This window comes from Hirundo rustica, chromosome 4, assembly GCF_015227805.2.
Source record: "Hirundo rustica isolate bHirRus1 chromosome 4, bHirRus1.pri.v3, whole genome shotgun sequence".
Lineage (NCBI taxonomy): Eukaryota > Metazoa > Chordata > Aves > Passeriformes > Hirundinidae > Hirundo > Hirundo rustica.
Window position 1 is genome coordinate 73,653,172 of NC_053453.1, and position 822,965 is coordinate 74,476,136.

The 822,965-nt window shown below is 45.8% G+C and overlaps 20 protein-coding genes and 5 long non-coding RNA genes across 67 annotated transcripts; 10 read left to right on the forward strand and 15 right to left on the reverse strand.

The window, feature by feature from the left end:
* The first annotated feature begins 10,238 nt into the window (after nt 1–10,238).
* LOC120751625 (aldo-keto reductase family 1 member B10-like) lies at nt 10,239–18,549 on the forward strand. The gene is made up of 10 exons (XM_040061740.2): nt 10,239–10,416; nt 11,102–11,269; nt 12,261–12,377; nt 13,030–13,107; nt 13,563–13,685; nt 15,421–15,527; nt 15,641–15,722; nt 16,721–16,804; nt 17,613–17,695; nt 18,027–18,549. Exons 1-10 carry the CDS (start codon nt 10,348–10,350, stop codon nt 18,067–18,069), a joined length of 954 nt encoding a protein of 317 aa, XP_039917674.1. The 5' UTR covers nt 10,239–10,347; the 3' UTR covers nt 18,070–18,549.
* Nucleotides 18,550–19,776: 1,227 nt separating this feature from the next.
* On the reverse strand, nt 19,777–232,596 carry CALD1 (caldesmon 1). Of its 13 annotated transcripts, none has more exons than XM_040061883.2 (17): nt 232,233–232,566; nt 151,898–151,982; nt 121,761–121,851; nt 103,419–103,530; nt 48,233–48,379; nt 46,037–47,030; nt 45,337–45,411; nt 40,448–40,590; nt 35,351–35,606; nt 34,062–34,202; nt 27,716–27,759; nt 27,538–27,616; nt 25,803–25,934; nt 24,747–24,842; nt 22,297–22,377; nt 22,048–22,081; nt 19,777–20,930 (listed from the first exon to the last, which is right to left on the reverse strand). In XM_040061883.2, exons 4-17 carry the CDS (start codon nt 103,487–103,489, stop codon nt 20,902–20,904), a joined length of 2,322 nt encoding a protein of 773 aa, XP_039917817.1. In that variant the 5' UTR covers nt 103,490–103,530; nt 121,761–121,851; nt 151,898–151,982; nt 232,233–232,566; the 3' UTR covers nt 19,777–20,901. The 13 variants fall into 13 exon arrangements, with proteins under 13 accessions (XP_039917817.1, XP_039917812.1, XP_039917813.1 ...); XM_040061878.2 differs by having other exon boundaries at nt 19,777–20,933; XM_040061879.2 differs by lacking the exon at nt 232,233–232,566 and adding an exon at nt 188,656–188,948 and having other exon boundaries at nt 19,777–20,933.
* A 17,728-nt stretch (nt 232,597–250,324) lies between these two features.
* On the reverse strand, nt 250,325–258,091 carry LOC131378534 (uncharacterized). Its single transcript, XR_009207767.1, has 3 exons — nt 257,728–258,091; nt 255,943–256,159; nt 250,325–250,502 (listed from the first exon to the last, which is right to left on the reverse strand). It is a non-coding gene; the product is annotated as an uncharacterized LOC131378534 (long non-coding RNA).
* Nucleotides 258,092–258,248: 157 nt separating this feature from the next.
* Nucleotides 258,249–289,394, reverse strand: BPGM (bisphosphoglycerate mutase). 2 transcript variants are annotated; one of them, XM_040061126.2, is made up of 5 exons: nt 288,951–289,394; nt 276,046–276,097; nt 271,389–271,480; nt 268,394–269,049; nt 258,249–261,412 (listed from the first exon to the last, which is right to left on the reverse strand). In XM_040061126.2, the coding sequence occupies exons 4-5, from the start codon at nt 268,992–268,994 to the stop codon at nt 261,219–261,221; spliced, it is 795 nt and encodes a 264-aa protein (XP_039917060.1). In that variant the 5' UTR covers nt 268,995–269,049; nt 271,389–271,480; nt 276,046–276,097; nt 288,951–289,394; the 3' UTR covers nt 258,249–261,218. The 2 variants fall into 2 exon arrangements, with proteins under 2 accessions (XP_039917060.1, XP_039917059.1); XM_040061125.2 differs by lacking the exons at nt 276,046–276,097; nt 288,951–289,394 and adding an exon at nt 272,545–272,613.
* Nucleotides 282,108–287,900, forward strand: LOC120751395 (aldo-keto reductase family 1 member B10-like). The gene is made up of 10 exons (XM_040061124.2): nt 282,108–282,322; nt 282,687–282,854; nt 283,451–283,567; nt 284,317–284,394; nt 285,055–285,177; nt 285,639–285,745; nt 285,907–285,988; nt 286,424–286,507; nt 286,935–287,017; nt 287,466–287,900. Exons 1-10 carry the CDS (start codon nt 282,257–282,259, stop codon nt 287,506–287,508), a joined length of 951 nt encoding a protein of 316 aa, XP_039917058.1. The 5' UTR covers nt 282,108–282,256; the 3' UTR covers nt 287,509–287,900.
* A 214-nt stretch (nt 289,395–289,608) lies between the features above and the next one.
* On the forward strand, nt 289,609–304,799 carry LOC120752107 (uncharacterized). The gene is made up of 20 exons (XM_040062768.2): nt 289,609–289,709; nt 289,802–289,969; nt 290,281–290,397; nt 291,589–291,666; nt 291,894–292,016; nt 292,511–292,611; nt 292,779–292,860; nt 293,729–293,812; nt 294,207–294,289; nt 294,986–295,027; nt 297,432–297,702; nt 298,867–299,034; nt 299,333–299,449; nt 300,735–300,812; nt 301,386–301,508; nt 302,624–302,730; nt 302,855–302,936; nt 303,402–303,485; nt 304,233–304,315; nt 304,591–304,799. Exons 1-20 carry the CDS (start codon nt 289,635–289,637, stop codon nt 304,631–304,633), a joined length of 2,109 nt encoding a protein of 702 aa, XP_039918702.1. The 5' UTR covers nt 289,609–289,634; the 3' UTR covers nt 304,634–304,799.
* Nucleotides 304,800–309,305: 4,506 nt separating this feature from the next.
* LOC120751394 (aldo-keto reductase family 1 member B1-like) lies at nt 309,306–318,232 on the forward strand. Its single transcript, XM_040061123.2, has 10 exons — nt 309,306–309,444; nt 309,697–309,864; nt 310,323–310,439; nt 311,748–311,825; nt 312,220–312,342; nt 315,486–315,592; nt 315,740–315,821; nt 316,118–316,201; nt 316,781–316,863; nt 317,606–318,232. The coding sequence occupies exons 1-10, from the start codon at nt 309,379–309,381 to the stop codon at nt 317,646–317,648; spliced, it is 951 nt and encodes a 316-aa protein (XP_039917057.1). The 5' UTR covers nt 309,306–309,378; the 3' UTR covers nt 317,649–318,232.
* Nucleotides 318,233–324,005: 5,773 nt separating this feature from the next.
* LOC120752425 (aldo-keto reductase family 1 member B1-like) lies at nt 324,006–333,145 on the reverse strand. Of its 8 annotated transcripts, XM_040063438.2 has the most exons (11): nt 332,938–333,145; nt 331,559–331,639; nt 330,566–330,733; nt 329,807–329,923; nt 329,117–329,194; nt 327,650–327,772; nt 327,334–327,440; nt 326,452–326,533; nt 325,907–325,990; nt 325,420–325,502; nt 324,016–324,640 (listed from the first exon to the last, which is right to left on the reverse strand). In XM_040063438.2, exons 1-11 carry the CDS (start codon nt 333,001–333,003, stop codon nt 324,601–324,603), a joined length of 1,029 nt encoding a protein of 342 aa, XP_039919372.1. In that variant the 5' UTR covers nt 333,004–333,145; the 3' UTR covers nt 324,016–324,600. The 8 variants fall into 8 exon arrangements, with proteins under 8 accessions (XP_039919379.1, XP_039919372.1, XP_039919376.1 ...); XM_040063442.2 differs by lacking the exons at nt 331,559–331,639; nt 332,938–333,145 and adding an exon at nt 332,787–332,909 and having other exon boundaries at nt 324,019–324,640; XM_040063444.2 differs by lacking the exons at nt 331,559–331,639; nt 332,938–333,145 and adding an exon at nt 331,018–331,070 and having other exon boundaries at nt 324,020–324,640.
* Nucleotides 333,146–334,683: 1,538 nt separating this feature from the next.
* Nucleotides 334,684–346,367, reverse strand: USP18 (ubiquitin specific peptidase 18). Of its 3 annotated transcripts, XM_040063435.2 has the most exons (11): nt 346,228–346,367; nt 343,295–343,491; nt 342,546–342,642; nt 341,626–341,771; nt 340,076–340,155; nt 339,124–339,270; nt 338,604–338,699; nt 337,972–338,142; nt 337,133–337,264; nt 336,686–336,735; nt 334,684–336,332 (listed from the first exon to the last, which is right to left on the reverse strand). In XM_040063435.2, the coding sequence occupies exons 1-11, from the start codon at nt 346,311–346,313 to the stop codon at nt 336,254–336,256; spliced, it is 1,281 nt and encodes a 426-aa protein (XP_039919369.1). In that variant the 5' UTR covers nt 346,314–346,367; the 3' UTR covers nt 334,684–336,253. The 3 variants fall into 3 exon arrangements, with proteins under 3 accessions (XP_039919369.1, XP_039919370.1, XP_039919371.1); XM_040063436.2 differs by lacking the exon at nt 337,972–338,142; XM_040063437.2 differs by lacking the exons at nt 337,972–338,142; nt 338,604–338,699.
* A 4,721-nt stretch (nt 346,368–351,088) lies between these two features.
* Nucleotides 351,089–363,645, reverse strand: TUBA8 (tubulin alpha 8). Of its 3 annotated transcripts, XM_058420434.1 has the most exons (7): nt 363,515–363,645; nt 361,658–361,780; nt 360,152–360,306; nt 355,638–355,860; nt 354,853–355,001; nt 353,635–354,315; nt 351,955–352,280 (listed from the first exon to the last, which is right to left on the reverse strand). In XM_058420434.1, the coding sequence occupies exons 4-7, from the start codon at nt 355,663–355,665 to the stop codon at nt 351,993–351,995; spliced, it is 1,146 nt and encodes a 381-aa protein (XP_058276417.1). In that variant the 5' UTR covers nt 355,666–355,860; nt 360,152–360,306; nt 361,658–361,780; nt 363,515–363,645; the 3' UTR covers nt 351,955–351,992. The 3 variants fall into 3 exon arrangements, with proteins under 3 accessions (XP_039919368.1, XP_058276417.1, XP_039919367.1); XM_040063434.2 differs by lacking the exons at nt 360,152–360,306; nt 361,658–361,780; nt 363,515–363,645 and adding exons at nt 351,089–351,262; nt 358,940–359,032 and having other exon boundaries at nt 351,970–352,280; XM_040063433.2 differs by lacking the exons at nt 360,152–360,306; nt 361,658–361,780; nt 363,515–363,645 and adding an exon at nt 358,940–359,032.
* Nucleotides 363,646–364,173: 528 nt separating this feature from the next.
* PEX26 (peroxisomal biogenesis factor 26) lies at nt 364,174–366,983 on the reverse strand. Its single transcript, XM_040063446.2, has 5 exons — nt 366,802–366,983; nt 366,180–366,320; nt 365,504–365,823; nt 364,716–364,862; nt 364,174–364,312 (listed from the first exon to the last, which is right to left on the reverse strand). The coding sequence occupies exons 1-5, from the start codon at nt 366,969–366,971 to the stop codon at nt 364,209–364,211; spliced, it is 882 nt and encodes a 293-aa protein (XP_039919380.1). The 5' UTR covers nt 366,972–366,983; the 3' UTR covers nt 364,174–364,208.
* A 1,523-nt stretch (nt 366,984–368,506) lies between these two features.
* On the forward strand, nt 368,507–541,570 carry MICAL3 (microtubule associated monooxygenase, calponin and LIM domain containing 3). Of its 3 annotated transcripts, XM_040061039.2 has the most exons (43): nt 381,731–381,982; nt 435,446–435,821; nt 441,276–441,483; nt 442,811–442,927; nt 443,597–443,698; nt 444,260–444,415; nt 444,951–445,051; nt 445,624–445,881; nt 446,571–446,686; nt 447,954–448,080; nt 448,582–448,675; nt 449,773–449,920; nt 451,100–451,296; nt 452,886–452,998; nt 453,476–453,538; nt 454,235–454,408; nt 455,474–455,560; nt 460,948–461,043; nt 463,103–463,159; nt 465,023–465,127; nt 467,573–467,680; nt 470,248–470,355; nt 470,976–471,162; nt 474,485–474,573; nt 475,667–475,754; nt 494,472–494,667; nt 498,903–499,141; nt 500,255–500,344; nt 503,393–503,530; nt 505,567–505,629; nt 508,432–508,536; nt 509,125–509,265; nt 509,659–509,750; nt 510,623–512,498; nt 513,384–513,478; nt 517,173–517,223; nt 518,817–518,924; nt 519,626–519,719; nt 524,504–524,554; nt 533,119–533,184; nt 535,533–535,632; nt 536,567–536,640; nt 536,725–541,570. In XM_040061039.2, the coding sequence occupies exons 2-43, from the start codon at nt 435,558–435,560 to the stop codon at nt 536,907–536,909; spliced, it is 6,927 nt and encodes a 2,308-aa protein (XP_039916973.1). In that variant the 5' UTR covers nt 381,731–381,982; nt 435,446–435,557; the 3' UTR covers nt 536,910–541,570. The 3 variants fall into 3 exon arrangements, with proteins under 3 accessions (XP_039916975.1, XP_039916974.1, XP_039916973.1); XM_040061040.2 differs by lacking the exons at nt 381,731–381,982; nt 460,948–461,043; nt 463,103–463,159; ... (2 more) ...; nt 470,248–470,355; nt 524,504–524,554 and adding an exon at nt 368,508–368,703; XM_040061041.2 differs by lacking the exons at nt 381,731–381,982; nt 455,474–455,560; nt 460,948–461,043; ... (6 more) ...; nt 524,504–524,554; nt 533,119–533,184 and adding an exon at nt 368,507–368,703.
* A 3,357-nt stretch (nt 541,571–544,927) lies between these two features.
* Nucleotides 544,928–564,163, forward strand: BID (BH3 interacting domain death agonist). Of its 3 annotated transcripts, none has more exons than XM_040063493.1 (7): nt 544,928–545,019; nt 555,724–555,832; nt 557,151–557,218; nt 559,030–559,216; nt 560,468–560,610; nt 561,402–561,602; nt 563,327–564,163. In XM_040063493.1, exons 3-7 carry the CDS (start codon nt 557,210–557,212, stop codon nt 563,336–563,338), a joined length of 552 nt encoding a protein of 183 aa, XP_039919427.1. In that variant the 5' UTR covers nt 544,928–545,019; nt 555,724–555,832; nt 557,151–557,209; the 3' UTR covers nt 563,339–564,163. The 3 variants fall into 3 exon arrangements, with proteins under 3 accessions (XP_039919427.1, XP_039919430.1, XP_039919429.1); XM_040063496.1 differs by having other exon boundaries at nt 559,030–559,207; XM_040063495.2 differs by lacking the exon at nt 544,928–545,019 and adding an exon at nt 545,784–545,898.
* A 223-nt stretch (nt 564,164–564,386) lies between these two features.
* Nucleotides 564,387–602,178, reverse strand: BCL2L13 (BCL2 like 13). Of its 2 annotated transcripts, XM_040062008.2 has the most exons (7): nt 602,089–602,178; nt 596,831–596,987; nt 588,500–588,610; nt 587,392–587,548; nt 585,322–585,391; nt 580,801–580,944; nt 564,387–570,315 (listed from the first exon to the last, which is right to left on the reverse strand). In XM_040062008.2, exons 2-7 carry the CDS (start codon nt 596,952–596,954, stop codon nt 569,521–569,523), a joined length of 1,401 nt encoding a protein of 466 aa, XP_039917942.1. In that variant the 5' UTR covers nt 596,955–596,987; nt 602,089–602,178; the 3' UTR covers nt 564,387–569,520. The 2 variants fall into 2 exon arrangements, with proteins under 2 accessions (XP_039917942.1, XP_039917943.1); XM_040062009.2 differs by lacking the exons at nt 596,831–596,987; nt 602,089–602,178 and adding an exon at nt 592,478–592,604.
* Nucleotides 602,179–602,635: 457 nt separating this feature from the next.
* LOC120751725 (uncharacterized) lies at nt 602,636–610,548 on the reverse strand. 7 transcript variants are annotated; one of them, XR_005700520.1, is made up of 3 exons: nt 610,291–610,544; nt 605,287–609,288; nt 602,636–603,918 (listed from the first exon to the last, which is right to left on the reverse strand). XR_005700520.1 is itself a non-coding variant. In XM_040062010.2 (2 exons), exon 2 carries the CDS (start codon nt 603,818–603,820, stop codon nt 603,086–603,088), a length of 735 nt encoding a protein of 244 aa, XP_039917944.1. In that variant the 5' UTR covers nt 603,821–603,918; nt 610,291–610,542; the 3' UTR covers nt 602,636–603,085. The 7 variants fall into 7 exon arrangements, 1 of the variants encoding a protein (XP_039917944.1); XR_005700519.1 differs by having other exon boundaries at nt 604,207–609,288; XR_005700523.2 differs by having other exon boundaries at nt 608,488–609,288; nt 610,291–610,517.
* On the forward strand, nt 603,381–614,467 carry ATP6V1E1 (ATPase H+ transporting V1 subunit E1). Its single transcript, XM_040062011.2, has 9 exons — nt 603,381–603,514; nt 606,727–606,792; nt 607,660–607,769; nt 608,224–608,290; nt 610,037–610,126; nt 611,800–611,868; nt 612,256–612,350; nt 613,200–613,287; nt 613,849–614,467. The coding sequence occupies exons 1-9, from the start codon at nt 603,482–603,484 to the stop codon at nt 613,909–613,911; spliced, it is 681 nt and encodes a 226-aa protein (XP_039917945.1). The 5' UTR covers nt 603,381–603,481; the 3' UTR covers nt 613,912–614,467.
* An 875-nt stretch (nt 614,468–615,342) lies between these two features.
* On the reverse strand, nt 615,343–620,987 carry LOC120751938 (uncharacterized). The gene is made up of 3 exons (XR_005700556.2): nt 620,527–620,987; nt 618,128–618,268; nt 615,343–617,531 (listed from the first exon to the last, which is right to left on the reverse strand). It is a non-coding gene; the product is annotated as an uncharacterized LOC120751938 (long non-coding RNA).
* Nucleotides 620,988–624,761: 3,774 nt separating this feature from the next.
* LOC120751518 (chromatin remodeling regulator CECR2) lies at nt 624,762–725,446 on the reverse strand. The gene is made up of 19 exons (XM_040061474.2): nt 725,180–725,446; nt 676,081–676,175; nt 655,705–655,888; nt 654,871–655,010; nt 654,307–654,411; nt 653,645–653,694; nt 651,221–651,390; nt 650,393–650,470; nt 644,595–644,751; nt 640,789–640,918; nt 640,465–640,502; nt 640,284–640,375; nt 639,889–640,015; nt 638,094–638,527; nt 636,845–636,973; nt 635,980–636,766; nt 633,295–634,690; nt 632,338–632,443; nt 624,762–632,126 (listed from the first exon to the last, which is right to left on the reverse strand). Exons 1-19 carry the CDS (start codon nt 725,360–725,362, stop codon nt 632,121–632,123), a joined length of 4,407 nt encoding a protein of 1,468 aa, XP_039917408.2. The 5' UTR covers nt 725,363–725,446; the 3' UTR covers nt 624,762–632,120.
* Nucleotides 725,447–744,395: 18,949 nt separating this feature from the next.
* LOC120752126 (uncharacterized) lies at nt 744,396–745,784 on the reverse strand. Its single transcript, XR_005700601.2, has 3 exons — nt 745,645–745,784; nt 745,101–745,238; nt 744,396–744,747 (listed from the first exon to the last, which is right to left on the reverse strand). It is a non-coding gene; the product is annotated as an uncharacterized LOC120752126 (long non-coding RNA).
* Nucleotides 745,785–753,492: 7,708 nt separating this feature from the next.
* Nucleotides 753,493–776,699, forward strand: ADA2 (adenosine deaminase 2). 3 transcript variants are annotated; one of them, XM_040062255.1, is made up of 10 exons: nt 753,493–753,736; nt 754,561–754,969; nt 757,212–757,434; nt 766,955–767,165; nt 769,279–769,406; nt 770,389–770,479; nt 770,780–770,888; nt 771,804–771,961; nt 772,798–773,000; nt 773,646–776,699. In XM_040062255.1, the coding sequence occupies exons 2-10, from the start codon at nt 754,657–754,659 to the stop codon at nt 773,752–773,754; spliced, it is 1,545 nt and encodes a 514-aa protein (XP_039918189.1). In that variant the 5' UTR covers nt 753,493–753,736; nt 754,561–754,656; the 3' UTR covers nt 773,755–776,699. The 3 variants fall into 3 exon arrangements, with proteins under 3 accessions (XP_039918189.1, XP_039918190.1, XP_039918191.1); XM_040062256.2 differs by having other exon boundaries at nt 754,643–754,969; XM_040062257.2 differs by having other exon boundaries at nt 753,493–753,716; nt 754,643–754,969.
* Nucleotides 764,188–775,850, reverse strand: LOC120751832 (uncharacterized). Of its 4 annotated transcripts, none has more exons than XR_005700536.1 (6): nt 774,972–775,081; nt 774,584–774,655; nt 774,327–774,457; nt 773,023–773,359; nt 767,832–768,275; nt 764,188–765,513 (listed from the first exon to the last, which is right to left on the reverse strand). It is a non-coding gene; the product is annotated as an uncharacterized LOC120751832 (long non-coding RNA). The 4 variants fall into 4 exon arrangements; XR_005700538.2 differs by lacking the exon at nt 764,188–765,513 and adding an exon at nt 766,099–766,743; XR_005700537.2 differs by lacking the exons at nt 764,188–765,513; nt 767,832–768,275; nt 774,972–775,081 and adding an exon at nt 775,722–775,850 and having other exon boundaries at nt 772,990–773,359.
* Nucleotides 776,700–779,669: 2,970 nt separating the features above from the next.
* LOC131378538 (uncharacterized) lies at nt 779,670–781,494 on the reverse strand. The gene is made up of 3 exons (XR_009207777.1): nt 780,739–781,494; nt 780,544–780,596; nt 779,670–780,186 (listed from the first exon to the last, which is right to left on the reverse strand). It is a non-coding gene; the product is annotated as an uncharacterized LOC131378538 (long non-coding RNA).
* A 759-nt stretch (nt 781,495–782,253) lies between these two features.
* Nucleotides 782,254–789,763, forward strand: HDHD5 (haloacid dehalogenase like hydrolase domain containing 5). Of its 3 annotated transcripts, none has more exons than XM_058420297.1 (9): nt 782,254–782,340; nt 782,424–782,624; nt 782,774–782,886; nt 783,524–783,617; nt 784,056–784,089; nt 784,418–784,592; nt 784,902–785,090; nt 785,615–785,996; nt 788,855–789,763. In XM_058420297.1, exons 1-8 carry the CDS (start codon nt 782,260–782,262, stop codon nt 785,982–785,984), a joined length of 1,257 nt encoding a protein of 418 aa, XP_058276280.1. In that variant the 5' UTR covers nt 782,254–782,259; the 3' UTR covers nt 785,985–785,996; nt 788,855–789,763. The 3 variants fall into 3 exon arrangements, with proteins under 3 accessions (XP_058276280.1, XP_058276281.1, XP_039918703.1); XM_058420298.1 differs by having other exon boundaries at nt 788,997–789,763; XM_040062769.2 differs by having other exon boundaries at nt 785,615–789,763.
* A 5,579-nt stretch (nt 789,764–795,342) lies between these two features.
* Nucleotides 795,343–800,211, forward strand: TMEM121B (transmembrane protein 121B). The gene is made up of 2 exons (XM_040062770.1): nt 795,343–795,503; nt 795,843–800,211. The coding sequence occupies exons 1-2, from the start codon at nt 795,343–795,345 to the stop codon at nt 796,876–796,878; spliced, it is 1,197 nt and encodes a 398-aa protein (XP_039918704.1). The 3' UTR covers nt 796,879–800,211.
* A 609-nt stretch (nt 800,212–800,820) lies between these two features.
* On the reverse strand, nt 800,821–820,705 carry IL17RA (interleukin 17 receptor A). Its single transcript, XM_040062423.2, has 13 exons — nt 820,568–820,705; nt 814,312–814,336; nt 812,294–812,440; nt 811,376–811,500; nt 810,231–810,357; nt 808,915–808,962; nt 808,672–808,829; nt 807,446–807,523; nt 806,932–807,007; nt 806,833–806,847; nt 805,502–805,603; nt 804,394–804,435; nt 800,821–803,804 (listed from the first exon to the last, which is right to left on the reverse strand). Exons 1-13 carry the CDS (start codon nt 820,703–820,705, stop codon nt 802,303–802,305), a joined length of 2,583 nt encoding a protein of 860 aa, XP_039918357.1. The 3' UTR covers nt 800,821–802,302.
* Between the last annotated feature and the right edge of the window lie 2,260 nt (nt 820,706–822,965).

Below are 822,965 nucleotides of genomic sequence, written 5' to 3' on the forward strand. Positions count from 1 at the left end.
TTGCACATTCAACTTCTCCACTCAGGCCAGGCTGGCCTTAAAACTGTGTCCTGGATCTGCACCCAGCTGAGGTCTCAGCATCCCTCCACCTCACCGGCAGGTCCATGCCAGGATTCTGTGTGGCACCACTCCCTTGCCACCGGCCACCCACACCTGGGGCGCAAGGAGAAGAAACCCCTGCCTGCTCAGGGACGTGATTCCTCCACATCTGATGTCTGGAGAGGCTACCTGGGACAGAGTAGAGTTAAAAGAATGAAGGAGGTATTTATTGAAAGGCCTTCAAAGGACACACCTTGGGCAGTACAAGAGCCTGGCCAAGGCTCTACCCAAGATGGACGATGGGTCATGAATTTTCACACTTTTATAAATTATGGTCCATTTCCATATTGGGGTTAATTGTCCAATTACAGCTTCAGGTTATGGAGTCCCATCCTCCCAGATTGCTCCCCTCAATTCGCTGTTGTTTACAATATTTGGTCCTGAAGCTGCAATGGAGTCCTTGGTTCTCAGGCTGGCAAAGGATTGTTTTATCTAACTAAGCCATGAGGAGAACTTTCTAACACTTGATATGAAGTTCAGAGGCACACACTAATGCAGTACAGGATCTGGATGATACAAAAGCTAAAACTGAAGGCATCACATCCATGCAAATGGATGATGCAAATGAAAGGCACCCATTTATCCATGCAAATAAATCTAAAGGCTCTGTTTCATCATTCATCGGTGTGGCTTTGTCTGGGCTGTAACAGAGGCTCCCTCATGCACTCCCGTGTATTTCTGATTAATTAACAAGGAAGCCTGCAGAATAATTCCCTGCTCCCGAGGCCTCCATCACCCTGGATTGCAATAAGCTCCATCATCAGTGTTTCCTCTGCCCCATGCCCTGCCCTGCATGCCCCTGGGAGGAGATGAACATTTTTAGAGCTGGGAGCCCTCACCTTTCCCACCCTGCTGCACAAAGAGCAGGCAGCTACTCACACACCTCTCTAAATTATTAAAATATAAATATCACTGCTTTGTAACAGAGCTGCAGGTGGGTACATACCAGGCCCCAAGCCCTTAACCTTTCACTTGTGAAGAGTAGTACTTCTCTTCCCTACCAAATTAAATAATGATGCCGTGTTCCTCCTCGCAGGCCCAAGCCTTGCAATTCTTGGAATCAAAGAAGAAAACAAGATCATCATTATGATGTTAATACAGCTACTGCTATACTCTCCTAATAATATCTTCAAATCAAACAAGTTACTTAAAATGAATAATTTTCCTCTTAGAAAAAGCATGCTGAGGCTTAATCAGAGCTATTTTAAAAAATCTCCAAATACAAATTACACCATCTAAGCAATTGATTTCGAAACTCCTGACCAAAAGACTTGCACTGAGTAGGTATCAGAACCAAGATGAAATTTTCCTACTGTTTTTCAGCAGGACCAGGACAAGCCTCAAGGAAAGTTTTCTGCTCTCTCCAGTGTCACCATCATCTGCAGTCACAAAGAACAGGAGGGTCTGTGCTGGGCCTTGGAAGAAGCATCATTTTACCTCTTGACATCCTTGGCTGTTTTCTTTTTTTTTAATTTAAGTGCCCATTCATTCCTACACAAGGGCCAATCATTTAAATCCTACCAATCTGAAATGCTGCTGTACCTCCAACAATATCATAACCCAGCCCTTTCCCAGCTGGTATGAATTAAAAACAAAACACAAATGAACAAAAATAAACAAACTGGGGGGGCAGGGAATCCTTGTTATGAAACATGGAAAGTTAGACAAGTTAGACAAGGTTTACCACCACACACTAAAAACTTTCTCGCCCCTCCCTTGATGGATATTTTAAATTTGAGGGATTATTTTCATAATAATACTGCTCTAATTGAGTGGTAGTGAAGCATTTGTTTTGATTTGAGGAACAGAATTGCTTTCTTTGAAAGCAGATACGTTCAGATATCAAAGAATAAAACACTTCTGCAAATTAAATGGCAACAGTCCTAATTGCAGCAATAAATGTTTATGTCTCCGTTTTTGTTACAATGACATTTCTGTTGAGGATCTGGGTGCTGGTGAAGTGTTGCTACAAGTTACCAGAGAAGCAAAATACACCAGGGGAATTAAATAATTCTGCTTCTTCTGAGCAAAGTGGAGATTTTGCACCCTCTGCAGGTCCAGGAAGATATAAAGAACCTAGAAATATACCCATCCATTAATAAAACACATTTTATACTTTATTTCTCGGCGCTGCATTGCTGTGGCAGTGACTGTTTTCCCCCTTTATGACACTCCTGAGTGTTGTCCTTCCCAAACAAAGTTCCTTTTCCCCTTCTGTTTTGACTGTAGCTCAGAGCACTGCCCTGCCTGCTGGGTTCAGGGCACTTGCACTGACCAGGAGCCTTCTTTAGACAATGTTTTTGTCTTCCCTACTTGGAAATATTACAAGGAAGGGGTTTTAAATGACCAAAGCCTATGGTACACAGAGCCCCACCAAAACATGAGGGGCCAATTTTTAAAGTTAATATATATCAGTTTAATCATGCAATGAAAGTTCACTGCATCAAGATCATCTAATACGCTGTCACAGAATATCAATATAAATAGATACAAGAAATTTAATCAGTGGATTTTGAATATTATTTCCTCAAAAGAAAGTAATCCTCTAAAATATTAAAAGAGAAAAATCTTGACAGCGCCTGAGGGGAAAAAAAAAAAAAAAAAAAAAAGAAGGATAAATAACAGTGTATTTAAGATGAAAGTGAGGTTGATGGATTTGGTAAAGCCAGTTATATATTACTGTGCACCCTTATCTGATACAGCTGCTCTAGTACACGTCCCACTGCAGCAAATACAAACAAAGCCAGCAACTGATGATTAAAATTTGTGATGAAAAAACACATTGGACTGGTCTCAAGTATATTCCAGGGAAAAGACTCCACACCACTTTTCCTGATGACTCCAGCGTGTATTTGAAGCAGACAGCTGCTTTCAATCGCTTTTGAAACCTCCCCTGACGTCAATGAGAAAACAATGTCAGCAAAAGATCGACGATAAAATAAGATGAGCTCTAAGAGCAACCGTGCTTTCGGTTATTTATTTTTAAAGTACTTCGTTGCTTCCAGTGGGACTCGGATGAAAAACACATTCACATTTAAGAGGATGACTTCCCTATTTTTCCTGCCTCTCTCCTTTCTGGATCCCTCATTTCTCATGTCTAATTTCACACCCTGCACACAGAAGCCATTCCTAAATCTTCCCCTGGTTTCCCCACCAGTTACAATTCCACTTTCCTTCCAACTTACTAAAAATCAGCAATAAATTCTTTCTCCTAAAGTACTGTTATCAGGCTTTATAGATTATCAGCCTAAGGAAGAACTAGGAAAATTTAGAAAAGAATATGCACTAGGTTTAAACATTGCAATTTAATTTTCACAATCGAAAGACCCACGAGTACACTTCTTTCTTATTAAAAGTCCACAGCTGACATCCAGGTAACAACAACATTCTTTGGGGGTCACAGAAATGCATTAGGGAGATTGGAACATATCTCCAGCTAAAGAAATAGCTTTAAGATCAAGAACAAATTATGCCAAAATTAAAGGATGAATGGCAGTACGCCCTGCACACAATCTAGGGAAAGGTGGGGCCTGACACCTTCATTCTTTTATAACAGCAGGCAGTTTTTCAAGCTTTCTTATGCTTCTAACAGTGAAAAGAAGGGGAAAAAAAAAAAAAAAAAAAAAAAAAAAAAAAAAAAACAAAAAAAAAAAAACACACCAACATATTTTTTCTCTTTTTTACTTAAAACATGGTTAAGTTGGCTGTTTGTCCTAAAGGTACTTAAAGGTGCACTCTTTGTAAGAGGATTGTTAGCATAGTTCAGCTTTGTTAATAATTTGATTTTCTGAATAAAAGAAATAAAATTGTCACTATACCTGCCCAGAACTGGTTTCGGCACATGGCTGAACTGGTTTCAGCACATGGTTCTCTCCTCTTGCCAAAGAAGGTTGTAAAATTCCATTTGGAAACTGATTTACAGTTACAGAACTCCTCCCTTTCACCCATAAGCACCAACAGTACTGGAAACTCTGCTGTGAGATATGAGTCTGTAGACAAATGAGGGGAAAAAAAAAAAAGGATTTGGAGTGTAACGGTATAATAAAAACAAACTCTGTTTACATAAATGTGGTTACTTGCCGTTTCTACACGTGTGAGTCAGCCCAGGCAGCTGGGACAGCCACTAACTCAGAACTCAAACACAAAGGGAACATTAATTCCCACCGGGGGATGCCCGAAGCAGCACCTGGGCAGAGGCAGGAGACAGAAAGGCAGAGGCACGGTTAAAGCCTGTCCATGCTGGAGGATCACTGGCCTGCTGTTCACACTGGTTTGTCAAGAGTTATTCCCATCTGCAGGGAATCACCTGAGCACATGTACAATCACCCATCTGCTTTTAACTCACCCCTCCCAACATTAACATACCTCCTCCTTGACACAAGAGCACCGATTTTAATCAGGCCATTAAATAAATTAAATACAATTCTCTCGTAGCAGCAATGACGACAGTGAGCCATCACCCACCCCATTTCAGAATCAACTATTCCCGGTCACTAAATGCAAATATCTGCTCAGGTGGTTTGTTGGACGCCACCCTGGTAGATCTGTTTGTTTATATTCAGAAATGAGAGCCTCTAACAACACTTCAGAGTGCAAAGAGCTGGATTGCTGCCGGACCAGGACATCTCCTCATCCATCACAACTTTCCTACACCTATGAGCAGCCAGCCCCGCTTCCTTTGTATGGCTAATCTCGGGTGATCCAAGCTGCCAAGGCTCTTATCTGGATCCAAGGTGTTGCCTCAGCTCTTTTCAAACACCTGCACTGGAAGAGCTCGTCCAGAGGAGGGAAGAAAGAGGGGAAAGGCCCTAAAAGCAAGGAACGAGCAGCAATCGGAGTGCACAACTGGTGAGCTGGAGAAAACCCTTCCAGGATTTAACTCCAGGCTCTTCTGAAGAGTTAAATTATGTGCTAATGGATGTGGCAAATGAGCGTGTTAGGCTGCTTAAAGAATCAAAGGCATCAGTGAAAGCAGGTTTTAACATAAATTTGTAAAGATGTCACGGGTGGCAAGATTGACTCCATTATTTACTATGCAGGTGAAGAACACAAAGGGAAAATCAGATTAGAGTCAGCTCAGAATAATTTACATGGGATGCAAAAAAGTGCAAAGGGTAATGGTGCAAAGGGTAAGGGTGCAAAAGGGCTTAGCAGCACTTAATTATTGACTAATTTAATATTTATAAAGTGATTCAACGGGATTTATTACAATTACCAGAGTGACCTCATTACACATTCCAGATAGCACCACTGCTGCTGTGCTCGGGAGGGAATTTCAATCAACCCACATGCAGACACGGAGATATTTGTATCTACCTGTACAAAGGTACCTGTTAAAAATTCCCCTTGAGGGCAGCGAAGTGCTCACACTGCATGTCTCTGCATCTCTCAGTGGGGGGAGGAATGGAGTTATCAGCCCAGGCCCTGCCATCAGCTTTTGGCTCTCCAAGGATCACAGACTCGAGGGTTCACGAGCTCTGAGAGGAATCCCACTCACAGCAAGGTGCTGTCACAGCTCACTGTGGTCCAGGAGAGCTCAAAAGGCATCACTTAGGACCTCACAGGGACCCCTAAGGCTGTAGAGCAGCCCCAAAGAGAGGGGAGCAAATGTGCCACTGGAGGAACAGGACATAGCTTGGGATGCAGCGGACATAGCTCTGGTGATTCTCTCCAATGAATTTCTAACCTTGCCCTCTGATTTTTTGGTGAAAAGTTTCACTTTGGTGTTACCAAAATCGGTGTCCTGCAACCCACTCCAAAGGCAGCTGCTGCAGGGAAATTATTTCAGTAAGCACTGAAAATCCACAGCTTGCTGGTAAATTTGGGTACATCACGGTGTGGGGGAATCAATCGAAGCATTCCACAAATGTCCTTCTCACAAAGAAACATCCTCACTGCTGATGTACCACTTCCTACCGACATTACCAAATCCATGAACATGGTATCGTGCAAATAAGACTGACAGAAGCAGCTCCATATCTAAGAAAAGTAAAAGCAGACCTTCTGTGCTCTAAGTTACTGGGGCTTGCTTACTTTTGTTTTTAGAGACAGGCTGAGCGTATGCAAAAAATCAGAAACACGCTGAAGACTGTGACAGGGTATGGCATAAAAGGGAAAAAACTGGGATGTGCTGACCCTACAAGAAGCACCCTACAAGGAATCCTACAAGAAGCCCCCCTGCAAAATGGTCACATCCTGCACGGAGCCAGCTAGACTTTGCACGGCACAGCCACGTTTTCCCTGCCCACACCCACAGTTTGGAGGTGCACAGGGCATGACAGGGAGGTGACTCAGCCAAAGCACAGGGATTAAATTAAATTGATTAATTAATTAAGGGATTACATCCCCCATCCTGTTAGGAAAGCCTGAGAGAGCTGAGGATCCTTAGTCTGGAGAAGGGAAGGCTCAAGGGGGAGTCTTGTCAATGTGCATACACAATCCTTTCAAATTATTTTCAAATCCCTGAAGGGAAGGTGCAAAGAGGACAGAGCCAGGCTTGTTCCAGTGGTGCCCAGCCAATGGCACCAAGGGAGACAGAGGAAGGTCCCTCTAACCATTATAAGACACTTTTCCACTGCAGAGGTGACTGGGCATCGGCACAGTTTGCCCAGAGGTTTTGTGGTGCTTCACATCTGGACACAGCTCTCAGCACGCTGCTCTCGGTGGCCCTGCTTGAGCAGGGAAGAGGATCAAGATGAATTCTAGAGCTCCCTGTCCATCTCACCATTCTGTGCTATGTCTCAGTCTTCACCCATTTCATATCCGGAAAAGGTTCCCAGTATGCCTTTAGACTCACAGAAAAAAAAAAAAAACCAAAACAACCAAGTTTTACTAAAACATAAATAGCAATACCTACCTTCTTAACAGTTCAAAAAAAAAACAACATTTGTTGTTTCTCTATTGTTGCAATCAATTCATTGCAATGTAGACACTCATGACAGACTCCTGAGCATTAGTTCAGGAAAATAATGCACATTGTTTCCCCAAGGAACCCTAACAGCTGGGCTGGGACTCACGTTGGGGCTTTTCCACCTGAAAACTTTCATCTCTGAAGGTTGGACCTGATGGTCTTGGAGATCTTTTCCAGCCCTAGTGGTTCTATGCCTCTGTCCAGATGAAACACTCCCAATACCATTGGGCCATCCACGTAAGGGACTTGCATTTTTTGCATTTCAGCAAAATCTGATCAAGAAAGGAGCACCATTAATCTCTAGCAAAGTCCCTGCAGAGGAGGGACAACTCCTAATCAGACACAAGTAAACCTCCAGGCAGGCGATAGCGACCCATGGGCACGATTAACAAGGATATGGACAAGTCACCACCTGTGTCTGCAGGCTCTGATCCATGAAACAGCAGGGCAGGGTGCCCGAGGGAGACGCCAGGCTCTGCAGGGAGTGAAGTCACCATGACTCAGTCAAAAAGTTGAGCTGAATGGGACCCAGCCACCACCCACACTGCATGCAGCAAATAACAGCAGCTAAAAAGTAATTAAAGCCTTTTAAACCCTCATAAAGTCGGGTTTTATATGGGTTTGAATGAGTCGCCTTTCTCCACGCAGATAAAGAAATCAGAACAAAAAATGTTTGAGCAAAATATCCTGTACCCATAACAGAGTCCTTCCAGCAGCTCTCCTCTGCCAGCCCATGCTGTGGCTGAGTTGCCAAAACCTCTCCCGGCTCCTCCCTGGCCTGCAGAAAGTTCACTCCAAAATCATTAATGTCTTCAAATAAAGATTTACAGGGAGGGAAATTGTTGATGGCTCTGTTAAACAAATGGGTAAAAAAAATAAAGGCAATTATGTGGAGTTTGTACCTTCCAGACCAAGATTTGTTGCAATTAAAGGTAAGTTTAATAGCTCAAACTCAGCATTTCCGAGTCTATGCTCCACATAATTGTAGTCAGCTCCTACTGCTGTAGCACCCAAGTGCCTTAATACAAAATAAGTAATATGGATATGGCATAGGCTTGGTACAAAATCTTTTCAATGTAATTGGAGATCAGTGTAAGAAAAATTGTGTGTCCCTTAAAAACAACATACCATTACTAAATTTATAAAATCTCAACAGGCTTTTCTCTGGTTTTTTTCTTCTTTTTTTTTTGGGGGGTAGGTCTTTCTCTCTTTTCTGTCAACAAATTCATCACACTTCTCACAGTAGCTTTGTCTTTTTCCTTTTTTGGGGTGGGGTTGTTTGATCTATGTGTTTTCTCATATTTGTTATCAATAGAAGACAACTCCTCTCGCTGCTCTAGTTTGACCATACTGGAGTTACCAGCCACTTCGAAAAATTTGATTCCCTGCTTCTCTGTCTCCACCTCATATCCATTTGTTTTGTTTTGCCGTTCTGAAACGTGTGATGCCATCCAAGGCAACAGAAAGATGACAACAAAGCTTGGTTAAGCCAATGGCTTAGAAACCAGGCCAAGGAGAGCAGGAAGACATTTTGTTTATATTTAAACCCAGAACATGCATTTACCAGCTGAAAATACTGCCCCATAAAAGCAGTCTAACTAATGCAAATAAATTTTGACAAATCACATCAAACATCATGGTTAAGGGCTCAATAATTCATGCTTCTACTTTTTGATAGGCAAACATTAAAAGTCTAAGCATAAAATATTTAATTCTCACTTACACCGTACAAGTCACAGGACGACACCAGTGGAACTTCCACAGCAATTAAACTGGTGGTCAGGGATCAGCAATGAGCGAGAAGGAGTTTACAGGAACATAAGGAAAAGGAAAAAAGTAGACTCAAGCAGCAAAGCACCCCAACTGTGATAACTAAACACAAAAGTCTCCGTGACATGTGAGATGCCCGAGGTAGGGTGCTGAACTTACACCAGCTTCATGGCGTGAAGCCTCTTCTCTTCCAGGCAGCTGCCAGCTAAGCAGCCCAGCCCCTCCAGGCTCTGATTTCTGAGGCACTGCACAGTCTCCTGCCACCTTTAAATATCACTTTTTATCCCTATGTAAAAAGCAAGGGGGTTATTTGGGCTAAAGCACTCCGACAAGCTGTGATCAGCAATCCCTTGTGCAGCATCTGACACCCTACCAGCACTGGCTGAAACTTCAATTGGAGGCCAGGGGAGAGATCCCTTCACACAGACTGATGGTCCAGCAGGGAGCCCAGCCCTCTGTAAGGACAGAAATGAGCTAAAAGGTAAAGCCACGTCGCCTTTTAATGAATTTCCCTGTGAAAAACAGGTGAGCCTAATAGTTTTGAGGAAAATATATGAAAAATTCAGCCCATTTGCCACCACTAGAGAGTGAGAAAATCCTCCAGTGGACACCCACTGCTTCAGGAGGAATTCTCCTGGCAGCCAGCAGGCTCTCCCAGCTGCGGTACCGATGCCTTCAGTTTTAACTTTCGTCTTTTTCAGATTCCGTGCTGCCTAGGGGTGTAAGTTCTGAGCCTCATATTAACTGTTAGCTCTCTTCACATAGTAGACAAAATAAATTCTTTTCCTGCTGAGGACCAAGGACAGCTTTCAGCCCAAAAACACAAAAAAAGGGTGGCTGGAGGGAGGAACAAGAAGGATGGGACCTCACAACCTGGAGCTGGAACTGGACAATTCAACCCCAATGTGCAAATGGCCCAAAACTTATCAAAGTGTGAGACCTCATGACTGTTTGTCCACTTTGTGACCGTTTTGGGTTCACCCTGGGTGTAGCCCTGGCCAGGCTCTGTCCTGTCCAAGGTGGATCCTGGAGGACTTTCAATTAATCCCTACTTTATTCTCCAGCTCTGCCCAGTCTCTGTTCCAGCTCAGCCTTCCCAAGGCATCAGTACCACAGAATGACCAGGGCTGGAAAAGACCCCCCAAACTCGCTGAGTCCAGCCGGAGCCAGCACCGCCACCTCTGCCCCCAGCCCATGTCCCCAGGTGCCACCTTCCCGGGGATTCCAGGGGCGGCGATGCCACCGCCGCTCAGCAGAACGCGTGCGAAGCGCCAGGCCCGCTGCCGAGCCCTTCGCTCTCGCTCTGCTCATCCCCAGACAATGAACCGCATCCCCAAAAGAAAGAACCAGGAACATCACCGAGCCCTCCGCAGCCTCTCCGTGCGGGCGGGCGGGCGGGCATCCCCCGCGTGTGTCGCCTGTGACGGGCCCGGGGAGGGGCGAGGCGGGGCCGCGGCGGCTGCGCTCCTTATAGCGGCCTGGGGCAGGCCCGGGCCGGCTGCGAGCCACGGACGGACAGACGGACGGACAGACAGACTGACTGACACAGACAGACACACACCGGCAGCATGGCCATCCCCTGCGTGGAGCTCAGCAACAAGATGAAGATCCCCGCTCTGGGGCTGGGCACCTGGCAGGTACCGGCGCGGGAGGGAAGGGGTGTGTGTGTTGGGGGGGGGGGGGGAATCCGGCGGGAGATGCCGAGATGGGAAATAAAGTTTAAAAACGACAAAATAGAAAAGGAGCCGTCCCCGTTGAAAGCGGGATCCGGTGCCCTGCGTGAGGGTGGATGGCCGGAGCTTGTGTAACCGGGCCCGCTGCCAGGAGCGGGGGGGCCGCGGGGAGCCACAGGCCGGGGGGGGGAAAAGCAAATATATATATATAAATTAGGGGCTGGAGAAGCTGGAAGGAGGCAGGAAAAAAAAAAAATACATAGGGAAAGTGAAAGAAACGAACCAAAAAGAGCGAGCGGCAGCGGCTGGCAGCCCCGGGATGGAGCCGCGGTGTGAGGGGAAAAGGTCTGGGGAAGGCGAAGTGGAGAAACTCCTGTGGCGGCACAGGGAGCCGAGAGGGGAAATGCCGGTGGATATTGCGCTGCTGGCAGGGGCAGAGCTGAAAGCCTTGCACAAACCAACTCCTTTCAGCTCTGTGCCCGTGCCCTGCAGAAATAAATGGGTGCTGTTCCGCCTGGAAACTCCGTGGGTCTCAGCTCGACGCAGGGGATGAGGAAAGCGCAGGAGCGGCTGGAAAGAAGGGGCTGTGTGGAGCTGTCACAGCGCGGAGCCCCGGCAGAGCTCACGGCTGGCTTCTGTTCGCTTTCAGGCTCCCCCGGGAAAGGTGGAAGAGGTGGTGAAGTATGCTATCGATGCCGGCTACCGCCACTTCGACTGTGCCTATTTCTACCAGAATGAGAATGAGATAGGGAACGCGGTCCAGCAGAAGATCAAGGAGGGAGTTGTGAAACGGGAAGACCTCTTCATTGTCACTAAGGTACAAGGACGCAGGATCCTTGGGGCATTTAGCTTTTCTTGCAGAGAAACCCTTGTTGTACCTGTAAAGTAACATCATTCCCTTCTCTGACGTTCACCTCATGATTTTCTTGCTGTGTCCATCCCGTATTTGCAATTTGGACTTGGCTTTATTAGGAACTGCTGACAGCTTAGGAAAGATATCACAGCTATTACTGGTCGAATCATTCCCTCACATCGAGTAAGTCAATTATACTGGATGTTCAGTGGGACACACCCAAGAAAGATAAAAGGGAAAAAACTAGTAATAATAAAAAAAGACAGTTGTCTGGATTCATCAGTGCTAAGCAAGGCATTTGAAAACATGTGCAAATGGAAATCCTGAAAGGGAACAGAAAACAAAGTATTTTATATGTGTTTTCTTCTTTCCTTTATCTCATCCACCTGTCCCAGAAGTGCTCCTTACCAAAAAGAACCGTTCAACTAATAAATGTATCGCTTGGGGTTTCCCCCAGCAAAACCAGAAAACTTTGAGCATAACTAAGATTTTCCACGTTAAGCTTTGTTTTTGATAGAGAACATGGTTTCATTTAATAATACTTGTTCTTCCATTTAAACAACTTGAATCTCGATTTCAAAAATGAAGTAAAATTGACAACTGTTCTCAATGTGGACAGTTAAAAGGGACAGAAAGAAGGCATCTATGAGCTGCTCATCAGTCAAAACTCAGGCTGAAAAAAATAATTGTAACAGCTAACAGCTTCGCTGTGTCAGGTGCACTTGCCAGAGAGTTACATTTATATCTGAGAATGTATTCTCGTAAGTGGGAATCCTAACAGCCAGCTTTGTGGCATGGTTGTCCTGCCTTAGCAGTGAAATGTTGCATCTTCATCATTTACTGACCTAAGTGGGGAGGGAGTTTCCCTCCCAGAGCTCCAAGTGAGAAGCTTCTGTCCCCTGGTTTGCCCTGTGGGATTTGTGAAGTGACAGTCAGGCTTGGTCTCTTCCCACAGCTGTGGAACACGTTCCATGAGAAGTCCATGGTCAAGGTGGGATTCAAGAAGAGCCTTGCTGCACTCCAACTGGACTACCTGGACCTCTACCTGATGCACTTCCCAATGGGATTCAAGGTATTCCTGCTCTCCACACCCTTCCTCCTTACCTGTGCATTCTCTCATCCTTGCTGTGATCTTCCTAACACAGCTGGGATGTGGGGCTCATTCGGCTCTTCCCTGATCCTGGTGGTAGCAAGGATTTGGTCACTAAAGCCGTGGTGTGTTTTAGCACTGGGCTCTGCCTTTCCATGCCTTTTGGAATGAGATGTGGGTGTGAGCCCCCTGGGTCTCCTGGTAACCAGCACAGGATGGTGGTTACAGCATGGACATCCAGAGTTTTGGGGATGTTGGTTTGGCCTGAAGTGACCAGCTGTGAAAAATGAAGCACAGCACAGCAGGAATGTGTTTCTTTCCCCAGTCTGCATCTCTGTAGAATCATTAAGAAACGAGAATAAAGGGACTGGGGGGTGTCTGTTCCCTTCTCTCCAGATCTGCAGAAGTTACACAATTATCACTAATCCCCACAGCCTTTGCATGCAGGGACTGATTTTGCAAAATATGGCCCTCATCCAGAAGAGAATACTAATGCACATGCATCATTTTTAGTTATGCAGTTTGTTTAAACAGCCTGCTAACTTGCTGCCTGTAAATGCAGTCCAGAGTGCTTGTACACTGTAGGAAATTCAACAGCTAAAAAGTCTGTGTATTACCTGCCTTGAATTCACAGGCTGGTGAGGAGCTGCATCCTCTGGATGACAAGGGCCACAGTATTCCCAGTGACACAGATTTTTTGGACACATGGGAGGTAAGTCAATACCTGCTCTTCAGAGCAGCACTAAAGATGGAGCAGAGATCTGTGTGCAGAGTGAAATTGAGGGATATGTTTGGGCATGAGGGACAGCCACACAAAATTGTATTTCAACCAGACAGCTGCTTGTGTCTCCTGTTTTGGGGAGCAAGAAGGGGATGTTTGTAGTGAGGCTAAAGAGAAGGAAGCTATCAGCACTGGAGGCGCTGTTCCTAAAATATCTGGATACACACAATGGTAGAACCAGCCCTTTAGATTAATCTAGGTGTGGCTGTTAATTTACTGGGCGTTCATACAGTTAGGATTCTGTTTTCTTTTATTAACCCAGATACTTTTATGTAATCTAATCTGACGTGAGCTGTTTGCTCATTGGCCACAAGCTTGAGAGAAACAAAATAATGCAGTTTAACAGTAATACCACCAACTCATTCTTGTTTGTCCTTACTTGTTAGGCCATGGAAGAGCTGGTGGATGCTGGCCTGGTAAAAGCCATTGGAGTCTCCAACTTCAACCATGAGCAGATTGAAAGAATCTTGAACAAGCCAGGGCTGAAATACAAGCCTGTAATGAACCAGGTGAGAATTTTGTTTCCATTCCTCAGCTAACCTTGCAGTCTAGAATCAGTAGAGTGGATTAGGATTGGAGGGTACGTTAAGGATTATCTAGATTCAACCCCTTTCCATGAGGCTGGAGCCTTCCACTTAGAAGTATTCCTAAATATATTTAGAATGTGCATGTGTATATATATAATTAGAGTATACCTAAAGTCATATAATAGATAAATATACATGTCCCATATAAATAATATATAATTTATATAATACATATTTAGAGTAATCTTAAACATATTCAGCAAAATCCTCACTGAGTTTCTGCACCAGCATGGGGCTAGACAGGGATGCATTGGACTTCCTCATTTAGTTCAACATAAAATAAATAAACCACTCAACTTCATTACAGAAAGGAGGTTGGAGAGTCCAGTAATTACATAACAAATTCTCACCACATACCTCACAAATGTAATCACAGGACAGCAGCAGCTTCTGATTTTCTTCCACGTGCATCTTCTTTGCACTCAGCTGAGGGTGCTGAATGCCCACCTCATCCAGGTGGGGAATATCCTGGGAAATCCCCACACTGCCTGTGGGGTTTTTATCTTCTTTTCTTCTGTTAGAGCCAGGATTAAATGCTCGAGAGACACAGTTCATGTTCTGACTCAGCTGTTTATTAATTCTTATCTACATTACAGTCTCACAAGTTGTGAGTTCCAGCTAACAAAGTAGAAAAGTGGCTCTCTCTCTCTACAAGGTCTTTTAAGCACAAATTGTCCAATTATGAGGTGACACCTAGGTTATTTTGACTTTTAAACCAATAACCAACCACCCGTGGCCCACAATGTGGATTTTTCTACCCAACTACAAAATCCCACCCAGACCCATGAAGAACAAGGTGAAAAAGAAGGACTCAGCCTCTGCCCTAAATCCTCCATCTTGCTTTGTATGTATTACTGTATTCTAAACCCTTAAACTCTGAGTTTTCCACCCTGTGATATCACACACTTCTATTCAAACCCCACACCCATAATCCCAGTGCTGTCATTCAATTTTTGGAAGCCTTCTCCATGGCCTCAGGTCAGTGCAGTGTTTGCTTGGGGGTCAGAGCCTGGCAGCACAGAAAGCCTGGAATTCCCAGCTTCAAGGGTTCCAGCAGTGTAAGTTAACTACTGTTAACTACAAAAAACTACACGTTTTAACTACGTGTTTTTCCTGTCACCATGGCTGGCAGTAAAGCTCTGGTGTGCACAGGGCTTGTGGCAGCTCCTGTTCCTTTCAGGATATCTAACCCAAAACATCTGCTTGCAATATTAATTTTCTTCCTCAGGTTAGCTCAGATCATCTCCCCAAGCTCCTTCAGGAATCAGAGAGGCTCCTTGAGACAAGGAGAAGTTGGGTGCATGAGAGCAGAAAATAAACTTCAGGCATTCTGAGCTGCCCCTGTGACAGCTGCAGCCCAGCCCTGCTGTAGTCCAGGAAGGCTCATTTCTCAGATTCCACACAGATAACACTTTCACTCTTCTCATCGATTTTTTTGCTTTCTGTGGGTAATATGTAGCATGAGACATCTCTCTTCTCTTCTAGATGCTGCTATGACACTAATAACTTTTTTGTAGGATAGGTTTGAATCATGGTACTGGAAGTCAAGTCTTCACGTTTTCTGAGACCCAAGTGGATTTAAAATGTAATGCTCTGCAGCTCAGGGGAGTCTGCTTTTTTATCGACCTCCTTATCAACCATCTTTCTGTGCCTGCAGGTGGAATGCCATCCATACCTGACCCAGGAGAAGTTGGTCAAGTTCTGTAAATCCAAAGGGATTGCTGTGACTGCATACAGCCCCCTGGGCTCTCCTAACCGCCCATGGTAAGAGAGCTCTGCAGCCTTCCTGTACACAGAACAGCACAGCTGAACTATGACAATTACCATTATTATTAGAAAATTAACTGTTAACTAAATTATCTCTGTTTTTTGAACAGGGCAAAGCCAGGGGAACCCACACTTATGGACGATCCCAAGATTAAAGACATTGCAGCTAGACATCAGAAAACGCCTGCCCAGGTAAGCTGTCAGAGCAAACTATTCCTCCTCCTCAGATGTCTTACAGGCCAGTCCTGGCAGATGCTCCTTTCTCTAGAGATACATTATCATGGGGCTGGACTTGACTCTTCATTCGGCCCAAGTTTTTAATAGCATTCATAAACATTTTCAGCTATTCTGAAGGAGGTCTTGAGTGCCAAGTTTTGGGGTGGACTGATCAGCAATGGCATGTGCTTACCTCAGGTGTTTACCCCCCTGAATTTTTATTCCTTTCTCCAGCTAAGTTATTCTTCAGAAGAGAAATAATTTGTAATTTGGAGACATATTTGATTGCCTCCAATCTGCTCATGTTCACAAAAAATTATTGAAAGCTGTTTGATCATTTAAGATTATTTTTTCTCTGTGTTGGTTTGCTAGTCACACAAATCAGTTGTTGCCTGAGGTGTGCAGAAACTGCACTTCACCCAAAGCCACATGTAATCAAAGACAAACATATTTTAAGACAAGCAGAGCAGGATGAAAGCGCTGTGTGCAACAGTTCTCTTTTTTTTTTTGGGGGGGGGGAACTTTTAAATTCCGTAAATATGTTTTTTCCTTTTATGGACTTCCAAAAGCTGAACCTTTGTCGAGGTACTTACCTGTAAGCCCAAAGTGATCTGCAGTGTCATTATGCTCATTGAGTCTGAGCACTCATTTAATAGAAGCCAGAGCATCATAATTTTTCTCCCCTTGCCACTACCCTAAACAGAAACAAAACAAATCCTGCAAAAGCCACGATGTAGAAACAACATAGAAAAATCTAAAAAATTTTTAGAAAAATGTACAGTTTACCAGTCTGCTGAAAACACATGAGCAAATCCTGGCGTATCAAACTCCTGTGTGCAAACGGGTGGTCTTCCAAAGACTGAATATGGGTGTAGAAGAATAAATTGTAGATTAAAAAAAAAATAAAATCCACAAAACGTGTTTGGATAGATTTTTTTGGTACCTGGGTGTTCACGCTCCTTGTTGTTTCCTAGGTCCTGATCCGTTTTCTGGTCCAAAGAGACATCATTGTGATCCCCAAGTCTGACAAACCACACCGTGTTGAGGAAAACATGAAGGTGAAGTTCCCTTTGGAAATGCTGCTGCCTGGTTTTGTGCAGGATGGGCACCCACACCCCTCTGTGTTTCCAGGCAGCACCTGAGTCACAGGGATTTGAAGACTGAGGCTCAGCACTACCAGACCACCTGGGGAAAAGCATTTTTTTCCTGCTAGGAGAGAGATGGGATACCCCAGGGTTGTCTGAGCTCTGCTGCTGCAGAAAGGGAGCCCCAGGTTTGGCCTTGCCCTTGGGGAAAAGCTTAACAAGTCCTTAGGGTGCAAAGGAACAAGCTGTGAACAAACACCAGACCTGTTAGAGTTTGTCTCACTTGGCAGTGACGTTTAGCTGCATGTTTGCTCATAAGGTGTGGCATCTTATACAAGACCTGTGTTGCTTTCAGTCCATGGTGAGAGGGTTTGGAGTTATTCCTCCTATCAACCCCTGGCAAGAACTCTTAACTGTGAGGCAACTATTTGCAGCTGATACCCAGCAGCCCCCTCCTGTAGCAGAAAATCTCCCTCCAGTTCCAGTATTTGGGACACATCCTGAGCACCTGAAGTCTTCTCTGTGTGCCTTACAACACAAAGTGCACTGCTGTTGGCATTCAGCCACCCAGAAATGTGAGACCTTGCTGTGAAGAGCACCTCAGCAAGAAAAGGACTGTCTTGGTGACTTCAAGGCTTGTTACTTGCCTGAGAAATAAGAGGATTGCTTAACTGTGCTTAATGCATTCCTACCTCAAGTCCTAAGTGCATGAAGCACACTTAGTAGCTAACAACTCATGAACTTAACTAAAAAGAGCTTTTATTTTTTCTCTCCCTGCTAGGTGTTTGACTTTGAACTGTCTAAAAAGGAGATGGATGTCATCCTCAGCTTTAACAGGAACTGGAGGGCAGTTCCAGTGGTCCAGTACGTTCCTCATCATCCTTACTATCCATTCATCCTATTTCTGTCTGTATTTTCATACCCCTCTGTCTTGAAAACACACGTGACCAAAACCAGGGAGAGCTCATACTCTAAACTTCAGTGAGGCACGTCCTGGAACTTCAGGAGGGAGATTTCATTTGGAGTGTTCCCTCAAGAACACTGGTGTTCCAGGGGTTTTCTCACAAGCCTGTGCTCAGTTCATTGACAGCTGCAGAACTGGAGTGGACGGGCAGTGAGGGAGGGACTGCAACGGGGAAATGCTGCTCATGGCATTTTCTGCACTGCCTGAATAACAACGTCTTTCTCTTTGCAGAGCTATCAACCACAAGGACTACCCATTCAAAGCAGAGTATTAAAGGCAGGTGGCCCCTGCAAGACTTCCATTTCACTCCTTCCAGATTAGAAGTACTCTCCAGCTGGATCTTCATTTCTTCTGTGCTTTGTAATTGTTATGAGCAATTATATGAGCAAAAATAATTACTTTTTCCTCCTTTTTTAAGGAGGAAACCACTAACTGATGTAAGAATGCAACAAAAAGGGTGGGGTTTTCGTAAAGATGCTTAGCAGAAATCTGGTTTTGATTAGTAGCAAAAAGACAATGTCTTTTCATTTCCTTTTTATCTGGTTTTCCTTAATTAGAGACATGTGTAACAAAAAATAGCGACTTAGATGGAGTTTTTGTAAGTTACTTCCAGTGTGGCCAGTCACACTGGCTCATGAGTCACTGTCAAAGAATGCTCTAATTACAATGCTTTTTTGTATATTTGTGATTTTTATAGAGTCTATTTCTAGTGCTTTAAAAATTTTATATGAATAAAGTTTAATTAAGAACAAAAGTTGATCAGCGTAGTCCTTAAATTGTTTTATACAGTCTGGCATGTTTTTTCTGAACTCTGGGGTTTTACAGATTTTAATACAGATAGAAACAAGCTTCTATGATTTCTGTACAAGGAGAGGACATACAGATCACTTTGTGGCTTATTCTTCAAAAGAGGGTTATGCTCTAGCTGGGGCCTAAAGAACAAAGTTGTAACTGCTGCCTCACACAGCCCTTCCTCTGAATACCTCGAATCGGAACTCCTGTGTGATTAGTGGGAAAGCTGAAGACAGCATCATGGGCAGGGATAACTGACAGCAAAATCCAGCCAGCTGAACTCAAGGGCTGCCTCCAGCATCAGGCTGGGAGCCTCAAATATTAACTTGGATTTTTGCAACTCTGCTAGCAGCATCCAGAATATTCCACTCAGACACAGGCTGGCTTTATCTAAGGAAAGCACGGAAAAAACGTCTTCAAAATCACCAAAGCAAACCCTGAGAGAGCCTCACACAGTTAAATATTTTCAGACAGATTTTGCTAGGTCAAAGCCAAGCTGGTTTGTGGCATTCAGGGGGGATATCCTTAGGGGTTCTTCACCTCATCTCAGGGGGACTCAGCACAATTCCTATCCCACTTAACAACAACTGGCCCATCCCTACTCATTAGCAAACGGGGCTGCTGATGGAAATACTCCATTTATTGCAGATGCAGTTTCAGAACACATTGTTTGAACAAATTGTTTTTATTGCAGCTATCAGATGTATCTGAGAGATTCAGAGGAGTGTTAACAAAACCCCCAAACAAACAAACAAACAAACGAAAAAAAAAAAAAGAAGGAAAAGAAAAAAGAACCACGACAGCTCACAGACAACGTCAGGCACAGTTTCACCCCCTACAGAAAGCTTCGTGCATCTCGAGATGTAAACAAGATGTTCCAGCCAAGCAGGGGAGCCCGGCTTTGGGCTGAAATACAACACTGCACCTCGCTAGGAAGAAGCCAGATGCTCTAAGACGTGGGAGTGGTGATAACTGGGGGTTCTAAGGCACAGCAAAGCTGTTAACAACACGCTCGGGGGCTGCTCAGTTGATGCCGCCCATACACTGCAGGATGTAAATGCTAAACTGCATGGCATGTAAATTCAAACCAAGCTGACGTCTCGTGGCCACGTATTTACTATATACAAATGGAAACACCTGTAAATGAGATACTCAGGAGAGGGAGGTAAAAAGAAGCGTCATAAAGATAGAGGTTTAACTTCATTTTCGGTGCACGGCACGGATGGATGGCAAGGTTTAGTGTACAGTCATTTGAAACAAGCTCCAACTCTGTTTACATGGTTTTTTTTCTTTTTTAATTATGGTAGTTTTATATAAATTAAACTACAAGGTTTTATACAAGTGACCTATTTTTGACCCTCTATACCCTTACCTTTTCCTCTTTTAAAAACTATACTTTCTTTTTAATTACCCATTACTGGGCAACTGACATTTAAATTTTTTTTAATACTTATCTCACCATACCTCTAATGACAACTATGAAATTTTACTATAGAAAAGTGTGTGATTTTGTCTTTATTTTTTTTTAAAGCTGTGATATTGGCTAATTATGTATGTTTATTGCTAAATATAATACTCTAGCACATATTAAAGCCATTCTACCATTAGTAGTGCCTTTAGGCTAAACTTTGTAAAGCTATGTGTGTATATATATTCTAGATTGCATTCAATTACTAATCACTAACAACAAAAAGAAATATCAGTACCGCTGTCAGCTAACATAATCATCCAAATTTAGGTATTAACTTAAACTAGAATGGAGAAACTGATACTTAAAAAAAGTATAAAACAAAAAAAAAATTAAAACACGTTATTGATGCAGTATTTCTCATGACATGGGCAACTTACAGAAAATATTACATTGTCAACTAAAGATATTTCTTCCATGCCTTAGTCTAAAGTGCAGAAAGAAAAAGACTTCTGAATTACAAAAGTAACCATTGTTTTTAAAGGTTTACTGCACACCTTTCGCAAGCAACTTTACTTTACATGCGTTTTGGGTTGACATTCTCTAATGCCAGCTGAAATCACTGTTCAGATACATATTTATGACTGTCAGTAGGAGAGTCTATAATATATTTCACAGCACGGGTTTCTTTAGGAATAAAGGCTCTTGTGCAAAGGCAGTACTATTCTGATGAATGTCTAGACTGATTATTAAATACAGTGCTAATATACATGGTTTTAACTGGGATAATGCAAAAAGACATTTTGGTAAATAAACATAAATATAAAAAGAACAATTTAGCACTTTTTTCCTTTTTTTTTTTTTTTTTTTTCCCAAACTGATTGGTCCAGCGTCTTTAGTGGCCTTCTACGGTTCTTTCTCAAATTGTCTCAAACCTGCTGAGAAAGAGACAGATTAAATATGGCTTGAAACGACCCAAGCACATCTCTAGAACAGAAAAGGCACAGCTCTCTAGGTTAACAGGTAAGAAGGCAGGACACGAGCTGGGTGCTGCTCCGCTCATCTGCTGGGGTGGCTCTGAGGGGGACAAAAATCAGGATTTCAGCCTCTGAGGAGAGGCTCAGCAGTGGCTAAACCCCTCTGCTGGGACAGATCCTGCGCGTGGAGAACACTTTCCCACAGGAGCATAGCTGCACAAACACTGAGCCAGCTCAAAAATCCCTCTCCTGGCACTTCGGTTTAAAAAAAAGGACAAGAGGAGCAAAAACAATTCTGCTTTGCACGACTCTCAACCAAAAAGAAAAGTTCATGGGTGTACCATACCTCTGGCTCTACATAAAACCACTAAAAATGTGCGTGCACATGTGAAAGAGTAGAAAACCAAGAGCTTTTCTCTATTTGATCATTTCACTCTTTAGTGAAGAATTGAAGCAAAGCATCCTTAAATCTATTCAATTGGTCAGTGAGCTTCCATTCTTCCCCACTGGTTCTTAGCCACACAATTAGTTTAACTGGCTTTATCTGGAGTGATTTAGGTCAAAATAAAAATTAAAAGCTAAGAGGGCTATTTTGCTGATTTCTTTCTGTAAAACTAGGTTGTGTTTCACCAACCAGTGGTTTCAAAATGACAACAGCATAAGTGTTTTTGCCCTGAAAAGACACCAATGCACAGCTCCAGCAAAAGCAGTTTCTCAGCCGTTCACGTTTCAATGACACTGTAATGGAGTTTTTGAAAGGCAAAAAGGTGGTTTTGGCATCAAGGTGAACAGCTGCAGAATTTTAAAACACAGGTACACCTATGCAAAAATGTGGGAATGTTTCTATAGAGTAGCAGGCACTACAATATTTGCATTGTATTATTACATGTATATAATCAGATATTGTATGCATGATTTTATTCAATACACATAATATTGCATGTTAACATTATATGTATAATATGATATTATGCATAATATATTATATATATGTAATAATATGTATTAAACTCAAGAAAATATGTATTAAACTACAGAAAAATGTATGCAATGTATGCATTATGGCATTACTTACCATTAGTCTCTGATTTTTTCCCCGTAGCTGATACCTGTTTGAAAAAGCAAAAAGCCATTACTGAAATCCCATGTAGGAGAACATTGCTATTTATAACAGGGGGGGAAAAAAAAAAAATCAACCCTGTGCAAAAGACAGATATCTACACATAACACTGCTTTCTGAATATCACTGTACTTTCTTTTACTATAAAAAGGTGGGTTAGTAACAGAGTATTATTCTCTAAAAGCTGCCCAGAAGTGTTATTACCTTAGAAGAAGCAGCTGGCTTCTCCACTGACTGCTTCTCCCAGAGGTTACGTTTGCCAGAGACATCTCCTGGTCTTAAATCCTGTGTTTTGAATGTCAGAGAACAGAAACCAACATTAGTTCATGTTTATTTCCATTGTTAAAGAAAAGGTCAGAATGCAGCTTCCTCACAAGAGAAGGTGAGGAACATCCACCAGAGGTAAATGTTATATTGTCTATCAGTTGTAAAGAATTTCACAAAATAACTCCATACATATCCATGTTTTAAGACAGAAAAAGAATCCTGTTGCATCTATTTCATATGGCACAGACTGGTCTTAATTCAGTATAATAAACCTAGGGAGTGTAGTGAAGAGTTATTGCACCATCAGATTTAAAAAAAAAAAAAAAAATTCCAATCTTTTGCAGAAGAAAACCACATTTTTTTCCGGGGCAGTATTTCTGCTACAGGAGAATTCAAAAGTAGGTTGTCTTGGTTGTTTTAGATCAAAGTATTTCATTTTAAAAAAATGTGTAAAAAATAGAGTTGGACTTTTAATACAACAGAAAAGCAGACCCTACTCTACATCCGTAAATACAGATTTCAGCACTTATCACTGTAGTCCTTCACATCCATTTTAATTTCCACTGCATCCTTTGCAACCTTAGGATGTGCCAATCACTAGCCTGACAGAAAAATCCCAAAACAGATGAGACAAAGTCATTAAAGGCTAGTAGTACTCTCAGAAAATGAGTGTATTGTGGAGTCTTTAATCAAAACTCCATAAAAATGTCAATTATCTCTTCTTGGGGAAAAGGAGGGGTGCAAATGAAAATGACATCTGCTGCGCAGATGGATTGATATCTACCCCTGTGCGTGGCAAACAAGAGTCTCAGTTTTGGGCATAAGCACTCTCCTTTCCAGGAGTGTTCAAGTCCTGCGTGGCTTCCAGGATTCTGTACGTAGCGAGGTAGGTTTTCTGCACGTGGGAATTTCTACCTGCAAAACGCTCAGTGATGAATGGAAACGAGATGCCTACAAGGGGTATTTGCACCCAGCAGAGATCCTCAGGAGCTGGTCATGATTTGCAGCCACACAGGGTTGCTGATGAGTAAAACTTGAAGCCAATCCTGCACTTTAAAAAGGGAGCGCAGTAGCACCAGAGGAAGGAAGAAAGAACCAACTGTGACCTTATCACAAAGCCACCTGCAGTGGGCATCACCACAAAGCCATTTCCATAGTCCTGAAATCATCTGGGATCTGTGATTTCGGTCCACTGTAAAATTGAAATATTTGCTCTGCCTTGAATTCAAGAATCTTGATGGTCACAAAAACTCTGAACATTTCTTTGGCGGAATGTGATGGGGGTAAGAAGTTATTTGCTAAATGAGAAATTCTAGGCTTCCCTTTGATTAATCCTGACTAAACAAAAGTCAAAATCACACATTATAGATGTATATAAACCTTCATAGTCAATTATAAACAGGTTTACCTGACCAACTTAGCAAACAGACCCCCAAAGAAGAAGAATAGGAGGAGGGCGCGTTCCTTCAAGCAGAGACATTGAAAGAAGAAAGAACAATCTATTGAGAAAGAGGGAAATTAAGACATAGATAGAAACAGTTGGCTGAGGGAAAAACAAGAGATTAGTTTTACATTCTCTAAAAGATGCAACTTAAAAGAAAGAGAGAAAAAATCTGGAGGCTGATTCTGTAGGGGACAATGCTGCAAGTCTCAAACTCCTCTTTAGGACAAATAGGAGAGTGAATTGAGAAAGTATTTCAGGCTGCACTTTTTAGAAAGGGCAGGTGAACTGGCAGAAAAACACTGCACAAGAGTATGGGAGGAAGCCAGTTCTTTAACAAAATCCTGAAGTTGAATCATTAACATCACAAACAATTCTCCGATATGGAAATTTACATTCCAGTTCCTCATCCTTACCCCTCCCCACCCCACAGTCACCTCTTCCTGCCCATTCCCACCCTGCTGCTTCCCACATTCCCAAGTTTATTACCTCGACAGCATTTTCTGCTCTGATTCTTGCTGAATTAATGGGCAGCCTAAAGGGCCTTCATTAGGAGCTACATTTAGGCTCATAAAGAACGTAAATTATTTCAGCTGCGTTTTAAAACATACTTGGAAGATTTTTACAGGGCGAGGGCCAAACTCCAAGTGTGGGTAAACGTGCAGTCTGGGGTCTGTGGCTGGTAATTTGTAAATTAAGGGTAAGTCTTTCACAGGTGGTAAATTAAAGTCCTCCTCTACCAGAGAAGTGCTTCTCTGAGCTTTAAGGTGAGAGCTGCCCTGTTTCCTCTCCCTGTTTTCTGACTACCATGGAGCCAGCAGCCAGAGGGCTTCCAAGAGGACACAAAGCAGAGCCCCTGCAAAGGCCATCAGCTGGTGGAGGAAGCACTGCCTGCCCCAGGAGAGAACCCACCTGCTGCAGAGATGGCTGCCCCAAGTTTACTTACAGAAGGTTTTGGAGCAGGGGATTTGTTGCTCTCTGGGGTCTTGGTCAACCACTCGTTGATACGACTGGAGACACCAACCTTCAGTCCAGCAGTTTCCTGCAAAATGATAAAACCCCGTCAGAAAGCTTTCAGAATGGCTTTTGCTCTGTTTACCAGGGCTCAGGTTTAAAAGCAAAGCCAAACCTGAGTTTAACACAGGGATCCTCACTGAGCCTACAGCTTGCTCAGAGACATCCTGTGTGCTCTGAAGGCGTCCTCCCTAGGAATTACACAGTGCTGCTGCCCTCTAGTTTTCAAAAATTATCTACATGGACTGACAAAAAACATCTCCACTTTACTGCTACCCCAGTAATAAACGTCAGACATAAACATGTGTTTCTACCACAAGCCCAAACTCCCAGTCTTTAGCTTAAAAGAAGAGACATCCGTTAAAATCTACTTTTCTTCTCTTGTTAAATTTTTTCTTTTTCAGAAACAGTACACAGTAGAGAAAAACTATACTTTCTGGCCTAAAATTTAAAACATTAAATCTTTAAAAGGCTAGAAGAAATTACTAAAATGTAATTACTATCTGTAATAACCCGCTTCAATCGTCTTTCTGCCTATGATAAACGCTCAGCAACTCGCATCAATTTATAGAAAGAACATGTTGCCTTAAGGATTTACACAGAAAAGATAAAGGTCTCTCAAATACTTTCTAGAAAATATCATCAGTACCCTGCCTATTCAAATCTCTTCTGCTCCCCAAAAGAATTTTTCCCTGCTCAAAGAATCTCTTTGTACTCTGCTTGAACGACCCAGATGTATTTTTCTAAGCTATCTGATGTGGCTCTGGAATGTCTCATAACTGAGCTCAGTAGCTCACTAAATTCTTCCATTCTGCTCAATATTGCAGCCACACCATCTTGTGGATTTCTGAGGTCTTCAGGCTCCTTTGGGATTTTCTTCACCAGCGATGCCAACAGGAGCACACAAGGCCGACTCACAGGAGCACCAATGCCAGGCCAGGTCCAGAGCACCATTCTTTATAATAAATAGGTTAAATTAAGCACATACCTTATTTGGTGTTCCTGTCCCAGAAGGTGATGAAAACACGTTCCCTTTCTCCCACATGCTCTTGATGTTACGGACGCCCTCGGCTGGAACGTGAAGGTCAGAAGCTTTGGCTGGTCTCGAAGCCTTTGTGCCCTGGGGGAAAAAAATCGGGGCCACTGGTTATGTTTGGTTCCTCATCCTCACCCTTCCCCACCCCACAGCCACCTCTTCCCTGCCCATTCCCACGTTCCCAAGTTTATTACCTCGACAGCATTTTCTGCTCTGATTCTTGCTGAACTAATGGGCAGCCTAAAGGGCCTTCATTAGGAGCTCATAAAGAACTGAATCATTTCAGTTGTGTTTTAAAACACACTTGGAAGATTTTTACAGGGCGAGGGCCAAACTGCGAGTGTGTGTCAGTGTGCAGCCTGGGTTCTGTGGCTGGTAATTTCTAAATTAACAGTAAGCAAGCCTCTCACAGGTGGTAAATTAAAGTGTTTGGCATCAGGAGCTGGATTTGCAGGGTGAATGCAGCATCTCTGTGTGGTTCTAGCCCTGATCATGCAGAGATGAGGAGTGCCCAGCTCAAGAAGTGCCTCTGAGACTCTCTCCCCTTTTCCATTTGCAGCTGCACCCTTGATACAATCAGCTGTGAAAATGGCACTCACATATTTTTAGGTTTATTTCCTTTCCAAAACCCATGGCAAACCTTAGCTCTGCACACAACTGCTCCAAGGCTTTAAAATCTTGGGTATTACCTGGATCCTGGAAGCCTGGCTCTTTTAGGGACCAAGCTAGAGAAATCTTTTTGCAGAGGTTGTTCTGTCACTGAGCATCAGACTCTGCCCCATCTGCCCCAGACAACTGAACCTCCACATTCCAGGGGTAAATCTCAGCAGTAACAGTATGTTTGAAACAAGGTGTTCTTTCCAAGAATTGGGTGGGAGTTTTGGGGAGAAATGTGTCTTCTGCATGGTTACTAAAAACGCCAGGCCGTCCTCTTTTCTTCTTTTCAAAATTCTTGCACATTTTACACATAGTAGATTTTATGAGACTAAGAACCTGTAAGAGTGATGCTTTGCCTCTCTAATTGCAAAGTGAGATTTGGCAACTTGTGGACAAATCAGAAAGTCAGCAAAGGAAATATTTTGAGTCAGATGGCAGCTGATACAGTGGTATCAGTCTCCTAGTTCACCCTGGGCTATGGAGAGAAAAAACCCTCAGTTCTGGCTCTTAGGCACAGTTCTCAAAATCACCTGGGGTCAAATTCTGCATTTCAATGTGATTTTGACATCCCCTTTGTCCCTGCTTAACCAGTTCTCTGCAGGGTATGTCTTTGCCAAGGAATTCCACTGTGAGGTGGCAGCCAGCAGCACAGAGCCAAGCTCCTTGTTCTCCTAAATAAACTGCTGGGCCAGCTTTGCTCAGGATGACCATCAGCTCCGTGCTGACAGAGCTCTCATCAGCCAAGCAGAGGATGTGAATGTCACTCAAGATGCTGAGTGAACCCTCCAAAGCTACTGCAAGCTTACAAAACAGAGTAAATTGCAGCATGGAAGGGGAGACACAGATCTGAGGTTTTGTTTAGATCCATCTCTAGATGTTGGTTTCAGATGTGCCTCAAGCATTTTGCTCTTGAAGTCACATTAAAGGAGAGTTTGTGATCAAAAAAAAACCCCTGCAACTCTTGAACAGCCAAACAAAGGCTGATTAAAGGCCCCAAAGCCATTAAATCCATTTCCTGGAAGCAACTTACCTCAATTGCACTTGTGTATTGCTCGAGTCTACTGTCAATCTTTGAGACAACTGCTGTAGTCTGGGTGGGCTTCATACCACTGCAGGAAGTGGGGGGAAAAAAAGAAAAGCAAGAATTATCATTCTCTCCACTTGAACACTGCCCTTTGATCTGAACTTACTGGTTTTCTATGCTTTACCTCTTTTGAGCGGATTTGTTCAAAAATTCTGTTCGCTCCTCTATCTAGAAAAGAGAGGAACAAAAGCTTTAAGTTGAAAGTTAATAAAGAGCCAGCCTGTGCAAGGCCAGCCTGAAATGTCATTTTAAATGTCAAAAAAGTCAATCTGAAAGAGATACATTCCAACAGAAATTTCACAGACACACACAAAGGTTTTATAGATAGAAGGCTATGATGCTACGTTATTCATAAAAGTGGATATATTTTCTGCATGAATGTTTGCATCCTACACATTCCTTCAGTTCCTCATACGTAACAAGACAATAAATGAACAACACAGAAGAAAAGGGAAGGAGCCTCTCTCATTGAAGGGATTGATATGCACAAAAACCTGTGTTTTCCTCACATTTCCCACACAAGAGCAAGTATGTATCTCTTGAGACAGACAGCAAATTTAATAAAGTTTTTCTGAGCTGAGACATCAGACTAGGCCAGGTTTGGAGCTCAGCCACAAAGCCTCCCTTACACGTGTTTTTGGAGGACACTAACAATTTAAATTTGAGCTCCAAAAAACCCATCAGGGTAAAACCTGTTCATGTTCAGGCAGGGTCACTGCTGAATCAGCATCTACCAGCTGTTATTGTACAAACTGCTATCTGACATTTCATCATTGTTTTCTGCTCTGTTAAGTAGGAAAACATTGTGATGTTTCCAAGCAGGAAGACTCATGAAGGTCTTGTATGACTTCTGTCAAATCTCCCAGTATTTTGAGAACAAAGAACTCCATCCCTGAATAAAATTCTGAAATGTTTCACGTTGTGGGGTGGAGGGATGGGGAGTACGTGCGTCTATTTGTATTCTGGGTCAAGAAATGTTTTCATCAAACTTCCTCAAGTCTCATCCACAACTGCATTGTTCCACTTCTCATCCCAGGCTCTAGAGCGTCACTCCAAAGCAAAATGCATGCAAGCAGCTCCAGAGGGTTGAAACGATTAATAACCAGGCTGGCTGGGTTCCTGGGGATTCCCAGCCTCAGCAGAGGCTCTCCATTTTCAGTTTACTTTAACCCTGACTGCTCTGGCATTGAAAACAAGGCAGTGACAGCCATTCCTTTGAACTGCTCTCTTCAGTGCCTGCAGCATCCAAGGCTATCCCAGAATACCGAGTCCTACAGCGATCCCATCAAAGGGGATGCAAAGGTTTATTCCTCGAGCCCTTGCAAGCCAAAACTGAGGCAGCTCACTTGAGTGCACAATCTGCCAAAACCAGCCCTCTGGAGGGACCCCAGCTACCACCCACCCAGCTCGAAGGCACCTCTGAAGCTCGAAAACACACGTACAATTCACAGAGCCGCTGGCACTACCAGTTCTAGTCGGTGAAACACTGAGCTCAAAGCAGCCCTGAGCGCAAAGGTGGTGGGCTCTGCCAGGAAAAATCCCGGGTTCCAGTGGAGAGATGTCACAAGGTGGCAGCAGAAGACCGGCAGGAGCCCTGCACATCCTCAGGACACAGGTTGCAGCTCTGTCACCCAGAGGAGGCACAGCCGGCAATGCCACGAAACGAGCGAGTCAGTGGGTCAAAAGCGACCCAAGAGACCAAGGACGGTCACTCAAAACACGCCTGCTGTGGTGTAAAAGCTTCCCCCAACGCTGATTTCTGGGTCATAACCAGCAATGCGTCCAAAGGATGAGTTATTCCAGCAGGAGCCTCCAGTTTGTCCCCAGCTGCACCAGTGAAACTCTGGTGGGCAGCAAGGACAAACAACATGGACTGTCTCAAAGAACCAGGACTCAAGGCAGCTGCCTAATAATTCATTTACAGGATCTTCACACTCTTTCATGTGCTGCTGGCACTGGTGGAAGAGGAACATTACTCTTGTGGTTGTAGGAAAAAGACAGAAGTGGGGCCATTCTCTACCCACTGCTACCAGCAGCTCTCAGGGCACCAGCTGCGGGATCAGGAAAGGTCAGGGGGTGTTCAGAAGAGGAGAATGAAAAAGCAAAACCAGAGTTAGGGAGAAACCCTCAGAGCTGAGCAAGGCCCTCTGGCTGGGGAAGCAGGTGCCTTGCATGGAGGGATAAAATACCTTCTGCATGTTTATGTGAGGATTTATTCTAGAATATCCTCCCCAAAACATAGCAGAAGCAGACATCGAATACACCTGGAGCAAACAAAACCTGTACACACGTGTATTCGACATGTAAGTCAAGTACATTTAGACTGCACAGCAACATCTAAAGGTCATTTACCCACTGCACATCACACAAACTCCATGCAAAGAACTTAAAACGTTTGGCACATACAGTAAACAGTATGACAAAATAGATCTGTAAAAAGAAACAGGCAAAGCATGGCGGTTAACATAAAATGCAAGATGTCCTCTCAGTTCAGACCAGGAAATAAGAATAATCTTTCTTACTGCATTCATCTCAACAGGATCTTGTTAAATAGCTCGGACTATGTTTTGTCACCATGGAATACTTTCAGAACACACACGTACTCAAAAAAAGTCAACCTGCCAGCCTCTAATTAAATTATGACCAGAAAGAATGAGTTAACACACAGTATGAGACCACGACTTGGGAAACAAAAACCATTGGATATTCCCAGCAAAACTTGTTTCACAGAAAGATATTACATGATTCTTGGGAGCGTTAAACTGTGTACTGGATATTATGCAACAGAAACTTGTAAACGTAGAAATCTGTAGAAAACTCTGCTCAAGAAAAGGTGTCAAGGAGGAAGGGGGAATAAAAAAGACAGAAAACCCTGTGTTTTAATTTTGCCTCATATCCAACATGTGGAAGGACCTAGTGAAAATCCATTGGAGCAGCAGCCCCTGGGAAAGGCTTCTCCCCATCCTCCCTGAGTGGCTAACACAGTCTCTGGCTTCATTAAGCACAGTTATGCTTTTTCCTGCTGTCAGCAGCATCCGAGCAGAGAGTGCCAATTTAGCTCAGTTTACCCACCAGACTCGAGCGCTGCCATCAGCATCAAAGATGGGGAAAAACAAACGTCACACATCCTGTTCTTACCATTCTATCTTCCCCCTGCTGCAAGAACAGCTCTCATCTGGGAAGAACTGATTGTGTGGAGTCAAATTCTTTCCAGTCCCTGCCCCAGCTGTCAGGTATCGAGAGCAATAATGAGATAGGACAAGAGAGGTCTTTAAAGAAAAAAATGTCTCTGAAAAGTCCTATCTCCTGGCTTAGCTGTCAGCAGTGCCTTGCAGAGAGTGCTGGCTGCCACATCAGCCCCTGTTTGCCAGGACACATCTTCTCCAAGGACAGGGACATCCCAGCCTCCTGCCATTGCTCCCTCCCCTCAACACCTAACTGCTTGGGCATTTCTCTAGTGGTGGTGCTGATCCCCAAGAGACTTAGCACTGAAATATCCTGTTCTCCCCTGATTAACCCAGAGAACAGAATATTTAGTATTCCTTACCCAGTAGCCTTCCTTCGGAGGAATGAACTTGTCTAAAAAGCAAAATGATCAAAGATTTTTCAGGAAATTTCATTCTTTGAATGCACCATGTTTTGCACAGACTAAATTAGGGAAAGGACAAGCTAGAGGCAGATGGGAGAGCAGCAGAGGTTGTTCCAGGCTTTGTCCTTATTTTAAAAAAAATTACAAGATACAGGACAGAGGCTGAACAGAAGTTTGCTACCACTGCAGCCCACAGGGTGTCCACCCAGCCCTGAGAAATCCAAGCTGCTCCTGTCCCTGAACTAGCGATGAACTTGGCCTGTATTTACTTGGCATGTTTTCTTTCCACTGTCCCCTCAGAAAGAACCAACCCTGGTGCTGTTTGAGGGAAACACTTTATTTACCAGGTAAAACAACAGGAGTTGTCAACGCTGTGATTTTTTTAGAGGCCGGACTGGACAACCACAGCAGTTTTTTTCTAAATAAAGGCACGTGTGAGTATTTTGTCCACCTTTGTATAGGCGCATTTACATTTGGGCACCCGTGAGCTGGTCATACACGGAGAGGAGTTGCCCATCTTTGTCTCCCAGCTCTGAGTCTGTGTGCCATGCCAGTCCTTGCCCTGCCTGATGGACAGATGCAGCATCCACAGGATGGCAATATCCCACACCCCTGCTCAGTTAAGCTCCCTTCTTTCCTTCGTCCTTGTAGCTCCCTCGGCAATCACGCCCTACTTTCCTCATCCTAGCCACTCCTATGAACAACTTTTTCTTCCCAAAAGCTTATCACACAGGGAAGGAGTAAAAAAAAGGTGCTTTGCCAGATTGTGAGCCAGGAGAAGCCGGAGTGTGCACATACATTATTTTCGTACCGAGCCTCCCTTTTTTCAGTGTTAATTCCACCCACCCACCCACCACCGTGCGCTTGGGGCTCTCACATGACTCACGGCAGATCTGATGAGATGACACATCCACCAAGGGAGAAAACCTGTGCCAGATGCTTTACAAATCAAAAGATAACTCGGGCAGTGCAGAGCAGACAGTGAGAAAGCTGCCTACCAACCAGCTGGGACCAGCCTGAGAAGTCAGTCCAAATTAAAGGTAACAAAACAGACTGTCTTCTAGTAACTGGATTTTGACATCAAGTTTCACGTCAGGTTAATAAACTGAGATTACTCTCCCCTCAGCTCGTGAAAAGAGAATGCCAAGAAACGGTTTAGGGTGTGAACTTCTACAGCATTACATATCTACACTGGCCACCCACAGACACTGGAATCTGTAGAGTATCACCAGTTTCTCAGAGAGAGAGAGAGAAACAGAAAAGAGGAAAAAATGTGTAGAGTTGCATGTATCAGGTTTTGTAGCAGACTTCTACCTAACAAGACACAAAACCCAGCATTAAAAAAATAATAATTGTACCTTGGATGCCCAACAACATTTGAAAAAAATTAGCTTCCCTCTTAAAATACACTTAGAATAGCGTCGCATCAGACAAAAGATATCTGAAAGCTTTTAGCCTCCTGTCAAGTCCAGTGTTTTTTCACACTTTCCCCAAAATTAGGAACTATATCCTTTCTACTTTGTGTTCTCAAGTACAATTTCCTCTATTCTGAGCCTTCTGTGAATTAAAGCCCCAAATGTAAGTCATAAAAGGCATCTCAATAAACAGAAGAAATGGAAGCCGTCCCAGGAGGGCTGGGAAGAAGCTGTGCATTTACAGGGTCTGTTATAGACATCATCTTCAGCAACCAAAATGGCAAGACCAGGTTTAACTAATCGGAGCAAGTCCTGAAGCTTTGCAATCTTTGTTTACAACTGTGTGCATCCTGTCCCAGTATTTCAGGTTCAAATGTATCTTAAAGGCAAAAGGTGAGTCCATTCAAAAACGTTTGGACTCTGTATTTGCTAGAACTGGACCCAAAACAGACCTGAATCCCCAGATTGGATCCAAGTGTAACTCTCTGTGCGTGGAAAACTAATTTTGTCCAAATGCAGTTTTTCACTCAACAGTTACAGTTTTAATCTCATGGAGATCCAATTCATGGTTCAACGAGCTGTTACCTGGTTCTCTCCTAGTTCCCACTAAGTGGCCTTTTTGACAAGCATTTTGGATTCTTAAGTGACTAATGACACAAAATGAAAAAAGGAAAAGATCTATGAAAACATTAATAGGTCTGCAGTTTAAGCTCCAGCTGAGAAAGCAACTAGACTGAATTCCAAAACAACACTCCCAATAATTTCAGTGGGGCCAGGATTCCTCTTCCATGCTGAAAGACCATTTAATTGATTTATCACACTTCTAATACAATATAAGCCACCAAAGACCATTTAGAAATCCTGCAGCAACAGAAGGGTGAGGTTTGTATTTCTTGTTATGTAAGAAAATGAAATCCAGCCCAGTACTTCTAGATGTTATTTTTAGGGGGATTAGACATAAGCTAGAATTCCCATACAGGTCAGTTACAATTAATGATGATTAGGCTGAATATGATTAAGGACAAAGTAATCTGGCAAGCAAGAAAATAACTGGATCTGGAAGGAGTGAGAGAACATTTGTGACCTAATGGTCTTAAGAGATCTTATCCAACCTAAACGATTCTACTCCAGTTCACAAAGCATTCCTGTAATAAATTAAAAACAACACAGTAATACAGCTCTAGGTTTCAAAAATAATTTTCTCTTGAAGGTGAAGGTCATTTTTGGAGATTCTTCATCAAGAAGAGACAGCTGCCAGTCTAGTCTCTATTTTTAGGAAGGGACTCTGATTTTCAATCACCCCAAAGAACGAAGCCTTTCAACCAGTGTGTTCAGGCTAAGTCTACCAAAGAATTTTCCTGGGTCTGATTACCAGAATTTCAACATTGCTTTTGATGTTGAGCTGTTGGTTTGGACTATAAGCCCCATCACTCTATGTTCTGTATTAATGCTGGTGGGGAGGTTACCTTGAGAGATGAACCTTTAGGACTGAAACATTTAAATGGCTTCTTGTCTTCAGATACACCATCTTCTGGCATCTTCTGGCGTTTCTCAGCAGCTTCAGCCCTTCTTCTTTCAATTTCCTCCTTCATTCTCCTCTTTTCCTCCTTAAAAAATATATGAATGTTCTTTCAGAAACTACATCATCATCACAGGGCTGTCTGTGCAGCCCTGCAAACATTCACCAGATTTTTTAAGAACAGATTTTTATGCCAGCTGAAAAAGTTCAGTGATCTGCCTGAAATGTATAAAGGTGTTAATGCCAATCCATCAGTATTAAGGATGCCAGGAACACAATTAGTGTGTGCTGCTCTAGTGTCTCCTCACAGTGAAGTCAACAAATTTACTGTCATACATTTCTGCTTAAACAGAGCTCAGTTTCACTGTACTCTCACGTATCATACTGGTATTGTTCTTCTGTCCCTCTTCTCTGACACTTACTGTGCCAAGGTTAATATTTAACGTGGAAAAATCAACAGGTGGCCAAGAAACCCAAGATTAAATGCTCGCAGATCTCCCTCCAGGGATGAGTTTTGCTTCACGAGGTACAAGTCAAACCAGAAGCCCTCAAAGCAACACCAGTGTGAGCGCTGGTCAGCGTGGTCCGACCAGCAAGGTATTGTGCAATCCTGGCATCGACTGAGTTCTGCTGTAAAGAGCTTAGTGCATTAAAGGAATTGGCATTCAGCTGCCAGATACTATCAGTATTATTCATTTACCATTTGTTTCCCAAACAACTAGGATTCCTAAATGATGCACCAGAGACTTGGAAATCCTATTTGTAGAGTCCCTTGGCAGAGGAAGTACAAGAAAACAGATGTGTTGGATACTCAGTATTTAAATAGACAAGAATATCTCCCTAATGAGATCTAGCCCATTGTAACTATATATAACATTAGCATTCCAGCCCATCTGCAGCAGATAAATTTTGACATGCACTTTGTAATTCAATCTTTATAATGTCAAAAAAATTCTGTGGCTATAGCACTGCCCTAGGATTTTGAATCCCCAGGAAGATAAGAAATTTGCAGCTATCACAGATGAAATCCTGACTCGTGAAAACAGATATTGGAGCCCAGTCTTTCCTGAGGCTAGAATTAGAACATTTTTTCTTTCTCTGGATGCTGCATGCTTTGCCTCAGGTCCTCACTGGACAATGCTGCAAAGAGTTGTCAACTAATGCAAGGGGAGTGGAAGCAAAATAATAATAATAATGGAATAAACCCAAATCCAACGCCCCATACTTCACACTTACCTCCTCTCTGATTTTTCTCTCAGCCTCCTCCTGCTTCTTCTTCTGCTCCTCTTCCTCCAGGATTTTCCGGCGCTCCTCCCGCCTTTTCTTCAGCTCGTCCAGCTCTGCTGCCGCCTCCTGCTGCTTCTCCTTCAGCTTCTCCAGCTCCTCGCTCTCGTTCTCGCCCCGGCGGCGCCGCTGATCCTCCAGCCTCTTCAGAGCCTCGACCCCCGGCTTCGCCTCCTCCGCGTTCGCGGTCCCTTTCAAGCTGGAGCGGCTGGGAAGGCAACAAACGGAAAAATGGTGCCCAAGGGTTTTCTGTTCCTGCCTCGTGCCCAGCAGCAGCACGAGGGCCAGGCACTCCAAGGCGCTGCTGTGGGAATTGGGCTGGGAGGCCCTAAGAGGGAGTTAGGTGAAATCCTCAGTTTGAAGTTTTGGGAACCCCCCCCTGTTAAGTTACGGTGAGCAGCAATGTCTTATGGGAAGTTGTTATGTAAATTGCTTTGTCCATATAAGGTTATGTTCCAGCATGTTCCCCAGTTTCTGTCCCCCGATTGGTTTAATTTTGCTGTGTTAATTTGCATATTCCTAATCCCCACTTCCTACTGGTTCCTTCCCCTTGAGCTCCACCCCTACCTACCCTGTATCAGTAACTGTAACCTCCTGGCCAAGGGCCTGTTCTGGTGAACCCTATGCTGAGGTGGGTTTGCTGTCTGTTCTTGTCACAGAATTCACACAATCACTAGGTTGGAAGAGACCTTCAAGATCATCGAGTCCAACGCTGCCCCAACACCTCAACTAATCCATGGCACCCAGTGCCACATCCAAGTCTTTTTATAAACACATCCAGGGATGGTGATTCCATCACTTCCCTGTGCAGACCATTCCAGTACTTTATCACCCTTTCCATGAAAAACTATTTCTCAATATCCAACCTGTATTTCCCTTGACGCAGCTTGAGACTGTGTCCTCTCATTCTGCCAGTTGCTGCCTGGAGAAAGAGACTGACCCCCACCTGACTACAACCACCATTTTGCCACCTATTAAAGTTCTTTTTTTTTTCGGGTCACCGAATTGTGCCCGTCTCTCATTTATTTTGCCACCAAAGGGACTTTTGCCCCCAAAATCCCATGGTGACAGCCCAATCTACCTATCTGAGCATGGAGATTGTCACACGGTTGCCTTCCAAGACCTTTTGCTCCTTGCAAGCCATGGCTGGCCCAGAGCATCTCCATCAGGAGTTGCTGGGCTGGGATATTCCAAGGAGCACCTTTCCCACCTGTGCCGGTGAGGAAAGAGTCTCTCCCACATGCACCACTGTGCGCAAGAACTTGCGCCACCCCTATTATTTTATGTTCTGTGTCATAAAGGATGCCCTAATCCTTTGCTTTTAAAGGCAAATATTTTTTATAAACCCTCCAGAAAAAGACAGACATCTCTGGGGACAGAACCATTTACTTGACTCGTGGAAAACAGGAGGAAATAAGAGTGGAAGTCTTCCAGTTTCAACAGTGGGGGTTTTTTTTTAAAAAAAAAAAACAAACCTATAAAGATTTCTATCTCAGCTGTAACACCCATCACTCTAACTCCACTAGCATGTATGAACAGAAAGGTTCATCAGGTCTTCTGCCGACATTTTCTAGGGAAAATATGATTTTTTAGTAAGGAACTGGAAATTATTAACGGTAACTTTCCACAGGAGAAAAACAGGAGTTTTCCAGGCAGCTGTAATACGTGAGACAGAAAAAAAGCAAGCCAAAAAAAACCCCCAAACCTAAAGAATTTTCATAGGTGAAGTGCATGCTTCCAACAGAGTCAGATAGCATCACCTTGTTAAACAATTACATCAGTGTTTAGACAAATGTCTGCTCCTTAAGTGTGTTTAATGTTACTGCTGACAAGGAGATAGGTACCTAAGATTCCTAACTGTGCTACTGACAACAAGACAGAAGATGAATGCATTGATGGAATTTTAAAAAAAACTTTTTGTATTGTTGGCATAAAAAAAAAAAAAGATATAAATTACTTCATTAATGCAACCAGAGTGTTGCAGAGTATAATACCACCAGAACAGTGTAAATCGAAGATTCCAGCAGTAACTGTTGGAGATAGCAATATAAAAACCAGATTCCATATAAATTTGCATTCCAGTCACACCCAATCCTGCAAAGATGCTCTTCATTCAGACAGATGCCTCATGAAGATGGAATCAGCCATATAAAAAGAGGCTGTAGGACCAGAGCTAAATTATTTGTAGTTTTAAAATCATAATAAAATCTACTAACACAGAGTTCTCTGCCCCCACATGATCTTACCAATGGTTCTAGCACAGCGTGAATGATTTAGGAATTGTATCACTAAAAAATCATATGACAAGTTAATTTAAGTGGTCACAAATAAGGGCTTGCATCAGGTAATGATGGCAAATTACAGAAAGGAACTCCTGCTTTTTAAAATGGAAAACACACATAGAATTGACCAAGTATTGTGAGAATACACTGGAAATTTAATTTGAAATTTCATTTAGCCCTTTCAAAACAAAGTGAAGAGCAATACCTGAGGTGCGATTTTGAGTGGGTGTCCAGCCCGGAATACCTCTGGTTCAGTTTGCAGAAGTACTGAGAACCCTAAATATTCCACAAGCCTCTACAAGGCATTATATAATTTCCAAAGATCCAATGCACCTAATGCTGCACAGGACAAAAGAAATTCCTGGCTATCTTAAGCCTTTCCTGTTTCATTGCAGGGCTGAAGCCCCTCCAGCAGACAAACCCAGGAACCTCAGTATTTTTCTTTGCTTTGCCTCTCGGTCTCCGTGTTGCCAACTCACCAAGACCTGCAAAGCTTTGGGCCCAAAGAAGATGGCAGAGGTCACTTCAGATAGACAAAATTATCCCCCGGCAAGGCCTCCAGATTTTACGAGGGTGAAGAATGTTGCCAAGATTTTTCCTAGGAAAGAGCGACTCTGTTCCCTACCAGTGCAGAAGAAGGGTCAGCCCTCAGTACCCTCAGCCTCACTGAAATTAGCAGCTGCCCAGCTTTCAGCTGATCAAGCCAGTGGCAGAATCTAGTCTGCACATTCTTGCTTGCAGACCTTGGGTGGTTGTTTTGGCCTCCTTACAGAGAAGGATATTTAAAGGTTTGAACTCATTTTATTCTCATGCTGCTCGCAGGTCTTCCCCGACTGGTTCTGCATAATCCAAAATAGCAAACAATACACTGGCAGTAATTATCCTTATTTTCCTCCACATCCGACTCCTCTGTTTTCAACAGATTCTGGGAAATCTCTGTTCTCTGCTGTCGACACTGGGAAATTAGCATTGAGGTGCTGGGTGGAGGGAAGAGCTTTGTAAGCACCTCTTTGGTATTAAGAAATGAAGCTGGTTGCCAGCTTTCAGACAAGGAGGAAAAGGAAAGAAATGGCTCGTGGGAGCCAAAAATGTCAGAACAATGTGGAAAAAACATGTTACATCATATTTAAGACTTTTGCAGTCCTGTAGGAGAATAGGGAGGAAGGCAGGTGGGAGGGGAGATGGGAAGGGGAAGCCATAAAATGAGATTTTATTCTGTATTTCTCTTACTGACTGACGTAGACAAAAAGAGAGATAACATTTTTCTTTAGCCTCCACTACCCTATTTTGTTCTCACCACTGAAAGTTAGCCAAGTTACATTCTTTCTAAATAGTATCTGATGTGTGCATTAAAAAAAAAAAAAAAAAATAAAAAGGAACAAAGGACAGTTCCAGACAAAGCCCAACTCTGTGGGGGCAGTTCATTAAAAAATAGGCCAGGAGCCCTAATTTATACCCAACAACCCAACAAACACTGGAACCTCTGCTGATGCTGCCAACCCAAATCTTCTACTCAGCTGATAAAAGGTTGTTGAACAGGCTTCTTCACACTTTCATTAAACAGTAGAAGAAAAACAGAAATAGAAAAATAAAAAAAAAAAGGAGTGGAAACTCAAATCTTGTCACTAATGCCTGTCTCCCACAGGAAGTAAAGCAAATGAAAACACAACAAAAATATTTTTAGAAAATCATTCTCGTGTTATTGATGATGTGACCCAAGTTTTGAGCAAAGCCAATTTCCTGCTGTTCCATGTCCATTGCTGTCTGTCTTTTGGCCTTAGGTCAGGGTGTTTCCAGGGTCTTTTGAACTGCATTTTATTTTGAGAAAGTTTGTTTTTCCCGGAAGAAATCATGAGAGGAATGCTGAGTTACAATAGCAAATCCCATCTGCCATGCTCAGATTTCTTAAAAGTGCCTGGAGAGCTTAACCTTTCCTTTCCCTGTGTCAATGTAAAAGAGAAAGAAAGCTGCAGAAGCAGAAAAATTTAGATTTATAACCTACCCATTCCTAGTTTTCTGGTAAAAGGGAGAACATTTTTAATTTCTATTTTATGTACTCCATGCTTTTAGCAGGCAGGATCCTTTAAAATAAAATTTTCACTAGAAAATTGTTACCTTATTTGAATTTCCCAATATAACCACAAGCCAAATATTTCCTTAAAAAGAAAAAAAAATCAAACTGTGACACAGTTTATAAAAAGGAAGGGGGGAAGAAAAAAAAAAAAAAAAAAAAAGATTATTTTGGCTAGGAGAAGTTTTTACCTAACTGGAAAAACACTTTTCTTCAGAAGCCATTAATTTCAATATTTGCTTTGAAATCAAGAGAGAAGCTTTCTAGAATTACCAGCTGGATTGTGCTTTATTCTGATATTTAAATATAGGTGGGTAATTGGAAATAGGTTACTACAGCAAAAGTTGAGATCAGACTTAAAAAAATTAGAGAACACAAAATCTGGGGTTTTGTCATTATTGGCCTCTGCGTAGAAATTAGAAATAATTAAGGAAGCAAAGCACCAGCAAAGCAAAACCAAGCCTCATGTCTCTGCTGAGGGAGCAAGGCCATTTCCATCTGCCCCCTGGACTTTGTGTTGTTACTGCAGCAGAGCAGGGACAGCTTGGAAACCACGGAACGACAACACGAGGAACACCTGAGCCAGTGCTGACAGTGCCAGCCCAGCTCCTCCACTCAGCTGCCCCAAGCAGAGAGCCAGAGATGGCCCCTGACGTGCTGGAACTCAAGCAAGCCCAACTCTGACTTGGAACTTACCCAAAAGCATTCTCCGTCGGTTTCAGTTTGGAGGCGGGGGGTTCACGCTCCCCGTTCTGTGCCTTCTGCTCAGGAACGCCCTTCTTGCGATCCCAGACGCTTTTCATTTCCTCTTTGGGTGCTTTGCCTTTGTCATCTTTTACCTGCTCAGAAGACAGCACAAATCACAGAACAAAACACAAGAGACACAAAAAAAAAACCCAAAGTCAGAATGAGGCATTCTAAGTAACAGCTGAGAAGCACAAATTTCTTGGCAAGACTAGGAATTGTCTTCAAACTGTTTACATGCTATAGTGCAGAAGTGGTCTGGAAAGCTCTAAACTGCGTTCAACTATCACTTTGCTGTCCTGACCTGAATTCCAGGTCAAAGCATCTTGAAAATAACATTATCAGTCTTCTGTGAAAGTTTGCTGTAGCCATGGGACTGTGCTACCACACTGCTTCACTCTAACTGCAGCCCCACTCTTCCCTCCCATTGCAGCATCATTCACCTGTTGCTTCTTAAGATTGTGGGTTGCAAACTCTCTGGGACTTGCAAACACTTTGTTGGTTTTAGGTTTCAGGTTTAGGCCATTGGTGCAATAAAAATAACACACAACCTCCAACAAATGTCGAGCTTGTTTTGACAAAGTTCACGCTCTTTTCAGTGCCAAAGCAGAGGGATACTTCATTATTGCAAGAATAATGGCCAAAACACAAAGTATCTTTATATCAGAGCAAAAACTGGACAAAAGCACAGTCCTTCCTGGGGCTGGTTATGGCTAGCATCATCAGACATGAGTATTTAAACCTATGAAAAAGGAAATGCTCTGGAAAACGCAAGTAAAAACTCCCTTTACACTTAAAAAGTTTTGTCTTATGACTCCTGATAGTAATCAAGAATATTTTGTGCATAAATTTCATTTTCTGGTATTTCTTCACAGTTATGAGTTTGAAGTATTTATCAATACCACGGATGGCCTGACCCCAGCATGCTGAGTCATGGCTAGATGCTGGAAAAAGGAGAAAGCAAACTGATTTAAGTTATGTATCCTCAGGTAGAAATACTCTTCTCTGTTAGTTATGACTACCAGCCAAAACGAACTCTCAACAGAAAGTTTCAGTTTGAAAGTTTTCAAACTTTCAAACAGAATTCAAATGGAGACCTTTAGAAAATAAATACTTTGGAAGCCTGCTGCAGTCCCACTGGCTAACTAGAAAGATAAACAACTTCTGCAACTCAGCTGCTCCTAAAGGTGTCTTAAGATGCACCTTGAAATAAAAAAGTAGTTCACAGCTTCACACCCCAAGTCAAAAGACATTCCCGTTCTTCCTCATCAAAGAACAACTCCTGGAGAAGCTAAACCTCTGCCTACAAAGGATGAGTTCAGAGTCTTCACAGCCAAGATCCTCCTAAGGCACTGAATTAGGCTGGTGCAGAGTGGAGCTCCAGAGTCAGTGCCTCCTGATTTTACCTGAGGCCAGTTTGCCACTCAGAACCTGATTTTACCTGAGGCCAGTTTGCTACTCAGAACCTGATTTTACCTGAGGCCAGTTTGCTACACAGAACCTAATTTTACACCTGAGGCCAGTTTGCTGCTCAGAGCCTGATTTTACTTGAGGCCAGTTTGCTACACAGAACCTAATTTTACACCTGAGGCCAGTTTGCTACTTAGAGCCTGATTTTACTTGAGGCCAGTTTGCTACTTAGAGCCTGATTTTACCTGAGGCCAGTTTGCTGCTCAGAAGAACCAGATGCAATGGACACCACCACGGTAATACACACTACGAACAAGTACAGGATGCTTAAACCATTTGAGCAAATCTGCTGCCGGTGGGGGCTGTTGGACACAACCAACAGAGGCACCTGCTCTGCTCTGAGAGCAGGCAGCAGCAGTGCAGGCTTTTCCCACCCTCTCCTGCCAACAAGAGCTGGCAGCAGCTCCCAGATGGACAAGAGGGCAGTTCAGCATTCTTTGGCCGTGGTGCTGCCAGCGCTACAAACGAGGCCATTATTGCCTCAAGGAATGGTTTGCTGTTTTCTAGGAGCTGGGCTGAGACAAGAGGGCCCATTCATTTATCCTGATGGATGCCATCAGACAGCATCACCACCTTCTGGGCGTTCCCGAACCAGGCTGAGCTGGTGATGGTGTTCCCAGCAGGGATTTCTGCTGCCTGTTAGCCATCCCCCAGCCCTTCAGCCCCTACCAGGGTGATGCTGAAACCAGCTGTGCTGATTGGCGCAAGATTTCTTGTGCCAGCATGTCTGTCCTGGGATTTTGAGAGTGAAAGATTTCCTTTGCTGAGATTTTCATCAAGACCTTCCTAAGTCTTATTTAAAAAGCCAACACTTCCAGCTGCCTTATGTATTGAGGTCCACTGGGGAGGGTTGTATCTCTTATATCTTAATTGAAATCTCTGAGAAAACTCAAAACAATACAGTTTAAAAATTAATAGGTTAGGAAATAGCATTTCAGAAGGCAGTAGGATTTATGATAACATGTCTGCATTTGAAAAAGCCATTAACACAGCTTGGCCTCTTTATTCAAAAAGATGGCAAAACAAGATACCCCAAAAATATTTCCCATCTTTCGAGCCCCGTCTTTCTCCTACTAATTTTAATACCAAAGCAGAGATTGATTAGCAAAGAAGCAGAAACCTTTGTATGTCATTCCAAAGGCAAGAATAAGTTCTTTCCCTTGTCTCACTGCTTCCCTAAATTACAGACTAATTCAGCTTCTGATGAATTCAAACAGGACTCCACTTGGAGCAGAAAGGTGATATTACCTGAACTGAAATAGTTCACATGTTCTCACAAATCTTGATATCAAGCTAGAACATGACCAAAGGCGCAGTTAACAAATTTCCAGCTTTATGTATTTATATATATTTTTATCTCTTTCTATGCTGCCTCTTTTCTGTTAGATTTTTATGTTATAATTTGAGAGCTGAGATTTCTAAACCTTGAGTTTGAACACCTCCAGACCGAAGCAAATCAGTTGCTGAGGTTGGGGCCCGTCTGGCAGATTTGATTCCTTACTTGGGCTCAGTTATTTGGTGAGTTAAAAGCTGTGGGCATCTGGGTCTAGGGCTTCCCTGTAAAGTCAAATGCCATCCCCAAATACCATGAGAAAAGCAACTGCTGCAGCACGTCTAGCCAAACTGGAAGCAGGAAATACCAGGAGCCTCACATCATGAGAAAGCTCGTTCCTATGAACTTCTCAGGTCACTTTTAAGAACCAAAAACTGTGCAGAAGTTCAGAAGGACTTTTTTTTTTTTTTTCCCTTGCCAAATTAATCAAAACCTGAACTTTGAGGTCCAAAGCAAAAGCAAAACCTGCTTATGTGGACACGCTCTATTCCCTCAGGGTCTTGTTCATGAAACACTGGCATCCTCTTAGCTGCATGCACATTCAGAAAGAGACCTCACTGAACTTTTATGTCCTGGAAACAGGGGGAGAAGTGGAGATAGGAGCCTGATCTTGCCTGATCATCGATTTCTGTTCACAAGAAAGAAGCAACAACTGAGATTTTCAAGACATTTTGAATGTCTCAGGATGGGCATTCAGCATTGCACTAGAAGTGGGATTCTATTAAGTTGTCTGAGCTTCAGCATCCAAAGATGGAAACACTAAAATCACAAGTAACTTTTACAAGTCTTGCCAATTTCCTGGAATAATCTAGCCCAGTGGGTAGGTTTTTAAAAGCATGATGAGAGCTCCAGGGAGAGTTGGCCGAGCTCTCTATAAGAACAAGCAGGACAACTGTGTCTCAAGTTCCCCACAAATTAAAGTTCGTGGTCAGTCACAGACTCCTCTTTACATTTGCTTGTAATATTCCAACATGCAAAAGGAAATAGTGGAAACTGGTTCTGTCTTCTTAATATAATCCATCCCTAATTTTTTTTTTTTTTTTTTTTGTGCGCGTGTGTGTGTAGCTATTTCCTCACCGCTCCCTGAGGGTGAGCTAAGCATCTGCAGCATGTTCCAAACTCATCTGCTAACTAAGGACCCTGCAGTGGACCCTCTACAATCCTCAATGATCCCAATCCACCAGACAGGCAGCAATCTGTGCTGTGGCTCCTTTTAAACCACATAGACCTGGCTGAACCCAAAAGGGACCAAACTCCCAAGGCTCTGAGCAGTCTCCCCTAATCAGAGCCAGGGACTGTTTTGAGACCTGCTGCACTGAACCAAAACCTCTGCCCAGCCCTGAGCACGGCTCCCTGTGGCCAGCTGTACCCTGAAAGAGTGAACGGCCCCCAAATCTTATTTACTTACCATACAGTAAAACACCATGGCACCAGCTCCTGTGTTTACAGTGGAAATGCAATGCAGTAAATTTGGTGGATTTTCTCTTTAAAACAAAAGAAGAATCTTGGGTATGCACAGTTTTATATCACAGGGTATTGCAGCTGGCGGGGGAATTATTAGTTAAGGCAGTCAGGTGGCCAAGGGGCCTAGGTAATTATTATAATTATGATTATTATTATTAATTATGATGATGACGATGATGATTAGAGCAGGTTTTGTTCACAGGGAAAAAATTCACAGTAAAGTGAGAGGAAACCAGGGAAGGATGATTAGTTGATACTGTCCTGAATAATTTATCCCTAGAGGGAAAAACCATCCTTGTCTTGTTGACTGAACTGAGTTTCCTGAAATATTTGTTTTAAGACAAACAGGAATTGGTCCTAAAGCCCCAAAAGAACAAACTACCTCAGAATTTACTTAATTTAAAGCACTTAAGGAGCTTCATCCCTATTTATTTCAGCAGGATTACCGATGTTCTTGACATAGAGCACAAGCTTAAGCACTCTGCTGAAGAAGCAACTTTCACTTTTAGGTGCCTTATTTGTTTTCATATCTGCAGTTTCCCTATCACATCTAAATCAGCGGTGTATGAGTTACCTGATCTTTTATGGAGGTAGCTTGGAGCTTCTCTTCGGGCAGCTTTTCCTTTTTAGCTTCCACTTTTTCTTCCTCCTTTGTTTTTGGGTTTTCAACAATTTATTTTTTTAACACAAAAGAAAGCACCGCACCTGTCTGCGCTTTTCGCTTCTCCACGCTGTGCTCACGCACCAATCCAGTGTGCAGCCACAACTCCATCCTGTGCTGCTGTGCCCCCTTCCACCCTCTCCAAACCCTCCCAACTCCCCCCAGCTGGGCCTTTCTCCCTCCTGTGGCATCGTGCTCAGTACTGAGCTCTTTTCTCGTGATTGTGTTCAGCACACAGCATTCCTCACACGCTTTAACAGGTGCCCGTAATGGTTTCTGCCAAGACGTGTCTGCCTCCACCTCGTGTGTTACTGCGTTAGGCCGGTTCACAGCAGCTGAGGGGGAAAAAAAAGGCAGCAGAAGCACGTGCAGGGCTCTGAACATGCAAGGTTTTCTTTGAAAGATGGGGTGAGGTCAGGCCTGCTGTGCACTGAGTTATTGGTAAGCGGGAGGGGATTTATTTTTAAAAGGAGAGTGAGAGAGAGACAGCACAAGTGTTAGTAACTTCAGTGTGGGACTAGATCTGTGAGTAAGATTCCAATTCAATCTTTTCTTGCATTACATTTCACACAAACCACAGGTGTCTCGTTTTGGTGCAAAATGTTTACTGTACCTGTTTTTTTAAGAAAGCTGCTTGAGGTTTTTCATCTTCTACTTTCTTCTCTTTTACCTGTTTATCTTCTATTTTCTGTTCTTCCATCTTTTGTTTCTCCTTTAATTTCTCTGCTTCTAGTTTAGCCTTTTCCTCAGCTGCCCTCTTTTCCTCTTCTGCCTTTGCCCTCTCCTCGGCTGCCCTCTTTTCCTCCTCTGCTTTCTGTTTTTCCTCAGCTGCCCTCCTCTCCTCTTCTGCTTTAGCCCTCTCTCTTTCTTCAGCTGCCTTCCTCTCCTCTTCTGCTTTAGCCCTCTCTCTTTCCTCAGCTGCCCTCCTCTCCTCTTCTGCCTTTGCCCTCTCCTCGGCTGCCCTCTTTTCTTCCTCTGCTTTCTGTTTTTCCTCAGCTGCCCTCTTTTCTTCCTCTGCTTTTAACCTCTCCCTTTCTTCTGCTTCCTTCCTTTCTTCCTCAGCCTTTTCCTCATCCCTAAGCTTCTCTTTATCTACAGCATCTGTTGCACTTTGGGTCCCTTCTGGCACAGCATTTGTATCATTCTCTGCTTTGTGCTCCTCTGCGTTCACAGTTACTGCCTCCTCTTTATCTGTGGATTTTTCTGCTGTCACATCTACCTGATTTTCCTCTACGGGGAGCTCCTTAGGTTTCTCCTCCTGTACCTCCTCCTTGTCTTTTTCTTCTTTTTTTTCCTCTTCTTCCCCATCTTGCCTCCAGTTGTTCCTCTCGTACGATTTGGTGACTGTTTCTGTCTCCTCAGCCTCGTAGCGTCCTCGGCGTGTTTCACCCTTTTCCTCTTTCCCCGTGGTCTCATTCTCTTCCACATTGTTGACTTCTCTCCTGCTGGGCTGTGACAAGCTCCCATCTGTGATCGTGGGGTCAAATTCCTTCTGACGTTCCAGGGCTTCCTGCAGACGTTTCTGGCGTCTCTCCTCCCGTCTCGCCAGCCTCTCCAACAACGCCGCTTCATCGTCTGAAGAACGCTTGCTCCCCTCTCCTGCCACACTATGTAAAAAGGACAGGTTTGCATTAAAATTATAATTATTTCTAACAACATATGCACTTCACTGTTTCTAGGAAAAAAAACCTGCTGTAACATCACATCACAGTTGGAAAAGACAACAGGTTACACACTTCAAAGTTCAGCTGCTGTTTTGCTGTCTGTGTCCATTCTCCTTGCTTTAAATGAATTGCTTCTGGTGCTCAGCATCTTTTAGCACTTTCCATCACAACTCTGGTTTCTTCTATCAATTGTGTTATGGCCACTGGAAATCTGGGTGTATTATTTCCTATATTTCCACATTACTGGGCAGATTTGCCTGAGTGCTGGTGAACAGAAATGAATACTTGAGGTGATTCTCATGGATGGAGCCCATACCTGGTGCATTTCCTCACTGCAGGAAACTGCTGTGATATGCAATAAGTCAATGGATGTGTTTAGAATCATATTAAGAGCCATTCTCAGCTTTCTTAACAGATGAAAATGTTAAACTAAACAAATGATGGACGGACAGAAGGCCAGGTCTGGACAGACAGGAAGGCCACTCAGCTTGTGACAAGTGGGTGGTGATAAGAGTGATATAGTGTAATGGTTTAGGGGCTACAGGGGCACTGCTGGGTAGATGGTTGGACTTGATGACCTTAAAGGTCTCTTCCAACTTTGATGATTCTATGATTTCAAGTGTCACCTCCTCCCATAAGCTTTCCTGCTCTTTATACCTGTGTGACACTGATACCTGTGTGACACTGACAATGCCAGGTGAGTGCTGTGCTCTAGAGCTCACACCCTGCACCTTGCAGGCGTGTTGCAGCCACAGGCTGAGGACTGGGCGCCACTCAGTGTTTAGGCTCCAGGATGCCATGAGCCCCGTGAGCAGAACAAAAGATGTGGTATTTTGTGAGGCCAGATGCATCCATGCCTGGGAGAATCTGATCGCCTCCACGAGCTCCAGATGTATTACCCCACAGAGAGCCTTGAGGACACTGGATATGTTCCACGAGCATGGCCTCAGGCCCAGAATCAGCAGTGCTCCCACCATGCAGATACACCCAGGGTGATCCTCACAGAGTGAAGTCCTCCTTCAGTTTAAGGATGGCCAAACCCCGTACTTCAAATTCAAGCAACCAAAGCAAACCTCTTCCAGATACTATTCTAGTCTGACCAAAAATTACCATTGGCTTGTCAATGAACAACACCAGGCATTTACCTGTTTTGGGCATTAACCTCGGATTTCTCTGTTACTTCTCCTGAGAGATCTCCTTCTTCCTTTTGCCTCAGCCTCTCCTGCCGAGCCCGCCGGCGACGTTCTCTGGCGGCTTCTTCGTCGTCATCATCGTTCCTCTGGTAGGACAGCCTGCAACAGGGAAACAAAGGTGCTATAGCATACAGGACACTGAAAAAAGTCACAAAAAGCAGTTTTCTAGAGCACAGCAAGCACGGCCACAGTGGCTGCTCCCCGTGCTGTTGCGAAAATATGCTGTGAAACTGAGATGCTTGATTTCGAACCCTGGTTTTCTTTTGTTCCTCAGAAGTGAACTTAAGAAAACAGTCCCTGTGAAGGCAGCAGCCACACCACACGGTCAGCTGGCTCCTAGAAAACACCAAATCCATAAAAGGCCAGCTCTGTAGCAGAGCAAATATCCTCCTAGCCTGCACCACGACCCTGTTGGAGCACTCACAGCAGCATTTGACAAGATTGTTTCAGTTGTGTTTCACGGAACTGAAATTGGACTCAGCAAAGCAGCTTCTCATTAGTCTCCTCTAAATATCACACACTGAAAACGGTGACAGTATTCTGCATTTTGAAGACTAGAAAGCGGAGACACAAGTATGACAACAGCTCTCAGTGGTCAGTTCTGAGTGCCAAATATTTGACATCCACAAAATTTTTGTGAGCCCGGAGCCCTGCCAGGCCAAATCACACAAGATCGCTGCTGTGATGAAAGCCTACAGCTGAGAACCCATTGTGTTCATCTAACCCAACAGATGATTACATTTAGTTTCATCCTGCTTGAAAAGGAAAGCAAGACCTTAAAACCCTAATAATCCTGTGTCCCATTCAAATCTTTGCTGAGGTTATTAGTGTGTGAGATAAAGGGAGAGGCCTGCATTCCTCTTATCGTTTTGAGCAGGGAAAGGGAATTAGGCAGCTCACATGTGCCAGATCCAGTCAGGACGTTCATTTACTTTGCTTCTGGCAGCGGTTTGATACATCATGGCTAAGAAGTCTCCCTTCTTTACGTAGTCACACATTTAAGTTAGCAGCGCAGCCATAAACATAGAGGAAAAAAGAACAGAGTCCAGCAGTGACTAAAATCAAGTACAGATAATGTATGTATTGCAATATTTTAGCATTAAGAGCAACTAAACCATTTTGATTTAGCCATCAATCAGACTCTTTGGGGCCAAACCTCTCCCATCACCGTGTTCTGATACTACTTTACTCCTTTGCTGAAAGAGGGGTGAAATTATATGCTCAGAAGGGATTCAGTTACCCCAATTTTGCTCTAAGAATTTAAAGTGTAAAACACGGCTGAGCCACTTGCCAGACCTCGAACAGCATTTTTATCCTCAGCGCAACAAAGAATTTAATTTGCTACTTTCATGCTCTGCTCCAAGAGATTTTTCTTTAAAGAAGCAACTGTTCACAAAGAGAGTGCAAACCATGGCCATGAGGAATCACAGTGGGGGATGAGGAAGAAAGGAAGGAGCTGAACAAAAAGCACTGAAGGAGATGCAGGGAAGGTAAGGAAAAACAGTTCCTGCCATTTGCTAGCAACTTGAAGGGATATCAAGATTTCATTTAGGTCTAGAACAGAAAGGACATGATTAGAATAAAAAACTAATGGGGTCTTTTAATTTCCACAAGAAAGAGACTCTGGAATAAAACTGCATTAGCCAACTGACCACAGACACCCCCCTCGTTAGTAAGATGTTCCGGCCGCAAGAAGCCTATGATCTTTTCAACTCTGAAGTCCAGATGTAGGGGCACAGGAGAGGACACACTGCTCCCAGCCTGTGGCAGCTGGGCAGTGGCCGCAACTGAGTCAATACCAAGTGTCTCTAGCTAAGGATTTGTCTTTGCACTGAGACCACAGAAAGATGAAGTTTTTTCCACTCCCTGTACCCACACAGAACACCCCTACACAGCAAGAACAACTGCTTTTAAAAGCCTCTTTAAAATGCCTTTTTTTAAAACCAACAGTTGCTCAGAAATCTAAAAAAGGAAATAAAAAGAATACCCCAAGCAAAAATTTCCCACAAAATCTTATCTATTAAGCAGATATGTACTTCCTGTCCTTGGACACTTATCACATAGATCATCTGTTAAGAAAGCTGAAAATGCCTCTTAATATGATTCTAAACACATCCACTGCCTTATTACATATCACAGCATTTTCCTACACCAGGTATGGGCTAAAATTCATAAGAATCACCTGAAATACTCATTTCTGCTCACCAGCATTCATGCAATCTGCCCAGTAATCTGGAAACAGCCACAGGAACAAGTAGGTGCAGGTTTTTTAAGAGATGTGTTTCTTGTTTTCCTTACAATTCACTTAACACTGTGTGAAGAGTGACCCTCATTCTCCCACTGTTACAGATCTCTGTAGCAACCCATCACGAGCAAAATCAATTTGGGAGCTCTTCAGAGCTTATCCTCCAACTGCCTACGTCTTTTGACATCCTTCAGACTAAGAGCAAATAAATAATAAAAAGTGTCTCTCCGAGATTTCAACTCTGTTTATCAGACAGATGGAAATCTGATGATCCACGCTGGCCTGCGTTGTCTCTCCACCCTTGGAGAGCAGCCTTGTGAATTAAACTAAACTTATATCCATTTGTCACCTTCCACGTGGCTTTGCAGGCATGGATCTCTCCACAATCAGCTGCTCCAGCTGCCTCAGGCAATGAGACCACAGCACAGCATGATCTCAAAAGGCATGCCAAACCTGCTGATACAACTCCCTTGTGGAATATTCAGATCACAGAATATTCTGGGTTGGATCATCAAGTGCAGCTCTCAAGGGCTGAAACCCCAGGCCTGAAGAACTCAACAACAAATCTCATTAGTATCTGAGTAAGTCTAAAAATGTTGCCCTCAGATTGAAGTGAGGGGACTTTGAGTGAAAAATAAACCTGCTGGTTTGGGAATACCAGCTGGTTTGGGAATGTGGCCATCTGCTCCAGACCTTTTTCAGAGAGATGCAGCAGTCTGTATTTTACACCAAACGCTGAACTTACGTAAAGTTATAACCCAGCAAGAGACCTGATAATAGCTGGGATGATTATGGGGCTGAAACCATTGCAAACCAGCTTTAACTGGTTTCCACTTGAAACCACAAATCAGCCCAAGCATTATCTAAGGCACTTTGGGTTTGGAGTTCCTTGCCCAGTTCTACTACATTATTATTATTGTCTGAATTGTGACAGCACTGAAATTTCCTGATCAAGTTCATGGGCTCGCTACAGTAGGCAATTTATGAAGATGGGGCAAGATCTGGTCCCCATTCTAAAGAGTGTGTATTGTGATTAAAGAGAAACTTCATAATCTGCAGCACAATCTGCCCTCAATGCGTCATAAATAAACCTGATGAACCTAAATTCTTTTTTCATTTTTCACAAGAGTAGAAAAAAACCTGCCTAATTTGAGCTGGAAGACACTACTGCATTCTAGAGGAGGCAGGGAGAAAGAATTGCTGCGGATCTGGACTTGGACTCCATTTCAAGAGTGTCAGAAATACATGAAAAAATTCCACATAGAACAAAAGCCTTTAAGATTTTTAAGCAGGCAGCTCATATCTTTCCTCCTCTTCTTTCCTCCATGGTTCACTCAAATGCCAGCCTGGTGTTTATGCCCGCAGAAACACCTTGCCTTCTTAGCAGTGCCCTCACAACATGGACTCAATTAGACACAATTGCACCTTTTCAGCAAGCTCTTTCCCACACTACTTTGTTATCCTGGAGCTTTTACATGTATTACAGATTGATTTTGTCCGTGGTCCACCCCAAGAAATGAGATCATTCACCCTGTACCAAACTGCTGCACCTCCAGCACCTCCAGCCTGCAGCCTAACCTACTTCTAAGACCTCTGCCCCTCATTACGGAAGGCCACAGCAGCCGAATTGGGATCTGCTGATTTCTGCCTCCAAATTTATGTCAGATGGAGGATGTCAGTCAAATGTCCTCAATGACAAATTTCACTGCCAGACTCAGTCTATAAAAGTTGGATTTGTTGGCCTCGTGTGCTCTTAGAAAGCCATTCTGTTTGCCCAGGCTCTTCCTGAAAGGATGGGTGGGGTGAGGATGGGCTTTGTTGAAACACCCACTGGGGAGTGCTCTTTGTGTCACTGTTGATATTCAGTCCCATTTTATTTATGATTCCATATTTTTTTAATCTCTTCACTGTTTGCCTAATTAGTGTTATGATAGGCACACTTCAAAACCTGAATATAAACAACTAATCAATCTTCACCTCAAAAGAAAAAGAACCAAAAAAAAACCCCAACATAACAAGTGCACAAGCTTCCACAGGGGGCTCTGCCTCTTTCAAGCTTTGCGTGTCAATCTCAGCTGTATTTCATTTCATTCAAGTCATATCTAAAAATGTGCTGAATGGTGGGGGGCAGTTGTGCGGACAACTGTTTTTTCCAATCATTCCTCCATCATTCAGTGAGAGCTGCCAGCATTCTGCTCAGACCTGCTCAGGAAGATTCATTTTTATGAGGGAACAAGCAGAATTTCAGTCCCAAGTGCTCGTGCTTCAAAAAGACGTAGTGAGTGAAAACAGGGGATTATGCTGGAGACATGCAGACATGCCACCACAGTTCTCAGTCCAATGATGTGCATGAATGCTGTTATTAACACCCATATTTTTCACATATTTCTCAATTTGACATGCACCATTTTCTTTTCACATTGAATGTAGGAGAGACAAGTGGATAAAATTAACCAATGGCTGGAAATGAAACCCAGGCAAATTAAAACTGGAAATTAAGCACACATTTTGAACAGCGAGGATAATTACATACACAAGAAATAATGGAACATCCATCTCTTGCATCTCTAGATTAAGATGAATGCCTTTTTAGAAGTTATACTACAAAATAGTATCGATTTTTGGGGTTCATTGTAGATAGCTTGGTGAAATTCCACTAACACTTACGTATGGGAAGTTAGACTAGATTATATGGTGGCACCTGCTGTACTTCAACACTACAGCCTTCCATTTACAAACAGTACATTTCTCTCATTTTGCTCACAATTTATCTCTGTCTCACAAATATTTTTACTCTGTTTATCCATCCCTTCTTCACAGGTACACAGCCTGTACTTCTGAGCAGGCAAATTACCCAGACTTGCACACAGGCCAAAAACAGAGACTGGTGCACCTTTCAGCGTATTATGTTCTCATTCACTTCATTTTCATACTGTGTTTCTAATAACACTTTCTCCTTTTTCAGAGCTCCAAAGATTTCAAGGATTATTATTTTTTTTTTTCTGAAGGGTAATCACTCAGCAAATAATTTTTCAGAAGAACATTCTTTCTGTCAGACCTGGCATCCTTAATTTCCTACCATACCTTTAATTTCCTACCATACCATACCTACCATTTCTTCTACCTTAAACCTTGACTTAAAATACCTAAAGGATAAAACTTTTGACCATTTTAACTTTTTGTTTGTTTGTTTCAGCTGAGCAAAACCTTTAGATTATCTACTTTGGTTAAGGACTTGGCTGGGAGATTCTTATTTTGTTTACACGACAAAACAGTCAAGCATGGGAAAGAAAAGGTCTTCTGGGAGGTTTGGTTTGTGCACCTTTTTCCTTATTGTTCCTCTTTTTTTGATGTTTTTGACATTTAGGTTTTTTAACAGGTACGGGAAGAGTAGATACATTCATCCCTCTAACAGTGTGATCCTGAAATCTAAGGTGGAAGCCATCCACATCGAAGAATGAAGGATAAAACGTGAAATGCAAAGTAAAAACCGCAAGGAAAAAGGACTCCATAGCAACAACAAAAATCCTTGGTGACTACCAATTAATGCCAAAACCATCCAGAGATTTTATTTCTTTGCTGAGGATGGCACTGAAGCCTTTAGGAAAGATCCTGGCTTCCCAAATTACCGGTTTCTGTTGAAAACGCAAATTTCAGTTTTGCAGACATCCAAGATTTCCAATGCCCCGTCTCTTTTCTTTTTTCCTGCTCATAACAGCACGGTTCCTCTAGTTTTAGATTCAAGCCCTGAGCCTGGGCCTGGCAGCTAGACCCAGTCTGTACCATCGCAGCCTCGCTCTGCACAAAGGCGGAATGACTCATGCACGCTCCTATTTGCCTTTTTTCTTTTTTTTCTCCTTTCTTCATGGCTTAAAACTGATGATCTGTTTCATAATATGAAATGCAAGCAGATTCTCCAACCACAGCCACACAGCTCTGGTAAATCACCTCTGAGCACCTCAGCATAAATCGAACACAGGGATGCAAACATGAAGGGTAAAACCCTCCCGCTACCGAAACAATGTCAGATTTGCCTCCAATGTATATTATATTTAGATAAAAGTGCTCGCTGGAAATGTACCTCGGGGGGAAGCACGTAATTCTCTCAATATGTGAAGCCTAACGCTCTGCAGTTCTGCTGCATAATAACAGACATGGCATTGACCTGTCAGTGAGCAGAGCAGCGTATCGAATCTGTTCTCATTTCAAAGCTTCACGTGAAAAAAGAAAGAATAACCGAGCACAAAACAATAACTGGCCAAGTCCCTTCTCCCTGATAATTATTTTACCATTTTCCTTGAAGCTCGGTGGAGTTCACCCAGGTCTCTGCTTCCCTGGCAGACAGCAAACATGCCAAAGAAGCGTACTAAATAAGCCTGCTTTTCCAAACGTGAAAAAGTGGGAGCAAAATCCAATCAGTGCACATACCACTGTGGTTAATGTGGTATTTGTTGACTCTGGAGCAAATTGCTTGCTGCCACCACCTCCAGCTTCTAGTGCTTTATTGCATATAAAATCCAAAATAATTTATGCCACAGCCTTACCCAGTAAGTAATATTTCAGGCATATGATTTGAGAACAATGGGCATCTTGCCTAGCTGAGGCATAAGTCAGGCTTTATAGGATTTGCCCTAGAATGTACAATCCACAATTTCTACAAAGACAAATAAGAAGTTCTCTTTCTTGTGGTATTGGGCTGCTATATTTAATATAGCTTTCAAGGCACTTTTATACCTCAAATTGCTAGCTTACTGATTGCATCCAAAATTAAGATCTTACTCAATGTGCAGTTTAGCCCAGTAGCTGCTGCAGGCAGTATTTTTTGAAAAAAAAAAATCTAGTTTCAGCTTAAAATATATATATTTTTCGTGTTATTTTTTATTCCAAAGCAGTACGCTGCACCCTCAGAAATTAGCAAACAAGAGCAAATTGATGATTTCAGGAAAGCACAAACTGAATTATAATAAATCATGTATGTATTGCTGACCTGGAAACCCAGCCTTCAATTTCATCTGCTTATCTACTTTCACATCCTGGTCACCAGCTTTGACGGCTTCTTTAATGCAGCACTCTAGGAAACAGAGAGCCTCTTAACAAACCAACGCTTGCACTTAATTTCCTCCACAAAGATTAACAGGATTGCTGCATTTTAAGGGCAATGCATTTTAAAAGGAAGTGCAGGAACATGAGGATAAGGCCTCATACACACAAAGCTTCCTTAACTTCAACCTGCTCTTGCTCCACTGAATATCATGTAAGGACAAAGACTAAGAAAATTAACTCAGAGAATCACTTATTTGAGGAATGAAACATTAATACCCAAACCAGTCTCAGTCACACACCCTAATCCTACATCACCATGCCCAATCTACTCATAATCAACTTCCAGCATACATTTATTCATCCTCCACCCTGACAAAACAAGAAATTTGTGAAACTGGAGATGCAACAAAGGCTTTGGCTTTCAAAGATGACATTATTTCTGAGCAGAACGGCCTTTGGCACTCCTGCCTTTTCTTCTCTTGCCTGCCAGGCTTTGCAGGGTATAATAAAGAACCACAACCCAGGACTCTATAGCGGGCGAGTGATGAAGGGAAGAAAATTCACAGCATCACAGGGATTGATATCAGAGTCCACCAAGAGTGCTGGACCCACCCTGAAAGGAGTCTTTTTCATCTGTCACTGACATTCTGCCGTGCCTGGGGCGGATCAGTTTGTAGGCTTTGGATGGCTTCATATCCAAACCTGAGGTCTCTGATTTAGGACTCACCCTGAAATTCATCATGGATTGAACAGAGTGGGACAGAAAGGAGGAATGTGGAGGCAGGAATAGCTTCCAGACTAGGTCTGTAGGCCAGGAACAAGACTTCTCCCTGGACTGTGGGCAGGGAGCAGCAAAGGGGTGAGGAGCCTCCATCCCTGCAAAGCACAGGATAGGGAATGGAGGAACACTGACGGAGGAATACTGGGAGAAAAGGGGAATAGATCCTTCTGGGAATAGCCAGCACAGTGACAGCAGCAGGACCGGGCAAGTGGCTGACACCAACATCCAGCCAGGTTCCTGTCCAGGGCCTGGAGAACAAAAACCCTCCACGACAGAAGGAAAACTGTAACACAGCAGGTTGTGACTACCCAGATTACACATCACCCAGTAACCAGCCTAGACCAAAATGCTGGTCTGAAACACCTACAAAAAGTCAGAACCCGGGATTTTTATTGCTTGCTCCGTTGAAGGTATGGGCGTTAGCATTAGTCTGGTCTCTGTGGAGCATCTGAACTGCTCTGTCTTTCCCAGGGGATTACAGATTTTAACTAAATGACTGTTGCTCAGAGCCAGACAGGTCCCTGAGGATGTCTGCTGGAGCTTTCAGAAATACAGCAAACACTGGGCCGATGAACAAAGTACAAGGCATCGATTTGCACACAGGGAGTCTGGAAAAATAATTTTACCAGATAATTACTCAGATAATAATAGAATAATCTTTTTTTATCCCCTCTTCCCAGCACAAAATATGCACTAGGAGGACACAGCCTTAACATACCAGAGCAGATTAGGTATTGAAATAAATGCCACAAACAGGATAGCAGACGAAATGTAAGGCCAGAACATGCACCAAAACAGAGCAGACTGTGGAACCCTTAGGCTAACTGAAATAAACCACTTGAGGGGAAATATGGCATTACAAATACATCCAGTGCTACCACATGTGGTGAACGGAAAGAAAAATTTAATGAAAATCAGATGTCTCAACATTTTCTGGTACCGATCCCCCACGCACACAACTCACGGATGCTGTGCAGGTGTGGGTTTTGTTTCAAGGGAAATTTGTGGCTGTTTGCTTTCAGCATGGGCAGGCACCTCTCTCTTTCTGAGGTGTTTAAGAAGCCTACTGTCAACAGCCAAGGTGATTAGGAGACACTTTCAGTGAGACAGCGGAGGGATTATTAACGCAGATCCCGTCATTTGCTAACAGGATTAGGGGCAGATACATTCCATGCATCCCTGTGAAAGCCAATCCTGATGTGTCAGGATTCAGGTAAAGAACCCTTCCATGAAACAGGCCCGTACAGATCTGCAGGGTCACGTACAGCCCTTTGAACGGCACGCTAATGTTACAACAATTTGCAGACATCGTGTAACAGCACTGTGCAAATTAAACAGCTGGAAGTTTGAAATGCAGCCATTGTAACTACACCCACATAAACACAATAAAATATCCTGGCTTCATCCTTTCAATTAGTTTTCCCTTAGATGTGCTTGTTCTTCTCATATTGCTCCACTGTAATCCTTATTCCAGAGAAGTTACTCGTAAGAAATTACCAAATTCAGTATTGGAGGTACTGTCTGGAAAGCTGACCGAGCTCACGAGAGCTGATTAATCACACTGCAAATACAAATCTAAAAGCCACTGTTCTTTAAAAAGGGGGGAGGAACAACCGCTTTCACAGAACTCTAGCATCCAACAAAAACCTTTTCCATTTCAGAGACTCGCTAACAAATTATCCACAACTTACAAGCTGTTCACAGAAAGCATCCAGATAAAAAACCAGGAATCAGTAGAAAATAACAATTTGCTTGGCCTAAAAGTCCCCACAGCCTGGAGACTTCCAAAGGGACACAAACAGCTGTAAAGAGGCACCTAACACAGAGAAACTGCCCTGTGGAGATATAGGGCCAGGGTGGGGGGCTTTTCTGCAATATTCAGTGTGATTTCAAACCACAGCAGTAATCATGGCACCCTTGCTGTTGTTGTTGCTGATAACTTCAGTTTCATTCTGGAATAAGCAGTTCCACACAGGAAGCCAGACAGTGACAGCTGCTGCAAAATGCTTTACACAGGTGGGCATCAAGACTGGAAGGATGGCAAAGAGCTGCTGTGATAAGAAAGCAATGGAGCCAATGGAAACAGACTGCAAGGGCAGCCAAAAGAGGGTCTGATCCCAAAGGTGGGAGGAGACAAGCCCTGAGCAGTTTCCATCACCAAGGAGCAAAGCCATCTAACAGTTCCAACTGACATTTTTACAGAAAGGGTAATCAAAAAATTAATCATTAAACGTACACACCCACAGATGTTTAAGCCAAGGCTTCTGGTATAACCCATTACATTCCAGAAGTGAATGCAGACCAATGGCTATTCTCCCCTTGTTATTACACTAGTTCTTGGCACTTGTTAAATCCTTCCCATCAAAAGATCTCAACGTGTTTTACAAATGTTAAGCAACCCTTGCAACCCTTATGACTTCTCTGTGGTGGGTATTATGACTATTATAATGCCAGTTTATGGAATGGAAAAACAGATACACAGATGAATGTAGTGCTCTTAGCCTGAGCCACAGAGCAGATACGGCTCTCTTTTGGCTGCACCACTTCGCACCTGCTCCAAAAACTTGTTGGAGCTACAAGGAGCTCTTCCAGAAACTTCTAAAGGGAGTTGTTGTGAGTATGTGGACTCCTTCCTCCCAGTCCCATCTCCAACAGCTGCACTGTGCTGACTCCCATTGCTGCTCCTGAAGGCACGTGAAAGCCACTGACAGAATTATCCTGAGATGACTTTTTCTGGCATACCAAAGAAAGAGATATGCCCCCCTGGGCTCTCTCTCTGGTCAAGTGATGGCCCGTCTCTCCTCTGTATTTTGAATAATGTCTTCTGTTGCTAGGTATTTTCAAGTCAGTAGTCCACTTTTAAAAAAAAAAAAAAAAAAGCGTGCCCACTGGGAAAGGAAGGGCCAAAAGCAATTTTAGCCCACGGGATCTTGTGGCCACATCAGTGCAAAAGCACCTCAGACTTTTCACAAGGGTCAGAAAGGCTCAACACAGTCTGGAACCTTTTGAAGCACTGGGCTATGAACTGAGATACACTTAAATGCCTGAAAGTATGAGAAATGGGGTTCAGGGTCATCACCCTACCACTGGGAAAGAGCGAGTTCACTTGCTGCCACACCCTTCTGCTGCTCAAGCTTCAACAGGTACAGAAAGCTCAGTAGGGCTCGGTGAGGTAGGGCTCCCAAAAGCTGATGGAGTGAGAAAACCCCAGCTCTACAGCAGCGAGGTTTTAGTCCTAGAGAAACTGCAGGAATTCACACCGGACTGCTTCTGTGCATCACAGCTCTCACTGCTCCCTCCTGGCTCCCACAGTGTCCGTGGGACTGACCTGAATGTCAGCAACCATTCCAACACCAACTCTTGGTCTCGATTCGGAGTCAAAACTTCTCCTCTCCCACCTGGACTGCAAGACAGAGTGTTTTGGGGTGTCACTGAGACTTCCCAAACATTTGCACAGCAGATGGCTTTTGGAGGCATTTGCACAGCAGATGGATCCTTAGAAATAACACCAGAGAACAGACCTTGATCCACGCTCTGCTCATCCAAGTATCCTCTTCCCAGCAATCCATAGTAACCATTCACAGGCACACACCAAGTCCACTGCAAGGGAGATGCAATCCCATTTATCCCTAGTTCTCACTGAATTTAAGCCATGCAGCCTGAAAGGCACCGGGAGGGGCCAAAAACCAAGCACTGGATAGCAATTTTACATTTAATATACTTCTGTGAAACTACAACATTTGCAAAGCAATGATTTGGCAATGTAAAGTGACAAATACTTGGAACAACAAAGTATTAGGACAAGGTAAAGAGACTTTGAATTCCTGCTCACACAGAGTGTGGTCCAACCTGTTACCACATTTCCACCGAGAGTACTGAGTAAATAAGAATGTGGTAATTATCTATCTGAAGAAGATAACCTTCAGCAACTACAAGGGAACAAAAAGATCTAGGGATTGGCAGTACTCTAAACTGGAACAGTAAGTTAAGACTGCTCTTGGTTTCAAAGACTTCATTTGGCTCCTCTTCTGCTGCAGGTTCCTGTGTGAGATGCTTAAACTCCCTTGTGCTCCAGTTGCCATCTGATTAACACTCAGGGATGTTCAGTGACAAAAAAATCATGCATTTCAGGATCCAGAGGCCAACAGGCACCACCTACATCAAACACAGGTGTAACTCTGAACTCAAACACTTGCAATCCTCTGCCAAGGAGGTGCTCTTGGATGAAGTTAGGGGTGCTTCAGCCAGCTCATGATGAGCAAGAGACAGTCTGCCAGTGTTGGTGGATAGCTATAATCACACACAAACAGGTTTGCTGGATGTTTGACCAAAGTTTGCTCAAACTACCCAAAATTGTTCTGGGGCAATAAACACAGGGCTGGGTGGGAGACACTCTCTCCTACCTCAGCACTTCACAGGGTGTTTGGTGAGCTTGAAAGACAGGGAAGAATCCAGGAATTCAGGTAAGCAATTAACCCCACGGCTTCCCCAAAATGCAGCTCGCAGATATGCACAAGAAAGGAATATCTGCTCTCAGCTGAATGGGCTGCAAATCATCACTGATGCACATGCAGTCAGTGGGAAGATTTCACAGCCATATAGATAAGGACTGTGGGAACACCAAGACAGCTCTGCTACAGCATGAAGAGAGTTTTTTAAGTTTGGTAAGCTTTGGGTAAAAGCTACGTTTTCAGAGAGCAACAAAACTGCTTCGCTACAGCCTCTATAGCAAATTTAACAGAGGAACAAGGAGAAACTTAGTCCTCAAACTTCATCTTTCTAACCAAAGTAAAAATTTAGCTGGCTTTGGAAACAGATGTGGCCTCTGCTAATTAGGCTTTTGGGCTTTTTGCAATCCTGAGAAAGAAAACTGCTGACATGATGCGTCTGACCACTCCTGTTCCAGGAGGAGGGAGATGACTAAGGCCAAGATGCACAACACCATGTCACACACCCAGAGCACATGCCAGTGATTTTCCTCTTGCAGGACAAACAGAATCCTAAAAACCTCAGGCTCCTTTTCCTCAGAGGAAAGATGAGTGTTACACAAAATACACACCCTAATTTAAAAATGGGCTCCTTCTTTTATAGACATCAGTCTGCAAGAGAACGCAGTAAGGCGGGAACACACTTCATCTGGGCTTTGCAGAATAATCAAATAAAACACTATCAACAGATGACTGGAAGGGAAAGGGGAAAAAAAAAAAAAAAAAAAGGGTGGGGAAAGGAACAGCATGACAATGGAGAACGTCCCTGTAGCTCATAGGAGCTGGAAAGCCAGGAACAACCTGAAAATGACCAAAGAGACAGCAAGGGTTCCACCATGGCCACGTCAGTGTGTGATGATGGGGGCACACATCATGTGCAGATGCTGAAACCCACAGTGCATTGAACTTGTGAGGTTCATCCCATGATCCTCTTGCTGAGTCACACACTCCACTAAATCAGGCATGACTAAAAGAACTACAAACAACCAACCCCAAAACAAACCCCCAAACAACAAAAACCCATAGTAAGGAGCGAGCCAGGACAGCAACAGTTGTGATGCTAGAAGGTACTTCTGTAATTACATTGCAGCAGCTCCAGTGCTGAACGACTTGCAGATGGAATCTGGGCAAGCCAAAAAACCTCCTGTTCAGAAACATGTCATATATTTTTATGGTTAGAAAGGCCTGTGGGCGATTTGGCTTCGGCAAACCGAACAGAAGCCAGGATTTTACATCCTGTAGTGTGAAGTGCATTGGTCTCCAGGACACACCTCTAGGACAGGCCTCCACGTTTCTAGAAGAATCGTGGGAAGGAAAACAAATGCACATGGATGGCTTCTCTAAGGGTTGCTTTCTCAATTTTTTTAAATACATAGCACACCAGTTAGGAGATATTTCTGAATACTCTTCAGTCTGGAACCAGAATCACCTTTTATTTTTTTGTTGGATAGTACAGGAACGTTTGCCTCAAGGACCCGCAGCAGGACCAGATCCTGCCAAAGAGAAGTATAAAGCAGATTGGAAGTGATCTGAAAAAGATTCAGAGTGAAACTTCTTGCAGAGAGTTCATCCTCTGCAGCTGGCATGCCAGGTTCTGCTGGAGACAGTTGTGCTCAGGAGAAACTAAGTATTTCTCACTGTTGCTTAGTCAAGGTATATGGAAAAGTGGTGGATGGAAATTAAAGAAAAAGACAAAGTTAGCCAAGCCCCTGATCTTCAAGAGAAATGCTGACTGAGGGAGAATCTGAATACAAACAGGCATCTTGCAAAAAAAAAAAAAAAAAAAAAAAAAAAGACAACCCACAAAAAAACCACCACACAAAACACCACCAAAAAACCAAACCCTACCAATCCCCCAAAAAGGGGTTGTTTTTTAAGCTTTTGGGAGTTTTCCACACCTAAGGGTACATCTGTGCATTTTGCTTACTGCGAGCTGGTACATCCAACCCCTGCTACTAAAGCTGTTTATTTTCCTTTTCTGCTTTATTATCATCCATTTGCCTTTCACATCCTTCCCCTACAGTAAGCTAACCTCAATAATGACAGGATATGTACTCTAGAATTACTGTGGTGGGGAGCAGAGGAAAAAAACTGCTTCGTGAGCGATGCCAGCAAATGTACAGCATTTAGAAGAAAATGAGCAAGAGAGTAACAGAGAAAACTGGGTATTGGTGCCTAAATTAACCAATATTCCTCCTCTAATCAAAGAAACACACAGAGCACCAGGTGGAAAGGAGGCAGCCGCTCTACATCAGTTTCAGTCTCCTGATGCAGCAGAAAGTGAATTTAAGCAGAGCCAATGCTTGGCTTGGTATTCTTTTACCAATGGTTAAACAGAGACTGAGGAACAAAAAACCCCAAAATACCAGCTTCTGCCCTCATTTAAAACGTTGTTCACAATAACTCAGCTTAAAAGTCAAGGAACTGCACTGACTTCAGATGGGAAGCCTGTACTTAAGGCTGGGATGTGCTGCTCATCTCTGGAATTCAATATGCACATCCAAAGCAATTGTAAGGAAAAAAAAACACATGAGCAATCAACTAAACCTTGTAGCCAGTACTTTGCTTCAATAGTGGGTTTTGGAGAAGAGAGAAATTGTGCGGAAATACCTTGGATTACAGTGCAATTTCTCTGACAGCTTCACAAACTGCTTAAATGCTTTAGAGGCAAAAAAAAAAAAAAAAAAAATCACACAGAAAACTGTTTTGCAACGTACTCGCTGTCCCCCAAAAAGGTGAGTACAGTATTGCACCCGCAAAAACGCCTTGTTACCACATCCAGTATGAGTGCCAGAGCAAGACTTCACAGCAACAGCTGAGCACTTGTGGAAAGAGGGAAGGAAGAGGGGAGGGGAAGGCAAAAGGGGGCGTGGGGGACGCCCTCCCTGTCTGCTCTGCAAAGGATTTGAACTGCAGAAAAGAGGAACCGTGTCAGCAAATGCCAAACCGATGCGGTACCTGCCAAACCGCACCTTATCCTTCTCAATCAGCAAAAAAAAAAAACCCAAAAAAAAAAAATCATCCAGTGCCTGATTTCTCTTACCTCACCAATAAAGGGCTGGGTTGTTTTGGGTTTTTTTTTTCCCTTATTAGGACAGTCTCCACGCTGTAGAACTCCGGCTCTAATAAGTGCCTTTGACAATATGCGCTGCACATCAGCACAAAAAAAAAAAAAAAAAAAAAAAAAAAAAAAAAAAAAAAAAAAAAAAAAAAAAGAGAGAGAGAGAGAGAGGCAACTAATAAAAGTAAAGCACAGAAGGAGAATAAAAGAGCTGAGTCCTAAATTAAAAGGGATGGCATCGGCTTAGCTTGGGCTCCAAAATTTGATCATAGATTTTATGAAATGGAGAATTAAAACTGGAATGGATAAATGTATGAAGCCTAACATTATCCAGATATATAATTATAAACTTGGCTCTGTGACCACTTGTACGTGCAAGCTGCCTTACTGAACTCAAGGAGACTTTTTCACTACATTTAAAAGCTTACATATCCCAAAATATAAATCAAATAAATATAAATCATGAAAACAGTGCAAGAAAGGGTTTTTCAAATGTTTTAGGGGTTTTTTTTACAAAGTAAAACACGGATAAAGTGAGAAGTTACAGTAAATCGAGCCTCTGTGCTTCAATTATTTCAATGACTGATGGAAGTGTTTTCCTTGGTTGCATTTTTTAAGTATTTAAGGATTTAATTTACTGGACATAGTTGACTTCATCTGTTTTATATGCACATATATACACAGATATGAACAGGAAAGCAAAGAGGGCCTAAAGCAATCACCAGAGAATTTCCCTGAGTTTTTCCTGTTTTACTCTGAATTGGGAACAGGGTGGATGGGGAGTGCAGGTTTGGCAGGAAAGGGAAAAGCAGGGGAATGAAGAAGCAGGATGAAGCTCTACCACCCCCATCCACCACTGGCTGAACACCTATGCCAACAGTGTGGCTGTGGAGGAGCTATCTGGATTTAAGATCTGCACTAACAATGAATTTTCTAGTTTTGCTGAAGCAGAAGCAAAAACCCTTGTCAGAGTGAAGTGATATGGAAAATGCTCAGGGCTGGGGTTTTTTTGTTTGTTTGTTTTTTAATTCAGCCTGGAACAAGAAAGCAAATCCTTCATGTAAGTTTTTTTTCTTTTTACTTTTCTCTTCAAAGGTAGGTCAGTTAGAATCAAAAGATTAAAAAAAAAAAATCAGAATTTTTTATTTACAAAAACTGAAAAGGCGCAACTTGGAAAGCGTAAAAAAAAAAGAATCATTAAAAAAATTATTTCCTATTATTTTAATTCAGACAAAGCCAGTTTCAGAAACCTGACATGAATTCATAACCAGCTCTGCTCTCAACCATTCTGAAAGAGGTCTGGCCAAAACTCTCCCGTATTTTCTAGGTTTCACTAAATTTACCTTTCATCAGGAGCAGTTCTCACAGCTCATTTCAGGCAGTTGGATTCACAGCAAGTTCCTGGCTTGAACCAAGGCTTGCACAGGGTGGAGAACTTAGCTGAGATTTTTCATGAAACTCTCCCCAGTCACTTGCTCTCTGACAAAACTTTAGATGTTTGATGCTCAAAACTCCACTCCATCTTTGTGCTCCTGAGAGCCAATGCTTTTCTGACGCTGAAAACAACATCTTTCACTGAGGCAAGAAGGCTGCACTATCTCAGATGTTCCCCTACAGACCTGTCCTTTCCCTGCCACAGAAACTCACACTCAAAAACGCTTCAGTTCTTCATGCAGACTTGTCACTGTTGGGGAAGAGCCACTCTCAGAAATCGAGACTGGGATTCTGTGCTTCTAAAACAGACAAACAACCTCGCTACAACATCTTCGTGTGTCTTGCCTGCAGTCACATTATGTCCTTCTTGTATTGCCTCAGTAATCTAAAAAAGCTTAGAAATTAAGGATTCAGGCCTCTGCCCACTGGGGAACAGGAATGAAGAGCAAGGTCAGAAGAGAAGACCAGAAGAAGGAGAGAGCTTCAAGTGAAAATTAACAGCGTCAATTTTTGGAGCAGAATGAACCAGATGACACAGTGCCACAATACCACTGCTATCTGTGGAGGAGCCCTCTCAAACACCCCTCTCTTCTCCTAAAAAACTACCTGATATCAATCTTGAACATCCAGCTGAGAAACAGAAAGGATAACCTACAATACAAAGAAAATGCTGCAAAAAAAACCCCAAGCTTCCAACAACCAAACTCAAGTTCGTAGAGAAGTTATCATTTACTGGAAGAAAATATTCTACCTGTTGGCAAAGAGAACTTCAGCCTTCTCTAGGAACTTGCACAGTAAACACTTTAGTGTCCAGCACAGTGAGCCAAACCAATCCCTATACATTTATTAAACAGGCTTCATGTTTTCAGGCCAACCGGAATGATTTCTTGGCTCCGCTGAGAGCTTCTGCTTTTAATTTCTAGTGTATCAAATGCTAACAGGATTATACTCAGCTATTTAGCAATTACAAAATTTTCTACAAATACAAGTCCACTGAAAGCATAGAAAACGCCTTTAAACAACACAGATGAAATGAACCTAAAAAGGGGCCATTAGAGGACATTTGCAAGAAGTTAACAATCACGTAGTACCTCATTCAAAATAATGCAATAACAGCCTCCTCCTTTTCCCTGGAGAGTCTCCAGAGAGTTAACTTATAAGGGTTTTAATACTCCTTTTCTTTTCCACTGCAATCTCCTGAGAAGACATGAGCACTTGGAATGATTACGTTATGCCTCAGCCTGGGAAGGGCAGTATTTCATCATGTATTTTCTCTGAGCAATGCTTTGAAGAAGCCTCTGTGGGTAATGCTGAAGGTGTCTTCCCTCTTCTGGCCTGAGGTCACGGAGATGTTTTTTACAAGGGAATAAATCAGTTTCCAAGTTCTGGCCACACATTTGATTTCTCTTCGGAGCCCTTTCCAAAGAGGACTTTGCTTTTCTTCCCCAAGCGTGCTACTGTGAGTCTTGACAAAAGAAACCCACATCTGGTTTTCAAGGTGTGTCTGCTTTTGTTAGAAGCTGTTACAGGACCCAAGACTTTCAACATACAGGAAAACAGCAGCACAGTAGCTAATCATACTTCAGGAGAAAAGGAATGTTTTCACTAAGACATAATTCCACTGATTTCAGTCAACTCACTTCACACTCCAGCAAAGGCTTTGCTCCCAGCACTCCCCCAAGACATCAGATGTGCCAAGTATAAAGGCAGCACACTGCTGGATCCCTCTCCTGCCCAAAAGGGAGTGGAGGAGAGCATCTCCCAGCAAGGATATCCAATGGCCCCGAGTATTTCAAACAAAACAGCCAGGCCCTGACACCACCCTAAACCAGGTCCAGCACAGACTAGAAAGGATCTCAAGGTCACCTGAGAGGTCCAGCCTGCATTCAGGGCCAGCTCCCCACATCAGGTATCATCAATCAATGTTTTCCCCACATATAAAAATCCCTGAAGTGTCCAAATCTCACCCCCTTCCCCTTGCACTGAGCGCAGAGAAGTTGGTGCTCCCCCACGGCTGCTCCCTGTTCCCACACAGAGCTATGGGAGAGCTGGCTGCTGTGGCTTGTGGCTCTATTTCTCCATGGAACAGCACACAAAAAAATGTCATCTGACGTGCCCTCAGTTAAATCATTATTTATTGCCCAATTTCTGCAATCGCAATGAAGGATTTCAGATTCCTGGAAGGGACTTCTTGGAGGGGCTGAGTTTCGGAAATCCCTAAGCTCCCTCTCCCTCCAAGAGCACAGGATATCAAGTTGGAAACTCTAAAAAACACACATAGAAATCCCAGTTGCTCGTCAAAACCTCTCCCAAGCTTTAAACCAAACCCCTACATAAATCACAGCAATTCAGAAACACAGCAGCGTCCTGTTTTCGACCCATCAACTCATAAAGCAGACCAACAAATAATACAGGAGAGGAATAAAGCAGATTACATTACTGGCAATATTACACAGGCTCATTGATTGTCCTCTCTTGCTTTCCCTTCCACATTCAGGGATGAATGTGCCATGAGGACTTTACTCACTCGGTGAATTAAGCAATCTGAGCTATGTGAAAGCTTTCGCACAAACGAGGAAACTCCTGCAAACTTCCCACCAACAGAACTCCCATTGGCAGCCAGTTCTCCCAACACATCCTTCTGCCCCTGAACAATTTGAATTCTGCCAATTCAGGTAAGAGAAATGCACGAATACAAAGATTTTAGACAATAGAGCACAGTGTGGCAAAAACAGAAGCAGAAGAACCCAATCTATATCCACTGCTCGTTCCCCAGCTTGTTACACCGCTCTGCTCTCCTTGCCATTTCCACCATCCCAGCACCTCCTACACCACACCAAAAGGCTAAAATCCATACAGGGAGAATAAAGTGGCAACTCACTTGGAAAGGCTCGACAAGTTCTGCCTGCAGTACGATCTGCTGATCATGTCTGCAGCTATGAATCAGTGCAAACTGCTGGCAGCTCCAGGGAGAGAACGGACGGGATGATCAGGGCGTGGAATGAGATGATAAAAATGCCATTATCCTTTCAGGCATGCGAGATTCACCGGATGCTCTTTCCACCCCACAAGTTAACTGTTTGGTTGGTCCTGCAGCTCCTGGGATGATGTTCTGTATTTATTTGCCTGTTGTCAAGCTCATTATCTGTCTTGTATCCCCCTCCCCTCTGTGATCGTATGATTATTTTTTTTTTTTTTTTACTGTATTCTCTCTAATAGATCCTCCCAGGCATTGCTGGGCCCCCAGAGACAGAAATTCCTGCAGATTTCGCATCTGCTCAAGCTGCCTGACAAACTCCTGCCTCCCATCCAGCTTTCACAAGAAGGGATTCTGTTCAGGCAGCTCCTCTGAGCACCAAGCACCCTCAGCACTGCACAGAGGAGCCTCTGCAAGGATTTGCTCATAGGAAAGTCACACATTGCAGTCTGCCAAGAGATGAGAGGACCCAGATATAAAATAATGGTCCAGGGAACAGTCCTCCCTTCTGATAGTAAATCACTGCCTAAGCATTTTGCAGGCACTTGCATCCAGTCTAACTTGTGAAAGGTCGGGCTGGATCAGACAGCTCAAGACTGAGGGTGACTGCCAAACGTGAAAAAGTCCAAGGAGGTGGGGAGTTGCTGCAAGCTCAACTTCAGTCAAGGTATAAACCATCTTTTGTTTCACAACAGGATTAAAACCAGGGCTGGAGCTGAATCCAGCCTAACAGACCGTCCTCAGTGTTCTTCCATGTAATCCAGTGAAGGGAACAGGAAACAGAAATACAGTGATTTAAATGGAGGCACCATCAGTTAGCAATTTCATATGCTTGGCTCTCATACCCCTTCCCTTCAAAACCCAAAAATGTGAGTGAACTGAAACCACTCACCGTGCAGTCCTGCAGCTATTCCACCCCGGGGCTGTGAGCCTGTTAACCCTCATAAATTACAAGAGTGGGTGTGGATGGATTAATACCCCAAAGGGAAATCTCTACTGCCAGCTCTCCTGTCCTTGGAGAGGAACGTGTGGGTTCAGCAGGTGGCACTCTTACCTTGGAGTGACCACCGAGGCCATGGACAAAGCCATGGACAACGCTGCGTGGCCAGGGAAGCACCAACCCCGACTCTTTTTTCCTCAGAGCTTCCAAGAATCCAAAGGCTGCACTTTGCCCAGGGCACTGATATTAATTTATGCTCTGCTTAAGTCCCACTGGCAACAACTGGATCTTTTTTCCTCCCAAAAACTCTCTCTACAGTTCTGATGAGATAGATTTTTTGTGAAAAGGTAACAAGTGTGTGCTTTATAGATAGCTGAACGATTCCCTTGCAAGCACATACGAGGGCTTTTTTACACCCACACAGAAACAGGTCTGCAGTACCCCACAAAATTGCTTTTTCTTCAGGCACACCTTCTGCAGACCCTTTGTTCTAAAGTACACTAAACCTCCCATCTTTTGGTGTATAAAATATACTAGAATTCTGGTCTGGAGCAAGGAAAGGCCAACAGTGCTGATTGTCAAGGGAGGAAAATACAAATTCCACTTCCATTACTGCAGAGATCTGCAAATAAGATGAGGGTGCAGCAGGCAGGCCATTGCTGTATTGTTTTTTTTTTTACCCTGCCCTTAAAGGAAGGTGAACATGTCAGGCAGTGTGAATACACAGGATCCTTAAAAATGCTGGTGAGAAGGGAGGAATATTTACCCTTCCTGGAAAAGGCATTTCTACTGCTGAGGAAGTATGAAGCAGAATTCTTCCCTCTGGAAGAGCATTAGTTAAACAGAGATTTTATCGCTCTTCTTCCAAAATACACATTTTGATCAGATGTCAGATGCAAGAGTTGATGTTTATGAAATTCTAAACTGGGCTCCAAGGCAGCCCTACAGATTTCTGATACAGGTCTCTATTTACTACTGTGTTACAGAACCTTTTTATTCCAGTTGATTGTTCTACGCTCTGTTCAACCCATCCTGGAATAGATTAGGTTGTTGCACAGCTCACCAACAAAACAGGTTCCATTCAGGACAAAAATAAAAGCAAGTTGAGTAACCTCTAAAACACTACACTCTACATCTTCAAAGAATAGCTTCAGAATTTTAGACAATCTGCCTGTACTGCCATTCATGGCTCTATTTGTTGGCTGCAAGAAACAGGGGAAGCCCCCTCCACTTGTAGACTCCAGAACCATTTTAAAATATTCCTCAGAGAAATCACAGTTTTTCTTTCTCCACTTCTCCAAATATTGCTTTGAATTACAAAATTCTGGAAGAAAACTTCAGTCCAGGTGAAAGACAATGCTTCACAAGGTCAACCCATTTTTAACTTCTAGACTTTAGCAACCAATTGCATCTTCTTGCCCTGTGAGAACTACTGCTACTGACAAGAGATTTAATTTGCCCACAGATTCAGCAATGAACAGTGCTGGCCATGCAGGCCTATCCTCAAGGCATGTGCCACTTTTGCTTGAAAATGAGGAACTGAAGATAAGTAAGGTGGGCAAATCCCACCTGCAAGCAGTATCAGTGTCTGTCTGTGCTGTTAGGTGTGACAGGCATCCCTGTCAACAACTGCCCAACGTGCTTCACACGTTGGCATCCCACAAATTAATTTTTAATTTGACGGCACCAGTGTTGTTGTTATTGCTATTATCCTCTCTTCCATCCAGGAATTGCCACAACCATCATTTGTCACACTTGCAAGCATCAACCCTGGACACACAGATGTCAATCCACTGCATCAGGTGAGGAGCACACTGCTTTGTGGAGCTGGGATAACCCACAGGAGCAGCTTGGGGGCTGCCAAGAACTAACTCCCCTAAAGGATCTGAAACACATTGTGCAACCCCTTTGAAAAGAAGTGGGAGCAGGAGCCAAGGAAGTTATAGATCCCTGCACTTCGCAATCCCTTTAATATTTGGAAGCCAAATGTTTGTTGTTTACTTCAGCAACTTAACCAAGAGGGATTTGGTTAACCAGCTTTCAGTACACTGTGGCCCTGAGGTGAAGATCTTGCATATGGAGCAGGAAGAGGCAAATCACCTCCCAGGTAATCTCAGAAATTCACATGGGTATCTGAAGCACCAAAAATTACGGGGCAGGAGACAGGTCTCGACCTTCATTCCTTGTTGTCCTGCTGCTTCAGAGATCTAGGACACCAAAACCCCTAAGGAAGGCACTAGAAAGAGAAAAAAAAATAGAGCAAACAAATGCTGGCTACACTACAGCACTTGTGAGGTGTCATCCACACCTCACAAGGCAAATGAACTCAAGGCAAATGGCTCTAGGAGAGTGTAAGGTCATCTATTGCAGCAAGGAAAGGAACTACAGGGCCTTTCCTATTTTCTCAACATTAAAAGCAGTAAAATGAGGAGGAGGAAGGAGACATGAGAGCTTTCCAAAAGGAAATTATTACTGGGAGGTTCCAATGTCTACTCATACTAACAATAAGAATGTCCAGAGGTCGTCCAGAGAGCCACTTGATATTTTGTTTGTTATTTTTACTTTAACCATTCCTGCAGGCGAGGCAGAGTTTTCAGTGAGCTGATCAAAAAAGCCTTTTTGAATCTTTTTTTCATTTGAAATGACAGCGAATTTAGAACCTGACAAGAGGCATATGCACTGTCCAGGCCATGACTATCCATATGTAGCTTATTCCTTTCTGTACCTACTTGGCAACAGGGAATTTGCTGTGATGATCACTGTTCTTGTCCTGTTATTCAAATACCTTCATGTTTCTTTAGCTGCTTAGTCCATGTTGAGGCAATTTTAAAACAGGCAGCTCACAGAAATGTACCTGATTTGTTTCAGAGACAGTAAACAGCTCTCCCTGCACTGCCCCTCCTCTGTGGCACAAGTCTGAAATAAGCAGGCAGACTCGTAGAGAAGTTTGCAGCGCTACTGGCATTTTGCAAGAGAACTCTGTTTTTTATGAAGATCCATTCTAATGACATTAACATCTGCTCCCTATTTGAAGAATATTTTTAACTGTTCCCTCCCTGGGAAAACGAAAGATGCCACAGTCTCTTTCATGTTCTCACGGAGCAGACAAACCCTGTTGGGTTTTTTAAGGTCTGTTCTGAAATGCCCCGGTACAGTTCACTGCAGGGAACTCAGTGGATGCATCTCACAGGGAAAAAAGGCATCTGCATTCACCATTCTAGGAGATTTCATTCTGGGACACTGGCATGTGAGCAGAGAATTTATTTCACAGATGAACAGCACTTTGTGTATTAAATCACATGCTGCAGGTAAAGTCTGGCATCTCGTACAATAAGCTCCTGGAGTACATCTCTTGAGTACTTACAAAAACAAGGCTATGCACTTCACCACCAAATAATGCTGAGCTGTCTCTTACTATGTATTTTTTTTTTCCAAGTCTAGCTGTAAATATCTCAAGTAACAGAGACTCTGCAATTTCCCAGTCAGAAGTTTTCCAAGCTCTTTCAAGGTTCGGTACTAAGAATCCATCCTACAGCTATTATAACTAATCTTCCCTTCAATTTTTAAATCTATCCCATAGTTACAACTACCTGGGTGCCTATAAAGAGCAACAGTGTCAAAAAATTTTAACTCAGTGTGCTCAGTGAAACCTGTGAGCACCCAGCTCTGCACTTGGATTTATGTATTAAAATACACACTGTAATTGAAATACGCAGGTTTGGACATCTGCATGTGCAAATCATGGAGCCACACACAAGCAGAATTTGCATGTTCACAGTGACACATTATCAGGTAGCAAGTGCCTTATCAGATAGCCAGAGCTATTTGCATGGACAAGCTCTGCAGGACTGGGAACACAAGCCTTGTACATTAGAATGCAAGAGCCTGCAGTCTGAAATGATAAATGCTTCAGATAAGACCCACACAGAGTCCAGGCAGCATTCAATCCTATCTGGTGCCTGCTTTGCTGAGACAGGATGGACTTGGACAGTGCAGGCAGGAGCCTGCTACTCAACAGGGAAGACAATTTGATTTTCTCTGTCCTCAGTTTTTGAGGTAATAGTATCCCGCTTTTCACATGGAAAAGTTGCTGACTGCATGTACGGCTGCAACAGTAAACAAAAACTCCGAGACAAGTGTTAAAATCGTCTTCCAAGGTGAACTATCGCTGCAAATTGAAGCTTGATTAGAAAAACGTATCTGGTGATGTTTGCATTCTCTATCGGTCACTTATGGGGAAATGCACAACCCAGAAATAAAGCAGCACAAGATTTCCTGGGTGTGAGAGACCATTCCCACCAAAGCATTTTGGTTTATGCCTTCACTGCTTTCAAACAAACACAGAAATGCAAACAACAGTCTCCATATAACCACCAGCACCCAGATACTTTCTGCTCACTGGACAGCTGGAATGGGGGAAAGCGTAAGAGGGAAGCAATCACAAAGGCATCTTGATCCCTTCTCCCTGTGCCCTGCCACTGCCCCAGGTGAGGACAGACTCTGGTGCCCGCCTGCTCTGAGCAGGAGCCCATTTCTGTCAGCCAGATGGAAGAGTCACAGCTTCCCCACTCAACCCCACGCCCGCTCTTTTGTGCTTCGTGCATTTCAGGGACACATGGCAATTCTCACAGCCATAAAAAGCAATCATTTTGGCTTTCAAACTTTAAGATTTGCTGTCTCTCATTTGTGCCTGGGTTATAATGGCTATTAATAAATTTCAGCTTTATCCGTGTGAAGGATAACACTCAAAGCCCAGACTTGCAGGATTTCTGCTCACAGCCATGTAGGATAATACCTGCAGAGCCCACAAAACAGAAAGCTGCCAATAATGAAGATATAAGTTCTCTTTGCCCCAACTGTTTCTGGCAATAGGTAATTTCATCAACAGGTTTTACATGAGATTATTAATGTTATTTTTAAAATATTGGAGGCATGCTGCAAAGATCACTATTCACTTCAGGCTTGGCCACAAAAGCCAGAAGGAGCCACAATGCGGTAGGTGTGGCACAAACACAGATGATAGATGCATCTCCAGGCAAAACAGGCTCTGCCCTGATTTTACTGCTGAGAGGGCATGGGTGGAGGCCTCAGCCACAGCTCCTTCAGACAGATTACAGCAACAATCCTAAACAGCAGCAAACTCAGAGTGTGAAAGGTTGGGTCTGTTCGCTCCTGTGTGCCACCACGTGCCAGAGAGAGCATCCACTGCCTGGCTCCAGTCAGAAGCTGGGGTGAGAGTCCAGGCTTTGGGCTTGGTCCTTCCCTGCTGGGAGAGTTTTATGTAAATGTGTGCACAGGCACACAGCTCTGGGAGGAGAGGAGCATTTATTTCCTGCTGGGCCAATTAATGGAGATATTCCTGTACCAAAAGCTCCCATCTCATGATGCTCTGAATTTTACTGGTGAGCAACATCCAAGTCCCAGTCAGGGTCTCACTTCACAAACAACCCCATAAAGTCAGCAAAAGCCACCTGAATTCCACCAAAGGCAGCAAAACTCCAACAGCTTCTGCCACTTGAACAGCTCAGAGGCATTCAAAATGCAAACTTGACCAGAAACAGTCAGTTTGGACCTCTGTTATGCCTGAAATGAAATCTGGATCCTCAGACCAGGCCCCTGCTTCATGCAGGTTAATGTTCAGTTATGCCTCTGGCTGACTGGATCAGTCATTTTTAATATCTGGTACTGGCCCTTAGGTCTTTTAGAAGCAGCTTTATTTCACTAGCTGCACAGGGATTACCAGCTCACCGGATGCTCCCAGGAACTTTTGGAGAGCAAACAGTGTCAGTTTATTTAATAACTTTCAAAGTGAAACTAAAATCTTGTCCAAATCATGTCTCTTCTGATTTAATTAAAAGGCACCACACATACTGCACTGCTCTGTTAACCATTAACAAAGTTAATTCAAGACAGAAGATGAGACTTTTCTTTTCTTCAAAAGCCTCCAGCCAGTGGAAAACATAAAAAAAAAAAAATTCCTAAAAAAAGACCAGTACAGTGTGATTTTTGTTAGAATGGTCAACACTTCAATATGCTTTTCCCCTTTCTTCTGTATTTCTGATTCCCATAGGAATGCATGTTAAAAGAGAAGGGTTGGGTTCTTCTCTTCCTTGGCAAAACACCTTTCCCAAATTTTCTAAATATTGCCCGGTGTTTGCGTCAATGTGACAGTCATTGGGTTTGACAGGAATCAGATTGCTAAACGCACACAAAAACCCCTGGAAACTAGGGGCCAGTTATACATTCGATTTCATTCAAGCCCACTTTAGCAAACTGGCAGAGAGTGGATCTGAGCTGTCTCCGTCACCCCCTCACTTCCACGGCTCACAACAGAGACGTCTTCGGAACGTTAAATCTCTACGCTGACTTGGAGACTCACAACCCCTGCTGTCTGAAAAATCTCCTTAGCACCCCTATCCCAATCCAGTTTCAATTTCCAAGATGAGCTAGCAACTCATCTTTCCCTCCCTGTGCAGCAAGCCTTGCCAGCTTCTTCCAGGGAGGAGCCAAACAATATTAAGCAGTGTTAGAAGTGTCACACTTTGTGCACTGTTCAAGAAACAGGATGCACCTAACATCTATTTTTCCAACAGTTCTCCTTTCTTAAAGGAGACCAAAACAAAACCACACACACACACATAAAAAAGGGCTCACTTTCTTCTTGTCTGAAGGAAATCTAAACACAAAACCTTCCAGTCTCATCTGTACGATCTAATGGGATTTCCCTCTTGAAAGCAACAAAGGGCAGGGGCTGAGCGCTTCCACAAGGGCTAGTCATATCAGATCAGGACAGTGCTCCATCAGGGCTGGATTCCTGCCTCCAGCCACGGCTCACAGCTAACATTTGAGAGGAAAGCAGTGGGAAAAGGAAAAAATGCAAACCCCACTGCACCTGGCCCGTGGAGCGAAGCTCTCCCTGCACAGCAGAATTCCTCTCTGCCCCCTGCAGCCAGGCAGCTGGGGCTCTGCCACATGCAGAAGAAGAAAAAAGTGATTTATGGTGTGGTAACAGCCATAAAAGGGCGTCAAGAAATTACAATTAAATCGCCACAGCACAGGATGTAGTCTCCAGCTGCACCAGGGGAGGTTTAGGTTGGACATTGGGAGGAATTCTTTCACAGAAAGGGTGATGGGACATCAGCAGGGACTGCTCAGGGAGCTGGTGGAGTCACCATCCCTAGAGGAGTGCAAGAAGAGACTGGATGTGGCACTCAGTACCAGGGTCTAGTTCACTGTGGTGTGTGGTCACAGGCTGGACTCGATCTCAGAAGCTTTTCCAAATTAATTGATGCTGTGATAAAAGTTCAGTAGTTGCACCACAGCATGTGCATCAAGGGCATAACACTGTGAGGACCTAAATTACTCCAGTGTGATAAAAGACCCAACTATATTTTTTTCTCTGTTATTTCTCTGCATACCCAAGTGCTAATACTTCTTTCTGCACAGGAGAACCTGTTGTAATTTATAAAAACACCACATGAACTCTTTTAGGCACTCCTAGCTTTTCCTGGGAAATGTCTCCCTGGCCATCCCCTTACACCACCAGGACAGGTCTGAGCCAGCTCTCAAGCCCATGATTTCTTCCCATCTGCAGTGACAGATGGGAAAAGCAGGAAAAGCAACTGCGGGTGTTCACCTGAGTTTAAGGGAAACTGGAAAAAAACTGAATTATTTTCTTCTCACGATCTTTGAAACCCAGCAGCTCGAACATTCCCACAAGGATCAATTCTGTACAATTCTCCCAGCTCTCCCATGTCACTGCAAACACATCCCAGCCAGTGTTCTTAAGGATTCACTGTTCTGTTCAGGAATCCAAGGATTCCTTGAGGATTTGAGCTGCATATGAAAACAGAGCCTTGCCGAACTTGCACCAGCCTGCAGGGTTTCTGGTGTGCTGCAAGAAAGGGTCTGAACCTCAGCTGTTCTTTTTTCTCCTCAAAGAACGGGAAAATCCCCTTTAACAGCACTGAACATAAAAGAAATCCTTGTCAGCTCATGGCTGGGATGGGTTTGCATTCTCTGCAATCTGCCACTAACCAATATCCTCCTTTAAGCTCAGTTCCTCATAGAAACTGAAAAAAAAAAAAAAAAAAAAATTGGAAAAACTGACAATAAGTGGCTTAAGAGAAATGCAGCCTTCCCCAAAACAGCTGACAGATTCGTCTTCAAGAAGACTGAAATAAAATAGCTATCAAAAGAGTCAGTAACAGTCAAGTTTGCATAGAGAAATATGAACCACCAGCTACAGAGAAAAATCACTTCCTTTTTCAAATGGCAAACCTCCCCTTCAAGATCTGCCCAAAGCTGCAGCCTGAGTTTTAGAGCTGTGGATATACTTTCAAACCCTGATGATGTTTTGTGCTCAGAGATGGCTTCAGAGTGTCACATTTTAGGAATAAACCTCATGGGATGGGAAGGATTCCAGGAACTCCTCCTGCAGGGTCCCTTACAGGATTTAGAGGTTCAGGAGAGATTAAAGCATATGCAGAATTACAAACTTTCTCCTAAAATTAGCCATTATAGCAGGAATTCACACTTCCAGTCTAAACAACTTACAGTCAGAAAGTGAATTTTCCACCATTCCAAAGCACAGGCAACTGAAAACAAATGCCCTGTTCTTAGGGCATCATCTTTGCACCTAGAGAACATTTGACATTTCAAGGTTTCCATGGGAATATTTAGAAATATCCCACTAAAATGGCCACTAGACATTTTAGTTCACTAGAACTCTTCAAAGATATTAAAAATGTGTTTCAAATGGACATTTCAGAAAAGTCGGAAACAAAGAAATCAGAAGCATTTTCAAAAACTTGGCAGGATTTGAAGCACTTCTAATACTTGAGAGCAATTTTTTTTTTTTTCTTTCGGGAAAGGTTTGCAGCTTTTTCCTCAGAGTTCATTTATTTACACTGAATCTGCCGGGAAATTCTGAGTTTAAGACTAAGAAAGGACCTCAGAATACAAAGAAAGTGGAAAAAATCCCTTCAGCTCCAAATGCCAAGGTAGAGCCTAAAAGTGGGATTAGAAGCGTTAAACCATTTGTTTAATTCTAATTCATTTTGGCCTGGCAACAAGTAAGCTAACAACCATTGACGTGACCTTCTGTGATTTAACTTAGCTCTTTTTCAGTGTTGGAATTACACAGCTGGGAGGAACGCTCGTGGCTGTGTGGGCTCCACGGGCTTGGAGCAATTCCCAGTGGAGATGTCACCTCTTCAACAATGGGAAGGGACCAGCAGCTGGTCCTGCCTCCCTGAACACCACCGTGGACGAAGGATCCGGCATCACTTGATGCAATTTCAATTAACATTCACAACACTTAGGAACTCATACAGAAACTGAATTATTTTCTTCTCACGATCTTTGAAACCCAGCAGCTCCAACATCCTCACAAGGATCAGCATCCCTGTACAATTCTCCCAGCTCTCCCACATCACTGCAAACCCAGACCTGGCCCAGACCAGTTCTGAAACCAAAGATTAAGGAGTAGATATTCTGGGAGTGTAAGAAGCTGGACAGAAAAGAAACAAGTGTAGTGCCATCCTTCGCTGGTATTTTGTTCCTATCAGCATTATTTAAAATGCATTCTTCTTAAATATAGCCTTTTTTCAAACCTCAACTTCGTCCACACCCTTCCATTTGAATCCCAAACACATTTTTTAAAAGCGTGCTTCTAAAAACACAAAACCCACATTATATACCTCTCAAATAACCCAACCAAATTATGGGATGTTTTCTTTCTCCGTTCTTCCTTAGCAGGAAAAATAAGAATAATAATATTCACTAGAAAGAAGACTATTTTTATGTTTACATTTTTATAATTTAGAAAAGCAAAATTCGGACACTTTTATAACCATTATAACGTTTTATTTTTTTCCCTCTAAAATATTCCCTGAAAAAGATCTCTCATCTACGATAAGATGTGACAAGCAGAATTTCAGGGGATATGAAATTCTTTGGAGAAAAATCAAGAGAAATGGATTCGGCAGGGAAGATAAGGCCTGATCCTTAGCTGTAACTTGGTTACTCCTGATGCACATGACAAGGCTTAAGAGGTTAAACGTGGTTGTGAGAGGAGCACGGGCGCGTTCCTGTTTTGAGAAACTCTCCATTTAATTGAAACTGGAGATAAAGAAAATGATCCTTTGATGAACGATGAGCGGGGTCTGGCTCTAGGCATTTTCTTATCAAGATGGACATGTTGAGAACCCACCCACCAACATACCAGAAACCACAGTTGGCAAACGCTACGAGCAAAGGCATTTCCTGCCTGCTGACTTTCTAGCTGAGGGCCAGATGCCTCACGATCCTTCCTTAAAAGCACAGCTAGAGGAGTGGGAGCTCAGAGCCTTGCCCGGTCTTGCACAGTGTATGGAAAGGCCAGGCAGCAACCCAGCCGTGCACTCAACACCAAACAGCCCACAGCTTCTTCCCAGATTCCCAGCTCCCTGTCCTGGCGGCAGGCTGGGCCAAAGGATTGCTCTTCCCACCCCACCACCTCATACGTTACGGTTTACAGTTTAAACCGGCTAAATTAAGTAGTAATTAATGTGGTCCCCATCCACGTGCTGTGCCAAAATAACGCAAAGAAAGCAAGAGCAAACATTATTAAAAAGAGGTAAACAGCAGATGAAGCCTAAAGAGAGGGCTGTGGTTTGCTTCAACCTACAGCTTGGCTCCACCTACACCACTTCCAACAAGTTCCTTTCAGCTTTCTCTCCCATTATCCTCAGTATATAATAGAATAATTACTTATGTGAAACTCTCCAAAAGCACTTACCTCACTTAGAAGCGAAACGCCTTCAAAAGCAGGAGTCAGAACCTTGCAAAAAAGGTTTCCCGACCAAAAATTAACACAGAGATTCTCAAAGTTACAAAAAGTATTCAGTTCCTGCTCTCAAAAAAAAAAAAAAAAAAAAAAAAAAAAAAAAGCAACCAAAACAAGCACAGGCTGGTAATTTCAAGCCTTTAAATACTGAATAAAGAATAATTGTAGTGTGTAAGGCTAGAGATACAAGCAGCTCTTTATTATGCACACACAAGTCGTATGCTCACAATGACACTGATAAAATCCACGTTATTTTGTGTCAGTCCAGCACACGTCACTGGACATGATTGTCTACTAAAATCAAGCACAAAGCAAAGGAGAAAAAACCTCTTAGAGGGAGAATATGCCTTCAGCATGCCAAAACCAGATTGCCAGAGCATCCTTAATTCTGCAGGCTTGGCCCCATGTGTTACAGCCCTTTGCTACTTGATGAAGCCCAATCTATGCAGCATGATGGACTGGAAAAAATCAGCAATAAGGGAAAATCACAGCTGCAGGCATGGTTCCTCTATCCAGTGTCATTTAGGGCACTATTTTTACACTTACTCCAAAGCAATAGCTTTTGTCCTGCTGACTTTCAGATAGCTGGGGTCAGAAAATAATGTGCTTTAAACTGTGGCAAAAAGATCTGGAAACCAAATAGGGAACGCCTACCAAATTATTTAACAATACAATTAAACTTCAGGTAAGGAAACTAGGAACTTTGCATGAAAAGAAAACTGATTTGTTCCCACCTTTTGAATTTTTAAATGCATCTGAACACCAAGGTTTTGTCCACATATGTTTACAACCAAGCAGAGGATTCCAAGGGAACTGCCTGAAAAGTGGAGGTCAGTCATTACTCTAGTGTCTTCAGTTGTAGGAATTGTGCCTCTGAATCAGGATTAAAGGAGACAGGACCTAGGTCTAAACACCAAGCTTAATCTTTGCTACCTTATGCTGTGTCACTCCACTTGCTTTCTCACAAGATGCTTGGAGAGGTCACGTAAATTAAGAAAACATCCATTATTTAAAGTGATTTTAGACATTTCTTGATATTCTGCTTTCCCTTTCTTCCTTTGTGACCAGATGGCTCACAAACACAGGTGGAAAGAGAGACTGCTTGACTGAATCAACACGAATGACCAATTACACCCTTGCATGTGCTGTGATTCCTCCCCAAAAGACAGGCTGGATAACAGCATTTCCAACCCAACTCTCCACAAAACCACGATAATATCAGATGCCATGCCTTGTTTCTACATGTTTACTACTGCTGTGTCTGCTGAGAGCCCCCTTCAACAAAAACATAACCTAACAATCAGCAGATGAATAATACATTTCACAATTTCACACAGAGCATTCTGCCAGCCGAATCAATCTACGACACTGAAAGACTGGGACACGTTTTGACCCAGAGCTCATGTGCAGAGCTCCTGCCCACTCTGCAGACTCAGACTGAGGACTAAGAATGGGAGCCGGGATTCTCTGGCTCTTGGCATTTGTGGCAGGAAGAGCAACGGTGGCAGCAGCTGCGAAAGAAAGCAGAGGGATGGCCTCATCACCCACGAATGTGTGCATCAGCTCCACGGCTACCAGCAATGAGAGCAGCCCCAGGTAGATCAAGTCCTTCTGGTTTGGGTGATAGATGCTCCCACCTTCCCAACAGCTGGCCCGAAAACACACACAAAGAATTTTATTGATTCTGTGGCTTCCCTTTACTCCACCAGACGCAGTAGCTCCTCTCAGTTTGAAGAAGGTGTTACTGACGGTGAGGAGCACCAGTGAAGTCACTCCAACTTGGTCTATGTCCCACACCAATTATGCCAGATCACCTCACAGTTAGGAGGTGCTCCAACCCTTGTCTGTGGGTCTATTTTAGCCTCTTTACACCAGTTGTGCTCCTCTGCTTATCCAGATGCAGTCCACACGACCAGCACACGATTGCCACTTCAACATGATGTTCTCAGAAACAAACATCACTTGGTGGGTTTTTTTCCCCTGAAGAAGGATGACAAATGTCACCAAAGGAAGTATGGTGAGAAGTGAACCCAAACCTGGGATTAAATTGCCCTCTTCTATCTGCAGAGGAAAGAAAAGGATCCTTTCCTCTTCCTGCTCTGGCTCTTTCTTCCCTTCTAGCTCAAGTACTGGGCAGGCAGACAGAGCAGGTTATGATGGATAGGCAGATATTATTATTTTATTACTGCTTTTTGGCCACATTTGCCCTATACCAACCTTGGCTCCAGCCATATTATAGCTATGTTGAGAAGGAAAAAAAAAAAAAAAAAAAAAGGAAGCGAGAGTTAAACAAAGAGTCTTTAAGTACTAGCAAAACATTCAGATTCAAGCTCTCGTTCATGTCTTTTAAAGCCAATTATTTTAAAAAATGTTTATGCAGCAGAGGCATTTCTCCTACACATAAAAATTCTTGAAAAACAGGAAAAGGAAATTAATGCTTCCTTTGAAATTAACAACTACTGGCACAGTCCGGGGTCTCTTACTGTGATACTCCATGGTGCCCTTACCTTTGTCCATATTTACAAGAGCTTGTGTTTATTTTGAACTTAAGACCTGAGTATTTTTTACTGATGTCAAATGCTTTTTCAATATTATTTTCAAATTACCATCAAATTACATGAACACTATAAGCAAACCATTGTGCTTTCAGAATTAAACGTGGAATTTCAAAAAATTTGCCATGTCTCACCAAGGCCCTAGGATGGCACAGCCAGGCATCACTTCCACACAGACCAGTGAGCAAAATTTCTTCTTCTGGCAGTGTTTTTTCCTCTCTAGCAATTTCCATCCACTGCACAGCACACTGCTGATGCCTTAAGTTTTATCTTTCATGTTTTCCAGGCTCTGTGCTGCCCAGGGTGCAGCTCTGAGCTCACACTCAGGGTCACTCAGCTCTCTGCACACAGCAGCGACACAAAACAAATCCTGTTCCTGCTGCACACCAAGGACAACTTTCAGCCCAAAAGCACAAACAAGGGTGGCTGGAGGGAGGAACAAGAAGGATGGGAGCTCACAGCCTGGAGCTGGAACTGGACAATTCAACCCCAATGTGCAAATGGACCAAAACTGATCAAAGTGTGAGACCTCGTGACCCTTTGTCCATTTTGTGACCATTTTGGGTCCACCTTGGGTGTAGCCCTGGCCAGGCCCTGTCCTGCCCAAGGTGTACCCTAAAGGCCTTTCAATAAATCCCTACTTTATTCTCCAGCTCTGTCCAGTCTCTGTTCCAGCTCAGCCTTCCCATGGCATCACTGTCACCTGACTGCATTATTGGGAAGACTCCCGCACCTCAGGTGACCTCTAGCACACCTGTGCACCACCAGAAATCACATGCCCTCCATACTGAAATCACATGCCCTCCATACTTTCCTTGGTGGAATTAAACAGGGCCTGCTTTGATAAAAACACTTCAGTCTAATCCCATGCAGATTTCCTGCAGAAATGCAAGGGGGCACTTCTAAACCGTTCAGGCTGCAACTCAGCAAAGCTCTTCAAAACTTCCTTAAGTTCTGCTGACAGCAATCAGTGTATACAAGCCCAAGTGCTGCAGCCCACACAGATGGATTAGAAGCCACCACATAAATATTGAAGGCATCCTAACCCAGGGAAAAGGTGGCAATGATATTGTTATTTTGTGACACGCTGCAGTCCAAGGGGGCACACATCTACTACTGCTATTGAAGGGCTTATATTTTTACAGCAAAGGCTCCATCTGGATTAACAACAGCAATGAAAAGCTTTTAAAAGGAGTCCTCCTTACTCTTCCCCATCAAGGCTGGGCACAGAAGAACATCTGCAGCACAAATTCTTACCACAAAGGTGTTGTTGTATCAACCATTACCAGGCTGATTAACAGCTTTGGAAGACTTTAGCAAAAGGTTTGATCAAGCAGTGCCTATGTGTCTGCTGAAGTCACCTCTGGCAAGGAGCTGTGCCAGACAGCTCCTGACAAAGATGAAGCCAAACTCAATCTTCGTGCAGCTTCACTGATGACAGAGCCCCCAGACAATCACATCCTGTGTTTACTTCAAGGAGGGGAGCCCATGAGCACCAAGTGAGTGGACACATCTCTGTTTACAACAAAATATTCAGTACTGAGGGCTTAGTTGTGTTTTCATGTCAGAAGACACTTGAAGAGGGGATCCCTTTGGCAACGAGTTCCTCTTTCAGTGACATTAGCACCAAATTTCTTGTCCTGACTTTCTCTGAAAATTATCACACACGGCCTCGCGGTTTCCAAAGATCAAATATATCCCCAGGAATCCGGGATAGAGCAAAAGGGTATCAGAAATAGCCAAACACAAATGAAGAAAATGACACGAGTTTTACAGCTGGTCAGCTTCCCCCTGGGTCACCATTCCTCCACCTACAGTGAAACCACCGAAAGCACATGGAAGCCTTTCCTCTGGCATGGATGGCTCCTGTGAGGATGACTGTGAACAAGAGATGGAGGGTTGTGGTGCTGAGAAGACAGCAGGGAGGACACAGAGGCAACACAAGGAATAATGGCACAAAAGGACTCCAGGAAGACCCTGTGCACCTATAAACATGCTGATTTTTAATCATATGACACTTTGGAGTCAAAGCTACTTAGTGTGCCTACAACAGCAATATCCGAAAACTCTGTAGTTACAACATTTTTCTTTCCCAAAGGCTTTTTACTTCTACCTCACAGCTAAAAAATTCAGGATACTAAACAGCTCAATGCAATGGGCCTAAAAATGGCATCATCTTTCACGGATCAGGTCTCATGAATTATGTGTGCAGTAGCAAAATCTGCAAAAAAAAACCAAATTCCTGCCAGGACATTTTCATTTCCATAACCAGAGTCCTAATAAGTGAGGTAGATCCTTTTATTATTACTGTGACCTTGAATATTCTATAATTACAGTCTGGGAGAGATTTTATTGTTGGAAAAAGCTTCATGTAAAAAAAAAAAGTTAAGCTACTAATGGTCATGACAGAAGGGTGAAACTTGATCTAGTTGCATTCTAGACAACAGAGAAAGGAGAAAAACACTGAGAGTGAATAAAGCCACAGTTTCACCAGATAAGAAAGGCAAGGAAACAGTGAAAGAAATCATTTGATTGCATCCCATAAACTGGGAATGTAAGAAACTTGGAGGTCTGCAGCCAGGTTTCAGTGGACTCGTTACACCTGGCAGCCTTGGAAGCGAACTCAGCAAAGCCACCTCTGAGTCAAGGCTGTGGCAGACGCAGAGAACTTCCATTTGGAGCACACCCTGCCATCTGTGCCTTGGGAGTCAAGACATCACTGTGGCTGCAATCCATCACCTTTCTTCTTGCTGACCTCCCTGCTGGAGTAACATTCCTGCCAGTACTGACCTTGCAGTAAGGCACAACACCAATCCCGCTTCCATCTGGTTCTTGCTTTTTCTCCTGGGTTTTGCCTGCACAGGGCAGGAGTTATCCTAGGGCAGCTGAGCCTACTGCTTATTTCATATTGTACTTCCCAGGGTTCTTGATGATTTTCAGGAAGGACCTTCCAGGGCTGCAAAAAGCTGCCTGGGGCAGGTCAGCAGCTGCCTTTGGGCAGGAGGTCCAACCCTTTTGCTGGTCTGCTTGGCATTGGCCACAATTTCCCCAGCAAGGTGCACCTGAGCACTCAGCCTTCTCTCCACTCATCATTTCTCACTTTCTCTAACACTTACATAGCCTGGAAGGTCAAATTTTCTGTTTAATAGTCATGCTCAATAACCTCTGATCTTCAGGCAAGCAGCACTACAGATGAGAAATTGAGTCCTGATCTTTGTGATCATGACATTGCTCGCTCAGCAGGCCAAACAGAGGTGCAGTCTGCAGTGAAGGATTTTAATTTTCCTGTCCTCACAATTAATTTTCTTTAACCATTAGTGCAGCAAAAGAGCTGTGTGGCCACCAGCCCTTGCCTCCAGCGCAGCAGCATTTCAAAACTGCAGGGTATGTGTGCACATCTGCCTACATATTTATGTGGCAAACACAAAACAGCCAAATTAACACGAGCTGTCAAAAACACAAATACGGTTCCCACGAAGCCAACAGCACTGCTTTACAAACATGGGCAGGTAGGTTGCAGGACACAAACCCTCATCAACCGTGCAGAGAAAGAGAGGCTTGAAATATCTTTGACCTTCTTAAAAAACAACACCATCCCCTCATACAGGCTAAAAGATGCTCCAGGGCTGCTGGCAGTAGCAGGGAGCTTGGGTGAGGTTTTCAAGAGCACACAGATTGTTTTTTGTGCAGCCCTGTGAGATCAAAAGAGATTTCAAAGGCAAATCTCAAGAGGTATTGAAATACCTTTTAAAATCTATGTACAGGACAGACCTCACAGATTTTTTTGCTGTCAAGTAATCCTTCATACTGACAATCCAGGCTTGCTCTGTCTAGAAGGTACCTAATTCCCATTAATTATTAGGCTTTGCATGTGTCAGTCTCTTTTAAGACTAAAGAGAATCATGAAAAATAAAAAAAAAAAGATCTGACTAGATTGCATCGCAGGTAACCAGTGAACTTCTCCCTAAGACTGCACTTCAAATTGTGTCAAATTATACCTGCTTTCAATCTGGCCCACAGTCTGCACCTCACTTTCAATTTAACACATATTTGATGATTTTGTAGATTAAAATTATATATTGCCTTGTGTAAGAACAAGCTTTGCTACAGATCACATTTTTAAGTTGCGACTGTAGTTCAGCATAATGGCTTTATTTATTTTTATTTTTTTTCTGGTCCAGCATTATTGGTACAAGCAGCAGCTCTCACAAACTCGCCCAAAAAAAGCAGAATACTTCCTGTGGGAGTATAAAATAGATTGGCCACTGTTATTCTAACGAGCACACGAGTTCCATGCCGGAGAGAAATAAAGTGCTCATTCATTACCCAATTTACGGGGGACAGCCTGGTGAGATATCTCGTTTACGTTCTGATAGCCCCATGAAACGAACAGAATTCCCACACAGTAACAAAAGGCCTAAGTTAGCATTTTCCTTTAAAAAAAACAAATAATAAACTCAAGCCTGCCTCTGGAGCAGATTGGCTGTAACCTTGAACCTTAAAGGAAGTAAGAGGGAGAAAGAGCGAGCAAGGCACACATCATAAGAGGGGGTGGGGAAAAGCTAATGGCACTGGGAATGGAAAATGTGGGCATTAAAAGAATTTCCTACTCTAAACAATGTGCAAAGTTAAAAATATCTTCTCCTGAGATTATCCTCAGCATAAATACTCAGGACAGCTATTTATAGCTGTCTGGTAGCCTCCAACAAAGATTTTTATTCCAACAAAGGAGCTATATACAAATGCAGGACCTGTTTAAAGGACTATTAAAATGGAAAATAAACTACTCTTGCGTCAGCTAGCCATATCGGTACCTGTTTCCAACTCAGTCTAAACACGGCTTTCCTGAATGGTGACAAGGGAGCTTTAAATACTCAAGGGAGGGAAGGAAAAAACCCCCTTCGTACATTTATCACGGGCCAAATACCCAATTGTCATAAAGGCCGACACCCGAGCACTGCAAGTGCTGAGCTCAAATAAAGAGTGCGCAGATTTCTCAGCCCAACCTTGATTACCCAGGAGCAGTAAGAGTCTGGAGCAGGACTGCCTGGGACAATTCACCCCCACACCCTGGATATGATCCTGCACCACTGGGGAGCCTCCTGTGGCAGAGTTATCAACTCAACTCATGGGACATGCCTTCAAAATTTACTCTTCCTCTTTTAAATCTTTTAACCATCTCTGGTCTGATCACTCCCAGTACTTGCCATATATTCTTTTTGTTATGGTTGCCTTCAGCCTTGAACGAGGAAAAATAAAATTGCTTGTAAATACACTTTTAAAATCTACGGGAGGCTTCATTTAGGTAACTCGTGGTAGTGCATTGCAGCCAGTGCTGATGTGGTTTTTTTAGGACAAGGTACACCTGTGACCTAGGGATCCCTACACACATAAAGGGCACGTGTCCCATTAGATGGGTCCAACATGGTCACAAATGCCCCACCTCAACTCCCCCAAGGAACTGTGTCCTTCCTTTTTTGTCTCAGGCAAGCAGTAACGTCTTGGGAGTGTAGAAGTAGGAGAGAGGTTTTGCTTTGCTCCTTTCTAGGGCTTCGTATAAAAGCTGTCTCTCGGTGCAATCCCCATGTCTGGGTCACGTTTGCCAAGGGCTCCGCAGTCCCTCTGGTGAGCCGTGACCGCAGTTTGTGTTATCTGTAATTGCCTGACTGCACCTTCTGCCATTTCACTGTCAATCAGCTGTGCACACCCTGTGTTAATTAAGAAAGCAAGAATTCCAGAGCAGAGGTCTTTCCCTTCACTGCACACGTGTAAGCAACTCTGCAGTACAGCTCTGCTCATAAAGTTCGACTAAAGTATATTTCCAGCTCAGCTTTGGTTTGGTTTCAGTTTGGCTCCTTCAATTCAGGTTAATATTTGAATTTAAAAAAGACTTTTAAAAGTCGATATTTGGACTGAGTTGCTGTTCAGGAAAAGTCTAACAGCTTAAACAAGTTTCAAGTTCACATTTAGTTTAAGCTTTTGATGTTGGTTCCCAATTTGTGACTCCAAACAGTACTAAAAAACGCCGATTTGAAGTTAAATACACCTAGTAAAATGTGCTATGACTGCCTAAGTTAAAACACTGATCCGAAGAACATCAAAAGAGGAGTTACTAAGCACAATTTAGGGACACCAGGGTCACAGCTCAGGGAAGGCAAGGCCTCTACCCTTACTTCTTAATGGAGCAATTATCAGAGAGCATCCTCCATCTGGAGAAAACCGGAGCTGCTCATTGTCACCTTGCAGGAAATGTAGAATTTGTCCTCCTCCCCTTCCATTTCATACATGAAAAAGAGTTTGGGGTAAGCATTCCCCGTTTTCAGCTCTTTCCTAGCTCCCCACCAGCCATCCAAGGTTCTCATGAAAAACAAGCCTACAAGTATTTCATCCCATTTTTATAATGAAGCCCATCAGAATTTTGCTGACAGTAGGAGCAGCTCACAGGCACCTTGGAGTGCCCGAATGGTAAGACTCTCTTCACTTGCATGCAACTCTCAGTGGAAGCAGAGCAAAGCCTGTGCAGCAAAATAAGCTGTTTGGAGACATGGAATTTTAGTGGCTGTTTAATCTACAACACACAGCTCAGCAACGTAATGAGGAGCCTATAAACCACGCGAGTGCTCCAGACTGACATCCACATTTCACTCATACTGTATGGTTTTAGACACAGCAACAACCACGGCTGGAGAGTAGAGTACATTCTGTTCTACCAATGGCAACTCAACAGCATCATCTGCATCTGGCTCTCATTCTTTCTGGTATCCATATTATAGCTTTTGGAACGGGATAGCAACTATTACCCCACAACAACCCCCCCCTCCCCAATTTCGTGGTCAACAACTCACTACTCTCAGCATATTTAATTGATAAATAATGGGGAATGAGGCTAGGGAGGAGGAAGTCTAACAAATGGAATTGGGTTACATAAGCTTTTTTTTCCCACCCCTAAAAGTCTTAATTTATTATCTGTTCCCAACATTCACTAAATGCACAGGCTCAGCTGCCACATTCCCCTCCCTGCCTAAACAAGGTTGCAGGCAGTTCTGTGCCGTTTGAGGCTCAGGCTGCTCTTTGTTACAAGGCAAAGTTGCATTTTCCCCGGTTTGTGAGGGACCCAAAATGCGGCTTGCAAGCAAACTGCAGAGCAGGCTGTTCTGTAAGAAAGCTCCCAGCTGTTCCCTGCCTTGGAGAGGAGATGTGGTCCTGTGGCTGAGACATGGCTTCTACTCCCAGGTCTGCCACTAAGTGATTAAAGATGAAGCTTGAGGTAAAATGGGCTGTGACAGCCTAAACCCACAATGACAAAGGCACATTTACAAGAATCAGGGTTGTGGTTCTGGTTTAAGATAGAAAAAAGGAAGACAAAGCCAGGGAAAAAATATTATCTGATATGTCCATAGCTGCTGTCCCAGATGATGAATCCAGTCCAAAAATGGCAGTAGGGTACCTTCAGTCAAAGGGTCTAGTATTGCTCCTGCCCTGCTTCTGACTGTTTTCCCAAAAATGCAGCATCATGTTTGTTAGTTTTGGACAGAATAAGTCTCCAGATGTCTCCCACATCTTCCTCAGGAACATTAAAGTGACCCATCCACTGACCATTCAAGATTTGAACTCTGAAGCTCACCCAGGCATTTGAAAGACCCTTCAGTCTCCTCAAACAACATCTGTAGAGATGGAATCCCACAAAATCCAAGGAAAAGGGGTTACAAGGAGGTGTTACTCCTCTCCAGCTTCTGAAAAAGGTTTATTAAGAACACAGCTGCTCCGTAAAAGCCCTGCAGCCCATGCAGATCACCTCATGCAACACAGCCAGGAAGTCCAGCACTGTCAGGATATCCACCTTATCACCCTCCCTTGCCAGGTGAAGTCATCAGAAGACACACTGCACTATCTCCTTATCAACATCCAGGAGCCAACAGAGAGTGGCAGAGATAAGCAATGGCTCCACGTGCAATTTTCCCTGCAGTAAAACATACACACAGAGTTCTTATCAAATGTAACAGACGTGGGCCAACCTCCAAAGGCCTTAAAACTTATGGAGAATGATTCCTGAAGTCTATGACTAAGGCTGCTCTTCATGGCTACTCCTTCTAAAATGGCCTGTACCAAAGCACAGGTGCTAAAAACTGTGGGCCTGGATGATTTGCATGTTGTTCTCCAAATTCTGCAGCCTGGAGAAGATCTGATAAGCAAAGAGGCAAGCAAAAAGCATCAATGCATCCCCTCTGACAGATTTGTGGCTGAGTCCCTCCTCACTTCCCCCTTTGGAAAGCTACAGGAACAGCTGCTAAAAAGGATGATGCAGGGACATAAACATTTAGTAAATAATGGACAAAATGCCAGATGCTATGGTTAGAGAGATGAACAAAGCAGCTTTCATCATGAGAGGCATCACAGTGCTAAAAGAAGGAGTAAAAGCAGTAAAAAATGGCATTACCATTCCCAACAGAAGGAGTCACTTTCAGCTACCTTTCAAGCAGTCTGCTCTGGCCAGATTCCTTTATGTTAATACTTAACATCCTTACTTCATCTAATTAAGCATTTAAGCTTTAAGGAGTCTGAACTCTAACTAGCAAAGAGATTGTCCTATTAGTAAAGTCTCAGTTTTAAACCCATTCTGCCACTCTGTGCCTCAAAAGAACAACTTGAAGGCACTACAGAAGTAGGCCGTGAATACAGAAACCCTCTCCTTGTAAAAGGTGACACTTCACACGATAGCAGCTTACATTTACAGAAGCATCTTTCATCTCAAAAGTGTTTTAAAAACTGCAGAGACACACATCTCCAGCAGAATGCAATTACTGGTTCTGTAAAAGGGGGCAGCCTACAAAACCATGCACTCCAGCGGGACAAGGAAACATTTTTAGCTAAGAACACTCCATGTTGCCCATTAAAATGGCACATTCTTTACCTCAGAGGACTGAAGACCTCAACGTTTACCATATGCAAGCCAAATAAAGACAACATGCAGAATATTTTTATTAAAAACAATTGTCTGGGATACAAACGGCCGAATTTACAACGTGTTGGGTTGCTGCCGGATGTCAATAGAAAATGAACACATGCTGTAAATTCAGTGCTTGCTAATTAGGAAAATGTGTACGTTTCCCAAGTCTGCTTCTCTGTAGGTAGGACTAAAGGGCAACATGATGTCATTTCCCTTTGCGCAGGACTCCCTATTGACTTCCATAAAGAATTTGGCTGAAAAACTGATGACAGGGTACAGCCCAAGTCGAGGGAAGAACAACCAATAAATAAATGAAGATGGGCTGGTGACGGAAAAGTCATTCCTAGTCACCAAGACATCTTACCAGGATTTCTTCCAGCAGTATAACAAGGATGGAAGGGATGATCCCTGCTATCAGTTATACCAGCCCCTCAAATACAGAGTAATTATTAAACGTGCACAACCACCAGAAACAGGATTCAGACTGAAAACAGGGCAAGCCTTGAAACACAGAATGCAACTTAACATGGAATAGCTTTGAATGTATGACATGTCCCATTAAATGAGTTTAACTGGAGGCCAAACCTTTCCTCCTAGATCTACCCTGCTTTAAAACATAGTCATCGACATTCGCTTGAATTTCAGAATTCTTCTGTTATCTTTAAGCAAGGACAGGAGTTTAAAACCTTTCATCAACTAAACTGTGTGTTTTGTGGTCTTTGCTCCACTTCTGAGCACTTATGCCTTTATCTCCTCAAATCAAAATATTATATCCAGCAAAACCACGCGGCCAACAGACTGAGAAGTCACATTTCCCCCAAAGCCAGCACGACCGCAAGCATGCAAGACCTGTGATGATATCAAAGGCACTACATCAGGATCTCATTGTGAGTATGATGCAAGCACGATAGGTGAAATCAGGATGGAGCCAGCAAAGCAACAGGGAAACAGATGAAGAAAGTTAGACTTTCAAGACATGAGTCACCGAAACAACACCTTCAAGCACTTCTCTCTACTCAGACAGTGTCAGAGCTGGTGGCGCAGCTGAAGTCTTTCATTATCTTCATAGTTTATTAGATACTCTATTAGTCCATCTGATAATAATCAGTAAACGAAAAAATTAGATTACAAGTCCATTGAGCTTGCCTACACATTTCAGGTTTGCCTTGAAGATATATTTTCTTCATTCAATTTATGTATATCCTGCACTCATATTCAGGCCTGAAAAAACATGATGATATTTTCATTACTTAGCAGGAGGTTTTCTCATATTAATTTAATCACCAATATATTCTTTCTCGTTAGAATACTGAAATGACTCATCCCTTCCATCAAAAATTTGGGTGAGAAATGAGGCTACAGCCCTGAAGGAACTTACTCAATCCTCCAGTCTAAGATGATTACATGCTAATGAGAGAAAAGACACTCTAGCTTGGTACGAGAGAGAAGGGGAAAGGGGGGTGGAAGTAAACCTGTTCCTTAAACAAATTCATCTTGTGGCATTCCAGCACAGACAAACCCTCCAGCTATCATAACTCACTGGTTTGAAAAGGTCATTAGCACTCTAGCTCATTTTGCTGGGAGAAGGAAGAACCAAATTCACGGCCATGATACAAAAATTTGCCCTTGGTATTGCTGTGGGATGACCTGATCCCTGAAATCCTACAGAGGAGATTCTGAGGGACATTTTTTTGTGAAACATCAGCATTCACACATACATTTTCCACAGGACAGTCACATATGCATCCTGCAGCCCCAGTGAGTGCAGCAATAGCATCAATGCAATATACACAGAATGTCAGGCCCTGCTTTTCCCCCTTCTCTCCACACTCCTCTACCCAACTATTTCTTTCTTCTCCTCAGAACAGCCTGGATGTGTGGGACCAGACACATGAACTCAGAAAATGTGCTGCAGTGGGAAGCACTCTGTTATCCGTGTCTCTGACCTTCAGAGGAATACCCCATGGTGCAAGCTGGACCATAAAAGGAATCTATGTGTAGCCAGTGTTTAGAAAATCCATCTCCTTGTCTTTCCCAGCTCTGGCACTGCCTTATTAAGACACTGAAGTTGTAGCTGCTGGAGAATCTCGGGAATGATCCAAGCAGCAGTGCTCAGAACAAGCTCGCCATTTTGTGTAGGCTGAAAATGAACTTGAAAAAGCTGTGAGGACTGTTCAGCTTGGTGACCAAAGGCTAGTAAAAGAAACCTATTCCAAAGAAACTACAGTCATCCTGCTCCTGTGGAAATACACAAGACTTTTCGTTTCTAGCCAATTAAACATTTTCTATGTGGGGAAAAAGGGACAAAACAGACTGCAGGTTGAGCACTTCACCTTGAGGGATGGCATGATGTGACATGGCCAATACAACGGTATAATCATCTCATGAGGAGGCACAAGGATAAAAAAACCCTCCTGTACATGGATGTGGAAAGGGCTTTCCTCTGCAGTCTCTGCCGTGCTCTGGTCCTCTGAGGATATGATGGGCACTAAAAGTGGGAGAAATAGAGGCAGCCTCTTTGTGGTGGTTCACATCCCAGCTGTTAAGAATTTCTGTGAAAATCTGATGGCTAAGTTTTGATTAAGAGCTTTGGAATTCAGGTGAAGATCAAAAGCAAATCTGTGAGGTTTGCTGCTTGTTGGTTTTCCCCCCCTCCCAAAAGGTCCATGTCATTTAAAGCCATTTATACCACCTTATTTCTTTTCACTGCTAAAAAACACAGAGGGAAAAAGTTTTATTCCTTATATTAAGTAAGCATTCTGCTCCGGAGCCAACTTCAGCCCGATATCTTTCTCACCACTATAATTACAACACTGCCTTTCAGAAACTCCCAGGATTGATACACTGAGTATCTGATCTTGTCCCTATCACTAGAGGGCTGACAGTGTTATAAATGAAACCAGCTTGCTCCTGTTAACACTGTCTGCTCATTGGAATTCTGCTCAAAAACATGCTCCCAACCCCAAAAGATATATTTCTCCGAATTAAGCTGTTACACACAGGAACCTGCCTTGTGGTAGGAAGATGTGTGCCTTGTGAACACACAGCTGTGTATGCTCTCAGTGACTTTAGAAGTGCATCACAGCTACAGAGTCCTTGCTCGTGCACAGAAATAGCAGAAAATTACCTCAAACCTGGTTTGAAAGCGAGTGCATTAAATCTGTGCAAATGTGACTGGGCTTTCCCCCCCAAGCTGTTCCACAATAAGACCTGACTGGGAAGAGGCTCAGCTGACAAGCAGGAAATCGAGTCACTGTGATTTGGTTTCTTCCCACTCTGGGCATTTAATTGACTTTAAAATCTGCCATGGTATGTATGCATCAGGTTCAGATCGTGCAAAAAGGGCTCACTAAGAAGGGAGTACTTTCTCAATTCCATCAATCCATGCACCAAAGTGTTGTCTCAAGCTGGTGGAAGAGGGAAGTAGGAGTATGGAGAAGCAACTTAACCAAACCTTTGAAGAAGTCCTGCTTTTGGGTACCAATTTAGAGCACCTCTTCTGGTGTCAGCACAAGAACACAGTCCAGCTAGAGGATAACCTTTGTTAGAGCAGCCCTTGATGTTTGCTTAAATTGTGTCTGCATTGAAAATGGGTCACAACCTACCTTAAATGAAACTAAGGCATGTTTTCAGAAAAATGTCCGAGAAAAAAAAACCAAAAAACACAAAATCCCGAACCAAAAGACAGTCACAACTTGCTGTTGAGTTGCAGCCTTCCCTCGATTTTCTGTGTCAGCATGAAAAACTTGCTGGCCTTTTATTCAAGACTATCTAGCGAAGATTATTAATAAGCAAGTTTATTTGGACCAACCAACAAGTTTTGGCATAAAAAGGCGCAAAACAGCATCTATTTATATTTCTTTAATGTCAAGATGAAGCTAACCTTTAACTGTCACACACACTACCCACTGGTTTATACGTTCCAATAAACAAAAAGAAATGCATCCTGCTTACTTTTCCACTTCCCATCCCCAGGAAGATGAAGGGCTCAGCTGCAACACCAACACAACTGCTACTCCTTCTAATCCGTGCTTGTGTTGACCCGACCCTCTGGTCAGGCTCCAGGCCAGCATTCCTGGGACTGTGCTGTCTCCAGACTCCTTTCCTAAGGTGTAGCTGCCCACTGACCTTATTTCTGGCCAGGGATATTTCTCGAGCTGTGTGCTGGTGAATTAATTGCTGACAAATTCATTTGCCCAAGAAGCTGATGACTTCCTCCGCGCTACGAAAGGCCTTGATCACGCAAGGACAATCTGCTGGCAAGAGTGATTTTCCTTGTTTAGCACGAGCTAATAAGTACGTTACGATGAGAGAAATAAAGCCCCTTACAAACATTTATCTTCAGTAATTAAAAACTTGTTTAAAGGCCCAAAGCCAAAAATGCAGAAGCTAATTGACCAAATGAGATGCTTCTGCAAGTTGAAGTCAGTTTGGGGTTTCATTTGCAAATCACATTTTTCCTCTGTGGTTCTTTGAACTGAGCTGTGAAGGGACAGCTTTGCCCGGGCTGCCAGCAATCTGATCGTGTTTACATAACTCTGCCTATTCGTGTGTAAAACTTGTTAGTGTTTGACTTCATTTAATCTATTACCCCTGCAAACCAACTGGCCTCGGCTTTTTAAAGGGAAATCTCATCTTCTGATGATCTGGTTTAATTTCAGATATTAGATCATAAAAACGTTAATAAAATGCAAACTCACGCTGAGAAGCAGATGCTCCTAGAAACACTCTGGCTAAATTTATTCTCGTGTCATTCCTTAAAGAGTCTTAGGGCTGGGCAATAACTGCAATTTCTCTCATGTCTAATATCCTCTACCATTCTGAGCCCAGAATGCCCTGAAGAATAGTAACATAATTAAGCAGTAAGTTCAACAACATTCTTGTTCTCTTAGAAGAAGGAATTTAAATGTAATAACTAAGAGATACCATTCCAAGTCTGCAAATTTGCAGTTTCAAAGGCTGCTGTTAGCTCTTCTTCCATCCAGACCCTTGCAACACACATGCAGCCTACAGAACGTTACTGCAAGTTAATGTATCCAACATTTGCCTGAAGAATATTCTTTGAAACTTTCCCTTAGACACAGGGATATTCAACCATCAGCTTCTTTTGTATGGGAACAACACAGTATTCCCTCTGCTTTTCTTTAGACTAAATGAAGTTTGTCACTGAGCATCACTATTAAGTATAATGCCTTATTTAGCGAAAATACAGATTAATGAAGGATTATTTTTCAGCCAAGTCATTTGTAAGCATATGTTAATTTGCGAGCATAAGCAATTTGTGTGATGAGGTAAACATAATCCTATGGTGTGGGAATGCTTTTATACAATGAATTAAATTAACTCTGGCACAGAAAGTTTGAAGGTTCTGTGCCTTCACAACCTTAGGCCCACGTTCACTTAATGCAGCTTTTTTGCATTTCATGTGTCTGAAGTCCTTTGTATGAGAAAATTCTGGTGGCAGATATGACTTACACTGCTTGAAGGTGCAATGACAGCAAGAGTGCTGCAGTCTGCCCTGGCTTAACAGACTGCATACTGCCAATCTGCATCTCAGACACTAAATAGATTTAATTTTTCAACATAAACATGGGCAGGAAAACCACTGACACTTATCTGTACTATATCAGCTATACTTCTTCAAACTCACGATTTTCTTTGTGCGGTACCCATGTTTTGGTCTAATTCTGAAAACCATGGTAAAGTTTCATGTTATATTGCTCCTCACATGATGCTCTTTCAAGCAGGCATGCTTGCCAGAATTATCAATAGCAAGCACAAAATTCTGTGTCTCCCTGCCTGTATTTATTAGATATTTAAATAAGATCCAGCTCATGAGGGACGTCAGTCCAGTTAAAGCTAATAAATTTACAGCAGGACACAAAGGGCAGGTTTTCCATTGGCAGTAGATGGGTTACCTAATTACAGAATTGGAGGGGACTCTCTTCACCCAAAAATTTCCAAAATTCCTTGGTGCTTCCAAGAGATCAAAGGTGGGGCATTTTGCCAGCTGTCTGGGTGCTAGATTGGAGCTGTCCTCCTAAAATTTTGGCTGGCGTAGTACACAGATTATAGAGCGATATTAACACACTATATTCCATTATCTGGATTATCATATGAAATACTAAGGATTTGATTTTGTTGTCTGCTTATGAATTGCAGTGGGTTCAGCTCAGGGAAGTCTATACTCTGTAAGTCAAGCTCTTTGGAAGAACAAAGCTGCTTTTATGAAACATTTTTCCATAACGGCTTCAAAGAAAATGTAATCTGAAAAACACAAAAATTAGCTGCTAAATTCTACCAAGTTTTCCATACATGTGGTTATTTCCTCCAGGGCATTTGAAATGCTACGATAACAAAGATTTGTTTGGTATCCACTCTCAGTTGAGAGTGACTGCAGTAGAGAAGGTTTTAATGAGCCACTGGGTCGTGCTTTTCTGCCTGGGTTAAGAATGAACTCCAAAAAGTGCTCAACAGAGATTCAGGGTGAAGGGCCAAACCCACCTCAACAACCCAAATATGTCCTGTCAGTCCTGGAATTCCAGGCAGCTGTGAAGACAGGTTAACAGCTGGAGCACTCTGCTTCAATTTGTTCTCAACTCTCACGCATCTCTAATCTTATTTATTCAGTGCCTTAATATTTAACTCCTGGGCAGAAGATGTCATGTCTCAGCTCCAGCAAAAAGTGAGTATTTTACAGAAAGATGAACAGAAATCCCCAAAATATTTGCAACTTCAGGATATATGAAGTTCATGGAGAGATAAAACCACTGTAGGTTTTTTTCCTAGTAGCAAAAGAAGCTTGGAATAGACAGGAGCACACCCTCAGAGGCTTAACTTCTGGGGAAATACAGTTCTGAAATAAAACATGAACATTGGGAAATGACATGGAACACATATGCAGCCAGCTTCTCTTACGTTCTGACATGTACTCATTGAAAATCTGTATTAAGATCATATTCTCCTTTCCTCAACACAAACCCGAATTGAAGCATACTCTCTGAAAACTCTTAATAAAAACATAACCAGATGCCTGAGAACAAGAAGTGGGCAACTCCTAGAGTTTCTAGGAAAAGGAAACCAGAAAGGAACCATTTTTGTGTAATTCCTGAACTCTCAACTCTGTTTAACATTTCTCACTAATGTACAGCCCATACCAGGGATAACTCCACTGCAGGAATGAAAAACAGCTTCAGAAGTTATTTGTGGTCATTCAACGTTGATCTAACATGGACACACGCTTACCCTCACTGTCCTGGACACGAGAAGGACATGTTCTACTTTCTGTGGCTGGCAAAGGTGACACTTCCTTGCTCTCCAGAAGCATTAAGATGCTATGGAAACAAATGTGCCCAGTCTTAACCTCTCCAGAAGACAAGAAAGGTACTTCTCATAGTTCTGCACAGATGTACCCTGCTGGTTTGACCTTCTCAACTTGGTGAATCAGTCCTTTGTATGCTACCAGAGCTACAACATCCTCAACAGGAACACTAAAAAACACGTGAAATGTCTTTCCTGCTCTCTACACACCTTCAAAGATCTGACCTGAAATTCACTTTACTTCTTTTGCAGTTGTACCAAGTTTAAAATCCATTTACCAATGGATTAACCACATGTCTTGTTTTAGCAGAAGTTGCATTAAGCAATTTACCACCCCAGGAGACTTTTAGCCTCCTGCAGGCTGCTGCCATCCCTGCAGGAACCCTTTTTTTAGCAAATAAAGAAATCTTTAACTAGTGCCTCCAGAAATTAGTGCTGTCAGGAACCATACAGTTTTGTGAGAGTGTTTTTCTCTATGTCCTACTCACACACCCCTTTTTAAGGTGAATTTAGTACTAGCTAACTGATCTAGAAAACCCCTTCTCTTTGCCATATTTTCACAACAGGATGACCAACACCTCTCCTTCCCCATGATATGATCTGCAATCCCTTAGGGAAGGGCATGATGCAAAACTCTGGTTCAGATTCAAAGTTAAGCTTCAGCTAAATGGAGGCCAGCCTGACAATGACCCCAAGACCTCCCTGAGCTCTGCAGTAGTGGATGATGTGACAATGGAGCAAATTGGATCAGTTTCCTAGTCTAATCAAAAAACAAACAAACAAAAACAAAACCCACCACCAAATACAAACAAAACAACAAGCACAAAGCAGAAGTGAAAACTCACTGCCGGTACAGTGGCAAGTCAGCCACTTGTAAAATTGAGGTTTAACTGCTAAACAGATTAACCTGAGAAATATTCTTTAGAGTTCAAGGAACTTATTTTTGCTCTCAGTTATGCTGAAGTCAAGGAATTAGCTCCACTGTCATTCCAAGAAGTATTTCACCCCAGTTTTTCACTGCAGCTGCAGCAGACTGAAGGGGACCAGCAAGACACCTCAGAAAGCACCATCCCTCCAGACACACACAAACTCTACCCAGCTCCAGGCTAAATTCTTCCAGTGTCAGTTACGACATCAAAATTACAAAACCCGGTGGTTTTGTTCAAGAGAACATCTTTTACTGCCTAGGAAGAGGCACAAAGCAGCAGGTGGTATTTGTTTTTTTCCCTTGCTGAAAGAAGTCAGCCCCCTGTGCCCGAGTTCCACGTGGGATTTTTCCTGTCAGCTCCGTGCAGCTCGCTTCTGTGACATCCCTGACACTCCAGCACAGTGTGTACACCCTGTGGCTGGGAAGGGAAAGCCTTCATCCAGCTCCGTCAGGCCTGCCACTGCCTCATAAATCAGCTGGCTGGAATAACTCAGGTAGGGCTTAATCCAAAGGCCCCTGAAATCAGTGCAAAGCTCCCCACTGACTTCAGACAGCTCCAGACTGGTACCTGAGGTCTTGATAAAACCACTGTCCCAGGCACAGGAGTCCCTCTGTCCCCAGAGAGAAGAACACAGCCTCAGTTTTGCCACAGAGAAATTAAAGATGCAGCACATCCCCTCACCCCAACAGCTGAAGGTTTCCCTTTTTTCCTTTTTCCCTCATCTCCCACCTGACCAGTGCAAACCAGATACAGAATGCAGCCAGGCAGACACAAGTTAACACTGCCATACTTCATCCTGGGTTTCCCAGCCTGTGCCTGAGAAGTCTCCTTCCTCCCTGAGGTACCCGAGCTGGGTCCTGGCCAGGCTGAGCACATGCAATAAATCTGACAGCCTGGGAGAAAGCTGGACAAAGTCCCACGTGTCTGCTGTTGGAAACATGCCCCCTAGACAGGTCTGCACTGCTGCTCCAAACACATTGATAGGCCTCCAGAGATCCAGACAAATAGAAATAGTTTAAAAAAACCTGGCTGGACAAAATTTCTGGGTGGGCGCAGCAAGCCTGTGTGGGGAATCCAGAACATCTGGAATACCTAGAAATTACAAGAACTTAAAATGCAAAAAAACCTCAATTTTGTTTCTGAGTTGGTGTCAATTTTTATGTGAGTTGCCACAGCACGAGCTACTAGCCACAGCACATACCAGGGGTGAAATGCAACGTTGGTCTTCAAAAGACAAAATGAGTCCTCAGGATCAGTCCCAGGCATATGAACCTGGAATGCCAGGGCTACACAGCACAACAAGATATTATTTCCAACAGTTTCCTAATGGGAAAAATAACCCAAAACACAAAGCCTAACACCAGACTTCAATGACTGAACTTACACTAAGCATCTCCAAAGATTAAACAGCTGGACATCAGTGGCTCCAGCATCACAGACACTTGGGAATGACAGGCCATGCATCCTCACCACTCCTAACACAGCCTCTGGCTCCAATAAAGGCAAGATGACATTAAGCCACTCTCTCTCAGGCACATGGTGCAGGAGCCCATGCTGCTACATTTTCAGTCTCTCTTGGGCACAGGCATCCAGCTAGAAATTCAGGTTTCCAGTGTACTTTTATCCCATGAAACTCCAAAATGCTTCACTGCAACTTGCTGAGGGACCAGCACTTCTGATGGACATGGCTGCTCATGTTTCTGGGTTTCCTGTTATACTCAGAGAAGCCTAAACAGCATTTGGGAGACCTGGCAAGCATGTCACAGCCTACACCGACACCCATCTGTCCATCTCACTTGCAACCGGTGCTGCAAGTGCCACATCCCTCTGATGGGAGGGCTGGGGAAATGGCCTCTGCCCAGAACCCACGGAGGAACACTTCCAACCCCCATGCTGCCCTTTAGGACTGCACAACCCACTTCATGAAACACCTGAAAGTGTTCAGAGGCAAGTCTGGCAAGCAGATTTCTGCAGCTTATGGCGTGTGAACATGTTGTGGTCGTATTAGTAAAGACGAAGATGATCCCCAAATCCCTAAAAATCTGAAATTCGCCAAAACCAATGCAGCATCACAAATTCATTTGTTAATAACTGCCCCAGTGCCGCTGCCCTTCCCTCTGTGTGAGCACTGCAATAGGGGCAGATGCTCAGCTCAGCTCCTGCCCCACCTTGCCCTCGCTGGGGCAGGATTTGGGAGGTCCCAGTTCCTGGAGTCACATCCCACCTTGAGAATCAGGCTCTGTTATTGTTAAGGCAAACCAAAAATAAAAAGGCCAGACTAAATTATTTTTAAGATCCTGAGATTTTTAAAGCAGTCTTGTGACTTTTAAGGGGTCTGACTCATTGTATTTGAATGCCTGAAGCTGGCAGCCGCAACGGGAGTACAGCAAGACTTAGTGTACAGTAATTTACTGTTGAAAGCCTTCAAATGTGTGGGAAAGGGCATGGAGCGCATCTGCAGTGATCAGGGAGAAAAAGGGACCCGAGCCCTTCTCCTCTGGGCAGGCTGCCACCAAGCCACCCTCCTCCATGAAAGCGCCACACTGAACCCCAACAAAGCACCCCAGACACGGAAAAACCACCTCCCCTGAGCAGGATGGGATACAGGTGGTCTTCAACAAGAAGTCAAGTGGCACTTTTCTACAGAAACTCCAAAACTATAGCCCCTAACATCCTCCACAGACCACCCAACAAACCCTAAACCCTTTCCTTTAACAGTTTTGCTTAAAGAAGAAAGAAAAATGAAGTCCCTATTCAGAATTAAACACAAAAATGAGAACAAAATGTACTTAAACCTAGCTTTTTTTTTTATCAGTTCAGTGTTAATAAACTAAATCAATTTTTTTTATCACCAAAGACATTACAAAAATAAATGAACCTTTTCTCCCTGCTTACACCAATGTAAAGCATATTTCATTAAAGCAAACAGAACTGTACAGGTGCAAAATGGGTTTAGCTAACGAAATGTCATTCCCAGTATTTTCATAGTATTTCTTTCATAAATTGACATCATCATAGCCACATCAAATTCTGCTCTCATTTCACCAAAGTAAATCCATAACAACTGACAGCAAATGCTGCTCTTGCTGCCCACATAAAGTAGCTGTAAATGAATAAAAAGCAACAGGCAGAACAAACACAACAGCAACTGCACAGTAATGGCAGACAATTCACACATGGGCTATAACTGCATATACCAAGTGTATCCCAGCTTTCAGTGTATATCTTATAACCTTAGTATATGTAATATCTGATATATAAATATCTGGCAAACACAGTCACTTCTGCGCAGCACTCACACAGCAGCTGAGGATGAGCTTTCCTTTGCATGATTTCATATTCCATGTAAATGTAAACCCTTGCTGTCTACATTTACCCATGCAGCAGAATAACGAGAAGCCAGACATTTACAGCAGTCTAAGGCAATCAGACAATACACACCCCTCACCTCTTCCACAGCATCAGCTAAAGATATTTTCTGGCACATATCGATAGCACAGGGACTTCTTTGGAACTTAAGGCAGAAATTCTCGTAGCCACTGCTAATGAGAGGCAAGCCACCAGCACCATTTTCCAGATGTAGCAACTCACCTCTCTGCTTCCAGGCGCATTTCCTCACGCTTTTGCCTCCTGAGCTCTCTGCGGCGTTCAAAGTCATCCATGGTGGGTGTTTAAGCGTTCCAACCTCTGGACGGATCCAAATCTAAAAGGGAGATGACCACTTGGATAAGAGCGAAAACACAAGGAATGCATTTAACCAACTGAGCCCATTTCGTTTTGTTTCGCTGCCTTAACTTTGCTGTAACTATTTTCTTTTTCCATCAAAAAAACCCCCTCGACTTCCTCGGTATTGTTGAGATAAACAAGATTAATGAAATGTCTTGTAGGATAAACATAGCCCGTGCCCGAGTTTAGTTTCCTAGTTAAAATTAAATCAACATGCTTCAAGTAAGGACTGTATACATCTGCTAGCCGCAGACTGGCTATTTGTAACGTCACAGGTCTTTTCCGCTAACAAAAGCGACAATTCAGCAGGATTTTTAACTTTAAGCTTCCAGTTTTCCACCGCAAGCAATAAAAGCACTGCACAAGAGAGTTCTTATTTTCTCTAGTTGCACAGATAATTAAAAGTCCTGCAAAAGTTAGTCCCCGTCCGGCTGTTCCCACCCCCACCTTCAGAAACGGAAAAAAAAAAAAAGAAGGGAAGAGAAAATTAGACAAGAAAGAAAATGAAAAGAGAAAAGAGGGAGGGAAAAAGGAAAAGAGGAAAAAAAATCCAAGAAAAATAAGCCACTGCTCTTAAATACCATCCAGGGGAAGTCAAACCATGTACAAATCCCGCTCAAAGAATGAAAAGCAGCAGTATTTTTTTTTTTTTTGGTAGCTTAATCCGCGCGTTTTGCCCGTGCCCTACCTTCTTCTTTACGATTTAGTCCATGAAGTTATTTTCCCCTTTACAGTTCTTCACACACAAAGCCTTTCCAGCCCGGGTTTATATCCCATCAAGCCGACTATTACAGAATTCCCCTGCAGCCCCCAAACCAAAAATGACTACCAGAAAAGGGAAAGCTGTTCTCTTTTTGTCCCTGCTTTGTTTACAGAGCTGTCAGTGGTTAGTTAAACTCTGCCTGGAATCTGGCATTTAAGGCCTGCTCTAAGATTGCTTCCTGTGCAGGGCTGGAGGCCTCAGCTTCCTCTGCAATCCCGGCGCCGCACTCCGCGGATTTCCACCCCCAAAAACAAAAAACACTTTTCCCAGCCCGTCACTCCGCAGGGAAAGCCACCACGCTAAAACTTCCAAAGGTGACCCAGGAGCTGGAGGGAAACCAAGCCAAGGTGCACTTGGGCATTATTTGAAGCTCTGCGTTTGCAGATGGAGATCTGTATTCTTTATATTCCTGCTCACCAGGGCAAGGGCCAAGTGCCCTCCCCATAAAATCACTGGCACCAGCAAAGCCTTGCATGGCTTCAGGGAACTCCTGGCTTTTTCTGCCCCCTTTCTTGGATTAAAACACTGGGTGTTTCGAGGAGGTTATTTTAGTAGTTTACTTTCCCTGGGGATATTTTTCTACCTGATTTGTTCCCAGATTGGGGGATTTAAATTTTTGCTGTTGTTGATGTGATTTTCCTCGAATTTGTCTGGGGTTGCTTTGTGGAGATTTCAAAGAAAATGTTTATACCACTGAAATAATCTGAAGTAAATTTTGGGGGCTTTCCCACCAACGGTTTCAAAAGAGGGACCTGTGGAAGGATTTACCTACATTGCTAGAATCAGAATCACAGCAAAGTTATGTTTCCTGAAAATATCATCTCTCCCCCCCAAAAAACCCGCTCACTTCAAAAGCAATACCAATCCCTCCCTCCCTGTACTTCACAAAATGCCTTTGATCTTCAGCTGACTACGGTTTATTGCTAAAACTTGTTGAGTTTTTCATTGTCTTGCTAAAAAGTACTTTTTTTCATGCCACGTTTAATCCCTCCCAGAACAAAGCATGCACTTGCAAATCCCACTCCCCTTTATGTTTCATCCCATCAGAGACCTTGAAAATTTTGTCTGCTTTCTTTAAGCTTTCATGCAGGTAGAAAATCAGAAGGTGCACAGTAATTGAAAATACGTGACAAAATATTTTAATAGTGCTTGGTGGGAATATGGTTTTTGAAAGCAAACAATAAACTGGCTGAGTAGAAATACACACACAACCATATATAGACATATATATAAAATATATTATATATATATAATCCAGTGTGTATATATATACACACACACATATATATATGTTGAATTATACAACTGTATAATCTATTATGGAGAGCAAAATAATCTCCTGCTCTGGCTCAGATTTAAAACCATTTTAAATCTCACCTATTCCCATCACTGGTTTTAAAGACAGCTCAGCATGCAGGGGACCTTAAAAACAGATGAGCCAGTCTGGCAGCAAGCAAAATGCAAACTACTGCTCAGGTCTTCCAACAGAAATGTTTTTCAAGACCTCCCAGTCACCTTTCCAGTACACTGCATGAGCTCCCCAGACTGTGATGTTTAGGCTGAACTTCTGCATGAGCTTCAACCTGGCTGAGCCAAGAAACTTCAGACTAAAGCATATTCCCTGATATAGCACAGCCGTGTTTTGCACGGGGCTCCGTGCTGGCCATACCTGGTGGCTGCATCTCACAAACACATTCCATCTTGCTTCCCTCTTAGCACAATGACGAATTTCCCAATTTCCTCATCCACCTGAAGGGGATTTGGCCTAAGTTTCTCTGTAACAAGAGAAATCTCCCGCTGAATTTCTCAGGGTATCTAAAGACCCCTGCACGCTGTGCCCCACGTGTGTCCCCTGCCTTTCTGAGCCCAACAAGCTTCTCAATATGGTGAACAAAGTGAGGTGCCAGCACAGGCCCATCCTAAACTACGATGGAATCCCAGTTCTGTGGCTGATAGAAATCTCAGGATCCTTCCAAATCCAGCTACACAGAGGTTTCCACATGCTTGCAACTAAACATCTGAGCTGTCCTCACTGCAGGCTGAGGTGGTGACAGAAGACCTGAGTTAGCGCCCTCATTGCCCTCTTTATTTTTCTTAATGCTGCCACCAAACCCATCAAATTTCTCATTCAGTTTTGACTCAAACCAAGACTGTGTAGCTTTGGGACTTGTACCCCATCAATCCAAGAGTCCCATTTTCCCAGTTGTGTCCACTTCAGGTGGCTCAAAGCCCTGGTGTCAAAACCTGGACCTTCCAAATGTCAGCAAAGGACCGGTCAGTAAGAAGCATAAAGGATATTTTACATTAGTTGGCTAAATGCCATGACATCTACTGTATCCCTAAGACTACCATTGCCCTTTCTTTCCACCTCAGAAGTGAAAACATAACCTCCTCATTGCCCCTTCTGAAGCTAAAAGCAACTCAGCAAGCAACACTCATTGTCTAAATGTTACTTGTTTAATCTGGCACCCATGAAATGCAGGTATGACAAACATTCTACTGCAATATTTGGGAGAATTAGAGTTCCTTAATCTATCTTCAGTCAAAACAAATAAATGTGTTTTTTATTAAAATCTGTCAGAAAACATTTGGAAATTATTTTCATTGCTCCCCTATTAATTCTGCTTTAGAAGCATTCAGTGCCACACAGGTCTTTCAGAAACAGGCATGACTCCATTGAAATCAAAAGGTGAAGTTCAAAGGGCTGGTTTCTCCTTTGTCACACCTCATGCATGCTCCCTCTTTAGTCCAAGATGTTAGATACCACTGGAATCATGTATTACCAACAGTAAGGCTCCATAAATTCATTTTCAGCGGTCCTTTCACGCAAAACCACATCTGCAATTGTTTCTGTAAACTTGGCCAAGTATTCATGTTGACTGCAGAAAATAAACTCTTGTACATATACATATATACACACAAACCCTTATCAAGCAGCTTTATTCCTTCCCAAACAGAACAGCTCATCAGGGACTTGAGGCAAAATAAATATACTGGGTTACACGAACACAGTTTTATTCCAACGTAGCTGCTCCTTGTTTCATCTGACCATACTTCTTAGGACTTCCAGGGGAAATTAATCAACAGCAAAACCACCTTAGCACAAGAAAATCAAACTTTGGTGTTTTCTCAAGGTCGCAGTTTCAGTTCTTCGCACATTTCACTTCCAAATACATGTGTATTTCTAAACAACTGACTTTATGAGAAGAAGGCAGTGAATTACAAAGAATTTTAACAAGGATATCAAAGCCCTCATCTGTTAAAATCTCTGCTTTTGGTACGGAGTACGTTCTCCATCTCATCTTTCATGGGAGTGAAAAAAGCTCACGTACGTTGGTGGGGCATTTGCAAACCTGATGAATATATCAGTGAACATCTCTGCGGCATCCTGAGCAAAAAAACCGCAGTGATTAAATAGAACAGAGATTCCCAGCTGGTGCTTTGCAAACTACTGACGGCCCACAGGGCCAGGCCATGGTCCAGCCCCTCAACTGCAGTAGGTGCTGAACAGGTTTCACCCACCCTGCCTCCAGCACAGGTTCCCAAAGTGCACATTCCAAACGTTCCTGAAGGTGCCGAGTCCTGTGACAGCTCCTGCTGCAACAGAACCACCTGAAAATGTTGACAGGGAGATTTTTATAGGACTTTGCTGCTGCCAGAGTTCACTCCTTGGGTTGATGACATACTAGGGCTACCTAAAAACAGAGGCCAAACAAAATTAAGGGAATCTAAGGCAGTTCTATTTATTGAAGGGCCTTCAGGAACATTTAGGGCAGACAATGCCCAGCCAGGGGCTGCACCCAAAAATGGGCCACAGAGTCTCACACTTATAAAAGTTTGGTCATTTGCATATTGGGGTTTAATTGTCAAATTACAGCTTCAGGTAATGAAGTCATTTACCCCAAGTTTGCTCCCCCAACTCATTTTTGTTTTATATTTCTCAGGCTCTGAGGCAGTGAGGCATCTTTGATTCCCAGGCCTGGAGAGGAATTGTTGTGTCTGACCAAAATGGGAAAGGAGCAGCTCACACTGTGTATGGAGTTTAGAGTTATACACTAAAGGACTGCAGGATTACAAATGTATAAAAAACACAAAAGTTAAAATCCTAAGGCATCAGGGTCAGCACCTAAAAGATCCATGGCTGGTGCATTTCTTGTACCCATCATCTGATTCAGCAGCAGAGCTGTCAGCAGGCATTGGTGCTGCTGCAGCACCAGGAGCTCTCATCCCAGAGCCACTCAACTGCAGTGGAAAGTCCCCACTTATCTCACTCCCTTAGGCAGGCTGCCTGCCATTTCCACTCCTCCTACTTCCTTCCTCTCCTCTCCTCCACTGCACATTGACTTAAGGGCCTGGCAGAGCTTTCTCTTGACATTTGGATTTGCATACACTGGTCCCACCCCTGATCTCCGTGACATTTGTCTATCATTTCCCAGTAGCAGACATAGGAGGAAACAGGACATAGCTGGAAGCTGCTGGCACAGCCCCTGGTTCTCATGGTAGAAGGATCGACCCTTGACTCTCCCCCTTCAGTGTCCTCTGAAGCATTTCAAATATGTTGCCCCCAAAGATCAGAAGATGCTGAAATATCATTCGTATACAAACTAGAGTTGAAATCTTGGTCCTGTTAGAATCTTTGGCACGCTTCCCCAGAGACTTCAATTAGGACTGGATTCCACCCTCACAGGCCAGATTCATCTAGAACACACAATGAAAGTTCGATGGGCAAACCCTGCATGCCAGAAACCGGTGTAATCTCAGATTTTGCCAATATGGGCTGCTTCATCCTCTTGCACCTCTGTGCACACATATGCAAAGGCAGAATTGCTTTTGCAATCCTTACTTGTGGGAAATGAGTTATTTTCACATGTACCAATATCACTGAGGAAACACTTTGCCTTTGCTGTAGTTACAGAGTGCACTAAAAGCTTCATTGCCCTTTACCAGCGCTTAACCATAAGTGAAAATAACCCAGGTAATGACAACGAGGCCAAACACACACAAACAGAAGGGATTTCATAATCCACAAAACCATTTGTAAAAGCATGCTTACTCCCCAAATGAGCTCTGACTTGTGTTCAACTTTTTCCTGCAATCAAGCACTGGGAAGCACGCTCATGGGCAATCATTCACCAGTTACCCCTGCCTTTTATCTGCTTCCACCAGAAAAGACCTTCATCTTCATTTTGCTAATCTAACCACAGGAATGCCCACATCGTGCACTCCTTCCTCCCGCATGCTTTGTCACAAACAATCTGTGGCCGTGCCCCAGCTGTTGGCCAGCTTCACCTCCCACAATCTCCAAGAGCAGAAAAACAGCACCCAGGCCAACAACTCTTCCAGCCAGGAGCTCTTTGCTCTTAATAATAGGAAAGAACAACTAGCTCGGATGACCAAGACACATTAAAGAGGAGAATGCACTTCTTGCCCTGTTAAATGACAATGCCGATCTCCCCACTGATTTCTATAAGGAAAAAATAAAATAAAAAGGCTGGAAAAGAGTATCACAGGCAGCAGCAGCTGCACAACTGTGGAAAAGCATCACCAATACATTTTCTGAATATACTGGTTTCACAAATGTTTTAGCACTCTATTTACACACTTTCTCTGTATCTCTCAGGTCTTGAATTAAAAGGCTAAGGCGATGCCATTAAAAATAATGAAATGCTTGAGCAAATCTTAAGGTAAAGTTCCAACAGCAATATTCACTCAGCCAGACTTCAAACTCCGCATGTTTTCTGGAACGTGTTTTGAAATACAAAATCATGATACATTAAGCTACATAATCAGTCATAAAATAGTAATAGAAAATAATATGAAGATACAATGCAGCCAGCTTACTGTGGCTTCAGTTTTGTGTTTTCAACCCTTTTTTCTCCCTAAAGCTAAAACACGCAGCTCCAGGATCCAGCTCTGCCTAGTGCTGAACATCATAAACTCTACTGAGAGTTGGGGGAGTCTCTGTTCCTCGCTCTACTGAGCCAACACCAAGCAACAATACCAGGTGTTAGAGATCATCCCTGCATTTTTAAAGAAAAAAGAAATACAATCAAAAAACCCAACACACCTAAAGCTCTTTGGTTTGCTGATGTTACTAGTTTTGCCCTAAGAGACGCTGAGTATTTTGAATCCAAAGCAGTTCCTTGGAAGAAACGAATGATAAATTTTCAAGTGTTGCCACTTGCTTTTACACTTTAACTCATCTTCCCTCCCAATATCTTTACATTTACCCCAAAACAAGACATGCCACCATGATAGACACATTGCAGCTGAAAGGTCAGTTATTCAATTGTAGAACATCATGGAAATCTGTGGAATTCCACCTGGAATGGACCCAGCTGCAGAAATTTTCTGCTGGGCTTTTCCAGCTCACACTTCTGGTCACCTTTAAAAATGAAACCCAGATCGCTTCCTGCCAAGTAGGTCTCTCAATTTATCTCTAATGAGCAGAAATTCCACATCATTTGGGTTGAAAGCTGAAGCAGGAGATCAGTCCTGGCTTTAAAGAGGTGAAGAAGGACAGCAAAAGCACAAAGCCTTTCAAACAGGATATCACAAAATACATGTGTATCCCTCAAAGTCTACATCACACACCCCCACCACAGGCTGAGTTCAGCTGAAAGCAAGGAAACACACAACAATGTCACCAAAACAGAAGTCCCAACAGCAGTGAGGCTTTGGCCTGGCTCAGAGTCAAATAAACGAGACAGGTGAGACCTGGCAGCATCCTGTGTGCACAACACCACACATAAATGCTTTGTATCAATGTGACAAAAGAAAGTTACACTTGAGCACTGCATAAATTGTAAATCTTTTTTGGTTTTGATTGTTTCATTTATTTAGGAACAGTCCCTCAGATATCTGTGTGGTCCAGAGGGAAAGAAAGAAAAAAAATCAAAGAAATGGGGGGGGGGGGGGTGGGGGGGTGGAATCTGTCATAAATGTCACCTACCACCATTAACTAAAATGCTCATCCATAAGGATGCAAAACCCCCATGGACTCTCCTCCAGCCTCCCTTGTTGCCATGTAATTCCACCCAGCTCAGCCTGACACAGAGAATACATGACTGGTCACAATACAAGTTCTGGGCACCAGAGGAACACAAAGACCCTTTTTCACAGCCACAGGGTGCAGCTGGATGTGTACAGCAAGAATCAAAACAAAGTCCCAGGCGATAATGCTTGCAAACCCAGAGGATTCTTACATTCCATATCCTAGACTAAAAACAAAAACACTAAAAAAAACACCAAACCACCATACCAACCTGAAAATAGCTTGGACCCTTGAGGAGAACAAAGAAAATAAAAGCCGTATCTGAAAATCATAAATAAACAGCCAGATTTTTCAATGCTTACCTGAACCAAATAAAACCTTTACAGCTTGTAAATACTGACAAGTGTCACTTCACATCCTGTCAAAGGAGTCCCTAAACATAAAATACAGGTTGCTCCCTAGTTAAATCCTTTCTCCCTTACTTTTCCACTGCTGAAAGTAATTGAAAACAGAAGACATGCATCTTGGTGCAGCCTAACTTTTCAGGAACTGAAAGTGTAAATGTAATTATACACATCACAGTGCTCATCAAGTTTGCTCTCAGTCGCACTCATCTATCTTCACACAAAGCCAATTAAAATCCAAAGGCATCAGCACTTAGAGTCACATAAAATAAATGCAAAATATACCCTAGAGAACCTATTAGGTGATACCACTTGCAAGGCACCCCTAATAAAATCCACATAAAGATAACACCAGTTTTCCTAGCCAGGGAGCGCTGCAGAAGACACAAATTCATAATGTGCAAACTCACAACGTTACTTCAAAGAAAATGGTGTCACAAACAACATTATAAAAACACTGCCCAAAGCACAGTGTTGTATAGGGAATACAAGTGATTTCAAAGTCTGGAGGTTGTGCACACACAGGGAACACATCTGAGTTTTTACTATTTTTGCTACTGCTTGAAGTCCATATTACTTTGGTATTTATATTCAAAAGGAGACAGAAATATCTTTGGAGATGACTAAGCAGTTTCTTGATTCCTATTAAGTACCAAAAAAGCAGCCTTGCCAATTTATCCATATTTAAGTTTCTACAACTTAATATAAACTCACTTCCAAGAACTACATAGGTCTTCTTAAAGTATGTGCAGCAAGAAGTCAATGCTGTGCCAGCTGGCAGATTAAACAAGCCATTAAATAGGCTCCTACTGAATTTAAAGGATTGTTTTTCATCTTTTCCCTCTCTTCTCCTCCACATCCAGATGTATTATTTAGGGTATATTTTCCAGTACCGGGAGAAAAAGTAAAAGAAATGCCCTTGGCACATAATGAGTTTTTCCTCCAATGCGGTCTCCTGCTGCACTTGGAATTTATTCCATTACTGTACAGCTTGCAATGGTCCCAAAATACCTCTGACTGCATGAAAAGATAGGGAAAGTGTGTTTGAGGTAGGTGTGATTCTTCATTTGAGAGCAGGGCCAGCCTGGGGTGATGATTTCACTCAGACCATCCCTATCCCTGTGTGCCTTTCCACAGCTCCTTGGGCAGGAGATCAGCACTGCTCTCTGCACCATTACACCTGAGAAAGGCTGAGTCCACCAGGATTAAGGACAAAGCCACCAGCCTGTCCTTAGCTTGGCAGAGAAACCTAAAAAAACAGCTGTGGTAAAACCCTAGGCCTTCACAGAACAGAGGTCTTCAGCATTTCATCTTTCCTTCAGAAGTTCAATCCTAAAGTTACCTGAACTTCATGAACTAGCAGGATTCAGAGAGTCAATGAATCTAGAACAAATACAAATGTTTGAACCAGCCCTGGTGTCATCTACAAAGAAAACAAAAAGCTAAAGTGGCATTATTTCAGCAAAAAATGCCCATATTTAAGTTTTCCAGATAAACTTTTCCAGGACTGCTCATTTCTCCGCAGTCCCTGCAGGACTTGAGCGATAAGAATTAAAAACAACTGTGGTAAAACCCTAGGCCTTCATAGAACAGAGGTCTTCAGCATTTCATCTTTCCTTCAGAGGTTCAATCCTAAAGTTACCTGAACTTCATGATCTAGCAGAATTCAGACGGTCAATGAGTCTAGAACAAATAAAAATGTTTGAACCAGTCCTGGTGTCATCTACCAGGAAAACAAAAAGCTAAAGTGGCATTATTTCAGCGAAAAATACCCATATTAAAGTTTTCCAGATAAACTTTTCCAGGACTGCTCATTTCTCTGCAGTCCCTGTAGGACTTGAGTGATGAAAATTAAAAAAAACTTTGGTAAAACCCTTCACAGAACAGAGGTCTTCAGCATTTCATCTTTCCTTTAGAGGTTCAATCCTAAAGTTACCTGAACTTCATGATCTAGCAGAATTCAGACGGTCAATGAGTCTAGAACAAATAAAAATGTTTGAACCAGTCCTGGTGTCATCTACCAGGAAAACAAAAAGCTAAAGTGGCATTATTTCAGCGAAAAATACCCATATTAAAGTTTTCCAGCTAAAACATCCCAAAAGATCCAAGCTGTATCTGCTCCCTGTGGCCATTTCACGCTGACTGGAACCGAAGGAGCAGCAGAGGCTTCTGAAACTCCTGGAAAATAATTTCATAAAAAACCTAAGATTTTTAGGCCTCCCTCAGTATTTCAATTCTAGGGCAGTAAAAACGAGTTCAGTCCCATAAACTTGCTACTGAACAAGAAAACCACGAAGGCCATAAAACCAAGTACAGGCACACAGGCAGGAGCTGAGGTAGCCAGCACTGGAACTTGCCCATGGCTTGGAGCATCTCCTTCCCCAGGGGCAAGAAGCCCCTCCAGGCTGGTCCCACAAGCAGAGGAGTCCACTTTGCTTCCAGCCAGACCCCGAGAACATCTTGGCCCATGCAACGACTTCAGAATTTGGCTCAGGCAGGGTGTGATTGGCCAGAATCGTTCTGCGGGGTCACAAACATTCCCTGCTCCCTTCTTGAGGGGCAGTTCAGTTATTAATTGCCAAGGCTGAAGTGCAAAAACCCGTGTTCTGCGTGTATTCTTTGTTTCTAATCCCCAGTATCCGTAAGGGGACTCCCTCACTTGGCTAGCAGTCGGGATTCATTAGAGCTTTTATGATGATTCTTTCTGTTGTGCAGATAGATGATGAATCTCAGATGTTTAAATAGCATATAACAGTGCTCCGTTGACCTTGCTGAGTGCAGTTGGAGGGGAAAAAAGGTAATTTTCCTCAAAGAAATGTTAAAAATGTGTCTCCACTATAGCACAGATGCAGAGGATAAAGAAACTCCAGAGGGATTAAAATATTTTAGATTAATTTGGAAGAAGGCCACATTGTGTAAAGCCTGGTTAGTTCGGGCCTTTCCAATTCCACGCCGTATAAACAAACCCATTTAAACTGCATTTGTTAGAAGGAATGTTTTAGGAGGGGGAAAAAAAAAATCCCCCAAAGCAGTTGTAACTCAAATGACCTCCAGTTCTGTATTCTCTCCTTACTGCCTAAAGAACAAACATATGTATAATATATTCTAGCCAGAGTTTGTGCAGTTGCTGCATGATTCATACTGCTTGAAAATTAAATCATTTAAGTAAAGGGATTCTGGCTCCCTCCAGCAAGGTTTTAAAACTGAAGCAAGGTTGGTTTTGGAGCCGGCTTCCATACTTTGAACAAGGCCATTGCTTAGAGATTTCTGCTTTGGGCTGGGTGGAAGAAATTAAAACATGAAAGCAAATTGAAAGCAAGAGACGGAAAGAAAAAGGGGGGAAAGAAAAGAACCTGTAAGGTCAATACAACTCTATAAGAATGAACCTAATGTTCAGCATGTCACTGACTGGCAGAAGCAAGTTCTTAAATGTTCACTCACTTTCAAGGTCAAGTTTTGCCCATTTTACTCCTACAGAGTTGAGTTTTTGCATGTACAGTCTTCCAAAGGGAAAAACCAGAGTGTGGTTCTAAATAACTGTAACAAATAAAGATTTGCTGGCCCTCAGAAATCAACCAGGTTGAGACACAAATGAATGTGAAGGCAGCAGTGCCCCAGCCAGAGGAGAAACAAAATCAAACACACACACTTGAGTCATTCTGCATGATTAGCACCTGAAAAACAGCGAGAACTTAAAAAAAATGGGATTTTCCTGATCCTCAACCATAAATCCCAGAGTAACCCAACTTTAGGAATAACCTATCTTAAGTGTGGATAAAGAGGCTTCTCCAGAAGCCCCAGAGTCTCCTTGTGTTGTCGGAATGGTAGCCAAGTACCTGACTGTAACCCAGGCACTGCAGAAATTCCTTGTCCCAAAGGATGGGAGGCAGCTGCCACAGACTACAGAACATTGCCTGCCCCCTCACAAACACCCAAAAGAGCCAATATAATTTTACCACTGAATGCCAGCATCTTGGAGAAGAATGTGGCAACTTGACCAAAGTCCAGAACAATACAACTCAACAGTTTAGAACTCAAAATGAGGGGAAAAAAAGTTGTTTTCGTTAAAAGTAACGCATTTGCAGATAATAAAAAGATTAATTTAAATTCTGGGACTTGAGGGCTAGCATCCCTTCTCATATCTTACATCATGGCCATAAAACTCAACTGGGATGATGGCTTCTGCAGCTACCATACATTTGATAGCACATAATCTTCTCGTTAAAATGTTACCTGTTTAACTTTTCCATGTCATTTTTCCTCTTGGTTGTTTCTTCACGTTTTTGATTAACACATTTCTCTAGCATCTCTCACATATTTTCACTTTGCATGTGCAGCCAGCCCTGTGCTCCCATACTCAGCCTGCTTGCATGGATGGAAGGGGATACATTAAGCTCTCCTTGGAGATACTCCAGGTTTGCAAGGATATAACCAAAAGGAGAGAGCTGGCTAAGGGGACTTTTACATCAACAACACAAAAATCAATACAGACTGTGGAACTCCTTGTGGTTGGGTTTTGTTCTTCAAATGTCATGTATGGACCTTTGTTTGTTGACATACCACTCTGCACACTCATGAAAACAAGATGTTCCCTTGTCACTTAGACTATCATGGTAAGACACTTTAAATAAATACTTCACATAATTTCAGAAACAGATGTGAGACAGTAAAATTGGATGTTTGCAACAGAAATGGCCAAGTCCTATTTAGCATTGCTCGGAATTTTCTGTTTTATGCTTCATATTATCACCAGCAATGCATGAAAACTCAACAGCTATTACACCCTCAACTTTTCTTTTGAAATGTATTTATCTTTAAAATTTACTCCACAAAGTTTACAAGTAGAAGCGAATATTTTTCAACACACTTAACTCTGCCTTTTCACTCACATGCCTGCTATAATTCTACATCTGTGTATTTTTTACTTTCTGCATCTCCAGTCAGATGGGTTTGTTTGCTCCAGCATCTGTCAGAGTGCCTAAGAAAGTGTTAAAGACACTCAGCCTAAATTTTGTTTCTCTGGGCAGTTCCAGCCTCAGTGTTGCTCCTCATAGTATTCCCAGTTCAGTATTTGTGTACTAATAACATAACTCAATAGTGTCCCTCCCCTGACTGATTTAAATGGAGTATGTCTGGTACTTGCTGTAACAAATTTCAAAAACTTACAGGCTCTTCTTTGTCCAGTGGCAGAAGGAAGATTAATTTGGTTTCTTCATAAATCCCATTTTTTCAGTTTATTTACAACTCCGTTGCCTGAGTTAGCCAGGGTTAGTGTGGTGTTAGCGTCAGAGATACAAAGCAGGGACACAGAGGTACAGCAACATCTCAGTGCTCACTGTGACTTTTTTAGAGATTATACATAGAGTTTTTATGGAATAAAATGCCTTGAAAATTCAATAAGAGAAAAAAAAGAGAGAGAGAAAAAAACTAATAAAAATAACTAATTCAATTAAATTTTTACATTGAGATTAGTAGACTTTTCTCAGGTTTTGCCATTCAGGATTCTCTTTGTACTTGTAAGGAAAACAGCACTCAGATTATCCTCACTTTTAACACAGGGGAAAAACATGACAGATTTGTCTCTCGGTGATAAAACTAGCAAAAATAGTACGCTTACGATAACCCTGGCTTTGAAAAACATCAGTAAAAAGCCCCCCGAGCTCCACGAACAAGTTGCAGACTGCACATGTCACATAACTACGAACTACTTTTTTTTTTTTTTTTTTTGCCTGAGGCTCCCACATTTAACAAAGGGAAACACTGCTTTCAACAAAAGATGCTATTCTAGTTATGTGCCCTTTTACCCTGTCAGAGAAACAGCTGGTATCATAAAGTCACAGCTAATTTGTATCATGTCTGCACTAACAGTCAGATTTAGTTTGTATCAAACTTTCAAAGTTGGACTTAATACCAGTTGATGGATGACAGCTTTTCTTGCCTCCCCCCTTCTCAAAACATATTTAAACATTGCCTCCCGCATAGAAAAGCCCTCCCAATATTCAAAATACAAACAGAGTCATTAACACGTCCACAGAGCCAAAATAAATGTTAAATATAAATTGTTAAAACTAATAAATTTAAAAAAACCTAAAGAAGGGTGAGATCAGCAGTTCTGAAGTTCACTGACAAACAAATACTGCTTTAAGACAGACATGTGGGTACCAAGTGTAATGGAAAAGAATTTTCTCCTAAAAAGAAGAGTGGAAAAAAGACACTGCCCCAGGTAATCTCTTGAAGTTTGGAGTATCTGTTCTCCTGAAAAAATTCCAGTCTGCCTGCAGAGACTGCGAGGGTTTTTTCAAGGCCAGCACTCAACAATTTAGGGAAGACCAATTTCACTTATTTTTTTAGGGGACCTGTTTCTCATTTAAGCTATTAAATGTCATCTACTCTCATTTTAAGACCCCCGTAGCAGAATGCCTTAACTGTGCAGAGGGACTCCAGTGAAAGCGAGAGTCAGGCCAGAGACTTAACAGTTCCAAACCCACAGAGCTCACGTGAGAAAAAGTTAAAAAAAAAAAAAATAAAATAAAAAATCAGGCTCTCCCTGGAAAACAGGCATGGGGAACTTCCAGAGATTGGGAGTTCAAGCTCAGTTCACAGCAACATCCAACAATGCTGGTGTGCTTCTGAGGCTACCCCAGCACAACACCTGAGTACACAACGTGAGCTGGAGACAAGATACTCTTTTAAAATTTCAGCTGCTTCTCACTTCCACATTATATAGAAACGTTGGGACAAAGCTCTTGCACAGCATGAGCTGAAAGCATCGCCGAAGTGCAGGCAAGGAAAATCTGTGTAATGCTGCACAGCGTAATCATGATCGTGGTCCTGAGTAATTGGCCCCATTTATCAGAGATGGGTGTTTCTGTGAAGTTACACACACCAAGCAACAATAGCCCCGGGAAGTTCAAAGCAGCAGCGACAGAAATGCAGTTTTAAAGTGACAGGAGAGCTTATTGTGATGGAGCTGAGAAAGAGCAGGTGTCAACGAGGACTGAAGAGCAGCTCCCAGCCCATCTTTCCCTCAGCACACGCATCTCCTGGCTTAGGAGGGCAATATTGCACAGAGGAGAAGGACACAGCTTCTGCTGTGCTTGCCACGGCTCTCTGATGGACTCTGCTCAGCGAGCAGAGCCAAAGTGCAGCACGTTCCTGCCACCTCCTCTCCAGGGAGCTCCATCTGCCCCCTACCCACCGAGAACGTGCAAATAACCAACTCCACTCCCTTCACAGCAGGGATTTTGCCCTTACAAATGATCTTTCTGCTTGTTCAGAATTTTTTTTTTTTTTAACAAATGTTCTCAAACCTCTGTCTGACAAGGCATGGTTTATCAGAAGCAGATTTCTCTGCAGCTACTCAGGCTGTCCGTTTTACAATTCCTGGGTGCTGTAATTTCTGGAAAATAAAAAACGTTCTTCGTCCAGAACTTGGGGTGAGTCACAACAGGTTTACTTGTTCACCATCAAATGAAGAACAACTTTCTATCCCTGAATGATGCTCATATTCCTGAATGATGGCTTTGTTTACAGCCACTGCAAACAGTTCCAACACCTCTTCAGCCACCCAGTGCAACACAAAACACACCAAGGATCTCATCTCTCACAAAAGAGCTTTTCCCCAAAAGTGGCCCAGCTGTACAGAGAGGTCACTTGAGGTCTCAAGAAGTTACAGGGCGACTTGGGCAAGACTGAGTTCTGCCCCTCCTTTTCCAAGTAGCAGAGAGGCTAGATGAGAGGAGGAAGACCCTGTGTCCATCTAAATTTACCTCAGCACAGTAAAGCCATAGGAAATATCTTCAGAGACTCTACAGAAATGCTTTCAGGCTGGATTATTTAGGAGAAAAGCTGACCAAACCCATTCTTACACAACGTTTTCTAATGGCAAACATCTTTCAACAAAACAAGCATTTCCAAGGGAAAATAAAAACCAGCCATCCCTATATCCAGTGACTCTGAACCTTAACCTTTGTGGGTGGCACTTATTTTCGAAAGTAATTCACATAAGCATGTCAGATTGCCCTCCAAAGTCAGGTTTGACCGTATTCAAGAACTTACAGAAGACTTAACAGGACTGTCATGATAATTCTAAACTGTTACTGCCTTTTATATTCAGATAAAGACATGGGTCTCATTTCCAGTGCACAGATAATGCTGGATATTTTTTTTTTTCTTTTCCACAATGAGTGTATTGGTCCACAACATTTGTTTTCATAATTTTCTAGAGGCAACTAATGGCCCATTCAATGGTATTTTCATTCACATCCCCTAAACCCTGTTCAGCCAGCTTTGCCACGTGAAAGCAGAGATTAAGTGCGGAAAATACGATCAGGTTTTGCCTTTACTTCCTTGTGACAGAATTCTTTTGTCACCTTGACAAGCACTGAGCAAGCACCAGAGGGACTTCAGCATGAGAGAGGTGGCACTCAGCCTACACTTGGAGAAGATGGCTGAGTCCCTGGAGGATGGATTTGCAGATGAAATGGATGAACCAAAATAAGGAATCAGCCCCAGCTCAGCCTCAGTTTTGAGGGAGTGAAGTGCCTTCTTTCAACACTATAGCCTGTGTGCTCAGACCTGCCTACAAATACAACTCCAACTGCTGAGGTGTCAGAAACACTCTGGAGGGCAGCCACCGCTCTCCTCGACTATCTGATCCTTAGCAAAGAGAAAAAGGACTCACTTTTATGATCCCACTTGCTTTTGGACAGCATAGTCTTCTTTGCTGGGTTCACATTTTTAAGGAATTTAAATACCTCATAAACGCGCTGCTCGTGGAAGCATGTGGGAACTTAAAGCTAGACAATCTCATGGGAAGAAGTGTTGCATGGGAAATTGTAGAACACTTAGGCTGGTTCTGCACCAAAAACAAATCCTAACTTTGAAACATCAACATTCCCTACAACTGGAAATACCAGATTGCATCTGGCTTCAGTTTTAAACACTCCCCCCAACAAAGGCTCGAAAGCAACGCAGAGCTGCGAAACAACCACCAAGGCAGAGAGCAGCCTGCAGCGATTATCAGCCCATTCAGCACTTGCAGAAACCTCCTCAGAAGTGTAGGAAAAGTTAAATTTGCTTCCCCAAGGACGATGACAAAACCAGCTGAAATGGGCCCGGACCCAGCAATGCTGATGGGGAGTGACGGCAACGCAAGCGGCGTCCAGCCTGCTGCTGTGCATCTCTTCCTCCATCCACTCTGCTCCTCCCAAAAAAAGAGGGGCAGAGGTACAGGAGGCACCCAGAGAAAGTCTTCCCCAAGCAGCTCATCGTACCCTGAACTGACTGAAGATGATGGCAATATTTCTGACCCATCGTTCTGCTGTCACGGGCGCTGCGTGAACTTAGAGCCAGTGCACGGTTTGTCTCCAGTCTGGAATTTCCGTATATTGAGGGGCTGAAGTTTACACACATTATAAACACTTCCTTTAAATGGTTTGTGAGCCCTCACTTGTTCTGGCAGTGAAAGAACAATGTTTGTAAGAAAAAATGTCTAAGTGTTCCGTGTTGTAAGTAGTCGGTAAACAGTTACTTGGTCTCTCACATCATTCTCAGAGCCTGCTTGCTCTAAAAAAAGACACAACAGGACAGCAGCACACCAGCATATGATCGTAACACAAGGAAATATGATTTAAGACTCCCACTGCAAGAAAAGACTTGCTAAAATCCACTGGAGGAACAGAACTTTTAAAAGAATGGCCATGCACCGAAAAAAATGATTACTGTAAAGCACTATGATTTTGAGTTGAAGGAAAGACTCCACGTGAAACACTTCAAATCTACTCTCAGTTGTGAACAAAGGAATCACTGGTGTCAATGACACCAGAGGGACAGGAGCCAAGGGTCTGCTGCAGGGTTCCCCGCTGATTTTCAGAGGAATTTGGATCAGACTTCCAAAGAAATAAGAAAACAATGCCAAAAAAAAAAAAAAAACCAAAAAAAACCACACCACAACACCGCCACAACAACAACTCAAATAACCACCCCCCCAGCTTCTGAGTACCACAGGAAAGGGAGTCTGAGGTAACTTCTTTGATCATACTCACAGGAAGGCAATCACAGGAAATATTCTGAGCTTTTCAGTAACAAACCAGCTGCTTGATGAATCAAACTGACTCCAGAAAATCGAGGTGATCTCTGTACAAAAATAGAAAATAAAGACCTTTATTTAGCAAAGGCATCATTACTCTGCATTCTTCGTTTTTCTTGGGTAAATTCTTCTTTAATGACATTCCTAGAAAGATTTATTTTTTAAAGTATGGAATAAGATGTAAACGTTTTAAGACACTCGCTGTCAAAAGCTCTAGAAATCAGAATTTTGCAAAGGAGATTTTCATTTCCCAAGCTCTCTTAACCAAGTCAGTCACTAAAACATCTTTAAGAAGTGAAGCTAATACAGACTCTTGCTATTAGAACAAGATGAACCATACTGTCTGAGCAGCAGTGAATTTTCACAGCAGAGCCAGGTTTCCAGCACACCCCCCCTTAAGGATATAGGATATTCCCTGCAGTACGAAACATGCTCCAAAAAGTACTCTGCAAAAGCAGATAAACAGTAAGATGATGACCTGTAGATGATATGAAACTACTCAGTTTACTAAAATTTAAAAGTTAGTACTACAAACTGGGGAAAGAGAGTTCATAGTAATGAATTTCTACAGGCAAACTGAATTCATTGATCAGAAGTAAAGGTACCGGAGAAAAAATAAAAACACTTAGCTCTTTACACACACAGCAATCAACTCTAAACCAGCCAACAACACTCAAAGATTTCTTGAAATCTGAGGAAGAGTGCTCTGAGAACATTAGCTGCCTCACTAAAAGTGCTGCCAGGCATTGAGATGAGCTTCCCACCCTGAACAGTTTCTGGGTGACCTGCTAGAAACCCAGAATGGACACCAGGGAATGCAGTAATTCACATGCTTTAGTGAACTGGGGAATTTTTCCCCCAAGACAGGCCCTGCATTCAGCTGCCTCTTTGGTAGCATACAGATGCACCAGAGTGAAAATAAAAACTGCAAGCTTTCTTCAGACAGCCTCTCGTGGTCCATTGTTCTCTTTACAGTCCAGGACCTTCACGTTGAAAATCCTGCTGCCAACAGAGGAAATGGATTATTTAAAAATCAACCTGTTTTCAGTTATTTTAAGATTATAGCTCAGGGTTGGGTACTTGTTTTCATTTCTGGTTATTCACTGGAAACTCAGATTTCTGAGGGCTCAATAAAAATGACTGTTTTGTAATTTCAACAACAATTCTGTTACAGTCTGGTCTCTACATTTTAAGACACCTGTCACTGATTCACATTATTGTAAACACCGGGCTGGACAAAGCCAAGAATTTGATCTAATGTATTGGGAGTTTCAGTATTGGATTCAAGAGGTCTCAACCACCATTTGATGCTGAGCATTACTGTGCATACATCACATAAGAAAAAAAGATCTGTGTAAGATGACATCTCTGATTATCAGGATATGAAAAGAACCACCAAGAGCTTTAAATCGTCTTCCTCTCCCTTGTTACACTTGCTTACAGCAAGAGCAGACCAGGCTCCATCAGTTCAGAGCTTCAACTCATGAATAACAAGGCCCTTCCAGGTCACTGAATTAATTCCAACTTTTCCACTAAATTTGAAATCTTACTTTGCTCGTTTCTATTGTTTAGTGTGCTCCACTTGACTCTCAGCAGGAATAACTTCAAGATATTCAGATCATGCTGTCCTGGCTCCAAAAGCCTTTTTCTGCTTCAGACCATTTGCTCTCTTTCAATCTCTTCAAGATTTCTAAAATGGAGACAACCCCCAAGAATATTTTCATTTTCTTTCCCACAGTTGTGAAAACCTTTTCTGCTGTTCTCCTTGTATTTGGTCCTCTCTAAAGCAACACTTTTCTGAACCAAGTTGGACATAATTTGTGGTGTCAATAAAATGACCAAAATATTCTCTCACAGCACTTGCCTTCCAAAAGAGCTTCTATCTCACCCCAATTCCATTGTAATTCCATTGGCATCCCTTACTATGAAGGGTTACGAACAATTTAACAAACAGGTAATTTCCATACAACTTAAGCGTGAAGGAAGTTCAGGCCCAGGTCAAAAAAGCAGACTCCATAAATCCAAACCCTCCAATGCAGCAAACATCCCTCAGGTTTGGACACACTCTGGGCTGTAATCTTCAGTGGTAAAATTGGCACCATTTTTACTGATTCTTCAGCCCTTCGAACTCCCCTGACCATAAACTTCAGGATCGTGTTCTGCTGTCCTTCGTGCAATGGCATTAACAGCATCCCAGACCTTGGCACACACCCAGCACTGCACGTTCAACAGTGAATTTCCAGCTCACACGGACACTAGATTCCCAGATAACACAGGACTATAGCCATTAAATCCAATTTTAGTAACAGAAATGTTTTTATCCGAAGTTCTTAAAAATGCTTAATCAGAAGTAGTTTGTGCATTAAGGAATTCAGGAGCTGCAGCTCTCCTGATTACAGAAACTGGGGAAATGAAATCACATCCAAGGTCATTCAGCAGTTGACCTGTGACATTAAAATGTTGCTTAGGGAGGGTTATTGAAAATATATACATGCACACACAAAAAGAATCAAGGTTTCACTCTCCTCTGCCCTATTAATGGATTTGGTTCCTTCACACCTGGTAGCTTTGAATGGAAATAAAGTTATGGAGCCCAGTTATGAAACTCTGTGTAGCAGGTATTCCATTTTATCCAAGAGATCCCAGCAGTGATCAATATCAGATGTTCAGAGTACACCAGAGGGACAGGGAAAGAATATAATGATGCTTCCCACAAACACTCTACAGCAGCTTGTGACTTCCAGAATGCCTGAGTCAAAGGTGGAATCCATATATTTACTCATCTCCATGGCAGCTTTTTTCCATTAGGTTCAGCAGCTGCTAACACAGCAAAAAAATCCCATGACAGAGATCCTTGCTCACCTAACACACAGAGAAATCCTCGCTCACCCAAGGCACACAGAAATCCTCGCTCACCCAATGCACACAGAAATCCTCGCTCACCCAAGGCACACAGAAATCCTCGCTCACCCAATGCACGCTCAGCTGTGGTATGCACACACAGAGCATTCAGCACTGCATCCCGTACGATGGAGCAATCCCAAACCTGACAGCAAGGTGGTTAAAAAGCTGCCTTGGAAATAGCACTCCTGGGTTTCAGTCCCACTCACACGTGCAATCACTCCGGAAAATGAAATTACATCAGTGGGAGAGAGTGGGAACACAGAAGAGTTTGTGACAGTGCATTTGTGACAAAGGAGGTATCCCAGTCTACCTACTGCACTCTGAGGGAGCAACTCATTAGATGAAAGGAGTCATCCTCCAGTCTGTAAAAATAGCAAATATTTCACAGGATCACAGAACAGTTCAGGTTAGATGACACCTCTGGAGATCACTCAGTCCAATTCCCTGCTCCAAGCAGGCTGTCCCATCACCACATCCAGTTGGGGTTTGACTGCTTCCAAGGATGGACACACCACAGCCTCCCTTGGAAATCTGTTCCAGCACTGATCTCTCAGTAATAAAGTTCTTCCCTACATTTGAATGGATTTTTTTTTAATTTCAAATGATGTTCTTTTCCTTCTGTCCTTTCACTGGCACCTTAAAGACACTGGTTTGGTTGTTTTTATTGCCGTCTGTCACTTTGGAGTGGGGACAGAGTCACAGTGTGTGACAGCCATATAGCGGCTGTTAAGTTTGAATCTTATCCCAGCTACAGCTCAAAATCTTTATCCATAGATTTCAAAATTGGCTGTTGAGAATAACAATAGTAGTAACTGCAAATTATTTCTTTTCCCTCGAGTCATGAAAATGACAGCAGGAAACCACCTTTTTTAAAAAATACTCTAGGTAAAGTATTTCTTTGAATACCCACTTCTTCCAGAGCTACTTTTCTCCTTTTCATTTTTATGTTGTCACTGTTGTCATGTAGTTTCTTTACTCGGAAAGGTATTACAGAGGGAGCACTTAAAATTTTTCCTTGGGTGTGCTGTGTGCAAGGAGGACGACTTTCAATAAGGGATCTGGCAAATTAATGTTGCCTGCAGGAGAGGGGGCAAGAACTCATCCATCACTAGGATACCCAAAACAGGTGCCCAAGGAATTTGTCCTCCAGCATGACCTAGAGAAAGGGGAGGTGTGTTGACCCCTGTGAGCTGCTCACCCAGACACTTACACGCAGCTCATTAGTACAAAACAGCAGTTCAAAGTAAACAAAAACACCTCACGCTGCAACATAATCGAGTTAAATCTAAAAACTGTAGTCAAATCCCACAGGCTTCAGGCTAAACACACATTTACATGCTCTGCTGAACACAGCTTGCTGTACCTGAGCTCTGCATCCCAGACGGGCACAGCCACCTCCTAGGGGAAATGTTTTGTGAAGGAGAAAGATCTTCCCCTTCCCTTGCGCCACACTGCTAAGATTCTCTTAATGAGAAACTCAACCGACCTCCAAAGTTACAGAAAATGACAAATTCCCCCTCCACCATCATAAAATGCCAGTTATCCTTATGCTGACTTGAGCAGCAGGACACCCTAATCCCACCTAACGGGGTGGAAAGTCCCATTTTTGGAGGGAAGTCACTGCTCTTCCATTCACAATGATGCTGTCTCAACAAAAGTGACCATCCTCCAGATACAACGACTGCCCTACACAGAGGGTTTCATTCTGCACATCCTGGCACGGAGCAGGAAAGCAAGCAAGGTGCTTCCTGAGGTTAAACACAACCAAAAGGAGTAACACAACCAAAAGGGTACAGCCCCTCCTGAGCGAAAGCAGATTGGGAGATCTTTGCATGGTGATTCCTGAAAGTAGAGGCTGACTCTACTTTCAGTAGTAGAATGTAGAGTAGAATGAAGTATGTGTGCATCTGAGCAGATGTGGGCTGGAAGAGCATCCCTGCCCATGCAAATACAGCACTTGCTTCCTTCTCTGGCCAGAGCTGTGCTGCTAAGCAGAAACCATTTGCTAACCACACAGCAGCGGCGCTCGCATGAGCAGAAAACCAGACTGCTCGTCTCGTCCTGCTTTGATCAGCACTTACTGACCACAGGAACAAACAGAGGGCTGTGCTCAGCTGCTCCATGCAGGATCTGCTGTTCCCACACGGACAGGCCAAGCCCGTTCCAGAGGAGCCCCTTGTCCTCACATAAACCTCGCTGGCCAACGGAGGAGCGACACGCAGGGCAAGGAAAACTCAGCTGAGGGAGAGAATTCCCCTCTCAAACAGTGTGCTTGGAAGAGCAAACATCTTAAAACTGAAAATCCAAAGCTCGCAATACCCCTGTTTTCAATCTGGAAATTGAACATAAGCTCCCCTACATCACTGGCAGTGGATGCAGGCATGTCTGCTACAGAACGTGCTTCTGAGGGGAACTATTTACTGCTAATAAAAAACTCCCAAATTCCTCGCAAATCCACTGTCCCTTTCGGAAAAGGGTTCCAGAAAGCTTACAGCTCTAATCCAAATTGTTAATAACCCATAAAAAATACTGCATAATAGTTCAGAAAACAGTCTCTTCCAACAGACAGTAAATGGAAACTGCCTGCTTTAAAGCATATTTTGACAGCTGCTAGCATCATTCAACATTTCAAATAAAAGAATCAGCTCAAAAGAAACGACGCAAGAAAGCTAAAAAATTTGAAACAACAAAAAGGTCTCTTGTGAAAGCTCTGATTTTCTCCTCTTCAGCTATTGAATGGAAACACACTAGTGGGATGGGTGTTGGAAGAGAGGGGGCTGAAGGGAAAATTCTGTGAGCTGTATCCTTTTCAGGGAAGTTTAATTAATGGCATTTCTGAGAAGAATTTTGATTGACAGGATTAGTGCCAGCACTAAAAGTTACTATTTGTGGATCCTGGAGCTCACAGCTCCCATAAAATAAAACAGTTCAGAAAAGAGCTTTGTGCAAATGAAGGCATTCCCTCAGCAGGGAAGGTTCATGTGAACCTCTTCTGTGGCTTCCCTTCACATGGGTTTTTCTCTGGAGATAGGAGAGCAGAAAGTCCCTGAAGAACACCCTCTCCATGAGGCAAAAGGTTTGATCCCATTTTCTAGGTTCATCCTTGGGGAAGGTTTCTGAAAGGAGTCAAAAATTAAACCCTAAGAATGAGTGTTCCCAAATTTTGTGGAGGGAAACATTTGGTTCCACTTTCTTTTCTTTTGGATTTATTTCAGTTTTTAGTTCAGACTAACTTTTAGTTTCCAAATTCCTACTAAGACAATCTAGTGTTTTCCTAGGAACACTCAGCTCAAAAGATTTCAATTCTCTAATTGCCTATAAAGACTTGGGACAAATGATTAAGTTGACCACAAGCATTGTGTTTTATTTGATTATTGTCAAGCCTTTAAGTACTATCTCAAATAAACCATCTTTACAAGGGGTAATGTATTTTACATGCCAAAACAAGAACCTGGAAATGAGCCAGCGCTGCTCCATTGCAAAAACAAGGGAAGGACACAGCATTCCAGTTCCCACAGGAAGCACAGACCAGTTTGCTGAACCATCCTCCAGAAACTTGGAAATGGAAGAAAAGAAGAAAAAAATTGGTTCTTTTTGCTTTCTACATCCCTTCTCTATCACCTTCCTCACAGAATAACCTAGTTCAGAACCACTTATTCTATCCCAGGAGTTTTCATGCATCTTATTTGTATCACATCTTGATGGTTTTGCCCCATTTTTTCCTCTGCTCTTCTGTTTCCCCTCACTGCTCTCCAGCTTATTTGCCCGCCCCTGTTCACATTCTTGCTATACCAAACTTGAACCAATACCTTGGACCAGATTCTCTTCCTCATTGTTGTTGTTGTCCTGATATCTCCTGCCTCTGATCCTATCAGTTTTGGGGGTTGTTCTCATAAATCTCCAATCTTTCCCCCTTTTTTGCGCATTAAAAATGCTCAGATAAAGTAATTTCTTCAAATGATAAGCATTCATATGCATTAGGGCTTGCCTTTCTGCCTTTTCACTGAGGCAAGATGAATGGAGCTAAACTTCCACAGAGGAAAAGCACCAGAATGCTGCCACTTACTCACAAATAATGCAAAAAAACCATATATATATATATATATATATATATATATATATATATATATATATATAAAAAAGAACTTTCTTGAAGTGGCTTTATTAGGTATGGAAAGCTTGCAAATCAGGCATCACAAGGAGCACCCCAGTAGTCACATTATTGGTGATTAATACATATACCTTCTTCCATAGTCTGTTTCCTGTGACCCAACAAACCACTACTTTTACTCCAGCTGCTGCCTGGGAACAGCTGAGATTTGGTGCTTTCAGCTCTCCCCTGCTGCTGGCAGTGTTTAATAGAGATGACTGGCACAAAAACCTTCAGGGCTACAGCATTACCATCTCAACTTTAATTAGCTTAGAAATGCGTGCAGAAAGGAGCAGATACGCCTGAACACTCAAGACTAGATGTCTACACAAATATTGAACTTTCAGGAAAGCAGACTGATGGTTACAGATGGGCACCATCAGCTCCACTCCATGAGTGATCAGCTTTGTCACCAGGTGCTGAGAAATGGATCATCACCCCAACTCCTTCCTGTCCTGCCCCACAGATGGGGGAAATGAAGTTGCAGGAGAAGAAGGCATGGCAAGCACGTCTCTTTTCCAACTTTTCACTCAACGTGCAAACACAAAACCTGGCAGCTTGCAATCCGTCATCCAGAGGAAAAACCACCAAGGCTGCTTGTGAGCCTTCAGACACTACCTGTGCGCTCAGTGACACCCGAGCTTTGCCAAACCCGCTCCATTTATTTTAATGAACTACAACTCGTAAGTTCAAAACGCAGTTTTAAATCTCTCTTCGCTTGGCAGCCATATAAACAGCAAGGAATGTGCACATGGGGGAAAAAAAAACCCAAACTTATCCTGGTCACACCTATAACTTTTCCAAAAGGAAGGGCATGCTCAGGTACTGTAGATGAGAATCGAGAGGGCTGAGCCCCAGCTACTTGTTTAGACTGCTAGTCTTGCTTTCAGTGGTAGGAAATATTACATAAAACCCATGTAACACATACAAGCTAAGTGCAAATGATGAAAGAAATCAGCAAGGGAAAAGAGGCCAGAGAGCTGTTGTGATGGAAGAACAGCAGCTGGGAAAACTGAAGTCAACCCAGCTATGTTATTTTTTAATTAAAAATAAACATAGCCTTTGTTGCCAAGGGATTGGTTAGCATTCCATTTTAAAAGGGAAAAAAAAAAAAAAGGAATTTTGTTTTACTTCATTCTCATTCCCCTCCTTCCCCCATCAAAAAAAGTATTTATAGATTTTGCAAAAAAGAACATGGTCATAAAAATTTAGTTCAGTCTGCAGCACCACACAGAACCACCTATTTTTAAGGCATTCTCCTTCTCTCACACCACTGTCTCTTTGTGTCAGACTACCATTTTAATTCTCTCAATTATTTTGTCTTCTGCTGCTGAGGTCTGTGCTGGGCTGTACAAGCATGCATGACTAAAGTGCACGTGTGTGAAGGATAAAAACCCTGTTTGGACAGCCCTTTTAATGAAGGTTTCAGCAGAGCCATGTTAATCCTTCCAAGTCCAGCCTTGCTTCTCTTCGACACTAAAGCAGCTTTTGCTCACATCTGGTTAGGGGTTTGTCCCGATTTTTATGAAATTTGCTCATGTTCAAGACCAGTGAAGGTCTCACATTTTTTTCTCTGCGGTCCTCACTTCGCAAACAGGAGTGTGGAGTCACTTAGCAGAGACAAACCAAAGAATCCAAAGACTCACTTCAGGATTTTCACACATTCCAAGGACTCAGAGGTTAACTATTTTTAAAGTCTGACTACCCCATTAGCCTCTTTACCCACAGCTTTTCATTCATTCATCTTCCACATTTCTTTTGTGCTTTTATGATGCCTGACCTTGGAGAAGGTTTCTGCTACCGAGAGCTTCTCTACACAGCTTCCACATCACATTTCAAAACCTTATCAGGCATAATCAACCTCTGTTTTCTCATTCACCGTCTGCTTTGCTAGTTATACATTTTATTTGAGATGGTTTAGGCCATTACTCACATGAAATCCATATCCAGAGGCAGTCGCAATTGTTGTGATAAAATATGTCAAAGTTGATGGGGCAAACCTCCCCAAACCAGATCAATGAAATGGACATTTTCTGTAGAAATATCCATCTTCAGCTGAGCAAACACATCGGTTTTAGCTGAATCAAAGAAAGAGCTATCTAACAATTAAGCATTAAGTTAAGTGGTGAGAAAAGAGAATTAAGGTGAAGTAAAAATAATTGCATGTTCATCTGGCATCTCAGGTAAATAACATCATGTCATCAGCCCAAAGGGTGTTCAGGAGTGGGATTGTTTGCTACCTGCACCACCTGGAATCACTCCAGCTTACATTACAGGAAGAAGGGAAAATAATTACTTAATTATTCATTCAGTGCAGAGCAACTATAAAGAAAGTCATGACCAGTAATAGCACAGTGCAGGATGGCAAATCCACCCACATTTTCACAAGGAAAGACCCAACATTCACCCCCAGCTGCACAGAGCAGCATTTCAACCTCCATTCTCACCAGGAGATCTGAAAAAAATTAGACTGAAAGTGTGTCCCTTTCTGCTTTCCTCTAACACACTCCCTTCTATGCATCCTGATTAATTTTCAGAAAGACTTTGAATTCATGAAAATTTAAAGACAGAAATTTTCAGAAAGATTTTGAATTCATGAAAATTTAAAGACAGAAATACATCTTTTTTTTTCCCCAGCTCTGGTCAGTATCTGCTGACTCACATCCAGATTCCTCCACTATTAGAATCTTCCATTGACTCCAGAGAAAATTTGTGGTTGACCACAGAGCAAAAGCTTAGCTAACTAAATACCATAATGCATATTATTTGCCATGCAACAGTAACCACGGGAGAAAGAGGATACGGGGTTGCAAAACATTTTTCTTTATGCCTTGCATATTTTTTGGAATAGGAAAGATAACCACATTAGGCAAAGCAACATGTTTGTTTTGTCTCAAGGACATTGGCTCACAGATAAATGTTACTGCAACTAGGCAGAGTTCAAGTCATTGTTGCCCAAACTATAAAAGAAAAAAAAAATAATAATAAAAGAAAAAGACAAGGCCTTTGGAAATCAAATGTTATTCATCATCCCATCAAAATACAAATAACTCAACAGTTTAGTGACCAGCAGCACGCAACAGAATGAATTCTGGGTATCTAAGCATCAGATAAGCATGACGCTGAAACATTCTACGAACATTAACTCTGGTTTGTGGCAACACAAAATTGGATTAGAAAATAAGAGAAAGGCAGCGAGACAAATAACTTGGCACTGGCAGACCCTAAGCATGCTAAGCTTCAGCCTCCTTGGGTTTCACACCAATTTCCCTGTAAGAGTAGATTTTAGTTGAACTAAAGATGATTGGAGGGACAAGTTTTGTCTTTCAGGTGGTTGCTTGCTGCCAAAGTCTAACGAGAACACACAGAAATCAGAGAGGCTTCTCAGTGAAAATTTCTTTTCCAGGTAGGGTGACTACTGGACTGCCAAATTAGAAACTTCCTAATTCTTACTACTGAGCAGGATTCTATTATCCTTCTCTTTTTTTGCTTTCCTTCAAATTCTGAAACAGCTCAGTCTAAAAAACCAAAGTCGAGCAAGACCTTTGGGAGGTTCCTTCCATTGTCTGTAAAATGGAAGGGAGGGAGGGTACAATGACAAAGTCTGAGCCAGACAGGGGAACCAAAATAAACCTCAATATGAAATGGGAAGGCAGAATATCCTGTCCAGAGGGAAAGAGTTGTAATAAACTAAGAAATGCCATTGTTTTTTATTCATAAGAACAGTCACAGCAGCAAGAACAACGATGATTTTGCTGTTTTAAAATTCTGGGAGGCCTCTCTCACCACCCAACAGCACTATTTTGTCTTTTACATCTCAGAGCAAGCAGCTAGGCCACTGAAAATGCAAGCATGGGCCAAAATGGGCAAAACCATCAACATGTCCCATTTTCATCTGGCAAACAGAAAATGCAACGCTATTTACAGCCCTTTGATATTTCTTTGTTTCTCATGGGAAACTAGCTGATGTTGTCTATTGCCAGCTCTCATTGTTAGCAACACTCACAGAGAGTTTATTAATTTTATGTCTTGATGCCATTTGTCCAAAGCAACCTTTCTGTAAGGGTCACATTAGACTAATAAACAGCAAAAGTTTCATACAGGCATCAGGACTCATTCACCAAGTGGAATTCAAGAAGACTGACACCTAAAATTTATGCATTTCTTATTTAAAAACAGAACCCTCTTGTCAGGCCTCAGGATTTCCTTGATCTTTAAGTTGTAGAAATATACAAAACTAAACAATAGTCGCCCACTCCACTGATTTCTCCTATCCCATAATATACAAAAACACAGTTCAAAGAACATTTCTATTTGAATACGCTCCATCTTCCCTTCCCAGTCCTGCTGAAAATCTGTGAATGAAGCAGTTCGTATGTGAAATGCTGCCTGCATCCATCCAACTCCGTGGGGGCCAGGTTAACACTTCTCCCCGCTGAGAGCACCACTATTTTATCTGGAAAAATGGCATACAATTGACTGCTGTATCTGACGGAATTGATCTATTCCATCAGAATTGCCACATTGTGTCAGCTGACAGGAAGCCAGCACCAGTTTAGGTTCACTTCTTTTGGTGTAAGTCAGAGAGAGGATCTCTGGTTTCCACAGCCCCCAATGCTTTTAAATTTATTAGGCCACATCTCCTTCATGAATATTTAAAATAACATCGCCACCTGTAGCAGAGTGACGAAAGAGCTGACAGCTATTTAGGAGAAATAGCTGTAGAAACAAATCTGCACCGTGCTTCAGATAAAAACACACGACACAAGGATGGAAGAGGAATATTAAAGCAACGGTAAATAAGATGTTAAAAAGAAAGAGAAGCAGTGATGCATAGGCATCAAAAAAGATGAAACAGATGGGCAGAACGACTGGCACAAAGGGAATGAAGACAGGTTTAGCAACAGACTTGGATATGTCCATTACACCAGAGGCCCAAAGCAGCTCTTCCAGCACCTCCGGCTGTTGCAGCTGTATGGTGTCACTTCAGGGCGTTATGATGTTATTCTTTTATATTTACAATATATATTTAGTGTATGTAGCATCCTCAGCGGTGCTCGTCCCCTCTCCAGGCACCAAAAAGACAGATGATCTGCACTGCAGGATTTTGTGTCCAGTGAAGAGGTCAACACGGCAGCAGAGAAGGAATCTGTGTTCAACTAGCAGATAGGAGGAGTCCACAGAAAGCCTTAAGATAACAAACACTTCATGCAACAGGGCTCACTCTACCTGTGTGTCCAGAAACGGGAGATTAGAAATAGATAATCAAAGAAAGGGAGGGGGGAAAAAAGAGAAGAATGAGGGTTTGAGAATTTAAATGGCTGGTACTGCAGCTCTGAGTTTAATCTACAAAACAGCTTTCATCAAAACAATCAGATTGTTCTCCTCGGAGCCATTCATCATCTCAGATATTTTTCTAATTTTGACTTCTACCCACTAGAGACCAGAAACCTTCTAAAAAATTATCATCTAGAGATTCCTGCGCTGGAATTTGGGCTGGCCTGCCTAATTCCTGCAGGAAAAAATTGACTTTTTTCCCACAGACCTCACTGCTGCAGTGCAATGCCTGGAACGCCAGCTCTGCTCTGCAGAAATTGGGCAGGGCATTGGTGACAGCAGTGCCAGCCCCCTCAGGCACAGGGTGACTTCCAGTTAATGCTTGGCTACTTTGGATTTTCCATCCAGGGTGCCAGAACTGGACAGCAGTTTGAGTGATCCTTCCAGCAGCAAATCCCCAGTCCCAGCCACGGCTTTGCCCTCTGCATATTTGTGGGAAATGAGAAGAGCTGCATTCCAACATGAGGAAAGCACAGCTGAAACTCCACACAGAGAAGGCTTCAGGTAAAACTTTATTATCTCTTCACCTGGCCTGATCTCTGTGGTTTCTTGCAGTAGGCAAGCACAAATTTATTTCTCCTCACTTTTAGTCAGCATTCAAGCACACTGAAGTTTTTGTTTCTGTCTGTGGCATGCACAGGATTTCCACTGCAATAATGAGTGATTCAAAGTTTTCACTCTCACAACAAACCTGTGAAGGAAGGAGTCATTTCTGTTCTCATTTTACAAAAGGCTCATTATAAAAGAAGGAAAATAACTTGTACAGCCACAGATATGTTCTGTGAATGAAGACCTTACATGGGGGGCTCCCAGTGTGTCATACAGTGAAACAGCTTTTTTATTCTTACTGTTTTGTTTTCTTTCAGGAGAAAAGGGGAAAAAAAAAAAAAAAAAGCCACTTTCTCTGAAAGAAACAAATTATTAATTTCCTAGAAACACAAAACTGGTTTCTGTCAAATTCTTTGAGTGGTATGCTCTGAAAAGAGAGAGAGGGCAGTGACAAATGAGGCCGAAGATGATAAACTGCTGCCTTCTCCAGAAATAGCAATTCCATTGCTGTCAGCTTCCTTGCTTGAGCCAGAACCAAAGCACACATTTCACAGAGATTGAACACAACCATAAATGACATCTAAATAATTTAAAATAATGGAAGGAAGAGGAGGATGCAGAAAACAAGACGAAGCTTCAGACAAGCCCCAAGGATTGTCTTGTTCTAAGCCTACAAAACTGCAGCAATATCTTCAGTGTCTCTTTAGAAGTGCAACAGGATCGCCTGTGCTTGACCAAACATCTCTGAAGGTAACACAGGAAAATCTCCATGGAGTTCATGCAGACACAGGGATTCCTCAGCCCCCAAAGAACGCAGATCTTCGAGACTTGATCTGACAGAATTTCAGACAGGTATTCACGAAAAATCTGACTGTCTATAACAAGTTTCTGCTTATGTGACGGTGTTAAGAGTTCTGGAAATCAGGATGTAAAAAATGCATCTGTTCATTGCTTTCCTCACCTTTTCAAAGAGGAGGGTATTCTCTGGGGCATTCAGATGTGCTGTGTGGCAGGTACAGCTGCACACTGATGAAATCTCAAGTCTTTATGAACTATTTGCCCTTCTGCCATGAGGTGTCCATGGCCTAAGACTCACAAGAAGACCAACAAACCGCACACCAAGCCCTTCTATTCTTAGGACAAACCCTCATAAAACCTGTTCCATTCCCAGATTCCTCTGTGGATTGATTTTTCTCCATTTTTAAATACCTGCTGCCTCGATACAAGGACTGCCTGGTGGTACACAGCAGCGATAGGCTGTTTTGCTCTCCCTGGCACCCCGCACACCACCTCCTTGCTGACACATCCACAGCCAAGCAATGATGTAAATCATTGTACACCATCAATGTAAACCTCACTGCTAGAGCAGAAAAAGGGGGGGAAGAAAAGAAAAGAAATAAACAAAAAAAAAAACCAAACCAAAAACCTCACACGTACCATTTCGCCAGCTCAATCTTGCCTTTTACAACTGCAGCCTTTGGCTAACACACAAACAGCTTCTTCTAGGAAGAAAAAGCTGCACTACTTCAATAAGAAGTACAATTCTGAACAGATGCAGCTAAGCCCTGACAAATCCCTGGGCAGACGAAGTTATTTCAGTTTGAGGGCTTAGAGTGTGACTGGAAGTCCGAACACTTTGAAGACGACATAAATCAAAGTAGCCTCTCCTTCAGCACAGTGATTTCCTCTGCTTGGAGTCCCTTCCACTTTGAGAGAATGGATACAAGGTAGGCTCCCAAAGCAATACACACTGTTCACCAGGATTATACAAAGTACTCGTTTTAAGGAGAGAAAAATGAGCTTTTTTTCCCTCACGTCTGCTTGTACAGCTTAAAAACCTGTTGTAATGACATGATGCTGAGTGACTGCAGAACAATGACAGAAAATCAGCTTTTCTCCAACTTAAACGTAGAGGAAAAAGTCAGCACCATGGCATGAGGGAAATATGCCTGCAAATACTCTGGTCACAAACTTGTGCCAGTGGGGGTTTCAGTACAATTTTGAGAACAGGACTAACAGCCTACAGGATTCATGGCAGATTTCTGGTTCTGCTCTTTCTCCCCACTCCACACCAGGATCATTAGGACAATCAGATGATTAGCTCTGTTTCCTTTGGGATGTCTTTAGATGTCCCATATGAAGGTGGCCAGCTCAGTCACCAGAAGTCATTTTGAGAATGTGAGTGGTGAGATTCAGCTGAGGAACTGCTCAGTTTCAACAATACAAATGACCACAGCTGTGCAGCTGGTCTCTGGAGAACCAAAAATCCTGGCATCACTCTGTACCAGAGAGGAACTACAGGATTAAGCCTGTTCAGCTGGTCTGAAGGATGAGAACAACTTCTGGATCTTGTTCTTGCAACAGTCTTCCCCTGCTCTTTCCTCTACTATGAAATACCAAACACCATGCAGACAATGCAACATGAAGATTTTCACAATGCTTTGCACATCCCAAAGACTGATTCCCAGCCCTATATAGTTTTCCACAAGACATCAGCTGAACTTCACTTATATATTAGCATCCCCACTGGGATGATGCTCCATGTATTATCATATTCACTTCTAATAAGTCCAGAGAAAAATCCCTATTTAGGCGTGCAGATGGTTAAAGCAAATGGACTTTTAAATAAACATATATACACTAATATGTCTTGCAACAGATGTAGCACAAAAATAGTACTCAAACATACACGGCATGCTATCATCCATGGTCTAAATAAAGTACAGCAGGACACTTCCTCAGGTAGGAATTTTTCTGGAGAAATTAGGAAAATACACATTAATAAGGTTTTGCTCTAAAGAATAAGCTTCAATGGCACACTGATAAAAATGCATCTACTGGAACAATTATCTTTAAAAGTTCAGCATCTTACAAGGAACTGCTCTAATTGCTGCCTCAATCAGCATCATAGCTTATAACACAGCTTGCAATTAACATATGGTAAAGAGCATCTGCCAATTAGACTATCATGTGCACTGTACATCTGATTCCTGTTTTCACTGGAATGCAGCTATTAGTGCTGGAACTCATCCAGGGTCTCTGCTCTGGCCTCTAATGCTCTGTAGATGAGCAACCCTCAACTTTATGCAGCATTTAAGAGGAAGACAAGACTCCTGCACATATGAATTAGGTCATAGATATGAACCTTGAAAGGAGGTTCATTAGTCATTTTTAGAGCTCCACTCCTTTAAAGTAGAAGAAAATAAATCACAAAATGCATCCACTTCATCACTGCACAGTGTCATCACAGACAGCAAAGTTAAAACTGTATTAATCACACATATCCCACCATTTCTCCTTTTGTTTCCTGACCACCCCTTTCCCTTTTCTTCCTTTTTCTTTGTTAAACTTCACAGACGAGGAAAAAAAAAAAAACACCCACACACGCATTTTATTTTATTTAATTATTCAAGGTCTAATCTCTGCTGTTGTCAAGTGTCTTCTGTGGATGGCTAAGGATTCACACTCTCCAAGACCACCTACATTTGCTCAGCATCTGGAAGGACAGTTGTGCACAGAGCCCCCAGTTTTTGCTCCTGATGAAGCTGCAATTCTCAAACAGTGCTTAGCAAGTCATAGAGGTAAGAGATGTGAAGCCTTCTAAGCTCCTTGTACGTTTAAAAAAAAAGCACAAGACAGTGAGGGATTCTAAGTAACTGCACGATCAAAGCATGAAGAAAAAAGAGCTATCTTAAAACTTCCTTAAGTGATGCTTTATCTTTCTGAAACCAAAATCATTCAAAGGGGCATGCTCCAAATTTAAAATAAAATAAAATGTACCATGGAAGTACCATGCTTTTTACCTGCCTCAGTAACTCATTCTAGAGTGGCAAACCAATCTTTATCACAAAGATTCCACAGCTGGTGAGGCTGACAATTTTTTTGGGGGGGTTCCAGAGATAAAGCATGCTGGGGAGAAAGACACTGCCACAATAATCAGTCAAAGCCTATGAAAGAGAAAGCCGCGAGCTGGGACTCAAAATGAGATTTCTCTGCCTAACTCTGTCACGTGATTTTGGGGTGAGACTGGGGACAGGGGGTTACCTCGATGCTGCTTCTTCCCCTACTGCCCCTTTGATCCTCATCTGATCAGATTTTAAGTCTTTGAGGCCTTGGAATGCTTTTCAACATAAACAGCACTTAAGCTCCCCCCTAAGTGCGGTATAAAACTATTAATACAGAAAAATAGAAAGTGTTTTGGTTTCTTCTCCCTGGGATGGAAAGAAAACCGATAGAAAGTCAAAGGAAGCACGCAAAATTTTCCACGCTGATCTACTGACTGCGTGCTGCAGAGCCAAAGTCCACCAGGAGCAACACAGGCCTTGCTTCAGCCTGAGAGCCAGAGCTCAGCTGTCATTTCCATCTGTGAAAGGAGCAGAGCAGAGGTTTCTGTGCCCCATTCCATCATGTGCCCCTGCTGCTGTCAAATGCAGAAAGGGAAGAAAATGGAAACATGAACCAATGAAGTAATTTTCCTTCCCACATACAACCTCGGGCTGGGATGATGTCAGGTTTCACAAGCAAAACAAGCTGTAACGACAGCAACGTTTGAGAGGAGAAAATCCAAAGGAAACCTGTATTTATCAGAAAGTGATTCTGCTGATTCAACAGGCAGCATCCCTGCTGCAAAGTCTGAAACAAATCAAGACTGTGTGTGACACATGGATGTCACTCTGGCTTTCACAGGATGGAGAAAAAAATCCCCAAAGGCTGTACTCTCTTCTCCTGTGCCAAACAATTCCTGAAGGGATTGTAAGGCTGGTTACCTTTACTCCCAAGATATTCAACTTCCTGCTAAACCATAAAAAAAATCCTATTGGTCTAGTAACTGCTGTATTTTCTGAGAGCCCTCAATTATCTCTATTAAATTATGAACTATACACCAACAAATGTAAAGTAAAAACCCAGGTCCCTTTCATTCTCTTACTGGGTTGAAAATGAGAAGGGTGGACATGGTGGGAAGGGGCAGTCATGCTGGCATTGTGCCACTCGAGGTGCAGCTCCTTCCAGGGAATTTCTCTGCAGGATAGCTGCGGTTGGACTGCATCCTTTTCCAGCGGCAAAAAGGACAAGGCTTGGACTGAGAACACAACCCTCAGTCTTGACCTTTAGACACCGCTGAAAGTCACAGCATGATTTTTACAAGAGTAGTAGAAACACTTGGGAGAACTGAAGAGTGAGGGGAACTTGAATTTATCTCCTCTGTAGATTAAGGTGCATGCATACTCTACCTAGATCAGATCCTGCAAGCCAGGATTAATCTGGCTGTAACAAAACATAGATCTGATGCTCCTTCCTCCTCATAACCAAGCAGGCTTTAGCAAAAACAGAGATCAGAGAGAACACACATTTCACTCCCCTTGCTCCTGGCTTGCTGCTATTGCACATGCCCTGCTGCTCAGGACAGTAGCTTCCATTTGAGGTAGGATTTGAGAAGGATGAGGGAAAAATTGACCCTTTTATTCCCCCCCCTTCCATACGAGTTTTTAGAAAGACAGGTGAGGAAGGTACATGACACTTTAGCTGATGTATTAGTGACTCCTGTCATTTCAGGGTAACCTTAGGCTTGGAAAAAAATGCAGCAAGCTCGAATCACATTAAAGCCCTGATTTAGCAAAGTGCTCTGAAACAGATGCTTATAGTTAAGCATGTGCCTAAATGCTTTGCTGAATTAGGACCTATGTTGGTAAAAGGGGCAATTGATTAATGGTTTCTGACAACCACCAGAAACTAATGAGCCACAGACCTCTGCTTTTTCCTCCAAATGACTGTACTTAAACCCAAAGGAAATTTCATTATGGAAACAGAAAACACTTACAAATAAATCATATGTGTCTCCTTCAAAAATACTAATTTTTATCTGCAACCAGTGGTAAGCCCAAACTTCCTTTCATACAGTAATCAGAGACAGTGCCATTCGCCTTATGAAGCTGGTTAGTCCTTCAAACCCATAAGTTTCTCTCCAGAATTCCATGGTTTACAGAAAGCTCTGCGAACCCAGCCAAATCAGCCATGAAATACGCAGGATCCAAGAGACAAACCAAAAGGCTGCCTGAGACAAACTTCAGGGTGAATCATGCCAGCACTGTACAACCCACCTAAAGCTCAGAAGGAAAAAAAAAATGTGCTTCATGCTGCTTCCACACGTCATGGGATCAAATCCCAGGGAATTCACACATTTGGTAGCTCCCACATGAGAGGTGGAAAAGCTACAGAGCAGTGAGAGGATAACTCCAATCCCCAAAGATCCAACCCAGCTATTTTCCAAGTGTTCACCATCGTGGAGGATTTCGGACTGGTTTTAGCTTTTACTTTGTTGGTGTTTAGAGGCAGGAAAATCCTCTGGCACACGTAAAGCAGGGACAGGAGTATTTGAGGTCTGGTTGTTATCACTCATAAGGTATGCAAAAGTATTCTCCCTTTTTCCACTTTTACATGGGTATTTTAGTCATCTCAACCAGATTTCAAGAGCAAGTAAACGTTACATAATGAAAACATGAGAAAATACACAACTGATGCCACACAGGGCTTCAGTGGGTGCTTACAGAGGTTCCAGGACAGAGATGGAAGTGGCTCTCATGCAACAGCATAACTGTGAGCAGTTAATTCCCTTCATTCACACCCTCTTTTCTTGGAAGAGCACTAGTCCACCTGTAATTTTAAGGATAACCAACTATGAGCCCTCATGGACAATTTGACACTGAAACATGACCTACTGATGAGATGGAGACTTCAGCCACCACAGTTTTATTTAAATGTTTCTTGAACACCCATTTTGGCCTTTGTAACAGAGATTAACTCTTAAAGGCAGCTCTGAGGACAGAAGAGAGACATTCCTGAGCCTTGGGGAAATAACCAAACCCAGGGGAGTTTTTTTATTTATTTTTAACCAGAAAAAAAAGTTTCAGTTCCCTAGTTTGGATCAGATCTCTAGGGATCAGAGAGACTCTAACAATGCCCCAGAGGAAAGGGTGGGGAGGGAAAAGGAAAACACTTGATTTTATTTTCCACAAATCCACAAAAATAAGATATTACATTACTAAGTAAATGCTCAGTGTTTACACTTCTGTTTCACTGTGAAAAGGAAAACAAATATCTACCTTTGCACAAGTGACGTATCAATATGTTTATTGTAATTCAGATCCTGACTCAAAACATACCTGAAATTCTATTTCATGTTTCCACAGACTTCAATCACCATTTGTAAATACACAAACAGAATTTTATAAACAATAACTAGCAGCCAGCTAAGGTCTACAAATTCACCACAGTACCATGCACAAAATACTCCTGGGTTCAGACAGAAAACTTCCAGCAGCTTCAAAAGCAACGCAAGGCGGTGAGTTTAAAAACATCTGTCCTTATCCACACGGTGCATGGGAAAGTTGGAAACAGCAGGGATTTCCTTTTCCTAGCACTGTGAAAATCCACAGGGCAGCAGTTATCACCCTAAGAGGTAAGCTTGGATATCTCTGAGGGTGAGCACTGTGGTTGGGAAGTCACCAACACAAAGCTCATCCCTTCAGGGAGTCTCTTCTGGGAACCTTGGCCAGATTCAGCTCTGCCCACGCTGATCCCATGGATTTACACCACTGCTATCTGGCCACATCCATCACACCCACACCTGGGCAAATAATATTTTTAAAAATCCTGGTATTCTCCAGTGGATTAGAGCTTTTCCTCTGCTTCATTAGAGTAACAGATACCTTGTCAATCCTTACCATTACGCTTCATGACACTAACAAGTCCGATCTTATATTTCCAAAGCTGTTTTCTGTACTGCATAGCTCCACACTTTTTTGCTGCCCCTCGCAAAGCTGTCTTGAACTGAATTAACAGCTCAGCAGCATCAAAAGGCAGTGAAGAACCCTTCAACCCTTCCCTCTGAATCTGCTGCTCTGAATTCAGCACGCTCAAAGTGTGACAATGGGGTGCTGGGGATTGACAATCTCTTTGCTACACCAACACAGGTGTTCTCAGCTTATTCTTTAGGGAGTTTATAAGTTCCCTTCATTAACAACCATTTAGGAAGGCAGGCTGGAGGAGATCAGGATGATTCTCCCATTGCTGTGGGAAATTTACTTCAAAGACTGCAAAGTCTTTAAGTCCTGGTGCAGCAGGGAGGATTAGAGGAGCAAGCACCTTGCTTTACACTGTCCCTCTTACGTGGAAGGAGGTGGCTTCCATTTTAATAATGTGATACCTTCCACAGGACCCACGCTGCTTTCAACAACATATGTTTGCTCTTCTGTCACGGCATTACCTCTTCTTTCTCAAGACTTCTAAAAGCAGATATTAAAGACTAATATGAAGCACACCCATAGGTGTTGAAGAAACTTGGCTCCAGACACATCCTGCTCTCCCAAGGTGTTTGTTTCTTCTCTGATTGCTTTTCTAAGCACTTGCAAGAACCTCACTGAAGCATTTCATGCATTGCAGTTTCATTCCCCTCGTTGCACTAGGGCTTGCCTCCCTATTTCAGTGTGTTCTGGTTTTTTATCCTGTGAAGCCAGAGTGGGGCTGAATAAATCAGGCAGCCCAAGCCACTGATCAGAGAGATCACTGACAATATTCATGCACACAAATTTTGCTATTAATAGCTTTAAAAAAACCCCATGGAAGTTAAGAATTGCAAGTGACTGGGCAGGCAGAACATGCAAAATCAGGCCATTTTCAGCTTCGAGTATTCTCAACTTCTGAGTTAAATCTCTCAAAAAAAATACGCAAGTGGTTTGGTAATTGCTTTTTCAAATACTAGATAACCTTTTACTGAGGCAATATTTAATAGATTTAAAAAAAAAAAGTCAAAAAACCTATGATCTGGGGCTGGTGGCAGGTACAGATTGCTTCAGGAAATAGGGGAACAACTGGAAGGAAGCAATGAAAGTTTCCAGAGCTCTAGGAAACTGGTGGTGTCCATGGAGGGTTGGGAAGGGTCAGGCTTGCAAAGCTTAAAAACCAGTAATTCTCACACATATTTGAGAGAATGATAAACCCTTCACATCCCCTGAGGGCAGGAGAAGATGTAATGTGCTTAAAATGGAGCAACAGAGATGGATTTTGTCCCTTGACACCAGCAATTTCCCTACCAATTAAGACCCTTGGGAAAAGTGTATAAAGAGAAGGATAATTAAGCACTGTTACAGGTCAAGCGAGGCAAACTGCAAAGCTCTGCATGGGACACATCCAGGACGAAATACACCACTCAAAAATCACTTTAAATAGTAAACCCTGCTTTGGGCCCAGTGGAATGAACTGGATTAGATACCAACATCTTTTTCCAGTCTATCTCCTACATTATTTAATCTATTTTTTAATGCTACCTGCCAGTTTCAGCCTAAGTGCTGCTTGTGTTTGTCTTAAGCAAGAACCAAGGAAAATAAAAACCAAGGCATCTTGCTGAATATTCCTGGATCACAGAGCTCAACCCAGTCCTGGTGGTTACGGATTAAATCTGGGAAATCTGGTCCACACGCAGATAAGTAATTCAGTAATAAGAGAATTAGCTGTGGCAGGAAGGATTTCTGCTCAAAGCCATCCAAAGCAGAGGCTGTACTCCCCGTGAGTGCAGCATGGGTTGTCTTTGTGCCACGTTCCCCTGCCACAATCTCCCCTCTCACTGATGAGGAGATGCTGTCCTCTGCTCCTCTCTGTGCTCCAAAATGCCTTAGCCTAGTCAAATACAAGCTCTGTGCAGCCTTTTTTCTTTCGTATTCTTTATGAGGGGTCATCTGGGGGTGTTGCTTGGTCAGAAAGTTCTGTTTGAACATTTTATGTGCAAGTTGGACGGTGCAGAGAGGAGCCATTTAGATCCAAATCAGAGCCTCCTCTGTTCCTCTCCTAGCTCGAGCTGGATCAGACTTCAGATGAAATGGTGCCAACATTTCAAACTGCTCTCAGAAGGGTTCAGCTGGAATATCTTCTGGACAGTAGCCGTTCTTAGGAAATCCACCTGATGCCAAAATTCCATAGAAATGCTTCCTGCACTGAACTACAGCCCTACAGCAGAGCTTCTTTTGGTAATGGATCTAAAATGGAAACCAACAGAAACGTTTCCTTCTTCATTTCCCTTAAGTGGATTCAGTACTGAGGCTGCATTTCCACTTATTCTGTTTTAGTGTGATGTGGGCATGAAAAAATCATGCAAAACCCCTTCCCTCCTACACCAAGAGCTCATGCACCTTTGCACACCCTCCTTAAAATTTTTAAATATTTCATGAACCTTTCAGTCCTCATCCATGGCTCCAGGCTATAAAGAAGCCTTCACCTGGGCAAGAACTTCCACACAAGTGGTTTTGTGACCTTCCAAGCACCAAATTCCACAATGCAATTCAACTATCACCAAGAAAGTTTCTTTTTTTCGACTGCTTATCCTCAGCCACCTCGGAGTATTCACTTCCAAATATAAGCTTAGCTCATTAAAACTGTCAGTCCTGCTTGGCTTTGTAAAGCTCAGGGACCATCACTGCCAATTTCCCAGCTCACAGAAGTAGTCCTGGACCTGGTCAAGGAGACTGCACATGAGCAAGCCTGGATTTTAAATATCTTACAATACTCAGACACCTTTCACCAGGTATATGTCACTAATAAAGACCTGGTCCTCACAAATTAATATCAACTGGACATTTCTGCACTGAAAACTTCACCAGATTTGTATCTTAAAAATGATGGGTAGAGCTGGAATTCTTCCTCCAGCTGCATCTGCTTCATGCAGCAGATGCAAGGGGGTTTTTTAACCTGGTAAATCCATATGCTGGGCCAGCAAGGGGATTTACCAGCCTGGGTCCAGAAGAATCATTTGTGATGTGTCTTAATTTACACAAGTTCAGAGTAAATGTAAAAATAACATTTTATTCTCTCCATGCCCTGCTCCGAGCTCTGCTCCAATTTTATGATATTGCATTCATTTTGTGCTGATATAAACATGCCTAAATAAAAGACAGGCTTACTTCCTCTTCCAAGACTGTCAGCCAAATGCATTCTTGCTTGTGCTGGCCTCTCAAACTAAAAATTAACAGCTGGGTAAAACAACAAAGGAAACTTGGACATGTTAAAGCCATATTCTCAGTGAGGCTCCAGTGAACTTTGCAGAGGTTACACTCAATATAAAGTTCATCATTTTCATTTGATTTAGCTCCCCTCTTCTTTTAGCAAATAAATCATTATAGAGAAACAGGATTTTTATTGATGGCCCTCCTCAATTTCCACAAGCCTGGACAGAATAAGCTTACAGGTCATGTAATGTGGTTTTCTGCTGCCATTTGACCAAATATTTTACATTACCACCTCCTTCTATTTTCCAGATTGTGCACAAACTTGAAACCAACCCTCACAGCCCTACCAAGTGCAGCTACTGCAGTGTTATTATCCACCAACACAGACCCGGGGGTGAAGTAGTCAAAAGACCTGTACAAGGTCATGCACACCATCAGCAAAGGTCAGAGCTGATGTGATGCTCCCAGCCCTGCTGGCAGCACAGTGCTGCCTCCAGCTACAAACCACAGGCATGGATTCAGCCATTTTTGCAACTTTGAGAGAGGTTATCAACATTTGTAATTGAAAAGCTTAAATTTGACATGGTTGGGGGGGGGAGGTTTGGGGGTTTGTTTTGGGTTTTGGTGTGTTTGGGGGGTTTTTGGTTTGGATTTTTTGGGGGGTTTTGTTGTTTCTTGGGTTTGGGGGTTTTTTTTTTGTTTTTTTCTGGTTTTGTTTGTTTGTTTTTGTTGTTGTAGGCATCAAAAATGCATGATGTGGTGGCAGAAAGGGTCCATGCAACATGAAATGAGAGATGAGGCAGAAAGGTGATATAACCCTAGCACAGCTCTGTGATGATCACACCTGGAATACTTCATCCAGCTCTGGAAAACTCATTTCCTCAATGACAACAACAAAAACCCAAAGGACAATCACAGGAGAGCCACAAAAGTGCTAAGCAAGCAGAGAGGGACCGACTTAGAAAGATATTAAAAGAGCTGTGGATGCACCGAGTAAGTTTTAAATAGGGGATGTGACAACTGTCTGCAAGTGTTAGAACAACATTGGAAAGGACAGAGAATCATTTCAGTGAAACAAAAGTTTACAGATACAGGAAGCAGTAGTAAATTTAAAAATTATGAAAACATTTACTGATCAAAAAAGGTAATTTTAGTAGAAAGATCTACTGGAGTGTAGGGTAGACCTGATAATATGCTTAACCAACACTTCTGCCTTGCCAAATTCTCAGCCTCAAGAACACAAAAGTTGTCAGTTAAATACTAAAGACTTCCTATTTTGGAATTTCTCCTGTAGAACAGTGTATCCCTCGTTGGGGAAGTTTCAGTCACTCTCAGGTAGGTCAGGCCCATTGCTCTTGCATCATCCCCAGATATTTTGGCTCCATAAGCCAAACTCAAGCAAATCTTGAGCATAACCAATCTGGTGTTTTGCCTTCCCCAGCCCTGGATAAGGCAACAAAGGGAATGGGAATGCTCATGCCAGAGCCAGCCAGGCTCACTTCACTCTTTCACCTAAATAACAGCACCACACACGACTACTGGGATCTGATTTACAGGGTGATCAATACCTACGATGAAAAGCACAAGGCAACCACAAACTTCTTTGTAACACTGTCCTCTGTCTTGAGAAATGCTCTTTTTTTCCCTATTGTACTCCAATGACAAATTTTAAAGGGTTCCATTTGCCTTATTCCACCAAACCTGCTAGCTTTTAAGTAAAGCAGTGGCTGCCTACTCTATAAAATATGAGCACAAGCAATGAGTACATGGGCAGGCCTATTGCTGGCTGGCCAATTTCCACGTATCCTAATATGGTTAAGAAAATGTTTGACTGGAGCAGTGCAGAGTGCCAAATTTAACAACTCTGCAGAGAGCAGAGTGCCACAGAGAGCCCTCTGCTTAGGCTCACTGCAACTTCAGCCTGTTCACATGAACTAGACCATAATTGTCCCTGTGCACAGCCTTTTGCTCTCCCTGCCCGGCCAGGGAAGGCTCAGGCTCTCTGCCCTACAAGGCTTTCAGGGACAGCAGTTCATTGGAGTGTTTCCCTTCTTGGGCTAAATATATTGAGGAAACCCTGGGTATCCCGAGGATATGAAAGGACATGCACTGCATGAGGCACTCTGGGGTTGTGTAAACAGCAAGGTTTTCAAGGGCTCCAATACAAGAACACACTTCACTTTCTTTTTCTGCAGCTGATGTACATAAATGAGAGGTTTTACAACACCAAACCTATAGAAAGGGCAGAAATCTTCCTCGCTGCTTTGCTGCTACTGCCATCTGTGAAACTTGGCGGCTCACCTGCCTCTGAGCACACTGCAAAACAAAACCTTGCCTACTTCTGTTATGTATTTCCATTTCCGTCTTCCGAAGTTCACTGGGCAGCAAGCGGTTTAGGATTTGTGAAACGGCTAAGACAAAGGGTGACAAATACACGAACGACGTAGTTGAGGTCAGTTTTCAAATCACCCTTCAGCCTTGCCACTTATTCCCTTCTGTAATGCCACCAAAATCATTGCAAAGCCCGATAATAGAGATTCGTTGACAGAAGAAGGGGTTGTTGAGCTTTTATCAGCGAAACAAACTCACTTTAGGCATTTAAAGAACAATGCCACCTTGATTATGCAAAAGGGTTAGCTGGCCTATTCCCACATTGTTTCCTATGAGATCATATGCAGACTTGGAAACAGAAGGGACTGGTTTCAGGAAGTTTGGAAGCCTTTTATGGATTACATTAACAAGGCACAGGCCGTTCCCTAAAACTGATTGTACATCAAATTCCACTGCAGCCACATGCCCTTGCTTGGAATGCTTCAGCATATATGATAGCAGCAAGAGCCACCAAAAAAAGCAGCAATTCTGTCATTTAATCCCTGTGTCTTTTGTTTTGGGATGTTTTTTGGTGGATTTTGGTGTTTTTTATTTTTGATTACAGGGAATTAATTTTAATTTTTGGGGGTACAGCTGGCATACAACAGGTTACAGCGGGAAATCTCTTTGGTTCTCAAAAGTTTCAAGTATCCTACAGAGTCCAGCTACAACTTTTTAGAGAGTTAAATACCTGTCTTCCATCAGTAGAAATAAACGTTCAACTGCAAGATTGTGGAATGATCCCTAACAGCTATTAGAAGTCAGTTTTACTTTTTCTTCTCTCGTAAGTACTAGCAAAAAACAAAACAAAACAAAAAAACAAAAACAACCAAAAAAAACCACCCCAAAAACAACAAAAAAAACCAACCCACATCTACACCAAAGCACATCAGTGTCTGAGAAATACTTTTTTCTTGCTATTTAAGGTCTCAGCTACTACCAAACATTTATTATTTAGTATTTACGACCAAACATTTTCCAGACTGTTCAGTTACTGCACATTTAATCTTGATATGGAAAATCAGAAAGAAAATGAGAAACTGCATTCCTTCACCAAGAAATAATGCTGTATATTTTCTTATTTTATTATTAGAATCTTACAGCTAGGCATTCTTTTCCTGGGGATGCATAGGGATGATGCAGGTGCCTGACACACCCCAGTGGTCCAGCAGACTCAGGAGTCTGCAAAGAACCTTAAACACTTTGCTTCTGTTTGGAAGTGTCACAGCACTCGTGGGTCCTCCAGGCTCCTTAGCAAGGCTTTTGTCTCATTTGGGTTTCATGTCAGCCCTTTGGTGGTGCATAAATTGCACACTGAACTTCACAAGCCCTGCACTGTGAGAGACCGAATTTCACTGGGGGAGGCAAACCAACCTGTTAATGGAATCAGGTAACACTCGCCTATTTACCAGCGGTGATACCAGCAGATTTAGCTTTCCGTGGAAAGTAACATTTTCAAACAGCTTCTCTCTAAGAAAAGTCATAATCCTCCCTCCTATTTACAGATGGGGCAAGAGAGAGGAGTGGATAAATGAAATGCAGCTCCCTGTCCGAGCCCAGCACCTCTTGCACCCCAGGTAAGTTCTTTCCCTGTGGGGTTGCACTTTCTCCTGCCACGGCCGGAGAACCAAAACGTTTAGCATGGACATTCCCTCCAGCATTAAACTGCCACCTCTTACTGGAAATAAGACACATTTTGGCTCCTGTTGGCACTGGAGGAGTGGAAACCTCAAATTTATTACAACTATTTGCTATCTGTTTAATAATGGTGCTCTCTGTGCCAAAGAAGATGCAGCAATTAAAAGACAACCGCTGCCTTTGCTTAGTTTGGGGAATTAACTATCCCTGATCCAATCTCCCAGGAATCCATCCTTAGAGCCTTGCCCGTCACTATTTATAACTGAGTAAATATGAGAGGATTCACATCTTTTGCCCTGAGAAAACAAGACCTTTGGCCTTAACATTTTTTTGGAAAGCGTTTCAGAGAAGGCTGTTGCTCTGCAGCAATGTTTCCTTCCATTAAAATTCCCTCTTAAAATATATGGCCCAAAGGGGGAACACTAGACCTCAAATATACCACAAATATGGACAAGTCTGCCTGCAGGCATTTGGAGGCTGGGAATTTGCCCAAAACATTACCCTTCAAGAATTAACCAACTCTCTGTCAGCACTGTTAACAGCCTCAAAAAAAAAAAAAACAACAAAAAACCACCAAACAAAAAACTCCCAATTTACTTTTACATGCCTTTGTCAGGGCAGCTCACTAATTGAATATTACACTGTTTATCACTGCTTAAAGCTTAATTACTCCCGAGGACTGAAACTGAAGCCTTTATAGATCCACGTGCAAATAAATTTAAAAAAGCGTGTGGGAGCCAATACTGCCCAACAAATTCACTTTTCGGTTTCTCTCCTCCTGGCTTCAGCCCAGCTCACCCTGCCTCTTCTTCCCCCCATCTCCTGACAATCTGTGATAGCCAGGGACCAGAAGAGCAGGCAGGGTACAGCTGACCACACAAACTCTGACTTTGCTCTGCCTGGCCACTTGAACCTGCCGGTGAACACCAAAAATGAGGAAAAAGGGTCCTGAGGAAACAGAACTCAGAGACAGAAACTGTCTAACAGTGAATGCGGACACAAGAGCCACCAGCTCTACCACAAGAGTCATCAACTCTACCGCATGTGTGGCCATAACGTTTTGGGATGCTTACAAACCTCCCCCTCATAGGAAAATTTAAGATCAGATCATGCAAGACACAGCTCCTGATAGCTACAGTCACTCTCATCAAGGTTGGCTGCTTCACTTAAATTCTGAATCCTTTTTGTTTTCTTCAGTTTTCACTACTGAAGCTCTGCTGTGTGTTCCTATTTTGTATAAATGTTCCATCCTTTTGAATCAGTGAAATTTGCTACACATGACATCATAACTTCCACCTGTGCAGCCAGAATGATAGAGTTTCCTCACCCAGAGCAATTTGGGCTAAACAGCAATTATAAAACAAGTGCAGCCTGGAACATTTATTATTATTATTATCATTATTGCTTAGCAAGGCTTCCATCAAGTGCTGAAGCAACAATCTCCTGAAAGGCAAATTTCCTCCCACCTGGCAAGCAGAATTTTTTTTTTTAATGTCGCTATCAAACTAAAGCCAGAACACCTGGGGAATGGAGAGTCATTGACTTCACTGACATAGTCAGCAACATTATTATCTTAATGACACATAATGGTCTCCATATTCATAACTTTTTACCAGGAGAAAGCCTGGTGTGGCTGTGGAGCTGACCTCATTACCTCAGCCTGTACCCTGCGAGTGCAGAGATGACCACGTGCAGGGTTAATGACAAAGACACGAGAGTTGGACCTTCCCAAGGGAAAAGCACCTCCTTCCCATTCAGGTCATTTCCAGGAACCAGGAGATTAATGTGGAGCCACAACACAGAAAAATTTCTCAGTGTTTTAGGGAGCTAAATTGCCGTCCACATGCTTACTTATAATCCTTAGCATACAAAAGAATTTTTTTAAAAAAGGGAAAAATCAAGGTAGAAAATTCCCAAATACACAAGAGATTTCTGGCAGCCAGTTTCATCGAGGACTACCACAAAATGTCTTCCAAATCAGGCTGGTCTCTAACCCAAAACAACCTCTTTCCATGCCAGACTTTGAGTTTCAAAGGAAACTAAGCTAACACTGAAGGGCAGCTCATGATGGAAATGGTCTCAACTGAACAAAAAAGTATCTCCAGAAAAAAACAACAACCACAAAAAGGCATAAAACAGCATATATCTCACCAGATATGATGCCTCTGAGCCCAGAAGATGCTGCCTCTTCAGCTCCCAAGGGATTCTGTGAGTATCCCAATGGTTGTCACAGGCACTGGAAAGATAGAAACATTTACATGGGGGCTTGAAGAGGGCACCAAAGGCAGAAAAATTTTACAGTTAGGATGATCTAGAAAGCAAAACAGATCTTGATCATTGCTGCAGTTGCTAGATACAACTGGCTAAACTGATTTTCTTCTCCTCTTCTCTTTCCTCTGTGAGGAAGAAACTCCCAAGCAAGAAAAGGCAGACTACTCAATGCACCTGAAAAGAGTGGCTTCCACTTGGCAAGGAAAACTGCTCCATTCACCTGATCCTGCTGCCACGGGTGTAACCCAACCACAGTGTAATGCAATCCTGAGAACCATCCTGGGAAGCATCAGCCACAGAACCGAGAATTTTAATATCCAAACTGCACCAGTTAATATGGAGCCAAACATGATTATGCCCCCATTAATCACTTCAGGAAAAAAACTGAGGGAATTCCCTATTTCTTTTGGCTGCAGACCAGCACAGTTTCTTGATTACTGGCTTCCTCCAGTCAAAGATGCAAAAACTTCTGTCTGTTTGTGCATAGCTGCTGGGTTGCATTTACATGGGTTTCAGTGACAGGCTGTTTGTCTGTCTGTACACGTACTTTGACTGCAGCAGTGGTAGAGCAGCCACCTTCAGACAATAGTTGGGATAAATGATAACTTAGACAGCATGTGTCGAGGAGCAATTGCCTCTGAGCCATGCCTCAGGGGGAGAACTGGAGGGAATTCTTGAGAGAACAGACTCAGATCTCCAATGTGGAGTAACCTGGGAAAGCTACTCTGGTGATTCCCATCCACGTCCATGTACAGAGGCAATAAAAAATACAAAACTTTCAAATGTTCAGAAGACAAAAGGCTGGAATTACAAAGCGCAGAGAAATTTTCTTTATCTGTTAAGCCGGGTGAAGAAAGATACCAAAAAACAAGCTGGCTTCACAATCAGCTTTTAATTAGACAAATAAAAGTTTACCTTCCCACCTAATCAACACGATCAGCAGGTGGGTTTAAGAGTATTCATTACACTCCCTGTCTTGAGCAAGAGATTTGACTAAGCCCCGAAAAACGCATCACGCTTTTGCAAGTGACAGTGCAATTCCACACCATTCCCTCTAAACCCATAAGCAGCAGTGCCAGGAGCAGGATTTGCTTCTCTTAGGGAATTCTGAGGTGTTTGTTTCAATTCCATACTGCCTGCCAGAGAGGGTTTTTGCAGGTAGCGTGTGATGAGATGAAGAGGGAGTCAAAGTCTCCTCCACATGCGCAGCAGTGTGCTCTCCACCATGCCTGAACACAGCTGGCACCTCACTGTTTTACAAAAACAACACCTTGGCTGCCCCAAGAGCTGCCCAAACAGAGGATCACAGCTGTGACCAGCTAAGATGGCAGCTCCTCCAGGGAGCTCCATTCTGAACCTTCCCAAGGCTGCCCCACAGTAAATACTGAAGAATCCAGGTTTTTCCCCAGGTGTGCTGAATCCAGCAGACCTGGTGAAAGGAATTGCAGGTTCTGTTTGTGCAGTGCGTAAATCCAGGTCGCAGCACTATCTCAGCCTTAATAAAATTCCCATTAAAGTCAACTGCATTTGCACATTGTAATCTAGAGAAAATCCAGATCTACCCTTCCATCAATAGAATCCCAAACTACTCCAATCACTAATAAAATCCAATAAATAAATCCAATAAATGCCATTCAGGAGTCATGAACTGATCTAGGTCTTTCAGGTAGAAACTCTACTTAACTTACTGAAGCTGTGAGAAGAAAACACCCCATCACTTACATACAAAGAAGAAAATATAAATACAAAGGTACAATATAGTACAGTTAAACACCTTTAAGTTGTGTAACTTCCTGAGATGTTTTGCAGGCAAAGCTCTGGAGGTAGACTTCAGCCTTAATCAGAAGAACATCTTGTTTTCTTCCTAAGGCTTTCACTCAGCCTTGTTCCCTGTGATACCTTAACACCAACTTGTTCCTGAGTGCTCTCATTCACAGGGTACTTAAGTGTTCTCCTCACCAACCAAACAAGATTACTCACCTTCTTTAAGTTAGGCACACGTTTTTTGAGGCAGAGCCAAAACATACACACACACGTATTCCTGACCAAAGACGTGTTTTTCTTTCGTGGGCTGGTTTTACTCTGTACTCCTAAGCACAGTACTAAAAACAGCTTTTAAAAAAACCAATTCATTTTGCCAAGTATCTTCAGGAATTCCTTACTGGAGCAAAACTCACAAATACATTTCAGACCTTTTCCAACTCACGCCACTCTGTGATTCTATGATCTATCAAGTGAAATACCATGAATGAGCAAATGCTGACAACTAAATGTGATCTGAGCCAGAGGAATTTTTTAATCCACTTGCTGATACACTTCTATACTGTTTCATACCACACAGCCTGCAAAATATCAAAGTCAAGGGGCACCAATAACTAAAAAGCTTTCATAAAATTAATCCACTTGGTTCATACTCAAGAAATCTCTGGATGACATACAGACAATTATCTTGCACTTCGTTCTTAAAAGGAGCACTAAGTGCAACACAAATGAATTTACCTTATTATTTACCTCATCATTTCTTCAATCTCCTATAGATCATCTCATCACTCTATTTACATACTGATCAGCCAGTTACCAGCTAGGAGAAATTGAGGTTTGAGTACCAAACCCAAACAGTGTGGGAATATAAATTTTCTCTTCAAAGAGTCAGCACTGTCTTTCTTTCATAACTTTACAGTTACTTCTAAACCAAGCAGTAGGTAATTTAACACTTTATAAGCAAACTAGATCATGTTTTTCCATCATTCTTTTTCAATGCAAAATTCTGTTCTCTGTCATTTTCAGAAATGTTTCTGAGGGAATTCATGAGGAAATGATTCCTCATGGCTCTGTTCTGTGGGATTAAGTATGGAAACACTTGGATGGTAAAGCCTGCATTAGCAAGCAAAAACAATAGCACTGATGGCTACCTATTTCCAATCCACTGGAAAAAGCTTGATCCTATTTTCCATAACCTAAACAAAGAAAAAACTAAAAAGTCTTACTGCATTACAACATTCTGGAAACGGCAAAGCCTTTGGAGTTTTGTTTGACCAAAGTGCTGAGGACAACTCTCCCCACTATAGCACAAGCTTCTAAAAACCTACAGAAATCCAGCCTAGATTTCTGAACATCTCTGGAGCCCTGGCTCAGGGCTATTAGAGCAGGAGGCATGAAAAGCAGCCAAAACACTCATTGAAACCACACCAGGTAGGGCCCTGATTCAGAGGAAAGCATTAGATGCGCTCAATTTCCCTGCACCCCAGCAATTCTGGTCGCAGAAATTCCCAGGGCTTACTTGGCCTGGTTTTGTTCAGCCCCTAGGATCAAGAGACAGTACAGCCCAAATGGATCTGGGCTGCAGACATTTTAAAGGAGGAAAATGGCAAAAAAAATACGTAAATAAAATAAAAGTATCTTTTTCAGTGCAACCAGAAACATGATCTTCCACTCACAATCACCTGTAGAGACCACATGAAAACCAGCACCCACCACAGACAGCAGCACCTCTCGGGCGCCCTTACAGCAACCCACAGCCCAGAACCACGCATCTCCAAAAGCACATATGAAATGCTCTCTCAGGCCATCCTCAAGTCCAAATTCCCAGCTCTTCCAGCTGACCAGGCTGAGGACTGAAATTCGACAGATTGGAGTCACAAGTTGCAGCTCACGGACTTCTCATGTGCTCTTGAAAATCTCCCTTAAAGTATCATTTTTCATAAGCTTTATATATGCCTGGTTGGGGGGGACGTAGTTAAAATGAAAAATCACTAGTTCTGGGTGTTTTAGGAAGGTATTTTTATAGGTAAAATGAAAGTGTAACAGTAGCTAAGTCCCTGAGTTTCTCCTCTAACAGCACTTAAAAAAGACCTGGAGCATTTTTGTCTGTAACTTGAACTAGAGGAGCAATTGTTTTCTCACTACTGCTGAGAAAAAGCACAGTCAGGCACAAGCTTTGCTCCAAAGTGCAGCTTCAGTCCCTTTCGTGACTCAAACATGAAGCTGAATTTCTGACAATTGGCGTTAACAACAATTTGATGGCAACCTATTACCCAACAATGAAAAAAATAAGGCAGGTTATGTTGTTTCTTTGTCAGCATCCAAAAACACCGCATACAACGTGAATGCTGCACGTGCAGACAGAACCCCCTCTTAAAATCTTGGTTTAGACATTTTTGGTTAATGCTTTCACCACCCACCTGTCTGTGCGTCTGCCTCTAATCAATTCTGGAACCAATCAACATAAACACTGGAATTTTAGGAAAAAAAAAATGCCTTTTGAGGATCCTGTAATTCCTCCATATATTTACTCCAAGGAAGGTCATGTCCTGTTTTACCGATTTTTTTTCCCCCAACATTTTCTCTATGTTTTTCTTTATAGCAGACTGGAAGATAGAGATTCTGTACATTTTTGTGGGACAGCTATATTGGGCAGACAGCCATTTCCTCAGCCAATATCAGCACTGAATTTATAGGTCAGAGAAAACTCTGAAGAGGCAGGCGTTTGTGGGACAGAGGTTTTGATGAGGTTTTTGTTGTTGTTGTTGTTTGGTGTTTTTTTCCCCCTCTCTTAAAAATGCAAAACTCTTTCGCCAAGTTTACCACCAGGCTCACAAAGGAAAAGTAGAATTTAAAGCATCACCTGGGCACCCATCACTGTGATGAACATTCACTCATACTCCAGTTCCTAAGGTCATTAACTCCAACTTTGGTACACACTACCGAACCTACTGAGTGCTAACTTTTGTTAGCCTAAATTATAATATCACACCATTTCTACCTCACCACTCGTTCTCTTAACTTGGTTCTCTTCAGTTTCAATGTGTGTGGATGCAAGGAATAAAATACAAGCCAAAGAACATTTTGCCTGGACTGAGACTTTGCTATGAGGCTGAAATTGACCCTTTTTTCAAAAAACATATAGGCTTTTGAAACAAAGATTTTTCTGACAGGCATTGGGAGGACAATTAGAGCTCTACAAGTGGGAAATGTGCCAAGCATCAAATACTTAATTTTCACAAATGCAGTGTTGACAGCATGCACCCAGCAGAGCTTCGTGACAGGCTGAGTTGGAGGGGACTGAAGGTTGTGCGGCAATATGAAGGTACAAGACAATCACAGAGCTGTCAAAGCCACACATGCAGAGAGAAAACCCAAGAAAAGGCAGCAAACAACAAAAAAATGTGTGTCAAACATGGGAAAGAATAAAACAGAAACAAGAATAATTAACAAAACCCTAACCCTAAAACAAACCTTAACCATAAACCCTAAAACTGAAGAAAAGTTTCTTTTGAGATATTTTAGTTGAAATACGTTTGGGAAAACGTTGGAATGAGCCACTTGAATGAAACTCAGTACCAACAAAAAACACTGCTTCTTGTTCTGGTTGGAGTCTACTTTATTCCACAGATCTTGAGAAGTTTTTAAGATTCCACAGGCTTAGTATTACATCACTGATTGTTCATAATGAAATTCCAGGCAGTAGCAAAAAAAAAGATTTAATGGTAGTACTGCAAAAAATAACAGATATGGGACACTTTGAGCAGATTCACTGAGGGGAATGCTGAATATTAAAGCACCGTAATTGTCTGGCTCACCTGTGCACACTAAAATTTCAAGTGACAGAGCACACATTATGCTATTTCTTGAATCTCTCATAAATTAATCTAATGCTACCCTTCGCTAGATTTTTCAAAAGGTTTGTCATTTGCTACAGCTCTATACTGTCAGCTGCTGTAAAAAAGTATTTTCCTGTTTTTACACCCCATCCATCTCCTTGATGAATAATATTTTGATGGTTTTAGTAACATGTTTGATGTCAGTTGGATTGGGAGATTCGTGCCCTTGGCTGGCGTCACCTCCAGTTTGGTGCTGTCACAGGAATCATTTTTCTTTTTTGTGCCTCATTCTGTCAGAGTGACAAAAGGGAAAATGGTGCCAAACTCCTCTGTAAGGAACTTGGAGATCAACACAGTGAGAGCAATGCCTGACAGCTCGATCACAAAGCCATTTCACACCACAGAAGGGAGGTTATCTTGTAAAGATTTCTTTAAAAATAAATACTAAGAAAGCCACTTGACACCTTGCAGCTAACACAAGGTTGAAAGTAATTCAGAATCATCCTCTATTTTCTGCAGGTAGATAACCTGAGTCTGGGAGAGATGATCTGCTGGAGATGATCTGGAGAGATGATCTGTGCTATTATGTTCAATACCACATAAACAGGCAATCTTTGTATGGGAAATTTTATAAACTTCAAGGCATTCACTGTAACAACACTTGCCCCGAGACTAAAAGAGTTTGATACAGTATCTCAAACTGTTCTATCTCAACTTTCATAGTTGCCCAAGAAATAATTCTGATCAGAGCTGTTCAGTCTTGTGCCAGAAGCAGATAAAAAAAAGCAAAACATTGCAGAAAAACCGATTTTTAAAGTAGATTTTGGAACAATGTGTTTGAAGGGCCACCTCTGCTTTAAAAGGCAGGACAGGAGTGTGTTGTCAGATCTGGAACAAGTCATCAACAATCCCAGGGTGACATCTGAGGAACGGGATAAAACAAAAAACAACTCAACTGTTGAAAACCTCCTTTAAACACAAGGATGCTACTCATGGGTCACCCAGTGACCCATGTCCAAGCATCAGATCTGAGCTCACAGCATTTTCTCCCATCAGAGTCTTGACAACGCTGATGAGATTCACACCTAAGAAGGTGCTTCCACCCAGTGGAGCTGTTCCTCGCCTCTGGGAGACAGGGAAAGCACTCAGCCCAACTTGGATCCTGCAGCTCAGGCTCCCACAGAATTCAGTTCCCAAACTGTGTGAATTTCAGGTGAGCACAGCACTCAGATCACGGTTATTTGGTTTATTATGTACACATAAAAGAAAACACAAGCACAGAAACAAACCTCTGCTACAGAAACGCATGTGGATGTGCATGAGGACAGAAAGGAGAACACAGCAGACCCCATCTTTCTCCAAAGGACACACTTAATTTTGGTCAAAAAATTATGTAAGATAGAAGATATGAATCCCCTGCTAAGCCTACAATTAGTGCCTTGCTGTTTTGTGCAGCTGAACAAAACTGTATCTTTAGATGAATTTTTTTGGAACGCTTTTAATGATTTTTGGCTGCCCGTATTAAGCTGCTGCAACATTTGATTTCCAGAGTAATGACAGCCAGGTCTAAAATATCCTAATCAGACATCCAAGAATCAAGGCCTTTCAAAAATAACTTGGAACAAAAACCCCTGCCCTTTCTTTTGGCATCTTTCTCTTTGACAGAAAGTGTGTCCACTCGCCAAATTAAGGAGAAATATGAAAGAACAAACGGACCCTTGACCTCTAGCCAGACTATTGTTATGCATTCTATGACTATGTGACAGTGTAAAACACGAATTTAACAAGACTGGTTGGGAACTTTCTATTATGCACGCACACTCATTCTGGTGATTTTTATGAGGATTTTTTTGGTTAACTGGTCCGTTTTACTCTAGAAAACATGAAAACTCATCAGTTTCTGTGCAGACTTCTCCCCCCTGCCAACAGTGACAAGTCAAAATAAGCAGGTCTGAAATATTTCTCTATTAGAGTTATTTTATACTGATTGACACCCAGCATTCAACTGGAATGATTCCAAAGCATCAGGCACACCAGGATGTGGAATGAAAATGTTCTGCATTTATGCACTAAACATTCAGACAGGATTCACAGGCTACATGAAGTAGCCTAGGGCACTGGACTACTTCAGAGCTGGTGTATGGCGGCCACAGGTTATTGCTAAAAACAGTAAACAGCCAGAAAACCAGTGAATCTGCCAAATCTGAGGACTGCCACTGGATAGGAGAGAAGCCTCATCATCGGTTTCAGCAGGGCCAAAAACTCAGCATCCGTTACCTACATTTCACCCTTCTTAGAAATCACTAGAATGGCTTCATTTCTTGACCTTAAAGGAATCACACACACTTATTCCAGCCATATTTTTAAAGTCTTTTTATATGTATATAAAGAACCTGGTCTCCAATAAAACCTATTTTCAAATCTAAATTCTATATGGCGTTTCATAGGCAAACTGTTTCGTGATCTGATCCAAAACTCACTGAAGATTTTCCACCAGGCTCTTCATCGTGTGACTACTGCAAACAAGCGCTGCTAAATTACACCCTGACATCTTTGTTTCTGTAAAGCAGCCAGAACCAGCCATGTCATGGAATGAAGCTCAAGGACTTCCCTGCTCTGTGGAGCCTCAGACTCCAGCTTTATTAACCTGACTACAGCTCCTTGGAGGACTTCTTTCCATTGGAAGTTATGAAAATAAATGTAAAATATATGCTCGCACATCATAAAAGTGAGATTTCGTTTCATTTTGGACTACGAGATTAAAAAAAAAAAAAATCACACTGTGAAAAATAAAATGGAACTTACAAACCCCTAAACAATAAAGGGTTATACACTATGGAGCTGTTTCTGGTCAACTTCTCTCATAAACATGAAAAAGGCATCAAAAAGTCCAAAGTCAGCATGTCTGATATTTGTAAACGTCTCTGGACCCCTTCTGTATGCAGCAGATACGCTGGATATGTTAGGGTTGTCAGCTGACAGGAAAAGACCCCAAAATCTTGTCAGCTAACTAGCCCACTAGTCATGAATCAGGTTTCTAATTTGCCGTTTCATCTAATTTCTCACATTTCAAGTGTATATTAAGACCAAATCTTCGTGCTTACTGCGCTTCAGTCTCGGTAATCCCAAGTGGTATTTTCAATGAGCTTCACCACAAAGCTCACCTTTGAAAAGATCCCGGAGACCTTTCAGATGAAGTTTTTGAAGCTATTATTAATGACACTTCATCAACTTTAGAAGAGCTCCACATTTGAAAGCAAGATTATTCCTACTTACAAGCAACCTCTTCTTTCCAATCAGCAAACTCACCATGCACTTGAGAGGGTGGGATGAGCTCTAACTTCTGATTCCCAATTTTCTGAGCATATTTGCCAAGTGTCCCAACAAAACCCTTCATTTCACTGCACCAGACAACTTTCCCCACATGACCAATAGGACGTGTCAACATTAAACTGCCTCGCCTCAAAACCAGAGGAACTTCTATTCGTGCATAAATGCTAACAGTTCAAAGAGAAAGAAAGCACAATTTCCGTAGATAATGACACCTCAGTTTACTACACAGTGATGGTCTGCTCAACAGAAACTTGCATTCTCTACTTGCACACTGAGCTATCCTTTCAATTTTCCGTTCTCGAGGTACAACGACAGCTTTTCCTTTCTTCCCTGCTTTTAAGACAATACAGACTGACTGCTGACTTTCACACGGGTTCTCCACAACTAAGAACCTCCTGTAAATAAGGTCTGTCTTGAAAAATGAGTCCTTGCTTAACTGAATTCACTTTGTACAGCAAGAAACTCCCAACATGCAATAGAACATTTTCCAATTCCAGGGCCGTCAAAGGTTATGATTGTGGCTCCACCTCTGTGTTATGATGAACCCAAGACAATGGGATCTCCCCTTTGGCAGGAGGGACAGTGTTGGGACCCTGGAAGCTGAGAATTTCAGACTTTGTGTGCTGACAAGTACTGACCACCTAAGAAAACACTGCATTTGACCTGAGGCCATGGAGAAGGCTTCCAAAATTGAGTGACAGCATTGGGACTGTGGGTGTGTGGTTTGAATAGAAGTGTGTGATATGACAGGGTGGAAAACAGAGTTTAAGGGTTTAGAATATAGTAACATATATATATATATAAGGCAAGATGGAGGTTTTAGGGTATAGGCCAGTTCTTTTCTACCATCTTCTTCATGGGTCTGGGTTTTTTTTTTTTGTAATTGGGTAGAAAAATTTGCATTGTGGACCATGAGTGGTTGGTTATTGGGTTAAAAGTAAAAATAATTCAGGTGTCATTTCTTAATTGGACAGTTTGTGCTTAAAAGACCTTTGAGAGAGAGACAGAGTCATTTTTCACTTTGTTAGCTAGAACTCACAACTTGTGAGACTAATGTAAATAATTCATAAACAGCTGAGTCTGAACATGAACACCATCTCTCAAGCATTTAATCCCAGCTCTAACAGAATCAAAGAAGATTTAAAACCCCACAGGACAGGACTGCCCCACAGATGCATCCCTGCTGTCCCAATTCTACGTGCATGCAAAACTCAGCCTCACTGGGCGTGACAGCATCAACAGGAGTCATTCACAGCAAAGGGCACACTTGGCCAGACGGGATGAAGCCACTCTCTCACTCCCCTGACCCTGCAAGCCCTGGAAGATGAAATGTGTCACACAAGCAGGCCAGCAGAGTTAAAATCCACCTGTTTCCTGGTGCTGGTGTCAAAGAGCTCAAGAATGGGATTCCAGAGGACCTCTGTGCTTGGTGCTGGCCAGTTCTGCCCCTCCAGGGCCATCCCTTCTGCTAACTCTCCCCCCGATGTGCACAGGCACTCCCGGCAGGTAGCAAGACACCAGAATGCCAAGAAAAGGCAACCCAACTCTTGTGTTCAATCACACCCAGAACGCCACTATCCTCGTGGCCACCAGCCATGGACTTCAAAAACTTGAGTCCTAGTCATTTGTCAGAGGATACAGAGAAAAATTCGAAGGGAATGGTGGGTCTGCCAAACTGTAGGCAGTACTTTACTCATTAGATAAGCCTTTCTCTCAGATCTCTTTGTTATTGCATCTGGGGGAAAGGAAAAAAGAAAAAAAAAAAAAACCCCAACCACAAAAAAAACCCATTTAGTCTGCTTTCATAGTACTGTTCTGCTTCTGCTGCCTTGGCGATGTTAATGTCACACATAAATCTCTATGTTTTACTAATGGCATCGTATATCTTCCCAGGCACTTCTAATTCACCCCTTGCTGTGCTATCTATGTACTTTATCACACAGGGTTACTCTGTGTCAGGTATTAATATTAAGACACTGCGCCTTGTCTTTCGTAGGGAAGTACATGCTCTTATCTAAATTGCTGAGGCTAATAACTTGAAATATTGTCCCTACAAACATACTCAAATGGTGTACATTCAGATAATCAGAGGGGTTTTTTTTCCCTTCTCCCTTTCCCTCCCAGCAAGTGAACATAAATTAAGTCTCCACAGGAGTTAACCCAGGAATAAGCTGCATTCCCGATTTGGGGTCAGGGAAGGATGCTGTCTCCTGTCCCCAGGTAACTCCTGCCCCACATCACAGGTACCACACTCCCAAGGGTGCCACAGTCCTTTAATTCCTCAGCAAACCCCTGCCTGCAGAAACAAGAGCTGGGAAACTGAGCTGCTTTCCCCCTGGAAGTTTCCTCTTTGCAAGCAAACATTATTGTCCAGAGTCCCTATTGCTTAATCCCTCTGGTAGGCTCTGTGCCTTGGAACTTGGACACCTGACAGTTAAATTGTTTTCAACTGATAACTGGCCTCAGGATGCCCCCTCTGCTTATTATTTCTTTGATCCAGATAAGCATTTGGTTGTTTAATCAGTCACAAAGTTAAAGCAGAAAGAGAGAACACTGAAGAGCTTTACAACCCCACATACTTAATTTAGCCTAAAAGTAATTTCTGGGCTGAAAGGGAAAATTTAATTAACTCTACTCTATAAAAGTGCATAGTAAGATGTGTAGCAAGATCTTATACATTCCTCTGAAGTTTGTCATACATTCCTGAATACCTTTGACAGCCTAAGAAGTTATGTGTCTGCTTCTGATTAGATAATTGAAATAAATCTACACCAAATAAATTCAGATCTCTTAAAATAAACTGCAGAGGTACATGAACTTTGCAAAACGCATGTAGTACTTCAACCAAAAGGCATTTCTGAAAAAAATCAGCTATCATGAAGGAATTTATTTCTCTGGTTTTTTTATGCATGGGGTCTGTTGTTGGTGTCCAAACTTTAATCCAGACTTAATTCCAGTCAGTACCAACTGCTGTTATGTGAACTGCAAACCACTGCAGCAGAGGGAAATCGTGTCTTTTACACTCACTGCTTTCTCCATTTCACACTTAACAGTTAAATGCTCATTAAAATTACAGACAGCACCGTGACAATGTCAGTCACCTACTCCAAGTCCAGCAAATATTTGCCTGCTAATTTCAACTTGAGGCAACACTGTCAGAGCAGACTGAATGTACAGGGAAGAGCACTGCTTCATGTGGACAATTCCAATTCACTGCTTCCAAGCCAACAAGCCATCAACCAATCCATGCTGCAATGCTGTTTTGGCCAGACTACAAAGGCTGGAAAGATGTGTAGGTGTGTGTATATGTATATATGTATGTAATAATATATACCACAATGCAATATAATACACAGACCCAGACATATTACATAAAATGAAGGTGGCAATAAAATCACACGTATTGCCTGGAAACACGTGAAGAGAACAAGGAGAATTTGAGAGCACAGCTGGGTAATAACTGGTCAAAGCCATGCAGCTACCTGAGACTCAAGCAGAGCACACAGACATCAAAGCTCCCCCTGAAGCTGAGTGACCACACAAACCCCAGATCAGAGGGATCTTATCAGACTCACGGCCAATCATCGTGCAATGCCACACTGAAATCACAACAGGGATGACACACGGTGGATTCCAGATGAATCGCCTTGATAAAAATCCTCATGAACAGTTTACAGCAAGAAGAGCAAACAGACACAAGAGCATGCTGCAGTTGCAACTGTGTGACAGACCTTGCTAAAATGCTGAGATGGTACATCACACTTCACACAGCCAGGAACTTTTTTGGAAACACATTCTCCAGCTCACAGTGATGGAGAGACAATGTTCCCCTATCCTGGGACACAGATCCAAAAGCAGGCAAGAAGGGCGAGTTTAGGCAGTGGGATAGCACAGAACAAGGGTTGCAATCACTCAGCCATCTCTCTACATCGCTCAGGAGCAGGTCCAGTGCAAAGCACAACTGGTGATGACAAGATCAACACACTTGCAGAATATCCCAGGCCACCAGCCCTGCACGAAGGTACATGAAGTCACAGAAGTGATGAAGTGCCTGACATTTACAGGGAGACATCTAAAAAAGGTGATGAAAGACACAACAGAGAAGCCTCTGCAAGCACTCATTTGGAAATATAACTCTGAGTCACTAAAGAGCAAAGTGAAAATGTGTCCTGGAATCCCACTGAGAAGTCAAGACTCAAACCCATGGGCAGAGAAAATGGAAGCAAAAGTACTGAATACACAAAAAATATGACAAATTCTGCATTAAACTCAAGCTAACCAAAGTATTCAGGTGAAAGCTTACTTCTAAAGGCTGGAACTACAGACAGACCTGTCACAGAAGACAGCAAGTCGATGCTGCCTACAAACAGTTGACAAAAAAAAAAAAAAAACCAACCACCTTTTGTTACCGAAACACTGATGATGAGTAGGAAGACAGTGTGAAGGACCATCAAAAACTTCTGGAGAGCAGAAAATTAAATAAAAATATACATGCAACATCATATGAGTGTCTTGCAGTACTTTTTTTCCCATTAGGACTTTAAAGTGTCATTATTTGCTTTTGGTACATTGAAATACACAGGGCAGGATTTTCCAAACACTTTTTACCATCAGATATGTGAAAGGTCCATGAAAAACAGGAAAAAATTATTTTCCACCAGATGGAGCAGTGCCACAATTAACAAATTGCCACTACTAAAATATACTGAATAACATCATACCTAAATGGAAATACAACAGCCTTCAAAACCTGTGTTCATCAGTTTATCACCTCCAGCAGTGCCCAGAGCTGGTATTTCCGATTTCAGTTCCAATAAATCTATAAATAATTATCCTATAAGTCTTCTTTTCATCCCTTCCAACCCTCTTTTTCACAGAACTGTTTCAGACTGGTTCTTCAGAAACTCGCACCCATCTTCCTTGTTTCTGTCTGTCCTCTCTATCACTCCTGACAGCCCTGACTCCCTCTCATCTCAAACATACAGATGCAACGCAACCTTCATTTCTTTCCCTCAAATTTCCTCCCAATTTCAAGTCTCTTGCTAAATTCTACTGTCATTTCTCATAATGTTTTTCCCTTAGCCCTCCTAAGGAGTGTTAATGCAAACTTGAGAAAAACACCTACAAAAATGGTAATAAAAGGACCCTAAACCACAGAACTCACAAAATTTTCCAATTCTTGGTAATATCTGCTTTACTTTTCAACCTTCCCAGTTACTTGGGTTTATAATGCCACAGCAGAATTCGTCTTCTTTCCATCCACACCCATTTTCTGACCATATCACACATTAAAAAAAAATCAACAACAACAACAAAAAACTCATCTGCCCTGGTTTCTGCAGAAAAGTAAGCATGTGAACATTCTAAAAAGGAATGGGGCTTGGTTTTCTAAGTCAGGCCCACTTTGTCCTATAAAACTGTTGATAAGCTGTCACGAATTTGATCTACTGATAAATACCTGGTAGAAGGTGTATTTCTCTATTCCTAAAACTCTAAAAGCAAAACCAACACAGAAGGCACAGATAGCTCAAAGTAAATTCATGCCATTCTGCACAAGCTCTATAAGAAAGCCAGCATTAAATAACATTTTCTTGTTCTGTTACGTCACTGAGGTGCCTGCTGACACGTTTAGTGACTCGAGAGCACATTTAGTGAGTATATCAAGATTAGTTATCAAAACAGCTTGCTTTCATTTTGGAGATGCAGTACATCTCACTTATATCATTCCATTTTTCTCCACTGGATGTGAGTCATTAAAGTGAGGTTAAATCTACCATAAATTCCAGCCTGAGAGTCCCCCATGAAAGAACCCATCCAGAAAAGCCTCTAGAGCGTGTGCCCAATTTCTGGTTCCTCAATGGAACCTCAAAAGCCATTTTGCAATAGTCCAATAGCAGCCTTCATGTTTGGTCTGTAACAGCTCATTTTCCAAGCATTTTATTTTGTGTTTCTTGTCTTTCCAGACATCTCCAGATCACTTTTCTGTGAGAGCTCCAGACAGTCTCCATAGCACAGTTTATTAACCATTGTAACAAAGTCATTGCTGATGGGGTTTTAATTTAACAAGCTCAACACTCCTGCTGCAATACATTTGCACTTCAGGCGTGATCAGAAAGGTTCCAGCTTTGCCTAGCAGGACTTACGACCCTGTGCACACATACCCTCAAATCAGTTTTTAGCTGGAACTCGAGGGGACTTCTGAACTACAAGAAGGAAGTAAAAGAACCCCAACTGTGGGCTCTGTGACAAAAGGCAGATGTCACATTTTGTTACCACCAAGAGAAGAACCAACCAAACATTGTTCTTCCAGCAGTTCATCACCCTGAGCATAAAAATGTGTGTCTAATTTACTCGTCTGGTTTCAGATTCCAGCTATTCCACAGGATTTTCTCTGCTAGAATCACAGAGCCTGTTGGTAGCCAATATCTGTCCCTGAGGAGGCACCAAGATTTGATTTTTATTAGAGTCTTCTATATTGTTCATACACGGAAGATGCAGTCCGTCGTTCCGTTTCTCTTGTTCCTTAATATATGATTTTGGTTTTGGCTGCATTACAACAATTTATCTGAGCAGAGTCACTCCACTGAATGGTACAGATTGCACTCTACAGCTGCCTTACCTTCATCAGTGCTCACTATCCCCCCACACCCTCCTGATCCCACTATCCTCTGAGCTTTTTATCTGAATTCTTAGTAGCAGCTGTAGTATCAGCCAGTAGTAACTCTCCTTCACTTCTGCTCCTCACCTCATTTTTTTTCCCCTGAGTTTTCCAGCTCTGGAGCACTGTAATAACAACTGATCAAAGAGCCCAGCATGCCTGACACACATTTCCCAAAATCACATGGGAATTCCACAGGGACCTTCTGCTCAAGGATTACCAAACAGAACTACTGGCAGAAGTGCCAGGCCTCCCCTGCTGCCCCACTCCTCTCAGATCATCCCACAGGAGCTGGGATCCTTTTCATGTTGGAGAGGCGTGTTTATGGGAGTTACAGGTTACAGGAGTGCAGCCACAGTATACTCTGTTGACCTTGGAAATTATCCCACCATTGATTTCTATGTACAAAGCTTCCAGGCCCTGATTCTCCCACCGCCCCCCGCTTTGTAAAAACCTTTTTCAGCAGGGGGCGTGGGTAAGGAAATTGGTTTTTTTTCTCCCCTTGTTACAGTGTGTTAATTTTTCTTCTTTTTCTAATTAATTGTTTTGGAAATTCAAAAAGTAACGACTAGACAAACAGCAAAGCGTTTAGGTACGGGACAGAGCAGACCACAGAATTTCCACAACCACTGAGTTCAAGGAATCTCTAAAACACCATCCTCCACATTTAACTCGCAAAGAATGTGGATAAATGCAAATATTTGATAAGTACTTCTATTTCTCCCTAAGGTTTCAAACACAACAATGAAACTGGAAGCCTGGAGACCTTGGAGCATTCCCAGTACCAACTGGACACTCTTAACCTCTAAACTCCCCACTACATAAATGTGTCATATGTTTGCTGAGTAGATGCTTACGTGCACTTCCTGTTTCAGTGCTAACTTTTTAGTTACTGGAAAAAAACCCAGAAGGTCTCTAACCCCTTGGGAATCATTTTCCATTAAAGAGGCTTTAGATAGACTATTTTGTTTTTTCAGATTTGGAAAAGAAAACCCAAAGGAACGTGTATCTTGAGTATCTTTACTCATTTTACAATAACAGTCCAGGGCTGCACGGCTGGAAAAATTGGCAAATTTATTTTTACTAATCTACCTCATGACACCTGATGATGCTTTGCACCAATGGAACACCATTTCCTCAGACATGACCCTGACAGCTTTTCACTCCATCACACAAACAGCTACAGTCGTCACAAATGAGCAGCCCTACCAAGAGCCTGCATAAAAAAGGCCAGCCATTGCGTGAGCACAAAGCCTGCACACATCCCTTCCCACTTCCTAACAGGTGGGCTCTTTCAGGGCAGGAGAGGTCTGATAAAAACTCCTGTTTGGGCTATTTCTTCTAGAAAGCAAATTAATTTCATCTCAACACCGCTCATCCAGTACTTCTAACAAGCCAGCCTCCAATAAATGGTTTTTTTTCAAGGAACATAAGATGAACGATCATGCCAATACTGGGGTAGCTCACCATGACAGAAATCAGAGACATGAGACAACCAGGAACCAAGTACAAGCCTAAAGGCTTCTTTTTATTACTGCCCTAGGCTTGACAGAAATGGAGAATCATTGCAGAAAGAGCTGAAAACCTAAAAAGACATAGGAAGGACAGCAGGAAATCAGCAATCTAAACTAACTCAGCAGTTTTAAGGAATTATTCCAGATCACAGCGTTCAGAAAAATTCTTAGGTGACCGGATTTCAAAGGGAGGAGAAGCTGAAGGAAGAGAAATTAAGGCATGGGCTGGTGATTTAAGCATCCCCATCTGGACCAATATTCTGTCTTTACTTATTTGACTACAGCCAGAGTAAACTTTAAAGAGCTTTAAAGAGCTTTAAAGCATGCATCTGGATTTCTACCAGCGAAAGCTAAGAAAAGAAAAGTCTGCTTTTGCTGAAGTGTGATCTCTGAAAAGCCCTGATTTCACTTTCAAAATGGCACTTGACTTAAACTGGTGCATGCTCTTAGTGGTACCTTCAGGAATAACAGTATTAACTTCAGCTGGCTCATAGTGACACTGCCACATTTAAAAATCTGTACCAATCCCCTATCAATCATTCACTTTTGCTTTATGTTTTCTTTACCCTGACAGCCACCATCGTGCAACTGCTCAACACCCAGGGAGAAGAAACATCTGAAGGAATGAAAGCCTCAGATAGTATTTGAAGATTTTTAGCCAAGTGCAAAATTTGCCCAATAACGGCAGGTTCAGCGTTTAGAGGAGTTATTCCAAGTGACACTATGAAAACAAGAAACACTAAGTTGGTTCAAAAGTAAGCCAGACATGCCCTAAACAACCACAATCCTGTCTAAGTATCTGCATTATAATAAACTCTTCTCTCTGGGGAGCCTCTTGAGTTTATGTCACTGCTTCACAGCACTGCAGGTTTCACTCTTTCAGCAGAACATTGCAAACACAACAGGAACGTGAGAGGTTTCTGCTGCATGACAAACTGAGTGGACCCAGGGCTGATGAAAGATGGTGGATATGAAATCCTCTATTCAGAAAACGTTACAGCAGACACTGAGCAACACAGATTTCACTGTGCTTCCCTAAAGACACCACTTAGTGCTGAGCAATAATCTGCTAAAGATTAGAATGACTGTACCCAGGTGTAGTGGAAAAATATGTCTTCAGAACTGAACTGAAGAGCATTTCCTGAACACTGCTGGAATAGATTGCTTTGGGTGCCTTAAATCACTGGGAAGCTGTCAGACAGCAACAACTCTCAGTAATTTGACTTCAGCTGGACCTGACCTCACAATCCTGCATCACACTGTGCCTTTCAGGGCCCAGAGCTTCAAGTCATGTCTCATTCAGCAGGTATCTCTCTAAAAATGAGTCAGGTAAAGGTAAGGAACTTAACTCAAGATGGGTGTCTAATTAAATATCTCAGTTGCTTCTATTTACCCAAGTTTTGATCTGTTTCCAAGATCAAGAGGCATCAGAAAGCAAAAAAATTTCAATAGATTCTCTGAGTAGTGAGAACTCTTGGTTCAAATGTAGGACTTCTCCATGAAGAGAAAAAAAACAAAAAAGACACAGCTTCCACATTATTCAACATGCTACCCTTCCTTACTGCTACTCCTAGACCTTAAGGATTCGCTCCTGCTTTAGCTGAATGAAATAGAGCACAAGACAATTGCTTCTGTCCTTGTGAAATGGCTCCAGCAGAGTCCAGATTCACCCTCACTGTGCACAGATTGAAAGGAGAATGAAAATGTTGTCTGGTAGTGACCTGGTGACAGAGCAGGGCACACCATGTGTGTGTTAAATCCCTGATAAATCCCCCTGAGTCATTTCACCCTTAGCTTTCCATGCCTCCCAGCCCTGAGGTGATGAATGGATGAATGTGTAGTATTTAACCCAAATACATTTCCCATAGGAGTCACATCCCCTCTCACATAAGAGAAATAATTCCAGGGTGGTCAATCTCACTTGGTGTGCAAACAGCACCTGTAATTATCTGACAATACCTAAGTGGATCAAGAAACACTTCCAGGGACAGAGGAAACCCATCAGGCCAACACACACAGCCATGGTGGGGAAGGGTGGTCCTCTGAGGTTTTTAATTCCCAAAAGCTGCCCCCACACTGCATTTTGAGCTGCATCCCTTATCAGCTTCAAGCCACTGGTTCATTGACTCAAGGACAGAACATCTAAGGAGGAAAAATATAAACATTCCTCCAAATTATTTTTTTAAAATTAAATGAAGTATAACAGCCCAAAACATCTATTTTAATAGTAGCAACATAAAATACCTTCTCAAGATATTTCTATGAAGCAAAAACAGGTAAAAATCTACAAGTCTAAATATCATTCATTTAACTTTTTGACACACCACATAACCCTATTAGGCAGTGCATACTGTGCGCGACTGTGATCATCTTTATTTTTAAGACACTCAGCCTAAGCTTCCTATCGTAGCTCCTCCTTACTTTAAGAGTGCTTGGAGTCTTTTGGAAGTCAGGTTTCTGAGGGGACAGGCAAAAAGGGGAAGTCACCAACAACTGTGTCTTCTTACAGGATCTACATCACAGTAAAGATTCCCCAAACAAAGCTTTCAGGAGAACAGACTCTCAAAATTAAACTTTCTAACCTCCCTTCTTAAAAGCCTTGCCAGCGCTCATATAGGATGACTGAAGTAAATTTAAATCCTCTATAATTCTTTCACAGCTTTAACCCCAAACCATTCCAACTTCTGCTGGTTAAGCAGGCCAAAAGTACCACCCAAGTTCACTTCAAAGTTACTCCTCCCTGCCCTGGAGAGCAGCTGCTGCAGCCCACATCCATTCTGCACTGCCCGAATATCTTTCACACCTGGAAGGTGAATTTACCTTCCCAAAAAGAGATGAACAAACACCTGTGTCAGACCTCAACCTCTACATGGAGCCTCTCACTGGGGTAAAAGAGCAAGACTCCACTTTATTTTAGTTAGCCTGCAGGTGAGTTGAGATAAAGCCTTTACTGCCCCACAGCACCACGGTCCTATCTCCATAAACCCAAGGAGTTACCATCCTGCAATGGTGAGACTAGATCTACTCAGCTTCCTTCTACAGATATCAGAGACAGGCTTTCCCTTCCTGGCTGTCTGAATGTATTTTTTCACATTCTTTTCAGATGGGAGGACCCAAAGGGCAATAAAATACCTGTTCTGATGTCACATCATTTGTAATTTCCAGTCTCCCACCCAGAAATCCTCCTCTTTCCAATCACACACTGGCATAAAAGCAAGATGTGTGATGAGCAAACTTCAATGGAGCCACATCAGTGCAGCAGAGAAATCGTGGATCGATTTGATCCAGGTCATGGAGGCAAGACACTACCACACTTCCCCCTTTTACTTGTTTTAGTTTATTTTAAGTCAGTGATAACTATGAACTTTAATGCACAGACTCCAAGCTGCTGCCCCATCGATACAACTTCTACTAAAACCCCATGCTTTCATGCATCCAGAGAAATTAGGGTTTGTGTAAAATAAAAACCAAAACAGATGCAAATCAGTAAAGACCTACTGATGTCACATTGATTTACAGACCCCAGGAGCTCAGCTTAGAGAAGCTTTCTGCATTTGGTGTTCTCAGAGCACACTCAATTCTCTCCCTTCCCCTCCTCAGACTCCCATCAAATGCAGCCCTGTGACAGAAATGTTCTTTTCCCAACTTGGCTTCAAGTCATGGCTGCAGCTCTCAACAGCATATAGCCTGTCAAGATAAAATATGTCTGGGGACACACAATCTCTACTGAGCATTTTATTGACTTAACTCCACCATTTCTGAAAGGCAGCCAAAATTCTTTAAGGTTTTTAATGACTTTGTTTTCTAAATATTATCCATGGACAGATATAAGAACACAAAAATCCTCAGTTGTTTGTGTAATTTGACTTATGTGCCATGCCTTGCCCATCATGATATATTAATTTTCTTTTGCAAGCAAACAAAATTACAGCTATGAGTTGCTTGGGACATACACAATGCAGAGATATCCTGGGAACCATTCAGAGCAGGAATTTTGCCCACATAACGTCTTGCAGGTCATTCAGAAACTGCAATTTTGCTTCTTAAAAACAAGGGCAACTCAAAGCAAAACGAAAAACCCCACAAAGTTTAGGCCTTCACTGCAGCTTTTCTTTCCAGATGCTGCCCGAAGTCCAGGATAGTTAAGATCAAGATACAGATTTGTAACTGATGCCACAAAAACTCTCCCAGTGACATTTCACAAGACAAAAGTGATCCTTGGAAAAACCAGAATATGTGAGAACAAGAATGAGGCCACCTCTCAGGAGGATCGCACACGTAACTCTTGTCCTGTAATGTACCCTAGCTACTCAAGACAGCTGCTCCTAAACGTTAAGCCTCCCAGAAATCAATTCTAAAAGCCCCAATGCTCTAAACTGAGACTGTAATTTTAAACCTAATAATTTTCTCCAGTTGTTTGAATTAGTGGTCAAAAAAAAAAAAAAAAAAAAAAACCACAGTTGGTCCACATTACTTCAGTAGGCATTCTTTGTGAGGAGGAATTTAAAACTGCTGAAGTGGAAGAACTAGAAACCTGCAAGATCAAGGAGCAGGAACAGAACAGCTCAGTAGCTGATGATAGCTTTATCTACCACTAGCTCTTGGTAGGCATCACTTCAGTTAATAACATCACAATGTACTTATCACTTCCAGGGCACTAAACATTTAAACACCTTTGATCACTGTCAAATGAAGCCTTTCTCAATCTACACGTTGATTTATGCACAAGAAATGATGTTATTCTGAGGCTGATATCAACAGCTGAGGGTCCTAACAAAATCTGGTACTTCTGGCCATGGAGCAGTGACTGAGCTGTTTGAAGACAAAACAGCATTTAAAATGGTATTTCAGGTTCCATTTCACTAAAGGACCTCCAAACACTTCATAGACCCTAATCAAGCCTCAAGGCACGGCATTCCTGTGAACAATAGCTTGTTGAAATGTCCAAAAGGTCAGGGAACAATATAACATTACTGCAGATTAATAAGGTTCTGCCCACAATAGGAAGTGGCACCCAAGTCTGGAGAATAATGAAGAGACCCACACCAGTGCAAGCAGTGCTTTGTGCCAGTGCTCTGACCAGAGAGATCTGGTACAGCCTTCCACGGTCTCATTTTCACCACATCAATCACTGACCAACGCTCAAGAGCTGTGCTGCAGTCAGCCCTTCATCTCCGTGCTGCTGCAGAAATCTCAAATGCGTTTGCTAGATAAGTAACCAAGAAAAAAAAAGGGGCAAAAATTCCACTGAAGCAAAAGCAAAGCAGCACCAGTGACGGAGTGCAGAGTCCCATCCCCTGCCCTAGAACACTGCCACCTTGAAAGAGATCAGTCACAGCTTCAGATGCCTCTGGTGTTCCTGAAGATTTTATCAAGTGTTCAATTTTGAAGCTGCCCACTTAACTACAGCTTTACCAGAGATTTTGAAACCAAAAAAAAAAAGCTACTCTCACCACAATGTTTTCAACAGAAGAAAATGGTGGGAAGAAGTGTCAGAGGTCAGATCTGCAACTCTGTTTAATTCACTTTAATGTACACACAGAAGAATGCAAAGCAGTAATTTTTCTCCTCCATTGTGCCTGCAAAGCAGAGCCCAAGCCATCACCTCTGTCTTCTGACACCAGCCAGCTATAAGAAACAGGTACCTTAACGTGAAACCTGGCCAGCTGCAACACATTTGCTAAAGTAATTACATTTATTTTTACAGATTACACGGGTTTAGGTCTCAGTTACTGATGTACTAGAAAATCAGAACTTTCAGTTTTGCAGCTCAAGTTCAGCGCTGCTCTAATCAAAGACAGCACCAAGTGCCTAAAGCTGCTAACCATACACACATTCTCAGAAGTGAGACACTACAGCTAGCATGTACTACAGGATCTGTATTTCTTATCTGATGCCTCAAAGTAACTTATATCCTTTCTTCCCTGTCACATTACCAAGGCTAGGCTAATTAGACAGCAATTACCTGAAAATCTAAATCTTTGGTCTCTGCCAAATGAAGCCTTTCTCAATCTACATAAATGGATGCACAAGAAATTGTGTTATTCTGAGACTGATGTCAACAGCTGAGGGTCTTAACAAAATCTGGTACTTCTGGCCATGGAGCAGTGACTGAGCTGTTCTAAGGCAAAAAACAGCTTTCAAAATATTTCAGGTCTCATCCCCGTCAGCAAACATCTACAAGCTCAGAAACGTGAAGCCATGAATGGGTTCAGATGAGTAAAAGTCAAGGGTAGGCACAGGTTACTTTGGGCAGCCTGCATCAGCTGTTAGTAGGAGAAGAAATGCTAAAATAAAAATGCTAAAAAACAGGCAAAACTGACAAAAATCCCCACAGCAGCCAGAGCTGATCTTTGAGGAGAGTAACTCCCAATCCAAATGATGAGAATTAAAAGTTCCTAAAAGCCCTGTTTTGGGGGAATCCCCATTAATATTGTGCCATGGGACAGCCCAAAAGAGCAATGATTGCTTCCAAAAGCTGCTGGAAATCCCATGCCACAGAGTATAAACAGGAGAGCACCTACAGCTTCTGATGTGGAACATCCCAAAAGGTATTTCACTGTCTGTAAGGGTCATCTCTGAATGATGTGCTAGGTTTTCTCTGGAACCCTTTATTTAGTGCTCCAGCGAACACAGAAGCTTTTTGCAATCTTAAGGGAGAGGGGAAACAATCGGGGTTTTTGCACCACTTTGAGATATATCCCGTAGGATGACAAGCAGCTGGAAATCAACTTCCCCAGAGGTAGACCTGGACACAGATTGCTCAGGTTTCAATGCAGTAAGCAGCATAATGCTACAAGGTAATTGCCTGAAATCTACTTAAACAAATTGTCCACAAGCTTCCTACTGCTGGGCTCTTAAACCAGAAGTTGTCTGTGTTCAATAAAGTGAAGGGAAAGACACACAAATTAAAGCAATCAGGTAAAAGAGGACAAATCTGGGACTGCACTGTCACTCTGTTACACACAGAATGTGACATTCTGCCCTCTCAGTACGGCTGGCACACACCAAAGTTTTCAGCTGGCTGAAATTGGATGTGAATGCAGCTGGCTCCCTAAAAGAGATTTTAGGGAATGCTGAACTGAAAAGATGAAAATTGGGTGGTGAATTGACTTAATTCTTCAATATAATACAGCAGTTCAAGATCTAGCCAGTTAGATTTGCAGGATAGCAGCTTAGCTCTATTCAGTCGCCTTTGTTTCTATCCCTTGGGAAAAAAAAAAATAAAGATACAACTGTTTATGATATCACCTAAGGAGATCAACCAAGCTTGACAAAGCTTCTTACTTACAGTGGGAATTTGAACATAAAATCAGACATCTCAGTCAGAGGTTTTTTTGCACAATGCTTATTGTGGGTCATATTAAAATAGCATGCAATGGACTGGAACAAGATTCAGCTGGTGCTATCCATATAAACACTGTAAACCACTAATTGCATTTTTTTTTTTTTTTAAACGAAGGAAAAAAATGTATAAACGAATTCTTGCAGAATCAGTGATTTCAGCTGGGTGGAATTCTGCGAAAGCCCCTCATCAAGCAGCCAAGCTGGGTAGGCACACTGTCTTCATAAACCCTGAATAGGGGCATTATGTCCCTACAGAAAATGCAGGTGGGGAAGGAGGAATGGTCATCTTTCACACACACAGGAACACCAACACAAGCAAAGTATGTGTGTTTTCTACTACTGGTGTAAGTGTCAAAATGTAATTTATATCTAAGATATAAAGGCAATGTTCTATCTCATCAAAATTGGCCCTTCAGCTGAAGCCAATTGCACCTGTATACATGCAAAGTCACGTGCAGTACACAAAGATTTTCTTTCTGGTACTTCAGAGAGACAGTTTTGTGCTCCCTTTGTGCAGCAGGCAGCACCAAAGCTGTACAAGGATTAGCTGTTCCTGTGCACCCTGCTGTCTTTCTGCCACAGAGGTGTCCCAGCAGAAAACCCGAGTTGTTCATTTCTGACACGCTTGTTTCAACTCGTGCATCCCTTTGGGCATGGCAGAAATGGATGCAGCACCCTCTGTCTGATCTCCCCATCCCACACTGCATTCCAGCACTGAAGTCCAGGTCATGTCTCCTTTGGCAAAAGACAGAATTTGGTTTGTTCAGCCTGGAGAAGAGGAGGCCTGAGAGTGTCCCAACTCTCTGGCCAACTTGGTGACCCCCTCTGGGTTCCCTCCAACAGGCTGATGTCCCTTTTGTGCTAGGGACCCCAGAACTGGAGGCAGCACCCATGGGTGGGCTCTCCCCAGAGCTGAGTGCCAGAATTGCCTCCCTCCCCTGCTGCCCAGGCTGCTTTGGATGCAGCCCAGGACATCCCTGACTCTCTGGGCTGGAAGTTCACACTGCCAGGTCATATCCAGCCTCTCCTCCACCAGCACCTCCAAGCTACTGCAAAAAATTTATCCTGTCCTGGCCAGAACTAGGACACCTATGGATATTCCCTGGGATGACAGCATATTTTAGACCTGTGTGTCTGGCTGTAGCAGACAGAAGTCCCAACCTCTGCCCCTCTGACTTTCCACATGAGCTTATCCCTTCTGTCTCAGTAAAGGGACCTGCAATGTGCACAGTGCTGTTTAGCACATACAAGGAAGACTGAATTTGGTAAGCAGTGTTCAGCTAAAGACAATATTAAAATAGAAATATGTGGTGGTTTTCAAGATAGAATAACGCTGGAAGCAAGCAGAAGGAAAGGATTTCTGTGCTGTGTTCCAACATGAGCTCTCCCACTGGAGCTTCTCAGCAGCATTTAATTTCCTCAGGGAGAAGATCTAGAGAGAACTAAAAAAAAAATTTCATCTGAAATGCTTTCAACAATAGGGTCTCTCCTTCATGCCTACCACTGTGCACCTGGCAGGGCACTGCAGCTGGCAGAAATAATTTCTGCCCCACGGCAGAACGGCATCTACGTGAAACAAGTCAGTGATCTCAGACCAATTACGTAAGAACACATTTCTGCATCACCACTGGAAATAATCAGCAGCTGTGTGAGCCACAGGGACACAGCAGCTTCTGCTGTGCTTTTCCTGTGGATAATATAATCAGCTTTGGCTCAGAGAGTGAACACCTAGAAACCTGTAATAGGCTGAGAAGAGGCTTGTAACCTCACTTTAAATAAGCAGATAGGGGCATTTAAAACATTCCCTACACTTTATTGCCTTCCCCCCACTCAATTTTGGGCTACAGATCAAGCTTAATCACCACCATTCTGCTTTCCCTTCAAGTCCTCAAGGAAAGTAAAAATGAAAGTTAACACTACTGAATGCCACAGTCTTCAGACATTTTCCCTCCATCGTGGGAGTGCACAGCATCAGCTGCAAACCACACTGCAAGGAAACTCCACAGCCACACGCCTGTAAACATCACTGCTTCAAACACTGGGTAAAGCAAAAAGCATCTGAAAGCTGTGTCCACACTGGTGGGAAATCCTGCTAAAATCAAGGGAGCTGGGTTAAACACCTAAAATACAACACTTGAGCCAGGTTAAACACCTAAAACACAACATTTCAAAGCTCACAGTGAAGAGGCTGCAGGCTCTAATTCCAGATGTGCCTGTACCTCAGGTGCTGCTGCACAGGACAGGGCTACCAAAACATGAGGAGAGCAACAAACCGAGACAGCAAATCCCCCTCCTGTGTCCTTTATTCACTCTTGACCAGCATCTGCCACATCTTCACCTGCATTTTCTCACACCCAGAAAACCAAAGCTCATCCCACAGCTGCAGAGTGTTGCTGTGGCACCAAAATATCCTTCTTAACTAACACCTCTACAGGACCTGAGGAGGTTTTGAAGTTCTTTTGCCTTTTTGAGACCATAGCTACATTTTCAATACAGCACAGCCACCTTCCTCCAATTTTTCAAGACAGAGTTGAGCTGAAGGCTGAGCTTGAAAGAAGATGTAACACTACACAATTCTGAAGAGTTGTCAAGAAATATAAAGCTCTTGTTTCACTGCTTCCTTCTGTATTTTCAAGGAAGAGTAACTCTACGTGTGGTGATTTTGTCTGAACTGGCTTCACAATCGACACAGCTTCGTTTGATATGGTGGAAAATAAGGAGCCAAAAACATGAAGCTCCCTGAGAACAATCTAATTTTACTGTATTTTCCAGCCATCTAATCAAGGAAACCTGAGAAACCCAGTAAGAAAAATGCACTCTAGCACTCAAAGAAAATTAGATACTTCTTTGGTCCTTCCTGGCACATTTTCCCTGCAGTCAGTCCCTTTTGGATTTACACAGGTGCTACTCAAAGCAGAATTTGGCCTCATTCTCTCAGGTGGCCTGACACTTTTACTGCAGTGTGCAGATCTGCCCATATATTTTATACGTACGCAAAGCACATTTCCCAGACTAAAACCCTCTCCCAGAGAGCCTCCCTAGGTCTCTGTCTGATTTTGGCTTCATTTACTCCCTTCTCAAATGAAAAGCATTTCCATTGAAGCCAGTGAGGTAACACTTGTCTTAAACATGTGTGAGATCATGTCAGAGCCATGGTCCCATAATAAAACCAGCTGCTGGTAACTCTCCTACAAGTTTCCATTCATTAGGGTTTGGGGTTTTTTTTCTTTTTGCTTGAATTCACATGAGCAATGTCCATGGGCCAAGAAACACATTTTAGAATGATAGCTATTTCCCCTTGCTAAAATCTAGAAAGTGCAGCTAACTATCCCAATCCTCACTGAAACAAAAAGGCAGTTTATTGTATTCTGTTAATAAACAGAGGTGTTTATGGACAAAACATATGTGAATGTACTTTTGGGAATTATCCTACACTGCCTACAGGATAGGAGCAAGATGACCTATATATGGCTTTCCCAGATTTTTGGTTTTGTATGGGGAGATTGGTGATGGTAACGGGGTTTTTTTACACCTACAGCTTCTGGTATTTAGTTCTAAATTTGGAAACGCTGGTTGTACCTATTTAAGTTCAGCCTCAGAGATCTGAAAGCATGGAACCAGGAACAATGAAAGTAGTTCTGTGCCTGCTAATGCCAACAGCCTTTCCATCAGTGACTTTCCATTGCCTTAGAGGGTTCACAGGAGAGACAGAAATAACGTGCTCAGATTATAATGTTTTTTCCAGTTCATCACACCAGTCTCCAGGCTTTCAGAAGTGCATAACTGTATTTTGTCATATAAGTCAGATTCACAGCCTGTCACCACTTCCATCAGTTTGTTTATAACAAAACGTATTTCCTACATATACAGTAAATTCCTTTCATTTTTCACTAAGATGAACTGATCTTTAGCAGATACTCTGACACAGAAGGCAAACACACCATTACTCCCCCTCCACTTGTTAATATCAAAGTTTGCAATTCACTGACTCCAAGAAAGGAGCTCACATCTATTTACAGGTGATGGTGAGCAAAGGAGAAATAAAAAAGGAAAAACAAAACAAACTGCCTATTTTAGAAAAGCAATTGGGTCACTACAGCAGATGGCACAAGAATGACAAAGAAGTTTTTTGGTTTGACAAGTGAAGCAATAAACATCTTTACTGACCATGGGGACATGCAGAGCAGCAGAGTTAAACACCGTGAGCTCCTGCAAAGCTTCTCTACAAGCAGCCAGAACAAGACTGCACGAACACTGAGCTGGGTCACAAATCAGTTAGGGGAGGGGAAAAACCAAAGGAAAAATTACTCCAAAGCATACATTCTTTAACTTTCCTCTTTTAAAAGGTAGAAGATAAACAGTCTCCTGTCTCCCTTTGGAATCATGGAGACAGTAAAAACAGAAGAAATGAAAAGCATTTTTGACCACACAATAATACTTATTACATTCAGTGTGATTACTACTCAAGGACTTTTTCCAAAGGCTCCAGATGCCATTTAAAAAGCTGATACAATGCAGAGCTTCTCATGATCCAAATCCTGAATGAAAAAATATGAATGAGATTAGATAAGTAGTTATTTTGGTCTCCAAATTGGCTACCCCTAATCCTTCGAGGAGCTGGAGAACAGAATTATTCATGTGCTGCTATTGCATTACCCAACAGTCACAACTTGACTGTGCTTCTTTTGGCCACCTCAGAGCTCCTCAGCGGCCATGGCTTGGTGATAGTGGCCAAAATTAGTCCATCAAATGGCTTTGTGATAATGGCCAATCAAATTCTGAGGTACCTCCTCAGAAGTACAGCTGGCCAGAGATGAAAAGTATTTGCTGGTTTCAAACCCAGGCAGCCTGTCCTGCGGCTGACTCTAACACCCACATCAAACGTGGCCTTAAAACACCCGTGTGGTGTGGAATGAGGCGTAGTCTGGGAAATCAGACTGATCCATCAGCCCTCCTGGCCACAAACATGTGGGTTTCCAGCAAAATCCTATAGGAGATACCAGAGAAACTCGAAATTTACCAACGTGACACAAACAATGTATTTCTAAGGTACTCAATGCAAAACAAACAATGAAAACTCCAGAAGATCTCCACCACGTAGAGTATATCTTGCATTATCCCACTTAAACTATCTTTCTCCATGTGAAATAAAACTCAGCTACACCAACTACTTTATCCCCATCAATCTGATGGCACAGAGCACCGACCCCCAAACAAAATAAACCGAAAAGCAAGAATGTAAACACAACTGTGCTCCAGTGACTTCGCATCTCAGCGTTGTCCGTGCAGAGTTTCACTACCCAGAAACTGATGTGGTGGAAAGAAAACCCCTGAGAGCTGTGTGGAGCACTGGGGACCCCCTTCTGCAACTCCCATCCTCCCCCCAAAACTCATCCCTATTTATACACACACATATATTTGCTTCACTGCCATCACTGACCCTGGAACACCGGCATTTAATCACTGCTTTTCTTAAAGTTAGTGCCCTACTCCTGGTGAGAATGAGATTTTGTCCACTAATCCCAGATTTTATAGATGCACTGGAGACCAAGGAGCTACATTCATGTACACACTGGTAAAGGAAATGTTCTGCTCTTGTTTGGGTTATATAGGGGGGAGGAGAGGAAATAGGCTGGTGGGTCTGGTTTTAGAAGGAGGGTTAAGTGGCAAACAAAACTGACTGAAGTTTACAGGGATCTAAATAAAGGAACAAGAAAAGAACTGTTCACAGAGTTTCTAATAACACACAGCAGAGAAAACTGCAAGCAGACTACATACAAAAGTTCCTGCTTTTCCTTTTTATTGTCAATATGCTCCTTGATTGCATACTGTATCCAGTGAATAAGCCATTTACTATTGTGGTTGCAGTGAATGAAGCTCAGACCTTTCCCATACATGGCAGGGCCTTTTAATCACCAGGGAGCGAGGAGCAATGGAATTTTCCTGGCTTTCTGGGTTTGCAGTGCCCTCTCTTGTACAAAATATCATTTCCCAGTGAATGCTCATTACTGGGATTTTTGACCCAATTTCCTGCTGTCATTGTCCTTCAGGGGGTGTGTAGAAAACCAAACAAAAAGGGTCAGCTTCTTGATAGCACGCAGCTCCCAGGGAATTCTGAATTCCTCTAACTCAAAGAAATCAAACAGACTAGATCCATTGTGTATTTTCAAGAACCCTCAATATCATTTCCACCCCTAAACGTATCCCAGTACAGCTACTGAGATGGAGTTCAGATTCAAGCCAGCTAATGCCCAGGCTCTCCCTCATTTTCACCAAGGCAGCAGAAAAGAGATCAGTGGTGTTTTGAATTACTGGGACAGCAGTAGGGAAATGCTCCGCTGGCCTGCTTTTGTCAGTGCAATATACATCAGCCACAGAAATGCTTGGCTCCGGCTCATCTGGATTGCCTAAACCCTCTTGTTCATATTTACAGCAATTAAAATGCTGCACTTCGGTCTCCAGAATCCAAGTTCTGTTTGAAGTGGCAAAGCAACAGCTGTGGCTTATCAGACATCTGACTGAAGCTCCCCGTTTTCATAGCAGGGTGTGGCTCTGCACATGGGGATGACGCCGTTCCCAAAGCCAAACCAAGCAGCAGAACCTCTCTCCTCTCTGCAGCCCTCCAAAGTGACGCTGACTGGAGGCATCCTGCAGCACCAGCACGCTAAGCTTGTGCAGGTAAATGAGAGCTGACCGAAGACTTCAACCCGCTCCTGCTTCCACACGTTGTAGCCAAGCTCTTGGCGTTTCTTTTCCAAGTCTATGAGCTTTAACCAGGCCAGAGCAAAGCCAAATTCTCCCCAGCTCAATGACTGTTGGAATTGCTGAGAGAAAGGAGGTTATCACCAGGTCATTAGGAAGGTGCAGATAAAGTCCTCTGCCTCCTCCATCTGCAGCTGAGCCTGCCCAGACTGAGCAGAAATTGTCCTCAGCACAGCAGCTGACATTAGGAGGCAATGGTCTGGGGTGTCGCTCCAGCACTGATAGGTCCTCTGAAATTGAGAGGAATTATAAAAGGTCGTGCCTCTGTGCTTCTGGGATGAAAGATTTTACCAGGGTGAGCAGTTGTGGCTCAAGGGGAGAGGGAAAAAAAAAAAAAATCGAGTGAGGGCCATTGCACCATTAGAGAGCTCACTGTCAAAGAAAAGAATGAAGTGGGGAAAGGGTACTAACATGCCCTGTGGCAGTTAGAAAGACAAGAGAGAACATCAAAGCCTTGCAAATAAGAAACAAACAATGGCCTGATCACAGACTGCTCCATTTGGGCAGAGCTCCCTTTGAAGATGACTGGAATCCAAGGGGCACAAGCCTGCAGGACGGAACCCTGACTTCTGCAGGAGGATGAGGGTTTGTCCAGCCCTGCTCTTCTCCTCCCTGGGCAAAGGCAGGGACAGGGACACAAAACAAGCTGCCAACAAATCTCAGGCCCTGTGTTTACATTGCTGTCACAGGTTCAGGCTCCCTTGGCCAATTGATGAATCAAAAACACCAGCTGCTCCTCACCCCAAGTTATTTAACTTTTAGAAGGGACATGATGATTTCCGTGCCCCTCAGGCCTCCACGTGCTTGAGGGAAGATTGGGAAGGTCACACATGCATGTATGTGCAGTGACACTGTCTTCATGCACTTTATTAAATGTAAAAATTTATTTTATGAAAGGTATTTAGCAATGCCTTTCCTCTTCAGATTTGTTGGCCTGCAAAGTTACCCTTCTGAATAGATCCCAAACCAGAGCATTTACAGTAAAACCTTATCTCCACAAATCTATTTATATCCCCTCTGTGAGCTAAATTCCAAAGATTTTTTTTTGCCATTTAAGGACATACACCAGAAAATGTGCAAACGGGTGGGTTCCACTTTGCTTCACACCCCCTGCAGCAAATCTCAAGGGAAAACGCTCTTTATTTGTGCTCTGTACACACACAAGGGTGTGGAAACATGTCATGTTCCCATCGCCTGAAACCTTTCCCTGATATTTTCCCCATTGCAGCTTGGCCTGGCCCCCGGGGTCACAATTTCATCTGCTCTCATCAACGTGAGACTGAACAAGCAGGTAAGGTCCAGCAGCTTGCTGAGCAGTTTTGCTCCCAAGCTTATGACACTCTGGTGGATCTCTGAGCAAAAGCTGCCTTCTTCTGGCACACACATTGACAGCTTTACAGGAAGGCTGGTCCAGATGCAGCACAAACAATTCGGTTTTCAAGCACACAGGAAATGCCCTCTAGACACAACAGCACAGCACCACCACTGAGCCTGGTCCTCCTTCGCCTCCCTCCCTGAGCTTCAGTGGTTTTACACCAGTAACCTGGAAATAGAACGCATAACTGTGTGAAGGCACCAAGAAAAAAGTCTAAGATGATCTGGGAAATCAGTCAAAAATAAGGTTTTAGCTGGTGCCTAAACTTGGCATTTTGGTATTGCAAGTCCTTTATAAACACTAGAGAGCCCCAGCAGACCCACAGGCTAAATACAGAAAGGTACAGATTATCCTTCACTTGGAGAGAGAGAAACAGACACACGGCCACTGAGTGACTCACCAGGTATTTATGACCACAGGAAAAAATTCAAAGGAGAAATTACTCCAGTGGCTTAAGATAATGCTGCTTTTTTCCCTTTTCTTTCAGCTATTTGGTCCTGCCCTCGCTGCAAGCCAGCAGGACAGTCCCCACAAGGAATTCTTCTGGCTTAAACACTGCTGTAGACAAGATTTTCTGATCAGGAGGTTCCCCCTATGCTTCATGGACAGAGTCTTCCCCTCTTGAGGGACAGGCACACAGGGCAGGAAGAGGGAATCAGATATCAGCTTGTGGAAAGGAAAAATGCCTGGAAAGGAGCACTTCTTTAATGCAGGATGTAAACCACCCAGCTAACAGACCAGCTAAGTAGCAGTGTTACATTCCCTAACCTTTTTGGTTGATCAAATCTGGCTGAAGAAATGCAGGAGCAAGCTCCCCCAGGGGTGGGAGGGATCCCAAAGTACAGAGTGCTGAGCATCCTCCCCTGCTGGGCTGGTTGAATGTACAAAAACATCAGGAAAGAAAAAGAAAAAGAATGTTATATAGTTCAACTGTCCTGTGACCTCGGTGTTTCATCCACAGAGGTCAGATCTAAGGTGACCTTCAAATGCCTCTGAGTCAAATTTCAGCCTTAGCCAAACCCTTGACAAGCAGCAGCTACACCTTCCAAGCAAGAACAGCCCCCCAAGAGGAGGTGCCAACACAGACGGTGGGTGACTTCCATCCATTCTCACCCATTTAACCACTCAGCATCTCTGCACCAAGCCAGCCAAGCATCCCCTGCACATGCAGTGAGGCAGCAGCTCTCTCACTGCAAGCTGCCAGGGGCTAGGTACTAAGAGGAGACAGTTTTTAAAGAACGAAAGCACTCTCTGAAGACAGGCTCCCACTCTTTGCAGCCCCAAGCCTGAGTGCCTCAGGCTTTGTACACCTGGAGCCCAATCCTGCAAGCTCCCTGTAAATCTCCTCTCAAAGGCAACGAAACCCTCCCAGGACTGCACTTCCCCTTCTGCCCTGTTACCTTTTTTGGTGATTTCTCCCACACCCAGGAGAGCCCAGGCGAGCCCTGCAGATGGACAGTTATGATCTCTTGGCCCTCTCATTCTTAGGCATATATGGTTTCCTGTCCCTCTTTGTTCACACAAATGATCAAAGGTTCAAATGTTCCCAAGCTGCACCCTTGGCAGAGAGGGGTAAAGGACTCCAGTGATCTTTAATACAGAGTAAAACCTCAGGCAGCCCACAAGAATAGGTCTCATGTGAGCAACTACTGAGAAATCAGAGTATTTTCCAGTTTGTCCTGCAGGAAGGAAGTCCTGCAGGTTCTCACTTTCCTACAACACAAAGATCACCCCCACGGGCAGGGCTGCTCCAGCTGTGCAGAGGGAAGTGTGAAACAAGGAGGACTTCCAGTCAGGCTCTGGAGAGAGCCTCCCTGGCATCTTCGTAGGACAGAAGCTACCTCCTAGCAGGCAGCCATGAGAAAAACCTTTGTGGTCTCCCCACCTGGAATTGGCAGCACTGCACCCTAATCCAGGAGAGGACTGAACAGATGACCTACAAATGAGACCAATTTAAAAAACCCTTCCTATCTAAATGCACTTCAATTTCCCCTCTAATGCCAGCCAGAGGAACTCAGACCCTGCCCCACTTTCCTCTCAAATCACCTATCTTCCAGTGTCATTACTGCATTGTGAATATCAGGGTTGGACAAGAAAGCACAGGGGAACTGAGCCCTTTCTCAGGCTGCTCCACATCAGAAAAATGCTGTGAATGTATGAAGAAGCAGTTGTAGGAAATCCCTCACTCACTCTCCTAAAATGTGCTTACATCACTCACTGTCCAAGTGTATTCAGAGTCCACAGGGCTCCCCTCGCATCGGGCCCTGAATCCATTAATGAGGGGATTGATTTCACCAGGACTAATCCTGTCAATGAAGGCTGGGGAATGGATCCTCTTGTCATTGCAAGTGGCAACAAAGAGGAGTTTTCAGGAAAAACAGATTATTTCAATTGAGTCTCTTGTTGGCAGTCATCTCATCTGGCATTTCTTCCCTCCCATCATGATTTTATGCAGGTTTTATTAATACTGTCTGCCAAAGCAGCTTCCTCAAAAAAGGCAGACCTATCATTTCATCAAATACATTGAGAAAAGTTCTGCCCTGCTTTACCTTAGAGACAATCTAATAAAGCAAATGGACTAAAAGTTTTGTTCCATTTGTATATTATGTTTAAAAAGTGTCTGTTCCACTGATTTTGGTGTGTGTGGTTTTAGGGTCCTGTCTTGTTTAAATGACAGGAGAAGAAGATGAGGCTTGCTGCAGATGAGGGCTTACTGCTACATTGAATGAGACAGAAGGAGCGGAGGCAGTCTGAGGGCTCCCCAATGGCAAATCATACAAGCACAACCAGTCACAGCATGGTACTGAAAATAGACAAATTACAATAAATACATGGTTCTTACAAAAAAAATCCCACTCTGCCTCCTCGTTTTCTTTGCGCTGCTGCCAAGGAGGGAATGTGTTATTTTCCCAAATTATTCTCCTGTCTGCCTTTTAGACTTCTCATGCAAAATTGTCCAAAAACTCCATACTCTGAAAAGAAATTCTCCTCTGAAAGCAACCACTCCATTAAAAACAAAAAGTCACTTAAAAACAGTTATGTTTTCATTCTTGCAAACAACATTTGACATACATGAGACAGATCTCTTCTATCCCTGTAGGTCTGGCCAGAGATTTAGCAGCTCAGCATCTGCAGCTACCAAGCATTCATCTGCAGCTCGCATCCTCCCTCCCTTGGTTTTCCCAGCCCTTTCCCTGAGAAATTCCCTGCTATGCAGGATATCACGCTGGCAGCATCCAGCCTCGCACGACGCTTCCCAACAGCCCCAACACGTCAAAGGAGCTGGGAAGGGGAGCTGCCAGCCAGCTCTCCCCAGCAGCACCCTGACAAACACACACACACACACACTTCCAACAGCTCCATTCCCACCCAAACGCGTTTTTTTTTAAACCCCCCCCTTCCTTTTAACAGGAAAGGCAACTCCGCGAGAAACATTCTGTTGGAGGCTGGAAACAAAAACTGATGGCACCCATTGTCAACAACAGTTGTGTGAAAGGCTGCCATGAGGGACATCTGCTCCGCTCACCAGAGCTTCACCGTGTATCGGTTACAGCCCGGGACTGCCCTCAGAGCCCTCACGTCAAGCAAAACAATTGCTTGCTATCAGCGTAGACGCGCATATAAAGGCGTGTAAATTGGGAAATTGAAGGCAATTCGCCAGACCTTAAAAACTTACTCATTGTAATGCCTTAAAAAAATAATAAAGAAGAAAAAAATAAAAAAAAAAAAGGAGGGACGAAGGAAAAGATAAGGAAAGGGTAGATGGGTTATTTCCTCAGTAAAGAGCCCACTAAAGTGCACAGATCCTGCCCTGCAGCTCCACGGCGAGGATTGAGAGCAAACCGAGATCTCCCCCTCAGTTCGTCCAGCACGAACATCTGGAAAGGAGCGCGGAGGGGATGCACAGAGAGGAGAAGGAGAGCAAAAAAAAAACAAAACCCCTCTGGGACAGCTCGTTCGGTCCCGAGCGCTGCCCCATGTGCGGGGCACAGCACAGCCCGGCTGGCTCCCGAGCACACACACACACATCCCGCAATCCCCTTCCTTACCTCAGGCTGCGGAGCTCTCAGCGGGCAGGAAGGAAATGAATAAACTCGGGGCAGGAGCGCGGCGCACCAGCACCAGCAGCCCCTAGTCAATAAAAGCGCAGCTTTTCCTTGGCCCCTCCTCCCAAAAAGTCAAGGCTAAGCGAACACATATCCCTTATGTTTACAATTGGCAGGCGGCGGAATGCATTGTCCCCGGATTTATCCCGGCGGGCAGCCAATGGCGGCGAGCAGGCCAAGGTGGGCCAAGCCTGCCCCGCGGAGATGCCTGTCATTCCCCAGGCATGCTCAGGAAGCCGCTCATCAGGGGGAAAAAAAAAAAAAAATCGAGACCTAAAAAGCTCCGAAAATCCGTGCGAGCTGCCAAAACCGTCCTGCTACATGCCCTTTTTTGGTTATCCTTAGCAGGGCCTCCGAAAGTAAATCCTGTGTCAGGAGCGATCATAAGAAATGTTAATCTTGGGGAAGGGAGGCTGTCTCGTTGAGCGCAAGCGGGGCTTGAGGAAAGGAAATGCGCTGAACGGGAAGGGATGCAGTCAACATATTTGCTTTTTGCACCTTTTTTTCCTTAAATCAAATAAATAATTTCACCACAGCTAGACTTCACTGTATTTTTTTTTTTTTTTTTTTTTTTTTTTAACGAGGACCACATGTAAAAAGCAAAGAGAAACACTCGGCTGTGCTAGCTTGGTTCTGCAGAGAGAGACGCAGCAGTGGGGAAGGCACAAGAAAGATGAGTTGGCAGGCTTCACAGCCTGATTCCATCTCAAACAGCACGATAGAAGGTACAGATAGAACGGCCACGTTCTGAAAAATAACTTTTAGAGAGATTCAAAACTTTGACGATGGTCCTTGGCAAGCCGGACCTGGTTGGATGCACAGGTTGAGTTTACAGTTCTAACAGCTATTCATCTAGTCATTAAACCTGGTTCATTTATCATGAGAATAGCCCCACATCTCCTTAATACGACCAGTACTTGCATTGTCTTTAAATATTATCAATAAACTTAGATTAATTTCTATCTCTGTTTCGCTTTAGTGATGGCACGCTGCTGATGACTTAGCAAATTATGCAGGTATCTTAAAGAAAAAATGGAAAAACAGACAAAGGCTGATCATGGAAACATACAAAACACATAAAGTATGAAGATAAAGTTTAAAATTATTGCCTAGAAAACAGCACAGAGATCCCAAGGTGCACGTGTACCAGCCGGGAGGAAAGGCTGCAGAACAGCTGACTGCTCCAAGGGAACGAGATTCCAGACCAGGAGATGTTCTGCAGATTCATATTTGACAATAACATACACAAAACCAGTTAGGGGGAAACTATGTGTGAGATGACTTTGCAGCTGAATGGGCTAAACTGTTTTAATGCCTTTCTGGGTCCTTGTTTCTGGCCACTGGGCCCCACAGATTTAGTCACATGTGTAATGCAAGAAGGATCCAGTCCACAGACAGTAAACTAATCCTTATAGCAAAAAAAAATTATTCCAAGAGTGCCAAATCTATGCAGATCTACAGCAAGAAATCATAATTATTCCAGTGCCATTTTAAATTTCACTGCTTTATTGTATGAGGCAAAACATAGTGTTTTTCTTTTGAAGGCGCTTTTTTTTCCCCCCTTCATTTTAACAACCCTTTGGAAAATTCTTCTAATGCCAGACAGCTCCCATGATGTGGCTACAACAGTTTTAAATATTAGAAGTAATACCTACAGCAGATATGTAACTTTGTTTTGCGGGATTTACTGGACAAGAGAGAACAAAATCCTTTTTCTCAGTCATTCCATTAACTACAGAAATTATTAGCCTATGTATATCCACAAGCAAATAAAAAGAGGTAGGGACATTATTCAGGAAGGAATTACAAATCTCTACTGGATCTTAGCATCCCCTAGATTTTCGGGATGGAAAACATTGAAGAATCCAGGCTAAGGGGAAAAAAAAATAAAAAAGTAGGATGAAAGGGTATGGACTCTCAGAACAGAAAACCAGAGATTGGAAATGGCCTCAGGTTCTCACTCCAGCATGGACATCAACCCCTGCAATCTCAGTGTCCACTGCAGCAGGGAGAGAGAAGGGATGCGCTGCCTAAAGCAGAAAGCAGCTGGGGGTTCTTGGGGTCTTTTAGCTTTTATTTCTTACCATTACTCTGACCCTTGCCAAAGCATCACAAACTCTGTGTTCCAAGTCACCTTTCCATCAAAACTCCACCAAAAATTCAACAAAAAACAATTTTGCTTTGTGGAAGTTACATCAAGAAAGGTAAAGTTTGCATCCTTCTTGCTCAGTTGAAATTCCACTGAGAGGAACTTTTGATTTCCGTGACTCGAAGCTTTGGAGCCAATAAACTGTCACAGATCCCACAGTTTTCCCGGAGATACTTCTGGAAACCTGAGCTTTGAAGAATGCTGAGTTAAATTCAAGCGGGTGTCCCCCTTTGCATCCTATGACAGGAGCCACCTGTAAATGCCTGCTGTAAATATAGTTATAGCCTAAATCCACAGTTGGAACAATTTAGGGAACTCCCATGGTAATCCTTGCCAGTCCAGCCACACCCTCCCCTTTGCTCCATCAATGAGAAACCTTTTCTGTCACAGCCCAGACATAAAAATATTTCTGGGACTGGGATAACCCAAATCCTGGTTTATGGCTGCACATGTAAGATACAGGAAAAACAAATAGTATGTGCAGAAATTAAAGCCCTAAATCAAGTACAATTTTAATATCAATGCATTACCACAGTAAGGAAGCGCCCTGCACGTGCTCATTGCTAAGCTCTAAAGTTTGATAACACAGGGCAAGGGTGGGACTGCTTGTGATAAGAGTCAAAGCACTTACACATTTGGGGTTGTTAGTGCATTCCTGGAGCCCTCAGCCTGCAGTCTCTCCCCTCAGAAGAATCATTTCAGAAGTACCTGGAAATACCTGTCGAGACTGGGGTTCTCGCAGGTTTATTGATTTTTCCTGCAAAGTTTACAGTCTAAAGCTGAGGTAAACCTGTGCTCTGGAAATGCAGTGTAAACCACGCCCTGGTTGCTGTGCACAGAAACTCTGAACCGTTTGCAATTTTTGGCACCACAAAGCCCTTGGGGCTCAGCAGGCAGTGCTGGCCACCTGGGTTAATTGCTGGTCCATCCTCAGATGGATGGACCTTCTTCCCAAAGCAGCTGTGATCCCTGCCTGGAAAAAAACCTTCGGGCTATTTATGGAAGAGCAGTATTTTGATTTTCAGAATGAAGTCATTTCTACCATTGAGCTTCCCAAATTTGTCTTTATTTGACATGGTGCAGGTGATCACTGTCCCGCCACTGTCACTGCAATTCAGCTGCCACTCCAGACACACATCCTGAACCATCCCACACACACATCCTGAACCATCCCACACCTGCACATTCCCACAATACAGCAAGATGCATGTAGAGCATCAAATGCACCACAGGGAAGGCAGTTCTTCCCATCTGTACCAAACTGGTGCTTGCCTCTCACCCCCAAATTGTCATTTTTGTTGTCTTCACAGCTAACAGTAGGTCAAACTGTCCCAATGGTCACAGCAAAAAAACAGGAATCCTTAGAAAGGAGCTTCTCTCCTGCATCTAGCACAGTTGCTCTGTGTTTAGGCTGGGAGACCAAAGCTCTGCTCTGGAGAATCACAGCAGTGAGGGCTGCTCTGGGAGTACCCAGCCCCATTCCCAGCTCAGACTGGCCCAGAGAGGCAGGAACTGACCACAGCTGTCACCCCAGGCAGCAGAGCTCACACCTGACAGCTCTGGGTTCCCTTCACACCCTGCAGTGCAACATTTCACTGTGAAAACTCTGCCATCCTCTGTCTCTGAGCACAACAGGGATGGTAAGGAGTCTTTAACACTCCCAAGGACAAAATACATCCCTGGAGGGGTCACAGAGCTGGGGCAGAGCCTTGGTCCTACGCTGTGAACCCTCCAGGGAGCTAAGAGAGGGCTATGTCTTGAGAGGAGAGATAGCATTCCCTTCCCTGGCAACATTAAACAAACCTCTCTTGCTCCTCACTACATGTTGGAGTATTCAGCCCCTGGGAAAAAAAAAAAAAAAAAAAAAAAAAAAAAAAAAAAAAAAAAAAAAAAAAAAAAAAAAAAGGCCACAACTGCATCATCCTTCCCTTTCAGCCCTTCCAGAATGCAAGTGCTAAGTGGAACTCCACCACCAAAGGTGAGGGGGACTTTTTTGGGATGATGCAAGATATCTGGGCTACCGAGTTGTTGTAGGAGTGCCTTGTTGCCTGTGCCAGGGTAGGTGACACCTGTGTCACTTGCTTGGGTGGAAGGAAGGAGGACTCAACCTCCCCTGGCCCCCAGGGGACACGATTAGCTCAGGAACTGGGTTGGACGAGGAGCACACCCAGAGAAGAGGCAGCACCAGGAGCAGCTGGTTCACCAGCTCACACTTGGGCTGTCCAGCAGGAAATGTGCCATGCACCCCAGGCCAGCACGGAGAGCAGCCTTTGGGCTCTGCACATTCTCTCCAAGCCCCTCACGGCACAAAGAGAGCGCAGTGTGGCTTCTCCCTGCCCCAGCAGACGGTCTCTACGTGATGCCCTGGCTGTGCCATTCGCACAGCTCATCTGACATCAGCCTCGTCTCGGCCGGCCAGGCTCCAGCCCAGCTGCTGGGGCTCCCAGCTCTGACACCAAGGTGAGTGAGTGAGCTGAGATTTGTGAGCCAGCCACCCAGCTGGCAGCTCAGCCTGGGGGAACTGCTGCTGAGGGAGAAGCCCACACACCGTGAGCAGGTTGGCTCGTCCTCAGAATTCCCTCCTGGGCACAGACAAGCCGCTTCCACGTTAGGCAGAGGTAACTTTTGAGGAAAATTCCACGCACGCTGCCTCAGGCAGTATCTTTTGGCCCGGAACAGCGCAATGCATAGGACTTCAAAGCCACCAGCATGCTCAAAGAGGGTGTAAAAACTACCACAAAAGAGAGCAGGGAAATACGAGCATCTCTTCAAACACAGGGCTGTGTGCACTACAGCGTCAGTCAGCTAAAAATAAAAAAAAACCAAAAAAATCCTGGTGCTGCTTAGACACAGTAACAAGGACGAGAATGTTAGTACTTAGAAGGGTGCATTGCACTTCCTAACCCAAATTCCAGCCTCAGTCTGCCTAGGACTTGTTCATATCCCGGTGGAAGATCTACGGCCCTGAAGGAGCTGTTCCCACCATGGATTTTTAGCACATCCTCGCTTCCAAGCACCCCAAACCCTCCAGGAATGGCAAGAACTGTGCTGTGTTTCACTCTGTTTGTACCTGCAAAGCAATACAATTCCTGAGATGCTAACAAAAGCAACCAATAGAAAAACAATGAGTCCTGTCTAAGGAGCAGGAATCAAAAGACACGTCATGTATTAGTCCACGAAAACCAAGCAAGGAATGCAGGGCAAGAGATGCTACCAGCTTTCAGCTTTCCTAAAAGCATTGGGAAAGAAAGGCCCCCCAGGCTGCAGGGAAGAGATTTATTTAGCACCCTGAGAGTAGCATTTAGTCACATGTTTCCATGAGCAGCACTTCCTCACCTTGGATTAAAATAATTACAAATTTGGCATATAGTTAATACTTCTTTGCCATTCATTTTGGTGTGGTGTATTTACCCATTTCTGCTAGGTGAGGTGTTCTTTTTCTCTGAGTTTAAACAACTAAGTACGTGCAAAGCACATTTATACACGATAAAAAAAAAGTCATCCAAAAACCCACTGGAAAAAGATATTTTACCCACAACAAGAAAGAATTAATCATGCACACAGCGACTTTACCCGACCAAAAGCAAAACAAACAACGTAGTGGCCCAAATTCCAAAGAAAACAGAATACCTGCACTTTTCCACTGCAAAACTAAACCTAGCTATTAGTGCACAGTGCCCCCCAAAGAACAGAGACTTCACAGCACCTTCACTCACCAGCAGAAAAGTAAAACAAGAGCTCTTCTGCATTGCTTCCAAAAGTGGGAATTTTTCACCCTTTTTCTGCAGGTGAACACAGGGGTAAGAGAGCTCTGCTCTCAGAGATCCCTCTTTTAAAGAACACACCCACTTCTCACACAGACTACAAACCACGAACAGCAGATGTGTATCTTTTTCCAAACACCTCCATTTTCCGCTGCCAGCCACAAAAAAAATCACACGTAACGCAAGTAGCAGTGCTCAAAAATTTACACGCTGTCTTTATTGGCCTTACTTTGAGAAAAATCAGCGTGTCTGCCCCAAACAATTGCACAGTACACACTCCTCCTTATAAATTTGGCTTTGATTGGAGTATTGTTTTCCAGGCAGGAGAGATGGTGCCATCATCTGCTTTTGCAAGCAGCTCCCAAATTACACAGCTGCTGGTACAGGCGTTTTCCTTGGCCTTAATTCTCCTCTCACTTAGACCAGGCTGCAGCGAGTATGAGCCTAATCAAATCAACATTCTCTGACATCTCCCATTGTTACAGCGATGTGAGAACCAGGCCCCTTTGTGCTCTGATGCTGATGAACTGTTCAGCTTCAGCAGCTCGGCTCAGGCAGGGAGCAGAGGTTAGGGGTGAGGTCCTTAACTTGGACTCAAATTAAAAAAAAAAACCAAACAAAAAACCACAACTTCGATGGGCAAAGCCCATTTAAGTCCCACACGTGCCCATGTTTGCAAACAACACTTGTGATCTTCATTTGGGTCTCCTGTGCAGCTCTGCCTGCTGTAACAGAATTCAACACTTGGCAAGTGCTTCTCCCTGGCCACATCCCTGAGCATGGCAAGCCATGGAGGGAGAAAGGCTCCTCAAGGAACTGAAGGCTGTGCTTGCTCAACAAAACAGAGGAAGCTGCTGGCAGGAATATTGATTCTGCCAGTATTTGCTTCAAAAAGTGAATTTATTATTGTCCACATTTTACCACTGCCTAAGGGGAGCAGCATGAACACAGTCACCACTTTACAGCCAGCTCATGCCTTGTTTTATTGTCATATATTCTCTGTTGTCTATATTCTCTCACCAGCCTAGGTCACACAGTGTTGCATTTCCACACCCTACAGGTAAAACACAGAACAACGGGAAGCAAAGAGTACTGCTCCCTTTTTAAAGGCTGAAAACAAGGGCCTGAGGAGATCCGTGCAGATCCAGCTTAGATCCACAGTGTTCAGACATTCAGCTCATCCTGCATGTCAGTATGACACATCTCAGCAGAGACAGCACGAGGAAGAACAAGACAGTGAAGAGGGGGAGAGGTGTGTCTGCCCAGCTCAGAACAAACTGCAGCTTTGTGCCACTCTCTCAGTGTTGCCTTGTTGCCTTTTTTTTTTTTTTTTGCTAGAGTCAGGATTAAATGTTTGTGATGGTATTTTGTTTGGACTTGGATGTTTATTAATTCTTATCTATATTACAGTCTAATAAGCCATGAGTGCTACAGCACTTTTAGTTCAAGTAAAAAATGGACTCCTGTCTCTGTAGAAGGTCTTTTAAGAGTGCATTGTCTAATTAAGAAATGACACCTAAATTAGTTTTACTTTTAACCTAATAACCAACCACCCATGGCCCGCAATGCAGATTTTTCTATCCAATTCCAAAATCCCACCCAAACCCATGAGGAAGGTGAAAAAGAAGGACTGACCTACACCCTAAACACTCCATCTTGCTTCACATATATATAACTATATTCTAAAACCAGGACAGAAGCCTCCATGCTGTATATTTTTAAATTACATTTTATTGTGTGCTGCTGCTATCCCGAGACCATCTCAATTGTTCCTATTGATGAAGTACAATGACAGAATTTCTCAGGGGGCAGCTGGGGGAGTGAGCTGCAGACAGCTCTGCTGTTTCTCTGTGTAAACCACATCCCCAGCATGACACATGATGGGGTGACACCAGTACACAGAAAAGAGGAGTCACAGCTCATCTGTTTCTCACAGTTCCAGCCTCCAGGTTCCTCTGCACTTCTAAATTACTCTGCTTGCAAGAGATTTAATCCCTATGCTTTGCTGTGCAGCAGGCGTACCCATAGCTTATGGCAAATCTGAGGTTTATGTAACACAGAGCTCTTGCACTTTATATCAAGCTTGCTTTTGCCTGCCCCTTTGGCCAGACAGTGAAACTGAAAGTATTAGAATTAAGTTCTCTTAGCAGGAATCACACTTACTTGAAGAAATACTTTATGACCTTATCTGATCTTCTGAATGGCTCCAATCTCTATTTGTCCCTTCCTTTACCCCTGGAATTTACCTTTCTTTACCTTTATCTTAACCCCTGGAATTTAGTGTATCCTTCAGTGTATTGATATTTGCAGACAGAGTGCAAGTTCCCTATCTTTTTCCTGTTCTTTGAGACAGGTGAATGTCACAAAAAAAAAATCAAACTTTCTCTTGTCCCTCCAAGAATATTCCACAGCAACCGAGCACCAAGTGCCAGCTGTTTGAAGCACACTCACGTGAATTAACAACATAGAACGCTGGGGAAATAATTCCACCCCATTTGCATTTAGTCCTTTGAATTTATATCTGAAATGCTTTTAAAACTGATTTTAGAGACTTTGCTCCAATTCTGTTCCTAGAGGAATAGAAATGCAATGCCAGTGCTCCCAGGTGACTGTCTGGAATTCTTTTGCAAGTCAAGGGATGTCCTCAGATGCCACTCGCTCAGACAAGTCAGGAAAGGCTGCAGTGCTCCTGGATCATTCTCATTGGTAACAATGGATACAAAAAGTGCTTCCAGATACCTTGAATAATGCAAGGAATCACTGCTTATCTGCTTTAGCAATATCAGTGGGAACCCAGCAATGCAAGCAAAAGCAACACTTTTCTATAGAAAATGCAAGCAGGTTTTCTACAGGTGCTCATTGGCACTGTGTTCCTGACTTATGAGTTACCACCAAAAATAATGTGGTTATGTCTGTCTCTGACGTGGTCAGAGTATCCCTCACAAAACAGATAAGAGTCTCAGGACACAAAGCTCAGAAAAAGCAGCAGTCTTTGAAAGGTTGCATTTTTCCCCATTAAACACTGAAAAGACATCTTTGAGAACATTTGGTTGAGGATTCACTACATTTTTCTGTAAAGAAAATAGCTTATTCTACCATGAAACACTCCAGATTATCAAACACTACCCTTTCCTAAGGCAGCCCCACCACCACCACACTCATCTCACTTCCAGCACTCAGTCTTACAAGGCACCAGCAGCAACTCCCAGTGCTGCAAGTTTAGATCCTGACGACATAAACCAGTCACCAGTGGCTCACAGTTAGCATCTTTGTTATTTTCAGCCACAGAGGCAATGTTCATAAATAAAAAAATAATCAGTTGACTTCTTAAAAAAGCACAAACATGGAAAGAATTATGCCTGCCTGGACAAAAAAAAATCTTTTCACCACTGCTGAATGCTTCTGGGTAAAGGGAAGGGATGTCCTTGCCAGCATCTGCCACATATGATATTTTAACCATCAGGACAAACATACACATGCCTTGAGTCAGAGCTGCTTCTGAGTGTCAGAATGCCTGTTGAATTCCTAGCTAATAGCCATTGTTTGGCTTCATTAGAAGAAATATCACCAATTTGACTTTTGCTACAGTTTAGCACACTATGACACCACATAGCAAAGCAAATAAGAAAAAAAAAGTCATGTTTGATAGGTTTTCTAAGAAGCTTTTAAAGAGGCTTTAATTTCAATTGATAATGGGTCAGAAATACTTCTGCGTTTAGCTGCCAACTTCAAAACCTTAACTATTCCATTTTTTATTAAAAAAGAACCACTCAGCTTATTTAATATGGCTTCTGAGCAGCTCAATACAATCGAATGCTTCCTCAAAATCACTGAGATTTTTGATGCACAGATGCATGCAAATCAAATATCAGAGAAGCAGCTTGCTAAAGTCCCGACTGGCAGCGCTTCCCATTTCTGGTCAGATCCTGGATAAATCCCCCATCCTTCAGGGAGACCCCAGCCCCGTGTCTGACAGACCCTGAGCCGCCCCATGGAACCCCCGAGCTGCTGGGGGACGCTGCAATGTGCAGATCCACCTTTCAAACCATCGCCATCCCGCCTCCAGCGTGGGTCAGGAGCTCATAGAGCCTCACTGAAGGCATCTGCTGGCTCCCCTCAGCCCACAGGAGCAGGGATTGCTCCTCTCTGTGTGCTGCGCTCAGCAGAGGGATCCCACCTGGCATCCATCACGAGGAGCTGGTGGGAAAGCCAAGCCACACAGGGAAATCCCTCCTCCTCTCCATCCCCACCTGTGCCAGGGGCACACCGGATGCTAAATGGAATCTGCACAATGCCATTGATGCCTTATTAGGTGTTTATCTGTTGTTTGTTAAATATTTATCTATGGTTAGGTGTTTATTATTGTTAGATACTTATCTGTTACTAGTAGATATTTAGAATAGAGACTGGACAAGGAAAAGGCTTTATCAAGCCTCTAAAGGGGGGGAAATGATGCCCTAAGTTTTATCTTTGCTGTATTTCATGTTCTGTGCTGCCCAGGGTGCAGCTCTGAGCTCACATTCAGGGTCACTCAGGGACACAAAACAAATCCTTTTCCTACTGCACACCAAGGACAACTTTCAGCCCCAAAGCACAAACAAGGGTGGCTGGAGGGAGAAAACAAAAAGGATGAGGCTTCACAACCCAAAGCTGGAATTGGACAATTAAACCCCAATGTGCAAATGGATCAAAACTTATAAAAATGTAAGGCTTCATGACTGTTTGTCCATTTTGTGACCATTTTGGGTCCACCTTGGGTGCAGCCCTGGCCAGGCTCTGTCTTGCCCAAGGTGGATCCTAAAGCCCTTCCAATAAATATCTACTTTATTCTCCAACTCTGCCCAGTCTCTGTTCCAGCTCAGCCTTCCCAAAGCATCACTATGAAGAGGCAAAATTCTACTCAGGCTGTTCACTGGGGTGTCAGAGTCCCAAATGCCTGTCTCATGGGAAATTCCAACATTTCAGAACTCTCCTTGAGTTAATTATTTAATTGGAAGGGGGAAAAAATTCAGCTAAGTTTCATGTATTCCTCCTCTTGACAATGTCAAGTGAAATCCCTTCTAATTCTTCACTGAACTTTACAGACTATCAGAAATAGAAGTGAGTGTTCCAATAATGTGCAACAACTGCTCTCAGAACCCCTTCAATAACATTTAACAACAAAAAAAGTAATTCTTCTGAAATACAGTCCAGTGATATTCAGCACACCTATAAATAAAGAATCCAACAGAACAGATTTCAGCTCCTGAAATTATATCATTCATTGTTTTCTATCATGTTCTCTTGGCAGCCATTAAGGATGTGTGAGGAAGCACAGAGAAATATCCAGAAAAATATTCAGCTTTTTGACACAGTGACCAATTTCCCTGTTGCTTTTTCATCTTATCTTCCAGATTAGTTGTGACTGATTAGGAAATTCCTACAGTACAAGTTCTGTCTTAGGAACTTCAACTTCATATGCTCAAAGGGATTAGTAAAAGGCATTTTGATTCATTTTCTCCAAGGGGGAAGGTTATTTTCTATAAACGCTGTCCAAATTTAATCAGGAATAAAAATATATTGGTGGTTACATACTGCAAAAGTATGGGAAATTGGACCACTTATTGTTTCAGGCTCAGGCCACCCAAGATTTGAGAGGATTTGGCAGCTTTCAGAAAGTATCACATGAGAGACTGGTTTGACAAACAAAACAAAAACAACCCAGATGCCTGTGCTTCCCTCAGCTATGCCATCAGAGAGGCTTTGACTCACGCAGAGGCACTTCATTTTGAAAAGGTCAGATATTTTTTTAATTCTTTCACCAAAAATCATGCTTTCTTTTCACTTCCTGTAAGCAAACTTATGTCAATGTTATGGAAATCCTCAAAACCCACCCCCAAACACACCCAGCCTACAACATCTCTCTCCAGACCTTGCCTGTTTTTCTCTGAGATACAAAGGACTGAACAAACATAAAAAGTAAATAAATAGTCTACTCCATGAGTCCAAGTATTGGATAGTTCTCTCATCAAGCCATCTTACAGTTTTCCTGTATCCTTTGTTTTACTCTCCTGCTATGTAAAGATTTCTGTTAATATAGGGCTGCTCACTTTAACTATAAGTTACGTGCTCCCATGGATCACACCTGTTTAAAGCTGGGTATCTTTTCCAACCACACTCAGATCACAAGCTCAGACCTTCAGGGTTCCCACCAACAAGGACAACTCCCAATCTTTTTGAGCTTATCTGGCAATTAAGGATATTAAATTTGTATATAATAAAATCAGGAGTGCATGGGTAGAAAAAAGACATTTACAAAGCTTTAACTTTTACTAAGTCTGCAGGAGAAGTCTGCAGGACTGCTGCTATTAAATGTCCTCGTGTCCATCACACTGCTGCCATGATGTGAGCAGCACAGGAATTCTCCCAGACCCCAGGATTTGTGGAAAGGTGCACAGCACTGCAGATAACCCAGGCACTAAGACTTTAGAGAACAACAGCACTTGTCAAGATCTTCTGCCCCAGAGAATCTGCTGGCCTGCAGATTAACTCAACATTAGCAAAACTCCAGGGAAGAGGAGCAGGCTAAGCATGATCAGCCCTCAGAAGAGGAAAATGAACCCAGGCTCACCAAGCAGTATTTGCTTTTTTCTGCACTTGTGCATCCATCACGAGCTGTGCCCACGAGTGCAGCCTGCGTGAGCTTTGAGAGCGCCTTTGCAATAAATCCGTGTTTCTTGCCTTCACCATTCATCACACAGTCCCAACAGGACACAACAGCAGTCCAGACAACAAGAGCAGAGATCCAGAAACCTGAGAGCACAAAGAAGAGAGATGAGTCTGTCCAAAATGGGAGGAAGCTCCGTGTCAGATCCAGGGGTGCCCCAAAGGGAGCTGGAGACACACCCTGAGCCCCAGAAACTTGCTGGAAGGCTGCACGTGCCCCAAGGACACTGAACATCACCCAGAGAGGAGTAGTTTGAGGGTCAGAGGGCTACTGAAGCTCAGGGTGGCAGCTGGATGTGTAAGGCTGCAGGTCCATTACTGAGGACTGATTAGCTACGCTGGGTGGTGTTGGCAGCATCTCTGATGGAAATAAGAGTGATTTTGGCAGCATCTCTGATGGAAATAAGACAGTGATTACAGACACAGCCTTAAGGACCAAAAATCAGTCAAGTCAGGCAATTTCCAAACCCTTCCTTTTTTTTATAGCCAGGCTTTACTTGATAAAGTGTAGGGAAAAAACCACAGAACTTTATTCCTGCTTTCATCAGTACTCAGCCACTGCATCTCCTTTTCCACAGAGACCTCTGCAGCCCCCGCCAGGCTGAGGATACTTGTGTGCAGCACAGTCACCAGAGACGCAGAGAGCCCCGTGCCTCACATCACCACGCTCCGTGACGGGGTGTCAGGCACTCCAAACCTCGCACCTCACCAAAGACAGCCTGCCAGAAACCAAACCCACCCAGAGAGTATCTCCTAGAGAACCACAACAGATCCCACCAGCCAGCAGGCTTTGCTCAGCTGGGAGAAGGGATGACACTGGAGAGTGGGGCTCGTTCCCCCAGGAAGGCTTTTGTGCTGCCCAGACACACAAACAGTAAGCTCATCTTCCACACGGGGCAAAGGCACGATTGTGCAAAAAATTTGAGTGGGAATGAGCACATAAAGTGCAATTCTCAGATGAATTATCACTTCATTCATTGAAGCTTACATTTTTATTTCCATTTAACGCTGTTGGGTTCCCTCTGTTCTCCAGCAGAACTAAACCACTGACCCTGACCTGAAGCCCGCTCCAGTCCCTGCCCTAATGAGCCGGGAGAAATCTGGGAAGAAAAACTGGGACCTGAAGGAAGGCTTGGATCAGCCTCTCCCACATCCCTGTACCTTAGCAACCCTGCTTGTCTCCTCCAAACAGCACTTTGTGCCCAAATGGAAACATGCCAGAATTTTGGTGCAAAATTGGTTTGCTCTTCTGGATCCCAGCACATAACCAGGGTCAGAACTGTTACACATTTAGGCTGTCTAGTGTAACACAAGATTTCTCTTTTTTTTTAAAACAATGACTTTTCTTGCTCCACAGACACCTATACTGTGCATTAGACGCATGTTGTGAGCTGTTTATGCTGGTCACATCCTCTGTGTAAAACTTTTATGGCTTTGTTAGCTTTTTATTATGTATTTGGCTATTGCAGTGCACAAGTGGGGCTGGCCCACCTTGGGCAGCGTAAATCAAGTGGGACAGTAGTGAGTGGTGAAGGATTTTAAAACTCTGAGGGACTGAACTCTCCCTGTTGTTTTAAAGGCACATTCCCTCTTTCTGAATACATGGAATATTCCAAAGAAAATGGAAAGCTAGATTTTTATCTGCCCCAACCCCTGTGCATGAAGCCCTCTGAGAATATTTTCAGATATAACTCCCTCATTATAAAACACTCACACAAACATAACCACTGCTGAGAGCACTAACTCAAACTTTCTCTGTACAGCACCCTCCTTCTGTTAAATCCACAGCAAATCCAGGGCCTGAAGGTGATTTAGCTTAAATCTCACCTTGAGGAGCAGCTGTGATTTAGAGGGCTCTTCAGGTGGCCTTCAAATCAAGACAGCAACGCTGAAACCTCACTTAGCTCTTGTGAAAAAGTGCAAAGAGCAGCACCCTGAACACCTCCAGTTTTTGTTGTGTCCCATCCCACCATCCCCATCCTCGCTGTGCCTGCTCCTCCTCTGCCACCTCCAGACCTGCTTGTCTTCAGTGCAGGAGGAGTCCCCAGAGGGCATGGGAGGGAACTGGAGTCACACAGGACTAGGATTTCACACGAGCTGATCCCAGACAAGTGCAAGCCTTTCCTTGACTAAAGAACCACAGATTTGGGTGGGCAGCAGTTCCTGCACAGCCACACCATGTTCTCTTGAGCAGAGGCACAGGGGCTTTTTGTGCAGCTTGCACTGTGAATTAGCCAGCCAAAAAAAAAAACCATTTTCACCCCCAAACTCCTATTGATCAGATAGGAAACTGGGAAGACTTGTTCTTGAAACAGAATATCAGTGATCCACTGGTTTATTATGCTAATTTTAAATTGGTTCCCTTTTTAACTAGAAGTTGCACCAAAAAAAAAATAAAAATCAAGAAGCAAGCTGACAGCTAGGCTTGGAGACATCCTGCAGATTTTTTTACCCCTTCCTACATTCTCCTGTGCCCTGCAAATAAGGAAGGGTCACTGCCCACCTCACTAGGCTCAGAAGCAGCAAGAGAAAGCCAGACTTACCAAGTGCAGTGGTAGAAATCAACTGGGAAAGCTTGGATGTTAAACAAGATCAACTCCTCAACCCCTAAAACGTGAAAGATTTTGGCAAAATTGGGTCATTGTTTGCTTACTCCTCTCCTTCCCAGTTTGCAGGCACAGGGGATTTCGCACATCCATTTCCTACAAATCATCTTTTGCTTGCTGTAACCCTTCGTGTGTGTCTAAATCCTTTCATTCACTCTTGCTAACCCTGACTCTGCCAGATGTTTGGGAGTTTTTACATTATGGCAAGGAGGATTACTGCAAAAGGGGCAATCAAACCTTGGGGCTTTCCCCCCCTTCTTTCTCTCATCTCAAACCACTCATTGGGATCTTAATCTCTTTGGCTTCCATGTTGATTTCACAATTATGGGCAGTATTTCACCATGGAAATAATTGCTAAGAAGGCTTAAGTCTTTTGCCCCTGACAAAATAATGAGCCTTCTTTATTTCCTAATTAGGAGAGTAATGGGACCTTTATGAGTCTTCAAACTAGGTCTAAAAATTCCCAGAAGGAGCTGGGCTGGAAAAATGGCCACTGTGGCATTTCGTAGAGAAATTATGTCATCTTCTGTGGTGGAGAGGGGAAAGAAAGAAAAAGTGAGAAGGAGAGAAGCTGAGAGCCTGTTCAGATTCTCTGGCAAATTAAACAGCCCCTCCACTCTACCCCAGCGCCTCTTTTCCCTCTACATCTGCTCCTGCACCATCTTCTCCAGGGGTAGATTGTCCAGTGGTGAAGGGAACAGCTGAGGGAGGAGCAGGAAGGACCAGGGCATCATCCCTGAGCCCTGGACTGTTCAGTTTGTCAGGATTCACAGTCAAGGAGCTGAAGAGGTTGAAAGTGCAGGCTGCTAAGCCAGAAAAGTGGGCTACAGGATCTCTCTCACTCCTTGTCTTTCTGGAGGTAAAAAAAAAAAAAAGTGAGACCATCCTTTTGAGAGTAATTCCAGAGACTCAGAGCTGACATTTTACATATACTGGTTCAGAGGAAAAAAAAAAAGTTGTTTGTTTTTTTTTTTTAATGATTCCCACACCCTTAAATTTGAAAGATCCTACTTGAAAGCATGTGTACTCATAATTTTTTTTTAAAAGAAAAGCTCAAACTCTCAATCATAAGCTAGCTTGTAAATTCTACTTCAGGTCTGAAATTTAATGCAAAAATAACCGTGGTGGCAGATGCTGCTTACACAACTTCGGTGGAAAGGCAGAAGAAAAACGAGGCTGCCGTGGCTCTGCAGTTTCACATAGCAGGGGCAGCTTCTCCTCTAGCTCATCTTGCGTAACATTTTCCATTACAGGACACCCCCTCCGCAGTAGCTTATAACTTTGCTCAGTATTAAGTGTTTGAATACAAGTTTCCATGCTCTGCATTTGTGCCGTGTTACCTGATGACAGTTTTGGGGGTGTTGTTGGTTGATGGTTTGGGGTTTTTTTTCTGGGTGTTTAGAGAGGTTAAAGTAAAACATCGGACAACATTAAAAACGTTCTTCTCGCTGTTTCACAGAGAGCTCCCAGGCTTTGGAGCACAGAAGCTTCAAATTTGATAGAAGGACAGCCTCTGCATCAGCCCAGCCCTGCCTGCTGGCTTCCTGGAGGGATTTACCTTCCCCACACTGGAGTCCTGCAGTATTATCCACGAGCAACCACACAAGCTTCAGCAGCCATCCCACTTCCAGGGACTTCTCTGCCCTCCCTACCCCTCCCAAGAGAAAAAAAAATATCTGCTCCAAATGAAAATTAAGCAGCATGGAATAGAACACAGGAAAAACCCACAGGTTTTATTTCTTGGGCCATTAATCAGGGATCTTAAACTATGAGAGTCTGTCAAACCCACGGAGCTTGAAGCTGGAATAAGATCTGCAAACGACAGTGAAGTGGAACCTTTGGCTGCGTTTGCTTTTCTTGAGCAGCTTTCACAACTGTTTCAGCTGCAGATCTATGGATTGCATACTTCAACAAGTATTTACAGTGGCTGGGGAGAGATATGGGCAATCTGTGCCTCAAGCTTCCTAAATCAATGACAGCCCACGTGTCTCAGAAGCGTGTTAAACAGCTCATGGGCAAGGCTGGCTACTCACTGCTGAAAACCTGAGCTACTTCAGAGGTGTCAGTGTCACAAGTTGTGTTAAGACACGTGAGGGCAATTCAGTCCACCAAAGGCCCTGAAGGGCAGTTTTGGTCTTTCCTGGTTTTGATGGACTCAGATCAACCTTCCTGCCAGACTCAGCTCTCCTATAAAGCAGGAGTGGGAGGAAGATGCAGCAGGCATAACCATACTTGTTGTGTTCCAATACCTCCAAAATATATCTGTTTGAACAGGGGGAAAGGTTTCTGCAGCCTGCAGCAGACCTGCACACATCCTTTGGGCTCCATCAGCCAGACATCTACCTGAGGAAGCCAGGCCACAACCTCTCTGCCCAGCCACACCATCTCAAGACATCCCTCATTCTGAGGAACAATTTTAGGTCAGTTCAAGCTGAAAATTAGCCCAGATGCCCTGGGGAGGTTTGTAGTCCAGCTGGCACTTCTTCATACCAGCCCATTTAGAGGCTCCATTTGCCTCCCACACCACAAAAATGTCACTGCCTTCATCAAGAGCAAGCACTGGACATAAGTTGCGTGTCTAGCTGGGAAAATAGGAATAGAAATAGCCTGGCTTAGGGCTGATGCAGACACAAGTCTTTCCCTTTGGTTCTGCTGGCTGTTTAATGTTTAAACCATGCAACCCTAATTCTGTGTTACGCTGCTTTTCACAGTGTATCCTTGATTAGGAGAGTAAGCAACGAGCCTGTTCCTTGTTTGGCAGCAGCACAAAGTCACTTTGAACTAACACCGGGTTCTGTAATCTACCCTCAGGTACGAATTTAGCCACTGCATGGACACAAAGCACGTGCCAGACTGGGACAGATCTGGCTGCACAGCCCAGGTCTGCGCTGCTTAAAAAAAAGAAAACAAACACAAATGTGCCTTCTGTGCCTCCACACACACCTGTGCACCCCCCCGAGCTCAGCGTGTGTGTAAATCAGAGGGCAGCCTCCAGTCCATGTGGTCTGCACAAGAACTGTGCCTCCATTCATTCCTCCTCCCAAAGCCTGGAGGTCCTGTGCTGCACTGACATGCTAAACTAATTTTCTGGAATCTGCCTCTGCAGCCAGGCCTGCAAAGAGAGCCCGGGCTGCAGGCAGAGGATGCTGGTGCTGAGCTGATGAGACTGACTAAATATTAGGGGTTCTGCTCACAAATACTTAGTGCCCAAGCAGAAGAGCTAGCTAAATTAGAGGAGGTGGGTTTTTGGACGTAATGACTTGTGCAAGAGCAGCTCTGGACTTTTCTTCTACATTTCCCCTACCTATAAAACCAAGTGGTAAAAATGAAAAAAATAAACATAATTTTTAACACCTGGACTTATCTGTGGATATCCTGTTCCCCATCTCCTTTACTCTGGGCAGGTTCTTCACAGACTTCAGCACCAGTAAAAAAGTTACAGATCCATTTTGATCCTGAATCACAGTTCTCACCCCATGATACCAAACACAGAACAATTCTTGCTGATTTTGGGGTTTGTGAAGTTTAAATTACCTCTAACATTTTCAAGAGAAAAGGGAGAGGATGTCTGTTAGTCTGTCCTGGACACTGCTCCCTGAACACACGTTCCTTTGGGGCTCCTCTCCATGGAAATCCTGACCCTCACACAACCCCTGCACAGAGAACCAGCATCATTTCCAAACTGCAGAGGTAGTCAGTTATAGTTTTTTGTCACTTATTTATTTACAGGTAGTGATTAAAAGCACTAGAACAGGTAAAGCCCACAGCAGAGGACCATTAGGCACAAGAGGATCCAAAGTTTCTGCCAAAGGAAGAGACAAATCTTACTTGGGGTGCAATTTCCAAGCATGGAAATTTTTTACACCTCATTCAATTCAACCAGCTTGCCTGCATTCAAAATTCAGGCTGCAACCCCCTGAGCTTTTGAATTATTTGTATTTTGTTATCTGCAGATTGGTGATTAAAATATAAGACTACCACGTGCCTTTATTGTCTGTTTCTGGAATATATCAACAATGATAGATTTACCTTTAATTTCATAACACAACCCACACCAAAATAAAATGTGGCAAAATACTTCCCACATACAGCCTTGACTCTGCATCTATTCAGCTTTGGGGATTTGGGGAAAAAAATTGCTATCCCAGGCCCAACGTCCTGAACTCCCTAATTATTTGGAAGTGCTTTGAAAGGAAGGAGCAGCACTAAAATATTGGACTGAAGGTTCCCTTCCCAGGGTTCCATCACCTCGAGGTTCAAATTGAAAGGCAGAGGGAGGAGCCCAGGCTGAGGTTACCGGGTTTGAGTGCCCCATGGAAAGTGGCAGATCCCTTGTGCTGCTGGCACTTTCACATGCCATGCTTCTCCTGGATACAGGGTCTTTCCTAATTGCTCAATGTTAATTACATATTAATTGTTTTGCTTGAGTCAAAGTTCTTCCCTATGGCAAAAATAACCAATATGAAATATTTTTGTGATTTTTTTCCTCATGAACTTCAGGTAGGGCTTGCTCTGTAGGACTTGATGCATGCATAGCTTGTTCAGCAAAAATTGTTGTACATGTGGTTTTACTGGAACAAGGACAGTGATCCTGGAGAGTTCATATTCTGGTGTTGAATTTTAATTGCTTTTTGTTGTGTGGAAGCTGTCTTCAGCCAAGAACTCTGGAACTTTTGGTAAGCCTTAACCTAGGTACTCTATATTCCTATTTTTTCATCTCATCCATCCCCACATTTTCCTTTAGCACATACAAAAGGAAAAATTCCAAAATATTTCATAAATTCTTAGAGAATCTATTCGTCACAGACTCATTTAGGAGGAATTCATTCTGAAGGAACTGGAGAACATCAAAGCCCTTAAGCTTTTCAAAATCTTTAACTCATCTTTGGAAATACAAAACACATGTGCCAGGCAGTTTTGCCAAATGTTTACATTTCAGTGCATAGCTGAACTGCTGATCAGAAGTTCAGATGCTCTTTGTTCCTAATTTCCCACTGTAATTCCCACTGCAAGCTCTGCCCAAACCCAGTGACATCCTTTGGCCACGAGTGCCAGCAGCACATCCATGTCTCAGGGAAGAAAGAGACCCAACTCCAGCACATAAGATCAGTGATCCCTCTGACACCTTAAGTTTTATCTTTGCTGTATTTCAGGTTCTGTGCTGCCCAGGGGTGCAGCTCTGAGCTCACACTCAGGGTCACTCAGCTCTCTGCACACAGCAGCCACACAAAACAAATCCTGTTCCTGCTGCACACCAAGGACAACTTTCAGCCCAAAAGCACAAACAAGGGTGGCTGGAGGGAGGAACAAGAAGGATGGGACCTCACAGCCTGGAGCTGGAATGGGACAATTCAACCCCAATGTGCAAATGGACCAAAACTGATCAAAGTGTGAGACCTCGTGACCCTTTGTCCATTTTGTGACCATTTTGGGTCCACCTTGGGTGTAGCCCTGGTCAGGCCCTGTCCTGCCCAAGGTGGATCCTAAAGGCCTTTCAATCAATCCCTGCTTTATTCTCCAGCTCTGTCCAGTCTCTGTTCCAGCTCAGCCTTCCCAAGGCATCACCTCCCTGCATTTTCATCTCTATTATGTGCAAGGCTCCATGCAGAGCAGTGCAAACCTCATGTTCAATGAAAGGACCTTTCCTTTCCTGAGATAATGAAGGGCCTCACCTCGATGCCTCAACACTGGAGAAGGGGCTGAAATGTGAATCCTCATCCACCCTGTGGCCTTTTACTCTCTTCTGATGGCTACAGCTGCCACCAGATTTTCCTGCCCTGTGAAATCCCAGGCATGCCCCTTGTCCCACCTCTCCCCCAAGGAACTGTCCTAGATTTCAGCTCAAGACAGACACCTCCTGTTGATTATTTAATGCTACTTTGGGATAACGACTCCCTCTGGAAAGATCACTGACTGCAGAGGAGTGCTGGAGCTGCAAAGTCAATCTAGAAATTTATTTGGGCTCTAAAAGTTCAGCAAGAGGAACATCAGAGGAAGCAAGGGACCGTGTGCTACCGAGGGAAGTGAAACATCAAGTGACAAATTCACTTTTTGTTACAGTATTCTGGAGGATGACACTGAGGACTTGGAGAACAGGCACAAATTCCAGCGTTCCATGACAGTGACACAAAGTGGGGTTCAGCAGGCATAAAACAGGAGGGGAAGAGGCAACAGCAGCCTCTGGAAGAAAGATAAAACACAAAGGGTAAAATATTTATTAGGACTAACAAAGTTAGTGCCCTTATTGTGAATGATCACTTAGAGGGAAGAGAAATTGTTTTAAGTTAGTTTTGTCAGGAGAAGATTAGCTTAACTGGGACAGAGGAGGTCAAGTCAGCAAGTATGAGACAGACATTAAATCCTTCTCATGTCCAGACAACATGGAAATTGTCTGTAAAAATACATCAACAAATTATTCACATGTAAATCAGCAAAGCCACGGTGACTCCAGAGGAACTCCTTCCACTTATCCCAACAGCCCATCACAGCAGCAGGCTATGTTTTGGCTTTTTACTACTTCAGCAGCCATCCAAAGTTTTTAAAAAATTGTAGGCACCTTAAGAGTGCCTCAGTGCATTTGACCACAAAAATCAGTGAAAAACTTAGAAATAGTCTTTATAAAAAAGATCTTGCTCTTACAGTAAAAAGTAGATTTAATTTTTTCTCATTGATCTTGACAGAAGCTGACTAAAAACTCAAAATCTTTGTCTTCACCAAGCTTTGGAACAAACTCTGTGGGATCACAGCAGTGTTCATATCACTCCCTTGACACCCAAATGCACAGCAACACAGAATTCACTGGGTCAGAGATCTGATCACACTTTTGCTACTCTCCTGCTCAGCTAAAAGTCGAAGAGGAGAACCAAAACAACCCTTAAAGAAAATATTCCCAGCAGGAGTTTACTGGAAGGAAAAAAACATATTTGGATCTCATCTGGAAGGTGAAAGACAAAACCAGGATTCTCTAAGAAGGTAACAATGACCAAACAGCTTTCACATCAGGATAGCAGAGAAATGGCCTTTCAGAACTTGCTGAACTGAGAGAAGTGTTGAACTGGCAATAAAATGATTATTTTGAGATGTGGCTGAGCCTGTGGACTTCAGAGGAGTTCTATGAAGTAGCAGGATCCATCACTTACGCGAAGCTCACCGAGGTGTCAGGCTCTAAAGCAAACCTTCAGAACTCAAACAATTCCCTTAATGCAGTCATTAAGAGTCACCAGGCAAGAAAAGGGCACCAAGGAACTCTGCAAGGACTGAGAACTTGCTTTCCCTTAGGACTGGCATGTTTTCAGCGCATTCTGCCATGCTGTCTGTAATTAGCTCACCACAAAGCTTGGTTAGGTTTTTATGTTACATTTAGAAATAAGCAGAGCCACCAGCCACTGCTGAAGAAGGATGGTGGCAGGGAAACATTGGTTTTGAACTGTTAGCAAACAGAACTACCAAAAAAAGCAGATGACACTGTTAATGCTTGAACCCAGAGAAGTCACCGATAAGGAGAAAAAAAGTAAAAAAAAATACAGTCAAACACACAAACGTGGGAAGGTCAATATCTAGCAATAACAAAAATAATTGAAAAATATCTTATTTCACAATGAGGAATTTCCAGAGCAAGCACTCTTGAGAAGAAAGTTTTTCTAAAATTTCTCAAATGTAAAGATCCAACATCCATTTTGCAACTGAAGAGCCTCAGATCCTGAAGGAGCTCAAAGATCACTCCTGAAGTCTTGGATAGAACTGGAAACAAGCTGTCACTTCTGACTTGTGCAGCACAACAATGAGCTCATTCATCTTTTTTTTTTTTCTTTTTTAACACACTTATCAGTGCTCTATTCAGGAGAGGTTACAATAGCATTGGTAAGGCAAGAGACACCCATGCAATTAAGACTGAAAAAAAAAAATCTGTAGATCTATCCGTGCTACCATGACAGAACCAGCAGGGAAAAAAGAAAGGAAATTTCTACCCTCCTAACAAAAACACACTAGCCTAATGGACAGGATCACAAGCTGTCTAATAAATGGCTTAAATTATTTATTGGCATTGCAATAAAGCAAATCCACTTAGAGGCGTATGAGTAAAAAGGAAACCCACAGCTTTCCAGACGTATTTTCCAGACAGTATGTCAAGTTCCCATAATTTTGTTCTACACGCTTTTACAGCTCCTCCTCTACTTTCACATTCAAGCATGTATCCCTGGAATACTGTGGTGACTGGAAGTGCTAGTTTCACAATCTTTATTGGGAAGAAAAGGCAGAAAAAGCATTTAGGGGAACTCGAGATGTACATCGCTTATCAGTTCTGCTTGTCCCTGCAAAGAAGGAAAAACCAAAACCATAAAACTCCTTGAAATCAAGTAACCCAGCCTGTCCAAAGATGAGCACCAGGATTCAAATTGTGCTGAGAAACTTGTAGTTAGCATGCAATGTCATCTGACATCTTTTTATAGTTAAGTATAATTTTTTTTGTTACCATTTTGAAAGAAAAGCAAGCTTCGCTCCTTTGCGACCTCCTGATTTTTCATTTTTTTCCTCCCTAGACTTCATAAAAGTTCCCTGACATAGCACAGAATGCTGGAGACCTAAGTGAAAGAACACAAAGCTGAATTTCTGCACTTAATTGATTCTCCTTAAAAATAATGGCCACAGGGGTGGGAGGCCAGCAGGCTCGGGGGATTAGCAAGGGATATGAAATATTTCCACTCTAAGTCAATGGTTCAAAACCAGTCCAAGCCAGCACATGCTTGGAAAACCATTTGATGACCTATGTGAAACAAGCTGGTGGTCTCAGTAAAACTCCTGCTAGGCACATGCCTGCAGTGCAGTTGATTTTCTTGTTTGAGGCCTCTGAAAACGCTCCAACAGGAAACAATCACTGACGTGGGAAGCGTAAGGTACAGAAAGGGTTTTTTGGGGTGGCAAGGAACAAAACCAGCTGTTACAAATCTGAGCACTGGAGGAGCCTGAATTGAGGGGATTTTTGCAATCCTGTTGGACTGGGAGCACACAAACACACCTAAACTTATCTTGCATTGCACATTACCTCTCACTGTAGGGAGATCCAAGGTCTTTGACAGACACAGATGAATTGGATCAGTCACCACTTCAACAGATTCAACTCAGAGCAAAAGAAAGGAATTGGTTAGCAAGACAGCACCAAACAAGGAGGCCCAACAAGGACAGGGAGGAGGAAAATAATGCAGGAACAGTTCTTCAGGAGTTAGTGAATTGAAGTTGTCTCTTCATCAAGTCATTACACCACTATTCCAGATGAAAACATTATGAGCTAGTTGTTAAAACTCAACCCACAGACTTTCCCCTACAGCACCAAGCCTGATTTGGCCTGTCCCTCAACAAGACACTGCATTCTGCATTGGAAACCAGAGGAGCACCTACTGACCAAGAAACTGATGTCTCACATCCATGCAGTGTCAGCAGGTGAATTTCTGAGGACCTGAGAATTGTGACATTATCTCACAGGTGAGCAGATGAACACATGGAAACCTGCTGTAATCAGACGTCGCCATTTCACTCTTAACCCTGCTGTTTCCATACTGAAAGCAGTGTCAGGCAGTAGAGTTTGCTGTGTGTGCAGCAACCCAGAGGACAGAAATGAAGCCTATTCCCAGGCTGCCAAGAAAGTTTCTCAGACAACAGTAAGGAACTTTTGCTGCACTGAGTTTTGAGTTAAACAGACTCAAGACTTAGAGTCACCCACTCAGCTGCAATAACTGAACACCAGTGACATCTGGCCCTTAAGTCTGAGCTCTATAACCAACATTATGATTTTACAGGGAACTTTGTCATTCTAACATACTTTTCTTTTGCGCTTACAACACTGCTGCCTCAAGATCATGCTTACATTATCAATGAGCCTTTTTTTGCCCTATAAATAAACAAAACTCCTCATATCCTGTGGACAGAAACCCTGTTGCCTACAAAAGGGGTTTTCTCCCTCATACCAGGACAGGAAGCATGTGGAAGGGAATATAATCTTCCACTACATCTACAATCCCCGTTTTGGTATTTCAACACATCAAAATGCCGAAGCTTGGGATAAGTGGCAGGTGCTGTCATTTAAAATGAGTGTTTCCAACAGGGATAAGCAAAGTTTCTTCCTGGTGTGAGCCAAGAGTGTGCACATTACGCTGCTGAGGACCTCCCACCCCTTGCTCTTGGGATGGGACCACCTATCCCTGCAACTTTTTCACTTTCTTGATCATAGAAAGAACCTCCACAAGAGGCTCTGCAGGACCAACACAAGCTCTGTCCCTCAAGCCTCTGACCAAAAATAAAAAATTCCTTCTCTTCCCTCACATCAGTTCTCTTCCTGTCCTTTTTGCTCAGTGGAATTTCACTTTGAATAGCCCATGTCTAACAACTGTGGCTTTTGAAGAGGCACACACCTCCTCCTCCTCAGACTTCCTGCACCACCAGAAAGCTCCCCAGGATCATGTTGCTTCTCTTCCTCTGAATTTCCATTTGTTCTTCACTTAGAACGCGCTCTCTCTAGCCTCAAGCATCCTTTGCAAGTCTCAACATTTTCAAGACTGGCAAAAACCTTACAAAACATATCAGAAGACACGTGCAGTGAGTCCTGAGAGCCAAAGCTTTCAGCTCACCTTTGGTTTTCAGGGAAACCACACAGGGTGCGCTAATAACATAGATTAAAGCCTTGACAGCTACAGCTTTTTATTTTCCCCTAAATTATCTTTCTCTTCTTGTTTTGGATCATAATGCAAAGATAATTTTGGCCCAAAATAATAGCAGAGATAATATTGAAACTTATTTACATGTTTCTGAAACTTATTTACATGTTTCAGGTGTGCAAGTGTGCAAAGTTAAAACTTTACAGCGCCTTTTCCTCCAGTCAGGGAGGATGAAGTTTTGGGTTTAACGATGAAGCCATTGTTAAACTCAAAAGTAAGAGGAAATAAACTGATTTTAAGGATTCACAGTGGCAGCAGAAGTAGGATTAAGAATCAAGCTGCTTAATTTTCTTTTTAGGATAACAAAAAAAATTCCAGTCAAAAATTTACATAAACGCCAAGGATTTTGCCAGACATTTCTCCTCCCCATAAAAAAAGTATTGCTTTCTTTTGAGAACTGCTAATTTTTTGGACCAAACCAATCTCAAAACTAAAATAGACTTTTTGTTTCATCTAAAAAAACCCAACCTTTACCTTCAGAAATGCTAAGCCACAGCCTCTCAAGATTGCTAAGACCAATGCCTGCAAACAGCACTTTCTGGAGGCCAAGGCTCTCAGCTGACTTTGGCTTCTCCTGATGTTCTCCAAGGTGGCCCAGCTAACAAAAAAATCTGAATTATACCCTGGGGTCATGAGGGACTGCAGAGGCAGAGGGCAGCGGCCAAATTTTGAGAACTTCACTTGACACAATGTTTTTATTTCACTTAGAAAAATTACAGTTAAGTTTCTTTCGTTTCCCCCAAATTGAACTTCCAGTATGATTTTCTTTTTAAGAGTGAAATTCTTCTCATTGTCATCAGAATTTGGGGGATTGAGACAGAAGGAGGCCACTAAAGGGACTAATATTTTCCAAGCAGCTGTACTCACTGTGGCATCTGCCACAGAATAAGCAAATGTCTAGATAAACACCACCGCAAGTCAGAAAAACTATGCATAGTAGAACTTTTTAAATTTAATTTCACATTCAATACACAATGCATTTCAGGAAACATGACGAGCACACTCATTACTTTGTTTCTGTTAAGAAATCTGCTAAAAACTGCTGCAAAACACTCACATTCTTCAGAGGAAAACCCCATTATTTTAGTTAAATTATCAATTCAGGCCTGAGACTAATTTCACTGGTGTGCCCTCACTTGCAAAACTCTGAAGAGAAAAAAACATTTGTCCTTTTCCATTAAAGGCATGAATGCCCTAAGAGCAATGAAGTGATATTGCAGTGGCGAGCACCACAGAAATGGCCATAAATAAATTCAGCAAATCCATTTTTCTGGAACGTTTACAGCGGAGGAACAGATCACATGCTCCTAACCAGAGGGTACTGCAGGGATCTAATGCAGAATTCACTCCGCAGTTACTTCTGCAAGTTGCTTGCATGGTAAGAGGGATTTTCCTTGACTTAAACCTCCAGGATTTTTGGTGTTTGTCCAGGAACACCAGAAGTTTAGAGCACAATTCCAGTGGCACCGTGGGCTGTGAGGTCTGAGTGCTCAGCAGTCACAAAGGGCAAAGTTCTGCACTTTGGACCTGATGCTGCAAATCACAGCTGAAGAGAACTCTGAGAAAACACATTTTCAGGCCTTCTTTGCTCAAAAAAACCCAACCAACCAAATCCCAAACAAATGACACCACCCATCACAAAAAAAAATAAATATAACTCTGTAAATGCCCCTTGTTTCATTCTGACAAGCAGGTTTCTAGGAGCTGCTTTGGTCCCCAAATAGATAATTGTATTCCTCCAATACTATCACAGACCACTAGTAGCTTTTTTTTTCCACATTAAAAACTGAATTTTCATGTCCTCTCTCACAAAAAGCACTGCCTTCCTGCAGGACTGAAGCCCACTGCTAAATTTAAAGCTAAATTAACTGGCACCGTTTAAGTCACAGTAAAACTAAAACTAGAAAGTAAAGCTGAAACATAAACCATTAAAACTCTCAGCTTGAAGAGAGGGGATTTCCCATAATAGTACTCTACACAGAATAACTTCAACTCAAAAAAGAAACAAAAAAAACCCCAAAATATCAACCACAAAGGAATCCTGCATCATCTGATTCATTGCAGTTAATGCATAGAAAAAAGAAATTTTTTTTTGTATGACTTCCAGGATGCAATTTTTATATCCTGACAATTAATTGCCATTTGCATGACACTGTAAAGCCAAAAACATCACTACAAAAAAAGCCACATCACTCCTCATGCACAGTGGAAACAATTCCATACAAATTAAAATAACAAAGGAAAATGCAATTCACTAAGGAACCCTTTCTTCCCAATGAAAGGTGGGTGCATTGAGATTTAAAAACACTGCTTCATACTTCATTTTTCTGCACTTTTGATTACTTAAGGCTGTTATATCAATAAGATATCAATAATATATCATCATTCCAGCACCATCCTGAAAACCATGTCTTTCAAATACCCACTGCCTCAATTCCATTAAGGCTCTGAACATTTAAAATCTCCATTGTCAATATATTTGCAGCACTATGCTAATTAGCAGATAGACCACCATTACCTTATCTTTGCTATTCATACTTTAAATATTAAAACTGAAAGAATAAATTCTGTTACATTCTCATGGTATTTGTTTCACTTCTGCACTTCCTCTGGTTTGGACAATTCCAAAAGCTGAGTTTTGTTTTGTTTCCCAGGTCTGTTTCACTTTAGGGACGTATTAATTTTTGTCAGTGTTTCCAGTGAAAAGAATTCAAGAACTATTTCTACAGAATGGGCCACATTCCATTAAAGCCAGTAGAGAGAGACTCACACAGAACTTGGATGGGACCCATCAGATCCTTTCATATCCTGTTTTCCTTTTGTTTAACCTACAATTGTTCTGGAATCCAAATGTGTCAGTTAAAATGACAAATTAGCGTGAATATTAGAAATGGACTTCTCCCAAAACTTTGTATTTGAACACTCAAGTACCATGGGGGACATCAATTTTCAGCCCCAATTATGGAATTCGTTTCCCACCAACACTACAATCAACTGAATTAAATTCCCTAAGGTCAAACATCAGGCTTGGGTTCCATATTTAATTACAGCATATGCCATACAGAAGTACTGCTGCTTAATTTGGCATAGAACACGACTTACAGGCACATCATATCAGCAGGAAAATACTCTGCAGCTCCCACGCACCTTGGAGGCTTGAATTTAAATACAGAATAATAGAGGGTGGTGTTTTGAGAGAGCAGCTTCAGAGCCCTTGCAGAACCCTTGGGTCCAGGCTGTTGTGTGGGACAAAGATGACCCTTGTCACTTCTCATGCTGTTGATAATCATCACCAGCCTCCCTAATTAACAATTTGCAGAAACAGGGACCTTGCAAAACAGCTCTCAACCCCGTATTTTGGACAGATGAGCCAGAAGCTCCACGGCTTTGCATCTCTAGAAGAGAACATTTGATTGAGTACGCTGTCTAGATTTTCAGATAAAGAAATATCAGACACTTACAGGTGCCATTTGTACTCTTTGCCTTAAGGATTCCCCCCAGGCTTTTTTTTTTAGTAATTGTTTGGCATCATTAATATCAACCAAAGATTATAGTGAAATATGACTACTAGCTTTCAGAAGATCATTCTTATGATCTTTCACAAAACTACAACTACTTGGCCTTGGTTATACAACCATGTGTGGCTAACATCTGAAAATGTAGGATTTTTTTTTCTTTAGAGCTTATTCTACAATTTCTATTTTATTTCTACAATTAATAAAACTGTAGAAATGCTAAGCCTACCCCATTTACTGCCAAGTTATTCCTTTGGGGGGGAAAGAGACCAAAGAAGCATCCTGGCTTCTTTAGGCAGTCAGGGTGCTGAGTGACTCACAGTTGCTATTATGACCAGACGGTGTTCCACCTCCCCCTGAAGTGTTCATGCAGGCACTGCCCACACTGCACCAGTCTCCTTTGGACCATCATGACAACCCCGCCACGGAGAGACACCAACAGGTAAAAGGCACCCTTAAGGGACAGGAATTTCCATCCAAAAACCCCAACAGTTTCTCGTGTTCACAGCCAGACCGAGTCAGAGCTATCAGTGATTGGTACCTCTCTGCTTTGGGACTGCTGTTCTCCCACTGAGCAGCAATCCAATGAGCATCCAGGCAAAAAGGTTTCTGTGCTTGCTCTGGGTGACTCGGTGGCATGTGTGACAAAATGCCTGACAAGAGTGACAAGAGATCCACCCCTGGTGGGTCTGTTGATGGACACCCGTCCCTTCATGTCTGCTCCTGATGCTGGCAACCACATTCCCACCTCCCATGGACCCACCGTTCTGGAAGGAACCCCCACTGCACAGGTACAGACCTGTGGCTGGAGCCACTCAGGAGGAATGAGCACGGGGACATTACTTCTAAAGATAACAAAAAACATGCCACAAGGCCTCTAATAACACCACAGGGCCACCCTGGGAGGAGCCCCAGATCTGCAAAAAATTCCCATCAGCTCCGGTAGCCTCTTATGACTCTTATGACTCTTATGACTGAGCTGAGCACATTATTCAAAGCGCGTGTTACACTTGCTTATCGTTTCATGTCATGGATGTGTTTCCTGTGCTTTAGCTAATGAGGAGTTACAGAGTGTTCCAGGTCGGAAGGCACCCACAAGGATTATCAAGTTGAGCTCTCAAGTGAATGGCCCATGTGGGGAATCACACCCTTGACCTTGGGATTCATTATCACCACCATGCTGTAATCAGCTGAGCTAGGCTCAGAATAACATGCATAATTTTATGTATCGCATTTGTTTTGGTTCCACCAATAGACTTTGAAATCAGAGAATGGCAGGTCCAGTAAGTTTATTTGTTAAAACACCCACATCTCCTGGAACCTTACCCACCCAAACTGCTCAACCCCAGAACGCTCACCAGTTAACACAAAGCATTTTGTTTAGATAAAGAAGGCATTTAGCATCCTAAGGAGACACATGTGGTACCTGGCTTTTGTGCCACACACCTCACCAGCACTGCCCCAGCATTTGAAACAATCACTCTTCTCACTCAAAGGAGTTTGTATGCGCTGTGGTAAAAGGAAAAGTGCTTTTCCAGTATTGCCCAACAGATCATTGCCAGACTCTAGAAAACCTGTGTCCGAAGGGTGACATCCAAACCTCCAAGATATCAGGTGCCAGAACCATCTCTTCCCCTGCTGGCACACAAGAACGTCCCAGCTGCTGCTGTTGTGTAGGGACAATGTTCTCCTCAGCATGGGACTGTTAAGCCAGCTACAGGGAAAGGGTGGCTTTTGCAGCACAGTAAGTCACATTCGACGCAGCTTTTGCCATTTTAGTTTCTCAAGGGAAAAAAAAATATAAAAAAAAGATGAAGGCTGATGGCCAAGGAAGAGCTAGAGAGGCCTTGCAGGAGAGGTTATGAACAAGGAAGGGACCATTTTTTGTGGGTGCACACTTCAGCACTCTAGTTCATAAATAAGTGTCAATACCTTGCCCATCTTTTTTTTTTAAGCCATAAAAAGTTGCCTGAAATGGGCTGACAGAACTGCATAATGATATAAAGTTTTGTAAGCAGTAAATATCTGTAAGAATAAAGACCATTCTTGATGAAAACCATGCCAGCAGTTCATTTCCGCCTCTCACTTGATTAATCGAAAATACAATGCCACAGGAAAGCTGCTTGTACACAAATCTAATTATTGCAGACCACAAGGTAACGAGCTGGGTGGATGACATTTTCTGAGCACAGTCATTTACTCCACAAAGCCCTAAAGATTATCCTGCAAGGGACAACATGAAACTGAATTTTCATTCAACTTAATGGTTAAAACATTAAGTTTCTAAATAGCATAAATAAGAAAAAAATTCTGAAATATCTGTAACCTTTTGCTTAAAAAATAATCTGCATCTCAAAGCACAAGCACACTGGAAGCAGAATGAAAGGCTGGCACATCAATCATCTGCAAAAGGGAACTTTTCCCATGTGCCCAATGTGTTCTGCCTTGAACTTTATTATTGAACACTGAGAAGGTTTGGCACACCATTCAACAGCATTTGAAAAGTTCCAAGTTATCTCCCTGATAAAATGGTTGCATTTTCACAGCACCAATAAATTAAAAAATATATATCTCAGAGAACAGGCGTGGAGAGTATTCCTAATTTTATACAGTCATCTGGATATAAAGTCATGACACCAAGTAATTTTTTTACAAGTACTCTGAGAATAACCAGGAGGCTCTATTAACGTTAGCACACAGTCTCATTACAACTTTTAAAGCACTCAGCAGAATAAAATGATAGTCACCACCAGCTCTCCAGATCCACGGGATCCCGAGCAGCGAGTGTGGAAACTACTGCTGCCTGCACAAAGAAGAAAGCTAAGGGGATGGAATAAGGAAGGAAATGCCTTCTGCAGCTTGGAATCTGTTTATGGCTTGATGATACATCTCCGGCTCAGCAGACAGCATAACATGGCTGCTAACTGCAAAACAGCATTCAGTCAAAAAAATCCAGCCCTGAACTTTGAATAAGTTTCTCTACTAAATACAAACCCACAAAACCCCTTATAAATGCAAAGCAAAAAGGTGGTTTTTGCTGGATCCAAACTAAACTGCAGTTCATGGAAAACAAGGCTCAGGTTTGCTTGTGAACACAATCTGTGCTGTAAAAGGTTGGACTACAAGAAGACAAAGCCAGGGCTTTTCATTTAGGGGACAGCACAAGTTCAGAGCTAACTGGACCGGGGTTCCTATGCAAGTAGGGAATTTGGGAACTCCTGGGCCATCTAAGCATTCAGTTCTGATTAAAGGCAAGGCGTAACTTCAGGAAGCAGCTATATGGAAGTTTTGCAAACATCTGCAGAGTTCCTTAAAAAGTAAAACTACAGCGAAATTGTAAACAGGGAAGTTCAACCTTAGCTCTCCTCCCACATCTGCCACCATACCAAAGGAGAAGATTGCACAGATGGAAATCCTAATTGCACGGCTATCACTTCACCCATAAAACAATTTGAATTCTCTAGGTGGAAACCCTAATTGCATGGCTATCACTTCACCCATAAAACAATAATTTGAATTCTCTAGATGCATTAAAGAACGTACACTGCTGGCTGCTGAGCTCACTGCTGTTCAGGTCAAAAGGAAAAAAAAAAAATCAACTGGCTACACAGAGATGTCAGAGTAAATCCTGGTGAAATATGGCAGGCCTTCTGCACACTTTATGTCTTCCATCAGCTTCCTGCTTTCACTTGACAACACAGTGGAATTTTCGGGAAGCAGAGATCAGATATCTTAATCTAGCTGAGATTTCAAGCCTTTGCAGCAGGGACTGTCTAATGCAATACATAAGGAGATTGGCAGAAAAGCTCAAAGTACATCAGCATAAACCCCACTCCTCCAAGTAAAAGTTATGTCATCACCATCATGAAATAGAGATAAACGTCCCAAAATTAACTATTCCATCTCGAGCTGCCGTTGGATTTTCGGTCTTCCTGGAGTGTCCATCCAGGCTGTAAATTCCTCAAAGCAGGAAACATTTTATCTTCAGTGGTAAGAAGAGATCCCCAAGCACACGGTCTGTGCTATATAGTATACACACTGAGCACACACATCTCCACCATGTCCAGCTAGATATCCTATAGAATAGCAGCCCATTTTGAGCAGAATGCGGGTAAGTTTTATTATTTTCTAGGCATCTTCCAAGCAGTGTTTCCAGCAGGACTTCCAAGTAATTGGCTTGTTCCCAGAACTCCTGGGAAAGCCTTTCCTTCCTGCAGCATGCCAGAAAACACTTCTGTATGAGCGTGGATTCCCCACAAAAATAAGCAGACAGGAATGGAGTACAAGAGGGAAAAAAATCAAGGATAGAGTTCAGAAGAGTGCACAATATTTTTCTAAAGGCTCCACAGAAACCCTTTTGCAGAATTAGTACTTGAAGCGCAGATGAAGTGAGTGGAGGTTTGGATTATCTATTTGAGCAGCTGAAGGAGAGTCAGATGGGATTTGGGGAATTTTCAGTTTGTCATGGGCATGAGAATCCACCATGGACAAAGAGGAGTGCCAACAAGGACTGAAACTGCCTTGTATCATACCCTAACAGCTCATTGTATTGGTTCCCTTACCCCCACTCAAAGCAGGTCCCAGAGGAAGCTTTCTGGGGCTCTGCACACCTCAGACCAGGACAGCGAGCCGGGGAAGAGCTGTGCCAGTGAGAACAACGTGCTGCAGGTCTCTCCCATATCCCAGCAAGGTCAGGAAAGATTTTACCAGATCACATCACCACACCAGATGCCTCATTTCTGTCATTACTGACTTCTCAGGAAGCATATGAAGCCTCGAGAGAAACCTTGGACCTGCCTTCAGTTGGTTTGGGGGTGAACATAAGGCTTTTGAGGTGCACCAGGCTTATTACACTCACACAGCAGCTGTTTTGGACACAGCCAACAGCTCCCAGAGCCTCTGACTCAGTGCACAGGAGCTGAGCAGCCTGGTGCTGTGCCATGGAAGTGTCCACAGCTCCCAAACACAGAGCAGGCTGAGGGCAGCCCTGATCTGGCCAAATATAGAAAAGTCTCCCATTACACCGAGGCTTCTGAGGTGGCAGAGGATAGAGGAGGGGAAGAAAAAGCTTCTCTAGGAGAACTCCGACATGCAGTGCCTGTAACTGGAGCTCAGTGGCTTTTATCACTGAAAGTTACAGTTCTGGGGGGGGGCGGGTCAGAGCTTCCCTGCAAACGAAAGCATCCACATCTGGCTGCCTTTTGGAGTTTGCATCTGTTACTGCCCCAGAGCAAACTACGAGGCTGCAGATGAAAAGCTGCCTACCAGGTCATCAGCCACAACAGGACCAAACAAAACTTGTGGCTTGTGTTCCTCAGGTCTCCTGCACTTGGGGCACAGGCCCTTAATTTGCACTGATGGCAGCTGGATGCCCAGGCTGGTTTGTGTCCATCTCTTGTTTTGTGAGCTCCAAGGAGGCTTTATGCACTGAGTGCACCGTGGTGCACACACTGTTCACAGAACTGCATGGGAGGTTACGCAGCAGTGATCACCTCCAAGTTCCCTGGCTACTGCCTAACATCAAATCTCAGTTTGCTTCCTCATCTCTTATCATAAATCACTCTTGAAGCGGCTGCCAAACGAATGAAAGGGAATGTTAAAAGCCATACAGGAACGCTCAACCAAGGAAGCCAAACATATCTTCATTATAATTAGACCAAAGCAAGGACCCACCCAGAGCAGTCAGCAATCCCCCCAAGCAGGGCTGCTCTTCCCATGCAAAGCATTCTTCAGCCAAGGGTTTCTTTAGATAGGGCATCCCCAAATAATTTAACCCCTCCCAAAAAGAGTAAAGTTCCTAGGTTCTTGAACTGCTCTTACTTCACAACACTTGAAGGTATTTAAACAGCTCCTCATGCCCCTGGCACTAAATGCAGTCTTTCAGCCTTTCTTCCCCAAGTCAGCTTTTCTTGCTCTTGTATTTTCCAGAAAGAATCCTCTGGAATCAGCTCCTGTGCTGGCCTGGCATGAAAGTGCAGCTCTCCTTTTAAGCCTTGCCTTTGGCCTAAACACTCAGTTCTAATAATATTTGAATGGCATCATTTGATCAACACCAGTGCAGTGCTCACAGCCCACAAAGACTGCATCAGAACAGCTCCTCACAGCCCTCTAGCTCAGCTACCAAAAAAAAAAAAAAAAATTAAAATAAAAAAATCTCTCAAAAATGTAAAATAACAAATCTTCTGACAGTTAAATTACTTCCCAAGCTCAAAGCTGAGAACAGATGGCACTGAACATCTGACAGTGCTTTGGTAGCCCAGCTACAACTGCTTACAAACACTGGTTCGGGATCCTTCTCTCACCCACCCCTGCGTGCTGAAAACTCTCCCAGCTAAATCTCCTGAAGTTCTCATCAGCCCTTTTTCCTGCTGTTTCCTGGTCCCATTGAGGGTTTGTTTTCTTTCAGGACAGACATTCCCCTGCTGTGCTTTTCCTGCTTTCAGACTATTTTTAATATTTATTTAAAGTTGCTGTGGCAACAGGGAATAACAGATGGTAAGAGTTAAAACTATGCCACAGGAGACACTTATCATCATAGCTCTGCATAATGTGAGCTCTTGTTCTCTGAGTTTTTCCTCAAGCTGGACGCTCCCCTCGTTATTTTATGATGGCTACACTAACGAGCATATATGCCTAATGAATAGTATAAGCCTCTCAAATTTATCAGCACATGTTTGATGGGCTATGGTAATTGCATTAATGAGAAAGTGGCAATGTGGATTTCTTGCCATTTCTCACCATTACCAAAAGAGCCAGGCTTCTGATAGCAGATTTCTTGCTTTCCTCGATACACAAAGAAATCACATTCATTTCTGTAGTGCCAGGTTTAAAAATATATATTTAATAGCATTAAGGCAACTGAACTCCAGAATGGGTTAGATAAGATACACAGGAGCATTTTATGCACCTCTGGCCCTTCAGGGGGATCATGTGCATCTCCAGCAATCCACTCACTCTGGGAAGGTTCCAACAAAATATAAATACAGCTACCAATAACTTAGAAAAAGCTGTATGCACCTGTGAGACCTGAACCTGAAAGGTGGGGAGTCCTGAACTTGGGGTCCACACCTCAGGACAACTTCCAATATTGACTCCAGGAAGTATTTGCAAGTATTATTTCACCTTCCATTAAGCTTGGGCCAGCTGAACCAGTTTTACTTGTCACCCAAGGTCAGGATGCTTGGCTAGCAATGAACATAATATCTTATTACAATGGCAAGTACTCAGAAATAATCAGTTTGTAGAGACAAAACCCCCTTCCAAAAATGTGAAATGGTTCCTTGGAGCAAATCCTGAGAAAGACCATGAGTTCATCCATGCCAGCCTCCCTGGGAACCTGCAGCATCACATCCCAGCAAGCAGACACCGGAGGGGATCTGCAGGGCTCCAGTCCAGGCCTGGTGCTCTTTGATGACAAGTTAAGTACGAGTGAGCAGTGCCCTGGCAGCCAGGAGGGACACACCCATGCAAGGCTCCACAAAACCAAAGGACTTAACTCAGCTGCTTGCCCTTACGCTCAACATCTGCCAACGTTAATTCAGATACATTCTTGTCTGGACTACTGTGAGCAATTTTCTGATTTCCAAATCTCCAACAAAATTACAAGCGTCTGACAGTGGCAAAAGCACAGAGAAACAGTGGGCAGAAGTCATTGCCATCTTTTATTTTTTGTGCTAAGGTATCTATTGGGTCATGCCACAATCTGGGTATTTAGGCATAAAAGCAGCATGAGGTAATCCCTCCACTGAGTGATTTAATTGGGGGTTTAAAAAAAGCCTTTCATTCTGACTAAAATCAGAAACATGAGATACTGGACTGATTTTAAAACACAGTGATGTGAACCATACACCTTCTCCCTCTGTGATTTATATTTACATAAATGTTTCATTGATGCATCTTCCTTGTGCACACACTCATCACTGAGACTCTCAAACCACACAGAACAAGTGTTCCCACTTGCCAGACGTTTAAAAAATTAATTTTTAGGTAAGCTTCAGTCTCTCTTGCCATATTCCTATGAGACTGGAAAAGGCAATTATGGAGTTTACCAGCCCTGAAGAGACAAAGAAAAAAATGCCAGTTTTGGCATTCCATATAGCAATGAGCAACTTTAAGGATTTGGGTTTTCCTTTGGCCCGTTGCCATGCATTCCTGGAGAATCAAGAAGCCATTCCTTCCATATAAGGGGAGTGGAGGGAAACTCTTCCTAGGATCTGCTTTCCCTTGAAACCAGCCAGCTGAGCAGGAGGGAGATTTCTCACACCCTGTTTCCTCCAAGCCTGCAATGCTGCCAGGTCACCAGGAGAGCCAGCAAGAGGAAACCACACAAGTGTGGAGCCCTCTGCTAATCCACACCAGGAATCAGCAGCATGGAACAGCTAATTGCACTGCAAGTGCATCCTAATTAATCCTAATGATCCATCAGGAGCACAGTCAGCCTCTGACAGCAGAGAAATGCTAAACCCCGTGCTGTGTTTATCCCAAACCTGCAGAGACAAGCAGCACATCCTTTCAGCCTTCAGCTGCTGAGATTCAGCAGCTTGGGAGGAGATTGCACGGCTTCTTCTGCACCCCCAAAGCCAGAACATCTTAGTAACTGCTCTGCAAACACAATAAAAGTGTCCAGGGACACTGGTACTACTTGTGTCTCCTGAGTTATAAATAGAGCACACTGCACATGCTTTCACTGCTCAAGAAAGTCCTCCAAGGAAAGGCAGGCTGACTGAAAAATCACTCCTTTCTGATGGTTTCTCGCATCCAAAGGGCTCAGGAAACCCATGTTTTGGAAGTTGGTTGCTATTAAAGCAGAACAAGTTCTAACAAGTTGTGCTTCAAAGTGGATTTCCCCCAAATTCTTGCCAGATGCAACCGGAATCTGTTTGTGCCCGGCGCAGCTGGTAACGCATTTGTTCTCACTGATATCATGGAAAGGCAAAGGAGAAATTAAAACATGGCAAAGTCACACTGGCACCATACTTCATTCAGAGATGTCAGCACCCTGGTAGCTGAAAACACAGTTACTGTGTTGAGACATGTTTTAAAATAATTTAGGATGGAAGAGCTACAAAAAAATTGACGCTTCGGGAAAAGAAGCAATCAGCTATAAGTTAACCATGGATCGCATTTAGCTTCAAGTAGCTTCCTTGTTAGGGTATTTCAGCAAAGAAGAATGCTCTAATTGACTCATTTCCAGGGTTCAGAGGTCCTGCAGTTGTGTACATAATTAGTCTATCATTAGAAATTGCCTCTCCTCTGTCTGTACAGCCAAAGCAGTGGTTTAACTCAGTGTTATCACAAGCTGTCGAGCGCAGAGGATCCCACAGAGTCAGACCACGCTGCCTTTATGGTGTGAGAATCATATTTACTGCACAGCACCTCCCTAGTTTAAGAACATACCTGACACAGGTTGCATCCTGAACATGCATGCTCTTACCACCCTGCATCCAAGAGTGTGGCCAGAATTGCCACAGTTACTGAGAACCCAAAATGAGAAAATATTTTCCTTCATTTAGCACCACCTGCCCAAAAAGAAGCTGCTGAACTACTCCCCAGGTCATGCAAACCAGCTGCCAGTTTTTAAAATGGAAGAGGCAAGCAGTGTCCATGGCCACACTTGCAGCTATGACCAAAGGAAGGGAAGAACCTGGTGAATTAAAGGGGATTTTTTAATGCAAGCAGTTGGTTACACTTGGAATTAATCATCTGACATCTGTTAGGCCAACTCCATATAGCAGCAGGATGGTGGTGAAATGAAATCACTTACATTGAGATAGGGATTGAGAAAGCTGCTTTGCAAAAGCATCAAAAACCAGTAAAGTACACCATTTGGAAATTGGTGAAAACTGCAGATTTCACAATTTAAGTTTCCTGCCTTTAGAAGACCAAATACAACTACCAATTAATTTACTACATGTGTTTACTTCTGTTATCTTAAATGTGTAGTAGCTGGCTTGCATTTACCTTGTAATTTTTCTGGGAAAACACATTGGAATGGTGAGCAAAGAGTAAAGAATTAATCACTCCAGGCTCAGCAAGAGAGCAAAGAGGCTCTGCTGTGGAGTCTGCAGCCATCCCAAATGCTCACACAGCCCTAAAAGAAGCAGCAATAAACAAAGTACTGTCCAAGGATGGGAAAGGAAGATTGGCTTACATCAGTGACTGCTCACTCCTGAGGAGTTTTTCAACAGCTGCCAGCTACAATTTTCCCTTGATGCTTCTGATGCTGTCCACTCAGATGTTGACAGACTAGACAGACCCTTGAGGACAACCCTCACACTCCAGTGGAAACAGGACAAGTCATCACATGAGCAAAAGCTCTCCCGTTCCTGGGTTACAGCCCACATCCCTAAACTTCCCTTCCCAGGAGCAAAAATTCTGACAGCTCCTTCAGCACCCACTTCTTGAAAATTCACTTTCCCTTGCCCTGGGAACAAACATTTCAGCACCTTCCTCTCCTGATGAGGTCCCCAGGCACAGATTCCAGTGGAGGAGCATGGGCTGAGGGACTGCAGGTGACAATTCAGCTGCTGGGACAAACCAAACACATTTCAAGTCCATGCTGCATATGTGGCCTGCATTTGTCTTCCACACAAATGCTGGTTCTCTCTTGGAACTGTTTCCTTTTTAAAATACATGTGTATGTGTTGAAGGTGGCCAAAGATTGGAAGCTTTATCAAGTTTAACCAACAGGCTTGCAGGATGGTGGAGAAAGGGAGTGGTATTAGCTGAGCATCCTCCTCAGCGCATCAGAAAGGGAATTTAACAAAAATAACTTCCTCAAAAAGAAAGCTTACAAGCCAGCTTTGCATATTCTGAAGATGAACTCCCACCACAAAATTAACACTCAGATCTGCAAACCTTCATTGTGATGAAAAGTGAGACCTCTTGATCACAACCCCCCCTCCCAGCAGCCAGTAACTCTGGTGAGAGCCCCAGGGCTGAGGCAGAAAAAGCCTCAACCCCACTGGAGAACCCCCAAATCTGCAGGTCATGGTCCAGCCCTCCAACACCCCACAAAAATCTGGGTCACATCTTTACAACATGGTTATTTAAAACAGGTTATTCCCTCTGCCACCCAAGGATTTCAAGCCAGCTCACACAGATTATGTCTCCCTCCAGGCAAGAAGAACATTCATCTTACCTGAAGGATGCAATAAGAAGGAATGATCTCTTGTGCTGTAACTATTACACACGCCCTAGTCTCAAGATTAAAAGTTTTCTTATTCCCTGTCCACATGGACACCACGTGTGCGAGGAAATGCTTTAATTAAATTAATTGAACGACAATGCGAGCCATAATTTAAATAATAGAAAAATGAGGTATTGAGTTTCCAAGGATATTTTGTGATTGGAATGAGAGCAGCTGCCAAAAGACAAAAAAAAAAAAGCTTGAGGGCAAACAGAACCTATGGGTTTGGGCACCAGCAGGTAAGCAGAACACTGAATCTGAGATTGATTACATGGGTTTGTCTAGTTTGAAAAGAGAGAGACTGAAGAATTAGCAAAGCCCTCTGAAATAAAACTCACATGTAAAAAAAAAAAATACTGAACATACTCTACTGATAAACTGAAAACAGCAGTGTCCTCTTCCTGTGAGGACAGAGTCTCCTGTGGAGAAGGAGAAAGAGAAACTCTGCTTTGTTAGAGTGGTTTCGCAGGAGTTACAGTTGGTTCAGGTAGGATTACTGATTATCTGATTCGGTCCTGCCTGATTTTAGCTAACTCTTGGGTGAAGATCCAGTGTGTGCTTAGAAAAAGTCATCTTCTAAGATACAGACAGCTGAGAGAAGCCTTCACCAATTTCTGTGGTACTTCAAGAAAGTGCTCCCAGTGCAAATGAACCTTGCAGGTTGGGATTCCCACATTTGTATCTGCCATTAAAAAACCAAAACACCTTACTGCACCATCTGGGCAAGCATCCTGGCCATCTGAGGCTGCTAGGGTCTGTCTTCAAATGGAACCTGCATCTCCTGTCCTCACAGGGCACTGGTAATGCTTTCAGAATCGTGGAGGGCAGAAAGTAGCACGGCATAAACACTGCCTGGAGAAACCAGCAGGGAAACCCTTACCAGACCAACAGGCGTACACTGTGCTAAACAAAAATATTAAATATTCTTCACTGTCCAAAGCCACAGCCCAAAATTAAGACAAGAAGAGGCACAGGTATCAGACCTAACCCAGCTCTGCAGCAACTACTGCTTAACTCAGTAAGAACATAAATATGTATGGATGAAATAAAAAATTGTGAATGAAACTCTCAAACCCAATTCCCACAGGCTGCCCCAACACCAGCTATAAATATTTTAACAGGTCCATTGTTTTAGCTTAAAGACAGAAGGACTAATAACATCTTGCTTCAAGTTTTTCAATAATTGGCAATATTTTGAGAGCACCTGGAGACAAAAGCTCATGGGAGAATTACAGGCTTCATTGGAAATGATGGACTTACTATTGCAGAGGGGAAAAAAATGGATAACTCAATATTTTCCTAAGTCTCATTAACTTAAACCAAGTACAGAATTTGGGAGGAGTCTGACTCATGATACTGGAATGTTCAGTGCTGTCAATATTGAACGAGCTCACTGTCACACCCACCCTTTCTACATCCCAGCCTGGACAACAGGACTAAGCACAGATCTAGATTTGGATTCTGAACCCAGAAATCCATCAGTGATCAAATTTAATCACATCAACCCCGTAGTTATGAACCACCTCCAATGGACAATGAAAGCGCCTCTATAAGCAAGCAACCACTGCAAAACCCATTACAAAGAGCATAAAGGACCCAGTTGTTTTAATTTCAAATTAGCCAGGTTTGTTTCAATCCCAAACCACTGCCAAAATAAACCACAATGCCTACAGTTACATCATAGCACAAAAGGCAACCCAAGTATCCCTTTCCCGAGGCAATGATGGCATCTACTCAATTTCAGTTCACGTTATTAGCTGTGCAGCAACAGCAGAGGCAGAGCATTGGGGCATTAAATATTGAGTGTCCTTAACACAGCTCTGAAAATCCCCCACAGGCTCAGATGCCTGAAGCCCTACCTCACAACTCCAGAGCAGAATACGTGAAGGCACGTATTTCTTATCTAGGCACACAGATCTGCAAACCCTCATTTTAATCAAATGCCTTTCTTCTGAAACCTATTGCAGACCTCTTCCCCTCTGCTTCTCCAGCAGCGGGCTCCAATTGCTGCCAGACCTCTGCTTATGCAAATGGGAAGAAATTCCATCTCCCATTTAGACAATGCCACAAAAATGACCCTCTTAATTAGCTTCAGGTTCTTTTCCAGAAAGTTTACCAGGGGGTCAGAAGAGCAGTAAAGCCACAGGAGAAAGAGTGCAGGAGCAGCTTGGTCCCTGAACCAGCTCAGCCTCCCCACAAGGGTCTGTCCAGGGCCACAGAGATAAGATTGCACATCCAGGCAACCTGTGAAACAGCTCCTGCAAAAGCTCAGGAGATCTGAGGAGTGCAGGGCCACCGATGGAGAGGCAGGAGGCTGCTCCTGGACAGGCACACCTCAGCTACCACAAGTTCTTTGCACCGTCCTCAGCTCCAGCTGCCTTTCTGTGCAGGCAAGGTGACTGCTCCCTAAAAGCTCCTTTCTTTGCCACACTCAGTATTTTTTAAGCCATTTGCAGCTGCTCGTCTCACTGAGCTCTCAAGGCCCTCCTGATGCAAGTCTTCCTGAAACAACTTCACCCCAAACCTTTCCTTTTTTCTCCTTACACCCCTGCAACCGCAATTATGATGATTTCTGCAAGTTACCTGCACCCAGCCCAAGAGCAAGACTACAGCACAGGTTATCTGGTGCTGCTTGACCTTTCAGGTAGCTGAGAGCACACAAACAATTTAAAACCAGACATATTATTGCCTTTCACTCAGCCAGTGCAGGATGCACCATGGCAGGTGTACAGCTATCCTGTGTGGGAGAAGGAGATGAGGAAACATCTTCAAAACATAATCATTAAACCATAGGGGAAGGAGAAAAAAAAAAAAAAAAATACAAACAGGCTTTGCTGAGTCCATCATTACCAAGTTAATTTCAAGCTACACATTTTCCTTTTACCTTTGCCGAGCGCTTGAGGACAAAATCTCCCAAATTTCGAGGAGCTGAGGGCAACGCAGCGGAGGCAGGACACAGATCAGGCAGCTTCTGGGGATGCTGGCAGCAGCAACAGCTCCAGGCAGCAAAGCAAGCCCAGGGTCCAGCCAGGGATCCTCTCAAGAGCAGCTGGAAATGGACAATGCACCCTGGAGAACCCCATGGAGGAGACAGCCACCAAATCCACAGGAGGAAGAACAAAGGGCAAAACTGGCAACCAACACCCCACAGCAGTTCCTGACTGGGGCTGAGCTTAAATAAAACCCCTGTGCCCCTGGCAGTGGAGGCAGCACTCAGGTGAGTTAAATAAAGCCCCTGGCAGTGGAGGCAGCACTCAGGTGAGTTAAATAAAGCCCCTGGCAGTGGGGGCAGCACTCAGGTGAGTTAAATAAAGCCCCTGGCAGTGGAGGCAGCACTCAGGTGAGTTAAATAAAGCCCCTGGCAGTGGAGGCAGCACTCAGGTGAGTTAAATAAAGCCCCTGGCAGTGGAGGCAGCACTCAGGGGAAGCTGATCAGAGACATCACAGCCAATTAAGGCCCTGACCATGAGCAGCTGGTGTTGCCTTTTCTGGAATTTCATCAGCACAAGCAATATGGTGAAAAAAAAAAAAAAAAAAAAAAAAAAAAAGGTGAGCATTCGATAGAATACGATTCATTTGGAAGGAAATTCTCTTATTCCCAGCAGTGAGTTCATAGCTTTGGGGTTTTTCACTTCGAAGTAGAAAGAGGTGCTCAGCTCCCCATTTTAGCCATGGTTTTCTTTCTGAGAGCCTCGTAATAAGTGTGATAGCATGCTTTTATGGCACTGATGTACACATTCGTTGTCAAATAAAGCGTGTTTACTAAACAGATGAAATTGAGTCGTGCACAAATCCTGCCACAGCCAGTTTCTGCAGTGAGACATCAAAGATCCCAAAGTGAGGCTACAAAGACATTCCTGCATTTGGTGCAAATTCTAGAGGAAGGCTTTGGCGTGGATCACTCCTAAACTGAACCTCGAGGTACAGGACTGGATTCTGGGTTTCATGAGTGGTTGAAGCTCTCCAAAATGACTGTGACCCATTAATGTGGCTCTTCCACATCCAGAGCACCCAGCTCTGCACCTGAGGGTCAGACCCAGCCACGATTTCACCCCCAAGGTGTCGACAGGCGGCAGATGACCCAGCTTGGCATCACCCTGTGCTGCCCCACGAGCCAGGGCTGTCCTGCATGTGGAGAAAGAGCAGATGGCAGGGGGTGGCAGACATGGAAAAGAGACACTGTCCCCCCTGGGAGTTATTTCCAGCTTTTTAGGCCTCTATGTCCTGTTTCCAACAGCGGCTGCCCTCACCCTGTGGGAGTGGCTGTAGGCTGGCAAATATTTTGGACTGTGAGATGCCCAAAATCCATGGCCACTGCCTTGGCAGAGGCAGCAGCTGGACAGACAGATTGTTTAGCAGAGATCTTTGCTCTTGTTGGTGGATGTCAGCACTGAGAACAGCACCAAGCTTCTCTTCTCTTCCGCTCTGGGCAGAAAACTGGCTTTGGCAGCGAGTCCTCTCTTGGTGCCTTTTGCAAACACGCCCAGATGCAGCAGCACATCCGCTCACAAACACGGGGCAAACGTGGAGTTGTTTCATCAGCAACAGGGAATCCCTGCCACAGGGAAATGGTGCCACTTAGGGACAATTGTCACTGTCTTTTCCAGCACAGCCTGGCACAGGGAGTGCCACAGGAAGAAGACAGTACAGTGAGGGGCTGGGCTCTGAGTGTCTAAGGCAGAGAAAGTCATGACAGGGCCAATGAAAGTAGAAAATGAAAGATTTCCCAGCCAAGTCAGAGGGATTGTTGGATTTCAACCAGGCTCTCAGGCTTCAGTTTTAATTGTGCTTGGACTTGGTGCAAAGCACTTTTCCAAAAAACCAGCTCAGAGGGACAAAATGGACAGGCTCGGTTCCGTGAGGCTCGGGAGCTGGGAGCTGAAGTGCTGACTGTAATCCTGGGCAGCTCACAAATAAATAGTCCTTACGCAAGCTGGGAACTGCTCCACCGCTGCCAGCGCCGCTGCAGCTCCTGACCTTCCCCTGGATGTCAGATGGGAATGATTTTTAGTCTATCCGGTCTGGACTGAATTTGATCCCAAGCACCAGGGCAAGGAAAGAAAGAAAAAAGAAAAGAAAAAGAAAAAAAAAAAATATTCTCTAAAAGCTTTACATACTGGATGCTTAAAATTGAACACTCGCCCCTTAGAGCTACATTCCCAGCTCAGAGCTGGTAAGAAGCAACATGCTTTTTGCTTTAATCCTTTCCAAAGACACATTCCATAAATGGTTAGCATCCTTGCCAACCACTCAGTCTCTCAGTGAGCCCACATACCAGCTTTAAAGTAAGCTCTTCTAAAACCAATGCAACAGTCCTGTGGGTTGAGTTTATATTATTTCCAGATTCCTATAGCTGCAGGCTCCTTTTTAAAGTTGCAAATGATAAGTCATCTCTTTGTTGCCAGTATTCTTTTTCTTTTTTTTTTTTTTAACTTTGTTTAAACTGTTCACTGATGCACTTAGTGAAAAGCAGACTGTATTAGCTGTAATTTAGCTATAGCAACAGGAACACAGCCTGTATTTTGCAGCAGGAGCAGTGAAGAATCACTGTTTGGACAATTCAGTCTGTTAATTACTCCAGTGCAGATATCAGCCCTTAAAAACAAATTCAAGGGGGGAAAGAAAAGGCAACATAGTGCACTGACACAGCACCTTCCATCCCAAAAGACACCAGCTGCTCACTCTCAACAGCATAACCTATCTAAAGAAACCACCCTAAAAAATGTACAAGGGTTTAGGGGACTTCCTGACGTCATGCCAGTTAATCACAGGGGGAAAAAAACAGTCACAATACAATCACTCCTGCTTCTGGCCCCCTGGAATTGGGTAAATTCCTGATTTCTTGCTGCTGGATTCCTGTCTCCCTGTCCTGACCAGCACAGAAAGCAGGGAACCAGGCACCAAAAACTTTCACAACACTGCAGTCCTTGCTTTGCCTCTGTTTCCTGAGAGGCTGTAGAACATTGCGAAAATGACCCCACTCCCAAATTAAATTCTAGGAATATAATTGTATGCAGTTCTCCTCTTTTCGCCTTTTTACTCTTTTGCCCAGTTTTGTCTTCCATCAGCCGCGCCAGGGCTCACCAAAATTCAAGCTGGGGCTGAGAAATCATTTCATAAAGCTTCTCATCATTAGAGGAGTTCATTTTCTCCCCTGTCTTCCCTGGGCTTGAACACCAGGACTTTTTCTCTAGCTCCTCACAGGAATTCGGTACCAGAGGCAGAAACGAAGAGGAGCAGATGCAGAAAATTCCAGGGAATGATGCTGCCCTGTATCTTCAGACCTCATTCCATGGGGCCTCTTCTTCCACTCCTGCTCAAGCCAGAGCTGCTCCTGGGCAATCAGTGGGAGCTCTCTGTTTACTCAGAGCAGAATCTGCTTTTAGCTCCCAACTGCACACGGATGTGTGGAGATGTGCACTGGTGCCCAGGGAAGGGTCTGGAATTGTTTTTGAATTACACATCCTGCAAACTCATCGGCCTCCAACTTAACTTTGATAAACAACTGGGAATTGGTACTGGAAGCTCCAGTCAGGGCTGGATTGAGGCTGCCTGGCTTTTTTTTTTTGTAAGTGTACTACATTTATCAGTAGACTGCCTTTGACCCTTTTTATGGATCAGCTGGGAAAGCAAAGCTCCCATGCCTGCCTGTGAACTCACACTCTGGTTCTGCAAACATTTATATAAACAACTTAATCCCACATACTTGACTGGTCTCCTAATTGAATATTTGTGAGGCTTTGACTTCAGTGTAAACTGACTTCGTGGGAGGCCACGCAGCATTTTCTATACTTTAAAAGCAACACTGGCATTAAAATTTAAAAAAAAATAAATAAATAAAAATGCAGCCCAAAAAACCCCGTTTCTTCTGTGCCTTAATTCACCCTAAATTTACATTCTGTCCTTCAAAAGAGGAGAAGAGGGAGGATGAGTAATCAGAGTGAGGATGAAAAAGCAGAGCTGACTAACAAGCATGCCCAATTCCCCTTCACTTGCTCTGTTGAACTGTCATGATCACTTGGAGACCGCCCCCAGAAATTCAGATATGCTACATCTGCTTCTAAAATTCAGATCTCTAAGCAAGAAAATTCAGAGGGTTTGGGGTTTTTTTGAAGTCTGGTTCGGCTGCTTACCCTCCTCAGGAGCAAGCAGAAATCCAGTACACAGTTAATATTTCATATTACAAATAATATTATATAATATTATAATATGGCATGATATAATATTTCATATTACAGGTCCAGTGCAGAGTTAACATGAATATTTATTCACCTTGGGCACTTTAGGAGCTGCTTCAGGAGGTTCCATTGGCACATCACAAAGGCAGCCCTGGCACAGCAGGGAAGCTGCATGGTTGTTTTGCGGGCAGGATGGAGCGAAGCAGCCTGCAAGGCTGAGCTTCCTCCTGCCAGCACCCCAAGGTGAGGGCTGGAACGCCTTTAGGATCAGCCGTGGGCTGGAGCAAAGCTGTTTCCCCCTCATTCCCCTTCAATTTGGGGGACATGCCTTGCTTGCAGTTTGTGTAAATCCCGACCATGTGGTTGAAATGGCTGGGGTGTAGTCCCCAGGTGACAAGGACCCACATCCCGGGCTCTGTGTCTGGTTCAGGCCCTGGGATCCAGAGGCAGCTGTGGCTGGGAGCACAGGGACACAGGGACACAGGGACACAGGGACACAGGGAGAACAGGGACACAGGGACATAGGGACACAGGGACACAGAGAGCACAGGGACACAGGGACACAGGGACACAGGGAGCACAGGGACACAGGGACACAGAGAGCACAGGGACACAGGGACACAGGAACACAGGGACACAGGGACACAGGGACACAGGAACATAGGGACACAGGGACACAGGGACACAGGGACACAGGGACACAGGGACACAGGGACACAGAGAGCACAGGGACACAGGGACACAGGGACACAGGAACATAGGGACACAGGGACACAGGGACACAGGGACACAGGAACACAGGGACACAGGGACACAGGGACACAGGGACACAGGGACACAGAGAGCACAGGGACACAGGGAGACAGGGACACAGGGAGCACAGGGACACAGGGAGCACAGGGACACAGGGACACAGAGAGCACAGGGACACAGGGACACAGGAACATAGGGACACAGGGACACAGGGACACAGGAACATAGGGACACAGGGACACAGGGACACAGGGACACAGGGACACAGAGAGCACAGGGACACAGGGACACAGGGAGCACAGGGACACAGGGAGCACAGGGACACAGGGAGCACAAGGACACAGGGACACAGGGAGCACAGGGACACAGGAACATAGGGATACAGGGACACAGGGACACAGGGAGCACAGGGAGCACAGAGAGCGCAGGGACACAGGGAGCACAAGGACACAGGGAGTGCAGGGAGCACAGGGACACAGGGACACAGGGACACGGGGACACAGGGACACAGGGAGCACAGGGACACAGGGACACAGGGAGCACAGGGACACAGGGAGCGCAGGGACACAGGGACACAGGGAGCGCAAGGAGCACAAGGAGCGCAGGGAGCACAGGGAACACAGGGACACAGGGACACAGAGAGCACAGGGAGCACAGGGACACAGGGGCACAGGGACACAGGGAGCACAGGGACACAGGGACACAGGGAGCACAGAGAGCGCAGGGACACAGGGACACAGGGACACAGGAGCACAGGGAGCACAGCCACTCCTCAGCCCTGTCCGCACAACTGGATGGATCAGCTTCCCAGGGGAGCCTGTGGATCACTGAGAGGGGCAAGAGATGGTCCTGTGGCTGAGATGAAACAGGCTCAGGCCTTTGTCCAACCACAACTTACCGGGATGGTGCAGAAAACTCACCAGAGCTTTCTCTCTCCTGCAGTTGTCTCAGTGAAGGAGGTTTGGGATAAAACAGGGATGAGCTGGGGTTTGGTTTTCCTTCCCCTGCCTTTGTAGGCTGTGGTTTCCCCCATTAGCACCAGTTTCTCTGCTGGGTCAGGCACCCAGATAAGGTTTTTGCTGCAAGCAGCATCCAAGTGGTTTTGTTCAAGGCCCCAATTTGCTTTTGTGAGGATGTAAAACAAATCCGGATGGGAGGGATAACCAGGCCGCTTCGGGCCTGGGCCCAGCAGCTTTTGCCTCAAGTTCTGCTGGCAGCAGTGAATAAATTCAATGCCAGCCATCTCCTCCTGGTGCTAGAGAAGGAGAGGAAGCTTTCCCAGCTGATGGGATGCTGTCCCGCTGTTCAGCTGGCGAGAAGGGGAATTTTGGGACAGAAGGTGGGGACAGGGAGCGTTCCCTGGACTGCAGCCTTGGTACTGCTCTCTGTGAGGGCAGGAGCCAGGAGGACCCGTGGGTGCACACGCTGGGAGTGGAAGGACACTAATTTGTTGACAGTCAGCAAAGCTGATGCTTGAGGGATGTGTCATAACATTCCAAGGAGCAGAAGTACAGTGATGGAATGCGTTTTCACTGGAGATAGCCGCCTTTTTGGCTAAAGGATGCAGAGAGAAACAAAGGATGAGCCTTAATGAGAGAGGGGGGAGGTGAAACCCACGACTTTGAACCCCAGGGAGTAGGAGCAGGTAGTGAGACCCACCTGGACTCACTGCTCACCTGGTGGAGATCACCACATCTCCACACGTGTGGAGAAAAGATGGAGGCTCCTAACTGAACTGAACCAGGCCCCATTGCGGGCACCGACTCTCAGTGACATCCACGGGGCTTGGATAAGGCCCCCAAGGAGCTGCACTTATGCCTTCAACTCCAGAGGTGCCAGAGTGGATTTTGAAACAATAAATTCCCTCAGCAGCACTGCTGTCTTTAGCAGGTACTCAGAGAGAGCCTGTTCCTCTGCCAGCTCCATAAAACACGACTGGCACAGAGGGACTCGTGATTTTTTTTTTTGCTTAATCCATCCTGCACCACGTCAGACTGGGTCCTCCGTCCTTTCTTGTCAGCTCCTCCCCAGTGACACGACCCAAAATAAGAGTGGCAAGGCTGTCAGGCATTTTAAAGAGAGAGAACACAACAATAGCACCAGTTACTGCTGTCTGTTCAGCTGCATCTCTTAAATGTGTTCTAGATGGGGGGCTTGGATATTTAAGGACAGCAGGAAAAAAAAATTTCTTTGTTCAAGCATTGTTCTTCCCTGGTTGTGTTTTTTGTCCCACAGTGCCACAGGTTTTCAACACAATGGATGGAAATGTGAGCTGGGAGCTTTGAGATGGCAACACAACACATTCTGGGGACTGGGATTTGCTTTTGAGCTTGAGCTGCACCGGCATTAAAAGATCCATATCTCTTGACTGTGTCATTTACATGCAAAATGAGTGTGTTCATCCTTGTCCTGCAAGATCTCATTAGGAAACACATCTGACATCCTAATGAAGGACGATTTTCACTCAGTGCTCATGGAGGATAAGAAAGCTCGGGATCACCTTTCACCTGCTCACAAAGCCAGAGCTGAACAAGCATCAATGTGTCACTGACTGAGCGTGTCCTGGTGCAACGTTTTGGATTCCTGCTCCATCAGCTGGAATCCCGAGCAGTGTGCAGGGTGCAGAAGTCTTGCCACAGGGCACCAGCCCAGCTCAGGCCTGCTAGCATCCAGGAGGTCAGCTACCAGCATGCAGAACCAGCCTGCCCACACACAGCAAGCCAAAACACCCACGCTGGCATCCTCAGGGATGTGCAGAGGCCACTGTTCAGACCTGAGCACGCTGGGCTGTTATAGGTGCACAAATCGATCTGGAATTGTTCAGCAGCCAGATGTCTAGAACTGGCTGGGCCACTGAATTGCCAAGAAAAACAATCAGCTATTTGCAGAAAGTAACTGGGCTGGCAAGTCTACAACCTGCTGCAAAAGGAGTCCGAGTCCAAGCCATCCTTTCAATACAACTGCCGATCATCATTATTTCCTGGCTACAGAGGATGAAATTAATTGCTCATCATCGTTTTAATGAAGTTATGTAGCTGCAGTACACACGCTACAAGCCTGTGATAGCAGAAGTTGCTGTCAGAGAGCAGAAGGCATTTTGAAAGTAGAGTTTCATATAACTGCCCAAAAGAAAGCTGGGAGAAATCCAGGCTGTGTATTCCACTGAGTCTACGGGCTTGAAGTGACCAGTTACCACCCCTCCAACTGAAGTTAAAGAAACAAACACATAAACAAATGAAAAAGGAACCCCCATAGCAATTATCCAGGGATGCATTACACCAGGGCTGGCAAACTCTCCAGCTGCATCTGAGCAGCCCAAATTCCCTCCCAGCAGACCTGCGTTTCCTGCAGGGAGCTGCACTCGCTCACCCCGCTGGGTGGATTTCACTCAGGGGCTCACTCGTGCCTGGCTCTCTGCTCTGAGAGCTGATCATTACACTGCAAGCAGCATTAATCCCTTGGGGCAAAGCACATGTCAAGGTTTACAGCCCAAACACACACAAAAATCCACCCTGTTGTGCGAGGCTGGCCCGGCTCTGCAACTGGGGAAGGGCTGACACCACCCATGGAGCCTGGATCAGCTCCTTCTCCTCAGGGCTTGGTTCATCTTCCAAACACAGAACTCTTTCCCTGACTGAGACAACAGAAACCAAACCAGGAGTGTGCTGCTCCTCAAGGCCCTGTCCTCATTTCACTGCTCACAGCCTCTTACCCCACCAACCCCACCTCCCAGTCTCCTTTCTCATCCCCTCCTCTCTCAGACTGGTGTGATGCCCCTTTGGACAGGGAGTTTGTCCCACCTTTGAGTCTCTGAGTGCCCCTAAATTGAAGCCAAAATGGCATCCCTTTGTCCAAAGGGGAAGCAGTGCTCCTAAAAAACCCTTCGCATTAAAGCTGTCCCTCTCTTCCCTGAAGAGATTTTTGCCACGGCAGTGTTTGCTGGGCAGGGAACAAGTGATGTCCTCATGACAAGGACAAGCATCACAGCTGAAGAGGGAAGGAGGGAGCAGCACTCCTTGTCTAAGGGGAAGGAACAAGTGACAAAAGAAGCAGGCAGAGATTGAGGTGAGCCAGCCCTTTAGATACCTGTTTGCTTCTGCTAATGCTCCTTCCTGCTCTGTGCTCTTGCCAGAGCCCATTTTTCTATTCAGGCACGTACTAAAGCAGTGCTGCCTGGACCTGGACGCTCTCAGGCAATCCCTGCTGTCACAGCAGCCTCTTTCTTATAAAGAAAATCATTAAACTTTTTTTTTTTTTTTTTAATGTGATATTATTTGTTTTGCCCCCAAATCTGGCTTCAGGAACGGCTGATGAATGACTTTAACGTTTCAAACAATCAGTTTTGGTCGGAGATCAAGCAAGAACCCGGATGGTAAATGATTGGGAGCGTTATTGACGATGACAGGCAGATGGTTAGCAAGAAAGACTAATACCATCCTGGCCCCAGTGACCCATGAAGCAGCATTTTATGTGACCATCATCTCCATCAGGCAGAGGATCAGATATGCTCACCCTGTGAACAAAACACTTGGGAAAACAGCTGGAATATTTCGTGTCCTTTGATCTCCCTATTGCCTCCCAATATGTTTATTGCCACTTGAAATCAATCCCCTGATGACTTCTCAGGGAAAGAGGAGCCTTGTCCTACAGCCCACGTGTTGCACAGGCATTCTGAACATATCTGGTTATTAAATACCCTTGAGCACATTTCTGTGCTGGGAGGGAGTCCCGGGTGCTCCTGAAATTACGGCTGAGGTTGATGCCTTGGGGAGGCTGAGCTGGAACAGAGACTGGGCAGAGCTGGAGAATAAAGCAGGGATTGATTGAAAGGCCTTTAGGATCCACCTTGGGCAGGACAAGAGCCTGGTCAGGGCTACACCCAAAGTGGACCCAAAATGGGCACAAAATGGACAAAGGGTCACGAGGTCTCACACTTTGATCAGTTTTGGTCCATTTACACATCTTGGGGTTGAATTGTCCCATTCCAGCTCCAGGCTGTGAGGTCCCATCCTTCTTGTTCCTCCCTCCAGCCACCCTTGTTTGTGCTTTTGGGCTGAAAGTTGTCCTTGGTGTGCAGCAGGGAAAGGATTTGTTTTGTGTCGCTGCTGTGTGCAGAGAGCTGAGTGACCCTGAGTGTGAGCTCAGAGCTGCACCCTGGGCAGTGCAGAATCTGAAATACAGCAAAGATAAAACTTCAGGCATCAAGGTAACCACACTGCTGTCCATGTAAGACTTTCCATTGTCATTCCAGAGGAAAGCTGCCTCCTCACTTCCCCTCTGCAGAGAAGTACAAGTGGCACCCTGGCCCCTGTCCAGAGGTAAGGGAATGACCCCTAGGTGTGGGCTCAGAAGTGATTTGGGAGTTTGCACGAGGTAAGACCATGGTCCTACACTGGAACATGTCATTATTCCATGGGTAAAGCTTCTGTAGTCAGCAGCAGTGAAAAGGAAAAAAACAAAAAAATACCAGGAAGTTTTCATATAAAATGTTCAGGAAAAATGCTTTCAGGTTTTCTAACCTTTTGGAAATACTTGAACTGTTTGAAACCTCCCTCAGCTTATGCACTAGAGAAGGAAATAGTAAGAAAAGACAAGGATTTGGACCAGTTTGGGTCTATAACAGGATGTGGAATTTTTATAAGCCATTTTTCATCACGATATTTTTTCAAACTTCCCCCTCTCCTCACTCTCCACATTTTGCTGATGTTCCCTTTATAATTCTCTGACTCTGCTGCTTTGCTGCCTTTGGCAGAAGCATCTACCCAGCTCTGGCTTGTATTTTAGGGAAATACCTCTATTTTTCATGGGTTCACCTGCTGCTTTTTAGGATCTTGCACATCCTATAACCTGCAAGGCTCAAGTTATTCTGTTCTGCAAGGAATCAGAGGCAAAGGACACAGGACAGGGCAACGTGGCATGAGCCAGGGAGTGCTGTCATCAATCCAGAGACTCTGACAGGTTTCCACAAGAAAGGAGGAGGTGACATGAAATGATGGACAGAATATTAAACCAAAAGGAAGAAGCAGAGATCCTCCCCAAGCACTCCCTCACTGTTTCTCTGTAAACAAACAAACATGTTAATAAAGGAAGGGCAAAAAGCCAAAAGCCCTAAAAAGGGATAGGGACTGTGAAAGCCAAGACACACAAGGATCCTGATAGAAAGAGAAGTGCTGGAAGTTTAAAAAGACAGTGAAACATAAGATGTCAGGGAGAACTCCATCAAGATCAGAAAACATTTTTATTATACTTGGCATTAACAACTGGAGTCCTCTAACTGCGGCTAAGATGTAGAGGGAACATCCATAACACTCCATTGTATATTAATTTAACATCAGGGAAAATGTAACTCTCTGGGAACACGAGGCCTCCTTGCTGCCAGCTGCCTGCTGTGCCAGCCTGGCTCCTCACCCTCCTCGTTCTACTGGCCCAGAACGCTTCCAGAAGAGGGTCAGAGAGGTCTGGGGCTGAGTTTGCTGTGCCACGAGGCCCTGAGAAGGGAGAAGCCGACACGCTTCACGCCCTGCTGTCCATCCCTGGCCAGAGAAGGGATGGAGCCACGATTCCGTGACACTGATGGAGATTTTCAGGGTTAGAAATGGTCCCTCAGCACACCCCTCGAGTTTTCCACCCTGAGAGCCCTTGGGCTGCTCCACAGGCAGCGCTGTGAAGGGAGCAGTGGGAAAACGGCCAAAATGCTGTGCTGAGAGACATCTCAGCTCGTCACATATGGGGGGAAATCTCCCCACTGGAAGGCTTGGCGAGCACTGGAACAGCCTAACCAGGGAAGAGGTCCAATCCCCACGCCTGGAGGGATTTAGTGGGCGTGTAGATGTGGCACTCAGGGATGTGGTTTAGTGGTGGGTTGGTGGTGTTAGATTTACGGTCGGGTTGGATGATCTCAAGAGCCTTTTCCAACCTAAATGAATGGCTGCATGGGTTCTGTGGTAGCTCTGCCAAGCAGGAAGATCACAGCTTTGTGTGACTGACCCCCTGAAGCACAGAGTGTGACCAGGAAACTGGAGCACCTCTCCCTATAGGAACTTTCTTTCCTTTTTTCCCAGCTTCTCAAAAAGACGTCGAGAATGGGATTTCGAAGTCATGGGATTTCTGCGCACGTGGTATCAGTCACCAGCCCAGAACTTTGCCCATGCTGGGAACTGCTGAGGGAAACTCGCACCTGAACAAAGCAAGTGCAGCCATCACTGCTGCCCTTCCACCTGGAAAAGCAGATTTCTTGCTGGGGCAGTGGTTGGTGTGGGACATACCAAAAAGAAGAGAGGTTTGCTTATAATGTTTCACTTACAAGGAAAAGTTTTGAATATTTTCCATTTCAGGGCTCAGTAGGCAAATCCTGGATCAGGAAAATGACGAGTGACTGGTGTTCTCAACCCTCTTTTTTCCTCCCTCTTCCCCAGCTGAGGAATCCTACACAGAGGGCGAGCAGAGGTTCGACAAACACAGGGCCAAGCACATAACAGAGACTTTCAAGTGGTTGTTCTGAGGCAGTAATTTCATGGTTTGCTCAGTTCCAGGCTTTAGCCTCAGTGCCAAGAATCGATGCCACATAATAATGAAAAGCCTAAAGTAATTTTTAAATACAGAGAGAGAGAGAGAAATGCAGCACAAAATACAGCTAAAAATAAAAGAGCAAAAGTAAGCAAATAAGGAATGCTCAAAATGGGCACGGCAGTTTCCTCTGGATCAAAACTTAGTTACCACCCAGTCTAGTGAACCTGGAGTGGGTCTGGAAGGCATTAAAAATTTGGAATAAAAAACACAGAGTTGAAAAATTGTATTTGATTGCTAATTAAAATGAACTGCAAAAACAACAGCAGTGGGCTGCCAACATCCTTTGTACTTCTGTAGTGCATCCAGATACACCGTGTGGAATTGCACTGTGCAGTCTTTGAAAGGGGAATGTTTGAATGAAGATGCATAACCAAGTTTAGGACTTCAGAAAGAGTGCAGAGACACCAGCCCATCCATCCCCTGTATGTTCTGAAGCTTTAAAGCCAAGCCCCAGCTGGGATTTGAGACAGGGATGAAGACCTGAGTGGATCAGGCTCAGACCAGACCTGGTGCTCAGGCTGGATCCAGCTGGAATCCCCTGGGCCCACGAGCAAGGTGTGCAAGGGGAAGTCCTCAGGTGCCAACTCATATCCTATATAAGATATAACAACTTAATGTAATGCATCTTTGGGCCTTCCAACTACAGAGTGCATTGAACTCCATAAAGCGTCTTTGAACTTTCATGGAACCGTCTTTATATAGATTTTAACTTTTTTTTTTTTTAAACGTATGTCAAAAAAAAAGCCAAGTATTTGGGGGGTTTGGTTGGGGTTTTTTTTGTTTGTTTGTTTGGTTGGTTGGTTTTGTTTGGCTGGATGGTTTTTGTTTTTTGTTTTAAGCAAACTTATCTGAACTAAGCTGGACTAAATCTGCACTAAGTTCTGTCAGTTATCGATTTGCTCTAGACAGTCTGGGCTGTGATTCCATCAGGTCAGCCATGGTCAGGGAGAGCAGGACAGCCCTGCTGGGAGCCTCCCAGAGGAAACACAAGTGTTGGCAGATCCCATGGCAGTGATCCCCCAGACAACGTGGATCAGGAGTCCAAAGAGCTCCTTACAGCTAGGATTAAAGAGATTTAATCCACAAGAGATTAAAGACGGAACTCTGTCCATGAAAAGCTGCCCTCAGAAATTTTGTCAGCAGAGCCTTTGTCCCTGTCCCTACTCCCATTCCCCCATGGCAGGACTCCAGCTCAAGGGCAGTGAATGTCCTCCAACGTGAAACCTTCAAAGGACCAGAGATCTGAAAAAACTGATCAGATGACCGCTTCGTTTGTACCCAGGAAACTGTGGTGTGTTTGAAAAAGCTCAGCAGTCTCTTCTGCCTTTGATAAATGACATACATCAGCCACCCCAAAGGTCTGCTGGGTGGCTGCCACCCCACTGTAGCATCCTGCTTTCCTCTCCACGGGAACTCCAGAAATTCACTGTCCTTTTCTTGCAATCCATCTTCCTCCTTGCTTCTGTCAAGGAACCGCTTGAGCTTCTTTCATTCACCCACATTTTCCCAGGCACAGCTAAAAGCCTTTGCTTGTGCCCACGACAGGAAATGCCTGGTTATCTGTTAGGTAAACTGATCCATTAAATACAAAATCTTCCAGGATGGTTTTTGGTCTTTTAAAAGCAGTTCTCAGTCCAGTCCTGTCCTCCCATTTCCTTAATACAGGGTGTCTTTACCTTTGTCTAAATCCCAGAGCAATATTTCAAGACCCTACCAGGGGCAGCAGTGGTTCAGACCGGCACAGATCTTCCACAGGGCACCCACCAACCCCTCAACTTCATCAGAGGGCTCCAAGGTCAGATATTTTGGCTTCAAGGCTTCTCTTCGCTGTTTTTCACCGAAGTGCATCCATTCCTCTTCCAGGGTGTCAGAAAATCAGCAGCCAGTCACTTTGTTTTATGCCCTAGAGGAAAAATAATACTGGTTTGTCAGATTTCTACAATTTCTAATCAATCCAGAACTTTTTCCCTTCTGCATTCTTTCCCTCTGCCTTTCTGCATGTATTCCTCAGCTCAGGAAAGCAGATTCTGATTTCCCCTAAACCAGTTTTTGACTTTTGTTGCGTCTTTACCTGCAAATCTCATTCTGCTCATTGGGTCAGACGTGAATTTTTGATGACAACGTTGAAGATGACAGCCAGAAAACATGGAAATGGTGCCATGCAAAAAGAATTACACCGGGGCATTTAACAGCAGAGGGAACACTGCATCAGGCCCTCTGTAGATGGGTGCATGAGGTGCTCACAGTTAATCTGGCATTTAATCCAGGACCAAGAAGGCAGCCAAGGCCATGCCACAGCACTGAGACACTCTCTGTAAGCCCTGTGTAACTTTGACAGCACAAAATAATTCAAGCAACTTTTTATGTTTGGTTTTGGTGTTAATTTTTTGGGTTGGGGGTTTTTTTGGTTCTTTTTTGGTGGAAGAAGGGAACATTCTTTATTAAACCATTTTTTTAAACTAAAAACTGTCTTCACTTAAAAAGCCAAAAATCCCTTTCAACATGGCAGCCCCGCGTCTTCAGCTTGTACATTTGCAGAATATAGACATACTTTTTAATATATGATGTGTATATATCTATTGCATGAGCCTAACCAAACTCAGAAGTAATAGCAGGAGTTTTCAAATATAATTAGGAAACTTCTACCCAAAGGAAATAGCACTTGTTGTGCCCTCAAATGTACCCAAAAGTACAAGTGCCAGGAAGAAATGCCGTGGTCTCTTTTTTCACCTGTTCTGTTTTCCACTCACGGTTTGAACAAACGTCTTTTGGAAAGAGAAAGGGGAAAGGAAAGGGGGAATATGGCATGAAATACGTCTGGCAAGGCAGGGGAGGAGAAGGAATGGGCAAATCCTGACCTCTCTGAGCTCACCAGGCACCAGAGCATCTCTGCTGCACACCCTGTCCCTGCTCTTCCCTCTGCAGTGCCCAGCAGGACGTGGCTCCTCACACAGGCTTCAGAGACGGCTCCACTGCACCAAAGATCTGCGAGCTGGTGCCCTTGTGCTCCTCCTTTTACAAAAAAGGAATGTGCTTCGGCTGCTGAACAGGAACAGTAAAGATGGGTTGTAACAGATACGCTTAAACCAACTTTTTTTCATTTTATCTCTTCGCCCTCTCCTCCCCACTCGATTCGCATAACGAGCAAATCCACCCACGGAACATAAACATAAATGGATTTTCGTGGGAAAGTTCATTAAAAAACCCCTCAAGTCTTTTTTTTTTTTTTTTTTTTAATAAATAATTTAATAGATATGCCAATGAGCAGCTGTAAGCTAAAATCATCATCATTCTTACCCTTCTAACAAAATCAAACCTAGACTCTTCCTGGGTAATTCCCATCTTTGCATAGGTCAAATGCATAAATTAGGTTTACTTTTCCCCAGGCCTCCTCCACAGCCAAAACTAAGCCAGGATGAGCAATAAATTTCCTCACTAGATGGAGCAAGAGCATCTAGGCAGTAGAAGTTATGCCAAAGTACTGCGATGGGAGTCAGAACTGGGACAGCCCAGCTCCATTTACAAACCTTGGAAAACCACAGAGCTCCTGTCTTTTATTCCAGCACCCTCAGTGCTCTGCTTCAGTGGCTGAGCAAGGCTCAAAAATCAGGGGGAATTCCCTGCTATGGTAAAGATCTTCAAACTGAGAGGGGTTCTGGCCACCCATTTCTCCCCTGGTTCCCACCCTCAATTATTGCTGACAGACCTGGACAAACCCCACTCCCACTGGCTCTGTTTCTGCAGGAACAGTAATTCTCACTGGTGGTGTCTCTAGTCCAGCTCAGCCCCTTGGGCAGGGTTTGAGCTGCTGGTGTGCAGGGACACCTCAGCTACTGCAAAGCCACGGCAGGAAGGTTGATTTGATTTTTGTAGCCACTGTGGGTTCTCCCTTGCTGAAATGAGTGCGGTTTTCAGTCAGTGATAAAACTCCTCCTGGGGATTTAGCAGCACAGAGGGTTCCATCAGTTCAGGAAACCTGGAGGGCTGCAGGGTCTCTTGGGCTTGGTGCTACTGGTCGTACTGACTGGTGGGGTGATATTGTCTGGCAGCTCCAGTTAAATCCAGCACTGAGAGTTATTCCTGTTTTCCCACATCCTCACATCTGTGGCAAAGTGTCATAATTTAACCCCAGCTCCCTGCCAGCCCCTGCAGTTTCAAGGCAAATTGCATGCTCTCCACTTTCCTGAGACCTCACAGTGGCAAAACCAGTTTATTTCCTAACTGGAGATTCAGCAAGTCCTTTGTGATCTGGCATCTGATGCTCTATTCTGAGGAAAACTTCTGGTGTGGAAAATACCACCACCGTTCTCCAGGGCTGAAGCTTAACAAAAATATTAACAAAAGAAAATAGAATATAGACAAGCCTAAGGATATATATATATATATATATATATTTTTATTTTTTTTTTTTTAATGTTTGGCAACCTCGAGTATCAGCCCTGTTGCCAGCTTGTGCTGCCTGTGTCTGCCACCAGAGGAAATGACAGGATAAACAGAAACCAGACCTACAGGCACAGAAAGTTACCAAATCCTACAAAAACTGCCTCATGTCAACAACAAATCGTACAACAAGGATCATTTCTCCCCGGTGTTTGATAATCCAGGATCAGGAGTCTTTGGTGCAACATGAGGAGAAAAAGCCCCCTTTTCCCCCAGCTCATTCCACCCCGTAACCCAGCCCCATCCTGAACTTTCAGCTGCAGTTTTACACAGGGATTTGCAGTTTCTCAACACTTTACTGCGTTTTTGGTGTGAGAACAATCGTTTGGCAAATGTGCCCTACTCCTAAGGAAAAGGCAACTCGCAGCAAACATTCTTAGTGGGATGAAATCCCTCTGTAAGGTATTTATCTGCCTTCCAGGGAGCTGGAGCACAGTGATTTTCCCCCAGGAATGCTGTCTTGCAACAGGAAATGTCCTTTTTTTGCCCCCTTCCTTTCGGAGCGTGACGTATTTCACAAAATGCCTGGGTAAATAATATTGCATCCTGAGAAGGCGAAATTACGACAAATAAGAGGCAGAGCAAGATGCAAACAAAGGCATAAAAATGTTCTTAAAATGCCAAGTATTTGTGTAGCAGATTACAATAGCTTTTTTTTCCCCCCTCCATCTTTCTGTCCTCACAAAATGTTTTCCTGTTGGACAAAGAAGCACAGACTTAAAACTGTGTTCCCTCCTGTTTTCTTAGACTATTTTCTATTAAAAAGGAATTTTGAAAAACAAACCACTTCCCAAAATAATCTCCAGGGTTTTTTTTATAAACAGAATATTTGTACCCCAAAGTTGTGGTTTCTCATTTCATTGTTTTAAATCCATGGGAGGAAAAAAAAAAAAAAAAAAAAAGAGGGGGGAGTGGGTAGGGAAATAAAAATTTCTTCTGAAACACTCTAAGGATAAAAAATCCATAACCAGCTGTTCACAATAGTGGCATATGCTTGCTCCTGCCTTCTTTTATATAGAGATAAGCACACCTCTTGCTGCAGGATTAGCTGGGCGATTTCCAAGTCACACAGGAGGATTGCTCCTTTTGCACATCTCAAACTGCTGCGTGATCTCTTTTATCTCAATAAATATCTGTGCTCGCAACGAGACTGAGGTCTTTCACCCAGGTTTGCTTGGATTCTCACTGTCAAACTTTGTATTTCCTTTATGGTCCTGCATGGGGAAGAGGTACATAAATTCATTGTATTACGTATGGATTTTCAGGGAACACATTTTATCTCCACCTATGAATATTTAGCCTTATTTTATGTGGGAAATGGGGTTGTTAGTCATGCAGCTTGCCCATGTGCCTGACATATTTTGAAAAACCCCTAAAGTTCCTGCGTAAGTGGAGGATTCACAGGTTGCTCCTAATTACCCATGGTCTTTGAAAAAAGCAGCTCTCAAGCCCCTGCATAAATCACAGAATCACGCAATGGTTTAACTTGGAGTTTTAGGGAAGACAAAGCCTCTTGTCCCACCCAGAGCTCAGCCTACAGCAGCTGCACCCCGTGCCCCTCAGCAGAAGGGACCTCCCAAACCTTCCAGTCCCTGCCCCTGCCATGGTCAGGGGCACCTCCCTCTAGACCAGGGGGCTCAAAGCCCCATCCAGCCTGCCCAGGGCATCCACAGCTCCTCTGGACAACCTTTTCCAGGGCCTCACCACCCTCTCAGCAAAGAATTTCTTCCAAACATCCAATCTGAACCTGCTCTCTTTCGGCCTGAAGACATTCCCCCTTGTCCTGTCACCACATGCCCTTGGGGTCCCTCTCCATTTTTCTCTTAGGTTCCCATCAGATACAGCAAAGCTTCAATGAGGTAACCCTGGAGCCTTCTCTTCTGCAGTTCTGTCAGCCTTTCCCCACCGGAGAGGTGCTCCACCCCTCTGATCACCTTGGTGGCCTCCTCTGGGCTTGCTCCATGTCCTTCCTGTGCTGTCCCCCAAAAACAGAGACCATTGGGAACTGCTGCCAGGGAGACTGAAGCTTCACTAGTTGGTTATATCCACCAAACACAGACAGGCTCAGCTGTGCAAAGGAAGAAGTCCTGAAAGGATCACGGGGGTCAGGATTGAGCTCTTAATTATCAGAAGCATCCAATTAAACTGACTGCAAAGTAGCCACTGGATGCTGACATTAATACTGTAAAATATGTTTTACAGTGACAATGCCATCAATGGGAACCGTAATACACTAATTTCCTGAGGCTGTTTTATTTACTTCCAGCGGTCTGAGCTCGAGAAACACAACTGGGAGAGCATAACAAATGTCTATTTCTAGGTGGTTTGCCTAGATTTGTTACAAAGCTGAAATCTAGACACCGGTCAAATGGTTCTTTATGGATATTGGTCATAGGTCATCCTTTTTTACTTTAATTTCCTGTTGCATTTCAATTTAGAATTTGAAATTGTCTGTCCTAAGAATTTCCCCTGTGGTTGCTCCACTTCAATCAGAGAAATTCATGTGGGCATTTTCTGGGAGCTAAGTATGCAGGTCTGAACTTTTTCTCAACTGTTCGGATTGCAGCTTTCAACACCAGAATCGTGCAAAATATTTAACACTCCAATAACGAGAGAAAAGAGCCCAGCTCCCTCCACCTTGACCCATGTCCCCAGCAGGACCTGCTGGAGCCGGCAGAAAATGAAAACCAAAGGTCTGTAAAGCCTTTGACTTTCTAAGAAAAGATGTGGATGTGTTCCTCTCCTGAGTCACACTGCGCTGACCCTGATTTAATCCTCCTCGCTTGTGAAATCACAGCCCCAGGATGCCTTTGGACACTGGATTTGCCTGTGCTGCAGCTGAGGAGCAGACATCAGTCTGCAGACATCCTCTCAGCGTGGCGTGGGGCAGCACAGGACACTGCAAGGCATGCTGGAAAGCCACAGCCCTAAACAGGGTGGAAAAGAAGCTGAAGTCAGACACAAGAAGTTGGCTGGGTCATCTTCACGGACAGCAAAATCCAGCTTTGGGGCAAATGATTAAAAAGATATAAATGTAATCATCCATGGTTTTGTGTGCGTGCTACATGCATCACCTACCAAAATCACCTCTGCAGCTCAGGAAGCCATCTAAGCAGGCATGGTGATGCCTCAGTGCAGATGGAGGCTTTTATAAAACACCTCCTAAATCAGATCTAGTCACTGGAGAGAAGAAAGCAGTGGGAGGCCATTATTAATCTCACCCAAATGAGATGTCTAAAATAGGTCTGATGATTCACATCCTAAAAAGGACTGCTAGTGCTTCTTATCAATGAAAGGAGCCAAGGGAGAGCCTTGCTCCAGTGGGGATATTTATACTGCACACATGCCCAAGGAGGTGAGGTAAAGCCTGTCCCATCAGCTCCCTTGGTAAAGAAAACAGCGTTATCAGGAACACGCCTCAAAGTGCTTCATCAAAAAAGGCAGGAACTCTTCCTCCACTTCCAACTCTGCATCATGGTTGTTTAAATTGAACTTGAAAAACTTCCTGGCCATTTGCAACAGCATTACAAGGACTTGTGAGAACGATCTCCATGCCTTTGGCAGAGCTGGAAGTGGCCAAAATGTTTTTTGGACATTGATTTACTTGCATGAATGAACTCTTGCAGAGATACCTACAGCATGGTTCTACCAAGGCAATGTGAATTGCCACTGAAGACTCCTGAGCTCTAGTCCCTCTACAATTTTTACATAATAAATGCTTATTGCAGTACTTGTAGCATGAGTGAAGAGACAGGGAGAGTCCATTTCAAAAACAAATGAATCTTTTAAGCACATCGCAAAGATAAAACGCACAAAGCTGTTGCAAACAGAAGGCAAGGTAGAAATCTCAAGCTTTCCCAGAAACCTCATTTTATTACTCAGAGCTCCATTAGGTCGATGACCAGGCTAGAATTCAGGATTATTCATGCTTTGCAATGTCTAGCCCTCTTCCTGTCTGTCCATGGAGGCTGCTGTCGTTGAGAGCCCTCCCAGGAATCTCACAAGAAATACACTGACAAGATACCAAGGTTGCATTTCCAAGCCTGCTCTTTAGTTCTGCATCCAGGGGGGAAAAAAAAGAGCTGGTGGGGAGCCCGGCCCTCTCCCTCTGCAGACAGCAGGACCTCCACAATTTACTGCAAGGAAAACAAGGATCAGAGTCCCAGATTATAAGAACCAAGGTGAACACAGCAAAAGGAGAGTGCAAAGAGCTAAATCCAGTGTTGTTCTGTGGTCACCAGTGGACACCTTGAACACACTTGTCCAGAAATTGGACCTGCACGACGAAGGCACCTCCTCAACTCATCCTTTTTCCCCATGCTGCCTCAGAGCTGGAAAAGACCACACGTTCACACGCTCTGCAGGCACTCAGCTCTTCAAGTGACCTGCTTTTACAGAAACGCTGAGCTCAGTGGAAATTACTGTGCCTAACACTCAAAAACAGGGACATAGGAGGCAAAGCTATTAAGCACCTTCTGAACCAAGACCAAATAACCAGGTTTTGTGGAGCTTTTTTCCTCATCTCCGTGAAAACCTAAGTCACAGCCACATAAAACTGGAAAATAGATTGCCCAGTGTTTCGACAGCCCTTAGACGATCCTTTGGGGAGCGCAGGCATATCTAATATAGCACCCCTAATATTTCTGTAATCGATTTTTCCATTTGTTAACTCAACCAATTCCTCTAGAATTCCTGGCACGCCACCCTTGGACACCGAAGGAATTAACATCAAGCAGTGCCTGTTAAGCACGATGCTTTTTTGAGGGGTGTCATTAACAAAAGACCTGATCCACGAGGTGATGAACAACCACAGATCTCCCCAGCAGTGGTGGAGGCACACCCTGGTCTTTGGCCAGCCACAGCAGTAAAAAGTCATCTGTCATGTAGCACTGCTGAGCCCAGGCACAAGAGAAACTCGCTGCAAGAGCCCTCCCACTGCCTCCAGCAGATCCTGCTAAGTTCCACCACTGTCAGCTGTGAAAAACTGCTGGGCATCGTGGTGGGAGAACAGAGAGAACAGAACAAGCAGATAAAAATTATTAAGAGGAGAACAGGTCGCTCAGTGGGTTCTCTCACGTGGGTGGCTTTTTCCAGCTAAAATATAAAAATCCTCCTTTTCCCCTGTGCATCGTTGGAATGCAGACAGGACTGTAAAATACAAAATGTGATCCAGCTGGAAATCCATACCTCAGAGCACAGCAGTTCTCAGGCTTTTTTTCAGATGCAGCTCCCTCTCAAACCTATTCCACACTTGACCCTGTCTCCCCGCATCGAAGCACCTCTGAGAAGTGGCGTGAAGCTGGCAGGACACTCCATGGAGGAAGGATGTGTGGGAGCACCTGGATGGTGCTTTGTGGCTGGAAGAAGTTTAGGGTGGTGCCACGCCACCCTGAAAAAGCACAAACCTGAGAAGATGTGAGAAACACGGTAGCCAAAGGGAGCACCCAGAGCCAAGTGATAACTCTTACCCCTAAACAAAACACAGAGGTCCATGTGAGTTTTCAGCCAACTGGCATTTGTTTCCTTATTGTGCAGACAGCAGCTTTCCATGGAAAGCATTTTGCCAGTGTTCATTTCTTTTTTTTCTCTCATTGTTCTGAACAAAGATGTCAGTATTTCTGGTGGATTCTGACCAAATCTGATTCATGCTTTCCGAGCTAAGAAAACAGGACCAAAATCCAAGCTCCTGTGGAATTTGAGTCCTAAGGTATCACAAGGGAAGGGCAGAGAAGCTAAGTAAGGAACTAGAGGACAATGGGATATAAAATACTAGTGCTGGTTGAAAGGAGGTATTTCTGGCCATGGAAAACACTCCAGCCAGCCACACAGAAGGGAAAGCACAGAATATAAGATTTCCAGTATTGAAACAAAGTACTTTTCATTTCTGTAGGGTCTCCTAAAGCTTGCACCTGAGAAAACGAGGTCTGGGGATGTTTATTCTGTTTTGCTGTTGTCCAACAAAAACTAAGCATCAGTTCCCACAACATCTCATGAAACTGATATGTGTATGTTCATGTTAAAAATTAAAAAATTCCTTTAGAGATCTGGGTTGAAGTGTACACCAAGTGCAAAACCAAAGCTCATGAGCTTTGCATCACTAACGAGCACTTTTCACACTAATGTGTTAGGGAAGGTCACAGAACAAGAATGAGAATTTACTTTGCAGGAGTCTTTTTCTATCAGCTACACCTACAGACTCATTCTACTTGGATAACTCACGTCAGTCCACATATTTCAAGATAGGTGTAAGGGGGTCTGAACTTTCTCAAAGCTCAGTTTGGCAGCATACAAAATACTTAAAAATTTCCACAAACTCTGTCAGGGATATACAGAAGAATACAAGAGTGCTTGAAAAACATCAGTACAAGAATACCTGAAATCACATCCCTGAAATCCAAGGCACCTTCCAATCCATGTTGTTTTTAATTTGGCATTTGCTCATTGCTGAGCACCTTTTCTCAAGCAGCACTGACTGGTCTGGTGGAGCTGCTGATGTAGCTAAAGTAGGACCAACCTGCACAAGCGACCCTAGATGATGACTGCAATTGATTTATTCCACAGCAGAACTAGCACACCCTCACAGCACCAGTTAAACCACAGGGCAGCTCTGGCAGAGATAAAACGTGCTGCCTTCTCAGGAGAGGTTGATTATACCTTGCTGTCCCCACGTGCACACAGGAGTGTAAAACTGATCCCGTTTTCCTGAGCGTGCTTTACCACAATGCACTTGCTCCACCTGTTGTCCACTCGCTTTCCTACAAGTCCAGCTGGTGTTTGTGCAGTTGCTTTGCCTTTAGGGATGCTCAGGGAGATCTTGATGCCTGCTTTCTCACTCCTAGCACAGCCAGCATCGCTGCCTTCCATAGAGACCCTGCAAAAAAACAACCTGCAGTTCAGGAACAGCTGAAGAAGCAGAGATCTTCAAGGTCTAGCTCAGCTTTAAATCACAGTAGTTACTGAGAGCCTGACAAGTGTCAGTCAGGAAAGCAGGGTAAAGTAGTTAATTACTCAGCAAGGCATCCTCAGTTCAGGTTATGGGGTTAATAGCACATGCACATTCCTACTTTCACCAGGAACAAGGGGGAAAAAATGGCTTTTACTGAGGGAAACTTTGACTGAAAGAAACAAGCACTTCCACTAAACAGCTCTGGCAGCACCAGGGTGCTCTGTGTACATATCCAGTTGTGCCATTTGCTCCTCCTGGGTAGAAATGACCAACCTGGGAGAAGGCAGCAAAGCAGTGCCTGGCTTCTCTGAGGCCAACAGCAGCCCAAATGGAAGCATTTGCTGCCACTGGATTCACACTGCTCTCCTGGGAGAGAGAATTTCTTTTCCCAAATGAATATATGCTAATACTTCCATGCAAGTACCAGACAAGGTGAGGAAATACCCACGTGCTGTGCTGAGAGAGACCTGAGGAAGAGCACGGCTCTGTGAGTGAGGCAGTAACTACAAACACAGCATTTGTAGTGCCAGGGGTCTCATTAGGGCCACAAGTGCTTTCTGAAGCCTGATGAGAGTAATTGCAGCACCACAGCAACAAGCACAGAATAACCCAGCTGTAGTCTGGTGTCTGCTGCCCTCCCCTGCTCTGTCAGCGTAACGGGAAGAGCAAGAACAGGGAGCCTCTGACCCTGCTCCCCCTTTTTTCTGTACCATGGGGACACAACCTGGCTGCTAAATTCTGCTGGAAGAGCAGCCACCTTGGCTGTGCTAAGCTGAAGTTCCCTCTTATATTCACCCATCCCCAAGAAGCTCTGGCCACCATAACATAAAGAAAAGGCAGCAACACCTGGTGAGCACAGCTCTGAAGGGAGATTCCAAACCCTTCTACACCCTCTGTTTGAATTATCAGTCTCCACCACAGCTCTGAGCTTCCTGGACCAGCAGAGAAGACAGACAAGTGTCATTTACTGTGAACTTTGAGAATAAGCACTCTCCACAAACTAAAAAAAAAAAAAAAACTGAGGAAGAAAAGCAAAGTTGAAATTTTGAAAGTGTGACTAGGTAGAGAGTCAGTCTCTCCTCAGGCTGTGCAGAGCAGGTTCAAAGCAAACTCTTCAGCACCAAAGTACAGCAGACTAAAACCAAGCTGGACACTCTTTCCCCAACACAGGAAGCAGTGGGCACGGCTCTGGAACAATCTGAGCTGTTACTAAAGCAAAGTACAAAAAGCGACTGGGGGAAAAGGAGGGAATACACCTTAAAATACCAATACAATTTTGAATTGGTTGGCAGCAGTGCCACATCAACTGCAAAATGAGAAACATCAGTACACAAATGGCTCAGCCAGATCTGTTCCATCCCCCACTCAATCCCAAAGCAATCACAAGACCAAGTTTTAAAAAGCCTGTTTCTTTAGTATGCTCATTGTTTTTTTTAAGCCCCACAGCTGTCTTTCCCCACTTCTACCTCAATATCCAATTTTTTTAGGACTACCTCCCATCATGCCAGGCTTTCCATGTGAAGGTCAGCAGTAAGAACAGCCCTCAGCAGGTTTGCAGCTCCTTGTGCTGATCGTTGGGAGCTCCAGCTCTGCTTGGCATCAAAGTGCTTTGGAGAGTGAGGGGGTTGGCTTTGTCTCCAGAAGCCACAGCTTTAAACACACCACCAAAAAGTAATGCTTCTTACTAAAAGGAAAAGCAAGCATGGGAATCAGTAAGCATTTGTTTAGATGCACTGTTGTGGAACTAAAGTGCCTTGTTCCTAAGTGAATGCCCACATAGTTTTGAAGGGGTATGTATTCCCTCCAACACAGCTTCCTGACATGTAAACACGAGGAGGTGTTGGCTCCAGCACTATTTTAACCCAACTGACTGCATGGTGTGTGATAAACAACTGCTTTGAGGAGTTTTGGAACCCTGAAGGTCAATTTTATTTACTTATCAGCCCTGAAAAGGAAACAAAGGGGAGAGGAGTAGAAGGGGAAAAAAAAAAAAAAAAAAAAGACTGAAGCCAAATTAAAGTCTATTTCAGGTGAATTTATTGAGTTATAAAGAACCTGCCAGCTCCACCATATTTACAAAGGTTTTCAAGAGGATCTAGAGCTATTACTGCTACTGAACCACATGTTAAAAATGCATAAACAAACCAAAATCAACCACATCCATTATGTTAACTGTAAAAACACCATTTACCTTATAGGACTTTGAGGCACACTCAAACATAGGGAAAAATGCTTCCCAAGCACTGATCCCTAAAGCAAGATTCTCATTTCTCCCTCTGATGTAGCTATGCCTGAAAAATCAGGAATCCTTACATCACTGTTGATGGAACTCTGTTTCTGTTCCTCAATATACATTATTTATGAATCAGGATTTAAATTAAAAGGTTACTCAGAATTGCAAGGCGTTAAAATAATCTTCAAGAGCACAATGAAACCCCCAGTTGGTTCCGTTTGATACTTCTGTGAGGTGTCACTGCTGCCAGATGTGCACATAAAATCCTGTCATCACCTTGGAGCCACAATCCAGGCTAAGTCAAACTTCCCAGAGCACCGTCACTGTTCACATCTCAAGCAGCACTGCAGAAACAGCACCTCCTGAAAACATCACACTGGTGCTCAACATCTTCCTGTCCATGCATCACTAGGATGATCTCAGTCAATTTCATCCACTGAGCTGGAATTAACGCTCCCTAAATTCCCTCATCCACCTTTCCATTCCCCTCTCCACCCACAGAAGAGGTGATGGGTTCTCTGAGACAAGGGGAGGAGAGAGCCTGTCTCCCAGTTCAGCTGGGTGCCACATCCTGAAGTTCTGCATTGCAATTCCACAACGCCCAAGGGATATGGAGGTGGCCTGTGTGCTCACACACCTGGATGCACGCAGCTCCCACTGGCAACAGGTGGCTCTGCTAGTCTTGTTTACAAGTCTACAGCAACATTTACTCGATGTTAAGCTTCACACATTATTTAATGTTTGGGGAAGAATTTATTCACTCGAGTGCCAGTGACCCTTCTCAGGGTTTTCACAGGTGAACGTTGGCTGATCAGCAATCTAACTCTGGAACACTCACGTGTAAACCACCAACTAAGAGTCAGAGTTACTCTAAGCACAGAAAACTAAAACCTCAGAAACTAAGTCAGTATCAAATCAAACAGCAGAGAAGCTGCTAATATTTCAGAGGAAATAAAAACCAAAACAACAAAAAACACTGAAATATCTCTCTTGTACAAATAAAGAGGAAACCTACCAGCTTTATGTTTAAAAGAGAAACACGTAAATTTGTTCCTACTGCAAGGGCTACAAAAACAAAACCAAAGAGAAGCCCGAGCACCATTCATGCAGGAGAAACTACCTTCTAGCAAGAAGTCTTTTATGGAGTATGTGCTACTCTAATGTGAGCTGGCATCAGACCTGAAAAGTCTTGCTCCACATGTCAGCAAGACTGTCAGAGACACACCACACTGTCACACTGCTCTCCTCAGAAGGAAAAAACATCCTCTCACACTTACAATGCAAGCTACAGAGCTGCAAAGCAACAGCTCCCTCTAGGACTTGAAAACTTTATCATTGTATCAAGGAAATTCTCATCAACATTGGTATTTGTAGCTGGGCCAGGCTGAGAACACAATCAGCTCAAGCAGCACACACACAAGTGTCACCCACGTCGAGATCCGAGGCCAGAATCAGATGCTCAGCGTCTGAGATGGTGGGTCAGATATAAACTTTTTACCAGTTTCATATTTGCAGGTAAGATTGAGAGCAAGTCTTCAGAAGCGGAATTACCCCGGTGCTCGTGTACGTGAGGAGAACACCAGGCTGCCATACCTGCTACACTGCATCCAGCCACGGGGTGAAACTGGTCAAATGCAGTGCCAAGCAACAGCAGGAACCAAGCTGGGACTGTGAGGAGAGGTTTACAGGAGAACACCTTCAGGCACGGCAGAATATCCTTCCTTACCAGCAGCATGGCTGAAGGAGCCACAGCCAGCACCGCTCCTGGCACCCTTCATGCATCTCTTCCAGCCCTTCAGAGAACGTGATCCAGGTAATGCCACAGTGGTGTCACTGTGGGACACGTTTATCAAGATATTCACAACTCAGGAAAGCTTAGAGGGGTTTCTCCTACGTCACTTCCGCTGAGGTGAGCAGGAATTATTGATCGACTTGACTAAGGGGTGGTCAAGCCTCTAGTACAGGACACCAAGGTGTTTCAAAGGTGTTCAGGTCCCTCACTAGGAGCTACATGATATTTTAAACACTGAGCAGAAAACCTTTGTGCTTCTTTCGTGGACTAAAGTCTGACTTAAATCCTATTACTGCAAGCCAGGAAAATGCAGTGATGCTAGGCTTTGCAAAGATGGTGGAGGAAAAGGAAAAGGGATTCCTTTTGGAGACCTTAAAAATTGAATACTATGAAACTATGACAACTCTAGTAGTAAGAACATATCTACAAAATTCTCTGGACCATGAACTGGCCACAGAAGACTCAAAATAACAAAGGCAGAGAGTTGTCCAGCTGGAAGTGTTTTGAAAGACTGAAAGAAATCCACTGAGAAAAAATTGACACGGTTATTGTGACACAGAAGCATCGCAGTTGATAACAGAATTATCTGGTTCCATTTTATCAGTGACAGTTTTAAGTGCCTGTAACATCCTGGACTTCAATTAATCCAGTAAGCTGGTGCTTCTCTCCTTAACAGATTAGGACTGATTGCTGGTAGACACCAATAACACATCCCTTTATTTCCCCACTGGGCCATCCTCAGCGGTGGGCCTGGGGCAGACTGCGCTGCAAGTTCACTGAAAACCTCACACTGCGATCTGAATTCCAGTTTTTGAAAAGGCAGAGGGTTGAAACTACCAACCTGAGACTCAACAGTTGTCCCTTCCAATTGTTTAGTGCTCGAAATTGAGACATTCACACAGCACAACCTAGCAGTCATTCACACATCCTCACTCACTCCCACACTGAACACGGCTGTGTTAGACCGTGGGATTTGACTTCTCAGCAGCTTTTACTTTCCCTTGATCTTCCACTTTTTTGATGGCAGCTTGGATAGCTTCTTGATCACCCAGAAACTGGTGAGGGCCCAGAGGGTGCAAATTCTCATCAAGTTCAAGGAGTATGGGCACACCAGTGGGGAGGGTGACATTGATGATGTCCTCATCGGAGATGCCTGCCAAAGAAAAACAAAACACAGTTACACCTCCAGCTTCCTCATTTCTGAGGTTACCTACTCTTGAAACAATCATGGACACCTTCCAGCCTCCATCAGCATCACCAGCCACTCCAGGGTCAATCCCCAGCCAGGCCACAGCTTGGGAAGTGCCTTAGGAACAGCTGAAGGAGAGAATTCCCATCAAGGTGAAGACAATTTCTTCACTTTTTCAGCCTACATGTGTGAAATAAACAGGAAGAGATTGCCCTGGAGACTGCACCATTCCTTTAATACAGGAGTACAACAGGCTCCCCTCCATAATTTCCAAACTCACACATCATAAAAGATAATGAGAGTCTACATATACTACATGAAACAACCTCTGTACACAGCCAATACAGACTCTTTAAAAAGGCAGGATAACAAGATTAATTTTTCTCCTGAATTTCCTGGGCAACTCTTATCACACAAACTGTCATAAAAATCACTATTTAATTCTTCTTGTGGGAGAATCACTCTTTGCCCACATCTGATTTCTCACAAGCATGTTTATAGCAGGGTCCACAGTACCGCTCTCAGAATTATTACAGACAGGATATTCATTTCCACTTTCAAATGAGGGGAAGAAAAAGGAGGCAGAAAGTCAACCTGTACAGCTTGAAGCATTTTTCTTTCTTCCACTTAACTAAAGGAATGCGTACCTGGAAACAAAGTTTATTTTATGCAGGTGTGTAATTAAAATATTCTGGGCTCTCATCTCAATGAAATTGCTGGTTATTTTTACATCAAACACACATCTAAAGCCTCCAAGTGGATTTCAAAACCAAACATCCCAGTCAAGTTCCCACACAAGGTCTAAATAGTTGCATTAGAAGCAGTGACTGCAAAGACATTATCCCTCACAAACATCAGGCAAAAGAAACCTAGTGTCACTGGGAATGTCAAGATTCCCTTTTTCCTCCTCTTCTGAGAAGCACTGAGGTCCCAGCAGCAGCCTGCTATTGTGAGGCAGGGCAGCTTTGAGTAATTAATTTAGAAAATGCACACGAGCAAGCTTCTAAAGTGATGACACCACATGAACTAGACCAAGGTGCACCAAGCAAACATCCTCCAGCTGACAAAACAGATGGTCCTCAGAACACGGGGGTGTAAATTTACCAGAGATTTACACATTAAGCAGAAAAGCAGAGCCATCATATTAACAGGAAAACACACACGAGTCAAGCAACTCAGCAACAGCGGGGTGACAACAGGTCAGAAAAAACAAAACTGTTCATCAGGTGAGGATCATGTGCCCAGAGACTACACCAGCACCCAGCTCCTGCAGTGACCTATTCTTGCTTGGTGCTCAGTTTCAGAAGGACATGGAGCACCAGAAACAAGCTTTGCAAAAAACTTACACCTTGTTACACGCTGAGTCCATTGAAACAAGTCACTCTCAACTTAAGCCATTCTTGCATACAAGCGACAGATAATTCACCTGGTGTAGGCCACAGAATCAGACCTACAGGGAAAAGAACCTCAAAGAATACCTAAAATTTAAAAATGGCACAGAAATTAATGGGAAAAATACTTCATCCATCCATTCACCAGGCAAAAGCACCGCTCTCAAGGACTTTGTTTGCAAAAACAAGCAGCCAAGCTGCCTGAGCTGTTATTTCAAGGATTCTTAAGCATTTTAACAACACCCACATCACCGTGTATGTTCCCAGAGAATCCGTGCCTAGGAAGTGTTCTGAGCACCTCCTAAGTTCAGTCTCCCAGACTAAACCATTCACATACACACAAAGCAGATGAAGTCACGCAGGAGAGTTGAGGCAAACCACAGAACGTGGTCAGGAGACATGATATTTAAAAGTTTCCTCTGGAGATGGATTAAACAAAACTAGCTGTAGCTACACGGATTCAAAAATGCATTTTACTGCTTTGACAGAACACAAAGTGACCACAATGTCAACTAGTACTGATTTACAAAGCAAAACAGCTCAGTCTAGGATAAACACACAGCAGCACCCATAATGGATTTTCTCCTCAGGTCTTTTCCTCATACAGAAGTGCTGTCCCACAGCCAGAAGCACAAGCTGAAGTCAGATAAAAACCCTGAAGAAACAACAGCGTGCTGTTGCTGTGTACAGTATTTCTGTTCTTCGGGAAGCAAGAAGCTGAGCAGGCTGCTCACACAAGCTCTGTGGTTGCAGGGAGAGCTCAGCAGAACATTCCCCAGGCAGGAGGACAGCACAGGGATGGATCACACCTTGCAGCTGCCATGGCTGCAGCGGGAGCTGCTATCCAGTTACTCCATGTGCTGTAACTGTAACCAGCTGACCTTTTCCTGCCCTCCAGCCCAGCTGGCCTGTGTCACAACCCAGCCCATGGCACAGGGAAGGAGGGTGAAATCAGGGCCAGTTCTCAACTGCCGACTACAAGGTGCCACGGTAAATGAGACCACTGAAGAAGCAACGCTCTTCCCTCCAGTTTAACACCAAAGCTGGAGCACTGTGCTGCTGGAAGCAGTCTTTACCCAAGAAGGTTCAAAACCCAGGTCCTACCTACATAGAATCGTGACACCCCACAGACATTGCTGAAACACTCAGGATGATTTCCTCAGGAGCCCAGATAAAATGCTGACTAGGCAACTGCACTCCTCCAGAGGACATCTGCCACACTCTGTCCTGAGCACACAGGAACACTACAGTAATTTGGTACTGCACTTACTGTAAAAGAGACCTTTCAAAATCACATTCAAAATCCTTCCCCAGCTCACTTATCCTCCATTGAACCCAACTGGTTAACCAAACACACCAACTGGAAATATCTCCAGGCGAGCTTAAGAATTCACCTTCATGTGGTAGCCCATGGAGTGGTTTGAAATATTTGTACCTTGAAAAGTCCTACTGAGAAAAAAACCCATTGATTTTGAGAACCTACAGCACTTTCACAGGGCTGGTTCAGATTCCCCTTCCCTCTCACCTGTTCTTACCAAGTTCCTCCCTTCTATTCTTATGGGCAGAGGAATCCAAAACTCACAAGAGCTGTTGAGAATAAGTAACAGCCCTCCTCTCTGCATGTCAACTGCACTTGAGGCCAGATGATTCATCCAATAAAAGATCATACACCAGATCAAATGCATAAATCCAGCCACAAAAGCTTGTTTAATAATGGTGCATTGCAACTGAGTCCCAAATCAGGTCACAGCATCCTTCCTACATGCTTAATGAAAATACTAAAGCTTTAGCCTAGTAAGGTAAATGTTCATAGCCACTTTCTGCATTCCTGCAGGCTGACAGAAGAGCTACCTTCAACAGGGCAAAGGAGGGAAATGAGCACAGTGTTAGAATCTGGCTCTTGATCTTAACAGAATCTTATCTTACCACATAAATTTTAAGGAAAGAAAGATGAGCGAACTACAACCATGGTTGTAGCATATAATTTATATTTGTTTCACTCATGTCTGCCAAGATTATATGTCTGTGTTAGGTTTGCACAGCCAGGGTTTAGTAGGGCACCAGAAAGGAACTGGACACCAGGTGCCCACCAAGCTGCTCTATTGCTCCCATCCTCAGCACAATGGGTGGGGAGAAAAGACACAGAAATGACTTGTGGGTCAAGATAAAGGCAGTTTACTAAAGCACAAGTAGAGGCCAAACACAGAAGCAAAGAAAAACAAAGTTTTTACTCTCTACTTCCCATCAGCAGGCAATCCAGTCACTTCCCACTAATCAGGGCTTCAGTATGCAGAGCTATTGCTCCAATGACATTACAAATGCCCTTGCTCCCTTCTCTTAGCTTTCACTGCTGAGCAGACATCACATGGGGTAAGGAATATCTCTTTGGTCAGTTTGGGTCAGCTCTCCTGGCTATCCTCTCCAACCCCAGCCTGTTTGGGGACAACGTTGGAGAAACGTTCCTGACGCTGTGGGAGCGCTGCTTAGCAGTGGCCAAAACACAGGACAGGGTAATTTGCAATAAAACCCAACAAGTTCACAAGAAACAAGCAGCAGAAGCACTGAGAAAAGACTGGGGGTAATGACAGAGAGGCAAGACCATCTCATTTCAAGAGCACTGACTTGTTAGATCTCAAACTGTTTCCTTCAACTGCACTCACAAGTATTACACTAACATCTTCATACAGGGACACTGTCAAGATGGTTCCAATATGAAGTACTGGTTATTAGATAAAGAGAAAAATATCCTTCCCCAAAGAATTGAGAAAAAATAGATCCTGGGCATGCAGGATGGTCATTCAGCATGACAGATTCTACAGACATTTCATACACCTTAATGAGCTCCACCCTGTGCAATGAGAAAACAAGAACAAAATCCAAACCACAGTCAAGGCCTTCTGAGTATGATACTGCTGCTCCAATGACTGCATGCAAGTAGAAAGCAGAACTACATTTTTTTACCAGCTCTTTACCAATTACTCAGAACAAGGAAAACACAAATTCAGAGAATTGCAGACCTGTTTCCAGAAAATACCTTCTTGAAATAGTAACTTCAGGGGATACCCTGTAGTCTTTTAGAAAAAAAAAAATCCAAATTGTCACTGAAACAAATGGAATTGTTTCATCAGATCTAAATGAATGAAAACAATCATGTTTCCTGCCATTTAAAGTTTGATCTACATCTTAAAACTCTGTTCAAGTGCAGGACACACTAAGCTTATAAAAAAAGAAAAATCCACAAAAACACAGCCCATCGCACAGTGGGTGCTATAAATACAGTAGACTGGCAAAGTTTAAGCACTGTTGAATCAGGTCCAACTCTAGCAGGGTTCCAGAGCAACTCACAACCTTTCAGGAGAGAAAGGGACAGACAGTCAGCAATGCAGACAAGAAGCCTCTTAGATCCAGCTAGGTTTAGGTCAAGGGGAAAAACAAAAAAAAAAAAGCAAAACCAAAACGAAGGCAGATTGTAACACCAGGGATCTCAAAGCTCTGTCCATGCAACCCTTCAGGGCAGTTCTTCAGGAATCCAATCTCCAGTACACAAAGCGTAGGAGAGCCAGCAGGTACCTGCCAGCTGTTCCTGTGTGGGAGCTGAGGTAGCTCACAAATAGTCCTCGGCCAACAGAACCAGATCCTCTGCCAAGGACTGCTCACATTTCCCTACATAAACATATGCTGGGAGGGTGAAGGTATACAGCAAGACAAAAGATAGCTTTATCACACAGTCCTGAAGAGGTACAGAGTTAGCAACTGTCCCAAAGAAAAGTTCTGCAGCACTGCTCCTCTCTGGTCTCAGTGCAGCAGGAAATCCAGCCATGCCAACTCCAAACCCTTCCCAGGCCCTGATGCTGCCAGCCCCTGTTGCAGGCCTGCACAGGAGGTGGCCCAGGATCTCTGCTGGAACCTACATTCAGCTGTCACATTTCACCCCCAAAGGGCTTGGCCAGCATGGCTTCATGGAGCTGGTTCAGCTCTTGGGAGGCAGGGGAGTCACCATGGCTGCAGATCCCTCTTCCTCTTTCTCCTTTATCATTTCACAGTGTGGACAACCACTGTGACCACATCATGGAACTGACTGAACCAGCCCCACCTCCTTCCTCCAAGCAGGGATCTGCAGCCCAGGATTCACAGCCTCTCCAGTTCCAGAAGCCATTTGTACCTGCTCATTTCACAGGCTTCAGGCTCCTAACGTCCTGACTGTTCCAGCACAGCCAAATGCAAAAAGTGCTCAGCAGGCAGAGCCACAGAACAGAGGATTTTATAACTAAAAAAAATAAAACCAACTGACTGGACACAATCCAGTCCGTGCATATTTGTTACTACAACTGTACTAGGCTGCATTCACACATATATAATCACTAAATTCTGCTCTACCCACAAAGAAATGAACATAGTTCAACTTCCAGTTCAGGATGGCCTAAAAAACAGAAGATAAAAGAGGGAGGGAAGGAAGACTAACAACAAAAAGGATGGTTTTTATCATAAAGTCCCAAATGAGTCCTTTTCAAGAACAATTCTGGGATTTTCAGCCCAGGTAAGGCTTGCTGGAGCAGAACAAGAGGGCCACAAAAATTAACAGAGGGATGGAGCACATCTCCTGTGAGGTAACACTGAGTTGGGGCTGTTCAGCTTGAAGAGAAGGTTCCAGAGGACCTCTAAGATGGAAACATTTTTTAGCAGGGCCCAATAGGACAAGGGGTCATGGTTTTAAACTAAAAGAAGATAGTTTCAGACTAGATATAAGGAAGACAATTTCTATGATGAGGCTGGTAAAACACTGGTATGTGTTGCCCAAAGAGGCAGCAGATATCCCATTCCTGGAAATATTCAAGGTCAGCTTGAACAGGACTCGAAACAACCTGATCTAGTTGAAGATGTCCCTGCTCATTGCACAGGGACTGGACTAGATGGCCTTTAAAAGAGATCTCCCAACACAAACCCTTCTGTGGTAAATCAACAGCCTTATGCTAAGCTACCAACTTGGCTGTTTATTGGGATGAATTTTCTATATTGGGACATGGAGCAGTACTTGCACAAGCTTTAGCAAGGGCCTCCTCTTTGCAGAACTCCCTGTCACAAAATTTTTAGTACAAAATTATCAGGGTGACCCATCGGAGTAACAAGAACATCTTCCACAACCCAAGCCAAGCATTTTTATTCTGCTGTGTTACATCAATGCTTTTTTAATTAAGAGATGATTATCACAAACCTGACAAAGCAGCTGAAAAAAAAAACAACAAAAATAACGTGAGCCTGCAGAGTTTTTGTCTCTCTGAACCAACCACAAAGTTTGTTTGAATGCAGTAGTTTTAAATGAACAATGAGAAATAAAATGAAAGCATCTGGCCCTTGCCTTAACTACATTAACCTATCTAATTCTCTCCCCTTTCCACATCTCCCAGTTTGCTTCCTTGACCAAATTTCTGCCTCCTCCTTGGAGACCACGGACATTATTACTTTGCCAAGGTAAGTAACACGTGACAGAACAAGACATAAAGCTCCATGCCATTAAGTGAGGAGAAGAGGGGAAGGCTAAAACAAAGGCCCCTACCTTCCACGTGCTTCAGCAATGCCCTGCTGCTGTTGCCGTGAGCAGAGATAAGAATCATTTTGCCACTTTTCAGTTCCGGCACTATCTTTTCATTCCAGTAGGGAAGGAGTCTATCAAGCACATCTTTGAGACTTTCAGCCTTCGGGAGGTTCTCCTGAGAGACATCGCCGCATTTGTAGCGGCGGTCGTTGTAGATCTCCGCGTAGTAGGGGTGGGATTCAGAGATGGGAGGCGGGGTAACGTCGTAGCTCCTTCTCCAGATTTTCACCTGCTCCTCGCCGTGATTCAGAGCCATCTCTGCTCTGTTGAGCCCGATCAGCGCCCCGTAGTGACGCTCGTTCAGCCGCCAGGAGCTCTGAATGGGGACCCACTCCTGGCCCATCTCCTCCAGGATCAGCCAGGCGGTCTGGATGGAGCGGCTCAGCACCGAGGTGAAGACGAGGTCGAACTCGAAGCCCAGAGCTTTGAGGTGTCTGCCGCAGTTCTGAGCTTCCTTTATCCCATCGCTGCTCAGCTTCTGGTCCACCCAGCTGCAGAAGCGGTTCTCCTTGGTCCAGGCTCCTTCCCCGTGTCTCAGGAGAACGAGCCTGTACTTTGCCATTTTGGTTGGAGCTTAGCACAGATGGCGGCTGGTCTGGCATCTAATGACGATACATCTGGACAAAGGCACGAGACAGACACATCAAACATCCCACAGATAATGCATTACAAGGAGCAACATGGCAGTGAGAAGTAAACAACTATCAGAATCAAAACAGCCGAAGAAACAAGTGTCTGCTGACTGTGATTTTACAATTGAGAGTGGGAGGAATTCCAAGCCAAGAGACCTCATGTGGGAAGCAAAGCGCCATCCTTCACCCAGCTTGTTGCAACTAGCCCACTTAAACAATTGATTAGCAGATTTGTCCAAGCTGTTCCAGCCTACAGGTTTCCCTCAAGTGCTTCAACAGAGCCTCACTCAGCATCACGGGCTCCCAGAGCAGCAGATCTCCTCACTGGGGAACTCTGAGGTGCCACATGTAGCTCGAGCCCCCAGGGGCTGTCCAGGTCCTCACTGCCCCCAGGGAATGCAGGCACAGACTGCAGCTGTGGGCCTCAGCCAGAGGAACTGGAGACTGGGACAGAATTGCAGCTGGCAACACACAAAACCTTATCAGCTTTTCTCAAAGGAGATGTCAACATAGTCACACTCTGCATAATTTCCTCATATCCCCATCCTGTCCTGCTAATTATGCCAGTCTATGCTTGATTTTTTTTCCCCAGGCCACCTCCTCCATCATTCCTCCACGCTCAACTGTGACAGCACAGCTACTCTGGGGTGCAATGTACACCTAGAGTCCTCATTCCACCGAATCCACAAGTGACCTCACAGATCATCCCATCCTCTTCCTGTCTGTGAATTGCAATGCCAGATTCTTAGGGACCAGGATTAATGTTTTTACTTTTGGAGTGGGCACAAAAGGCCCATATTTGCTGTCCTCACTAAGTCAGACAGCTACACATCCATAAGGTCAAACGGCACCTTCCTGTTTTTTCTTGACCGAGCAACGTGACCCCTGGATTGTCTTCAGTGGCAGAAACATTTTCACCACGCACCCAAGGGTCTGCAGGGGTGGTCAAAGCCCTGAAAGGTTCAGCTAACACAGGACTGCAACCCTGAAAACCCCACCTGATCCCTCTGACCTGAGACACAGGCTAGAGGGCAATGGACAGAGCAGGGGAAAAAATGTAAAAATGCAACTCCCTGCACCAGGGGGACTGCTGTACCTCAGATGAATATCAAGGGATCTCAAACCATGGAGAGTGGGAGACTGAGCTCTGATTTCTGCACAGCAAACCCTGGGCTAGATTTCCATAAGAAACGCACTTAAGGGAGCTCCCATCACCTCAAATCAGTTGAAGCTGCTTCAATCACAGTCCAAGTGTCTCAAATTCAGGCTCACTGTGACCATGTATTAGGCCAGCAGGATGGGATAGGCCCATGCACTCTGGCTTTTGGGAAACACCCAGCACAATACCAGCATTCATGTTTCCAGACTTTCAAAAAAACAGCGTCTAGAAAAGTTGAATTCATTAAGAGACTCAGGAATCTGATCTTGCTTGTAACAGCAGCTTAGTTCTCCTCTAATCTCACGTTAAGACAGAGTCTCCACCACACAAGGGCACTACGCAAACCCCCACCAGTGCTAACTTCTGCCTAATGCCACAGCTCAGAACTAAAAAGCCTTTGAGGCCTGAGATTTTCATACAATCTCAGGAAGTATTGTTTGACACACAATACAAAATACAAAAAATTTGTACTCGATAAATACAAAAGAAAGTCCTATTTCATGCCAAGGCAGGCTGAGATTTGTATAAGGCAAGGAACACCTCAGACAAAATCTCTTGCACTTTTTCCACTCCAAATCATCTGCTGCACTTTAAGCAAAGAAATCAGCTATTGCTAGGAGTCATGCCACAACAGATCCAACATTAAACTGCACCCTGTAAGATCCTAGGTTTATAACAAAAACACATATTTGGTAGCATTTCCACCTAAAGCAACTGATCCTTACTCAGCACAGCACAGACACAATTTAAAAACTGCAGTGTGTTCACAGCATGAGCTGCTACACATAGAACAGCTCCACAGAAAGCTCTGTCTCTGCAGATACATTATTCAGATTGAATCTATTATCCACAGGAATAGATTACATAACCTACAAAACCAAATTAAGACCCAACAATAACGGTGATGCACCTCTTTGCCAAAGTTTAGTTGGCATTTTAGCCAAAAGCAATAAAAAATTAGTTAGTATAAGAGACACACAAAGACCAAATATCATCTGGGTGCCATAAACTCCAGTTCTCTTATATAAAACATTAGGCAGAAGCACAATTCTCAAACAAATTTAGAAAGAACTAGCAGCCACAGCATTGTTTAAATATCAGCCCACTTCTGGAAGAATTTAAACTAGAAAGCCTTAGAGCAACACATGGAAATAATCCTACTCACCTTTCCTATGGCAAAGGAACAACCTACACAAATCCCAGCACAGGCTCAAGAGCTGCTTTCTACAGAGCCACCACACACTCTTGGCTGGTTACCTGCAGGGAAAGAATAAACACTGAGCGCTCACAGAAAGGGCCCACGAGTGCAAATGGCCATGCCAGCCACCATCTGCTCTCAAGGCTGTTCAAGTATAGAGCACACACCCCTTGGATGGGCTGGGAAAGCTATCAAATGCCTTCTCCCAAAAAGAGGTGCCAACGCACAGCTCCTGCATTTCTAACAAGGGAAAGTTTCTGGTCTCCCACATGCCCCGGGATATCATTTGCTCCCTAAGATTTGTTTAGGCTGCAATTACCATAGCTCTAGTGTGCAGAAATCTCCCAAAAGCTCTGGGACACCTTAGAGGATATGGACAGCAGTCCTGGACCCAGCACAGAGGCACTGGAACAGGTTGCCCAGAGAAGCTGCAGGTGCCCCATCGCTAGAGGTGGTCAAGGCCAAGCTGGTCGGACTCTTGAACAAGATGGTCTAGTGAAAGGCGTCCCTACACATGGCACGGGAGCTGGAACTAGATGGCCTTTAAGGTCCCTTCTAACCCAAACCGTTCTGTGGTTCTGTCTGTAATAGACTAGAAACCCAGAGCCACATCTCAGCACAGGAGAGCAGCGCACGGTGCTCAGGATAACATCTTACACCGGCGGATCTCACGGCCAAGCACAGCTTTAAGGTCTAATAGCAGAGGCGGTCACTTCCAGGGCTCCTGCTGCAGCCGGGACCAACTCCCCTGCTCATCCCTTTTACAAGGCGTCCCTGTGGGGAGCACCTGCGTGTCCCAGCCCTCCCCGAGCACGGAGGCTCAGCCACAAGTAGGGCAGCACCTCCCGGACAGGCGCAAAGCCCCGCGGCTGTCAGGGCGGGCCGGCGACCCGCGCACAAACACCAACACCAACACGGGCTCGCAGCCACGGGCACGCACGCGGTGCCGCGCCGCCACCGCCCCCTCGGGAAGCCGCCGCTTGTCCGGGGACACCACCACCATCCCTCCCTGGAGCGCCGGAACAGCCCCGCCGACGGAGCCCCCCGAAGCCAGGGCCGCTCCACCTCCACCTCCTCCCCCAGGGCCGCCGGCCGTGCCCGACCCCGCGCTGCCGGGAATTACCGGGCTGAGGCCGCGCCGCCTCACGGGGAGCGCCGGAGCCGCCGCCGGGCCGGCCGAGGGGCGGGCCGCGCCTCTTATTGCCTCCGCGCCCGCCAGAGCGGCGCGCTCTGATTGGTCGATCAGCATGATGGGCAGCGCTCTCAACCAATGGGCGCGGCGCGGGGCGGTGACGCGGTGCCCGGGCGCGCCGAGCCCGGCGCTCCGGCGCTGCCGTGCCCAGCGGGGTCGGGGATGCTGCGGCCGCCCCGGCCCTCCTCCCTCCCTCCTTTCCTCCCTCACTTCCTCCCTCCTTCCCTCCCTCCCTCCCTCCGCCGGGAATCCCGGCCTCCCGGAGCGGGCCGATCTGCCAGGGATCGCGGCAGAGATGCTGCCTTTCCCCCCGCGGGTCCGGGCACGCAGGCGGCGCTTTGCGAAACGGGGTCGCGCCAAGGAGCGCAGAGCACGGCCGGAGGCATCCAAACCTCTGGCTTCTCCCGAAACCGCTTTAGGACCTTCTGGGGCTGGTGAAAAGCAAGGGTCCAAAATCTGATTACTCATAATAAAATCAGTAGCCAAAATAAATAAATAAATTAATAAATGAGTAAGTAAATAAATAAATAAAATAAAAATTAGACGTGAGCGTTCCTAAGGATCATGCTAGCTCCCTCATTCCCACAGGCTGTAATCCCAACCTGAAGGAATTAAAAACAAGTGGATGGAGCAGCTGTGGTTGGAAACAAGAGGGAAGCGGTGTGGGAAGATGGTGTCCTTTAGCGCTTTTATTGCCATAGGTCTGATTTTATTTTAAAAAAGAAGCAGAGCACATCTTTCATACCCCATCAGAGTCACATTTTCTTCTCTAAATGCTTACCCCTGAAGAGCCACAAGGTAAAGCTTAGAGGGCCACAAACTGGATGTGCACCAAATGTACTCCATCATCCTTTCTACAGGGGATAGAGTTTATCTTCCCTTTTTAATAAGAAAAGGAAAAAAAAAAAAGGTGCATGAAAATAAAAGATGGGGGATGCAGATTCTGACAGGAAAAAGTAATACGAGTAAATGTAAGAAAATCTGGGGCAGAGGTATTAAAATAATGTCTTTATTGTGCTGTGAGGAGAAATGGCATCTAATTTTACTTTTATAGGGATTAGATCCTAAGATGTCAGTGGGAAAGAAGGCTAATCCAGATGAAACACTGCTTTGCTAGGCTCACAGCACTGTGCATCTCAGTGCTCACAGCATCCTGCATCTCTCTGGTGCTTACTGCACCCTGTTCCTCATACATTTGGGAAGCTCTAGAAAGCATTCTGCATCTCAGGGAGAAGATGCCTTTCAATGCTTTTCCTGATAGAGCTATTCCTGACCTCACCACAGGACCACAATAAAATCTGCTGCTTCTGCAGAATATTTCTACTGGATGTGCACTGTACTTAACAGTCACACATAAAATCCTTTTTACCTCATCCACCAAATTTAATATGAACAACTACCTTTCATTTCTGTCAGCTTTGTCTAAACCAGAACTTAGAGAATAAACCCAGTCCAGCCTGTGTAATGAAAGCAATACTCAAGTTCACCGTGTAGAAGAGTTTGATTTGCCAGCCATCAGCTCAAATTTGTGATGAGAAATGCTCCCACATCCCCCTGGACTACCACACACCCGCAGTCACCACACCCTCAGGCAAACTGGTCTCTTGACTTTGTAAGGAAAAGAAGCAAAGCTCCTAGAGACAGAAGGAAAAATACCTTTTCTTGAATATCAGCACTAATTGCATTGGCTGTACATCAGTCATTAAGAATACAATTAACAGAAACATTCTATGCCAATACGCAGTCATGAGAGAGTAGGCAGTAACCCACACCACAATCCAGGACCTCTCTGTCCATTAAACACAGATTTTTTGTCTCCTTTAGTCTTTAGGCAAGACCATTTCATTAGCATGGCAAAAACAGCCCGGTGACTTTGATTCACATTTCAAACTGTGCAAGGACAGAGGAGTCAAAGCCACATCCCTGTGCGTGACTTCTTGCAGACAGCTACACTCATTTGGCAGCTATTATCTCTCAGACCAGCTGGGTTGTGTTTTTCAGGGTCTCTGCTCTGGAGCCCTTCCAGGCTGTTGCATTTAGCTGGAATGTTTGTGGCAGAATTAGTCCAGGAAACTCCTTTCCTCAATGTGTAAACTTCCGCCAGGGCACCAGTGCAACTGCACCACACTGAATAGAGGCCTGGAGCTGAGCAAGGCACAAGCAGAAGAAAACAGAAAACAAAACTGCAAAGAAGAAAGGCTGATTAATGATTGATTAAAACCATGGCAAACAGGAGCGTTCTTCACTGATTATGCCCTTGGTACTCTTTTACAGAATAGTTACTTTGTTCAAAGCCAGATCCAGTGTTTGCCACAGAGCCTTGCAGACGCACCCATTTCAATTTCCAGAAAACCCTCAGCTCTTTGTTTAGGACTATTTGATACATGATATGTCTCCTTTAATAATTTCATGCTCAAAGTTCTGTAATCAAGTCCTTGCACTCTTTAATAACCCTGGAACCCTCTCTCTAAAACTTCTCCTGTGTGTTTTCCTATTGGATGTATTTATGACTCCTTTTCTAGACCCTCCCTACTCCTTTCCAGCCCATTCTCTCTGCCACCCAGATGTGTGCCCAGGGAATGCTCCCTCACCCTTTTCTGGTCAGTCAGGCCATTTTCAACACATGACATGTTTTCCCCTACAAAAGGCCAGGACACTGTCTCTCCTCTGCTATCCATGCTGTTGTCTCACATTCCTCTGCAGCTATTACGATGGCCCATTTCCACCCGCGGACAAATTTGTACAGAGAAAGCTCTGGGAGTACAACACACCACGAAGAGAAAAACATCCTTACTGCCTCCTGAGGATTCAGGATTACGACTTTATAAAATCCCTCTGGCTAAATCCATCTCTTCATGCGTCTCTACACGCCAGCCCTCAGTCTGTAACACGAGGAAAATGTGTTTTTCCATCAGAGCTCAGGGAGGAGGAGCAGGCAAGGACGTGCCAGGCTCCCTTCTCTCTGTTGGAGCCTCTCAGCACGTCTTGCAGTACCCACACACGTGGTTCTCAGCTTTCCTTGGCTGCAGCACACCTGTGCGTGGGGAATTTTTCATCACACGTCTACCCCTATTTGTCAACATATCACACCACCACATCTTAAACCAAGCCTATTATTACCTCAGACTTGGGGGTGCACCTGACAGGGCAGCCAGGCACAGCTTGCACAGCAGCTAGTCACCCTATTACAATTTAAAATCTTAGCAAAGGCCCTTTTTCATTTTTTCTTTTACTAGTTTAGGCGCTGTTTGAGACCTGCTTAATACAGTGCTGCTTTATAAATAATACAGTGAAAACACACTGCTTTCGTGTGTTAACACAGTGGGGCTTTCATCCTGTTTGGGTATGGAGGCAACACACTGCTTCAGTAGATTCTCTTTATATCAAAACCTGAAGTATTAGTCCATGTGAAAAGAAAATAAAGTACTCTACCTTTTATTGTTCTTCTTTCTCTCTCTCTAACCGCATTACTTGGAGGGAAAATCTGTTAAAAAATAATAAGATAAGTGTATAAGCATTTAAACTAACCCTGCATTTGTCACCAGAATCAGAGCTTTAGTCTTTAAGTAAGTGCAAAAGTTTTTCTGAATCATTAATACCAAATAAATGACCAAGAAGGAGGAAGAAAATACATAAAAGCCCTCACTATACCCAAAACAGATGGAGGGAAGCTCCTCTGTGAGGCATTTGTATTCTAAACCTGAAGTGGGAACTGAATTTTTTATGTAATCCCAATGGATAGGTGCTGCTAATGTTATTCTGAAGTGAAAAAGGTGACTTCTGTCTGTTCTTCTGAAATATTAACTATATATATATGTATATATATATATGCATATCCCAAGCTGAGAACATATGCATGGGAAAAAAACCCTTTTATTCTCTATGCCCTTAAAACCATTACATTGTCATCTTCAAATAAACATCTCAGCACAGCAGGTGCCTGGAACATACAAAAAAGCGTGTGGAACACAACATTCTGAAGAAATTCTCATGGATACAGTTCTAGTCTTTAAAAATACCTCTAAAAAAAGTTTTACGAGGTGCCAATGGCTGGGAAAACAAAATTCTTTCTCACAATCAAAAGTTTTCCCATTTCTAGAGCCAGAGTCAAAATATGAAGATTTACAAGGTTCACTTTTAATTTTTGCAGGTTTGGAAGGGTTTACATTTCAGATTTTGGGTTGGAGCATTTAATTGGTTTTTAGTCACGATATTGTACAAATCCACTTATTGTAGCAGTATCAAAAGCAAAGAAAATCCTGTGATGAATCTGCTTTTTTCCCCCCGTGATAAACAAAGTGCTCCAGACACCAGACGTCAGTAAGGAACTGTCTGGGAAGAGATCATTTTAAAGGGCTTTGAAAAAAAGAAAGCAGCAGGGTGGTGTCTAGCCATGATAAGTTATTTTGAAAACAGACTGGATGGTGCTGATACTAGAGCATGATGACAGCACATAACAATCTGGGCAAATACAACCAAAAGGGAAAAAAGGGAACTTCAGCGTTGCTGCAGAGAATGGTGAGAACAACAAACACACAGCACTCATACTCAAGTTCGTGTGTATCAACGTCCTGCTACGAAAAAATGAATGGTTCACCTCAAAAAAAAAGCTGTTTGAAAGTCCTTTACTTCCACGTTACAATGAACCCTGGGTTAACTAAGACCTTGCTGATGCTTGTATTTATGATGTTTGTTTTCTCACAAATTTGATTTTCTTGTACAAACCACAAAGCCCTTCCTGGTGCTTCTTATGTTTCTGTCCGTGGCATGTGGCTCTCTTGCACCACACCAGTTTACAAAACAAAACTGGCTGAAGTTCAGCTTGGTTTTGAATGGAGCACAAAAATGAGCTTCCTATATAAAAAGTCTGTCCTGTGTGCCATGGTTAGATAATATCAAGAGAAGGACTGAGTCACACTGTTCTTCTACTTTACCGTAACTCCTCAGAATTCGCTGGGGCTGCTCCTGACAGTAAAAAACAACAAAATCAGGCCTCTCTTTACCAGGGTTGTTTCCCAGGAAACTTTAGGAGTTAGGTTGCTAAATAAATAGCTGTGTATCACAAGTTAATTCATGCTTCCTCCCCCTCCACCCCACCCCCCTCATTTCTTTAACAAAAAAGGAGCATGAGTGGAAAGACAGACAGGACTAATAAATCATGCATGATGGGGACTCAGAAAATCCAACTTCCCAGAGTTTTTCAATTCGAATTTTCATCTGTTTTACTTACATGGAAAACCATTCACTTGAATAATTTTGTGCCTGACTTCCACTCTTTTTCTGTTCAGAATTACTCTATTCCTCTATATTGTCACCAGATCCATGGAAGAGCCAGGAAAAAATATTTTGCCTGTAATTCAGCACCTCCTTTTTATCTTACAAAGAAAAAGACTTTTCTGCTCCAGCACTCTCCAACATTCAACATTTTGGATGGGTCAAGTACTTATTTAAATGTTCAGTATTGCTATCCTTGTTCTTCTCTGTACACGTCTCTAATGTATCAAACAAGGGACTGAGCCAAGATCAATACAAGGGATGTGTGAGGAAAAAAAGATGGGTACTAGGGCCCTCTCCTTCCTAAGAAGCAGTAGGTACATCTGGCAACAACCTGTCTTCTTTTTGGGGAAGGGTATAATGTCTCTAGAAAGACACCACAAAGGGAGGCACGTGCTGTTGGACCAAGGGCTCTTGCCCTTCTCCAGAAACTGTAGAGATGAAGAAGTCACTTTATCTGCTCTTATGGTTTCATGTACTTTGGGGAGGGAGCTGGGAGAACACACAGGCCAAACGAATTTTCCTGGCTTCTGCAGCAACCCACACGTGGCCACCACCTCTTCCCAGCCCCTGGGGTTCCCCACGTGTTCTGGTTGCAGGACAAGCAGAGTCCCCAGCCAAGACAATTGCTGGAAGCCTCGTGCTAGAACAGCGTTCAGCTCAGGGCCTCCTCCCTGCACATCCTGAATTCCTTCTGGAAATGACAGATGCTGAGAGTGCAGGAGCCCATCTGACCAACCCTGGAGCAGACCTGGAGCACGGAGCACAATCGCTGCCCAGCCATGGATTAGCGAAGGACAATGAGCTGAACTTCTGTGGGAATCACCGGAGCTTCCACATCCCCGCTAAACGTTCCTATTGCCCACGGGTCCTGCCATGTGACGGGAGAAACACCACATGAGGTTCTGCTCGCGTATTTACAAAACCTGAGTAACTCAGTCAGCTAAAACCATCTGGCTCCCCTGTTGTGTACGAGTTCAGGTTATAAAGCAATTTCTATTCAGCTCTTAACTGTACAGATTCCACAGTGGTATTTTTCATGCTGTTCCTAATCGAGGTGAACTCATTGTGCTTCATTTTGTTTTGTTTTTGAAACAGGAGGAAAATATTTCCAACTCTTTTCAAAACTTTTGAGTTTTTTAAAAGGGCAAACATATCTCTTCCTCCGCTCTTAGGACATTCAATGCTTCCCTTTCCTTGTCAAAACCAGACATGGCTTACTGCTGAAACTTGAAAGGAAGAGTGAAAATATTTTTCCATGAGAACGAGAGCCTCCACTTGGCAAGAAAAATAGTCAAGTGTTCTCTGAAGTGATGAGCTTTGGAAAACCTACAGCCTGCACATACGAGAAAGGAAAATCCCATTCCTGTGATAACCATGCCTACCAACAGAACTAGACAGGAATGTAGGTCTGGGATGGGTGAATTTTCCATTTATAGATGAGATGGGTTTGGATGCTGGCCATGGTGTTCTTCCTATTTAATTGAGGTTGCCTATCCCCTCATTACAAAGGCCATTCTCCCACAGAAACAACTGAGAAGGTTTGGTCTTTGCTGATGCTTTGGTACCTGCTCTTTTTACAGGGCTTGACCTAGAGAAAATCAAGCAAAGTATTTGCCAGTCCCACATTAATCCACCTCTCCAGCCTGTGATCAGAAGGTTTCTTTTTACAAGTCAAAGAAAAGACACAAAAGACACTGACATGTTTCTGCTTCCACAGCAACCAGTCCTGGCCTGTGCAAGGAAGTTGCAGTTTAATTAAACCAGTTCAAAAACTGATGCTGTTAAATTAATGTGAACTCTGTGGGAGGATGGATGTTATTTTGCTGGAGTCATTTCTAGTATTTTAACTGAAGTGGTAAGGAAGGGATTTAAGCTAAATCAATACACAACATACTTCAACTGATATGTGTCCAAAAAAGGCATTTGCATCAGCATAATGAAACAGTGCAAGATTTTCATGTAGACAAGACTCAGAGGAAAATGTAACTATATTATTCTTTGGGAATATCGTGAACATGCCTTGTTTTGCCCTTGTCTGCTGTCAACACCTCCTCCACTGCCTCCAGGGGTCTGCTCCCCACTGCCTGACAGTTTTATTAACTATCTCTTCCTGTCCTGTTTACCCTCAGGTACCCACTTGTTGGCAAGTTACACTTCTCTTTATCACCAAACCACCACCCCATTTGATGTAGTTCTCAAAAACTGTAGCTTCCTGCAGTTCTGCTAAGTTAAAAGGTTCCTCTCCGGGGTAGTTTCAACTCGATGCTCTCCAGATTCTCCCTTTTCTTCTGTTTGTAACAGTAATAATTACTCCAGCTTCAGAACACAGTTGGCTGGGTTTTTCTCAGAACCCAAATTACATTGTTTCAGGCTTCTTGTGTGCCTAGTGCTGTGGAAACATCAGACTGTGACTACTCCTGCTGGGAAGTCCATCTTGCTCCAGAGGGTGACGTACAGTGAGTGAGGAAATAGTATAAAAAAGGCCACTTTTAGCACCTACATCCTCAGCTTTGCACGATATCCCAGCACCTCTTGAGCTCACTGGTTTACACTACAGAGTGGGGAATGTCCTTGGGAAATAGGAAAAGGTCAATCTTTACTGTCCTTACTGTTCCTGCTTGGCCCCCCAGAGCATGGCCAGGCCAACACTGGGATGCAGATCCTGAAGAATTTTCCCTCCCCATTTTGCTCGAGCCGGCAGCACTGCTGCACTGTGAGCTGCAGGGGGAACACGGTGGGGATCTCTGGGGATGAGGCCCTGGAAAACAGCGCTGAAATCACAACCTCCAGCCATTCCGAGCACACCAGGGCCAGCACGCAGAATAGCTCAGACAGAGTTTGGTACCACGCTGCCCGAACAAAGAGCTGGCACTGTTGGCAGACATTTTAACAAATGGCTCCTTTCCACGCTCTTGGATCCATGGCAAACTTCCCGATGGAAGCAGGCTCTGGCCGCAAGCGTGCAGTTAGCAACCCAAGTCTGTACAGCACGCTCTGCTTCCTACCAGCTGCACATGGCCCACAGTCCCCACAGACAGTGCAGTCAAAAACAAGCTGGAGCTGTTGAGCACAGGGGAGTGCTCCCAGTTGTAGTAAATCCAACCATACTAAATTTTAGGTAGTCTTTCTGCTTCGCCTCGGACATAAATGTCCTTGTTAACAGGAGGGAGAAAACAAGACTTGATTTCCCCTCCACGTGCATAACAGTGCTTAAAAGTGCGAGTTTGGGAACGTCTTTGAGACACAGTGGTGAGTTGAAGTGGGAGACAGTCTTATACATTTCAGTGCAAAAGACAGCAGGGAAAGGGGAATTTTCTTTTGTGCCTTTAATTTAAGGATTGGACAATTCAGAAATTTGATATGTTAGTGATAACTAGCTAATTTCCTCTTTAAACACAGGTTTGTGTCTTTTGAGTCCCTACCAGAAAATTTTCAAGTCCATTTATTTACTACAAACATAAGCCACCTTTATTTTTTTTCTTTCTTATCCTTTTTTATGAAAAGAAGCAGAGGAAGAGAGATTTCCACTTTCTGATTATTACAAAATCTAAGGAATCCGATATTCAGTTCAATATGCTGGGTCAAGGCTGAAGAAATGCAAAAGCAGTGGCCACACACAAGTTTAACTCTGCCCCCGTGTGTACAAACATTAAAACACATCCATCCACCCTGGATCCCGCTCTGGTTTTGTTCTAAAGGGCAGTACTGTGGCAGTAATTATATATGGCATCCACAATGACCATCAAGCTACAGGAACCTTTTCTCTTCTACACTCACGTGTCTTTGCATTATGAAACTCCTTTATGACTGCACTGGCTGCTAAAAAAAAAAAAAAGCCATAGAGATATGCCTGCTGCCCACAATAATAAAACAAGAAGTGAAGCAAAGAAATAAAAAGGAAATGCAGTTCTGGAATTTTACCAGAGGGGTGATTCTGTTAAGACTGGGGAAAAACAGGGACTTAATTTGGCTTCTCATGTTTGGCACGCGTGCCTTATGTGAACACATGGACAGTCCCTGGGACACGGAGAGGGCAGTGCAGGAGCTGATCCCAGCAGAAACACCGGCCAGAACAGGACACACCTGCCCTCAACCCTTATCTTTAAATAAGGGAAAGGTCCACAGGGCGCACCACCGCCACGCCCCAGTAATCACCTCCTCCGTTTTGAATTGATTTCAGCTTTCACATTAACCTTTGTGAGCTGAGCGTACAGAGAAAAAAACCACAGCCCTGTTTGCCAGATATGGGAGGATCCAGAGCACCAGTGACGCCCCAGGATCGTCCCCTGCCCTGGCCAGTGACCACTGTTAAACCAGGCAGGCAAGAGGCAGCCGTGGTGAGGCAAGCAGGAGGGAGAGCAGGACCATGGCCGCCTACGTGCAGCTAAACACCACTGCCAAGATGCCCCTCGTGGGGCTGGGCACCTGGAAGGTAAGAGCTACAGAGAACAGCACCTGTACTGCAGGCACAAAACTTCACTGCCCCTGGTCCAGCTCCGGGGAGCTGGCCCAGTGCCTGGGGCTCTGCTCTGCCTGGCTTTTGGGCTGAGAGTGAGTTGGGGTGGAGCTACAGATAAACGGCTGGAGGTGGATTTCCAGCCCTGGAGTCCATGTTTATTACTGAAAAAAAAAAAAAAAAAAAAAAGTGTGTATGTAAAGGGGAAAAAACCCCACCAACCCGGATTTCGGGAGGATTGCTTTCCCTAACATGGTTTCACTGGTTTTATTTTGCTAGAATAAAGGTCTTTAACGAGCACTGATTTGAGATTCTTAATATTTATGGGGTTTTTTCCCAGTCTGCGCCTGGGCAAGTGGCAGGTGCGGTGATGGCTGCCATCGATGCTGGCTACCGCCACTTCGACTGTGCCTATGTGTACCAGAACGAGAACGAAGTTGGGGAAGGGATCCAGCAGAAAATCAAGGAAGGAGCTGTGAAACGAGAAGACCTCTTTGTTGTCAGCAAAGTAAGGATCCAATGATCTTGCAGCCTGGAGCACAGCTGGGGGGGATGCTTTGTGTATTTTCCTAGCAGGAAGGTAAGTAATGGAGACAAACTTTATGCTGTAGGATAAAGCAAATCATAACAGCATTCAGGTCACTCCTGACACAAGCTGACAGCTGCACCCCGTTCTGTAGGAAGGATACAGTGTGTCTGCACCCTGCTGCGGTGACCCAGCGGTCCTGGGGGATGGATTGGTTAGGGCAAAAGAAGGGAAGCAGGAAAAGGCAGGGTGGGTCAGGTAGCCTCAAGCAAGGTAGAAACACGAGATGCAGAGGTCAGACCACTCAGTGTAAAGGACAGATAGAGGCAGAAGCAGCTGGCTAATGACACCCTGCTGAGGCACAGCACAGGACAAGGGGGTAGCACAAATGATGGAACCAGAGACTGCCCCCAGCGTCACAGGCAGGGCACAGCCCAGAGCTTGCCACATCTGAAGAGCACTAGGATGGCCTCATGCCACATCACCTTCCAAAGGACAGGGAACATTCCTGTGCTGTGCAGCAGAGCACCCGAGAGCATTAACCAGGAGATCACAGTCTGCCCTGCTTTTGTCTCCAGCTGTGGTGCACCTTTCATGAGAAGCCTCTGGTGAAGAAAGCATGCCAGAAGACTCTTGCTGCCCTGAAGCTGGATTACCTGGATCTCTACCTCATGCACTGGCCTTTTGGCTACAAGGTACAGAAACAGCAGGTCTCATTCTTTCCCCTGCAGGTTGCAGAATCACACCGTGCAAGTAAACACTTCCATTTCCCATTTCTCTCTTTAATCACCAAATCCTTCATGCAGTACAGATTGAGCTGACTCTGCCTGCAGGAGCCTTAGTGCTGTTTCACAGATTTTTGATTTCAAAAAAAAAAAAAAAAGATACCTATCAAAATCTCTATTCTACCGTATTCTTTTGAGCTCAACTCCATTCCTAAATATTGTTTTAGTTAGCTTTAGGTGGACAAAGTGGTCAAGTGAAAGTGCATAATATTGCGGCATTTAGATTATTCCAATAATTCAAAATACTTTGGCCATACTGTCTAGTTACAGGTTGTTCTGATTCTTCTAATACAGCAATTTCAAGGACATCTGTCAGCAGATGCACTCCAGTATAAATGTCTGTGTTCACAGGGCCAAAGTTAATTCTCCATATACCTTTTTGAAAACAACTAAAGAAACTCTTACTTGAACAATATTTGAAGTGAACTCATGTAAGACTGCAGAATATTTTTCTCTAAGTTAATCACTCCCCTGCATGCACTTTGTGGATCGTCACTTCAGAGGGTCCAGCAGAAACACCTGTCTTTATTGGGACAGTAGATTTTTTATTTTTTTTTTAATGCAGTTTTAGCTTTAGCTCCTTCCATCCCCTTTGGGTGATTTTACACAGCTCGTGTCTCAGCAGAGATAATTTCAAGCCTTTTCTCTCTCTCTGACAGGCTGGAGAGGATTTTTTTCCCAAAGATGACCAAGGCATGGCCATACCCAGCAACACTGATCTTCTGCAGACATGGGAGGTAAGTTCAGGCAGGGCAGAAGAGGAAAGTCCTCTGTCCTCACCAGTCTCTTACATGCTTCCATTTCCTTCAGCAGTCACAGGACTGCTGTCTCACTCACACAGAATTAGTTGGAAGGAACATAAGGCAGTACAAAATAGCTTTTCATAATGGGCATGCTTAATCCCTCCCTGGTTATTCCTGTTCTCTGAGTGTCTTACTTGACTGGAGCTGCACAAGCACTTCCAGTGGAGCTGAACATCCAGACTGAAGTTAGAAAAAGTTCACTGCAGGACAATAACAGCTGTGCAATCATTTTCACCACAGTTCTTGTGCCTTCCTCGAGTTGCTCAAACAAATTTCACAGGAATAAAGGTATTTTAGGTTGAGATCTGGCCTACAATGTGTGGGACAGCCCCCCAGTGCTTGCACAACAGTGGGTTACTGACTATCATCATTCTTCTCCTCATGCAACTCAGTGTGAATTCCTACACACTCAGGGAATGAGAATTTGGGCTTGGGTGAGACAGCATTAATGTGCCAGGACTTGCTTTTCCCTCAGAGACCTTTGCAACCCTATAAACAGTTCTTTTGTGCTGCTCGTGGTGGGAAACAAGTCACATTTGGAAGAACATCATCATGAGCTGCCTTGCACACTGGATGATGGGTTTGCTGTTTTAGGCCATGGAAGAGCTGGTGGATGCTGGCCTGGTAAAAGCCATTGGAGTCTCCAACTTCAACCATGAGCAGATTGAAAGAATCTTGAACAAGCCAGGACTGAAATACAAACCTGCAAATAACCAGGTGAGCTGCAAAGTGATTTTGTGGGATTATAAATATCCGATTACAGCTGAATGAGGAAACAGGAAAAGAGTAAACAAAAAAAAACTTAAAATCCCTCTCTATGGATATTTCAGACTACAGCACTTGGATATTTCCTTTTTTTTTTTTTTTTTTTTTTTTTTTTTTTTTTTTTTTTTTTTGTATCAGCTTGCTCAACCACTGTTAAGAATGTTGGAGAATTTCCCTGAAAACAGTCTTTCTGGAATAATAAAGAACCCAGAGCTTTGTGAACCCCCCCAGCAAAAACTGTATAAGCACTTTTTATCAAAATAGGTGGTTTTAATACTGAGTATTATCATGCAGGCCACTGTCAAATTAGAGGGAAAAAAGCAGCCTTTAATTGGATTAGGAGATAATTTATGGAGCACAACAATATTGCAGCAGTTCTGCCACAGTCAGACTCTTTGTTTTTGTGCTGGCAGATTGAATCTCATCCATACCTCACCCAGGAGAAGCTGATCAAGTACTGCCAGTCCAAAGGGATTGCTGTGACTGCATACTGTCCCCTTGGCTCTCCTGACAGACCATGGTAAATCTGCTTTGCAATCTGCCAGGGAGCTGCTGGTGGTTATGACTGAAGCACTGAGACTACACATCCACCACTCCTTTCTGATTTAAATACACATCTCTGTTGCTGTGCTGAATCCTTCTGCGGAGGTTTCTTGCCACTGATTTGTTTTCTCTGTGTAGGGCTAAGCCTGAGGATCCTTCCCTTCTGGATGACCCCAAGATCAAAGAGATTGCAGCCAAGCACAACAAAACCCCAGCACAGGTGGGTACTCCTTCCCAACGTAGGAAAACAGAGCTCTGGAAAGGGTAGAACCTCTCTCCCTTCCCCATGAATGGTGGCACTCTTCTGATTTTTCCCTAACAACGCAGATTTTTTAAATTATATTACCTGCAGGACACACTATTAACTCTCTGGCCATCAAAAAGATCCTTGACCACTTTCAGATGACACTTCCCTTCTCAAGTCCTCTTGCAGAAATGAAAGCCTTGCATAGACTGCTAAAATCCCAGGTGCAAACAAAAGCAGAATGGAAAGGAGACCTTCCATGGGGGCTTCCACCACTTCCCTCTTTGCTCTCCAGGCAGTGCAACCTGCACTGCAGGGACAGGGATGATTTGAAATGCAGCTCTGCAGAAGCTAGCTTAGGGAAAACAGCTGTTGGAACAGGAGGAATGATTGAGCTGTCTGTCCTTGCAGGTTCTCCTTCGCTTCCAGGTCCAGAGGAACGTGATTGTGATTCCCAAATCTGTCACCCCACAGCGCATTGTGGAGAACTTCCAGGTGAGGGATCAGGAGGGAGCTGGCTGCTGCCCCTCAGGGCTGGCTTGGCTGTGATCCTTTGTCCCTCCTGCAGCAAGAGGGCTGGGCTTCTTCCTTTTCATGCTTAACTACATTTTACTGAGTGTTAACCCAGGCCTACTTTTTGAGAGTTTAATCAGCAATCCTTACGTGATATTAGTCCCTGTTTCGTGGCTTGTGGATGGATGAGCAGGCACAACTTGCTTGGAATCCCCACACAGGAACGTGTCAGAAACATCTTAATCTAGAATTAGCAATGTTCATAAAATAATCCCTTATGTCCATAAAACAAGTTGTTCTTCATAGTTCAGTGGTCCATATGTGAAAATGGATTCTCTGGTGTAGAGCTGCTCTTGTATTTTTCTTACCTTTGTTCAAAGAAGTGATTTCCACTTGTATCTCTGTTCAGGTGTTTGACTTTGAACTGACTAAAGAGGAGATGGCAACTATTCTGACCTTCAACAGAAACTGGAGGATCTGTGAAATGAAAGTGTAAGTGACGCTGCTTGTTTTCTTCTAAATCTTAAAATTCTGAATATTCTTTACAAGGGATTTTGTGTCACAGCTTCTAGGTAACATGAAATTCAATTTATTTAAAAATCACGCCAACTCAAATTCCAGCTGGCTTGTCTCAAAGAAATAACAATTTCAGGAGAGGGCTTAATATTTTCACTTTAAAAACAAAACAGAAAAAATTAAACCAAACTACATTCTAGTTTTCAGGAAAATCTCTATAATTTGAATTACAAAAAAATGGGTTTCTGGATGTCTAAGTCATCTCTGTCTGTATTTTAGAAAGGAGGACATGTATCCCTCCCTATTCTTGCTGTAACTCCGTGATGCAGGTCTTCCCTGGGTGGCTCCTCCATGCACACAGCGTATCTCTCCATCACACTTAGATCATGTGTGAAAATAACGTTCTCACTTTCATTTCTTTCAGGTCCAAAAATCTCAAGGAATACCCTTTCTATGCAGAGTACTGAAGGTGCCTGTAGCCTGGCCTTCACTAAAGCTCTGGTGTCTCATTTACTTCTGCTCTAACTTTTTATCAAGTCCTCATACTGCATCTGCCCTGGTGCTGCCAGTGAAGACACAGGATCTTCATGCCATGAAATTTGGTTTTTGTGGAAGAAGGAAAGGGTATTTTCTCAGCACAAAATTTTCCACAGCACCACCATTCAATGATTGCCTTCGGTCTCGCATCAGCAGAAACCAGATGTCGACAAACCACAAAAACACATCCTCACCACAGGTCCACGATTTCATCAGAGGCGTCTTATATTTAAAATAAAATTAACTTTAAAATGCAGAAACGTTTTCTGTAGGAAAAACCCAAAAGCCTCCCACGCAGAGATGCACAGAGGGGTGGGTTGCAGTCACCTGCACTGTGGGGACACAGATCCTGCCTGGGACACTCAGCATCTTCCACTGCCATCCCTCAGCACCCACCTTGTCCCCTCCTCACCAGCCACAGCCCCCAAGCCCTGGGTACAGCCCTGTTTTTAATTGACAAATGCAAGAATTATCAGTTTAATAAAGTCTTCAAAAAAAACTTGAAAAGACACAGAGAGATTGGTGGGACCTCAGAGGATGCTCCTGGCTTGATCTGAACTCAGTGCAACAAAGGGGCCAATGTCTTAAAATGAGATTAAATCTCTACTTCCATTTTATTCCTGCCTTAACAAGCACCTGGAAGTTGAACCAACGCACACCATTCAGCAACATAAACATTCTGTTCCAATTTTTACTCTTCCCTCAAAGGCTCTGTCACCATCTGACAACCCCAGCCCCACCTTCAGGACAGAAACAAGTGACACCTCCCGGGTATGGGCATGGTGTGGGCAGGGCACCACACCAAGGGGCACAAACACAGCAAAACACAAAACCTTCTGCCCAAAATCCTCTCTTAAAAGAGCGAGGTGTCTCCTCACGGCATGCCTTGGGAAAAGCAAGCACCAGCCTTCACAGGAGAACATGAGTTCACAGAGGAGAGAGGACAACTAGCATTTCTCAGCCCTGCTCTCTTTATGTGATTAAACTGCAATACCACATCCTGCAGAGGACAGCCGACAGCACTGACAGAAAACTGGAGGAAGATTAAAGGGAAAATTAATTGTCTCGTCTGCTTTCAGTTAATTGAAGCAGAAAAATCTTGGGCATCTGCTGCGGGAGAGGCATCCAGAGAAAAACACACCATTGTACAGATTTCAGATTTGTGTTTGTACCCCAATGAATTCCCCAAGTACAAGCAAACAGCAAAGCCTCCCAAGCAGCCCTAACAGGCTATTATGGAGCACTTGAAGGAGCCTGTTGATAAATTAATTTCTTTTTCACTGCACGCTTTCAACACCTTATCCGTACAGCATATTTTGCCTCTCCAAAATTGCAAAGCCAGTTTCTACTGTGAAATTAAAAGGCCACCTACCGTTTATTTGTACACTTGTATGTTTCCTTCTGAAATAGGGTCTGCACCTCCCTAAAGGCAGCGGGACAAGGTGATCACTGTGATATTCGCTGAAAACTCAAGTGTTCTTCAGTCGTTTTGAAAACACACTAAAACGCGCTTTCCCTCAGCATTGACAATGAAGCGATTTGTACTGATCACTTCCGAAATTGCTCGCAAATTCACCCCCTGCTTGTCCCATGTTTGCGTCCCTCTCAGGGAACCGAGAGGGTGTCAGAACACCCGGGGGCACAGCACAAGGGAGATATGGGCCAGGGCGCTGCAGGAGGTGATCCCTGCAGGAGCTCCAGCCGGACCGGGACACAACCGCGCTCGGGCCTTATCCTTCCATGAGGAACTTCGCCCTTCTCCCGGGGCAGCGCCCGGAGCGCGCCCGGCCCCCCTCACGCACGGACCGCCCGCCCTGCATCCCCCACGGCCGCCCACCGGCCGTCATCGGCTGCCGCCTCCGCTGCTGATTGGGCGGCGCGGCGGGCTCGCGCGGGGACGGGGGCGCCGATTGGTTGGCGCGGCGGGCTCGCGAGGGGACGGGGGCGCCGATTGGTTGGCGCGGCGGGCACGCGAGGGGACGGGGTCGCCGATTGGTTGGCGCGGAGGGCTCGCGCGGGGACAGGGGCGCCGATTGGCCGCGGGCGCAGGGCAGCCATGGCGGGCATGGCGGGGTACGTGCGGCTCGGCGCCGCTGCCAGCGCTCCCCTCATGGGGCTGGGCACATGGAAGGTGAGGCGGGCACCGCGCCGGCCGCGCTGCGAGACGGGGGAGCACCTGAGGATCCCTCAGCGACACCTGTCCTGCCCTTTTTTCCCCTTTAGTCCCCCCCAGGTAAGGTGGCAGCTGCGGTGATGGCTGCCATCGATGCCGGGTACCGCCACTTCGACTGTGCCTATGTGTACCAGAACGAGAACGAAGTTGGGGAGGGGATCCAGCAGAAAATCAAGGAAGGTGCTGTGAAGCGAGAGGATCTCTTCGTGGTCAGTAAGGTATGGATCAGATGGCCATGGGTTATGGACATTGTGGTTTTACCGGTGGTGTTTGTACAGCAGGAACATCTAACGTTTAACATAGTTAAATGCCGTAGCACTGGAAAAATCTGTAACGTAAATGAGTGAATTCCTGAGTTAATACTGTTTTCTTGTTTCCTGTGCTGCCACGCAGCCCAGACCTCACTGAGTGTGAAGATCATTAGGATAGCCACATTTTATTGCAAAGAACAGGGAACATTCCTGTGCTGTGCAGGAGAGCACCCGAGAGCTTTAACCAGGAATTCATGCTGTGCCCTTTTTGTCTCCAGCTGTGGTGCACCTTTCATGAGAAGCCTCTGGTGAAGGGAGCCTGCCAGAAGACTCTTGCAGACCTGAAGCTGGATTACCTGGATCTCTACCTTGTCCACTGGCCTTTTGGCTTCAAGGTACAGTAGCAGCAATGGCCATAACTTTGTTTCTTGTGGCTGGCTTACCAGCCCAACAATTGTCCTGGCTACAAAGACAATTACATGCCTGTTATCTGTGCCAGCTCTGCTCAGCTTGAGCCTGGCTGTGTGACTCAGGCTCTTGGTCTCTGCCCCAGAGGCAGTTGTTTGTGTACCCCTTTGATCCTGGGGATGATGGCCTGAAAACTAGAGAAACTAGAGGCAGCTCTCCCAGCTCCAAGCATAAGACAGGCTGCTTTCCCCTTCTTTTGCAAATCCAGTGTGTGTTCATCTCAAAATCACCCTTTGTGGGAAAGGAGGGTTGCTTTGTGCTGCTTCTCTGCAATTTTCCTTTGTGTGCTACAGAATCAGAGAGCAGAAGAAAGCATTTCTGTTTTCCATTTCTCTCTTTAATCACCAAGTCCTTAATGCAGTACAGATTGAGCTGACCTTGCCTGTTGGAGCCTTAGTGTTGTTCCACTGAGACACGAATTTAAAAGGTGAAACTTCTGTGAGAGAGTTTAGGCCCCCCAAGATCAGTGAAGGAGTTGATGTCTCAGTTTGAATATTTCTAGTCACAGCCTTTCCATCCTCCTGCAGTCTGATCCCTCCCCTTTCTACCTGTTGCCTTTGAGATGCTCATCCTTTTCTCCTGCTTTATTTTAACTTTGTATTAACAGAGCCATGAAAAACGAAACTGTCTCGTGGTGACAGCAGCAAACAGCTGCTAAACACAGTTCAGTCTTGGCATCTTGTAATTTGTACACAAAGGCTCTTCTGACTTTCCTAGAGCTGGCTTTACACTGAGTGTTGCCGTGGAAAAACTGTCAGTGCACACAACACCCCTTTTCAGTAGACCTGGTGTTGTGTAGACCAAAGTGTTGATGCTCCCCTGGAAAAAGAACAAAACAGCTCTTGCTAAGTGGGAGCTAAAGAGCAGCACCTGAAGGGAGCACATGTGAGACCGGAGGCTGGAACTCTAGCCAGTTTGTGTCAGGTAAGCCATCCCTTCCAGGGGTCCAGGAATGGCCACTGGCAACAATGCCTTAAATTCCTTCCACTTCTCGGGAAGGAATGACTGAATGCAGACAAGAATTAGCACTCTTGCACTAGAAGTTTAGGATATTGTGGCTGTGAGCACTCAAATGGACTTGTCAAGAGATTTTCAAGCGCTTTCTCTGTCACTGACAGGCAGGAGAGGACCTGTTCCCTGTAGATGACAAAGGCATGGCCATCCCCAGCAACACTGATATTCTGCAGACGTGGGAGGTGAGTCCATCCCGAGTGGAAGAGTCACATCTTCTGTCCTGTGGTGTTGGCTTCAGCAGCTGCAGAATGTTCATCCGCCTATGCAGAATTAATTGGAAAGAATTCACGGAAGCACACGGTAGCTTTTAAAAATGTGCTTCCCATGAAGAGAAACAGAGCATGTCAGGAGGAATGTGTTCAGTCATGTCTTACCCACTGCATGCTGACTGTGCTGCTCTTTCTGCCAGGCCATGGAAGAGCTGGTGGATGCTGGCCTGGTAAAATCCATTGGAATCTCCAACTTCAACCGTGAGCAGATTGAAAGAATCTTGAACAAGCCAGGACTGAAATACAAACCTGCAAATAACCAGGTGAGCTGCAAAGTGACTGCAGGGGAATTCTTTTCAAGGATTATAGAGTTCTGATTACAGTTGAATGAGGAGGTGGGAAAAAGGAGAACAAAGTAGACACAGCATGTACTTTAAATCCCTCTCTCTGGATATTTCTTCATACAAACAGAACCAGAATATTTCCTTTTTGTCTCACCTTGTTGAGCCACTGACTTAGGAGTATTTTTCTAGGAACAGTTTTCTCTGGAGGCAAGAAGAATCCAGATACGAGCAATCATTCTGACATAATGATTGGCTCTTATAAAGCCTCTCAGAAAAAAATCCACAAAGCACCTAAAGACTCAGTATAAAAGTTGGTGCCCTATAGAATTACAGTCTTGTATTGTCACATAGGCCACCTGCAGGGTCAGGTGAAGGCAACCTGTAATTAGGAAATTAGCATTCAGGAAGACCCCTGGAGCAAGGCGAAACTGCAGCAGTTTTACAGCTCTCAGTCTCTGCTTCTGTGTTGGCAGATTGAGTGTCACCCATACCTTTCCCAGGAGAAGCTGATTGACTACTGCCACTCCAAAGGGATCACTGTGACCGCCTACTGTCCCCTTGGACGTCCTGACGGGTAATTGCCAAGTGGGTTTACAGGATTTAAGTCTGAAGCATTCAGACTAATTAAATAATGGTGCAGGTGTATATATATATATTCTTTTTTTTAATTAGTGGGGTTAGATAGAATCTTTCTGAAGTGATTCCTTGTTGTTTCATCCTTTTCTTCCCCACTTTGTCTAGTTCTAAGCCAGAGGCACCTTCCCTTCTGGATGACCCCAAGATAAAGGAGATTGCAGCCAAGCACAACAAAACCCCAGCACAGGTGAGTAGGTGCCAGACAGTGGATACCTCTTCCTGTAACACAGCAGGTCAGGAAAATATGTCTGAAGAGAGGGAGCAGCCTCTGTGGTGTTACCTGTGAACAATGCTGCTTTTTTGTCTTGTTAACAAACAATGCAGGTTGTCCATTCTGTGACCTGCTACTAACTCTGGCCATCAGTCAGGAAAATATTCTTGTCTCATCTTCAGCTGGCACTTCTCAAGTCCTCTTGCAGAAATGAAAGCCTTGCATAGACTGCTAAAATCCCAGGTGCAAACAAAAAGAATTGGCCCAAAAGCAGAATGGAAAGGAGACCTTCCATGGGGGCTTCCACCACTTCCCTCTTTGCTCTCCAGGCAGTGCAACCTGCACTGCAGGGACAGGGATGATTTGAAATGCAGCTCTGCAGAAGTGGGTCTAGCTTAGGGAAAACGGCTGTGTGGCCGTAATACGCAATGCAATCACACGGAGACAAGAAATTTTTCGCAGGGCAGAGAGTTCCTCCGAGCGAGCTCAGGGCTGAGCCAAGCCCAGAGCCCCCAGCCTGTTTATTTCTTACTTTTTATACATTTGTGGGTCTGGCTGTGGATTGGTTTTTGGAGTTTTCACTTCTCAGCTCAATGGCCAGACCAGCTGTCAGTTACAATTGTTTTCAGGTTAGAAATCTGCAAACAAAGGACAGAGAATGAAAAACAAAGGATTTGTTTATGCTACATATGTGGGAAAAAGGTAGAAACTGCTCTTAATATGGTGCAGTAGCTAAAAGGTCTGACTTTATTTTATGAACAATCAAAAGGCTTTAAAAAACTCAGAAAAACTAGGGTGACAGCTGTTGGAACAGGAGGAATGATTGAGCTGTCTGTCCTTGCAGGTTCTCCTTCGCTTCCAGGTCCAGAGGAACGTGATTGTGATTCCCAAATCTGTCACCCCACAGCGCATTGTGGAGAACTTCCAGGTGAGGGATCAGGAGGGAGCTGGCGGCTGCCCCTCAGGGCTGGCTTGGCTGTGATCCTTTGTCCCTCCTGCAGCAAGAGGGCTGGGCTCTTTCTGTCTGTCTGGAAGCCAGGGCTGCAGTGAAATCCACTGTGAGGAATAGTCAGAGCTCTTGGAAACAGGATGCTGATAACCTTATCAGGCACTTTACATGGGGTCTCCTGTTCTTGTGTTTCTTCCCTCTGCCATTAGAGTCTGGAAAATCCAAAGATAATTCTTTTCCTTTCCATGTTTCATGAATCCATCACTTGTAACCAGCATCTCTTCTGATATGAACTTGTTCTTTCATCTTGTGAATCTTGCTTCTGATTCGATTTGTTCAAAGAATTTAAATCCAGCTGGTTTTCTCTTTTTAGGTGTTTGACTTTGAGCTGACTAAAGAGGAGATGGCAACCCTTCTTAGCTTAAACAGAAACTGGAGGATCTGTGAAATGGTCACGTAAGTGACAGTTTGTGTCCTTCAAACTCTTATATTTTCAATGGTCTTTATTCTGCTCTCACAGGAACTGCTTTAGGTGTTCAAATCAGGTATATTTTGAAATCTGAAATAATTTGGGGGATGAAGCATCTGTTGTTATATTTCCACTTGATTGACTGAAAGGCAAGTATAAGTCATGCTGTGTTTTCATTGTAAATCCATTCTCCAAGAAACTTTGGATGCCTGGAATTCCAAAATGAGGGTTCTAGTTGATAACCTTGGCTGTGTCCATATGGCAGAAATGAGCAAGAGGCGGTTTTAAACTTGGAGTAATTTTTTCTGTGGGGTGTTGCACATTGATGTCAGCTCTTACAGGTGGTTGTGGTGGGGAATGACCATCTGTTGTGCAGTACAAAGCACAGCTGCTTGCAGATATGCAACTTGGAAGCCAAGACAGGAAGGCTTGGCTGCAAGGCCACAGAAACTGCTGCTGTCTCTGTAAGCAGAGGATTTTAACTCTGTATCTAGAAAGTAATAATAGAAATACGCTGGAACTTGTTGGTCCTGTAGGCTGTTTCTATACTATCAAATCTCTTAAGTTCACTCTGCAGTTACTCAATTCAGAGTCTCCTTTGAAGGCTCCTCTGTACATCTACTGTTGCTGTATATAGCAATTATTTTAGCCTTGAGTAATCTTTCCTCTTTGATTTCCTCCAGGTGCAAAAATCACAAGGAGTACCCTTTCAATGCAGAATACTGAAGAATTTCTTTTTCCCTGCCCTCTCTCAGGCCTGCAGGGTCTAATGAACTTCTACCATTGCCTCAAATTATGCACTGTGTAGCTTACACACTGTATCCCACTTGTCAGCAAAGGCACAGGATATGTGTTCAGTGACTTTGGGCTTTTTTCTTTGGTGGAAGGAAATTGTACAGTGGTTCTGAAGAACAAAATGTGGGCTATGATAATTCTCATTCCGTGACTGTCTCTGCATGGCTGAAATAGCAAAGGAGAAAACAGAAGAGGGAACTAGGAGCTGATTTTATCTATCACTTTGCATCAGCACCACTTAAGGCTGCAGGGTTAAGGATATGTAAGTGCAGGAGAAAAATCCATCCTGAATAATCACATAATCACTGCCTGAAGGTAAAAGACAAAATTAACTTCTAGAGTACAGTCCAAAGCTTTCTGGGAAAGAAAAATAAATGGGAGAAATGTCCAGACCTACAGATGAGTACCAACTTATACTGGGCCTTATTTCAGGCACTTTACAGGCTGAAACTGGACAGAGATTGATGTTCAATTTCATTCTTGACCAAAATAAAAATATTTGGATTACTGCTGGTTTGGAAGTTCTATTCTAATGTTAATGTTAACAAACCAAGAAGTTACATTAACAATCTAGTTGGAAATAATAATCCCTATTCAATTTTAAAAGATGTCACAAGAGCATTCAGATCTTGTCTTGCTGAAAAGTTGGGCACGGGGCACCTGCAGCACATCTGCTGCATTCTGATCCATGGCATCCACGCCAGACCAAGCTGTGGGCTCTGACAAATTCATGTGAAGTTTGAGCTGTGCCTTGAGCAGGTGAGCAGTCAAGAGACTTCCTTGAGAGCAAGATGATTAAGAAAAAATGGCATTTGTGGAGGTTAACAGTGTTAGGGCCCAAAGCAGTGGGTGGATACACTCAGACAAGCTTGAGCTACTTGCATCGTACATCACTGGGTTGCAGGTGTGAGTGCATGGATGAAAGGTGCTGGACAGATGACAGAAAGGCTGAGAGACTGAATGTCACAGGAGCATCAAGAACTTGGCATGATTGGGAGTTAAAATAACTGGATATAACGAACCATGACTGACCAGTTGGTGCAGACAAGAACTGTGGGAGGAGTTTTGGTACATAGGATGTGAAAGTGCCAGGAGAACAATAACTGGAAGTGCTGGAAAACACTGTGGTGAAAGTGTGGACTGCTCTGGCTGCCAGGCTGTGCTGACATGGATCTAGCTTTACAAGTCCTCAGTAAAACAGACTATGGGGAAACGTCACCACACCCATGCAGATATCCAAAATGATGAGGACACGAGGTGTAAGCGCATGTGTTAGTGCTGAGCCACTGCCCAGAGCCTCACACAGGTCAGAGTTGAGTGCTGTATGTCCCCTGGGTGAGGCCGCACTGACTCACTGGAGGGCACACACACACTGTGAGTATTTCCAGGTATCATTCTCCTGTCACTTTATCATCCATAGCTCATACGTACCAAGATTCCTTCAGTGCATATGTCACATTCTCTCTTCCACTGGTGCACTTGGTGGATCCAGTTTAGCACTATCACACTGTCTGGTGTTCCCTTACCCCATGACAGATGCAAAAAGAACTTGGCCTTTGTATTGTGATTAAAAAGGAAGCGTTTGTTCTCAAATGAGGTGTGAACAAAACTTGTGCTTTTGTCTTGAGCGTGTCGGTTATGACAGGACAATGGACCTCGGATACCTCACAGCAAATGCAAACCTTCTGCCCAAGTCCTTTCTAAAAGACATGTCTCAGTCAAGAAATCACTGGGGAAAAACCCCCAAATTATGATGGCAGCAGGCCTCTCATGCAAACAGCTTGGCTTTAATACTGTACTCTAATATCACAGTCTTTCCACTGATTTCGCCATCCCTCAAACCAAACCCCAAGAGTCTGAGCATGCTCAGAGCAGATTTACAGAGAAGGAATCTGAGGGGAAAAAAAAAAAAAGTAAAAGGCAAACACTGTTACATAACTATTTTGTGATGCTGACTGAAACATCACATCCTGCTGAGGATGGCTGATGGTGTTGACAAAAGCAGGAGGATTACAGAGACAAACTATTGTCTGCCCTCAGGTAAACGGGGCAAAAAAAAAAAAAAAAAAAAAAAAAATAGTTACAAAGCAGCTGGGCATCTGCTGTGGGAAAGGCACACAGAGAAAAATGCACTATTGTATTGCCAACTGATGCTCGCACCTGAATAAATTCTCCAAGCACAAGCATGCGGCAGAGTTTCAACATAACACCTATTATTCTTCGGCAGCTTTCAAAAACCATTAAAAGAAGCCTCTCCCAAACACTAAAAATATCATTCTTCTTTCTAATTTACCCCTCCAAAGGAGGTCTCCGCTCCTCTCCTGTTATCACAAGCATCATCCCACCTTGGGAGGGAGCCCGGAGCCCACAGCGCAGCTCGGGGAGAAGCGGCGCTCCCCTGGCCAGCCCGCTGTCCCCGCTGTCCCCGGGGCTGTCCCGGGCGTGTCCCGGGCGTGTCCCGGGCCGGGGCGGGCACGGCTCTGCCGTCCTTAAAGGGCTCGGCGGGCGGTGCCAGCGGGCAGCACTCCCGCCTGGAGCCATGGCCACCTGCGTGCAGCTCTACACCGGGGCCAGGATGCCCTCCGTGGGGCTGGGCACATGGAAGGTAACGGGGACAGCGGTGGCTCGCTCTCGGAGGGGCTGGGTGCCGTCTCCTCAGAAGGGTGCTGGGGAGTGGGCAGGGAGCGGGGACAGCTCGGTTCGGTGACACGTCCCCCGCCATCCCCCCCGGGATGCCCTGTCCCTCCGGGGGTCTCCTCAGGCGGAGCCCCGGCGCTGCTTTTGAAGCCGCTTTCCCTGCCTTGCCCTCCGCCTCTGCCGTCCCCCTCCGGCCGTGGGGGACAGGTGACCCTCGGGTGTCCCCCGGCTGCGAGAGGCGGCGGCTCCGGCCCTCCCGTACCCGGCAGGGATGCGCGGATCCCGTCCATCCCCGGCTCTCCCTCCCGGGCCCCTGCCCCTGCCCCTTCCCGTGCCGCTGCGCTGGAGCACTTCCCTTGCTGCTTCCGTGCTGAGTAATTGTAATCCCGGGCGAGGTCCCCGGGAATCGGCTGGTAACTAGGTATGGCTTTAGAAGAGAACTCATGCGTTTCCAGCAAGTTCTGACAAAGAGGTTTGCACTGTTGTTAGGATGACTACACAACCACCCATCTGTACAATGCCTAGAAACAAACACTGCTGGATTTGTGTGAACAAGATGTGCCAAGTTTTCTTTGTGCACAGCTCTTTGCAGGGTATAGAAACACATAGAATTTCACACCTCCTCTGTCTCTGAAGGAAGCAGCTGACATAAAGTTCAAATTACAGATGGGATGTGCCCCAGGATGAGCCGAGTTAGAACAAATGTCACACTCCGAGGTGATGTGGGTGACCAAGGTGTAGATCACTGCCCTCTCCATAGAATGAAAATTCTCCCACCTGGGCAGTTTGGCTGTTTCTCTTCTTCGACACAGCACTGGGAAGCGAGGAGTGTTGAGCAAGAGGCACTGCAGAGCTCCCTGGCACCCTGGTTCCCCCTGGTCCTTCTCTGGCAGTGTTGGGGGCTCTGCTCTACCTGGCTGTAGGCTGAGCCTGCTTGGGACTATGGACAAATGCCTGGAGGCTGGCTTCAAACCCAGCAGCCTGCTTTTGTAAGATGAAGACAGCTTTAAAAAAAAAAAAAAACATGGAAAAACGCCACTTAAAACCCCATTGTATGTGTTTGTTTAGTTGCTAGATAACCAGGAAACAGCCTGTATGCTTGGATTTGGGATCTTAAACCTTCTTTTTCCAGTCTACAACTGGGCAAGTGGAAGCTGCGGTGATGGCTGCCATCGACGCCGGGTACCGCCACTTTGACTGTGCCTACGCGTACATGAATGAGAATGAGATTGGGGAAGGGATCCAGCAGAAAATCAAGGAAGGTGTCGTGAAAAGAGAAGACCTCTTTGTTGTCAGCAAGGTAAGGTGACCTAGGATCCAGGGGAAAGCTTTGTGGGAACATATGCATAGAGAGAAATTCAGAACAGTAAGGCTGTGTGCTACAGTGTGGGGTAATTAGGCGAACAGTTCAGGCCCATACTGATGGAAACTTCCTTTTGTCACTGTATTTTGTAGAGCATTATTTGTGTTCCACATCCTCCATTTTCATGGGACTGTTCAGAATACAGAAATGGTCCCAGAAAGCGTGCTAGCTTTTTTTCCTTCTTCAGGAAAGAGCTTTAACCCAGGTCACAGTCTGCCTTGTTTTTTTTCTCCAGCTGTGGTCCACTTTTCATGAGAAGCCGCTGGTGAAGGAAGCCTGCCAGAAGAGTCTTGCTGCCCTGAAACTGAATTACCTGGATCTGTACCTCATGCACTGGCCCATGGGGTTCAAGGTAGAGAAACAGCAGGGCCCTTGGTTTTGTCATTCCTGGGAGAGCTCCTCAGAAGTGCCAGGAGCACTGGCAGCAGCACTGCTGCTCCAGGAAGAGCCCGTGCCAGCTGTGCCAGCACTGCCTGGTGCTGCCCATCCCGCTCTGCTCCGCCCCTGATCTCTGCCCCGACTCCTGCACAGCGTCCTCTGCTCTCCTGATAACGGGGACACGGACCCAGCACTGAGTCAGGCCCCTCAACTGTGAGATTGACTCATGCTGCTTAACTTTGGGCTAAATCATCCTGTCCTGCTTTCAGGGAAGGAAGGCTGTACTTTGCTGCCTGACAGAAATTCTTTCCTCTGCATGTTACAGAATCACAGAACAAGAGAATGTTTCTGTCTTCCATTTCTTTCTTTAATCACTGAATCCTTAATGCAGTACAGATTGAGCTGACATTTGCTGTAGGAGCCTTAAAGTTGTTCCACAGACCGTGGATTTCAAAAGGTGAGACTTTCTGGCATCCATGTCAGAAGTACATGAAATACATCTCATCCTTCATGTATTTCAAAGGAGCTGATGTCTCAGTCTGTGTCTAGTCTTGGCTTTTTCCTTCTGCTGCAGACACGTTGAGACCTCCATCCCATCTGCTGCTTTTGAGCTTGTCAGCTGTTTGTCACACTTGCAGAGGTGTCATGGTTAGTTTTATGTGAAGAAAGAGCTGGAGTAGAAGTGTCATGGCATAATACTCGGACATCTGCATGCTGGATGTGGAGCAATGTGGAGATGTGGGGTTCTATTTCTGAGTTTGTACATCTGGGGTGTTCTGATTTGCCACCAGCCTTAACTGAGGCTCCCCTCACAGGACACCTGTGTGTGTACATAATACATTGCTCAGCAGACGTGGCTCAGCCTAAACCTAACTTAAATGTTTCTGGGACCTTAACAGGTCCTTCAGAAAAAAAACCAAAACAAAACAAAACAAAAAAACCAACCAAGCCTAGTTCTCTCTTAAAGGAATAACAGAGGAGTACAGGAAGCTTGTTTGTTCCACCAGTGGTGTGACTTGTTTATCTGTGTGTGTTTTAGTTTCACCACTTTGCTTGTCCAGGAGATAGACCTGACATTCCTAGTAGGAAGGATTCCAGATCATTCCTACCAGGAATGATTGCTGGCAAAATTGCCAGGAACAATGTAGACAAATATTAGTATTTTCTGTACTAGTAGCTAAAGCCATCATGGTTTTCAGTTGCCCTGGTATTAATTTGCAAATAAAAAGAGTGTTTAATTTTTTTTTTTCCACTGACAGGCAGGAGAGGAGCTGTTTCCCAAGGATGACAAAGGCATGGCCATACCCAGCAACACAGATTTTCTAGATACATGGGAGGTAAGTTCAGCCACGGTGGGAAATCATGTTTTCTGTTACTGGAAGCCTTTTCCATGTTTTCTTTGCCTTCAGCAGCCACAAAGTTCTTATGTATTTATTGCACCATATAAAATGGAGCTTTTCAGAACATACATGCTCAGTCAAGCTGATAATCTCTAGTGAAGCTGCAAGCCAGACTGCTTGACCATAACAGAAACAGAACTGTCCTCACCACTGTTCTTAAACTGCTCAAATACACTCTGCTGAAATAAATTAGGTTGTGATCATACCCACAGTCTGCACTACAGCCCTCTGGTGCTGGCCCAAAAACACATCATTGATTATCCTCATTTCCCAAGTGAAAATAACTGAGAGTGAATTTCTGCCATCTCAGGAAAGGAGCCCTTGGGTTTGGGTGAGATGGAAGACACGGCACAAATACACCAGCGAGCACTTTCCCCCAAGTGACAATCTTTGCACCTCCAAACAGTTGTCTTTCCTTGCCCATGAAGGGAAATGAAGCCACACAAGGAATAATTCCTTCAGGGCCTGTCTTGTTTACTGCTGCTGACTTTGTGCTCCTCTTTCTGCCAGGCCATGGAAGAGCTGGTGGATGCTGGCCTGGTAAAAGCCATTGGTGTCTCCAACTTCAACCATGAGCAGATTGAAAGAATCTTGAACAAGCCAGGACTGAAATACAAACCTGCAAATAACCAGGTGAGCTGCAGAGTGACTGCAGGTGACTGGTTTTGTGGGATTATAAAGATCCAATTAAAGTTGCACGAAGAGATGCAAAGAGGAAGAACAAAGCAGACACAGCACAATTACGCCCTGTGATTATTCCTGAGTACACATAAAGATGTTGTAGATCTGTGTCCTGACAGGGAATGAAGTTGTGGTATTACAAATTACAACAAGAACTTCTTAAATTACTCGTTCTGTTATTAGTAATGGCATCAATCTGTTATTAATAGCAGATAATTGTTCACACAACATGTGTTTTTTCTCATGCAGGAATCCACAATTCAGTCACCCAGTTGGAAAGGGAGGTCAGCTTTGACTTCTCTACAGAAACAGAGCATTTACTGACACACTAGTGGCTTCCTGATGTCTACCCTGATTTATGTAAAATAAAAAAAAAAAAAAAGTGGTTTTATACACACATTAAAAAAATCACCTAGTCTTTGCATACAGCAGCCACTGCCCCTTTGTATGCAGGAGCTGCAGAAGTTTATCCCTTCAAGGGGCCTTGGACAGATTCAGACATCTCTCACAGTTCTGAATTCAGTACTTCTTGCATATTCACTAAAAGTACTAAGCTCCCTCAGTCTCCAGAGCCTGCCAGTCCTTCCTCTGCATGTAGTTAGAAAAAAGAGTATGCTGAAAGGAAAAAAAAAAAAAAAAGAAGCATCTTTGTCCAAAACTATAGCGCATGAGAAAGGGGCACCAATTCATGAGAAAGGGAGATTTTGTGTCTAGAACAGACAGGGGAGAACAGAGCAGATGCAGCATGTCCTTCTAATCCCACTCCACACTGTTGCTGAATATATGAGGCATTGGGGACTTCAATATCTGCTAAGCTGCTGCTTAGAAATCTGAGAAGGACCTCAGAACATGCCAAGGAACCAGGGCCAAAGAACCCAGAGTTGAGCCTTATGAAATGCTCTTTCCCTAGAGCAAAGACCCAGAAGCAGAAGAAATCTCAGTGTAGAAAACTACAGCTGAATAATCCTTTGCAAAGACTGGCACACGAGGACAAATAGCAGCGAGGAGATATTCCCTGCAGTGAGTTACAGCTGTATTCTCTAATCTCTGTACTCTCCTGCTGGCAGATTGAATGCAATCCATACCTTACCCAGGAGAAGTTGGTAAACTACTGCCAGTCCAAAGGGATTGCTGTGACAGCCTACAGCCCCCTTGGCTCTCCTGACAGGCCATGGTAAGGTTGCTTTGCAATTTGGGAGGGAGTGGGCACGGATAACGCTTGGAGCACTGAGACAGTAGGTGTGCTATTAGCCATTGATCTCCAAACAGATTTCTGGTGTTCTCTCTCCTCTGTGTAGGGCTAAGCCAGAGGATCCTGCCCTTCTGGATGACCCCAAGATCAAGGAAATTGCAGCCAAGTACAACAAAACCACGGCCCAGGTACACAGATGCCAGGCTGTGGGTCACCCTTCCTGTAACAGGACAGCAGATGACAATGTAGAGGACAGGCTGGCTCGTGGTTCCCAGTCACTCTGGTGAGAAGCAGCAGTGCAGGGTCTGTTTTCTGTGTGGCCTGCAATGCACACTCTCAGGTGTGCTCTGTCATCATGAAACATTTTCTTGACCCGTCTCCAAATGCTGGAATGTTTCAGTCTTCATCTCAAGTCCTCTTGCAGAGAATGAAATCTTGATAGAAGTTTGGGTGAGCAGGAAGACTTGGCTGGCCCAAAACTGAGTGGGAAAGGAAGCCTTTCACGTGAGGCTCCACCACTTCCCTCTTTGCTCTCCAGGCAGGACAACCAGGGCTGCAGGGACAGGGATGATTGGAAACAGGCATAACAGCTGTTGGGACAGGCTCTGCTTCCTCCAGAGCAAGAGGAATGATAGAGCTGTCTGTCCTTGCAGGTTCTCCTTCGCTTCCAGGTCCAGAGAAACGTGATTGTGATTCCCAAATCTGTCACCCCACGGCGCATTGTGGAGAACTTCCAGGTGAGGGATCAGGAGGGAGCTGGGTGCTGCCCCTCAGGGCTGGCTTGGCTTCTCCCTGCACAGCAAGGGAAAAATCCTTTAGCATTCTTCCCAGCTCCTGCTCAGGCAAAAACAGGCTTTTGTCTGTTCACACACTCTGCTAAGGGCTAAACTCAAGGTTCCAGTTGGAGAGCAGCAATGAAGGGAGTCTTTTTTTAGTATGCTGATAATTCTAGCAGTCACTTTACATGGTGTCTGGTATTCTGCAGACTGGAGATGAATTGCCACATGGTTTTTCACTGGCACTTGAGTGCGGCAGCACACCACAAAAGGCTTATGTAGAGCAAGCAGTGTTAAGAAAACAGTTGTGGTGTTCACAAACCATGTTGCTCTATTGTTAATTCAGTGGTCTTTGACTGCAACTGGTCATTGGGATTCCAGAAAGCCTAGATAGATAAAGAGAAATATGGAAATCTTGTAGATGTGCCTTTGGAATAGGACAGAAAGATGCATCTCTCACAAGTGGCAGATGCAAGAGCCTGCCAAGTGTCCCGCAACAGCTGGCATAGATAATTGCAATTTTGGAATAATTTTTCTATTCCCTCTGCCAATGCATTCTTGGTGATACAGAGAGATGCCTTTCCCATGAAGCAGTCATGCCTTCTAACCAGCTACCCTCCCTTGCAGACATGTTCTTTAGTTTTGTGGATTTTGCTTACAGCCTCTGGTTTGTTCAAAGAGGTGATTGCCAGCTGTTTCTCTTTTTAGGTGTTTGACTTCAAACTGACTGAAGAGGAGATGACAACTATTTACAGCTTTAACAGAAACTGGAGAGTCTATACAATAAGCATGTAAGTGGTAGCATTCAGGATTTTTCTCCAAACCCATAAGTTATACACAATATACACAAAAGTTTTACATTCTAAATACTGCCTAGAATGCCAAGAGCCTGAACGATGAAGTAGTTGAGATGCTCCAAGGGCACAAAAAACACATACTGTAGAGGAAAACAAATCTGGAATGAACCCATCCTTCAATTACAGAGTTCAGATCCCACCTTAGTGGCTTCTTTAAGCAAAACTAGAAAGGAGAATTATGACTAAAACGAAGTCTTCTATTCCTGCAGGGGCAAAACTCACAAGGACTACCCATTCAATGCAGAATACTGAAGATGGTCATATCCTACCCTCCTTCAGAGCCCTCCTATCAATTTATCTGACTTTCTTACTGCATTTCTCCTCCTGCAGCCAGTGAAGCCACAGCATGTGTACTCAGTGATCATCTTTCATTTATTCTTTCTGAAAGATACAGTAAAATTGTTCCAAAAGAACGAAATGGGGGCTGTAATCATTTTCTGTCAAAATGTGGATTGAGCAATCCACATTTAGCGAGGGAGAGACTTTGAACTACACATTCATGTTCTTAATTTATCTTGCTTCAACACAACAGGCTGAGGAGGCTAGCTGGAAGTTATGGGAGAGAAAAAAAAAAAAAAAATCCAACAAAACCTCCATAAGCAGAAAACACACAGGTGCGTGCTCGGCAGTATTTTCAGGCAGGCTTTCTCCTGGGCGTGTGGATTTTCCCTGGGACAGGGCACGTTTCCCATTCCCCTGCGGGCAGCAGAGGGCAGCCATCCCTCAGCCACCTGCGCTGTCCCCTCCCTGCCGGCCCCAACCCACGGGGCCGAACTGTCCTGGCCGGACCTGGTGCCCCTCTAGCTCCATCCAGCTCTCCCTTTCAGCCCATCCAGCCATCCACCACTGCCCTTGGCCCCACGGCCCCAGGGGACATCGGGAGGTGTTTGCTTTTGGGGCTGTGTCACCTTTCCGCTCCCAACGCCCGGCCAGGTGACCAAACACAATCGCTGAAGTTGCACGCTGGGTTTCAAGGCAAAAGAGCAAAACCTTTGTTCAGGAGAATGAGCACCTTATGGAATTCTTTCCAAAATTTCCTCTTTCGATTCATGAAAATGTAATTCAAGAACGTTTGCTTTGCAGCAACCCGTAAAACCTCCTGTAATCCCCAGGCTGAGGCAGGACTTAGCTCTGCTGAGATCAAATATACATTTTTTACTGAACAATAAAGGTATAATGTTACTGTGATGCAAACGTTTTCTTTTTAGTGAGTACTTTCTCCAGCACAGATTAACCAGTGGCCATAGAGCCTTCAGGGGTTTCCTTGTTCAAGTATAACTCATCCGCCAGCTGCAGTCCCCTTGGAATTATGTCCTTTCAGCATGGATGTCCTTCAAAAAGTGCACCTGTGTCTCCAGAAGGATTCCAGTCACAGTACTGTGAGCTTAAGTTCTGGCATGGGACAGGCTGTTTATACCTGTTTCAGTGGCCTCCACACAGGTCACCACTGCCGTCCCCTGATGCCAGCTGCAATTTATGCTCTTAACATTCCACCCTGCACTTTATTAAAAGATATTTGAATTGTTTCACCCTTATTCAAACTGCATCTTTAACGTAATCACCATCTTATTGCACGTTCATTATAAACACCCCTTGCCCCTGCAGACCAGTGTAAACACCTCACCAGTGAGAACTTAAAGACACATATCCCAAACCCACCCCTCCTCCCACAGACAAAATTATCAGCCACAACACTGCAACAGCCAACATACTTTCCAACCGCTTCTAAAACGCCTTCCAAGCTGAACTCCCAGCACTGTCCTTGGCTGTGGCACTAATCTGCCCATCTTCTGGCATGCACCATCCAGTACAACGTGTGTAAGTTACTCCTCCATGTCCCAACAGCTTATCAAGTGATAGCAGTAGGAACTGTGCTCAGACCTTGGAGATTTCAGGCAACAGCATCAGTGCTCACCACTTTTTCAGGGTCCCTTCCCCCTCGCCTGTAAACACAACCCAGCAGCACAAGCAACTGTGGGAGAGTATCACCATCAGGATCGGGGGATCAGCAGGATCAGATGATTTTTCCTTCCTCCCTTGGGAAGGGCAGTGCCTGCTAGTAGCAGAGAGCCCAAACTTCCCAGAGCTCTGCTCTTACAAGGCAAAAACCCCTATCATTTGCTTCAGTTTCCCAGCACTGACACAGCCACTGCAGGGACGGCTCCTGCAAGTGTTCAACATTTCTGCAATTTCATTCTGAGCAAAGGATTGTCAGGAGAGCACTCACATTCTGGGGAGCAGCACTCCCACCTCCACAGGCCTACCTAACCTTGCAACTCAGGCCGCCTGAAGAGGCTTTGTTTTTACTTTGCCATCAGCTTTCAGAAAGCGTCTGTTTCTCCCTTACGAGTCATCTTCCTACCTAGCAGTGGTCTGCCCGGACACCTCCTCTCTCCAGGCAATGGCACACTGTGTGTAATTCCCCCTGGGCATGCACTGGCTGCTCCACTTCCACTGCTGGATGTTCCCAGGATCATTGCTCCTTCCAGAGTTCTCAATACTCCACTTCTAGGCTGTGACAGGTAACTGAGGAGAGAAAAAAGAACACAGAACAAATGAGTGCATGCCTTTCTCCCCCTTCCCCAGCCTCTGCTTAAGCCAAACACCAATCTGCTCCCTGCCCTCCTCTCCACCCCCGCTTTGTCACCAGAGATTACATCCAGGACATCCCAGTCCCTCCCTGGAACCAAGGGTGCCTCAGAGGCTGACAATGGGTGTCTGATGCTTCCTTTCACCACTCAGTCCTGTTTACTGTGTCCTGGAGCTCCTGGGTGGGCAGTCTGCTGTCCCCAGGGCTGCCACTGTCCCCAGGGCTGCCACGGTCCTGCCCAGCAGGGGTGGCCCAGCCCACAGGACCCCGCTTTGAAGTGAGGTGCTGCCCTCCTTCTCAGGGGCCAGGGGGACTGTGAGGGACACACAGGTGCTCCCATCTGCAGAACTCAGTCACCCCAGGTACAGCACCAGTTTCAGAGCTGGCCAGAATCCGTCCTGACCAGCCTGGGGCAGCTCATGGTTTCCCCCTGCCCAGGCTTCCCCTGCTGCATTAAACCTGCCCTTCCCACACAAAAATCACCACAGAGGAGTGGCTGGATCACTTCCCCATCCTTGGCCGTGCCCGGAGCTTGTTATTTCAGCAGGTGCGATTAAAGGACAAAAGCATGAGGACGAAAAGCATCATTAGCTCTGAGAATATGGGAGATCCACCAGATACGCTCCTGGGCTGCTTTGAGCTGGCCAAGGCCCTCAGATCTGCCTCCTGGCATCCAGAGGTTGAACTCAACCCCCCCTGAGCAAGATAAATCTCCCCTCCAAGCAAAACAGAAATTCCTGCTGTGCTTCCCAGCGATTCAAGCTCGAAACCTGCATGCCCTCACCTCCGAACCCTGGTTTAAGCTACACCTGTTTCCGCGGGTAGCTCTGAAGCTGCTGCTCTTCCCTTTAGCTGTAGAGATGATCACACCTTGCAACACTGTCACCTCCCTACTTTGCCTTCACCTTTTTTCTGCGGGCCACTGGGTCTCTCTGGTAAACAAAAGGACATACCCACTTCTGGTTTGGGCCCTGTTCTCAGATTCCAAACACCGCTGGCCACCCAAGTCATAACTCGTGGCGAAATTACCCTTCCTAAATGCAAAGTCAGCAAAACAAACTGAGAACTCATGATATTACACCTCCTGTTTCAGTGCACGTGGATCGAGGAAATTAAAAAAAAAAAAAAAAAAAAAAAAAAAAAAAAAAAAAAAAAAGAAAGAAAGCAAGACCCTCCTCCCCCTCACAGTTCCTCATTGTCAGCGCTCTCTGTCAGGACATGGCCATGTTACCAAGGACACAGGGCACAAGGTTTAGCAGGCTGGCCGTCACAGGGTGACATGTGCAGTACTTCTTCCTCTCCCAAGGCCTCCACCAGACCTTCGGGAGACGAAAACAGCGGAAAGCTGACTGGCCTTACAGCTCTGAGGGGAAAGGCTCCAACAGAGCTAACAGCAACAGCAAAATACAGAACTTCTGCCTGAAGCCTCCTGTGACGGGGACGGAGGCATCTCTCTGACTTGAAACCATGAGGGAAAATTCAACCCAAGCGGGAAGAGATAAGCACCAAGTTGTGTAAAGGTTTTATGATCCAAGTGAAAGCACATCGCATCCTGCCAAGGATGCCTGGAACACAAAACAGGAGGAACATTAAAGACGAAAAAAACGACTACCTTGCCGTCCCTTAGCTAAATGGAGCAAAAAATACGAAGCTGCAGTGAGCAGGGAGAGGCACCCAGAGCAAACACTCGCATGTGAAGGAACTCTCCACATGTGAATAAGCAGCAAAGCCTCCCAGGCAAGTCTGGGTTTTTCCACTGCGCTGTGACGTCTTCAGCAGAACAGCGAGTGCTTGTCTGCAAAAGCATCAAAGCCAGTTTCTGATGTGAGACTGCTGGCCACCACCGTGGTTGATTACAATCGTGCATTTTATTCCGCGACGTCCTCAGCACTACCCTGAAGACAGAGGGACAACATGATCGTTTTGCCGCTCATTAAAAATCCACTGTCCCTCTTCTGAGACTTTCAAAACATTTTCAAAAAGACCCTCTTCTAAAATTCAAACTAAAGCTGGGTGGGGTGTTTTTGTTTGTTTGTTTTTTTTCTAAAGTCACTCCATCCTGAACCACTCCCGCCCTGAGGCACAGAACAGCTCTCGGGGACACAGCTCTGTCTCACGTCCCCTCTGCACCCCGCCCCGGGGATGCGGCTCCCGGGGGATGAGGCTCCATGGATCGAGGCGCTGAGGGCAGGTCCGTGTGCGGCGAGCACAGCCCGTGGGCCAGGCCCACCTGGATCGGCCGCGGGCCCATCCCCAGCCCGGCTCCCCGATGGCGGCCTGCTCCGCGGCCCCGGCAGCGGCCCCGGGCTGGGCGCGGCCCCGGCAGCGCGGGGCGGGCCCGGCCGCGCTCGCTATTAAAGGAGCGGGGTTCGGCCGCAGCTGCGGTGGTGCTGCTGCTGCTGCGGTCATGGCGAACTACGTGCAGCTCAACACCGGGGCCAAGATGCCCATCCTGGGGCTGGGCACGTGGAAGGTACCGGTACCGGGACGCGCTCGCTGGGGCTGGCGGCGTGAGGGCGATGGGCACGGGGGGAAGGAGGAGCGCGGCCCGGGCCCTGCGGCGCTGCTGGCGCCGCCGACACCCGGCCGGGCCGCCGCCGGGATTTGGCTTTATTTTAGTTGGGGTTTGCTTTGCGTGTGGTGGCTTTCTTAGCTTTATCTTGGCATGAGAAAGGTCTTCAATGCTGTGTCGGTGAGAGCTTTTTTTGCCATCGCTTTTTTTCAGTCCCAGCCAGGGAAAGTGACAGCTGCGGTGACGGCTGCCATCGATGCCGGGTACCGCCACTTCGACTGTGCCTATGTGTACCAGAACGAGAACGAAGTTGGGGAAGGAATCCAGCAGAAAATCAAGGAAGGCGTTGTGAAACGAGAAGACCTCTTTATCGTCAGTAAGGTACGGGTCTGGTGATACAGGATACATCAGGGAATACTGTTTAATTTTAAAGTAACTTCCCAGTTTACTTACCTACTCTGTTGTGCAGCTTGGAACAACAGAACATCGCTTAAGCCGTTCCTGAGACTCTGCTTTACCTCATCCTGTACTGAGACTTATGCAGGGTTCATACCACAAATTTGGGTGATGCTTTCAACTTAAGTCTTAAAAAGTGAAACAAGACTACTTCTGCTGTCTACCAGGGCACCGTGCAGTCAGTCAAGTGTGCTGCCGCTGCACACATTGCCCAGTGTCACAGGCCAGTCCTGCTCACAGAACAAGCCCTACTTGAGGAGCTGTGGCATGTCCTGGTTTCACATCGCTTTCCCGAGGGGACAGGCACCCTGCTGAACAGTCTAGAAGAGTTCCAAGAGCTTTAACCCAAGAGGTCACAATGTGCCTTGGCTTTTTGTCTCCAGCTGTGGTGCACGTTTCATGAGAAGCCTCTGGTGAAGGGAGCCTGCCAGAAGACTCTTGCTGCCCTGAAGCTGGATTACCTGGATCTGTACCTCATCCACTGGCCTCTTGGTTTAAAGGTACAGTAACTGCATAGCCCTTGGCTTTGTCTGTGAGTGGCAGTTGTGAAGAGCTATGTGGCTTTATAGCCCAATAATTTCATCAGTTGCACAGATCATCCCATGTGTATTCTGTAACAGCACTGCTCTGGTGCAGTTCACAGCTTTACTGTGGCCTTGTGAGCCAGGCTGTTGATTTTTATCTTTGAGATCCCTGCTTGCATGGCATGTGCTGCCCTTTTGGTCATGGAAGAGGCAGACCTTGAACCCTAGGGATGGGTTTCCCTGCTGGAAGCGCAAGTTATATCTCTTTCCTTTTGATTATTGCTTGTGCTGCCTTCTACAAATCCAAAGTTATGCTCAGTGTGGCTCCTTCTTTGTGGGAAGAGGGCTGTACTTTGCTATCTGACAGAAGTTCTTTCCTCTGCATGTTACAGAGCCACAGAATAAGAGATTGCTTGTCTTTTGTTTGTCTTTAATCACTGAGTGCTTAAATACAATCCAGTTTGAACTGACCTTTGCTATAGGAGCTTTAGCATTCCACAGGCTCTAGAGTTAAACTTTTTAGTTCCTAACTCTTCTACTGACTGCATGCAAAGGAACTGATGTCTCAGTTTGAATATGTCCAAGCTTTAGGCTCTCAGTGAGAGCCCAGTCAGATTTTTCTCTCTACCTCTTGCTACCAAGATGAACTGTTCTTTGTAACATCTGTGTTTTTAAAATTAGTTTCACGTGGACAGAGCTATCAAAGTGAAAATATGTTGTGGTGTAAATAGTGAATGAGTAGAAAATAACTGGTTTTGAATGAAGCTGATACCTGGCAGGTGGTCCTAACAGGGACACAGGGTGTTCTGACCTTCCCTATGCCAGCAACTTAAACAGCGAGGCTCCCTGTGAAAAGACCTGTCAGGAAATCTGGTCCAGTATAAGGTGAACATATTCCAAGTCCTAAGTGGATCCTTATAATGCATTTCACTAAAACACTTGGTCATGAGCAGGTGTAAACTGGCTATAATTCCGCTTTCTGTCTTACAAGCGGGGACTTAAGTTTCACCACATAGATTTTGATGAGCCAGGGGACACGGTGTCTGTCAGAAATATCTGTCCTTACTGAGTTGACTGTGGGCAAAAAAACCACCATAATGCCATGTGAAAACGAAAGAAAAGACTGAAGTCTATAGATAGTGAGTATTAGTGTCTAATACATATGTAGGTAATTAGTATAATAATAAGGATTAGTTTGTGCTGTAATAAGAGTTTATAGGATCATGGCCTTCAGCTGGTGTTAACACAAGCTCCCAATAATGTGTGTTTCTCTCTCACTGACAGGCAGGAGAGGACCTGTTCCCAGTAGATGACAAAGGTGTTGCTATCCCCAGCAACACTGATATTCTGCAGACGTGGGAGGTGAGTTCTGCCACAGCAGGAGAAAGTTTAGACTGATAAAGGTAATGGGAGCAATCAGAGACTGCTGAGGGCAGAAGACAGTTACTTGGAAGTACTCACTGTTACAATGTCAAAGTGTGGTGTATCAATTCATCCTTTTCCACTTCTAACTTGCTGTGAGTTTCCATAATCTCAAAGAATGAGTCCTTTGAGGGCTTATATAAAGAATGAGTCTTTTGAGGCATGGCACAAAAACCCCAGTGCTCTGAAGTTTTTTTCCCTCAAACTTGAACTCTGAAAATCTAAACACTTATTTTAGGTTACCTACGAAGGAAACAAGGCATGTCAGGAAGCATGTGCTCTTCAGGCCCTGCCTTTGTGTATTAGCTGCTGACTTTGTGCTTCTTTCTGCCAGGCCATGGAAGAGCTGGTGGATGCTGGCCTGGTAAAAGCCATTGGAATCTCCAACTTCAACCATGAGCAGATTGAAAGAATCTTGAACAAGCCAGGACTGAAATACAAACCTGCAACTAATCAGGTGAGCTGCAAAGTGGCAGAGACAAATGTTTGGTGATGTTCTTTTTGTGTGGTTATTTGTTGTGGGGTTTTTTGGTTTTTTTTTTTTTTAAAGAAAATGATAAAGGTCTTACTTTGAAATAAGGTTATAGAAAGAGACTGGAGTAGACACTACATATTCTTCAGTCTCACTCTCCAGCTGCTTCTGGATGCCAAGGTGCTTGTTTTCTATGAACTCTGTGCTACTGCTTGGAAATCTGGCAATGAGCAGCTCCAGAATCCCTTCTTGTAGGAGGGGGAATTCAGATGAGCTCTAAAAACTTCCTTGCAGTAGAGTAAGACTTGGTGTATGCATATATAGAGAGTTAGCTGATCTTTTCATTATGCTTCTGTGGAGAAGCCAGTTCCTGTTGCTGATGATTCAGGGAATTGATCAGAAACATATTTTATGGACTCAAGACTTAATGGGGGTTAGGAGTAAGGAGGAAACGGAGTTGCAGGGTAGATGATAGAGTAGAAGTTGTATAGACAGCATTGAATGAAATATTAGGAGAATTCAAATGGCAGGAGACCTTGGGAGATTATCTGCTCAGATGAGCATCAACCCAGAGATCAAACCAGTTTGTCCAGGGCTTTTTCCATCTTGAAAACCTGTGAGGATGGAGACTGCACAGCCTCCCTAGGCAGTGTGCTCTGCTCCCTGACTCCCCCAAGTGCATGGCAGGGAGAGGGAGTTCTCCTACATCCAGTCTCAACCTCTCTTGTTTTCAGCTTGCATCTGTTGCCTTCCTCCGAGCACCACTAAAGAGCTTGGCTTGTCTTTGAATGACCTCCTAGGTACTGAAAAGCTGCTACTCTAGGAGGGCTGAATCCTTCCCTTCCCCAGGCACCACAAGCCCAGCTCCCTCAGCCTTTCCCAGTGCAGCATTTTCTCCAGGCCCTGCCCAGCCTGGGGTTTCTCTGCTGAACTGATGGCAGTCTGTCAGTGTTTCTGCTACTGAGTGGAGCTGGCAAGAGGAAAACTGGACACAGTACCATGAAGGTGGTCTGGCAAGGATGGGTAGAGGCGAATGATCACTTCTCACAATATTCTGGCTGTGTTCCTGCTGCCAGGGCTCACTGCTGGCTCATATCCAGCTCAGTCTGTTATACCCCCCCAGGTTTCTTTCTAGCATAGCTGCTTTACAGGTAGTCAGGTTCCAGCCTGTGCTATTGCCAGGGGCTTTTCCTTCCCAGGTGCATGGCTTTGTGTGCAGCCTTGTTGAATTCCTTCAGGTTTTGGTTTGCCTGTTGTTTCTGCCTGAGTGGGTCCCTCTGAAGTGGCTGTGCTGCCCTTGAGTGTGTTGGCTGGTTGTTCCCCAGTTTGACATCACCCTCAAGACTGACATGATTACAGACTGGCACAGGTTGCTGAAGAGGACAAGTCCCAGGATAGACCCCTGTGGGGTCTGTCTAGGCTTGGCCTTGACTCTTATGGCATTTGAAGGACTTTAGTCAATTATTGATTGATACTGGGTCACTTATCATGGTAACTTGAGCATTATCAGCCCCAAAGCGCTTTCAGAAAACTTAGTGTAAGTTTTATACCTTTCACACCTTTTTTGATCCCTGCCACATCCCATTGCCACTGTCACTGTGTGATACTTACCTTTATCTCTGGCATGGGGGTCACTGATCTTGGACCTCTCACTCTTGTAAATGCTCTCAAGCTCTAAGTGATTATTGACTAATCAAGTTTAGCAGAGAGCATTGTGTCTTTGGTCCCTTCATGAACAACTGCTTCTGAAGAAATGCTTGCTGTTACCTTACCAGTTGGGCTGACAGTGAGAGTGCTTCCTGAAAACACTTTCTCTGTGCAGATAGTTCACGTGTAATCCACTGTCTTTCTTGTCATTCCCATTCTTTATTTGAATGTGGCTGGGATGTGTGTTGGTTTCAGTTGTAGTGAGAAATTAATCTGGCAATGTAGTAATTACATAACAGTGATGTTAGTACTTAATTTAATTTTTCATCCTGAGTGCCAGTGGACAGGTGAGGATGACTGTGCCTTCCTTATGTTGTACAAATTTTACCTAACTGTTGAGAAAACTAGATGTTCTATTAGTCTTAAATATCTGTCTTTCTGCAACTGCTGAAGCAAAACAAATATGTATAATATGTCCTAAAAATGGAGCTCTCTGTTCTGTTTAATATTCCAGCATGTCTCAGAGGGGAAACAGGCACGCAGGCCTCTGGTAACAGCAGGCAGCTAGAACCATAAATAAAGTGCTGGAGCCTGTAAACTGATTCCATGTTTTGCACTGCCTTGCTCCACCTGCCAGCAGCACGAGTTTGCAGGGACTGCCCTCAGAGTGCAGCTGCAGGAGGCTCAAATGGCAGCGTACTCCAAAGGGTTCTTGCTGTTGCCTGCTGGAAGAAAAGTTGTGCTCCCTGGTGTGCAGCTATCCTGAAAGTCCTTCTGTGCAAAGTATCAAATATCCATGTTCATTCACTGCCTCCTGACACGTGAACAGTTCGTGTTCCATACTCCGTATCTGTGCATTTGCCTGCCAGAACACAGATCCACTCTGAGGGAGTCTGTATTCCGTTTTGCAGCTGTTCTTATGGAAGTTCATGCCAAGTGCATGCGTGTTTGTAAAGGGTCTGTAATGGGCAGTGGGCTGAAGGTCTAAAATCTGTAGCATTTTAAACATTTTCAGACTTAAGGTGTTTGGACACAAAGCAAATTATGACTAATGAAACAGTGCTGACCTTGAAGTTAATGTGGTAGCTGTAAAAAAACTATTATGGCATGTTTAATTAGGGGTGAAAAGAGAACTTTGTTCTTCCCTGGTCTGCAATCCTCTTGCTATGATTTTACAGCTCTCCTGGGTGTGCATTTTACTGTCCCATTGAAACAATTGTGTAGCTGGTCACCTGTGTGCTGGAGATGATTTGGATCAGCAAAGTTTTAAAGAATTTTGTCCAAGTCCTTGGATTCTTCACTGCAAGGAGAGCTATTATAAAGAGTAGAAAGGGGGTGGGGCATAGATAAAGTAAAGACTGTGTAATATTGCTTAGAGACTATTGAGTTAGCACAAAAATCAGACTTTGATTAAAAAATAATCCCTGGAACACGTTAAAGCAGTGAAGTCACTGTCAGTCTCTATACTTCTGTGTTGGCAGGTGGAGTGTCATCCATACCTTACCCAGGAGAAACTGATCAAGTACTGCCAGTCCAAAGGGATTGCTGTGACAGCCTACAGCCCCCTTGGCTCTCCTGACAGACCATGGTAAGGTTGTTTGGCCAGGGAGCTGGTGTGGATTATTCTGGAAGCACTGAGACTACATGTGCAGCATTAATTTTTCATCCAGATACAGATCTTCAGTGGGTTGGACCTATGGAGGTTTCTTGCCACTGATTTGTTTTCTCTGTGTAGGGCTAAGCCTGAGGATCCTTCCCTTCTGGATGACCCCAAGATCAAAGAGATTGCAGCCAAGCACAACAAAACCCCAGCACAGGTGGGTAGGTGCCAGAGTACCCCTTCCTGTAGCCCAGCAGGAAGGACAGCAGTGACAATGTAGGGAACAGGATGGTTCTTCATTCCCTGTCACCTGGGAAAGGAGAAAGGAAGCCTTGTGGGATTCCACCTCTCCTCTGCATGCACTTCAGGAAGTGCTGTTTAGAATTCAGGTATCATTTGAAGAGCAGCTCCAAAGAATGGGTTAATTCTGCTGAATTGTAACTGCTGAACAGGCTGTGCTTGCCATGGAGCAGGAGCCATCCCCTCTGTGATGCGGTGATGTGCCTCTTGCAGGTTCTCATTCGGTTCCACATCCAGAGGAACGTGATTGTGATTCCCAAATCCGTCACACCGCAGCGCATTGTGGAGAACTTCCAGGTGAGTCTTTAGGAGTGAGCGTGTCCAGGGATGGCTTGGCTTCTTCCTCCCTGCACAGCAAGCAGTGATCCTTTCCCACCCTTGCCAGTGCTCTGCTGACAAGAGGACTGAGCTTTTTCTCCGTGTGTTTACCCATCGTCTCCTGAGGGCTGGGTTTAAAATCACAGTGGGAGAGTGACCAAAGCTTTGGGAAATGCTATGTTCTGATAATTTGAGCAGTCACATTGTGATTCTTCCTGTTCTGTGTCAGGTGAATGAGTCATTTGACAGCTTATTTGGGGCCTGAGTGCAGTAGCACACCCCAAAAGACTTCTGTAGAGCAAGCACTTTTAAGGAAGTGGTGTCCACAAACCACATTGCTGCTCTTGATTCAGTGATCCTGGACTGGAGCTAATGGAGGCTCAGAAATCCAGAGGGTTGTCTTTGTCCTTTCCTGTCATCAAGCAGTCACTCCCAACAAGTCCCTACACTGTGGACGTGTTCTTTAATTCTGTGATTTTTTTTTTTTTTCTTAATTTCTTTTTTCTTACAAGCACCAGTTTGTTCAAAGAGGTGATTTCTGGATTTTTCTCCTGTTAGGTGTTTGACTTTGAATTGACTAAAGAGGAGATGGCAACTATTCTCAGCTTTAACAGAAACTGGAGAGCCTGTGAAATGATGGTGTAAGTGGCACTTCCTTTTCTTTAAGCTATTAAGTTATCACATGGTTCAGTAAATGGAGTTACAGATGATAGTCCTGACTGAAATTCAGGATACGCAAACTCAATTTTCAAAGGGTTCATCCTCAAAATAACTTTCCAGAGTAAGATTCTTTTAAATGTTCATTTAATGAACCAAAACACCATGAGCTTTGAGCAAACTTCATTTTCAGCTCAGTCACCAAGAAACTCTTTGGAGCTGGAATTGCAACAAGAGGCTTCTCATTCATCATTTTTTTGTCCATGTTGGAGGAATGAGCATGATGCAGACTTAGTCTTGATTAGCTTTGCTTGTCTTTGTCGTTCTTCCTCGTCACTCTTAAGTACATTGCAAAATCTGTGTGTTCTTCAGGAGTTGTTGAGAAGGTAGGTGAAAATTCAGAATATAACGTGAGGATTTGTGACATGGAAGATCCAGATATTAGATCTTTCTTTGAAGGCTGCAAGAAAGTTCTTCCTGTCAGTAAACAGCAAAACCTTGACTTAGTTGTCTACAAAGCAGCTCTAGGTGCCATCACCCAATCACCAGAAGGAACTCAAAATCTTTTTGTTTGGAAATTCAGCATGTCACCTAGGAAAAGGGAAACAAAAAGAGACTTTGTTTTTATACAGCTAGTCTCTTCCCTTGGTGGTTCTTTGAAGTGGTTACAGCTGCAGCCAATGTCTTTGGGACCTGAGATAATCTTTGCTTTTTGATTTCCTCCAGGTGCAAATCTCACAAGGGCTACCCTTTCAATGCAGAATACTGAAGATGGTTTCCTGCCTTTCTCCAGGCTTTCCCAGCTATGCTTCTGCTGTTGCCTATGAGTTGTCTGTGTAGCTTTTTCACTGCATCAGACATCCCTGCACGCCCCCACTTTTTCTTTTCCTCCTTTTTTCCCCACAAAGATGCAGTATATGTACTCCGTGAGTTTGTGCTGTTTTCTTTTTTGGAAGAAGGAAACTGTGAAATGACTCTGAAGAGCACGCTGTGTGGACTGGTAGATTTTCTTTGCCAAACAAGTCTGGAATTGGTGAGCAGAAAGCATTGAGCAAGTTTGAACAAGCAGTCAATTTATTTTGGAATACTGTGATTTGGAGCTGGTGACTATTTTTGTCTGGAAGGACCAGGATATTGGCAGATGTTGCATAATGAGATCTGCTTTTTTTCTGATTACTTTTGGGGTTGATTTTGTTTCTTTGTAACACTCCATACCTTTTTTTTCCCTATAATTGGAAATATAAGTTGATTTCTAAGTTATTTCTACATGGGTAGCTCTTTGAAAAGTGTATAGATCCTGGTTTCTTGGTGATATAAAAGCTGTTTTGCTTATAATAAAATCCAGTTTCATTACTGCGTGTAATGAGATGGTTATTTCAGCAGTGCTCTAGTGGTGGTAATGCTGGAGCAGCTGTATAATATCAGCTCTCTCTAGAGATTACACAAAAGCAAGGAAAATTCCCATCCCCCACAAAATCATCTGTTGATGTTGACTTCTTACGTATGCCCTGGGAGCTGCCTGCTGTTCTCACGGCTGAGCTTGTGGCCAGTGAGTCTGTTTGTGCCTCTCTTTAAACAGAACTGCTTTGGTTCTGACAACCAGTACAGTCATGTTTAATTCAGTTTTTATTTTACTGAGGTGGTAGTGTACTTTTGCTAGTAGAAAACTTATTCCACTCAAGACTTGAAGCCTGCACAGCATCCTGTGGGATTGCTTTAATCAGCAGTAGAAAACTTGCCCTCTCCAGCAAGGGAGCACATGATGCAGGAAGGAGTTCTGGGCTTTTACAAAGTACCATTGGCAAATCTAGTAAAAATGGCTTTCTAAGAGAGTCCTCATTGAGCTAGCAGATCAGGAAATGCTTAGTTCAGGGAGCACAGAAAACCAGGCTGATACTGAACCTCTGGTTTGTGAGGTGTTTGTCCCTTTCTTTTCACAATCCTTGCATGTAGTACTTTTACAGCTGTTGCCACCTGATTGCTGCTCGAGACTGTTCACAAATTGCATTTGGGCACTGATGTTGGGTGGCTTTCTTGCATATTCCTGTGAGAGATTTTTAGATGTCTGCGTAGATTTGGGATGTGAGTGGTCCCTCTGAGGAGGTTGTGTAGGCCTGGCAGAAAGAGTTCTCCCTGAACAGATGCAAGAAGGGAGACGCCAGGGCTGTTAATGCATGACCAATCTAAATGGTGAATGTAGGATTGTGACTCCATAACTGCACAGCAAACCTTAAAGTGAACTTGGCCAGGTCAAAATGTAACGTGAAGGCAAGTTGATAGCAAAGTATTGGTGAAATAGGTGGTCTGTTTCCTGGTTCTGATCAAAAGGAGTCTGACTAATTGAAAATTAAAAAAAGAATAATTGCATTCTCAATGTAATGGGTAGTATTTATTAGAAAGAAAAATTGTAAAAGTCTTTTTAAACATCTTTCCAGTAATGCTGAGACCAGAATTAGCATGCAATGCATTTTTGGTTGCAATAATTTATGATAGGCTGAACAGACAAGACTGAGTTAACTTGAAGTATGAAGAGGAGAGAATCAGTGTCTGACTTGCAGCAATGTGCTCCTCTAATGCTGATTCTTCTGATATAAATTGATTATAAATCACTTTAAATTCTGGGCTTAAAAGAAAGCTTCGGCTCTGTGAGGGTTTTTGGGAATCTTTAATGTGATAAACAAAAGCCCTAAGGCATCTAAAAAAGCCAGAGGAGCTGATGTTCTTTGCTTAGTCTGAGCCGTGACAGAAAACTGTTTGGGGCAATGTTGACTTGCTTGCAAATAACATTTTTGTGACAAGTGTGTTCTGGCAAGAAGTTACGTTGAGGCTCAGGGTTTCCAAAATAGTACATCAGGTTCTGTTAGCTTCCTCTGTTTTCATTTCACTGTAACTTTATGAAAGTTTGTGCCTGAAATTTTCCATTCTGGAGGTAGGAATTTTACTGGAGGCAGCTTGGAAGACAGAGTGCTCCAGAGCCGAAGGAAGAGCAGCAAGCCCTGGAGGTGGAGTGCCATTGTGACAGGCTCTCTCTGTGCTTCACTGCGTGACTTAGGGGGAAGGAATTTGGAAGGGGTCCTTCTGGGACACGGTGCAGCCGGCAGAGGGCTGGGATCTTGGTGAAGCGCCAGAGTGGGAACAGAGGGATGGCAGAAGTACCTGAGAGCAAGGGGTGATGATGCACAAGCTTGAGCAGAAAGCATGGGAAGGGAGTGACAGGAAACCCTTAACGGTTTTGGGTTGCTGCTCCAAGAGGAGATATAATTAAGGCTGAGCTGGAGGAAGAGGAGTCTTCCTTTAGGCTAGGTTGGTCCAGGAATTGTTACAGTAAAATACAGTCTGTTGTACCCCTATGCCTGTGCCATACTCTCTGCCTACAAGAGCTGAGATTTCCTTTCATCTCCTAAAAGGTGAAGTGCAAAGATCAAAGGGTTCCATATCCGGAGCTCAGCATTCCTGCTAACTGAGCTCTTCCTGCTGAAACTGTTCACAGCATTTGTTTTTGTATTGTGACTTGACAGATCTCTGGGTTTCTGATCAAAGGCATTTTTAAGGACAAATACATAGTCTTGTAGCTCTTCCAATGAAAAGTTGCTTGTGTTTTGTTTTGTGTTCTCAATCTGAGAACTTGTAGTTCAGCTCCACCTTGTCAGGCTCTTCCTAGACATTCTGGGGACTCTGCTGCAGCAGCTGAGCTGGGGTGATACTGTAGCACACCCTGGGAAGAGGATTTCCAGCCTGCAGGAAAGAATAAGTGCAGCTAGCAGAAAAAACCCCATGTCCTTGGGACTGGTAAAATCAGTACTTGCACAAAATTTGTTTCGCTTCCAGTTGCACTCCTTGCTCCAGATGATACCAAATTAGCAGGCCTTTGTTTCATGTTTAAAAGAAAATGGCTCTCACAGGACAGGTCTATTTATGTGGTAGCAAAGAATGATGGTGAACTGATTTATCAGGGTAGAGGTTCTGATACCAAACAGGTAGAGAATCAGCAATTATTTCATTAGAGAAGGCGAGATACTGTTTTTGCAAGGCCTTTTATTTGTGTAGTAGAGGAGAATACAAGAAGTATTTGGAATTGGCATCTTGCTGGTAGAAGGTAGGACAGCACAGACAGTCTGACAGGCACAGCATGTTTATTTCAGGTTGCAGTTGATGTTCCTCTGAGAGAAAACAGCTTTACTTCTGCTGTTGGAACACAAATACCCAGGCCTGCCTGGCTGGAATCACTTTCATATAGTGCTCTCTGACTTGGTGTTTGCTTCCCTCAGGGAAAAAGGAGACAGGACCTCTCCTCTTGCTGAGCTCATGAGACTGCACAAATGCTATGGAATGCACTTGTTTCAGAGTTGTGGAAACTGAGGCACAGGAAACTACAGTATTCAAAACTGGACAAGAAAATCCCGTGTCTGGATTTTAATCTGTATTCACTGTGTTGAAAATACTCCAGATTTCTAGTTGTTTTTTGTTTAACTAGAGCAGAGAACAATTAATTTGGGACAAATTATTTTCATTTCACTTTATACTCCCTTACTGTGTCATCTACGAACGGTCAGTAATTATTTGTCATCTCTGCCTTGTCCTTGGTTTCTTTAAAAGTACAGAGCCCTGTCTTATTCGGGCAGGACCTTGTTTATTTTAGCTGTGGGGCAGCCCTGAAAACTCTTGAACAGGCCACATTGCTTTTGCATTTTTAACTTGTTAAAGTGCATGGTACAGAACCACTAATGCAAACATCTGCAAAACTCCATATTTTTTTTCCAAATTCTTAAGAAAAAAAAGAAAGCTGGATGCAAAATCAGACTGAAACAGGCCTGATGATAATCTGGTAGTTGCTCATAAGAAGAGCTGAACTGAGTCAGACTAAGTATCTACATATGGCAGCATCTTGTCTCCAGCTGTGGCCAAAATAAGTTGCTGAAGATGAGTAAGTTGAGCATTGCAGTGGAGTGTTATTTAAATATCCTGACAGCAGTTTTTGTTCTTTTATGCTTAACAGCCATCAGTTAACTCTTTGTTGTTCAGTTACCTTCTGAATCTGTTATGTTCCAAGGGGAATGATGCTTCACACTGGCAGCTTGTGAAGAATTGCTTTCTCTTATTTGTCTGATTTGCTGATGGATTCATTCGATTCCACTGCTTTTTACAGTGGAGGAAATAACAACTGGTCTATTTCCAGTCACACTCAGCAAGCTGCTCCAGATTTGGTAAACATCTGGCACAGCTCATTGTACTGGTGTCAGGTCAAGGAAAGTCATAGTCTACTTAATTACTATCTGTATAAATTATTCCTAGGCCATTGATTATCCTAATCAATCTCCTATGAGTCTTTTTTTAAGATTCAGAGGAAGGCAAGGACCAGTACTACTTGTGCAGGATTGCATGCAAGAGGTTCATGAAATGGGTTTGTATCTGACTGTCTTTGCTTCTCATTCAGTTTGCTTTTGACCTCAAAATGAGAACTTGGAATTACAATAGACAGAAAACTTGAGCAGCAATGAAGTGCAGAGAGTTTTGGATGTTTACCTGTTGCTCATGACCTGTGTTATCCAGTTTTCCCTCCGTAACACGGACATAACATTTCACTTTTTTCACCCAGCCCCTTTGGAACTTTTCATGAGGCTTGACTCTACCAGAATGGATGAACTCCACAATAAAAGGCTGAAGTCATGGGACAACACGTTGTGATACAAAGACAAAATGCTGAGCTGAGGTGTTCTCATTTTCCTGGCCTCGCTGGCACAGATAATGTCGCTGCTGACTAGGAACAATGGATGTGTGGGTTTGGTGTAAGAGCCCTGCTGCACGGCTGGTAGGAACTGAAAAACAATTTGGGATGCTGTAAACCTCTCCATGCAGCTCCTGGCAGCAGGCTCAGGGCTGTGCTTGCTGTGAGGCAGCAACTCTCTTCTAGAAAGGCATGTTGTAAATCGGGCTGTGGCTCTGCTGCAAAACAGGGGGGCTTGATTTCCCAGTAACTGACACCACCCAAATTCTTCTCCTTTTACCTTCACCAAAGTCTCTGCAGCTGAAAAAGATCTATTGTCTCTGAAACAAATGCACAATCTCTGGCTTCTAACTTGTTTTGAATTTTTTACTATTATATGGCTACTGTGATCATCTAGTCTGACTTCCTGCCTACCACAGTCTATAAACATCCTGTAAATAGCTCCAAGTCTGATAGCTGTGATTAAATTGGAATGTAGTTAGAAAACTCCTACCAAGTAGAGAATATTTTGGGACAGGCTCCATGCTGCAGCCTTAGGTGGGTATTGCTGCTACTGCTGTAGATTGACAAGTGACCACAGGCTGAATTCCTTCCAGAGTTCACTTTCTAATTGCATCGAGGGTGATGTCCTGCACCTTGCCTTTTAAATGTAGCGTGTTCAGGAGGAGAAACAAAACCAGTGCCCATTACAGGCACCTTCCTGTCCATATTACTGCATTATATCTGTTCAGTGTCAGTCCCTGATAGATTTTTCAGACCTCTTTCTTTGGAAGAGTTGCTGTGAGAAATCCAATTTGATGGGAATTCTCTCTCTTGTTTCTAGAACACCTGTTACTCAAACATCTTGGAAAAGTCTGAAGTAGCTCAAAGTTATCTCATCATTTCTTTTATCAGCTGCATGGAGAATCAGGTGGAAAAGGATATGCATAAAGCGTGTATCCTAGTCCTGAATCTTAATTACACAATTGTCCTTCTCTCTATATGCAACGCTGAGCCACATTGTTCTTATCCTGGGCTGCAAGGGCTTAAAGCAAGTACAGGAGTTTTGAGTCAAGTGTTTAAGAGCTAGAATTGATTAACAGACACTTTATTACACCAGCAAGGGCTGCAGCATCACTGACTCTTTTTTTTTTAACCAGAGACACCCTTTGAGTCAGAACACAAGCAAACACTACCTAGGGGAGCAGTACAGGAGAGTGAAAATCTGCTGTTGGCTTCTGTGAAGCTGCCCAGCTTTTCTGCTTGCTAAATGTGACAGTTGCCAAACAAAATAATTCCTGTGTGTCTCCTTTTATCAGACTTTGGATTTTCTAGGAGAGATTCACAGTCTCAACTGCAGCCTTTCTACTGATAAAGGCAGTATTTATATACTCTTGCAGATACTCTAAACCAAACATACAAATCTCCTAGTAGTTTATTAGTTTTTTAGCAGTTCATAAATAGGAAACCTCATTAAGCAAAGAGCTCCTGAATCATAATTCAGCAGTGTCCTCTAAAAGCTTTCAGTCTGTTACACTGAAATTACTGAACTCAACATCTCAAGCCATCAGGACCTTCTGATGTTAAATGGATTATCTTGTACTGATAGTTAAGATACTGTATGTATTGACTGTTTGTCCAAAAGTATAACTAATCAGAGAATTTAAATTTTAAACTTTGTCAGGATTTATAGTTATGACAAAGACTGATTTTCCCTGATACCAATATATGCGTTTATTAAACTTCATTATCATTACTAAATTAAGAGAGAATATATATTTTGCTGCAGCTGAAAATGGTGTTACAAGAGCAGAGGAAAGATTGATACAACTGGTTGATAGGGAAGCAAATGTATCCATGTTCAAAGATGACTCTTCAGAATGCCTGTGATTCACCTTCTCCCATTTTTTAATACATATTCCCCTTCTATCATGAATTAATACACCAAGTATTGCAAATTGCTTGAAATAACAAATAATGTTTTGGATCTCTGGAGGATCTGAAGCTGATGCCTAGGTCAGTCTTCGAAAAAAGGATAGTCCTTGTGATTTTTGCATCTAGAAAAAGAGAGGACATGATTAAAACACTTAGATTGAAGAAAAAGCATTTTCCCCTGGTAAAAGAGCTAAGACTGAACTACATTAAAAACACATGTGTCTGTTCAGTGTGCCCAGAGCCGGGGAAGTGAATTTTCTGTAACCTTCACATGTATCAGTGACCTCCTTCTCAAAGGGGAATGTATCTTTTGCTCAGCTGAAATTGCCAAAATTCCCAGAGATATTGGGAACTCCCAAGGCTGCAGGATGCTGTTAGATAAGTGGGTAACCTGGGAAAAACTGAATAAAGTGCAGATCTTGGTGAGTCTGTAACCATTCTGTTATCTAGGCACTGCCTTAATAACGTTGGCAGGAGTACATAGGCACAGCTCTTCCCTTCAAAAAAAAAAACCTTACAAATCTCATTCTTAAAATGGAGTTTATTTACTCTGACTGTCCCTTATGTGAAGGAGCCAAAGCAAACGTAGGGGGCGGGGGGAAATGGCTGCTTATTTCTTTTGGAATTTCCAGCTGATTTTGATTTTCAGGCAGCAGCTTGGTATGCGTCCAGTACAGGATATCTTAGGAACATTTTGCCTGCAGAAATCCCAGCGTTCCCAACCTGTGCAGGACAGGCAACGCTCTAATAAACCCAGGTGTGAGATTCCAGCAGGTGTGACTGGGTGTTGGCTAAGGCTCCCTCTCTTTTTACTTTGCAGTGGGGCTATCAAGTAGTGTCTGCTAAGAGGATATCCAGTGCTAATCCGATTCTCATAAAGCCAGGAGGAGGAGGAACTCACTCGCTTAACGCGCAGATGCGATAGCGCTTCTTGAAGCCAAGGAGGGTCTGCATCTCCTCTTCAGTCAGTTCAAAGTCAAACACCTGCAGGAATGTCCCAAACAGCTGAGTTGCTTCAGTTTTTCAGTGAGACAAGGAAGTTTGTTTGCAGAAAGAGTACCAAAAGCAGGCTGAAGCATGAGGAGGTGTGCAGCAGGCACCCGTGCAGGGACAGCAGTGAGTAAATGTGGAAGGTTACAGTGCTGGTGGGGTCTGCAGGCATCACAGTTGTAGCACGAGCTGGGAGAGTTTGGCTCTCACCTGCTGTGTTTAATGAAGACAAGGCTCCCTGCTTTCAAAGTGGCTTTTTGCATTCATAAAGAAGTAATAACCTGTGTGGTATCTGACAAATATCTTGCTGGTTCTAAGTTTGGTTTGTACCATTGGCAGAGTGGGGTTTTTTTTCCCTGTGTAGTAACACCATTCATGACTCTAAGGTACCCTCTTACCTTAAAATTTTCTTCAATGCGCTGTGGAGTGACAGATTTGGGAATTACACTCACGTTCCTTTGAATCTGGAGGCGGATAAGCACCTGCAGGAAGACATTGGGAATTTACAGGTGAGAAGTGAAAACGGGTGAAAGCTGAAAACCAAAAGTGCCTGCATGGTTACACAGAGCTGCTCTACTGGTAATCAGAGAGGGTTCACAGAGGAGAAGCACCACCTAAAAACCCTTCCTAATTACTACATGAGCTCATTAAATCCTTATCCACCTCTGAAGCTGAGATGACAACAAAGGAGTGCATTGAGCAGGAGTTCAGGATTGATGTGTGGAAAGGCAGCAGTATGCCAGGTAAAGCCCAAAGCCACTGGTAATCTTCTGGCCATCACTACAACTAAGGTAGAGAGAATATTTTTCTGAAGCATCAAACTGCACATGAGACGCAGCTGGAACTCCATATTAATATTCCATAATACCTCTGTAAATAGTTACTTTAGCACAAGTGGGAGGAATACATGGCAGCAGGGAAAATAACTCTGAGCAGTATTAACCTGAGCTGGGGTTTTGTTGTGCTTGAGTGCAATTTCCTTAATTTGAGGATCATCAAGAAGGGAAATATGGTCAGGCTTGGACCTGTGAAAGTAAAAAAAAAAACCTGGCTTCAGTAGCTGAATGACCCATTGTCTTCTCCCTCAAGCCTTGTATCATAAGAACATTATTTACATGATTAGAAAGCATAATCTTGCTTTTTAACACTTTAGTTTAATATCTCATTACTTCAGTTCCTGCCTTCAATCTTTTCTTTTATAACAAATGAGCACACAAGAAGAAGCCTGTAGTTTCTAGTAAAAACAAGTCACTGTAACATATTTAGGTCCAGCCTGGGATCAGACTGGGAATTTCTTTGATCCAGATCCCAAGAATTTCATCTTGTCCTTTACAAGCACAGCTGCTCTGGCAAACACCCTCTCCCGGGTCAGAGAAAGCCATGAAGATAGGAGTAAAAGAAAATTTCTGCAACTTACACATTTAAAAACTGAATCCCTTTGTCTCAGCAGGACTGCAAAGTTGCTATTTTCATAAGCATCTGCTGCTTTGGTTTTTTGTTTGGTTTGTTGTGGGTGGGTTTTTTTTTTTATGTTGAGAAATTCTCCTACGTGTTTAATAAGCTCACCAAAGCTCAGTTAAGAATTCTCTTCTCTGCTTTCATCAACAAATTGATCGTTTTTCCTCAAAATATGAAACTGCAGTGACCTGAATATCACATACCTGACTAAGTGTGAGGTTCCTGTGGGTGTGATTTTTAATGAATTAGTAAATCTTTTTCTAATTACAGTAGTTTTACTCTGAGGTTCCATCTACATCCTAAGACATTGTTTACTGCATTGACTCCGGTCTACATCTAAGACAGAAATCTCACAAAACATCCTTACCCTGGCCAGTTGGGTGCTCCAAGGGGGCAATATGCAGTGACAGAGATCCCTTTGGATTGGCAAAACTTAATCAGCTCTTCCTGAGGAAGATAGGGGTGGCTCTCAATCTAAAAAGAAAAAAAATTGCTTTCGGCTCTCAGAAGCAGAAAGAACTTCAGTGTTTAGTATCGTGACCTACCAAGTGCCCCATCAGCTTTGAAAAGGTGCCTCTGTTTGCAGGTGCGGGGTTTTTAAGGGACTTTTAAGAGATGTCCCATCCTGTGCAACACCCCAGACAGGTGTGATGTCAGTACTGAGGAGCTGGAGGACAGCTCACCTGATTATTTGCAGGTTTGTGTCTTAAGCCCGGCTTGCTCAGGAGCCGATCGATCTGTTTGCGGTTGAAGTTGGAGACTCCAATTGCCTTCACCATCCCCACGTCCACGAGCTCTTCCATAGCCTAGAAACACCACAGAATCACACTTCCCATAAAGTTCTTTCATTTTTATGTGGAAAAAAAAAAATCTTCTTGGCTGGATTCCTTGTGTGCTGTGCTGGGAGAACAGCACATGAGCAGTGGGGCTCTGGTCAGACTCGGGATCTCACATCATGTGTCACCAGACAGATAAATAACAGCAATATTCACACAAACCCTAAACTAGTATTATTTCAGTAAAATACGACTCTTTGGAAACACTATCCCCAGGCAGACCCTCACACAGATGAAAGAGATTCTTTCAGGGTAATTCCTCAGCTAACCAAATAATCATCCCATAATAAAAAGCACCTTCTTTGGAACAGAGCAGCCCAACAAGGAGCTGGAACAGGATGGACGCCGGTGATCCACACTGATTCATTTCCCAAGAGAGCTGTACCGTTTAGCAGTTGGATTATAGGATAAGCAGCACTGCTTTCCCCCTCCATCACCTATTTTCTTTCACACTAATGAGCAATAAAACAGCCAGACAACCCTAATTAGATTGTGACACCCAGCAGAAGAGAAACAGGGGGAAATAATCTGCTATCAGCCTTTAGAGCAGGAGATCCCCTTGTTCCAAAGTAGAAATCATTTTCATTTGAAGTTGCTGTCACAGGCAGCAGCCTGAAATGTCCACTTTTTTCCTTCAGATGAACAGCAAAATGTGCCTTATCCTTCATCTTACAGAAGGCAAAAAGCATCAGTGAGTTCTTCTGACTCTGATGAGTTTCTTATCTGCTTTTGGCCTGGCTGTGCTGAGCACACGGTGGCAGTGGAAGGGAAAGGAAGCCCAAACTATCAGCCCAGCAGGAATTTGAACTCACGCCCAAGCCTGGTCTCCCACGCAGCCTGTGCTGCACACAGAGCTCAGCAAAGGACTTGGGCCAAGTCCCACTGCCTTCTAGAGACAGAAATTAGGGTGCTCTGGTATACTGGCACAGGCATGCTGGCTTTCCTGAGGTATGGATGGTTCAGGTGCAACAAGAGATGACCGTGGCTACAACTAAAGCAACCAAGAATTGCCCAGAGAGTGGGGTAGGGATGAGAGTGACAGCATTTATTAGCTCAAGCCACTGCAGGGTACACACACAGGCAAAGATTTCCTCTTGTCACGCCAACCCAGCCAGTTTAGTAAGCAGTAGATATAAAAATACCTGAATTTTGGCACAGTGACACAAAAAGGAGCCCAAGGACGCAGAGAAACCAGTGATCTCGAGTACTTGATGTTAGAAATTCTCTCGGAACAATTCCCACAGTGGAAAGCTTTGAGTTTTCAGGTTGTTATTTCAAGCTAGCAAGATATTTTTGGCCTGTAAATGAATGTACCTCCCACGTATCCAGAAAATCTGTGTCGCTGGGAATGATCATGCCGTTTCCATCTGCAGGAAATAGCTCCTCTCCTGCCTATCAGCACAAAAAGAAAAACAACATTAGGGTCAGCTGAATTATAAGTACTTAAAGAAATCACTTAGAAATTTGGGCAAGCGAGTGGAGCTGGAGACATTGAGCTGGAGATCCTGACTTCTGTTTGTGGTGGGGTGAGATGTGGCTGAAACGAGCAGCCCGTACCAACAGAGAAATCTTCAAGAAAATCTCTTGAGACTCTGTCCTGCAGGCAGAGGAAGGGCAGGCACTTCTGTGTGCCTCAGGTTGGGAGAAGGCCGGGGAGGTGACACCATGGGGGAACCAGGATTTATTTAGCCTGGAGGTAGAGGAGAAAAGTTAGAATGAAGTAGTTTGCATGTTTGATTCCTGGTGAGGAAATGGCAGCCAAACCCCACAGTCTGAGAGGAATGTGATCCATGACTTGAAATAAGGTGGTTTTTGTATTACAAGGCCTGGTTTAAGCAGCCATGACTTCACCTTTCCTCCTGGGCTCTCCCTGCAGGGGTTTATCGTTATGTCCTAACGAGATTTACCAACATTCCTCCTTGGAGAGGACTAAAGATGTGTGATCCCAAAGGCAGAAGGGGCAGAGCCCTGAGAGATGGATCCCAGGACTTAAAGCTGCAATACCTTGAATCCCATGGGACAGTGCATCAGGTAGAGATCCAAATAATCCAGCTGGAGGGCAGCAAGTGTTTTCTGGCACACCTCCTTCACCAGGGACCTCTCGTGGAAGGTGGACCACAGCTGTGGGGGAACACAAAGCCTGGGAGCTGCTCTCCTGCCCTCACAAGGGCAGGGAAACACACAGCACAGACAGAGGCAGCTCAGGACGTGGGCACATCTTCTCACCTCGAGGAAGCGCCACTTGAGGCACCTTAAATTTATTTGTGGTACCGTTAAGTAAGTAAAACGAGAACGGGGCGCTCTGAAATTCCATCGATCGTCGCAACAATTAAAACAAAGAAAATAAGCGAAGCTGGCGAATATCGACCCGCCAGCTTCCAGCAGATAGAAGTTACTTTATTTTTCCTACCATTGTTGTTGGGGGAAAAAACAAAACAAAGCATAACATACAGGAGCTGACAGGCTGAGGCCGGCGGCGCAGCGGGAGCGACCACGAAAACAATAACCCCGCTTCCTATCCCAGAGGCCACCGAGAGCACGGCCTCAGTTCCTGTCTCCATGGCTGACAATGGACATGGACTACAAAAAAAAACCCCTCTCAAACCGAGCCTTTTGTTCCTCAGGACTTGACCCGTTCCTTCACACCCCCTCATCCACAAATTGCTTTGCCCTGACAGAGAGGAGTTAATCCCCAGCTTCGTCCCGTGGCATTTTCCGTGTGGCCCCTAGGCCCCGTGTGAGAAACGTTATCCAAGGACGCACCTTGCTGACAATAAAGAGCTCCTCTCGCCTCACGGCGCCCTCCTGGATTTTTTGTCTCAGCGCATCGCCGATGTCGCTCTCGTTCTGGTACATGTAGGCACAGTCCAAGTGGCGGTACCCAACGTCGATGGCAAACTTCACCGCGTCCCGCGCTGCTCCCTGCAGGGACTGGAACCAGAGGAGAAGCCAGTGATTTTGCTAAACAGCAGATTAAGAAGTTCCCCTCTCTGAAAATCTGGCGTTTTGGAGCCCCCCCGAATAATGAGGTATTCCAGTCTGGATCTGGCTTTCGTTAGTTTTGTGAACTCAAACGGCAAAGGGAGTCAAGTGTTGAGGTGCCTGAGCTGATCCGCCCTATTTCTAAGGACTGGAAGTTCACCTTGGGACACGAGGCTACCTTGAAATAAGCTCTAATTTCCCGAGAAATTAAAAGAAACTTTAGTGTGAAATACTGGCGACACGAGGAAACCGATCACGTCTGGAATGCGCGCTGGCACTGCACAAAAACAATCCAGCTCTTGTTGAGGCAGGACAGGGAGGTGAGCAGACTCAAAACACTACAGACAGTGCCACCTCCTGGGTAAAATACACTCCTGGTACTCAACAGTAAAATAAACCACTCCAGATTCTTGGCTTGGAGACGCCAAGGAGCTGTTTGATGACTGAATCCAGAAAATGGCACTCCAAACAGAAACACAATTCAAAAGCATGACCACCTCCTACTTTTTTCTTTTTTTTTTTTTCTTAATTACATCACTTCAAGTTTTTCCAGTCAAAGGGTGTTTAATTGGTTCGCCTAAATTGATAACAACAAAAGCATAGAAAATGTAGCAATTTTTTTCCCCCACAAGGCTCCACACAACTAACGAGCCAGTTGAAAGTTTTACAAATTTTCTTTTTTGCAGTGTCTTTCCCCATCCTCTGCTCCATGTGAGCCTGCATGGGGAGGCAGGCTAACAGCGGCCAAATTCTGGAATTTTTGGAGCACCTCACCTCTGGGCGCTGCTGCAGCTTGGGAAAGCAGGAGCCCTTGGTCTCGCTTCGAGGGGAGGAGAGCAAAGGCAACAGCACACCCTGAGATTACATAAAACTGTCATGTGAGACGTTTTTTCAGAGAAAACAATGCATTGTTTTTGTTTTACAAGGTGCTCAGCTGTGAGCCAGAGCCGCCAGGTAAAGGGGAGGCCCCATTCCTGCGCTGAAATGCTGAGGCTGCCGTGGGAGCCTTGAAATCAAATAATTAAACTATTGAACTTTAATGAAACAACCACCATGGGCCTGAGCCGCGCTTCCATTACGTAACAGAAGGTGTTGTTTTGTGGTGGCAGGGATCGTGTGCCCGAAATTTTCCTTCTCCTTAGTCCTAAAGCTGTTTCTCTTAGCAACTTAACGAGTTCCTTCAGAGAGCTCCCCCATCACAGTGTCGAGCCCTGAGAGGCCCCTCCGAGGCACACTTCGGTTTTTAAAGCCCACTTGAACTACTTTAGGCTTCTTAGTGTCCTTTGTCATCAGAAAAATGAAGACTGAAAGGGTTAAACAAGCTCCTCTCTGTTTGTGCACATAGTTAGATGCTGATTAGCATCAACTGACCCAGAAATATGGCAAGACTTTAAGATATCTTTATGGTGACTGGAAAGGTGTTTCGTGGAGCTGGGAAGATTTGACATGTTTTGTTTCCAGTCTCAGATCCAGGGAAAAATCTGCTTTTTAATTTTTTTTTTATCTTTCTTCACAAAATCAGTTTAAAACTTTCAGTTCATTTCCAGACTCCTTTTACATTTATAATCCGGTATATTCTTAAACCTACTCTCTCTTGCCTAAGTCCAGTAGGTAACATTTGCAGGTAAAGAACCACCCAAACTCTATTCCTGCAAAGTGCTGGATTCATCTGCTGCCAATAAAAACGAGTTACCTTCAGTCTGTGAGGAATTAGTGTGAATTCCCATTTCCAAATCTACTTACTGCCCTTTAAATTCCTATATCTACACACATTCATCAAAGATGACACCTGCATGACGTGCTGGGATATTAACACACAGTGCCAAAAAAAAAAGGGAAAAAAAAAAAAAAAGCAAAGAAAACCGAGCAGGGCAGAACTTTTTACTTTTGTAATTTTTTTTTTTTTTTTCCCCCCCAAGCTCAGAAAAATCTTGTGCCTACTTGACTACCTCGGCTCGCTCCAAAGATTTCCCGAAGGCCGTGCAGAAACACCCGCATTTACCTGAGATACTTCAAAAGGAAACACGGCACGGGGGATTTGCTGCGTTCCCCTCCAATGAGGAGAGGAGATTGCTGACCAAAAAAAAGAAAATAATAATAATCTCGTGTGATTCTCAGCAACCTGCTGGTGTCACCTGCCTGAGCAGAGGTACCTGCCAGGTCCCCAGTCCCAGGATGGGCATCCTCGCACGGGCGGGCAGCTCCAGGTACGTGGCCATGTGCAGCCTCCTCCACAGCCAAGGACAGGCTCCGGAGCTCTTGCCAAACCTTTTAAACCAGCTCTGCCCCTCCCTCCTGCCTGCTGAGTGGCTGCAGATGAGGAGAATACGGGCAGAAGGGCTGCAATAAGAGGAGGCAGGGAGTTGGGTTTATCTCACCCTTTGAAGAAGTTAGAAACTGATTGCGGGCTCCTCGTGAATTTACTGGGTGAGAGCTCGTCTTGGCAGTTTTGCGTCGGCTGAGGTTGCAGGTGTTTGTGCACTTCATGGTCTCTGCTTTTCTGCATGAGAAGTGGTACTTGGGGAGTTGGCACGTGCCCCAGAACCATTTCCCACCTCACCTGTCCTGAGCATTATTTGCCATCAGGATGACGAATTCACCAGAGGATGCCGCAAAGCTTGGTTTGACCACCTCTTTGTCTCAGGGAGAAACATAAACCTGTCCACAGGAGGAATCATTGTTAAAAAAATTCCTCATATGGCTTCATCCCCGCAGCACCAGGCACTTATGGGTTTTATATTTTTTAATATTTCTTTTATTATTTTTTAATTGATGCATATTTGATCTCAGGGCTCCCCATAGCTTTTGCTCTCAGCCACTGTATGATGAGTGGTCACTCCAGGACCCTTTTAATTTTATTTCTGAGCTCAAAAAGATCAGGCCTGTTGGCCTGAATTCTGCAGTGAAAGCAGGGTTTAACCATCAGTTGTAGTGCCCAGGGCTGCTACGTGCAGATTTCATTCCCCTGGGTGGTTTTTCTCCTTATTTGTGAGAAAAAAGGATTATGTAGAAGAGAGATCTGTGATGACCGTGACTCTCTGAAGCATCGTTTCCCTGTCCTTCAGTGATTTGTTACATATTGACATTTTAGAAGTTATACCTTTGTGAGACATTTATTAGATGTATTTACTTTTTTTTCCTGGTTTTCTCTGCGTTTCTTTGAAGGTGAGGGATATCTGCATCTGAGGAAGAGTCTGGCAGAGGTGAAGCAGAGAATGTGTAATTTACTATAGCATGGCAATCCTAAACCAAACAAAAACCAGAAACGAGGAGTTACCAGGACCTAAAATAATCTCTCCACACACATCCTCTTGGTTTTATCTGGCTTTTCAAATCCCTTGCCATCGGTCAAACACAGGACAAATAATCCCAGCTCCTTTGTAGCAGGTTTTTTTTTTGGTAGAAGAGTGTTTCTGGCAGAAATGCCGGGAGCTGGTTTTTGTCAGCAGTCCCAGGGCGAGGTTCCCACCACTCTCTGTGTTATGCCTGGTCAGCAGCACAGCCCAGGCACTGGGGTGAAAGGAGGCTCCTGGGATGAAAATAACTCCTTGGACACTTTATCCAGCACGAAGCTGGGCTTTGCTGCGGGCACAGAGGCAGCCAAGGCCGCTTCTTGCAAAAGCAGCTCAGCTCGGGCAGTTTTTAAACCTGAGTTTTTGCACTGCCCTGCAGTTTGCTCACCCTCTCCTCTCTCCCAGGTGGAAGAAATTTAAGCTTTCGGGTGACAGCAAACCTGAAAACAAACTCAGTGTGCCTCCAGCACAAGGGTGAAGTGTCCAGGTTTAGAGGGGTTTTCCTTGGCTCTTGGAGATGAACGTCAGCAGCAGCTCTACCCTGAATACTTGACCTGCATTCACAGTGTTTGGGAAGAACAGATCGAGAACAAACCACAAGACTGATTTTCTAAGGAGTGTATTCCATAATATTTTATTCAAAAGAACACTGATTACCATTCATTGAAACTAAATGGGTTTTTTGGGTTTTTTTTCACTGACTGAAAAGATTCTTAAATACATTCCTGGAAGGTTATGATGCATTTAAGGCATTTTTCATAAGGATACATTTTTAAATTTCAAGTTATAGCTAATTAGAAATGTCAGTCTCCTATCCTATTTACTTCTCAGTTCCTGAAAGTGCAGCTTTTTTCAGCTCCTTCACAGAGGCAAAGTGTTGGAAAAGCAAACAGAAACTTGGTTTCCTTACTCACCCATTGCCAGATGCTTTAGAAAGAGTGCAGTGCATTCCTGAAGGTGAACAGGCTGAAAATTCCTCACCCTGATGACAAATAATACACTGGGATTTTTTTTTTTTTTTTAAACCACAGAATAAATAGTACAGATGCAGAGCTGAACAGAATAACCTTGCTAACACAGTAATTTCACAGCTATGCTCTAAGATTTCTCAGTTTACCTTCAGAAAACGGACATGATTTGTGAACTCCATCATCATTTCTGAAATGCAGTTAGGTTATACATCAATGGTAGTAGATCTACATTAGTTTTATATAATTTATATAATTTTAATATAATTTTGTAATCGCTCAGTCCCACAAAAACAGCACCTTTGTAAAGATACAGTCATAGGGTGTATTAGGCTGAAGGCACTTCCAGATCTCAAACTGCTGGGATTCTCAGTCCAAGAGGATCATCAAGAGTTAAAGCCACGAGTTCTTGAAAAGCCACAGCACCAAAAATCCCAAAAGTTCAAGCACATGAAGGCATCTCACCACGTACAGCCTGTGTTGTGCAAAATCTCTAACCAGCTTCAGAACCTCTGCTGCTCTGAGCATTTTCCTCTACAGGGAAGAAAATGCATCTAAAAGCCTGATGAGCCTGCTGAAATAATAATCACCTGCAGGAATTTATGCAAACTCATCTTGGAAACCAGAACTGCTCCCGATTTAAAACAATTCTTGACACACCTCAGCGCCTGCAGTGATTCATTTTCAGGGAGGTATCAAGGAGCCTGTGCCACTGATGTGTGTGTCTGAAGGGTTCTGATCCTTTCTCCAGGTGTTTCTGGGGTGATTTTTGGGGTCTCCTGCCCAGCACATAAGATGGTGATAGAAGGACAAAGCGAATCTCTGGATGGCCCCCCCAGCTCTCCAGTCATACCCCACACCCCCCTGGAACATCACACAGGCTTTTGGGTCAAACACTCCCCCTGGGCTGGAATCCAGGCATCAGCATTAAGGAAAATGGTCAGGCAGCAGAGACAAGGACTAACTTCACCATCTTTTAAAGAGGAAATGAACATGTAGAGTCACATAAATATAAAAAAACACACGATAGAAATGGTCGGTAGTTGCAACAGTTCCCAGATCTTTTCTCCAGCTGAGTGTCTGCTGCACTTCTGTCATAAATAAATGCGAAGACCGAGGTTTCTGAGTGCTGAATATCCTTCTTGTGAAACATCTGTATATGCCCACACTGCACAGAGGTGCTGAGCTCCATGGACCATGCACAGCTTTCAGAGACATTCTGATACTCCTGGACAAGGCTGCTGAGGGTGTTTTTTCATGTAAAACAAGAGATAGGCTGTTTCACTCCTGTGGAGGCAAAGAGAAAGCAAAGCACAAGGTATGTTTGAAGATCTAGGTTGCAAACAACATCCCAGGATTGCTCCTGCTCGGCTCTCTGAGCTTTAGGTCAACTAAGCTGGTCCTCCCCAGTGTTCCCAAGATTTCCTGGCAGTGCTACAGTTCACAGGAGACATTTCCCCCCTCCTGTAAGCTCATTTTCTTATGGTGCATGGAGAAATCCTGACTGACAAATCTCCTGCATCCCCACTCCCCATCCCCGGGCAACGTGCAGCCCAAACCAATTTGTCTTCCCTCTCTTTGCCACCCTCATTCCAAAGACCAGAGCAGCAGTAGGAGAAATCAGGGTTGCATTTCCATACCAGCAGAGGTTGGAATGTCCATAGGTGCATTTAATATCATCCCACGATACCTGCAGGAGAAAAACACATGAGAGGAGACCGGTAAAAACTCTTAATAGACAGAGGCATTCTGACACCATCCCAGCAGCTCTCAGAAGAGTGCTGCAAGTGGCACTTCCAGCAATTAAACACCTTCCAATAAATTGGTTAATTGCTTTTACTCTTGGAGGAAGAGCAGTTCTGGACGCATACATTAAACAGGTGTAGGGTTACATCCAGTAGGATGCCCAGCAAGTGGCCGCTTCTGCAAATCACAAAACACAACCTGAGGGCCTTGTTTGGTCCAGAAGTGAGAGTCAGAGTGGACAAAGCTCTGCAGCCTCAGTTTCCTTTCCTGGTTCTCTTTAGTCAGCAGCCAGTCTGGAGCATCCAGGGAGGCAGGAAGGAAAGGCAGCTTGCTCTGCTCACCTGGCAAACCTCGGAATCGTTGAAGCAATACCATTTACGCTCTGTGAGGCTGCGAATGTAGGCACAGTAATGGCCACAGCTGGTTGATCCTGAGTGAGCAACCACAGCAAAAAGCTCATACTGCCAGCTAGCCTGCGGAGAGACACAAAGAGCAAATTTCAGCGCAGCAGTTCTCACCTGCCTCGGGCTGCGGAGAGGCAGCAGCCAGGGCAGCAAGGACGTGCATTTTGTAAGGGAAGAAAGGTCAGATTGGCCTTGAGTATCCTGCCCTTTTTTGACTCTTAACCTCAGAGTTCTGCCTGCCAGCTCCCTGGAGAGGAGAGGATTGTACAAAAGGCAGCAGGACAGCAAAGGAGCAGCGCAGAGGTCCACCACAGCCAACGCTGCAGCGCTGACTTCTGCTGTTGCCACATTTGCCCTCGCTGTTTCCCAGAAAGAGAAACACAGCCACAGTGGGGCAGATCCATCTCAGCTACCTGGCAAAGCTGGTGTGGCCAACAATGCCAAACTCTGTGGCCAATAATGCCAACAAATGCTGCACGGGAAATCCCAGGAATGAAGTTCCCCTGTCTTGGACAGGTGAGATCTGCAAAGCCTGAAGGCAGGAAGCTCCAGTTATCCTTTGGTGATTTCATCTGAGCACAGAATGTTGAATAATGGCTGAAGCAGTTAAAACTATGGGATGTGAGACAGCACCACGCACAGGTCAAGTCTGAGACACAAATTTTTAAGACAGGCACTTTGAGCTGAGACAAGCGTTGGTGCGATCTCTTAAATTTTTATGAGAACGGAGCAGAGAGGAGAAGAAAATCTGCTCTTTTTGAACAGGAGCATCTGACCTTTTCACTGTCATCTGCTAGGCACTGATCTTCTGTCAGGACTTCCCTGAGATCCAGCTCTTGTGGGAAAGGCAGGGGGTGACTGAGCTTGTGCGTGCGGGAGGATCGTTCGAAGCAGAAGCGCTTCAGGTGCAAGGTCAGAGTCTGTGGCAGGTGGACGAGCTTCATGCTCTGTAAAGCAACAAAAACCACCATTGAAACCCGGGGAACAGCCCCTGGGGAGGCAGGGTGGAACAGCCACTGCCACACAGCGCGTGTAGAATGGAGAAGCACCGGTGCTCCGGCGGGTGTTTGCCAATTCCACGGGACAGCAGATGCCAAACCTTTGTAGCCTCTGCACACAAGGAATATCCACGTAACAGAGCTGTGAGAGCCCAGCTGCTCAGCTTTAGTGCCACCAGCACCCAGCCTTGGCCGTCTCAGGGGCTGCTTCACTTCTCACTCCACGTCCTTGTGACATGGGACCTCCTTCCTAACACGGGGAAAGGTTCCTGTGGTTTACACCTGGCTGTGCTGGCAAATCTGAGTCATTGCTCTCCTCTTAAACTGATATGGTTGAGTCCTTTCCCCACCCTCCCCAGTCCTCAAAGGAGTTCTGGGTGTGAGAGATGGGGAAATAATCCTCCAGTTACCTGCAGGAAAGTTGTTTTCCTCCCACACTGGTGACAGAAACACATGTTTTGTCCACTCAGCTCCTCTGGATGGAAGAAGTATTGCAGACAGTCCTCCTAAGAAGACAGAGACTTCTATGAACGGAATTCCTTCAAGCTGGATTTTTATTTCTGCATTGTTCCAGAGGGTTCAAGCAAACAGCAGAGTTACAGAAGGCGTGTTTTATTCAAAGGACAAAAGACTGAAAGGACCTAGCAGCCTGAAACAAAAGGTACCTCATTTCTCCAAGCTGCTGCTGTGATTGCAATAACTGGGGGGAAAAAAGAGAGTACACATATTCCACAAAGAATGTATTGATGGAGAAATGTCTTTTATACCGACTTCAAAGCCTTAGAGGTTTTCAAAGCAGCTCCTTTATGCTGAAATAGCATAAAGTGGTCAGAGAATCAATAAGGTCCAGTGGTCCACTGACATTTGAAAAACCCACTATGAACAGGGGGGAATCATCTCCTCAGGAAACAGTGCTGCTGCTAAACTTACCAGAGTCTTCAGCCTGTGAGAATTGGCATCCAGCACTGGGAGTGGAAGGGTTAACATGGTGCTGCTGTTCTTTATTTCAAAAGAGCATTTCTGACAGGCCAGATGCTCCTGGATGCAGATGGTGTACAAATCACTCAGCTCTTCAACCTGGAGGGGTGAAATAAAAAAGGCCAAAGCAAGGTTTATGAAGAAGACAGCTGAGCTGTTTCCCTGTGGGTGGGAAAGCCTGTGTGGTGACACATTTCCAGCAGGGTTATTGCTTTAAGGTTGGAACCAAGGTGTGACAATGACTTACGTGGACAGGGCACTTCCCACAATTTAAAGGAGAGCAACTCCTTCCCCTCATTCCCTAACAGACACAGCCTCTAAGATCAGAGAGTGAAATATCTGTTTTGATGTAGAATTGTTCTGTTTTTCTTGAAACTGCATCAGAAGCCTGTCTTCTGTATTAATAAAACTGTGACAGCCAGTCAGGGAAGAGTCACTTTTCTCTTCCCAGCCCCATGGGAGGAGCTGTTGTACACATCAGGTACTAATCGGTGACTAATTCTAATGAAATCCACGTGGCTGATGTCAAAGAATGGAAAAGCTGTGTCAAGATACACCAAGAAGTGCTTACTGAAATTTGGGGGAAAAAACAAATTAAATATAAATAAATAGAATGCTGCAAAAATATCAATCTTTTAGTTATTAATCAGCTCTCCCGTTAGAATGGAGACTGGCATGCCCTGAGAGCAGGATGAGCAAAACCTCACTGTGATTCAAAATGTGGAAGCTTATGAGACAAAGATTCTCTGTCCCATTTGAAAGATGCAATGAAAGAGAAGATGATTTTAAAAAAATTAACTTGGGACAATTGCCAGCGAATGGGATCCTTCAAGGAGCAGAGGAAACCACACACGAAAAGGGGGCAAAGGTTCATTTCAGTCACCTGAAATTCAGTCATCCTTACCAGCTCTGGTTTTTTCATCTGCTTCTTTAACAGGTTCCAGAGGGTGAGAAAGAGCTGAGCGGCGTCGTGCTGCACAAACACTGCACGAACAGAAAGCGCAGCCTCAGTCAGCTGTTTCCCACAAAAGGCAGAGGGAGGTTTGCTGTCCCCCCTCAGATGCAGTCTCCTGTCCCTTGCTCCTCCCTGCAGAGCTTTCACTGGCCACAAGCTGCAATTTCTGCCCCTGGCCCGAGCAGGCAGTGGGAAGGGACAGGAGGGTTTGCAGCAGCCACTGCAGGAGTCCTGTCCTTGGCACCACGTGCAGGGACAAGAGGGTGCTCAGCACCCACCAAAGGAGGGCTCAGGTGGCTCACTCAGCTGAGGGCTGCATCTCACAGCATCAGGGAATGGTTTGGGTCAGAAGGAGCCTTGAATACGGGCAAAGACGCCTTCCACTAGACCAGCAAACACCTTCTAATCTGGCCTTGAACATTTGCAGGGACATGCACAGCTTCTCTGGGCCTCCTGCATCAGTGCCTCACCACTCCCACAGGAAAAAAAAAATTCTCCCCAATATTTAATCCAAGCCAGCTCTCTGTTTCAAGCCACAACCCCTTGTCCTATCACTTCTATGTCACGTGTCCTACCATGCCCTTGTGAACAGTCCCCTTTGAATCCTCCTCAGAAACAACCCAGGGAAGATTCAGTTCTCTTTGTCACCTGTATTACTCCACAGCCCAGCTTCCCCCATCCCCTCCTGCGCCGTGCAGGCTAAAATTCTCCTGTGAGTGCTGAGATTAAAATGCCAGGAGGGCCTGTCCATATGTCTCACACAGCAGATAGAACAAATCCCTTGATCCCTGTCTCGCTTTAACTGGAGGGGAGATGGCTGGCTGCAAAGCCACTCAGAGTCAGGAGGAAAATGCTGCAAACAGGGATACTGAGTTTGTGTTCCTCTTTCAGAAAGGTCAGGGCACCTCCCCTATCCTGCTTGGGCTTTTATATGACCAAGGTGAGGGCATTTGGTCACAGCCCGTGTGTTTGTGCACACAGACAGACTCTCAGCATCCCATTGTCACTGGCCACTCATTAAAACCTCTCTCTTTTAGAACTTTGACCAGTTGGGAGATCTAGCCTGCAAATTCTTCTCTCTGCCCTTAGAGGAAGGAGCAGGAGGGGGATCTGTGCAAACTCACTCTCTTCTCCACACCATCCCTTCCTTCCAACAAGTAACAGCAGCAATTTCACTATCACCACGCCAGTACAGCAAGACAAATCCAACAATGAGCTGTCCCCTCTGCCCTGCACAGCTCAATCTTCCAGCAGTCTGAGCCTTCCCACCCTTTGGATATCAGCAAATACATCCAGCAGGGTTTGGCTGGGGTTTTTTTTTTTTTTTTGCTTTTTTCCCTCTCTTCACAATGAAGACACAGCACTGCACTCAGCTGGGAGGCAGCTGCAAGGAGCGCTGTGTCCCTGTGTGCCTAACTCCTGGCATTTCTCAGCTCCCGAAGGAGATGTGGGACTCTGTGCCGCTGTGAGCGCTGGGTGACGCAGACAGAGGTGCTCACGTTTCACTCTGTGCTCCGAAAGGCAGCGAGCCAGGTCTGTGGGACCCACGGCTTTGCACTTGCCACACTGCATCTTCTCCAACAGCAGGAGCATTTGGTACGGGACATCGCTCCTCCTCTGCGCGGGAGACGGCGGCACTGTGATCCTGACAGGGGAAGAAGCAGCACCAGTGATGTCAGAACTCTTAATTCTCCTGAAATTCACTGCAGCCCACAAGATTTTCTTTTTTCAAATAAGCACGCTAACCCTGCAGCCTACGTTATTTAGCCCATTTATGACACCTATCACTTCTGCATGTCTGTAACTTGTCTTCTCTCCCCTCTGCTCAGTAGTGAGCACATAAGAAAGGACTGAATAGGATTGTTCCACGCAGATGATTAAATCTGCAGTGAAGTGAGTAAATAAAAAACAAATCAAACCAGTTACGAGTGTGGTCAGGAGGGAGACAGAAGCCCCAAATCCTCCTCAAAACAGGCAGGGGCAACAATCAAGCAAAACAAAGTACTGCTGGCTATTCATGATCTGTAACACTCTTCTGTGTCAGAGGCCAGGGGTTAGGGTAAGTTTATGTCTACATGCTTCAAGTGACAAAATTAATAGTGGATGTGGCTACACGTCACACATCCTTTGTTCTAACGGCCTGGTGAGTAAACCTGGAGTAAAATTACATCCTGCTAGGGAAAAGAGAGATACAAGGCATAAAGACTCAGTTCAGGGCACGAACCGGAGATGATGAACAAGCCTGAGCACTGCAACCGCTACCTGTGCAGGGCCTGTGGGTGTATGACTGACACAGCAAGGCAGGGAGCTTGCTGAGGGACCAAAAGCACCCCCACAGCACCTCGGGGATCCAAGCCTTCCATCCCACACGGAGAAAGGAGCAGAGAGAGCAGTGCAGCAATGGAAATACCCCGGGTACCTTCGGAGAATCCTGGTGAAGCGAATGTTCATGAGGAACACCTGGAGCAGGGAGTTCAGACAGCAGCTCTGGCCAAGGTTGTACAGTCCAATAGCTTCTGCGGGGGAGAGAAAGGGGAAGTGAGGCCTGGGGGTAGGTACAAGGGGAAAAAAAGTGAAAACTATCTGAAAGTGGCAAACTCTTCTTGTGCACATTCAGGCACTCAGTGTAATAAGCCCAGCGTCTTGGTCAGACCTGAAAAAGTGTTCAATCTCTTCTTCTGTCGCTCAAGCAGAGAACATTTGGTTTTGTTTGGCAAGCGACAGAAAAAAAATCCGAGTAAACCTGGCTAACGATGCTCAGATTTCTCCCAGTTCCTCTATTTTCAGTCCTCAGAACTCACCTAAACATAAAATAGAACAGGAGGCAAAAACTGCCTGTGTGAGGAGAACAACCAAGGCGCCGCCCATGGTTCAGCAAATCCAACAATGCTCGCTGTGTTTGCAAAGAGCCAGAGCCAGAACTAGGAGGTTTTGGCTGCAGTGGCCAATTTGAGGACTTAGAAACTGAGAAAAAAGCTCTGAGATCTTCATGTGTTCCATTCTAAGAAAAACCTCGAAATGGTTACTTGGCAAGGCAAAATGAGAATCTGTATATTCCTCAGCAAAGAGGTCAGGAATAGGAGAAAATTGAGCCTGTGGACAGAGAACAGGACAGCAGGCACGAGAAATAGAAAATATGACCGTGAAGAATAGGCAAAACTTCATTACCATTTTTTAAGTCTGCCACACCAAAGACTGATGCCAGCTTCTGGTTTTTGGCCTTCATCTCTTCGGTTTCCTCTTTGTTATTTTGTACTTCAATTTCTGCCTCCATGGTCTCGTTTAGTGCCACTTCTGGTTTCTTGCTGTTTTCTTGACGTCCACTTCTTTGTCCCATCCACCAGTATTGCTCAAGGAGAGAAGGACTGCAGAGACATTTTCATTACGAAAAAGGTGAAATTAAAAAAAAAAAAAAAAAATATCATTTTATGGTTTAGGTTGGAAAGGAACCTCAAAGATCATCTACTTTCAACCCTCTGCCACAGCGTCGCCCATGAGATCAGGTTGCTCAGGGCCCCATCCAGCCCGGAATATCAATAAAATCAGTGAGATTACTGTGACAGCGTGTGGGATATTTGAATTAACACGGGGGGTGAGGTGTGCAGGCTATTGCCAAGGGAACAGAAACGGAGTCTGACGACAATTGCTCGTCCTGTCTTCCTCTTGTGGCTAAATAAATAAATGAGCCTTTGGTTCCAAGGAAACAGCTCCACCTAGCCAAGGAACTCCACAGATCCCTGTTCGGAAAGATTTGGTAAATAAGATGATTAAAACTGCCCAAAAGCAGATGCTGCAAAACTGCTCCGTTTAGAAGAATCAGTATTTTATCAAAAAAAAAAAAAAAAGAGTAGCCCAAGTATTGAAAAGGTCAAGTTTCACCTTCTCTTCTGACCAGACAAGCAAGATAAGTTTGGTTTCTCTGCTGGCTCCCTGCGCTGGTTTCAAGTGCCTGAGTCACAGCGCTGCTGTGGCACTTTGGACCGTAATTTTGAAAGACATTTGAGCACCAACATATCAGTTTCTTTTTCTGTTCCTTCAAGTGATCACAGGCAAAGTAACTGTTCATGCAAGAGAACAAGTAATGCCTCGATTTTTAAAGGAGCATTCAACAGGCCACTACTCTGACAGTCTCCCGTGACTCAGCCACTAAAGCAAAATAAAAATACACAAAATGATCCGATAAAAGCTCAAACGCAACTTCGCAAGGATGAAGCTTTCTAAAAGGCCGCTGCCAACGTGGAGAGAGAATCAGAAAATAGCAGATATTCCCTGGGAAGGGGAGGGGGTGTGGAGATCCAGGGAAAAAAAAAAAAAAAAAAGCTCAGAAGTTATTATCCTACAAATATTAAATCGTGCGTAAAATCAACCTAAGGCCAAGCACTGAAAGAATGAAGAAAAGCTACTAAGAAAGGGAAAGAAGCAAAATCCTGGTTCTACCTTTCATTTTAAAAAGATAAAATATTTGCTATAAAAGCATGGTTTTGGGTTAACTATGCGTAATAGTGTCAAATATCAAAGTTACTGAAGAGAAGGTAGAAATGGATTTTTTTCCCCCCTGATTATTACCTTTAAGCTTAAGTATCCTTATTTCCAACTGTGTTTTGACTGCTCACTTTTGAACTCTAAGCGTCACACACTAAGAATCACCAAATATTGTCGGATTTGCTGAGAAGTTTTTTTTGGGGGAAGAAACTTGGAAAGACAGATTCAAGAACATTACTTTTTATACCCAAAACAGCTACCCAGGTGATTAGAACAGCTACTCAGGAAAAGATAAATTTCATCTGATTTCTCCCTTGCCAAAACAGAGCCTGGACACAGACTCTCTGTTTTCCTGGAGATGATTCAACGAGGCGTTCAGGTTTCCGAAAGCTGAGCTGGAGTGGGAGCCCATCTCGGGCTGGTGTGGAATCAGCCAGAAGGTAAGGGATGCTCACAGGCAGTGGGGGTGTAAAAAAAGACAGAAAGGAGAGGGGCAGGCAGCACAGAGGTAGCAAAACAACAGCTCGGGATGTACTGGGGACAAAACAAACTGCAAGACACGGGTTTTGTCAGGAAAGGGAGGACTAAGAGTGGGATTAAAGAGCAAGCACAGGGCTGAATGGCTTTGGGTGACTTGAGGAAAAGGTGGAAAGGTCTTAGGGATATTAGGGCAGGGGGATACAGGAGGATTTGTATCTCTGGCTCCATGAAATTGTCTCCCAGTCACCACAATCAGAGATCCTGTTGTGGGAGCAGGAACGCAAACAGAACTTCCCAACCCTTGGAACCACCTCGTCTGGGCTACCAGGAATGCAGCGTTCCAAAGGCTGGCACTTGGCCTCCTTTTCCCTGCACAAGGATGGAAAACAGCTGGTGAGCGAGGCAGGGAACTGAGCAGCAGGCTCTCCTCCTGCCCCCGTTCCTCCTCTCTCTGGAGGAGCGGCGTTGCTGCTCGGTTTCCTTTGCACGTCTGGGGCAGGACTCGGTACCTCAGCGCACGTGGCTGGCACCAGCACCGGGCAGAGAACGGGGAGCAGGGATTCCCTCCATCCCATAATCATCTACCCTCACGCTCCTCTCCCTCAGCCAGCCCAGCTCCCTTTAACCCTGGCCTGCTGCAGCGTCCATCTGCCCTCCCAAGACACGGGCATCTCGTGACAAACCCCGAATTGTCCCTTCGCTCCCGCCTCTGGCACTTGTGGTCCCTTCTCCTTCTTGGGAATCTTGGGGTGCAGATGATGCCAGGGCAGCTGGGGAGGCCAGGCTGGATGGGGCTCTGAGCAATCCGTTCTAGTGCAAGGGATCTGATCTGTTCTAGTGCTGAGGGATCCTTGCCCTCGGCACGGGGGTTGGAACCAGGTGATCTTCAAGCTCCCTTCCAACCCAAACTATTCCATGTGTCTGTGGTCCCCCTGAGGTGCTCCTCGAAGGGGTCCAGCAGAGACTCAGTGTGGCCATCCACCTAAGAGCGCGTCACCCCCACGACTTCTCTGGGATGCGACCGAAAGGAGACTTCCCCCTTAACCCCCGAATTATTCCCTTCCCTCCCGACACCCTGAGCCTCCGGCATCCAATCTCACAAACCAGCAAAAAAAAAAAAAAAAAAATCCGCTTCTTACCGATTCCCGCCGGAGCAGCAGCGCTCCGAGCCGGACCTCAGGCTCACAGCGCTCTGCTGAGAAGCGGCAGCGGAGGAGCCGCTCATCCGGGGGTCCGGGATGCGCGGCGGTGTCCGGGATGCGCGGCGGGGTCCGGGACGGACGGCGGGGTCCGGGACGCACGGCGGGGCTCGGGAAGCACGGCGGGGTCCGGGATGCGCGGCGGTGTCCGGGATGCGCGGCGGGGTCCGGGACGGACGGCGGGGGCCGGGACGGACGGCGGGGCTCGGGATGCACGGCGGGGTCCGGGATGCACGGCGGGGCTCGGGACGGACGGCGGGGCTCGGGATGCACGGCGGGGTCCGGGACGGACGGCGGGGCTCGGGACGGACGGCGGGGCTCAGGATGCACGGCGGGGTCGGCTCAGCCGCGGCAGCAGGAGGGCAGCGGGCGGAGCGGAGCGGGGCGGCCCCGGAGCGTCAGGCAGCGGCAGCAGCAGCGCCCGCCCCGCCGTGCAGTTTTCATTTCTCGCTCGGCCCGGAGTAGGCACAGAAAGTGAAACTCGGAGCTGCCCAGCGCCTCCTCCCGGCACGGAGGGGGCTGGGAGAAAAGGAGCGAGGGGTTTTCACTGCCGCGCCTTTGGTCTTTAATGCAGATCACTTCGCGTGTGCCTTCTGCGGGGAGCAGTATGAGGCTAAAGTGTCCACACGCAGCTCATGTGAGCACAGCAGGCGCTCCCATACCTGTGCCAGGTACCTCTGTGCAGCCTCCACCCGGCTTCTCTGAGCCATGGGAAGGAGACAGCCCACGGGAGGCTTCCAGAGGCGTTGTCTGGAGCCCATCAGAGCTGGTCTTGTGGAGAGGTCCCAGCTGCAACCCCTCTGGGCAGGTGATGGGAACCTGCTCACACTGCCTGGCTCTGTCAGAGGGAGCGCAGCTCGTCAGTTCTTAGTGCTCCGAGGTCTTCAGAGGCAGCAGGGACAGTGAGAACTGTCATGAATCGTCACGGGGGGGTGGATATCTACAGGGACTTCAGAACAGAAGGGTACAAATGACTCAGCGTTTTGGCTGTGGCAGTGGCTCTCAGCAATAGTTTAAATTTAGTGATGTTCCCTTCCCGTTACTGGCTTGTGTGGTGACTGCCCGATAGAAGGGAGGAAGGGAAAAGACTGTTAAGCCATAAATTGCCATAAAATAGAGAGAATGAAACTACCTGAGCAAAGTGCAAAAGGACACTGGAGGTTAAACGGGAACTAGATCTGCCAGGTGGAAGTTAGTGAAGCAGCGTGCAGCTGAAACGGCTTTTGGTAATGACCGCTGTGAGAGCCTGGGCGCTCAGTTAGGAGCAGTATTACCTCTTAATATTTTAAGCTTTGCCTGCAGAGCAGGCAGAAGTCTGTAAGAGCCTAGAAAATGGGCTCAGGTGAAGGGATGGCTCAGTCTGAAAGGTGCAGTGTTTGCGTGTCCAAACACGCTGCCTGCTGAGCGTCACCCTGCAGTGTCCCTCGGATAAAAGCCGCTAGCTCCTGATAGCTGCCATGACACTTCTAATGTCCAAATAGCTCCAAAAGGGCATTGACTGCTTCAAGAGCAGGGCTCCTGATTACTGAGTGTCCTTGCAAATAAAATAAATCCTAATGCTGATGGTCAGGATGAGATCTAAGGAGCCTTTGGGAAGTTAAGAAATCCATACCCAGTGTCATGGCCCATCAGACGAGGTGAATTTCCTCATCCAAGGCATGAATGTCCCAGCACTTCAGAGAGGAATTTTCACTGCTGTGTCGCTGTGTAAGGGAGGCATGACAAGGACTTATCCCACCTGCAGGATTCGCCTCTTATCAGCCTCTTCCTTTATCTGAAAAGCCAGGCTGGAGCCTCGGGTGTGCACAGCCTTCTGCACCTCTGTGCATCCCTGGAGAAGCACCCAGCGATTGTTGGAGCCATGAGCACCAACAGTCCAGCCTCGTACCGCACCTGGGCTGTTCCAGCGACGGTCGAGTGTTTGAATGTGGGAGAAGCAAGCACTGCTGGAGCAATTTGGTCTTCTTGGTTTAGGAACATCGTGTCTGCTGTACACCTCTGTACAAAAGACCGGGATCAAACCCCCTCGGTTTCCACTGTTCTGTATTCTGGAAAAATCCAGTCTGGGTTTTAGCCCATTATGTATTGTTTTCGCCCATTCCGGGTGACTCCGTTCTGTATTCCAGGAGAAATCCAGTCTAGGTATTCCCCCATGTTGGGTGACTCCTTCCATATTCCGAAAGAAATCCAGTCCGGGTATACCCCCTTGCCAGGTGACTCCATTCCCAAATTCCGGGAGAAATCAAATATGGTTTTTCCCAAATGCCATGGGACTCCATGCTGTATTCTGGGAAGAATTTGGTCCAGGCTTTCCTTTTGCTGAGTGACTCCATTCCATATTCCAGGAGAAATGCAGTAATTTTTTTCCCAAATGCCAAGTGACACCATTCCGGGGGAAAAAAAAAATCCCTTCCGGGTTTTCCCTTTTTCCGAGTCCATTCCGGACTCTGGGAAAATTCGGTCCGTGTTTTCACCTTTGCCATATCGGCCGCATCCGGGTAACTTCACGGCCGTGTCCGCTGTAATCCCGATCGATTCTCTTATTTTTTTTTCATTTTAGTCCGCTTCAGGTTTAATGTGAAAAGCAGCCAGGTTTGCTCGGCTTCTTGGGCGAGACTCAGAGTGGGATTTTGTGAAATTCCTGCGTAAATCAGTGTCCAGGACAGCCCCAGGTGTGGTCAGTGAGGGTGAGGAGGGGCTGGACAGCTCCAGGTGTGGTCAGTGAGGGTGAGGAGGGGCTGGACAGCTCCAGGTGTGGTCAGTGAGGGTGAGGAGGGGCTGGACAGCTCCAGGTGTGGTCAGTGAGGGTGAGGAGGGGGGGACAGCTCCAGGTGTGGTCAGTGAGGATGAGGAGGATCAGGACAGCTCCAGGTGTGGTCAGTGAGGATGAGGAGGATCAGGACAGCTCCAGGTGTGGTCAGTGAGGATGAGGAGGATCGGGACAGCTCCAGGTGTGGTCAGTGAGGATGAGGAGGGATGGGACAGCTCCAGGTGTGGTCAGTGAGGGTGAGGAGGGATGGGACAGCTCCAGGTGTGGGCAGTGAGGGTGAGGAGGGATGGAACAGCTCCAGGTGTGGTCAGTGAGGGTGAGGAGGATCGGGACAGCCCCAGGTGTGGTCAGTGAGGATGAGGAGGATCGGGACAGCTCCAGGTGTGGTCAGTGAGGGTGAGGAGGATCGGGACAGCCCCAGGTGTGGTCAGTGAGGGTGAGGAGGGGCTGGACAGCTCCAGGTGTGGTCAGTGAGGGTGAGGAGGGATGGGACAGCTCCAGGTGTGGTCAGTGAGGGTGAGGAGGATCGGGACAGTTTCAGGTGTGGTCAGTGAGGATGAGGAGGGGTGAAGCAGCTCCAGGTGTGGTCAGTGAGGATGAGGAGGATCGGGACAGCTCCAGGTGTGGTCAGTGAGGATGAGGAGGATCAGGACAGCTCCAGGTGTGGTCAGTGAGGGTGAGGAGGATCAGGGCAGCTCCAGGTATGGTCAGTGAGGATGAGGAGGATCAGGACAGCTCCAGGTGTGGTCAGTGAGGGTGAGGAGGATCGGGACAGCTCCAGGTGTGGTCAGTGAGGATGAGGAGGGATGGGACAGCTCCAGGTGTGGTCAGTGAGGGTGAGGAGGATCGGGACAGCTCCAGGTGTGGTCAGTGAGGATGAGGAGGATCAGGGCAGCTCCAGGTATGGTCAGTGAGGATGAGGAGGATCGGGACAGCTCCAGGTGTGGTCAGTGAGGGTGAGGAGGATCGGGACAGCTCCAGGTGTGGTCAGTGAGGATGAGGAGGGATGGGACAGCTCCAGGTGTGGTCAGTGAGGGTGAGGAGGATCGGGACAGCTCCAGGTGTGGTCAGTGAGGGTGAGGAGGATCGGGACAGCTCCAGGTGTGGTCAGTGAGGATGAGGAGGATCGGGACAGCTCCAGGTGTGGTCAGTGAGGATGAGGAGGATCGGGGCAGTCCCAGGTGTGGTCACTGAGGATGAAGAGGGGCTCTACAACCCCAGGTGTGGTCAGTGAGGATGAGGAGGATCAGGGCCCTGCTCAGGGCTGCTTCCAGCGGAGTTACTGTCCCTGCTGGAGCGGCAATCTCCGGGAATCCCTCCAAAGACACGGTGGCAGCGTTTGCAGGAGCAGGGGAAGCCCTGGATGCTCCTGGAGCATTGCTCGGGTGTGAGGGCCAAGCCCCATGCCTCAGGACAGCACAGGAGAGGGAGCAGTGCACCTGAGCAGGTGGGGCAGCATCTGGGGGTGCAGGGAAGATCCTTTTTCTTTCTCTTTAATTTCACCTTCCTAGTCCCATCCCAGTGCCTCCAGCCCCTCCCAAGTGCTCTCAGTCCCATCCCAGCCCCTCAGTGCACTCCCCTCCCTACTGCATCCCAGCGACCCCAGAAAAAGAGAGAGGTTTGATGGAAAAGGGGTTTAAACTGAGGGGAAAACCTCCTTTTTCATTATTGTATGTGTTTAAATTGGAGGGGATCCCCCTTCACTTGGGTTTTTAAGGGTATCAGTTAAAGGATAACTTGCCTTTTCTGTTATTTGAAGTTTAATTGTGGAAAAATCTCCCTTTTTCCGACATTTGAAGTATTTAAACAGAGGGGGAAAGGGCAGAAAAAGAGAGGGAAAAAATGGCAGGAAACATGAGGTGAAAAAGGAGAGAAAAAAGGGTGGGAAATGTGAGGTGGGAAAAGGATGAGAAATGTGAGGGAATTAGCACTCATGCATTAATTAATTGGGAATTTATGAACACAACTGTGCAGCAAAGGAGAGATGTTGTATTAATTTTTGAGAGAAAATCTGGCAGAATCAGTCCCAGGAAGGTTTTCAGGTCTGGAAGTTCACAGTCTTGAAAAGAAGGCAGCTTGGGTATTTCTAAGAGTTGTCTTACTTTATATAGACAGATCCTTCTTGAAAGAAATTCTGTATTAACATCATTAAAAAATCCAGATTCTGAAATGAGCGAGGAGGTTCACAAATGCATGTAGGAGGACCTAATCAAAAAGCGAGACAATATCTTATTTGGTGCACAAAGGCGTTAATAAATTCCCAGTTAATTTGTGCATGAGCACCTTGAGGTACTTCATGCATTTTATTAATTAATTTATCCATGAGCATCCAATTAAATCTGCCCTCCATATGCCTTAGCATAGCTTCTAGGAGGACTTCTTCCACGATCTTCAGGCACAGAGGTGAGGCAATCACCAGGACCCTCCTTTCAACCCTTTTTAACAACAGGGACAGTGTTTCCCTTTTTCCAGTCCCCTGGCATTTCACCTGATTGCCATGACTTTTCAAATACCCCAGGGAATGTCGTAGCTGATTGGGGATTCCACGGAATCCCGGCTTTGGCAGGTGTCTGTGGTGTCCCTGTTGGCTCTGCTGCTGTCATGCAGGAGCAGGAAGCAGGGTTCTGCAGCTTTTTGGGGTGACCTACGTGGAATGTACTGAGCTTATCCTCTGCTTTAGAGCTTAAAGGGGCTCACATTAAGTGTGCAAGGGTGAGCAAGTGTTTTTACATTACTGGGAGTGGAGGGGCATCACTACAGCTGATGGTACCTTACAGGATCATTTGCCTGTCGTTTATACAATAAAAAATGTCACTGTATGACTAAGTTTATGTTTACAACGTACAGAAAAGCTGATCTAGTTGTTGATTGACGCATGCAGTACACTGAGACACAGAGAATTCCGCGCTCACCAGGAGCAAAATGTATTTCAAAATTACTCCCCGTCATTCTCTTCCTCAAATGAGTCGGTTCCCACTTCCTCATAGTCCTTTTCCAGGGCAGCCAGGTCCTCTCGGGCCTCTGCGAACTCTCCCTCCTCCATGCCTTCACCCACGTACCAGTGCACAAAGGCTCTCTTGGCGTACATCAGGTCAAACTTGTGGTCGAGCCTCGCCCAAGCCTCGGCGATGGCCGTGGTGTTGCTCAGCATGCAGACTGCCCGCTGAACCTGGGCCAGGTCTCCCCCGGGAACAACGGTGGGAGGCTGGTAGTTGATCCCCACCTGGAAACAGGAATGCCAGAGAAGGCTGTCAAACAGCAGGAGCAGGAGGCAGTCAAAGAGCTGGGGAAATGTGAGTGAAGTTACAGACGGCGGGGCGGAGTGGTGCCAGATGGCAAGTGCCATTGCAAATGTCAAAGAGCATCATGCACCCTCATTTTAATATCTGTACTGTTCTACTGTTTAATATATGAATTTGTAGCTTTCTTAACAGCTCCTCAATACTGAACACAGGGTTTCACCAAGATGCTCTGTAGAAACTTGCATAAAAAGTTGGTTCCCAGTTGAAAGTTTTCACTGTTGAAGGAGCTGTCTGTATGACAAATGTTTTTCCACTGTTAATGTCTGTGTTATTGTTGAAAATATGTTTCCCAACGCTGCTGTGTAGCCAGTGGGGAGAGGCTGTATAGTATTTCTAGGTTAACTAAGAGATTCCCTAATATCAGCATTTCCTTTATTAATTTTATCAGTTTTGTTATTTCCCCAATTTTAGATTGTGCCTCAGAGGCAACACACATTGGCTATTCTAAAGGTCAGGTCTTTCAATTTTAACCTATACACACTTTGAATTTTCTCTTATTTAAATATGTAAGAGCCTGTGTCAGTGGGATGTCCAAAGGAGAAAAGGCACATTTTATATAAATGCATCCTTCTTACGTTTGTTGGGAAATATCTATATTTTCCCCCACATTCAGGGGGAAATAGGAGAAACAGACAAGATAGAAAACTTTAAATACAAGTTTTCTACTAGACTGAGCACTAAAGAGAAGCTCGTGGCAGGGTGCACTATTAAAATGTGGGTTTCTTATCTTCTTTTCTTCGTGTTAGAGCCGGGATTAACACACGGGAGTCTCAGTCTCGTGTTTGGACTCGGTGTTTATTAATTCTTATCTACAGCTCAGCCTCACGAGCCGTGAGCTCTCACTAGCAAGGTAGAAAATGGAGTACCTCTAACTCTTTCTTTGGTCTTTTAAGCTCTAATTACCTAATAATGAGATGACACCTATATTATTTATACTTTTAACCCAATAATTGACCACCAGAGGTCTGCAATGTGGACCTTTTTCACCCAGTTAGAAAAAAACATCCAAAACAAAGAAGAAGGACTTAGACAATGCCTTAAATTGTCCCTATTGCCCCATATATATTACTATATATTAAAACCTTAAATTCTAAGTTTTTCACCCTGTGAGGTCACACAGTCCTATTCAAACCACACACCCACAACCCCGGGGCCATCACTCAATTTCGGGAGCCTGCTCCACATCCTCAGGCCAAATGCAGTGCTTGCTTGAGGGTCTTTTAGCACGGAAAACCTAAACCCCTCAGCTTCCAGAATTCCAACCTCCCCACTCACCTTGAAGCCTGTTGGACACCAGTCGACAAACTGGATGGTTCTCTTGGTCTTGATGGCAGCGATGGCCACGTTGACGTCCTTGGGGACGACGTCGCCCCGGTAGAGCATGCAGCAGGCCATGTACTTGCCGTGCCTCGGGTCACACTTCACCATCTGGTTGTTGGGCTCGAAGCAGGCGTTGGTGATCTCGGCCACCGAGAGCTGCTCGTGGTGCGCTCTGTCGGAGGAGATGATGGGGGCGTAGGTCACCAGCGGGAAGTGGATGCGCGGGTAGGGCACCAGGTTGGTCTGGAACTCGGTCAGGTCCACGTTGAGGGCGCCGTCGAAGCGCAGCGAGGCGGTGATGGAGGAGACGATCTGGCTGATGAGGCGGTTCAGGTTGGTGTAGGTGGGGCGCTCGATGTCCAGGTTGCGGCGGCAGATGTCGTAGATGGCCTCGTTGTCCACCATGAAGGCGCAGTCCGAATGCTCCAGGGTGGTGTGCGTGGTCAGGATGGAATTGTAGGGTTCCACCACGGCGGTGGACACCTGAGGGGCTGGGTAGATGGCGAACTCCAGTTTGGACTTCTTTCCGTAATCCACGGAGAGGCGTTCCATCAGCAAGGAGGTAAATCCAGAGCCGGTACCGCCACCAAAGCTGTGGAAGATCAGGAATCCTTGCAGCCCAGAACAGGCATCGGTCTAGAAAGCAAAAGAGAAGGTGAAACAGCAGTGGCTGAAAAAGGTGGAAAAGATTTTGCTATGTGAGCTTCTCCTGAGCTGAAGGAGTGAGCAGTCACAGGCATAGATTTCATGTCAAGTTTTCCTGGGAAAGGGCTGGCGATAATTCCAACCTTTGCTTTCCCCACTGTCTCAGCCTATGACATGGGGATCTGTCCTGCCTCTCTCTCTGAACTTCACACTGCTCTGTTATTCCTGCTGAAACCAGCAATGTACAACTGCGTAATTCACCCTTCAGTGTCAGTATCAGTGCTGTAGGCCTGTGCTAATAATTAAAAACTACATATTCAGAAGCACTTTATAAAAATGCCTGGAGGTATGCGGCTGAGAAGTGAACTGCTGGGCTTCTCTCTTCTGTACCGTGTCCAAGACACCGTCTGTATGAGCTGCAACCTCTTTTCTGAACCATTGGTATCATTTGCAATTAACAAGCTGTTAGTTCTGCCCCTCTTTCTTCTGCAGAGTCCAGGCTGCTGTTCCAAAACCACCGGGATTTACCAGCTTACGGACACGATCCAGCACCACATCAATGCTCTCCTTGCCAATGGTGTAGTGGCCACGGGCATAGTTATTGGCTGCATCTTCCTTTCCAGTGATCAGCTGTTCTGGGTGAAAAAGCTCCCGGAAGGTGCCAGCCCGTACTTCATCTGAAGAAGAAAGAGAAATGGTGAGAATATGCTCCAGTGCTAACAGACTCTGGGTGTTGTTGTCATCAATGCGTGCTCTCAGCCACAGGAGCTCATGATGCCAAAAGAGAGATGCTGATGGAGAAGGGAAATGTGTCTGGAGCATTTTTTCATTGTTGCATCTGATTGATTTATGGTGTATCTTCAGCCACTTGTCTTCTCATGAGCTTGTTGGTGACAAGTACAGCCTGCATCCACAAGCCCCCAGAAAAAAAAAAAAGTGTGAAGAAATTCAGGTGCCCCAGTTTTTAGACATTCTTCTATTATTGGAGGGAAGCGGTCAGGCTCCCACTTTGAATCCAAAATGAAGAAAAGCAGAAGTTAAATGGCAAAAATGCCATGATAAACAAACCCCAAAGTTAAATATTGATGCAAAGGGAAGTTGTACCAGCTATTAAACTGCTGGGGATCCTCCTGTTCCTGTTTGTAACACCTGTGAATCTGGCGCCCTGTGTCACAAGAAAATTAATTTCGTGCTGCCTACTGGTAGCCCGAGGCACAAAGGGCTCTTTGTGCCAGCGAAGACTGGTGGCACAGCGCGGTGACATGAGGGAAAGCAGCCTCATCTCCATTTTGCAGGTCCAGTTCTCTACTGACCTACCACCGACGGTTCCAAGTCCACCATCACAGCCCGTGGCACATGCTTCCCGGTGGCTGTTTCGTTGAAGAATGTGGTGAAAGAGTCGTCAGAGCCGAGTTTGTCTTGCAGGTCCTTGAAGGTGCCGTCGGGCTGAATGCCGTGCTCCAGACAGAAGAGTTCCCAGCACGCGTTTCCTATCTGCACTCCGGCCTGGCCAACGTGAACGGAGATGCACTCACGCTGAGGGGAGAGAGAAGAGGCAGGGTCAGGAAAAGCAGTGCACCCTGGCCCTCCTTATTCCTGGCAGTTTCATTTTCCCAGTGTATTGCTTTTCCTAAAAAATCGCTGAATTGTCACTGTCAGCTGTTCAGCCCCACCACCCCAATGAGACTGCACATGCCAGATACTGGGACAATTCTTTAAAAAATTGAGAGCTGTGTGGAGTACTGTAGAAGTATATTAAAACAGGAAAACTAATTTCAAATACACTAACCCCACCTTTCTTCCTGGATTGGGCCTGCTGAGGAGCCCATCCCAGTTTAGTTTATTTTTACTCCTGGCTGGAACCTGACACAGCCATGTGGAATCTTCCACCCTTACGTAACCCAAGGCAGGTGACGTCTTTTGATCCTTCTACCCTCTGATAGCAGGCTAGCGTGGAATCTTGGAAGAGCTGCTTTCACCTAAGGAAATTATTAGATTTCCTTGGCTGAAACAAATGTTCCTTCCAGCTCATGAGCAGCCTTTAATTTTACATCACGGGTCCATTGCTTGTCAGGCAGTGCCGTTGCAGTATGGTGTATTTGTATGATTTCCAGCACTGTTTCTGTGGCAGCCAGGAAGAGAAAACTCTGTAACACCAGGCTAAAGTAGGCAGGTGACAATTGCTCCAAAATCCTCTGCACTTAAAAGCAAGAAGGCCCTGGTGCTGGATTTCATAAGTTCACAAACAGAATTATAAAGCTGATACTTCTGGGTTAGTCCCAACAATTGCAACACTGGGTGTAGCGAAGAGCATTTTTTTGAGTAGAGAGTTGTTTCAGGCATGTGGGTTGTTTTCAGATTTGGTTTCTGCTTTGGAGCAGTTAAAGCTGCCTGAGCTCTGGTTTTGTGGTCCCCAGGGCCCTGTCTATACTAGAGAGTAAAAAAATGTCAGGTCATAATACTGAACACTGGCCTGTGATCTCCTGTGCTGATTGATAATTAAAACCAAACTGGCACAGTTTTGGCTTAGGGCAGTTAATATTTTTCCAGACAATGCTGGGGCGCCATGCAGAAAACAGCTCATTGTCAAGAATGGTTTCCAGTGAGCAGCTCACTGACCACTGCCAGGCTTTGGAGAGGGGAGGAGAATTGAGATGCCTTTAAGGGCAGAGGATGGTCCTCACTCATTCTTGTTTTGTAATATTGCATTTAGAGATAACCAATGGCACCATCAGATTTCACCAGTTAATTTGTTTTTTCTTTTTAATTAAATTCTGTAACTGCTTACCCAGCAAAATCATTCTGTGACCTGAGAATGAAATGTATCCTCCCTAAAAACTAAATTTTCAGTCACAATGTGTGACCAGCAACATCTCTGGGGCAGTGTTTCCGTCACAAATTGACACATATTTGTGTTTAAGAAACATAACCGAAGACATTTTTTCAGAAGCAACTGGAATTTCAAAAGTCATCACTGACCCCAGCTAGTCACCCCCAGAAGTTCAAATGAACATGGAAGCTCAATTTAAATCTTTCATTCGACAAAATAAATTATTTCTGTTCAGTACTCATTTCTAAGCTGCTGACTCTGCAAATGCAAGTGTACTTGCACAACCCTGCTTTTCTCAACTGAGTTGTGCAAAAGTCTGTTTGAGTGACAATGGGGCTTCATAAATCAGCGTGTCACAATCTGGAGGATCACACAGGAGACACCGAAGGCGTATTTGGGCTTAGAGAATTCAATTAATGCTGACCTTCCAGGCTCCTGCCTTTTCTTTCAAATCCCAGTGGGAATCTGTGAGGCTGGCAGTGAGAAAAATCAGTTTCTTGTCTTTTCAAATATAGCAATGAGGCCAGTTGGCTTTTAAAAAGAATATCTTTTGAAGCAAAATGACAATTACAAGTCGAGCAGTATTTTAAACCTAAAGAGCTGCTTTGCTCACTTCAGCTCTGTAGAGGAATTGGTCTGGTTTTTCACAGATAGAACAAGTGAATGCTGCCTTAAGAAGTTAATATTGTAAAGCTTCGTATAGGGCTGTAGCTGGAGACTTTTCAGACTGAGTTTTCAGCGGCACTAGTTTGAAACTGTATCTCAACCCTGCCTTTTGAGCCACTTCATCTTCTCCTACCACAGCAGTGATTTGAAAATATTCTGCCAAAGAGAAAAAGAGGTTTCTGATTTTGTAAACAGCATTAAAATAGGTGCCAGAGTTTTAGTAGGGAAGTGGGCCTTATTCAGTGTCACAGTCAGAGTAAACTGATCTTTACGTGATATTTTAATTTGGAGCCTATTCCAAACTCATGTTTCACATCCTACCACTAAAGCACCAGGATGGGTCTAACAAAGAAACAGCAGAAAGGACCAGATCCTTTGTGAAACTAAACTTGGGACTGCTTTGACTCTTAAAAAAACCAGCTAATACCTGGCTCCAGGATTTACTGCAAAAGGCAGACTATAGTCTTCCAGCTGTTCCACAAACACGCTCACTTCCCTAGGTCTGGGAAGCTCGGGGACAAGTTTTGCCTGTGAGATGAGCTGGCAGAAATTAACATAGTTCTTCCTCTGCACCAAAATTAGACTCACTGCTAGAGATATACTGGGGTACAAAGTGAAATGGATGTTTTTTTCACATCTGAAGACGTTTTGAGAGGTTTCTATGGATTCATAACAAACCCCCAACACTTAAAGAGAAAAGGGCATTTTTTTCACTTACTTAAACGCATACGTATATAAAAGGATTCATGGACCCCAGAAACACACATGCATACCCTGCATGGCTATGGACAGTATAGCCATTGGGGCTAAATTTAAAACATTTCTAAAAAAAAAATTATCTCGTGTGAAAATGAACTGGTGTTGGGAAAAACGTGGTCACAACAGAAAAGTACCAAACAGCTAAGACTCCACATCTAATTTACCTTATTACACTAATTTTCTCAGAGGAAAATGTAATGTTTCAGTGAGGTTTTCTGCACTCCTTTCCCATCTTCTTACGTGGTAAGAAGTGTGTGAGATCGGGGTTCCGTGGCAAAACCTACCGATAACAACAGCAGACCCCGCTGCCTTCCCTCGCCCACGGCCCTCCCGGTGCCGGTGTTCCCACGTCCCCCTTACCATGGTGTCTCCAGAGGCGTTTCCCTCCCTGTGGGATCGCTGCTGGCAGGTTTGTGCTGGAGCCTGGCTCTGGCTGCAGCAGGAGGCACCCTGGGCCCCGCAGCTGCTGCTGCGCCTCAGTGTCACAGCGCTGGGGGAAGAGGTCACCCTGTGCCTCCAACACCGCTCCTGTGCTAATCCAGCCACACAGGCCGGGCTCAGGGACACCCCGGGCTCCAAACCCAGTGCAGCCAGGGCTGGCACGCTTAGGAATTGGGAGTGTGGCCACGTAACACACTGTACATTGTGTTTTGTCACACCTCAGGATTTCACATTGCTTTATCCACACACTGCACCACGTAACACACTGTACACTGTGCCTTCTCACACCTCAGGATTTCACATCACTTTATCCACACACTGCACCACGTAACACACTGTACACTGTGCCTTCTCATACCTCAGGATTTCACATCACTTTATCCACACACTGCACCACGTAACACACTGTACACTGTGCCTTCTCACACCTCGGGATTTCACATCACTTTATCCACACACTGCACCACGTAACACACTGTACACTGTGCCTTCTCACACCTCAGGATTTCACATCACTTTATCCACACACTGCACCACGTAACACACTGTACACTGTGCCTTCTCACACCTCGGGATTTCACATCACTTTATCCACACACTGCACCACGTAACACACTGTACACTGTGCCTTCTCACACCTCGGGATTTCACATCACTTTATCCACACACTGCACCACGTAACACACTGTACACTGTGCCTTCTCACACCTCAGGATTTCACATCACTTTATCCACACACTGCACCACGTAACACACTGTACACTGTGCCTTCTCACACCTCAGGATTTCACATCACCTGCACCACCACAGTTCCCTGTTCTGCCAACACGTACTTCTGTAGATGAAAATCACGCAGAAATTCCAGTGCATGAGGCATAAGAGGGCAAATGAACGGAAAAGAGAAGGATAGAAGAAAAACAAAAGTAGAGATCTGGAAAGTAAGCAATTACCATTCTTAAGTGTGCTCTACTAGCTCTTTTAAATGATCTCCTGGCTTATCTAACAACATTTCAATTTACTTCTATTACTTCTCTTTCATGTCCAGTCCTCCAGGCTGTCGGCAGCACGGGACAGCTTTCAGTACAGACTCTCACTTCTCTGCCCAAACACAGAAAGAAATTTGATTCTTACTGCAGTGTTTATTGCAGGACAGGTCTGGAGGCATCACCCCAACATTCTGACACCAAATTAGTGCAGCAGCCTCCACCACTTTGCTCCTTCTGCACTAGTTCCCCACTGGAAAGCAGCGGCTTCTCTCAGTAGAGAAATCCTTGTGTTTGCAACCCCTAGGTAACAAAGAGGAAGGTGCACTTCATTGCTTGAATCTGCATTATGTATTCTCAGACTTTATAATTGTGCTGTTTATGATGATGTTTAATCAGCAGACATTAAACAGACAACTCCTAAAATGCAGGTTAGTCTACTCTGACATGATAATAATAGTTGTTCTGCCACTGCTGGCAAGCACAGAAATATCTTAACACCTACATTTCAACAGTGAGAAATTGTTCATACTGGTTTTTATAAACTCACTTCGGTATAGTCTTCATTTTGCTGTTCTTTACACAAACCTGCAAATCATTACTCTTCAGTTTTGGCTGGGAAAAGCGACAGAGCCATAATTTCTGGAGCCATAATTGTTTTTTTAACAAAGAATTTCCATGACAAGTTCCATCTACTGCTTTGTTTAAAGTGAATCTCAAAGTTCTTCAGAAAACCATCAGATTGTTGCTTTGAGACTAAGGAACAGTCTCACATTTTCACTCTGGGAAGGGCATTTTTGAATAATCTAGAACTCAGAAGTACTGTTGTGCTGGTTTATCCCCAGCTGGCAACTGAGCACTGAATCAGAAGAGTAAGAGAGAACCTGTGGGTTGAGGTGTCGTTTAAGACACAAGCAAAGCAAAGAAAGGGGTGGATTCACACTTCCCATGGACAGGGAGGTGCTCAGCCACAACCAGGACAGCAGGGCTCCAGCACTGGCTCGGGAAGACAAACACCAGCATTCCCCTTTCCCCTTCTTCCCTCAACTCAATATGCTGGGCAAATATGCTGGAGATTGAAACACCCCAAGAGGCAAAAGAAGGACAGTAAAATGCTTTTTCTCCTCTACTGGGTGTACATCACCGCCTCCCTACAGGTTGGTTACCTGAGTGACTCGCCAACAGTGACAGAATCATGGATTATTTTAGAATATTATTATGCCATTTTACATCACAGTGCACTTTTAGTAAGTTCTTAGGTGATCACACAAAATCCTCTTTTCCTTTTAATTTGGGACGTGTAAGTCTTTGCATTTCCCACACATTGTTAATACCTTCCTGGGAAAGTGAGTGAACATTTAAACACTTTCCTTGGGTTCCCTGTGTAACTGTTTTCTGTTAGACTGTTGCCACCTGCTGGGAGAACCAGCAGCATCTCATTTCAGGATTTCTGAACTTCCAAACTCCAGTAAAGAAGCACCTGTGTAACACTGGTACATTGATAAAATACTGGTTTTCAAGCATTATCCCTGAAACAGAGAACTGAGCTGTGTATTTTTACTTCTTATTGGCAGAGTTTTCTCCCCTAATACAGTAAGTGTAGTTAATTCTAATATAAAGATACATTCATCCAGTAACAATGAATGCCACGTACTTTATTCTTGGTACTATTGGTCTTGGCCATCCCAAAATGCAGACTCACACCCTGCCAAGATCATCAGTGGATTAGATCTCATCAGATTCACACTGAAGATATTCTCTACTTAATTCAAATACGCTGAAGCTACAAAACAATGAGAAACAAAACCTTTGATATACTTTGTAGTGTATCGATACAATAAATGCCATTTTTAAAAATATACGCAATCACAGAACAAACAAGCAACTCTACAAAGAGGTAAATCAGTAGTCACTTTATTATAAAAATTAGATACTGCAGTTTTAGTATTAATTGCAGAAAAAAACCCGTGATACCTTATTTCTGCCTTCTTGCTCTTTCATGATAAATTAAAAACAATATAAATTCTAAATCAGTAGTAATCCAACAAAGTCAAGGTTATCAACCTACACTTAAAATAAAGTTGAGTGTTAAAAGTCCTGGAAAATGACACTTAACAGCATTCTAAAAACTATGTATGGCCTGCTGAAACCACTGGTCCAAACCAACCTCCAAAACTGCACCTCTGCCATCCAACAGAAAATGATGCCAGAAGACTGCAGCAAAAAGTCTTCATTACCTAACAGTCACTTTGATAAGAATTTGGCCTGACTTCAGAGTGAAGTTTGCCATTTCACTACCTGGCTTACAAAGGACTTAACTCGAGGCCTTGCAAAGCAGGGGGGCACAAGGCTCATCCTGGTCATTTCTTGGAAGAGCTCAACTCCAGACAGAGCTGCTGTGTTTCATTCTCATTTCACATCAAGCGTTGGTTTCAGTGTTGTAACTACACTTGCAGCTGGATTACAGGAAGCATTTAGCAATAGCAAAGGCTGCTCTTCCCTGTGTGTGCAGAGTATACAAAAAAATTACCTTTTTATGTGGAAAAGCTACGTGCTACTTAACCTGGTTAAGAGTAGAGTAGCAGAATCCTGGCAGAGACAAAAACTTTGGGGAGGGATATGGGATTGGTTTGGGTTTTAAAAACTCTTGAGACAACCAGACAAGGTCGTTACTGCACCCATGAATAACCTGCCTGAGTTTGTCTGACAGTAATGCTGGAGTGTAGCTCTTTTTTGGGATAATTTAAGATGAAACAGACAATTATTTTTAGCAGTGAAGATTAAGACTCTTTTCAAAGTGTCCCAGTAAGGAGCAAAGCAACAGACCACGCACAGTCTGAGGGTCCCAACACACCACACTGGGATCTACACTGCTACTGCTCATGGGTTTGCTGTGGGCCCACCAAAAGGGCTGCCCTGACATTTTGTAGCTTGGGCTGACATCAGTGAGTTTGCACCCTTTTGGCACAGGTGCTGGGATGACAGAGGCCAATTTGTCCGTGGCCTTTCACCTTCAACCTGTCCCCTCCAGCACACAACAGTGTGAAAGCAGTGTTTCGTTAGGTCGGTGCTCCCTCCTAAAGGAATTTGCCCTTTGTCAATTGATGACGGATGGATGAATGGATGGAGGAGAAATAAATGTTCTACCCCAAACCTCCAATTTCTGCCCCAAGTGGTCAGAAATGGAGTTGGTCTGGTGACAGACCTGCAGATGTACAATTTTCTTGCCACTGATCTTGGGGAAGATCTTGTGATGTCAGAGAAGTATCTCTTTCTATAAAAAAATAAACTTCTGTTCTGAATGACAGAGCACTGCTAAATGACTCCCATCTAACCCAGGACTCTGGATACTGGGGACCTGGGGAGCAATTCTAGATATACAAAGAGACTTTTTGACATCTACATAAACAAAGCAAGAGGTAGGGAAAGAGTGAAACAAAGCAACAACTTCAGTTGTTCAACTGGACAATAATATAGAATATAATTTAAAAAAATAGCTCTATTTCCTTACCACCACCACCAAGTGCTTCTAAGAATGACTATGCATCGGGCAAGCACTAAGTGCTGTGATTTGCATTTAAGAGGAGTAGATACAGCACACCAGTCTTTGTGGCCCACCACCTCATCTTCCTGGCTTAAATATGACTAAAATCCAGTGTGCCTGTCCAAAGAGGCATCGGTCACGAGAGAAACCATGGCTTTCAAAACGCAATAGGCTTTACTTTCTCCAGTGTTTTTATTCCATGTGCTTGTCCTAAATCCCATGTGCAGGAACTGGGCTTTTCAGATGTCTTCAGGCACAAGAGAATATTCCCCTGATCACTGGTACTCCTTTGCCTTTTACAGTCATGCTTCCAGGAACACTATTGCACTTGTTCAGAGAACTGCTCGGCATTTGCAAGGATGAGAACTTCTTCCATAATTCGTAACTGGCTACTCACTCAAGAGACACATCCAAAGCCAAGTGTTTGAAAAGGAGGATTCTTATTCAGTTGTAGATACGGAAGGAATGGCTTTACCCTAGTGTTGGACAGGACCAAGCAAAATGTCAGGAATGCTTGCTGCGCCTTCAAAATTCATACACCACCATTCCCTGTCTGAAGAAATTCCAGGAGTCCACGGCTGGTCACCTCAGATTTCAACAGTCCCTGAAGAGCCTGGTAAGATCCCCAAGACAAGGTGACACTTTTAGTGGAGGAAGACACTTAGTCTCGAATTGGAGGCCTATGGATTGGAGAAAGCACAGCTGCCCAAGCCTGTCGGAAGAGCTGGACCAGTTTGTAAATGAATGGCAGTGACGTGGGAGAAGCTGCAAAGCAGAAGAAAAAAGGTAAAAATAACTTAGTAAAACTAACTAGGTAAAACTAACATACACTAAACATATTAAGGAAGAACTACCCCCAGCCAGAGTTAATAAAAACCTAGTTCTCTTCCTTTGTTCGATGAGGAAAAGGCTGAGTCTAGAACAGCTCTGCCTGCCCCTCACAGTCTGTACCACAGTCTGCTGCAAAGAGTTTTCAGAAAACTGGCATTTGTGGAGCTTCATCTTTCTACAGGGACTGCAGCTGGAAACATTAGACACACTAAGTTCCTAGTCACCCAGATTTTGTGTCTCCCTGAGACATTTACACAGACCAAATTTATTACAAGGAGCTCATTTCTTCTCGGTAACCATGACGGCATTTGAAAAATTGGAAATCTTAATCCTGTACCTGGGTCTAATCTCACCACCACCAGGTACAGCAAAAAAGTAGCCAAGAGCATCTTCTTGTAAGGAAGTAAATAGAAGTGGTTTGACATGGACCTCAGTGCTCTACGTAGCAGCGTCAACATGGTCAGGAGCTTTTGGGACAGCATTCCTGGAAAACAAGAACAGAAAGGCTGTTAGGGCAAAGTAACGTTTAAAAAGTAATCACACAGATATAGACAAGAAGAAACTAAGATACTGGAAGTCTGATTGCGTGAGACTCGGGTTTGGTTTGGGTTTCTATATAACAGGGAACAGAGAAACAGTACAATTTTGGAATACAGTTAATTGTACTTCTTTTTTTAGGCATCTACTTTACTACAATATGATCTTATACCATAGTAGTGCCAGCTTCTGTCCTGGACGAAAACATCAAATGATTTACAGTTCTGGAGAAAAAGCAGTGCTTTAAATGCCACACACACACTGTTCTACTTGGACTCAACTGTAAACGGAAATAAAGAACACTGTACACAAAGCCAACAAAACGTACCCTTAAAGGATTGCCAGGTAGCCTTAGTTTTCCTTTTTTACCTTAAAAAAATAAACCCCAAAACCTCCAAAAGTGTTTTTGATCCGGGACACTGTCATCCCCTGATGTCGGCAGAGACTAAATATGCTTTGCAATTCCCGCCAAAGGTATCGCCAAGTCTTTTATTTCCCGCTGTGATACACAACAGGATTTCCTCACCGGTAAGGGACCAACTAGGAATGAAACCATAAAAAAGGAGCACAAACAGAGGGAAAGCCCACCCAGAACAGTTTCTGCGGCTGGGTCTTGCTGCTCCTCGGCGGCCGAGCTCCCCAGAGTCTCCTCCCGCCGAGCCCAGCGGCGGCGGCTCTCGCAGACGGTGCCGAGCAGTGCCAGCTGCCGCTCGCCGTCCAGCGCGGCGCAGCCCCGCACCAGCTCCTCGGCGCCCTCGAAGCGGCCCAGCGGCAGCAGCACCTGCGCCACGTACAGCTCCAGCAGCGAGCCCAGCTCGGGGAGCCTCTGGTTGGCGTGGGCTCTCAGCCAGCTGCCGCCGGCCTCCAGCATCGCCTGCGGCTCTCTCACTTCGCTGTACAGCAGGATACTGAAATGCAAGGGAGAAGTGGGAGAAGACCCTAAGTCTTTGTCGAAGCCGGCAGCGCTGCCCACGAGAGGCTCTCATGAAGGTATAAACCGGGGTGTACATCAAAACACAGAGACAGTTCTGAGGTAGACAACAGGTGCAGCTATCGATGTTACTCTCTCAGCATCACCCCTTTTAGACTTGAGCACCACGAGCAATCTTGCAGGCAAGCTCCAGGCACACACAGATCAAGAACAGGCCTGTCCCAGATCTCACTTACACCATGCAAAGTGAAAATATCATACCCAAGCCTGGCCTGCACTTAAACCTAAGGCAAGCCCCGTGTGTAAATCTGACAGCAACAGACAGAAACTCACCACAGCTCCAGAACTTTTGGAGGCAGATGTTCAGGGACATGGTAATATTGTAGGACCCAAGACAGAACTTCCCTCCACCGGTTCATCTCGGCCAGCGCCTGAATCCCCACAACACAAAGGGAGCATTTCACTTCTGCAAAACTGGTGAGAACAGACACCTAAATAAGTGCTTCTTACAACCTCGTTTGCCCTTCCAGTGAGCTTCAATGCAGCCCAGGTAGCCCCTCTACCTGCCCCCTATAAAAAGGCCAATTCGACCTCCGAGGTTATGCACTGTGTATCTCTGAGAGAACGAAGGGAAGGCTCCTGGGCACACCCCACTTCCCCTCAAACGCGCACAGATCCCTTCATCCGCAACACCTTAATACCGATAAAAGGGACAAAAGAAACCCCAAAGCAGGGCGGGCACGGCCTGAAGCTCGGAGCCAGCCCGCTGCTGATGCGACACCGAGCAGCTTCCCAGCGCCACCCCGGCCCGTCCGCAGGCCGGCAGCGCTCGCACCTCTCCCCGGGGCCGGGGCCGGGTCCCAGGCTGTCGCAGCCCGCCTCGCAGCGCTCGCACCTCTCCCCGGGGCCGGGGCCGGGGCCCAGGCTGTCGCAGCCCGCCTCGCAGCGCTCGCACCTCTCCCCGGGGCCGGGGCCGGGGCCGGGTCCCAGGCTGTCGCAGCCCGCCTCGCAGCGCTCCACGGCGGCGGCGAAGTCTCGGTGCAGCACCAGCAGATCCGCCGCCTCCTCCAGCAGCGCGGCCGCCTGCGCCGGCCCCGGGGCCCAGGCGGGCGGCTCGCCCCGCATGGAGCCGGCGGGAGGGCTCACCCCGGCCCCGCACGGCTCCGGCTCAGCCTCCGGCTCCGGCTCCAGCGTGCCACCGCCCCCGCCAGGGCCCGGCTCCGCTCCGCTCCGCTCGGGCAGGCACCGGAACGCCGGGATGGAGCCTGGCGGCAGCGGAAGGCAGCGTGCCCCGGCCCCGCGGGCCGCCGGGACGTGTAGTCACTGCCGCGGGAGGGCATCGGCTCCTGGGGCATCGCTGGGCGGGGAAAGGCGGAGGGAACCGCGTCTGTTCAGCCTTGGGAGGAGAGCGAGGGGATCTCTTCAATGTGCATGAATACCTAAAGGGGGGTGCTAAGGAGATAAAGGCTCTGCTCTGTGGTGCCAAGCACCAGGACGAGAGGGAACGGGCAGAAACTGATGCACAAGGAGTTCCACCCGGGCAGGGGGAAGAACTTCGTTCCTGTGCGGTGACCGTGCACTGAAACATTGCCCAGAGAGGGTGCGGCGTCTCCCTTTACGGAGATGTTCCACAATCGCCTGGATGCAATCCTGTGTGCTCTGCAATGACCCCGACTGAGCAGGGAGGTGGCTCCAGATAGACCCACCGCGGTTCCTTCCAGCCTGACCCCGCTGTGACTCTGTGACTCCGCGGGCATCGGCGCCCGTCCCTGCCAAAACTCGCTCCCTTCCTCTTCTCCCTCGTGTGGCTGCCGAGGGAAAGGGGCCGAGCCCGTCTCGGCTGTTCTCCCCGCAGCCGCCGGGTGTCAGCCCAGCCCCGGGAGTGTCCCAGCTCTCGCCCCCGGCCGGGGGAAGGGGCTCGGTGCTAACGGGGAGCGCTCCCCGCCGCCCCGCAGCTCCGCCCGCGGGTGATGGATGCTCTCCGCTCCCGGCCCTCGCTCCGGGCGCCTCTCCCCAGGCACCCCGCGCCCGCGGTTTTAAGCACATTACGCTGTTCATGGAGTTCGGGCGTAATAACAGCGTCTGCGGCAGAGCCCGGCAGGCAGCGACCCGCGTTCTCCCTCGGTTGTTATTTAAAAACAAGAGGGTGCCTTGGTTACGAGGTAATTACGGCAGTCAGCGAGAACGCTCTTCGAAAAGGGATCTCTACAGGAGAGCCATGATTGATTTGTCTTGTAACATTTTTAAATAACTGACACATTTATTTGTCCCCCCACTGCGATAATTTAATTGCGAATGGACTGATACAAAACACGCTAAGGAATGAAACGCAACATTTAAAAGGGATTTTCTATGCCATTACAGTGTGACGAATGTGATTAAAAATTTGATCAGAGGTCTCCTTTTCTAGGTAGGTGTTTCCAGGCGGCAGGACCACGTCCCTGCCCCTCTGGGCAGCAGCAGGAGCCCTCTGCAGCAGCAGCTTTTACACAGCGGTGTGTCCAAGGTGTTGGCACACCGCCCTTCACTGTGGAAGGGGTTCCCGAAGGATTCGGGCTGGCTAAGGAGAAACCACTGCACAGAAACCTGTGAAAGGGAGGGCTCAGCAGGCAAAGGCAGAGGTAAAGGCGTTCCAGACTTCTGCTCCTGTCTCTCGGCGCTTGCAATTCGGAAAACAGCGTTCCTTTTTGGGAACTACAAGTCCCAAAGTGCACTGTGGGAAGAACGTGCCTCGTACCAGCTAGTGCCCAGCACAAATTCCCAAATATGGATAAGGAATCAAGTTTGAAAAAGACTCGCCCTGGCTGGATGCTGCTCACTGAGACTCAGAAAAGGAGTGAGCCAGCGGAGAAGCGAGGTGAGTTTGCGTTATGCAAAGATGCTGTTCAAGGATTTCTCTCATGCGGAGCAGCTGGTAGTGTTCTGTCCCTCAGAAGGGCAGCCCGGCATCGCTCGGGTGGCGTTTGCAGTGGGTGTTGCGGTCACGGAGCCGCTTTTGGAACGGGGCTGTTGTTTCAGGTGGAGGAGCGAGCAGCAGGAGCAGCCGTGCTGCCGGGTGAGCCAGATCCTGTTTCCCTGCAGATGCGCCTGATGGATTAAAGACCTCTGGAAAGACAGGGAGCTGCAACATTGCTGCAGTGGTGTTAGGGGCCGGGAAGGGTCAGGGGGAGGCAGGAGCTGCTCTGAACAGCGGCTCTCCATGAGTTGCAGTGTGCGGTCGCGTAGCACGGCAAGGTGGACAAGCAGCGTCGTAATAAAAACAGTTACAGGTTAAATGAATTTCTCTGTAAGGCACGGTAGAATGTTTTTGTACTTCACCCCTCTTCCTAGAGGGGACAGTGTGGTGCCTTGAAGGCCAAACCTCTTGCAGCTCTCTGACCTGCAAGTAACGCTCGGTAACAGGATTGTTTAACTCCAGGCCAGGAACAATTACCTATTTTACCAGCAATTTGTTAACAAGCAAAACGAAATCGTTCTGAAACACAATCATCTTGGTGGAGATGAGAGACGCTTTGAGCTCCACCGCGGGGCACACGCGAAGCCTCGGCGGCTGACCCGGTCACAGGCAGCGCCGGCTCCTGTCCCTGTGTCTGTCCCTGGCAGTCAGGCAGAGCCCTGGCGCGGCTCAGATGCCGTGTGCGGACACTCTGCTGCTGGCTGACGTCAAGTGCAGCTGGTCCAGCTGTGCCCGTCATCCCAGCACCCTCCTCCTGCTATGTAGGGTCATGGAGCAGCGCGGCCGGCACGGCGCGGCGCCGCAAAACGCAGGAGCTGCGCTCCAGCCCGAGACTGTTTGGGCTGCTGAGCCCGACTGTCACATGGATGCTTGTTGCCAAATAAGAATGATGTTGTTTTTTCCATCTCTCCTTGAATGGGAGCAGCTTGAATTGTCTTAAAGCTGAAAGGGTGCCTCTTGTACTAGAACCAGCTAAACAGCAGGGCAGTCTATCCATCCCCACGAGCGCTGGAGGAAAGCAGCTGTGGTCGCCTGTGCTCCCAGATAACAGTCTCTAGTAACCAGAAAAGCTAAAGTTAAACAAGCTTGCTGCCAGTGACAAGTAGTATGAGGGGGTACCTACAGCCGGTTTTGTGTCCTGGGTGCAATGTCCATGCCCAGCTCATTGCCTTTTATATAAAGTCAAGGAGGTTTTTTATTTCCCGCAGTCATCCTGATTTTGTGCAGGAGAAGAAAACTGAGTTTCAGCAGGGGCTCGTTTGTGTGTGCATCATCTGTGGATTTACTGGTTGCCCTCCTCCCTCTCCTGCCAGGCAGTTCGAGGAGAGTTTAGAGTTCCAGGCACCTGTGACAAGGCCTCCTGAGGTAAATCGCCTCAGCTATTAATCCAGATCTGACCAGCACACGGTCACAGGGCCAGAGGGCTGGCAATCAGTCTTTTTCTGTTGTCTCTTCTGTGTCAGTAGGCTGTTAATAGGAGATTAGCAGCATTAGGGAGACTTTGAGCCAGAAACGGTGAGGCCCTTATGATGTGATTTGAAGAGAAAGAAACCCTCCTACACTCGGATAGAAACAAACGCAAGAGCTGGAAATTGTAAACGGCATTATGGACACGGCTGGGGAAAGCACTGTCTCTAGGAAAGCTGTGGAGCTCTGTAGTACCTCACTGCTTATCAGCAGCACTTTAACAAAGCATTTTTAGTCCATGGAGAGCTCAGGTCCCAGCCTGCAGCACTCCGTTCTTATCACCACGTGCTTTTGTTTGACTCTGGCGAGACCGCGACGTGCTGGAATCTGTAATTCGCCGGTAATTTCCATCAGCAGTAAATCCCCATTAAATATGAAGCAGGCTGGCTGCAGATCCCTTCAATTAGCCCAGATTCAGGGCTTCCCTGGCTGCTGGCAGGCGTTCTGCAGAGCCCAGGGCTGGGTGGAGGTGAACGCTCTCCGGCTGTGCTTTGAGCAGATGGCCCACGGTGATGCTTTCTTATCTCGCCAGGCGTTGTGGCACAGCATCAAACCTGTTTTTTTTTTGTTTCAAAAATAGACCTGGTTAGAGGAGACTCGCCTGATTTTGAGCCCGCCTGGTGACGTTCCTAGCCAGTGTGTGTTTAAATGCACTCGTGTGTGGTTTTGGCTGTACCCAAACCTGTGTAAGCAGCAGGTGAGGACGGTAGAAGGCAGAAAAGACAACTGCAGGGCAGTCACAGTCCAACTGGGGGGATCACATCAAACAGAAGAGCAAATCTCTGTTTCAGCCTTCGTCACAGATGCACAAACACCGTGTGAGGTGTGGACGCTGGAAACTGGGAAACTGGAAACACAGGGTTGTGTTCTCAGCTTGTCAAAACTTGAGTTTTACCCAGATAATAATAAAACCTTTCCGAAACAAAGGGCAATTTTAGGTTGATTAAGTCCCTTTCTTTGCTTCATAATCAAACAAAATACTCGCCTTGGCAAGGCAGCTGTCAAAGAATAGCAGCAGTTACTTTGATTTAATTGTTGCTGTTATAATAGCCATAATTAGTGCTGGGTGGGGCATTTCATAGCTGTAAGGTGACCAATTTGGTTAGGGGCCTAAGGCATGTTCTTTTCTTCAGCTAGTTATTATCTGTGAGAAAATACTGAAGCCTGTCATCACTGTGGGTCAATTACAGCCTGTTTGCCTAGCACAGCGTCTCTTTGCTCATCACCAGAGTCACAGCCCCTCTAACAGCTAATTCCTCTTCTCAAGGCCCAGCTTGCCAAAATCAACCCTCATCCATTGGTCTCCACCTTTCCTCTTCTTTCAAAGGCGAGCCTTGTGCTCTCATGACTGGGAGGACGGCTTGACAGTGTGAATCCTGGAATTATTTGTACCACAAGGTGATTTGAGAAAACGGCTCTTCTCGTTTTTAACCTAACTTCTCGACAGCTCAGTGTTTCTTTTCAGTGTCTGTCAGTCATCTGTCCCTCATCCTGAATGCCCATGTTCTGTGATCTGCATTAATTATCTCTACGAGCAGGCAATGCATCTTCTTCATCCTAATCTGGAAATTTCAGAGCATTCTACAGAAGTTAAACTCTTTTCCATGGCGGTCTGCTGGTCCTGGCTCTTCTCTGGCCAAGTCTTGTGGTGCTCACAGAAGTTGGGATGCGAGGTTGCTTTAGGAAAGCCAGCAGCTGCAGAATTGCGTGGCAGCAGCGCCTGAGCCTCGGGAGAAATCCTCTGGGAAGGGGTTGTTTGCTGGTGCACACACTCCTTTGTGTCTTGTGTTTCACAGAGCACTCCCTTCGTGCCCCTCTGCCTGTGGCGGGCAGAAGTCCCTGCTTGCTGTTTGTGCTGGTGAACTTGATACAGTAATTAACTGGGAATTGCCTTTTTATGTACCTGCGTCTGAGCTTTTTTTTTGTTGTATTTATGTACTCAATGAATGTGCAGCGCCTTTCTTTTTGGGAGGATTTCTCCCCTCCTCTGGAAGATCTGTGTGATATTTCGGGATCTTACCTGTTTGAGAGGTGTGCTTGCGCTGTGTGTAGGATTAACCTCTCAAGCAGTGCGCTGACCCTCGTTTCCCTGACGAGCTGATGCTCTCTTTCCCTCCACACCTCCCGTACTTGCTGCTCCTTCTCATCTTTCTCGGCAATGCCAGGTGCAGACAAAGGTAGGATTAGATGTCTAATTAGTTTATGTAGCCTTAGACACACGTGGTTACTTCTTGGCGCTGGGGGAAGGGCAGCCCGTGAGGAATCCAGCCCTTGTCTCCCGGGGAGGTTTTCAGCAGCCTGAGCCCAGGCAGACTCAAAAGGCAGGCCAGAATTTTCTAGACGCATTTTTGTTCCAGATGCCTGTTCAAGGAGGAAGTTGAAAACCCAGTCTGTATTACCAAATCTGAAAGAGTTCCTCATTTAGTGTTAGATCCAAAAAGTTTATTTCCAAATAGTGACTCAGTGTAGACAGCCTGAAAGAACTGGCTCGAAACATGGCAGAAAAGCTACTAAGCTGTAATTAATACGTTTTAGTAACTACACCGTAGATGGGACAAGTTGTATTCATAATATTTTTAGCTTATCAAAGTGGACTTTAGGCTGTGGCTCTCCTGTCTCCCGCTGCCACCATCCTTCAGCAGATGTAGCCAGGGGAACAGAAAGGATTGTGTCATTGTCTTTCCTACCTGACAGAAGGATTATCTGATTTGTAATTTCAGATGTACTTATGGATTGTTCTCAAACATCTGAAGGAAAAGGAATGGAGGAGGGTAAAGCAAAAGATCAAGAGTATACTGTAGCTGTGTACACCAGCAAAATAAAATCCCTCAAGGGCAAAGTAATGGAAATGGGATTCACGTACTAACTCTGACCAGACCTTCGGGGATGGAAAACGGGGTGGATTCTGCCAGGGCTTGGGAACTTAATTTGCTCTCAGGGGCAGACAGCAGCTGCCCTTACATTTCTCATGGAGTGTCTTTGTGAGTGAGAGAGCTGCACGCTGGTGTGTCAGCCTGGCACTCAGGGTACAACCAAGCCATGAGGACGGAGGTCGCTGTAAACACAGCGAGGTTAAATGAAATAAGGCCAAGAGGAGGTCATGGTGAATTCGAAAGGGAGAGTGGATAGACAGACGTGACTGATGATGGCTCTGGTGATTGGAAACAAAACCTTAAATAACTCAAATTTGTATTCAAGAGCACTTGTCCATTTCAGGACTCTACATCCGTCTTCCTGTGTCAAATCAAGCAGCAGTTCACAGCAGGTCACATTTCCAACGCACTCTGAGCTGCCTGAACAATATATCTATTCTGAGCTCCCCTTGCCAGGCTGTCTCATTCCAAAAGGTGTGCTCACAAGGAGAAATTCAATGCTAGAAAGACAGTCGGATAATTTTAGGAGATAGAATCACTGATAGAATCCCCAAAGGAGCTGACTCCCTAAATAGTCTTAGCGGGGAAGCAGGCTCTGTAAATCATTACCAAAAGTTAGGCTGAAAGCATTTAAAACACTTTGCATAACAAGCACGTAGGTTCTGCCTCGATCTTCCAAGCCACCGTGGTTTATTTTGCTAAGCTTGCCGTGATCAAAGCAGGTTCTCTGGCGTTGCTGTTCATGTGGCAATCAAAGATTCAGACTGGTCAGAAGTAGGACAAGCACGGGACTAAATCTCTAGAGCTGCCCGAATCAAAGGGTTAAAGGAGGACTGTGAAGTACTTAATAGGCTGCCTACACAGTGCTCAGCAAGTCAGAGGTTAACAAAGGACCTTATTATTTGAAAAGATAATTGAGGCTGAAAACAAGTCAACCATCCCACAACTAAGCCCTGGAGATCATCAGTTTTTGTGAATAATAGCTGGCAATGTTCGGGATTCGGTGAGTTAAGTGGTTAATCCTATACAGAAAGCCGCATCCATAATGCACTTTAAATAGGGGAAATCCACCCAATTTGACCCCTGGAGGATTGCTTCCTGCTGTTCTGCCGATGGATTTGTCTATAAATATCATGGAAGCCATCAGCAGATAAAATCTCCAAGACTGAAAAGCCTCTCGCTATTAAATGATGCAGGAAGCAGCAGGAGCCTGGGGTAAGGAGGCGCTGAAACCAATGCCCTGCTCTCCCAGAGTCACTGTAGCCAAGAGAAGCAAGACCCATACACTGTTTCCATCTTGATTAGGTGGGAAAATGTCAAATACACCCTCTCTTCCTCTGTCCAGTCTTCTCCACAAGCTGCTCCTTCCATTCTGTATGGGTCACTCAGGCAGCAGATCATCAGCTTTTGCCGCAGTTTGTTCCAAATTTGTCCTTTGTTTACATCCCTCAGAGAAAGCTTGGGGGTTTTTTGTTTGTTTAGGGGTTGGTTGGTTGGTTGGTTGGTTGGTTGGTTTTGTGGGGTTTGTTTGTTTGTGGGGTTTGGGGGTTTTGTTGTTGTTCTGTTTGTTTTGTTGTTGGTTTTTGTGGGGTTTGTTTGTTGGGTTGGGTGGGTTTTGTGGGTATGGGGGTTTTGTTTGTTTGTTTTGTGGTTTGGTTTCTGTTGTTGTTGTTTTGTTTTGGGGTTTTGTGGGTTTTGGTTGGTTGGTTGGGTTTTTGGTTTTTTGGTTTGTTGGGGTTTGTTTGTTTGTTTGGGTTTTTGTTTTTGTTTGTTTGTTTGTTGTTGGTTTTGTTTGTTTGGTTGGTTTTTGTTTTTTTTTTAAAAATAACTCAGAATCTTTAGGTTTTGAAGCCTGTTGTGTTATAGTGTAAAGCCTGGCTTGTGATTTCCTGTGATTTTCTGTTGGTGCTGCATCCCATGGAGCGTGCACGTGCACACATAGCATATAGATTTTACCCCTTCGTTTGAGGTCTCCATATGGCCTGTATAATGTCTCTGTACCTGTGTGTTCATGCAGGTCTCAGAGTGAGCTTGCTGCCTTTCTGGTGTTTGGACCAGCTCTGTTCCAGTTTGTTTTCTGCATCTTTCTTTTCTGCACTCTCCATTCGTTGCCCTGCATTTTTTCTTCCTCCGTTTTGTTCTCTCTTTTCTCCTCCAGTGCTGACTTACTGCAAATTCCATCATTTCTCAGCACTGGGCACTCTGGCTGGCAGTGGTGCTGAGCAAACCCTTGGACATCACTGTGGGATTTGCATGGAAAACTTGTGCTGTTAGCAATCTAATTCCAGAGTTATTAAGGACCAAGACAATAAAGGATAGAAGAAAGCAGGGTTTCACAGTCCCCACAAACCCATAGCTACTTACAATGTGAGGATACAGAAGGAAAGGGGATGATGAGGTTCTTTCCCTTCTCTCCATGGACCTTTCTGCTTGTCTAGCACTGATCTAAGCAAGGAGGAAAAGAACATTACAGGGATTTTATTTCTGGACTTACCCTTTACTGCTTCATTGTCTTCGAGCCATGAGAGTCTTTTCCTTTGGAGACTCCAGAAGGAGTTAAAATAACCTGGGCCATGGGGGAAGGATCGTGAGATCCACCAGCTCAGCCTGTCCCGTTGGGGCTCACGTTGGGTTCAGCGACTCGCAGAAATGGGCTCTCATTACCTCTGAAGAGCCAATGCACTCCGAGAAAATGGTTCTGCTCCGTTCTCAGCAGTATCAACAGAATCGTTTACCGAGTTCCGAAGGGTTGTATTTTTGGCATTCCTGTGGCCTGTTTTGGCTTGTTGAACGTTACTTGTGAGTAAGAAGGAAAGAACTTGACTTGATGCTCAATTATAAAGCAGAATTTGTGTGGCTGACAGTTAAAGGGAAACAAAACGAATGCAGTGTTTTGTGTATTTATCTCCCAGGACCTGCAGAGACAATAACTGCAGAGACAATAACCACAGAGACAACAGGTTTCAACTGGGGGATTTTTCAACGGGTTTTTAAGGTCATGTCTTTAGTCTCTCAAGACAACTGCACCTCCATGCACCCAAATTCACCCCTTTTACACCTAATTGTGAGTGGCCTGCCCACAGCCATAGGAGAGTCCTGTGGGTGGGATTTCTGGTGCAGACAAACCTCTGCTCTGCCCTCGGAGGCCACATTGACCATGGAGGCCACTGGAATCCGTGCTCAGCATCAGGAGAACCCTGCTGAGCCTCCCTACAGGAAGGACGGAATATTTCCAGGGCTTGTTTGGAAAACTGGCGTCCTGTGGGGAAGGGGCTGAGCCCTCCCTTGTTTTCTGCTGCCCTGCTGAGTGAAGGGAGCCTCCATCCTCACCACTGTGCATGCCTGGGCAGGGGAGAGGTGATGTGGGGCTGGGGTCTGGGTCTGGGAGGTAAAAATGCTGTTAAAGTGGGTCACAGGGTGCAAGGTCTTCGCTCATGTCCTGTAAAGTACTTGTGACAATGGCAGAAAAGCTCCATGTGCTTGAAGCAGCTCCAGGAGATTGGCGGTGCTGACCCCATAAGCTGGGCTTTCATTACAGCCATGGCAGGGAGCACTCACCACTGCCATGAAATGAATGTGGAAAGGAGTGGGAGGAGGCCAGAAGGCAACAACAGCGACATAAATAGTATCCAATGAACAATTCCTACCACGGACTTATACAGTGCTTTATTTATTTGAAGAACTGTGCAAAACACTAGCTGATAGATGTTAATTAATCATTCAGGTAATTAAATGGAAGTGGAATGCAAATGGTTAGAGGAAGCTGGAGCATGAAGGCTTCCTGAAACCATTAGATGATTTTGCTCTCTTTGATGGAGGAAGAATTTCTTCCTTTAGGGTTTAAGTGTTCTCACAGTGTGGGTGTTATTACAGTTTTAATAACCACCTGTTTAATTCCCTGGGATGGGAGATTACATGCAGTACAGCCAAGAGTTTCTTGTTTGTTTGAGTAACTTTGGCAGTTTTATGGGCCTAAAAAAAAGAGAGAAGTATCCTCAGCTTTGTGTTTCAGGGCACAGAATGATGACCAGTTCAGGAATGAGTCTTTATCCTTTGAATTCTCACGAGCAGGATGGGAGATAGAGTACCATCACACCATGACCTACTGTTTTCACTTAAGCAGTGAAAGATGAAGATGTGGTGTCCTTTGATGTAGAGGAAAGGCTGAAATGAACATGGTAAAAGCCACTGAGAATGTTGTAAGTGATAGCTAATTTTTTTTATGGATTAATTCATTCTTCTGCAGTAACAAGATAGGATTCTTTGGCAGAGAATCAGTCAGCTTGATTCCTGGCCGTGGCATATTTCGGTTTGTGTTATCACCCACTGCCCACTCTTGTATAGCACAAACTCCTGGGGGAGCTTGTGGAGAGATGGGTTTTCAGTCATCTGGACCGAATCACTGCTTTGCTGATGAGCCCCTAAAGCTGCTGGAAAAAACTTGCTTAGTGGTTTTATGGCCAGTATAACCACAAGCCAGGCATGTAGGTCTGATTTCCTAAATTAAAAGACTGATTTACTGCGCTGCGTTGAGTTTTCAGTTTACCTGCAACCTGAGAACTCTGTCTCTTCAGGCTGGTACAACACCAGCAGCTGGTGATGCAGATAAAGCCAACAACCTCCGAGAAAGACGTGATTCTGTGACTGCTAATTGCCCTGATAGCTTTGCTGCCCTCCTTCCATCCTGTGTTTGTCTCTGACCTGGGATACTGCCACTGTCAGCAGTGAAAGCTATCACAGCTCTCCTTTTTCTCTCCCTTTCCCTTTCCCTGGTTCCCCTGGGGACAGAAGATCCTGGCAGCTTGATCTACCCCGGGCTTTTGCCTTTTGTTTTCCTGGACTTTTCTCTTGGCACAGCGCAGAAGTTTGCAGTGTTGTGCTTTCACAATCACACGCTAAAATATTTGCACAGCTGTCTGATGACAGAAAAGAGGGGAAAGAGAAGATCCACTCTTCCGTTATTTGAAAAGTTAAAACGAACCCACAAACAAGCAAACAAACAAAGTTTAACACGAGTTAATCATGTAAAATCCTCAGTGTTCCCTGCTCTTGTATAACAGAATCCTCAGTCACTAACATGCATGACCACAGCAGCAGTTAATAGGAGTATAAACAAGCAGGAGCACGGATCTCCATGAAAATTAGGTGTGGAAATATTGTGGGGAAAAAAAAAAAAAAAGAAAGCCTAGCATATCCAAATCATTTAGCACAGAATATTTTCTAGTGTGGTGATAACTTTCCAATAGCCTTGAAAACTGGTTGTGAGTTAATTTTGCCAGAATTTTGAGATTCTCACCAGAGAATCTCAAGCAAAAACTGATGGAACGTGGGCCCTTCTTTTAAAAATAGAAAAACAGCACCGACACTTCCTAACAGGCCTAACTATAGATCAGAGAGAGAGAAAAAATTAAATGTGGGTTTAAAATAAACCTGGACAGTGATGCTAAGAGCAAAATGAACCTGGACGTTTGAAAGGACCAATCTTGTCAATTTTTTTGGTCAGAAATATCTAATAAGTGACTGATGATAGCAGAGCAAATCTACTGCGTTAGACCCTTTGGTGCAGTGAGTGGAAGATTCAACTTTTCAAATCCTCAGCAGCCAAAAGAAGGGAAAGTGAACAGGCCAACAAGCACTTTTTCAGCTTTGACATCTATAATTCACGTGCAGGGACTGCGCTCCCACCACCACGAGCTCCCTTCCTACACACATAAACACACACTCCCTGCCTTTATCCTGCTCTGAGACCACACACAGCTCTGTCCAGGTCCTGCCCTTCCCATCTGCCAGCCTCTGCTCTGGAAGCATGAATGCCTCCTCTGAACCCAGGCCTCACTTGAACGTGTGTTTCCACCCTGGTCCACCAAGCTTCAGGTCTGGGTTTTTTTCAGGTTTTTTTTTTTTTTAAGTCTTTCTTGCTCAGTCCTCAGTCGTGAGCTCCAGACAAAGCCTTCCTTTCTGTGAGGGAACTTCAGGACCAGGAATGTGGTCTGGACATTTGCGGACAAAGGAACATTGAACGTTTCTGCTCCCGTTGCCTCCTCACCATCAGGAAGAATGGCTGCGCTGCGTCTGCAGCATTCCAGCTCGGTTTCTGAGGTCTCTGTCCTCCTGTGGCCGTACATTTATGGGCTAGCCCTGTGGCCATACATTTATGGGCTAGCCCTCCTGTTGTCAGTGGCTGTGCCTGGAGCGTGCAGGCCCAGGGATGCAGTGTGTCCGTGCTGGTCAGGATCCAGCAGACAGAATGTCATCTCCAGCCCGCGAGGCTCCGAGACGTCCTGTTTGTGCAATTAGCCTCATGAGGCGGCTGATGAGAAATGGGTGCTCATTAGCTGCTGTCATTTTTATCCCCTCTGCCCTGAGTGATGGCGCGGCAGCCCTCGTGATCCCGTGAAGCAGCTCCGGCTGCGGGAGGAGAGAGCTGCAAATGGAAAAGACGGAGCCCAGCGGCCTCCTCTCCCCTGCATTCCTCTGCTTCCCTCATCCTCCCCGAGAGCCCAGCGTTATTCCCTCCAAGGACTGTCCTCTCCAGAGGACAGCTTCGCTCTGAATGGCTTCATGCTTCACACCCAGAAGCACCGAGTCTTTTCCACTAAGCCAAGCATAAAAATAGCTGAGGGAAGGGGTGGGGGAGGGAGTGTCAGCAAAACAGATTTATTTAATTATACGTACCAACCAGCACTTTCTTCTGTGAGACCAAGTGTGCAGCTCAGTTTCTCATCTTACAGCATTCTCATTTAAGGTTACTGAAGAAACAGGCATAAAATTCCTGTGATAACTGGAATTTCTTGAAGATGCCTTCATATGTTTAGTGACCTCACACCAGTGTGGAACTGGATGCTCTGGGTGTAATAACTGATTTTGAACAAGGCACCATGCAGGGAGGGTGTTTGTGTGTGTGTGTGTGGGTGTGATGCTGTTGAATCCAGCACCTGTAATCAGAAGGCTCCAGACTCCCTTAGGCTGGGCCTAAAAGGACTTTCCTGCCTCACAGAGGTATTCTGCACTACCGAGCCTAATGGTGTTGTCGTGGCCATCACTGTGTTTGGTGACGTTCTCCAAGTCCCACTTCTAAAAAACCTGTAAACATAAGAGAAATGGATGGCTTTTTCCTAATCAAATCAAATCAAATTAAATTCTAATCCTCACAATATGTTGGAGGAAAGCTGGAAAACTCAGCCTGAAGGCAGAGGCAAAGATAAGTAGAAAGATTAGAATTTTTACTTCTTTTAACATGTGAGGGTTTTGGGGGTTTTTTTGCCTGCTCACAGCTTTTATAATCAAGTTCAATTCTTTCTAGCCCTTCTGGCTGATACTGCTGCTCTTAACTAGTCCCACCTCTGCTGCTGCAGATTACAGTGGAGCAAAAAGGTTCTTAGCCCCTCATCATGATGGGATCTTTAAAGTCTGGGTTTTGGCACCTGGAGACCTGTCCCGACCTAGCAAGTTGGGATGAGCCACTGTCACAGATTGCCCGAACAACCTGGGTTGAGAGTGAGGACAGGAAAGTCAGTTAAGAAAGCAGATGTTAAGAAAGGTTCTACTTCTGTGTGTTTGTTTTTGTCCACACCACCTACGTGCACACAGCGCTGTGCTTGTCACTGGTGTCCTGAGAGAGGAAACCCATTACCTTAAAAGAAGCACTTGGCTTTAAGACAGAATAATAAGGAAAGCAACAAAGGCCCGTTAGCAACATTTTATAAAGAAGATGAGATAAATAGTCTGTCTCATAAACAAGTGGTATTATTTAACTATCCAAGGAGCTGCTTTCCAAAACAAGGCTGGATTGTTCATTGTCCAGCACAATAACGCCTGCTTCTGCAGCCTTGGCTGCTTTTCTGACTACAGCCCACAGCCTGTAGGTCTCCACTGTGGTGGACTGTCCTGCCTAACATTACTGCTAAGGTTTACGTCGACGTTATCATAAAAAAATAAACAGAAAACAGCCATATCGAGGCTCAGAAATCGTAGCACCAAGACTTTTCAGTTGAGGGGACGGGAACAAAGGAATCCTGCCGGCCCTGAGCTTCCCCGTCGCTGTAACAGGGCCTCACAGACACACTTGTGTTCGGTCCCGCTGGCAGAGAAGCACTTGGCAGAGAAATCCCCTCTTGCTGCCTCAACTGCTCATTCACCTGCTCACAGAGACGAGATTATATCGCGCCGTCCCAGCACTTCTTCAAACACTGCTGAGCGTGTGCTCCTGTTCAGATACTCACCAGAACAAGGTTTCCTTTTTCCTCTTTCCACAAGCCATGGTATTTCCCAGGGGAAGCCAGTGGCTATGCCAGCTTTCCCCTGCCACAGAAACCAGATTTAAGATGCCGTAGAGCTCCGTGAGCGGAGTAACCGAGGTGGGAGGGGAGGTGTACGTGGGGTGTGAGGGAAATACCTCCCGTATAAAACAGCCTTTCTAAAGAAATGGGTGGATTACCCAGGTCAGAGGAATCCTCGAAGGAGGAGGCAAGGCACACTCCGTGCTCCCATTGCTGCTCCCTTAGCCAGCCACAGGGGACCACTGCTCCGTTACTGTGGCAACAGTGACGACTTGGCAGCCAGACCCATCCTCGCACAGCCTCCTCGAGACTCTGCGAGATGCTCTGGCGAGGGCTTACACAAGGAGGTTTGCGTCTGAGATCCCATTTCTTTCACGTTCTGCCTTTACCTTGCAAGGCTGGAGAAGGAGCGGATCGCTGCCAGGAGCCCTGCACAGAGAAATCCCGGTGGAGGCAGGGCACGGGCGCTCTGGTGTGGGTGTCTGTCCCTGCGAGCTGTGAGCACCTGTCCGGGAGGAGCTGGCTCGTGTGAGGAGAAGGTCATTCCCGCAGCCTGGCTCTGTGAGTACCCACCCAGCCGGCCTCTCCTGCCTCCTGCTGCAAATGTCATTGATTGATTGTCGCCGGCCGCTGAATCCCGGGCTTTCTCGTGTCTGAGGGGAGGAATTTTCTTTTGTGCTAGGTCTGGGCTTCCTGCGAAATCCGTGAAATGCGCTGCTCCTTGGCTTTTCGTCCTAGGCGTGAATCCCTGCAGGAGCTGCAGCCTTGCAGTTAGCAGCAGGTTTCTGGCAGGAAGCTCGATGAGATCTGCAGTTTGCAGCGAGCACCGCACAGTCCCTGCCTCCATAGCGGGTTCTGTGCTCTAGCCAGCTGATACGGTCCTATATCAGCTCCTCCATTTAATTCACGATTCCAGCCTTTGTTGTACGAGCTGACTTATTCGTTTTCGTCGAGATTAAGAATTCGGGCAGTAAGTAAATCAAGTGCTTGAACAGGTGCGGAAAGAGTATTTGCCCTGTGTAGGATAGAGTTACAAGCAGCTCCATCCTGATGAGACAAACAGATGCTCCAGATAAACTGCTGATAAAAGGAATTATTATACTGGCAAAAGTCCACCACGTTCCCCCGTAGCACATGGGTGTCATAGTCAAGCACACAGACAGAAGCCGTGGGTGAAATCCATCTAGCATGGCTAACAATAGGCATCTATAAATGTAGTCATGGTACTGAGCAGCGTGAGCGTCAGTTTTAAATCATGTCCTGAAAAAATATTAACGTGACTTAAGCATCTGTGAAAAGAATACACTGCTCTGCAAAGAAAGAAAGAAAAGGGGGGAGCGGGGAAAGGAATTATAAGGGAAAAGAAATCAAAGGCTGCACACCATAGATGTGAAATCCTGATCAGCCTGCAGCCTGCTCACATGAAAGCCAAGAAGGAATTGTTTTCTCCAGATGAATTTGGTGCTTGTTCCGTTCCTTGCTCAGACGGCAGCACTGAGGCATCTCCTGCTGTAATCTCATTAAGACTATTAGGCTGCGATTGTGCTTGTGGTCTGTTGCTGGCGTGCATTTGGGCAGATAAATGATCCTGGGGGTCTCACAGTTGAGAGGAGATGGGAGTCCCTTGTTTCTCACGGGGTTTGAAAATGGTACGTCCTCGACTCTGGAAAGGCACGGTTTGCAAAGCAGCAGGGAAGGCAAACAGGGACAGGTCCGCTCAGCCCAGGCACACAAGGGCTGCTGTTGCTGTGATGGGTCACGTGTGGGCACAGTGATGGCACAGCACACTCCCCTCTGTGTGGAAATAGCATAAAGCTGTGCCTGTGCGAGCGTTGGCATGACAGGCTGGGCTACTACAGAGCAAAAACAGAAGTCAGGAGTTAATTACGCGCTCCTTTCTCCATCCCCAGAACCGCTCCCGTGTTCTGCTTTGTCCTGCCTGTCACTACTAAGACAAGCACAGCAGATTTTGTTTAGTTGGCCTCTTTGGCCAAACTGAAAAATATCTTGATGATATTTCTGGATATTTCTGGGTATTTCTGGAGTCAGACACAACTCCTTTCATTCCATTTCAGCCCATTACTCTTCATCACCATTCCAGGGGACGCCATAAATCCCTCTGGTTCCTCTTCCTCATCCCTGCATCACTCAAATACGAGTGGGTAGTTCTGTTCCCCGGCAGCAGAGGAGTTTGAGCGCTTCTGGAGGCCAGTGGATTGGCAGCCCCCGTGCGTGACCCCTGCACACGTGGATCTCCTGCACACAAACCCGCGGCGGCTGATGTCATCCGCGCATGAGCCTCGGGAAGCGGGCTGCTGAATGGGTGCCAGGGTACCACACAGGTCATAAATATGTAAAAGCAACGGGCCCTATCCCAACAAGCTCAGATTCAGAAACGTTTAGCAGATGTTCTGGCTGTGGGGGAGGAAAACAGGAGATGAATAACTACAGTACTGCAAGAGCAAATACTTTGTTGATGAAACGGCGCAAAAATTAGAATGACAAACACGCCCTTGCCAGGACTTTGACCTCTCCATAAAACAACATCAACATGTTTTATTAATAGTAGTTCCACATTCTCAAGATCAATAAAGTGACTTCATTGATTTACTTTTCCCTTTTTATTAATACTTCTCTAAGCAGTGATGAATTTGGATTGAACATAGTCTTTTTTCTAACTTGTCAAAGAACAGTTCCAGTAGTTCTAATAAAGCAGTAATCAGGACAACACAGCTAAAAAGAACCTATCCATGGTTAAGAGTTTGAGGGAAACTTCCAAATCTGTTTGAGGTTTGGGGCTGTCAGCGATTTACAGAAAACACCACGAGGGAGATGCTCTGTACACTTCCTTAAAGGAGTAAAAAGCTGTTGTTTTAAAAGCAAGCATAGAAAACATAGCTCAGGCTCTCCCTTAATCCAAACTCCAAATAGTAAACATGCCTTTTAGACCTTTGATGCATGCTACGTGCAGTAAACCAATCTCAGCTTTCCAGGCAGCTCTTGTGGGGAACTTGTATTGTCCAAATTAGATGAAGAACCAATGAAGGGTCTCAACAGTGACCTTGCAGGAGCTGCCATTACATTTCACCAAGGTGCATTTGAATCCATTCCCTTTGGTCCTTCTTGGGGACTGTCTGAGTACAAGGAAACGCTGTACTTGGATGGTTTTTTGGTTGATGTATTAATAGTAGTACTTCATCTGGGTATGGTGTTCTTGCATATCTGGGTTTTCTTCCTTGACAAGCACTTGTCTCACTGCTTTGGATGATCTCACACCTCTTTGCACATTTGAACTAGACATGAAGTGAAACTCAGCTGGGCTACTCTTCCCAGCCCTTAGCATAACGAACCATTTTGGGAGGGAGTTTTCTGCACTGGTGTAGCCTTTGGTTTGGGTCAATTCTACTTAAAACTTGGCAGTATAGTGAAGTGAAAGTTGCATGTTTCTCATCAGCTTCTCATATGCCCACAGTCCTGAGTCATAGCAGCAAACCCAAAGCTGCAGCTTCATATTTTACTGCCTGGCAAAATCTGTGAGCAGTGAAATTGCCTGCAGTGTGTGTGCACAGACCCAGAGCCTCTCTTATTCTTAAAATAGTTCCAAATGCTAAAGTCTATACTGAACACTCAGCAGATTTGCATGTAGCCCCAGAGAAAACTTCCTTATTATTTCCTATCAGAACACTTATTTTTTTCAGGATGAAGGATTAGGAACTTTTATCTACATGATCAAAATTCACTGGTTTTGATGGGCCAACTTTTTATTTTCCTTTTTAGCTGGAGAATTTTTTTACCTACAGAAGTTTCTACTTAGTGAGCCAAGGGAGTTTTTTGTTTGGTTTGTTTTTTCTGTTGTTTTTTTTTTTCAAGTGAATTGGACTTGTATTTGTTTCCTTGCAACCAAACACCATCAGCATTTCATTTGAAACTCAGCTTCCAGCTCAGTACACAACATCAGTGCAGATTAGGGTGTGCATGTGTGTTCAGAGGCGGTGCAGGGGGTTGGACACATCATTTCATAAATATTACAGCTATTCAAATGCCTATGCAGTGAATAATCACTTGCATCAGGAGAGTGATGGGTGCCTGGTGACTTCTGCCTTGCATTTGAACCACAGATTGAACACTTGTGTTCTTGCTTAGGAAGTCAGTGCTCCACAACAACTGGACAGAAAGCAAATTTAAAAACCTCTGTGGACTAGACTAGTCCTTCAGTTTCTTCTGAAAACAGTTCTTCTTTTGGAAGCTCTTAGCTGCTCATTTGTATACAGATTACTTTTACATTAAAAAAAAATGGGTTTAGCTGTCCAAGTAAGTGTGAGCATGAGAAAACAAGACTATAACTCGTCAAGATCCCAATTCAGCTGCTTACAGCAGATGGCAATTCAAATACAATGACTTTTAACAGACACACAGGAGAAAAGAGCTCCTGTTAATGGGGAGCATCTCAGGGGCTCCAGTGGCAGTTTGGTTTCATGTTGTGGCCTTGACTTTCACGAACTGAAGCAAAATACAGCAACAAAAAAAAATCCCCTGCCACTGTAAATGTCCCACTAAAATGAATAAACAGGAGGGATGATTGCACCAAGTGCTCCTTCCATTCTGCATCGTTCTGGTAAGGCTGGGAATGCAGCTGGGAACATGCTGTGTGCTGTTCCTGCACAGAGAAATTCAGGAAGGACATGGGTTAAAGTGAGAGCCACCAAAGGGGAACACCGTGAATCAACAGAGCCTCACTCAAACTAAACTAGGAGGACAGGCAAGAAGAAATGGAGGTTTAGGTCTGGGGAATGTGATAAATGACATGAGAAATCTTCATGCATCTAAAAGGCTGTTGCAGGGGTGAGAGGAGCAAATGGGGGTTTTTGGTCTCTGTGGGGTAGGATGAGAAGTACATGTAAATTATGGTAAAAGAGATCCAGGTTGACCATTAAGGGGAAGCTTCTAAAGGCAAAAAAAGAGTGAATCATGAGAAAAGCACATCTTTCCTGGCTAGATGCTGGTGTCTGCACTGGGGAGGTCTTTAAGAGGTCAAACAGATGGGACAGGGATGCTTTCACAGGGCTGGAGTTAGATGACCTCTCAGTATCCCTTCCAGTGCTGCATTTTGGTGATCACCTCCTCATCTGAAAATCCACTTGCTGTGTTTTTACTTCCTGTTTCCAGATGTGGGGCTCTGCTCTGGGATAGTACACGTCCAGTGGAATTTGGTGCTCTTGGTTTAAAGAGATTACAGATTCCCACAGGAGCATGCACCTGGCAAGTCCTGAACCTTGGAAGACTGTCAAAATAGAATTTAAGATTCCTTGGCTATTTTCACTGTGAAAACAGCTTTGATTTCATAGAGATACCAAAAAACTTTCTTGAATTTTCTTCTGTAACTTGCCTCCCTTGTTATACTCCTTGTCTGACTGGGAGCAAAACTTGGCCCTTACGAGCCTTCGATAGTTTCTCTTGGACTACATAAAAAAGCCAGGCCTTATTTTTCTACACAGACTTTTGAAAATGGGACACTGTGCCATGCTCTGACTTAATTTTGAGTGGCAGCAGGTAATCTCCTTTAGAAAGCTCTGGGACCACAATATTTTTCCCTGGGCTGGTTTGGAACTGCCTCCTCAAGGGCTGCTCTGCTCACTAGCGGTCACTTCTGGAGTGCCAACACCCAGTTTTACAGTGCCTGCAGGCACGAATTCACGGGGAATCAATCACTGCCTGCCCGGGGCGAGGTGACTGTTCCAGTCAACCTCGTTTCCCAGTGCAAACCAGCCCTTCTGTAAAATCCTCGTGGGGAGATAACGGTGCTTGGGCTTGCCCTGCACATCACCAGCCTGGAACATCAGGCTTCTAACTAAGCTGTCGTGCAGGGTTTCAGCTGTCTTAGCTGGTTTCTATATTGCAAAGCAGCCCATTTTGTACCGATGCTGCAGTTTCTGTGAGCGTGCTCTCTTAGCCTAAAGCTCTGTCCAGTACTGCCTGCCACCCTGCTCCCACTCTGCGCGCCACGTGCACGCGGTGACAAGGGACACGCAGCGCCAGCGGGGCCCTTTGGTTGTGCTTCAGTTCTACTCCTTTAAACCCTTCCTCTTACGGAGCATTGTGCAAACTTCTCTGGGAATCCAGCGGCATAATGATGCAAATAACCCTGTCATATGACTGCGCCTCTCTGGTGCTGGATTCCAAAATACCGAGCCAAGACATACAAGTCTCGCTTGTGGATGCCACAGGCAGCCTCATGCTAGAGTGCAGATGGTTCTTCAGTTCCCTAATGGGAATTGTTTGGGCCCTTATTAGCACTTTGCAAAGATTACTGTTCAACTTGCCAGCTCTCCTCCTGACTGTTCAGAGCGCTCAGCCAGTAATCGCTGCAAACGCCGTGCGAGTCGGCCCCCGGGGGAGCATTTTGAAACATCCCCTGCACCACTGTATGTAAACCCCCTCCTCCATCTGCTTTTCTTTTTCAATATTTAACACACCCCCAACCTGCATCTTTGGAGGGAAGGACATCTGCAAATATTGGTTTTGAACAGATAATGGAAGCTGCTGCCTCCCCTGCAAAGAGCTGCTCTGGCATTGACCTTCAGGGACTTCCAAGGGGGAATATTCCCTGTCTGGAGCTCTTGCCGCCCTTTGGTGCTTGTACGGGCATGACCTTGTGCATCTGCTCAGGTAAGGACAGGTGTCCTTGCCAAGTTTTCCAACACCTAAGCTGAATCAGCAGGCTGAGGCTCTCCAGCGATTGCAACCAGTAGCGCTAATTTCTGTGCTCATGGAAACTCCATCAGTAAACAGGGTGGGTTGAGCCAAGTTTAGATCAGCTAAAGGCTTTCCTCCATCTGTTCTCAGACATGGATATGGATATAGATAGTGAATTGGGAATTGTGCACTTCTGGCTGATATTTGTCATACCCCGCTGTAGTGAGAATTTGCTCAGCCATGTCATTAACTCATTTTATGCATCTCTTATGAATGATACCTGCTCGGTGTTTTACCTTGTGTTATCACAATACCTGATTGCTTTCCCTGCCAAAATCTCTAAGATGCTATGGAGATCAAAACTTCTCTTAGGGCAGGGTTGGGAGGCTGCGGCTTTGATAGGACATTTCTGGGTTCCTCTCTGTGCTTTCTTGAAGGGCTGGCTCATTTCCCTGTCCAGCCAGTACCGACACTCGGTGTAACCTGAGGGATTAGTCAATATTTGGGACTCCCAAGCTGAGTTGATTAGCAGGAGACAGGGATGATGACAGCAGCATCCACCTGCTGCAACGCTGCTCGTCCTCCCGAGCGCAGGGGCAAGGAGCGCACCGGGATCCAAACGGGACGAGCTGCTGTGACCGCCGCCGCGAGCTTCTCCCCAGCCACCCCCGACCCAAAAACATCTCCGGGCTTTTCTCACGGCGACTTTAACAGCGTCTCTGCGGCCGCTTTTAGCTCTGATTTATTTGCCGCCTTCCTCCCGCCGGTCCCTCCGGTGCCATCGCTCGGCTCCATCGGCGGGGCACGGGGCGCGCTCCCGGGGCACAGAGCGCGCTCCCGGGGCACAGAGCGCGCTCCCGACGCACGCCCCCCCCTTCCGCCCGGGGGGCGCTTTAAACAGTCGCGGTCTCGCCCCGCCCCTTTTTTTGATCTCCGCCAATCCCGGCCCGGCCTGTTGCGATTCGATCGGCGGGAGCGTACCACTGCCACACGGGGCGGGGGAGGAGCGGCAGCGTTCGGGGGCCGCGGGAGAGAACCGCCTGGGGGATGGCTCCCGTTCTCCGCCGCGCTTGTTGCTTTCCCTTTACCTTCGCTCTCCTCCCCTTGCCTCCGCTCTCCGCCGCGTGCCCAGCGGCTGTGGAGCCGCCGCTTCCCTCCGCCCCTCCCCTTTCCCCGGTGCGCCGCCCGCGGTCCGGGCGGGGCGGGGGCTCTGCCCGCGCGGTGGGCGGTGGGCGGGGGCAGCGGCAGCGCGAGCTGCCAAGGTGCGCGCGCGCCGCCGCCGCCGCCTCACCCGCCCCTCCCGCGGCGGGCAGGGACGGGCCGGTCCCGCTCCAGCCCCAGCCCCGCTCCAGCCCCAGCCCCGCTCCGCCGCCCCCGAGCAGCGGCATGAAGCGAAGGCAAGTGCCCGCGGCGCGGCGGGAGGGCTGCGGGGCGGCAGGTGGGGCGGGGGCGGAGGAGGAGGAGGAGGATCCCCCTCGTGCCGCGGCCCCGGCGCGCGGAGCGGGGTCTGCGCGCCGTGAGGGGAGCGGCGGCGGCTGGCGCAGGGCTGTGGGCGCCGCCGCCGCTCCGTGCCGCCTCCGTCACCCGGTTACACGGCTCGGCGGCGGGCTGGAACGGGGCGGACCCCGGGCCGGAGCGGGTGGCCGAGCCCGAGGGCACCGCACGGTGCCGGGGCGGGCAGAGGGCGCGCTGCCGGCGGGCGCCGCTGCCGCCGCGGCTCGGCCTCATCGCCCGGAGCGCCGTGCGGGTGCCTCATAGCCCGACAACCGCGGCCGCCGCGGGGTCACGGAGTGCTGCCGGTGCTTCCGTCACACGGAGCTTACGGCACAGACCGCCCGCGGGTCGCGCAGGCTGCTGCTTGTCTTGCCTTCAGCGGTTTTATTGTCGTTCTAGATAAACTCAGTGCCAGGGATGGTTATACTTGTGCCTCTGCTTCTTTATTTATTGTGTTATGGCTCGTTCTTAATCTCGGCGGGCTGTTGTCCCAAGATGTGTGTAGGTGCTTAACAAGGGTTGATGCTTCTGAACATAGGTTTTCCTGTATAATAACAAAAACCAGTGGCTTCATTCCGTATTCCGAAAAAGTCCTCTCTTTACCTCATTCAGTGATCCATTTAAGGTTAGTGCTCTGGAGCACCTGGAAAGGTTCTCTCCATCTCGACAAAAGTTACTGCTAAGTCTGACGCGACAGAAAAAAAAAAAATGCTGCTTCCTTTGTTGGTCCTGTTGTGGCTGCTTTGAAAGTTGAACACAATGAAGAATTTATGGGAAGTCTTTGAGTGTTAGACTCAAAATTGGCGTTCGTGGTTATTCTGCACTTTAAATGAACTTGATCTGTGCTAGTGCAGTGGACTTAGCTGAGCAAATAAATGTGGCCGAGGTGGATATACAGAAACTGATTGTCCATTAGGCTCCTTTTAGCTAGAAACTTTGAAAGATACAAGGTAGCTGAGCTTTGAAAAATGCAATTGACAACATTTTCTTTGCATAACTGCGTGCTTGCTTGAAATATACTGCTCTTACCAATAGTTACGCTAATATTTCTTTCTGTATTTCTTATAACTTACATATTTATTTATTTCTCACTGTCACATTTTCAGTACTTGTGTTTGGGTTGGTTGCACTGCAGGGATATGTTCAGTAAAAATAACTCACTGCATGGGAATGAAGCTCTTCAATCATGGGAATATTTATGCTGGCCTGAGAGTCTGTGAAGGCTCACTGGTACAAAACTAGACTTAGAGTTAGATTGAATTTGGCAGTGCCCCTTTAAACCTGCCAAAAGTCCACTGCACTTCCATCTGCAGCTGCAAAAGTCACACTACACTGAAGGAAACAGATATGTTTGTATTTAGCTTGCTAAAATACTTGTGTCTAAGTAGAAGGCTTAACCAGGTATGCTGGACTTGTATTCATTCATGTCTTAAATTGCAGTTGGAAGGCACACCTTACAGCCAAATGGTGGTGTTGGTAATCCTGTAATTATTAAATAATTGGATGGGGAACTCCTCTTCCATGTTACAAGACAACCATAAATCTTCTTCTTTTACCAGTTATTTTAAGTATTTGTGCCGAAGAAATAATAATAATCATAATAATAGTTATGCTGCTGCTCAATTACGTGTATCTCAGTTTCAATATTCAATAAATTTGAATACAAATGCTGTTTCTGACTATCCTGTGTATTGAGAAAGGCTCTGTAAATAGTCTGTAACTGTATATTCCTGGTCTAAGCCTAAACACAGCTGGTTGAGGTCAGGATGACATTTTATTCTAAGCTTTCTTGCCTCTCTGGGTTTCAAATATCCTGCAAACATGCCCCACATGAGAAATCTCAGTTACTTTGCAGGTGCAGGTCCCTTGATAAAGGCTCCAGCACTGTTACTTTGCCATGAGTGAACTTGAATTCCTGTTGTTCACACGGTAACGCAGGGCTGATGACCCTTCTTGGAGAAAGCTGAGGCAGAACCGTCCTTACTTGGATGTGTTCCTCTTTTCTTGCAGGATTTCAAGATGACTTCTCATCGCTCAGATAACCCATGAATGGATTAGGGTTTGTTTTTTTCCTCCTTTGTAAACACGGCGGGGGCTGCCCTGCCGGTGTGATCTTAGAGCAGTACTCAGGGTAGCTCCAGGTGAAAGGAAAACTCTCCGTGCTGCTGCTGTCTGTCCTTGGCAGAGGCAGGAAACTTCCACACTGCCCACGAGAGCAGCAGCAGAGCCTGTATGTGCTGTTACAGCCTGATGTTTTAGGAATCTTTCCTCTGCCCGCTGATCTATGTCTTAACAACCTGGAGTAAGAGGAAAGCGCATCAACTCCCGCGTAGCTGTGGCTCACCTGCCGTGTGCAGGGTCATCACACAGGAGCAAAGCACACACCTGCCCCGGGGGCCGCTCTCACACCTGTGTGTTGTTAAAAAGAGGTGCAAAGTGCAGCTTTCCCGGGTACTGTGTTGCTGAGGTATTCCTGGTGTGGATGGGGTTCCCTGAGAGGTTTCCTAGGAGTGCTTTCAGTACAGCAGATTCTAAAAATAATCTTATATTTCATCCAAAAAGGGGAGGAGGGAACGGTTCCTGCTGGTCAGTGCAAGGAAGGGGGATTCTATGTGAGTTCCCCTGGGGATCTGTGTTTGCTCTAGGGTGTTTCCTTCGGTCTCCCAGCAGCACTGGATGCTGCTCATAATTAGAGAGGTGGAAATAAAATAGCAGCGATACCGAGCTGGGGTTCATGGTGCTGTTTGGAAATGATGTGATAAGATACAAGAGGCAGGCACTGTTTGTTTACTAGGAGGGAGCCCAAACCCGTGGAGATAGAGCTAGAGGTAGAGCTAGCATAGGAACATCACCTCACCACCCTTTTCCTTCCTTTTTCTCCTCCTTCCTCCCCCGGCTGAATGTCATCTCACGTTGTAATTGCACAGGGGAGAGGGAGAAAGGGAAAAGGGCATCCAGGAACATAGACACTCCAAGGAATGAGATCTGCTCTAGACAGTGTTTGTGAATGGTGTGAAAACATTGGGATTTCAGCTGAGTGTTTGGGGCATACAGTGAGTTCAATTTCAATGAATTATTTCTTGTCTGTCCCTGTGGATTCGTTCTAATGTTGAGGTAGTTGGACTATGTATAATGAGTTGATAAGGCTCTAACGGCATTTGGTTTCTTCGTGTTAACAGTACACAGACATGGCTCTTCTCATTCTGCTTGTGTTGTATCTTGGTTTGAAGAGGCACTGTGATACTCTTGTGTATGGAGTGCTCAGATATGGGAAACAATTAAGGTAGAGGAGGTTGCTCACCTCTGTGGGCAGCCTATCTTCTCATACCTCTTTTTTTTTTCCCTCTCCTTTGAAAGTTCAATCAAGCAGCAATCATTTGCCTTGGTAGCAAGATGAAACTGAAGGGTGTTTTTCTTTCTTTTTTTTTTTTTTTTTTTCCTTAGATATTGAAATTTACTCCATTCAAAAGTATTCACTAAGACTAGGAAAGGAAATGCAAGTTCTTGCTTTTCCTAGACAGCAGTAAATTAACAATAGAATTATTTCAGCTTCAGGAAAGAGGAATGTATTCCATCCCACACTTCCTGAGGGAGTTCATAACTTCTCTGCTGAAGGTGGGCAGCCAGCAGCATAGTTTTTTTGCTGAAGACAAAAGCTTGATTGCTCTGATAGAGATCAACTGCTGCAGCAGACAACATGAGAAACTGCCTTTCATTTTCGAGAAGGGACACTGAAGAAAGTTATGGAAATTGTGAAGAAAGCCTTTTTACTGCATTCCTGTCTCTCTCAGCCTGTCATCTCTTTCTTCCCAGATCTTTATCCTTGTTACATGTTAACCTTTTTCATTCTTTCTCCACTGAGTCTTTGAGATAGGATCTTTTGCGTCTAGCCACATGGTTAAAACTAGTCTAAGTTGCCCTTGCTTTGTCTGAGTTTCTTCTCGACATTCAACTGTTCAAAACAATGACCATTTTTACTAAAAGTCATTCATATGTGGGGTTACACAGCTGCAGACATAAGCTAATTTTCTTGGCCCTTTTCTACTGTCATCTGGAGTGAAATGCTGTGGAGCACTTGGCATGTCGTCCCACCTGGTAGTTCTGCTTGATTTGGGGCATTCAGCAAAGCCTTGTTGTGACTTTTCCTGGCTTTGTTGGTGCTGAAGGAGGAGTGGCAGGTGGATGCTTTTGAGCCATGATGAAGAGTCCCATAGGTATCTCTGCTGGTGCCTCATCTGCCTTCAGAGTTTGTAATGCTCTCACCTGCCATGAGCTGACTGAACCAGAGCAGCTTGGCAGTGGAATCAATAGGCCTCTGCTTATGTGCCTTGAGTGGTTTCACCTTTTTGCTGTGTTCTCCTCTTTCCTGGGATCCACTCGTCCAGCAATCACCTATCCCTTGAGGTGGAGTGTCTCTGTGCAAGAGATGTGTTTTCTTGTTCTGCTCCTATGTAGCTTACTGCATTTTGGAGTTCTGGTTTAGACTGATGATCTCAAATGTTATTGCAGGATACAAAACAAAGATAAAATCTTGCCATTTTCTGTGCTCCAGCTTCCATCCAGGAATATTTGTTTTGCCTTATGGGCCTTTTGCTGTGTTTTACTGCATTAGGATTCCAGTTGCACAGCTTAATTAAAATCTGGGAAATAGCCTATTTACAGAATCAACTTCCTCTTTGGCCAGCAAGAAAATTGTTCTGTATTACTGCTCTCTACCCTGCTGTTTGGAAATAATTCCTCTGAAAATGCACTGCTTTGAAGTGAGGCGAGGCTTGCTGGGGGCTGGTGTGGTTGAGGGAAGAGGACATTGCATTGCATTGAAGTCTTCTAATAAATCTCTTTCAAGCTTTACTTTCTATCTTTTATTTTCATGGCTGTAAGATACTTTGGAATGAACTTTGGGTGGTGCGTCTGATGAAGTCTTAGGTATAATCTTCTCATCTTCTAAGCAACTTTTGAACTGAAGTGACAGTGGATAGCAAAACTTTTACAGTGACTTCCCTTTAGATTACCAAGATCTCTTTACTCTGAGTCTGTGGGGAAAGCTCTCACTGGAAGTGCAGGCAGAACAGCAGCATTTTTGTGGGATCATATCTCTGCCATACAAATAAAAGGGCTTGTTGCTCTGTGAGTCCTAGCTAATATTGCAATCTTTTTATGACCCTGGTGGAACTGCCCTGGTTGAACAGAATGGTTGGGAGCCCCTTTTTGCCCTCCTCTTGGTGTTTCTAAATATGTTGTGTAAACTTACACAACTGTTAAAAAGTCTTGTAGGGTTGGGTGTAAAGGTCAGTATAAACTCTGCTCTATTTTGTGAGATGCTGCAGCTCGTAGTGATTTGCACCATTTAACACTTACATGGTTTTCAGGGTTCATTAAAGAATTGAGTCTAAAGGCAAGCAGAAGGCAAATTTGCCTCTAACCTGGTTAAAGAGCACAAATCCAATTGATAATTTATCAGTGATACCCGTGGGATAGGTTATTCTGGATCTTGAGTTGAGTAGTGTCCTCCAGCACTTCCAACATCATGGTTATGTGACTGAAGGAATAGAGGGGAGGACAGTAGACTTTATCTCCTCTGTTCTGTGGTGATGTGCACAGAGATGAGGAATGGGGGCAGATGTTTGCCTGAGAGATTTGCTTTAAACAGTCAAATCTAACAATGTTTCACTAGTTTGTTTTTTTTTCATCGGGTTGCTTTGTTTTGCTTTGTGGCAGACAGCGATTCCTTTAATAGCAGTCTGTGTACGTGGTATATGGTACTCCATCTGGTATAAACAGAGTTCTGCTCCATTTGAGGAAGTCTAATATGGCTTTTCTGTGTGAGGAAGGGTGAACAGCTTTGGAGAATGCACCATGCTTTTGATGATTCACTCTGCTCCACGAAATCATTAATTCATTAATTAGGCAAGGTTCCCATTCAGAACTCTCTAGAGCTGTGCCTCTTGCTGTGCTGATTGTAAAGGAAGACTGGTTTGGAGTCTTTGTGTCTCGTTTCCCTGGGCAGCCTGAGAAAGCTGGTGCCTCGCTCCAGGTACTTCAGGTTTCTTCCAGATCTTGTGTCATTTGTCTTGCTGCTTATAAAAAGGATCTAAACATACTCTAGACTTCCCAGGGATAGTAGTGCTCCTCACACATTTTGGTAGCAATAGCCATGAGCCAGTAGGACCAAGGAATGAGTCCGGGCCATGCCTCGTGGGCTGGGTTAGCCGTGCAGTTTGCTGTGTTCTTTTCTTGGAGAGGAATTGGTTAATGCTAATTTAGAAATGGTATAGTATCAGCTGTGACCCAAAACGGCTAAATTGCTTGCAGAGTGTCACTTGAGATGTCTGCTTCCTCCTTAGGAGAATTCTTCTGCTAATGTGCCCTTTTCTGGACCATTTGCTAGATGTCTCATCAGTCTGGAGAGGCTTGGTTTTAGTGCCATGTGCTCTGTAGAGAGTTTATTTTTAAATAGTTACTGAAGCAACAGTCTTCTAAAGTGCTGCTGTGTTAGGGTGGAAGGAATTAAAATGTTTAGTGATTCTCTGAAAGTCTAGATTAAAAAAAATACATTTGTATCAGCTGTTCTCAGGGTCTGGTTGAAACTGTGTTACAGATGACTTGTTTATGTCATGTTTTTCTTCCTCAAACTCTAGCTTAAATTGTGCATGTTCCCAAACTGAAATATTGCCAAACCTAAACGTTTTACTTCAGGGGCTGCTGTGCACTGTCCTTCATTCTCTCCTATAAAAAGGTGACTCGTTTTCACTTGTGGTCAGTTCTTCCATCTCAAGGTGAGCTTCATCTTGAGATATTCACCTTGGAACTGTAGCTCCCATGGAGCAGTGAGGTACTATTACACAAGAAAAATAAATTTACTTTTTTTAAAGAGAAGCATTTTGTAAGCCTTCCCTGTGCCAAAAACCTGGGGACTTTACTGTTTACCCTCTGCCAAAAAAAATTCAAAGAAAACGTTTTTCCGGAGGTCAGATTTCCTTATCACGTTGTGCTCCTCCAGCATTGTAGCTGTTCTTCTTTATATAATTTTCTGTCTAGGTCTAAAATCTTCAGATGGGTTGTGTCAGGACAAGAATTAAAGTTGTTGTATTAGTTTGAAATCATATCACGTCAGTGATAAATCAAGTGATTAATCAAAAGTCGCAGGATGTCACCTCCATGTTGTCTTTTTCTTAGTCCTAATTCCTTTCCTGCTCCATTCCTGTCCTCTCCAGCTATCACAAAAGGCCCTTTGTTGTTCATTTGACTGTTAAACTATGCTTATTTTATGCTTCATCAAACTCTCAATGAGCTCAAGGTTTATAATATCAAAAGTCTGGCTCTCCAAGGGTGAGAGAAGCTAACAGGTTTCATAAAGCTGTAGGGATCAACCAGCATACAGGAAAACATCCCAGGCAGTCAAGACTTTTTCAATGGTGGTGGAAAAGGGTGGTGAATTCTTCTTAGCATTTGTGCAAGTAGTGATGGTGATTTCTGGGCACGAGGCTTTCCCACAGTCAGGGTCTGCCTGTGCGTTCCAGCTGTTGAGCAGAGTGTTTTGGTTTTACACTTTGGAGAAAGCAAAGGATTTCAGAAACGTGAAGTACACATCGAAGTCGAAAGAGAGAGTTATGAAAAGAGAGGAAGGGATGTGGCCAAGGAGGTTCCAGAGGCACAGGTCAGACGTGACCCAGCAGACCAGTGCCTGCTGCACACCGGTCTCAGTTCTTCCTTTTCCTCCTGGTGTCACTGCAGACATTTTTCTATACTATATTGACATTTTTCTATAACTAAAAAACTAAAGTGTACTAACCCATGACAGGGGTATCTTGAAGGGAAAGCTGCTCATGGACTGGGAATCAAGTGCTCCGAGATTAACATAGTAAATTAAGACGAGCGTTGCCTTCTGTTGGATTTGTGCGTGAATTGCCTTACAATGCTGTGCTAATTACGGCAATTCAGGAAATGATTCACAAGAGTGGGTAGCTGAGCTTGGTTCTTCTAACAGCTGCCTTAGCTTAAGCTAGGTTGGCTTATTTACTAGAATTGTGCTTCATAAGCTACAATGGCACTTGCAAATGCTCGGTGTTAATTCCTGACTTGATTGAATGGAGTCCTTTGACAGATGACAGAAGAACGGGAGCAGCTTTCAAACTTTCTACAGAGTCAGGGGTTTTGTTTTTGATTTAGGAAAGTTTCTTTACAGTGGTATTGGGGTGTTTCCAGTGCTGTCAGTTAAATTCTGGGATGTTACATTGGATATTGTGTGGTATCAGTGGGGTTTGCTGCTTGCTTCACCATGTAGGCTCCAATATGGAGAGAATGTCCTTAAGAAGTATCAGAGAATCTGAGAGTCAAGTAGATTCTGCAAGCCTGTTCTCAGATGTAGTAATCACATATACCTGGAAAAAAATGTTTTAAAGAACTGTATTGTTTTGTATCCCCAAGAAGAAATGCAAAAGATATTAGTGTTCCCATTTGATGGGATAGCTGGTGCTGTGTGAAATACAAACTGCTGTGACATATTTGAGTTTATGCCACAGTTAAATGTGTGCAGCGTCTGTGGAGTTTGTTATGGCAGCAAAATCTTTAGGTGGCAAGAACAAGGTCATGGGTGTGAGATTAACTTGCACACAGTGCTCCTTGTTGTGGAAAAGAATGTTTGGCAGGCATCAACTTTATAAAACCTGATAATATTCAGGTACTGCAGAAAAATTCTCCTTTTTTTGAAGGTCTTAGGAATGGTGGTGATATGAACTCTGGCCACCCTCTTCAGCTCTGACTTTAGAGGGGCTTTTCTTGCCAGGTATAGGAGGAAAACATGATGGACCAGCTAGGCTTTTGGTGTTCATGTTCTGATTAGTGAGAACTTCCTAGAGCTGTGAAGTGGAGCAGCAGTGCATTTCCAGAGCCTCACTGCAGGATCTGGTGGTTACATCCTACAGTGCTTCATGGCAGGGCAGTGGGAGATGAGCCCTGACTCTAAGGAGTTAAAACTCGCAGAGGAATGGACTGAGGTCAGCAGCACCAATAGTCCGTTCAGTAAATAATTTTCTTTGCATACTGACTCCATTCTTTCACTCATTATTTGCTCCACTTATTCTTTTCCCTTCCTACACACGCGCAGGCAAATTTTCTGGCTTTATTATCCCCTCTTGCCCTGGCGACCACCTTCCAATGGCCCCTTGTCAGTGTGACCCACCCTCTGGTGAGGAGGTCGTAGAAGATAGGCTCACTGAGCAGAAGCCACCCTGGCTCTGGGATGGCCACCTCTGCTCAGGAGAGCACGGCTGTTTTCCAGCTGCTCCTGCGAGTCTGCCTGCTCGGAGCACTGCAGTGGCTCTACGGAATGCAGCACACAGGAGGGAGAACGCTCTTCAGCCACGCACCGAAGAATTAAAGAATCAAGAGCTGTTGCTCACCTTTTTTTTTTTTTCCCCCTTGGTGGCAGGCTGTGAGGTTCTGGGTGAGTGAGCATCCTGGTAGGTGGCATGCGCTTTTCAAGGCTGCCGGGGAAATCCATTAAATTGCCCTGCGTTAGAGAGAATTTGGGTAAATGTAGGACGGAGCATCAGTTAACGCTGGAGTCTGCTAAATGTAGCAGGCTTTCCTGGGGCTTGGGAAGGATGCTATGAAGAGAGGAAAAGCTTTTAAGGGTCCTGTATCTGAGGATCCACAGAGAACAGCTAGATGAAAAAGCAGGGTTGGGGGTGCTGAGTGACCTTGAATGTGTGCTCTAGTGAAACAAGCAATGCCATGTGTGACTGGTATTTAGGAAAATATTTTCTGGGAGGCCCTTTTGTAGGGGATAAGCAGTTTAAATGTCCTGTGTTTGTTCAGAGATCTATTTTGATTTTTTCAGTGGAAGTGTAATAGCTGCTGCTTGTCACCTTTGTACGTGATCTTGTAAATGCTGCTATCCCCAGGCTCCTGCAAGATGTGCTGACTCTCTTTTGTGGGTGTTGGATTAACTTAGGAAGCCCCACAGAGAGAATGAAATAGATGCTTAGCAGGTGCACTGTAGCACAGCAGCTGTTAAGAAGACAGCCCAGGTATAATCATCAGTTTATACTTCTGGATTTTTGGGGCTTTGGTTCTGCAGCACTCAGCGATCTACAGCCCAATAACTCCTGCCTGCTGTTGGAACACAGCATCTGTGTTCTTTCTCTTTCCCTTAGGGCACTGTTGTCTGCTTCATTCTTCGGACGTTTTTATGCTTTCCATTGTGTTTTCTTAAATAAAAAGGCAGCTCTAGAAGCAAGCAAACAAAATTCCTTTCTTGTTTGATTTCTGCTTTTCCTTTATAAAACGATTTCCCTGCTTTTTCTGATATGGCAGCATTATTAGAACGAGCTCTTTTCTCAACTAAGCTTTGTTGCTGCAGAGCCAGTGGGATAAAGTGAGTATGTTGTGCTTGCTGTGAGAAGTTTTTTACCCTTGGTTTAAATATTGATAGTATTGGAGCTACAGATCTGAAGATACTAAATCAAGACAATTGTACATTGTTTTCTAAACAGGCTTTAGCTACAGCTTTCCTATGACTGCATTGTGCAGTGAAGTGCATTCCTTTTCAGTAAATAGACAGGCTTGAAGGCCCTCAGGTTCTTCAGATTTGAAACAACAGCAGCAATCACTAAAACTAAATACAAAGAGAAAGAACAATTACAGGATTTTTAGGAGTGTCTTGGGCAGTGCCCCTGCCCTCCAGTTGTTTGGTTTTTAAATCCTGGGGTTCTGTGTCTTCTTTGCCTGCTCCTGTCACACAGCACAGCTGCCTGAGAGTGCAGAGTCTTATCAGAAATCTGATCTGGGTTTAAAAATAGCCTTGGTGGAATAAAAGATGTGAAACCGGGCGGGTTTACTGTGGGATCCATAACTACCACCATGGCACTGCTAGTCAGGGAGGAGGATTTAGTGGTGAATGACAAGGAAAAGCTGTTGTTTAATGATGTTGTATTTGTGGAGAAGAGGGAAGAATGCTCCGAGAGAAGGATTACAAGCTTTTATGAAAGAAAGAGGCAAGAGATGCAAATTAATAAAGGAGGGGAAAATACATCCAGTGGTTGGATGAGGTGCCATAAAATCACCCTTTCTATTGAACCTTTATTCCTTTTCCATGTAGGGTTTTGGTTCCTAGGCTCATATTCTGACTGTTCTGTGTGTCCAGGGCCCCAGCTGAGAATCAAAAGGAGCAGTACTTAATATAGCTTTCTGTTAGCTGCTGTCTGCTTTTCCTCTTAGCTCTGCCAACTGCTTCAGGTGTGCTTGGGCACTTGTGAACATTGTCACTTCTGCCTGTACCAACTGTTTTTATAACAAAATTTGCCTCTTCCTCATAGTAATAACCTCGTAATATTTTTACTAGCAAAATAAATGCTACTTGCTCATTCTTAATTGCTACTGAATATGTAAAAAAATCAAAGCTTTTAATAGCTGAGCACATGACATGACTGCATTTCCCTTTTGATTACTAATTATAGGAGCTTGGTGAAATGTTGGTACCCTAAAAAGCTGTTCTTTTTTACTGTTTTTAGTTTTCAGCTGGATATTTAAGTACCCATTTGTGTTAGGCTGAGATGCCTTGTCATGTAGTGCCTCTTTTATGCTTCCTTCAAGGGGCTTGGCACTGATTCAGGAGGGCACCTTTTACTGTAGCGAGGTCTTGGGATGCTGATTTCACGTAGAAAGGAGGGGCAGACTATGCCAGGATTTTAATGAAGCATTGGGATGGAATTGACTTAAATCCTGGCTGTGCTCAGAGAATGATGGAAGGTGACCTGCCCCACTGCTCCCAGATGAGCAGCCACCCTCGGGAGTGGAATTTCTTGTGTCTCTGCAGAGACACTTGAAATAAGATGCCCTTTGCTGCCTTGTGAAGGAGGAGTGTCAACCACGTGGAGTCAGCACGGCCTTTAAACAAATTCTGGAGAAAAACCAGAGTTTCTAACCCTGATGGGTCTGAATGTTACTCAGCTTTACGAAGCCTAAAGAGAAATTGAAAGGAAGCAAAAGTGGAAGGGAAGGACCCAGCTTTCTTTGCTGTTCCAGCTGCACACGAACAGGGTGGACTGCATACTGTACACACTCTGTGTGATGGTGGTGGTTGCTTTGCTGCCTGTCTCCTGTACTTTGCTCTCTAGATGAGATTAGGCATTTTGCAGCACGACAGGGCTTCTGTCTGTAGTCTGTCCTTATCTAGGAAAGCAGCGTTGCCTTTTCAAGCGGTGAAAATGCTATTGATCTGACATTGCACTGAAATTCTTTCATCTCTAGATGTTCCTGCCCTTTTACCAAATGGGCAACAGGCTTTGTTCCTTCTATTTCTGATGGGAGATAAATGAAATGCAGCATTATTGTTCTGGAGTTGACCTTCATGAGTGTAGACACAGCTAGGATAGAAATTTAGGACTCTTAATTCACTGATCCCGGGAAAAGGAGGAGGGAACCTTTTGCTATCTTGCAGATGTGATATATGTGTTTGTGGGCACGAATAGCAACTACTGAATATTTATACATGTACTAATGAAGTCCTACATCTATTTTTACAGATGCATATGGGTATGGACTTGCAAGATACCGGTGTGGGTGTGAATAGATGCAAGCCTGGGAAAATTGTGATAGCTTGTAACTGTGCCACTTGGCGCACACAGTGTGTACAAATGCCTACTTGTAGAACAGTATTAAAAGACAAAATAGAAACTTTCACCCTCTCATCCCTTCCCAAAAGAGTCATGAACTCTAGGGTTTTGGGTTTTTTTGAGCATAACTCTCTTGCTGAAGATATTACTTGTACTTCCTGTCTGTGGTGACTTCTTGAATGGAAAGCACTGTTCATTTCCCCAGACAGGCAAACCTGGTAATGCAGCTTGTGGGAGAGTGAATGCTGTTTGAGTGAACCTGAAACCCTTTTTAATATACTGAGAAATTTAAAATTTGGCTGGCTGGTGGTGCAGTTGGCAGTTTTGTTGGACTGCATGCTGGGAGTTATTTCTAGGGATGTGTGCATTGAGCCCCTTCCATGACAAAGATGCCTCTTCCTTCTGTGCTTGTTTGTTTTTAAGAGATTGGTGATCTACATGTACGTTATAAAATCTGACCTGCTTTAATTCAGGGGTTAGTCACAAGAATGTTTGTTTGTTTCTGAAGTGAGTAGTGTATTTTATTTGTCTACCTATCTGTTCCTGAAGCCTTTCCTTGACACCTGTAGTGTTTCTGAACTATTTGTCACTCGTAATGGCCTCATATGAACTACTTCTGTTCCTTTAACAAAATCATTTTATAGCAAGAGCCTCAGTGTTTGGTTCTGAAATGATTGTTTGTGGACTTACCATTCCGATTTAGATGTTGACAGAGTCCTGGTTCATAGGAGGGAACACAGATTCTGCTGTTTTACTGCAGTCTAGATAACTTGAGAAATAGGTATACAGTGTTCTGCTCTGTTATGCTCTCTTTTGTTGTACTCTTGTTTTTAAAAGGTGTTTGACCTTTTCAGAGGACTGGCCTACTGGGGGCAGCCTGTTTTGCTTTTAGCATTCAGTGTCTTTTTTTAAACTGTTGTTTCAGTGTGTATTTTATCATTTTTGTCTGGAAGCTTCTATTGTTCAAGCCTTCTGTTCCTCAGGGCAGTCCCGTGTTAATTAACCAGTCCCTTTTGTAATTTTGTAACATGAAGTGTTCTTTTTCAGAAAACAAAGAAATAAATGGGATTTATGGCTGTTTAGTAGCTTTGTCAATGTAATGAACACAGACCTTGAGCATGGGCTAAATTTGGGTTCTTCAATGCAAACATCCCAACTACTGCCTTTTAAAAAAATATGTAGATTATAAATCAGTGCCTGAACTTTAAATAATTTAGCCAGTCCCGGGAGCTGCACTGAAATACAGTGTAACATTTTTTTGTTATAATTCTGGTTCCTCAATAGCCATACCTGTGGTGCTTTCTCAAGGTGTCCTACCACAACAGATTAAAAAAAATGGGAGGCAGGGAAAATTGATGCAGAGCCGTTTCATACAGTGAAAACCAGTGGATAAATAGTCCAGTAACAGCAGTTGCAAACCTGAACTGAATTGGAGTTGATATTTGAGGATCAATATGCAGTGAGTGAGGCAGTTGTTGATATTAGAATACATTACATTCTGCTTCTGGCATGAGAGTGTGTGCTCCATCTAGTTCTGATGTTTGCCAGTGAGTGGATTTCTTCCCTGGAAATGATTATGCCCTCGGGCGTGCTTTTTTAATATTGGCCACTCTGACTGCAGATCGTTTCTTCCCTGCTTGTTCCTGTGTGCCTTTGTTTGTTTGTTTGAATTCCTGGTCACACCGAGTTATTTGCTTGTAAATTAATTTATGGGAATAATTTCACAAGTTGTCAGGTAGCGCCTCAGACACCTTTCTTTGTGTGTTTCAAGTTAACTGATGGAAAAGAGGCAGCTCGGTTTGCCAGGGCAAATGTATGGGAAGTCATGGAATTCTTCCTGCTCCTGCTTGGCATGCTAATAAAGATGAAATAACAGTAAAAAGAGAAAAAAAATGAAGTTAGTCCTGAGAAGGGAAGTGAGCCCAGCAGCCTTATGGGACTGCTGTCTTCTTATGCTGGGTTATTCGGTGTAGTAAACCTGACTTGTATTTTCATGGGACTTTTGAAGCAGTCCAAATTTGACAACTATATTTAACACTTCTAGATGAGTGGGAAGTTCTCCTGTATATGGTGTGTAGAAGCCCTCACTTTTGATTTTGTAGAAGAATAATCAGTGAATGGTTCCTAGACCGGTATTGTCACTGGTGATGCAGCTTGAAAAGAATTTGAACCAACCTCTGGACTATTTTCTTTTACTTAAGGGCATAATGTGAGAGTATATGGTTTGCCAGCTGAAGAAAGTGTGTATGGTTGCTTTTTTTTGGCTCATTTCTGACTTTTTTAAAACACTTAAATGAGCAAATGACTTGCTCCTTTCCCTGGTCTGGCTAGTTCTTTCAGAGCTCCATCTGAGGCACAATCACAGATTCCAAGCAGGGCTTTTTGAATGGCTGATTTGCTGTATGTGAAGCCACAACATGGGCTTTTGTTGGTAAACAGCAGTAGTAAAAATAATAATAAAAAAGAGATTGTGTGCCCTGGTTGATATTAACCTGTGCTGTTGTAACTTTTCTAATTAAGACAGAAATCCTCTCCGTGGTGGTTAGAGCAGAGCTCGCACATCTAAACTGGAACCACAATTCCTGAGTGGAGGCCTAGGAGATATTTATTCTGGGACTGAGCTGTGTCTTCAGCCCCCAGATCTCTGGTTAAGGACAAGTAAAACCAAGTTTTCCCAATTCTCTTCTGGTCTGTTGTAGCAACAATCTGCTGCGTGGTTATCAGAGGGAAAGTGAATCATTTACTTTGTGCTTTTCCAGTAGGTGCCAGTTTTCTGATGGTGGGAAGCAGAAGTTTGGATTTGAACTGTGAGAGGAGAGGGTTCTGCTTAGTTCTTACTGAAACAGCTTTGGAGGTTTTATCAGAGTCGAAAAATTCCTCTGCTTTTCTGTGGAAGAGCAGCTACATGGAAGATGGTTAGTGTTCATCGTGGGTGTTTTGTATATTTTGACTGAAAAAGGTGAGGTACTTTCATTCCCTACTGTTGTTGCACAGAGTCTAGAGCAGCACTATCCAGTGCCTGCAGTTTGCATTAGTAGAATTTTTTAGTTGTTTTTATGTGTGTGTATCTGCAGCAACAGTTACGGTTTCAACTCTAACTTCTTCGCTCTTTTCCAGGTTTATGATCACTACTTGTGTTATGGTTGAGCAGTGGAGATTCATTTTGGCAGATGGAAGAAATGCCCTTATCTTGACTGTTTCCTTGGAAATGCTTTACTGCTTACAGGTTTCTACTCAACTGTGTGCTATGCTAACAGAGCAAAGGAAACTTCAGTGTTATTTTTGTCAGCTTGACAGTGTGTCATGTTCAGATTTTCTCTTTGCATGGCTGGTTTTCTCTTGTGCTGAAAAGACATTTATAAACTTTACTAGAACAAGGGAACATGCTGTGTTTGAGTAAGCGTAATAGGTATTAGGGCATGCCTGCAGTCTGGTTTGTAGAAACACTTCTGCCTGTGGAGCTCAGACGTGATAGCTGAGGAGAGTTCTTCATCTCACAAACCTGCATTTATTGCAGTGCTGGTTTTCTGTTATGAAACAGAAGCAGAGGCACCAAACAGTCACCTTTGCCTTGATGGGGTTACTGCAGTCTTTGGATGAGTTGACACTAGCCCAGTTCTGGCACAGGTGCCCTATTCTAGTCTCTTCTTTAAGAACTGGTTTTAGGTATTGCTTTCAGCAATAATGTGCACATAAATCCTGTCTAAATAAAACTTGTTTGCTGCAAATGGAAGACAGCTCTGAAGCATGCATTAAAAACATTGCTTTGAATGTGGTAGGATGGAATAAAGAAATCCTAAATAAAACTTCTGGGTAGGTAATTCCCTCTAAATGGGAAGGGCACAACTCCTTTCTGTAGCTCGCAGCGAGGTGTAGAAATGCAGCATCTCGCTGGCTGTACAAGTAAGGAACCTTTTCCCGTTCTGTTCCCAAGGAATGCTCCAATGTTTGTGCTGCTATCTCGTGTGCCAGGGCTATCTGCTTTTCTGGGCCACAGCCCATAAACCAAAACAGCCGCCTTGCCTCTTGCTCTCAGCCTTTTTCCTCTCCTGTCAGGAGAGCTCCATGTTTGGAGTAGCACAAAGCTCTCTGTGCCAGGAAGATAACCATGGAGTTGATGTTTCTAGGAGAGGGCTTGGCTCTATCGCCAGCCGCTGTCAGCTCGCCCTGGACTTTGTTACAGGGCTGATAGCGCTCTCCAAGAGCCACAGCTTGGTGTTGAAGTGCTGCAGGCTGGCTGGGGAGAGCTGTGTGCACGCAGAATGTGTCTGTGCATGTGTATCCTCCCTTTGAGGAGGGCGGCATTTAACTGTAAAGCAGATTTATCCTGCTTGTTTGAAGGTCTGCGCTGGCATCTGTAGGAATAAAGAAGGATGGTTAATGGCATGGGCAGGGCACACAACAGAACTTGGCTGAGGGCGTTCTTTAGTTTGGGATTTGTGGCAAGTGCCCTTGCTTATGACTCTGCTGTTTTACTGTGAAGGTTTCTGGCAGTGGAGACACCTGCATGAGTGGAAGCTGTTCTTACACTGATCAAGAATAGTGGTGTCATCCTAAATCATGAGGATGTTATGCTCTGCACTCGGCACACTTTTGTGGCACGGCATGCTTCCTGGAGGGCTCAAGAAAAATAGGGTTCAAACTGTTGTAAGGCTCAGTGGGATTTAGATGTGCAGGTATTACAAGATCTTCTGAAAAGAGCTCATCTGATAGACCTTTGTAGGGCCTGTCTCAAAACAAATGGTTAGAGACGAGATGTGCATTTTTGAATGAACTGACTAAAAAACATTGGTTATTAGAGAAGCACTAAAGAGTAAAGTGCCATAAAACCAAGGAACAACTTTAAAAATTCAGATGCCTTTTTCATGTAGCCATCTGTTATGCCATTTAGTAGCTCTGCCAATATGATTAGAGTAATTTGGTAAATAAAGAGTTTGGTGTTATGTGTTTTTTGGTTTTTTTTTTAATTTTTGTTCATGATTTATCATTTTCAAGGAATAAATTGGTAGACCCAAGAATAAGCTTGAAGTTAAATTCAACCATATGATGAGAAGCTTGAATCCTTGAAAACCTGTGACGCTGGACAAATCAGTTTATTGGAAAATTCACCTAATCACAGGGGTTCCAGGGTTGAGGATAGAGACAGGGCTTTAAGATCTTGCTTTTAACTCCTGCCTCTGTTTCTCTGCTGATATGCTGTCTCCCTTAATTTTTTCAGCACTGGTGCTAGTGATCCCCATTTAAATCTTAAGATAATATTCTTTCACAGGTTAAAAGCTTGGACTTCACTTCAGCAGCCCTCACTTGCTGTGGCTTTGTGTGAAATGAAATATTTTACTGTTAAGTCTCCATTAGTTGGAACAAGTTGTTGACTTTTCAAAGAAAAGACGGTGTGGGGTAGACACAGAGGCCTCTACAGTGAGAGTTCTGAAAGCTCCTTTTGAAGAACAATTGTTTGTGTGAGAGTGAGGACTAAACTCTTGTGGTTTTGCACTGTGCTCAGTCACTAAGCCTTGGCTTCTGTTCACTCACACAGAAAACCTGGAGATGGTTCTCTCTGAGCTTGGTCCCTGCCGGTCAGACTTCACAAATGGATTTAGCAGGTGCATAACACAAGCAGTTGGGTCTCAAATGTTGGCAGTAGAGGCTGTTCACTAAGTGTTAAGTGAAGGTGTAACTGTTAATCCACAGTTATAAAAGTATCTTGATGGCGATTTATAGGATGCAAGTTGAATTCCCCTTGGAATTGGCCTGCTAGCTATGAATTCTACAACCTTCCTGCTATAAAACTACCAAAGTGATTTGACGCAAAATGAAGCACATTTGCAAATCCCTTGTCTATCCATTGCCCAGGCAGCTTCTGGTCACATTGCTCCTCTGCTTGGCTCCTTAGCTAAGAGCTCTTTGAAGACTGTAAGTAGTCGGTTTGTGGCCCTGAAGGGAGATTATCTTTCTGTGCTTAAGTTCAGGGAGAGTTGGAATTACTGCCTCCCTCAATTCCCTTGTCTTAAAGCAGTAGGAATATTGGAAAGACTATACTGCCACTTATGCTGTTAAGATAAGCTGGGCCTTCATCTGTCTTGTTATCAGTGATATTTCTATCACTTTATCAAGTGAAGTAGGTGCTTAAAAGCACCCCAAGTGATATGTTTGTTTAGTGCTTCCTGTAAATTCTTCCTTCTGGATTCAGGAACGTGCCCATACAGACTCTTTCAAGTTCAGGGTGTAGTGAGATTATTGTGTACGTGAGCAACTGATTTACTTAACGTTCACTGAGTGCCTTCTAAGTGCTTGTGGTGCTTCTTAATTGAGGAAAATGTTTGGGAATTCATAAATTCACAGAATGGGCTTGGAATCACAGAACTGGGTTGGAGGCAAGCTTAAAGGCCATATAGTTCCATCTCCCAGGAAGAGCTGGGGAGGGAATCTGTGGTGTTGAAAGAAGGCTATTTATAACATCACCAGAAAAGATAGGCTGGGAGAACAACGTGGATAAATCTGCTGGTCACCAGTGCTCTTTCCTTCCTGACTGGAGCTGGGCTCAGGCTGATGTAGGGGAGTGACAGTACATCTTTTCCTTTCCTGTGTAATTAGGTATTAAGAAAAACACCTTTACTGTGAGGGTGGTGATGCCTTGGCACAGGCTGCCCAGAGAAGCTGTGGATGCCCCATCCATCCCTGGAAGTGTTTAAGGCTGGGTCGGATGGGATTTGGAACAACCTGTTCTAGTGGGAGGTGTCCCTGCCTACGATGGGGGATTTGAACTAGGTGATCTTTAAGGTCTCTTCCAACCCAAACCATTCTATGATTCCATGATTTTTCAAGTAGTATTACTCTAACATTGTTTCTCCATCTTGCAGAGCTTGGTAGCCATAACTGGTACAAAGACGTGTAAGTCATGACCACTCTCTTGTTGAAGAAATGGATTTAAAAAATCAAAGTCTTTTCTAGCTAAGTGTGTTAGCTTTGTGGTTCAGAAATTTGGTCGTGGTTTCAGACTGTTCTAGAATGGAGAGTAACCGGCTGAAATCAGTTGTGCTTTTGGTTGTTTCAGAGTATATGTAAGACTTAAAAGTTTGGTTCCAGTTCTATGATATTTAGTCTAGAACTTGTCTAGTATGATGTGGAAATACCATACTGAAGAAAATTCTGAACCATAAATGTAAATACTCATGACTGGGAAGAGACTGAAGCTGTGTCTTAGTCATATGGTAGAGCTGTTGCCTTCCAGCTTAGTTCCTTCTTTCAGGAGTTTTGTGGTGCCCATCTACTGACCTCAGCCCTAGAAGAAGTTGAGTTTGTCTCAAATGAACAACAGCTGCAGATGTTATGCCTTTCTTGAGACACACCACCAAACAATATGATTTTTTTCTTAAATAACAATTGTTTAAAAAAGTAATGCAGTTGGTTATAACGTGTAAAAGCTTATGTGAGAGACATAGTGTGCGATAAAGCATGAAGAACCCTGATCTGGCAAAGTCTTGAGCCTTGTAAATGCTGCTGCATTTGCTGTTTAGTCCTCTAAGTAGTCAGGGTAAGGAGTATTTGTGGGGAACAATAACAATAGTAATAAAGGCTGAAAGTTGAAATAAACAAATAACTGCTTTTGAATATGAAGTACCCAAAGGCTCATGTTTCATAATCTGGAAAATAACTATGCATGGGAGGGTGATGGTGGTGGAAATCCACCTACCCATAAAAAGTACTTCTGATATTCATAGATTTCCTCATACTCCCAAAGGGTTGTTTTGGTGAAATGAACATAGCTATGTGGAATAGCTTTTGTCAAGGGTAAGAGAACAAGCCCAGAAATATGACCTGTACGGGGAAGTTTCTGACAGGATATTTTCCAGAGGCTCTTGTGCTAACCTGTTCTTCCTTGCTGGCACAAAAATGTGGAGTATGCAGTCCAGTCTTTTTTCCTCTGCTGAAATCTAGTGTGGAGGCTGGCAAAGAACAGTATTTATTCCTTGAATCTCAAATTGTCCATAATACGGCAGGGACACTCATCATCCTTATATAGTCTGAGTGCTCCAAACTTGGACCAGTAGTGATGGGAAGCAGGGCACTGGTCACCTGGTGGTTTGTTTGATGGAAGAGGAATTGGAATGTCCAGTTGTAACCATTTTATTCCTCCTGTCCCGCTGGTCTGTGCTGAGGGCTGTTTGAGCTGATGTGAATCTCCGTGGTCACATTACATGAATTGGGATAGTGGCTGTACCTGTCTGTTGTTGAAAAGAAGCCATCCCTCCTTTTGTTTCCTCTTACTTTGGATGCAGCCTCCTTTCCTTTTCTCTCTTCGAAGTACCCAAGTGGTTCTGAGCTTCAAACTGGGTCGGAGGAGGTTCTGTCTTCTGTCATTGTTTGTATTCTGGAGGCTCGGTGTCTGTCACAGGTGCTCAAGAGTGGCAGTTGTGTTTTGTTTCTGGAAACCAGCACCTTTGTGTGTGTAAAATGTGCCTTTGGCTAGAAATGCTAGATAACTTGTTTTGAACAGCAACAGGCTCAAATTCAGATGTTTCCTGCTTCAGAGAGCTTATTTGCAAATGACATTGCTCACCTCATAACCTTCACTTAGTATCCTTTAGTCTAAAAATAATTACTGCTTGTGTGAGATTTCAAGGACTTATACTTTGCTTGTTTTCAGCAGGAGACCAACAGGTTTTTTTAAAGATTGATTCATGTAATAGTTTATAAACAACAAAAAAAATTTGACTGGACAGTGGAACTCTCAAAATCTGATCCTTAGTAAGCTGTTTATATATTACATATTTCAATACACATATTATTGTTCTTAAAGACCATAAATATTCATGTAGTTTCCTCTCCATCTCTTTAGGGTATTTTTTTTCTAGGTCAAGAATTGGTCAAGAGAACACGTGAGGTACCATAAATTGAGACATACTCATGTATTAGTTACCTTTAGGTCCTTGGGCAGTAGTGAAACAAATTTTTGTGCTGTTTTCTTTCTGCCTTCAGAGTCTATTCAAGACCAAGCCATTCCTGTCTGCTTGTTGCTGATCAAACAGTTTTGTTCCCAGTGTCTAAATGGCTTCAGGAATTCGACTTGAAAGGCTTGTGTGTTTCCCTCATTTTGTTTTGTTCTGTCAAGGTTGGGAGCGCAGCAGCTGTGGAGAGGAGGAATTCAAGGTTTGTAGCACAGCAGCTTTGGAGGGAGCAGATCTGCGTGTGAACGCTCTTTGGAGAGGCCTCTTTTTAACCAGAGTGGTTAAACAGGTGCCAGTGCAGCAGCATTGATCTCAAGAGCTTTAGTAGAGGAGAATGAAGGCAATTGTAGCTTTTCCTCTTAATAACACCCAAGGCTTATCATGTCTGTGCATCGACAGGAGAGAAAACTTTTGTGGCAGCCCCTGGGAACCCTGTCAAGGATGCAGGTCCTGTTGAGCCTGGTACTCCCAAGGGGGGGACTGGCTTTCCTTTCTGCATTTGATCAGATATTGTGGCAAAAACCTGAGCCAGGAGAGCAGCTGAGTGCACACTGACAATTCTGTGCTCTTCAGTGTTATGTTGCCAGAACCTTTTGTATTTTGGGGCTGTGGTTTGGTTTTTGTTAGTTGTCCTTAGTCTTTCTCCCTGTGCCATCCTCAGAAAACAGTGAGGCAGCTGTGTGCCCCCGTGCTTGAAGACTGTGAGAGAGAATTCAGAGCTACTCCCATGGAAAAACTATTTAAAGGCTAATGAAAGCAGTTACCGCTAATGGACTTACAATATTCTAATATTAGACCTAACAGAAGTATTAAGTTGATGAGGTGTTGAAGCAGCGCCTTTTTAGTCACATTCTCAGTGTAGTGAAGCCTGTCACAGGTTCTGCATGTACCCAGCTGGGGTTTTGGTATTAACCTGAGCTGGGACAGTTGTCAAGAGTCTGAGGAGGGGAGTATTTTCCAGCTCATGTGGCTGTGGAGTCTTGATAAATAACTGGTTGGCAGGCTCTGTTGTAGCAAGGGTGGAGGCTATCAGCTCTGTGGTGTTGCCTGTTCTTTGCATTTCAGGGTGGTAGCTGGATCTGAAAGTGGTTGGGGGTTTGTTGGGTTTTTTTGGTGGTCTTTTTAGTTGTTGTGGGGTTTTGTTACTGTTTGGCAGGTGACGTGCAGTGTGTTGGCAAGAAGTCTTGTCTTTTTAAAGGCTTGCCCAACCCTAAGAGCCAGAATTGTTCTGTCTGTGGATGCTAAATTCATTTCTCCCACCCCTTATTGTTCAATCCTCACTTAACAAGCTATTTGAAGAGCAGAGTTTGACCATGTAAGTTGTCCCAAAAGGGTGAAGATAAAATCTTAAGTGTCCTAAGTGAAGTTGTCAATCAGCAAAGGGATTAAAGAATGTATTGTAAAATGTGCTGGGGTAATAGAAGATTTTGAATGTTCAGGAGGAGGAAAGGCGTGTCAGGACAAAGAAAGGAGAGTAATTTCTAGAGGCTTAAAGATGACTGTAAAAGCATATTTACTAGCTCTTCTGCTTTTCTAGGGGAAAAACAGATGCCGCAGTTACAGGAGTTCCAGGTCAAGAATTCCCCATATTCAGGGGTTACAGCCTGACTTGGCATAGCCCATAGTCCACATGTGAAGCGCTTCAGTTTGGGGCCATCGGTTCAAACACAGCCTTGGTCAACAGGGGAAGAAAGCTTTTACCACGGGAGGTTTTTTAATGAAGTGAGCTGGCAATCTGTCAGGCTCTTAGAGCATGGGTTTCTAAAAAACAACCATAAATGGGACTTGCAAATAAACTCCGAGTCAAAGAAATAAACAGGTGTCGATAATCTAAAGAAGTGAAGTAGGCATGGAGGGAGTAACAGGCATTGAGCACTTGTGCAGCTGATAAATGGACTGTTTATACATTCCTTCATGGACTTCAAATAAAAAGAACTGGTCAGTGAAGCAGTGAGAAACTTCTAACTTCTACATCATCTACATTTTCGCTGTCCAGATAAAAATAGAAACCCCTGATGGTAACATTGCTGTGTAGGCCAGGCCCCAGCAAAGTTGTGCTTTCATGGTCAGAATAGGCAGTCCTTGAGTTACTTCTTACTGTCCCCTTTTCTTGTGTACGAAATTACCACTCTTTTGGTTGTAGTGGCTTTTTCAGAGTCCCGTCCAGCTCTGCTTGTGTGTATCATTCATCAGAGGTCTGCTGTTCTGCTGCAGTGAAATTGAGTGACTTTCCTTTACTGGAGTCCACAGCCAAGTGCTTAACTCCTGGACAAAACTAAAGATTTCTTCTATTGTCCTCTTGGAAGCTTTGCCCTTCCACCTACCCTTGGAATGAAGGATGAGATGGTGCCAGGCTTTTTTCCACCTCTGTTGCCATTGCTTGGGATTTGAAGTTATGGTTTGCCTGAGCAGCTGAGGAAGTTGTCTTAGTGTGGTGCAGCATTTGTAAACAATTTTTGCACAGCGATTTTCTTGTTGCCTTTTCCAGCCCTCTCATGTCTTTTTCCACCTTCCCCCACATGCATGGTCTAAGCCAAGCTAGGCACTGCTATTCATGCAAACCTAGTTATTCCTTAGGGAAGAAACAACAAATGAGAGTAACTGACCCTGAAGCTTCTTACTGAGCATAGCAATGCTAAAAGCTGTTCTGCCTGGAGATGTGAACTTAAAATAGCTCTCAAACAAAGCTGCTTTTTTGTCTTCTCCCTTTTTAGCCCTGTCTTGCCACACTGTGGTCAGAAGTGCTTTTTTTTTTAAAGTTTGACAGTCCTGGATATTTTCTTTGACTGAAATCAGTGTGTGCTCTGACATGAAATCATCTGCTTTAGGGAGAGAAGAGAAGCCAGCTGCCACATCACCAGGGTTCTGTCTGCCCACCACCCTGTGTACGTGTGATGGGGACACAAAAGCGATAATACTCGTTTTTTTGCTAAAGGGTCTGCATGTGTTCTGCGAATTTCAGTTCAGTGCCTCACTGCTATCCCAGTACCTGATTTACCCTTGCCCTTCAAAAACACAGCTGGGATTCCTGCTTTCCACCTGCACCTCTTTCCCTGGCTGCCAAAGGGAGCAGAGTTGAATGGATGAGCTGAGCCCTGCCTGGATGGTAGGTGGTGACGTCAGTGTGCATAATTGAAACGCATCGATTTCCCTGGAGTGCAGAATTGAAAGGCAGGAGGTCGAGCCAGCAGGATATGTGCTCTTGATCTAGAGGAACAGTGAAGTAAGGCAGCAAAAATGCAGGAGCAGCTCGCTTTGCTGCACCGCCTAAGTGACAGCAGCCTCGGCTGAGAATTGGGGAATTGCCTGGAAATGGACTGATTTTTGTGTTGCAATCAAATGAACCTCCTCATAATGAAGGTTTTGTGGAGCCTGTCCTAGCTCTCCTTCAAAATGGTGGCGAGCTGGCAAGATGTGGGCATTAAAAAAAGTGCAGATTAAGGACCTGAAACTGAACACAAACTGAATGGCACTAATTTAAATTAATTGTTGCTTTATCTTGTCCAGCACTTTTTCAGTAATCTTTCATCTTGCTGCTTTGAAGAGTAAAGAGATTTTATAGTGAGGACAATATGTGCTTTTCTGGCTGCAGGATCGTTTCTTTCTAAACTTTCCTTCCTTTTTCCTCTGAAATGTCTTTTTTTGGTCTTTGGGTGCACTTGTTACATGTATAACTCAGATTTAATGATGCCACATGAAAATCCCTGCTGATTTCAAAAAGCTGGGTTGTCTATTTGAGTCATAACCTTTTAGAGATTCTGGAGACCTGTGTATTTTATTTTGGCTCTGGAAAGCAAGATGAAAAACCATTGTAGAAATGATAGTTGTTTAAGCTGTGGTTGCTTTCTGCCTGCCTAGGCAAGGCCTAATTAAGTGCTTTCTTGCAAACATATAATAATTGTGATATCTTTAGCTGCTTTGTGGTACAACTTCACCCCATGAAAGACAGAACTTCACAGATGGTTTACATTCTCCTGAACAACACAGAGCCCAGGAGAGCAGGCATGCTCTGGAGCTCTGCTTTTTGTGCAGCTTGCTAGCTGAAGATGGTAAGTCAGATAGGTTTTCCAGCTGAATTAAAGTAATTTATGGAAATTAGGGTTTTGACCGTATTTTTGATTCAGGGCCGTATTGATAGCTTACAACTTTTTCTTTCATTGAGAGAAACTCTCTAGTGTAAATAAAGTATGAAAGCTTGTGAAGAGTTGCTCTGAATTCTTAGAGAATTAGATGATCACACCTGAAACAGAGCAGGTGTCAGAGCCTAAATGTTGATCTTTTCCAAGTTACAATGCACCCAATGTATTGCTTGCCACTACAGATGGGCTGGAATTATGTCCTGTTTGTATCCTTACCTTTTTTTAAATTTTATTTTCCTGTGCTTGCCTCTGCCTCTCCATCTGAAACTTGTGCAAGGAAACATGCCAGTCAGTTGTTACAGGTATTTTATGTTCTCTGTGTCAGGATTCCAGAAAAAACGGGATCAAGATTGTCTTTTGTTTTTCCGTAGCTGTGTGGAAGAGGGCTTGAGGAGGAATGTCTTGGGACACTTGAGAAGTCTCAGGTGCTGACCTGTGAACTCAGTGAGACAAATATATTTTGTCAGGCACCCAACCAAGAGCTCTGAGAACAGTCATGGAGAGTGGGAAGAATATTACACTTCAAATGTTCTGTCCTTAAGCATCAAACCTTAATTTACATCCCACGGGCTTATTGCCCTTGTACAAAAATAAATCTGTGGGCATTTGTATAATTTTCCTGCAAAATTATAGGAAACACAATCTAGACAGCTAAGGCTTATTCCTCCTGTTATTTTTTAAGTAGTCTAATTTTAAATTACTTGAACAACAGACTTCCACAACTTCCCTTGAGTGTGCCAAGTTGATAATAGAGCAAACATTGAGTTGGACTCTGTTCCACAACAGCCCCGATGTGGGTATGAGCTTTTCTGTACTGCTTTGTCACAGTTTCTGATGGCAGCCCTTTGGACTGCTCCAATTGATGTTTCTCCAGAATTTTTTTTGAAAGCTAGTTAGTTGTAGCCCTAAAAAGAGCAATTAAGATCCTGGAACAAAATTCTGTCCAGTGTACAGCTACTATGAGTGCTAGAAAAAGGCAGTGATAAATCTACAGGTTTTTAAAACAGAAGTTAAATATGGGAGTGTTAAAAGAGCAGTTGGAGCCTTTCTTAGAGGGGTAAGCAAGATGAAATATGTCTGTAGTTTTTAAAGAGGTGTGTCCTTAAAGCATGCAGAAGATTTAATGGGTAGATCCAGACAAATAATTTTTATTCTTTCTTTGGCTGTTAAGTAAGCTGGCTTCTTGGCTTTGGTTATGCAATTTCTAGCTAAAAGTAGTGGTAATGCAACTTAAAAAAAAGTCAAACAAAAAAAAGGAACCTGTTTTCTCAGACATGTCATACTGAAGTGATTGATACTGCATATTTTTTAAAAAAATACTGACATAAACCTCTTCTTCTGCCAAGACTTCACTGATTTTTAATTTTTTTTTCAACTTTCACTGACTTTGCAAACTAAGGGAGATTGTTATATTTCTTACAGCCCCTGCCTTAAGGTATAAAGATATCCATATCTTCATGATTTGCATTAAACAGCTGAAGATCCCACAATTGCCTAGGGGATGGATCTCATCTCACCACAAAGCTTGTGTTTGTTTTCCACTTCTCTTGTGATAGTTGTGCCATGTGGGGAGCCAGGGGTGCTGCTTGTGTTTGCTTAGGCAGGGGAGCTTCCAGCATGGTCTTCAGTTGAAACTCAGTTCCACAATCAGGGGGAAGGCAAACAAATACCTTTCAGTGGTAGCATGAAATGGATATTGTAGATAAATAGATTTAAGCAAAGCACGGATCCATATGTATGGAGCTCCTGGTTGCATCTGCTGTTACAGCCTCCAATTATGCATTAGCAGGAAGGTTGTGTGGCTACATTTCCGACCACAAAAGTGCTGTTGTTCCTTTCTGCAGTATCATCAAGAACTTAATAACACCAGCTGATATGGTTTAATAAACCCAGTGAAACCACAGGACTGGAAGAGAAAGTTGTAAAATTCAGGAACTGGTTTTGATGAGCAAGCTTGTTGTCTTTGGCCTTTCTCAAGGTGGGAATGTCTGTTAGCACTTCTTTGGACATGGGTACTGAATTTTCTCTTGGACATTTTTGACCAAGATTGCATTTAAAAGTGCTCAGTTTTAAATGTGCACTGCAGTGATAGGAATGCCTTTTGAAATTTAGCATGGAAAGGAATTAAGACCAAACTAAAAGCTAAATAGACTGTATTCCTTGTTCTGTTCTTGCTGTACTATAAATGCAGGAAAAGTCTGACACTTGATTCTTCTGAGATATATTTACAGAGTTGAATGTGGCTGACTTGTTGGTGATGGATAACAGCTTTCCCTTTGGAATTTCCAGTGCAATTTTTGGTGACTGAAATAGCCTGACAAGAGCGTCCTTAAACTTTTAGAAGAAGATTTCTCTGTCCCCGTGCTAGAAACTATTCCCTGCGCTGTTCTTGGCAATTTGGAATGGAGAGGTGGTACTGCAGGGAATAACTCTTCTTTCTAGATGGGTTTCCTTTTCACTGAAGGATCTAAAAACAAAGGGGAGAAAAAAAAGGAGAAAACCAACTGTGGCTTTTCCTGCTCATTGTTTGTGGCAGATTCAATCCTTAAAAGAATTAAAGGAGTTTTGGTTGTCTTATCTCAAAATTTCATGTAATAATAATTTGTTAAGTATTTCTAGGTATATCAAGATATGGAGCATTTTTTTAGTGTTTTTAATTTAAAAGTGAATTTTTCGTCTTTTAAGTCTAAAGAAAGCTACACCCTTTTTTCTTTGTTTAAGTAGTGAACTGGAAAGCTCAAGGATGCATTGAAATAATTATTTGTATAAACTAAACAATGGTAAGGTAGCATGTTTTAAAATTAGGCACTTCTATTCCTTCCAAAATCTTAAAGCCATAGTCAGGGGTTTGTGTTTGAAATGGACTTTGAAGAAATGAATTTTAAAGGATTGTAGCAATAATTTGCAGAACCCTGATGTGTCTCCTTGGGATGTGCTTTTGATTTACTACTTAAGGAGCAGGTCACTAAAGAAAAAATTTCCCATAAAATCAGGAATATTTGATATTGAAACGGCATATATGCAGATTTCTCTCCTTAAATGAAAACAAGCTTGTTTTAAAAATAGAATCCCTGACTTTCCTTTTTATGTGAAGGGAAATCTGATATATGTCCTAAAGTTAATTCATGTTAAAAGATATAAAATGTAATGCAATCTCTATAAATATAAGTTTTGTTTTAAACCCATATGCTAAGAGTTAACTCAGAGGAAAGTAGCTCGGAAAAGGTACAGGAATTTCTCTTGACTGAAAAGACATGGGAGGGACACGAGATAAAAATAATTGGAATTACCAGAAAGGGAGACCCAAAAATGCCTCTGCCGGGAAGCGAACAATGACAACAGAAAAAGGAGATGAGAGCCCGGAGAACCAGATGATAGAACCAGATGATTACATCAGATCGATATCTAGACCGTCTCCTCCTGAAATTAACATCTCCACACCACACCTGGACCCAACCATTAACGGCATTGTCCTCTCCCGCTGCCCTATTCAAACTCTTAGAACTGGAACATGAATGTTCAATGAAGATGCCTCGGAGGGAAGACCCTCGAAATCCCGAGTTTCTCTCAGCGATCCAGTGTATAAAAAGAGCCTGCTGCAAGCCAGAAATGTGAACTTGGGGGATAACAGACTGGCAGAGTGTGTTATCATTGTTCACCCAGCGCAGACCCGGGCTCGACGCTGTCCTTTTAATTGTGGCTGTCCGAGACTGTCATTCTGTCTCTCAATAAAATTGATTTTGATTTATCCAAATTTTGATTTATCAAATTTGGTCAATCGTATTTATTATAGAAGGATGAGTATATGTGTATGAAATGCAGAAGAAACTCAGTGAACACTTCTGCAATTGCTAGCTGACCTCTTTAGGCTAAAGATTTTATTCAAGATTTGGCTGAAAGCTGTTGGCTGGGATATTTTCTTCCAAGTTTCAGCATAAATTCCTAAGTTTTCAAGCAAGTCTGCACCATGACACAGGGTATGGTAATGTGCTAGCTGAATTTAGCCTTGGACCCCTACCTGGGCTGCCTGCTGTGAGAAGAGACACTGATCTGTGCACTGAGGACGCCAGAAAAGCTTTCACAGTTTCAGTGCTTGTGGTATCCATGTCTAGATGAAGCCTTTTCTAAATCTAGACTGAAGTTTTTTCCCTGGACAAGACTTAGTGAAGTTTTCCCTGTTTACCAGAGGGTTTGAGGTAGCTGTTTTCTAAATAAACACACACAAATGATTGCTTGTTTTCTTTTAACAAAGCTACTTTCTAGTATAGGAAGTCTCCTTTGGCTGGAGAACTTCAGTGTTCCGTTGAAACTCGCTGAAATGTTCTGTGTGGAACAATATAAAGAAATGTTCTGTATCACCCAGCATCTGATACCTCAAGTAACCATTGCTCAGGACTCGTTTGCCCACAGGATCAGACTCAGTATTTGCATGGCTGGTGATGGGTTTCAGGCCAGTTGCTGAAGCAGTCTGGCTCAGTCTTTCCTAGGCTTTGCCCCTTTATAGGTGCTGAGGTGATTAACTTCACTTTTAGACTGCTGGCAGGAGCGCCCTTCCAGCTTTGGCCTGGTAATCTTCTCAAATCCTGTCACCAGTCCCTCCTGTTAGGGGAGGAGGAAAGGACCCTGGGTGTAAGAGGGCTGACCTGCTGGAGGTTCTCCAGTCCCACCTGCACGTGTTTAATAGATTCCCACTAAACAAGGATTTTTTTAAAAATCTGCTCTTTGTAGGGTCATCCTGCTCTGCTGGTTTCTTAACCTGACTTTCCCCCATGAGCGACCTTTTCTTTCCCAGCAAAATCACTTTTTTATTGGAGTACTTCTAAGTAGGCACCATGAACTGAGACTGGAAACAGCTGCTCATCCCACAGGTGAACCTTATTTTTTTGAGCAAATTCTTTATATGTCAAAATTAAAATGGCAACTCTGCAGGAGCTAAAGCCTCTTGATTGCACCAAAACTGGATCAGGGGTCTTTGGATTCTACAGACATCTGCTGTTTTAAATCATATTGACACATTGCAAGTCATCCAAAAGGTGGTTTTGTAAAGGCCGAGGTAGATAATTTAAAATTGAAGTGATACATTTTTGATTCCTCTCTGCGCATCATTATCTTTGCTCCTGGCCTTGTAACACTCCCAGTGCAGGGTAAGAGAGTAATCTTTGGCTTTGAGCTATCTATTTAAAACCTTGTGGTTCAGTTGCCAGCTGCATAGCTATTCCTTGGTGCCTCATTGCCAGGAATTGTACTCTGCCTTTGGAAAACATAGCATGGATTTTTTTGATCCTAATTATTTTGTTGTTAGGTGTGAATATCCTTTGTGATGTCGTTAGATACCTCTTTCATATTGCAGCTTGTAAGAAACTCAGGTTCTGGGTCAACATCTGGACCAACATGACACTCAGTCACTTCTTGAAGTTTTCTTAAATGTTATTTTTGATTCTGCCAGTGCTTGTGTACTGCAAATTCAGGTATCACTGAACTTGACCAGTAAGAACTGTTTTCAAGGAGAGAAGGGGCAGTTTAGTTAAACCTTTGCACTAGGTGTTGCCTTTGTTTAGGAATCAGGATGTAAAATCAGATTCAGAGCTTCAATACTATCTGCTAGAGAAACTTCATGTGTTGTCTTCATGGGTTAAGCTTTCTTTTGTTTAATTGGCCATTAGGCCTGGGAATAAACAATTGAGTTTGTTTCAGGGAAAGGAGGAAATCTGAGAACCTTACGAGTTTCACGAATATAGGGGAAAAAGTGACTTGCTGCTTTTGGCATCCTTGACTTTACCTTTTAGGGTGATGTGTGCTGGGACTTGAGTATCCATCCTCTCTTGTATTGCTTGGTTACATAAAAATTAATCTGCCAGGAGGTTAAATATGCAGGTCTGTCTGTTGCAAGAGATATTATGTTAGGCTTAAAGCATCCCTTGTGACTCCATCCTTGGAGATACTCAAAACCCAGCTGGGCACAGTCCTGAATAACCTGTTTTAGCTGACTCTGCTTTGAGCAGTGGGATCGACCTCGGCAATCTCCAGAGGTCTTTTCCAACCTTAATTATTCAGTGGTTCTGTGACTCACAATTTCTGTTTGACCTACTCCTCAAGCAAGAGTTTTAAGCAATATGGATTGGTGTACTTCCCTAATCAGCAGCCAAATCAAGTTTCTTAACCAAGAAGAGAAAAGGCAATGTGGATGCCTTCCCCCAGAAATGATCTGTCTTTTTCTGCAGCCAAATACTGATTTGATGGAAGCTAATGGTGTGGCAGGCCTCCAGCTTAATCCTGTCTGGGTCACCTTAGTGCTGACTCCAGTTGTTGAGTGTAGCCTGGTTGGGACAGACCAGTTTTTCTCTGCATGCACATGGGCTGTTTTTCCATGAATGGATTGTAACTTTTGTGTTCAGTGAAGGAAGCCAGGAGAGGAGCGTGCTGGAAGCTTCTGTGCTCCATTCTGTCTGTAGAAAAGACGCCTGAGAGAATGAGCCACCCAGCCTGGTCACTCCAGTTACAGAGAGTGAAAGCTGCTCTTGTTCACTCTTTGGGTGGTCATTTGAGTGTCTGTGGACATCACACCCAACTGACCTGGGGTAGGATTGAAACAGATGTGGGCTCAGATTGTCTATGATGTTCAAGTGAAGGTCAAACTCACCTTTAGTAAGGGATTGAGTTTGTTTGCAGGTGTTTTGCATCCACACCTGCCTTGCTGCAGGTTGTTTTGCAGTGTTGTCAGCTTCTCCCACACATTCCCTACGTGGCTTTAAATCCTTCCAGGGAAAGCAGCCTTTAATAGCAAGGTGCCTGTTTTGTTGGCCATTTTCATTAGACGTTACCTTGCTCTGAATTTACTTACATAAGCTGATGTTAATGTGGCACGTGGTGTAAGTAATAAATAGCTCTGTGCTAGAAGTGAACTGCCTTGTCCTCTGGAGTGAAGGAATGTGGGAATCTAATGCTTAGATCCGGACACACAGCACCAGTAACTGCTGGCTGTGTCCATGGAGGAGGTGTGTGGGTACCACAGATTCTCTCCAGGGTGTCCTGTGAGTTCCTGAGATAGCAAATGTTGAGTAACCTCGGGGTTGCTCCCCACAGTGTACACTGAGGTGAGCTCTAGACCCTCCATGCAATATACCCTGGCAGGCTGTGTTCCCCAAAACCTCCAAGTGTGATGGGCACAGGGGCACGTGGAAGCACTGGAACAGGTAGAGTGCAAACTACATAGAAGGCAGCTCCTCTTGTGTCCAGTGAACAGTGCTGTTTTGTGCTTGTCGAGGGCAGAGTTTCACATTTCATTACAGCTGGATACTGTAAACTTGCTGCTTTGTTCTGTTTCTCTAAGATACTACCACATCTCAATCTGTGGCTGTTTATAAATGTGCCAGCAACCTTGGACTCAAGTCCCAGACATGTCTAAATACTGATCTTTCTGTTAAACCTGAGTCCCTGCTGATCTGCTTAATGCCTGTATTACTGTCAGATTTCAGGAGTTAGCCAGGGGACTAATGAAAGTGAAGTCACTGGTCCACAGTGTATGTGCAAAAGGGAAAACCAAGCTTGTTCAAGATCAGATTAGAGTAATGCTGAATCAAACACACTATTGGGGTATTTTAGATATTTCTAAAAGCAATTCAAAGACACAAAATTATTTTTCTGCTTCTGGGATAATGGACTCCTGGGCAACATATAATATATGCTTGGAGCACTTAGAACAGTACTTATCTCTTAAATTCTCTTATGTAATTTGGTGAAGTGATTATACTCTCATAGCTTGTAGTTATCTTACATTCCTTTATTACCTGTGGGGACACAGATGTGGCATAAATTGCCCGAAGTGTTTCTTTGCATAGCACAGCTTTGCCTTTGAGGGAAAACAACATTCAAATTTTGTTTTCCGAAGTAAACAACATGCAGGAGCATACCAGCAGCTGTTCTACCAAAAGCACAGTTTTCTGGAAATTGTATGAACAGCCTTTCCACCCAACGGTTATTAACACCGTTTCTGGCAGCTCTGTGTACACAGGCAAAATTCTGGAAGTTTCTTGCCACCTTCATCTTTCAAGGCTGTAATTCTTTGAAACAGAGGAAGAGGCAAAATTTCGTCCATCCTGTCAAGGAAAGGGAGTTTCAAATGACAGGGTCACCTTCCTCACACTCCTTCCCACCCCACACAACTCTTGTCAGAGGACAGTGGGTTACAGAAATGGCTACAGTATCAGCTGCTTTCACAGAAATTCAACTTCATGCAGCTAAAGGCCTTGAACCCGATTATTTTGCATAGCCTTCAATGAAGCTGTTTTGCTTTGCATAGATGTTTGCAGTCATGGTTAGGAGCATGTGATCCTGGCTTGGCACATCAGCTGTGCCTATATTGTCATGTCTACATCTCTACAGTAATATCAAAACACTGGACTAGTTAGGAGGCAAATCCTAACATGTGGTCTGTTTCTTTTCAGTCTCAGAAAACTGTTCTCTTAAGAAACTGAGTAATTGCCTTGGGCTTTTCTTGTTGGAGAGTGCTCTTGAGCCCCACTTCCCTGATTTCAGATACTGAATTACGGGACAAAAGCCAACACGTTTTTCTGCCACTCCTGGAGGTGTTCTGCCCTGTTTTCTATATTGATGTAAGTAGGTCAGGAGGTAGAGGAGACTGGAAGGGCTGAGCACAAATGCTGACCACAGCCTGTGGGAATCTTCCATGTGAAGCTCCATCAGACTCCTGGCCCATGGCGTTGATGTTGCATCTCTTTTCTGAAAAGACTCCTTCATCCAAATGCCTTCTTTGTTTCTTTCACAAAAAAAGGACCAAATTGTGTTTAGATGGGGAAGAATCTAGTTTGAGGTGGGAAGGGTTCCTGTTTCTGCTTTTAAATTCAATAGTGTCAATCTGATGGCTTTTCACTTGGAAATAACCAAGAAAGGAGAAAGAGTGATCCCTGTGATCAATGAGTACATTAAAATGTGTGCTAGTTGTGGATTGTAGAGGTGGAAGAAGCTAAAGCAATCCCAGAATGGGCAGGAGAGGGGTATATTGTACACCCTATTGTGCCATTCTCTTCTGAGAACTCATCTGTCAAATACATTGTACAGCTATAATTCTTAAGATCACACAACTTTCCCACCTTTCAAACTCCTAAACCCCATACATGACAATATGCATTTTTTTTCCTTGGGAAGCATAGGAAAAGAAAGCTTATCCTAGTCCAAGAGAGCTTGTTTTGACCTTGGCATAATGAAAGTCGAAGGGAGATGTGGTATTGTCTATAAATATATGAGGGAAAGCTAATGCCTAGGTCAGCATCATCACAGGAACAGAGAGGTATAAACTTGGCCTGGAGATTAAAAGAAAGCTATTGATCCTAAAAACAACTGGCTCAGGAAGAAATGTCTGAGTTGATAACAGGGATGAGACATAAAGCATTAATAATCTCACTGGCCACGGTGTGATAAGGGTAGGAAATTGCCCTTTTTATCAGCATTAGTTCCTGTTGTCTGTCTTTTGCTCTTCAAATGAGCGTTTCCCCATTATTCCCCATAGTTACAGAACATAAAGCAGAAATTACTGCAAAAGATGCGTGCCCAGCCACTGGAAGGGAGATGAACTTCCATTATTTCAATGCCCTTAACAACATGCTTAAACTTTTGTTCAGCTAGGCAATTGGGCCAGATGATTGCTGTAGGGCTCTTCCAACTGGAATAGTCTGTTCTATCCTAGAAAATAAACAGGAGTGTTACAGAAATGAAAGGTTAAAAGCCAACATTGCTTATTACTTGTGGTCACTCCCAAGTAGTTCAAGAACCAAATACTGAAGAATTTTCTGGTTTGCCCCAGGAAACAAGAAATTTTTCTCTATAGTTAGCCAGATCTTTCAGGTCCAAGGAAAAAACACATGATGATTTCTGGGGTTTATGTATGGGAAATGACAGGGGACTGGAGATGTGGATTTTACTGGTATCTCTCTGTGTAATAAGAAACAAACCCTTTACATTTCTCAGGCCTCAAACTGGAGAAAATGAAGTTTTCTTAATAGCAGCATTTGTTTCTGTTAGCACAAACTAATAGCAAATATATGGATATTAAATTTTCTCATGCCAGTGAGCAACTAGAGTGAGGGTAGTTTTCAGGTGTTGAAGATCCCAGGTTGTTCTGTGCAGTTAATGCTCCCCAGGAGCACCAGATGGATTTCCAGGAAAGCAGCTACTGTCTGCCATGCTGTGGTGCTACCACCACTCTTGGTCATTCCCAGTTTACAGAGCTGTGCTCTGCTGCCAGTCTGTTCTGGCTGACTGAGCCTGAAAGCAGAAGTTGAATGAAGCTGAAGAAAATTGTTCATAATTTCAGTATTTTTCTTTCCCAGGTTGGCCAGCAGCAGCCTGTTGGTATTGTCACTGAGAAAGTTACAAGTGTCCTGCGGTCTCTTGTGCTCCTTCTTGCTGCATTAAAAGCGTTTTGGAAAAGGGTCATTCTGGCTAGTGCTCAAATACAGGCTGTTAGGGAATAAGAGGTTATGGAAGTTACGCAGTTGGAGTCCAAGGTCCAGAACTGAATCATCTGCCAGTGGAAATGCTGGACTGCCCTGGGGCAGATCCTGGCCTGCGAGCAGCCCAGGAGTGGAGCAGTGCCTCAGTCCTGTCAAACCATGCTGGGCAGCCATTGTTTCACAACGCAGGCTATCAGCGTGGTGAGCTTTGCCTGTTCACTGAGTGCACACAGGTGTGTTGCACTAAAAGTGCTCGTAGCTTCCTTGGTGAGGGCTCTCAGACCCGCATTTACCGAAGGGAATGCTCGTGCCCCCTCCTAGGGCTGCTTTCTCTGCCAGGTATCCTCAGCTGAACCTTCCAGCTATCTGCCTCAGACCCCCAGATATCCTGGCAGAGGAATGGCCTTTATCCAAAGGAGGATGGAATTAAAAAGACTAGACAGAGCAGTCCTTGAGGATGAAAGGCAAAGAGAGATGTCTCCTCGCTACTAGGAACAAATTCTGCTGATGGCATCTTTACTCTTAGGTGGGATTTAATCTCTGACTAATTCCTACCAAGTCTTTTCATGTCCCCACCAGTGCAGCTGTAGTTGAGGAGGCTGGTAACGTCTGCCTCTGGAAGCGATGACTGCCATCTTCCTGCAGGAGCTGCTTGCCAAAGCCTCGGGGAGAAGAGAGCAAATCTCAGAACCACCTCCACCTCTTTCCTCTAACTGATTTCCTAACAGATTTTTGTTCGCTCCAGGCACTGAGCTTGGCGTGGGCTTTGCTGAGAGAGGCGTCCTGCGGCTTCCACGGCTGCAGGGAAATGGCTCTCTGGGCAATTGAAACTGCTCCGTGTTTACTGAGAGTCAAACGTCCAGCCAAGTGGGGAAGGTGCTGCCTGGTTACTATTTATAACCCGTGTAACAATATGTGCAATCGGTATTATCTGATATCCAGAGCTGAACTCAAAGTTTGGTGTTGGGAGTTTTGGTTTTGCCATTCTCTGCCTACAGCTTGGGTTACTTTTCGGGGTTCTGGTATATTTTGTAGCGTGAGGAAATGCAAACTCTTCGTTCTGTCTGTTTGTCAAGACTGAGCCAAAATGTTGGACTGGTTATTTGCCAACAATACATTCTTGTCTCCTGGTAAAAGCTTTGCTTGTACCCACGAGGAAAGTGAACGATGGGGAAGCATTAGACGCAGCAGATTGTGTAACAGAGACAAACTTTCATTAAGTTGCTAGATTTCATCAGTTGTCACTTGATGGTCTCACAGTTTATTAGTTGCTAAAGTCGGGATTTTGCTTCGCTTTTTAAAATTATTATCCTTACTGAGGATTGTGGAGCATGCCAGAGTGCAAAGGGTTGGTGTTCTTATCTTAGAAAGATGAAAGATTTATGTGAGTAAATTTATGGAGGGTTAATACTAAACTAAGTTTAGCATACTGTCAAGGGCTCCAGAATGTAAGCATAGTAAGAGTATTTTGAGGAAAGGATGGGAATAAAGACTTTGCCTCTGAAAATAAAGTCATGTCTACAGGAACACAGTCTGGGAGAAGTTATAGAGGAGATTTGTAGGATATGTGGAATAGACCTCAACCCAAATAATCTAACTTATGAAATAGAATTTATAGGATTAATGTGTGGGTGTGTTTTCTTCCTGTGACAAATTGGGATTTATTTAACATTGTGTGCATTGAATGTGTTCAGTATCTCTCCTATTATCTAGAATTTCCATGCCTTTAGAGTCTAATGAGTAAGTTTTACTGTAAAAAGAGGTGTGACCCCATAGTGAATCTGACCAAAAAGATAAGCCATGATGGAAAGTAGTCTCCTTCTGGTTCCTTTCAAATCCTTCTTGGTGCCCTTTTCAGACTCTGCTCAGTCAGTAGTGCACTTGCTGAGGTGTGTAATTCTCCACCTCTGCAAAACAAAATGAAATTACTTAATTGTATATTATGGTCTGATGTGGGAGGACAGTACGAGGCTGTGAAGCCTGGGTGTTCAGAAACAGCCTGATCTAACCTAGATGGAGGTTTGTTGTCGTTGCTATTTCTGATTTGAGGTGTATGGACAGACTGCAGAGCACATATTTCCGTGCATAACTTGGAAGGAGAAGGGAGGGCTGGGTAGTGGTTTGGGTTACAGGAGCAGGGTACACCCATGAGTGGTTATAAACACACCGTGGGCTTTTCTTTGGCAGCAGTGAAGCTCGAGGGTGTCAGCCTGTTCTGTGGGAGCTCAGGTCTTATTGGCCATGCATGGGCACATTGGAGCATGGACTAGCTGGGATGGAGTGACAAATTACCAGCGACCTCATCTCAAGGTGAGCCTTGGAGATGCTTCACTTGTTAAGGGAAGGGAGGTGGCAGTTCTGGAGGTCTGGGTTTAAGGTCTGATTTTTTCAGGTGTGTGTGGTGTTTTTTTTTTTTCCTTTTTTTTACTCTGAATGTATCTTTTATGTGGTAATTATACAGGCTAAGGTTGCACCCATGGGTTGTAGCATGATCCCAACCCTTCCTGAACTTGTCCTAGAAAAAAGCTTGAGATTTGTTTTTTTTTAAGTTCAGCAGTCTCTAAATGGTAGTTTGTGGGTTGGAGAAATCTTTCCAGCTCTTTTATTCAAATGTCTATTTGCTTAGATTTCTTGGCTCCCAAAAGAGACTTGCAAGATATGTATAGGGAAGAAGATTCCAAAAGTTTGAACTTCCTCTGCTTTCTGTAATCAGTCTTCTACCACAGAAAATGGTTATACATCCACTAAATAACCTTTACTGGTCTGTGCAGGGGATTTGTTATGCCATACCTAGCTGACTGTGTAAAAATGGTGAAATTAGGAATCTTCTAATCCTGTTTTCTAGCTCCCTTGTCATCCACCACTTCCTTTCAGGAAGCGCCTGCCTCTTTTCCACACCCATTACAGCTGAGAGTTGGAAGCAGCACAAATAAAATTTGCTTTCCCATGTTCATTTTTTTACTGTCTGTAACTGGAATATTTATTTTGAGAGTCTGGATTTGCCAAACCATGGAGGGGTGAGTGCTGGAGCTGAAAGTCTAGGCATCTATTCGCTGTGATTAAAATAAATGATGACACAAATGACCAGTCTTTGAGCTTGCTTCTAAATTGCTAAATATTTCTCTTAACGACTTGATACAGATTAAGGGGGCTTTGGTGAATTCAGCCTTGTTTGGATCCTGTGACTCTAGGTGATAAGTAGTGACCCATATGAGGGGCAATTACAGAATCAGTGAGGTTGGAGAAGACCTCTGAGATCACCAAGTCCAACCTGTGAGCAAACACCACCCAAACCATGGCACTGAGTGCCACATCCAGTCTTTCCTGAACCACCTGCAGGGATGGTGACACCACCACCTCCCTGGGCAGCTGTTCCAGTGCCTGACCACCCCTTCATTGAAGGAATTCCTCCTGATGTCCAGTCCAAACCTGCCCTGGCACAGCTTAAGACTGTATTCCTGTCCTGTCACTTGTTCCCTGGGAGAAGAGGCTGACCCCCATGGCTACACTTCCCTCTCTGGTGGTTGTGGGGAGTGAGAAGGTCACTCCTGAGCTTCCTCTTCTCCAGGCTGACCAATCCCAGCTCCCACAAGTGTTCCTCACACGACCTGTGCTTCCGACCCTTCCCTGGCTAATTAGGTAATGAGAGGGGGAACTGAAGCACATTAAGTGGAGGAAATGCACATAAGAGAAGGCAAACACGTGCTACAGAGGGTGCTAGACATTTTCATTTTTTGGATCTCTGAACCATTTTTTGTGCTCAGTAAAGATTGGTCATTTTTATCCTCATGTCACTTGCAGTTCCTATGGTTCTGTCTCTGTTCCTGTTGATTGTCTTTTCTCCGTTGTGATCACTTTTGTGATCATTGCAGTCTGTGTTTTGGCACTAGTTTCTGGCAGATAGAAGCCTTCACTTACATAAATTTTTGCAAGTGTCTTCATGTGGGTTTCGTTAGAGAATTTATTTTATGAGACTTTTTTTTCCAAAATACAAATACAGGCTCTATTTGTTTTCTCCCTATGCCCTGGAATGGTTTGGGGTGATCAGGGCACTGGCAGAATCTGGGGACATCAGAGGACTTGGCTCACTGGGCTGCAGAGGTTGTTCAAGTGTTTGTAGCCTCCAGTCTTAACATCTAATTGGGGCAGAACAGTGTTCTTGTTTTCTTAGTGCTCAGTAAAACTTTTCTCAAAAAAGCTGATGTTTCTTGTGGCATACACAACATGTTGGCTGGGAAAAACAAATGGGTCCATGTCCTGTATGGTGTTAAAAGCTGATATATGTTGCTGTGCTGATGCAAGCAATTTGTTTTATCCCCATTTGAAGTCAAAGAAATAAAGTGTTGTGAAGTGTCATTTTGGTAATTTTAGGAGTCTTTCTTCTGTTTTGTTTTTTAAATAGGCACTTTTCTAGGATTATTAGATAATGTTTGCAGAACGCTGGGGAAATCCAGCTTGTAAAACTGGGTGGGAACTAACTTTAGGATGCATTTCTGTGCTGAAATGTAACATCAGGAACAGCTTCAAAGCACTTTAGATACAGGAATACTGTTGCTCTGTTGCATCATGGTGTGAGAATGACACCTCTCCAGGTGTCCTACTATGATTCCCTTATCTCTGAGGGGGACAGCTACCTCTTCCTTGGTATAATTTCCTTTTTTTTCTTTTTCTTCCGAAGAAAAGCGTTGATCTGTTTCTTGGTCTCTTTCTTTGTTAGTGTTCATTCAGCGTGGGGAGTGCTGTGATCAAAGAGCTGTGTATGACAGCAGCAGCAAGTGAGTTTTTTGAGTTCTCATAGATAAAAGGTTGTGTTTTGTAGGTCAAATGCTTTCAGTAGCTGTGTTGTGTCATTGAAGAAATGGTTAGTAATAAGCAACGTACACATTTTTTCTTCTGCACCTTGAAATGAATTTGGGAACCAAAATATTTTCTGTAACTGCCTCTGTATTTGTACGTTTCCATGTTCCTGTGTATAATTAGCATTTCTTCTCAAGTCAGTTGAGTTTTTCTTGACATGAGGATTCTATGAACTGTTTGTTTATGTGCTAAGGACATGTTCTTGTATTGGTTTCTCCTTCTCCCACTTTTGACCTAGCTTGGAGAGGAGGGCAGACAGATAAGAGGTGGAGACCCAAGGAGTCTCTCCCATGTGGTAGGCAGAAGTGACCAGATCAAGTTTAATTCGTGTATTAAAACACAGCTTTTTCACAATTTATTTGCTCAAGTCTTGAATGCTAGGAACGGGATCAGATCTAATCCCATTTTAAAACGTGCTGTAGACAGTGCTGACGTGCCCCTTTTCCATCTGGTGTAAAAGGGAAGCTGCAAACAATGGCAACCACGCCTTTGTCCTCCTGCTTTCCCCTTCTTGGTCTGCAGAATATGGAGCTCAAATAGTTTCCAGTTTTGGCTTTAGCTTTTCTTGGCAAAATTGTCCTCTTTTTGCCATCTGTTCCACAGACTTACCAGTGCCCTAAAGCTGCACTTTTTCTAAGTGATCACAGGTATCAAAGTCATGAACATATTGCAGAAAATCCATGTTTTTTTCAGTTTTAACTAAAAGTAAAAAAAATTAAATCTTGGAAATGAAAACAGAGCTTTTTAATTTGTTGGAATAAAGATTTTTTTTTTGGTGTTTGTGGTTCCCTAAAGAAGGGAGGCTTACGGGATTGAGCCATTTGTTCATCTGCTTTTCAGTTCATCCTTAATAACTTTTGAACAATTTCATCCAGACTCAACGAGGAATAAAACTCTCAAAGGTAATTGCTTTCCTACAAGAGAACTGGAGACTGGATGGAGCAGAGAGACAAAAATAGGTGTCCCCACTGTCTGTAGCATAAGCTTAACTCTAATCTGTGCTTAGGCTTTTGCTAGCCAAGTTGCAAGTGTGTCCTGGCTGCCTGGGTACTGCAGTGATCTCGGAGTTTCCAGAGCACATTACTGAGTCTAGCTAAGGCACAAGCTACACAAGGGGCCAGGAAAGGGAGGCAAGGGCACAGGGAATGCTGCTGCAGAGTAGGTTTGCAGTTTGCTTTCAAATTTCATGTGGTATTACTGCTTCTTCTCAATGCATGACTTCTCAGAGCTTTGTCTGTCAAGGGTGCATGTGTGGTGTTTGGCCTGGCTGTGAAATAATTCAAATGGAAGGAAGCATTTGCATTGTGCTCAGAGAAACTCAGCACTCTGAAGTGCAGCTGGGCAGTTACTTTGGCGAATGTTTTAATCACTCCTGGTTTAGGCTAGAGAGAGCAAGCTGTGAATGTAGATGGAATTAACTCAATAATTTCTGATGGAAAAAAAAGAGATGGCTGAAAAATACATTCCCATAGTATTTTTTTTTTTCCTGGGCTGAAGGCATTGATTGAGTGAACACTGAACAAAATTAGGATGGAAATATAGAGAGGATGGTGACTTGTATAATGGGGGTTTATTTGCCTGAAATATATAAGCCCAGCATTTGCAACACTTGCTCCAGAACTTCAATTTGTACAGCCAAATTCATAATGAGTAGAATTTGCAAAATCTCCTCTTATCTCTCGCCTTTGGCAGAAGTGGGGCACTGGGCTTTCTTTCTTGTGCATGCATTTGATAAAATATTCATATTCCTACATCTGTGGTGACTGTGGGAAGGAACCACCACCTGGAATTATTCACTCTGCCTGCATCTCTGTGTTTTCCATTGGTTTCTTTTGTCCTGGGCGAGTGCTGGAGATCCTGAGGGTGACTTGGAGCCATGAGTCAGTGACAACCTCCTGCTATTATTGTAAATAGCAACGTGAACGCTGTTCTTGCATGCGTTTTTCCACGGGCTTTGTCTTTCTCGCCCGACGCCGCAGCCAAGGAATTCACAGAGCATCTGAGTCAGCAATCAGCTGCCTCGAGACAAAACATGCAAGATACTGCACACTTGCAGAGCAGCCAGCGAGGCACACAAATACCCTGGAAACCTGGCAAATGATTCTTGCCTGCCCTTGCTTTCCTCCTGTAATTTCCCTGCGCTCTGACGTGTTGCTCATGGGTTCCAAGGGCTTGGGGTGTTTACATCAGGAATGCGGAGTTCTAGGGAGTGACCTAATGTGGTGACTGAAGCCTCGGTGTTTCACCTGCGGGCATAACTGATTTCCCAGGCTGTGTGAAACGGGATTTGGGCAGAGCTGCCGTGCCAGGGTGCCCCTTGGAATGTGCTGGCTCAGGTGACCTGCTTTCTGCAGGTTTGGCAAGCCTCGGGCGCGCAGCAGTGAGTTCCTAGAGTGAAAGGAGGTTGGGTTTTAACGCTGGGGTCTTTGAGCAGTGCAAAACCAATGCTGCTTCGCTTCCTTGGTGAAAAACTACAGGAGGAGCAAGAGTAAGGCATGATCCCTGTGCTGTCCTTACATCTGGGTGTATCAGTAGTGGAATGTGGACTTCGAGACCTAAATCGTGACTCCACTTAATTTAGGTCATGTAACTTCTATTGCTTTTTCTGGAGAAGTCTCAGTCATCCAAAGCACTGGTGTAAAGTGAATGTTTGATTGGTAGAGTGAGGAGGAACATAAGAGTATTCAGCTTGGAATGTTGTGCTGATTAATGAGGCATATGACTTTAGACTGTAGGTATTTTATTGTGTTTGTACGACACAGAGACACTGAAATGACTCCTTCTGCGTTAGGGATGTTTTGTTGGAGTGCATTATAATATTCTTCTTGAGTACAAAAGAGGAGACAAAGGCCTTCTGGTGGGGCCAGAAGAGAGGTGGAGAGGGACTTTTTATAAGGACATGAATGATTGGACAATGGCTTCAAACTGTTATAGGGCAGGTTTGGATATTGGGAAGGAGCTCTTTACTGTGAGGTGGTGAGTCCCTGGCACAGGTTGCCCAGGGAAACTGTGGATGCCCCATCCCTGGAAGTGCTTAAGACCAGGTTAGACAGAGCTTTGAGCAACCTGGTCTTGTGGGAGGTGTCCCTGCCCAAGGCAGGGTTGTTGGAACTATGTGATCTTTAAGGTTCCTTCCAAACCATTTTAAGGTTCTATGCCTCTGTAGTAGCGCAGTGGTTTCCCTGAGGTACAAGCCTGGAGCACATTTCCAGCTTCACAACAGTGAAGTTAAGATGGAGAATAAGGAAAGCAGTTCCAATTTGCTTAGTGAGCAGTACTGATATGGACATCACTATCAGGCAGTTAGAAAAACAGCTTCATAGGTACTGAGTCCTCTAAGGCAGTTGTCCTAATAGAGTTGGAATTGCATTCTGCACTGTAACCCATTGTTGTACTTTGACTTCTGTAGGTATTTTTATTTTTAAATAAAACTACCAGTCTGTGGCTGTATGTAAAGGTTTCCAGGTCTCCTTTGCTGCTTCTAAACATAAACAATAAATACCATGTTAGGCTGAAAAGCAGGAGTGCCCAAATAAACTACTGGAGAGCTGTCATATGGGAAGGGAAGAGACATGAGCTGTAATGTTTGACTTGGCTTCCTGTCTGCTGGAAGCAGGAAAAGAGCTGGTGAGAATCTAAAAAGTTTTATCCAAGTCCACATATTTCTCTTTTTACCTAATACCCTTTGCAAAAAAACAAAGGGCAAAAAGCACCTCAGAAGTAGTTTGTGCATATGTTCCCATGCTGCCTCCATATCTGAAGGCAAACAGAGCTATTCTTTCTCAGCAAGCAGGGTAACCTAGTGTATGTACTTAATATTATGTATAAAAGAAAGGAAAAGGTTTATTTTATATGAGAGAGAGAGAGAGAGAAGATATCTGTTCTTCAAACAAAATCTCTTATCGTGATCCAAACAGTTCTGTAGGTTTCCAGTCCGCTTCTGAGGGATCCCAGAAATGAGCAGCAGAGCTCATGATAGCAGATTGAAGTAGACCCCAGCTACCACTTAAAGTTTTATATGAACCTGCATATCAAAAGAAGTTGGAAACCACAGAATGGAGGAATTAGTATGGGAATCTTAAAAGGATCATGCACCGGCCACATTTCACTCTTACACTGCTCATTTACTGACAGAAATACGTGTATAGGCTTTAGGCAGGGGAAATGTTTGTACTGCTTGATGCAACAGAAAGGCTTCTTTTTTTTTTTTGGTCTTGACATGTTTTCCTAAGAAATGGATTGCTATTAGCAGGTTTAACTTATTTTTAACATCACTCTAAAAACCAGTCTTGGCAAGAACTCTGTATCAGCTTGTGCTGTGCCATCCTCTCTCATCTCTATTTATCATGACCAAAGACACATCTTTTGAGAATGAAGCCACCAAAGCTTGTTTTACTGATGGAGTACCAACTGTTGAAGTGCTTTGTGGCATTAATGATTTTAAGACCAGCCCATAACCATTCCTGTGGTGTTACATGGTCACTGTGACACTGTAGATCTGCCTGTTCTGTTTTACAACCTCTGCCTTCTTCCAGACATCCTGTAATATCTGCCTGTTTAATTGTAACTTTTCTGCTCTTCACACCGAGTGAGTTTTGCTAAAACTTCTGAGACACTGGCTCAGGTTAGAGTATTTTGTAATTTAACTGAGATGTGAGGCTCAGTGAACTCTGGAAGCCTCTGCTTCAGTCACTTTGAGTAGAAATCCTTGGGATATCAATCAGCTGAGGGCTGACTGGGAATCTGGTCTCTCAGTTCAGCAGGCTTAGACAAAATCCAGTTACACTTTCTTCTTTTTATTTTATAGGTTAATAATGCTTGTAAGCCAGAGGTGAAAGTGGCTCAGTGGAAGAACATCGGGAAATCTGGCAGACTGGAAGAGCACAGCTGCCCCCCTGGGCAGCTGCCACGTGTGAAGCATGGAGGAAAGTAAAAACGAGAAGGTGAACCAGGCTCACGTTCTCTTCGACAGATTTGTCCAGGCTTCCACCTGCAAGGGGACTCTCAAGGCTTTCCAGGAGCTCTGTGACCACCTGGAACTAAAGCCCAAGGACTATCGTTCCTTCTACCACAAGCTCAAGTCCAAGCTCAATTACTGGAAAGCCAAAGCCTTGTGGGCCAAATTGGATAAAAGAGGCAGCCACAAGGACTACAAGAAGGGGAAAGCATGCGCCAACACGAAGGTGAGAGCTTCAGTCACCCTGGTCCAGGCAGCTATTACCCAATCCCTCTGCAGTACACAGGAAAAAGGGATGGATGTAGAAAGATGTTGCCTGGTGTCGCTGTAAGCCCAGGGAAGTTTCAGCGATGTTGTCACAATTTTAGTATTTGATCAGCAATTAGAAATTCCTTTTGTCACCACCAGATGTGACTGCCCCCGCCTGAATGTTTGTGTTTGATTCAGGAGGAGCAGCCAGCAAGTTGTTGCATTGTAAGTTTTTGTGGCATTGGTCCTATAGATGGATGGCTTGGAAAATCTTAATTGGTAAACCTTTAATCTTGGCTGACTCCTTTTTGCATTTTGATGGTGACAGGAATGTGTGCCGCTGGAGTCTAGGATCTGAAATACGCAGGTTTGGAAATTTCCAGTTTCAATTTGAGAATTCTCATGACTCTGTCAAGAAAACTGAACTCTTCTGCCAATTTGGCAAAACAGACTGTTTCCCGTTATTTAGAAAGTGATCATTTATATTCTAGGTTCAAAGAAAAATAATATGCTGTGGAAACTCATACCAATTCTTTTTAAAAGGTTGGTATGTGTGGTATTTACTGTAGGAATTCCTGCTTATACACACACACACAGCATTTAATTTTTTTTTTACCCTGAATAATTGTGAGCTGGCATTTATGTGCTGCACCCCTTGGACAGTGCAGTTTGAAAGCATTTTTTAATATCATTTATTGAAATGTTAATAGAATAGGTTGGATTTGTAAATAATCAAGCACTCTTCTTTTTACAAAAAAGGCAAGTAGTGCAGAATAGGATTAAATTAGAACAGAATTCTGTCTTCCTTCATTGTGAACAATAGATGCTGCTCTTTATCTTGAATTTACCTTTTGAGAAAAGGAAAATTAATCCATAATCCTCCTTTAATTGGAGGAATTAATGATTAATTCCTCAATACAGAATTGAGGGACAAATATATCTTGTTTAGAAAATGTAATTTCAGATCTGTGGACTTATATTTTCCTCCAGCTGGATATTAGAAAATTATGTTAGTTTCTTAATTGTTTATCTCGTTTCACTTTCCAGTGGCCATTTTCATATGGACGGAAGCATTTATAATGAATTACTATAGTAACATTTGGTAAACTCTGAAAAATCAAACAATTGGGCGCTGCTGGTAGTCACATGGGGCAGTAGCTTCAACACCCCAAAAATCCAACCACTGTTAAAATTTACATTTTTCAGGCAACATAAGAAGGGAAGGATTTACCAGAAGATAAATGTCGTAGGTTTTGTGTATAAGGAATGAGCCTACCAAGCACTATGAGTATTGTGGAGAAAAATTGTCAGTTTTCTGCAAGATTGACTGTCCTGTGTATTCATTAGATTCAGGAATTGCTCTTCCTTTGAATGGAACATAATGGATTGAACACTTTGGGTGTTAAGGTCTGTGAAATGAAGATGGGTGGTTTATGTTTTTATGAGATGGAAGGAGCAAGATGTAGAGGTTTTTAACTTACTTGAATAATGGACTGTAAGAGTGATTTTTGCATCTGGGCTCTGGCTGTATTTAACACTGTATTAACATTGTGGGAAAGATTGGCTCAAAATAGAGCTGAAACCTTAAAGAAGGGATGTAACAGGTGGAGAAGTGGATAATGCTTGGTGGTGAGAACGCATTGTGAGATGTGAGTGGAGGGTGACATCCAGCTATGAAAGGCATCCAGAAAATCAAAAGTGACATTTATATTGATGGGAAGTGGTGAACTGAAGGACATTAGAACTCCATTTGGTTGTATTGGGTTTGAATTAACAAGCAGGCAGCCACAAGGAATTGTCAGACAGGTAGAGATTTTAGCTTGGCCGAACTCTTGAGCTGGAGAAGTTTTGTGAAATGACAGCTCCGACAAAGCTGATTAAACCAGTGTCTGTGAATGAAATGATGCAAAGACAGTTTCTAGAGGAAAACATGCATGAGATCATGGGTGAAGCCCCCTGGGAAGTTGGCAGTGAGAGGAATGAGAGCAATGAGAGTCCTTCAGATGGTGCTCTGGAAGGGTAACTGGAGACCCAGAGGAGTTTTTGAATAAATACATGTAACCAAGTGTCTTTAAAACATCTCTTCAAGTGCAGTTATAAAGTGGATTAAAGGCGTAAAGCATCCTGGGAGTGATGTTTGACTGAAGAGGTTGCTAGGGATTTTGTATCATCCATAAACTTAAACCAATTTCATGCACCAAAGCCAAGTTAAAGACAGTGAGAATGGGATTGGAGAACTGGGATCAAGAGAGTGATTGTAGAAGGAGCATGTGGTGGGGTGGTGGTGGGATAAACAGAGGCTCATGAGCTCATGGGGGACTGTCCCTCATTGAATGATGAGAGAGAAACCTCAGAACTTGCTGCTCTGAAGAACCACAGTGATGGGAGCCGGCAAGGACTGCAGTGGACATATTTTTTAAACTAAATTTCACTGTGTAGTCCTGTTATCTTTTTATATGTTCTTATTAATTTCTTGTTTCATATCCATATAGTAACTTGCCATTAAATGTTTAAATGTAGTTCCTAAGAGATATAATCATAACTGTTCAGAGCAGAGGCCTTCTGAGAACTGAGTCATGTCTGATTTGATGTTTCCTAACTCACTTAGCTTTATATTCCTAATGTTTAATGTAATTTGCAAACTGCTGATTAAAAGGTACAGAAATTTAAGTGGGCATGTGGAGATGATAGAATTCAGAACGAAGATTAGGGTTTTAGCCATGTCAGAACAGAAGTCAGTCATTTCTTTAGGAAGCCTGGCTTCTGTACACATGAACATAAACTAGTTCTGAAGTTTTCATACTTTATAGGAGAGCTCTTAATTGCCCATTTAAAAATTGTTCAGGGATGAGGTGCTGTGCCTGGAGCTGGGCAGTTTGTGCACATGGCCAGCTTCCAGGCTAACCAGAATCCAGATAATCAGAGTTTAGAAAGCATCTTGGACGTGAGGGGTTGTTCAAATGTAAATAGTTACAAATGCTGCTCTCTCTTCATTGGTTATACAGAGAATAAAGCATTTCAGTTTGCATTTGATGTTCCATTACCATGGCGTTGTTACTGGAAACTTAATATAATCTGTCTGAGAGATCTTGAGCAAGAAGTGTTTTCAGAGGGGTGAGACAGCTTCAGTGCAGGGAGTTGCAGAGATTGCTTGGAGTCACTGAGGGGCAAGGGAGCAAGGAATAACAGTAGCTGCCTTTATTTGGCTGTACTTGGCATGGCACGGAGTCCCTGCTGACTGAGAGTATCAGAAGGTGGCTTTTTATGAGACATCTGAAACTGGAAGAAGCATTAGAGGTGGAAATAATCTTTTCTATTTTTAGTTGTGCTTGGAATTTATGTTTTATAACAACATTATTTCGTGGTTTTGCGATGGTATTGAAAAAAGGCAACATTGACAGTAAATAACTTACCTGAATGTTTTACATTTAGAACATCTAGAATCTTAAACATAACCTAAATGCTTTTAACCACATCCTACTATGAGGGCAGGGAGGAAGGATATAGAGGGGGAAAAAACCCTTTAAATTCCTGTGACAAACTTGCAGGCAACTAGTTTATAATTGGATGAAACCTGAGTTTGAATAGTCTGATTTTAGTACAATTCCTTTGCTGTTGTGTACTCCATCATAAATATTTTATATGTGGAGATTTGTCAAAGAACAAAAATCACCCAGTTCAGTGTGTTCTTGTTGCTTATTGAAATCTAGGTTATTGGAAGATTGTAGTTGTCAGCCAAGCAAAATTATTACCTGGATTAGTACCGTATGCTAATTTTCTGAAAAATGTAAAAGAAGAAAGACAAGGTGGAGTTTGGGAGTTACACTTACCTACAAAGAAATCAATATTAAATTGGGAGAATGTAGTAGCTCCTAACTGAGGATCCCTTATATCAAATTGCAAGATGGACACCTGTTGAATATACAGGTCTATTTAGGTATTTATTAGCTCAGAGGTTGGGTGTGCCTTTTGTCCTGAATGCTTTCAGGTTCCTGAAGCCACTGAAGAAGCAGTGGCGTCATTATTCCCTTCCCTTTCCTCTAGACTTGGATCTCTGCCCTCAGATTTATGTGACTCCTTATCTTACTCACTAGTCTTACGTGGAATTTGCATGTCAATAGCTATGTCATCACTGCTGGAACTTGTCGTTTTCCATCATTCAGGCTTTACCTTGGCAGTTCCATGGTGCTTGCAGAGTTTGTGCCCCCGTGAGTAAGTGGGGAGAGTGTGGCAGCCTGGAAAAAATTGTCAGATGGGAATGACCACTGAACACAAAGTTTTGCTTCTTGGGATTGCTTGTTTATCAGAACACGGGCTGATGGTGAAATTTTGGCGTACTTATGAATTTCTCAAGGAACTTTCTTGTGCAGCCATAAGGATCTGGAAAAGAATCACGTGGCGAGGTCTTTATTCCGTGTCTCTGGTTTACTCGGTAGAAATCAAAGTACAATAATGATATGACAAAATGGACTGTGTACTGTATTTATGTGACTGCACATACCAGCACTTTCTCTGTGGACCTCTGTTTCTGTGGGTAAGACTATCTTGGCTTTTTAATCTGAAAGTATTTTGCTGCATCAGTCTGTTCTCAGGAGGCACTTCAACACCAGACACGCACGTATTTTACATTCTCGAGTTGTTTATTAGGGTTCATCTGATGGTGTTTGTGAATAGAGTGGAAAAAGATAAGAGAAGGTGAAAGACCTTTCACATGACAAAGGTTAGGTTGGAGAAAATATTTGTCTGGCCACAAAAGTTGGTGTTTATGTGATATTTACTTCCCTGAAGTCTCCTTTGTTGCAGTAGTTGAAGCCCCAAAGAACCAGCAAAAGGCCTAAGTCAGAGCGCCCTGACTTGGCTACTCTGTGTTATTCTGTTATTTTAAATGATGGTGTTTATAAAAATATTAGTGTCTTGTGTTTATCTTGTGTTTATCACATTTATCTGTAACTGTTGCAATGCTACTGAAGATGTTCTTAAGAAAGGCCAGCTCAGGGTTTGGAAGATGAGAGGAAAACTTTTCATTGCTTTTGGTTTTGCTTTTTGGGGGTTGTTTTGGTTTGTTTTTTTAAGAAAAAAAAAATGAATGAGGAGGGAGAAGCCTTCAGAAATATTGCTGTTCTCCAGGTAGTTATATAGCCTGGAGAGGATGACTTGGCAGCTCTTCTTAGAGCAATGGCTGCAAGTTTTACTTGCCTTCTCCCTGAGTCTTTTCACTGTTCTGAAATAAACTTCATTTTCAGGTCATGGTTACTGCTTTAACCATATCAGTGGCAGAACTTGGCAGGTAGAAATGGAAAGACTGCTCTGAAATTTCAGTTTATGTTTCAGACAAGAAGCACTCATTCCTAAGAGGTGTGGGATGCTCGGAAGCTGCCGCAGAAATCATCCATTTCCTCCGTGCAGTGACTTTGTGCCGGTCGTTTTGCAGTGTCTGATAATTGGGGCTGGACCCTGTGGCCTTCGTACAGCCATCGACCTGTCCTTCCTGGGAGCCAAGGTGGTGGTGATAGAGAAGAGGGACGCCTTCTCCCGCAACAACGTGCTGCACCTCTGGCCCTTCACCATCCACGACTTGCGGGGCCTCGGCGCCAAGAAGTTCTACGGCAAATTCTGCGCGGGATCCATAGATCACATCAGTAAGTACAGGCACACAGCAGCCTGCTTCTTCCTGGGGGGAAGAAGGTGAGGCTGTGTGGGGAGGGATATGCAGCCTACACCAGTCCCTGCTCTCGAGTTGTTAGGGTACAGCTCGGCATTACCTTTACGTTGTGCATTCTGGGCTGGGCGTGAGATTAAAACAAGCGGTGTTTATCTGTCATCTCAGACATTCCTAAGGCATCGCTTCTTCCTACACTGAGAAGTGCACCTAAAGCTCAAACTCTTTTTCTGTTTCTTGGATGGATAATTTGCCTGTTTTTTTGCTGATATATTCCGGCAGCTGCCACGTCATTCTGTTTCTCTTGAGCAACTTGTAAGGAAAAATTAGCGCATGCTTTTGAACATTCTTGTGAATTTCAGTCTGGAGAAAGGAGGAACGGTTTTAGCTCTGTTAATTTTCAGAAGAGTGATGAAGCTATGTTTTGATTAATTAGATGTTTTTGTGTTACAATTGAGAATAGTTTAAATGATTTTTAAATTCTGCTAAATCAGTCTTCTTTGAAAGCTAAATGCTTTGGTGGAGCTAGGAGTTATTTTTCTTTTCTTTTTTCTTCCCCAAAATTGACTGTAAATGGCACAGCCAGGTGTTGCCCACCAGTCTGTGTTATTTTATTATTTTTTTTAATTTTGCAACAAATGGTAAAAATGGGAGATCTTCATAACTTCAGTCTGGCAGATTGCTTTTTCCTTTTAATTTCTTTTCATTTTTATTCTTCCAGTCTTCATTTGTCTTTTTTTTGTATATCAGCAGAGCTAAAAATTAGTGTTTAGGTGAAGGATTTTTTTCATTTCAGTATCTGAAATATGACAGTAAGGTGTTTTCCCTTCAATTAACTGAGTTTGCACACTGTAATTTTCATTCTCATTGCCCAAGTTACCTGAAGAGGAAAGAGGTGGTGAGGAGTTTCCTATGCCCTCACTAGCCCAGAGGTGTTGGGGTAGAGGTGCAGGTCAGGCTGATCCTGTGGCTTTTTGCCATCTGTGACAAGTGCAGTCCTGCCTGTGCTGTCTTCCCTCTCTCTCCTGCATTTCATGTTTCCCTTGTTGCTGATTAGGGGACTGAAACCTCCAAGAATTACTTTTCATGCTTTGAAAAGAATTGTTTTCAGCTGTGTAGAATTTTCATAGCAAGATGTGATACCACACACCAGTGGTGCCTGGATGAGGTGCTGGGAACACCGTGGGGAAGCAGAAAGGAGCAGCTGGCCTTTAAGTCGGGGTATCAGTGATGTCACACAGACACACATGGACACTTGTGCTCTTTCCTTTTCCTTGTGTTTCTTTATCATCTGCCTCTCTTTGCAGGTATCCGTCAGCTGCAGCTCATCCTTTTGAAGGTTGCCTTGATCTTGGGAATAGAGATCCATGTCAACGTGGAGTTCCGGGGCCTCGTTTACCCTCCAGAGGACCAGGAGAATGAAAGCAAGTAGCACTGAAATGAGCAGTAGAGAAGGGAGAAGTTGTGGTAGGATACACAGGCTCCTGCTCCTTAATTCTGCTTGTGACATTAAATCCTTTCCTCATGCTCCATTAATAAGAATAGTTATTAATCCATTTTTGCTTGGATTTTTAGTAGGATTTGTTTTTTCTAGTGACAAATCCAAATTAGTTACTGCATGAAACAAAGTCACCAGAAGGACTACACAGAGATAGACCAAGACGTGGTAAATTTTAATTGCTTCTAAAACACTTAAGCCTATTACATAACACTCAAAAAACATTTTGAAACAACTCCTTTCTTTGCATTCACTGAGGATATTTATATTGGTGAATCATCTTTGTTATGCTTTTAGTATCACTTTGAAACTTGTTCTCTGATCGAGGGAGATGTAGCTTACTTGTTTTTTGGCCTTTTATTAGTTGTATAAGTAGTGAAGTTTGTAGTGGCCCTTAAAGCAATTAGGGGAGTTTTAGCAGAGCTGTGTCTGCCTCTGATTCATGTGGAATTGCTGCACAGTTCAGGAATAGCCCTGCCATCCATGTAGCTGTCCTGCAGAGTTTCTTGACTGGTCATTGAAGGATTTATTTATCTATTTTTTTTTCTATTGTTATTGCCATTTATATTGTCATTAACCTGGAGTTTATCTACAGGGATAGGTTGGCGTGCATTGGTCCACCCCAAAACCCATCCGGTGTCTGAGTATGAGTTTGAAGTAATCATTGGAGGGGATGGCAGGAGAAACACCTTAGAAGGTAATGGTGTGTCCATAAATCACCTCCAAACAGAACTGATTCTTAAATTTGTTGGAACAACAGTGGCCTTTAACACGCCAATCAACATCTGGAAAGACCCTTGACAAGTGATAGGGTGATTAAAACTCCATGTGAAAATCCATTTGTAGCAAAGATGTTGGGTGGTCTTTGTTTTCTTTCCTCTAAACTAACAGACATAAGGAGTTTTTGATCTGGATGATTTTTCCTACGTTTTTTCTTTAATTGTGTAGTGTTGTCACTCCTGCCTTCAGGTGTAGGAACTGAGATGTTGAATGTTATTCTGTGTAGTAGAGAATCCCATGTTATTATTTTTTAATGGAAATTGCAGCTTTGGGAGCAGAGATGAGACGGGGGGTGATGGGGACCTTTTTCCCTAAAAAACACTTTCCTGATGAAGCAGTTGTTCTTTCCTCTGTGGAGGAGTTTGTAACTCACCAATTCCCTTCTCTCTCTACTTTGTGAGTGACCTGTCTATGGCATGCTGAGCCTTCTCTGAAGGTGTGTCTGCTTTTCAGCATTGCAACTTTATCCTTCCTGTAGGGTTTCGCCGAAAAGAATTCCGCGGTAAACTCGCGATTGCTATCACAGCAAACTTCATCAACCGCAACACCACAGCTGAAGCCAAAGTGGAAGAGATCAGCGGTGTGGCCTTCATCTTCAACCAGAAGTTCTTCCAGGATCTCCGAGATGCCACAGGTTCGCCAGCACTTGACAGATTTCTGGAGAAAACCATCTGTCTTTATTCTAATGACTTTGCAGCTCAGATTTGTGTACTTAATCAAGAAACAAGCATCCTGTGCAAGGCAGTCAGTCATTGCTGCCTCTGAAATCTGACTTCCCTGTTTTTGCAGCTCTTCTGCTGTACAAAGCAGATGTGTGTCATTTGGGTTCAGAAGTGGAGAACTTACTTATGGTTTTCAGGAAATCAGAGCCCTAAATGGGATGAGGTCATGAATCCGGAGTTCTGCTTTTTGCACTCCACATCTGAATGCAAACCTTAGAGTGATGATAAATGGATTTTTTTTAAAAGGGGTAGCTTTATGTAGGTGCAATGTGCTGTCTGTGGTTTTGTTGATAACTCAGATTTTAAAGTCACCCAGCGCATGGGAGAAAGTTGCTTGGCATTCTCTCTGACTTCTTCTAACAGTGCAGTTTCAATTTCCTTTCTTCTTGTGTTGCACATAACTCCTAACTTGTTCCTTCACTGCCATGTCTTTTGTTCTGTCACAAGGCATTGACTTGGAGAACATTGTCTACTACAAGGATGATACACACTACTTTGTCATGACTGCCAAAAAGCAGAGCTTGCTGGATAAAGGAGTGATACGGCATGTGGGTATTAACTTCTCCTGTACCTTCTGTAAGCTAGAATTGTGGTGACAATTTTCTTTTGGTAAGGTGAAAGTTGAAAAATGTGCTTTTCCTCCATCACATAATGTTGTTATACAGTTGTTATTTTAGAATGTGAATGTAATTCTGTTCTAAAAGGCAGTTAATGCCCTTCTGAAGTATTTTAAACCATCAAATGAGTGTTACAAAACCTTTTCAAATTTGTCTCCTTTTGTAGATTTGGAAGTCTTGTTCATGCTAAGATAAAATATGCTGCAAGAATATTTGATAGCTTAGTTAAGTTTTTCTCATTTTGTGGGAATAAAAAATGCTCAAAAGTCTCTTAGCCCTTTCACAGTCAGAAATTCAAGCAGGACCTATTACTGTTTGCAACAAAAGATACATAGATTTTCTCCTGGAAGCAAAAACAGACAGGAATTGAAGAAACCAGCAGGCAAATTTGTGTTGAGTGGATTTGTCAGAATTTTAATGCCAACTACCGTATACACCAACAATAAAATTCAAATAAACCCGTGGGTTTGAGCATGGCGCTTTAACTTTGCCACTTTTGGCAGGACCACGCCGACACAGAGGTCTTGCTCTCCCGGGAGAACGTGGACCAGGAGGCTTTGCTGAACTACGCCAGGGAAGCGGCCGATTTCTCCACTAACCAGCAGCTGCCCTCGCTGGACTTTGCCATCAACCACTACGGGCAGCCCGACGTGGCCATGTTTGACTTCACGTGCATGTACGCGTCCGAGAACGCGGCCCTGGTGCGCGAGCAGAACGGCCACCAGCTCCTGGTGGCGCTGGTCGGGGACAGCCTCCTCGAGGTTTGTGTTCAACCAACTGCTTGGGTGGCAGCTCTCAACGAGCGCAGACCTTCGTGCCTGTCCCTGAACCAGCTCCTGGTGGCACTGGTCAGGGACAGCCTCCTCGAGGTTTGTGTTCAACCACTCGGGTGTCGGCTCTCAACGAGCGCAGACCTTTGTGCCTGTCCATGAAATGTCTGCTGCCCCACGGAGGCGCTGCAGGGAGAGCTGCTGTCTGGTCTAGAGTGAGGTGGGAGGTTTGGAGGAAGGGTTGGGAGTGTTGAGAAAACAGAATTTTTAGCACGGTAGTGATCTGGCTTGAGAAAATGCGTGCAGAGCTTTTTCTGAAGTTCTGGCTGTTCAATCTGCTTCTTGTTGGGATGAGTTGAGTCTCTACAGAACCTACTGTAGGCCTGCTACTAATTAATGTTTTGTAGTTGGTTAAGAAGTACTGCCTTGAAGAGAAGCCGTTAAGGCACTCCAGGCTATGAGTTACTGTTGGAAATAGAGACACTGGGAGAGCTCATGAACTGTTCACCCTACATCTGGCTTCTTCTAACCCACCGGGAGTGGAGCTTGAAGCTAATTACTGAGTTATAATTTCCCAGCAGATTACTGCCTGAATATGTACTTGATACTTCTTAAAAATTTTCCCTAAGTGATGCTTTTCCTTTCTCTGCTCTTTTTTTTTTGGTAACCTACAACATCAGCCCTTTTGGCCAATGGGAACTGGAATAGCCAGGGGATTTTTGGCTGCAATGGACTCTGCTTGGATGGTACGAAGTTGGTCGCTTGGAGCCAGTCCTTTGGAAGTTCTTGCAGAGAGGTAATGGAGAAAGTGAAGTTCTAATCCAATCATCCAACATCTCATCACTCATTCCAGTTTATTTTAGTACAAATATGTAGACAGAATGGGAGCTACAGACTCTCACTCTTTTAAAGAATGCTTGAGGGTATAATTCAGTTGAAGAAAAAAAATTTCAAAGGAGTCGATCAATTGAAATATATGGCGGAGTAAGAAATGTTGCTATTCCTGGTCCTAGTTTTAAAAGGTTAGATGAGGAATGGGGTTTTTTAGGTCCTTATTGACATTGCATGGACAAAGTGAGCCTGACTGTCCCCAGCCTTTCAGTGGCAAACCAGATGAAGATGTAGGTGCCTTTAAAGTACCAGATACAAAAGTTCTTGCCATCTCCTATTATCTTGTGAATACTTTTTATTATTTCATTTTTAAGGAAGCTGTGATGTGCTATTTTTCATGTTGTCCTTGGTCATTTTGTTTCATGTAAGCCAAACAGCATCTTGTCTCTCTTGAAGCATTGAGCTCTCGATGTTTTAATCAGCTTTGCCTGAGTGTTGTTTTGGTGACTCAAGGTGCTTTCTTGGAGATCAGAACTCAGGTAATTAGAAGATGGAGTAAGGAAAAGCAACAGTTTGTAGCTCTTACTTGAAACTTCAACTGCAGCTTCTGACCATCAGGAACCATAGTATAACTTCTAAAATGGCGCAATGGCACAATTCATACTTAAATACCATTTGTTTGAATTGAAAACAGTGAGGAAAATAATGTTACTGTTGAAGCCAGACTTCATCACCTTTCTAGTAGCCACTTCAGACAGCAGGGAGATCTTCTCTGAGCTTTGTGTTCCATGTACTGAACAAACTCAGTTCTCTTGGCCTCTCCTCACAGGGCAAATGCTCCAGTCCCCTTGGTGGCCCTTCTTCCTGACCCCTGCTGTGTCTCAGTGTCTTTATTGTACTGGGCAGCCTCTTCAGTTTTGCTTGCTGTATTGTTCTCTTCCCTCCTTTGGAATTCTGAAGTTGTATTAAAGTGCAGATTTTTAATATGCTTTTGCTCACTCTTAGCTATGCGGTGTCTGAAGTGGTTAGATTTCTGATTTGCATGTTTATCTCTCCAGAGTTTATTTAGCCATAATAGTAGTGATGCATCTCTTAAAAAAACCCAAAGAACAGAACAAAACCTCAAACCAACCGAAACAAACCAAAAACCCCAAACCACTACAAAGCCTAAACAAAACAAACGAACCAAAACAAAACCCCACACTATTTTTTTTTTGTGTTATTTTCCCAAGGGAAAGCATTTATAGGCTGCTGCCTCAGACCACCCCAGAGAACGTGAGTAAAAACTTCAGCCATTACAGCATTGATCCTGCCACCCGATATCCCAATATCAACGTCAACTTCTTGCGGCCGCAGCAGGTAAATCACAGATGATGCTTCTGTAATCTGCAGATTTCCTCAGGTGAAGCTGTGCCAATGTTTTGGGAACAGAGATGATCTGTGTGCAACATGGAAGCACTGAAAGGCAATTGCATCAGTCAAAAGAGTAGACTTTTGTACTTGAACAAATTCCTTTTTAGGGATGTTTGGTTTTGATAACTTTAACTGTGATATAATGGTACGGGAAACCTATAAATTTGTGTTTTCCACATGTGCATGTGCATTTTCTTTGAAATAATCCAGTCTAGCAGACTGTCATTGCAGTTTGGTATCCACTGAGCAGCAGCAGTCAGCTGGGCTGTTCACTGATGAGCTGATCCTTGCTGCTGCGAGGTTCTTGGGGTCAGATTTTTGCTACCTGCATGTACTTGTCTTCCTTTTTTTGTACCTTGGGATGTCTCCTTATTGTCTTCTGGTTATTTCTGTATCTGGGGTTCCTGGGGTGTTGATCATCTCAAATGTTTTTGTGTGTGATTTCAGGTACGCCACTTGTATAATACAGGAGACTTGAAAGACATTCACCTGGAGATAGAGAACTTTGTGAACTCCAGGACACCCAAGCTCACTCGAAATGGTAGGCCTGGCTGCTGTCCTGTTTCTTTTGGTGTTCTGGAGCAGGAACTAGAGAGCAGCAGGGCTGTAAGGGTATTATTTAACCAGTCTTTGCGTTTGGGAAATGTATCCAGTAATTGTTTTCTCAACAGTCTGACAATTTTTCAAGTTTCTGTTAGCATGGGGATTTATTTTTGTATGCCTAATTTCCCTTGCCTTATAATGCTGTTAATTTTCTAAGAATATTTTTTTGTATAGGGAGCTTTTTTCTCCTCCTTTATCTCTAACAATGTCCTTGCTTCAAGTGCAGAAGCCTGGGCTGAGTTCTCTCTTAACAGTAAACTCAGAACTCTTACAAATGTAACAGAAGGTATTGCTTGTGCAGTCTTGCATCTTCCTGCTTTCCTTTTCTTCATCTCGTCTCTCAACTAATTGAAACCTCTACTTTGCTGGCATTATTCTGAGAGCTAGATGCATTTCAGTATCTGTGGCTTGTCTCTCCCCTTGGTGCTGTGTCAGACCTTTCCCTGGATGCCCAGATAGTGTTTTGGGATTCCGAGAGTGGCTCTTGCTGCTCAGCCTCCCTTTCACTGCTGAATAGCTGTGTGGTGTCTGTTCTTTGCCCTGCAGTCATGTCCCTTTAGGCTGTAATCTCATCAGATCTTCTGCTAAGACAAGGTCAGAATAGGTCAATGCTTTTAAAGGAAAGTTTTCAAGGGAGAAGTTGTTGTTACAGAAGTATATTTGCAGTTCTTCCTCTAGAAATAGAATATCAGGGCTTAGAGAGCATTGCTACTGTATGTCCTTTTGATCATACTTAACAAGCCTTTGCAACTGCTTTGTGTTTCCTGGGGCTCTTTTGCAATGGCTAGGATGAAAAGTCTGGCAAGTTACAACTTAGATAATTACTTTTCAGCAGATTAAAAATACTTTATTGGATTTAAAATAGATATGATAGTGTTTTTCAAAGAAAATAAGAATCCTGTCCTCCATTACCCATTGTAGAAGGAGCCTGCATTTTACACGAAGATTTTGCTTGTTGATTCGTGGGGTTTGTGTTGTATTTAGGATTTGGGCTGTTGTGCATTTCTATTTTGAAAGGTGCTGTTTTCTTCCCAGAGTCTGTAGCTCGCTCGAGTAAGTTGCTCAGTTGGTGCCAGAGGCAGACTGATGGATATGCTGGTGTCAATGTGACAGATCTCACAATGTCATGGAAAAGTGGCTTAGCTCTGTGTGCCATTATCCACAGATACCGGCCTGACTTGATGTGAGTAACTGCCTGCTTCAAATAACTGGGAAGAGCAGGGAATTAGTGGCATTTGGAAAGAAGAATGTGCATTTGTGACTTTAAGAAATGGATTGAAATGAATTCGATTAAACTCGATAGAAACCAGTGTCCAGTGATTCACTGGCAGAGTGGAAGGTCGTGATAGCTTGATGAATTTGAAAAGAAATGTGTTGTCATTTTCCTTTCTGGATGATTTAGCAGAATTAAGCTCCAAATTGGTACTGACTGGAAAGCATTATTGACTGACAGATTTTATGTGTGAAGTTCATAGCTTCAGTTAAATCTCTTGTAAACAAGTCTCTGCACATTTCCTGTTTAACAAAGGAACTTTTTCTGAAGTCTTTAGGGCTGCTCTTTCTAGAAGTAGTGACCCACAGCCTAAATAGAGAGGTTTTGACTGTTTGCACAGTGATTTGCTTGGGTGAATGGCAGAGTTCTCTTCAGTGATATATTGGGTAAAACAGATTCTAAAATGGGAAAACACTGGCTGGAAAAAGTGACTCTGATACTTTAATCTGAAATGTCTCCAACTTCCCAAAGGAACATCAGAAAAAGTAAATTCTAGAGCTGTACTTGAAGTCATAATCCACTGTAAAGCACACTGAAAAATTGTGGAGTTATTCCAATCCATATGCACTGAATTACTTCTATATTGGTGTACTTGAGTTAACCTGAGCTACACTGTTTAATAGCTTGTAGAGAGTTCAAACAGCTTTTAAAATGGTTCATGTAACTCTCTACAAGCCTTAGCTTTTTATATAGTTAAACAAGCTTTGGAAAAAGCCAGCAGGACAAACTGTGGATCAGTCAAGAAAAAAGGGGACAAACAAGTCAAGATTTAATTTGGTTCCAAGCACAAAGATTTTATGTAAGGGAAAATGTAAAATCTTCCAGCAAAGGAGGAAGTGGAGATGTATTTCAGGGGATAATGCTTTTTAAGAAGAAAAGTCTAAGTTTCTAGGAAGAGCAAACAAATTTTAAAAGAATATATTTGAGCCAAAATTTGCTGTAATTAAGTAGCATCAATTTTGCCCTGTTGGTGGCAAATAAAATTAACATTTTAAGTGGAAAAAAAAAAAAAAAAGATGAATGTCTGAGTTCTTTCAGGAGGCTGGTTTCTACTTGATTTAGTGCAAGGCCTCTTTTTGCCCTTTGCAGAGACTTTGATTCCTTGGATGAGCACGATGTGGAGAAGAATAACCAACTGGCTTTTGACATTGCTGAGAAAGAGTTTGGAATATCTCCCATTATGACTGGAAAGGAAATGGCATCTGTTGGAGAGCCAGATAAGCTGTCGATGGTGATGTACCTCACACAGTTCTATGAGATGTTCAAAGACACCATCCCCTCTAGTGGTAAGCACTTTGGGGCACTTCTGTCAGATTTAAGGACTGCTCCAGGGTGAATGAGTGCTGCACTATGTCCGGTTGCGTCCCCGCTCCGGGTGGGAGCTGACCTCCAGCTAGCTCGGGTCAACACAGACACAAAGTTTCCAGTTCGTTTCGGCTTCTCGGCTTGGCAGCTGGACCCAAAGGTGACAGTCAACAGCAGCAGAAGAGAAAAGGCTGGCTCTCAGCTTAGCAGGTTAAAGGATGTTTATTAGCAGAGATCTCCAAGCTCCGAGGCGAGCGGCTCGGGGCTTCCAGGCTGAGAACCTGGCGGCTGAGAGCCCCGCGGCTGAGAGCTTCCAGGCTGAGAACCTGGCGGCTGAGAGAGTTTGCTCCTCCCTCCCACCCCCTATAAGCGGGGGAGGGTCCCAGGGAGGATACAAAAAAGACCACAAATCAGGGGTTTCAGGGGGTAACAAGGTGTGCCCACCCCCAAGCTTCAGACCACTAAAATCCAGAGCCAAAGGAATTCCCCCCAGGCTGCCTATCACCTGAAGCTCTCTCACGGAGATTTCACAATCTGGGAGGGACCCCGGGAGTGATAGGCAAGCTGCCCCAGAGAGGGGGGTTGGGGCAGAGGGGATGTTACATGTCATGTGAGGTATGGGATGATTGACACAAAATACCTTATTATACAGACAACACAAAAGGGATACAGAGTTGGGGATACAGTGAAACGAACCATAACATAAACTTCTTACAAAAATCTAATAAAACAGTTCTGCACCACTACACTGCACTTACCTTCATGCTGCTTCTGCATGGGCACACAGAATAGTCACTGCCTGTAGCTTTAACTCATAAAATATTGACTTCTTACTGGTGCTGGTAAAGACCATGTTAGCAGCAGCAGGAGGGAAATAAGGAGTTAATATACAACAATGTCCTCAGAAGTTCCAAACTCTCTTCAGCACTACTTGATAAGTTTTCTGCTTTCTTACTATTGTTTGTTTGTCTTAGCTAATGTTAGGTTAGCCTTGCTAACAGTTGTTGAACAGGTAAATTCAAAAAAACCACCAGCTGAGTTTTATATATATTCACCACCTGTGAATGGTGAGACTTACTTCAGTGAGGAACAAAACATCTTTGATCAGAACTGAAAGATGTAATTACCTAACCCAAATCAATATGGCCAGCATTTAAATATTGATAATGTTGTTACAGCTCATTATTACTGATGATCTTAATTCACATGTTTCTCTCTGGTGAGGGGGGAAAAAATTGGTTTAATAGCCTTTAAAAAATATAGTATGTATTATTTTTAAAGCTCTAGACTCTTTAAAAATACTGGCATTCATGGTCTTTAAATATTAAAGTAAATAGAGTAAACATAGTATCTGTTATGGGTGGTTATAAACCCTGAAAGAACTGCTTTGGGCAAAATGAAAGCAGAATAACTGAGAAAGATGTTAATTCTAGACATTTTGTACAGAGAATTTAAGAAAATGACCGCTGTGTTAAAAAGAAACAGTGAGTCCTTCTGTCATGCATTTAATAACAGCACCACAGGAAATAACTTCATGGGATTCCCTTTTCCTGCCTGCTTTCACTAACAGATAGCCTGGACCTGAATGCAGAAGAAAAGGCTGCCCTGATTGCCAGTACCAAATCTCCCATCTCCTTCCTCAGCAAGCTGGGCCAGAGCATCTCTCGGAAGCGCACTCCCAAGGTAAGCAGCCCCAGCCCAGGGCTTGGCAGGCTGCTGTCCAAGCTGTGGCACTGAAAATGCAAAGGTCAGTGGTTTTTAGTGTAGGGAGTTTGCAAGAGGCCGTGTGTTCACCAGCTCTTGGTACGGGGCAGTAAATGACATCTATGACTGCAAAATTGCATCTGTAGCACGTACTCTCAGTGGTGTTTTTCAGTCTTAAAATCTTAGCCTTGTGGTAGTGTTTGGGTGTATATTTTCTCTTGGAACATAGCTGCTTGCTCAGTTTTCAATGATTTGAAAGCATTGAAGAATTGAAGGTAAGAATCTCCTAATGAGTGTCTAGGAAAAAATCCTTTTCTTAAACAAATGGAGAATTAGCACAGAGAATTAAATAAGTTTTGCATCTAGACTGATTAAGTGTGCTGATGACCTTTATCTTAGCCCAAAATTATATGAGAGTTATTTTGGTTTTCTCTTCCCTACTCCTTCTGTTTTCAGGACAAAAAAGAAAAGGAACTGGATGGTGCAGGAAAGAGGAGAAAAACCAGCCAATCTGAGGATGTAAGTATTACAGTGAGAGGTGTCAGGGAGCAAAATAAAGCGTAGGTACCTTTTACCCAGTTCAGTTCTTTGATTTTTTTTAATATCTAGGCAGGGTTTATATAGGATTTTTTAGATAAGATTTAATTCTTCTTCAGAGGTTACACTTTCATGGTACCTTTAGCGCAAATATTTTACTAATGTTTATGAAAGAATACTCCAGAACAAATTAAATGTTGCAGTTCCCTGATGTTCTGTCTTTATTGTGCATTACTATGGTTTGCTGAGGACATCAGCACTTCTTAGTAAAGTTGTGCAGTACTGTCAGAGGTTTGATGCATATTTAAACTTTACCCTTGGTTTGTGCAAAAAGCATACATTTCCAGTGTGCCCCATAAGGGGTGTTTCAAATTGAGTGTTTGTAGCCAAATGGGTACAGGTGAATTAAAATTCAGTGCTCTGGGTTTGTTGGAAGGTGGGTTTATGTCAGGAGGTGTTTCAGCTGAGGTCTTTTTGGTAGGTAAGTGCATCAAATAAGGTTGAAAAGATAAGTAAAGTTTACCAGAACATTTGATGACTTGCCAAAGGAAATTAAAAATCCGAGCTTTCAAGTGAGGCTGAGAGATTTGTTATCTCTAGTGTGACTTTTCCCAGCAAAGGGGTAGAAAGGAAAAGGTGATCTGGTTCAACCTTGCTGAATTTTGATGTCACTGTTAGGAGGACCTCCCACGAAGCTACAGAGAAGAAAGGCCCACTCTGGTGAGTGCCCTGACAGAGAGGAGAATTGATGCTGCCATTGGGAATCAGAACAAAGTCAAGTCCATGGCAACCCAGCTGCTGGCCAAGTTTGAAGAGAATGCACCAGTGCCCTCCTCAAACTTACGGAGACAGGTAGGAGCTGGATAATCAACCCCGTTGTTTTGGAACTGTAGAGGAAAACCAGGAATGATAGCATGCATTCCTCAAGACTGGATGCTGGTGTTGCTTTTCTACTTCAAAGGCTCTCCTAGAGAGGAGTGAAGTTTACCCTAAGCTTAAAATTTTCAAGCATAGGGTGGAGAAGAACTTCCTAAAAAAACCTAATCCATTTCTCTGTTATTGCCCTTATTATGTAATCTTTCACAAATATATCACCAGCAATTTAGTTTCTTTTATAAGTACTATTGCTCTTTAAAATCTTTCCAGGAATGTTCTTCTTATACTGTTTAAGAACAACCATTTGATCTGATTTGAGCATTTTCATATCAGGTTACATCTATTTGTTCTTGAGGGCTGTGATTAAGCTTTGTTACATGTATGTATGTGCAGCAGATAAATGCCTGAGAGTTTCTTGGCAATCAGGATGCCTGTGTCATTCCAAGTGAGGCCTGTTTGTTATCCAGGATGGTATCTGAGCTGCTGCAACTGCAGGGCAGTTGTCTTTGAGGTTAGATTGAGTCACCTCAAGCTGCTGCTGGCATTGCAGTGTCAGCAGGATGAGGCTCAGTGTGGTTCAAGTGCCAGAGTCCTGCTCCATCTCCACAGCTTGTGCCAAGCTCTGTGCTGCCATGGCCACATCATGAGTGGGGCCTGACCTGGCTGCTTGAAAGCCAGGCCAAGTTTGTCAGTGCCACACTGCATCAGCATTAGCAGTGGAACATAATCAGAATGCTGATGTCCATCCGCACAATAAAATGTTTCTTCAGCTGCTACACATTGGCTGGAATACCCAGCCAATGATTTGAAGAAACAATGTAATTAAAGGAAAGGCCCAAAAATATGTGAAGCTTCCCATTTTTTTGGATGTTTTGTTCCTTTTTATATTTTACTTGCTAAATGAATTCCCCCTTACCCTATTTTTTTTTTTTCCTTAAACGTTTGTCTGATTCTGTATTCCATTCCTATGGCTTTCTTTGAGTTTCCTTCCCTGTTTTATCTTTCCTCCTTGGTCCCACCTTCCCTACAACCTGCATGCAGCAACCTGTCCTGCCTTACCAAGAGCGTGTTCACAGCCAGCCATCCAGCAGACGAGAGCAGGGCCGTCCCATCCCTCAGTGGAAACAGGTAAAGAAACTCATTCTCACTCCAGTGCACCCCACATCACCTTATCACTGGTGTGGTTTTAAGCCACTCCTTTTCCAGCACCTTGTCTGAATCCATTGTTCTAAATGATTTTCGGTGACTGAAGTCAACGTCTCCCTTTGGTGGTGATGCATGGTTTAATGCTTCAAAAATATTTAATCAAATTTTCCCCGCCCTCTTGCGCTAGTTTCAGCTTACCAAGACTTTCGTGGATGTTGAAGCAGAAATTTCTGCTATAGAATTTCTCGGTTCTTCTGTTAGAAAGAAAGGAAACACGTAAGCGATTGTGGAAACTCATGAGGTAAAAGATGTAATATCATCTATGATATTAAAGCTCTTCCTTGATACAGTGAGTAAAATTGGTTCTCAGTTTTGCTATTCCTATGTGAAATCTTAGGTGTTCTGGAGTTGCAGGAGACTTTTCTGTGGTTTCCCTTTCTTTAATGCAGCTTTCCTTGCCAGCTTCTCCCACTTGTTGCTTTGCAGACTCCTGTGTTAATGTGCATTCAGTAAATTTTAGGTTTTCTTCCACAGCAGAGTTCAGAATAGGGACCAACAGCAGAAAAATCAGCAGGTATCAAATTTTATTTTCTCTCCAATGATTTGGGCCATTGTCATTGCTGCTGATTTTCTTTCAGCCATGCACTTTCCGAAACTAAGGCTTCTGGTAGATGATCTTTTCAGGCATTTAAGGATGCTTATCTCACTGGCTTCATCTGCTTCCACTGTTTTCCTGTGCAAATGCCCTCCTCATGTTTCTGAGAGTGCTCAGAGGTATTTTGCTGGCAGCCATAATTTGGAGAAACATCTTCTTTCTTGCTGTGGTTTAATCAGAGCATGCTTCAGAGTCAAGAGGAAGAAGATGACGCTGCTTTGGAAATTTGCTGTTGATGAATATGGATTAATGGTGATCTTCATGTCTGAGGCATTGAGCACAATTAATGCTGCATGGCATGTCGTGACTGGTGCCATGAGCTAGAAGATTTCTTTTCAAGGAAGAAGACCTAAGCCCAGGGGAGTTATTTGTCAGTAGAGCTGTCAGGATGCTTTGGTTTCCTGACTCAGTGTTTGTTCTTCTACCTTTTGTCTCATCAAAATCTTCTTTATAGGCTAATGAGCACTTTGAGATGGATTCACGTCATTTGTGATTAAGGCAAATTTTATTTCTCAAGAGTACTTAGCAAGGAGGGAAAAAAAAAACCTGATGCAAAAAATCTGTATAATATTAAGTGAGTTGATGAGGACTGCTTATATTACCTCCTCAAAAAAGGAAAACTGGATTGCACTGGCAGTCTCTCCCTGTTTCAGCACTTGGAAAAATACCACATTCCTGCACCCTTGAGATTTTTATTTGAACCTGTTACTGAAAGTTTATGGAGACTTTATAATTAATTCTTTATAGTAGAACACAAAAGTCCTTATTGTCATCCATTTTTCATTGATTAAAAAAAAGGACCAAGTTTTATTTCCTTTTTTTATTGAGGATTTTTCTCCTCACCAGAGAGCTGGGTTTTTTTTGTTTTGTTTGTTCTTATTTATATCTTCACTACACAGTTTAAAAGAAATCTTAAAAACAGAGGAAAAAATCCTTCTGCTCATCCTTGACATCGATAGCATCTCTGTATAGGAAGCAGCGTAGGGCATATCTTTGAAAAATCTTTCTGTAACAGTTTTACTTTCAGAAGATTTAAATTCTTTTCTTCAGCACTGGCAGTGATTGCCTCGTGTGGATGATTTCCCTCTCAATATTGCACATGGAGATGATCTTTCCTTGATTGGTTACTGCATCAACAGAAGATGATTGATTCCTGGGTCCAGGTTTCTTGCAGGATTTTCAGTGCTTTTGTAATGAAATATAAAACTGGGTCTCAAGGATGCAAAATCTGCAGGATACAGAAGGATCAAAACCCCACTGATAGGATCCCTGTTCTAAAGGTTCCTTGCTGTGTGCCTGGGGAAGGAAAGAATATGGATTATCTTCATTCAAAAGCCATGGACGTGCACAGGGACATTTATTCCTGGCTGAACAGAGATCAGCAGAAACCACTGAGCCAAGCAGGCAGCTTTGCCAAGCCTGGACAGAAACCACTCCTGCAGGAAGTTGTGTCTGGAGCAGTACCTGTGCTGCCTGCTGAGATTTCTGGTTCTGGTTGCTTGGGCAAGCAGAACCTGATAGCTGAGAGACTCCATCATTTGATGGGGCTGGACTGGCCTTCAGTGGTGACACTGGGCACTCTGGCTCTACAGCTCATCCCTGGGTGATGGACTGCCAACAGGGAATGCTGCTGAGTGTAGGACCTGTCACTGAGTCACAGAATCACCGGGTTGGAAGAGACCTTCAAGATCATAAAGTCCAACCCAGCCCAAACACCTCAACTAAACCATGGCACCCAGTGCCACATCCAGTCTTTTTCTAAACACATCCAGGGATGGTGACTCCACCACCTCCCCAGCCAAACCATTGCAGTACTTTATCACTGCACATGCTGTAAAGGATTAGTATTGCTTCTGACAGGTTCTTAGGGAGGGTGTATGTTTGCTGGAACGAGCTGCTCATGAAGCTTTTGGAAAGGTTTCTCTTGACACCAGGTGTTGAAGTTCATGAGCAGGAACTTCTGCTACTGACTGAATATATCACATAGCAAATACCTTGGAGTGGAGAGTGCTTTGAAGAGGAGCAAAGTAGCTCCTAAGGGAACAAGGAGTGGTGTTATTGAGAGAAACCACAGATTTCCTAATGTTCTTACTAGCTGGCAAAATGAAGTTGAGATCCCCTCTTTGGGAGAAGGGCACTTATGTGATTGACAGGTTTGGTTCTTCCTGTCTTTAGGAAACTGCACGGAAGAGGAAAATATATTGCAAAAGCCTAAGAGTGATTGCAAGGAAGAGAGTTGCAAAGGAAATGGTCTGGGTTGGACCCACAGTTCAGATGAGAAATTGTCATCTGCCTTGGGTGTTACCTGCTGCTGTCTGTCAGATGGAGTTCCTTAGCTGTGCTTGCTTGCCAGTTTAAATCTAGAATCTTGAATTAAGGTATTAGGTGGGTAGTTTTTATCAGCTTGGAAGGCAGGATACCTCTGTGTGTTGTGTAGGTGGGGTAGGAGTGGCTTGTTAAGAGAGAATTCATAGAAAAATCCTGGTGGAATCTCTTCTGAAGCAGTTTTTACTTTCATCACAAGACCTTTAGTGCTGTCTCTCTTACCTTCCAATTACCTTCCAAAGAGCAAAGGGGTTAAAAACCTCACCAATCTGCTCCTCACAGCAGTCTGTGTGGCCTGCATCCCTTGTGAATTGGATTCTAAAGTTGGATTTACTTAGTTACACTTAGAGGATATTGACCTGTGTTGTCAAAATTGGGTTTGTGTTCTTATGAGCACCACAGCAGCATCTAATGATACACACAGATATTGTGGAGTGAATGTGCACAGTGGAAATGTAATTTTTTAATGTGATGATAATATCACCTAGAAAGACTGGATTGTGTTTTGTGTTGGGGTGGTTAATCTCCTCAAATGAATGCCTGCTTGTGGAAGAATGTCTTCCATCATGTGCCCTATTGCTTTCTGAGCTATTTTGGCTGCTTTTGGGGAAGAGCATCTCATCCAGGATCATGAAGCCATTGAAAGCCATATGGTCTATCCAGAAGAGGATCTGACTGGGCACAGTGTGAGAGAAAAACCTTTTAAACTGAATTTTGTCCTGGATTTCCAGACTCTCAGTTTATAGCCCTCAGCAGCCTTCTGCTATTGTTCCGTGGGTCCCCTGTCAGCAACAACTTTTGTGTGTAATAGATAAGTTTAAATCATGTTTGATGTGTACAAAGATGCTTGTAAGATGGAGCTCCCATGTCTTTTGGTGCACATCTTTTCTGCCTCTGGAGATCTGCTGCTTACTCTTTTGAGACCATTCCCTAAAGTGCACTAAAGGGCAAACTTTGCAGGAATTTTGTTGGAATTATCTTTTGAAGATAAGCGATGGCTGTGATGACCACAGACAGCAAGAGCTGAAACCTCAACAGGAGAAGAATCTAAGTCACCATTGTCTTCTGCAAATACTGCTTTTTTACCTTAATTTTTTATTTAAATCTGTTGATTATTTTCTGCTTTGCTGTAGTCATCCTTTTCTTTGCCTGCTCAGAAATACATTCTACTGGAGGACTGGCTGAACACGTACTTCATGCATTTATCCAGTATTATGTTCTGAGACTTGCCTTGGGAAAATAAACAAGTTTGTGAAAATTTTGACATTTGAAATGCAAACTTGGCCATGGACAGATGAAAATCCATGAGCAGCTCTATGGTTGAGAATGTTGCCGTGCTTTCAGTTAGAAATTAGTGACTTTATAGCTGACCCTTTTGAAGCATATAGATATTCCTCATCCACTGCAGTGCAAAGGCATATGCTTTAGTTTAAGCTGCTTGTAGCATCTGTTTGAGATTGAGGAGTGTATTATTTATTTAACTGTTTCGTTGAAAAGGAAGAGAGCACCCAAGCAGATGTTAGTGCCAGCTCCTCTGCAAGGGCAGTAATAAACAACTGTAATATCTCTACACCACATGCAGTTTTTTAGAGACTTATCTAACAGTGGCTTTGGGTACGCAGCGTTTTGTTTATTCCCAGTGCAACCATTTCCAAATATGCTCTGGTGAGAACGCAAAAGGAAAGGAAAAATCAGGCACAAGGCACGTTAATAAACAAGAAATGGAGGAGAAAAGATTGTGCATAACAGGGAGTACAGCACTGGAAGGGCTTGTTTTCTGGTGTGTTAAATTGGACGTGTATGTGCACTGTGTAATATGCAGACTATTAGACACAGCTCCATTTTATCCATAAACCAGCTGGATTTCTGTTCTAATAGAATTCTAGCTTCCCTGAGATGCTGTAATGTCTGTGAGGTAGAGAAGGAGGATCTGAAGCTGGGAACAGAACACTGAGATCTGAATTGTATTAGTAATGAGCTGCAAGCAGCAGTAATTAGGTCAATGGGATGGATATTTTTAAGCATTTTAAGGCACAGCAATAAGTAATTTTTAAGGAGGCAAAGAGAGCAGTCCAGTTGTGCTATGGAGAGTTCCACATTTTGCCTTTAAACTGACTGTAGGACCTCGACTCAAAAGCTGTTGGTTTCATTGCTGATTGATACGAGCTTGTGTTCACTGACTGTCAAATGTGATCCTGTGGCTCTGGGTAAAAACTTGGGTTTCTCTGCTTCAGATACTGTTGGCTTCAGTTCATTTGAGAGCAGTGTGAGCTGAGGATCATGGTCTCAGTTCATGCGTTCTGGCCTGTCTCACCAAACCACTGGTAATGTTACCTCTTTTCTACCATTATTATGATTTTTTTTTTCTTTTTCTGTTTTTAAAAAAAAGATGAGGCATAAGGAACGTTCTCGGACCTGCCCCAAAAAAGTGATCATGCTTTCTTCTTCCACTCCATCTTCCTCTCCAACGTATCCCAGGCAGCAGGTGATTCCCTCTGCATGCTCTGTCCCTTTTTCTTCATTGCTGCTTGTACAAGTGACTAGCTCAGTTACCAAACACCTTATTTACAAACACATTTCCAATTTGCTTTCTTTCAGGTGCTGATTGGATTCTCAGCCTCTCAGGTTAGGAAGATAGGGTAGCAATAACTCACTGGAAACATGAATAGTCTCCACTGGAGACTGAGTTTTTGCTCTAGGCAGAATTTTTTATTACAGTAGCCTTTCTCAGTTTTGAGATGCAGCAAAGTAGAAATTAAATGTTTGGAGTAATGCAGGGAAAGAAAATTAAACTTTATTTCATCTCCACTCTCCATTTAAATAAGCGTGACTGAAAATTTGCCCTTGTATCCATGTAACTTTTTAAAGATTGCTTATCTGAAGAGTGTTTTAAGTGTTGTAGTGGCCTGCACGTGTCCCCTGTATTCCTTCTGTTTCTCCCACACCAGGCTCTTGTCTCAGTCTGTCTGACTTTGAACCTGGAGCAGTGGGAGCTGTTCTGAGCACAGTGTTTAAATGCGCATCCAGATGTTTGTGCACGTGTATTTGCTGTCCCGGTTAAATATTACCTGAAATCCTTCTAATACTTGTCTTCTAGTATTATATTGTCATTGTGCTTCTTTGAGTCGTATCTTTTTAAATTGTTTTGTTTTCCTACTTCCATAGAGCTGTCATGACATCACATAAGGATTGTACAAATTAATTTCCCCAGAAGTGGAGCATGTTTCTTTGCTGAGCTCCTGTTTGCCTATAAACTGTAAAGGAGCATTGCCTTTTAGCAGAGTAGATAAGTTTTATTCTTTGGCAGAAAGCTTGACTTGCCTTATTGCCCTTATTTCTCAAATTTTAATTACATGTTGCAGTTTATCTGGTCTAATCATTGTCAGCCTCCAGGACACACGTTCTTTGCTGCCTCTGTGGTGTCTGCATCTGCAAACAGATCAGCTCTGCCTTCTGATCCCATTTGAGACTGTTCTGACAAAAAAGGGGCTGGATTTCTGCCACGCTGTGAGCAGCAGACTTTGCAGGAGGTATGCAGGAGAGGACATGAGGTAGAATGGGTGAGGAAAGCCCTTTTCATTAACAAAACCTGCATTTAAACTGCAGTGTAATGCTGTCAGATGATGTGACAGCTAGCTGCCTTCCTCGTGCCAAAATCCTTTGAGATTTTTGTTGCATCTATTTTATGAAAGAAGGAAGGTTTTCCCCAGCCTTACAGACAGAGAAACTAAGGCAGTTAAATGCTGAGTTTTACTTTGTAATTTATAGTGTAGGATTCATTTTCCATGTAGAGTTTTTTTTTTTCCCACTCACTAATGCTCTGGTAGCTCTATATTTTCCTTCTGTCCCCTCTCCAAGTGTTTGTTTGTCCTGTGTCTTTTTGTGCCTTTTTGTGCCTGTGTCTGAGCTGTGCCTAGCTCAGTCATGAAAGCTACTGCCAAGTGTATTTTGACCATTTTCTATGTTGTGTCCTACAGAAGTCTTCTTTTGACTCAGGAGTTTTTACACTCTGTGCTACAGAACTGATGTTAGACTCAGTTGAGTAATCTGCTTTTGGAGCCATTCTTTTTCCTTAGGAAAGATTTTTTTTTTTTTCCCTGAAATTTTCTTGGCCCAGGCCTCATAGCAAGTCAGATGGATCTGTATCCTTGTTACACTGATGTCTTTTAAAACCTTTAGTTCTACTCTTCTACTGCATTTATTCTGCCACTTCTTTTAAAGTTTCCATCTCCTTCCTCTGAACTAACATCACAGTATGAGTTATACTGAGTGCTTTTACCATCTTTATTGCACTAATTTGATTACATTGTGGTACTATGTTGTTGTTTATTGACTTAATATAAATATATACTTAAAAAAAAATTCCCTACAGGAAGGAACCAACTTGTTTTTGCCAGGTTTAGAATATTCTTAATAAACTTCTGCTCTTGTTATGGCTTCTTTTCTGCCTGCATCGTGAGAAAAAAAAAAAATCAGCTAAAGTGTGTTCTGCTTAGGAAGTTGGCCTGTGATTTGTTTTTAAGCTCATCATTTGTTGCCTGCAGAGATTCAGGGAACGTGGTGCCGGCTATCTCGGGGAGCAGAGTCCCAGACAGGAAAGGGTAAAGAGCATGAACAAATGGCATGGGTGCTGATGACACAGGGCTGTGGTGGGTGTGTGCAACACAGAGGTCAGACCCAGCGGGTGGTGAAGCACACTTACCCTAACGCTGCTGTTAACACGCTGGAGCTGCTGAGAGCGGTCAGGAGCCTCCTTCCTGCGTGGCACCCGCAGAAATGCATAACAAGCCTTCATCAACAGTTTGCTGATGCTTTTATTTTGCCTTAGGTCGAGCACTTGAGCTCTTCTCGTTCTTCTTTTTCTCTTGCACCTCTTTAGTGAAGTATGCTGTGGCTGTAGCAGAACAAGAAGAGTTATGTTTTGTGCTAATTCGTGCGGACGCGGTCGCGTTGTGTTCACCGCTTGCTTTCTGGATGGTTAAACAACTGGCATTCCATCTTGCCTCCTACAGGCCCAAGTAAAAGGGAAAACGATGAGGCATTATGTAGTACGGGGACTTTGAAGCCTTCTTAACAATGAAATATTCAGCAGTCTGTCTGAATGGCTCAGTATTATACAGAAGCATGGGAAAAGAAAAGATAGGCACTCAAAAGGACCGGTTGATTTGAATTCATATTGACAAATTAATTGACATTCCAGTACAGGCTTTGAATGAATTAAGTCATAAATGGAAGCCAGCAATAAAACTGTTGCAACTTCCAGAATGTGTTCTAACAAAAGCCTCTTGTGGGCCGAATGTTTTCTGACAGGCAGTAGAAAATGAATACACGTGTCTGCAATGACACAGAAGCCCACAGCTTTATAACAGGCCCCAGTTTTAGTGAAAATGATCTAGTAGGAAGGAGTAGGTGGAACGGAGAGCAGCTTGAAAGTAGAGAGCATTATTAAAGCATCTGAATGGGAGAAGTGTTTCTTGTAAACTGGGTGTGACCCCAGTTTTCTGCTCTGCATTGGAGGACAATCAGTAATACAGAGCAGCACCCTGGTATTCATGGCAGTTCAAGCCTCAGATTTCTTGATGCACATTTGTAGTTCCTGCTCCATTTACTTTTGTACTCCACAAACAAATAAGCTGAAGGCTGTGTGATCCTGCAGTGATAGTCTTGCCTTATGTAGCAGGCCACCTGCCAGGTCTGTTATCATGTCACTGAGTGAACCACAAGCCAGTTTAAGAACACTGATACGAAAGACCAGGAATAGCAGAGGTGTCAAAAATTGTGCCTGGGGTGTATTGACATGGCAGCACAGTAAGAACAAGTAGGACAGTGAAGTTGCATAAGTGAAACTGGCAGCTTCTGTGAGTATTTGATTTTGCTGTTCTTTGCTTTATTTAGACAGGCTCATGAAACACGCTCTCTTGGGCATGTGGAGTGTTTACTTTGCATATTCCACCATCTTTAAAAAATTAATTTGTTCTTTATGAGAACTGAAGTACATTACTCTAAAATGTGTTTCTGTATGCAAAATCTAAGAAACAAATAAGTACAGGTTGAGATATTTAAAGGAAATCCTTGAGAATAGAGAACTATGGGGAAATAAGCTGACAAATAAGGCTCTTTGTGCATGATAAAACCACATGTTAAATTTATTTTTTGATGGTAATGCCAGAGAGAGAGGCTATGTGCTTGTTTGATTTTGGCTGCAGCAGTCCTAGGAAGAGTTGTGAATAACAACCAATTCAACTGTTTTTTCTTGCCCCTGAGGGTCAAAATGAAAATATCTTTTTCCCCAATATCTATTTTTCATTAGAAAAGTAGATACTGGGGGAAACCACCCCAGTTTTCACATGAGAGCTTTTGTTACTGTTGTGCATGTGAACATCATACCTTTTGGCTGACATTTTGGTGTGTCTTCGTTTTTTGTGCTGGTTTGTTTACTTCCTGCCTCCTTCCTCGTCTCGCAGAGATCTCCTCGTTTATTTTCTCATGACCAAGTGCCCATGAGTGTTGAGCAGAGGGCATGTCAGCTGGCTGCCCTGCTGGAGTCCAGACGTGCCCTGAGGCATCAGGTGACTACAGCCCTGCCCATCTGGAGTCCTCTTGCAGACTGGGGTTCTGGGTACAGGTGAAGTCTTGGGTCAGAGAGAGGAAAAAATCACCAAAATACGATGACCACTGCTCTACAGCCGTGTGGTTAAAACAACCGTCAAAACTATTTTGTGTTGTGTCTTTATTTGACTTTTCTTAGCTGTCTCCTTGTTTGTGATTGACCCTTTCTGTTCCTCAAAACAAAATATGAAGTAAAAAGCAGGCTCTAAACTTCAGAGTAAATGCTGAAAACCAGCTGGGCTCTGGATCAAATCATCTCACCGTGGTCATTTAGCAGTCAGTCGCTCACAAATTTTACTTGCTTCTGGAAGCAAGAATATTCACATTTTCCAAGCTTAATTCCTGGCTCTGTAGTACAGCTCCTGTGTCAATCCTTCCTGTGCAATTGTTTCCAATGGTAGAGCTGGCAGTTTGTGCAGATTGTCTTTGATTCCAGTGTACAGTTTTGTTTTGTTTTGGTTTTGTGCTTCATCTTCTCTCCAGTCTCTTGTCTTTGGGCTGTGGGAGCATGCCAGTTTGAACTGTGGTTTCTTTGGTTGCTCTGTTTCCAGTTATCTTCAGCAGTGCTTGGCAAACTGCAGAGTGATTTTTTTTTTTTTTCATAACTTACTGTTTTGAGTTAGCAATCCCAAATCAAGCTGTCTTCTTGACCTGGAGCATAAACAGTCCCAGAACTTTTGCTGGTGGGCATAACTTTTATTAGTCCTACTAAAAAGAATTTTGTGACATCTAGGTCACTTCCCATTGCTGGGGCTTTTTTGGGATGCCATCTTTTTCTGATGGTTAAAATCACAGAAACTGTTCTCCAAGAAGAAACAGCAAAGCCTTTGGTTGGATTTGAAATTTTGGGGACAAGCTATGAATAAGCCGAATAAGAAGACTACTTTAAACATAGTGGCACCTCTTTGTTAATGGGTGCCATGACTTAATATCTCAAGCAAAGTCCACAATGTTTGTGTGCACTTTCTTATTCAATTAAAATGATGAACAGAAATTAAGATCTAGACCAAAATTTGCTCCTACCTTTTGTAGTGCTCTCTGGCAATTTTTAACCTCCTTCAGAAGGTATAAAAGACCAAGCATTGTGATGCAAAGATAGGAATTATTTTTGAAATGGTCAAATTTCTGTATCGTGCAGAATTGAAAAGGAGAGGAGACTGAGAGCACAAAGTAGAGGAAAGCATAAAGTTGGGTAGGACAGAGAGGAAAAAGGAAACAGATGTTGGAACACTGCAAGCAATGATGGATTATGATGTGGGATTTAAGGGAAGAAAACAAGAAAAATACTAAGAGAGAGAAGGCTTAGCAAAGTGAGACATTTTCAGAGAAGAAACGTGATTAAATATTGATGTACAGAAAATTTTTGTATGAACAATTACATTTCCATGAATTGGGGAAATTGTGAAAGCCAAGCTCTTTTTCATTTTGCTCAGTAAATTTAATTTTGAGGTTAGCCTATTTGAAGTGGCTAGAAGTAGCTATTTTCATGGGTCACGCAGTTACATGACATTTAGTTTTCCTTTTTTTAGCGAAAATCATAACTTAGTTTTCAAAGAAAGCCAGTTATTTGTGATGTGCATATTTTTTTCCTTCCAGACTATAATTTTCAGGAATGCACAGTTTCTTCCAGTGCTGTTCGTCTGATACTTCCAACATGCAATTTTTTCGTATTTATATGAAGTATTTCTTGAGAGATGAGCATAAACATCCACAGAGATAATGACAAGGGTATATTAGAAGACCAAATATTGGGTTCTCCTTTGAGGAACCAGTTTCAGAAGGAAGCAGGTTCCTAGTCTGTGATCTATTCTTTACCATTTGATAATCGATCAGCAAATTTTATAATTGATTCATTCTTTTTTGGTTCAGTGTTTCTAATCTGCTTACAGTAAATTTTGGGTTGGAAATTTGCCACTAATTACTGGAAATGCATACAAGCTAACTTCTTTCTCTTCTGTCCCCCAGGAGAGCAGACTTTTGCTTTATACAGTTAAAATGTAGAAGAGGTCTCACATGGCTTGAAAGATGATCTTAGTGCCTTGAGCCAGTAATAGAGAACAATGGGAGATACAGAAGGAGCAGAGGAAATTGATTTGGGGTCTTTGCCAGTGGCTCAGTTGGTTGGGTTGCAGGAGATTGGACATCTGTGGAAGTAGGTAACTGCTTCCAAATGGTCCTAAATAATGTAAAACCTAATAAAGAGCAAATTGAGAATAACTACTCTGCCTCGCTAGGGAGAAAACAAAGATACACTGGGTATTTTAAGTTTTCCTGTAAGAGTCTTTAAAAATTTGTTCTTGATGGTAGCCAGAAAGGGTTGGGTTGTTGTTTTTTTTTTTATTATTTTCTCTTCTCTCTTAGAAGAGAGCACGTATGATTGTGTTGATGTTAATTTTATGTTTTAGCCTGAGGCTGAGCCATCTCGCCGATTCTTTGTTGACCAGTGGGAGCTCTCCCTTAGCCTCCGCTCTTCCAACCGCCCTTCCTCACCCTCATCCGACTCTCTCCGACAGGTAGCCCTCTCCTGAGCCCTCCAGGTGCACTCAGCTGCCTTTGCTTGCCCAGGACACCCCACGGGGCACGGCCAGGCTGGCACTGCTTCACCTGCAGAACCTCTGCGCTTCTCGGCGCACGGGCGAGGAGCCAGAGGCAGCCTGTGCCTGGCACGGCTCGCGTAAAAGCAGTGGGAAACAGAATGGTGTTTGTAACGTTCGGCGTCTGTGGCGCATTTCACGCTCAAACCAGGGGTTTTGAGCACTGATAGTCCTTCTGGCTTTGCAGTGAAGCTTTCTGGTTTTGCTTGCTGCTTTTGTTTGAAGTTTTGGGCTAAACAGAATGTGTTTGCACATATGTGGCTAATGGAGAGCGTGAATTAAAAAGTGCTTTGGCTTTTTGAAAAAATCACTGAGAATTTGAGCTAATTACAGTTGTCCTGCATAAAGAGCAGGAACTTGATTTGACCTGAGCTGGAGCAGGTTCTTTGCCTCCTTTGAAAATGCTGAAAATGTTGCAGAACTTTGTATGTCTTGAGGACCAAGGGAAGAAAGATAAAATGCCTCACTTAATGCCCATAATTAAGCCAGATGTGATATGTAGGCAAAAAGCAAAACAACTCAGAAACACACAACCCCGAATGAAAAATTCAGTAAGTAAATTTCTCACACCAGTATTCCAAGGTACTGTGAGTTAATATTAACATTCATTTTTTGAGCATGGAACTTCTTATGTGCTGGTGGAAATTTAAAGACCCTGAAGGATCTGCAGTTGAAGGTTTCAAATCAAAACTTTCTCAGGGGAAACCTGGTTCAGCTAAAAGGAAGTTTTTGCCTGGAAATGCTTGATCTCTCTTCTAAGAGAACTTAAAAAGCCTCAAAGGCTCTGATCATTCAGAGGAAATGGAAAACTCTTGGTCAAATTATTATGATTGCCAGTTAAAAAACAATGATGAAGAAAATTTTAGAAGTGAGCACCATTTTAAATGTAGTGTTTGAAAAGCTGTGTCATTGAAAAGCAACTCTGCACATATCTGTGTGGAACCTGGAAACACAAGGAACCTGGGGAACTCTGGAAGACAAATAGTGTGTTATTTCTTGCCTGTAGAAATACTGCAAGTGCTCTGCCTCTTGGAATGGAGTCGGTAGACAGGTATAAGTTCTGTCTGGGTAGAAATAAACCCTCTCCTCATTACTGCAGTGACAGAGAGCTTAAGGAATTAGGATTGTAGTGACAACAGCAGTAATCTCTGGCTGAGCACTCCATTTTCATAATCTTTTTTTCCCCAAAGAGGTACTCATTCTGTGGTGAATTTCAATTTTTGTGATCCTTCCTGCTGTTCTCATGCCTGAACCTGTGAAGGTTTTAAACATTCCTTAAAGGCTAATAACCACACATACTAAATTAGTTATTAGTTGTGGGAAATAACTACTGTGCTTCAAGCAAGTTCTGCTCTACAAGTAAAGGGGGTTTTAAGGTACGACTTTCCTTTTGTTATCCTTGGCATTTCACACTTGCTAGGAGCAGAGTGGCTCTCTGATCCTGTATTAGTTAAGAACCCAGCTAGAAACCTTCCTAATGCTGCTTACTCTGGGAAAGGGAAGTTGCTTGGCGTGCTCTTTGCTGCTCTGAGTCAAATCCACGGCGTTTGCAGTGTGATTGAGCTAACACGGATGTAACCACCTCATTTTCTTAACCACGTAATAATTATTGCCAACGGTTGTGTTTCCTGTGAAAAACACTTCCTCCGCTCCTTCAGTGATTGAACTTGGCTTGCAGACGCTCATTTGGTACCATCTAAGGTGACAGCCAACCTGCCCAGACTGCTGAAAATACTGCAGGGTTTTTAGATAATCCAGAGTTACGGAGTCAGTCTGTGCCCACGATGGAGAAAAGCCAAGTCACAAAGCCGTGTTCAGGGTTGAACAAATACGTGTTCCAGATCTGTGCAGGTGGGGCTTTAATGCACTGGATGAGGCTCTTCCATCTTTTTCCGCATAAACCTCCACATATTTTTAGCACTGAAAGAATTAATATTTTTGAATCACTGAGTTCTTTAGTTAAGGGCTTCTGCCTGCTCTGTGAATGCTCTGTAAATTAGTTCTTTCCAGGTGCAAAGCATACAAATATACTGTTGTAAATCAGCATGTTGTGTCAGACTTGGTAACATACCTTCTAAAGGATCTTTGTTTCTGATGTCAATTTTACCTGCAACCTAAGATCTTAACCTATATTTAGCCTCATCTTTTAGAAGTGTCTATACTCAAGTTTCCAGGCACAAATACCCCACAGGTGAAAACAAGATCTGCTCCCTTCATCATCATAGTATTTCTGGAACACTTAAAAAAGGCAAAATTCAAGCCTTCTGTCCATTCCTACAGGTGATCCTGGACTGTACTGGTGATTTCTGATGACACTGGCTTTGCTATTACTACTTGTCACTTTATATTGTCCACTGTCTTGGCATGATTTGACCTCTCTACACCTTTTCACCGCCTAACCTCTCATCATTCTAGTTATTTTTTTTTAATTTGATTTTCTTTTTCTTTTCTCACATCACTCTTGTTTTATTCAACCCATCTGGTAGAAGTACATAAAGATGTACACAGGCGGAGTGAGCTCATTGGCTGAGCAGATAGCCAATCAGCTTCAAAGGAAAGAGCAACCCAAAACCCTTCTAGACAAGAAGGAACTGGTAAGATGATGTGCCAGAGGTGTGTGTTTGTGATTAGATGTCGTGTAGATCTCAAGTTTTGTGAGTGTTCCGTTGTTACACCACTGGTGGAATCTGTCGTAGCTTTGTGAGAGATTTTTGTTTCCCTTTCTCCATCCACCCTCACTCTTGTCCTCGTTTCCTTTGCCAAATATTTTAATCTAATGCCAGCGTCCAAAGATTGTGCATGATGAATTGAGAAACGTGCTCATAACAGTTCTGCACCGCTGCTTTCTGGAGGAGACACTGGTTTTGGTAATGTAGGTCTAGGAATTGCTGTGTGAGGGTGTTCTAATGGTTTTGCTGTTCTTCCTGTGCCTCCTTAAGTCACTGATTTCAGGGTCATCATTATTAGTACTGGTGTCTACTCATCTACCAGTTTTATTCCTGATAGATGTAGGCATGGCATCCTAGCACCCTTTTTCCTGGACAGCAAGGTTAGTTTTTGGTGTCCTGGCTAAAACACCGTGAGTTGTGTCCGAGAGCCGCAGCAGCATCCAGGTGCTCCCGTATCCACCTAAAGGAGGAGAAAACCCGCCCTTGGTGCGTGATCGCGGTGAGGCCGGACACGCACCAATTCAGCCGTGCCTGTTTGTGCCCAGGGCTCGCTCAAGAAGGAGTTCCCCCAGAACCTGGGAGGCAGCGACGTGTGCTACTTCTGCCGCAAGCGGGTCTACGTGATGGAGAGGCTCAGCGCCGAGGGCAAGTTCTTCCACCGCAGCTGCTTCAAGTGCGAGTACTGCGCCACCACCCTGCGCCTGTCCTCCTACGCCTACGACATCGAGGACGGTAAGGGACAGGGCCTCCTGCTCGCCAGCCTCTTTGCTGGAAGCTCTTTGGTCACTTTAAAAGTATTTGGTGACTTAGGGAAGAGGGTGACTTCCATTCCCCAGTTCTCTGAAACTGTTGGGGCTTCATGGATTTCCCACGGCCAGGTCATCCATGGCAGCAGGGCAGCCAGACTGGTAGAAATAAATGCAACATCGTAATGATGTCTGGAGACAGAGTAGAGTTAAAAGAATGAAGGAGGTATTTATTGAAAGGCCTTCAAAGGACACACCTTGGGCAGTACAAGAGCCTGGCCAAGGCTCTACCCAAGATGGACGATGGGTCATGAATTTTCACACTTTTATAAATTATGGTCCATTTCCATATTGGGGTTAATTGTCCAATTACAGTTTCAGGTTATGGAGTCCCATCCTCCCAGGTTGCTCCCCTCAACTTGTTGTTGTTTATAATTTTGGGGCCTGAAGCTGCAATGGAGCCTTTGGTTCTCAGGCTGGCAAAGGATTGTTTTGGCTGAATAAACTGTGAGGAGAACTTTCTAACACTTGATATGAAGTTCAGAGTTGCACACTAATGCAGTACAGAGTCTGGATAATATGAAAGCTAAAACTGAAGGCATCATTAACAGCTGCTAGAATGCAGGGAAACAAATAATAACTGGAGGCTTTAAAAAGCTTTACAGGCTGAGTTTGAGGGCTAGACCTTTTACTCTCCTCATCTGTATTTAAATAAAACTCCAGTGTGTTTAATACAACCTAAGAGAAAACAACAGGTTTGAAAGAAATGCACTCAGCTTGTTATTGAAGATAGCACAACTGTCCAACTCTGTATATTTATTTTAGATGAAATAAAATAGCAACTTCATAATCAGGGGCCCATGATAATAGGTCATTACAAGCTAAGTTCTGTTTATATAGAAAAAATAGAAGATCAAAGTTGAGTAGAGGTAGGTCAGTGTTAGAGAGTGTTGTTGCAGTAGTTACTGATGATTCAGTAATGACTCATTTTCTGTATCTGATAGACTAGGGAGGAAAGAATATGATTACAAAACTCGCTGATGCCTCAATTAAAAGAATCCAGCGTGCTAAGAATTAAGGGAAGCTTCAGATATACCCTACAAGTCTGAGAAACCAGACAATATGGCAGCAGGTGAAACTCAGTTTATCAACAAAGTGCCTATTGAAAGTAATAATTTGAGATCATCCATCACTTGTGAGAAGTGTTCTCCTTGCAAGGGTGGCTATGTATTACAATCTTTGAGCAGTGATTGACAAAAATGTCACATTTTCTGAAGAAATTGTACGAGAAAGCATTTCAGGTAAGTGTTGATTCACATCAGCAGGTGTGCATTTCTTTTCTTACACAATTGCCTATCTTTAATCCAATCTCAGTGGGAAAATGAGTGCAAAATGATGTAAAACTAGTGACAAGTAAGGTGCAAAGGATTCTATTTCAGACATGATGGTGTAGAAAACAGAATAGCAGGAAAAAGTGTTAATACCAACCAGTAGTTTTCCCCCCTGACTGAGGCAAAGATGAAGTAAAAATTTTACACTGATGTCACAGGATGACACTCCAAGATATTCTACTGCTGATTGAAATTGATGGGTATCCACTGTGTGTAACTAAGAACAATCTTTTAGTATATACTGGGTAGAACAATAGCTGTGGGAACACCATCTGGTTTAAGGGGCAAAAAGAACTGAAACTGTGTATTCATAATGCATTATATAATGACTTTAAGTAATGGACTTGCTGGGCTGTGAAGAGTTGAGGAAACTTAAAATCACCAAACCAGACTCCCAGTAAGGAATAGAAACCCCTTTATTGCCTGGCTGGAAGGTCAGCAGACTGGGCACACAAGTTTAAAGGGGCCAGTGGTAATTTTGCAATCAACATATAAAAGTAACGTCTTTATCAGAAACCAAAGCTGGGGAAAAGTGTTCTGGAACACTGCTGTTATTTTGAGCACTCACTAGTATCTTTCTGTTAAGGAGTAACAGATTGAGCTCCTCTGTCAGAAGTATGGGCTGAAACAGTTTTTACCACCAGATTTTTAGGGATTCCCTCTGCAAGCTTGCTTGTGTGTGCAGTTATGGCCAGATAGTTCTCAGTGAAGCAAACACAAAGCTTTCAGCATGCTTATAGCATTCAGTCTGAAATATTACGTGCCTAACATTTGTGTGCGTGTGTATGAAGTAGATGTGGCTAAACAAATCTGTGGTATTCTACCTGCTGTAATTGTTGTGAAAATGTAGCTTGGATTTCATTCTGGGTTTTCTTTGAGAGGAAAAAACCCAAAGCTATACACACACTGTTGCTGTTCATCTAGCTGGTTGGGCAGACAAGCCTTCTGCAGCCTTCTGCAGTCAGTGACTGGTTTTAGGCTTCAAAGTCTGAGAATTTTTATGTTACAGCTGTTCAGTTGTTCATTCCAGACAATCTCAAAAAGCGGGTTTTGGTAAGAGTAAATATTAAGAAACACCTACTAAAGTAAAGATTTCTAGAAAGATGTTTGTCACTTTTCCATCATGAAGCATTTTGCAAATACTAGCACAGAGAAACTAGAGGAAGAGGCAGAGGTCAGAATATGTGTTGGGAATGCATTTGTAAAGCTCTAGGAATGGCACAGCAGTGGAGAGTGCTGTGGGCTGCAAATGCCAAGCAGGATACTGACAAAGGTACAGTGATAATTACAGAGATAATTATGAGGCATCAGTTTGCTGCTTTTTTTAGTACCAGCAGTATTTGCATGATGGCATCACTGATGCTGCTCTGTCTTCCTGGCAGTGCTCAGATAGCAGTGAAAAACCTCTCTAGACTTCTGGGGCTTAGTAAAACCAGCAGGATCACAAAAGGTCTTATTTGTGCAAATGAATCTTTGTCCTTTCCACAAGCAGTCACTGTGCATTTTGAGAGATGGTTCTTTGGGAGTTAACACTGTCCTCTCCCACTTTGCTCTGCTGGCTGTATTCATTCTTGCTTTTTCCAAAAGTGCTTCTGCCAGCTTTTCATGTGATGATTTCTTTGTTCCTCACACACTGCCGCATTGTTAGCATGTGATGCCACACAAGCCTCGCAGCTTTGCTTTGGTGTTTGATGGGATTTTCAACTAAATGGCTGTCAGGCACCCAATGGAAAGGAGGCTAGTTACAAGGGGAGAGAGCAGGGCTGGAGCTCAAACTTCAGCCAGTGTTTGCCTCTGCATATAGCAAGAAATTAGAGAGCAACAAGAGTGGCAGAGAAAATAAGTTGCAAATGAGATGGACATTTATATTGTGCTAAATTCCTGTGTTCCTGACCATCGTTTCTGTTTTATCTGCAGGTAAATTCTACTGTAAACCTCACTACTGTTACAGAGTCTCCGGTTATGCTCAGAGGAAGAGGCCAGCAGTGGGTCCTCTGTCAGGAAAGGTAACTCATTATTTTCATCTAATATGCTGTGTTAATAGATTTTTATTCTTAACATTGAGGAAATGTGCGTGATGGTTTAGGGATTTTTCAGAAAGGAGAGAAATTCAGAGTGCATTTAGTTGGTTTATATATCATGAAAGCCTGCAGCTCAACTAAATCTTATTTAAAAGCAATTCCCCTACTTAGTACTACTCTTTTCATGGTACTTATTATAAAATGAGATGCTATCTTGTTCAAAACAGAATTTTGATTAGTTTTTCTTGTCAGCTGAAATGCTTTCTCAGTGTATGCCGAGACTAAATGAATAATGTTACCAGTTTTGGATTTGCTTTGTTTCTTCTCCATGGTTTTACTTATGATGAAACAAATTGTTTGCATTTCCTTTGAAACATAAAGTTCTACCCCACTTGCATAAGCTATGGAGGTCACATGCATTCATTTCTGAAGGTCTGCTGTGTGTTAACAGGAACCTGGATGAAAAGACAGAATATCTCCCTTCCTATACTATCATAATAGCAGTATTTGTGCTGTAAATATAGGATGAAGAGACGCTGTGTAATACAGAAAAGTCTCTCAGCTTTTGTCATTATAGTCCAAGGCACCTAATTTTTCTCCTCATTTCAGTATTTTCACGTACACTGAGCAAGCTTCATGCTGGTTTCTTAAGTTCAGTGTTTAGCTTGAGTGCTGCAAACTGCCCTTCTCCCTTAAATTATCTTTTCCTTTGTGCTAGCAGTGGTGCCTGTCCTTCTGCCTGCTTCTCAGGTTTTATCAGTACAAGCTGAAGCTGTACTCCTTTTTGGAAGGCTAATGGATCCAGCCCAGTATGGATGCCAAAATTAAGACTAAAAACGGTACCTGTTTTATTTCCCAGAGGAGCAGACTTCAGGGATCTTACTGCTTTACTTTCTTGGCTACCCAGTTTGTTGTTCAGAGCTTTACTAAACCTTCAGTTGAGAAGGAAACACTCTCGTTCTCCAGACCTTGCCTTATGCCACGGTCGCGGGGGTATCTCAGTTCCTAGCTCGGCACGTTCGCTACGCGCAGCAATTTCAATTTTCACGTGAATTCCCCTTCCCCCACGCTCTTCCAGGACCCCAAAGGAGCTCTGCAGGACGCCATGGCCAGCGCCGGGAGCGGACGGGCCAACAGCATCCCCAGCTCAGCAGAGAGAGCCCCAGGTAGCTCCGCTTCCTTCTTTGGCAGGGTGGTGCAGTACTCGCTCGGCCTCGTGGGCAGAGTTGGGGTGGTGAGCCAGCGCCTGCGCAGCACGCTCTCCTCCATTGGGCACCACGTGGCCCAGAACCCTCTGGACTCCTTTTTCATGTGTCAGCTGCTGGCTTTTGGGGTTCCCTTTCTCTATGTCCAGTCGGAAGTTCTCGGGCAGATCCTAGGGGAATTCTGTGGGCAGCCTGCTGAGCAGTAAGAATTCGTGCGAGCCGACTTGGAGCTGTGTAACTCTTGTTTGGGTTGTTTTGGTTTTTTTTTTGCGGTGCCGTGTGAATTTTCGTGTGTTACGTGGAAATCTCAATATATTGTTCTGCGCTGTGGCTTTGGGGCCTAGATGTTCTCGGTTCTTTCAAGGACGTTGTTTGGAAGAATTCCAGGAAAACACAGATGCTCAGTTGAGGGTCTCCTTTGAGTCAGCCCAGATAAAGAGCGCTGTAAAGTAGGCAGCTCAGTGTCAGTGAAATTAAAAGTTTTTCTGAAGCGCTGGAATAGCTCGAACTGGATTTCTGTGTTTTCCTGAATTCTGGGTGTGGTTTCTCGTTCTCCCAAGCTTCTCTTTATTTATCTGGTACTTGAATGGGGAAGATCCCATTATCTTTGGATTGTGTCTCCTTTGGAACTCTGGGTGTCTGGCAGCTAATGGGATTGGATTCCTTAAAGCCCTCGGATTTCGTGGTGCCGGCAGGTCGTGGTGCCTTTCCCTCTGCCAGCATCTGTGCTGCTCCTGGCCCTGGCTTTGGAAATGGGGTGGTGGACGCGTGTGTCTTACTGTGACGGAGTTTTCCCCTTTTAACTTGAAATTCTAATTCCTTCTAACACAAGAGAAGTGTCTGTGCTACAAATGCTCGTTTGCCCAGCCCCCAAGTGCTCATTTTGTGATGTCAGAAAGAGGTAGAGATATTAATTTATAGTACATGGTCCAGAAGACTATGAATAAGCTGAATAGCTGCTTTTAGAAAGGGAACGTACTTAGAGCAATACTTGGAGAAAAGAATGTTTTCATAGTGCCAGCTGAGAAGACCTTAACAACGCAGGAGCAGATAAAAATCGTGGTGTTCTTTGACTTAATATTATTGTACAAGTGTTTCTAAGATTGTAACTGGACGCAATCTGATAGAAATTTATTCTTAGTGTGTTGATTCTTGAAGTGTAGTTACTTTCAAGATTTCCTCTTTCGTGTGTGTGCAATTTCCATATGGCAAAAGTGAGAAAAGGGTAGGGAAGAATACTTGCAAAATGTTATGGACAGATGTGTCAACTACAGCATTTTTTGCATAACTGGGTAGATTTAAAACTGCTTTCTCTGAAAGTGAAAAAACTTTATTTTTTTGTATTCTTAAAGATGAATAGAAAAAATATTTATTGATGCATAGGGCAACTGATGTGACCATCAAGCGTTTTGTGAAGCTGTAGGTGATGAGAATTGGAAGGAGGAGATTTTGATTATATTTATCAATTAGTTTATCCCAGCAACTGCTGGCAGAGCTATGATTTAGTCCTTCCAACAAATCACGTTTAATTGATTTTACAAAGGAACATTCAGCAAATAGCACCTATATGATCACTAATCAGAGCAAACAGTAGGGCATAGTTTGTGATAAATTTCTAGAAATCAGAGAAAAATCAGCTATAAACCAGATGTCTCCTTCTGTAGTGGTGGCACAATCCTGTAGCAGCACTGCAGTACTTCCAGAGGAGTAAGATGGAACAGACACCATTTTGTCTAATGGCAAAACCTGAAATCTAGGGCTCCTTCTGTTTGCTTTCTGCCCTTTTTAAAGCAGCGTATAACTGTAGCGTAATGTTTAGAGCTTTTGGACCTTGTAAAGCTTTGCCCCTTGCAGTGCCCAAAGTGCACTGGGACGTGCTCAGCTTGGCTGGGTCAGGCAGGGTGTTGGTGCATGGCAGGAGGATGCTCAGTGGTCCAAGAGGTGAGCAGTGCCTCTGTTGTGCTAAAGAAAGACCTTTAGTGGCTGAATTTTGTTTTCTTTCTGCAGTGTGATTTACTTAAATCATGCAACTACTGACTCAGCAATGGTTAAGAAGCAGGAGGAAGATAAATTAATGTAGTTTAAAAACAAGCCACAGTGGCATTAAAGGCAGGTCAGTTCTCTGTTAGAGTAACAGTCATGTCCTGTAGGTACGTACCTTCAGCTCCCCTTCTTGCTAGGTCTGGAAACCTGTGTTGGTTTTTACAGTGATTTATGGTTTGAGAAAACAAACCTTTTTGAACTACTGAGCTTACCTACACACTGGAAGGAACAGGACATTATTCCTGATTAATCAAAAGGAGTCTGTAAGATTACATGTCAGTGTAACTCCTGAATTTGAATTATTTGTGTATATGCTTTCTTGCAAGCTTTCACTGTAGCTTAGACAAATACTTTGAGCAAAAAAACCTGTGTGAGATGAAGACAGAGGCAGAGCTCTGTTTCCAAGCCTCCACTTCATCCATCTGGTCACTCACCTAGCACAGGTCATCCATCTGAAAGTGTTTTACTTCCTCTAAGGCAAAACCACCAGATGGATTTTGGCAATAGCAATTTCAGGCCCCCAGGTCTGAGCTAATCCTCAGTGGTGAGGTAGGTCTTGGTGCAGAGTGTTAGTTGTTTCTAAAAGGATTAAGTAAAAGCAGAAAAGCGTGTAACACGCTCAGGTTTGATATTTGGTGGAGGTGTAAGGATAGCTTAGAGGAAGGTGTGCAACACTGATATCCATTGTGGAATATATAGAAAGGCAGCCATTTTTAAATGTCATACCTGAGAGTTAAATTCAGCCCTGAGTTGCCAAAAGTGCTTTTTTCAGGGAGCTTTATGTTGCCTCATGCAAAGCCTGATTTTCAGTAGTCATGAAATCCCCAGTGGATGTGAATTGCATGGGTTTTCTCCCTACATTCACTGCCCCCTTTGCTATACCACCAAACCTTTCTGTAGCCAGCTTGATGCTTAAAATCTGTTCAACCACAAAACAGCCTTGAGCAGGTTTAGTCAGGTGAGGTGAGACAGGGCTTGTTGTGACCATCCTTGTGCTGTCACTAACCTGTTTGGCACGGATTAACTTTGCTAAAGCTGTCAGTCCCTGCCTGGGTGTCCTCAGTCCTGGCTGGCATTTGGGGAGCTCTGAGTGTTCCCTGGTCACACTCTGTGATCAGCAAGTTGATATTTGTTCAGCTGCCAGCTGGAATCGCCCTTTTTGGGAGGGGTTTGCAGAGAGCCTGCGTGGCTTCTGCCCTTGGTTATGGCCAAAGTGGCTTCTGGAAGCCTTCAGGGTGAGGAGTGGCAACAAGCTTTTGGGAAGTGGCAACAAGCTTTTGAGCAGTGGCTGCCATTCTGTCTGGGAAAGGGGAGTTGGGGACAGCTCTTACTGTGCTTTTGGTCCTGCTGAACTGTGGCATGCTTGTGGTAGATTCTGTAACTTTCTCTGTACCTTGTCTGCCTGTTTTTCTCTACCTTCTGCGTTTGCCTTTGTGCCAAAATGCTGCTATTGCCAAGGGAAAAAATAAGCGAACAAAAAACCCCTTCTGCTTTTCAACTGTCTCTCCCTTTGATAATCTGTAACTGCTGTGTCTTGGAATTTTTTTTTAGTATAATTTACAGTACTTGATATGGTTTTAATGTGCTTTTAATGCAAATGCTGTTCTTCTGTTTGTTCTAAAGGTCTGTAAGAATGTTTCCGAATTTTCAGCTCTTTCTCGACAGATGGACTTGGAACAGTCTTTACCCCTATCAGCTTTATGATATGCTCCTTGGGGTGATGTTAGGCAGTGATATTTCCCATTTCAGGCTCATGTTTTCACAACAATGCATTGCTGTCCCTATCAGCAATAGGATGTTCATAAAGGAAAGACTGCCTAGGGAAATTCATAGTCATGCAGCAATAAAAGCCAGGTCATGAGATCTTTTGCTTTAGTTACTTGACCTGTGAAAGATTAAGAAACAAAATATAAGTGATGGTAGGAAAAACTGAAAAATGCAATGCAAAGTTGAAGTAATAGGACTTTTGCTTTAATATCACATAAATGCATAGTTTATACGGTATGGGTATGCACTCTGAAAAGTTAAAATCCTCCTATGGATGTGCCTTAAGTGTTTTCAGGGAGAAATATTCAGAGCAAAGCCCTTCACAGTAGACCCTTAAACAAGAGCTGTTGTACATAGCAAGCAATATACATGAGGAAGTTCTTTTGCTGACCTGGAGAGCTGGGAAAGAGTGGCTGTTTCCTCTAAATGGCATGTCCTTTAAAATAAATTATCTGAGCCACATTTGGAAAAGGATCTTAAGTGTCTATCCAAGCACAAGGAGTATTTTTGAATGCATCCGATATTATTTGCACACAATTCAATTTTGTGTCTGAAAAACCCCACAAATCTATAGTTCTGTTTAAGAATAAGCTTCTTGTGCCTAAACATTGCCTCTGTTTTTCCTAAACATTGCCTCTTCACCGTTCTGCATACATTGAACATGCCTTATTTGTGAAAAGGATTTAGCTCAAAGCAATACTGTTTGCTGTGCAAACAAACATCTTGATGAAATCCTCTGCTCGGTCACTTCTTTTCATTATTATTCACCTTTGGGTTTTGTTCTTCTTTTAATTTGCTCTCATTTAACCATTAAATTACGGAAGATAACAGCAAACAAATCCTGTGTCATGACATTCTGTTGGAGGTGCCTTCGTTTTTAAACCACTGAACATTGACAAATATATCCCACTCTCTTCCCTGCCAAAAATAAAAAAGAAAAAGGAAAACATTCATATTTCAGGATGCACCACCAAATTGGGATGAAAGCTATTTCCTCTGCTGGCGTGCCTATTGTCTGTTCTGCTTGGAGGAGCCATGGTGGTGCGTTTAGCAGGACATGGCACGTGAGGCTGCACCCTTTTTTGGGGTATCCTACAACTGCAGGGAGATCTGCTGGAAGCTTGCCTTCTCTCTGGAACGTTCACAATACAAACTTTAAAACCAGACCCTGCGTTTTTGGAAGCTGAGGAGATGTGTGCAGTTGCCTGATTAGAACCAGGGTTGAGTGCCCAGTGAATCATCCCTCAATAACAAGGCAGGAATTTAGGATAAGTGCTTTGACTGTTCCCAGTCCATCATGTTCCTTTTCAGTGTTCTTATCAGGATTTGGGTGCCTTCGGCATAAAGGGAAGGAGAATGCTAAAGATTTGGCAATTTCAAGCCCAGAAAATTTGGAAAGCAAAAGGTGTGGTGGGAAGGTTATTTGTCCTTAAAAGCAGGAGATGCAGCTGACCTGATGGAGTTTCACTGGGAAAAAAATCCTGAAAAACATTTTGAGGACTGAGAAGGATATGTACAAAATAAGCCCGTGCTGAGTTTGTGCTCATGGCTGGATCCTGCTAAGAACACTTTTTCTTGCGAGTTACTGGGCTCCCAACTCCTCCTCCTCCTCTCTATAGCTTTCAGACCTGTAGACTTGTGCCACTGGAATATTTGTTGTTTGTATGTGTATATTCTGAAGGGCGATATGAATTTTTCTGGGCACTTTAAGAGCTTCATTGAATGTTTTTGTCTTAGAAAAATAGTACTAAGCTTGTGTGAAAGAGTTGGAATTTATTTTTTTTAATTGCGGAATTAAAAAGTCTGGTTTTTTTGAAAAGTGGAATTTGAGTTAATACTATTTGGAGATTGTTTCCCTCGGAGAAAAAAGGAGGGACTGTGCATAAAATAAGTTCAGTGACAGATAATGTTCAAGTGAGATGATTTAGTGCTCAGAAAGGCTTCATGTCCCCGCTTTATAGTCCCTTTGAAGACTTTGATTTATGCAGTTGTTTTAACCTGGTTTTGTTTTGGGTGTGCGTGTCTCTAAATTATGTAACACGTGGTTTCCCTGTTGCTGTGAAATTGAGATTTTTTTTTTTTGTTCAACTGTGTGAAACGATCAAGGGAATAAATTCCAAACAAACTTCAGGTTTCTGAGTTTTTCTTTGTCCTCCCCCTTGTCCCTCCACTGGTTCCAGGTGAGGGATGCTGCCAGGGCTACAGAACTGGGGGACAGTGGAATGAATAGCTTTAGCAATCTCAAATACACAGCAGGCAAATTCGGGGAGCTCCATGGCACGTGCCATCTGCCTCTGCCAAGTCCTACCTTTCAGGCTCTTTCTGTATTGTGGTTTTATTTCATTTTGCTGTTCCGTTGTGGTTTGCTCGGAGCGCAGGGCGCACGTTGTGCATGACCCGCTGAGAAGCCCCTTGCTGAGACATTCTGCTGCCTTGGCAGAGCTGACTTTGGTAGCTGTGCTCTCAGTATTGTGGCTTCCCACTTCGGTGTCTTCAGGAGGTTGTTTGGGGTGGCTTGCTGCAGGCCAGGGGTCTTGGTCCTGCTGTGTGAACAAGGCAGTCACACCCACGGGGGACCAGGGACGCGGGGTGTGACAGGTGAGGGTCCTGACAGCCGTGGTGGTGGGATGAAAGGACAGAAACTGAGTAAATACTCTGCTTTGTAGCCAAATCCCGCGTCTCCAGCTGGGCTGTTGTCTTTTCTGAGGAGGTGACCTGCCTTCCTCAAAACCCTTAAGAGTCTCTTCTGTGATGTTCTCACCGTGACAAACAGACCAGGATCGTGGTTCTGAGCTGCATTTTCCTGGCCCCCAGAAAACAATGAGTTACTCTACTTTAGGCACTTGAACTGTAATTTTTCCTCGTGTGCTTCTCCTGCTTCCTGCTGCACCATCCACAGCTAAAAGCTTGTTGCAGCAGATGGTTTTTGAAAGTTCAGTTTTGAATGATATTTGGCCAGATGAGTGACATTTAAATGACAGGTCACAGGATTACAGCCACAAACCAGTTTTGTTACATGTAAAATTTCCTTCTTTGGAGAGGGGGAATTGCCTTATGCAATTTCCCCTGTAGTTTTTCATTACTGTGCCAGTTTTCAGGTGAAGATGGGCCTTAGTTCTGAGGAGGAGCCGTGAGCAGTCAGTGTGAAACTCCATGTGCTGGTGCATGAGCTAGAAATGTCATTTTGATGTAGCACAGCAGCAGCCTCCACTGTTCTGTATCAGGAGAGCTGTAAACTCTGCAGCTACATGTGTGCTCTCCAGAAATCAAATGTTTGCTTCATGAATTGAGAAGAAAAACAAATAAAGGATGAAGGGAGGTGCATTTTCTAGAGATGCCCCCCATCAGAGTAGAAATCAGACTCCCTTGCTGTACCAATGTAGGAAGCCAGGTAAAACCTGGAGTAACCAAGTGTAGCAGTGGGAGAAGAGCCAACCCTCACCCCAATTCTCTTTTCAGTCTGCACTGATACCTCACATTCTCTGTGCCTGTGGTTCTCTAGCATCATGACTTCTGTAACAGCGATGAAAAAGTGTAAGGAACTACTTCTAAAAAAAGAGTGACTAAAAATCAATGCAAATTAGAACAAGGGAGTTGCAGTTTTACCACCTGCTTGTGATCAGCAGCGTAATTTATTAAGACAGGTAGTTGGTGATGTGTCTTAAAATGCAAGAAATAGGAGGAGAAAACCAAATTAAAAAAAAAAAAACAAACAAAAACCCCAAACCAAAACAGCACCCAAACCAAAACTAGCAAAAGAAAAAGCCACAAAATCAAAACAAATAGAAATCCTCTCCAGGGAAGGAGCAGATAATCCAGAGTAGACATCAAAGGTATTCTCCTGCTTCTTTGGTGTGTATTTATGAAGGAAGGTGAATTGGTTCCTGGGCTGATCTGATGATGTAGAGTTTATCCTGGGCTTTCCAGATAAAACTGGGCAGATGCTCTTTAAGGATGAGATGGCACTTCTGTGCCCTGCTTAATAGCTTACATCTTCTCTCAAAAATGTATGTTTAGTCTGACATTTCTCATGTTTGCTGTCATCCCAGAAGGCTGTGTTTGCTTTTTTAGGAAAATTTCATAACCCTCCTTTCTGCTGTTATAGAACGTTTATCTGATGGCTTGAGGGTAGAAGTGTTTAAAAATAGGATTTTTTTTTACCCAAGAGATGTTTTAAATACTTCCAGGCTGATGTGAAAACACATCAGAACTGATGTGTAAACTATTTTTAATCAGTAGTAAGTCTTTTGGAAGCTTTCTTCCTGGAACTGTGTCAAGATTTTTAATGTAACTATCTACATATATAATTACAAGAGTTTTCCTAGTTTTAGGAAAAAACTTCCACTAAGGTGTGAAGCTCTGGATTGCTTGGAATATTCGGTTGCTTTGTAAAATTTACACAAGAGTATGTGTAATATATATAAGTATAGATATGTGTAATATTTATATTATATGTGTAAATAGTATATGTGTAAAGTGTATAAGTGTAGATAATAGAAGAGTATGCAACGGAATGGGGGAGCAGATGTTGCACCTTTTTGGAGCATGTGGATCTTTTACTTGTGGCAAGTATTCCCCACTATATTTTTTTCCTGTAACTGCCAGCCTAAGATTTCAGCTTGTTTCATTTGCAGCACCTGATAATCTTGACATAAATGGTAGAAATTAGGTAAAGACATGCTTGATGTCTAAATATATTCTGAGTTCCAGCGATGATGGAAATCTGTAGGATGTTGCCTCAGAAGAGATATAGTGATTATTAGCTGAGCAGTTGGAAGAAGACAGCTGTTCACAGTTGGTGTTTTGAGTCTGATCACAAATTGAACAGGAACCTGAAAACATTACATTCCACGTTTTTATTATGCATGATAAAATTTCAGGTTTCTCATGGGTTGGTCTTTAGTGATCAAAATGTTGTCCATTATCCCACGTGGACCTAGAAGTACCAGTTTCTATAGAAAATGAGCAAAATTTGTAGTGAAAAAGTCGTAGGATGAATCATAGAATGGTCTGGGTTGGAAGGGACCTTAAAGATCATTCAGGGACACTTTCCACTAGCTCAGGGTCTTGTCCAGCCCGACCTTGAACCTCTCCAGGGATGGGACAGTGCTTCATCACCCAGAATTCCTTCCTGATACCCAATATAAACCTGTCCTCTTTCAGTTTAAAGCCATTCTCCATTATCTCACCACTCCATGCCCTTGTAAAAATTCCATCCTCGGTGCTCTTGCTGGCCCCTTTAGGTACTGACAGGCTGCTCTGAGGTGTCCACAGAGACTTCTCCAGGCTGAACCACCTCAGCTCTCTCAGCCTTTCCTCACAGGGGAAATGTCTCATCCCTCTGATCACCTTGGTGGCATCCTCTGCACTTGCTCCACATCCTTCTTGCACTGGGCCCCCAGGGCTGGGTGCAGCATCAGGTGGGGTCTCAGCAGAGCAGAGGGGCAGAATCTCCTCCTTCCCCTGCTGCCCACACTGCTTTGGGTGCAGCCCAGGTCACGTTTGGATTTTTGGGGTGTGAGTGCACCTTGACAGGTCACATTGAGCTTCTTGTCCACCAACACCCCAAGTCCTTCTCAAAACCTTCTCCTGCTCTGGGCACTTCCTCATCCTCCTAGCCCCTGCCTTTGCACCTTCTGTGATCTCAGCCATGTGCCTGGAGCACTTGCCAGGGAGGTTTCCACTACTTTTAGGTGGAAATAGCCTTGGTTAGGCCTGGTGTGATTTGCACAGTGAGGATCACCTGGCTGATGAGAGATTGCAGTGGTCTGCTACGTGCAAGTGGCAAGAAGTAGATGCCAAAATGAATAAATGATACAAAGTGTTATGTAGTACATAAGGTAGCAGAGGCTCTCTGTTAGCAGCATAAAAGGGGTCGCTTTGGTTTGGATCATAACTGGACAATCAGTCTTGAATATTAATTTCTAACTTACTTAACAAAAATAAAGATAATACTTCACTCAAAAAGTGGGAAACATCATTAACCAAAGTCATGGCTATGAAATCTAGTGTGGCCTTTTCTTTTTTTTCCTTTTTCTGCCTGGCAGTCTCTGGATGTGCCTCATCCCAGGTGGTTCTTTGAGGTACCATACCTTGAATAGAAATTTACGCTTGCAAAGTAATGTTATTTTAACCTCTTCAGCCTTCCCATACTCAGCTTCTTTCAGAGAATGGAAATGAGGCCAGGCAGCATATGATAGAGCTGATCAAAATGCCAGGGAGAGCTCTGACATCCTAGATGATACCAGGAAAATGGAGAATGATTGGTGATGGCTTAGTGACTTACCAATGCTCCCGAGTGATTACCAGGCTTAAAATCCCCTTGTAACTTACATTGTAGCTCTAGCACTGCAAACCCATCTGGGCAGCAGTAAAAGTGAATTCTGTACAAACATAAAGATTTTCCTGCCAGAAGAGCTGTAGTAAGGAGTACTGAGCTTAGCAGTGCTCCCTGGGGCTTGGATTAGGTGACCTAATACCTCCTTTCCCCCGATTCTCTTCTCCACCCACCAGTGACAGCACTGGCCACTTTCCAGGAGTCAAAAATAGCCACGCTCCTGGATTATTCTGAACCTCTGCTGTAAGGAAGGCAACTTTCCTGTATTGTTAAACCAGATACTGAACTCCTCACCTTCATTACATAATGCTGCTACTTCGTGCATCTGCACGTGGGGAGCACTATTCCTCAAACATAACTTAGATGAATTTCTGTTTGTTTCAAAGACATAAGTACAAATCACAGCTGACCTTGATCTTAAACTGGCTGGTTATATTCACTTCTGGTTGCTTCCACTAAAAGCAGAGAAAGGTCAGATCAATGCAGTTGCCAGCTGTTCCCATGCTCAGCCCTACTGATGCAGTAAGCAACTGCTTTGTCAGTGTCTGTTCTGGGAATCCGAGCAGTCTGCTTTAACCAAAATCATGGTTGCAACGCTCATGAGACAAATGCGTGAGTTTTCAATTTCATTCAATGGTCAGGCCTGTTTTTCACTGTTAGGAATAGAACGAGCTTCCACATTTACAGACAGTTTCTGAGAATGGAGAACTTAATTCTAGCTGGCCGTGGTGGAATGTGTGGAGGAGGATTTACACCTTCATAGGTCTGTTTCTGAGGTGTCTGTTTCAGAATCCCTTGAGTGTTTTAGCTGTCAGCTGTTCCTATACACATTAGAATGGTTTTGGGGTGGGAGGTTTTCTGTTCTTCATCGCTTAGGGGACCAGTAGATATCAACATCTCACTGATTTTTGTTTCATGTGCTGCTGAATTAATGCTGTCAAACTTCTTGGCCAGCACTAGAAGTGGTTCTTTGATAACTTTGCTGGGTACTTCTGCATTAGAGGGTTTTTTGATGAAGGACCTTTCTGTCTGTACAGCTTAATCTCCCCATTTCTCTGTTTAGATCCCCAATTTGCTGGGGAGAATTTCTTGACTAATGGTGTGAGGGTGGAGCCTGACACGGTAGCAGAGATCTTGAGAATGTCGATTTAAGGGCAGTTTCATTGATCAGTTCCAGCATAAGCCATTTAAAATTCCCAAGAGCTTTGACTCACTAGAACACATCTTCTGGACAGCTCAGTTATTACTGTTAGGATTGGTAGATGTGCATTACAGAAGAATTTCAGGAGGGCTCTCTTCAGGTTTAGCACATTTTGAACGCTGTGCATGGATACAGGGTATCTTGAATTTGTTTTTCTTGTCATACTGCTCCCTTTGAATTCAGGCCTTTTATATTTAGCAGAATGTGTTACGGACCAAATGGGAAACATCAGAAAACTCAAGATGTAACGGCTTCGTAGTACAGCAGAGTAATTCAGGCTTCCTGAGGGCTTGGGAATACTCTGGGATAGTAAGAGAGAAAGGTGAGGCATTGTATCAAAATAGCATTGACATTTAATGGCAGCTTGTCATGGTTTAATCCCAGCTGGCAACTGTGGGGAGCAGAATCAGAAAGAAAATAAAACTCGTGGGTTGAGATAAGGACAGTTTGATAATTGAAACAAAGTAAATTACTAGAATAACAGCAATAATAATTGTAATGAAGCGAGAGGAGCGACCCCAAAGAACAGTTTGCTCACCACCCACTGAGTGATTCCCAGCTAATCCCTGAGCAGATATCAGCCCCTCCTGGCCAGCTCCCCCCAGTTTATATTCTGTTCATGACATTCTGTGGATGGAATATCCCTTTGGCCATTTGGGGTCGGCTGCCCTGGCCCAGCTCCCTCCCAGCCTTTTGTGCAGCTGCTCCCTGGCAGAGCGTGGGATGCTGCAGATCCTTGACTCGGGGTGAGCCCTGCTTAGCTACAGCCAAAAAACCATCAGGGAGTCACCAAAGTTAAATCACGCCAAACCCAAAACACAGCGTGGTACCAGCTACTGGGGGAAGAAAATCAGCTCTATCCCAGCCCAAACTGACACACCATGAAGTATTTCAATTCAAATAAGTGTCTGTTTGAGGAGGTGTTGCATTGCCCTTTTTGTCTTTGAAGATGTGCTTATCCAAATTCAGGGCTTCCCCCAGGAACTGAGCAGTTCTGCAGTTCCTGAGGTGAGGCTGTGTGAACAGGCACTGACAGGAATGCAGCAGGTCTGTTGGGCTCTTGCCAGGGGTTTCCTGGAGAAATTTCCTAAAAGAGAAGATAAATGTAAAAGGGCAGATGAATCCAGATGTAAAACTTTGAACTTCTTACTAGCACTTAAAAAAAATCCATTCCATTTAACACCCTTGTGCAGTCAAGTTAGAATTGCTTGTATGTGGTTTATGTATCTGTTGCTGCACAGTACAGAAATTGTTAACAGTGTCTAAATAATAATTTTTGAGAGGATTAAGCAAAGCATTTCAGAAGCAATCAGTTGCACTTATTTATATTTAATGTCTTAATTGACTTACTGTTTGAATATGTGCAGCATCTAACAATGAGCCTCGATATCAAGATTTCCTTTCTTGTTGTGCACACAGTGCTGGGCACTTTCTTACATTAAAGTGCTTTTTCTTGACTTGAAGTGAAGCTAAGAATGAAGTGCTTGGTGTTGTGCATTCTGGATCCTGGTTTTGGCACTGCCACCAGGCTTTGTGAGATTGCCTTGCTGGTATTTAATCTCTGTGTCTGGACTTGTGCAATGCCTCTGCAGTACTTACCTACTTCCAAAATAGGTTTGTTTTAGTGTGCTAGCACTTGTAAAGCATTTTGTGGCCCTTGGATGAGAAGTGGAGCTGGAATACAAACAGGCAGTTAAAGGAACTGAAGCGGGTGAGGGTGAAACTTCTAGGAAAAATCCTAAAACTCAACATGACATGGACCCAGATGAAAAATGAGAATCTAAAAATACTGCTGGATCTTGTTTGCTGCCTTCTCTGTTCCTCAGTGATAATGTTTGCTGAATTGATAGCACACTTCAGAAACCTTACCCCAAAAGGTATTTCTTAGAAATTAATTGCAAGGGAATATGAGGACTTCCAGCACTTCAAACTCAGAGCTCACCACATCACTTTTAAATTCCCCTGGAAAAGTTCCCATCTTCCTTTTCAGTACTTGGTCAAAGGCGATATGCTGCTGTTTCTGTAGGGTTTGTTTTATCTGACACAGTTCTCAAACACCTGTGTGGAGGTAGAGGTAACTGAGGTGTTTGGAAAAGACAAGTGAAAACAAACAGGTACACTGTTTCACATTACCACAAGACCACAAGCTTTGGGAAATCCATAATGAAGATTTTCCTGAGAGTGCATTAATTCCTTCCTGCTTTTGCATGTGTTTCAAAGTAGACTCCTTTATTTGAATTTGCATAATTCCCCGAGGCCACAGCTAAGTCTGTGCAAAATACTGGACAAGAGATGACATGTGCCTTAGTCAGATATTAAGACAGCAAGCTGAGAAAGGCAAGTCTAGAGGTACTGCATGATTATTGAAAAATTGCTGCTAGTAAAATAGCCAGGTATTTTCCCTTTGGGAAGAATTCATTGTTCTCAGATTCCCAGTTCCCTCTTGCATCTTCAGTGTGGAAATGTTGTGTAAAGGAGTAACCTTGGCAGGATCTCATGGGAATAATGTGTAGATTTTACAGCACAAGGTAATACTGGAGGTGAACTGAGAGAGGTTCCTCTCTCAGGAGGAGCTTCCTAAGCCTTCCAGGAACTGCTGGAGTGGGACACACTCAGCAGGCAAGGAGCAATTCTGTTAGGAATGTTATCTCTGATCACACACTTATCATTTCAGGAGGCAAGCTCTGTCAAAGCTGAGATAAATCAAGGACTCTGGCAGCTTTCATGCACCAGCTAAGCAGCCTGTCCTGTTAAGAAAAACAGCTCCCTTCAGATGATCTGTGTCACGTTCATGGCCCGCTGACTCTTCCAAAGTCAAGAGTCAGGTTTGAAAATGTGTCCTATTTTGGAGGTTGGTTGTGTGTTTTTAGCTGATCACTTGATTGTTCAAGAAGCTGCACTTGGCTTTGAGGTAGTTCCCCTCTCTGGGTCCTAACACAGCTTTTCTTCCTGGCAGATGCAGCCACTTCAGCCCTTTTCCTCCCTTGGGAGTGGTTGCTGAGTTTTGTCTCTGTGGGTCCAGGTGCAGTGACCAAGGAGAAGGTCAGGTACTGGCTGAGTGCACCCTGCCGCTGTCTCCTGCCAGCAAACTCCCAAACATCTGGGAAATACAATATATTGGTTGGAGAGAGGCAGCTTTCCCCTGCAGAGGAACTTTAGATCTGCAAGCACTGCATTGGAACAGACTTTGCCCATGCATTTAGCACCAAATGCACATGAGAGAGAAATGAGAGTAGGCAGCAAGCTTCAGAATTCCTTGGGCTTATTTATATTTTTATTGTAGTATTTTTATGGGGTTTTTGATTGTTTGTGTGAACATTAGAGTATAAAATGGAGAAATTGTCCAGTATCTGAACAACACTTCAGTGATATTTGCATCTCACACTTTCATCCCTTGTATGAATTTGTGAAGTTCATGGCTTTTCCTCCTGGTGGTTGATGGCTTCATGGTGCAGAGAGTTGGCTCTCAGTAGCATTTCTCTCGTTTCACATTTGGTAACCAGTTGGACAGTGGCTTTGCAGACAGCCAGATTGGCTAAATGCAGGGTTTCTTTTAGAAACAAAACTAATATACGTGAAGCAGACTAAATATTCTGTGTAGTGCAAATGCCTAGAAATCCCATGCTCAGACTGGTGGTCAGCGGAGTTTCTGTATCACGTTCTCTGATGCAGAGCTGTTTTCTTGGCAGAGTGAAGTGCAGGGATGTGACCACTTTTGCATCTCAAGTGTCCAGATACATAAATTAATAAGAGAAGATTCTGGAAATGCCCTTCCTTCTTTGAGATTTCAGGGCGTGGAGTGCTTGTCAAGCTCACAGGACATCTTGGCTTGACCACATCTTTTTTGCATTCGAGTTCAAGTTGATTTTCTGTCTTTTAAGGTTTTTAACGCAGTTGCATTGAGTCACTCCCGCTTAATTTATTGATTTTTTGAGAAGGGCATAAGATTTGTGTTTTGAAAAACTTACCTGAAGGATCATATATGTTCATGAAATGCATCTAAACAGAGGTCAGCTTGATTTTCAGCCCTTCTCTACCTTCCAGTGATTGCTGCCAGTCTTCCTCCCCACACTAGATATTGGAGTATTGAAACAGCCATTTTATAAAGAGCTCTAATCGATTTAATTATATGGCAATTGTTGGTTTGTTTGGGTTTGGTGGTTTTTGTTGGATTTGTTTTGGTTTTGTGCTTTTAGCTTTTTGTTTGTTTTCGTTGTGTGGGAGGTGTTTTGTTTTGTTTTTTGCTTTGAAAAGGCTGACAAAAAAACCCCTAAGACAGTTAAAAAAACCAAAGGAGTGAAATAATATCAGATGGATAAAAATTCTTGTCCTTTGGTTTTCAGAGTTCTTTCTTTTTGTGAACTTTGCATCTATGTCAGGGTTTGCATCAGAGGAGAAGAAGTTAAAAACAGCTTGTGGAAAGACATTCCTGTTAAAGTAGCTGAGCTTCACTGATGTCTCTGTGGGTATAAAGAGTTCTGAGTAGTACAAAACCTTTTTTTTTTTTTTTTTAAATCATTATTTTAGCATATTCCTTGTTTGTGTTCCCCAGAGTCCCCTGTTTTTTCACTGTCAGCCAGAGTGGCAGAGCAGAATTCAAGGTCAGTCCCCCGTTGCTGTGAGCTCGGGTTGGGTAATGGAACACGGATTGCAAAAGTGGATTTGGCTGAGCTGGTGTCACCATCGAGAGAGGATGGAATGAAAGGTGAATCCCAGTGAGAAAGGCAGCTCAGTTCCACTGAACTTTGCAAATCAAAGCACAACAGAAGGCTTAGCAGCAGGAAATGGTGGAGCCCACAAGATCCCTGGAAATGCAAGGCAGTGTTGCCACCTGGCCAAGCTCATTTGTTTATATCATAAAGAAGCTCTCTAATTCCAGCTAAAGGCATGGCAGCCACTTGCCCACATCCTGGAAGGGTTAAAACATACTAAGGAAGAGAGAAAACCACTTCTGGCAGTTGTCTTTTGAGATTTTATCTTTGAGGAGGGAGATTGGAAATAGATGCCAGTAATTATGTAAAGACCTGTGTAATTTTGTGTGAAATATGAAGGTGGCACTGAGTAACTGTCTTGAAAAAAAAACAAAAAAAACCTGTTAGGAATAAAGAGGGAAACTACAAAGGATGAAGAAAGGAAACAAAAACTGTCATGGAGGTTAAAATGTGTGAGGATAAAGTAAAAGTTATCAAAGCTCATGCTGGGTTAGACTTTTCAAAGGACAGCAAAGCAAAGAGCTCTATTTCTTAAGCATGTAAGGAAAAGCCAAAGTGTGTCCATAGTGAAGATGGAGCTGACATCAAATGCAATTTTAAGTGTATCGATCAGACATGGGAGCAAAAGAGTCAGTGAGCAGCAAGATTGGGAAATGAGGACTAATACAATGAAGCCAGTAGTCTTTGTCTCAGAAGAGTGGGACCAGTGTAAAATGAAATTGTGAGCTTTGTGGTAACAATTTGTGATTAAATCAAGCTGTCCTGATGTACTTTGGCTGTTTTGTTCAGGAAATACTGTGTGACCACTGGGTGGTAACAGAATTATGTCCTGCAGATAAAAAACTAAAAACAAAACAAATAAAAAACTTGAAAAAATTGATCTGAGCAAGTACATATCAGTTAAACAGCAGGTGTAACACCTTCTTTTGAGGAATAACTAAAACCTGCTAGTTCTGCGAGGAAAGGCCTTTGACCTCATGCAGGTAAGTGCTATAAAATGTGGCGTGGCTTCACCAGAGACTGTGCTGGACTGGCTTCACAGCTTTTATTGGCAACTGATTGCTCCATGAGGGAGACTGTAGTGCATTTGAGCAGTCTGGACTTGAGTAAAGCACAGGAATGCTGACACGTGGAAATAATGATTGGAACTGGATAAAATGGGGGAGTAGTACATGAAGTGTGAGCAGCTAAGGAGTTGGCCTAAATCAGAGATGAGAGGTTTTCTTAAAGGAGGAAATAATGAGTTGGATGTCACCTAGTGACTGTGCAGTGTCCCAAAAAGTGATCTGGAGAATGATCTTTGTAATACTGTCACTAAGGTTACCAGCCCCCCGCCAAAAAAAAAACCACAAAAAAAACCCAAGGAAAAAATCTGCTAATGAAATTCAGTGCTGAGGCAACATTTCAAACCCTCATCAGTGCAGAGGAGGACAGGCACGTCGTTCACTAAGAACTGCAAAATGTTGCCAACTGTTCAGATTAAACTTAGCAACCTAATAGTGGAAAGAACCGGGTCATGCACTAAGAAGATGCTGAGAATTTTGGCCACCACCAAAGTGCTTATCAGTTGAAAGCAAAGAAGGAGAATAGATCTAAACATCATAAAAGCCACCAGTATTATGTGGCATATAAATAGGCAGGTGTGCTCTCAGCATTGTGTCAGATGAGAGATTTGTGGCAGGGCTGTGTGTTAGGCTGATAAGGTCTCATCTGGAAAGCCACGTTCACTTTTAATCACCCAGGTTCTGGCAAGATTATTCCAAACTGGGACAGGTGCAGAGACTTAGGGGATGATCAGTGCACTTGAGAGCTTATCTTCAGTGAGAAGAAGGCTTGGCTTGTTTAGCAAAGCAAAACCAAAGCATGGAAATGTTGGGCTCTGTGAGTAGTAAGCTGGGTAAGGGGTCAACAGTGGCATGGTATTCAAGGTAAAATATTGCCATTTAAAAAATATGTGGATGAAAGCAGGAGAGAATAAAATTCATTGAGTGCTACCATGAATGAAGCTTCTCAATACTTTTCTACAACTGTCTGGTTCACATATCCTTGCAATTCTTGGGGATTTCTGGGATTTTTGCTTGCAAATGTCTCTCTGAGATTTGTCCCCGTGATTCATTTCATTACAAATTCCGATTGAAATGTAAATCGATTCAAGTCTATTAAAAGTTTTAAAACTTGGCCTTTTTCATTCCCTCCCTCATCTTCAAGTAGTGACAATATTGTTTTGCTCCTTAACTCTGTAGATTTCCCTCGGTTGGTGCTGGTTTTAACACGCAGCAGGGTTGCCCCAGAGCGTTCCCACGTGCCTGTGCTCAGGCCATCCCCAGTGCTTACCACATAGGCTTCATTGCACCTCTAGTTTCTGCAGCTCAAGTGGCCCTATTTCCTCTCTCAACTAGCACATTTAAAATTCTTTTTAGCATCTATTAGCCCAAACCACTAAGATTCCCTTTTGCAGTCTGCCTTCCCAGTAGTGGCGAACAGGATAATGACATAAGGTATTCTCTCGCTTTATTTCCCCCCCTCTGCCTCGTGCCCCTTTTCTCCCGATATCTGTTTCGTTAAGAATGAGAATTCCTGACCGTTGCCCTGGTTGTTTCTTGCCTGGCTGTTCTCAGGTGCCAGTGTGAACGGGCTGGAGGAGCCCAGCGTGGCCAAGCGGCTGCGGGGAACGCCGGAGCGCATCGAGCTGGAGAATTACCGCCTGTCCCTGCAGCGCGAGGAGGAGCTGGAGGAGGTCCCTGAGGAGACGCTGGCGGAGCACAACCTGAGCAGCGTGCTGGACAAAGGGACGGAGGAGGATGTGCCCAGCAGGTCAGCACACGCTGCCCAGCAGCTTTTTCTACGCCCATCCCAGCAGACTTTGCCCGCCTTCCCTTTTTCTTGAACTATCTAGCACTTTCTAAAGTTTCCGAAACACACGGATATTTCATCTTGTAGTTTCTGTTCTAAATAGCTCACTGCTGTCAGAAGACACCTACAGCATCATAATACCATGAGATTAAGTTCTAAATTGGAAGGGATTTTTTTAAATTTTATTTTTCAGCTGTATCAAAGGTGAGTGAGTCTTTTGAGCAAAGAGAGCATGCATTCAAATGGAAGGGGGTTCCAAAGTTACCTGCTTTTCTGTATGGTTTGCATTACAATTCAAAACCATGTCTGCTTTCAAGATTTAGGCTTGACACACTTGTAATCCTGACTGAATGCTGGTGCAATGCCTGAGAGATTAATGGGAAGCAACAGCTGTGGCCATTGAAAAATGTGTTGTGCCTTCATAATAATAAAATGAAGGTATATAAATGTTTCTTACCTTCATGAATTCCTTTTTACCTGCAAAATTCTGTGCAAGCACAGGATCCACATCCATGCAGGTTGAGCTACTGGAAACAGTTGTTCCAAGAATCATTGAGAGAAAATCCTTGAGGAAGAATGCTTGTGAACTTTCTAGTCAATCACACACTTGTGCAGAGTCCTGATCTCTCTTAATACAATTTCTCACCTACTTGTCCTTGTAGCAAGAGCAGCCCTTACCTTTTCAGCTCTGAGTCTCTCCACTGGTCTTGAAATAAACTCAGAAAATGCTATTATTTGTTTCCTGAAACTTAGATCCTACAATCATGTTGTGTGTATGAATTGCCTGCAGATCTATAGATCTGTATGAGAAATTGAATAATCTTGGCCTGTTTGTGGGAGATGCAAATGATATTTTCTGAACTCATCCTTCCTTTAGTTGTCTGCTCAGGTTTAGGAATTATATCAGCTATGACATTAATGATCTCAGGGGATTTTACCCCTTTATGTTTCTACTTCCAAAACAGAAGTGTGGGGCTATTGACTGTTGTTATTCTTTGTCTAGATTTCAATAAATCAAGGACACAATAGGTCTGCTCAATAACGGCAGAAAACTTACAAAGGCCAAGAGCTAGTTTTATAAAAAGTAGAGTTTTGATGTTTTGGTGTGAAGCTGATGGTCATCTCCAAGAGATGTTATGTGAGATTCTAGAGATTGAGGGCAGTGCAATATTAGGTTAGCAGATTTGATTTTTGTCTTGTAGGGTGTTACATTTAGTTCCTTTTGTCTTGCATTCATCCCTATAACTTGTTATCAGTATGAGTATTTCTGTCTGTAATAGGCTGCACTGTGTAATTTTCCATGTAAGAAGCAATGTGGGAAACTCACTTTCTGTCTGAAAGAGAAAATACATCAAATTCCCTTTCAGTTTGACCTGGAAGAATTTATATTCCAAATCCAAGTATGGCAAGCAGTTTACTCAGAAAATGGCCAAGGCTCTGTGGGGCAAATAACAAAGAGAGCAGAGAGAGAATTTTTAGGGGATGTAGCTATTGGGTATCCAGCTGTATCCAGCTATATCTACTTCATGAATACACTGGGAAGAAGAAAAAAAAAAAAAAGAGGAAGTCTGCCTACTTTTTCAGCAACAACAACAAAAAAGTTTTGATTCCTGCAACAAGCCAACCAAGGCCCTGATTTAATCATCTTCACTGTCTCGGTGCAGCGCTGCAGGGGTAGGAGCAGGCGGAGGAGATGGGGAACTCCTCGTTCCCTCCATGTCATACAAAGGATGGGTTGGGCTTTCAGGGTTCACTGAGGTGGCTGATGGAAGTCAGGCAGAGACCTCACATCTTGGTGCACAGCTTCCCATCATGTACACACTGCAGAGAAAGAAACAGTATTCCAAGTATGATTTTTCAAAAGAGAGTTAATCTTATTTAAGTTTCAATAAGAAGAAATATCGATTAAGCAACTAAACCCAGATTACTCAGTAGTCTGAGGTGTGGGAAACATTTTTTATACCTTATTCATTGCCTTTAAGTTGCAGAAACCCCAGAGTGCCATCTCCAGTGTTGGTGCCGTGCCCTGTGGCCTTTCAAAGGGGTGTTGTAGGACAGCTTGTGCTGTGTAGGTCTGTATGGCAAGGGAAGAGATTCATTGCCATAGTTTAGGTTTCAATTCCTCTCCTCAGCACTAAATCTGTGTGCACACACCTTTTTCTTATGAGATACTCAACTGCTTATGCAAATTCTATAGATCAACCTGCCTTGGTCTTTGATTTATGCTTTATAGAAAACTAAAATTTCAGCTGTTGAATGAATTCCTACAGCACAGGGTTTCCATGCTGAGAGGAATGCTCACTATACCAGGCCATCTCTCACTGCTGTCTTTCAGCCTCTCATTTCTCAGTATTCAAAGGTCAAACAAAAGCCAAGTGATAAATAAAAGCCAAAGAAGGTAAAGTGAGCTGTGTGCTGAGGAATTTGTGTCGTCACTCCTCGGTGCGATAAGCCGGCTGGTGGAAGAGCAGCAGCTCATCCCATCCCATGGCAACAATTTGAGCAGCAATAAACCTTATTGACAGCACACCAAGCCCCCAGCATGCAGCACCTGTCAGGTTTATTTCCATGCCAAAGGGTGGCAAAGTAAATCAGGGGGAGAAGGGGAGCATCACTTTTTATCTCTGTGACAATATCTGCATAAAGCCTTTGGAGTATGCTCTGGTCTCCATGCCCAAACCCATGGCTTGCCAATGGTGTTATTCAGTATTTCACAAGTGAAAATCGGGCAGCATGTTAAAAACAACTGTTGAGCTTGTGCTGTAAAAAAGTGGCTTGTGATTTGAGCAAAAGAAGGTTATTTGTATGCAGAAAAGTGAGGAGGATTTAAGAGCCTATGGGCAGAAGTGTGTGACAATCAGAGCATGAACAAAGTGTTTTCCTTATTAGGTTTGCTATCAAAAACAGGCTCTCAGACAAGTAGATGAATAAAATCATGTAAATATGATAGTACAGCTGTACAAGTTGTATTTTACAGGCGTACATGATGTGTAAGCTCCATTACTTTCAACTTGTTGGTTTTCCCTTTTGTTGTCCATATGGAATGGGTTCTGCCTAAGGCTGTTAGCCAGTGATAGTGGGCATAAGGAAGCAGCAGAAATACTATTCTCACATTATTCACCCAAACTTTAATTATTCTCAGTTTTCTCCTTCAGTCAGATGAATTGGGCCTTTTAAGATTTATAGGGGAAACATCCAAGAGTTGCTGTAATAAATGCAGTTATGACAATGGTCTAGGGTAAAACAAAGCCTAGAGCACCTTTTCACCCTGCAGAGAGGATCTGTGAGTGTGTTGAAGTTCTCATTCATTTTCCAGTGACAAATGCAGCAGTCTTTCTCCTCAGTCCCTCTAGGTAGTCTGGCATGTAAAAGTGAGCTAGATTAAATATTGGATAAGTGAATTAATTTCCTGCCTCTGCTGCATGTGCTGAGGAACTGTAAGAATTAAACAGAAGTGACTTCTAAAAGGCACTAATGATTTATTGCTTTGCATGGTTTAGACTTTGCTGTGGGAATAATAATCTCATTATTGCAATTATCTTTGCACTGCTTCCTACAGTTTCTTGCCACCATGTGCACTGTGTACTTAATTGGATACATATTTCTGTCTGTGATGCAGAACAGTGAGGAATTTTGGGTTTTTTTTTCCTCCGTCTTTCTTTAGTTCACATGCTGTATCCTTTGCCTGACGAGTCTTGGATTCTTTCTGCTCCCAAAGACCTCTGGCTTACAGGAGCAAGTGCCAAAATCATCTTAGGTATTTTAGCAGTAGCTGCTGTATCAAAAGACGTGGCCTTCTACATTCTGACACTGTGAAGAACTCTTGCACCGATTTATCAAGAGCAATGTGATAGGAGGAAAATAGTTTGTTTCTGTTGTCTTCAATTGTCTTGAACTGTAACAATAAATGCTGCACAAATATTTGGAGTTGGCTTCAGAGGCACTTTTCTGCTGCCTCACCTTCTTTAAAAGAGTCAGGGCAAGGACCATACTGCAGCCCACAGGTGATGCTGTCACTAAAGGCCTGGGAAATGCTGAAAGCTGAAAATCAAAGTTATGTTTTAGCCTTATGTGTGTTGAAGTGACTTGTTAGTGATCTAAGACTGATCAAGAAAACATCGACTTCATTATCTTTAATATTATTATTTATTATTAGCAATATAATCTTTTTTTTTTTTCTTTTTTTCCCAAAACAGTAGTTCAGAATCTGAGATGGAGGAGGAAGATGAGGAGGAAGATGATGAACTACTGCTGCCTCAGCAACCCCCTTCAGACTTGGGTGGTGTGCCATGGAAAGAGGCCGTGCGTATCCATGCCCTCCTGAAGGGAAAGAGTGAAGAAGAGATTGAGGCCGAGCAGAATCATGAGATTGAGTACAAATATGATGATGATGAGGAGGAATACGAAGAGGAAGAAGATGAGGAGTCAAGCGAAGGTTAGCTTGGTTTGTCCTTTCTTTCTGCTAGCCAGCAGGGAAAAATGTGTTGAGCATTTGCCATGCAGAATAAGAAAGATTTGCCTTGGAAAACTTTACTTCTTCTTTCACTTCTATGCTGCTGTGATTTTGGGGGAGTTATTGTCAAGGAGAGCTCGAGGTGGTTCATCCTGCATACTGAAGGACTTTGCCCACAGGACAGTTTAGAGTAGTGGTACTAACACAGTATGCTTCCCATACATCACACCAACATGGCAATTCCCAGCCTGGTGCTGCTGTATTATGGTTGGTTTTGATGATTATTTGGAATTAGATTTGAATGTGCCCTTTGTTCTCTGACAGCAGGAGCTGGAAGCATTGTGGTTGCAGAGTTTGGAGTTTTAGGGTGGTGAGGGGTCACTGTTAGCAGGGCATTCCATGAGAAGGTGCTTGTAGCTGTCCCAAGTTAAAAGCTGGCCTTGAGAAATAAGGGAGCTCAGGTAGTTCCCATTTTAGCTTTGAAGGATTTCTGTGGAAAACCTTAGGGAAAGACTCCTTCCCCTGTGTTTGTCTCAGTCATCAAAATGCAAAGTTTGTGCTCAGAATGGACATGTTTCCAGTGTTTCACCACCATGCCAAATTTCTCACTGCTCATGTCTTTGTCTTAATGCTCACATTTCCTTTTTGAGGAGACTTGTAGACTCCAAAGAGCTTTTTTGTAAAGGTCTTTGGCTGCCTGCTGCAAGCAGAGGTCCAGGTTTTTGAGTCTTAGTGGCAGTGTCGTTGATGAGCTCAGCAGGCTCCTTGGCTACTTCCTCAACACAGGAGAGCTGAATGTCCATGAGTGAAGCGTGTGGAAATCAAAACTTCTTTCTGGGTGTGGTAAACATGCCTGCTGTGTGTTCAGTGTGCCGAGCAGCGCTCTCCTGGGGCCGATGTTGTTTCATTGGAGCACTTTTCCTGTCAGGCCCTTGGAGCGCAGCGGGAGCGCGGCGAGGTGCAGCATTCCCGCGCAGTCTCTCTCTCTGATCCTGTCCTCTCTGTTTCTCTCTCTCTCTCTCCCTCTCTCCGTGGCTTGTGTGTGCACACGCGTGTCTGGTGTTAAATGTGGCTGTGTGCTTCCCTCTGCCGTAGAGGGGGAGTATAACCCTTGGGAGAGAGAGCTGCAGCAAGGCCTCTGGCTCCAACGTCTCTCAGACGAAGAGGACTCGGGTACACGCCAAGGTACCCGTACTCCATCTCCACTTCCACGTCCCCACAGGACAGGGGGAGCTTGGAAAGAGCAGGTCCCACATGAGGGGTTTCTGTGTTTTGGTTAATTGTGTCCCCAGCTCTCGCCAGCCGTCGTTCATCTCCTGGTTCAAATGGCGTAAATCTGTCATTGCCGCTGCTTTTAGGGAGGTGGTAAAGCTGCCAAGTACCTCAGGATTTCTAGAAAACCTGGACAATTTGCTTCTGTAATTTGCATGGACTTCCAGGTAATGAGGAGCATCAGATTTGTTCAGTACATGCGGACTGCTTGCACCTGTGCATTCTCTCAGACACGTGGGACACATCAGAAATGCTGCCTTTTGACCGCTCCTGTCAGCAGATTTGCTTTTTTTTGTTGTCCTCTGTGTGTGTCTGTCTGTGGGGAGAGTCTGGGAGGAAACTAATCAAGCTACAGCAATCCCTCAAGATTCTTCAAACATAATGACATAATGGTCACAAACTTAATCAGACATTCAAATCTAACAGGTTGTGTCATTTGCCACGATGCATTCTCTTGCAGATTATTTTTGATAGTTAGCTTTTTTTGTAACACTTGATCCTAAGAATTTATGAATCCCTTATTCCCTCAGTGTGTTTCACTGGAGCCAGAATGCATAAGAGGAAAATCCAAGTGCCTTCCTGCATGTAAGGGGGCATATGCAGTTGTCAAACTGCATATTTTACAGTTTATGCTTCTAGTAACAGTAGCTTGGCTTCTGATTTTTTTTTTCCAAGAGGGGAAAAAAAAAAGGGAAGAACCATTTTCATTTTCTTGCCATTTAACTTTGCTGTGATAATAATGAAAAGTATTAGTAAGGTGGCTGAAGGGCATACATGAAGTTGTTCCCTCTGTTGCAGTTGCTGGAGTGCTTCAGACCTGACTCTTAAGGAGTTGGTTTGCAGGTGGCTCCTTACTCCAATAAAGTGAAAATATTGAGCCAATGAAGTGAAGACACTGAGCCAGCCCACAGCTTATAAAGTGCTGCTGGGTGCTGCGGTGGAAATGGAGGAAAGCTACCATTCCAAATCTAGGAGCAATTAATGCCGAGCTGCCTGCAAAGCTTAGCAGTGCTGAGGAAAGGCTGTGCCAGGTGTTGTTTGAAACTCTCAAGCACTCAGACATTAAAGAAGTGTTAGCTTTGCCTCTAAGCCAGGCAGCAGCCCTTCGTGTCTGGCTGTGCTGCTCATTATTTATTGGAAAAGGTGCAAGGAGCGGGACAGGCTCAGGCCTCTGTCCAGAGGCTTGTGGAGGAAGTAAAGGTGCGCCTGAATCCCAGAGCAATCCACTTTAAAATGTGCAGATCATGTGGGACCTGCTCTTTCTGAGCCTTGCTGAGTGACTCTGTGCTCCTCAGCCATTGCTGGCAGACCTAAACCTTTTAACACAGAATTTGTGTGGCGGTGCAGACGCTAACTCTACTCACCCTGGGGCCTGCATGCGAGTGCTTTGGTGCGGAGCGAGAGCAGCCCTGTTCCTGTCCCTGCAGGATGGCCAGAGCCTCTGGAACCCTCTGTGGCTGTGCTCATTGATCCAAAAGCTCTCTGGTGAGGCACCAGAGACATAAAGCTGCGGAATACTTGCCTACCTTGTGAATCCTGCTCTGCATTTGAGTTTGTGCCTCTGAGCCCGTTTCCCTTTAATAACCATCTGCGGATTCTGTCCTTCCCGCGGTTCCTTCTGCCTGTTTCTTCTGCCAAATCTCACACATAGTCGTTCCTGCAATGGAACTCCCAAACACTTTGTCACGGCTGGGAGAGAGGAACTTGTTAAAATGAGGCAGGAAATAAGGAGTGCGAGCTCTAAGTGCTGCTGATGTGCCTTGTTTCCTTCAGACACTGGAGCACCATATGAAAATCTAACTGCTGTTGGGGTTCTAAACTGCTGCAACAGTGCTTTGCCCTACTCAGTGGTAATCCAGTTGTTGTGAAAATTGACCTCCTGCTTTATAAAGTAAGCGGGCATTTTCCTTTCAGGTTGAGCCATTTGCTTTTGAAGACCACTCCTGCAGACAGTGTACAGGTGAACACCTGTCCCCTGCAGAAGCAGTTATTTTATTATGGATAAGTGAAGCCTGAGTTACAGAACCAGAGCAGACAGCAATTGGGACAGGGTCTATAAATTTAATACCTCAGAGTAAGTGCTCCCAAGGCAGGTGTTCTGCAGAAGTTAAACAGGCTCATCAATTGCTTTAGGTGCCCATTGTTCTCTTTGACATTCCGTAAGTAGCTGAGCTTTGTGTAGGCAGGTAATTGAGGAGTAATGCAATTTCTATTAAACAGAATAATTTGTGTGACAGGAATTCCCTTCTGGGGAGCTGTTAAGTCACAACTAAAATGCTGTTATCCTTCAGAAAAAAACTTCTCCTGTTGAACAAGTCAGTACAGAAGAGCCAGGAGTAAACAAAGTGGTGTTTTAGGTGCTAAAATTAACATATGCACATACACTGATGAAATTCTCAAATCCATCATATTATTTAATTCCAAAGTGTGTACCCAGACTAGAAAGAAGCACCTAACCCAACAGCAGGGAATGTGAAACCTTTTGTCTGGGTGCATCAATCAGATGGAGCTCGTCGCTCACCTTTAACAGCAGGACATCTTTGGCAATAATCATAACGAATAGGCTGAAGGAGCTGGGAATTTCTGCTCAGTTGGTATTTCCATGCCACGTGCTGTGGGACAGCCAGAGAACCTCTTTCATTTCAGCAAAGCTTCTGGCATTAGACACGATGTCTGATGATGTTTTAAATGACGTTTTTAAGAGCCCCCCTCTGCCTCTGGAATGGCGTCTCTCAGCTTTGACGGGAGCGTGAGGAGCGCTGTGCTGGCGTATGCGTGCGCACACAATGCTGAGCTTTTTCTGTCTGTCGTGCAAACTGACCTTAGCCAATAACCTTTTCTTTTCTTATTTCCTTTCCTACGATGTGCTACCTTTCCTTTCCACTGTTCTCCCGTCTTCTCCTCCCTGCCCTTCATACCCCCCTGCCTACAACCTGTTGTGCCCTGCCCTCCTCCTGCTAGCCGGGAACCTTCGGCTGCAGCAGATTGTAAATCCGGTTGATCCTCTGGAGATCCTGGCAGATGTGCACTGGACACACATCCGTGAGAAAGAGGAGGAGGAAAAAATGGTCTCGGCCTCAAAGTCCTCCACCTCCAGAGGTAATCTCCCCCAAGCCCCACACCGTCAGTTCTTGGATCACAGTTGCAGCTGTTTAACTCTGTTGCTCCTGCGCCCTTCGAGAGCAGTGACTTCAGCAGGGGCAGCAGTGATTGAAAGGAACTGCTTTCAAATTGCACTGAAATTACGCTTGATTAAACATTTTGCTTTTCAGGTCAGTGTCTGTTTAAAACTGCTGCTTTCTCAGCTCTGTGACAGTGTGACTTCTGACCTATTTGTCTGCCTGCTTTGACTCCATAGAGTTTTTCCCCACCACACACTGTTTGGTAGTGTTGGCAATCAACCCTCTGTAACTGCCTAGAGATGCTAATAGCAATAGTCTTGTACTTTTTGTGGCAGTGAGGACTCCACACTTTCTAGGGAAAGCTGAGGAGCTCTGTTGTGTAGCTACTAGAGCAAAAGATTGAACAGGGCCAGCTTCTGTATCGAGCGTGTTTCCCTACTGCTTCTTTTCCAAGTATGTAACTGCATCTGCTATTAGCAGGGAGTGATGGGAGTCAAAGGGCTTGCAAACCTGATCAGTGGGGGATTTGAGACTCTGTGTTTAAGATTTGAGAGTATATTGACCTCTGATGTGCAAGTTATCAGTTACTCAAAGGAAAACTTTGGAGGGGGAAAATGCTGATAGTCAGAGCCCGTGTGAGCACCTTCCAGCCGTCCCCGCTCACCTTGTTGTAGGTTGTGTTGCAGGTGTCTTGAGGTAAGTATGTCACAAGTGCTTTATCTGTGGGCTTAAATCAAAGTGCAGCTTGCAGCTGATTACTGAGCAGTGGTCTTCTCTCAGTCTGCAACATGGTGACAAAATTGTAGAGGGAGTGTATCTGCTGTGAGAAGGGGTGTCTTCCACAGAAAAATGAAATTAGGTTAAAAATCTACCTCATGATACTTGATTCTCTTCTATTCCAGATAATTATCTTTTTTTTACAGTTTTAGATGTTTGGTAGAAGGACTTTTTTAATCCTGGTCTAACTTGAAACACAATTCCAGATCAGTTTGGCTATACTTATATTTGCAGTGGGATTTTTGTGTGTGAAATCAGCTCCCTACAAAAAGAGATGGGTATTTTGTTCCCACTGCAGCCACAGAAACAGGCTGTGTTCAGCTGTCTGTAACTTTCAGTATTGCTGGAATGGTTGATTAATGTTTAAAAAGCACTAAGTAAAAAATGTTAACACAGTTTCAGAAGTTTACAACAATTAAGATTACTTGTTCTTCTGCTTGGGAGTCTGTGTCTCTCTAGTTTCCAATTTTTTATTTTAATTTTTATTTTATAACCCTTACTTTTCCATGGGGTACTGTTACAGTTAACAGCAACAGGTGATCTTTCCAACCTCCTTTGGGAAGGGAGTCAGTATTTCCCTTCTGTCCCCCAAAACTGGGCCATGCCAGGACTTATCTTGATTTACAATTAGCTGCTTCTGTTGCTCTGTTATATGGTAGAGGTGTGTGCAGGTGTTACCAGCAGTTTAAAGGGCTGTAAGTTTTGAACCTGAGTTCACTACATGGGCTGTTCCTGGCTGAGGAGCTGTATTGTGTGACCTGAGGTGTTTGGAGAGCCCACTGGCAGCAGCAGCGATCAGCATTGATGTGACATCCTGGGACAATGTCACCATTCCCAGAAGTCCCTCTCGTTCTGCTTTGGGAGCTCTTCCTCTGCTGGGCACTGCAGGTTCTGGGACCCCTGGGACCCCTCTCTCATTGCTCAGCTCTTCCTTCTCTCAGTTTCCCTCGTGTGCAGAGTTCTTAGGGGAGCACAGTAGCAGCAGCCTGCTGCTCAGATGCGGTGTTCTCCTCCCTGTGCCGCACACATTTCCTCTAACGTTACAGATCCCAAAGGAATCTGGCATTTGTGTGTTATCTCCGTTCCATTCTCGAGCCTGGGATCGGTTGTTTGACGTTCCGTCGGTTTTACTCCTGTATTTGCTGCTGAAACGTTTCCCTCTGTCACTCTTCTGTTTTAGACGCTGACTGATGGTCTAATTTTGCCTTCTTACGATTTATTGTTTTTTAAATTCAGCATCCGACCTTCCCTCCGTACGCCATGAGGCGGTACAGGCGTGGCTGGAGACGGTCCCTGGAGGTAGTTTGGTGACGTTCTATGTATTCCAACGCACAATAACCCCGCCCTCTCTCTTCTCCATGCCTTCAGCAGCTGAGCTGGTACTTTAACCCTGGAACTTACGGCCCTGTCGCTACTGCATGGGGGGACGAGGAGCGTGCATGTCCGCCTTGCTCTGACAGCCCCTTCTCGCATGAGCTCCACCCTCGTGGTCACCCTCCCGAGGCAGGCCAAGGACAGCTTCTCCTGGGGGCAGGAATGGAGGAGGGAGCCAGCTGAGCGCTTTGATTTCCTTCCCAAACTGAAGATGGGACCGGTTTTTTTCTTCCACCCAACCCTTAGACTAAAAGAGCGTGGGGTTTTCTTGCAGTTGAAAGTTCAAGTGACAAGAGTGCTTAAAGGAATTGCACTTCTCTGTAGCAACTGTAGTGGAGTGGGGAAGTGCCTGTCAGCACAGAGAGTCTGGGATTCTCAGTGGCCAGGGTTCCAACATCGAAGAAGAAAGGAAAGAAGAATAAGTCAAAGCTAAGATCTTTTAGGAATAGTGGTTGTTGTTGTATCTCTTTTGACCTGGAGTTCACAGTATTCAGGAAAGCCTCAGGAATACTGAAGGATGGTAGAGCTCAGCTGATTTTTCTTTTTTTTATACCTCTAAGCTCTATTACAAACGATGAGCCTGAAGATTCTGGGATGACAGTGAGGGAGTCCATTGTGTAAAGCTGTGAAGGTGTCTAAATTAGTGGAGCAGTCTGTGCTAGGTAGCACATCTACAGCTGAGTCGCTTTGGCACATCAGAACAGCCAGCTTGCCTTTAAAACTTCGCTTCTGCTGCTGCTTTGGCAAGTCAGCAGCATTTAGAAGGGGTCTGCACACGATGCAGGCTGCTCACAGCTGCCAGCTAATACCAACCAAGGGCTGATCCTGGTTTCTGGCTGCGTAACTCCCGAGTTCTTGTGTGACAGCTTTTGGCCTCTTGCTCCTTATCCTAACTGCATATGTGTATATGCACAGTGTATGTATCCCATAACCAGCCACCTGCAAGCTCCCCGTGTCCCTCAGGATGGGATCCACCCTTGCACCAAGTTGTCACTTATCCATGCATCTGTGATCTTCCATGGAGGTTTTTTTGTACCAACCTATTTAAAACCTGATTTTCTCCTCTCTCCCCAACATAATCTCTGTGTGTATCATGTCCATTTGTGGTTTCTGGATCTGAAGATCCACACGTAGTGGATTCAGATATTCTTCACATCAATCATGTTTTTTGCAAGTTTTGATTAAGATTACTCACATTTGCTGTTACCATAAAGCCATTCCATGACATTATCATTTCCAAAATAACATAAGCTGTTGCATACCTAAGCAACAATCAGACTGGGACATGGTTTGGTTTTGTTCAGTAGATTTATAAATTCTCCTGTGGGCAGTTCAGCCTTTGCCACATGATTCAGTTTTCCTGTGCTTGACGTTGGTAAGGGTCTGGATTTAAAAATCCTCTGATGTAAATCCTCAGTACGTTATCACCCAGGAGTGAACTACCTTTTCACAGTAGCTGACAGAAAATAAATGAATCCATGCATTTATCTGTCTGAATAATACTACAGAGCACAGAAAAAAGGAAATTCTCAGGTTGAAGGAAGAAGACAAACCCTCTGCTGAAGGCTGTATTTTGAAATAAGCAAAAACCTGTATTAAAGGAGAGGCTGCAAGACCTCCATTTTAGGGAGGGTTAGTTTGTTTTCAAGATTGTCTTGATTAGCAATGCAATGATATAAAGAGTTCCAAGAACCACATCGTCACTAGTAAATAAAAAGGTTCAGGAACTGGAAGTGCTCACCTTTTTTTAATATTTAAATTATGTTTAATGTAAATGTTTAACCAAAAAAAAAAAAAAAAAGAGGCAGCAAATCATCTATTGCACAGGGTTTTTTTTAAAGTATCATTTAATAATGAGATTTATACTCTACACTTCTGTCTTGTCTCTCCTCCTGTAATTAAATCCTGTCAAAAGCAGTAGTGTCAGATGTCGTAGTTTTTTTCAGAGTTACAAATTCAAGAATCTCTTCTTTATTTTGACCCAGCAAATCAAACTGGTCTGTAAATGAAAAAATACCAACATTTTGAATATGTAAGTTGAATTACTTAAAAGTGGCTCAATTAATGATCTGTAACAGAAAAACGGTTTTATAGATGTCATTTAAATTACTTTAAAGTATCTTAATTTGTGCACTAGTCGCTTGTGCTGCATATGCATTTTCTTAGACCTTATTACCAAAGAAGCTGCACAGAGTTAAACAGTTTCCAAGTGTAATAATGGTAAATCCCATGCCTGGACTCTGTCTTTGATTTACACCCCCAAAGCCAGTTTCAATTTCAAGGTGAACAGTCCTGGTTAATTGTGAGGTTTCGGTTTTGACCTAATACACAAACTCTATCTAGTGATGGTAACTGTTCTGTTGTGGTAAAGAAAAAACCAAAATCTTCCTGGAAGAACAGTGACCTTTATTCTGGTTTGATGTCTTCCCAATCCCCTTCTCGTTTAATTTTTCACGATGCCTGTTGCTCAGAAAAAGCCCTGGCAGCTTTCACTGCAAGGAGTGAGACTCCCCAGGGGCAGGCATTCCTTGATTCCTTGGAGTCTGGAAGTGTCACTTCACCCTAGATGTCTCTCCAGGTGGCACATTTCAGGATTTCTTGTTTTGACAGTAATTGATAAACATCTCCAGTATAAACTGTTGGTACAGTTCAATGCAGAACTTTTTCACTGTGTAGTGTTTGTTTTCTTTTCTTTTTTTTTCCCCTCAATATTTGAATATATTCTAGCTCCATGTGAGGAGGATGATGTGGAGGATGAGCTGGGCACAGAGCCTGCAGACACAGAAGGGCAGGCAGGTGAAGAGGGAGACACGGGTGCAGAGCTGGACGATGGTAGGGTACCACTGTGCAGCCTTTAAACCTCTTGTGTGAACACAATGTGTTGGCAATGAACACTTTGCATGAGGGTATTTAAACCTGGTCTTATTTTTAGAGGTGTGGGAGTTTGTCTCAAATATTCAAGAGGGAGCCAGGAGTGAGGGACAAAAGGAAAGAGAAGAACCTCAATGTCCTGGATTATGTAATGAATTTCTCATTGTCCTCTCACCACATGTCATGTGTCTGTATTCAACACTGATCCTGATGAATAACAGAAAAATAATTGAATCTGAAAGTCCCATAATTCTATGTCAGAATCCTTCCCTTGCTATTGTAAAATTAACTGCATCTGGCAGAAAACATTGAAGATTTTCCAGAGAACTGATAAGGCAGGACTTCAGTTACTGATTTAACTCTTTGTACTAACAGTCCAATCATTTACTGCTTACATTTACTTGCTTAAATGACTAATTGTCACACCCAAAACAGAGTGAACACTGAAGTGTTCGGGTGATGAAAGTGGCTAGCACCATGTGAATGGGAAGTATCATGCCCTGATGGACTTGTATCCAAGCTCTCTGGGTTTTCTCCATCCATGATTAGATGACATCGCATCAGATGCCGAAGCGGAGTTTCGCTTACGTCAGGCTGGTGCAGAGGGAACAGGGCTGAAAGTCTCTGAGGATGAAGAAGATGAAGAAGAAGAAGAAGCAGCAGAAGGTGCTTCTGGCAGTGTGACAGAAGGTAATCACTCTTCAGTGCTTGAATGATGTTAATTGCATTTGAGGTAGTCTGTACAGTTATGGGATTTAGGAGAGGAGAGTCTCTTGGATTTGAACCATCTCACTACGCTCAGTGCCAAGGTCTGCACTTGTATTAACATTTTGAGAAGAATGTTCTGAATCCATTAATTACAGCCTTGTAGAATAAGAACCCTTCTAACTGCTTTTGCTTGTAAAAGTTGTTAAATTAAAAAGCTTGTACCATTTTTGACATTTAAAGATTGTTGTGTTCCAGATTTCCAATCTAAAATTTGTAAAAAGCCGAGAGATGTGTCATTACTCGCTGTATGTAGCATTAAGAAAAGGCAGAATGTTAATGGTTTATGTGTTTTTGGAACATTTTTCCATTCTCTAGATCCATGCAAGCCATCCATCCCTATCCAGCCTTCTGGTGACAGTGTTCTTCCTCTATCTCCAGCTGCAAGTCCCAAGGCAAAACAAGCAGAGGTAAGAAAGGGAGTCTTTGACATTTACTACTTAGCACCTGTAGTTCAGTAAAACAGTTTGTTGGATAAACTAATGGGGTCTGACAGCAGTGGGCTCTCCTTCTTTCCTGTCTCTAATATTTATTTTGATCTTGAAATCGGACTTAATTTAGGCTTAAAATATGATGTATACTATCTTTCTTTCCTATCTTCAGGGTGTAGTGGCTCTATCACCGCCACACAAGTTCCCATCACAAAGCCCCAGGCAGAATTATACAGAGTATTTTAATTTCAGTGAGCAGTTAACAACAGGTCTATGTGATAGATGTGGGGAGCCATAAGTAAGGTGTTTCCTGTTTAGCCTGGTCTGGCTGTCTTTTATGTGCCAAGGGCAGATTCTGTACAGTTGCAATTGCAAATTACAGTAGGAACCAAAGCAGAGTCTCTGTCCCAGAGTTCCACAAAGTTCAGCTTAAGGAAGTGGGGCATGTCAGCGTTGTGCTGTCATGTTGCAAGTGTGTAAGAGCTGGAAGTACATGACCCTTAAAATGTTCAATTCAAATTTTCCCTTCCAAATGTTTTGCTGGTTTTGGTTTTTTTAAAGGAATTGCTAAAATATTGTCTTGGACAGTTTTGGCATTAGACCAGTTTACTTTTAGAGTGGGCTGAGTCTGGTTTGCTGACAGCAATTGCTGACAGCATCCACTTTCTATTAAAAAAGTTTGTTTTTATGATGGACAATGATTCTATCAGGCAGAGTTATTGTTTAGCAGGCAGACTTTAGGACAATTGGATGGTTTCTTTATTTCTAGCTTTGTTAAAAGCAAAACAAAAGGGATCGTATTCTCCTGTGCCCAGTGATTATTAACATTCCCTTTTTTTGTTTTTCTGTAGGATGTAGAAGATCCCCTGGCTGAAGTATGCCGTGCAATCAAATCCCCAGAGCCACGCTTTTTTCCCGAGCCTTTCATTCTGGAGGAATCACCAAAGGATGAAACTCCCAAAGACAGGAAAGTTAAGAGCCCTTTGGTGCCACCGTCCCCAGTGTTGTCCCAGCCAGTTGCATCACCAGAAGCCATTGCACCCCTGTCACCAGCAGAGCCTCAGGCAGGAGCACCGGCACTGGCCTCATCCCCAGCATCTGCTCAAATGCCTATCTGTTCCCAGCCTTTGCCTTCTGCTGAAACATCCATTCCATCCCCAGTGGAGCCTCCAGTGTGTTTCCAACCTGTCCCAGCCTTAACATCCACTCCTTTAGCCAAATTGGCCCTCAGGGGCCAGGATGGTGACGTGGAAAAACCGGGGAGCCCTACTAGTGCAGAAGAAGCCCTGAAACGGAGCAGCCTCGTGGAAGAGTTCTGGATGAAGAGTGCTGAAATCCGGAGGAGCTTAGGGCTCACCCCCGTGGACAGAAACAAACGCTCAGAGAGCAGCTTCACCGTGTCTGCCCTGGAGGCAACTCCTCAGAAGACTTTCAATAGCAGGAACGTTTCAGGGGATGAAAGGATCCATCCTGTGAAACCCCAGCCTGCCCCAAGAAGACAGGGACTCTCCAAGTTAGAAAACGAGCAGATTTCTCTGCTCACTCCGAAGTCTCCGTCAGAAAGGGAGCTAAAGATTCCCAGTGAAGTACGGGGAGATGTATCCAGCAGCTCTGGGCTTGGCCTTCAGGAGAGCTCATCTAACATGAGAACTATGGCTAGCCAGAGCTTCAACACTTCCGACTCCACCATGCTGACCCCTCCGTCGAGCCCGCCCCCGCCGCCGCCTCAGAACGAGGAGCCGGCCACGCTGCGCAGGAGGAGGTACCAGGCGCTCTGGCAGAACGAGGTCGAAGCCGGGTCGCCTCCAACACCAGCATCGACGCCTCCTGCTCCCCGACGCCAGGAGCCGGCCCCTCCTGCCAAGGAGCCGCCCCCGGCCAAGAGAGACGACGTGCGGAAGTCGTTCGCGGAGAGCGTGGATGAAATTCCCTTTGCCGACGACGTGGAAGACACGTATGATGACAGGACGGAGGACTCGAGCCTCCACGAGAAGTTCTTTACGCCTCCCACCAGCAGGCCAAGGCCGGAGAAACCGCACCTTTTGCCTTTGGTCAAAGAAAACGGTGGCCCGCCCTCAATGGAAGGAGGGGTTCACCAAAAGAAGAGGATGTTCCCTGACATCTCTCTGGAGGCCAAGGAGCTCGCTGAAGAAAGAATGAGAGCCAGAGAGAAGTCTGTCAAGAGCCCGGCGCTACGTGATGCCATGGCTAAACATTTGTGTAAGATGAAAGATATGGAGGTGGCTCCTGCTGCTGCTGCTGGGGTCACAAGGGCACGGAAGGCATCTTCGATGCCCTTGAAGACCAAAGAGTTGTTTTATGACTCTCCAAAGCATTTGGCCTTGAAATTAGCGGAGGGATCCGCACGAAAGCATAATTCTGCTACTGAGAAGTACTCCACTCCTCCTGCTGATGTGGCTGGACCTGAAGGGTCTGTCAGCTCTTCAGAAGGCTCCAGTGGGAAGAGTAAGAAAAGAAGTTCCCTCTTCTCCCCTCGTAAGAACAAAAAGGAGAAGAAATCCAAAAATGATAGCAGACTTTCTGACAAATCTAGTGGTGGGACAGAGGAAGCAACAAAGCCTAGGTCGTTATGGAAGTCTGTTTTCTCTGGCTATAAGAAAGACAAGAAGAAGAAGGCCGATGAGAAATCCTGCCCGAGTACTCCCTCAAGTAATGCCACGGTGGATTCTGGCAAGCACAAACCCTCTCCACTGATTACAGCTGCAGGTATAACAGAAGTGCCTCTGCACTGTGCCCTTCTGCTTTTCCGAGGTGTCCTTTTGGTTTGCTTTGTCATGCAGCTACTGTGCTGAATGCTGCTGCTCCCCAGTGTCAGACGGGCAGAGTGGGGTAAGTGCTAGGGACTGGATTTGTGTGTCTGCACATTGACAGAATCCAGTGGGGAAAAAGGGAACTCTAACTAAAAGCTTAACTCTCAGTATGTACAAGGCACATCTGTTTTATGTGTTTTATCTTAGATTTGAGAAATAAGCATTATTTGTTGGAGTTTGTGACATTTCATCCCTACTTTAAATCTGATCTTCATCTTTTCTTTGGCTGATCTCTTCTCTGTCTTTCCACCTGGCTCCTTGGAAGCTGAAGACTGCAGAGATTGCTGTTATTCCTGCTCTCAGTAATCTGGTGGCTGTCTGCTGATCTCTGAAGGAGGGATTTGGCAGCCTCCTGGAGATCTTTCACGTGGCCACCAGTTGCAGGCCAAGATGTTTAACAACAATTGGGGTCCCCATAAATGTGATTGGAAGCAGTTACATTTCTCTGGCATTGTACAAACAGCCAAAATAGACCCTGCTGCTGTCATTCCAAGTGCTGTATCTATCCTAAGAGCATTGATACAGCACAAAAAGGGAACCATGACCATTATTTCTAACAGCATTTGAAGAAAATGATGCTCTCTTAGAACAGCTCAAACTCGTGCTGGTCATTTTGTGGAGCAGAGCTTCTCTGATCTCTCCCAGGCAAAACAACTGGCACTGGCATAAAAGGGCTGAGTATTTTTGGTGCTCAATCAAACCTACAACTAAGCTCTGAAAAGTTTACAGAAAAGATTGTTCCCACTTGTTTAACTTCCCCTTTTTATTCCTAACTTCCCAGATTTACAGCTCCGTCAACACCTGAGTTTCTCAGAGGACTCCGACCTCTCCAGTGACGATATTCTGGAACGCTCCTCCCAGAAATCCAAACGAGAGGTACGTAGGTGGGAAATGCATTTTGGATGGATCTAGCACCGTGCAGGTCGCAGACTCAGAGAATCACATCAGAAATTTAGATGATTAATGTTGTTGTTTCTACTCTTTCTCCCATGGAGCAGGTTTTCCTGTAAGTCGGCTGACTGGCCTGTCTGAAAAGATGGTTTCACTTGTTTTCATGATTACAAGCTACTCTCCACTGTTATTATAAGCAGGATCCATTGTCTCACTGTCCCATTACTTTACTGAGCACTAAAAAGGAGATGAACTGGCCTGTAGTCCCCTGGGAATTCCTTTTTCCCCTTTTTAAAAATGGGATTTTGTTTCCCCTTTTCTAGTCAGTGGGAACTCCACCAAACTGCCAGAGCTTCTCAGATATAATGGACAGTGGCTTAGGCCCTTTCTCTGCCTATTCCCTCCGAACTTGTGCACTGTAGGTGCATTAGATGTTTTCAAATGTGACTTTCTCCTACACCCACACATCTTCATTCTCCCAACCCCTTCTGCAGCTGGGATGGTGTGGCTGGAGCCACCTCCTGGTGAAAATCAAGGCGTGGTTGGAGTACCTCAGCCTTTTCCATATCATTATCCATTACCAGGTTTCCAGTTTCCTTCTGGAGAGGACCCATGTTTTCCCTGGTCTTCCTTTAGCACTGAGATACCTATAGAAGCTCTCCTTGTTCCCATTGATGTCCCTGGGCAGATTTAATTCTATCAGGGCCTTGGCTCTCCTGACCTGATTCCTGGCTGCTTGGAGAATTTCTCTGTATTCCTCCCAGGCTACCTGCCCTTGCTTTTACCCTCTGTAGATTTCCTTTTCCTGTCTGAGTTTGTCCCTTGTTTATCCACACAGACCTCCCAGCGTTTTTGCCTGACTTCCTCTTCTTTGGGATGCATTGCTTCTGAGGGTGGAAGAGGCAATCCTTGAATGTTACCCTTTCCTGGTTCATCCTTGAATGTTAGCCAACTTTCCTGGGCCCCTCCTCTCTGCAGGGCTTTGTCCCATGGCACTAAGCAGATGCATGAAGAAGCCAAAGTCTGCTCTCCTGAAGTCCAGGGTAGGGAGCTTGCTGTGCACCCTCCCTGCTAGTATAAGGATTCAGTTTAATTGCACACATTTATATGTGGAAAATGCATGGTGAAAGCAATGTTTCAAAGCTAGTTGTTTTTAAACTATTTGATTCAGTTTTAGAATGTCACTATTGATGCAAAAACAAGGGAATAATTTATGGAACTGATCATAGTAATGAAGAGTCCTGTTTTCATCCTGAGAGCCTCTAAGCTCTGCTAGACGGAATTGGGAAGGTTTGGAAGGACAGTGTCAAGATTTTATTGACCCCACAGATCACTAAGGCTCTTTTGGTACACCAGAATGAAAACTTGTGTTCCCACTGTTCTTTCCTGGTGGTGCCTGGTACACATGTTAAAAAAGCTCAAGAAGAAAAGAGCCTGTGGGAGGGAAATGTCACAGGCACAGTGGCCTGTGCCTCCTGTCTCAAACCTGGCATCCCATGTGCACAAACCAGTCTCAGATGCCAAGTTGATCCTTGGCTGAGATGGCAAAGGTGTGGAAGTACTGCAGATTGAAGTGTCATATGAAGTCTTTTCTAAGTGTATATATAGTAGATTGAACTAGAATAGCTAATGAATGAATTGAAGGCTGGTGGAAGAAATTGCTGAACTAAATAGGAATTTTTCTGTATTTACTTATCTCTCTTTTAATCTCTTTCCCTAGTTGGTCTAGATCTCATCTGAGAGGAAGATTATTTTGTTTTTATTTTATTCCCTTTTTTCTCTCCCCCTTCCATTCCCCCTTGCATGCCCTCAAGGCGTTTCATGAGAAACTCTGCATTTTCCAAGAGTTGCAGAAGAATGAGGTACCTGGGGCCAGCAGAGGACAGATACCCGATACCTGGGGTTCAGATAAGAGTTACAGATGGTCATTTTTTTTTGTTTTCCCCCTGTGCTGAGCCACTTAGATTTCAAATGGCTTTTGCAGGAAGAAGGATCACGCTTCTATAAACACAGCAGGGGATGATAGGTGGCAGTGGCAGATGCCTGGAATCCTCATGCTGAAAATATCTCACAAGCTCTGCCAAGGGTGTGGTGGTAGCATCTCTTTTTCTCTCATTTGCTGTTGTTGAGGTTATGTTAAGAATTTATTTGCTCAGCATCTGCCTGTTTCCTTAAGAATAGTTTTGACAATGTATTTATTTAGAGGATATGGATCTGAAAACTTGACTTACCTCATTTTATTGCATCCTATCAAGGATGTAGAGTGTACATGCAAACACTGGAATGCCTTGCTGTCAAAAGAAATGTAACCATACTTGAAGTCTGACCAAGCTGGATTTTTTACTGGTTTGGGGTGGGAGTTGTATTTTTTAAGTTATAACCTGCCTGCTACTTTATATGGGTAAGAGCTGACTTACTGTGTGCTACTTAACTTTTATGTGAACCCCTTCTCCAAACTGAAATCCTGTTCATGCTGCTTTTTTTGTAGTGTACCCAAACAGCCTGCTCTGTTTAGCCTGTTCTTTGTGACCCGCAGTGAATTAATTCAGTGTTGTTTAATGTGGTGTCTTTGGAGGCATCTTGTGAAGGGTTCCTGACGTGACCACCCCGTGGGTGTTGTGTTTGTGGGTGTGCTGTCACCGTGTGTGTGTTTGTCACTGTTCCTATACAGTTGTGGTGTTGTGCTCAGGTGTTCACCACCACAGGTAGCTTGCTTTTTCCTGGAGCCTGCAAACGTGCTGGTGTTGTTCTCTGGCTTCTCATTTGTGACTGGTTTTAGTTAATTCGATGTGAGAGTGCAAAATGCTGTCTGTTTGCCCAGAGTGGCACAATGCCTTCTGGACTTCATGACATGAAGGGAAATTTACCTCTCTTCTTAGCAAATAAATCTAAGTGCTTTACTTAGATCTACAAATCTACTATTATTAAAAATTTACAAATAAATATAAGTGCTTTAATTGCCTTATATTTGGGTACAGGGTAGCATAGGATGTCCTTGGCTAGAGTAAGTAGTGATTTCCCCCTCATTTTCCTGGTCCTTTTATTTTAGCTCCTCAAGATCCTTGGAGGTTCTCCTTTTAGACAAGGAGGTTCCATTGCTGCAGGACACACAACCCACTCTGAGTCCATCTGCTGTTTCTTAGTTCACAAAGCAGTGAATAAGATTCATGATGTTGGTTAAATGTCAGTTATAATTTCTGTGAAATGGAGATAATTTAAAACTATGGAAGAAACACAACTCTTAGAAGAGGCTGTAAATCAGAATGTAAATGGAGAGTTGTGTGGCAGAGTAATACATGGTTGGCCGAGCCAGTTTAAACCAAATGTGTTCCAGAAATAGCCCATTATTCCAAATCTTAAACCATAATTTCATACTCATGCAGGTAGACAAAGGCCAAATCATTCCTCTAGGAAAAAGTATTTCCAAGTTGACTGTATCTTCAAGGAAGCTGCCAAAATGAATTGTTTTCAGGAAGGTGCTACAAGCTCGATTTTACGGCCAGAAGTTCCATTGTGCTTCATCAGCCTGGGACGCATTCAGCATTTGCACAAATTCGTTTCATGTACAAACCACTTTGTTTTATTACTGTGCATCTGTTTTCAATGTTGAACTGATTTTGCTTCATCTTGTGCGTTTTTTTTTTTTTATTTTTCTCCCTTTACCATCCCCTCTTTAAAGTCGATCTATGTTCCACACGCCTTGGCATTCAAGAGATCATACTCGTCAAAGGTAGTGTCTCCATTCCCACTAGTTGGCCATTGTTGCATTGCATGTCCCCCCTGGAAATTAACCCATTGAATCCCTAGCTCAGCACCACATGTGCACTAACATCAACCCTGACTGTGCATGGGCAGCGAGTTCTCTGTAGAGGACGTCTCCCAAAAACACATTAAGCTCCGAAATGTCTGGTTGGAATGCATGCGTTTATCAGTGCACCGCTCTACGGTGACGTGGATGATCCGTGAGCTTCGGAACAAATTGGTTTTCAAGGCACTTAAATATGTTTGTGTATTCTTCTTTATGAATACTCCGAATGGGAGTTCAGGTGAATCGTCACACTTTAATCGGCAGCTTTCAAAATGGCTGAGTTGGCTCAAATCTTAGCGGTAATTCTTTATCAAGCTAAAATCAAGGCGGAAGCTGCTGCTTTCTGAAATTCTTTTTGTCTTGTCTTCGCAGTCACAACAGTGTTACAAGGGATGGAAAGGTCATGTGCTCTGTCACTTAGCCTTCTAATTTGAGTACCATTGTGGATTTGTGTTTTAAAAAGGGAAAGAGTAAAGTGTGAGCTTTTTGAAGCTTTACCAGTGGTGCTTGCCAATGACCTACCTGAGGGATTTTTAATTAAGCTGTGATCCTACCTCAAACTCTGTCCACTGAGAGCCATCAGTGGAGGTAGACTGACCAACGTGGCAGTGCAATAACTAGATCAAGCAAATTTCAGAGTGAATCTCTGACATAACATTCTCTTCTTGGAGTTGGCTGTCCACGGAGGAGATCTCTTTCCAGAAGTGGAAGACACATGTTTACAGCAGTCCCTTAAAGCTTACATACATATACATGAGAAAAGAGGCTTTTTCTTCCCTGTAGTTGACCTAGTGCAGTTGTCCAGGTGTTTTGACACTCTTAAAACTCTTGGAGAGAAAGCTTTTCTAGGATATGATATATCCAACTAGTGTATCTGTTAAGATCCTAAACCAAATTTCAGTAATATTAGAAAGACATTCTTAAAGTAGTTTCACTGACAGAAGTTAAGAGGGAATATCCTTCTATTTCTATAAACATAGCTTTCCCCTTTTTTTCTATAAACACAAGGTTTTTTTGATGGCTTCGGGTAGTGCAATATTCTACATTAGTCTATAGTGATTTCTTAGCTTACACTGCTGTAACTGTGACAAGCCTTTACCAACTCTGTTAAAATGAAATCAAGGGCCCCCCTATCAAGATGAACCCTCTATATGATACCCATTGATTTATCTAGATCCATTTGACTATATTGATTGAGAAATGAAAATTACTGAGAGTAAAATCTGGTTTGATCTTTGGGAAGAGGTTTCATATAGCAGTGAAAGCCAGGGGTGGGATATCATATAAAATCACAGCTTTGCAGCTGGCTTAAATGCTTCTTCACTCCTGATTTGATCCTGAAATTGTTGCTCACTGCACTGTGAACACCTTTGCCTACAGAAGCTTGACTTTTGACACAGCCATGGCAAAGACAGAACACCTCCCTTCTGAGATTTTTGGGAGAGAAAATGGTCATCCCTGCCCCCATATCCCTGAGCATGTAAATAAGATCTGCTGCTGTTTCCCTTCCTTCAGAGGGCCTACACAGAAGAGGAGCTGAACGCCAAGCTGACGCGGCGAGTACAGAAAGCTGCCCGCAGACAAGCCAAGCAAGAGGAGCTGAAGAGGTTACACAGAGCTCAGGTAGTGTCTCACAAGCCTCTTGCCATGGCACACAGGTAACTCTGTGTGAAAGCACCCTGATCCTGACACTCTTACAGGACAGAATCCTCTCTTTCTACACGTGCTTCTGCTCTCTCTTTCAAATTTCGTGTCACGCCACAGAGAAGTGAAGGATGGCTGAAACCTTTCATGAGAGTTTTACAGCGAGAAAAATGGTGCCCATAACACCTTTCTAGCTGGGCATGGATGAGCCATCACCCACTGAATGGAACAGTGATACTCAGATAATGCCTGAGTGAGCTGCACCTATCATTGCTTTGCTAGGTTATGCTGGTGGGTGATGTGTTATCAAATTAACCTGTAATTACCAGAGAGCTGCCGGAAAACTGTTAACATCATCTAGAGGTGATGAGATTTGTCAAAAACTCAAGGCAAGGGCTCAGCTGACTGAATATCATCACCTTTCAGTTCTGTGTTCAGGAAGGTAATAGGAGTTGCAGCAAATAAATGAATATCAAGGTGTTCGCAAATTTAACAGTTAAGATACAACAGGGTGGGGAGGATGTTGTCAACCAGAATCTGTGATGCTTGCCGTTGAAGCAGGGTGTTGTTGAATGCAAATACTTGTTTTTGAAAAGGCAAATCTGACTGACTGGATGTGTGCTGCAGACAGAGCAAGAGAATAGCTTTGGTGAGGTTCTGCTCCCTTCCTCTCTGAACAGATTATCCAGCGGCAGTTGGAACAAGTGGAGGAGAAGCAGAGGCAACTCGAGGAGAGGGGAGTTGCTGTGGAGAAGGCCCTTCGAGGAGAAGCAGGTATCCATCACAACCTAGTCTGGGTCTCCGTGTTTTCTTACCAAGTTCTTGCGCAGTAATCCGTAGCTGTTTGGATTTTAGAGGCAATTGGACCATTATAGCCTAGAGACTGAGCGCAGTGTGAATCCCTTCTCCCTTTTCTACTATCTTTTTTGAGACCTTGTTTCTCCTGTGTTTCTTCTAATTCTGGGACTTCCCTCTTGGCAGAGACTTAGTTCATTAACCTTTGCCTGAGGTGTAGGAGGTAATTCTCCTGATGGCTGACTGTTTCTGCGTTTTACTGGATCCTACAGCTAGAACATTGCAGGGGTTTCCAGCTGCCATTCACACAAAGTTGTCACAGTAAGGCAACCCTGTTTGTATGCTAAGGAAATAACTGTGAAACTGTGTTTGCTTCCTCTCTATTGTGTTGGATTCTCAAGGCAGTGTCCTTACAAGGGACCATCACAGAACATCTTCCTCACTGCACAGCCCAGCACACTGGCTACTTCCGACAAAGTTGTGCAGAGCAGAAATGGGCACGTGTACTGAAAGGTATCCGTGCCAAGCCGTGAAAACAAATGCTGTGTGTACTTGAAATTAAATCAAACGAGTATCATCTGATCTGGCAAGCATATGAGTGAATGAGTACCTGGTGCAGATAATGCTGATAGTAGTAGAATGATTTGGAAAAAAAAAAATTCCTCGATTTGCAATGAGTCAAATATCCAACAGGCAAATGCAGTGTGTGTATATCTGACAATGCCAGGATTGTGTACCTGACCACAAGGGTCAGAGTTCAGAAAAGGCAACAGTGGAACAGATGTTTGGAAAATATTTGCTTGTTGCTTGAAGAGCCTCTGAAGATGGAGCTCGATTTAGCAGTGAGGGTGCACCGGAGGAAAAGTCTGTTTTGACTTCCTGCCAGTAACTGCTCAGCCAGAATAGATATGTCTGGTGTGCCAGAGGCAGGACTGAGTGCTCACCAAAGCAAATAGGCACTACAAGTGTGAAGAACAGTCTTGAGGATTCTGATATGTTTATGATCAGGCTTTTTTCATTTGTGGGATCAAAGAAAATAGGCTTGTGCACACGCCTGTCTTTGCACAGCTGCCTCCTTCCTTATGCTGTGTGTTCCTGTGTGGCCCCACTCTGTTCTCTGGCATGCCAGTTACTGCACTTACTAAACTCACCTCCATTGTCTCTAATGGTTCTTTTCATTTTGCTTCTTTTCATCTGGAAGTCCAAATAATCTTGATTATTGAGCTGCTGACTGACTTTCATATAAGACGTGCCAGCACAAGTCGGAAATCTTAGCAGCTGAGAGAATATTATTCATGATAGAGTTTTCTTACTGAAGAATCACAGAATGCCTAAAACATGCTCAGAGAAGACAGAATATGACCAAGAGTAAGATTTTCAATTTTATATGGGAGACTGCAGAATAAACTTCTGAATAAATAGCTTCTCATTCCCAGCTCTCCCAAATGGAAGCAGTCTTACATGAGCTTGTGTATTTGTGAATTTCCTAGGAGAACTGTGAAACTTTTGCTTTGCAAAAGGGATCTCTTTTCTTCAGGAAGTCTCCAGGGTATGCTTTGATGTTGCAAAATATTTCTATCAACAAGTCATATGTGATGTTTGCAGAAGCTTAACTCTGACATAAAGAATTCACCATCCTTAATTCTGCCTCTTATTTCAGGGGATTAGTCAGAAACATATCCTGTTGGGGTGGGGGAAAAAGCATGTTCCAATCTGTGTTGACTGAAACACAAATTTATAAATTCCGTGCTTCACCTCTCTAGGTCCTCTTGCACGGCCATGGAACCATTTAGGCTGGAAAAGATCTGTAAGATCATGAGTCCTACAATTAACCCAACACTGCCAAGCCCACCATTAAACCGTGTCCCTAAAATGCCACATCCACACATCTTTTAAACACCTCCAGGGTGGAGACTCCACCACTGCCCTGGGCAACCTCTTCCAGGGCTTGACAAACCTTTCCATGAAGAAATGTTTCCTAAAATCCAATCTAAACCTCCCCTGGCACAACCTGAGGCCGTTTCCTCTTGTTGTGTTGCTTGTTACTTGGGAGAAGAGACCGACCCCAACCTCCTTTCGGGAAGTTGGAGACAGCAATAAAGTTTCCCCTCAGCTTCTTCTTTTCCAGACATTTTACAATAAAAAATAACTGAATTTCTTCTTTTTGAGATCTGTGGTATCACATTCCACAAAGTTAATTTCTGCCTGCAATGGCCACTAATTATTGAAGAGGGAAGTATCATTTTTCTGTCACCTGCATTCAGCAAGGACTGCTGTGTAAAGGTGTGGAGTCGTGCTCTTGTCTCTGATCAGTCCCTCCCGTGATGAAACCATGAAAACAGAAGTTCAAAAAGGGAAAGGCAGAGTGTAAAGTGGTGTTGCCATCTTAAAAAAATAATATATATATTAAAAAATCTCTTTATATGGTTGTACAAGGAGAAAAAACGGGGGGGCTTGGGAGATACATGTGCTGTGCACTTACTCTGCCCACATCAATAGAGAAGGATTGCAGTGCAGCATCAAAATAATGGCTCTGCCAAAGGCAGCAGGACAATCTATTAGGTAGGCTCTGTAATGAGTGGGATTTTCAGGTTCCATCCCTGCAGGGAAAGAAAAAATCACTTATTGATCTGCATTTAAATATGAAATTTTGGGTAATGTTAATAGCAGTTTCTTACAACTTAAAAATCCAGACAGAAGAAACAGTTCTGTAACTTGCAATGATTCTTTTTCTATTATGGAAAGACAAGACCATCTGAACTATTTTTCTATGTAGTTTATCATCTTCTTGCATATTGCGTCTTAGTCATCTTTCCTGTCTGTGAAGAATTGCAAATTTTTCTTTTGTAGAGGTCTTCTACTAACTTTAATTCCTCAAATCTCTCACGTCTGGACCACTTTCCAGTTTTAGAAAAAAGTGTTTTTCAGTTCCACTGGTAAGAACAAAAAGCAGTTCTATAGATAAAATTTATTAACTTAAAATAATTCTGTTTCTACTTTCTATTCATTTTGCATCATCCTTAATGTGTTATTGAAAAGTGATTTATACTGAGAAGATTGTCAATAAATTCTTCACAGCAATGACCTGCTGCTTTCCTGAGAGGTTACAGCTTTAGTTCCTAGCAGTAGATACAGGCAGCTCAATATTCTTTCCAGGATTTTCACACATCATCTGCTATTTGTCAAGGTGGAATGTTTATAGGGTGGTGCTTGCTCTTCAACTGATCAAACTCAGGAACATTTTGGAGGTCACCGTCAACTTTAATTCTGACAAAATAATTGTACTTTCTTGGCTACCTCCTTGTCTTTTCTGTTTTTAAATTAGCTCAGCCTCAGGCATGGCACAGTTGGTCTTTTATTCTTTCCAAAGCTGAATGCTCAATCTAACATTTTGTTTCTGATTCAGAAAATCTCACGGCCTGTGATTACTTAATTGCCTTAAAGTGTTCTCTGTGGTTATCTTTGGCAATCTCAGCCTTTGATAGTTGCATTCACAGCAAGAATGAATGATCAGGAGGGTAAGCTCTGTTTCAGGTTGCCAGTGTGAGCTGTTTCAGGGGAAAGTTTGTTAAACACAGGTACTTTAAGCTGCTGTCATCCCTTGTTTTCCTTCCCTCCCTGCCCCCTTCCTATTGCATCATGGTGTTTCACTACAGTGGTAAAGCAGCGTCTCAGTGAAGAGTTTTCTCAGTTTTCTGTGGTGTCCCCAGAGACACCTTGAAAGGGTTAATTAAGGTGATTAAGGTAATACAATGTTACTAATGCAGCAGTACTTTGTGTGATAGTGCATTCGCCTGTTTGGACATGCTAATGACTTGGATTTCCTCTGTGAATTTTTCTTTTTTTAATCGTTAACTTAAAAATATGTCAAATCAGAAATTTCCAGACATCTTTCTTTTATTCCCTCTAGCATAAACCTTGATGGTCATTTTTAAGAGCTTGGAAAACATCTACTGTCAGATCAATAGTGAAAAGTTTAAGAGCCACCTCTTTACATCAAATGAATCATATGCAGTGAGAAATATTGCTCTCAGTCCTTCATCTGTCTCCTCCCAAAGAAATGTTCCACAGCTCTAGACTCGTGGTGCACCTGTCTCTAGCAGCTGTGGAAATGCACATCTATGTCCTGAAAGCTGCTGTGCAGTTCTTCCCTGGCACAGAGACTGCACCAGCAGGAGAACACGACCCCATCTCTCCACCCCTGATGTTTGCCATTCCTGTTGGCACTCCGTGCCTCCCACCTGTGTGCCATACACCATCCTCCACTCCCTCACCTCCAAGAAACCAACCCTTACACCTTTCCTGCAGCTGTCCTAAGAAATTACACTGTTTCCTTCTGACACATTGCTCAGCTCCAAAGCAACAGGATTAATCCTGCTTTTCTCAGCGAGAACAGGAGAGACATCAGTGACAGGTACTGCTGCAAACACAAATAGGTGAAGTGTCTCTGTGTAAAATTCTTGATTTTTACCCCCTTGGAAGTCCTTGCCTGCCTGCTGGAAATTTTCTCTTCATCTTCCCTATATATATATATATAATTTGTGATATATTTGTGTGTGTGTGTACATATATGTATATATACAGAGAAAGAAGTGCAGTGTTTGTATATACATATGTGTGTGCCCACGTGTATAGCTGCCTGTCTTTTGTTTGGCCTTTTTTGTTGTTTGTTTCTATGTCTTTCTCATGTATTGCTTTGTTTGTATGGGGCTAGGGTGGGTATGTGACTCAATAACTCTGTCTTCACCAATTCCTTGTTGTAGACTATTGGGGAGAGTCTTATTACAGTGACCTCATCGACTTGCATCTGGGTGGTATGTATGGCTGAAGCTCCTGCTGACACTAACCCTGCTGCCACTCCTCCCCACCCTCCCTTCACCCACTTGTCCCATCCTTGCCTCACAAACAAGAAGAAACAGCCCTTGCACTTGACTGATGAGAGCAGAACCCCTTTTCCAGCTCAGGAACAGGAGATCCTGGCATGTTCCACGAACGATATGTGTAAGGCTCCCTCTTCTATTTTTCACAGTGCTGATTTTTTTTCTAAATTTGCTTACTCTTTTCACTCCAGCCACCTTCCCTGCTAGCAGTGGAAAGTTGTTCTGGTTTTTTTGTGTCTTTTTTTTTTGCTTCTCCTTTGAAAAGTCCAGCTCTGTCACTGAAGTTTTCTTAAGGAGAGTATTTTAAGGGGGACAGCAAGAGCAAACAGCACTGTCAAGGATTAGTCTTGCTATTGCCTCTGTCTTGCCCTTCTGAGGCTTGTTTTTTTTCTTCCAAAGAAGCCAGAGTGTGTTGTTGATCTAACAAAACAAAAATGCTCCCTCAAGGGACTTCGGAAACACTTGCAGATGACACATATATCTTCTTTCCTGGTTTGGTCTTACTGTAAGGTTAGAAAATAATCTACTTTTAGGAGTTCCAGTCAATTTTGCTGGAATCCCATTTGCGTCATTACACAGCGATTAAGCTTCTTGCTCTGCTATTGCTTTAATACCCCATTTAGTGCTAAACACGCATTATTACAGTGTTTAGTTCTCATTTTCACTTACGAATCTGGTCACCACTCTCTACCGTGGTTCTGCCCTTGCTTTAATTAATGTTCCCAAGTCCCTTAGTAGATGATTAACTTTTGAGTTGCAAATGACATTTGATTAGCGTTTGCCTATCTTGAAAATTAAAATTTCCTTTGCTAGTTTAACCACCCAAAATCAATTCTTATGAAGTGAACACGTCTGTCTGTCAGCAGATCCAAGAGAAAGCAAACTCTGCTCTGTTGCCTTGTTATCTGAGGGTCTCATTTAGTTTATCTTTCAGAGTAGAAAGCTGCTTGATCTAAGCTGGGGTTTTTTTGAGGGACTGCATTGCAGACCGGCTCTGCAGAGGGAGAGATCCACACGCTCTAGGCCTGATCCAAAACGCATCCTTGGAAGTCTTTCCTGATTTCATAGTGTTCTGTATTTGATCCTTCCAAATATCATCTTGCCCAGGTTTTTCCCAGCCATTTTTCCTCCTGCTCCAGGGAGGCTGTCCCACACAGTACCTGCCTGTACCCATCTGTTGTGAATTACTCGTGGCACAATGGACTTTTATGGAAGAACATCCACCTGAGCTCAGCATATCCACCCAAGTGCAAGTTTGAGAATGGAAGGCTTTCCTCCTCAGTAGATCTGATTTGTTGCCCAGTTCCCCTGTGCTAATTTTGATGTGATAGTACTCTGCTGGCCCTGTGCTTCATTCACTGTTCGGTCCCTCTGGCATTCTTTCCTGGGCTGTTTCCTGCAGAGAGACTTTGGAACACTTTTGTCTGCCAGGGCTGGCCCATTCTCACATGTGCACAGAGCAGGAGCTGTAAAAGGGTTGATGCTGAGTTACCCTTAACAGACCCTTTTCCCTATTTAATGCTGTCTCCACTACACCTCTCCCTCCTCCTGCCTCTGCTCCTAATGCCTCTTTAGAGACAGAGATCCCATCAAAATCACTAATAGTGGCTTTAAGAAAAGCAGAAATCATCTTCACTTAAAGGGACACTGTCACCTAAAAGAATTTGCTGTGCTGCAGAAAATCTGAATTGGAAATGGAATTTACTGTTTATCTCTTTGCGTGTTTGCTTTTCCATTTCTCTGAGCTCAGTCGTCTCAGAGTGGTCATTTTTGAGCAGGCTGCTTTTATTTATATGGTGACTCAGTCACTTGGGCTTCCAACAGTCAGAGGCAATATTCGTGCTTATTTTAAAAACGGTCGATGCATCTTAAAACTCTTATCAAAATTCTGCTCATCTCAAAAGCACTGCTTTCAAAATAAATTTTAAAGAAACCGTATTGGGCAGTATCCCTTTAAATGCAGTGAGCCAGTATAGCCTGGAGTATGTGGCTTTGTAGTATTATTTTGTTGCCTCTGTAATTTGCTTTATATTTGCTTTTGGGGCTGCCAGAACACTTTAGCCAGGAGGGATACACTGCTCTGGTGATACTTTTCAACTCAAGTGGCAGGTACGGAGCTCAGCTTCCAGATTAACGTGTCTGTGCAGGATGCTGCATCTGGGTGGAGTGCCATTAAAATCCCTGGAGGTCCTGCTGAGCACTGCAGGCAGCTTGGATGCTGCAGAGTTAATTATTCTACCAGCCACCCGTGTCTCTGAGGCATGGGCATGACTGTCATAGAATATTAGCAAAAATTGCAGAGCACTTTTGGAGAGTTATCTGCAGACTGGTAATATTTAGTTGTTACAGATTGCACAACAACTTCTCAAGGGGAGTGGTAACTTCTGACATCCTGGTCAGCTTCCAGTGTGTAGGATTACAGATTGCTGTCTTAACTAGCTCCGTTGCTCTGCTCAGATGTCATAATCCTCTCTTCCTGTTCTGAAATGTTTTGTACCGTTGCTGTAACGCAGATGTTTCATTTCACGCTGCAGATGGTCGCATTTCAATTCGGAGCAATTATTCCTCTGTGTGTATTGTATGCGTGGTGTGGTTAAAGGAACATTACAAAGATGGCCAAGTCGACTGAAATGAAGACTTCATATTGCATTGATTTCTCAATGGATTTATAACCTTCAGATGCCCCAGAGAGAGCTGGCTCATGTCCTTATGGAATAATTAGGTTGTTATCTTCTGAGTGGATCCTTATGGAGAGGAAATGGGACCCAATCAGTGGATTTTATAGATGTTTGTTGGCACCTGTGGCATAGTGAGACTTGAAAATATGGATTCTGAGCCAGACAGTGGAAGGATGCACTGATCTAGTGGATATATCCTATTTGTCCTTTTGTTCCCTCTTTTGAGACAGTCCTTGTCCTGATCCTGTCTTATTTCATCCAGAGCCCCTTACCCTACTTCCATTTTCATTCTCAGGCATTTAATTTTAATCCTGCCTTCTTGACAAAGAAATCTGAGCATTCTACCCTTCAAGCCTCCTGTTTCTCTCCACTAGCAACTCCTGATCTCATCTTCCCACTGACACAGTCCCCACAGTCTAAATCCCAGCCTTTGGACTTCTTCCAATATTTCTGGGCTCTGCTCCCTCTTCTGCCCAGCATTATTTGTCTGTAAATTTTAGGTCCTGCCTTCTTGTCAAATCTGCCTTCTCCTTTCATCCCTTAGCCTTTTTTTCCCTTCTCCTTTGTCTGCTCTCCATTAATCACCTTGCCTCCTGAGTCCCAGCCTCAATTCCACTGGCTCCTTGTCTGCCTCTGGAAAGTTCCTCCATGGTTTCCTCTGCGCTCAAGTGAGCAGCTTCCTTTTCCTTGCACCCTGCAGGGAATCGTTAAATAAACAGCCACACACTCCCATCTTGCTTTTTTCTTGGCTGAAGTATGCCAAGAGAGGCAAGAAGGATGTAGGGGAGAGAAGCTGCTACGTTTGATAGTGTTGATTTCAGGCACGTGTGCTCCCTTCTTGACAAGAGCCATAGAACATCAGGTAAACAGAGCAGGGAAGTGCAATTGTTACATTGTTTTGATTGTTTTTTTTTAATCTTTGTACTCTGTTTAAAGCACACTCTACAACAGCTTCACCTTTTTTTAAACTGATTTAAAACACTTGAGCTTATTATGCCCTTTAAAGTCTTGCAGGTCTAACTCTGCAAGGCTGGAGTCTGATATATTCCAGTGGGATCAGTCCTATTTCTTGTGATTGGCAAACACAGCTCTTCTGAAAGGGGAGTGGAGTTGTAAGATAAACTTTGTTTTCAAAGTCTGCAGCTGTTTCTGACACTGAAGTGAATTGGTAACTTGTTTTCTTTGCTGTAACTTTGGAGCAGGAAGGAGCACTTGATAAGCCCAGCTTGTTAAGTACCAGTACTTGTTAGGCAATTGCCATTTACCTGGTTCTTTCTGCCCACAAAAACAAGAGTCTTGGGAGACAAGGTCAGTGCAGGACTGTATTCCTTCTGAAGTGCCTCAAGGTCTAGTAGAAGCAGAAGACTTCTCTGGAGTCACTTGAGTGTGTGTTCTGCTCCAACCATTGCTTTCCCCGTTTTTTTTCCCTTCCCTTCCCTTCCCTGCCTTTCCCCATCCCCTTCTGCTGGAGAAATAAAAGTGGTTCAGTTTGCATGACAACCCAGTGCTCTGTGAGATTTCCCCAGGTTTCTTCTAGCGATTGTACTGTAGAGGATATTGAGTTTGACCCAGATTTAACAAACTGTGATGTGCTTGTGGGACATTTGTTAAAATCCTTGTTCTCAACCTGCAGTTCTATGGATGTTCTCCAAGAGTTGGCTTTCTGTACCTTTGGTTTTTAATGATGCTGCTGTGGAACAGCTTCACCAAATAATAAAGTTAGATTGCTTCCTTTTCAGTACTTGGATTTCTGACCATAACCTGATTTTTTTTAAGGGTAAAAAAGAGAACATTTATTGTGATCAGTGCCATTTGACTTACTGATCTCTTTTGGACTGATCCATATTTTAAGCACTGATTTAAAATCAGAGCTTTTAGTACTCCTGATAAATAAAGGGTGAAGTTTGTTAGTAGAATAAATTTCCAAAGTATCCTGCTTTTAGCTTGTGAGGGCAAGTGCCACAGAACTGAGATCGGCCTCAGAGCTGGATTTTCCTGTCAGTGCTGCTGTTTTCCAAACCACCGCAATTAGTCAACAATACAGAAATCAAAGTCTCTGGATGGAGAGCCTTGTGAAGGATGTAACCCACTTGCTGTTCAAGTAAATTTAACTCACAACGACTCACCACTTCTCATAAATCATCACAGCTCTCATTTTAAAAAACAGGGGCAAATAGTGAAGGGGATCAGTGTGAGCTTTGTGCTTTCTTCATCCTGATTGATAATTTTTGGTTCTGATCACTGTGGTTCTGCTTGTGAAGGAATGTTACAGAGCTAGAGAAGGAAAGGACAAAACCAGTCTGAAGAATTGCTCTTTAATCAACAGGTAAATAAAGATTAGAAAAGAATGCAACAGTCCAGTGTAGCTTCTGTAACAAAGAACAATGTACAGTGAAAACAAAGGGATATTTTATAGTAGCTATACAATTTCTGGTCCTTGTTTTGAAGAGACTTTATAGCTCTTGTATTTATTCTTGACCCAGCTCTTGGATTCCACCACTGTAGCAAAACTTGCAGTCTCTGAAGAGTACTGTGACAAGCAAGGGCATTCTTGTTGCTTTTTACACAGAAGGAAGGTAATTCCAGTCACTTTATTGATGGGATGCGTCTGGTGTGCAAGACAGAGCTTCTGCCTCTCGAGAATCCTCTCAAGAATGTTCAGTGTGCTCAGGACTGGGCACACTCCTTTCCTTAATGAGCTGCAGCTCCTGCCTCCAGCCCATGCTCTGGCTTGCCAGCAGCTTGGACTGCTGAGCTCTGCTGCCAAGGCTTTGCACTGGCAAAGAGCTGGCTTGTGGCACTGAAAAGGAAGCAACTCATGACTAACACAGCAGCTTTATCCCCCTGGTGACAAATAATGGTGATTTGCTGTCCAGAGGCTGTAGCCATGCCTTAGGCTCTTGCTGGCAGCACAGGAGGAGCCCAAGAAGGGAATGGTCACAGAAATGTTTCTTCTCTTGCCCTTCCTTCCAAACAAACTGCTTCAGCGGGTGTTGCTGCTGCCAGCAGCACTCTGTCCATGTCGTGGGTGAAGACCTCTGTCAGTATATTTTTGTGGTGAAGGAGACTTAAACAGAAAGGGGGGTTAGCTTTGTTGAGGTTTCTTTAATTTGCACAACAAATGGGTTTTTCCCTATCCGGCCCTGGCTCCTCACCCAGAAAACTTGTCTTGCAGTGATGATCCTATTTATAATTTAATGAGAATAGGAGGTTGGTGACTTCTCTTCTTTAAACAACACCATAATAATAATAATTACTGTAGGATTAGTAATGGTTTTTGGTGCAATAAGCCATGAAATAAGCTTTAGAGAACCATGGCAAGTAAGTTTTCAGGTTACACTCGGATCTTACTGTTAAGGACCTCCAATACATAAGGAAGACTTTCTAAAGCCTTGCTAATCATTCTACTTTGGACAGAAATTGTTTCCAAAGTAATTGCAACGATCATAACCTGTATTCACTGATATAATTAACTGTAGTTTACATCTAGAGTAGCTGGAAAGGATCTTAATTGCAAAGGTTGTGTTTATTATCTTGCTGAAAAAACATGTTGACTTTTCTAGTAGCAGGACTAATGTAGATAACACGAACTTTGTAACTTGATTCAAGGACAATTTTTTTTTTTAGACGAGAGTGGGAAGATAACGAAGAGCAAGGGAGGAAAATGCAGTTGTGGGGAGTGAGCTCTGTGTTAGTCAGGTGCTGTGTGATCCCTGGGGCTTTTTACTGGAGACCAAAGATGGGATCCTCTCCTAGTATCAGACCATTTGGCTGCTGATGACAAAAGCTAGTAGTTTGTGGCCATTGCACAAGGAGAAGAATGACATTTTCACATACTGGGTATTTATTTTCAGCTCAAATATGGAAAACTGGAAGTTCCTCACCAAGTCTCTATGTCTGTGGCTTGAAATGGATCAAATCCCCCAGACCCCAGTTCTGAATGAAATCTCAAACCCTGAAAGAAATGAATTTTTCCATACAGTTAAATCTCCATCTCCCTGAGCACCCTCAAAAGAGTGGTTAGACCAAGTTAGAGTATTAAAGCTTTTAACTTAAAGAATTAATTTTGAATAAAATAGGCTGGGAAAATGTCCTAGGGTGACTTTATGATGCTTGTATCCCCAGTTGTCTGTTATATTTTATTTAAAAATATTTAACAAGTATCATGCTCTAAATGCTCTGCTTCGTGTGGAAGCATATTCGTCACCGTGCCTTTGTGGTTTGAGGTTTTTCTGGTTTGTTTTTACTTTTGTACCCTGATCTGTGAAATGGCAGATGTAGGAAAGAAGCCTTGGTATTTTTCTATTTTAAATGAAGAAGTTGGAAAATTCAGAACAGCTGTAATTAATGTTCTGGTACTTCCTCAACTCTTTGTTGGTACAATGCTTTATTTGTACCTGTCCTATGGCCAGCTGTGGCACCTCTCCCAATGTTGTTCCTTTCTGCTTCCAGTACAGAGGTTTCTTCTTCTGAGAAAGCTGTGCTGCTCAGTCACAGGCTTTGAAGCTGGTGTGCTCTCCCTCTTGCTCCAGTGTGTCCTCCATGTGCTGGTCTAGTTCTGTGATGGTCCCTTCTAAAGCCTTCCCAGTTCACTGGTACTCTGATTTTGTAGAGCTTTCTCTGATCCACAAACATCAAACTCTGCTGACTTCTCCAAAATGAGTGTTATCCTTACCATACTGTTGTTGTGGAGTTTATGCCTTTTCCCAAGACAGAAATGCCTCCTCTTTATAAATGCAGTAAGTGTTCTGTTTTCTGGTAGCTCTGACGTTTCAGAGTTCATCATCTCCCTGGTGCACATTCTGCTGTAACTATTAGTGATATTGGTTATTGCTTCCTGTTTATCTCTGTAATGTTACATACAGCTGAAAAGCAAATTCTTGGTGTTAAAACAGCTGAAACTTTTGAGAGATGAGGAATGCTTGTCCTTCACTGGCTGATGGAAAAGATGATAAAGATTCAGTAAGTCGCCGATGCTAACAGGACTTGCAAGCTTTAAAATGCTTTGTGGAATGAGAATGCCAAGGGAGAACTTTAAATTTACTGGTTTAACTTTGCCAAGTCCTCAGTTGGTCACTGCCCCTGCAGAGCCTGCTGTGAATCACTTTATCCTTGTAAAAGCCTTTTCCCCCCTAAGCACAACAATCCAGTGGGGTACATGTGTACTCACCATACTCGGCACAGCAGATCCTGGCAGGCTGCTTCCATGGTAATCAGATTTTCCCCTTGATGTTCCCTGTCTGAAGACATTTTGTTCCATTACAAAGGACACTTTTACCATCAGTGGATTCTGCCACGGTGATAAGAGCATGGTCCTGATAGAGCTTCAGGTAGGGTGGCTGCTTACAGCTGGTATCTTATGCATGCAGGAGAGGCTTACTGGAGCTCTGCTTGAAATATGACATTTCTCAGCAGAAGTTAAATATATGTCTCTACTCGTCCTGACATCTGGGTCACAAACCTTGTGGTTAAAGACCCTGCACCTGAAAACTGTACGTTAGGAAGAGTGCAGTAGCAGTAACCTCCTGCCTGGTATTTGTACAGCTCCGTAGGAGTTCACCAGTACCTCAGTCTACCTCTTACCTGTTACCTGTGCTTATTAGGGACATTATTCATCTGTAGACTGTATCCCTTGTTTCTGCTTCTCCATTTCTTGTATTTTTTCTTTTCTTTTCTTCTTGTGTTTCCTTTCTTTCTCACTCTTATGCTTTTTGTCCTTTGCTTGTCTTTTTATTTCACCCCTTTCCTCCTCTTCCGTTCCACTTCCAACTTCCTCCTCCTCTCCTGCCTCTTCCTCTTCCTCGTTTGGTCCTATTGAAGTTGAGCCCAATGCCGGGACACCACGTCGTAGACCTCTCTCCTTCTGCCCTTGCTGTGCCCATGAAGGTAACGTAACCTCACGCCCCCCGTGTCCTCCCTGCCCACAGCTGGGTTCTCCTAGCAGCACTAGTCAGCTAGTGACCACAGGGCCCCCAGCCCTTTTCTTGCTGTGTCCCCAAGCCAGCCTTGTCTGTAGCTAGCTGGTAACCAGCTTCTCTGAGCCTGTGGCAAGCTGTTAAAGGTACAGTATCCCTTTTGCCAGTCCCAGCTGTGCAAGAGAAGGTGCAGTGACTGGGAGGGACAATGGGCAGCAGCTGTGGGACCACAAGTGTCACACTCAAAAGTTTCTATTTTCATTTGGTGGCTTCAATTTCTCTATTCCTCCTGAAAGACTTTTGGAAGCTGGGGTGTAAGGGATGACAATCTGTTTCCTTAAATACGGCCTTTTAATTAGCATCTAGGGATTAAAGGAATACTGTGTCTTTATAAGGACTGATTTGAAAAACATCCTTGAACTTTAAAAACTGACAGACCTGAAGTTAGACTAGCTGTCCCTCATCTGTCTTGCTGAGTGCGTTCTTTAACTCTCCCAAACGGAGCTGGCTGTAGAGTTTCCATTGCCAAGGCATGGGGAAGGGGTTGTTTATGTGTGTTCATGGTGTAATTTCGCTAACCACTTACCTGCTTTCCATGGTCCTCCCTCACATCGCTCGTCAGTGCTCCCTTTCCAACCCTTCCATTATTCCTCTACTCATTGGCTGTTTAAAAATACTTACGTATTCCATAGGTCAGTAGCGTTGTGTTTTTTGGCTTTTTCTTAGAGGCATTTTGTTTTCTCTACATCCCTGGCATCGGAAAGGAAGGGGAGACTTCCCAGTGTTTTCATGGCGCCACAGCACTGGACATCTGCATGTACGGTCTCCCTCTCCTGTCGCCACGTGGGCATTACTGTGCAGAGATGCTCAGAAAGGAATGCTTGGAACTGAGCAACACGTTGGTATAAAGTCCACGGAGCCGGGGGCTCGTAGGGTGGTACAGCAGAGCCTGCTGTTCCCCGAGGGGCTGGTATGAGACCTCTCCAAAGGCAGGTGGAAGGCAGCCCAAGCTGCAGCTTACTAGGAGTTGTAGGCTCTCCCTTGTGTAGCCGCAGAGCAGCGCTTCCCTGGCACACCGAGGACGAGGCAGGGCACGGGTCTGAATTGAGCAGCCTTTAATGTGGTGTTGGTGACGTGTCTGTGTCGTAGGGTTTGGATGGTTAAGCTTGCTGCTTGATTATTTTAGCATCAGATGGACTATTGGAGAGCTGTTGTTCTTGATGCAGAGAGTACCTATCCATGATAACAAGCAGAGACAGGGCTGTTAGTTACCCTGGGACGACTAGGTCATGTGCAGTGCGAAGCTGTTGGGATGCAGCAATCCAAAAGTGCTGTTGAGCTTGATTTGAGGCCTTGCTCCTGCTCCTACTTCCATGTATCAGGAACCCCTGGCCTTGATGGGGTCTGATGTAAATCACAGCATTCAGATGCAGGTGCTTCAGTGTGGAATAAGTGGCCCAGACCAAGAGCTTGCCAGGAGGAGCCTCCTTGGTAAGTTCTTGTGTTTGCTAAATACCAACAGAAGGCTTTGGGAACAGCATTCTGCATTTATTCCACATGACTCCTGCCAGACACAAGACTCATTGGTGGCCTATTGAATAAGTTTAGGAATTCGTTCTAAAATAAAAGAACCAGCTAAGAGTTCTGCACTAGGTGGTCAAGGTCCAAAGTTTCTTAATTCTTCTTTCATATATTAGCAAGCGTGTCTGGGGGTTCCTTTTCTTTTTAGTGCTGGCATGCATTACAGTAGAATTAGTTTTTGTGTTCACTGTGCAGGGGGATCTTCAAAATTGATAGATATGTGTGGCTAGGAGGAGCAGTCAGAAAAGATTTACTTAACTGTTGAAAAAAGAAGAGACAAGATGTTACTTTTGGCTAGCAAAAGAAAAACTTGAGGACATGCAATTGAAGAAAATGAAGGTAAAACACACGGACTGGCAATTGAATCCTTTTCTGATGAGCGTATGTTTAAGTAGCTGGCATGAGCATCTATAAAATTCTTCTTATGAAGGGAAAAGTTAAATACTCATAGAAATTGGGGCTTTCTGCAGTAAGAGTGAGGAAGGGACAAATAATCACAAGAATATCAGAAACAACAACAACAAAAAAGTAGGCTCCAAAGAGAAGAGAATCCTTTTGGAGGTGACTTCTGCTCCACTGAGTGCTGTAGGCAAACTGAATGGACCCGGCTTGGGAGTGCTCTGGCAGCATCTTGCTCGGCTTTCTTTGCACATTTTGCCCCATCGTTGTTTTTGCAGTTTGGGCTTGTAAGGATTGCAGGGCATTACCTGAAAATTTACCAGGTTTCTTTGTTGGCAGGCATGGGTAAAAAGGATGACCCCAAGCTGATGCAGGAATGGTTCAAGCTGGTGCAGGAGAAGAATGCCTTGGTTCGCTACGAGTCTGAACTGATGATCTTGTGAGTGAACATGGGAAAAATGGGGATTTTGTCGCAAATAGTAGTGGAAGATCTGTCAGTATTGTCTTCCCTGTAAGGCCAGGAGGTCAGCAGCCTCTTAGGCTGAGATAGGAATCCAAGGACATTTTAAAGGAGTGGTAGAAGGAGGAGTAATAGCGGTAAGGGATGAAAGTTCCAATTATTTGTGCACATGCAGAAGTACAGGTACGTGAGCCCTTCTCATGCTGTTCTTGTATAAAACACATCCTGTTTATGCAAGTGTTTTCGAGCTATGCAGAAAGAATGTGAGACTCCTTCTGGTTTTGGTAAAGTTGTCCTCTAAGCATAGCCAAAAGCATTTATTCAGTCACTTTGCCGTGTGGCTCTCTTTTCTGCCTGTAGTGGGACCCCAGTGCCACTCATGTGGGCTCAGATGGTAAAGCTGTTTTCCTGTTAATGAAATTGGGGTTTTTTTCTGTTCCTGTTGTGCAAATTCACCGAAATTCATTTTGGAGTGTGTCAGCTCCCCTCAGCAATGTGGAAGCTGATGGCCTTAGTGGCAGAGAAGTCCCAAGGTGTTGTTTGCAATGGCCTGACATGTCCTTAAGTAATAAGTAGTTTGTTAATAAGTAACTTTGCTTTTAGAGTGGGAAGTAGCAGGGGATACGTGGAAGCATTGCAGATTTATTTGCTCTTTGACCCTGCTCTGTATTTAGTTTGCACTTTTGGCATTGCACTTGGTAGCTGAAGGCAAAGCACCTGAAATGCTAAAAGCGCAATGAAATCTTTTAAAAGCAGTTATGTATCCTAAGTTATTTAGGAGTTGTTCCAAACGAGATTGGTAAAATGCACAGCAGATATCTAGAGAGGGAGCAGAAACTGAGAATGACTATGAAGCAGTGTATGCAGTATTTTAATACACCTGGAACTTGGATTTCTGCTCTTTTCCTTTCAGTGCTCGGGAGCTAGAACTGGAAGACAGGCAGAGTCGACTGCAGCAGGAGCTCCGTGAGAGGATGGCGGTGGAAGGTGAGAGCAGAAGGGAATATTTCATGGATTGTGTGTGTGTATTTCTAGCCTTGCGTGTGCTGACAGTTCTTGATATCTCTGTAGATCATCTGAAGACAGATGAGGAGCTCTCGGAGGAGAAGAGGATCCTGAACGAAATGCTTGAAGTAGTGGAGCAGAGAGATTCCCTCGTGGCTCTCCTTGAGGAGCAGCGGCTTCGAGAAAAAGAGGAAGACAAGGACCTGGAGGCAGTCATGCTTTCCAAAGGTTTTAGCTTGAACTGGTCCTGAGCTTAATACATTTACCTCTGCTGGTCTGTGTTGTCCAGTTGGCCTACCCTGAGTTTGCCAGAGTTACATGGAGAGGAGGATGTTGAAGGGGAAACCTCTGAAGGGTCCAACAGCATGCAGGGATTTGGTTTGAAGCACTCAGAAGCCTTTTGATAAGTGTGTTGATTCCAGAAGCTTAAGTTTTACATGTCTGCAAGCCAAGTTGAAGAAAGGAATTGAGACTGTGGAGTCTCCTTGAGGTCCTGTACGATGGACCATATTCTGTGTGTGTGGTAGGAGGGAGGGGGGAATAATCCATGTGTGGGGAAGGAGGTTAAGGGAATGAGTACCCTTAACTACACTGGATTGAAGGCAGTCCATTCCTTTCCCGTTTTTACTACACCAGTTCTAATAAAAGGGGGGGAAGTGGCAATCCTTCCTGAAAAACCACAGCAGCCTGTAGCAGTGGAGTCAGCTGTCCGAGAGAGCTCCAGAAGCAACACCTTCTTTGCTTTAGTCTTCCTCCCCACCAAAGAAACCTGCAGTTGATCCTTATGCATGGATATGAAGAAATACAACAGTGAAGATACTGCTGTGTGTGATGGAACTCTCTGCCTCGTGGTTTTTGGAGAGAAGTGGGCATCAGTGGACTCTTTCCCTACCTTAGCCTCCTAAATCTTCTTGTAAGGAACAAGGGGAGCAGAAGAGAGAGGGAAGATGCCCATCTGCTTTGCTACACACTGGAGAGACAGCTACTGCTGGCCTTAGTCTTCATGGCCACAGCTCAGAGGCTGGTGGGCTTCCTTGTTCTGTTTTTATTGTGACTGTTTTGACACTGGAAAATACTGCTGTGGGACAGTGGTAAGTGTGTGCTGGGGCAGGGGTGTTCCCAGGCAGCATTCCCTGGTTATGAGGCCCCAAAAAGGGAGAAGCCCTTAAGTGACTGAACCACCATTAAGACTTTTCAGTGTTTTTGGTTTTTTTTTTTCTCTGTATTTTGTTTTTGCACATTGGAAACGAAGCTTAAGACCTGCCTGGGCCCTCAGTCACTTTGACCCTTTTATGTCAATTAACTTATTTTTTTAATACTTGAAAGAAGATTCATTTTTGTATCTTTTAGGAAAAAAAATGGACGAGTGATGGGTGTGTGTGCCTGCTGCATCCTACAACTTCCACTTCAAAATTACTGGACGTTGTTACCTGTGGCTATTTATTGGTGTTCTTATTAATAATTTGATTGTTACACATATTTGATTGTGGAGGGAGTGTTTTAACTCTGTTAGAGAAAGACACTACTGCGGATCGGTCCCTGCTTCGCAGCAAGGGCAGCCTTTATGTACCCATGGATGCATCCTGCCCTAGGAGTTTTCCTCTATGAAAAAATCCTGTGCGCTCATGGAGTTTAAGAATCTATTTGTGTTCTTAGCATCCTTTTCTTCCACATCCCAGATTCTCTCTTTTGGACTAACAAACCTATATTTATTTAAGTTTTACAATTTTATAACAACAAAGCCAAACCTGTGAGGTAGAAATATCCCACGTGTCTCTTTCTCCCTGAGAGAGGGGATCCTCACAGTCCTGACACAGTTTCAAGGGATTTCCACGAAAACAAAAATAGCACATTTCCTGCTGCATCTATTGGAAGAAGCTCCTTTTGGCCCAGTTAGTGAATATGCTGCTTCTCAGCCAGGAGGGTCCTGACCGTAACCACCCGATAACGGATGAGCAGATACGCACTGAGCAGCTCAGCACCATTCCCTGTGGGACACACTCCCTGGGCGAACCGTGTCCTTCACCTATCCCGCAGAGCTGAAACAGCGCCGTGCCCTGGGGATGCGTCCCACCCTTCACACCATGTGCCCACAGGGTTTCCCTCCTTGGGATGCTGACCGTGTCCTTTTCCTGTTAAAGAAGTACCAAGGCTGCTTTGTGACATCTCGGAGAACGCGTCCCACTCCCAAGCACATTCGTACGGCGCGCTGACTCTTCCAGCTTGAATTGACACTGCCGGTGCGAGGCACCCCAGCAGGGCCGAACACCCTTCAGGCTTTTGCCAGAAGCTTGCACGGTTCCTTGCTGTTGGCTCTCTGCCTCCTTCAGAGGGGTCTGTAAGCCAAGGTCTATGGTTTCAACTCACCTCTAACTTGGGAGAATGGGTAGGAGTGTCCATGGGGACTCTGAGCAGCGCTGGTTGCTAACTGTGGAAGCACGTGTTTTCCACCCAGGGTGTTCTCCCTTTATTCCAACTAGTGTTTAATTCTAGGGCATTGCAAATTAAGTCCAGATACTCGTGAAAGCAAGCAGACAGACAGGCAGCTGCAGTGCTACTTCATAACTGTGTGTTTAGCAAGTGGCACCTGCCATACCAGCATCCCGGAGTGTTGGCTTTACCAACAGGATGTCCAACAAACAGAATTCCCTCCCATTTGCTGGTGCAGGGCCTGCTGCCCCAGTCAAACTGGCAGTGGTGGTTTACAGTCTGCATTTGAGGGGCCAGCGGAAGCTGGAGTGCAGGAAGAGGGAAGAAAGATAGAAAGTTTACTGTAAATTGTCTTGTGCAGAGAATTGACCCCGGTCCATTTTATAGTGCGCTGGGTATATGGACCACGTCTAACTTGTAACAAAAGGTCCTTGAATGTGAGCTGTAGAACAGAAAAAAGTCTTGAAGAAGAAATACCAGATGGTTTCTTTTCCCTTTCATGCTGGGGGACGTTGGCCAGATCTTTGCAGTGCTGAAGAGTGAGATCACTTGAGGGTGTAATACCTTACTGCACAGAAAACCCAGATATTCTAACCCTAAACTCTTTGGGTTGTGCTGAAGGCCTCCACCAGCGAGAATGAAAACACAGAGCTAACATCGCACACACAAATTGATTAAAAATACACAAAAGGGAATGTTAAAAGGCCTTTTTATATCAAAATGGTTGTAAGAGGCACAACTTGTTATTTGCTGTTCAGTTGCACTTTAAGAATATAACTTGCATATCAGATAGTGGGTTTTTTTACTCTCGGAATATTTTTAATTCAAATTTTGTATTTTTAAAGCTGAAGAAGGCTCTTGCGAGCACAAGATTCCGTATTTGTATCGGAACCCCAGGATGTTCTAGCTCTTTGCGCTGCCCGCGCCGGCAGCAGTGACTCAGCTGCATGTGTTCAATGACGTGTGTCCATTTCACATGTCAGGAGGGCCAAGAGACCCCTCAGCTCCCCAGAGGTGGGCACACAAGGGTGGCTGTCCCCAGGTGACATGGTCCTCACTCAGGGCTGGCCGCCTTGTCCCAGCAGCAGGAGGGAAGAGAGCCGAGCTTGGAACCTGAGCTGCGTTCCTTTTGAAATGGGCACGCTGAGGATGGGGCAAGCACTTCAGCCCCCGACGGGGAAGGGAAGGGAACACCAGCTCCTGGAAGGAAACACCCAGGAGGCGAATGGAGAGGGGGAGTGAGGACTGCCAGAACAACTAATCTGCCTTTTTTTTTTTTTTTTTTTTTTTAAACTGTTCTGTTCCTTTTTAACCATATTCTCATTAAAAGTCACAACTGGCTGTAAAATTCTGAGCTTCAGAGAACTAATGTGTGGGGAGGTGACAAAGACATTTCAGCTCCAACTTTCAGGCGTATTCCTTCTTTCAGTTAACCAATACCCCCGGTCTCACTAGGGCACGTTACGAACTGCGTTGCTGAACATATTCTAGAGCAAACCGCAAGTTTTAAAAGTCTGTCTTTCTCTCTCCGTTTCTGCATTTTCTGTAAATATTTGTTTGTATGTAAAGGCACCAGTGGAACCTTGGGCTACCCCCACGGTCAAGAATCTGAGTTTTGTGCAATGCCTAGGCCTCTGTTAGAACACGGTGCTTGCGTAGAGCTAGTCACCACATTTTGTGTGCACTCTGGTGGGTTTTAATATTTTTATACATCCTAATCCTGAACATTATGAAGTATTCTAAGTGGTCTAGACAGCATGATCTAGAGCAGCCAGCAGTTCCCTTTCGTGAGCAGCTTGTTTGGTTAACATTCTTCTAAAATGAGTTTTCCATTAAGTGTTTACACCACACACCAGTGGATGGAGAAGAGGGTGTTGCGTTGTAAAATCTCCCGTGTGCAAACGGAAAAGCTGCAATGGGAATTTCAGTTGTCACTGTCTGCAAGGAAGAGAGCTCTAAAGCATACTAAAAACCAGCCTGTATATATAGTTCACAGAGAAAGAGATCGCTGGCTGTTGACCTTTGCAAAGTAACAGAGACGAGCAGCTTTCCAAGAGCTCCTGCTTTTGGATTGTTCAAGGACTGCTTGGCAGGCACTAGGCAGGGTAGCAGGCAGAGGAGGATGCCACTGAAAGCAGGTGTGAAGGGGAGGATGCCATGTTCTGATGGCATTGCAGTCGTTTAAGTACTCTGTACCTGTGGGTGCGTGTGTGTGTGCAGTCTAACCCAGGCAAAGGGAGTTGCTTTGGCATCTGCCCTTTTGTAAGAGCGTGAACTCTGATATTCAGATTGTTCAAGGCGTTTACGGTTGGCGTGTATGGAGCGTTAACAGAAAAGCGAATACCCTACCTGTACAAAACCAACTCTGTTCCAGCCTGTTTTCTTCTATTTGGTTGTGTTTTATCGTTTGTTTTTTTTTATGCACACTTGCTTCATTGGTGTTGAGATTTTAGCACCTCAGATGGCCAACTGAACTAAAAAAAAAAAAAAAAAAATAAAGTCATTAATTATTTTTTCTTTTTTGTTGGTGGCGCTATCGTTTCTTTCCTCTGTTGTCACTTACTTGGTTGATGATTGGTGAGGAGCTGATCTAGAGGTAAATCTATGTGTTGAAGGGCTTGGCTTCAATTTCTCTTTTGCTGGCTCACTCTCAGCCACTCTGAATTATCTGATGCAAAGAAATCAATGATACACCCCCAATACATGTATATATTCTACATTGTTTCTTCAGATTCTCAGTGAACTTACTGTAAATAGCCAAGAAGGGATGAAGGTAATATAAATTGGTTTGTAGAAACTAGCATTTCATTTTTGTAGCTTAAGCTCACTTCCTCAGCCTGCAGTAGTAGCCTGCACGTCTGATGCTGGTGTAGCAACATTCAGTAAAATGAGGGGGGAATTGCATTAATGTCTTTATGATGCCTGGTTTTTTTTGGTTTTTTTTTTTTTTTTTTTTAAGAAGTAGAAGTTTCTTACAGGATGTTTGGGGGGAATTCCCAGCCAGGGAAGTCCCAAACGAATGTGTTTTGTTTTCTTGCCCACTCAACCAAAAACAAAGGACGAACCCCGGTGTTCCTATGGTGGTGTGATGAATGGAAGCCTATCACTGCAGCAGGAGGGATGACAGGCCTGGGATTTCCCCTTCCCTGGAGGCTGGGTTAGCAGGCTGTGTTGCAGGTGGCAGGAATGACAGCACTGTGCAGCTCAGTAGGGCAGCAGCTCATTGAGTAAGCTTCAAACCTTACAGTTCTTCCTGTTCTCGTGGTCTCTCGCTCCCAAATACTAGTGGGGATAAAAATAGCACTGGGAGAAAGCTGAGGTTACCCAGGGATGGGGGATTTCTCTGCTGTGGCCGGTCCACAAGGGTTTCTCACTTGATGCCAGAAGAAAAATGAATGTCTGGAAAATGGCTGCTGGACTCTGGGACACAGAAGGTTGGCTCACATCCATAGCGTAGGAGACCGGTCTGGCAACACTTCATCGTGGCTTTGTAAATTACACTGCAAATTTGTTAGTCCTTAATCCCAATTAGGAACAAAGACATTCTGCTGTTTTATAAACCGTGGATGAAACAATGGGTCTAGAAAGAACTTTATCTGTTGCTAGCTTGGGCAAAACCTACGCTGTCCCTCCAAGCTGAGTGCTCCTGCACAGATTAGCTACACGTGCCTAAGAAATTGCACCTGAAAAAGACCCTCTGACAAGTAAACCCCATCCCAGGAGCCCAGCCTGGTGGCAGCTGCTGCTTTCCTTTTCCCTTGGTAATGAGAGTAGCCTTCAGAAGCCCTTTCCAGAGGTGGCATTCCATGGTTCCCCTTGGCACAGAGCCACAGCCCCACCCTGGCTCTTTGCCTGGCACTGGGAGGTGAGGAACAGGGAACAGCACGGGAGTTACCGAGGTGGGAGGGTGAATGTTCCCTTGGCTCTCGGGAGCGCAAGAGGGAAGGAAGGTTGTCCGTGGGTTCATTAAGAAGAGTGCAGAGCCTCTTTCTGGCAGCAGCAGATATATTTTATCTTGTACAGCCCTCCTGGCTGAACTCGGCTTGGCTAAAGACAATGAATGTAACTTGTCAGGAAAAATAACTAAGGGAAAGTCATGCCTATGACCCCCCTGCCGTTCTGGCTTCCCTCATGTTTCATAGGGTTTTTTTGAAAAGTCCTCACCGTCGCTGCTGTTACATTAGTAATTGCATTTTTAAGCCCCCCACGTTATAGAATGCAAACCTAATCCTGTAAGGATTCGACCTGGGCACCCATCTCTTAAGAATTCCAGCGGGCCCTGAGTAAATCCTGCTTTAAATCCTAAGCCTCAGCAGCAATGGAGCAATTTACCAGAAAAAGGACTCCACAGGTGGCAGTGGGTGAAAGCAACAGTGTTGGCATGTGGCTGCATCTCCTCCTGGAGCCACAGGGAAGAAGGAGCCTCATGCTTCATTTTATAGACGAGGGACATGATAAAGAGTTGCCTTCTTCCTTCGCCTGTATCCTTTTACACAGCATTCAAAATAATGAACAAAAAAGCCCCTGCTCCAGAAACCAGCTCTGGAAAAAGTGCTATTTTGCCTTGGCACATTGGGAACACTGTGAATGCCTGTGGATACCAGAAAAGTGGAAAAACTAGTATTTCCTAACCTGCTGAGTTAGTGTGTGGTGCTTTTCTGCATGTCTGAGGTACAGAAATCACGTGGTTTTCTGTAAGCAAAAGATAACATCTCCTTTTTATATCACATGTTGATATGAATATGTAATCCATGTTACTTGGATAACAGAAACAAAAAGATATTTTAAAAACCCACAGTGATTTCTCCAAAAAAAAAAACCAAAAAACATTTCGGGCAGAAGGGAGAGAGTGGGACAGTGCTACTTGGGGCAGTGCTGACTTTGCAGAGCAAAGCTAAACAGTTTGAGGAAACAGAAACTTCTCTTCAGTTCCTTGAAATTTATGTATTTGCGTGTATTTTTTTGCCCCATTCCTAGCGGGAAGCCACGCGGTGGGCTGACCAGCATGACTCAAACCTGACTCGGGATTGGTTCAGCCTGTTTTGTAGAATCCCAGAAACTTTAAAAACCGCGGCAAGGTCAGGCAACCCAAAGCCTGAGCGTGGCACTGGCACTGTGACTCGGCACGTTAGGAAGGAAAATGTGGCAAGAAGGACACCTGTACTGAATACCAGGTAAGCGTGGCTCTAAACACAGCTATATTGACGTGTAAGGCTGTATTAAATAGGAATTCGTTGAAGCAGGGCTGTTTTAGTACACTTGAAAGGAGGCTGTACCAAGGTGGCGGCTGGCCTCTTCTCCCAGGCAACAAGTGACAGAGCACAAAGTCCTAAAGTGCACCAGGGGAGGAATTTCTTCACAGCAAGGTGATTAGACATTGGAATGGGCTGTCGGGGGAGGTGGTGGTGGTGTCACCGTCCCCGCAGGTGTTTAAGCAAAGACTGGGTGTGGCACTCGGTGCCATGGTCTAGGTGACACGGTGGTGTTCGGTCACAGGCCGGAGCCGATGATCTCAGAGGTCTTTTCCAGCCTAACTGGTTCTGTGATTCTGTGAATTTAAGCCGATAAAACGATCTGAAACGAAAATCCGCATTTATTTGGCAGGGATAGAAAGCGGTTGTAGATGCGTTACGAGGAGCCTTTGGCCAGGTCGGGACCTACCAGAATTCCAGAACGAGGATCTGTTCTGGGCCTGGTATCGGGGACATCCCGAGGCGATTCCCGAGGCCGGGCGGAGCCCGAGGCGCGGGGAAATTCCCGGGGCGATTTCCGAGCCCTCAGCCCGTGCGGCCGTTGGGCCGGGCCGGCGGCGGGCGCGTGCCGCGCGTTCCCGCCCGCGGGGCGGGGCCGCGCCCAGAGAGCGCTCAAATACCGAGCGACGAGCGCGGCCCGGCCGCCGCAGCGCTGCAGCCCCGCGGTCCCGGAGCCCCGGTGAGTGTTGCCCGCGCTTCCCCGGCTGCGGGAGCGGCTCCGCGGGGTCGCCGCGTCGGGCGGGCGGCTCGCGGGGCGTGCGCGGGCGGCGTCCCGGGCGCGCCCCGAGGCTCGGTGCTGCGCGGGCCCGCCGCGCTGTGGGGCCCGCTGGCTCCCGGGCCGGAGGGTGCCGGCTGCAGCTCGCAGCCCCGCAAGCCTGGGCGGTGAAGTGGCCCCGCGGGAGTCCGTGTGCGCGTTCTGTTTGCTCTTCTGGCTGCTGGAAACTCCTCCGCCTCCCGGCCGCTCTCCCGGTTCCTTTCTGCCCGCCGAATCCGGCCTCGCGTTTCAGCCGTGCGGGCTGTTCGTTCATTTGCTCCGTTTCCTGCTCTGCCGCTGTCCCGCGCGTCCCTCCTCACCCGTGCTGGGAGTGACTCCCCCGCTCTGCCATCGGCTCCGGCCCCCCTGCCGCTTCCCCCCGGCGGGATCGAGCCCCTCCGCACCCCCCTGGCCCCTGCCGCTATCGCGAACCGGCCTCCCTCCGGCTCAGCTTCAGGTGTTTCACAAACCCACAAAAAGTCCTCTTTGCCTTTGGGCTGCGCGGCGAAGCGCAGCATCTCGCCCCGCGTTTCTGGCGAGAGCTTTCAGACGCGAACGGGATTGGCCGGGCAGGGGAGAGAGGAGGGAGTGAATTCTGCGGCGGCGATTCCGGAGGGGCGCACGCTGCCCTCAGCCTTCGAGCGACAGGGATGCGGGAGTGGCAGGAAAGAAAGCAAGACAAGGGTTTCCTTGCTAATAATAGCGCTAGCGTTTTGAGGAAGAGCAGGTGACTGATAGAGATGAGTCAGTTCAGTGGGAGCTTTTCTTTGTTTCCCGTGACACACGGGGCCTGTTGGATTCAGGGTAAGTGAAGGCTGGAACGGGAGGCTGAGTAACGTGTGAAGCGAAGGGAACGGAGTGAGCAGGTCTCCTTCCTTAGAAGAGTGTTTCTGTGAGTTACATGCTCTGCTGGTGGTCTCTGTGCCTTGGAGTGACAGTGGCTCTGAAACTGGTGGGTTTGGCGGGTTGAGGGGGGATGTTCTTGTCTTCTTTTAAACGGTAATATTTTGTAGCTTAAAAAAATATATATATATATCTATATATAGGACCTCAGAGTTATCTATATCACTAAAGAGTTTATTTGTAAAGTCAATGCTTATTTCAGAAACGGAGAACTTTTCTTTACATCTCTTGGAGTATCTGGGCTGTAATCTTGTTATGGCATACTTATTATCTGTTCAAAACGGTTGAAGTGTTTGGTGGAGGAAGGAGCAAAGTGGTTCCCCGACAGGAAATTATTTTTGAAGGTTTTGTTTTGGCTTGGTTTTTTTGGTAAAGGACTTTTTGTAAAAGTCCACCTGTGGGGAAGAGTGGTTTTTGTTCTAACTTTTTGTCGCTAATCAGACTGAAACTGTTTTCACCTGCCTGTGGAAGCATAACATCTTAAAGGGTGTTATTTAAAAAGAAGGGGTTTTCTGTGTGGGTTCTTTTTTTTTTTTTTCCCTTTCCTTTTCAACCTCTTTACATGAGTTTAATGCTGTTTAGCATCTTCTTTAGGATAATTTTGCAACAGGTATTTCTGGAGATCTCTTCCGTGCTGCTGATGTTACACAAAAACACTGGGGGAATGCATTGTATAAAAAAGTAGCATTCTGGCACCCTGTTAATTGCTTGGATTTCTGCAGCCTGTCTCTTATCTTTCATTAGAGGTAACTGGCAGGGCTTGGGGACCTGCTGAGGCAAAACCCTTCCATCGTGCATGTGCAGAGTGTAACAGGTGATGGTAAAACCTTGTGGACAGGCTGCCCTGTACCAAGGAAGGCTGGTGTGAAAAACCTCCCCTTCGGATTTGTCAGTGCCTTCTTGTTTGCATCTGGTGACATTTGCTGAATTTAGGAAGAAAAAAATGTGACCGATTTTTTGCTTAGGTGGTTTTGTTGGGTTCCTGCCCTCCCAAATTCTTCAAACCAGATTAGGCCAGCTGAGACTGCGAGTTCAGCTCAGATTCTCCCAGAGCACGGGCAGCAGAGCGATGTACAACACTGCACCGGGGCTGCCTGTGCCAGCCTGGAGTCTGCGCTCCTGGGATTTGGACATGCCTGAACCCAGAACCAGGGCTCTACACCTCTGCATAATGTGAGGGCCTTGTTAAGGAGCTCAGTCTGGCTTTCTATTTCTGTTAGATCCTAAACCAGTAAGAACTGTGATATATAATTAGAGAATTATATGGGGGGAGGGTATTCGCTGAATACTCTCACCTGGGGTCATTTTTGCCATGTTTCCCTATATTGTGTTTTTCCTGTGTAACAGGATGACAGGAGTCATCCACGCTCCACAGGAGTCTGAGGAGCTGACAGATCAAACAGGGTTTGTTTGTTTTTTTTCTGTAATAGAATGAAAATGTAGAAGCAGGCAGACACATAAATCTAGTGGCTGTCACCTTTGGAGACCTTCCTGGAGCAGCCTGGAAATCATCGGATGGGGGAGAAGGGAGTGTCTCTAGTAACTCTGACCGGGTTTCTGTGCCTGCTGCAGGGACTGCTGGTGTGACTGCGGAGGAGCAGCCTCGAAGTGTTGGTTCCTTGATAACGCAGCTCCTTTGGCCTCTGGATATGAACTCCCCAGCAGGGCAGAGCCAGCCGGGTCTGCGGTTTTCTGCTGGGGGGAACTGTGCGCAGATGGGCAGGTTTCATTTTCACTGCTTAGCAGTTCCTGGATGAGTGAAAGAGCAGAATTTAGTAGCGACTCTGGGTCGGTTTTTGGGGTTGTTTTTTTCTCAAGGAGTCGCCTTCTCCTTTTTGTCTGTCCGATTACGGACTTTTGGGGGCTGGAATTACCTGCATATCTGTGTGCTGTGCAAAACCAAGTACGTGAAAGTATTTCTAATTAGTGAATGGGGCTCGTGGCTTAGCCAAAGGTGCAAAACTCTTGGAAGTCTGAGCCCATTTTAGTTTTGGATGGCTTTGCTCGGCATTGGAGGAGGTTTGCAGGGGCTGAGTTTAGCTTTAGTGAAAGTTTATCAGTTACGATTACGGTATGTGTGTAGGTGGTCCCTTCCTCAGAGGTTTTACAAGTCTGATTTTTTTGACCCAGACAAGATAGGAAGGATATAGGGAAATGAGGGGTAAAATGTAGAAGGAAATGTTGGGTCACACAGTGTCCAATGTCATTCTTTAGGTTTGGTAGCAATCTGTTAAGCTTCTGTGATTGCCTTGATTTGTACCAGGTGTGTGTAGTGAGCCATGTCCTGACGTCCTGCTGTTACCCCATCCATACTGGGAACAGAACTGGGCTCTGGTGTAGACTAGGCACCTCCTTGCACCTGGCTGACAGGCAGGAATTGCCTCCTGGGTGCTTTCTGAAGCAGTTGCTCAGTGCAGAGCTGTGTTGGTGTCTCCTTCACACCCTCCTTGGCAAACAGCTGCTCCAAGAATCCTTCAGCCCCCTCCCCTTGAGTAGCCCCATGGCTGGGAGCGTTGTTAGCACTGCCTTGGGCACTTGGGGACTTCTCTTGATCCAGTCTGCTGCTTTCCCTGTCTCTGCACCCCTTGGCACAGCTTGGAGGTGCAGCTTGGCCCTGGGGGGCTTTGGCTGGACTGGCCTTGCTGGCAAACGTGAGGAAAGGGCTGTACCCCTTCATGCACTATGGGAATTCTGCTCTTTCTCCCACGAGAGGACAGTGTCATTGTGGCTTTAAACTCCTCCTACCTCAGTAGCTTGCTCCCCACTTTCCTTTAAACTCTCAGAGCTTTTATTCAGCTTCACTGGAGTATGAGCAGGGGAATTGGACTGTGTGTGCAATCATGGCACACGTGGATGTCGGATTTTTGTTTAAATGTCTGCAAACCTGCCCTGTTTCCTGGTAAAATGTGACCTTTGGCCAGTTGTAGTGCTCTTACTGCTGTTGTAGAACAGGCAATACCCAGGTGTCTCAAATATTTTGGGCTATTTCCTTCATCTTTAAAGGACACATACGTTCCTTGGTAAGTGTAACTTCTGGTTGTTCAGTGTAATTGTAATTGCCGTAATACTTTTAGACTGGCAGCCACACAAAACAAACCCACTTAGATCAGCAATTTCTGTATTTTGGGTTTGTAAGCTCTTCCTAGGTTTCAACATCAGCCTGTTCCTCCTAAGGTAGAACTGAAAGCGAAATTGTTCTGCTTTGTTTCTTGCACAGTCATGTGTTTTCTCCTAGAAGAACAGACAATTTTTCACTCTTCTTGTAGACCTACAGCAAAGAGAGCCTGGAGGTGTTGAGTGGAAGAAGCAACATGCTGAGGCATCTCCTGTGTGCCTGGCACTAGGAAATGTGTACTCCTGCAGGCATCTATTTACAGTTTTCCTGTCTCGGTTCCCAAATGGCTCCTGCAGCGTTTCTTTGAGAGGGAGTATTTTCTGAGCTCTGTATCATTGTGGAAGGTGTTTAAAAGAGATGTTACTTTCTTTTATGCTCACAGTGTATGAAGTGCTGCTGTCAAACAGCTTTGATCAGGGTGATGGATGCTGCTTTGAGTTACTATCATTTTTGGCTGCCTGGTTTGATGCACAGCTTCCTTTTTAAGGTTCTTAAGGATTTCTGGGCTCCTGTCATAAGAGATTCCTTCAAGATTACCTTGATTTCTTTTTTAAAATATTTTTGTACTGGCTTCTTCAGTTTAACTGTCATGGTGGGAATGGAGGTTGCAGTGCAGCCCAGTGGGAGAAGGGAATCAAAGGATCTGTGTCAGACTTTCCTTCTAGGGATCGGCTCTGGCTGGCTGTGCTAGTGCACAGCTCTTTCATGAAAGTGAGGATTGTAAGAGACATTTAACTCTGATACACTGGATGTTTAGGAGGGGAGGAGCCCATTGAAAATTCACTTCCATGTTCTGGAAAACAGACAAATATTGACACAGGGCTGTGGATGCTCTCAGAGCACATGAGCGTGAAGATTTGTCTTCGAATGCCTCCCTCTAGAAATGCTTTGGGTCTTGTTATGATGCACGTTCAGAGTCTGAGAGGGGTGAGCAGGCTCCACTGAAGGCATTCTGGGGAATACCAGCTGTGAGAATTCCCTTGACAGTAAATTGTCCAGTGCGCTGAATTGTTCCTTAGCAGCTCCTTGAGTGCCATCCTGGCTGCTACATCAGCACCCTTGTTTAACTAAGCAGGGACCTCCTGAAGTGCTGTTCTTTGCATGTGTAATTTCTGATGGGCCACTCTGATCCAGTATTTAAATTTCACACTGAAGCACCTTTACAGCTTCTGTGCAGAAGTTCCTGGTGCTTACCAGTCTAGAAAGGGAGTTCTTGCCTACTCATATGGCCGGAAAGGCAGAGGGAATGCTGCTGTTAGGGGCCACCTGTGTCCATAAAGCTGTCTTTTTGAGTTCTTTTTAAAAATACTTCTGCCCAGTTTCTTGCTTTGCTTATCTAACTTGCCAGTCAGGCAAAGGAGAGACAGATTTACATTCCCCTTTACTGTTGGTATCAGCTGTGAAACGCATCCAAGTTGTAGAATGACGTGGCATTCTGATGTTCTGACTGATGGCTGTCCGTGCTCATGCTGGCACAGAACAGTAGTGTGCTTGTATTAACACTCCAGTCAGGAGGATTCTCTTGTCCTGTGGGTGGAATGGCAGTTCTTGTATCCAGGCCCACGCTCTGAGATCTTAGGGCTGGCAGAGCCTGTCCAAGTGGCACCTGCAACTCTCAGAGCAGTGTTGCCAAGTGCTGACGCTGTCTGCTGTGGGACCTGAGCTCTTTGTCGCTGCTCCAGTGTAAAAGCAGCTTTGCCAGAGTGCAAGGACCCAGTGCCGTGGCCCAGCTGGGACGTGCTCTAAATCCACAAGCAAGTCTTGCATTTCTCTGGTTGGACACTGTCGCTTGCACATCACCAGTGATGGCTGGAGTTTGTCCCAGTGCTGCCTGCTCTCCCATCTCTTTGTCCTTCCTTGATAATATCAAAACACTGGAACTGTGATTTCCTCAGTGCTTCCTGCTTTTCTGTCATTTCTGAGAGGCAAACATAAGAACTGCTTGCAGTGCTGTAGCAGGGGTCTGTTGCAGCTGCTGGGCTGAAATAGATTTTGAGCAGGAAGCTAGCCCTGTAAATTCCAGTAGACTTGTGTGATAGTGGTGATGGTGCTTTTTCACCAGGGTTTGCTCTGCTCCCTCCAGCCAGGGAGGAAAGATAGAAGCATTTTCCCAACCTTACCGAGGAGATGAAGTGCACAACGAACTTACCGGGCTGGAGTTCCTCTGCTCAGCACCAGAGGGGAAAAACTCACCCAGTGTCAGATCCAAGAAACTCTGATAGCCAAGATCCAAGTCCTGCCCAACACATGGAGATGTGGAAATTCTCTTTGGGTCTAGCTGTAGGCAGCTGAATTCAAATTCCAGCTGCAGGCTTCCTGCTGACTCAGTTTAAGCACAGCTGTGTCTGTGGGCTGGCTGGCTGCTGAAGAATAAAGTGTTGCTGCGCTGCCTCTGTCACTGCTCTGCTACAGAAACCACACTGATGGGAAGTTCCTGCCTGCCTGTTTTTTAAGAGCAGTAGTGATATGCCAGTGCTCCTTCTTACTCATTCGTGTGCTGTGTGGGGGCTGGTCACCAGAGCTTTTTGAGCCAAGTGAGAGGGTGGCTGATGAGGGATTTGGATGTTTTTCTTCCTAAGAAGTCAAAGTACTGCCCTGATAACCAGAAGATTGCTGCAATTCATGTCATCCTGAAAAGGCAAAAGACCTTCAGGAGCTTAAATAAATTTCTGTCAGAAAGGCCAACTGACAGCTTCTTTATAGAATTGTCTCTAATAAAGTTTTTTCTTCCAAAGAGGTTAGATAAAACCCGTTTAAACAAAGAGTGCATTGTATTTCCAAGCCAAAATACACAGCTGATTGTGTTTGGTGTCCAGGCTGAGGTGATAATTCTGTACTAAAGCAGCATAAAGAAGCAAAGGTAAAAATGTCCCAGCTAAGGCAGTAGTAAGTATTCATCAAAGGTGTGAGGAGTAAATGGCTTTGTGTTTGTGCTGGGCTTTTTTCCCTTGCTGGAGAAATTGGTAGTGTCATTATTTGCATCCTAAAGGAGAGAGTTTGAAGCAGAGAGGAAGAGAAACAAAAGCTGAAAGCCTCAAGCAGTCGGCTGTCCCGCTTAGAAGTATCAGGGAGAGGTTATCGCGGTTGGATTTTAAGTAGTCTCATGATTCCTGCCTAACAGGGCATTCCTCCCAGGAGCCAAGCAAATAAATTGCAAGTGACTGTGAGAGGAGGTGTGTCCCGCTCTGGGCCACTGAGCTGCTGGTATCTCCGAGCATGCTCCTCATGGTTTGTCAGTTTTGCCACTTCCAAAATGAGCTCTTGATGTTGCATCCTCCCCCGGAGGCAAATAGGTGGAAATTACCTTAGTTTAAAAGTTCCCTGTGGCAGGGAAAGTCCTGACACTCTCCAAGCCAACAGCTTTGGTGTTAACCAGATTTATCAAACCACAGCTCTGTGTGTGTGCATCCATACATGCCCAGAGGGTCTTGTTGAGCCCATCCTTCACCTGGTTTACACATTGCAACGTCTCTGTTCTCCCACCATCCTGCTTCTCCAGAGCCTGGAAGCAAATTCTGCTTTAGGAGCGAGTCTCAAACGAGGCAAAATCTTGGGGCATTCTAAACATCGTTACAGGCTGGCAAATCCTCTGCAGAGCAAGGAGCGATGAGGACAGGTGTCCTGTGGTAATAGTAACATCCTATTTACTCGTGTCAGCACTGTTGTTTTTGCACCCCAAGAAGATACCGTCCCTGGGCTGTTGAGTTCCTCTTGGGTTTAAGGGCTGGAAGTGGAGCATTGCAGAGTGATGGGGCTTTTGGTGACTTTGGGCTCTGGGATGTGGTATTTGCTCTCCTGACCTGAAGCGCTGCAGACAACAGTGGCTCAGCTCAGAATATCCTCAAGTAAGGAACTTCCTGACTCTGTGCTCCTGTTTTTCTTTCTTCGTTTTCCAGTAGTGACTGGTTATGTAAAGTAGTTGTGCCTGTGGCAAGTTCTCACGAGGACAGTAAAAATGAGTGGTTGTGGTTCGACATTTGGATTTAAAATGTCAGGAGATGCCACATACTTGGTTTTCCTGCCTGTAAAATTATGCCCTTGCTCTGTAAAAAGCTCTGTAGCTCAGCAGTGAAGCATCTGCCTGCAGGACAGGTAAGTGCCCTTCCCGGAAGGGGCAAATAAAACATTGCTTTATTTCTTCCAATAATGATGTCATCCTGACTGCCACACCCAAAGTTCTTACCTTGCAGCTGCCACAAAGGGAAAGGAATGCTCAGGTAGGAAGTTTTTGACTTTGCAGCGACTGATGCTTTGTTGTGGTTTCTGCTTTGGGGATTTTAAGCGCTCCTAACTCAAACATGAGACATAAACATCTTGACAGCTCACACAATAGGTCCATTGACCAGACACTGTCACTGTCTGGTGTGTGCATGGGAGGTGTCTCGAATCCAGACACATTAAAGGAGTCAGTCCTGCAGGCCTGTGGTTTTCCTGCCCAGAGAACAGTAACTCCCAGGCTGAGCTGGGAGGAGAGGTGAACAATCTGAGGGGAAGGGATGGCAGGCAGAAACGCTGTTTGTGGGGTGGCTTCTTTTCTGAGCTGTCTTGAACACGTAGCACAAGTGTGGAGATGAAAACTGATTTGTAGGGTGGCTTAGCACTGCTGCAGGGATTCTGGGACCTGCTGCTGTTGGGGCAGCCCTGAGAGCTGTGGGGGCTCCCCCAGCAGGTAACCTCAGTGTAATGAGGCTTTTCCACCTGCAGACTTGCGGTGCCATCTCTCCTTAAGGCCTGGAGTCAGGGGGTTCTGGCGCTGCCTGCTCTTGCCTCAATCGATGCCACCCCGCACTGGCAGACTGCAGGTGGGAAAAGCTCCTCTGGTGAGTTCCTTGTGAGATTTAAAGGATAACACAGCTCGGGGATGAGAGGGAGAAACAGAAGTTGGGACACCAGACCTGAAGGAGCTGTGTTGTTGGAGAGCAGTAAGAACCATCCCTCAGGGTGTACTCAGCCCCATCTAAAAAGCTGGGATTGCCTCAGAGGGAGCATCCACAGAATTCACTTGTGAAACTGCTGTGTGTGGGTGGGATGAGGTCTTTCCTGCTGCACTGACAGGTGCTTCTCTCACTGTAATTATATTTTCTTACCATATGCCTCTCCACAGTCCTGCATCCCATACAATGTTGAGTTGGAATGAACATGCCCTACCCTGACTCTGTAGAACAGATTTAAGGGTCTTAAATTTGTGATTAAAGTACCCCCTTCATTTTTTTTTTTTTCCTAAGAAAGAGAGAAAGAACAGGTCTAAAAACCTGGTTGTAGTCTTACGTGTTGAACACTTCAAGGCATTTAGTGGTTTCTCAGGGGCAGCTCATTTCTCACAAAGAAATGTGAGCTTCCCACAAAGCTCATTTGTCTAATGAGTAAATTGAAGTAAAAAAATGAATAATGTATTAAAATCAATTGGTGTTTCAATTAAAATATAATATTCTGTAAAATTCAGTCCAAGATTTCAGCAGCCCTAAAGCAGCCTTAGCAACTGATCTGAATTTGAGTGTAGATGGTGCTTGGACCCTTTTACCCATCCTTTCTCCTCCAACTAAAGATTCTTGGTACCCAATTTAAGGTAACCTTTTTCCCTCCATCAGAAACAGTCTTAATCTGGATCTAAAACTACCAGGATTCCAGAGCCTTAATGATTGAAAAATTTGGGTGGTATCAGCACGATTACATTTGACTGTTTGGGGTGTGTTCCTTAGGGGACCTTTTTGGTTTGTTTTTTGGAGGTGTTTTTTTGAGATTCTGTTAGGGAATTTGACTTCTCAGGAGAAACTTTGTGACTATTGAAGCCCTTTGCATTGATTCAAAGTAGTTCCTGTAATTACTAGTTAACTAAAGCAAAAAAAAAAAAAAATTAATTTGCCTGTATTGTAGAGGTAGGAAGCCATTTTGGGGTGTGAGAGAAATCCTTTTTCCTCTTCTCTGCTGTGTTTTTGACCACCCAAGCAGAACTTTCTTAGTTGAGGGCAGGTGTTGCCTTCGGGGGCATTCACTGCATGGGTGGTCAGTCATTGGTTTAGGAAATTCAGTTTGTGCAGTTACCATGTTGAGGCTCCCTTGTCTTCATTTTTTTGCCATATTAGTACTCTGGAGTGTGGTGGAACTTTTCATTGTTCTGTTTGTGTGTTTGTTTTATCTCTGCTCACGTGCAGGTGCTGATAAAATTGCTATTTGCAGCTATGGTGGGTGACTTTTTTTATTATCTCCACGTTTGTGGACTTGGCCTGAGGAGTGTCAGTATCTACACAGAGCTGATTTGACCCCTGAGGGAAGGGAAGAACCCACAGGTGTTGTAAGGTCTCTTCTCCCTGCACAGCCACTGACATCTGCAGCAGGCACCTGCCTGGGCTGGAGAGTCTGTGCCTCTTCATTTAAAGCAGGGAGTGGGAAAATGGCATGGAAAAGGAATGTTCTGTTATCTCTGAAACCAGGATATGTGCAAACTGAGCCTTTACCTAACCTGCAGAAATATTGCTTGTGGGGACAACTCCTGAGGAGTTTACACAAAGCCAAAGTCCTGCCACAGACTCAGGTCTAAATCCCCACTTTCCTCTTAATCTCAGCATTCCATTTCGAGTTCTCAAAGCTGAAGTCTCATCTGTCTCTTCCAGCAAAGTCAAGCCCAGAAGAAAAGTCACCCTGACCTGTTTCAGAGCCCCTTGAGGTCCCAAAGAGCAGGACAGAGGACTCTCCCCAGCCAGAACACTCCTTAGGGTAGAGGTGAGTAGCAGCAATAGGGGTTTAAATGGAATAGAGGAAAATGCAAAGCAGCAAGGGATAAACCTGTGCTGTAGCTGTTAGTCTGACAGAATTCCAGGGAAAGAAGAGCTCATGGTTAAGAGGCTGTTGTGTGTTCCAGACATATTTGAGACTTTGTTTTGGTCTTGGGTTTCTAAGAGCCTTTGAAAAGTTGGGAGATTCTTGGTCTCTTGAAATATGACTGTGGTTTGCTTCAGAGTTTGAATTTCTTTCTGCTTTCACTTCCCTCTTTTCTACCAGCACACTTAGTTACTTAAAACACAGATGTGAGGGGTTGTTACTGTGAAATAGTCATTTATCTCTAGCCCAGGCCTTTGATGGTTAGCAGGCCTTTTGTTTGGGCTCCTTAGTGCTTCCAGCCCATTTTTGGTTCGAAGGTGCCTGCATAACACCCGGGTTACTGCCCTGGGTGAGGGGGGCTTGGTAGGGAGGGAATGCCCACTTGAGCCAGGCCCTGCTCCTCAGGAGTTGAACCAGAGACTTCTGTGTGCAGCTGTGGGACTGTCGTGTCTAAGGCAGCAAGTGCACGCCTCAGCTGCTCCTGGCAGGATGAGGAGGGGGCTCTGTGCTCCTACATCTCCCCTTTGGGAGGGAGGGAGGGAGGCTCCCCTGTGCCCTCCCTCGCTGCTTGTCTCTTCCTTGGGCTCTGTCCTGCTTTTTCCCTTCTTCCTGGCTAACCTCCCTGGAGGCTCAGCAGGGTTGCACTCGGGACTGGAAGCCTCTGTTGGCACTTGATCCAGTCTTTCCCATCACAGATATTTGTTGGAAAGTATTGAAATGAGCCTGAGGAGTTTACACAAACTCCTTGGATCTCTTGCATGGAGGCACCCTGGAGGCCCTGCAGATGTCAGCTGGGTTTTTCATTTCAGAGCATTCTGCTGTGCATGCAGACCCAGCAGCTCACCTACTCTCAGGAAGGTGCTCAGGAGTTCCTCTCTGATCATCCTGCTCTTCATTCCAGCCTCTGCCTCCATGGAGGGTTGTCCTTCCCTTCCCCAGCAGCAGCTCTTGGCTTTAAAGCCCTGTTTGTAGGTTGTGTCACTCCACTGTCTGGAACACGTCTATGGCAGGAAGGAGATTTGTTCCTCTCATTCACACAGTTGTGGTTTCCTCAGCCCTTTTGTATGACTGATGGTGTTTGATGGCAGCTCTCTCCAGAAACAGGGACATGCATCACTGAAAGGGACATTTACTATGAGATATGGCCAGGCACAGCTGCAAGATGTGGATTTATGAGAATTTTTGTCCTTTCACACTTTTCTTTCTTACTCTTTCACAGGACAAGGACTTCTAGTCTGAAGCAGAGGGTGACCGAGCTGCTCTGTCCCTGAACCCATCATGGAACAGGTTAGAGTCAGACACATCTGAAGTCAGCTGTTCACAGAGTACTGTGGTTCTCTGGTGCACTTGTCCTGACATACTTTGAAGGGGATAAGTCTCACTGCTGGCTCGTGTCCTTCCTGAATTTCCCAGACTTTCTGCAGTGTTCCTGCACTGCTCTGAATACAAGGAAGTGGATGGAACCAGTTGGATTGCAAGCTGCTTCCTTGCAGCACTTGGTGTGGCACTTCCCCTTGGTACTGCAAGCTGGAGATGTAGCTGTGTAAGAGACTAAAATATTTATTGGTAAAGCAAACAAACTGCTAAAACTAATAAAGGAATGAGCACAGCCCTGTGAGCAAAACACTACATTGCTTTGTGCAATGTTAAACACAATTGTGATGCTGTTACTTGGCACACTTTAATCTTACACACTGAGGTGTAACTGAAGTGTCTGTCATCCTCCCCCAGCCCAGCTCATGTTGGGATACAATTCTAACCCCCTACTCTGCCCTCCCACAAACCTTTTGAACATAATAAAAAAATTTTACAGTTTAAAAACGTATCGGTGATAAACCCAATGACCAGGCCAGCAGGCTGTGGAAGGGGATTGCCACTGGTGCCCCAGTGAGCTGCACTACTAAACATGCATGCTCAGATCATGGAAGATGTGTTTCTCTTCATCTCTGACCGATCATATACTTCATTTTCCATTTGTTTCCATTTCTGAACCCTGCCTGTTGTTGACTTTGTTCCTCCTTTTGTCTGCCCAGTCAGATATGGTTATGTCTAGGCTTTGCAAGGTTCCACTCCCCAAAACTCCCTTTCAGTTACCAAGTTCATCCTGGTTGCATGTTGTTGACATAACAAACCATTCTTCTTGAACTATTTTTCTTCTCCCTAGATAAAATTAAGCCAAAGTATTTTCTTACAGGCAGACCATCTGCATACCAGAGCAAGGATTTTCTTTTTTTTTATTTATGTGCTTACACCACATCCTGCTCTCTTACCTGTTTAACTAAAATTATTGGAGAGTCTCCTGCTTTTCTGGAGGCCTTGGTTGGTTATGAGGCCTGGTGTTCCAGTGGGGCCTCTTGCTCCCATCAGTCTGCCTGCCTCATGGACCTCCTGAACCCATTTGGGCCCTCTGTGCTGCCTTGCCTGAAGGCTGCAGGCTGTGTGGCCATGGGGACAGCACGTGCCCATTTACTGGGGTGAAACTGATCTGCCATCTGACGTCACTTCTCTTGTGAGCAGTTCCTTGGCTCTCTACGAGGAGCTGAACAGGTTGTTGTGGAGCTGGTGGAGGTTCCTTGGGAGAGGGAGAAGAGATGTGAACCCTGGAGGTTTTAGCAGGCTTGTGCTCTTATCTCTGTTTCCCACCTTGTTACTGCTCTGCTCTGATTACATCCACACGGGCAGCTGCTGCCTTCTTTATGCACAGCAAGTGGAATGCCCAGCTCCCCAACACAGGGTAAAACCCTTCCAAACACGGGTGTCTGAGTAAGGGCGTGGATGGTTTTTGCTGAATGCACCTGTTCCAAAAGAGGAGCTCGGATCGGGGTCGCTGCCGTTGCTGCGCAGCTGGAAATGCGAAGAGGAGGTGAGCTGGGTTTTCATCAGCAGTTTGTAAGAGCAGAGCCTTCTGTCATTCACCATGGGACAGCCCTGTGTGCTCCATGGCCAGCAGTCACTCTGCATTTGCTGAGGCCTTGTGGACCTGACGCTGTTCAGGGTGCCCAGAGGAGGCCACAGAGACGCGTTCAGGGTTGGAGAGCCCTGCTTTGAGCTGGACATGCTCTAGGCTCGGGCTTAATGGGGACTTCCTTACGTCCCAGATCGATGGATCTCTTCAGATGGAGCATGCACTGCTGTTCACCTTCCTGGAGGTGTCCTCTGACTGCAAGTTCAGAGACCAGCTGCAATCCCTGCAAAGCCCGCGGATCATGTGGTGCCAAGCAAACGATGACGATGAGCTTCAGACCGATGGCAACCGGAGTGGCCACCTTCAGAATGGTGAGCTAGGTGAGCAGGCCTTCCTCCATCCCACAGGTCTCTCTGAACATGCTGGTTTTCTTTCCCCATTTCCTGTCTTTGCTGTTGCCTGTTTCAGAGGAGTAATGTTTTCTCTACTGAGAAACTTCAGTGTGTAGCTGTTGGTTGGGAATTTAACACTTAGGTTAAGACAACTGGTGCTTAGTACTTTGTCTCTCCATGGATTTCTAGAGCACCTGTTTTGTCTGCAGCACACCAGACAAGGGCACAGAGCTGGTACTGGTGGTAGCTGACCTCAAGGTGTGATACAAGGCAGTTAAGTTAGGCCTCACACTGCTCCTCAGGCAGTATCCATACTTGGGCTAGGAACTTGGAACAACTCGAGTTCTGGTACTGGGTGAATCCCTTTCTGCCCTACCAGTGTGGTGGAAACTGTTCCTCAGGTAGTTTCTGGTCCTGTTCCTGCTTTGCTAGCCATCTGCAGGGTGGCTGCTGCCCTTTGCCCAGGGTGTGTCAGCTGCCACACTGACCTCAGCTGGAGCAGGGCGAGGAGGAACTGCTACAGCAAATTGCCCTCTCACGCCAATTTGCACAGGTCTCGTGCCAAAAGCAGGTAGGACAAGGTGTAAGGTTCTCAGCTGAGAACTGATTCAGACTAGATAGATGTAAGGAAGGTTTTTACAGTGAGGGTGGTAAAACTCTGGCACGGGCTGCACAAAGAGGTGATGGATGCCCCACCCCTGGAAACATTCAAGGTCAGTTTGGCTGGGGCTTTGAGCAATCTCATCGAGTTGCAGATGTCCCTGCTTATTGCAGGGGGCTTCTCAAGGTCCCTTCCAACTCCAGCTTTTCTGTGAGGTGCTGTATTTTCGATGGTGCTTAAGGGGCAAGTCCTGACAAGTCACGTAAATTCTAGAATCATCAGGTTGAAAAAGACCTTCAAGGTCATGCACAGCTTCTCAATTCCCGTCTCTGGGCAGGATGTTTGCTGTAACTGTCCTGTTCAAATTTTGCTTTGGAGATGTTCTAACATGCCCTGCAGTGATTTTTTTGGGGGGCAGGGTGAGGCTGCACTTTACCTAAACTACAGATGTAAACCCCTGTTTGCCCCTATTTCTGGTGAGCAACCTGGGTGCACTTAAAGAAATCGTGCTTAGACCTGTCATGAACACACTCACGGGTGGGAAGGAGGTTGCTAAGGGGGCTTAGCAAAATGCTGTGACCTGCACTGAGCCTGGTCTGACTACAGCCTGTGAAGTCAGCTCTGCTCTGTGTTGGCAGAGGGGGCTCCAACGAATGAAGAGGTTATCCGGATCATTGCTGCTCAGCTCGCTGAGATCGGAGACCAGTTTGATAAAGAAATCCAAGGAAGAGTAGTAAATGACCTTGTGCAGCACTTCCTGGATGCAAAGCTGTCTAAAGAGGTGAGTGAAAAGCAGCCTGACAAGCAGGTCTCCTTCTGAATATTCTGCATCCTTCCTGCTGTGACTTTGAAGGCATCTGAAAATTCATCCCAAACACTTAGCTTTGAAGGTTTGTTAGAGGTGATTCAGTGGCAGAAGTTAATGTGTAAATTGGGTTCCTTGGGCTCATCTCCTTTCTGCAGATGGTGAGATGGTGGTTGTGGAAGAGGACTGACTTGGAGGCATTTTGTCCTTTTGGTGGCCCTGTGGCTTATCTTGGAAAATGAGCGGTCTGGTTAAGCTTAGTTTTAGTACTTAAGATCTCTGGACTTTTGTGCCAAGTCTTGTATATCTGCTGACCATCATGAGGGTAAAAATTGAGACGGTTAGTGACAGGAGTGTAACTTGTGCTTTTTACTGAGCACTGAAGAGTCAACCAGTCACGAGACCCTTTTGTGGTGCTGTGTGTTCATAGGCACAGTTCTGGGAGTAGCAGTGGGTTTAGGCCAGGCTGGGGTGGCCTCATCCTGCAGCTGGCTCAGCATCTAACAGGCCTTGCTGCTGTGCAAGAGAAGTAGAGTTTGAGTTCTCTTGTGTTAAAAAGCAAAAAGAGGCTGTTTGAGGATTAGATCCACGTCTGGATCAAGGGCCACAGTGTTTTGGGGGTGTTTTTTATGTAACAGGCTGGCTGCCAAGGCTGGGAGGAAGGGGAGTTTCAAGTAGCACATCAGTTACTAGCCCAGCCCTGGCAGGCTGTGCAGTCCCCTTTCTGCCCCAGCTGTTGCAGAGATCCCTCTCTTCCTTGCATACAGGAGATAATCCGGCACATGTCCAGGATAGTGGAAGAGCTCATACGATCCATCCCTGCAGACATGGAGCACGAGAAGGCCATGTTGGTGCTGGCAATGGTCTTGGCTAAGAAAGTTTTGAATACAGCACCCTCCCTCCTACGCCGTGTCTATGACACCACTCTGAACTACATGAACCAGTTCCATGACTACATTGTGGATATGGTGAGTCAAAGAGCTCTGGGGCGTCGTGTCACAGTTCCTTCTTGCCCTCCTCTCAGAGCAGCCAGTGAACACAGTTCACTTGTTCTGCTGGGCAGGGAGAGCTGTGACTGCTGCTCTCCTCCCTGCAGTCCCCTCAGGGAGCTGTACCAGTAAGATCTGGTACAGCTTTTCTTCCCTCAGCGAAGGAAAGCCTGACCTGAGCTCTGTTGGCTGCATTTCCCCAGTGTCTTGACCCTGAGGGCTCTGCTCTCATCTTCCTCAGCTCCCCAGAGCCTGGGAGAGCTGGAAGGGGAAAAGGAATTGCTCCTGAGAATTAACACTACCAGAGGAACAATGAGAAGTGGTCAATCCCATTCTTGTTCTCTGTTGGCACCTGAGCAGAGGCTGTGCAGCTCACAGGCAAGCCAGGCTGGAGGCTGCAGCTTCAGCAACTACCGAGGCTGGGGAGGGCAGAGGATGCACTCGCTGCTGCTGAGGCTCAGTCCTTGGGAACGAGAGTGGAGCAGGCAGGGCAGTGATCCTGTGTGAAGCAGAGGTGACACTGCTGTGCTGTGCTGCAGGCTGTGGGACACTCCTGCAGCCTTGGCAGGGACAGTGCTGGCAGCAGCCTGCAGAGTGTCACCGTGCCGTGTCCCTCAACACTGCCCTGCCCCTCCCTCCGTTTGGCTCCAGGGTGCCGAGTTACCCCAGAAATGGGTCAGTGAGAGCCAGGCCCCTGCTGCTGCCACAGCGGCTCGTAGCAGCAAGGGCAGGGAGGGCTGGAGCTGGGCAGCAGGGCAGGGCTGACCCACACTGCCCCAGGGGCCGTGTCCCTGCTGCTGGCACAGGAGGGAGCACTGCAGGGGGCACTGCTGGAGCTGTCCTGCACAGGGGGGAACACTGCAGGGGGCACTGCTGGGGCTGTCCTGCACAGGAGGGAGCACTGCAGGTGGCACTGCTGGGGCTGTCCTGCACAGGAGGGAGCAGTGCAGGGGGCACTGCTGGGGCTGTCCTGCACAGGAGGGAGCAGTGCAGGTGGCACTGCTGGGGCTGTCCTGCACAGGAGGGAGCACTGCAGGTGGCACTGCTGGGGCTGTCCTGCACAGGAGGGAGCACTGCAGGGGGCACTGCTGGAGCTGTCCTGCACAGGAGGGAGCAGTGCAGGTGGCACTGCTGGGGCTGTCCTGCACAGGAGGGAGCACTGCAGGGGGCACTGCTGGAGCTGTCCTGCACAGGAGGGAGCAGTGCAGGTGGCACTGCTGGGGCTGTCCTGCACAGGAGGGAGCACTGCAGGGGGCACTGCTGGGGCTGTCCTGCACAGGAGGGAGCAGTGCAGGTGGCACTGCTGGGGCTGTCCTGCACAGGAGGGAGCACTGCAGGGGGCACTGCTGGAGCTGTCCTGCACAGGGGGGAACACTGCAGGGGGCACTGCTGGGGCTGTCCTGCACAGGAGGGAGCAGTGCAGGGGGCACTGCTGGGGCTGTCCTGCACAGGAGGGAGCAGTGCAGGGGGCACTGCTGGGGCTGTCCTGCACAGGGGGGAACACTGCAGGGGGCACTGCTGGGGCTGTCCTGCACAGGGGGGAACACTGCAGGGGGCACTGCTGGGGCTGTCCTGCACAGGGGGGAACACTGCAGGGGGCACTGCTGACCTGCCAGGTTCCTGGGCAGGCACAGGGCAGGGCTTGCCGCGGGAGAAGAGCCCTGCTGCTGTTAGTAATTCCCTTTCTGTTTCTCTCCCTCCAGCTGGGTGAATGAGCTCTCCAGCCCTGTGTGGATGCCTGAAGATTTTCCTTAAAGGATGAAATTCACTTGATTTACTTTTAACTTCTGAAACCCATCTGTAAAAGGGATGGCAGATGATAGATAGGCTTTTGTAGACTAGTACAACAGTAGTGCTGGGAGCTGCCAGGAGCAGCTCTGCCAGGACCTGTAGGGAGTAGCGCTTGCCTCGCTCCTTTACAGTATTTTTATTTTAGCAGCAGCAATCTTTGTGCAGAGCCTGCCTTGTGTCTCTGCAGGCCCAATGGGCACAGGGCCTGCCCTCTGTGTTTTTCTGAGCAGCTGTAGCATTTAGCTTTAGTTATTCACTTCCCAGCCCTGCTCCTGCAGCTGAGCCGTGCTGAATGCTGTTCCCAGGAGTGGTTCATCAGCAGAATCATCCGTGGGGTGGGTGGGAGTCAGGTCTGTCTTGATGAGAAGCTGGCAGCAAGAGGGAACAGAGCCCTGAGGGATAGAGGGGGGTGTGGCCAGACAAGGCTGGCACCAGGATATCTCAGTATCAATCACTATACACCTGGGTTTGCTTGAAAAATAAAACTGATGGGAAAACTGTAAAGAAAAGGGCAGGGTAGGCACAGGGCAAGTCCTTTGGGGAATGCAGCCTGGATCTGGTTAAGAAAAAGTAGCATATCTTTTAGTTACATCTCAGGTTGAACAAACTTGGACTCAGGTTGCTTGATACATAATCACACAAGGTGGTAAATGTGCCACCTGTGATCCAGGGGCCTCGGGACTTTCAATATTTAAATATTTTGGCGTTTTTTAATATAAATAAAAAATTCATTTCTGATGGCTACTCCAGCTCTGTGGACTTTCAGTTTCCACCTGAGGTTTTTTTGTGCAAGTACTCTTGGCATTCTTCTAATTCACCATGGCTTATGATGCAGCTGGCAGCAGTAGAGGCACCCTGGTCCTGTCCTTGCGCCTTGCATAAGCAAATTTCCTGTAAGTAAAACCAGCTTTTCTTTGGTGCCTGCACTAAAAGGGAGGGAGAGGGGAAGCACAGAAGCAGTCTACACGTTGCTTTTGAAAACTGTACCATTTATTAAAGTGCAACCTGGGGGCATGGTCTTACAGCAGTGTCCCGTTAGCAGAGGGAAAAAATGTACATACCCCTTCACTTGAAGTGAATATTGAACAATGAAGCTGGAAAGAACTTTCTTGTCAAGGTGGAAACCCTTTTATTAAACCAAATGGCACAAGAAGCTTTAGACAGATTTTCCCAAGAGGGCTGCACTTGCATATTGGAAGGAACAGTATGATGACGAGTTCCTGGGATAAGGGGCGACCTGAGGACCAGGCAGGGTCTCTCTTCCCCCAGAGAAGCCTCTTGAGAACAGAATCCAAAATCCCTGCAAGTCTGTCCTTATTTGTTTAGAGCCAGCAGAAGAGATCCCCTGACCTGCAGCTTCAGAGTCAGTCCCATTAGTCTTTGCTACTTAACAAATCAAGTGGCATTCTTTTGGTCTGAGGGTTTTTAGGTTTGTACTTAAATAAAAGCTTATCCTGCAAGTTAAAATGGAGGACAAAGCCCCTGAAGGTACAGCAGTCAGATGCATCCTCTGCTTGTGTCCACATCCACAGCGTCCCTTGCCTGCCCTGCAGATACTGCAGGGAGATCAAAGGCAGCTTCCACTGGAAGCCAACAGGAGCTCCCCCACTCTACACATGACCCCAGACCTCTAGCCTGGAGGAAGCGAGTCAGCCTCCCCAGGAGACTGAGAGTCAGCTCCAAGTAGGAAAAAAGCGATGGAGTTATTTAATTAAGGAGGTGGAGCTGAGTGATGTGTTGTGGTTCCCCTGGACTCGGTGCTACTGCCCCTTCCGAGCTGGTGTCGCTCCCCAGCCAAGTCCTGGTCAGGTCCCTTCCCTGTATCACACACACACTGAGTCCTGTTGCCTAAACCTGGCCCTGCTGCTCCCTCCGGGCCTGAGAGCTCTACCCGAGTCACGTAGTGCTGGCTAAATGTTATAAACACCCTCTCCTCTCCCCCCCTTTTTTTTGTTATGGCAATACCGAGCTAAGCACAGGTACATACATGAAGTCAAAGTAATGCTTGTTCTTGCAACCTCCCTCGTACTGAAATTAAGCAGTCCAAGCCAAATTAAAGTCATGCACAGCTTCTTGCCCTCAATAGCTAGAGCAGATATTGTGCCTCACCCCTCCAGTGTTTCACAGAATCATCTAGGTTTGGAAAAGACCTTTGAGATCGAGTCCAGCCTGTGACCAAACACCACCTTGCCCACCAGACTGTGGCACCGAGTGTCACATGCAGCCTTTCCAATCCTCTCCAGGGATGGTGACTCCACCAGCTCCCTGGGCAGCCCATTCCAATGTCCACTCACCTTTCTGTGAAGAACTTCTTCCTAATGTCCAAACTAAACCTCCCCTGGCACAGCCTCAGGCTGTGTCCTCTTGTCCTGTCGCTGTTCCCTGGCAGCAGAGCCCGATCCCCACCCGGCTGCTCCCTCCTGGCAGGGACTTGCAGAGTGACGAGGTCTCCCCTGAGCCGCCTCCTCTCCAGGCTGATTCCTGTAGTACCAACTTCCCCCCAGCCTGGATCTCCTGAAGCTCCAGGGACTCAGGAGCCCACCAGGCTGCACCCAGCACACAAGAGCTGCGACAGGGCTCTGCACCTGCACTTTGGGCTTTTGGCCAACAGAGGAATTGTGTCTGCTCTCAGCCTCTTGTTCCTGCAGTGCCAGCTGAATAAAGTCCTTGCCCAGCTCCCAACACAATGCCCAGCTAAGCACAGCTTAGAATTAAGCATGGCTGAATTTAAGTTGCACCTTACCTTTCTTGAAAGCCCTTCCCCTAACAGCTCCTTACTGAGTGTGCTGCCCACTGCAGTTCCTTAAGGATTTCCCACTTTTTTCACACATCCAGTCCTCTGCTGTTTAGGGTATGCTAAGGATAAAGTGAAGACAGAATGGGTCTAAGGTAGATATTTTGTTAAAGTACAGGCCACTCGAGCACAGGTATTGAGGCACTTCTGGGAAGGGGATGAGAGCACAAGTGTAAGTAATTCTACATGCCCTTTAGCAAGTGTTACAGCTCCTGCCTTCCTCTGCCAGCTGTGAGGGATCCACCAAAGAGAGGCTGCATCACACCTTTCAGCGTAATTGGACCCTGCACTTTAAGATTACTGTAATATACTTGACGATGGTGGGGAGAAACCTTCCATTTTCTAATTCACACCTCGTAACAGAGCAGCCTCTCGCTCAGGTCTGTAGGAATGCTGCCATCTGAGCTTACCACTCTGGTGATCCCAGCTCTGACCACAGGACTCCAAACTGCAGAACTCAACCCCACAGCTGACCTTTTCAACTGGTGCAGTGTTCCCAGAGGAAAGAGATCCAGTAAATTTTCTGAATGTGTGGTCAGTTCAAATTCTCGCTGACTTGCCAAATCTGAAAGACCCCAGAAGGAGAAGAACATGAAGAAAAGGCCAAGCAACCAAAACATAGGGTGCAACTGATGCTCCATGAGACGCAGTAACACCAGAAAATCAAGGCTTCTGCCTGACCACGAAAATGCCCAAGTCATTTATTTTCCTTACTACTGCTGCCACCTTCTCACTGCTCGGTGTGGAAGCTTTTTATTTTTGGGCTCCTTGTGGCAGTAAGTTTGGAACTTCTTCCCTCACCAGCCTGGATTTATTCTTGTCTGTCTTCTCTACCCATCTCCACGCCACTACTGAGACAACCTCATCCACAGAGAAGATGAAGTCACACCAGCCCTGCCTCCATCCTTCCTCTGCTGGCACACAAGTTATCCAGAGCGTGCCCAGAATCCATCTCTGCTTCAGAGGAACCTGCTGTGTGGCTGGAGCTGGGGATGCACCAGAAGCAGGTTTGTTGTCTTCAGTAAGAGGGGATGTAGGCTAAGAGCAGTTCTCTCCCACGGAGAAGAACCCAAAGCCATCAGCAAAGCAGCAGAGGGGCAGCCCCGCCCCGACTGACCCAGCAACAACGCTGCCTTTGTACCAGCTCCTGACAAACACAGAGCTGAAACCAAACCCAAGTGTTCCTGCGTGTCTGTGAGAGATGGAGCGTGAAGAGACCTCTGCTCCACCTGGGGGAAGCTCCTGCAAGGGGCCGGGACAGGGAGCTGAAGGCAGACAGACACCAGAGTGCGGGGCAGGAGGAGCTCCCAGTGACCCTCCTGGGGACACAGCGCAGCAGTGAGTACCAGCAGGGCACCAGAAAGTGGCAGAAAAAAAGTCAATTCCACTTTGCAATGTGATAAAAGATTTGGGATTTTTTTTTTTTTCTGATAAGGCCAACCTGCTATGTTTTTGTACATGGAAGAAGAGCAATCAATGATCAATAGTACTGTTCAGAACTCCAGAACTCCCAAGTTCAGTCCACAGCGGCAGTATATACACAACCCTTCCTCTCAATATTCAACTCCACACACACACACACAGTTCAAAATCCAGTAAGTTTTCTAGAAAATCCATTTCACAAAAGCTTACACAAAAATAATTCCTCAGAATCTGACACATTCTGACTAACTTTCCAGCATTCTGGGATAGGAAAATGCAGCAAGAATATTCTAAAATAGAGAATATGCTAAGATCCCTTCATTCTGAGATCCCTTAAGAAACAGGCTCATCAGGAGATGTACTCTGGTTATTTAGGAAGAGAAGTACCTTGTCTTTGTGCTTTGCGAAGACTCCCGTAAGCTGCTGTTTCATTTTTTACATTATCACGAGTTCCCTTTTGCCCTCCTCCATCTGCTCTAAGCCACAGTGCCAGCACCAACCCTCAGAGATGCAGCCACAGTTCTGCCCGGGAAGCCCAAGGGGCAGCCCACAGACAAGGACAGACACACACCGTGTGCTGAAAGAGGAACTGCAGCTGGATCCCACTAAGGAGCAGGGCAACACCTGAAAGGCTTCTCTGCACACACACCTCTAAAGTGTCGTGACTGCAGGAAGGGGGATTTCCTTTTTTTGCCAAAGTAAATTGCTCATCGTTTGTGAACCTGTAAGTTTAGCTAACTGCAGATTCACAGCTGCTAAAGAACTCGAGCTGAACAGCACTCGGGGCCAGGTGAGGAACAAGCAGCTGGAGATGTTTCATGCTCTTTTGCTCAGTTACTAGAATCCATTGCTTTATGTATCTGGGATTCTGTCACAGGCAAGAGCGAGTTAGGACTAAATACACTCTGTGCTTAACTTGGGAAAGAGAATGCAGACTGCAGCGTGACACAGACAGCAGAGCGTTTCGTGAATTGCACTTGAGGCACTGGCCTTGCCTGCACAAGGCTCTGCTGTATTTTTGCTGAATGCACCCCAGATCTCAGAGCACTGATCCCAAGGGCACCGAGTCCAGCATCAGTTTCGTACCTCTGGTAACTCAAGGGTCTGCAGGACAGTGGGCTGGGCAGGAGCGGAGCAAATGGATTCTCAAACCAGCAAACAGCAGTGTCCCTCCCACCCTCCTGGGCAGCAGCTCTGCCCCAGGAACACCAGGATGCTCAGAGATAATACAGCTATAGAGAGGCAGCATCTTCACAGGATGGGGCTCCAGTAAACGTCAGGGGCCAAAACCAGTGTGAGCCAAGAGGTAAGAAAAAGCACTGTCCCACTGGGGCTTGGGAGGAACCTGGAAGGTTATGAGGAGCAGTGCTGTACCTGAGAGGAAGCTGAGACAAAGGGACACCAGCCTCTCGCTACAGGACTCAGGTTGGCTAATGTTTGTTAGGAGGGGCTCGGGGGCGCAACGGGAAGTGACGCGACAGCACAGCTGCAATAGCGGTCGATCTGAGAAGCCAAAATCTCCAGGGGTTGGCAGCAGCTGGCTCTCCCCTTCCCCTGGGGATTCTCTGTTCCAGTTCCTAGAGTATGAGCACCCCTTTCTTCAGCACCTGCACTTTAAGTTCTTAAATTTGCAGCTTTTTTTTTTTTTTTTTTTCCTTTTTTTTTTTAAAAATACCCCCCGGACTTTAATCACGAAAAAAGCAGTCCCCGCCCCGTTTCTACTAAAAACATGATTGTCCGTAGCTGGAGGCTTCTTGAACAACCTCACCTCATCACCACCGAGTTACTCGAATGTCCAATTGAACAGCAGGCAGCTCAACCTTTAGGTAACACAACTACAAGAACCGGATGCGCTCTCTCCTCTCCCCCCTCCCCGTCACGAGAGCTCCGTTACTTTTTCCTCAGCGCCAGCGCTACTCCGACCGCCACAGCCAGGATAGCGACGGCGGCAGCCCCGCCGTACAGCAGTATAGATTTCCCTTCCGGCAAGAGGATAGGCTTCTCCTCTGCAGCTGAGGGCTTCTCCTCTCTTTCTTCCAAGTGGCCCTCCTTCCCCGCTTTTTTTTCCCCTGGAAGCAGTATTTTCTCCGGTTCTGGCGCAGCCTTTTCTTCTGATGGGGCCGACTTTGGGACAGGTTTACTTAAGACGGGGATTTCAGGCTGAACGAGCTCTTGGGCCGCTTTTCCCTTTTCCTCCTGTTTCGTACGCAGAAGCGAGGGATGCGCTTTCTCAGCAGCGGCAATTTCGGGAGGTTTTATCTCCTGTGAAGAAGCAGAGGTTTCTGGGAACGCTGCCTGCGCCGTCTCCGCAGCGCCGGCTTCCTCGATCCCCTCTGGGATCTCTTCCTTCTCCACGTGAACGATGTCGGAGTTGGAGGAGTTGTTCTCGCTCCTCTCTTCAGCCCCTCCGTTGCTGTCCAGGCTTTTGACCTCTTCGGGATCCATGGCCACCTGCTGCCAGGACTCTGGTCCCAGGGACACGGGCAGGCTCTCGGTGTGCCAGCTCTGGCTGGCCGACAGCGACACGGGCAGGCTCTCGGACTGCCACGACGTGGTCACCGTGGGCGACTCCGGGGGGCTCACCTGCCCCGAGTTGTCGCTGGTCAGGATGTAGATGTCATTGCTGTCCTCCGCAATGAGCCCCGGATACTCCTCCTCTTCCGATTCCAAAGTGAAGACCGTTCCCTGTGAACAAAGGCAGGACACGACACGTGAGCGACGCCTTCGGCGGGACACAGCACAGCGGGACACCGGGGAGCTCGGTGTGTTGTGACAGGGAGAAGATTTGTAAAAGAAAGGCCTCGGAAAATCAGGGCTGCTCTGTTAAATGAACAGCTGGCCTGTCATCTCTTCTGAGCGTAGTTAAGCAATTTGCAAGTTCCCGTGCGAAAACAACCTCGGTGTGCAAGGTTGGTTAACGCAACAACCGATTCCTGGGTTGAAAAATAAGTGCATCTGTGTAAACAAAAAGATCTGTTCCGTGAGAACCCATAAAGGAAAAATGCAAACAACCCGAATATTAGCACATACGCATGAATGTACCTCTGAACAAAAAATGAAGCGGTAAGAAGACTACCAGCCAATGGGTGTTGCACACGAGGTCTGTGAAAACTATAAAATAAGCGATGTGAATAAAGACTTGGCTTTTCTCACATGGAGATAATGGAGTCTCAGCTGATTTATTACAATATTGGTGTGCAGGAAGAAAGATGAGAGGGCCTGTGCAGGAGCAGCAGCTGCCTGACCTACATTTCAGTAGGGATTACAGAAGCCAGCTGGCCCAGCTGGCGTGTCCAGAGAATGGAACCCCTTACAGGAGCTTTGCTGGGAGTTCCTGCTTTCCCTGAGGTTACTTTACCACCATGACATCACCAAAAACACCACGTGGTCATTATAAACCTGACCAAATACCGAAGCCTGAAACCAAACTGCAACAGAACAAAAAAAAAAAAAAAAAAAAAGGCAAATGTAAGTACACAATCCCAGGTGAATAGCACTCCCCACTCCTTTCTGTGCAAGTGCTCTCTTGCTTGGCTGTTTTCATCTAACAGTGCTCCTCTTACATTAATTTTATCCCATTTCCAGTGCTATCTGAAGCCTGTATTTCTACTTTGTACCAACAAGCTGGAATCTACAGTAATTCCAGTATTTTAGCTATTCTTAAACAAGTTCACTTTCAAAGGCTGCCATCATAAATTTAGTTACACAACTGAAGTTGAAACAAACAACTAAACACAGACATCCAGAGATTGTGACAGGGTTTGCTTCCTTTTATTTAGCTAGGAAAAATCTGTAGGCATAGCAGAAATTTGACAGTGAGTTTCAGCTGGAGAAACTGCAAGTGTAAAATATTGATTCCCTGCCATCAGCCCCAGTTCATGTACTGGGTTCCACAGTCTGGAATATTCCTTTGGCCAGTTTGGATCAGCTGCCCTGGCCACGCTCCCTCCCAGCCTCTCCTCACTGCCAGAGCACGGGACACTGAGAAGTCCTTCACTCAGGGTAAGCACTGCTGAGCAACAATTAAAGCATCAGGGTGTTATCAATGCTATCCTCACCCTAAATCCAAACCACAGAACTGGGCCAGCTAGGAAGGAAATTATTCCAGCTGAAACAAGGACAAAGAGATGGGGGCAGAGAGGAACTCCGAAGTTTCCTATGCCATATAGTAGAAATCTGTGAAATAATTAACAAAGATTCAGTATCTTTCTTGTTTGTAACAAGAATGATTTGAACATTCTATCAAGTGTTGGGAGCTCCTTCTGTGCAAATTCCAAACCTTCCTCTACAGTCCATCATAACAAAAAATTCCATTCCTTCTCTTTGTCCCTGCTCCCTTCCACACACAATAGTTCTCCTAAAGCACTCAGAGCACTTGTCCCTTTTTTAAACCCTTCCCAACACCTGTGAATTTGGAGCTTGATTCCTACCTATAGTTTCCCATTCCAAGATACTTCCTTGGTTGTTTCACAACTTTTTATGGATCCACAGAGTGACCTGTGTTAGGAACTCATCCCAGTTAAAAACAACCAACCTTTTTATTTTGAGATGTTTTTAACCCTGGGCCCATGGAATTTTGGAAGACATTTGGACATGGGCAAGGGAATATTACAGAACACTTGAAAGGGAACTTTTCTTCACAAATGTCTTTAAATTGCTCGGATGTGGGAAACATCATCCAGCTTGGTAAGATGTTCAGGACCTAAAGTGAAACAATGCAAAGACTTCCTCAGGGAAAGGGTTACAAGCAATTAAGCTTTTCACCGACCATTTGAGGATCACCACCAAGTCTTAATTCAGAATGCAATAAAAACGAGTAAAGCATTACATTTGTGAAAAAGTTCACACACCGCCCACATGCCAAACCCAAAGCAAGCTCTGCTCTGCAAGCACTCACTGACAGTTCCAGACTTCAGTACCCTCTTGAAAGTCATGTTCCAGTAGAAGAACTATATATATTTTTTTTAATGCTGTTCAGGCTATTAAAAGAAAACAGAGCTCTACACGTAGGAGGAAGCAACCAGCAGTGCAAATTAAGGGCAGTGGAAAAGAGGAGCCAAGAAAGTGAAGACAAGGCAGAGGTTACTGGATGCAAAGACAGCGAGCAGTGTGCAGCGTGGGAGGACAGGACCCCAAGGCTGTCCTGTGCCAGCAGAGCAGCACAGCAGGGAGGCAGTCCTTGTCCTCTGCTGAGGATGGACAGGCAGCCTGCTGCCCACACACTCTGAGATTCTACACTCACTCCTTTGACCAGGTTCTGTCCTGGTTGTTGTAGAGCAGGAAATGCTCTCACTGGAATACAAGCCACTAAAAGACACCTAAGATCAAAGTCAATCTTTTATTTCCACAGGTGACACAGACTCAGAAAAATGGCAACTAAACAACAAAATAATTAGGGGTAAAACCTCTGTCCTGTCCTCCTCTCTGTTCAGTTCTCTGCTTCCACAAATCAGGGTGAAATGATTTCCTGTCCACACCACATCACAACACACTAGACCACGTCTGTGGTGTGACATTAGAAGAAAGAACAGGGACACACACACCACTGATAACAGCTCTGCTCTTAACATTCCAATGGAAGTGCACACACGCTGCTGCCACTCACTCAGCATGAGGCATACACAAAAATATTCCAAAAACACACTGCGTGCTGAGGATTTGTGAGCTCTGGTGACGGTAGCAAAAATAAACCCAACAAGGGCTACACTGAGACACCTGAACTCCCTTGAAGTCTCACGCTGTGCCCTGGTGAAAGCCAAGTTTTTGGGCCCCCAGAGGGGAGGATGGAGCCAGGTGTAGTCAGTGGGGACAGTGGGTACAGAAATTAAAACCATCCTGATATTTCTAAATACCTCCTTCCACTGGCGATTTGCTTCTCACAAAACACAGGTGAGCACATCTGGAGGGCAAGATGCAGGATAACCTGCTCTGGAGAGGCTGAGGAGATGAAGGATGGTTACACAAGGAACACAGCTGTCCTATCATTTCCAACACCTCATTAACACGTGGACCAACACCGAACACGCAGGAGGGAGGAGCCACAGAGGGGCTCAAGAGTTTTATTGTTCCTTTTCTCAGGCTGACCTCAAAAGAGTTACCAGCTGCTGGCTCCCTGTAAATCAGAGCCTCATGCAGCCTGGCTGATTCCCTTCTGTCTTTACAGACCATTTCCCTTCCGTGTCAGTGCCTCAGGGACACAACTCCCCAGGCTTGCAGAGACAGAGCTGACACACTGGCACTGGGTAATTCCAGCACTTTTTCGTGAAAAGCTTACGAAGCTTTAACTGAAAATCTAGACAGTAACAGGCATTATTTAGGATACACGATTAATATTTCTTGAGCTGAATTAAGATTTAATACATAAAGTCAAGCGGATAAAGCTCGGATTTCGTGCCGGGGTTCAGTTGAGGTCTGCACTTTGGTGGTTTTTTTTTTTTTTCCTTTTAAAGCAGCTGCGATAAAAACTGAATGACATTTAGGACAATTCTCTTGATTCATCTCCAGATGTGACCCAGAAGCAAAGCTCCAACAGGCAGATTATTTCAGGACAGGATGGAACATGTGGAAGGATTTTTAATAACCTGAGCAGGCCTTATATAAGCCTACACTTTAGATTTAATAGTAAGTAAGGAATGTAAGCATTTCTTTATCTGCTTTGTTAACTGTAAATAGACAGCATACTGCTTCAAACCAGAAACATCAGAGTTGCTCTTTTTCATATTTGCAGTTGGAAACTCACAAACTTGGGAATGCTTTTCCTCATGCAGCATACTTAGAGAACCACGAGAGGTGTGGCAGAGAAGCTGGAGTCCCTCACTGCAGCTCCCTGCCACTCCTGATCCCAACCACTGCCACTTGAGGGAAGAGTTGGCACAGCTTAGGAGACAGAGAACTGCTTGGCTGGAACACAGCAAGCCAGAATGGTCACATCCCAGGATGGGGAAAAGATCAGCTACTGAAATCAGTCTCTGTCCTCAGCCTATGGGCCTTGACCCAGAATGTTCCAGGATGTTTCTCCAAGTGACAGGAAGCACTGTTAACAAAATAATGAAAAAAAAGTCTGAAAGCTCCTACAATAATATAGTACAGAACTGTTATTTAAAATCATCTGTTAACTTTCAATTACGATTTAGAGACAGCAAACGTAACAAAAGCTCCCTCGAAACATAGAAACTGACCCTTATGTTGTCTATATTATCTTTCATTGTTTTCCAATATGTGTATTTTTAAGTGTATACAAACAAACAGGCTCATTACCTATAGTATATATTTGCTAAACAGCAAAACCTTTAACTACACATGAGGAAAAAAAAATCCTTATTTAACAAAGTAGTAATTTCAGCATGATTTATGCAAAGCTGCTTCTGGTGCCAAGAGCTATTCAAATCAAAATTCTGAACGTCTCAAAGATAAAAGCAACTCTTTTCTCTACAAAGAATAGTAGTAGTAGCACACATTGCATCTATAATGGGAATGAGATTAGATTAGAACAGAAGAGATTCCCATCAAGCTGTCCAACAGAGCATTGCTGCTCTTAGAACAGACTTTGAATGCCCTGCCCTGTAAACTCCAAAGACCAGGAAAATGCAAACCAGCTGTGTCTAACTGCTTCTTTCAGGGTTTCAAGTGTTCTTAAAAGCTCAACTGGTCTCTCTCTGGTTCAGTTCCTAAAGGTTTAAACAAGGAATGATGTGGATAGGCAACTCATACAAAACTCATTTCTGAAGGCACAAAAAAGCCCACCTGAAAAATACACAGCCCAGCAAGCCACCTGTACACCCCAGACCCTGATTTTGTCCAACACAGGCAAAAATTCTATACAGGTCAGAGAGTGCCACCAGGGGAAAAAATCTCCATGTTCCCTGAGCTTCAACCCCTCAACATGAAACAGAGGCACATAAAATCCCTGAGAAAAAGAGTATCCTGTGGTTCAAGAGGAAATGCTGCAGAACACAGCGTCCCAGGAGAGCAACCCTGGCCATAACAAAAATTTCAAACACTCAACTCAGCTAGAAAGTTTTTGAGGTGAGGGGCTCTGACTATGTTGTAACACAGCCTATCCCGGAGAGAAATGAAGCTCAAGAGGCCTTTGGGCAATGCTCTCAGGCACAGGGTGTGGTTCAGGGCTTGCACTCAGGGATCCTTGTGGGTCCCTTCCAGGTCAGGATATTCTGTGAATCCATGGCCACCTTCCCCACACCAACAGTGTGACAGCAGCGAGCACTAGGAACCCAACAAATGCATCTGTGCTTAAAACCCAGTGTCTGAAAAACAAGAGGCAAGGAGTGACAGCTGGCCTATGTCCATGGATCCCAAGATATCTCCCACAGGGAAATAAGCAAACTTCCCACAACAACAAACTTCCCCAGAGCGGGGAATGTGCTTGTTGCATGATCTGGAGCCGTGGCAGAGGAGCAGGAATGGCTTCACTCCCACCTGGGTGCGCCCAGGCTGCGGCTCCATCTGCTCCCGTTATCCCAAACCTTCTCAGACCGTCGTGAAGTCACAGCTGACAGCATCACCCGGATAATCCTTCAGAAAAACGGATCAGAAAGGAGCTGCTGACCACACTCAGATCCAGAACAAAACATTCTAAAATATGAAGAAACCCCAAAAAGCCCTCAGGCACTTACTGTGCCTCTCTGTTCATCCCTCTGAAAATGTTAAGATAGGTGGAGCCAAGAAAAAGAGAGCAGAGTTCTTACAAATAGGACTGCACTTTTCATTATAGAAAAAAAACCCAAGGAAAAGGTCAAGTGAACCCCATCAAATCACTCTGATATTGCAGCCACTGCTCTCACTCCCTTCAAGGAATGTTTGGCTACAACAGCCTGCAGAAATGATCCTCTTCCATTCCTGCCTTCCAACATAACCTCTACAACCTGCAGGAAAGTCAGCACCAAAACAACAACCCTAAGGTTTCAGTCTTAGGGGTTTAAAGTGAGGTAAATTCAGTTATTTATAGTCCACTTCTTCAGATTTGAAGCTGTTGGAAGGGGAAACAGAAAGGAGATCTAGTTGCTCCTTTACTATTTAATGTCCTCCTTCACCCACAGTGCCTAAAAATTAAAAAAATCTATTACTGTAAAGAAGTTACTTTGCTGCAGTATTCCATGATACAAGCATAAAGCACAATTATTTTGAAAGGAAAAGCCCTTTCTTTCTAGGACTGCTCTAACTAGACTGCCCTCCCTTGCATCTCTGCCACATTAAACTTACTTCTCTCTCCTCCAGCAGAGCACGTCTCTCTATTTCTGCACTGTCATGCCCAGGGCAGACACCTGGACTGCTGCAGGAGATTTTCATCTCTGGAAGCACAAACTGACTACTTCGCCTCCCCAGGATAACAACTGCCTCTTTACTGTCTCCTCCAGATTGTTAACACTTTCTAATAAGTGTATTATTCAATCAGCAGCAGCAAAGAAAACAACTAAACCAACTGCAAAGCTCAAGACAAAACACTGGAGACACGGAGAAAACAGCTCCTCTAAGGCTGAGATAGGAAACTGTAAACACTATGTAGATTTCAAGCAAATTTACTTTTATTCCCTTCAACATGGGCAGTTAAGTGGTTAAATGCAAATCCAGGTCTGAACTCAAGGAGACAAGACCCCCTGGGAAGGCAGAGACAATTTCTGCCACAGGTCACAAATATAACTCCCAGGCTTGTGCTGAGAAGAAACGTTATTAACTGCATTCTGATAAAAAGGTTCAAACAAGGGAAAAGCACAGGGATTGGTAAGGGCAATGGGAATCTGAGGGGAAAAAAAGGCAGCTATTTTCCAAGAAGACTTACACTTTTTCCGCCTTATAGACATTCCCAGATACTTCTACAAAAATGACATCTAACCATGGAAAACAGGATCTGCAGAACCTGAGAAGAAATATATTACTTGGGAAGGGGTGGGAAAGGAAGAGGGAAAAAAATCCTTACCAGCTGACTGGTCTTACTGCGCACTTTTCCAGGAGACCAAGAATTGCTTCTGATGCAGCAGCATCCAGCTCCGGAGAAGTCAGAGAGAGCAAAAAGGAGGGGAGGTAGGAGGGGAGAAGGGAGGGGAGATGAGGGAAGGGGAGGGGAGAAGAGGAAAGGGGTGGGGAGAGCGTGTACACACTGAGTGTCTCTCTGCTGAGCCCTAATGCTGCTTCTGGGAAAGGAAAGAACAAAGCTACCTGTAAATCCACCTGGGTTCTGTTTGGCAATGGCTCAAGACGATAAAGGAAGAAGGTCTCATAGGACCAGAGGACCCACTAGCCAGGAGGAAGAAATGTGTGGCCCCACAGGTGTCTGTTTAGAGAACCTGGAGTGCACATTTTTGTTCCAAAAGAGAGGTCATACTAAAACTTAAGAGTCAAACAGGTAAATGCAAGAGTTGCAGCCAAACCTGTCAGAGCAATTAGTGAAAGAGGGAACATAAAACAATGCCAGCCATCCCCTCAGCAACCCAACCAACCCAGCAGTACATCCCAGTCCCACACCGCCATCAAAAGTTAGCAAGTTTAGTGCCTGAAGGGAGACAGGGAGGAGAACACTCGTTGTTTCAACACTCCATCTCAGCAACGTATCTCTGAGGGACTGCCACGGAAAATCAAAAAGCAACACGTCGTCCTCTAGTATATCAAATTTCTCATTTCCCACAAGCCATGCCAGTTTCTTGAAATCTGCTGCACAGCTACCCAATTTGTAAACCTTCACTCCCTTGAGCTGGAAATCTTCCTTCTAGTTAGCTGTCCTCAGCCAGATGCTTTCCTGGTCCTACAAGAAGCCTCCAGAGCTCACAAGAGAACCTTGTCTTGCACAACCGCAGAGCCCCGGGAGCTCTTCCAGCCGCATTGTGGCTGCACAGAATGATGCAGCAAATGGATGACACAGCTCTGTGCAATTCTGACTCCACAGATCCGCAGTGAGGCACAGGAAGGGCTCCGATGACCCCTTACCTTTGACTGCCTACTCCCCTCCTGGCAAAGGCTGACTTCAATCCAAAAATGGAGGAAGATCCCAAATAACACGGTGCCAAGGGATGAGACAGCACCAGAGACACTACAGAGCTTTTCAGCTGACTCCTGTGAAGCTCTCCTCTGCTCCAGATCCACAGAAAACCAGCCAGGCTGTTCTTGCATCTCACTTCCAAGCAAGCTCTTAGCAGCTGCAGGAAAGACCTAACTTCATACAGCTCCGAAACAACACAAAAATTGAACCTCTTACTGTCACAGCAACATGAGTCACTGGAAACCCCCAGGTTTACACATCGCCCTCACGGCTCGAGCAAATTATTACTGACAACTTGATCCGGCACACAGAGCCCCTGTGGCAGATGCTTCTCTTAAAAAATGCCAACACTCCAACACTTCTGTGCGGCTCCCAGCCTGCCAGGCTCTTCCTGGCCCTCCTCAGAACACAACCTCTCCCATCCTGGCCCCATGCCCTGCCGCCAGCGCTGCCATCCCACAGCCTCGGAACAAACCCAGAAACACAGGGTGAAAATGAACCTTTTCCTTACAGGGAGGAAAAAATACAACGTACCCATACAGATCCCCTTCCTCCACAAGCAGCCACATGCCCAGCGGGTCCCCCAGCCCATCCCCAGAGCAAGGCACGAAGGTTAGTGCAGCTACATTAATTCATCTGGAAAGGATTTTCATCACCTCGTCTCTTTCCTCGCCTCTTGTGCTTGTTTTAAAAATAGCTCTGGCTCGTTTGCTGCACTGCCTGTGTCAGTCTGATTTTCTGCCTGGCTGGATGTGGACACCACCACCCAGATCTGTACATCCACGCACAGCCACCCAAACACAAAGCGCAGCCCCCCGTGCCGGAAAGCTGCTTGTTTTCAGAAGCTTTGCGTTTCCAGCAGGCCTCAAAAAGGGGCTGGAGAACACAGCATGGCCCTTTTGGAGGTCAAAAAACAAGGCAGAAAAGCAAAAAAGTATTAATATTGATCTGTCTAAAAGCTGCAAGTAAGGGCCTGCCCTGGGATGAAAATACTTTGAGGTATGAGCGCATTTATCAAATGACCTCAGGTTATCTGGCTGCGTGCTGTTAGTGCTTCTGTCCATTAAAGACAAACAATCCCTCCCACAGGCCTTGAGAACTGCTCCCCACAACTGCTGGGAAGGGAACAGGTAAAGGAGGGGCAGAATCCAGAAATTCTGGAACAAGCTACTCCTCAAAAGAACCCCTCAGGTAAACTCTGGAAATACAAGAAGCTTCTGAATGAGATTTTCCCTGCTAGTACTTTTTATCACTGCGTCTTCCTGAACAGCTTTTCTTTTTGGAATAAATCGCTTGCTGGAACCATTTCACAAATCCCAGATTAATTCCATTCAAATCTGGCATTCTTCCCAAACCCAGTAATCTCAGGCTCAGCCTTCAAGACTCAGCTCATCAGCTGTGAGCTGCCTTTCTGAAGTACTTCTAAATGAAACTTTCTCAGCATGACTCAGGAACCCTGCTTACCATGAATTAAAGACTTCTACAAGGAAAAATGCAGCACAAAGAAATCCTGATTGCTTATTCTATGCATGTTCCTATACAGCTATAAACTCTAATATGCATTAGCTATCTTATCACTTATTATAAAAATAAATTAGTACCTATTGACATTTCTGTATGAAGTGCTCCCCAATTATTGATCTGCTAAGAAACTCTGAAATTTAAGAGGAGGGAAAAAACCCACATGCTTTTCCAGCAGTCACCAGAGGGTGAAGATAGCATTAAAAAGAGGAGCCCCTCAGGCATATCACCTCTTGTTATGGGTGTCTGCTTCCAAATGCAGTGAGCACAAAGCTCACCATACTGCAACAAATTAGCACCTTAACGCACACTGTATGAAAATTAATTGTTGTCTGACACCGAAGGACCTCTTCAATTTCAACAGCAATCCAACAAATCAGACATGCAAAGGACTGGAACAGACTGCCTGGGGAAATTGTGGAGTCCAGTCACACAGGTCTTTAATATCAACCCCAGGAATGAAGGGGTGAAAGTCAGCTCTGCCTTGGGGCAGAGAAGAGAAACGGATGACTGCCCAAGATCCCTTTCTGGTCCTGACCTCCTGATTTTTTTTATTTCTTTTTCTGAGTCATCCCTTCTTGCATCTGGCTTACTTCTAGCAACCCCTCTTTATCTTTCATTCCTACTAGGATCACACTTAAGAAATGAGGTCTTCTTACCCATCCTCCTTGTTGAATGATATAATCTGCAGAATAATCTTCTAGATATGTCACCCCGAAGTTCACAAGGGCACTCAGTGGTTCCTGGCCCCGTCTGGTCAGCTCCATCAGAAATTGTTGTAACAGAACCAGGGGCACCAAGACCTTCAAAAGACAAGAGTTGTGAATAAATACAGAAAGCATTATCAATACTACTGTGCAGCTAGAACAGAATTCATGTGTCCACAGAAAAGGTCTGAATCTTCAAGTCCAAACATACCAGGGACTATACACTTCATTTCCGAGAAGATACAAGGCAAACACACAATAAAACGCATTTAAAAACAAGCACTTCATCTGGTAAACAAAAACTCACAGTCTAACTTGAGAATTCAACAGAACACCACTGCAGTGTTTTCTTAAGCCTCACTTTTTTCCCAACACAGGGTTCAGGTGGAGAAGAAGGTTCAGAACTTGCTACCCCAGAAGTGGAAAGACACAACATCATAAACAGCCTGAAGGGATGTGCATCAGATGCAAACAGCCCACTCATACCCACTCTTGAACAGGAACAGTGCACTAGACAGTCTCTCTACAAGTTCACACTTGGCCCTGAGGCAGGACACAAACACACACCTCCACCCAGCAGCATAACATTACAAACATGTTTAAAATGACAAGCACAAAGCACTTTCCATGTCAAACTCTCCCTCTGATGCCAAATTTAACACAGAGAGATCTTTCTCCCTCATTTCCTACTCCCATTCCTCTTTAGAAACCCTTTAACTGAATGCTCAGCCTTAACCTAAATTGCTCTGGAAGATGCAAGACTCTGTGAATCCACCTCCTTCATAGTATTTGGTTCTAGACACTTCCTTCTGAAATTATGCTTTTGTTTAAACAAAAAACAACATGCAGTCGAACTTTTAAACTCTAAATTTATTCTCCTTGAGCACACAAGTGACCCTCTGGGCAATGTTTATATGCAGCACCTCGCCAAGGTCGGGAAACTGGTATGAACTGAAGTCATTAGCATCTGAAAAAGCATTATTGTGACACAAGAGAAAAAATATTTGTTTTACTGCATTTTAATTGAGGCAACTGCACTGCACATCTATTCACTGTGCAGACTGGAATGCTGTTTCCAGCTGCACAAGGGAGATGAAGGCTCTGCTGGTGCTCATACTCAACTCCTGATGCCTCCTTCCTTTTCCAGCCTCTTCCCTCATCAGCCTGGTTTTCTTTTCTGTAAACCTCCTGCACTACTATGACCAGAAATCACACCTTGGGGTGCAAAGCTGGAGGAGGATGAATAGGAAAAATAAGATGAAATTGAGATTTGTACTAAATTCATGGTGGCATCGCACTGAGATTGACTACTCAAACCAGATAGGGCGTAAAAAATGCCCATAATCTGATAAATTAAAGATGCTCCAGCTGATTAACAAAGGAGTCCAAGACTGTGGCAGACAGGTTATAGCACTCTTGTTCTATCATGAACAATTAACACTGATAACTGTTAACACTTCACTAGGGATGTCATGGTGTCAGAAGTTTAGAAGTGTTTGAATTTTAAAAGTTGGGGGTTTTGAGCTTCTTGCAATTAATCTCAACTCAGAGGCAGAAGAGGTGCAAGATCACAGTGCACAGACAGAAGGAGCAGGTCAAGAAGAGGTGTCAAAACAAAGCTCCAATCTTTTTGGATCAAAAAAACCCAGGCTGTCAAGGCTAGGCATCTTTCAAAGGTTTTGGGCACACCCACATAACTCTACAGCAGCATGAACACTGAGATCTCAAAATATTTGACATTTATCTAAGCTGGAGGCAAGGGAAACAAAGGCAGGGAAAGGCTGCTTGGGAAGTGAAGGGAGCTCAAATGCTGGCACAGTGAACATGATTTTGTTGCCTTTTTCCAACTTGATGCCCAATCCACCCATTCCCCCAAATTCAGCAAGGCTCTCCAGGCCTCAGGGTGAGGGACCAAACCCAAACTCTGACATCCAGTCCCACACAGAGCATCCAACACCACCCAGCTCTCCCTTCCCTCTGAGAGCAGCAGGAACAGGAGCAGGTTTGCACAAGGCTGTCCCTAAAGTCATGAAAAAAATTACCTCACTTCCTTCCATGAAAGTTCACAACTCCTTTCTGTACAGAAGGGCAGCTGTGTGAATGGTGGTGAAATTTAACCAGAACAAAGTAAAAATAAAGCCTTTGCAATTCAAAAGCAAACTCCATCCACCAGGATGCCTGGGAAGGAAGGAGAGGGGGTTTTTATATCTTGACTGAAGAAAAATACACACAGAAAATAGTTGGCAGGAGGAAACTTCTAGGGAATGATGATAAAACCCACTTTACTATCAGAACAGAGCTGACTGTGTAAATGAAACACTTGTGCCCTCTACACTATTGCAATATCCCACTGTTCAATATCACACATTTAAATGTACACAAAAACCCCAAAGAAGTTCAGAGGCTTTGAAAAAGCTGAATTTTTTTGAGGAAGCTATATCTAAAACTACTGCAGTTCTGTGTACCTTTTGACTATTTCAACTTAAAAATAATCTAATTCTTCACATGATTATTTCCTATATTTTTGTTGCACTATTCTTTTCCCCCGTTAATCAGTAAGAAAGGGACAGTAAGATGACTGCTACCCTTCTCACCAGTTCAACTGGCTCTCAAAAACATTTTTTCAGATGTTGCACAACAGTGGGATTATGCATTTTGGATAGATGTATGTAATATTCAGTTTTAAGCAAAAAGCATTAAAAACTCAGCAATGGAGTATTTAAAATTTCTTTATTATGTTCATTTTATTATAGAAATTCAATTTGCCCTGTCTGAGGTGGGGTTTTTTTGTTTGTTTGGTTGTTTTTTTTTTTTTTTTTTTTTTTTTTTATTGTGAGCTTTATTTCAAATAAAAGATGAACACCCTTTTCCTACATAGAATTCAACATCAACATGTTTTTCTAACAGCTTCTTTAGAGTAAAAATTAAGCTGAGATGGCAGGAAAGGTATCTAGATTTCTTCTGTTATAAAACACAAATCTGATTAAGATGATAAAGGAAATTAAAAGGAAATGAAACCAACACAAAAATATTCCATCTCCTCAAAACAAGGATTATTGAAGGAACTGCTGGGCATTCCTGGAGCTCCAAGCTACCACAAAAACAATCCAAGCAGATGCTGTGCCGGGGTACAAAATTTCCACTCCGGTTTGCTTTCGGGCTGCGTGCTTTGCAGCAACAAACGCTGCAGGCAGAGCTGATGACAAAGGTGTTTCTGGGTGATGCTCCCCACCACAAGCTGAAGGGAACTGAAACCCAGGAGCCCCAGGGGCTGCAGGAATGCAGCAGCAATGCAGGCTGGCTCATAAACCCGCCAGGGCTGCAGCTTCAGGAGGGGGGCACACAAAGCACATTGACCTGAGAAGCCCCATGCACCTCCTCCCTCGCCAGCTGAGCACAAAGGCTGCTTTTCTGCTTGGTTTTAGCTTTCACCAGATGAAGAGTGAAATGTTCGAGCTTAAGCCACCTTCTCCATAATCGTGTTTCATGGTTGTTTAAACCAAAATGCCGTGAATCACAAGATGACAAATTGAAAGAGCACACACAGAAAGCAATGATAATTGCTGGAGCCATGGGCAGTAACTTGTCATGCAATGTTTATTAAACTGCTTTACAAGTGCCCACACCCTGGGTTAGATGAACAGTTTCTGAAGTGAGCAGGGAAATCTGGTCAGGGAAAAGTCTTCTTGAAAAAAAAAATGTAGAGGGAGGGAAAAGAATTCTTGTTCTATTTTAAATTTGAGTCTACATTTTAACACTCAAATTGTGATTAAATTTGCAAGTAGTTATTTCAATCTTTCATTCTTTTTTTGATGCCCACTGAAGCCATTAAAGAATGATTAAGGTGATGAATTTGAATGATTAATGAAAGATGAATCTGGGAAGAGAAATCTACTTGTTCTACATTAAAAGTATTTTAAGATAATTCATTTACAGACTTGCATTTTGTTTAAAAAAGAAGATTCCTATCATTTGAGATGACTACTCTTGAAACCAGGTAGGAACACCATCCCTGTGTTCTCTGAGCAATTTAAGTATCATGAAGATATTGTCAATTTTTATTTTCACCATGGTCATCACTCTTTTTTACATATATATTTAAACCTAACATTGCAGGAGGGAAAGAGTAGAGAAGTATGAAAAAAAACCATCTCAGATTTCATTCCAAAACTGCTGCAGGAATTAACCTCTCTTGGGAATTAAAAAAAAAAAATAACTCGAGCATCACGTCTAACTTCATTTTAGCAAACTAAAGGAAGGCTGACCTAACACTTCCATGCAGTAACTTCTAGCTCAATCATCTATAAAACTACCCAAGATGTGCACAGCCACCACTCTGAGAGTACGATTTATTTCATACTAAAGTTCTTTCTACTCTTGGCCCTCCAGTGAAGCACAGCTGTACCCAGTACAAACAACACAGACGTCAAAGAGACACGAGCCACATCCAGATGCCAGTCACTGCTCTGCTACCTTGTTCCATCCACTGGCATGAGCAGCTGCCTCCTGCGTGCGCTCCCGATACTCCTGATACGTCACCGGCCTGCAGAAGGGAAACCAACACTGAAAGTCATAAAAGGAAACAAAAGAACGTGAAGAAAGGGAAGCCCTCGGTTTCCAGAGAAGAAAATATTTTCACTTGCATTACAGCAAGTGATTTTCAACAGCTCACGAGGCCTTGTGTTTCAGGACACGAAACATCAGCACCAGACAGGGTCAGGAAGGCATCGCTTTCCTGCCACTTACACACTTTGATATAACTGGTTAACTGAATTTCCTCATCATTTGAGTATCTACAACTTAAAAAACATTAGATAACTAGGTTCTCTGATATGCTAGAAATTTTCTAAACTCTTGCATATTTTTTTGTAATAATCTAAGATTTTAAAGACAGAAAAATCCACTAAGAAATTCATACCTGAGCTAGAGGCCAATGCAGAGTAAAATTTTGTAAATTTTGTAAATTCTGTAAGACTACCACAGACTGTTTCACTGCATTAGCATTAAGAGCTGAAACCTTTACTTTCAAGAAACAGCACTTTTGATCACAAAACCCCTTCATACTTCAGTAGAAACCTCTATTCTCGATTTATCATGTCTCTGCCTCTTTGAATTGGGAGGATGAAACTCCCCTCTTCCAAACTCTCTCCTCCAGGACCATTTGGCATCTAAGAGTCAGTAACAGCAAAGGCTTTCTGCCAAGTGACAGCAGAAGATGCACTGCCTCAAAAGCAGCTGTGCTCAGCCAGATCATTACAAAAGGCAAGTTCAGACTTCATTTTAATGGAAATAATGGTAAGTGGCATTGGACAGAAAACTGCTTATGGACCTCCAGGAACCTGTCGTGATCCAACAGCCTACTGTACCCCAACAATTGTCGATATGCATGTCAGAGGGCAGGAAAATATAACCCAAATTAGTAAGCATTGCATCAAACAGCACTACACTAGCAACAGGGGGAAAAGAACAGAGTTAAAGCACAGTGGGGGAAACATAATTTGGGTTTGCCATTTTAAGGGCACTCTCTTGACTTCCTCGGCACATTAATTCTTTGAAAACAAATCTAAATCAATCAGTGGGATGTGAAGAGCAGGGACAGCTGCAGGAAGGATATTATCAAGAGATTAAACAGTAATTCCAGTTTGCTTTAGAAAAAGGCAACGTGGTTTGCCAGGCATTTCTGACTTTATGTACGTGCATACATAAACATTACTTAGAAAGCAAGTATTTTCCTGTAGAGAACATAGCAAGCCTAAAACATCAGAGTATCAACAAGCCAGAATCACTTAAATGCACTGCTGTATTTCTGCAACTCTTCCTAAAGCAGCACCTTCCAACTCCAGCTCTCTACCAACACATTTTGGAGGTCACTCAGAAAAGCCTCAAGTACTTCATTTGAACTCATTAAATTTCAGGCTGGTACCAAGCTACTACAACAATGGCACCAATCTGCAAAGACATTAATTAAGATACCAGCATGCCAAGTGCAATGTGCTGTTTACACAATAAGCTTAAACTGGCAGGACGGCTGTTAAGGCACCAAGGTTAGCCCAGGAGCCCACACCTGCTCCAGATGTGCACCTGAAGGGTGTCACAAGGTTTGTAACTACCAACCTCTCAGAGAAACTCTCCCACTCACCATGGGCCAGGCCACAAACAAACCTTCAGCTCCATTCTTTGCTGTAAGGCTAAAGACATTAATGTGGCTACAGCCCAGCCTTCATGGAACTGGCAATGGCAGCTGTTCCACCAGCAACTCAGACTGCTGGAAATTCAGTAACAAAAGCTTAGAAAAATGTTAGAACTTAACATTGCTGCAAAGGGCAAACAGCACAAAGAAGTATTTGCACATTACACTGCAAAACAACAAAAAAACAAAAACAAAAACTTAAAACCCAGAATAAAAAAAGAAAAAGAAAAAGCCAGATAATAGAATATTGAAAAAGAAAGAAATGCTCTTCAGGATGCAGTCCCAACTTTAGCATTTCAGCAGCAGCCACAGTGCAAAAGGAAACGCTTTTGAAAAAGCAAATGCAAACTCACTTGCTAAGCAAGCTCTGCAGTGCTTTGTGCAGATGTTCCTTCAGCTCCTGGGACACTTTCTCCCCCAGATGAGCCAGGCAGTCTTCTATTGAGCTCTCTGGATTGGCAGGGCTGAACACTGGGGAAGTGTGGCAGTCAAACCCTGTGGTGGTAAATGCTGAGAGAAGAAGGTACACAAAGTAAAACAGATTCACGGAAGAACATCAACAGTCTCAGATTTCTTATCCTAGCCATTCACATAGTTTACATGAGGGACAAAAAAAAAAAAAAAAAAAAAATCACAGCTCTCTAGTCAAAGCATGCAATGAACAAATCATAGCAAAAAAATGTCCAAATACATCCTGAAAGTGCTACTAACGAGGCAGAGATGACTTTGAGCTACATTTTCCCACCAGCTTGTTTCACAGTTGCATCCTAAGCAGCAAGTTTGCTGAATGTGCAGCTTCCCTCCCATTTAAGCTGATGCCAACCCTGATGGAGCAGAAGAGCCTCTTTTCATAGTAATTTGCCCGCACATGTCTGCAGCAGCATTAGAGTACCTTTTTAAAAAATATTATTTTATTCATATAACCTTTTCCTTCTCAGTCTAAAACTTCTTAAGAAAGCTCCATATGAATGAACTTAAACAGCTCTAGAGTGTTTCTATTTCAGATTTCAGATTTGTAACACACATGCAAAGCAAAGATGGGTTTGAAATCATTCCTTGCTGGGAGTCCTACAAAAGCCACATCCACAGGTCAAAGCACATCACAAAAAATAAACCTGGTGGAAGGGAGAAATCTGACAGTTTAAGTCCACACTCCTTGAAATATTAACTCCTGAGGACTTCTGCCACCAAGTGCAGCAGCTTAAGGGCTGCTTACTTTTCATTATTTATAGTAGCCTATTAAATGTCATCCAGTTGTTTGCTTTGGCCAGGCTCCACCACTCCAAATGGTAATGTTTAACTATTTTACTCCATGTGACAATGTCTACAAATCTTGTGGGGGGAGGAGGATAAAGAGATTCAACTATTCAAAAATCTCTTTAACTGGAGTACCTGTTACAAATTAACCACCATTACAGTGAATAGAGATTATGGATTGAAACGGGAAAACCTGAAGAGCACCTTCCAAGATTTCTTCATCAAGACGTTTTAGCTCCTCCTCGATTTCTATTTTAATCTTCTCCAAAGCTTCTTTCTCCAGAGCATGTTGTGCCATAAGCTGTTGTTGAGTCCCTGGAAGAAGCCAAAGAAATCATTCAAATGTTTTAATTTATATTTCAAACAAGGTAGATACTGGAGGATAGTATTGAAATATTAAGTATAAAGGAATTTGAGGTGAAAGTTATATCCCCAGAAGTTCACGTGCCGTGGTTTGGGATCACAAATACAATTTTTATGTGCTGGCTCTAGATATTGGTAACAAAAGGTTGTTTCAGCCATATCAGTCAGGGTTACATAGAATCTCCATCAGTTTAATCGCTATGCTGTGCCAAGAGACACAAAAGTGTTTCCAAACAAACCTAGGTATTCAGGACACTTGAATTTCCCACCCTTTCTGCCCCTACACCAAGGGCTGCAGTTCTGCCTACACATCCAGACAATGTTCTCCTCCACAGACATTCTTCACACAGTTGAAGAAAACAAAAAGGAAAGGAATTGTATCTGTAATATTGGTATCCTCAATTTCTTCCTCATCACGTTCATTTCACATCCGGATCTTCAGCTAAGTCCTGTCACAGTGGAGCTTTCACAACATTTTCATGCCTGTTTTGAAGGCACTAAATCATAATTTGGTGATCTTGTGAATGACAGCTTTTGTTTTCTTTGGTTTGTTTCTCTGCTGGAACTCACTTCAAGTGTTGTCTTGCCTTCCCTTTTCTTTCACAATGGACACATATGATCACTAAATTTCATAAAAGGCTGTGTGAAAACCGTAAAAGCCCTTATCACACACAGATGTGTAGTTAACCACATGCTAGTGAAGTACACTGTGCATTTTCTATATTTAAAAAAAACTCTGAACAATAAGCTTTCAAGGTCTCCAACAATTGAAAAATATGTTAAAAATCCACAGTATCAACCACAGAACGTGTGTTAATGCTCAAAAACTCAGCACAAGCATCCCTCTAAACCAACGTATGCTTAAGTCAGTATAAGGTGTTTTCATATATTTCTGTGACCGGTCTAAAAGAACAAATGAGAGCCGGTTTAATTCCATCTGACTTAACCACACACATTCAGAATAACTTTACTTAGCACCTTAAATCCCTTCCCAAGCAGGGCCTCTTTGCCACTCTGAGTAACAGATTCCGGAGAGGAGCAAACTGTTCCCCCTTTTGGTTAATGCCCTGTCAGTTTCTTCTTTGGAGAACCCAACCAGTGCTTCGGAGCGGAGTTCAACAAGCGCCAGCCCCTGTGTTTCCCCCGCGTACGGAAGGGACAGGGGCGCTCCCTTTCTCACGGGCCGATGTGACGGTGATCGCCCACGACAAGCTGTCATACCCGGTAACAAGTCACCCGGAAAATGGAAGCAAGACAAACACGAGAGAAATGCCGGCGTACAAAAGAGCTGTTTAGATAATCAGCGCCGCAGTCAATGGTTTCCATCTCGTAACACCCACAACTTTGCAGCAGCTGCTGATTCCGAGAGCACCTGACCGTCCAGTCGTGCCAAAATATCAGAACCCCACCCCTCCCAGAGCAGTGACTTTGCACTGTTCATTCCCCTAATAAAGAACGGATTCCAGCTCTCTGCATCTCCTGGATATTGACTGCTACCGACAGCAGAGGTCCTAAGGGAGGGGTATCTTCTCAATTAGCCAACTTCCAAGTCAAAAACAGGTAGAAGAAAACAGTAAAACCAGCTTCTTTTAGATGAGAATATAATTTCATTATAAAAGATGCAAATGGTCGCACCAGAAATGGTGTTTGTAAGAGCCATGAGCATTGAACGCTTTCCTGTGCTCAGGAAATGGGTTTGCCTCTTCTGGGCTTTTGGTAAACCAACTCTGCAAGGCCTCTTCCCAACCCAGAGGCACAGCAAACCTCTGTGACGTGGTCTTACACAACCAAGTCAGTGCATTCTACTTTCTATCTATGGAATAAACGTTCACTTTGGCACAATTATGTTTCTGTTAAGATTTTGGGTTTTGGGTATTTGGAGTTCACCTAAAAAGTAGAGGAAAATGTGTTCTGAAAGTCTATCAAGCACAGCACCAGGGAGCATCAGACTACTAAATAAATGTAATTTATTTACAGCAAAATTCCAGAAACTCAGTAACAACACAAGATAATCCCATTTGCCAAGTTTGATTCCAGGAGGAGGGACGAGAAGTCATTCATCAGAGCTACAGTCTGCACATCTCACTCTACAATGCTTGAGCCAAAACTTCAGCTGACAAGGGACAACAGCAACCACAAAGAGAGAATGAAAAGATGTTATCGCTTTTTAGTCATAGGGAATGAAGGATGATTGGAAAAGAAAACCACTGGTGTCATAGATTGCTCCTGATATTTTTTCTTTCACACCTGTAATTTTAATTTAGCAATATCTTTGTTTCCAAGTTCTCCTACGTCTCTATATTAGCTTCCGTACAGCTGACTTAAAAACTTACTTTCAGCATGACTGTAATATTTCTTTCACATCTCAGACTTTTTAAAGCATTAAGTAAGAACTCTAAAATTACTGTAAGCACTGAGAAGTGACAAAGATGTACAAAATCTCTTTTCAAATGTATTTATCTGTTTCCTTTAATGAAAAGTACATCCATTACGCCAGCAAACTGCAGACCATGGGCTGCCACACATAGATGTAGCCCTCAATTTCAGAAATGTTTAAAAGCAGCTCTTTATAAACCGTAAGAAGGCTCAGCTTAAAAGAAATTGAGGAAGTATAAAAATAGTAACAAGAGACAAGATATTGCCAACTAGCACTCTTTATTTTTTTTTTTTTTTTTTTGTGGGAAGAGAGGAGGCTCAATCAAGTGGGAATTCACCCCCCAGAAAGCTCCCTTTCCTTGCCTCAGCTGAGGGGAGAGCTCCCTTATTACCATGAACTGGACTGCTCTGATCTACAATGTGAATCTCTAAAGCCCACACAGGTATGTTTTCCCTAAGACGAAGCTCTTTAACAAGTAAGTTCATCATCTAAGCTAAAACAACCTAAAAAACTCAGTTTTTTACAAGTCAACAGTAGGTACTGTGCGTGTGGGAAACCAGGAAAATGGCTCGATCTCTAACTACGTACAGCACTTCATACGGTAATTCCAAAAAGATAATGAATGCTGAAAAGGACATCGTGCAGGATAATTGGATTAAAGCACTGTGGTAGCATGCACCTCAGGAAAACTGTAAAACTGTCAAAACCTCGCTCACCTCTTGACTAATCTGTGTCACCATGCCGTAATGGCACTGACTATAAATCTTTCAGATGCTCTGTAAACTAAGGGATTATTTAAAATTTTTCACCCTTTCAAGGAAAACACAGAAAAACTACTTCTCCTCAGTGTTTCTCATAGCCACAAGCTCATGAGATGGTGTCAAGCAATGGGGAAGTAGATTAAAAAAGAGAAACTCATTAAAAGTCACTCCTTGATAAAATACAAAGAAACATTTATAATACAAACACTATGAATCACAAAACCGAAGTCCTCTGACTCACTTGAAAAGTTAATAGTACTAACAACTGCAGCAGAGTGGAAGCTTCTGCAATGACAGTGACTTCAGGGGGAAAAGTGTAGAGATGTTGTATAATTTATAATAATTTTCTGTGTCTGAACCAGTACTTACAGGTATGGTAAGTGTTCTGAAAAAATACAAAGCATCTCTCCACAATCTAATGAACAGACAACTGAGAGCTCCCACATTTTTAATATGTGTACTCATCTGTGGCCTCAAACCACATCAACTTACACGGGTGATGTTACTCTGTGTGTTTTATCAATTTATCTGATTTGTTCACCTACCTGAAAACCTACCAAAAAGTAACAGAATTTACTGCTAATGGATTTTGCTTTAAATAAACTGCAGTGACTGTTATGCAGAACCACTATTCTGGCAAAACTAATAAGAAAAATCTCTCAAAGCACTGGCTGGATTTACCTGGAGACACTGAAATCCATTACAGAACACTGTAGAGCTATAATGTTAAAAGATTGGCTTGTCCAGTAAAACTGTCTGCTTTTTCAAGAGTCTGGAATACTGTGGATGGCTCTCTCTTCAGTCCCTGTGCTGAAAAGAAGACAGCAAAATAAAAATTTCCAAGTGCTCATCAGGCCTTGATTTAGATCAGCCTTATTTGCTTGAAGCCAGAAGTGATTTCAGTGCTTGCAATTGAAACTATCCTTCTTGTAACAAAACCAAGACCAACCAAGAGACCCAAAAGGAAACACAGCAATGTAATTTTCTGTGTAATTTCTCTGAATTTTCTATTCACTGAATAAAAACCCTCCAAAACCCATCAGTCTTGCAAAGCACATTAGGCCTGCAAAAAAAAAGAGAGGTTTTAACTGGAAACTGATCAACCTTTCTTAAAGTTTTATTTGTGTCTCAGTTTTTGAAACAGAAAGACGTACACCAGGAAAAACCTAGTACAAAATGCAAGAGAACAGAGGCAGATGATGGTAGGAGGGGAGGGAGGAGAACAAACAAAAGCATTCAATCTCTCCTAGCAGTTCTGGCAGAGATAAAATAGCACCACTCCTGTTGGGAAGGATCTTTTTTGGCTGGGTGTTTTTGACCCACCAGATACGCTTTCTAGTTTAACTGGAGCGTTGAAACGTCACTGAAATCTGAGAGACTGCCATCGAAAGAGACTCAAGGGAAATACAGAAATCCTGACAACACCCAGTGTGCCTTTTTTCCTCATCTCCCATGTCCTGCAGATCCCAAGGTCCTCCAGAGGGTGACACAAGGTGGCTGGAATTGGGATCCTGCGCTGAACTGCCCTCTAGAGGAGTCCCTCACTCTCCCGCTCAGGCAGACAAGGAGATCAGCACCACCAGGACAAACTACAACTCATCTTCCTGGATACCCCCCATCGCACTGAGTATCATTCAGGAAACCTACCAGGAGTACAGTCCTGTTTGGACCTAAGAAAAATAAATGAAGGGAAAGTACTGCAAAGCAGAGTCAAGTGTAACCCTGGGTTTTCTGAGTTCTTTAAAGCCTTTTGAATTTTCATAAAATGGAGTCAGACCTTTTAGCTACTGCACAATAACAGGAGCAGTTTCTACCTTTTTCTCACAGATGTAACATAAACAAATCCTTTGTTTTTCATTCTCTGTCCTTTGTTTGCATATTTCTAACCTGATAACAATTGTAACTGACAGTTGGTCTAGCCACTTGGCTGAAGGGTGAAAAACCCCAGAAGCCAATCTTCGGCCAGACCCACAAATGTATAAAAAGTAAGAAATAAACAAGGAGGCTCTCTCTGCCCTGACTCAGCTTGAGCTGGATCAGAGAAGTCTCCGTTCTGCGAAAATCTCTTGTCTCGTGTGATTGCTCTGCGTGTCAAGGTAACAGTCAAGGCCTCACATGAATGAAACACAAAGTACAGGGGGGTTCTGCAACTGGAAACAGGCAACAGGCAAAACTGCTGCTTCATTGCTTCCACGGAAGGTCTGTCAGCACAATAACCAAAACAAAGCAGAACAAGATTAAGGACAGGCGTTTTTTATTGGAATCCTCTCAATTCACAAATCACTGGAGTTCATCCACAGAGTAGAAAGACTCCTGACCAGCATTGTGGAGCACCACAGAAATCCACAATGGAAGGAATTTGGGATCACTCAAAGTGTTGCATCAACAGCTGGTGACAGTGCTTGGAACTGACAAGCAGGAAGCAATGCTGTGCTGTTGTTACCCCTCCTGTGCCTGTCAACCAAACCCAGAAGTCTCCTCAGGATGGGATTCCTGACAGCAACAGTTCGTTTCCAGTTCTCAGCTTTCCCATCTCCCTTGTTCTGACCAGGTTTCTCAGGATGGGATTCTTCACAAAAGTTTATTTCCAGTTCCCAGCTTTCCTGTCTCCCTTGTTCTGACCAGGTTTCTCAGGATGGGATTCCTCACAACAACAGTTCATTTCCAGTTCCCAGCTTTCCCATCTCCCTTGTTCTGACCAGGTTTCTCATGATTCCTCACAACAGTTCATTTCCAGTTCCCAGCTTTCCTGTCTCCCTTGTTCTGACCAGGTTTCTCATGATTCCTCACAACAGTTCATTTCCAGTTCCCAGCTTTCCCGTCTCCCTTGTTCTGACCAGGTTTCTCAGCTCACACTTGGGACTGTACCACCCAGAGACCTGCCAGCAGTGCATTAGGCAGGGCAGGAAATATCCATTACGGGCTGTGCTCCCCTCCTGGGGGATTGCAGATTACAGCAAGCAGGAATCAGCCACGTGCCAAACAACAGATACACACTGGGTCTATAAAGTGCTCAGCAGTCCATGGAGATTCACACAGCACTCTGAAACAACCACTCACAGCCCCGGAGTGCAGCCCAAACACTGCTTAATTACAAGCAAGGTGAGAAAAAGTAGGGAAAAGGATTTTTAAAATGTAGCTAGAGGACAAAAGAAACCTCTCAGAAGCATGGAAAGCAGAAAATCACCAGCAGGAAAAGTGAGTTAAGAAAGAATGAGACAAATCCTGAGGCAGAAGCGTTTGCTTAGTTCAATACAGCCTGAAATCCATTCAAAGCATCACAAAACCGAGTGAGAAACAAGTTGGCAAATTATCAGTAAGGCAAAATTATTTAATCCAGAGGTTTTTATCAGAAAGCAGCAAAAGCACTGAAAGAGAGACCTAATTAAAGTGAAACATGACCAGGAGAGGAGACATTGCGGTCACTGTCTGGTGTAGGGAAAATGTAGCAAGTTTTCCTTTTCAGAAGTTGTAAAGTAGGAATGCTTTGGAGTATTTTAGTAGCAAATCCAACTACAGGCTGCTGCCACACAAGCTGACACATGTAAACAATATCTGAGAACTAAAGTCTTCTTAAGTGACTAAGCATTTGTAGCTTCCTCTTTGGAAAGTTTAAATATACTGCTGTCATTCAGATTGGGAGCTTAGAGGTTTCAGTAATGAGATTCAGTTGAAAGGCTTCACCTCAATTTGCAAATACTTCAAAAGTAACTACAGCCCAATTATTCTTAAAAAGCTTTAAGACTAACATTTTCCTTTCTAAATCTTCTATTTATAGAACACAGCAGACTCTTACACTCTGAACCTTTATATGTACTCAATACATTTTCAGCTACAGCCCAGTTATAAATGGGTGGGATGTTCAGAATGAGATGTTATTGCAAAAATAAGCACATTTTTCAATAAAGGGTTTCACAAAACAGCTAAGGTGCCTCTCCTTCCATGGACCACAGATACAGTTAAAGTGCAAGTAGCAAACATACCTTAAACATAGTAAGATTAATTTTACGTATTAAATATACTAACATTAATGAATTATATATAATATAACCAGTTATATATAATATAACTATATGATTTAGTGCCAAACTGAAAACCAATTCTGTCATAACTTTGATGCAATCTTTTCAGGAATTTCTCACTTCATGACAGGTAAGTTCAGTAAATGACAGCATCTGCATTCTTAAATAATTGTCCAAAGAGAAAAAAATATTCTGAAGACTTCTCTGTGGTTTGGGAATTTTTTAATCCTCCTTTGATCAGAATAAATTCTGACTCACAGAATTAGTAGTGACTAAAATGTCATTAAGAAGTGACAAGTCACCCAGGCAATCCTGACAAACAACATTGCTTCAGTGCTTGCCACCACAAAATAAAGAACAGTTCCAACCCCTAGGTTTATGCAAAACACAATCTACCAAACTTCTTTTATTCTGCCTTCTATTTCTTTATTTAACCTCCTTTATCCATAAACCTGTCCTGGAAGAAACATCTGACTCCGTGCAGTCCTTGACTTCCCATAAATATATAAATAAAAACCCAGAAGTAGCACGGGCCACATCTCTGCACCAGCACTGAGTGACAACAACAGCAGCCTCGGTGTAATAGGGCAAAACTATTTAGCACAGGAGGTTGCTCAAGACACCACTCAGTTTATGCCAGTAAACACCAGCTCACCTCTGCTTACTTCCACTTGTGTCCCAAAATAATAGCCAGCATGGGCTGAGATTCTCATGATGGCTCAACAAAGGTAGCATATATCCATCCCCCCAGCCTCAAGACTAAAACCACTTACTTGCTTCCTAAACACCAGTCAGCCCTGGCACAGCTCCAATTAAAACAGTAATCTACACACAAACAGCTTTATTTCCACCGGCATCTCTCATCTTTCAACTGAAATTTATTCATTTTTCACTGAGTAAACCAAGAGATTCACGACACAGAACATCAGGCTCACACTCTGCATCCCTGCAGAAACACCCGAAGAACTAATTGCAAATACATGTAAATGTGAGATGAATATGCAAATATTACCTTGAGTTGGAGGAGGAGGAGGATGCTCCTGTGGCTTCTGGTGTGCTAAAAGGCCCAGGTAGCTGAGCACTACGTATTTGGTTTCATAGTGAAATCCTACAGGCACGGCAGTAGCGGACGCCATCGGGTTGGCTGCGCTCGGGGGAGCCCGGGAAGGCTGTCAGGGAAGAGCAAAGTGTTTTGTTTGTTGGTTCTTAAGGCTGCAACAGGTCACGAACCCACGCGTAACCAGGAATTATGTAACAATCCTGAAGCAATATCCAGGTTTTTGCCCTGATATCCTATGCATTCTTATTTTAATCAGAACCACGCGGGGTGAAACGCGGCGCAGCACCCTGCCTGCCGCCAGCTGTGGCATCTCTCACTCCTGCCTGGCACGCTCACGCTCCAAAAGCCAAACGAGCAGTTCCTCACCACGTGCCCTCCTCCCAACACCTCCCATCTCAACCACACACAACCCCACACGAGTTCATGTCTTGACTGATTCTGAATGTGTGGTAAAAACACAGGTTCCAAGGAGTCTCCCTTTCCCAAAGCCTCCCATGAATATTTTCTCTGCTTTCTCAGATTCGCTGCTGTGATGCTCCAAAATTGTAATGCAGAAAAAGTGACCACAATTGCCTCGAATTAATTTTACTGTTCTTACAGCAATGGAAAACATATGGTCAACAGAGTAAATTCCACGTTCATTGTAGGGATTGGAAGAACAGATGGTTGTTTGTCCTGGATTTCTCACCCACACATTATTAAGCATAAACCAGAAATCCACACCTAACAGCAACATCTGGCCAAAGAAGTCCTCCCTGTTTCACTCTAATTATTTTGTTGCTTTTTTCAAACATCCAAATAAGACCTGCAGGAACACCTAAGGCAGAGAGAAATTAAAATCAACATGGTAAAAAGCAAAATCTCAAACAACAACACGGAAGTGGGGAAAAAGCCATGCAACAGGTTAAAATGTTTGAGATGAACCAACATGTTTCAGCTCTTTTTGTTTGGTAAAGTCTGGATAACTACTTCCAACATGCTGTCAACTTAATGGATCAAATAATACCATCCAGGAATTTCTGACAAACTCTTCAAGTTCTTAAGGACTTCAGAGAGTCATTCCCAAACAAGCAGTAGCCCATTCTTGGCCACCAGGATGGATGTCTAAATGAAAGGCACATAAGAAAGTTTGTGCTACAGAACAGTTACTGAACAGGCACTGAAAGAGACAGATAATTCAGTAATGTGAGTCTGCAGTTACATTTAGAAGAAAAATTTGTATCAAGTTTAAAGTTTAAAGCAGTTATAATGAACAAAATGCTATGTACACAGAAGAGAAACTGCACCACCTCAAGAGAGTTATGGATTGCACTGGAATGTCTTGGGATTAAAAGAAAGAATCAGGTTCCAAAACCAAAGAACAATCTGCAAACGAAGCCTCAAAATTAAAAAGAATAATAACAATAACAATCCGAGAAAGCAAAAGAAAAGCACTTGCCTGTCTAGCTATTCAAGATGTCTGTGCTAACTTCTAATCCCTCCTCCCTGAGAAGGAATTCAGATTAACAGCAGTTGTGCACTGGCTACTGAGGATAAACAGAACTAGAACCTGCGCTGTGGCATGGCTGCTGTGGGAGTAGGCAGCTTGGCAAAGAAAAATTTATCACCAAACTCAAAGCTGCAAATGGAAAAGAACTGGTGTAAAATTGGCTGACTATTCTCTTTAGAAACTCTAGTTTCTGAAACTCACTCAGTACTGAAAACATAAAAGGGCTCTCTCATGAAGACCACACTATGGCAGCCCTGCCTCTTGCTCCATATATTTGAAAATTCATGGCCTGAAAGCCTTTACCAGAAAGGTTTGGTTGTGTCTTTGCTACAGCTTGAACCAAAGCAGTGAATTATATACAAAGGAAACAATACACTTGGAGTCAACACTTCATCTGTGCTGCCTCTTCCATCCCTAAGTGCTCCACAGGCTACACATCCTGCTTCAGAAACCTAAGAAATCACAGCAGAGAAAAACCACAGCTTTTGCACAACACAGTTACCCTTGAGCCTCTTCCCATAACTGAGATTTTCATAGAGCAAGAGGATCTGGAAAAAAATAACTGCTCTGAAAAGTTTAGGATCCTTTAACAATGATCTGCTCTTCAGGCCAGATCCCCACACACCATCACATCACATATTCACATCATCAGGGTGAAAGGTGCCATTCACCAAAAGGAAAAGCTTCCCCAGTAGGTTTCAGTTCTGGTTTGTTCAGTAGAGATCCACAGCCTCGAAATCAAAATGCTGCTCGCAGTGCCTACACAGTGAATGGGAGCCCTTCCAGACAACCTGAGCTGATCTCTCCTGGAAAAATCAGCCTGACAGATGGCCCAGACACATCCAGAAACTGTGGACCAAAGAGAAAGTCTGAATGTGTAACAGAGATTGTTCTTCGAAATATAATTCCGAACCAGTGCAGAAAATGACATGAAAAAGTTGATCAAAACTAGCATGATATCCAAAGCAGCACAGTGCAACAGGGAGGCCCAATTCACAGAAATTAACAGCGTGCTTGGCTCAGCATTTCTGAGAGGAGGAGGGGAAGAAAAAACCAGAGAGAGAGAGAGACAATCAGACCACTGCTTATTTAGACAGTGGCTAATGTTTCCCTGGGGAAAGAATGATCAAAAAAAAAATTACCTTGGTGGTTGTATTTTGAGAGGCAGTTTTGTACTACAATGAGAAGGGAGACTTACAAACTTGAATGGAAGAAATCTTCAAATTCACATAAAAGAATGTTGTGAGTGGAAGTGCACTTCAGAATCACTGGTCTCCTTTGAGAGAAGCCCACAGCAGAGTAACTGAATGACTCATTTTGGATTGCGAATGACTGGTTTTGTTTACAAAGAGAAACACAGAAATATTGACTCAGATACTGTCAATACCTCAGAAAAGGCCATTTTTCAGGAATGAACGGGATTGAAAAAGGACACACAGCTTGAGAGACCAGATCAGAGCAAAGAGAGCTCTCCACTAAAGAAGCAAAACGGAAGAGAGTCCAGAAATTGTTTCAGAGGATAAGCTCGTACAGGAGATGCAACGGAGCAGAGGAAATAAGGCGTTACACAGACTCCCCTAAGTCTCAAAGCCAGGGCAAGAGGGTTGCTTCTGCTTTAACAGGCTCACTGCAGAAATGCTGTCCTTAAAAAGCCACAGAGATCAACACTACCACCAATGACTCCCTACAAAACCATTCAGCTTTCCCAGTGCCTGCACCCTTGGGGGATGGAAGGCTGTACCTGTTGAAGCTTACTTAGCTTGTCCCTCCTCCAGCCCTGCTGTCGCTTGTTTCATGTGGGCTGAGCTGCTCAAGCGACCTGAGAGCAGGAGTTGCAGCAGGACTGACATTTCCCCATCTGTCACGTCCTAATCCACGGCAGAGTTATAAATTGGATAATGGGCAGCGCAAGCCTACCAATGAATACAGCGAATATAATCCCGAGCGATGAGGCCAGGCTGCGGTTCAGTCCCTATCTGTAAAACCCTACTGGGCATCAAGATGCGTTCACTGCACGTCATTCAAAGCCCTAAAATGCAACATCACTGCTCTACTGCCCAGAGCAGTTCAGCTGGTTTTATAAACAAAACAGCCTCAACATCACCTACGGATTTCAGTATCACCAGCATTGCCACAGCTTTTTCCAAACCACGGCTCTCTCCACTCCAAAAGGGAGTCACTCCAGAGCTGGATGCGTTCCCCAGCGAGAGCGTGGGTCATCAGGCCTCACTTACCAGCCACAAACCCAACCACCCCACGAGCTGCTGCGGCAGACACCTCCTGCTGCCGCTGAATTATTGCAACGCGCACACGGCCGCAGCCTGCGAGCGCTGGGCCCGGCACGGGCAGGCACACGGGCAACACGACGGCAGCACTGCAGCTCAAATCACCTTCAGGGCCGCCTGACACCGAGATGCTCACGGTTTGGGTCGTCTTCCTGCCATCAGCCTCTGCAACAGGCTGCCACTCTCGGCTCAGCTGCGTCTACAGCCTGGGGTTTACACGGCGCTCTTCAGCAAACGCACCGAATTTCAAGGAGGTGCAGGTCTACAAAGCCACACCCCGTATCGACAAGATGGAAAATGTTCAGGCGCCCGACAGCCTTCCCAGACGGCTTGTGTGGGGATTTTGGGTGAGACTAGCATGTGTGGGCTAGCTAAAGCTCGCAGCAGTTTGTCTCTGGAAACGCTTCCCATAACAGGCAGGACTATCCAAAGCACCCAGTCGTGATCAACTTGGGAGATAAATTCTCCAGAGTACTTTTCCGACTGTGTATGAGGGCATGACTAAGACATTGTTTATAATAAACTGAGAACTACTCAGTTCAAACATGTCAGTTCCTACTGGAAACGAAACAATACCGCAGCCACTACTGATCCTCTGGTGGCACTTAATGGAGAGAAATACTGGGAAACATACTTGCTCTTTATCTGGACAGCGGCTGTGGCTGACCTTTGACAGAAATGCAATTAAGTGAGCATTCTAGGCAAACGGCGTGATATCTCTTCTAGGAAGAAAAACAGAAGCTGCATGCGTTATCCACTAAAAAGATCCTCAACCCTTTGCAGCTTCAAGCCATCCAACAACATTAAACTATGAGAAACGCGGCTTTTATTAATGAGCTTTCATTCACTTTTCTGTCTTAACGCGCCCATTCGGGTTCGCGAATCCGCAAAAAGCCGTTCCATGTTTCAGCGGCGCCGCAGCCGCCGGCGGGAGCGCAGCGTGAACCCCTCAGTTACTACGGCGATGAATGAGATATTTATACCCGGGCGGGCGGGCACGGCGTCGGGATGAGTCACCGGCGGGGCCGTGCGGGACTGGCAGCCTGCGTGCTGCCGCGGGCCCTGCAGCGGGGGAGCCGCCAGCCCTGCCCGCCGGCTGCGGGGGTGTCCCGGGGGTGTCCCGGGGGTGTCCCGGGCGGAGCGGGGTCCGCGCGTCCTTCGGCCGCGGCGGGGCCGGGAGCGGCACCGGCCGCCAGGGGGCGCGCCTGCCCCCGCCGCGCCCCCGCCGAACCGCGCGCGCCCGGCTCTCACACCCCCCCCCCCCCACCCCTCACGGACGTCGGGAGCGCGCGCCGGGGGGGGGGCGGGAGCGCGCGGAGCCGCCGGTAGCCGCTCCCCCGCCACCCCGAAATCAATAACTGAATACAGACAGACAGACACGTAGGCAAAGAAATCCATAGGCAGCCAGCCCGCCCGCTCCCACGCCCGTTCCTCACCTGCGGGCGCCGCGGGGAGGGACTGCAGGCGGTGGAGGCGGAGGAGCGGCCGCAGCTCCCGGGTCGCTCCTACCGGGGGCGGTGTGTGGGGAGGGGGCGGGGGGGGGGCGGGGGCGCGCGCGCGCTCGCGCGCTCGGCCGGTGCGCGGGCTCTGCCCTAATTTGCCGCCGCCGCCGCCATGATGGAGGGGGCGGGGGCAGGAGCGCGCGGGGCGCGGCGCGTGCCGCGCGTCACGGCTCGCGCCGGGGGCGGGGCGGGGCTCCGCCCCGCGTCACGTGACGGCCCGGGGCGGGGCGGGAGGCGCCCCCGGTGGGCGCAGGGACGCGGTCACCGGGAGAAAACCGGGCCGGGAGGGTGTCTGCCAAACTATCCCGTGCTCCGCAAGCGTTCCGGGGGAAAAGAGCCCTCGGCAGTTCCCTTTCCGCGGCTCTGACCTCCAGGTCACGCGGCTACAGGCGTGGGTTAGGCGAGTCAGAGTCCCAAACCGATCCCCCACCCCCTCCGCGCAAGGCAAGGGGCACACGGAAAAAAAAGAGTCTGGATACAATTCCAGCCGTACTTGCTGTTTTATTTAGTAATGCTTATTTTATAATAATAAACATCCTTACCATTTAATATTATATATTATTTCTTCTTTATTAAAATTTGGTTTAAATTAGTATTTAGATGGTGCCTGAGGTAATAGTAAAGCGTTCTCCAGACCCAAAGTACAAGCTGATTCCCAGCATTATGACGGCAATATGAAAAGACATCAGAGTTACACGCATAGTTTTATAATACGGTTTTTCACAAGGGAAAAAAAAAAATTAAGGAAATGGCATGGATGCAACAAATACCGCATTTGACGCTGATTTGGAATGGTCCTCTTTTTTCCACTAAATGTTCCTACAAAATGAAAACAGAAGCCTCTTGCCGATTAGAACAAGCAATTAGTATTACAGACCATGAATTCTGCCTAAATTTTGCCATAAAGAACGGCGGAAGCAGCAGAACTCCTTCAAGGCCGCCCTTCCGCTCCCCTTGTCCGGCTGCTCCCTGCGTCCCTCGGCTTGTCCCGCCACGGGCAGCGCAGGGCACTGCCAACACAAAGCCACCTGAGGGCCTTACACGCGAGGTCCCTTCGCGCCAGCCGCAGTTCCCGTGAACGTGTGACAGTGACGCACGCTCGCCTCGCCATATATGGCGGCGTGACGTCACACACTCGCAGCTTTCCCATAGGTCCGGCCGCGCGGTGGGTGGGGCGTGTGCCGGCCCCGCCCCGGCGGTGACACGAACCGGATCTGATTCCGCTCGCGGCCACCGACGGCACCGGGCGCGTCTCCTGGGGCCTGCGGCTGCCGCTGTCACCACCGCTGTCGCCGTCGCTGTCACCGTCACTGTCACCGCCGCCGCCATGGCGCTCAGCGATGCCGACGTGCAGAAGCAGGTAGGGCCCGAGCGGAGCCCGCGAAGGGCCGTGGCGAACCGGACTGACCGCGCCGGGGCCCGCGGTGAAGCGCTGCGGCCCGGGGCTGCTGCTCTGCCGCGCCGCTCCCCTGCGAAAGGAACATCGGCGGAGGGCAAGGATGCTGCCTTGGAAAGAGGAGTCTCCCGGCAAAGCGATTTTTTCCCCTGCCGGGGTGGATGGGCCCCAGGGGGAACTTCCTTGGAGCATTTTGGTGACGTGTTGCGGCAGATTATAAGGAGAGGGTTCGTGGGCAGGCTGTGTGCTGTCCGCAGGGTTTAATTGCATCCCAAGGCAGGTGAATGCACAGCCTAGGACGAGTGCTGTTTTTCTACATGCTGCTGTGGCAGATGTTTAGAGGTGAGGGCCGGTCTCTTCTGCCGTGCCTGCAGTGGGAGAAGCAGAGAAAGTGGCCTTAAGCTGAGACAGGGGAGATTCACAGCAGATATCAGAATAAAAAATTCACTCTTAGGGTGGTCACGTTGCCCAGGGAGATGATGGAGTCACCATCCGTGGAGGCATTTAGGAGGTGTCTGGATCTGAAGGGGTTTAGTGTTTAAAGGTTACAGTGGTAGTTCTGCATTGGACTGGGTGATCCCGAAGGTCTCTTCCAACCTTAATGATTCTCTGATTCCTTAAGGATTTCCCGTCTTTTTTGCCCGTAGCTGTGTTACCTGCAGTTAAGCTGTCCCTTAGCACTTGGATGGGCTGCTCAGCGTTCCTAAATGCCCTTTTCAGGTCTACATCCTAAGCAGAGTGGGGCAGCCTGGGCTTGGCTTGCAGTGGAAACTTCCAGCCCTGAGGTCTGGCTGTGGACACTCCTCCAGAGGCAGGACACGCTGTCCCTGTTGACAGTAAACACTGCCCTCAGCTAAAAAAGCTGCTTTCAGCTGGGTTGGAGATGGTGTGTGGTGTTAAAGGCTGTGGGGATCCAGTCAGCGCTGGTCTGGGTGGTTTCTTGCAGGCGATGAGTGGATCAGACAAGTTCCCTTTGTCCTCTGCATCACAAGTACTTGTGTCTCACTTTCTCATTCAGTAAACATAGTCTCTTGGCAAGGAAGCATCACAATGAAAGTTAAATTGGTAGGTTGCCTTTCTCCAGAAGGAGAATTGTAACATTACGTTGCATTCTTTTTAATCTGCAAAGCTCGGTGCTTTTTTTCCTGCCTCCTCCAGGAAGATAATAAAAATAAAGCTGACATTAGGGTGGTCTTGCTCAGCCAGAATGGATCTGAACCTCAGAGGTTAGTTCAGGCTCTGGTGATGTATTAAACACTTAATACTAACAGCATTTCACATCTGCAGCATTCCTGTCAGTGCTTTACGCTCCTGGGCCCAGGGTGATCCTGCTCACTGGAAAGGAGAGTGCTGATGGTTGACAATCCTGCCTGTGGATGAATCTGCCATCAACTTGCCAGCTGGTCCACTTAACTCCCTGCCACCACACTTCCAGTGATTGTCACCTTGAAAATCATCTCTGATTGAGACTTTTTCCCACTGACAGATTTGCTTTTTCATTCTGTCAAAGGTGTTTAACTCATTGTTCCCTCTGGTCACTTCTGAAGCCCATCTAACATCTAGAACTTCCCTTGCTTTAAAACAAGTCTCTCATTTCTAAATACATTTTTGTCACTGTTATTAAAACTAATCCTGTTTATAGATGTGAAATCTCACTTTGGATCTCTCTTAATTTCTATAAAAAGCAAAAGGGGATTTCAGCAGCTTTTGAAGGAAGTAACAGTGTTCAGTCTTACCAGTCTAGGAGAAGTGGATTCCATATCAGCTTGCTTCCATCTCATTCCTTTCCTTTATCCAGAGGATGTTTCCTGGATGCTCAGAACTGTTAAAAGTGCTTTTCCAAAATTCAGAAACCAGACTACGCTGGAGGAAGTGGCCCAGTAACATAAAGGCTGCTGCTGCTCGGTTCTCAGTCTTCTTCAACAATAGGCTACTCAGCAAAATAACATCCTTATTTTAAATGCCCCTTTTGTCCTTTCTGAAATGCAGGCTAGGAACCTGATGCTGTAGGTAGACAAGCACTTGAGAGTCTTTGCAGACACAAATTAAAAGAAAACCTGCTGAATTGATTTTGAGGATGTAGATGGTACTATTCACTTCTTCCACTGTGTTAACATGTGTTTAAAATCTTCCACTTTGTCCCTTCACTTCTGTTTTTCATCTCTATGGGCATAGTGCTGTTCTGCACATTGGCTCAGTTTTCACCTTGGCACCTTTCTAATCTCTAAAACATTTAATTTTAACACGAGATTCTCTAAATAGAGCCTTTTGTGTGAGTTTATGCAGACTGGATTTTCTGCCAAATGTGTCTCATCACTAAGCACAAAGAAAAAGTCAGTAGTGACAGATGAACAGAACTTGGTCTGGATTGCTTTCCTGATCTTTAAGCTGCTGGACCTGGGCTTTGCAGAGCTTTGAGGTGGCTTCAGAAACGTTTTTCAAGTTGAACTTACTGATTCATGTGGGCCTCTGAAGCAGCACGTGACGTTCTTGATGTGGTCTGGGTGACGGAGCGTTGCTGCTGCTGCTGTCTCCTTCCCCAGCCCCTCCAAACTCACCTTTATAAATCTTTACAGAATTTACTACAGCTTTTCAGAACTGAACAGGTGTTCAGAGGAACTCCTGGCTGTACAAATCTGACCACAGCGGTCAGCAGCACTTTGCTTTGCTCCACTGTTCACCTGTGGAAGGCCAAGGTTCATTCAGATGCCATCTACGTTAATCTTTATGTTTCATGTAAATGTCATAACAAACAGACTCATTTTGCTGTGTGAGGATTTTTGAAGTCTGGGTTTGTTTGTATTTTTTTTTAAATAATCTCAGGGGTGAAAAAGAATGAAGAACAAAAATACCCAGCCTCACACTTACACAAATTTACTTTTGGGTTAGTTGGTTTGGTTTGGGTTTATTTTGTAGTTGCATACCTGATGTGCGTTCTTCTAATGCTAGTGAAACAGCATTATATAGAATTATTGGGGAAAATAGTTTACTTGTAATATATGTCAAGATGAACTGACTCTTTAGCATGTATGCTCAATTAAATTTCCTTGCAAAACAATATTATATGAATTACTAAATGGAAAAGGAGTATCTACAAATGAGAACATATATACATCTACTTCCTCTGGTCAATGTCCATACAGAAAATACATTTTTCCCCCTCTCTCTTGTTACAGATCAAGCACATGATGGCTTTCATAGAGCAGGAAGCCAATGAAAAGGCTGAAGAAATAGATGCAAAGGTAAAAATGGAAGTTCACTGTCAGTAAGTGCAAAAGGAAGACTGCATCCCACATCCTGCTTTGAAAGTTGCAGTCAGAGAGAACTAAAACACCTTTGTAAGCTACAGCTGATTTCTGTTTAGTTATTACATAGCAAAAAATGTACCAAATAAAGTTAGCATTTCTTAGCTTTTGACTAATGAAAATGACTCAGAGCTGGTTTTGGTTAAGATTTTCGTGGTTCTTGAATATAAATATATTCATATCAAAGTTCACCTCTTTTTTTTAAGCAATCAGGAAAGCTGAGTAGATTAAGTAGAGCCCCTTCCTCCCCTGTACTAGTATTTAAGGCATGAGTTGAATTACTTGCAGAATGCTTCACTTAGGTTAAGCCACAAGAGACTGGGTTTAATATTAACCTGGTGATAGAGTGTAGATGTTTGCTGAAGAAGGATTAGTGGTGCCTTTCAGCCCCAACAGTCTGCATTATACCACTGGTGGAATGCCTCATTGGTACTGGACTCAGCTGATAATATTCAATCTCCCTTAAACATTTAGATTTACACAAATATTTAATCAGTAGTAAAGCAGGTATTCCCAAAAATCTGCAAACAGAATTCAGAACCTGAGACTGGATTCTCAGGTATAAGTAGGAGAATTATCCATGTGTTCTTACATTCTGTCTAGTGAAGCATTACAAAAAAAAAGTAACAGCTGTGCTGTCACCCTCCTTGTGTAAGAATTACTTACAGAGGTGAAGGGGTTTTATATGGAACCATAAATTGTATCAGTCTATCCTGTCTGTGAATGTGCTCTGTTACATTTTGGTTCTATTTCTTTCAGCCCAAGGAATCAATTTCCACTTCAGTTATTTAATTTTTACTGTAGGCAGAAGAAGAATTCAACATTGAGAAGGGTCGCCTTGTTCAGACACAGAGGCTGAAAATCATGGAGTATTATGAAAAGAAGGAGAAGCAAATTGAACAGCAAAAGAAAATGTACGTTGCTTGGGGTAGACAGCTGACTTCAGAGCCTGAGCTTGCATTTTGTTGTTAATTTTATACAAGTCTCCTTCCCTTCCCTGCAAACAGGCAAATTGTAGACAACATTTAATTCGAATTGTGAGTTTCTGGGGAGAAATTATCAAAGCTGAGCTACAGTGGTACAACTTAGATGAAAGAATCTTTCACATTTCTTTATGTAGTTAATGTCTAAAACTCTACCCTGGGAAAAATGATCATGTCATGTTTAGCTTGGCCGGATCTTCACCAAGAAGGGGGTTGTGCAGTTTAATCTTTTGTGCAAGTCCTGGAACAGATCCCAGCAGGTGAACAGACCTTGTTTTCAAGTCTTGTAGAACTGTTACCTTGAAATGCAAAGCATGCAGTTAAATGTTACAGCTCTTCTGTCAAAGGCTGATGGATTGATTCAGCTTTATCATGCAACTTGCAGTCAGATGTCCAACCTGATGAATCAAGCACGGCTGAAGGTCCTCAAGGCAAGGGATGACCTTATTGCAGTGAGTATCTCTGAAGTACACACAGTCTCTGCTTCTACCATATGTTAGGAAATGAAACCATTCTATAAAGAAAATATGATTTTTGACTGAGTGACGTTTGCTTCAACGTACAAAAATGGCTTTCCAAGCTGCTCTCAAAAGGCCCTGAGGATTTAGCCCAGCTTTGCTAATCTCCTTGTTTTCACAGTTTCCATTACCTGCTGTTTTAGGGAAGTACGTTGTGTAGTGTTTTATCTGTCACTTGCATAGTAGCTCGTTTCTTTAAACAGCAGCAACTCTCACACAATTGGTAGAGCTTCGAAATTCCGTTTCCCTGAAGCAAGGTTTATGTGAAAAACCCAGCACAGCATAAGCAAAGAGGCTTAAAACACGGCTAACTGGGATTGTTTGTGTCCTTCAGTGGCCCATAGTACACGAAAAGTTCTGCTCCTTGCTCTGGTAGGTGACCAGTCCTTGCTCAGAGCAGGCCACCTTCGGGCTCGTTTGTGTTTCCTGCATTTCCCTCTCACCGGGGGCAGCGTGTCCCCATTCTGCTCGCTGAGCACTGACCAGGTTTGCTGTGCTCCCCCAGAGATAGTTTGGGTGTTCCTTGTGCTGCTAGATGGGGCTGTTGAGCTGTTGGAAAAGCCAGAGAGGCCCGTGGAAGTCAAAAAATAAAAGATGGGATAAACGTTCAGGTTGATGCTCCCATGAAAAAGAGGAGTTAGCAGAAGAAAATCACCAGTTTGACTCTTTTAAACGAGATTCAAACTTTAGATTGTATTCCCAGAGAGGAAGAAGGTGGATTGCTCAAGGGCTAACTCTGTTGTGGTAGTCTCTGCTGGGCAATCTCTTCCTTGTTTATCTGCTGACTCAACCTCATGCTTCTGAGTAATTCTAGACACTCTTCCTCATTTTAAGACATTTAAAGTCACATGCTGCTCACTCTTTCTTCCCTTATCAGATCTTTGGCTTCTTCCATGAAGAGAGATGAGCAGTTGCAGAAATGCAGTGTTACTCTAGGGAGGACAGAATAACTAGGTTTGACCATGACAGTAAATTGTGATAGTTTTATAGCCTCATCCTGATTGTGTTACTGTGCACTCTTTTTCTAAACACCACGAGGTAGGAGAGGAAAAAAGGGTGCATACCAAATCACAGAGTTTCTTTACCTGAAGCATTTCTGATGGTTCAGTTTTAGGAGCTTTGAGTTGACTCTATGAATTTCTTAAAAATTCAGTCCCATCCAATACTGATTTGCTGAGTAAAGATAATTAAGAGAGCTACTTCAAATGAGCTCTCTCTTGTAAATTTTGACATGCATTTACTTACAATTAAAGAATACCTAACCTGGATATTATTTGATGGAAAAATAGATCAGATTTCTTTTCTCAGCCATAACACTGAAAAAAATTATTTGGACAACTGTATGATTTTACACTAAGCAATTACTCATTACATATTTAGTTTATCTAAGTTACCATTCTAAGTCTCATCGTTTTACTCCTGAGCTCTCCCTTTTTCACAGAAGAGGAATTATTGTCAGGTTCTAATGAGGTCAGCCCAGGGCAGGAGGAAGGGAAGTGTTGGGCAGGGAGAGTGTGCCATGCACAGAGATGCAGGTCTAGCTTGGATGAACACCAGCTGGAGTGTACATTTACGTGTTGGCAGGGTGTGAGAGCTGTAATGGAAGTACAGAAAGTTGGTAGGCATGAAACCAAATGCCAAACAGATGGGCTCTGCTGATCTGATTTCTTCTGAATGTAGGATTTGCTGAATGAGGCCAAGCAGAGACTTGCCAAGGTGGTGAAGGATACTGCCAGGTACCAGACACTGCTGGATGGACTAGTTCTACAGGTAAGTATTTCAATTGTAAAAAATGGATCATTGCTGCCCTAGCCCCCTAAGTTCCTTTTGTCAGAAATTCTCATTGCAGAGACAGCCACAGTACTCAGAGTTCTTTGGTAAAACTTCAGAAGGCTTCAAGCATCAGCACCTTGTTATCTAAAAGTCTTTCTTACCTTTTCTCTGTAGCCTCCCATGGGCAGCTCCACACAGCTCTGGCTCTTTCCCTCCTTCTCCCTTTCTTCTGCAGTTCCAGCTGGCTCCTTCCTGTCCCCAGCACAGCCACCTCACCCTATCTGTCCCTTGTACAACATCTTACCTTTTCTATCCCTCTCACAATCTCCTGTCCCTTCCTCCTCTCAGCACAGCCAGCAGACCCCAGCTAAACTCCCTCCCAGCTCCCTCACTCTTTATCACACCCATGGCTGGGAGGGCAAGGCTGTTCCCACTCTGTGGTAATTAATACACCTGCAATATATTGGAGGCAAGATTGCCTTCAGCACCATCTCTGTCTCCCCACAAGAAATAGCCCTCTGAAAGTTACAGTTGTATTGGAGTCGGGATCAAATGCTGCTGGGTGATTTTTGAGTTTTAAACATCACTTAAGTATCTTTGAGAGCTGGATTCTGAACAGAAGAGGCTGTGGCTTATTTTGAGGGGTAGCACCTGGTATACCAGCATTGTAAGAATAATTGCAGATGTGCACACACAGATTTTAGGGTGCACACATTAAGCTCCTGTAGTGATCAGCTGGATCCAATGCACCTTTGTCAGAGGCCGTTTCTCCAAATCAAGTCAGTCAATACCCACTTTGAAAACCTTCTCAGCATTTGACACTTTATAAGCTTTGACACATTTACTGTAGTGTGGAATGTGCCTGTGACAGAAGCAGGCGCAGAAAGCAGGAACCAGGGCTTTGCTTGCCTGGAAGAACATCCTCAAGCCTCAGAAATGAGTGGCTGAAAGCCCAGTGAGCGCTGGGGAGGTCAGTCCTGTGAGCTCTGGTGCCTCCCTCTGGCACAGACCGGTCCTGTTGTCACACTTGGGTGGCAGAGTTTGCTCGGCAGTGTCTCCTGCCAGGCTGTGCCTCCAGCTGGGTGTTGTTTCTTTGTCACACTCAGGTCTGGTGTTGCAGTACACCAAACAAACCTTTCTTGTTCGTGCATATTGGCCACACCTGGCTTGGCTCGTAACAGATCCAGTGAGGGATCTGTGCTCACGGCTGCACCAGGTGATCACTGTAGGTCCCTTCAAACTGGAACCAGACATTTTATTCTGTTCTAGCCTCAGGCATTAGCACAGGAACTGCAAGGCAGGAGTTATTACAACAGGCGTCTGAAACTGCTGCATGTCTTCGAGAGCTTGGTTGCACGTTCTGCTTAGACAGCAGTGATCCTTAAGTGTGCATGAACATGAACTGGCCAACACAATCCTGAGATTCCACGTGTTTAGTTGCACTTGAGTTCCAAAAACATCATCCATATTTGGGCTCTTCCCCAGATATTGGCGCTGTCCTCTCAGAATGTCGGCGTGAGGTGAATTTGTGAGCAAAGATCTAAATAAATGAGGCCGATAATGCTGGGGCTTGGGTTTCAAATCGACCAGCTTCCTTGCTTCCTTGGGGTTAAGTAATTCTGATGAAGAAAATGTTGACTCCCTGAAACTGAAATGGTTACTTCTTGCAGGGATTCTACCAGCTGCTTGAGCCCAAATTAGTTGTTCGGTGCAGGAAGCAGGATCTCCCCATGGTGAAGGTAAGACACCTGGAATATTTTGACAGTGCCCTGCGCACAGAGGCTGAGACCTGACTTGAGCAGACATTTGCTGCTCAGATCCCCCTCTCTGTGTGATATGAAAACAAGCTCTGCTTACTGCACTTCTGTTGCAGCTACAGTGTGCTTCCAAAGTTGGGGATCATTTCTCTGCTTGGATATTACCTTGGAAACTTTGGAGATGGCTACAGTATTAAGAATAATAACTGGGTTTGGCTGAAGACCCAAAATGAAATGTATTTGCTTAATTAAAAAAAAAAAAAAAGCCTCCAATCCCTTCATTTTATTAGTACAAGTGATTGAGTTATCAAACCTGAGTGCTGCAGGAGCATTTGTCAGTGCTAACTGGAGGTTTGTCTTGTGTCCTAGACTGCTGTACAGAAGAGCATTCCCATCTACAAAAATGCCATAAAAAGGGATGTGGACGTTCACATCGACCAAGACAGCTTCCTGCCAGAAGATATGTAAGGAAAAATGGGATTGTTTTGTACAGGGCACTAACTGCACTAACTTAATGCAACTTTTCATGCCACAGCTCACATTAGCGTCAGAAAATTGAGTATGGAATGTCCTCAAAGTGCTGTTCTTGTGGAACTGGCACTTCTTTGAGTTTATCAGACAGACTCTGCAGTTTTCTCCAGAGAAGCACTGTGTCCATCAGAAACGTGAGGACAAGTTTTGTGCAGTCTCCAGCCTGATTGACAGTACTGGAGTAGGGAATAACTGTGCATAGGAACTGAACCCCTGGTCTTTTAGGGAGAGAGAATGTGGATGTAGCCATGCTTTCTGTCTCAAGGTGAAGCAAACTGAGTCTTAAGGTGCTGCCGGATAATCACTTGATGGTGTTTGTGTCTGTGCTGCCTGCAAGGCTCCATTTCCACGTGGTGTCACAGAGGTACCACAGACAAAGCTGTGTGTCTCTCACCTTTCTGTACAGCCCAACAAACAATACTTGTAGCTCTTTTCCTCGCTTTCCACAATGTGACAGCTGTGTTAATAACACAGAGTCTGAAGCTGTTTTGAAGGAACAAATTGCATAGCTCCATTTCCATTTAAAACATGCTAATGAGGATAGCTTTGCACATAGCTGTGGTCTCTGGTAACTCCAAAGATGCTTTGCACTGCTGCTTCACTGGATCTCTTTGTGCTGGTTTCTATTAAGACATGATCAAAAAGGTTGCTTTTTAGAAAAGAGAAATTCTGGCCATCTACCTGACTTGCTTAGAAATGCTGATCTGGGATATGTTTGCCACGTTCTGACTCTGACCCGTGGATTTCACTAATTATTTCTTTTTTTTGTTGTCCATCTTTAGTGCTGGAGGTGTTGAAATCTACAACAGTGATGGTAAAATTAAAGTTTCCAATACCCTGGAAAGCCGACTGGACCTCGTAGCCCAGCAGGTGAGTTTCTCCAACAACCTAGGTAAACAAAATACAATTAACTAGTTTGTTTTTGTAGTGAAATCCTTGTGTTTCCAAAGCGTCACAATAGTGCATGGCATCAGATTTTATTGGGAATGACAAGTAGGAAGTTATTTTTGAATGGAAAGAAGCAAATTGCCTATTCTTTGTGCAGCCAAGAATGGCTTTCCCCAGAATGATTCCTTTTGAATTCAGCTTAAACATAAAACTGTAAATTATGATACTGAAAGCCTTGGTTATGGCTGCACTGCAGTCAGGATGCTGAAATGCTGAGGCTAACCTGAATTACTGAAGCTAGCTTGAGTGCAAACTTTGGCTGAGACCTATTACACCCCTAGCTCTGGCATCTCTTTCTTATGCTGCAGTACAGGCAGTGCTTTCAGTTTATGGAGTAGCAGGCAATGTGTGATCAGAAAAAGACTTCAGATGAACTGACTTGTTAATTTTGAAGCCAACCTAACCACCCCAGAGTGCCTGCAGGAGGAACACAAAGCAGTTTCATTGCCCATCTCACATAACTGATGTGCTCTTTCTCTGCAGATGATGCCAGAAATCAGAGTGGCTCTCTTTGGTGCTAATGCCAACAGGAAGTTTTTGGACTAAACCTCTATGAGAGAAGGTGGGATCTGTTCCACTGCCATACTGAAGGGGATGCAAAAGCATCTGCTAATTTAAAATCTTGAAATTTAACATTACTGTGTCATCCAGTATCTGTTCTTCAATCGAATAATTTTGCATACCTGCTGTGCTTAGCCTTTCTACTTGTGGTTAGAATGCATTGCTCAAAGGATGTGAAGACATACATATTCATCCAGAAGTGGCACTAGAAAATGGAGGCACTGGGGCTCTTGGCTTTCCTCACACTGTTGTGACTCTATAAAGACAAGTGGTTCATTTAGGGTCACTCTCTTTGCTTTGGCCACGTCTCTCTCGAGTTGTCTGATCTGTGAAGTAAATTACTCTGCTGCTGATGGCAAATCCCCTTTCAGTTATGGTCTTCAGTGTTATAGAGGGCATGTATCCCTTCCCAGGGCTAGTAGTTCAATTCATGTTACTTGGTCAGGCATTTCCTGTTCTGTATATGTGATTTAAGGGAAAAAAAAAAAAGCCTGAGCTTGTAAACTCTATTTATTAAAATAAAAATGCGTGTGTGTATGGAGTTCCTTGTCACTTCTCTCTGGAGCATTGGCAGCAGCCTTTGAAAAGTGGGATTGTTTGTGTAAGGACTTCCTACCTCGAGCTGTGTTCTGAGAAGCTGGAATTCGAGTGCAAGGAGAAGTGTCAAGGTGTTTGCAGGAATAACGTTGGATTGTAGGCAAGGCTCTTGAACAGCACTCCAGGATTCTGGAGCATTCATTCTCCCTGAAAAATGGGTCAGTAGTTCTGCTCCCTCTATCTTCTGTCACAGGAGAGAACTACAGTAACACAACTGTGCTGCCTAGATAAAACAGACACAATCCATTTCCCATCACAAGTTTGTTGCTTCTGTGTAGGAGATCCAAACTGTACCCTGACTCTCCCTGATGCTCAGTTCTGAGATTTCTTTTGTGGGAAACAGAAGCTGATGGATTACTGCTGAAGTATGTTTTGAAATCATCCTCTCTGAGTATTGCAGTGAATCAGGGATTGTAGGAATTCTACATTGTGCCATGAAGAGCACTTGCCAAGCTGCAGCAACACTGCTTTATGCAGCGTTCTTAACCTGAGGCCCTCGTGTAAAGTAGACTCTCAAATGCCAGATAAGCTTTTTACTGCCTCACTCCTCTCAAATGGAGATTGACTGCTAAGAAAAATCCTGATTCCAAGCTTATTTAATCTGTGTCTGGAAGAAATGCTTTCAACTTGCTCTTAGGAAATAAGATTATTTATCAAGGTTGGGTTTGTTGGTTTTACTGCTCTTTGCTGTTGCATTTAGGTGCCAGCTCTTGTTTTCCTCATAGATGGTGGTTATGGTATTTATACCATAAATATAAATACCATATATTTATATTAAAGGAGTCAGGGAAATGGATAATATTGCACTTGTTCTGCAGAGTTGGCAGTGGAAAATTTAAGAGCGGGCTTGCCACTAAGTGGTCACCAGAGGACTTGAAACGTTCCTGCACATCTGAATCACAACCCTGTTTTAGAAGGTAGTTTTCACACCTAGGGGTATGAACATCAATCAAGGAGATCAGGCTGTATGAATGATCCCTAAAAGTGCGTGCAAGTGTCAAGAGGAGAGAAAGCCTGGAAGAAAACGCCCAGAAGCTGGCAGAGGGAGGGGACCCTGCTTGTTGCTCACCCCTGTCCTGAGCTGCTGGTGTTGGCAAGTAGAATTTGCACCTCCTGGAAAATAGGAAAGTGTAAGCTCTTACCTTAGCCCAACAGCACACACAGAACAGCCAGGCACCTCCACGGACACACAGCCTGTGCCTGAAAGACCTGGGGAGGTTAAACAAAAATCGCCCCTTTATTCATTTCCAAAGACAGTGCAGTGAAGGAGGAACAGAAAAATTTGGAAAGAAAAGTGAACCACCCCAGGGGAAAATTCAAACAAATAATTTTCCTTTAGTTAAGTGAACTCTGAGCTGTTACTCTGGGGAGCAAAGGCTTGATAGTGCAGTAAAGCAACTTGGCAAAAGGTGTTTAGCCCTAAGCAAGAGCCCAGACAGACTTCAGCGTGGTTTGGCTGGGTGTGCTGTTCGATACAGGCAGCTCAGGGAGGCAGGTGGGGGCCCCATCCTGCCTCTCAAACATGTTTGCAGGGAACAGGCTGTGACAAGAAGGCCCTTCCAGGGCTGGGAAGTTCCTGCTGCTCTCAGCCAAGGTAGAGCTGGCTGGGAAATCCCAAATCTGTCTTCCTAGGCATCTCATTCAGAGCATCCCATACTGTTCCTTTGGCTTTGCTTTAGAGAAAGCAAGGAAAACATCTGTACAGGAGCATTCTCAGGTTAAAATCATTCTGACAATGTGCCAAAAATGTCATTTCCCAGCCCTCGTTACAGGCTGGAAATCAAAAGCTATGGAAATGAAGGCTAACACGTTATTTTAGGTAGTTCAAGGCTGAGCTGTTGGGAGACACTGCAAAGAAGCTATCAAGGGTGGTCCCCCCCAGCATTTCTAGAGGCCAGTTTTCCTTCCTGTGTCCAAGAGGGTTTGCAGGGGATCAGCTCCTTTTCCCAGGCAGCCTGTGGCCCACACAGGCACTGCCTGAACGCCAAGTGACTGCACAAACCCCGGGGCTGTTGGGCTCCCCGTGGCTGCAGGGTACCAAATAGAGAGGCAGCACCTTGGCACGTGGCTGGAATGGACAGGAGCAGGGAACAACTCTCATCTGGAGAGCTGAGCACAAGGAGAGAGGGGCAGTTATCTCCTGCAAAACTTCCTTCATCCACACCTGCACGGTTTCTACCTCGCTCCCTTGGGACCACTGCCTGCAGTGCCCCTGTAACTCCTTTCTCCCAGCAAAGGCCACTGCTACTCAGGTGGTCACAGGCAAACCCTTTCTGGAACATCTTCTGGAGAAAGGCTGGTGCTTCTCCTCACAGGGCTGCAGAAGGAGAGAGGAGCCTCACTAGAAGTTAATCCCAAAGCAGTGCTTGGGTGGCAGCACAAGGAAATTATTAATGTCTAAAAAATCCAATTACGATTGTTTCGCCCACGTGCACAAGAAATAAAGCAGTTGAAGCACAGAGAGCTGCTCCGTGCTTCTGCTCTCAGCTGCAAACACTCTGAAGCATTAGCTAGCATCACCAGCCAGGGCTGGGGCACCAGGATCTGGGAGGCTCCTTTCTTTCCTGGGTGACCTGCCAGGTGTCCTTGCCACCACGGGTGGGCTCTGTGGGACCGGACTGCCGAGCGGCTGGGCTTTAGGAATGGCACCTGGGAGTTTTAACACCGAGGACATCCACATCCCACACCTCTGTGCGGCAGGAACTGCTGCTGTTCTGTGTGTGGGGAACCGTTCTTGACGAAGAGCATGAGCAGCTCATCACTCTAAAATCCTGGCATTTGGAGTGTTAATCCCAGCATAGCAGTGGCTACAGCTGCAGTGCAGGCTAAAGGTGATAACCTATTAAAAACCTTTACAAATGTTACTTTTCCAGCTCTGCCAATGCCGTTCTGCAGCAGGACATTCCTCGGTCTCCTCCACGTTACGTTGGCAGGCACGAGCTGTTTGCTTTCATCCAAGCTGAAGCATTTGCCTTTCAGTTCCACCAAGTGACCTCTTGTGAAGTCATCTGGAGTTGTAAAGTAAATTGGATCAACCATCTGGCTTTTTTTTTTTTTTTTTTCCCCCTCTGTTCCCCATTTAATATATTGCTACCATATCTCCCTGCATCTGAATGGTTTTATTGCTCTGTGCTAGCCATTCCTTTTTCATCCTGTGTTTCCCTTTTCCATGGAGCACCAGCTACATGTAGTGACTGGAGGGTCCCTGCCTGTGTTATGCTTAGGGGAAAAAGAGGAGAGAGGCAAACCCTTGGAGCTCAGCAAAGCTCGAGCTTTATCTCCATAAAGAGGTGTCCCTGCTGCTGAGTGGGTTTCTGGCATGCAGGCATCACCCTTTGCTTTGATTTCAACCTTCTGGCTGGTGATTCAGGCCAGCCCTTTTGGTAAAAGTAAAAAACATATACTAGGGGCATGTGCCCCAAATAAATACATTGATTTATAAATTATACACAGGTACTATTGTACTATTTAGATTATAAAGCATAACAAAATTATAAATTAAAAAAGTATATGAACATGAAATAAGTATTGTTTTGTTTATTAATAGTGCTAACTGTAGTCTCCCCCTGCACCCCAACAGTGTTTCCTTCTGTATTCACCTCACCTTGGAGACCTCTGAGGTACCAGAAAGTCTTTCCATGCTGGTGAATAGTAGTAACCTCTGTGGTGGAGGCGTTGTATCACACCCAGCGCATCCACAGGGGTCTCAGGACTTCAGCAGAGGCTGAGAAACCTCCCCAGGACTCTGAGGGGATAAGAGGGCTGCAGGAATTCTCAGGATGAAAGGACAGACATCTCCAGGGGGTTTCCTGGTCACTGTGGGAAGCTGTGCCACCCCTCAGCTCCTCCCAGCCGTCGGGCATGGGAGGTTCAGGGGTGCTGCAAGGCACTCCCTGGGTGACAGCTCCCTGTGCCTCCCACCCGAGAAGCCCCAAATGCCAGAGGCAGGGAAGCAGGGCGGAAAACGCGTGAGGCGTTCCCGGCTCGCCCCCTGACGCTGGAGCGGGAGCAAAGGGAGCCTTTCCCTGCTGGCACGGCCCCGACCGCAGGGAGTGCCAAAGAAGGAACGGGGCCTTGGAAAGCAAACAAAGGAAGGGGAGGAAAATATCTTGGAGAGAAGATAGAGAGGCTTTACGAGTCTCTTGGGAGGCGCAGGGGGGTGCGTGCACAGCCGTGAAGGGAGGATGCAGCCGCTTTGATCTCCCAGAACATCTGGTCCGTGGGCACTGGGCTGTGGGGCAGGCCCAGAGCCAGGCGTGCCCGGGAGAGGGGGATGCACACCCAAAGCCTGATGCCATTTCCCATGCTCTCCTCCAAAGCACCCAGGCAGCGTCAGCCCTGCTGGAAAGGCAGGAGCTCGGGGCTCCAGCCCTGGCTCCTCGCCGTTCCCAGAGCCTCCAGGGCCCAGGGCAAGCGCTTTGGTGCCCGGCTTTAGCCCCTCAGAGCCACATGGAGCTATGGCCATGGCATGGAGGGGTCTCTGGGCTGCGGGGAGAGCAGCTAAAGCAGGGCCTGGGGAAAGGAAAGGAGAGCGGCCTTTGGGGCTTTCATTTCAGCGAGGCCTGAGAATGGGTGCTCTGAGCAGACAGCGTGATGTGCCCCCTGAGATGGGCAGGGGACACAGGATGACAAGGAGGGCTGTGTTTAGTGTTCTAATGTGCTAAATGCCAGCAGGCCTGGGGTCAACACCCCACGTACAGTCTCTGCACTACTGATCAAGGTGTGGGAGGATGTCAAAGACATCGAACCCCAGCGCTGCTGGCTCAAGTGCACACAGGTTTGGGTTTGGTGTGAGTCAGGCAGACAAAATACAGATGCAGAGGGAAGTGGTGTGGGCATTCGAGCACACACGCTATCAAACATAGCAGCATCTGACATGGGAGCAGAAGATCATTCCTACAGAGAGATCAGGTTTGCCTTCTCCAGACTTTCTGTGCCTTCCACTTCAAGGAGCTACCTCACGCAGCCTGAGGTTCTCAGTCTGAGGTGCAAAAGGTCTTTCTCTTCTCCTCCCTGAGCTCAACAGATCCAAACAAGGAAATAAGCAGCACATTTCTCTATATCATGCCCTGCTGTGCCTGGAAGTGAGCACGCAGCTTCTTCCTAGGGAAGAAAACAAAACAACTCCCCTGGTTGTCACGCAAGTGGCTGGGCTGGAAAGGAAGGTCTGGATGTCACAAAGGGGACAGGTGAAACACTGCCACCCTCCCTGCTGACCCCAAAACCTAGGTGCTCTCCAAGGGCCCCACCAGGGGGATAACTGGCAGAGGAACTTCCCAAGGGAATCTGGATTGAACAGCCGGGAAGTGTGGTAGGATGCATTTCCCTAGGGAAGCGCGGATCAGAGGGAGGGGAGGCAGGGGCAGGCAGCCAAGGGAAGCAGAGCAGACTGGTATGCACAGGCTGCATTTCCTCGGGGGAGATTTGTTTCATATGCAGGTATGTCTTCAAAGGGGACACCAGGGTGCAGGGGAGCACCAGGGATGCTCCAGGGATGAATTGCCCCCCTGGGAACTGGAGCAAAGAGGCAGGTGTCTGTGGGAGCCAGCCATTTCCCAGGGGGGAGTTCTGGTTTGCCGCTGATTTTCCTAACAAAACACAGTCCCTATGGGATCTTCCAAAAACCCATGCAGCCTGGAAAAGCCAGGGACCAATAGGGGCTGGCACTTGGGAGGTGGTAAATCCACCGGCATCTCCCGTTTTGCCCAAATTCCTGCTGGAATCAGGGCGCTGATGCAGCCGGCCGGCCTGCAGGGCTGGCTCTGGGCACAAGCTCTGCAGAACACCCCTCCCCTCTCTACTAGTGCAGCAAATTGTAATCCAGTACCCCTCCGGGGAAAAAAAGATGAAAGCAAACTCTCAAATCTCTCTTGTGGCCCACACAGTGAAGCTTCCCCCACTGAGTCCTGTCACTGTCGAGACAGCCGTGACACTCAGAGTGCTTCAGTAAAACCTCAGAAGGCTTCGAGAATCAGCACCTTGACACCTAGAAATCTTTCTTACCTTTTCTCTGTAGCCTCCCATGGGCAGCTCCACACAGCTAGGGCTCTTTTCCTCTTCATTTTGCAGTTCCAGCTGGCTCCTTCCTGTCCCCAGCACAGCCACCTCACCTCACCCTGTCCGTCCCTCATAGACACTCCTGTCCCCCCACACACCCTGTCCGTCCCTCAGAGACTCTCCTGTCCCCTCACACACCCTGTCCGTCCCTCAGAGACTCTCCTGTCCCCCCACACACCCTGTCCGTCCCTCAGAGACTCTCCTGTCCCCTCACACACCCTGTCCATCCCCTCACACACCCTGTCTGTCCCTCACACACCCTGTCTGTCCCTCACACACCCTGTCCGTCCCCTCACACACGCTGTCTGTCCCCTCACACACCCTGTCTGCCCCCTCACACTCTCTCCTGTCCCTCACACACCCTGTCTGTCCCCTCACTCTCCATCCTGTCCCCTCACACTCTCTCCTGTCCCTCACACACCCTGTCTGCCCCCTCACACTCTCTCCTGTCCCTCACACACCCTGTCTGTCCCCTCACACACCCTGTCCGTCCCTCGCAGCACAGCCAGCAAACTCCAAATAAACTCTCCCAGCTCCCTCACTCTTTACCACACCCATGGCTGTGAGGGCAAAGCTGTTCCCACTCTGTGGTAATTAACACGGCTGCAATATACCGGAGGCAAGATTGCCTTCAGCACCATCTCTGTCTCCCCACAGAATCCCACATCGGTAGGTCTGAGTTTGCAGCATTCCCCCTCTGCCCCCTCGCCAAAGCTGAGGGGCGAAGCCGTGTCCTTGTGCCCCCTGCCCCTGGCGAAGGCTCCCCCATGTCTGCTCAGCGCTCTCCCCAGGCCGGGCCAGGCGGTGATGGATTGCAATCCTCCTCTGCCATGGTCAAAACAAAGGTCACGGCCCGAGGAAATTGCTAACAACTTTTGCCCACCGGCCCCGGAAGGACGGGAGCATTTTCGTGGCGAGGGGGTGAACTTTTTTTGATCCCTCCACCCCGGGCAGCCTCTTTGGGAAAGGAATTTTAAGAAGCGGCCGGGGAACACGAGGCTTCCGGGAGCTGACAGCAGAGACGGGGGCAGCCCTGAAACGCTGCCCCAGCCCATGGCAAACCCCGGCCTCTGCCCCTTCCCACCTCCTCCACCAAAACCTCCCTGGCCCTTTGCTGCTGGGCAAAAAGAGCGAGCCCCTGGGAATCCACGTTTGGGGGCTCTTGTCGTGCTCCTGGACAAGTTTATTTTAGTACTTGGGAAATCCTAATACTGGTTCTGTGAGTGTGTAAATATCCAGGCACCAACGCTTCACCTCACACCGAGCTTATGGCAGGGAACAAGGGGTTCGGGTACATTCTCATCAGATAAAATGGCTTGGCTTTGCCCTCCTGTGCCTCTGGCTTCTCCACCAAGCAAAAACTGCAGCTCTGTGGGCTGGAGCAGATACAGCAGCATCCCACCCTTCAAAAGATCTCTGTCTGCTCAGAGAAGTTGCATTTTACATCTCAAAGTGGGGAAAAAAATATAATCAAAAATTTGAACTTATGAACGCATTTATTTTTCATAATACTTATAAGTGAACATTCCTGCGATTAGAAATAATTTGTTTTAGGCTAAAACTGAGTCTTCCTGAGCTATTCCAAATGTCCTAGTCCTGCCTTTCTGTGTGAGGTAGTCACTCCCATGCTAAAGTGTGGTGATTAACAGGAAAATTCAAGATGGGAACTTTACCTGCAAGTTGCTTTATTTTTTAGAGAAATACACAAAACCAACCAACACCCTCCCCCCCACCCCCACCCCCCCCATCAAAAAAAGAAAAAAAAAACCAAACCCAAAAATTAAAAAAACCCAAATGGATTGTGCCAAATACACTCTGGTTCTTCCTTCACCATTAGGCATTTCCAAAATGCTGCATTTAGCTCCATTACAGCTGCACCATCCTCCAGCTGTAGCAAAGCCTTCCTGAAATCAGAGCTTTCCCCAGGGTCTGCCCTATCATGGGGATGAGTGGCTGCCATTTATTTCCACACCCAAACTGGGCACTAAACTGGTCCCTGTTGAAACAGATTCATCAAATCCACCCCCAATTCAAGCCTATATGAACAAATAAGTTGCTTTGAAATGGCTTTTTTGGGGGAAAAAAAGCTGGGTTTGGGAAGCATTCCTGTTTTCAGGGAGGAGGCCTCAGCCTAAGAGCTCAGGAGAGCTCCCTTTGTGCAAGGGGGTGGGAGTAGCTTTTCCAGCCCATAGGAGTGAGGAAAGAGGAGAATAATCAAAAACTGTGGATAGCAGTAGCAAGAAAGGTAGAAAAAAATAAGGGGGCACGTGGCTTGGTTTGATACCGCCTGTTACACTCGTGATAGCATCTTGTCGAGATCAGGACGCGGCATTTCCTATAGCACAGATAAGCTTTGTCTTTGCCTGGGCCGCAAGGCAGCTCTGAAAGGAGCAACTCTCCATCTGCCCCTTCCCCAGGGCTGGTTCCAATTAGTGCCGACTCCGCTCTGTGCCGGCTTAGCCCCAGGATTAAAAACCTCCCCGTGCCAATCCCCTCTGACCCGAACACTTCCTGGGACTGATAGGATTCCTCCCCTTCCTAAATTGGACAGCTTGCTCTCGTCACCCCAAACTGTGGCCCCTGTGGAGGGGAGAGGGGAAGGGGGGATACGTGACAGAGAGCAGCCCTTCATCCTTCCCAGGAGCAAGGAGTCAAGGTCCTCAGAAGCCTTTGCAGGGCCAGGAGCTGCAGCCATGCTGGGAAAAACCCTGCTAGGATGTTTGACTTCTTCTACCTGACCTGGACAGCAGGGACAGCTCTGGCACTCTGGGTTTGGGGTACTCAGGATGTCAGGGTGCAGCAGATCCCACCTCAGGCTCCTCCAAAGGCCCAGGATGGGAAGTTGCCTACATGTGCTCCTGTGATCTTCTGTGGCCAGAGAAGATGCTGGACCCTGGCTTGGCCAGCGAGTATGGATGGAGTCCTGCAGCACGGACAAACGCTTCATGGGCATCTCTTTGCAGAGGGAGCTCTGGTGCTGAGAGCCAGGAGAGCTCAGCTTGGGAGCAGCCCCAGCCCCAGTGAGGATCCCCCAGGAGGGGCAGATGGAGCCCATGGAGCAGGCAGGCAATGCTGCAGGGCTGTTCTGGCAGGAGACACGAGCGTCTGTTACCAGCCCTGGAGGAAACAGAGGGAGATTTCACTGGATAGAGCTGCGGAGAAGGAAAGGGCTTGCAGCATGCACCTGGGAGCCTTTGCTCCCCCAGCCTTCTGCTGTTCATCCCACATGCCTCTGTTTGCTGGCACCAGCTTTTGAAGAAAATCACCCTAATTTTGTCCTGATGCAAAGCTGCCGAATCAGCAGAACTGAGCGAGTTATTTATTCGGGAAGCAGCTGTGCAATGGCCAAGTGCAGGCTGCCTCCATGCACCTACAGCAGGCACCTTCCAGCATGAATCAGTATGGCCAGTTCCTGGCTGTGATGCTGCAACCCCGGTGAGAAAGAGCAAAGTTTGTCCTTAAACACCTCCCTGCTGGGAGATGTGCAACCCCTGCCCCATCTCACCTGGGAGACTGAATCAACAGCAAACAGCCAGCGCCCTTTTGGGCCCAATATTCATTTGGACCACCACACACGGGCTCGAAAGGCTTTCCATTCCTCTACCAGCCCCTGAGGGTCATCGTGAAACCAGCACAAAGGGGAGGCACGGAGGCTACGGCAGCTCCTCCTCAGCAGCATCGCTCCGTGGGCTCCATTCAGAGCAGACGCCACTTTTAAAGCAGAGGTTTCACGTGGGTGTGGGGGCACAGACTACCTGTGGCCCAAAAGCACGGTGTGTTTTGGGGACAGAGGCAGGCTTCCCAGCACAGCTGGGCTGCAGGAAAGCCCACAGCCCGCCAGGGACTTTGGGGGAAAGCAGTGACACCATCTCGTTTCCACAGCTGCCTTGTTCACAGCAGACAGCCGTGCTTCTGAAGGGGAAATGGACCCCATGAGCTTTCCAGGTGCTCTCTTGTAAATGGATCACAGGTGGTACAGCGGGTCTGACTGCAGCCCAGGGCTTTGTCCCTCTGAAAAAAAGCCCTCTGTGTTATCCTCCCACCCCCGTCCGCTTCCCCTTGTCAAGGAAGAGGGAGACCATCCAGGAGACAACAAAACACACGTACAGCAAGGGTGATTGCTATTTTAAGAATGTACTTTATACAAAATAACCAATTCATATGGAAATAAAATCTACAGACCTCCAAGGATCAAGATTTTAAAAAAGTTCTTTAAAAAAATTACCCAACACACAGTATTAAACTAACTATTGAGGTAACTGTCGCTCTTGGGGAACAAAGGTAATCAGCAGACCAAGACAAAATATACACAATATAAAAATAAATAGCATTCCCCTTTCCAGTATTGACCAGGAAAGTTCACACAACTTTGCAGCAGCAGCAGAGAGAAGAGGATCCCTGACACTGTGCTCTACGGGCTGGGGAGGGATGCAGGGGCTCCGGGGCAGCAGGTGATGGAGAGGTGCAGCCCCGAGGCCCTGCTGGGGACAGAAGCGCTGGGATGAGCAGCTCCAGCACGAGCTCCTTCTCGAGCTGATAAACCGAGCTCATCCAGTCCGACCTTTCCTAAACAGCACGGGCAGCTGATCAGCCCAGTTCCCAGCTGAGCTGAGGACAAGCAAGCTCAGCCCTCCAGTGTTACATCCCAGCAAAACATGCCGGTGCAGGGGTCAGATTTCCCCCACGGAGGGACACGAGCAGAGGCATTTTCACAGCTTGGTGTGGGAGGTCTCTGCTGCGCCCTCCTGTCACCCTGGGACAGCTGCAAGCTGTTGACAAGGACCAGGCTTTTGCCCCCACGGCCACTAGACCCCTCCCTGCCCAACAACAAAAAGCACAGCAACATAAGAACAGCCTCACCCAAAAAGAGAAAGGCCCCCGTTTTCTCCTTGTGCCCCCGACAGACAGATTACATTCTTTACAAACTTACAATAATACAAAAACAACCCCAATGTCACCCAGCTTCAGAAAAATGGATGGATGTAGTGGCATAGGCTCCCCCCCTCCCTCGCCAGCAATGGCAAGTGAAGCAGCAGTGGGTCACCCTCCTCCCCCAGAGGAATGAAATCAGTGGTGCACCCACCCCTCTTCCACGTGCTCTGCTCTGTGGATGGATGCATGGATGAGGCTCAGCTTTACCCAGCTGCTCCTTTCCCTCTCTGCCTTCCCAGACACAGAGGCAGCAACCAGCTCTCTCATGGCTGCCTAAATCATCCCACCAGTCTCTGGGAAAGCAGGAACGTGGCATGATAAAGGGCCACAGAGAGCACCTTGCTTCCCACTGAGACTGTGAAGACTCCCCCCAGTGCGTTCCACAGCCATCTTAGTCCTGAAACAGTACAGGAAGGTCAAAGTTGCACTGCTGCACGTTATTATTGCTCAGAAAAAGATGAGGCAGCAGCGTTCATTGATCCATCAAGGAGAGACCAGAGTTTTCACAGTTGTACACAGTACATGCACAGGCATTTTTAACCCAAACCCTCCTGGAGGTAGACATGCCAGGATCACGTGTGGGAGCCCTGGAGCAAATCCTTCTACTTGGAGATGGACAGACACCGCTGTGCCGGGGTGGCAAACCCCAGGGGCACACCAGAGAACACCGGTGAGGACACCCTAAGTTCATGAGGAGACTAAATGTGCCCTCCCCACCTGCTGTCTGTGTGTGTGCAGAGGAAGCAGCTGGCAAGGCCAACCCTCTGCCCTTGTGCTCGTGTGGGCAGTGAGCTTTCATCTCTGCACTTGACAGCCACCGACTGCAGCCAAGCCAGCAGAGGGAAAGAGACTGAAAGCTGGGAAGCAAGGAGAAGGGAAGCATTGGCATGTGATACAAAAGGGGATCAGAGGACTTTCCAGACTAGGAGCTGAGGCCTGAGCTCCTGTAGCTGCCTGGCTGGCCTCAGAAAGGGAGATTGCTTCCCTGCCATGCTCCAGGGTTTGAGTGCACCAGGTGTCCGTGGGCTTCTCACTCATTTGATGCCCAAAGGAGTCCCCAGTGGCTCTCTGGTCTAACTTTGTTCACAACAAGGGAACTGTGCTCACACAGAGCCAGTTCTGCTTTTGTTTAGGAGATATTCCACTTACTGCCCTTCTGCTAAGTGAGACAAGTGTTCCCAAATAAAAAGGGCAAAGGACAGAGGGGCTTGCTAGAGTTGGTGAAAATCCCAATTAAGCCTCTGTCTTAATTAATCCTTTGTCCCCTCTTTTCCTGGTGGACGTAGCTCTTGCTCTCTCCTGGATGCACTGCTCACTTTGATATCCATGTTTCTAAAGGAGGAAGACCTTTCCCAAAAGAAATCTAGGCCATGGCAGCAAATGAAGGAAAAAAGCCCTCAGTCAATGCAAGACCAGCAGTGTTAGATCTACAAAATGCTCCGTGGTCTCTCAAATCCTGCGTGTGAGCCAAGGCAAGACAGTGACCAAAAAGGGAAGGGCACAACACAGCTCTCTTCAAAGGTACACTTGGATGTTACTATCTAGTTTCAAATCCATTAAACCCTGTCCTGAATTTCCCTGCCTAGGGCTGGACTGAGCCTTGCCCTGGTTGTCCCCAGGGGCTCCTGTTGGCAGACAGCTGCAAATGGGCCCCTCCCCAGCTCTTTTTTAGAGTGGGAGGTGGGCAGAGTGGAAACCAGAATGTAGTCTGTGATGTTAAAAGAGTTCTCCTTTGCAGAGTGCTCCCCCCATCTTGTTAACCAGGTACAGATGGGGAGAGGCTGCGAGGGGAACCTCTGAGATGCTTTCTCCTTTACAATAAAATAAGCACAGACTCTTAAAGCTCACAGGGGCTGCAGCCCTCCTTGCACAGCCTGCTATCTCAATCCTGGCCTCGCAGGAAGGTCCTGGCACTCACACAACTGCTCTGCAACCACCAGCACCCGCCTTAAAGTGAAACAGGAATTACAGAGGAGCAGCAAACTCCTCCATTCCTCCACTGATGCACCACAACCAAAACTTTTTAAGGGGTTGCTCTGATTAAGTGCAGGCCCAGCTGCATGGCTGCTCTGCAGAAAGGGGAACCAGGATTAACTACACCACCACAGATTCCACTGCTGGTCTTCTCCAAGCCACCCTTTGGGATGACACTTCCCTGGCACTCATTTCAGCACCTTCTCTGAAATTCCACAGAGCATACAGCAACACAGTCTTTTCAGAAAAGGAAAGCAGAACCAAGCCATCAAGAACAGAGAAACCACCCCAGCTGAACAGAGGGATGAACAAAAGCCTGACAGGGATCAGTGGAGAAAATAAAGGTTGTTTTCTAATTATACTTTCATTTTAAATGAAGAAGTGTTGGGGTGAGAACCTTCAGGGGAGCTGCCTCAGTCAGCAGAATGAAAGACAGTCTCTGTGACTTGCTTTCAGATAAGACATCAGAAAGCTGATAGCTCTCCAAGACCCTGAGAAACCACACTTACAAAAATATACACAGCCGATTTGCTTCGGAAAGTCTGCATGGGAAAGGCATTTGGCGGAGAAGAAAGAACCAGAAGCTTCCAAGAAAAGTGTCTCTGTCTACTTCAAAGTCACAAATCAAACCAGCTGGGCCTTGAAACTCCAAATTCTCTTTCCTCTTTTGTCCTCCTCATTGCAGGCTGGTGCCTAGGATTGCTACTGAGTGGTTTGGTGGGTCGCACCACGGAATTTATAGACTGCAAACTTCTTCTAAACACAGCTAAAAGTCACAGCAAAGCCTTGGTGGCTGCCCTTTCCAGTTGAATTGCCAGGGCCTCTATCACCTAAGATGCCCAAGGATTCAGAGTCTCAGGGGGATTTTTATACAATGGCCTTTGCAAAGGCAACTTGACATCCCAGGAGCTTGGGGACACCAGAAAGGAGAAAGTGGTGGGGAGAGCAAGAAGCTAAAAAGACAGAGTACCATACAAAGCTCTTCTGAGAATACCGAAAATTTTTGCCATGCTTGAGCATGGTCAACTTCATAATTGTTCTATGTATTATAAAATCCCATTTAAGATGAAATCCATAATTATAGCAAAACCACATCCTCCATATGGGAAAAATAATAGCTACAGGAAATTTTGCAAAGTCACTAGTTCAGGATGCCTTCTGAAGAAGGCCCATGACCAGCTGGTAATGTATTGTACTACAGCAATGCTGGGGGATGCACTTGAGTTTCTCCATATTGTGTTAAAAATTTAAGGTAGTGGCGCAAAGAATGGCACCCAAAAGTGACGTTATTTTAAAATGCAGCTACACTTGTCCTGCACTGAAAGCCAACCCATGCAACAAAACACAACTCCGTACATGAAAAGCTGGGATGTTACTCTTCTAAATCCCTCAAACCTGTCTTCAACAGTATCTACAAAGCAGCATGGTTTGGAAACCATAAAATTCACATTAGCTGCTCCTCCCCTTACATTTGCACTGGTATTCCAGCCCAGCAATCCTCTCCCAGGGCTGTGCCCTCTGAGGGGAGTCACTTTTCAGTGATTTGCTCAGATTGTACAGAGCGAGATGAAGCTCTGATTTAGAGTTGATCCCTAGCTATTGTAAGAGGGAAAGAAAAACCCCCATCTCTCACTTATGAACAAAGCATTTGAAAGTCTGGAAACTCCGATCTGAGACTCCACCAGCATCTCTCCACCTCAGCGTGTTCTGTCCTCAGGAGAGCCCAGCCTTAGTTCCCTGTATTCTTTATGAGTACTCTTCTAACAGAAACCATCTGTCCTCACAACAGCAGCTTATGAGCCACTTTAATAAAAATTACTGACTGCATCAAAAGCCATTTACCTAGAGACCCCCCCAGGAGCAGTCAGCTTCACCACTTGGTTTTGTCTGCCACCTGCAACTCAAACCCTTCTCCCAGCTTTGCCTCATGTCAGGTCAGAGTATCTATCACTGTCTAACACTCCACTACCCTCTCCAGGCAGACCACAAGCAATTCTTGCCCTCCTTAGTTATCTCCTGTTTTGATTGAGCCTTGGTACTCATCCAGAGGCCACGACCACTAGAACCATGTTTTCAGTGCCAGTTCCAGCTGAAGTGTGCTTCAGCTCGCTTGGAGAGTTTTTATAACTTCTAAAAACCTCCTGTTCTGCAGCGTTCACAATGGGCTGAATGAAAGGCACTTCAAACATTCAGCTGTCTGTGATACAGAAGACAGGCTGAAGTACAGCAGGGCTTCTTTGCAGAGTCTACATTCAGATTTCCAGTTTTCAATGCTTTGCTACAAGTTGTATTTTACAATTCGTCTGTTTTTAAACCTGTTATTTCCAATTATTTTTATATCTACAGTGAACTAAAGACTGCTTTACAAGGAGAAGCAACTGTGTTTGTCCCAGGTTTGTTGTCTCAAAGAGGAGTTCTACTTGCAGTTTTTCATTAATACCTACCACTGCTTTTGTGGCTCTGTTCAGTGAACGATCTACGCCTACCTTTTGGAGCAGCTGGGGCACCTCTGAAAACCACCACCAGCTGATGGCCAGATTTGGGACAAATTTGGAAGAGACATAACAATGTTCTTGGCTGGGGAAAGCAGTTCCCCATTTCTCAGTCAAAGGTTAACCTTCAGGATCGTCCCTTCAATCCACCACTCACAATTGCTCCCTGACAGATGAATGAAAAAAAACAAAAACAAAACCACATCAAAAGCTTTTTGTTCTCCCAAAAGTTTAGGACAGAAGGAGCAATGGCTCAGTCAGATGCTACCTGACATTTACGTGAACAGCTCTGCCAGCTTGTGGTAAATCTACAGGGCAGGACAAAGGCAGTACAGTCACACACCCTGGCGCAATGCAGCTCAAGATATGGGTGATGGGACCATCCAAGACAAGAAAGCAGACAGAAAAACTCCCCAGAAACTGGAGACAATACCCCTCCTCTAGCTGGTAGCATGGACTAAAGGGCATGCTGCTCTGTCCCTCTCCTGCTGCCACACTCTGCCCAGCTCCTTGGCAGATCCTCTTTATAACCTCTCTCAGTACAACCAGCACTGCTCACAAGAGCTACGCTCCCAGCAGCTCTTGCTGCCCAACCTCATAACTTAGGAGCTCCTCTATTTTACCTCAGATTTCCCCCAAGAACAATCAACTGCTTGGTAGCTCTAAGATGTGAATAAATGCAGCTGAAATTCCTCCAGAACTCACTTGACCAGCAGTGGCTGTCCAAGCACTGGCACACAGGGTCTTCCCCACTGCCACTGCACTCAGGGAAGCTGCCACTGGCCCTGTAGGACCAACTCAACTCAAGCATGCAGCCCTCTTGTCCCTCAGCTTCTGAGCCAATCGACCTCAACATCTAACTCTGAATGAATGCTTGAGTGCTTTCCAATTCACTTGCAAATGCCAAATCCAACAAATGGCTCACGCTGCAGTAATCCTAGCACCCCCACAAGGCAGCCTCTTGCTCTTCCTCCTCAGGAAGAGTGCTCAGGAAGCCTGTGGCACTCTCTGCTTCACTGCTTCTGAGAAGTGAAAATAGCCCAGGGTCAGAGAAAGAGGTGGGGACTTGGCTCCCCTTCTGGGCAGCAGAGCAGTACAGATTTGCACAAAATTTGTCCTACTGGATAGGTGCTGCTCCACCTGCAGCTGCACTGGTCTCACCAAAGCAAGTTTTAAGATGACCAGTTATGCCATTTTCTGTTCTCTAGAGAACACATTTCTTCTATCAGAAAGGCAGGGAGAAGGGTACCATACTAGCAGAAGGGACAATGCCATGGGTGTCCTTGCCCTGGTTTCAATTCCTGGTCCTGGTTTCCTTGTTCCCCCATGATGACAGGAGCTGGAAGTGCACTCAGGCCCTGGATCCAGAGGGGTGGAGGTGGGGGTGAGAGGGGAGGGAGGAAGAAGGCAAGAGAAAGAGGAGGACGTGTTATGCTCCTGAGCAATTCCCGCTATTAAGTCAACCAACCGTCGGGTCCTGTCTTGGTTGCAGAGAACAGGAAGGAGGACAGCAAGTCATCCATCACACATTTCCTCACCTCTCCCCAGTCCCCCCAAACCCTCACCCTATCCTGAAAGATTTCAGTGTGATATGATTGTAAACAGTTAACGATTCCTCCAGTGCTAAGCCCACTACAAGCTGGGCCCACCCCCTCCCCCATTATGTACAATACATTCACCAACAACAGAAATTTATTTAAGAAAGGCAACAGGTTAAATTCTGTAAACTGGATCCAGCTCCAAAACACACACACGTTAATACTACAAGTAAAATTCCATCATCGTCCTCCTCTTCCACCCTGAAAAATATACCTGAGTTTAGCAGTCAATGAAAGTTTCCACCCCCACCCCCGCCCTCCCCACCCGAAAATTCCCTCAAACCCTGAACGAGACGCAGTCTCCGGTCACGGAAAGCCACTAGAGTTTGGGGTGCCCTGTGATGGCGAGCCAGCTGCTCGGCCGGCCGGGGCCCGGCACCGCTGCGCGTTTCCCACGCAAAATCCGGCGCGGCGCCGTGTTCCGCAGAGCCAGGAAGCTCCATGCTGCTCGGGCGAGGGGAGGGTGGGAGCAAGGCCTGCCCCTCCTCAACGTTGTCCAAATCACGTGTGGCTTTCGTCTTCATGAAGTCTGTCCTTTCTTGGACTAGCTCTGGAAGAGGAAGAACAAGAGTTGGAGGCTTTAACTGGCAGCTTTAGAAAGGAATATTCTCGTGATTGCATGCAACCAAGTCAAAGCTAATGCTATGGATCTGCCCAAGTTCACAACTTCCTCCAGCTCTTCCCACCCTCATCAAACACCTCAGTCCTTTAACCATTGGAAAGTTTTGCATTTCAGCTCTGCTCTCTCTAGCAGCCCTTACTTGATCCAGAGGCAAGGCTGATGGTTTTTGTGATGTCAAATCTTCCCGGGCCATGGTTGCTGTAGGCATCTTCGGGAAAGGAACTTGAGCCTGATGCATTTGCATTCTGGAGTCAGGTTGAATGGAGAGAGTTTTAGCACATGAATGTCAGGAGCAAATCCCCACTCTTGGTTAAAACTACTTCACTGAAGGCATACATACAACATTAGCATGCGAGCATTTGTCTTGTATATTCTGTCTGGCTCCCCCCAAAACACAGCCCCCAACCCATGCTATTCCCCCAATAGCTTAGCTTTAAGCCAAGTTCTCTGAATACCAGAAGAAGGAAGGACTTGATGCTGTGATGATGACAAAACAGTAATAGTTGAGGCACATTCATAAAAACTGAACAGGAAATTGTTGGAGTAGCAGTATTTTCCGCTTGGGAATAAAATGTGATACGCAGTCTCTGTGAGAAGTAACTTTCTGTGACGGAAATTTGACACAGAGAGAAGGGGCAAAGCAAGAGGAGGGAAAAAGAGGGCAACATTAAGGATGTTCATAACGAGAGGCAAACGTCCACTTTAGTCAGTGACTCTGCTCCACTACAAGCAAGATTAAAAAAAACATTTGCAAAGAAAATGGCAAGAGTAAGCGATCAAGAGATGCTCAACCCCAGATGACACCTTAACAAAACACTGTCAGGGAAAAGTCAGCACTGGTGTGGGGATGGATGGGGCAGGCTAACAGGTTCCCCATGACAGTGAGCCACCTTGTTTTAAGGAGATGCAATGAGACTCTCTCTCCATCTTAGCACTCTTACTCCAAGAGTCCAAGAGCCACCTCTTAGCCTTTCAACTTGACTTGCCACCTCCTGTGACTTGAAGCCATATCCCTCCAAGGTTATCCAAGCACTGATGGTCACCCCAGGCATCACCCCCCTCCCACCTTGCCTTCTTGCAGAAAACACGATCTTACCCCGAGGGTCTATACAAGTCCTGGGGTGGCCCCCCCATGCCACCTCCACTGCCTCTCTGCTCCATCAGCAAGGCCTGAAAGTGACCCATGTTCTCCTCTCGGCAGCGGTACAGGGGGCCCTCCTGAGAGAGGCCATTGGCCTGGCCGGAGCCTGGATGATGAGACAGGTGAGCATTCATGGGCGACGCGTACGTCCTGGGCTGGAAGTGGCTGGCAGGATGCCGGGATCCATAAGGAGAGCCAGTCTGTAACATCACCCCGTGGGGAGGGAAAGCCGACGGGCCGAAGCCCATCCCCGCACCCAGGTGCGGCGGGGGCGCTCCGTAGAGGAACTCGCCCGCCGCCACCGAGCCCTGCCTCTTAGTGGCTGCGTTGTGGTTGTCCAAGTCAAGAAACTCTTTGGGACTCTCCGCTCTTTCCTGGGACTCCTCGGACTTCTCATCTTCGGGCCCCAGCTCCTGCCCGTCGCTTGGAGAAACCTCTTTGGCACTTGCTACGTCCATGCGGTTGGGAGAGGCCAGGGCGGCGCTCAGTGCCTCGCAGCCCTGCAGGCCGGCCGAGCCGCGCTCGGGGAAAGGCGGCCTGGCCAGGGGCGGGTGGGCACCGGGGTGCCCGCTGGGGCTGGCCTGGGCGTGGAGAGGTCTCTGCCAGTCCGAGTAGCCCTGCGGGCAGCCGTAGTAGGGCGGTCGCTGGTAGTGGTGGTAGGAGGGTTGGGGCTGCGGCTGGTAAGGGTACGGCATTCCCTGGGGCGGCCGATACCGCGGGAAGACGCCGGGGTGGGCGCTGCCGGGCTGGAAAGCCCGCGGGGGAAAATGCTGGGCGTGGGAGGCAGGAGGAGGCGGCTTCCCCCCCATCACGGGGCTGAACCCCTGCAGGCCTGGGTTGAGGTGGTACCGCCCGGCTGAATTCGGGTATTCCAGGCCGGACATGTAGAGATGATGAAACTGGTTGGGGGTGGCCCCCATGGAGGCGGGATCCATGCCAGGGAGGCCGGGGCCCTGCCCCATGCAAGGCACGGCTGCTTCGGGCACGGCCTTTCCCCCGCCGCACAGGGGCTTCTCCAGCAGGTTGGCAGCCAGCCCTTTTCCCTCCGGGCCGGCCGCCGGGCCCTCGCCCGCCGCCCCGTTCTGAGGCAGGGGACCCCCTCTTTCGGAGGCGGGCACCAGGTCCCTCACGCAGCCCGGCTCGCCGGCGTAGCCGCTCTCTGCCGACCACGCGCCTTTGCCCTGCCCTGCCTTCGGCTCGCCCTTCCCGTCCCCGTCCCCATCCGGGGCCAGGGCGCGCCTCGAGCACTCCATGGGCAGCGGGGGCTTGGGATGAGGTAGGATTTTGGCGTAGGCCCCGTCGGGAATGCTGATGCACTGAGCCTTCTCGTCCATGCCTGCCGCCGCGTCCACTGAAAGAGAGGGAAGCAAGTCAAACGCGTGCCCAGCTTCCGCAAATTCGGGTGATCTTTAATAGCTGCTTCTTTTAAAAGTGCAATTTTAAAAACTGCTCGTGAGGTTGCATCTCCCTCTGGAAGATGGTGCAGGTGGACACTGCAGGATCATGTAGTTCCAACCTCCCTGCCCTGGAGAGAGACAACTTCTACTAGATCAGATTGTTCAAAGCCCCCTCCATCCTGGTCTTGAACACTTCCAGGGATAGGACACCCACAGCTTCTCTGGGCAACCTGTGTCAGTGCCTCACCACCCTCAGAGTAAAGAATTCCTTCTTAACATCAAATTTAAGCCCACCCTCCACAAGCCCGGTTTGCATCCAGCTTGGGCAGAAGCACCAGCACACCCTGAGATGCTGCAGAGCTGAGCACAGCCATATTTTAACCAACTGTGGTTTGGAGATGCGACTGCTCCGTCCTGCAATCACTCAACGTTCTCCCCTGTCTCTGTTCTATATCCAGCAAGCTAAATTATGATGATAACTTTCAAGCAATGCCACACAAGGAAAGAGTTTCCTCTTCGTGCAAGGCACACAAGGGATTGATAAAAGATACAAGGGTTTTGATCTCTAGTTTACCAGCTAGAATTAATGAAAAAAAATTTTTTTTGATCTCTGAATTTTTTTGATCTCTACATTAGGTTTTATTTTTAAGGTTTTTTTTTTTTATTATTATCTGTAGTTTACCGGATAGAACAAATGAAATTCAAGCAGAAACAAACTGGTGAGGGCATGCATGACTTGCTGCCATCCCACCTGAACTGATACAGATGCTCAGGGGCTTTTGGGCAGTCCTGGTGTGTGAAGATTTTAAGATGTTGAGAGCTCATAAGGCAGATGTGCATTTCAGAGGAGAAGCCATACTGACACGCACTCAAAGGAGTACATTTAACGCATTTATTCCCATAACCTAACTCTCTGCAGATCCAATTTTTATATTAACTCCAGGCGAGCTCTAGAAGCATCACAGCCTGTGCTTTGCACTTGCACCCTGTGGCAAACCGGTAACTCACAGGTAAAGCTGGGACAGAGGGGACCTCTGGCAGGCTGCAGCGAAACAAAACAAAATCTAAGCAATGCCCCGAGTAGAAAATACATTCCAATTTAGATTAAAAAAAATAAAAGCATGTGCAAAAACTCTGTTCCCCCGCAAATATTTAATCCAGATTTGAGCTATTTTCTGAGCGTTGCAGGCCACAACGCAGGCAGGGAGGGCCAAGTGCTACCAGCGGGCACTCGGGGCGTTACCTTGGTTGCTGTCCACGTCCACGGTCTGGCCGGTGGGATCCTGCGAGTTCCCGTTCCCCACGGGTTTTGGGGGCTGGCCGCCGGCGGCGTGAGCCAGCTGGGGGAAGGGCCCGGGGAGGTGCGGCGGGGGCGGCTGGCGAGGGTGGTAAGGCACGCCCGGCGGGCACACGCGGGACGACAGCTGCTGCATGGCGATCATCTCGGGGCTGTCCAGCATGGAGTCCCCGCCCTGGCAGCCTCTTTGAACCTGAGGCGGCGCCCCGAAGAGAGCGGGCGGCGGCTGCGGCATCCTCTGCCCGCCGGCTTTGCCGGGCGGTCGGATGTAGCCCGAGGGAGGCACGCCGTGAGGTAGGAAATTCGATTGCTCGCTCCACTGGCCGGGAGGCAGCGGCGGCCTCATGGCGCGGGGGTCCATCATATGACCCAGGACACGGGGCTGGAGCCCCGGCCCCAGGGGCGCCTTCTCCTCCGGCCCCACGGCGGCCTGGCCGTTCCACAGGGCCGGATGCGCGCGGTTCAGGTACTTGTAGGGCCGGTACACGTGTCCCGGCGGCACCTCCGAGCCCTCGGGCGCCTTCACCGGGGGCCCGTTGTGCCGCGGCGGGAGGAAGCCCTGCTGGAACTGGGCGGGCGGGTAGACGGCGTCGGGCGGGGGGCCGCCCACGCGGCCCAGCTGCAGCGAGCCCAGCCGGGGGCCCAGCCCGGCCGCGTGGGCCGGTGCCGCGCACGCCTGCTTCTCCGGGGTGCCCAGGCGGTGCCCACGGTGCTCGCTCAGTCCCACGGCCGGCTGCGGAGAGAGAGGAGGGGGTCTCAGCGAGAGCCGTCGCGGCTGCGGGCCTGGGGGGCCGCGGCCCTCGGGGCTTACCTGCATGGCAAAGTGCTGGTGCTGCTGCACCGGCTCTCCGGGATGGGGCTCGGGCACTCGCGGAGAGCCGTACAGTTTAGTGGGATCGGATCCACGCAAAGGACCAAAGGTTCCTGGCACCGCCGGTCTCTGAGGGATGGGGAGAAATGCAACCATTTGGGAAGGGCATAAAAGCAGCAGAAATACTGCAGGTGAGGGGAAGCCGAGGCTGGAGTAACCACATGAATAAGCAGCCAGGATGTTCTGGAGGTACTGTGGAAAACCCGTACGCTCTTTTCTACGAGGTGACACAGCCTCATCAAAGCCACTCTGTCACACCCCAGCCGCTCACCCCTGAACTTAAGGCTGCAACACACTCACTTGCCACCCAATACTGGGGAGCAAGCAAGAAGACTGCTGGAGGGGGCAGTGGTTTGCTTCAAGAGGAGGAATGGACCACGAGAGTGTGGGAGCAGGAAGACAACAGGGAATATGCTGGATTTCCTTCAAAAAGGAAGGAAATGCTCAATGCCTCCAGCTCCCCTACCGCCTCCCACTATCTGCAGCACAAGAATCACTCTAAAAAATTTTGTTTGATCTCTAGCTAAAAGGGCAAGGGATAGCATAGGCCTCAGGGGAACAGCAGATACATCACACCACAAGGCATCAGTGGTTAAAATGGAAAAGGCAGTGAAGGATGGGTGAGGAACAGCCCAGAAGGGAGGCAGAACAGGTGGCATTCAGAGAAGAAACGCTGGGCTAAAGATAGGTCACTGCTGCAGTCCAGGGTGGCCTTTGTTTGATTTACTTTACTGCTTTTATAAATACTCAAGGCACGAATTGCAGTAGTACACAGATGGCAAGAAGTTACCAGGCATCTGTGAACAATTGAGACAAAAGAAGACCAGCTTGTTCAGCTTCATAAACTGGGGGGTAAGGGAAGAAATTTTACAGCTTTCCATGCACGCTGGGGATGGAGAGAAGAGAACTGGGGGAATCAGCTCGGGCAAGCCTACACTGGGACTTGCCAGCCATGGGGAACATTAAGAGATTTCCCCCACCTAACGTGGCAAAGACTTAAACTGTACCAGTTTAAACCTAAGGGCTGCAAAGTTTCACTTGGAGGAACCACAGCTCTGACCCTTTATCTCTGGGAAAAGGCTCCTGACACACACTAAGGATTTCATGGTAGGAAGTTTCATTCCCCCTTACCTCCCCTCCCTCCCTCCCTCATCCTGATGGGCGAAGGACAGCAGGAACCGCTCCTTACCATCTGTCCAGGATGTGGCACAGGGCTGGGCATGCCGCCGTACTGCAGGGAGCGGGGGAAGCCTCGCCCGTTGGAAGGGCCCACTTCCCGAGCGGTCTGCGCTGGGTTGCCGCTTGGGTCATCTACAGAGGACGAGGAGAAGGAGGAGGAAGAGGAAGAGGAGGAAGAAGCAGGAGCCCTGGAAGCAGCTCGATACGGTGGAGGTTTTCCTCCGTTTTCCAGGCGTTGCTGTCTCTTGCCGGGCCCGTCTGGGTCTCGTGATCGAGTCCAGACACTGCCTGCGCCGGAGCGGCCGGTCCGCCGGCTCCTCTTCTCTCGCCTCCCGTCCTCTCTGATCCAAAACTCCTCATCCGTGTCTCCATCTTCCCCAGGGAAGTGCTTCATCATGGCTCGGTGGAAACACCTCTCCAAGTTGTAAGCCATCTTTGTATATTCTGCAGACAAAAAAAACCCCCAAGAATGTCAGAGCCTCGTAGAGAGAAGCAATTAAGCAATTATGCAACATCAGATAAATCACCTCCCCTCTGCCAAGTTTCTCCAAGGAAGACTTTTGTTTCTAACTAGTTGGCTTTAGTTCCTAAACTCCATAAGCGACACGGCATCAGTTCTGTTCAGTAACCCCGGCAGAGGACAGGCGCACAGGCATGACAAAGTACCACTGGCAGCAGCGCCTGCAGAGTCAGCATTAACTCAGAGCTCCAGCCTAGTGCCAAGAATTACATTAGGAGGAGCACCAGCTCTGCTCCCAGAGATGTGTGACCTGCACAGTTAGCCAGCAAGAGTGCTGAGAGAAGAAATGTGAACTTCCAGCAATGCCATTTGATTACATTCAGAGGCTTTTCTTGGACTCGTTCAGATCTCTGCCGTGGGCCACAAGACAGAGGAAAATCAGCAAACACGTTTATCCAAGTAGTTTCCAAAGTACTTGCTGAGCCTGACACAAATGCTATTGCCAACACCAGTGTCCCCACTGCATCATTTCCACTGGACAGCTCTGCTGAGATGAGCTTTTACTTTTTGTTGAGTGCATAGGAAGGAAAAGACACGTGAGAGGTGTTGGTGACAAGGCCTTGAAGAAAGTGACTTTCCAGTTGTTTCCACTAAACTAACCCTAAAGTTCCTTGAGGAACAGAGCTCTCCCAGTGGCAGGTATGCTTTTACTTGCAGCCAAGAACAACAAGCTGATTTGCTCTTGATGTTGTTCTCCCTTTCTCACCAGGTGCTGCTGGTGAAACAATCTGCAGTGATGACCCACCGTATGGGAACTGATTTCTTATCCAAGCAACAGAATTTTAATTGGCATGGCAATTAAACCTGGGATTTCCCACTTGCACACTCACATTGTCCCTTCAATAGCCAAGGAACCTAAAAACTATGTTTTCCATCCAAAGGACAGGCATGGTTCTTTCCTCACTTTCCTGTGGTACTCAAGAAACACTGGGAGTTAACCAGACTCCAATGTTTTTCAAAGCATTAGTTACTGTGAGGAAAAGGGGCGCATGAAGGAATGAGTTCAGAGAGAAACAGACTCTCCTCTCTTTCTATGTTCTGCCTTCACCATCTCCCAACACGGCAGTCCTCAGCATGCCATGCCCCAATTCAGCATCACCAAACTTTGCTAAAGCCTCACTAAAACCCAAGGCAGGCCTCAGTAACTATCACCCTTTCTTCTGGTCTCCCCAAAATATTCTGAAAGAGAAGAAGCACAAATCAAGTACAGGTGAGGAGGAAGAAGGCACAGCTTGCTTCGGCTGAGCACTGCAAATAGACAAATTTAGCATCTTACTGCTCTTACCACTGCCTTCACCGTTGTACTTTAGACAGTTCCTGAACATGGTCTTCATATCACCCACAAATTCATCCTTGGTGCAGTACTGACCTCCATTCAACTTCTTCTCCATGCTAGAGATATCCATGGGGGCCTGGAATACAACCAAACTTCCCTTCAGTGACAGAAAGTGTAGTGGGGTTTACAAAGTTAGAGGGGGGCATGGGCAGCAGAGGATGTTCTCCAGAGAGGCAGCCGTCCATCTTTGGTGTTCTTGACTTGTAGGGCTAGAGGGGACTGCCAGAATCACAGAGATCAACTGTGAGAGTAATACAGTCCATAAAACTTCAAAGCACTTCCAAAAAAGCTGCATCCCAGTCAACAAAGGGCATCAGACAAGATGGCTGGGCCACTTTCCATACCTTAATGATCTGGTAGTAGTTGGGGGCATACGATTCATCAACGGGCTCCAAGAAGGGCCAAGAGTCCTTGTGAGCCTTCACCACATCTAGAACTGGCAGCAGCAAGAGAAAGGTGAATGGTTACACTCACACACACACACACAGAAGTATTTCACTTTGAGAAAGCTGGGGTGGGACTAACCTTTGTACATGGCCGTGAACTCATCGTCCAGTTCAAAGCTGCAATGGGAAGCACCACAGTGAATATGCAGACTGAGGACAGATAAGACATGCTCTGCACTTCATCTTCTCTTCCACCCGTGCAGTGCCACCGTGCTGGCAAACAGGCCTCATCACAACCACTCCTCTCACAGGGACCAAACCCAGATGTTTCTCAGCTTACTCCTCTCACTGCCCTCCAGCCTCGCTTCTCCCTCTGCATTCCCGTCAACGATCACACACCTCTCCTTGCCATACTCACTGCTTCAATACCCTTGTGTGCTGCAGTGCCCCACTGTGTACTCACATATCCTTGGCCCTTCTCTCTTCCCTGCCAGGGGAACTGGGATCCAAGTGGGAAAGCTCAGGGGGGAGCTCCTTCCCCTGCGCCAGCAGCCAGGCCCGCTCTTCACGAAGCTTCCTCCTCCTGGCCCGCTCTGCAGTGGGAAGAGATGAAAAACCATTCAGCAATCCCTGCCCACATCTTGCAGGGAAACAGGAGGTGCTCCTGCAGCTCTCAAGAGCTCCAGTGAGATGGTCTTGTTCTTTCAGTAAAACCAGCAACAGCACAGGAACAGGTGAGGTGAGAATGCAGCGCGCCATCAGCACATCTCATCATCCTCCCTTGGTTAAATTCGCCAATTTTGAAACACCACCGTGACAGAGATGCTGCCTTAGGCAACTTCCAGAAGCGGTGTGGTACCAAGAGGGAAGTTTAACACCCAGCCCTAGGCACAGCTCAGCACTGTGGAAAGAGCTGGCTTGTTGTTCCTTTAGGGGCTTCACCTCAGGCAGGTGAACTTGAGGCAGCTGCCTTTGCACTGAATGGGATGATGAGCAGTGCTGAAGGAAGTTCTACCAGCTGAGTGGCAATGAGTAACTGGGGTCATTATTACCCTCCATGGCTGCTTTGGGAAGACTGCTCAGGTAGGTCTTCATGGCCAGCAGGCAGAGCGAGCAAGCTGCCACACACGAGGGCCGCTGGGACAGCTTTCGTTTAAAGAAGTGAGGCACAGGAAGAAGCAATGCTGGTAATATAACCTGTGGTTTGCAACCAGACAGCTGGCTAACAGATTGCTTCATAATAGAAAGTTTATGGGCTCTTATGAACCTCATTTCCTTTTTCTTATAGGAAATCTGAATTCATTTGACTTGCGAAACACCTGCGGTTGGACCAGCCTTCTGCAGGAGCAGAATTCTCTGAAAGTGATGTTCAGGGAGAGATGTCACGGAACAGGCCACATCAGGGAACACCCAGAGTGAAAGAAATGTGAGGGAGACTTGGCAAACACCCTCCAGCAGAGGCTCTGCCTTTGGAAAATGCCAACTACTCAAGAGGTAACAGCTCTGGTGGAAAAACATTTATTAAAGTCCTACTCTGTCAGTTGAAAACAAATTTGGGATGGGGGTTGAGAGCACAAGAACAGTAGGAATAGCTACAAGGTGCGTGTTTGCAGGGACATCCATCGGCAGATATGTGTCAAAGACTGTTAAAAGCAAGCATGAACTTCCTGTTAGAAGACTCAGGGTAGCACTGAATTCAAGATTATAGGACTTGCATCTAAGGTGTCCTACAGAATCTAAGAGAATTGCATGACCAGAAGTCCAACACCCAATTTCAGCTAAGAGAGAATATCTGAGTCTGTCCAAGCACTGTCCAGAATTCATGCTTCTTTCATAAAATTAGCAATCCTTAGATGGCATTGCAATGGATGCCTAAGGGAGAAAGCTCAGGAGAACATGAAGTGATTATTTGGGCAGCGATTGGAAAATCTCGTGACAACAGCAGCCAAGAGGTAAAGATTGTGTATATTTTAGAAACCCACCAACATCTGCCAAGGATGTGACCTGGTAAACTGACAGGAGTCAAGGAGTGCTACCCTGGTACCAGATCTCAGTTAGGATGAATAGCAGGAGCCTCTGCCACAGCTAGATCACTGGCAGAGCTCATTCTCATACTGTTGGCCTGGGTCCAGTCCTACCCAGCAGCTTTCAAAATCTAAATAATGCCCCAAAAAGTACCTCAACCAGCCAGAAAGTCGTATCTGTGAGAGATTATGTTGAAGCAGCATCTGGAAAGAGAACTGGAGGAAACTCTAACCTGCTGTTGTGGTAGAAATCTAGAATCTTTAAAAACGTATAAATTCAGGAGAGTACAGATGGGCCCAGCAGGAAACTTGCTACCTGGGGAGTGTGTTGGAGTTGGGGGAAGTGTAATCTCAGGCTGGAAACAGAAATGTGATGTAAAAACAGGAATACCATCCGAAACTGAGAAAGTGAAATTCATCACAGAGAAGATATTTCACATCCCCCCTCTACAGAAGGCCATATCAAAGTAGTATTATATTCCAAACAAACTTAAAATTAGCTTTGTCACCCTAAAATTTCTGTTGTTGGATGTCCAGTTTTAGCAAATCTAAACCAAGTAAAACAAATGACATAATTTTCAAATCCTCTCCATCATAAGAACTGTCAAGACAGCAAATGCTAGTGGTGGGTGTGCTTGGCACTAAGAAAAGATCATGGAGAAGCCAGTTTTACCTGGATAGCTGCTGGTTCTAGGGATAAAAAATACTGTAGTGATTTAACTGAGCAAGTCAACATAACCTTTGCAAACAGCTTTTGCACCAACTTAAAAGGAGACTTCTCCTGGCTAAGCCTAAATGGACTAGGGAAGAGTTTAAACTAACTGAAAGAAACTGCGCAAAACAAAAAAATGTAAGCAACTCTGCCAATAAAAGCATGAATGTAGGCTAACTTGGCTTGAAAGAGGTGCCTGCTCAACCTCATGCCAGTTTCTTTGCATGGCTCTGGTGCCTTTGAATCCAGTGATGTAATGATTGCATTCACCCAGAAAAGGAAGTGGCTTGTACCAAAACAAAACCATTTTACAGGAACATTTATCTTTGCAGCTCTTGTGGAACCTCAAGACTAATTTTGTCTATGCTCATGAAGCATTAAACCACAGAGAACATGCAATTTGCCAAGGGAAATACCTATCTGTGGCAGATATGGAGGAAGCTGGATGAGTCTTAATTTAAAACACCTGATTAGCTAGGACTAGCAATCATGAATACATGAAGGCCAAGGAAGTAATTGTTTTTTCTAAAGGTTAGAAAGGTAAGCAGGTAAAAAGCTATTCTTAGATAACATCTGGCCTCTTACCAAACATCTGGTAGCAAACTGTTTCATTTTGGAAAGTTTACAAGGTTTGCATGAACCTAATTTTTTTTTTTTTCCCCCTGATTCTTTATCTGTTTCAGGACTCATGATACTGATACTACCACACGTTGTCAATTTTCTGAGGATGTTCAGCCTTTCAGTGGAACTACAACAGCCCAGCCAGTCACTGTGGCTAAAGCAGCAGCCCAAGGAATGCCCCCTAAGTGAGGCCAACAGAGAGAAGGTGGTCAGCAATGAGCTTGCTCTGACACTCACACCTACGTGTACTGGCTGCCTGCTGTCTGTGCCTTGATCTGATGTATTAAACACAACTTGGCTGTTTGTTCCAGAACTGCTTAAATCAGCATTTAATTCATAACCACAAATGTTTTAGACCAACACCTGAAATTGCCACCTCTGGTGTTCTATGTAGCCTGGTCCCTTCATCTTCAGTCCTCCAATAGATGAGGCCAGTAGCAATATAAAAATACTTCTCTTGCTACTCCCAAGTTATCCCATTCCCTTTCTCCTCAAAGGGAATTCTTCTTTCATCATGCATTGGGCCAAAAGAACCAAATGTCTTTGGTTATTTGCTATCCAGTGAGAGCAAAGCCAGCTAATCCTGCACACAGGGAAATCATGAGGAGACAGAACTGAGAAACAACACGAATAGCAGGAGAAAAAAATGGACAGCTGGGGCAAGGAAGAAAATGAGCATGATTTGAAGAAGACAACACAGTCCAAAGGTGCCCTAGAGAACAGCCACTAACACTGAGAGGGCAGACAAAGGAAAAGAAACTACATTTGGACCAATTTATCAGAGGTAAGCGCAAGAAAAGATTCTCATTAGCAAGTCTGGCAGGGGAGGAATGCAAATGGCAAACTTGAATTCAAGATCTCAGTCTCGGCTTTGAAAGCTTCCACTCCTGCTCCACACTGGCTGCACGTTACCTTCCACTGCTTTGACCTTCTCCTCCATCTCCCTCTTCCTCTCCTCCTTCAGCAGCTGCTCCTGCTCCCTCTTCTGCACCGCTATAAGGATCTGGCGCTCCTCCTCCTCCTCTCTGCGCCTCTGCTTCTCCACGGAGCTCAGCACGTTCGGGTTCACCTGTAACAGAATGATGCACCAAAACCTGAAATGCACTGGCTTTCTGCAAGCTGAGCAGAGGCAGGCTTACTCTGAGGAAGTATTAAAGCACACCTACAATGGATGAATGGGAGGATTAAAAAAAAAGAGGAAAGAAAAAAAAAAAAAAGGATTTGCATGGATGATTTCCTAGATGAAAAGCAACATGGAAAGGGAAGTTATTTGTCAAGCAATGAAATCCTACTGATACAAGGACAATGGAAGAAGTGATGGGTTAGACAAGCTGCCATTCCGTCAGGGATGCACCGTGCGCATTTCTCTTCCCTTCTGGGCAAAGGATTCAGGCTGTTGACACCCTTACACAACACCTCTACCTCTTCCAGCTAGCAGAGCTCTGACTGCAAGTGTGAGAAGAAAGGACTACTTTGCCAAACCTGTCTCTGCTGCAAAACACAGAACGCTTCAATAGGAAAAGCGTCTGGTACAGCCTCGCGTCAAGGTATCATTAGGAATGTTTTCCTTTCCTGTTCAAAATTTCTGAGTGCTAATCTCCCCTGAACTGGCTCTCGTTTGTTTGTTTGGACAGTTTTCCTGCTGGGTCCCAAAACCAGGTCTTTCATTCAAGGACACCTGGCTCTTTATTGCCCCACTTTCTCACCTCCCCACTGCCAGCAGGCTGCAAGGCTGTGTTTGATCCTACTTAAGACTGCAGGCTTCCCAGACCAGGGACTGCCTGCTCCTATTTCTCCAATAAAGTATGAGGTATGTATATGGAAGCGTGGAATTATCTTTATTACCTTAATTTAATTATAAGACAAACATATCAGTCACCCACCAGCCACTCCTACCCCTGTGACCAAGATACGTGTGCCTTATCAGCAGGGAATATCAACCAGAAAAGAACAACATACACACAGCTTGCTCCAACTTCATTTTCAGGGAACAACCAGCAACCACCACTTAGGCAGAAGGCATTTCCTGAGGATTAGCAATCAGCCGGGGTCTGCTGGCTGCTGCTCAGACCATCAACTTCTCCAGGCCCATTATTAATCCCCAGGAAAGAAAAAAGTTCTGGCACCACGGTTACTATTCTGTCCTTGTTTCATTGCCCAGGAACGGAACCTGGGGGTGCTTTGATGAATGCCCAGAAATGTTGTCTGGTTTCACTGTACATTTATTCCCCCTCTGCCTTCCCTTCCCCTACACAACTGCCCTACAAACTCCCACTGCAGCTCTCTGTGGAGGAGCACCATGCAGCATCTCCAGCACAAACTGCACATTCACAGAATTATGCTTCAAGCACCAACAGTCACAGAGAAGTGTCCGAGAGGGGGTCATGGAACTCTTGACAAAATTAGGACCATATCTTGCATTTAGGGACAGATTGGGCAATAAAAACCACCTGTTCTGTGCTGATCCTTTAAGGTGAAACCCAGAGCTTCATCTCACCATGGGGGTGAGATTCATTCTCTTCTTTTCCATTTTATATCTTTGTCAAAACGTTATCACTTGTCTCTTTCCCAAGGAAATCATTCTGTGAGTTCAGGTGCCTTGAGATTAGCCAGCTTCTCCCCACAATCAGTTCAAAGTTTGTTTCTCAACCCCTCGTTCCATCCAATTATTCCTAGTTATGGTCTCCTGGGTAAACATAAATTCTCCTTTTCTTCAGTCACATTCCAGCCTTTACCTTATGGACTTCCTCAGACACTTATACAACACTCCCACATTTCTACAGTTAGATTAAATGTTTTCTTATAAAGCAATCCTTTCAGTTCCCTGGAATGATTATTGGAATTATTATTATTCCAATTGTCTCTCAGACCTTTCCTCCCTGATCAATATCCAAACACCAGGATGCCCAGGATTGTACTATGACAAGGACAACAGGTCAAGAACCTTGAGAATTGCTTCTACATTTCCACTTTTGATTCTTTTTATATCCCTTTCTCAAAAGCTCTGCCATCTGATATGCTACTCATGAGCTGCAAACAACTTCCTTTCAGACCTGACCCTGACCACACCACACAGTTTTCCTCTGACTTTCTTGATAAATTTTTAAATTGCAGTAGGAACTAAAAGAGTCAGGTTGTGCAGTATGAGAGAGGGTGAGCAGGAACCAGGCACCAAACTTGGCATGCCAGGACATTTTAACGAGGATGTGACCATCAGCCTTTACATTCTCAAACCAGTAGATGTAAGCCTGCCTGGCATGTTAGGATTTCTTTGATTGCTGGTACACAGGTGAGACCTTCCCTTTCCCTGGATTAATACAACTTCCACCATCCATGTCCTGTGGAAACAGGAAGATCCAAGCTGCAGAGCTCACACCAGGACCTCTCCAAGCCTGCAGGGCACGCTCAGCACCCTGTGCTTTAATGGCATGACACAGGATCCACAGCACGCTCCGGATCAACCCACCACAAACATGGCACCAACAAAGCACCTTCAAACAAAGGAGAGGGTGCCATCCTACCAGATCTAGAATGCAAAGAAAAGGGAAAAGTAAAAACCACAAACACAATGTAGGACTGCAGTAGACACCCACAACAGAATTTAATCCCTGCAGCACTTGCAGGGCAGCAACAGTGCTGCATGGGCTCTTTGAGCCACTTCAGTCACAGAAACAACCTGATTTTCAGAGGGACCCTCTGCCTGGTGTCCCACCTAAGTCCATAGGGGATGAGTGTGCTCAACTCAGGGCTAAAAAAAATACACAAACACAAACCACTAAAACTCCTACTGGATTGGTGGAAGCAGATGCTTATTGGAACGACAAAAGCAAGAACCAAACACAAATTCAACTTCCTTCCTGACCACAGAGGTGGCAAAAGGACGCTTCTCCAGCTTCCTCCCCACTCAGAGGATAAAATCCACAGTGCCCAAGGCATCACCGCCTCCTTCCCTCCGGCAGAGAGCACTCCAGGACACAACATCACTGCTGTCCCCTGGCCCTGGCACTCCGAAAGGGCCAAACTTCTGCCTCCAGCTTTGCTCTCCAGACAGTGGGGATCAGACTTCAGGGGCAGAAGGCATGGGGTGCCCTGAGCGTCCTGGCCCCTCATCCACTAAACCTTCCCACTCAGGTTTCTGCAGCGCTCCCCTAATGAGGGTGCTGCTCAGGCGGCTCTTAATGAGGAGCTAATCTGAACCACCTGTTGAGAAATCCCCTGCAGGATCAGGAGCCCATGGAGCAGTTACATCTCCAACTCAAGCAGCAGCCAGGAGAAAGGGGTCACCTGCACCAGGCCGAGGTTTTCTCCCCCAGGCTCACCGGCTGCACACCCTGGCTCAAGGAACAAACCATCAGACACGCCAGCACCTTTCCCTGGCTGCCCCACGGCAGGGATGGCTGCCCTATGGCAGGGACGGCTGTCCCACTGCAGGGATGGCTGTCCCACTGCAGGGATGGCTGTCCTATGGCAGGGATGGCTGCCCCATGGCAGGGATGGCTGTCCTATGGCAGGGATGGCTGTCCCATGGCGGGGATGGCTGTCCTATGGCAGGGATGGCTGCCCCATGGCAGGGATGGCTGTCCCACGGCAGGGACGGCTGTCCCACGGCAGGGACGGCTGTCCCACTGCAGGGATGGCTGTCCCACAGCAGGGATGGCTGCCCTATGGCAGGGATGGCTGTCCCACTGCAGGGATGGCTGTCCCATGGCGGGGATGGCTGTCCCATGGCGGGGATGGCTGTCCCACTGCAGGGATGGCTGCCCTATGGCAGGGATGGCTGTCCCACGGCAGGGATGGCTGTCCCACTGCAGGGATGGCTGTCCCACGGCAGGGATGGCTGTCCCACGGCAGGGATGGCTGTCCCACTGCAGGGATGGCTGTCCCACTGCAGGGATTGCTGCCCTATGGCAGGGATGGCTGTCCTATGGCAGGGATGGCTGTCCCATGGCGGGGATGGCTGTCCCACTGCAGGGATGGCTGTCCCACGGCAGGGATGGCTGTCCCATGGCAGGGATGGCTGTCCCACTGCAGGGATGGCTGTCCCACAGCAGGGATGGCTGCCCTATGGCAGGGATGGCTGTCCCATGGCAGGGATGGCTGTCCCACTGCAGGGATGGCTGTCCCACTGCAGGGATGGCTGCCCTATGGCAGGGATGGCTGCCCTATGGCAGGGATGGCTGTCCCATGGCGGGGACGGCTGTCCCATGGCAGGGATGGCTGTCCCACGACAGGGATGGCCGTCCCAAGGCAGGGATGGCTGGCACGTCCTGCCGGGGAGCATCAGCGCTCTGGTGCAGGCTGGCTCCCCGCGTCCCGGCGCAGCGGGTGCCAGGAGGGCCCCAGCTCGCTGGAAACGTTTCAGCGGCCCACAGGCGGCAATTAACAGCCCTCTGCCGCCGCAGACCTGGAGCACCTGCGGTACTGATTAGCATCATTCAGGCTCCATGTGTTTCCCACTCCCCTCCTCCTCCTCCTCTGGGATTTCTGCTGCCTGTGAACAAACACGTGTGTCCCTGCGCTTCCTGCACGGCGGGCTTTGCGGAGAGCAATTCTGGCCCCAAACTGACCGTCGCTGGGGGTTTATTTTCCTCTCGGCAGGCTTTTATCTGCCTGCATGATGAGAGGTTCTTCCTTTTATTCATCTAAAAGTTCTAAGTAATTACATTTATTGCAGGGGGATCTGCACTTTCTCCTTTGTTTTGGGGGAACCCTTGACTCTGGCTCACAGGGCATATTCCCTGCAGCCCAATTTCCCAGGGTTTGACAAAACACCAAATAACTACATCTTCATTACATCTACAGTGAGAGATTATGCACCAACCTGATAGAATTGAGACAATTTTATCCTCCAGGACTAATCCTGTGCTGTCTGACCGATTGCTTTGGGGAGCAGTTGCCAGTTCAAAGACCCCCCCCATCTCCACGGCCCCGTATCCCAGCCTGTGCCAGCATGATTGTTTGGGGCTGTGTGGTGAACTGGATTGGAAAACTGATCCACGTTAAAAATAACCCCGACCAAAGAAAAAGGTTATATTTAACTCCAGTCATTCTCCTGGGTCTGGTTCACTGCACAGACCCTCAAGCAGCAGCAGCGCTGATGTTGCACTGATGGGGTGGAGAGGAGATGAGGGTGAGGAGGCACGGAAAGCGTCACTCGAGCCCACGACGCTGCAGTTTGAAAAGCATTTCTTTAAGCGGCCTAAATTGTGACTTCCATTTCCAGCTGACCCCCTCCTAGCCCGGCTCCATACTGCATCAGTCATTCTCTCCCCCGGCGCTATCTACACCCTCATGTGTTTGCAGCCTCACGTTTTCCCCTTGGCTGAATTTCTGTCATTTCCCTTTGTAAGCCGGTTCTTCTAGCCCTCTCATCCTTCTTCAACTTCTCTTTGAACTGCCTCGAATGTGCCAGCACTTTCATTGAAGTGGAATTCCCCAGACCGAGCGCAGATTTCCATATGCAGCTGCAGCGGGGTCTGCGGCGAGGCCCGGTTACCTCCGCGATCCAGAGGGCAGCACCTCCCTGCTCGCCATAGAAACCCCGGGTGTCAGCCTGCCTTTGACGGGCGTTACCACCCATCTCTCTTTCGGCACAGGCACTTTCAAGAGACTCCTTCCCACTGAATAGCGATGCTGCGGTTTATTTCTTCCCCCAGGAGGCATCTGCTGTCGCCTCCCTCCGTCGTCCTCCCCCTCGCACCCCCCCTCACCTCCTGCTTGATTGGTTTGATGGGCTGATGGTCAGACATCCACCTGGGAGAAAACTCTGTCCGCTGCAGACGCTTCTCCTGAAACAGGGTTGAGAATTGAGGGAAGGAAAAAGAGAGTGGAGGAAATTAGGGCACATCGGTGACACTGGCAGGAGAAACTCTGAGGGCTAGAAGTGACCATGAAATCCCTATTAGCTTTACAAGGGTAGCAAACAAGCAAACTGAACTCGATCCAAGAACGTCACGCTGACTGCAGAGCCTGCTTTACAAAGCCATCCAAGCCGAAGGATCCCGTTCCAGATCTGTCCCACCTGAAAACATTCAGCTGACGGACGACACCCTTGGGAGTTTTGGGGCTCTGACAACCAGCTCAAAGCAGACCTAGCCAGGACAGCCAAGCCGCCAGCGCCCCTTCAGAGGAGGGGCAGTGAAAGCGGAGTGGAATCGCGGGCAGTTTGCATAGAAAAGCCGGGACTGGGCTGCAAATCTGTAAATCGAAGCAGTTCAAAAGCACAGAGATCCCCTGCTAGCAGCAAAGGGCCGCAGGAAACGGCTGAAGACAGTAACCCCTTCAGCCATCCTCCTAGGCCGCCGTGCAATCACCAACCAGATCCTCCAGCACCGACTCCAGCACTGCTGCGGCATGGGGGAGAGCCTTCCCCCCATCCACAAGCCCCACAGCCCCCACATCCACGACACGTGCAGGCTGTGGGTGCAGGAGCAGAACGGGGGCACGGGCGGCTCGGGTTTAGCTCTCCTTCGCTCAGCAAGCATCCATGCTCTTGGAAGCGGTCAGAGAGAGGTAAACAGGATGTCGTGTCTCCTCACCTTCTGTGCAATCATGTTGCAGATCTCCGGCAGGAAGTCTTCACTCAAGAGTTTGTAGAGCTGCCTCTCTCTAAGGGAAGTCCTCTCTCTGAAGCTCTCTGTGACCTGCCTCCACTCCTCTTCCGTCTGGCACAGCAACCACCATGTCCCACGGCCAGGCCCTTGGGACCCTTCAAAAACATGAGAGGATGTTATCTCCACAGCATTTGTGACTAACGGCTCCTCTCCATCCCTCCTCTTCTCTCCTCTGGGCTCAGGAAGAGCAAAAGACGCTGGCAATGGCCACTGTTATGGAAAACATTCCCTTTGCTGTAGACCCAAAGCTCTCCTCACGCACCAGAAGCACTCTGAGTGATGCCAAGATAGAGAGGAAGTACACAGGTGAAGAAATAACGGTGGCACATGGCTACACACGGGTAGTGTGACCTCCCTGTAGCAAGCCCACACTCCAGTTATTGCAGACTGGAGAGAGGAATCGAATTTGTTTTTTGCAATGGCGGCTGTCAGCCAGAGCAGGACATAGGGAACCGCAAATGTTGGATTTAGTCTGGCAGCAGAATAAAGCCATCAAAATATAATGTAATTTGAAAGAAGCTTTTTTTTTTTTTAAAAAAACACTGCAAACCGTTTCTGCAGTGAAAAAAAATCCTCCTGCTCCCTGCAAATGAAACATTTTGTTTGCAGGCACTTGAAAGAGCAGAAGAGGAAGCAAAGGACAGGGTTCATCGGGCTGCCAGATGAGGGGGAAGTTCCAAAAGTTCACATCCCATCCCTGCTCGATCCAGAGTGGGATTGAAGCAGATCACCCACTGCTCTGAAGCATGTCCCAACCACCAAGACACTTTTGAGAGCTGTTCCACCTTGTGTGAAACATCTGAATATTAATTGTGAAGGAAGGGCTCTCTTGCATTGTGGTTGGAACACCCACCTGGAGATGGGGAATGTGGTTCCTGCTCCACAAATGTTTACACAGAGCAGTGAAGCCTCATGGGTTCCAACTTGTATGCTTTTGCCCCAGGATGTTCTCTAAGCAAAAAAAGGTTGTGGCCCCTTTGTTTTTTGGGGCTTTTTTTGAGTGGGGAAAACCTTGGATCAAACGTCTTCAGGCTGAGAGGTTCTTAGCTCCCTCTAGACTTTTCTAGGGCTAACCACTGGCTCCCAGAAAGAAAGCAATGGTCATCAGCACCACTGGCAGATGTCAGGCACCCTCTCACCACATTTTCAAGCAAACTAACAATGAAAAGCACAAAGAAGTAAAAAACCTGAACCTGACTCTGGGCCCTTTGTGGATCTGAGCTGCGAGTGGCTCCGACATGCAGGCTGCCAGCCTGTCCTAGGAAGACTGGAAAGCTGCAGGCTCCCTCCAGCACCTGCCCTCTGTCAGGTGCCCGGGGTGCAGTGGCACGGAGTTTCAGCTCTGTGAATGCACTGGGGACTGGTAACTGAGACAGCAAAGGTCCAGCCATGTGCTGGTTCTGCTGCTCTGGCTACACAAAGCCGTGCCTTGCCCACCTGCAGCAGGGAGCTTACCTGCATCCTGCCCCCAAAGCCTGCATCCTTGTTTCCCACTGCCTTGCCAGCTGCCTACAGACAACTCATTTCAATAGCAAACAGGACTAAGGCACTGCTTTGTGCCAGCAGAAGATTACTCTGCAGCTGAAGTGACACAATTTGCTGGAAGACAATGATCTGATAAAACCCCCAGTGCCTCACGCGCATCGCTCCGGCTCCGGAGCGGCCGCCAGGAAATCTGAAGACAAAGGGCAAAGGGAAGGAGGCATGGGAAAGACAATGCTACCCTTGCCTTTTATTGTGAGGCAACAGGCAGGCTGAGTCCCTGGGTTTTGTGGATACACATGTATGACAAATGAGTCCCAGCTCCCTTGAACTCACTCTCACATCGTGTTGCTAACTCGCTTTTTGTCTCGTTAACCCTCAGCTGGGCACACCCAAGAAAAGTTTATCACTCTCAGCCACCCAATGGCCACGAGGAAGAAAAAGTGAGAGGATCAAAAAGGTTCTTCCTTCCCTATTTTAGCATCACCGACTCTGCTCTCACCCCCATCTGAAAAAACACACCTGCTGACCAGAGAGGTGTGTTCTTACCTCACCCCTGGAAGACTGAGGACCACTCACAGCCTGCTTTTTCAGGTGAGCCCTTGAATTCTAGTGTATCCCAGTAGGTTATGTTTCTCCATCCCAAACTCAACCATGGTAAAACAGGAAGCCTGCAGGTGCCCAGGCTCCCAGCTGCCAGGCAACACAGGTAACACAAACCCCTCCTTCCAAACTTGGCCCCAACCACCAGCAGAAAGACTCTCCTGAGAAAGGTTGGGTTGTCTCTCAGGCACCTCTCTGGGTTTTGATAACTGAAGAGCCTTATTAGCTGGTGGCATCAACCCTGATACTGCAAAATCTCTTTACCATTTCTTATCGGAGTCTCGTGGATGAGCAAGTTTTCTTCTGCCTTCTCCCTATCAAAAAAAGAAAGAGAAGGAGTGATACAATAAGTATATTACTTCACATCACCAAAATGCAGCTGTTTCTGAGGAGAAAAATAGGGAACACCACAATTACTCAGTGCAGAGCAAAACCGTGAAAACAACACTGCAGAATACACGTTTGGTATATATTTTCAAATATATATTTACCATAGCTTCGTAAAGTTTTTATAAATGAAGGGTGCAGGATGAAGTTTGACAAGTACAGCACCTCAGTTCTTATGGGAAGCATCCCAAAATCTATATGGACTCAAGTGGCCAGGATTCCTGGCTTCAAGCCACACGGTGAAAGGATTCTTTATCAGGAGCAAACTCCCTAGCACCGCATGGTGGGGACCGCATTTGAAGTGAGGTGGTTGGAAGAGCGATGCCCACTGTTTCACCAAACTTCCAGCTCAGTCAGAATTTGTTTTGGAGAGTGATCAAAGCATCCACCGAGTCTGAGCTTGCTTCACTTCTGAGCTGCACTGAAATGATGGCTGCGTGGTATATACATACTTATTGGGGGAACCCCAGAAATACATTATGCTTCCCTCTGGGAATTGTAGGTGTTTTACGCCTGTTGCAGGAAGAACGCTTCCATACCTCAGCATATTTTCCTCCAGTATTTTTTTCCGCTTTGGAGGCCGCCCTCGTCTCTTGCCCGTTTTCCCAGGAGCGTTTGGGGTGTTGGTCTGCCCCCCACATCCCCTGAAAAATGGCAGAACCACCATGAAATATCTGCCGAGCGAGGGAACCGAGGCCGGCAGGGTGGGAGAAGGGCACGGAAATCGGAACAGCTGCTAGGAACCCAACCAAAGGAGGGATTAAACCAGAGCAGCGACGGGACGGGGAGGGGAGAGGAGGGATTCCCACTGGCTGGGAGCCCGATCTGGGAGCCGCCGGCACGGCCCGGAACGGCGCGGGGCAGACAGGCGGGAATGCGGCGGGGCAGGCAGCATCGCTCCCACGGCGGGCTCCGCCGGTGCCACAAAGGCTGCAGCCTGCCTGCCACACAATGCACGGCGCGGGGCAGCTCCCAGTCTGCTTGGCAACTCGCGTCCCGCCCGCGCTGCCCCTCTCCAGGCCCCGCTCCCCCCGGCACAACAGCAGTCAGGCGGAGCCCCCTCCAGCCGGGCTGGCTGCGCTCAGACGTTGAGGGGCCGTTACCTGTCTGGAGCCAGCTCTCCGTTGGTTTTGCCCTGCACCGGGTCCTCCTTGTACATCCTCGTGCCGTAGAAGTACCAGTACAGGGCGCCGCTGCTGTCCTCGCCCAGCGGCTCCACGCGGAGGCTGTCGGCGTCCAAGCCCTGCGCCCACCGGGAGCCCCCCGCCAGACGGCGACAAGTTGAAAAGCGGCCGCATTGTCACACGAGACACGATGACACCCCTCCCGTAAACACCTCCCTCCCTCCCCTCCTTCCCTCCCACCACGCCACAGCAGCGGTACAGCTGCTCCTCCCGGCCGAGCTGGGAAAATGTTACTCCAGGGGGAAGGCGACTGTTCGCTCTCTGTCCAGGGAGGGATTTAGATTGGCATCTCTAATTTGAATGGCCTCTCTCGTTTTAACATTTCATCTCTGGCGCTCCTGACAGGGAAGGTCTAATTAGTGCTGGCGACAGTCACGCACAGCCCTGCGAAGCTCCCTGCCCCCCTCACCTCCTCTACCCTCCCCCAGTATACTTCATCCCCATCCTTTCATCTCACAGCATCACTCAGCGAGGCAGCAGTCTCGGCTCTCCCAGCCCTGCCATTCCCATCAAGGCATCTCCAAACTCCCTCTTTGCAGAAAGAGCAGCCAATGAAGCCGATTTCCTCAGTGACTCCCGTGTGATGAATACACCACATAGGAGAAGGGCCCAAGTCCTGAGCAAGCCAGTGCAAGGCAGAGGAGGGCAAAGGAACTGCTGACACGCTGTGACCCCTTCCCATCCCAGGAAGACTCTGATCCGGCCCAGCTCCTGTGGCCACACACTTTCCCTCATGCCTGCTGCCCAAAGCACCTTGAGGAGGTCGAAGACATCGTCGGCATCGAGGCGATAGTCACAGAGGCGGTGCAGGATCTCCACCCGCGTGCGCAGGGGCAGCTCCTGGAAAGTGCACTCCCGCAGAGGGTTGGGTTTCCCTTCCTCCAGCTCCCAGCGGTAGTTGATGATGTCCTCCAGGTAGCTGTGAAACGTCTGGGATCTAACCAAGGAAGGAAAAAGTCACGTGCACTTACTGTAGTTTGCCGTGTCCCGAAACACCCGGTGCACCAAGCAACAAACACAACGCGGAGACGGAGAGCACCTGAAGGAAAACTGGCAGCCATGGCTGGGTGCCGCTCTGTCATTCACATTCCCAAAAGGCAGCAATCTCATTGCAACACCACGGGATGTCATGTTATACACACAGCTTTCTGTAAACAGGCTGTTATTTCTTCCTAAGCAGAGTGAGCCAAGCATGGGAGCAACTTTCTATCCCAATGGGCAGTGCCTTGTGCTAGCACCAACAGCCACCCTTTACTAAAATGGGATGCAAAAAAATTTATGAGTCTGGTCCCATTCCAGCTCTTCCCATTTGATGTAGAGACCATTTTCTTCAGATTTCCCTTTGCCCCTCACATCTGTCATTGCCACGCCCTGCTCCTCTCTACTTTAGAAGTTTCCACGCCCTGGTTCAGTGACTTGAGACTTTGCATAGCTGATCACTTCCTCTCCACTTTGCTGCTGTATGCTTCCCATATTCCTGTCGTGGTCCTTGGTCTCCTCTCCCTCCATCCCCAAAGGTGCTGCCACTTTCTGCCCGTTCCTCCATTGGTGGCTCCGGCAGGACATCAGCACAGCCCACCTCACACACGTGGCTTGGACGCTGCCACACAAGGCTCATAAATAAACAGCTCTTCATAAACATTACTATTAAAATGAATATTTCTCATTTTCTAGCTGGGTCACATTAAGTCCTACTTTCACTGCCAGCAGTTCATCGTAAAACCCAAGGAAGCAGGTATTTCCTACCCTCATCTAGCACTGAGGGTGAATGTCCCCATCTGACAGGTATAAGACCACTGATGGAGCTTAAGGCTAAAAGAACTCCTGCCTATATTTCAATGAGACTTAAGCCTTTACTCTGAACGCTCAAAATTTCAGGGGAAGGAATGAAAAGGGGCCATACCTCTAAATATGAAACTTTCTGAAGAGCTGTCCATATGACTTTGAGCCCTGAGCGTTGCCAGGCTCGCTCAGCCTGCTCGAGTTGTGTACCCTGAGCACAGCAAAAGGGGAACCCCCCCCACGCCCCAGCCATTCTTGCACACACGGGAAGTCCATATGCCAGCAAGAACACCACTGGGTACACATTCCCACCAGCTCTCAAAAAGGCAGCTCCACTTGATAGGTTTTTGGCACAAGCAGATTACTCTATATGATTAATGGAACGGCGCCAGCACTACAGAATTGCATTTCCCTGAGAAATTGCTAACTTCTACAAAGCCTATTATATTTTAACAAAGAGGTGGAGGAGAGCGATCCAGCTGAAGAAAGATCATTAAAAGTCAACAAGAAGTTAGCTATTAGACAGGGGTCTTCACACATTTGGTAAAGACCGGGCTTCTTTGCAAGGACCGTGACTGGACAGTGACTGTGAGAACGAAGGAACAGATGCCTCGAGCCGTGTCCACCTGGCAGTGTTTCCCTCCCTCCTTGAGGAGAGAGAAGAGCAGATCACCCTGCAGATCACTCCTCACCAGCCTGCTTCTCTCTGACGTCAAACGCAAGCTGACCTCCCAGAGATACCTCCTCTCTCCACACCGCTGTTACCAGCCCTCTGGTTGTATTTAACAACAGATGCTTGAGTGTACCTGGACCTGGTGCTCTCTGCAACCTGGAGTTTGCTCCATCTGCATGACACGAGCAAAGCATCGGTGTTCCCAAGTCTAAAATTGTTTCACTAATATCAGCAATCAGACAAATACAACTTGAAACAGCCCCCTACGCTGACAAAGTTCAGTCAGAAAGGGAGGACCGACATTTTATGAAATGCCTCCGAACTGCCTCCAGCAGTAATTTTAGGGTGAAAACTATGGCAAACATCCTTTTTTAAAGTGAGATATTCAGTACACAGTACACCTACCTGAAGTAGCTGTGCATTCCTGCATTGTATTTCTCAAATACCCCAAGACCTAACTTCCAGCAAGGACTTCGATTTGGGAAAGGGACCAAAAGTAGATTCTCTTTACAGACTTTTTAAAAGCAGTATTTGATCACATATCTTAAATGTCAGATATTTACAGAAGTAAGATTAGATTAAAACAAAAAGGAAAAAAAGAAGGAAGGAAGGAAGGAAGGAAGGAAGGAAGGAAGGAAGGAAGGAAGGAAGGAAGGAAGGAAGGAAGGAAGGAAGGAAGGAAGGAAGGAAGGAAGGAAGGAAGGAAGGAAGGAAGGAAGGAAGGAAGGAAGGAAGGAAGGAAGGAAGGAAGGAAGGAAGGAAGGAAGGAAGGAAGGAAGGAAGGAAGGAAGGAAGGAAGGAAGGAAGGAAGGAAGGAAGGAAGGAAGGAAGGAAGGAAGGAAGGAAGGAAGGGAGGGAGGGAGGGAGGGAGGGAGGGAGGGAGGGAGGGAGGGAGGGAGAAAAGGAGGGAGGGAGGGAGGGAGGAAGGGAGGAAGGAAGGGAGGAAGGGAGGGAGGGAGGGAGGGAGGAAGGAAGGAAGGAAGGGAGGAAGGAAGGAAGGGAGGAAGGAAGGAAGGAAGGAAAGAAAGAAGGAAAGAAGGAAGGAAAGAAGGAAAGAAAGAAAGACAGTTTTGATTGTCTTCCAGAACAGAAATAGTGACGAGAACATCTTTTTCTGGAAGTAGTAAAGCATCATTTTTATTTGGGTGCTTAATCCAGAAGCAGAAGACAAACAACTGTAAGCTCTCAGAGAACATTCAAGTTTCAGTCCCACAAGTTCAGTTCTTCAACTCTGCCAGAGCTCAAGGCAGAAGATTATTTCATCAAATCTGATACAGAGGTGCTGGCTATTTCCAATAAAATGCATTGAAAAAGCAGTTTCCCTAGGATCCTGAATAACCAGTGGATGAAAAGGATTGCCAGGAAGAAACCACAAAAGTAGAAGGGTTTTATCTACTCCTATTTTTCTTTCCCTACCTAAAAAAAAGCGGGAAGGCATGGATCAGACAGATACTTTTACCATTTGCACAAGTTCACTTATCTCGCTCTATCATTTTGGCTGCTCTCAAAGAAAACTGATCCAGGAAGCTGTTTAATTCCAGAAGATCATTTGAAATCGTTGCCTATGTAACTCTCCTTCCCCCTAGGGATTGGCTCTGTTGATTTAACCAATTTGGTTTTAGTTTGACTTTCACATAAGTGGCTCACACTAGAAATTTCCGCCATCCACCCGGTGCTCAGTGCATTACAAGCTCTGTTCTTAAGAGTACTTTTGAGTTCCTACCCCCATCAATTTTCAAAGACAGCTACTGTGCATTTGTCGCTTTGAATAAGGATAGAAATGAGAACCAGAGATGGGAAACAGATGTCTCAAGGCATTCCCCAATCACTCTCAATCTTACCCAATTTATATTTTCCCTCTTAATGGGAACCGACCTCCCTTCTCCAGATGAATGTAGGGTGCTCGTCTTCACCCTGTCTGCCACACCTACAGTTAGCTTCACTTATCCCATCTCTTATGTTTCCCTTTGAAACAGTTTCTGAAACAGCCCTCTTGGTTTGGAGAAGAAAATCTGCAAGGAGGACAGCAATCTGTGAGAACCCTGCCCTGCCCTTGGGGCTCTTCCCTGTGCAAGGTAGAAATTCCCAGGAATAACTGTATAGAATTACCTGCAAAATTCAAACACAAGAATCAGAGAGACAGGATCCAGGAATGGAATTGCCTGGATACAGTCTGTTAAATACTCTTTTTTCAAGCTCACTAGTAGGACAGCAACACACTTGAAAGTGCTACAGAGTCTCTGCTGCAGCTGAGAACCCCCAAAAACTCTTTTGTAAGTGGGAAGAAGGCAGGAAGGAAATCACTGAGCTGAGGAGACAGATGCATCTTTTCTCCAGAGGTTCTCAGCATCACTGAGACATGTAAAAACACTGAGCATGTGGAGGCAGCGTTAGGTCAGTCATGTTCTTTCCTCTACAAACTGGAGCATTCCCAAGGAGGCTGAACTGGTACATGGGCACATTCTGTCTCAGGGCACGTATCCAAAGGAAAACCAACCCTCTTCCGAAAGCAAATTGTGAGTCTTAGAAACAATTTACAAGAAAAGTGTGAGACCACGGGCCACGACTCTCACCACATCTCAACCACTTCCTGACGTATAGCACAGGCAGCTTCCACACAGCTCGCTAACCAAGGAGAAGTACTACAGAGATCAGCTATAACAGACCAGGAAAGGTACCTCGAAGAACTCTGCACCTCTAAAAATTCTCCCATGCCAACGTGACTGGCACCATAAGTATTTCATAAAACTCTAATAAACTTTCCCTCGCTTGTCGAAACGTCCCTTCCTTTGCAGCTGCCCCTCAATGTGCAAAGCAATCTGGATAGCTGTAGTGGGGCAGTGGTGGAATGGCACACACATATCTATGTGGCACATCTCACGTGGATGCAGATGATTTTTCAAGAGCCCAGTGCAATTCTTAGTCTTATCCCTGGCTACACCCTGAAACCACAGGGCTGCTGTCAGAGGTCCCTATCTTTTTTTTTTTTGCAAAGATTAGAAAGGAGGTCAAAGCTGAATTGCAACTGTGGTTGAAAGTTTTAATCGTATGTTGCATATACAGAGGGAAATCTGGGGCACAGGGAAGGACACGACCCAGCACATCTGTGTCAAAGGGGAGGAACAGCCTCAGACAGTCCACAAGAGGTACCACCGGGGCTGCAGCTCAAGTTGCCTGTGATCTTTAGCAGCAGCTGCAAAAAAATCAGGGCATAAAGAAGATGGAGCAAGTTGAGGGAGGGGCTCCTCTCCACCATGGGTATCAGCGCCCGGAACAGGCAGAGAAATGATCCAGCCCTGACAGCTCCGCGCCGCAGCCCGGCCATCTGCTGCCCGGCTGCCTCCCAAAGAGGGAGGTTTCTCTGTGCTCCACCAGAGGGGAGCTGGGGACTCCTCCCCCTGCCTGGCAATCCCAGTGTTTTCCCCTGCTCGAAGGAGAGGCACCCTCCCCATCCCTTTAAACGCGTGGGGTCACGCTCTGCTCTGCGAGAGAAGCAGCTTGGCTTGGCCACTGCGCTCCTCACCGTGCCCGGCTTCCTGGAGCGGCTCCTTTGGAGACCTCAGCAAGAGAGGGGGAGAATTTCACAGGGCTGACAGAATATATGGAAAAATGCGGTTGGAGCTTCTGGTGTGCGCTCTTGGCAGGGAACAGCTGCACCCAGAGACCCCAACCCCACAGGGACCCTGTGGGAGCAAACTCAACGTGAAATTCCTTCTGAGAAAACTGGGGCTGAATTATGCATACAGACACGCATGCTTTTTTATTATTTTTATTTTTTTTTTTTTTAATCCTCGTGCCCCAAGGAAGCGGAGTCACTTGTGCTTTTAGTTTTAAAGACTCCAAAGTAAATCAAATCTTGGCTGGAAAACTGTAAACAAAATCAAGCCAAACAAACAAAAGCTAAACCAAACACTAATTCAGTAAGAGAGTCCCCGTGTCAATCTGTGCTTCCTGCAGGCAGCATGCCATGGCCCAACTGTGGAATTACTGTCACAGCACATTGCCCTAACTGGTCTGCTGCTGCCAATTTTTTACAAGCCCTCCCCCCACACACATCGCTTAAAAAAACCCCTAAACCCCATCTCTCACAAAATTTCTGGTCCTGTGGAAACGAATATTGGAATAAAGGAAACATTAGGGTAAGGAGCTGAAATATCAGAGACAAAAATTTACCAACGATGTTTGGACGCTGCTGGCACACACAAATAAGCCTTCTGAAAGTTTAGATGCCAAATAATTGCCTGGACCCACTGGCTAGAATATCTATCATGTTGACAGTGTTTTAAGTCTCTTGTTTCATTTAATTTACAAAATGCAATGGAAGAGTAAATACTGGCATGCTCTTGAGCTAAAACTGCTGGGGAAAAGGCAAGTCTGACCTGCATCTAATCCCAGACAGTATATTGTTCTTGAGATTAACACCAAGAAGCCTGACAAAACCAGAGGATGACAGAGAGCAGGAACAACAGACCCCTCCCAACTCCTGTACAAGAGTTGTATGTGGGAGGAACATGGAAAACTAGACTGGGAGAGCTCAGCCTTTCTACCAAAGACCATTTTAACATAAATGTAATTACTCTTGAAGTTCCTATTACAGAGTTAGCCAGCAAGGGAAATGATAGAGGTGATACTCCTGTCCATAGAGGCTTTAAAAGCTGAAAAGGACTTGGATACATTCAGTCACCCAGCACAAGTGTTGCTTTTAGGAGGTTCTCAGTACTAAATGAAAGAAGACTTCTTGGGCATCCAATTCACAGCACACAAGAGAACTGGCTTTGCCTCTGTGATCTCTCTAGCTAAAAGAGACAACAACAGAAATCTAGGTCTTATCAGAACAGACGTTTTATAATGGAATTAATTTTATGGACTGAAGATATTTCACCTTATGGGCTGGCACCTTTTAAGTTCTGAATTGGCAAAAAGGCACCAGCTTGGTGTTGGAGTCACTCAGGTGTTAATGAGAGCATTAACTGACAGATGGCACTCAAGATATTTCTCGCCTCTCCAATGAAGACAGCTTCTTTGCTACAGCAGAGACCAGGAAAGCTTAATTCTTAACAAGCATACAATGCTTTGGCACAAAGGCAAGCCCTCTGGAAGGTAATGGGAAGGATTCAGGGTTTGCTGGGATGACCTCAGTCAAACATCATTAAGAGGGTCAGGAGAAGCAAAGCCTATTTCAGAAGGAAAAAAATAATGTAAGGGCCCCCATGATCAATCTATCGTGGCTTGTCAGAAAGAGAAAGCTTAGGCTGACCTTAGAAGCAATATGAGTTACTACTACCAGCCTGACCTTGAGCTCTCATGTAACAATGGAGATCTTTTTTTTTTTTTACTATATTAATGAGCTTTCTTATCTGAGGTGGGGGAGGAAGCTTTATGGACCAGCTTGTACTTCACCTTCAATTTACCCTACTGAGAAACGAAGTCAAGTATGATGCAGGGGGGAAAGAGATACAACCCCATCCTTCAGGGGGAGAAGAGGCTCGGAGGGGAATCCTTCCAAGCCCTGTGTGTGCAGCTGGCTCAGGAGGAGTCCAACAGGGAGCACACATTGCTCAGACCACGGGCCAGCTTGTCATCGGGGTGACCAAACTGCCTGAGGCCCTAGGGCCTGAAGGGTCTGCACAGAACACTTCCCTGCAGCAGAGCAAAATGACCAAGAAGCTGGAGATTCAGGAATCCTGACCTTAGGCTCCAACAGCCACAATTAGCAGTGCCGCTAGCTGCACCACTGATGGGAACACACGTCAAAAATCCCAGCCAGGACAGTCTAGAGGGAGCAGTAACTCCACACCACACTTGTGACAGACCCAGGCAAGGTTTAACCCTGCAGGGCTCTTGTGATGAAGGAAACAAACACTCAGACACATCCTGCTTTTCAGAGCCTGTTTTGAATCATGCCTGGAGAAAACCTGCTGGCCTATGCTGTGAACAAGGAGTACAGCTGACATTAAGGACCTTGAATGAGATCACGAAGAAGGGGGGGGGGGGAAATTCAAATTACATGGAGCAGACCTCCAGAGTGAAGTTTCTCCTCCCAGAGTTGCAAAGACAGCAGAGACTGCTGGAGCACAAGACCACCACGAGGCATGCACAGGTCTGCTTTTGTCCTCCACGGCAAGCTAGAGCTAGTTTGTTGAATGCAGACAGTGGCCAAACCTCAGTAATTCTGTGGCTTACCTGTGTGGCCATCAGGTAAGGGAAGAGAAAGACATCTGAGGAGTTAAGCAGGTGGATGGCACTACACACAAGGACATTTGTCTTCACCGTTGCTGACCATGGGAATACAATCTTCCTACATTACAACCACTGTTTTGTTTCAAAACAGAAGGACAAAAGATCACCTAGTTAGCAGATGTTAAGTAGCAGCAGCCCTTCCCTAAGACAGTCTGGCCTAACTCCTGGATTTGGCAGTCTGAAACGTGAGCAATTGGAGGCTTCCACATCCCTGAAAGATAGACCCACGTCTTCCACAAAAGGAAAAGACAGCAGATTTCAGCACCTGAGCACCTGAGCAATTCCTGTCCCCTGCTCCTCATCTGTTCATCCCATAACTCCCTTCCAAAATTCAAATGTGGCATAGACCAGGGACCACCTCGAGGATACGCTGAAACCACGCTTGGAGCACCTTTCCTCCAACACAATGACTCCGAGCTAGGACAGGAGGCTCACCAGCTGAAGGGCGGTACAATCCTGCTAGAGAAATCTAATTTACATGGTTGGATTTCCATGGTGGACTTCCCACCTGAACTCCAAAAGTGTTCTTCTTCAGGAGAGGGGGAAAATCATCTGAAAACCCATGGCTGTCAGCAGCTACAAGAACACTCCTACTCCTCGTCTTCCTCCATCTTCCGTGCGGTCGAACCCGGGGGAGCTGGAAGGGGAGCTGGCAGACATGCTGCATCCCACAGAGCAGCAGAATAGGAACAGCTCTGGAGCGAGGCAGTGTCTCTGGGGAGGCAGGGAGAATGGAGAGCTGATGTGGGCTGTCTGCTCTAATAAGGGATCACACCACAGGAGCATGTGCTGGCTTGACAGAAGCAAGTGCAGCCACTTAACCTGGGTATGACAGCTGAAGTGGGAGCGTTGCTCTGCTACCCCCTCCAAAAAAGGGGAGTATGAAAGAAGAGAGGGGAAGGCACGAGGTGACCACAGCCACCCACCCTTCAGGAACATTCCAGGTCTGCTTGTCCAGATTTCACACCCCAGCCACAGCCTGAGCATTATTAGACCACGCTCAGCAAATCCTAAACTGGAGATGCCCTTTTACCTTCCCTGAGCTGGTGTGTGCCTCCTCCCACCCCTTTTCCCTCACACCAAGGACAGGGGGCAGCGAGTCCACCCCTCCCGAGGAGGAATGAAGCCATCTCACACAGCAGTGTGGCTAAAGGGCACGCTCTGATCCTCCCCAGCTGCCTGTGGCCCACGCTCCTCCAGCGATTCGGCTCTTATCTAGCAACAACCCCATGAACCACACAGCTGCTGGGGGTGCCTCGTTTGTTATTTTGCTGAGAAAAGGCAGAAAAGCAGGAGAGATATCAGCACAGATACAGCGTTGTCCTGCATTGGTCTCTTCTAAGGCTCTTTCCTTAGGCTGGCAAATGCCAGGGACAGGCAGGAGTGCTGAGATAAGTGTCTATTTGATCTTTTTCCCCCATTCACCCTGGATTTTTCACTGCTTTATGTTCACAAAACGCCAAGGCAGCTAATCAGTGCTCTGTGACCCCTGTTAATTGGGCTGTGTGAGAGAAAGGCAGCACTGGCAGGAGAAATCACACATACCTGTTACTTTGAACTGTCCTGTCAGAGCTCCAAGCACCCTTCTGTGAGCCGGGGCTGCTCTGTTTCCATCACCATCCCCAGGATCGGCAGGAGGGGCCAAGAGGGTTTCATGCAGCGGCCCTGCCTCTAACACCTCAAAGTACAGGGAGGCAACAAAGAGGCATATTGTTGTTCCTCCTTCCGTGTGAGAAGGTGCAAGTTAATTTTATGTGAAGGAAACACAACCTGAAGGCACTGATGGCCCTCCTTTCACCTGTGCCCAGCTGCTCCTCACTGCCCTTATCTGCCTGGCTGTTTTCCCCCTCGCCCTCCTCACCACAACACGAGGGAGGAGGGAGCGAGCAGATGCCCAGCATCCATCTCCCCATCCCAAGAGAGCAGCATGGCCAAGTGAGCCAGGGAAAGAGAGTGATTGGTGTGAGGATGTGAAACATTGGAGGGAAAAGGGGTTGGATTTGCCAAGCCTGGTGGATTATGCAGTTTTTGGAGGATGAGTAAGACACATATTGTTAACTAGATGCATGCTGGGTGCAGGGGCCTGCATATGTGTTTTTAGGAAGGAGCAAGGGCTGCTTCTGTGTTTTTGTCGCTTGATTAGGGAAATGAAGAAATAGGAATGTGAGTATCAATGAAACCAGAGCAGCCAGAAACATGGCAAACAACACTTGAAGGTACGTGGTACCACAGGAAGAGAAAATCCTGGGGGCAAAGGGGATAAGCAGGAGGATACATACAGAACCAGGGAATATTCATGGGACTAAAACAAAAATTATTTGTCTTTCAATGCTAGCCCAACCCCTCCTTCAAACTCAGTGAGTCTCTGCACAATCTCCATCAAGGGATGACTTGTGCTCTCAGTACATGCAGGGTTTTGGACAGAGAAGCAGGAGCTCCATCCCCCACTACTGATGCTGCAATTTGAGTGAAAACCGATAATGACAAATCAATGAGTCGGATAACTGGATTAAAACAGGGAAAAGAATTCTGCTAAGAGATCATGAAACATCACTATGTTGAGCAAACTGTATTGCTATATCTAATTTGTGAAAACAAGAATTAATGCAGCATTTAGATGAACAGAAAGGATTATTTACCTTGAATGCATAGAAAGAAGAGAATCTGAGACAGTTTTAAAAACTGTCTTGTCCCTTAATTACATCTGCATAAATACAATAAATCGACCGATGATGCAATTTTCCAGGGCATTGTTGTTTTTGACTCAGGGTGACCATGATCACACCAAAGGTGTGTTTAAACACACCTGCCCGGTTTTGTTGACACACTAACCCCACAAATACCCTGTACTTCACAGCTTATTCAATTTTACCTTAGGGTACTACCCTGAAGCCATTAGTCAAAGGGTGCAGTAACAAATCAGTTGCATTCAGTGTGATATACAGCCCATGAAAGCAGCAAGGGTAGCTTTAAACTCCAAGAGGAAAACAGCTCTGTAATCTGTCACTGACATGCACTTCCAACCATCGTGTTGAAACCTGCACTACAGCTCCAGCATGGAGGAAGGCTTGAAAACAGAGACCTCAGTTCCTTGAGATGTGGCTGAAATTGTAAAATACTGAGCATCTGGAAATACATAGGAACTTCCAGAAAACTCCAGGTGAGAAGGTTGGTCAGACATCCTGCCTGTCTGAATGGGAAGAAAACCCCAATATCTGGCAAGAAGTAAGAGGTTTCTGCACTGAACAGTTCAGCAACCAAAGAGGAGATAAGCTGAGCATCCCCAGAAGGGTCAGGTACCCTTTTCCTGCCTTGAGGAAGCTGTTGAGCCAAGGGAGCCCAAGAAAGAGGCAATTATCAGTTATGAAAGCCTTCCCCAGCAAGGGAAGCACAGCAGGTACTAGAACGGGGTGGCTGCCATCACATTTAAAGTCTGAGGTGCAAAGGACCAAGGGAAGAAGTTATCCCACACCATCACCTATTTGGTAATTTAATAAATTATAAGTTATTATAATTGTAATTGATTAATTAACAATGGAACTGAAAAGTCCTATTACACCTAAGCAGCTTTGCTATCAAGCTGTGATTGCACAAGAACACACAAGGGAGATGTCCAAGTGTAGGCCATCTCCTGCCGTGGGATGACATTGATCTTGGCTGGGGAAGGCCAGGGGAAATGGCTTTCATGAAGCAATTAATTCTCTGGCATGCCAGTGAATAGGCCTGGAGAGCTGAGGAGAGCTGGAGCCCAACACCTCCCTATCCAACGAGATCTATCACCACAGCTGGACTGGGAATATGGATTTTTCCCTCAGAGTATGCTCAGAACAAGAGACAAGAATCTCCCAAGACCCTGATGTACAGAGAACTCTGTCATGTTCAGAATCAGAGAGCGAGTGACAGAGACCAGTGGCCAAGGCAGAATGGCAGGGCCAACACCAGGCTGTGTGCTAAAGGCACAGGACAAGCACTGGTACTAAAGGATGGGAAGATAACGGCAAAGAGATGTTCTCCTGATAGGTTCTGATGCCCACAGTACTGATGCACAAGACAGAGGTGCAGAGTAAGACTGAAGGAACAAACAATGCTCTGACTTTTGGAGCACAGCTGGTCCCCTAGTAAAGCATAAGATCACTAAGAAATGATTAAGCCATGCTGATGCCAAACTGGAGATTTTACAGGCACATCAGCAGGCTGCATGACACCAACAGACTTAAATGGTATCAGTAAATTATGCACTTTTTGGATGGGACACAAAACCAAAGAACCTGGGTTCTCCACAGAGCAGTACAGTAAATCCAAGACAGCAGTTCCTAGGGTCAGTTTTAGAGTTCAAACAGCAATTCCTGGGCCTGAACACAAAACCATCTGACCTGGACATTTGTGCAAACAACTTAGCAAAGCAAGATACCTTTCTCCCTAACAGACAGATTGGAAGCCAGATTTTGTTAGCCTTGTAAAGACAGTCCAAGGCAGGAGGGTTCCCTGGCAGCATGAAATGCTGAATCTGAAAGGCCCTGGCCAGCAGGTGAACATCCTCCAGTCCCCAGATGGATGGATGCCTCCCAGCACCCCTGAGGAATTCCGAGTGCTGCATTCTTTTCCCATTTCTTCCCCAGGGCTTATCAGACACTGAGGATGGGAATCGCTCATGGGCATAACGATCTCACAGCCAGGACAGCGACTGAAGCCCGGGGGCTTCTGCATTGCTTCTGCTCAAGTACTTTGGGCTTTGAATAACAAAGGGCAATCTCTTGAAGGATCGAAATGGAAAAACAAAAAGAACCAGTGTCAGAACCATTAACTAACCCAAGAACTAGTTACAGGTTTTTCGACAGGGAAAAAAAAAAGAGAGAGAGGGATCTGAGTGCTTAAAAAGGAATGAAGAAGTTCCTTTGGGGAAGGTGACTGGGGGGGTTTGGGTAACACTGCTGGGGGGTGAGAGGCCTGGCAAGATGCAGGCTGCTGCTCTGAAGGGTTCTGCTGAGGGACACTGCAGCTCCTGCACGGCCAGCACACACTGCTCTGACCCGGAAAAGAGAGGGAGGGATGCTGATGGCCACGCAGACGAATGAAGCCTGAGAACGGCTGCTGCACTCCCCGCTGTCGCCGCACGCTGCCTCACTTTTACAGCATGGGGTTTTTCCTTCCTTGTTTGGTGTCCTGGCTCTGTGTGACCTCGACAACCAACCATACAGGACATAACCCAAGAGAGCCTCAACAAGAAGGCACTCTGCACATGATCAAATTGAGATCAAGGCACAGTACTCTCTGTCTCAGGAGGGATGAACGCAGGCTTCTGGACGGTCCAGGATAAACGAATGTACCTACAGCCCAAATTTCACCTCGTGATTGGACAGCAAGGGCTTTGGTTTTTCTGCTATGACAATTCACTTCTCCCATCAATGACCTTCACCTGCATCAAAGCCAGGCTTCAATCTTCGATATGTACTCGCCAATTTTAATCCACACGCTTTTTTCTTTCTGCTACTGTTATCTGATTCTTTTTGAGGAGAAGCTCCTTGGGAGCTGGAGCTGATTAACTTACAAAAGAGCCAAATACATCTCCTGTATGCTGAAGGAGCAAACAGGAATGGGGGCTTACCACTCCACATTCAGACTGGAAGAGGATCATTACTTACTATTCATTCCTGGATCCTTGAAGAACAAGTGAAGCCAGCTTAATGCTGTATTGTTCATTCCTAGTGCCCATCAACAGAAAGCATGCTCCCAATTCATTGCCACAAGGAAAGACAACAGCATTGCTGTGCCATAAGCACTTCTGATTGTTTGGGGGCTGCAGAGAGGACCTTAGGGTATTCCAGTGATGATGAGCACTGTGGGGAAGAAGCTGGAGTTATTGTCTTGATGATGATGGGGAAATAGGACACATGCGTGAATTACAGCACAAATCCATATGAAACAAGCCCTTATGTGCCTTGCTGCTCATAGAAAAATACACTTAATGTCAGAGAAAGAGTCCCCTGTGAGGCACAAAATACCTAGCGTGGGGGTGCCTTGAAGCAAATAAGCATAGCAAATTCATTTCTTAGAACCAGCCCCACACATTGCAAGTTTCTGGAGACCATAGACAAACCCAAGTTTTTACAGATAAACAGGTCCTAAAGAAGTCCCTTTAGGGATTTGTTTCAGAACAGGCCATTCATCTTCTTTTCCCCTAAAGTTTAAACCACTACAATGGTTGAACCAGAAAGAAACTAAGGAAAGCTCAAAAGTAAAATGGGAGAAAAAAGCAAAAGCATAGATGACTTAGAATAGAGACTGACATGACACGCCACATTATCACAGTGGCCTAGCAGCTGGCCAGCAGCCATCCCAGCTGTTCACCAAGCCCACTGAGGCTAAAAGGCTCAAAAAAATTTATTTCAGATCTTCTCCAATATTCACCCTTGGACTAAGCACTGGTTTCTGAACTTGGATGAAGTGCTGGGAAGGGGCGTGCGAAACCAACCGTGCTGGAGCAAAAATCCTGCACCAGTGATTTGGAGCATCACTGCAAGCCTCAAAACTGAGGGCAAAGGTTTCACATCAGGCCAACTTCCACACCCCATCTGTCTCTCTCCACAGTTCTTTGCCTTCTTCCTTGAAAGGAGAAGATCTTTTCACTTGCCTTCTCAGTTTCTTTTTTCATCACTGCTTTCTTCCTCCTCTCCAGAGTACTTGGTTTGCAACATCAAGAAGTTCTAAATACAGCTGTCCCTTTCATATTTCATGCTCTGACACTGGCATGATGACATCACTGCAGTCTCCAAGACCCTTTGCTGACTGTTCTCTATTCCTCCTTTGAAGTTTAGCCACCTATTCCTCCCTGTCAATGTTTTGCATAACTCCCTCTCCCCAGCAATCCAATCTGTTTGTCTCTCATCCATCTGCCCTGACAATAACAGCACAGCTTTTCCTCTTTTTCTTCCACCGTTTTTGGTCCTTATTCTCCACCGCATCCATGGAATAGCACTTCCAGAACATGCTACCAACTTTTCTTCAAATTCTTCTCTAAAGATTCATTTTATCCATCTGAGAATCAAAGACATTTACTTAGCTTTAGTTATATTTCAACTCTATAATTTTATTCCACTGCGCTTCTCATTAATCTCTGGATGACGGTGTTATTTTACCGCTGTAATCTCATCCTTCCTTTGCCAACACCTGCCAGCTGCTTCATTTTCACTTTTTACCCTTTAAAAGGCTCACCTTGCATGGCTTGGCTATTACTACAATAAATATTAAAATTAGATTCAAGATGAGCAATGTGCCACTTCATCTCCCTTGCCCCCTCACGGCATCTCCTGAGCCGACGATACCGGGTTGATTCCAGAGGCCATCCACCAATATCCATGATGTATGCAAGGCAGCACTCGTTAAAAGTCAGACTGTAAATAATGCTGATCTTGTTGATATTCACTTGGCATTCACGAATATGATTCTGAGTTAGCGAGGCGCTCTGTGGCCGCGCCGTGGAAGCAGTTGTTATAACCAAGGTCACCGGCGCGACTGCAGGAGCCCGCTGTTAAAACTCTTTCCAAAGGTGGTGGTGGGCACCAGGTCTGCTGTGACTGAGCTTAGGCTGGCTGCCCCCGAGGTTATGGCATGGGCTGAAGTGGTGAATTCAGCTCAGCCTTAGTACCTTGGCTCAGCTCTTCCCACAGCCTAGCTCACACAGTGTCCATGAGACCGAACTCTCAGCTGGTTTGCCAGCTGTTCCTGCCACTTTATCCACTGGACCAGAGTGATAAACAGCAGTTCTGGAAGGACACAGCTCATGTAGGCACATGCACAAGGGTGATTTCAAGATCTTAAGCATTTTACTGAGGTCTCTTTTACCAAAATATGAGACCTGGGGTAACCCCCAAAGTACCTGTAAGGACAGAGAATAAAGGACAAGGTTGGACAAAAGTGACAAAGCAGAAAGATGAAGCAAAATACCCAAAGCTATTAAACACAGCCCTCAGAAACAAGTACTGTTCCTCAGTAGGTTGGAAGATTTCAGATTCTCTCTCTCTCTTTCTGATGAAAGCTCAAATAAGTGATCACAGAACAAGTGTTAGAAAATACACAGAACAGACACAGCGTTCTTGAGCGGCAACTCAGCCAGTAGGAAATACAGCTCTTCAGGTGCCATACTGGGAGTGTTTCTCAATGCCACCACTAAGGATAGGGAAGAGGAGTTAAGGAACATCCTCTTATTATCCCAATTAGAACAAACCAAGTGCAAACTACAAGCCAAAGACTCTGAGGATAGTTTAGGGATCCCAAAGGAGCTTAAGGTGGGTGCAAAACCAATGATCCCCTTGGGAAGAAAAAAATTCCAATGCATTAGGGAAGAAATAACAAGGAAAAAACAATTGAGGTTCCTAAGGAAGCAAATCCCCTCTGGTGGCACAGAAGTCAGTAAGAGAGTTTTCAGCTATACTGATGGACCATTCCCCTGAGGTGTTAAAAAAGAAAAGAATCTCACGGGGCACAGGAAAAAAAAAATAGCAAGAGATACTGTTTTTCTTCCTCCTCACATTCTGGCCTTTGTGCATGTTGAAAAAATAAAACATAGGAAAAAGCAGCAAAGATGTTTTTTGAGACAAAGTAGCAGCGTACAAAATGCCTCCCAATAACAAATACGATAAAGTTACTGCAACTTTTTATGCCATCACATTAGAAAAAGAGCAAAAGTGCAATAAGAGTGCAACTGAAGAATTAGTTTCACCCAAAGAAAAGCTGAACAGCAGGAGCTTTTCTGGAATATTTTAGTTGAGTGTACACATCCATGTCACACCATCACTCCTTACTTAAAAACAGCTGCAGAAGGCTCCTGCTGCGGCCGCTGCCGTTAGCTGAAGCTCTGATCTTCCTGTCTTCATACAAGTCATCAAGTCACATTTCCTGCTGGAATTAAAGTGGCAACCCCTAGGGACTATGCAGCTACCCAATTTATATCACAGAGAATCTGAAGCAAGCACCAGGATTTTTTTCCAACTGCTTAATTTTTTTTTTTTTTTTTTTTTTTGCAACCCCCAAATTCTAATAAGAGTTTTTCTGGTCATTTGCCTTTTTGAAGCAATTAAAAGAAAACACAGACATTTTAAGACCTGTGTAAAAAAGCTGGGAGCAGGAAAAACCTGTGGGCAATCTCATCAAACCATAGCATGCCTTAGATACCCATTGTACCCACAGTAGTGACACACAGATGGTACAGATGGTATATGGACACTGTGAGGGGTATTTGTAAAACAACAAAAGCTGCAGATCATGACACACAAGTATTTTGGCTCAGAGCAAAAAGAGGAGAGCAACAGGGAAACTGTCCTGGTCAAGTGCTCAAAATACCTGGTGCCAGGCAAGGACAGCTACAGGGTCATTGCTAAAGATGCAGAAATGCAGACAACTGGTTTTTGTTCTGTATTTCTACAGTACTTAACACAGCAAGAGCCAGGTCAGTGGAGTGTTCCTAACAGCTATGATAGGTTCTGATAAATGAGACTTTGGAGAAGATCACGTAGCATCCCATTAAGGAGTCTCTGTAGTTAAACACAGATATCCATAACTCAAAGAAAGTCTTGTGTTACCAGACAACAATCCTCAGCCACCAAGCAGGGTAAAAAGCAAAAAGCAGCCTCTCTTGTATGTGATACCTTTTTGTTTTTAAAAGTCTGCCGTAAATAATATCAAAATCAAGGCAAAGTTGCTCTACTTCAAAACCAAGGATCGTAGAAGCCTACAAAAGTATTAATCCTTTTTTTTTTTTCAAAGAATGGAAAGCAAATCAAACTAGAGCATGGTAAATTGAGCATTAGAAGGGCTCTCAGCCACTTCCAAAATTACTTGAGAGCACATTATAATTAGCAAAGGTATGTGACAGTTTTATACCCCTCTATGATGCATGATTAAAGCCAGGCAGCCCAGCTCTGCCGCAAGCCCTGCGCACCGTCAAAACAGATGTGACAAGAACTGCAAGCTGCTCCCAGACAGACTGTGAGAAAGCATAGGCAGATAACATTTTGGCCATCAAAGACGTACGACCCGACACAAACCTAATTAAACCTCCAAACCCCTCAGAGAGGTGGGCAAACTGAGGGTTTATGAAGCATCCCGTGCTTGAGCTGCAGTGCCCCAGCCCAAGAACAAGCTCCTGCCTTTCCCTCTGAGGTGCAACAGGGAACAGAAGTTTACAGCCTTGATAGTAACAGCTCACAGCCCCAACACGAGGATGCAGGGCACAAATGACTGGAGAGATGCTGCACTAACACCACCAGGGTCATCTGTGACACTGCTGATTCTTCCCACCCGAGACAGATACCTCTTATCTGTCTGCAGCAGAGAAGTACAGAGTCCTGGACCACTGTGAAAAGCCAGGTCTAAACTGCACACAAATCCTGCCTCTTACATTTGCATGGCTTCGTATATTTGAGTACATTTGCACTCAAAAAATCAATCAGAGGCTCGGCTTCCTACCACTAACTGTGGAAAAACAAGGTACAGAAGGGAAGCTGTGCATCAATCAGCCAAGCCCTGTGCTTCCTGAATTTGTGGCAGAGGGGAAAAAATGGTGTTGCAAGGAAATGTGTAAGGAACATAGAGAATTTTAGGCTTTTGGATTCCACAGCTGGTTTTAAGTGTGAAACAGTGTGGCAAGTTTGTTTCTGAGAAGTGTATCCAAGCCATCGCTTTTATTCTTATTTATCTACAGATTTTCATTTTTAGACTACATCTTAATGCTTTTTCCTTCCTGACATCCCTCTGCATGCAGCATCTTTCCCTCTTGTTTCCAGGTAGCCTCCCCCATTGTTTCCTCTGCAGTGCTTCAGAGTTCACCTCTCCAACACCCAGCAGTGTCAGGCAGTTTTCCTGATATTTCCCTTAAGCCATTCCCACAGCACTGCTCCTGTTGTGCCCTCTTCCCCATCTCCTCTGCAGAAATTTCTTTCCTCATTATCCCCATGCCCACGAGGTAACTCCGTTCTTACAGAAGGCTTCAGAAATGGTGCAGCTGGTTTCTCCTTCAGGCAGGCCAGCAGGACTGTTTGGGTGAGGTGTCTGTTTGTGTGTTTTGTTTGTTGGTTTGTTTGTTTGGGTGACAGCCAGCTTGCCAGTGTCACACGACTCACCCATGATTCATCCCTGAATTCTCTTAGTTGAAAGAGTTGCAAATGGAGAGGCAATTACACAGTGCAATCACTAAGTGGACCCTCTTAGATCTGGAGAGTTTTGGAGAACCTCACAACGTGGAATTTATGAATTTTATCAAAGACAAATCTTCCGCTGCTGCTACAAGGGCAAGCTGGTTCAGGTGGGCAAAACACTTAACCACTACATTCTGATGGCTTTGGTATGAAGAAATAAACTTGCTGCATGTTTACAAGCAAGTATATATTGCTCTGTGGATATTTTCATGAAGAAGATACGTGACTACAGACCCTTTACAATCAATGTCCTCATCACAATTTCATCTGCAGATAGTACATGCAGTGCAGCTGCCTGGTTCAGGTCCTGATACCAACTGATGCTGCATGTCTATGCAGAACTTAATTAAGTGGCATATGTGTATATAAATAAACTATATAGATTTTGTTGAACGTAATCAGTTAATTAGAAATAGAGCTTTCAATGCCAGCACCTGTGGTTACGTCTATGCACCGGCCTAAGCCGCTCCACAACAGGGGGATCTTAGGGAGCAGGATTGCTTCCAAGCAACTGCATGTGTTGCCAAGCTGTCCTTGTCCCCACAATTATGCTTTGCTATTAACATGATTCACAAAAGAACAAATAAAACACACTGCAACAAGCCTTTGCTATCACTGGAAGCACATTTTGCTGTGCGAGCGGCCGCCCTCTAAAGAATGATGCTCTGCAGATGTCTCCATTTGGGAGGCTGCTTTAGTGGACACTAACAAAGTGTCTCTGGATGTCAAAACTTCAAGAGAACACGTCAAATCACTTTCCAACATCCTGCAGCCGAAGTGATTCCAATACTCCTTTTATTTCTAAGAAGATAATCACAGTTGTCCCTATGTAAAGCAACGGGATCTTTCATGCAGGCGAGGTGTGTGCAGAGCAGCAAGTCTTACGCTGTGCAATACATACAAATGTTGAAAACATATGTGATGACTTAATATCACTAATTTGACCGAACAGAGCGCAGAGCAGAACAGCAGATGTGAATGTTCACTGCGTGCAGTAGCGCTACAGCAGAGCATCAACCACGGTTTTGCACTGCATCTGAACAAAGGGGTCTGCACAATGAAAAGCCTACAACTCAACCCAAGAGAACTGGAATTCCCTTCCACTCGGGGAAGCATCTGGCCCGATTGCTGGTGGCTGCTGATCACTGCCATGTCATCACTCTAAAGCCGTGAAAGATCCCCTCCGCCGTGTTAATTAGCTCCCCTTGCAAAGCGCTTAAGCCATAGAGCGAGGTGACTCACGTGATGTCTCTGCGCTGGTAGCAGCCTTGAAGAAGGCAAGCGATCAGGTCGCTGATAAACTCCACATCGTCCCCGTGAAGAGCAGCTTCCAGTTCCTAATGAGCAGAAAGGAGAGAGGAAAAAAAAATAAAAAATCCAACCGTTAAAATAATTCCTTAGAATTTCCTGCTAGCGCGTCAGGACCAAAAAGACCCGAACAGCCTCACGTATGTGTACAGCAGCAGAGCACACGTGGGGTAAACTGACCTTCCTCATCATTAAAAATACTGCTTCTACCACCTCTTCATTGCAAGAGTTTATGGGAAGACCTTGAAAGGCTTTTACTGAATGTCACTCTCCAGCCAGAAGACGAATGCTTTTGTCTGGACACAGAAAAATAGGGTTCAGTGAGGTTGAGATCCACTACAGCCTAATGAGAAAGGCATGATTTCTCCCATGTTCACCTGATGGACAGGAATCAACAGTTTCATTCTTCTGCTTCACCTCCACTCACTAAGGCTGGTGAGCTCAATTTAAAAGATGTGCTCAGAAAGCAGGGGCACTAAAAGCCACTTACAACCCAGAAGTAGCAGTTTCAGATGGATTGCCAGAAATGGCTGAAAGCTAGCAAGCAAAGGCCTCAAAGAAAAGCAGGCATTTTGATTATTTAACTTATTTCCCATTGGGTTCCTCTTATTTTCCAACTCCAGTAAGAGAGAAAGGATGGAGAGATGTCAGACTTCGCGACCCAAAATCTCAATCTGCTTGATTAATCATGACTTATTTCAGCACAGTGGAGTTCCCAAAGATGTCATACAGAAATTGATCCACAAAAAGGATAAACTCCTGAAATTTAGTTATTATGAATTTTGCACATATTGTGAGAAATACCTCTTCTTTTAAGCTAGCAGTTTCAAGCTTTGTTTTCCAAATATTATTTGGTTAATTACGGTTTTATTTGTATGCCGGAAAATTATTCACGGTAAGAAAAATCCACTTTCTGTAAGACTCATCATCACTAGCATACAGCATTTAACAAGATTTAATATGGATAAACAGTATAGGCATAAGAAGCTATTCTTTTTGGGTTTCAGAGTAAATAATGGATTGAATACAAATTCCTGCTTGAATGTTACTCAACAGACTGTTACACAAATAGCTAAGCTAATGGCTACAGAATAAAGGTTAATGGCCAGAGAATAAAGGATAAACGTTTTGGCACTTACCCAATAAAGAAGAGAAAGTGCTTTTTTTATTAGACCGCAGTAACTGCAGTAATAAAATTATTGATAACAGATTGCAGCTTAAACGCCGCTTGTAGTTTTTATTGGAAATGTATTAATGGCATATTTTCATTACCAACACTGCTCTTATTTACCTCTTGTGCAACACCCAAAGTGCTTCAGGGGAGGAAGCCTGACACCTGCCCTGTGAAGAATGTACCGAACACATCTATTACACGTGGAAACCGGAGGTAAGGAAAGGCCAACGTGCAGCCAAAGCCTGATGCTAGGGAAAGTACCAGGAATCTCCGTTCCCTGCCTCTAGATGAGCACCCTGCTTAATGACAAGTTAACACAAAAACTGCAGTTGCTGCCTGCCATCCCTTGGACAGAGTGGTGTTATTGTTGTATAAATAGTAATCACGCTATATAAATAGTAATTACCGAGTGAATTCACTGAGAATCATGGAATGCCCCGAGTTGGAAGGGACCCACAAGGACTGAGTCCAGCTCCTGGCCCTGGCCCTACTTACCACTTGCTAAGTGGTTAGTAGTTTAGAGGTGTTGACTTCCTTTATTTGTAAAATATTTTAGTGGGCATATGCCTTCTATAAATATCCCCGGGGGAGAGGGGAGCAGGGAGGACCTAAAGCATGCGATACGCTAAACCATCCCAGGTGTGTTACCACATTACCACAATAAACCTGCAGCTTGTGAAAAATGACACGTTAGAACCCGGAATGACGGGCAGGGGGAAAGTCTCCAGGACAGCTCCCTGCATTCAGCCTCTCCCTCATCCCCATCCACTTGTTCATTAAAGCTGTCAGTCAGCAGTCTGCCCCTGCTAGGATGTGACAGCCTTTTGTATGAGGGAATATTTAAACTGCTTCCCGTGAGCCTTTTCAGCCTGCTGTTTGACTAACGCTCCTTGGGCAGCGGCCACAACTGCCTCAGATAGCCCCTATCTGCAGCCATTGTTTTCCAGAGTGACCTTTACGTTTCTGGAGTTGGCGGGTCACCCCAGGAGCAGGGGGACATTCCTGGGGCACTGGGCAAGATGCCATCCCCTGGGCAGGGACTAAAATACCTGGATGGGCTGTTCCCCCCGACTCCTGCTGCTTTCCTCTCCCAGAAGGGTGCTCCTTGTCCTTGTCTCCATGGCAGGTATAGCACCAATTTTGGGGACCTGACCCAGACCCAGACAGATCTCACATAAAATAAAGGGGGTTCTGGGCACACAGAGCAGTGTGGGGCTGGGTGCAGAGTCCCAGTGCCACGCTGGGTTAAGGGGCTCTGGAGCAAGCCAAGATTAATCAGCACACACACAGCTTGGGGCCAGTGAAGGTCCATCCCTGGCAGGAGTGATGCCGTGGGTGCTTCTGTAGAAAGGCACCGTGCTCCCCAATGCCATGGGGGCTTCCTGGAGCCCATCCTGATCCTCTGCTCTCTGCCAGCTGTAACACTCAGTGCCAGAATGTTTCTGCAGAGGCACAGTCCAAGTGCTACCATGATTTTTTGTCTTGGAATAAAGATACTGATATTGTCCTGTAATGCTTCTGTCTACATTTTAACTATTGCTGCTTGTGACAGAAGGGTAAGAGCAGTAAGAGGAACCTGATGAATGAACACAGGATGTGAACAATGAGCCCAGGCCTGGGTCCATCAGCCCTGTTTATCTGAACATCACAGTCTTCTATCCCACTGGATTCACCAGCTTCCTGTCCCAAAATACCTAAATTCTAGATTCTTCCCACACACTGAGAGTGCTGTGGGAATGACAGACACACTAGGAGATGTGATGGAAATCTTAACATCTCAGGAACACGAACAAAGAGTTAGTATCCCTCCAGGTTTTCACCTGAAGCTTTAGGCCACATTTTGCAGGAGGATTTTTCCAGCCCTCTCCTCCAACAAGGGACAGCCAGCAAAGCAGCACGCTGCCCAAGCAGCACGTCTAAACAGCGGTAGATGACGTGATGCCAGGGACTCTCAGGAGAAAGAAGCCACTAAAACCTCCCTGGTCCTAAGGGCAAACCCTGGCCCAGTCACCCATCCCCACACTCCTCCAGCCTGGCCAGGACGAGCGGCTCAGCTTCCTCCCAGCCACCATCCTCCCCACGCCTCCAATCCTTTTGTTTTTCCCCCTTTCTCTTTGAGCACTGAGCTGTGAGCACAGAAATCTGAACCTTGCCAAAACGCTTTGGGGACAGCACAGAAAGGAAACAGAAGAGGCAGCAAATCAGCAGAGGAAAAGGGGGGGACACACATCTCCTCCTCCTCTAGCCAGAGAGAGCAACAGACAGGAGAAAAGCAGGATTCTCCCCCTCTCCAGCTGGCGTCACACCTCATTAGGGAAAAGCCTGTTTAACGTCTTTCCCTCCCCCCAGCCCGGTACTAAATCCCCCCTGAGTCAGGCAGGGACTGTTGGGAAGAGGCAATGCCAGAGCAAGGGTGGGAGCAAGGGTGAGCAGCTCTCCCAGGAGGAGCTGGCCCGAAGCAGGGTTAGCAGGGCGGGCAGAGGCACCAAGCCGTCCCTCCCCACGCCCTGGGACTGGGGCTGGCACAGAAGGAAGGGCCCGGTGCCCCACCGCCGGCACTCGGGCAGGGATGGTGAGCCCCACAGGCTGGGGGCCCGAACAACCGGTGCTCTGCACGTCTTTTTGATACCTGCCCGGGTTTTCAGAGGGAGGACAGGCGACCTTCCCGGTGAAAGTAAACAAACGAGTCCACAACAGCGACGCCACTGTCGCCAAGCCAGCGTGGGGTGCCCACGGGGCTGCTGCTGTTTGAGCTGTGGAAAGCAGCTCCAGCTCCTGCTCCAGCAAGCTGACTGTGCAAGAGGGCAGCCTCACAAAGCTGGGCGCTTTCCTTTCAGAAGACAGACTCCTCCAAACCTGCAAGAGCCCAGTGCGAGCAGGCTGCGTGCTGAGGTACAGGACTGCACTTTAGAGGTTTCTTCCGTGCTGCAGCTGAATCATCTATAACTGAATGTGATGGACATAACGAGTTTAAGCACAGCTAAGCCTCGTCCAAGTTAGCCATCAGTTTAAAAACCCCAATCCCTTCAGCTCTATTTCCACAGCGCTGCCGTTATCAGCTTTCCATTGCAGCGCTCCAAAATGACTCAACAGGCTTTTGCAGAGGCTTTAGGAGATCACCAAGAGCTACCAGCGGGGCGTGCTGAGCCAGCCCCAAGCCACGCTCTGAAATCTCAATGCCGTCACCGAGTCAAGTCAGGATGTTCTTTTCCCCTCACAGATAATTAACGACGACAGGCATCTGGGCAAAAGTTTGGCAAACTCACGCCAAAGGGTACTGGGATTGGGCAGGAAGATGGAGAGTCAACTGCGGGCTGAAACGCTTCCAAGAAGCACCACTTATCCTTGCTGGTGTGAAGTCAGTGTCTGTCAGTGTGCTCAGCCCCAGCACCCTCTCAGAATGCCTGAGAGGACCAAGCCCCACTCAGCACGCTGCCTGCAGCCCAGTGCCACGTTCTCCCTGCTTGGGACTCCTGACATCATATGGAAATAGTTCCCAAAATATGAAGCTTACTGAGTGTTCTGCACGACGAGCCAGGAGGGCACTGCAGGGCATTGGTGTTCCTAGGGCCACGGTACCCTACAAGGGCAAACAGCAGTGGGCTTAGCTGGCTGCAATAAATTCAGAAAGAAGTTATGGCTCCTGGTCCTGATGGAGTCTCCCAGACATGCCATCTTAAATTTAAGTGGCTGTTGGAAACACTGTCTGCAGCTGGATGCACCTCTCCCACCCTCCACACAGTCCTGCAGGAGCCTGCATGCTGCCCTCACTCTCCAGGATCCTCCAGGGCTTTAAGGTTTCCTAAGATAAAAGGATCCCCAATCTCTTCACTCTGCCTTTCCTCAGCAAGTAAAACAGGTGCTAAATACCCTCCCTGTGCTCCTGGCAGTGGGGATGAAGTCAGCAGTTTCCTCACGGAAATATCATCATCTCCACCTCGCCATCAGGACCACAAGCTCAGAGGGAGCCAGAGGGAGCTACAGTAGGTTTGGGGTGTGAGCTGAAGAGGTTAATGACACTCATCACCACAGTGGTCCCAGCTTCTCTCTGAGCCTCTGCTCAGGTGTGTGCAAGGTCAAGGCATGAAGAGCAAATACCTGGGGAGGAAAAAAGCTATCCTGTCAGAAGGGAATTATCATCTGGGGAGGGGGACAGAGAAAGAGCAGAAAATGTATTCCCTTTTTCCTGTTTCTTCAGGTTCCCCCTTAATGTCTTCTGAAATGTCTACCTTCCTCGACCTTCCGAGAGCAGACTTTGAAGGCTATTTCCAACACGTTGTAAAATAGGAGCATGATGTTACTCCAGGGCCAGGCAGAGGTGTGAGATGACAGCTTTGTATGAGGGAGATTGGCTATAAACAGAAAGCCGGGGAGAATCTGTCGTGTTGCCTCCACGTTATGGCTGTTTGCAAAGAACAAACCCCACACGCTCCGGCGCCGGTGCCAGCAGCACAAGGGGTAACGTCAGCCATCCTCTCCTCCAGCGATGAAAGGGGATGCAACAGACACTGAATTCTGCTCAGCTCAGCCTAAGAAGGTTTGCAAATGCAAACTGTTTGCCATGCCAGTGGACATTTTGGTCGGGCTAGAATTTTCCAGACTCGGTTTAATGGGCAAACTTTGTCTCCCTTTACCCCCTCTATCAGGATGCTTAAAACTCTGAGACCACCGTGTACCAACTCTATGTACCATCTATATCCCGCTCTACTCGAACAGCTGGAGTTCTGCATCCACATTAACCTGCTGCCTGATCTCTCCCTTGGGACAGGGACCCTCCCCTGTTTGCACAGCACGCCGCTCCTTGCTCTCCAAGTGGAATTTTTCACTGCTGTGTAATACAAACACAAACGAGCAGCTCACGCTGGGTGGCTAAACTGTACTGAAAAGAGATTTCAGACTGATCAATCCAGTCTCCCTCATGCTCCATAGCCACGTACCAGCGCTAATAATGCTTTCTTCTCCTCCTAGCTCGTCTTGCCTGCAGTGCAAGCGATTTGAGAACGACATTTGTTATGAATGTATGCACTGTCATCACTTTACAGATGTAAAACTGCTACTCACTCCATTTCTTGTCCCTGGCAAAGAACCTTTTCAGATGGACAGGGAGCATCTGCAGCTCTGTAGGAACAAGTGACCAGTTGCTGTTTAATAGTTAGATATTACTACTTTATGCCTCTAAAGCAGTTGCCATCCCAGAGCATCAAAGCATTTCGAGAACATTCAAGTAAAGCCTTTTAGCACCTGGTGAAGAAAGGGGGAGGCACACACCCACATGCAGAGCAATTTTACACACAGCCCAACTGAGGCACGCCACGGGTACGCCTCACTCAGTGGTGTGGCTAAGAGAGAACCCTAAGGCTTGACACCCGATGCCACTGCAATCATCCTTCTTTTTCCACAGTTTTATGAGCAGCCAAAGCCTTTTGGAGATCGTGCTATTTCCCTCCAAAGGATAATTTCTCCCTTTCAAAATAATCCCCTCTTCCTTCAGTGCAGATAATCTACGCCATTTACCATAAGCCAGTTACGCTGGCTGAGGGGCAAGCATCGCACTGGGCACTGAGCTGGCTTTGCAGGAAATTTCAGGCTCAGCAGAACCTCCAGCCTTTGCTTCACAGACCTCTTGCAGACCCCGTGGAAGATTTCCAAGAGGCCTGCGAAGGGCAAATAAGAAAAGCAAGCCTATCACCAGTCTGCTTCAATTTCTCATCAGGTGTGTATGCCTTTATGAGAAAAGTATTGGCACTGTGGTCTTAAAAAAAAAAAAAAAAAAGAAAAAAAACCCCAACAAAATACTGCCCTTCTCTCCCTCCATCCCAAAGTGGCTGACTACTATTGCCCAAGCCACAGGTTCAACTCCACCAGCTGAAAATAGCCTCCAAACACAACAGTGTGAGAGGAAACACAGTCTGTTTGAATTGCATCCTGTTTGCCTCACCCTCAGACAGAAAGGTATCATTTATTATCGCCTAGAAAGGCCCTCTCCCAAGAGCTGCGCTTGTCTGGAGTATCAGAAGCATTCAGATCATTAAATTACGCATAGACTGCACTGGTTTAGGATTTTGTTCTTGGTTTGTTTGGTTTTTTTTTTTTCTGGGAAGACAGGGTGAGAAAAGTGGTGAGCAGACACCTAGAGATTAGCACCATTCTGAAACTAACCCAAAATATTGTATAGATTATACATCACTAAACTCTTCAGTCCCATGCCAGCAGTACCCTGCTGGTAAAACCCAACCAAAACAACCCCGAACTCTTTCTCTCCGCACATGCTGGATTTAGCATTCCCATTTATGGGCTAAGTACCACCAGCAGTTAAAGACTAAAAATTTCAGCAAGTGTTTTACACAAGCACTTCGCGTGAGCACAGTCCCGTTGGTGGGAAACAGCATCAGCTCTACCAGTTTTGATGCTGTTTCTGGAAACAACACCAGCGGGTTAGCGATGGTCCCTCCCCAGACAATTCAGCTGCACGATAAATAAAGAACAGCTGATCCTGCCGTGTCACCATCTCCCGTGGTAAGAGGCTTCCTGGGTACCTAGTGGGAGTTCTGCTAAGCTTTTAAGCCCATTGGCAACGTGGGGAACAGTCTGTAGCTCCAAAGCCAAGAGGCTCGAAGTAATAATCCGATTTCAAAGCTCCTCCTCCTCTCCAGCCAAAGGCAGCAAGGGAGGATGAGATCAGACTGTAGATGCTCTTCATTTTAGGGCTGGCCATTGCACTCATCTGCTCAGCATGAGCACCGGGAAGGGGAAGGATGAGTGCCAAAATCTGGAATGGATTGCTTGGCTAAAGTTTCTGCAAAGATTTCAAAACTTACTGGGGAAATATTTTTTTTTAAAGGGAATTTTCACCGCTTTTGATACAGCTGGCCTGGTCTATCTAAGCAATATCCCCTTTTGTAGTTAATGCACTGGCCAAAACTCTTGCGGGGATTTACTCCCTGCCACCAGGCACTCCTGAGGCACCAGGGCACTCAAAGCTGTGCAGCTGGTTTGCACGACCCCACAAAACTTCTCCTGTAACAGCAACCAGTGCTGCTCCTCGGGTATTTACATCGCTCACCCCTCCCCCAGGATATGTTATTAGCTGCCAGGTGATATCCAAGCCATGAAACAACTTATCTCCACGAGCCTGAGATAAACAGCAAGTCCAGATCATCCCTTAAGGAGTCAGGTGATTTCCTCGCATCCCTTCTGCCCCTCAAACAAAAACAACGACCTGGCTTTTGAACGCAGGAAGACAGGCCCTTGCTCATCACTGCCTGAAAAAGCAGGGTGAAACAGTAAAACACAGAAAAGGGCTGGAAAGCCTTGCCTTTTCCCTCTAATTGATCTCCACAGCCAGCCATCCTTCTGCCTCTCCTTGGATGCTGTGCACCACAAACAAACCCTGCCTGGGGTTGGGAGAGCGGCCTGAAGTGCTGCCAGCACTGAAAACTCTTCCTTGCTCCACGTGGGACAAAAGGAAAGCCACCAAGAGAGAGGGAGCCAGCAGCCACACACACGTGCCCCAAATGTTTCTGCCACTGCCCAGATGAAAGGTGGAGTTCCACTGCAGTGCCACGGTGAAATCCAAGCTCCAGCACCGTTTTTTCCTCTGACTGATTTAGCAAAGAAGGATTTGAAAAAGCATGAAATAGCTGCCTGCTGCTATGGACCCTGATGAAGCAGCCAGGCAGCTACTCAGATGTGTGAGCTGCCTGTTCGAAACAGGCTTAATCTCAAGCCTAAGAACGAGTTTTAAAAACACACGCCCATTCTGTGGCGTAACAGTTGCTAGAACTAGAGCTAATAGGTCTTTTCCATACTCTTAGATCAGTGTCTGCCCTCCTCTGGATCGCCAAAAGCATCATCTTGTTTATCTGTCAGGCTTTCTGAACTTATTCCAAACTTATGCAGCCCAGACTTACTTCAGTACAAAAATTAATGGCTTTTATACAACTTTTTTTTTTTTTTAATTACTACAACAAACACAGATGCTACCACCTTAATGAGACTAAGGGATAGGCTTGACATAGGAAATGGTGTTCTGAGCCAGTTGAATATTGTAATGCAAGTCACACAGAGCTGGCTTCCTAAGGCACCTCGTGGCAGGATCCAATGTCAAAATAAACACAAGAAGTTACCTCTCCCGATTCACACTCTATCTTCAGCCCTGTCCAAAAAGATCTGTATTGGATATGTGGGAAAGACCACCCTAAACTGGGCTGGGGCTCAGAGCCTCTACCTCAGTGACTGCTACCTATTGCACCTTCCCCTTCTGGTGCTTGCTCTAACATCCCGTGGAACACATGGTGCTGCCCCAATGAGAGCCCAAACAGGACCCAACAGGGCTGCCTGGAGACTGAGACAACTGCTCTTGGGGCTAGGAGCAACCAGGAGCCCCGTGGGAATTCCCATTCCCTCCCCCAGAGCTGGGGGAAAGGCAGAAGGGAGAAGGAGGTACTCAAAAAATACCCCCCAAAAAACCCAAAGCAAAAAGCTCTGGGGTTTTGAGTCAGGAGTAAAGCGCAAAAACTCAGGGGCTGCTTCTTGCAACACACTGCAAGCAACTCAACATTCTCCCCGTGGCCCGAGGTGGCCATGAACCACCATCCACTTCCACTCCCATCTGGAAGGGGCTCGGCTCACACGTGTGTTTGCCAAGGGAAAGAACACAGAGCCCTTTGCGTGCTTAGGAGACACGCTCTGCCTTTTGCTCCACATCTGGCAAGGCTGCTCCATAAAAAAGGTGATGGAGTGCTTGTGGCTCTCCTTCCAGAGCACGGGATAAAAATCTTCTTCAACACACACACCATGTAGGAATTCTTCTCGGGCTTAATTGAAAGCTGTCTTTATAGCCAATAAATTGGCAGATTGCTACAAGCACTTGGCTATTTACACAATAATTGTTACATCTGCCAGAGACGGCTAATAATTATTATTATGATGTTCATAATTGTTAATGCTAACTACACTCTTAAAACACATATTATAAAAGGCATCGTAATTTGAGAGAAAGGCTGTGAACTATTGCCCAGACATAGAGGAAACCAGCTCTATTGTTATAATACTTACTCTACAGACATTAGCTGGGATACTTTTTTCTTTTAAATTTTCCTGAGAATATGAAAGAAAGAAGGGAAAAAAACCACCAAACAACAACCCAGACTTGTTTCATTATACTTGAAAACAAACAAAAAAACCTGACCCAAAAGTCTGTTACATCTCCTAAACTGTAATAGCCAGTTTTGTTTCTGCAATTCAGTGCAGAACTGATGACACTGGATTACCCAAAGATCCGCACGAAACCCCGCGGTTGGATGAAATAGCTGATCTGCCTGAAGTGGGGCGAAAAAGCTCACGATAACAGATAATTATATAACCAGCTTGTAAAAGTGTTATTAGTGGGGCATGGGATCAGGAGAGGCCTGTCTTTTATTCTCACTTCATGCATTCACAGTGATGAGAGCTAAATCTCTGCCCATCTCTCCCTCCTCCCCCACTCAAACGTTAGATAATTTTTAGCCAACCCTGTAAAACACTTGCAATCTTTGAGTAAAAGCAAGGCTGAGGTTAATGCACTGCTGCTTCTCTAAGATTCAGATGCTGTGTTCCACCTTGATAACAGAAGAGAAAACTGGAAAAAATTTTCCTCTGCTGTTCAGATAAGGTAGCTTGAGGACTCAGGGGTAAACTCCAAAGTTCAACATTTTCGTTTGAAAGGACATTTCCAGTCATTGGCTACCGGAATTCAGATCTTGAGATCCTGACTAAGTGATAAAATGCAATAAAAAAAAAAAAAAGATAGCTTTGCCAGAAGGTCTTTCTTTCAAGGAAAGAATGGGAACGTTAGACATTCTATACATTACAATGTATAGCAGAGCAAAAACCCTTGCGTGGACCCTGTTCTCAGTAATCCACAGCTGGATGTCTCTGGAAATCTTTCCTCAGGAGTAAATTTTGCTCTTCCTTTCTCAGGAACAACAGAGTCAAATCCAACCAGGAGAAAAATTAAACTGGTGGCAACGAACCTTGAAGGTCTGACAGTGACCTGCAGCACCAAGGTCTCTGAAACTGCTTTCATTTGCCAGAACATAAATTAGATTCCTCACTAGGTATGGCACCGGGGTTAATGGGAACTTTATAAAGCCTCCTTTGAACATACAGATTATCCTTTTCAAAAAAGTGGTTTAAAGTACAGTACTGAGAGCCAGGAAACCTATTCCCAGCTCTGCCAGGCCGGGTGACTTCAGGCAACCCACTTGACTATTCTCTGCTCTATCTCAATGTGCACAGCAGAGACAAATACCTAAACCTCCCATGAGGCTGAATATTTGTAAGGCAACGAGAACCAGCTTAACTCTTCACAGACTCCTCTCCAAGCAGATGATGTTTAGCCATTCCATACAAGCAGGGTTGCCCAAACTTCTCCAAACAGAAGGTCCCACGGATACCAGAAAAGGGCACCTGCATTGGGCACCTCATACGGTCAAGAATCCCAAGTCACAATGCTACCAACTAAATTTTTTTTTTCAGCAGTGAAGGAAATTTCTTATCCTGTCTGGCATTACTGTCCAAAGGAGCAAAACTGCGAAATTAGGAAAATTACAAGTTTAAGGAAAGCCATGCTGCTGCCTGGACAACTCAACAAACAGCTCTCCTCCGCAGGATCTGATTTCGTGGCAAGAATGTTAAAAACAACTTCAAAAGACAACAAAATAAATTCAATTAAAAGAATAACGAAGCATTTCAAAAGTACAATACAAAAAAATACCAAAAAGTGTGAGATGACACAGAACATTCAGTGCTGGGGGCAAGGATCACTACTTTCCTTCCTAACAAATTCATCCAAGCCATCTCCACTGTGAAAACCAATACTGGCTTGGAGCCTCCTTTCAGAAGGTGCCTGCCATTCCTCCCACATTGTCATAGTTACATACTCCTCATATTTTAGTGTCCCTACAGTAGTTCCCTTCAAATTTTTAAATAAAATACATACAAAACATTTGAGCATACAGCAATCGTATGATTTCCATAGCTCCATGTGGAGAGCCTTACTTGTGCTCTGCACTGCAACGTTTCAGACTCACATCTCCCAAGACTGAGCACAGCTCTTTTCTGCACGCCCCTGCTCTTGGATCAATGCATCACACACTGCTCCTGTTTGAAAAACCTACTTGCCCGCGAGTTCAGGTGACTCTGACCTGGTCACTCCCAGGGAACTCAGTCCCACTGTGTTGATGTCTGGCAACATTTCCTCTGACTCAGCCTTGCTAATGTAATAAAGCTTCAGTAAGAGGAACTCCAAAGACTGTTTCCCAAGTCATTCCCTTCTAGCATGCAGAGCTCTCAGGAAGTCGTTTGAACTCAATAACCTCCACACCATTTCCACACAGTCAAAATAGAACAAGAAAAGGAAAAAAGGAAAAAAAAAAAATCACATCCTACTCTGCAGCCTACAAAATTTTCTCATTCCAGGGTTTCTTGCACACAAGACAGTTAAGCAACCACAACAAAGTAACGTCACTTCCTTTTCCTCCAAAATAAATTTTAGTGTTGAAAAAGTCCACCTATTCATTTATTGTGAGCAGCCTCAGTTAACACAGGAGCACATCCACAGCCAGCAGTCCAGGAATAGCATTCAGGACTATCTTTGTATTGATTTCCAGCTGGGGTCCAAAGTTAGGAATTTCCTTCCCCCCCTGCTTCCCCAGCTGTCCATTGATCCGAGAAGAAAGAAAGAAAAAAAAATCCAAAAATATTCAGACTCACTTTTGCATAAACTGAGATATCTTAATTATTTTTCAAACAAAACCGAATTATATTTTCCTAACAGCACTTGCAAAAGAGCTAGAGCAGTGTGACCCATTGCTATTCATTCCTTTGGACACAGATCCAATCTTTCAGTCACTCTGTGCTTATTGGCTACGTGGAAGGTAGAGCAGCAAGGAGCACTAAAGGATTAATTCTCACAATAGTGGGAAGCAGGAGTCCCAGCTCTTGGGGGTGGTGAGAGGGGGAGAAGGCAGAAAGATGAGTGTGTAGGCTGCATCCCTGGTCGTTGGACTTCCTTGCTGTGATTTCATCTTCTGCCTAAGTTACCTTAAAAGGGCACTAGCATGGAAAAGAGTGCCCCAATCACTTAAAATGTAAAAAAAAGCATTACAGGAATTTTGCTTTAAACCTGCAAAGACTACGAGAAGGGGTTGTATGTGAGATAACTCATGGCAGAGCTCAGCAGGGAAGAGAATAGCTAAGGCACAAACAGTTCATACTCTGTTTGTTGTGAGTCACACAGCAGCTGAACAGATTTATGATTCAGATGTTTTAGTGTTGGTTATCAGCGATTAGCTCCAACTGTTAGAAAAACAGAGAGAAAGAGAAAGATTAAGCTTTTGTCTGCTCCAGCCCTCATCCTTCCTTTGCCTGGCAGCAGGGGTTACTGATTGTTTCTGTCCCTTTTTTAACATCAGAATGGCTCCGAGCCACACTCACTGTAGAAGCAGGTCACTCTGCCAATATCGCCACCAACACCAGATTCAACAGTAATCACTGAAAGTGCAGCATCATTTGTTCTGGTATATATCCAAGTGTATTTGTGAAATTTGGTTATATGGCAACTTTTAAATGTGGGGCTTTTCCATGAGTAGAAATCATTTGGGACACAGAAAGCGCTGACAAAGAAGGGCTGGTTTCGCTAACTTTATCTTCAAACTCTGTATGAGCCCAGTAATATGCACACTAGACTTCATGCATCCTCATGGCATTTAACCTCACAACACCCATGTGGGTTTCTCACAGACAAGCTAAGTGCCTTGTCCAGGATCACACAGGAAGCCAAACACACTAAAACTGAGCACAACAACTCTCAGGCTAGACCTCTGGCCATTGCAGCATTAATCCGCTCCTAATTTAGTTTAACTGAACTTAATGCTCAGCTAACAGATCTCTGCCGAGCCACTGTTATGTGTTGTGGAGCTCTACATTAGAGATCTGGGCTTTTCTGGGAATCACATCTTTACATGTGAATGGACAGAGTTATCCTCAGCACCCCCACAGCTGGAGGACCTGAAATGCTGCTGGCCTTCAAAACCACACTGCAGCTAAACTCTGTGGAGGGGAAAAGAGGATACTGTTCCTTGATCACTGCTTCCACAGGGTGATGTACATCCCTGCCACAGAGCAAGATCCAAAGTCCTTACAGGAAGCACTGAACACAACACCCAACTTTTCAAATGCTCAGAGCCCATCACAACTCCCTTCTGGAGAAAGTTCCACACTCTTAGGGCAGAGAGAGGGAATCAGGGTAATCTAATCACCTGCAATGTTGGTACAGCAACTCTGGGTTATACTGCCATGAAAACAGAGCTCCCCTGCAATGCCTTGGTCACGGTTAAAGCTCACAGCAAGGTCAGGACTTGCACCTGATGGCAGATTCCTCTCTTACAGGTCCAGCCAACACCACCAATCCGAGACAACTCTGAACAAATGCTTACGTGCTGGCCCAGTGCTCAGGACAAGCTACAGACACGATGCTCTTGGTGTGTCTCCAAGCCCACACGTGCGTGTTCCCTGATCACAGGGAGCAACCCAGCGTGTCTGCGAGACAAACGGGCTGCACATCTGCGCATCGGCGCTGCGGCGGGCACGGCGCTGGAAAGGAACATCAGCCTTATCAGGCACAAGTTACACGGGTCATGGGAGTGATTTCTATCCAAAAGTTCCCAGACAGGAATAGAGGAGGCCCCAGACTTTCCTGGACTGCCTCTTAAAATCAGAGCTGCTTTCCTTGAGATGCTGCGCACGGTGCGAGCAGATTAAGCTCCATTAGCATGAGACACTTTTGAAACTAGAACTAAACTTGGAATTAACCGGACTGGGGTAAAATTATACCTTAATGCCCACAGAAACCAGATTAGAAGACAGATGGTGAGGAGGGAAGAAGAAAAAAGAAGAGTGGATTGGATATACATATGTGGATTTACATTCTGTGAGCTTGGCACACATCTTAGAGACATTTTTTTATTCCCAGCATAATAGAAAGTTGCCTGACTGTGCTGGTAGACTAGATAAGGGGGAAGAAAGGGCAGATGCTTTTGAAGGGCTTTGTAGTATGACTCTTTGACAGAAATTTAGAGATCAAGGTGGGTAGGAGCACCAGAGGAAAAAAGCCCTTTCAGATATGGTGGGAGCATAAAAAGGCAGAAAAAATAAGAAAAGGAAAAATTCAGGTGAAGCAAGAGTAACTGTCAGGGTCCAGATCTCAAGCAGGAGTGCAAGAAACAGAGATGCAGCCTGGGCAGCAGTGTGCAGAACCCTGAAAGTAGAAGCAGTATAGTGGAAGCTGTCAAAAATGAAATAATAATAGTAGGCATGGTGAGGAAAGGAACATAAAACATCAATACATCTCTGTATGAATGCAGAGTGAATCTACAACATGAGCACTGCACACAGTTCTGGACCCCAGATTTGGGAAAAGACACAGAAGAACTGAAAAGGTGGACGAGGACAACGAGCGTGATTAAATGCATGAAACAGCTTCTGCAGGAAAAACAATTATGCAAAACAATAAAAAGCCCAAAATGGCATGGAGAATGAATGAATGCTTGCAGCTCCTTCTGAATAAAGAATGGACAGACAGCAAATTAAATTATCAGGACAGAAACAAAAAAAAGGAGACACTTCCTTGCACAAGCAGTAATCCTTCTGTCTCTTGGCCATGGAATATTATGGATGGTGTAAGAGTACATGGGTTCACAGAAGAAAGGCAAATTAACAGAAGGGGGGGGTAGAAATCTATCAACAGCTGTTAAGTACAAAATGAAGTTTCTGAGCTGCAAATGAGCCAGGGACTGGTAGCAGAGTCTAGGGAAGTATCATTGCTTGATTGCCCTGAACTGACACTCTTCCCTGGGTATCTGCTGTACAACAGGAGACAGGATGCTGGGCTAGGGGGACCTTTGATCTAACCCTGTACATCCATTTTTGTGTACAAGGCAGAAAAGGGATTCTATTCCATGCTGAATCAGGCCGGGGATACTAAAATTTGACCAGGAAAGAACGTGACTTAGATGCTAAATGCAGAAAATACTGGTTGCCTAGAGTTGAATGTCATAGAGGAAGGAAAATGTGAGGGTCCTAAAAAAAATAATAAAATCTTGTTACGGCATTAAAACGGAGGACAGAGATTAAACTTTTGATGGCAAGTATGTGCATGAATACAGAAAGCTGCATTTCAGATGTAGAAGGGAACAGAGACTTGATTTCACACTACTTGAGATGTAAGAAGGGAGGCAAAAAAAGAGGGGATAAAAGAACAGTATTGAAGAAGACTCCCAACATGTAAAAACTCCACTCTCTTCCAGTGCCTCGAGCTATAAGCAGAGTCGAGAGAAAAGAGATGAAAAATGAAGTTTGACACGCTGGTTCAACTCCAACACATGAATTTGAGATGAAGCAGGGGAGATGATCATGTAATCAAGGTACTGGACAGACATGTGGAGATGAGAGTTCATCCCCCAGCTGTGCCACAGTCTCCCTTCATGACGCCGGGCATTTCAGTTCGTTGTTCCAAAAAAACTACAAAATATTTTCTTAATGCACAGGAAAGCCATAAGGCCAAATTCTTTAAACATCCAGGATGCACTGCATGGTCTGAAGAAGCACAGCTAGGACAGCAAACACCCAGCACTCCCAGCGTGGGATGAAACCACAGCAGCAGGGACAGGGGGAAGAATTCCATCGCAGGAAATCAGCTCAGGGACATTAAACCCAAGGTGTGAAGGGAACAGGTTTTAAAGCCAGTCAAAATATAAGATGCAGGAAGTGTGCCTAAGGAGCTGGCAAGTTTGCAATGCCTCTGAAGGACAATGCTGCAAACTATAGGAAGGAATCAGCCTGACACTAACAGGAGGGGAGATTAATGGGATAATTTGGTACAAGTACTGCAGTGTCTGTCTACATACGAGATGCACTCGATTGAGTACTCAGAAATAAACAAACAATGCTTAGCCTAATGTTTTCAATGCTTTCTACTGATTTTCCCCCTCCTGCTCTCAGGAATATAAACCTTTAATCGTTTGAATATTAAATGTATCGCTAAAACAAACATAAACTTGGAATACCAGCACCAGTACAAAGTCTACAAGAACAGCAGTACAGGCTGTTTTGGATCCTCTGCTTTACTCCTAAATGCTTAAGATACACTAATACCTTTAAAACTTATCTAGTGGCAAATTTGAAATTACTCTAACCAGTAAGAGCCGAAGCTTTCCCCGACTTTCAATCAATCACTTAAATTATACTTAGAAACTCCCAAACCAAATATTTGCCAAGAGGTGTAAAACAACTCGCAGACTGAACTGGCAGAAAACACAGAGGAGCTCAGAATAGACCTTACTGATAGGATAAATTGAGCCTTGACATGTGTGGAGCCCATCTGCGAGCGACGAGGAGCACGCGCTTCATTTCTGTTCGTTCCCTTCACTCCGGATGAAATTTCAGGGGTAACTTGATAGCAACACTGCCCAGCTCTTCCCTCTTCCACCTGCATGACCCCTGTGCTTGCTCACAGCCCTGGGCACCACCGACGGCCAGGCCACGGGGAGGTTTTAGGGTTTTTAATCCTAAAACTGATTATCTGGCTGAGTTTTCTTCGCTGTGTTATTCTGCGGTGGATCAGCCTTTCTCTGCCCATCTCACAGTGTCCCTGGATGCTGTCAACCTGCCTACAACCTGATCACAGACCTGAGTGCTCAGGGGAGTGTGAGATGCTGAGATGGGCCACAGAGAACCTAAAGATGGGAAACAAAACCGAAAGATGGGAAACAAACCAGAACAGCTGGCTAACTGCAGTAAATCAGGTTTAGGTGCTAAGCATCTCATTTAAGGCGATGGAATACTAAACATCATCATCAAACCCATTTAAAAAAACATTGCAGTGCATTTTTTAACTCAAATTTTTAACCAAAAGCACTTTAATACAAGTCAAAAGAAACAGTTCATTCTGCGAACAGGAAGAAGCAATTATGATTCTGTAACTTAAAACACTAAAACAAATTCAAACAAACGCACATTAAAGCCATAAATTGCTCAGACATGTACAGGAGAAAATACTGACTTGAATGTAAACCTCCAGATCACAGCAAGATCCAGAAATAATCCAACTTTAACCAACATAAAAAGGCAAAAGTCACTAAAACCACACTCAAATGATGCTCTAGCGCTTGCTTGTTTGAAATAAGAAGTTAAAAGCTCCAGTTTTAATGAAGCTGGTTAAGCTTCCCAGAAGTTTGAGGGTATGGGGCTGTCAAGATACTTGGAAGAGCTTTTCAAAGAACATCTCCAGAGCAAGGGGCTGGGCTGGCTACACCAAACAGGTTGGTATAGGAGAGGTATAGGAAGGGTATAGGAGAGGTATAGGAAGGGTATAGAAGGAGAGCAGAGCCCTGCAGGGGCCCTTGGCGGGCGCCGGTAACAAGCAGTTCAAGAGCAGGAGCTGTAAAAACTCAGGGCAGCCTGCCACTGATGCCTGGAGTCACATAAAATTAATTTAAATTGGAAACAAACTGGCCCAGGTAGCGCTCGCCCGAGTTTCAAACGATGTTAGGAGTTAAGCGGCACATTACGCATTTTGCTGGCAGCTTGATCATTAAAATTAAATAGGAAGTGGCAAAGCTGCAGGGCAGGTGATACCGTGGATTTGTGTATAAAAAGCAACAGTGAACTTGGGAATTACAGACACTTGTAAACCTTACTTTAGTACCTGGTAAAATGGCTCAACTGGGTAGTTATGAAAGTTAGATTAATGCCATGCAGCAGGCCCAGATTAGCATGGTGTTTCCATAAGAAAAACGGGCACATCTGTATTTTCTGTAGGGAGTGCCAAGATAGTGGTTAAAGAAAAATTGGTAGATATAATTAATTTGAATTTTCAAACAGCCTTTGGTAATATTAATCACCACAGTCTATTAGGGAAACTAGTCATGGGGTGAGAGGTAAACATCTGTCAATAGATTAAAGCTAATTTAGGAAAAAAGAACAGCATGAATAAATGGCCAGTTTTCAAGAAGGTTAATGGGGGAAGTCCCAGGGGTGTATACTATGATCAACATTTAATATATTAAATGATCTGGAAAGGGGCATATACAATGTGAAACAGGGGGAAAAATGTTGATGATACTGCCGTATAAATTAAATAAAACCAGCAAGAACTAATAGTATGAATCTGAAGAATCCACCCAAGTTGCAGCAAATAAATGTTACTGCACACAAGTGCAAGGTTATGCAAATTGGCAAGGAGAGTTTGAACTAATTGTAGACACGGATGGGTTTCCCATTAATTGCAACCATTTGGAGAAAGATCTAAGTGGCCTTGTGGACAGCACAGGGAAAACATCTGCTTAGTTTCCAGTCATCGTCAAAACCACAAACCAGATGTGGAGCTTTGTATTAGAGAGAGATAAAGAATAATATGGAAAACACAGTTTTTCTCCCGAACATTGCGTTCAGCCCGTTTGCCGTTGTAACAAAACAAACCTCAGAAACTTGAAAGTCCAGAAGGAAGTGACATAAATTTACAGCCCAGAAAGACGCTCATCCAAGAAGGCAGTTACAAAACACACAAATTACAAAACTCAAGACTCATTGAACCCTTGTTAGCATGACTTTGGATGGCCTACACTCCACTAAAAAGGCTGCTGAATAGGAGCTCTAATGATTTTCAAATTTTTCGGCTACTTTCAAGGGGCAGTAAGTAAGAGGTGAAACAATCCAAGCATATGATAACATAAAACAGGCAGAGAAAGCCATCTGGATGCACTTATTCTCCATTCCCACCCTCTTTTTCGCCCAATAGAACAGGAGCAAGGAATCGTCCAGCTAAATAAAAGACAATAGATTTAGCAGCGATGGAAGAAAACATTGCTGCAATCCATGCTTACAAAAGTAACCCAGAGAACTCTTCTCTGCCAGGTATTCATTGAAGCAATAACACTAATAAGATTAAACACCACAAAACATCAACAGAGTCAGCAATTGGAGTCAAGAGAATTCTGCAGTTTTCCCACTTGTCTTTATAGGAGTTTACTCTTTCTTCCAAGGTATCTAATATTAGGCACGACTTGGGACTAGAAATGAGAACAAGCTGGGCCAGTAGCCTCATCCAGAACCTGCTCAGAGGGTTCACTCTGAGGAGGTGGATGGTTTGTACATGAAAGTAGCTCAGAATGAAAGAGGAAGGAAACCGGGAAGACGTGATTTTAGCTTCATTGCGTGAGCTACATTCAAGGGAAAGATGCTTTAAGTCACCACAAGAACAGCAGAAAAAAAAAAATGCTGAGAAACAGAGCTTTTCATCTTTAAAACAGTCAGTCTTCTGTGAAAAATCATAGAAGCCAGAATCAACTCTGCCATCCAAACCAAAGGGGAGACTTTTTTTGCAGGTCTTCCCAACACCTTCCTGTTCATTCAGATTAGAGTGAGGACTGAAAAGCAGAATAGTTGCTGTTGAATTGCGACTTGCACAGACCAAACCTGGAGTGGACATTGTTGTGATGTTAAAGAGGAGGAGGGCTGCACTTCTGCCCTGGAGGTCCTGGCCCACTTCAGGCAAAGAGAAAGGTGGGTGTGAGATTATCAACCTGCTGGCCATCCACCATTGGTGTCAAAAAACAGTATTTGATGAGATGCCAACCTTTTCTCCCTGCTGGTGAGGGAAAACATCTCCATCAAAAACCAACCTCTGAGCACAGATGGCTGGCTTCCAAAGCACTGACGTGCACAGCAAAACCATTGTGTATGTGCCATCTAATTCCTTCTTAGACTTTCCAATAAATCTTGAGGAAGTTGTTCAGTACCTAGCTCAAATACATCTCAAGTGTCCCTATTCTACTTTTTCAGATAATCCTAGTACTGGCTAGTGAGATGAACCCATGATACTAACCATCCCCTGCTTTCTAATCCAGTTTACTGGGGATAAAATTCAGAGACACAAAAGGCATACAAAATTCTATTTCTAACCCAGGACTATTTGGAGGCCATTCTCTGACAGACACAATGCATTTGTCTAGTTTAAGTGTTTCAAGAGCAGAACTTCCTATTCCTGCTTAGGAACACTTCTTTGTGTTTAGAATTTTTCTTGTTCTCCTTTCTCCTACAATTTCAATCATCCAATTTCCTTGTCTCTCTTGGTGTCTCTGTCCTACAGATGCAGTAAGTATCCAGTATATCCCGGCCTTTAAATATTTCGTTCCAATAGGATCATTCTCATCCTGTTTTCTGGTTGATACTCTGCGACTTCCCCACAATTTCATAAAACTTTCTTGTACCGAAATATCCAGAAACAAAGTTACACAAAAGGGCAGGGGCTACATTTAAGAAGAAAAAAAATCAAACGTTTACAACTTCTCTTGATCGATCCAGTGATCGACTTTACTCCATACGACAACACAAACACGGCCCATTGGATTCACAGTGTTTTAAGAATTATAATAAATACTAGGTGCAATTTGGTTCTCTGACCTGGGAATACATTTGGATCATGTCCCCTAAGTATCTTCAAGAACGGAAGGTTCAAGCAAATATGAAGTACTTGCTTTGGCTAAAAATCACAAGACATGGCACACTTGTTCTCACATCTGGAATGTTCCCAACAACTAGCTCTGGTCTATATTATTTATGGCCACATGTGGTAGCATAAACTTTCCAACTTGCATTTCTTTATCCATACTTTTAATCCCTCTCTAAGCTCTTGTACTCTTGAGTAGTACTCCTTTAGCATTTTTTTTTACATCAATGAATTAATACACTGCCTACTTCTTTCTCTGAATTGTCAGTGAATTGGAGAGAGAAACTACTTCTGGTCCCTGTAGCACCCTGATAAATACCCTCTCACAGCACAGGTTAGTTACAGGCTTGCCAGCGAGAGAGAGGGAGGACCTGAGGGGGTTTGATGACTTTTTTTGATTGCTTTTATGGTTCTCAGTATAAATGAAGAGGCACAATTGAGATAAATCAGGTGTTTTCTAATAACTACGTTATAATCATGTGTTATCTACATTGAGTGACACCACTTAATACGACGTCGTATTAGCAGAGCTTAAATTTCTCAAGCAAAGCAGGAAGCCTAAAATTAAAGGCTAAAAGTCAAGTTAACTTCCATCTAAAGAATTACTCTATGTATTTACATGCTATTAATCACCATGAAGTCTCATTTTAAGTCCATTTTCAAAGGCCCCATGTTTTGGGCACACCAGAGGAAGCAGTTGGCTGATGAGGGCAGGTTATTGGAAGACAGGACTCACACAGACAAATTTTCTGGAAGCACATGAAGTGTCTGGAGCTCATCCACGAACACCACACCGTGAGAGCTCTGCAGACCACGTCATGTGCCAGCAGGACAGTGGTGGAGCAGCCTGGTTTCATTTCCTTCCCCACTGCCCCCCTCCCTCGCTTACGAGCCCAGCTCTCCGTGCCACCAAAAGACCTGGTCTTGATTCTGCTTTCTGCTGGCAAAAAAAAAAAAAAAAAAAAAAGACACGGGAAAGGGACTCCGAAGGATCACTCACATCTCTACATGCTGTTAGCACTTCCTTAGCAAAGCTGGGATGCCTCACATCTTGGCTAAAGCACAAGAGATGAATATATCCACCAGATCGGGTCAGACCAAAGGTCCATGGAGCCCAATATCCTGCCCCAGACAGGGGCTAGCAGCAAACGCTTGGCGGTGCCTAAGAATGGTGCAAGCATACCATAAGGCTTCCCCCCTACCAGCTTCCAGCAAGCTGTGGCTTAAGACTTCCTGTGCCAGAGATTGTATCTTTGTGCTTAATTGCCCTCGATGAACTTCGCTTCCACGAATTTGTTTAATTGCTTTTTGAACCTATCTCAACTTCTGGCATCCACAACATCCTGTGGCAATGAATTCCAGTTTAATTATGTCTTGCATGAAAAAATACTTCCCTTTTGTGAAGGAAATTACTTCCTTAAAAAAAAAAAAAAAAAAAAAAAAAAAAAGAAGAAGTCACCAAAAAAAAACCTTCCCCCAAAACCATCAACCAACAACTATCACTATGTAAGACTCCAAGTTCTGGTAGTTTTGTAAGGGCTTTAGAAGAAACCACTGCATTCAGCTGTCCCCTCTGGCCTTCTCCAAAGGTTACTGCCCAAACTATTAGACAAGGGTGCTGGGGAAAAAGGTGGAGCTGTACATCATGATGGTGGACAATGGTCTAAACGAGTTGGCAACTTGGCCCAGGTTGAAAGAAAATGTCTGCCTATGTTCCTGACTGTTGTATACATCTTGCAAAAATCCAGTGTTTCAAGACAGGATTTGCTCCCTGCTAGACTGTGAGAGGGGGTCTTGCATTCCAAAAAGTATCCTGTGTTACGCTCACGTAACTTTAGGTGCTGCAACCCAATGCAACCGATCATAAAGAACATCATTCTTCGCCTTGCTTGTATAATTATTTTTTGTGGGTTTAGTGGCTGTTTATTCTCACCGTTTCAGGTCCACAAGAAATAAACCAATGTACAGAAAACGACTGTAAAGAAAATATTCTATGAAGCCTCTTTCTACTCTTCCCTCCTTTCTCAACAATCCAAATAGCACAAAGAGTCTTTCTACACATTTGGTTTTTCTGTCACAGGGCAACTTTGGCAAACTGTACCTGCTGCCTTCCGAAAGTGAAATCCAAGGGGGTTACCAGGGCAGACAGTGATCTCCATAACAAACCAGAGCACTGGTGGCCTTTGCATCGCCAAGAGGAAAGCAGGCACGGCCATCCGCAGTTCCTCCTCGCTGCCAGGTAAAGCATTAACAGGGCTGACTAATTCCCTATCTCCTCTCCTCCTAATCTGCAGCTGTGCTTGAACCAGGCCACACTCCACATTATAAATAGGTCTGCTTAACTGAGCTGAACACCATCTCCCTTAACCCAAAATGAATGCCAGTGGCTACTCTGCAGTAACACACTCCAGGTGCTGGAGTCTGGCAGGGGCTGCTCACACCAGCACTTCCAGGTGTTCCTCTCACAGCTTTCACACCAGAAATGGAGCTGTAAAAAAAGTTATTTCCCAACAACCCGTGGAGTATTTGGTCATTTTCTGGAGACATGAGAGGAGGTCCTAGAGGGTTTTGAACACTCAGGCATTTTAGCCTTTAGTGCAGAGGGTCAGCAGCCTAGGGAACGCAACGCTCCCACTGCAGGCAAGCCACCTTACCCTGTGCCAAAGCACTTGCTAAGCTCCTCACAGACCTTAGGGCAGGAGCATAGACAGAAGGGGAAGGGCAACTCCCGGGAAGATCAAATTCTCCTGCGAAGACAGGAAGCTGACAGCTGGCAAGCACTGCCCTCCACATGTTTCAGAAGACTCCTCCTCACATTTTACATATTTTTGTTATCATTTACTGCTGATGCACCCCAAGAGTGAGGCTTGGGGCCAACTTCTCTGATTGGGTGACAGCCACCAAAACGATAACGAGGCTCAGCATTTGGTTCTCCTGAAGCCAGGCCCTTGCTCCTCATCAGCTGAACACAGAAGTGCACTCAAACCCCATTTTATTTATTTATACACATTGCTGCACTCTCTATTCCTGGCAACTGGTGCTCATGACATAGTGGCCTGGGACACGCTGGAACAGGGCTCTGGGTCACCTTGCAAGTGGTGGCAGCAGCTGCCTCCTGGATCAAGCGTCTATTAACCAGCAGCTCGGGAGGGCTCTAAATTAAGTCCTCTGCTTCACTCCCACTGAGGGGGAGGGAGAAAAATACACCACCACCAAATCCTTATTTTCTTCCAACGGGACTCCCTGAAGTTTCCCCAGTGATCCCTCGTGTACTTGCCAGGATAAGCCTCCCAAGGCCTGGTTTCTGTCGGCGGCCCTCAGGACCGCGTAGGGCCGCTCGTTATTCCAGCTGCCACAGCTTTTCACAAAGTACACAGCCTGGTTTTGGTGGGTGGTGGGTGGTGGTGGCACGCCGCTCCTCCCAGCACGGATCCAGCCCTTGGACCATCTCTGCCTGCAAGGCGCCGGCACAGTCCCCATGAACCCCGCTGGCAGAGCTGTGGGCACCAAGGGTGCTCGGGCCTGATTTCAGTCATTTAGGAGGGGACACCGTATAAATAGCTGGTGTGCACAAACTGGAGGAGCAGCAGGGCAGGAGAGAGGGAGGTGCAGAGGGAGGGGGAATCTGAAGTGTTGGGCCCCAGCTGTGAACTCCTCTTGTTTTTGTTTTAGGGTAATTAATGTTCCCTTGAATAGAGCCAGGGCATGGGCTCCTGTTTCTGCAGCTTTCAATGCTATCAGCAGCCCGGGCGGGGGGAGGTTTGTATTTCCTGCCATCCCCAGTAAATGAGGTAATGCAAGCATGGGGGCTGGAGGCAGGGCACAGCACAGTGCCGGGGGCACTCACCCGAGCCCCCCAACACCCTGCTCCCCAGAAACCTCTCCAGAGAGCCGCTCACCCCTTCCCGCTCTGCCCTATTTATTAATTTTTGCTGCCAAGGCAGGAGACCCCTCACGCTCCCAGCCCAGCGCCCCTCGGCCTGCTCCCCTCTCCCACCCCGAGCTCCCCTCATGCCTGAATTAGATACATTCCCCCTGCACTCCCAGACGTCTCCATCCCCTCGTCCCCTGACAGAGCAATCATTTATCAAGTTGTTTCACGCGTTGTCGGGGAGGGGGGCCCCGGGGGACGGGGGTTTGTTTCGTCCCTTTGTTGGAGCTCCACAGGACCGTCCAGCTTAGTCTCCAGCCAACTGCTGAGAGTTGCCGGAGTCCGGGAGCAAATGTTAAAGGGGCTGCCTTTCATCTGCGGGCTGATCCTGCTGCCTTTTCATTTTATTCTTCCAGCTTCTGGGATGTTACTTGCTTACGCGCCCCCACACCCACCCCGCTATCATTCTGCACGCACGTCTTTGAGGGAGCAGGAGCTTATTTTCCATGTGCTCGTCTCCTCTCCTTCCCTCAGCAGCTTCTCCTGTCACCGGCACACTCAGCCTCTGGGAGTATTTTTTACCACTGGCCTTTTTCTCATCCTAGAACGTAAGATACCATAAACCAAACTTGGTTAGGGGCAAATCCTGCTCGTGCAGCCCATCCCTTCCTCGCACACGCTTTTGCTGCACCGCGAGCTTTTATTCCCCATGTGCCTGGGAGATGAGTAACTACCTAGAGCACACCACCATCAAAACAGGGTAGTTAAAATCAAAGGGAAAAAAGAAGGGACCATTTGGCAAAAGAACTAAGTAACGCTAAAGAAAAAAAGAAGCATTTCGAGCACTCTCGTGCTTGAAGCGCTCTTGTGTTCCCCACATGTAGGGCTGGAAGTCAGAGGATCTGGTCTGTGTTGCAGACTGCCCACAGTCACGCAGCAGGCTCGTGGCACGTCACCTCACCCTTCTGCACCACACCTGCCAGCCCAGGATCCTGCCTGGCTCCCAGGGATCCTGCCTGTCTGCACTCACTAACCTGCCACCGACACTCTGAGCATCCCTGGCTGGAAGGAAATGTGGAAACAGAGTGCGTTAGAGACGTCTACCTGCACCCCAAAGTTCTCAGCAGCCAGCTGGGGAACAGCTGAATAACAGAGGAGAGCCCAGGGAGATGGGAATCCAAACACACCACTTCATTTACCAAAGCCCCTACAGAGTGCTTGCAAATCCTCTGGCTGCATGTATTTTTGGACAATTATAGTTAGTCACAGTTTGTTTTCTAGCAGGCTGCCAAGACTGTCCTCTGTGCTTATCTGTGAGCATTTCCCAGCTATAGCTTGTTGTAGCCCTTAGTTTAAAGGATGGACAAGGCTTAAGGGCAAAAATAAAGTAAAAAAAAAAAAAAAATCCCACTTGCTTAGCAGCTAAGTAACCATTGTAAATTCCACACATTTCACAGCACAGAGAGCAGAAGCTGCCTGAGATCTGATGTATTCCTCTCACCACCTTGCCTCCATAACTCTTCCTTGTGGAGGAGAGCTGGATTCATTTGCTTCCCAAGTCAATCAACAGAGTTCATGAGTCAGCCAAGGGAATGCTGAAAAGCAAGAGGGTACGCTCCTGCCCCCAGGAACTGATTACGCTGCCTCTTAATTGTTCCCAGATTCTATTATCCCTGAAGAGACTGGAGCAGCAGCAGCACCAGCCAGCTTGTTGACAACATCCACCCCATACAGCCGACCTCATCAGACATACAGAAATTTGCATTTTTGCAATCATGGATCTGTTGAGACTACAATAGTTACGTGATTAAAAAAGAAAAAAGTTAGGTCTTACAGATATATCGGAAAAATCATCTGTCTTCTGAGTCAGAGCTGCAGATCCTACAGTTTTGAGTCTGCTAGTAATCACACAGTCAGAAAGCCATCTGATACCAGGACACTTCAAACCACCAACCAGTAAGGCACTGTGCATATTGCTGATCCAGGCAATTCCCTCCATTCTCAGCTCCTTCATTTCCAGTAGACACATTTTTTTTTCCCCTGTTCCCTCCCGTCCTCCCTCAAATGAGGACAACCAAAGCTTTATCCCACTCTTCACTCACTGTTAAGTGGTGTGTTTCAGGTTTTACATTGGTGCACAGCCTCCCCTCCCCTATTACTCCTCCTTTCATGTATTCCGTGCAGGCTGCTGACTCTGTGCAAAGGTTCAGGTGACAGCGTGTGAAGGGGGAAATGCTACATTCAGGACCATAAAACCAACCTGAGGCCTGTCCCATTATTCAAACCCTTTACAATAGTAATAAAATGAGTAATCACATCTCCATTACGCTTCATTCAGTACATGGGAGTGTGAGACTAGGAAGTAAAGACAGCTGTTCAATATTGATTTTTATCCTTCTTATTCTTTATGTATCCCTATGCCTAATTTGCTACATTGCTTCTGAGCCTGGCCACCAAATAAGCTATTAATCGCTTCACAGACCTTTTTCTGTGGTGGCCTCCACACAGCATCTCAATCCAATAAGCATTAACTCTTTTCTCGATCTATTTACAAGTTAATGATTTTTAATCTGATTTGACAAAGGAGAAATGGGTGGGGAAAATATTGATCGATACCAGCAAAACTCACCTCTCTATTTAAGAGGTGCACCTCTCTTTGAGATTGCTCCCTCCACCCCCGAAAAGAATCCCACAAGCCCCATCCCTGGCATTTTTATGGCAGTATTTAAAACACAACGGAGAGTTAATTGCTATTTTTTCCCAGGGCTGGGAGAAGGTGGGAAGGCAGCAATACACCTCAGAGGCAGGGAAAGCAAGGAGGAGTGTGGTGCCTTATCTGAGGCCACCCAGAGGACCTGCGACAGAGGCTGGCTCTTCCCTGCAGCGCTGTTACCAACTCCAACTTCAGCACCAAACATCCAAGGCTTCCTAAAGCTGAACTTTGGCAACAGAGTTCAGCTGCAGGCTGAAGCAGAAATGCCAGAGCAGTACTGACATAAACTTAACTCTACCATTTTTAATACATCTCCCTGTTTTGGCTCCCTGTACAGGCCAATACCCACGGCTGCTCCTCCAGCTGCCTAATTCAGCAAATGAAAAACATGTCCCTGTCTGGATCATCTGGATGACCAGCTGCTGGGAATGGAGACAGGGCGCAGGCTGCAGCTCCTGAGCAGAAATGGTGGGTGAAGAAGCCTTTGCCCTCTGTGCCTCAGCCAATGCAGTGACTTATGCCAGTCTCCCTTGGCTTCACCTAAGCTCCCTCCCAGCTCCCACAACAATTCGTGAAGCATTTTGTTTCCACAGCTGAAGAGAGAGACATCTCCTGAGCTGCTCTGGGGGAAGAACACCACTACCCAGGCAGGCAATTGAAGATTTCTTCTGAGAAATGAGGCATAAGCAACTCACCCAGAGTTCATAAGTCTGCAAAAAACGAGTGCTGAGACTGAAAATTCAACTTAACATCAGTATGTTTCAGTTGGAAAAACCCATCCTTACTCCTCTATTCCTACTCCTATTCCACTCATTTTAGGGCTTTATTGTAAGCCAGACAACCTAAGCAATTTCAGCTGAAAAAGAAAAACAAACTAAAACCCCTCCAAAATCTAGCTTTTGACACCCAGATCATCCCCTCTCCTCCCTGCATAAGCAAAGTCCCACTAAATTAAACTGGTGGATGAAAAGGAGCTGTCATCTCTTAGGGCAGAAGAGGGGAAAGCTGTGGACCTCACATCTGCCTGGCCTCTGGCTGGACAAATACAGCACTACACCCTCATGTAACCAACAGACATCCTTTCTTTTCCTGTGCCAGCCTCCTTCTCTCATATCCTGCCCACTTCCAAGCTCCTTTAGCAAACAAGGTGAGAGCCAACAGCTTCCTTCAGTGCACAGCCTTGGTTTGTCCTCTCAGCACCACCTACCCTACAGGGCAAGCCCGTGGAAAAATCATACAACCCTGTAATTAAAACCAATCATCATCTACAGGTACAAGGCACTGAATTAAAGGTTGCAGTGTTTCCTGTCAAGTAACTGAATTTGTAATCATTTAGCATCAGTTTCAACACATAAAAACCCCCCAATAACGTAAAACAAACCATTAACTATGATGTCACAGTGGTGATTTGAAGCAGGCACATTCTCTACCATCACCACCACTTGAGATCAAATACAAATTACATTAGCAGGCAATATTGGTCTTCGAATGCAGCACCGCAGGACAGAAATGCTGAAAAGTGTGCAGGAACACCACCATTTTCTGGGCAGCCTTATCCAAAGGTAAGGCAATGGGCAGTGGTTAAAAGTGCATTTTTTGCCTCCAGAGTTAATATTTAGCACGTATATTGTTAGCAGCTGATTTTCATGGCATCGCTACTGCCCTCTTTGGAAGTTTGGGATTCTGCTTCCAGCTGGCAACATTTTCTACATTTACAACAGCACTGAAGGTGCAGCATTATGAATAAAAATCAGGCATGCCAATAGTTTCATTATCAAAATATAAGAGTCAAAAAGTGAGGTTTGAGTTCGATGTCTTGTCAGAGCTAGCACACACAGTTCCCCATCACCATCCATGGAGAAAAAAGGGGAACACCTTTGGAGTGATTCATGTCATTCTAAAATAGACTCCTCTCATCTCTCAAAGTTCAATTTCTTTCCACTGACAGTTATAAATGCCTGCATGATCAGTCTGACATGACAGTCCACTTTGAACACTAAATTATTCTTGCCCCTCTGCTCATCCCCACCGCTTATCCAAACTCCATACCACGGTATGGCTGGCACAACTATTTGCCGGGCCACTCTGTAAGCCAGCTCATGGAGCTAATCCAGGCAAAAAATAACTGGAGGGAATGGGAGTTGAAGTGTTTTAGGGGTTTTTTTAATCTGCTGTCCAGATCAGCTGCCTGACCTGTCTCATTGTAGCCCCAGAAAGAGTTGCATTGGAACACCTGTGAAGGTGTTGATAGGGATTTAGAAACCAGATAATCACACAGATTTCAGGCATGTGGGAGTGGATGAAAACAGGCCATGTATTAAAAAACCAAAGGCCAGAACTCTTGGCTATCTGTTCTCAACAATAAAGCAAATGAAAATCTTCCTGTCTGGCCTAAGGCATTTCTCTCAAGGCAACAGCTGCTATTTTGTGTGGCGCTTACCCACAGGTCCCATTTGGAGTGCCTGCATAATGACTCCTGAAGTAAGGTATTCCTGCACAAGCAACGACCATCCCTCAAAGGCAAACTGCTCCCTACAGAATGAAAAAAAGAACCGGCAGTTTCCAACCCTGACGTCTTGTCAGACACAGTTCAAATGGAGTTTCAAAAAAACACTAGCAAAAGGTGTATTCCTGCTTCAGAACTAAAAGCTCCCCTTTTGCCCAAGCTGAATTTCAGCAGCTTTAGACCATGCATTACTAAATAACCTCTTAACTTTTTTCATAATTCTGCTCTACTTTGGGGGAATGGGAAAATGGAAAGGAACAGAGAAAAGCATCCAGAGAATAGAAAAGAACAGAGAAATTATGCACTCTTCAGACCATGGTTAACCTGACCTACTGTAGGTGACGGCCTGAATCCAACAAAGAGGTTGGATAAGAGACTTCCAGAGGTCCACTCTGACTACATTTTTGTGATTCTATATTGAGGTTTCCTTATCAGTCTTTTCTGAAATCAAGTCTTGGCTGACTTTCCCCCCACAATGGTCCTCATTGATCATTTACACCTTCAAGCTCTCAGCCTCCATTCAGCACCACCTCTCGTTCAGCTGCCTTCTCTCAGTCCACTCTCCACATATGACACCGCACAGAACCAGGTGCACAGCGTGAACACTCAGGAAAAGCAGTGAGCAAAGCTGTGACACCAGGGAGGGACAGCAAGGTGGCAACACTCCACCCACCACGACCAAAGGAATGCCAGGAGCAGGCACCTGGGGCTGCGTTCTTGCTCTATGCATGCCACGAGGTCCACACAAAGTTATGGTTGAGAAATGTTCAACATACCTTGGACCTTTGGATGGAAGAGGGAGGCATTAATGCACCCTGTCTCCAAGCTTCTGCAGGTCCTACGCCCCATCCCACTTCTTACTGTACCCGGGAAAAAATAGCAGAAAAATTATCAGGGAAATCAGGATGGTTCCTTACTTCCCAGCTATAGGAGAAAGGGCAGCTGTGGAGCGGATTTCTCCCCTGGCTGCAGAGGAGCCAGCCACTCTTCTGCTGCAGATCTTGTCCCTGCTGCAGGGGGAGGAATGGAGACTCTCATCTGTCCTGTCTCTGGGCAGAAATCCTGGACTACAAATCAGAGGTTCTGTTCGGAAGCTGGGTGTTGGCCCTACAGGAGGACACTGCCCTAAAAAACACCAAGCGTCTGCTTCTAAGGCAGGAAACATCACAGAAGAGAACACCACCCAAGGACATGAGTTCCCCTGCTTCTAAGGAACCCAGAAATATCCCCGCACCATTCAGCATCTCCTCTCCATCCCCTGCCAAGCCGCTGCGCCAGGCCAGGGCTCACAAGCAATGTGCTAAGTTCTGTGCAGTACACCCAGCCAGCCCCTCAACATCCAGGCACATCCTCTCTGCTCAAGCGTGCAGAGAGAGTCCTGCTAATGTCTGTGAGTGGCAGTGGGGAAACGAGCACTCGGAAAAAAAGAAAAATAAAGACGAGATGGGAGACTTGCAGAGCCCCTGCCATTTGCTTGGCTCAGACACAACTTCAAGGACTGCTGTAATTGTCTAGAAATCAAACAAGTGGCTGATAGCACCAATTAACACCTTCCAGCATAACAATACCTTCATCTCATCTCTCCCCATTCTCTCAACAGCTTAACATATTGGCACCCTGAAGGACTCCTCTCCCAGACAGCAGACAAACAGTAATGTGCAGGAGAGTGAGGAATGAAGTTGTGTGCACAGTGTCCTAGCAAAAGTGAGGCAGTACAAAGTACTGGCGGTTATAAAATATATCAGAACAAAAGAAATCAGAACTTGACTTGAGGCACCTGGGAAGGCAGAACAAATCTAAAGAAATAATTTTTACACAGACTCAGATCACTTTTTGTTAATAGCTACGAGCTGAGAAAAAATTTTGGAGAGTCTTCCAACAAAGAATACAGTGCCATCTTTGCACATGGGGAGAAAAGCCATGTGCATATGAACATTTTAATCAAACTGGGGGAATTTTTCCAAAAGATCTTCACATTATCTTCAGGATAAAGAAGCAATAAACACATTCTTGTGCTTTAGCTGCCTCCTCTTTAAGCTTCTTGTGTGAAAGTAAGTTTGCAAGCACAACTACACGCAGGAGTCTCACATTGCAGGAGCACCTACGCCTGTTCCATGCACTGCATTCTCAGCATATGGACTGGGTACTGCATGGAGCAGCAGCCAGCTCTGGTGAACAAACACAGAATAACAGCCCAATGAGAACATTTTGGTTTCAAAAGAGACACTACCTTCTGCAATTACAACATGAGTCTGGAGTGCATTGACTTGAACCCACTGAACTTGCCCTAAATTTGCAGCGCTGTGACTGAGTACAGCATTATGCCTGACAGGGAGAGGAAAGGGGCATGGACTTCTATTCAATACACTGTTTTACTAAAGTAATAGGACTCTGGATTCTGAAATTCCCAGGATTAAAGCAAAGCCAGGCTAGTGGACAGGCAACACCTACTAGAGCAGCAGCCACAAGCAGAAAAAGGGATTCTTTTTCTTCTGGATTGGGAGCTCTCAGGGTTTTTTTTTTTTTTTTTTTTTAATTCCCCCAGAACTTGTGCTACCATTTAAAATAATAAAACAATTATCCTTGCCTGAAAAGAAGGCTAATTACCCTTCCCGGTGACACTGCCCATCTACCTTCAGACAGGCTGGAGGGGTAGCTGCAGCTTGGGAGCATTCCCAACAGGGAGAAGCCCGGGGCTTTGCTCCTCACCGGGGCTGGGAAGGAAGGATGGCTGCTGGGAAAGGAGCAGTAATCCCAAACCGGCTGAACCAGGCTGCCTTCCACCACTGCCCAAGGGCTTCGCCTCCAACATTGAAATGCTAATCCGACTTTGTAAACCCATAAACAAAAACAAAGAGGAGGACACAAGAGGTAAAAAGCCTCCCTGAACTCCATCCCCAAACCCAATCTCCAGCATTCAGGCTCTGTCTGACCCAGCACGATTTTGCACACAGGAGTGAGCCCCACAAGCTCTGATATCAAAATAGCTGGCAGGCAGCATCTTTATGGTCAGATGCGTTTAAATGGGCACTTCCACCACACGCTGGAATACCCTTTGTTTCAGAAATCTCTGCAAACAGCTTTCTGTGGCAGCAACAGGCCAGACTCGGATCTGCCAGCCTTACTTATGGCCCTTTTACAACAGGACCCCATCGCATATTAACACCACTAAAGCCTAACTGGCTCCTGTATCTGGGCTCCAGTTTGACCTTGTGTGCACTGCACCCACTTGCCCTGCCTCCCCCAAACCCACACTTTGAAGACCTGTGCCTGCCCATGGCTCATAAAATGGGGGCAAGCACCTTCCCAGAGTCTGGGAGTCCCAGGACGGCAGAGGGGAGTGTAGGATAGATAGCAAAGTTTGGCTTGTGGGGAGAGCAGATCCAAGGGCTTGGAAGGGGAGATGCTAAATCTCGGAGATCAGCAGGGACACAAGGACATCCCAAGGCTCGCTGGCTGCTCTCTCTGCTCTTCCTTCAAACCCTGCCGGCATAGCCACATCTGCAGAGAGTCAGCACAGGGGGTCATGTCTCACCAGCGAATGCTCCCTGCCAGAAGGAGCACTGAAACCATCTAATTACCCTGAAAGCTGCCCTTTTGTTTCCCATCCTCCCTGTTTTCTTCTGTCTCCTGACCTGTTTTCGAAAGCATTTTGGGCTGCCTGTCATGTGGAAGCCAGATTTTAAAGACAAAGCAGTGGCTGGAGATATTTATCCCTCTGCTGGCTCCAAGGACACTGCTGCTACAACCAATCTTCAGGGGAAAAAAAGAGGACAGTCAGCAACATGGACCACGGGGAAGGGGAAAGCTGTTCTGCATGCCACAGCAATTCCTTACTGGGGTAGCTGAAGCCAGCCGTGGTTAACTTAGGCCAGAAGGTCCAAGGGCTCTTCTCTGCCAAGTTTAGCTCTGGATGACAGTGAAATGTGCTTAATTTGACAGTTTCATTTTAACATGTATGGGCAAAGTCTAGAAGGAGACAGTGGCAGCAGCAAGTGAAGAGAGTTGGATTATTATAAGGTAGCTTTTCTGTTGCCTCAACCCAGTGCTTAGCACTAAAAATGGATACAAAAAAAATTATAGATGCTAACTCTTCACCCTAGCAATGAAATGATCAAACACAGAGTGTCTTCGACATGGCAACAATTCTCTCACACATTATAAAAATCAGCCTTTCGCTATAAATTTCTAACTGCCACTCCTCTAGCATTACAGAAGCTGAAAGCTTGGGCACAGCACTGGGACTGGAAAACACAAGGAAACTTTCTGTTTATTACTCTTTCCACTTTTTTTTTTTCCAATCTGTAACAAAAGAAAGTTATGGCACTGACACAACTGCTGTGTCCTCCTCAAACTGCTGGAAAAAGACCCTTGTGAACGTGGGCAAGGTGCAGTTCCTGGAGTGGACACTGCAGCAGTAGAGAGAAATAGGTGGCCAATTAAATAGGTGGTCAATTAAATGAAAAGTTTAGTTGGTGGAATCCTTCCAAATGAGAAGAAAGAACATGGCTTATGCCTACGAGGACAGGGAAGAATAATGCTTCAAAAGTAGAGCAGAACACCTTCTGGTCTCTGTTTGACTGTTGCTCCTCAAGAACTGTCAAGTGCAGGTTTTTCTTCTCTGCTTCCACCAGGTGATCCTAAGCCATGGGCTGGGTTACTGCACATGCCTTGGCATCGACTCCACGAGCCCAGTGCATTCTTTTGGCTCTTTGGAGACAGGATCTGTTGGTAGCCCATTGCCAGACACACCGATCACATACCAGGTGTGCCAAACTAAAGTGAAGGGGTCTAAGAGTACATCATCTTCTCCTCTCCAGGCTCCTGACAAGACCACTCTGGCAGTCCTGCAGTGGCTACACCATGACCACCACCCCCTTCTGATCACCATCCCCACATTGGGGAAGCTGCCCTCTCCATTTCACACAAGTGCATCTCAGGCACGCAGGGCAGTGAAGGGTTAATTTAATTAGTTCTGTGTGTGCTCAAAGAATTACAGGCAACTTCATTTAATTATTAAGTAGCCAATCAGGTAATCTCTGTATCTGATTAGCACGCTAATGAAATAATGTCTTCCAGTTCAAAGCTGTCATTCCAATCAGGAGACGGCCCTTCAGCTAGAAGGAAAAGCTGGCCAGGTTTCCATGGGCTCAAGGCTTTGGATTTTGAAGAGGGAGCAGAGACATTCCCACCTTCCCTCTCCTTGTCTCTGCCTGTGCACAGAACAGCAGGCTCAGAGAGGGCAGAGTTCCAGAGAGGCTCCCTGATGCTCCAGGCAAGCGCCCTGCATCACCACCACCACCACCACCTCACAGCCCTTCTGCTCTGCTCCCAGATGCACAGGAAGACTGGAGTCTGCAGAGCCTGGAGAGTGCCAGGCTGTTAAGAGCATTGCCTGGGCACTGCCAGCTGAGAGATCTGCTAAATATGTGGGGCATGGCTCTGCTATGGCCCGCAAGGGAGGAGAGGCACACAGCAAAGCCATTACAGCGCGGAGAGGAAGCCAGAAGCCTTCCTCCCTCCCCCATGCCACGCTCTGCTCCTGTGTCATATGCAGTTATTTCCAGCCTGGGGAAAAGTGCAAGGCGGCAGCTGTCACACGAGGCAAGGACTTGCCCCTTTTAAACAGGGATTTCAGGACTAAATGACCCATTACAACTAACACAGCTGCAAGAACTGGGACACTTCCACACAGCCCAAGAGGGGCTTTGGGAGTGGGGGAGGAGAGCAGGACACAAGCAGAGGGTTAGGATCATACTTCCAAGATCTGGCGTGGAGTCTCCCATCCCTCCACCTTTTGAGCATTAGCCCAGCTGTCCTCTTCCAACTGCTACTGTTCAGCCTAAGCACAGCAGGGTGGGATTTGCAGCCAGCCCAAGCTGGCAACACCTCCTCCTTTGGCCCCTTCCTCACAAACCGCTCCTGCTCAGACCCAGCTCAAACTCCCTTCCCCCAACAGCAGCACCAGCACGACTGCACACATCCTAACTTTCAAGTAGCTAGCCCAGGTTTATCAGAGGAGCTGCAGCAGGATGTGGTTCAGCACGACCAAACCATCCCAGCTTCCATCCAAGGAGCCTGGCAGATGTTGCTGCCCGTGCTGCAGCCGGCGCTGCTGCCTCTACTCGTGCCAGTTTAAACGCTATCTCATCTCCAATCGCCACAGCTACCAGCGTGTCTTAGCGTTTCTGAGCTCGAGATCCTCTTCCTGATGATGCTTCCACTCTGCCGGTGCCTCTCTCAGGGAAAGGGCGGGGTCTCCAGGATGCTCACACCAAACAGCACAAGTTTGAAGTCACCACTCCAGACACAAATACTGAGAGAATAACAAGAGGAAGCAGAAAAATTGCGAGCAGTCCCCAGCAGCCAGCCAGCTTTCTGTGAGAATGCTCAAGTGTTGACACTTTTTGTTGACCCTTCTTATCCTGAGTATATCCCATGAACAAGAAACTGCCCTGCTGAGAGGGAAGAGACACATCTCCCTCTCTTCTCTCTGCTGACTACAGCCACTCCAACTGAAGGAAACTGGTTAGATCAAGAAAGTCAGGCTTGGACAGCACAATGAAGCATCCACTAATAATCAATCCCTTCACAGCAGTCTTCCTGCCAACTGGCTAAGGACTAAGCAGTGATTATAAACTGTAGTTGCTACTCCAAGGAAAAACAACACAACATCATATGGCGGCCCTTAAATTCTGAAACCAGTCCTGCTTATAAATAAAGACAAGTCTTTCAAACTGCCTGTCCCCAAAAAATTCAGCCCTGAAATCAAAAGCTGGGTTCATCCCAGCTTGTGTTTCACTAGTCACAAAAAACCCCCAAAACCACAACCAACCAAAAAGCCATAGAACTTGCATCATTAAAGTTAACAGAAAATCCTAAAAGTGCTGGAAGGGTGAGTTTAACCCCTCCCAAGACACTATTGTCACTCCTCTCTTGCTGGCATCCCACTCACTACCTGAGGAGGTGTGCAAGGAGGAGCTGGCAGGGCAGGGCTGCCCCAGCACTCATTAACCAGCACAGATGCAATTCCAGCCCGACTTAAGCACGAGCCACTGAAGCGGCCACCTGGGGACCCGCATTCCTTGACAGCTCTGCCGCCCCACACATTCCAGCCCCCTCATCCCCGGCCCTGAAACCGGGTCAGGGAGGCACAGCATGACCTGATCTCCACCTCTGATAGCACCAAGCCCTGTCCCATCCCCTCTTGCCACCCTTGCCACAGTCAGGCCAGATGTGCTGCCTCCCCCCGGCGCAGATCAAGGATATAGATACACACCCAGGCCTGTGCAGGGACACCCTCGCAATGCCACAGCTATTTGCAGCTCAGCCATCGTCCAAAACTTCCCAAAATGACAAAGTCCAGGCATTTGGCAGGTCAGATGTTTACTACAGGGAGCAGTTTGTTCCACCGAGGGACTCGCAGCACCCTCCCAAATTACACACTGCCCTTCACGGGATGCCACAGCAGCTGGAATCAGCTCTACTTCTCACATTCCTTAATAAGCACTTCCATTGGAGAGCAGGGAGGATGCAGGGCATCAGCTGCAGTTTGTCATGACTGAGAGCTGGGCTCCCTTTCCTCATGCTCCCAGCGCTCACTATCTGCAGTCTAAGAATATCCAGCACCACCCACCCTGCTGGGGCAGGGGGAGTCAAGTGGTCCGAGCTCCCAGGCATTACAGGTCTCCCTGCTAGGAGACTTTCACTCTGCCTCCCCCCAAGCAGCAGCCTTCAGTGGGGCCCCTCGATAGCTGGTTGAGATCCTACAGATCATGGAAAGATAATCCATTGCACTACTAATGCACTACTGCAGCTGTCCATGGAGAAAATCCCCTTTCAACCAAAAAAACCCCCTCAAGCCCTTTGATCCTCTCCAACTCACAATTATCTTAAGGGCAAAATAGTCTTCAGCGCCTCGGCACCTTGTATCAGGCTGAAAGAAAGGAAATCAAGACTGCTATTCCCTGTTTATTCTACATGGCTGCCCTGTCCGACAAGGCAAGCTGCTCCAGCCTCTTCAGCACAGGCAAACAAATCCTGATGGATAGATATCTGCATTGTTGGGTGACCAGAGCCACAGAGAAACCTTTTTTCTGGGGATTTTTTTTTTCTTTGTTTGTTTTGTGGTTTTTTTTAAAGAAAGCCCGAATTTCTAAAAAAGAGTTTTGCGCTGTCCTGGTTTTGTGCAAGACTCTCAGCTACAGCGAGGTTTAACTGATTTCAGCTGCACGTTCAGGCCTGATTACGGAACGAACAATTTAAAGGCTCACCATCTAACTCCAAATTGAAACTTTTCTAACCAGAACGTTCACTTGAGAAAAAGAAAACGCAGCAAGGCTTGATATAACCCAAAACCTTTTCAGGGAGGGTCTTACTGATAATGTTTCTTCCCCAGGTGCCCTCCTTGCTGCATGACCTCTTGTTACCTGTGCAGGCTCACTCCACCTGCTACCCAGGGCTGCAGTGCGATAAGCGTTTCTTTCAGCAGAAGTGTCAGCTATAAAAAGCCCTTCCCCTCCCCACTGCCTGTTTCCATTCCCGTGCCACTGCTTCAGTCATGCTGGTACAACCCTTTTGTGGGGCTGGGGAGGAAGCTGGCCGGGGGAACCGCTCCTGGTGAGGCACGGCGCGCTTTAAAGGAAAAAAAAGTGTCGCGGTTTTTAATCTGGGCGAGCAGTTTTACTGCCAGCCGTGATGTGATGGTGGCAGGAGCTGCTGTGGGAAGGCAGCTTGAGAATTGATGTCCTCAGGTCCCACCAGACACTGCTCGTGAGCCCACATGAACAACACAGGGAAAAAATAGCCATGTGATGGCCAGCTCTCCTGTGAAGGAAAAAAAATATGAAAGCAAAAAAAGTGCCTTCTCTAAAGCTCTGAAATCCTATTAATTTCAGAGGTACTACACTTTATATAATGGCTTTTAGAAAATTCATCCAAAATTCCCAACAAAGTACTACTCCTTGAGCACATTTCTCCATCAATCAACCACTAACAAGCTTTGAATTCTGGACTGACTCAACCTAAAGCAACAGGAGTGCCGGGGCCTTGGACACGCTCTCCTAGAGGGAGTGCTCAGCATACTTGGCCACTCCAGTCATCCCAAACATGTTTACATGCCAATGCACACATATGGCCTGGGAAATGCTCAGGACACAATGTTATCTTTGCTTCTCCTCTTTACTGCACCCTCCTCTTGCGAAGGGAAGCGCTGAGAGATGTCATATGCAGGGACATGCAGGGCTGCCATTTTCCACGCGCAGACTGGGAATCCTTCAGAAACCTCAGGACTCGCTTTCACTCACAAGTGCAACGTATTTTGCATTTGAAAATGCATTTCATTTCCACAGAGTGCCCTTAAGATTGTGTATTTAGGGGACATGAAGAGACTTAGGTGGTGGGCCAGAAAGGGTTAGGCCTAAGTGAGGTCACAAAATACCACAAGAAAGCATGGAACGGGTCTTTTTCCTAGCTTATTTTTCAGTATTTGAACCTTCCCAGAACACCAGAAGAGGGAGCCTTTGACTCCTCTCCCTTGCTCATCATTTGTTTTATATTAGCAACAATGACAAGCTCTATTAAGAGTCAAGTTCTTTAAGTGAACTCTCAACCCTTTGCCTCTGAAAACAAACAAACAAAAAAAAACCAAAAAAACCAAGCAAGGAAAAAACCAAAAACCTCCAACCACAACCCTCTTTGCCTTGTATTACGGAGCTGTAAATAGTTTTGCTGCCACACAACTCCCTACATACAGGGCTCAACAGAAAAGGAGAATACTAGGTCTGCCTTCCAACCCTTTGGCCATACAAAGCTCCGGCCCCTTTACAGCAGGCTTAGCTGGAGAGAAAGAGCCAGAGAATTAATGGCTTTACCAAAGAGGAGGAAAAAGACCCTCCAGAGCTCCTTTTACATCACCAGCCCCAGCAACCAGAACTAAACTACGGCTAGAGTTTCAAGAGCCACACTGGATTGACCGAGCAGCTTGCAACCACCAAAAGCAGGAGGTCCTGCTCCCACCACAGAACTACAACCCCCACAAAAACCCAGCCAGCGGCTGGGATGGTGCCAGGAAAGGGGCAAACCACAAGAGGCAGAAGCGTGGCTGAAGCGAGGGCTTGAAAGGGAGCGAGATCTTCTTTCTGGCAGCCAAGATCTTTCTGGCAGGCGGCAGCCCCCAGGAGCAGAAGAGCTTCGTGTTTCACTGCCCCCTCAGCAGGGCATGTGCCCGCCTTCCCACCAGGCTGATGTAAAAACCAACAGAGACATCCCCCTCCGTTACTGAACCAAGGTAAATTACTGCAGGGAACAGCTGAACCGGTGTAAGAGCACCCAAAGGTGAAGAGCCTGCACTGTTTAAATCAGACCAGTCCAAAACCTGTGCTAAACCGGTGGCCTGTCCCAGGGTAGGGGTCCCTGAGGACCCTGACGCCCCTCACATTTCAAATAATTTGGTGTTAACTTTACATTCTGCCTTCCCCAGCCAGCTCTCAGCAGTCCTACCCCCGGATAATACCAGGAGCTTTGCTTTTTCAGTGGAAAGCTGGTGTTTGAGCTAAGCATTTATAGTCTATAAAGAGTTTGTCAAGAAGTTGAGCCAGCACTGAAAGGAGTCGCCACATTGGGCTGCAAGACCACCTCTGAGCAAAGACCTCGACTGCCATCAGCGCTTAGTGTCGAGTTATTCCCCCACTCCTTGCAAAGGCTGTCTGTGAAGCCCCCCGCAAAAAAAAGCAGAAAAATGAGTGTTCTGGCAGTAGGCAAACTGCACTCTCACTTTTCCCCATCAGCTGTTTTCTGTTCCTCGCACAAAAGGCTGCAAACCCTTCCTAATTGCAGGAGCCTTCCACCTAACAGAGCCTGCTCTCGAGGCCCTCCTCCCCAGGAACTGGGGGAGAACTGGGGCACAATAGGAAGGAGCCCGGCTAAAGGGAATAGATCTGTTAAATTAACGCATTTTCTGTCAACCAAATCAGCTGCCCCTAGTGCTATTGTTGGTGAAACAATGGAGACCCCAGGAATGGGCACCCATTAAAAGGAACAAGCCTGCTGAAAGGATACACTCTGAGGCACAGCCTTGTGTGTTTAACAGGATTCTCTACTGTAAGGAAGGAGGAATCACTAGGCTGCATTGTTCCCACCACCACAGCAGATGCTGTTGCTTCTGGTAACGAGGAGGGGGGGGATTTTTTTTTTTTTTTTTTAAATCATACATACCTACATTAATGTTTACATGATAAAACTTCTAATTCGGGAATTTTAACTCCTTGGCTGTTGTCGTTTCTACCCATTTCTATCCCTTTTCTCGAGGAGATTTTTGCCCTGAAAGAAGTCTATGAAAGCATCCATTGCCATTACAAAAGTTAATTCTTCACCCTTCATGCAGGCACTTAACAGATGCCAGGGGCAGAATGGCACAGCTCTGCCGGCATTATGCTCCGGGAGAGAAAGACCGCAGTTAAGCAGGTCTACATGTAAAGCTGCAACACTTTAAAGGTGTTACTTTTAGCTGCTTTGGTTAGAGCAAATTCCACCAGGAAAAACTTTTTGGGGCCCGATTTAGATGGCGGTATGCAGAAGTTTAAACCGGCTGATTGAATTGGCACAGGTTTGTTTGTGGTGCTTGGGTCTCCTTAAACAAAGCAAACTGCAAAGTCATATTTAAGCTCCTACACAAGCTATTTTTTTTTTTTTTTCCTAGTGGGGAAAGACTTGCGCCTGATTACCTTAAATCGGTCTTAAAATAAACTCAGCTTAAACTGTTAAACTTGTGGGTACACAAACACTACAGCTAACACCAGGGATAATTTTCAGTGTCAGCTGTGCCAGCAGAATTGCCTATACTAACGCCACATAAAATCTGTAATATCAGGCTCCAAGAGTTCCATCAAATCTCTGAAATTCTTATCATGCTCCTCCTGCCCTTCTGCCTTCGACTGCTACAGCCACTGCCCAACTCCCCTGTCACCTAACTCAGATCCATTCAAAATGTTGCTGTCAAAATAACCTTCCTTATCCATTGTTCAGACACCCCTTGGCTTCGTGCAGTCACTACTTATTTCTTTTCACAGGCTTAAGATAACGTTTTAACTCACGTATCAGCCTCCTGAACTATCTATCCCTTTTTGTTTGTTTGTTTGTGTTGTTTGTGGGTTTTTTTGTATCCAGTTACAAGAGAGTACCATTATATAAAATGTAAACGCTCGTGTAAAAGTTTAAGATCTACAGCTGGGAAAGATGTGACTTGCATTCGAAATGGAAACTGCTTTCCAATTTGCAGACCACTTGAAACAACAGCTCCGAGAAGTATCTCTCTGCCTCCCCCCTCCATTAATCTCAATGAACTCTAGAGCCCAACACTGCGGTGTAGAGTGTTAATGATTCTATTATGAACAGAATAACCACGACAGCAAAAGCGAAGAGCAGCAAAGTAAGAAGTGGTGCTGGAACAGACATGGGGAGAGGGATGGGGCACTGCAGCAACGGAACCAAACAGCGGACGGGACAGGTAGGAGGAGCAACAAAACCACTACCGGCCCTTGATTTTGTTTGGTTTTTTAAACAACAAACACCCAACTCCCACCCTCTACTCTGATGAAGCTGATGGTGCCCAGGGGAAGCAGAGCCATCACAGAGGGACCACAGCATACAACCCAAATTCACACAGCGGTCCGTGAACGGGTCTCTCCACACAACGGGACCAACACTCTCTTTCCAGTATATTTGAATTCCATAATCTTCTCCTACGCTGTCTGCTCTCTGTGCAGCACCTCTCCCTGCACTGCCAGTTATTTTACCTTTCCTCAGACAACGTGTTTTTCTCTAAGCAAGGTGCTTCACATGAGAGGGAAGTTTTAGTCAGCAGATCTATTGTTCGCTGTTGCTTCAGTCACTGCCCACTCCCACTTTAATGTTGCCTACTGTGAACAGGCAAATGGCAAGAGGGCTGGAGATCCTAATGACTGAACTAGTCTACTGAAATGGCATTTAAACTCAGAACTACCCTCAGTGAACACAGCCCACCTGCATGGATTCACCAACATTTTCATCAGCTTGCAGCACCTTCTTGCTGCATTGATCTTACTTAGATTTTAAATTCTTCTGATCAGAAACTACCTGGCCATCTCAATTATCACAGAGCAGGACGAGGCTCCAGTACACACTGTAATATGCTCCTGTAATACCAATAATCATGCAGCACTAGACCCGAACTAGCTAGAGAGGGGTGAAGGCTGTGCCTGGGTACCAAACCCTAACCCATAAAAGCCACTGACAGAACAGGAAGGTTGTGCCATTTTGGTGTCATGGATCACAAGGGACACACCCAAAGGGCAGAGAACAAGGGGATCCAGAGAATTTTCAGCAAGACTTAACATGACACGACAGTGGAGGTCTGAGCATATCTGGCCATCCTGTTCTCACTAGGAAAAAATCTTTTCAAAGTATCAAAATTCTAACACACTGTTTAACACATAATTAATTTTTTTTCTTTTAAAGCTGTACCTGGTTTGCACAGATAGAAGAAACCCTGTTCCCTGCTCTCTCCACACTCTTCCTCCTCCTGGGGGACCTGGGGGAGCAGTAGCAGCTGCTGGTTTCTAACAGCCACATAATATTCCTGACAGAAAGAGCCTGTTCAAGAACTGGCATGGAGATACCACACCAGGGAAGGAAAAAGGTAGGCAAGAGCAGCAGTGCCCTCCCTGCCTGTGGGTGGGAGGAATGTACCTCAAGGCAGAGCCAGAGCCTGAAGTGCTAGGAAGGGGCAAGAGGCAAGGAAAAGCATCTTAAAGCTGCAGTGAAGTTAACAGCGGAGGCAATTTGCCCAAAGGTGCTTTTTAAAAACCGCAGGAAAAGATTTATGTTTTCCCTGTGTAATGTGGCTTTTCCCCCTTTTCCAAATAAACTAAGTTAACAACAATGTTTTGACTATTTTCAAGCATGTTCTGGAAAGTCACCTCCCCTCGACCTACCCAGGCAGAAGTTCCTAAATGCTGGAGTCCACAGCTCCTGCCTGAGAGCACATGCCAAAGAGCTGGGTGGCCATGCCACACTGGCTCCTGTCCAGCGTTTTCAAGTTGTGCTGAAATACGGCTGAAAACGTTAAATATTCTCCCAATACTTTCGATACAAACAATCCCTACAGCTGCCAGGAGGATATTTCAGTTGCAGAGGGGAAGGGCATACGGCCAGGAGATTCTTTGACACAAGAGGTGTCCCGCATTACAGTCCAGTCTTGAAGAGGGAAATAAATCACTCGCCATCATCACCTGCACTAACTTGACTGTGGAAAGCATCCTTTCTGTCCATCAAAGCAATGACAACCAAAAAAACACAACGTGTCCCACACAGCCACACCTTCTCCTGCTGCAGAGCAGGTAAGGACAAACTCCCTGATGCAGATTAGTGCGATGCAGGGAGGTTGGATCAGATGACCCACCGCGGTCCCTTGCAACCTCAGCCATTCCGTGATTCTGTGATTTTACGAACCACCAAGAAATATGCCACGACAACCAAGCCAACACGACCAAAAGACCACTCCTGAAGTGACATGGAAGTTTTGCACAGCAGATGGCTGACAAGGCAGCCATTTAAAAGGGGAGGAAGGGGGGAAAAAAAACCAAACCCAACCCAGCCCAGAAGTGCTCTCTGCCATGCTCAGATCCATGTAGAGACACGGCACGAAGCTGAACACGTCCCGAAGCACCCGCTTCTGTCCCACTGAACTTTTGACCTGCTGGCTGTAGCCGAACCCCTCCTGAGTCCATTGCCGGGTGATGCTGCAGCGGGGATTTAAAAAGAGGAACCCAGGCGCCTGCATCTGCCAGAGCCAGCATGAGGGCCAGCTGTGCCCACCCCCTCCCCAAACAATGCCCAGAGCCCAGCCTGATGGATGCTCCTCTTTCTTTCTGGACACCTCTTCCCCTGCGGTCTCTGGCTGTGCACTGGTCCAGCAAAAAGAAAAAAAAAAAAAAAAAAAAAAAATTAAAAACATTTGCTTCCCAGGTTTCTGCCATCCAGCTGCTGATGGCAGCCCTGCATCTGGAAGCCTGGGAGCTTCACTGTCTTCTGGGCCAGTAAGTAGAGGGTAAAGGGTTTGTATTTAAAAAGTGAAAAGGAAGGGGGGGGAAAAAAAGAAAAATAAAAAGAGCTCCGTTCTGCCTCTCCAGACTACTAAGGGCCCGAAACTTCTCAAATGCCCTCAGCAAATCTGCTCAGCACAGGAGGGATGGGTCCAGATGGCCTATCATTACAGAGCCTTCCAGTTAGCTATGGACAGACCCACCAGAAGAAAAAAAAATATCGGGGGGGAAGGGGCAGGGGGGTATCGGGGGAAGGATACAAAAAAAAAACAAAACAAAAAAAAAAAACAAAAAAACAAAACCTAGAGGTTTTTAAAAATGACGAAGAGAACACCACAAATTGGAAGATCAGGTTTTGTCTGGTTTGAGGACTGCATGGTAGCAGTGAAACCTTAACCTGACCCGCCTGCCAAAATTGGAGGGAAATGGAGAGCAGGGGATATTTGTTTCAAGCAGAATTACGGCTTGTTTAAAACTTCAGCCTTTAGTAACGATGAGTTTAGCACCAAACTCCTCCCTGGAAATACACCGGTATCAGAAAAACAGCAAAAAAAAGCGCACCACCAACCAGAATTTAAGCTCAGAGGAGCTCATACGTCCTAGGAAGAAGGGAATATCCAAGAAGAGACAGCTGCATCCAGCGTAGGACCATCCCTTAGAGACACCGGGCAGTTGGACGAACATCATCTGTGAAGCTCAAGGAGTTTGAGCATGAGCTGAAACCCTCTGAGCCTGAGATCTCCATTTTTCCTTCCACGCACACAGATTGACTCAAAGCACCCGTTTTGCTCTGTGCCCATGGACTGGGGCAATCCCTCATGAGGGGCAGTAACTTCTGAGGGAAGGGGCACACCCCAATCTGTTGGTGTTCAGCCACGAGCACACCTCTCCATAATAACCAAAGCTAAAGCCAGAAAATACCATTCATACATGAGCACAGATTCACTTTGTGATAGCTAGCTACGGTTTTATTTCCCCTTAACACGTGCTTTAAATTCTGGCATCTCCACAAACCCCTAGAAGAAAAGCCACCTCCGTTTGATTCGGACACCCCTGAAACTCAAGCACATCTCAGAAGTAGCAGTGAGACCAGCCAGAAGGGGCTCTGGTATTATTAGGTCCAAAACCATGGAAGAAATCTTTATACAGCTAAATAAAGCACAAAAAAACACCCCCAAAACCAACACACAGAGCAATACTCTTTGAAAAAAGTCTAAGTCCCATCTCTGGCCATTGGTTTCAAAGGATAAACTATTTTGAGCAAGCTCTTTGTGCAAAGATCTGTTCCCAGATATCCCCGAAACCAACGCTGAGACTGGAATAACTACACCAGGCAAGAGGTAACAAGATGGTGAGCTCCCAGGAGCAGCAACTTTTGAAACTGCTTGCGCTGCGCTGCTCGCACTCTGCCGGGAAAGGAGATTTACTCCACGTGCCTGAAGGAGCAGAGCTCTGACAGCCGCATCCGTCCTCTCACAGCATCCCGATTTCAACCGCAATTTCCACCGGCCCTCGGACAAACGCCACGATTTAAACCCCATTTCTGCCCAGGGCTGCAGGCCATCCACGTGCACGGAGGGGTTTGTTGGGTTTTTTTGGCGATGTTTTCGGCGTGCCACTTCTGCTCGGCAACACCCCCAGCACCAACGCGCCCGCAACTCCTCCTCCTCCACCCGGGCATCCCCCCCAAAAAAAGCAAGTTAATTTGTTCCGAGAGATGATGTTAACTCCCCCAGCCTAAGCGTGCTCCGGGAACCAAAGGGGAGCCCACATTTACTTCATTTGTGAAGCAAGCCAGATGCTAATTGCCTCCAAAGGTGAAAGGCTAGTGCCTTGGCCCTTTTATCATTGTAAATTCAGGTTCCTTCAAGACTTTGCGCTGCTGGGTCCGGAGAGCCTCCCCCTTTAATGGTTTGGCATCAATAGGAGGGGGAGGGGAGTTCTCTTTCGCAAGAAGTTGCATCATTGAGAGATCTTATCCCCTTTCAAGATTTCGTACCGCATAAGGGATTCCCCCTCTTCAGAAATTCACATCCTGCTCGAGGAGTTTTGCTCTTTAGGGCTTCGCGCATCCCATTGAACTTTTAAGCATCTTTGGAATTCGCATTCACGGGGCAATTACTGTCTTTAAAAAACACACGCCACCACGTTATTCACCCGGTTTATTGCCAACGCGCTGGCAAGAATAGCTTTTCACAGCAAGCACAAAAGATTTCCTACCGGGACACACTTTGTTTGTAACATTTGTAGCCGGCGCACAAAATATTTACGGGACATTAGCGGCGCACATCAAAATAATTAAAAACAAGCAAAAGGAAAAAAACAAACCAACAACAAACAAAACAAACCCAAACAAACGACGCACACACACACACACAAACAAAAAGTTTTAAGGGGAAAAACGGATATAGAAGGTACGAAAGGCGAGAGCGTTCCCTTCGTGGGGGACAGGGGCGGTGGTGAAGGCAGCGCCGATCCCCGCACAATGAGCGCGGTGCCCCGCGGAGCCCTTCGGCCTCGCCGGGCTGCGGGAGAAAGGCTCGGCAGGACCCTCCGCGGCGGCACCGGCCAGGTGGGGACCCCCACCCGCAACAAAAGGAGCCGACCCCGGCACAGCCGAGCGGGCTGGGGAACCCTCCCCCAAGAGCAGCCGCCGGTACCCCCGGGGGAGCCGGGGGCTCACCGGGCCGGGCCCGCCTCTCGCCGCCACCATTTTGGGCACGGCGGACCCACCGCGGGCTCCGTGCCGCGTCCGTCCCCTCGCCACCTTTGTGTGCGGACACCGGCCCGGCGGAACAATGCGGCCCGGCCCCGCTCCGCCCGCGGCCGCCCCCGGGAGCCGGGGGGCTCCTGCCCGCCGCAACCCGGGACGGGCGCGCCGAAAGTTTGCGAGCGCTGCCGGGAGGGACGGGCGAGTTGCCGGCTCCGCCGCGAGCGGAGCAGCGAGCGCCCCGCGATGCATCACGCCGGAATCCGGCGGATCGGCGGGAGGTGCCCCCGGCCACAGCGCGGGGCAGCGGCAGAGGCGTGCGGGATCCGCCGGGCAGCGCGGGCGCTGCGGGAAGGGCGGCGCGGACGCGGCCCGCGGGCTGTCCGGAGGGGACGGGACGGGACGGGACGGGGCGCCCGCGGGGTTCTCACCTCGATCTCGAAGTCGGGCAAGCGGAAGGCGGTGCGGAAAAGCGAGCAAAAGTGCGCGATGGCCGGGACTTCCCACCAGGAGCGAAGCTCGTCCAGCGCCACCGCGGCCGCCGCCTCGGGGCCACCGGTGCCGGCCACGCCGCCGCCGCCGCCGCCGCAGCCGCCGTCCTCCTCCGGGCACATCTCCCGCGGCCGCCGTCCGCCCGCTCGGTCGCTGCCTCCCTCACTCCGCGGGCGGCTGCGTGTGCCGCCGCCGCTCGGCGCTGCGGCCCCGCCCTCCCCCCCGGCGCCACGCCGCTCAGCGGCCGCCCCCCGGCGGCCCCGCGCTGCCCCCCTCGCTGCCGCCCGCGCGCGGGGCGGCTCAGGGCCGGCGGGGGCGCTGCTGCTGCCGCTGCCCCCCCTACCGCGGGCGGCCGCCGCTGCGCGGGCCCGTCCTCACCGCCCTCATCCTCCGCCTCCCCGCCGCCGCCCGCGCCCCGCGCACGAACGGCCGCGCCGCCGGGAACAGATGGGCGTGAGGGGAATGGGGGGGGGGGCGGCGGGGGGGGGGGGGGGGGCGCCCGGGGGGGGGGCGGGTCCCGCGGCGGGAGCACCAATGGGAAGGCGCGATGGGGCCCGGCGGGGCGGGGACTGAAGGCGGGGCGGGCGGGGCGGGGCGCGGCCGTGCACGAGGAGGGGGCGGGGCCGGCGCTCATCACAACAACAGGGCCCCGGCGCCCGCCCGGACACGCCCACGGGGGCGGGGTCAGGGCGCGGGGCGGGGCCGGCGGCAGCGGCGCTCCCACACGCGGCGGCTCCGCCGCTCCGCTGCCGCTCCTGGTCCCGGTCCTGGTGCAGCGAACCCCTGGGAATCCCCCGGGCTTTCCGCTCTCCCTTCGTGCCTCTGAGGGAGGGAGCCCAAGCGGCGCTTCTTGTTCTCCGCGTGCGGCTGCCACGAGGAGCCAGACGCGCTCTCCTGTGCCCTGGGACAGCTCCGTGTGTCACCCACACTCCCAATCCCTCCGTTCCTCCTGGCTCGGAAATGAAGAGCAGCGCTGCCCTGTTTTGAATTGTGTTACGGGAAAATATTCAGTGACAAAGAGGTATTAATTACCTGTTTGTGGACTTGCCTTAATGGGACGGAGTTCCGGTGAAACACCGAGCAGCTGTGACTGTGTGTGCTGTCACTGCATCAGCTGACAAGCCCACTGTGACCGCCGTAGTCCAGCATCAAAACAGTTACAAAGGATCACTGTGCCCAGCTGAGGGTCCTACCTCCAGTGAAACCCCTGTGAGACCACCACAGTCACAGCAGAGGGGAGAAGTGCAGAGTTAGGCTGTGGCTGAGGGCAATTCCTTCAGAAATGGACTAATCCCATGGCCTGGTCTTTGGTAGCAAGGGTGCGAGGAAGCGCTGAAATGCCTGAGTTGGAGCGGGAGGGGGGATATCCCCTCTCAGGAGCAGCCTGAAGATCCAAGGGGAGAGCACACTGCAGCCAGCCTGCTCTGTGTCTGACTTGGAGGCATCAGAGAGGGAAAGGCCGGTGCCATCAGTCAGCGCCGTCATACTGCTGCTAACACCTGCCAACGTAAAGCAGCCTGATTCCACAGGCTCCCACTAGCATGCACTTTTCAGAGCTCCAGGGTTTCCTCTCCCTTTCTCCCTCCAAAACGAACACACCAGCAGAGAATAAGCCGAAGGTGTAAGCTCTGTGCTGTGTCTCAGGCCACTGCCTAACAGCCTGGCCAGGGAAAACCGGCTGAGGATGGGAGCAGCTAGTTTAGAGAAGAAACAAATCAAGGAGCAGCAGCATGGCTCGGCGAGAATGAACGAGCTCTAATTTCATTGCCCTTTTTCCTATAGCGGGATCAAGGGATACCCTGTGAAACTGGAAGGAAGCGAATTTAAAATGGTGCAAGGAAATATTTGTACCATGTGCAATTAAGACATGGCATTTGTTACCACGAGGTTTCATCGAGGCCAGGAGATTAGCAGGATTCAGAAAAGGATTAGACTTTTATATGGATACCAAGAACATTCATGGTCACATTAGACAGGATATAAATAAATTTTAGAAGGGATATAAACTGTCAGGCTTCAAGGCACAATATAACCACTAACTGATGGCGAGGGATTAGGCAAAAACTTCCCTCGTGGGTGGGTTATTCTATAATTGTGCACTATGGGGTTTCTTGCACCTTTCTTTGAAGTATCAGAGGGTAGCAACTGTTGAAGTGAGGAGACTGGATTAGGAGGGCCACCAGGCTCATCTGGTGTGGCAACTGCTGTGCTCTTTGGGGGTCTCTGAGGGTCACTTGGGAAAGGGCCTGGCAAAGAGGATGACACAAGAGGTGACATCAGACACCTGATTTTTCTTCAGACACAGACCTTGCTTTCCTTCACTGTAAATTTCACGCAGAAAATAGATTTCCTAAGCCTTCCTCACCAAGGCTTTTGCCAAAACGTACTCTGTTAAAAAGTGGTTTGTTAGTTCTCTTTTTAAGTTCAGCCTTTGCATCTGTTTTCCCTAAAAGCTTCTGACTTGGTTCGTTTATTGTTTGAAGGAGACCAACATGTTACACTGAAACCCCGACTGTGTTTCAAGGCACAATGACTGCAAGAGCTGATCTTGAGCAAGACAGTATCTGATCCCTTGTGTATTGTGTCTGCCTGCACTGGATTGAGCCAGCCCCAGCTCCCTGCAGTAACTGTGAGAGGAGAGGGCAGGCAGGCTCAGGGCACTTTGTCAACATGCAGGATCCCTATAAAATCCCAGCAGATCGGTGTGGAAAATCTAGAGGTGAGAAACCCTCAGGCGCAGTTTCCTTCGCGCCAGTTACAGAATTCTGCGGTATTGCCTAACCCCAGTTCTTCCACAGAGTTAACTTTTGGTGCCCTGGCCGTGTAAGGGGAGTTTATGTTGCGTTTCTGCCTCGCTCTATGCTGACATTCCTCCCTGAATTCCTGTAATGTCCAGCTGTGGCTTATCTCACTGCCACATCTTTGCTTGTTCTTGACACTGGGTCAAACAGCTTTGTAGTATCCCCACTCTCTTCTCTACTCTGCTAAGAACTCCGTGAACTTTAAATGAAGGCTCCTAATCTCTCTTTTTGTCAGAAGAGCTGCGGTACCAATTTTGCCTAATGTTTTTTTGAATTAATTTGGCTCCCTCTATCGTCCCCGTTATTCTGTTGGACTGTGTTTTCTCTTATATTGTTCTTTTTATCCCAGGATGCTAGGGGCTGCCCACAGCAACTTCAGGTTGTTTTCTTTTTCTAGATTCTTACACTGTTCTTAAAACGTCTTATTCAAGCACCAAAAGCTCTGCTCTCCCACTGCTGCTCAACAGTGGGCAGAGAGCTGCTGAACACGCTACGGCATTTCCTCTTCTTTGATCCCTCTGCTCCTTCTCTTCCAAGCCACCTTTGGTTGTGAGTTTCCTGTCCATAACTAACAAAACCAAAGCCTGCTCTGGCCAGTGTCCTTTCCAAGTATGCTAATTTCTTCCTCTGGATAAATATATATATATATATATATTTATTTTATTATTATTATTTTTTTCCCCCCTAGGCTGTTGGTAAGAGTTCCCCTACCACTGTTTTTTTAGCTCAATATCCAATCCTGGCTGCTCACTACCTACCATACTTGTACTCTTCCCCATCTTCTGTGCTTTTTCTCATCCTTTCTTCCCAAACTGGATGAATGTTGAGTCCTTGTACCATGCAGAGTCACAACTGAGGCTGATGGACCAAATCAATCAGAGCCTTTGTTTTTGTTGCTCGGAGTCATCTCTGGATTTGTGAGCTCACTTTCCTGAGGGGGGAAAAAAAAAAAAACCACAAACAAACAAACAAACAAACAAAAAAAACACAACACAAATTCAAAGTGCCAAAAGCAAATTAAAAAAAAAAAAAAAAAATTGTTGTAGAGTTGCAGGGATTCCATGTCCCCATTCGTGTATGACAAACCATTTAATCTAGAAACAAAAAGAAGGGAGAAGTGTTTTCTGCTTTCTCCAGAAACACCTGTCACCTGTGCCTGATCTAAAGCTTAAATTTAACGCTAGGTTGATGACAGGTAGAACTCTTGTAGCCTGCCTCTGAAAGATAATAGATTACTGGCAGGCACGGCTCAGTTCCTCACCAGCTGAAGTGATATTATCATTAATAAAGATCTCTTTTATAAGAATTCTTTACTTCCTTGCATTTCCACCACCTGGCTTTAAGCTAAAGCCCGGTGGGCTATGTTCTGATAAACTGGGTGCAGGAGAACTGGAGTCTTCCCTTGGAAGGAGTCAAAAGCACTTGCAGAAGGACCAACCAAAGCTCAGGTTCTTGTTCTTCTTCAGAAGGACTCGGCTTTGGGAAGTTCAAGTTTTCCTGATTCAGGGGAAATGATTTAACAATAGATAAAGTCTAACATTTCTGTTTCTTCAAAACAGAACATCTGCATTTCTGGCTGTGAAGAGCTTCATCACCCTTTTCTAGCCTGTCTGAATTTTACTGCTTCCTTCTTTGTGTTGACCTCCCTCAGCAATCTACCACCAGGAGATCTCACTGCCTTTCCTCGTTTTTGCTGAGCTGTGAAGTAGAAGACAGACGTGATTTAGCCACCAACTTTCATCCCAAGCTACTCCCACCTTCTAGGAATCTTCAAATTTTGATCCATCCTCAAGTTCCTTGTTCCCCTTTCGATGCCTCCTGAGCAAAGAGGTGTTGTGGTTTATGTGGCACAGTGGAAAAGCCTTCCTGAAGAGAGCAGAGGCTGCAGTGTTTAGCTCTGGGAGGTCTGGCTTTGATCCTTGGATCTGCTTTTCCTACTCAGACAACAACTTAAGGAAACTGAGGCACACACAGTGAAAATGCAGGCACAGATTGTTCTGGTAGTGGTAGAGCTGGAGTCAGGGAGCCAGCCAGAGCAATCACAGAAGAGATGTGGAAGCAGATGAGAAATTTTGCTTCTTTTAACTAAACCAGGAGAATCAAGAGGGGGAAAAAACCAAAAAGTTGCATTTTGATAATTACTTCTTTTGAGCCACTGGTTACGATTTCAGAAGAAGTAGGGAAAGCAGTGGCACACAAGGGGCTGACATAAGAAAGCTAACAGGAGTGGCTGAAAGAGAGCAAAACAGATTTGAAATAGAGGACAGCGTTGTAGACAAGAGATTGTGTAGGATGAGAGAGACACAAGGGAAGCAGGGGATGAGAGAAACTGGTAAATACCCTGAGAGGGGGAAGTAAATACATCTCCTTCCTAATTAGCAGGGAGTAAGGAAAAGTCTGTAGTCACAAACACCTGTGGAGTGGAAGGAGCTGGAATGCTGTGAGGGAAAGAGAAAGAAAGAGAGTAGGGAATGTCAGAGAGATGGCAAAGTCATGGAGGGAGAAGCTGAATAAACCAAGAAATGCACTGTGAAGGCAAGGTCTGCTGGTCAGTGGGATGCTGCAGGGCTGCATAAGAAGGTGAGATGAGGAAGGCAAAAAATGTGCAATCTCAACAGCCCAACAACGTGAAGTTTTAAGTTATCAAGAGAAAAGACGAGGGAGTCAATGAAAAGGAGAGGCAGTTGTAAAGGCAGAGAATAGAAAAGAGATGGATGGGCACAGACAACAGCTGCGAAATGGAGGATTGAGAGAGAACAGGGACAGTGCTGGAAAGCATGGGAGAGGGGTTGGAAACAGAAGCAGAGCAAGAGAAAACTGGCATTCCCACTTTTCCTGGCATTGTGATGCAGTGAAGCAGCTTGCACAGGTCCATGGCTGAAGGCAGATATGTGGTATCAGTGCAGCTACACTTAAAGTTCAGCTAGCACAAACAGGGCTGCAGGTTTAGCTGGGACACAAACACTTCTCTCTAGCTTTGAGTCACCAGAAGGTTTTCCACGATTCCTGCAGTCTGAGCAGCGTGGGTTTGAGGTTCATCTGCTGAAGAACCTGTTGCTTGGCCAGAATGCGCGCTCCAGCTCCTCAGGTGCAGACCCAGCTGTGGTGTCGTGGACACTGCCGTTGTGAAAGAGCTGTGCAGTATTTCTTTTGTCTCCTGGATGTACACGTCCCATTTGTCCAATGTGAAAGCTGATGTGAAAGCCGACACTCTGAGAAGCTGACCTAGCATCCGAAAATCTGATGGACGCTCTTTGTACCATCCCAGATATTTACTCCACAACGCTGTTTTCAGCTGAGCCAGCCGCTGGAAAGGGGAAGCAATTTCGCATTGCTGAAGTGTAGCCACACTTTCCGTGCGGCAAAGCAGAAATTGCACACACCACCATCGGTTTAGGCAGAAAATTAGCAACATTGGGCCTCTTTAGCTCGCGTCGACTCTCTTCCTTGAAAAGCATCTCCCTGCTGGGAATTTGGCTAGCACTGATGTGGCAAAGCACCCTCCATCACAGCTCCTCTCCTGCGTGCTTCGCTGAACTACACATCAAACCAACAGATCTAAGCCTTAGGTCTCAACAGATTCTCTGCTCCTAACCCACTGGGGCTGAAAACCGCAGGTTGTAACTTGATGTTCTGTCCCCTAGAGAGCAATCGACAGGCGAACGAGAATTTGTGGCAACGGATTGAAAGGCAGGGGAATCAGGATCTTTGCGAGTCTTTCCCCAAAGAGGAAAGGGCAAAGGCTGGGGGTTTGCTCGTGGTCACCATCCCTGCTCTCAAAAACAAGGTGGGGAGCCAGGGGTCTGCCCTGGAAACCTCGCGGTGGAGCGGAGTGGAGACGCACACAAACCCCTACTCATCTGTGCCTCCCCGGCTCTGTTGTCTCTGCTCCTGCTGTCCACAGCTGCCCCACGGGCAGGCAGCAGTATTTCGGCATAAACAAAGAGATGTTTAATCGTTTCCAGAGCAGCAGCTCCTGCAGAATGCCACAGCCTGAGCTCGCAGCGTGCCGTGGAGGTAAAGCGCTCCCTGGCAGGGGGAACAGCCCCGGACGGAGCACAGAGGATGCTGCACAGCAGGGCAGTGCTCCATGCACAGAGGGGTCCTCACCAGTCACTCCAGCAGAGGCAGACCATGTTCCTAGAGGGGAATTAAAATACCATTTTGCTTACAAGCCGTGACAATGCCGTTCTCTGTTCGACACCCTCTTAGACGGGGGTTAGCGGTGTCTGAGCAGAGTTGGCAGGGTGGCTGAAAAGTTTCCCTGTTGTTCCATAGTCTGGACCTGAAGAGGTGATATGAGGGAAAGCTTCATTTCTTCTTTTTCTTCTAAATCTGCTGATCTCACTCGCCATGGGAAGTGCTGAGCACCTGCTGCGCAGAGCAAGGCGGTTCCTGCTCAGCGCCGTGCTCCCCACCGAGGCTCCTGGGCCAGGTGCAGTGTTGGTGTAAACCAAGAGGTTAAAAATGGCCTGGCTGTGTGCACACCAGCTCCTGCAGCTGTGGCGGGGTTGGAAAGGCAAAGCCCGTGGTGCTTTCAGCCAGCACAGCCTTTCCAGAGCTTCATTTGACACCCACCTGCCAGTTGCTTTTCCTGCTGTGCTGCTTCTGCGGGGAGTGCGGCTCCCCAGTGCTAACTTGTTGTGACTTCACCAGCATCCACTTCCAACATCACCAATGCCTCCACTCTTTGCTGCTGCCCTTGGCTGGAGAGATATTCAAATCCCCATTCCCTGACAGCAGAGATTGAAAGTGATTGATCTCTGAATCTTGCTAAGAACAGGATGCCAGGCTGTGCTGATGCACAGGTCTAGAAATGAGGCAGAGCCTCAGAGAGGGCTGAGCAGCCACCCAAACATTGTCAGGACTGAGTCATGGTTCTAGCTCTCCCCCTGAATTGCTCTGTGCATGTGAGTAAATCAATTCATGTGTATTTTCCTAATCTGTAAAATGGGAACGGTCATGTTTAGATACCTCAGGGAAATTGAGAGGCTTAATTAGTTAATGCTAGTGCCTTGTCAGTTCTCATTACCATGGCATCTCTGCGCTTATATCTCTGAAATTGTAAAATGCTACTTACGTGCTAAACGTTATTATTCTAGATGAGATGGAGCAACTTAATCCAGTTTCTCTGTAAGCACCAAGGGCAGGGAGTTGACATTCCCAGTGCTGGCTTTAGTGTGAGGTCTGCCTTACTTGTAGGAAAATCTCCCTGACATATAACAATAATTTATTTCCAGATCCCTAATGTAGTTGCTCTTGGAACAGTTAAGCTGCGCTGTTACTGGTTTACTTAATTCAGTGTGAGTAATTAAACTCACCTGGCATAAACATAATTTAAACTGGTTTAGACACAGTGTCAGTTCCAGGGTAAGGAAAACAGAACAAGGTCCGCAAAAGAGTTTCAAAACCTGGCAAGTCACTTGGAGGAGAGTTGCTGTGGGCAGCTGGAAACAGGGGATGGCTGGCAGATTCATGGACTGAAGGGATTTTAGGTGCCCAGCCTCAAAAAGAAGGAGCTGGTGACTAATCCAGTGAGTCATCTCCAGACCTTTCCCAGAACAGTCCTGCTTGTAACTAGGGAGTTTTGAGATACTCAGCTTTTTCTGTCACGGGTGAAGAGAGAGCCTGAACGCCCACAGGAGCACCGTCTTGAACTTAGGGGCTGTTGGAAGAGACCTGAGGTGCTGAAAGTGGGGCAGGAGGCTGCCTGCACCCCTCCTCACCCCGTCCTGTCCTGCAGCTGTGCCAGCTGTGGTGGGGGCCTGGAGATCCAAGGGCTGGGAGCAGCCTGGAAGAGGCAGGCTGCTCCTCCCACTGCACTTCCACAGGCGCTGGGAAATGGCTTTAACACTTTGCACCTTCATCCTCCAAGGCACCAGGGGCACAGCCCTGCACCCCAGCCTGGTACTCAGCTCAGAAAATCAGCTCAGTGCCTCCCCAGGGCTGGACACAGCCACACAGCGACGGCGGCTGCTCGACCTCTCTTTGTCACCGGTTTAAACCAACGGTGCAGAAAGAAAATAGTTTGCACTGTTATGGCACTGCCCTCCCTCGACTCCTGCAGCTGGTTCCCTTTTACCAGCTCTCACCAAAGAGCCGAGGCTCAGCTCCAGAGGTTCCCATGCAGGCAGGATGTCAATACAAGCTGCCAGTGCCCCTTACAGTTGGGCAGGAAGGATGCTGTAGCCTCCTGAGCAGAGATCTGATAAAACAGATGGCAGTCTTGGCCAGAGGAACCTCAGGGTTCCTGTTCCCAGCTCCCCAACCAGCTCTGCCAATGCACTTGTGCTTTCCCCAGAGTTCAAGGCGAGGATCCTGCTGCACACCACCTGCCCGTGGTGGAACGGTCGCGCCTGTGGAAGCACCGACTCCTTTCAAACCCGTGACCCGATGAAAATATGAGAGAACAGGCAATGGAGAAAGGAGAGCTTGGCAAGGAGAAGGGCCAGCTGATTTATTCCTTCGCCTGCACTTAATAGCTTTCGAGGTTTGGGTTTCCCACAGCCAGCCTTCCCGGTTCACCTTCATGTCTAAGGCTCATTTTCCTGCCGGGAAGAGAGGGATGGATGCCAGCAGCTGTGTCTGTGTGCCCCAGCCCCCGAGACACTGTCTGCCCTGCTGGATCATGGCACCAGAGAACCCAGCCCCTGGGAGTTAATCACCCAGATCAACGGATTTGCAAAGTCCTCAGCACCCAACCCTCCTGCCTGCTCCCAGGGGCCACTCCCAGCAGGGCAGACAAAACGGGGGGGACTTTGCTGGCAGCTGGGTGACCCCACTTTATGCTCCCGTGAGGGCAGAACCTGCCCCCAAGCCCCAAAATGTGGCAGGAAGGCTTTGATTTATACACCCGGGCAGAGCCCCACAGGGAACAGCCGTATGGAAAGAAAACCCATTATGCTTTACAATTAGAGAGGGGAAAAGCTCAGGGTTAAAATATGAAGTGGCCAAGCTATTAACCTCCTCATTTGGAATGAATGGTCACTAAATTACGGGGCACATCTCCTCCCTCCTCCAAAGAATGGCCTTATGAGGAATGGCTGAGGCTGTTCAGCCTGGAGGAAAGGAGACTCGGTGGGGACCTTATCACTCTCTACAACTGCCAGAAAGGAAATCGTAGCAAGGTGAGTGTTGGACTCTTTTTCCCAGGTAACAAATGATGTATCAAGAGGAAATTGCCTCAAGTGAGGTTTAGATTGGATGTTAGGAAAAGCTTCTTCACCAAAATGGTCGACAAACACTGGAACAGGCTGCCCAGGGAAGTGGCTGTGTCACCAGCACTGGAGATATTTAAGGCTTGTGGCACAGCTTGGCAGTGCTGGGTGATGGTTGGGCTTGGTGACCGTAAAGGTCTTTTCCAGCCTAAATGATACTGGTCCCTTACGTGAACAAACAATAAAACATAATTAATCCTGCTCTGAAAATATGATCAGATGCTGGCAGTGAGCCACAGCCGAGCCTGAGGGGGCTAAGAAACTGAAATCAGAGAACCAGCATTATCAGGCAAATAGCAAACCCTCCCACCACCTCCTGTCACCACAAGCACCAGCCAGTGACACAAAATGTGCAACCTTACCTGGACTCCTTGGGCAGAAAACTCATTTTCCACAGGGCAAATGTGTGTTTGGGGATGGAGTTTCCAGAGACCCTATCTTTCAAGAGGCAGTGTTGTGCATAGATTTTATCCAGTCCTGGTGGTTAAAAGTCTCCTTGGCAGTGTTTGGGCACGGTGTGAGATAATGTGGAGAAGTGCTCTCTCACTCAGATTTCTGGGAGATTTTTGGTGCAGGATTTGTCAGTTCTCTTTCTGATGCAGGGTCTCTGAACAGCCATCACAACTCTGCCCTCATCTTTTCAAAGCAAGTGCTTTGTTCAGCTGATTTTTCTTTCCTGAGAGAGGGCTACCATTTGTCTGAAGCAGCATCATAGAAACCAAGTTGAAAGCAAAACCAAGCAAAAATTCATTTAGCAAAACACTCAGATACCATTACAACAGCGATATTAACCATAAACCAAACTGACAACCAAAATTCCCCCGCAGCCTTTCCAACCCCAGCTCTGAAGACCATTCTGAGGAAGATTAAGAAACAGAAAGAAAAGCAAGGATGACTTGAAAGAAAAGAGAAACCAGCCAAACTAATTCCTTTGATCCATCTGAGAAAAAAAAAAAAAATACAGGAGGGAAAGAGCTAGCAAAAATAATGTGTGTATAAATATATATATTTTAGTGCTGTTAGTATCAGTGATCACTCTGCCCCAAAATCCCAGTTCTGACAGGGGTGTCCTTCATGCCAGGCTCCACCACTGGTCTTCCCAGCTCCAAATTTCCTCCCACCTGTGGGGTGGGGGACACAGAGGAAGGCAGAGCTCTGCACTGACACAGCAGTCAGCGTCAAGAAGTATTTTAGGCACTCCCCATCCTTTTCCTGCTGCAGCTGCTGTGCCCCATGCTGTTCCTTTGTAGCACAGAGGGAAGGACAGAGGCAAATTTCCCTTTCAGGACTTACCCCTGCTCAGTGTTCTTCACCATCTCCTGTCTCCAGGCTGAGCAGTTATTCCCACCCTTCTCTTGGCCTTTCCTAGAGAGGTGCCTTTGGTGGTTTAGCAGCAATTTCCTGAAAACAACGATGAACTTAACTGAACAAGGAACCAAACATTTATTTCTATTCTAAAACTTCCTCCACCTGCCCATTTTGGGGTGAATCCAGCCTGGAAGTGCCTTTACTTAAAGGCTACAAATGGCCTGGGGCTGACTGATTTGCCCCACATCTATGTGTTTTACCCATCACCTTGGGCTCTACGCTGGGGCTTGATGCACAACCACAGCTGGTCTGGAAATCTGCTTTTTCTGATCTGAGTAAAACCTTGATCTGGTTGCGTGATAGCACAGAGAGTAGTGCTGGTGTTCACTTATCCCTTATGAAATAACTTCAGAAAAAAAAAAAAAAATCAAAAATCCCACATCTAATTTTTTTAAATTAAGCTGGCAGCTGGATTTGCTCGGCCGTTCCTGAAGTTATGGCTATGAAACAGCAGATCAAGCCAGACTCCATCACTGCAGTCACACCCACGGTGCCAAAGCCTCTCTCTGCCCACAGAGACCTACCCTAGGAGACACCACCAGCCAGGCACCCGGAGCAGCTAAAATTGCAGTGCTGTGACAAACACTAACCCCTCCCGAATGGGAGCTGATAGCACCTCCCAGGGCTCTGCAGAGCAGCCGTGTCAGCACACCCACCCTCCCTCCCTGCGGGACATCCCTGCCAGCAGCACCCAAAGGCACCCAGGCCGGCAAATCTGCCTCTCACCTCGTCATTCCGGAGCCGAGCGCGGGTTACATCGCCCTTTGTCCGTCTGCAGAGTGACCCAGGTGGGGCTGAGGAGTGCCCGCCTTGCTTAGCTAATTAGAGGCGCCGAGAGCAGCAGGCTGCACTTCTGGGGCACTTGCGGAGGAAATATAGAGTGTGGGGGTGTTATTTCTAGCTTTTGGGTTTTTTTTTTTTTAATGGTCAAGTTGAAAACCTCTGGCGGGACAGCAGGGGAAAGTGAAGAGGGAGGAGGTTCCACAGAACCCTTCTCACCCCCCTCTCTTCTGATCTACATCATCCTGTGCTGTGAGGAGGAGGCAGCGGTAAAAGATGAGGAAGGCTGGACCATTTGTTGCCATTCAAAGCCAGAATTTCAGCGTGTGTGATCCAAACCCTCCAGAGCCTGAGCCTCCCCAGTTCCACAGCTCGCCCCTCCGGAGCTGCCCGCCGCCTCAGTGCAGCGCGGCACACCCTACTCTGCCCAGGGCCGTGTGGAGCTCGGGCATTCTGTGGGACACACGGACCCCGGATCTCCCCGCAGGGGCTTCACCCTCCTCCCTGCCCGCGGTGCATCCTCCCGGCCAGCGGGGCTGCCCGAGGATGCTGGAGGAGAGCAGAAACGCCGGGGAAACTGAGGAAGCCCAGCTCTGGCTGCTGGGCTGGGCAGCCCTGCCCCGGCCCCTCCTGTTTGCACATCCCAGAGGATTTTGTGGGATTGCCGTCGGGGCAATGACCACAGACGGACAGACATCGTGCACTGCAGCATTTTAGCTTCTTTTTGCCAGAGTCAGGATTAACTGCTCGAGATGTTATTTCTTGTTTGGACTCAGATGTTTATTAATTGTTATCTGTGTTACAGTCTCACAAACCGTGAGCTCTACAGCACTTCTAGCTAACAAACTAAAATTGAGCCATCTCTCTCTCTCTCCAAGGCCTTTTAAGGATAAACTGTCCAATTAAGAAATGACACCTAAATTAATTTTACTTTTAACCCAATAACCAACCACCCCTGGTCTGCAATGTGGATTTTTCTACCCAATCACAAAATCCCACCCAGACCCTTGAAGAAGAAGATGAAGAAGGACTGGCTTACACCCTAAACCTTCATCTTGCTTTATATCTATTACTGTATTCTGAACTCTTAAACTCTGAATTTTGCACCCTGTGCTGTCACACACTTCTATCCAAACCCCACACCCACAATCCCAGTGCTGTCACTCCATTTTGGAGCCTTCTCCACGGCCTCAGGTCAATGCAGTGTTTGCTGGGGGGTCAGAGCCTGGCAGCACAGAAAGCCTGGAATTCCCAGTGCTCAGGGTTCCAACAGTGCACTGCCTGCTGTTCCCACCCAGCAAGAGCAGGGCACAGACTGGGAGCAGCTCTGGTGGAGGTCCTGCAGCATGGGCTGTGCCCCCTGGGGCTGATATCGCCTGCTTGGGAAGGTTTTGGGGTGCAGGAGCCCAGCCCAGGGGGTGATGATGCTCCTCAGGGAGGCAAAGGCCAGAGCTGCTAAGGCTGCTCCTGGCAGTCCCACGTGTGGCAGGGGCTGGGCCAGCACACGACAGCTCCGAGGGATCTGGGGTTTATTACAGCATCACCTCCATCATAACACACCCAAAGAATGCCTTCAGCTGCTGAGGAGCCTGCCCTGTGCTCACGGGCTGGACCTCAAAGAGCTGTGCTCTGAGCTCCCTTTTCCTTGCCTGCCCTGCCCTTTAGGCACAAATTTCAGCTGCTGCTCAAAGGTGCTTCTTTCTCACCTCCCTCTTGCAAGCTGCATTTCCCTCACCTCTTTCTAGCTGCTATTTAGTTCACTTCATTTCCCCCCGGTTTTTCTTTGTTTGTTTTTTTTTCCTAGGACAAGCAGCACATCATTACAGCTGGTGTACCTCTGGAGCTCTCCTGGCCGGGGTCATTGCTGAGCTGGGGAGATCCAAGGAGGCGGCTGTTTGTTTGCGTGGCTGCAGAACCTGCGAAAGAAGCAGCTAATCAATTCAGAAAATCAGCTGGGTGGTAACCCCACTGTCAGCTTATTTTCTTCCCTTCCACTTAGACATCAAACTGCCTGAAGAGGACTCTGGGGAACGAGGCAGGCGCTGAGAGCTCCTCCTCTGCAGACACATCTGTGTCTTTCATCAGCAGGGCTCAGGGAATACCACTCACTGCAGAGAGGGGAAAAAAAAAAAGAGAAAGAAATCTCTTTGGAGCCAAGAGGCTGGCGGTGTGGTCTCCATCCTCCTGCTCTGAAGAGGCCCTGCCCGCTGGGGAAGCAATCCTTTGAAAAGTGGCTGATGCACTAATGCTGCTTGGCAGGACAGGGACAGAACACACAGCAAAGAGGGAGATGCTCAGCTGCACCAGCGAGCAGACCCCTGCAGCCAAAACAGCCTGCCAGCTGAGGGGGGCTGCAACTGCAGCAGGACGTGCAAATGGCCTTCTGGAGAAGGGACTGGCTAATTGTTGCACCTTGCTTTCACTCAGTCCTCCCCTGGTCTGTGTCTTTGGGGACTGGATCGCTCAGAGAGCCATAAAGCCTTTGGTGCGGCCAGCTTTGGTCATTAGAGACAGAGATGCGCAGCTCCTCGGACTCTGGGGCTCCGTGGTGTCCTCCTGAGAGGATCAGCCACAGCAGAAAGGATTCTCTGCCAGGCCAGCCAGCCTCTGGAGAGGAGTGTGCATGTCACAGAGTCACAGAATGGTTTGTGCTGGGAAGGGCCCTTAAAGGGTGTTTAGCTCCCACTGCCCCGCAATGAGAAGGAAAACCTTCAGCTACATCACATTGCCCACAGCCCCATCCGACCTGACCTTGGATGTTCCCAGGGATGGGGAATCCACAGCTTCTGTGTGCAACCCGTTCCAGTGTTTCACCACCCTCACTAAAAACAAAACAAAAACAAGCAAACAATCCCTAAAAAAACCAAAAAAAGCAAACAAAAAAAACCAACCAAACAAAAAAAAAACCCAAAACCCCCAACAAAACAAACAAACAACAAATGAAAAAACCCCCACCACCACCACCCCCCCCCAAAAAAACCCCAAACCAACCCCCCCAAAACCTTATTATCTGGTCTAAATCTAGCCTCTCTTAGTTTAAAACCCATACTGCTTGTCCTATCACAACACACCCCACTAAAAAAAAAAGGGTCCCATGTTTCTCTTTCTTATAAAAACCTATTTTGGTACTAAAAGGCAGCAATAACTTCTCCCTAGAGCCTTCTCCAGGCTGAATAATCGCAGCTCAGCCTTTCCTCAGAGGAGAGGGGTTCTGTCCTGCTGCTCACCTTCCACCAAGTCTCACTGTCACCAGCTCCCAGCCCACGGCACTGCCCACCACAGCACCCACCACAGCCTCCCAAACCTTCTTCCATCCCAGGAGGGATCGGGGAGGGCGTTTGGGGCAGAGGGGGACACGGGGAGCCTCACATTCCATCCCAGCCAGGGGGTCAGAGCCAGCACCCCCCAGAGCACTCAGCTGCCACCAGGACCAGTCCTCCCTTGGGGACCAACAAGGATTTTGTCCCCACATCCTAAGAAAGGCGGGGAGGGAGGGATGGGATTTGACACTCCGTTGGACTGAAGTGCTTGGAATCGTGTAGGTTGCTGTTCTGTTCTACTTCCATGCAAGATATCAGCAAGAAAATGTCTTCTCTGTGAAGCAAGGAACACTCACACCCAGCCAGGATTTCCCTGTTTTCCAGTACAGTGGTTCTGTATTTATTTAGCAAGGATACTGAACCCTCTGCAAAGGCTTGCTGCAAGTTCAGACTGGGAGAGCAGGCTGAATTTGAGGTTTCCTTCCTTCTGCAAGGTTAAGTCACACCCTTAGGTCTCTTTTTAGAAAGCTAGCAAACTGCATTAGAAGAAAGAGAAAAACCTTTGATGGAGAGGCCTTGCACTCAAGAGAACACACAACGCTGACCCAGGCCACAGTTCAATTCCTGGGCTCATTTTCTGCAGCAACACAGACAACTGCACACCTTTTTTCCTGTTAGAAGCAAACTGATGCTCCTCACAGCCAGACAACTTTGTCAAAGGATCTCTGAGATAAAGGAAAGGCTTTAATGTTTGTGAAGAGTGAGTTAGTGCAAACAGCTTCCTTGAAACTACTGTTAAAAAAAAAAAAAAAGAAAAGAAAAACAGCAACAACAAACTCAAATAGAGGGAGAAAGCAGGAAGCTCAACTACCTTTCAAGACAATGCCTTCCTACAGAGCAAGTTCTGTATAAAATCAAGATGTGTATTTGCTTCCTTTGGTGTGTCCAGCACTCAAAATAAAGCTTTTATCCTATTATATTTTAAACCGTGACTGACAGCAGAAAAACAGTTCTTGCCTTATTTCCTCTGTTTTACCAACATGAAATGTTCTACCCATGGATTTGGCCAGCAATCTGGAAAATGTCAGGGTTAGGAAAGGCTGAGCTTCGTTTGCTTTTCACAGATCCGAGTAATGAATTTTTCATTTTAAAGTATTGTTCTAGCATGAAAAGCGAGTCTGTAGCTCTGGCATCACAGGGTTCCACATCTGTCTCCTAGCTGCTCTGGACTACGTTTGCTCAATTTATTGAACAGGGAGAGGTTTTTTTTATGCTTTGCAACCCCGCAAAATAAACAGGGGGCCTGAGGCTTTAGTTGAGTTTTCCTCTTCATATGTAATCATCAACATGGGAGATTTTGCTCGATAACACTTCAGATCAATCTGCTGGACTGGACAAAGCCAAAGTGCAGGAAAGGTAAGAGCATCATGAAGTTGCTTTTGACACTAGACAGAGTACCTGCTTTTAATTCTGAATGCAAATAGGAAGCAGAGCCCCACAATAAAAACCAAAAGCAGAGTCCCCAGACAGAGCTGAGTAAAAGCCATTGTGGCTACAGCTTGATAAAACTCCACGAAGGAATGAGCAGCTCAAAAAGCTCATCCCTGTTTCATTGTGTGAAACCCAGAGATATTCAATTACATTAGAAATCATGCGAGGGCAATTGGAGGCAATCCCTTTCCACGCTGGGCACATTTACCTATGGAATGTGCTTCTGCCGTGTGTGATGGAGCCCAGGGGTCTCAGCAGGATTCAGAAAAAGAGTTCAGCAGGTCTCAAACATTTTTATAGGCAATATTAAAAGCTATAATTAAAGTAACAAAGGCTGCTAGCGATGCAAGCCCTGCTTGCCAAAGCAGAGTTCAGCCTTTCCCAGTGGAGTTGGGGAAGTGTTCCATCAGTAGGGATGTTCTCCTGCTCGTACCTACTGAGGAATTTTGTGTCCCTGCCCATGATGCTGATCCCTGGCAGGAACAAAGATCTAGAGGAGAGCAAGAGTTAGCCTTACCCAACACAAATCAGTTTTTTCTATTTCTGTTTCAACTGCTGAGCATCGAATGCACCCACTGTAATCCCGACCAGCCCTGGTGGCACCGCAGGGTTGGAGGAGGGGGCTCCAGGTGGTGTCCACAGAGCCCTGACTCCTCTAAGGGCTCGTGTTGCACACTTCTGAAAAGCTGCAAAAAAATCCCTTGCCTTAAACAAACATCTAGGAGCAGAGAGTTCCACAGCTTAGTGGGAAGCAGACAGGCAAACTTTCTTACTCATTTCTCCCAGAGGTTGATTTCCCTGCCTGTGCTGCAGCAGTGGCATTTCCAAGGAGAAAGCTCCTAAATGCTTTCTCTCTGGAAGTGCTTCACCCATTTGAACACCCCTGCAGTGGCATTTCCAAGGAGAAGGCTCCTAAACGCTTTCTCTCTGGAAGCACTTCACCCATTTGAACCCTCCTGCAGATCTCCTGAAGGGCTGGAACGGAGACCCAGGGTTCCTCAGCACCCAAAAAACAGCCCAGCCTGGTGTTTGTTGGATTGTGTGAGAGTTACCCCAGCACATCCACACTCCCAGTGGTGCTCACACAAGCGCTGCCAAGTGCAGCAGAGGGGTGAAGGGGGAGCAGAGCAGCCCCAGCGAGACCTCAGAGCAAGCACAAGGGTTACAGCCCGAGCAAACCCAACACCGTGTGCGAGCCTGCCTCCGGCAGCTGTATTAATTCCCTTCCGAGGTTCCCACCCGTTTCCCGGCCACTGCACACAGCTTGAGCTGCAGCCCTGCAGGAGGGGGGCAAAGAGCATCCCTGGGGTGGCCGTGCCCGGGATCTGCAGGGGGTTTATCCGAGGCGGGGAGCAGGTGGCACAGCGCTGAGCCGCTCAGCTGTCGCGGGGCTGCCGAGGGACGGGCGCAGCTGGGGCGGGGAAGGGAAGAGCTCAAGGCCTGCCAGCTTTTCTGTTTTACAGGAACAGCAGAAAGCTGATCCAGCTGGGATGCAGGGCCCTGGGTGGGTTTGATCCCGGGAGGGGCAGCGCTGTGAAGCGCCGTGGAAAGGGCGAGACGTGCGCACACACACACAGGGTGTGTGACAGCCTCTCCCTGCCCTGTGCACCCTGGCAGCAGCCCCTGCTGTGTGCCAGCAGGAGCCCTGGCATCGCTCTCTGGGGCACAGACTGAGATCTGCCCGTGTGAATAACCTGGGGTGTCCCCTGGAGCAGGACAGCTGGTCCCCGGCAGCGCTCCGGGGAGCATTCCTCATGTGCCCATGGAAGTGCCCTGGCAATCTCCTTTGGGGCTGGCAGCAGGGGCCCTGGCACAGTGTTGAGGGTTAAGTTTCCTGTAGAATTTTCCCCCCCCACAAGTTGCTAGGAGACTAAATACTGATAGTTAGAAAGTGCTTAACCTGGACAAAGGAAGCTGATCACTTAGTTTTGGGGGAGGGAGAAAGCTCTGGGGAGAGCTGAGGGTGGTGGGCTCACAGCTCTCAGTCTTCCAGGAGCACAGATCGGGCAGCTGCTGGCTGCCTGGAGTCCACAGTTAACGGAGGAGTCTGGTCCTGGGAATTCTACCATCTGCTGGAGCGCCCAGGAATTCGGAGTTTCTTCGCTGTCCTGCTGGATTTTGGGTCCAGCCGCTGCGGGTCCTCCAGCACTGCCCACCTTGCCTGCCAGGGCACCCCCCTGTCTGCTGAGGACAATCCACCGCTTCCAGCCATCAGCGCCAGAGCTTCCACCATTTGCCCTCGGGGTTCTTGGTTCTGTCTTACTATTGTTATAATTGCTGTTGGTTTTTTGTCTGTCCTGTTATATTTACTAGTAAAGGACTGTTATTCCTTTTCCCCATAGCTCTGACTGAAAAGTTGTTTTTTTTTTAATCTTCCAAATTATAATAACACGGAGGGAAGGATTTGAATTCCTCATTTCCTGGAGAGGCCTGCCTCTCCTTAGCAGACACCTGTCTTTTCAAAACCAAGACACACGGGCACGAGGAGGCAGCGGCTCGGTGGCTGAAGCTTTCTCGTGGCCCCGGACAGAGGAGCGACGTGGCCGGCGTTATCGATCCGTTCCGTGAAAAGACCGGGAGGAGTTTCAATCTGTCCAAATGGTTTTGGACAAGGTTAATAAAGCTCATCGATAAGTGGCGCTTTTCATTAAGTTTTAATTACAGCGCTGTTTCAACAGGCTGGATGTGCATCGTCGTGCTGCTTGATTTTTTTTTGCCATTTAAGGTGCCTCCTCAGCAAAGCTGGTGATATTTCTCTTGTTTTTTTTTAAGGTGTGCTTCCCTGAGTTCAGTGATTAATTTCCATTGGAAATTAATGGAACCAAGGAGCTGCCAGGCTGCTGGAGAGCCTGACTGCCTCAGTGAATTCCCTTTGGCTCCCTTCCCGTTCTGGGAATTACAGCTGCTTTGGCTAAAATCTCTGAACCCAGCACACTTTCGTACCTTGATACATCATCATCTTGGTCCAGGAAGGGTTCTAGTGGCTGCTAGCTCTCTCTCCTCCTCAGGGGCTGGTGAGGATGGCACAAATGCTGAGAGCTTCATCTTGCCTGTTGTTTCCCAGCAGCGGGGTTTGAACACCTGAAAGAGACACAGACAGGATCCGGTTCAGGTCAGCTCATAGCAGGGTGAATAAACAGAAAATACCAGAACACCACTGGTCATTCAGAAGCTCGGTTTGGCTGATAGTTCTCCCTCTCCAGAGTGAAAACACAAATACTGTTTTAGCTTAAGAAGGTCTGTGTACACACACATTAACCCTGAGGCAGTATTCCCTCATGGGCACTGCACTGATTTCTGTCCCCAGCTTGGTTTCCAAACTTTGTTACAATGGTTATTTTAAAGCAGTTTATAATTTCACTATTTTCTCCCTTTCTTAACAGTAAATTTCTGTCATAGTAGAGACAGCCACAGTACTCAGAGTTCTTTGGTGAAACTGCAGGAGGCTTTAAGCATCAGCACTTTGTTACCTAGAAGTCTTTCTTACCTTTTCTCTGTGGCCTCCCATGGGCAGCTCCACACAGCTCTGGCTCTTTCTCTCCTTCTTCTCCCTTCCTTCTGCAGTTACAGCCCACTGCTTCCCATCCCTTGTACAACACCTTACCTTTTCGGTCCCTCTCACGCTCTCCTGTCCCTCACAGCATGGCCAGCACACTCCAAATGAGCTCTCCCAGCTAATTCCTTCTTTTATCACACCCATGGCTGGGAGGGCAAGGCTGTTCCCACTCTGTGGTAATCCATACACCTGCAATGTATCAGGGGCACGATTGCCTTCAGCACCATCTCTGTCTCCCCACAAATTTCCACATTCTTTCCATGCAATGGTTACAGGAGTGGAGAACTTCACCGCTGCAGAAGGTTGTCTGCTGAAGACCCTTTTACTTTAAAACGCCCGCTGCTCTTACCGTCAGCACTTGAGGAGCTGTGGCGCTTCAGCCTGGGGATTGGCAGCGGATTTTATTCCTCCCTCACATCTCCACCTGCCTCCAGAAGGCTCACACGGCCACTGTCAGGGTTCTGAGAGCATCCCCTGGGGGTTTGAGCCCCTGGGCTCAGGGCTGACTGAGATGATCACACAAGTGCCTGATGCCCAAGAGAGCTCAGCTAAAACGCCCCAGTGAGGGTCTGTGGGGCTGCTCCCTACCTGAGGCTCCTGCCCTCGCTCCCCAGCTGGGCTGCCTTGCCCAGGGACCCTGTTTGTGTGCCCTTGGCCTCTGCGCCTCAGTCCCCGAGCTGACCTGAGGTGTGTCTGGTCACCGTGGGCTTGCCTGGCACTGTCTGTGCTGCGGCCAAAGCCGGCTGCCGTCACCAGATCCGCTCTGCTCTCCCTGCTGGGGCACTCTGAGGCTGCTCCTGTGCCAGTCTGGCCCCTGCCCCACGCCTGCCTTCTGCCACCCCCAGCTCCAGTGCCAGGGAGCCAGCCCAGCCCTCACCACCCCCAGCTCCAGGCTCAGCCTGCTCCCGGGAGCCAGCCCTCGCAGCCACACGCTGATGGATGCCTGCGTGGGGCCAGGGTTGTCACCAGCACAGCGAAACCACAGCAGGAAACAGCCCCCCTGTGCTTATGGATCCACTTATGGATCAGGCACCATAGAAAGGAGGAAGCTCTCCTGTATCGTAACTCGAAGCAGCAACGGGGAGCAGCATTCCTGAGTGCACGAGCCACACCCCAAAACCTCAGCGTGTGCTAGAGCAGGGAGGGATGCTCCACAAACTGAGGGAGGCCATGGAAAAGGTGACAGTGGCTCCCCGACGTGCCACTCTGGAGGGGGCTGTGCTAGGGGTGGGTTGGGATGCAGGGTGGGCTGGAGGAGGGGGCCCTGAAGCTGCTGGTTACACGAGAACCTGGCAGCAGCACGCACACAGAGCCACTCTCAGAGCTGACACTGAGGCTCACGAGACAAGGCTTGCTCACCAACACTAAAAGAAGGGGGACTCGAGCTCTTTGTTCCTGGGGTGGACTGAGAAGTGGTTGTGTCCTCACGGCTACCAAAAGACACAGGCTGTTTGGGTGGAGAACCCCACAAGGCTCCTCAAAGTCTCTGCGTGTGCCTCACTTTGTGAGTTCGGTGATTTCACCGCAGGTGGATGCTGAAGGTCTCGTGGAAGTGGCACTGACTGTGTGCTCCATGCCTTTGTCACCCTCTCAGGGTGGGTGCCCTGAGGACCTGGCTGCTTGCTGTGGTGAGGCAGGCAGTGCTGTAGGGGAAGAGCATCCCTGGAGGATTTAGCCGAGGCTATGATTGCACCTGCAGGGTAAGGCTGGGAGGCGCCAGGGGACAAAAGTGCACTGGGCCGGGCTGAAATGCCTCTGAAGAACAGGATGAACAAGTCCAGGCATGCCAGAAATGCCCTGAGCTTTGTCTGTAAGGATCACAAGTGTCCCCTGGGCAGGTGGCTGCTGCTGGCACCAGCACCCTTCGCCTTGCTTTAAACTCTGTTGCTGAGGTGTCGCCAGAGCTGAGAGCGATACCAACCCCTGCAGAGCACAGCCCTGCCCAAGGAGCTTGGGGGAACGAGGTTCTGCTGGCAGGGCTGCCAGAGCTGACTGGCTTGCAGCCAGTGCCTGCATTTGCAGCGTGGTACATGGAGGTGCCTCCAAAGGGAACCATGCAGAAGCCTTGTTTTGACATCTCAAGGCTCTAATAAAGCTTGGAGGTTTGCCTAGGCGGGATGAAGCTTGGCTACAACACAGGCACTTTTGGCCAGCCGTGCTTTAACCCAAATGCTCCTCACTACTGTTAATTTTTTAGTAAAACCATGTTCTAAATGCTGACTTGCTCATCCTGTGCACAGGAGGAAAAGAATCTGTACAGAGTGGGGTGACTGAGCAGCTGAAAGTCAGGGGCATCGGCTGATGTGCTCCCCAGCCTTTGCTCTCCTCTCTTCCAAAATATTTCTGGAGCCTTGGAGGTAGAGCCGTAGCTCTGGGATGCAGTGTAGAATGTCTCTTCTGGTGAGACTTCCACAGGAGGCTGGGGTCAGAGAGAGAGAGAAACACGGCAAAGTGTCTCTGAAGCGGTTGGGCTTGAAGTCTGTGTGATGGTGGGGATGGGTGGGTGATGGTGGAAGTGGGTGGGTGATGGTGGGGATGGGTGGGTGATGGTGGAGATGGGTGGGTGATGGTGGAGATGGGTGGGTGATGGTGGGGGCGGGTGGGTGATGGTGGAGATGGGTGGGTGATGGTGGGGGCGGGTGGGTGATGGTGGAGATGGGTGGGTGATGGTGGAGATGGGTGGGTGATGGTGGAGATGGGTGGGTGATGGTGGGGGCGGGTGGGTGATGGTGGAGATGGGTGGGTGATGGTGGGGGCGGGTGGGTGATGGTGGAGATGGGTGGGTGATGGTGGAGGTGTGTGGGTGATGGTGGAGATGGATGATGGTGGAGATGGGTGATGGTGGAGATGGGTGATGGTGGGGATGGGTGGGTGATGGTGGGGATGGGTGGGTGATGGTGGAAGTGGGTGGGTGATGGTGGGGATGGGTGGGTGATGGTGGAGATGGGTGGGTGATGGTGGGGGCGGGTGGGTGATGGTGGGGATGGGTGGGTGATGGTGGAGATGGGTGGGTGATGGTGGAGATGGGTGGGTGATGGTGGAGATGGGTGGGTGATGCAGACACAGAGGAATGGAGAATGGGCAGTGGGGTGAGGAGATGGTTGGCATGGACACACGGGATGTCCTGGCAGAGGTCACAGGGATGCTCCCAGCTGCAGAGTGACCACGGATGAACTCGGTTCCTCTGTGTCAGGGTGTGATGGACCCCCGGGGGCAGAGCTGGGAGGATCAGGACAGAGATGTGGTTGGCTTTTGGTTCTGTTTGGGGAAGTCACGTGGGGGGAGTGGGGAGGATGTTCATATGGAATAGAGCTCCTAGGAACAGGAATTTTGCCTGCTTTTATGCAAAACCACACCAACCCCTGTGAGTCAGCACAGCCTGGGGACGGATAGACACCACAGGTTGGGCAGGAAACCTGAGGTGACATGCAAAAAGCAAGAAAACACCTCCCATGGTAGCAGTTAGCTTCTACCCTCCCTAAAGCCATCCCCCAGAGATGCACAAGCCGAGTGCACTTGCTAATCCAGGATGTTTTGGTTGCCTGGTTTGCTCTCCTTTTTGTCCCTGTGGGTAGGGGAGGAAGAGAATACAAGAATACAAATAATAAACTTGAGTCTCTGGGAATCTTTGCAGAAGGCTTGGTGACAGCTTGGGACCTGCCCTGGATGGCTCTGAGCCCCTTTCCCAAACACCCAAAGCTCTCAGCTGGTGCCCTGGGAGCCCCTGGCAGGCTGCTCTTTGCCCCCAAAGCAATGGGGGTGTCAACACACACCGGCTCACTTGGTTCTGCACCCCCCTTCCCAGACCTCCGGGCTGGGGTGACAGCAGCAGGGAACTGGGGTGGAGGATTGGAAGGAAATGAAGCAGTTTCTCTTATTTATTCATTTAGCTGGAGCATGCTAAGCTCCAGCAGCAGCGCAGTGACAGCGGGTGCGTGTGCTGGCTGCTGAGCCCCTCTTGTCAGAGGGCAGATGCTGATGGCTTTTGGCTCCCGGAGCTCTGAGCCCCGCTGTTGTGAGCGAGGTCTGAGCTTCTGCAGGTGTGCTGGGAATAGCCCCAAGCACCTTGTCTCGGTGGCTGGTCAGAGGAATTCATGGCTATTATATTCGGGAGCCAGGCAATGATTACAAATCAATGACTCCACTCCCAGAGTGATTCATCATTAACCTGGGGATTCAGCCCTTTCCCTGGCTCCCTCCATCATCTCAAGTGCCTCATCCATTTTGAATCACTGGATGGTTTTGGGTGTAGCTGAGGAGGAGTGGGAGCACAGATGCACCGAGACCGTGGCCGGGCAGCTGAGGGTCCTTCAAGGGGCATGGGGCACCTTGGGGGTGAGCAGAGCTCAGAGGACTGGGGAGCAGTGCTGCCAGCAAGACCCGGGGCACACCAGGGTTCTCTGTGCTGCAGGGCTCCCACTGATGTCCCTTCCAGGCTGGGAAATGTTTTTGCCTGGCTGGGCACAAAGTGGGGTGGGAAGAAATAAAAATACCGACCTGTGCCCAGCCAGAGCGAAGCAGGGGTTATGTAGAGGTCCAGTGGGGAGGTTTTAGTGATCCCAAACATCCCAGGACAGTCTGTTCTTGATAATAATTGATAGCACTTAGCACTGTTACACGTTCTGAGCATTCTGCAGGCGTTAACCAGAGACTGGGACTGCTGCAGAGCACTGTGGTCTCACCCTGGCCCAGCAGAGGCAGGGACTCTCCTCACCCCCCTGCCCACCCCTGGCTGTTTTCCTGCTCCTTGTCCCACCTCGTGGTTTCCCTCTCCAAACTCCACTGTGTCTCTTGCTTTACAACAGCTGCTGGCCCAGGGGCCACGACCATTGCACCGGCAAATACAGCAGATAATCACCACAGCCAGGCAGGGAAATGGCTCCGTTTCACAAACGAGGCACAGAAAGAGCAGCTAGCTGGTGAGCTAGGAACACATTTCCCAGCTCCAGTCTCCTCTTCCCGGCCTTGCAGCGATATTTCCAGAGAACAGCTTAGATTCCAACAAGTTCAGAGAGGCTAGGGAGCTGAAAGGCTCCCCCAGCCCCTGTGCCCTCAGAAATGCTCCCTGCTTTGCATCTGGCTTGCACCAAAAGGGGAAGCACAGAAACACACCGAGAACACAGGCAGCTCTGCACCTCCCCTAGGTCTTGCCTCTGCTGGCTTGATCACTGCAGCTTTTGCTGTCACCCAGAGACACTGCCAGGCTTTAACCCGGGGCTGGGAGCTGCTGACCCTGCGCAGCAGCAGGATGGACCCTGCAGGACGCTGAGCTGAGACATGAAGTGAGAAACACGCTGCTGCTGCTGCTGCTGCTGCTGCTGCTGCCTCTGGGGCCCTTCCCCTTCCTGCAGCCCCCTGTGCACTGCTGCTGCTGCAAGGAGCAGGGCGGTGGGAGCCCAGCTGTGCCCACAGCAGGGCAGGTGCAGGAGGGACAGGTGGGGAAACCCTCAGGGAATGGTTCCTGTCACCTTCAGGAGGCTGCAAAGGTTTGAAGGAGAGCTGCTCAGGCACGGAACCGAAACCCAAGCAGGGGGAAGCGGCTGTGAGCACTCAGCGCTGGCCTCCGGCTATTTAAAGCTCCAGATGCATCTGAGGCGCAGCTGGGCGAAGAGAAGGGGCACGCTGGCAGCTTGCACAGGGGCAGCCAGGACAGGGCCTTTGGAACGCTGCTGGGTGCAGCTGCAGCAGCCTGAGAGAGCCAGGAACCACCCCAGAAAGCCAGGCAGAGCTGGGCTGGTTGGTGAAGGAGCAGGGCACGCCTGGTGCCCCCACCAGCCCAAGAGCACGTGGGACCGGAGCCAGGGAGCTGGAGACCGCTGCAGGGGACACACAAGCCTGGACAGGAGCTGCAAACATCCTCCAGCATCCTCCTGTGGACAGACACAGAGCTATTGCAAAACTCCAAACGGGCCACCTGGTCCTCAGGAGGAATTCGAACAAGCTGAGGGATGTGTTTGGTGTGGAAATGACAACTGTAACATTCCTTCTTAGTCCTTGAGACGGGGCAAGCCTTCCTACACCCTGCCTCAGTTCCCAGGGAAGTGTGAGGGCAGGGTTTTGGCTGCCTGCAGGCACTGGATGAACCCAGTCCTCCCCCAGACGAAGCTCCTGGCTGTCCTCTTCTCCCTCTTTCCACCTTTCATGTCCAGGCAGATCCCACCTAGAAGCGGCTGTGGTCCACTTTCACCAGGATTTTTTCTTATTTTCAGAGCATGCACCACATTTTAATAGAGACCAGAGGATCCGAAACACCTGCCTATTTCCTAAGGTGTTTCCTGCTCGTTTCCTAAGCCCAACCCTTGCAACATCTGTACAAAACTCTCCTGGCAACGCCTGCAATTGCTTATGTGGAAAAGTCCCATCAGCGTTTGAGCGCTGGACTTTGGTTTCGTTTTCCAAACCTGATTGGAAAGGATGAACCACTACAAATCCCCGAGGCCCTCTGGCAGGCGTTTCCAAGCCCCCTGCCTGGCTGTAAGCTGTTTGAGATCCCTCCCACGGCATCAGAACCCCCCTCAGGGCTCCGCTGTCTCCAGCACCCGACTGCTCATCACACAGCCAATTTTCCAACTGCCTGGGCTGAATTTGGCTTCATGGAACTAATGCTAGGCTTTGCCACTACAAGAAAATTAAAGCAATTCCCTGATATTTTTCCCTTGAAGGTATTTGGAGGCAGAACTCTTGTCCCTACTGAACCATCCCTTTTCACCCCCTGCGCTTCCCTCCTCGCACCTCCCATCCTCGAGGTGCTTCCATCAACCAGTAGCTGCTGCTGGGCACATTTGGGTCATTTTTCCACCCCACTGATCTCCCTTTTCGGGAGCAGGATCAGCTAGAGACTCAAGGGATTCCCATCCTGCTGAGGAGCAGCCACGGGGGCACAGCCACCCTCGGCACATGCTGCCTTGTGAGGATTTAGGGAATTTTTGGGGATCCCTGCATGGATGCTGGGACTGATCTTAGCGACAGCAGGGAGTGAGGGGACCAGGAGAGAAGGGAAAACTGGCAGGGGTCCAGCTGGGACAGTCGGGGAGGGGAGGGTGGGCAGCGAGAACACCCTGCCTTCAGTCCATTGTAGCGCCAGCTGATGAAATTTAACATATTGCTGACCAGACCCGACTGTCTCTCAACAGTTCCCAACTTACAACGTCTTTCTCTCTCTCTCTCTCTCTCTCTTTTTTTTTTTTTTTTTTTAATATTTAAAACGATTCCATTTTTGGACTGAATCAAACCAAGCGGACTTTGCTCCCCGCTGGAAGCTGTTTGTGCAACACCTCTTTTTAAAGTGCTTTAAAACTCAGCCCGTTGAACCGCGTCAAATAAAACGCCGAAATTACCGCATTTGTTGTGATTAAAGAAAAAAAAAAAAAAAAAAAAAAAGAAAAGAAAAAATAACAAGTCCACCCCCCCCAGCCCCTGAGTTTCTCCCCAGGCTGGGTTTAACCCTGCGTGTCCCGGAGCAGCCGCCGGGATTGACGCCTGCCCCGCTCCCAGGGAGAGCGGCCAGGATTATCCCAGGGTACAAATCTCCTCTCTCTCGGCTGTAAAATCCGCAGCGGGCAGAGCTGGCGGTGTCCCCGGCACCGCACAGCCCGGATCGGGTTAGGTCCCAAAGCCCGGGACACGGAGCGGGGTCCGGAGCTGCCCGCCGCGGGAATTCTCCCAGGATATTTAAAAGCTCTCTCTGTGTGTGTGTGTGTGTGTGCCAGGGAAGGCGGAGCGGCCGCACGGACCATCCCTGGCTGCCGGGCAGCGATGGGTTAAAGAGCTGGGGGGGGGGTTCCCCTGAGCCGTCCCCGCTTTTTTTGGCAGCCCCCGTCCCGCTTTCTCACCGCCTCCCCCCTGCCTCCTCCTCCTCCTCCTCCTTATATATTCATGAAGCCGAAGGGCTGAAATAAAAGCGGCAGCACAGGAAGAGGAACTCGGTGCGCCCGGCTCCGGGACGGACCCTGCTCCGCATCTCCGCCCGTGCCGGGAGCCAGCAGGAGCGGAGCTGGCAGCCAGTGAGTCACTCCCGCCACCGGTAACACTTTTCTTTGGGATGTTTCCTTTCCTAAGCTCGGAGCCAGGCCCGCTGCGGGCTTCCATCCGCCCCCGGGATGCCCTCCAACCCTCGGGATGCACCCAAAGGGGCTGGGGGTGTCTTCCCGGACACACAGGTGGAGGAGAGGCTGGAAGCAGGGGCTTTCTACGTAATTCTCACAGGCTTATTTCAAAATGTTGAGCCCTCCTCCAGCCTGTTTTTCTCTGGAGAGGTTGGCACGGAGGGTGGTGCTGAAGGATTGTATTGCAGTTGTGCTTTTTGGGGGCAGGGAGGGCTCTCAGAGTTCACAGAGCCTGTCTCCTGTGATCTCTCGCTACTCCCATGGTCTCACTTCCATCCCCTTTCTTCTGGGATTGCAAGGGAAGGACACTCCTCTGTTGCTCCAGAGGAAGCCGTGGGGTTTTGCCTGTGAATTAACCCTTTGGATAGCTGGAATGTGCTAAAAGGGTGCAACAGGATCTTCTCTCAGCTGGGGGGAATCTGAGGGGCTCAAGCCAAGCCCCTTACCTGGACACTATCAGCACAGCCAACACCCCTTGCTCAATGAGGGCCCCATCCCCTCTTGCAAGCAGCTCCCTGATCCCACCAATCCCCCGTGCCAGGGCTGCACCTTTCCCTTCCTGCCCGGTGTGCTGCCACCCTGCTCCAAGGAGCAGCATCTCTCCACCCTCCCCGGCCTTGCTGCGTGCAACCAGCAGCCACAAGGAGCGTGCTGACCCCAAAATTAGCCCCAAACCCAGGGGAGCTTGGCACCACGTGCTCCTGCCAGCGCCGGGCATCCCACCAACCCTCTGCTTCTGCAGGATGGCACAACAGCTCCGCATCCCATCGCCCAGGTGCCACCTCCTGACCTCCGCTAACGCTTCAGTCTTTGCTCCCTGTCAGGGTGTGGCCGGAAGATGAAACCCCCACCCGGGCAAGGCGTAATACTGGCACCCCTCCTCCTGGGTCTGGCTTCCCTGTGCCTCCCCAGCCTGCCCTGGAAGGACAGGGACTCCCTGATGCAGGTGGAGAAAGCCTGTCAGACCGGGGGCAACTTGGTGCTGAGCGGGCAGGAGCAGCAGCTCAGCACGAAGCTCGTAAACCTCAAGAAGAAGGAAGTGGAGACGGCCGTGGCTACAGGGCAGTTTCCCCCAAGCATGCACTTCTTCCGGGCAAAAAGCCTCATCGATCAGAGCGCGGTGTTCAGCGTCCTGAAGCGCATGCCGAAAGGTAGGCTTGGCTTAAGGGCTCTGGTCGTACTCATCCTTCCTCGTCTTCTGCTTTCTGAGCTGGGACAAAACACAGGATGTGGGACACAAGCTTAAGGGAGCTGTAAATTGTGCTCACCGGGCTCCAGGAAAAGCCCTGACTCCGAGCTCGGGGCTCGGGGGAGAGAGGAAGAGGGGGATGGATTGGATGAATGCACATTTCCAGCAATTGTGGCACTTGCTTTAACTTACAGCATGGATCCTTAAGTCTTTCAAGAGTGGAGAAGGGGCAGAGGAAGCAAAGACAACAAGAAATAACAGACATCCCCATTTACTCAGCATGTTCCAGCCAGGGCCCCTCTTTTTCCCACATACACATTCCAGGAACAGGCTACCAACCCTGTCTTATTCTGCATCTTTGCCAAAAGCGTTGTATTCCCTAAGAAGTATCTCTGCAGGTGTTTCTGTGGCAGACCTGGAAGTCTGGGGGCACTAGAGGAGGAAGGGCTACCTCTGACACTGAAATCTTTATTCTCTTTGCTCGTTGCACAAGTCAAAGCCTGTGTGCTTCCAGCACTTAGAGTGAGCTTATAAAAGGGAGAGAAAGGAACTTTTACACAGGCAGGTAGGGACAGGACCAGGGGGATCAGTACTGAATTAAGAGAGGAAAGATTTAGATTAGATATAAGTAAAAGCCTTTCCTCAGAGAGTGGTGAGGCACTGCAACAGGTTGCCCAGAGAAGCTGTGGCTGCCCCATCCCTGGAATTGTTCACAGCCAGACTGGACGTGGCCCTGAACAATCTGCCCAACTTCTCCCTCCCAGTCTGTGCCGTGGGATGCAGATCCCAGCCTTGCAGCATCCTAATCCATTACCATAAACAATTAGTATGTCAGAAATGCCATTGTCCTTTCATGGCTGGATTGAACAGTTCGGATTTTAAAAGCACTCCCCTCTTCACCTCCAGTATCATTGATGCCAAGTGGGAGCCAAACCAAATAATTAACACTTTTCAATCCAGGCAATGTTAAAATGGGTCCTCGGAATCTCTGCAAGGGCTGTAAGCTTTCAGGGCCAAAATCACACCCTTGTAGCTGTTTGAGTGGGACCTGAGCAGAGCCCTGGGGAGTTCCTGTTGCTTCAAGCGCTGCTGTGATGCCTGTTGCTGCTCACACAGGGCGGGAGGTGACATTGCCAGCCACGGGAGGCTCAGGCAGCTGCAGCAAGCCCAGCCTGGTGCACCAGCTCTGCTGAGAGCAGCATCCTCACAGCTCCTCAGCGTCTTCACAGCCAGAGCCTCTCTGGTGGGAGACCATAGACATGAGTCTGTATTAGATTAGTGCACTATAAATTACAGAACTGAATCTAATGTCAAATTAGATTCATACCACATAACCAGTCTTGTGTCTTGTTCTTGCTATTCGTGTTCTCCCTTTACCCCTAAGGGCATCAAAGCCATTTTGACTAAGAGGTCTCCCCTAGACCAATAAAATACATATCTGAGACCTCAGCTCTCACAGTATCTTCCCTTTACAAAGGTGAGGCTTAGTTCAAGCACCAATAACACCAGGAGTCTTTGGAAAAGGAGAGATTTCAGCAAAATGAAATGGCAGGGAAGGTGAGCAGACAGAGGATGCCTCCCGTGCCAGGAGGACTGGCAGTTGCCAGCATGCTGCACAATAACAGAGCGCCCCAGAGGCTCTTTGTGCTGGCCAGCAGCAGATGTGCAATGCAAGGGAGCGTGCTTTTGATAAAACACAGCAGTAAATTGTACTTCTGCATCTGAGTGCAAATCCCCAGAGCGGCGTGGTCTGGGATTCTGGTGTACGCCAGAGCTCCAGAGAGCCGAAAGGAGAGACACGGGCTAGACACAAAAATTGAAGCTGGGATCCAAAGAGCTCAGACGCAGAGCTTAGCTTCAGGTGTGCTTCAGCCAGCACCCCTTGCAAACTGCTGCCTCCTGTTCGAGCTTACCTTTGAATCAGCAAAGTCCCCCTGAAAGACCTTTAATAACTCAGAGCATTTTTCATCCCAGTGGAGAAGCAGAGCTCCCTATTGATTCCTCCCCTCCCTGCGCTCCCAGGGAGCTGCCAGGCTCTGCCTGCCCCATGTCTGATGTGGAAAGGGTCACATCCTCCAGCCTGGGGCACTCACAGCCTTCCAGAAGCATCTCCAGGCACCCCTGCGCGGGCGAACAAACCGCTATCACACGAAACCTTCTTCCACCCGCTCGGGCTCACCACGATGTCCTTGTCCCCCCGCCAGGCGCTGTGCTCCACCTGCACGACTTGGCCATGCTGAGCGTGGGCTGGCTGGTGTACAATGCCTCCTACCTGCCCGACTGCTACATCTGCTTCACCGCCACGGGCTCCGTCCGCTTCCGCTTCTCCCGGCCTCGCCCTGCCCGCCTGCCCGCCCAGTGCTCCCAGTGGCTCCTGCTGGGCACCTACCGGGGACAGCTGAGCGACGTGGCTGCCTTCGACAGAGGGTGAGTGAGGAGCCCGCTGGTGCTTCTCGGCAGCATCGTGTGGGAGCACTGCTCCAGCTCTCCCCTTTGCTCCTCTGGAAGTGAGGAGATCTTTAGGAGCACTCTGCTCCAGCTCTCCCCTTTGCTCCTCTGGAAGTGAGGGACTCTTTGGGAGTGCTCTGCTCCAGCTCTCCCCTTTGCTCACTGCTCTGGAGGTGAGGAGCTCTTTAGGAGCACTCTGCTCCAGCTCTCCCCTTTGCTCCTCTGGAAGTGAGGAGCTCATGCAGGAGCACTCTGCTGCAGCTCTCCCCTTTGCTCACTGCTCTGAAAGTGAGGAGCTCTTTAGGAGCGCTCTGCTCCAGCTTTCCCCTTTGCTCACTGCTCTGGAGGTGAGGAGCTCATGCAGGAGCACTCTGCTCCAGCTTTCCCCTTTGCTCACTGCTCTGGAGGTGAGGAGCTCTTTAGGAGCACTCTGCTCCAGCTTTCCCCTTTGCTCACTGCTCTGGAGGTGAGGAGCTCATGCAGGAGCACTCTGCTCCAGCTTTCCCCTTTGCTCACTGCTCTGGAGGTGAGGAGCTCATGCAGGAGCACTCTGCTCCAGCTTTCCCCTTTGCTCACTGCTCTGGAGGTGAGGAGCTCTTTAGGAGCACTCTGCTCCAGCTTTCCCCTTTGCTCACTGCTCTGGAGGTGAGGAGCTCTTTAGGAGCACTCTGCTCCAGCTTTCCCCTTTGCTCACTGCTCTGGAGGTGAGGAGCTCTTTAGGAGCACTCTGCTCCAGCTTTCCCCTTTGCTCACTGCTCTGGAAGTGAGGAGCTCTTTAGGAGCACTCTGCTCCAGCTCTCCCCTTTGCTCACTGCTCTGGAGGTGAGGAGCTCATGCAGGAGCACTCTGCTCCAGCTTTCCCACATGTGCTCACTGCTCTGGAGGTGAGGAGCTCTTTAGGAGTGTTCTGCTCCAGCTCTCCCCTTTGCTCACTGCTCTGGAGGTGAGGAGCTCTTTAGGAGCGCTCTGCTCCAGCTTTCCCCTTTGCTCAGTGCTCTGGAGGTGAGGAGCTCATGCAGGAGCACTCTGCTCCAGCTTTCCCCTTTGCTCACTGCTCTGGAGGTGAGGAGCTCATGCAGGAGCACTCTGCTCCAGCTTTCCCCTTTGCTCACTGCTCTGGAGGTGAGGAGCTCTTTAGGAGCACTCTGCTCCAGCTTTCCCCTTTGCTCACTGCTCTGGAGGTGAGGAGCTCTTTAGGAGCACTCTGCTCCAGCTTTCCCCTTTGCTCACTGCTCTGGAAGTGAGGAGCTCTTTAGGAGCACTCTGCTCCAGCTCTCCCCTTTGCTCACTGCTCTGGAGGTGAGGAGCTCATGCAGGAGCACTCTGCTCCAGCTTTCCCACATGTGCTCACTGCTCTGGAGGTGAGGAGCTCTTTAGGAGTGTTCTGCTCCAGCTCTCCCCTTTGCTCAGTGCTCTGGAGGTGAGGAGCTCTTTAGGAGCACTCTGCTCCAGCTTTCCCCTTTGCTCACTGCTCTGAAAGTGAGGAATTCCATTTAGGGCTGTGCATGTGAAGAAGCAAACAGCAATGTAAGATCTCAAAGGCTGCTGCATTAAGTAAGCCAGAGTCAGGGACCATAGAACCAGAATTTTTCTGTGCACACTCACTTTGGCTCTCTGTGCAGACATGCTGAGGACAGTGCCTTAAGTAGATTTATGAGACCTGTCCCCAGCTCTCCTCTGCACCCAGGCTGAATGGGCTCTCAGAGTGGGACGGGGCTGCGTGGTGCCTCATCCAGTGAGGTGTCCAAAAACGGGATGGGGAAGCCAGGTAGCTGATGAACAGGCTCTCCCCAACAGCAGAAATACTTTTGCAGAGTCATTGTTTTGATTCAGAGCAAGAAGTTGGGCAAACTATTGAAGTTAATTGCCACACTAGCAAAACCCCTCAAACTTCTCAAAATTAAAACCCAGCCCAACTCTCCCTCCAAACACCAAACTTGTTTTCTCAGGCCTGCCTTTGAAACACCTGGAAGCACTCATTCCCAGCAGGATCCTCAGGCACCAGGAGCTGTCCCTCACGCTCCTGGGCACTGGCTGAGCCAAGGAACCCCAGAAACAAAACCCCTGCCTAGTTTGGGGGCTCTTTCCCCTCAAACACCCTCCTGCAGCTGCCCAGGTGCTCACACCTCACAGGGCTCCCCGGGGCATCACTCACCCTCCTGCAGGAGCTCCTTAGGGCATCACTCACCCTCCTGCAGGAGCTCCCCAGGGCATCACTCACCCTCCTGCAGGAGCTCCCCGGGGCATCACTCACCCTCCTGCAGGAGCTTCCCAGGGCATCACTCACCCTCCTGGAGGAGCTCCTTAGGGCATCACTCACCCTCCTGCAGGAGCTCCTCAGGGCATCACTCACCCTCCTGCAGGAGCTCCTCAGGGCATCACTCACCCTCCTGGAGGAGCTCCCCGGGGCATCACTCACCCTCCTGCAGGAGCTTCCCGGGGCATCACTCACCCTCCTGCAGGACCTCCCCAGGGCATCACTCACCCTCCTGCAGGAGCTCCTTAGGGCATCACTCACCCTCCTGCAGGAGCTCCTTAGGGCATCACTCACCCTCCTGCAGGAGCTCCCCAGGGCATCACTCACCCTCCTGCAGGAGCTCCCTGGGGCATCACTCACCCTCCTGCAGGACCTCCCCAGGGCATCACTCACCCTCCTGCAGGAGCTCCCCAGGGCATCACTCACCCTCCTGCAGGAGCTCCTCAGGGCATCACTCACCCTCCTGCAGGAGCTCCTCAGGGCATCACTCACCCTCCTGCAGGAGCTCCTCAGGGCATCACTCACCCTCCTGCAGGAGCTCCTTAGGGCATCACTCACCCTCCTGCAGGAGCTCCCCAGGGCATCACTCACCCTCCTGCAGGAGCTTCCCAGGGCATCACTCACCCTCCTGCAGGAGCTCCCTGGGGCATCACTCACCCTCCTGCAGGAGCTTCCCAGGGCATCACTCACCCTCCTGCAGGAGCTTCCCAGGGCATCACTCACCCTCCTGGAGGAGCTCCTTAGGGCATCACTCACCCTCCTGCAGGAGCTCCTTAGGGCATCACTCACCCTCCTGCAGGAGCTCCTTAGGGCATCACTCACCCTCCTGGAGGAGCTCCTTAGGGCATCACTCACCCTCCTGGAGGAGCTCCTTAGGGCATCACTCACCCTCCTGCAGGAGCTCCTCAGGGCATCACTCACCCTCCTGCAGGAGCTCCCTGGGGCATCACTCACCCTCCTGCAGGAGCTCCTCAGGGCATCACTCACCCTCCTGCAGGAGCTCCTCAGGGCATCACTCACCCTCCTGCAGGAGCTCCCCAGGGCATCACTCACCCTCCTGCAGGAGCTCCTCAGGGCATCACTCACCCTCCTGCAGGAGCTCCTCAGGGCATCACTCACCCTCCTGCAGGAGCTCCCCAGAGCATCACTCACCCTCCTGCAGGAGCTCCCCAGAGCATCACTCACCCTCCTGCAGGAGCTCCCCAGAGCATCACTCACCCTCCTGCAGGAGCTCCCCAGGGCATCACTCACCCTCCTGCAGGAGCTCCCCGGGGCATCACTCACCCTCCTGCAGGAGCTCCCCAGAGCATCACTCACCCTCCTGCAGGAGCTCCCCAGAGCATCACTCACCCTCCTGCAGGAGCTCCCCAGGGCATCACTCACCCTCCTGCAGGAGCTCCCCGGGGCATCACTCATCCTCCTGCAGGAGCTCTTCAGGGCATCACTCACCCTCCTGCAGGAGCTCTTCAGGGCATCACTCATCCTCCTGCAGGAGCTCCCCAGGACATCACTCACCCTCCTGCAGGAGCTCCTTAGGGCATCACTCACCCTCCTGCAGGAGCTCCCCAGGGCATCACTCACCCTCCTGCAGGAGCTCCTTAGGGCATCACTCACCCTCCTGCAGGAGCTCCTTAGGGCATCACTCACCCTCCTGCAGGAGCTCCTCAGGACATCACTCACCCTCCTGCAGGAGCTCCCTGGGGCATCACTCACCCTCCTGCAGGAGCTCCCCGGGGCATCACTCACCCTCCTGCAGGACCTCCCCAGGGCATCACTCACCCTCCTGCAGGAGCTCCCCTCTCTGCAGGCAGCTCCTTCCTTTAGTGCTGGCAGCCCTTTTATCAGGACCGGGCTTCTCTGAACCACCTGGCATTTATTCACTCACAGGTGGCTGGGAAGAGCCTGGCTCCCCCTCCAGCCGGCGGGGATGGGAAGACACAATCCTACCTCCCCATCCAGGGGCCATTGATCCCGGGACAAAGCCCTGCTGGAAAGGCCAAGAGGGAGCAGGCAGTCCTGCCGTGGAGTGGGGGGGGGGCTGGAGAGAGCACGCTAAATAATGCATGAAGTCAGACACTGAGCGATGAGGACAAAGGGAAATATTGAGTAGCCATCCGTTCAGAGGGCACCGCTGTCCGTGGCGCTCCGGGGTCTGCAGGAAAAACAGGGTGTGGGGTGTCGTGTAATGACAGGCACCATTGCCATGCCAGCACACGAGGGGAGCGCTGGATTAGGGCAGTGCAGCTGACCCCAATTCCAGCGTTTCCCAAGTGGAACTTGGCGGGTTTTTACTGCAGTGCCCTTCGGTGAGGTTGTGTGCTCTGAAACAGAGATCTTTGAATTCTTACTGAGCTGGGTGTCCCCTCCACGTGGAAGCTGTCTGGGCTCTCTGCCCTGCAGATCTGGGCAGGGGGCAGGTTGGGAAGCTGAGGAGCTTCCAGCCTCGTGGCGTGGTGTGGCCTTCCCTCCCCAAAACCAGCAATGGGCAGGGTAGAGGGGTCTGACTCTCCAGAGCATCCACCATCCCTCTCTTACAGAGGTCCAGAAGGGAGGGAGAAAGTGATGCCAGAGCCTGGCTCTTGACCTTTTATATCCTGAGGCTCGACTGCCCTGACACGTGATGGACGAAACAGGATCCGGTGAGAAGTCACTTGTCTCTGTCTTCCAAAGAGAAAACTGGCTGCCCCTTAGCTCCCTTCCTTTTCTGCTGGGAGCGAGGAGGAGGGAAAGATGACAGCACCAGCTCTCTTCACCAACACCAGGAGACCCATAAATAAAGGGCAAGGGGTTGGATTTTGAAACAGCTTCACTTCCTTAAAGGCCAAGCAATTGCACTGGGCATTTAGCAGTGTCTCGGGAGCAGCCCTTCACTGCACTTGTTTTCAGCTGTGCTCCCAGGGCGTGGTGCCACTTTCTGGCAGAGGTTAAAGGCAGGGCACCCTGTACACCCCTGGCTGTCTGGGGCCGTGCACTGTGGGGTTCCCTCTGCTCCTGCGTGGAAACCTCTTCTTTTCAGAGGCAGTATTGCCACATCCCTCTTCTTTTGTGTTGTTCAGTGGCCACAAGTCAGAGGAGGACTTCAGAGTGGCAGGCACTGCACGGAGCTCCCCAAATGTGGCGGAGAAACTGAGGCAGAGGCCAAGGAAGTGACTTTCCTCAGCAAACATGCCCCTGAGCCAAGAGCAAACTTGGATCTCTCGCATCCTGGGTGCTGACTTCTCCATTTGAGTGTGTTGCCCTTCTTTTCTGCTGTTCCCATCACCACAAAATCCCCGAGGAGTCAGTCGTTACACGCGATGTGCAAACACACCAAGAGCAGCCACACCGCGGCACTTCCCCTCCCGTCCGCAGCTACTCCCCGGGCACTAGTCTAGGGGTTAGGAATGCTTTTGGCCGTCTGGAAATAGGTCTCTAGCCAGGAATAGGCCCCAATCTGTTCTGCCTCTCAGTTTCTGGAAACTCTCCCGGCGCCTCGAACATGTGCAGCCCAGGCTACCTCTCTCCTGCGCTCCTCTTTGCCCTTGAGCGCTGCCAAGCTGAGGGAAAGCAGATGTCAGAGGAAAGGATGGATGGATAGTTGGGTGGTTTCAAGGGAGCGTCGAGGGAATATGGCAGCAGGGAAAGGCTCTCATGCGACACAGGGTGGATCAGCAAAGGCGAAGGGACAATGGCAATGTTTCCGAGACGCTGCGCCTCTTTCACCTTGCAGCATTTCTGGCCAGGAAGGGGTGGAAGAAAGGGGGATCTGCATGATTTCGGCTGTTTGCATTTTTAGGCGCATACACACGTGTGTGTGCGCTTTGGAAGGGACTCCTTTTGTTTGTTTCCCTCAAGAGAAGGTCTAATCATTCCTATTCAAAACACACATCTCATGGGCCAAGCCCCTGGAGCACAGGCTTCCAAAAGGATGCTGCTAGGAGAGCCAGGAGAGACCACGGGCCAAGGGACAGCGAAAGGAAGGGAAGGGGATTTTGCTTTCATGCTCAAAAGGAAAAACAATCCTCACTTATTTTCTTCACGATCGATTACGACACGGGAGGACGTCATTCCTTCCCTCGAGAGGCAACGTAACAGCTGCCATCTCCAAAGCAAGAGCGTGCCCCCAGACGTCCAGGACATTCAGGAGATCTGTAAAATACCGCCAGCAGCCCGGGGAGTGAGGCTGTGCCCGGCAGAGCTCTCTATCACCAGGATGAAGTCATCTGTGTGGGAGCTGACACCACGGCCCGGGCTGCAGGGACAGCTCCCTTGGGTGCCGGAGGCTGCCCGGGCCGCCAGCACCTTCCCCTCCGTGTCCTCTGCCTGCCTGATCTCACAGAAAAATAGGGCAGCGCCTGCACTGCGAGGGGGGAAAGAAAGGAACAAAAACCCACGACAGAAACAAAGCGCTGCGCTCCCTCTACAAGTCTCCCCTTGGGGAGAGGAAGAGGGGATGAGAGAGAGAGCGAGAGAAAGCGAATGAACCACGTGTGACAGATGTTAGTCACACTATTTAATGCACCACTGGAAGACATTTAGATGCTAGGGTGAGGAGAGGGGCATAATTACCCATCGGGAGCAGAAAAGGGAGCAGGAGAAAGAATCCCTTTGAAAACAAGGCAACAAAACCTTCCACTTCTGTATCATATAGCAGGGGAAAGGAAAATGGGAAGAAAAAACCAAAAAACAAACAGGAAAAGAGAAAGCAAACCCACAGCTGAAAATAAATAATCCTCGGCTGGTCATTTTAGCTGTGCCCCTTTGGGCATATGCATTGCATTGTTCAGTGCATACGTGACATGACATGGAAGCTATTTGTAGTCTGCACCTGATCACCGGCCCATTCCAGAAAAGAAGCAAAAAAAAGAGATGTATTTCTGAAGCTTTGCTCCATCTGCATGAGCTACTGATGGCAAAAGCCCCCGGACCCTTTGGAGATTATCTGGTTATCAAGGATGGATCACTATTATGCAATAAATCTCCGAGAGTTGTAAGGATCAATAATCAGTCTCAAAGGGAAGGGGATTATAAAGAGAAGCACAATTTGATTGATGTGCTTTTAGGGGCAGGGTGGTGTGGGGATTTATTGCTGTTTCCAGCCCAGGAGCACGGGCTAAGTAAACAGCCAGGAGTTTGCACAGCCGGATTTAAAGGCAGGGAGGGGAGAGCCCTGAGCGCGCCCATCGCTGGAGGAGCCGAATTCTCACGGGACGAGGGGAGAAAGCGGAGGGAGCCCGGCTAAGCACCCATCCTTTTCTGAAAAGGAGCTGTCTGGGGTGGCGAGAAGGCTTTTTGATCCACGGGGAGGTTTTTCCCTGGGCGCTCAGCTCCCGGCTCCGGGCGGGCGCTCTCCGCTGCCCTGCCCAGCTGGAGGGGAGCTGCCCTTCGGCCACCTGGGAAGGGGAAAAAAAAAAAATCTCTTTTCCCCCGGCTCTTCCCGCACGAAACCTCCCTGCTGAGCAGCAGCACAGCCTTTTTACCGGGGCTGTCCCCCTCCGCAGCTCGGGCAGCAGGATCGGCTCCTTGAGATGCTCCCGAATCCCGCATTCCTGGTTTCTAGGGTGATGCCGCGGTGCTGCTCCTCGCTGCCCGAGCCTCCCGTGGTCCAGCTCGGTCCTCTCTGGATTACTGAACGCGAGCTGGGGTTCCCAGCGTCCCGTGAGAATGGCACCGAAGCCCCTGTTGTAATGCATGGGAGGGCAGAGCCCAAGTTGCTGTGGAAACCTTATCTCTTGAATTCTCCTGGCTGTTGAGCGTTTCGGGTCTCGTCCTTAGCAGTAGTAGCATCTCTTTTACGTCCGGGTTTGCTTCTAAAATCGTTCCTGGCAAGGAAATTAACGGGGTGAGGAAGAAATGAAGCTGCAGCCCCTGGAAGAGAACCCTTAGAGGGTGAAACGGCAGGCAAATCCTGGGGGAACGGGCTCTGTTTTACGGGCAGGATGGAGGGATTCAAAAGGCGTATCTGCCCAGGATGTCTCCGTTTATGAATTTGGACCAGATCGCATTTTACATCTGTAGGGGTTTCATTCCATCCCCAGAAGTGTCCTGGATGGAGATGATAAGATCACAAATCAAAGCCACACCTCCCATATAACAGAGCGGAGCACTGCACGAGGATGGGGGCCAAGACATCAAACAGGAAACATTATTAAAGATCAGTAGCTGTTATTGAGGGGAAACAATATTCTCAGATGAAAGCTGAAGCGTGGCTGAAGGTATTTCTGTCTGAACCTGCTTAGCCCCTGACACGAGGTAAGCACTGGGCCAGCAAGGAAACATCTGTAGGTTTCTGGGATGGATTCCATTTGTCCACCCAGGAATGAAGCTAATCACCCCTGCACTGCCATTTAGACTCTGCCCATGGCTAGGAGAAATTTATTATGAGCACTCTTCATGGTGGAAGAAGGAGGACTTCAGGTGGGATGAAGGCAATCAGCTCAGCAGAGGATGGTGGCTTGGCACAGATGCTCACCCTGTCCTAAACACAAGCTGCCACCCACAATTAGATAATCCTGCAATTTACCGGCTCCCTTAAACTCTGCCTGATAAAGCTACCCACTACTGTCTCTCTGGATTTCTGAACCAGGCTTCTCTGCCAGCTGAGTGTTGGGAGGAGATAAATATGTTTCCATCACACTAAGGAAAAGCCAGGGCTGAGATTCTTCTCAGCTGATTCCCTGAAGTAGCTACCAGCAAGGCAGGCAGGGCATCGGGTTTCTTCTCACTGGTGAGGAAAAACGATTTCTGATTCAGAATTGTCTTTCCCTCGCATTTTTTCAGATGGCATATTTTGACAATACAAAGGTGCCAGGACAGCTTAGGGCTCAGCAAGAAGGTTGGTGGTGACCCAGTTGATGGACATCTTCTGTGAGCTCAGTCTGCCTTTCAGGTGCTGAACAGAGGGCCAGGTGGTGTGACAGCTTCTGTGCATTGGAGATTCTCGGGAAAACACGTTGTCTGCAGGAGCAATGCCTGCTTTCAGCTTAGGGGTACCCTGGGTGGCAGAGTGTAATTGAGGTGAAAGCACCATACTTGCTTTTGTAACTCCGCTCCTGGAAAGAGAGAGGGGCAAGTTTTAAGCACCGGCTCCTACCCTGCTTCCAGCTCAGAATTCTGTGCCAGCCATTAGAGGAGTGAGCACAGGGGGCACGAAAATGACCTGAACTCCTCCTGTTTGCACCAGTCGCTGCTGTGCCTGTTGTAGTGCAATGCCAGCAGGCTCTGTTTGCTCTCCTCATTCCTTCTCTTCTCCCTTTCCCACAGCTTGCTGAGAAACCTGACCCTGGTGACAGACGCCCCTGAGCTGGCCTACCCCACTCAGTCTTCCATTTGGGAAAGATTTGAAGAAATCTTCCTCATTGCCTCTGGACTTATCTGCTACGCACCTGTGTTCAAGGCCTATTTCTACCAGGGGCTGCTGGAGCTCTATGAAGATAACATACAGTACGTTGAGATAAGAGCTATCCTGCCTGCGGTACGTGGGGTTTGCCTTCTCTAACAGTCCTTTAAATCCATATTCCTCCATAACTTTTCTCAATTCAGTTTTTGGGTGTTTGCATGCCTGCCCTTTTAAGGACGCTGGAAAACCTCGATCATATTCAAACGTCTTTCTCGGAGATTTGCGTATGCAAGGGCTTGAAAGTGAGGGATTCTTTGTTCTTAATGGCTGAGGGAGATGCCTGCTGTGACACAGACACACACTGTACAGTCAGACTGGGAGCTGTGTCAAAATCTTGCTCACTGGGAAGATGCAGCTCGGTTTTGTCTGCACCAGAATCACCTGCTCTGTGGCAGCTACTCTGAACAAATTTCCTGTCTTGAATAGAGGCTTACTCTGCAATAGTTATGTTATTTTAAACCCTCAGCTTATTTCAGAACGATTACTCTGAATAGGCGAGTCAATCAATTGGCAAAACACAACCTTCAAACAAACAATTTGCAGACAACACAGAACTTTGGCTGTGTGTGTGAAGTATGAACCGCTCCTTTCATTGCCATTAACGCCAAAATCTGGCCATGGTTCAGGCTTCCCTCCCTGTGTGTCACCCAGAGCTGGGCAGGTTGTCCTACAAACCCACTCTGCCCCAAGCTCCAGCAGACCACACCACCCTAAGTGACAATTTTACCACTGCAGACACACCTTTCCTGTACAATTCTCCAGCCCAGCTCCACGCAGGACTCCTTGAAGGTGGAAGTTCTGTCAGTCCATCGTGCCTGAGAGGACAAGGATGTATTGCAAAGGGGGGAAACAAACAGGGACGTGGAGAAGTCCACAAAGTTTACACACATCTTACTTTGCTGGGGCTTGCCATGAGCCAGTTGCTCTGAATTCAGCCACCACCTGAACGGGGTGGGTATTTTTTGGGGGGGTGGTTCCTAGAAAGAGGGGCCGGGCTGTGAGCTCCAGGCAGGGAATGAACGCCAGGAGCCGGGATGGAGGGCAGGGAAACGCTTCCTGGGGGGAATCAAGGTGAGCAGGGTGTGAGGAGATGCTGGTGTGGCTGGAGATCCTCCCCACGGCTCGGGCAGCGGCGCTGACGCTGCAAAAGCTCTCCCTGCAGCCAAGCCTGCCCAGGAGCGGCCCCTGAGGGAAAGTAAATGAAAACGGGGATTTAGTGCGAAACAGCAAACACTGTGCAAAAGCCCCCTAAGCCCAGCTGTGTTTGCAGATTCAGCTGTGTAAAGTCTCACGTTCCCGTGGGCTGCAGCTGGGGAGAATTCCCTCCGAGCGTCTGCAGCTGCCCCGGCGCCGCAGGCGCCTGCGAGGGGGACACCGCCTTGTGACAGGGTGGGCTTTGCAAGGGGCAGCACCAGAGAGGAAGTTAGGGGGTGAAATGGAGCCCTTGAAGGCTGGAGGAGAAAGGTGGCAGAGAAAAGAGTGGTGAGAAGGGTGTGAGGAGAGCTGCTGGAGTGGTGCTGTCCGTGTGCGACCCCCGGCAGGGCCTTTGTGGGATGGTTCCAGTGGGGCATTCAGGGTCTGCCCCCCTGCTGAAATCAGGGCAAAAGCCCTGAGAGCAGCCCTGGTAGTGAGTGAGCTGATGAGACAGAGCATGCCAAAAGGATTCTTTTTCCCAGGGAAAGCACGGCAAGGCTGGCTGGCTGACTCGAGGTCACGGAGCAAACGTCTGGCCGAGGGGAGCAGAAGCCCAGCTCAGCTGGGAGCTTATGGAGCTCAGCCCTGGCGTGCCTTGGGGCTGCCTCGGCTGACAGAGTGCCACTGCGAGGCACAGAGCGCGTGTGAGCCGCCAGGCAGCTGCACAAAACCCCCCAGCATCGGGTGCAGACAGGAGAGAGAGAGGTCACGGTCTCCTCTGGGCTCCCAAGGGCGTTTGCTTGCCACGCCTGAACACGGAGAAGCCTGTATCACACAGGAGGGAGGAAACCCACCCCTTGGCTCTTGCCAGCTGGAAGAGGGCTCGAAGAAGGAAACCTTCTGCACAGATTTCGCCGCTTTTGTTTTCCTGCCCTGTTCTCAGGGCCGCGGCGCTCTGCTTCTCCCACCCCAAGGCTTTTGGCGCTTCGTTTCTCCCACCTCCCAGCGAAGGGCCTCTCCTGACCACGCTTGTCACGTGCTTCTCACGCTGCAGGTGTACGAACTGGACGGCACCCGGCACGACAAATCCTGGTCGGTGGCAACCTACCGGGAGGTGACCAGGCAGTTCGTGAAGGAGCACCCAGACTTTGTGGGAGCCAAGATCATCTTCGCTGCGCACAGGTAGAGGCTGAGCCGGGGCGCAGGGCTGGGAGAAGCGATGCCGAGGGCTTGGCTGGAGCTCCAGAGTCGGTTGGCAATGTCCACGCGGGTTATTAGAGCCGGGGCGTTGGCTCCCAGAGCGTTCCCTGGCGCGTGTAAAAGGCGGAGGGCGAGAGCTCCCCTCTATCAATCTGCCTACGTGCGAAGCGAGCGCGGCAGAGGAGCGTCCGGGAGCCCTGGCAGCTGGAAGGAGCCCGGCAGGGCTGTGTGTGCGTGTCCAAGCCGCGCCTGCTCTCCTCCTGCCCGCACAGACGGCGGCAGCGACAGCGGCGCCCCGGTTTGGGCACCGGGAGCGGCAGAGGTGCCAGTGGCACCCCGCGCACGCGGTCTGCGTACGGAATGTCCCTGCTGCTGCCCCAGGCTGCTCTCCAAGTCAGCCAGATGCCATGGAGTCGTGTGAGGCGATCCTCAGCAAGCGTTGCAGAGCTCTCAGCAGCGCTCACTCGCTCTGGTTTGGCGCAATGCCCTCTCCAGCTCGGGGCTGGCTTGCTCCTCTGGCCAGCCTGAGTATGGACACAGTCCGCAAAATGCACCCGGGGCTGGAGGAAACCTAAATGTACAACTCTCTTGAAATGAAGTTACCGCCCTCACCTCCCAGCAAAACAGCCTGGAGGGAAGAAAAAAACCTGAAACATTTTCTCTCCACGCTGTCGTGTTCCTTTCCCTGCCTGGTAAATGGCAAAGCCAGTGAGTTAGACAAGCACGCTTCAACTCGAGTGACAGCAGGGTCTAGCCAGGCATTTCCTGGTCATTCATGGGTTTCCTTTCATAATATCAATTTTCCACTGCTGTTCCTCTAGAGACCCGAAGCTGGTTGTCAGATTCAGGAGCAACTTGCATTTTGGAAATGCCCCTGGGGCCCCCATTTCCCAAGTCAAACCCCGAGAAGGCAGGCCCAGGGGAGCCAGCTTCTGCAGCGCTTTCTCTCTCCCTTGCTCTCTAGGATGCTGAATGTTTCCCAGATTAAAGAAGCCATCGTCACTGCCATGGCACTCAGAGCTCGCTTCCCAGACACCCTGGCAGGCTTCGACCTGGTAACTGCATTTCTTCTGGGGCTTCACATTAACCCCTGGTGATACAACCACATACACACGGTGGCAGATGTTGTACACCAGAGCCAGAACCTCCGCTGCTGTGCTGAAATCGGTGTTAATGAATTGCAAATCCTCCAGCTAAGGATTTTGTTCAGGGTAATTGACAAAATCCCCTGAAAGAATCAGCTCCCCACCCCACCGCACTGTAATTTCAGCACAGCTGGCACCTCGTTTAGACAGAGCTGGAAGCCCCACCATCTTCCCAGGCGTGCTCAAAAATACCTTTCTGCTTTCCCCCAGGTTGGTGATGAGGACGAAGGTCACTCTTTATGGGACCTGAAGGATGCTCTGACCATCCCATATTCCATGGGGGTCAACTTGCCCTACTTCTTCCATGCTGGGGAGACTGGTGAGCGTGAGGACTCAAGGCTTGTTACTGCTTGCAGAGGCAAGGCTGAAATCTTGCAAAGAGCAGAAGCAGCAAGCCTGGCTTGCCTGCTGGCTCTGTCAAGAGGCCGTGCGTGCACACATCCCCTGTGCTCCTCCCCATCTCAGTGCGGAGCTGTGGCATTCCCACACGAGCCCTGCCTTACCTGCTCCCAGCTTTTCGGCATCTTTGACCTGGTGTGACAAGGAGTTGTGTAGGAGTTATTGCTGGGAGCCATTTCCCCCTCGGAACAGCACTCGCTCCCCATCCACAACAGCAGCAGAGTCCCCCAGCCATCATTTTACATTTTAAGGTGAAATAATGTTTGGGCCGGACTCGAGGCTTAACTGGACAGGCTCATCAAAGTTAACTGATGTCCCCTTCATTCCTGGGGCAAGGCATTATTATTGGCAATGTGTTATTCAGTCTGTGTCGGTGGGATTTATCCTAACCATGAGAGCCAGGTCTGACGTGTGCCTTGTGTGGTGCACGTTGACATCTACAGAAAAAGCGTGGTGACCCTGGGCTCCCTTTACAGCCAGGGACAGGAGCAGGCACTTCTAAGCCACAATACATCTCATTCTAACGCACAGGCTACTCCCCGATAATTGTTACTTCTCTCCATTGACGATTAATGGAGCCCAGCATCCTTAGCCCAGCTGCAAGAGCAATACTGCAAACATCGAAAGCCAGGTGAGATGAGTGGTTATCTCTGTGGTGGGCAGTGTCCTGGGCAGATTCAGGGCCCTGTCTCACTGAAAACGCCAAGTGGAAACTCTCGAGCGCGAGCAAGCCTCTCACCTCACAACTGGGACCTCTGTTAGCAAAATCACCTGGCAGTTTGAGCAGCTTTATTTCCTCACAGCACCGCAGTGATTGTTACCTGTCTCTGCTCAGACTGGCAGGGCACCTCTGTAGACAACAACGTGCTGGATGCATTGCTGCTGAACACCAGCAGGATCGGCCATGGACTCGCTCTCAGTAAACACCCAGTAGCCAAAGGTTTGTCTCTGAAGAGGGATATTCCTGTCGAAGTCTGTCCCATCTCCAACCAGGTATGTTGTTACAAGCTTAGCTCTTGGGGCTGGGTGACTGGAAAGGTTTATACCATAGCTCTGAGGGTCAGCTGGGGGGCACAGACAAGTTTTGATGCACACAGGCTTCCTTTGTGTTCCTGGTTTCCTTTGCAGCACTTTCCACTGCACTTTGCTCTGTAGACATACACTGGGAATATATATAAGGCTCGTAATGCCAGTCAGCAAAAAAAAAAAAATTAAATTCCTATCCAGAGGAACTTGGGCAGGCAATCATCCCTGGTGGAGATGAGGCCCAGAGCCACAGAGGTGTCTTAAAAGACATTATTGAAAATACTTCAGACCAGGAGAGCCAGAGGCCGAGAAGCTGGGATCGTAACTGGAAGTCCTTGGTGTTGCAGAATTCGTAACCAGTGGGAAGTCTTGTGCAGCACGTTAGCGTGGTGCCATTGTCCCCTGGGTGCAGCAGGAAGGATACCCTGGGGCTGTGAGCCTTAAGGGACAGAACCCTGACACAAAGCTCCACACACCTCAAGCTAAGCACCACAGCAAACGTGCCACCAAAAGTCTGTTCCTGAATTGCTCGCAGTCAAATTGCTCTAAACAGGCACAAGTTATTCACCCCACTGGCCTCGGTTAAGGTGATTTATTTAAGAAATTAATCTCCTTGTACAGGCAGCGGAGGCAAGCTGGTTCCTCCTGCTGCAGTTGAGAGCAGGGAACATTCTGAGCAGTTCTCTGGAGCCTGTCCCTCCCTGACCGCTGTGGGCTGTCACGGGCAGCCCTGGCAGCTCTCAGTGTGACACAGCTGCAGCAACAACCCGGCCTGGTGTTGTCTCCCACCCTTCCCCACCCAGGTTCTGCTGCTGGTAGCTGACTTGAGGAGTCACCCTGCAGCTGACCTCATGGCTGAGGGGCACCCCATTGTGATCAGCCCCGATGATCCCCCCGTCTTTGGGGCAAAGGGAGTCTCTTACGACTTCTACGAGGTGTTCATGGCCATCGGAGGGATGAACGCTGACCTGAGGACCCTGAAACAGCTTGCACTCAACTCCATAAAGTAAGTTCATCACCTCTCTCACCTTGTCACAGTAGTCATAAGGAGACTCTCAGCTTGTTCCCTTTGCTTGCATTTGGGTTTTGGTTCCAGAGCCTCCTCTGCCATGAGCTGGGCTTCTGTTAATCCCAAATCCCCTTGGTGTCTCGTCCAAAGGCAGGACACAGGGACCCCAGAGGCTCCTCTGCCTGTGCTTTCAAGTGCCTTTCTCTGACTCCATGCCCCAGTGTATTCCTCCTTTTCCATCCTTTGTGAACTTGCCTCCACCTCCTGGTTCTGGGTTTGGGAGAAGCCGTATGTCTTTGTATCACTCTTCTGTTTCTGCCAAAACTTGACCTGCTGCAGTGTTTGCCGTGACTCATCTGGGAAACACAGGAAAACAATCAGCATTTCGTTTGGGTGTGTTTAACCCCATTTTCTATTAACTGGACAGTTCTGAATGCCCAAAACTAGTTTGGATACGATGCCCAGGATCTTCCTGCACGTTCCTCGGCTCCTGCCCGTTTTACACCGTGTTACTCTGCGTGGTGCAGGCAGGTCCTGCAAGGGTTAATCTCTTCCTGCCTCCTGCCTTTTCATTTCGGTGCTGCTCTTGAAATAGCTGCCCCCTTGTCTCCTGCCTGATGCTGCCTTTCCTCCTCCTCACAGATACAGTGCCATGCTACCGGATGAGAAAGCCAAGGCCAAAGAGATCTGGCAGAAAAAATGGGACCAATTTGTGGCTGACCTCTCTGATAGCTTTCCAAGGGAGCTGTAGGGAGGCCAAGGCTCATCTCAGAAGGCATTTGGCAAGCCAGAGCGAGCCAGACTGATTGCTGAGAGGGAGACTGCTTCTTCCATGTGACCTGAGCAGATGAATGCACCTCAAAGTCTCACCTGGCAGTGGGCGACTCTGCTAAGCCAGGCTTAATGGGCTTAAAGCTAAGAAGGAGCTGCACTACCCTGTGAAACTCATGGACTGGAGATAAAAGGGAGCAGCGAGCCTTTAGAGCAAGCACAAGAAATCACCCTGCCCGAAAGAGTCAAAGCTATTCAAAACTGCCAATGACCAAATCCCGACAGCCTTATTCAGGGAAAACGCGCTTTCCAATTCCAGTCAGCAGGAGATCGCCAGCACGAGGATCTCTGAATTTGGGCCCGTCATTACAAAATGCAGACCTTGTCCGGAAACAGCTAAGACAAACATCCAACCCTTTGGGCCACTGACCTTCAAGAGAGCAAGGACTGAAAATGGCTCTTGTTATGTTTAACCCTGGGCCTGCTGCCAAAATAGCACCGCTAGGTCGAAGATGCAGTCATAGGGCTGATGTCTGCTATTTCAGGACCTACCATGGCTGGAAACAAGCTGGTGGAACTTGCTCCCAAGAACTTTAAAGCCTGGTTGCACAGTGATCATAAAGCCAGAAGAGAGGTGCCTCAGTTGCCAGCAGCTTTTTTACTACAAAGTCTTTTCCTGTCCTCTGGTCAAAAGGAAGACAAAACACATTTCGGGTTAAGTCAAAAACATCCTGGTTTCCCAGACCCAGCTGGATTAAAACTATCCCCCTGCACAAGGCCGTGTTAACACAGACATTTGTAGGAAATACCTTTTGGTTTCAGGGAGTTCCACTGCCAGCCTTTGTTGCTGAACTCATCGTGCAAGTGTGGCTTAATTCAGCCTGTCAGAGAGATTTTCACCTTGGTAGAGAACAGCTGTGGATATCCACAGGGCCCATTTGGACCTCTGTGGTTTCCAGCTCCTTGGCAAAAAAAAAAAAAACCAACAACAACAACAAAAAAAACCCCAACAAAACAAACCTACACAAGAAACAGTGTAATCAGATAAACTGATTCCCTGCCTTAACATCATCAAAAATATCAGGAGGAGAACTAGTTGCAGGAGACAAAAAAAAAATCTTAATCAGGTTGCTAAATAAATTCAGAAGAATCCTTGAGCACACATATGCCAAGCGTACAGCCAAAGAGCCTCTCTACCTGACTTCAGTAAATCCTGCTGGTTTGCATCAGTCGAGGGAGAACTGACAAAAGTTCCTACTGAAAGACATCTCCCTCCTCTAATCACACACTTGCAGAGGCTGTTGTTTCCTAATCTGACCAGCCTGGGCCAACTGGCTCTCTTTATGCTTTCTGTTAATTGTCTCAAGCTGCCTGGCCATAGTGTTTATTTCCACTGACCTTGGTTGGAGGCAAACACTCTTATTGCAGAAGTGGATCAAGCTGCGCAGCCCGTGTGCCCTGTGTTAGACTGCCCACGGTTCCCAGGCTGCAAACTTCAGCTCTGGTTATCCCAGAGAAAATAAAAACCAAACCCCGTCGGAGAACACAAACAAACCCACGACAAGCCGCAGGTGTGCGCATTGCAGGAGGCAGTAACACAAACCACAGGAGCGAGGAGCCGGTCACACACACCCCCGGCTGACTGGGGGGGGTTGAAGTGCCTCACACCCCCAGCCCTTTCCAGCCACAGCTACCTCTGCTCCATCTCTCTCTGCTCACACCCCCATCATCTTCCTCTGAAGCATCCCGATGCTTTTTATGCACGCTGACCTCTCCTGGTCGCAGGTTTGGTCCTGGGAGGGGTTTTGTGCTGGAGGAGTAGCCGGGACAGAGCCTCCCTCCCTCCCTCCTGCCCCGTGGGTGTTGCGTACAGAGCTCAGACTAAAGTCCCCAGGCCCGGCTTTGGCCATGGCCAGGTTATAAATGCTGACTTGGGAAGTGCCTTACTTGCAATGCTGCCGAGGAGAACCGCTGCAAAAGAGCAGAATGGCTGCTAAGCACGCACCCAAAGCCCCGTCCCTCGCAGCAACCTGATCCTCCAGCTTTGCTATATGTGGACGGATGAGGATCTTTATTTGCCGTGAGTCGGTTCTCCCTTAAATAAGCCTCTTTGCTGCCAAGGTGAAGCTAATCGTTACAGAGCCTTTGTGGGAGGAGCTGAGCTCCTCAACACACAGGTTGACCCGTGGCCCTTCCTTTCCTACCCCGGCAGAAACCCTTCAGCTCCTCCTGCGTGCCATCTCTCGAGGTCCTGAGCCACTTTTTGGTCACCTGCAGTCCTCCTTTCTCCCGCTACCTGCAGTACTTGCAGGGACAGATCCCCCATTTGCCAAATGCTTGCTGGAACCAGTTTACCTGCAGTGTCCAGGCTGTTCTTGTCCTTTCCTAGGACGAGCCTGTAGTGGACGTGGCCGTTCACCTTCTTCACAACTGCGCTGCGGTGGGGCCAAGTGCCTGGAGCCACCAGCGTGTGCAGGGTCACAGCAGAATCAGGGGGGTGTAAGATGGCACAGGACTGATGCAGCCCCCAAAAAGCGTGACAGAGGGAGGGCCAGCCTGCCTCGCTGCTGCTGGGGGTCTGCTCTTCCCTGCCTTGGCTGGGAGAAAGGTGCAAACTGAGAAGCCCAGGCTGCATCCCCGCCTCTCCAGCTCCAGGTGTGCAAGAAAAGGAGGAATTTAGGCTGGACCACAGCAGTTACAAAAGATCAGTCCGTTCAGCTCCAAAGCTTTGGGTAAATTTGGCTGCAGGGCTTCACTAAGACTCTGCTTTTAGCAGCAATATTCCAACGGTTTTGCTGCCAGTCTATTCCCTTTTCCCCCAGAACCTTGGCTCCCTGCTCCCATTTGTTGGCAAATACATCACATATAATGCTCTCTCGCTCGTCTCTTTCAGAACATAGGCTATAATTAAATTTTTAAACCTGTCTTAATTGTGGAGGTTGTTTTTCCTTTTTTTTTTTTCTTTTTTTTCCCTCCCTGTCAAAAAGAGCAGGGGATACCCAGGTTTGAAGGGAGGTTTGAATCTGGAACGTGCAGTGGAGGGGGATGGCTCACCTGGCTCAGCCTGGAGCGGTCAGGGAGTCTGGAATGCCTTCACAGCACGCGGCACGGGGCAGTTTGATCTGTGGAGCTAACACGGTGTTCAGCCTCAGTCACCTGGCCAGGACACACCGCAGCTCCCCTGTTCCCCCTTCCCCACAGCAGCTGTATCCAGCTCAGGGCTGTGTTTTGATACAGAGACCCCCTGAGAGACAGGATTTGCTCGTGCTCCTCTCCTCCCGTGACAGTTTTGTACCATCTCTTGTGGTGCTGACAGCACAGGAAAGTAAAGGCAAGACTGGAGGTCATTTAACCTCCTTGGAGCAGGATTTTAGGAAGGGAAAAGAGGGAAACAAGGAGAAGACTAAGCGATCAGCCCATTCTTTTCAGAGAAAGTGAATTATTTTCAAAGTATTGCCAGGCACAACGTGAAGCTCTTGGCCCAAATTACTGGTGGTGGGCACGGCAAGAAAGTGCCAGCTTGAGAGAGCTTCAGTATCTGAGATGAAAGAGGGGGAGGCAGCCTCGAGGGTGGTGGGAGGCTGAGTAGAGCAGACATAAGAAGCAAAAAGAGCCTGCTTCAGTCTCCATCCAGAGTCAGGAGCAAGGAAGGAGAGCAGAGAATTCATGGAAGTTTCTCGTAGGGTTACTTTAGCAGCCACAGCAATACCTAAAGCCTTTTGCCTGTTATCTCCCCCATCTGTCACTCCCCCTGGCCTCTTCAGGTTCAATTTGTTTAAATGGGAGGCGGATGGAGCTTTGTTTGCAGCACAAGTGCTCGCTGCAGAGCATCTTAGACTGCCTTTGGGGCAATTTAGAGGATGAAATGTTTGCCTCTCCTGGTCACTCACCGTCAGGAAACGGCTGATCCAGCACCAGTGGCTGCTGTCAAAAACCATGCCAATAAAAACAGAGGAGCAAAGTAAGTGGTTGAAGACAGAGCAAGGCCCAAGGAAGCAGCTGGATCTATCTATCATTTGAGCCTCATCACTGCAGTGGGACTATGCAGGTGCCAGATGCTAAGCAAACCTCTCTGGCCATAAAACACAGGGCTGCAGATGCCTTTTTCCACCAGCTCCAAATGGTCGGCCTGCTTCAGTTTTTTTTTTCCCGTAAAATCTCCGAATTAGCCTCTTCACAGGTAGCAGAAGGACATTTCTTTGGTCAGAAACCTGTAGCTCTAATTGGCTGAGCCCTTAATTCCTTCCTTTCCAGGCTGGCAGCAGTTGCAATCACAGCAGGTCTATCGAGTGCTTTCCGTGCACTGAGGGACAGGCAGGTGAAGGGTCTGCCTCTCAATCCTCCTGGCTTGTCATTTTTATCAGCTTGCGTCCTCCCCCTCGGTCATTACAGGATAAGGGAGGCATTTTACTGTATTTTCTCCACCTTTAGCTTGTCCATCATCCCATGAGCAGGCTGCGGCACGGGGAGAGGAGAGATAAACCGCGGGGGGAGGCTTGGGTCAGGCCATCAGAGCCTCTGCAGTGGGGAAAGAGATGGAAAGGAGCAGGCTGCCTTTCCAGGGGGGTGTGAGAAGGTCAGGGAGAGGGGGGTGATGACAGGGCTGTGAGCCCGGGGAAAACAGAGCTGCAAAGTTTACACAGGGACCCACGGGGGAAGGCAGGCTGTGGGCAGCTGCCTCCACAGTGAGCTAGGAAAGGGGGAGGGAGACACATCCCGGCACAGTGCGGGCAGGGAAAGAGGAGGGAATCTCCTGTGGGTGTGAGAAGGGCAGGCAGACAATCCCCAGGGGTATTTGGGGTACGGCTGCAGAGGAAATCGGGGGGGGGCCATCCACGCACAGCATGAGGAACGGGAAGCTCGGAGTGGAGGCACAGAGAAATCCCCAACGCCTTAAGGGAGAAGGACCCTTTCCTTTCCTTTCCTTTCCTTTCCTTTCCTTTCCTTTCCTTTCCTTTCCTTTCCTTTCCTTTCCTTTCCTATCCTTTCCTTTCCTTTCCTTTCCTTTGCTTTCCTTTCCTTTCCTTTCCTTTCCTTTCCTTTCCTTTCCTTTCCTTTCCTTTCCTTTCCTTTCCTTTCCTTCCCTTCCCTTCCCTTCCCTTCCCTTCCCTTCCCTTTCCTTCCCTTCCCCGGACCCCGAGCGCTGCGGGCCGTGGAGCGGGAGCGCCGCCCGCAGGGATGGGCCAGGATCACAACCCGCATCCGGGGGATAAAACCCCACCCCCAAAAACCCCCAGCCCCAAAAAACCCATCCCAAAAATCCCCCGGCCCCAAAACCCCAGTCCCCCAAACCCCCACCCCAAAAACCCCCCAACCCCAAAACCCCAGAGCCCTCAAAACCCTCACTCCAAAAAGCCTTACCCAAAAAAGCCTCACCCAAAAAAAAACCCCAGCCTCAAAATCCTCAATCCAAAAAGTCTCACCCAAAAAAAAAACAAACCAGCCCCAAAACTCCCATACCCAAAACCCCTCTCCCCCAAAACCCCTACCCCCAAAGCCTTCACCCTAAAAACCTCCAGCCTCAAAACCTTCACCCCAAAAACTTCCAGCCTCAAAACACCCCATCCCCAAAGCCCTCTACTCCAAAACCCTCTCCCCCAAAACCCCCAGCCCCAAAGCCCTCACCCCAAAACCCCCACAACACTCACCCCCAAAACCCCCATCCCCAATACCCTTACCCCAAAAACACCCCAGCCCCAAAATCCTCACCCCAAAAAGCCTCTTCCCCAAAACCTCCCAGGCCCAAACACCCCCACCCCCAAAACCCCCATCCCCACTCCAAACCCACCCACCCCAAAACTCCTGAATATTTAATACACTAAACTTTTTTTACTTTATTTTATTAGCAATGAAACCCTCTCTGGATGTCTCTCCCTGCTCTTTTGTAAGCCTTGGGAAGGGGAAGAAAGGGGGCAAAATTATCCCTCCACCTAAAATAAAAGGGACTGACAGACCCCCCCCAATGCAGTCCTGTCTAGAGGCACCGAAACCAGCGACCCAAACCAGCAGCCAAAACATCCCGTCCCACTTGCTGTGCCATTAAAAACCCCATAAACACACGCGTTGGCAAATACCCGAAGCAGAAATCCCGGCAAATCAATCCCATCTTCACTCTGCCAGGAGGGACCACCGGGTGAGAAGCACCCGAGACAAGGCTCCCTGTGTTTGTCATTCGTTTCAGAAAGTCTCTGCCTCCCCCTCTGAAGATTTTTCATCGCCAGCCAGGGTTGGAGCCTCTGGTTTGTACAGCTGAGAAGTTTCCCGGTTGAGAAAGCACGCTCCAGAGCAGCTTGGGTTTTCCTTGTGCTGGTGGAAGAAGCTTTGAAGCCCAGGTTCTTCAGGGAGCTAAATATTTTCAGTGATGTCTTCAAGGCCAGCATAAATTTTGCCAGAGCAGGATGAGCTGCAAACACTTCAGAGAAATTAAAAAGCGAACCCGGCAAATTGAGGAAATGACAAAAAAATAAACGGTAGGTAATTCACTTAAGGCAAAAGCACTTAAGGAGGAATAACCATCTGTACAAATGTAAATCTCGGAGTTGCCAGTGCTTTAATAGCTCTGCAAACAGGGCTCTTGGTGTTAAAGTGGTCAAAAACAAATTAAGATCGGTGTTCATGGCAATGGAAGCGTAAAAACAAACAATTACACTGTGTAATTGATGCCCAAAGTCGTGCCTGTTAAACCTGGCCTGTAGAGGGACTCAGGAGATCCTAAGCCCAGTCAGAAAGCAAACAAACATTGTTTCATCTCCATGGATGTGAAACGAACCTTTTACTTTCCCCAGGTTTGGAAGGGTTCAGCTGAATTCAGTGTCAAGGTTTCTGTTTCGTGGTGCAGGGAAGAGGGACGCAGTCCGTCAAAGAGTAAAAAAAAAAAGTGACCAGAGTTTTAGAGAAACTTATTTATCTGTAGGAAAAAGGGTTTGCATAGAAAAGGTGGAGCAAAGGCAGGGCAGCAACTCACAGAATTCTGAAGGCTGGAAAAGACCTGTAAGGTCATCGAGTCCAAACTGACTGATCACCACCTTGTCAACCAGACCACGGCATTCAGTGCCACATCCAGTCATCTCCTGAACTCCTCCAGGGATGGTGATTCCTCCCTGGGCAGCCCGTTCCAATACCTGACCACACTTCCAGTGAAGAAATTCCTCCTGATGTCCAGCCTGGCACACCTTGAGCCTCTGTCCTCTCATCCTGGTGTTGCTGGGAGCAGAGCCTGATCTCCACCTGGCTGCTCCCTGCGGTCAGGGGATGCAGAGAGCCATGAGGTGTCCCCTGAGCCTCTCCTCCAGCCCCAGCTCCCTCAGCTGCCCCTCACAGAACTCCACACCCTCGCCCCTTCTCTGGGCACAGTTTAGTGCAGGGAGAGGGTCAGGACAGGACACAGCACCCGAGGTGGCACTCACCACTGCTGGGGACAGCGGGACAACCCCTGCCCTGGGCACACAGCGATCACAGAGGTGACAGAGCTGCGGCACGACCCCTCGGAACGCAGAGAGCAGGCAGGGCAAGGAGGAACCATGCCAGCCTGCCAGCAGGCTGGGCCCGGCCTGTGCTGTCAGGAATCCCGGGCCCCCTGTTCTCTGATTTCGGGAAGGGCTCGGACAAACCCGCTGTGATCGCATTGTAGCGGTCGAAGCCTTTCGCTCCCTCCCGCCCAAATCTCTCCTCGCCCGTGATTCTGCACGTCTCTACCACGGCAGCGCTCGCAGCCGGCGCACCGCCTGTGCATCCAGCTCCTGCCAGCCCCGGGGCTGCTCCCAGCACCCGCTCCTCCCTCCAGCCCTCCCCAAACGCGAACCCCGCTCTGCCCCGAGCCAGGGGCGGCACCCTCCCCTGGCAACACCATTCCCCGGAACCACGCTGTGGCGGCAGGAGGCTGGCAGGAGGCTGGCAGGATGCGGCGTGGAAGACGCTGACCGCCTCCGTGCGCCCGCCCCGCTCCGGCCCGCGCCTCGCTGGGGGCCGTGACCAGGGAGCGGCGGCGCGCCCGCAGGGGCGGATGGGAGCTGTAGTCCCGCAGCGGGCAGTGCCCGAGGCCGCAGGGGCGGACTGGAGCTGTAGTCCCGCAGCGGGCAGTGCCCGAGGCCGCAGGGGCGGATGGGAGCTGTAGTCCCGCAGCGGGCAGTGCCCGAGGCCGCAGGGGCGGACAGAAGCTGTAGCCCCGGAGCAGCGTGCCCGAGGCGGCAGGGGCGGACAGAAGCTGTAGCCCCGGAGCAGCGTGCCCGAGGCGGCAGGGGCGGACAGAAGCTGTAGCCCCGGCGCAGCAGTGTGCCCGAGGCCGCAGGGGCGAATGGGAGTTGTAGTCCCAGGGCAGCAGCAGGGGCAGATGGGAGCTGTACCGCCGGAGCGGGCAGTGCCCGAGGCGGCAGGGGCTGACGGAAGCCGTAGTCCCGCAGCGGCGGCAGGGGCTGACGGGAGCCGTAGTCCCGCAGCGACGGCAGGGCTGACGGGAGCCGTAGTCCCGCAGCGGCGGCAGGGGCGGATGGCGCTGCGCGGCTCGCTGAGGGCCGGCCGGGCGCTGCTGCGCTGCCCGGGGCCGCCTGCCCGCGGGCTCTGCAGCCGGGTGCGTGCGCGGAGGGGCGCGGGGCGGGCGCGGGGCGGGCGGGGACGCTCCCGGCTGACGGTGCCCTCCCGCTCGCCTTGCAGCCGCCGGCCTTCGGGTTCCTGTTCGATGTGGACGGCGTGCTGGTGCGGGGCAGCCAGCCCTTGCCCGCCGCCCGCCGCGCCTTCCAGAGGCTGGCGGATAGCGGCGGGCGGCTGCGGGTGCCCGTCGTGTTCCTGACCAACGCCGGGAACTGCCTGCGCTCGGCCAAGGCTCGGGAGCTGTCCCAGGCGCTGGGGCTGCAGGTAATGCTGACGGGGCAGGGGAAGCACCGCGAGTGCCCGGCCTGGCCTCGGCCCCGGGGGCGGAACGGGGGCAGGCAGCCGGCGGTGATGCCGACAAGGGGGAGAAACCCTACCCGCGGGTCCCAGCCAGGCTCTCCTCCGAACCGCAGGTGTCTCCGGAGCAGGTGGTCCTGTCGCACAGCCCCCTGCAGCTCTTCAGCCAGTTCCACCAGAGGTACATGCTGGTGGCCGGGCAGGGGCCGCTGGAGGAGAACGCCTACGAGTATCCTTTGTGCCTCGTGGTGCTCTGTGCGTGCTGCTGCGGCGTCCCGGCTAAAGGCTGCTGCTCCTGCCCTGCCCCTGGGCCTGGCACTCGCTTGCTCAGCTTGTGAAGCACAAGGAAACACAAAGGTCATGGGGCTTACCTTCCGGGGCAGCGTCCTCATGGACCGGCTCAGGTGCTGTTGATGTCCATGTTGGTCACTTCCTGGCTCCCCTGTCCGGTGTTTGGCTTCTCACGCTCATGGCTTCTCTCGTGGGTGCTGCTCTGTTGGTGGGATGTGACCACGAGGACTCCCATCAGCTTTAGGTGTCTCTGACTTTAGAGATAAACTTGTGCTCCCCCCGTTCTTTCATGGCAAAGCCCATTAGGGATCACTCCCAGCTGTCCCGCAGAAGGTAAGGTTTTCCCCAGGATCTGACAGCAGTTGAAGGAGCTCAAATACGATGGGACTTTGAGCAGTCTGGTCTAGTGGAAGGTGTCCCTGTCTGGTTATGCACTACCACGCTGCTCTGTCACTAGCACTTGCATTTCTTAATCCTACAGATGCCTCTGCAAGTAACTTAAAGAAAAACTTTAAAAAAAACCCCAAAACCCAAACAAACCAGTGTCCACAACATTCCTTGATGGTCTGAACTAGCCTGGGGTTCAAGCACGTGGTCACCATAGAGGCCCTGAGGAAGGCGTATCCCCTGTTAGACATGGTGGACCTGAGCCGGAGGCCGAAAGAACTGGTAATTTCCTGAGGCATCAGCAGGAGGGGAGCTCACAGCACACAGCAAGGGGACGGGGCAGCTGGCCGCTGCTGATTGCCTCAGCAAGAGCCTGGCACTGACCCTGAGCAGCCTCTGCTCTTCCCAGAGCTGGCTGCTGCAGGAAGGGCAGTGACTCTCCCCTCTCATTTCTCATGCCACGCCTCCTCCATTGCTGTTCCTCGAAGTGAGGGGCGACATGGTTGGGTTTCCAACTCCAGCTCTGGGAGAGGAGTACAAGATCTGTGAAAACCCATCTGGGATGGGGGAAAGAAATATTCCTTCAGGATTCCAGCTGGCTTTGTCCTGCCTTATTATGGAACTGCCCTGGCAGGTTCAAAGGAGGCATTTTTAGTTTGGTTTTGGAGATGGCACTGGGTTTTGCATTACTAATCCAGCCTTCCTTTTTTTTCCTGGCAGCCTCCTCCAACCACTGGCTTCCCCACTATAGAAGGTAAGCAGTGGCCTGTGTTTACTCTGCAGCAAGCAGAGCTAAGAGCCAGGCCAGGCCAGCTGGGATGGGAGATGATGACGTGCTGACAGCTCACTGCTGTCCATGGGCAGCAGATTCAGAGGGTGCAGCCAGGAGGCAGCCTCACTGCTGGAAAAAGATGGATAAAAAGGCAGCTTTTCCCTGTGCTGTGTGCCAGTGTCTGAGGCCAGAGGTGCACGTGGCTCTGGTAGCTGAACTTGCCAGGGCGGCCCAGCAGGGGAGGGGTTTTGTTAGCAGGTGGCTTTTGGATGCTGTGAGTTTTCCAAACAGCTCTCAAAAAATCTTGCAGGGGTGATTCTGTTTGGCGAGCCAGTGAGGTGGGAGACGAGCCTGCAGCTCATTACTGATGTGCTCCTGAGCAATGGGAACCCTGGGGCAGAGCTGCGGGACGTGCCATACCCTCATCTGCCCATCCTTGCCTGCAACATGGACCTCCTGTGGATGGCTGAAGCCAAGATGCCCAGGTGAAAAGCACGTGTGCGATTTGGTGTAGGCTATTTCATACTCCTCTCGCGCAGCTCATCTTGTCCTAGTGTGTTTTCTTAGCATTTGAATGCTTTAAGGGCTTGATTGTACGGTGTAGTTAGCAGCAGAGACCTGAAGGCTGGGTGAGAAATGAAAGACTAAAACTTGGGGAAGGAGCAAAAGCCAAACTGCTGCCTGTGGAGGGGTGTGTGCGGACAGCACATCCACAACGTGCAGCAAACAACCAGGGAGCGTTTGCCGCGTCGGTGCTGTTCCTGGGAATGCTGATCACCTCCTTTCTGGGGCAGGTTTGGCCATGGCACTTTCCTTCTCTGCTTGGAGAGCATCTACAAGAAGGTGACGGGCAGGGAGCTGAAGTACGAGGCCCTGATTGGCAAACCCAGCCCAGTCACCTACCGCTATGCCCAATACTTGATCCAGCAGCAGGCAGGGAAGCAGGGCTGGAAGGCTCCCATCCAACGCCTCTATGCAGTTGGGTAAGAGATTTTTTCCTGCTGCTTTCCTTGGGGAGTTGCATACTGACTGCTCTTGTTGTTGTTTTGCTTGTTTTCTTTTCCCCTCTCTGGATATCTGTAAAGTTAACACCAGAATTCCCGTGGTATCTCTGGAGCCTCACACCCTGGAGCAGAGGCTTGCTAGCTTTTTGTGCCCGACACAGCAAAGCTGTGGGATGCAGAGTGCACTGACTCAATTAAAGACAAAATTAAGGGACCCAGACATAATACTGTTAGCTCAGTTTGGCCAAACACTTTGGGAATGTAGGGAATATAATTCAGTAATGGCTGAAACTGCTGTGGGTGCTTGGGATGTGCTGTCTCCCCTTCGAGGGGTGCACATGTCCTGAGCAGGAGTCACTGGCTCGCTCCAGCTGCTCCTCTTGGTGTTAGCAGCTATCTCACACCCCTCCCTCCCTCAGTGATGTCTTAATCTCAGTCCCCCAGCACCAGAGAGAGATGCACGTGCTTGTTTCTCATTTCTGTTCCACTCTGACCTTGCCCAGGGATAACCCCATGTCTGACATCTATGGGGCAAACCTCTACAACAACTACCTCAAGTCAGCCCGGCAGAACCAGCTCCAGGCTGGGCTGGAGAGGAGCCCACAGGCAGCCAGCCCCCAGGCTGAGGTTTCCCTGGAGCTGAGGAACGACTGCAACAACTCCGTGGAGAGCTGCGAGTCGATTCTGGTCTGCACCGGCGTCTACCGCCACAGCGGCGACGCTGCCAGGAGGACGGAGGCACAGACAGAGGAGACGGTGTTCCATGGACATCGGGACTTCTGCCCCGACCCCAGCCTGCTGCAGGCTTCCTACGTAGTGCAGGATGTGGATGATGCTGTGCAACTGGCTTTTGGAAAGGAAAACTGGAGCTAGGGGTCGAGGCAGGTGTGCCTAAAGATCTGCTGTGAGGGGGTTTGGAAAGGGAAGAGGGGAAGAGTGGGGAGGGACCTGGGGGGATTTTCTAACCTAGCTAACGTTAAAGAGAACTCCCTGTGGCAGCACTAAAAGCCCCTTAATTTTATTGCTGCTCATCTGCCATCCTGCCAGCTGCTGACAGACTTTCAGCTGTGACCGTGCATTGCTGCCAGCCGTAATTGAGCCGTAATGGAAACAGGGTATAAGGAGCAGGCTTGTCCCAGCAGTCCCAGTTTTGTTCAGCTCTCACAGCTCGTTCTTTTCCACACTCAGTGTGCAAAGATGAGGGGAGCCCACCCCCCCTCTTTGTGAGGTGTTTGAGGGGAAGCTCTCCCCCACACAGCCTCACCCTCAGCCGTTTGTACAATGTGCTGTTTGTCCAGGCTGGGACTCCAGCACACCAGAGGCTGGGCTGTGGTGGCACCCTGCCAAGAGAAGGCTTTAAGCCTTAACATTCTCCTCGTGAAGAATAAGTGCCTACAGACTTCACCAAATTCCCTTTGCCTGGGGATTTGCCACTGCATCACTGTCAGTCTGAAACAAAGTTCTGTTTTGCGGTCATCCGGCAGCTGTGGAGAGGCAGGGCCCCTCCAAGGAAGCTGCAGTAGCCAGAGCAACTTGCTGCAGGGCTGAGGTGAAAGTTATGTCGTTCCCTTCTCCCTACTTAGCATTCTGAGAACACCCCTGCCTTTCCACATCCCACCAGGGAGCCAGCAGCCTGCTCTCAGAAGCAGAGGAAACCACCACAGAGTTTGAATTGGCAGAGTTGTCTTTGCCCAGAACTCAGTGCTGCAGCAAGAGGCTCTTTTGGCACCCAGTCTGATCCCAGCTGTTGCAAGGAACATCCACCTGCTCCAGCTGGCACAGCTTCCATGAGGGGCCCTTCTTTGGAACAAGGGCCAGACAAAAAGAGTCAGAGTCCACCTTTGCTCCTTCCTTGCATGCAAGGATTCAAAGAGGAGATCGTCAAGCCAGGATGGTAGCAGAGCCCCAGATCCCCAGGCCTGGTCTTTTAGAATACAAACGTCTGTGTCTTCCAGTTCTTTAGTTCCCCTCATCCCTCACGTGGTTTGCAGCTCAGGGATGCCCCATACAGTCTGACCTCTGGTCCCTCCTCTTTCTTTAACATGCAGGTAGACATGAATTAGCAGCTGGGACTTGCCTGCCCCATTTTCCCTATCAACATGCACCTTCTACTGCCTCTGTTCTCCTAGCTCAGGCTATCCAGAGAAAGATAAGACTTGTGTCTCCACAGACATTCCAAAGAAGAGAAGCAAGGTTTGCTTGAGGAATTAATGTCCAAGATCGGGCTTAGCAAGGAGTGTCTTAATTCCAGACCACTGTGATTTTAGAAGCACAAATCAGCCTGTGTATATGATGAAAAGCCTTGGAGCCAACACAGCTGAGTTGGTTTTCCTAATTACAGTCAGCTCACACCACACTGAAGTATCACAAACAGGTCTGCTCTGGCTCTGTCTCCTCCTTCCTGCTTTATACAGCTCCATACTCAGGGTGCAAACAAGATGTTCTGCACAGAAGTTGGAGTTCTTAACTCAAATCTCAGCATCCATGTGTGCTGAAATTCTGTTCTTAAGTTGTGCCAGGCTCTGTGTGTGAAGCAGACCAGGTGCTCTTTCAGTTACCCAGGTCAAAGAGCTCCTTCTCTGTTTCTCCATCCTTCTCTTCATGAACGGGAGCAGAAAAATACCTCTTTGCAGTAACACTCTTTGCATGTGTTTCCCTCCTGTGAAATCCACAGTGGGAAGCAGTTTCTTCCACTCTTACCACTGCTTGGGGTTCTTCTCCTTTGTCTCATCAGGACAAGGATTGCTTGGCTGCTTCTAAAAGCAGCTGAAATGGGATTTGAATCCTTTTCCTTTTGCTGGAGAGAGAAGGAAATTACCATTCCATCTCGTTGCACAGGACAAGGGCTTGCCTCCAGTTCCCAGAAGAACGGGCACTGGGAAAGACTTGGATATAACACAGGGAAGGTCCTTAAGCTACAGCACCTCTCCACAGTCACAGCCATGCACTCAGCGTGCAAGGCCTGAAAAGAGGAGCCCAAACCCCGCTTATCCATAGGGTAGCTCCAACGTCCCCCAGCCTCGCTTTTCAGAGGTGCCATCCACTGCAGAGAGAGGAGCACTCCCTTTGCTTGCTGTACTTGCTGCCTTGCATGGTGACTTCCATGGGATTCCTTGGCATGGTCCTCACAGACCTCAGGGAGTTCCTGCTTTGCTGGCAGGAGAAACGAGCCAGGCCGTCAGCGTGGGGGCTGCTGATTGCAGGAATGCTGGGCTCTGTCCATCGGCCTGTGGCAGAGCTCTGCCTTGTTACTTGTTAAAATTGTGGTGCCAGCTGCTCAGAGAAAAGGTGCTGCTGAGCCACTGTGCCCTGAGGGCTGTGGCACCTCTTCCAAGGAAGGAAGGAAGGAAGGGGTTTGCATTTGCACAGAGAGGGAGCCAGGCATCTCCATCTTTGGAACAGCAGCAGAGGTGAGCTGAGTGATGTGAATCTGCTTCAGGTGCCAAATCTGCTTTTAGCTCTGGATTTGGTTTTTTTTTTTTCCCCACCACCAGTGTTCTGTGAGTCTTAAAAATGTGTAGGAGGAACTTCAGTGATAAGAAATTCTGAAAAAGTGCTTCGCTTGCGAGTTGAAATTGAACAGAAGGGAGGAGAAGGAATCTTGAAATATCTTGAATGCTTTCCCTAATGCATATCATGTAAGGTTGCATAAAAAACTCTGCTCAGTTGCTCTCTGCACTAATTACACAGGGCTGCCCTTGGACTGAGCAATGCAAAGACCTTTTCCCTCTTCCCCTTCCCAGCTCCTTGAGACTGCACTTTGTCCAAGCCCCTGCCTGGGAATTGCATGGACCTTCTGGATGGAGTAGGAAATCTGCCTTCTCCAGCTGCTGTTGGACACTGGCTTGATTCTGAAAGGTTTCCATTGATGAAATTGCTTGGCAGGTCTCCTCTGTTCCATGAGTTGTGCTGGAGCGCTGTACAGGCTTGTAGCTCACCTCCATTTCATTTGTGGACATCTGTTATTGCCAGAATCCAGTGAAATCCTTCTTCCTTGGAACTGCTGCTTCCTGGAATTGGCTTCCAGCGTGGCTGGAACAAAACTTCCTGTGTCTCATGCATTGCTGAGAAGTGGTGTCTCTGAGGCAGTATTTCTGTCCTTTGGAGCAGTCACCCTTCTGTGCACATTGTGGGAGCCCACTGCTGATCCAACACCAATATTTACACGGAGCACTGCCCCATACAACAACCAGGGCGAAGACCTGACCCTAACAACTCCATCTCCCAAAGGTGGGCAGGTTGTAGCCAAGCCAGAAGGGAGCTTGCAGCTGAGAACAGCAGGAAGGAACCAAGGGATAGAACTTGTTTTGGGTCTGAAGCAAAGAGCTTTTATGGTGTGCAATAACGTGGTGGCCAGAGAAGTCAATTCCCTTATTCCACAGGACACAGGCAACTGCTAACCTGGCATTCAGGGCACCAGATGACACTGCTGTCCCCTTCCTTCCAGTCCTAACCCTGCCACGTCTCTCTCCCTCCAGTAAATGGTAAATGTTTCAGATTGTGTCACGTGCACTGTGGAAGAGTGATCGCGTATCATTCAGAGAAATCATAAACTGTGATTATTTTAGATTTCATATTAATTTCAGTGCAGAGCTGCTACTTTGTTCAAGCATATCTGTAAAATAATAAATTCATGTTTTCTTTGAAATACATTTTAACTTCCTGTGTGTACATTTAATGGGTACTATCCTGCTCTCTTTCACATCTTTGCCCTAGAAGACTATTAGGGCAAATTCTGTCTGCTTTTCCCTTTTTTTTTTTTCTTTTCCTGTTCTTCGAGCTATTATCAGATTTTCTTGAAGGATCCACCCTGAAAGATACACCTTCAGCAATTAACTGGCAAACCTTCAGACCAGAACCAAAAGCTTCCCCTGGTTTCAACAGAAAACTAAAGTTCCTGCGAGGCAAATCCATCTTCTTTAATAATCTAAAAACAGCCAATTCACTTGCATTGTTCTTATATTTTATCAGAAATTTTCCCATCTACAAGGTTCAGTAAAGCAGTTTGGGTGGATGGACCAGGATTGCCATTCTCAGCAGAGAGAGCAATTGAGTTATTATTCTGCATCCTGGAGAAGTGACCCACAGCCCTGAGCTCTAATAATTAATGATAAAAAGTGTTAATCAGCCTCCTCCTTTTATCCAGTGCTCTGGCAGTTGGAGCACTCACCCAAGATGGGGCTGATCAAGGTTTAGTCAAGCAGGGAGAGATCACAACCTGAAACTCCCGGGTGCATGTTTTTAATTTTAAATGCTTTTGTCACAAGGGTAGCCTAGGGTTAAGGTGTTCCTTGTAGCACAGCCTGAGCTGGAACTTAAAGTCCCATAGAAATCTTTACCCAGCCTAAGGTGCAGAGTTAAACCCTGGTGCTGTGAAACACCAGGAGGAGGAGGACTGACTTGAACAAAAGGACTGAGATCCCTGGAGGAGTTTTCTCCCAGGGGATTGCTGTGAGAAGTGCATGCCAGGGCAACCCTTGGTGCCTTTAGGAGCCTTCCATTGCCAGGCCTTCCTAACCCCAATCATAAAAGCACGAGTCTTTATGGGTTTTTACTGCCACAGTCAATTTGATGAGCTCTGTGCACTTACAGACCTTCAGAGAGCCAGCCTGGAACAGTTTAAAACCCCACAGCAGCAAGGCAGCCACATGTTCTCCAGGAACCAACCTCCATCCAGAAAACACTTAAAATTCACTGTAATAAACCTACTTTTCAGTCATTGAAACTATGAAGAACTTCCACTTTCTCCTCAAGGTCAGATCAATAGATGCTCTACACTGAGTAACTACAAAACACCAAGAGCAAACCCCAAACCCACTCTCCGAGCCCCTACCCTGCTGCAAGCGTGAAAAGAAATGTCTTGGCATTTCCTGCTGGTATTACAAGCTCTTTGAACCAAAATGTAATTACAAGCAACGGACTGTTAACACTTGTGTATCCTTTTGAGGAGGATCTGCATTCCCTGAGCCGTGACACAGGATCAGCAGCTCGGTTACAAAGACGGCGTTCCGAAGCCAAGGCATCGCTGAATTTTGGCGCTGGCCAGGTGAAACTTTCTTACACTTTTTCTGTAACTTCAGCCCCTGCCACTGGAATGGGTTAGATGAGTGCAGCACAAAGCGTGTGTCAGAGATTCCCAGAAGCTTCCTTTCCCACACAGAAGGCATTTTAAGTGTGCTCGCAGCAGATTATGCTCCAACTCCCCGAGATCAGCTTTGCCTCCTTCCCTCCCACTGCTGCCAGTTTCTGACAGCTTACTGCAGGGTATAATTAGGTAGCTAGTTTCTGGTCTTTCTTTCAGGCATACATCTGCCTCTTTTTTTTTTTTTTTAATTTCCCCCCCCAAGAAATTGAGTCATTATTTTGTTTCCTCCTAAGTTCAGCCCTCAAGAAAGTTTTGCCTTCCCCCAGCAGGGGTATTTTTGAGGGCACACTTGTTTCCACTTGTAAGGTAAACTAAAAATGGTAGCATTTTAGACACTTGGTACGACTGCTGTGCAAAACTCTGTTGTCTGCTGTTTGCCTTTAAATATATGTATACACACACATCTCTATGCATCCACATCAATACAAAAAAAAGCTAAAAAACATAGCTTGGGAGCTGCTGAAGAGTAGAAGCTATTTATAGTTTAGCTTTTTAATGTTTGAACAGGAATGGTTAAGTACTAACACATCCAAGCCCTGCACATTGCATTAAATAACTGGATCACATGGGAAACATTGGCTTGTCATATCCCATCCTACAGTGTGCTACAAAAAGCTCCTCAGTGCTCTCTCAAGAAGTAATTTCTCCCCTCATTCCCATTTTAAAGCAGAGGCACAGTTTCTTCTCCCTTCCCTGCAAATAAGCTCCTTTCTAATCCTCACCTCTTTCTCTGAGTTGTGTTTGCTCTGCCGGAGCCCATGCCCAGCCCAAGGAAGCCCTCGAGTTTCCACCCTCCATCCTGGTGTTCCCCCATCCCCTGTCATAGCTCCCCTTGCCATGCAACCACAGGTCTTCCCTGTGCCCACCTACCTCCCTCAGATGCAGGAACCTTCTCAGCCCCAGCAGGTATCCTGAGGTGTCTGGAGAACCATTTCCACCAGCCTGCTCCTGCCCTGCTGGCACGGCCTGAGCCCAGCTGCCTCAATTCCCTGCTCCCAGCTCCCCACATCACCTGGGGCCAGGGTCAGAGCCCATTTCCCACCAGCTGTGGGTGACAGCCCACTCCTCCCAGAGCCCAGGGGTCCCCACCCAATTCCCTGTACCCCAGCAGGTGGGACACCAGCCAGGCACCCACGGCTTTGGGGAACGAGGCTGTTTGTGGAACGGGTGCCTGGGTCAAAAGCAGAGATGTGAGAGCCAGGGCAGCCGAGGGAGCACGTCCAGCCTGGGGATCACACTGCTCAGGAGAACCAGGGCACGACAGCCAACGAGGCAAAGCTGTCACTGCCTGCTGCCCTCTCTGCCTGAGGGCTGCTGCCCTGAGCAGCAGAGCTGGATGCCTGGCTTTCACTCCACATCCTCTGGTGGAAGTGGGGAACTCCCCTTGCAGCAGAATGCAGCGAGACCGAGACCAATTCCGCCAATGCTGAGGGCTGACCACTCATGAATCGTGCCAGTGACACGAGTATTGGCTTACCCTGGGAAGAGCCAGGTGGAGGTGCCCACCCACCTCGGATAAAAGCCAGGATCTGTGGGAATACACGCAAGAATGCGCAATTCTGACACAGACTTGCACTGCCATCTAACCCAGCCTTTCCCTGGAAACCAAATCAGGAGGCACAGCTGGCATCATCCACACCACTCTGAGCTGTCCTGCACTGGGCAGCCCCCAACACCTGCCAAGGAATGTGGAAGAGCGACATGGAGAGCAATCCTCCTCCTGGGCCATGGACTCCAGCCTCCCTCTCAAACAGAGACCGTCCACAGAGCCTTCAGTGAAGTGTTTGTACAAAAATTTGTAGTTTAAGCAATCGTTTGCCCGGGGATTTTTCTCTGGCAGCAAAGTCGGTCAAAGGGAGAAAGCCTTGCCCAGCAGAGCCCAGGCTCTCATCCCTGACAATGCACACAGCCCCAGAGGCTGGAGAGCAAAGCCAAGAGTGCAAGAGTGCAAGGAGGGGAGGGGGGTCACTCTCTACAGGGTCTTTTCGAGGACAATCTGTCCAATTATGAAATGCCACCTAAATGATTTTTTACTTTAAACCCAGTAACTAACTACTTGAAGTCTGCAATTCAGCCAGTTACAGAAAATCACCCAAAGCCATGAAGAAGGAGGAAGAAGAGGGTGAAGAAGAAGGACCCAGACAATATCCAATGTCCTCCATCTTGTCTCACTTATATACGAAAACCTTAAATCTACGTTTTCCACACTGTGAGGTCACACAATCCTATTCAAACCACACACCCACAACCCCAGTGCTATCACTCAATTTCAGGAGCCCGTTCCACAGCCTCAGGTCAGGTGCAGTCCTTGCTTGAGGGTCAGTGCCTTTTAGCACAGAAAGCCTGAAATTTTCATCCTCCAGGGTTCCAGCTGGTCACTGCTCTCTGCCTTCTTGAATCTTGGATGACCTCAGCCCAAGCTGCCTGTCTGAGAGCTCACTCTGCTGCATTGCTGCAGGCACACAGAACCTCACCACTTTCCCATGATGGGTGGCTGTGGGCCCCCCATGCAGAGGGAATGATGTCCCCTGTGTGCTGCAGCAACCTGGCAGCACCTTGGAGGCATTGATGTGGGATGTGGAGCGTGGGGAGCAGCCCCTGGGGAAGGCAGAGGGGATGCCAGAGGTGGTGATGCCTTGGGAAGGCTGAGCTGGAACAGAGACTGGGCAGAGCTGGAGAATAAAGCAGGGATTGATTGAAAGGCCTTTAGGATCCACCTTGGGCAGGGCCTGAGCAGGGCTACACCCAAGGTGGACCCAAAATGGGCACAAAATGGACAAAGGGTCACGAGGTCTCACACTTTGGATCAGTTTTGGTCCATTTGCACATTGGGGTTGAATTGTCCAGTTCCAGCTCCAGGCTGTGAGGTCCCATCCTTCTTGTTCCTCCCTCCAGCCACCCTTGTTTGTGCTTTTGGGCTGAAAGTTGTCCTTGGTGTGCAGCAGGAACAGGATTTGTTTTGTGTGGCTGCTGTGTGCAGAGAGCTGAGTGACCCTGAGTGTGAGCTCAGAGCTGCACCCTGGGCAGCACAGAGCCTGGAAAACATGAAAGACAAAACTCAGGGCATCAGTGTGATGCCTGGGCCAAGCACCTTGACAGAGGCCCATGAGGCGCTACGTGTTGCTTTAGCAACATGCTCAAAACACGAAGCTATTTTGGATCTTTATGGCAGAGCGATGTTAACACAGACATTTGTGGAGAGTTTATTTGAAGGGCTTCACATCATCGTCAGGCAGCACCTGGCTCATCGCCGGCGGGCACAGGTACGGCTGAGGAACTGGTGATGCTGAGCACCAAGCCCATGACGTGCCAAGCCATTAGTGCTGGTGATGAACAGACCCAGCTATTAAGCTCGATTCGAGGCCAGTAGCAGTGGGTCAATAAAGGTCCCAATTGTTGGAGAACTCTACAGCTATTCATATCAATCTAAAGGCTCTGTCCCCTCATGGCAAGCTGGGCAGGGCCCTCAGCACGTGCGTTGGCTCAGCTCAGAAAACTGACACTCACTCTGCTGGACAAACACGCCAGACCAAATGTAGGGGCAGACGACTGCCCGGGCAGCACAGACGAGCCACAAACGAGCGCTTCACTGCAGGCTCCGTGCCAGGCCGGCTGCTCTTTGTCTTGGCCAGCCTAGAGAGATCGGGGGACACCGAAGCGCGTCCGACGCTCCGGAGCGGATTCCGTGGGCGCGGCTCGCCCCGTTCGCGGGGGTCCCGCGGGGCAGGAGGCGGGGTGCTCCCCGGGATGTGCAAGGGGGGGCATCCCCTGGGACAAGGCGGGGGCGCCTTCCTCCCCCTCCCCTTCTCGCCCCCCTCCTCCCTTCCCCCGGCCGCGCAGCCTCTCCCCCATCCCCTTCTCCTTCCCCATCCCACCCACCGCCGCCAGCCGCCCGCCCCGGCTCCGGCAGCTGCTGCCGGGCGCCGCCCCCGGGCTCCCCCGCCGGCCGCGGCCGCTCGGGCTCTCCGCACCGCTGCCGCGGGGCCCGGGGCCGGTGCGGCGGCGCGGGGGGCGGGCCGGGGGCGGGCCGGGGGCCGCGGCGCGGCCGTCGGGCCCGGCGCGCCGGCTCGGGGGCCGGGGAGGACCATGCACCGCGCTGCCTCCAACCAGCGCTCGGTCTCCTCCTCCTCGGGCTCCTTCCAGCCGCCGCCGCCGCCGCCGCCGCCGCCGCCGCCGCCGCACGCCGCCGACCGGCAGCCCCTCTTCCCGGGGGGCTCCAGCAGCGGCGGCAGCCGGCGGGGCTCGGGGTCCAGCTCGGGCTCGGAGCGGGCCCGCCGCCCTCGCAGCCCCCGCGGCAGCACCGAGGAGGAGGAGGAGGAGGAAGAGGAGGAGGAGGACAGCAGCAGCATCAGCAAGCCCCTGGTGCCGCCGCCCGCCACGCCGCTGCCCGCCGCCGCCTCGCCGCTCCCCAGCAGCAGCAGCAGCGGCGGCGGCGGCGGCGGCGGCGGCGGCGGCGGGAGCCCGGGCCGCAGCATGACGGCGGCCGAGCTGTACGGGGCGGCGGCGGCGGGCGGCGGGGCGGGGGGCGGCGGGGCGGCGGCGGGGGCGCTGCTGGGGCCCGGCGGGGCGGGGGGCGGGCGGCGCTGGGGCTTCCAGGCGCTGTCCCTGGTGCTGCTGCTGGGGCAGGGCGCGCTGCTGGACCTCTACCTGATCGCCGTCACCGACCTGTACTGGTGCAGCTGGATCGCCACCGACCTGGTGCTGGCGGCCGGCTGGGGCATCTTCTTCTGCCGCAACAGCCGCGCTCGCCGCCGGGAGCGGCCCCCGCCGCCCCCCGGGCCGCCGCCGCCGCACCCGCTGCTGCTGCACGGCCCCCCCGGCGGCCGCGGGGCCGGGGGCAGAGGGGCCGGGGTCCCCGCCCGAGGCGGCGACTTCGCCTACGCGCACCTGGCCTGGCTCATCTACTCCATCGCCTTCACGCCCAAGGCGGCGCTGATCCTGGGCACCTCCATCCTGGAGCTGATCGAGCTGCGCCTGCCGCTGGGCACCACCGGCTTCCGCATCACCCTGGCGCTGTCGGCGCCGCTGCTGTACTGCCTGCTGCGGGCCATCGGCACCGAGGGCGCCGGGCAGCTGCTCCTGCCGCCGCAGCCTCCCCCGCAGCACAGAGCCGCCGCCGCCTTCCTCGCCACCTGCCTCGACCTGCTCGACAGCTTCTCCCTGCTGGAGCTGGTGCTGCAGCCCGGGCGGCCGGCGCCGCTGCCCGCCCCGCTGCGCTACCTGCTCATCGCCGTCTATTTCCTCTGCCTGGCCTCGCCCGTGCTGTGGCTGTACGAGCTGAGCGCCGCCCGCCCGCCCGGCGCCGCCCGCCTGGCCCTGCACCTCCTGCTGCCCGCGGGGCTGCTGGACGCCCCGCTGCTGGCGCTGCGCTGCCTGCTGCTCCTGCGCTACCAGCAGCCGCTCTCCCTCTTCATGCTCAAGAACCTCTTCTTCCTGAGCTGCCGCGGCCTGGAGGCGCTGGAGACCTGCTGCCTCCTGCGCCCCGCCGCCGCCCCGCCGCCCGCCAAGTACGGCCCGGCCGCCGCCGCCCCCGCCGCCGCGCCGCTGGCCCACGGGCTCTCCGACGTGGACGTGGGTCCCCACGGCTACGTGAACGCCTTGGCCGTCACCGCCCAGGGCTGAGGCCGAGCCCGCACCCGGGCCCGCTCCCGGCAGAGCCCGTGTCTCTGCGTTCCGCTCAGGTTCCCTCCCGCCGTGGCCGAGCAGGGGAAGGGGACGCGGGCTTCCCTGTCGGACTCCCGCTGCCCTCCTCGCTTCCTCACGGACGAATCCAGCGAGCTCGGCACGAACCCGACTTCCTGCGGGAGCCTACGGGTGACGCTCGTCCCCAGAAAACGCGCCTCGGTCCTTCGCGACGAGACTTCTTCCAGCGCTTCTGCCTCTCTCTCTCCTCGCCGTCCGGAGGGTCCCGCTCCTCCCCGGACATTGTGTTGCTTTGTAACCAGAAAGGTGCGGTTTTTTCCTTTTCGTCCCCTCCTTTAAGAACTCTCGCTGGCCACCACAATAACGAGATGCAAGAGGGGCCTGACCAGCAGATGTTGCCTCCAGGTACGGGGAGGACGGAAGGAAGCACGCCTTGGTTTCCCCGGGTCTCTCAGAGCTGCTGCCTGTGTTTCCCAGGCCTTCGTGCAGCAGCTGAGGAACCTCTGGAAGCACGCTGGCCGCTCGGTCACTTCAAGCCCATGAGCCACCTTCTCCCAGCCAAAACGTCTACCTCTGTGCTCCAACCTTTTGCATCTTACATTGACTTCATGTGCTAAAAAAACAAACAAACAAACAAAACAACAAACCGATCCAGCATGGACATAAACCAGGGCTTAGGCCCCATTTCATACCCACCAAGACATTTATTTCTGGTGAGAACAGGGTTTACAGCAGCCTCCTGCTGGCATCCCCAGGTGCTGGGGCTCTCATTTCTCTGTGAATATGCATGTTTACGGGATCAGCGTTGGTTTTCTTTTACACGGAGCGTAGGGTCTTCCTTTCACACAGCCAGAAAGGCTGGAAAAATTTCCTCCAGCCCTCTTCCATGCCTGCTTGAGAGAGCAGAGATGGGGCTAAGGCTGCAAAGTGCCCCCTCTCCAAGAGCAGAGGATGCTGGCACCGCTCACTGAACCTCACTCTTCAGCACAGAAAGCAAAAGTGCTGCAGGAGCCCTCGAGGCAGAGGGGCTCTCCAGCTTCGGTGAAAGCCCATGGATCAGCATCCTGTCCTCTGTGTGCATGTGGTTTATGGTAGGGGGGTGGAAATTGCTAGTAACCTCTCATAGGAACACGGTTTTCTTTGGTTTTTAAGCGCCATGAATGCTGGGCGGGGTTAAGGCCTGCTCCTCTGCCTGGCTGCCGCTGCTCCTGAATCCAGACCCATGGAAGCAGGAGCACTCAGGCCATGTTCGGAGGGAGGACTTTGCTCCTCCCAAGCTTATATTTTGTTATCTGGGCAAGGCTGCAATAATTGTGAAAAACAACAGTTTCCTGTTGCAAGGGGGTTTTTTTGGGGTTTTTTTTTGTTTGTTTTCAAGCTGTCCTGATGGGAAGGGGAAATAAAGCACAACCAACTGCTACCCAGAGCAGGACTGCAGGTGCAGCCCAGACTTCTTCCGCACACTCATTCATTCTTTCCTTCAGGGCTTGGGCTTCAGAGCCTCTGTCCCACCTTCCTTTTCACAGAGTGGGACCAACTGCCTGCTCCGGTGGACTGCTGCGACAAAATGTTTACAGTCTGGTGACTTCCAGCTCCCAGAAGCAGGAGTGGGGCTGCCCTGGGGCTCCTCTCCCCCAGCTCTCGGTGGCCGACGGGTTTGGAGGGGCTGGAAAAGCCCCCTAGAAAAGATGGGTCAATCGTGCTGTCCTGTTCAGGAGTGCAGCTAGGACGGGTGACTGGCTGCTCTCCCCACGCCAAACGGAGAGTTGGCAAAAGCTAGGCTTAACTTTCCCACCAGTGCTTTATTTTTAACCTGAGCCCTCACACGGGCAGTTGTGTGAATTTTGGCCAGTGGCCTTTCTCTTCGCTAACTTCTTCTTGTCTGGACAATCTTGGTGCTGTGAGTGACTGTGATTGTAAAACTTGGTACTGTGAACTTTTCCTATGTGATGTGAAATGTGTCGAGGGGATGCTAAGTTCCTGGCCAAAGGAGGTGTAATTACAAGTATATCACGCTTGTACAGGTATTTGTTTCCTTGCATCTTCCTTTTTCACCATTAAATAGGTATTAGAAGCTCAGAAATAATTATTCAAGAGAGAATAAGGTGATACCTGAACCTAGGACTACTCCATTCTTCAGCCAAACAGCTGAAGAAAAAAAAAAAAAAAATAAAAATCCCCAACCAATCAACTTTGTCAAAAACAAGCTGAAGGAAAAAAAAAAAAAAAAAAAGCTTTTCATCACCAACCGTTTGCCTGCTCCTATGGCCAAGTTCCCAATAGCACCAAAGTGCTAATCCCTAATACACTGAAGCGCGAGCATAGCTGAGACATCAAAAGAATCACAGCACAATTATTAACAAGTCTTACTTCAGTACCCCTTCAAAGCCCACAACAAAGTTGCTGTTTCAACAGTGAGTGCCTTTTTCCAGTTAGGATGTTCTTGAGAAAAATGGCATATTGGAAGTTTACCTGGCCATGGCATATTCAACCCATTGGCGGCCAACTCACAGTTCCGATTTTTCCATGGATGAAAAGGTTGCCTGGGACAGATGACCCTGCAAAATGACACTGGTGTTGCATAGAATTCCCTCGTAGAAAAAGTTGTTCTTTGTGGTGCCATGGTTTCTAGGGTGTTAGGAAATGTGTAAAGTTCTTGTAGTTGGCTATACAGAAGCCCCCTTGCAAATAAAAGGGCAGCTCTGCTGCTCCTGCAATCACTTACTATGAAAAAAACCCAACATTTAAAGATCTTCAATGTCTCATTTATAAACCTGCTCCTCCTTTGGAATTCCCTCCTCTTTGGTAATTGAGCTCTTGCTTCCACTTAAACCCTTCTGTTTGCAGAAGAGAGATGGTGGTACCATAGAAGTGCAAACAATACCTCTCCCATTGCACCTTGCACAACTCCTGTACAATGTGCCAACGTTAAATCACTGCTCCAGGTCAGTAACACTTTGCTGAACGAATTTGTGCCATACTGAGACAGCGGTCCCTCGGGATTCTGCTACACAGCTCAGCTATTTAGCATTTTATTGCTCTTTGTTTGCTATCCTGACAAATAGATGACTGCTCCCAGGAGGGGAAATGGAAGTGAGCGATAAGGCCTGTGGCTGATGGACACTTGGCATCCCCCTGGCATTAATCAGAACTTGTATTTTTTAAAAAGCAAGATTGTTAAAATAAAATTAGAAACTTGTGACTGACTTTGCTCCTTTTTTCTCTTCCTTTCCTCCTTTGATTCTTGCTGGGCTATTCAATTTTGTACTGAATAGGGACCAACAGATGCTTTACAGTTACTTGTTTTCCTCATACCGGAATGCTAAAATAGCGTCTGGATTTTCCCCTCAAACAAAGTTTCTGTAAGTGAAAGCAAATTCTAAGAGCTGTAACACCAAGGGAGTTATGTGAGAAGGGAATGACTAAGGCAAGGAAATTCAGATGACACTTCTGAGCTTCCTATTTAAGCGATTTATAAGAATTTATACCACTTGAAAAAGACTCATGGGGGAAAAAAAAGAAATCAGATTTACATGTTAATTGCTGTAAGATAAAAGAAACTTTTAGAAGCGGGATCATCGAGATGGCAATTACTGACATAATGTGGGAAATGGGTTCTCGCTGGAGAAGCACTGAGATCACAGCTGCCTCTTGCTGAGCTCCTGTTGGGTTAGATTGGATTCCTGCTGGAGCAGGAACGCTCCCAGCCTTCAGTCTGGATCTCTGCAGGGACTGTCCCTTTGTTATCAAGCTGTCCTGCGAGTCCTCCTGCATGGAAATCACAAACAACCCCTTCACCAGCTGTTTTGAAGGGATGTGCACTTCCCATGGCTGCAGGCCCTCAGCTCTGTCCAGCTCATCCATACCGTGCTTTGCAGGAATATTTTGACATTTGTGAGCCAGTTTGGTTCCGGCTCAGTTTTGCCTCGGATTTCCATAACAAATACTAAGAACTTAACATAAATCAGCATAAGGAGTTAGGCAGAGTCGAGGACACAGAAGTGTTTAAGTAAATATATTCAAAAAGTATTCTTGGTTTTTAATTTAAGGAAGAAACCCCACAGGTGAGACACAAAATTATAAAATATACACAACACAAAACAAATTGCAAGTCAAAAGAACAGCTGCTTTTCTGAGACATTAGATTTCAAAAAAGCTGAGACAAAAGATTTTTTGACAGGCAAACACAGATGGACGGGAAGACGACAAAGGAGAAAGGCCTGGATGTATTTACATCTCACAGGCTGTTATCCAGTGGGCTGCAGAAACACTGCTAAGAAACAGGGTAAATTCCAGCCTCAGCATCACTGCTCCTGGAAGATGAATCCCTCAGTCTGCTCAGCATTTCCCTGTGGTTAACCTGAACTACCTGTGCTTGAGCTTAAACCCACACAAGAACATCTTACAGTAATTTTCGCTCAGCCTCCCTTAACTCAGATATAATTTCCACTCTAAAACAGCATCTGCTGAGGCAACACTTTTTTCTCCTCCAAAATAGTCCTGCATTTCCTTGTGTGTCACTATCTGTATCTTCAGTTCACATCTTTCTGGTGCTAAGATATCCAAAAGCAAGCAGCACTGCAGCAGTGTGTCACGGAACACACCAGATTCCCCCCGTTCTGTCATTCTGGATTCAGCCCCACATTTCTTAAAACTGTAAAACACCCTCCCCCAAATTCCATTTTCTGGTCTCCTCTTCCCCCTCCCTGCTGTTGCTGGTTTTCAAGCACACACCTCCCAGTAAAAAGGCAGGAAGAGTTATGGAGACTCTCAGTGAAAACGTTTATCCCACTTATTCTCGACTACTCCACTTGATTTCTGAACGGCCATGGAAATGCAGCTGCAAATGAATGATGAGGGGGGGAAAAAAAATTTAAAAAAAAAAAAAATCTCCAGGCACATTTAACCAGGTAGAGACAGCCCTAATCTAGCTGAAATTTAAGGCACACGTCTTTAGTACAGTATTTACAAGGAAATGTTTAAAACGTGTATTAAAATGGCAATGCAAATGCTACCATGTTATCTAAACCTATTCTCTAAAACCAGGCCTGTGATTTTTATCCAGTGCAATAGAATCAGCACAGCTGGAGGGCATTTTGAAGGCACGAGCGGATGAGCCACAGTAATTTTTCTGCCATCCATCAGTGAGAATTCAACGTAATGCTCTTCCCCAGGGAACAGAACCACTGCCTGTTCTTTCACAGGGGTGGCCAATACTCGTTGGAAGCAACATTCCACGTCTGCTGGGCAGGGCTGCACGCCAGCAGCACACAGGAGGATCCCAGCACGAGGCCATTTACAATGCAAGGACAGGGACGGGGTTGGAAATGCAGTCTCAGTACTGCCCTGCATGGGATCACCTTCCACCCCTGCATTTCAAGCAGAGCAGGTCCCAGGCAGAGCCTAAGAGTCCTCCAAAGATTGGTCAAGGTCCATCATCTCTGCCGGATAGCTCCAGCTAGAGCTCCTCTCAATGTCCTGGAAAAACAGCTGCTTCTGGAGGCTCTTCAGACTGTTCAAGACCTCTGGAGAGAGTTCGTGGAAGCCCACCTGTTGTTCCTGATCCTCCTCCTCCTCCTCTTCCTCCTCCTCCAGAAGGTCCTCAGGAGGCAGAGGGGAGCACCTGGAGATGTAGCCCTGGTCTGACTGCACTGACTGTCTTTGGTCTTTGCATTGGTCATCAAAGACCAGCTGGTGCTGCCTGTCAGCCTCCTCCTGGCAGAGACAGTGCTCTGAAGGAATGACACTCTGATGATAAAGGGGGTACATGAGTCCACTCAGATGCTCACTCAGGTCATCTGAGAAGTTTGCAGGACTCTGCTCAGCTACTGAAACTTCAGAGCCGTCGTGGAGGATGACGTTATTCCTCACCGGAAAGCTTGTCTCCAGAAGAGGAACTCCTTCCAGAGAGTCCTCATTGCTCAGCACATGGTGACTGAGTATATTTCTATCTTCCATGGAAGAGACCGGCTCCACCACCTGAATTCGAGGAACATCCACAGGAAGGACCACAGTCTGGGAATTTGGATCCCCACACGGATTAAGGTGAGGCTGCAGCTTGCAGCCCGTACTTTCACCTTCACGCACGTGGAGGTCGATGACGTAACAGCAGCCGGGGTCGGGCTCACGTAGGTGCAGCTGGTGTTTCACAATTCCCCTTGGCTCACTCAGCAGCGATTCCACCTGGCTCTCTCTGTTCAGGGAATGCAACTCTTCATCGCTGTCCACGCAGACGGTTTCGCTCTCAAACCAGTCTGGGTGCTCAGTCTGCCAGTTCTTGAACTTCTCTACGGCCTCTTTCAACTTCCTCCCACTGGGGGTATCGATGTAATTTTCAGCTGTGATTTCCTGGATTCGATGGATCCGCCCGGGTTCAAACTTCTCCAGATCCTGAATCCGAAAATAAATATCCTCAAACTTGTCCATCAGCTGGTACCTGGCTGTGACATTGAACAGATCAGGGATATCTCTCTCACTGCTTATTCCCTCGAAGTAGCAGACTATGTACATTCCAAAGCAGGCTGGCTTCTTGAAATCTGGCAGGATCAGGTTCAAGGCTGGGGTGAACAGGTCTCCCACAGGCTTCTGCTGATCTTGCTTGAGACACACAGGCTCACTCCCGAGCATGGCCTGCCATTTGGCCTGCGTGCCCCGAGAACACAAGATGATGATCTTTGAAGACAGCTCTTCCATTTCCTTCTTCTGCCGCGTGAGCCAGGGCAAGGGCCCCAGCTCCGAGATGTGGTGGTCTTCCAGCAGATCCAAGGCCACAGCAGTGCCACAGACCGTCATCAGGAACTCTGCAAACTTCAGCACCACGTCCACGTAGAGCAGGTGATCGGCAGAGTACACGATCCAAACCTTGCGCGGCTTCAAGGGCGGCAGGGACAGCTCGGTGTACGGAGCTGATGGAGGACAGAAAAATATTAATTACAGCCACATTCCCCCAACTGTAATGGTGTGAGCCAGCTCTAATCAGCACAGGAGGGTATCAGCAAAACTTTTAAGTTTGAATGCTATTTTGGCAACGTACGTGGGCAACAGCTCATTGCGTTAATTTAACATGGAAGTGCAGACACAGTGAGGCTGTGATTTGTAATAATTTATAATAATGCTCAGATGATCAACTTTCACCTCACAAAAACAGCAGCTTCAAGAGGTTTGCAAATATTGCTGCATTCTCTGGTGGAGAGCTGAGTGCACCCACCCCAATCCAACCTCCTGGTGCTATGGCCTAGATGATGAGCAATGCTTTTTCTGCCAGTACAGCCTCGGCTGGGTCAAAAACCTCCCCAACATCCCAAAGCAATCATCTCCCTTCTGACAAACACAGCACCTCAAATTCCATGTACAAAGCTTCTTTTAGCTAAACAGGAAGATCCTTTTGCTTTCAAGAAGCATCTATAAAGTAGTTAGAGCCTATGAAAGCCCCTTCTGGGCAACTGTGTGAGACCTGCACGACAGGGGCTTGATAAAACACTAGTGGAATCTTACCAGCTTGCAAATTGTTGTGGTTGCATTTCCTTCGCCGGCGTGCTGGAAGAGAGAAAGTCACTGTCAGTTCTGAAAACATGAAGTAAGATTAAACGCTTAAAATCACCTTCCACAGATTAGGTTAAAAAAGGAAAATCTTTAACCGTGTGGGGAGATAAAAAGCTGTAAGGAGGGAGAAGCCTAATAAAAAACCATCCTGAATGAATAAAGACTCTTCTACAGCCAGTTCTTGCCGTATTTTCCCTTTGAGAGGAGACAGAATGCACTCAAAATGAACTTTCCCCATCTCCCCCAAACCCTGGCAGGCTCAAGTACAGAACCCCAACTGTTCTGCAACCTCTTGTTAAGGAGAAGGGGCTTTTAAAAATATGTCTTTTTCTTAAGAAGCTTCTCTGAAGAGGTGACTAAAATGTCCTTAGCTACATCTTATAAACGAGTTTGATGTGAAGACATTTTCCAGAAGATTACCAATTCTTCTCTCATGTAAAAAGAAAGCAAAACAAGCAGTGAGTTACACAGCTTCCCTGAGATAACTGCCTCATGGCTGCAGCACAGAAAATCAGGAGTTAGCCCTAAATTTTACCCAATTTTCCAACTTGCTTGATGTCAGTCTCTATGTCCTATATTTTCTTTTCCCTTCTACTTTAATTGAAAAACCTTATCTAATATCACAGTAGTATAAAATCCATTTTGCAGAGACTTTGGGGAACAGAGGGAAGACTACAGCGTGGATAAACAGGAAGCTTCTGTTCTGCAACACTTATGCAACACGGGGGGAAAATAAGAGCAAAGCTATCTGCAGCAATCTGCAGGAAACAAGGGGCTGAACCACAAAATTCCTTTTTTACCTCATGAGCTCTGAGGAGCTATGAACATGGAGTATCAGACAGGATAACCTGTGGAAGGCTTTACTTATTCTAATGGATGGCATAAGGACATTGCAAGTCCTATAACGTAAAACAGAAGATGTTTTCTTAGGGACTATCTCGGTGGCAAGGCATCAGAGAACAGCAAGGAACAAAACCAAAACAGGAATAGGTACAGAAGGAGGAAGAAATATTCTTTAGCACTGGGTTTTTTTCTTCCTGGCTGGTGGTATGAGTCTCACCTGCTCGTTTTTTAGTCATACACAGCACAGCTGTTATGACTGACCCCACCAGTAACACACAGATCCCGGTGATACACCAGTAGAGCCATATCATCATATCATCTGCAAAACAAAAACACTCCTCAGACACTGCCCTACGCAGAGTTTCACCGAAGAGCAGAAGGTTCTTGAGCAGCAGAGGCCAAGGGAGGAGGAGCCTGGCTTTGCTGGGCAGACCAGTACTTCCCCTTTACAATCCACAGACACTTCTCCAAACCAATTCCTGATTTTGTGGTGCTGCTGCACACCACAAACCTGCTCCACACAAAGAACCATATGTGCAGCACACTGAAAACACAGATCAAGAACCTTCCTCTAAATAGCAACGTTTACCCAGCTTTGACAGGCACGCCGCCCATGTCCTGCCTGTTCATGTAATCTATCTTAAAAAAAAAAAATTAAAATATCTCCATTTTGGGTCATGCATTGCAGTTTACAGGTGCTTTTCCTTTTTTTAATTTTTTTTTGTTAAATCTTGGGCAAAAGATCCTTACAGGTGTTGCAGCCAAAAAAAATATGTCAAATCATTATGCACAAGTTATCTTGACATTCATAAAAATGAATATATGCAAGCTATTCTCTCCAAAAACTGCTTTATATTATGCAAATTTTTTAACACTGAGCAAAGTGACAGAAAGTATTTTATATTAAGACTCTTCTTGTCAAAACTGCTTCTCAAAGAATTCTATGCAAGTGAAGTGTCTCTCAAAAAATTGCTCTTTAGGGTTCACACTGCATACAGATACTTGCCTCATTAAATCATGGTGAAGTCATTCTTAGCACAATTAATTCTGAACTCAGTGTTACAAGGGGACTGTTTAAGAAATTTTAGACAGCAGGCTCTCATCTCCATCAGAGAGATTTATTGGCACATATTGATGATGACACCTGGCTGGTTGAGTTTAGTGGCTCAAAAGGGACCCTGAACAAAGAAATCCCTGGATAATGAAACCCTTATAACCTAAACTCCCCATCCCTCACGTGACTGTCCAGACCAAGAGCATCATTAGGGCCTGGGGTGTCCTTGCTCTTCGTTGGTTTGGTGTTTTGTTACCAAGAGCTGATCTTCACATCCTCTGAGGTTTCAGTGGGAGCTTCGGTGGCTTCCCAATATGGTTGGTACAATTCATACACCACCACCTATGGGCTGTCCACTGTTTCCAAATAATGTAAAATTCTCAACAGGGGCACCTCCTGCCCAGTGGGTCATTCCCAGGAAGGATCACCTCTCATTCTACACGACAGGAGAAAGGCAGCAAAAAAAGTTGCAGGGTATTGGAAGAACTTCTTACCTGATGGTTCTGTACCTGCAAAAGACAAGAGTTACGTTTAAAATTCAGTTCTAAGCTGTAAAACAATGGGAATGTCATTTACAGAAAAGTGGTTCTCACTTGGAACTGGTTCACATTGGATGACAGCCGAGTGTCTCAGACAGTCTGTGCCACAGTTCGCAAAGAACGGCTGAATCTGCAGTTGAAATGAATCCAGAAAACAGAAGTTATTCTTAAAAGAAATTTCGTTCTGTGATTTACTTTCTCCCTGCCTCAGTGTTCCTTGTACTTTAGCACAGAGACACAGAGTTTCCCCTCAGGAAACAAGACTAATCAAGAATTTTTACACCATGCGTGATGAAGGCTGTGGGCTGCAGAGGCTGCACATTTGCCATTCTCACCCCCGTAGCCTCTGACTTGGCAGCCCTGTACTAAGGAAAAGCCACTGACTACAGAGAACAGCTATATAAAAATTCGTTCAGCTACAGTATTTCTCTCATGCAGGTAATTACAGATTAGCTAATCTCAGAACAAAACACTGTGGAAAAAAAAAAAAAAAAAAACCCTAACACTCCTAAGGTGTCCGCTGCCTTGATTGGAAAGGAAGGACACAGGGCCAACAGTGTGATCCCACCTGTATTCTGTAGAAGCAGCAAGCTTTTATGTTCTTCTCCATTTTGATTGTGACATTCACCTGCTGTTGTAGTCCATCCTGCAGAAATCAGATGCGAGTTACAAGGGAAGGAAGAAAACTGAATGAAAGCAGGAAAAAAGAAAAAGCTGACACGAAAATATGAGTGGTCCAAAAACACAGAAGCTGCTATTTTCTTCCCTTTGGACAAGAAGCCCACAGAGAACAAAATGGGTAAAGGATCTGGCCACCATCTCAGCAGGCGTCCTGTGTGACAGACATGGCAATAAGTCTGCAACAGGAAATAATTAGGGACAATAATTATTGTACAACTTCAAAGCAGTTAAACTTACAGTTTCCTAACAATGCAGATGTCTTCAGCTTTGTAACGTGTGAACATTAACAAGTTTCCTTGTTTAATTAAAAGCAGCTGTCAACACTGCTTTTGACACTAGAACAGGCAAGTAAGTTGCCCTTGCTACCTGCTGTACACAATCAATACCATGATCACCTAATTCTTCACAGTGATTAGCAGATACAAACTCCAAAATGAGGTGCATTCCCCTCCACCAGGGGAACACTCACACAGTTGTCCCATCTGTGTCAGTAATAGCTTAAACACATCAGTGCATGCAGTACTAAGGGGTTTGAGTGTTAAGGAACAGAAAGATTAAACAAACTGAATGCCAACATATTTGCCCTCACCCGAGGAAGGGTGGAGAGTGGTTCCAAACATTCAGTATTCCTCCTCCCTCAGATGCCTGAAGGGAAACATTTTTTATATTGGAACACAGTCTGGACACTTTGAGCTTCTCAGCAACAGACTGCAAGACCCACAGAAATTGATTCTCAGCTTGAATGAAGCATCTGTTACTAAATCACTCATTCTTTATATAAAAAAATTTCATTAACACCTTCCTGTGATATTTGATAAAGTACTTCAATGATTTATTGAAACTTTGCACCACTATTTTGGTTAATTTACTTAGTCTTAGCTCCCCAGGCACTGGCTTGAAAAAGGTAATAAAGCCCAGATAGTCGTGTTTATAGGCTGCTTCATGCAGTATAAAACCTCTTTTTTTTCATCTTTTATCCAACAAATTCCTCCTTCCAAAGACAATAAAAAAATATAATTCCTTGAAAATCGTTGTTCGAACGTCCTGGTTCAGCAAGCTTTTCAGATGCTTGCCGAAATCTCCAGAGCAGGAAGGACCTGGGAAGGGAATTACCTCAGTGAAATCCTGTGTGATCATTTTACACCTCTTCTCATTCAGGTAACTGGCCACGTGGATTTGGTACCGGGCTGGCTCCATCCATGGGTTGAAGCTCACGAGCAGAGTGGTGTCATCTAGACTTGCACCCTGGATCCTGGGTTCCCACAGGCTGCCTGGAAGTGGGGCAGATATTCCCGCGTTTCTCAGCTGGCAAACGTCCCAACAGCGCCCACGACGACGCGACTCAAGCATTTTTACCTGTCTTTATACATGGGATGGTTCTTTTCATCAGAGAATCCCTGCAGTCTGCAACAAAGACCATCAGTAGCTAGTCAGAAACGTTGTACTTCCATTTAGGAAAAAAAGCACATTTTTTATCAGAAGCCAGAGACCTAAGCAAGTTCTCCTAGACGAGCAGACACCTTTGCTTCAAAGCAGTGGCAAAATTCTGTAGAACAGTTTGGCTTCCAGCATATAAACCAGTCCCTTTACTGATGTCATGGTGTGTTTGGTTCTTTTTGTTCTCAGAACAGAGAAAATGAATGAGACTAAAAACATATCACACTTAATGGCACAGCAATAACGTAACACTGCTGCAGAAAGGGTCACAGTAGTGGAATTAAAACTTCATATTCACCCCCACTCCTTGTAATCACCCCTCAGCAATAGATTCCCCCAAAGGCACTCTGACACAGCAAAATCAGGAGGCTGGAATCTTTCTTAATCCCAAAACACTCTTCCACATTTCTAATTGCCTTTATTTAGCAGATTGGCTCTGCTCTTGGGGACCTCCTTCAGAGTTAAATCTGAAGTTACATATTCAACATTTAGCAATGTGGGATTTACAACTCTCAGCCTCAAATTATATCTCTCCTCCGGGGTTTGGACAAAGGAAAAGGAACAACTCCCTGCTTAGACAGCTGAGATAAAACATTGCATGTCTCAGATTTCCAACTTTTAAAGTTACCAATTTAAACTTTACAAATTTAAAGTGTATCTAATTCATGTGTAAGCTCCCTGCAGCTGCTGAGCTTGACACCGTGCATTAGGTTTCTGAAAAACAGGACAGGATAAAAGCCAGGAAGTTTTTTAGTGTGAACAGGGAGAAGAAAGGGTAAGAGGGCTGAAAATGAAGTGCTCCCTCTCCTTTTCCAGCTCACATCGACTGACATATTCCACACACTGCCACTTTATAACTACAGTCAGGTTGACAACTATAAGCAAGTTCAAAGTTAAGAACAAGTTTTCACCATCTGTATTAAGCACCAAATATTTATAATGTAGTCAGTGCAGCCACAGTGCAAATCAGATGCTCAGCAACCTTGGGGAAAGCAGTAAAAACTCTTTTAGCAATAGGAACACTTTCACATATACAAGAAAGGGTCAGGCACCCGGCACTGCCAAGTTTCTTGGTAAATTATGCCTAACTGTGCCTTTGACACTGAACTTCACACGTCTAAGATTTAGCACTAGAAGGCAAACTTCTGATTTGGAAATCCCGGCCTGCACTTCCAGGGTCCACAGACCAGCACATTCTGAAGCTGAAGGCCCAAGGGAACCAAACCACCTCTTACCAGGCATTGTGAGCGACGTGGATTTGCAGTTGTAGTCTCCATTGACGCTCAGTTTGGGCAGGTGGTACACAGTCACTTGGTACGTCTGGCCAGGCTCTACTTCAAAACGGTCAAAAGTGAAATTCCACTGAAAACAAAACACATCCACAAAGACTTTAAAGGACAATGTTGTTCTTTAAGGCACTGAAATTCACAGCTGACTTGGCCCTGTTCCACTGTGTTCCCTCATCCCATATAACCCTTCTACTGAAGCCTGACTATGAAAAATTGGAACTCAAGTGTATTAAACATACCAGTCTCTTTGTCTGTCTCAATTCTTCTGTTTAGAATTAGTTTTTCTTTGGGATCTTTGAGCTGATACAACAGTTTCATGCCAAACCACTGTGTGGAATTTCCACCAAACTACATTCTGAACTGAAAGGAGACTAGAATAAAGCACGCAGTTTCAAGATGGAAATTTCAGTCTAGTATGAATTTTGCAGCACTGCGCAAGTGCTAAGCATTTAGAATTGCATTTATGCATGTGTAGTTCTGTACCTGGCCATTCCATACATATATTCTTAAATCTATACTGATTTCTTCATCAGCAACACTGTGCAAATTCTGGGAGAGGCACTGGCTCCTAGGCCAGTGGTATTTGGTAAGTGGTAAGCTAACTGTGGCCAAATTCTGTGTGGTTAGGGAATGAACTCCTTATTGTTTACATTCCTTACTGTTGTGGATGCTTAGCAATTTTCTGATGAGTTTCCTGGAAGGAGTGTAAGCTGAAGGACCACACCCAAGGTTGGTGCTTTCCTCCACAGCAAGAGAGTACAAGAAAGAAGTGGAAGCAATAGGAAGAATTGAGTTAAAAAGCTATAAAACGTCATGCTCTCAAGCAGAATGCAAGAGCCCCTACAATTATTTGCTTTAAGCAACCTCCTTAGTGGAGGTTAAGAGTGGTGACATGCTAGGCACTAAAAGAGCAATTTTAAAGCCTGAAGGATGGGAGGAGTGAAAGAGAAATGGGAAATGACAGCAGATCTCAAGTCCAACACAGACTCTAAGCAGTCTGTACTTTTTAATCAATAACCTTGCCATGAAACAGTGAAAGCAGAAAGAATTCCACGGACTAGAAAATGTAATTTGGAGCCCTTTGCACTCACCCGGCCTCCATCCGGACGGACCTGAAGAGGCAAATTGTTCTGGAAGTCAAACTGGGCACAGATCTGCTGATTGCTGTTCACCTGCATCACGGCGAGCTCTGCCCCTTCCAGACAGCGGATGCTGGCTGCAGGCACAGAGGGACGTGTTCACCTTCTCCTCCCCTCTGCACATGGACAGCCCCCACAGAGAGCACCACTGTGCCTTGCCACAGCCTAACTCCTCTGAGGTGCTGAGGATCCCAACATAAATAAACTGGCATGGAAAAGAGAGTGTGCAGGGCTGACTCACAGCACTCTCAGCCTGAGGGTTTGTCCTGCACGGCAAAGCGACATCTGCGCAAAGGAGAAGGAGACTGCCTTCTCCACACACCCTGGCAGCCCCACAGATGTGGGATCGTGTTTAGCTCTGCCTCTCAAAGCTGCCTGGTGCAGTCTGGGTGCCAAAGCAAACAAGCCTTTATTTTGGTACACACGGTGCCAGGGAGAGAGGTGACAGGCACAGGTGAGTGAAATGACTGTGTCACCTGAGCCACACCTGCCTCTACACTACCACAGCTAGAGATCATAACTCTACAGCCCTCAGGCACAGCCCCTGCAGCAGGGAGAAATGAACGTGTTTAATTCTGTCTCAAAGCACTGCAAAACTGTGGAGAAGAGAATGCAAGGGAAGCATCGTTTACTGACAAACAATCAGAGGTATTCGGAGAGTGGGAAAATGTGACTTACTGGTAGTCATTTAGGCTCCAACAATGAGACAATCATTGCTTTAGCAAAGACGAGATTACACCCGCCAGACAAAATCAAGCAGCCAACCCCTCAGATTTCAAAGATCTGCTTCCATGACCTGAAGCCGTAACTCCTCTCTCTACCCCTATTAGATCACACCTCCTCTGCTCCAATTAAACAAGCACCACTTACCATCTGTGGCCACTTTCCACTCTATCTGAAGCACAGGGAAGAGTTTTCCATCCTCCTGACGGAAAACATCTGAAGAAACATGGAGACTGCTTGGAGCAGAAGGAGTCCACGCAGAACCCTTCAGCCAGCTCGACTCCATGCAAGTGCCTGTCCAGCAAATGAAACCCACGTTTAGAGTAGGGCTGAGGAAACTCTGCTTAATTGCAATTATGATCTGCTCTTTGGGTCAGAGTTACTCTGAGGGGAAAACTGGGTGACAGACAGCTTCCGGCTCAGAGAGGCAGTTTTCAGTATGGAAGTACTCTGTAAACTGACGGTAATAATCTGAACTTCTTCCAGGAACTTCCTCTTTTCCTTAAAATCCGTTAGCACTTGTCACAATTGATGGAGTCAGGCTAAACAGGTCAAGTAAGTTTACTCAGAATCTCTTTCAACCTTCTGCTGAAACAGACCGGTGCCAGTGACAATTTCCAGCCTTCCAATGATGAGAAATCCGTCAGAAACGCAGATAAAAATGGTTCCAGTAGTTAATTACCTTGGGTCTACAAACTGCTTTTCCTCAAATTTGAATATACATCTGAATTCAGCTTCCAACAACTGCCTGTTATGCCTTGCCTAAATTAATGAGCTCCCTGGACAGAAAAATGAACTGTGCTTGTCAACACAGCGTTAGGGAAAACTGGTCCTGTAAAGTTGTCAGAAAGTGAAATCAGGTATGACAGGCATCAGACAGACATGATCTACTTAGGCTTTTGTAACACTTCTTTTGTGTTTGACAAAAGTGAAGTGTTTGACTTCTCAGAGGACGTTAAAAATAGCACAGTTGGCACCCCCTAAAGTACACTTTGGGTCTGTTTTGCTGGATATGTGATGGAAACAGTGTAAAGTGGGCACTGTCCTTTCAGTCAGTGTGGTTTCAGGCTTAGGAGTAATTAGACAATCCTCAAATTCTCATTTTACAAAAAAATACCTATAAAAAGCGTGACAAGAATAAACTACCTTTCAGCAAAGCGCCTATGAAACACTAAAAAAAAAAAAAAAGAATTTCCTCTAGAGCAAAAAAAACATAACAAAAGCCATAAGGCAGAATTAAACCCAAATATTTAACTTAGGCAGCATTTTAATGGTGGTGCTGCAGTTTGGCCTAGCTGTGTTGCCAAGCTGTATTCCAGTGGCTGTGTGCCAGTGGGAAATATTATCCAACCTGATCCCACCCAAGCCCTCTCCTGCCAAGGAAGTTTGAAATCTGGTTATTTTCAGCATAGTCCTCTCCCTGATCTGGCAAGTCAAACAGAAATACTGCAAAAAAGTACCACTGGCTACAAAACCACTCGTGCCAGTAGGGCACAGGGTTGGGCACTGAGGCAGGAATGAGCTTGCTTAGAACAAGGACTGCAAGGAAGAGCCAAGGAGCTCTGCAGTGCTGCCCAGTTCCCTCCAGGTACCAGATGGACAGTTTCAGCACGTTTTTGTTTTAACAAGAACACTTTTCAGAACATTACCCATAATCAGATTAAGGTCTTCCAGATGCATGCCATTGCTAAGACTTCACCCCTTACACCCAATAATTTACATTAATTGCTTTCAACTGCACCCCTCTATGCCCCTTTTTTAATTCCCTAGTTCATACACTAATTTTTCATCAAGTACTATCATAATGGCTTGTGATGAACATTTACTGGCAAACTTGTCTTTCAGTTCCCATTTCTTTAAAAACTGATGATCCCAGCTTTAAACAGAAAAGTTGGGTTCTACTCATACCACTGCCTATCCCCAAACTCTATCCCAAAAAAGACATAAGTTTCCATTCCTCTTATAGCTGGAGCTTTTAATGGATCAAACTGGAAACTCCCAAAGCAAGGCATGATAGCAGAGTTTCCTTTTACAACTCCCTGATTCTAGCAGGAAAAACATGCTGTATGAATCAAGTTAAAAAAAAGAAAAGGAAAAAAAATAGAAAAAAACAAAAGGCATGAACTGATGAGAAAACGGCAACAAAGAAAAAAAAATATACTTACTATTTCTTACGAGACAGTTTAAATCCTGTGGGGAAAAGAAACAAGAATATTACTCTCAGAAGAAAACTGACAGCAGCTTGCTTCTGCTCAGTGCTGGGAGAGGGGCAGGAGAAAGCACTTCAGTGACGCACACAAATTGGAAGAATTAACCGTGATGGAAACACTGGACTGAGATGTTAATCAAAAAACCAAGGACACAGGGCATGAAACCTGGGCACGATTTATGTGACATCTCTGAGATCATCCAGTCCAACCTATGACCAAACACCACTGTGTTAACTGAGGAAAGAAAAAACCCATTAGAATCAGACACTTTCTTACGAAGAATCATCAGAATCAGACACTTTCTCATGAAGAATAAAGATGCCCTGACCATAAAGAAGCAGCCAGAAGTTACGTGGGCTCTGCCTGGTTCTCCCAGTTACGTTTTGCTGATACTGGAAGACCCCATGGTCAGCAAGGAGAAGGATGTCAGCTTGCTTGGTCAGTGTGATGCAAAATCCCAGTGAGAAGGAAGCCTGAAGTTGTCACTGACGTGGTAAATCGAGAGGAGGGCTTGGTTTGCTCTCACTCATTTCCTATGCCATGACAAATAAAGCTGGATATTATTGTCACACCACTGCCATCATATAATTCATTTCAGTGGAGCAGCGAAGGCAGTTGGGCTTTTAAACTCTCTACAGCTTCCTCCAAGTGTATTTGGGGCTTAGTGTCCTAGGGTATATTTACATTTTTAGGGAAGGGTGCTTGAACAAGCCAGCTGTGCCTTTTTGGTAATGAAAATACTTCAGAGAATAATGCTCACATTTCAGCTCACCTATCTGTGTTCCTGCAAACCTGGAGTGAAAGCAGCAAGATCTGGCATTATGCTCCTCGTGCTTATATGAAAAATAAAACCTGAAAATCTCTTCCAGGCTTTTGCAACACAAGTCACAGCAATACACACAGGTATAAATCCAGCCTTCAGGCACCCTTCACAAGAAACTTCCACACTCCAATTTCTGTACCACAAATGCACCCAAGATAGAGGTGTATTGAAAAACAGCACCTGCAACCTAAATCCTTAATTAATGGGAAAAAAATAAAAAATAGAAAGCAAAAGAGCAAATGCTGATGAAACCAAACCCAAACTGGCTAGCTACAATCACTGAAAAAGAGAAAAAAATAATAATTGTGAATACCAGTATGGAAGAACTGATTAAGCTGTGAAAAAAATTAGTCCTAACACTTCAGACCCTTAATCAGACTTTTTCAGGTAAATGATGTGGCCTGACAAAGCCCCTTATGTAAAAAGGTGCAGCAGTTTTATATGAGATGGAGTTAATTTTCTTCACAGCAAATGCTCTGGTGCTTTCCACTGAGGGCAAAGAGTGTCTGCTCTGGGATGAACCCTCAAGAGGAAACAAAAATAACTGGCTACTAACCACAGGGATTTTTTCTAATGTAATGATTTCTGTTAAAGCCTATCACTTAATATTCATTTTGTTCTTGTTCTGTTGCAGTTACCAGTAACTATTCTACATGGCATCACAGCAAAGGCCTTATAAAGAAAAAAAAAGTAAGGCATTATTAGCCTGAAGAGCAGCAACATGTGATTTCATTTGAGTGCTGGTGTCGTGTCACAGAATACGGTGTCACATGGTCAAGGGAGGAAATGCTGCATTTCCCCTTTTTTGTTTAATGATCAATGTGAATATTGATCCAGCACAGCATACCAATGGATCCTCTCTTCCTCCAGGTCTATTATCCCAGGTGAAGGATGAGGCTGTTGTGCCCTTTCTGACACTCATTAAAGACTCCAGAGCTGAGTGAGGAGCCATCCATCTGTTGATGAGGATTCAGAACTGCCACTTGGTAATTAAAACCTTTCTTACCTTTTCAACACTGGGTTTCTCTGGGGAAAAACAACCACATTTTATCTGGTGTATCACCATTCCCCAGCCCCACTCAGGGTTTGCAAGGGATGTGCGTTTTTCCTACCCTGCACTAACCTGTTTACCTGCAGTGCCAGCAGCTTTGTTATGTGTAGCTGACCACACTGAAGGGCTTTAAGCAGTTAGTCGAGCATTTAGCAGCTCTGCCACAAGAAGAGGAGAAGGGCTCTCCCACCACAAGGCACCAATTAACTTCTTGGTCTGCTCCTTTCCCAGTCCCCAAAGCACTAGAGGGATGACCCAAGAGCTGAAAATGCTTCCAAGAGCAACTCATCCACACAGAAGTCCTCACAACTGGCGTAAGGAAGCAAAGATAAAGCCACACTGCAGGCAGAGGTATAAGTAGCTCAAGGAAAGGCAAGACCTAGAAAGGACTTGCCATGAAAACCCCCATCTCCTTTCTGTAGAGCACCCTGGTGAACAGGTCTGGGCAACAGCTGAGGGCTCACTTTTATACCAAAAAGTGCAACTCCAGACAACGACATTCAAAAGCCAGGAAACAATTAGAGCAAAAGACCAGTCGGGTTTGCAGCAAAGCAAGTCAAGCACTGTCAGATTTGCACTGGCCAGCTCCTCAGCACCCGAGGGAATACTTGTTGGTTTGCCCTTGTAAAGGTCCAACCAACACAAAACCTAACTTGATGCATTGGCTCATCCCAAGTACATTAACAAAGCTCTGGCCAGCACAAGTATTTAACTTAGTTCCCATACTTGAGTGTGCTGGTTTGGGCTGGAATACAGTCCACTTCCTTCCCAGTAGCTGGTCTGGGATGGCGTTCGGATTTGGGCCGGAAACAGCGGTGATAACAGAGAGATGTTTTTGTTCCTGCTGATCAGGGCTTGCACAGGCCAGTTCTGCTCCTGAAACACCCCTGCCAGCCAGGAGGCTGGGGCTGCAGGAATCAGGAGCGGACACAGCTGGGATTGCTGACCCCGACCACCCATGGGGATACCCTAGGGCATCAAACTCAGCATATAAAGCTGGCGGAAGAAAGATGAAGAGGGTGATGGCGTTTGTCTTCACGAGTCATTGTTATGCACGATGGGTCCCTGCTGTCCTGGAGGCAGCTGAACACCTGCCTGCCCCACTCTTTGTTTTCCTTCGCTTGTATGCGCGGCTTTTGTTTTACTTATCAAACGGTCTTTATCTCAACCCACAATTTTTCTCACTTTCACCTTTCTGATTCTCTCCCCCATCCCAGTGGTGGGGGAGTGAGTGTCTGTGTGGGGCTCACTTGCCACCTGGGCTTGAATCAGGCCTGACAAACAAAGCTACAGACACGGGAGGCATAAATATGAGAAGCAGATGACTGTGAGGGGCTGCTGAGACTATTCTCAGCAGGACAGGCACAGTCAACTCTTCGTGTTTACTTGCTGTATTTTCACAAACAGCTAAGCAACCGTTTCTTTCGCTCTTTTTGAATGATTTTTGTTTTGCTTCTGACATAAAAAAGAACCATATGCCGTGGAGAATCGCATGAAACTGAATGAAATAAACCTGGGAAACTGATTAACAGCACCATCCCATAACAATTCAATTAAAGTAATGGGAGGCAAAGATTTCCCAGCAGGATGCTGCGGTAACTAGAAAGGAACCCCTGTGAGCCAGGCAAGTGTCCAGGTTTCCTTTAAAGAGTGGCTGCTGAATGGGAAGGGCTCCAGCTTTCCAAAAACTGCCTTCCCCCTTTGAACCGTTCTATGCATCTTCTGAGGCTTGGATGATTTGAAGTTTACTGCAGTTTCCATTTCCCAACTCCGTAGTAAAAAGAAGCATAGATCAACACATGACAGGAATAAATGCTGAAGGATGATTTGCTTAAGGCTTGTAGGAAGCCAGCATCTTTTACAAAATTCTTTTAGTTTTTTTAAAGCATTTTCCCCTACGGTTTCTAACTTTTTGTCTTGCCCTCATATCAATTCTCAGCAAAATCAAATCCAAAAGTTAAAATTTCTTCACAACAACTAGTTCTAAAGTTGTCTTTATCGTATTTTCACAATTTTGACCAGTAACCCTTTTTTATGCTGAAATTCAATGGTTTTGATCATGAATCCTTTCCATGCCAAGGAGTCCAGAAATATTTTAACAGCACTCAGTGCGCTCACGGGTAGTGTTAACATCCTACACAGCAGAAAGATGCCACAGAGGGGAATGACAGAAGTCAGTCAACAGCGAGGGCAAAATGAACACATTTGCAAAGGAGACCAGGGAAAAGCTGTCCCCACTGCACCACCACGGCTGATCTTCATGAGAGATGCTACACCAGTTCTTCTCCAGAGACTTCCAGTGAAGCAAGCTGGCGAGATAAATTTCAGAGACCAAATTACGTACATCTACCCAGCCCCTCAAAGACAGCAGGTTTACAAATACTGCGTTCCTCCAGGACTCCCAGAAATGCCTCGTTCCAAAACAGTTGCAACAACTGAACACAGTGATTTGACACTTGATGGTGAAAAAAACCAGATGGGTATTTAAGGACATAGGAAAAAAGTCCCTGCAGATAACATATTCAGGCAATGGTTACTGGTAAGAACTGGATTTGCAGCTGTGCTGTTCAGCCCTACAGTTTGATGGAGTGGTGGTGAATGAGGCCCATTAAGTGCACTTCTTGGCTTTTTAATAAGATGAGCTGTTAACAAGCATTTCGTTTTCCTTTCAGGTGTCTGCTAATACCATATATGACACTTTCCCTCCACCACTTCTCAAACAGCCTCTGCCACATGAAGGTTTTGCTGCGGAAGCTGCTGTGGCTCAGCCTGACCTGCTCCAAAGCTCAGCAACAGCAGACTGAGCACGGTGGGTTAGGCAAAGGAAGTAGGGCTCACCCACCCTGCAGCTCTGCTTGTGAACCACAGCCACACGTTGGGAAGATTACTGAATCATCCTCTGAAAACAGCACAGACCACAGAAAGGGAAGGGGGAACTGTTTTCAACTGCCACAGCTTCAGCTGATGGGGCTTTTTCCTACCTCAGTCAGCAGCTTCACGACTGCTTAGAGAGGCTGCTCCTGGGCTTAAGCTGACTCCTTTTTCTTAATTCTATCGGCACTTTGGAAATCGGCTTTTTGATGGAAAGGGCAGATGCAGCAGCCCTGCACATTCACTGCTCTGTGTGCACACCAGAGCACGGGGCAACACAGCTCCTCTGAGAAAGGTGGTGATGTTCTGGTGAACCCTCACCCAGTTACTGTGGTCACATTTCCTAAAAACCAGAGGGTCAGACAGCAAGACAAAGTCAGGCAGAGCCCAACCACCCAAGGACTCGCAGAGACTCTTTAATATATTACCGTCAGTCTGTGACTAACAAGGTTTGGGATACGGTTACATGAAATGCCTAAGCAATATTGTAATTTTCACTTTGCTGAAGTTTACATTTTGTAACTCTACAATGTCCAGCCTAAAGTAAAATTGCAGAACAGGTCCGTTTTCTTGGGGTCTTTAAAAAAAAAAAAAAAAAAAAAAAAGGAGAAGGCAGCAGAGCAGAGGTCTGGTAAAACAGGGGTAAGGATATAATCAGACACTAGGGGAAGTGTCAGACTAGACAAAAGATAGGAAATCTGTACAGGAAAAGATTATAGGAGCTTTCACCCCAAAGGACACATTTTGTTTTACATCTGTCTATAGCTGTACCTGACTATCTGCCTTTTTCAGACTGCTGAAAGTGCACCATGGCATATAAAACTGTCCAGCTTAGAAAACAGCTGCCCATTGTCCTGTCCCACCGCTACAGTTGACAGAATTAAAAAGCAAAAGCAGATCTCCTCCCACTCTTTACACGTTTATATGAAACAAACAAGGGAAAAAAAACAAACCCAAACCAAAAAAAGCGGCCAACAAAGCAAATCCAAAACAATCCTCAAAAACCACCAGAGAGAAAACGACCAGCTAGGAGCTCATAGCCAAAAGTTGGCTCAGGTTGTTTGGTTCACTTTTTACAGACACCGCATTGGCAGCTCCGGTCCGGCCAGTTTCGCAGCGAGAAAAGGCAACCAAAACCTACCCGCTCAAAAAAAAAAACCCCTCAGCCACACGCAGTATTTAATCCCCCGCTCTCTCCTAAAAACCCTTCAAGCCGCAAGGAACCGGTTAAAACTTTTCGGACATTGGGCAACGTCAGCTCTTAGCAAAGACTCACATCCTGCTCCGGGACGCTTCCAGCGCCGCTCGGAGGTGCCGCTGACGGCGCTTCCCTGCAGCCACCCCCGGCCAGGGGAAGGGAACCCTCCCCGGGACAGCGACACGGCCGGGCCCCGCTCCCCACAGCGCGGCGGCCGCTCCCCGGCTCCCCGTGCCCGCCCGGGCCCGGCGCTCCCGGCGCCGCTTACCGGCTGCGAGCAGGTGAAGGGCGGCGCGGCGTCCAGCAGCAGCCGCAGGGCCGAGGCGGCGGGCGGCCGGGGCAGCGGGAGGAGGAGGAGGGCAAGGAGCGGCAGGAGGAGAGGCAGCCGCCGGCCCGCGCCCGCCATGGCCCCGGCACCGCCGCTTCCGGGCTCGGGCCGGGCGGGGCCGCACCTGAGGAGGGGCCGGGGCCCGCCCGCCTGTGGGAGCGCGGCCGGGACGGGGCCCGGAGCTCCTCCCCGCCCGGACAGCGCCGGCCCTGGCCTGGGGTGGGGGTTAAAGAGCCGAACCTGCTTCGATCTGCGGGTTGTCTCCCTGCTGGTCCCGAGGTCCGCGCGCTCATCACGGAATCGCCCGGGTTGGATGGGCCCGCTGGAGATCATCCGTTCCCACAGCCCTGCCAAGGCAGAGGCAGCTGGAGCGGGTGGCACGGGAAGGATCCGGGGGGGATTGGGATGTCTCCAGAGAGGGAGACTCCGCGGTCGCCCTGGGTAGCTGTTTCCAGGGCTCTGCCAGCCTGGACGTGAAGAAGAAGTTCTTCCTCGTGTTGAGGTGGAACTCCCAGTGCACGTCTCTGGCTTCGGGGTGAATGGCGTGAGCATTAAAAACTGACATCAGCAGCGCTCCGCAGCTGCTGAGTGAAAAGCATGATAGGTGTATGCTCTGCTTTTCCAGTTGTGGGGCTGTTCTAAATGCATCCACTACGCGGGGGACTATGCAAACCTGGTGCTCGTTGCTGATGCTCACCCCGTTTCAGCTGTCTCACAGGTTTCACTCCAGGTTTCACACTGTTTTCGCACTGTTTTCACACTGCAGCACGCCCACAGCCACTTTCACCTGCTCCTTGCCATGGATTTCACCTGATGGTCTCACGCAGAGCTGTAACTCAGCCGAGTTGCCAGCTCAGGGAGTTTTCCAGCAAAGCTGAGCCCTTTGCTGAGCACTGACCAGCAGCCCGGCCATTTCGTATGGTTTTGTGGTGGCAAATATCTAACTGGTGGCCAGTGTGAGCCTGCAGATGACGAGGTTTCTGTTGGCGATCCTTCTGCCATTCCTTCTGCCCTGCACTGATGACATCTACAGATTCTCATCACCTCCTGGGTTTTAACATTTTGTGGCACCACTATTTAATAGTAGCAGCAAAGAATTGCAGTTCTGACAGTTGTGTGCAGGGCAGGGAAAAAATATTTATGTGTACATGTGGAACTAGAAAAAAAACCCCATTCATTTTTCTTTAGGCATTATTTTACTGAATCTTACACTGACGCATTTGGGCTGACCACTGTGATTTATAATGCTGTGACACAAACACAGTGCTCAGCTGGCATTGCGGTGTAATTTCCTGATAACCGTGGTAGAACAAATTTGCTCAATCGACAAGCAAACGTGTGCAGTGCTACTTGTTATCATCCCATTAGCTTCATGGCTTATGTATATACTAATTGCGCTGTATTTAAGCCGAGGGCATTCATTTTCTGCTGCATGTGCTTGGCAAGAAGGAATCCAGTAGAGAAAATGTTAAGTGTGTGGTTGCGCGTGAGTCACACGTTGGACATCGTGACAGGGCAGAACTTCTGTGGTGACAACAGTACAGAGAGTGGTTGGATTTCCTAAATTGCTGTTTATCAGGGCAGGCTATGGCTGTCCAGACCGTTCTGCAGCCCCTTAAACAGGAACAAGAGCCTGAACGGCAGCGGGGCTGCCGATGGGAAATTGGGGGCTGCAGGAAGCTGTCTTAAATTTCAGCCACTGCTGGTAGGAGGGAGCAATGTCAGAGGAGCTTTGATACCATGTACAATATTGAACAGATCTGGACATTGTTTAGAAATTTATTAGCAATTTTAAAATAACATCATTCCTTAGATAAAAATGCAATCTTACAGGAATATACATTTGTCCCACACAGAGATGACCCTATAGCTCACTGGCGGGCCATTCGCTCTAACTTTCCTCTGTTGATTTTAAAACGTGCGAGAGGGCAAGACGGACTCTGGCACTGATGACAGGCTTACATGACGGTTACAAACTGTACAGCAGTATTTACAAAAGCATTTCTGTGGGTTCATGAAAACTAGATATAAAAGTGTGGAAGGAGGTAAAGAATTGAGACAGGGAAGGGCTTGGGTGGAGGTGCAAGGGAGGGCTGGGAAGTGGGCAGGGAGTGTAGGGAAGAGTGGGAGAGGAGGTTTATATCTGGACTGATTTATACTTGAGAGAGGTCATTTTACAGCTCTGGGCAATTCAAATGAAGGCAAAACACTTATATTTATCAACATTTATAGCTGATGATCAGAGCAGGAAATGGTGCTCCAGGGCCTGAACTTAAGAGGTGCTGAGGAACCCCATCTTCCCTGAAGTCACTGGGAGACACTGGGACCCAGTACCTTG

What these genes read in the sequence shown, in the direction of transcription:
- LOC120751395 (XM_040061124.2), top strand. Translation starts at nt 282,257, where the DNA reads ATGGCCGCCTACGTGCAGCTAAACACCACTGCCAAGATGCCCCTCGTG. An exon ending in GGCTCTCCTGACAGACCATG is followed by an intron (nt 285,746 to 285,906) that starts GTAAATCTGCTT and finishes TTCTCTGTGTAG; the next exon opens with GGCTAAGCCTGAGGATCCTT. An exon ending in ACAACAAAACCCCAGCACAG is followed by an intron (nt 285,989 to 286,423) that starts GTGGGTACTCCT and finishes CTGTCCTTGCAG; the next exon opens with GTTCTCCTTCGCTTCCAGGT.
- HDHD5 (XM_040062769.2), top strand. Translation starts at nt 782,260, where the DNA reads ATGGCGCTGCGCGGCTCGCTGAGGGCCGGCCGGGCGCTGCTGCGCTGC. An exon ending in CCCGCGGGCTCTGCAGCCGG is followed by an intron (nt 782,341 to 782,423) that starts GTGCGTGCGCGG and finishes CTCGCCTTGCAG; the next exon opens with CCGCCGGCCTTCGGGTTCCT. An exon ending in TGGCTTCCCCACTATAGAAG is followed by an intron (nt 784,090 to 784,417) that starts GTAAGCAGTGGC and finishes AAAATCTTGCAG; the next exon opens with GGGTGATTCTGTTTGGCGAG.
- BPGM (XM_040061126.2), bottom strand. Translation starts at nt 268,994, where the DNA reads ATGGCAAAGTACAGGCTCGTTCTCCTGAGACACGGGGAAGGAGCCTGG. An exon ending in ATTGCTGAAGCACGTGGAAG is followed by an intron (nt 261,413 to 268,393) that starts GTAGGGGCCTTT and finishes TTTCTTTGGCAG; the next exon opens with GCATCTCCGATGAGGACATC.
- IL17RA (XM_040062423.2), bottom strand. Translation starts at nt 820,705, where the DNA reads ATGGCGGGCGCGGGCCGGCGGCTGCCTCTCCTCCTGCCGCTCCTTGCC. An exon ending in TCACACAGGATTTCACTGAG is followed by an intron (nt 807,524 to 808,671) that starts GTAATTCCCTTC and finishes TGATTTCTGCAG; the next exon opens with GATGGACTACAACAGCAGGT. An exon ending in TATGACTAAAAAACGAGCAG is followed by an intron (nt 804,436 to 805,501) that starts GTGAGACTCATA and finishes TCTCTCTTCCAG; the next exon opens with CACGCCGGCGAAGGAAATGC.
- CALD1 (XM_040061880.2), bottom strand. Translation starts at nt 103,489, where the DNA reads ATGGATGACTTTGAACGCCGCAGAGAGCTCAGGAGGCAAAAGCGTGAG. An exon ending in GAGGTTAATGCCCAAAACAG is followed by an intron (nt 47,031 to 48,232) that starts GTAAATGCCTGG and finishes CTTTTTACATAG; the next exon opens with TGTGGCAGGAGAGGGGAGCA. An exon ending in CTAAAGGTTCATCTCTCAAG is followed by an intron (nt 27,760 to 34,061) that starts GTAACCTCCCCA and finishes TCTCTTTTCTAG; the next exon opens with ATAGAGGAGCGAACAGAATT.
- BCL2L13 (XM_040062008.2), bottom strand. Translation starts at nt 596,954, where the DNA reads ATGGCGTCCGCTACTGCCGTGCCTGTAGGATTTCACTATGAAACCAAA. An exon ending in CTGCAGAGCTTGCTTAGCAA is followed by an intron (nt 585,392 to 587,391) that starts GTGAGTTTGCAT and finishes TCCCTTCTGCAG; the next exon opens with GCCGGTGACGTATCAGGAGT. An exon ending in ATGCCAGTGGATGGAACAAG is followed by an intron (nt 580,945 to 585,321) that starts GTAGCAGAGCAG and finishes TGTCTTTTGAAG; the next exon opens with GTCTTGGTGCCCCTGGTTCT.
- TMEM121B (XM_040062770.1), top strand. Translation starts at nt 795,343, where the DNA reads ATGCACCGCGCTGCCTCCAACCAGCGCTCGGTCTCCTCCTCCTCGGGC. An exon ending in GGCAGCCGGCGGGGCTCGGG is followed by an intron (nt 795,504 to 795,842) that starts GTCCAGCTCGGG and finishes CGGGCGGCGCTG; the next exon opens with GGGCTTCCAGGCGCTGTCCC.
- LOC120751625 (XM_040061740.2), top strand. Translation starts at nt 10,348, where the DNA reads ATGGCCATCCCCTGCGTGGAGCTCAGCAACAAGATGAAGATCCCCGCT. An exon ending in ATCAGAAAACGCCTGCCCAG is followed by an intron (nt 15,723 to 16,720) that starts GTAAGCTGTCAG and finishes GTTGTTTCCTAG; the next exon opens with GTCCTGATCCGTTTTCTGGT. An exon ending in GTGTTGAGGAAAACATGAAG is followed by an intron (nt 16,805 to 17,612) that starts GTGAAGTTCCCT and finishes TCTCCCTGCTAG; the next exon opens with GTGTTTGACTTTGAACTGTC.
- TUBA8 (XM_040063434.2), bottom strand. An exon ending in CTTGGAACCGTCGGTGGTAG is followed by an intron (nt 355,002 to 355,637) that starts GTCAGTAGAGAA and finishes TTTCTTCTTCAG; the next exon opens with ATGAAGTACGGGCTGGCACC. An exon ending in GGTGTCCAACAGGCTTCAAG is followed by an intron (nt 352,281 to 353,634) that starts GTGAGTGGGGAG and finishes TCCTGTTTCCAG; the next exon opens with GTGGGGATCAACTACCAGCC.
- ATP6V1E1 (XM_040062011.2), top strand. Translation starts at nt 603,482, where the DNA reads ATGGCGCTCAGCGATGCCGACGTGCAGAAGCAG. An exon ending in ATTGAACAGCAAAAGAAAAT is followed by an intron (nt 607,770 to 608,223) that starts GTACGTTGCTTG and finishes TGCAACTTGCAG; the next exon opens with TCAGATGTCCAACCTGATGA. An exon ending in TGGATGGACTAGTTCTACAG is followed by an intron (nt 610,127 to 611,799) that starts GTAAGTATTTCA and finishes TACTTCTTGCAG; the next exon opens with GGATTCTACCAGCTGCTTGA.
- MICAL3 (XM_040061039.2), top strand. Translation starts at nt 435,558, where the DNA reads ATGGAGGAAAGTAAAAACGAGAAGGTGAACCAGGCTCACGTTCTCTTC. An exon ending in GGATCTCCGAGATGCCACAG is followed by an intron (nt 444,416 to 444,950) that starts GTTCGCCAGCAC and finishes TTCTGTCACAAG; the next exon opens with GCATTGACTTGGAGAACATT. An exon ending in CCAAGGCAAAACAAGCAGAG is followed by an intron (nt 509,751 to 510,622) that starts GTAAGAAAGGGA and finishes GTTTTTCTGTAG; the next exon opens with GATGTAGAAGATCCCCTGGC.
- PEX26 (XM_040063446.2), bottom strand. Translation starts at nt 366,971, where the DNA reads ATGCGGGGCGAGCCGCCCGCCTGGGCCCCGGGGCCGGCGCAGGCGGCC. An exon ending in GGCCCCGGCCCCGGGGAGAG is followed by an intron (nt 366,321 to 366,801) that starts GTGCGAGCGCTG and finishes TGTTCTCACCAG; the next exon opens with TTTTGCAGAAGTGAAATGCT. An exon ending in GGTGGTGAGATTAGACCCAG is followed by an intron (nt 364,313 to 364,715) that starts GTACAGGATTAA and finishes TCTGCTTTGCAG; the next exon opens with CTTCTCCCACGTCACTGCCA.
- USP18 (XM_040063435.2), bottom strand. Translation starts at nt 346,313, where the DNA reads ATGAGCGGCTCCTCCGCTGCCGCTTCTCAGCAGAGCGCTGTGAGCCTG. An exon ending in TTCGGAGCACAGAGTGAAAC is followed by an intron (nt 340,156 to 341,625) that starts GTGAGCACCTCT and finishes CTGTTCGTGCAG; the next exon opens with TGTTTGTGCAGCACGACGCC. An exon ending in CTCACAGGCTGAAGACTCTG is followed by an intron (nt 338,700 to 339,123) that starts GTAAGTTTAGCA and finishes CTGTCTTCTTAG; the next exon opens with GAGGACTGTCTGCAATACTT.
- LOC120751518 (XM_040061474.2), bottom strand. Translation starts at nt 725,362, where the DNA reads ATGTGCCCGGAGGAGGACGGCGGCTGCGGCGGCGGCGGCGGCGGCGTG. An exon ending in GAAGGTCAAAGCAGTGGAAG is followed by an intron (nt 640,919 to 644,594) that starts GTAACGTGCAGC and finishes TTCCCACTGCAG; the next exon opens with AGCGGGCCAGGAGGAGGAAG. An exon ending in TGCCACATCCTGGACAGATG is followed by an intron (nt 636,974 to 638,093) that starts GTAAGGAGCGGT and finishes CCCATCCCTCAG; the next exon opens with AGACCGGCGGTGCCAGGAAC.
- ADA2 (XM_040062255.1), top strand. Translation starts at nt 754,657, where the DNA reads ATGAAACCCCCACCCGGGCAAGGCGTAATACTGGCACCCCTCCTCCTG. An exon ending in GTGGCTGCCTTCGACAGAGG is followed by an intron (nt 757,435 to 766,954) that starts GTGAGTGAGGAG and finishes CCTTTCCCACAG; the next exon opens with CTTGCTGAGAAACCTGACCC. An exon ending in CTTGCACTCAACTCCATAAA is followed by an intron (nt 773,001 to 773,645) that starts GTAAGTTCATCA and finishes TCCTCCTCACAG; the next exon opens with ATACAGTGCCATGCTACCGG.
- BID (XM_040063493.1), top strand. An exon ending in CCTTCAGAATGGTGAGCTAG is followed by an intron (nt 559,217 to 560,467) that starts GTGAGCAGGCCT and finishes CTGTGTTGGCAG; the next exon opens with AGGGGGCTCCAACGAATGAA. An exon ending in ATGCAAAGCTGTCTAAAGAG is followed by an intron (nt 560,611 to 561,401) that starts GTGAGTGAAAAG and finishes CCTTGCATACAG; the next exon opens with GAGATAATCCGGCACATGTC.
- LOC120752107 (XM_040062768.2), top strand. Translation starts at nt 289,635, where the DNA reads ATGGCGGGCATGGCGGGGTACGTGCGGCTCGGCGCCGCTGCCAGCGCT. An exon ending in ACAACAAAACCCCAGCACAG is followed by an intron (nt 292,861 to 293,728) that starts GTGAGTAGGTGC and finishes CTGTCCTTGCAG; the next exon opens with GTTCTCCTTCGCTTCCAGGT. An exon ending in TGGGGCTGGGCACATGGAAG is followed by an intron (nt 297,703 to 298,866) that starts GTAACGGGGACA and finishes TTCTTTTTCCAG; the next exon opens with TCTACAACTGGGCAAGTGGA.
- LOC120752425 (XM_040063438.2), bottom strand. Translation starts at nt 333,003, where the DNA reads ATGGCCACGTACCTGGAGCTGCCCGCCCGTGCGAGGATGCCCATCCTG. An exon ending in TGGGACTGGGGACCTGGCAG is followed by an intron (nt 331,640 to 332,937) that starts GTACCTCTGCTC and finishes ATGTAATCTCAG; the next exon opens with GGTGTGCTGTTGCCTTTGCT. An exon ending in ACTGTCCCATGGGATTCAAG is followed by an intron (nt 329,195 to 329,806) that starts GTATTGCAGCTT and finishes TTGTGCTGATAG; the next exon opens with GCAGGAGAGGAGCTATTTCC.
- LOC120751725 (XM_040062010.2), bottom strand. Translation starts at nt 603,820, where the DNA reads ATGCAATTAAACCCTGCGGACAGCACACAGCCTGCCCACGAACCCTCT.
- LOC120751394 (XM_040061123.2), top strand. Translation starts at nt 309,379, where the DNA reads ATGGCGAACTACGTGCAGCTCAACACCGGGGCCAAGATGCCCATCCTG. An exon ending in TGGGGCTGGGCACGTGGAAG is followed by an intron (nt 309,445 to 309,696) that starts GTACCGGTACCG and finishes GCTTTTTTTCAG; the next exon opens with TCCCAGCCAGGGAAAGTGAC. An exon ending in ACCTCTTTATCGTCAGTAAG is followed by an intron (nt 309,865 to 310,322) that starts GTACGGGTCTGG and finishes TTTTGTCTCCAG; the next exon opens with CTGTGGTGCACGTTTCATGA.